This window comes from Lissotriton vulgaris, chromosome 2_1, assembly GCF_964263255.1.
Source record: "Lissotriton vulgaris chromosome 2_1, aLisVul1.2, whole genome shotgun sequence".
NCBI classification, from domain to species: domain Eukaryota; kingdom Metazoa; phylum Chordata; class Amphibia; order Caudata; family Salamandridae; genus Lissotriton; species Lissotriton vulgaris.
This window is the reverse complement of record NC_141687.1, coordinates 2,098,749,816-2,099,686,651: the sequence shown is the minus strand read 5'-3', so window position 1 is coordinate 2,099,686,651 and position 936,836 is coordinate 2,098,749,816. Positions and strand designations below refer to the sequence as shown.

The following is a 936,836-nucleotide window of genomic DNA, read 5'->3' as shown; positions in this document are numbered from 1 at the left end:
CGCCAATGCGCACCCACACCGTGAGTCGTGACAGTTTTACAAACCATTAATTTTTCCTTCTCCTTAAGCAGATTCTCTAGAATATTCTTAAACAGTAGAAAAGACCAGCAAGTCTATCCCATGCCTTGGAGATGTGAGAATGGTGCTTAGTAGGGATTTCAGAAAAAATATGACACAAACAGATGATACAGGGTATTGTAGTCTATGCTGCAATGTATAACAAAGTATTAAATGATCTCCGCTTAGCAGACCTGAAGATTTCCTTAATTATTACATTTCTCAAGACAAACAGACCTCTGATGGCGTGGGCTTTAGACTTATCAGGCAAAGATTTTAAATGGCTCTCAGCATTTGAGGTGTGTAAGAACTTGTCTGTTGGGAGTAAGGATGTAGAAGGAGAATTAGTATTAGAATTGAATAATTAATGTAATCATGTTAACTAAGTTTTGGGAGAAAGCAAGGGTAAGCCTGTAGAGAAACTATTTTACAGTGAAAAGTTCTTTGGTACACAGAGCCACAGTTTTTCTCAATACTTTAGTCGTAATGATAACAATTAAGAAGACAACTTTAAAATAATTTCACCATATTTGAAGGGAGCCCTTGAGGAGGAAATTTTAGGATTGTGGTCTCCTGCTTGGGGAAAGGCTTTCATAAACCCTAAAAGAAAGAAAGAACCTCCGAAATCATGAAGAAATATGTCTGGGAAGGATACTTGTGGGTTTTCAGTTATGGCGGTCAAATGTTTTTGTAAGCAATAAGTAGCCAAACATAAAAAATAAATGTACTACCGTTCCTTCTTGGTAAGTTCTCCAGTCTAATTGTGTTTACAAACATCAGACGCAGCATTCTTTCTCTTGAAGTCCTGTGATAATGGAAGGGCTTTTCGCCTCCTTCAAGATACTCATGTACTCGACAGGTGAATTCGGGTGTCCATGCTGAGTGTTCGCTGGAGACAGGTGTTCAAGCTTCATGATGGAAGGCTGGACGAAAAGATCTTTCCGAACATATTCCCTAGTGAGAAAGCCTACATGGAAACCTTCCTTGTGGTCGAAATCAAAGGTTGTGTGAAGATGTAGCTAACCAACACTAAAAAGGACAGTCGGGAGAAATGAGGATCATCGTTGCTGCCTTTTTCAGTTTCATAATACAATTTAGACGGGTACCCAATCAGTCTATCAAAAATGTCGTTCACTGTGTAACCTCTGAATAGGAGTCAGTTCTAAATCATTTAGTCATCTCTTGAGTGGAAACCAAACTGCCCCCCCCCCCCCCCCCCCACTGATCCCCCGGTTCCTAAAATATTAGATCATGTTGTCATTTTCTGTTGGGGTGCAGCAGGAGAAATTAAAGAAAGAAAATGAATAGAGTGCCAAATGGACAGCCTTTAGTTAAAGTATGTCTGTTCTCAGCTTGAACTCTTACCCTGAGCAGGAATGTCATCAATCATTCTCAAACATATATTCCTTTACTCAAAACTAGAGTGCCATACTGCTTATTAAAAATCTTGATATGTCTACTGTTTTTGGCACCATTGGTCCTTTGGACATTTCTGAAGAGGCCCTCATGTAGAACTTGGCGTTTGTCAAGCAGTTCATCGGCGAGTCCGATGTTGTCGAGGCTTTCGAGCAGGGCTGCCGAATTGGGGCCCATGAGGTTGTCAAGGTGGACATTGAGGTTTCCCAGGAGGATGAATTCCTTAGAACTGATGGCGAGGGGGGGCACCGAGTCTGTGATGGGGGGTCTGTATGCAAGGGTACCTCGGATAAAGGTTTTTTCATTTGTTTAAAGTTTGAATTGTGTGTGTTTCATGAACAGTGTTGAAGAAGATGTCTTGGGGTGTTTCGATTAGGTCCCATTTCTCGGTTGCATATTTACAGAGTGAGCATATGCTGAGGAGCATACAAGAGAGGTGGGGGGGGGGGTGTTGGGGCTGAGGTGCATGTAGAGGCTGATGAGGGGGGTTGTGGGGGTGTTGCAGGTGAAGTGACAGTGTGAGCTGGTGAAAGGTCCTACTGTGGTTTGAGGCACGGTGTGGAAGCTGTGGTAATAAAAGAGAGGGTATAGCACAGAGGTCATTGGCATTGTTGCTGTGGTGATCTGTTGGACCAGTAGTCGCGGTGCTGGGCACAGTCTAGGCGCAGACGAACGGAGACGGGATAGCCTTTGCCGCGCCAGTGGCACGGTTGTGCAGCACCGGCAATTAAGTAGGTGCTGGGAGGTGAGAGTAGCACAGAGGAGGCAGTGGGAGGGTCTGACACGACACAGGAAGATGTTGTGGGAGAGCAGGTAAGGAGTGGGGGAGGCGGAGGAGAAAAGCTGGGGAGGGAGTTGGGAGAAAAGCAGAGAGCCGCAAAGGCAGGGGCACAATTTGAAAAGTGCCACAAAGCAGAACATAATTTAAAAACATGAGAAAGAGGCCTAAGGCAGTAAAGAAAGTGGCAGAAAGAGATAAAGAGGCCCAAGTGAAGACAAAGAGTGAGAAAATAGTGCAAGATAGCATTCAAGAAGGGCAGAGGAGAGCAGCATCAGTGGGTAGAGCAAGACAGGTCCTTAGACTGGCCGAGGACCAATCAGAGATTAGGTGTGGTTTTGGAGCCCAGCACCAGTGAGGGCTTTTGGATATTACACTGTGGTGATGAGAACACATCTAGTAAATTACTGGTCTCTGTTTCCCTTAGAATAACATTAATTTAGATATGTTCTCTGAAATAAACACTTTTGTAACCCTTGTGCCCATGATTGCTACTATGTTTTTAATATTACTGACAGGTCAAGGTATCGAGTGACTTTCCTGAAGATTTTTTACCACCTTTTCTCAGTAGTCGGTCTTCAGCAGCCAAAAAGTTAGGCAAGGGTAGATGGAGATTCTCCTGAAATGGAAAAATGGCCCACTCCACTGTCCTGCAATTAGGGACTGCACTGACAGCTGACGTCAAGTCAAGTGGAAGAGGTCTGGATTGCTATTGGTTTTTGCCAGCCTGGAATCTCAATAGGCATCTGTTTCACTGTCATTTGTGATATGAAAATACTCATCTTGAAAAATATAGCACCTTCCAACCTCCTTGAAGTAAGTGAGGAACGATCAGTTGGAAAACTAAAATCTTCATGCTCTCCCTTTGACTTGCTTGTTTACTTTCTGTAGAGATATGATTGGAAGATACACATTTTCATTCCAGTTTCCTCGATTAAAAGTAGGGAGAAGAGATGCCAATTTTTATTTATGTTTGGGGGCATATTTTCTGTATTTCTTGTACCAACCTGTCCTGGTGAAAACATGCTGCCACCCGTGATGAAATGTGTGGTAAATTACACAATGTATGATGTCTAATACCTAATTTTGTCTTGTTATCTGTCACCATACCAGGATGCTGAGTGATGAAACCAGGATGATGGAGTCATTGTTCTGTAGATAAGGGGGTTTCGCTGTGGTAGAAGATTCTTGATTTCCTCTTCCTCTGGTGGGTTTCTTGTGATAGGAGAATGGATGTTGCTGCTATTATTATAGTTATAGATGTCCTTGCCAGTAGAGGGTAGGATTCTACTGTTGGTAACCACTGATATAGTTTTGTATCTGGCCCATTTGGAACTCTTTCCTCTTTTCTAGGTCTAACACTTTTAGATTCTACACCTCTTTAATCACATTTTCTATCTCACCAACGGCATGAGACCTAAAGAAAATACATCCAAGAAAGGTGGCCCAAGGTCTGTTGAGCCTTAGGTGTAAGAGGCTTGTAATAAAACAGGTCAACTCTGTATCCCATCAAGGAACCTGGGTGTATCACATTTATTGGGGTCCACCATGGAGACGTTACCTTGAACTGTTGTCTTTGTTGTGAGGGACACCCTGCCAAGTTGATCAGGTTTGGGATTGAGCATTGCCTATCGAAAGCCAGATGATTGTTACAAGATGTCCACTGTTTTATTCCATTGTTTTGTTAACATTAGTATATACCATGCAGTCACTTCTACACTTCCAATGTATGTAAACATCTGTTTTAGTGCCAACATTAATAATTAATGTTTGTGAAATTCCTTAGTCCTTACCACTAAATTGACTTTTAGACTACAGAAAACTATATTTTCTTTTGCTCAGTACTGCTTAGCAATTCTTAGCTTTCCGTCTTTGTTAAATTGGACAAATCAGCTTCAAGACTACATAGTGAACTCTCCCTCTTACCTTATGAGGAGTAAAAGAAGTATAGTGCAGCCAAAAGGTATACCTCAAGTCGGGCTCTGTTGGTAATCAAGAGGAGAGAGATAAGCTGTTTCCTTCTGATGAAACTAATAATTTCTTGTATTAGAATTTCCTTGGATTTCAATAATCAGTACATGTTTGTAGAGTTCTCAGTGAGTGAAAACATTCTTAATAGTTGTATATGTATGACAAACTTGTTTGTCAAAGGAGTCTATCCACCTGTTTGTTTTTCAAGAGGAACAAAAGAAGAACACCTAGCATTGTATTTCTGTTTTGTCTGCCTACACCACATCAGAGCCTAAAGAAGAGGTCTCTCTTAACAGGAAAGAGTATGCATCCAGATCCTTATTTCATATCTTCTCTTTGTTTGTAAAAGGACTAAGATAGATGCCCATAGCTGGTTTTAAGTGGTCCTACAGTTAGCAATACTACCAATCTTTTCCACTGCTTCGATGGAAGATGATTGGAGGTTAACCAAAGTAAGATCTCGAGTAACAATATTCTCACTAGACAATGTCCTAAGTGGCATGTTTCAATGCTTTTAACATCATATAAGAACCTTCCAATGCACTAATTGTGGTCCAGCATGCATAAATGTAAACCCATTCTTGCTTCTCGGGGTGGCTTCTCGAGGTAACTTCTACTTGCTCAACACGAGGAGAAAGGTCTCAGTACATCCACATCCTAGAAGCACAAGCAGCATGTGCCCCACCTGAGATTTCTCAGTCTTCGGCTGTACATGAACCTGTTCTTCCTAAACCACAGGGGGTAAGAAGCAGATATAAGAGGCCAAAGGCTTTCAGAAAAATAGCCTAAAAAAGAAAGCTGCCGGTAAAATGCCCCAGAGAGTAATACAATAAGGAACATCATTCCATTCTAGTGGCCACTCTAGGAAAAAATCACTCAAGGTAAGAAAGTCCCAGAAGCAGTCACCTTGTGATTCTCATCCAACCAAAGAATGCTTGAGAGAGATGCCCAGCTCCCAAATCACATGCTTGTGTCCCCTACTTGACGTAGGCATAGATCACCGTACACAACCTCTGTGTCGAAAAGGAGTGGATATTTCCCTTAAGTCCCAGCAAAAAATAACCAGTGGGTGATATACGGACGCCGTTTCCTCGCTGCTGACGCCACTTTGCTGCCTGTCCACGGACCCTCATTTACACCTAGTGGAACCCGCTTCGCGGGTCCCACGTCGCTGGAAGGGGCATCCCGAGGCTGTGCTTTCTCCTCTGTACTGGGCGGTGAGTGTGCGACAGGGCTGCGAGCAGCAACCCGGACTCAGTATCCCAGGAGTCCCGGGTTGCCCTGGCCGTTTCCAGCTGGCCTGCTCTCCCTGACCGCCCCGCCCCACCTGCTTCAAAAGCGGCAGTGATTTCCCTCTGCCATGGGACTCACACGGACGCCGTTTCCTCGCTGCTGACGCCACTTTGCTGCCTGTCCACGGACCCTCATTTACACCTAGTGGAACCCGCTTCGCGGGTCCCACGTCGCTGGAAGGGGCATCCCGAGGCTGTGCTTTCTCCTCTGCTGCTGGGCGGTGAGTGTGCGACAGGGCTGCGAGCAGCAACCCGGACTCAGTATCCCAGGAGTCCCGGGTTGCCCTGGCCGTTTCCAGCTGGCCTGCTCTCCCTGACCGCCCCGCCCAGCCCCACCTGCTTCAAAAGCGGCAGTGATTTCCCTCTGCCCTGGGACTCACACGGACGCCGTTTCCTCGCTGCTGACGCCACTTTGCTGCCTGTCCACGGACCCTCATTTACACCTAGTGGAACCCGCTTCGCGGGTCCCACGTCGCTGGAAGGGGCATCCCGAGGCTGTGCTTTCTCCTCTGCTGCTGGGCGGTGAGTGTGCGACAGGGCTGCGAGCAGCAACCCGGACTCAGTATCCCAGGAGTCCCGGGTTGCCCTGGCCGTTTCCAGCTGGCCTGCTCTCCCTGACCTCCCCGCCCAGCCCCACCTGCTTCAAAAGCGGCAGTGATTTCCCTCTGCCCTGGGACTCACACGGACGCCGTTTCCTCGCTGCTGACGCCACTTTGCTGCCTGTCCACGGACCCTCATTTACACCTAGTGGAACCCGCTTCGCGGGTCCCACGTCGCTGGAAGGGGCATCCCGAGGCTGTGCTTTCTCCTCTGCTGCTGGGCGGTGAGTGTGCGACAGGGCTGCGAGCAGCAACCCGGACTCAGTATCCCAGGAGTCCCGGGTTGCCCTGGCCGTTTCCAGCTGGCCTGCTCTCCCTGACCGCCCCGCCCAGCCCCACCTGCTTCAAAAGAGGCAGTGATTTCCCTCTGCCCTGGGACTCACACGGACGCCGTTTCCTCGCTGCTGACGCCACTTTGCTGCCTGTCCACGGACCCTCATTTACACCTAGTGGAACCCGCTTCGCGGGTCCCACGTCGCTGGAAGGGGCATCCCGAGGCTGTGCTTTCTCCTCTGCTGCTGGGCGGTGAGTGTGCGACAGGGCTGCGAGCAGCAACCCGGACTCAGTATCCCAGGAGTCCCGGGTTGCCCTGGCCGTTTCCAGCTGGCCTGCTCTCCCTGACCGCCCCGCCCAGCCCCACCTGACCTGCAACGGCTCCTCCCCCTTACCTCCAGTCAGTACTTACTGAGCCAACTGCCCAGCTGCGCGGGAGCGCGCGGGAGGGCGCCGGGAGAAGCCCGGGACAAGGGCGGAACCGTCTTAGGCCGTCAGTGGCCGAAAGAGGCCGGGCTGGGCCCTCTCTCTTGACTCCTTCCCGTGACATAACCAAGGTAATGCCCTCGCCTACGCACCGGGAAACCCCCTCAAGGGATGGAGCCTCTAGCTCCGGGACTTTGGATAATTATTTTAAACCCAATAAAGGTGAGGCGGATATGGACGGTTCACTTGAGAAACGCAGGGCGGAGCGCAGGCGCTCCATTGAATCTATGAAAAACAGGCCCTTGATTGACATTAGCCCCTTCCCCACCACTCAAGAGGGAGGCGTGCTATCTAGCAGTTTAAATAATTCGACATTAGAGGACTTCCCTGTCCTACTAAGGGAAATCCCCCCCACTCCAGGGATAGCGCTTGTACAAAACATAGAGCCAGTTCCCCTAGGGACTTCGCATTCTCCTGTCAACCTGGTAACCCAAATTCCACCTATCCAATTGGCCAATAAGAGCAAGCCCAAAATAAATGTAGTGGTGGAGTTACATAGGCCCCCACCCAGTAAACGTGCTCGGAAAACAACGGGGGGGCGGGGGAAACCTAAAATATCCCATCTGGATTTTGGCAAGAAACGGCAAAATAGTGTTCTTCCGGGGAAGCACACGGAGATAGTGCCTCCTTCTAAACTCTCAAATACCGGTACCACTGCCACTACCAAAGAACAAGAGGGTACTACGCCAAATCCAAACAATCCACTCTATGCTAAAGGGAACATTGAATTCCTACTCCGTTCCCTTCTGCAGCCCATCACCGACAGCTTAAAAAAAGTCGAGATTAGGCTTACCTTACTAGAAACTTCTCTTACCACCCTGAGCACTCTAGTAAGCAAGCAGACAAAGCTAGTGGAAAACCCTCCCGCGGCTGAGGAACCTCCCAAAGAAGATGTCGCAATTAATGCTAATAGAGCCCCACCAAGAGGCATGCCATCTGCTCCCCCACTTCAACCCCTTATGGCCATTCAACTCCAGGCACAGCACAACAATCAAAGCCCCAGACCCACTCATCCTGTGGATTTAATTCCACATAGCTTACAAATAGAGCCCTCTGGAATGCATCAAGGCCAGGTCAATGTTCCCCCATTCACGCCCGTTTGTCCAACTCCCAGACCACGGAGGCCAGACCTTCCACCTGAGGCTAATAGATTAACGGTGGTTCTAGCGGGTGCCCCTCACTTAAGATCAGGGGAAAATGAGGATTACCAGTCTCTTAAGAAAAAGGTAATTAAATGGCTCAACTGGAACCGACCCTTGCCTCCCCAGTATAATAATGAAATCATCATGGTGAGAAGGGTTCCATGGCTAGGGAAGACCAGGAAAACTATAGTGGGGGATTGTATCTTGGTAACCTTTAAGGATCCAGGCACGGTTCGACACATTTGTAGAGGAATGAACCGATACCTGGATTCCACTATACAGACCCTCGCAGTATCCTTTTTCTTCCCCCCGATTCCTAAACGCCAGGCCCCAATATATGATGACTGGACAAGGGTGGAACAGAGACGCAAGCACAAAGGCCCTGTACAACGCCCGTATTTTCAACCACCGGATACACCTTTCTGTGATTTTAATCGCTTCAACTGCCTGGACGGCTTGGATGGGGTCGACTGACTTACTGCTTGCAGGACAGCGCCAGGGGTTTTGGGTTCCCGTGGGTCGTTGGAGCATTTCACTCAGTCCTCCGGCCCAAGTTCGGGCCCAATGAATGATCCACTTGCCATAGATCACGGCAGAATCGAACTCTCTCATCTAGCCACTGATGGAGTAGTTGCTGCTGAGGGGACATCTTTGGTTCCCCTCCCTCCGGGTGAGGGGGAGAGGGGATCTATGGTGTCACATGTAACTGATGCCGCCCCCGCTCCAGGCCTGGCAATACAAGAGGAGCCAGGACCTACCTCTTCCAACCCTTGCGTTTTGACATCTCCCATTTCTGAACACCTGAGGATAATCTCCTGGAACATCGCGGGACTAGTAAACAAATTGGAAGAGCCGACCTGGGAAAAGTATATAGAAACTGGCGATATATGCATGTTCCAGGAAACCTGGGCTAGAGAGGACCATGGACACCAAGGCTACACATCATTCTTTATTCCAGCTAGGTGGGAAGGTAAAGGCCGCCCTTCAGGGGGCCTTGCGATATGGGTTGCTGCTCACCTGGGCTGTGTGGCATCACGGCTCCCATGCAACTCTGATGACATCCTGGCGGTCTCATTAACATGGCCAAACAAAGCCAACCTCTTGCTGGTTAACATCTACTCCAGGCCGACGGGAAAGGCAAAAGAATCACCGACTTTTAATGAACTCTCGAACTTTTTATCTGAACTGTCGACTGATTCATACTATGTGGTGGGTGGGGATTTTAATTCTCACTTTGAGCCACTCCCCGGCCTCCAGGAAGGGTTTTTATCAGATGAAGAAGCTAGGTGGGCAGTACCAGGGGTTGACGTCCCATCTCCGAAAGCTTGGACCCCATTGGCGTTGCAAATCACTGCCCTCACCTTAAGGTATGGACTTAGAGCGTGTAATGGGAGAGTTAACTCGGACATACCAGGTAAAAATACCTACAACCGCCGGGGAAGAGAGTCACACTTGGACTATGTTCTGGTCCAATTGGCGAGGTGGTCAACTATACAGGATTTTAGGGTAACAGATAGGCTGGATAGTGACCACAATGCCCTTGAGTTAGACCTTGTTCATCCAGCACCTCAGGGCTTAGTGACCCAGGAGGAAGGGAACCACCCCATACTCCTCATAGATAATAGCAGGAGAAGAATTAGGTGGGAGCATCTGGTCACAAAAAAGGACAAACTCCCACTGCTCTATGCAGAGATTACCCCCATCCTGAAAATTGTGGGGGACCTTGATAGTGTGGCAAGCAAAATAGACATAAGGGGTAAATTATTTGATGCCCACAAGGAACTTATAAAAGTTGCAGCACCCCACTTCACAAGTAAGGCACGAAAGCCAAGAGAGAGGTGCCAAGGCAAAACTCAATGGTACAATGTGGCCTGTAGACGGGCCAAAACAGAACTCCTCGGAGTAATAAAGGAGGGCAAAGGAGGGGAACGCCTTAAGCATTGTAGGCAAACCTACAAGAAACTTCTCGCCCAGGCTAAAATAGAATGGGAGGAGAACCGGTGGGAAGAGCTCACCAAGGCCCTAGCAGTGCAAGATCAACGCCTGACCTGGAGAATGGTGAATGGGGGATCAGGGAGTTTACATTCAGCAGTGGAGCCTAACATAGCTCCTGGAGTGTGGCAGGCCCACTTCCAGTCCCTATACAGTGCTGAGTCCGGAGAACTTCCTGTGACAATTGAACCAGAGAGGCAGGGCTCTCAGGTGGATCAAATAACACTGAGCGAGGTCACTGCTGCTATTTCAGGCCTGGCTTCGGGAAAGGCCCCTGGGCTGGATGGGCTACCGGGAGACCTGTACAAGCAGGAGCCTACCGTCTGGGCGCCCTACCTCGTTGCTCTATTTAATGGTATCCTCGGTGGGATGGAAATCCCTAGTACTTGGCTGGGGGCTGAGGTGGTCCCGATATACAAAAAGGGATCCCCCCTCCTCCCAGCCAACTACAGACCGATTAGCCTGATAGATGTAGCGCAGAAGTTATTCGGCAGGGTTCTCCTGAATAGGCTTCAGGAATGGATTGAGGAGGCAGGCACCCTCAGTCCATACCAGGCAGGCTTTAGGAAGGGGGTATCGACTGTGGACCAGGTCTTTAGATTGAATCTGGTCTACTGGAAGACAGTGAGGTTCGAGGGCGGCAGTTTGTACACGATTTTCGTGGACCTACGAGCCGCCTTCGACCTCGTGCCCAGGGGAAAACTCTGGGTCATTCTGGCAGGGATGGGCGTACCACCAGACATCTTATTGACCTTGCAGAGGCTACACCATAACAATTATGCCCAGGTGAGGTGTGGGAGGTCGGGGGAGCTGACTGATAGATTCCCCGTGGGCAGAGGGGTAAGACAGGGCTGTGTGCTGGCGCCGACCCTGTTTTGCCTCTTTGTCAACGGGGTAGTCGCTCATCTGAACGCCACCGACTACACAGATGCCCCCAAGCTAAATGGCAACAGCGTGCCCGCAATAATGTTTGCGGACGACACGCTGCTGGTATCTAAAACTCCCATGGACATCCAAAGGATACTTGATGCCTTTGTGGCCTTCTGTCAGGACAGAGGACTGGAAATCAATGCCACAAAAACCAAATATATGGTATTGAATCCAAACCCGAAACAGCGCCCGAATCCCCAACTGGGAGCAGCACGGCTGGAAAGAGTAGCCACGTTTGAATATCTCGGCGTGACACTCAACGAAAATATGACCTGGGGGACCCATCAAACTAGGGCTAACCTTAAACTAGTACAAATTACCGGGGGTATCTCCCGGATGATGACCGGTTCGACCTATCGCCCATTGGGGGCCCTAATTCAGATATATAAGGCACAGGCCAGGGGGGCGATCCTGTATGGGGCTGAACTGTGGGGTCATACTCCATGTCGGAATCTGTCATCCACGGAAAACAGATTCATAAGGCAAATTACCGCACTTCCCCCTAGCACCCCACTTCTCCCTTTGAGGCTTGATCTTGGGCTACGGCCTCTCGCCGACGAGATAAGTCTAAGACCCATTGCCTTCTGGCGCAGGCTTTGGAGCAGCGACGATCTCGCCGACTATAGGGCGGAACTGGTCGAACTATTACAACACCCTAAGGCGCTCAGCATCCCCTGGGTCCAAAATATCCAGTCAACTTGCACAGATCTGGGGCTCCCCGAACTGTGGACTAAACCAGCAGATACAGCACCTAGAATCTCCAAGAGATCTCTGGCGAATCTGTATCATGAACACAAAAGGGTAAGGGCCTTAGCTACCCAGACAGAGGGATCCCTTTCTTCCAAATTCCTGCAAAATAAGGACCTCTACGCACTCGAAAAGGCTTTTGATCCCATATATCCCGTATTCACTAGAAAGTTATTTCTCCAGTGGAGATACGGTACATTGCCTTTGCGCTCCTTTTCTAGCACCTGGTCGCAAGTCCCTTCCACCAAGTACTGCCCTCTTTGTGTTGACAAAGAGGAAAATGACTTGCATGTGATCTTTTTCTGCCCAGCATATAAGGCAGCCAGAAAGTACTGGCTGCTGCCTCTGATTAAGAACTTGGGTGGCAGGGAATATATCCCTATGTACAGGATTTTAAAATGTGATGTTTCCGGCCCAATTGTTTTTGCGCTTGCCAAATTCTTTACAAATGTTTGGTATACACGTAATCGTCTTTTAAAAAATGCTGGGTAGTCTGTAGAATTGCTTTATTTTTAACAATGTTAATAATGTTTGATGTGGATTTTTAAATCATGCACTGATGTTTTATCAAATGTGACAGAATGTATGTGATTTTTAATCTATGTGTATCTTTTATGACCAATTGGTCGAAATAAAGATTGAAAATGAAAAATGAGATATATTTTTATTCCACAAAGTTGCCAAAATACCTACTCTGTAAATTCCCACTTGCTCTGAAGCTTGGGCTCTCCAGTCTCAAGAACTTATAGTTCTTCTCTTTCAAGAATATCCACACCCTTGAGTATATAGGTGACTGCCCTGACAGATCCCAAATGATACAAAAACTGCGAGGAATGATCTGAAACAAGTAGTACTCTTCCATCAGATTCAGACTGCGTTGGTGATGTATTTATGACTAGAATCCCATTGTTAAATTGTCAGCCACTACAGCTCTGACTTTATGTTTTGATTGTGTATGCGAATGCATATTTGTTTACGTTTCATCCTTTCCCCCAAGTAGAACATTCTCCTACCCTGGTGGGTCATGGTCGTACTACATGACACTGCAGACAGATAAGTAAATACACCTACTGACTAACTGCCTCTTGACATGTATGCAGCACTCTCTCACACAGCAAGTAGTGCTAGGGACACTAAGCACTCAAAGTTCCATTACAGCTATAAAAAGAGTAGGATCGCCTTCTGCGACTGTATGTTTGGCATATGAATAGGCCCTCATGGCGAGTAACGGTAACTGGTAAGATATTTATCACACCTGATAAAACCTGGCTCAGCCGAATCGGAATTCATTGTGGCGATACATTTCATCCCAATACGAAATTTTGGGAAATGCCAAGTGATTTTGATGCTTACCACAACAAAATCTGCAAGTTTTGGTAAAAAAAGGTGCATTTTTCCCCACGACGAATATCGACAGGTGTGGTGGTGAGCTGGGTGCCAAGGTGCAGGAATCATGTGCCCTTGTCCTCTGAGTGAAGGGTGGCACTGCAGAAGTCTTCTTGGTGCTTCCTGGGGTTTCAGCCCCCTCCTGGATGGCATCCCTTGGCACGTCTCGGACCTTTCTACAGTGAAAGAATGTGGAAAGCATGATTACAGGGTTTCTTACCACCACTAGAGGGTACGTCTGTCATGCTTGCCAATAAAGAACAGTTGAGGATGTGAAATGCGTCAGAAACCATGAAAAAGAATTCTACTTTACTAAAAGTGGCTGATTTATAAACCAGATGCAATTAGATGGATAATAAACCACAACAGGGTTTCTGCAGCAAAAACAAGAGCCGTTGAAAGGCAGATGGCGGGCCAAGATGCTTGCTCAGTGACTGGAATAACTAAAACTGCCTGCCTTACCTTGATCCATATGATGGGTTCGTACTGCTCCTAGAATCCTTAAATTGTCGGTGGCAGTTTTCTTACATGTTGAATCCTTAGCATTCGGCATGCACATCCCTGTTTTTTTTCCTTTTACAAATCTAATCATTTCTGTAGAGGGTTTTTAGTGAAATAAGCTTTATTATCTCTGGTTTAATTTCATGTTTTTTTTTACTTTACTATATTTTTAATGAACTTATTTATAAATGTGCTATGGGATACAGCACACGTGTGAAATAATTCCCATCAAGAAACCTGGGTATATTTCAACATGTGTGACCAACACTGTTAAGTCAAAGCCTACCAGACAGCACAGCTGTCTGTTTTTCTAAAGGCATCTTGTGGATATTCAAAAAACTGACCTAGAAATGCATTCCGTCCATTGCTGACCATTGGCTCTGTGGTTTGTAACTCACATTTTCTGGCTTTCTTTTTGCAAGTTTTCTGTTTTAGGCAGTCCAGCTTGAGTTTATCTCTCTGGTTCCCAACCCCTGCTTACTGTACTGCTCCACAAACTCGCTTTCTGTAAGCAGGCCTTTAAATCTTGTTCTTATCACAATTGCTGTGCATTCAAATAAAGACGTCAAATGTCTACCTGTCTTCTGAAGGAGCTTGGGTTTACTTTTCTTTCTCTGACTCCAGAGTGAGAGAATTTATATGGCCATCCCACTGAGTATGTAAATGTAGTTGGAGAAATGCACACCTTACTTTTTCAAACTGATCATTTACTCATATTACATCATTGGTTTTCTGAAATCTATATTAATCATTGTCGGCGTGCTAACTTTTGGCGCTCCACCCGATTGCGTCGCAATTAAGTACAAACACAAAAAGAACAACATTCTGTCCCCTTAGCTGCACAACCTATTATAATGAATTTAATGCATTAAATTCGTAATCAGTTTATCATTAGTCCAATATTTATCATCTTCATCATCTTCATCTTTTTACTCCGTTTTATTCTTCAATCCATTCTATCCATTTCCATTAGAATTCCACTCTTCAAAAAACACAGGAGTCATCCTTTCCTCATGCCACGTTTTAATGTGAAATACCCAATGCATTTCGGGAATAATCCCTTCTTCGGGGGTTTCTACAGTATAAAAAAATGAACTACATCAGTTACACCAATGAGCATAATTTACAAACTACTTAATGCATGTTAGTGAACGTTATTTACAAGCGTTATGTGTATCAAACACTGTCTATCTTCAGTTCCCTTGCACTAGTATTCAACATAAATGCTGTGCTTAACTGGTACCTTTATTAACATGCACATTGAACAAACTGTTCAGTTCTCAACACATCCCAATTTCACCTCCCACCTTCATGTTTATCCCACTGAGTACCCATTTAAGAGGAGAGAGTGTAGGAAGGTTTTTTTTCTAGCACACAACAAAAAATGAACTGTGCTGATTTTTCAGAATATATCAGAATTAGTACAAATTAAGCGCATTTTTAGGTCTCGCAAGAGAACTATTGCTACCGAGTTGCCTCCCAAGGGAGACAGACCGGGGCATGCGCCGATTGGGGTCTGTGGACGCGCGTCTGAGACGCGCTTGCGCAGACGCACACACAGCCCCTGCTTTTGCTTGGCTCGCATGCACTAACGGCGCACACACACACAGCCAGCCCCCACTCCCCCCCTGCGTACACACACACACAGGCGCACGCACCCATACACACGCTGCCACCCCCCCTGCACGCACACACACACACAGACACGCACACACACAGACATGCATGCATACACACGCCGCCGCCCCCTACCCCCCCTGCACACACACAGACACACACCCCGCCCCCCCTTACAACTAAGCCCCACTCACCGCATCGCCGCCACTCCTGACTTCTGCAGCCACCGCGGGGCTCTCCCTCAGGCATGGGAGCCCCGCGTCACCACTGCTGCTCTGTGGCACTCCGTGGATCCGGGCTTCACGCAGAAGGCGGAAGTCCCGCCCTATGACCGGCTAAACGCTCCCGAACTTCCGGTTGCTAGGCCAGGTTACAATCCTTGTGCACGGAATGCCATGATCGTCTTGTTTTGAAAGAGCCTCCTAGTCAGGACTAGAGTATCTCAGGAATCGCGGTGAGTTTTGTGCTTGTTCAATAAAGAGTTTACAAATATTGAGGTCATGCCAGCCAATGAATGACACAGGACGGTGCAGATTGCAACTTCATGTGTGGTAATTGCATGTGTTGTAAACACATCTTTATAAACATTATGAGCAGTACTGTGTTGTCTTACTTGTGTAACGTTTCTAACGTGTAATCTTCGACATTTCTAACTCGGCATTTAACAGACCGCAGATAGTCTCCTCCAAACAGAATCAAGCATCATTTGCACTGATTTTAAAGCTGCTCTGTGCTGTCATAGCAACGGGGCCCTTTTAATCTCGGCGGTGTAATGACATCTTGCTGTGGAGGATGAACTCATAATATCGGATTTGTCTGCCACAGGTGTAAAAATCTGTTCTTCGTAGAGTAGGTAAACCGGAAGGGCTGCGGACCCCTCCTGGCGCCTAACCGCTCAAGAACTAGAAATTCGTCTATGAAGAGGATTTGAAGCAAGGTAGTATCGGCTGTTACATCTCGTAAGGACAGCTTGTGGGTTTAGGATTTGTTAATTTTTGGCAAAAATGAAACCCTGATCTCGCAGTTTTATGAATGTTCAAAGTTAATTTTAAGTTTCATTCCTCATTTAACATTGCGATGATCGGAGATAACGAGAAGATAAATTATGAAAACGCTTTTACATTATCTGTGCTTGTATAGAGCAACCCCTCCCCCGCTTGCTAATGGTATAATCCCTTAAACCCATTGTGTTGCTGTGATAGCAGTGAGGTTTCAGCTGGTAGAAACTGTATTGTAGTCATTGCACTTCAGCATAGCAGGCCTCTGCTAGGAAACAAGCCAGGTAACGTATTCTTTTAGATTTCTTCTGTAATTTTAAATTGAGTTTTTACACTTAAGGTTGTTCCTAGTTGTTTGTCTTGTATTACTCCGTCGTATAGTATGTAATTTGGGGGGGGAGGGGTGGGGGTGTTTACTGGAATGACAAATAACCTGTATGATAGAGCAATAAAGGAAATAAAATATGTTACTTTTTAAAATAAACAGTTTAGGGTGCTAAGTCGCAAACTACAAACGGTCGCTGACGGCTCTGGAATATACTACAATGTCATTGTCTTCATGCCACTGACCGAGTAAAACTATTAAAACATGTTGCCGGTTCTAGCACGACACCGAGCAGACATTTTCTTAGGTGGCGTATTGTTAGACTACTGCTAGTTGTTTGAAGAAATGAATGTCATGTTGTCTGCATGATCATCATTGAGAGTGACTGTCCGCAGATGGAGTTTAAACGTTACGTTTTCTGTCTGTGCCCCCGCAGGAGACAAAACATTTCTGGGGAGTCAGGACAGGCTTGCGTACCTTCCATTGACCCTATACAAAGTGGTCTGGAAGACGCAGATGCAGATAAAATTATATAATCGGAAAGGCAGGTATGTCATCACAGTTTACAAGTATGCCTTTTATTTATATTCTGAAAAATGCAAGAGTGGGCGTGTGATGCCAAGCATCGGTTTTGTAGTGGAAGGGTATCCTTTAATACTTTTGCCACTTTGTGTGCAGTATGAATGCAAACTATGAAAAGTTGAGAGAAAAACCCTTTCCCATACTTAACCTCCCTCAAGAAGGCGTACATTTTTGGCACATAGCCCTGTCTACATTTTTTCAGTATATAGAGCTTTGCATCAAAAACAGTAGGTGTTATGTTATGTTATTAATGGGTCTTACATAGCGCAACGGCTACTCCAAAGGAGTGTCCCGGCGCTTTGTGCTCCAGACCCAGAAAAGATACTAAGGAAAAACATAACAACAAACAAGAAAACAAAGGAAAAGGGGGACAGAAACTCTACCTAGCGAAAAACCAAAGTCTTCAGATCCTTCCTAAAGGCTAACAGATTGGCTGTTGAACGTAAGGACAATGGTAGGGAGTTCCAATAACTCTACCTAGCGAATAACCAAGTCTTCAGACCCTTCCTAAAGGCTAACAGATTGGATGTGGAACGTAAGGACAATGGTAGGGAGTTCCATAACTGAGGGGCCAAAAATCTGAAAGATCGCCCTCCCAGACGTGTCCTCTTTATACGGGGAACTGCAGCAAGTGCTAGAGACTCCGATCTTAAGGATCGAGTCGGCCGATAAAATTCCAGCCTCTTCTGTAGGTATTTTGCACCCGTGGCATGCAGTGCTTTGTGGGCTAATGTCAAGGCCTTGAACATTATCCTCTTCCGTATGGGGAGCCAATGGAGGGATTGCAGCAGGTTTGAGGCACTGGCTCGACGTTGCAGGCCGAAAATAGCTCGCGCAGCAGCATTCTGGGTCACCTGCATACGCTGTAAAAGGTATTCTGGGAGACCCAGATATAGAATGTTGGCATAGTCTAATCTGGATCCGATGAGAGCCTGAACAGTTATTCTCCGATGCTCCTCGGACAACAGAGGGAACAACTTTCGGAGCATCCTGAGAATCCCGAAGCAAGTCCCAGTCAAGGTTGCCACCTGGGATTTGAGCGAAAGCCCGTTGTCGATTTTAATTCCCAGGTTCTTATCCCATTTAGAAGACTGGGCGGGAGGGAACTTGTCAGCAGGCCACCAACCATGCCAGTCCGGTTCCACAGAGCATCCAAAGAAAAGTATCTCGGATTTATCCGAGTTACACTTGAGGCTGTTCAGATGAAACCAGTTAAAAACAGCCCCAAGGCACTCACGGATACTTTCGCCATCGAATTCTTCGCTCTTACGGCAGGTGAAAAGAAGCTGGGTGTCGTCAGCATATGAGACGATCCGGGCCCCGTAGGACTCCACCAAATCCGCCAGAGGGGTCATGAGGATGTTAAATAAAGTAGGGCTCAAAACTGAGCCCTGAGGAACTCCGACTCCCAATGGCGGCAGATCCAAGCGAGGCCCAGACCGTTTGTCGGCGGTTGGCTAAGAAGGAACGAAACCAGTTGAGCAACGCCCCCCTAGACCGATGTCATGTAGTCTTATAAGGAGATCCTCATGGGGAACGGTGTCGAAAGCCGCCGACAAATCTAACATGACTAACATCACCCCGCCTCCATCATCCAGCACCTCCTTCACAATCTCTGAGACTTCCAAAAGTGCCGTCTCGGTGCTTAGGTTGGATCGAAAGCCCGATTGAGACGCATGGAGAAGCTCATTCGACTCCAGGAAGTTGGAGAGCACGCTATGAACGTGCTTCTCGAGGATTTTAGTAAGTGCAGGAAGGAGCGAAATTGGTCGATAGTTGGACGGGGCTTCCGGGGCAAGGTTGGGCTTTTTAAGGAGAGGGATCACCATGGCCTGTTTCCAGGATGGAGGCAGCACCCCCTGACTCAAGGAGAGATTGAGAATAGGGTTAGCTAGGGGGTTCACAACATCTGCCATTCTAGCTAAGAATTTTGCCGGGCAGGGATCGCAGGGCGAACCAGATTTGAGATTCCTCATCAATGCTAAGGATGAGGAAATCGTGAGAGGCGGAAAGTTCAACAGAACCGGACCAGAGATGGGCTGATGGACTATCTCATTAGACAATATGCAAGGAGCAACTGTCGGTCTCGGAAGAAAGGATTCCTGAATCTGTCTAATTTTGGTCGTAAAAAAATTAGCAATGGTGTCAGCCCAGGACTCATCCGGAATCTCCTGATCTATGCTCGAGCGAGGGGTAGTAAATTCTCGCACAATCAGAAAGATCTCCTTACAGGAGTTAGCTGCTTCCTCAATTTTTTTAGCAAAGTAGTCCTTCTTTTCCTGTAAAATTAAACCGTGATACGATTTCATCATGGTTTTATAAGTCCGTTTTGCCTCAGCGTCGTATTGGGCTCTCCAAGCTCGTTCGGCGACTTTACATTGTCTCCGGGAGTGGGCCAACTCCGCCGAAAACCAGGGGGCCGAAGTGCGTTTAATGACAGATCTGGGTGGCTGTAGAGGGGCCAACTCGTTCAGTCTAGCGAAGAGCCAGGACTGCAGGGTGTCCAGGTCATGCTCCAGATCACCCGTATAGGAAGGAGGATGGTTCACCAGGGCCTGGGCTAACAGGTCAGGAGTCACCCGATGGTATGCCCTGTAGCTACTTCCCAGCTGTCTCATGGCCCTGACAGATGGTTTCTCAGTGCTAGATATTTGAAAATGAGCGAGATGATGGTCAGACCACAGTACCGGCAGAAGTGCAGTAACCGTAATTGGTGAGGTAGAAAAGACCTGATCTAATGTGTGGCCTTTGTCATGTGTCGGGCCAGAGAGGTAAGGGAACAATCCCAAAGCAGACGTGATATCAAGCAGCTTATTGGCCTCCTGATCCAGCTGATCTTCCATATGGAAGTTAAAATCTCCCACTAATAGGCACTGCTCCGATCTCAGAACTAGTACCGACAGGACCTGCTGAAGATCCTCAAAGAAAGAACCCACAGGTCCCGGAGGTCTATATACTACGAGACCCTTCACCGTTTGTCGGGGCGATAGGGATAGGGTAAAGGCAAGGGGTTCGGCACCCGTGATGGTCTACGTGCACACAACTGCGCACGTGAGAGATTTTTTCACAACAAGGGCGACTCCTCCCCCTCTTCCCTTAGCTCTATCTTGTCTGTAGATGTTGTACTCAGAGGGAATGGCTGCCACTATGTCCGGGTGGGAGGACTCATTCAGCCAAGTCTCGGTGAGCATAAGACAAGAGGGGCTATTCGTAGAAAGCAGATCAAAAATCTCCTGAGTATGTCTGTGCAGTGACCTAGTATTAAGGAGTAAGCAAAGGTGGGCACAACTCATGGAACATCCCCTTGCGGCAAAGTAGTACATAACTCTACTTTATCTTACATTAGGCTATTTTCCAACACAACACCTTGTCCTGGATTTGCACCACTTCTGTGATGCAAACCTAATGAAAAGTGTTAGTATATTCCCCTAAGTCTTTTTGCATATTTTGTGGCAACCTATCTTATACTGTGTAGAGCCTACCATACACTGTGTGTAATAATTCTTTTTAACTAAAGTACAGATTTACAATGATTTCTCTCCCAAGCTGGGAACTCATAGATCTATAGACACACAAGTCAATAGTTCCCAGTGCCCCAACCAGTTATACACACAGATATCTTAAGTAATCATTTTAATCAACCAGTTTTTCCTTCCATAATAATGCATCTCCCGCAGATTAATTTAGCTTGCATTTAGTTTTAATGTATGGTGCCTGCATTTTTTAGGTCGAACATTCGAGACCTCTTGTATATACTTTAGTATATACTTATATGTGTATGTACTTTGTGGGCTCTGGAGATCCGCCCTAGGACTTGTCTGCTTCCACTTAGGGGCTTTTTTCTGTTCAACTGACTCTATTTAACTGTCTTAAAAGAAGACGACCCGTTGAGGTCAGTAAAATAGCAGAATTACTTTCTGCTGAGGGACTTTCTTTTTTTAATTTTTCTGGCAACAGCCTCTATTTAACTTTCTTGATAGAAAACGACCAGCAGAGGTCAGTAAAATACCAGAATCACTTTAGCATTCTTCAGATTCCAGTCCATAGAAATTGTCTTCCACGAGCACCCGTAGACAATAATATTTTTTTCAAATCTTCTATTTTCAGTGATCCTGATTTTATATTAAAAACAGAACTTTGGAATATACCACTTCCTGCTGAAAGGCAGTATTTCTCTCCATGTGTTCCCATACCTGTCGTGTCATGCAGTTTGGTGCTTACTTTCCCTCCATGTTAAAATCAGTAGATGTTTCAGCACCCAGGCTAATGTGCTGCATAGCTAAATACATATCAGGTCCCAAAGGCGAGACCGATTGCATTGCAAATGCTTGTGTTATCTGGTCTTCAGCAGTTTAAAGTTGGGCTGGTAATTTTCATGTGTGCCCAGCTCCCTCAACTCCGCCTTCTTCTCAGCCTCCTGCAGAGCTACTCCATCTACTGTAACATGATGTGGTATATGTGACAATGTAACCAGAAAATAGATCACATTTGCTGTGTTTTGTAGAAAGCCACACATGTGTTTATGCATTGTTTACAAGTGACAGTTGTTACATTTTCGCATGACCAACAACCACAACACTTTGCATCATCTGCCAATGTAGAAAAAGCTAGAGGTTTGCGAAGTTTCATGGAGATTCATCAAAGAGAAGCCAAGTTATTAATGTTCAAAAACCCAGGAAATTCATAACTCTGGAAATCCTAAATATAGCTACAGTGTGTGTGTGTGGGTGTGTGTGTGTGTGTGGTTGGGTGTGTGTGGTTATGTGTGTGGTTATGTGTGTGTGGTTGTGTGTACGTGTGTGGTAGTGTGTATAGTTGTGGTTGTGTGTGTTTGGTTGTGTTTGTGTGGTTGTGGTTGTGTGTGTGGTTTAGTTGTGTGTGTGGGTGGTTGTATGTGGTTGTGTGTGGTTGTGTGTGTGTGGTTGTGTGCATGTGTGTGTGGCTCTGTGTGTGTGTGTGTGTGTGTGTGTGTGGCTCTGTATGTGTGTGTGGCTCTGTGTGTGTGTGTGGCTCTGTGTGTGTGTGTATGGCTCTGTGTTGCGCTGTGTGTGGCTCTGTATGGCTGTGTGTGTGGCTCTGTGGCTGTGTGTGTGGCTCTGTGCCTCTGTGTGTGTGTGTGTGTGTGTGTGTGGCTCTGTGTGTGTGTGTGTGGCTCTGTGTGTGTGTGTGTGGCTCTGTGTGTGTGTGTGGCTCTGTGTGTGGATGCAAATGCAATAGGTCTCGCATCTGTGAGAGATTAAGCTATTGGCATTGTTAATGACAATGCCATTTATTTATCTGTTTTCAAAACCAACATATAAATAAAAAGTTTGTCATTTACAATGCCAATAGCTCTAACTTTTGCAAAGGCGAAACTGTTGCATTGTAAATGCTTGTTTTTCTTGCAATTCCGAAATGTGGTGGAAACAAATATTTGAATACGATCAAAACACATCATTAAACGTGGTGAAGACATTTGTGCACATTATCGTTTGTGTGCAGTAAAACCGTATTTTGGTGTAAATGTAATGGTTGCTTCAATTGAAAATGTGTTGTGTTTAATGGCAGTGTTCTACCATACCATGCATACTCCACACTACGCCACTCCACTCCACGACTCACCACTTCCTTCTTTGAGACTCCACTCAACACTAATCCCTTCCACTCTAAGGCACTCTACGACATGCCACGCCACTCAACTCCACACCACTCCACTCAACTGCACACCACTCCAGTCTATGCCACTGATCACCACTTACTCCACTCCACCCTACCCCACTCCAATCTACTCCACTCCAATGTAACCCAATCTATCCCACTCCACTTCGCTAAAATCTGCCTCAATATACTGTACTACAATCTACCCCACCCCAATTGACTCCGTTCCAAACTGCCCCACTCCACTCTACCCCAATCCAATTTACTCCACTCTTCCCCAATTAACCCCAATCCCCTCTACCTCACTCCGATCTACTCCACTCCAACCTATCCCACTCTACTCTATCTTACCCAATCAACCCACCCAACCCCACTGCAATCTTCCCCACTCCACCCCAGTCTACTGCATTCCACTCAAATCTACACACACTGCCCCAATCTACCCGGCTGCTCCAATCTACCCAGTCTACCCCACTCCACTAAAATCAACCCCACTCCAGTTTACCCCATTCCACTTCTCCCCAATATACCCCAGTCCATCCCACTCCACTCCAATCTAGCCAACTTCACTACAAACTAACCCACTTCACTCTACTCCACTCTAATTTACCCCAGTCCAATTTACTCCACTCCAAATTCCACTCAACTCCAATCCACCTTACTTCAGTCTATCACACTCCACTTCAATCTACCACTACTCCACCCCAGCCTAACCCACTCCACCCCACTTCACCCCAATCTACCCTACTCTAATCTCCAACTCTCCAACCTAGCCCGCCCCAATCTAGCACCTTCCAATCTACCACTATCTACTATACTCCAATCTACCCCGTTCCACCTCACCCCACTGCAATCTACCCCATTCAGTTCAACCCTCTCCACTCCAGTCTGTCCTACTCCACTCCACTCTACCCCACTACACTCCAATCTACCCCACTAAACTACAATCTACCCAACTTCAATCATCGCTCATCAATCTACCCTACTCAGTCTACCCTACTCTAATCTACCATAATCAGTCGACCCCTCTCCATTCCAATCTACCCCACTACATTCTAATCTACCCTGCTCTACTCTACACCAATCTACCCAACTCTAATCCACCCAATCTACCCCGTCCCACTCCACTCTACCCCAATCTACCACACTCCAATTAACTCTACCCAATCTACCACACTCCAATTAACTCTACCCAATCTACCTCACTACACAATATTCACCCCACCCCAATCTAACCAGTTCCAAACTACCCCAGTCTACCCCACTTCAGTCCATAGAATTCTACTCTTCAATCTACCCATTCTACCCCACTCTAATCTACCTTACTCCACTCCAATCTACCTCACTCCAATCTACCCCAATCCTCCCAACCCCAATCCCCCCCACTCGCCCCAGTCTTACCCCACTCCATTCCAATCCACCCCAATATACACCGATCCTCCCTACCCCAATCTACTCCACCCCAGTCTACCCCAATTCAGTCTGCCACACTCCAATCTACCATACTCATCTACCCAAATCCCCCACTCAATCTACCCCACTTCAACCTACCCCAATCCACCCCACTCCAAAATTCCCCACTCTTCTCCCACTCCACTCTACACCAATCTACTTCACCCCACTCTATCCAAATCTACCCCATTCCACTCTACCCTATCCCACCCCAGTCCGCATCACTAACTTTTAGCAATGCTGAACAGTAGCCACAATGGTGTACACCATGGCTAAAACTCCTTGTCATAGCTCTTGTATAGACAAGATCTATTGGCTTTGCCAATTCTTATTTTTTAAAGACATCATATAGCTAGGACTGCTGTACAGAACTACAACAAGCATTAGCATAGCCAATAGGTCTTGCCTTGGGACCTTATAAATATTTAGCTAGAGCTATTGGCTTTGCCAATATCTTTAAACTATGTTGTAGAAAAATGTTGCAAAGTTATAATAAAAAAGGGTTATAAGCATTTTTCTTACCTTATATATAACCGAGAAGACGGTGATTTAAAACTGTGTATTTTTTTAGGGTAAGGTGATTGAATACTGTAACATCTTGCTCCTTACCTGCCTCTGTAACTACCCGCCAAAGCTCCCCGGTCCATCACGGCTTGTGCCGATTGTACAGAGGGGGCGGAAGGCGCAGGTAGCCAGAACAGCACTTCCGGCTGGAGAGTGCAGTACGGGGGTGAGCGGGCTAGTCGTCGAAGCCCTGGGACCTCAAATAGCTTGTCAGGGCCGACACAAGGCCCATAGAGACTAAGACTGGCACTGTACTCAGTGGTGCTGAGCAGGTAACTCGCGCATTTTTAAATACAATTCCCCTGTGTATTCACATGCAACTGCTTAGTGGTGATTTTAAACTATTAAAGTGTTTAACGGTGATTTAAAACTGTGTATTTTTTGAGGGTATGGGGTGAGGGGGCTAGTCGTCGAAACCCTGGGCCCATTTAATCGGAGAATAATCCGCACGCGCAGCGGACGCGCGCCAAAGGCAAGCCCGTCTGCGCCTGTCTGTGCCTGGCCCGGGCCTAGGGCTGGAAGTCCTGCCCAAAATCCAACCATTGGAACTAGGACAGTCTATAATAGCTCACAACTGAGGGCCCTACAGCCTAAATCTTCCTGTACACCCCTTAACCCGGGGAATGAAACTAAATACTGCACCTACTGTCAGCTTGAGTTCTCCTATTCATGCTGCAGCCAGGTAGCACCTCGCCAGCAACTGGGCCTGCCTGTAAACAAACAAATTAAGGCCGCCATAGTGAATGCAAGATCCCTGGTGAAACATGGCATTGAAGTGGCTAATATGATTGACTCCCACAATGTGGAGCTGCTGTTTGTAATCGAAACCTGGACAGATAAATCGTCGGACATTGACCTTGCATTTGCAGTACCAACGGGATACTCACTCCTTCGCTCCGATAGAACTGGGAAGCGGGAAGGAGGCGTAGCCTTTATCAGTAAAGACTCACTCCATGTGCAGGGTTTTGAGAGTTTGAAATCCGTAGAGTGTGAAACTCTTCCTTTTAAAATTTGCATTACTGACAACTACACTTTCTCCGGCCTTCTACTATACAGGCCTCCCAAAGCAAAGGTCCCCTTGGCGCAACTTCTGGGGCCCACTCTTGAGTTGAGCTTATCCATGACAGATTTTACAATCTTGGGGGATTTTAATATCCACCTGGAGAAAGCTGATGATAGTAGTACGAGCTCCTTATTAGAGACTATGTCCAGCTGTGGCCTTGCCAATTAGTAAAGCAGGGAACTCCTTCCGCTGGACATACCCTGGACGGAATATTTTCGTTGAATCCTGACATCAGGATTGGGGAAGTCCTGGCGGTCCCCTGGTCGGATCATAAAGTAATTCACTTTTCTTTGAATTTGGTCTTAACTAAAAAGGTCAGGGCACCTAGGGAGTGAGATCACCCATACTAGGACTGGGATAAGATCGACATTGCAGAACTACACGCTCGGCTGTGCTCATCCTCTCTAGTTATAGACAAGGACTGCGACATAGCTTCACATCAAGTGGTAAATTGGATTAAAACGGCAGTGCTTGCAGCTGGCCCAATTAAATTAAAAACACTGAAAAGAAGCAAACACTCTGAACCCTGGTTCTCAGAAAAATTAAGACTGCAGAAACAGACCTGCAGGAGAGCAGAAAGAAGATGGAGGGCCAATCACAGGACAAATGAGAAAGCAGATTATTGTAAAAAACTAGCCACATATAAAAAACTGATTAGGGAAGGTAAATCGGCATTCTTTGTAAAAAAAAATTAATGAGGCCAAAAACTCGAATAAAGAACTGTTCAACACGGTTAAAAAACTCACCAAACCCGCGACTGAACAGGTCGAAGGTAGCTTGGAACTTTGGAACAAACTAGGACAGTTGTTCACGGACAAGGTGCGTCTGATATATGAGTCCTTCCTACAGAGGCACATCGTTCCTCATGCAGGGAGAACTAGTCATTCTGATCTCCCCTTGCAGAATAACACTCCAGACCCCGTGCCTAAATTTAAGTTTACAGTTCCCTCGGTGGAAGAAATCTGACAGCTGGTACTGTCTACTAAATCCGGTGGACCAATGGACCCCTGCCCTCCCAAGGTCCTACACTTGGTCCCAGATCTGCTAAGCTCCCAACTCCAGATCCTGTTCAGTAACATAATTCAATCCAGCTGTTTCTCTAAAGCGTGGAAGGCAGCCTCGGTACTTCCATTACTTAAGACACCTAGCCTGGACCCCTCAATCCCAGCCAATTTCCGGCAAATCTCAAGGATTCCTTTTCAGGCTAAAATTCTGGAGAAACTCATGAACTCCCAATTAGCAGGTTTTGTCAGGAACACGCATGCCCTAGATGACTCCCAATATAGATTCCTGGAGGAGCATGGGACCAAGACTGCCTTGGCGATGGCAGCTGAGGAACTCAGGAGGATTCTGGACGCAGGAGGGAAGGCCGCCCTCATTCTGTTAGATTTGTCGGCGGCCTTCGACACTGTTAACCATGAGATTCTCATAAAGAGGCTTGACGATCTAGGTCTTCATACCTCGGCTACTAAGTTGCTGGCCTCATTCCTGGAAAACAGAACCTTCTCGGTTGAGTTTGGGGAATTTTCATCAAGGGCCTTCGATCTGCCATGGGGGGGTCCCCCAGGGCTCGTCGCTGAGCCCGTCCTTTTTTAATCTCTATGCTGCACCTCTAGCCAAAATCATCAGGAACTGCGGGTTCATCCCTCTGTCTTACGCGGACGATACCCAAATTGTGGTGGCTTTCTCTAACAACTCCACGGAGACTGCGAACAGTTTCAGATTGTGTATGGAGCAGGTCATTAACTGGATGCAGGACAACTGAACGGGGACAAATCAGAGGTTATGCTACTGGGGGCTAACCCGGACATTTGGTCCAATCTCTGGTGGCCAGACAGCCTAGGTAGATGTCCTACGGCGGTGGATAAAGTGAGGAATCTAGGGGTCATATTTGACGCCAAACTCACCTTTGAAGCGCAAATAAATAATCTTTCCTCATCGATATGGTATATGCTGAAACTCATTAGAAAACTGATGCCATACATTCCGCTTGACACCGCCAAAACCCTGGTCACCTTGTTAGCCCTATACAAACTAGATTACGGCAACGCTCTTTATGTAGGGCTACAGAAACAGCTGCTACTTAAACTCCAGCGCCTCCAGAACGCGGCGGCCAGGCTGGTTCTGAATATTCCCAAGTTCGAACCCGTTGCAATAAAGTTGCGAGGCCTACATTGGCTCACTGTCGGGAAAAGAATTCAGTTTAAATCAGCTTGCCTAGCGTACAAATCACTTCACGGCTCAGGCCCTAGTTTCCTAAAATGCAACCTCAAACCGTATGAACCATCCAGGACGTTAAGATCTAGCAGCGCTAAACTCCTGGTAACTCCCAGATTCAAACAGCTTAGGTGGGGGGGAGAAGCTTCATAGGCAATACGGCAAAAACCTGGAACAAGTCTCCGGTCGAACTGAAAAACAGCCCCTCTTTATGGTCGTTCCGCAAGAACTTGAAAACCTGGCTGTTTTCATCTTAAACTCTTTTGTATCTGGAGCGGCACTACTTCTACGGTCAGGCAGTTTTTAGCTCTTATAGCGCCAAGACGCCCTCGGGCATTCGAGCGCTCTAAAAGTTACTTAATCAAATCAAATCAAATCACATCATGTACAACTGAATGATTCTGTTAAAAAAAAATAACATAAAAACTGTCCTCTTGTTTTTTGTTGTTGCAGTACTGACAACCTCGTCCTGTCTTTTCTAATACTAGTTTGTTATACCTTTTTTTGTTATTGAGGGGTAACAAACAACGGGACATTGGAGGTTGGGAAAAGGTACCTGAGTTACAATATGAAGAGTGGACGGACACTAGGGGGGAATCAACAGATGTCAGATTCCAAAGGGCAGACTGAGGTGGTGGTCTGCTGGTGCGAAGGTGATGCTTGTGACTTCACCCGGACAAGGATTGTAGTTCCTGCATGAGTAGGGTTTCACCCCCCTCAACCAGTAACTTAATTTCCTAGACTGGTGTTCAGCTGTGAGGATTTGGACTTGTGTTTATGCAGTGCCATACAATAATTTTGTGTTACACTTCCATCCTATATAAACAATTTGAGACCATTTTGAGTTTTTAAATTCTCCGTGATTGGCTTCTTTTGTGTTTCATATCTACTCTTATTCCAGCTGGACTATCTGAAACCATACCTGCAGTAATAAAGTGTTTATGCTGGCCAACTTGAAAAGGTACACTGGGCTGAGCCTAAACAGTTCGGTACTGCAAATGAAGAAAGGCACTAAAACGTTGGCACTACAGAAAACTGACGGTCTCAACAGAGGTCTGTTGACGGCAGGATAATGAGAATGATCAGGACCTGGATATCAGCCCTGAAGCTCAGCATTCAATGAAGGAGGATGACTTTGCACACCAACCCAACTACAGAGAACTCGAGGAAAACCTACCCACCACCAACCAAGAGAGCCACATGACCGAATAAACAACCCACACCAGAAACAACACAGCAGCAATCATACGAACCATCACTCAGTGGCTCCAACACCTACACCACATCTACAACCTGCGAACATCACCAATCAGCACCACCTTGACCCACATCATCAACACCTCAATTACGTCTGTCACTCTCCCGGATGAATGGAAACTTGCAGAAATCAACACCCTACTCAAGAAGCCCACAGCCTATCAAGTCAACTGAGCAACTTCTGAACCATCTCCCTGCTTCCCTTTTGCCAAAGTGATTGAAAAGGCCATAAAAAAGAACTCATAGGGGGCGTTTTGCCGGGCAAGATGGCCAAGCAGACGTGAACTGCTTCGGCTCCCGGTCCGCGCGCTGCCTGACGAGGGACTGCAGCCGGTAACTGCGCACGGAACCGCCGTGCGACACAGCCCCTGACAGAGGACGAAGTGCGCGCTGGCCGGCGGCCGTTTTCGCTGACTCTGGGAACGCGAGAACCTCAAACGCGGTGATTTTCGTGAAGGCAGGAGCGGCGGACACAAAATGGCGGCCGCGAGCCAGAACTGACAAACCCCATTGCGGTGCTGAGCGGCGGTGTTGGGCTGGCGGCAGAAGCAGGTCGGGCACAGTGCAGCTTTTGAATGGGACAGAGGTGCGCATGGCTAAGTGAGGATGTTTCTTGGAGTCCCGCGTTGCCAGACGGAGGTGCTCTTCCCTGGCGCCTGACCCTAAGATGGCGGCCGTGGTGCTTCACGGCAGCGTGGGAGCCCCGTAGCAGCTCGCCTCTGCTGGGCATGCTCGCCAAAGCAGCTGAAGGAGGTGGACAGTGGAGGAGGTGAGGGGGGCCCTTACTGGCAACTATGGCCGAGTGAGCTGGCGGCAGTGAAAGAGAGAACTCCGGCGACAGTCCTGCCATCCCCCAGCGACCTTGTCAGCATCACTCCTATGGGCGGCTATTTTTCTTTGGCTCCCTCCTATCTACCAGCGCAGCAGGGGGATCTGAGGCACCAGTCGGGGCAACAACTGAACGAGGGAACCCGTGTGGGGTAGAGGACTGGTCATCGCCCCTCCCCCCAGAGTCACTGGCTACTGGAGATCGGCTCCCGCAAAGGCCTCCCCTGGGTCCCCCTGGAGGGTGCTCCATATGCGTATGTGGAGTGGTGTGGCTCACTGGTTAGAGGCGGCCGACCCGGAAGCAGAGAATGGCCTGGGACCAGGGTTCAATTCCCGATGCGGCATGGTCGTGGACCAGGGTCAACGGACTCGATAATTCTCGCCTCGGTGCCTACTCTAACCAGGGATCACACTCGGCAACTCTGGGCATTAAGCTTGCCTCATCTCTACAACGGCCCCACACAGATGCCGGGGATGCCTGGTTTCACCTTGGAGATACCCAGAAGGGACCATCTCACAGGGAAAGCCAGGACGGGTTCCCCAGCGGTCTTCAGCGCCAGGACACCCCTAGATAGGGTAACAGTGCGCTTTACAAGTATCATCATTACATTACATTATGCAGCCGAAGAAAGGCACAAACAAGGGATCCAGCAAGGTGTCGGACTTTTTCTCTTCCACTGATACTCGGCCAGCACTGAAGGGTAACTCCGAAAAGTCAACAATGGCCCTCTCGAAAGCGGACCTATTGTCCATGTTTAAGGATTTCAAGTCAGAACTTAGCTCTGAATTAGGCCAGGACATTAAATCCTATATTGATCTATTACGCACTGACTTGTCGGAGCACCTGACATCCCTCCAGCAGGATGTGGACTCAGTGGGCACCAGGGTCCTGGACCTTGAATCACAGCATCAAGAGCTCAAGCAAGCGGTGGGGGGCTGCCGGACTGACATCCAGTCCCTTAAGGAACAACTCCTACAGTCGCAGCTCAAGGCCGAGGACCTAGAGAACCGCACACAACGGGAGAACATTCGCGTCCGGGACCTGGAGGAAGGCGCAGAGGGGCTGGACCTGGGTGCTTTCATGGAGAGGCTCTTCGCAGAAATCCTGAGCCCCCAGGTCCTCAAGATCAAGCTGGATCGAGTACATAGAGTGGGTCCCCTGCAGAAGGAGGATAAGAAGAGACCTCGAGATGTGCTGGCGAAGTTCCACTCCTACAAAACCAAAGAGGCGGTTCTGCAGGCAGCGAGGGCGAAGGACTCCATCTCTTTCCAGAACTTTTCTTGCACCATCTTCCAGGACGTTGCTCCGGCCACGTTGGCGCGCAGGCAGACGATGAGGCCCACCTTTATTTTATTTATTTATTTATTTATGGGCTTGTAACGCGCCGGCATCACACCCGAAGGTGTATCTCCGCGCGGTGCTGTGAAGAACAGGTCGGGCAGCGCTCCAACTAGAATAGAGTTGTCTTTAGGCGTTTCCTAAAAGCTAGATGGCTCGGGCACTCTCTGAGGGAAAGGGGAAGATTGTTCCATAGGCGCGGGCCCATAATGGAAAGGGCACGACCTCCCTGTCTGGTCTTATAATGTCTAGGAACCTGAAGTAATAGCTGGTTGCTGGACCTAAGATTGCGGCAGGGGCGGTGGTATACAAATTTCTCGGCCAGATAGTGTGGACCGAGGTTGTGGAGACTCTTGTGCACCACACAGCAAATCTTGAATTCCACCCGTTTCCGGATGGGAAGCCAGTGGAGGGCCTTGAGGAGGGGCAAGGATGGAGTTCTTGGGGGGGCATTGGTCACCAGGCGGGCCACAGTGTTCTGAACCACCTGAAGTTTATTAAGCACTCCTTCGTTAGCTGCCAAGAGAAGGCCATTACAGTAGTCCAGGCGGCTCAGAACGAGGGCCTGGACCAAGGTCTTTCTTGTATTGTCTGGTAGAAGGGGAACACCTTCCGAAGGAGGCTTATAATGTGGAAGCAAGATCCCGCCGTGGTGCTGGCATGATGGGCAAGGGTGAGGTCGTGATCTAGACGGACCCCCAGGTTTTTCACCACCTGTTTCGGGGAAGGGGCCTGACCCAGACTGGAGGGCCACCAGTCAGGGGTCCACAGGATTTTTGCCTCTCCGAATAACATGACCTCAGACTTTCCCACATTACACTGGAGAAAGTTCGTGGCCATCCAGCTGGCGGTCGCAGTCATGCCGTTGGAGAAAGATTGTCTTATCTCCGGGGTAAAGTTTTTAAACGTGAACAGCAGCTGCGTGTCGTCAGCGTAAGAGATGGGCATAAACCCGAAGGACCTCATAATATTAGCCAAAGGGGAGACATATACGTTAAACAACGTAGGGCTAAGACAGGAGCCCTGCGGGACTCCTCTGGTGATGCTGGCCGAGGGGGAGCTGAAAGAGCCCATATTCACCTTCTGGGTACGCTCGGAGAGAAAGCTGGTGAACCACGCCAAGGCAGATCTATCAATACCAATCTCCTTTAGTCTGGTAAGGAGGACCATCACGAGCAAACTATAGGAGGATGGCATCAGGTACCGGTGGACGTATCCCTTTGGTCTCAGTTTTGAATATCGCAACAAGAGGCGACATGTCACCGATCTACAGAGCGGTTTGCAACTGCTGGGCCTCGCATCAGCCGAAGGAGGCGAGGCGTCCCTGGAGACCTCTGAGGGCCTAGCGAACAGGGCGCCCCAGGCCTCACCATGGGTGCCGAACTCGAGACGAGGACGTCGTTGACATACCCGAAGGGCGCTGCCTAGTTGTGAGTATGTCTGCCCCTGGGGGTTGCCGATGGGTTCCGGGCTGCCCTTCTCCAGAATCGTGGTCCCCCGGGAGTCCACGGCCACGGCTGGGGTGAGAGTATGCACGCTTCTGGTTCTTTGATGGGACCCCCCAAATACCTTAACTCCCGCTCCCAGTTGGGGCATTCTTGAGCTCCTGTCCAGGCCACAGAGACTAAGGGCAACATCTGAACTCTTGGAAGGGACTGGGCCCGTTGTCGGATCTGTCCGGGGGGGTAGAGGCGACAGACGCTTTACATTCCTTAGCGCAACAGCACTAGCACACCGGATGGCTGATCGGGGTTTCTAGCCCGCCTAATCAAAGAAGGTGTATTATCGTTTGCTCAGATATTGATGGTTCCGCTTAGAACTCTCGCCGAGGTGGGGCGCGGACTGGGTCCCAGGACCCGTGTTCCCCCCGCATACATATGTGTGGGCGTCTTCGCCCTACACTAGGAAGGAGTATTGGGTTCAGTTTTTTGTATTGGGTTTTTCTTCTTGGTTTTTTGATGGGTGTGGGAGGGGGCAAGGGGGGTAGTGCTGGTAGTAGGGGATTGATTACGTACAGCGATGATCTGGTTGGGGGGTCTTCGCATACAGGGGAAGTCTGTGATAGGGGGGTTTGAAGGAAGGATGGGTCACACAGAGGGGGATGGATTTGGCATGCTTGGGCAGCTCCAGGTCACGATTGGAAGTTGGGGTGGGATAGTGGATCGGAGAGTCAGTCACTCAGAAGCTCAGTGCAGACAGTTGGGGTGGGCACCCCCTGAAGAACAGTGTCTTTTGTTCCACCGATGATGCCGCTTACTCTAGGGACGTGGAATGTTATGGGGCTGAATTCTCCCCAGAAGCGCCAAAAGATTGGAAATATATCCTTGACCACCAGTTAGATGTAATTGGCCTTTAAGAGATCCACTTGACTAAATCAGAAGACTCACGCCTCAAACACAAGCAGCTCCCACTTATTTATAGGTCTTCCGCCACCATGAAGCAGAGAGGAGTGGCCCTTATGTTCCGCTCGGCCCTGCACTTTCAACCTATGGGTGTTCAGAGTGATAAAGAGGGGCGGTGTGTCATGGTGAAGGGCCTCCTGCAGGGCAGACTATGCACCTTTGTCGTACTGTATGCACCTAACACTGGCCAGAATGGGTTTCTCCAAGTTCTCTTGGGGAAAATTATAGATTTTGCTGAGGGGCCATTGATTATTATGGGGACTTCAACTTGGTGTGGCAGAAAGATCTAGATAGCACTCACTCACAGAGATCCGACATGGGCTCGTTTGATCCTCGGATACGCAACAGAAGATTTTAGACATGGACCTTTTTGATGCCTGGCGGTCCCTGTACCCCCAATCCAGAGACTACACATTTTTTTCCCACGTTCATCGCTCTTATTCCCGGGATGCTGGTTTCCGGTCCCGGGAAGACATGGCTTGGCAGTTCGGGCTGGACTGTTCCCATGAGGCACAGGGTCAGACTGATTTGCATATGGCCATGTTTGAACTGGGGTGGCTGAGTGAGCTAAAGAATGGTGATGGATTAAACCCAGATCAGCTGACTGGGGGTGAGTGTTTGATTTGCTCAAGCGCTCCGTCCATTATCCCCTTTTGTATCGCTTTGTTCGCCCTAAGTTGGCAGGGTATGCTCAGACGTGAGTCCCTTGCTCACTTGGCCACTGGATTCAAGATAGCCTGGCTGATGAGGATTATGAATCCGAAACCGGTCCCAGGATGCTTGTTTCCGGTCCAGGGAAGACATGGCTTGGCAGTTCGGGCTGGACTGTTCCCATGAGGCACAGGGCCAGACTGATTTGCATATGGCCATGTCTGAACTGTGGTGGCTGAGTGAGCTAAAGAATGGTGATGGATTAAACCCAGATCAGTTGACTGGGGGTGAGTGTTTGATTTGCTCAAGCGCTCCGCCCATTATCCCCTTTTGTATCGCTTTGTTCGCCCTAAGTTAGCAGGGTATGCTCAGACGTGAGTCCCTTGCTCACTTGGCCACTGGATTCAAGATAGCCTGGCTGATGAGGATTATGAATCCGAAACCGGTCCCAGGATGCTTGTTTCCGGTCCAGGAAAGACGTGGCTTGGCAGTTCGGGCTGGACTGTTCCCATGAGGCACAGGGTCAGACTGATTTGCATATGGCCATGTCTGAACTGGGGTGGCTGAGTGAGCTAAAGAATGGTGATGGATTAAACCCAGATCAGTTGACTGGGGGTGAGTGTTTGATTTGCTCAAGCGCTCCGTCCATTATCCCCTTTTGTATCACTTTGTTCGCCCTAAGTTGGCAGGGTATGCTCAGACGTGAGTCCCTTGCTCACTTGGCCACTGGATTCAAGATAGCCTGGCTGATGAGGATTATGAATCCGAAACCAGTCCCAGGATGCTTGTTTCCGGTCCAGGGAAGACATGGCTTGGCAGTTCGGGCTGGACTGTTCCCATGAGGCACAGGGTCAGACTGATTTGCATATGGCCATGTCTGAACTGGGGTGGCTGAGTGAGCTAAAGAATGGTGATGGATTAAACCCAGACCAGTTGACTGGGGGTGAGTGTTTGATTTGCTCAAGCGCTCCGTCCATTATCCCCTTTTGTATCGCTTTGTTCTTCCTAAGTTGGCAGGGTATGCTCAGACGTGAGTCCCTTGCTCACTTGGCCACTGGATTCAAGATAGGCTGGCTGATGAGGATTATGAATCCGAAACCGGTCCCAGGATGCTTGTTTCCGGTCCAGGAAAGACATGGCTTGGCAGTTCGGGCTGGACTGTTCCCATGAGGCACAGGGTCAGACTGATTTGCATATGGCGATGTCTGAACTGGGGTGGCTGAGTGAGCTAAAGAATGGTGATGGATTAAACTCAGATCAGTTGACTGGGGTGAATGTTTGATTTGCTCAAGCGCTCCGTCCATTATCCCCTTTTGTATCACTTTGTTCGCCCTAAGTTAGCAGGGTATGCTCAGACGTGAGTCCCTTGCTCACTTGGCCACTGGATTCAAGATAGCCTGGCTGATGAGGATTATGAATCCGAAACCGGTCACAGGATGCTTGTTTCCGGTCCAGGGAAGACATGGCTTGGCAGTTCAGGCTGGACTGTTCCCATGATGCACAGGGTCAGACTGATTTGCATATGGCCATGTCTAAACTGGGGTGGCTGAGTGAGCTAAAGAATGGTGATGGATTAAACCCAGATCAGTTGATTGTTGGTGTGTGTTTGATTTGCTCAAGCGCTCCGTCCATTATCCCCTTTTGTATCGCTTTGTTCGCCCTAAGTTGGCAGGGTATGCTCAGACGTGAGTCCCTTGCTCACTTGGCCACTGTATTCAAGATAGCCTGGCTGATGAGGATTATGAATCCCAAACCGGTCCCAGGATGCTTGTTTCCGGTCCAGGGAAGACATGGCTTGGCAGTTCAGGCTGGACTGTTCCCATGAGGCACAGGGTCAGACTGATTTGCATATCGCCATGTCTGAACTGGGGTGGCTGAGTGAGCTAAAGAATGGTGATGGATTAAACCCAGATCAGTTGACTGGGGGTGAGTGTTTGATTTGCTCAAGCGCTCCATCCATTATCCCCTTTTCTATCGCTTTGTTCGCCCTAAGTTGGCAGGGTATGCTCAGACTTGAGTCCCATGCTCACTTGGCCACTGGATTCAAGATAGCCTGGCTGATGAGGATTATGAATCTGAAACCGGTCCCAGGATGCTTGTTTCCGGTCCAGGGAAGACATGGCTTGGCAGTTCGGGCTGGACTGTTCCCATGAGGCACAGGGTCAGACTGATTTGCATATGGCCATGTCTGAACTGGGGTGGCTGAGTGAGCTAAAGAATGGTGATGGATTAAACTCAGATCAGTTGACTGGGGGGGAGTGTTTGATTTGCTCAAGCGCTCCGTCCATTATCCCCTTTTGTATTGCTTTGTTCGCTCTAAATTGGCAGGGTATGCTCAGATGTGAGTCCCTTGCTCACTTGGCCACTGGATTCAAGATAGCCTGGCTGATGAGGATTATTAATCCGAAACCGGTCCCAGGATGCTTGTTTCCGGTCCAGGGAAGACATGGCTTGGCAGTTCGGGCTGGACTGTTCCCATGAGGCACAGGGTCAGACTGATTTGCATATGGCCATGTCTGAACTGGGGTGGCTGAGTGAGCTAAAGAATGGTGATGGATTAAACCCAGATCAGTTGACTGGGGGTGAGTGTTTGATTTGCTCAAGCGCTCCATCCATTATCCCCTTTTCTATCGCTTTGTTCGCCCTAAGTTGGCAGGGTATGCTCAGACTTGAGTTCCATGCTCACTTGGCCACTGGATTCAAGATAGCCTGGCTGATGAGGATTATGAATCCGAAACCGGTCCCAGGATGCTTGTTTCCAGTCCAGGGAAGACATGGCTTGGCAGTTCGGGCTGGACTGTTCCCATGAGGCACAGGGTCAGACTGATTTGCATATGGCCATGTCTGAACTGGGGTGGCTGAGTGAGCTAAAGAATGGTGATGGATTCAACCCAGATCAGTTGACTGGGGGTGAGTGTTTGATTTGCTCAAGCGCTCCGCCCATTATCCCCTTTTGTATTGCTTTGTTCGCCCTAAGTTGGCAGGGTATGCTCAGATGTGAGTCCCTTGCTCACTTGGCCACTGGATTCAAGATAGCCTGGCTGATGAGGATTATTAATCCGAAACCGGTCCCAGGATGCTTGTTTCCGGTCCAGGGAAGACATGGCTTGGCAGTTCGGGCTGGACTGTTCCCATGAGGCACAGGGTCAGACTGATTTGCATATGGCCATGTCTGAACTGGGGTGGCTGAGTGAGCTAAAGAATGGTGATGGATTAAACCCAGATCAGTTGACTGGGGGTGAGTGTTTGATTTGCTCAAGCGCTCCATCCATTATCCCCTTTTCTATCGCTTTGTTCGCCCTAAGTTGGCAGGGTATGCTCAGACTTGAGTTCCATGCTCACTTGGCCACTGGATTCAAGATAGCCTGGCTGATGAGGATTATGAATCCGAAACCGGTCCCAGGATGCTTGTTTCCGGTCCAGGGAAGACATGGCTTGGCAGTTCGGGCTGGACTGTTCCCATGAGGCACAGGGTCAGACTGATTTGCATATGGCCATGTCTGAACTGGGGTGGCTGAGTGAGCTAAAGAATGGTGATGGATTAAACCCAGATCAGTTGACTGGGGGTGAGTGTTTGATTTGCTCAAGCGCTCCGTCCATTATCCCCTTTTGTATTGCTTTGTTCGCCCTAAGTTGGCAGGGTATGCTCAGACGTGAGTCCCTTGCTCACTTGGCCACTGGATTCAAGATAGCCTGGCTGATGAGGAATATGAATCCGAAACCGGTCCCAGGATGCTTGTTTCCGGTCCAGGGAAGACATGGCTTGGCAGTTCGGGCTGGACTGTTCCCATGAGGCACAGGGTCAGACTGATTTGCATATGGCCATGTCTGAACTGGGGTGGCTGAGTGAGCTAAAGAATGGTGATGGATTAAACCCAGATCAGTTGACTGGGGGTGAGTGTTTGATTTGCTCAAGCGCTCCGTCCATTATCCCCTTTTGTATCGCTTTGTTCGCCCTAAGTTAGCAGGGTATGCTCAGACGTGAGTCCCTTGCTCACTTGGCCACTGTATTCAAGATAGCCTGGCTGATGAGGATTATGAATCCGAAACCGGTCCCAGGATGCTTGTTTCCGGTCCAGGGAAGACATGGCTTGGCAGTTCGGGCTGGACTGTTCCCATGAGGCACAGGGTCAGACTGATTTGCATATGGCCATGTCTGAACTGGGGTGGCTGAGTGAGCTAAAGAATGGTGATGGATTAAACCCAGACCAGTTGACTGGGGGTGAGTGTTCGATTTGCTCAAGCGCTCCGTCCATTATCCCCTTTTGTATCGCTTTGTTCGCCCTAAGTTGGCAGGGTATGCTCAGACGTGAGTCCCTTGCTCACTTGGCCACTGGATTCAAGATAGCCTGGCTGATGAGGATTATGAATCCGAAACCGGTCCCAGGATGCTTGTTTCCGGTCCAGGAAAGACATGGCTTGGCAGTTCGGGCTGGACTGTTCCCATGAGGCACAGGGTCAGACTGATTTGCATATGGCCATGTCTGAACTGGGGTGGCTGAGTGAGCTAAAGAATGGTGATGGATTAAACCCAGACCAGTTGACTGGGGGTGAGTGTTCGATTTGCTCAAGCGCTCCGTCCATTATCCCCTTTTGTATCGCTTTGTTCGCCCTAAGTTGGCAGGGTATGCTCAGACGTGAGTCCCTTGCTCACTTGGCCACTGGATTCAAGATAGCCTGGCTGATGAGGATTATGAATCCGAAACCGGTCCCAGGATGCTTGTTTCCGGTCCAGGAAAGACATGGCTTGGCAGTTCGGGCTGGACTGTTCCCATGAGGCACAGGGTCAGACTGATTTGCATATGGCGATGTCTGAACTGGGGTGGCTGAGTGAGCTAAAGAATGGTGATGGATTAAACCCAGATCAGTCGACTGGGGTGAATGTTTGATTTGCTCAAGCGCTCCGTCCATTATCCCCTTTTGTATCACTTTGTTCGCCCTAAGTTAGCAGGGTATGCTCAGACGTGAGTCCCTTGCTCACTTGGCCACTGGATTCAAGATAGCCTGGCTGATGAGGATTATGAATCCGAAACCGGTCACAGGATGCTTGTTTCCGGTCCAGGGAAGAAATGGCTTGGCAGTTCAGGCTGGACTGTTCCCATGATGCACATGGTCAGACTGATTTGTATATGGCCCTGTCTAAACTGGGGTGGCTGAGTGAGCTAAAGAATGGTGATGGATTAAACCCAGATCAGTTGATTGTTGGTGTGTGTTTGATTTGCTCAAGCGCTCCGTGCATTATCCCCTTTTGTATCGCTTTGTTCGCCCTAAGTTGGCAGGGTATGCTCAGACGTGAGTCCCTTGCTCACTTGGCCACTGTATTCAAGATAGCCTGGCTGATGAGGATTATGAATCCGAAACCGGTCCCAGGATGCTTGTTTCCGGTCCAGGGAAGACATGGCTTGGCAGTTCGGGCTGGACTGTTCCCATGAGGCACAGGGTCAGACTGATTTGCATATGGCCATGTCTGAACTGGGGTGGCTGAGTGAGCTAAAGAATGGTGATGGATTAAACCCAGATCAGTTGACTGAGGGTGAGTGTTTGATTTGCTCAAGCGCTCCATCCATTATCCCCTTTTCTATCGCTTTGTTCGCCCTAAGTTGGCAGGGTATGCTCAGACTTGAGTTCCATGCTCACTTGGCCACTGGATTCAAGATAGCCTGGCTGATGAGGATTATGAATCCGAAACCGGTCCCAGGATGCTTGTTTCCGGTCCAGGGAAGACATGGCTTGGCAGTTCGGGCTGGACTGTTCCCATGAGGCACAGGGTCAGACTGATTTGCATATGACCATGTCTGAACTGGGGTGGCTGAGTGAGCTAAAGAATGGTGATGGATTAAACCCAGATCAGTTGACTGGGGGTGAGTGTTTGATTTGCTCAAGCGCTCCGTCCATTATCCCCTTTTGTATTGCTTTGTTCGCCCTAAGTTGGCAGGGTATGCTCAGACGTGAGTCCCTTGCTCACTTGGCCACTGCATTCAAGATAGCCTGGCTGATGAGGATTATGAATCCGAAACCGGTCCCAGGATGCTTGTTTCCGGTCCAGGGAAGACATGGCTTGGCAGTTCGGGCTGGACTGTTCCCATGAGGCACAGGGTCAGACTGATTTGCATATGGCCATGTCTGAACTGGGGTGGCTGAGTGAGCTAAAGAATGGTGATGGATTAAACCCATATCAGTTGACTGGGGGTGAGTGTTTGATTTGCTCAAGCGCTCCGTCCATTATCCCCTTTTGTATCGCTTTGTTCGCACTAAGTTAGCAGGGTATGCTCAGACGTGAGTCCCTTGCTCACTTGGCCACTGTATTCAAGATAGCCTGGCTGATGAGGATTATGAATCCGAAACCGGTCCCAGGATGCTTGTTTCCGGTCCAGGGAAGACATGGCTTGGCAGTTCGGGCTGGACTGTTCCCATGAGGCACAGGGTCAGACTGATTTGCATATGGCCATGTCTGAACTGGGGTGGCTGAGTGAGCTAAAGAATGGTGATGGATTAAACCCAGACCAGTTGACTGGGGGTGAGTGTTCGATTTGCTCAAGCGCTCCGTCCATTATCCCCTTTTGTATCGCTTTGTTCGCCCTAAGTTGGCAGGGTATGCTCAGACGTGAGTCCCTTGCTCACTTGGCCACTGGATTCAAGATAGCCTGGCTGATGAGGATTATGAATCCGAAACCGGTCCCAGGATGCTTGTTTCCGGTCCAGGAAAGACATGGCTTGGCAGTTCGGGCTGGACTGTTCCCATGAGGCACAGGGTCAGACTGATTTGCATATGGCGATGTCTGAACTGGGGTGGCTGAGTGAGCTAAAGAATGGTGATGGATTAAACCCAGATCAGTTGACTGGGGGTGAGTGTTTGATTTGCTCAAGCGCTCCATCCATTATCCCCTTTTGTATCGCTTTGTTCGCCCTAAGTTGGCAGGGTATGCTCAGACGTGAGTCCCTTGCTCACTTGGCCACTGGATTCAAGATAGCCTGGCTGATGAGGATTATGAATCCGAAACCGGTCCCAGGATGCTTGTTTCCGGTCCAGGAAAGACATGGCTTGGCAGTTCGGGCTGGACTGTTCCCATGAGGCACAGGGTCAGACTGATTTGCATATGGCGATGTCTGAACTGGGGTGGCTGAGTGAGCTAAAGAATGGTGATGGATTAAACCCAGATCAGTTGACTGGGGGTGAGTGTTTGATTTGCTCAAGCGCTCCATCCATTATCCCCTTTTCTATCGCTTTGTTCGCCCTAAGTTGGCAGGGTATGCTCAGACTTGAGTTCCATGCTCACTTGGCCACTGGAGTCAAGATAGCCTGGCTGATGAGGATTATGAATCCGAAACCGGTCCCAGGATGCTTGTTTCCAGTCCAGGGAAGACATGGCTTGGCAGTTCGGGCTGGACTGTTCCCATGAGGCACAGGGTCAGACTGATTTGCATATGGCCATGTCTGAACTGGGGTGGCTGAGTGAGCTAAAGAATGGTGATGGATTAAACCCAGATCAGTTGACTGGGGGTGAGTGTTTGATTTGCTCAAGCGCTCCGCCCATTATCCCCTTTTGTATTGCTTTGTTCGCCCTAAGTTGGCAGGGTATGCTCAGATGTGAGTCCCTTGCTCACTTGGCCACTGGATTCAAGATAGCCTGGCTGATGAGGATTATTAATCCGAAACCGGTCCCAGGATGCTTGTTTCCGGTCCAGGGAAGACATGGCTTGGCAGTTCGGGCTGGACTGTTCCCATGAGGCACAGGGTCAGACTGATTTGCATATGGCCATGTCTGAACTGGGGTGGCTGAGTGAGCTAAAGAATGGTGATGGATTAAACCCAGATCAGTTGACTGGGGGTGAGTGTTTGATTTGCTCAAGCGCTCCATCCATTATCCCCTTTTCTATCGCTTTGTTCGCCCTAAGTTGGCAGGGTATGCTCAGACTTGAGTTCCATGCTCACTTGGCCACTGGATTCAAGATAGCCTGGCTGATGAGGATTATGAATCCGAAACCGGTCCCAGGATGCTTGTTTCCGGTCCAGGGAAGACATGGCTTGGCAGTTCGGGCTGGACTGTTCCCATGAGGCACAGGGTCAGACTGATTTGCATATGGCCATGTCTGAACTGGGGTGGCTGAGTGAGCTAAAGAATGGTGATGGATTAAACCCAGACCAGTTGACTGGGGGTGAGTGTTCGATTTGCTCAAGCGCTCCGTCCATTATCCCCTTTTGTATCGCTGTGTTCGCCCTAAGTTGGCAGGGTATGCTCAGACGTGAGTCCCTTGCTCACTTGGCCACTGGATTCAAGATAGCCTGGCTGATGAGGATTATGAATCCGAAACCGGTCCCAGGATGCTTGTTTCCGGTCCAGGAAAGACATGGCTTGGCAGTTCGGGCTGAACTGTTCCCATGAGGCACAGGGTCAGACTGATTTGCATATGGCGATGTCTGAACTGGGGTGGCTGAGTGAGCTAAAGAATGGTGATGGATTAAACCCAGATCAGTCGACTGGGGTGAATGTTTGATTTGCTCAAGCGCTCCGTCCATTATCCCCTTTTGTATCACTTTGTTCGCCCTAAGTTAGCAGGGTATGCTCAGACGTGAGTCCCTTGCTCACTTGGCCACTGGATTCAAGATAGCCTGGCTGATGAGGATTATGAATCCGAAACCGGTCACAGGATGCTTGTTTCCGGTCCAGGGAAGACATGGCTTGGCAGTTCAGGCTGGACTGTTCCCATGATGCACATGGTCAGACTGATTTGCATATGGCCCTGTCTAAACTGGGGTGGCTGAGTGAGCTAAAGAATGGTGATGGATTAAACCCAGATCAGTTGATTGTTGGTGTGTGTTTGATTTGCTCAAGCGCTCCGTGCATTATCCCCTTTTGTATCGCTTTGTTCGCCCTAAGTTGGCAGGGTATGCTCAGATGTGAGTCCCTTGCTCACTTGGCCACTGTATTCAAGATAGCCTGGCTGATGAGGATTATGAATCCGAAACCGGTCCCAGGATGCTTGTTTCCGGTCCAGGGAAGACATGGCTTGGCAGTTCGGGCTGGACTGTTCCCATGAGGCACAGGGTCAGACTGATTTGCATATGGCCATGTCTGAACTGGGGTGGCTGAGTGAGCTAAAGAATGGTGATGGATTAAACCCAGATCAGTTGACTGAGGGTGAGTGTTTGATTTGCTCAAGTGCTCCATCCATTATCCCCTTTTCTATCGCTTTGTTCGCCCTAAGTTGGCAGGGTATGCTCAGACTTGAGTTCCATGCTCACTTGGCCACTGGATTCAAGATAGCCTGGCTGATGAGGATTATGAATCCGAAACCGGTCCCAGGATGCTTGTTTCCGGTCCAGGGAAGACATGGCTTGGCAGTTCGGGCTGGACTGTTCCCATGAGGCACAGGGTCAGACTGATTTGCATATGGCCATGTCTGAACTGGGGTGGCTGAGTGAGCTAAAGAATGGTGATGGATTAAACCCAGATCAGTTGACTGGGGGTGAGTGTTTGATTTGCTCAAGCACTCCGTCCATTATCCCCTTTTGTATTGCTTTGTTCGCCCTAAGTTGGCAGGGTATGCTCAGACGTGAGTCCCTTGCTCACTTGGCCACTGGATTCAAGATAGCCTGGCTGATGAGGATTATTAATCCGAAACCGGTCCCAGGATGCTTGTTTCCGGTCCAGGGAAGACATGGCTTGGCAGTTCGGGCTGGACTGTTCCCATGAGGCAGTGGGTCAGACTGATTTGCATATGGCCATGTCTGAACTGGGGTGGCTGAGTGAGCTAAAGAATGGTGATGGATTAAACCCAGATCAGTTGACTGGGGGTGAGTGTTCGATTTGCTCAAGCGCTCCGTCCATTATCCCCTTTTGTATTGCTTTGTTCGCCCTAAGTTGGCAGGGTATGCTCAGACGTGAGTCCCTTGCTCACTTGGCCACTGGATTCAAGATAGCCTGGCTGATGAGGAATATGAATCCGAAACCGGTCCCAGGATGCTTGTTTCCGGTCCAGGGAAGACATGGCTTGGCAGTTCGGGCTGGACTGTTCCCATGAGGCACAGGGTCAGACTGATTTGCATATGGCCATGTCTGAACTGGGGTGGCTGAGTGAGCTAAAGAATGGTGATGGATTAAACCCAGATCAGTTGACTGGGGGTGAGTGTTTGATTTGCTCAAGCGCTCCGTCCATTATCCCCTTTTGTATCGCTTTGTTCGCCCTAAGTTAGCAGGGTATGCTCAGACGTGAGTCCCTTGCTCACTTGGCCACTGTATTCAAGATAGCCTGGCTGATGAGGATTATGAATCCGAAACCGGTCCCAGGATGCTTGTTTCCGGTCCAGGGAAGACATGGCTTGGCAGTTCGGGCTGGACTGTTCCCATGAGGCACAGGGTCAGACTGATTTGCATATGGCCATGTCTGAACTGGGGTGGCTGAGTGAGCTAAAGAATGGTGATGGATTAAACCCAGACCAGTTGACTGGGGGTGAGTGTTCGATTTGCTCAAGCGCTCCGTCCATTATCCCCTTTTGTATCGCTTTGTTCGCCCTAAGTTGGCAGGGTATGCTCAGACGTGAGTCCCTTGCTCACTTGGCCACTGGATTCAAGATAGCCTGGCTGATGAGGATTATGAATCCGAAACCGGTCCCAGGATGCTTGTTTCCGGTCCAGGAAAGACATGGCTTGGCAGTTCGGGCTGGACTGTTCCCATGAGGCACAGGGTCAGACTGATTTGCATATGGCGATGTCTGAACTGGGGTGGCTGAGTGAGCTAAAGAATGGTGATGGATTAAACCCAGATCAGTCGACTGGGGTGAATGTTTGATTTGCTCAAGCGCTCCGTCCATTATCCCCTTTTGTATCACTTTGTTCGCCCTAAGTTAGCAGGGTATGCTCAGACGTGAGTCCCTTGCTCACTTGGCCACTGGATTCAAGATAGCCTGGCTGATGAGGATTATGAATCCGAAACCGGTCACAGGATGCTTGTTTCCGGTCCAGGGAAGACATGGCTTGGCAGTTCAGGCTGGACTGTTCCCATGATGCACATGGTCAGACTGATTTGTATATGGCCCTGTCTAAACTGGGGTGGCTGAGTGAGCTAAAGAATGGTGATGGATTAAACCCAGATCAGTTGATTGTTGGTGTGTGTTTGATTTGCTCAAGCGCTCCGTGCATTATCCCCTTTTGTATCGCTTTGTTCGCCCTAAGTTGGCAGGGTATGCTCAGACGTGAGTCCCTTGCTCACTTGGCCACTGTATTCAAGATAGCCTGGCTGATGAGGATTATGAATCCGAAACCGGTCCCAGGATGCTTGTTTCCGGTCCAGGGAAGACATGGCTTGGCAGTTCGGGCTGGACTGTTCCCATGAGGCACAGGGTCCGACTGATTTGCATATGGCCATGTCTGAACTGGGGTGGCTGAGTGAGCTAAAGAATGGTGATGGATTAAACCCAGATCAGTTGACTGAGGGTGAGTGTTTGATTTGCTCAAGCGCTCCATCCATTATCCCCTTTTCTATCGCTTTGTTCGCCCTAAGTTGGCAGGGTATGCTCAGACTTGAGTTCCATGCTCACTTGGCCACTGGATTCAAGATAGCCTGGCTGATGAGGATTATGAATCCGAAACCGGTCCCAGGATGCTTGTTTCCGGTCCAGGGAAGACATGGCTTGGCAGTTCGGGCTGGACTGTTCCCATGAGGCACAGGGTCAGACTGATTTGCATATGGCCATGTCTGAACTGGGGTGGCTGAGTGAGCTAAAGAATGGTGATGGATTAAACCCAGATCAGTTGACTGGGGGTGAGTGTTTGATTTGCTCAAGCGCTCCGTCCATTATCCCCTTTTGTATTGCTTTGTTCGCCCTAAGTTGGCAGGGTATGCTCAGACGTGAGTCCCTTGCTCACTTGGCCACTGTATTCAAGATAGCCTGGCTGATGAGGATTATGAATCCGAAACCGGTCCCAGGATGCTTGTTTCCGGTCCAGGGAAGACATGGCTTGGCAGTTCGGGCTGGACTGTTCCCATGAGGCACAGGGTCAGACTGATTTGCATATGGCCATGTCTGAACTGGGGTGGCTGAGTGAGCTAAAGAATGGTGATGGATTAAACCCATATCAGTTGACTGGGGGTGAGTGTTTGATTTGCTCAAGCGCTCCGTCCATTATCCCCTTTTGTATCGCTTTGTTCGCACTAAGTTAGCAGGGTATGCTCAGACGTGAGTCCCTTGCTCACTTGGCCACTGTATTCAAGATAGCCTGGCTGATGAGGATTATGAATCCGAAACCGGTCCCAGGATGCTTGTTTCCGGTCCAGGGAAGACATGGCTTGGCAGTTCGGGCTGGACTGTTCCCATGAGGCACAGGGTCAGACTGATTTGCATATGGCCATGTCTGAACTGGGGTGGCTGAGTGAGCTAAAGAATGGTGATGGATTAAACCCATATCAGTTGACTGGGGGTGAGTGTTTGATTTGCTCAAGCGCTCCATCCATTATCCCCTTTTCTATCGCTTTGTTCGCCCTAAGTTGGCAGGGTATGCTCAGACTTGAGTTCCATGCTCACTTGGCCACTGGAGTCAAGATAGCCTGGCTGATGAGGATTATGAATCCGAAACCGGTCCCAGGATGCTTGTTTCCAGTCCAGGGAAGACATGGCTTGGCAGTTCGGGCTGGACTGTTCCCATGAGGCACAGGGTCAGACTGATTTGCATATGGCCATGTCTGAACTGGGGTGGCTGAGTGAGCTAAAGAATGGTGATGGATTAAACCCAGATCAGTTGACTGGGGGTGAGTGTTTGATTTGCTCAAGCGCTCCGCCCATTATCCCCTTTTGTATTGCTTTGTTCGCCCTAAGTTGGCAGGGTATGCTCAGATGTGAGTCCCTTGCTCACTTGGCCACTGGATTCAAGATAGCCTGGCTGATGAGGATTATTAATCCGAAACCGGTCCCAGGATGCTTGTTTCCGGTCCAGGGAAGACATGGCTTGGCAGTTCGGGCTGGACTGTTCCCATGAGGCACAGGGTCAGACTGATTTGCATATGGCCATGTCTGAACTGGGGTGGCTGAGTGAGCTAAAGAATGGTGATGGATTAAACCCAGATCAGTTGACTGGGGGTGAGTGTTTGATTTGCTCAAGCGCTCCATCCATTATCCCCTTTTCTATCGCTTTGTTCGCCCTAAGTTGGCAGGGTATGCTCAGACTTGAGTTCCATGCTCACTTGGCCACTGGATTCAAGATAGCCTGGCTGATGAGGATTATGAATCCGAAACCGGTCCCAGGATGCTTGTTTCCGGTCCAGGGAAGACATGGCTTGGCAGTTCGGGCTGGACTGTTCCCATGAGGCACAGGGTCAGACTGATTTGCATATGGCCATGTCTGAACTGGGGTGGCTGAGTGAGCTAAAGAATGGTGATGGATTAAACCCAGACCAGTTGACTGGGGGTGAGTGTTCGATTTGCTCAAGCGCTCCGTCCATTATCCCCTTTTGTATCGCTGTGTTCGCCCTAAGTTGGCAGGGTATGCTCAGACGTGAGTCCCTTGCTCACTTGGCCACTGGATTCAAGATAGCCTGGCTGATGAGGATTATGAATCCGAAACCGGTCCCAGGATGCTTGTTTCCGGTCCAGGAAAGACATGGCTTGGCAGTTCGGGCTGAACTGTTCCCATGAGGCACAGGGTCAGACTGATTTGCATATGGCGATGTCTGAACTGGGGTGGCTGAGTGAGCTAAAGAATGGTGATGGATTAAACCCAGATCAGTCGACTGGGGTGAATTATTGATTTGCTCAAGCGCTCCGTCCATTATCCCCTTTTGTATCACTTTGTTCGCCCTAAGTTAGCAGGGTATGCTCAGACGTGAGTCCCTTGCTCACTTGGCCACTGGATTCAAGATAGCCTGGCTGATGAGGATTATGAATCCGAAACCGGTCACAGGATGCTTGTTTCCGGTCCAGGGAAGACATGGCTTGGCAGTTCAGGCTGGACTGTTCCCATGATGCACATGGTCAGACTGATTTGCATATGGCCCTGTCTAAACTGGGGTGGCTGAGTGAGCTAAAGAATGGTGATGGATTAAACCCAGATCAGTTGATTGTTGGTGTGTGTTTGATTTGCTCAAGCGCTCCGTGCATTATCCCCTTTTGTATCGCTTTGTTCGCCCTAAGTTGGCAGGGTATGCTCAGATGTGAGTCCCTTGCTCACTTGGCCACTGTATTCAAGATAGCCTGGCTGATGAGGATTATGAATCCGAAACCGGTCCCAGGATGCTTGTTTCCGGTCCAGGGAAGACATGGCTTGGCAGTTCGGGCTGGACTGTTCCCATGAGGCACAGGGTCAGACTGATTTGCATATGGCCATGTCTGAACTGGGGTTGCTGAGTGAGCTAAAGAATGGTGATGGATTAAACCCAGATCAGTTGACTGAGGGTGAGTGTTTGATTTGCTCAAGTGCTCCATCCATTATCCCCTTTTCTATCGCTTTGTTCGCCCTAAGTTGGCAGGGTATGCTCAGACTTGAGTTCCATGCTCACTTGGCCACTGGATTCAAGATAGCCTGGCTGATGAGGATTATGAATCCGAAACCGGTCCCAGGATGCTTGTTTCCGGTCCAGGGAAGACATGGCTTGGCAGTTCGGGCTGGACTGTTCCCATGAGGCACAGGGTCAGACTGATTTGCATATGGCCATGTCTGAACTGGGGTGGCTGAGTGAGCTAAAGAATGGTGATGGATTAAACCCAGATCAGTTGACTGGGGGTGAGTGTTTGATTTGCTCAAGCACTCCGTCCATTATCCCCTTTTGTATTGCTTTGTTCGCCCTAAGTTGGCAGGGTATGCTCAGACGTGAGTCCCTTGCTCACTTGGCCACTGGATTCAAGATAGCCTGGCTGATGAGGATTATTAATCCGAAACCGGTCCCAGGATGCTTGTTTCCGGTCCAGGGAAGACATGGCTTGGCAGTTCGGGCTGGACTGTTCCCATGAGGCAGTGGGTCAGACTGATTTGCATATGGCCATGTCTGAACTGGGGTGGCTGAGTGAGCTAAAGAATGGTGATGGATTAAACCCAGATCAGTTGACTGGGGGTGAGTGTTCGATTTGCTCAAGCGCTCCGTCCATTATCCCCTTTTGTATTGCTTTGTTCGCCCTAAGTTGGCAGGGTATGCTCAGACGTGAGTCCCTTGCTCACTTGGCCACTGGATTCAAGATAGCCTGGCTGATGAGGATTATGAATCCGAAACCGGTCCCAGGATGCTTGTTTCCGGTCCAGGGAAGACATGGCTTGGCAGTTCGGGCTGGACTGTTGCCATGAGGCACAGGGTCAGACTGATTTGCATATGGCCATGTCTGAACTGGGGTGGCTGAGTGAGCTAAAGAATGGTGATGGATTAAACCCAGATCAGTTGACTGGGGGTGAGTGTTTGATTTGCTCAAGCGCTCCGTCCATTATCCCCTTTTGTATCGCTTTGTTCGCCCTAAGTTAGCAGGGTATGCTCAGACGTGAGTCCCTTGCTCACTTGGCCACTGTATTCAAGATAGCCTGGCTGATGAGGATTATGAATCCGAAACCGGTCCCAGGATGCTTGTTTCCGGTCCAGGAAAGACATGGCTTGGCAGTTCGGGCTGGACTGTTCCCATGAGGCACAGGGTCAGACTGATTTGCATATGGCGATGTCTGAACTGGGGTGGCTGAGTGAGCTAAAGAATGGTGATGGATTAAACCCAGATCAGTCGACTGGGGTGAATGTTTGATTTGCTCAAGCGCTCCGTCCATTATCCCCTTTTGTATCACTTTGTTCGCCCTAAGTTAGCAGGGTATGCTCAGACGTGAGTCCCTTGCTCACTTGGCCACTGGATTCAAGATAGCCTGGCTGATGAGGATTATGAATCCGAAACCGGTCACAGGATGCTTGTTTCCGGTCCAGGGAAGACATGGCTTGGCAGTTCAGGCAGGACTGTTCCCATGAGGCACATGGTCAGACTGATTTGAATATGGCCCTGTCTAAACTGGGGTGGCTGAGTGAGCTAAAGAATGGTGATGGATTAAACCCAGATCAGTTGATTGTTGGTGTGTGTTTGATTTGCTCAAGCGCTCCGTGCATTATCCCCTTTTGTATCGCTTTGTTCGCCCTAAGTTGGCAGGGTATGCTCAGACGTGAGTCCCTTGCTCACTTGGCCACTGTATTCAAGATAGCCTGGCTGATGAGGATTATGAATCCGAAACCGGTCCCAGGATGCTTGTTTCCGGTCCAGGGAAGACATGGCTTGGCAGTTCGGGCTGGACTGTTCCCATGAGGCCCAGGGTCAGACTGATTTGCATATGGCCATGTCTGAACTGGGGTGGCTGAGTGAGCTAAAGAATGGTGATGGATTAAACCCAGATCAGTTGACTGAGGGTGAGTGTTTGATTTGCTCAAGCGCTCCATCCATTATCCCCTTTTCTATCGCTTTGTTCGCCCTAAGTTGGCAGGGTATGCTCAGACTTGAGTTCCATGCTCACTTGGCCACTGGATTCAAGATAGCCTGGCTGATGAGGATTATGAATCCGAAACCGGTCCCAGGATGCTTGTTTCCGGTCCAGGGAAGACATGGCTTGGCAGTTCGGGCTGGACTGTTCCCATGAGGCACAGGGTCAGACTGATTTGCATATGGCCATGTCTGAACTGGGGTGGCTGAGTGAGCTAAAGAATGGTGATGGATTAAACCCAGATCAGTTGACTGGGGGTGAGTGTTTGATTTGCTCAAGCGCTCCGTCCATTATCCCCTTTTGTATTGCTTTGTTCGCCCTAAGTTGGCAGGGTATGCTCAGACGTGAGTCCCTTGCTCACTTGGCCACTGTATTCAAGATAGCCTGGCTGATGAGGATTATGAATCCGAAACCGGTCCCAGGATGCTTGTTTCCGGTCCAGGGAAGACATGGCTTGGCAGTTCGGGCTGGACTGTTCCCATGAGGCACAGGGTCAGACTGATTTGCATATGGCCATGTCTGAACTGGGGTGGCTGAGTGAGCTAAAGAATGGTGATGGATTAAACCCAGATCAGTTGACTGGGGGTGAGTGTTTGATTTGCTCAAGCGCTCCGTCCATTATCCCCTTTTGTATCGCTTTGTTCGCCCTAAGTTAGCAGGGTATGCTCAGACGTGAGTCCCTTGCTCACTTGGCCACTGTATTCAAGATAGCCTGGCTGATGAGGATTATGAATCCGAAACCGGTCCCAGGATGCTTGTTTCCGGTCCAGGGAAGACATGGCTGGGCAGTTCGGGCTGGACTGTTCCCATGAGGCACAGGGTCAGACTGATTTGCATATGGCCATGTCTGAACTGGGGTGGCTGAGTGAGCTAAAGAATGGTGATGGATTAAACCCAGACCAGTTGACTGGGGGTGAGTGTTCGATTTGCTCAAGCGCTCCGTCCATTATCCCCTTTTGTATCGCTTTGTTCGCCCTAAGTTGGCAGGGTATGCTCAGACGTGAGTCCCTTGCTCACTTGGCCACTGGATTCAAGATAGCCTGGCTGATGAGGATTATGAATCCGAAACCGGTCACAGGATGCTTGTTTCCGGTCCAGGGAAGACATGGCTTGGCAGTTCAGGCTGGACTGTTCCCATGATGCACATGGTCAGACTGATTTGCATATGGCCATGTCTAAACTGGGGTGGCTGAGTGAGCTAAAGAATGGTGATGGATTAAACCCAGATCAGTTGATTGTTGGTGTGTGTTTGATTTGCTCAAGCGCTCCGTGCATTATCCCCTTTTGTATCGCTTTGTTCGCCCTAAGTTGGCAGGGTATGCTCAGACGTGTGTCCCTTGCTCACTTGGCCACTGTATTCAAGATAGCCTGGCTGATGAGGATTATGAATCCGAAACCGGTCCCAGGATGCTTGTTTCCGGTCCAGGGAAGACATGGCTTGGCAGTTCGGGCTGGACTGTTCCCATGAGGCACAGGGTCAGACTGATTTGCATATGGCCATGTCTGAACTGGGGTGGCTGAGTGAGCTAAAGAATGGTGATGGATTAAACCCAGATCAGTTGACTGGGGGTGAGTGTTTGATTTGCTCAAGCGCTCCATCCATTATCCCCTTTTCTATCGCTTTGTTCGCCCTAAGTTGGCAGGGTATGCTCAGACTTGAGGCCCATGCTCACTTGGCCACTGGATTCAAGATAGCCTGGCTGATGAGGATTATGAATCTGAAACCGGTCCCAGGATGCTTGTTTCCGGTCCAGGGAAGACATGGCTTGGCAGTTCGGGCTTGACTGTTCCCATGAGGCACAGGGTCAGACTGATTTGCATATGGTCATGTCTGAACTGGGGTGGCTGAGTGAGCTAAAGAATGGTGATGGATTAACTCAGATCAGTTGACTGGGGGTGAGTGTTTGATTTGCTCAAGCGCTCCGTCCATTATCCCCTTTTGTATTGCTTTGTTCGCCCTAAGTTGGCAGGGTATGCTCAGACGTGAGTCCCTTGCTCACTTAGCCACTGGATTCAAGATAGCCTGGCTGATGAGGATTATTAATCCGAAACCGGTCCCAGGATACTTGTTTCCGGTCCAGGGAAGACATGGCTTGGCAGTTCGGGCTGGACTGTTCCCATGAGGCACAGCGTCAGACTGACTTGCATATGGCCATGTCTGAACTGGGGTGGCTGAGTGAGCTAAAGAATGGTGATGGATTAAACCCAGATCAGTTGACTGGGGGGTGAGTGGTTGATTTGCTCAAGCGCTCCATCCATTATCCCCTTTTCTATCGCTTTGTTCGCTCTAAGTTGGCAGGGTTTGCTCAGACTTGAGTTCCATGCTCACTTGGCCACTGCATTCAAGATAGCCTGGCTGATGAGGATTATGAATCCGAAACCGGTCCCAGGATGCTTGTTTCCGGTCCAGGGAAGACATGGCTTGGCAGTTCGGGCTGGACTGTTCCCATGAGGCACAGGGTCAGACTGATTTGCATATGACCATGTCTGAACTGGGGTGGCTGAGTGAGCTAAAGAATGGTGATGGATTAAACCCAGATCAGTTGACTGAGGGTGAGTGTTTGATTTGCTCAAGCGCTCCATCCATTATCCCCTTTTCTATCGCTTTGTTCGCCCTAAGTTGGCAGGGTATGCTCAGACTTGAGGCCCATGCTCACTTGGCCACTGGATTCAAGATAGCCTGGCTGATGAGGATTATTAATCCGAAACCGGTCCCAGGATGCTTGTTTCCGGTCCAGGGAAGACATGGCTTGGCAGTTCGGGCTGGACTGTTCCCATGAGGCAGTGGGTCAGACTGATTTGCATATGGCCATGTTTGAACTGGGGTGGCTGAGTGAGCTAAAGAATGGTGATGGATTAAACCCAGATCAGTTGACTGGGGGTGAGTGTTTGATTTACTCAAGCGCTCCGTCCATTATCCCCTTTTGTATTGCTTTGTTCGCCCTAAGTTGGCAGGGTATGCTCAGACGTGAGTCCCTTGCTCACTTGGCCACTGGATTCAAGATAGCCTGGCTGATGAGGATTATGAATCCGAAACCGGTCCCAGGATGCTTGTTTCCGGTCCAGGGAAGACATGGCTTGGCAGTTCAGGCTGACTGTTCCCATGAGGCACAGGGTCAGACTGATTTGCATATGGCCATGTCCGAACTTGGGTGGCTGAGTGAGCTAAAGAATGGTGATGGATTAAACCCAGACCAGTTGACTGGGGGTGAGTGTTCGATTTGCTCAAGCGCTCCGTCCATTATCCCCTTTTGTATCGCTTTGTTCGCCCTAAGTTGGCAGGGTATGCTCGGACACGAGTCCCTTGCTCACTTGGCCACTGGATTCAAGATAGCCTGGCTGATGAGGATTATGAATCCGAAACCGGTCCCAGGATGCTTGTTTCCGGTCCAGGAAAGACATGGCTTGGCAGTTCGGGCTGGACTGTTCCCATGAGGCACAGGGTCAGACTGATTTGCATATGGCGATGTCTGAACTGGGGTGGCTGAGTGAGCTAAAGAATGGTGATGGATTAAACCCAGATCAGTTGACTGGGGTGAATGTTTGATTTGCTCAAGCGCTCCGTCCATTATCCCCTTTTGTATCACTTTGTTCGCCCTAAGTTAGCAGGGTATGCTCAGACGTGAGTCCCTTGCTCACTTGGCCACTGGATTCAAGATAGCCTGGCTGATGAGAATTATGAATCCGAAACCGGTCACCGGATGCTTGTTTCCGGTCCAGGGAAGACATGGCTTGGCAGTTCGGGCTGGACTGTTCCCATGAGGCACAGGGTCAGACTGATTTGCATATGGCCATGTCTGAACTGGGGTGGCTGAGTGAGCTAAAGAATGGTGATGGATTAAACCCAGATCAGTTGACTGGGGGTGAGTGTTTGATTTGCTCAAGCGCTCCGTCCATTATCCCCTTTTGTATCGCTTTGTTCGCCCCAAGTTAGCAGAGTATGCTCAGACGTGAGTCCCTTGCTCACTTGGCCACTGTATTCAAGATAGCCTGGCTGATGAGGATTATGAATCCGAAACCGGTCCCAGGATGCTTGTTTCCGGTCCAGGGAAGACATGGCTTGGCAGTTCGGGCTGGACTGTTCCCATGAGGCACAGGGTCAGACTGATTTGCATATGGCCATGTCTGAACTGGGGTGGCTGAGTGAGCTAAAGAATGGTGATGGATTAAACCCAGATCAGTTGACTGGGGGTGAGTGTTTGATTTGCTCAAGCGCTCCGTCCATTATCCCCTTTTGTATCACTTTGTTCGCCCTAAGTTGGCAGAGTATGCTCAGACGTGAGTCCCTTGCTCACTTGGCCACTGGATTCAAGATAGCCTGGCTGATGAGGATTATGAATCCGAAACCGGTCCCAGGATGCTTGTTTCCGGTCCAGGGAAGACATGGCTTGGCAGTTCGGGCTGAACTGTTCCCATGAGGCACAGGGTCAGACTGATTTGCATATGGCCATGTCTGAACTGGGGTGGCTGAGTGAGCTAAAGAATGGTGATGGATTAAACCCAGACCAGTTGACTGGGGGTGAGTGTTTGATTTGCTCAAGCGCTCCGTCCATTATCCCCTTTTGTATCGCTTTGTTCGCCCTAAGTTGGCAGGGTATGCTCAGACGTGAGTCCCTGGCTCACTTGGCCACTGGATTCAAGATAGCCTGGCTGATGAGGATTATGAATCCGAAACCGGTCCCAGGATGCTTGTTTCCGGTCCAGGAAAGACATGGCTTGGCAGTTCGGGCTGGACTGTTCCCATGAGGCACAGGGTCAGACTGATTTACATATGGCGATGTCTGAACTGGGGTGGCTGAGTGAGCTAAAGAATGGTGATGGATTAAACCCAGATCAGTTGACTGGGGTGAATGTTTGATTTGCTCAAGCGCTCCGTCCATTATCCCCTTTTGTATCACTTTGTTCGCCCTAAGTTAGCAGGGTATGCTCAGACGTGAGTCCCTTGCTCACTTGGCCACTGGATTCAAGATAACCTGGCTGATGAGGATTATGAATCCGAAACCGGTCACAGGATGCTTGTTTCCGGTCCAGGGAAGACATGGCTTGGCAGTTCAGGCTGGACTGTTCCCATGATGCACATGATCAGACTGATTTGCATATGGCCATGTCTAAACTGGGGTGGCTGAGTGAGCTAGAGAATGGTGATGGATTAAACCCAGATCAGTTGATTGTTGGTGTGTGTTTGATTTGCTCAAGCGCTCCGTGCATTATCCCCTTTTGTATCGCTTTGTTCGCCCTAAGTTGGCAGGGTATGCTCAGACGTGAGTCCCTTGCTCACTTGGCCACTGTATTCAAGATAGCGTGGCTGATGAGGATTATGAATCCGAAACCGGTCCCAGGATGCTTGTTTCCGGTCCAGGGAAGACATGGCTTGGCAGTTCGGGCTGGACTGTTCCCATGAGGCACAGGGTCAGACTGATTTGCATATGGCCATGTCTGAACTGGGGTGGCTGAGTGAGCTAAAGAATGGTGATGGATTAAACCCAGATCAGTTGACTGGGGGTGAGTGTTTAATTTGCTCAAGCGCTCCATCCATTATCCCCTTTTCTATCGCTTTGTTCGCCCTAAGTTGGCAGGGTATGCTCAGACTTGAGGCCCATGCTCACTTGGCCACTGGATTCAAGATAGCCTGGCTGATGAGGATTATGAATCCGAAACCGGTCCCAGGATGCTTGTTTCCGGTCCAGGGAAGACATGGCTTGGCAGTTCGGGCTGGACTGTTCCCATGAGGCACAGGGTCAGACTGATTTGCATATGGCCATGTCTGAACTGGGGTGGCTGAGTGAGCTAAAGAATGGTGATGGATTAAACTCAGATCAGTTGACTGGGGGTGAGTGTTTGATTTGCTCAAGCGCTCCGTCCATTATCCCCTTTTGTATTGCTTTGTTCGCCCTAAGTTGGCAGGGTATGCTCAGACGTGAGTCCCTTGCTCACTTGGCCACTGGATTCAAGATAGCCTGGCTGATGAGGATTATTAATCCGAAACCGGTCCCAGGATGCTTGTTTCCGGTCCAGGGAAGACATGGCTTGGCAGTTCGGGCTGGACTGTTCCCATGAGGCAAAGGGTCAGACTGATTTGCATATGGCCATGTCTGAACTGGGGTGGCTGAGTGAGCTAAAGAATGGTGATGGATTAAACCCAGATCAGTTGACTGGGGGGTGAGTGGTTGATTTGCTCAAGCGCTCCATCCATTATCCCCTTTTCTATCGCTTTGTTCGCCCTAAGTTGGCAGGGTTTGCTCAGACTTGAGTTCCATGCTCACTTGGCCACTGGATTCAAGATAGCCTGGCTGATGAGGATTATGAATCCAAAACCGGTCCCAGGATGCTTGTTTCCGGTCCAGGGAAGACATGGCTTGGCAGTTCGGGCTGGACTGTTCCCATGAGGCACAGGGTCAGACTGATTTGCATATGGCCATGTCTGAACTGGGGTGGCTGAGTGAGCTAAAGAATAGTGATGGATTAAACCCAGATGAGTTGACTGGGGGTGAGTGTTTGATTTGCTCAAGCGCTCCATCCATTATCCCCTTTTCTATCGCTTTGTTCGCCCTAAGTTGGCAGGGTATGCTCAGACTTGAGGCCCATGCTCACTTGGCCACTGGATTCAAGATAGCCTGGCTGATGAGGATTATTAATCCGAAACCGGGCCCAGGATGCTTGTTTCCGGTCCAGGGAAGACATGGCTTGGCAGTTCGGGCTGGACTGTTCCCATGAGGCAGTGGGTCAGACTGATTTGCATATGGCCACGTCTGAACTGGGGTGGCTGAGTGAGCTAAAGAATGGTGATGGATTAAACCCAGATCAGTTGACTGGGGGTGAGTGTTTGATTTGCTCAAGCGCTCCATCCATTATCCCCTTTTCTATCGCTTTGTTCGCCCTAAGTTGGCAGGGTATGCTCAGACTTGAGTTCCATGCTCACTTGGCCACTGGATTCAAGATAGCCTGGCTGATGAGGATTATGAATCCGAAACCGGTCCCAGGATGCTTGTTTCCGGTCCAGGGAAGACATGGCTTGGCAGTTTGGGCTGGACTGTTCCCATGAGGCACAGGGTCAGACTGATTTGCATATGGCCATGTCTGAACTGTGGTGGCTGAGTGAGCTAAAGAATGGTGATGGATTAAACCCAGATCAGTTGACTGGGGGTGAGTGTTTGATTTGCTCAAGCGCTCCATCCATTATCCCCTTTTGTATCGCTTTGTTCGCCCTAAGTTGGCAGGGTATGCTCAGACGTGAGTCCCTTGCTCACTTGGCCACTGGATTCAAGATAGCCTGGCTGATGAGGATTATGAATCCGGAACCGGTCCCAGGATGCTTGTTTCCGGTCCAGGGAAGACATGACTTGGCAGTTCGGGCTGGACTGTTCCCATCAGGCACAGGGTCAGACTGATTTGCATATGGCCATGTCTGAACTGGGGTTGCTGAGTGAGCTAAAGAATGGTGATGGATTAAACCCAGACCAGTTGACTGGGGGTGAGTGTTTGATTTGCTCAAGCGCTCCGTCCATTATCCCCTTTTGTATCGCTTTGTTCGCCCTAAGTTGGCAGGGTATGCTCAGACGTGAGTCCCTTGCTCACTTGGCCACTGGATTCAAGATAGCCTGGCTGATGAGGATTATGAATCCAAAACCGGTCCCAGGATGCTTGTTTCCGGTCCAGGAAAGACATGGCTTGGCAGTTCGGGCTGGACTGTTCCCATGAGGCACAGGGTCAGACTGATTTGCATATGGCGATGTCTGAACTGGGGTGGCTGAGTGAGCTAAAGAATGGTGATGGATTAAACTCAGATCAGTTGACTGGGGTGAATGTTTGATTTGCTCAAGCGCTCCGTCCATTATCCCCTTTTGTATCACTTTGTTCGCCCTAAGTTAGCAGGGTATGCTCAGACGTGAGTCCCTTGCTCACTTGGCCACTGGATTCAAGATAGCCTGGCTGATGAGGATTATGAATCCGAAACCGGTCACAGGATGCTTGTTTCCGGTCCAGGGAAGACATGGCTTGGCAGTTCAGGCTGGACTGTTCCCATGATGCACAGGGTCAGACTGATTTGCATATGGCCATGTCTAAACTGGGGTGGCTGAGTGAGCTAAAGAATGGTGATGGATTAAACCCAGATCAGTTGATTTGTTGGTGTGTGTTTGATTTGCTCAAGCGCTCCGTCCATTATCCCCTTTTGTATTGCTTTGTTCGCCCTAAGTTGGCAGGGTATGCTCAGACGCGAGTCCCTTGCTCACTTGGCCACTGTATTCAAGATAGCCTGGCTGATGAGGATTATGAATCCGAAACCGGTCCCAGGATGCTTGTTTCCGGTCCAGGGAAGACATGGCTTGGCAGTTCGGGCTGGACTGTTCCCATGAGGCACAGGGTCAGACTGATTTGCATATGGCCATGTCTGAACTGGGGTGGCTGAGTGAGCTAAAGAATGGTGATGGATTAAACCCAGATCAGTTGATTGGGGGTGAGTGTTTGATTTGCTCAAGCGCTCCATCCATTATCCCCTTTTCTATCGCTTTGTTCGCCCTAAGTTGGCAGGGTATGCTCAGACTTGAGGCCCATGCTCACTTGGCCACTGGATTCAAGATAGCCTGGCTGATGAGGATTATTAATCGAAACCGGTCCCAGGATGCTTGTTTCCGGTCAAGGGAAGACATGGCTTGGCAGTTCGGGCTGGACTGTTCCCATGAGGCAGTGGGTCAGACTGATTTGCATATGGCCATGTCTGAACTGGGGTGGCTGAGTGAGCTAAAGAATGGTGATGGATTAAACCCAGATCAGTTGACTGGGGGTGAGTGTTTGATTTGCTCAAGCGCTCCGTCCATTCTCCCCTTTTGTATCGCTTTGTTCGCCCTAAGTTGGCAGGGTATGCTCAGACGTGAGTCCCTTGCTCACTTGGCCACTGGATTCAAGATAGACTGGCTGATGAGGATTATGAATCCGAAACCGGTCCCAGGATACTTGTTTCCGGTCCAGGGAAGACATGGCTTGGCAGTTCGGGCTGGACTGTTCCCATGAGGCACAGGGTCAGACTGATTTGCATATGGCCATGTCTGAACTGGGGTGGCTGAATGAGCTAAAGAATGGTGATGGATTAAACCCAGACCAGTTGACTGGGGGTGAGTGTTTGATTTGCTCAAGCGCTCCGTCCATTATCCCCTTTTGTATCGCTTTGTTCGCCCTAAGTTGGCAGGGTATGCTCAGACGTGAGTCCCTGGCTCACTTGGCCACTGGATTCAAGATAGCCTGGCTGATGAGGATTATGAATCCGAAACCGGTCCCAGGATGCTTGTTTCCGGTCCAGGAAAGACATGGCTTGGCAGTTCGGGCTGGACTGTTCCCATGAGGCACAGGGTCAGACTGATTTACATATGGCGATGTCTGAACTGGGGTGGCTGAGTGAGCTAAAGAATGGTGATGGATTAAACCCAGATCAGTTGACTGGGGTGAATGTTTGATTTGCTCAAGCGCTCCGTCCATTATCCCCTTTTGTATCACTTTGTTCGCCCTAAGTTAGCAGGGTATGCTCAGACGTGAGTCCCTTGCTCACTTGGCCACTGGATTCAAGATAGCCTGGCTGATGAGGATTATGAATCCGAAACCGGTCACAGGATGCTTGTTTCCGGTCCAGGGAAGACATGGCTTGGCAGTTCAGGCTGGACTGTTCCCATGATGCACATGGTCAGACTGATTTGCATATGGCCATGTCTAAACTGGGGTGGCTGAGTGAGCTAAAGAATGGTGATGGATTAAACCCAGATCAGTTGATTGTTGGTGTGTGTTTGATTTGCTCAAGCGCTCCGTGCATTATCCCCTTTTGTATCGCTTTGTTCGCCCTAAGTTGGCAGGGTATGCTCAGACGTGAGTCCCTTGCTCACTTGGCCACTGTATTCAAGATAGCCTGGCTGATGAGGATTATGAATCCGAAACCGGTCCCAGGATGCTTGTTTCCGGTCCAGGGAAGACATGGCTTGGCAGTTCGGGCTGGACTGTTCCCATGAGGCACAGGGTCAGACTGATTTGCATATGGCCATGTCTGAACTGGGGTGGCTGAGTGAGCTAAAGAATGGTGATGGATTAAACCCAGATCAGTTGACTGGGGGTGAGTGTTTGATTTGCTCAAGCGCTCCATCCATTATCCCCTTTTCTATCGCTTTGTTCGCCCTAAGTTGGCAGGGTATGCTCAGACTTGAGGCCCATGCTCACTTGGCCACTGGATTCAAGATAGCCTGGCTGATGAGGATTATGAATCCGAAACCGGTCCCAGGATGCTTGTTTCCGGTCCAGGGAAGACATGGCTTGGCAGTTCGGGCTGGACTGTTCCCATGAGGCACAGGGTCAGACTGATTTGCATATGGCCATGTCTGAACTGGGGTGGCTGAGTGAGCTAAAGAATGGTGATGGATTAAACTCAGATCAGTTGACTGGGGGTGAGTGTTTGATTTGCTCAAGCGCTCCGTCCATTATCCCCTTTTGTATTGCTTTGTTCGCCCTAAGTTGGCAAGGTATGCTCAAACGTGAGTCCCTTGCTCACTTGACCACTGGATTCAAAATAGCCTGGCTTATGAGGATTATTAATCCGAAACCGGTCCCAGGATGCTTGTTTCCGGTCCAGGGAAGACATGGCTTGGCAGTTCGGGCTGGACTGTTCCCATGAGGCACAGGGTCAGACTGATTTGCATATGGCCATGTCTGAACTGGGGTGGCTGAGTGAGCTAAAGAATGGTGATGGATTAAACCCAGATCAGTTGACTGGGGGGTGAGTGGTTGATTTGCTCAAGCGCTCCATCCATTATCCCCTTTTCTATCGCTTTGTTCGCCCTAAGTTGGCAGGGTTTGCTCAGACTTGAGTTCCATGCTCACTTGGCCACTGGATTCAAGATAGCCTGGCTGATGAGGATTATGAATCCGAAACCGGTCCCAGGATGCTTGTTTCCGGTCCAGGGAAGACATGGCTTGGCAGTTCGGGCTGGACTGTTCCCATGAGGCACAGGGTCAGACTGATTTGCATATGGCCATGTCTGAACTGGGGTGGCTGAGTGAGCTAAAGAATGGTGATGGATTAAACCCAGATCAGTTGACTGGGGGTGAGTGTTTGATTTGCTCAAGCGCTCCGTCCATTATCCCCTTTTGTATTGCTTTGTTCGCCCTAAGTTGGCAGGGTATGCTCAGACGTGAGTCCCTTGCTCACTTGGCCACTGGATTCAAGATAGCCTGGCTGATGAGGAATATGAATCCGAAACCGGTCCCAGGATGCTTGTTTCCGGTCCAGGGAAGACATGGCTTGGCAGTTCGGGCTGGACTGTTCCCATGAGGCACAGGGTCAGACTGATTTGCATATGGCCATGTCTGAACTGGGGTGGCTGAGTGAGCTAAAGAATGGTGATGGATTAAACCCAGATCAGTTGACTGGGGGTGAGTGTTTGATTTGCTCAAGCGCTCCGTCCATTATCCCCTTTTGTATCGCTTTGTTCGCCCTAAGTTAGCAGGGTATGCTCAGACGTGAGTCCCTTGCTCACTTGGCCACTGTATTCAAGATAGCCTGGCTGATGAGGATTATGAATCCGAAACCGGTCCCAGGATGCTTGTTTCCGGTCCAGGGAAGACATGGCTTGGCAGTTCGGGCTGGACTGTTCCCATGAGGCACAGGGTCAGACTGATTTGCATATGGCCATGTCTGAACTGGGGTGGCTGAGTGAGCTAAAGAATGGTGATGGATTAAACCCAGACCAGTTGACTGGGGGTGAGTGTTCGATTTGCTCAAGCGCTCTGTCCATTATCCCCTTTTGTATCGCTTTGTTCGCCCTAAGTTGGCAGGGTATGCTCAGACGTGAGTCCCTTGCTCACTTGGCCACTGGATTCAAGATAGCCTGGCTGATGAGGATTATGAATCCGAAACCGGTCCCAGGATGCTTGTTTCCGGTCCAGGAAAGACATGGCTTGGCAGTTCGGGCTGGACTGTTCCCATGAGGCACAGGGTCAGACTGATTTGCATATGACCATGTCTGAACTGGGGTGGCTGAGTGAGCTAAAGAATGGTGATGGATTAAACCCAGACCAGTTGACTGGGGGTGAGTGTTCGATTTGCTCAAGCGCTCCGTCCATTATCCCCTTTTGTATCGCTTTGTTCGCCCTAAGTTGGCAGGGTATGCTCAGACGTGAGTCCCTTGCTCACTTGGCCACTGGATTCAAGATAGCCTGGCTGATGAGGATTATGAATCCGAAACCGGTCCCAGGATGCTTGTTTCCGGTCCAGGAAAGACATGGCTTGGCAGTTCGGGCTGGACTGTTCCCATGAGGCACAGGGTCAGACTGATTTGCATATGGCGATGTCTGAACTGGGGTGGCTGAGTGAGCTAAAGAATGGTGATGGATTAAACCCAGATCAGTCGACTGGGGTGAATGTTTGATTTGCTCAAGCGCTCCGTCCATTATCCCCTTTTGTATCACTTTGTTCGCCCTAAGTTAGCAGGGTATGCTCAGACGTGAGTCCCTTGCTCACTTGGCCACTGGATTCAAGATAGCCTGGCTGATGAGGATTATGAATCCGAAACCGGTCACAGGATGCTTGTTTCCGGTCCAGGGAAGACATGGCTTGGCAGTTCAGGCTGGACTGTTCCCATGATGCACATGGTCAGACTGATTTGTATATGGCCCTGTCTAAACTGGGGTGGCTGAGTGAGCTAAAGAATGGTGATGGATTAAACCCAGATCAGTTGATTGTTGGTGTGTGTTTGATTTGCTCAAGCGCTCCGTGCATTATCCCCTTTTGTATCGCTTTGTTCGCCCTAAGTTGGCAGGGTATGCTCAGACGTGAGTCCCTTGCTCACTTGGCCACTGTATTCAAGATAGCCTGGCTGATGAGGATTATGAATCCGAAACCGGTCCCAGGATGCTTGTTTCCGGTCCAGGGAAGACATGGCTTGGCAGTTCGGGCTGGACTGTTCCCATGAGGCACAGGGTCAGACTGATTTGCATATGGCCATGTCTGAACTGGGGTGGCTGAGTGAGCTAAAGAATGGTGATGGATTAAACCCAGATCAGTTGACTGAGGGTGAGTGTTTGATTTGCTCAAGCGCTCCATCCATTATCCCCTTTTCTATCGCTTTGTTCGCCCTAAGTTGGCAGGGTATGCTCAGACTTGAGTTCCATGCTCACTTGGCCACTGGATTCAAGATAGCCTGGCTGATGAGGATTATGAATCCGAAACCGGTCCCAGGATGCTTGTTTCCGGTCCAGGGAAGACATGGCTTGGCAGTTCGGGCTGGACTGTTCCCATGAGGCACAGGGTCAGACTGATTTGCATATGACCATGTCTGAACTGGGGTGGCTGAGTGAGCTAAAGAATGGTGATGGATTAAACCCAGATCAGTTGACTGGGGGTGAGTGTTTGATTTGCTCAAGCGCTCCGTCCATTATCCCCTTTTGTATTGCTTTGTTCGCCCTAAGTTGGCAGGGTATGCTCAGACGTGAGTCCCTTGCTCACTTGGCCACTGCATTCAAGATAGCCTGGCTGATGAGGATTATGAATCCGAAACCGGTCCCAGGATGCTTGTTTCCGGTCCAGGGAAGACATGGCTTGGCAGTTCGGGCTGGACTGTTCCCATGAGGCACAGGGTCAGACTGATTTGCATATGGCCATGTCTGAACTGGGGTGGCTGAGTGAGCTAAAGAATGGTGATGGATTAAACCCATATCAGTTGACTGGGGGTGAGTGTTTGATTTGCTCAAGCGCTCCGTCCATTATCCCCTTTTGTATCGCTTTGTTCGCACTAAGTTAGCAGGGTATGCTCAGACGTGAGTCCCTTGCTCACTTGGCCACTGTATTCAAGATAGCCTGGCTGATGAGGATTATGAATCCGAAACCGGTCCCAGGATGCTTGTTTCCGGTCCAGGGAAGACATGGCTTGGCAGTTCGGGCTGGACTGTTCCCATGAGGCACAGGGTCAGACTGATTTGCATATGGCCATGTCTGAACTGGGGTGGCTGAGTGAGCTAAAGAATGGTGATGGATTAAACCCAGACCAGTTGACTGGGGGTGAGTGTTCGATTTGCTCAAGCGCTCCGTCCATTATCCCCTTTTGTATCGCTTTGTTCGCCCTAAGTTGGCAGGGTATGCTCAGACGTGAGTCCCTTGCTCACTTGGCCACTGGATTCAAGATAGCCTGGCTGATGAGGATTATGAATCCGAAACCGGTCCCAGGATGCTTGTTTCCGGTCCAGGAAAGACATGGCTTGGCAGTTCGGGCTGGACTGTTCCCATGAGGCACAGGGTCAGACTGATTTGCATATGGCGATGTCTGAACTGGGGTGGCTGAGTGAGCTAAAGAATGGTGATGGATTAAACCCAGATCAGTTGACTGGGGGTGAGTGTTTGATTTGCTCAAGCGCTCCATCCATTATCCCCTTTTGTATCGCTTTGTTCGCCCTAAGTTGGCAGGGTATGCTCAGACGTGAGTCCCTTGCTCACTTGGCCACTGGATTCAAGATAGCCTGGCTGATGAGGATTATGAATCCGAAACCGGTCCCAGGATGCTTGTTTCCGGTCCAGGAAAGACATGGCTTGGCAGTTCGGGCTGGACTGTTCCCATGAGGCACAGGGTCAGACTGATTTGCATATGGCGATGTCTGAACTGGGGTGGCTGAGTGAGCTAAAGAATGGTGATGGATTAAACCCAGATCAGTTGACTGGGGGTGAGTGTTTGATTTGCTCAAGCGCTCCATCCATTATCCCCTTTTCTATCGCTTTGTTCGCCCTAAGTTGGCAGGGTATGCTCAGACTTGAGTTCCATGCTCACTTGGCCACTGGAGTCAAGATAGCCTGGCTGATGAGGATTATGAATCCGAAACCGGTCCCAGGATGCTTGTTTCCAGTCCAGGGAAGACATGGCTTGGCAGTTCGGGCTGGACTGTTCCCATGAGGCACAGGGTCAGACTGATTTGCATATGGCCATGTCTGAACTGGGGTGGCTGAGTGAGCTAAAGAATGGTGATGGATTAAACCCAGATCAGTTGACTGGGGGTGAGTGTTTGATTTGCTCAAGCGCTCCGCCCATTATCCCCTTTTGTATTGCTTTGTTCGCCCTAAGTTGGCAGGGTATGCTCAGATGTGAGTCCCTTGCTCACTTGGCCACTGGATTCAAGATAGCCTGGCTGATGAGGATTATTAATCCGAAACCGGTCCCAGGATGCTTGTTTCCGGTCCAGGGAAGACATGGCTTGGCAGTTCGGGCTGGACTGTTCCCATGAGGCACAGGGTCAGACTGATTTGCATATGGCCATGTCTGAACTGGGGTGGCTGAGTGAGCTAAAGAATGGTGATGGATTAAACCCAGATCAGTTGACTGGGGGTGAGTGTTTGATTTGCTCAAGCGCTCCATCCATTATCCCCTTTTCTATCGCTTTGTTCGCCCTAAGTTGGCAGGGTATGCTCAGACTTGAGTTCCATGCTCACTTGGCCACTGGATTCAAGATAGCCTGGCTGATGAGGATTATGAATCCGAAACCGGTCCCAGGATGCTTGTTTCCGGTCCAGGGAAGACATGGCTTGGCAGTTCGGGCTGGACTGTTCCCATGAGGCACAGGGTCAGACTGATTTGCATATGGCCATGTCTGAACTGGGGTGGCTGAGTGAGCTAAAGAATGGTGATGGATTAAACCCAGACCAGTTGACTGGGGGTGAGTGTTCGATTTGCTCAAGCGCTCCGTCCATTATCCCCTTTTGTATCGCTGTGTTCGCCCTAAGTTGGCAGGGTATGCTCAGACGTGAGTCCCTTGCTCACTTGGCCACTGGATTCAAGATAGCCTGGCTGATGAGGATTATGAATCCGAAACCGGTCCCAGGATGCTTGTTTCCGGTCCAGGAAAGACATGGCTTGGCAGTTCGGGCTGAACTGTTCCCATGAGGCACAGGGTCAGACTGATTTGCATATGGCGATGTCTGAACTGGGGTGGCTGAGTGAGCTAAAGAATGGTGATGGATTAAACCCAGATCAGTCGACTGGGGTGAATGTTTGATTTGCTCAAGCGCTCCGTCCATTATCCCCTTTTGTATCACTTTGTTCGCCCTAAGTTAGCAGGGTATGCTCAGACGTGAGTCCCTTGCTCACTTGGCCACTGGATTCAAGATAGCCTGGCTGATGAGGATTATGAATCCGAAACCGGTCACAGGATGCTTGTTTCCGGTCCAGGGAAGACATGGCTTGGCAGTTCAGGCTGGACTGTTCCCATGATGCACATGGTCAGACTGATTTGCATATGGCCCTGTCTAAACTGGGGTGGCTGAGTGAGCTAAAGAATGGTGATGGATTAAACCCAGATCAGTTGATTGTTGGTGTGTGTTTGATTTGCTCAAGCGCTCCGTGCATTATCCCCTTTTGTATCGCTTTGTTCGCCCTAAGTTGGCAGGGTATGCTCAGATGTGAGTCCCTTGCTCACTTGGCCACTGTATTCAAGATAGCCTGGCTGATGAGGATTATGAATCCGAAACCGGTCCCAGGATGCTTGTTTCCGGTCCAGGGAAGACATGGCTTGGCAGTTCGGGCTGGACTGTTCCCATGAGGCACAGGGTCAGACTGATTTGCATATGGCCATGTCTGAACTGGGGTGGCTGAGTGAGCTAAAGAATGGTGATGGATTAAACCCAGATCAGTTGACTGAGGGTGAGTGTTTGATTTGCTCAAGTGCTCCATCCATTATCCCCTTTTCTATCGCTTTGTTCGCCCTAAGTTGGCAGGGTATGCTCAGACTTGAGTTCCATGCTCACTTGGCCACTGGATTCAAGATAGCCTGGCTGATGAGGATTATGAATCCGAAACCGGTCCCAGGATGCTTGTTTCCGGTCCAGGGAAGACATGGCTTGGCAGTTCGGGCTGGACTGTTCCCATGAGGCACAGGGTCAGACTGATTTGCATATGGCCATGTCTGAACTGGGGTGGCTGAGTGAGCTAAAGAATGGTGATGGATTAAACCCAGATCAGTTGACTGGGGGTGAGTGTTTGATTTGCTCAAGCACTCCGTCCATTATCCCCTTTTGTATTGCTTTGTTCGCCCTAAGTTGGCAGGGTATGCTCAGACGTGAGTCCCTTGCTCACTTGGCCACTGGATTCAAGATAGCCTGGCTGATGAGGATTATTAATCCGAAACCGGTCCCAGGATGCTTGTTTCCGGTCCAGGGAAGACATGGCTTGGCAGTTCGGGCTGGACTGTTCCCATGAGGCAGTGGGTCAGACTGATTTGCATATGGCCATGTCTGAACTGGGGTGGCTGAGTGAGCTAAAGAATGGTGATGGATTAAACCCAGATCAGTTGACTGGGGGTGAGTGTTCGATTTGCTCAAGCGCTCCGTCCATTATCCCCTTTTGTATTGCTTTGTTCGCCCTAAGTTGGCAGGGTATGCTCAGACGTGAGTCCCTTGCTCACTTGGCCACTGGATTCAAGATAGCCTGGCTGATGAGGAATATGAATCCGAAACCGGTCCCAGGATGCTTGTTTCCGGTCCAGGGAAGACATGGCTTGGCAGTTCGGGCTGGACTGTTCCCATGAGGCACAGGGTCAGACTGATTTGCATATGGCCATGTCTGAACTGGGGTGGCTGAGTGAGCTAAAGAATGGTGATGGATTAAACCCAGATCAGTTGACTGGGGGTGAGTGTTTGATTTGCTCAAGCGCTCCGTCCATTATCCCCTTTTGTATCGCTTTGTTCGCCCTAAGTTAGCAGGGTATGCTCAGACGTGAGTCCCTTGCTCACTTGGCCACTGTATTCAAGATAGCCTGGCTGATGAGGATTATGAATCCGAAACCGGTCCCAGGATGCTTGTTTCCGGTCCAGGGAAGACATGGCTTGGCAGTTCGGGCTGGACTGTTCCCATGAGGCACAGGGTCAGACTGATTTGCATATGGCCATGTCTGAACTGGGGTGGCTGAGTGAGCTAAAGAATGGTGATGGATTAAACCCAGACCAGTTGACTGGGGGTGAGTGTTCGATTTGCTCAAGCGCTCCGTCCATTATCCCCTTTTGTATCGCTTTGTTCGCCCTAAGTTGGCAGGGTATGCTCAGACGTGAGTCCCTTGCTCACTTGGCCACTGGATTCAAGATAGCCTGGCTGATGAGGATTATGAATCCGAAACCGGTCCCAGGATGCTTGTTTCCGGTCCAGGAAAGACATGGCTTGGCAGTTCGGGCTGGACTGTTCCCATGAGGCACAGGGTCAGACTGATTTGCATATGGCGATGTCTGAACTGGGGTGGCTGAGTGAGCTAAAGAATGGTGATGGATTAAACCCAGATCAGTCGACTGGGGTGAATGTTTGATTTGCTCAAGCGCTCCGTCCATTATCCCCTTTTGTATCACTTTGTTCGCCCTAAGTTAGCAGGGTATGCTCAGACGTGAGTCCCTTGCTCACTTGGCCACTGGATTCAAGATAGCCTGGCTGATGAGGATTATGAATCCGAAACCGGTCACAGGATGCTTGTTTCCGGTCCAGGGAAGACATGGCTTGGCAGTTCAGGCTGGACTGTTCCCATGATGCACATGGTCAGACTGATTTGTATATGGCCCTGTCTAAACTGGGGTGGCTGAGTGAGCTAAAGAATGGTGATGGATTAAACCCAGATCAGTTGATTGTTGGTGTGTGTTTGATTTGCTCAAGCGCTCCGTGCATTATCCCCTTTTGTATCGCTTTGTTCGCCCTAAGTTGGCAGGGTATGCTCAGACGTGAGTCCCTTGCTCACTTGGCCACTGTATTCAAGATAGCCTGGCTGATGAGGATTATGAATCCGAAACCGGTCCCAGGATGCTTGTTTCCGGTCCAGGGAAGACATGGCTTGGCAGTTCGGGCTGGACTGTTCCCATGAGGCACAGGGTCCGACTGATTTGCATATGGCCATGTCTGAACTGGGGTGGCTGAGTGAGCTAAAGAATGGTGATGGATTAAACCCAGATCAGTTGACTGAGGGTGAGTGTTTGATTTGCTCAAGCGCTCCATCCATTATCCCCTTTTCTATCGCTTTGTTCGCCCTAAGTTGGCAGGGTATGCTCAGACTTGAGTTCCATGCTCACTTGGCCACTGGATTCAAGATAGCCTGGCTGATGAGGATTATGAATCCGAAACCGGTCCCAGGATGCTTGTTTCCGGTCCAGGGAAGACATGGCTTGGCAGTTCGGGCTGGACTGTTCCCATGAGGCACAGGGTCAGACTGATTTGCATATGGCCATGTCTGAACTGGGGTGGCTGAGTGAGCTAAAGAATGGTGATGGATTAAACCCAGATCAGTTGACTGGGGGTGAGTGTTTGATTTGCTCAAGCGCTCCGTCCATTATCCCCTTTTGTATTGCTTTGTTCGCCCTAAGTTGGCAGGGTATGCTCAGACGTGAGTCCCTTGCTCACTTGGCCACTGTATTCAAGATAGCCTGGCTGATGAGGATTATGAATCCGAAACCGGTCCCAGGATGCTTGTTTCCGGTCCAGGGAAGACATGGCTTGGCAGTTCGGGCTGGACTGTTCCCATGAGGCACAGGGTCAGACTGATTTGCATATGGCCATGTCTGAACTGGGGTGGCTGAGTGAGCTAAAGAATGGTGATGGATTAAACCCATATCAGTTGACTGGGGGTGAGTGTTTGATTTGCTCAAGCGCTCCGTCCATTATCCCCTTTTGTATCGCTTTGTTCGCACTAAGTTAGCAGGGTATGCTCAGACGTGAGTCCCTTGCTCACTTGGCCACTGTATTCAAGATAGCCTGGCTGATGAGGATTATGAATCCGAAACCGGTCCCAGGATGCTTGTTTCCGGTCCAGGGAAGACATGGCTTGGCAGTTCGGGCTGGACTGTTCCCATGAGGCACAGGGTCAGACTGATTTGCATATGGCCATGTCTGAACTGGGGTGGCTGAGTGAGCTAAAGAATGGTGATGGATTAAACCCAGATCAGTTGACTGGGGGTGAGTGTTTGATTTGCTCAAGCGCTCCATCCATTATCCCCTTTTCTATCGCTTTGTTCGCCCTAAGTTGGCAGGGTATGCTCAGACTTGAGTTCCATGCTCACTTGGCCACTGGAGTCAAGATAGCCTGGCTGATGAGGATTATGAATCCGAAACCGGTCCCAGGATGCTTGTTTCCAGTCCAGGGAAGACATGGCTTGGCAGTTCGGGCTGGACTGTTCCCATGAGGCACAGGGTCAGACTGATTTGCATATGGCCATGTCTGAACTGGGGTGGCTGAGTGAGCTAAAGAATGGTGATGGATTAAACCCAGATCAGTTGACTGGGGGTGAGTGTTTGATTTGCTCAAGCGCTCCGCCCATTATCCCCTTTTGTATTGCTTTGTTCGCCCTAAGTTGGCAGGGTATGCTCAGATGTGAGTCCCTTGCTCACTTGGCCACTGGATTCAAGATAGCCTGGCTGATGAGGATTATTAATCCGAAACCGGTCCCAGGATGCTTGTTTCCGGTCCAGGGAAGACATGGCTTGGCAGTTCGGGCTGGACTGTTCCCATGAGGCACAGGGTCAGACTGATTTGCATATGGCCATGTCTGAACTGGGGTGGCTGAGTGAGCTAAAGAATGGTGATGGATTAAACCCAGATCAGTTGACTGGGGGTGAGTGTTTGATTTGCTCAAGCGCTCCATCCATTATCCCCTTTTCTATCGCTTTGTTCGCCCTAAGTTGGCAGGGTATGCTCAGACTTGAGTTCCATGCTCACTTGGCCACTGGATTCAAGATAGCCTGGCTGATGAGGATTATGAATCCGAAACCGGTCCCAGGATGCTTGTTTCCGGTCCAGGGAAGACATGGCTTGGCAGTTCGGGCTGGACTGTTCCCATGAGGCACAGGGTCAGACTGATTTGCATATGGCCATGTCTGAACTGGGGTGGCTGAGTGAGCTAAAGAATGGTGATGGATTAAACCCAGACCAGTTGACTGGGGGTGAGTGTTCGATTTGCTCAAGCGCTCCGTCCATTATCCCCTTTTGTATCGCTGTGTTCGCCCTAAGTTGGCAGGGTATGCTCAGACGTGAGTCCCTTGCTCACTTGGCCACTGGATTCAAGATAGCCTGGCTGATGAGGATTATGAATCCGAAACCGGTCCCAGGATGCTTGTTTCCGGTCCAGGAAAGACATGGCTTGGCAGTTCGGGCTGAACTGTTCCCATGAGGCACAGGGTCAGACTGATTTGCATATGGCGATGTCTGAACTGGGGTGGCTGAGTGAGCTAAAGAATGGTGATGGATTAAACCCAGATCAGTCGACTGGGGTGAATTATTGATTTGCTCAAGCGCTCCGTCCATTATCCCCTTTTGTATCACTTTGTTCGCCCTAAGTTAGCAGGGTATGCTCAGACGTGAGTCCCTTGCTCACTTGGCCACTGGATTCAAGATAGCCTGGCTGATGAGGATTATGAATCCGAAACCGGTCACAGGATGCTTGTTTCCGGTCCAGGGAAGACATGGCTTGGCAGTTCAGGCTGGACTGTTCCCATGATGCACATGGTCAGACTGATTTGCATATGGCCCTGTCTAAACTGGGGTGGCTGAGTGAGCTAAAGAATGGTGATGGATTAAACCCAGATCAGTTGATTGTTGGTGTGTGTTTGATTTGCTCAAGCGCTCCATGCATTATCCCCTTTTGTATCGCTTTGTTCGCCCTAAGTTGGCAGGGTATGCTCAGATGTGAGTCCCTTGCTCACTTGGCCACTGTATTCAAGATAGCCTGGCTGATGAGGATTATGAATCCGAAACCGGTCCCAGGATGCTTGTTTCCGGTCCAGGGAAGACATGGCTTGGCAGTTCGGGCTGGACTGTTCCCATGAGGCACAGGGTCAGACTGATTTGCATATGGCCATGTCTGAACTGGGGTGGCTGAGTGAGCTAAAGAATGGTGATGGATTAAACCCAGATCAGTTGACTGAGGGTGAGTGTTTGATTTGCTCAAGTGCTCCATCCATTATCCCCTTTTCTATCGCTTTGTTCGCCCTAAGTTGGCAGGGTATGCTCAGACTTGAGTTCCATGCTCACTTGGCCACTGGATTCAAGATAGCCTGGCTGATGAGGATTATGAATCCGAAACCGGTCCCAGGATGCTTGTTTCCGGTCCAGGGAAGACATGGCTTGGCAGTTCGGGCTGGACTGTTCCCATGAGGCACAGGGTCAGACTGATTTGCATATGGCCATGTCTGAACTGGGGTGGCTGAGTGAGCTAAAGAATGGTGATGGATTAAACCCAGATCAGTTGACTGGGGGTGAGTGTTTGATTTGCTCAAGCACTCCGTCCATTATCCCCTTTTGTATTGCTTTGTTCGCCCTAAGTTGGCAGGGTATGCTCAGACGTGAGTCCCTTGCTCACTTGGCCACTGGATTCAAGATAGCCTGGCTGATGAGGATTATTAATCCGAAACCGGTCCCAGGATGCTTGTTTCCGGTCCAGGGAAGACATGGCTTGGCAGTTCGGGCTGGACTGTTCCCATGAGGCAGTGGGTCAGACTGATTTGCATATGGCCATGTCTGAACTGGGGTGGCTGAGTGAGCTAAAGAATGGTGATGGATTAAACCCAGATCAGTTGACTGGGGGTGAGTGTTCGATTTGCTCAAGCGCTCCGTCCATTATCCCCTTTTGTATTGCTTTGTTCGCCCTAAGTTGGCAGGGTATGCTCAGACGTGAGTCCCTTGCTCACTTGGCCACTGGATTCAAGATAGCCTGGCTGATGAGGATTATGAATCCGAAACCGGTCCCAGGATGCTTGTTTCCGGTCCAGGGAAGACATGGCTTGGCAGTTCGGGCTGGACTGTTGCCATGAGGCACAGGGTCAGACTGATTTGCATATGGCCATGTCTGAACTGGGGTGGCTGAGTGAGCTAAAGAATGGTGATGGATTAAACCCAGATCAGTTGACTGGGGGTGAGTGTTTGATTTGCTCAAGCGCTCCGTCCATTATCCCCTTTTGTATCGCTTTGTTCGCCCTAAGTTAGCAGGGTATGCTCAGACGTGAGTCCCTTGCTCACTTGGCCACTGTATTCAAGATAGCCTGGCTGATGAGGATTATGAATCCGAAACCGGTCCCAGGATGCTTGTTTCCGGTCCAGGAAAGACATGGCTTGGCAGTTCGGGCTGGACTGTTCCCATGAGGCACAGGGTCAGACTGATTTGCATATGGCGATGTCTGAACTGGGGTGGCTGAGTGAGCTAAAGAATGGTGATGGATTAAACCCAGATCAGTCGACTGGGGTGAATGTTTGATTTGCTCAAGCGCTCCGTCCATTATCCCCTTTTGTATCACTTTGTTCGCCCTAAGTTAGCAGGGTATGCTCAGACGTGAGTCCCTTGCTCACTTGGCCACTGGATTCAAGATAGCCTGGCTGATGAGGATTATGAATCCGAAACCGGTCACAGGATGCTTGTTTCCGGTCCAGGGAAGACATGGCTTGGCAGTTCAGGCAGGACTGTTCCCATGAGGCACATGGTCAGACTGATTTGAATATGGCCCTGTCTAAACTGGGGTGGCTGAGTGAGCTAAAGAATGGTGATGGATTAAACCCAGATCAGTTGATTGTTGGTGTGTGTTTGATTTGCTCAAGCGCTCCGTGCATTATCCCCTTTTGTATCGCTTTGTTCGCCCTAAGTTGGCAGGGTATGCTCAGACGTGAGTCCCTTGCTCACTTGGCCACTGTATTCAAGATAGCCTGGCTGATGAGGATTATGAATCCGAAACCGGTCCCAGGATGCTTGTTTCCGGTCCAGGGAAGACATGGCTTGGCAGTTCGGGCTGGACTGTTCCCATGAGGCCCAGGGTCAGACTGATTTGCATATGGCCATGTCTGAACTGGGGTGGCTGAGTGAGCTAAAGAATGGTGATGGATTAAACCCAGATCAGTTGACTGAGGGTGAGTGTTTGATTTGCTCAAGCGCTCCATCCATTATCCCCTTTTCTATCGCTTTGTTCGCCCTAAGTTGGCAGGGTATGCTCAGACTTGAGTTCCATGCTCACTTGGCCACTGGATTCAAGATAGCCTGGCTGATGAGGATTATGAATCCGAAACCGGTCCCAGGATGCTTGTTTCCGGTCCAGGGAAGACATGGCTTGGCAGTTCGGGCTGGACTGTTCCCATGAGGCACAGGGTCAGACTGATTTGCATATGGCCATGTCTGAACTGGGGTGGCTGAGTGAGCTAAAGAATGGTGATGGATTAAACCCAGATCAGTTGACTGGGGGTGAGTGTTTGATTTGCTCAAGCGCTCCGTCCATTATCCCCTTTTGTATTGCTTTGTTCGCCCTAAGTTGGCAGGGTATGCTCAGACGTGAGTCCCTTGCTCACTTGGCCACTGTATTCAAGATAGCCTGGCTGATGAGGATTATGAATCCGAAACCGGTCCCAGGATGCTTGTTTCCGGTCCAGGGAAGACATGGCTTGGCAGTTCGGGCTGGACTGTTCCCATGAGGCACAGGGTCAGACTGATTTGCATATGGCCATGTCTGAACTGGGGTGGCTGAGTGAGCTAAAGAATGGTGATGGATTAAACCCAGATCAGTTGACTGGGGGTGAGTGTTTGATTTGCTCAAGCGCTCCGTCCATTATCCCCTTTTGTATCGCTTTGTTCGCCCTAAGTTAGCAGGGTATGCTCAGACGTGAGTCCCTTGCTCACTTGGCCACTGTATTCAAGATAGCCTGGCTGATGAGGATTATGAATCCGAAACCGGTCCCAGGATGCTTGTTTCCGGTCCAGGGAAGACATGGCTGGGCAGTTCGGGCTGGACTGTTCCCATGAGGCACAGGGTCAGACTGATTTGCATATGGCCATGTCTGAACTGGGGTGGCTGAGTGAGCTAAAGAATGGTGATGGATTAAACCCAGACCAGTTGACTGGGGGTGAGTGTTCGATTTGCTCAAGCGCTCCGTCCATTATCCCCTTTTGTATCGCTTTGTTCGCCCTAAGTTGGCAGGGTATGCTCAGACGTGAGTCCCTTGCTCACTTGGCCACTGGATTCAAGATAGCCTGGCTGATGAGGATTATGAATCCGAAACCGGTCACAGGATGCTTGTTTCCGGTCCAGGGAAGACATGGCTTGGCAGTTCAGGCTGGACTGTTCCCATGATGCACATGGTCAGACTGATTTGCATATGGCCATGTCTAAACTGGGGTGGCTGAGTGAGCTAAAGAATGGTGATGGATTAAACCCAGATCAGTTGATTGTTGGTGTGTGTTTGATTTGCTCAAGCGCTCCGTGCATTATCCCCTTTTGTATCGCTTTGTTCGCCCTAAGTTGGCAGGGTATGCTCAGACGTGTGTCCCTTGCTCACTTGGCCACTGTATTCAAGATAGCCTGGCTGATGAGGATTATGAATCCGAAACCGGTCCCAGGATGCTTGTTTCCGGTCCAGGGAAGACATGGCTTGGCAGTTCGGGCTGGACTGTTCCCATGAGGCACAGGGTCAGACTGATTTGCATATGTGTTATATCCTATGTTCCTTCATTGCTAATGCTTTTCTTATGTTTTGCATCCTAGCATCTAGTTGCTAGGTTATAGTAGAATGTTCTGCTCCTGATCTTCAGTTGAAGACTGGAGCTTGTTGGATGTGCACTCTGATGGATCTAATGCTGTACTTGAATCTTTCAATTAAACTTAATTCTTAAGTTTACCTTCTTCTCCTGTGATTCCTTGGATACAACATAAATTGGCGACGAGGTGGTCAAGTCAGCATTATCTACGAACCTACGCTCAAGATTTTAATTTTATTCAGATCTCTTCAGACTCCAGCGCTCATTCAATATTTTTACCTTCCTCCATGAACTCTAGTCTTCTGTCAACTTACTTCAAACTGAGTACTTTCAAGATACAACGTTAACTTCATATAAAAGTAAGCCTTTTACCTTATTACTTGTAATATTTGAATGATTACATTACCTGATATGTTGTCCAATTGTAAATTGTTGTTTCTTCTTTTGTTTTATTTCTTTATTTTAATTTGTTTTGTTTTATTGTGGGAAAGGAGGTGTGTTATATCCTATGTTCCTTCATTGCTAATGCTTTTCTTATGTTTTGCATCCTAGCATCTAGTTGCTAGGTTATAGTAGAATGTTCTGCTCCTGATCTTCAGTTGAAGACTGGAGCTTGTTGGATGTGCACTCTGATGGATCTAATGCTGTACTTGAATCTTTCAATTAAACTTAATTCTTAAGTTTACCTTCTTCTCCTGTGATTCCTTGGATACAACAATATGGCCATGTCTGAACTGGGGTGGCTGAGTGAGCTAAAGAATGGTGATGGATTAAACCCAGATCAGTTGACTGGGGGTGAGTGTTTGATTTGCTCAAGCGCTCCATCCATTATCCCCTTTTCTATCGCTTTGTTCGCCCTAAGTTGGCAGGGTATGCTCAGACTTGAGGCCCATGCTCACTTGGCCACTGGATTCAAGATAGCCTGGCTGATGAGGATTATGAATCTGAAACCGGTCCCAGGATGCTTGTTTCCGGTCCAGGGAAGACATGGCTTGGCAGTTCGGGCTTGACTGTTCCCATGAGGCACAGGGTCAGACTGATTTGCATATGGTCATGTCTGAACTGGGGTGGCTGAGTGAGCTAAAGAATGGTGATGGATTAACTCAGATCAGTTGACTGGGGGTGAGTGTTTGATTTGCTCAAGCGCTCCGTCCATTATCCCCTTTTGTATTGCTTTGTTCGCCCTAAGTTGGCAGGGTATGCTCAGACGTGAGTCCCTTGCTCACTTAGCCACTGGATTCAAGATAGCCTGGCTGATGAGGATTATTAATCCGAAACCGGTCCCAGGATACTTGTTTCCGGTCCAGGGAAGACATGGCTTGGCAGTTCGGGCTGGACTGTTCCCATGAGGCACAGCGTCAGACTGACTTGCATATGGCCATGTCTGAACTGGGGTGGCTGAGTGAGCTAAAGAATGGTGATGGATTAAACCCAGATCAGTTGACTGGGGGGTGAGTGGTTGATTTGCTCAAGCGCTCCATCCATTATCCCCTTTTCTATCGCTTTGTTCGCTCTAAGTTGGCAGGGTTTGCTCAGACTTGAGTTCCATGCTCACTTGGCCACTGCATTCAAGATAGCCTGGCTGATGAGGATTATGAATCCGAAACCGGTCCCAGGATGCTTGTTTCCGGTCCAGGGAAGACATGGCTTGGCAGTTCGGGCTGGACTGTTCCCATGAGGCACAGGGTCAGACTGATTTGCATATGACCATGTCTGAACTGGGGTGGCTGAGTGAGCTAAAGAATGGTGATGGATTAAACCCAGATCAGTTGACTGAGGGTGAGTGTTTGATTTGCTCAAGCGCTCCATCCATTATCCCCTTTTCTATCGCTTTGTTCGCCCTAAGTTGGCAGGGTATGCTCAGACTTGAGGCCCATGCTCACTTGGCCACTGGATTCAAGATAGCCTGGCTGATGAGGATTATTAATCCGAAACCGGTCCCAGGATGCTTGTTTCCGGTCCAGGGAAGACATGGCTTGGCAGTTCGGGCTGGACTGTTCCCATGAGGCAGTGGGTCAGACTGATTTGCATATGGCCATGTTTGAACTGGGGTGGCTGAGTGAGCTAAAGAATGGTGATGGATTAAACCCAGATCAGTTGACTGGGGGTGAGTGTTTGATTTACTCAAGCGCTCCGTCCATTATCCCCTTTTGTATTGCTTTGTTCGCCCTAAGTTGGCAGGGTATGCTCAGACGTGAGTCCCTTGCTCACTTGGCCACTGGATTCAAGATAGCCTGGCTGATGAGGATTATGAATCCGAAACCGGTCCCAGGATGCTTGTTTCCGGTCCAGGGAAGACATGGCTTGGCAGTTCAGGCTGACTGTTCCCATGAGGCACAGGGTCAGACTGATTTGCATATGGCCATGTCCGAACTTGGGTGGCTGAGTGAGCTAAAGAATGGTGATGGATTAAACCCAGACCAGTTGACTGGGGGTGAGTGTTCGATTTGCTCAAGCGCTCCGTCCATTATCCCCTTTTGTATCGCTTTGTTCGCCCTAAGTTGGCAGGGTATGCTCGGACACGAGTCCCTTGCTCACTTGGCCACTGGATTCAAGATAGCCTGGCTGATGAGGATTATGAATCCGAAACCGGTCCCAGGATGCTTGTTTCCGGTCCAGGAAAGACATGGCTTGGCAGTTCGGGCTGGACTGTTCCCATGAGGCACAGGGTCAGACTGATTTGCATATGGCGATGTCTGAACTGGGGTGGCTGAGTGAGCTAAAGAATGGTGATGGATTAAACCCAGATCAGTTGACTGGGGTGAATGTTTGATTTGCTCAAGCGCTCCGTCCATTATCCCCTTTTGTATCACTTTGTTCGCCCTAAGTTAGCAGGGTATGCTCAGACGTGAGTCCCTTGCTCACTTGGCCACTGGATTCAAGATAGCCTGGCTGATGAGAATTATGAATCCGAAACCGGTCACCGGATGCTTGTTTCCGGTCCAGGGAAGACATGGCTTGGCAGTTCGGGCTGGACTGTTCCCATGAGGCACAGGGTCAGACTGATTTGCATATGGCCATGTCTGAACTGGGGTGGCTGAGTGAGCTAAAGAATGGTGATGGATTAAACCCAGATCAGTTGACTGGGGGTGAGTGTTTGATTTGCTCAAGCGCTCCGTCCATTATCCCCTTTTGTATCGCTTTGTTCGCCCTAAGTTAGCAGAGTATGCTCAGACGTGAGTCCCTTGCTCACTTGGCCACTGTATTCAAGATAGCCTGGCTGATGAGGATTATGAATCCGAAACCGGTCCCAGGATGCTTGTTTCCGGTCCAGGGAAGACATGGCTTGGCAGTTCGGGCTGGACTGTTCCCATGAGGCACAGGGTCAGACTGATTTGCATATGGCCATGTCTGAACTGGGGTGGCTGAGTGAGCTAAAGAATGGTGATGGATTAAACCCAGATCAGTTGACTGGGGGTGAGTGTTTGATTTGCTCAAGCGCTCCGTCCATTATCCCCTTTTGTATCACTTTGTTCGCCCTAAGTTGGCAGAGTATGCTCAGACGTGAGTCCCTTGCTCACTTGGCCACTGGATTCAAGATAGCCTGGCTGATGAGGATTATGAATCCGAAACCGGTCCCAGGATGCTTGTTTCCGGTCCAGGGAAGACATGGCTTGGCAGTTCGGGCTGAACTGTTCCCATGAGGCACAGGGTCAGACTGATTTGCATATGGCCATGTCTGAACTGGGGTGGCTGAGTGAGCTAAAGAATGGTGATGGATTAAACCCAGACCAGTTGACTGGGGGTGAGTGTTTGATTTGCTCAAGCGCTCCGTCCATTATCCCCTTTTGTATCGCTTTGTTCGCCCTAAGTTGGCAGGGTATGCTCAGACGTGAGTCCCTGGCTCACTTGGCCACTGGATTCAAGATAGCCTGGCTGATGAGGATTATGAATCCGAAACCGGTCCCAGGATGCTTGTTTCCGGTCCAGGAAAGACATGGCTTGGCAGTTCGGGCTGGACTGTTCCCATGAGGCACAGGGTCAGACTGATTTACATATGGCGATGTCTGAACTGGGGTGGCTGAGTGAGCTAAAGAATGGTGATGGATTAAACCCAGATCAGTTGACTGGGGTGAATGTTTGATTTGCTCAAGCGCTCCGTCCATTATCCCCTTTTGTATCACTTTGTTCGCCCTAAGTTAGCAGGGTATGCTCAGACGTGAGTCCCTTGCTCACTTGGCCACTGGATTCAAGATAACCTGGCTGATGAGGATTATGAATCCGAAACCGGTCACAGGATGCTTGTTTCCGGTCCAGGGAAGACATGGCTTGGCAGTTCAGGCTGGACTGTTCCCATGATGCACATGATCAGACTGATTTGCATATGGCCATGTCTAAACTGGGGTGGCTGAGTGAGCTAGAGAATGGTGATGGATTAAACCCAGATCAGTTGATTGTTGGTGTGTGTTTGATTTGCTCAAGCGCTCCGTGCATTATCCCCTTTTGTATCGCTTTGTTCGCCCTAAGTTGGCAGGGTATGCTCAGACGTGAGTCCCTTGCTCACTTGGCCACTGTATTCAAGATAGCGTGGCTGATGAGGATTATGAATCCGAAACCGGTCCCAGGATGCTTGTTTCCGGTCCAGGGAAGACATGGCTTGGCAGTTCGGGCTGGACTGTTCCCATGAGGCACAGGGTCAGACTGATTTGCATATGGCCATGTCTGAACTGGGGTGGCTGAGTGAGCTAAAGAATGGAGATGGATTAAACCCAGATCAGTTGACTGGGGGTGAGTGTTTAATTTGCTCAAGCGCTCCATCCATTATCCCCTTTTCTATCGCTTTGTTCGCCCTAAGTTGGCAGGGTATGCTCAGACTTGAGGCCCATGCTCACTTGGCCACTGGATTCAAGATAGCCTGGCTGATGAGGATTATGAATCCGAAACCGGTCCCAGGATGCTTGTTTCCGGTCCAGGGAAGACATGGCTTGGCAGTTCGGGCTGGACTGTTCCCATGAGGCACAGGGTCAGACTGATTTGCATATGGCCATGTCTGAACTGGGGTGGCTGAGTGAGCTAAAGAATGGTGATGGATTAAACTCAGATCAGTTGACTGGGGGTGAGTGTTTGATTTGCTCAAGCGCTCCGTCCATTATCCCCTTTTGTATTGCTTTGTTCGCCCTAAGTTGGCAGGGTATGCTCAGACGTGAGTCCCTTGCTCACTTGGCCACTGGATTCAAGATAGCCTGGCTGATGAGGATTATTAATCCGAAACCGGTCCCAGGATGCTTGTTTCCGGTCCAGGGAAGACATGGCTTGGCAGTTCGGGCTGGACTGTTCCCATGAGGCAAAGGGTCAGACTGATTTGCATATGGCCATGTCTGAACTGGGGTGGCTGAGTGAGCTAAAGAATGGTGATGGATTAAACCCAGATCAGTTGACTGGGGGGTGAGTGGTTGATTTGCTCAAGCGCTCCATCCATTATCCCCTTTTCTATCGCTTTGTTCGCCCTAAGTTGGCAGGGTTTGCTGAGACTTGAGTTCCATGCTCACTTGGCCACTGGATTCAAGATAGCCTGGCTGATGAGGATTATGAATCCGAAACCGGTCCCAGGATGCTTGTTTCCGGTCCAGGGAAGACATGGCTTGGCAGTTCGGGCTGGACTGTTCCCATGAGGCACAGGGTCAGACTGATTTGCATATGGCCATGTCTGAACTGGGGTGGCTGAGTGAGCTAAAGAATAGTGATGGATTAAACCCAGATGAGTTGACTGGGGGTGAGTGTTTGATTTGCTCAAGCGCTCCATCCATTATCCCCTTTTCTATCGCTTTGTTCGCCCTAAGTTGGCAGGGTATGCTCAGACTTGAGGCCCATGCTCACTTGGCCACTGGATTCAAGATAGCCTGGCTGATGAGGATTATTAATCCGAAACCGGGCCCAGGATGCTTGTTTCCGGTCCAGGGAAGACATGGCTTGGCAGTTCGGGCTGGACTGTTCCCATGAGGCAGTGGGTCAGACTGATTTGCATATGGCCACGTCTGAACTGGGGTGGCTGAGTGAGCTAAAGAATGGTGATGGATTAAACCCAGATCAGTTGACTGGGGGTGAGTGTTTGATTTGCTCAAGCGCTCCATCCATTATCCCCTTTTCTATCGCTTTGTTCGCCCTAAGTTGGCAGGGTATGCTCAGACTTGAGTTCCATGCTCACTTGGCCACTGGATTCAAGATAGCCTGGCTGATGAGGATTATGAATCCGAAACCGGTCCCAGGATGCTTGTTTCCGGTCCAGGGAAGACATGGCTTGGCAGTTTGGGCTGGACTGTTCCCATGAGGCACAGGGTCAGACTGATTTGCATATGGCCATGTCTGAACTGTGGTGGCTGAGTGAGCTAAAGAATGGTGATGGATTAAACCCAGATCAGTTGACTGGGGGTGAGTGTTTGATTTGCTCAAGCGCTCCATCCATTATCCCCTTTTGTATCGCTTTGTTCGCCCTAAGTTGGCAGGGTATGCTCAGACGTGAGTCCCTTGCTCACTTGGCCACTGGATTCAAGATAGCCTGGCTGATGAGGATTATGAATCCGGAACCGGTCCCAGGATGCTTGTTTCCGGTCCAGGGAAGACATGACTTGGCAGTTCGGGCTGGACTGTTCCCATCAGGCACAGGGTCAGACTGATTTGCATATGGCCATGTCTGAACTGGGGTTGCTGAGTGAGCTAAAGAATGGTGATGGATTAAACCCAGACCAGTTGACTGGGGGTGAGTGTTTGATTTGCTCAAGCGCTCCGTCCATTATCCCCTTTTGTATCGCTTTGTTCGCCCTAAGTTGGCAGGGTATGCTCAGACGTGAGTCCCTTGCTCACTTGGCCACTGGATTCAAGATAGCCTGGCTGATGAGGATTATGAATCCAAAACCGGTCCCAGGATGCTTGTTTCCGGTCCAGGAAAGACATGGCTTGGCAGTTCGGGCTGGACTGTTCCCATGAGGCACAGGGTCAGACTGATTTGCATATGGCGATGTCTGAACTGGGGTGGCTGAGTGAGCTAAAGAATGGTGATGGATTAAACTCAGATCAGTTGACTGGGGTGAATGTTTGATTTGCTCAAGCGCTCCGTCCATTATCCCCTTTTGTATCACTTTGTTCGCCCTAAGTTAGCAGGGTATGCTCAGATGTGAGTCCCTTGCTCACTTGGCCACTGGATTCAAGATAGCCTGGCTGATGAGGATTATGAATCCGAAACCGGTCACAGGATGCTTGTTTCCGGTCCAGGGAAGACATGGCTTGGCAGTTCAGGCTGGACTGTTCCCATGATGCACAGGGTCAGACTGATTTGCATATGGCCATGTCTAAACTGGGGTGGCTGAGTGAGCTAAAGAATGGTGATGGATTAAACCCAGATCAGTTGATTTGTTGGTGTGTGTTTGATTTGCTCAAGCGCTCCGTCCATTATCCCCTTTTGTATTGCTTTGTTCGCCCTAAGTTGGCAGGGTATGCTCAGACGCGAGTCCCTTGCTCACTTGGCCACTGTATTCAAGATAGCCTGGCTGATGAGGATTATGAATCCGAAACCGGTCCCAGGATGCTTGTTTCCGGTCCAGGGAAGACATGGCTTGGCAGTTCGGGCTGGACTGTTCCCATGAGGCACAGGGTCAGACTGATTTGCATATGGCCATGTCTGAACTGGGGTGGCTGAGTGAGCTAAAGAATGGTGATGGATTAAACCCAGATCAGTTGATTGGGGGTGAGTGTTTGATTTGCTCAAGCGCTCCATCCATTATCCCCTTTTCTATCGCTTTGTTCGCCCTAAGTTGGCAGGGTATGCTCAGACTTGAGGCCCATGCTCACTTGGCCACTGGATTCAAGATAGCCTGGCTGATGAGGATTATTAATCGAAACCGGTCCCAGGATGCTTGTTTCCGGTCAAGGGAAGACATGGCTTGGCAGTTCGGGCTGGACTGTTCCCATGAGGCAGTGGGTCAGACTGATTTGCATATGGCCATGTCTGAACTGGGGTGGCTGAGTGAGCTAAAGAATGGTGATGGATTAAACCCAGATCAGTTGACTGGGGGTGAGTGTTTGATTTGCTCAAGCGCTCCGTCCATTCTCCCCTTTTGTATCGCTTTGTTCGCCCTAAGTTGGCAGGGTATGCTCAGACGTGAGTCCCTTGCTCACTTGGCCACTGGATTCAAGATAGACTGGCTGATGAGGATTATGAATCCGAAACCGGTCCCAGGATACTTGTTTCCGGTCCAGGGAAGACATGGCTTGGCAGTTCGGGCTGGACTGTTCCCATGAGGCACAGGGTCAGACTGATTTGCATATGGCCATGTCTGAACTGGGGTGGCTGAATGAGCTAAAGAATGGTGATGGATTAAACCCAGACCAGTTGACTGGGGGTGAGTGTTTGATTTGCTCAAGCGCTCCGTCCATTATCCCCTTTTGTATCGCTTTGTTCGCCCTAAGTTGGCAGGGTATGCTCAGACGTGAGTCCCTGGCTCACTTGGCCACTGGATTCAAGATAGCCTGGCTGATGAGGATTATGAATCCGAAACCGGTCCCAGGATGCTTGTTTCCGGTCCAGGAAAGACATGGCTTGGCAGTTCGGGCTGGACTGTTCCCATGAGGCACAGGGTCAGACTGATTTACATATGGCGATGTCTGAACTGGGGTGGCTGAGTGAGCTAAAGAATGGTGATGGATTAAACCCAGATCAGTTGACTGGGGTGAATGTTTGATTTGCTCAAGCGCTCCGTCCATTATCCCCTTTTGTATCACTTTGTTCGCCCTAAGTTAGCAGGGTATGCTCAGACGTGAGTCCCTTGCTCACTTGGCCACTGGATTCAAGATAGCCTGGCTGATGAGGATTATGAATCCGAAACCGGTCACAGGATGCTTGTTTCCGGTCCAGGGAAGACATGGCTTGGCAGTTCAGGCTGGACTGTTCCCATGATGCACATGGTCAGACTGATTTGCATATGGCCATGTCTAAACTGGGGTGGCTGAGTGAGCTAAAGAATGGTGATGGATTAAACCCAGATCAGTTGATTGTTGGTGTGTGTTTGATTTGCTCAAGCGCTCCGTGCATTATCCCCTTTTGTATCGCTTTGTTCGCCCTAAGTTGGCAGGGTATGCTCAGACGTGAGTCCCTTGCTCACTTGGCCACTGTATTCAAGATAGCCTGGCTGATGAGGATTATGAATCCGAAACCGGTCCCAGGATGCTTGTTTCCGGTCCAGGGAAGACATGGCTTGGCAGTTCGGGCTGGACTGTTCCCATGAGGCACAGGGTCAGACTGATTTGCATATGGCCATGTCTGAACTGGGGTGGCTGAGTGAGCTAAAGAATGGTGATGGATTAAACCCAGATCAGTTGACTGGGGGTGAGTGTTTGATTTGCTCAAGCGCTCCATCCATTATCCCCTTTTCTATCGCTTTGTTCGCCCTAAGTTGGCAGGGTATGCTCAGACTTGAGGCCCATGCTCACTTGGCCACTGGATTCAAGATAGCCTGGCTGATGAGGATTATGAATCCGAAACCGGTCCCAGGATGCTTGTTTCCGGTCCAGGGAAGACATGGCTTGGCAGTTCGGGCTGGACTGTTCCCATGAGGCACAGGGTCAGACTGATTTGCATATGGCCATGTCTGAACTGGGGTGGCTGAGTGAGCTAAAGAATGGTGATGGATTAAACTCAGATCAGTTGACTGGGGGTGAGTGTTTGATTTGCTCAAGCGCTCCGTCCATTATCCCCTTTTGTATTGCTTTGTTCGCCCTAAGTTGGCAAGGTATGCTCAAACGTGAGTCCCTTGCTCACTTGGCCACTGGATTCAAAATAGCCTGGCTTATGAGGATTATTAATCCGAAACCGGTCCCAGGATGCTTGTTTCCGGTCCAGGGAAGACATGGCTTGGCAGTTCGGGCTGGACTGTTCCCATGAGGCACAGGGTCAGACTGATTTGCATATGGCCATGTCTGAACTGGGGTGGCTGAGTGAGCTAAAGAATGGTGATGGATTAAACCCAGATCAGTTGACTGGGGGGTGAGTGGTTGATTTGCTCAAGCGCTCCATCCATTATCCCCTTTTCTATCGCTTTGTTCGCCCTAAGTTGGCAGGGTTTGCTCAGACTTGAGTTCCATGCTCACTTGGCCACTGGATTCAAGATAGCCTGGCTGATGAGGATTATGAATCCGAAACCGGTCCCAGGATGCTTGTTTCCGGTCCAGGGAAGACATGGCTTGGCAGTTCGGGCTGGACTGTTCCCATGAGGCACAGGGTCAGACTGATTTGCATATGGCCATGTCTGAACTGGGGTGGCTGAGTGAGCTAAAGAATGGTGATGGATTAAACCCAGATCAGTTGACTGGGGGTGAGTGTTTGATTTGCTCAAGCGCTCCATCCATTATCCCCTTTTCTATCGCTTTGTTCGCCCTAAGTTGGCAGGGTATGCTCAGACTTGAGGCCCATGCTCACTTGGCCACTGGATTCAAGATAGCCTGGCTGATGAGAATTATTAATCCGAAACCGGTCCCAGGATGCTTGTTTCCGGTCCAGGGAAGACATGGCTTGGCAGTTCGGGCTGGACTGTTCCCATGAGGCAGTGGGTCAGACTGATTTGCATATGGCCATGTCTGAACTGGGGTGGCTGAGTGAGCTAAAGAATGGTGATGGATTAAACCCAGATCAGTTGACTGGGGGTGAGTGTTTGATTTGCTCAAGCGCTCCATCCATTATCCCCTTTTCTATCGCTTTGTTCGCCCTAAGTTGGCAGGGTATGCTCAGACTTGAGTTCCATGCTCACTTGGCCACTGGATTCAAGATAGCCTGGCTGATGAGGATTATGAATCCGAAACCGGTCCCAGGATGCTTGTTTCCGGTCCAGGGAAGACATGGCTTGGCAGTTTGGGCTGGACTGTTCCCATGAGGCACAGGGTCAGACTGATTTGCATATGGCCATGTCTGAACTGGGGTGGCTGAGTGAGCTAAAGAATGGTGATGGATTAAACCCAGATCAGTTGACTGGGTTGAGTGTTTGATTTGCTCAAGCGCTTCATCCATTATCCCCTTTTGTATCGCTTTGTTCGCCCTAAGTTGGCAGGGTATGCTCAGACGTGAGTCCCTTGCTCACTTGGCCACTGGATTCAAGATAGCCTGGCTGATGTGGATTATGAATCCGAAACCGGTCCCAGGATGCTTGTTTCCGGTCCAGGGAAGACATGGCTTGGCAGTTCGGGCTGGACTTTTCCCATGAGGCACAGGGTCAGACTGATTTTCATATGGCCATGTCTGAACTGGGGTGGCTGAGTGAGCTAAAGAATGGTGATGGATTAAACCCAGATGAGTTGACTGGGGGTGAGTGTTTGATTTGCTCAAGCGCTCCGTCCATTATCCCCTTTTGTATTGCTTTGTTCGCCCTAAGTTGGCAGGGTATGCTCAGACGTGAGTCCCTTGCTCACTTGGCCACTGGATTCAAGATAGCCTGGCTGATGAGGATTATGAATCCGAAACTGGTCCCAGGATGCTTGTTTCCGGTTCATTGAAGACATGGCTTGGCAGTTCGGGCTGGACTGTTCCCATGAGGCACAGGGTCAGACTGATTTGCATATGGCCATGTCTGAACTGGGGTTGCTGAGTGAGCTAAAGAATGGTGATGGATTAAACCCAGATCAATTGACTGGGGGTGAGTGTTTGATTTGCTCAAGCGCTCCGTCCATTATCCCCTTTTGTATCGCTTTGTTCGCCCTAAGTTGGCAGGGTATGCTCAGACATGAGTCCCTTGCTCACTTGGCCACTGGATTCAAGATAGCCTGGCTGATGAGGATTATGAATCCGAAACCGGTCACAGGATGCTTGTTTCCGGTCCAGGGAAGACATGGCTTGGCAGTTCGGGCTGGACTGTTCCCATGATGCACAGGGTCAGACTGATTTGCATATGGCCATGTCAAAACTGGGGTGGCTGAGTGAGCTTAAGAATGGTGATGGATTAAACCCAGATCAGTTGATTGTTGGTGTGTGCTTGATTTGCTCAAGCGCTCCGTCCATTATCCCCTTTTGTATCACTTTGTTCGCCTTAAGTTGGCAGGGTATGCTCAGACATGAGTCCCTTGCTCACTTGGCCACTGGATTCAAGATAGCCTGGCTGATGAGGATTATGAATCCGAAACCGGTCCCAGGATGCTTGTTTCCGGTCCAGGGAAGACATGGCTTGGCAGTTCGGGCTGGACTGTTCCCATGAGGCACAGGGTCAGACTGATTTGCATATGGCCATGTCTGAACTGGGGTGGCTGAGTGAGCTAAAGAATGGTGATGGATTAAACCCAGATCAGTTGACTGGGGCTGAGTTTTTGATTTGCTCAAGCGCTCCGTCCATTATCCCCTTTTGTATCACTTCTTCCTGAGCCAGTCCCTCCAAGGCGACCTCCGTGAGGCCAAGATTTTCCCACTGTCCGTCTCCGACCATAGTCTGCCCGCAGTGTGCCTTCATTGGGGCGTGAAGGGTAAATCCGGCCCTAGATGGTATTTCCCAGCGTCCCTGGTTCGATACAAAACCTCCTGTGACACCCTGAGGAGGGCTATAAATGAGTTTTTTGTGCTTAATGACCCAGTATTCACCACGTGGGACGCCTTCAAAGCGTGTGTTCGTGGGCAATGCCTAGCCCTGAATGCTGCTCTTAACAAACAGCGTGCTCTGGTAAGGGAGCAATTAGAGGAGTAGCTATCCACTCGGGAGAAAGCACACAAGGCGAACCCCACCAGACAAGCATTGCGACAGCACATTATAACAACAGGGCAGAAAAGAGTGGGGGGCGTGGCTTGAGCGCCGATGGCGGAGGTCGCCTGATCACTCAGCTCTGAGACGGTGCCGTCTTTAATCCTGTTAAGAGTGGTCCCCGGGCGCCCCAGTTCCCCCATTTAGAGTGCTCTACCCGGGGCTGGTGCACCCGTCACGGAGGTCCCTTCGGGAGACCCGGGAAGCGGCTGGTGACTCCGGATCGGGAAGCAGCAGCAACAACGGAGCGGTGCTTAATATGGCGCCCGCTCCGTCCCTGTAATCTGCATCACTGTGTCCGGACGGGACCCGGGACTGCTCCTCTCCATTGCTCCGTTACCCGGCACCGGAGTGCTATGATCGGAGCTCTGTTTCCACCGGGACTCTAGCGGAAAGGGCAGGGAACGTCTGCCGAGCCGGCGCCAGCCCAACAAGCTGCACGGAGACTGGCGGAGCTGACAGCGGAGCCTTCCTTGGGCGCTTGACTCCACACGGCGCAGCCAGTCATGAAGATGGGCAGATACGAAGGTGGGAACCCCACAGCCTGCATTGTATGCCGAGAGCGGTAAATCGTGTGTGATTCAGCCCACGTGGTGCTTGTGCCCGGGTGCACGCACTTTCGGCGGTGGCGGCTGGTGACATTGGCGAGCACAGAGGCAGTGCATTCTCCCGGCGGCCATTGTCCCTTGGCTTTCCCACTCCCCCGGGGGCTCCCGAGACCGGGCTCTCGGCATGCCATTCAGGGGGCTAAAGTCCTGAGGCCCCTCCCACGTTATATTATAGGGGCACAACTGGCAATCGACGGCGGAGGACATCAGAGCGGGCCTGCGGACAGCAGTGAGTGGGACCTCCCTGACCCCCGGGCTTGATAGCCCCTCCCGGAGGCCGCAATCCTTATGGGGAAGCCGAGGGGCCCCAAGGGGGGAGCCCCGGCCACTTCGGACACGGAGGCGGCCGATAAAGACGATGGAATGATTCCAGGGAACCCGGGGAGCCCCCAGTTACAGCTACAGTTCGATAGAATCCTCGAGGCAATTGCGGACACGCGATCTGCCCTCCAACAGGATATCGCACAGGTGGCGACGAGTCTGGGACTGCTCCGGGCGGACCACAGCAAGCTCTCGGACAGGGTTAAGGAGGTAGAGAGCACCGTGGGAACGATTGAACCTGCGCAAAAGACTCTGGCTGCCGCTATGAAAGCTGTACTGGCCCGCGTCGGAGACCTGGAACGGCGTGCGGAGGACGCGGAAGGGCGCAACAGAAGGAACAACATCCGCGTGGTGGGCCTTCCGGAGAAAGTTGAAAACGGCGACATGGTGTCCTACCTCGAGAACTGGCTCCGGACGGTGGTGGCCCCTGAGGGACTATCCTCCTTCTACACACTGGAGCGAGCCCATAGGGTGCCGGCCAGACCACTACAGCAGGGCCGCCCCCCACGCCCAGTGGTGGCGAGACTGCTACACTATAGGGACAGAGATCATCTCCTCGACGCCGCCAGGCACAATGGCCCATTTCAGGTGGGGAACAGCCAGGTGAACATTTTCCCAGATTACTCCTACGAGACCCAGCGGAAACGTACCTCCTTCCTGGCGGTTAAGCGGGAACTCCGAAGTGAGGGCATCCAGTACTCACTGTTGTTTCCTGCGAAACTCCGCATCATACTGGACGACACGACCAAGTTTTTCGATAACCCGGAGGATGTCTGCGCTTGGCTCGAGTTGTATCGGGCAGGCAAAGACGGACTTGGCTCCTCTTCCCAGGCTATGTCGGAGCTAGGTCTTCAGCGGAGATCAAAGAGGATTCGGAATCGCCGTGGCAGATCGAGCAGACCGTCAACGATAGAAACGGCAACGGAGAGACGAGGGGTGCTGGAACTGATCTCCAACCTATCTGGCCCACAGGGCGGGCCGGGGGTGGAGGACTCGGAGACTGGTACAGGTGGGCATCGATCGGACACGGAGAACACGGAGAACTCGGAAACAGACAGTGTCACTCTGCCCGTGATTACCCCGGATACGGCGGAGGGCCTGCTGGATGGACAAGAATAACCCTGGGTGAGCTAACTCCGGTTGTAGGGCGAGACAATGTATGTGAGTAGATCTTTGGGTGGAGCTCTGGCTCATGGATGTGGGGGGATGCTGGGGTTGGATCCCATTCGGGCCATGAATGATTGGGGCACACTTAGGTCTCAGTAGCGCAGGTGCGTGACGGCCCCCTGCTGGCGCTCGGCCCCCACTCAGCCCTTAAGGCACACCTGCGGTGGCTACCGTCAGGTTAGTTGGGAGGGAGAGGGTTCTTGAGGAAATGGTTTGGATGGGGACTAGATGGCGCAATTTGGGACCTGTTCTAGGGGGGTGGGGTGGGAGTTGGGTTTCTTGGGGTGTTTCGTTGTTGTTGAGGGGGACAATTGCAAATGGTGTGTGTCTACGAAGCGGTCCGATCAAGTCTGAGCGTTGCTGGGGGAACCTAACTGTGATTTTGAAGGACAATGGCTGAAGCATCCAACCTAAAATGCATTACCTGGAATGTGCGGGGCTTACACACTATGTCCAGACGACACAAGATCCACTCCTATTTGGTGCGCAGGAGGGTGCAGATAGCGATGCTCCAGGAGACACATCTCACAAAGCAGGAGGGTCTAGCGTTGCAGCGTAGGTGGAGAGGGCAGGTATACTACACAACATACTCAGCTTATGCGAGAGGCGCACTGATTTGGGTGAGAGCCGGGGTGCCTTTGCAGGTGACTAGATCGGTGGTGGATCCGGAGGGGCGGTATGTAGCCATCACAGGTAATTTGGGGGGCAGGGCCCTGAATATTTGCTGCATTTATGCGCCTAACGTGGACCAACTCTCCTTTCTGACCGCGCTGTCGGGCTCATTAGCCCACTGTTTTTCGGGGCCCCTCTTATTGGGGTGGGACTTTAACTCGGTGGTGGATGTGGATCTCGACCGTTCCCACCCTCCCCTCCCGGACTCCCCGGTTCGACGGGTGGCCAAGGGTAGGAGGGAGTGGCAATCCCAGTGGGGACTGACGGATTTGTGGCGAGCGCAGCACCCGCATACCCGGGACTACTCCCACTTCTCGGGTATGCACGAACTTCACGTGCGGCTAGACGGGTTGCTGGGGTCGGCGGACCTGATGGCCGCGACGGTGAGGACTGAATATCTGTCCAGGACACTATCCGATCATAACCCGTTGCTAGCTGTCTTTCAGTGGTCTCCGGGTACCTCCGCTGTCCCTACTTGGAAACTACGACCCGAGATTTTGGAAGATCAGGTGTTTAGGACGGAGCTAGAGGACAAAATTACCGAATATTTTGTAGCGAATGCCGGTACGGCCGGGTCGAGAGCCACGGAGTGGGACGCATTTAAGGTGGTGGTCCGGGGTTACTGTATAGCAAAGAAGGTGGGGATGCGTAAAGTCATCTTGGATGAGCTAGCTGAAGCAGACCGGAAACTCCGTGAGATAGAACTTCGCCGTCCCGGTAACCCGGAGCTACAGGAGCAAACACTGGCGGCAAGGGAGGCAGTGGCCGTTGAAGTCGAAAGACTTCGGAGCTTCGATTATAGGATCTACTTAACTAGATCATTGGCGGAGGGGGATCGGTCGGGGGCGCTCCTGGCGTGGCTGGCTAATCCCTTGAGACGCACCACCCCCACGATGGCCATGCGCACTGAGGAGGGCGGTGAGGTATATACCCAACCCGAGATCCTAGACTGTTACCTGCGCTATTATGAGGAACTCTACCGTAGTAAGATGTCGCAGGACACCACCCCCATTGATGATTACTTGCAGTTGCTCCCGATCCCCACTTTGGAACCGGAACAGGCGAAGGACTTGGGGAGGGATGTAGAGCTAGGGGAAATCCGAGGAGCCATTAAAAGGATGGCTAGGAATAAAACGCCGGGCCTGGACGGCCTTCCGGTGGAGTTTTACTCCACGTACATGGACCTCCTAGCCCCTAAATTGCTAGTGGTATATCGGGAGGCGAAACGCTTGGGGCACCTGCCGAAGTCGATGTGCGAGGCTCTGGTGGTCCCGCTCCTCAAACCGGGCAAGGAGGGTAACGAGCCGACCTCTTACCGACCGTTATCGATGCTCACGGTCGACTATAAGATCCTAAGTAGCATTTTGGCATCAAGGCTGTTGGGCCACATGAGCTCCCTGATCCATGTTGACCAGGCGGGTTTTATTCCCAGGCGCAATACGGTAATGAACATCCGGTGCCTATTTCGAATCCTAGATGAGGCCCACGAAGGAGCACCTTGCCCCTTGGTCTTATCAGTTGACCTGGAAAAGGCCTTTGATAGCCTGGAGTGGGCATACCTCCACAGAGTCTTGGCGCGTTTTGGTGTGGGGGAGGGGTTCCTGCGGTGGACAGCGGTCTTGTACGCCTCGGCAACTGCCAGGGTGCGGTCAGGCCCACTGATTTCCTGGCAGTATTCGGTGTCCCGGGGCACGAGACAAGGGTGCTCCATCTCTCCCCTGCTCTTCGCGCTTGCGGTGGAGCCTCTGGCGCTATCGATCCGCACTGGAGCCCATTTTGGGGGACTGCAGACCATATCGGGAGAACAATTTATTTCCCTCTATGCCGATGACTTATTGCTGTTCCTAGAGGATGCCGAAGCTGCCCTGACCGGAGCTGACGCGGCGCTTACCACCTTCGGAGAACTCTCGGGCTTGAAGGTGAACTGGGCAAAAACTTGTCTGTTCCCGGTCCGACACGGTGAGCCCCAACCTGCCACCGCCAGAGTGATTAGATGGGAACCGTGCTGCCTAAAATATCTTGGGGTTTATGTGTACCACGACCAGGCGGATGTCTTAGACGGTAATATTGCTCGCTGCATCCGAGCGTTGAGAGGTTCCATGAGCTTTTGGGCCACCTTGCCGCTGTCAGTGGCCGGTCGTATCGCGTTGCTGAAAATGGTAGCGCTCCCACGACTATTATATTACTTTAGGACGCTCCCGCTCTGGATCCCCCCGGCTACCTTCCGGCACTTGAATTCCATGCTAGTATCATTTCTCTGGGGGTCGGGCCGCCGCAGAGTGGCACTTAAGACCCTAATGAGACCAAAATCGGAGGGGGGTTAGCGGTGCCGGACCTTGAAAACTATTACCTGGCCGCCCAACTGCAGACTTACACTCAAGAAATTGCGCGGGAGTTCCGGGGACCGGAGGACGAGAGAGGGCGCGGCATGCCTAGGCACGTCTTGTCCTATATCGCTTTACGGCAACGGCTGACCTTGAGAGACCTCACACGTGAGGAGCGGGCCATTCAGTCCTGCTGGAACTGAGTACATGCTCAAGTGCAGCTGAGGCGCCCCTATGCTCCGGAGATCCCGTTGGGGATGATCACTGCCCTACCACACGGTGGTGATTGGTCCCGGTTGAGGTTCTGGGAAGATGCAGGGCTGCAGATGGTGGGTGATCTATACGAGGGAGGTGTCTTGTTGCCATTCCAGTCGATACTGGAGCGTTTTGATGTTCCTCGCGGCGATTTCCTTCTACATGCGGCAGGGGTGAGGGCGGTTCAGGCGCACTGGAGGACCGGACAGGAGGAACCCCCTACGTCGGAGACCTGCCAGTACGTCATGATGTCGGCTGGGACAGTCAAAGCGGTTACGTGTCTCTATTCCAGATTGATTAATGCGGGGCTCCCCCCCCTGGAGGCCCTCAGAACCAGATGGGAAGTCGATATTGGAAGGGATATACCGGAGACTACATGGGCCCAGCTGGTGCGCCGTGCGTGGAAGGGCACTCGTCACGCCCGGTTTCAACTGGTCCACTATTATATATTACACCGGGCCTACCTGACCCCAGAGAAAATTAGGAAATATTTTGCCTCGGATTCGGCGGTTTGCCCCAGATGCCGAACGCCGGCAGCTACTTTAATACATATGCTATGGTCTTGTCCGGCGCTGTCCTCTTACTGGGGTGCGATAGGGGATACTCTAAAGGAGGTGACCGGGAGGGACCTGACAATGGATGCCGCGGTTGGAGTGCTACACTGGTTCCCCCATACTCCCAAGAACAAGCTCTCGAGTAAATTCATTGACCTGGGCCTACTGCTGGCAAAACGTGAGATCACTAGACACTGGAAGGCACGAGTTGGTCCAATGGGCACTAAATGGCGCAACGAATTCTTGAAATGGGCAGCTGGAGAAAGCACCCTTAGGCACCAATTAGCAGCGCGGCGACGCAACGAGAAGATGTTAGAATGGGAAATACTAGTGCAGGCCCTGCGAGATTACCTCACTTCCAGTGATTCAGATAGCGATGATGATGCACACAATCCAGCCCACTGACCTTCTTCTGAAGTGTTCTCCTTTCTGATAGGATTTGTTCCCTACAGCTAGCTCTAGACATATGCTCAACACACCAACGGCGGGGTGGGGGGGGAGGGGATGGGGGGGAGGCAGGAGGACTAGGCGCTGCTCCTTCACTTTCATTAAGACGGTAACGTTATTGTTTGTTTAGCTCGGGCCTTCCGGGGGGGATTAGACTGCGAGGGAGGGGGGGGGAGTTTTATTATAGTTATATTGAAAAGCAGATGACGACTTGCATTACTCCTGGCTGATATCACGTGACAACCAGAGCATTCTGAGTGGGACATTAGGTAGCGCCGCCCAGCCTCCGGGATGTGGGCCAACAGGCTGTGTAACCAAATTTCTTCCTGCAAGTGGTCCCCTGTACTACTATTGACATTGTTTACGCAATTGGATGTCAGCAAGTAACTTGTATTAATTCCTGCAATAAAAATATATTTAAAAAAAAAAAAAAAAAAAAAAAAAAAAACAGGGCAGAAAAGACTCTGCTAAAATGAAGACGTCTTTTCTACTCCCAGGGTAACAAGGTAGGGAAGCATCTCACCAGGCAGCTCCGGGACAAGAGGGAGCGGGAGTACATTGGGGGTTTCCAGGACACTCAGGGGGTACTGACACACCAAGATGAGACTAAGGCCGAGCTCTTCGGTACCTTTTACAAGAATCTATCTTCGGGAGACTCTCATGATGCCTCCACGCAAAGTGAGTACCTGCAGACATTATTGCTGCCCCAGGGCTCAGCGGAGTGGAATGACACGCTCTCTGCTCCCATTTCCAGAGAAGAGGTGCTGGCTGCCATTAAGGCCTTGAAACCCCATAAGGCCCCGGGGACGGATGGGTACACTGCCATTTTCTATAAAACCTTTGCTTCTGAACTCAGCCCGTACCTGGTCCGGTTATTCAATAGCATGGCGGACGAAGGCGAGACCTCGGGGACGATGGCTGAAGCCCTGATATCTATCATACCCAAACCCGGGAAAGACCCTAGTAAATGTGCTTCTTATAGTCCGATTGCCCTCCTGAATCTGAATGCAAAACTGTACTCCTCCATCATTGCACGATGGCTTAACGACCTGATGCCGTGCTCATCCATCCGGATCAATCAGGGTTCATTAAGGGGCGCCAGACCCATGACAACACGAGGCGTGTGCTACACCTGATTGAAAGGCCAATAAGTTCAAAATCCCTGCAGTTCTGGTGGGGCTTGACGCCGAGAAGGCGTTTGATAGAGTTGACTGGGGGTTTCTATTCCAGACGTTGATCGCCTTTGGCTTTTCGTCTAAATTCTTGACTATGATTCAGGCGAACTACATCTCCCCCAAGTCTAGAGTAGCGGTTAATGGGCACCAGTCTTCCTTCTTTGCACACTCCCAGGGCACTAGGCAGGGGTGTCCCCTGTGGCCTCTACTGTTTGCCCTAAGCATAGAGTCTTTGGCGCAGGCGGTAAGAGCCAATTCTGACATCCGAGGCCTGCCATTCACTGGCGAGACACATAAGATCACTCTCTTCGCGGACGATGTCCTTCTCTCCCTCTCTGATCCGGCCCACTCTCTACCTCACGTGCAGGAGGAAATGGAGCGCTTTGAAGCTGTAGCGGAGTTCAAAGTCAATTATGATAAATCCTATGTCCTTAACCTCACTCTTCCCGAATCTGACGTCCTCCACCTCAAGGCGCTTACACCTCTCCCTTGGGCTAGTTCCTCTATTCAGTATCTGGGGATCCACTTGACCTCCACGCTGGGGAAATGCTATTCGGCCAACTTCCCCCCACTCTTAGCCAAAATCCAGGCAGACCTGGCCCAATGGAAGCCAATGTTTATATCATGGCTGGGGAGAATTCATGCAGTCAAAATGTCCCTTCTTCCCAAATTATTGTACTTGTTCCAAGCCCTTTCCATTGAACTCGACGGAGAATTTTTTCAGCAAATAAAATCAATGATGTTACATTTTATCTGGCAGGGGGGATGAGCACGGTTCTCCTTTGCCATCATGCGCAGGTCAAAAAAGGAGGGCGGAGTGGGGCTACCTGACATTCATTTGTATTATAAAGCAGCTCAACTCCGTGTGTTGGTGGAATGGACACAACAAGAGTCAGAAAAACACTGGTTGCACATGGAGCGGAGCGTTGCGGGGAGAACGATTTGGGACTTGGTATGGAAGCCCAAGAGCGTCAGGCCCAAAAATGCGTATATCAGTACCCCCACTAGCACTACTTTGAAGGTGTGGGACTCCAAGGATGATAGGTGGACTACATTCCCCTCCCCCTTTACGCCTATACATTTTAATCCTGCCTTTCCCCCAGCGTTGACTGAGGGTCCCCTTTGAGGCTTGGAAGGAGGGAGGCTGTCTGGCATTAACACACCTATTCCATAACTTTGATCCGCTCACCTTTGACAGCTGTAAGAGGGATTATGGGGTTCAGGAGAATGAACGATATCATCGTGCTCAACTACTCCACTGGGCGCTGTCTCCTCAAGTTAGAGATGCAGCTACACGGCCCCTCACGAAGTTTGAGATCTTTCTGACCAAGACTTCCTCCATGAAGGGTGCCATCACCTTTATATATGGGTTCCTCCTTTCCACTGCAATTTCCCCTAGACCTAAATACATGTCCATGTGGGGGGGGAGGGGTCCTTCAACAGAGTGGACACACTTATGGTCAGATATAGCTAAGTTCAACCACTCTGTGGAACTTAGGATATTCCCTGGCACGTCCGATAGATGTTGGAGGGTATGTGGGCTACTAGGGGACTTTCAGCATATCTGGTGGGACTGCCCCATTATCCGTCCATTTTGGGGGGAAATTCTTGCCCAAATTAAGGATATACTGGGTTACCCCATCCCTACCTCAATGGCCACTGACCTACTAGGCCTCCGTGATCCCAGTTTTGAGCATCGAACTAAGGCAGACAAAAGGATTATGTGGCTCTGCATCGGGGCGGCCAAGCTCACCCTCGCTGCAGCGTGGAAAAGGAAGGAGTGACCAGCTATCTCCCTTTTGCATTCGCGCCTTTGGAGGCTTTTGAGTTTGGAGAGGATGGCCGACATCTTCCTGGATGATTTTAAGAACTTTGAATTCCGCTGGGGCCCCCTGGTCACTTTTCTCTCCAAGGGTCTTCCATCCGCAGTGTGTCCTGCTAGTGTTAGAGCCCTCCACCTATTCCAACGGTGATTTCCTGACGCTACGCGTTCTTGACCTCTGTCCTCTGTAAGTTGCTACCACCACTGGGGAGGGGGGAGGGTTGTGGGGAGGGAGGGAGCTTTGTATTTTGTTGATGTTATTGTGATATTCCTTCTTATCGTTTCCTTTACGACAATGCCTGCCAGGGAACTTACACGGGGTAGCCGTCCGATTGACTCACCGTACTGTGGCGGCTATTAACTATCGCCTTGGGCCCATAGACTCTCAGCGGAGCCGCCGAGAGGACGTCTGCCCGGAACTTTCGATACTACCCCGCTTGAAATGACAGGCCGTTTGGTTTTCCCCCTATATATGTCAGAAGCTGCGTCCTCCAGAGAGCTACTTTGTGGGGTAGGGGGCTGGCTAAACGGAGCTGTGCCTTGCTTTAATATGTTGCACTTGGGCTTTGATTTTAATGCTACCCCCTGCGTGGGACGATGTGCGGGATTGTCGCATGTTTTCTTTGCTCTAAAATGTTAATAAACATACCTTTGACAAAAAAAAAAGAACTCATTAACCCACCTCAAAATTCACCATCTTTTAAACCACACTCAATCAGGATTCAGGAAGACCCACAGCACCGAAACAGCACTCATCGTGGTCACTGATGACATTTGAATCATTCTGGAACGAGGAGACACAGCACCAATAACAACCTTATCAGAAGACTCCACAAGATTGGCATAAAAGGGTCTACTCTCAAATGTATCTGTTCATTTCCCACGGGAAGAACCCAAGGGGGCAGGCTGCCACCTTTCACACCAGAGACCAAAAAACTGATATGCGGAGTCCCATAGGGATCATACCTCAGCCCCACCCTTTTTAACATATACATGACACCACTCACCAAAATCATCACAAGGAATCACCGTCCTCTTCTACACCGATGACACCCAACTCATTCTCTCTCTGATGAACAAAACAACCAGCATCGGAACCAACTGAATGCCCATGGTAGCAGACTGGATACAAACCTACTGCCTACATGTCATCTTCAAGGAGGTCGAGAAGATCTCCTTGCAGCTGTTGGAGCTGCCTTCAATGCGGTCCACTAGTGATTTTTTCTTGGTGTCTCTTATTTGCTGGTGATAGCATCTGAGTGCAGCCTTGTAGGTAGTTCTGTCGTGGTGTCATGGCTAGCTCTCCATTTCCTTTCTAGCTGTTTACAGTGTCATTTGGTTCTCAGAGGTCTTCTGTGTACCACCTGGCCTGCTTGTTTGATCTACTATGTTGGGTTTGATGGGTGCAAAGGAATCCATGCAGTTTTTGATCCAGTTGTTGAAGTTTTTGATGTCTTTGTCAAGGTTGTCTGTGGGGCTAGGTTGATCCATGCTGAGGGTGCTGAGCCAGTGTGCTTCTACGGTTTTGCCCCAGTTGCAGCTTGAATGCTGAACCTGGTGGGGGTGTTGACCTGAGGTGGGCTGATTTGCAAGTGGATGAAGTCCTTTTGAGCAGTGTGGTGGAGTTGTATTTGATGCTGTCACTTTTGGTGCAGATTGAGTCCAAAGTGTGTCCTGTGGTGTGTGTTGGTTCTGGGATGAGCTGAATAAATCTAATGTTGCTCAAGCTTTCGAGGAGTGCAGCAGAGCAGTGGTTGTTTTGGTCTTCCAGGTGAAAGACCATGTAGGCTCCGGAGTCGATGGTGAGCAGAGCAATGAAGTTGGTAAAGTTGGCTTATAATCCGGGTGGTTGGTAGGTGAGGGTTCCGTTTAGGGTGAAGTTTTCTGAGATTTGCCGCTTGAAGTGCAAGTGTTCCATGAATGGGGTGGTATTCTCTGTGGATGTTGTACGATTGATGGATTCATTGCAGATGATAGCGTGTCCTCCTCCTAGCCTGTGAAGGCGGGCCTGTGGAACGATCTTGTAACCCGCTGGGATTGTCTTGACAATGTCAGGAGCCCATGAGGGGTTGAGACAGGTCTCTGGGATAAAGAAGATGTTGGGTGCGTCTCTACTCAGCAGGTCCCATATTTTGGTTTTGTATATGCTGACAGACCGTTTGTTATAAAGCATGCATGTGAGTGGGTGTTGATGTGCAGGTTTGCTGTGTCTTGTGGTGTAGAATGGGGTATGGGTGTTGTTGGTGCTTGTGTAGCGTGCGTGTTGGGAGGGGTTGTTGAGGGCATTGTTAGTATTTGCATGGGGGTGTTGTTGTGTGGCTGCTGGAGAACTGGCAGTGGGTGCAGGTGAAAAACTCCTACTGTGGTATGAGGTGCAGCATGGCAGCAATTGGGGGGATGACAACTGAGGTCTAGCGATCTAAGGAGTGCTACGGTTTATCGGTGGGCGGTGATGGGACCAGGGTTCCTGGTGCTGGGTCAACCGAGGCGCGGACAGGTGGAGACAAGCTTACCTTTGGCACGCCTGTTGCTTGTGTCCACTGCACGTACGTGTTGCAGCTGCAATTACATAGGTCCTAAAAGGGGGAGGAGGGCACTGTGTGGTGATGTCATTTCTTGTGCTGATGGGTCATGGGAAATTAAGTGAGGTCACTTCCTATGTAGGTGGATGATGGGCGATCCAATAATGTCACTTCTTGTGCTGATGGGTGATGAGAAATTAATATTAAGTTGCACCATGTATGCAGTTAAACCCTGAGTGGTCCTTTCCATTTGTACAGTCAGTTACCGGCTAGTATTGGCCTGTATATTTAATTTTGGTAAATGGGGGTGTGTTTTTGCAATGCTGTTTTGACTACTATATACTCATAAAACTAAACTAAACCAGACACTTCTTGGAATTGCTGCGCTAACACTTACCATAATAGGTGGAGCTCTGAAAGAATTAGTAAAAATTCTTATACCAAAGATTCTCTCACAGGAGTGAATCGGCCAACCCTGCTAGTCTTCTAGGTTCAAAAGTGATCACCGTGCCTTACCTAGGGACCAAGCTAGCATCACAAGTGTACGTTAGAGTGAAGGGAAATCAATACATGTTCTCGCAGTGCCATTCTGCACAAACCAAGGTGTCATAAAGTCTACACAAAAATATATTTATTTCTTGCAGTAGATGTCCATGAATACACAAGCGCATAGGCTGAATTAGATGCCCTGGAAGCACCCCGGATGCAGCAGCAGTTTGACCGAATACTGGCGCGGCAATTGCGGACTCACGCACGGCCCTTCAACAAGACATTGCACAAGTGGCGACGGGACTTGGCCTCCTGAGAGCGGATCACTCTAAACTCGCAGACAGAGTGAAACAAGCAGAAGGAATACTCCAGGATGTGGCACCAGCCCAAACTGCGTTGACGAACAGAATGACAGATACCTTGGACCGTATCCTGGCACTGGAGAAACGTGCTGAGGCCGCTGAAAGTAGAAATCGGCGGAATAACATTTGCGTAGTGGGCCTGCCTGAAAAAGTGGAGTGGTGCAGTAACTGGAGGGCTGGTTGAGGACGGTGGTGGCTCCTGAGGGATTGTCTCCTTTCTACACCCTGGAGCGTGTGCACAGAGTGCCTGCGAAGCCGCCACGCCCAGGGCGCCCTCCCCACCCGGTGGTAGCTCGCCGGCTGCATTATAGGAACAGAGACTTCTTTCTCAAAAAAGCGCGCACAGATGGCCCATATCAAGTCGGAAATGGCAAAGTGACTGTCTTTCCCGATTATACCTTGGTAATACGGCGCCGCAGTGCGTCCTTCATGTCGGTTAAAAAAGAGTTAAGATCGGAGGAACTCCAGTACTCCCTGTTGTTCCCAGCCAAACTGAGAATAATATTGGATGGTAGCACTCATTTCCATGATACCCTGGAGGAAGCATGGACGTGGTTGGAATCTTACAGGGCTGGAACGGATCGAATGGAACACCAGGCCCCGGAGTCTTCGGGGGAACTTCAACTGCGCAAGTCACAACGGCTTCGGCGCCGGGACCTGCGGAAACCATCAATGTCACAAACTGAGGTAGAGCAACAGGGGGTGCTGGAGGCTTTGTCAGGCGAACAGATGGTACAGTCGCCAGAATGCACGGACTCAGAGAAGGACGAAGCACATTCGGACACTGAGACCTCAGAGGCGGACAGTCTACGTTTGCCACAGGTCACTCCGGCCATAGCAGATGGACTATTGAATGAATAATGGTTTGCACTCCGGGAGGGTGTTGTGGGAATGTCGGGAGCTGGGAGGAGGCTTGTGAACACTCCTGCAGCTGAGGGGTGCTGGTGCTTGGTAGCCCATGGGAGGGGGTTTTTAAGGGGTCGCTATGCGATGTAAGAATCGAACAATATGTAGGTGCTCGGTAGCTTTTGTAAAGGTGGGCAAGTGTGAAGAGGATTCAGTGTTTAACTGGGGGATCACAGCGGGGTTATTTCTGGAGCGTACATGGTAGCCCGTTGGCACTGAGCACCCCCCATTGCCCATAAGGCATGCCCGCAGTGACTACTGATGGGCTTAGGTGTGTGTTGATTGTTGGCATGGTTTGGATGGGGACTAGCAGTTTTGTTCTAGAACCTGTTCTTGGGGGGTAAGGCAGGGGCTTTGGGGGAATGGTTGGGACGAGGGGTTCACCTGTGTGTTTACTTTTGTACGGAGCGAAATGAGGAAATTATTCTGCTATGATGGGGGTGGTACCTGATTTACGTTGTGTCACTTGGAATGTAAGGGAGCTACACACAATGACGAGGCGCCATAAGGTTCATGCATATTTGGTCAAGAGAGGAGTACATATAGCACTGCTCCAGGAAACCCACCTTACTAAAGCAGAAGGTCTGGCATTACAGCGCAGGTGGAGACGGCAGGTTTTTAGTACTTCATACTCTGCATTTGCAAGGGGGCATTGATTTGGATAAGGGTGGGGGTCCCTTTTCAGGTCACAAAACAAACCATAGACCCTGAAGGCAGATTTGTAGCAGTTGAGGGTGCTTACATGGTAGGGACATAGCGCTGTGTAGTATATATGCACCGAACATAGACCAAGCGCGCTTCCTGGACCGCATGTCAGGCACATTGGCTCATTACTTTACAGGTCCGGTAGTGTTAGGAGGGGATTTTAATTCTATAGTGGATGTCTCTCAGGACAGATCACCCCCCCCCCACCCCCACCCCCCCCGGCAGATTCCCCTATCCGCAGATTGTCCAAATATAGACTGGATCGGCAAACCAGATGGAACTTAGTGGACATATGGCGAACACACCACCCGCACGACCGGGACTTTACCTACTTCTCAGCAATGCACGAACTACATGTTCGGCTGATGCAGTCTTATACATCGATAGTGTCTTCCATAATTCACCCTGAATATCTTGCTAGGACACTGTCCGACCACAACCCGTTGCTGATTACCATTAGGGCTCCCGGTTTTCCGTTTAAACGGATTTTTACATATCAATACAGACGGAAAACAAGTTTTCCTTTATCTGTATTTATATATAAAAACGGGAAAATACTAGTATATTTGTTATTGACTTCAATAAATCACACCCCCGGCCATCTGGTGTCTCCCCCTCCTTAGAGAGTTAAGAGGTGTCAGCCCAGCTGAGACAGCTTCCCGGCGCACACAAGGCACACCCGAGTACTTCACAGGTCTTTGAAAGACCATTTACATCTTAATGAGGCTTTGTTGTTCACCCCTCGCCCCCCTGCCTCTTGACTCTGCGGATTGCTCCAGCACTCTCAGACTGGACTACAGTGGTTCTCGGGCCCGAGGCGGGGCTCGCTGCCGAGGTGGGTGGTGAGGGGTAAAAGCAGCCCCTACAGAATGCAGTGCCCAGGCCCTTGATTAGAAGCTCACAGGGGGTCGGAAAGTAAACCGAGGAGCCCATAACGGTGCAGCTCGGAAGACTCCTACCACTGGTCGTAGTCTTCCGAGCTGCATCGTAATAAGCCTTTTACGTGTTGAGACACCTATCCACAGGTTTCGCCACGGTGCAAGAACAATACACCCTTTAAGGCCTGCTTAAGATGTGATTTTCAATAAATAAAACAGAAGCACTGCTTTTGCATTTACTTTTCATGATTTACAGATCATACCTATGGTGGCATCTGACATAAGGCATCATTGGCTTGTCACAATAACTAATTCAGGACAAGAGTACTGAGCATAACCTTTCCAACATGGCAGACGGAAGCACACATCTTCCGCCGAATCCAATGCTGCAGGTAAGGTACTCAACAGGTTGTTTGAGTCAAAGGCCTTCTCTTACTAGTGATTCATTAAGTTATTTTTCTGTACATTCTATAAAAGTGGCCTGTTGGAAACAACTACAAGAAATTTCAGACATGTCAAATTGACCCACACGAGGGATGTGTAGCTTGTCGAGCACTAAATGTATTTACTTTGCATTCTTTAAGTTCAAAATAAAGTTTATTAAAATAAAAGAAGTGTCAATACAAAGTCAAAGTAAAATACAGTATCAGTGTCGAGGTCAAATGCAAAAGGAAATAAAGAAAATGCATGAAATCATTACAATAATGGAGAGAGGAAAAAGATACATAATATATGAGGCTATCTGAAGGAAAGCAAAACAAAAGGCATTTGTGAAAATTAACGGGCTATAGAAGAAAGAAATGGAACGAAAGGTGAGTCATGGAGGTTTAGAAACCTCTTGCTGAGAGGGAGATAAATGGGTAGAACGTTTTGCACAAACATCAAGATAAAGGGTAATGGGAAGCCATAAGGCATGTCTCTTCGGGGCTAGAGTAAGAGGGTATACAAATGCAGTATCCAGTCTGTGGTTGTAGCAAACATTGAACCACCAAGCTTTGAAGGTAATATTGTTCGAATTCTTCCAGTTAACAGTAATCTGTTGAAAGGCAACAGCTAGTAACAGGTCAATAATTTGTACATTGGAGTTAATATGTGCCCAGGAAGGAGAGAGGCTCCCTAGAAAAATGTCAACAATAGAGAAGGGGGAGGAAGTATGGAATATGGAATTGATTTGATCCCAGACTTGAGTCCAGAAGATGTAAGTAGAAGGGCAGGAGAAAAGCATGTGGAGGAGTGTGGCATTAGGTGCGGAGCAGGACCAACAGAGGTCTAGGACTGAAGGAAATCTCTTGTGAAGTAGAGACGGAGTGTAAAGAAGTCGGTTGTATATAAAGAAAAGTGTTTGTGTGAGGGAGGCAGCTCTGGAAGATTTGCGAAGTTTAGTCCAGAGTTTATCCCATAAGGAGGAAGGCCAGGACATGTTTAAGTCTGTTTCCCAAAGCTGTTCGACCGTTGACTTCGGTCGGGGAGATAAGGGTGTGTGGAATGAATGATAAATGGAAGAGGCCTTGGGTCCAGTGGTTAGTAATGCGTGAAGAGATGAGGTTGGGTTAGGGGAGTCAGAAAGGGGAGGGGATCGAGGAAGAGAGTTGTAGGCTGACAAGACCGCCTCTTTCAACAAAGGGAATTTGGAGGCGAAAGACGAAGGGAGTGAAAAAGTCTGACTTAGGACAGAAAAAGATAAGAAGTCCGGTCCCTGAAAGAGTTGGGAAACCCAAAGTAATCCTCGTTGCCTCCAAGTTTTCCAATAAAAAGGTTTTTGCTTAATGAGAATGCTATTGTTATACCAGATGGTGGAATTAAGAAATTCAGTGACAGAGGTAGGGGGGTCTGGAGAGGAACAAAGGAGTAACTTAGCGGTGTGTTTGTGAATAGGGGTAGAGAGGAATTGGGGTTTGCGGGAGAAGGAGAGGTATTCAGCAAAGGAAAAAGGCTCGATTTTAACCCAAAGGGGGGATGGCTCATCGGGATCCTTCAGCCAAAGGGAAGCTTGTCGGAGGAGGAAAGCCTTATGATAGACAGGGAAGTTTGGAAAATTAACCCCACCCTCTGATTTAGGAAGACGAAGTCGGAGCAAGGACATGCGCAGTTTCTTTTGGGACCATAGAAAGGAGGAAAGAAGGGTATTGATTTTCTGAAAGAATTTGGTCGGGATAGAAACAGGAATATTTGAGATAACGTAAAGGATTATTGGGGTCAACATCATCTTAACGGTATCCAGCCGGCCCCACCAGGAGAGGTAAAGGGGATGCCACCTGGAGGTGAGGTCGGAAAGTTTCTGGGAACATTTGTTGAGGCAAAGTGAAACGGTATCTGAGACAGATGGGGTGATGTGCAGACCAAGATATTTTATGTGAGTAGGACTCCATGTAAAGTTGGATGCGGCGAAATCTGGCTTAAAGGTAAATTTGGTGAGGTGTAGGATCTCGCACTTGTCATTGTTTAATTTATAGCCAGATAATTGAAAGTAGGCCTGAACTTCAGCGAGGAATGCTGGGATAGAGACAGAAGGGTTGGAAACAAAGAGGAGAATGTCGTCTGCGTAAGCAGCTAGTTTGATATGGGTATGAGAAAGTTGAAAGCCATATAAGTGGGGGTTCTGACATAACCTGGAGAGAAAGGGTTCGAGGGCTAGATTAAAGAGGAAGGGAGAAAGAGGACAGCCCTGACGGACTCCTCTGCTTAGATTGAAAAAGGATGAGATTAAGCCATTGGCACAGACCGCGGCTCTGGGATTAGAATAGAGGAAAGAAATGAGGGCGATGAAATTGGGACCAAACCCAAACCACTTTAGCGCAAAGAAAAGGAAAGACCATTCGACTCTATCGAATGCTTTCTCGGCATCCAAAGCGATTGCAGCCAGGGAGTCGTTGAAACGTGAGGATTTGGAGAGGACGTTGAAAAGGAGTCTAGTGTTATCTGTGATATAACGGCCTCTAACGAATCCGGATTGTTCGGGGCCTAGGAGTTCTGGGAGGAAAGGATCTAACCTGATTGCTAAGGACTTGGCATATAACTTATAATCAATGTTGACGAGTGATATTGGTCTATAATTTTTGCAGTGTTGTGGATCTTTACCCTCTTTGGGTATAATACAAATGTGGGCGTCAGAAAATGTGCCAGAGGAAGCACCGCTAGATACAAAGGAATCAATGAGGGCATGCAGTTTTGGTAAAAGTAAGGAGGCAAAATGTAAATAGAATTCGACCGTGAATCCATCCGGGCCTGGAGCTTTATCTTTTTTGAGAGAGTTGAGGGCATTATGTAATTCGCGTGTGGTTATGGGTAGTTCGAGGGTAGATAAATCGACTGGAAAATTAGAAGGAGGTTGAATGCTTGCAAAAAAGGTGTCAAGGGAGTGAGTAGAAGGGTGGGTGTCAGAAGAGTAGAGTGTGGAATAAAATTGGGAGAACTCCTCTAAAATATCAGAATCTTTATGACGTAAAACAGAAGTAGTATCAAAAACAGATTCAATGTTCAATTTGTTTTGTTTAACTTTCAAGTAATTTGCAAGAATTTTCCCCGCCTTGTTCTTCCCTCCATAAAATTTTGAGCTAGATTTGAGCAGGTATAATAAGGCGTCTTCAGTAGCTTGCTTGTTATATTTCATTTTGGCACAAACAAGGGCATTTAAGCTATCTCGGGAATGGGAGGTATAAAAAGAGTGTTCTAGGTGCTTGATTTGAAGTAGGAGATCACTGGTAAGTTTGCGTGCAGCTTTGCGTTTCATGGCAACGTGTCTGATAATGAAGTCCCTGGCAGCAGCTTTATAGGCATCCCAAATGGTGTGTTTGGGTAGAGAAGGGGTGTCGTTGAGGGTAAAAAATTCAGTGGAGAAGTTCGTGAAGGAGTCAGTGAATTTAGGATCAAGGAGAAGGGCATTGTTGAATCGCCACCTCTTGGGTCCAATAGGTTTGGGTAGGATATCGATGTTAATGAGTACTGGGGCATGGTTAGAGAACATTATGGGGCCAATATCAGCTTGAGTGAGGGATTGCGATAGATGATGGGAAAGGAAGATGTAGTCAATGCGAGATTGTGAGTGATGTACAGGGGAATAAAAAGTGAATTCTTCAGAGGTTGGGTTGCAAATTCGCCATGCATCGACAAGTTTGTGTTGAGAGATGGCATGCGTGAAAAGTTGTGCGATTTATTAGGAACAAAAAATGAGGTGGATTTCCTATCTAGAAAGGGATCAAGGGGCAAGTTAGAATCACCAGCTAAAATAAAATTGTCATCTATACATTCAGTAATACGGGTTGCAAAGGAATTCCAAAAGGCAGGATTGCCGCCAGTGGGGGCATAAACATTAAGCAGGGAAAGAGAGGTGCCTTTCGAGGAGAGCCTATCAAATACCCATCTACCATCAGGATCAAATTCATATGACAGAACTGAGTGTGAAAAAGATTTGCGAATTAACAAGGAAACACCATTTCTTTTACCATCACCAGGAGCGGAGAACACAGCCCCCACCCAACCTCTTTTAAGTTTGGCAGCTTCAGTATCAGATAAGTGAGTCTCTTGCAAAAAAGCAAAGTCAACATTCAGTTTAGCTAAATGGGAGAGAATTTTTTGCCTCTTAATTGGTGAATGCAAACCTTTAACGTTCCATGATACAATACGTAATGACATTAAGTAATATTAAAAGGGTGAAGTATGAAAAAAGTAGGAAAATAAAAAGAAGCCTCAAACAAGTGCGTAGTGCAAATAAACGGAAAGGGAAGACGGAGAGAAAAAGGGGAGCGAGTAAGTAGGAAAAAGAAGAATAAAGAACGTGGCGAGAGAATTACAGCAAAAACTGAGAAGTAAAGACAGGAAAGAAACAGCAGGAAAGGGCAAAACGGTGAAGACGAAGTGACAGGAGGAAACCAGAGGGAGAATGAAACGAGAATCAAGGAGAGTCTGAGAGAAAAAAGGATGAAAGGAAAGGAAAGAGTAAAAGACAGATAATGCAAACATATGAGAGAAGGAAGAAGACATGAAAAGATGTAAAGTTGTGCGAAGAAGAATGACACTAAAATAAATAACAAGGTGAAATAGGGTACGAGATCAGGAACAAATACAACGTATGAAAACATTTCAAAAAGAAGAAGGAGGGAAGGGTAAGTACTTACAAGGGTGATGGAACAAGGGTACAAAATCTGGAAGGAGGACGAAAGGGACGGAAATGGAGATGAGACGAGGGGGGTAAGGCCAACCAACGGAGGCAGGAAAACGGGGTAACGAGACGTCCAACCGGATAGACATAACAGGGCGCTAAATAGGGATCTGCAAAAGAAGGAGAACAGCGTGATTAGATATGAGAAGACATCAAGAATATACTATGACAGTAAAACAAACAAGTAAGAATGCGTAAAACAGCAACAAAGGTCGACTAGTCAAAAAAAGACTGGTCAAAAACAGGAACGGGGATTAACAATCAAAGAGGATACAGAAACATGAGTAAATGACTAGCAGGACACTAGGAGAACCAATTACAACAATGGGAAAAGTCATGGAGGAAATGAGGATGAAGAACTGGAACTGGAGAACTCCATGTTAGCAGGACCGCAGGAATTAAGGAAACTTCGGAGTCGCTTTGGGTCTTCATAGGTTGTGGTCTTATTGTTGTGGGTAACTTTGAATAAGCAAGGATGAAAGAGACCATATCTGGCTCCAATAGAACGAAGATCCGCTCTCATGTCAAGGAAGGCTTTGCGTCGGTTGGCAGTGGATTTGGCGTAGTCTTGGGCGAAGAATAGGGTGGAACCAGACCAAGTAAGGCGTGGAGAAGCTTTAGCAGCCAGGAGAACCTTCAATAGATCCGTGTATTCAAGAAAGTACATTATGACACCCCTGGGCTTTGTGGATGGAGAGGCAGAAGATGAGAGGCGGCCCAGCCTATGAGCACGCTGGATGTTGAGCGTAGTATCTTCAGGTAGGTGCAGGAGCTTGGGCAAAAAGGACTTGAAGAAAGTTATAGGATCATTCCCCTCACAACCTTCTTTCAGGCTATAAAGACGAAGATTGTTACGTCTGTTTCTATTTTCAAGGTCCTCCACCTGCTTCTGGAGAGAGGACAGCTGCAAATCCATGTGGACAATCTTGGTGGCAGATTCCTGAAGAGATGACACAGACTTTTCCACGGTGGAGACCCTGACGTCCATTTGAGACCAATTGTCAGTTAGCGTTTGCAGCTTGGCATTAGTCTCCTCCATGTAGGGGCGCAAGGCCCTGATCTCCTCAAGAAGCAATTCCATTGAGATGACTGAGGAGGATTTTGTAGGAGAGGGGGGATCCTTTTTTAACCTATTTGAGGTGGTTTTAGAAACAATTTGTGAAGGAGTTTCCATATTAGACATCGTGTCACTGGAGATGGAGGTTGCAGAAGCTTCTAAGTGAGCTAGCGCTGTAAAAAGTTTGGAGTTTTTAATGTAGTTGCGCTTAGGGGTCTTGCTGGAGCAGACCGCCATCCAAGCGTGCGCAAAAGGGATTGTAGAAGACGCACTAGTTAAGTCTGAAGGAGTAAAACCAGATAATGGGAACAAACAGTGCCCAAAAATGGAGAGTCGTAGGAGGAAGCCAAAAAAGAGTCAATGGAGCGATGTAGAAGAAGAAAAATATCAAAATAGTCAAAGGAGAAAAGCAACTCCTATTTTAAATCTCAAGGGAATACCAGGCAGAGAAAACGAAAAAACAAAATGGTGGTCCGCTCTGAGGAGGCCAGTAAGACAAAGTATTTGCCGTTTGTCATAACGAAAATGCAGAAAAGAGTCACCTGTGTAGGTCAGAAGATGTCCTCATGGTAGTAGGATGATGAAGACAGAGCAGGAAGCCACATGCCGCTGGAGTGGAGACGTGGAGAAAGTTCACGCATGTAACGAGCGCTGCTACGGAGCACAAAATGGCGGTCGCGGCCGCTTCAGAGCCGCGACCGGAACGAAATCAGGAGTTTGCGGACGTAGAGGCTCCAGGCAGCGGCAAAAGTGACAGCATGCGAGGCTAGGCGTTGTTCCGCATTGTGCACTGCTTCTCCGTTGCGGTATTGGTGGCGCGAACCGCCAGTCAGCTCCGGTACGGACGGAGCTCTACCGCCGCACCTCCATCCAGATCGGGCGCTTAGCCACGCCCCCTTTACTTTGCATTCTGATGCTTGAAGTCCTGGCATTATGTTGGTAAAAAAGACAAGAACGAGAATACAAACTACAGAACCCAGAACTAGATGAAAGATTTACACTTGATGTGATAAATCTTCAGGTTGGAGCAGGTTTGTAAAGCAAGCCCAAAAAGGTCTGGAACTGGCTCATCTTCAATTTAACTGCATGTGAGTCATTTCGTCAACAAAAAACGCAGAGCAGATAAGGCATTTATCACCCAAAACACCAATATAGAACAGCACCGTGCACATAGTTTTTACACTCCAGCTGTGTGCAATACTTGCATTTGGAGTCTTGCTGATGCTTTCATAAAATCAGGACTACAACTCCCAGGATGTAAATCATAAAAGTGGACTGAAGGAGCTATTCATAAATGGACTTGGGCAGCTTGGAACTCTGGAACAATCTATGATGTTTGCATAAATACCCTCAAACACCTGTCCAAAGAATAACTGACATTCCGTAGTATTCTGGGGTAACTGGGAGAACTGTGAGTGGCCATGATTAAGTTGTCTTTTATCATTGAGGCCCTGAAATTGTACTCAAATCCATCAGACTTGGGAGGGCTCAGAGCCCCCCTTCAAGTTTAGGTATCTAAATGCCTTTTCTCGCAGAGATACTGATTCTCCTGGGAATTGTGACACATCGTTTTGTGCATGTTTTGTATTTTCCTTTCAGCTTGTTAATTTCACGTTGGCATAGATGCAATTAAAGCAAAACTCTGCGATGAAGGACATTCTTCCACAATGCATAGGGGATTAGGGACTAAGTTAAAATAATTATATGAACACTGTTCACAGAGTTTTCATTAAGAATGAGGGTACTGTTTTGCAACAGCTAGCATTAACAGTCATAAATGCTCACTCTTTCGAATAGTGTGCTGCCAGATAGCACGGCAGGTGGTTTAATGCTAGCATTTATGATTTTGAAACTGCAAGGCTCGGAGACAAATGGCTTGTGATAGCACTTTTAAGCATATTTGGGACATTCTGCAAATGGCAACGTTTTCAGACGAATGTATAGTGTTGACCAATAACAACTGAGTGCATGTGTGCATCCACAATTTAAATAAATGTGGACAAATACTAGCTGTACCGTCATCTTTTGCTTGTGACAAAAATAAATGTGGATAAAAACAGAAAAAATGTCCCAAAAATAAATATGGATAAATACAGACGGAAATGGCAAAAAAATAAATACCATCAAACCGGGAGCCCTAATTACCATGCACTGGATGGCGGTAAAATCTGACATCCCCACTTGGAGATTGCTCCCTGAAACTTTAGATGATCTGGTTTTCCAAAGGGAGATTGGAGAGCGGATAATACATTATTTTAGTGAAAATGCAGGGACGTCTTCCACTAAAGCAATGGAGTGGGACGCCTTTAAGGTGGTGATAAGGGGGCTCTGTATTAGTAAGCATGTAGGAGTCCGGAATGTGTTGCTGCAAGACGTTAACCGGGCGGAAAGCAGATTGCGGTCGGCTGAACAGGCAAGACCTGAACATCCGGTAGTACAAGCAGAGGTAGTGGAAGCAAAGGAGGCAGTGGCCGGGGAGCTAGAGAGACAACGATGCTTCGATTATAAAAACTATGTTACGAAGGCTCATGCTGAGGGGGACAAGGCGGGGACGCTACTAGCGTGGTTGGCCAATCCTAGTTCACGGGGCTCTCCAATCATAGCACTGAAGACGCAAGATGGTAGCACCATATATACGCAGTGAGAGATTATGGCTCGGTTCTTGGAATATTATGAAGCATTGTATGAGAGCTCGCTGGTGGCGGGAGAATCAGAAATTGACGCCTTTTTGGAGAGCGTGCCCCTCCTGCAGCTGGAGGAGGAACAAGCGAAATGTTTGGGCCGATATATAACAATTGCGCAATTAAGCATATGGCTCGCAATAACACTCCGGGTGTAGACGGTTTGCCGATAGAATTCTACTCGCGGTATGTTGACTTGCTGGCTCCGCGATTGTTGGAGGTTTATAGAGAGGCGCTGGACTTGGGTCAACTTCCTATGACGCTGAGAGAGGCGCTCATTATCCCATTGTTAAAACCCGGGCGGGAGGGTACAGACACAGCTGCCTATCGATCATTATCAATGTTGTCCACTGATTATAAGATCTTGAGTTGGATATTGGCGTCTTGCCTACTGCAACATATGACCGGTTTGGTTCATGGGGATCAGGCTGGGTTTATCCCAACTAGAAACACAGCTACAAACGTGCGGAGATTGCTGAGGATTTTGGGGGAGGACCATCATGGCTCATCTATGCCCACGATACTTTCAGTGGACATAGAGAAGGCCTTCGATAGTTTGGAATGGTTGTACTTGTATAAGACAATGGGGCGTTTTGGATTGGGAGATGAGTTTGTAGGTTGGACTAAAGTTTTGTATACCTCCACAGTGGCTAGGGTGAAAGTGGGGGTTTAATCTCGCCCCGCTACCGAGTGTCCCGCGGGACAAGGCAGGGCTGCCCACACTCTCCGCTACTGTTCGCTCTGGCAATAGAACCTTTGGCAGTGAGAGCTAGGTTGGGACAATGCTATGAGGGCCTGGAATTCAGAGGGGATCAGCAGTATTCTGGTGGATGCGGAGGAAGCACTGGAGGGAGCTACAGGCTTGTTGTCGGAGTTTGGTGACATTTCAGGGCTAAGCGTGAATTGGGCTAAGACATGTTTATTCCCAGTAAAGCCCGGCGGACCATCGCCTACGATCTCACGAAGTGCTCGCTGGGAGCCGGCATGTTTGGCATACCTGGGTGTGCATATCTATCATGAGGTCAACGATATGTTAGAAGGGAACATAGGGAGATGCGTGAGAGCTCTGAAAGGTAGCATGGCATTTTGGTCTACACTTCCGTTATCAGTGATGGGACAGATTGCCTTGTTAAAAATGGTATTTACAACAAGGGGTGGTGAGGGACAGAGTCTCTGAATTAAACAGAATACTCTCACCCAGTCAAGAGATCAGGGCTAGATCCAACACCGTTTTTTAGCTCACTGCACCATCCCAGTTTCAGAACCTGGCTGTATGCAAATTAGTCTGTTCCTGTCCCAGTGCATGATGGGAACAGGGCAAACCAAACTACAAAAGCCAATTCTTACACTGGGAAGGAAACAAGCTACCGGGGACCGGTTTCTGGCATTTCAGCCTCTTCGGCCCGGCTTGCTTGAATCCTGATGGTGCAATGAGCAAGGGACTCACATCTGAGCATACCCTTCCACGCTTTGGGTGGACAAAAATATTTACAACAAGGGGTGGTGAGGGACAGAGTCTCTGAATTAAACAGAATACTCTCACCCAGTCAAGAGATCAGGGCTAGATCCAACACCGTTTTTTAGCTCACTGCACCATCCCAGTTTCAGAACCTGGCTGTATGCAAATTAGTCTCTTCCTGTCCCAGTGCATGATGGGAACAGGGCAAACCAAACTACAAAAGCCAATTCTTACACTGGGAAGGAAACAAGCTACCGGGGACCGGTTTCTGGCATTTCAGCCTCTTCGGCCCGGCTTGCTTGAATCCTGATGGTGCAATGAGCAAGGGACTCACATCTGAGCATACCCTTCCACGCTTAGGGTGGACAAAAATATTTACAACAAGGGGTGGTGAGGGACAGAGTCTCTGAATTAAACAGAATACTCTCACCCAGTCAAGAGATCAGGGCTAGATCCAACACCGTTTTTTAGCTCACTGCACCATCCCAGTTTCAGAACCTGGCTGTATGCAAATTAGTCTGTTCCTGTCCCAGTGCATGATGGGAACAGGGCAAACCAAACTACAAAAGCCAATTCTTACACTGGGAAGGAAACAAGCTACCGGGGACCGGTTTCTGGCATTTCAGCCTCTTCGGCCCGGCTTGCTTGAATCCTGATGGTGCAATGAGCAAGGGACTCACATCTGAGCATACCCTTCCACGCTTAGGGTGGACAAAAATATTTACAACAAGGGGTGGTGAGGGACAGAGTCTCTGAATTAAACAGAATACTCTCACCCAGTCAAGAGATCAGGGCTAGATCCAACACCGTTTTTTAGCTCACTGCACCATCCCAGTTTCAGAACCTGGCTGTATGCAAATTAGTCTGTTCCTGTCCCAGTGCATGATGGGAACAGGGCAAACCAAACTACAAAAGCCAATTCTTACACTGGGAAGGAAACAAGCTACCGGGGACCGGTTTCTGGCATTTCAGCCTCTTCGGCCCGGCTTGCTTGAATCCTGATGGTGCAATGAGCAAGGGACTCACATCTGAGCATACCCTTCCACGCTTAGGGTGGACAAAAATATTTACAACAAGGGGTGGTGAGGGACAGAGTCTCTGAATTAAACAGAATACTCTCACCCAGTCAAGAGATCAGGGCTAGATCCAACACCGTTTTTTAGCTCACTGCACCATCCCAGTTTCAGAACCTGGCTGTATGCAAATTAGTCTCTTCCTGTCCCAGTGCATGATGGGAACAGGGCAAACCAAACTACAAAAGCCAATTCTTACACTGGGAAGGAAACAAGCTACCGGGGACCGGTTTCTGGCATTTCAGCCTCAATTCACCCCCTTTTGTAAATTGTTAAAAATGGTGGCACTGCCTAGGCTGCTGTATTTTCTTAGAACGTTGCCCATCTGGGTACCAGGCTCTGTGTTTAAATCACTGAAATCCATGATTGTAGGGTTCCTCTGGGGTTCTGGCAGACGGAGAGTGGCAAAACAAGGCTGGTGAGACTGAAGGCAGAAGGCGGGCTAGCGGTTCCTGACCTGGAGCTTTATTATTTGGCAGCTCAACTCCAGGTCTTGAAGCAGGCAGTTGCAATGGAATTTAGAGGCCCTGAAAACTTGAGAAGTAAGGGGATTCCGAGGCACATTCTATCCTTTATAATATTACAACAAAAGCTTAACCTTAGAGATCTCTCGTTAGAAGAGAAAACGTTGAGATTATGCTGGAATCGCAGCCAGCGTAGAGCTGGAGTGCTGGATCCATATGCACCTGAAATTCCGTTAGGGATGATTACAGTGTTACCTCATGGTGGAGACTGGACGTCCTTGATGGAGTGGGAACAGGCAGGGATCCAGGTACTTGGAGATTTATAGGAGGATGGTGAATTGCTGCCCTACCTGGCACTGCAGGAGGTATGATCTCCCCGGGGGAGGATTTTTGGTACACGCCGTTCTGGTGTATGCAATTCGGAAACATTGGAGGGAGGGATTGGTAGAGCCCAAAACAACGATGGCATGTCAGTATGTAATGATGTGTCAGGGACATTTAAAGCAGTTACGTGCCTTTACTCAAGAATGCTGAACGAGGGATTAGCTCCACTGAACACCTTACGACTAAAATGGGAGGCAGGCATTGGGAAGCCCATACCGGAGACTGCATGAGGACATATTCTACGCAGAGTTTGGAAACGTACCAGGAACGCAAGGTTTCAACTGGTGCACTTCTTTATAATACACAGAGCATATTTGACACCGGGTAGGATCCAGAAGTACTTTAAGGTTGATGATGCAGCATGCCCTTGGTGCGCAAGTGAGGGGGTGGAGCTAGAACACATGCTGTGGGAGTGTCAAAAGCTGGGGAATTATTGAGACGAAGTGGGAGGCCTGTTGAACGCAGTCATTGAGCGTCAATTAGATTTTGACATGGCAACATGTCTATTACATTGGTTCCCTCATATCTCCAAGACAAAAGTGACAAGTAAATTCGTAGACATGGGGTTGCTGCTGGCAAAGAGAGAAATAACGATGCACTGGAAGTCAAAGGAGGGCCCCAACAGTAAGAGGTGGAGGGCTGAGCTGAATAAATGGGCTAGTAGCGGGAGTGTTATCAGATTTCAACAGGCACGACGCTTGAACAATGAGAAAGCACTGGATTCGGCGGAAGCATGGGAGACATTGGTACAATCTCTGTCCGACCAACAATAAGAGGAGGGTTAGATGTAGGACGATGTAACTTAGGGAGGCCCCTTATACGCCCATTCTGGTAAACCTTGGATTGTAGTTGGATCAGGAAACGCGCTCTATATCTTGTACTTAATGTGATACACACCGGTGGAGGGGGAAGGGGGGGTGGGGGGGGGGGTTAGTTGGATTTAGAAGTAGTTTTTGGTAAGCTGTTTAAGGTTCTCCATACTGAGAAACATGATATGTTACATATGGACCGCCCTGCCATTATGGTATTGGGGAACTGATGCATTATTTGATAGCTTGTGAACTGATGTGATGGGGTGGAATTAGTACTTGACTCGGAGGGTTATGTGTCTGTAACCGTCGACTGTACTGTATTTTGCACTTTCTTTGAAATGCACACAATAAAATATGTCTTAAAAAAAAATGAATACACAAGCGCATAAGACGTCCATACCTCTTGGTAGGGGTTGATGATCCTTCTCCTGTGTTACATTCGCCATTTCCTCCTTCGAGGGTATTATAAACACCACGATTAGTCTCAGAACTGAGGAGTAACTGCAGTGGCCAGGTCTTCTCAACTTTTGCAGACCATGTGAAAAAGATACATGTAAGAGGAACTGTGATGTAGTCCACACAGCATTATTAATTTTCCATTGAAACTCAAGGTTGTAGCGCACTATTCTCACTCTGTCGTTCCTAGGAGTCCCCCAGGACCTGTACATTTTGGATGACCTAAACTGAGGGCATGGTGTCCCGACCACTTCTGGACACCCTCACAGGATATGTCACCAATTAGACCAGTTAGCTCTATAGTGCCACAACCACCCCCTGTATTCTACAGTGGTGTAGGATGTCTCTGGCAACCACTAAACATGACAACCCTGATTCCTCAGGGATCGTGGAAAACAGTACAGTACGTTTCACTCAAAAACTCATGCTTGCTTTCTCTCAGAAAATACACAGGGTGGCGGGCACGACGTTTCATTAGAATCTATGAGTCCATTACAACCTTGTGTAAAACATATGTGCTACGACAATCAGGAGACAGAAGCATACGAAAGAGATTGCTAGTACCAATATCGTAAATAGCAGATACATTTCTACCATAGTGCTAATAAGATGAACAGACAACCGTTCAGATGAAAAGAGTCGCACTTGCATATTCCTAAAATGCGTAATTTGCATAAATGTACCTAGCCTAACCTGGATGTATAGGTATATATGCGTATAGCTATGTGTGTCTGTTGCCAAGAAACCCCTAGGGATGAACCAGCCTCCTCACCTGATGGTTTAGAACAAAGGACAACCTTGCGGGTTGAGGATGACAACCCGCAAGGGATGTCAGACCGCTGCGTGTCAGAGATTTGGCATGCCGGGCCCCCGTCTCGTAGCCTGGAAGGAATTCTCTTCTAATTTGTAGGGGGGAGTGAGGTTCTTTTATACTAAAGTGGTCACTCCAATGTTTTTTCTAGAATCAATATGTTTTTAAAACAACCATGGATGTTTTTGAAAACAATCATCATATTATTTTAAACAATCACAAATGCTTTTCTAAACAAGTGTGATCATGCACGGCTGGCTGTTGGCCAAGGATGAAAAAAAGTGATGACCCTTATACAGAATAAAGCTGCTGTGCCTGGGGACATGTTTATGTACGTCAGGTACAGGGATTATGATAGAATACTTAGAGTATGGTGTCAAGGAGACAGGAGCAAGCTAAAGGTAAAAATTCACCTGCTTAGAATCAGTTTTGTCTCATGGATGGGACAATGTATGTAAAGATGGGGTATACATCGATGAGACTATGCTAAAAGACAACACCCACTCCTCATAAAAAAGTCAACAAGGTCAGCTAGGTAATGATAAAGCTAACATTATTGAAGGGCATCAAAATCACTTATAATAAACATACTAAAAGACGTTTTTAAAAGCCTGAAAAGATTTCCATAAAAGAAAGTAATTTTTCCCTAAAGAAGCGTTCAAAAGGTCCTCTATACTTGTATGTATTGTTTTTATTGCACTGAGCACCTTGAAAGCCATGAAGCTCAGTTAGAGCCGAGAAGAGAGAAATTACAAAGTCACACTCGACCTTCAATTTGGTAAATGTTTAAAAAGTTGCCAAATAGTTCCCAGCGCAGGAGAGGCCAAATTGTTTATGAATCTTGCACTGAAGACTCAACATCGCTGAACATTGAATCTGTAGGTGGCAGCCCCTCAAGAATTTCCAGTATCATATCCAATGAGCAAAGATGGTCATGTCTGGTACCACGGCAGCCGCCGGGGAAGAGTTAAATGTCTGCAAGCCTGATGTCGATGCCTGTACTTATGGAGCAGAGCCGATATCCCTTCCAACAGGAGCGGAAGCATCCCTTGGAGGCTCTAGAAATGCCGTCATCTACAGCCCACCCTCATGCTATGAACTTGCTGCTTTCTTCATTGAGAAATCAAAACTTATCACCATTGACCTCGCCTCCGCACCACCCCTTGACCTCTTAGAAAAGCGCAATCCTATCAGCCTTAACACCCAGAACAATGCATCATGGGGCACCTTTACCCCACTCAGTGAAAAAGACATCAACAAGATTTTTCAGAATATCAACCCATCTAACCACTTCAGTGAGCCTTTGCCCGTGGCCATCATCAAAGAAATCAAAAATTATTATTTATTTAGTTCAAGTATCACCGATACTAAAAAAACACTAACGCCGACAAAACTGACCTCATTAACTTCCGCGCTATCTCCAACATCCCCACCCTAGCCAAACTCCTAGAAAAATGCGTACAATCCTAACTTTGTGCTCACATAGAGAATTTCCAACTTTTAGACCAGCATCAATCTGGCTTTCGGAAGGGGCACAGCACTGAATCGTCTCTCACTCACGTTATGGATGACATTTTAAAAATGCTTGACCAAAATGAATCCTGCCTCCTGATCCTCCTTGACCTTTCCTCCGTATTCGACATGGTTATCCACAATAACCTACTAGGCATTTTCAAGAATAGGATGGATTTTTCTGGTCAGGTGCTACAATGGTTCTCGCCCTTCCTCTGCCAACAGATCAGAAAGAGTCAAGGCAAACCTACTCTCTCTCCCAGCCGTCTCCTGTACTCCTGCTTGTCTCCCAAGGGTCCGCCCTAACTCCTATCCTCTTCAACCTTTTCTTGGAACCATTAGCTAATTCACTAAAGTCCACGAACATTCTCTTCCATATGTATGCGGACGATACGCAACTCTATTTGAAAATATCATCCCTGGATAACATCATCTCTCTCAACACTACCCTAAGGTCTACTCAAAATTGGCTAACTGGGAACCATCTCCTGCTCAACACTTCCAAAACTGAATTCCTGATCATCTCTCCTCCAAACCACATCACCAAACCAGACCTTTGGCTGAATCACCTCACTGCTTTGAACTGCACCCCTCTCATCATAGACTCAGCCAAATCTCTTGGAATCACCCTAGACAAGCACCTGAATATGAAAAACCATACCAGCAATGTGTGTAAGGGAGCTAACCACTTGATGAGGACACTTAAAAACATCAAACCATTCCTTCCACATACTGATTTCAAGCAGTTGATCCAATCGCTTGTCTTGCCGAGGCTAGACTAAAGCAGGGCTACGCTCTGTGGCCTTCCCAAATATACTCTGGCTCCACTAAAGGCATCATTGTACGTGGCAGCTAGATTGGTTACAGGCACCAAAGGAAATGAGCACATGTCCTAAAATCTCTTAAATGGTTGCCCTACGAAGCTCGAATCCAGTTAAAGATTGCCATTCTGGTGCACAAAGCCCTTCACTTCAAAATTCCCAGGTACCTAGTGCAAAAGCTTGAATTAGCCTGTGGTGGTGGAGCCTCAAGAAGCGCTAACACTTTTCTCTTGAAACCACTCATCCTTCACAAAAAGAGAACTTGTCACAGAGCCTTCTCTGGGGCTGGCCCAAAGATATGGAACTCTCTTCCACCGGAAGTACGCAGAATCTCCTCAATGACTGCTTTCAAACTGGAAGCCAAAAGATTCCTAATGAATACATTCTTACCTAAATTGAGCTAGAACCCTCCTCGATGCTCTGTCTCTCCTGGTCTAAATTCATTGGTCAGCGTCCTGATCTTGATCAGACCTCACCCGACCCTGATCCTGCTCACCCACCAGGACATTTACTCTGAGAACTTTCCCTTAACAGCTGAGACTTAGCCATTTTGACTGATGTCCCGTGAAGCTACATCACGAGCTAAAGGGGAGATGGGCTAGGAATTCCCTCCTAGACCAACACCTACCCAGCCGCTCTTTGGGCAAACTCTCCTACGTCTCTCCTGACCTTATCTTCCTCCTCCCCCTTCACCCTAACCCCTACCCGTCTCCGCTCTACTCTTCTCTTTCCATCTATTGACCTTTGCCCTCACCCGTCCTTGTTCATAGTTCCCACCCTGTTTATCCACTGGACTTTCTTCTGTGAACTTTCCCTTGTCAGTTGAGACCAGCTATTTGACTAATGCCCAAAAGAGCGACCTTGTTTAACTTTAGGGGAGACAGGCTGTGTAAGCCCTCCTCGGACGTCACCTACCCAGTCGTTCTTTGGGCCAACTTCCATTCGTCTCTCCTGCCATTTTTTCCCTCACCCTCCCTCCTCACACTTCGGCCTCCCCCCTGCTCTATTTGTCTCACCTTTCTTTCCTCTCTCAATGTGTTGCTTATTTTTGATGTAATGTGTAATTGTCATCATTTTCTGTAACATTGTGTAACATAATGTAAAGCGCTCTGATACCTACGGGTCTAGCCAGCGCTATATAAAGCTCATTAAATAAATAAATAAATTATGTTGATTGCCAAGGACACAATGGTGCCTAGTGAATACATACGTGTAGTCATACCATTGTCTACCACAGCAAGGGCCTTTTCTAGGTTAATCCTATCGATTACACATAATCTCTCAGCATCCTGTTGGGAGAATTTCCACAGTTCATTGTAGATGGCATATAAGAAGTATTTCTTGGGCCCTAACAAGAAATCCCTCAGATCCATATTGTCTGCTAGAAGGGACAAGTGTTGTTTAACCTGTTGTAGTGTTGAGGTGTTTAGCCATTCTAGGCACAACTTCTCAACACTATAAGAAGTCACTACCTCTGGATCGCCTGTGTGTACATAGCGTCGGTCAGGCCTATGGATATTAAATCCTCTGGTGTTATCCTTGAATCTTGCTTGACACCTATTTGTGTCAATAGGCCAAACCAACCATCCCTTCCAATTGGGAGCTGAAGAATTGTAACATTCTGTATCATTGCACCCAGCATTTCCTTACTTAGTGTGTAATTCAATATACCTGCAATAGGTATGGGTAAAGGGATGCGTGGTGTTTTCAGGTCTTTAATTTTTGCAAACCCATAGCAGGTAGTGTGTTGCACTGTTCTGTTCAGGAATGGTATCTGTAACGGTATGAGGCAAACTCTAAATAAAGCCTTTGTTCCCTGAAGCTGCCAATCTTTTGTCCCCCAGATGGATATCGTGTCCCTCCAATAGTCGAAACCTTGTATAGACAGTTGGGAGATGAAAGGTGCTGAATATATGAGCTTTGTGTTAGTCAGCATCATTTTCTTCGCAGTTGCATTTTTGTGTACTAACTTATATTGGTATGACATTGGGTCTGATTCCGTGCTTTAAATGGCCCAGTACTGTCCGGTACGGAATACCAGCACTTTTTTATTTTGAGAGGGAGAGACTGGCACTTCTCGAGAGAAATCTAATACTTTTAATTGGAGAGTACCGGCACTTCTCAGTAACAAGCAGGTGCTCTAGTACAGAGTACCTACACTTCTATTTTTCCATTTCAAGCACTGGTCTAATGTATTGAACCCTGAAAAGTATTCAAATGTCTGTGCGAACGTGACAGAACTACCTTTCCGTGGTGTCGGGCAATTTTCCCATTGATGGTGAGTGTTTACAGTGCATGGAACACTTGCTCTATGCAACTCTATGGGCAACTTCTGACCTTGGTGGTCCATTCCACGTTTTGCGAGGAGCAGAGGAGAAGCACAGAGCAGAGTTGAGAGAAGCTACGAGCAGGCAGGCGGCCGGCCGTGAACATTGTAAACGGCGAGGAAAACACAGAGGAAAACGCTGAGTCACCGCCGCCACCACCGAGCTGCAGCCACTGCGACAGGAGGCGGGAGGCAGGGGTTGAACTCCCCCTTGCCAGATCCTCATGTCTTAACTTCGATAGGAACCGCACAGTGGTTATGTGAAATGTGGCGCTTACCGGCGCTTATATATGAAAGCCGCCCTGACTCCCATTTGACAACCCGTTGTTCACAGTGTGTTGTGCGCGTGAGCTGCTGCAACAATGATTCCGCTCCACGGCTTTCCAGGCTGCGCTAGGCTGAGCGAGGCTGTGCGAGAAAAAGCACCGAAGGAGGACACCGCCGCTCTGTTCTTCAGTTTCAGCCTCAGTGCATCTGAACCGGACACCAGCTTACTGCCTCGGTGTCTCTGAGCCGGGCATCGGGGTGGGGTGAGCGAGCGAGCGAGCATGCAGGCCCTCAGGCGCCTACAGTCTATAGCCCATAGCCCCTGCAGTGCCCACAGCACTTACAGCTGACGGGCAGGAGCGCGGGGTGTGCAGGGTGAGCAAACAGTGAAAACACCCCAGCAGTAAATGGAGTCAGTCAAACAGAGGAACCGAGAGACCTGCAGGCAGTCCAACAAGCGTTCTTCCCCTCCTTTGTGGCACAATTGAGAGGGGAGTGGGGAGTGTGGTCCCACAGGCACTTCCCAAGCATTTCCCCACTCGAGTTTGGTGCAGGGACAGGAGCAGAAAGCACTACACACATATTTCACTTTCTCTGGAGAGGGAGACGGACAAACTGCACACAGAGAATACTGACACGGTGGAGCACCAGACCATGCGCGGTTGTCTTTGGAAGCATTTGAGTGAGTTAAACCGTTGGTCTATATTGCCCTCTATATGGCCCCCTTGCCCTCGCAGAAGCGGCTAGGCTGTCCCCTATGTGAGTCTGAGACGGAACACAGCTAGTAGTGCAGCTTGCGGGGAGGCTTGTGTTGTAGTCCAGAAGTTGTGGGGTAAAGGGAGTGGTTGAACTCTGACAGAGCTGTAGCAGAGCTGTGCAAATAAGGGTTGCAAATAAGGAACTTATTCACCACCTGTACAACAGGGAGGCTGGCTGACTTCACTATACGCAGTGTCTAGGTTGGATTTAGCTAGATCTCGTAGTAGGAAGAAGTGTGCCTTCTGGGATCTCCTGATATATTGGCAGTAGGATTTCTGTTTTTTTTTTCCCGGGTCCTATGAATATGCCTTTCTTTAGCTCCATTGGCCAGTTCCGTAGGTCTCCTCGCTTAAACAGTATGGTCCGCAGGTCATAAAACACCTTGATGGAGTAAAACCTTCTATCCTCTCTCTGTGAATGTTCCTTCCCCCGCTTATTCCATCGTATCTTGGTCCAGTCTTAAAATCCAGACAAAAACCCCAGAAATTGCTTGGAATAGATACGCATGGTGGCTGGCGCTTCCCAAAGAGAGCCAAGGCAAATGAGGACAAAAAAAACAAAAAAACAGAGAGAATTGAAAACGGTAACTTTTCTATGGAACAGGAAACAAATTGAAATTTGAAATAGCATTGCCATTGTTGAACTTGGAGAACACGGTTGGTGCTAAGCTAACTAGTTCCTAAGTATTTTTTTTTCTCTCTGCTTTCTTCTTTTTCCTTAAAAAACTAAGATATAACTGCTTGCAATACGAATAGACTAGGTAAAAAACACTGGGCCCTCCTACTAGACGAGCACGTAAAATGCAAGTACCCAAAGTGTTAAAAAAGCTACGGCACAGTTAAAAAAAATCTTTAAAAATACCACATAAATTTGAATTTATGAGAGATCCAACCGGAGCACTTATGTCATCGGAATCAGATGTAGAAATAAAGCAATTACAAACTCAGATTAAGCCAACCAATGTCCTGGAAAGAAATACACTATTAGTTGGTATAGAGTGCGAGTGCGACTATGCTATCAATAAGCAAAACAAGGAACTGGATAAGAACAGGATGGAAACATCGATAAAAGATCTATAACGGGTTGACAACCCTATGAGCCCAATGACTGCTGGGGTTCCATTACCATTAGAGGTTAAAGTAGAATTAAGGACTACACACTACATAGTAACCACAAGATCAAATTAAATAATGCAGACAAAGTCATACAAAAAAGCAAACCCAGACTACGGATATTATGAACTTGGCATTGGCAACAATTACACTAATAAGAAAGAGTGGAGAAGGAAAAGTGGAATTGATTTATGAAAATAAAGATTGTGATACTCCTAACCAGTTAAAAACAACTATTAACAAAAATAGGGGAGGTAATGAGCATGTGGTAGAAAAAACTGAATATGCTGGTGAATATTGTAATTCGGTTAAATCAAAAATTCAAACAGAAAACCAAAAAACCTGCCAGGTTGGCTCAAACACTCCTATTATAAAAATCTAAATACCCATTAATCAACATTTTAATGCTGGTAATCAAGATCTAGGATCTATATGCGATATATTTGATCAAACTTCAACACTAACTCTAGAAGCACTGACATACCAGCCGAATAAAATGGACACTCAAATTGAAATACTGGGAGTCATGGCTAATGCAGTCAGTGGAATTGATCATAAATTAGCTGAGCTAAACAACTTAATAAATGAAGCTCAAAAAGAAGCAGCCTCAAATTATTTCGATAGCACATGTGCACCTATAATAAACAAACTGGCAACAATCCCGGATGTAGTAAACACCATATTGGAAGATGTTAAAGACATCGTACAAAAAACATGAAAATCAAAAAGAGGAGATATGTTGCATTGATAAAAATCCATCGGCATTTGTAGTGGAAAAAGAAATTAAGCAAACTGGTGACATAATAAATTCTAAAGTTGTGAATAAAGTAAACTCGGAAATAATGCAGAGGAAACAACAAGAAATAAATAACCTTGACTCCCTAAAACAGATGAATAATGTAGGAAAGGATAATGAAGATCTAATAGCCTTTGAAATTACAAAGAGACAAAGAAATAAATTACGTAATGCAAGAAATAAGGCAATAAAGGAAAATGCAGTAAAAATATATTCCAAACCAGAAACACCTGCTAATATGATAAAAGAAGGAAAAAAAGATGGTGAGGTATACGGGACTGAGTCTGCAAAATTATTGGAGAACAATGGAAAATATTATGATATATTGACAAAGCCTGGGAAACACCTTGCAGACTTAAAGCCACTCCCTGTAAAGACAATTATATTAACGGAAAATGCTGATCAAAAAGCTGATGTAGTGATATTAGAGGGGAAGAAATCCCAAGAGAAAGATGAAATACTTGGACCAAAAGGAAATGGTTGTGTACTAACAAAGGAACTTACGTTTGAAACTGAAGGCTACATAATTAAAGAAACGAGATCTCTAACTTCCCTTGATCTTAAAACCTCACTATTAAGCCAAAACGAAGAACAGAGGCTTGCAGGTCATGCCCAAAATAATGCATCAAACGTACGTTTCAATTCAATACAACAAAAAGATAATCTAGTTGTACAAAAACAACGGATAGAGGAAATTTGAGAACAACTCTACGATATAAAAAGAAACTATTGAAGACATAAAGCATTAACTTACAAGGGATGACCTAATAATTTAAAAAAACAGTCAAGGTAAACACATTATATGTAAGGAAAATCCAATTTGTCAGGGGAGAAAGAAAGAAACGTTGACTCTGAAAAGACCCCCCCAAATTATTCTCACACCATTACATCATTCACGTGGCAACCATAATACTTTGAATAGAGGAAATATCCTTCGGCTCTTGAAATCTGTACCATCACTAGAAAAAGTGATAACTGAAGATATGGATTGTGTAGGCATTTTTCCAAAACCCTGATGGCTGCCAACCAATAACATTGCTAACTGCAAATACTGATTCCATAGTGGACCAAATCCTGCAGGAACAAGAAGTCTTCCGCAGTTGGGGGATAACAATCAGCCAACCTGCTCCAAAGGTGTATCCAACTCCGCTTATAAAAGAAGAAAGTCCTATGAAAAGGTCAAATGGGAGAAAAGACGATCTAGACTATTCAATACTAAACAATCCCTTGGGTAAAATAAACTGTGATGATGAAAAGTCCACGGAATAAAGAAAAGTTGACAAATAAAAGAAAACAAAGGAATAAATGAAAAATGGATTTTGACAGCCTTGTATGGTAGCATCAAACAATGACAGAATAGATCACAAGATAAAACAGAAGAATTGAATACAGATATTTCAACAATAGGAATTTGTTCATGGAACATAAATGGTGTAGGTAAGAAGATAAAAAATGCACAAATAGATTCATTAACAAGTCTTTATCAAATTATATTATTGCAGGAAACTTGGGAAATGGACCCTTTTATGCTACAAGGTTATAAAGGATATGTTTTGCCTGCAATAAAACATCACAAATTTGGACGACCGTGTGGGGGTCTGGCAACATTCGTACTGATTGAGCTGAAAGTTGAACATGAGCAGCTAGACACGAATAATTCTAGCTTCCAAGCGGTGAAGTTGAACTATCTAATAAGTAAGCAAAAAAAACGAAAAATTCTAATAATATTTGATTTATATATACCACCTAAACAGACTTCAAGGAAGGACATGTGTGTTGCTCTTACTATCTTCTAATTGAACCAAATAATGGAAGACCCGTCTGCAGATTTTGTTGTTACAGGTGATTTTTTTTTTCACAACCAATTTTATTGAGCAAATGAGCATCACGAATGTGGCATCTCCATACACCAAAAACACCACCACAATATCAATATAGTAATTACATAGGCAGCAAGTGATAGAGCAGACTCAGAATAGGCTCAGTATAGAAATTCCCCCGCACCCTACCCTAACCCGCAACACTACCCCCCTCCCGCTCCAAACACCCCCCCCCAACCCCCCCTACCACACGTGTATAGAAAGCAACATAGAGAACAAAAAGGAAGAAAATAAAAACAGGCGGGTGTAATGCCACCAGGGCTTTGCGTCTTCAGGCCAAGATTGTCTCTGCGATTAAATGTCTTCCTCCAGCTCCGCCGGGGGGTCCAAGGACAGACCACGGTAGTCGGCCCAACGCTTCCAGATTTTGTAGTGTTTGCGCGGGCATCCCCTCGCTTCAAAGATCGGCCTCTCCAGACCCATAAAATAATCCAGCCCAGCCTTCCATGCAGACAGGGGGGGAGCCCTCACTGACTTCCACGCCCGAGCCAGGTCCCGCTTAGCCACCACCAACCCCAAGAGCAACAAATGGCGCTTATAAACATTGCCTCCAATCCCTTCCATAATATGTAAAAGGCCCAGCCGGTGAGTACGGGGAAGGTCCCAGCCCAGAACCTCTGCCAGGCAACCCCACACACCCCTCCAGAACCCAGTCAGTCGGCCACACGACCACACCGTGTGTACCAGGGAGCCGGGCACCGCCCCACAGCGCAGACATTCCGAGGATGCAATCAACCCAGCCTTCCACAATCGTTCACGCGTGTAATAAGCACGATGCAAATATTTGAATTGGATTAGCCGGAGCCGGACTGCAATGGCGGTTCCACGTGGGGATTCCAGCGCCTCCCTCCAATCGTCCTCATCCAGGGGGCCCACGTCTACCTCCCATGCCTCCCGAAGGGAGTGTAGGGTGGAGGAGCAGTGAATAACAAGCGTCTGGTAGATCCTAGAGACTTTCTTGTCCCCCAGGTCCCCCATAAACACTTTGGCCTCGACTGGGCTAAATTCCGGCAGGGAGTCGAGACCCGCGACGCTCGGGGCGAGGGCATGCCGCAATTGGAGGTAGCGGAAGAACTGGGACTGAGGCATTTGGAACTCTGTACGAAGCTCCTCGAAGGATTTGAGGGTGGTGCCGGATACGACCTGGCCCAGTTGTGCAATCCCGATGGCCTCCCAACCCTCAAACCCGGTCAGGGCCGCCAGCTCCGGGAGCAGACCATTATGCCAAAGCGGCGTCTCCGCTGTCAGTTTGCCCCACCATCCCATGCGACGCAGTGACTGCCTCCACACCGCAAAGACCACTCCGGTGACCGATGGCAACCCACGGCGTAGGCGAGCGGAATAAAGAATGGTGTGGAGCGTGCGGTCACCCATGAGCAACCGTTCCAGGGCATAAGCCGGATCCCTCCTATCACCATACCACCATTCATTAAGGACAAGCAGTTGGGAAGCTTGGTAGTAGGAAAGGAGGTCCGGGGTGGCCAAGCCACCACAATATGTGGACAGAAAGCACGTCCTCAAAGCCACCCTGGCCGCACCGCCACTCCACAGGAAGCGGCCCAACACCGAATTGACCTGCCGGAACCACTCCAGGCCAATGGGGTGCGGGAAATTCTGGAGTTGGTACAGGAGCCGCGGAAGCGCCACCATCTTGAAGATGGCCGATCTACCAAAAATAGTGAGTGGCATTCTGGACCATGTCTTAACATCGGCCTGGACCCGTTCCCACACCGGCAAGACTCCACGCGCCCAGGCCACGGCCCTCGACTCTGAAAGGAAGACGCCCAGATATTTGAGGCCATCCGATGCCACTCGCAACTCCGCAGCCCAGGGGTCGGCAACCACCCCACCACCCAGCACCCACAGGGTTGATTTATTCAGGTTGAGATGAAGACCCGAGACCCCGCCAAACTCCCGCATGATCTCCAGGACCCGGGGACCCGATTGCCGCAGATCCGTGAGGAAGAGGAGGACGTCATCCGCGTACAGTGCAATTCTATCTACAAGATCCTCACTCCAGACGAAACCGCGCAACCGGGCATCTGCTCGTATCCGCGACGCCAGGGGCTCCATGGCGAGGGCGAACAGGTATGGGGACAGCGGGCAACCCTGCCGAGTACCGCGACCTATACGGAAGCGCCCAGAGGTAGCACCGGCCACTCGGACCGAGGCCGTCACGTTAGTGTAAAGGAGACGAATGTACGACAAGAAGACCGGCCCCAGGTTGAGGCGGGCCAACAGTGCGAACAGATATGCCCAGCTCACCGAATCAAAGGCTCGGTCCATGTCCGCCAGGAGGAGTGCCGCTTGTTCACTTCTAGCTCCCATGGCATCCACCGCTGCCTGCGCTCGTCGAATATTGTGCCGGGTGGCCCTGCGAGGCATGAAACCAGCCTGGTCGGGGTGGACCAGGCCAGCAATGTGAGGTAAGAGACGGTTTGCCAACGCCTTAGCCAGGACCTTTGCCTCTATGTTAAGAAGGGAAATCGGCCTGTAAGAGTCATGCCTGTCCGGCGCCCTGCCCGGCTTCAGAAATACCACTATTTCAGCATGACGCCAATCTGGTGGCAGCTCCCCCTGGGCCCGTGCCGCCTCCAGGGCGCGGCGGTAGTGGGCCCCCAACTGGACGTGAAACTTTTTGTAGAACTCGCTTGGGTAGCCACTCGGGCCTGGCGCCTTACCGGTATTTAGTTGACCTAGGGCTTCTCCGAGCTCCTCAGCCGTAAGTGGGGCGTCCAATGCGGTCCTGGTCTCATCAGGGACGGCCTGTGGCAGCAGGTCGTCAAGATATGCTGATATCCCGCCCGCCTCCAAGTGATCCCGGGGAGCGTACAGTGCCTCGTAATAACGGGCAAAGCTAGTCGCCAGCACATCCGGGTCGGTTACAACCGAGCCGTCATCTGCCGTCAGACCCGGCAACACCAGGGGCTGGAAGGTCGCCTGGCACAGCCTATGCAACATAGTACAGGACTTGTCGCCCCATTGATAGACCCTGCTACGCGTGGCGAGCCACGCCTGTCGGGCTTCCTCGTAAAGGACGGAGGCGTACAACTGTTGGGCCTGCAAGAGCTGCCTCACTATGCCTTCATCACCCCCGAGCCGGCCCCGCTGCTCCAGCCCCTCCACACGGGCCGCGGCGGTCGCAATGGCCTCTCGATGTTTCCGCCGAGCAGCCACGCACCAAGCAATGTCAATGCCCCGTATCGTGGGTTTCAGCGCCTCCCACACCACCATTGCATCCACATCCCCAACTAAATTCTCGCGCCAGAAATGATCAATCGCCTCACGCAGGTGATGCACATACTCAGGCCGCTGCAGCTGCCAAGATGACATCCGCCACCGAAACGGCTGTCTCGCGGCGGGGAGGGTCACGGTGGCCAGAACAGGGGAATGATCCGATAGGCCTCTGGGGAGGATCACCGCATCTCTGACTCGGCTCAGACAGGCACCCGGCACAAACAAATAGTCTAGTCTCGAAAAGGACCCATGCACCGCCGACACATACGTGAATTCACGCACAGCAGGATGAAAGTGTCGCCACACATCGACCCAGCCCAGGCCACTCGCAGTCGCACATAATTTGGTGGGAGCAGCAGCAGGGGGGGGATCCAACACAACAGGCACCCGCCTCAGACGATCCAGGCCCACATCCATAACCTCGTTCCAATCGCCTCCCACTATGGTCAGGGCCTCCGGAATCTCATCCCAAAGCGCGAACAGCCGCTCAGACAAGGCCCACTGTAAAGGGGGGGGGGCGTACACGCTACCAAAAACCACCTGTTCGGTGCCCAACTGACCTCTAATGAAAATGTACCGGCCCTGGGGATCAATCCATTGCTTTTCATGCACATAGGCCACCCTGCGGTGAACCAAGATGGCCACCCCCCGCGAGCCCCTCGTGAAGCCCGCATGGTACACCTGCTGAAATCCGAACCTCTGGAGGCTAAGGGCCTTGGAGCCCAGCATATGGGTCTCCTGAAGCAGCAGCACATCCACCATCTCTCTTTTCCCCCAACGCAGCACCGCCCCACGCTTGATTTTGTCCAGGATACCCCTCACATTCCACGTCACAACACGCAGGGTCTGTTGAGGAGGCATATTCGCAGTATCAGCCATGATCAAGACAGTGTCCATTATCCAGCCCTCCGTCCCACCCTGGCGCACCCCCTGAAGTAACAAAATCAAGATCTATAGACACGTGTGGTCCCACCCTCCCAACCCAAACACTCAGTACCCCAACACCTCCCAGGCCCCCCCTAACCCAAACCTCCCCAAACTCCAACAACCAGGCAACCCCCCCCAGCACCCCACACCCCCCACCCCAATACCTCAGAAAACAGTGAAGTATCTGTCGCGGCATGGAGAGACCCGGGTCCAGAACAGAGAACCCAGGGCCCACCATACCAATGGATCCCAACACCCCCATCAGCACACACTCACCCACCCCCCACCAACACCCACTACTCGTGAGGGTCTAAGGCCCATAGAAGCCGCCACCCAAGCCCCGCAGTGGCTCATCCCAGAGCCTCAGAGTGTCTCAGGAGCATATAAACGTGCACAAATAATGTCACATGGAACAGTCTCACCAGCCGATCCGGTCCGGCATAGGGCAACACCAACGTCCAGACCCCGCCGGGATTCAGCTGCCAGCATCCGAGTGTTCAGAGTCAGGAGCGCCGTTAGTCTGCGTCGCACTAGCGGAGGCTGAGCGTTTCTTGGATCTGGACCTCCGATGTCGTCCCCTCCGGCTAGTACGGTCCGTCCGCTCCGGCGATGATCTCTGGGACCCGCCAGGGTCCAGCCCCGGCTGGGCATGTGGCCGAAGTCGCACCGTCTCGTCGGTCCAACGAAATACCTCCTCAGGTGTATCGAAGAAGTGCGTTCGGGACTGATGTACCACCCGCAATCGGGCCGGGTACAGGAGAGAGTATTGGAGCTTCAGGCCTCGCAATTTAGCCTTAGCGGCCACAAAGGATTGTCGCTGCTGCTGAACCATTTTCGTGTAGTCTGGGAAGATCATTATGGCGTGATTTTCATAAGTAAGCGAGCCCTTGTTCCTCGCCTCCCGCAGTATGGCATCGCGGTCATGATAGTTCAGCAGCCGAGCAATGACCGGCCGCGGACGCTCCCCCTCAGGCGGCCGTTGAGTCAGGGCCCTGTGTGCCCGTTCAATCACAAAGCATGCCGACAGCGTCCCCTCAGGGACCCAGCCCTCCAGCCAGTGGGTCAGGAACCGCTCCATGCCATCTTTCTCGCACCTCTCCGGAAAGCCAATAAAGCGGAGGTTATTTCTCCGCGCACGCCCTTCGGCATCCTCCACCCGGGCCGCAAGCGTCTTCTGGACACACTCCACCTCTGCCATTCTTTTCTTAAGGGCGCCGATGTCCGTTTCAGTCACCGAGATTCGTGATTCAGTCTCGGTAATCCGCGCCACTGCATTTCGGAGGTCCTGGCGAAGCAGCGTAACGTCCGCTCCCACAGCCCCAATTTTTGCATCAAGCATGTCCCGGGATTGTGTAATGGCCGCCAGGATTGCAGCGTTGTCCGGCCCTGAACCGCCACCGCCGCCGGACGCCCCGGCGCCACCACTGGGCCCGGCAAATTTGTCCATGGGGCCCTGCTTAGGCGGGCCCCCGCCACCACCCCTGGTCATGGCCGCTCACTGACCCAGCGGAGCGTCACACCGGACGGGGCAGGCAGGGTCAGGAGGTCCTGGGCAGCGTGTCCACACCAACAGGCACAGGGAGCTCCCGGTCCCACGTCCGGGCGTCGGGTTCAGTGTCCGTATAGAAAGTCCAATGTGATTCCGGTGCCACGACACTCAAGGCCCCCGGCTGCACACGCCTGGACGGGCCCCCACAGCACTGTGTCCCTCGCAGGTACCGGCGTGACAAAGCTCGAGGTCTCGGCTCCACAGGACCGGACAGGCCCCCACTACGCCGTGTCACCCACCAAAGTGCTCAGAACCAGAGGGGGCAGGGGGGGGGGCACCTCCGTACTCCCCCAGTAGTCCAGTGTTGCCAGGCTCGGCCAGGGTCCGTGCCGCCGATGCCACACAGCCGCGGGCCCACAGCCGCCCCTCAGTGGTCCCAAAATCAAGGTCCCCGGCCTCCAACCAGCCGCTAGGCCGCAGATCGCCGCCGGCGCCCCAGGGTCCCAGAGGGGACGGAGCCACCAGATCCAGGCACCGGAGAAGACAGGGCACACCTCCGGACCGACGGTGTACACCAGGCTTCACCCACGGGCCCGGGGTCCAAGTGTTTCAGGGCCGTCCGGGGTCCGCACCGCTGACGTCACCCCCGGCGGCACTCCGGCAGATGTCACTCGGCGTCCCCAAAATCGAGGTCCGCGGCTCACGGCCAGGCGCCGGGCCGCAAACTGCTGTCAGCGCCTCAGGGTCCCTGTGGAGACTAAGCTGCAGGACCACGGCACCGGAGAAAGCAGTGCACACTCCTGGAACGATGGCAAGAGCAATGAATCTCCTGCGGGCTCGGGGGCCAGGATAAATGATGAAGGTGAGTTCGGGCCGGCGGGAGCTCTGCTAAGCTGCGACCGCCATCCTCGCCCGTCAAGCCACGCCCCCCGTTACAGGTGATTTTAACATAAACCTATTAATACATTTCATACGGGACAATTTCATTCAGTCCCAAAATCACCAATGGTTAATCCCAGAACAAATACTTGATCCTTTAAAAAAGACATTCAACAAAATCAAATTGGGAAAAACTTTGTGATGGACATGGAAGCGTTGGGACTAAGAATATTGAAAAGGTAGATTTGAATCAGATATACCCCCAGCTTGGTCATTTCATTCTCAACAGTTTCAATCGAAAATAGACTATACAATGGTATCTATAAATATTTTTGCTAAAATTGTTTCTTATCAGCTAAGGAAAGTATTTGATAGTGACCATAGCCAACAAATAGTCCAAGTAAAATTTTCATGTTCAAAACATCAAAACTACTCAACAATGCAAGGACAGATCTGTACTACCAACTATAGAAAACTTACATGGAAAACAAATAATATGGATGGTATGAATGAAAAGGCACAATAACTTGTTAAAGAATGCTTTAAAGATAATATTGTGTTGTCTGCAATTGAGCATTGGGAAAATTTTACAAGGAAAATAGTTAAACTGTATGATACCTCTTTTCGTGTTCAAAAAAACAAATGGTTCAAACGGAAAAAAGGATACTAACATTAATTTCCCACATACAATCAAAAATATCAGACGAACCCAAAATAGACTTAGAAAACAGCTAAATAAACATCCAAATAATGAGGATATACAAATAAAACTAAAAATGGCAATAATAAATTGAGGAAATTAATTTGGAACAAAAAAGTCAAGCAGGAATTGTGGACAATCTTCTATGCTAGTAAGCAATCAAATTCAAGGGAGTTCTGGAAAGTGATTAATGGACTAACCAGGCCAAATAAATCTGTGGTTGTATCCTACCTAACTGAAGATGAATGGTTCGAATATCTTATAAAAATCCTAAACACAGTTACAGAACCAAATATTAAGGAAGCAAAATGAATTACTAAAGAAGACAAGCAGACAATGGTGGTAAAAACCGACCTAGACTGTGATGCAGAAATGTATATTACAGAAACCCAAGTTGCCAAATTAATAAAGAAGCAAATAAATGGAGCACCAGGACCCAACGGTATCCCGTTTTCTCTTTATAAGGAAGAACCTGACTTCTGAGCTATATATTTAACAAAGGTATTTAACGAAGCCATACGAACAGGGCAGGTTCTGAAATCATGGATGGGGTCTCTAATATCTCCAATCTTTAAGAAAGGAAATTGGCAATTACCGGAGAACTATTGTCTGATTACCCTCTAAGATACTGACGCAAAACTGTTTGCTGGGCTTTTACTATTGATTCTAACAGATTGGGTTAAGGATAAAAGGATACTGCCCCCGAACTAAACCGGGTTTATCAAAGGATTAGGAACTTCCACAAATATACTGATCTAATCTGTAATAATGGAGAAGGCACTTTTAGCTAAACAGCCTTTGTATTTTTGTTTCGTTGATTTTAAATCAGCTTTCGATTGTGTGAACAGATACCATCTGTGGACAAAACTTAAAGATCAAGGCATTCCAAACTTACTGCTTTAAATGATACAATTATTGTACACTGATACTTGGATCAGAGTAAGAATTGGTGATGGTCAAACACTAACCAACGAAATACCTACGACTGGAGGACTTAAACAAGGGTGCGTCCTTGGCCCACTGCTATTTAATTTATTTTTAGCAGATCTCTCTACCGCATTGAATGAGGTAAATGCGCATCCGCCTAAGTTAGCTGATAGACAAAAATCTGTTGTACGCAGATGATGTTATACTTTTAAGTCAGACTAAGGTTGGCTTGCAAAGGTTAATTGATCGGATATCAATGTACGCAAAAGAAAATTATATGGTAATAAATGAAAGAAAGACCAAAGTAATGGTAGTTACAAAAAATACAGGGTAAAAAAATAGATATAATTGGATGTTGGAAGGAACTCGATTGGAACAGGTTGAGTTATATTTAATGATAATGGAAATTTTCTTCCGCAAAAAAAAGACATTACAAGAAAAGCTAATACTTTGGTCCTTTTCTTTGGACCTCCGCGCGCAAAATGTCCCCCGTGGCTCTAAAACCCTGTGGGTTCGAAGCTGGAATCGTGTGGATACCCCTGCTTTCTGTGAGGCCCTAACTGCCACCTGCCCCGATCTTATTGAAATTCCCCCCCAACAACAGTTGGCCACCTTAGACAGCTGGATAATCCACCTTCGGGATAAAAAGGCCCCTTTAAAGAAGGTTACTATAAATCACCACCATCATGCTAACAAGTGGTTTACCCCTGCCCTTAAAGCACTCAAGTTAACTGTTCGGCAAGCTGAACGGGCTTGGAGGCTGAAATACTGCCCTATTAGCAAAAATCACTACACCACCCTGATAGCAGAATACAAAAAAGCTATCCTAGCGGCCAAGAAAGACTACTTTTCCCAACGCATTCTGAAAGCAGAATGCCAGCCACGTGAAATTTTTGCTACAGTCCACGAGTTAGCCCTATCAGATAGGCCTTCACCTACGATTATACCTTCCCAGTCACTGTGCAATTCACTGAACGAGTTTTTTATTGAGAAAGTTGCGCAAATAAAAGCTCGCATTCCTCCTCCATCTAACTCTTCACCAGATTGCTCCCCGCCACAGAACACCCAGTGCCTGACTTCTATTCCGATGCTAACTAGTGAGTCCCTCTCCCCGCTACTTAAGCGTGTAAAATCTGGGTCTCCTTCGGACACGTGCCCGGCCCGCATTCTGGCCCAGGTGTTCTTGGCCTGTCCTGCCCCCGCTCTTACCGTTTCAAACAATACCTTCATCTTAGGTCTAGTCCCTACTGCTTTTAAATCTGCCACCATCATCCCCATTTTAAAGAAGCCTGGGGCTGACCCTGCCTCCCTAGCCAACTACCGCCCCATATCTCTGCTTCCCTACTTGGGCAAGGTGGCGGAGACGCACGTGTCCCAAATCCTGAGCACCTTTATTGAGGACAGCAACTACCTGGCCCCATGTCAAGCTGGTTTCTGACCTCGGCATTCTACCGAGAAGGTGGTGATTTCGGTCATGGACCAACTTAGGGAAGGACTCGACGCCAACACCCCCAAGATTCTGGTCCTTTTAGACCTCTCCGCCGCCTTTGACACCGTGGACCATAACATCTTGTTGTCCCGGGTCAGGGCGGCGGGGATCGGAGGGCTTGCATTTGCCTGGGTCGAGTCTTTCCTGAAGGATCGAAATCAGACAGTCCATCTCGGCACCTTCTCGGCCTCTCCACGTACTGTCAACTGTGGTGTCCCTCAGGGTTCTGCTCTTTCCCCTTTACTTTTTAATCTTTACATTTTCCCCCTGGTTTTTGCTTTACAGAACATGGAGGTCACTGTATATAATTATGCAGATGATCTCCAACTCATTTTTGACCTTTCCTCCCCTTCAGGGGTTGGCAGTTTCCAGTCCGTCATGCTATTTATCCGAGACTGGATGAACACCAACCAGTTAAAACTCAATCCGGATAAAACGGAACTTGTGGCGACGGGCGGCGCTGCCAATCCCTGGTCCTCTTCTTTCTGGCCCTCCTCACTTGGACCCCCTCCTTCCCCTTCTAGTTCAGTTAAAACCCTTGGGATTATGCTTAACAACCAATTAACCCTCCGCTCACACATTAGTTCGGTGGTTTCTTCTTGTTTCTTTACACTTCGACTTATCCGGAAAATTGCCAGATTCTTTTCCACTTCTGCTCTAAAGCTAATCCTGATGGCCATGGTCCTGTCAAAAATTGACTATGGAAACATCATTTACAATGGAGCCCCTGCATATGCCTTGCAGCGCCTACAGTTAGTACAAAACCAGGCTGCCCGCCTGGTTTTTGGCCTGTCTAAGTCCCACCACTCGACTCCCCTACTCAAGAGCTTACATTGGCTCCCGATAAAAGAACGAGCCAGGTTTAAGCTGGGGTGCTTGACCTTTCAAGCAAGAGCGGGTACTGCCCCGGCCTTCATTAATTCGGCTATTTCTCCCTATGTTCCTTCTAGAGACCTCCGCTCCTCTAGCTTAGCCTTACTAACCACGCCCCGGTTTAAAAAGAAGAGGGCAGGAGGGCAGAAGTTTGCTGTACTCTCTCCCACCTTCTGGAACGACCTCCCCTTATCCTTAAGACTCTCTTCCTCCTACATGGAGTTTCGGAGGTCACTAAAAACATTTTTATTCCAGCAGGCTTTTGGCACCTAGCTATCCTATCATCACTAGCTTTCTTATCTCATTCTTTTAGGGACCTCACCAGCGCCATGAAACTGACTCAGTGTACGTGCGCTCTACAAGTTCTTTTTAAATTAAATTTTAAAAATTTGGTTGCGGCATTTAGGATTATTCAGAAATCATTAAGTGACTTGTCTTATTGCTCTTTACTAAAGATCATTTCGACGAAATTATTACCAACCCTGACATATGGCTGTGAGGTATTAAATGGCAAAGATGCGGAGATTATTAACAACGCAGTATCAAAAATGTATAAAATCTTATTCTGCCTGCTGAATAATGCCTCACATGCGCAGGTGAGGCTGGAATTTGATATGAATAAACAGCTATTTGCGAGAAAAGGACAAGCCCTTACAGTCTGGAACCAAATAAAAAATGATCAAGAAAATCAAATGTCCCAGCTATTATGGCAAGAAGTCAAAGACAATATGAAGCTACAGGTCTGGTCTTACTTAAATAAAGCGAAGGATGAATTTGGTGTAATATTGGTTTGGGAGAATACTATTACTCAAGAAAGTTTTAAAAAAACAATTAAGAAACTTACTAATCATCTTTCGCTGATAAAAAACAAGGGCATACTTGTAAAAAGAAAACATGCATGGCCAATTATAAATGGATTGATCAAAAAAGAAGTCCAAGAATACCGTGAAATACCGTGGTCACAGAAAAACAAGCAAATCTTTATCAGAGCACACTTTGGCTTCTTGCCGGGTTTATGCCATTTACCCTCATGGAAAAAGACTGAAGAGAACACTGAATGTCGGCTATGTAAAGTTGGTCAAGAGAATATTATACATTTACTATGTCTTTCCCCGTATTAGAAACAGAGAGGAAATGTATGAGCCTATTTAATGACCGTGGAGTAAGGACAAGTAGGCAAGCATTGATGGCTTGCCTAAATTCTAAAGATATATTTATGATCTTTGCATTTTAAAAATTCTTAAGTGCTGTTGGAAAAAAACTTGAGGAGTAATATTTGAATACCTTTTTTACTGTACCCAAAAATATACTGTGTATTGTATTTTAGTAAGACATAATAGTAATTGTGTTTATAGTGTTTTAAATCTTTTTATATTAGATGATATTTTAACTATTTTGTAAGATTTTAATTATTCAAACAAATAAAAATAACCTTAAAACTTGCTCTATGCAAAAAGTGATGACCATAATGCTGGTAACAAAACATACTATCGTAGTCAGGTGTATCTTCATACAATTCCCTGTAAGCAAATGCAGCAGATTGTTCTAAATCTGAAAGCATAGTATTTATAGTCTCAATGTCCCAATCATCAGAGAGTGTATTCGGGGTAATGAAATCATTCATTGGAATTTTGAACATGTATAGAATTTTCAAATGTTCAGTAGGACCAAATACATAATTTGAAACTCTATCCCAAACTATACTAACCGGTACTGGAACTGCTGAAATGTTCACTAGGGTCAGGTCTGTCTGTTCACTGTGTGATGACGTATGTGGTTTCAAGACCAAGTTCACTGGTTGTACTGCAGAGAGTTGTGGGAGGTAATGTCCATTCAGTAGTAGGTAAAAGACAGTTACTATACCAATCCAAATTAATAGAAACTGAATCCCTAACCCAAACCAAAGACACAACCAAGAGGACACAAAGTAAGTCTTTTTCAGCCAGAGATAGAATTGTCGAAATTGTTATTTTTTAGAGATGGGTAGCGTTTGCTCAGGTTTACTTGGATCAGAGGAAAAGTAAGCAAAGTTGATGTAGTAGCCACATGCAGTGCAATCTACTATTGGGATCTCAGCGGTCTTTGTAGAAGTGGCAGTTGCTTCTTGTGAAGGTGCGTTGATGTAAAGTACATGAGATCGAGCCTGAAGGAAGGTGCAAGAGACTGCGTCTGTTCAAAATAAACTTTATTGTTCAGAAATTCTGTCTCCTGCGTTTAGTTGAGTTTTAACAGAAAAGTTGTCCCAAAAGAAATAAGCTGCCGGGATGTTAAACACCCTGAGGGGAAATAATGTCCTTTGCAAGGTGGGCTCCTTAGCTTCTTGTCCGGCTTCCATCAGTAGACAGGTATGGAGGCTTGACTCCAAAAGAAAAGAATAAAATAAAAAATAAAAATATTTTCAATATGGTGTTCTCGTCCTTCCTCATGGGGAGGGGTGTGAGGGAACACACTCGGGTGCTCAGTGCTCTTTTATCGGCGGGAGACGGTGAGGAGTGAAAGTGAGGGGGGGAAAGACTTTATTTATACTATGTACAGGGTGTCGGCAAGGCGGAGGTGCTTTTACCCCTCAGGCTTCTCCCGCCTCCCAACCCAGCCACAGAGCCGGTCACATACCTGAGTCAGCCATGCTCCTCCTGGGGCATGGCTTGGTGGAGCGCGTCCTTGGTGGCCTCCTGGCTTCTTCGGTCGGTCTACTCTCTCTCCTCCTTCCGGGCTGGATGCTCCCTCCGGTAGCGTAGACTCTCCTCCGCTGTCTTCCGACCTCTCTTCTTCGCTCTCCCTCGTCTCTTCCGCATCTCTGGAGTCGGTGAGCGCCTATACCTTGTGGTCATCCTCCCTTATTGGTCTTTAGGCTACGACGTCATCCCGTGGGTAGGGACTTCCTGCCGATACGTCATCATAGTTAAAGGGGCCACTATCACTTGGTCCGGGAGTCGGTATCCAGTCATCCTGTTGAGGGGAAAGCACAGGGGACATGACATTATACGGTTCCCACCAGTCACCCGACAATCCCGAGGTATATCCGTTGGCACGGTGACAGTACATTATTGGGCAGAATTGCAATTTGCATTCAGTTTCATTTGGATGTTGTTTGCTACTCCTGCATCTTGCACAGAGGAGTCTTGAAATGTTATTAGTCTTTCCATCTGAACTTCCTATATGGTAGCAAGAGGAGATCTGCGGCTACTCAGGACTCCACGTGGCCTGCTGTTGAGAATCGGCCACAGTGTGGTTTGATCAGATCAATGGAGACAAATCTTTTTTCTTTTGTGCCGGCAAGATGTGGAAGAAGTACTGTTCTTGTTCCTTGAACCGCCAGAACAGTTACAGGTGGAGGATGGCCAAAACACCTTCTTGTCCACAATCTTTTCACTGACCAGCACTGTACTGTTGTTTACTTCCTATGGCAGGATGAGCAGATCCATCAGTATAAATGATGTATTCCTATTTCTCTAGAGGCAAGATACCATTCGGGACAGGGTATTCTTGTTAGTACTGCAGGATTGCTTGTGTTTTTTAGTGTAGACTGGTTTTTGTAATCTACATCTGTTGCAGTGAGAGAATTAGCCCATTGTATCCATTGCGGATGTAGTGCTTTTGCATTTGGAATGCTCGCTTTGGTAACAGCTTCTGGAGTTGGTACGGGGTTACAATGATAATGCGTTTCCCCTGCACTAGTGCTCTTTCTCTCACTACAGCAGTCTTTACTGCAGACAATGTTTTTTCTTTTGCCACAAATCGCATTTCAGCATTTGTGTATAAATGTGATATGTATGCTATTGGAATTGTCTCACCTTCATTAAACGTGAGGTAGGTATATCCTGATAATCCCTGGACGACCTGCATTACAAAGTTAGTGGTATTTACATGTGTGTGCAAATGTTTAGATGCTCTCATGTCAGCTTGAACTGAACGGAGAGTTATGGGTGTTGGTTTGTCCACTGATGTCATGTTAAATCAGGTCTGATTAAGTTGTAGAAAGGTTTTACTCTTTCTGCGCAATCTAGAATGTATGTCCTGCCAAAATTTAAATACTAAGATGGATTGCAAACCCTTTAGATCTTTTGGATGACCAACGTCGAAAAGATCTAAAGGTTGGAGCAAAGCACACTTGTCTAAAAAGTTGGCTGCCAGGCTATTGCCTTCACTTGTCAGCTCATATCCCAAAAACTGGACATTGAGGTGGCCAATTTTAGATGTCTTGAAATTAAATTTGTAGCCCAAATTGGCGAATCCCACAAATATGTTGTTCACCCTCCTCAAGCGTTCAAGTAATTAATCGTCCATCAGATAGATGTCATCTACATAGGATACTGCTTCCTCATCGCATGTTTGTTATATTTCTGACACACTTGTAGAGAATAGCCCCGGGCTGTTCTTATACCCTTGAGGCAACAACAAAAAGTTAGCTGAGTACCGAGCGCAAAAAATAGTGTCAAATATCTGCTTTCTGGGGCTATATTTTGGAAGAAGAAACCATTTTAGATATCTAATGTTGTTTTGTATTTCTTCTGCACAATGCTATTCATTAGTGCGGCACTGTGTGCATTTTGAACTGCAAATGTTCGTGTGCATGTGTTTAAATGTCTGTAATCCAAAACTAGATGATATGAATTGTCAGATTTCATTACTGGAAACAAAGGATTATTCATCGGGGAGGTGCAAGTCTCAATCACACCTTGATATTCAAGTTGGTCTAGAATTTCTTTGTCCTGACTTTTTGTATCGGTTTTTATAGGGTACTGTCTCTGTTGATTTGGAGTAGATTTTAATGGGATTTTGTGGTTGATAGACTTCACATCCCACCCTACATGGTTGCAGTATAATGTTGCAGCTAGCGCTGGCGCCCACTCCTGCACGTATAAATGTTTTAAAGATTCTGGCACGAGGTCGGAGAAAGTAGGAAAAAGGATGCTTTTCCCCTTTGGGCAATCCATTACAAACTAAACTTTCTGCTAGCAGTATGTCATATCCAAAGGTCAAATTCTCCAAAAGAGACCTTTAACCTTCCTTGAGATGTTCCCTTCTATTTGAAGTGTAATTTCATAAAGTCTATGCGGGACACTAACTCTGGTATCAGATGTTTCCACAGTGATGTGTTCATTCAATACTTCTGTCACCAGAAAATACTTTAGGTTCTGGTGAGCTGTTGTTACTTCTGCCGCGCTGTCTAGAATCATCAGAGCCCATTCCCCGTTCAGAAGCTGAGTCCTTAGTAACTTGGGCTTGGCTAATTTTTAAGTCAGCTACTTTCTTTTTTTTTAATTGAGGCTTTACTTTATGTTGCTCTTCCTGTTTGATAATGTAATCTGAAGTGTGATGTGTTTCCATTTTTGTCTTTGGTCAATCTTCAGCCTTTTGTTGTGATCGCTAGACCCTCTCAGAGGTTTTGGTTGAACCTCTGCTTTCCACTGTTTGTCACAATTTTTGTTGTTTTGGACACGTCTTTCCTTTCTTCTTATTTTCTTTGAGAAGCAAGGGGCATATTATCAAGGGGGTTTATCTCCGCATTTTTGGCTTTAAAAGCCAAGAAAGCGGAGATAAAATTATCTCCCTATTACCAAGCTGTCGCTAACACCAGTTAGCGACAGCTAGTAGGAGATAGCGACCATCTTGGGCCCCACTTTGCATGTCAGTGATATTTATCACTAATGAGATGCAAAGTGGGCGTGCCAAGATGTTAGAGACTGAAAACAGTCGCTAACATCGCTATCTCCTATTACCAACTTTTGGAGATATTCGCGCTAAGCGGGAATATCTCCAAAAGCTAACACCTGCCCTGAGCAGTTCTTAGCCATGTTATCCAATGGGAGGTGGATAACATGGCTAAGAGCATTTGCTCGATAATGCATGAATATCGCTGACTTTTCAGCGATATTCATGCATTTCGGCCGTTTTTTATCGCATTTGCGATAAACCTTGTTAATAGCAAGGTTTATCTGCGATAAAAATCGCCGATGTGCGGCGATAATTTTTGTCTCTAAACAAGTTAGAGACAAAAATTATCGCTAGTTGTTGGTAATATGCCCCAGTGTGACTACCGATGATGAGACAGGGGCTTGTCTGGAAATTACATACCAGTTACCCCGTTGGTGGTGTTTCCGTGAGGAGTCACTTGTTTCTCGCACATTTTTTCTAGTAAGAATTCAGTCCAACACGAGTGTGTGGATTTTTTGCGACCAACTCTTTTGGGTCACAATATTTGTTGTTCTGTGGTACTGTCGGGGAGAACAGGTTTGTGTTTTAAAGTAGGCGGAGTACAGTGCATCATCTCCTTATAAATTGTATAAGAGAGGGATTGGGAGCTGGATATTTTGACTGCCCCATTGTTAGAGTCACTGATATGCCTTGACGCCTTGGGACTGGGTCTATTGTTGTATTACAAGTTTTGAGTGGAGGGCGACCATTTCCTTATTCCCTCTTAGCTCCTATCGAGTGTCTGAACCCTGGAAGGAACAAAAGGAAAGTTTATCAGTGTCCTGATACCTATCAGGTTTTTAATTTTATCACGCTTCCTAAGGTGGTACCTATTTTTAGAAGACTCCCGTTAGGGAGACCCACCCCATGATTGTGTATTTTTTTCTGAGTTAATATTTTTTCAATTTTTGTTTTCCCATTTCTTTTTAGGTTTAAAGTATTTTATTGAAGCAGGGTGGGATAGGACACAAAGGGGCAAGAAACAAGTGACCCACAAGATCCGCGCATCAGTGCGCATCATACAGCCAATACAACATTACAGTCACAATTTCGTAAGAGGCTCTGTCCGACTCGGGAGCCGAGCTTCAGCACCTGTGGGCACGGACAAACAACGAGGGGGGGGGGAGGGGGGTGGGGGGGAAAGGGGAGGGGAGGGGAGGGATGAGGAGAGGAAAAAAAAATCAGGAGGGAAGGAACAAAAGAAAGAACGAATGGGGAAGGAAAAAAAGAAAAAAAAAAGGGGGGGGGTGAAGGGAGGAGAAACAACCCCGCTCCAAAAAACCTACCAAACCAAACTAAACCCCCAACTACCATACCCCGACCCACCCCCTGTACTGTGCCAGCATCCACAGTCTCCGCCACTGTGAACTCTCCATGAATCTCCACTATGCAACACCAACCCCACCCACTCAGGCAGGCGGGTCCGGCGGCGGCGTCAGCCTCAACAACCGAAGATATCTAGGGCAGGTAATCTCTCGAAACTCGGACATAACAGGCTGTGAAAGGGCTCCCACAACTCCTCAAAGGTATCAGTATCCCCCAGGGCCACTAAGGACATCTTTTCCATTCCAAGAACATGCCATAATCTGTGCAACCAACCAACTACAGAGGGAAGTGTTGTAGTGCGCCAGTGTATGAGAATATTCTGCACCGCTGATCCCAGCGCAATTGCGATCTGTCTACCCCTTTTGGACCTAAGGGGATACATCAACCCATTCGGCAACCCCAACAGGACATAGGCCGGGAACCTAGGCAGTTCTATCCCAAAGCATTTGTCCACCTCGCTCAGGACCTCTTCCCAGTACAGAGCCAGCAGGGGGCAATCCCACAGTATGTGCGTTAGTGTACCAGTGTTGCCACAGTTGCGCCAGCACGTCCCTGGTATCGCCCTGTCCATCTCGTGCAGTTTCTCCGGAGTGCGGTACCAGTAGGTCGAGATTTTAGTGAAGGTCTCTGTGAGACCCGTGTGGTAGGCCGAGTGGCGCGCGCGGTAGGAGATGTGGTCCCATTCTTTATGACTCAGCTCGCGCCCAAGCTCTCGCTCCCATCGTTCCCGACCAGGGTTGTGAATGTGAAATGAGGGGGGCTGCAGCATTCTATACAGGTCCGAGATCAGTTTGGCGTCCGACGTGCGAGTAATTAACCAACGCTCATACTCCGTGATTTCCCTGTGTGCCGCGTCGCGCACTTGTGGTTGTAACGCCCAGTGGCGCGCCTGCAGGTATCGCATGCGTTCCGTCTCGGGGAGGCCATAATCCCTCTGCAAGTCCTGGAAGGAGACAACTCCCTCGGGGGAGTACAAGTGGTACAGAGTGCAGCAGCGGGCCACCCGCCAGCGCTCATAGGCTCCCCGTTCCAGCCCCGGGCCGAAGTCTGGGTTGCCAATGAGCGGCGTGAAGGGAGAGGGGAAGGTAGTTAACTCGCATCTGGCAGCCACCGAGTCCCACGTCTGGAGCGGGACCCGCGTCACCAAAGACGCGTAAAGATTGGGGGGCCGATGGGCTCGCCTCAAGAATGGTACTTCCTGCAGCGTCCTACCCGCCACCGCCTGATCTTGGAACAACCAGTGTTTATCAGATTCCCACCGGCTCCATTCCACGAGGTATCGGAGCTGAGCGGCCTGAAAATATTTCCGTAAATCCGGTATCCCCAGCCCTCCGGATTCCGGTGAGAGCATAGCGATGCCCCTCTTGATCCTCGGCCTGCGGCCCTGCCACACGAATCGCGCAATGGCAGTCTGAGTCTCCGCGAGCCACCCCGCAGGAGGGTGGAGCGGTAACGCTCTGAAGAGGTAAAGCACCTGAGGCAGAAGGGTCATCTTCACAGCGGCCACCCTACCCAGTAGCGACAGCGTGCCCTTATCCCACCGGCCCAGTTCCTCCTTGATTTTTGTGCCTAGAGCTGCGTAATTGGCCTTAACCATCTCCGGGAGGGAGGGCGCCAGCAGGATCCCCAAATACGGGATCCGGTCCTTGGACCAGCTCAGAGGGTAAAGCCTCTGCAGTTCCACTCTAGTGGCAGCAGATAGCGAGATGTCCAGGGCGGCCGACTTACCCAGGTTCACCTTAAAGCCCGCCACGTCAGCGAATAAGTTCAGTTCCTCCACACAGGCCGGTAGTGATCTCCGCGGGTCATCCAGCGTCAGAATGACATCGTCCGCGTACAGGCTAATCGCGTGGCGAAACCCGCCCATCTGGACACCGATAATGTCAGGGTTCTGCCTAACTCTCTGGGCAAATGGCTCCATGTACAAAGCAAAGAGCAGAGGGGAGAGCGGGCATCCCTGTCTCGTGCCCCGTTCAATGGGGAAGGGTCGAGAGCTGCCGCCGTTCACCCGGACCACCGCAGATGGGAACCTGTAGCAGTTAAAGATCAGGTGACGAAACTTCTCCCCTATCCCAAATTTGCTCAGGACTTTCTCAAGGTAGGGCCAGTGCACCCTGTCAAAAGCTTTCTCCGCGTCTATGGACAGGAGCATCCTCTCTCCAGGTATCCTAGAAGCCTTCTCGAGAATGTGCGTCACCCTCTTCGTGTTATCTACCGTTTGCCTACCGGGCACGAATCCCGCTTGGTCCGAGTCAACCATGCCGGGGAGATGCAACGCCAGGCGTGCCGCTAAGATACTGGTGAACACCTTCAAATCGGTGTTCAGCAGCGAAATGGGACGATAGGACCCACAGGCGGTCCTGTCCTTGTCCGGCTTAGGGATTACTGAGACCGTGGCCTGGAGAAATTCGGAGGGGATGGCTCCCGGTTCTGCGAAGGAGTTAAAGAGGTGAGTCAGCAGAGGTGCCAGTTCCTGACAGAAGGTTTTGTAAAACAGCGGGATGAAGCCGTCCGGACCCGGGGCCTTGCCCAGTTTGAGCCGGGATATCGCCGTGACCACCTCCTCGATACGTATGTCACGTTCCAGATACTGAGCCTGATCCTGTGTCAGCGACGGGAGCGGAACCGAGTCCAGGTAGTCCCCCTCAGCCTGGGCCGAAGGGGGTTCCCCGGAGTAGAGGTCCGCATAAAAGCCGCGGAAGACATCCGCTATGTGTTCATCGGTCGTGACTCTGCCTCCGGCCGGGTCCAGCAGTTCCTTCACTCGGTGCTGCTGGTGCTGCACCCTGAGTTTGTTAGCCAGGAGCCGCCCACACCGATCGCCTCCCGTGTAATATTTGTGCTTCAGGCGGAGCACCGCGTACTCCGCCCGATCCGTGTCTAGGGCTGCCAGGAGCTTCCGCGCCGCCTTCAGCTGCCTCCACACCCTGGGGGCCCCTGTCCTGTGATGAACCTGCTCCAGCTCCCTCACCTGCTGGGTGAGCTCATCTCTCTTAAGTTGCCGGTCCCTATTCTCGGCGGCGGAAATCGCGATAAATTCGCCTCGGAGCACGGCCTTAAGGGCCGCCCACTGTGTCGCGCGGGAGGTATCCCCATTATCGTTCACGGTCTGAAAAGCCAAAATGGCCGCCCTGATCTGATCCACTACCGACCGCCTATGCAAAAGCGTATCTCGGAGCCTCCAAACCCCCCTCGACCGAGCCACCGGCGGAAGAGTGAAAGCGCCCTCAACTGGGGCGTGGTCAGAAAGAGAAAGGACCCCCATGTCCGCATTCGAAGCCAAAAGGAGCAGCGGGCCTGACACTAGGAGGTGGTCTAAGCGCGCATAAGATCTATGGGCGTGTGAGAAATAAGAGTATGCGCGGGTGGTGGGGTGGAGGCTGCGCCACATGTCATGCAGGTCCAGCTCCGCAAGTCGAGTTCGAATCGAGCCCGAAAGCTCACCCAACTGCTGGCGCCGCTGCACAGACCTATCCAGCTCCGCGTCAAAAACCAGATTCAAATCACCCCCCAACACTATGTGCCTATCAGAGGTGAATGCAACGTCGTCCAAGGCCCTGTGTAAGAATTGGTCCTGATGATCATTGGGGCAGTAAGCGGAGCCTACAGTCAGTGCTAAGCCCCCCACCTTGATTCTATACACCAGGAGTCTCCCTTTCTGCTCCGCCACCTTGCTCACAACCTCGCCCCTGAACCTTCTAGAAAACAAAATGGCCACCCCTGCCGTCTTGGAAGTGCTAGAGGAGAATAGCTGTGTGGGGAACTTGGGGGTTCGCATCCGCGAGCAGTCCTTAGCCAGCAAGTGGGTCTCTTGCAACAGGCAGATATCCGCTTGTGAGTGTTCCAGCAGGGATAACACTGCCCGCCGCTTAACCGGATTATTCAGCCCTTTCACATTGAGAGTAAGCACCTTAAGAGCCATCAAAGAGAGAGTTCAGGGAGCACATATCAAAAGGCAAAGCCCCGTCAGCAAACACAGAAGGCACCCTTCGAGACCTTAAAACAGAGCGACGTTGAATCAACCATTGGCACAGTACAGTCCCCGAACCCCAACACCCCACGACCAAAACCCCCCCCCCCGCCCCTACACCAACAAATCCACACCACCCCCCGCTACTGCCCCCCCCTCTAGGTCCCAAAATCAAAACAGCTGCCCGTCCGCCCCAACCCCTTCCCCCGCTTCTCAAACTTTTCAAAAAAGACATTGTCCCAGTCCGGCCCAAAACGGGCAAGGCCGTGGAAAGTCAACCTAGTGGACGTCCAGCCACCACCTTCAGCACTCGCCCGTCCTCCCGTGCCACCCCCCGAAACCCCGCACCTGCAATAAGAATGAGCTAAAGTAGACTCCCCCCGGAGTGAGTTCAGGCCGTCAAGGCCACTTCGCCATTCGCCGCCACTCTGGAGGCCTCCTGGATGGCAGCCGCCATTTCAGCCCGGATTGCAGGCGAGCCCGGGCGCTCCGCCGAGGGAGAGGCCCCCCCCTCAGCTCGTTGCCAGCCGTTACGAGTGCTGCGCCTCCGTCGCGGGGCCGGGGTATCCGTGTCCGTTGCAGTGAGGCCCAGCACCGCGCAGACATCTTGAAGGGACCGAAGTTGATGTAAGACACCGTTCCACCTGAAGATCAGGCGGAAGGGGTGCCCCCAGGAGTACTGCGTTTCATGCTCGCGAAGGAAGTCCGTAGCGATCTTGAAGGATTTCCTCTTCTGTAACGTGACTGTGGATAAGTCCTGAAACAGTGTCACAGGATGGTCCCGGAATCGAAAAGGCTGCTGCCCTCGTGCCTCACGGAGGATCCGCTCCTTCAAAGGAAAGTTCGGGAGGAAGGCCAAAATGTCCGGAGCGGGCGCCGTGGCTCTGCGGGGGCGACCCACCCGGTGTGCCCGATCAATGCGAATCTGAAAGTCCTCCGGCTCACCCAGGATCGCTCGGAAGAGGGCCACCAGATATGCCGTCACGTCTTCACCCTCCTCACCAGACGGCACTCCGCGGACCCGTATGTTGTTCCGCCTGGACCGATTTTCAAGGTCCTCGGCGTGGGCCTGTAGCTCAATCTGTTGCTCCCGGAGCCGTAGGACCTCCTGCTGCAGATGGGTGATCTCCTCATCCCTGGAGTGGCCCGCTTCCTCCACTGTGTTTACCCGATCCCCCAGGGAGTCCATCTCTCTCCTCACTTCGCGGACCTCCCCGGCCACTTCATTCTTGAGTGCTTGGAAGTCTTCCCGCAGGGAGCTAAACAGGGACTCGAGAAAGGACCTCGTCACCGGGGGCTCTCCACCTTCTGCCCCCCTGGTCGGTGCCGGGGAGGTCGCGGCCGGTTGAGCACCTCCGCTGCGCAGGGCGCCCCTTCCCAGCATTTCCGGCAAGGTCCGGTCGCCTCTTCGCTGTCCCCTGGCATTCGACATTGTAGAGCAATAACGGACCCTGAGGCTCACTGAACAGCAGAGAAAGCAGCTATATGCCAGCCGGGAGTGTTCCACACAAAGAGCACCAGGAGAGACGAGCTGCCCGGCCGAACTCCACAAAATGGCCGCTCAATAGTGTCGTAGGGACAGCGCCCAAGATGGAGACCCTCTCCTTCTCCGATCCGAGAACCAGAAATCCGGCCAGGGGGCTAAGTCACAATGCAACAGTCACCAGTGTCCGCTACTTCAGGGAGAGATCAGCCTCGGGAGACTCGGTCCACAATTCCGCCCAGATAACCAGCCGAAGCGACCTCCTCCAGCAGGCCTCGTCAAGCCACGGGCTGGCGTAGCGAGGTGGCGCCGACTCCGCCACCGTTCTGCCCCTCCGCTCCGCTCCGCTCCGTACAGCCGCTGCTGGACAGCTCCAAGCCGCACGCGGAGCCGTCGCCGAATCCCACTCCAACAGCACATGCACCACAGCGGGCTTCACACCTCAGAGGACGGTCGCCCCGTCGCGCTCCGAGGGTCGGGAGACTCGCGGCTTCCAGCTCTCACTCGGGTCGTACAGCGGGGTCCGACCTGGGCTATACCGGCCAAATCTCGTCCCCGACGGCGCAAACCAGGCTCAGCAGGCTCTCCACATCTCCGCCGCAAGCACCAGGCTCAGTGGCCGCGTGATCCGGGGGGGAATCAGCGGTTCCGAGCGGTGCAGGAATTCAGGGGTCCGGGAGCCCTCGGCAAGTGCGACCGCTCAGCCCGCCATCTTGGCCACGCCCCCTCCCATTTCTTTTTAGAAGAAGTGGGTGATTGCTTCGAGTTGTCCTTGTCGGGACTACCTGCCATTTGTGGCTTTCCTGTTTTTGTTCAAAGATTATCTCTACCTAATTCAGCGTAGGTTTCTTTGATAATTGTAGGTAATTCTTGCTCCTATTTCAAGGTGCTATTTTCGTTAGGCGGATATGCCTGGCCACTGCTGCTGCTTCCTCTTTTATATTGCTCAGCATGATTGCAGAGACTTGGGCAAAATTACCCATCAGTTTCATTCCCAAGTCCAGGAAAGGTCCTGCCCCATATTCATTCTGTATCGGTTTCTATACATCAGGAACAACTGCTAAGGAAGGGGGACCGTGTACTCAGACATAATCGTCAGCAAAGATTGTTCTCAAAGTGGTACAATCCTCAATTGAGGGAAACATCCCTATTGGCAAGCAAATTGTTAGCATTCTATGTTTTTCCTGCTGTCCCGTATGGGAAGATACTGCTTCCAGCTCTGCAATTGTTGTGCTATCCAGACCAGAATTTGCTACAGTTTGGGAGGAATTGTCCCTATTACTGATTTCAGTGTGTGAGAAGTTGCCTGGCATATGATGTCCACTATTCTAGTGGGCACCTTTCACCAGTCCAAACGACCCTTATTGAAGGTAGTTTTAGACAATCTTTATAGAAAGCTATCCTAATGGTAGCTGTGGAGAGCAGCCTTCAGGCTAAGTCTTGAAGGAATGTAAAGCAGCTTGTTTTACAGTCTATAATCTCTTGAATGATCAAATGAAAGAGCACCACACCAGGTATATATATAAAATATATGTATTTATTCTAAACACAACCCCTCTAGTCTCTTTATGAGGCTAGAGGCAAAAGTACAATACAAGAACTTAAATAGCACACAGTAAATTAGCACAGTATACGTTTTACCCTAGGAGCCTCACAAACCATATACTAAGAAAGTGGTATAAGAACCACGTGAGGGATAGAAGTTAGGCCTAGGGCCTGTAGAACCGCTGGGGCAACCAGGGACCACCCAAGGTAGGGACGCAGGATACCCACGGGGGACGCGTGCAGTGTCTAAACATAGCCGCGAATCACCATTGACTTCTATGGTGAAAGTTAAAGTTACAAAGTTACAGTTTAAGGACACTTAGGAGTGGACTACGGTAAAACCCTTTCAGTACTAGACACTTCGAGAGTCAAGACCCACAGGAGCACTGAAGTACTCGTGTTACGTCACCCAGGGAGGCCAGGTGCATAGGTGGCTTTTCGTGTCGGGTTTTGCCGTCGATTCCAATGGAGAGCTGCAAAGAAGTGCTGCATGCGACCAGGAGAAAAGTGTCCGGATGGATCTAAGGGTGGATCGGAGATCTGAAGAACCGGAAAGCAGAGGGGACAGCGTCTGGGTCGCTAGCCGGTGAACAGGATGGCAACAAGACAATACCAGCCGATGTTGGGTGCTTTCAAGCAAAGTAGGTGAAGCTTGGCTCTTCAGCCACGAGGTCCAGGAAGTGTCGACGAGGAGCAGGAGCTGGATTCCAGCTGTCCCACTTTGGATGTCGAGTGCTGCAGCATCGGTATCCGGATTGGACCCAACAAGCCTTGGCAACAGCAACCCACGCAAGATGACAAGATTGGCTTTGGTGCAGACCAGCAAGGTCTGTGGGACTCACCCTTTGGAGGGGAGTAAGGGCACATCTGGAGCAACCAGGAAAACCTGAGAAACAAAGTATTGTCCTTTGGCGGGACCCACCAGTCGACAGACTAGTGATTGCAAAGGTGCCTCGAGCTGAAATGCTGGGGACTCGTGTCAGCCTCGGAGATGTCTGGAAGTCCATGTCCTGTGTCACAGATTCTTCAGGATCCATCAGGAGCCTTGAAAATGCAGACTGGCAAGATGCTTCTTTGGTGGCTGTTTGAACAGGGGAGTCACTCCTTGACCCCAAGGGAGATTTCTTTCGTCTTCCATTCGATATGGAATGTCGAAGGTCCAAGATTTCTGTATCAGAGTTTCATCCAGGGTAATCTAAAGTCCTAGTGACTGGGTTCCTATACTTATACCAAGTTTAGAGGTTGGACTAACTCTAGGGTCCCACCTATGGGAGGACCTAGGGAGGGGGTGGTTACACCCCTTCCCCTTTGTCCAGTTTCGCACTAGAGCTGGGGCTGAGTGCCCCAGCAACCGGTTTGAACTGGGAAATGCATAGGACACCTTGTGTGCTCCAGGCAGTGTCTGAAAAGCATTCACTGAATGCAACCCAACCTGCCCCAATACACTAAAGCCTATCTGGGGAGGTCCTGGCACCTCCCTGGACAGGAAACCTATTGTCCAGGCCTCCTCTGCCAGAGTTTTATCCAGCAGCAGGAGGTCAGACTCGTGTCTGTGGCAGCAGCATCCATTTTTTGATGCTGAGGTTCTTTTAAACATTTACCGGGTAAGTAAGTGTGTACATGTCTTCTACCTCTAGAAGGGTGGAATTCTACCCCCACTGCCAAAACTGGCGTGGGGTAGGATTCCAAAGTGTTTGACATCAAACACAACATGTTTTGATAAAGCCATTCCAAAGCTAGCATTAACCGTGAGGATTATAATGCACTTAAGAGTATATGGTATGGCTATATCATAGAACAGCTATAAGGAAGGGATTCCAAAAGCTGCAGAGGGGCTCAGCTCATGCTAAGGCAACCTCTCACACAAAACCAAGCACTCTGTCTTCAGGATTGTCAAGACTAAAGTAGAAAAACTAGTGACACACAGCAAAAAGTGGGGGTAACCACAGGAAGCAGATCCTACTCTCCTACACAACCCCCTAAACACAGGGACATTAAACTAACCTGGACCAGTTGAGTCTTCATGTTCTAAGTGGAAATATCTGGAGAGTCCATCGGCATTGGCATGGTTACTCCCAGGTCTATGTTCCACTGTATAGTCCATTGCCTGTAGGAAAATGGACCACCTCAAAAGTTTGGAATTTTCACCCTTCATCTGGTTTAGCCATAAGAGGGGCTTATGGTCTGTCTGAACTGTGAAGTGAGTGCCAAACAAGTATGGCCTGAGCTTCTTCAGAGCCTAAACCACAGCAAATACCTCCCTCTCAATAGCTGACCAATGTTTCACTCTAGGGGTTAGACTTCTGCTAATAAAAGCCACTGGCTGGTCCTGACCTTCATCATTCAATTGTGACAGCACAGCCCCTACCCCCAACTCAGATGCATCTGTTTGGACAATGAATTCTTTGTAGTAGTTAGGACTTTGCAGAATTGGTGCAGTGCAAATGGCATGCTTCAGGTCATCAAATGCCTTTTGACAGCTGACTGTCCACTGCACTTTCTTAAGCATGCATTCTTTTAGAAGTTAAGTCATTCAGGGGTGTCACAATGGATCCATACCCCTTGACAAATCTTCTATAGTACCCTGTCAGGCCCAAGAAAGCTCTGACCTGAGTCTGGGTGGTTGGAGCAACCCAGACCATTATGGTCTGGATTTTGCTCTGCAATGGTTGAACCTGGCCTCCACCTACAAGGTGGCCCAGGTACACAACCTGACTCTGCCTTATCTGGCACTTAGTAGCCTTGATAGTTAGGCCTGCCTTCTGCAGGGCCTCCAAAACATTTTTCAAGTGGACCAGGTGATCTTCCCAGGTGGAGCTAAAGACAGCAATATAATCTAGATAAGCTGCACTATAGTCTTCCAGGCCTGTTAAGACTTTGTTCACCAACCTTTGAAATGTGGCAGGTGCATGTGTCAGACCAAAGGGCATTACCACAATTTGATAATGTTCACTAGGGGTTCAAAATGCTGTTTTTGGCGTTGCATCATCAGCTAGCCTGATCTGCCAGTAGCCAGCTGTTAGATCAAATGTGTTCAGAAATTTGGCACATGCCAACATATCTATGAGCACATCTGCTCTAGGAATTGGATTGGCATCAGTCCTGGTGACTGCATTGAGACGTCTGTAGTCTACACAAAACCTCATCTCTCTCTTACCACCCTGAGTGTGAGGTTTGGGTACTAGGACTACTGGACTAGCCCAAGGGCTATCTGAAGTTTTAATCACTCCCAGGTCCAACATGTTCTGGACTTCTGTCCTGATACAGTCCCTGACATGATCTGGTTGCCTGTAAATAATATTTTTAACAGGCAGACTGTCCCCAGTGTCCACTTCATGAGTGTACCCGGTAGTCTGACTTGGAGTCAGTGAAAACATATGTCTAAACTGATTTAAAATGTGTCTGCAATCAGTTTGCTGCTGATCAGTGAGGCTGCCTGCCAAGGCTACTCCATCAACTGATCCTTCATCAGGGTTCTGAGAGAGCAGGTCTAGGAGAGGGTCACTCTCTTCCTCCTGTCCTTCATCAGTAGCCATGAGCAAGGCCATGTCTGCCCTGTCAACATATGGTTTCAATCTGTTGGCATGAAGCACTCTATGGGGGCTCCTGGGAGTTCCAAGATCTACCAAACAGGTGACCTTTCCCTTCTGTTCAACAATAGTGTGGGGCCCACTCCACTTTCTGTCCTGGCTGGTAAAGTCAGTACAGTCTTTTGGTCATGCCAGGCTTTCTGTAATTCCTGGCTACCCTCAAGGTTTTTAGTTGCCTTTTTCATGTACTCAGCTATCCTGGAGCGGAGACCAAGTGCATAGTCCACAATATCCTGTTTAGGGGGTTTGAGAGGTAACTCCCATCCCTCCTTCACCAGACAAAGTAGTCCTCTGACAGAGTGTCCCATAGAAGTGCAAATGGGCTGTAGCCAACCCCCTTCTGAGGAACCTCCCTGTATACAAACAAAAGGCAGGGTAGCAGGAAATCCCATCTCCACCTGAGCTTTTCTGGGAGACCCTTAATCATACCCTTTAAGGTTTTGTTGAATCTTTCAACTAAACCTTTGTATTGTGGATGATCGGGTGTGGTGAACTTGTAGTTCACTCCACACTCCTTCCACATTGCAGTCAAGTAGCTAGACATAAAGTGTGCACCTCTGTCAGATACTACCTCCACTCTTGAGAAAACTCCCAAGAGGGCTCTTGCCACCACAGGTGCTGTAGTGGTCCTAAGGGGAATTGCCTCTGGGTACCTAGTGGCATGATCCACTACCACTAGGATAAACCTGTGCCCAGAAGCAGTTTGGGGATCTGTTGTAGATGATTCTAGGACTCTAGTAAATATTCCCGATTTCATGCCCTTATGTGGTTATATCAAATCATACCCTTATACAGGCATAAGAATCATACCCATATTAAGACATAGCCAATGCAGTCCAAATACGGCAAGGCTACTCCCATAGACTCCTAGAAAGCACAACGCATTCTTAAACAAACCAAGCCTCCAGCAGCCCGGGAATTCCCCCTGCTTCTGTATTGATTTGTCCTAGAACTCCTGGAGTCCTGAAAGAACTGTGAGTTCTTAGTGACGTCTTATGTCCAACCTTACGTCAAACTCGACACCTTCCAGGTATAAATATACCAGCATCTGCCTTAAGCAACACACGGTGGTTTGGAGCAGATCGGCTATCTACTTGCCCGACGCCCTGCTGATGCGAGTGCCGAAGGAAGCAGACCCTCCCTGCTGACACACTGAGAGAGACGCTGTCTTTTCTCCTGCCGAGAAATCCAGCTCCAGTGTTTCCCTGTCACCCTTGCGGGTTGCTGGGAGATCGAGTCCTGAGAAAGAGATACAAGACCTCCTTCATTCTATAACCAAGGTACGGAGCTGATTAGACCCACAGAGAATTCTTGATTCAGATTCTTGGCAAAAACTGTAACTCATCTACTCCTTCCCTGTACTAGGCTTAGGTTAGGTACACTGGGGTAGGCGTATCTTAGAAACACCAGTTGAGTACGTTTAGTCATTATTTTATTGTTGTATGTATTTTATCCATTTTAAGTATCTTATGGCTTAGAAACCATATAAATGCTTTTACAGTATTATTTCATAATACTCATTTTACTGTACGCACTTTACTTTATGACAAGTATTGCAATTGTGGCAATTCACTTCTCTTGCATGAGAAAGTAGACTGCTCAATAAATACCCTTTTTATTGAAAACGCCCATCTCTCTATTTCTCTGCACTCCTGGTGAAACTAAGCATGCACGATTAATTGAGTGAAGTAGCTATCTATTGTTTCCGCGACTCTGGAGATATACTCCTTATTCTGGGGGAGCAAAGTTGTCATGTTTATGCAGTTGTCAGAAACTAATCCCTTCTTGTCTATTCAAGAAAGTTAACACCTTCTTGTTTACTCGAGAAAGTTTCTAGTGACCTCTGGCAGGTATTGGTGTAACGATTATTATGCGTTTACCTTGTGCCAGGGCTCTTTCTTTTGCTACAGCAGTTTGTACGGCAGTTAGAATCTTTTCAGTGGAACTGAATTTCATTTCAGCTTGTGTGTACAAGTGTGATTTGTAAGCTATTGGTACCGTTTCTCCCTCATTAGAGGTTAGGTATGTAAATCCAAATCTTCCTGGGATGACTCAGATTACAAGGTTGCGTTCGTTTGTGCGTGTTTGCAGTTTTGTTTTAGTTAACATGTCTGTTTGTAATGATCGTCAAATTTCTGTGTGTTTCTGAGTCCAATTAATTGCTTCGAAATCAGGTTGTATTAGTTCGTAGAGCGGTTTAACCCTCTCTGCATAATTTAGAATGTAAGTTCTTCCGAAATTCAGGAAACCTAGAATTGATTGTAAGTTTTTCAGCATTTCTGGAGCTTGGAGTACTGCACACTTCTGAGCTAGCTGGCATTTCATAATTAAGTCTAACATATTCAATAGAGACCTAGGCGACCTCAGTCCTACGTCTACACTATTGTTTATGTTATTTCAATGCGCAGAGCCTATTGGGAATATAGGAACTACACTACATGGCACCCAACGTTTGGTAAGGCGATAATTTAACGCTAGATAATAAAGTAACTCAGTCGTGCTTTTCACACAGACCCTTTTTTCCGGTAAAAACTCCAATAGACGTCTGGAGTGGGTAAAAGGTTAATATCCGCCAGAACTTAGTAGGAAGAGATTCCTATGTAATAGTTTTTGGTTTAGTCAACGTTGAAGGATACAGTGTTCCAAAATATGATGCACCTAATCTTTGTTTCCTTGAAACTTGCTGTGCAAACTTTCATTAAACAATGTCAACTAGGTTCTCCCAGAAGGGATCTCTTATTTTCCTAGTTTTGTCCCCCTCTATACGTAATGTTATTTCATATAATTTATGGGGCACGCTAACTCTGGTATCTGCAGTTTCCACTTAAATGTATTCATTCGTGTCCACTGTCTCCAGAAGATTCATCAGGATCTTGCGAGCTAAGGTCACTTCTGCTGCGCTGTCTAGCATTGTCTGGGCCCATTCTCCGTTCTTGAGTTGTGTCCTCAGAATCCTCGGCATGTTTTACTTTAATACTGGCTACCTTCTTTTTGGGAAACTGTAATTTTTTTCTTTGATGAGCAGGTTCTTTGTCTTTGGACTTGACGCGCTCTTCTTTATGTTATGACCGTCCTCTTCTTTCCGATTTCTGTGAGGAAGTCTGAAAAGATCGAGAGGGACGTGTATCAATATCTTGATATCTGTCAGGTTTTCTCAAATTTTTCTCTGGGAGTGGTTTGCTTATTACCCTCCCACTTCTTTTTAGGAGTTATTAAATTATTTTTAATGAACGTTTTTTCAGGATTTTTTGTTAGTTTTGGTTTTAGTGGTTTCCCACCCAAACTGTCTCAACCTAATTTTTCATAGAATTTTTCAATTATTCTGGCAAGTTCAAAAGGTTGTTCTGCTATATCTGTTTCTTTTAAATTTTGGCGGATTGCCACAGATGCTGCTTCTCCTTTTATGTTGGCTAGTAGAATAGCCGAGACTTGCTTAAAGTCTTTCAGTAATTTCATACCTAGATTTAAAGCAGGCTCCGGACCGTATTCATTTTGAATCTGTCTTAGTACATCTGGTATAACCGCCATAGACGGAACACCATGTGTTTTTGTGTAGATTGAAGCAAAGAATGTTCCCCAAGTGTCACAGTCCTCCACATGTGGTGCAATCCCCATTGGTAGGCAGATTGTCAGAATTCTGTGTTTTTCGTGAGGGGTAGTATCAGGAAATACTGCCTCAAGTTGAGTAATTTTTTGAGCTAACCAGAATGGAATTTGTTCCTGTTTTGTGGGTAACTTCCCAATGACTGATTGTATAGTCTTTGGTGTAATTTTATTAGTGTGCCCCTTGTGAGGGGTGTGCTGTGGAATTTTTACAGCAGGTTGGACAGTTAAAGTCTGCATGACATATTGTACCAATTGTCTATGTATTTTAATTAATTGTTTTAGTTCAACTAAAAGTTCTCTGTCTGACATTTCTTCAATGTCAGGATGTGGTGTAAAGCTGGCTAGAACCGGCCATGTGGCTCCTGGTCTACCTATGGACCGAGCCTGGTAATGTGATTTTGATGTGTTAGGGCGCCATTGAACCAGAACTCATGCGCTTGGTAAGTTAGCCCTCGAAAGGGCCGTATTCCTCTGGAGATTCCTCTATTTTGTAGTAGTTGAACTCGCGTGTTACAGCATTTGCTGCTGGAAAATTTATCCAGGAATAGAATACCTCTGTCTGCTGATATTCATGGGCCTCAACAACAAATATGACTGTACCACCTCTTGATGATACTCCATTTTCTATAAGTTTTATAGTTATGGTTTTCCTTACATTTACCGGGATGAGTATTGCATCCGGTTCATCTTCATGCAACCCTGTAACGTCAAAACCTGGTTGAGTCGCATCTACTGCAGCTCCACCGGTTTCGTTGTTGTCGCCGTTAGTTGACATTGTTTAATGAAAGTTTGCAGAGCAAGTTTCAAGGAAGCAGTAACAAGAGCAAGCATTCCGAATGCTAAAGCCTTACATCCGAGATGGATACAATGGGTTAATTCTCTTGCTGCATCAGACGTAGTATACGAATTTGATCCTAACTTAAAAACTCAAGAATTTCTCCAATACGAATAAGAATGTCCTCTGCCTACTGAAATTCTACCTCTGGAACAGTACACCTGTGTAATCTACACAGACAGATTTGCACAACACTACGTTGGGGATAAAAAAGTTTACAATGCTGCGTGCGCGATTGTTAAAGGTCGCTGGCGCACAGCTAAATTTAGACCATTAATCACTAAAACTGAATCGCTCAGAAACTGTACAGCTCAGCGAGCTGAACTACAGGCTTTTAAGATGGCGCTTGAAAATGCAGATCACGAATTCCCCACACTAATAGTGTGCGATTTGCATTACTGTCGAATCTTACAATAATTCCATGCAGACCTTGATTGAAAACGGTTACAAAGATGAGACAGGTGGCACAATAAAACATAAAAAACGATGGGAACAAGTAGTTCTTTTACAGAAAGAACTACAAAAGACCCACGTGATACATACGCAGAGTCTTCAACGTGATGGCGTTCACGTTGCAGGGAATTCACTGGCTAATAAAGCCACAGCGGCAGCTGGTAAACCGGCTTCTGTAGCTACAAAAAAGCGTTCTAAAAAACAAATAGATGGTGAAACGCTACTTGCAGTAAAAGCCTCTATGGAAGGCAATTATGCAGCGTTACCCCTGAATTATCCACTCGGAAATACATACATAATTGATGCGAACTCCGTTCCTTTTGCTCAAATCCCTGGAGTGCGGGATAGAGTAATTCCAAACACAAACCGGAGAGTCTTCTTGATTCAAGAAGCACACATTGGAATGGGTCTGAGGCACCAAGAGATCCTGAAATCTCTAATAGAATTGCAATCAAGATACTGGTGGCCGGGAATGAGTGTGCAAGTTTATAACTTTGCAATGGATTGTCAGGACTGCAATAGAAATTGCAGTTATGAACCGGACCAGATATCTGATTCTAGCACCGTAAGACCAGCCCAGACACCACTATTAGACAGCATTAAACTATCTACACGCAGGCGTCTGATCGTACAAATGCGATCCCATAAATATTAAGACGAGATTCATTTGGATGTGGCCCCAGCGCTCAGCTGACGCCAGAACTGTTATAAAAGATTTGCGAGTCTTTATCGGCACATACGCAATTGGCATGCTACATTCTGACCAGTGTCCTGCGTTTAGCTCTCGAGCTTACAAGGAGGCCATGACCAGCTTGGGCATTGCATTGCGGTACTCTAGTCCATTACATCCTGAGGGAAATGCAGTAGTGGAAAGAAAAAAACATGACATAAAGCAATCTATAACAGCGAGGGTATTAGGTTCGGGTGATGGGTGGGTCAAACATCTAATAAGTGTCCAACGTATTCTTAATAATCTGCCAAGAAATTTTCTGGGTGGAATCACTCCGTATGAAATTTTGTTTGGTACAAGAATGATAATCAAAGATCTCGATTGTCAAACTTCAGTCGTGGAACAAAAAGAGTTTGATATCAAAGATTGTTTGGCTGTTTTACAGGACTTGACTGAAACGAGAAGAAGTCTAAGTAACACAAAGCTAAAGCCAATGGCCACTGAAGAAAAACCACCTGTCTGTCAGGGCTAGGGTGGCTTGTGGTCTAGGGCCCGCCCCACTCTGCATTCGGAGTTGCCCTTGTGGCAAAATGCATCAGTCCTCTTTGGGAGGGCGTTGGTGGCTGATGTGCTTTAAACCTGCTTGTGCTGTTAAGTTGCATCCCTGTTTGTAGGTTTGTGCAGGTTTTCCTGTCCTTTGGCTGCTGTTTGCTATGTTTCCGCTTAATCGCATGCTCACGCGTAATGAGTGAGGTTTGGCATGCTCACGCGTAATGCGTGAGGTTTGGTAGCCCGGTCGCAAACGTGGGCGCCGTAAGCACGTTGGCTTACGCGACCGCGCCCTGTCTCCTGTGCTCACTATTCTGGAATCGTCTGGGGAGTGGCTGTGTTCTCTTCTTGCTCCCTCTCCCATTTGCAGAGTCTCAGCTGTTTTTGACGAAGGATTCCATCGGAGGCCTTGAGGATCGTTTCCAAGGGGCGTGTCAGTATCCAGCTTGCTCCTTGTGCAAGGTTATCGGTTGGAAGAGCCATTTCGGGGACGTTTGTCCTTCAAAGGTAGTAGAGTAGGTCGTACTCTACAGGTAGGACTCATCAATCTTAGTTCTCGGCGCAAAAGTCCTTTGAGTATACTTTCTTGATTCATATTTGATAAAACTAATAGTTTATGTTATGAGGAATAATTAAAAGCATAGAAGTGTGAAATCATTGATATATTTTGCTCTTTGAAAACTGCGTTTACATCTTGTTGCTGGCAAGAGATGTTTAACTTAAAAGTGCAAAGTATGTGAAAGCGCGTGCATTCATTTTTAAAACTGTTTGTTTTTGCGCAACTCTTTCTTTGAAATGTCTTTAGGGAGAAAAGGTCAAGAGGAGTTTTAGCTATATCTGAAGACAAATATAGCAGTGTGATTTTGTATTGGTTTGCTCACAGAGTTTTGGTAAAGAGGTTATTTACTAAGGAGTGAGTTTTGTTTTTGCTTAAAGAGAATCTGTCGCAATTCACAAGAGAATAACAAAATTATGATAAGAATGTTTTGTCGCTATTCACAAGAGAATAACAATATGGTGAAAAGGTTGTTGTGAAAGATTTGGTATTTATTATCAAGAAGTCTAATGTATCTTCAGTGTCTGTGATTAAGCAACAGGTTTTTGCAGAATAATTCAGCTTTGGCTCTAGGTTCCAAAGCCAATTTAGATTTACGGAATGTTTTGTTACTAACTTTTCCTTTCCAGATCTCCTTCCCTGCTGTCCCCTTCCTAACTCCCTTTTCCCCCCCGCTTGATCACTCCAAGATTCTGTGTAGTAATTACATTCGGAATTGGAGGTATCAAGAGGTGGGTCTTTATAACTTCACGACAGATCCTGAGGAAAGCGTCGCCTTGACAGAATAGTGAGCCCACGAATTATTTTTTCCTCCTGGTCTGTACGTGAAGTCATAATGACCACCATCAATGACTTAATGTCTGCAATCATGCGTATTCAAGCAGATTTAAAGGAAACCATGGATGTAACTGCTTTGTTAGCAGCTAAAGTAGAAAATATTCAATTACAGAATACTCCCCTTCCGGAAGAGGTTCAAGAAACTGGTGTTAGTAGGGGAAATACAAACATAGCTGTTACTGTGCCCCCTCAAATTCCTTTGGCAGCTCCTGAACGTTTTTCTGGGGACCCCTCCAAGGTGCAAATTTTTTTTGACTCAGATCGAGTTGCATTTTGCTTGTAGACCTACTGCGTTTCCAACCCCACAGTCTAAAATTGCGTTTTTAATTTCCTACTTGACCGGAGATGCCGCAAACTGGGCAGTTCCTTTGGTCAGACAAGATGACACTTTGCTTTACAATTGGAAACGATTTGTGGAGGAATTTGAAAAAGTTTTTGATCGCAGAACTGTTACTCTGTCCGCTGATCGAGAACTACTTCAATTGAAACAAGGCAATAGGGACCTTGTTTCTTATCTGTCTCATTTCAACAGATTAATCGCTGAAACTTCTTGGCCAGAGGAAAAAAGAGCAGCTCTCTTTTATCAAGGTTTAAAGGACGATCTAAAAGATGTTCTGGCTCAAATTGATCCCCAACCTGTAATTTGCTCTGAATTGATTAATCTTACGCTGCGCTTAGACCATAGACTCTCTGAACGGAGATCAGATAAAAAAAGAACGGATAAACCAAGTTGGAGATCAGAAGCTAAATCTAGGCCTCAATTTGCAAATTCTGAAACTGGTTCAGAGCCAATGGAAATAGGAACTTTAAGACAACCATTGTCTAAAGATGAGAAAGATAATCGTCGAAAGAATGGACAATGCCTTTATTGTGGCCGAAAAGGTCACTTCGTGAAGGACTGTTTAACGAAACCAAAGGGAAAATTTCCTAACTCTAGTAAATCAGCTGCTCTGGAAAAAACAGATCCAAAATCGGAAAACTAACTGGCCCAAGATGTTTGAAGGGAGATCTCTTGGGTACTATTGCCTTCCCTTCTGTGAACTCATGCGTTTCTAACTACAAAGCTCACTTCAGGTTAGCTGTACAAATCAGGTTAATTCATGAAACATGCCAAATGGAAGTTTTAGTCGATTCTGGAGCTACAGGAAATTTTGTAGATTTAGAAACAGCCCAGCGTTTAGGAATCATCTGTGAACAAAAAGAGACTCCAGAAATAGTGCAAGCTGTGGATGGAAAAATTCTAGCTGGAGGTCCAGTAACCATGCAAACATCTAAAGTTGCTCTGTTCTGCGAAGATGCTAAGCAACAGGTACATAAGGAAGAGCTTCAGTTTGATGTGATCCAAGCACCCCAGTATGGTTTCATTTTAGGAATGCCTTGGCTTTGCTTACACAATCCAACCATAGATTGGCGAAAGAGAGAACTGGTTTTCCTATCTGATTTTTGTCATTCGTCTTGTCTCAATACCTCAAAACCAATTCTGAGTCAATTGGCCACAGCTGAGGAAAAAGAAACATTGTTACCAAAAGTTTACAAGGACTTCGCAGAAGTTTTCAGTGAAGCTAAGGCAGCCATCCTTCCTCCTCATCGAAGCTATGACTGTCAAATCGATCTTGTACCTGGATCTAGTGTACCAAATTGTCGCATTTATGCTTTATCTGAAAAAGAGAATCAACATCTAAGACAATATCTCGATCAATATCTTGAAAATGGATTCATCCGCCCCTCCAAGTCTCCGGCAGCGTCTCCTTTATTTTTCATTCCGAAAGCTAATGGGGAATTGAGGGCTTGCATCGATTATAGGGCGTTGAACAAAATCACAGTCAAAAATAAGTACCCATTGCCTCTCATCCCTGTTCTATTGGACCAAGTTAAAAAGGCAAAAATCTACACTAAGTTGGACCTCAGAGGAGCCTACCATTTGGTTCGTATCAGGCAAGGGGATGAATGGAAGACTGCTTTCAAAACCCGATATGGATTGTTTGAGTACTTGGTGATGCCATTCGGGCTGTGCAATGCACCAGCTGCTTTTCAGTTTTTTTTGAATGATGCCTTGAAAGAGTTTCTAGATCTCTTTGTTATTGTCTATATAGACGATATTTTGATCTACTCAGATTCTGAATCTGAACATGAAGGTCACGTCAAAAAGGTTTTGAGCACCCTGCAATCTCATAATTTGTACTGCAAATTATCTAAATGTGATTTCCATGTTCATGAAGTTGAATTTTTAGGAGTCCTCCTCACTCCAACTGGCATGAAAATGACAGACAGAAAGATCAAGGCTGTTGCTGATTGGCCCACTCCGACATCTGTTCGAGACATTCAGTGCTTTTTGGGATTTGCAAACTTTTACCGCCGCTTCATTGATCACTTTTCTGCTGTAGTAGCTCCCATCACACGACTGTTGAGAAAGAAGGTGAACTTTGAATGGTCCACAGAAGCTGAACTTGCATTCCAGAAGTTAAAAAAGGCCTTTACTGAAGCTCCAGTTCTCATGCATCCCAATGTGGAGGAACCCTTTATCATTGAAGCTGACGCCTCTGATGTAGCTATAGCAGCCATCCTCTCTCAAAGACATCACACCACTGGACAAATGCATCCGGTTGCCTACATGTCTCGAAAATTAAATCCCGCAGAGCAAAATTATGTAATAGCTGAAAAAGAACTATTAGCTATTCTAGAAGCCTTTAAAGAATGGAGACATTACATAATGGGAGCGAAATTTACTGTAACCGTGTACACTGATCATAGAAATTTACAGTTTATGAGCTCAGCCAGAATGTTGACCCCGAGACAACTCAGGTGGATGATGTTCTTTGCCGAATATGACTTCATAATTACCTTCCGTCCAGGCCAAGACAACAAGAAAGCTGATGCCCTGTCCAGAAAAGACTCTTCTTTGCATCGCTTTGAAGGAACTCCTCAACCAATAATCGACCCAGGCAAAGTAATTAATGTACTTTCGGCAGACCAATTTTTGGAGAATATTCATGAAAACTTTCCTTCTTGTCTGTGGAAATCATGGTTGAACTCCAATGCTAACCAAACCATCAAAGAAGGGATACCATTCCATGGAAAACAAGTTTATCTGCCCTCTTTGCAATTACAAGAAACTGTGTTTAACTGGTTACATTCACATCCTATGGCCGGGCATCCAGGCCCTCGGAAGACTGTGGAGAAAATACAAAAGATGTTTTGGTGGCCAACGCTGCAAAAGGATGTGCTGAAAATGGCTAATGATTGTGAGATCTGTGCAAGATTTAAATCCGATCACACTAAGCCTAAAGGTTTTCTACAGGTTCTACCGACACCAACTGAACCATGGAAACATATTTCTTTGGACTTCATTACTGATCTACCACCAATTCAACACCATACTGTAATTCTAGTGGTTGTGGACAGTTTAACCAAATATGCTCATTTCATCCCTTGTAAACAGCTACCCACTGCGGGACAGTTAGCACAAATATTTCTGCGACATGTGGTGCGCTTACATGGACTGCCTTCAGTATTGCTTTCGGATCGAGGGTCTCAATTCTCTTCCAAATTCTGGCAGCAATGGTGTAAAGATCTACACATCACCTCCAACATGTCCACTAGTTATCACCCCCAAACTGATGGGCAGACTGAAAGACTGAACCAAACTTTGAAACAATACTTGAGGTGTTATGTTACGGACTCTAAGAAATCTTGGTTGGATTTGCTTTGGATTGCTGAATTTGCGTATAACACTTCGCCACATTCATCAACCGGTTCCTCTCCGTTCCAGGCACTCTATGGCTATGAACCTAACGCCATACCATTGACTATGGCTAAAGATGATGGTGGTGTACCAGCAGTTAGAGACTCTGTACAACTCATGCAAGCTATTCACCGTCAAATTCAGGAGCGCTTGTTGCAAAGCAAGAAGAAATACAAAGAGCAATATGACAAAAAACATCGTTCAGGTCCTGTGTATGCCCCTGGGGATAAAGTTTGGTTGTCTACCAAGAACTTGAACTTCAAGCACAAAAGCATGTTTCAACCTAAGTACATTGGTCCTTACCCAGTTCTTCGACAGGTGAACCCTGTGACATTCAAGTTGTTGTTGCCTAAGTCTCTAAGAATTCATCCAGTGTTTCATACTTCCCTCCTTAAACCTGCTACTCAGAATCTGGCTCCCCGTCCAGCTCCGATTTTGGTTCATGGTAATTGGGAGTATGAGGTGCGAGACATTTTGGATTCTAGACGTCGGGGTTCCAGGTTGTGGTATCTTGTCTCCTGGAAGGGATACGGTGCTGAAAATGATTCCTGGGAGCCGGCTGCGAATGTTCATGCCCCACGCTTGGTGCGCCGTTTCCACCTCCTCCACCCTCTGAAGCCGGGCCCTAGACCACTCTTGGGAGGGGGGTGTAATGTCAGGGCTAGGGTGGCTTGTGGTCTAGGGCCCGCCCCACTCTGCATTCGGAGTTGCCCTTGTGGCAAAATGCATCAGTCCTCTTTGGGAGGGCGTTGGTGGCTGATGTGCTTTAAACCTGCTTGTGCTGTTAAGTTGCATCCCTGTTTGTAGGTTTGTGCAGGTTTTCCTGTCCTTTGGCTGCTGTTTGCTATGTTTCCGCTTAATCGCATGCTCACGCGTAATGAGTGAGGTTTGGCATGCTCACGCGTAATGCGTGAGGTTTGGTAGCCCGGTCGCAAACGTGGGCGCCGTAAGCACGTTGGCTTACGCGACCGCGCCCTGTCTCCTGTGCTCACTATTCTGGAATCGTCTGGGGAGTGGCTGTGTTCTCTTCTTGCTCCCTCTCCCATTTGCAGAGTCTCAGCTGTTTTTGACGAAGGATTCCATCGGAGGCCTTGAGGATCGTTTCCAAGGGGCGTGTCAGTATCCAGCTTGCTCCTTGTGCAAGGTTATCGGTTGGAAGAGCCATTTCGGGGACGTTTGTCCTTCAAAGGTAGTAGAGTAGGTCGTACTCTACAGGTAGGACTCATCAATCTTAGTTCTCGGCGCAAAAGTCCTTTGAGTATACTTTCTTGATTCATATTTGATAAAACTAATAGTTTATGTTATGAGGAATAATTAAAAGCATAGAAGTGTGAAATCATTGATATATTTTGCTCTTTGAAAACTGCGTTTACATCTTGTTGCTGGCAAGAGATGTTTAACTTAAAAGTGCAAAGTATGTGAAAGCGCGTGCATTCATTTTTAAAACTGTTTGTTTTTGCGCAACTCTTTCTTTGAAATGTCTTTAGGGAGAAAAGGTCAAGAGGAGTTTTAGCTATATCTGAAGACAAATATAGCAGTGTGATTTTGTATTGGTTTGCTCACAGAGTTTTGGTAAAGAGGTTATTTACTAAGGAGTGAGTTTTGTTTTTGCTTAAAGAGAATCTGTCGCAATTCACAAGAGAATAACAAAATTATGATAAGAATGTTTTGTCGCTATTCACAAGAGAATAACAATATGGTGAAAAGGTTGTTGTGAAAGATTTGGTATTTATTATCAAGAAGTCTAATGTATCTTCAGTGTCTGTGATTAAGCAACAGGTTTTTGCAGAATAATTCAGCTTTGGCTCTAGGTTCCAAAGCCAATTTAGATTTACGGAATGTTTTGTTACTAACTTTTCCTTTCCAGATCTCCTTCCCTGCTGTCCCCTTCCTAACTCCCTTTTCCCCCCCGCTTGATCACTCCAAGATTCTGTGTAGTAATTACATTCGGAATTGGAGGTATCAAGAGGTGGGTCTTTATAACTTCACGACAGATCCTGAGGAAAGCGTCGCCTTGACACTGTCCCAGCAAGACCTGTCTGGATTCCAAAGATTGGGGATCTGGTCAGAGAAAAAATTGCGGTAAAGAAGGAATTTGGGGCTTCTTACAGAAAAGCAGTACCTGTCTTAGCTATCAGCGGAACAAGACCAGTCGTACTACCGCCCCTTGCTGGTAAAAAGGAGAACAGAGTTGTATCAATCGACCTGGTAAAACCACAACCATGTGGCCAATAATAAGTAGTAGGCCCAGTGGACTCCCAAGAAGTAGCAGAAGACCAAACCTTGCTACAATCCAAGAGGTTCAAACTGAAAGACTAATCACATTCGATAAACCTGCAGTGAATAAAAAAGGACTATGCAACAAAGCCATGGAACTTGTGCCTCTTGAAACCCAAATTGCAACAGTTCGTCAAGAAACACCTGTCTACAATGATGTAGACTCGGACTATACCAATATGAAAAAGGAAGAAGCAACTGCAAAGATTAATAACAATCCTGATGCCATTCAAACAATTGACAGAACTGCATCTGGCTACTTCATCAATTTCGATGACTTTTCTGATGATCCAAGTGAACATGAAGACAAGCCAGCAAACAAAACTTTCAAAGACAAAATTACAGAACTCTTTCATCAACTTGGGGAAGCATATTTGATTTCACCGTGGATTGAATTGTGGATTGTGTTAGGTGTAATTTTCCTCCTATTCTGGCTCATTTTAATTCTAAGCTTGGGAAGAATGATTGATGGAAAATACAGTACAATGGACAAAGCAAGTCAGAACATCAACTTGGTTCTAAAACCTCACAGATCCTCTCACATTGAAAAAAGAGAATTATCATCAGTGAACATCACAGCCATCCCTATACCTGGTGGTATAGCGTGGGACACTACTGATTACGACATCTATGGCCCGGTTGAATTCTTGAAATATCCACATCAGTTCAAGATTTCTTTAAGTGACTTTGTATCACCTAGTACTTTCTCTGATGATTGGGACTTTGAAAATATTAACAATATGATGTCAGATTCAGAAATGTCAGCTAAATATATAGAACATGATTATTTACAAGGTTCATCAAATTATGAAGAAATGTATTGCTATAATCTTTATGGGCATCACTATTTGCATAAATCAGCAAATCCTAGAAATGTTTTTATGTATAATCAATGGGAACATTGTCCAACTCCACCAAAAGGCAGCTCAAAAACATTTTATGAAAAATTCCCATACTTTTCAGCGTTTAATATCACTGATCCAGAAACGTTTTATTTTAAAATTATGAATAAGACAGGAATGAAAAACATGTTGACAAATAATAAACTGATTTATTCAAAAGAATTGTATGAAAAAATGTCTACGTTTGGTTTTGAATTTTGGAAAAACAACATTGAGACAAAAACTGTCTGGGGTACAAAAGACTGGCAGGTACAAGGTTTAGAATCATTATTCAGGGCCTGCATGATCCCAGAACAAATAATGTTCCTGAAGGACACCATTCAACAAACGAGCTGTCTTGGCCTAGCCAGGATAAAAGACCTAAACAACCCGTCTATACCAAAACCCATACCTGATAGTAATAGCACTACAGAAGTGGAGATAGAGGTATCCCATATTTTAAAACATAACAGAACACTTCCTAATTGGAAAAAATGGTTGATCTGGCCCACAGACACAATAACTGTCAAGATAGATTCCTGAACAAAATCAGGGGTTCAAACAGAATAGGCCAGACCCAAGATATTCCCAGAGACAACATCCAGGGATAATAACAACCTATAGTGTAGGAAAACTATGCCTCGAATGGCTACAGAAATCCACACTGCCTGAAATTAAGCAACACTTGACTTTACTTAAAGAAGGTGCTGACTTGCGAGATTTCTTACTGGGACCTTGCAAACAGCGTCAAAAATGTTTCATATACGCCGGTATATACGCAGCTTACAATGAAGCTTGGAAAGTAACGCAAATTAAAACTGCAGAAAAAATACGAGAAATTGATCGTATTAATTTTGAAAAAATCACTTTCTGTAGAGGACAATGGGTTAACGACTCTGTCCTCCAGAATTTGTTCACTGGACAACATTGTATCATCTTCTATTGATATAATAGAACAGGATATGCTAATGTTACAACATGGCCAGTCCCAATTACGTTCTATTGTACAGTTAGGCTGGACGTTACAAAATCTGCGTTCAGGCTACGTGCCATGGCGTCTGATAAACACAACGTCATTATTTTCTATCTTTAACCTTACTGATAAACAAATCTCTTTGGCACAAAGATGGGAAGACTATACGGTGCTGAGCATTGAAAAACTATAAAGATTACCATTGGCAGTCTCTGAAAGACCTGTCATTGAATGGATAATACATGGCACCATTACAATTCCAATAACAACTTTTCAGTTTCAGTATTGCCAAAAGTATATACCAGCAGGCCTGTATGAAAGGTTGGGTACAGGGTACATCAAGTCAACCTGGAATTTACCTTACACACATAGATGTTGGAGTGGGGGCAAGAAAGAGGTATTCCTTAGTGGTAACAACTGTAAAAATTCACTAAGCGGTAGACTTCTGTGTCAAGGAATTAACTTACACGGAGCCTGCGAAGGTTCATCAAATAACCTTTCATGCCACCTGCACGGCACCCCTGCTACACAGATAGAGCCTTTTTTCAGACAGCTTTCCAAAGGCAGCTACGTTCTAATAAGTGACCACGGCTGTTGTGGCATGGTGCCAGGAACGGCCTATCTCGTGAGCGTTACTCCCAGGGTCACTTGTTGTATGCAAGTATTGTATCCAAACAACAAGCTAGACATGGTGGCGGCAATATGGCCTTCTTTGAATATCTCTTCTATTCGAATTGATACTTTAAGCAGAATGAAGTCTATTCTTTTACAAAAGACTGTGCCTTTAACCTCATCTAGAGAAACGTATGATCTGCAAGTTGCAAGGACAGCAGCAGAGATACATACATTATTATCGACAATTTGCCCCGTACATTTCGTAGAAATGTTAAGCCAAATCTTAAACATGTCTGATACCAGTGGCATCGCACATGTATTTAAGACAATTTTTTCGGGACTGTTAGCACCCTTTGAAGCAGTCCTGAGCATCTTCCCGAATTTTGTGCACTCTGTGTTCGGCGACCTGCCTCTCATCTCGGGACTCGTAGCAGGAATCTTATTTTTGTTCCTTCTGCTCCGATATGGCAAGTCAAGTCACAGACAAAACTCAGGCTACAATGGAAGACACAATCCTAACAATGCAATACCGAGAGCGGATTACTAAAGTCCTCGGCTTGGCTCGGCTAAGAGATCTGAATACTACCTGGTTTCTTTCATTCAGACCAATCTGGCAAGATTGCATCTTACCTGTTCTACGATGCCTGCTATGCGGAGAAGAATGCGTGTTAGACATCTGTCTCACACTTCCATCAGCAGTACCTGTGGATATCGATACTTTGCTTGGTTCGGTAACGGCTCATGCAACGTGTTGTCCCCAGCGGCTACCCATTCTGATGACGGCATTCGTTGAGACCTCACCATTACGATTAGGTGGCGGTGAGGTACGAGATGAAAGCGGCACACAGGTACAACCTTCTGTGAACATTGCTGATCCAGATAACGCTGACGGTAATGCATCTCATATATGCACTATTTCCACTTTTTCGGAAATGGCCCAACTTTCACCTACTGTTGTAGACAAATTTTTTGCCAGCCTATCTGAATGAATGTTCTCTCCTAACAACGAGAATAACTGTTGAAAAAGCAAGCACATGGCGTTCCCTGAAATCTGAATTCGGCCTTCAGTTTTGGTAAACAGAACCTAAAAAACTTTGGAACTATTTTTTTCCCAAGGGAACGAAATTGATTTTTTCCAGTTCCCAAAATATTTACCTTTTTGGCACATGATACTCTGCTTAAAGTAGAACTATTCTTAGAGAACAAGATTTCTTTTTTAGAAGCTCTAGAGACAATATTTATACTTAGTCTCTAGCACATGTACAGCCTTGTATAACTATGTGATGAAATGGTCTCGACCTTCTCTTCTGTATTAAGAGCCATTTCATAAATGTAAATTTGTGATTCATTCAGTCAACATTCTAAAATTTACAATATATGCATTATCTGAATGATACCACTGCTTACAAAAAACGTACAGTATAATACTCATTTTCGTGTATATACCATTTCAAATGCATTTTATGTATTTTGGGGTGGGATGGAGAACACATGCTTAGATATGCTTAAACATTGCTTAGTATTTAGTAATGATGGACATTATACGTGGAGTGGGTGTTGTAAATGATTCTAGGACTCTAGTAAATATTCCCGATTTCATTCCCTTATGTGGTTATATCAAATCATACCCTTATACAGGCATAAGAATCATACCCATATTAAGACATAGCCAATGCAGTCCAAATACGGCAAGGCTACTCCCATAGACTCCTAGAAAGCACAACGCGTTCTTAAACAAATCAAGCCTCCAGCAGCCCGGGAATTCCCCCTGCTTCTGTATTGATTTGTCCTAGAACTCCTGGAGTCCTGAAAGAACTGCGAGTTCTTAGTGACGTCTTATGTCCAACCTTACGTCAAACTCGGCACCTTCCAGGTATAAATATACCAGCATCTGCCTTAAGCAACACACAGTGGTTTGGAGCAGATCGGCTATCTACTTTCCCGACGCCCTGCTGATGCGAGTGCCGAAGGAAGCCGACCCTCCCTGCTGACGCACTGAGAGAGACGCTGTCTTTTCTCCTGCCGAGAAATCCAGCTCCAGTGTTTCCCTGTCACCCTTGCGGGTTGCTGGGAGATCGAGTCCTGAGAAAGAGATACAAGACCTCCTTCATTCTATAACCAAGGTACAGAGCTGATTAGACCCACAGAGAATTCTTGATTCAGATTCTTGGCAAAAACTGTAACTCATCTACTCCTTCCCTGTACTAGGCTTAGGTTAGGTACACTGGGGTAGGCGTATCTTAGAAACACCAGTTGAGTACGTTTAGTCATTATTTTATCGTTGTATGTATTTTATCCATTTTAAGTATATTATGGCTTAGAAACCATATAAATGCTTTTACAGTATTATTTCATAATACTCATTTTACTGTACGCACTTTACTTTATGACAAGTATTGCAATTGTGGCAATTCACTTCTCTTGCATGAGAAAGTAGACTGCTTCATAAATACCCTTTTTATTGAAAACGCCCATCTCTCTATTTCTCTGCACTCCTGGTGAAACTAGGCATGCACGATTAACTGAGTGAAATAGCTATCTATTGTTTCCGCGACTCTGAAGATATACTCCTTATTCTGGGGGAGCAAAGTTGTCATGTTTATGCGGTTGTCAGAAACGAATCCCTTCTTTTCTATTCAAGAAAGTTAACACCTTCTTGTTTACTCGAGAAAGTTCCTAGTGACCTCTGAGCTAGCTGGCATTTCATAATTAAGTCTAACATATTCAATAGAGACCTAGTCGACCTCAGTCCTACGTCTACACTATCGTTTATGTTATTTCAATGCGCAGAGCCTATTGGGAATATAGGAACTACACTACAGATCCATTGGTCCAACAATGTCAATCCCTACTCTTTCGAAGGGAACCCCCACCACAGGTAGTGGTATTAGGGGGCCTTTGTAGTGCCACCTGTCTTACCACTGGCTTGACAGGTTACACAGGCGTGACAAAACTCCTTGGTGTCTTCAGACATGTGGGGCCAGTGAAAGTGAGGGACAATTTTGTCCCAAGTGTCCTGCTAGGGGAATATCATGGGCTAGTGTCAATAGGAAGCCCCTGAATGCCAAAGGTATGACCAATCTCCTGGCTGCACCGGCTGGGGGTCTCTACTCTCTGAATACAGGAGTCCATCATCCCAGTAAATCTTATGGGTGCCACTAGCATTTCCAGCAGCCTCAGCAGCAGCAGCTTTCAGTCTAAGGGGTTCAAGAGAAGGGCAGCTCAACTGCGCCTGACTCAGATCTGCCGTGGAAGGGACCCCTGTCCCTAAGAACTCGACCTGATCAGGCTCAAACTCCTCTGGGACAGTTCCTTCTTCAGGCTCACAATCAGCTTCCTCGGAAGACTGATCATCACTCTGAGTCAGGGGGAAGGCACTGCCTTAACCCTACTGCTCCTTTTCTTGATAAGCAACTGGTCCATTATTCCAGAATCCTGTGCCTGTCCAGTATTAGACTTTCTGACCTGTGACCTAGTCACAGCAAACACATGTGCAGGGATCCCAAGCATGGCTGCATGAGTCCTTAACTCCACTTCAGACCAGGCTGAAGTCTCTAAATCATTGCCAAGCAAGCATTCTACAGGGAGGTCTTCACTGATCACAACCTTCTTAAGGCCAGCTACCCCTCCCCAGGAGAAATCAACAACTGCCATGGCATGGGTAGTCCTGACATTGCTAGTGTTGACCACTTGGTAAGTCTCACCAAGTTTGACTTGTCCAGGGTTCACAAAGGCTGGTGTCACCATTGCGACACTTGCCCCTGTACCCCTATAGGCCTCAGCCTTTTTCTCATTAATGAAAGGTGTATGTCTGTACTTGCCCAGATTACTGGGACTCACAGAGGAGGTCATATCCATGCCTCCATCACAGACTAAAACAGCTTGAGTTGGCACTCTGACTAGGCCAGAGTCCATCTCAGATCCCAGGGTTAACCCTACTACACCCTTCTGCTGGGAACCACCACTTGGAGCTGAACTAGGGAGAACAGTTGCCTTAGGGGCAATGGTGGCTGGAGATGTCTCCTTTTTAGTGCAATCACTAGTCCAGTGACTATTATTCTTACAAACTTTGCACCAGGGTTTCTTTGGCCTTCTTTCTTTTTTGATTGGGGACCCACACCATTAGAAGCTTTTTGGGGACCTTGTGAAGACTTCTGGTCTTTACCTTTCGCCCTACCCTTTTGATCTTGCTTCTTTTGGTCACCACCTTGGTTCTGTACCTTCTGCTTCACCCTGGTTCTGACCCATGTGTCTGCCTTCTTTCCCAATTCTTGGGGAGAGGTCAGATCAGAGTCTACCAGGTAGTGATGGAACAGCTGGTTTTGACAGTTATTAAGAATTTGTTCTCTCATGATCAGATTATACAATCCTGTATAATCGCACACGTTACTGCCCAGTAACCAGCCCTCCAGAGCCTTAGTAGCACAATCTACAAAGTCAACCCAGGCCAGGCCTGAGTCTGTACCTTCTGGGTGTCTCTGACTGTATCTTGTACTCTTCAGTGGTTAAGCCAACCCCATCTATCAGAGCACGCTTCAGGACCTTGTAATCATCAGCATCCACTTCTCTTACAGTGAGGAGTTTATCTCTACCTTTGTCTGCAAAGGAGAGCCACAAGATTGCTGTCCGCTGCTCCTGGGGTACCTTCTGTACATTGCAGGCCCTCTCCAGTCAGTACTCCATTTGTGGATGTCATCCCCATTCTGATAGGGAGGGACAATCTTGTTTAAGTTGGTCGTAAGATCTATCTCTACCACTAGGGAAGTTGCTGCCACCATGGGGCTCTAGCCCCATCTTTTTTCTTGCTCTTTCATGCTCTAGGGTCTCCTTCTCTAAGGCTACTTCTTGTCTCCTTATTCTAAGCTGGGCTTCTTTCATCCTAGCATTATGCTCCATCTTCTCAAGTCAGGTACCCCTCCTATGAGCAGAGGCAGAAGACCCTAAAGATGTACCAGAATGATTAGACTCCTGGGAAGAAGACCTTTCTCTTCTAGGCACACCACCAACTCTGCCTGGTGGGACAAAGAGAGGGCCTCTTTGGCCTTCTTCATCTCTAGGCAGATCTGGATTCCCCAGGTTTAGGTCAGTGTCACCTACCTGGTCTTCATCATCTTCAGAGTCCTGGTGGGGCACCCCACCAGGGTTCTCTTCTTCTGATGTATCCACCACATTGCCTACCCTGTCAGCATCTGATGCTTTCTTAAAGTCATCTAGCAATAACACCTCTATAAGGTGTTGGGTATTAGGATTCTCTCCTGGCTTCAATTTTCTCATGGCACAGAAAGTCCCTAACTCTTGGAAAGGAAATGTGTCATACTTAGATGTCTGTCCTTGACTGGCATCTGGAACAGACCCACTGGGTCCCTCATTTAAAGACATGACTAGTGAGGTATGGTGTATGCACCTACCTACACTATTTGGTTTCCTACTAAACCTCTCTTGAGTTGTGGCCCTTAACACACACAACTCTAAGTTCAGTAGAACTTACTGTATTATAAGCTTGTATTATATGTACCTATGGTACCTTTAGTGGATTTTCAAATTATATTCTCAAGTTTTTCTGATAAAACAATGCAAGCTAGAATCCCACACACTGCACACCAATGTGAGAAGTTTGCCTGGCATATGATGTCCACTATTCTAGTAGGCACCTTTCACCAGTCCAAACAACCCTTATTGATGGTAGGTTTAGACAACCTATATAGAAAGCTATCCTAGTGGTAGCTGTGGAGAGCAGCCTTCAGGCTAAGTCTTGAAGGAATGTAAAGCAGCTTGTTTTACCAGTCTATAATCTCTTGAATGATCAAATGAAAGAGCACCACACCAGGTATATACATAAAATATATGTATTTATTCTAAACACAACCCCTCTAGTCTCTTTATGAGGCTAGAGTCAAACGTGCAATACAAGTACTTAAAGAGAACATAGTAAATTAGCACAGTATACGTTTTGCCCTAGAACCTCACAAACCATATACTAAGAAAGTGGTATATGAACCACATGAGGGATAGAAGTTAGGCCTAGGTTTCCATCAATTGTAATATTGGGTGCAGAGGAAACCCTGCACCTTGATTGTATGGATGGCAGTTGGAGGCTAAAAGGCTAAATAAGAGTGGGTCAGGCAAATGAGGATACAAAAAAAAAAAAAAAAAAAAAGTTAGGCCTAGGGCCTCTAGAACCGCTAGGGCAATCAGGAACCATCCAAGGTAGGGACGCAGGAGACCCATGGGGGATGCGTGCAGTGCCTAAACACAGCCTCAAATCACCTTTGACTTCTATGGCGAAAGTTAAAGTTACAAAGTTACAGTTTAAGGACACTTAGGAGTTGACTACGGTAAAACCCTTTCAGTACTGGACACTTCGAGAGTCAAGACCCACGGAAGCACCGAAGTACTTGTGTTACCTCACCCAGGGAAGCGTGGTGCAAAGGTGTCTTTTCGTGTCGGGTTTCGTCGTCGATTCCAATGGAGAGCCTCAAAGAAGTGCTGCAGGAGACCAGGAGAAAAGTGTCCGGATGGATCCAAGGGTGGATCAGAGATCTGAAGAACCTGAAAGCAGAGGGGACAGAGTCTTGATCACTAGCCAGTAACCAGGATGGTGACAAGAAAATGCCAGCCGATGTCGCGTGCTTTCAAGGGAAGTAGTTGAAGCTTGACTCTTCAGCTTTGAGGTCCAGGAGGGGTCGACGATGAGCAGGAACTGGATTTGAGCTGTCCCATGTCGGATGTCGAGTGCTGCAGCATCGGTATCCGGATTGGACCCAACAAGCCTTGGCAACAGCAACCCACGCAAGATGACAAGATTGGCTTCGGTCAGGGCACGTCTGGAGCAATCAGGAAAGCCCAAGAAACACCAGTTGACGGACTATGGATCGCGAAGGCGCCTCGAGCTGAAATGCTGAAAGCGAGCCCACGGAACACTCGTGGAGTGTAGGCCCACAATCTTTGATGCAAAAGGTGTTCAGGGCTTGGACTACAAGTAGCCCAATGCACAACTTCGGGAAAGCTCGGTACGTTGATGCAATAGCAAATGTGCAGGATGTCTAGGAGTTCCGGTCCCACGTCTCTCGTGATAGCTACAGGTCTCAGCTTCGCTGGGGACTCGTGCCAGCCTTGTAGATGTCTGGAAGTCCATGTCCTGTGTTGCAGATTCTTCGGGATCCATCAAGAGCCTTGAAAATGCAGACAGGCAAGATGCTTCTTTGTTGCTTGTTTGAACAGGTGAGTCACTCCTTGACCCCAAGGGAGATTTCTTCCATCTTCCAGTTGATATGGAATGTCGAAGATCCAAGAATTCTGTATCAGAGTTTCGTCCAGGGTAATCTAAAGTCCTAGTGACTGGGTTCCTATACTTATACCAAGTTTACGGGTTGGACTAACTCTAGGGTCCCACCTATGGGAGGACCTGGGGAGGGGGTGGTTACACTCCTTCCCCTTTGTCCAGTTTCACATCAGAGCTGGGGCTGAGTGCCCCAGCAACCAATGTTATGTTATGTTATGTTACAGCGTTCTTTTATAGCGCACGGCTACTCGAAAAGAGTGTCCCGGCGCTTTCCACCTGCATCTCAGAATAAAAATAACACAACACAGCAAAAGAATGAGAAAAAGAACTGAAACTGAAGCAATAAGAACAGCCTAAAGATTAAAAAGCCAGGTCTTCAGGCTCTTCCTGAACTGGAACAAATGTGAACTGGGAAATGCATGGGACACCTTGTGTGCCCCAGGCAGTGCCTGAAACGCATTCACTGAATGCAACCCACCCTGCCCTAATACTTTAAAGCCTGTCTGGGGAGGTGCTGGCACCTCCCTGGACAGGAAACCTATTGTCCGGGCCTCCCCTGCCGGAGTTTCGTCCAACAGCAGGAAGTCAGACTCATGTCTGTGGCAGCAGCATCCATTTTGTGATGCTGAGGCTCTTAAACATTTACCAGGTAAGTAAGTGTGTACATGTCTCCTCCCTCTAGAAGGGTAGAATTCTAGCCCCACCGTCAGAACTAGGGGGGGGGGGGGTAGGATTCCAAAGTGTTTGACACCAAACACAACATGTTTTGATAAAGCCATTCCAAAGTTACCATTAACCACGAGGATTATAATGCACTTGAGAGTATATGGTATGGCTATATCATAGAACAGCTATAAGGAAGGGATTCCGAAAGCCGCAGAGGGGCTCAGCTCATGCTAGGGCACCCTCTCACATAAAACCAAGCACTCTGCCTTCAGGATTGTGAAGGCCTGCCATAGGAGTGACTTATAGGTTAATATGTGTCTATATACATAGGTAGATATAGGTATACTATATCTAAGTAAGGGGTGCTTAACCACCTTACCCAGGCTGCAAGTGCAGACCTGTGGTGCCATTTTGGAAGGCTTCCCAGGGGATGGCATAATACATGCTTCAGCACCTGTTAGGCCTTTGGGGTAACTATGCCCTTGGTACCTAAGGAACCAGATACTAGGGACTCACAAGGGTAACCCAGTAACTAATCTGGGGTGTACCTAATGTACAGGTAACCAATTTAGAGAGAGAACAGCTATGTTGTGGTCCTGATTAGGAGGATTATTTCACCTGTTAGACCAGATAGCTCTACAGTGCCACTACCCTCCCCCCCTGTATTCTACAGTGGTGTAGGTAGTCTCTGGCAACCACTGAACACGACAACCCTGATTCCTTGGGGATTGTGGAAAACAGTACCGTACCTTTCGCTCAGATACTCGTGCTTGCTTTCTCTCAGAAAATACACAGGGTGGCCGTCAGGATGTTTCAATTAGAATTTATTGGCCATGCGACAGCCTTGTGTAAAACATACGTGCTGCGATAATCAGGAGACAAAAGCATGTGAAAGAGATTGCTAGTACCAATATCTCAAATAGTAGATACATTTCCACCATAGTGCTAATAAGATGAACAGAAACACTTCAGATAAAAACAGTAGCACTTGCATATTCCTAAAAGGCGTGCCCTAAGTAATTTGCCTAAGTGTACCTAGCCTAACTTGGATGGTGTAGGTGTATATGCATATAACTATGTGTTTATGTAGCCAAGAAACCACTAGGGATGAACCAGCCCCCTCACCTGATGGTTTAGAACGAAGGACCCTGTCTCTGCGTTGAGGATGACAACCCGCAAGTGATGTCAGACCGCTGTGTGTCGAAGAATCAGCATGCAGGACCACTGTCTCAGCCAGGAAGGAATTCTCTACTATACATCGATGGGAATATGCTAAAAGGCATGACCCTCACTCCTCATCAAAAGGTCAACAAGGTCAGCTTGGTAATGATAAAGCTAACGTTATTAAAAGGCATAAAAATCACTTATAATAAAACATACTAAAAGGCATTTTTAAAAGCCTGAAAAAATGTCCATAAAAGAAACTCATTTTTCCCTAAAGAAGCATTCAAAAGGTCCTCTTTACTCGTACATATTGTTATTATTGCACTGAGCCCCTTGAAAGCAGTGAAGCTCAGTTAGAGCCAAGAAGAGAAAAAAAGCAAACAAAGTCATACTCGACCTTCAATTTGGTAAATGTTTAAAAAGTTGCTAAATAGTTCCCAGTGTAGGAGAGGCCAAATTGTTTATGAATCCTGCACTGAAGACTCAACATCGCTGAATATCGTACGCGCAGGTAGCAGCACCTCAAGTATTTCCAGTGTCATATTCAATGAGCAAAGAGGGTCATCCCTGGTTCCCACAGCAGCCGCCGGGGAACAGTTAGATGCCTGCACGCCTGATACCGATGTCTGTACTTCTGGAGCAGAGCCGATATCCCTTCCAACAGGAGCGTAAGCATGCCGTTGAGGCTCTAGAAATGCCTGCATCAACATGAGCATCCGCTGTGGACAACTGCACGTGTGGGCCTGCAGAGGTGCTAGCAGCTCTTCTATGTTCGGCGGCGCAACCGATGGAAGTGTCAGACACAGGTCCAACATGCAGACAAATCCGCAGAAGGAAGGACCCCGTATCTGCATTGAGGATTACAACCCGAAAGGGATGTCAGACCGATGTGTGTCGGAAATTCGGCATGCAGGACCCCCGTCTCAGCCTGGAAGGAATTCCCCTCTAACTTGCAGGGAGGAGTGAGGGTCTTTTATACTAAAGTGGTCATTATGTTTTTAAAACAACTATGGATGTTTTTGAAAACAATCATAAATGTTTTGAAAATAATCACTGATGCTTTTCTAAACAAGTGTGATCATGCACAGCTGGCTGTTGGCCAAGGATGAAAAAAGTAGTGACCCTTATACAGAATAAATCTACAGTGCCTGGGGACATGTTTAAGTACATCAGGTACAGGGAGTATAATAGAATACTTAGAGCCTGGTGTCAAGGAGACAGGAGCAAGCTACTAGGTAAAAGGTCACATGTTTAGAATCGTTATTGTCGTGTGGATGGGACAATGTATGTATAGTTGGGGTATACATCGATGAGACTACCTAAAAGTCATGACAGAATGCGCCTCACAAGTGGACAATTATCCTGAGCATTACTCACAGACCAGTATTATCCCTGCCTTAAAAGAAGATTACAGTGCATTTGTCTTACTTCTGGATGGCTTCCTACCACACATACCTTTGTGTTCCCTCAGTATACTGAGTAGGGTTTTTACTGGCACTCTGGATTCTCATTTTGACAAGATATATAATGCCATTCCATAACCCCATTCCCACACAAGTGTGTTTCATCATAACAGCATGAACGTGTGAGCGGGCTCTTTCTTGACGGTCACGTTCCTCACAGCCATAGGCAATGTCAATCTGGTACCACACTACTTCACACCTACTATACCTTTATATAAAGTTGTCTTATGAAGGCTAACAACAGGGAATTATTTAGACTTTGATTATTTCAACACAGCACCCATTTAATCTTATTCAATCATCCTGCTGTTGATGGAGGAGATTGAGAAAAAGTTCTATTTCTCTTTTTTTTTAGGTTAAAAAATCAGTGGAGATTTTAGTACAATTTTATATCTCCACTTATTCAAATCATAACTTTCAATATAGTGTTTCAGTCCCCCAGCATACACTTTGGCTTCCTGATGCTGGGGGACTGACTGGGGTTTTTGTCTGAAGACTACTTCCACATACATCTCTGGTACCCTGAGAGGAAAGTTTTCAAATTAGTTGTTATAGGCAAATAATTCTAGTGCAAGGTTTTACTGTTTGCCTTGGGTGTGACCAATGGTTTTCCCCGATTGATAACTGGCTGTAGCCTGCCAGAGACTCTGAGATATTAATATTTACCCATAACTGGACAAGTAATTCCCAACCAGCCTCCCTGCAGTCTGTCTGACTTTTTGTATGATTTGTGATTTCTAATGACCTTGTAAAGGTGTTCCCTGATTCCTTACTAGAAGCATTGTTTAATTTGACCCATTGTAAACTGCATCTGCAAAGTCATTTGCTCAGCCTCAATGATCTTGGGTCTTTTAGAAGCTTTTCTATATCTCAGGTCTTACCCTGTAGTCTCAATGTGTAATTTCTAGACAAATCTGGACCCATGATCTTCTATATCTAAGTTATCTAATAAGCCTGACTCCAAGGGGAGAGCTGATGATACAAGTCTAAGGTTTGGTAAAGAGTGAAATTAATTTGTCAGTCTCAAAATTCAACCTACATGTTCATTTCTTGCCATACCTGCATATTTCCATTGATTATTGGTCATTTCATCTCCTGAAGTTCACTGATGCACTCAGTACAGTTTGTGACTCTTCTGAGTAAAATACCCATCATTGGATATTTTTTAACTACACTGGGGATCTCCCTGAACCTCTACATCCACTCTGGGTCCAAAACATTGTGTATTTTGTTGTTCTCTCCTGTCCTTACCCTTTTGTTAATTTCGGAAAATAATGTTGGACAAAGCCAATGGAAGTGAGCCACTCGGGGATTGGTCTTGACCCAGATTCAAAGATTAAGGTGACTTCTGCAGCCCTCCTACTCTTTCCCTGACCTGGACTTTTCTTTTTGGTACTTTTCTATTTTAATGATGATGTGGAGGGTGGTAATGTCTTATATGATGGAGAGCAAAAGCATACAAGCACATGTTGTCAACCTGGATGTGTGGGTGCTTTTTTGCCATGCAGCTTCCATCTTCTTTAAATAGAAGCCCCCTTTCAGTAAGCATGTTTGAAAAACAAATGTCTCCATTACAGTTCCAGATGTGCAAATCCAGGCTTTCTGATCAATACCTTGGTATTTGTAATGAAATGTCCCAATTCCTTGTTCTCAAAGTGATACGCAGGCTGTGTGGACGAGCAGGGGTTACATGGTAATCCCAGTAACTCCAGATCTGATACAGCCAGTTCTACTAATTATCTTCTCCTCTCCTCTTCCATCTCTGAGAAGTTTTGCTTCCTAACAGAAGTGGTTAGTGATTCACTCCTCCTAATAACCACTACATTGAGCATTCGCGTTTCTGAAAAGCTGGAGTGTGGTAACTGGAACATTTCCAAACCAACCATGACCCTCTGAGGGACACCAGAAAGCCACAGGGCACTGAATAGAAATTACAGCCGTTTATATTGTAATATGCTCAGTTCTTCTATAAGGCATTATTTTGGTCCTTCAGAAATAGTTCCTCAATTTATTTTCCTGCAATAATGCCTAACCATCTACACACTAGTATTCTTCCTAAGAATTAAGAACTCATGATCAACATTTACACAATTCACAAACAAGAGAGAAAGAAACACAAACCTTCAGATGAACTCCTCCCATCAGGTAATGGCAAGAACTATACTAACAGCATCAGTGAAGAATCAAACTGAAGCAAAGCTATTCCCAACGATCAAGCACTTTGTCAACCGCTTCCTCAATCCCTGTCCAGTGCTCATCGGACAAATGCAGTGCAATCAACTCCTTTATCAGTGAAACTATAAAAATAATTTGACAGCACATTGACAGTGCCAAGCCACTACGTACTCTACTCCTAACATGAGCACGACATCCTTTAAGGATCTTCCTTCAACCCTCTCTCTCTCATTCCTCAAAGACATCCTCAAAAGCCTCAAAGATGCCTCCTACGAAGGTGAAGGCCTCTGTCATTCTTCAACAAATCTATCTATAGAGCCCCCTTTTTTTTTACATTTTCCCCATAATGTTGCCTTTTATGACTTTACACTGCTTCCCTGTTTTTTAAAAGTCTTATGAGCATCAAATAGTTTTTGTTGATGTAATTATATAAAATAAATGGTATTCAAATTTGCCCTTTTAAAATAGCACAATGGTTTGGAAAACTGCCTATAACCTTCACTCTTCCTTTAACCTGCAAATATTTGGGTACATTTTTATTTTGAAAACAATGGCCAATCCTGCGTCCGTTCTTGGACAGACACTAACAAACTAACCTCCTCACCCACCTGAATATTGTAAGTGACACTCCTAGCACATATATAAAAAATAAAACTATTTTTTTTTCATTCCCGTTCCAATATCCCGATGAAAATAGTATTCCAACACCAAGGTACAGGTACAACACTTTGATGATTTTTTTTATGCCTTTTATTTCATTTTGCTGTAACGCTTTTCGGAATTGCTGCCTTGTACACACATAGAGCGTTAGCTAATCATCCCCCAGATGCATCAAGCATCCATTTTGCGATTCCTTATTAGCGAAAAATTATGATTCGCTAATTAGGAATAGCAAAATGCTATGCAAGAAGAAATCGCTTAAATAATTGCGATTTCTTAAAATTCCTTAATTGCGACTCGCAAATTGCGAGTCGGAATTAAGGAATACCTCGCCATTCATTCCTATGGGCCTAGAGGCCGATAGGAATGAATGGGAAGACAATCTCAATTTGAGATTCTCAATTAGAGAATCGCAAATTGAGATTGCAATTTCAAGGGTGCCAGGGTGTCAAAAGGACTCCCTGGTGCACCCCTGAAATCTGCATATGGGTACCTCTTGCACACACACATGCCCTAAGGGCATGTTTGTGTGTAAAATGGAACTTTGAAAAATGAACTTTAGTGCATTTTTCAAAGTTTTTGCAAATTACCATGAAGTTCAACTTCATGGTAATTTGCGACCCCTATTAGCGAAATCGCTATTTTTTAACTTTAATGCATTGCATTTAAGGAATCTCAATTGAGATTCCTTAAATGCAATAGCAATTTAAGTATTCGCAATTTTTCGATTTCTTAAATTGCGATTTTTGCATTTGGGATGATGCATCCCAATTGCAAAAATACCGGTCGCAAAGTGGCAGATTCTGAGAATCTGCCCCTTTGCAAGCGGATTTTAGCTTGATGCATCTGGGCCATAGTTTCTTAAAAACCCCTGGAGACCTCCGGTCACATGGTTTATGTTTTCATTACCACTGAAAACAGACTCCACTAACCTTTTCATCGGGTGATTTTGTATTTCATCATATAACCCAATGTAATTCTGTTACCTGATTAAATTCATTTTGTTTGCATCCCAGAATTAATTCCAACTGTGCATGAAATTGCCACTCGGCTAGTATACATTTTTCATGACTAATGACAGCAAAGAAATAGATGCACTTGCATGCAAATTGTCCTATAGTCAAAAAGCACTTCATGCTTTTTGAGAAAAAAGAAGTTTGGAAATTAAATTTTCATCATGCACTCACACTTTATACTGTTGAATGATTTTAATCCTCATCAGAATAGATAGGAGCTGAAGAGCAAGACTTTGTGGTATAATCATGTCTTTAAAATTAAGATTTGGGGGCATATTATCAAGGACGGCGTTAAAATTATCGCCGGTTTAGCGGCAGAAAACTGCAGCTAAAGCGGCACTAATGGTCTTTATAATATGCCCTGGAGAATTCCAATAGAAGCCCATGTTCACACCAGAACTTTAGGACTCCTAAACTGAGAAAAATCCTAACTTTAAGACTTTCAGTATTCACAGAAGGAATTTAGGAGTCCTAAAGGTATGAGTGCTAACTTTACTACTCCTAAACGGAGAAAAATCCTAACTTTAAGAGTTTCGGTATTCAAAGAAGACATTTAGGAGTCCTAAAGTTAGGAGTCCTAACTTTACTACTCCTAAACTGAGAAAAATCCTAACTTTGAGACTTTCCGTATTCACAGAAGGCATTTAGGAGTCCTAAAGTTAGGAGTCCTAACTTTACTACTCCTAAACTGAGAAAAATCCTAACTTTAAGACTTTCAGTATTCACAGAAGGCATTTAGGAGTCCTAAAGTTAGGACTCCTAACTTCTGTGAATACCGAAATGAGTAAGTGCCTTCTGTGAATGCCAAAATGAGTAAGTGCCTTCTGTGACTACCAAAAGGGTAGTAACCTAGTTCTGTGAATCGGGCCCTTTGTGTCTGTAGCCTGGCCTCAGTCACATGACTATGAATTTTTCCCAGACAGTGACACAATAGGAGATTAAGTGTGCCTGAATTGGCTATCTGCTGTCAGGATGGGGGCGGAGCTGAGCACAGCCCTACTTATAACTGAATGACCTGTGCTCTGCCTCCACACACAGGGATTAACAACCTCACATTGTCACTGCAGCCAGATTGGAGCCAGGGCAGGGGAGTCAGGAAATTCCATGCACTTCAAAGCCACTGTCTAGAAGCTTCTCCCACCTACCAGAATCATAGCACCAGGGTATACATTTAGGACCTCAGACACCGACTCTTCAGTACACTTCTGGACCTGTAAAGCAAGAAGGACTGCTGTACTTCTAGAAAGACTGCCACTCTTCTGTTCTGAAGGACTGCTGCCCTGCTGGATTGCAGCCCAGTCGTCCTGTTGCTCTGCTACCTTCTGCCTAGGTACGAGGACAGGTTCTTCAACTGTCTCAGGACCTTCTTAGTGACTCACAAGTGCTAGTTTGCTAGATTCAAAAGGCTTCCTCCATCTTGAAACTGCAGCTGGACCCAGCCTGAGTTTGTCCTGACCCTCCAAGTGGTGCACCTCCAGTACTGGACCCTTGGAAGTGGTGCTAAATAGCCAAAATCCAAAAGTGGTTAAAACTGCTTTGAGAACCAGGAGGAGACCGGGACCAACCTGCTCGCCTAGGCTCCGAGATGCAACACCGATTGGATTGCCTTTGCGTTTTCTCCCGCTAAGCTCTTCTCTACAGCAGTAAATCCTTTGCAGTGGTCTTTTGCCAAAGGGCTCATGGAGCTGTCTTTGGCTATAGCCCTCTGCCTTTTGCCGCTGGAGATTTTTGACTTCCATTCCAGAGACGAGGTCTGAACATAGAAATCTTCACCGCAGCTTTGACCCAAGGCTATCAGATGAAGCTCCCTTCTTGGACATCTCCTGCAGTCTTGCCCCACTAAACTTTACCTTCTCAAAAAAAAGAATTCTCACAAATGTTTTCAAGTTCGCAGATAAGCACTGACCGGGCTCAATCCACTTTCTGTATCCAAACTGTGCTCCGGCGATGTCAGTCATATTTTTTGACCTTGACGCGGTCTTGCGCAGCTAGATGCCCATGGTTGGTGCTTTGATCTTTTAGGCGGTAGTTTTCTATTAAAAAACTGTAAAAGCTCATAACTCCGGTTCTACTGATTGGATTTTTGGCATTTTGATGTCAAATAATTAACTAAAGTTTACTCAATTGTTGTAAATTGGTTTGGGATTTTTGTGTGTTGTTTTTCACTTTATTACTGTTTGTGTGCTGCATACATACTTTACACATTGCCTTAAGTTAAGCCTGACTGCTTTTTGTGCCAAGCTACCCAAGGCGAAGCACAGGTTAATTTAGGGAATTTTTGTGGTTCTCCCTGCAAGGAATTGTGGCTGCTGCTTGACCAGAGCTCACACCCTGTCAACTAACAACCCACTTTCTAACAAATCCCAGTTTCAGAGAGCCGTGATGGGAGAAGTCCATGGGATATGATATGGGGACAGATCTAGAAGGACTAGAGCAAGGCCTTGCCCTGGTCCACCAATATCCCTAAACAGTCTAGGACCACACCTAGCATATATTCTGTGCTTTGGGAGGGACAGAAGTGGGATTGGTAAGAGTCCTGCATCGCGTTGGTTTCAAAGGAAATGAGAAAGCAAATTATTGTTTTTTTTCTAGCAACTTGATAGCAAAGGGGGCAAGCAAATTGATTAAAACAGAGGGTTCCGCTGTAGATTTTTTAATCACAGGAATGATGAAAGCTTGATTCCAAGCCTTGGGCACTGTCCATACATTAATGGCTCAAATGAGAAGACTCCATAGGTATGATTAGGGGTTGGTGTGGATTGCAAAAGGGCAGAGGAGATGGATCAAAAATCTGAGAGTTCTGTCTACAAAATCCGGTATAATTGTGGACAAACTAGGACTAGTTGAGACAAACGAGGAGGGACAAAGTGCCGGATCACTGAGAAACACCACACCAGTCGTATGGAAACTTTGACACATAGAGTACACTTTATTGATAATTAAATATCTTTTTGTATATATAGAAGGAAGTGCGCCTGCCACCTCCCATGAACTGAAGAAGCACACATTGAGCCCTGAATCATGCTTTTTACGCATGTCACAAAAAAACATCTGACAGAACTAAGGGCAAGTAATATTTAGGTGAAGAAGGTTTTATTGGCTAAGATACCAGAATGGAATAGATTTAGTCGGAGGCTTGTTTTTTCAATCAAAGACCAGGTATTCTCTAGAAGTAATCCCAACCACCTCCAAAGCAGTTACTGACAACTAACTTTTATTTCTCTCACTTCACCTCCCATGTCAAACCTATGTTGCAAATAGTGCTGCTGCAAAGGAGATGTACTCCTCTTTCATTGGTTTGGCCATGGTAGCAGCATGCCTTAGAATTAGTCAGAGGTTTGCTTTTTCAATCTTACTCCAGGTATTATCTAGCAGTCCTCCCAGCTGCCTCCCAACCAATTATTGGCAATTAATTTGCATGCCTCTCACTTCACCTCCCAGACCTCACCCACTTGGCTCTTCTCTTACCTCTAACAAAAGGCACTTACACCACAAAATGATAGCCATATGTCGCTGTTGAATGTGCTATTTTTCCCCCAAAACAACTCTGCGATAACAGCTGCTACCCAGCAAAATATGTTGATTGACGTCATAGGGGATTGCATCTTAGCTTCTGTTACTTTCTACCACTAGTTTGGCAATGCAATGTAGCACTTTTTTAATTTGGGTGCCATTTATGAAAAAGTTCTGTGATTGGTGGTGAATGATAGTTTGGGTGTGTATGGTTAGTAGAGATTTTATATGTAAAGATTCATATCGAGTTATACAAAAGCTAAATGTATAAAGCAGTACAGAAAATGCACATTAGTTAGTTGATTTGCACATTTTAAATAAACCATCTAAAACAACTAGCTATTACTTCCACTTAATTTAATTCTATGTCAAAATGTTTGTCACCCAGATAAAGTTCATATTACTTCTGATTGAGTTATTGAATTGTTGAGGGCACGGGATCAAGCTATTCACAAATATCATACTCTCATGTAGGAGTGGGTCTGACAGGTCTTGTAACATTCCCTTTTGTATGTCAATACATTTATAACATTTTGTTTTGCAGTTTTAAGGTCATTTTTTCACATCTTGAATAACTCATGTTTTTATGGATTGCTGACCTTGCCTCAAAATTTCCACTGGCAGGTCATTCATCTGCCTTTCGTGAATTTATTTTTGAATTTCTTTTAGTATTGGTCCTTTCATATTTCAGAGGTGCCTCGTCTTACACCTGCCAGTCTTTGGTATGGTCTGCCCCCAAACCTTCTGCTTTCTCCCCTCCTATTTGCTGAAATTTGTTTTTGTTGGTATTTGGACTCCTTACACTTTACCACTGCTGACCAGAGCTAAAGTGATTGTACTCACTCCATTAAACGCAGTAAAATTGGCTTAAACCCCTTGGCACATGTAATTTACTTGTAAGTCCCTAGTAAAGTGGTACATACAACAGTGTCTGTAATTTAAATGGTACAAGTGAGCCTGCAGTACTGATTGGGCCAACCACTTAAGTAGCCCTTTCAAACATATCTCAGGTCCACCATTGCAGCCTGTGTGCAGTTAATTACTGCCTATTTGATATGGCAAAATAAACCTTTGTCAGGCCTAAACCTCAGTTTTTAATGAATGTAAGTATCTGCTATGGTAGGCCCTGAACAGCCGATACGGCAGGGCGCACTGCTTTTAAAAAGTAGGACAAGTGTTTTTACGTTTTACATGTCCTGGTAATGAAAACTCCTACATTTGTTTTTCACTGTTGTGAGGCCTATCTCTACTATAGGATAACATTGGGTTACCTTATTACATCTAATAAGTGCTAGCTTGTGATTGGGAGCAGGTAAAAATATAATGTTTGGTCTCAAAAGAATTGTAATTTAAAATCCTCTTGAATCATAAAGTAGGATTTTAAGTCACAATTCTGAAAGTGACACTTTTAGAAAGTTGGCATTTTCTTGTCCTAACCAGTTGGTGCCAGCAGCCTGTGCCTTGGGTCACATGACTGTGAATAGTTGGCAGTTGGCCTTTGTGTATTCCCCCCAACAGTGAGACAAAGGGAGACTATTTGTTAGCAGGATGGGCCATCCTGCCAGAATGGGTGGGACAGAGCTATTCCCTGACCCAATTACATTTCAAAGGGCTACATCCAGCACACACACAAAGAACATGACACCAGCACTTTGGCACCTCAGACATCTTGGAATGTGAACGGGGAAGGAAGGAAGGATATTTGCAGAACCAGATGGGTGAGAGGCTAGAAGTTTCCCCTGTTTCGAGGGCTGGCATCAGGTATATGTATTGAGCTCTCAGACCAATTCTTGAGACCTCTGGAAGAATTCAGAAGGACTCGCTTGAACTCAGAGGACTGCCCTGCTTCTTGAGGACACCTATGTCTCTCAGAAGACCTTCACGCTGCTACCAGAGGACTGCCCTGCTGCTTGAGGTCTGCCTTATTCTTCAGATGTCTGCCCTGCTGCTTGAGGCTCGCCTTGCTGCTTGAAGGAGGGAGGACCATCTCCTTGTTCCCAGTAAGATCTGAGTGACTCCAACATTCAGTTGGCTGACTACTTGTTCTGAGCTCTAGGGACACAACAAGCTCCAGAGACCTCCTTGCAACTGCACCTGACTGAGTCCTGCTGCTTTCTACTAGAGTGAGTCCCTGATCCTCAATAGGTGCCTCCACATGTTTTGGGCCCTTGTATAGCAAGAAAGTCCACTCCTCTTAAAGAAAGGGAGAAATCCTGAAGGTTTGGCCCTTCTGTGATCACAAATGAGCCTGTTCACAGAAGACTCTCCTGTTCTCAATGATCCCCAAAGTGAAGCTCCGGTAAATCCAACTTTTCATGCATCAGCAACCGCCAGCAATGACCACCAACACGAGATCTACAGTTTGCGCCACAGCATCCACCTCCCATGGTGACTGCAACATGAAGCTCCAGCAATAGCAGTCCATGATTCCCCAACTGGATCTTCGCAATTCAGTGGCAACCATCTGCAACGCCAGGCCTGCTCTTCCATTACAGTGACGACTGCCGCAACACTCTCCTTGCTCCTTACAGACTCCTGAAGTGCAAATGCACTCTTTTACCGAACTTTGAGAAGGTAACTTTTTCATTGGTACTAACCTGCTCCCTGTATCTGACTTGTTATCCATTGTGATCGGCTTAAACTCGTGATTTTCCCCGGTCCATCTCAACGAAATGACTGTAAGTGGTGCTTTGTAGGCAAGATGGCGGCCGCTAGTTTGGCGGTGTGAGCTGGTGTTCCACCTCCTCGCAGGGGATCTCACCCGGGTGGCATCAGTTTCCCAGGCGGTTTGTGTTTTGCAGCTTTGCTCGGACTACGAGACGGGAGAAATCCTGGCGGCAAGTTTCCCGACAAGCGAAAGAGTATTATGCAAAGGGTTATCCTTTGCTTAGCTGACCTTCCTCATCCCTGTGGACTGCGGGCGTCGCGTTCCCTCACCTGGTGCCTTTTTCCAGTTTGGCGGCGCGGATACGGAGCTCACGGCGGCTCGGCTATGGCTCCCAAGGTTATCTCGAAGCCAGCGCTGGCGGCCAGAGCGCGCTCGGCGGCTGCCGCTTCCGCGAAGGAGGGAGAATCGGGGAGCCAAGCAGGGGGAGTCTCTAAGTTGGATCGGAGCAGTGGCAAAAACAGCGGACCTGCTCCTGCTTCTAAAAGCACAAATGGCAAAGTCACCTTTAAGACTGTACCTGCGCTCTTCAATCAGGTAAAGCCTAAAAATGGGGGAGTTGCTGGTCCTTCCTCGGAGGGCGGAAGGAATAGCACAGAGGGAGTGAAAGAGGGTCCATCTAAGCTTCTGGTATCAGCTTCTGTGGACTTAGGCACTGTCTCCCCCCAGAGAGAATGGTTAAGACTGTGGGAGAAGAGCATTTGGGGCAAATGACTGAAAGTGGAAGTTCTGTTGGGGACAAATCATCTAAGGGCATTATGGGAGATGTAGTCCAAGCTAATACTGAAATCAATGCAGAAGGGGCTGTAGGTGCTGGGGGCCATATGATGTACGCCCATCTGTCCCTTTCTCTACATCAGCCGCCGATTCAAGGGCCATTCAGACTATAGATGTTACCAGTCAGCTTTCTAAGGAGCTCGAAGCGGAGAAATTCTTTTCACTCTCAGAGCATACGGGATCGTCTTTGGAAGGGGATGACCCCAACTGGACTGATGATGATAGCGAAAATGGAGATTGGCGGCAGAATTACATTTTGAATAATGGTTTGGTCCCTCGGAATCCAAGGACAGTTCGGAAGGGGGGGGGTCAGGCATCTCGTGACATGGAGAGAGAGGACCCAGAGGTACATGGGTTCTCTTTTACGGATACTTCACTAGTTAATGGTGGCGATTCTGCAGATGGCAATGCACTAGTCGAAATCTCTAAGGAGTCTCAAGATTCGGAATTGTCGCCTTCAGAGATTACGTTGTCACTTATTTATCAAACAATGATGGCGCATCGAGAGGAAGCGCGCCAGGACAGCGCTCGCACCCAGGAGGTGTGTCGCAGAGTTCAGAACTCGGTCCGGAGAGTGGCAAAAACATGCTCTGAAATTCCAGTGAGAATCACTGAGGCAGAGGAAAAGATCTCTAGTCTTGAGGATGCCTTTGCTGCACAGAAGAGTGCAAATGACTTGAGTGGGGCACAGAAGGAGGACATAATTTGGAAATTGACTGATTTAGAAAAAAGATTGAGAAGGAGCAATCTTAGAATTTTAGGGGTGCCAGAAGGATGCGAAGGGGATGATATGAGACAATTTGTAGTGAAGCTTTTTAAAGAAGCATTCCCGCAAATTGTAGAGTGGGACTGGCAGGTGGAGGTTCTGCGCGCCCATAGATTCCCCTTCAAACAACGGCAAAAGACAGGGGATAAACCCCGGGCGATTTTGATTTGCCTTAACAATTTTTTAGCAAGGGAAAAGCTTTATGTTTTGGCGCGGCCGGATAGGAAAAGGCACGGCAAGGGCTGTGATTTTTTTGTTCGGCCTGATTTTTGCCCAGCAACAGTGGAACGGAGGTGGCAGCTCCGTCAGCTGATCACTCCCTTTCAGGCGAAAGGGGCGCAGGCTTTTCTGCTCTTTCCCTCAAAATTAAAAGTTATTCTGCATGGGCAAACAAAGTGTTTTTCTTCTGAAATTCAGGCGAAGGAGTTCCTTTCTTCAATTTAAAAGAAAATGTGTCTTTCTCTATGTGGTCTATTGCGGGCTACCGCCCTGGGGTTGACGGACTCCTTTTGTTAGGGTAAAGTGGGGGAGGGGGGGGGTAAGTGGCAGGATAAGGTAGGGTAGGGGAGTAATCATGTATATGTTTTTGAATTCAATGCTTTTTTTATATGATTTTTTCATGACTATTTTAGGTTAGCGACTCTGCCTGCAGGCCGCCTGCTGTCTTGTTTTGGCTGTTGATATAGGATGAAGTAACCTGTGGGGAAGCAAGACCAGCTCTATCCATCACAAGGACATTTGTCCTGTTGCCACTTAAGGGTGTTGTAAGGGATGGGAGTTTAAAGGGGGGTGGGTGGGCTGTGCGGGGGCGGGATGGGGTTGGGAGAGGGGGTGGTGTAGGGGGGTGTGAGGTAGGTTTAAGACCAAGAAGGTCTGAGAATTATATTGCAGAATTGGCATTAAAGTGTGTTCATATGATTTCATGCATGTATCTTGGTACATTACCAAGGCTGAGGAAGGCTTATTCCTGGTTGATTTTGGTATACTTAGATGTGGCAGGATAAACTTGTTATAGGCACATGGAACGTCTGTGGTCTCAATGCTGCTAAGAAGCTAGCTCTGTTTTCTAAAATTGTACATATTCTGCGGGTAGACATATTATGTATACAGGAGACGCATGTACCATGGGGGAAGCAGGAGTGTCTCAGGCTGCCGGGTTTTGAGGTTGTAGTTTGCTCTAAACAGTCCTCAATGATTAGAGGAGTGGCTATATTTATGAAGCGGGGGGTCGGATCCTGCAAAAGGACTCTCGGGATAGGATGGGCAGGTGAGCCATAGCGGAACTATTTATAAGTGGCAAATCACTAACGGTCTGCACTGTCTATGGCTTGAATCTAGACGATCCTGAGGTGGTAAAATATCTAAATGTCGAATTGGCGGCCTGGCCTAGCCCACTCTTTTTGTGTGGTGATATGAATATTAATACTCTAAGTGACTTTAACCTTGCAAGAGGTTCAAATTATGTGGGTAGAAAGCCAAAAGTATTCAAAGCACTTCAGGCTCTTCTTCAGGAACATGGTGTTATATGATTTTTGCATAATAAAAGTGAAGATGGCTTCACGCATCATTCGATCCCCCACAATAAAAATGTTAGGTTAGATTATGTTTTTCTTTCAGAGCAGGTGGCAGCTGTCTCGTCTATTTCCTGTCCGCCACGGATCCTTTCGGATCATAATCCATTGATTGCTGAATGTCCGTGGCCGCGAATTAGGAGACCTCCAAGGGAGTGGACATTCGAGAGGAAATTATTATTGGAAGAGGCGTACTGTGCACATATAAAAAAATGGGTAGTCGAATTCTTAAATATTAATAGGGGCTCGGCAACAGACCAGATAGTATGGGATACTCTGAAAGCGGGACTGCGGGGTGAGACCAAAAGCTTCTCCTCTTATAGGTGGAATTTAGAGCAAGAGCGGACTAAGTTTCGGGTGAAAGAGTTAAGGGATGCAGAAATTGAACTTGCCTTAAAAATTAAGCACGGGCACGATACAGAGTCCAGTCAACAGGAAGTAGCAATTTTGAAAGCTCGATTGGTGGAGTCTTTTGGTCAGGATCTGACCTTGAAGTATTTACAATATCGCACAGAGATGTTCGAGTTCGGGGAGAACTCGGGTAGGGTTCTTGCCAAGAGACTCCATCAGCGAAGTGTACAGAGTCGGGTTACAAAAATTCAAGACCAATGGGGAATAGTATGTGACACCCAGGCGGCGGTTAACGAAGTATTTTTGGACTATTTTTCTACTTTATATAGAGAGGATACCTCCAGATTAGATTTAGAGATGGCTGCGGAGGACTTTTTAGCCGACATTGGTACTTCCAAACTCTCTCAGGAGCAGGCCGAATTTCTGGCAGCTCCTATCCAATGGGACGAGGTGGAGCTTGCGGTAAAATCTCTAGCCAATGGTAAGGCTTGTGGCCCAGATGCAATTCTGCTTGAGTTTTATAAGGTATCTTTAGTGGAGATCCGACAGGTTTTTCTCGAGGTACTTAGAGCAGCCCAGAGGGGCATAGTACCTGAATCATGGCAAGGTACAATTATAGTGCTGTTTAAAAAAAAAGGGTAAACCCGGGCTGCTTCCGTCTTCTTTTCGGCCGATCTCACTAATAGTAACTCTATAATTTACTAAAAAATTAAGGCGGCCCGGCAAGCCCAAGTGATTACCCTTTGGTTTCTGTGTACCAGCACTGATTTATTCCGGGTCGGAACACTGCGGACCATGTCAGGCGTTCTATCGCATTATTGGACTGGGCTCATGTCACAAACTCTCCCCTCGGGTTGATCCTGTTGGATGCCGAGAAGGGGGGTTTTTGTGGGCCGTACTCAAGTGGAAGGGATTTCCTGTCGAATTTAGGCAGGCGATTTGTGCGATGTATTCCTCTCCAAGAGCCGTACTTCGTGGGGGCGTGGCTTGGGCGCCGATGGCGATGGTCGCCTGAGAGCTCGGCTCCGGGACTGAGCCCGTGATTATCCTGTAAATCGGAGGCTGCGGGGCACCCCGGACCCCGCATTCTGCTGAACGGACCGACGACGACCTGCCAGGGCCCTTGATGTTGCTCGGACGAGTGGTGATCCGGCGTAAAACCGAAGTTTGCGGAGTTGCGGAGTGCGACCCAACATGGCGCCCGGACTTCATTGTCCCCCTAGCCGGATCCATTGAACTGGAGGAGCGTCGCCAGCGGCGTCTCGCCCCCGGCTTTGCCATCCCCTGCTGATTTGTGCACTAGATATCGGCCAGATCGGACTTTCTACAACGAGAATGCACTCGGTTGGGTGACTGGACGGATGCCCACGTTATAGTGGATCCCGTGAGCGGACGTCTGGTGAACCAGGCGGTGGCCCCACTCACGACACCGCACCTAGCTACAGTTCCTGGCCAGTCCACTTCCATGGGAGGCGCGACACTCTGGCGCCACAAATCGTCCGGTGGAGTTGGTGACCCTCACCCCGGGACTTTAGCGGCTGAGCGGGCCTGCCCGACCTGGAGGCGGTTGTCTCCGCCCCCTTATTGGTGCCCTCGGACGCCGTGGTGGTGGCGCGAGCCGAAGCGGGGAAGTTCCCACAGGCCCTGGAGAAGGAGGCCTCTGATACTCGACTTGAGGTCCTGTAACCGGGAGGGTCGTGGTCGGCATCTGCACCCGGAGACGCCTGCTCCTGGACCATCACGGAGTGCCCCCGGCGACATGGGGAAACCTAGAGGAGCCAAGGGGACTACCCCAACTGCCTCAGACTCGGAGACCCAGGACAAAGAGGAACATGGGGACCCAAAGAGTTCTGGTGGTGCATCGATGCAACAGCAGTTCGACCGCGTCCTGGAGGCGATAGCGACCACGCGATCGGCCCTCCAACAGGACATTGCCCAGGTGGCGACGAGCCTTGGTCTCCTTAGAGCGGACCACGGCAAACTTTCGGACCGGGTCAAGGAAGTGGAGAGCTCGGTGAAAACCTTGGAGCCGGCGCAGCGAACCTTGGCCGCGACTATGAAGGATGCCTTATCCCGGATTGCGACCCTAGAGCAGAGAGCGGAAGATGCGGAAGGCCGCAACAGGAGGAACAACATCCGTGTGGTGGGCCTTCCGGAAAAGATCGAGGATGGCGACATGGTGGCATACTTGGAGGCCTGGCTCCGTGACACGGTGGCCCCGGAGGGGCTATCCTCCTTCTACACCTTGGAGCGTGCCCACAGAGTCCCGGCGCGGCCACCGCAGCAGGGACGTGCCCCGAGACCAGTGGTGGCGCGGTTATTACACTTTGGGGACAGAGACTTAATCCTCAATGCCGCCAGGCATAATGGTCCGTTCAAAGTGGCGAACAGTCAGGTGAACATCTTCCCGGATTACACCTACGAAACTCAACGCAGGCGGTTCTCCTTCCTGGCGGTCAAGCGCGAGCTCAGGAGCGAGGGCATCCAGTACTCGCTACTCTATCCTGCTAGGCTCCGCATCATTGTCGATGACAAGACTCAATTCTTCGACACCCCGGAGGATGTCTGTGCCTGGCTCGAGCTTTACAGAGCAGGGAAAGATGGCTTCGGCTCCTCATCCCAACAGGCGGAGGAGCCGGAACAGAGACGGCGATCCAGGAGGATTAGGAATCGCCGCGGCCGCTCAGGGGGGCCCTCAACAGCAGAGACGTCGACGGAGCGGAGGGGAGTGCTGGAGGTGTTATCTGAGTTGTCTGGCGCACGGGATGATGCCATTGAGGAGGAAGCGGACCCGGGTGACGAGGGGGCACCATCGGACTCCGAGGACTCAGTGACTGATAGCGCCCATACCCCGGTGATCACACCGAAGTCGGTGGAAGACCTTCTGGATGGACAGGGGTAACGGGGTGAGCTACCTCATTTTGGGAGGGGGCCCGGCAGGGGGGAGGCGGTTGCCGTCAATTGATGCTGACAACGAGGGCGGGGAGGGTGGTGTGCCCCTGTTTTTTGCCCCGAGGGTCTTTGGTACTGTTTTGGGCTTGTTTTAGTCCTGGTAGCCTGAGCGTCGAGGGCCCACTGCCTCCGCCCGGCCCGCACCTGGCCCTTAAGGCCTTCCTACGGTGGCGACCGCAGGATTAGTAGGGGTTATTGGGTTGTTGGAGGGCAAGGTTTGGATGGGATCTGGATGGTGCTGTTTGGGTCCTGTTCTGGGGAGGGTGGGTGGGGGTTTGGTTTGTTCTTGGGTTGTTTGGCTTTGGTTGGGGAAAATGGCCGCCATCAGTGCTGGGATGAATGATGTACTTTTTTTGTGGGGACCCGGATGGGGAGACTGTGCGAGAACAACATGGGACAATGGCTGATGTTGCTAACTTGAAATGTGTTACTTGGAACGTGAGGGGGCTTTATACTATGTCCAGGCGTCACAAAGTCCACGCTTATTTAGTGCGTAGGGGAGTGCAAATGGCGCTGCTGCAGGAAACGCATCTGAACAAGGCGGAAGGGGCGGCGCTACAGCGTAGATGGAGGGGGCAGGTCTTCTACACATCGTACTCCGCGTATGCCAGGGGGGCGCTAATATGGGTTAGAGCTGGGGTCCCCTTCCAGGTCACGAAAACAGTGATAGATCCAGAGGGGCGTTACGTGGCCGTTTCGGGCACTTTAGGAGGGAGGGACTTGAACGTTTGCTGTGTGTACGCTCCTAATATAGACCAGACTGCCTTCCTTTCCAGGTTATCGGGCTCGTTGGCCCACTTCTTCTCCGGGCCCCTTTTGCTCGGGGGAGATTTCAACTCAGTGGTGGACGTAGACACTGACCGCTCACATCCACCCCTTCCCGATTCTCCGGTTCGCCGCACGGCTAAGGGTCGTAAGGATTGGCAGACCCACTGGGGTCTGACGGATATCTGGAGGGCGCACCACCCCACATCTAGGGACTATTCATACTTCTCGAGCCTACATGAGTTGCATGTCAGACTGGATGGATTTCTTGGCTCGCCCGACCTGGTTTCGGCAGCGGTCCGATCTGAGTACTTGTCCAGAACCATTTCAGACCATAACCCCCTCCTGCTGGACCTTCGCTGGCTCCCCGGGGCGCCGGCGGTGCCCACCTGGAAGTTACGACCCGAGATTCTTGAGGACAGTGTTTTCAGGGCGGACCTGGGGGTTAAGGTATCGGAATATTTTGCGTCCAACAGCGGCACCGCGAGTACAAGAGCGTTAGAGTGGGACGCTTTTAAGGTAGTGGTGAGGGGTTACTGCATCTCTAAAAAGGTGGGCATGAGGCGAGTTATCCTAGCTGACCTAGATGCAGCGGACCGGAAACTCCGCGAGCTGGAAATTCGCCGCCCCGGGCGCCCGGAATTACAGGTACACACGGCGGAGGCGAGGGAGAAGGTGGCGGCGGAGGTCGAACGGCTTCGCTGTTTTGACTACAAGGCCTATACGGTCTGGTCCATCGCGGAGGGGGACAGATCGAGCGCGTTGCTGGCATGGCTGGCCAACCCTACGCGTCAGTCCTCATTGACGACAAGTATGCGTAAGGCGGACGGAACCGAGGTATACACTCAACCGGAGATTCTCAGCTGCTTCCGGCATTATTACGAAAGTTTGTACCGCAGTCGCTCCGCCCGAGACCCTGACCGGCTCGATAATTATCTACGTCCACTGGAGCTCCAAACAGTGGAGCAAGAAGTGGCGAAAGCCTTGGGGTCCGACATAGAATTGGGGGAGATCCGTGGTGCCATTAAACGGATGGCGAGAAATAAGACCCCAGGCCTGGACGGCCTGCCCGTGGAGTTTTATGCAGCTTATGCTGACCTCCTAGCCCCTAGGTTATTGGTGGTCTACAGAGAGGCGAAGAGGCTGGGGCGGCTCCCGAGCTCGATGTGTGAGGCGTTGGTGGTTCCTCTCCTCAAACCAGGAAGGGACTCGTCCGACCCGGGGTCTTACCGTCCCTTATCGATGCTGACGGTGGACTATAAAATACTGAGCAGTATCTTGGCCTCGAGGCTGCTGGGACACATGAGTTCCCTGGTGCATGAGGACCAAGCAGGTTTTATCCCAAGGCGTAACACGACTATGAACATTCGCAGGTTGTTCCGTTTGCTAGGGGAACCGTTTGTGGATGCCCCGTCCCCGGTTGTCTTATCGGTGGACCTAGAGAAGGCTTTTGATAGCCTGGAGTGGGACTACCTTTGCACGGTGCTGCGGAGATTCGGCCTCGGTGAGGGCTTCATTAGATGGACCGCGGTTCTCTATGCCTCTGCATCGGCCAGGGTCCGGGCGGGACCACTGATTTCCTCGCAATATCCGGTAGAACGAGGCATGAGGCAGGGGTGTTCGTTGTCCCCACTTCTATTTGCGCTGGCGGTGGAACCACTCGCGCTGCATCTTCGATCGGGAGCCCACTATATGGGCCTGTGGACGCCTTCGGGCCCGCACTACGTTTCGCTGTATGCTGACGATCTGTTGCTCTTCCTAGAGGACCCGCTCGACGCTTTACATGGAGCGGCGACGGCGCTCACGGAGTTTGGGGAGGTTTCGGGCCTCCGGGTGAATTGGTCCAAGACCTGTCTTTTCCCGGTTCGTAAGGGTGCCCCCGCCCCTACTCTAAGTAGGGAGATTAGATGGGAACCCGACTGCTTTAAGTACCTGGGGGTATTCGTCTATCACGACCCATCCGACCTCCTGGATGGGAACATTGCCCGCAGCACTCGAGCACTTCGGGGCTGCATGGACTTCTGGGCCACGCAGCCGCTCTCGGTGGCGGGACGGATCGCTCTGCTTAAAATGGTGGCGCTTCCCAGGCTCTTATATTATTTCCGGACACTACCGATCTGGGTCCCACCGGCCACGTTTCGACTATTACGGTCTCTGGTGGTCGGATTCCTCTGGGGCTCGGGCCGCCGTCGGGTGGCCCTCAAGACCCTGATGAGGCCGAAAGATGAGGGGGGGCTTGCGGTGCCAGACTTTGAAAAGTATTATCTGGCGGCGCAGCTCCAGACCTTCACCCAGGAGATCGCCCGGGAATTCCGGGGCCCGGAAGACAGAAGGGGGACGGGCATGGCCAGGCATGTTCTCTCCTTCATAGCGCTGCGACAACGTTTGGCCCTGCGGGATTTGTCGTTGGAGGAGCGGACCGTCCGCCTGTGTTGGAATCGGGCTCACGCCCGAGGCCATCTGAGAACACCGTATGCGCCCGAAATACCTTTGGGGATGCTGACGGCCCTCCCCCATGGAGGCGATTGGTCACGATTGGCGGCCTGGGAGGACGCCGGCTTACAGCTAGTTGGGGATCTGTATGAGGACGGGGCGCTCTTGCCCTTCCGGGGTCTTATCGACCGCTTCGAGATCCCCCGTGGTGACTTTCTGTTGCACTCGGCCATTGTTCGAGCGATCCAGGCACACTGGAAGAGCGGGCAGGAGGAACCCGCCTTATCTCCGGTGTGCCAATACGTGATGATGTCTGCGGGCACGGTGAAGGCGGTCACTTGCCTTTACGGTAGATTGATCAACGAAGGGTTGGCTCCTCTCACTACTTTGAGAAACCGCTGGGAGGAGGACATTGGCAGGGAGATCCCGGAGACGACCTGGTCCCAGTTGGTGCGGCGCGCCTGGAAGGGCACACGCCACGCCCGTTTTCAGCTGGTCCACTATTACGTTCTCCATAGAGCATATCTGACCCCAGTGACAATTAAGCAATATTTTGCCACGAATTCGGCGGATTGCCCTAGGTGCCCAGCTCAGGAGGCGGACCTCCTCCACATGTTATGGGCCTGCCCGGGATTATCATCCTACTGGGTGGAAGTGGGGAAGACCCTGGAGGAGGTGACGGGGAGATCCTTATCATTTGATGCGGCGGTGGGACTCCTACACTGGTTCCCTCATACCCCCAAGAATAAAATTTCCAGCAAATTTATCGACCTAGGGCTCCTTCTTGCTAAGCGAGAGGTGACCAGGAACTGGAAGGCACGAGTTGGTCCGACAGGAAGTCGATGGCACAGCGAGCTCTTGAAGTGGGCGGCGGGGGAGAGCACACTGAGATACCAACTGGCTTGGAGGCAGCGTAATGAGAAGGCGCAGGAGGCAGCGTTGGAGTGGGAAATGTTAGTGCAGGCCCTCAGGGATTATTGCGCCCCCAGCGACTCTGAAGGTGAAGAAGCGACTCGCCCCGAGTCCCATTAAACATTTGCACTATTAGTCCTGTTGCTTTCCCCGTGGGTCCCATAGCAGATCCTGTTGCGGTTGTTCCCAGGCGCTGATGGCGGGGTTGGGTGGGATTTACTTTGGTTAGTAGTATTTTGAGGGTGGGGGTTTTTCTTTTGGGTTTATAGACTTGTTTGGAAAAGCAGATGACGGACAGTGGATCATCCGGACCAGCTCTGACATCCTTCTGAGCCCCCATTGAATTTCGCCGCCCGACCCCAGGGTTGTGGGCCGGATGGCTGTGTACGGAACTTACGGTGCGGGGACAGAGGGTTGTATTTCGCTGATATTGCTTGTGTTATAATGCTGGTCGATTTTGTAACGATTTGCTAATTCCTGCAATAAAAATATATTAAAAAAAAAGAGCCGTACTTCGTATCTCCGGTCAACAGACTAGCTTCTTCCCCATCACTAGGGGTACGCGGCAGGGGTGTTCCTGCTCACCCCTGCTGTTTGCCCTTTATATTGACCCATTTTTGTCCAAAATAGAGGCTAATCAGAGCATAGCACCGATAAGAGCTGGTAATGCCCTGTATAATTTGCTAGCTTATGCAGATGACATAGTTGTCATAACATTGGATGTTCCATCTGCGTTTAGGGCACTTAAGGACTTAGCGGGGCAATTCGGGGCAGTCTCGGGTTACAAGCTAAATGTCTCAAAGACACAGGTGGTTCAGACGCCCGGTATGCCATTGTCAGATGCCCCAGTGGTTACAGAAGCCACGTACTTAGGGGTGCGTATAAGCTCTGTAGTGGATAGTATTCCAGATTTAAATATTCTGCCGGTGATAGATGCGGTGAATACTAAATTAGAGCGTCTTGACAACTTGCATCTCTCTTTATATGGACGTTGTAGCGTACTTAAAATGTTAGTGCTTCCCAAGTTCTTATATTTATTTAGGACTATCCCTTTATTATTTTCCCAAAGTAGTTTGAATAAGGCAGATAGGGTTTGCCATAGGTTTTTGTGGGGCTACAGGCGTTTGCGCAGATCAGCTAAGTGGATGTGCCTTCCCCGAGACTGGGAGGGCTGGTCTGTTCCTAATTTGGTTATTTATTATTGGGCAGCAATCAATAGGAGTGTTAATACTTGGAGACAAAGCGACTGTACCAACATGTAATTGCCCAACTATTTTCGAGATAGGTCTGGGTGTTGCGGGTAAGGGTATTTTGGTGGAGGTGTTGGAGCCCAGTTACTATAAAAGAACTCAATTTAAAGTTATTATTGCCGCATTTACAATTTGGCAGAAAATAAGGCAGAAATTAACTATTCCAAGTCTCAATTTGTATACGCCTTTCAAAGCTGCTCGATTATTTTCAGGCATTTTTCAAGACTATACTGTGCATAGATGGCAAAGGCAGGGGGTTCATGTGTTAGGTGATTTGGTGGGAGACGGACAAGTTTTATCCTACAGTGACATTAAGGACAAATTTCAGTTATCACCACGGGATTTTTTTAAAGTACTTACAGATCCAAAGTTTTATTTATAAACATTTGAAGGATACACCATGTATGTTGGATAAAGTACCAATTTTCGAATTGATTAAAAAAAGAAGTAGAATAGGAATGCTGTATCAATATATATTGTCGTTTTTTCCGGACGACTTGACAGCCCAAAGCACTAAGTGGGAAAGGAAACTGGGAAAGACTGGTATTGATTTAACACCAGTGTTGAAACTCGCCAGTCAGGTCATTGTGTCAGGATCACTTAGAACCAAAAGCTATATGGCAATGCTGGATTTATATTATACACCCGCTAAAATCGCAAAATGGGGTAGTAGAAAGGGTGATTCTTGTGCACGGTGCGGGCTGCTGGCAGCTGATATAATCCATATGTTTCATTCCTGTCCGTCCCTTAGTGGGTTTTTAGAAGACATTGAGCGCTTCATTAATACTTTACTTAAGATTAGTTTCACTTTGACTCCAGCACTAGTGATATTCGGGTTTGATGTCTGTAACAATGTAGTAGGTAGGAACTTGTGCTATGAATCAGCCTTCATATTCATAGCCATGTCACAGGTCCGCCTGTGCTTAACGTCTCAATGGCTGTCCCCGGAAGCTCCTACCTTCCTGAACTGGCGAGCTAGATTTTTAGCTATTCACAGGCTCGAAATTTCAGCTTTTTCTTGTAAAGGGGGGAGGAGGCGACAATTGGCATCAAAGATTTGGGCGCCGGTTGTAGAATGGGTTAGTTAAAAGAGCAATAACACTGGTGTATGTATTGTTTTTTCCTTTTTCTCTTCACTTATTTCTAATATTAGCGAATGTTCAATTTAATGTATGTTGTAATGTATGCATATTGAAAAAAAAAATTGCTTCAAAAACCAATTCTGCAATGTAAGATTTAATTTTCATTGTTAATTATATTCTCAAAATATATATATATTTTTTAAAGTAAGTGGTGCTTTGTACTTTTAGGCGCTATAATTACCTAAAACATTGAAGTTTCATATCTCTGGTGTAAGAAATTGGGTTGTTGGTTGACTGGGATGTATGCCTTTTTCAAGCAGCAACCACAATCCTTGCATACGCCAACCCTAAATTAACCTGTGCTCATCCCTCTGGTAGCTTGGCACAGAGTAGTCAGGTGTGAAGCGGCCCGCCCCCTACCTCGCTGACGCGGCATCGTCACATGAGAACCCCGGCCTCAGAACCCGACCCGGCAACGTCTATGGCAACCCGGGCTCCACCCCTCTATCCTCCATTTCAGGAACCAATGGGAGCAAACGGAAGACCGGAAGCACCCTCCCATGACCCTGGAAGTCCCTCCCGCAACCTTGAGCCGGAATCCGGAAAAGCCGGCCTCCGGGACAGAAGGGCGTTTGATGCGGCGGACTCGTGGCAGGAGACAGCGAACGGAGAACGCGAGAAGGCAACCGGAGAAGACAAGAAGGACGGAGAACTCGAGAGGAAGACTGGAGAAGAAGAAGATGACGTCTGGACTGAGGACTGGTGGAGTCCCCAGGAGGTGGCTGGAGAGCGGCCGCAACTCGCGGAAGTGTTGCGGCGGGGCATGTGAGTACCCTGTCTCCTTGTCCATTCACAGACGTGTGTGTGTATAGTTGAAAAAAAGTAGACACCCCCCCTTTGGCTCACACTCCACACTGTATATAGACATTGTATAGCAATATATCTTCACACGGTCACTGTATAAAGACCCCCTCACCTACCCTTCACCCCTATACCTTTCTCCCTTCCCGCTCTTCATCTCTCCGCTCCTACTCCCCTCCCATACCTCCCGCACAATCGCTTTAACCTTCTGCACCCCCTGGTGTTGGTGGAAAGCCCCGATCAGTCCAGGTCGTATGGACTAACAGTCCTCTTCTTTTCTCTCATTTCAAACACCTCCGAGGACGCCATCTGGACCAGTCCACGACCAGGATCCCTCCTCGAGACGACCAGTCCCGCAAAGCCCAGAACAAGAGGTCATCCTTCCGACGTCGAGACGAGTCAAGCCCCAAGGAACCTTCCCTTCCTCCACCACCCCTTTGGTTTTCCCGCCATCTGGAATCCAACTCTGTAAATCAATAAACAAAGACAAATCATAGCTCACTATATCCGGCCTCCTCGCCGGTTATTCCGGTCCGCCCTAAGCCCACGATCACATCAGGCTATAATTTAGAGGCAATGTGTAAAGTATTTGTGCAACACTTCAACCAGTAAAACAGTAACAACACACCACCAGAGGATGCCACACCAGTTTTGAAAAATAGAGCTGAATTGAATAACTAAAGCAAGACAAAAAACAACAAAAATCCAATCAGGAGAACCAAAGTTATAATTTAATGTAAAATTGTGTCAAAAAGTAAAAAAATCGCCAACCAAGGGTATCCGGTTGCGCTAGATAGACTTTCAGGCCAACCACAATGGAGTGCTATTCAAGTGTAAGTGGGGTTGGGCCCAGCATCCCCCTCCCATCCTGCCAGGGATGGTCTATCCAGTCACACCTAAGCTCTCCATTGTGTGTTGCTGTCTAGAAGGAATACACAAAGCACAACTGACAACTACCCCCCAGTCATTTGACTGAGAGACAGGCTGCAGACAGCAAATGGCTATGGCAAGATAATGGCAACTTTTTAAAGTTTAAATTTAAAATCCGACTTCACCATGAGTTAGGATTTTTATTACAATTCCAAAGACACTAAACATGAACTGGTTACCTGGTCCCATTTGGAAATTAGACTTATATAATGTAACAAAATAACTCCAATCTTATCCTGTGAGAGAGGTAGTCCTTGCAATAGTGAAATATGAATGTAAGAGTGTTTTACTACCAGGACATGTAAAACCCAAAAGTACATATCCTAATTTTAAAACAAATTGCACCCAGCCATCTTGGCTATCCAGGGCCTACCCTAGGGGTGACATATGTATTAACAAGCATTTGCAATGCAATAGGTCTCGCATTAGGAAAGTTTGAGGTATTGGTATTGCAAATGACAAATATTTTATTTATGTGTCTGTATTGAAAGTAGCGAAATTATTAGCTTTGTTATTTACAATGCCAATATTTTTAACTTTTGCAAACGTGACACCTATAGCATTCTAATGCAATATGTTTTGTATTTACATGACTTTGAAGTATCAATATTATAAATAACAATGGCTTTTATTTTTATTAATAATTAATACTTAAATAGAAGTTATTGTAATGTATAGTGGCAATAGCTTAAAGTTTTTTAAATAACTTATGGGAAGATTATGTTCAGTGTATTTAACTGTGAAGAAAATCCAAGATCATAAGTGAAATATTACCATTATTTTGTAACATTTCTAATAAAGCTTAAAACATTGAGAGAACATCTTAGAACCAGTTGTTGTTGGTTGGTTGCAAAGAGTGATGCTGTGGCGTTCAGTGATGCTGTGGCCTTCTGTGTTGCTGAGTGATGCTGTGGTTTTTAGTGGTGTTGGGTGACGCTGAGGCCTTTAGTGGTGCTGAGTGATGCTGTGGCCTTCAGTGGTGCTGAGTGATGATGTGGCCTTCAGTGTTGCGGAGTGATGCTGTGGCATTAAGTGTTGCTGTTTTGTTGAGTGGTGCTGTGGCGTTGAGTGTTGCTGTGGCGTTGAGTGATGCGGTGGCGTTGAGTGATGCGGTGGTGTTGAGTGGTGCTGTGGTGTTGAGTGTTGCTGTGGCATTGAGTGGAGCTATGGCGTTGAGTGGTGGTGTGGCGTGGATTGGTGGTGTGGCGTTGAGTGGTGCTGTGGCGTTGAGAGTCTGGGGGGGGAGAACGTGCAGATGAATGAGAGAGAAGCTATGGTGTGCGTGTTGCCGTGCGTGAATGGAAGAGAGACTGGTAGTGTGGGGGGGTGGGAGAGAGAGTCTGTGGGCTGTTTGAGTTTGGTGTGCGTGTTTCCGCGAGTGAAAGGCAGGAAGAGCTCGACCCGAATATATCAGAGCACTTTTCATAAGCACCAGGCAGTTGTATTACAGAGGGACACATTCATTTCTAGGCACAGGGAGATTGCGTGATTTGCCAAGAATCACAGGATGGTGAGTGCCCCTGCCGAGACGTGTTTGCGTGTTTGAGCAGATGAATGAGAGAGAAGCTATGGTGGGCGTGTTGCCGTGCGTGAATGGGAGAGAATCTGGGAGGGGGGGGGGAGAACGTGCAGATGAATGAGAGAGAAGCTATGGTGTGCGTGTTGCCGTGCGTGAATGGAAGAGAGACTGGGAGTGTGGGGGGGTGGGAGAGAGAGTCTGTGGGCTGTTTGAGTTTGGTGTGCGTGTTTCCGCAAGTGAAAGACAGAGATTGCGTGATTTGCCAAGAATCACAGGATGGTGAGTGTCCCTGCCGAGACGTGTTAGCGTGTTTGACTGCGGAGGAAAAGTGGGAGGGAACACGGCCTGGGGGAAGCTGGCTGGGGAGGGGAGGAGAAATCCGAGTAAGGCTGTGGAACAGATGGACGTGTTTGCGTGTTTGACTGCGGAGGAAAAGTGGGAGGGAACACGGCCTGGGGGAAGCTGGCTGGGGAGGGGGAGGAGAAATCCGAGTAAGGCTGTGGAACAGATGGCTGGGCAGAAATGCGAGTCACGGTAAGGGGAGCCTTTGAAGAGCAGGGCAGGGTGATAGAAGCGCGGTCACGAGCACGTGCACTTCTACAAATCCGGATCGTAAAAGTCAGCTTTGTGGATGGGCGGCAATAGGTCTCTCTGCGAGACCTAACAAAAATATATAGGCCAGTAGGCCCGATGAAGATTCCTGTAGCTAGAACGGGCCCTATGTTTTTAGAGGGGACGGGGGCCATCTGACCCTCCCCCCGAGCCTTATTATCCCCTGTGGATCCAATCCCACAGGGTCGTTTTCCTAATTAAAGGGGGTGGGGCTGGTGGCCCACCTCCTGAGACTTCTTAGGCCGTGGGGCCCCGTTCCCCAGGGCCACTCCTAAAAATAAAGGGGGGGCATGTGGATGGTGGTCCAGTCTTCCTGGCTGTGAGTGGGTCTGTGGATGGTATTGTAGGGGCTGGTGGTCTAGAGGTCTGTGGATGCGGTGCAGCAGACCTGGCTGGGAGGGTCTGTGGATGGTGATTGCTGGGAGGTCTGTGGATGGTGATGGCTGGGGCGGTCTGTGGATTGTGATTGCTGGGAGGTCTGTGGATGGTGATGGCTGGGAGGGTCTGTGGATGGTGATGGCTGGGGCGGTCTGTGGATGGTGATTGCTGGGAGGTCTGTGGATGGTGATTGCTGGGAGGTCTGTGCATGGTGATTGCTGGGAGGTCTGTGGATGGTGATGGCTGGGGCGGTCTGTGGATGGTGATTGCTGGGAGGTCTGTGGATTGTGATGGCTGGGAGGGTCTGTGGATGGTGATGGCTGGGGCAGTCTGTGGATGGTGATTGCTGGGAGGTCTGTGGATGGTGATTGCTGGGTGGTCTGTGGATGGTGATAGCTGGGAGGGTCTGTGGATGGTGATAGCTGGGAGGGTCTGTGGATGGTGATTGATGGGAGGTCTGTGGATGGTGATGGCTGGGCGGTCTGTGGATGGTGATAGCTGGGAGAGTCAGTGGATGGTGATGGCTGGGTGGTCTGTGGATGGTGATAGCTGGGAGGGTCTGTGGATGATGATTGATGGGAGGTCTGTGGATGGTGATGGCTGGGCGGTCTGTGGATGCTGATAGCTGGGCGGGTCAGTGGATGGTGATTGCTGGGAGGTCTGTGGATGGTGATGGCTGGGCGGTCTGTGGATGGTGATTGCTGGGAGGTCTGTGGATGTGATTGCTGGGAGGTCTGTGGATGGTGATTGCTGGGAGGTCTGTGAATGGTGAATGCTGGGAGGTCTGTGGATGGTGAATGCTGGGAGGTCTGTGGATGGTGATGGCTGGGAAGGTCTGTGGATGGTGATGGCTGGGGTGGTCTGTGGTTGGTGATGGCTCGGAGGGTCTGTGGATGGTGATGGCTGGGGCGGTCTGTGGATGGTGATTGCTGGGAGGTCTGTGGATGGTGATGGCTGGGAGGTCTGTGGATGGTTATTGCTGGGAGGTCTGTGGATGGTGATGGCTGGGAGGGTCTGTGGATGGTGATGGCTAGGGCGGTCTGTGGATGGTGATGGCTAGGGCGGTCTGTGGATGGTGATTGCTGGGAGGTCTGTGGATGGTGATTGCTGGGAGGTCTGTGGATGGTGATTGCTGGGAGGTCTGTGGATGGTGATGGCTGGGAGGTCTGTGGATGGTGATTGCTGGGAGGTCTGTGGATGGTGATGGCTGGGAGGGTCTGTGGATGGTGATGGCTGGGGCGGTCTGTGGATGGTGATGGCTGGGCGGTCTGTGGATGGTGATGGCTGGGCGGTCTGTGGATGGTGATAGCTGGGAGGGTCTGTGGATGGTGATAGCTGGGAGGGTCTGTGGATGGTGATGGCTGGGCAGTCTGTGGATGGTGATGGCTGGGCGGCTTCTGATGTAAAATCTGTGCTAAATTGAGCATCTCCTGTGTATGGTTTGAGAAGGGAATAACCCAGATCTGTAGCCGGCGCCCACATTATCAGTGCAAAACCAAATTGTTCCTTTTTATGACACGCTGAGACCTGAGCAACATGGCCGATGAGCGGTGGAGCTGCTTGACCGCTAATGAGGAGTCCGGCCCTGGTTTTCCCCTTGATCGTCACCTACCCAGCCAGGCATTAGGCATTGTTCCGCCTCATCCCCCCACTTTTACTCCAAACATTGTTTAAATGTAAAGCGCTCTGATACCCTCTTAGGTCAAGTTTGCGCTATATAAAACTTTATAAATAAATAAATAAAACAGTCTGCAAACAAATCAATCAAGTTCTTTTCCCTTGGCTTGTCAGTGTTTTCCATCACACTTCGAGGCCATCTAAAGCAAGACAGCCTAGCCACCATGTGTCTGATAAATGCCAGTCTTGTCAGACTGATGCTAAGGAACGCTGGGGCGAGCTCAGGAGTTGACACACTGTGGATCTTGTTGACTAGCTTTACTGACCGATCTGAAAGGTGCCTGCTCCATGGACAGCTTTCTCTTTTCAGAGGCATTCCTGTTTCTGAGAGTGACTCTCCAGTATCATCATAAAAGCTTTTGTACGAAGGCGAGCCAGGAGTAGATATTTTAAAGCAACGTGGACAGCCTCAGTTATAGTGAAACCCAGCAAGCTCTGGCTGGCAGGTCCTTTTCAATGGCTGTTTGGGCTTAGGAAGAGTCAAGTCACATGTTAGGCGGTAACCTGAAAAGGTATTCTCTTTATTCCCCTTCATGTATGTCTTTCTGAGTTGTACAGCAGCTAGCTTAAAAGTTCCTTGTCAGATCTGTGTTGAGGAATTAATACTGTAATGTGTGAGGTAACCATTGTTTGTTCTAGTGCCATATCACAACAATATTAAGCATAATGCAAGACGTGTTGAGTCCATGCTTTTAAAAACAAATAGTCTTGTGCTCAAGCCACAAGTAAATCAGAGAAGGAGACCGAGCTAACCTGCTCTGGAAACTGTTGCCTGCTTATTAATGTTTTGTCGAGCACAAATCTTTCTACTCTGTTATTGTCTTCTGGGTGTGCGTGAAGTCTCCAAGATCACAACACCCAGAGACCATAAGCCCCACGGAAATTGGTCACCGTGTTACTTAGAAAATAGAATAAAAATCTGCAGGCAGAAGAGGGTTTATGGAAACTAGGATAAGCTGGCAGATGCATGGTCGGCAGGCCTTAAGTATATGGAAAAAGGGCCCTTTCAAAAGGTAAAATGTCTGCTGGTGATCTCGACAGGCAATTTGACCAGTCTGTCGTATGAGTTAATAATTGACTCCAGTTACTTCGCTATTGTTTTTAATGTGCCTCAGTTTACCCTACGGATCAAAAAGCTTTAACAGAATAGGGATTATCCGCAGGCATTTTAACGTTTGATCCTAGAAAGTCCTTACTAAAAATGCCCTCCAAGTGCTCCCTCCAGAAGTGGGGTTGAGCCCACCCTGGTTTTTACCGGGCGAGGACTCTGAGGAAGCATGGCACACAGAAATGTTCTGAGAGTCAAAAGAGAAATACCTCACTTCTCTCTGGCAGTGGTATATCGCTTTACAGATTTAGTTACGTTTGGTAGTGTTCCTCCATGGTACAGGGTCTGACATTTGTTGACACTTTCTGGTATTGATGCTTTTATTCCTAAATCTATAAATCTTAGTTATATTCAACTGTAAGTTCTTTTTTATAGCTCTTAAATAAACAAATCACGCATTTGACTGTTGTACTGACCACCCCAGGCCTCTTTTGTCTGAATCAGCTTCTGAGTGAATCTTTCATCAGGAAACACTTAAGATTCAATTAATGTTCAGTATTTTGACTTGTTTTATTAACGGTGTTAACGTAGATAGATAGGGATGTATAGTTAATCAAGTTTACTTTTTGCCAACTAACGTTAAAGGCTTTTGAAAATGTAGCCGTATTCGATTGATCTCTTATTCTGTATCTTAATTGGTCTCTTGTCTGTCTCACCGAGGGGGGTCTGAAGAGAGGGGGGGATCCGGGGAGTTGAGGAGGGGTGAGGGAGCCAGGGAAAGAGGGAAAGAGTGAGTGTACTGTATACACTGAAATAGAGCATACTGCTTCCCCTCGCGTGCTATACTTCGGAGCAGACGGAGCATGAAACGGGGAGGAACTTTAAAGCAACGAAAGAGGGGTTGAGATAAGGAAAGACTGCAGAAGGAACAACCGAGACAATAAGAGAATAATGAATTCTGTATATGGAGAGAGCGGACAAGAAAAAGAACAGAAGTAGAGAACGGGTAATAGGAGCAAATATGGACGGACAAAGCAGGAAACAGTGAAAAGAGAGGAGGGTGGATGAGAAAAAGAATAAAAGATGGAGGAGAGGAAAAAAGGTTGGCAAAGACAGAGATAAAACAGAACATACAAAGAACGCACGAAAAACAAGCAGCAATATCGAGAGGTGGTGGGGGCAGGGTTAAGGGTAGGGAGAGAAGGCACAGGCTGGACAGGCTGTGATCTGGACGCTTTGATGTGGAGTGCGAGGCGGGCAGAAAGGACGGCCGTGGGAGGTGGGAGGAGAAGTATGGAGAGTGGTGCAGGCGGGGGGCGTGGAGCAAACCCTTTGAAGAGCGTTTGGCTGCCAGGGGGGCGGAGAAGCAGATTGCCTTCAAGGCAGGAGGCAGGCAGAAGGCTCGGGCAAGCTCGTGCACGAGAGCACATGCACTCGTCAAAATCCAGATCGTAAAAAGTCAGCTTTGTGGATGGGCGGCATTAGGTCTCTCTACGAGACCTAAAAAGGAAGGTTTGGTTTTGGCAAAGGGTATACTTTGCGAGGTTGAAATGGCAATTCAAAACACACACAGGCTGCAATGCCAGCCCTGTGATATGTTTAAAGTGCTACTTAAGTGGTTGTCCAATCAGTGCTGCAGGCCAACTAGTAACATTTAATTTACAGGCCTAGGGCACAGAGAGTGGCACTTTACTAGGTACTTACAATTTGAATATGCCAGTTGGATATTAACCAATCTTACCATGTTTTAAGGAGAGCCCAAGACCTTTAGCACTGGTTAGCAGTGCTAAAGTGTGCAGAGTCCTAAACCCAGCAAAAACAGAGTCAACAAAAATAGGTCTGAAGGCAAAAGGTTAGGGAAAAACCATGCCAAGGATGCCAGGACTAACATCCTGTTTTACTGATTGGATTTTTGTTGTTCTGGTATTTTTTTCAGCAGGTTTTCGGATGACGTGTGCCAATAGGTGTGGCAACAAGATTGGAGATGGCGTGGCAGAAGGGTAGAACATATAGGGATCATGGAGGCTCTGTCCTTTTGCATCAGAGTCTCGCCCTCTCTATCGGTGGCTGGGCTTCTGACATACAGACACCCCGACACTCCAGCATGCCATCTGCTAGAGCTCTGTGACATAGTTGCTGAACTCTTGTTGAAACATGCTAGATTCACTGTCCTAGGTTACTTCAATGTCCATATGGATAGTGGAAAATGTACTAAAGCTTCTCAGCTGGCTGAAACCCTTGATGGCCTTAACCTGGAGCAATGAATCACTGCCCCTACTCATGCAGCGGCGCCCATGCGGGACATAATTTTTTCCAATTACTCTTATCTTATTGTAGAGGCCCCGTTACCACTGACCTGGACCGATCACCTATTATTACCATTCAGTTTCAAACTTGAATACCTTGGCAGTAGTTCCAAGTCTATCTCTGAGAAAATGAGAAACTGGATGAAGGTCACCATTGATTCTATGACACCTATGCTTCAAAATGCCCCCCCTCCAGTTGACGGGGAGCCAAATCGAAGATATATCCAGGTTCAATACCTGGGTTACAAACGCCTTAGATAGAATGGCCCCTCCTAGATCTGTGACACCCTCTAGAAAAAAACCTTCAGCCCCTTGGTTCTATATGGAACTACAGGCAGAGAAAAATTTATGTAAGAAACTTGTGCGCTCCTGGAGGCAATCATACGACCCCGTGGCCAAAAGCTCCTATAGAGAGGCTTTAAAAAAGTTCCATAGATTTAAGTGTAACATTATGTGAGACTACTTTGCCAATAAAATTAAACTGGCAGACAATTCAGCTAAAGAACTATTCAAAATTGTCCAATACTTTACTAAGCCCACAGCTCTAGATAGTACTGTGACTCCCTCCCCTACCCTCTGTGCTGATCTGTCATTCTTTTTTCAGGAAAAGATCCAATTAATTTACTCTACTTTCCCCTCCAACATGTCTTTGCTTGCGCAAAATCCAACTCCTGATTTTCATGATACTTGGTCTGAATTCTGCCCACTGCCATGACGTGTCTCTCAAGGAACAGTATAAATGTAAATCTAGATCCCCGGGAGACCCCTGCCCGGCTCAGTTTTTTAAATTACTGGCCCCCTGTCTTAATGTCTCCCTGAACCAGATTTGGAACTCTTATTTGACTACTGGTATCTACCCAGCGGTATGGAAACAAGCCTTCCTACTGCCAATCCTCAAGAAACCAGATGGCGACCCAGCAGATCATAAAAACTTTAGGCCCATCTCTCTTCTGACTGCTCCTGCTAAAATCCTTGAGCAGGAAGTTCAGAGACAACTCTCTGAATTCCCGGAATTAAATAATTGGTTCCATGACTCTCAATCTGGTTTCAGAGCAGGATATAGCACAGAGACTGCACTCTTGGCAGTTGCGGAAAACGTATGTTAGACTGTGGACCAGGGCAGTGCAGCAATGCTAGTGCTGCTAGACCTGTATAGAGCATTTGACACTGTGGGCCATCCAATTCTCCTGGAGAGACTTAAACTTCTGGGAGTATGGGGTACAGCTCTGTCCTGGCTCCAGTCTTTTCTGGAGAACCGCTCACAACGAGTATTTCTGCGCCCTTATGTTTCCTCCCAGAAACCTCTTGTATGTGTGGTACGCAGGGATCGGTTCTGAGTCCCTTACTCTTCAATGTATACCTTATCCTGCTTGTGACTTTGGTTGAGATTTTCGGTGTGAAAGTGATCTCCTAAGCTGCTGACACCCAGCTGATGTTCTCATTCCAAGAACACTCCGAGGTGGCTTTTGTCAACTTTAGGCAATGCCTGACTAACATCTCGGCCTGGATGACTCAAAATTGCTTAAAATTGAACACAGAGAAAACTGAGGTGCTATTCTTCAACCAACTGTTCCCGCCACCCTCGAAGGTCTGGTGGCCATCAGAACTGAATCCTCCACCGGTTCCGGTGGACTCTGCTAGAAATCTAGGGTTTAAATTCGATAATGATCTTTCCTATAAGACCCAAATTCGCCAAGTTTCCACCGCATGCTTCTGGAAGCTGCGAGCTTTCAGGAAATGCCTCCACTTTCTCTCGATGGATTGCAGGAGGATTGTAGTTCATGCCTTGGTCACATCTCGACTGGACTATTCCAATAGTCTCTACTTAGGACTAATAGCCTATCTGGTCCGCAGGCTGCAAATAGTTCAAAACGCTGCGGCCAGATTGATTAGAAATTTAACATCTCTCTGCGGAGCCTTTACTGGTTGCCCAGTAGGAGAATTGAATTTAAGGCACCTACCCTGGCCTACAGAGCCACCAGGGGTCGGGTCCGGCTTACCTGCGACTCACATTGCAAAATTACCAACAAGACTGGGCCCTGAGAAAAAAACACATGAAATTTCTCACTATTCCTCATTTCCGTAAGGCCAGGATAGGTGGCAGAGCATTCGCGGTCAGAACTGCGAAGCTGCGGAATGTCATGCATATCCACCTCAGCATGACAGAGCCAGATCCGGCCTTAAAGAGAGCTTTAAAAACCTGGCTCTTTAACCCTACATAGTGCTTCTTTCTGTGCCTTCCAGTGTGAATCTGCTACCTTAGCGCCGGAACACCTCAGATGGAGATGGAGATGTTTGCGCATGCAATTTAGGGTCGTACATCTGGCCCGATATACCTTTTCATTGTGTCAGTTGACAGGAAACAGCCTCAAAACTGTCAAGGGTGTAGATCAACGTTTTTTTCAATGGGGAAAGGAATGTGTACAATTGCATTAATGCAAACGAGTATGCGTAATTGTACACTATTCAGAATTATGTGTGCAGAACTGCCTTCATATGAAAGTAATTGGGAAATCACTACAGATTTCCAGGCGTGCTCCTAACAACTGGGACTGATATTAATTTTCAAGAGTACTTTTGGAAAACTTTGGGATTTCTAACCATTTGTAAATCTCCACTCAATTTTATCAAAGGCCTAAAGGCTTAGATTTTATTAGGACCAACCTAATTAAGAGTATTTCATTGAAAGCTTCGGTGAGCAGTGACAAATGTTTCAAAACGTATTTGTTACCATACACATACAGCTTTGTACATTTATAGTAATACTTGAACTGAGGTACGGATTAATCCGGCAGGAACAAGTATGCAAGTTCTGCCACATAACAGACATATTTTAGCACTATAAAACAAATGTATGTTTTTTTAACAGGTAGATATAGATATTGTGAAACCAAATCACACAAATAAAGAGAGATCAGAAAACATCCATGAGAAGCATGTTTATAATTATACATACAGAAATCAAATCCTGTTTTCTATAAAAATACAAACTGCATCAGCAAGGCAAGATGATGCAGGATGAGGGCCACATAGCGAGGAGATTCCACCAATACTATTCAAATCTTTACACAACAAAAATCACCCCAGATGATGAGGCAATGAGAGATTACCTAGAACACTTCGGCATGACTTGTCTCACCAAGCATAGTGAGCATTTGATTGCCCCATTAAGCATAGACTAAATAAAGCAGGCACTAGCAGGTATGCAAGCTGGCAGGGCTCCAGGGCCAGACGGCATTACAGTAGACTTCTATAAGACATTTCAGGATCTCCTCATGCAACATCTTTGTGGAAATAGCAACAGCTGGTATCATGCCCCCTCCAATGATCGTAAGTATACTAAAGCCGGGCAAAGATCCCTAGGAGTGTGCTTCATTCAGGCACCTGTCCCTCCTAAACGTGGACAGCAATAATACACTAAGATACTGGCCAACAGACTATCTCCTCTACTACCTGGAGTGATAAAACAGAAACAGTCTGGGTTTGTTCTGGGGTGAAGCATTACTTCAAAACTCTGCACCCTCTTTGCAACCATATAACAGATCAACTCAGAAGTAAAAGCTGCGGCAGTCTTTCTAGACGTTGAAAAGGCCTTCAATTCAGTTGAGTGGGCCTTTATGAGCTCTATGCTTCGACGCATCGGAGTGGGTGATATATTCCTAGCTCTAATGGATGTTTTGTATAATAGCCCTGTGACTAGAGTACGTGTTGGGAACGCAGTATCTCCGCAACTACAAATGATGAGAGGTACCAGGCAGGGATGCCCCCTCTCACCATTGACAACTGAACCTCTTGTAAGTGCTATGCGAGATACAATCTTATTGTCTCTGTATATGCGAATGATACACTAATATACATTTGTGACCCAGAAAAGAACCTTGCCCCTGTACTTAGAGAGTTGAAGAGGTGTGGAGCCCCATCTGGACTCCCCGTCAACTTGGAAAAATACATAGTATTTCCTCTTACCTCGGTAATGCAACCATTTCCACTTGAGTATCCCTTAAATTGGTCGACTGATTCGGTGAGATACCTGGGCATACAGATTCATACGGACCCAGCAGTAGTAGTCAGAGACAACTACGGGAAAGCAATACACGCACTAGATAAAGAGACTGACCATTGGATAAAGCTTCTATTATCCCTAGCAGGATGTATAGCCATCATGAAAATGGTGGTCTTACCGAGGACTTTATTCCTATTTCAAAACATACCAATCCAGTTGACAAGGGCATTTTTTACAACATTATGCTCTATTTTAATTAACCGCATCGCTGCTGCGGCGGCGATTTTTGCGCTGCGCTGCTTTTTTCACTTTTCCGCGTTACATGACGAGCTCAGCTCGTCATCAGCACACGCCACCCGTGGGTGATGACTAGCTGAGCTCGTCATCAGCATCGAAGGGGTTAAGTTGGTGTGGGCTGGGAAACAACCATGAGTGAAATGGAAAATTCTCACTCTGCCATTTGATATGGGTGGGCTTGGTGCTCCGGACTTTGGAACATATTATAAAGCTGCACACAGCTCCTTTGCGCACTGCTGGTTCCATGGACCTCCTGAACTACTGCATTAGGGAGATGGAGATGCTGCTGCACGTGAAACTCTTCCCCAAAGACTATTCTCTCCACCATAGAGACGCTATATGTGTTTTGATACTCTAAATTCCATGGTGTTCGCCTGATGGAGCCTTATAGAAAAACAGGCGTCTTCAATTTTGTACTCCCCTCTTATACCGATAGACTGGTGTTCATGGTTTAAACTGGGACAGGAACGAGAGGTGACGGCAGCTTTAAAGATGCTGAAAGTCGCAAAATCGGGGGGGGGGGGGGGAAGAGGGTTTATTTAAAGAAGGCACAGTGAAAAGCTGGGAGATGATTGTAACTGACTTGGAAGCCCCAGCGAGTATGACGCATTTTCACTTCGATAGACTCAGACAGGCGCCACGGGCAACACTAGGAGAAGACATGTTAGAACCCCTAGACATGCCTGCATTATCCACCATTTAAAAAAAAAGTGAGCCCTTTAAACTTGTCACTAAACTTCACTCTGTTGCGCAGGAAGACTGTAGACCACTCACAACCAAAGCTAGACACGAATGGCAAAGGGAGCTAGGCAGAAACATTGATGATACTGTTGTGAGATGACTAAGGGCGTGTCGCAAAGTGGTCGTCACAGGCTAAGACAATTCAAGTACATTAACAGGATCTACTAGGCTCCTGAGAGACTACACAGATATGGACTCCTGAGTACAGCAGCATGCCATGGATGTGCAGACCCAACAGCTAACTTTATACATGTTGCCTGGAACTGTCCTGGAGCTTTTACCTTCTGGGGGCCATTTTTCGAGAGCTAGAGCTGATAATGGGGAACATATTAGAGGAAGATCCTTTTATAGCCCTATTGGGATACACAAATGGTATTGGGAAAAAGCACTGTAACTTGATAGCAGTGGGGCTATTATTGGCCAAACATTGTGTAGCGATGCGCTGGGCCAAAGGCCCAGTGCTCACAATTGAACTATGGCACAGAGACATGACCTAAAGCAATATTCAGTCCGAGGTATATAATGATTTGCTTCCCCTACGTAGTCGACCCTAAAACATATGGCAGAGCTACTGTGTATACTTAATGAGGAATGAGACACCTGAACATGTGAGAGCAAGCACTCAAAAGACACCACATATGGCGACACCACCACAAAGTCAGCAATCACCCACTGAACACGTGAATTAAGGCAGAGGCAGGGGTTACGGCCTTCGGACTAAGCTCGGTGTACTGTACCTAGAAGAGAGCACTGTATAAATGGGTCCAATGGTATGTATATAGTGCATTATACTGAACCAACGAAGCAAGATCTTTTTGTCATACTGTAAAAGGATAGAACTGTGAGATGTAATCAGTGATGTTGTACAAAAGTAATGTGCCTTGTCCAGTCAACTAAGCTAATTGTTTATTTTCACCAATAAAAATAAATATAAAAAAATATACACTGCTTGCTTAATGTATTTAGCTTTAATTACAGTTTTAAATAGAAATTCAAAACATCAATGTCTGAAGACAAATGGTCAGTAAAGTTTTATTTTAGGATCGTATTTTCCTATAGAGTATTCTGGAAATTGGGATGGTCATACACCTTGCTTTTGTCAAGTTCCATATTCAGAGAATGGTTTCGATACATCCCAGTCTTTCCTAATTCATCTGAAAAGTTTTGAGTCATTGGATAGTAGACGCAAGGTGCCATTTCATATGTAGGGGTCAGAGCTCCATATTGACCAGATGTTGTTTTGTATAAGATGCTTTGAGGTTTTGTCCCCAAATTATTGCTACTGTCGCTTGGAGGCATCATGCAGGAAAATATTGGATTGCCAGGATTCAAACCAAGAAACTCCTCTAATTCTTTTTTCTTTGAGCTCAAAGTAGTTGATGGTCTGTTGCAAGAAGCCATGATCTGGATGAAATCGATGAGGTACAGGACGGTAGACGATTCCAACCAGAACCTAGGGTGAAAATAAAATGGGTGATAGATGTGTATATCAGCAATTAGTACTAGCTTATAGAGCAATATATTTTCAATAATGCAATATCCAATTATTTTACTAGGAATACTAAACAGTGAAGTAGGGAACATTCCGAAGGCCACAGTAAAGTAGAGTAAGAATAAATAAGACAATATATATATTGTTTTGTATGTCTGTTCAAGGCAATTATAAAACCCATACATGTAGCAATACTATTTAACATAGCACAAATGTAAAGGATTAAAACAGAGCTTATGAGCACCAGCAGCTATCAATAATAGTTATTGTTCCATAATTTTAAAATACTATAATGTGAAAAAGACACAAAGCAATGAATAGTTTTTATTTCCAAGACTCAATGTAGAGCTCTCTGTCTCTAGTATCAAAGGTCTTTCTCTCCATTGTTGTCACTTTTGATCGTTTCCTTGTCAAGTTTTTTATTCTGAGAACGTTACGGCACTTCTATTTTTTTTTAAATAACTAATTTTGTTACAGAAATAGCTTTTTTTATTTCCACAACACTTTAAAGTATTGCATAGAGCCCTGGTTAGTTATGTTATAAAATATGATCACTTTAGGACAGCACTTACCCTCTTTCTCTTCCAGTTGCCAGGTGGATCCTTTCAAAGACCTCCAAAGATTTGGTGGTCTTTTGGTACATCATCACCTGCATATAGTTACCACTGTGTTTTCAAATTTCATACATCTGAATCATTAGTTTATTTTTCAAAATTATTACGGACCCAAAGAAGATGGAGACATTTTCTGTTCGTTGAAACAGTCCACCATTCAAACAAAATGCAAACCTAAAGGATAGTTAAGTTTATCTTCCATTCTTGAGCTGTGATTTTTATTTCAAATTCAGTCCTAAAATCCTCTAAATTCTTACAGAACAGTCCCCCTAAACACTGATTCAACACCTTGTATGATACATTGTTATTTCTAATGTGCGAACCCAGCTAGGGAGAATCAGAGTGCTGTACATGTAGTGGGGGAGTTAGGGTGGGCACTATGGGCCTGATTTAGATCTTGGTGGATGGGTTACTCTGTCACAATGGCGCTCGAGCAAAGAAGATATCTGTATTAATGAGGCCTGCTCCGTCATTCATTCCAGATATTACATAGTCATTCAGGGTGACCGTTCTGCCCCGTACCTGCCGCCAGAGATAAACCTCTGAATGAAGTAAGGTAACAATCTTCCGCCAGCCTCGACTTTATGCCTACAATAGAAACAAATGAACTCTAAACTCATGAGGCATTAAACTTGTCCCTTAACAGTTCCAACGTCAAAAAACCTGGTTTCCACTGTGATGCAAAAAGATTTCAAAATCTTCTCTTTCAACAACACTGACAAGCCGTACTAAGTTTTAAAAAATTGATATTTCCAATTCGTGCTCCAAGGTAACAGTCGATTTGATGCATGTTTGAAAACCAAATATAATGGAGAGTGCTGCACATCCCCTCTTGTAAATTTAAAATTATAACGCTACAACCCTATAACCTTTCAGTATTCACCCAGCCCTTGTTCTGAGGAGAACCAGTAAAGGGATTTGAGTTTGAAACGCGTCAACCATTACCCACGGGGGATCTTAGCACAACAAACATCAATATAGAGGACTAAAATTAAGTTTTAGTAAAAAAACTATTTTTCTATAGCCCTTTTTAGATCAGCCTGGACCCCCTCACTATAGGCCAAGAGCGTCAGCTGTGAATTCATTTGTAGGACTGGTGAACATTGAATATTTATATGTTTTTGTTTGCATTATTTCCTGCATGTTTGTTTAAATATACATTCCTTTTCTTCACATTGAGCACAGTGCTTTTAGACAAAATTGCACATCTGTGACTTGATTGCTGGTATTCTCTTTCTTTCTTGTAACAATTCTGAAGTTTGAAATGTGTCTAAATCAAGCGTATAAAAGGAACTAGAGGCCATGTTTATTCAGTATAATGTCCCTCAAGTATAAGTGAAAACGTGACCGAATCATGCAGCCACCTCCTGTTATCTTGTACTTTTAGAAAGTGGTCATTTTTTTGCTTTACCATTCTGTGCCTCTGCCTGCATGTGGAATCCACGACTGATTATGTCAGAGCAACATTGTGAGGACCTTGCCACTTTCTTTGTTAAAAAAGTGGAAACTATCAGTCCTTTTCTCTGGCTCCTGCCTGCCTCCGTTCCTTGCATAGACCCCCCCCTTCACTCAGTGTCTTGCGGCCTTTCCTGCTATTTCTCAGGATGAGATTCGCCTGCTCTGCAGGAAAGTCAAATCTGGCTCTCCTGCAGACCCTCTCAAACCCGACCAATTCATAGGCTCCCTGCATGTGCTCTTGGCACCTCTGTGGCAGGTGATTAACACCTACCTTTCCACAGCAGTTGTCCCTAGGATGTGGAAGCAGGCTAAGGTGGTCCCCCTTCTTAGGAAACCTTCAATGGACCTGGCAAAATTGGAAAGTTTTTGCCCTATATCCCTTCTACCATGGGCAGCCAAGGATGCCGAGGCACATATTACCACCATCCTTACGGCATTCCTGAACAACAATGGCATCTTGGATCTCTCGCCGAATGGTTTCCGCCCAGGTCACAGCACGGAGCCATCTCTTCTAGCTGTGACCGAACATCTGCGGACTGTTCTAGATGCGGGGCATACTGCAGCACTGATACAGCTCGATCTCAGTGTCGCGTTTGATGCGGTCTCCCACCAGATTCTTTTACATCTTCTGGAGGAGGCTCGCATCGTCGGCTCAGCTCTGGAATGGTTTAGATCTTTCCTCTCTGAAAGAACATTCCAAGTGACAGCTCCTCCTTTTCTCTTCCGTGTCCAGTCTATCGGACAAGGTGTGCCTCAGGGCTATGCCTTTAGTCCTGTACTATTTAATCTGTACGTACAACCACTGGCGGTGGTGGCCAGGGACAGAGGTCTCACAATTGTCTCTTATGCGGATGATACTCAGTTGGTGGTGGCTCTCTCCGACGACTCCACACAGGATGCTCCCAAGTTTAGGAGCGGTATTGCGGCTGTCGCAGAGTGGATGACCACCAACTGTCTTCAGCTGAACACCAATAAGTCAGAGGTGTTGCTGGTGGGGAGAGATACAGAGCTGTGGAGCGAACGTTGGTTGTCCAATACCCTTGGGAGCGCACCCATCACCAAGTTGGTGGTATACAAATGTAGGGGTGTGAATGGATTCAACCCTCAGTTTTCAGGACCATACAAAGAAAGTGGCAGGAACTTGTTTCGGCCTACTCCGGGGACTGAAACCCCTGCTGGAGTTCTTCGACCCATCCACCCGACAAATCATTTTCCAGGCGGCCATTTTTTCAAGGCTGGACTATGCCAGCGCGCTCTACCTGGGTCCGAATAAGGCAGATGCAGCCAGAGCCCTGCTTGGACTCCCTAGAAGCTGCCTTACAGATGGTGCCATTCGACGGCTACACTGGCTGCCTATGACCAAGCGGATTGAATTTAAAGTTCTCTGTGTATCCTTTAAAATTTTGAAACTCTCCTCTATGGGTATACTGGCCAATCCGTACCTTTGAGGCAATTGCGCTCCATGGGGCGATATATGGTTACCGTCCCTCGGGTGAAACGGTTACGTGCTGGGGGTGTTCCTTCTGCAGTTTAGCGGCGGAACTTGGAACTCCCTCCTCTTTCAGATTCGTAGTCTGGATAGCTACCTGGCATTTCGGAAGTCAATTAAAACATATCTCTTCCCTCTGGTGTAGGATCTAGCTTCTATGTCACATTAGTGTCAGCGCCGGGACGCCTCTTTGCTGAGGCAGGTGTGCGCTTTATAAGGGAGGTTAACATAACATAACATAACATAACATAACATAACATAACATAACAATAAGAAACCAACGCATCAACTACCCTGAGCTGCAGTAAGGAACTGACACATCACCTCCCATGGCAGTAAGGAAGCGACGCATCACCTCCCCTGGGAGTAAGGAACCGATGCATCGCTTTGCTTTTCCGGCACCTCACCTACCCTGCGACTGTTTTCGTCTTCGATTTTGGCGCATCCCAGGTACACAAAAGTGACACATCCATAGTTTGCTATGTACTGAACTCTTTTGAACCTTTTAAAAGTGATACCCTGGATTCAGAGTATGTTGGATTTTTGTCGTTCTGGCCTTGTTTTATTCAGATAAATATTGGTTATTTTTCTAAACAGATGTGGTGTCCGTTTGTAGTGTTTTCACTTTGTTACTGTGTATGTATCTACAAATGCTTGACACATTCCTCTGAGATAAGCCTGACTGCTTGTACCAAGCTACCAAGCGGGTGAGCAGGGTTTATATTAGCTGTGTAACCCCTTTACCCTGACTAGAATACAAGCCAACTTCCCTTCAGTGGCAGACAATCCTCATTCAAACAGCCATTTGGTGGAACTGAACTGTATATTAGTAGGCACATCATTTGTGTTGTAGCGGTTTGGGCCTGCTTATCCAGTAGACACAATAAACATGAAAACTTGTTGTCCTGACCCCAAACAATAAGTCCTGGATGTTTGGCAATAGCAACTCCACAGCCCTGACAGTCAAGGCAAGAGTGAAAGGTGACAGATACAGAATGGCTTATGTTTTCTTTACAAGTTAAAATGATGTGCTGAAGTGAAAGGTTGTAAATTGTACAATTTAAATATTGTGGTCTCTTCTGCATAGCATTAATACAGTTATAGGATTGGCCATGGTGTTCCACCTACATGAGACCTTCTGTTATGATGTTAAGAAGTCTTTGCATACAGCAATAATGGCCACATTTTACCGAAGCACTGACCAATCTCACAGGGAGGAGAGTATTGATAGCACTGAAAATTTCCATGATAGAGTTGAGTCAGAGGTCTAAAAATAGAAGGCGTAATACTTCATTAGGTCTCGCCTAGCTAACTCATGCGCTGTCTCTTCGAGACATGCTGTATCTAGCATATGGGCTTGAAAAAAACGCCCATCTTTTTCATTGGTTGCTCTTACTGTCCTTTAAAAATGCTGATCGTCATTGGTGAATACACTTAGTAGTCCCTCCTTTTGAAATTTTGTATCCTCCCATGAGGACTGGCCCCCTTACATGTGTTCTTACTGTTCAAGTTATTTATATTTAAGAACTCGTTTTTTAGTTGGCCGCCATCTTTGCTCGTTAACTGTTCTGTTTAATTGCGCAATGAAACTTCGATCATTTCATTTGCTTGCCTTGTGCCTCCCTCTTTCCCCACCCACAACACTGCTTAGGTCTCTTATATCCCCCACAACACTGCCTAAAGGCCCCCACTATCCTCTGAGGCCACTACTGTTTTGCTCGTTTGGTTAATTTACGCTGTCTACCCTCACACCCTTGGACAACATTGCTTGCCCGCCCCCGAGTTCCATGCTTTGGATTCTTATGATATTTTTAATTATTTGCTTTTTTATATAGCGTGTTTTGAATTCTTATGTTATTTTAAAGTCACTTTTATTTATATAGCGCACCTATCCATGCACTTGGTTGAGCTGACACCAGACTCGAACACAGATCCCCAGCTTCCCAGTTGGCACTCCAACTGCGGAGTCATATCCTTTCCCTAGCCGTGTTGCAGGGTGCAATGCCATATGTGGCCAAAAGACGTCTCAAGGGACACCTAGGGACGGCCTAGGGTACTGCAACCTCACAACACTGCTTGTTTTTAGGTCGAGACTGACTGTGCCTTTGCGCTGTCTGCAGGACTTGTTGTTTTGACAATGAGTGTAATCCCGCCTGCTGCTTACAATAAGCTGAGTCTAGTGTTGGTCTACTTTGCTGCTTCCTAATTGGTTCTGCAGCCAATAGGTCATGTCCGTTTTTTTGTTCAGAAACACAGACTAAGTACAGTTTCCTTACGCTTTAATTTCTTTTGTGCTGGTTGTGCAAACTTTTTTTTAACATGCGTAACCGTATTGTGTACAAGGGGCTACGTTATGTGTGGTCTTGTTATAATTGTTGCAGTGCAGCATGCCACTCTTTATTTTTAAGTATGCAGCTTCAGGGCGGCATCTCTTGTTAAACTTCCGAAGCATCTGTTGTTAACTCTTCGGGGAACGTTTCACTCTGTCTGCTTTGTTTACCCTATTTGTTTACATTCGCGACCACCACTACATATGCTGCGGTACTTCACTCGTGCACCACCCCGGTTTGCTTTCGCACTCTCACTTTCACTTTTAGTGTGTGAAGGGCTGCCCATATTGTCAAGAGTAAACTAATTTAAAACATTTTCAGGGACGCCATGCATACATATTGAATCTGTTTATTATGGAAAATTGCACAAAGCAAAACAATTCAATTATAACGCAGACATTGTACAGCATGTTGTAGATAGTATGATAGGACGTGTGCTTCGATAGTCCGATATTCAATACTAGCATGGTTTTGTTTTTTGAGCTCTAGCGTGGCCCTTACAACTGAGTGCGCCTGCTAAAAACGTTGGCTCCCCTTCTCTGCAGAAACCCAAGCAAACAAAGCTCCATGAAAAATGTATGTTGGGTGGCATCAATCATGAACTGTTACACTCTTCCTCAAGACTTGACTAATGCAACATACCATGATTCATCTAAGTGGCACGCGTCTATGGACAAACTCGTGGAAACGCCTCGGCAATATATACATCTTGGTGGGCTCGTTCTTTGCTTCTGCTCTTTTCATTACATTTCCCAGGATTTGTGTTTTACAGGGGAAAGGATGTGGCATAACGGCCAGCATTGCTGACTTTATAGCATGGGAACATCCTGTGATTCTCTGCAAATCACTTAATCTGCAATCCTTTTTTGTTTTAATATTGTTGAAACACCCCAAAGAAAAATGAAACCGAGGTGTGGAGCCATAGCAAAATAGGGAAAAAACTAAGAAAAACCTATTGAGGCTCTCCCCGGCACAGAGGGAGAGCTGATGCTATAAAATTCACTGCATGACGAAGACTTTTACTTCAAAAATCATGTTGCCCATATCTTCACCTGAGGTGTGCCTAGGATGATGGAACCACCACCAAACTGTTCAGCATGCACTCACTTTTAGATGATCTTTTGGGTCCTCACCCTATGTTGAAGGGACCCCGAAATTATCACCTCCCTAGATTTTGTTAGGCATTTGAATTCTTCAATGGATTGAGCTTTTGATCTACAACTAGGAGGGTGATTTTCTTTGTGGTTATTACGTATTCCCGAAAAGAACATCATTGATGAAGTTCTTATTTTTCTTTAGAAAGGGATCTAAATCTTGTATCCAATAGATGTATGTCGCGTGAAACAATACTTTTAGAACTGGCATTTCTTGGCGTGATTACCCCTGACTTTTCGCCTCTACCTCCTCTTTTTTTGATGCAGTGATGGATTTCGTTTTTCTGGCTTAGATGCTTTGCAAAATACACACAAATGATGGACGGAATGCAGAACAAATCAAAACATTTACTCCCAGTCAAGAGATCTGGTTTAAATCCATCATTCTTTTGCTCACCATGCCACCCCAGTTTAGACCTGACCATATGCAAATCAATCTTGACCCTCTGCCTCATGGGAACAGTCCAGCCCGAACTGCCAAGCCAGGTCCTCCCTGGACAGGAAACAGGCATCCTAGTACCGGTTTTGGGGTTGCACCCTTCATCAGCCAGGATAGCTTGATTCCAGTGGCACAGTGAGCCCAGGTTTAGAGGCTTTGGGCACTTTGCCACTGCTGATCGGTGTCAAAGTGCAAGTGCTCCCTGTATAAAATGTTATGGTAATTGGTTGTCCATAATTGGTATGTTTGTCTTACTAGTAAAGTCCCTAGTAAAGTGCACTATGTGTGTCAGGGCTGGTAATGCAAATGCTACTAGTGGGCCTGCAGCACTAATTGTGCCACCCACGCAAGTAGTCCTAAAAAAGAGTTCTCAGGCCTACCACTGCAGTGCCTGCATGCAGTTTGTTAACTGCCTTGTGGTTCTGACAAGTTCACCCACTTTTCAGGCCTTACCTTTCCTTCTTATGCACATCAGACACCCCTATAGTAGGCCCAAGGTACTCCCCTGGGCAGGGTGCAGTGTATGTGAAAGGTAGGGCATGTACTGAGGTGTGTACCATGTCCTGACGGTGAAATAATGCCAAATTCGTTTTTCACTGTTGCAGGACTATCTTGCCCGTAGGACAGAATGGGGAATGCTGTGTCACATGTTTCCAGCATATCTTCCCATAGGCATAAGATGAAGAGATGGAGATTAGTTTGCCTGAACTCAGAATTCAATAACACATCTTTTTGTGAAGATGGTTTTTAAATTGTGTCCTAAGAAACCATGTTTTTAGAAGTGGCTGGTTTCTTGTCTTAAACTATCCTGTGTGCCTCTGCCTGTTTGTGTATTGACCATCTGGGTTTGGATGTGACAGGGTCTGGGCAGTGTTCTGAACCCAGAGAGGAGTAGGTGAGACATCAACAGTCTGGCCTGCATTTGATGTGGGGGAGAGGAGTAGCCCCCCTGGATGTGAAGAGGGATGTGTTGCTGCCACAAAATGATGGATCCACCTCCTGCTGAGCGACTGGGGCCCAGACCCTCACTACCAGAGGAAGAGGGTATGCATTGGCAGGAAGACACCCAGGTCTGGTTTGGACTGGGCTCAGAGCCCCCTGAACACAAAGACTTCAGAGGCATTTAGGGGTATTAATGCGAGAGCTGAAACCCCTGAACTCAAGACTGAAATCCAGACTGAAAAAGGATTGAACCTACTTTGTGATCAAGAGGAACCTCTGCCAAAGAAGAACAGATGAATAGACTGAAGAGAAGGACTGCCCTTGCTGTGTGTTCTGGGGCTGGCCTGCAGTTTGCTGATTTGACTAATGAGAGGACAAGGGACTTTGCTGTGTGCTGTGTTCCCCTGCTTGTGAGGACTTTGCTGTGTGCTGTGTCCTGAAGTAGCGTGTCTTAAAGGGCCTGAGGAGAGTTGGTCACCTGTTGTGGAAACTCAAGAACATAAAAGTTTCCAACCGTGTCTCAGCGTGGTCCATGGTACTGCTTATGAGGTGCCCCGTGATCGCATTGCCCCCGCAGCGTAAAACATCGTTCACGCTGCTGCATTGCTGTTTGTGGCCCGAGCCGTCATTGTAACGGAGGCTGTGAGTGAGGATCACTGCCCCGGTCCCGAGCCGAAACGTGCTACAGGATTTCTGGAAGACTGCTGTGTGGTCCTTGGTACTGTTTACGAGGTGCCCTATGTTCCCATCGCCACCGCAGCATGAAACATCGTCCACGCTGCTGTATTGCTGTTTGTGGCCCGAGCCGTCATCGTAACTGAGGCTGCGAGTAAGGATCGCCGCCGGTCCGAGCCGCAACGTGCTAAAGGATTTCTTGAAGCTAAGAGAGCTGCAAGGTGAAAAGGATCAGGATTGTTGTTCGGCGAAAGGAATCTTCTCAAGATCGTCAATGAAGAAGGCAGCGCCGTAACCCATCCGGCTGCAGCGTCGCCTAATGGAGCTGCAACGTCATCGAAGCCGCCCAGCAGGACGTCCGACGAGCAGGGAGAGAGAGCGAGGCAGCACACCCCCCCAGGTAAGGCTTGGACTCCGGTCGGGAGCCGCAAGCATGTGGGGCCTGGGTAGGTGTGCAAGAGGAGTACAGAAGTGCTCTGCGCTCCCTCCCGCTACACCATTTAGACGCGCTGAGTCCCCAAGCGGCACGTACATGCCCAGCAGTATCAGCCCGCCATTTTAAGCTTATGACCGTTGTCTCTGCTGTTGAGGCATAGTAGGGGCCAGAGGTGACCAAGCAAATTGGCGTTCAGCATTATTCCTTGCATTACGAACTGTTCGATTCTTGCATTACGAATCGCATTTTTCTTGCATTAGGAACTGCTTGATTCTTGCATTACGAATTGCATTATTCGTGCATTGCGAACAGCCTGATCCTTGCATTACAAACTGCCTGATTCTTGTATTACGAATTGCATTATTCTTGCATTACGAACTGCCTCATTCTTGCATTACGAACTGCCTCATTCTTGCATTACGAATCGCATTATTCTTGCATTATGAATTGCATTATTCCTGCGTTACGAATTGCATTAGTACGTGCATTAAGGACTGTCTTATTACTACATTATGAACTGCATAGCATTGCATTAGGACTGCATTAGCTCATCGTGAACTGCTCATGAAAAAAGTGCAGTATGAGGAGTGATTAAAACTGATTAAAGGTGTCAACCAAAATACAACCTTTATTAAACTTTCCTTGACACCCCTACAAGGGTTAAAAAATAAATGAAAAAGGCTGGGAATAAGCCTATGAGAAGTAATTAGGAACCTCAAGGCATCCCTCCTACCACTGCCAGAGTCAACATGTTTCGACCGCTCTGTGTGCGCCTGTAAGGGCACTCCGGTCTTCTTCAGGACCGTCGCATTCGGTGTCACTCTGGGTTCCCCCGTACTACGCGGTGTTGCGGTTTGTAGGTGACAGAGCCGGGACGGGCCTACGGAACGATTGTGTTCTTTGGCGTCCTCCACACTGGACACCAGTTTGAGTTTATAATTTATATGAACTCGTGAATGTTCTCCTGCATTTGAGGGAACACTCTTTACATACACTACAGGAGAGGTACGGTTCTACTAGACCTGCCCCCCTGTTGGGGTATTATTTCTCTGAAGTACGGGGAAACCCAGAGGGACACCGAATGTGACGGTCCTGAAGAAGACCGGAGTGAACTTACAGGCGCACACAGAGCGGTCGAAACATGTTGACTCTGGCAGTGGTAGGAGGGATGCCTTGAGGTTCCTAATTACTTCTCAGAGGCTTATTCCCATCCTTTTTCATTTATTTTTTAACCCTGGTAGGGGTGTCAAGGAAAGTTAAATAAAGGTTGTATTTTGGTTGACACCTTTAACCAGTTTTAATCACTCCTCATACTGAACTTTTTTGTCGCACTCCTCGGTTGAGATCACTTGGTGTTTGCACGATTCTCACCAATTTATGTGTTCAGTGTTGTCTATGTCTATTTGTCTCGACTACATGTCGTGTTAAGTGAAATTTATTATTTTTTCCCCCTCCCTTATGCTCCGCCCTGTGTGGGGTACACCAGGACGTATTGTAAGCAGGCCCGATGATGAAGCATGTCACATACCTTGGTATGTGAGTGAGGGCAGTTTTTTCAAATAGAGTGATTTGCCCTATTGGGGCCTTCTTTATTTGTCGTATATACATGTATTTGTATTTTTATGTTACTTACTCTATTCACCCCTCATGTGTATATAATTGAGGTTTTTGGGGGTCTGGGGTGGTAGAGTTTAAACTAATTTGACCCTCGCCCCTCTTTTGTGATTGAAAACCAACTATCTTCCTCTTTAATTCGCTGCTCATGGACAAATCGGTACAACTTCTTTTTAGCTCCAATAATTGTTATGTTATAGACTCTTTTATGCCTATTTTATATCCATATAGCAATTATATCTCTATTTATATACAATTATATCTCTATTTATATATAATTCAACAATTTTAGAGTCTTTTTTTATTGTATGTGTTTAATTTTAATGACAGTTTTCTTGGTTTTAATTCGTTTATTTATCGTAATTAGATCGACTCCCTTACAGGTAAGTCTTTCTACCTCCTATAGGATCCACTTCCAATTTATGGTTGGGCCCTTTCACGCTAAGTTTCTTTTTTTGTCTTTTGCGTGCGTAAATTCACCTTTGTGACGTTTTTATTTAGAAAATAAGTTTATGACCCTCTCTCTTGCATACCATGATAAATCAAGCCCAATTTTTTCATCTGATTAATATACCGGAGCGAAGCTCCGACATACCCAAAGCTTCTGACGGTCGGATCCTCAAGAGGCTTAACAGTTTTATTCCTCGGTGTTTAGCTTCAAACGTGGCGCAGCACAAGCCTGCATCGCTTGAAGCCAAGAGATTGATCCATTTCCGGATCGCAACACTTGCAGGAGACCCGCCCGACAAAAATCAGAGGAAGAATGTGACCCTCAGAGCACAAATACACACTCTGAGGGCCCGATGCTGACTCGTGCTGTTGCTTTTCCATGGAAACTCACAGCGCGATCATAACGGACAAGTCAGCTGTCTTTTTGCCTCGGATCTCCTCTCCTTTTCGTTTCTTGGGTTTTAACTCCTGGCTGCCCACAATAAGACAGAAATTCAAGCTTTCTTTTCTCTTGATTGTATAAGAATGCCTTGAAGTGGCTTAAAAAAAAAAGCGGGGAAGAAGAGAAGGGATATACTATGTCTAAGGAGGACTCTCTCTCTAACAATGAGACCCCCTTACCCACTACTCTCTTATGAACCTCTTTGAGAGGCAATTGAAGTCCTCCCTTAAAGAAGCTGTGGAAGCAGCACTTACTAAGACGAAAAGGGACAGCCCAGGTGAGCAAGCAACGCTTTCTTCAGATGAAGAAGTGGACATCCTTCCCACTAAGGGCGGTAAGGCAATAAAAAGACTAAACATGTTGAGCCTCAAGGTACCCTACGAGCTACCAAGGACACGGTGTTATCTATTGGTAGCCTATGCTCTACAAATGACGCAGGTGATCTGAGCTGCACAAAAAGATTGAGCGGCCGTAATGGCGCAAAAAGCACAGGTGCCCCTTGCAGCACACAGAGATTAGGTGCCCACCGCGGCACAATTGAACTCGTCAATGAAGAAGACCATTACCTGTCTCCACTTGAAATTGATGGCGAGGCTGATGAGTAAATTTTTGACCCCCAAGAAAAGTTTGAGGACGACCTCCTTGATAAAGACCTGCGTCAGTCTTGTAATAACTCTGACTCTATTAAAGATCCATCAGGGAATTAGATGTTCAATCCCTCTAAGATCACCCACTCTAGAGGTTCGGAGTGGTGGCCTTAGGATCATGTCTCCGAATTCATTAAGGCTTGGATTAGGAAACCACTTGAAAGAGATTCTCGTAATCTCATGAAATCTGAATGTCCAAGACGCTTTTTAGATAACAAAGCGGGCATGACTCCCAAACTTGATCCTGAACTTTTGACTTTCTTATTTAAAACTGGGAGAGACCCTCGCAAAGACCTGGAACGCTGCCTTAAGCAGTGTCAGGACAAGCTCTTAGACACTCTTGGTCCTTTAGCAAGGATCCTGGACCTAGTTGAGGAGGCTACTATGAATGGGACTAACGCAAATCTTACCTCCGAAAGGAGAAGAGTGATATTGATGCGTATGAATCCAAGTTGGGAGATTTAGCCAACAAAGACGTTCAAGGTGACCCGAATGGTCTCCTTTCCGGAGAGACCTTCATCAAAACTCTTGGCAAATACGTCTAAACCTTTTCCGCCTTTAACAAAGCCCAGACGAATATGAGACAGATGTTTGGTGGCAAGTTTTTTGGAAGGGTCGGCAGGGTTAGGATTGGCTGTCGGCCGCAGATTTAACAGATCCTATTACCAACAAAACCAGCGTGGTTACCCAAAGAATTACCGGGCGAACAACTTCTTTCCCCAGCGAGGCCGCAACAACCGAAGTTGAGGCGGAAACAATCGTGGAAGATTCCAAAGTCAGGGACAAGGTAAGGTCTCCTTTTTTTGGTTCTTCCCTCCCAAAGGAAGGGGGAAGACCCTCCGTTTTCAGTCACATTTGGTCTTTTATAACAAACGATGCTTCGGTCCTAGAAACTGTAAGAGGATTCAAAATAGACTTCATTTCTATTCCCTTTCATGCCAAATAACCCAGGGAACTTTCCCTAGACCAAGAACAGTCAAATCTAGTAGATGCAGAGGTGAATCAAATGTTAGAAAAAGGTGTGATTCGCATTGTTCAAAACTCTGGTCCGGATTTTGTGAGCACAATCTTTCTGGTGAGAAAAAAAGAAAAAGGTTGGCTCCCTGTAAGAAATCTAAAGGAATTGAACACTTAACTTGTATAGAGGCACTTCAAGATGGAGGGTATACACCTCCTAAGGGATCTTCTTCAAGAAGGAGATTGGCTCATAAAACTGGATCTCAAAGATGCATACTTTACTATCCCTATGGATCCAAATTCTCAGAAATATCTAAGGTTCATTTGGAGAAATATAACCTACCAATTGCAATGTCTTCCCTTCGGTCTATCCTCAGCCCCTTGGTGTTTCACCAAGGTGCTGAGGCCTGTAGTCACCTCTTTAAGGAGAAGATGGGTTCGCCTGATTATCTACCTGGACGACATCTTATTGATGTCTCAGAACTAAGAAGAACTCTTGACCCACATGAACTGGACTATGGATCTCTTGGAGAGTCTTGGTTTTATCATCAATGTGGAGAAATCCATTATGACACCTTCGCAGAACCTGGAGTATGTAGGTTTTCAAGTCAACACAACCTTAACCCAATTGCAACTTCCCAAGAAGAAACTAACAAAAATAAAGAAAGAAGTTTCATATGTTTTATCCAAGAATCAGGTAAGCTTAAGGGAACTAGCAAGAATAGTGGGTCTTTTGTCTTCCTCCATTCAAGCTATCTCTCCAGGCCCACTCCACTACAAGGCCTTACAGAGACTAAAGGCTTCAGGCCTGAGGAGTGGTCTTTGGTACTCAGACGTAGTTCCTCTGTCCCCAGGTGTTCGGGAGGATCTTCTATGATGGCGCAACAACTTAGACAGTTGGAATGGAAAAGCAATTTACGGGAATTCCCTGTATCTTAGTCTGGAATCCGACACGAGCAATTTAGGCTGGGGTGCCAGGCTTGAGAAGATGGAAACCGGGGGAAAATGGTCAAAAGAAGAGCGGACGCTTCACATAAATGCTCTGGAGATGTTAGCATGCTTGAATGCCCTTATGAGTTTCAAGTCTATCCTCAAAAACAATGCAGTCCTAATCAAACTGGACAATTTTTCAGCCGTTTCATATATCAATCGACTAGGGGAGCAAGATCGAAACCTCTAGTGGATATAGCAGAAAAGAATTGGTATGTCTGTTGGAATCACGAGATTCTAGGAGATATCCGGCATCTCGTGGAGACGACTTACTGACAGCTCTATAACGTGGCCCTTATCAAGGTGGCATACGTTCTTGAAAGACTGCCACACTCTACAGGCAGGACGATTGAGACGATCCTTATGTAACTGACTGACTGCCCTGACGAAGGTCTAAGAACGAAACGCGTTGGCTGTTGCTTTTATATTCTGGAATTATATTAAATAAAGACTTTTGCAACGAAGAAACTGATTGAGCTTCTTTATTATCGCCTGGATATCCTGGTAGTGCACAACTCCATCAACGTCAGTGACTTTCTTCCCATCCCCTTGGGTTGCACCCCGCAACGGTGGGTGCAGGAGTTATGTTTGCACACTAACAGCTTATAAGTACTTTTTTGACACTTGCGGAAATAATCAGGAGTTGGTGCGGCATCTAGAGTCCACCGTTGGCATTCTGTACTTGTTACTGGAATCACGAGATATCGCTGAGGGCAGAATTCATCCCAGGCCACCTAAACACAAGAGCAGACTGGAATTTGAGGTTCCTAAGAGACTCCAGCGACTGGAAATTGAATCCTTCAATTTTCCAGAAAATTTCAAATCTCTGGGGCCCCTTCGAAATAAACCTTTTTGCAAGCAGACTGACCTTTCAGATAAGTCATTACTTCAGTTGGAGACCAGACCCATTAGCATCAGCGGTGGATGTTCTTTTCCAACCTTGGAAGTCCCAGAACTCTTATGCCTTCCCTCCATTTGCCCTAATCCAGAGAGTTCTCTTGAAAATTTGGAGAGAACATTGCCGCACTGTTCTAATCACTCCTTTTTGAAATTCTCGAATATGGTTCCCAGGTGTGATGGAATTAGCAATAGAGTTTCTCCATTTCATCCCAGGGAGTTTAGCCCTCCTTCAGGGTCCCGATGGAGAGGTACACCCTCTTCTATTAGAAGACAAAATGAACCTTCTTGCCTGGAAGATTTCAGGGGTTCAGAAAGATACTCGGGCCTTTCAGGAGAGGCTACAGATCTTTTGGATGAATCATGGGCTCCAGGAACAAGGAGCAGACACATTGGTTCCTGGAAAAAGTGGTGTGGTTGGTGCTTGGAATGGGATTTGGATCCCGTTTAAGCACCTGCTGTAGAAGTAGCAAATTTTCTAGCAGAACTTTTTAAATCCGGCCTTTCTCATAGGACAGTTAATTGTTACAGATATGCAATCTCTGCAGGACACGCCTTGTCAAATGATTTTTCTATTGGTACTGACCCACTAGTTCGTAGAGTGATGAAGGGAATAAGACTCAAACGTCCTCCTAAGCCTAAGTATTATTTTTTATGGAATGTGAATTTTATCTTCGAAATTTTTACTTCCTGGCCCGATAACCTCCTCCTTTCAAGGAAACAACTTTCAATTAAGTTAGCTACACTTCTTTGCTTAATTACTTTTAGACGTGTTTCAGATGTCAAAGCTTTAAAAATCCGTAATAGAATTTATTCTCCTGATGGGGTATTATTTGAAATTTGGAAAAGAACCACAACTATGTCAGAGAATATATTCTATCCTTCCTTTTTTGATTATCCAAAACTTTGTGTTGTAAACTGCATGAAAGTTTATGAACAAAAAATGAGTGTCTTTAGACCTTTAAACGAAAATCAATTGCTGATTTCTTTTGTTAAACCCTATCGAGCAATCTCTTCTGCTACCTTCTTGAGGTGGGTTAGAACTGTTATGTTTCGGGCAGGTATTGACTTATCCAAATTTGGCACTCGCTCTTCTCGAGGGGCTATGGCCAGTAAGGTTTTCTGGAATGGTGGTTCCATTTCAGATATCCTTAAAACAGCAGATTGGTCAAATGTCACTACTTTTGTCAAATTTTATCTTAAACCTGTTGAATATGTAAGCAATGTAGCTTTACAGAGCTTTAAACTTGCATAATGTAGCCTCCGGTCTTGTAATGAAATGACGATTCTCCAATTATCATGCAGAGAGAATCTTGATTTCATTAAAGACAACGGAGGCTGACATTATCCCTCCCACCACTCCCAAGTGGTTGCCTTGTTTATTGTTGCTTACTTACTATCTGATTTTTTCATATTAATTGTATGAATTTGGCTTTCACATTATTTCATTTTACGTACATGTATTTGGTCTCTACCATTTTTTTCTTTTTCTATTTCAGAATCTTCATCCTAATAAAGAAGTTATAGAAGTTATATTTATCTTGGAAGAAGTTGTTTAGTCGTTTGCAGCTCCAAGAGGAAGATAGTTGGTTGCCATGGTGCTTTATTGATGCTATATGGAATGTTCTTCTATTAGGTATTTTGTTGCACTTTAAAGGGCTGCATGTCCTGAGAAGCGATAAAAGTTATTGCATAATGTCAGCCTCCGTTGTCTTTAATGAAATCAAAATTCTCTCTGTATGATAATAGGAGAATCGACATTGTACCAGCACAGAGAATATGCCTACCCAAGGCGGAGCCCGGCTTGCGACTGAGAGATATTATAACAAAACTGAGGTCCTCTGAACTCAGAGATAGGATTCTATGAGAAGCCATACGCCAAAAATCAATTGAATGCGAGATGTACTTTTACCAAGATCTATCCCAGGTGACAAGGATTGGCAGGAGAGCGTTGGGGGAAGGGACTTCAAAGCTGAGAAACAGACAAATATGCTATAGATGGACTCTCATTTCTGCTGGTGTGTTTTCTGGGGGAGCAAATAAAATCGATGACCTCTGTGGAAAAAGAATAGCAGCTGTTGAGACTACTGAAGAGGAGAGAGGATCGTAAGAAAGCTATGGGGAGAGCAGTATGCCTGAACAGAGGAGAGACATGGAAAAGAAATATAGACAATCGAGATGAGACATGAGGGAAGGGAGGCCTGCTGGGTAGGACAGATGAGAAGCTTCTTGAAATTATTGATTCACTGGACCCATCCTTGAACGCTCCTATGATGACAAATTATAGGGCCTGGAGGTGGAACTGCACCTGCGAGAAAGTGTCATGTGGTACTGGAGGTAGTAGTTTCTGCTTTACGCTCACTTGGGGGTTGATGGTTACAGTTGAGGGGTCTTCATTACACTTTAAAATACCTTAGTCAAAGAGGTTTATGGTGGGGGGATTTGACGCCCCATAACGGGGGTAAACATTATCACACTCTGTCAGATAGTATAACTTACTCAGTCTAGAAGTAACTGGTTGCCAATGGGAAGTTTCCTACTCAAAATTGCCTGATGGTTAGGGTACTGACATGGAATATTTAGGTGCTGAACCCCAGGGAAATGACACAAAGCATGGAGGGCTGTTTGTAAAGCTTTGCCTTCAAGAGACACACATATTGCTGAAAGATAAAAGATTGATGGCCTGTGAACGTTACCACACCCAATATTTGTATCATTAAGGGATAAAAGACAAAAGAGGTGATGATCGCTGCCCACAAACTATTACCCTTAGTGGTGGAGGAGGTGATAACTGCCAAGGGACGATATGCCTTTTTGGTGGGCACTCTAGCTGGGAGGGATATAATGTTTATATCACCCTATGCTCCCAATATGAAGCACGAGGGACACATGAAGTATGTTCTCACATGTATACAAGAGAGAGTGAAAATGGGGTTGGGGGTCTGGGCAGGAAATGTTCATATTGCTCCCGATCTAGAGCAGGACAGAGACCCTCTGGACAGATTCCCAGGTGCAGGTGTGTTGGGCTACCCAGAGCCAAATCGGTGTATTTGAAGAGAATGTTCTGTCGTAGTGACCAGACCTAGGCTAACCACTTGCTCTTCAACCAAATGCACATGACAGGAAATGGTCCGATTCCCAGTTCGGACCAGGCACCTATTTTCTGGGACTTTACGTGGAGGCAGAATTGGAATTGGATCATACTATTCTGAAGAATAAGCTCCACAATCTCAAACTAAGTGTCCTCATACACTAGCACTTGAAGTTAACAAGACAGATGACATCCCCAGAGCCACAGTCTGAGATGCCTTGAAGGCGGTGGGTGGAAGGTAAAGCTATTGCCATTAGAGCTCAGCAGAAGCGTACACGGTTCTTTATGAAAGGAAAAATGGAAACTGACCTGAGAGATGTAGAACAACACCTCCTTGTACTTGTTATTAACTGAGGGGTCCGAAAAAGCCTTATTCTGCTTGAAGCAAAGTTTTTGTCAGAAATCCAATAATGCTCACAAACTATTGGTGGCACAATAGAATAGAGCAAAAGATGCCACACACATACCTAATGTGAGGATGCAGGAAGGTCCCTTGACTAGGTCAGAACAGGATAAATGAGGGCCTTTTGAGGACTTTTACCGACAACTTTATGACCACATAGCCTAACCTCCAAGAAATTATAGACTTTTTGCACCCAGTACATTTGCCATAACTTCCACACACAACACATAGAGAGTTCGAAAAATACATAAGTTACGAGGAGGTCTTTTAAGGCGAACAGCGAAAGTAAGGGGAATGCCGCTTGGAGGGAGTGAGCACAAAATTCTTCACTTTTTCCACATTATATTCTTCTGTCCTTGCTGGATCCAATGAATTGTACCAGGTCAGCAAAGTTAATTATGTAGCACTATGGGGTGATATCGGGTTTCAGAATTACTAAGACCTGAATAATGGGGATAAAAATCAATAATGTAGTAAAGTCAGATATAGATAATATATTCCTGTTCAAAAGGGCCATCAAAGTGATTGAATACCTAGGAGTACAAATAACCCCCGCTCTGCAGGTCCTATCTAAAAGAAACTATTACCCTTTGATGTAGAAGCTAACATCTCCTTCCACATGTATGCAGACTACACTCAGCTATATATTGAGATCACTTCCCTAGAAGAGATTAAGACAATGAACCACGCATTAAAAAAGACGACTGAATGGCTAACAAACAATCACTTTAAGCTAAATTCTCAAAAAAACGAATTCCTTGTAATCTCCCTCCCCAAAAAAGAACTTCACTGTGAGGAAGGATTAGATCAAGCTGATCACTGCACTAAACTGCACTCCAATCCTGGTGGACTCTACCAAGTCGCTAGGAATCACTCTAGACAAGAACCTCAATATGCAATCGCACATTCACATGATGTTAAAAATGCCCGTTTTCACCTCAGTTATCTTAGAAAAATGAAACCTTTCATTGAATCACTAGACCTCAAAACTGCAGTTCAATCATTGATCATCTCAAGACTTGAATCCAAATCTCCTGTATGAGAGTTGCAGTACTCACCCACACAAGTCTTTCCAAGCCCTAGGCTTAAAAAATGAAGTACACTTACATCCTAGCATGCACACGAAAATAACAGATGCTCTCTGGCGCTACGCACAATCACCAAGTAGGACAAGGGTGAGTTAAGTACACAGCAGCTGAATTTTACATGAGTTAGCCTGAGGGCACCACTGCTGTGACACAGGTTAAAAAGCATGTTCACACAACTGATCACTACTAAACACAAAAGGGATATGGTCCTTCCACCACACTTGTGTCACTTAAATACTGGTAAGAGTAGAATCCCTCCACAATTACGTTTTTCAAACAAGACTTGGGGCCACATGTATCAAAATTGGATATAGCGATTACCTAATTGCGATTTTCTGTGAAGGGCAATTAGTTAATCGCTATTTCTAATGTAAGAAACTCATTTAACAATTCCTAGTGGGTCGCAAAATGGCCTACCTCATGAATATTACTGAGGTAGGTTGCAATTTGCAATCCATTGAGAATCGCAAGAATCGCTAAAATGACAGGGATGGTGACCTGCTGGGGTCAGCAGACCATGTCCGTGATTGCTTATAAATATTCTTTTTTTAAAAATGCAACACGTTTTCCTGAAAGGAAAACGGGTTGCGTTTAAAATAGAAAAATGAAACATTTCGTTTTCATTTTTTTAAGAGCAGGAATTGGGCCTTGGGAACCACTACCCGCTCTGAAAAAACGTTTTCACTACTTGAAGTAGGTGGTAGAATGTGAATGTTTTGCAACCGCATTTCAGTCGCAAACCATTCTTACATACTGCTGCGATTCCAAATTAGGAAGAGACACCCTAACCACACCAATTCCAAATTGTGTTCAGTAACTTGTTACCGAAATGCACATTGGAATTTATACATACCAAAATTCATTTTACTGGTCGCAAACTGCCTAATTCTGCAAATCGGGCCATTTGCGACCGGTAAAATGCATGTGGCACAAAATTTCCATAAGACGGGGCTCTGTCATGGTTCACCAGCCTGATCCATGTTCGCTCCAGCTTAAAAATCAGTACCAGATACATGTCCCATGCAGCTGGGGCACTCATGGCAGGGGTGCACGTCCATCACCATGCAGGGGACCTTTCTGTAGCAACAAAGAGACATGGTTGTGGGTAAAAACTGGTGAGGTCACAGCGGGAGAGGATTAAAATGAGCCGCATACAGAGTTTTGGATTAGTTTCGAGGTTTTTTTAATAGTTTGATGACAGAAAGTAGGTAAGCAGATTTTCCATAGTTTAGTCTAGCATAGTGTGTTAAGTACTGAGATGTGCTGAGTCACAGGAATTAATTTTCAGAGAAACATGAGGAAGCAACTTTGTTTACCTGCATATCTAGGGAAAATTGAATTTGAAGATTATGGAGCGTTTACAATTATGGAAGGTGGACCAATTATTTATGACCAGATATCAAAGAACCAAATGAAAAAGTCATTTTTTGTAAAGGGTAGTTGCAAGTCAGGAGGGGGTGGTTTTGATGCTGTTACTATTTTTCTTTGACTTTCCAAATATCAGTTGAGTATCAATCTAAATAAATAAAAATGTAAATGTTCATTTGTTCAAAATCGCAAATTTCCGAAAGTACTTCACCGATTGCTTTGAAATTTTGACACAACGTTGGATTTGGTTACTCGCGTGTTTTTATATACACAACGTTGGATTCCAATACGCGTGTGTCGAATACGCGCGTGTTTTTAATCGAAAGCCCGAAGAGACACATAAAAATGTCAATGTTCGTTTGTTCAAAATCTTAAATCGACGAAAGTTGTTCACAGATTGCTTTGAAATTTTGACACAACGTTGAATTCGATTAAGCGCGTGTTTATATATATACAACGTTGATTCAAATACATGTGTGTCCAATACGCATGTGGTTTTAATCGAAATGCCGAACAGACCCTATCGATTTGGTTGCTGCGCAACAACTACAGGGGACGCATAGAGACAATAGTCTACATATATTAGGATGGACAGTGGTCTCAGGATGGCAGACCGGGAAGTGGGTGGAGGGAGTGGGGAGGAGTTGGTTCACTTTGCAACATTAATAAAGGATACATAGAGACAATAGTCTGTAACCAAAAGACCAAAAGCAGCAGACAAGGTCAAGCACAACGGTTCTATATGTTCTTGAAGTTAGGTGGTGCAATCGCTTCCAACATCCGCTGCCTAAGGATGTACAAATTACCACAGTACAAAGAAACAAAAATGGAAGGTGCACTCAAATGCCAAATAAAGACACAAAAATGCCGCACCTGTGATAAGGTCCCGGCTTCTGAAATCGTCATCGAGAAGGGCGTCCTTTGGTCACCACCCGACCGGTAGCTGCTACGTTAGCGGGAAACGAATTTGGGGCCATTTATTACCTGGCTGCCACTTTATAACGAGAAACCTTGATGAAGACGTAATGGTCCATTCGTATTTATTTTTCTACGTCTCCTAATTTGGGGTTCTGAATAGCACTTGCACTACAAACGATTCTACCGCACCGACTGGGACTAATTGAGTACATTTCAACTAGGGCTGACACTTTCCAAACTTAGGAGACCATAATTGGTCAAGCTAAAACGCCCTCACCCCGGTTCGCATACTGTGTCAGTTTACGATTACCGCCTCCTGATATTACTAGTTTGCCCTGACGAAGTTCCTAAGGCAAAAAAAGGGAACGAAACGCGTTGGCTGTGCCTTTGCTTAATGAATACTCTGAATAAAGAAGAAGATACTCACAAACTACTTTCTCTATTGACTTCATTTGAGTGCACCTTCCATTTGTGTTTCTAGAGACAATGGTCTACATATATTAGGATGGACAGTTGGTGTCAGGATGGCAGACCGGGGAGAGGGGGGAGGAGTTGGTTCACTTTGCAACTTTAGCGCATGTTTAAAGATACACAACGTTGGATTTGAATACGTGTGTGTACAATACACGCGTGTTTTTAATCGAAAGGCCGAACAGACCCTATCGATTTGCTTGCTGCGCAACAACTACAAGGGCACATAGAGACAATAGTCAAAAAAACATATTGTATACCCACAAGCATTGTGAAATTAAGTGAAGTCAAGTCAAGTCAGAGAATTTATATAGCGCACTACATACCCAGAGGGTCTCAAGGCGCTTAGGGAGGGGAGGAGGATTACTTGTCAAATAACCACGTTTTAAGTTGCTTTCTGAATGCTAGGTGGTTCTGGGTAAGGCGAAGGCAAGTGGGGAGTGAGTTCCATGTTTTAGCTGCCAGGTATGAGAAGGATCTGCCTCCCATGGTGGTCTTGTTGATGCGAGGTACAGTGGCGAGGGCTTGGCTGGAAGAACGTAGTTGGCGGGAGGGGGTGTAGAAGGACAGTCGTGAGTTGAGGCATTCTGGTCCGATGTCGTAGAGTGATTTGTGTGCGTGGGTCAGCAGTCGGAAAGTGATCCTCTTATTGACGGGTAGCCAGTGGAGGTCTTTCAGGTGACCAGAGATGTGTTCGTTACGCGGGGTCTCTAATATGATTCTGGCTGAGGCGTTTTGGATTCGTTGGAGTTTCTTCTGGAGCTTAGCGGTAGTACCTGCGTAGAGGGTGTTTCCGTAGTCCAGTCGGCTCGTGACCAGAGCATGGGTGACTGTTTTTCTGGTTTCAGTGGGGATCCAGCGAAATGTTTTTTTGAGCATGCGAAGAATGTTGAAGCAGGATGAGGATACGGCGCTGACTTGTCTGTTCATTGAAAGTGAAGAATCCAGGATAACGCCTAGGTTCTGTGCGTGGTCTGTCGGGATGGGTGCTTTTCCAAGGGCTTCCGGCCACCAAGAGTCGTCCCATGCAGAGGGGGATGTACCTAAGATGAGGACTTCTGTTTTATCTGAGTTCAGTTTCAGACGGCTGTGTTTCATCCATTCGGCAACTTCTTTCATTCCTTCGTGTAGGTTGGTTTTGGCGGTGCTGGGGTCATTGGTGAGAGAAAGGATCAGTTGAGTGTCATCCACGTAGGAGATGATGTTGAGATTGTGTTGGCGAGCGATGGCCGCAAGGGGGCTCATGTATACGTTGAAGAGGGTGGGACTGAGTGAGGATCCTTGTGGTACGCCACAGATGACTTCAGTGGCCTCGGACTTGAATGGTGGAAGGCGGACTCTCTGGGTTCTTCCGGTGAGGAACGAGGTGATCCATTCAAGTGCTTTTCCTTGTATTCCGATGTTTCTGAGGCGTTGTAAAAGGGTGCTGTGGCAGACTGTGTTGAAGGCTGCAGAGAGATCGAGGAGGATGAGGGTGACTGTGTCTCCATTGTCCAGTAGAGTTCGAATGTCGTCTGTTGCTGCGATGAGGGCGGTCTCAGTGCTGTGTTTTGCTTGGAAGCCAGATTGTGAGGAGTCGAGGGATTTGTTGGCTTCGAGGAAAGCGGCGAGCTGGTTGTTGACAGCTTTCTCGATGACTTTGGCCGGGAAAGGAAGGAGCGATATGGGGCGGTAATTTTTGAGTTCGGTGGGGTCCGCTGTGGGTTTTTTCAGAAGGGCGGTGAGTTCAGCGTGTTTCCAGCTTTCCGGGAAGGTGGCGGAGTTGAAGGAGCAGTTGATGACGTCTCGGAGGTGCGGTGCTATGACGGAGTCTGCTTTGTTGAAGATGTGGTGAGGACATGGGTCTGTGGGGGATCCTGAGTGGATGGAGTTCATCAGGCGGATGGTGTCCTCAGTGGAGATTGGGTTCCAGTCGTTAAGGGTGTTCAAAGGGGGAGAATGTTCAGCATGTGGTTGGGTGGGTTGGTCTCCGGGTTGGTTGTCGAAGCTGTTGTGGATGTCTGCAATTTTGTTGTGGAAGAATATTAGAAACATATTAGAAACGTGCACTTACTCTTTTCTTTCTCTTCCATTTAACCAGACTGAGCCACAGCAATGCGTGGACGGGTACAGTTCATCAATATATATATAGAAGTACACGTCAAAATAGTTCAGTCATTTTTTCAAGGGTTAACATAGATGTTGCCCATGAATTTGAGACTAATCTGTGAATTTAGCGCTTTTAGAAAGGTGCTCAAAACGTGGTTATTCCAACAATTGTGATGTGCTTTTTAATATGTAGCCTTAGTGCCAAGACACTACTTGTTGGGGTAGTAAAGCACTCTATAAATTTAATTCATGAATATATTCATAGTCGAAACAGGCTATACCCCTGGGAGGCAGAGTGGAGCAGAGAGATTCTCACTCAGGAATGACCCCAGCCATTGCCTGGCAAGTCCGGTGATGCCAATTTTATACAGTGGAGGGTGGAGAGGTCAATGACGTTGAGCGGTTTAACAGAAGAGCTCCAACTTCACTGCCTTCCACCAAACTCTCACAGTAATTCAGGACTGAGCTCGTAACAAATTCACTGCTGTATCCTGTCAGGAAGCCAGCTTGTAATGAGTTTAAATGTTTTCCTTTTTCAATGGAAAGTTGTAGTTAGTTGAAGACCAGCTTGTCTATTGTCTTACGTATGGTTCTAGAAATATAGGTGAAAGATGGTTAGTTTATTTTGTGATGAGATTGTTTTTTTAAATGGAGGTTTTACTATGGTTAATTTCCAGGTTTTAGGGACAAAGCTGGTGTTTAATGGACAGTTGAACAGGTAAAATAATCACAGGTGCAAGCTGTTTAATGTTTCTGGCAGGGCAGGAATCTACTGCTGAACCAGAAGAGGGGCTATTTTACAAGGTAGATAACAACAGTCGGCAACAGTATGCAAGACTGGCCCATACAGTCAGGGGAATACCTCTTTCCAAGAGCCACCCTCCTCGCAATCCCACACAATGACCACATTGTTGGCCCTACCCCGATAAAGATGTCTGGTCTCTTATTCAAGCTTTATATCAAGGACTGCGGGCAGACAACCCGGTTAAGGTCATTCTCTGATAACATGTAAAACTTAGCATACATCTGCAGTAGAAGAGTTGATTTCATAGTAACAACTATGGAGATAGAAAAAGTCATTAAGATAAAGAAGACAGAATTTTATTTTATTTATTTAAAGAGTTTTATAAAGCACTGGCTAGACCCGGAGGTATCAGAGCGCTTTACATGAGAATCAACAATGTAACAGAAAAAGTTCAAAAATTACACATTAAATCCCAGAAAAATAGGCAATACAATTAGGAGAGGAGAGAGAGGAGAGAGAAAAGTAGTGGCGGGGGCAGGGGAGGTGAGAAAGGGAGGATAAGGGAAGAAACAATAAGTAGAGACAAAAAGAAAGTCTGTCTAAAGACCGACTAAAGACCACGGCCCATCTCACCTATAGCTAAACCAGGAAGCTCCATCGGGCATCAGACAAAAAAGTTCTGTCTAAATACTTTGAGAAAGGGGAGAAGGAGAGACATAAATAGAGGGAGGATGCTTGAGGAGACGACAGGAGGGACGAAAGGAAGTGCAACAATGTGGTTTAACAGTGTAACTGAAAAAGATCAAAAATTACAACATTACATCGGACAATCAGCAATACATTAGGAGAGGAGAGAAAGGAGAGAGAAAGGAAGTGGGGGGTAGGTGAGGTGAGAACGTGAAGATAAGGGAAGGGACAACAGTAGAGACTAGAGGAAATCTGTTTAAAGGCCGACTATGTAGGTGACGACCATGGCCCATCACCCCTATAGCTAAACCAGGTAGCTCCATTGGGCATCAGACAAAAAAAGTTCAGTCTCAATACATTGAGAGAGGGGAGAAGTAGAGATATAAATAGAGGGGAGAAGCAGGAAGAGACGACAGGAGAGACAAAAGGAAGTCTGGCTAAAGACCGACAGGGTAGGTGACATAAAATATGTAAAATGAAAGGAGCAAAGAAAGACGGGTATGTTAAGAAGGAAGGAGAAAGGTAAAAGGAAAGAAATTGAAAAAAAATAAAATAAAGCTAGAAAGAAACGAAAGAGTAAAACACGGTAAAGAAAATGAATAAGGATAAAAACCAAAAGTAAATTGGTAAGACAAATGAATAGGACAAGATTATGATGTGCAAAGGGGTATAGGGGTCTTAGAAAAAAGAACTAAGAAAATGGACATATGAGGGTTTTGATAAAGGTGGTGGTAGAAAGGGAGGTTCAAAGGAAGAAGAAGAAGAAGTACGAAGGAAAGAATGTATGAAAAGTCAAAAGTAACATGAGCAAAATGAGTGAGAAAGAAAAATAATGAAAAGAGGGAGAATGATAGAAAGTAGGAGGGGTGAAATAAAACTAAAAGAGAGATATTTCAAGGTTTTTTTTAATAGGTACTCTCCATATTTTAACACTGTTCCCAGCAATACCAAAACCAAATGTCTTTGTGATGTGATCTTCTTAGTCTGTGTCTTGCTTTGGTAGCCAATCTAAGGTGTGTCTTATTCCATCTGACCCCATCCTAGACATAAAACAACTTTGCAACACCCCAACTCCCCATGCCCACTGCTCAGTAGCATTCTTTATTCCCTGTGATCCCCGCAGGATAGGAAACCATTAATGCCACCCCCCATTGAAATTTCAGTGAACAATCCCACATAGGAGTATGGACCAAAAGAGAGCCTGCTTCAATTGCAGAGGAATACTTTCCAGCAACTTCTGTCCCACCCCATCGCATAAGCAGCAATCAGAGTCGTGCAAGCCTAAGATGTATGTCACTCAGCCCTCCTCACACAAGATATTGTTTCTTACCCAACGCATTGTCCGTTGCAGCACTACCAAGTTGGACAGTCAAGATAGACCTCCCTACATTTATATTCTGGCTGCACATAGGAGACTGCCTGGTGTGTGGATTTGTCTCATCAGTCGTTGTGATGGCAACAATAACCCTGTTCTGCAGTTATGTTGATCAGTTGCACTGGCCGGTCTTACAGCAATGTCAAGGTTCGGCCTCATTGGTATTATCATCAGGAAATAGTCTGTCTCCCTTCGAGTCCTCCAACACTTCTCTCAGTGTTGCATCAAATTGTACCACAATGCGACAGGAGTTCCTTTAGCTGTTTCATGCGCTGAGGGACACCCTGTACCCGGTGCTGCATCCGCCTCAACAGTGATCTTGATTTACGTGGTGTGGAAGACATCCAGACTCCGCTGTTTGTTCCTACTACTGTTTCCAGCCATTCCCATGAAGCGTCCAGTGAGGCAAAGAACTGTGCCTTCCCCTCCATGTTGGATGCAGAGTTTGGCTGGAAATATGAGGTTTAAAGTTCACAACTCTCAGTTGTCTCTTACGCCAGGAAGATGTTCAATTCATCATGCACTTCTTTAGTGTAATTGTCAGGGAAGACCATGATAGAGGCGTTTTCGTATTGCAGCAGCTCAGTCTTATGCACATGGTACAGGATGGCATTGCGGTCTCTATAATTGAACAGTCTGTTAATCAGTGAGTGGGAAGCCATGGCGGCGCCACCAACAACCGTGGGCTCTCTTTAGTGAGAAGAATTTAGAAAGCCTCAGGGGTCGCAACCTTGCTTCGTCCACTCCTCTAGAAACAGTTCAGTCTGAGGTCCTTCGACTCTTTCTGGGAATCCGATAAATATAAGATTATTGCACCTCAGGTGCCCTTCTATGTCCTAGAGATGTTCTTCCATTTTAGCAGACTGGGAAGTGACAATGTTTTTAATAATTTTGACTTCTTTTTGTAGCAATTCAATTTGATCTTCAACTCCCGCCAATTCCGTAAGGTCTGCAACTTACTGCCCTCAGGAGGTTAACCTCGATTGTGACTGTGTCTATTTTCTCTTTGATGGGTGCCACAAGTGCCCTGAATGGCTTTCATTATATCAAATGGTGACGGCTCTGTGTTCTTCTCTCGACCCAGCCGATCACCCCTCTCCTGCGTGGTTTCTTTACCATCCCGCGTTTTGGTATACTGAACTATCATATTAGACTGTGAAGGTTTGGCAGTTCTGTCTTTACCCATCTTTACCCTCTGGCAACACATTATGCACTGCTGTATTACTCACCGGCTGCTTGTTTTAGTTACTACCCCTTTCAAACTGTTCCAGTTCTTGATGACATTCCTCAATTTATAGGGCAGCAAGGGGAGGAATCGGAGTCCAGAAGGCCCATTCCATTGCTACTAGACAATCATCCTACATGGGGCTCACCTCATAGCACTCATTCACTCTGTGGGAAAGGGTCTGGAATATATGGCGGGCCTGAGGCAGACCCAAGGCAGGTCCAAAGCACCTCCCCTCTCCTCACCCTGCTGGGCACTCCAGACCCTGCTGTAGGATTTCAGAAGTTGCATTGTCCAGGAATCGTCAGCGGAGCCTCAGGCCCACATGACCCAGCAAAGTTCTTTGCTCCTGCTTTGTAGCTGTGAAGCATTCAGTTGTCAGTGGTTGTGGTGTTCTTGCCAGTCCTGTCCTAGTATGGACCCCCATCTAGGACCCCGGGCACTGCAATGGCCATGCAGATATTGCCACAGGAGCCTGAGTCCTTCCCATGCCACTGCAGAAGCGGAGAAGCAGGGATAGTTGGCTCCCACTGGGAGCTTAGGGTTGGCGTTGGTGGTATGTCTTTCTCCCTGCCACCGGTAAGCACTTTTTCCCCTCTGCAGTTCTCAGGTCCGGTACTCAGGTGATCAGTCCGGGCCACCTGCCACGCCCACAGATGCCACTTAGGCTGTGCATGGCCTCGACCCCAACACCCGTGCCTTAGGTAGGTTTATGGGAAGATGACCCCCATCAGGAGTTCAAAATCGGCGCAGGTGTTACGATATTCTCTCATCTGCTATGAGACTCTTTTCCTCTCGCAGGCTTCAGGTCTGCCCGCTGCTGCGCATGCCAGAGAGTCCAGCTCCTTTCTATAGCTTCCAGAGTGGGAATTAGCGTTTCGGCCTCCGCTGGATATAGTGTGCCACTTTGTAGCAGGTGATGAGTGTGTAGAGAGCAGGATTACAGCAGAATGATATGCTGTGTCTCGGGGCTCAGAGCAAATGCAACTAGTCAGCCATGTTGCTAGGCCATGCCAAAAAAGCTATAAGCGCAAAGCTGTACTAAGTCTAGGTTATTTCTGGATTTGTGTGTGAGAAACATGGAGGGTCCAGGTATATTCCGTGAGAAGACCCACAATATTGAACACAATTAATCTGCTGCTACACCTTTTCTGCCTATAATTCAAGCAGGTGTGGATGGCCTTTAAAAAAAGGAAGCTCCTTCTTCTCCTAAGAAGCCACATATGAAGCTCTCTACCAGTGAGGAGCCTGGGAAAGATTAGAAGGACAAAAAGGGGAGATATATGCGGGGGCAAGAGTTGAAGGACGTTGTGCAGCAAATACAGACCAATCTGTCATTCCCTAAAACCTCTGTGACAAAGAATAGCATGATTTCTTTTTGCAGTATCACAGAAAGGAACTAGATTTCCTACCCATACATGCATTTATAAAGAGAGCAGTGGAGAATGACTGGAAGGATATTGATAACATAGCCTTTCAAAGATACTTGTCAAAGCAGCATCCAATACATAACTTTCCCAATGAATACACCATGTTAGTGATAGTGGACTCAATGATAGCAGGTTTGGCGTCTTAATAATCTATCATATTTAGCATATCGTAAAATGCTTCCCCTACAGATCCTGTTGATAAAAGAGTGGACACAAGAGCTAATTTTGCCATCCGAGCTGCCACCTATTCTTCATATACTATTCAGTCCATAGTGAAAAAGTTTACAGTTTAGTAGAGTTGGTGGAGTAGAGGGCGGGCATCATCATTCCAACTCTCGCTGTAATGGAACAATAGGCAAGAATGTTATTGGATATATCTTAGGATACTTTAAATGCCGCAGCTTCAGCTGCAGGTACCTCTATCCAAGCCAGTATACAACTTTGGTTGAGAAACTGGAAGGCAGGTGCTGCACAAAAGTCTCTACTCATAAATATCCGCTTTTCAGGTACAAAACTATTTGGTGATCCTCTCCAGGAAATGGTTAAGGTGGTTATGGAGGATTAGCTCAGACAAAAGCCCTGAGGGGAAGATTCTTTGGGAGTGGGAGGGCTTTTGGACTATCTTTTCAGGGCAAGTCTAATCAGCCCTTTCGAGGATGGGTACGCGGCCAGGGATCCCTTCCTCACACATGTCCCGGTCCGGCAAACTGATGTTGGATCCCAGCCACAGTCAATGTCCTGACTATTTGACCAACAATAACAGGAAATTGCTGTGGAAGGGGTCAAATATCATATTTTCTAGACACCTGGAAAGCATCAATTTTGGACGGGTGGGTCTTGAAGGTGGTAGAGAAGGGAGAGAGAGAGAACTCTGTTTATTTAGACCATAGTCTTTAAACTCCAAGATCTTATAAATACAAAAAACTATACAATACCAGTCAATAACAAGAAGAAGCACAATAACATTTAAAATCACACAGTTACTTTCCGGGCAGCTTTACATAATACATCTGTAATAAAACCGTATCTATCATAGCCCCTAGCAGCCTCTATTTTTCCAGTTTTATAGACTCAGTTAAAAAGTTTGAAAACTTCATAAAAACATAATAAAACAATGATAACATAGGTCCTAAGATTAAAAAGTACTTTACCCACAATATTTTTCCTTAGCAGCAATAAATTAAAACCATTTGGTCTATAGTTCTCCTTGGTCTTAAGCCTTTATCTACTGGTTGAGTGGGTTTGATGATAGATGAATCACAGGCCTTTGCTTAAGTTTTTCCCTAGCAAAACAGTTTACACCTCTCATATAAGTTTCCTAGTGCAATTTCAATATCCAGATTTTTCATTTCTATCAGTAATACAATGGCTTGAGCTCGTGACCTTATTCCGTATTTTACAAATAGTGGCCGTAAAAACAGTTTTCTCACCTCAGGGCCATAAGGCAATCTAATAGTATGTGCAGTATTTCACACTTGGTCCCCAACCCGCATTTGCATAATCCGTCGGGATATAGCATTTCTGCCTTTAGTTTCCCCTCCATTAGCCATGGGTTAGTGCCAATTCATATTTTCAAGATTTCGCATTTAAGTCCGTGGTTTGGCAGAGTTTCTAGATACGGGTACCAGGCATCATTTCCCCACCCTTTTATCATACATTGGACCGATTTTTTCTTTCTTAAGTATTCTAGATCCTGATACCTTGATTGCTCCTTACCTTGGGCCCTAAGTAAACTCTTGGTAAAAGCTACGTCTGGTTTGCTCTCACCTTTAGACTCCCAGTTATCGCCTTTATTTTTCTTCTTGCTTCCTTTGCCCATTTTAGGCTGCTATGCCGGATTTCCTCACTACACCAATGTGAAACCTTCTGCAGGCCCTCTTGGGTTTGGCGTTTCCAAAATCTTGCCAAGGCCATTTGGGCCTGACTATTCCATGCTATTGTTCCTGTCCCTAATCTAATTGCCTCTATCATGGCTGAATTAGGTAGTGACAATAGCATTTTTAGGGCCTTACCTTCCTCCCGATCCCACCCTCCTTTGCCACTTAAATGGAGAACTTCTACCCCATACAATACTTGGGGCGGGATCATAGCTCCATAAGCTTTTAACATTGGTTTATGTGACATGTCCCCATAGTATTTATTAAATTTTTTCAGTCCACAGATGGAGGACGATGCTTTTGCTTTTTGGGCTTCCAAATGTGTACCCCATTTTAAGGAGCTTTCAAACCATAGGCCTAGGTATTTATATTCCTTTACAATTTCCAATTTTGTTTGCCCTAGATACCAGCTAAAACTTTTGGACCTTTTACCAAAACATCGAATCTTCGTTTTGTCCATATTTACCACTAAAGGTTTGGCCTCACAGTAGTCTCTGAAAGCATTTAATTTTCTCCTTAGCCCTAGCTCCGTCTGATCAATTATCACTAGGTCGTCCGTATATAGCAGGCTTGCTACTTTCCTACTGCTCATTCTGGGGCTTGCATTTCTTTCTACTTCCAGTGCTGCTGGTAGATCTGCTAAAAAAAATGAAAATAGGACAGGAGCCAGGACACAGCCCTGTCTTAGCCCATTTCCTATGGCTATTTTCTTTGTCAGTGCCCCTTGGCTGTCCTTAATTACTTGGGCCCAGTTTCCTCTGTGTAATTCTTTTAGAATGGCCAGAAGGCCTACTGGGATATCATATTTAATCAAGCACTCCCATAAGCTCCTGCGATCCACCAAATCAAAGGTCGCCCAGAAGTCGACGAATCAACAGTACATTTTCCCCTTTTGTTCTATCGACTTCCGGACAAGTGCCCAGAGGGCATAGCAATGGTCTACTTTGGAGTGCCCTTCTTTAAATCCCCCCTGTTCCACTATGACAATTGAATTCCGTTCTACCCAATTTTTTAGTTTGCTTAACACTATTTTTGCAAATATCTTCTCCCCAGTGTCTAATAAATTGATTCATCTGTAGTTTTTTTGGGATATGCATAGCACCTTTCTTGTGTATGGGCCTTATAATTGCCCCTTTCCAGCTGTTGGGGAACCTCCCAGTATCTAAAATAACTCGGAACATTTTGGCAAAAAATTCAGCCCACCAGTCTGTCTGGGTTTTAATTATCAGGATAGGGAGGTTATCTGGGCCCGCTGCTCTTCTTAAGTTCAGGCTCTTAATCGTACTTTTTACTTCAGGGACCGAAAAGTTTTGTTTTATATCTGCTACCAGACTGCTCCAACCTGGGTGCTGATTCTCTTCTCGGTTTCTCCCGGGACTATACAAGTCCTGCAAATATTCCTCCCCGGCTGCTTCCTCCACTAGAGAGTTCATTGCGGCCATCCGCTGCCGAATGAACTAGTTTCCAGAACTGGCGTAGGTTCCTTGACTCAATTGCCTCAAGTAATTTTAACCAACAGCCTTTCTTGTATTCTCTTTTTGCCCTCCTAATTAACATATTATATTCTCTTTTTAGAATCACAAGGGCATTTCTACTAACCTGCCCGCCCTTTATAAATTGGCGACGTGCGATTCTCCTAACTTCTTTCTTCTTTTCCAGAAATTCCTTTGGGAACCACCGTCCTTGTGTCTCCGGCTTTGAATGGTTCAATTTGTCATTTATTTTACCTTTCCTCAATCCATCACTAAGGGTTTGGACCACTTCCTCAATTTTACCCACGTACCAATCCAAACCCTGGTCACTTACTGTGCCCAGTTCTACGTTCTGTTGTAACCTTACTTGCCTGGCCACATATTTTTCTGTTACCTAGTTGTACACCGCCTAGGGTATTCCACCTGTTGTTTAATAACTTGGGCATGGGGGTTCAAATGTGCATCAGTGAGCTCCAGATCTAGAATGTTATGGTCACTCCCTTCTCTATTTGAAATCCTAAACCCTTTAATTAGTTGGAATCTCCAGGGGTTCGTGAAAACATAATCGATTGGACAGTTTTGGGAACCTAGTTTAAACGTTTTCTTTGCTGGGCAATCTAAGGAGGATCTTCCATTTAGGCAAAAGAGGTTTTTAGACCCCAAAAGGTTTCCCAACTGGGTGTCCTTAGCAGTTGTTATACATTCTGGGAAAGTTGCTTGTGTTATATCGTAGGACTCTAATACTTCTTCAAACCAGCAGTCTACTTTCTTGGGGTGTAATTTATTATTAAAATCGCCCATTAACATAATCAAATCCATGCCATACTTTTCACAAATAAAATCCAAGTCTTCTTTAAAATACCCCATTTCTGCTGCATATTCCTCTGTGGTATCCCATTGCATATACACATTTATAAGCATTATCATATTAATTTTTGCAAAATCAGATATTATCCTACAAGCGAGCAGCCATTTACACTTTACAGTTATTTCAATCACCTTCTTCACTATTTTAGTTGACACCAGAGTCATTATTCCCCCGGCTGGGCAGCCAAATCTATGTTTCTTTGCTAAGCGATTTAGCTTGGAGAAGCCGTCAAATGTTGGGGTCTTGCCATATAGCCAAGTCTCCTGGATACACATAATCTCTGTATTTTCTCCTAATTCCCTTACGTTTTTTTGTTTAGCACTATCACCAAGGCCATTTATATTCCAGGAGGCTATTCTTATGCTATGTGGCGTACCCTTTACCTATTCAAGGTCATCTATCCAGCAATCCTCCACATGCCCTTCAGAGTCTCTAGTTGAGGGACCTACGTGGCCTAGATCCTTGCTCCAGTTTCCCCACCAATTTTCCACATTTGAATTATTTGCTTCAATTTTATTATTTCCCAGGGGGGCTCCTTCATCTTCTTCTGGGTCACTTATCCTTAGCAGGTAGTAGTCATCCTCTTCGGCTAATAGCCGTATTCCCTCTTTCTGTAGCTCACTTGCTACTTTCTCAATCTGCGTGCCACGAGTGGTACCGGACCTGAGGATATTTTTTGGCAGCCTATGCAGCACCCCTAAATACATGCCTATTCCCTGCTGACGAGAGGTAACAACCTCGAAACACGTGTCCAGGGATGGCCAACGCAACTTTGATTTTTTGCTCAAGACCCTGGCTGAGGCGCACCCGCTGATGCTCACTACATGGACCACGATGCTTTGGGGCAACACGCTGATAGGACAAGCAGTGTGCGACCAATTGGACTTTTACTTATATTCAAGCTCCTAGGATCTGGTGGGGCTGACGAGCCGGGTTACGCACCTGCGTGCCACGAGTGGTACCGGACCTGAGGATATTTTTTGGCAGCCTATGCAGCACCCCTAAATACATGCCTATTCCCTGCTGACGAGAGGTAACAACCTCGAAACACGTGTCCAGGGATGGCCAACGCAACTTTGATTTTTTGCTCAAGACCCTGGCTGAGGCGCACCCGCTGATGCTCACTACATGGACCACGATGCTTTGGGGCAACACGCAGATAGGACAAGCAGTGTGCGACCAATTGGACTTTTACTTATATTCAAGCTCCTAGGAGCTGGTGGGGCTGACGAGCCGGGTTACGCACCTGCGTGCCACGAGTGGTACCGGACCTGAGGATATTTTTTGGCAGCCTATGCAGCACCCCTAAATACATGCCTATTCCCTGCTGACGAGAGGTAACAACCTCGAAACACGTGTCCAGGGATGGCCAACGCAACTTTGATTTTTTGCTCAAGACCCTGGCTGAGGCGCACCCGCTGATGCTCACTACATGGACCACGATGCTTTGGGGCAACACGCTGATAGGACAAGCAGTGTGCGACCAATTGGACTTTTACTTATATTCAAGCTCCTAGGAGCTGGTGGGGCTGACGAGCCGGGTTACGCACCTGCGTGCCACGAGTGGTACCGGACCTGAGGATATTTTTTGGCAGCCTATGCAGCACCCCTAAATACATGCCTATTCCCTGCTGACGAGAGGTAACAACCTCGAAACACGTGTCCAGGGATGGCCAACGCAACTTTGATTTTTTGCTCAAGACCCTGGCTGAGGCGCACCCGCTGATGCTCACTACATGGACCACGATGCTTTGGGGCAACACGCTGATAGGACAAGCAGTGTGCGACCAATTGGACTTTTACTTATATTCAAGCTCCTAGGAGCTGGTGGGGCTGACGAGCCGGGTTACGCACCTGCGTGCCACGAGTGGTACCGGACCTGAGGATATTTTTTGGCAGCCTATGCAGCACCCCTAAATACATGCCTATTCCCTGCTGACGAGAGGTAACAACCTCGAAACACGTGTCCAGGGATGGCCAACGCAACTTTGATTTTTTGCTCAAGACCCTGGCTGAGGCGCACCCGCTGATGCTCACTACATGGACCACGATGCTTTGGGGCAACACGCTGATAGGACAAGCAGTGTGCGACCAATTGGACTTTTACTTATATTCAAGCTCCTAGGAGCTGGTGGGGCTGACGAGCCGGGTTACGCACCTGCGTGCCACGAGTGGTACCGGACCTGAGGATATTTTTTGGCAGCCTATGCAGCACCCCTAAATACATGCCTATTCCCTGCTGACGAGAGGTAACAACCTCGAAACACGTGTCCAGGGATGGCCAACGCAACTTTGATTTTTTGCTCAAGACCCTGGCTGAGGCGCACCCGCTGATGCTCACTACATGGACCACGATGCTTTGGGGCAACACGCTGATAGGACAAGCAGTGTGCGACCAATTGGACTTTTAGATCCTTGCTCCAGTTTCCCCACCAATTTTCCACATTTGAATTATTTGCTTCAATTTTATTATTTCCCAGGGGGGCTCCTTCATCTTCTTCTGGGTCACTTATCCTTAGCAGGTAGTAGTCATCCTCTTCGGCTAATAGCCGTATTCCCTCTTTCTGTAGCTCACTTGCTGCTTTCTCAATCATACTCTTTACCAGATTCGAGTACATCATTACTCTGGTCACATCCTTCCCTTATTTATTTTGCCTAAAACCCACTTGTCTTAGGTCATTTGATCCTATATCTTTCAGATTATGGCATTTGGCAAACCCTTGCAGAAGTTGTGACCTATTTAGGGGCAACCTCTTTCCTAACTTCTTACCCCCTTTCCTTAATGGGATTGGTTCAAAGTATAGCCACATTTTCTCACTACCCTCTTTCTTTCCCCCGTTTAGTGTCAGGGGTAGTGTCGTATAGGCCTTATTTATCTGAGTGTTAGGCCTACTGACTCGCACCTCCTGGGTGAACCATGGTTACAAACTTCCTCCATAGACGCAACCTGGCTGTCTTCCAGTCTCCTTGGGCTGTGATGTGATTTTATTTATAGCGTGATTCTTCTGTGAGCCCGAGATGTTATCTAAGTGCACATTTTTTTCCTGCTTTTTTTAGCTTTTCTTCTTTTTTGGTACTCATAGAAGGGTTGGGTAACTTTGCTTCATACCCCCTTTCACCCACCACCTTCTCCACCCTTGGGCCTTTCTCTATAATTTCACTCCCTTTCTTTTTTGATTTCCTTTCTACACAACTCGCTCTATTTGTTTGCCCACGTCTAGTCATCTCTCCTCTTATTATTACCCTCATTGGCCACTTTGAGATATACACCTCATGGCTTTCTTTAGGTGGTTCTGCAGTTTCCATCTGTACCTCTACCCGGGGCTGAGGGTCGGGGTCAGGGATTTTTTAAGATATCATTATTTGATAATGTCACTTCTAGAAGTCCTTAAATGGTTCTTTGTAGTATTAACATTAGATCCAACATTGATGATGCAGACATTGCCGAGAGTTCCTGGTTTGTCTCAGGGGTTAAATTCAGTTCCGCACATTGTTCTAGGCTGGCGTTCCGAATTTCAGGCGTACTTTTCTTTTTACTTCTTCTCTGGTTTAACTTACTACTCGATGTACTTTCCTCTTCTCTCCCTGTGTCCTCTTTTGAGATCGGGCTATCCTGGGGTCCTATCTCCGGGTCATAGGAGAAAAGACATTGTGGTGAAGATGACAACCGTGGTAACGCTATTCCCCTATGGTCCAGTAACAGCTGCAGAGACTGGTTAGCCAGGATTAGGGATTCAGTTGTATGTACTTCTAAGGGTAGGGAGATATACCCGTTCTCTTCCCTTTCGAGACTCACATTTTGCAGTGCTGACTCAATTATCTCAATGTCTTGATCTTTTGCAGGTGGAAAGACTTTTTTTAAATGTTTCCCCACAAATTCCTTTATTGGTTTTGAGGCAGAGCTACCCTAGTTTTTATTTACAGCTGTGTTCCTTTTTTCTCCTCTCTTCCTTCCTTTCACAGGTGTCCGCTCTGGGCTCCCTCTGCTTTCTTCCAATATGCCCGATTTTGCTGGGTTTGCTGGGTTTAATCTTTGCCTCAAATTATGTTCTGGGGTATTTTTAACTCTCTTGGGGGCCATTTCTGGTGTTTTGCTCAGGGGTTACGGGCTCCACAGATGCTAGATTAAACTTTTACCATGTTAAGGGTTTAGGCGATCTGCTACTGTTAAAACAATGGGCCAAGTCGGACAATCACCCAATCTCTTTGGGACTCACTCTGGGGACGCTGGCTCCACAAGAGCTAAGTTAAGCTATATAGCTTATGGTGGTTTAAGGAGATCGGCCACCGTTTAATTAATAGTCCCAGGTGGTCAATCTCACAATCTCATTGAGGCTTTCACAGCCCCTCTCTACCTCCCCACTTACCGCTGTTGTGCGGGCGTGCAAGAAAGCTGCTTCCACGCCCAGGCCCCGTGCCCCTGTCACTCCAAATCACGGTTACATTCGGTGCGATCCGTGCATTTCAGCCACTACCAAGCAGCTCAGCTCTCCGCTTTGTTTCTCTCATTTACTTCCTACTTCATCTGCGTTGGCATCGGCACGGCACTCGACTGGTGCGGACGCTTGCCTGACACTTGACGTATGGATGTGGGGGCAGGGCTACTGCTAGGGGTGACGACGGACGGGTGGGCGGCGTTTCGGCGTATCGCACAGCAACGGCACAACAGAGTTGTTTTTTCACAGACCGTATTCTTCTCAGAGAGGAATGCTTCCCAGTTTGTAGTGGAGGTAGGATTTATCATACTCAGCTTTAGGACATATAATAAAATGGTTGCCTATTATTTAAACGTGAATTTTCTGTACCTCCTCCTTAAAAAATGTATTAATTAAGAACAAGATCTAACGTATGCTGTTGATAACAAAGTACACTTTTTCCTTATGGATGAATGGTTTTATTGTATTTGGTGCTGTACATTGTTATGTTTGCTTCTTACAGGTTTTCCAGTCCTGGCTTCCTTTCTGTCGCCCTGTTCAAGCCTGGTAGCAATTTGCTGGTGGTCAGGTGGGCAGCAAGCGAATGGCTGATGGAAGGAGGCAGGCTGCGAGAGGCAGGAGGCTAGCAGTCAGCAGGTCCCCAGCTAGATCAGTCCTCCGTTCTACCAAGCCATATACTCCTCTTTGAAGAAATGGGGATTGACATTAGTCTGGCTGCTTGAGGGCCAATTAGCTTACCTAAGCAGGAGGTCAGGCGGGCCTCGCGGCTCTATGGCGGGAGATCAAGCGAGAGTCTCAAGGCACCCGCGGAACTTGCGGCACTCACGGCACCCGTGGCTCTTGCATCACCCGCGGCGCTCGCGGCACCAGCAGTTTTGTAGCTCTGTGGTTTTCTGTAATCCTGATTCCCGCAGCTCAAGCACACAATGTAGTGCTTGCGGTGCTCGTAGTGCTCAATCGCGGTACCGGTGCTGCCAGAGCTGCCACCGCCTTCACTCTTCCTCTCCTTCGTGACTCTCTGTGGCTCACTGTTTCCTGTTTGCAGTTCTCTGCTGCTCTCTAGTGGGCTGATCTTGGGGTTGCTACTCCGTACGTCATCGGGCATCAGGCATGGTAGAGAAGGGCTACAGGATTATTTTGACTCTACTCCTCCGGAGTGGTTCCGGCAAACACCACTTCTGGCAAATCAGATAAACAGATGCATTCTTTTACAAGTTTGCTTTAAAAAAATCCATATGTATGGTACCTCAATACCAAAAGGGTCAAGGAGCCTATTTACTACTGGTCTTGTTACAGAAGGCCTCAGGGGATTTCAGACCAATGTTAGACCTCAAGGACGTCAAATGGTGCATTTCCCATGCACAATAAAAAATGGTGTCAACTAAAGAGTGCCTTCCTTTTTTGAACCAGGAGGATGTCATGACATCCTTAGACTTATGGGATGGAACTCTTCATGTGCTGGTGCAACATAACCCCCACAGGTTTCTCAGGTTCTGCATGCACAATCATCATTACAAGTTCCAGATACTTCTTTTTGAGCTTTCTTCTTCACCAAGCGTTTTTACTAAGATATTAGCACTATTAAAGGGAACCCTTCATAAGAGAGAAATACAAATATTTTCTTAAGCTTGGGCAAAAGAGGAAGTTGACTATCTTGGAAGGGTTCTGAATAACTAGAACGTGTTTTTTGTTTTGCTTATTAGGCGTGGAGCAAGGAGCTTTTGCTCATCTAGTGACTAATATAGAGGGGAAGACTTGGACTCAAAGTAATTGAGATTACCGGTAAGTAACCGGTGCAACGCCCTACAGCACAGTCGTGATAGGTGGTTGTTGGACCCGGCCCTTTAGGCAGGTTCACCCCAAGACTTTTTTTTTGCTTTTTTCCTAGCCTGTTTCTGAAACCTGGTGGTGGTGATTTTAGGCCTCTGCGCACTTTTTCACTGTGGTACAGTGTAAAGTGCTTGAGCTCTCTGTGTATGTGTGGTGAGTGACCTGCCCTCCCATAGGAATGAATGGGGAAAATGTATGCCCATGGTAGTTCCTGGTGTGTGGGGAGTGCAGGGTGGAGTTTGGTATGTGCAAACTCGTGAGATTGAATGCTGCGTAATGGTATATGCGGCATGAATGTGTCTAGTCTAGAAGTGCCACTTTTAGAAGTTGGCATATTTGTGTAATTTGTGTCTGGTGTGTGATTGGCTGGTGAGCCTGGTCCAGGAGTGCCTGGGTCTGCTTGTGGATTAACTGTCTGGTTTGAGGGTGACAGGGGCTGGGGAGCCCCAGGAGGTTGTCTGAGTCAGCCCGTGGATGAAAGGCTGCATCTGCTGCCAGGGAAGTGGGAGGAGATGGCACCTGGGAGTGACCAGGGCTGTGCCTGCCTGACCACAATGCTGGCTCCACCTCCCACAGGGCGACTGTCACCTCTGTCCCTGACACTGAAGAGAGTACCCTATAACCAGTTCTAGCTGGTTCTCACACTGCCTGCACAAAGACTTCAAAGACTTTCCTCTGTATAAGAAGGGGCTGTGTCCCCTTCCAATTTGTTCTTGTTTTTTGGACTTGAATCTGCCAGGGGCGTGCTGCTGCTTGGGCCCGGGGGAATCCCTGGGCCCTGCCCAGCTCCTGGATGCCTGGAGGACTCCTGTGGGACCCCTCTGCCTTGCCTGGGCTGATGGGGGGGGGCTTTGCTTTGCCCCCTGGAAATCTCTGGGACCTTTGCAGCATGGAGAAGCTGCATTTTCCTGCAGAAGCGATTGACTTGCTATTTTAGCGCATGGAGCGCTTTAAATTTCCTTTAAGCGCTTGGGGAGCGCTTTTATTTGTTGAAGCCAGTGCCCACCCGGCATTTGTCCCGCGGCCATGCCGCTAGTCTTAACTTTCTAAATTCACCTCGAGGGAGCCCAACCCTCGGTGAAGTGATTCCCCGCCTGCCTGCCTAAGCGGGGCCGCTGCGCTGCCCGCAGCGACCCGGAAGTGGTTGGCCGGCCGGCCAATCCTGGCACGACCGGCCGGAAGTCCCGCCCCGCAGCCCGGGGGAAGAAGAAGCATGGCGGCCGGTGAACAGGGCTCCCGTGTGCCGAGGGAGCCCTGCAGCGAGAGAGGAGACAAGCTGCCTCGGAGCCACGAAGGCTCCACCTCGAGTCCCAGTCCCGAGATGGGGGACCGGGTGAACGGCGACGCTGGCGCTTTTGTGAAGCTGGCAAAAGAGGCAGTGTGGCGATGTCCCAGCGAGGCTCCTGTGAAGGAAGAGGAGCCCCGCCTGCTGCCCCCGAGGAGTCCCGCGATGGGGAGAAGCCCCGCCTGAGGCCCGGTAAGTTAGGGCTGGGCGGGTAGTGCGGGGGGCAGTGTTGTTCGGCTTCACGAGGGAGCCTGTGGATTGTTTTGGTGCCGGCTTGGAGGCACTGAGTCAGGGCGGCCCCGGATGGTAGTGGGCCGCCCCACCGCGTTGACGAGTCTCTGAGGCTCGTGGGGGCATTTGGCTATGTTTAGCCCACAAAGGGCTCAGGAGGTACTTTCAGAGCCTCAAGGGCTCCCTGAGGAGCTGAGCAAGTGCGAAGCCCCAAGATATTGGTGGGAGACAGGGCGGTACCGGCTGGCAGTGGACCGCCCCAGCGATGCACAGAGTCCGTGGCCTTAGGGGACTAATTTGCATAGCCAGGTTCTGAGCTGGGATGGTGCAGTGAGCTAAAAAACTATGTTGGATCAAGCCCTGATCTCTTGACTGGGTGAGAGTATTCTGCTTAATTCAGAAACTCTGTCCATCACCACCCCATGTTTTTTAATTATTTTGTCCACCATAAGCGTGGAAGGGTATACTCAGACGTGAGTCCCTTGCTCAGTGCACCATCAGGATTCAAGCAAGCCGGGCCGAATAAGGCTGTAATGCCAGAAACCGGTCCCTGGAAGCTTTTTCCTTCCCAGTGAAAGAATTGGCTTGGTAGTTTGGTCTGCCCTGTTCCCATGATGCACTGGGCCAGGGACAGACTAATTTGCATATAGCCAGGTTCTGAGCTGGGATGGTGCAGTGAGCTAAAAAACGGTGTTGGATCAAGCCCTGATCTCTTGACTGGGTGAGAGTATTCTGCTTAATTCAGAAACTCTGTCCATCACCACCCCCTGTTGTTTAATTATTTTGTCCACCATAAGCGTGGAAGGGTATACTCAGACGTGAGTCCCTTGCTCATTGCACCATCAGGATTCAAGCAAGTCGGGCCGAAAAAGGCTGTAATGCCAGAAACCGGTCCCCGGAAGCTTGTTTCCTTCCCAGTGAAAGAATTGGCTTGGTAGTTTGGTCTGCCCTGTTCCCATGATGCACTGGGCCAGGGACAGACTAATTTGCATATAGCCAGGTTCTGAGCTGGGATGGTGCAGTGAGCTAAAAAACGGTGTTGGATCAAGACCTGATCTCTTGACTGGGTGAGAGTATTCTGCTTAATTCAGAAACTCTGTCCATCACCACCCCCTGTTGTTTAATTATCCTTATTAGTAGGCACTTGGTGCTTGGTTTCGAGAAGCAGAGACTCAGGATTTCAAAAGTAACAGTGTTTAGGGGTGCCTTTAGTAATAAAATCTATTTTTAACCAAACCAAACTGTTTTACTAACATTAGGATAATGAAACGCTGCGGATAAAAATAATTCTAACCTAGACCGTTTATGGCTCACTGTGCTATATAAGGGTTGTAACTTCGGAAGTGAAAGTAATAAAAGGATCTCTGTGACAAAAGTAGTAACCCACTAAGCTATCTACAGAACATACTTTTGTGGGATATGCATAGTACACATTCTTCGCAGCAGGTATATTAATCCTCTGTGCAACTAACAGTTGACATAACTGTGATCTCTCGCCAGCAGATGCAATAATCACCAGAGTTATTGTGAAATAATTATTGATGTCACAGCATGGCTGGAGATACAAAGAACTTTGACAAAGGTGCTTTGATACCACTAAAAAAAGTTTTTTTTTAAAAGACAGCGTCCCTCGAGCTCACTGCCAGTTGCGTGGCCAATGGTTGCACGCCATAAAACCAGCCCTGACTATCACTTCTCTTCGAAGGACCTCAACATGCCTTTTCGTTACACACCCTTTGCCCAGGCAAATTTAGGAGTGGACTTTCAATTCAGACAACAAGGGCAATTTCAGAACGGCAAAAAGGAAAGATAGATAAATTACAAATACACTATTGATTTAATTTATAGTTAATACAGACGTTTTAAGGACAAAATGATTTAGTTGTACAAGGGTTTGACACACACTGCTTACACCACTGCGCAATAACATACATTTGGTTTCTGTCACACTTTTTTATACAAAGTATACTGTTTCAGGAGAAGATTTCACTAACACCACCACCACTTAACACTCTTCTTCAGTGTGCATCCATCAACAGTACACCTCTCACTCTTCATCTATCATTCGGATACACACTTACAAGACTGTAATTTCAATATGTGCAGCAGGTGCAATAACACCCTAGCCCAAAGCCAACAGAAACACACAATAATCATTTCTTTTTAATTATCACAAGACCACAGAAGCGCATTTAGTTACATCAACTGCACTTTAACACACACTACCTATGCCACTGCACACTTTAAAAAATATATTTCATTTTCTTTCATTATCTACCCAAACATAGACAAATGTGTCGTTTAAAATCAACAACAAACCATCATCAGTACTATTCTATAGAGCATCTCTTTCCAATGCACACTTTTTGCTACACAATTCCATAACAATATTTTGCATTTGTGTAGCAGGTGCGCTCGCTCAAATCCACTTTGGCATCAAGGACCCACTGCAAATAAAATAATGCTTAGTTTTGGATTACACACAGGACACAAGGTGCAACATTTCATTAATGCACTATGGAATTTCATACCATGCCTGCTGCAATGCTCAAAACAAGGCATTTTGAAACTCACTCCATTGTTAAATAAAAAAGATCCTCTTTGGTGCTTGTGCTCTTATAACACTGTCACCTTCCTCTCTCCTTAGGTGCACACCTAACCTCCCCCCAACCCCCCACACTAATCTGAGTATTCCCCTCCAGCCCGTTGGCAATATTAACTAGCCCAATTCTTCTTTCAGTGTAAACAAACGGCACCGCCAATGCGCCACACAAACCCATTAAACACACACTCCTACATTAGTTCACCCACCTACATATTCATCTCATATCCATAGAGTGCTCCTATATTTTCAAGGGAGTATGTTCCACTGGTGAAGCAGGTGCGGCGTTACCAAAACCATATTCACGGTCATATACATTTTTAGTCTCTACGACAGTTGTCTTTTTTGCAGCTGTGTTGGTTTAGAACAAATCACAAAACACAATCATTCACCTTCTGTCAGCCCATAAACCACTTATCTATTTACCTTGATTTTCTTTTAGACCATTATCTACATTTAAAGTTTCAGCCTCCTTTCCAAGAAAAAAAGAGAAACGCTGTTTTAACACAACCTTCCTCTACAAAGACTCAAACATGACTATCCGTCTTCTTTGCAAATTCCTAGCCTACACAAATACACTGAGGCACAAATTCATTATGTCGAACAGGCTCAGTAGCTCGATGCCACAAAAACACAGACAATGCGAATGAATGTTTTCTTGAAAAATACAAAAAGTAGCACTGGAACCAATTTCCCAACTTCCAATGCAGCTTTTAACACCTTGCCGACGCTAATACACGTCTTTTACCATATGAGGTCCATGCTTGCGTTGTCAACCAAAACAATAGGAAAACACTTTCTTCAAAAACAACAACGCCTCATCACTGCTCTTCTACCTCTTTCTTCCCTATTCTTTGAACATGAACTTCCAGGAGTGGACTTTATATTCAAACAGCAAGTGCAGTGACATCCGGACGATAAGAACAGACATGGAAACAATTCCTTTAATTGCACTAGAGGATATGACACACTGTCTCACCATCATATACATTTTGACCCTAGCTCCCTGTTAAAATACACAGTATGACCTTTCATGGCTATTGTTTTCTAACACCACAACTTATCACCCTTCTTTGGGGTACACACACCATTAATACACCTCTCTCTTTATCTGTCATTCTGACCTACACTTAACTGATCGTACATTACATTAGCGCAGCAGGTACAGCGGCACCATGCCCAACACAAACACAATGTACCTGAACCAAAGATTAAGTTCACCCATCTACATATTCCTCTTCTGTCCATAGCCTCACCTCACCTCACCCCTCCCTACTCTCCTAAGCTTTTATAAAGTCCTTACTTCCATTTATGCAGCACGTCTACTGGCTCTAAAAAGTAATTTCACTCCTTTCTGCTTTTATGCGCAAATTGTTACATTATGCTTCCTGCTACTTGTAAACAAACAGACATGACAATCTTAGAGACACTCTGAGAATCCCTCCTCCCCCCCCCACCCCCCCCACCACCAACGGCTAAGCCCCCAACACTCCTCTCCCTCTGCCTTTCCAACTTCAAAGCTTCACAGTCTGCCTTTAGGTTTTTTAAAAACTTTGGAAGACACTGTGTCTAGTTACACCTTTCGTGATCACCTCATGCTCTGACAACAGTTACACTGCATCCTTCATGTCCTTCCACCCAAGACAACACTTGAAAAAATATGCTGTTTCAGGCCTTGTCCTTTACATACTAAATCAGAAATATAACACAAACTTGTTTCTATCTTTTTAGTTTGAAGCCTACCAGACGGTTCAGCAGTCTGGTTTGCTAATGACATCTTGGGGACATTAGGGAAGCTTCCATGGGAATTCTTTCCATCCATTACTTACTATTGGCTTTGTGGTTTGCTACTCACATTTACTTGCTTTCCATTTGCTGGCTCTATTTGTTTTAGGTTGTCCAACTTGAGTTTGTCCCTTCCACATTCTAAACCCTATTTACTGTATTCTTCCTCCAGTACTTTATTTCTGTAACCAAGCCTTTAAATCTTGCTCTTATCTTGTCACATTTTCTGTGCATTATAAGACCGAGGTCATGGTCAGGCTCTGTCTTCCAGGGAGCATGGTGTTTACTTTTCTTTCGCTGACTTCAAAGCGAGAGGACTTTAGTGACAATCAATCTGGCTACTAGGGAAGGTGCTTGAGGAAAGCTGTAGAATGCTATTTTTTTCTATCACACAGCAACATGTAAATGTCTGTAAAAGAACTGTGCTGATAAGAATTATCGCGCCCCATCGTGAGCAGCTCCCGAGCAGAACCGAAGACTGAAACCCGAGCGGACCAGGGATCTGCCTGGCCGCGCGATCCGCCGATTACCCACAACATAGGAGGAAGGCGATCCTGCCCAGAAGCTGCCGAGGTTGGCTGTAGAAATTGTACGCTAACTAACTCGACCTTCTGCAAACCACTGAAACCTCCTATTTTAACCATGCCGGGCAATTATTAAGGACCACAGTTCCTGGCTTACTATTTACAAGACGGTTTCCTGGTGCCATACTCCCCTGATTGGCATATGATCAGGCGTGACTCCACATCCATAACTGCGCCTACACAGAACCTCGGCTTGACTGCACCCTCCAAAATGGAATGATTCTCTTATAATGAAAAAACCGCACTGATGACACAAAACAGACCTGCCCGCCGAGGATAATCGCATTTCAACCCTCCACCTTGGTGTTATAACTGACTTTTGTTCAGGCAAAATTATTTTAATTGTCCTGATGATGATCCCGTTGTAACTGAGCTGGGGATCGAAACGTCGACGACCGTAGAGTAATTCATACAGTTAATTCCATGATATTATTGTTTGTATGAATGACTCCAGGATACACTGTCAATGTGAATTTAATTCAGTGACCTGCAAGCTCACTCTGTTTGCCTGATATCTTTTCTCACTTGCCCCCACTTTCTCACCTCTCTTTCTCTTGCTTGGCACAGGACTGTGCCCCAATGTAACCCGGATGCTTTGGGTTATATGTTGTATTTTGTGATTCTAGACTTATTGAACGAATAAACATTCCCTGGCCGGCTGGTCAAGGAATCCTGAACTATATAGAATTCCATTGTGATCTATATATATTTGTTTCCCTCATTCTTGTAAGCTCAGGACCACTTGTTGTTTTGATAATTTGATAAGAATTAGAAAGCACATTATTTTGTAATTCTGAAGTGTGGTGTAAACAAATATTTTAATACGATCAAAACAAATCAATACATTAGATGATAACATTTCCACTAACTATCATTTGTATGTCCATGCAAATGTAATGGTCATTTAAATTGAAGATGTGTTGTCTGTAACGGCAGCATTCTATCCACACCATGCATACCATACTTTACCCCATGCCACTCTGCATCACTCTGCACTATGCCACTCCACACCACACCACTCCACACTGCCTCACTGCACTCTACTCTGCACCACTTCACTCTATGGCACTACACTCTACACATCTCTATTCTACACCACTCTACGTCAATGCACTCTACTCCAAACTACTCTACTATGCACCACTGCACTCTTTGCCACTGCAGTCTACTCCACTTTACTCTGCAACACTGCACTCTACACCAATGCACTCTACTCTGCACCACTCCACTCCACTCTACACCAGTGCACTCTATGCCAATCCACTCTCCGCCCCTCTAATGTTCTCTCCACTCTATACCACTTTACAGCTTAATACTCTACCGTGCATCACTCCATGCTACTCAAACTCTCTACATGTCACAAATGTACTCAGCGGCACTGCACTTTACTCTGCGCCACTCCACTCTTCTCTGCATCCCTGCACTTTGCGCAAATGCACTTGACAACACTTTACTCAAAACCAAAACACTCTATGCCACTGTAATCTATGCCAATCTACTCTGCACCACTACACTCTATGCTGCTATACTTTACTCTGCAGCACTTTATGCCACTGCACTCTATGCCATTGTACTTAACGTCTCTGCACTGGACTTTACGCCAGTCTCTTCTACTCTGCACACCTGTTTCTACACCACTACTCTCTACGTCACTCTATTCTGCACCACTCTATGCCACTGCACTCCACACCACTCTTCTATACACCCCTGCACTCTACGACAATCTACTCTGCAACACTGCACTCTACGCCATTAAACTGTATGCTACTGCACTCTACTCCACTGCACCACTCTGTGCCAATCCACTCTATGCCACTACACTCTACATCACTTCATCTATGCCACTGCACTTTACCCTGCACCTCTCCACTCTATGCCACTTCACTCTATGCCACTTTACTCTGCAACACTTTCCTCACCGCCACTGAGCTCTATGCACCACTGCACTTTATGCTATTGCACTCTACTCTGTACCACTCTACTGCACTCTACACCAATGCACTGTATCCCACTACACTCTACGCCACTCTACTCGGCATCACTCCACTCTACACCACTGCACCCTACACCAATCTACTCTAAGGCACTCTAATCTACTCTGCACCACTGCACTCTACGACACTGCACTACAATACCCTAATCTGCAAGACTGCACTGCCTGCCACTGAATTCAACACCACTCTGCTCTGTACCACTCCACTCTAAGCCACTGCATGTGACCCCACTCTACACCAGTGCACTCTACGTCACTCTATTCTATTCTGTACCACTCTATTCTGCACCACTCTCCTCTATGCCACTGCACTCTTCGCCACTGCACTCTACTCTGCACCACTGTAAGCCAATGCACTCTAAGCTACTACACTCTGCATCACTACATCTATGCCATTGCACTCCACTCTGCACCACTCCAGTCTACACCATTTTACTGTACACCCCTCTACTTTGCAACACTTCACTCTCCGCCACTTAGCTCTTCTCTGCACCACTGCACTTTATTGCATTGCACTCTACTCTGCACCACTCCACAGCACTCTACGCCAATGCACTGTATGCCGCTACACTCTACGCCACTCTACTCTGCATTACTCCATTCTATACCACTGGACTATATGCCAATCTACTCTAAGCCACTCTATTCTACTCTGCACTACTCCACACTACGAAAATGCACTCTATGCCACTGCACTCTACTCTGAAACAATCTACTGTATGCCACCGCACTCTCTTCCTCTCTTGTCAACTCTGTCATTCCACTCTACACCCTCCACTCTACTCTACTCCACTGCAATCTACCCTGCGCCACTCCACACCACTCTATTCTATGCTGCTGCACACCATGCCAATCCACTCTACACCACTTTACTCAAAACCAATGCACTCTACGCCTCTGCACTCTGTGCCAATCTACTCTGCACCACTACACTTTATCCCACTATACTCTACTCTACAACACTTTACGCCACTGCACTCTATGCCACTGCACTCTATGCCACTCTCTTCTACTCTGCACCACTATACTCTACCCAACTGCTCTCTACGCCACTCTACTCTGCACCACTTTACACCACTGAACTCCAAGCAAAATTATTATAGACCACTGCACTCTATGACAGTCTACTCCACAAGACTGCAATCTACGCCACTGCACTCTACTCGGTATCACCCTGCACCAATGCACTCTATGCCACTACTTGCATCACTTCATCTATGTCACTGCATCATAACCTGCACCACTTCACCCTACTCTGCACCTCTCCACTCTATGCCACTTCACTCAACACACTCTACTCTGCAACACATCACTCTCCACCACTGAATCTACCCTCTGCCACTCCATTCCACACATCTTGGATCTACGTAGCTGCACTCTACACCACTTTACTCAAAACCAATGCACTCTATGATCCTACACTCTATGCTGATGTACTGTACACCACTGAATTGTACACCACTCTACTCTACTCTGCAGAACTCTACTCTATGCCACTGCACACGTCACCCTAATCTATACCATTTCACTCTGTCACTTTACTCTGCAGTACTCTACGCCACTGCACTCTACACCATTGCACTTTACTCTACACCACTGCATTCTACAACACTCTACTCAATAACACTGTACTCTCCACCACTCTACTCTGCGCCACTTTGCTTTGCGTCACGGCACTCTACGCCACTGCACTCTGCAACATTCTACATGACTCTACTGCACTCTACACCAATGAACTCTATGCCAATGCACTCTACGCCACTACACTCTATACCACTCTAATCTACTGTGCACCTCTGCCCTCGATGACACGGCACTCTATGGCACTTTGCTCTATACTCTTCACCACTTTACTTTATGCCAGTGCACTCTACACCTCTATGTGCACCATTGCACTCTGCAGCACTTGACTCTACACCACTCCACTATACTATGCCACTCTACTTTGCAGCACTATACTCTATACCCCTATTCTATGCCACTGCATAACCTGCGACACGGCACGCCACACTACTTTACTCTACTCTGAAACAATTTACTCTACGCCACTGTAATCTACACTGCGCCACTTTACTCTTCACCACTCGACGTCACTCTACTCTAAACTACTGCATTCAATGCCAATGCACTCAACACCACTTTACTCAAAACTAATGCACTCTACACCACTGCACTCTACCCCACTATACTCTACTTTGCAACACTCTACACCACAGCACTCTAGGCCACAGCATGCTACACCACTCTATTCTACTGTGCACCACTGTATTTTGTGCTACTCTACTCTGCCCCACTCTACTCTTCCCCGGTCGACTCTTCCCCACTCTACTCTATGCCAATCTTCTCCACACCCCTGCACTCTACGAGACTCTAAACTGCAAGACTGCACTGAAATCTATGGCACTCTACTCTGCACCAATGCACTCCGTGCCACTGCATGCTATGCCACTGCAAGCTAAGTCACTCTACACCACTGCGCTCTATCTCACTGCACTCTACACCACTCTGTTCTACTCGTCACCACTGTATTCTATGCCACTCTACTCTGTACAACTCTATTTTGTGCCACTCTACTCTGTGGCACTCTACTCTGCGCCGCTTCACTCTACTCTGCAAGAATGCACTCCCCTCCACAGAACTCAATGCCGCTCTACTCTGCATCACTGCACTCTACGCAATGCAGGCTACATCACTGCATGCTACTCCACTCTACACCATTGCTCTATTCCATTCTGCACCACTCTAGTCTGGATCACTCTACTCTACTGCACTCTACGCAACTACACTCTGCATCACCCCCACACCACTCTAATCTATTCTGCACAGGTGCCCTCATCTGCACTCTACTCCACTCTACTCTACACCACTCCGTGCCACTCTACTCTACACCTCTGCACTACTCCACTTTACCCTGAACCACTCCAGTCTACGCCACTACACTCTACTCTTAAACACTCTACTCTATGCCACTGCACTCTATGCCACTGCAATCTGCTCTCCATCACTCTACTCTACACCACTGCACTCTACGTCAATGCACTCTACACTGCTTTACTAAAAACCAATGCACACTACACCACTGCACTGTATGCCAATCTACTCTGCTCCACTGTACATTATGCTACTTCACTCTAGGCCACTCTACTCCACTCTACAACATTACACTATACAATACTCCACTTTATGATGCTCTACTCCACTCTACTCCATTCTACAAAACTCTATAACACTACTCCACTCTATGATGCTCTACACAACTCCCTCTATGCCAGTCAATGCCACATATTGCCAAACCAAAGCTCTTGCATAGGCGAGACCTATTGGCTTTGCCGAAGCTTATTCTTCCACCCACTACAGCATACAGACCGAGCATTGTAAATGCAATCAATCTCGCATTTGTTTGAGTTAGAGCTTTTGCCAATGTAAATGGCCATGTATTTTACCTATGTGTTATGGAGATTATGTATGTGGTGTGTATTGGAATTGTGTGGGTTGGCTTGGATTAGTTAGTGTGGAATTGTGTATTGTGGAGTGGATTTGTGTAGTGGAATTGTGTGTTATGAATTGGATATACGCGGTGTGTTATTTATTCGTTTTGTTGAGTTGAATTATATGGTTTGATGTTGATTTATGTGGTGTGAATTGGAAATGTGTGGTGTTTAAATGTGTGGCGTGGAACTGTGTCGAAAGCTTTGTAAAAATAAGAAAATATGCAATAAGTGCGTTTTTCAGTGAAATCGGATCTGCAGGTAAATACACACAATACATTTAGGACAAATTTACTGCAACAATTATGATGGCAAAATCCTCCATATTGAAAACCTGGCACTTCAAAGGCAAATTGATATGCTAAATCTGATCAGCTAAATTAATATAAGAACTGAAGCTGATGGGGGTTAACAGAGGGCACCTATTCATGGTAGACATTTTTAGCTGAATATGTGTGCCGGTTGTTAGGGTGGGGGTGAGCAATTTAGCACACTGTTAAAAACATTATCAGAGAAGTACCAGGCCTCCCATAACTAGCAGATATGAAGCTGTCAGACAAAGAATAGCACTATTCATTAAATTACACTTTTTTTTCCGTCACTTTACAAGAATACAGAGAACAAAAGAGGCAAGGGAGAAAAGTGTGTTTTTTCCTTGTACTAGCTACTAGCGATGACAGACATGCAGCAATTATGGTGATAACCAAGGAATACTGAGCAAGAAGCCAGGCTCCGGTCTGTTTTTTTTACCTAAAGAGGAAAATATTTTGCAGTGCCCCTATTAAAGAATGAATACGACCACTAGTCCTGCACTTTTGTTTCTTCCTCAAACAAAATGTTATCTCTCCTGGTATTTGGCAGATTTCTACCGTTATGAATTACAGGTAGATATTATTAGAAAAAGATGAGAGTTCCAGACTAGACAATGGCACAATGTCGCTGAATGCTGCTTCTCCACTGTAAATGGGGGCGAGGAGGCTGGTTTAAATACATGCGTCCACACCCAAGGATTCATATTCCACCAGTGGCGGCTGGTGACATTTGAAAGTGGGTGGGAGGTGTATTTGAATTACCAGCCATCAAACTCCAGCCTGGACCCAGAATTAACATGCCTAGAAACACTATGTTATAAAGTGGATTTAAAAAATGGTTGCTAGTACAACTGAATTTTATTCACACACAACACCGCCTTTGCCCCTGTTCTCAGTAATATTCCTTTAATCCATTAGCTCTGGAGCTCATTTCCTAGATTCACCAATCACCAGCCACACTCTGTCACCAAGAAGCACCCGCCATGTAGTGTTTCCAAATTGTGCACAAGCACTGATCTTTCTCCTCTGTCTAGATGCAAGGCACTCTTGCCTGAGTGGCATCACTTAGGTGATAGACCCAGCAGATCTCATTCAGTAAGAGTGCTCACAGCATGGGATTTTGCTCCCCTCTGCTAGTCAACTATCAGACTTAGAAATTACATCAGGAAATCAGAAAATTAAAATACTCGAAAGAAATGGTGTTCTTCTGCTAATTTTATCCTAGTCAAGTCCCTGGAATGCCAGTGTGGACCTTTTAAATTTAGCAACATGCAGGAGTTATTTTTCCTGAGGTATGGGGCTGCAGCAAGTGGCATGATGCAGCCCTCCATTTTGTCATCACCTTGAACATGTAGTAAACTGTATAGGTTTTCTTGAACATTTCGAAAATTCAGGGTAAGTGTCTTCACACTCTTAATTCACACCAGCAGTAACCCACCGAGGACAATGTCGGAATTGTTAGCATGTCACAAACCACGCCAAATTAGCCTTGAACCTGCTCCAACAGTGTAACATCCCAGGCCAGGGTACTGAACCTGAACCTGAGCAACTTTTTTTTAAAGTCTCATATCGATTTCCGATTAAGTTATTCTCTTCCGATTAAGTGATTCTCTTCACATAAATACGATCGCACATTGGCTCCTTTGTTGGACCTCCCAGCAGAGAGGCCAGGGACTGTTGGGTTGAGGAGCATAACGAAAAATAAGTGATGCACTCTGGCGGTAAGGGCTTGGTTCCACATCGGGTAACTGTATGCAGCGATTGGTCTCACAGTATAGCAGCTACACAGCACTGTAGATAAATCTTCATACTATTAGTCACGATTAAAGGTGAAGTTGTCAACATCAGATAGGGACACGGCTATTGTATGCCTTTGCAGGGCAAATACTTCATACATTCCACCTGAAACTTGCATGCTGAGCTACTCAGAGGTCGCATTAACACCTCATACCAGTTGTACTAAATCGCCAAAGGCTCGACGGAGTGATAATAAATATCACATATTAATCAGGTGCACGGCGAGCCCCTTAAAATAAATGGTTTCACTCGACTTTGTAATTTGGCAAATATTACGTAACTTAACGCCAGACTATCAGACGCGGCTCGCGAGGGGGTGGATAGGGGGGGGTTCGTGCGGTGGTGGTTGGCAGGGAATTATTAAATATAATATATAAAAAAGAAAACTTACGTCAGCCGGTCCGCGCCACCTCTGCTGCTCCCCTTGGCGCCTTCACGAACGCCCCTGGAGTGGAGTGGCAGCCTCTCCCAGCCAATCCTGGCGCCAGCATGGGTTTAGGGCACGGCTAATCTTCGCCCCCAGCATGCCCATTAGGAGGCCGAGGGGCTCCTAATAGGCATGCGCAAACAAAGGAAAACACAAGTGCGCATGTGTGGGCACGGTGTGAAAATTCACCCTCTGTTCCCACTCATGCGCACTTGTGTTGCTGCCTGCTGCCCCTGGTGACAATCATGTCAGTCAACATGACGCCAGACCGCCCACATCCTTCAGTCTCTGAAGGGGGTGGGTGGTCCGACGTCATGCTGACTGACACGATTGTCAGTTCTCCCTCGGCGTCTTTAAACTTAAGTAAACTGATTCAGTTTACTTAAGTTCAAAGATGCCGAGTGAGCTGCTGGCTGGTGGGGCTACGCGCCCACACCTCAATGGACGCACTGCGCCAGTATTCCACTATTAATGCAAAAAACATACAGGGCACTTAAGTTGCTCAAGCAGACTACCAGTTTGCGTGCTTCAGTGAAACATAATTGTATTATTAAATTAATGTGTAGTGAAAGCTGTCAACAGATGTCCACTGTAAATGGCAACTGATCAATACTTTAGTGAGAGCCCTTGCGATTTTGGACTCCATATAAAAGAAGTCCATCAATAAGCAAAGCAGGTACTGTACACATAACCCGGAAATTAGTGACGTGATCAAAGTACATGTAAAATTAAGTTTCCAGCAATCCTCTCAAAGGCTGAATGAATCCTGTGTGCGGTGCAAGCAAGGATGGATTGGTCGATTGTATTTAAATGTCAAAGGTGCCAAAGCACTTCAAATAATAGCAACTGTTGTACACAGATGGGCTGTAAAGTTGCCACAAGTTGGGGTTCTATTGGACAAATATATTAAAAATGCAACAATAACATCCTCAAAGTGTGTGTGCACGCTGTATACAAGGGGGGCAAGACAACGAGTTTTAAGAATATTGGGATTACAATCAATGCGGACTAAAACACAGTAAAAACAAAGAAGGTCTGAAGAGTTGTAATATCCATAAAAGATGAGCTCTACACATGGATAGTGAGTAGATTCTTTATTAGCCGACGGAGCGCCGGAGCACACAACCTTTTGCTCAGAAGCGGTCGGCGCCAATACGCAAAATGGCCGCCTTCCGCTTCCGTTAACTTTACTTCCCGTTCCGCCTAGCGGAACACTAGTGCGCTAACGCACGAGCAATACCACAAGAGTGTGGAATGGAATTCCTTCAATTAAGGTGGAAAATAGTGGGAAACGGCCACTACAACGAGGCCGTTTCCACAAAAACCTTAACCACGCATGCATTACACCGCATGCGTGGTTACAACGAAAGCCTTTACCACGCATACCTTTACTACGAGTTACGTAGTAAAAGCATGTGTAGTAAAGGGTACAATTAAAAAAGGGGGGGTTAGGGGGGAAATCCCCCCCACAAAAAAACCTAAAACTAACCTCAAGTCGAAATGGGCTGGCAATCGGCGTCGTATAAGAGGAAACGGAAAAGAAACCGCTTCCTCTTTACGACGTATGACGTCACCACGGAAAAATACGTGGAGAAGGATTAGCGTGGAACTACCATTCCATTGTAACGCATGCGTGGTAAAGGCATGCGTTACAACGGAGCTCGTTGTAAGAACATACAACCCTCATTCTCAAAACGTACCTATGTCATGTGGTCCGTTGCATTCTCTTTGCCTTCTATTCTCACCTGGAATCACAATCAGCTCTAATAAAGCACCCTTTTTAATAAATAGGGCATGTTGTTTTGTTCTATTCGCAAGCCCAGTAGCCACTCTGTCAGTGCACCTCAAACCTGATGTGGCATGTCTGCTATGTGTTGCTTGTGTGTTAAGAAGTCTGTGTGAATTATAGGAGACTGATAGTTTTGAGGACCTGCTGCTGCTTTATTGTGTTCTAGTAATTGACGTGTGTACCATATTCTGTATTCCATTATGTGCTGTTGGACAGACCCGTGCAGCACCTGAACAAGAGATTGTGTAATATATCCATGCTTCAGCGAATATTACCATTTGCACTGATGCAGACTAAACACACAATGGATTTAAAATTATGCAAATGTATGCATTAAAGTGTAAGGATACAAAAGGGGGTGGTGATGAACGGAGCATCTGAATCAATCAAACACTCACACCCAGTCAAAAGATCTGGGTTTAATCCATCACTGTTCTTTAGCCCACTCTGCCACCCCAGTTCAGACATGGCTATATGCAAATCAGTCTGACCCTGTGTCTCATGGGAACAGTCCAGCCCGAACTGCCAAGCCATGTCTTCCCTGGACCGGAAACAAGCTTCCGATGACCGGTTTCTGGCATTCCAGCCGTCTTCAGCCCGGCTTGCTTGAATCCAGTGGCACAGTGAGCAAGGGACTCACGTCTGAGCATACCCTGCCATACTTATGGCGGCCAAAAGCAGTATAAAAGGGGGTGGTGATGGACATGGCTATATGCAAATCAGTCTGACCCTGTGCCTCATGGGAACAGTCCAGCCATGTCACCACCCCCTTTTGTACCGCTTTTGGCCGCCATAAGTGTGGCAGGTTGCTTCATGGGAACAGTCCAGCCCGAACTGCCAAGCCATGTCTTCCCTGGACCAGAAACAAGCTTCAGAGGACCGGTTTCTGGCATTCCAGCCGTCTTCAGCCCGGCTTGTTTGAATCCAGTGACAAAGTGCGCAAGGGACTCACGTCTGAGCATACCCTGCCACACTTATGGCGGCCAAAAGTGGTACGAAAGGGGGTGGTGATGGACGGAGCATCTGAATCACACTCACACCCAGTCAAAAGATCTGGGTTTAATCCATCACCGTTCTTTAGCCCACTCTGCCACCCCAGTTCAGACATGGCTATATGCAAATCAGTCTGACCTTGTGCCTCATGGGAACAGTCCAGCCCGAACTGCCAAGCCATGTCTTCGCTGGACCAGAAACAAGCTTCCGAGGACCGGTTTCTGGCATTCCAGCCGTCTTCAGCCCGGCTTGCTCACTGTGCCACTGGATTCAAGCAAGCCGGGCTGAAGACGGCTGAAATGCCAGAAACCGGTCATCGGAAGCTTGTTTCCGGTCCAGGGAAGACATGGCTTGGCAGTTCGGGCTGGACTGTTCCCATGAGGCACAGGGTCAGACTGATTTGCATATAGCTATGTCTGAACTGGGGTGGCAGAGTGGGCTAAAGAACGGTGACGGATTAAACCCAGATCTTTTGACTGGGTGTGAGTGTTTGATTGATTCAGATGCTCCGTCCATCACCACCCCCTTTTGTACTGCTTAAAGTGTAAGGATGGCAGGCCAATGTGGATTCCAGGCAACTACGTAACGCTTTTTAAAACATCTACGTACATACCGAAATATTGCCAAAACTCTCCCTGCAGAAGATCTTTAATCTAAGCTTGCTTATCACAGAGACCTTTCTGTCAAATGTGGCTGCACTATGTTTCCGCCACGTTCGTACTTACGAGTTCTATTCCAGTGTCTCACATGCCCCTCGAGATTCCTTAGGAGTGGACAGAGTGATAGGTATTGGTTTGTGCTACTACCTGAGATGGATACTCTCGCCGGGGACTGTGCCTTTGTATGTATATGCAGTTATGCCTAAACTTTAGTTTCCAGGAGAGTTGCGCCAGTAGACTCCTTAGGACTGTCGCAGCATGGCCCTCTGGTGAGCTTTTTGAAATTAAGCGAGGATTAGCAATGCTCTTGCCTTCTTTTAATTTAGCGCAGTACAGCAGCAGAAGTGGATAATTTTACAGCTCCCAGCTCTTTACTCTCGGTTAGAGGCGTTGCCGCCTGACATCACCTCAGCAATTTACGTGACTATATGGTCTGAGCGGTAACGCCTCTAACGCTTTAGGCTTGTCACAGAACTCAATTCAGCCCAACAAAAAATAATGCCTTATTTTGGGTAGAAACATTCGATGCGCCCTCATTTTAACTGTTATACATTAAAAAAAGGAAAACTACGATAAACAGTTATGGCTCAATGGCTCATGAGAGCATTCGCTGCAGAGCCAGGTAGTACATATCAGGATGTCGCCTGTTTTTCAGCTTGCCTGAGGTTCTCCACAGTAACAACCTGGACAAGGGGAGCCGGAGAGGCAGGGAGAGAGAGTGCTGTGATGTGGCCTCTGTTCTGCTTGGCTGCGGCATGGGAGGGGAGCTCGGAATGTACAACTTGGACACAGTGCTTTAAATGGGCCGGTACTCACCGGTACTGAGTACCGGCACTTCCTAAATTTATCACTTTGAGTACCGGCACTTCCCTACTGCCAGAGGAGAGTACCGGTACTCATGAAAAGGTCTGCTTGTGGCTGTGCTGGTGAGCCGGAGTGGGACATGTCACTGGCAGCCGAGTCGCCGCTTCTGCAGCCCCCTCCCGCCCATCAGAGCCCCAGCTGAGCTATTCAGCAGGGCTCTTTTAAATAATGTCCGATGCTCGCCGTCATGCTGTGCTTGACAAAGCAGGGTTGAGATTCATTTTACCTGCTAATGTGCGCGCGTGTGATTTTCAAAGCGCAGCACTTCAGTTAGTGAAAAGTGAAAAGTCAGTGCAGGGTAACACTTTGAACATAAGAAATGTTATCAGACAAAAGGGCGGCGGAATTTCACACGTCCCTTCTCTTGATGTGAGGGTTAATGCCCAGACAATGCGATTGAAGAGGCCCCTGGAGCACTAATCTAACTGTTTTCTGCACGGAGGCGCCCACCTTCCTAACGCCAAATGCCTCAAGGTCTGTTTCTTATATGCCCAGGCTGTGGCAGGATGTTGCCTTTCCTGCCTGCCAGCCGGCCCCAGTGCACCCATGAAATTCCCCTGCTGCATGGAGTTGAAGGAGGAGCCCGGTGTTCGAGAATCCATCACCTGCACACCTCCTCCTGACCTCTGCTCCAGGCTCACCACGCCATTGTGAGTCTCATGGTGGGAGCAGAGGGCACAGGCAGAGACACTGCAGCTGGGCTCGCTGTCTGACTCCCTGAAGAAGAGACAGGCTAGAGATCCATGCGGTGCGAGGCCAGCAGCTCCTCAGTATCGTTCTGACAGCTGTAAAGACATCATTTAATATTTTCCTGCTGCTGACATTTAAAATGTTTGTTACGAAAATGATTATCAGAGGGCCTTGCAAATGGGCACACTAGAGTTGTCTGTCTGGGCTGAATATGCGCTACGTTTTGTCTAAACTAGCAGTTTTGCTGATTTATTAGTAGTGCAAAGTGTTTACCATCCCAGCTTGACAGTGACACTACAAAGCAGCACCCTTTATTTTCTCAGCACAGTTAGACTTGCTAAATCAGAGATGACTCATGGGATTATTGTTGCCGCTGTCGAGAAGTCAGAGTTTTCTCTACTGACAGTTTGCACTATGACCATTAAGTAGCGTAGATAGTTAATGTGCCTTCAAAAAGGCATATTGTATTGTACTGTATTGTATGAAGATAGCTCAGCGAGTTGCTGTTTTTGTCACAGAGATCCCTTTGTTATATGTGGTTTGGCCGCACCTGAAGCTGAGGTTGGGGGTGGAGGGTGCTGATGTTTATTGAAATTAAATAATAGTTCAAAAGCACCTGCTGGCGAGTTTGAATCCTTATTGCTCAAATGAGTGCAATTTCTGATATTTGTCTACTTCCATTGACTTCATACCATGGTTATGCTTGCAAGAATGTGCCCCTCTAAGTGTTACACATCTAGTTGTTGCCTGACTCTCTTAAATCCACTGAATCTATGAAAATGTCACACATACGCAATCTGAAACATTAGCAGCTCGACTCAAATGTGTCATTTTTTATATTTATACGATTCCCTCATTTTGCTAGTGAGAAAGTGTCACTCATAAGTACAATGAAAATATGAAAATGTCACACATAGCAATCTGAAACCTTGGCAGGTCTGGGGTCCATTCTGGCCCTGTGCTGTCAACACCTTCACACTATCCTCTGCATTTGCGTGAACACAGAAATCCTGGCAATCCCTTGGCAGTGGCAATTAAAAAAGCCATACTGAAGAGTATAACATAGCTTTTAACATACCAAAATCTTTTGTGTGTCTGCTTATGTTTGTCTGTTTGCCTGTATTTGTAAGCCTGTTTTTTTTAAAGAAAAAAGTGAGAGAGAAAGAATCAAGAAACTCTCAGGAGGTATTTTAAAGAAAATGGGTGGTCCTTTGTGTGTACATGTCTGCTCGGTGACAAAGGTTCATAAATAACGTAGTAGGGAGGGTTGGTGAGTGAGTGAGCCAGGGTGGATGTGCAGATGAATGGATGGATGAGTGAAGGGATGGGTGAAAGAGGGTGGATGATTGGATATAAGGGCCGATGATGGGTGGATAAGTAAAATATTGGATGGATGAATGAAAGGTAGAGAGAATGGATGAAAGGGTGGATGATGGATGAGTGAAAGGAGGGATTGAGTGAAAGGGTGGATGGAATGAAAGGGCGGATGGTATTAAGGAGTGAAAGGGTTGATGGATGAGTGAAAAGGTGGATAAAGAGATGGATGAGTGAAAAGATTAATGGATAGGTTTAAGGAAGGATGGATAGGTTTGGATATGAAGGGTGGACAGACAGAATGGTGAAAATCAACTGAATGATGGATGAAAAACTGAATAGACAACAGAATATAAATGGTAAATGGTGAACATCAGCAGGCAAATGGTTGGATGAAAGGATGAATAGATAGATCGATGGAAGAGACAAGAGATATCTTCTGGGGAGGGTCATGATGATTTGCTTGGTGCCATAAGAGCTTTGGTTCGAAGTGGGGATATTTTCAGTTTCTTCCTACTCACTTGCTCAAAAATATATGGTATTGTGCTAAACAACAGCAATTAACAGTATAGCATTAAGAAGGTGCAACTATTGCAAAAAAAGGAAATGTTAACATATTATTGCATTTCTCTTTCATTTTGTGTAACCTGCTTTGTTTATATAAACACATTTATCATGTGTTTTGGTGTGTGCTGCAACTATTATAGAAGTCGTTAAGTATCATCATGTCCTCCCCTTAGCCCCGCCACTAGCCCCGCCCACTCACCACACCTCTTGCGCATTTTAATGAGTACCTGCACTTATTTTTTCTCATTTAAAGCACTGCTTGGACAGCATGTGGAGGAGCTAAAAGCAACAAGGGCAACGGGACGCAGACAGCACTTGGAGCTATGAGCAGGAAATGAACACTAGAAGAGGCAAAAGAAGTAGTACGGGACACAATGAAGTGATCCATGTAACTGGGGCAGTCTTTAGGGCGTGACCAAAACAGAAAACGGAGGGACAAATGTAAGCTATTCTTCAATGAAAAGAAAGGAAAAGCACATACAGGAACCAATCATAAACGATATGTGTGCTGAATGCCCATACAGTAGATACAGTATGTCTCGAGAGACAGTGCATGCACAACCTACGCTAGACTAAACAAGCATTGGAAATGCAATAGGTCTCGCAGTAGTAAAGTTTGAGCTATAGGTGTTATTTATTTTTTTGTTTTTTATTTATGTGTTGTTTTTTCTAAATAGCTAAATTAATAGCTTTCTTCTTTACAAAGCCAATAGTTATAATTTTTGTAAATGTGACACCTCTAGCATTTGTAAAGCAACATGTTTTGTATTAACGGGACTTATATGTGACTATATGTCGACTAAATTATGCAGCAAGAAAAATTATGTAGAGTATTGCGGCACAATTTGTGATCATATTTCATTACTTTATCATTTTCATACTTGTTAGCACTGTCTGGGCTGAGACTCCACCTCATAATTACCAGTTTAACCCTCAAACAAAGCAATAAGCAATGGATGTGTGACCAGTCACCCTTTGCAAATGACCTTCCATTGTGCAGCAATACGTTTTGCAGTATTGTTTAGTTACTGTTGATCTGTTTCAGCTAGAAACTTTTTTTTTGTGTTCAACTCTGCAGGATATGCAGCAGACGATGGATTATGTGGCGCTTGCAACAAATCCATCATCATGCAGATAATATTGCAGCCACAAAATTGCATAATTCCAGTGGCCCTCGCTATGGGGAAATAAACAATATTCACCAGCCCCATAAGCCAAGTTACACAAGCCTCCTTCCCACACCAGATGGCTCCAGTCCCGAGGTTTGGGACAACTACCAAGGGACTGGGGAAACAACGGCTGTCTAGCTTCACTACCCCCCCGACGGAGGAGCTCATCCGCATTTGCGGATCAATACGATCTGGCTCACCTAGGGACCCCACTACTCCCAGACGGCTGTTGGGAAGTCTGGATGTTCTCGAACCACATATCCGCCTTCTGCTCAACACCTCTTATGAGACGCAGACTGTCCCTGCTGCATGGAAACAAGCGATTGTTCTCCCGCTGCAAAAAAAAGCCAATATTAGCTTTGATAAATTTGAGAACCTACGTCCCATCTCTCTCCTGCCTTATATGGCTAAAATTGCGGAAAAGATTGTCAATCTCCAGCTGATGAAGTACGTGGATGATGCCTGTTTGCTCCACGACTCTCAGTTTGGTTTCCGCCCCCGTCATTCGACGGAGTCAGCTCTTCTAATGGCGGTGGAAGCCTTGCGTCAGGGTGCGGATGAAGGCCATACCATGGCTTTAATCCTGCTAGACCTCAGCGCTGCATTTGACACTGTAGCACACTCCATTCTGCTACAGTGTCTGGAGGAAGGGGGTATCTCAGGTGCAGCGCTGGGTTGGCTTGGTTCCTTTCTATCTGACAGACGCTTTCAGGTCCATCTGGGCGATTGCTACTCTAGAGAGATCGGGCTGGGCCAGGGAGTGCCTCAGGGCTCCTCCCTGAGCCCCACCTTGTTTAATCTCTATGTTGCCCCTTTGGCGGGAATAGTGGAGAAATACGGGCTGCGTGTTGTGTCCTATGCCGACGACACGCAGCTGGCCATCTCCCTCTCACGTACCCCGGATCTTGCGGCGGACAACTTCAGGAACTGCATGAAAGATCTTGCAGCCTGGATGTCCGCCAACTGTTTAAAGTTAAACGGTAGCAAGACCGAGGTACTGATTGTGGGTGGGACTCCGGATGCCTGGTCGTCGGCATGGTGGCCTTCTTGCTTGGGCGAGGCGCCAGCTCCTTGCCAGGGGGCAAGGAACTTAGGGGTCTGGCTGGACTCTGGCCTGACCTTTGATACACATGTGGGCCGTGTGGCTGGGGTATGCGTCGGCGTCCTGAGGACCTTAAAAAAGGTGTTAGATCTTCTCCCCCTTGCGGCCCGCAGAACATTGGTGCATGCCCTGGTGACTTCCCGCCTCGATTATGGCAACCTATTATATCTGGGTGCCTCCAGCTGGGCCATCGGGCGACTTCAGGTGCTGCAAAACGCGGCTGACCGTTTGGTGTTGAGGCTCCCCAGGAGATCCCCCTCCAAACCCGCGCTCCACGCACTTCACTGGCTTCCAGTTGCCAGTCGGGTTGAATTTAAAACTCTCTCCACATGCCATCGTATTGTGAATGGCAAGGCTCCTGCGTTGCTCAGGAACCTGGTGACCGTGTATGAACCCACACGTAGCCTTCGATCCTCCTGCACAGGGCTCTTAACGATACCAAGAGTAAGGAAAGCCCGCATGGGGGGTAGATCTTTTAGGCATCTGGCGGCCAAACACTGGAATGCTCTTCCTTTAAGCCTGCGTTTGGAGCCATCAGAATTGATTTTCAGAAAAAAACTCAAGACCATTCTGTTTAGCAGGTAGTCGGCGGGGAGGGTGGGTGGAACCTCAGCTTCTCACTTATCACAGCGCGGGGACACGCCGGTGGGCGTACTTCCAAGCGCTCTATAAATGTCCAAAATGAAATGAAATGAAATATGGCCAGACCAGGGCACACGGGGTACTGCAGTCAATTTAGAGTGTGCGAGTTATTAAAATTGGACAACCAGTGTCAGTAGAGACGAGCCACAACTGTTAACGGGGGCTGCACTGCGTTGTGAATGTAACATCTTAAAACAGGCACATTGAGGTTGTAGCTTGTTCTGTGACAGAGGTGTGAGTTACGCAGTTCTCACCACAGAGCCCAGGATAGTCGCTCAGCAGAAAATTCTGGCACCCTGTTTTGTGATTCATTTCAGACGGTTCGAGGGGGAACAGTGGGAGAGACTGAGGCAACCAGAGGAAACGTGGGATGGAGTGATGGAACAAAACAGGGAGGGGATACTTAGGATGGGCTGACGCAGCACAATGTAACAAGCATTGGCAAAGAATATGTACAGCAAAGTAAGCAAGGGATAAGGAGACAGGAACTGTAAATACAATGAAAGAAAGTGGAGGCACGGATGAGGGACATAAGAGAGCAGTAAGAAGGGGATGAACTAGAGGAAAAGGGGTGAACAAGAGGAGAAAGAAAGCAATGGCGGGGAAAAAAGCAGGCAGCGGAAAGAGGAGAGGTTAAGAAAAAGACTGATTAGAGGATGTATGAGCAATGGCCAGGGGGCATGAGCCATCAGTTCTGCGCTATGCTGTTCTTGTGACTACCACGGTTCCTCTTTATGGGGAAAATAATAGTCTCTGGGGAAACCCGAGAGTTTCAGAATGTGCACTGAATCCGAGTTCTCAATGTGCAGGAAGGCGGCAGTGGGGATCATGGTAACTTTCCGAGCCCGGCCTGAGCACGTGTCAGGGAGTTCCCCTCGCACAGAATCAGCTGAGGCAGCCTGGCAACAGGTGGGTACTGGGGGGGAGAACGAGGCTCCTGGCACCAAGAATAAAACGAAGATACACACGCACAAACAGAGGCGCCACCAAGGCACGGCTGCCCCCGCGCTCGACATTCACGAGACGGTGGAGGCGAATTGACAGTTTACAAATATTAATACAAATACAATGTGGACAATTGACATGGGGGGGAGAACGAGGCTCCTGGCACCAAGAATAAAACGAAGATACACACGCACAAACAGAGGCGCCACCAAGGCACGGCTGTCCCCGCGCTCGACATTCACGAGACGGTGGAGGCGAATTGACAGTTTACAAATATTAATACAAATACAATGTGGACAATTGACATAACTAACGACAGTAACCACCTTCCAACTCCGCTATTCCTAGCGTTTGTTTCTTAGAGGTAGTTGATAGTGACATGGCAGGCAGGGGAGGGGACGGAGCGGGGGTGTGGGAGGAGTGCGGGAACAGACGGCGAGGGGAGGAGAGTAGGAGGAGGAGAGTAGGGGAGGCACGGCCTAGCGGCCGTGCAATCAAGAAGTGAGGGGGCGGGAGAGTAGGCAAGGCAGGCGGCTGGGGGGAGGGGGGAGGAGAAATGCGACGCGACATGGCAGGCAGGGGAGGGGGCGGAGGGGGGGTGTGGGAGGAGTGCGGGAACAGACGGCGAGGGGAGGAGAGTAGGAGGAGGAGAGTAGGGGAGGCACGGCCTAGCGGCCGTGCAATCAAGAAGTGAGGGGGCGGGAGAGTAGGCAAGGCAGGCGGCTGGGGGCATGTGCACACGCTTTTAAGCTCAATGCGCATGCGCATTGAGCTTAAAAGTCACGGGCACTGCAAGGAATCGCCACGATTCCTTGCAAGTTGGATAAAGAGTGGATAAGCCCCCATAGTCTCGCTTGCTCGATGCGCATGCGCATCGACAGGCGAGACCTAAAAATGGGTCAACTCACTTCAGCCATTGGCTAACTTCACTTTGAGCAATAGCATTCTGCCATTTCAAAAAGAACACACCCGAGCATAAAGTAGTGCCCTTAAGTGGCAGTGTCTACTATGGTAAAATTGGCTTTTAAGAGACACAAAAATATTTTATTTTAGATTGAGGATGGTCAAGAAGTTAGCCCAACAATAAAGTTCTGTAAACACCATGGGAAAAGATCGACAGAGCCAAATGAGCGGTGGCCAAAGCCAAACATTAGATTTAGCAAAGCTTAGTTTTTTTTTGTTTTCAGGTCTGTAATGAAACACATAAACTGTTTCCAAAGACGTGGGGATAAGAGGACGTACTGTTTATCATACCATCCTATTGGCTGATGACGGACTGTTTAGGCGCTAAATAAAAACAAATTTGGAAAATTAACACCGTTAAACCCGCCGAAAATTATGAATTTCCGTGTGAAACACTGCATTTGAAAAGCTGTCATACTCACAATCACGCGTAATGGGCGGCGTATTGGATTGTGTGGACAAGCCCCGTGTAGCAGCAAGCCAATTCAACTCTGGAAGGTCTGGTCCTGTGCCCACCTCCGCCACATTTGTTGTTCGTTTCCATGGCAATCGAGTCCCCTGGCGACGGAGGTCACGTGATTGTAAGTGTTGCCTATTCCGGTAAATAATTTGCGCATGCTCACGCAGTCTAAAATTGTCAGCGAAATGAGCGTGTCTGCATTCAAATGCAGGTGGCCTACCTAATAACCGGGTGGTTTTCTTTAGTGACGCTCATCATGGTCGTATAAGACGGCACCAGCGCAGGGTGTGTTCCACAGAAGCCAAGGATACTTTAACGTGTAGCTTGTATTTAATGTTTTAATAGACAGTCATTCCTGCATACAATGGGCTTCTGGCTAAAAAGTCAGGACTGGCTGATAGAGTTTCACTGTCACAAGCGTGCACTATCAGTTGTTTACTTATGCCGCTGTGTATGTCTGTCTTTTACGCCCCTCGCATGCGTCCACTGACGACACCACACCGCCCCTTTGTTGACAACTGGTACTTCCGCGTTGTTGCCTGGGTTCCTGGGTGTTGTATTTTTTTAAGGGGCTGGGCGGCCCAGTGGCCTGCCGCATGGACTACCCTTCCCATGCCGCACTGCGCTCGTCTCAGCCCTACGTACATATTGTTTTCTTCTGAAGGTGGCGCTGCACAAACGGAGTTCTGACGAATAAACAAACGCAGAAACTGAGGGAGGCTGATGTGAGACCTACGAGGCCGCCTTGTGCATCGTGTGGACAGGCGGGTAAGTGATTTTGCTGGCGGGAATGTGGAGAGTCGGACATCTCTTCCTGTAGATGCCAAATACAGCGCAAGCAACAGGTAGTTAGGGAAGGATAACCCTATCGCCGTGCCTCCACTATGCCAGTAATGCACGACATAAGAACAGCATACTGCGCAATGTACGTGAATGGGGTCCTGCTTTGCGCACCGCCTTCAGTAGTCATGAAGGAAGTTGGTTAATCACCCCACGCCCCAGAAACAGAGTATATGGATCGTACTAAACAAGGGACTACCGCCTGTGTCCAGCCACATGCCCAAAAATCAGAGCCGCCTACCGTGGTAATATTACACCCCCCCCCCTCTTAAAAATCCTAAACTTGATATTATATTCCAACCTTCATGTTGGCTTTGGGTTTTCTACCGAGCACACGTAGTATGCGGCGCCTGACTGGTAAGCCAGCACCCGGATCTTCTCTAGATCACGAGTAAGTGAGAAACTACAGTCCTACTGCCTTATTTCTCCGAAATTGAAAAAGAAAACCACCCAATACCGATCGTTTTCCGGTAACGCTCCCAGGATATGGAACGTTCTCCCTGGAGTTCAAAGATGCAACCCCTCATTCTCCTGTTTTAATAGGGACCTGAAACTCCATCGCCTAAACAAAAGTCAACTAACCTAGTCCTCTTTATCAGAGTTGTTTCCTCTCTCTATGGACATTCAAGGATAGTGGGTGACCGGACTATACCACTCTCGCCTTTATCTTTTATTGCTCTCTCCCCCTCCGCTGCACTGCATATTTATATTCCATGCCGTATTTTTTCCTGTGGTTTGCTTCCTTACTGCCGGCCTACTATGTAATGTAATGACCTTCTGCTGCTTACTGTGTGTATGCAAAGCGCTCTGATACTTACGGGTCAAGCTATCGCTATATAAAAAAATTTAAAATAAAAAAACCAAAAAAAAACCCCATAGTAAACACATACATGACAGTCACCGCAAGCTTATCTGCCATATAGCAGCCTTCTGAATGCCATATCAAATACTTGACATGCTCATACATGACTCTGATAATAGACATCAAATTGCCATATTCGTAGACATCAAATTGCCATATTCTCCCCATTAGAACTCCCTTAATAATACTAAGAAAAATACACAGCAAGCTTGCCTGGAACATAGCCGTGTTTCTAGGCTTCATATTGGAACAGACTCCATTAGCGGATTATGAACAGTTCCATGTGGTGCACAGATTAAAGTTCAACCTAATTTAGCGTTCTGTATAGGCTTGTGATGGCCCAGCTTTTTGTTGCAGCCTAGCGGGTATGTATTCTCCAAGATTCCGTCCAGTGTCCTATTAAAGTTCTGAACCTCCTACGAGAACTGTTTACTTATTCTTTTTAAATCTTTGTTTTGTGGCTCACTCCATACAACAATGTATGGGTTGAAGTTTGTGGAATATGGCCACTAATTGATACCTTTATTTAAGTTGAAGGGATCTTGTTTCTAAAGCCAGATCCATACCCCTGGTCCCAAAACTCACAAAACATTTTATCCATTGCCGAAGGTCTATATGTTTTTGCCCAGTCATTCATGCATAGTATGCCCTTGTGACTCAAATGTCCAAGACTTGTCGATTAACAGATTGCACTGTTGACAATAAACAACACTTAAAGATTTCGGTCCTTCATCTTTGCCTCCTTTGGTTCACTTGAAAGGTTCGTCTTTCGACCACTCAGTGCATGCATACTTAACCAGATACAAGATATTATTATCTCCCTTCAAGAGACGGGAATCCTGGCTGTCATTATTGACCATTAATTCAGTCCTTCAGAGTCCCGTATCTTGGGTAGTGATGCAGTTCAAGACAAAGTGTTTGAGCCACACTCAATTTTAATAAAAGCTACTTTCCCAATCCAAAGACGAATGGGTCACTAAGCAATATGTACATTCACAGTTCAGAACATGTGTGCTGCAAGTGGACAGTGAAGGAACCATATCTCCGAGATTGTTTTCCTCCACCAACACGGTTATATTATTGAGACTAGCCAGTAGTCATGCGGGTCACCTTCCTTCCCATCCATTCCCATGGCGTTCTGTGAGTAGGGCTTTGGTGAGGTTCTTTTTATTTTATTTTTTACTGAGAGCAAGGGCGAGGACTTTGTCAAGGTTAATGTGGTCACTGCATCTTGTGCTGAACATTAGGTGTTAAAAGTGCTTTGTACATGTTGCTGCTTTATTTATTTGATTTTTTTTAATTAAATGGTGTCTCTGGACTATACTTTACACGCGTGACACATCAATAATCAGTGGCCCCTCTGATTCTATGCTTCATTGAAACATAGTTCCCTTTGTGATGTATTGCGCAGCAGCAGCACTGTGCCCATTTTCCTACCTATCCTGATCCATCTACAACCGTTTCCCCCTTTGAAAGATCATGTAACACGCCTCTTTTCATCCTGGGCATCACTGTTCGTCATTCTTGACATCACCCTTCCTGCGCTTCTCAATCAATTAGCGTATTCACTTATTATCATTTTCATCTTCTCCCTGCTCACACCTCTTCAAATTACACTTTATGCCTAATAAATCCCTGTCATTGCATCTCTGGAATTTCCAGGTCCACACTATTTATCCCTCTTATTCCTTCTGTCCACTTGACTTTGATATTTCTCCAGCTGAGGTAATTATTTTATGCACAGCAACTCCCAGCAATGTTGCAGAGAATTGCCACTCTACTGTGCTAGGCTTATGCATCATTTCAATAATGACATCCGGTGCAAAATTAATAAGTGTGCATTTAAGGGCTGTTGCTTCGTGTGTTCAGGACCACATACATTTGCCAAGGTTGTATTCCACGTAAGCTGGCCATAGTTTATTCATGTGAACCTACTGATGCGCCATTTGCCATACACTATGTGGCATATTAGTAAAGAAATACTTTATTTCGGCCGGAGGCCATAAAAGTTCACACAAAAACAAGAATTTTTCAGTTGCTTCTGCTCAACAGTACTGTGTATGTATATTTAACACCTGTTTAAGCTAAAATTCATCAAGCAGTGTGTGTGTATATATATATATATATTCAATGAAAAAACCATTGGTTTTAGGCCATATATAGTTAGGGATTTGCATTTACAAAACCTTATTTTACTCGCATAAAACCATTGAAATTCCATATATAGTTATAAGCGCTAACTATATATCGCGCACCCGCAATCCACTGCTGATGATGTCACATATTACATCATTCATGACATGGTTAGTGACATCACTGATGACATCACTGATGACATCTCAAATGACATCACTGATGACATCACTGAAAACATCTCATTTGACATGACTGATAACATCACTGATGATATCATTCATGTGATAATACCATGAACCTCTTCAGACTCTAATATAACCTTAGATACAATCAGTGTAAACAGACAGTCACAGACTGTCACTCATCCATGGAGTTACTCACACACCTAGTCAGTTTTGCCAAAAATCAATCACACTTCCATTTTCTCAACTATACAGTTATACACACCTTACTTATTCAAACATATACTAACACATATTTACTTTACTCTCTTATACAATCTCTGATACATGTTCACAATGATCCATACAGCCACTCACACATTCACTGGCTCTTATGCACAGTTATTTATAGATGTCAACTCTCACATGTACTGTGTTTTACATATGTACTTAATTTGACATGTAGCACTGAGATATCCATTCACTCACTAATACACTCATGCACAGTCAACCGCCCATACAGCTGTTTGCACATGCACTTTTGAATCTATACATATAGTGAATCAACTACTCACACATCTATGTACAGAGTCACACACCTTCCAGCCACCCATACACACACACTCAGTTTCCCATACAAATACTTGGCAACCAATCAATAACCCATACAGTTACTCATATAGCTACTGATCAACATATGCAGCACTTTGTAGAACAACAGATATAATGATGCACAAATTAAAACAGTTTAGTCACTAACCCATGCACTCAGTGAGACACATTTAATCACTCACTCAATCAGTCAGTCAGTCATGCACCTAGTAAATCCTTCATCCAGACACTTATATATCCACTCATTCTTCAATATGTAAAACATATTTTAACTTTACAGAAACATACAGTCACTGGATGTTGTAATCAGTGATGTCATCAGTGATGTCATTTGAGATGTCATCAGTGATGTCATCAGTGATGTCACTAACCATGTCATGAATGATGTAATATGTGACATCATCAGCAGTGGATTGCGGGTGCGCGATATATAGTTAGCGCTTATAACTATATATGGAATTTCAATGGTTTTATGCGAGTAAAATAAGGTTTTGTAAATGCAAATCCCTAACTATATATGGCCTAAAACCAATGGTTTTTTCATTGAATTTTCAAGGTTTTGTAAATGCAAATTCCTAACTATATATCCACTATAACCTATGGTTTTTTCTGTGAATTTCATTGGTTTTTTGATAGCAAATATGAAAAGCTTTAAAATGTCAAGTACGTGATAGGTAAAAACGTTTTCGTGTTTATTCACGCTGATGTGCTTTGAACGCTGCCCCCCCCCCCCCACTCCCCTCTTTTCTCTTAGTAGTACTCTCTCTTTGCAGATAGTGAACGGTAGTTAACGCAGGCCTTTGCCCCCGTTGTAATCCGTCGTGCCTGCTTGTCTCTCCATTTGATTGATTGTTATCCAAGCATTTACTGTTTTACAATTGGTTCTCTTTGGATCATTCTCTATTTACAAACAAGCACAAAGTCGCAATACTCTGTTCAGTCTTTGCAAATAGTGAAAAATCGTGTAAAAAAATAAAAGTAATCGAGCAAAATCAGTAGACCACTAATTCGATCTCTTTTTAACCTCGGTAAAATACAAACATTAGGAATAACCCTTCATGAGAAATACGAAAATAGTGAAATGAATTGAGCTCCACACCATGAGGGCTGCAAAACAGCTCGACTCCGCCACCCACACCGCCCAAAATAACGGCAAACCCTATGGTTGGTGGAGACATTTTGACTATATTCTGCACCTGCATTGTCGCGTAATGCGTCATATGACGCGACGCGTTAGCGCACCCGGATGTGCTCCGGTGCGCAAGGCGCAGCTTCCCGGAAACGATCCAGAGCGCGCCGCGCAGCGCGTAACGTAAGCATAACAGGTCATGTGACTTGTTAATAAAACTTTTCATTGGTTCATTTTACTTTTCTTTTCCTAATTATGTAAGACTAGGTCATGTGACCTAAAATTAACACTTTTCATTGGATTAAAACATTTTTTTTCCCCAAACGATGAAAGCCCCACCTTGTTTCTGGATGTTTCAGACTGAAGCTGGCGTCACCATGAGAGCACCACCATCTCGTAGCTCCGTCGTGGCCATTCCGCAAGCAATCATGGCAGCCGCTCCCCACCGGAAGCCTGCGGGAGTCGAGGGCCCCCAAGACTTTTGTACAATCTTCAAGGCTGAGGGGACGCTTTCGAGAATGGAACCCAAGCCCTGGCAGACAAGCGTCCGAGTTCCAAGGTGTCCCAGGGCCATTTTACTGGACCAGGCCCAAATCCGAAGAGCCGGCCGCCATTTTAAGAGTCCTGTGGAAGCCGCCTACCGCTGCACCGCAAGAGTGGGAGCAACTCAACTACATGGTGAGCGAGACGCTGTAGCCGTAAGAGCGGGCGGTAAACAGCTGAATGGCGGATGAGGCACAGTGTAGCAAAAGCGGGCGGAATGGCGACTGAAACGATAAAGGGGCGCCCCACTACAGCAGACAAGCCTCCGCCATGTGCTTCAAAACTGCATATGTATCTCGTGATATCAAGGTTGGGCAACCAGTACAGAACAAGCAGTTACGAGTCCCATTTACACCGGCGCCATTTTGGGCGCGGCCGGGCAGGTCCAGGATCTACTGAAACATAAAAAATGAGGCTGACGTCTCTGAAGCAGTTCACGAACAGCAGGACATAGCAAATAAACATGAACTCTCTAAAGCTGTTAACTCACTGCAGAACAAAACAAGTGAACCTGAAACCTCTGGAATAATTGTCGCTCAAAAGACCAACACACAAAACTCTGTAGAGCCTGAAGAAAAAAAAACAGAAGGGCACTGTAGTTTCAGACACACTTAACACTAATGACGAAACAAAGATATCGTCTGTTTATAAAGCAGTTATCATCTTGACAGAATTGACAAAGAAGTGTACAGACACCAATGCATCAGCATTCTCGGAGATAACATCTTAAGGAACAAAGAAAGACCTGTTCACTCTTGACACCCCAGGTGCTGTGTATATTGCACTATACTGCTGCATCGACAAAACGGGCAACCCTATTGATGTGGATTTTTCATTATTGATTATTGTAAAGAAATGGCGACTCCCCCCTTTAGCAGATTAGCTAAATGTTTCCGTAATTTAGGCATAAAAGTTATATTATTGTTGTTGTTGTTGTTATCGTTATAGTTCTGGTTAATTTCAAAAAATGGTTAAATATATTTACAGTTTTTGTTGCGTTCGTTATATTTAAATATTAATAAAGTTTTAAAATGTAACTGTCTTGGAGTACTATATTTTTTTTTAAAAATCGGGTGAATGGGGCCTTGAATCGGGTTATTGTCATGTGTGGGCTTTGCAAGTGTACTGCTACAAGATCGGACATTTCAAACTCAAATGCACGTTCTTTTTCTTACCTTTCCGAAGCATGGAGCGCAATAGCAGGCAGAGAAAGGGTGATGCACGTGTTGAACACTGCCTGGCCTGCAAATTGCTGCCAATGCCCCCCCCCCCGCCCCGAGTACTTCACAAATCTTTAAAAGACCATGCGCTTGTTCAATGGGAAGTGGATAACATGGCTAAGAGCATTTGCTGACTAATGCATGAATATCGCTGACTTTTCAGCGATATTCATGCATTGCGGCCATTTTTTATCGTATTTGCGATAAACCTTGCTAATAGCAAGGTTTATGTGCGATAAAATTCGCCGAAGTGCGGCGATAATTATTGTCTCTAAACAAGTTAGAGACAAAAATTACCGCTACTTGTTGGAAATATGCCCCCGGGTTTTTCCTTGCAGGAATCGGGAAACGAAAGACTAGCACTGAAATCAGTAGTCTCACACCTGAATCGGGAAGGTTGGCATGTCTGGATACTCTACAGCTGGAGCCATACACTACATCCGCAGGGCTAGGTGATAGCCTAGGTCCGGCCTGGACAATCGGACACAGAGGAAGAGGAGTGTCAGAGGGTGCGGTAGTGAATAGGGTGAAAGGGAGGTGTCGGGCGGGCACAGGGTGTGATTCTCAGAGAAGAGCAGCGCAGATGGGGGAAGTATATGGCCCATGCATGAGAGAGAGAGCGGGGGTGACCATTGCGTGGGGGAGATGCGTGCGAGGGTGGGGAGCCATGCTGAGAATCGACGGCGTGCAGAGAGTGGCCCTGGTCAAGGCATCTAAAATGGCTGCCGTGCACGACAAAATTGTGGCATTGGACAAAAACGCAAGATGGCGCAGACAATGTTTATCAATAAGGATTCATTTATAACAAAATATTTACTCGCAGTGACAAAATGGTGTTCAACACTTCCTGATTTCCATCGAATCGAACGTTAACAAACGTCACGCAGCAAAAAAAAAAAAAAAAAGCTCACGCACAGAGCGGTTTTTAGCCATGTTATCCAATGGAAGGTGGATAACATGGCTAAGAGCATTTGCTGGATAATGCATGAATATCGCTGACTTTTCAGCGATATTCATGCATTGTGGCCGATGTGCGATGATAATTTTTGTCTCTAAACAATTAAAACGAAGCACAAAATGGCGAATTCCCGTTTCGCTACCAGTTTGCGGCCCAGTTCGCGGCCCGTGAAGCGCTTCTACCGTGAAAAATAATTTTTTTTTTATTTTCCCCACGGGACCCTTTAATAACCCCAACAACATTCCTAGGGGGTCAAGAGGGGTATACCTTGCCCCCTTTCAATAAATTCCCCCTTCGTTTTTCACTTCTTCTTCTCTCTCGATCCTACCGAGAGACAAGATGGCGGCCGCTCCGGACTGTCACGCAGCAAAAAAAAAAAAAAGCTCACGCACAGCCGCTGGAAGAGATGTATCAACATATATCAGCCTCCTCAGCCACCCTCAGGAAACAAAGGGGATTAGGATACGTCTCCCGCACCCACTTATAACTAGTAATTTAATTAACGAAGCACAAAATGGTGAATTCCCGTTTCGCTACCAGTTCGCGGCCGCGCTTCTACCGTGAAAAATCATTTTTTTTTTATTTTCCCCACGGGACCCTTTAATAACCCCAACAACATTCCTAGGGGGTCAAGAGGGGGATACCTTGCCCCCTTTCATTAAATTCCCCTTTCGTTTTCCACCTCTTCTTCTCTCTCGATCCTACCGAGAGACAAGATGGCGTCCGCTCCGGACTGTTTAGAATGTTGACAGACACCGGAGAGCCAATCAGCTTTCTGCGCGCAAAGTTCCGATAAGCGAAAAGTAAGCGGACCGGATCGCTGCCCAGAGCGCTGTTACAGATATATATCTTGGTTTGAACGTTAATTTCTCAAAAACTACTGGAGCACATATATTGAGACCTAGCAAAGGCACATCGGGCTAACAGTCCCTACAATTTTGCCAAGTTTCGTGCAAATCCATTCAGCCGTTCGAGCTAAAAGTGAGTCCAACCGCCCTATGGAAATTAACATGGGAAAAACGCGTTTTGGGACCCCCCTTTTTTCTCAGCCCCCCCTTGACGAAACTCCACCAAATTTTCAGGGGCTGCTCAGAATCAAAATGTGCCATTTTCCTGAAAATTTCAGCCGATTCCGTCCACAAACGCCAAAGTTATTAGACATAGAATTTTCAGAAGTCCCATAGAGAAAAAATTCTAACTATATATACCTACTGGCTATCGCCAGTAGGTAATATATATATATATATATATATATATATATATATATATATATATATATATTAGTATTCTCGATAAGATCATCATCAGTCTCGGGATAAAAACAGTAGTAATTGATCACTTGGTATTTTAATGCATCCCCTGTTATATGCATGTTTAAAATCAGCTACAACTATGCATAATACGGTTAAAATGATAGTTGTAAACGATTCCAAGTAAAGTGCATTGTCCGATGCAACGTCACAGTTTTAATCCCGTTTTAATTCTTACAATCCCTACTGCAAACAAATATCGGAAGAGGGCGAATATTAAATACGGTGCGGTGCTAGCTGTCAGCACCCTTAGGGCATCTTGGTGCTTCCTGAATCCCAGAGTGTTGCACAGCAGGCATATCCATTTCCTCCTTGCATGAGTATATGCTGTGAAAAAGAATAGAATGTGGGCTATGTTTTTGATAGGCCTTAAGGTGCGTGTAGTACATAATGTGCAGGTGCAATCTCCCGTTGTTCCCCAATTTGCCGTATAACTCTTGATCTGCAGAGTGCCATATCTTAATTTTAGATACAGAATTCTTGCTAAATGTGGTTGTTCATTATCAAGAATTTCTTCAAAGCTTTGGTTAGGTTTTATAATAAGAAATTGAGTTGTTAACCTTCACATCCCTGGGTCACAATGAAGGGCATTCAAAGTGTGTAACCATTAAGTTCTTTTCAGTATATTTTTGCAACTTGATGTTAGGTTCTGAGCAACTCCAAGGATTTTATTTTCTATGAGCAATGTTACATTAAGTTCAGCATTTTCATCCTAAGCTGGTCATCTCAAAGATCTTCAGCAGTCATCAGCACATTTCTCCTTGTTTGGAACACATCAGGGTCATGAAGAAAACTTGGGGACATATTTGCAAGGAAGTGGCGGAGAGAGGCGTTAGGCTTCTTGGCTTAACGCCTCTCTCCGCCACTTCGGAAATGCAAGGCTGCACCATATTATCAAGGATATGGTGCAGCCTCGCATTTCCCCCTGCGATGGCGCTAAGTTTTACAACCTAGCGCCAACTTAGGCACCCTTGCACCATAGTGCAAGAGTGTCTGCGAGCAGGGAGGTTTGTTTATGTACAGGAAGGTGTCCCTTCCTGCCCATAAACGAACCTAAAATGGCAGTTTGTAACTTACGTGTGTGCTGCTTCATGCAAGTTACAAAATGGCATTTAAAAAAAAAGTTTGTTTCTGTATATAAACAAACGTTGACATTTTGCTTTTTCCATGTGTGCTGCCCAAGGCAGCACAAATGGAAAAAGCAAAAAAGAGGAGAAATAAAACATTTCTTCTCTTTTCGTCATGGGATGCCCTCAGAAGTTCACTAAACAACCACGATATGAGGCAATTTTGGAACGTGATCAACTCTGGATCCCTAGAAGGTAAACCAGCTGTCAAACCCAACATTGGGGAGGAAGTATGGAGAGCACATTTTGAATCCCTATACCTAAAGACAGAGGATGACAGTGGGTCAGCGGCTAATACTTCTATTCCTTCAGAGCCAACTCCTCTAGTCGCCTCTTTGTTTTCCCTTAAGGAGATCACTGATTCATTGGGCAAGATAATACCAGCCAGGGCTGGACAAGATCCCTCAGGGACCTTTTTTGTTCTGAGCCCACTGTCTGGGCCCCCTATTTGTGTTCCTTGTTTAATGCCATCCTATAGGGTATGGCGATTCCCATTACCAGGGCTGGGGCTGAAATTATTCCAATTTTCAAAAAGGGCTCCCGGCTCATTCCCGCCAACTATCGCCCCAATAGCCTCAAAGATGGAAGCCAGAAAACCTTCGCCCCTGCTCTCCTGTGGCGACTGCAAACCTGGATGTAGGAGCATAATGCTCTTACCCCCCTCAAAGCCAGGTTTAGAGCAAAGATTACCACAACCGATCAAATTTTCAGGCTGCAACTTTTATATTGGAAAACTGTGACCATAGAGGGTGGCAGCCTCTACTTAATATTTGTGGATCTTAAATCCGCATTCGATCTGGTCCCGAGGGATAAACTTTGGGCAATCCTACTGCATATAGGAGTCCCTGAGTACCTTTGCCACCAGTTGAAACTTTACATCAAGGTAATTTTGCACATATTTGGTATGGCAAAAATGGTGAACTCTCAGCTCCTTTCCCAGTAGAGAGGTGTTCGCAAAGGCTGTGTCCTGGCCTGACCCTTTTCTCTCTCTCTATAAATGGCCTAATCTAGTCACTGACTGCTGGGAAGTACATTGATGCCCCCAGGTTAGCGAACCGCAAAATACAAGCCATGATGTTCGTAGACGACACTCTCTTGCTCTCAAAATCCCCCATGATAATTCAGAGGGTCCTTGAAATTTTTAGTGTCTTCTGTAGAAATCGGGGTTTGGAGATTAATCTCTAAAAAACAAAGAACATGGTATTTAATGCGAAGATCAGCACTCGCCCAAATCCCCTCTTAGAAGGAAGGCCACTAGAGAGGGTATCTATCTTTGAGTACCTGGGGATCACGCTCACTAAGAAAATGGACTGCGAGGCACAAATAAAGAAAGCAAGTCTGAAGCTGGCCCAGACAGCAGGGGCATCTCAAAGGTATATAGGAGCTGTACCCACAAACTGGTTGGTCCGGCGGTGGAAATTTACAAAGTAAAGGATAGGGGTTCTGCGCTGTATGGTGCTGAAATTTGGGGTCACTGCTCATCAGGCTCTCTACAGCTTGCAGAGAATTACTTCGCTAGGCAACTAATTGGTCTTCCCTCTAGCTCCCCACTAACACCTCTCCCAACGGACCTCAGGATTAGACCCATCTCAGAAGAAGTAGCTCTCGGGTCTCTAGGAGAAGTGTGGCTCAATGGTTAGCGCGGCAGACCCTGATGCAGAGATCTGGCCCGGGACCAGGGTTCAATACCTGCCTCGGCGGGTCTTCGGCTCAATTTCCTCGGACCTGATCATTCTCGCCTCGGTGCCTATTCTAATCATGGGTCCCATGCTGCAACTCTGGGCAATAGCTTGCTTGATCTCCACAACGGCCCCAACAGCTCTGGGATACCTGGCTTCACCTTGGGGGTGCCCAGGAGTGGACATCTCACAGGGAAAAGCCAGGAAGGGTTCCTAAGCGGTATACGGACAGCGCCGGGACACTTCCGCTGGAGGTAGCTGTGCGCTCTACAAAATGCTGGCATTTTTATACTGGCCATGTCTGTGGAGCACTCCGAACTGGTTCCACAAAGGGACAAACTGAGCGAAGTTATGGGCCTCCTAGGTGCAGGAAAACCCCCATGGTTTACATGCATTGGGAACATCTGTGAGGCCTTGGGGAGGGGCAACCTGGGGAATACTGCAGAAGAAGCCTGTCTCGTGACCTCTAGAAAGGTACTGTCAGAGAGTTATAGAGAATATAAATTGGACCAGCTACAGAGGAGGTCCGCGCCAGGGTGTTTGACCCTTAGGTTTCTGGAAGTGAAAGACCAATACAGGTTAGAACCGGTTCTGGTCGACATTCAGCAGCTCCTTGCCAAGAAGCTCTACTTCCAATTCAAACAAAGGGTGCTCCCCATGCGCACATTTACTAATAAGTGTGCGTGTTCTCCCAGTCTGGTTTGCCCAGCCTGTGAGAATGCAGACACGACTGAAATCCATAGTCTTGTGCCAAGGTTACAGGAGGGCAAGGATCCGTTGGCTGATACAGCTATGTAGGAATCTGGGGCCCAGACATTGATGCAAGGTTTTTAGGCTATTTAAATATGATACCGATATGCCTATCGTGTTCTCTCTCGCCTTTTTTATTCTTCATGTAGTGTACTCGTAGATCTATTTTAAAGAAAAGCTCATAAGTTTGCCCAGTTCATCATTATCCATCATGCAAATTGGCCACCACCATCTCTTTTTTTTTTTTTTTTAAATGAATGAAATCATTTGATGACCTACTTGTTTATTATTATTTTAATGAACTAGTGTCTCATTAATCATTGTTTTTATGCAAATTGGCCCCACCCAACTAGATTTTTGTAAAATATCTTGGCTTTTCCCTGTAATCGCATCAGTCTCTGTTCCACCCAAATCCTGTTTACGCACTTCAGTATGTATGACTTTAATTTTAAGCAACAACCTTTATGTTGCTGAAGCTTTGCACATTCACTTTTTTCTTTCTCAGTAACTGTACGCCAAGTTGGTGGTTCTAATGAATCATTTTGGATTTTCCTTACATTTATGCCATTGTCTAGACATTACTTATGCATTTGATTGAAATTGCCTTTTTAAATATCGTAATTGATCTGTTTGAAGGCTTTGCTCATATACCTTTTAATAAGATCACATCTGAGAGAAGACTCATGTTAAAGCTACCTCATTGTTTATGCACATGCATTTCACCGATGTCTATCCTGTGGCTAATGTAAAGGCCACATGTGTGTATACTATGCAACCATTTTTACGCCTTCTTCAATTGTGGTAAGGCTAGTGAGAAGGTGAGTTGATCTCGCCCCAAAAAAAAATTCAGACAGGAAATCTATTTTTCTTTAAGCACTATCTGGTCTCACGTAGCCCAAAGGATATTATCTGTGAGTTGTATGCAATGTATCGTATTTTTAGTTGTGCTTTTATGGCCTTACAGGCCGAAATACAGATTTATGAATGGAGAGGAGCAGTCAGACTGACAGACTGACCGAAAGGAGAAATATCTAGAGAAGAGACATAGAAGAGACAAGGGAATGGCATTGAGTAAGAGGATATAGTAATGATGAACATTAAGGAGGGAGTGGAGTGATGAAAAATCACCAAAATATTGATAATGGGAAGAGAGAAGAGAGGAAAGGCAGAGCTGTGACGGCTCTATTTATCGATAAGAGTTTATGATTATGTGAGTGAGAGACATAGGGAAGAAAGAGACTGACCTGTTGTGATTATTAAAATAAGCAGAGCCCGTACTGTCTGTAAAAGAAGGAAGGATTTAGATAAGTACAGCTAGAGGAGCACAAAGCAAAATAGTTGTTAAAAAGCACACGTTAACATCACTAAAAGTTGCATTGTGTACTGACAAATGCTCCAGCTACTTTGTTAAATCTAAGAAAGTGAAGAAAAAGTGACTAATTGGACTTAATTGTGTGTGTTACCCTTCTGTCCACCTAGCCACTACCGCATTCCCCCGTTTAAAAGATACTTGATGACAATATCATCAATTTTATTCTTCATCAATATGCGAAGAAACCTATGTTATTTATTGTGTAAATATGACGATCCTTCACGGGGTTGAGTCACGTTTTACTACTGAGTTACTCTTGATAGGACAAACGTTTTTTCAGACTATAACTGTCCATATTTCATAATACAGCCACAGGTACACCTTGTGCTCTCCTCCCCTTTAGCATTTTGATGCGGATAGAATGCCCTTTGCAGACAAAGACCTAGTGTATAGTAAAAATAAATCTCCCACTACACTAACTGTGAACGTCTCCACGATGAGAGTAAATATCACATTCATGTTTTGTGTTTTACACTTGATGGAAATATTGCAATAAGATCATTGGTTCCATGGTGGCTCTCTGATCGGAAGATACACGTCAGAGATATCTACTTGCATGGACTCTTTCCACAAATTATAAGCCTGGTTGAGTGCTACCAGTCTGGCGCACGCCAAGGGGGACTGTGTTTCCTGGTTTGGTTGGGCGCACTTGTTATGGGGCAGACACTAGACCGAATATAAAATAACATTCTCATAGGAGGCATGTAATGCTGCATATGCATCAGCGACTAAGCATAGTAACCTCTCGAAGGAACGATGTGATGCGTTTAAAAACAACAAACCATTACCTGCGTCTTCTAACTATTTGCGCATGCGCGATGGAGTAGTGTCTCTCTTCGTGCTTGCTCCGACAGTTTTGACAGGTTCAACACTAAGCCAAATATAAAATAATATTCTCATGGGAGGCATGTAACGTTATATATGCAACAACGACTGAGCATAGAAACCTCTCTGATAAACAATGAAATGTGTTTAGAACAACAAACCATTATCTCTGCTTTCTAACTATTTACGCATGCGCGATGGAGCAGTGTCTCTCTTCGCGTTTGTTCCGATAGTTTTTGTGTGTTGGACGCCCCGTACGCCTCGTTATTCACCGATTGGCAGTTATTTAAGAGTAAACTGCGGCTTTGCAAATTCCTCCACTACCGCTTGGCCCATGGACAGGGGTACCGACGGACAGGTGAGTGTCCTTTCGGACTCTCTTCATTCTAGCCAGGTTCTGCAGATGAGATAAGTCCAGTTAGTCTCTGCTTACAAAATGAGATTATAAGTAGCCTAGATTTTACATGACTGTGTTGTAAAAGGGGTCTTTGGTGTTCTATATTCCTTGTTACTGAAGGGGCCCCTAACTATGGGTAGCCCATTTGGTTATCTTTGGGCCATGATCAGCTCCTCCCACTAATGCCATTAGACTGGGTTTTATATTAAGCTTCCAGTTTACATAATTGAATGAGGAGTTTAAAAACTATCACAAGATTGTCCAGAAGCACTCTGAAGTGCCTATATTATGTCCTGTGACATGAGGTATATCGCAGCACATGCGTTTTCTCATGTGTCACATGGGTAGTTGTGTTGTATGTGGACTTTAGCTTGGCAGTCGGGTACCTATCACACGTTTGTTGGGTTTGTGTGTAGAGCAATTGGCTTGGGCACTGTAGAGTTGTGTGCTTACTGTGTCCTTTTTCTACACCACAGAGCGGGGCCTCATACTCCCGAGCGGTTGCCGGGTGAGGTGAGGTCTTCACCCACACAAGGCTGGGTGAGTATCACTGTGAGGAAATGCCTCTAGGTGATAAAGCTATTATGCTTTTTTCATATATGCAGAATGTCAATTATTCATGCAGGTGTGTTCTGTATATACAGTCTCTCTGTATTCAGGTGGTTGTGTATGTGTAATTTAGTGTTGCTGTACAATAATTTTTGTTTGTTAATAGGAAGAAGACATGCTTCTTTCCCGCCAGTGGACGTCTAAGCGTTAAAGTTCCTGGTAGATATGTATCTTTCTACTAGTAAACTTATTGTTATTTCTCACCTAACACATCACTTGTAGTTATAGCTGCAGTAGCTAATCCATATTTAAGGTCCTGAAGAAAGCCGGGGGCAATGCCCATTTGGCTGAAACATGTCGACCGTACTGCACAGCGCCAGAGGGTAGTCTTTCTACCAGGCGCGTTTTTATCCCTTGACACACGGACTTCTGTATGAACGCTCTTTCAGAGTCTGAGTAGTCAATTTTATCCATCACTATCACTTGAGCACTGCACATTATTTAGTCCACTGTATGGTAAACATCATGGCTAGATTTCTGACATCCATTTTCACACCGGCACTACATGGCTGGCCGTGGTATGGATTGATCAGCAATTCCCACGTGACGTAAACTCCACCGTAAGGGTGGGCTGATGGGATTTGTACTAGCTTTTTGTTTCCAATAGTCCCCAACAGCATTGGTTCACATATGCATTCTACGGTTCCATAGTCACTGGTATAGTCACACACCATCATTAGACCTGTTCTGCTCTGTTGTGTGGTTTTTTTTTTTTTTTTTTACTAATTGGAAGATCACATAAGAAGTAATGTCAGCAAAAAATTATAGACCGTTTTTTAAAAAGTTTTTTGCTAATTGCTTGGTTACAGCTAATGCCAAAGTAGATGGAATCCCATTAAATGTAAATGTGTGTGTCTTGTAAAGCGCACTGCTACCCGGAGGCGTCCTGGCGCTGTAGACCGCTGGGGAACCCGTCCTGGCTTTCCCAGTGAGATATTACCTGCTGGGTATCTCCAAGGTGAAAGCAGGCATCCCTGGCGTTTGTGGGGGGCCGTTGTGGAGATGATGCAAGCTAATGCCCAGAGTTGCCGAGTGTGATCCCTGGTTAGAGTAGGCACCGAGGCGAGAATTATCGAGTCTGCTGACCCTGGTTCACAACCCTGCCGCTTCGGGAATTGAACCCTGGTCCCGGGCCATCCTCTGCTTCCGGGTCTGCCGCCTCTAACCAGTGAGCCACACCACTCCACTGAGGCTATCTGAATTGATTGTGTCAAACAGCTTTCTGGGAGTGATGGGTCAGCACTGCTGAAACAAGGAGCAAAACTCTTTATTTGATATTTAACTGTCTTATGATATACTGTTTGTGATTTCTGCAAGTGCTTGATCTTGAAAAGGAAATGTAACCAGTGGAATCAGAAACAAGCTTTATTCGATTTTAAACATTAAATCATTAAAGCTTACATATAAAAGATAAATACATCATCATGGTTAAAATGAAAAAAGTTCATTGATGCACAGTTATAACTGGCAAACGTCCAAGAATTCATAGTGTACATGTCAACATTTTCTAATTATTCGAGACCGTCCTAATCAATCCATTTGACACTTAAGAGGTCCATCTCATTACATTTCTTGTGATTCAATTATTTAGAGATTAGAGATTTCCTAGCCCTCAACACACTCTTTAAAAAACCACAATTGAGCCAATACAATAAAAATGTCCCAACATCTGTAAGTGCATAAAGGCTGGGCGACATTGCCTCCATCCTCCCTGTTTTAGTAGGGGTATTATCCGTCTACGCCTTTCGCTACTATAGTACTATGCAAAACAAAATTGCATGTATGGTATCCTGTAGGGAAGTATTGTCGCAAGGGCAACAGCGAGGTTCCCTTGACCAGTCGTTAATGGCAGGGTGGGTAATCAAGTAATTGAAGGTCCCGAATCTAAATCTAGTCAATAGGTATCTATCGTATCCATCCATAACATGTAACAGGTAAGGTTGGATATCGCACGTAGGTGTAGGGACTTTTCGAAGATGAGCATATGTTAGGTGGCTTGTTTCTTACCAGCGGCTTGAAGTTGTAGAATATCATCAGTCTGAACTTCTCTGTGTTGATCACACCCTTCCTCATGTCATTTAAAAACATTCTAATGACTGGATAGATGAGTTCAGTTTCACCCCTTTTGCCTGACCAGGCGTTTTCAGAGAGATGCCCACCAGGCATTGATAATTATGGCATGATAGGCAAGGGAAGCTTTACCACCAAATTGTGACTGTTTTTACTTCTTCACTGTCACAGCGAAGTAGAATGCTCTAGGACAAATAGCTCATATGATATGCGATTCAAATTTAGGGTCACACTAGCGGACAAGTTATAATCTGATACCAGCAGTGGTTTGGGGTGTTGAAAATATGTTGTTTCCTGGCAAATTCTATGTTTAACAGGAGAAAAATAGACATGATTTCCACGTCCATTATTTAATTCTTATATTGGCGATCATATAAAAAATTTAGGTCAGACTATCTTGTATCAACATGGCTTGGCATATAAACTATCCCATCACTCTCATATGTCGAAGATCGTGTTGTCCTTCTAGACCAACTCACATTGTTTACCAGTTGGGACTGGCGATACTTAGAAAACTTCAAAATAAAAACAGACAAATTTAATGACTTTAACAGGTAGATTTAGTCTGGTTAAAAACATTTTCAAAGTTCCATTGCTTGGATTAACTGGGCCTGACACTAACCATGGTAATCACAAATAATGCTTAAGTTCCTCCAGTACAGGTGTATAGATTGACAGTTGAGTTTCAACACTGGAAGAAGTTCATTGAAGCCAAACCCATGGCCTCATGCATAAACCTCAATAGAGGTTATTAGATTGGAATGTGCGTTAAAATCCAGTTGGATCTGACATTGCTATCACTATTATTGAAATACTTTGGATTAACAAATGCCTCTGCAGATACGAAATCTGTTCAGACAACGAGAAACAAAATCATTATTACTCGCAGACTTCTACAGGAAGTCTCTCTGAATATAGGGATTAGTTGCAGAGATCATTCACTGTCTCTGTCCTAGGAGCAACATACACCTCCACTTCTGTAAGCCATTGTGTTTGGCTCATAAATGAACCATTGAATGAACGAGGAATGACTATTTGGGGAAAAGCCAAAGCAAAATAAAAACCCATAATTTGTGGCATATGAATCGGGCAAATCGAACCACAACAAAGTGGAAGAAATAGAAGGCTAGTTCTGAGCAAGAGCACAACCAGGAACCCTCCTAGTAGATCAGAAAAACAAGGACAAGTGGAATATCACAAGAGAGGATGAATTTGATGGCAACAAATGTAAACTAAAGCAAGGTTATCTGCACTTGTCGCCATGTTTTGTGAAAGATCCTACCTAACAGGAAGGAGAATGTAATTGTCTTAACCACGATGGAATACGACAAAGTTGAGTGAATACATGTTAGTCACTATCATTGGCTGGAAGAAAAACATCAGTGAGTGACTGCCCATCTCTTGTGTGGAATCATCAAACCCACTGCCTCATTCACACATGAATATCTATTGTTGATAGACTCCGATGAGAAGTGTGATTATAAAACAAGTTTGCTGAAGGAGGCGGTTCTTGTCACCCCCTGGAGCGTAATCATGCCTGGGTCGTGGGGGTTCAGTTTAGGAGATGTCAGAGAAGTGTTGCTAGGGATAGTGGTGCATTAGTGGGTAGCACATGCAGTTGTTGCATCAAACTAAAGGAAACATGAGTCTTTTAGTTTATGCCTAAATGTCCAAAATGCCTAATGCATTTTCCCATATGTAAACTGGACCAGAAAGTGGGAATTCTATTAAACCAATTGCAATAACGTGAATTCAAACTTTTAAAAAATGTATTATAAAACCTGCCCGGATTTTGCAGCACCTGTTTTTGTTTTCTAAAAACGTGGTCAAATTACTTAATATGATGCTTGCTGTTTGGGCCTACAATGATGCCTACGTATATGAAAGTGCGATTAAACTGCTATCTTCATGGCATAACCTGATGCTTAACAGACAGTGTAACGGTCTCAGTGATATCTGACTTGGTATTAAATTACTCACATTTGTGTTGTGCATGTGTGAATACCTTCCCCAAGTACAATGATGCACTGATTGTAGGATTGATGAAGGCTGTTTACGTTTGAGGGTAAGTCTTCGAACACCTATAGATAGTTCTGGGTGGTCAAATTACAAGGAATGCATGCTAGAAATGCTTAATAATATTGAGATCTCCCATCAAGTCCATGTTGGTCAACCTAGTCAGCAGTTTGGGCCTTTAATTGTAACCATATAGCAGGTTTGTAGGGTAGAAGGCCACTATAGCCCCATTTGGTTGAGGCTTGCATCCTAGATTTGACTGGGCAGTGGACTGAGAAAATTCACTGAAAAAAATTGGTTCTTGTATGGAAATGATTGAGTGGTGGCTTTGTTTTAGTGAATGTGATGTAGCATGTTCGCCTCTTAGGTCTGGTGTGACAGTGCAGTTCTTTGTGACACCTTTTGTTAACATTTCATCATAACATTACTACAATGGCTTTGCCGCCGTCCAGTGGATTAGTTCCCTCACACCATATGCTCTTGGCTGTCTGGTGTCTCATTCCTCTTCCCATGGAGGGCTTGCTTTACAATTCATGAGTGACTATTTCCCATCTCAAAAGTGCACTGATTTATCCAAAATAATTTTGTTTCTTTCATAGATGCATTATCCAGAGAAAGTAATACGTATTTGTTTTGTATCTTCACTGCAGCATACAAATTTAAATGCTTTTTATTTATTTATTTATTTATTTATTTATTTTGAAAGTGTTATATAGCGCGGACAAGATCCTTGCAGATATCAGAGCGCTTTACAAAGAGAGGTACATGAGGGAGCATAGTTAGACAGATAAATCAATAGCTCAAATAGTACAAATAGGTGGCAACAAAGCCATACACGAGTACAAAATATTACAAATAGGTGGCTACACAGCCAAACATGTGCGTAATAAGACAGTTAATACAAATAATCAAGAGGGTCAAACATGTAGTATAGATCGGTGCAGAGTACCAACAGTGTTCGAGATAGTAGTTCAAGTGTATTTAGCATGAGGATAGCTTTTACTTCATTTTTAAAGAGTTTGGTGGAAGAGATAAGCCTGGTGTCAAAGCAAGCCACATATATTGGCTTTGCCAGTGCTTGTTTTCATTGTTGCCTACCCTTCCCTTTGTTTACTTTAAAAAAAGAAAATGGAAAATACTAGCTTTGGGATACGTCTCACAAGTCATCATACATATAGTTGTTAATGTATATTTACATGTTTGTTAAGGTATTTACTTACAGACATACCTTGTGACACAGTATGTTTTAAGGCTCTTGGTGTGTTTTTGCAGTTGCACCTGCGTTATGGGTATATTTTGGCATACAGTAACATTAGTTGATGATTAAATAGGACTGTGTGAAGAATAGAAGACCGTGTTTTGTTCGTGTTAAAAAATGTATAGGAAAGTAAAACCCGATGAGTAGATAGAAGTTGGGGAAGGGAGTAGGACAAACCAATTCTACTGTTCAGATTGCTGGTGCTTTGCTTTTTTGTGTTCTTAAGCAGTTCTGAGGGCAAATAATAAAGCACTTTTTAGTAGCATTGCTGCTTCCTTCTCAACGTGTACTAACTACTGTTTTGTTTTCTCTGTGCTGGTGTGCGTGGAGCTTTCTGATTGGAAGCCGATTTCTAGTGGAAATCCCCAGCTGATGAAACCTCTTTGCAAACTTTATCGCGTGGTTGAACACACAGACCGTCAGAAATTTGCCACACGTTTGTCCGATCATTTGTAGGTGTTTGATAATTTTGTGTTTCAGGAAGTTTTTAGAATGGAACAAATAGAGCTTATCAAACGTTATGTTTGAAAGTACATGAAGTATTTGCCTAATCCGGCATTGCCAATTTAGAGTCCAGAGGTGGGTGTTAATATTAGATCATTCTAAGAAGGTAAATCTCGCGGGTCTAAAGCAGACTTCAGTGGACCAGCCCAAATATGAAGAATATATTTGTGGTACTTCTTAGTGCGAGGTACGATTTTACCAGTATTTTACTCTCTGCTTATTATTGGAGCAAAGTAGCACGAAGCAGTGAGTTTTTTTGCCATGGACCTCACAAGTGAGGGTAAACTGACATAACCCCTGAATCCGGCTGTTAGCATAACTCTCAAGTCTAGTGCGTCGGCACTATTACATTGTACAGGATTAATGAGTGTCAGAGTAGTTGCTGAGAGGGAAAGACCTGCGTTATTCTAGAGATTGCGATTCCTTGTTCGGTTTGGTTTCCCTGTGTGGTCTTTATAGCTGTTTGATTTACTCTCCCTATATCAGGAGAGTGGTATTCTGATGTCCCCTCCCCCTCGCCCTCAATTATACTCTACTGTCCTCTCAAACTGGGCTGTGTGAGGAAATGTGGTAGTTTCAAGGTGATTCCTAGTATATAGGCATTTGAGTCTCCTTCAGGCGGAGGTGCCAACTGGCCTTCACTTTGTAAAGGGTTCTGCATGTTTTTCACGTGCATATGATTGGGATCTGAATAAACGGGGCTGTTTAGTTGGTATTTGCCTCGTGTGTTGAGTACGAGGCATGTGAGTACCGGTTTTGTCAGGAGATAGTACATTTTGGATTCGAGGGCTGGTATTCATTTGTAAAAGGAGCTGTGCATAACAGCTGCTGCCTGGGTAGTAATGCCAACTCGCCACTTTTTTCCCCACCAGCATGGCTTGTGTTTTTAGGTTTAGTTTGCGCTGTGCTTGCAAAATTTCTTTTAACTAAAAGAAAAATCTTAAGAGGGGCTTAGAGCCCACCCATTACGTACCTTAATTACTATTGTTTGGCTCCCACCTTCCTCTTGATTAATTTCTTCATGTTGGTCAGCGCCTCCTCCTGCCTCCAGCTTCCTGCTCAACTTTATGTCTTCGTCTTTGCTGTGGCGCTTGGACCAAGTACTGCTTCCTTCTGCCAATGTCCTTCTAAAGGCTGCACACTTGTTTTTTATACTTTTTAGGATAGCACTCCATAAGAGTGCATCGTTTTGCAGTGTCTGCATTACGTTCGTTGCTTGCCTATTCCTCCCACCACCTCACTCCTGTCGCTGCATGCCTCTTCCAGTGGACTGTTCCCATGAGGAGCAGGGTCAAGACAGATTTGCATATGACTGGATCCAAACGGAGGTAACATGGTGAGGAAGAGCCCGATGGGTTGAGATGCTATCCTGAGTGATTGCCAGTGGTTAGAAATAATTGCAAGCGTTCTTCCCATCATCTTTTCTGTGTTTCACAGTAGCATGTTATCATTTGTGCGGATCCTTCTAAGGAACTATTCAGAGTTATTTTGGAAGTCCATGATAAAACCCAAGATGTTGAAACCCCAACCTTACTGAGTGAACAAATCTTAAAGATCAATGTCCCTATTCTTTTATGTACTTTCATGCCTCTATGTGTGTTTTTCCTCCAGATGCCTATTTATGTTTCTTAGATTCCCTTGGGAGTTCTGAAAACTCCATCCTCTCAGAAATAATGCCTCAGGCAAACTGAAATGCTAACACCACAGGATGTTGTTGTATCATGATGGCATGTTTCTGCTCACTCTGCTGTATGCACATTGCTCTTGTTTTATTACAAATCTCACATTTTAAAAGATGAGCTACTCTCTACTAAAATGTATATATATTTTGTGGCAGCATAGTCTTGCAGCATATGACCCAATGAATTAACTCCTCTTAACTATATGCATTTTCAGTGCTAGTATGGTAGAGTAGTAGGACGCTGGTATATTTTGTGAATATTATGGGAGGGGTACTAAGAAGGGAAGAAGGATGAAAAAGATGAGGCCATGTTGTGCATGGCTTCCTCATGGTCTACCCCTGCTGAGACACAGTTCATGCATAGGATCAGCTGTGCAGTAAGCATTGATCGACAGGGGCATATATAACATAAAACTGTAAATGTGCAGCTCTCAATAATGTAGAGCTTCCTACTTTCTGGCTTCAAGTGCAGTGTCATTATTTTTTAACATTATGGGCCTCACTCTCATTTTATGCTAGATGTCATTTGGACCCTCTTGATGGAAAACAACCCCCTGTTGACAATTACGCATTTGTAATTCTATATCTTGCAATATTATCGACACAGGTACCTAATAGAGTGCTAAAAAATACATAGCAAGAGCAAACACATGATGGCATAAATAGATTGATAATCTAGGGAATATAATGTAAACCATTCTGTCAACAGTACTTTATTCAACAGCTGGTGCAACGTCAGCGCCATGACAATTGATGAAAAGCCAGATTTTCAGGCGATCATGGAGTATGTCAATCTTGTAGTTTGTAAGGTTCACACTGTGGTGATGTCGCCCACTCCTATCTTCTGTGTTGGACACTTGTGATGCATCTTTCTAGTTTGACATGCTGATTTCTATCTTGATTGAAGTAAGCAGGTTAGAGAGGTGGTCTCATGTACAGGTGTAGTCGTGCTTTGGGTATCCTAATCCTTCTCCTTTGAGTATTATGTTTTTGCTTCTAAGAGCCTTCATTAAAGGTACCTCACTAGCGCTGTAATCATTTTAGAAATATACAACTTTTCAAGACTGAGAAGCCTGGCATCTTCAATATGACCGTAAAGCACCGGCTCACCTCCCTGGCTCTCTCACTGGCTCTAACAAGCTCACTGCAGAGGAAAGCAGTCGGCCGAAAGCAGTAGCAGTCAGCAGATAGAGAGGCTATTTAATTGAGCAGCGCTCAGCGCCTCGCTCAACCATTTGAATAGCTTTCTGGCCTTGCAGCCCCCTCCTGTAGCGAGCTCCATCACGCAGCCAGGCACTCGCAACATTTTGTCTTTCAGCAGTAAGCTGTGGCACTCAAAATCCTGCAACAAATATCAAACACCACCAGCCAGAGTTGTTGGCCGCCCTCGCCTCTTGTCCCAAGTTCCAGAGCACCTAGTGAGTCCGAACCGCCAAGGGGAGGGCGAAGCGGAGTGGTGCACAACCTGGGCCCCCGCCAGCAAGTGCCAGTACGAGCTGGGGCCCCTGCCAACAAGCGCCAGCAAGAGGGCCTGTTAGACGGGGACCTGGAGGGTCGGCCGAGGACAAGAGGAGAGGCCTCCGGTGAGGGCCGTCTCCAGCGATCGTACAGACAAGTAACTTCCCCCCCACAGATGGACACCACACAAGGATAAGGTCAACACTCTTTTTATATGATTCTTGAAGCAAGGATATCAGGATACAGGGAGATCGGGACACGAGGGTCCTCTCAATTCTAGTCTCTGGAAGGGAAAGGGGGTAGCGGGACAGTCTTGGTACCGGTCTGGTACTGAGGTGGTACGATGAATAGCTCACAATCCTCGAGCTCGGAGTTCTGGAAGGTCGGGCCGCGGCAGCGCCAGCAGGCTCGGATGATAAGTCTCACTTGAGAAGGGCCGCGGCAGCGCCAGCAGGTCCCGACGAGGATGTAGGTTGCAGAGGGCCGCGGCAGCGCCAGCAGGTCCCGACGAGGATGTAGGTTGCAGAGGGCCGCGGCAGCGCCAGCAGGTCCCGACGAGGATGTAGGTTGCAGAGGGCCGCGGCAGCGCCAGCAGGTCCCGACGAGGATGTAGGTTGCAGAGGGCCGCGGCAGCGCCAGCAGGTCCCGACGAGGATATAGGTTGCAGATGGCAGCGGCAGCGCCAGCAGGCAGGACGATGATTCACAAGGCAGGGCTGCGGCAGCGCCAGCAGTCCGTCAAGGATGAGTTCTTCTAGGTGTCTCTCGACTCCAGGATACAACTGCCTTCCTGCTCTGGAGCTGCCCCAGTTATAGGTCTGGCCTCCTTTGATGTCCGGACCCTCGCTCTTGGAGGTCGGGAGGTCCGGGATGAGGGAGTCCAGACACCCAGCAGGGGGGTGGAGCCAGCGCCCGGAGAGGCTGGGGGCGATAGGCACCTGGCGGGGGAGAGCCATCGACACTCCTCTCTCCCATTGACCTGCCAAGTGGTCTCTTCACCTCCTGGGTGGATGGTGGTGCCTCGATATCGGGGCCTGGCCAGGCCCAGGGTTGGGGTCGAGCTGAGGCCACGCGGCCTCGTGGTGCAGTGTCCAAGATGGCGGCTGGGCCCGGGCAATGGTGCTGACGGTGGCCCGGGTAAGCCGATGCTGGAATGTTCGGGGGCAGGCGTCCCGTGGGGGACGGGTTGTGCGTTGCTTCTGTGGGTCGCCGGGGTAGTTCTTCTGGTGACACCGGGAGAGCCGGTGTCCGGGCCTTGTCCTGCGGGGAGGGAGCGCGCCCTTCACGAGGCCTGTCCAACATGCGTCTCCCCCAGCTGAAGGCAGGGAGAGTCACCCATCTCCTTGGGTACTCTCCTCGCCGAGGTGGAAAAAGCGTGACCGGCCGTCCGCGTTGGCGTGGTCTTGGCCCGGGCGATGCTCCACAGTGAAGTCCATTCCCTGCAAGGAGATGGACCATCGCAACAGTTTTGGGTTCTCCCCCCACATTTGCATCAGCCACTGCAGGGGTCGGTGGTCTGTCCAGACCCCCCAGGATATAGCGGCATGGATTAGCAAATTTAGCAGCACAAAAATGGAAATTTAGCGGCACAAATATGGAAATTTAGCGGCAATTTAGCGGCATTTTATTTGGCGGTTTTTCCTACAACAAACACAGATATCTTCGTTTTTTTAGTTGTTTAACAACCGTTTTTTTAGTTGTTTAACAACATGAAACTATGTATTTTTGGTTTATTTACAATGTAGACACTTTGTTTGGCTTCAAGGCTGCATATAGGACATAAACTAATGAATAAATGCCCCAAAGCAATCCTCCCAGGGCCCGCCGCTGAAAAGGGCCCTCTCTCAGTATAATTTTAGGTTTGTGAATAGGGGAAAAACCATCCATACATCCATCCTTTACCCATCCTCCCTTCCTTCCATCCACCCATCATTCATCCACCCACCTTTTCACACATCCATCATTCATCCATGCAACCTTTTATCCATTCATCCATCCATCTACCCTTTCATCTTCCCATCCTTCATCCACCCACCCTTTCATCCTCCCAGCCATACATCCATCCTTCACCTATCCACCCTTTCATCCATCCATCCACCCACCCTTTCATCCATCCATCTAACCATCATTCATCCCCCCACCTTTTCACACATCCATCCATCCATCCATCATTCATCCATCCACCCTTTCATCCATCCATCCTTCATCTGTCCACCCTTTCATTCTTCCATCCATACATCTATCCTTCACCAATCTATCCTTCATCCATCCACCCTTTCATCCTCCCATCCATACATCCATCCTTCATCCATCCACCCTTTCATCCTTCCATCCATACATCCATCATTCATCCATCCACCCTTTCATCCATCCATTCACCCATCATTCATCCACCCATCTTTTTACATATCCATCCATCCATCATTCATCCATCCACCCACCCTTTCATCCATCCTTCATCCGTCCACCCTTTCATTCTTCAATCCATCATTCATCCATCCACCCTTTCATCCATCCATTCACCCTTCATTCATTCACCCATCTTTTTACACATCCATCCATCATTCATCCACCCTTTCATCCACCCATTCTTCCGTCCACCCTTTCATTCTTCCACCCATACATCTATCCTTCACCAATCTATCCTTCATCCATCCACCCTTTCATCCTTCCATCCATCCATCCATCCATCCATCCATCCATCATTCATCCATCCACCCTTCATTCATCCATCCACTCATCATTCATCCACTCATCATTCATCCACCCACCTTTTCACACATCTATCCATCCTTCAGCCTTTCATCCATCCATCCACCCATCATTCATCCACCCACCTTTTCTGTGCCTCTCTCAATGGGGGGGGAGGGGGGAGAATCAGTATCTCTCTGCGTCGTCTTCCTTCTTCTTTCCCACTCATGGGAGGGCATCTCTGTGCCTCCCTGCTGGGGGCGGGGGACGTGTCACGGGACCTACAGCTCCAGGTGTGCAACATCCATTGAGCTCAAAAGGCTACACTACAGCCACTACCCCAGCCCCCTCCCCCACCCCCCAGCTCCCCTCGGCTCGTGTATGTGAGATGCATTTCTAATTATACAAAAAGCAGACAAACAATACATATGAATGAAGAATATAACATAACTCTATTGTCATAGCCATCTTTCTGATGCCCATGCTGTGAGGCAGCATTCTTGGAAAACGTAGCATCTCCCGTTGAAGATTTCTATCGTTTTCCGTTAGTCTTCTAAGACATGCATTTTGTCTCTAATCTTGTCTCAATAATGGAAATGCATATAATACAATTTTTTTTTGTTAAAGGAATTTTTTATACTGCGGAGAAGTTACTAATACCTTGTTCGCGCATTTGTTGTCTTGGTGAGGCTCGGTTGTAAAAAGAGACCTGGTGTCAACCCTCATTAACTGAGATCTGATTTTATTTGCATGGTTTGTTCGATAGAAGATTTCGTAAATTTAATCTGTATAGTTTGTGCTCTGTAGTGCAGTTGTAGTGTTGGTTAACAGTCCGTTTCCCTCTTTTCAGAGTCGGGGAAGATAAGGCTCCAAGAGTTGTGGCTTACATCGACTGTCCTGATCGCCCGAGGTTAATTATTCCAGCCCTAGGCAGAGAGGTCAAAGAAAGGGTGAAACACAAAGACTCATTAACAAGTGAAAGGTCTTTTAAAAGACCTATTAAGTACTTGGCTGCGGGTGGCAGCTAAAAAACAGACTGTCTCTGTGTCCCCGGGAAGCTGCTGACACACACGAGTGGGGAGGGGCGCACAGCCAATTAAAGGCATTGTTTGTTTTGCAGTCTCCCGCCGGTAGAGACACTTTTTTCTAAATATCGCGGCCAATATGGTTATTATCGCGGCCATCGCGGTAGTCTGCCGATTTCGCGATTTTTTTCGTGAATCGCGAAATCGCGATAAACTGGAGGGTCTGTCTGTCTGTACCCTGAAATGGGTACCGACGAGGTAGGGCCGGAGCTTCTTGAGGGCCCACACTACTGCGAAGGCCTCCCGCTCGATAGTGCTCCAGCGCTCTTCTCGAGCTAGCAGGCGTCGGCTGATGAAGGCCACTGGCTGGTCGATTCCTTCGGCGTTGAGTTGGGAGAGGACTGCCCCAATGCCATGATCTGAGGCATCCGTCTGGACGATGAATTCCCGGCTGTAGTCGGGGGCCTGGAGCACAGGGGCGGTGCACATGGCGGCCTTCAGCTTCTCGAAGGCCGCTTGACCGTCCGGGGTCCAGTTGACCATTTTGGGGTTTTTCTTGGATGTGAGTTCTGTGAGGGGCCCCACAATGCTGCCATAGTCTTTCACAAACCGCCGGTAGTATCCGGTGAGCCCCAAGAAGGCTCGGACCTCGGTTTGGGTGACAGGTGGTTGCCAGGCCTGGATGGCAGCGATCTTGTGCTGGAGGGGGGCTACCAGACCGCTCCCCACTTGGTGTCCGAGGTAGGTCACGGACCCCTGGCCAATCTGGCATTTGCTGGCCTTGATGGTAAGGCCGGCCTGTTGGAGGGCGTGCAGGACTTCTCGGAGGTGGTGAAGGTGGTCTGCCCAGTGATGGCTGTATACAGCAATATCGTCCAGGTAGGCGGCGCTGAACTCTTCGAGGCCCGCCAATACCTGGTTCACTAGTCGTTGAAAAGTGGCTGGAGCGTTTTTCATGCCGAATGGCATCACCTTGAAATGGTAGTGGCCATCCGGGGTAGAGAAGGCGGATCGTTCTTGGGCTCTGGGGGTGAGGCCGATCTGCCAGTAGCCCGCTGTCAGATCGAAGATGCTCAGGTAGCGGGCAGCCCCCATACGGTCAACCAGTTCATCTGCCCGGGGAATGGGGTGAGCGTCGGTTTGGGTGACAGCGTTCAGGCCCCGATAGTCTACACAGAATCGGAGCTCGGGGGTGGTGCCCGGGGCGGCAGCTTTGGGGACCAGTACGACTGGGCTGGGCCAGGGGCTGTCGGAGGGCTCGATGACTCCGAGTGCGAGCATTTTAGAGACTTCCTCCTGGATGCAGGCGCGCACCCGATCCGGTACTCGGTACGCCCTGTGTCGAATAGGTGGACTATCCCCAGTGTCCACGTCGTGAAGGCACCAGGGGGTGACCCCGGGGGTGAGGGAGAACAGGCTCGCAAATTGCAGCAGGAGAGCCCGACAGTCTTGGCGTTGTTCCAAGGTCAAGGCATCGGAGAGTCGGACCCCGTCCACCGAGCCATCTTTCTCACGGGTCCTCATTAGGTCAGGGAGGGGCTCGGAGTCTTCTTCCGCCCCACTATCTGTTGCCATCAGTAGGCTGAGTTCCGAACGTACAAAGTGTGGTTTGAGTCTGTTGGCGTGGGGGACCCGGAGGGGGTTCCGGGGGGACTCCATGTCTATTAGGTAGGTGACAGGGCCCTTGCGCTCAATCACCTTGAAGGGCCCCGTCCATTTGTCCTGCAAGGCACAAGGTTCGACTGGAGACATCACCCATACTTGCTGACCGGGCTCGAACTCAATGGAGGAGGCATGTTGATCGTACCATTTCTTCATGTCCTCCTGACTGGCCTCCAGATTGGCTTTGGCGAGGTCCCTGAATCGCCGGGTCTGGTTGCGAAGGGTCAGGAGGTACTTATACATGTCCGGGGGGGCCTTCTGGGGGGTCATCTCCCATTCCTCTTTAACCAGGCTGAGGGGCCCCCGGACAGGGTGTCCGTACAGGAGCTCGAAGGGGCTAAAACCGAGGGATTTCTGGAGGAACCTCTCGGTAGGCGAAGAGGAGGCACGGGAGCAGCACGTCCCATTGGCGGCGTAGGGGTTCCTCCAGGCCCATGATCATCCCCTTGAGAGTGCGGTTAAACCGTTCGACCAGTCCGTTTCCTTGCGGGTGATAGGGGGTCGTGAACCGGTAGGTAACCCCGCACTGCTGCCAGAGAGATTTCATGTATTTGGAGATAAAGTTCGTGCCCCGGTCGCTGACGACTTCCCGGGGGAAGCCCACTCGAGAGAAGATCCTCATTAAGGCTCGGCCTACCACTGGTGCTGTTATGGTCCGAAGAGGAATGGCCTCGGGATAGCGGGTGGCGTGGTCCACCAGGACCAGGATGAACCGGTGCCCCTGTGCTGTTCGGGGGTCCAGGGGCCCCACAATGTCTATTCCCACCCGTTCGAACGGGGTGGTGACAACGGGGAATGGTTGCAAGGGTGCTTTGATTTTCCGGCCGCTCTTCCCGCTGGCCTGGCAGGTGGGGCAGGCCCGGCAGTGGTTGGAGACATCATTTCGCATCTTGGGCCAGTAGAAGTGTGTTACCAGGCGGTTGTAAGTTTTGTCTTGTCCCAAGTCCCCGGCAAGGGGGACATCGTGCGCTAAGTTCAGAAGGAAGTCTCTGAAGCGGAGGGGCACCACCAGCACCCGGCTGGCCCCCAACTCAGCAATTCTTTGCTCTCTGTACAGTAGGTCATTGCCCCAATAGATCCAGTGTGCCCCCACAGTGTCTCCTGCGCTCTGGGCGAGGGCTTGCTGTCGGAGTCCCTCGGGGAGGGACAGGTCTTCTGTTCTAGTCGGAATTGTTCCTGGGTGGGTCCACCCTCTTGACGCCACTGGGCCAGTTCTGGAAGGTCCTGGAGCTGAGCGGGCCCTTCTGAGTTTTGCTCTGGGGGGTCGGTACTGAGGGCGTCTCCCTCTGGGATGATCTGAGGAGGAGGTGCTGGCCATTCGGGTTCTTCGGGACTGGGGATGGTGCGGGCGACCATGGACCGGGTTGTTACGCAGGCCCAGTCCGGGAGGCCCAACATCCCAGGTGCTCTCTTCTCTCAACGGCTGCCCAGGGGGAACTTTCAAGGTCGTTTCCCAGGAGGCAGTCCACAGGGGCATCATCGCGGACAGTCACCTTTAGCATACCGGACACTCCTCCCCATTCGAAGGGGACGCAGGCCATCCGACACAGGCTCTCCGAATTGTCAGCCGATCGGACGGGGCAAAGAACGTTTGGCAAGATTTGTTCCGGGGTTACCAGATGACAGCGGACTGCCGTCACACTGGCCCCGGTGTCACGCAGGGCTTCGGCCTTGCGCCCATTAATGTTCACCCACTGGCTGTATTTTCTCGTGTTGGCGGGTAGGGGAGCCCGCGGAATCATGTCTCTTTCCCCTAGGCAAGCCAGGATCGTGGCGGCGGGTTCCCACTCGGGCTGTTCCTGTTCGTACTCTTCATAATCTTCGGGAGCTTGCTCCTCTCCCAGGGCGGTGGCAGCGACCTGGCGGGGTATGGGACTCTGGTTTTTCGGGCAGCTAGGGTCGCTGGCGTAGTGGCCGGTCCGCTGGCACCGGTGGCAAGTAACGTTGGCTCGGAACCCCGGACGCATCGGGGGGTTTCTCCTACCGGCCGGGGGTGGGGTGTTGCTGGTGGGAGTTGCCGGGACGGCGTCTCTGCCCCGGCCCTGGCCTCCTCCTCCTCTGGAGCGATGGGGACCTTGGTTGGTTCTGTTTGATTCACTTGGCCCACTTCGGGCAACTCGAGTGCTGTCCCATCGGTCAGCTTCGGCGGCGAGCTGCCGAGGTTCAGTCAATTTACTGTCGAGGAGGTGCTGCCTGAGCTCGACAAAGCAATTGTTGGAGAGGTGCTCCCACACAATGAGGTTAAAGAGTTGCTCTTAGGTGGTTACGTGGCTGCCCTTGATCCACCCCTCGAAGGCTCGGCTGAAATAGTTCACATACTCCACCCAAGTTGTACCCGGGATCCGTTTGCAGTCGCGGAACCGCTGGCGGTGCATCTCGGGCGTGAGTCCGTATTGAGTGAGGAGGGCGGCCTTCATGTGGTCATAGGATGTCATCTGATGGTCCGGGAGCTGCAGCAGGGCGTCGCGCCCTTCATTGACGAACCTCCCCCATAGCCCGGCTCCCCAGTCACTCCGATCAATCCGGTGGGAGGTCATGGCGATCTCGTAGGCCTTAAACCACTGCTGGATATCGTCGTTCCGATAATATTCTCTGACGACATCCTTGGGGATGTGGACTTTGGGTTCGGCAGTGCCCGGGGTGTGCGGCCGCTCGGGCACCCCGAGATCCTTGTTCTGTTTCCGCATCTCTATCTCTGCTAGCTTGCGCTCATGTTCATATGCCAGTTTTTTCTCTTCGAGTTCTCTCTGCCTTTGTTTCTCTTCCCGCTCCTCTCGGAGCCGTAAGTGTTCTAATGTTATCTTTTGTTCCGCCAATTTCAGCTCTCCGTCCAACCGGAGCCGTGCCAGCTCTAATTCATGGAGTCTGCTTTTCTCTCGTTCTTGGATCTCTTCCAGGGAGAGACCCGCTCTCCTTCCTTCCGTCGGAGTGGTGTTCGTTTCTGGTGCCTCGAGGTTTTGGTTCCGGGGTACGGCCGTACCCGTTTCTGCCCAAGATTCTAGGGCGTGTTTGAAGTCCTCTTTCGTGCTCAGCCCGGTGGTAGCAATGCCTAGTTCTATGCAAAATTGTTTTAGCTCTCGGTGGTTGTACTCTTCTAGTTTCTCCATCTGGAATTTCTCTGCGGATCCGCTCTCTTTTGTTGTCATTGTGGTTGAGTCGTGGGGTGAGTTACTCTCTGTACGATTACGCGTTGGTTCGGATCGCGCCGCTGGCCACCAATGTTATATGGGGACCTGGAGGGTCGGCCGAGGACAAGAGGAGAGGCCTCCGGTGAGGGCCGTCTCCAGCGATCGTACAGACAAGTAACTTCCCCCCCACAGATGGACACCACACAAGGATAAGGTCAACACTCTTTTTATATGATTCTTGAAGCAAGGATATCAGGATACAGGGAGATCGGGACACGAGGGTCCTCTCAATTCTAGTCTCTGGAAGGGAAAGGGGGTAGCGGGACAGTCTTGGTACCGGTCTGGTACTGAGGTGGTACGATGAATAGCTCACAATCCTCGAGCTCGGAGTTCTGGAAGGTCTGGCCGCGGCAGCGCCAGCAGGCTCGGATGATAAGTCTCACTTGAGAAGGGCCGCGGCAGCGCCAGCAGGTCCCGACGAGGATGTAGGTTGCAGAGGGCCGCGGCAGCGCCAGCAGGTCCCGACGAGGATGTAGGTTGCAGAGAGCCGCGGCAGCGCCAGCAGGTCCCGACGCGGATGTAGGTTGCAGAGGGCCGCGGCAGCGCCAGCAGGTCCAGACGAGGATGTAGGTTGCAGAGGGCCGCGGCAGCGCCAGCAGGCAGGACGATGATTCACAAGGCAGGGCTGCGGCAGCGCCAGCAGTCCGTCAAGGATGAGTTCTTCTAGGTGTCTCTCGACTCCAGGATACAACTGCCTTCCTGCTCTGGAGCTGCCCCAGTTATAGGTCTGGCCTCCTTTGATGTCCGGACCCTCGCTCTTGGAGGTCGGGAGGTGCGGGATGAGGGAGTCCAGACACCCAGCAGGGGGTGGAGCCAGCGCCCGGGGAGGCTGGGGGCGATCGGCACCTGGCGGGGGAGAGCCATCGACACTCCTCTCTCCCATTGACCTGCCAAGTGGTCTCTTCACCTCCTGGGTGGATGGTGGTGCCTCGATGTCGGGGCCTGGCCAGGCCCAGGGTTGGGGTCGAGCTGAGGCCACGCGGCCTCGTGGTGCAGTGTCCAAGATGGCGGCTGGGCCCGGGCAATGGTGATGACGGTGGCCCGGGTCAGCCGATGCTGGGATGTTCGGGGGCAGGCGTCCCGTGGGGGACGGGTTGTGGGTTGCTTCTGTGGGTCGCCGGGGTAGTTCTTCTGGTGACACCGGGAGAGCCGGTGTCCGGGCCTTGTCCTGCGGGGAGGGAGCGCGCCCTTCACGAGGCCTGTCCAACAGGGCCCCTCTGTCCAGCCAGAGGTGAAGGTATAAGACAAATAGGAGAAAGGAGGGCGCCAATTGAACTCTTCCCACAACGCTGTATGAACATGGCGCTCCAATAGAAGCAGATAAGCCACAAGAGGACAGAGGATTTAAAAAGTGAAACAAGAAGAACAGCCCTCCCACAAAACCAGGAGCAGTCCAAAGTAAATGCTCCACATCAAGGGCTCCTAATGCATTTCGTTCAAGCCCCAGGAAGCTCAATAATCACTTTTGACAGCTCAAAGGCAGGAGGAAGAGACTGTAGTTAAATCACGAGGATCCCTTGGAGATAACCAGGACCAGCGTGGGTGCCACACTAGTGTGGGAACCAAAGAGACTGTCCCCCCCCCACAAAACACAGGGAACTTGGAGACTCTTCAAAGTCAACAGCAAAGGCTAATAGCCCCCAACTGATTGAAGCTGAAATACACCAGTGGAATGAAAAGGATATGGAGGTAAACGTGGCCAATGTTCTAATGACAGCCACCCCAAGACCAGTTTCAATTCTGATACCCGGAAAAAAACCAGCATGTCAATTTCCCAGGAACAGACTGCCTAACCGTTTCCTTCCTACAAAAACTAGAACTGACAATTCAGAGCACCTTGGACCTAACCCCAAAAATCTTCGGAAAGAATGCAGATACAAAGACCCACCAAGCTGAGGGATGGAGCCTGCTGGGCCAAGAGGCCCGCAGGAGGTACCCCAAGAAGATCTAAATCTGAAAGCAGTAAGAGAAGCACAAGACGCAATCGCCAGAGCTCTGATTTGGCTGTAAACAAAAATGGGAGTCCAAATTGCTCTACTACAATCAATCACCCAGCGCCTTGCGAACCAGAATGACAAGCTGGGAAGATGGAGGTAACTATTCATAATTACCAGGCCGCCTTAGCAGAGCTAGCCAAGGGCATCTGGGAGTCGCCAACACAAATCCAAACAACCCACAGACCAAGAGCTGGGGAGAATGCGCACCCATCCTATATTGAAAAAATACCATCTTACAATAGCCCAGAAACCAAGGGGTCTAAGGTAAGGTACAGCAGCACAAACACTGTAGTAACCTAAAGCAGGAGGGTAGTAGAGGAAGCACCGATCAGAACACTAACCCTCACCCCATATAAAGAATTAGTACCTGAGGTACCTACTAAAAAGACAGTGGGAGCAGTGGCAGGGGCAGAAACCCCTTTGTCAAGGAGGGCCAAGAAAAAGATGAACAAGCATTTACAATGCAATGGTTTCGCTTTTGGAAAAGTTTGAGCTATTGGCATTGTATATGACAAAAATTTTATTTATGTGTTGGTTTTGAAAATAGATAAATAAATGGCATTGTTATTTACATTGCCATTAGCTTAATCTCTTGCAAATGTGAGACTTATTGTACCCCACGGACGAGCTCTGCAGACAGCAATTACAACCACACACACACCTAGAGCCACACACACATAATGCGGCCACACATACACACACACTCAGAGCCATACACACACACACACACACACATACACACCCAGGGCTACACACACACACACCCAGAGCCACACAAACACACACACCCAGGGTCCCACACACACACACACACACTCAGAGCCAGCCACACACATACACTCAGAGCCAGCCCCACACACACACACACATACACTAAGAGCCCCATACACATACACACACCCAGAGATACCCACACATCCAGAGCCACACACACACACCCAGAGCCACACACACACACACACACCCAGAGCCACACACACACACCCAGAGCCACACAAACGTATATACCCATTACAAAACACACACACACCCAGAGCCACACACACACACCCAGAGCCACACACACATACACCAGAGCCACACACACCCAGAGCCACATACACACACACCCTGAGCCACACACACACCCAGAGCCACACAAATACACCTAGAGCCACTCACACACACACACACACACACACACACACACTCCCGAGCCCCCCCCACACACACACACCCAGAGCCACACAGACACACACACACCCAGACCAACACACACACACATCCAGAGCCACACACAGACACACACCCAGAGCCACACAAACAAACATACCCATTACAAAACACACACCCAAAGACACACACACACACACCCAGAGCCACACACACACACACACACACCCAGAGCCACACACACACACACCCAGAGCCACACACACACACACCCAGAGCCACACACACACACCCAGAGCCACACACACACCCAGAGCCACACACACACACACACACCCAGAGCCACACACACACACCTAGAGCCACACACACCCAGAGCCACACACCCAGAGCCACATACACACACACCCAGAGCCACACACACACACACACACCCAGAACCACACACACCCAGAGCCACACATACACACCTAGAGCCACACACACACACCCGCACACCCGAGCCACACACACACACACCCAGAGCCACACAGACACACACACCCAAACCAACACACACACACATCCAGAGCCACACACACACACCCAGAGCCACACACACACACACACGTAGAGCCACACACACACACGTAGAGCCACATACACACCCAGAGCCACATACACACCCAGAGCCACATACACACCCAGAGCCACATACACACCCAGAGCCACATACACACCCAGAGCCACATACACACCCAGAGCCACATACACACCCAGAGCCACATACACACCCAGCCACACACACACACACACACGCCCAGAGCCACACTCGCATACCCATAGCCACACTCACATACCCATAGCCACACACACACACACACCAGAGCCACACACACACCTAGTCACCTAGACACACACACCCAGAGTCACAAACACACACACCCAGAGCCACCCACAATCAAAGCCATACATATACACAGACATCCAGAGCCACACACACATACCCAGTGCCACACATACACACACCCAGAGCCAGCCATACACACACACCTAGAGCCATACACACCCAGAGCCACACATACACCCCCAGAGCCACATACACACACCAGAGCCACACACACACCCAGAGACACACACACATACACCCAGAGCCACACACACACACAATCAGAGTCATACATATACACAGACATCCAGAGCCACACACACACACAGACATCCAGAGCCACACACACATACCCAGTGCCACACATACACACACCCAGAGCCAGCCATACACACACACCTAGAGCCATACACACCTAGAGCCACACATACACCCCCAGAGCCATACATACACCCCCAGAGCCATACATACACCCCCAGAGCCACACACACACACACCAGAGCCACACACACACACCCAGAGACACAAACACACACCCAGAGCCACACACACACACACACACACACACACACGCAGAGCCACACACACATACACACACCCAGAGCCACACACACACACCCAGAGCCACACACACACACACACCCACACACACACACACACCCAGAGCCGCACACACAGACCCACACAAACACACACACCCAGAGCCACACAAACACACACACCCAGAGCCACACAAACACACACACCCAGAGCCACACACACACCTAGAGCCACACACACACACTTAGAGCCAGCCACACACATACACCCAGAGCCAGCCCCACACACATACACACACATTAAGAGCCCCACACACACACCCAGAGACACACACACACCCAGAGACACACACACACACACCCAGAGCCACACACACACATCCAGAGCCACACACACACACATACCCACAGGCACACAAACGCACATACCCAGAGCCACACACACACCGAGAGCCACACACACACACACACCCAGAGCTATACACATACACCTAGAGCCACACATACACACTCGGAGCCACACACATATACCCTCAGAGCCACACACACATACACACACACAACCAGGCACACACACACACCCAGAGCCACACATATACACACACACACACACCCTGAGCCACACACACACACGGCTGCCTAAGAAACTGCTCGAGGAACATTTTAACAAGTCGGAAAGTTTTTCCAGGGCCAGAAGCCAAGAAGACCTGGAGCAGTACAGCCTTCCCCGCTTCTTAGAAGAGATCTCCCCCCACCCCCACCCCCCCATCCCCGGGTCACAGAGGGAGGGCTTCCGAACAGACAGACACACAGGGCACAGACATTGATCGGTACTCACAGATCTCCATCCTCTGGAACAGCGAGCGCTTGCAGTTGCATGTGCAGGAGACATTGGGCTGAATGGCGGCGGCTGTGCTGTTCAGACCCATCAAGTTATACATTTACAAAGCAGGCACGGCGAGAAGTGGGGGCTCGAGGCGCGGCGGAGGGGTCTCCGGAGTCCGGCAGCAGCCCATCGAGAGGGCGCCAGCCCCCTACATCACTGTGGGGCCGGATCCAGCCCAGGAACCCGGCGGTCTCTCCGTCCAGTGTGGTGTAAAGTGCCGGCGCCGCCTCTGACTCGCCGTGTGCCCCTTGGCCGCCCTAGGTTCACTGTGCCCCCAAGTCCAGGGAGGGCAATGCGAAGGCTGCCCTTGACTCACTGCTCCCCCAGTCCTGGGGGGGGCAATGGCTCGGGCCGCCCTTGACTGCGCCCCGCAGACCGGGGGGACAATAGGTTGGGGGCAGCCCCGGGTACAAGCGTACCCCCCCTCTGCCTCTGGGACTGAGGGAGCCCCGGCGAAAGCCTCCCCGATCTACCCCTTTGAGCTGGGGCGCAGGGGGTAGCCTCGGCTGTCGCTGCTCTGCATCCCTGTCCCGGCTCAGCCCGTCTCCGGCTCCTGCTTCCCCCTCATTCAAGTCCAAGGAGATTCAACTTCATAGAAGGGGATGTGGAGGCAGACGGGCAGCCGTGACATGCAAGACTTCCCGACCCCGCCCCCTCGCAGCCTACTGGTCCTCCAGCCTGTCCATCTCAGAGCTCTTCCGGCTCTTAAAGGGGCCGCTGCCGCCCTTCAGAGAAGTAAACTTCTGCCTGGATCCGGGGTGGCGGGGGAACGCAGTAAGTCTGGGGGTCGGGCTGTCTCCACTCTACCCCTTTGTTAAACTTTCAAGTTTAGGCAAAGAAGCCACTCAGTTCCCACACTCCCTGCTCCCCGGAGGATTTTCATGTAGCAGACACATTCCAATGACCGAGGGTGACTTTTCAGGTGACTTTTCATGTAGAATGTGCTCCTTTTGAGCTGCAACATAAACAAGCATTTACAAGTGGGACACAGACAGCGGGAGGGGGGCGGGAACGGGCACAAGGACAGGGGGGGGGGGGGCGGGAAGGCAAGAAAAACAAAGCACTCACCTGTACTACTTCTGGCGGCCGTGGTCGGCATGAAATGACGAAAACAAACACATAAAAAAAAAAACGAAACTCCGCCCACCGCCGCGATGACGATCGGAGAGGGAAGAAATCGTGGGAACGCCCACGAATCTGGTCCGGCCATGACGGACAGATCTCTGTTCCAATGGCTAGCCTCCATTTATGGAGCTAGCCAATGGAACAGAGGGGCGGATTCCAACACACTCTTTTCTAACATTAGATTTCGCCTGCGCCGAAAAGCTGCGCAGAGCGCAGCCTTCGGCGTGGCGAAACCTAAAAAACAACTGAAAAAAATCGAAAATCAAAAGAAGACCAATAATGCCAGCAATGCTGAATAGCAGCATCTCTGAAGACGAAAGTAACCAAAGACCAATTTTTCCTATTTTTAACTTTAAGCAGCAAAATAAGACTTGGGTGATAAAGGAAGAAAACACCCAGGTAACCAAGGCCCGACGGCTACAGTGCATGTATCGGGAGGGACCACAAACAGGGCCAATATCATACCAGGTACAGGCAGAGGCAGCAGGGCCTTAACCACTAAAGGAGGTTGTTAACACATAAACCAGAGCACCCATCCCACTGAGATCGGAGTTTTCACTCAGTAAGGCGATGTACACCACACTCCCCCAGATCACGCAGCAGATAAAAGAAAGCTGGGCTGTATTGTTAAACTGGGGAAGCAGGCAGACTACTGATAAGAGCCCATAACAACTACTCTCCAATTCAGGATTCTCATAGCTTCACCCTGGGGGAGGATAAACGTCCACTGATCTCGTCCAAGCTCAATAATAATCCTGCAATCCACATTGTTGTGCTTTTTTTTAAATTAAAAAAAATATGTATATATGTTTTAAATCTCTTTATTGTTCAGCTTTCAAGCTGTTCTAATCACAGGACACTCCAAAAGGAGGTGCGTTATTTCAGCAACAATTGGTCCATCAAATGGTGTCTACACAAGCCGTTTTTACTATTGTAGAGTTCAACTCAAATAATCCCCCCCCCCCCCCCCCCACCCCCTCGGCACTTGGAATAGCATTTCAATAAGTCCCGAACAGTCCAGTGTAACATGCATCACATTGTCCAACCGTTCCTTCTCATTACATATATGGTCGAACATAGCATACTAGATATTAACATAGGTCTGGCTTGCCCAGTAGAAATCCCGCGAGGGGAGCCCAAAAATCCTTGGGACGGGATGCCTCTAGTAGTTCCTCCGTGTAGGTGGCCAGCTGGTCCCTACAATACAAGAAAAAACGAATCCACTGTTTCACTGTTGGAACAGCCTTAGCACCCCACCTCTACGCAACCGCTCGCTTAGCAAATAACGTGGAAATGGCAACCAATCTCCTGTTACAGGGTTTAAGCTTGCGAACTCATCCCAACAGACATACAGCAGGCAAACACGCTACAGGTTTCATGACAGCCTCTGTATGCACCTGTGTAACCCGTACCCAAAACCCGACAATGCCTGCACAGTACAAGGACAAGTGCAGGAAATCTGCGTCTTCCTGTCCACAACGGACGCAGCACCCACTCTCTCTTAGCCCAATATGTTGTAACTGAAGTGGGGTATAATAAAGTTGAAGTAAATATTTGAAATGTATTATTCGGAGATTGCAATTCGCCGTCAGCCGTCCCGTCAATTCACAACAAAATTTCCATTCGGCCAATGTCAGAGAGGAACCCACTGCCGTCGCCCACCTACTATATGAGGGGGACTCCGCTAGTTCAGTCTCCTGAAGAGAAGCATTATATAATTTTGTGATCAAGCCCCTCCGTTCCTCTCCCGCAAGCACTGCCTGCAGTACCTGTAGAGTACGTGGTTCCGCCGGGAATTCTGGGTAAATATCACGGATGGCTTGTGTTCCTCTCCCGCAAGCACTGCCTGCAGTACCTGTAGAGTACGTGGTTCCGCCGGGAATTCTGGGTAAATATCAACAATGGCTTGTCACACCCGCCCATATGTAAAGCCCAGCATCAGACCTGCGCCATGACTGCTCTGCAGATCCGAGCACAAGGTTGTGCTTATCCCCAGGTATACAGTCAAAGGCTCTTATGACTTCCTGAATAGGTCCAACATTCTACGACTATTCGGCCACATCGCCACCCTGGCACAGATCACATTGGAAAATCTAGAGTGGGTAAAGTTCAGAAGGTTAGACAGCGACACCCATGGAGATTCCATCTAAGTCAAGTTCAGCCAACAGCAATTTCAACAGGCGGTCTTAGGTGAAGCCCAACAACTAGCAAATTGGGGCATTGAGGTCCAAGCACTTAGCCTGCTGAAATATCCACATGCGCTTATCCCTAAGAATGACAGGTGGGGGTCTCAATGAATCCTGAAAGTAACAACTGACAACAGTGTAGGCAGGAGAAACAAACTCGAACAATCAAGAACTCTGATAAAAATGTGCATCTCCCACAGAGATAATGAGTGCAGACGAACCAACTGTAGCAGGCCTTAATGGAAAATCCCTGGTAACAGCATTCCTAATACAAGACACAACGATGACAGTATAGGAAGAATAACAACAATCAGATGTTCTCATTTCATGGAACATCACAGGGCTAAGTAATAACTTTAGGGTTAAGGCTATGCAGGACTACCTTGCAAAGGGGGACATATTATGTTTTCAGGAAACCCGGGAAATGTCAATTACCCCAATTTTCGGCTTTTATCAACATCATATAGCTGCGACTAAAAAGAACATCTTTGGATGCCCATCAGGTGGCTTATCAGTCATCTTAAGTCATGCCTGTAAATTTAAAACCACAGTTATGAGCGTAAAAACCCCTGACCTCCAAGCCATGACAATTGATGGACTCGGTAGGAGCCAACAGCCTTATTGCCTGCTGTTAATAAACTGCTATATTTAACCCAAAAAGGAGCAGAACACAATCTTGCCTGGAAACCTTCATTAGCATTTTGGAAGAAGTTCTAATCCATTTTGAGCACTACAATGTAATCCTCGTGGAGATTTTAATAAGAGAGGACTGGATAACACTCCAGACACACTCAGCCCTGGGAATAAGCTTGGGCCACTGTTCTCTCTTCTAAAAAGCTTCAAGTTACTATCCACTTGTAGAATTAAAAAAATCAGCTGCCCCTCACAATCCCCTAAGCCGACCTTTAGCATCTTATCTACTATATGCTATATCTAATCAACGAGAGGCAGGCCCACAAGATGAGTGACATCATAGTGGATGATAGAGAGGAAAGTTATCATAGGCCCCTCCATGCCAGTTTCCACCTGGCACTGCAATCAGGAAACAAAAGATGGAACCAAGGGCAAAGAGCGACACAAAAACCTCAAAAGACTAAAATTGACTGTCAACCTTGGCGACAGACTGTCGGTGTATGTAGCAAAGAGGGAAGAATATCTCCAGACAAGGTCCACAACGAACATTATAGGCTACTGAGAAATTTTGATATTGGTCCTAAAGAGCTGCACCACAAAACAATCGCCTCAGGAGCCACGAGCACCGAATTGACTGAAACAATGCAAACGTGCTCTTAGGAAAGCACCCGAGGCAAAAAAGAAAGGAGACACTTCGTTGGAGGTGACTTCCATATCGGTCCTGCGAACAACATACAAGAAGAAAGTATGGGAGTTGGAAGAGAAAGCTTAAGGAAACAACTCCAAGCTTTAGATATACATCAACCGACTGAGCTCCCGAAGCCCGCCCAAAGAGAACAGCGTTGGAGGCAATGAGTGGGAACTGTATGTGAAGGGACTGTATATTAGTGATCTGCTTGAGGCTGGCCCCATTACCACTAAGGATTCAGAAAAGGGGGTGGTGATGAACAGAGTGTCTGAATTAAGCAGACCACTCTTACCCAGTCCAAAGATCAGGGCTTGATCCATCACCGTTATTTATCTCACTGCACCATCCCAGCTCAGAACCTGGCTATATGCAAATCAGTCTGTCCCTGGCCCAGTGCATCATGGGAACAGGGCAGACTAAACTACCAAGCCAATTCTTCACCAGAAAGGAGACAAGCTACCGGGGACCGGTTTCTGGCATTTCAGCCGTCTTCGGCCCGGCTTGCTTGAATCCTGATGGTGCAGTGAGAAAGGGACTCATGTCTGAGTATACCCTGCCACACCTATAGTGGCCAAAAACGATTCAGAAAAGGGGGTGGTGATGAACAGAGTGTCTGAATTAAGCAGACCACTCTTACCCAGTCCAAAGATCAGGGCTTGATCCATCACCGTTATTTATCTCACTGCTCCATCCCAGCTCAGAAAGAGTATAAGTATAAGAATTGGCTTGGTAGTTTGGTCTGCCCTGTTCCCATGATGCACTGGGCCAGGGTCAGACTAATTTGCATATAGCCAAGTTCTGAGCTGGGATGGTGCAGTGAGCTAAAAAACGGTGATGGATCAAGCCCTGATCTTTGGACTGGGTAAGAGTGGTCTGCTTAATTCAGACACTCTGTTCATCACCACCCCCTTTTCTGAATCATTTTTGTCCACCATAAGCGTGGAAGGTTATACTCAGATGTGAGTCCCTAGCTCATTGCACCATCAGGATTCAAGCAAGCCGGGCCGAAGACGGCTGAAATGCCAGAAACCGGTCCCCGGTAGCTTGTTTCCTTCCCAGTATAAGAATTGGCTTGGTAGTTTGGTCTGCCCTGTTTCCATGATGCACTGGGCCAGGGTCAGACTAATTTGCATATAGCCAAGTTCTGAGCTGGGATGGTGCAGTGAGCTAAAAAACGGTGATGGATCAAGCCCTGATCTTTGGACTGGGTAAGAGTGGTCTGCTTAATTCAGACACTCTGTTCATCACCACCCCCTTTTCTGAATCATCCCATTACCACTAAGAGCATCCAAGTTGTAGCCCAAGACATGGAACCTCCGCTCGAGAGCGTACAGGAAGCAGTCACAGTGACCATCCAAAAGGCCCGCTTCACGGAAGGGAAGACCGCTAGAACCATCATGGCATTAAGAAACAATTGGGCTCCAGGGCCAAATGGCATTCCAACCCAAGTATTCAAGTCTGCCCAAGCACCTTCTTGTACCAATCCTCAATTTACTCTATAACCGCTCCTATGCCACAGCAACAACACCACAGTCCTTGAAAGGTTCAATCTTATTTCTAAAATAGAAGAAAGGTGACCACTCGAAACCTACCAATTGCAGGCTCATTTCCCTGCTTGACATTGAAGCGAAGGCATATGCACGACTACTATTGAGGGATATAAAGGATTGGGTAGAAAATATTGGAATCCTCCTGCCCCATCAGACAGGCTTTACTACAATTAGTTCCACAAAGAACAACATCATGGTATTGTCCTTTCTCTCCAAGCAGGCGATTAGGAGAAGAACCTGCCTCTGTTTTGCTATTTCATTGACTAAACTACTGCCTTTGATAGGGTCAATCGAGGAAGACTTTGGGCAAAACTACATCCTTGGAGATCCCGCAATACTTTTAAAAGCGATAACAGCCCTCTATGAAAAGACGTGGGTCCAGGTCAAATTAAGCCACACAACTGTAACATCGATAGTTGAAACTAACAATGGGCTCAAACATGGCTGTGTCTTGGCCCCATTATTATTTAACTGGTATACTACAGACCTTTGGGCAAGCTCTGAAAGATGCCAGCTTCGTGCCTCCGAGACTGGGTAAGGTGAGCCTCGCAACTTTCCAGTATGCTGACGATACAGTGATAAGGACCATGCTAGGTTTGGACTCCAGAGAGTTTTAAAGAGCCTAGCAGTTTACAACAAGGAAAACAGCTTCCTAGTAAATGAGAAAAAGACAAAGATAATAGTATTTTTTTTTTTTTTTAAACCTTTATTTATGAAATGCACAGTACACAGCGTCTGCCTACAACCCCTCGGGGCCGGCCGCTATGACATATAACGAAAGGAAAAAAGGAAAAAAGGGGGACAGTACGCAGTTAAAGCAATCTCTGAGCGTACATTATCGTGTGGAGATTAGAACCATATCAGAAGGATAGAAAAGGTTTAATTTTATGATTTTGTCGAAGAAAAACAACAACACACAAACACATGGTATCATACTGGCAAGGGTCATAGGAGGGGGGGAAAGGGGGAAAGGAATAAATATATAAAGGGACGCATCTGGCAAGGGAGGGCGAGCATGAAGGAAGAAAGAACACAGATAGTATGGAAAACAGAAAACGGAACGTCAATCATGGGGAGGAGGGGAGAGGAGCCTCGTAGTCAAGTGGAGGGGAGCAAATATCTCCGCGATACGAATTCCACTGAGCCCAGACCCTGGACCATTTCTTGGGACGCCCCCGTGCCTCATACACCATTTTTTCTCGAAACATGCACCAGTCCATGTTCTCCTTCCAGGCACTGAGCAGCGGTGGTCTGGCGGAGCCCCAGAGCTGAGCTATATCCCTCTTCGCAACCATGTTGCCCAGAGTGACCCAAAACGTCTGAGCAGCATTACAGTCCGAAGGCTCCCACACATTAAGCAGGCAACGTCGTGCTTCAGGAAGGAGAGGGACTCCAGTAACACGTCCCATAACACCATGCACTCTAGACCAGAAGGCCGAGACCACCGGACATTCCCACAAAACATGGAGAAAAGTACCATCCATACCGCACCCACGCCTACTAATCCCATTCGCACCAGACGCATACCAGTCACATACACACGGTGGAGGATCTTCATCTGGACAAAACGAAGTCGAGCCGGAATAGCCACCTCCTTCGGGGAGGACACAGCGGATTGCCAGTCCTCATCATCTAGTTCAAGCCCGTCCGCTGTCCAAGAAGCCCGAAGTTTCTCCAGCTGGTCAGCTCTGTTGTTAATGAGCTTCTTATATATTAAGGAAATCGTGCTATCGGGGACAGGGCCGTCCAGGATACGGTCCTCCAGAGGGGAGGATTGCGGAATATCAGTACCGGGGGGAAAGACGGAGGACAAGGCATGTCGAACCTGCATATATCGAAAGTGCTCCTTGTCATCAAGCCGGTATTCCAGTTTCAGGACTGCAAAGGACTTCACAGCGCCCCGTGCCCAAAGATCCTCCACCTTACTTATCCCAATCATGTCCCACTTATCAAACCCTTTCGTCTTCCAAAGGTTGCCCAATCGATCCGAATCATACAGTGGCGTCATACGCGTCAGCTTGCCACCCCAGCCCGTAGCCACAGTTTCATCCCTCCAGGCCCGCACTGCACACTTCGTAGGACCCGTAAGGAAACGGATTGGTGACTTCGAGTACAAAGCCCTATTAAAGTTGCCACCGGGCAATAAAAATTTATCCTAGGCAAAGGCGGGAGCGGGTTCCGATGACTACGTTGCGTGATTAATAGCGCTCAGGTGCGAGGCCCAATAGTAGCGTCTGATATCTGGCAAAGCAATACCACCGTCGTACCAGGAAAGGGTGAGCTTGGACAGCGCAATACGGGCACGACCATCCCAGAATAGTTGTCGCTGTAAACTCTCGACCTCGCGAAAGTAGCGAGCAGGAACTGGGTCAAAGAAATTCTGCAAGGCGTAGAGAAATCGGGGGAGCGACATCATTTTAAAAAGCGCCGCTCGGCCCAATGGGGATAAGGGCAATTCACGCCACCGTCTCACATCTTGTTTGAGTCGACGGAGCGGAGCGTACAAGTTTTGCTCATAGCGGACAGAAGAAACCGTAGAGACATAGATCCCCAAATACTTGAAGCCGTCTGCAGCCACCAAAATCGGGAACCTGCGAGGCAAAGGCGGTAGAGCCCCGGCTATGACATAAACACAGGACTTGGTCCAGTTGATGACCAATCCAGAGTTCTTACCGAAGGATGTAAGAACGTCGAAGAGGACGTTCAGGGACTTTTGAGGGGAAGTGAAATAAAGAAGGATATCATCGGCATACAATGAGACGCGATCCTCTAGATCTGGCGACCACCGGATCCCTTTAATCGAGGGTTCCCACCGGAGCCACGCTGCAAGGGGTTCAAGCGCCAGCGCGAATAAGAGCGGGGAAAGCGGGCAGCCCTGGCGGGTGCCGCGGCCTAGCGGGAAGGGGTCAGAGCATCTACCATTTACCACAACCTGAGCCAGTGGTTGTTCATAGAGGAGCTTGACCCAGGCAATAAAGTTAGGACCAAAGCCAAACTTGGAGAGGGCCGCCCATAGATAGGGCCATTCGATGGTGTCGAAAGCCATAGTAGCGTCTAGAGAGGCCACCACCGCAGTCTCCGTGAGAGTTGCAGCTCTCGCGAGAACACCATGAAGTCTGCGCAGGTTGAGGGCCGTGTTTCTGTGCGGTATGAAACCGGATTGATCCGGATGGATCAAGTCACAAATCACCTTCAACAACCGATTGGCCAGAACCTTGGCCAGGATTTTAGGTTCTGCGTTTAGCAGGGAAATGGGGCGGTAGGAGGTGCAGCGATCACGAGGCTTGCCATCCTTATAAATGACCACTATAGTAGCTAGGCGCTGCTCAAGTGGAAGGATTCCAGCCTCGGACGCATCAAGAAACATGTTGCGCAGATGGGCGGCCATCTTGTCCGGGCAAAGTTTGTAAAGTTCGATGGGCAAACCATTCGGGCCCATCGCCTTGCCTGAGCGTAAAGATCGGATAGCAAGGGCAATCTCATCCACCGTAAAGGGAGCCTCCAGAGCAAGGCCCTCTTCTTCCGAGACGGAAGGAAGAGCTATATCACGCAACAACAGCCTGGAATCAGCCTCATCACGATCACTTATCGGGGTATACACCTTCCGGAAGTGGTCAACAAAGCAATCAACAATCTCGCCGGGGTCAGACACACTCACACCGGATTCGCGAACAATCACAGGCACCACACGACTCGCTCTTTCAGCCTTATCCAGCCATGCCAGGAGTTTGCTGGCCTTGTCACCCACATCATACACCCGGCCCAATTGATTCGCTCGCATCAACTTAGCAGCATCGGTAACACAAGCCTTGTAATCTGCCTGTTTCAGTTCCAGAGTGTGTAGCAGCGCAGGCGTGTCGTCTCCACACAGCTCAATTTCAAGCGCCGTGATTTCAGCCTCAAGGGCCAGAACTGCCTCCCTCTTAGCCCTCCGCTCAGCAGCGATGAGAGATAGTGCAGATCCCCGAATAACAGTTTTAAAGGCCTCCCAGAGAACCATAGGGGAGGTGACCGAACCCACATTTTCATCAAAGTAGCAGTCAATAGCCTTCACCATATCTGAGCCGAGCCGGGGGTTTCGGAAGTGCCAGGGGGGAACAGGGGGGACTCTGTTATCAAACAGGCCACCCACAGAAATCCTAATCATCAAGGGGGAATGGTCCGAGATGCCCCGGGGGAGATGACGGACCTCCCGGACCAAGGATAAGGTAGAAGCCAACATAAAGAAGTAATCTATACGAGAGAGGCTGCCATGTGCACCAGAGTGGAAGGTATATTGTGTCAGGGCAGGGTGTAGCGAACGCCAAACATCCACCAGACCAAAAGTCTCAGCCATCTCATAGAGCCACATCTGGGATTGCGGCAAAACTCTAGGGGGAAGCCGATCACATTCGCCAGACATAAAAGAGTTAAAGTCACCGCCCATGATCAGTAGACCATCAGGGAGACCAAGAAGAGTCTTGCCAAGATCGGCGTAGGTGGTAGCCTGCAGCCCCGGGGGAATATACACAACCACTAATACGATTGGCTTACCCTCCCACCTCCCGGAGACAGCAGCATACCGCCCCCGATCATCCAGGATAACATCATCAATCGCCAGGGCAAGGGAGGATTTCACCATTATACCCACTCCCCGGGACCCGGAAGTGAAACCAGCATGGGCGACCAGTCGATAGCCCCGACGATCAAGAGCCTTACAGGCATTACCGATCAAGTGCGTCTCTTGAAGGAACACAACATCAGGGGCATGACGCCTCAAACTGTAACACAATGCCAAGCTTAATTCTGTCACCCAGACCGTTGACGTTCCAAGAAAGAACCTGCATCTCACCCCCCCCCCCCATCCCAGAAAAAGCGACCCGATCCAACCCCCCCCACAACCACGAATCCAGAATATCTGCAATCAGTGACATACCATGAAAAAGGGAAAATAACAAAAAACATGAAACACAACCAAGTCCCCAAAAACCACCCCCCAACCAAGAACCCGTTACAACGCCCCCCACCCTGCACCCCTGCTGACTAAAAAGCCACCCCAAACTGCAGTGTGCCTGTCGCCCCATCTGATCTACACAAAGAACCCCCCGAGGAGGAAGGGAGAAATCACCCGCACCCGCACCACCACGGGCATAATCATAAAGCATACAATAAAGTTACTCTGTAGAGTTCATAGTCTCAAGTCGGACCTCTGGGGGCCCGCGTTACTCCTGGGCCGTTGCACCACCTTCCGCACCACCAGGACCTCCGCTCTCAGTGTCATCCTTCGGCAACGAATCCAACCAGTCACTAGCACGGTCCGGCTGATCGAAAAAATAAGCTCGTTCTCTGAACTCAATCCGCAAGCGAGCTGGAAACAACATGGCGTATTTCAGTCCCAGATCTCTCAGACGACGCTTCACTCCGAGGAACCCAGATCGTTGTCGTTGCACTTGGGGGGTGAAATCAGGATAGATAGAGACAGAGTTGTTATCGTACTTCAACGGGCCGTGTTTACGAGCGGCCTGTAGGATAGCGTCTCTGTCCCGATAGTGACACAGCCTAGCGATGATAGGCCTCGGCGGGCCTCCTGGCTTCACCTGACCCCCTGGGAAGCGATAGGCGCGCTCTACGGCAAAAAACTTGCTGAGTCCTGCAGAAGCGAGTTTAGCGACGATAAGTTCCTCGACCAGTAGACCGATCGAGGCAGCACCATCGTTTTCCGGCACTCCGACCAAGCGTATGTTGTTCCGCCTGGCCCTATTATCGTAGTCTTCCATGCGTTTAAGCAAGAGGTCGTGTGAGGAACGCAGATTTCCTATCTCGGATTGCGCCTCCGCCATGTCCGTCACCAAACTCGATGCTTTTAAGTCCAATGCTTTCACCCTCTCGTTAGTCTTGGCCAGATCGGCTCGAATAAGAGTAACGTCCACCGCCACCGTGTCTATCTTGGACACGATGGCTTCGTATTGCTGACTCATATCGGCCTTGAGTCCAGAAATGGCGGCCAAAAGGTCTTGAAGAGACACTTCAGAGGAAGACGACGTGTCGGTTCTCGGGTCTTCCAAGCCAACACTTGTAACACCGGGGGAGCCTCTAGGCTGGGTGTAGCGCTCGATCATATTGGACTGGATCGACCCCCCCCTGAGTAACAGTCTTCCTGCGCTTCTCCGCCTCAGGTTTTGTCGCCATGTTGCATTCAGCGTCGGCCGGAGACACCCGAGTGCAGCGGGACGGTGACAAGTCCCAAAACTCAAAAGTGTAGTTTTACGAGAGGATGCCACGGGCCTCCTTGCCTGCCCAAAGAAGGAAAGCGTTCACCGTGAGAGTGGCAGGCCAAGACAGAGTAGGAGGTCCCAAGGAGTCAGAGACGAGGGGGCCGGAAACCGAAAGTGAAAGTGGCACACCACCGGTGGGCCAGATGCCAGGCAGCCGTTGTTGTTGCATTACAGCTCGGCCATAATGGACAGTTGAGACCCCGGTTGCATCTGGGGTTAGGCCAGAAAGTTGGAGACGATAGAAAAATGGTCCCCGAGGTCCGATTTCGACCAAAAAAGGATCGACCGCATCAGTGAGAGTAGCACTCCAAAAGCCCGTCGATGTGACCAGGATAGATAAAGAAGGGCGGCGCGGGTCTCGGGAGCTCTCTGCTCACGCGACCATCTTGGATGCCCGCGTAGCTCCTCCTCCAAGATAATAGTATTTGACAAATACCCTCACCAAAAGCAAGCGACCTGGACAAAGGGTGACCACCGAATATGGTCAATACCAGCCTATAATTACCTTAGGGTTTGGCTAACATTGAGGGCCACAGTAGCCAAACATATAAAAGAGCTAAACTTAAAAAACAACAGAATAATCCTCTCACTTAGACGCCTAAGCCAGCGCTTGTCAAGCCCAACAGCAGAGCCCATGCTGACAGTAGTCAGGGCAAAATAAATTCCAGCTATTTATTATGGCCAACTGGCCTTCCCAGGAGCCTTAGAGAAACTCCTAACCGCAGCCCAGACAAACGCATATGAACAGTACTGCAGGTTCCCAAGAAACGTAATGGTCATCAGGTTACGGTTGGAATGAGGTCTCAGCAGACTAGATCTGGCACTACATCGGGGTTCTTAAAGCCCCTGATACCTCTCTTAAACATCACCTGAAAATGATCTTCAGTGAAGTGGATTCTCCGTGGCACAACCAGCTTGGCCAAAGAATAGGAACACTGAAAATAGAAGCAGATAGCATGTCCTTACACAAGATCTCACACTCTGCCTCAGCAAATGCAGTGAAGCGGCAGGTTCGGTCCATCTCACTCGAATTTGATCGAGCCTCGCTCCGCCACAACTTCCACACAGTGGCATTGGACAGGTCGTACATCCCAGGAAAAGCCCAACATTACTTGCAAGATGCACTCTCAGCTCAAGTCCGAAAGAAAATGTTGTTTATGCGGCTTATGTCCCATAAGATTTCGGACTTTAATGCAACATGGACACAAAATGACAGTGCTGTCTCCTGTCGTCTACGTAATTATTATAGAGAATCATGGTTACATCTTCTATGTTCCTGCCCTAAAATGGCCAGTGATTGTCACCAACTGCTACACCCATTTCTAAGGGTCAAGGGCAGGAAGTCCTGCATGGAGGCTTCGGATTGGTGCTTTTCAGAAACAAACACCTGCCTACTCGAAAGAGCAGGGAAATTAATTCATCAAATCAGAATTGCACTGGATGCCCAGTTACAGATGTCGGAATCTAGGGTCGGTACCAATCAGGAACAACATTTGTCGGTGCCCTTGCAGCACACACAGGCCAAGCAAGTAACCAATTGAGGGACAACTACACTGATAACTCTGCTACAAAGGAAGCAGTAGGGTGCATTTGGAACTTCAAAGCTGATGCCACTGGGCTATTTTAAAGGGCAGTAGCACTATCACAACAGCAATCATGCTAAGAGACAACAACCGACCAGCTCGGATCCACAAGGATGATTACTTCTTGGCGTTTTCGAAGAGGACAACAAATCCGGGCCGAGTGTCCACATATAAGAAGGACTCCTGGCAACTCACAGGAACCGTTCTACTCGGGGATTTGAACTTACGAAACTTAAACGTCTTTCAGCAATGACTCCACTCTCTTAACCGATTTTATAGTGAAGATTAAAAATGTGCCACTTTCGGCAAAAAAGGGTATCACCAATAGAAGGGGCCTTAGCCAGTTTGGGATGTTTTAGATAATTAAGGGATGGGTGGCCGGGAGGGGAGAGATCAGAATCTATTGAACTTGTAACAGGTTCCCGGGCAATGCTCGCACAATAGAAGTAAATCCCTATCTTAAAGGTAAAGAATTGATACTTTTTAAGAAAAACAACTTTCAGAGGAGGGTCAAAGGGAATGTTGTTTATAGACCATCCAAGTTAGAACCCCTGCTGAGACTATAAAGAACAATAAAAAACTTGAAGGTCTGGAGTGAAGCTAAGTCCTCTAGGTTCTCACTGAAAAAACTACAAACTGACCCTGCCCTGAACCAGCCCCCAAGTGGTAAAGAGACACTAAGGATTTGATGAAGGTCCTATCAGCCCACCCTCATGGCGGAGCCTCGTCATTTAGGACATCCAGAACCAGGCCAGTGTATCAGTGCCCAAATGTATCGGCTAGATATCACACGGCTATGGTTCAGAAAATGAAAGTGTCCTTGCCACTGCACTGGCGGTGCTGATGCAGTGCAGTGCAGTGAAAGTTGAGTGAGTGATGTTAAAATGACGGTCAAGGCAAAAGAAAAATCATTTTATTGGTATTCACCTGGAAGTCACGTTAAAAAGGGTGAAAAACAGTGTGACAAAATCACTGTCTACTTTGCTAGGTGGTCAATAAGACCAACATGTTTCTGCCATTAGGTGAAAGTATGTTACATCCTCTATTATTACACAGCTCAAGAGGATACGATAGGATGGTCCAATCGACCATATTCACTGTTGATAGACTTATTTTGGTCTTATAGTTCACTTTTTTTGCACCATAGATCAGCGTGTATCTTTGCAGTAGCACTTATATAGTTGTGGCCCTGAATAATGCCGGTGTACTTTCACCTAATGGCAGAAACATGTTGGCCTTATTGACCACCTAGCAAAGTAGACAGTGATTTTGTCACACTGTTTTTCACCCTTTTTAACGTGACGTCCAGGTGAATACCAATAAAATGATTTTTCTTTTGCCTTGACCGTCATTTTAACATCACTCACTCAACTTTCACTGCACTGCATCAGCACCGCCAGTGGCAAGGACACTTTCATTTTCTGAACCATAGCCGTGTGATATCTAGCCGATACATTTGGGCACTGATACACTGGCCTGGTTCTGGATGTCCTAAATGACGAGGCTCCGCCATGAGGGTGGGCTGATAGGACCTTCATCAAATCCTCAGTGTCTCTTTACCACTTGGGGGCTGGTTCAGGGCAGGGTCAGTTTGTATTTTTTTCAGTGAGAACCTAGAGGACTTAGCTTCACTCCAGACCTTCAAGTTTTTTATTGTTTTTGATACTTTTTAAACTATTTTTAAGGAAAAGTTAGCTCAATTAAAATGTATTATCCATCTTGTAGGCTAAGAAGGGTTCAAGCAATAATTGGTGCACTTGCAAGCATGGTTCGTTTTAACTTCAAGGGGGGAGGCTTGGTTGGAGGGGTTTTGATTGTGTTTTTATACTGTGAAGATTTTAAGTAATCACATGGTTAATAAGCTACTTACTTACTGTTGTGATCGTTATGATTAATATTATGATATATGGCTCCATCGATTTGTTTTATTTAGGGTTCAATGAATATCATGTGGCATGAGGATACAGTAGTGTAGCATGGCCAACAACTGGGGGTAAGAGTATGTTTCTCCTGTGTCAAAAACACCTTCTGCAGAAAGGGACAATTTGTTGTGGCACTGATAATCCTTATTCCTTGATGTTTGTAGATCCTATTTCTCACCATGTAGTGAAAAAATCTTTTAATGTTGGAGTATTTTACTCTCTTAACTATATTTCCAGTTAAAATACCTATATGATGCAGAATACTCTGTCTGATGGAGTGGGTATAAAAGGCTTTTGCCTTTAAACTCTTTGACTCTAGGATTGAGGAACCGTTGTACTTCTCTATTAGGGTCACGGAATCCTGTAGAGTGGTTAGCTATCTATCCCTTCTTGCTAGGAAGTTTCATTTATTTTTTACTTCAGAAATATATGATCACTATAAAAGGGATTTTTGAGAGGCTTTTGGGAGTAGCAAAGGCTGCTTGCTGCTGGCAGCAGCATTAGCGTTTTGATCTGTCTTTCATCACCTATAAAAACAAATAATATTGGTAAGACGCAGGAAGTTCTAAACCACATAGGGTTATTGAGCTACTACACATCTGAGATTAGGAAACAGAACATTAACTTCATATTTGCCCAGCCGCATTTATTGACATTTAGGCAAAATCATGTTCTGATCTTTACTACATGTTGTCCTATTCTGTGTAGGTATCAGTTTTTTGTACATCAGATCTTTGCTTGTTGACGGTCGCCACTGCGTAGTTAGAGTTAGAACCACATTTCTACATGAGAAGCACTTTTACTTTGCTAATAACTTTGGCTCCGTTTGACGAGTTTTTACAAAACTTTGCACTAAAAAAAGATCATCCACCTCTGCTCTCTTCTGGAAAGTTTTGGGGTGAGTCAACTGGTAAATTCTCCCTGCCTGGGCTCTTGCAGGCAGCGAAATGCAGTGTCTTGGAGATTGGGGCCTCTGGGACACTCCGGCCATCAGCCCTGTGAGAAGGGGTTCCTGGGTCTAGTGGATGGCAAGGGGAGGAGGCGTCCCCCCAAAATGGTCTGGCTTGAGGATGGGGTGCTCAGGGCCCATAAAAGGCTTAGTGAGGGGGGGCCCATGCCCCCAAAAACATAAAGCTGCCTGAGGGATGTAGCCCTCCAGACCATTGAGAGGCTCTAGGGGAGTTGGGGGGGGGGGGTAGTGGTGGGTCCCTGGGGCCCCATGTCCACCTCGCCTTTACAAAAAAGAAAAATCTGCCCCAGCGGATGGGGTGCCGGAGCCCTTTGAATGGATCGGGGAGAGGGAATGCACACCCAGCTATCACCAGCATTGAAGGTCCGGTTCTAGAAGGGTGGCTGCATGCCCTCTCCCTCATATTAGGCCATATAAGAAAAATAAAATAAAGTGAATCTGAAATTAACCGAGTAGGCGGTCATTTCACATACACTGCTCCAGCTCAGATGCACCCCATAATTTCCTAGGTTTTTAAAAAATATATATTTTTAATTCATGGTGGTTTTCCTAGAAGGGACTGGGGCACCACCAGCCTTTTGTAAAGTCATGTGGGTTATAGGGAGTGCAGCAGCCTATAAGCATCATTAAAAAATACACAGTCTCCTGGGTCATTGAATTCATGACCCCAGGAGCGCTTAACCTATTTTTTAAAGTGCTCTGAGCTAGATCAGTATGCTCTGGAGCGGGAGTTCAGTCCGCAAGTGGTTGGTACTATGGCTGCACTTTGTGGCCTGAAAACTGTTAAAAAAGACTCGCAGACATGTCAATGCTTTACTGAAAATATTTATGGCAATCACTTTTAATAAATATTGCAATGCGTGAATTTATAAAATATACATTTGATGATAGTTATTGTTGACTTTTTGTCAGAGACTATAGGTGTCCTTTATATGCTTATGTGTTGATCACTTGATAAAGCCAATAAGCCCACTGCTTTTTGTATTCTGACCCTTTGACAAATCCATTGGGTCTGCCTTACTTAATATGAGACCCTTTACATTGTTACGTGACATAATCAGCCGTGGGTGGCCGCAAAGGGGTGGTTGCCGTGCAATGCTAATTACCTCACATATTATTTCACTTATAAATTGTTCTATCACATCATTGTTAACATCACTGCAGCATCTGAAATGACATCATTGATGACATCACTGTGCATGACAGAGGTGTGAGTTTTAGTTACTTGAAATAAATATAACTGGTGAATGTTAGTGTTTTTTGTTATATTTAAAATGGTATGCTTTAACTGACTCGCCTATCTATAACATCCCTTTAACCTTTGGTTGTTTCAGTGATACATACACCATGTACAAAAAGGAGAAATGACCCAGTAAGAAAATGCATCACACGCTGCTTAGTAATAAAACAAAAGTAATGGTTCACCAGCAGATTAGAGCATGTCAGGAGTCATTGTTCCTTGAAGTCCATCCATCCCTCTGCTATTTCCAATTGTGCCATTCTGGGGTCTAATGTTGTGGGCTTATGAAGATCGCTGGCCAAGGTGTTTATTTTGTGCTGGAACTGAGTGATAAAGTGGCAGGACCACACTATATGATATGATGATCGTATTATGTTTATTTGGATGATTTAGCTTTCCCCATTCGCCAAAGCTTGTTTAGTCTGTTATATGTTCCGTGCAAATATTAGAACTGAATCATTAAAGGGGATGGATTTCGGGTGGCCATTTTGGTATCCCACCAGTCTTCATTGTCTAGCTCACCGATGTCTGTTTCCAAAGCTCACCTATGTCTGTTCCCCAAGCTGATCTACTGCCATGCAAGGGAACTGGACCCTAAGGAGAACAGATCAGGCATTGGCACAGAAGTAGCTGTATTAAAGGTCACTGATTTTATCAGTACCACCCATAACTAGGGTGAAAAAGTGGTACCTTTTCTGCTTGCTCTCTTGGTCGCGTTTGACACTGTATCTCATAAGATCCTACTGACGAGACTTGATTGTGCGGGGATTGTGGATAGAGCATTGTTATGTCCTAAATCAATCCTTTCTAATGTATAACACATGGTTTACTTCCCTCCTTACATCTTGAATTACAGGAAAATTAGACGTGGCGTACTGCAGGATTTGGCATCAAGTGCCACATTGTTCAACATTTATATGGCACCTCTGAGAAGTTGAGCCTTGGGTTCTTAATATTATGTGTTATGCTGATGACACACAATTGGTGCTTGCTTTTTCAGAACTTAATGATACTGGAGTAGCAAATGTTCAGGATTGTCTTAAGGCAGCCGCCAACTGGATGCACATCAGTTGGTTGAAGCTGAATACAAACAAGCCTGAGATTGTGTGTTTTTGGCAAATCTGCTTTCCTGGACATTATAAGATTATGGCATAATGGTTTAGGGGGGGCTATGACTTGGTCAATATCCTGGGGATTAAATTCAACAGGGATTTATCTCTTTACCTCGAGTGCAGACCCCGACTGCTACTTGCTTTTTAATTCTGAATTCATTGGGAAAGACCATCACATTTCTCCAAGGCTATATGCGGAAAGATATCATGCATGCACTGATCACAGGCAGATTAGATTATGCCATTTTTCTGTATCTCTGGGCTCCAGCAGCTCTGCTAAACAAACTCCAGCTGGTGCAGAACGCAGTACTATGCGATATATTGAAAATCTCCACAAGGCAGTCCCTTAGTGGGGGTATTACTCATGGAACCCTCCATGAAAGAGGTCCTTTTTATTTCGAGAAAAGAGACAGAGCTTATGTACCCAGCAGGGCACTTTGTTCTGCCAGTCAGAGACTTGTATATACTCCTAAGATCTCCTAAGTCCGAGAAGGGGGTAGATCTTTTTTCTGTTTGGGCTGCTAGGTTGTGAAATACTTTACCAAAGATTTTATGCGAGATCAAAGCAGAAGACTCTTTTACGTTCAGCCTCAAGCCTCAGGTAAGCAGCTCCTGCGAACTATTTTATACCGCGAGCGGTATAGACGACTTGTCTGCTCCCTTCCGCTTTCCCTGTACGTCTTGAGGAGCCCACAACGGACTACTCACTCCCGTTGTCATTTCATTTTAGATTGATTCAAGAGGCAAGTCCGCCCCTCGCAAACAACTTTTTGGGATTGAAGAACAACCGCCCCCTTGGGGAAACCTGTAATAGGTATCACAAGATAACACCCTTCTGTGAGTAACATATACTCTTGTGCTAAATTACCGCAACGGTCATATTTTTTTGATTGATGCTGATACATATTATTCTAACTTTGTTTTTAGTTTACCTTCACGCCCAAGTCGCAGTAACATTGCTGACAGGTAATACACTGTGTGTATATGGATGCGAAGTGAAAGTCTGAGAGTCTTTCTTTTGTTTCCACTGACAGAGTATTTTATTTATTATTTTCCACAGATTTATTTTGTGTGGTCCTGAAGAGAATCCTATCCAACAATTTAGGATTCGAAACGCGTCGACCTATTGAGGTGGTAGTTGAAAGTTGGCGCCACTGTAGTGGCCGCTTTTGAAAAGTTGTGGCCAAACGCTCGTGAAAAATAAGTTGAATGTTGTAAAACTTTATTTAAAAAACCGATTGTCTCACTGTTTGGCAAAGAGAAAAACATACATTGAGTGGGTCTCTGTATCTGTTTCTAATTAGGTCAAACCTATCATAGGATAAAGGATGATGATTACTATTGCTTGATGACAAATAGTTTAAAACAACGCCAACAACTTCCACCGATCTCATTCTGTTTTGTACTATTCAGTGTTCACTGTGGTCTAGTGTCTGTCGTATGTCTAGTGTCTAAATGTTGTCCGAAATGCTTTATTGACTTCTCCCCCTGCCCATTCACTTGTTTCTCCTCCAGATTTATTGTATATTGTTGTATATAGCCAATGTATCTTTGAAAAAATAATACAAAAAACGAAGTTTAAATAAAAAAGTCAGAAACAATTTAATAAACAAAGATTATCCAGAAGCTTCTTGTTAAAAACTTTCATTGACTGAAAAAGTTGTCAGTTTGATAGGGCAATCAACAGCTCTTCAATTGAAATTTGTTGTTAATCAATCCACAGTACTGGCAAACTGTTTAGCTTATTTCTAGATTGGGCGCAGCCTTACTGTGCTTCACGCCAGACCCATTTTGTTACTTGCTTGATATAGCGGGCGCCGGCTCGCGAGGTTCACTCGAGAGACACCAAACTGTCTCATTCTTTTGAACTGAGTGTTTCCCACAGGTTGTGGTCTGTGGGTAGTTGCCACTTCGGTTTATTTGGTTGACCATTGATAGGCAGCTTCTTGAGTTACATTTGTCTTACACATTTTTTTCTTTTTTTTTACTCACCTTTTATGTTTTGAATGAATGTATGAAAGTGTTTGCATGAAAGAGTCCTAGGCAAGTGCAGTCCAACATCCCACTTCCTAGACTATGTCAGAGGAACAAACCTTCGCGTATAGCGAAGACCATATTAAAAAACTCTTGAAAGACCCTCCTTCATTTGGCTCCGCCACACTCAGTAATGCAGCACAAGTGAATAATGAGTCAGATAAACTGGTCCGTTTAAAGAAAAAACAAATAAGGACAGACCTGCACGGCCACTACCTACTCCAACATCTGAGGTCAGGGACTATACCGTCAGGACTAATTGTTAAGAATATACCAGTGATATTCACCGAGGATAGTGTATATAAAAAAGGTTTCAGCTTTATTGAAACTAAATGCAGTCGAGATCTGATGATTTTAACCATTGAAACTGCCCAACGGTTATCAAAATCACAACTTGAGGAAATCGAAAAATTAGAGTCCGAAATCAAGACAAATCCTCTAATTCAAGATTCAAAGACTTTACTTGATAGAGTTGAAAAGGAAATACTGGAATTTAAAGACTTCACTGTTCAACAAAAAGATAACAATTTCGAAAGAGATAAACGGAATTTCACATTTGAAAAAGCTTATCCGTATTTGCAACAAGAGTTTTACTCAAGACCAGAAGCAAGACGCTTCCTTAACGACAACCAAGGTAGATCTCGTACCAAATTTCTGACTTTTTCGGATACATCATCTTCAGGAGGTAGCGATTCTGATCAAGGCAGTTCCCGTCCGCAATACAATCAAAGAGGTGGATACCAGAGGAATTATCAGCAACAATACCAATCGAATTATCAGCCCAATTTCCAAAATCAACAGCAACAACAACCTTTTTTAGGACAGGGCGCTCAGAAGCCCCGTGGAAAAACCAGATACAATCAACCATGGGAAATGTCAAGAAGAAGGCAGAACTACAAGAATTAACACCTTATAAAAAATCTTCTGTTTTTAATCTCTCGAACACGGTACTAACAGAATCTGAAATCAGTGTCCTGGAAAAGGGGCTTACATTTGTACCATCTAGATTTACGGATTTCGTTAGATTAAAACTTGAATTTATTGAATTTTGCCGCAAAATTCGATTGACCACCTTTTTTGCAGATAAAGACAATCCTCCTCAATTAGAGACGACGGGTTTTAAGAAAAAATCAAGCTTTTGCCCTCCAGCACATAAAGTACCAAAGGAGGTCACATACTTTGAAAAAACTATACTTTCAGCCTTGGCCACACAAGAAAAGAAAAGAAACGGATATGTCAAACCAAATTTATCTCAAGAACAAAAGTCAGCTTTGCAATCTATCAAACAGAACGATGAAATTATAGTCAAGCAAGCCGATAAAGGCGGGTCAATAGTTGTTTGGGGAACAACAGATTACATCCAAGAAGCAACCAAACAATTATCAGATCCAAATTGTTATCGTAAGATCAATAAGGACCCCACACTGGAACTACAAAAAGAACTAGGGCAGATCCTTAGCTATGGACTTGAACAAGGTTTTCTAGGCAAAAATGAATTTAATTTTTTGTCCAATAAACATCCACGGATTCCATTGTTCTATGTGCTCCCTAAGGTGCATAAAAATGCAACAACCCCTCCAGGCAGACCCATCATTTCTGGATGCGATTCCTTATTTGAACCAGTCTCAAAATTCATTGATTTCTTTTTGAAGCCATTTACACTCACGGTCAAATCTTTTCTTTTGGACACCACTGATTTTTTTATCGAAACTAGAACAAATTCCATTCACTGATGATCAAGATATGCTAGTAAGCATGGACATAGTCTCTGGCTATATGAACAGTAAACCACTCAAAATCCCCCCTCCGTCTTTTTGTCTTTTCGTTTCTAGCTGTGTCTAGGCGCCGGGAAACCCTTCTTGGGTAGCTGTCGCGCCCTACAAATTGACAAAATAATAATAATAATAATAATAGTCTCGCTTTACACCCAAATACCGCAAGATCAGGCTTTGGAGGTACTAGAGATTTATTTGAACAAACGAGAGAGCCCCGCGAAAATTCCGACGGAATTTATATTACAATTGGCAAAACTAGCCCTCACAAAGAACTACTTTAAGTTTGGCGAAGACTTTTATTTTCAGATAAAGGGGGTCGCCATGGGCTGTCCTTTTGCCCCGGAATTGGCGATCCTCTATATGAGTCAATATGAAGAAATGTTCATCCATAACAATAACCCATTCCTCCAATGGATAGGGGGATGGGTGAGATACATAGATGATATTTTTTTCACATGGTCAGGCACACCAGAACAATTGAACCAATTCCACAGCTGGATCAATGACAGGACAAACGACATCAAATTCACTCTACAAACTTCAAAAACAAGAATGTCCTTTCTGGATGTTGAAGTGTACTGCGCGGATGGACGACTTGTCACCACTCTGTTCAAAAAAGACACGGACCGCAATAAAGCGTTAGATTTTTCAAGTAACCATCCGAGGAGTCTCAAACAAAATCTCCCGATAGGACAGTTTCTGCGCATTCGCAGAAACTGTACCTTCAAAGATGAGTTCATGGATCATGCGAACGTCCTAAAAAATAAACTTCTAGCTCGTGGATATCCAGCCAGATTATTAAAACAATCTATCAAACGAGCATGGTGGACACCTCGAGAAGAATTATTAACGAGGAGACAGAAACAACAACAACAGCGTATTGTTTGCGTGTCAACATATTGTCCTTCATCAAACTTTCTAAAAAAGTTGATCCATCAGAATTGGTATTTGCTTAAAGACCTGAACACTCAATTTGTGCAATACCCCTTATTTGCATATAAGAAAGATAAAAGTATCGCGAACTACATTGTTAGGGCAGCAATCCCTAAACCAAAGACATTGACAATTCGAGACTATGTGAACCTTCCACTGATTAAAGGCCATCATAAATGTGGCACATGCCTCTGCTGTGCGTCTACTCAAGAAGGGAATTTATTCCAACATGCAGGAATATCCTGGAAGCATGAAGAATTTACTAATTGTAAATCAAGAAATGTGGTGTATGGGATCCTTTGTCCGTGCGACAAGTTGTACATAGGTAAAACAACCCAGGAAGTACGACAAAGGATGTCCCAACATAAATCACGAATAAAGAGAAAAGTTATCACTGCCCCATTAGTCCAACATTGGATTGACCAGCTCCATGGGGAACATGATCTGAAATGGACTGTGATATCTAAAATCAACCCTGACCCAAGAGGCGGAGATGTAGAGGCCAAATTACGCCAACGCGAAGCCATGCTAATTCTGAAATTTAATACGACCACGCAAGGCCTAAATGAAATGTCGGAACTATATAGTCTGTAAAACATTACAATCTTTATTCCTTGAGTGCTGGTCCCACATAGAATGCACATCTCTGCATTATCCGTATCACATCTCCGTGTTACTAACACGGCCAAAAGACCGACTGATGAGAACCCGGAAGTTCCATTCCGGCTCCTCTAACTACAAATCCCATGATTCCTCTTGTTTGAATCCGGAAGTGACCTAGATTAAATATGAGGCGTTTCCGCTCCACTGGTATCGCGTTTTTCACTGACCGCGACCCAGTTCGGAGGAGAAAAGACGCCAAGCCTCAGGTAAGCAGCTCCCGCGAACTATTTTATACCGCGAGCGGTATAGACGACTTGTCTGCTCCCTTCCGCTTTCCCTGTACGTCTTGAGGAGCCCACAACGGACTACTCACTCCCGTTGTCATTTCATTTTAGATTGATTCAAGAGGCAAGTCCGCCCCTCGCAAACAACTTTTTGGGATTGAAGAACAACCGCCCCCTTGGGGAAACCTGTAATAGGTATCACAAGATAACACCCTTCTGTGAGTAACATATACTCTTGTGCTAAATTACCGCAACGGTCATATTTTTTTGATTGATGCTGATACATATTATTCTAACTTTGTTTTTAGTTTACCTTCACGCCCAAGTCGCAGTAACATTGCTGACAGGTAATACACTGTGTGTATATGGATGCGAAGTGAAAGTCTGAGAGTCTTTCTTTTGTTTCCACTGACAGAGTATTTTATTTATTATTTTCCACAGATTTATTTTGTGTGGTCCTGAAGAGAATCCTATCCAACAATTTAGGATTCGAAACGCGTCGACCTATTGAGGTGGTAGTTGAAAGTTGGCGCCACTGTAGTGGCCGCTTTTGAAAAGTTGTGGCCAAACGCTGGTGAAAAATAAGTTGAATGTTGTAAAACTTTATTTAAAAAACCGATTGTCTCACTGTTTGGCAAAGAGAAAAACATACATTGAGTGGGTCTCTGTATCTGTTTCTAATTAGGTCAAACCTATCATAGGATAAAGGATGATGATTACTATTGCTTGATGACAAATAGTTTAAAACAACGCCAACAACTTCCACCGATCTCATTCTGTTTTGTACTATTCAGTGTTCACTGTGGTCTAGTGTCTGTCGTATGTCTAGTGTCTAAATGTTGTCCGAAATGCTTTATTGACTTCTCCCCCTGCCCATTCACTTGTTTCTCCTCCAGATTTATTGTATATTGTTGTATATAGCCAATGTATCTTTGAAAAAATAATACAAAAAACGAAGTTTAAATAAAAAAGTCAGAAACAATTTAATAAACAAAGATTATCCAGAAGCTTCTTGTTAAAAACTTTCATTGACTGAAAAAGTTGTCAGTTTGATAGGGCAATCAACAGCTCTTCAATTGAAATTTGTTGTTAATCATTGCACAGTACTGGCAAACTGTTTAGCTTATTTCTATGTACCCAGCAGGGCACTTTGTTCTGCCAGTCAGAGACTTGTATATACTCCTAAGATCTCCTAAGTCCGAGAAGGGGGTAGATCTTTTTTCTGTTTGGGCTGCTAGGTTGTGAAATACTTTACCAAAGATTTTATGCGAGATCAAAGCAGAAGACTCTTTTACGTTCAGCCTCAAAACATTTTTTTAGAGAGTAGTCAACTTTACCTGGTTAGCTTAGCGCTGAGAGGGTCCTCGGAAGCAGCTGTTTATGCTCTACAGGTGGCTCATCATTCATTCATTATTCCTTATAGCTTCACTATACCCTTCGGACCTAGTTGGCGTAGCATTAGTTTAGCCTCCAGTGAGTTGTATTCTGGTAAGCCCTCTAAATCTGTGACAGTCTAATGTGTAGTGGATCTGTAGGTATCTTTGAGATTGTGATTAGTTTAATATAAATTCTTCAGTTACGTGTTGAAATGAGACAATGCAATTCTTTGCCCATGTCATCCAGCCTGCAGATACCTATTAAGTCTCAGACATGAAAGGCCACAAAATGCTTGAGCCTAGTACTTGCCCACTGAAGGGTTTGAGCTGTACGCTTTTTAATTCACTTTATGCGAGTCAGTGCAGTTGGTCCGCACAGGAGTGGCAGTATCATAATCTGTCAGTCATGGGCGGGCGGCATTATGAAGAACTACCGGCTTAAAACCGGCCTTTGGACCCCAGCAAGTGGGTCTCCTGTAACATGACCTTTTCCACCAGGCGCTCTGCTTCCATCTATCCGCCCCTATGATCTGCCTCTTCTTAGTCCGTTTCTTCCTCTTGCACGTTAAGGGCCATAGTTTGGACCTGCTTCCAGTCCACTTCTCTCCAAGAGTGTCTTTTCTATGTTTTGCGATGGCCTGAGCTATGGTCTCTTCTCTAGCCAGCTCCCAAACTCTTCTGGTGAGTCAAAGAAGTGTGATTTGTCTTTGTAGATCACTTTCAATTTGGTTGGGAAGAGCAGCATGTATTGTATTTGTGGAGATCTGAGCTTGGCTCTCACTGTGCCGAATGTCCGTCTCCGTTTCTGTACTTCACTGGAGTAGTCTGGAAATATCATGATGGTGGATGATTTGTGTTTGAGTACTCTTATTCGCCTTGCTTACCTAAGGATCATGTCTCGATCCTGAAAATTCAGTAAGCAGGCAGTAAAAGTACACCAGGATTCCCTCCGGCGGCCAGTCTGTAAGAGCTCCAAGTGCTCCGTCTATCACAAAGCAGGTGGAGAAGTTCTCATCTATAATTGTGGACAGGAGCCACTGTCCCATGAAGCCCAACATGTTGGCTGCCTCTGCTCCCTCGGAGAAGTCCACCAATCTTCGCTTGTTTCGCCTCGCCTGGTTCTCTGCATCATCAACCCTCAAAAGCTGGTTTTTAGCTACAGCTTTATTTCTTTGTTGTCTTTACCCATGAACTGTGTAGTATCTGCCAACCCAGACACTGTGCTACTGTCATTCACTCTGCCCCATTTCAGAGATCCTGCCGTAGCAGGATCCGATCCTGTCCGATCTAACTTCTCCAATCCTGGCCTCCAAGGCAGTTCTGGGCAACTGGATCGCATTCATGAGGGCTGCCTTGTCGGGCAGTGTGTGTGGTATTTCTGGGTATAGCATACTTTCCACCACCTAAGTGTATTTATTTGTTTTATTTTGTTTTAAAAAAAAATTCCCTTCGACAGCGCAGTTTAGGATCTTTGTCTTACACCATTGTGAGGTACCTGTACCGACTCAACCGCATCCTCAACTGGTGGAAGTTAGTAGCTTCAGGCATATTAACCTGAGATTGCCTTTAACCGCCTCTTCTGCTTAGACCGGTGCCTTATGGAGAAGTGCAATGGCAAGCGTAGCTACGTCAGGGCCTCTCTAGGGTCGCTCAGCCGCATGTCTCAGGACCCCCTTTAATGGTGACCAAGCAGCAGGGGTCTTTTGTTGTAGCTAACATTTTTTCCCTTCTTGATTTTAACCACAGGCTAAGCATGTAATCATTGCTTCTCTTGCACTTTCAGCCTTTGGAACTAATTTCTCAAGCTCCACGAAGTGCCTCCTTAGGGTATCCCCACCATTGGCTCCCCCAAACTTCGTCTCTTCAGACCATTTTCTAACAGCGCTATGTTATGTCAAGAGTTCATTAGGACAGTATGCAATGTGGCACCATGGCAGTTGCAGCCCCAACCAGACTGACATAGTTACCACAGCATTTGCAGCCCCAAATGTCCTAGCGTGTTCATCTTGACTTTTTATTGTTTCTGCATGAAAAATCCTGAGAGACTGAGGGACTTTCTACAGAACATGTCGCTCCTAGTATTGGTCTTGGGCATTCATCTTTCTCTTGGATATGTCTGGGGCAGTGTCACAGGGAGTCAGCTGTAAATCCTCAGTGGCTAGTATCTTTCCTCTTTCATTAGTGGTTCATCACTCGTCGGGTGGGAGACTACTCCTGTGACCCCCTCCCCCCACTCTAACCCAGGTTCCACTGGTCAAGGAGTGTCTTCTGCCGGCTGCTCTGCTCTTTATTTCTCCCACATCACCGGCTGCAGTGTATTTCTGGGGTGCTAAGGCTGGGTCAGATCAAATCTCCCCCTTCGGTTTCCTTCTGTTAGTCCACCGCTGATTCTCACCTTATTTTGCAACTCTTCACCTCCGGCAGTCTGCGCTTCAGCAGCTTCGATGCTCGAGCACACTCCATAGCCTCTGGGTGAGGGATGCTTCACTATCTCTCTGCTGGATGTCCCGGTCACTTATCCAGTATTGGGGTATCTTTCATAGATTCACATGCCTGAATCATTCCCCGTCGTCGAGGCGGGAGTCCCACGGTAAATTATATATATATAGCAGTGCCTAAAAATCATTAGTAGTAGGCTAGAAAAGAATATAGGCCCAACTAGGCCCAAAACTTAGCAGCCTATCTACCTCATTATGTAAAAAGAACTGAAAATGTAGCCTCAGCCAATCAGCTAACCTCACCCTCTAGAACCTTCCCAGCCCAGGCAGTTCTCCTCAGATTTTCACCGCACTTCGTGTGTAAGGGAGTCTCCCTGAGTGCCTACTCAGTTTTCTTCAAAATTTCTTCTATTCTCTCAAGATGTCGGAAAAGAAGACTTTATTCAAGGCTTGTGCTTCATGCTTCAAGAAGAGGGTCCATGTGGACGACCAGCACTCGGACTGTATTTATTGTTTGCATCCTTCACATGTTGTGAAGGATTGCAGGATATGTCGAACCTTCCCTCCTAAGACCACCAGGGATAGAGAGGCAAGAGTTCTTTTGTGACTGAAGTCGTCTGCCACAGATGACGAGGACAGACCCTCTACCTCAAGTAAGAGAGCCAGTTCCAAAGAGAGGTGTTCTCCTGAGAGATTGAAAAAACCTAAATTCTCTCATAAACCCTCTGAGTCCACAAGGAGTGCTGCGTCAACAGAGTCTTCTACTGTGAGTACAGTCCGCACTAAAGCTGTCTCTTTGGTGTCCTCTCTCACTGTCACCACCTATTCTACGTCCTCTACTTCTTCAAGTACTGTTACCACCTCGGCAATTACTTCTCCTGTGATGTCCGTCATGGTTTCTTCTTCTGAGAAAAAATCATCGAAGAAAAGCTCGTCGTCGACGAGTCTTCCGTCGACGACCAAATCACCATCTACGAAGCGTTCGTCATCGCTTCCGTCGACGCTTTCGTCGACGGCTCCCCCGTCGACGAAGGCTTCCACTATCCAGTCGACGAAGACCCCGTCGACGAAGACCCCGTCGACGAAGACCCCGTCGACGAAGATCCCGTCGACGAAGATCCCGTCGACGAAGATCCCGTCGACGGAGAGCCCGTCGACGGAGAGCCCGTCGACTACAAACCCGTCGACGAAGGTTTCAGCACCGTCGACGACAAGCTCGACGACGAAGAGTCTGTCGACGGATCCGTCTACTAGGACGCCTTCAAACAAGTCCTCGTCCACGATTACAACACCAATGACGATACCGTCGACGACAGTACCGGCAACTCACACATCTGTCTCACTTCTACCATCGACAGCAGCGCTGGCATCTTTGAATGAGCCGTCTACGCATTTATTGCCCACATCTCCGGTAAGGGTACAGTATACCCATTTTCAGATGAAATCATTTCAGAGACAGAGTTACTCTCATTTGTCTCCCCTCTTGCCTTCGCATATTTTGGAAAACTACGTGGAGGCAGATTCTGATAATGAAGGGGATGATGACGAGCCTTTTGGAGTGGCCCATCACCCTTCCCAGTTACACATAAAATATCAAGAGGATGAAGATGATGATGAGGTTCATTACTATCAGGAAAATTTAACTACTCCTTATCATCAGGAGCAACAACACACAGAAGACACGACTCGTCTTCCGTCTTTTCTAATTCAGGATTTACAGGCCATGCTGGCTGATTATCGTCAGAGGTTTCCATCAACTCTGCCTACTCCAAATCCTGTGCCAGTAGACATGCCAGTAAATCCCCCGCCACATCCTTCGCACTCTCCAAGGCAGGATGTTGACCCCGGGACTGGAGGTCAGGATGTTGACGTCTCCTCTCCAGATGAGGAAGAAAGAGAGGATGTGGAACTTCCGGATTCCACGCCTACGGAACCATGGAATGATTACATCATTCCTATGCCCTCTCCTAATTTGCCACAACCTTCAGATTCTCCGCCAGAAGACATAGGAGGTCTTCATAACATCATGCACCGGGCAGCTGCTCGATTTGCAATTACAGTTTCGGTTGAGCAGACTGACTGTTTTATTCATGATTTCAAAGAAGGGTGTCCAGATCTATCCCTATCATTGAATATATTTGGAAAGAAGGGATTAATATTATGAAGACGCCAGCTTCCATCCCGGCGGTTCTTCCAAGAGTCGACAAGAAGTACCGAGCACCACCGGATACTCCTTCATGTTTGATTGGTCATCCGCATCCTGACTCAGTGATTTCACAAGCGGCTCAACAACGATCCAAGAATCCGGTTGCACCAATTTCAACGCCTCCAGACAAAGAGGGCAGGAGATTGGATGCGATTGGGAAGAAGTTCTCAGCTAATGCCGCTGCTACTGTCAAGATTGCTAATTCTTTGGCAATTTTAGCACGTTATGACAGACAAATGTGGTCAGATCTGTCGGAGTTCATCAACTTGGTTCCCGATGACCGTGTTGAAGAGGTCAGGAAGGTTGTCATGGGAGGCGAGCGGGCAGCTTCTGAGATTATCGATTGCGCCCTCGATGTATCCAATACAGCCTTTAGACAATTGGCCGGAGCGGCAGTTCTCAGACGGCAGGGATGGCTCAAGGCGACTTCTTTCAGACCTGAAGTCCAGACCAAAATACTTGACATGGCCTATGATGGCGAGCTATTGTTTGGCAAGCACATAGAGGAAGCATTGCTTGCGATCAAAACGGATACTGATACGGCCAAATCGCTTGGTACACTACAGTATAAGCGAGGTTTTTTCAGAGGAGCAAGAGGCCGTGGTTTTTCTTTCAGAGGACATTATCAAAATCAGCAAAACCGCCAGTATCAACCTCAGAATAAGCCGTACTACCAACAGTCCTATCGGCAGTCATCGTCAGCGGGTTTCTCTCGTCAAGGAGGGAAACGACGTTCTAACTACCAGGGACGCGATTCAAATAAACGCCAGTGAGTTTTGCCGGACACCATCCTCCCTTCCTTCCCTCCCCGTGGGCGCCAAGATCTCCGCCTTTAATCAACAATGGCGGAAGATAACTTCAGATCAGTGGGTTCTGGACATAGTCAAACACAGACACACTCTGGAGTTCTTGCAGAAACCTCCAACATCACCGCCCAGGGGTCCCTCCCCTCCTCGTCTTCATTTGTTATACATGGAAGCCATGAAAATGCTACACAAAAATGCGATAGAGAAAGTCCCAACATCCCAGAAAAATCAGGGGCTTTACTCTCGCTTCTTCCTTGTGGAAAAGGTTTCAGGAGAGTGGCGTCCAATTTTGGATCTACGAAACTTAAACAAATATCTGAAAAAGCAGAGTTTCCGCATGGTGACGCTCACAGATGTCCTCAATTGCCTCATGGAAGGCGATTTCATGGCTTCCCTGGATATGGAAGACGCTTACTTCCACATTCCAATTCATCCATACCACCGCAAGTATCTGAGATTCACAGTGGCTGGTGTCCATTTTCAATTCAAGGTGCTCCCTTTCGGCCTGAAATCTGCACCAAGAATCTTTACCAAGACTCTAGTCCCAGTTGCAGCTGCGTTGAGGTCACAGGGAATCCAAGTATTCCCGTACCTCGACGATTGGTTAATAAAGAGTCCAACAAAGACTTCAACAAGGCAATCGGTCAAAAGTGCTCTATCAATGTTCTCGAATCTGGGCCTGACCCTCAACGTCAAAAAATCTCAACTGCAACCCAAACAAATTCTGACGTTCCTAGGAGCAGTACTAGACACTTCTCAGTGCAAGGCCTTCTTGACCCAAATTCGTCAGGACAAGATCACAAAGCTGGCAAGTCAAATACGGTCAAAAAAGTCTCTTTCGGTCCGACAGTTTGTTTCCCTGCTAGGGATGTGTTCCTCCGCACTCCATCTAGTTCCACTGGCTCGACTCAGAATGAGGCCTCTCCAAGAGGAATTGCATCGACAATGGCGGCAGATAGACGGATCTTTCGAGGACCGTATCAAGGTCACGCCCAAGATGAAACAAGCTCTTCTATGGTGGGCGGCAAAGAACAATTTGTCTCCGGGGCTCACTTTTCTTCAGACCCTACCGGAATTTACTCTAACGACAGATGCCTCCATGGAGGGTTGGGGAGGTCATCTCCAAGACCTTCAAGTGCAGGGACGGTGGTCCCATCAGTACAAGCACAAACACATCAACTGCCTCGAGTTGAGGGCCATTTTCCTGTCCTTGCGAGCCTTCCTGCCAAGAATTGCAGGCTCTGCAGTGCTGGTGCGCACGGACAACACCACCAGCATGTTTTACGTAAACAAGCAAGGGGGGCACAAAATCTCTAGCCCTGTCTCTTCAAGCGCAGGAAATGTGGGAATGGTTACTCCATCACAAAATTTCCCTCGAGCGGAGCATGTTCAGGGGATTCAGAATTCTCTGGCCGACGATCTCAGCAGATCGTTCACAGGATGTCACGAGTGGGAACTCGAACAACGCCAAGTGGAAACAATTTTTCAGCTCTGGGGCACACCAACACTGGACCTGTTTGCCACGCAACAGAACAGCAAATGCATATACTTTGCCAGCAGGTTCCATCAGCAAGGATCGAGAGGAAATGCCCTGTTGATGAGGTGGACCGGAATCTTTGCATATGCCTTCCCACCGATTCCTCTCATCCCAAAGGTTCTACAGAAAATGAAGAGAGAGCGTTGCTCTCTAATCCTAATTGCTCCTCGCTGGCCGAGACAGTATTGGTTCCAGGAGCTTCTGATACTCTCCCATCAACCTCCACTGCGCCTCAAGCCGACACTTTCAATGCTGACAAGGGAGGAAGGACAAATACTTCATCCAGATCCTCAGTCGCTGCACTTGCACGCCTGGCTCCTGATTTCTTAGAGTTTAAGGACCTGGAGATTTCTCCAGACTGTAGAGCTGTTCTATCTCAGGCTCGTGCACAGTCTACCATCAGAACCTATCGCTTCAAATGGAAGAGATTCTGTTTATGGTGCGGAGAGCATGACGTCCATCCACTACAGGCTCCTCCAGAGAAGATTCTGCCTTATCTGCTGTCTCTAGCCAGATCAGGTCTCGCTTTTTCTTCTATCAAAGTTCACCTTGCTGCCATATCCAGATTCAGAAAGAGTTACAACAAACCATCTTTGTGCTCTTCCTCTTTAATTAAACAGTTCCTCAAAGGATTATTTCGAGTTTTCCCTCCAGTGCGGCCTCCTCCTCCTGAGTGGGATCTCAATATTGTGTTATCTCAATTGCTGAAAAGGCCTTTTGAACCAATTCATAAATCAGAACTTAAATTCTTGACTTGGAAAGTGGCTATTCTGTTAGCCCTCACTTCAGCCCGGAGAGTAAGTGAGAGACAAGCGTTCACTATATCAGAACCTTTCCTACATTTTTCAAAAGATTGTGTGACACTTAGAACTCATCCTAAGTTTATTCCCAAAGTTCCGACCCAGTTTCACATCAATCAACCGGTGAAACTCAAAACTTTCTTTCCAGACCCCAAGACTCCAGCTGAAAGGATGCTGCATTCCTTGGATGTCCAAAGATGCCTCAAATTCTATTTACAAAAGACAAAAGATTTGCGCAAATCTACCCAACTGTTTGTAGCTTATGGACAAGCTACACGTGGTCAGGCAGTGACGAAGGCAACTATAGCCAGATGGCTTTCCTCTGTCATTGTCTTCTGTCATGAGAAAGCGAACAAGCCCCTGACAAGAACGGTTAAGGCGCATTCGACCAGGATGATGTCAGCGTCTACAGCCCTATTTGCAGGGGTGACCCTGGAAAACATCTGCCGTGCTGCTACATGGAAAAGTGTGCATACTTTTACCAAGCACTATTGCCTGCAGCCGGTGCTACATGAAGATACGTCAGTGGGAGAAGCAGTGTTGCAGCATCTTCTTCACTGAGGTCAGCCTGTTATGGTTTTCTTCTTTTCTATTGCTACATGTGTGCTAATATACTGTTTTAATGCTCTATATATAGATATATATTATATGAAGGTATTGTCATGATTTTGCATATGTATTGAAATATGTTATTGCTCTAGTACCTTCCAGGTTGTGTGGGGATATATGGTTTGGATTGTCTCCCACCTTCCTCTACCGACAGTTATGGTTATTACTGCTTGCTACTCTGATTCAGGCATGTGAATCTATGAAAGATACCCCAATACTGGATAAGAAAACAAGTTACTTACCTGTAACTACAGTTATCCAGTATTGGTATCTTTCATAGATTCACATGCACCCACCCTCCTCCCCGGCTGGGCAGTTCTTATTATGGATACTACTTCTCACTTGTGCTGGGAAAATCTGAGGAGAACTGCCTGGGCTGGGAAGGTTCTAGAGGGTGAGGTTAGCTGATTGGCTGAGGCTACATTTTCAGTTCTTTTTACATAATGAGGTAGATAGGCTGCTAAGTTTTGGGCCTAGTTGGGCCTATATTCTTTTCTAGCCTACTACTAATGATTTTTAGGCACTGCTATATATATATATAATTTACCGTGGGACTCCCGCCTCGACGACGGGGAATGATTCAGGCATGTGAATCTATGAAAGATACCAATACTGGATAACTGTAGTTACAGGTAAGTAACTTGTTTTCTTTCTTGACACTGATCTGCGTAGCGCAGGTGGGGAATCCGACTAATGTCGCTCTCAGCCCGAACCGGACCACATCCCTCATAGCAGAGACATGGTGCCCTGGGACAGGCATGCCCTTGTTTCCAGTGCTAGTCTCCACTGTTCATTGATGAGGGCCGCACCGCCTGGGGGCCGACACTCTTCTCGCTCTGCGGGCTGCACCAGGGGTTTTCTGCCTTCGGTTGGACTTGTCTGGACGAGACATGGACTTTCCTCATCTTACTGGTGCCCGGTTGCGGCTCAGGATCCTCGCTCTCTCCCTTCTACTAGCTGCGGGGCCTGCGGCTGCCATTTTGTCAAGACTTCTCGCCTCTCTTTCGAAGCAGTCTCCGCTTAGCCATGGATCTCCTCTTGGCCCTTCAAGATCACTCAAGGTACTTGTCGCACACCCAGGATCAATCAGGGGGGTTTCAGGGTTGATGGGGCTCGAGTATGCCAGATTTGTGCAGGATATAGTTAGGCCTTGACGTAGCTCTATACAAGCACGTCTACTGCGCCATCTTGCTGGCCACACCCCGATGACTATTTTAATTTCAAAGAATGGTTTTCTGATTACAGTGTCTTGTTAGGGAGTTTTTGTTCTGCCTATCTTAATTCATGTGCCTTACTTCTTAACATTTGTTCTCCTTTCTCTTTACTTGCTTCTTCTTAATTTCCTTATTGCCTTTCCATGGAAAGTTTGTGAGAAGTGTAATAGTATTGAAGAAGGATGCGGTGGGGATTTATGAAGTTAGATTTGCTCAGTTAATGGTACTTGTGGGCAATCATTATTTTAATTCTTTCTCTCATTTCCCACCAAGAAAGATGGAATAGTTTATTGGGTAGTTACTTCACTTTTACTAGCTTTCCCCCCCACATTCTCCTCTGTTGTTGAACAAATAGTTTAAAATGTTTTCCAAGATAATGTTCCCAAGTAGAAGAAACAATGACGACTGAAAAATCATCAAGATTTGTAGGGTGCACACATTAAATTGAGTGAGGTATTCAGTTTTGATCTTGATATATTTGAACATATGTATCATTATTAAATGTTGTTCGCAATTAAGAAGACTGTAGAAGGAAACCTATGTATTCGATGCTCAAGAGTGCCTACAGTCAATCTGATGTTATTGTATATTTTGCTACATATCATACATATAATGGTGAAATGAAATCACTTGGAAAAGTTCTTTTAATTACTTGTAAATGTGTTTTTCATATTTTTGTAACAAACCTGATCTACAGACAGTAATTGAACATTGTTTCTGCCCACAACTGAGTGTAATTTCCGATTTGGTTTGTACATTTTATCGAATGCTTTGTCTAGCATTAAAATGTATAATGATGGTAACTTGATTTTACATAGTGAGTCCTGTCATGCACTTAGATTCAAGCAGATCACAGTAGATGTCAGCAGCAAGTGTTTAGTCTCGGAGCCATTTTGTCCTAGTACAATGCTTATTTCACTAGGCTTCTTCTGTGAATAGTTGTATCGTACTACCGGATAGATGTGGCATTCTCCTGAATTTTCAAGACTACGACATATAATGATCTACCGTACGTTGTCTACAATGTGTAGGTTACTTGAAGTATATTTATTTTAAAGCCTACTATAGCTTTTAAATTGCTTTGTTTATTAACTTAAAGCTCAGGCTATTTGGTCTTTTCTTTTTGTACAGGTATTCAAATATGTCTGGGAACTCAAGTGACAGTGAATCCTCCTGTGGCTGGACGATCATTAATAATGAGGTATGTTTACTACAGTAAATCTCTTGTAGGCAAATAACTCCCAGTGAATTTTATGAAGCCGTGTATTATTTATTTTCTAGAGTAGAAGTGCTGGCCATTTGAATGTTTCGGTAGCATCTTTAATACTCTGTCAGTGTTTGCATGTCTGTTTTGGTTAGTACATGAAATAGGTTAATAAACATAGAAATGTGTCTTTTCTTAATTCTTTGATAATGTTGGCCATTGTAGTGATCAGAAATGACCACTATCATTGAAATTGATCTGCGGTAAAATATTTCCAACTGCTTTTGACAGTAGTTCTCTTTTGATTTGAGATGATTATCGTGAAGTAAATGTATTATTGTAGTTCAGCATCTTTTATTTTAGCGTAGTGATATAAAGTGTTTTCCTTCTTTGAATGTTTTAGGCTAACAGTGGAACCTTCTCACAGCCAGCACCTAACCTATTATCGCTCTCAAAATTATTATCCCTTCTATGCTTACAAGGGTCCGTGTGCACACCGAATAGCAAACACCGTTACAATTCTTATTCCCTCAGGAACTTGACAATGTAAACCAAAAAGCAAAGGTGCACCACATAGCAACAATAGATCAAAATAGGAACTACTGTAAAGTCCATATCCATTAGAAACACGAGAAGAATTCCTCCGTTTTCTCCCTTTATTCCATTTTCATGGAAAAAGCACACACAGTACAGCAGCCGCGTTTCGTCCTAGTGCAGAACTTCTTCAGGCCACTAGATGAAAATCAGATGTCTTCATGGGCTGGGGAAGAACTAGAGAAAGGTACTGCTCAAAGCTGTGTTCACTTCCGGCAAAATATTTATGCAAGAGTCTTTAAGGCAGTATATATACAGGCCACTGCTGGGCAAGAGATTGAAAGACCGGACCCAAAATGCAGAGTCCAGTACTGCCACCATCTATTTCCAGGAGAAGTACAGGTTCACATCTTCAAAAAGTTAAATGGAGATCTACGTATCAGTAGGGATGCCAAATAAGATGAAAGATTAGATGTAAAAAGTAGGAGACTGCTGGACCTATAATATATTCAGGTAAAGGCAACATCCCATCATCCAACAGCTCTTCGCTAGAAGCCAAATTAGGCCGGAAAAAGAAGAATTTAGGCTGCAACTCCCCCTTAGGAGAGGAGTGTTGGAACCGGGACTGCCGACCCACTTACAGTAGCATGGTCCTTGGTAGAGAGGCTAAATCTGGAAGGCAAATGTGTTGTGCTTGCATCACACTCACACTCACTACAACACCCCAGCGCAGACCCACCAAAAATGACACCACACCGTTTTAGTTAAATAGAAAATTTTTAGGTTTTTACTTTTTGCTTTGAATCAGGAAATTGAAGGATATCTTGTTTATTAAAGTGGTACTTCGGACAATACATTAATTAAACTGCACATTACATTTCCTCACAACAATCTGGGCACCTGGTTTCCAAGTACAATTAAATTGTCAGTCAGCAAGCAAGAATAACACCATTAGATCACCTGTGCCAGGATGCCAGATAAATTAATCAGATAAGTACATTGCTTATAACTGTAACATTAGCGGTCATTCACTTGCACATTCAAAGTTACATCAAAATTCTTTCTTGACAGGTTTCAACATCTACACGAATTAGGCTAAGGAATGCATTTGGAGAAACATCATACTGGTTGCTAAGTCAAGGGACATGGTCTCTTTTGCTTTATTGTGCCCACATTGAGTATCCGGGCGGTATCACTTCCAAAGGGGAATTGTGAGCTGGAACACCACTTATCTTAATTTGGGGCAAGTCAAGTTGTTCACTAGAGATCCAGCCCCGGGGCCCAGTTCTTACCAACCCAGTGCTTGGACTGATCCTCCCCCCCACCCCCTTAGCCCAAATACTTCTGCGCCCGTCTAGCTCTTTCCTTGCTGTGGCCGAACTCTCCCCCTTTTTCCCCACTCCGGTCCTACTATTCACCGGAGGTGGCAGGGAACTCTGCCGGAGACGCTCCACGTAGGCCCTGAAGCCCAAGGCCCTCTTCGCTCTCGGCTCCGGTCCATCAGGGAAGCAGCTCGGCCTCACAAAGGGCTGCTGCAGGCTCCGTCTCGTCAGGGAACTCCGGAATGACGAAGTGTGTGGAGACGCGCGGGGCGGGAGTCCGGTTGCCAAGCGACCCTACCCAGCGTCTCTTTCCCAGCCGGCGGCGCTCACCTTCTCCTCACGCCTAGCGTGGGCTTTGCCGGATGATTCTCAGCACACAGTGCCTCAGGGAGGTCACCCAGCGGCCAGAAGAGGAGGGGGGTTCAAAGGGCACGGCCAATGCTCATCTGAATGAACCAGTTAATAAAGGCTTCCAACTGCATTAGCGCTCACTCATAAGGCCAAATAGCAACCTCAGGCCCAGCTTGAGACCCCGCTCTACCACAGTGGTCGTGGTGGAAGTTCTTTCTTTCATGTAGCCCTACTCGGCCACGACACCACCCTCCAAGGCTTCTAAGGTCAGGTTACTCTCACCAGATGCTGAGGTAAAATTAGTCTTTGAGGTGGCCACGCCGGAGCTTGGTCCTGGAAAATTCCTCACAGGCAGGGCCAGATCAACAGGAATGATGACAGCTCCCACAACCAACTTGCAGCCCCTAGGAGCAGTCAGATTAGCCTGAGTCATAATCCCCCTCACACTGCAGTCTGCACTCCAACCAGACCAGTCATGACAAAATGGCCGCCCAGTGTCCTCCCTTATATAGCCTAGGCCTGGGTCACTAGAGTGGACTGGAAGGTTCTGGAAGCCTCTAATGTTATCCTATGGGCCAGAGCTCTAAGGTAACTCTAGCAGACGTCCATCTTAGGAACCCTCTCTATCTACCATTTTAAGAAGGCGCACCTGTACCTCAGCACTGGTTAGCAGTGGTGGGGCACCTGCAGACCTAAGGCCACACAAAAAGGGTTGGTGGAAAAATAATGGGTGGCAGAAAGGTACCCAAAGAAATAAGGGGAGACCACCCAAAAAACTGACGGGTCTAACAAGGAGAGGAAGGTTTTTTTCTGTCATCCAATCTAGGGCTATGAGTGAGAGGCAGAGTGCAAAACAAAACGTAGCTAAGTGTGAGTTAAAACGATCTCTTGGTGGGCAAGGTTAATCTTTATTGATACCCCAAGAGGACAGGTTAAAATAAGCTAAGTGAAAATAGGGTTATGGATAGTTCCCTATTAGAATCCGGTCAACCTGTTTCTCCCTTAGTAGACCAAAAGGTACTTGGCATTCCTCAGGACCATTATCTGTCACTCTGCTCTAATTGTCTAAAAAAATAATGATAATAAATGAATACCATACTTTTACTGGTATGGGAATTATCATTAGTACCAGGTTCAAGTCAGGTCCACATGCAATTTGAGACTATTAGTCATACTCCACCTTCATTAGTCCCTTCATAGCGGGTATCAGGACTCTGTCTCCTGCTGCATGAATGAAAGGCTTGAGGGGCCCACATGATGCCAGCAGGAAGCCCCTTTTCCTACACTCGCATGTGTTATAGGAGTCAGTCAATACATATGGATGCAGTGCTTAAAAGTTAGAGAGGAGAAACTGAGAGGGAAAATTAGGGCAACCCTTGCGGTCACCTCCCAGCTAGTAGCATCATTTTGTGAATTTATTTTGTGCATGTTGAGCTGCCATTGTTGCAAACCGGAGGTGTGCACTTCATCTATGACACAGTGGTTTTTCAAACTAAAAATATCATTTTGTGAATTTATTTTGTGCATGTTGAGCTGCCATTGTTGCAAACCGGAGGTGTGCACTTCATCTATGACACAGTGGTTTTTCAAACTAAAAATACTCAAGCAAAGGCCAATAGCTGGATACAAAAAGAAAAGCGCACGCACAAGCGTGTGCGATTCCTATGGCAGTCTCTGAAACCCCATTTTTAGCTACTAAGGGCCATATGTAGGTGGGAAAATACCTGTCGGTAACGGCCGATTTCGGCCGTTACCGACTGGTATTCGTAATTCCAGATGTAGGGGGCCTGAAAATTACCGATTCTGTATATTTACCGAATCGGTAATTTTACTGAATCGGTAAAGTACCGATTCGGTAAATGTACAGAATCGGAATTTTGGGATGTAGGTGGCACTGGAAACAGTGCCACAGGCCCTTAGAAATTCGTTATTTACCATGAAATACAATGGCATGGTAAATAACGAATTTCTGTGTACATGCACATCCGTGCATGTACACCTGTGCCATGTGGCACACATACATGCCCTAAGGGCATGTATGTGTGTCACATTGCACACAAGCCAAAATCAGGGGTGCTACAGGGTGTCAAAGTGACACCCTGTCCCCCTTGACAAATCGGTAAAATTACCGAATCGGTATTTACCGATTCGGTAATTGCCATTGATTCCTATGGGCCTCAAGGCCCATAGGAATCAATGGCAATTACCGAATCGGTAAATACCGATTCGGTAATTACCGCATATTACCGATTCGGTAATATTTACAGAATAATTACCTACATGGCATTTACCGAATTGTAAATACCGAATCGGTAAAATTCGGTATTTACGATTCGGTAAATGCCATTTACCTACATATGGCCCTAAATGTCTTGCGCTGCACGAGCAGTGCTGTGCACTGCACTGCTAGGCGCGAGACCTAAAAAGGACAGATAATGTAATGCAAGCACTAAACAAATAGAAGTTACTGATAATTACTATACATGAAAGTGGGGATTGAAAAGTATCCTTGCCCAAAAATAACAAGTGGTTTCCCCAATGATGGGCGTTGATGGACAGCGAAGAGCGGCAAAGCCAGTGGACGTCTCCAGCTTGTGCTGGCCGGCCGTCTTCGCACGCCTACATCCTGCATTTAGGTACTGCTCATTAACCGGGTATCAGAGCAAAGCGACAGGCTGCCTGGCCTCCGTAGGGATGCTGCATACACCTGAATGTCACAGGGCCATGCAAGGAAACATTAACCCTTTACCCTACCACTTTAAGATACCCACTGCGGCATTCACGGAGTGTGGTAAGTGGTACCCCAAGTAGTATAGCCTTCTTCGCTCAATTCCTTATGCAGGGCTTGGACTATGGGGCTGGAATGAAATGAATTTGGCAGTGCTGTTCACATTCCCACAGGAGGCGTTCATAAACTGAATACTTCAAAAAATGCAATTTGAACTCGTTTTTTCTGTTGCTTGACTGCTCCCCACCCGCATTCTCTGTGGTTTAACCCTTGTGCTGCTTTTGCGCATACCCTCATTGCCTCTGTGTTGCCTCTAGTCCGCAGTTGTTTTTGCATCCCCTCCTGTTTTGCATCAGCCTTTCCCCCACCCCGTCCTGTGTTGCTTCAGATTCACCCGCACCATCCCCCGTGTGGCTTCCACTTTGCCGCTGCCCCCATGTTGCTTTGCCGTTCCCCCACCAGCCTTCGTATTGCTTTCGCTCCCCTCTAGAAATATGAAAGTTGCAATTAGTACTGCTCGCTAATCTTGCATAAAAGTTTTGAACCACTTGCAGGTTATTTATGAGTAATGTTGGTGAATACAATTAAATAGCATTGAAGTAATGGTGATTTTTTTAAGCAGGCGTAAACGAGTAAAGTACTCGCCTAACGCAGTGAAATTGATACAAACATGATTTGGCCACCTCCAGAACTTATTTAGTTTGAGTAAGTGTGCATCAATTATTAAACCAAGATGTTTGACCACTGGGATCTATGAAGAAGTAGTGCTCACATTTGGGGGCAAAAGCTGGCTGGAACCAGAGTAATATAAACATCAGTTTGGAGCTAAACAAAGAATAGTTTATAAATGTTTTGTTTTGTAAGCACACCTGTTTCTGAAGTTTTGAATCGATCATACACTTGATCTGATTCTAGATTTGAGGGAATTACATGTTTGCTTTTGTCGGGGCAATTCACCTAATAAATAACCCTTATATAGCAGTCTTTCTAGTGTCAGAATGCAATCCTGTAAACACGTTTTGGGAACATTACTTATAATAAGTAATCTGTTCCACTGGATACCATATTAAGGAAAACATGCATTTGCAATGCAATAGGTCTTGCATTATTAAAGTTTGAGCTATTGGTGTTGCATTATTTAGCAATGCTAATAGCTTAAACTTTAATAATGCGAAACCTATTGCATTGCAAATGCTTGTTATGTTGAGCCTGGGGAGCACATGCGCTACTTAGCGAGGCATGCTGTATTGAGGTATGGCATAGACGCTCTACCCATTTCCCGCCCATCTTTTTTAATTGGATCCTGTTACTGTCCTTGCGAAATTGTTGCTTTTCATTTGTGAATAGACTTAGTAGTCCCTCCTTGGTACTGCCTTGTCTGCTTTTGTAACTCCCGATTGGACTTTTCACTTATGGTGGTACACAGTCTTCTTTATGAGTCGGTGAGCACTATTTTCTTTAATGATCTTCCCCTATTCCCCCAACGACATTGCAGCAGGCCGCCTGCTTTATTATTATTTGTTTTTAAATTGTAGTGCGGCCTGCTTTAACTAAAGCGGGCGGGCTTATTTAATTATTTAATTTACAGTGCAAGCCGCTTCCACTTTAGCGGGCAAGCTTATTTAATTATTTCATTTATAACGTGGGTCGCTTTCACTTTAGCGACAGTGCTTATTTATTTATTTAAGAGCGTGAGCCGGTTTCACATTAGCAGCCGCGCTACAGATCCTTTTAAATTACATTAATTTTTTTTCCTTTTGGAAAAAATGCACTATACGCGCTTTCACTTTAATTTTGGCTGCACCCCGTTCTTTGAGCACTACTCGCTGTAACCTGAATACGGTGAGCTGCGTCTAAAGTAAGGGAAGTGGCCACCATTAGCGTGGTCTCGCATTTGCAAGAGTTTGCGCGATTGGCATTTAAAAAACACATCAATAGAAGGCATTGTCATTTATAAGCCCAATAGCTTAAAAGCTGGCAAATGCGAGACCTATTGCATTGAAAATGCTTGTATTTATTTATCTGTAGTGAGCCATGTCATATGAGCCAAGTACAACTGCAAAAGCTGTCCGCTTGTAAGAGGACACCTTCTTCTGATTTAGCTTGCGTGCTTGTGGGTGAACACGGAAAATATGTTATTTAAAACAAAAATATGATGTGTTCGACTATCCGTGGATGCTTTTGAGTCTCCTCCAAGGTCAAAGCTTTTGTTTTGCATAGCATTAGAAATAAGCTTGGCTGCAGTGGTCCCTTCCTACCATATCTGCTTCCTACTCTGCTCCTTCCTCACCTTCTGACTCTTCATTCTATCGCCTCCCTGGTACTTCTAACTCTCCGCCCTATTTCCCTACCCGCAGCTTTGTGTCTGACAGTCAATAGTGCCTCCTTTGCTCCTCCCACAGCGACTCCTCTCTTTCTTCGGCACATCCATTCCATCGCTACTGCCAGTCAGCTCAACCATAAACTTGTCTCTCCTGAGGCTACTCTAATCTCCAGAGGCTACTCTAAATTTACCTCCGGGTGTTTTCCCACGCTCTTCCGAGCTTGCAATGGCGCTGACTACCTCACCACATAGGTGAGTGAATTCCACGTACAGTGCCCCTGCTATTACTAGTGAGCGAGATGAGCTGAGGTGGTGGTGTTAGTAGTGGTGGTATTGGTGGTGGTATTGGTGCTGGCGGTATTGGTGGTATTGGTGGTGTTGGTATTGGTGGTCATAGTGGTGGTGGAGGTAGTGGTATGGGTGGTGGTCTTGGTGGTGGCCCTCTGCTCCGCTGACTACATCCTACTCGGGGACCTCAACTTCCACATGGAGAACAACAACAACCGCAACACCACCACCCTACTGGACAACCTCGCCAACCTGGGACTCAAGCAACTGGTGACCACCCCCACCCACTATGCCGGACACACACTCGACCCCGTCTTCTCATCCAGCAAGGACATCGCCTTCAGCCACGCCACCGGACACCACTGGACGGACCACAGCTGCGTCCACTTCAGCTTCGCAAGGACCACGATCCACCACCACCAGCAACAGACTGCACGCAGGAGCTGGTACAAGATCACAGCCAACCAGCTCGCGTCCTCCCTGAGCATGAACCCTCCCACCAGCACAACGAACCTTAGCCAGGCGGCCACCAACCTCACGAAGTGGATCAGCGACTGCGCAGACGAGCTCGCCCCCCTCAGGACCCCGCCCAGCAGACCCGGTAGCAAGAAAGCCCCATGGTTCACCGACGAACTCAAGAGCTCCAAGAAGAACTGCTGAGTCCTCAAGAGAAAGCTCCAAGAAGAACTGCTGAGTCCTCAAGAGAACCTGGCGTAGAGACCCAACACCGGACAACATGACTGCCCTCAAGCTCGCCACCCGAAAACACCACCAACTCATCCGCGCCACCAAGAAAACTGCATTCAAGGAACGACTGGACAACAACGCACACAACAGCAAAGAACTCTTCAACATCGTCAAAGAGCTCTCCAACCCCAACGCCGGAAACAACGACATCACCCCTTCGCAAGACCTCTGTAACTCCCTCGCCTCCTACTTCCACAACAAGATCGCGGACATACACAACAGCTTCAGCACTCAACCGACGAACACCCCGACCGAACCACCGCCCCCCACCACCTCCCTCCGCGCCTGAACTCCGATCAGCACCGAAGACACCGTCCGCACGATTAACTCCATCCACTCCGGATCTCCGACCGACCCCTGCCCTCACCACGCCTTCAACAAGGCCGACGCTGTCATCGCACCCCACCTGCGGGACATCATCAACACATCCTTCGACACCGCTTCCTTCCCGGAGAGCTGGAAGCACGCCGAACTCAGCGCTCTACTCAAGAAGCCATCGGCTGACACCAACGACCTCAAAAACTACCGCCCCATCTCGCTGCTCCCGTTTCCTGCAAAAGTCATCGAGAAGACCGTCAACAAGCAGCTGGCCGCCTTCCTCGAGACGAACGGATCCCTCGACCCCTCGCAGTCTGGCTTCCGGGCCAACCACAACACCGAGACCGCCCTGATCGCAGTCACCGATGACATCCGAGCGCTGCTCGACAACGGAGAAACAGCGGCCCTCATCCTCCTCGACCTCTCCGTGGCCTTCGACACTGTCTGCCATCGTACCCTAGTACAACGCCTCAGCAACGTCGGAGTCCAGGAGAAGGCACTGGAGTGGATCATCTCCTTCCTCGCCGGAAGGACACAGAGAGTCCGCCTCCCTCCGTTCAGATCTGAAGCTACCGAAGTCATCTGCGGCGTCCCTCAAGGCTCCTCGCTCAGTCCAACCCTCTTTAACATCTACATGAGCCCCCTCGCAGACATCGCACGCCAGCACAACCTCAACATCATCTCCTACGCCGACGACACCCAGCTGATCCTCTCCCTTACCAACGACCCCGCCACCGCCACCGCCAGAGCCAACCTTCACGAAGGGATGAAAGAGGTAGCCGAATGGATGAAGAACAGCCGCCTGAAACTGAACTCAGATAAGACGGAAGTCCTCATCCTGGGATCCTCACCCGCCGCTTGGGACGACTCCTGGTGGCCCCCCGCCCTAGGCAGCGCACCCAAACCAACAGACCACGCACGCAACCTGTGCTTCATCTAGGACTCCTCCCTCTCCATGACCAGACAAGTCAACGCCGTCTCCTCGTCGTGCTTCAACATCCTGCGCATGCTACGTAAGATCTTCCGGTGAATACCCACCGAGACCAGGAAGACGGTCACCCAGGCCCTCGTCACCAGCCGTCTGGACTACGGCAACACCCTCTACGCCGGAACCACCGCCAAACTCCAGAAGAGACTCCAGCGGATCCAGAACGCCTCAGCACGACTCATCCTGGACATCCCCCGCCGCAGCCACATCTCCCCGGACACCTGAGAGACCTGCACTGGCTCCCGGTCAACAAGAGAATCACCTTCCGTCTCCTCACCCACGCACACAAAGCCCTTCACAGCCAAGGCCCAGGATACCTCAACAGCCGCCTCAACTTCTACGCTCCCAAACGCCAGCTTCGATCGACCAGCCACGCCCTCGCCGCCGTCCCCCGCATCCGAAGAGCCACCACAGGGGGACGGTCCTTCTCCTACCTCGCCACCAAGACCTGGAACTCCCTCCCCACCCACCTCCGCCTGACCCAGGACCACCTCGCCTTCAGGAAGCAACTCAAGACCTGGCTGGATGATGGTAGAGGTATCGGCAGTGGTATTGGTGGTGTTGATATTGGTTGTAGTGGTATTGGGGTAGTATTGTTGGTGGCATTGGTGGTGGTATTGGTATTTGCGGTGGTATTGGTGGTGATGGTTGTTAGAAACGGGGTAGCGTGGCGTGGAGCGGGTAGGATAAACCAGGAGCATTGTGTAAAGCATCTGCACAGCATGCTCACAGGTGACACACTAGGCACACTACAAAAGAGACTCCACACCAGGTTAGGTTTAAAAAACAGCGTATGTATTATGCAAAACACATAAGGGTATTATAACATAACTAAGGCTCCCGGTTTTCCGTTTTTCCGTTTTTTTTACATATAAATACAGACGGAAATCTATATTTCCTTTATCTGTTTTTATATTTAGAAACGGCAAAATACTAGAAAATGTTGCCGTTCTGCCATGCTCGAATCCAGAGTTCTCACCATGCCCCCTTCCTGCTGCTGGAAATACCTTCCCCAGGCACACACACAGCCGCACCCGAGTACTTCACAGGTCTTTTGAAAGACCATTTACTTGTTAATGAGGCTTTATTGTTCCCGATGTGCATGGCATACAACAGCCCCGCTGGAGATGGAACACCGTCTACTGCAGAGGAGCCAATATTCTGTTTGTTCAGCCTGACTCATTCATTTCGATGACTGGTTGTGGGAGTAATACGTTAACGGCCATTATTTTTAAACTGAACACTTCAATGACACATCTTCCATTGCCTTCATCAGGTATGTACAAGTGAGGGACATCACAGGTCATCAGCTGTTTTTGGACTTCAAAGTAATTTCGCGGTAAAATCGATGACCAAGAAGAAACAAGCACAAACCAACAAATATCCAGAGGACTGTCTGACCCCAATCCACAAATTACAGTGAGCATAATAGGATGCTTGCAATCACCATGGACACAAGACAGAGGAGCTTTGGTAGTTCCTACCCCACATTACACGCTGTCTGCTCAACACCAATAATTCAGTGTCAGAGGAATGTTAATAATATTCAACAGGCCACAGCCTGTCTAAGTGTAACCTCCCTATGATCTCACCCGAGGCGCCCCTGTTTATAAATAAAGCAGGGTAAAAGGGGTCTCCTGTCCACAGTGCACCGAGGGCTGCATTCCCTGCTTTGCATGTGCTAAGGCAGCACTCACGTCCAACCTATGCCGAAAATACCACATGCCAAGAAGGAGCAGTCCTGAAATCGGAAAAAGGACAACATCCGGAAGGTTGGCACTAATGCAGCACTCCCCTAAGCAGGGAGTAAGTAACCATCGAGAGGCCCCTAGCAGCCTCCACTCTTCACCTATGCCCGTGAGCATTAATCTGAATCTCTTGTACAGCGCCCACTACAAACTGATGCATATCTAGGCACTTGTTGAATGCTAGTATTCCCAAGTAATGCCAGCGCCTCTCACTTCACTGACACTTTACATGAGTGCTATATTCTTCTAACGACCTCGGGTGCCACCTTGTAAAACTGCCCACCTGCGTCAGCTTCTCACAATACCCAGCAGTGCCTTCTGATCAGCCAGCTTTTCGGACTTTAGCCTAGTGCCTGCTTCTGTCACGCCCCACAGCTGAGACCCAAACTCGCTTCACGGGGGTGTTCAGAATGCATGCCCAGGCGCCCCATTGGTTCGCAATTGGTACGTACTTTCTGTGTGAAAACCATAGACATTTGAAGGCAGATTTCTAGCTGGCTTTAGATGGAAAGACAGAAGCGCTGGCACATGTTCTCTCCTGATAAGTGCTTGTACTCTATCCTCTATCCTAAAGTGTTTTTATAGCAGAACTGGAAAGCACAGGTACTCTCCTTTCAAATTATTCAGTACCAGACCACTTAAAGCAATGCTAAAGCCACAACTAAACGCTAGTATAAGTGAGCGCATGTGTGCATTGTCAATTTAAATAAATGTGGAAAAATACTAACTGTAGCGTCGTCTTTTACTTGTGGCAAAAATAAATGTAGATAAATACAGAAAAAATGCCCAAAAAATAAAAATGGATAAATACAGAGGGAAATGGTAAAAAAAAGAAAACCATAAAACCGGGAGCCCTAATTATAACTGACAACCAGCAATCACTTACATGGGGTGATATACAGAGCAGGGCCAAGCGGACCGCTGCCAGAACCATCACACAAGTACAAAGATAGGGGTAGGGCCGTCAGTATTAAATGTGAACCAGCTAGTACCTACTGGCAGGCCCATGGACTTAGCGATATTTCCCGATGGGCATGAACCTAAAGCATATACCACATTGGCACTAGGCATCAACAGGTAGCCATAGAGGCAAAGTCGTCAGGGCGAAGGCATAACTTTAGGCATAAGAGCGTTGGGTATAAAACATGAGCAGCACATTAGGCATACCCCATTAGCGTAGATGCCTTAGGCACCGAACCAGTAGGCATAAATCATATTCTGCATCACTTCTGATAGATACATCTGCCAGTGGATTCCTCACCTTGTGAATATCCCCCTTGCGTCAGCAACGTTCGGAAAATTCTTCGTAGCACGCCGGCGTGGACAACGTCATAGGAGCATGGCATCGCGCGCGACTCCGTCTGACGTAACGTTGAGGGAATAGCATTAGCATGCGGCATCTCCGTAGCATAAAAACACTAGGTCTAAAACCTGCATTAGCATGAACACATTAGCGGAGGCCTGGAATGAAAACATTAGGCCTAGAACCAGTGGGCAAAAGGTACAAAGCATAAGATTAGGCACAATGGCATGAGGCATCACCATAGGCGTTGAAAGACATTATGTATAGCCAACATAAGTCCCAGGGGCCATAAGCATATTCACATAGAGGCAATACTTCCAATAAGCATGAATGCAACAGTATGTATAACAAAATATATCCTGCACCTCTCCTGGTGAATAAACATGTTAGGCATGAATCACATCCTGGTTAGTGTTGGGCATAATGAGCATGCAACCATGTAGCAATGAATCATGAGGGGCAACAGGCCTCGCGAGTATACCCGCGGTGCGCAAATCGCTAGGGCGGAAGGGTCTCTCACTCATCTCTCGTTCCTCCTGAGAAATGCAATGCCCCCAAACATGCACTGGCATTACACGTGCCGCTGGAGTCCACTTTGGGCTCCAAAACCACCAGTGCCCATTAGGTGCAGCTGCCTACTGTCTGGCGGGGCAGCAGTGTGCAGCACAATCGGTGCCGGTAAAGTCGGGGGCCCCTCTCGGGGGCTTGATAATCAACCAGTAATGTGGCCCACAACATAGCAGCTCCTCGCGCTCTCGCAGGGCAGCTCTGAGCCCAGCACAGGTACCACCGGGCCCTCAGTGTGGGCACCGACAATGTGCCCCAACTCCACCCCCTGGGTAACCAAGTTAACAACTGAGTCCCATTCCACGGCCTCTGTAACTAGAAATATGCCCCCCAAATAGTGCAGCTGAGCAAATGTCACCTGGTACGGCAGTATTTCAACACAAAGGATACCTCTGACACCATAGATTACACTTATTGTTTTTAACACATGAGTCCCTTTTATTGACTATGTGCTGTCTTACGTTTTGACTTTTTCTTTGTATATCTTATTGTATATTGGTATCTACATTCATTTCAAAGCTCTCCTTTATACATATAATATATTGCTATTGAGAAACAAAATACATTTAAATTCACAGTACATTCAACTATACACAAAACATATATACACTGTACATGCTGCTAATTATTTCATTCTGTACATATTCATTAGTTGGTTTAATCAGATCATTCCAAGAAGCAGTAATAATATTCAATAGGTCCTACTTTATATTGTCAGGGATTCGCTAACTGGGGTGATTAGATATTTAGTCCCTCAGTTTAAAGCTGTGTCTCTGGTCCTAGATAGTGTAGGAGGATATCACTATATACAATGATGCTCTGCTGGGAAATTGTTCTATTGTCCAGTGTTCCTCATAAAAATAAGGTCAAAAGAGCATCAATGTCTCCAATCCACTATTAGATGCCAACGCGTTTCGACCGTCTAAGGGTTAGGACAAGGTAAGTATTCTGTATGCGGTCTTCATCAGGGCTGTATGCTTGGGCTGTAGGACGTCGCCTGAAAGTTGTAATAATACATTTTCAGTATGTGTATGTGCTTGACTTAGAACCAACTAAAAGTGCTTATGGAGCTTTATGATCACGTACCCTTAGTTTTCTTTATCCATTGTGGTAGATTCAGTTCTCCCACTCCTGGGTCTGTATTGCAAATGTCGATGTGTTTTCTGCATGGGGAACGGAGAAAATAGGCAGATTGGATTTATTCTCCGTGTTTCACTGTTGTGCCTAGGTTTCCCTGTCAGTGTGGGCATCTATTAAAGTCTTGCTCTTGATGTGCCGTGTCTCATGGTATCTCTCATCTGCGTCCAGGCTTTCTGTGGTATGTTTGGAGCTGATCAACTCCTTTAGAGTTCGTAAGGAAACCTATGGCGCTGAAGCTCTGGAGCTTTCTTATGGCGCTGGTGCCATCTGTATGTGGGTCTATAATGTTCGGGCTCTTTTCGTGTCTTGTCTTCACCTGTGTTAGGTCAACCCCTTTACAGTTTGTAAAAGTCTCGTAAAGAACTTTTAAAAAAGACTCCTTTAGCGTTAGCGCTCGTGAGTTTTCTGTGGCGCTAGTGCTCAATGGACCTGTGCTCGCGTTGCGCTCTCTTTTGTAAAAGCGGGACATCATGCAGTGTCTCAACACTGTCCATTTTAAATCTTCTGGTCTGTGGCCCTTCTCCAAGCAGTGTGTTACCATTGGTGCATTGGGAGTTTTGCGCCGAATTCTTGAGCGGTGTTGTGAGATTCGGGCTTTGACAGGTTGGCTTGTTTTTCCGATGTATGCCATAGCACAGGGGCATATAATACCATATATGACGTTGTGCGTATTACAGTTGGTAAATTCTTCGTGGAGTATATATTTGTTTCCATATTCGAACTTTGTTCCTTCTAAGGTGCTGTCGCAAGATACACATTTCCCGCATTTTCTATGACCTTGAATGGGTGGTAGGCTCAGCATGGACCTTAGGGACATCTCTTGTCTTGGCATATAGGTGTCTGCTCTCACCAGCATGTTTCTTATGTTGTTGTTTCTCTTTAGGGCAAATATTGGTGCACTTTCAAAGGGTTCCAGGCCCTTCACTATGTTCCAGTTCTTACGGACAATTTTCTGGATATCATTTGTGGCCCCAGAGAATGTCGTGATACATACCAGAGGTGTTTCTTTGTTTCTTTCTTTTGGGGTGAGGAGAGACTCCCGTGGGGAGAACCAGGCCCTTTTCATAGCTCTCTTTAGTAGCTTCTTTGGGTACTTTCTTTCTTCCAGCTTTCTTGAGAGCTCTTTGGCGTTGAGGAAATAGTCTTCTTTTCTGGAGCAGTTTCTCCTGAGTCTGAAGAACTGGCTTAGGGGCAGGTTTTCTCTCAGATTGCGTTGATGAAAGCTATTGAAATGTAGGAAAGTATTACTGTCAGTTTCCTTCGTATATAGCGATGTGTAGATTTCACCACTTTCTTGTTTTATCATTAGGTCCAAGAAATTAATTTCTCTTTTGTTGTGGGATAGTGTGTGAAACAGGAGCCCATATTACTACCGATGCCCAGGCCGCTGGCGCAAACCGCCTCTTAGTTCCCATGTTGAATAGTTACCAAATAAAGAGACGGGCGCTGGAAGCAGGAATCAAGAACAGAGTTTATTTCTCATGAGGAGAGCCAGTCATTTCGGACACGAAACACAGTGTCTTTCGGGAGTTGCTCTAACAAGTGAGCTGAGACTCCTTCTTTTATACCTTACAAAACACTTGACATTCCAATCAGGACAGTGTGACACAAAAGAAATGACATCCCTATAATCCTCGTGTCAATCCTACCCCACATATGTTCACAATAGGGACCCTTGACCTGCTGATAAGAGGGGAGGGCAATCACGCAGCTGAGTGTTCCGTCAACTGTTTAAGATGTGTGCGCCTGATCATAGCCCAGGGGTGGGGTGGCCAGGATCAATAGTGGATCCTTTGAAGAGGAGTGACTTCATACAATAAGGGCAGTAAATGGTATCTCCCGGCTCAGGCGATGGCCTCGGACATGTGTGGTCAGCCGGACTCGGGGGAAGGGGTCATCAAAGGAGTGGTATTCATGCCGCGTGGACAATCGAGCGCGGAGGGAAGGCTTGTCAACAGAGGGGCATTCATGGAAGGAAAGGAGGTGTTGGTCAGGCGCGGCCGTGGCTCCCAAGGACAGGGTCTTGAAGAAGAAGAAGGTTTATGACTTGCCCAAGTGAGGAGAAGGGAGGGGGAGCCAGGGTAGACACAGGGACAGAGTCACATAGAGAGAGAAAGAGATCTTATGACCCGTATATGAGAGAGCGGGGGCAGTCAGGTGCAGCTGGGGAGGGCTATGTCAGCTAAGGCGAAGGATGCCTCTTCAAGAGGGAATGGGGGGTTTGTGCGGGTCAAGCAGAAGGGTTGCCTTTCACAGCAGGGTCGCGCAGAGGGAGTGGGTTTCATGGTCTATGCATGAGAGAGGGGGTTTAAGATACGCGCAGGAGGGAAGCCGGGGATTCCAATGGGTAAAAGGCCGTGGTGCCCAGAATGGCTGTACATATGCATATGGGTATGGGCTTTTACTGGCAGAGTGATACGGTCAATAATTTACGGTATTCATGGTGCTCACAGGGAGAGGAGTGGGAGAAGAAGGGAAATGAATGCTGTTTATGTACATCAATTTCTTCAATTTCCACAGTCGCCCCTTTTTACATTACAGCGTTCATTTTTGTAATTGATGGGGTTACAGATAAACAGGCATCTTTGAAGAATTAGCATTTTGTCGATACTTAACATTTGGCATACAATCATAGACAGTTGAGGTGATGGGCAGAATGCAGCACATAGGAGATTGCATTTCGTTGAGTTCCTGACAATTAAGCGCACTACACAGCATAAATGTTTCTGACTTAAAAATGTGACCAATGAACAGTTTTGACCAGGTAGTTGAGAGCGGAATTCAGTTCAATACACAAGATTTCTTCGTTACAGTGTCTTTTTATCAGTGAGCCATCACTGGTAGGCTCTAGTCCGTGTACTTTCGTTGGCGCTGTTGAGCACCGGCGGTGGAGCTATAGGTCCAGCTCGGTTCTATCCTTACGCGTTGCAGGGTGCGGTCAGTCCTCTGCTGTTAGACCACAGTCCTGTTCCCTAAACAATCCGTTTGGCGGCGCCTTATGCTCGGCACCTATATTTCCGTGGCAACACCCTATTCCCACTTGAATGCAGTTCTTCCCTTTGGCAAAAAGTCACGTGGAAAAGAGGGTGAGTGTGGTTCAAATAGTCGATAGGAGGGAGGGCGGAGTTGGGTCAGAGTTCCTGGGACACACAAAAGGGACCAAAGGAGCAAAGGATAACAAGCAGGCAGGCCCATCAATTGGGCCCAAAGAAGGGGGGCGGAGACTCCAGGCACACGTGGGTTAGCAGACGGAGGGCTTCAGGGCAGCCCGTCAAGTTTCATTTTCCACGTTTGAAATTGCTGTCTCGTCCCGCATCTTGTTGCTCTGCAGCTCCACCTTTGGTCGAGGTCACACGTGTCTCAAGATCTGCAGCCAGGTTGTACGTCACATCTGACCCTTCTCCTTCGGTGATCGTGAACCTTTGAATAGGTACAAAACAAGCTTTAGAGAACTGGTCAGGGGAAGACATTTGTGCATGTGAATTCCTCCCTCAATCCAATGCACTTGGGAGATACGCTCATTGGTCACAGTCAGAGGTTCATTTACCAAGCAGTGCATATGTCGGCATTCCTACTGAGTTCATGCCAAGTTTTATTCATTGTCTACACAGGTCACATATGGAGGAAAGTCAGACTCTTATCAACTGTGTATTTCATCAAACTCAACATTTCGGAGCCTCCAGGGAGACTCGTCTTTCTAACCTGAGCCTTAACAGTCTAACATTTCCCTTCAAGGCTGGCTAACCTTTTCAAACAGGGCGGGGGCGCTATCATCGAGAGTCAGGGTAAAACAGGTTTTTCTCGAGGGACGACAGTTACTCAGGGTCATCATGTTTATATCCGGGACAGCAGCTGGGGTCAATCAAGTGGGGCGGGGATGCTTCGGGCGCTCGCGCTTGGGTGCAAAAAAGGGGTGGGGCAATCTGGACGTTGGGGGTCAATCTAGGCGCTGGCGTTCGTCTCTGATGAACAGAAATAAGGTGCCATTGACATACAGTTCCCATATAAATGGCCAGATTTGGGGGACCTTAGTCGTCTTACCTGTCCTTTCTTTCTCAGCCAATTCAAGTTCATTCATTTTGCAGAAAGGAGAGGCAGTAATATGGCGAGATACAATCGTTTTAGTTTCGGTCAATTTTCGCTGAACACCTTCGCGTTCAATAAGTATCCAATCAGACTGGTGCCGGTGGGGCACAATTTTACCACAAAGAGGGAGAGAAAATAGGGAGACTCTCATAGAGAGTGAGAGTCGTCCGCAATCCAAACGAGCCATTCGGTACACGTATGACATGTAGAGAGAGAGAGATAGAGAGAGAGAGAGAGATAAGGGGGGTGGTGAGAGAGAGAGAGAGCGAGAGAGAGAGAGAGAGAGAGAGAGAGAGAGAGAGACGTGTACGAAAATAGGTCATTTAGTGCGCTCACAACACAGAACAGCAAAGGTCAGGTAACACGCAAATACAGACAGAGGGAAGACATAAATCCGTACATTACATACACACAAACTCAGACAGGGAAGACAGCACATGTATTACATATATATAAGACATTCACGACAAAACAGAAAACAACAGGTGGCCAACAAAATCCATATTATATCCTACATATCTTTACTATCCTATTTATCTACGTGCTTAGCTCATTCTACCCTTCCCTCCTTTTCCTTCTCGCCCGTTATCTCTGTGAGTGCTCTCAATTTGCCAATACTTACACCTCGGTTGGTCGATCCGAAATTAACCTGGTCGCGCTATTTACCCATGGTTGGATCTTAAACCATTTTTCAGTTCCTTCCTTTGGTGGGAAGTTCTCCAGGCTGAGGCAACGGCAAGTATTGATCGGGAGAACAGTCGGACAGCTTGGCTATATCTATAAGAGTGTGAGAAAGGGGACAGTGCATTTTGAACATCAGCAACATTTCTAACTTCCCAGACGGGTGGTGCCGTAGTAACCCTTACCCACACATTTTTCTTTGTCCTTTCCCTACCTAGTTAAATGTCTAGTTACATTATCTAACGTGTTATTTCTAGTCAATTTTCGTCATACAGTACCCGTCCAATTTCTATGTCAGTCCATCCTCCCAGTCGCTATGTTCTAAGGAGGAACAGTCATGTTTAAGTCTACGTCTTTTTGAAAACTTATCGTCATAAGGACTATGCACATATTCCCTCCTTCCCTTTTCGTCGGTGGTTCGACCATCGCTCTCCCACACTCCAGCCGACGTTCTGACGTGACCTGCAGAAGGGAGGAGAAAGAAGGGGTGGGGGGCAGCATTCAAAGCACATCAGCATGCAGTAGTCCGAAAATGTTTTTACCTACCACTTACTCGACCTATCTCCACGTACTGCATTTCTTTACCATCTCGGCGTTTAAGCCCAGAGGGACCAGTAATGTCAGATAGATAATCATTGACGATCTGCGTATCTACATGAGTTACTTGGTCGCAACCCCTTTTGTTGGGTGCAAGGGTGGCGGTCAGGTGGTATTTCTGTGGTGTCGTTTTAAGGGCGTCTAAAACACTTTTCCGGCTGCCTGTGACACATAATGTAGCTGCTAAATATCTGGTCCTTTTTAACCTTCAGCTTTCATCATACTTATTCTTCGCTCACAGTAGCAAAACATCAAAAACTCATTAATGCAACCGCTACAACTATACTTTCTTTGTCAAAATACTTTTAATAAAAAAAAAGTATTGATGTATAAATACAGGCCTACAACCCAGTGGACCGGCCACGGAGCAGATTGGAACTGTACATAAGAAGAACGAAGTTGGTGGCAGTTCATTGCATAAAATGCAGCAGTGCAATAAAATCGTGTTAAGCTTTCCTACAGAGCAAGCATGATGCATGTCAAGAATTCAGTTTTAATTAATTCATAAATTCATTATCCAATGCTCATTCTTTATCTAAATTACACCAATTCATTTTCCAAATCACAATCAGTACCCACCCTAAGTCAGTTCATTGTTCGAGCACACACTCAATATCCTTCATATCTACTTTCATTATCCAAAAAACTGCATACATATCTCGGGACAAAAAGCTGCGCGGTCAGGGTGCAACAAAGTTTATTCAAAAAGTCTCATTTCGTGTCGGCGCCATTTTGGGCGAGGTCAGGCTGGTTCCAGCATAGTCAGCATGTCTCCAATGACTCGTGGTTGGACCAGAATCTTCCGTTAGTAGTTCAAAAAGTTTTGTGCTATGTGGTTAACAGTCTAACAATATGGACCATTAGTCAAAGAGTGGGGAGGGCGGCAACAATTTTCCTACCGGGTCATTCTGGGGTTCCACCGGAACTGATCAAGTCTGTGCCGTGGCTGTATTTTAGCCATTTCCAAACCGAGGCTGGCGCCGGCAGGAGTTCACCGATGTCGCGGTTCCCAGTGAGGGGGGCGGGGGCGCCCATGCGGAGGGATCGGGGTGCCCCCCGGCTCTCATAGAATCTTCAAGGTTGAGGAGAGAAGGCATGGGCGTGTGCCCTTCCTGGGCAAAAGACCGCTTTTCGATGTTGACCCTCTTTAAGCAAAGAGCGTTGGGGTGCCGCTGGAAGCCTCCACCTGGAGGGAGGTGGGGGAGGCTCGTTCGCGCCGCCTCCCCCTTCCAGCGACCCCGCGCCGTTCTTCGGCTCCAGCGCTTCGGTATTGGCCGTGCCAGCCATTGAAGATGGGGGGGGGGGGTCGGTGGCTGAGGCAAGACATCCCCCCCTTGACATGTGGCGGGACTACCTGTAACTATCCAGGCGTTGGCATGTGGCGGGACTATCTGCAACTGTCAGGCGTTGGGTGTAGTTGCAGCCATTATAGCTCAAAGAAATGCCGTCATCCTCGCTTTGGCTTCGGCCTTCGACGAAAGCCGGATCGGGTGAGAGAGAGAGGGGTGGTCGGTGGCCGAGGCAAGACAGCCCCCTCTCTCCCCGCGGCCTGCATGGCGGCAGAAGAGGGAAAGGTGGAGAGGTCCTTATTATTCTTTGGGCCGCCTGCCCACCAGCATCTCCTACTGACCGCTGCCAGGCAAGCCCCGCATGCCTCGAGGCCTCGCCCTCCGGATGGGCGTAACCGCGGACCTGTTGCACTTCGGGAGCTTCCGGAATAGGGGTAGGTACCTATTGAATTGTTTCTATTTCGTGTGACCGTTATTTGGGCGTGGTGGGCAATGAGGCAGACATGTTGGGAGCAGGAATAGGCAGTGGAACCTAGCTACCTCGTGGCTATTTTTGCTGTCAAACTTTTCGCCATTTTATATTTCTTATTACGAACTATTTCTAATGTTTCTTATTTTTAGTGAAGTCAAAAGCTCATTAGGGGGTTACTGACTTAGCCTGATTTCTTTTTATTTTTCTTTCTCTTCCTTAGCGTGTTTCGAGCTAAAGTTTCTGTTAGTAGGGAACGGTGATCACTTCATATTTTTATGTGTCCTTTTCACTAGGGGGTACTTCTGGATGGACCAGACGAGTTCCCTCCAATAAATGGTCCGGGGTGGAACGAGATTATCGATCAAAAGGGAAAGATATATTCCTTCATTAGGGTATCATCCTGGACAGACCAAGCGATGTACTTCCACTTACTAGGGTAGCCTCCTGGACGGACCAGATGGTCTACTTCCACTAAATGGCCCATGAGCGGGGAGCATATGTCCTCCATAAGGGTAGTCTCCTGGGCGGACCATGCGAGCTACCCCCCAAATAACCAATCAGTGGGGAGTGACGAATTCACAAAGGGGCATAACCTACCCTTTACTACTTGCAAAGACTAGACAGAATATTTCTATTCCACGTTGTTTGCAAGTAGAAAATGCCTCAAACGAAACAATTCCTGGAACAACAATGTCCAGGCAACCAATCAATCAATGGGGAGAAAAACAGGCATGACGGATTACAACGGGGACAAACGTCTGCATTACCTGCCCTTCGCTATCCAGAAAGGAAACCGAATATTCCTATTCGTCTCTGTTTGTGGACAGGGAAGATCTCAAAGAGCAACAATCGATTATTAATCGATTTTCAAAACAATCAGTGGGGAGAAAAGTAGGCATGACGGATTACAACGGGGACAAAAGTCTGCATTACCTACCCTTCTCTATCTGCAAAGAGGGACGACGTTCCTATTCGCCGCTGTTTGCAAACAGAGAATGTCTCGTTCTCAAGAAGAGAACCAATATGTCAAGTAGCGTTCAAAGCTAAATGAACCAATACCAACAATATCAGTATACAAATACCGATTCCAATACAATCAATCAATCAATCAGGTGGATAGAACCACCCTACCAATCAGGCGTAAAAACACCCTACTTAATCTTACCCGGACCGGACCATACGGACAGTTCTTCATCTTCCTCCTCCAGCGCCCGATCGTTCTCTTACTCCATGTAGCATTCCTGTGGGATTCCAGTCAGGACAATAGGTCACTCAAGAGAGGTCCGTTCAGAATTGGTGAAGTTCTTTCGATCGGCAGCCGGGCGAGGGCCCTCTCAAGGCAGGTATACTCCGATCATTTTAGATGTTCACTTCTTCGTCTGGATCTCTCTTACCGGACCTTATGTCACTGATGGACCCCGCGTTGGGACGCCAATTGGTGAAACAGGAGCCCATATTACTACCGATGCCCAGGCCGCTGGCGCAAACCGCCTCTTAGTTCCCATGTTGAATAGTTACCAAATAAAGAGACGGGCGCTGGAAGCAGGAATCAAGAACAGAGTTTATTTCTCATGAGGAGAGCCAGTCATTTCGGACACGAAACACAGTGTCTTTCGGGAGTTGCTCTAACAAGTGAGCTGAGACTCCTTCTTTTATACCTTACAAAACACTTGACATTCCAATCAGGACAGTGTGACACAAAAGAAATGACATCCCTATAATCCTCGTGTCAATCCTACCCCACATATGTTCACAATAGGGACCCTTGACCTGCTGATAAGAGGGGAGGGCAATCACGCAGCTGAGTGTTCCGTCAACTGTTTAAGATGTGTGCGCCTGATCATAGCCCAGGGGTGGGGTGGCCAGGATCAATAGTGGATCCTTTGAAGAGGAGTGACTTCATACAATAAGGGCAGTAAATGGTATCTCCCGGCTCAGGCGATGGCCTCGGACATGTGTGGTCAGCCGGACTCGGGGGAAGGGGTCATCAAAGGAGTGGTATTCATGCCGCGTGGACAATCGAGGGCGGAGGGAAGGCTTGTCAACAGAGGGGCATTCATGGAAGGAAAGGAGGTGTTGGTCAGGCGCGGCCGTGGCTCCCAAGGACAGGGTCTTGTAGAAGAAGAAGGTTTATGACTTGCCCATGTGAGGAGAAGGGAGGGGGAGCCAGGGTGGACACAGGGACAGAGTCACATAGAGAGAGAAAGAGATCTTATGACCCGTATATGAGAGAGCGGGGGCAGTCAGGTGCAGCTGGGGAGGGCTATGTCAGCTAAGGCGAAGGATGCCTCTTCAAGAGGGAATGGGGGGTTTGTGCGGGTCAAGCAGAAGGGTTGCCTTTCACAGCAGGGTCGCGCAGAGGGAGTGGGTTTCATGGTCTATGCATGAGAGAGGGGGTTTAAGATACGCGCAGGAGGGAAGCCGGGGATTCCAATGGGTAAAAGGCCGTGGTGCCCAGAATGGCTGTACATATGCATATGGGTATGGGCTTTTACTGGCAGAGTGATACGGTCAATAATTTACGGTATTCATGGTGCTCACAGGGAGAGGAGTGGGAGAAGAAGGGAAATGAATGCTGTTTATGTACATCAATTTCTTCAATTTCCACAAGTGTAAATTTGATGTTGGGGTTCCTATCATTCAACCAGGTTGCAAATTCGTGTAGTTGTTCTTCACTTCCTCTCCATAACATGAAAACGTCATCTATGTAACGACGCCATATTTTAATATGGCCGTCGTAGGGGTTGTTGTTATAGATCCACTGTTCTTCATATAGCGCCATATACATAATCGCCATCTCCGGCGCGAAGGGACAACCCATTGCGGTTCCCATTGTTTGCAGATACTGTACATTATTAAAAGTGAAGAAATTGTACTTGAGGCATATTTCTGCTAATTTAAGCAGGAAGTTGGATGGGACGTTGTGTGGTCTTTCTCTTGTTTCTAAGAAGAATTCTAAGGCTTCCAGGCCTTCTTCTTGGGGAATGTTAGAATAAAGGCTGACTATATCCATAGTTACCAGTATTTCGCACTCCTCATCGAATGGTTGTTTTTCAAGAACATTTATTGCTTGTGTGGTATCTTTGATGTAGCTTGACGTAGAGCTCACCAGAGGTTTTAAAAACGTATCTACGTATTTTGCTGGCCGCTCTAGTATTGAATTGACTCCCGAGATGATGGGGCATCCTGGCGGATTTCTTGGGTCTTTATGAACCTTGGGGAGAACATATAGTATTGGTGTTCTTGGTGTTTGGTACGGCAGTGCCACCTGAAGCCTCACTGGGGCTCTAAGAATAATATAGCCAAGCAGGGCAGGTGGGGGAAAAAAAAAACAGCATGACTACTCTGGACCTCGTAGAAGGACCAACAGGGGGTGGGGGGAGGGGGGGTTTGATGGGGGGTGTGGGGGGGGGGGGCACCAACAATGTGCTTGTTGCCCTCTCCATCCCCAGTTCCTCAATGGGCACCACTCACCGGGATCTCAGTGGAGCTGCTCCGGTCTCTGCTCCGTCCTCTGGCAGCTCCGCTCCTCTTGCTGGCGGGAGGTGGGTGCCGGAATGGGTGTATGCCGTTCTGGCTTCTCGGTGTCTGCGGGGCTCTCTCCAGGTCACGGGAGCCCTGCTCAGGAAGCACCTCGTCGTGCTTCACCCGGGCCCCCTCCTGGGAGCCGGGGCTTCACTAGGGAGCACGCGAGGCTCCGAACAGCGGCCTCTAGGCCCTGCCCACCACCAGGCAGAGCCCTCTCCTTGTTCCTGGCAGCTTTAAAGTGGAGGGTTGGCTCCTGCTAAATGGGTATAAAGACCGAGGGGTGGGCACCCGCGGGAGAGCGCGAACATGCGGGATGGGCACCCGCTTTTCTTTTTATTAAAACCACAACGCAGAGAACACTGGTTAGGCTTCCGCTAGGAAGGCATCAACCCGGGGTGGGCTCCCGCGAAATTAGCATAAGACCGCGGGATGCGGGGTGGGCACCCGCTCCTCCTGGACATGCGGGGCTCTCCCTGACACACAGGAGCACCGCTTGGAAGGTGGATTCTTCTCCTGGGGACACAACTAAGGAGGCACACAACACAGCGGGGTGGGCTCCCGCTGTTTAAATATGCAGACTAGGGGGGGGAATCCCACACACCGGGGTTCCCTCGTAGCGCTTTGGAAGCACAGCGCTGCGGGCGTCAGCTCCTCTTCACTATCAGTCTAAATATACCGCTCTCAAGGCGCTAGGTCCCAGGCAGGCAGGCAGGGTCCCACACCAGCAAGTAGCGCCTACGCTCCTCACCTCCTTGGGAGTGCAGGCAACAGAACTGTAGCATTCACGAGGCGCTAGGGCAGGAGAGCAGGCAGGCAGTGCTGGGCAAGATCAGCCGTCAGTGGGCACTCCTCGGTACAAGACAGCAGTTCCTAGGAACGGTCAACCCGTTCCTAGGAACACTCGTCCTTGCACAGCAGTCTTCACTCCATTAAAGGCTCCCACTGGCTCTGTTCCTCCTTATATACGCCCCTCACCCCACCTACTAGAAAGGGCCAGGAGCTTCTAGAAGGTTCCCTGGGGAACTGGTCCCAACTGGTTTTGAGGGAGGTGTAGAGCACCCTGTCTGCCAGGCTTCCATCCAAAAGCTGGGGTGTGGGCGACAGACCCACCCCAGGGGACGGAGTCAGCCTTGGGCACTCCAAACACTAGACCTGCAAATCACCTCAGGCAGGTGGGACAAAACACACAGACATGGTGAATGTTACAAGTGACTAATAATCAAAAAGAGAACGGACACTAGTATCTGCAAAAACCATTAGTTTTTGTCGAAAACCCTCATAGACATCCTGGAGTTGTTATAGCGGTATATCTTTTTATCCGCCCCATCAGGAGTCTTGGCATAGTCATTGGGTCAACGATTAACGTGCAGTATGCCTGCCTCACCCGAGGCTACTTCTGGTGTATGCAGAAGTGTCCAGAAATGAATGAAAAAATTGTGTTTAAAAAATAATGACTTAGTCAAAAAGCAAAAAATGTTTAATCTAAGAAAAAAGGAGACTAGTCACTATCATTAAAAGGTTTTGGGATATTAAGGTAGTTGAGTTACTGAGCTACCATATCATTCTCAAGAAGTGAATGTTACAAGTGACCTTTCTCCGACATTACAAATGAATCTGCGCCCAACCTGTGGAAGCATTTAATATTTTCAGTTCACCCACATACCAAACATGGCATACATTTTCTCTCCCATGGGGGGAGGGTGTTCCTAATTCAAACCCATGGGAGGCAGAAAGCACACACACTTTGCACTGCTAACCAGCGCCAAAGTGTCCAACATCCTGAACCCACCAATTCAATCACAGCAAAAAGGCTAGGGGGAAGGCAAAAAGTTTTGGGATGACCCTGCAAGCAGTGCCAAGTCCAACAGTGGAAGTGCTGGTTTTGGTGGTGGTGCTGGTTTTGGTGGTGGTGCTGGTTTTGGTGGTGCTGGTTTTGGTGGTGGTGGTATTGGTGATGGTGGTGGGGGTGTTGGTGCTATTGGTTGTGGTGGTGGTAGTGGTATTCGTTGTGGTGGTGGTAGTGGTATTCGTAGTGGTAGTTTTGGTGGTGGTAGTTTAGGTGGTGGTGGTGGTGGTGGCATGCGTGGTAGTATTGGCAGTGGTGGTTGTATTGGTGGTGGTAGTATTGGTGGAGGTGGTGTTAGTGGTATCAGTGGCGTAGCTAGGCCTTAGGCCGCCAGTGGCTGCCCCTGAGTTTGTCGCCTGCGGGACCTGATAGAAGAGCGAGGGGGTGGGGTGGGTGCTGACGATTCATGTGGCCACATCAGCCGCAGGTAAGAGTGGGTTGGTGAGTGTTTGAGGGGGTGCTGGCTGCATCAGCTGCAGGTAATAGCAGAGCCGGGCCACTGCCCCCAAAACTCCTGCCACCTGGGGCGGTCCGCCCCCACCACCCCCCTACCCTTCTAGCTACGCCACTGGGTGGTATTGGTGGTGGTGGTATTGTTGGTTGTGGTTTTGGTGGTGGTGTTAATAGTGAATGTGGGACTTTTTCTATAAAAATGACTCAGCTGATGACCGTTACTGGTCTCCTTATATATCGCCCGCCTGGCAATGCAACCCCTTTTTGCAACCAGCTTATAGAGTCAGCTACTCAACTAGCCATAAAACACAACAACTTTATGATTTTAGGTGATTTGAATCTTCACCTTGAAGACAACAATGCTAAAGAAGCTCAAATACTTAAGACTGCATTACACGCGTTGGGAATAACATTGCTATCAACCTCCCCCACGCATCAACAAGGCCACCTTCTCGACCCTGTTTTTGCCACCTGGGAAGGTATTGAAATGTCCCCCCCGGTCCCAATAATCTGGTCTGACCACCATGTAATTACTTTCAACATCCCTACTAACAAGACTAAGATGACACCCAACAAACCATTGTATACAAAACGTCGTAATTGGAAAAAATACACCCCTGAACGCTTGACCAGCGAATTACAGAAACACCCGCCGCCCATAGGACAATCCTTACAAGACACTTGGAATAATTACGAATTATGGCTGAGTAAGGCACTAGATATAATCGCCCCGTGGACTTCCAAGCCCCCAGTCAGGAGAACCAAGTCTGAACCTTGGTACTCGGAAAAACTAAAAATCGCTAAAACTCACTGTAAAGCGACAGAACGCAAGTGGAGAAAAAACTACTCTCCTGAACTTAAGGAAATCTATAAACTGGAATTAAAATCATACCAGAAAATGATAAGAGAGGAAAAAAGTACCTTCTATCAGACAAGAATTGAAGAGGCAACCAACCCCATAAAAAAACTATTCAGCATCTATAAGGAACTTACAGATACTACTAGTCTAGATATGCAGGACACATATTCAAATGACATATGCGAACAAATAGCTGATTTCTTTGTCGAAAAAGTTGAGAAAATCAACGCTACTTTTCCTAAACCCTCTATATCAGGAAAAGAATCACCCCCCATACAAAAGACCACCCTCACCTGTTTTACCACACCCGACAAAGAAAATCTGATCAGCATTATTAACAATATCCACTCAGGATCCCCTAATGATGTGTGTCCTCTAGTAAAAAGTAAAGACATCATGAACAATGTTCTTATTGATCAAATTAGACACATGATCACCCTGTCCTTCCAAGAGTGCAATGTTCCAGAGGCTTGGAAGACAGCACAAGTTATTCCTCAAAAAAAAAAACCTAATATTCCGGTTACCCAATATCAAAATCTCAGGCCTATCTCCCTCTTGCCACAATGCGCTAAAATTATAGAAACAATAGTCAACAAACAACTAATGGCTTTTTTAGAAGAAGAAAATGTACTTCATCCTACACAATCAGGTTTTAGACCTGGCTATTCCACGGAATCAGCTGTTCTATACTCCACGGAATGTATTCGCAAGATGGTGGACGAGGGTGAGACAGCAGCGTTGGTCATGCTAGACTTAAGCGCAGCTTTTGATACTGTGCTACATGACACCCTGCTGTCCCGACTTTCAGACATTGGAGTGAAGGATCATGCTCTGGCTTGGTTCAAATCTTTCCTCACCAAAAGATCATTCCAGATACATTGCCCACCCTTTATGTCATCTTCTCGCGACGTGAGTTATGGGGTTCCACAGGGCTCTAGTTTGAGCCCCACCTTGTTCAACATCTATATGGAGCCCCTGGCTCGAGTCGTAGAGAACTTTGGGGTGGGCATTGTCAGCTACGCTGACGACACCCAGCTCATGTTTTAGCTCACTCCAGATAGCGAGATATTTGCCACCAATTTCTCTAGCTGCATGGCTACTGTCGCCACTTGGATGGATAAGTACTGCCTCTGTTTAAATGGTGATAAAACGGAGGTGTTAGTGGTAGGGAACAAAACTTCAATATGGTCCCAGGCTTGGTGGCCTACTACTCTGGGCGACTTCCCCCACCCAGTCGAAAAAGTCAAAAACCTAGGGATTATGATTGACTCGGATCTTTCGGGAAAATCCCAAGTCAACAAAATAATAGGTAAATGCATGGGCACGCTAAAAATCCTGCGAAAAATCATCGATCTCATCCCTACTGAAGCAAGAAAAACTATTGTGCATGCACTTATAACACCCCACTTGGACTACGGAAACGTTCTCCTATTAGGCCTGAACCAAAAGCAATTGCACCAGCTTCAATGCATTCAAAATGCTGCCGCCCGCATGGTATTGGGTCTACCAAGAAGAACATCTTCCAAAGCGGCCTTGTCCAAACTGCACTGGCTCCCGGTTAGGGAAAGAATTAGATTTAAAAGTCTTTGCTATGCCCACAAAATTGCCCACAACAAAGGACCTACCTATCTAAGAAATCTTCTCACTATCCATCGTTCAACCAGAGACCTTAGATCCTCGGGTATGTCACAATTTAAACTTCCCCGTATCCATAAAGCGAAAATGGGTGGCCGCTCCTTTCGCTTCCTTGGAGTAAAATACTGGAATGCCCTCCCTGTGCATTTGAGAATGGAACCTTCAGAAACTCTTTTTAGAGCCAAATTAAAAACTCACCTTTTTCCCCAATAATACCTTTCTGCACTTTTTCTTTCCGTTTGTCCGTTAGGAGTTTTGTCGGCAGTCAGCGCGGGGATACACAGTTGTGCAGCCATGCGCTTTATAAATGCTTTATTATTATTATTATTATTATTATTATTATTATTATTATTAATAAAACAGGCTTTTGAAACAACCCGTCAGTTGGCTTTAGTACAGATGACATGTAACACAGATGTGCTATTGTCTGCTTCAGTCCATTAGCTCAGGATTATGTGCTAACTGGAATTCTCATGACTTAACTCGCTAATCATTTCTAACAGACACAAGATAAGGCTGTGTTAAAGTGATTGAAAGCAGGTGCCTGATTTACGGGGCGGCTGTGCTGCTTAAAAAAACATGCGGTTTCAGCTGAAGCAGAGCATGTCCGTCCTGTAGTAAGAGAAACTCAATAAAGTAAATAGTTCTTACAGACTAAATAACAGGTCCTGTGTACCAACTGAAGTAAAAGGGCCAGTCGACATGGGCGGGTACAAATGAAGAAAAGTCCTTACTAAAGAGGGACTAACAAGCCTACTAACAAATCCTAAGGCAACATTTACGAAAGACAATGACACAAGCCAATGAAAAATATGGGAGGATCGTGGGCGCGGCTTCTGTCCCGTACTCTACTACAGCAGTCTTGCAGACCGAGTAGCGTATGCACGCTGCCACTAGGCTCGACCTAAAAACAGCTTATAGGTTTATAAACAATAACAGTTATTCATACACAATGATGAATGAACTTTCCCCTGGAAGGCAACCGGATCACTTCATTAGCCTTGTACAGGTATTCTCTTTGCAGTATCGCTTCCTATCTACCATGCCTTTATTCATGCAGCAGTACATTAATCCTTTCACTGTTATTTAATTTGATCGCTTATACCCCCTGCGCGCACTATCTCGCTCCTGCGCCTTTACCATTTAGCAGCGTGCTTTTCATGGGCCTTCAGTCCCCTATCACACACGTTCTGCTCAGCTGGCGTGGTTTGCCTCTTTCTCCTCCTCTTCATCCAGTAGCAACAGACTGGAGCCCGAGGCAGCTCTGCAGTTTACCCTACATTGTTTCTTTGGGTGCTATTGGTAAAAAATATATGTCGGTGCCTCGCAGCCACAATGAATTGAAGCATTTCTATTGTAGCACATTCCTACTTTTGAAGCCTAGAAGCGTTTTGTGGTTTGTTAATCACTTAATTGTTTTCAATAACCACAGAGGCCATGTTCAGTTTTTATAATATATATTCTTTTTATTGTGGCAAGGTACAGTTAGAGGTGGAAAACGGCAGAGCGGAGACGTCCACTATTTTGTTGCAGAGTTGTGTATTATTTTCCCTACCCTGGTTTCTTCTAGAGATGGTCCGACTCTCTTGCTAAACGCAGGCAGTACGCTGCGGGGCTGGTATGAACACTTTTCGAGGTCTGTTTCCGCTGCCAGTGCAATACCGCCATGTTTGTCCTAAAGTGAATCGATCGGTGGCTTCGGAGTGTTCATAAAGGTATGGCCGAATTTTTAAGCATCTGCATCTAGCTTGTGGCAAATATCTCCATACTTCCGTCTCCTAGTCTTCACAGAGACCCGGACATAACTCTTTAGTCTATGTCCACCTGAGCTAAAATACATTTTTTCGGCTTGCGATTTATATAATTATACGCCTTGAATTTTCAAAGTAATTTCAGAAATTTTGAATTGGCAATACCTCAATGCATGACTTCTACATGCACAAAGAAAGTCAATCGACCGGTATGTTCTGATAGGATTGTTAGTGTATTTTTTTATTCTCAGAACACAAAGGATGCCAGAGCAACCAGTGGTATTTTTAGTATCGGTATTCTGACAGAAGATGCATGAACCCCCCCCACCCTCCCTCCCCTGCTTCACACTTTCCACGGCCGCCAGGCCGTGTCTCCCATTTCTCCCCCCCTCCCCAAAGCAATGCCAAGAGCTTGTTGGTTAAATGCCACCGCGCTAAGCTATGGTCTGCTCTCTTGAGCTACTGTCACTCGTTTCCAGGAAAAACCTTTTTTTATAATTTTTTTTTTTTAGATTTGCTACACTTCTCAATTCAAGGAAAACATGTATTCAACCTTTATTTTTACAGCGCTTATAGTGGCAGGCGGTTGCTTCAAGGCGCTTATGTGATTGAATAGATAAAGAAAGTTTACCAGACTATTGAGAGGACAAGGCTGCCTGCTCGCGTGGACTGCTGCGCTCGAGGGGGTGGTGAATTTATGACTGCTCCTGCCACCTTCCGGCAAGCCCGTGTTTACAAATATAACGCCGCAAGCATCGCCATTCGAAGGTCTAGCTGGGTACCGCTATAACGCACCGCCCAGCAGTCTGGTCCCAGCCTGCCGGCTTTTCTGACAGACACCTCTCTACACACAACAGCACACCCGCCAGTGACTGGGAGGGCTGGAGCCGGACGGGGCACGCGTATCTTGAAAGGGTGGGGATGTGCGATTCCAATGCATTTAACATAACATAACATCATATTAGCATGCAGGGTTTCGGGATTTTTAGAGGTACAAGTTGTCTTCATGACCAATGAATGTTATATCCCAGTCCTGTGCGTTTTCTGTTACCCAGTATCTTGGTACCATTTGTTTAATTGAAATGAGCGTAAGACTACGTCTCCCAGAATGCAACAGGTTACTACATAAAAGCTCAGGCCGGAGGCCGTCCGTCAGCTCTATATGTTCCCGTGCTTTCACTGTAATTTTTTTCATTTACCATAGAACTCGAGATGCCTTTTTGCACCCCCTGGCCGAGCTGTGGGTGGGATCTGTGATCGAATGCTTGAATCTTGGTTGTCCCAGCCCCAAGGCTGGTGACATTTGCAGTGCTTTGAAAAGGCCCTTGTGTTGAATAGGCACTGTACAAGTCGCTAAGGTATTTGTAAACTTTCTAAATTCATACATTTCTACGTCAACATTCGGGATCATGTTGCTTCCTTAGTTTGCTCGCCACGGCTTTGCCAATGCTGCGTGAATGAAGGTAGTGTGCATACTTTTAAATTCAGTAACTTGCAATGAGCTGCTTGTCGTGAGAACGAGCGAGAGTGAAGCTCTTAGCTGCCGGCACAATAATTTAATCTGCAACAAGTGAATAAATACATTATTGTGTACTTCACTTGAATGATTTTCCACCCCACGGACAATAAGTGATTTGCCCTAGATCACACAAAGCGCTCAAACAACATTCTAACGCGAGTTATTTAACTAGAAATTGTCTGTAAACGTTTTGTATCATTTATTTATTATTCTGGCCCTTTTATATAGCGTAATCTCGACCCGAAGGTATTCGACCGCATTCCATAAACACATGCTAGCTTGAAACAAGGACGCCTACATTTATGGCACAGAGATATAATGTGCTTTGCCCAGGATGTGTTTAGTAGACGCCGAGACCGGAACTCGAATCCCCGGCTTCGAAGGCGGCCTACGGCCTACCCCAGCATCACTCAGCACCACCACATTATCACTCAGCACCACCACATTATCACTCAGCACCGCCACATTACCACTCAGCACCACCACATTATCACTCAGCACCACCTCATTATCACTCAGCACCACCTCATTATCACTCAGCAGCACCATCCAGCGCCACCCCAGCATCACTCAGCGCCACCCCATCATCACACAGTGCCACTCCAGCATCACTCAGCGCCACCACAGCATCACTCGGTGCCACCACAGCATCACTCGCCGCCACCCCAGCATCACTCGGCACCACCCTGGCATCACTCGGCGCCACCCCGGCATCACTCGGCGCCACCCCAGCATCACTCGGCGCGCCACCCCAGCATCACTCGGCGCGCCACCCCAGCATCACTCGGCGCCACCCCAGCATCACTCGGCGCCACCCCAGCATCACTCGGCGCCACCCCAGCGTCACTCGGCGCCACCCCAGCATCACTCGGCGCCACCCCAGCATCACTCGGCGCCAGCACAGCATCACTCGGCGCCACTCCAGCATCACTCGGCGCCACCTCAGCATCACTCGGCGCCACCTCAGCATCACTCGGCGCCACCCCAGCATCACTCGGCGCCACCCCAGCATCACTCGGCGCCACCCCAGCATCAATCGGCGCCACCCCAGCATCACTCGGCGCCACCCCAGCACCACTCAGCACCACCACAGCACCACTCAGTACCTCCACAGCACCACTCAGCACCACCACAGCACCACTCAGCACCACCACAGCACCACTCAGCACCACCACAGCACCACCCCAGCATCACTCAGCACCACTACAGCACCACTCAGTACCACCACAGCATCACTCAGCACCACCACAGCATCACACAGGGGCACCACAACATCACTATGCGCTACCACAGCATCACTGAATGCCACAGCATCACTCGGTGCCACCACAGCATCAATCTGTGCAACCATTCAAGGACAACTGGTTCAAATATGTTCTCTCAATGTTTCAAGCTTTATTACAAATGTCATAAAAAGATGTTGATATTTCTCTTCTGTTCTTGGATTTTTGTCACAATAAAATACACTGAACGTAATCTTCACAAAAGTTATTTACAAAAGTTTAAGCTATTGCCATTATAATAAATTACAATAACTTTTTTTAAGTATGAATTATTAAAAAAAAATTACAAGCCATTGTTATTTGTAATATCAATAAATCTAAGTCATGTAAATACAACACATATTGCGTTACAAATGCTATAGGTGTCACATTTGCGAAAGTTAAAACTATTGGCATTGTAAATGACAAAGCTATTAATTTCGCTATTTTCAAAACCAGCACATAAATAAAAAATTTGTCATTTACAATACCAATAGCTCAAAATGTCCTAATGCGAGACCTATTGCATTGCAAATGCTTGTTCTACTTAGTGTTTTTCTTTCCACAATTCATTTTGCGATAACTCCCAGTTCACCCTGCTTTTGAAGATGTTGTTTTCCTCCAACAAGTTTCAATGGGCTTTGTTTAACCCCTTCCATGCGGCCGCGATTCTGCGCCTGTGTGGCAGAATCGCGAGTGGGCGGGTTTATGACGGCCCCCAGCTGTCATCAGCACACGAGCACCGTAGTGCATGACGGCTGGGGGCCGTCATCAGCATGCAAGGGGTTAAAAGTGATGTTAAAAACGCCAGAGCGTTCAGTTTTTTTGTTTCCTCTTGTAACAAAACAGAAGTAGTTCACATGAGTGAGAATTCTGTAGCCATTCATGAACTCCTATTCGCCAGTCAAAACGCCAGTCAATGTGCCTCAAAGGAAAAACATACAAATATTGTACAGATTGGAACCTCTAGCGTTTTCAGAGCTAAAAGATCCTTTTAACACAAGTTCGGCATTATTACCAATAATCATACAGTAAAAAGGTCACATTATTATGCTAAAGTAAATATTTAGAAATATCGGTATACACATTCATAGAAATCTGTTCATTCAACAATAATGCTACTGTCAGCCATGATTATAATGTTGTCATTTGTGCAGTGTTGCAGCTGTGTCTTTGTTTCCCAGTGGTAATTCCAGTGGCCATTCCTCATTCTAAGTCCTCTATACTGGGCTGCAGCTGCTACATTGGTCCTGTCAGTAATTGCTCCACTCTAAGACCTCTAGGCAGTGCTGGAGCTGTCTCTCTGTTCCCAGTCATAATTACTCATTCTTAGTCCTCTAACCAGTGCTGCTAGCTGATTCTCTGGTCCCAGTGGTAATTCCTCATTCTAAGTCCTCTAGACAATGCTGCAGCTGCTTATCTTTTCCTAGTGGTAATTCCTGATTTAGTCCTCCAAGCTGCTAGCTGCTTCTCTGGTCCCGTTGGTAATTGTTCATTCTAAGTCCTCTAGGCAGTGCTGCTAGTTGCTTCTCTGGTCCCAGTGCTAATTCCTGATTCTTAGTCTTTCAGCAGTGCTCCTAGCTGCTTCTCTGGTCCCGTTGGTATTTGTTCATTCTAAGTCCTCTAAGCAGTGCTGCTAGCTGCTACTCCTGTCTCGTCAGTAATTCCTCATTTTAAATAATCTAGACAGTGCTGCACCTGTGTCTCTGGTCACAGTGGTAATTCCTCATTCTAACTCTTCTAGATGGTGCTGCAGGTGCTGCCCTGGTCCCATTGGTAATTCCTCACTTTTACTCCTCTAGGCAGTGCTGCTAGCTGCTTCTCCGGTTCCATAGGTAATTCCTCATTCTAAGTCCTCTAGGCAGTGCTCCTAGCTGCTTCTCTGGTCCCGTTAGTAATTCCTCATTTTAGGCCCACTAGGCAGTGCTGCTCGTTACTACTCTAGTCTTTTTGGAAATTCCTCATTGTAACTCCTCGAGGAAGCGCTGCTAGCTGCTCTTCTGGTCCCGTCAGTAATTCCTCATTGTAAGTCCTCTAGGCAGTGCTGCAGCGGCGTCTGTTCCTAGTGGTAATTCCTCATTCTTACTCCCCTAGGCATTGCTGCAAGCTGCTCCTCTGATCTCGTTGGTAATACCTCATTCTAAGTCCTCTAGGGGGTGCTGATAGCTGCTACTCTGGTCCCATCAGTAATTCCTCATTCTAAGTCCTATATGCAGTGCTGCCGCTGTCTCTCTAGTCACAGTGGTAAATCCTCATTTTAATTCCTCTAAGCAGTGCTGCTACTCTAGTTCTGTAGATAATTCCACATTCTAAGTCCTCTAGGCAGTGCTGCTAGTTGCTTCTCTGGTCCCAGTGCTAATTCCTGATTCTTAGTCTTTCAGCAGTGCTCCTAGCTGCTTCTCTGGTCCCGTTGGTATTTGTTCATTCTAAGTCCTCTAAGCAGTGCTGCTAGCTGCTACTCCTGTCTCGTCAGTAATTCCTCATTTTAAATAATCTAGACAGTGCTGCACCTGTGTCTCTGGTCACAGTGGTAATTCCTCATTCTAACTCTTCTAGATGGTGCTGCAGGTGCTGCCCTGGTCCCATTGGTAATTCCTCACTTTTACTCCTCTAGGCAGTGCTGCTAGCTGCTTCTCCGGTTCCATAGGTAATTCCTCATTCTAAGTCCTCTAGGCAGTGCTCCTAGCTGCTTCTCTGGTCCCGTTAGTAATTCCTCATTTTAGGCCCACTAGGCAGTGCTGCTCGTTACTACTCTAGTCTTTTTGGAAATTCCTCATTGTAACTCCTCGAGGAAGCGCTGCTAGCTGCTCTTCTGGTCCCGTCAGTAATTCCTCATTGTAAGTCCTCTAGGCAGTGCTGCAGCGGCGTCTGTTCCTAGTGGTAATTCCTCATTCTTACTCCCCTAGGCATTGCTGCAAGCTGCTCCTCTGATCTCGTTGGTAATACCTCATTCTAAGTCCTCCAGGGGGTGCTGATAGCTGCTACTCTGGTCCCATCAGTAATTCCTCATTCTAAGTCCTATATGCAGTGTTGCCGCTGTCTCTCTAGTCACAGTGGTAAATCCTCATTTTAATTCCTCTAAGCAGTGCTGCTACTCTAGTTCTGTAGATAATTCCACATTCTAAGTCCTCTAGGCAGTGCTGCAGCTCCATCCCTGTGGTAATTCCTTATTCTTAGTGTTCTAGTCAATGCTGCTAGCTGCTTCTCTGGTCTCATCGGTAATTCGTCATTCTAAGTCCTCTGCACAGTGCTACAGCTGCTTCTCTGGTCCCAGTGGTAATTCGTTATTCTATGTCCTCTACACTCCAAACCAAAACACAGAGATAAAATACATTGTTATTTACAACCCCAATAGCTCTAACTCTGACAAATTTGAGACCTATTGCATTGCAAATGCTTGTCCCGTTTGTGTCGGGAGATCACAAACATTTTGCATGCGAAGTTGACAGTGGTAACTTCGCTTAGATCCACAAACCGGCAGTATAGAAATTCACCTAACTTAACAGTGATTGATGGAGAGCCATAAAAAAATGGTGACGCAGTTGATGGAGAGCCATAAAAAATGGTGACTTAGTAGAATTTTGTTACAGGGAAATGTTAAATGGAAAAGTGGCAAGTTCAGGACTTATTCATAACTTTTGGACCATTTGATTAATCTGCTGTGTCCTCCTTGTTTTGTGCAAATTAGTCAAGACGGTACAAAGTTATTAAGGTGCGAAAACATGATAACCTATGAAGTGAGGTGTTTAACATTTACCACAGAGGTGCGTGCTGCTGCATCTCTGAACTATAGAACAGAGAAAGATTGTATGGTTTCCTTTTATGAACGGGTGCTGTTTTGAATATGACAGGTAGTAATCCAGCGATCAGGTAGATGTATATCCCCCCTCAACTCCCCACCCTTTGTAACTTAATTTTGCATGCAACTGCAGGAGCAAAGAGAAAACAACCTGAGCTATAAACGAAGCATGACCACAGTTTCACAGCTGTTAACCACAAGAATACCCAGCCCTGTTTGTTTGCTGAAAAGAAGTCGACCTTGCTTTTCAGCTAGTGAATATTTTACAGCTGTGCTCAAGTTGAGAATTATGAATGCTATAATTGGATGTGTGGAATTTGTGGGCAAATAAGAATGTAAACATTAACTCTAATAACATACAATTCCTTTTCAGGGATCTGATATAGAGACTTTGAATTCAGAACTTGAACCTTGTAGAGACCCCGTGGCTGATGAAAATCCTACTTCACTTGAAGATGTAGAAGAGCATGGTGAATCTGTGCAGCTGCGAGGTAACTAAAATAAAAATAGACCTACAAAGCAACGTTTTGTCTCTTGAGCACAAAACTAGAGGCAGCAGATTAGTATGCTGCCTGATGCAGGCCAATATGGGACACCCATTTTCTAGCTCCCTCTTTTGTTATTTAATGTAAAAGTCAAAAACCGTTCTTCATGACCGTTAAAATTGTAATTGCTGCCATTTCCACTTCCTTTTCAGGTCTCATCTAAGACGGCGCATGCGCTGTCACTCAAGATCTATTGTCACTTTCAAAAAAATCTAATGCGCTTAGAGCCTTACTTAACTATTAGTTGGCTTCCTTGTCACTCTGATTTCTTTTGTGTTCCATGGTCAGTGGCCGCTGGTTTGATTCTGCCGACTACTTGGGGAGGATTTTGGTTTCACCTTCTTTAGGTTGTACTTGCACTCAACCTCTCTCTGTGCTACTCCAGGTGTTTCTTTCTTTGAATTCTGGGACTTGTAGCCCTGTGTTGCAATGGAATAAACAAGATTATAAGACACAGAATTCAAAGAAAAAAGCTAGACTGGAAAAACTTGGCAGGGCTACCTACACACATCCCACACTTCCCCAATGTTCAGTTTCAAGGATACCCAACTAGAACACCACTTTCACCTTTGTTTTTTGTCAGTGAATCTTTTAGTTTTTTTTTTTAAGATGAAGTCAAATTTTATCACCTTACCCAACTATCCCAACTCCTATGACATCAGTGCTTACTCTTCATTTTGCTCGAAATAATTTTTTCTTCAAGTTTTTTTTTTTGAATGACCGTTTCCACTCCCTGCATAACACTGTGTAATATGCACCTTTCACTGGAAAGTCCTAGTGGCCTTCATGTCTAGTGGCCTTCATGTCATGCCTCAAAAAAATCGTAATTCTTCTTGCCTGAAATGAACAGCGCTCTTTCTGTCATCTTTTTGCAAGTCTAGCAATTTGTTGATTGCTAAAGGAACAGCACAAAAGGCATGAAAGCAACAGACGGTAATTCCTTCACTGAAGAAGGTGAACCTAGATCCTTAGTATTAAAAGAAGTATAAGCCAATAAGGTTGCTTTAAGCTTTTTCTAAAGTCCTTGAGAAATAGCTAGCAAAAAATTTGGCGAACATTATTTAATTTTTTATTTTGTTGTAATTCTATTTATTAAAGACAAGAAGTTACGTTACAGAATGGAAACGTAGGCAGGCAATTACGGCAGGACATAGGTTTGAGACAATAAACAAACATAGGACATTTGGTACAACAGTGGCTTTCTCACTACTTCTCATCGTTTAACCATCCTATCCCAATCTATTCACTGTTCTACGGGGGGCTTGCATATTCCTTCCCTGTATGTATTCCACTTCTCCCAGATCTATATCCACTTGTTGGGGCGACCTCTAGTCTAGGGACATAAATGGCCTTTTCTGTGACCATGCACCAGTCCATGTCCGTACCCCACTCTATCAATCTTGGTGGGTCACACTTCCGAGTTGTTTTTCGTCTTGCAACCATCAGCCCCTGAGTCACATGATTGTTCCTTGGCGTTCAGGTCCATCAGTCCCCAGACATTTAATAGACCCAGCTTGATGTTACAGTCAATCTTTTGTCCCAGTGCAGTTTCCCTGCAGCCCATTACCTCTCACTAATACCTCTGTGTTGGACCTGTGAGGTTCCAGATCACATAGGGTAGCCTGGCACAGAGGGGGAAAGGTCTAATCCAAAAGCATCACGTTAAGCTTGCGTCACACCCTACAATAACTCCATGTCCATCCATTCAAAAATGACACTACACCAATACTTTTAGAAAAGTTGAAAAGCTTTATCTCTTCTTTTAGTTAGTTTTTCAGTAATCTCACCATCTGTCACATCTGCATTTTAGATACCATTATTATCATTTGACATACTTTTGTACAGCCGCTAAAAACAAGGACCAGAAACAATTCTGGGAATTGGCAGCTAAGGAAAATAAACGGGAGAAAGGTTCCAGGGAGGTCTACTTAGATGAAGACACTTGGGTCAAGCACTTTTCGTTATTGTATGCAGCCAAAACTCCGACTGAGGCAGCAAATGATGTACCCCCGCTTACAATACCAGCCAATACTTACCCGGTAGTGTTTACCTTACAAGAAACAGAGGCAGCAATTATTTCAATAAAGAAAGGGAAGGCGCCAGGGCTTGACAGAATCCCTGGTGACCTGTATTTGTATAATATTGATGTTTGGGCACCCTATTTAAATCATTTATTTAACATAGTTGCGGCTAGTGAGCACATTCCGGATACTTGGAATGGCGCAGAAATCATCACTATTTTTAAAAAAGGGAATCGTGGTGATCCAGCAAATTACCGCCCCATTAGCCTTTTAGATATCACACAGAAAATATATGCTAGGCATATTCTAAATAGAATAAATTCATGGTTGGAGGAGGAGTCAATTTTATCTAAATACCAGGCGGGATTCAGACGCAAAACAAGTACTATTGATCAAGTATTCAGGCTATGCTGCTTGTATTGGAAGTATGTCATCATCCGCAAAGGTCACTTGTATGTGACCTTTGTAGACCTACGAGCAGCATTTGATCTCATTCCACGAGATCTACTTTGGGAAACCCTGAATAGGCAAGGGCTGCCTGGCGAATTACTAAAACTTGTAATAGGACTGCATCGGGAGAATTACGCTAAGGTTAGATGGGGCCCAAATGGGGAACTCACAGACCCGATCCCGATAAAAAGAGGAGTGCGACAGGGCTGTGTCCTGGCCCCTACTCTATTCTCCCTTTATGTAAACGATATTGCAACCTACATGGAAAACTGCGATAACGATTCTCCTCGACTGGGAGGGGAACTCGTCGCGTCCCTCCTTTTCGCGGACGATACAATCCTAATATCGCAAACGCCACGTGGCCTACAGATCTTATTAGACAGGTTCCAACAGTACTGTATCCATAAAGGATTAGAAATTAATATAAAAAAAACAAAATATATGGCACTGAACCCGCATAAAACTTTTAAAAAGAACTTAATGTTAAATGGGCAAAGATTAGATTACGAGCACAGTTTCACTTACCTGGGGGTCTTGATGGACTCTGTTATGGGATGGGGCCCACAATTGGAAAAATCTAAATTGGTGTTTAAACAAAACTGTTTCCCAATAACACAGAGATACAACAAAAGTGTGAACAAAGCAGTTACTCCAGCAGTAGAGCTTTTTAGATACAAGGTACAATCCGCCTCCTTGTATGGGGCAGAAATTTGGGGGCCAGTATGCAAAAAAACTTTTGAAGTACTGGAGAACAAATTTGTCAGGGGACTATTAAAATTTCCAATCAATACCCCCCTGACACCCCTATTCTTGGATCTTAACATTAAACACACCGATCAGCACGCTATATTGAGACCATTGCTGTTGTGGGTCAGATTATGGACAACCCTGGAATTATCCGACTATAGAAATGGGCTGAAGGAAGTATTCGAGCTGGATAGAGACAATAAGATCTTCTGGTTTAAGCATGTAAAAAACTGGCTTACCAAGCTCGGATTATCACACTTTTGGAACGAGCCTGAATCTCTAAACCCAACTTCCAAGAAAATTGTTAAATTAAGCTTTTGGTCATACGTGAATTATGAATCTGTGTATACAAGAACTCACGGCCCTCTCACTGAAAAATTTCTTTTGGCAAAAAATGAGGCTCTATTCGAACAATTTCTAGATAAAATTCAACCTCCACTGGCTAAATCTTTATATTTAAAATTTAGGTATGGAACGTTGAGGATAAAAGTAACTGAGAAAAGATGGGGGAAGACTGATAAAGATCATTGTACACTGTGCACTAATAACCAGAGGGAGGACATTTTCCACATACTGTTTTTTTGCCCCAGTTATGACAAAGCTAGGAAAAAGTGGATAGTCCCCTTGTGCCGTAACATTGGTTCTACTTCCCATAGGGAAGCTGGCAGAATCCTAAGCATGGACACCAGTCAAGTAATCGTGTTCGGTATTAGCAAATTTCTATTGTCCACTTATTTTGTTAGAAGGAAACTATCTCTTTCATTTTAAACTAAAGAAAGCTGCTATTCAGACTCCCCGAAATCATGGACAAAGCCAAGGCATTGCATTTTTAATTCTGGTTGCTCAAATTCAATTTAATGTCTTTTTAACATTTCTATTGTTTTTAACATTTTAATATTTATCTGATACTGTGCCAAACTGAAACTGTAAATCATGTGCTTTTATTGATGAAATACTAGCTAACGTGTTAAATTTGATGAAATGTAGAAGTAATGCAGTATTAGGGTGCCCATTATAACGAATGCTATATTGTTGTATATTTTATCATGAACTGTATATTTTATTGTTATCTTTTATGTTGCAACGCAACGAAATAAAGATTGAAATTGAATTGAAATTGACATACTTTTGTGATTCCATGAATTATAACACTGAATTCAGTTCATTAGCAGACTTTACTCATTCCTAACAACCTAGTACTAATAGGAATAAGAGTTTCTTTGCAAGTGGACCCTTCTCCTTTTTCCTTAAGTGCAAACAGATTTATATCACCATAAAGGACACATTGGAATTGCAAATGGGTTACAGGTTCCAGAGGCAACTCTGAAATATTTGTACCTAGAAATGGAGTCCAATAGTATCTTGCCTAGAAGGACAAAATTTAGTTGTACCATCAATTCTTACCACCATTGGTTACACTTTACAAGTACCTCAGTAAGACAAGATATTACTTTTGGAATAAATAGACTTTACATTGAAAGTGTACACTCTCCCTTTAGACCATCAAAGTTCCACTTCTAACATTACTGTAATGACCATGCTCTTAGTCAAATTTGACTTAATTAACAATTCTAATCTGTCCCTGGATTGTAACCTTTCTCAGGATGGCTGTGGAGGGTTAATATTTTCGAGGGGTTACCATCCTCCACTAGATCCCCGGCACATACGCAGAGCTTTGGTTGAGTTTTACAGTCGAGGATCTCAGTCACCAGCCCCCTCGGCTCGGCAGCCCGACCACAGTTACAGCTCTGCCGGGAGTTTGGTAGTGCAGGGTCTTTCCCCTCCCTCCAGGTCAGATTTCCCAGCTTACTTGATGATGTCGAGATTGACAGGAATCCGGAGGGTATAAGAACACTCAACGGGGCTTCCCCGCTGTCTGTAGGACTCCGACGGTGGTTTTCTCACCGAAGTCCTGTCAGCGAGGGGGAAGATTGATTCTTGGCTCCCCTCGTGGAAGAGCTCCTCTTCAGCTCGGTCTTCTCTCGCCCCGCCCCTCGCCTTCCGGTGCCTCGCCTTCTCTTCACTCGTCAGGCGGAGCCTTGCAGGGCTTCTGCTACCTAGCAACCAACGCGGAAGACGCTCTCCTGCCTCACATCGACGCCGATCTCCGTCGAGCACCTAGAAGGGCAGTTCACCTGCTTCCCCAGCCGATTTCGAATAATAAGCGGTGAGTGCAGACAAGCGTGGATGATGCTACGCTGCTTAGGGTCCGTTTTTCTTGGACCTTCAATTACACCTATTCACAAGTAGGCTGCGGGGGATGGCCAAGAGACAGTCCCACCTGATTTCTCAGGGTTTCAGACGGTACCCTCTCTCACCCTCTAACTCCTGGCTCAATGGTTTTCAGATACCCAGACCGAACCAAGGTTATTTTTAGATAAGAGGGGGGTACCACAGAAGTAAATTGCGACAGGGGGCAAGGTCATCAGATAGGGGGGGCGTCTGCAGTGAAGGGAAGCAGGCCCGCAGACAGTCAATTTCCCTACCCAGTGCGCCAACCTCTCCTCCCAGAAGCCTTAACTCCTGACTGACCCTACTCCTCACAAGATCACCTCTCTTCTCTAAAATGGCTGCCCAACATTCTGCCTTATATAGGCAGACCCTAGAGTGTCCAGAGAGGTCCAGAAGGTTCTGGAAGCCCTCATTATGTCCTATGGCCCTAGATCCTGAGGTGACAGTTATGGCAGTTCCTGGCCACCATTTTGTGTGATTGAGTTTTCACCAATTTTTAAGATTCACCTAAGCCTAAGGAACTATAGGGTCAAGGAGGACCTAACCCCTAGGTCAACACCCAAACAAAAAATCCAGTGGACATAAAAAACAAAGGTTAGGAGGCAGAAAGGGGACGAAAATAAAGAAATAAATAGGAGGGACACCCCAAAGGACTGACAGGTCTAACACTCTGGATGATGATTTACTCACATAACATGTGGATAAAAGTGCCCTTATACCCACACTTCCTGTGGCACCTGCCCTCTGTGCGGTATCCTATTTTCACTAGTGTGGGACTGGCAAGGTAGGTTCTGTGTAATATTTTCAACTGTACCAATCTGAACCTTGAGGAAATTGCCACCTCTTTAGGAGAGGCCTGCGCCTCAAGCCACTTTTCATCCTCCAGCCCCCAACGTCATAATCCCATTTCACACAAAGTGGGATTAGTGGATCTGCCATGTTGTTGAGTAGTTTCTTATATATAAGCGATATAGCTTTCTCTGGCTTATCTCCATCTAGGATCCTAAGTTCAAGCGGGGAGGATTCAGGCGGCGACTGACTCTTGGGTAGTACGGTTAACAAAGTGTGTCTGATTTGCAGGTATCTGAAGTATTCAGTACTTGCCAACTCGTATTCTGTTTGCAGTTGGGCAAAGGGAACCACATCTCCCGCCTTTCATAAGTCTCCCACTCGTGATATACCTATGAGGTCCCAGCGGTCAAACTCCCTCGTACGAATCCGGTTCCCCAGCTGGCCGCTGTACCAGAGTGGTGTAGCTTGCCAACCCAAGCTCTTCGCTGCTGCTTTCCACACCTGGATTGCGTGTCCCCGGGCCCCGTTGGTCTCGGCTTTGTTGAGTTGGAGTACAGCGCTCCCACAAGCTACCCCCTGGTAGAAGCCATCTATCCATTTGGAAACCAGGGTCTCCCTCCGCCCCAAGTATTTTAAAATCGTCCTGCGCTTCCGTAATCGTGAATCCCCGGGGTAGGGAAGGCATTGCCCCACTGAGGACGTACAGTACTGATTTAGACCAGTTTATTTTGTACCTGGCAAAGTTGCCAAACACCTGAAATATGTGCAATACCCTGTTTAGAGAGGCCGCTGGCGAAGATAGGTAGTGCAAGATGTCATCGGCGTACAATGAAATGCGGTCCTCTCAGCCTTCCGTCCACTTGAGGCCTCTGACAATCGGGTCTCTCCATATCCACATCGCCAGTAGCTCTAGTGTGGGGCCAAAAAGCAGTGGTGCCAGGGGGCATTCCTGCCTGGTGCCTCTACCAAGCGCGAAAGTACGAGATTTCCTATTGTTTTTTTTTTTATAATTCTTTTTTTTAAACATACATCGGTTCAAACAGACATTGCAGAGGGTCCGCAAAGTTGTACAGTGCAATATTCACAGAAAGATTACATTAATCAGTACATACGAGGGGAATGTCACGGGTTAGAGGTCATCTTGTACATCCATCTTGGTGGTATGCAGCAGGGCTCTCCACGATAGCTATTCCAGGGACCCCACACACAAGACCACTTTTTGGGGCATCCCCTTGCCAGGTAAACTGTCTTTTCTTCCTGAACATACACCAGTCCAGTTTTCTTTCCCAGGTTTCTAACGTAGGAGGGTGAGCTGCTCCCCATACTTGAGCAATATCTCTTTGCTAGCATGAACCCTAGAGTAGCCCACTGCGTCTGGTGAGTGTTTGTCTGTGGGTTTCCAGATATTAAGAAGGCATCGTCGCACCTCCGGGAGGATGCGAACCTGCAACACCGTGTTGATAATGTCATATATTTTAAGCCAGAAAGAACAGATCTGTGGACACTCCCAAACTGTCTGCAGGAACGTCACTACCTGACCGCAGCGCCGTTTACAGTCCCCATTTTCCGACCACCCCATGTTTACCAATCTGGGCCCCGTAATGTATATTCTAAGCTGCACCAGCCTCAGACGCGCCCGAATCGCAGCCACTCTAGGGGAAGACACTGCTGTCTGCAAATCCTCATCGTCCCAACTCCACCCCATCCTGCATCCTTTTCTCTCTCAACATGTGCAGGGGATCAACCATATAATTAATTAACTTCCTGTAGATCAAGGAAATAGATTTTTCGGGAGGGTGACCGTCTAAAATCCTATCCTTCAGCGGGGAGGCTTCCGGAAGGACAACCCCCTGAGGTAAAGAGGACTGGAGTGAGTGCCGGACCTGCAAGTAGCGGAAGTGTTCAGTTTCTGCCAAATCAAATTCCGCCTGGAGCATATTAAAAGATTTGACTTCTCCGCCCCCCCCCCCAAACGTCTTTAATATACGTGATACCAATGAGATCCCATTTGTCAAACCCCTTTGATCTCCACAAATCACCCAGTTTCTCAGAGACCCACAGTGGAGTGGCCGATGTCAGTCTTACCCTCCATCCAAGGGAGTTAGTTGCGTTGTGCCAGATCTGGACGGAGTGTTTGGTCGGGCCAGTCAAAGTGTATCTCCTGGGCCGGGAGTACAATGCTGTGTTGTAGTTACCTCCTGGGAGAAGCCACTTATCCATGGCATAACTGGGGTTGTCCGTAAGTGCTCTGATTAATGGCTGCTAAATGGGCTGCCCAATAGTACTTCTTGATATCCGTGAGGCTGATGCCTCCGTTGTACCAGTTTAGCGTCAATATATTCAGGGCAATTCGAGGTTTACCGTCCCGCAGTAGGTCCCTCTGTAGGCCTTCAATCTCTTTAAATAGGGGGTGTGGGGGGGGGGGGGGGCGCAGAAGGTTTTGGGCATGACGAGTCGAGGAATCTAGAGAGATAAAAATTTGCAAGTATTTAAAGCCAATGGTGTTAATGTATATTGGACAGTGTCCGGGAAGGACGGCTGAGCCCCCCCCCCTCTCAGAACAAACAAAAGGGATTTACCCCAGTTGATGGTGAACCCAGAGTATCTGCAGAACACCGCAAAAATATCTAAAACTACCATGAGCGATTTCTTGGGGGAGGCCAAATAGAGCATTATACCGTCAGCATAGAGTGAAATGCGGTTCTTCCAGCCGGGTTACCACTTCAGTCCACGTATCATTGGGTCCCAGTGGATCCAGGCTGTAAGGGGCCCCAGAGCCAGGGCAAAAAGGAGAGGCGAGAGCGGGCAACCTTGACTGGTCCCCGGACTAACTTGGAACACAGCTAACAGTTTATTATTCACCACCATTTGAGCTAAGAGTTCATTGTACAGGAGACATACCCATTTGATGTAGGCTGGGCAAAATCCCATCTTTGCCAAAACCGCACAAAGGTAAGGCCATTCAGTGGTGTCAAACGCCATTGTCTCGTCTAAGGACACGATCACTTCCGGCTCTAGGAGGGTATGCGCTTTATCTATAACCCCATGAACTCTACGCAAATTTAAAGCAGTATTTCTGTGTGGCATAAAGCCGGATTGGTCTGGATGCACTAAACCACTAATTACCTTAACCAAGCGGTTGACCAAGCGCTTAGCTAGGATTTTAAGCTCGGCATTAAGATGGGATATTGGCCGATAGGAGGTAAAGTCTGGTTTGGGTTTCCCTTCTTTCTGAATGGTTACTATGGTGGCTATTCTCTGGTCCCTGGGCAATGTTCCTACTTCCATAGATTCCTTCAACATAGATTTCAGGTAAGGGGAGAGTTTATCAGGCTGCAATTTGTACAACTCAATGGGGAGGCCGTTCGAGTGAGGGCTGTCCCGGAGTTTAAGGAACGGATTGCTTGCGCTATCTCATCTGTCGTCCATTTGCTGTCCAGAAAGTCACGGTCCTCTAAAGAGAGACGAGGGAGCTTAATGTCTTGTAACAATACCTGAGAATCTTCCACAGTGTGCGAGGTTACTGTTGTATACACAGTCCGAAAATGACTAGCGAATTTGTCAACTATCTCCTGCGGATCTGTGACAGAGATATCTCCCTCCACTCTAAGCTCCAGGACCAGTCTGCTCGCCTTCTCCCATCTGTCCAGTCACGCAATGAGTTTCCCTGCTTTATCTCCCAGGTCGTAGATTCTACCAAGTCGCTCCCTACCCAGAGTTTTGGCCCTGATAGTTACTAGAGCCTTATAATCCTGCTGCTTCAGGCTCAGAAGATGCATCTTCTCTGGTGTCACCCCAGATTCCAGCTCTCCTTCCAAATTATAGATTTTAGTCTCTATGTTAAGAACCTCGTTCTGTTTTTCTTTTTTGTCCCCATAGAGTAATTATAAAGCCTGACCACCAATCACAGCCTTGAATGCTTCCCATAGGGACTGGGATGAAGAAACAGACCTCACATTATCAGAGAAATAAACATCCATGGCTTCAATAAGATTTTTACAAATTTTTGGGTTACGTAGGTGCCAAGGATTGATTGGAGCTAATCTCCCTACTTTGCACTGGTTAAAGACCATGTGGACCCATATTGGTGAGTGATCGGAGATACCTCTAGCTAGGTGTCTGATCTCGTGTATATAAGTGATTTGTGCAGCTGGCAAAAGGCAGTAATCTAAATGGGAAAGACTGTGGTGAGCCCCTGAATGAAAGGTGTGCTGTACATGGTCAGGATGCAAGGTTCTCCAACCATCCACCAGGCCCATGGCCTCGAGAAAGTCAGGCAAGCAACAGGAAGAGGACCCCAGTTCCCGTGGGGGATGCAGGTCCAGCGTTCCAGATACCACTGCATTGAAGTACCCCGCCCCGAGGACCAAGAGGCCGTCTGGAATGGCGAGGAGGACCGTGCCCAGGTCCGCAAAAGTAGCACCCTGCAGGCCCTGAGGAACATAAATGGACATGAAGCCCCAGTCATCTGTCCAGGTGGTACTTAGGGCAGGGGGAGCGTGTTTTTCACCATGATGCCCACACCCCTGGCACCGGAGTTAAACCCTGCATTAAACCACAAACTACTCATCAACACTCTCATAGATAGGGTAGGAGTCAATGGGGTGGTTGCACAGTGGTTCACCTCCTTCCTACAATACCGATCTCAAAGAATAAAAATAGGAGACTCCACGTCCGACCTACACCCTATAACCAGAGGTGTCCCCCAAGGCTCAATGCTATCCCCCGCACTATTCAACCTCTACATGGAGCCACTCACCATCATCCTCAAAAAAACCAACATTCCCTTCCATCTCTATGCCGACGACACCCAGATATACCTAGAAACATCCTCCCTAGCAGACATGCAAAGACTAAACATCACCCTAAGATAAGTACAAAAGTGGCTGTCCTGTAACCATCTGAAACTAAATCAAAACAAAACAGAAATTCTTCTCCTAGCCAGCATGGAAAAAACCCTGCAAATCACAGAATGGTTAAAGGCTATTGATGCTCTAGACTGCACTCTCATCCCATCAGACTCCGTGAAGTCATTGGGTATCACTCTGGACCCTAACTTGGATATGATTAAACACATCAAGAGCACCTCAAAAGGTGCCTTCTTAAACCTAAAGCTACTAAGTAAAATCAAACCCTTCATCCCACCAACGGACCTCAAACAAGCCACTCAGTCCCTTGTCTTATCCAGATTAGACTACGGGATCGCCACCCTCACAGGCACGGCTAAACTTCACCTGGCTCCACTAAGAACAACACTAAATGCAGCAGCCAGAATGGTGTCAGGAGTAAGGAAATATGAATACATCACACCCCCGCGATAACAGAACTCAAGTGGCTCCCAGTAGAATTGCGAGCCAATTTCAGAACCGCCTGCCTCACACACAAAGCTCTACACACTGGCAAACCCACCTATCTAGCTGCCAAACTCAAGAAAGTGGGACAGACAAGAAACCTCAGAAGCACCAACTCTCTGCTTCTCATCCCTCCGAAAACCTGCAAACAAAAGACTATCTAGGTCCTTCACCGGAAATGCACCCAAAATCTGGAATGCCATTCCCATATATATTAGGACGAACTCTTCCTACAGAGCCTTCAAGAGCCAGCTCAAAACGCTCTTCCTCAATCAAATCCTCACAAAGTAACAACGGATCTTCTTTAACTCCCGACCACAAGACAAAAGACCCAGCAAACTACGTTAAAGCCACTCCGGACATCACTTCCCCTATATTCAGAACATTACCCCCACTTACCTGAACATCAAACTCTAAACTTTGCTTCGATTACTACCAGACGATTACAGATTAATGAACCTCCTTATACCTTAGGCTCAATATTTACCAGGTCACTTTTTTTTTGTTTTTTTGTGAAAACCTTTATTTAACATTTGCACACATATACAAAACCGGGCCTACAACCCCCAGGGCTGGCCGCTAAGCAGTTCAGTGTAGTATCACATTCAGTTTCAAAGCAATTGTCCCTGGGGATCATAGTAGCTCAGATTGCCAAGTACAATGGTTGAGAGTGCAGTTCAATGCGAAACAGGATAGGAGGTTTTCATTTTCAATATAATAGAAAGGATCAGGTATCATATAGTGTCTCGGACCATGGGAATGATGGCGAACAGGAAAACGATGCGTCCATACCAAGTTCGCTACCCTAGCAATCAACGGCGTTTAAACATGCGACATCAGGATAAACAGCACATTATTAATATCAACACCGTCCTTGTTGTCCGCCCCCCAGCGCCCAGGCCCCGGAGAGATCTAGGCACAGGCGTAGAGATGAGGTTGCAAAGAAAGCCGAACCCACTACACTAACCCGGAAAAGAAAGGAAAGAAAGGCAAGAGAAGAGAAGAAGAAAAAGAGGCCATAGAACAAAGACTAAAACGAAATACCCACCCCCACACCCACCCCACCCTGCACCCCTGCAAATGACTACGGCTACCCCCCACGCAGCGTGCCTGTCGCCCAGCAACCAAGCCCGAAATATAGAAGAAAGGGAAAGAGAAAAAGGTAAGAAAGCCCCAATCGAAAGGGGAAATCGGAGGAGGGCATAATACTACGGACTCCCGGTCTCCTTCCCCCAACCTAGCCAACCCTGCCCCGGAATCCGTTAGGACAGTGAAGCAATCCCGTCAACCATAAGTTCACCTCGATAAGTCCAGACAAGGATTTCAACCCTGACCCCTACGATCAAATGTACTGAGATCTATAATTAAGGGAAGTCCCTTACACACAATGTCCCATAAGTCGGCAGAACAGGACAGCAGAGATGTTGATTGCTGGTACCACCATCACCCCTCCCCATATCCGAGGCCAAGCTTCGTCTCATCCGCCATCTTGAACGACCGGTGGAGGAGGGGGATCAACAAAGTCCAAAACCGCATACAGTTCAAAGTAGAGAATACCACAGTGAGGACGTATAAATGTTCCGGAGGGTGCAGGATCGAAAGTTCCAACAGTTCAATTGGGTGTCCAGGCACACTCCAGTCTGGCAAATCCGACACAATGGGGGCAAACACTGTTTCCACCGCCGGGTCTAAATACACCTCCGAAGCATCCATTACCAAGTGGGCTGGCTGCCGGGTCGCAAGCGTCGAGTCAGGGTCCGGTCTCGAGCCTGTGACTTCATCCATCGCAGACAACAAAGCGCGAGTCCGAGCTTTAATAGTGCCCTGAAGCGCCATAAGTGCCTCCATCACCGTTAACAAAGACGGGCCAGATCGAACCCGCTCCTTTAAACTTATTCTGTCTTCAGGCATGGTGAACCCAACGGAGAGGCGCCTTCTCCGGGGCAAAGTGGCAGGATTAAACAAGGAGGGAACGGCGGTCAGCGAGCGGTGGTACTCGGCGAGGCGCCGATCCGGGGGGCTCGGCTTTATAAATGCCGGATCCCCGGTCAGGGACCCTCACAAGACAGTACCTTGCGTCACTCGTCGCCTCAATCGCTACAGGGCACCAGGCAGCTGATGGTAACAAAACAATCGAGAAAAAGTTCGAGTGAACCAGAGACCGGGCCCAACCACATGCAGCGGCCCGTTGTTGTTCAGCTCGGACCCGGCAGAGCCAGCACTATAGATCCCGGCTTCCCAGGCCGGTTAGGCCTGCAACGTATCTTCGCTCCACGACGGGGGAAAAACTCCGGGATTGCATCACTGGAGTGTGGGACGGATCACCCACACTGATCCGGTTCAGGTAAGCAGGATTGTGAACAGGATAGTGAAGTGTAGGACGGAGGTCAGCGGAGCTGGGAGACTATGCGGCCATCTTAGTTGGTGTCATAGCTCCTCCCCTACCAGGTCACTCTTGGTGTAATAATCTGTTTATAACAATGTTGTAAAGTGCTCCGATACCTCCGGGTCTGGCTAGCGCTATAGAAAACTCCCCCCAAAAAAAATGTGCTACCATTTTGTATCCTGCTCTGTGCATAGCTCCACATCGGTTTCCCACCAAGTGTGTCTCCTGGAGCAAGGCAATGTCTGGCGCCTGTCGATTGATATATTGGAGATCAACACTGTGCTTAATTTTATCCCAGAGTCCGTTGACATTCCAACTTAATACTTTAACATTTATATCCCCTATAACACTTGTCATCCAATTCGTAGAAATCTGTACTTCCTATGTGGAGAGATTCGGGACCCTTTCTGCAAATGAAACCATTCTGAACACCGATGCAAAAATTACAACAAAAAACGAACCAAATGTCCCCCTCCCAACAGCCCCCCACCCTGCTGCCCTGCACTCTGGGAGTGGGACTGTCCATCATGAACTTGCAGAGTGCCTGTCGCTCTACCAAAAAAACTAAAAGTTGAAGAAAACAGGGGTGTAGTACGCTGTTCCCTCCCCCCCCCCCTTAAGAGAAAGTATAAAACCCCAAGAAAAAGTCACATCTCAAAGTCTTCAGTGTCAAATAGCCATGAAAAGTTCCTCTCCGGTCACCAATAGGATGGCCGGCTCAACCGGGACGGGCCGAGAATGTTCATACGCACACCAACACACTGCCGTGGCTTCTTATCCGGTGGGTTGCAATGATTTCTCCTCATCCTCCGAGCGACGGTCGTGTGGGCTCCGGGCCTTCTTGCTTTCAATCCAGTCAGCCGCCTCTTCAGGGTGTTTGAAGAAGCAGGTTTTCCCCTCCGCCTCAATCCGAAGACATGCTGGAAACAACATGGAGTACCTCAGACCTTTGTCCCGGAGTTTCTTCTTCGCTGCTAGGAAAGATCACCTCATCTTTTGTACCCTCTGGGTGGAGTCTTGAAAGAAGGTGATGTCTGCATTCTCATAGTGGAGAGAGGCCCCCGCCCTCGCGTTTTGGAGAATAACATCCCTATCCCGGAAGTTCAACACTCTTGCCAGCAAAGGGCGCGGAGGGGCCCCTGGCTTCGGGCGCCCCCCGGGAACCCTGTGGGCTCTTTCAATCACAAAGAACTTGCAAAGGCCTTTGGATGGAGGTGTTGCAGGATAATGTCTTCAATAAATTTGCGAAAGTTCTGTAGGTCCGAGACCTCTTTCTGAAGCTGTGTGACGTCGTCCATCAAGCTGGCTGTAGCGATTTCCACCTGCTTTACTTTCTCGTTAAATTTGGTGAGGTCAGCTCTAATCAAGTTTACGTCAATAGCAGTAGTGTCCATTCTGTGTTCAAGGGAGGTCTTGACACTAGTGATAGCTTTCATGGCGTCTTTCAGGGAGAGTTTCTGGTCCTCGTCTCCTTGGTCCCCAAGGGATGCACCTCTAGAATGACGGCTCTGCATCATGTCCTTGGGCAAAGTGTAACGATCTAGCTTGTTAGACTGCGTCGGTTTAGTCCCTCTCGAGCCTGAGGGCTTATTTTTGTCCATATCTGCTGGGTCTCACCTCACCGGTCACCCACTAGTCCTCAGGTCTCGATTCCAACTGGGCAGATGTGGAGGGGAAGAGCCGCCCCAGCAGGCAGGAGAGACTGGCAATGTGTGTGCCTGGTCGGTGAAGCAAGGACAAGGGAGGTGTGGGATGGTAATAGTGAAGCACGTCCAAGTGTCCCTCAAGCAGCCACTCCCTGATACGGCAGACGGCGCAGAGACGCTGGTGAAAAACGCAAGTCAAGTTAGAACTGTATATCCCTCACCGAGTTGCAGGCACAGTTAATCTTGCCAACCCCTTGGCCGGGGAACTGGACTGCACCAAAGGGGGTCATGAGGCTTCTGTGTAACTCCACGCTGCTCAGGGGATGGGTCCCTTCCCATCTGGCCCCACTAATGCACTACCCAATATGCGGAGTGCCCGGGGGGGGGGGAAGGTGTTATTGTCCCCCCTTCACGCTACCATAACAGGATTCCCAGCACCTTACCACACCTCAGGCCTTGCGTCGTAGTGTGACGGTATTGTGCCACAGAACAAGGGCGTTGTGCCCGCCAGGCTTGATCCCGGTATCCCCAAAAGCCCAGGGTGGGAGTGAGCTTTCCCAGCGTGTCTGGCGGTGGGCGCTGTCTGCCCCGTTCGCGTGCACCGGGGAGAGATTTGTCTTCAGGGCCCTCGTCCTGGCCCGTGATTTGCATAGGCAGCGAGCAGCTCCGCCCCCACAACCGCGGCTTCTTGACGCACTCTGCTCCCTGGCTTCAATGTGGCAATTGGGCCACATTCGGTATCCAGAGGCACCGGGGTCTGTGCCGCTCGGGGAAAGCAGGAATCTTCTCGGTGCGCCTCTCGGTCCTTCGGGTATGCAGATCAGTGCAACGGATAGGCATACAGGAGGAAGGGTTACAGAGCTATAGTACTAGGCGGCCATTCCGCTTTGATGCGTAGCCACGCCCTCGATTTCCTATTGTTGACTATGATTTTGATTTGGGCCAGCTGTTCCTGATACAGAAGCCGAACCCATCCGATAAATTCCTTGCCAAGTCCCAGCTCATTTAACACTGCAAACATGTAGGGCCATTCTTTTGTCAAATGCCATGGCCGCATCTTGGGGCACCACTACTGCGTCCTCACAGAATTGTCTCGGCTCAGCTCAGTACCCCATGTAGCCAACGCAGGTTAAGGGAGGCGTTTCTAGCAGGCATGAAGCCCGATTGGTCCGGCTGAACTAAGCTTGTAATTACCTTCAGTAATCGTGTGGCTAGGATCTTCGTCAATATCTTAGCATCCCCATCTGAAAGAAACACATAGTGACAGATTCTTTACCTTAGAATTACCCCCAGGTGTCAGACTGGATCTGAAAACTTTTTGTCAGCAGTACCCCTGTGCGTCTGTAGGTGGTGTTGTGCTGATCCGCGACTGTCGTTGGCGTTGTGGTCGCCGAGATGATGTCGCGGGCGCTACTTAGACGCCGCCCACGCGCGCTGACGTCAGTTCTTTTTTTTTCCACGCCATCAAGTGCAGATCCGGGAAGAGCAGGTACCCACAGTGATTTTTTGACTGACTTTTTGAGGCTTTTTGTCTCTATTTTTTCTTCGACTCCTGGTGCAGTTAGGATGCCCGGTTTTAAGTCCTGCGAGGACTGTCACCGCATGATGTTGGTGACGGACCCGCACCGAGTGTATCTTTTCTGCCTGGGGAGCGACCACGACCCCAAGTAGTGCCCTGACTGCCGGGCCATGGTGCCGAAGTCTTTGCGGGAGCGATCCTGAAAGCTGCTGGAAGCCCCGCAGTCGGCTCCGCGCCGTTCGAGATCCCGGTCCCATGGGACCGTACGCGGAGTCCTCATCATCGATCTTCAGGATCCAAGTCTTTGCACTCTGGGTCAGGTAAGGCGAAGCACAAGAAGTCGAAGAAACGCCATCTTTCTCGGACTTCCTCTCACAGGTCACGGCTGAGGGTGCGGGTGGTGCCTCCCCCGTGGCTCCTGCAGAGCCTGTGGTGGATACCTCACCAGACTTGGCATGCTGTCTCCTCCTAGCGTGGCTATGGAGGAGGGCGCTAGTTATGCTGTGGTGTTGCGTAGGGCTGCTGAGGCTCTACACCTTGTGCTCCCTTCTGTGGCCGGCAGGACTAACCTCCTGACATAAGAGTTTCAGCCAGCAGCTACTTCTGCGGAGCCGCTGCTCCCCTTCAACAAAGCACTTTCCGATGTGTGGATAGGAATGTGGCCCGATGCCATCGCCCGGCTGACCCCATTTTCCTCTCCCAACACCACACCCCTGAGAGCTTGGTTGTCCAAGCCTCTTCTTCCCTCAACGCCTTCCCTTCCGAACCACTGGATAGGGAATCCCAAGAAACCAGAGCAGTTCGGAAAAAAGATTTTCGCTTCCGCCAGTTCTGCGCTGCGGTCCGTGAACACCGCACGCCTCTTGGGCCGTTATTCCCACTCTCTGTGGGATACGGTGGCGCAAGTGCTGCCTCCGTGTCCGGAGGAGCTCTGGACAGCTCTCTCCCAGGCTGTTGCAGAGGGGAGAGACACAGCTAAGTTCATGATTCGTTGTGGCCTAGACACTGTCGACTCACTGGGCAGATCGATTGTAACAACATTGGCAGTTTGAAGGCATGCCTGGTTGAGGACAACTGGATTTTCGGGGGATGTCCTAAACACACTTCTGGACATGCCTTTTGATGGCTGTCGCCTTTTCAGCGATAAAGCAGACAACGCGTTGGAGAATTTAAGGACTCACAGGCTATGGCCAAGTCCTCGGGACTGTCTGCAGCCCATCCTCCTCCACTTTCTTCTTTTCGCTCCTTTCGTGGCACTGGAAGAGGTGCCCGCAACAGAGCCACAAGCCTGCGCAGCAACAATCCAGCGCTGCCCCGGACGCGGGTTTCGCCGTGTCGGACCAAGGGTCCAGCGGGTGGGTCAGTACACCTCCACCCTGCCACCACTGCCTACAAACCTTCCTAGTCCGAACTTTCAGGTCCATCAAACGCCAGTGGGCGGCATGCTTCGCCATCATTTCCTTTACTGGCGCACCATCACATCGGACAGGTGGGTTTTAGAGATAGTCCGGAGGGGCTTCTCCCTCCCTTTCAAGACTACCCCTCCAGCCATGCCACCTCTGTACCACCGCATGCCGGGGGATCATTTGGTGCTACTTCAGCAGGAAGTTGTGGCCCTCTTGGCCAAGGGGGCCATAAAGCGCATTCTGACGCCAGAAGTAGGTCGTGGTTGCTATTCCCACTACTTTCTGGTACCCAAGAAGGACAAGGGCCTGCGTCCTATCTTAGACCTCCGGAACGTCAATCCCTTCCTCCGCAAAGAGAAGTTCAAGATGCTCACTCTGGCTCGGGTTTTGTCTGCTCTCGATCAACAAGACTGGATGGTAGCGCTGGGCTTGCAGGATGCTTATTACCACATCCCAGTCCTGCGGGCCCACCGGCGTTACCTGCGGTTCACAGTAGACCACAAGCCTTTTCAGTTCACTGTGCTCCCTTTTGACCTTACCAGCGCACCTCGGGTGTTCACAAAAGTGATGGCGGTGGTTGCAGCTCATTTGCGCGGATCAGGGGTTTCAGTCTTCCCCTATCTCGGCGACTGGTTGTTGAAGGTGGGCTTGCCCCAGACAGTCGTCTCCCACCTCCAGACGACGGCCGACCTCCTGCATTTACTGGGGTTTTCCATCAACGTGCCGAAGTCTCACCTGATTCCCTCTCAGAAGCTCCTCTTTATAGGAGCGGTTCTGGACACAGCGCAGTTTCGGGTCTATCCTCCTGAACTGCGAGTCCGGGATATTCTGACTCTGATTTGGATCTTTCAGCCCTAGTACGGGTTATGGTCAGAGTGACTCTGAGGCTGCTGGGCCTCATGGCTGCCTATATCCTGCTGATCGATCATGCCAGATGGCATATGCGGGCTCCGCAGTGGGACCTGAAGTTCCAGTGCGCGCAGCATCAGGAGAACCTGTCCGATCACTTCCAGATCTCAGAGGGCACTGCACTTTAGTTGGGTCGACGTCGGATCCCTCTCCCTGACCCAACCGCAGTTTACAGTCGTGACTGATGCGTCCCTCCTTTATGGGGCGGCCACATGGGAGAGGCGGAGATCAGAGGCCTCTGGTCTCTGGCGGAGTCCAAGATCCATATCAACATTCTGGAGCTTTGGGCGATCCAGCTTGCACTGAAGGCATTCCTTCCCTCTGTCAAGGGGAAAGTAGTGCAGGTGTTCACAGACAACACCACCGCCATGTGGTACTGCAGCAAACAGTGCGGGGTGGGGTAGTGGATCCTATGTCTGGAGGCTCTGCGTCTCTGGACATGGCTGGAACATCAAGACGTTTTCCTGGTGGTTCAATACCTGGCAGGTTCTCTGAACGCCAGGGCGGACGAACTCCGCCTCAGGTGCATGATGGATCACAAATGGCATCTTCACTCAGCAGTGTTGCAAGGTCTCTTTCAGCAGTGGGGAGAGCCTTGGTTAGATCTGTTAGTCACCGAAAAGACGTCACTCGCTCGGTGACGCTTTTCGTCGCTGGTGGAGTTGCGGTCTGTTGTACGCCTTTCCGTCTGTACCACTTCTGCCCAGAGTGCTGAAGATCAGGCGTGCCCGGACACAAGTCTTCCTTGTGACCCCGGACTGGGCTCGAAAGGTATGTTATCCAGAGCTACTCAGTATGAGCATCGTTCCTCCGATCAGACTGCCTCTTCGGGAGGATCTTTTGCAGCAGCAGTAGACGGTCATCTACCCAGACCTGTCCAGCCTCCACCTCTGTGCGTGGAGATTGAGCGGCGGTGGTTGATTCCTTTCGACTTGCCTCCTGAAGTTTGTGATGTCTTTCTGGCAGCCAGTCATCCCTCCACTAAAGTGGTATATGCCTACAGGTGGAACAAATTTGTGGCATGCTGCACAGCAGCGGCTGTGGATCCCCTTTCTGCCCCTCTTTCTGAAGTGCTACTGTTCCTTCTTTCTTTGGCCCTGCTGGGATCTGCTCTGGGCACTGTTAAGGGCTATATTTCTTTTATTTGGGCTTTTCTCAGGCTCCCTGATCAGCTCTCTCTTTTCAAGTCCCCTGTTGTAAATAGATTTCTCAAAGGCATTACACACCTTTTTCCTCCTATTCCTTTTGTGATGCCTCAGTGGGACTTGAACCTGGTTCTTACATACTTGATGTGCGCTCCCTTGAGCCCCTTCACAACTGTCCTCTTCTTCTCTTGACCTTGAAGACTGTCTCCCTAGTGACCATCACCTCTGCTAGGTGAGTGAGTGAGCTCCAGGCTCTTTCTTGTAAGCCTCCTTTCCTATCAGTCCATCCGGACAAGGTTGTGCTCAGGCCCCGTCCTTCCTTTTTGCCAAAAGTTGTTACGCCCTTTCACTTTGGACAGACTATTTCCTTGCCCACCTCTTTCCACCTTGGCATCCTTCCAGGGAGGAAGAGAGGCTCCACCGTCTGAACCCAAAGCATGCGCTCTCATTTAATCTCAACTGCAGACAACAGTTCCGAGTGGATGAGCATCTCTTTGGTAGCTATGCTGGCACCAGGAAAGGTTGTGCGGTACACAAAAGGACTATCTCCTGCTGGGTCGTCTTGTGTATCAAAGCCTGTTGCTCGTTGGCTAAAAAAGAACCTCCGGTGAGACTGCGTGCTCATTCCACAAGAGTTATGGCAGCCACTACTGCATTGGAACGTGGTGTCCCCCTGTCAAGCAGCCACGTGGGCCTTGCTGCACACGTTTACTAAGCAGCATTGCCTGGACAGCCAAGTCCAGAGAGAAGGCTTCTTTGGCCGTTCTGTTCTCCGTGACTTTCTGGTGTGATCTTGGTTGCAGACCCACTACTTGGGGTTGGTATTGCTGGGGTATCTATTCTAAGGTAAGTAATCTATCACTATGTGTTTCTTTCAGATGAACAAGTTACTTACCTTCGGTAACAATATATCTGCAAGAAACATTAGTAGTGATATATTCCTTACCGCCCCACCCATCCTCCCCGTTCTGCGAACTGATTTCTAGGGTTAAGGTCGTCCCTTTCAGGGCCCTAGTTTCAATGCACAAGTGGTCAGTTTCTTGCATGTCTCTGCGCTACTGGTTCTGAAAGTCGTGTACAAAACTGACGTCCGCGCGCGTGGGCCGTGTCCAAGTAGCGCCCGCGCCTTCATCTAAGCAACTACGACACCAACAAAGGACACGGAGCCGCACAACGCCACCTACTGATGCTCAGGGGTACTGCTGATTAAAACTTTCCGAATCCAGTCTGACGCCTGGGGGTAATTCTAAGGTAAGGAATCTATCATTACTAATGTTTCTTACAGATATATTGTTACCGAAGGTAGGTAACTTGTTCGTTAAGTAGCGAGATTGGTCTGTAGGAGGAGCACTTGTTCTTTGGCTTTCCCGCCTTCTGAATTACCACTATCGTTGCCAAAATTTGGTCTGTGGGGAGTTGACCTGTTGTCTTACTCTCGTAGAACATGCTTGTTAAGTAGTGGGCAATCTTATTCAAGGTCAATCTGTAGAATTCGCTTTTGGGGCCGGACGCCTTACCCCCACGCAAATCCAGTATAGCCTTTCCCACTTCTGCGCTGGTTGTTTCCTGTTCAAGGTCCGAGCGCTCGTCATCAGAAAGCACCTGAAGAGAAATGACTCTCAAAAAGGCAACTCCTTCTCCTCTCCTTCGTGAATCCTGCCTATCCTGGGGGAGGAGGCTTGGCACCTCGTCCGAGGATGTGCATTGTTTCAGGTCCCCGAGAGCAGCAAGCGCTCGACCCAGCGGTCCAGAAACATGTCTGGTGGTGGCAGCCTAGGCAGCCACTCAGTCAGGTCACTAGGGGTTGGTCGAGTTTCAGGGGGCATCTCTAAGATGCCCTCTGTGGTGCACTTTACATTAAATCCCACACTGGCATCAGTGTGGGTTTAATGTGCTGAGAAGTTTGATACCAAACTTCCCATTCTTCAGTGTAGCCATTATGGTGCTGTGGAGTTCGTAATGACAAACTCCCAGCACCATATTCTCTTAATGGCAGCACTGCACTTACAGTGCCCAGGAATTGACCTGGGTATTGCTCATGCACCTGTTCCCTCACCACTGGCATAGGGCACCCAGCTAGAAGGGTGATAGATGTATGCCAGGGCAGTGGTTAGTGGGCATGGCACACAGGGATGTGTGCCATGTCGACTCATCACTTTGTTCTTCACCAAGACACGTAGCCTGAAATGGCAGTGTGTGAGTGTCAGGGTACAGGGCTTCTAAGGGTGGCACAATAAGTGCTGCAGCCCTTAGAGGCCTTCTCTGGTCACAGTGCTCTGGGTACCTATGGTACCGTTTACCAGGGGCTGACATGTGCCCAGAGATGGCAATTGGGTTTATGCTTCAATGCCGTTTTACGGAAAGAACATAGGCACTGAGCACCTGATTAGCAGGAGCCCAGAGCACACTCAGTCAAAGAACATCAGTAATTCAGCAGAAAGCGGGGGCATACCATGCAAGAAAGAGGGCACTTTCTCACACAACTCCCCTCGCTCCCCCCCCCACCCGCCCCAACGAAAGATGATGAGACTAACCTCGCCCTAGAGAGACTTCATAGTCTAAGTGGAAGAACCTGGAAAGTCCATCTGCATTGGCAGGGGCAGTCCCAAGTCTGTCCTCCGCTTCAAAGTCCATTCCCTGTAGGAAGATGGACCACCTCAACAGTTTAGGATTTTCTCCTTTCATTTGCGTTAGCCATCTGGGAGGTCTGTGATCAGTTTGAACTAGGAAGTGAGTACCAAACAAGTATGGTCTGAACTTCTTCAGGGATCAAACCACAGCAAAGGCCTGCCTCTCAATGGCACTCCAGCGCTGCTCTCTGGTGAAAAGCCTTCTGCTTATAAAAGCAACAGGTTGATCTTGGCCTTTATCATTGGTCTGGGATAGGACAGCTCCTATCCCTAGTTCAGAGGCATCAGTCTGCACTATGAACTGCTTGGACTAATCTGGAGCCTTCAGAATTGGTGCTGAGCACATTCTTCTTTCAGGGTGCCAAAAGCCTTTTGGCAACTAATTGTCCAGTTAACCTTCTTGGGCATTTTCTTGGAGGTGAGTTCTGTGAGGGGAGTCCCAATGGACCCATATCCCTTCACAAACCTCCTGTAGTACCCAGTCAAGCCAAGGAATGCCCTGGCTTGGGTCTGGGTGGTTGGCGCTGCCCAGTCCAGGATGGCCTGGATCTTGGGCTGTAAGGGTTACCTGGCCTCCACCAACAAGGTGGCCAAAGTACACCACAGTGCCCTGCCCTATCTGGCATTTGGATGCCTTGATAGTTAGGCCTGCAGTTTGCAGGGCTTTTAAAACCTTCCCAAGGTGGACCAGGTGATCCTGCCAGGTGGAACGAAGGACAGCAATATCATCAAGATAAGCAGCACTACAGGACTCCAACCCAGCAAGGACTTGATTCCCCAACCTCTGGAAGGTGGCAGGGGAATTCTTTAAACCAAAGGGCATAACAGTGAACTGATCGTGCCCATCAGGTGTGGAGAATGCTTTTTTCTCTTTTGCTTCTGGGGCCATGCCAATCTGCCAGTACCCTGCAGTTAAGTCAAAGGTACTTAGAAATGTGACTGCCCCCAATTTGCCTAACCACTCATCTGCTCTTGGGATAGGGTGATCATCCGTCTTGGTGACAGAGTTAAGCCCTCTATAGTCCACTCAGAACCTCTCTCTTTCCTCCTTGTGGATGAGGTTTGGGGAACAGAACCACTGGGCTGGCCCAGGGGCTCTTAGAGGGTTCAATAACCCCTAACTCCAGCATCTTGCTGACTTCAGCTTTGAAGCTTTCCTTGACTTGGTCTGACTGTTGATAGATTTTGTTCTTGACCGGCGCACTGTCACCAGTGTTCACATTATGGGTACACCAGTTTGTCAGACCAGGGTCAGGGAAAATGGCTTAGCATACTGTTGCAAGACTTGCTTGCAGTCAGTCTGCTGTTGGGCAGAGAGGGTGTCTGAAAAGACAACTCCATCTACTGACCCATCTTTTGGGCTGTAGGAGAGGAGGTCAAGGAGGGGTCAACTCTCTGCTTCCTGGTACTCATCAGTCACCATCAGCATGGTGATGTCAACCCTGTCATTGTAGAGCTTGAGGCTGTTCACATGGATAAGCCTTTTGGGTGTCCTGCTTGTGCCCAGGTCAACTAAGTAGGTGACCTCACTCTTTTTCTCTAGGATAGGGTAAGGGCCACTCCATCTGTCCTGGAGTGCCCTTGGTGCCACTGGCTTCAAAACCCACACCTGTTGGCCAGGTTGAAATTCAACCATTGCAGCTTTTTGGTCATACCAGTGCTTCTGAAGTTCCTGGCTGTCCTCAAGATTCTTGGATGCCTTTTCCATGTACTTAGCCATTCTGGACCTTAGGCCAAGCACATAGTCCACAATATCTTGTTTGGGTTCTTGGAGAGGCCTCTCCCAAGCCTGTTTGGCCAGCCTCACAGGCTGGCCAAACAGAAGTTCAAAGGGGGAAATCCCTACACCCTTCTGTGGCACTTCTCTGTAAGCGAAAAGCAGGCATGGTAAGAGGACATCCCATCTCCTTTTGAGTTTTTTCAGGGAGCCCCATAATTATGCTTTTCAGTGTCTTGTTGAATCTCTCAACAATGCCATTGGTTTGTGGGTGATATGGTGTAGTAAACTTGTACTGCACTCCACACTCTTTCCACATGTGTTTAAGGTAAGCTGACATGAAGTTGTTCAATCTGTATATGGCACCCCTGATCAACCTAATAGCCACGCATAATGTAACCACGATTGCTTATGCAGAAAACACCCAACTGGTCCTGGTGAGGACACAGAGAAGGCTGAACAGATATTGAAAGACTGCCTAACTGCGACTTTTGGATGGATGCACAATAACCATCTCAAGTGCAACTCTGCTAAAACAGAGATCCTGCCCTTCGGGAAAAATAACATCTTTTCCCCTCGTACATGCTGGCCTTCAGACGCGGAAGCCCCTCCTAATACCATAAGTGCAACACGCAACTTAGGAATAAAATTTGACGACATGCTGTCCTTCAAACAGCAATCCAAAGAAATGGCCGGTGTCTGTTTCAACATAATCAAGGGCCTCAGAAAGTTTTTTGATTACCTGCCACTGGCCGCCCGTCGTACTGTTGCAATCGCTCTCATAACATCGAGAATCGATTACTGCAATAGTTTGTACGCAGGAGTGGCAAAATCTACCCTACACAAACTGCAGATGATCCAAAATGCGGCGGCCCGGCTTGTTTTGAGATGGCCTAGAAAATCATCCGCATCAGCTGCTCTGAACGCGTTGCACTGGCTCCCCATCCAGAAGCGGATATTATTCAAAATCCTTCTGATTACATACAGAGGTTTCCACAAGTGCGGACCCAAATATCTGTCCACCAAATTTCACAGATACCTCCCAAATAGAGAACTCAGATCAGCCACAGCTAATCTAATGACTATACCCAATTTTCGACTGTCCACCAAGGGTGGCAAATCCTTGGCAGTCCTAGGCGCCAAGGCTTGGAACACCCTTCCAGCTAAACTCAGAGCATCTCCATCAGAAAAAATCTATAAAAAACTACTAAAAACCTGGATCTATGGACTATCGGATGCAAAATGCAAGACTCTAGTCTAAGGACATCTAAAGCTCAGCTACCACCCTCCAACATCCTACTTTGCAGTGAAGTCAGTAGCGCCAAGATGCTCCTTGGAGTGTACGTGCGCTATATAAAAACCACAAAACATCAAACATCAAACACCTCTGTCTTAAACCACCTCCTTAGGAAACACTACCCTGGTGAAGACACCTTGACTACTGCAGGAATTGTAGTAGTTCTAAGTGGAATTGCTTCAGGGTATCTAGTGGCACGATCCACGACCACTAGAATTAATTTGTTCCCTGAGATTGTGGGAGGTTCAAGTGGACCCACTATGTCAACAGCTATCCTTTCAAAGGGAACCCCCACCACAGGCAGTGGTCTCAGGGGAGCCTTTGGGTGGCCACCTGTCTTGCCACTGGCGTGACAAGTAATACAGGAGCTGACAAACACCTTCACCTTTTGGTGCATCTGGGGCCAGTAAAAGTGGCTAACTAGCCGGTCCTAAGTATTGGTTTGGCCCAGATGTCCAGCTAGGGGGATGTCATAAGCTAACGTTAGGAGGAACTCCCTGTACTTCTGTGGCACTACCACTCTCTTGGTGGTCTCTTGCCTCAGTGCACAGTAATCCCTCTTCCCAATACACTCTGTGGGTACCACTGACAGCACCCTTTGGTTCTGAAACAGCTTGCTGCCTCTGGCTTTCAAGAGTGGAACAGTCCTGCTTACCCTGGCACAGCTCTTGCCGAGAGGGTCCCCCTGGGCCCAAGAGTTCAACCTGGTTAGGGTCAAACTCCATAGGTTCAGTTCCCTCTGGGGTGTCCAAGTCCTCTCCCTGAGCAGAGGGGTCCTGATCCTTGGATTTATGTCATTATATTGCATACCAATACCACGGGTGCCATTACAACGCAGGTATTACTACGCGATATCAATGACAACGACATGCCATTACATCGCAAAATTTTACCACAACTATGCTTTTACCCCGGATGCCATTACAACGCAAATTGTCAAAAAAGGAGGGGTTTGGCCCAAAGGATTAGAGGGTAGGTAGGGACAGTTATACTACATATGAAAAAATTACCTATGCCTCTAGTGACTTCACAACACTTATTCATATGAAGTAAGATGAACGCAAACTAATACGTTTACCTTAGCAGTAATTTCTGCCTTTTATTTCATTGTTTTTTTTTAATTAATATCTTTGATCACAAAAAGAACACATAGTCAACTAAACGAAATACCACATTAGTACTTACACAGTGAAAATGAACAACGTGAAAATGTGTTTTGACATGCAATTACAAATAAACTCATAATAATCAAACATCAATACAAACGAATGAAATGTCACAAAGAGCAATCAATATATACACAATACGAAATACAGAGTTGTCATACAAAATAATAAATTAGACAACTAGCACCCTTATATTTGGGATAAATCAATTCCTCTGAAATATCAGGGACACAAGGGGGTGTATTTGCAATATTTAACCAAGGAGTTGAGTTCCTTTGTCTGCCGACGCGTTTCGAGTGCCGGTTAAATCAATTGCCGCACTCTCATCAGGGCTCACGAACACACTGTTTTTGGCAAAAAAGGGGGAGAGGGGTTTGAGTTTTTATTAAAAAAAGGCACTTCCCAAAACCCTAATTCTTTCTATATCTGAACAAGTTAGTGGTCACATACCTGCATTATGCCGGTTAGATGTGACCATCAGCAATATGTAACAGGCAGTGGTTGCCAATCTGCAATAAAATACATTATGCATGATTTAGCTCATGGGGCGTAATTCTTTTGTCTGATAGCTATGTATAGGGAAGGAGGGAAAAAGTTACCTGGTTTTCAATATTGTGTGGCCAAGACGATTTGTAAACAATAGACAGTAATTGCAGGTCTTTACTTCTGCAAGAGAAATAGTACATGCGATTTCGCGGTGTCTGTTTATATAAGTTTGAAACGTGACAACTGAGCGCAAGTTATTTACTTACTCGGGAAGGGGGGCCCAAAGACGTGGCCCGCAGAGGAAGTGTTGTAACAATTGACAGTCCTTCACTCTCTTTAAAAATAGTTTGTGGCTGCAGGGGCAAAAATGTAAAGGATTTGTAAAAATCGTTTTTGGCTGGAAGCACTTGGATGCAAGTGTAAAATGTGTGTTGCTCACCTAATAAAACTTCAGGCTCAAGGTTTCAAGTGGGGATCTACCTCCGTTGTTGCTAGCAGCTCACCGAGCAGATTCACACGTCATGTGATGGTGCATCAGTGTCACGTGATGCGTTTCTGACCAATCACGGGAGGGGATGATCAAATTGCATTCACAATGACTTCTGGGAGATGTAGTTCATTGAAGTCATGTATTTCAATTTGTTTGCCCAAAGTAACCATTTCAATTTCACAGGTCGGTTGTGTTTTCCCAACATATCGATATTGATCCCATTTATACTTTATTAGAGAGACACAAGTCCTTAAGCTGACAGCATCGCCATATATTTGATTACAGCTCATGAGACTTCTAAGCTCTGTTTAGCTCGCTCATGCAGTTGAGGCCCTGGTTGATGCTATCGAATTTCATAATTAAATATGCCTCTTTTTCTGCAGTAGAGCGGTCTCAATACATGTAGATTTTGGGTCAATCCATGCAAGAACTGTCCAACGCAGTTCATTTTCGCTGTGCTCAACAGCTAAAAAGTGTTCTACCATAGGCGCTGTCAGGACTTTCCTCCTAATTCAAGATTTATGCTGTGTGATTCTCACATTAACCTGTTGGCTTGTCTTTCCGATATAAATTTTATTGCAAGGGCATACCACTGCATAAATGACGTTCTTAGTCTTACAATTTGTGAAACTTTCATGTCTCCATTTCACTCCATTATGTTCAAATGAACTTCTTCTATAGCAGGCCACGCAGTTCCCACACTTGTGGTGCCCACAAATGGGGTTTAAATTCCACTTGGTGATGAAGTCGCTCTTTGGTTTAGGGATGTAGCTGTCTGCTCTTATTATCTGCTGGCCAATGCTGGGATTCTTGCGCATGGCGAAAATGGGTTTAGCTACGGGATGTTCCAAATTTTCAAGCAAATGGCAATTCCTTGAGATAATTTGTCTGAAATTGTTGGTATAGGCCCATATGTTGTGACACATACGAGTTTGTCCATTTCTGTCTTTTTTCTGTAACAAATTTTCCCTTGCTCTTTTTTTGGAAAGTTTAAGGAGTTTCTTGGGGTAACCCCTCTTTTCCATTTCCTTACAGAATGACGTTGCGTGGTCCTCAAACTCTGCCAGATCTGTACAATTTCTCCTAATCCGCAACAGCTGCCCATAAGGAAGGTTCTCCTTTAGATAATGTGGATGCGAACTTGTGTAGTGTTCCTGTCTGTCTCTTTTTTATAAAGACTAGTTGTCAATTTTTGTTTATAGGGACATACTGCAACATCAAGGAAAGTCATCCTTGTTTTGCTAGACTCGATGGAAAATTTGATATTGTTGTGCCTTGAATTCAACCAGTCATGAAAATGATTCAACTCGGTCTGGCTCCCCTGCCACAGGAGCCAGACGTCGTCAATATACCTCAGCCATTGCTGCACGTTGTTTTTGAATGGACTGTTGTGTTTAAATCTCTCTTCGTACTGGGCCATATACAAAACCGCCATCTCCGGCGCATAAGGACAACCCATTGCTGTGCCCTTAATCTGTATAAAAAAGTCACCCTCAAACTTAAAATAATTGTTTCGCAGGGATATTTCAGCCAATGACGCAATAGAGGGGTTGCTGAACTGTTCTTGTAGACAGACAAGGGAGGTTTAGCTGGCGTGACCAAAGGTGTTTGAATGACACCCTAGGGCATCCATTATGTTGGATGTAGTTGCCTCACACATCCAGAAGGGTGTCATGCTTCATCATAGGCGTTTGCTCCTCGTCGGGGAGGCGGTGCAACCCCTAACGGGCTCACCTCAAAGAGGGGCTCTTTGGCGGAGATCTTTTTATCCAACAGCCTTATGGTGAAGTGAGGGTGTGTGGGCAGGATGGTGTGTTGCTTGGTAAAGTTATTAAAATGTAGCAAGGGGTACCGGAATTCACTTTATTCTGGGGGTCCCCTGGCTGCAATTAAAATGTGGGACTAGCTCGCTAGGTATCAACAGGTTAGGTCGAGTGACCCTAGAGAAGGCTAGAAGTGAGACTGGTCGACATGTTTCTCGCTCAGGGTAAAATCACCCGCGATTCATCAGGACCTTATAAAAGTGAAAATGAGAAGAACAACGAGCTCGGCGGAGATGGGTAGGTCTTCCCACGCGGACACGGGCAGATTGAGCTACATCCATTAGGCTCACCCCCGATGTACTGACCCGCCGACCCCTCATGTGGCAAGTAGTCTCTGACCATTAGGCATAGGAGTATCCACAGAGGTAACTTACACCACACACATGACACAAGCATGTTGTTGTTCTTCTCATTTTCACTTTTATAAGGTCCTGATGAATCGCGGGTGATTTTACCATGAGCGAGAAACATGTCGACCAGTCTCACTTCTAGCCTTCTCTAGGGTCACTCGACCTAACCTGTTGATACCTAGCGAGCTAGTCCCACGTTTTAATTGCAGCCAGGGGACCCCCAGAATAAAGTGAATTCCGGTACCCCTTGCTACATTTTAATAACTTTACCAAGCAACACACCATCCTGCCCACACACCCTCACTTCACCATAAGGCTGTTGGATAAAAAGATCTCCGCCAAAGAGCCCCTCTTTGAGGTGAGCCCGTCGGGGGTTGCACCGCCTCCCCGACGAGGAGCAAACGCCTATGATGAAGCATGACACCCTTCTGGGTGTGTGAGGCAACTACATCCAACATAATGGATGCCCTAGGGTGTCATTCAAACACCTTTGGTCACGCCAGCTAAACCTCCCTTGTCTGTCTACAGGAACAGTTCAGCAACCCCTCTATTGCGTCATCTGTACTAGATACGGACACATGCTGATACTGGACCTTCCACCATTCAGAGTGGTAATCAGTGTCCGTTGATCAAGAGATCAATTTTCCTCCCTCCTTTTTGATAAATATTTCAGCCAATGTCATGATAAATGATGTTGGTACCCTGTGTGGTCTCCCTCAAATCCAAGTAAAGTTCCATCACTTGGAGTGCCTCATCTTGGGGGATTTGGGTATACAGGGATGTGACATCTAATGTCACCATCATCTGTATGCCATCATCAAATGTTGTTCCCTCCACTTTTGTGATAAAGTCTGTTGTGTCTCTGAGGTAAGATTTGACACTGGGCAAGAATGGTTTGAGAAAAAAGTCAATATATTTCGAGACTGGCTCCAGAACAGAGTCACAGCCCAAAACTATCGGTCTACCTGGGGGCGTTTGGCTATTTTTATGTATTTTCAGTAGAAAATACAGTACCGGGGTTCTTGGTTGTTTTTTATTCAAAAATTGGAATTCTTTTGGACCCAGGAATCCTTCATCTAAACCATTTTTAGTTATTTGTGCAATTTTGCCCTGTATTTCACAAGTGGGGTCTTCTCTCACCCGTCTGTACCACTCGTGATTCTCAACATGAAGTTTGCCCTCATTTAGATACATGGTGCGGGGCCAGATCACCACTGCTCAGCCCTTATCCGCCTGCTTGATCACAATCGAGGGGTCTGCTTTTAGGTCACGAATAGCTGTTAATTGGCCTTTGCTAATATTGTTCTGTACAAAGCCCTAGTTTTTTCCAATTTAGAGATAGAGGATAACACCACTTGCTCAAAGGCATAGATTTGTTATGGTATGTTCTGAGTGGGAGTGAAGTTAGATTTCACTCTTAGGCCAGTCGTCTCTTGACTCAATGTCGGTTCAGTCCCGGCAAAATAGGATTTTAACCGGATCTTGCGGCAAAAATCCAAAGCCTCTAGTTTTAACTTTGTGAAGTCGGTCTGTCTCTTGGGGACAAACTTTAACCCTGGAGACAGAATCATTTCTTCGTCTTTTGGGAGGTAGAACCAGTTGGGACCAGTTGCTGAAAGCAGCAAATGGTCTGGAGAGGCTCACAAAGGCGGCATGCCTTTGAAGCCTCTCCTTCGTGAACCTTGCCCATCCTGGGGGAGGAGGCTTGGCACCTCGTCCCAGGCCCCCAAGAGCAGCAAGCTCTCGACCTAGGGGTCCAGAAACATGTCTGGTGGTGGCAGCCTAGGCAGCCACTCAGTCAGGTCACTAGGGGTTGGTCGAGTTTCAGGGGGCATCTCTAGGATGCTCTCTGTGGTGCATTTTACATTAAATCCCACACTGGCATCATTTAATGTTAACTGGATTTGTAGAGCGCAGCTGCTACCCTAAGGTGTCCTGACGCTATGGTGAGGTCCTACCCGTAGAATGTCAAAGAGGGAGTAGCAGGTTAGATGTTAAAGAGCCACGTTTTTTGGGACTTCCTGAAGGCCAAGCGATTGGTCCTACTTCTAAGATGTAGGGGAAGTTTGTTCCAGGCCATTACTGCATTGGTGATGAAACTTCTACCCCCCATTTTAATTTTTTTTTATCTGTGGTGTTGTTACCAGCTTGGCCTCGGATGAACGGAGTGTTCTTTTTGGTATATACCAGCGGAATTGTTGCTTTAAAAAATCAGGGCGAGATCCTTGCAGTGCCTTGAACACCAGGCAGAGTGCCTTAAATTGGGTAAGTTTTTTGACTGGAAGCCAGTGGAGTTTTTTTTTTATAGATGGGGAGATAGATGCATACTTCTGGATACCTGTGAGGAGTCTTGCCGCAGCATTCTGTACCATTTGCAATTTATGCATGGAGCCTTCTTGCAACTTAAGGTATAGGCAGTTACAATAGTCCAGCCTGGACAAAACCAGGGCTGAAACTACTATTTGTTGTGCAGCTTTCGGAAGTAGGGGGATTATTTTCCTGCAAGTTCTGAGAATGAGTGAGGTGGTTGAGGTCACTGCGTTGATCTGGTCTTTAAAGCTTATAGTGTCATCAATCCAGTGTGGGTTTAATGTGCTGAGAAGTTTGATACCAAACTTCCCAGTTTTCAGTGTAAATGTAAATGTACATGTATTTATATATCGCAAATCACCGACCCGGTATCTAAGCGCTTGCTTAGGGAACGCGTCCTGGTATTCTCCTGTGAGATAACCCCAGCAGGGTATCCACAAGGTGAAAGCCAGGCATCCCACCGCGAGGGGCCGTTGTGGAGATTAAGCAAGCTATTGCCCAGAGTCGCAGAGTGTGAACCCGTGAATCGAGTAGGCACCGGAGCGAGCATTGTCGAGTCCGTGGACATTTTAGGACTCAAGACCCCGCCGAGCCGGGAATTGAACCCTGGTCCCGGGCTGACCTCTGCTTCCAGGTCTGCCTCCTCTAACCAGTGAGCCACACTTCTCCACTTCTCCACCAGTGTAGCCATTATGGTGCTGTGGAGTTCGTAATGACAAACTCCCAGCACCATATACTCTTAATGGTGGCACTGCACTAACAGTGCCCAGGAATGGACCAGGGTACTGTAGGGGTACAGGGCTCATGCACCTGTACCCTCACCACTGGCATAGGGCACCCAAGTGACTGATGTATGCCAGGGCAGTGGTTAGTGGGCATGGCACACAGGGATGTGGGCCTTGTCGACTCTTCACTTTGTTCTGCACCAAGACATGCAGCCTGTAAAGGCAGTGTGTGAGTGTCAGGTTGCAGGACCTCTAAGGGTTCACAATAAGTGCTGCAGTCCTTAGAAGCCTTATCTGGTCACAGTGCCATTTACCAGGGGCTGACATGTGGCCAGAGATGCCAATTGGGGTTAGGCTTCAATGTAGTTTTCGGGAAGGAACATAGGCCCTGGGCACCTGATTAGCAGGAGCCTGGGGCACACTCAGTCAAAGAACATCAGCAATTCAGGAAAAAGTGGGGGCATACCATGCAAGAAAGAACCCACTTTTTCACAGAAAGCATCTAAATTCTCCTGCTGTAGGGTGAGTCTACCCATCCGAGTCAATCTCTATCTCTACCATGACCCTGCTAGCCTGGTCCCTACTGTCCAGCCAGGCCAGCAGTTTCCCGGCCTTGTCCCCGGCGTTGTAAACCCTGCTTAGTGTTGCTCTATACCGTGCCTTGGCTGCGTCCGTGGGTAAGTCAGTGTATTCTTGGATTTTCAGTTCCAGTGCCTGCTTCACTTCGTCAGTCGTCTTCCTGAAGTCGCCACTCCACCTGTATTTTCTCCTCTTTCAGCCTCCCATGATGTTGTAGCAGATTCTACTGAGCTCTCATTATCTTGGAAATATGATTCGGTGTCTCGCGTGATTCTGTCCCTTATGTGGGGGACCCTAAGATACTATTGATTAATCGGAGCTGTCCTGCCTACCGTGGACAAACCCGTATGTGACTCTAAAGAGTCCAGCTAGATCTAAGCTCTGAGAGAACTGGGCTACAGGGCCCCCACACTTTCACAGCTTTTACCGACCAGTCGGTTTAGTCTCTTGCCGCTACTTCACGCTCTGCCGGTGGGTAACCTTCGACCTGGTCTCCCTGTGTTTTCTTTCTTCTGTGGCGTGTGCCACAATTGCCCCTCTTCATGGCATGCCTCAGGAGTGGTGAAGAACCAGACCTTTCCTTCTGACTCCACTCTTAATGTGGCCGGGAAGAGCATTGCATACTTATTTTCTTGTCTCTCAGTGCTTTCTTGACTTCCAGGAAACTGCGTCTCTGTCGTTGAGGGTGAAGTCCGGGAAGAAAGTCACTCTGCTGTACTGAAATTCGATTGGTGGAGTTGTTTGAGCTGTCTGGAGGATAACGTCCCTGTCTCTATATTTGAAGATTCGCACAACTATAGGTCTCGGGGAGGGGCAGGAGGGGTCTGCCGCCTGGCACTCTGTGAGCTCTTGACTGTGAAGAGTTTCGACAGCCTTGTTGGCTTCAGGTAAGTCGTGACCAGATTTTCAACGAACTGGTCCGTCGCTGGATCTTCACTCATTCCGGGACCCCCAGTATGCGGACATTGTTGCGCCGTGAGCGCCTCACGTATTCATCAAGTTTTGCCTCCAACCTCCCACTCAGGGTCTGGAGGTCATCCACCCTCCATTGGAGGGCGGCCGTGTCAGCAACGGGGAAGTCTGCGGTCGACTAGACATCTTTTTGAGTCTGGTGTTCATGGAGCGCATATCTTCCTCGATCAGAGAGATTTCAGAGGATACAGAATCCATTTTAGTCTCCCAACGACGTCCTCACCATCCCGTCAGGAGCCTGTTTTTTCTCCGAGGGGTCTTCTCCTCCCTTTTGGGTGGGACCTGGGCCCTTGTCCCAAGCAAACTTCTCTAGCTTGACCTGCATTGAGGGCTTAGAATTATGGCCCCTGGTCATGACTGGGCAGCGCATGCCCGAATTAGACGATGTGTTTGCCAAGCAGATGCTTCCACAGTGGCGCGGGATAGCTTCGTCGAAAGGCGCCCAAAGGTGACGCTGTTGTTATATAAAGTGCCTGGTCGTGCGCTGTGGTGCGTGGGCTGGGCCATCTACCTCACACCTCGGCTGGACTAGTATGGTGTCTCCTGGTGCAGTGGCGGTCTTCGGGGTGCGGATAAGCGCAGTGGGGTCTGCACCAGCCCAGGCGTGTTCGTGGGGCAGTGTGAGTTATGCCAAGCACACAGGCAAGCGCGCCAGACAATGAATCGATTAGCAGGATGGGATCAGCAACGGCTGGCTACAATGTCCCGCTTTGCACTTTAATCTGCGTGTGGGCAGCGCTGTTCACCCCTGCTGCCAGGGAGCCGGTGGGGGGCTCCCGCCTCTCGCTGCTGCGTCACTGACCGGTCCGTCCGAGAGTAAGGGACAAGTCTGGATACGGGAGCAGTCTTTCCGCACTGCCTCAGCTGGTGGGCCCCAACTCTGGTGGAATCGCTGCCTCTTCACCATCCCCTGGTCGGATGCTTTCCGGGGACACTCAATCTATTTGCGCCCCTGCCTGCCAGAGTCTCTTTGCCCAAGGGGTCGTGTTGGAGCTAGACCTCGCTCCTCGCCTCTGTCTCACTGGGTCTCGTTGATTGGGGCACCACTGGCCAGAAGGGATACTCCACGCCAGGGAGCCGCGTGACGAGCGCGAGCAGGGCCACCTAGCCCCTCCCTCACCTCCAAGGCGGCCCTCGCCGGCTGGCCGCGTCACCGGGTCATTTTCGGCCGGTCTGGAGTCAAGGCGGCAGTGCCTCGGCTCAAAATGATCCTGCTCGGGTCAGGGATTCAATTCTTCCAGTATTGTTGCAGCATTCACAGAGAAATTAACGGATTTCCTGTTGAACTGGTGTCCATGGACGAAGCCGCCTCAAGGTGCGGCCATGTTGTTTGGTGGTTGGCCACGCCCCCCTTTGATCAACCTTATTGATAACTTAGGCGTTCTAGATCAGTCCCAGGCTGGCTTGTTGACAAAGGACATCTAAGCCAGTTTTATTGGCCATCTTTTATGAACTAATAATTTCTAGCAAGCTGGGCATCCCTACTGGGCTGCTGCTGTTGATCTCTCAGTGCACTTTGATATGTCCTTCTGATTGATTGTCGAGAGAGGGTACGATTGCGTGGCCTGGATCTGGACTTGTTTAAGTCATTCCTCATTGTTGATCGGATACAGGTTTTTGCATGCCCTCCCTTCTGGTCTTCAGTTATGTTTCCTCAAGGGTGTACCCTCTTCTCCAACCTTTACGTCTAGCTTCTTGGAGAGATATTTCACAGTTTTAGATTTGAGTCTCTCCGATGTCTCCAATATATAACTGCTAGTAAAATTTGACCATAACCACAGTTTCTCAGATTGTATAGGTCACATGGGTGAATTTTTGCCACTCAGACATGGATGCGCGAGAATTTGCTTCAATTAAACATCAGTAAACCAAATATTTTGGTAACTTGGCAAGCCGTCCGTGAGGTTTGGGAGATTTTGGCCTACCTCCATATGTGATCTTCCATTACTTGCAACTAAAGAAAAAAAATATCCTTAAGTTGTGATCAAGCTAACCTCCATTTGAGACCTAGATCTACAAGGTTTGATTGTCCCGCTTTTTACGGTTACCCACTCTGAAAAAGATCCTACCTTTGATCGCTGAAGAATGGCATGACCTGGTAGCCGGTCTTTTATGCTAGTATGCCTGGGTTTTTGCATTGCTTTATACCTTGATCTCCTTTAATGCCTTTGTGGAAAGTCCGGTGTCTACAAAATCTGGTGGTTTGACTCATCTGTTGTCTTCGGGAATTATGAGTCACATCCTAACATACAATGGCTCACCATAAAACATGGGGCCACTTTAAAGTGCTCTCACAATCTACATTGTACTCTATACCTTTGGCCAAAAGTGTTTGTCTGACATCATCACTTCATAAGATACTCCAGTGGGCGTCGAAGCCAGCGCGATATAAACCTGCAAATAAATATGTCCTATGTGCTGTTATATTTAGCATTCTGTGATTCTAGAAAGTGATATGCTTCAAGAAAACCTGGTGTGGAGAGAGAGCTTTTAGAGTTCTTGGCCTACAAGATCCTGATCCTCTTTTGTGCAACACTCTTCCTTGTTTTCTTTGACTTAGACTACTAGGGTTGCAGAAGCACATTAAAATCTCTTTTGTCAACTGCTACTGAACTCTATTATGTTCCCTGTTTGTGCGGTACTAGGTGTTTGAGACCCTTGAGACATGGTACCTCCCGTGAAAGATGTGCTTTATAAATAAATGCGCAAATAAATAAATGCAATTGAAAAGCCTGGCAATCAGTGTATCTAAATTTCAAGTACCCTTATTTCATCCCACATCTCAGTTCAAATTTCTGAATAAAAATGCAGTTCTACAAAATGTAATGCCAAGATTAAATAATATTTTTTATGTATTTGAAAAAGAAGCCTATTTCTGATGGATACATCTGCCTGTGTATTCCTCACCTTATGAATATCCCCTGCATCAGCATTCCGAGAGGAGATATGTCATTTTGCGCCCCCTGTTTTACAAGACTTTTTGGTATAGAAGGGTGGACACCCTCCTCCGGGGATTGGACTGCTATGGGATTCTATTCATAAGGTGAGGAATCTACAGGCAGATGCTGTCCACCCTTTTATACCTTAAATAATGAGGTATTGGTTATTTGATGTTTTTATGTACTCAATACTTTATTACCTATATTTGTTGTTGACTTATTGGAAATTTAAGCTTTCTTATTTCAATATACACTGAGTGTATTTGTGTGAATTCTGTATACTATATATGCATTGTCTCTATGGTTGGTCCGCCCGTTTTGCCTCGGTGGCACGTAAACAATTGGTGGAACTGACGTCATCACGCCGATGTGGTCTTCTTATGGCTCCGGTGATATCATGCGCAGCCACGTGCTAAGCGATCACGTTATGACGACCTCGTTGGCGCGGGGAGCTAGGAGAAATTTCCATGAGATGCTGGCGCAGGGGATATTCATAAGGTGAAGAATCCACAGGCCGATACTGTATCCACCAGAAAAAGCGTTACCGAAGGTAAGTAACTTGTTCATTAGTGGGCATGAAATTATCTAATTTGGAAAATACCACAAATTAAAGAGACACTAGACATGTATATTATCTATAATCATTAGTATTATAACTTCTCTCCTTCATGCATGTAGTTGCTGCTTCATATTGAAAAAGACATTTGTGCTACTAAAGGAACAAAATTATTTTTGAATTTTCTAATGCTAAATTGATCACCAACCAGTGGAAGTATAAAACTAGGGGACAGTCATTTCTATTGTTTTCATCAGCTTAGGCGTCTTGGAAATAATGTGTGTGGTTCATCTAATATTACACAACCACACAGTAAAGAATAGTTGGTGTGGGCTTTCGCTGTATACTTTATCATGGTATAATATATAAACACTTTGCTGTCTAGATGTTCACACATCACCCACTTGCCTGCGCCTGTTTTTGTTGGAAATGCCACTCTGTGGGTAAAGCAATTTTGAGTGCTTTTAATTTTCATATAGTTTCTAGTATTCACAACATACCATTTAAGGAAAAAGAGATTCCTCATAAGATGTCTCATAAAATTACATGTGCAAAAATGAACGTACATACACAAACATATGTTCACTCACGGATGGCACGATTGCATGTACAAATTGTCACAAAGACACTCTGACTGCTACCCCTTGCCTACATCCTTCTATACCACGAGTGGTGAACATGTGCTGTACAAAACACATTATATTATAATCTGTTATGTTTAATGGTGTGTCTTCAAAAGGAAATCTCTTCTTCTGGCATGTTGTTTTTGTTATAATCTGCTTCTATATTTAACATTCATCCCTAGATGTACAGTTTTATTTTACTCCAAGACTGACCAAAAGATAAACCCTTTTTTAGTGGACGTGGATGAAATGTAGCATAAAATTTATATCTGTGGGATTTGTATCCCCCTATTTAGGTAAAAATGTTATGTCTAAAAACGTTTGATTATAGGGAGTAGCAGACAACTAAACATTGTACGGCTGTCCTATGATGGCCTGGCAAAGATTTTCGCAGTACCAATCATATCCCCCCCAGGGTTTGTTACGGGTAGCCAACACCAAAATCCTTGCCAAGTAAGGTAATTTGTTAGATTCCATGAGGCTAAATACCTACTGACAGGCTTCAGTGAAGTGTTATAATAATCCACCCTTAAAGGCCAGTAGCAAGCCAGGTCTACTACGTTTGTCATAACTTGTCTTACTAAAAAGATCAAACCTGTGGCATTTGACATAGCCTTTCCTAGTGAACCAATTAGACCTACAGCCTTTGAAACTGTCTTGCCACCATAAGCAACCCAGGTCTGCTATATTGAGCATGATGTTTTTCTCACAAGGCAAATCTGTACAAAATTATTTTGGGGGAAATAATATGCATCCTCCCTTTTTGGGGCCAAAACAGTGCAAATATTCCGTCTCCTGTATTTGTCATTTGCCAACATCAAAGCCCTTGCCTACTTAGGTAAGTTGCGAGATTTCATGTTACAAAATACAGTTTTCAACAGCCCCCCATAAATTCCTATTGGCTTTAGCTTATGGTTTTTACATAAAAGCTTCTGGTCTACCTCTTTTAACTTGACTTTCACCAATGAACCAACAAGGCCTATTTCCTTTTTCTCTGTCTTCTCACTGTAAACCACTCAGGCCTACAAAAATGTGCACGTAAGCTTTCTCATAAGGCAACCGTCGGACATACAGCCATAAAACTGCAAATTGATTCACAGTTAAAATTTCAAAATTGCATTTGGCAAAAAAATACAACTTGGTTGGACCAGTGGCCTCAACTCCCACGTACTCACCATCACTACGGACACAGAAAAAAGTGGACAATTTCACAAACTGGATCACAGCAAGGGCTGATGAAGCCGCCAGAGGAAACTCACCAACCCCAAGAAAAGAAAAGGACACACCAGCTAGTTCACGGATGAACTACAAACACGGAAACGCACCTGCAGGCAGATGGAAAGAAAATGGTGCGCCAGTAAGACCCTCTAGGTCTGAATTATCTTAAAAGCGGCCCTCAAACGCTACCACCCCCTTCTGAAAAACAACACCAAGAAGACCACCCTAGCCACCGCATCAATGACCGCTCCAACAACTTCAAGGAACCTTTCAACATAGTCAAGGAATTTGCTACCCTTCTTTTGTATTTTCAGAATATTTCTCCATTCATTTCCTGGCTCCCCCCCCCGTCCCCCCCCAAATAAACTGAAAATCCAGACCCAAGAAGAGCATTTAGTGGTGCTCAACAACAATACTGTATAATTAAACCCACAAGGAGGATTCTGAGAACCGAGAGCAGTTACAGTGCTGCATTCATTATTACACCATGATATCCATATTGCTTTTGTACCATAGATTGTCGTGATCGTCTGTAATTCACGTATAGAAAAATCCAAATCTACTGGCAAGGAGGGCATGATATACAGTGCTCATTTCAAGTTTATCTAAAAGGTGGTGGAGGGTAGAGTGTAACAGGAAATCTGTGGGGGAAGACCGTATGGTGCCAAAGTGCCAAGGCGTGGGTATGCCTTGATACGGTCATGTGCAGGCAGAATTCACCACCCCTTCAGCAACAGAAAACAATATCACACTCTCGTAAGATCTCTGTGACTCCCTTGCAGACTTTCTCCACAACACATTTAACAACATCTGCCAAGATGTCACACCACAACCCCCTGCCGCAGACCGCATCAACTTCCTCAGGTCGACTGACGCCAACCCTCACCAGCTCACCTCGTGGAAACCCCTCACTGCGCAGGAGATCCATCCACTCTGGGGCCCACGCTTTTAACCATGGCAATCTACTCATCAGCAAAGAACAGACCACGGTCCTCAATCGGCACAGCCCACTTCCCCCAGAATTGGAAAATGCTGATGTGAAGCCTCTGCTGATGACGCCATCTGAGGACCCAGGAGAACTAAAGAACTACTGTCCTATCTCTTTGCTCCCCTTCCCAGCAAAGGTCACCGAGAAGGCAATCAACATCCAGCTCACTAGAAATCTGGAGAACCATGACCTCCTAGATTCCTCCCAGCCTTGCTTCAGGAAAAAAACACAGCACCAAGACCGCTTCAGTTACAGTCACAGCCAAAGATGGCCTCTGAATGTTGCTAGACCAGGGAGAAACATTGGCCCTCATCCTCTTCGACCTCTCTCAGCTTTCAACACTGTATACCACCACACACGCACCAGATCGAAATCCAAGGAGAAGCCCTCAAGTGATTTGCTTCAAACCTCACTGGAAGAACGCAGAAAATGATCCTCCTTCCCTACTCCTCGCTCCATAATAACATCACCTATGGTGTACATCAGGGCTCACCCCTCAGCCTCACCCTCTTGAACACATACATGACCTCACTGGCCAACATCGTCAAAAGCCACAAACTCAACATCATCTCCTATGCCGACGACACCCAACTTACCCTCCCTCTAACAATTCCTGAACCATTAAAGACAATTTCCAAAGATGCATGAAAGATGTTGCAGACTGGATGAACAACTGTCTTAAACTCAGCACCGATAAGACAAAAATACTCCCCTTCGGGAAAGGCAAGGTCATACGATCAACGATTTGTGGCCTCCGGAGTCCAACCCGGACCTGGAACGGCCCCCCCCTGCACCTCAGAGCCTCGCCATCGCTCCAGGAGTTTTGGACCTCAAAACTTGCATGTTCAACAAAAAGAAATAGCACCATCATTTGATAGCACCTGAAGACCTTCACGGGTGAAGCAGCAGCTTCCACAAATCCTGATTGATGGATTGATTGGTGCTCAGATATCAATTTATTTTAAATAAATGAAAAGACAGGCGTTTAGCAAAACAGAAACAAGTTGGTTTAATTAAACACTGCGGCGGGGCAAGAAAGACGCCCTTGAAATTACGATAATACCAAATGATTAGAGGTGGGAAGCTGAAGATGTCCTTGCTGGGAATAGATATAGAGAGTTGGCATACATGAACGGTGAGGAAGATGGTTATATGATTGACATTGATTAGGAAGTGGGGTCGTCGCACAGCCTATCCATTCTGTCCTGGAATGTAAACGGATATAATAGAATAGTGGCACAGGTAATTTTAAAAACACCCTGAGGAAAAACGATATTGTATGCCTCCAGGAAACTTGGCTGTGCGCCAAAATCCCTGCAACCGAAGGCTTCACTCACCATGTAAAACCAGCAAAAAAGAACATAGTAGGTAGACCTTCTGGTGGTCTGATGACACTGGTCTCAACAAGGATAGCTAAAGACATCGAACCCCTTGAACTTAAGTGTGACTGGGCATTGGGTAGTAGAGTGCGAACTACAAACAACATGTTGGGGGTTGAAAATCTATGCATAATAAATGTGTATATACAGAAAGGGAAAGCAAACTAGTATAAGGTTGAACGGAACGCTTAAAAACAGACCTAGAAGATATATGTGATTGCTATCCAAGAGATGTGCGCATGATACTGGAAGACTTCAATCATAGATTAAATACCAAAAAACGGACTCCTGGCTGAGGGATCTGCTAGGAGCATACAAAATAGAGCTTGCACAATTTCCCTGTTGTGATATTTCAACTCAAGATGATGAGCTTGGGCAACTGTGGGGGGCCATGGGAATGGTCTGTGCGAATGGAAGAAAGGGTGCGGACCGGCCTGCGAATCGTACTTTTAAAGTAGAGCAACAAATGTGCCCCATAGATTACGCTTTCATACAGGCCTGGAACTTCCATTTGCTGAAACAGTTTGAAATACTCAGGGTGGAGGGTAGTGATCATTATCCACTGCAGGTAGAACTACAGGTAAATAGCTCCCCTCATAGACGAAAAGTGCCATCAGTAGAGGTGGAATATCCCAAGCGACTTACCACGCAAATTACTGATGAATATATAAAGAAACTGAGTGCACACCAGTTAACCGTGAATTTAGATAATATAGCACCAGAAGAGGGTATAGCCTGGTATGTGGATATAATAAGGCAACTGGTGGAATGCCTCAGGATAAAATTAAAGCACGTTAAATACAAGTCTGTAAATAATGCGAAATTACACCCTAATAATATCAAACATTGGTTTGATGATGAATGCCGGAAAGTAAAGGCCGGTATTAGGAAACAGGAGAGACGCCTTAGAGGTAACTATAGTGATGAAGCGACATTAGAACTTAGGAAATTAAAGATAAAATATAAGTCAATTATTAGAGATAAAAAAAGGATCTTTAAGGATAAATGTTGGGAGAACCTACTCGAGATAATCAAAGAAAAAAATGTGAAGTTAATACAGGAATGCACTGGAAAAGTCCTAGCGACCCTGCAGAGCTCCTTGCCAGAGGACAAGTGGGTGACCTACCTAGAGGAAATTTATGGTAAATGGCCAAGGAGGGAGGGAACAATAGATGACATCTGGTCCAAAATAAGAGAAGAAATAAAAATACGCTTCTCCCCAGACCTAGTTAGAGGTATAATAACCAGGTTAAATCTAACACGGGCAGCGGGCCCAGATAATCTTCCAGCTATCATTATAAAAACGAACATAGAATGGTGGGCGGAGTTTTTTTCTAATATGTTCATAGGGATTTTAAACACTGGCAAAGTCCCAGATAGTTGGAAAGGGGCAATTATTAGGCCAATACATAAAAAAGGCGATGTAAACTCCCCAAAAAACTATCGCCTAATAAACCTTCTGGACATAGGTGAAAACGTTTGTTCCAAAATAATTCTAGGTTTACTAAAGGAGTGGGTGGATGACAAACAGATAGTACCCCCAGAACAGGGGGGGTTCAAAGAAGGCCACTCAACGGTCGACCACTGTTTTGCTCTTTGGTCCATTGCACGGAAGTCGATCGATCAGAGGGGTAATTTATTCTGCTGTTTCGTGGACTTCCGTGCAGCTTTCGACCTGGTGGACAGGGAGCAGCTGTGGGAGCAGCTGTGGTCAACACTGGTAGGGTACGAAATACAGGGTGACCTGTTAGCCCTAATCCAAGCATTGCACACAGAAAATTGGGCACAGATAATATTGGACGAAGAGGGAGGATTGACTGAGAGAATCCCAATTGGAAACGGTCTAAGACAGGGGTGCGTACTCGCCCCCCTATTCGCCCCAATTTTAGCAGACCTACCCCAAAAATTAAGAGAGGTTAGAGGGGCGAACCCGAAACTGGGAGGAAACCAGATATCGTGCCTCCTCTATGCCGATGATCTGGTGATTATGGATCAGACGGAGATAGGCCTCCAGAGAAAATTAAATAGGTTTAAAGAATACTGTACAAGTAAAAAATTAGTAGTAAACATGGAGAAGACAAAAATTGTATGCTTTGGAAGGAGTAAAACGAAGTTCTCATGGTACCTTGGCACAGTTTTGCTTGAAAGGGTAACTGACTATAGATATTTGGGAATGTGGTTTTCTGGTACCCTGAAATGGTATACACACTTGCAAGCACTAAAAATGGGGGTATTGGCGTCCGTGAAAGGCCTAAAAAGATTTAATAATACTTACGGTGAAATGTCAGATAGGCCGGTCTTAAAAGCCTACCAAGCAATGGTCCCCCCACAATTTTTGTACAGAGCCGAGGTCCTCTACTTAAATGGTAAGACCTCCTGGGATAAGAGAGGAGGGAAATGTACTAAAAAGCCTATTCCTGCTGCCTAAATCATCTATGGTGCAGGCACAAAGACTAGAGCTGGGAATCACCTCCTGGGCTATACTGCTTGTATGGCCCTTGTACGTTTTTGGCAGCGATTGGGTGCAGGGGAATTTCTTAAAATCTCCCAATGGGCCAAAGAGGAAATAGCCACTAGTGAGCTACCCTGGGCAAAAGAGTCTAGAGCTTCAATAAGTAATGCATATGGGGTGCTCGACCTGAAGGTATGCCCACCGCAAGACCTTATAACTATTGGTAAGAAAGAATTAAGGCTTCAAGGGGCCGTTATGTCTCGTATCTATGATCGGGAGTACCTTTTACAAAAGACCTCGGTAGCCCAAATGTCATTGGCCTGGGAGAGCGACCAACATTTCCCCTATGTGGACCGCCTACCAAGTTATAGCCTAAGGAGGGAAGTATTAAAAATGCGAATTGGGATAAAACCAAGTTATGCGAATATCGGGGTTCGAAACCTAATGATAGGATGTTATCGCAAATGCACTTGCACATTAGGCACCACCTGCGATATGTTACACATTTTACTAGATTGTTTGAGGTTTTTAGACATACGAAAGGAGTTTTTATGTCCTATTTTTAAAAAGTATAAGATTATGAACAGGATGCAAGCCGTTAACCTTTTGGTGGAAATGGGAAATTTAGATATAGCCTGTGCTTTGGGGAAATATATGAACAAAGTTAAGGTGTTCCTCAAGTGCACAGAGTAAAAACTAAAAAAGCCCCTCCTTAACATCACATAAAGGTGGAACAATTAAGGGATAACAGAAGTACGTGCTGCATGTTAAAGGAGTTGATGTATAGGAATGAATGAAGTGATTTTAATAACTCAAATGTCATAATACTCTGATTTTAAAAAGAAAGTTAAATTAGAAGTACTTTGAGGTGTAATATGTTTCGTGATACCGCCGTGTTATGTTTTGTTGTTCTTCTTTTTATCAGTATAAGAGGTAAAATGTACTCTTATGGTTGTAACAAACCAAATAAAGTTTTGTTTGACTGACTGCTATGGTAGATACTTCCAGTACCATGCTCTAATTAGCAGAGCATCCCACAACAAATGTACAAGGTGAAAAAAGAGCTAATGGATGCATAATATTGAGGTCTGTTCAGTGAGTACCCTGTATTAATTGGGCTGAGTTAGAAACATATATATTAAAAATGTTTAAAAGTGTTAAATACAAACCACTATGTAATATTTCTGATCTTGTTTGTTGTTTTTTTGGTTTAACAGCTCAGTGTAGCGAAGATGCCAAACCACCATCTTTCGAACCAACACCTTCATCCCTGGACGAAGTCAAGGTTAAGTTTTGCACATGTTTATACTAGATCTCTGACCTACCAAAGATGTCTCTTTGTAGAGTAGCCCATTCCAGCTGCATTTGAAATTTGTACTCCATTATCATTTTGAATTGAGCCTATTTTTAGTGCCCATTTGATACAGAAAGTGATTTTACAGTTTGAGGCATGTATGCTGCACACTCCTGCCATCTAGTGTTTGGTCCAGATGTTTGCAAGTTGTATCTGAAAGAGGCTATTAGTCATAGCTTCCTTACCTTAGTATTACCCCAGGCATCGGACTGGATCTGGAGAATTTATCTCTTAGCAGTACCCCTGCGCATTCGAATGTGGCGTCGCTTCACTCCGCATCACTCATCGTGGTTGGCGGGATGACGTTGCGATGCCCACTTAAACGCCACCCCTGCGCACTGACGTCAGTTCTTTCTTTTTCCTCGAGCCTAGCACAGATCCGGTGAGAACTTACCCCTCTAGTCAATTTGACAATTTTTGGGGGACTTTTGTTGGCTTCTTTTTTCAAGTTATCGACTCCTGGTGCACTAGGGATGTCTCATCGTCGGACCTTCTTCAAGCCATGCGAGATCTGTCACAAACTGATGTCTGTGACAAACCTGCACCTTGTGTGCCTTTGATGTCGGGAGCGCGACCAACACCCGAAGTTGTGCTCCGACTGCAGGGCCATGAAACCGAAGGCTTTGTAGGAGTGGTCTCGAAAGCTTTTGGAGGCCCGGCATTGGCTCCGGTCCCGGTCTCGCTCAAGAGGAAGGTCTCCAGACTGTTCGCAGAGCCGTCACACCTCATCTAAGTCTTCGCACTCCTCGGGTTAGTCGAGCACAAGAAAAAGGCAAAGAAGTACTGTCGCTCTTCGCCTTCTCCCCATCGGTCGGCTGACATGACGTGGGATCTGGAGCATCGTCGCTCTAAGGCTCCGTCTCCAGTGCCTGATTCTGGGACGACTCCGCGCCTCTCCGTTTGAGGGAGCTGGGGTGTCGCCTGCCCAGCTTTGTATGTTCTACAAATCCCTCCACCGCATCTTTGGGCAGCACGACTCTGCTGGAGCACTTTTGGCCCCACGGAGCCTCACCGGACGTCGCCTTCCTTACTGAAACATGGATGAACGCATCATCAACACCCGACATCGCCATAGCCATCCCGGACAACTACAAAATCATCCGAAAAGACCGCACCGGCCAAACAGGAGGTGGCATCGCCATCGTCCACAAGAACACCATAAAAATCACGACTAGCTCCGACGATATCCTTACAACCGCAGAACACCTCCACTTCCAGATCCACACCGACCCTAGGACCACACTCAGAGCCACCCTCATCTACAGGCCTCCAGGAACCCGTAAACAATTCAGCGAAGACATCACTGACTTCATCAGCCCACATGCCCTCGCCTCCGAGAACTACATTCTACTAGGAGACCTCAACTTCCACCTGGAAAAGAAAAACGACAGCAACACCACCACCCTTCTTGACAACCTGACCAATCTCGGCCTCAAACAACTTGTTGACACCCCCACCCAGTTCATTATGTCTTTATTTCGAAATAAAATTCATAAAAGACAACATACAGTACATACAATATGATAAAAAACAACCATCATATCCCGTAATATTTAAAAAGTTATAAGCATACAGCAGAGACTTCATATCATGTCATTTAATTTAAATAAGTGTTCAGTTTCTTAATGCGGATCAGCCACGCCCTTCCCAGGAATTTGGCCACACAGACCACGAAAAGCTCAGATCTAATATTACGAAACTTCTGCAGGGCTTCAAGATGGCCCCCACAATCCAATCTTCTGCATAAAGGGTTCAGCCATTTAAGTCGTGGGGCTCGATACACTGGGCAAGCAAAAAACAAATGGCCAATACTTTCCACATGATCCGGACACCAGGGACATTTATTTATTACACCCCCACCCATTTAGCCGGACACACGCTCGACCCAATCTTCACCTCCAGCAAACACATCTCCTTTGATCACACCACAGCTCTCCATTGGACGGACTACAGTTGTGTTCACTTCAGCTACAAAACCACCTCGACCCACAACCCCCCACAACCTATTCCCCGAAGAAAAGGAACAAAATCACCACCGAACAACTCCTCACATCGCTCAACCTAAACCCACCAGACCTCTCATCGGACCCCAACCAAGCGACCACCAAATTCAAACAATGGATCACTCGCAGCGCTGACGAATTAGCACCCTTGAAAAACCATCACACCAAACAGGACAGCAAAAAGGCCCCCTGGTTCAACGATGACCTTAAAAATCCAAGACGCTATGCCATACTCTCGAGAAAACATGGAGAAAAAACCCAACCACCGACAACATGAACACCTTCAAGGCAGCCACCCGCAAACACCACCAGCTGATTCGATCCACCAAGATATCAGCATTCAAGAATCGACTCGACAACAACGCCCATAACAGCAAGGAACTATTCAACATCGTCAAAGAATTCACCAACCCCACCGCAGCCTCAAACGACATCACTCCCTCCCAAAACCTCTGCGATTCGTTATCCTCCTTCTTCTACAACAAAATTGCCGACATACAGAACAGCTTCGAAAACAGCTCCAACGAACAATCCTCTCCACCCCCCCCAGAACCTAAACCGCCCTCTAACAACCTCAGCGCCTGGAACCCAATCACCACTGAAGACACCATCCGCCTAATGAATTCCCCCCACTTTGGCTCGCCAACCGACCCTTGCCCCCACCACATCTTCAACAAAGCAGACTCCATTATCGCACCCCATCTCGGGAATGTCATCAACTGCTCCTTCAACTCTGCTACCTTCCCATAAAAGCTGGAAACATGCCGAAGTCAGCGCCCTCCTGAAGAAACCCACAGCAGACCCCTCGGAACTTAAAAACTACCGCCCCACATCCCTCCTCCCATTCCCGGCCAAAGTCATTGAGAAAGCCGTCAATAGCCAACTCGCCGCCTTCCTCGAATCCAACAATTCCCTCGATCCCTCACAGTCCGGCTTTCGAGCCAAACACAGCACCGAAACCGCCCTCATCGCAGCAACAGACGACATCCGAACACTACTGGACAACGGAGAAACAGTGGCCCTCATTCTACTCGACCTCTCCGCCGCCTTCGACACGGTCTGTCACAGCACCCTCATACAACGCCTCAGCAACATCGGCATACAAGGAAAAGCCTTGGACTGGATCATCTCGTTCCTAGCTGGGAGAACTCAGCGAGTCCGACTCCCCCCATTCTGATCAGAGGCCACCGAAGTCATCTGCGGTGTACCGCAAGGATCATCACTCAGTCCCACCCTCTTCAACGTTTACATGAGTCCACTCGCTTCCATCGCACGTCAACACAACCTCAACATCATCTCCTACGCTGACGACACCCAGCTGATCCTTTCCCTCACCAAAGACCCCAACACCGCCAAAACCAATCTTCACGAAGGCATGAAAGAAGTAGCCGTATGGATGAAAAACAGCCGCCTTAAACTTAACCCAGACAAAACGGAAGTGCTCATCCTAGGATCATCCCCCTCTGCCTGGGACGACTCATGGTGGCCTTCGGGTCTGGGCTCAGCACCCATACCCACAGACCACGCACGCAACCTTGGCTTCATCCTAGACTCCTCACTCTCGATGACCAAACAAGTCAACGCCGTCTCATCCTCCTGCTTCAACGTACTTCGTATGCTCAAAAAAATCTTCCATTGGATCCCCGCCGAGACAAGAAAGACTGTCACCCACGCACTGGTTACGAGTCGACTAGACTACAGAAACACCCTCTACGCCGGAACTACAGCCAAATTACAGAAAAAACTCCACCGCATCCAAAACGCATCAGCGAGACTCATTCTGGACATCCCTCGCCAAGATCACATTACCGGCTACCTGAAAGACCTCCACTGGCTAGATATAGAAGGGGCAAGTTTGTGCTTCCAAGAATGGCTGATGGCCGGCCTTGACAGCTGTATTCCGGCTAAACAGGGTTGAAAGGGACGTGGGCTATCTAATCCATGGTTCAATGATTCTCTAACTTTAGCAAAGAAGGGCTGCAAGCCGCTTGAGCGCGCTTGGCGCCGCTCTTATGAGGCGTCTGCAAAATTAGAATATCAGGCGGCTGTCAAGCAATATCATAAGCTCATTCGGAGAGCACGGGCGGAGTTTGTAGCCAATAAGATTCTGGCCAGTACAAACCCTGCAAAGACCATCTTCTCCCTGCTCAATAGCATGAAGAGTGCGGGCGCTCCTAGAATCTCTCCCATTGCTTCTAATCGCCAGTGTTATGTACTAGCGCAGCACTTCGTGAATAAAGTTGAGCAGATCTATCACTAGCCTTTCTAAGGCGACCCCATCACCCCCCTACGGAGAGAGTGGTGCCTGGAAGGGAGGTATATCATGGAGGGTAACTGTTTATCATCATTCCCACTTCTGACGCCCCCGGAATTTGAGGCCGTGTGCCATAAAATCAAGTCCGGTTCCCCAGCTGACTCGATGTCACCTGCCCACTTTCACCAGTTCCACTCTTTGATTTCTCCTGTGAGTTTAGAATTGGCCAATCTGTCTCTGAGGTCAGCTTCTGTACTGAGGGCGTGGAAGCACGCCAAAGTCATCCCTTTGATAAAAAACAACCCTCTCTTGATCCAGAAGATCCTGGTAATTATACCCCTATTTGCCAGCTGCCTTTTTTGGCTAAGTTGGTGGATGCACACGTGAACCCCACTCTATCTAAATTCATTGAGCAGCACAACATCTTTGATCCATCACAGCACGGCTTTCGACCACGGCACAGCACCGAATCAGAGCTATTGGCAGTGTTGGAATTCAACTGGAGTAGGTTGGACGTGGGAGACTCGGCGGCCTTGGTCCTGTTGGACCTAAGCGCAGCTTTTGATACAGTGTCTCATGTGATTCTTCTCGAACGCCTCTTGGAAGTTGGGATTAGGGATGGGGCTTTGGATTGGATCCGGTCTTTCTTAGAGGAACGATCCTTCCAGGTCTCAGTACCACCTTTCCATTCCCAGGAATTTGCCCTACACCAGGGGGTACCAGAGGGCTCCATCCTAAGCCCACTTTTGTTAAGTCTTTTTGTGAGACCCTTGGCGGAGGTGGCAAAAGGCAAGGGGATGTCCCTGGTGTTGTATGCCGACGACACCCAGTTGGTAATTGCTTTCTCCAAAAATTGCTGTGGCACTTTGGACAAGTTCAAGGAGGATCTTCTGGCCATCTCCGACTGGATGGCTGCAAACTGTTTACTGTTAAATGCCAGTAAATCAGAGATTCTGCTGTTTAGCAAGGATCAGGAGCTATGGTCCGAGCAGTGCTGGCCGGTCCACCTCAAACCCGCCCCGTTACCTAAGGTGGCTGTGAAGAACTTGGGCATGTGGTTCGATAACTGACTGACGTTTGAGAAACAAGCAAAAGCTGTTGCTGCCGTTTACTTTGGCCTCTTGCGAGGATTGGGACACCTGCTTGTTTTTTTCCCTCCCAAAGTTTGCCAGACTATTGTTCAGGCGTCCATTCTTTCCAGGTTAGACTACGGTAATTCTTTATACATGGGCGCTAATAGAGCCCGCATTAAGCGTCTGCAGAGGGTCCAGAATGCGGCGGCATGCCTTTTGGTGGCACTACCTAGATCATGCTCGGTGGCGCATGTGCTCCCCAAACTTCATTGGCTGCCCGTCGAAAAGCGCCTTCAGTTTAAATTGCTGTGCATTTCACACAAGATTCTGATGCACAAAGCTCCATTTGGGCTATCTCGTTTGTTGATGCCCTATGTGCCTGGGCGTTCACTGAGATCTGCCGACCATGCGCTTGTTTGTGCACCTCAAGTCTGGAGAGTGAGCTTTATAGATACCGCCTAGAGCACATTCCACTCGTAAAATAGGAGCATCTATGGGCTTTTTAGGTAACATTTGTATAGCTGACATTAATAAAGCAGCAACATGGTCCACACCCTACACGTTTACTAAACACTATTGTGTGGATGTGTTAGCACGTCAGCAAGCCAATGTAGGGCAAGCAGCGCTAAAGACACTTTTTCAAACAACAGCAACACCTACCGGTTAGCCACCGCTTTGGGAGAATACTGCAATATAGTCTGTTCAAAGCATGTGTATCTTCAGTACACATTCCTCAAACGGATTATGTTACTTACCCTGTAAGCATCTGTTCTTGGCATGTAAAGCTGTAGATTCACATGCAACCTCCCACCTCCCCTGTAGTTGTTGCAGATCTCATTATTCACTTTACATATGCATGGACATCTCTGTATTACACTCAATTACTCCTTTATCACCCTCTTGCGAGAAAACAATCTAACAGTGGAGTTGATGCCCATGCGCACTATCACCGAAAGGAGGAGCCACCTTACCTTGTGACTGAGAAAGACTTCTTCGTAGAAAAACAATTTGCAAACATCCAGACCCAACACTAGATGGCAGGAGTATGTAAAGCATGTGAATATACAGCTCTACATGCCAAGAACAGATGCTTACTGGGTAAGTAACATAATCCTTTTGTAATGCTTTGGTAAATACATTTAGATCAAATATATAATTTAAAATCATCTGTCTCATAAATTCCTCAAACATCTTAATACAAGATAAACTAAACTATTTAATGTTATTTGTTTACACAATACTAATTAGGTCACCACCATAAACACATGTGAAATTCTCCTTTTTTATAAGTCAGTTTTTAGGGAATTAGCAGAACTATAGAACACAACTTCACCTCTATGCAGACTGATAAAACCTGACATTTCTTTAATGCATGCTGCTTTGTTCTTTGCTTTTCCTGTGTGCTAAAATAGGCCTACTTGTGCTTTAAAGAAACAACACTGCTTTTCATTGTGTTGTAGTAGGTCATTCCTAAGTGATAGAAATGGTGTGCTCATTTGAGATGAAGGTTACCCTTCTGATTAATTCCTTTTACTCTGGAAATTTCCTGTTGTTACTAAAAGCATATATCACTCTCCATGTAACCCCCGTTTCAATTATTTTATTAGCTTGTGGAGGAAAAATTACCTGATGACAGTGTGTGTATTGGTACCACCAGCGATGATTCTGATATTGTTACCCTTGAGGCACCCAAGGTGGAAGAAGTTGGCTCCCAAGAATTTGACGATGCTGTGGAGGAGAAAGCAGATGACAGTGAGGATTTGAACCTGGGCTCTTCTTCCAGCAGCCAATATGCATTCAGTCAACCAGAAACTGGTAAGAGGCCCTAATATACAAAGAAAATTCAGATTTGAGACTTCAGGCGGGGCATTAGTATTTGCATTTCTAAGCTTGATTTTCAGGCATCATACCAATGCATTTAGGTACTTTGATTTATTTCAAAGTACTTGTGACCTGAAAAGCCTTTTTTGTGTAGTAATCAAAATGTGCATTGAGAATGCTGTGGCATGCTAGCCAAAGGCTCATGTATAAAGGTTGCCCTAGTTACAGCATACCATTTACGTTCTCTATTCCTTTATATAGAAGCGTCAGTAGGAAGATATAGTGAAGCCCGTCTTTATGCATGTGTGACATTATTCTGAATCCTTTGCAGGGATCTGCAAGAAATAAAAGTCAAAAGTAAACACATTTCAGATAGGATCCAATTGTGTACAGCAGGTTTGCAAACTTCCACCACTGTGAGACGAGAAAGTGCATTAAAGGTGTGAAATGTGATTCCCTGACTGCTATGAAATTTGCTCTGTGACTTGAGAAAACACACATTTTTCCTTATTGTTAACCCTTATGGGACTTGGGCAAATTGTACAATGTTATGAAGAATGTCATTTACATGATGGATATATTTTTGTTTTGTTTTGGTTGTTACAAAGAACATGAACTGGGTGGAATTGTTGTTTTCATGCCCTTTGGTTTTCTTTGAAGTAAATTTGACATTCACCCCACACAAAAGTCAACCCGCCCAATCCTTTTTCTAGTGTCAATTGTTTGCGGAGGATGTGTTGTCATTTCTTAACATAGTTGCATATTCTTACTCTGAACAATGTTGTGTGTTTGTACATGCCAAGACTGGAGGTGTTATCTCCTAATAGTGAAAAGATTATCAAGCTCCATTGCCTTCTTGTAGAGCATTTCCTTGTATTGAGGGTCATCTACTGTGTCTTTTGGACTTGAGCATCCTCATACATAGTCCCCCCCGTCGTGCACAGCAAGCTGTGATTGACCTCCTCGAGTTTTTTCAGATTAACTTTTTTTACTTTAATTGTAAAAGTTTCCAGATAGTCCAAATTCCAACTGCTTGTCCCCCTTTTGATATTTTGATACACCTGCCCACCACTACCTCTGTGTGTTGGGTACTTGATGCAAATGAAATAAGGTCATTCAGTAGGATAATTATTTAACGTTTTAAAATAGCCAGTAAAAACTGTGTTTAAAAATGAAATGCCTTCTTGTATTCTGAACCTTGGTTGAGTGAGAAGGTGCTCACCCCCTCCTTTTCTGCCTGAGATTAGATTCTGCAGCTGGTGCTCGTTATAACGCATGTCAGTAATGCTTCTTTTTCTTCTTCATAAAGATTTGAAGAGCACAACGCTTTCCCTATTGACACCAAAGCAATACTCTTTCTTAAAATCTCTTTTAATGTTGTATTCTATTTCCCTCCTTTTCTTTGGTTACAAAGAAGATCTGTTGGAGAAGTACTGGCAGGTTCCAGAGAATGTAAGGGAATGGAGTGATCAACTGATGAAGTATGTGGCTGTCAGCCATACTTTCCAAGGTGGTGTGACTGAGTTTGATTAACGTGTTTTACTCACTGCTTTTGCTTTGCAGTTTTTTAAGGGAGCCCTTATCAAGCATGAATGTCATCTTAATCTGTTCTTGTTGAGTTAAAAACCCAAACGGATGCAGTTTTAGGTCTGGCTTTACAATTCAGCTATCCTTGACCTGATGTGGTTTAAAAAAGGGAACTTTCAGAAGTATTACAGAGAAGGACAGTGGCTTCGACCATATTTTGGCTCACCTGATTACAACTTTTTATTTGGCAAAAACTTCTGGTCACTTCCTACTGAGCAAGAGCTACTTTGCGGTTACTTTTGATGCAAAACTATCCCTGAAGAACCATGTCAATAAAGTAGCAGGGACTGGCTTTGCGCTTCTGCGTAGTCTTAGTTAGCTTTTCCCATTGCTGCCGGCTCAAGCAAAATCTCAATCGATGCACAGCCTTATTCTGAGCAGGCTACATTACTGTAACTATCTTATCAATAGAATCCAAGAGTCGCTGGCAAATTAGCATTAAACAGATCTCCTACATCTGATGCAATGAAGGAACTACAATGGCTTCCTCTGGAACAGGTTTAATCCAGGGAGATTACTCTGTTCAATGGCACCAAACCTTCAATGTGTAACCAGATTCCGTAAGACCAGATAAGGTGGTTTAGCCTTTACGGTTAACGCCGCCCAGTTCTGAAACAAGTTACCAGGCACTCACAGATCATCAACTGGTCTACTACACTTTAGGAAGGCCTTGAAGACATGGCTCTTCCGTAAGTGATCATGTGGTCTTCGAGTGCTCACTTTTACATCCAGTATGTTAAGATGAAAGCTCCTAGTGCCAGGATACCTGTAGGGTGAAAGTTTGCAATACATAAATGTTATAAATAAATAAAATAAATAGCCTTCGCATGACCCCAGAGGTTGTGCCATGTCTAAGACAACGGGTTGTGCTAAGGCACACTCTCCCTTTGCCCCGTAGGGTTCACACCACATGTAAAAAAAATGGGGCACATAAGCTTTTTAAGATAGTATTCCTTTTACCGATATTTGCAAGGCTGATACGTGGCCAACACCCCCCAACTTTACAAAGCATTACTGTGTAGATCTTCTTGTATGTCAAAGGCTTTTGTTGTCCAAGCAGTACAAAGAATTCCTTTTCGGACAACTGATCATCTGCTCGCTTGCTTGGAGAGGGACTGCTTTATAGTGTATGGAGAGCATATGTATTTACAGCCACACATGCTACAAACTTAAAACGTTACTCACACTGTAACTATCTTTCTGATGGATACTTTTAAACCCAGATTCCACTCCTTGTGAATACTCCCAGGCGCCCGACTGATCTGGAGAATTTTCTCAGCAATCCCTTGCATTGTGCGGCTCCCCATCGAATCTGTCCCACCACGGATGCAAGTATAGAACCCCTACATTGTTGCCACCTCCAAACGCTCATGTCAGTTCCTCTCTTTCGGCACCTTTCAGCGCGAATTCGAAGCTTGCTCCCTCAAATTCTGCCCGACCTGACAGAACTTTTTTCTTTTAAATATCTCCAGTGTGCAGCTGCTATGTCCCCTCCAAAAATGGCAGGGTTTTATCCCTGTAATGATTGCCACAAACAGATCTGTGTGATGGACCCCTACAAGGTCTGTCTCTGATGTCAAGGCTCCTCACACGATTCAATATTATGAGGCTACTGCACGAAGATGAGTCCGAAGGCCATTAGGGGCCGCAAGCCCAGTTTTTATGTCACGCAATATTGACAAAAAGCATGGAAGGCCCGGTCTCGCTTGAAGTCAAGGACCTGATTTTGCGGCCGACTCTGATCATTCCTCTTCAAAATCCAAGTCATCCGTTAATTCAAAGGAGAACAAAAATTCCAACACTACTCGTCTTCATCTCTTCACTCCTGCCATGCTGAATCGCACAATGCTTCAAAACCGACTCCAGCACTCTTCCCAATGCATACTACATTCCCAGATCCATTGGTGACTCCACAACAGATCCAGGAGAACAGAGACACCATGATGTGACTATTTGGTACCCTACCAGATCTCTGTGGTGTGCCTATGGGCCCTAAGGATCCACGGACGCCACACGTGAGATTAGGTTTGTCAGATCTGTCCCTAACTGTACCACTCTACAGGATAAGCCTAGAATCCGAGGTTGGCGTCAAGCTCTATACTATCAATGATGCCGAAACAGACACCGCAACCCCACGCTACGACCCCAACGAAGGAGCAGATAGTCCTTTCGAACTTGGAGGCGAATCTGCAGCGACCTCCACTTAAACAGTTATCGTCTTTTCTTCTTGCCTACTCCGATTTTGAGACGTTACCACAGCACTATAACATCCCTGTCCCCAATGATGACAGTCAGGTTTATGACCATGAAAATCTGTTTTTGCACCTACAGGATGCAAGTGGACTTCTACCTCTCCTTATATTGGTCTACATCATTCACCCAAACCAGGACAAGCTACAGAAGAGTATCTCTCTTTTGCACTGGCAATGAGGAGAGCAGCAGAGGTCCTTGATCTGACACTTCCACCCATTGAAGTCAAAACTAACATCCTCACTGAGGCCCTACAGGCAGAACAGACTTGACATGAGCCTGTTCTGCCATTCAGTCAGGCCATTACATACACTCTGCTGGACTCAAGTGGAAAACCAGGATCTTGTCCAAAAGCAAACCATCATATGACAAGAAGACCTAGACCTGCTCCAGGAGACACTTCCTTGTTCCCCAACACCCTACTCCAGAAAGCCTGGTGTTTCAGGCGTTGACAAGCAAGTTAAACCCTAATACGTTTCCAATCACTACACCGGGCCTAGTCGAAACGTATGGAAACATTTGCAAAACGGATGTTCTCCTCCACTAGTCTTACCCTAGACTTGGTGAGTTCCAGTTGCCTCCTCAACAGATCTCTCATGTGTTATGCAAAGATCTTGACAGCAGTCCCAGAAGACCTCCGTTCCAACCCCCACCATGTCATCCAGAATGGTCAAGGTGCTGCAAAGAATGTCATTGGCTGGGTCCTGAATACTACTGACTGCTTGGGTAGAGCAGTCTGAACTAGTGTGGGGCCCCAGTACCACAGTTGAATTTGCTCAACTCTGTTTTCAAACATTGTCCAACAATTAAGGATGAATATGCCTTTTGATGACACTGCTCCCTTGGGTTACTGCTTGGGCAGTTTTCCCAATAGTTTCACTCATTTTGAAGCTTCTGGAGGGGTTCTCAGCAGAGGTAGCGGCAGACCCTGCCTCAGCAGCAACTGACTGCCAAACCCTGTTGATACTGTGGCAAGGGATGCGGTTGCCATAGTCCATATACCCCAGGGAAATTAACTATCCTCCTCCCTCCCCTTTTCGCAGCTGCTGCAAAATCTCCTTAATTTATCCTCTGTAGCGCAGAAATGCCAGTGGAAGGCAGTATCGTCTTTTATCCCAACAGGTGGTGAGTTTAATTCCAGACCAGTGGGTGCTCTAGGTTATTCAGAACGGATACGCTCTTCCTCTCCCTACCACCTTTCACGACATGCCTCCTACACTGCAACTCCTCCTGGAGGACCACTTGTCCATTGTGGGAGAAAAAGTATAGGCTCTCTTGGAAAAGGCCACCATAGACCGGGTAACGGTATCAGACAGTTTTTTTTCTCATTTTACTACTTGATGCCAAAGAAGGATGGAGTTTAGAGCATCTACCAGAAGAAGAATGTTCGAGGCATGTGGGCTGCTGAATTCATATCTGTGCATAGATCGCCGCCTAGTGTTGGGTCCGGATGATTGCACATTGTTGTCCTGGAAGAGTCTTCGAAGTATCACGAGATAGGTGGTTCCTCTCCTGGACTACAGTGCGCATGGGCATCCTCTCCATCCTCACATTGTTTTTTTCCGCCATTGGGTTCGGATGTACTTTCTTAACAAGTTCGGAATCGATATAAAACACCTTTCACAAGGCCAAAAGGCTTTCGGGGCGTCGGTATTGTCTTTCGTTCGGTGCCACGTACTTGTTCCAGTTCTTCGAACCGGACGTCAACAGCTTTTGCTTTTCTCGACACCAAAGGCCCCATCAACGATCGACGATGGAACGGAGCCCGTTCAAACGATGCCCCGTTTGCAACTCTAAATACCCTCACATCGACGTGCACCCGGTGTGCAATAAATGCCTATCCCCAGACCACGACGAGGCCAGCTGCATGGCCTGTTCTCGGTTCAGGTCGAAAAAAACACTTCGGCTTCGACGCGCCGCAAGACAGTCGGCACGGGAAACGGCGCCCGACCCGGAGAACATCTTCGAGGCAGAAGACGAAGAAGGCGTCGATGAAGAGGATCCTGAACAACAGCCGGATCCTGCGTCGGAGCACAACTCCTAACTATGACGTGGACGAAGAAGAAGACTACATCCATGATGAAGACGTCGTCGAGGCAGGGGACGACGCAGAAGCCATCGGAGCCGTCGAGGCATCGCTGAAAGGCCTTAGCCGAGACCTTAATCCACATTCTATAGCCCCGCATCCTATGGAGTCGTACAAGATACCACTTAAAAAGAAAAGGGGCTCTGCCACCTCACCTGTTCTTTTTGAATCTGTACAGTCCTATGGACAAGAATAAGCCTATTCTCCCACACGTACCAATGAGGATGTGGGGGAAGGATACAATGAGGAGGAATATAATTATCCTATTGACACAGATCAAGAGGAGTCTCAACCCTGGACTGACCCTGTTGACCCTGGTGAGCCACACACCACGCCTGACACTCAGTCCTATGCAGTCAAAACCTCGCCTACTGAAGATACAGCTGCGTTTAACGCATTAATTGAAAGGGCAGCCAATAACCATGATGTGGAAATGCACGCTGATCCGGTAGAGGAAGACTTTTTGTTTGACACTTTCTCAACTTCAGAAAGATCAGTAAAGACATTGCCTATGCTAAAGGGTGTCCTTAAACACGCTAGTGACTTCTTCAAAGAAACCACAAGGGCAAGGGTTGTGAACTCAAGAATTGAAAGGAAATACCGGCCTGCGCCTGTAGACCCTACGTATATCAGAGGCCAGCTCCCATTGTACTCCTTAGTAGTGGCTAATGCCCGTAAGAGAGCGAACTCTCAAACAAGTGGTGATGCTCCTCCTCCGGACAAAGAATCCAAAATCTTGGAAGCTTCTGGCAAACGAGTGGCGGCTCAAGCGGCAAATATTTGGAGGATTTCAAATACACAGGCCCTATTAGCCAGATATGATAGAGCTCATTACGACACATTAGAGCAGCTACTACAACACCTGCCTGATGTCTATAAGGAGGGAGCAGAAATGCTAATACAGGAAGGGAAGCTGATTTCAAATGCAGCTATTAAATGCGCGCTAGATGCAGCAGACACGGCAGCTAGGGCCATCAACACAAGTGTGATGCTCAGGAGGCATGCCTGGCTACGCATCTCTGGTTTTAAGCCAGAGATCCAAACAACTTTACTCAATCAGCCGGTTAACCCTGACTTTCTATTTGGTCCTGATGTAGACACGACCCTAGAACAAATTAAGAAAGACACTGAGACAGCCAAATCCATGGGAGCTCTACAGTCACAACACTTCAGGGGCGGTTCCTTTCCTTGCTCCGGTAACAGGGGAGCCTCTAGAGGTCAAGCGTCACAGCAAACCCAATACAACAAAGGAGGCACACAGACCACCTATAACAAAAACAATAGGGTGGATACCGTGAGAACAGCACCAAAGGCAGAGGCAGAGGAAATAATAATGCCAGATCCTCCCCCTCCAATAAACAGTGACGTCTTGTCACTGCCCCCAGACCATATAACACCGGTCGGGGGAAGACTTCAACAGTTCCTGCAGGTCTGGGAAGGCATTACCACAGACAGGTGCGTGAGACAACTTATCCAATATGGCTATTGTCTAGAACTAACCTCCACTCCACCCAACATACCCCCAAGGCACCGGCCTATGTCCGCAGAGCACATGCACTTATTGCAGCAAGAAGTCATCTGCATGCTGCAAAAAGGGGCCATAGAACTCGTGCCTTTAGAACAACAGGGTACAGGGGTGTACTCGCTGTACTTCTTAATCCCAAAGAAGGACGGGTCTCTCAGGCCCATTCTAGACCTCAGACCCCTGAACCAATACATCTTGTCAGAACATTTTCACATGCCCACTCTGCAGCAAGTACTACCGTTGCTCAGTCAGGGAGATTTCCTAGCAACCCTAGACCTAAAGGACACATATTTCCACATTCCAATTCACCCAGGACACAGGAAATACCTCAGGTTCACCATAAACAACCAGCATTACCAGTTCAAGGTCCTGCCTTTCGGGGTCACTACAGCCCCCAGAGTGTTTACCAAGTGCTTGGCGACAGTAGCTGCGCACCTTCGGAGACAACACATCCATGTCTATCCTTATCTGGACGACTAGCTTGTCCAAGCAAAGTCAGCCGAGCAATGTGCCAGCCACATGTCCCGCACAATTCACCTCCTACACAGTCTAGGATTTTCACTGAATTACCCAAAATCTCATCTACATCCCGCACACGTACAACAGTACCGAGGAGCGCAAATAGACACTCTGGCAACAACGGCACAGCCAAACTCAGCAAGAATCAACCGCATGCAATTGCTGATTCAGAAATTCAGACCCCAACACTCACTCCCAGCGCAAGTGTTTATGCAGCTGATAGGCATAATAGCCTCCTGCATCTTCATAGTCCCTCAGGCGAGGCTACACATGCGTCCGCTTCAGGAGTGCTTGGCACGACAGTGGAATCAGGCTCAGTGACATCTAAAATACCTAGTGTTGGTGACCGGTCGTGCATACAACTCTCTGCATTGGTGGAACACACAAAACCTTTGCAGGGGACGACCGTTCCAAGAGCCTGTGCCACAGATAGTGCTGACGACGGACGCATTTCTCCAGGGCTGGGGAGCGCATGTCCTCCATTATACAGTGCAGGGACTATGGACGGCGCAGCAGCAAAAGATGCACATCAACCTGCTAGAATTGATGGCAATCTTCATGGCAATGAAGGCGTTCCAATTGCATTTGTGCAACAAAGTCGTGCTGATCCGGACGGACAACATGACTGCCATGTATTACATCCAGAAGCAGGGAGGGACACACTCTCCACAATTGGCACACCTAGCCCAGAGCATGTGGAAGTGGGCCATTCAAAGAAACATGTTCCTCATGGCGGAACAACTCCCAGGCAAGGACAACCAGATGGCGGACCTGCTCAGCAGGCACAGCCACCAAATGCACGAGTGGGAGATACATCCCTCGGTGCTACAACCGTATTTCCAGCAGTGGGGTCATCCAGAGATAGACCTATTCGCCACAAAGGAAAACGCCAAATGCCAAACCTTCGCCGCCAGGTTCCCACACCCGCAGTCTCAGGGCAATGCGATTTGGATGAACTGGTCAGGCAGATTTGCATACGCTTTCCCCCCAGCTCCACTCATACCGCTAGTGGCACGCAAACTGCGACAGCACTCAATAACACTCATCCTAGTTGCTCACACGTGGGCGAGGCAAGCATGGTACACCATGTTATACAGCTAGGAGGTTTTTTAGGTAACCCGAGTAATTAGGCGCACAACCTGAGTGGCCGCAAAGTGAGATGTAACATAAAATAAACAGTATAGGCAATAGGGCGAGCGGTAATCCCTCACAACCGCTCAAGGTTTAGACCAAGATGATCCAAACAAAACACCAAAACAACAGCACAGCCCCTGCACTTATACAGTATTAGTCATTGGCAAACGGCGCCGGGAACTACAAGAGGGAGTAATATACGGATAAGGTGTACCCGCCTTTTCTTAGCCGAGCACTACCACTTATAACGACTCCTCCCGGTTACAGTTCGTACTGATAACCTTTAAGATCCGACCGTTACGCGGACAGCGTATTCGCAAACTTTGAAACTTCAACCCGATACACACCTCAAGTATCACTCTGAACGGGTTTTTAACCAACACCAACTCGCCCTATTTTCAGATAAGGCCCTGAAGATTCGCAGTGTGTTCCCTGCGATGAAACACGTGTTGGCCCAATTTAAGGAACAATAAATTGATACTCCACACCAGAACGTCTTTTTGAACTTTGTCACGTCATTTGGAAGGCCTGTTATTCTCGAAATGTTATTCTGAAAGTGCTGATGCATGTTACCAACCATTTCTAAAGAAACCAACATTAGCAAGAATGGACTAATACTGTATAAGTGCAGGGGCTGTGCTGTTGTTATGGTACACCACGTTCCTAGAACTATCCGTGGTGCTTTATCAAAGACTGCGAATCACACCCAGTCTTCTCAAGCAGAGCCATGGAGACATTCAGCACCCAAATCCGCAGCAGTTGAGCCTTGCAATATGGCTCCTGAGGTCATAGTTTGGCTACCTGAACCTGCCCCCTGACTAAATGAACATTATCAGGGAGGCTAGAAAATCTACAACAAGGGCGTGCTATGCGGCAACATGGAAGCGGTTTGTCATTTATTGTTCCAATAATAACATAAATCCGCTTGATGCGTCAACGCAAAACATTATATGTTATTTGTTGCACCTGCACAGATGCAATCTAGCATATAGTTCCATCAGAATACATTTGGCTGCGATGGCAGCTTATCTTCAAAACAGATAGCACCTTTCCCCTCTTCAGAGTGCCGGCCATTAAAGCTTTTATGGAGGGACTCAAAAGAGTGATTCCTCCCAGACACCCAACTTCACCTGTCTGGAATCTAAACCTAGTCCTCACCAGACTGATGGGGCCACCTTTAGAACCTCTTCACTCTTGTGAGATACAGTTTCTGACATGGAAGGTGGCCTTTCTAGTAGCGATCACATTGCTAAGAAGAGTTAGTGAGCTTCAAGCCCTAACTATTCAAGAGCCTTTCATACAGATTCATGCTAATAGGGTAGTGCTACGTACCAACCCTAAATTTATGCCTAAGGTGGTGTCACAGTTCCACATTAACCAAACCATAGAACTGCCAGTATTCTTCCCAAATCCAGATTCAGTGGCAGACAGAGCACTGCACACACTAGATGTTAAAAGAGCTCTCCTGTATTACATAGACAGGACAAAAGATTTCAGAAAAACTAAGCAACTGTTTGTTGCCTTCTCTCCACAGCACAAAGGCAACCCCATTTCCAAATCAGGTATAGCCAGATGGATTGTTAAGTGCATACAGATCTGTTATCAAAAAGCTAAACGCACATTAACAGTTCCCCCATGAGCGCATTCCACACGCAAGTTAGGGGCATCCATGGCTTTCCTAGGTAACATTCCGCCAGGGGATATATGTAGAGCAGCCACATGGACCACCATACATACATTCACAAAACACTACTGTGTAGATGTACACTCCAAACAGCAAGCTGCTGTAGGTCTGGCTGTTCTCAGAACTCTTTTTCAGGCTGCTGCAGCTGGCACGGGCAACCACCGCTAAGGAGGAAACTACTATTTATTCTACGCACTGATATGAATTCAGCCGCCCACATGCCTCGAACGGAATATGCTACTTACCAGTATGCATCTGTTCTTGGCATGTAGGGCTGCTGACATTCATATTGCCCGCCCTCCTCCCCGGTGCCTGTCGCAGCTGTAGCATTCAGAATTATTCTCAGGCATGGTCATCACTTACTGTATCATACTCCATCTCTGCCACAATGGCGAAAAACAATCTGAGGATAGAGAGGATGCCCATGCGCACTGTAGTCCAGGGGAGGAGACACCTATCTTGTGATACTTCGAAGACTCTTCCAGGACAACAATGTGCAATCATCCAGACCCAACACTAGGCGGCGATCTATGCACAGATATGAATGTCAGCAGCCCTACATGCCAAGAACAGATGCATACTGGTAAGTAGCATATTCCTACCCAAGGTAAGTAACTTGTTTGTTAATAGCGTGTAGTGCTGTAAATTCACATGTGCCCACCCTTCTCCCTGGCAATCAGCGATGATCATAGATGTTTCGGTATCTTACTTTGTTTTACTTTACTATGCACAGAACACCTTTTAGCTATGACACTGCACTCTCCTCAAATTAGTCGCCCTCTATGCTGAAAACAATCTGAAGGGGAATCAGTGTGCTGATGCATTGTAGACCAAGTGAGGACTCAAATGTCTTGGAAGAAAAACAAGTTTGCAACTTCCAGGCCCTCCAGTAGATGACAAGAGCATGCAGAGCATTTTACACTACAGCACTACACATTACGAATAGATGTTTACTGAGTAACATTTTTCATGATATTCTGTGGAAGTGAAATGTATGGTGACAGGCGAGTATTAAGTACTGTGTTGCCACATGAGTCTTGCAGGTTGTGAAAGAAGCCCAGTGTGTCAAGTCAGAATCCTGTACCTCATTGGAAAGAGGGGGAGCAGGGCAAGTTACATTAGTTTTCTTGCTGTGTAGGCATATGAAAAATGCAAATAATTCAATAAATTAGGCCACCAGCTCCACAGGAGGCCATCGCACAAGGGAGATACAAACTCCAAACCCTGCACCACATGGTCATAATGCACCAAGTAATATGCAGGCAACAAACATAGCAAAATCCTCAAAAGGAGAAATTGTTAATGGTCCACACACATCTCGGCTTCTTAGAAACATTATCTTTTGAGAAATTGTAACACATACATGTACTGTTGAGATGTGTATGAGCCCCACCCCCACCCACCCATGCAAGGGCACTGCAGGATGGGTGGGTTGTGAGTGCGCGGTGAGTGGTTTATGAATACAAGGTGAGTGGCTTGTGAGTGCAATGTGAGCGGTGTTGAAAAGCATATGAATAGTGCTTGAGAGCAGGGTGGACAGTGGATGTGAGTGCAATGTGAGTCCAGTGTGAGTTGAAGATAGGAGGTGTGTGAGTTCTATGAGTGGTGCAAGAGTCCTGGGTGAGTGATGTTTGGGTGAAATGTGAGTATGCAGGCTGAAAGGTATCTCATTGCAGGGTCAAAGTATCTTGCTGCAGGGTGAGCGGTTCATGAGGGTGTATGGTAAGAGGTGTCTGAGGGCAGGGTGAGCAATCTGTGTGATTGATGTTAGTGTTTTGCGAGTGCATAGTGAGAGATACACAAGCAGTGTCAGCCGTATCAGTGCATGGTGAGCAGTGAGCAGTGAGCACGCAGGTGTGTGGGTTAGAACTGTGTGAGTGCTTCACAAGTTAGTATCTGTACTGAATAAGCAGTGTCTAAGTGTAGGGTTAGCAGGGTAATTGGTATACAGGGTGAGTTTGTGTGTATATGTGTGTGCCTGTGCAAGGTGACCAGTGTATGATTTAGCAGGGCAAACACTGTGTGTGTGTTTTGCAGTGGAAACTGGTGTGTATGTATGTTTGTATGTGTGTCCATGGTGAGGTGTATCTGTGAGCAGGATGCGCATTGTGTGTCTTTGTGCAGGAATAGTGTTGAATGTGTGAGTGCAAGGTGTGTTGTGTGATTGCAGTGTAAGTAGTGGGTGACTGAGGGCGAATGGGGGAATTACTACTGGATGAGACATGCATCAGTGATGCATCATTGCAGGGTAAGAGCTGTCTCAGTGAAAGATGCGTGTGCAAGATGTCTGGAGTCCAAGGGCAAAGTGAGTAGTGTCTTGAATGCAGAGCGAGTGTTTTGTGAATACAGGATAAGCATGTGTGAGCGTGGTGGGTGAGAGGTGTGTTACTGTTTGAGTGAGGGGTGAGCAGTGTGAGTAGTGTGTCAGAGCTGGATGAATGGTGTCTTGAGTGTAGAGTGGGTGATTCTCTGTACAGGATAAGTGGTGCATAAGTGTTGGGTGAGCAATTCAATTGCTGGATGAGTGGTGTCTCAATGTAGGATGAGGAGTCCGAGTGCAGGGTGAAAGGTATAAGAGTAGGCAGGTGAGTGCCTGGCGAGAGGTAGGCAAGTGCAACGTTAGCGATGTGAGAGTGCAATTGAGAGGTGTGAATGTGCACGGTAAGAAGGACATGAGTAAAGTGTGAATGTGCAGGGTGAGGACTCTGAGTGGAGGTTGATAGGTGGGTTAGTGGTCAGGGAGAGTGTTTTAATGGTCTTTCAGTGCAGGTTGAGGTGCAGAAATCTGTGCTCATGTGAATGCAAAGTAGGTTGCATGCCTTTGTGAGTGTAGCACATTAAAGATACGGCCTCATCTTATAGTAAGTATAAGACGGTCCGTACATTTGTTCTGACATGAAGGAAAAAGGCTCCCTCCTTTCATTCAGCCTTTCTCCTCTGACATTTTCTGGAACTACCACATGCAGCTTTCATTCAGCACCAGCCTTAACATTTCAGTGTCATCACATACCCTGCATCTCTTGCAAACCTTTGAATGTTCTTCTGAGTGAAAGCAAACAGCATTCATACAGTCCATGGTTCAACTACGTACTTAAACCTACCAATCATAATTCAGCATGGAAAACCTCTCAGACTAAAGTGCAAACGGGACAGTGACGGGCTTTTCAGGTTTACCTATTCAACGTAGCTCCCATACACAATTTGACTGACTACATGCCATCAGTGCACTACAGAGCTAGCCATTATTTTACGCTAACCTCTAATTCTGTTTTATCTATTTTAGTGTATTCATATGCCAAAATTGTTTCGTATCTTAAAATCGCACTTTTTAAAAATATGCTTGAGGCATGTGTGGCTGTAGATGTACATGCTTTGCATACTCGTGCCATCTTATGTTGGGTCCTGATGTCGGTAAGTTGTTTTTCTTCAAAGTAGTCTTTTGAGTCACGAGGTAGAGTGACTCCTCTTCTTGGTGATGATGCGTTCTGGAAGCAATCCGTTTTTGGATTGTTTGCATTCCGCTGCCATATTCGGACGGGTATTACTGGGCTCTGGTTCAAGTCCATTTCAGTCTCCTTTTGGTTCATAATCCACCCTTACCCTTGTCAGTATTGTTTAAAACTATCGGCCATCGAACCAATGCTCTCCAACTTTGGCCTTTGGGCTTTGCCCTCATAGGCCTATCTTTCTATCTCTACGGCCTCTCTTTTGAATGCCCTGCTGATGCAACGGACGCCATTCAGTTTCTGCCCAAGGTCCCAGAAGGAGTACCTGCGACTGACCGTCACCAGGTCTGCAACGTATGCTTGTCTCCCAATAACAGGGAAGAAGACTGCGAGGTCCGATGATTGTTTTGGTCCAAGACAACCTTACGTGACCGAAGGGCACATCACCGGAAGATGCAGCGTAGAGACGATACACTCAAAATCTACGGTAAATAGTATGTCAAAGAGGAGGAGGGGGAACTTCACAATGTCTCTGAGGCCGCGGAGAAGGCTTTTTCTGGTGGAGACTCAGACTCCAACTTGGAGAGCTTCAAATGCAGCATTTTCCACTGGGTCAACATACCGTGAGTTCTAATGTCCCCATCCTGCCATCAAAAAAACATTAGGTTACGACCGAACATATGGCTCCAAGGCCACCACTCTCTGCCGGCTATGGTCGGCACCGAACACCTGCCACCCTCCGGCTCGGCAACGAAAGCATAGCTAAAGTCATTGCTTCCGCAACAATCCGACCCTCTTGATCTTCTGCTTCAAGCACTTCGCCTTTGAAACCGAAACCACTCTTGGCACCTAAAAATTTGAGACTGGCATTAAAATTGGCTCCCAGTACTCCAGTCGAACCGGTCCTCCAGACAGTGCAGGAATGGCTCAATCCTTGCCAAAAACAACTCCATATGCATCCCAGACTGGCCACATCTTAGCCAAGACTGTGGTGTCAGTGTCACCTCAATTAAAGAGCCAACTTTCCTTTGGAGAAGCAATAGACTTGCAGGTGTCTTTTTAGAGGAGGAAGCAGGCAAGACTAATCGCCCCTTGCACCCTTCTCCACCTACTTCTGCAGCACCACCACCACCACCACCACCTCCTCCTCCTCCTCCACTCTTCATTCCACCACCTCCACTCTCTCCAACTCATTCTCAAGGTGATCCCCTAGATATTACTTCAAAGGGATCCCCATGTTCCTTCACAGCTGGGTTGGTGGTGGATGATTCCTATGATGCACCACAGCCCACAGATTCCTGGCCAGATTATGACGTTGATCCCCAGGGGGACACCAGTCTAGACCTGTACCTTGCCAAACCATCGCCTCCTGATGACACCACCTCCATATCAGGAACTCATCAGCAGGGCTGCAGCTTACCAACAGGTCCTGCTCCATAAATAGCCTATAGTAGAGGATTTCCTCTTTGAAACCCTATCCAGTACACATAGGATTACCTTATACCTCCCTATGTTAAAAGACATGATACGTCACACCAATGACCTCTTTAAGTACCCCTGTGCAAACACGCATTATCGCTCCCAGGGTAAAAAAAATACAAAGCTTCACCCTCCGACCCAATTTACATCCGAGGGCAACGTTCCCCTGATTTATTGGTTGTGTCCAATGCATGTAATAGGGCTAATTCACAAACCACAGCTGAGGCGCCACCTCCTGATAAAGAGTCTACCCTAATTGATGTTTCAGGGAAACATGCAGCGGCACAGTCTGCTAATCACTGGTGGATTGCAAATACACACAGTCTATTAGCCAGGCCTGATTGCTCCCAATGGGATGAAATTGAGGATCTCCTCCAGTACCTCCAACAGGAACATAAGAAAAGAGGACCAAAACTAGTACAGGAGGGCAAACTGATTTCCAATAACTCCATTAGATATGCACTTGACTCCATGGATACAGCTGTCAGGGGTATTAAGACCAGTGTGTTGCTATGCAGACATGCTTGTCTGCATATATCTCGCTTCAAGCCAGAAGTTCAGCAAACACTTTTATATGTTTCCTTTGACAAGAAACACCTGTTTGGTCCACAAGTTGAAGAACACGAAGGTTACTAAGTCCATGTACACACTCCAAACACCCACGCCTCATAACTCCTTTCGCCGCTACTCATATAGGGCAGCCTCAAAAGCAGCATCCTCCAATGCCTCATATCAAACTCAGTCAACTCCCCTGCATGAGGCTATCACAGAGGCACTTACGGGGTAATGACTTCAAAGGTTGCAGCAAACATGCTTCCCTACGTGGTGACCCACCCACCACTAAGCAGTGGCTCCCTTTGCCCCCTCCCTCCGATCATTTAACACTTGTCGTAGGTTGATTACAACAATTTCTCCCCACCTGGTGATCCATAACATCAGATCAGTGGGTGTTGGACATTACCAACATGGATAAAGCTCCTCACCACAACTCCAAACATTCTACTTCGCGCACACACACTTTCTGTGGAAGATCAAACCTCAAGACGGAAGTGCAAGCTCTCTTGCTCAAAAGAGCTAAAGAGCCCATCCATCTTCAACATAAAGGGTCAGAGGTGTACTCCCTATTCTTTCTCATCCCGAAAAAGCATGGCTTACTACGGCCCATCTTTGATCTCAGGCACTTAAATCATTACATCCTGTCAGAGCATTTCCGTATGGGCACCCTCCAAGACGTGATCCCACTTCTCCAACAATGCGACTTTAAGCACTACACTTTAAGGACACATACTTTTACATTTCAAATATCCAGCACACCGCACATACCTCTGTTTGTCATAGCTGGCAAACATCAGTTCAAAGTCCTCTCATTTGGGGTTGCTACTGCAACCCTCGTGTTCAACAAAAATACTTAGCAGTGATAGCCAAGAAACAACAAAGGGCCTTGACTCGACTCAGTAAGGCTGAGTCCATATAACTATAAAACGTAACTATTGCCAATACTGAGCAAAACTCCAAAAATCTTTTTGTTAGCTAGACCCTATGAATAAAACATATAGGTCCACGTTTTTATTACACCATCAATTGTTTTATTTGACAACTCACGTAGAAATCACTTTATCAATAATACTTTCTCTACATATGTATCAATAATAAATACAAAACAGAGGGAAAAGCTATAGACAAAAAACTCATTACATTATACAAGACACCAGCAGACAATCAATGCAAACCTTCATACATACCTCATACAGATTTGGCCAGACACTAAGGACACATTCAAACCATCCAAACAACACACCAGAAAGGGTCAAAAATCCTTTTGCATGGCCCCAGAACTGGTGGTCAATATTCTTAATTTCAACGTCAAACGACACAGTAAATCACATGTACTCCTAAAGCGATGTAGAGATAATTCAAAGTAATCACTGTTTCCTACATCTAACACCTAAATCATTACATCGAGAAGACAATTGTATTGCATGATTTGTTTGACCAGGGACACACAAGGTCGACGCGTTTCAAACCCAAATGTTTGTGGGGTTCTCATCAGGACTGTAACATTCTTATTTCCTTAATAGAACCAATCTGTGATTTCACAATTATGAGGATGTTAGCGTACAATTGCTGAACTTGAATGTATATATCCTGTTGTTGTTTATCCGGTACCAGGGTCACCTCAATCGCAGGTTGGTGCAGTCCGTCACCGCTAAAGTTGAACTATCAGTTTGCCAGTAGCTCTTAAACAGTCTCTATCCCTCTCCACAGCCGCGTACACGTCCTCCAAGTCTGTTGTGTATCGCGCGTTCCCGCATTGAATGATGGGAACGCGTGATAATGATTAGTAATTTAGTTTCTTTTGCTTTCTTCAGATGTATTATTGAAAAAGTTCCTTATTATTGGTATGAACCATAAGACCGGCACAGCAAAAAGCATGATTAATGTGCACTTGTACGCGATTTGACTACACTACTAGTGTTCGGTCCCAGATATAATTCAGCTAGGGATCCTTATAATATACTGGTCCTGAAGAAAACCCTCCAACCTAACTGGCGATCATTTATGGCTTAAACATGTAGACCTTTCTGAGGTAGGAGCTAATACTGCATCAACTGTCCGCAACTTAACTTACTTTCCTGTTACTCATTGACTCATTGACTTTAGTCATTGACCAGGTACAGCGCTCTGACGGGTACAGATTTCCTTTAGTATTCCTGGAATGTGTGTGTGGGCATTGGTTCATTATATGAGGTTTCTTTGCTTCATTGAGTTCTCTTACGTTTTTTTCCCCATCCATTCGTTTCAGCTTTCCAGTGTTCTTTGTAATGCTAAAAAAAAGTATCCTAAACAATAAGGGGCACCTTTTGTACCTTGCATGAGTCAATTATGCACTGGATTTTTTCATGCTGTCTCGTGTTTGGAGAATGCAGCACGCATGTTCAACCTTCACTTTTTTCTTAATGTTTGACTTACTAACACGTTTGAATGTTATGGTTAACCATCCTCTGTATGATCTGACATTGACATTTTGATTTTATGGAAAATACGGAAATGTTTTTGCATTGATTTTCTAAATATTTCTGATTGAGGAGCAGAGTTTTGTGTGAAACTATTGAATGTACTAATGTTTGTGGAAATGCCTATTTTGGAGCTCTCCAGTGATAGTCCATGTGTTTTACTTAATAGTTTGAATAGATGTTGGTGAAAGTAATTTCTCAATCTTATTACCAAGGCCATTGATCCTTGATCAAGGTGGAATCAGATGCCCATATATTACATTTGCAATTACTGACCGCCTACACATTCTGACCAAGACAAAAGGGGTGAATACTGTTTGCAGTAAAAACTATCACCTGTTGTGTGATTATATTACAAGAGGCTGTCCCATTATATCAATACTAGCATTGGAAATGGTTTCATTTACCACCAAAAATAAAATCAGATCTGAGCTCTGGCATGAGTTTATTTTGCTTGGTCACTAAACTAAAATGCATTTTTGGCCAGTTTCATTTTTGATGGGCGGCAGAAAAATCAGTTTTGTAGCGTTGACAAGAATGAATAATTGCTCTGCTAGGAAGGACGCTGCTACTTGTGGTGTCTTAATCAGTCTGACTTTCTCTTGGGACCAAGTCACAGCATTACACATGATTCTCTGGTGAACATACCAGATTTAGAACTGCCTTAAGCCATTTTGAAAGACTGTGAATGTATGCGTGGTTAAGACAAGGAAAGGTAAAATCTTGGCATAGAAGACCACTGCTCATAAGAATTCAAAAAAGTCAGGTGCTCTGCATCTAAGGGGCTCTGCTTTCTTACCTCTATGCAAAGTGATGAAAAGCAGCCCCTTCGATGAGCTGCCTGCCCTACAAACCATGGAAGCCAAAATCAGGTTAAGGTGCACAGAATGTTCAGTCCATCAAGAAACCAGCCTACAGATGAAGTTTCCCCTGCGTTGTTTTTGACTTCTTAAAGGAGCCCTCTGAATCTTCAATTCTCCTTGAGTGACAGTGTAAGCAGTGTGTTATTTTTATCCACACCCTCTTATGACGTGGCTCTCTTTTCCTTTCAGTCTTCCCTTCTCGACAAACATCAGATGAATCAAGTAATGATGAAGTTAGTGATTCCTCTGATCCAACTCCTAGGAAGCGGCGTGCTAAGCGCAGGACTGTCTCTGGCTCTGAATCTGAGGTGAAACCTGCTGTAGAGGTGGTCCCACTGCAGAAAGCACCTTCAACGAAACTGGGTAGCAGCCTGAATGGGTGCATTGTCCTTGCGTTGGTAATTGCAGTCAGCATGGGCTTTGGACATTTTTATGGTAAGTGCTGAAGAAATGTATTAGTTTCTTGACTCCTATCTAAAATCTTTTTATTAAACTGTGTCATTGGTTGCATAACTCTCTATTCTTTATCATGAGGTTTTCATAATAATTTATAACCTGTAAAATATTCCACATTTGTTGGACTGAGAGCAAAGCACGCTTGATAAATAGAGTTTAAAATTAAAATTGTTTTTGAAGTTTACTCAGACAGAGCCCCCTCAGAAAGCTTTCAATGCCACTTCTTCAGTTCCTCTTGCGAGAATAGACCCATCACTGTTTTGCCTTTCCTAAGGTATTGATTCCCAATCCTAATTTGTCTTTTTTCTCTCTATTCAAGAGTTTTTGGCAGCTCTAAGTCTTTTAGTCTTCAAGTTCTTGTTAAAAACATTAATTGCTCGATTCAACATACCCTCATGACCAGCTGGAGTGTTTGTTTCCATTGAGGCTTGGAAACGTTGTGCTGCTGTGTCATACATGCTTTTTTTCTGAACGTGTCAATTTGAAGTGCTCAGACCTTTATGTTACAGGCATATGAGCTACAGATTACACACTGTGCATAGATCGCCACCTAGTGTTGGGCCTGGATATTTGCAGTTGTTTTTTTCTTGAAAAGTCTTTGGAAGTCACGAGATAGGTGACTCCTCCTTTGGATTACACTGCGCATGGGCATCGGCTCCATCCTTAGATTGTTTTTTTCCGCCATCGGGCTCGGATGTGTTTCCTGCGCTTCGGTCTGGAACCGATTCTCCTTCGGCGCGCAATCCTCACCATTTTCGACGGTATTGTCTCAAATGCTTTTCCAATCTACGCAACTCTCCACAACTTCGAAGTCTTCGATTCCGGTCGTCGATGAAGGCCTTCGGGCCTACCTGGGCCTGATCTTCTGGCTCATGGAAAGGACGCCATTTAAGAAGTGTCCTCAATGTGGGTCGAAGTTTCCCCACACCGATCTCCATGATGTGTGCAACTTTTGCCTCTCACCGGAGCACGAGGCCAGAGGCTGTTCCGCTTGTGCCTCCCTCCGCTCCAAGAAGACGATTTGGGACCGACGAACTCGAAGAACAATGGCTCGCTCGTCATCTTCGATCCCTGACGACATCTTCCAAGAGGGCGTCCACGTGCCGGAACAGGAGCAAGAATATGGCGTCGACAGCAACTCCGAGGCAGACGACTCAGACATCGAGGACATCACTCCGGCACAGCGGGTCGTAAGTGCACACGTCCACCCGACCCTTCCTCGACACCTTCCAAAAAGGCTTCGGTCACACCCTTGCCTTCGGGCCCGGGTGCACACCGAGAGACTGCTTCCCATGCCCCGTCTTCGGGCTCGGCAAAGAAGCCTTATAAGCCTTTAGGCGACTCTGGCTCGAGTCAGCCTACCCCTGGTGCCGGCACACAACTACCGGCACTGAAAAAAAAGCCATCTTCTTCCTCCTCAGCACCAGCTGCTTCCACATCTAAGCACTCTGCGACGAAGACTGGCACTGGCTCCTCTGCACCAAAACCACACTCTGAGCCGAGCAAAAAATTGCCACAGAAAGGACCCGACTCCCATGCCTTGGAACCGAAAAAAGCCTCCGAACCGAAAAAAACACACGTTGCACCGGCCAACGACACTGCTAAAGAACAGGTTTCAAAGCCAAAAGATGCTACCGGTTCGGTGCCGAAAAGGCCTTAGGAACCAAAGACCACAGCACGGAAAGATCTACCGCCCAAAAGAGGAACTATTTCATCCAGATCCTACACAAAAGATTTGTTAAAGATCCCAAAACTGGTCGATTGACTTTGAGTTTTAAAAAACGACCATTGGACATGCCGGCACCGGCCCCTCATCCTAAGAAGGATATTGCAACCTCTCCTCTAAGAATACCTTCTCCTCCTCCTCCTCCACCTCCTCCTCCTCCTCATTCTGCTCCCCTGCCACATCACTCCCGTACACCATCTCCTACTCCATTAGAAGATGATGATAACGGGGAGGACCCCTCTGATGACACATGTGGTGGTGCAGATAACGAGCCACTACATAATCCAAGTCCTTCTGGTTCACCTGACCCTTGGGATGATTATAGCACCCCAGACGTCACTAACATGCCACCGGATGACCTATACCCCTCCAGGCCTTCCCCACCAGAGGACACTATGGGATTTAACCAACTTGTCGATAGGGCTGCCCAATACCATGGGGTTGACCTACATACTGACACCATAGAGGACTATTTCCTTATGGATACCTTTGACACCACACAAAGGTCCACCTCAATTTAACCCATGCTTAAAGGGGTCATTAAGCATGCGCCAGAGGTATTTAAAGATCCAGTTAGGGCTCGAATCATCAACCCCCAAATTGAGAAGAAGTAGAAGGCTTCCCCCTCCGATCCAGCCTACATGAAAGGGCCTGCACCACTAGACTCCTGTGTAGTCTCCAACGTACGCAAAAGAGCCAAGTCCGAAACATCAGACGAGGCTCCCCCACTAGATAGAGTCTAAGCTCCTTGACGCCTCAGGCAAAAGAACAGCGGTACAGGCAGCAAACATATGGCGTATTGCCAATACTCAGGCACTACTAGCACGATATGACAGGGCACATTATGATGAATTAGAATCCATAATGCAGCACCTATCCATATAAGCACAAAAATAGGGCCAATGAACTTATCACCATCACCAATACCTCTATTTGTTGTGCCCTAGATGCAGAAAATACTGCTTCAAGGGCGATTAATACCAGTGGCCTTTTGTGTAGGCATGCCTGGCTACGCATTTCAGGGTTCAAACCTGAGGTACAAAGTGCCATACTCAATCAACCCTTTGATGAGCAACACTTATTTGAGCCTAATATGGACGTATCCCTGGGAAAAAATGAAAAAGGATACGGACACAGCTAAATCTATGGGAGCCTTGCAGTCACAAGGTCCAAGACACTCCTTTGTCGCTCATCCTACAGAAGCACCACCAGAGGTTACACCTCAGATAGTCCCTCTACTTCCTACAAAGCCCCTACCCAATCCACCTACAGTAGGGGCTACCAAAGAGTGGGTTACAGGGGTCAACATCAAAGGCAGAGGCAAAACTAACAACTCACGCTTTGCCTCCACCCCTGCCCAATGACTTCCCTCCACTTTCCCCACCACATTCCACTCCAGTTGGGAGAAGACTACAACAATTCCTTCCGGACTGGACCGACCTCACATCAGACAGGTGCGTGCGACAAATAATTCAGTCAGGTTTCTGTCTCCAACTAACATCTACCCTCCCCAAATATACCACCCAAACAGCATCCAATGTCACAAGAACATTTGCTTCTGCTAAGGCAGGAGGTAATAGTCCTATCTGAGAGGAGTCTTAGGCTCTTTAATGACTTATAAGAGAAAGGATATGAAAGTAAAAAGAAGGGAAGATCTGGCAGCAATAATAAGAAAGGATCTTGAACTACAAAATGCAATTATAACTAACTCCAGGAGAGTACATCTGATAGAGAAGGAACTTACTGAATTACAACTTCAGCTGAAAATCTCGGATGAGAGAATTCTTAAAGAAAAATGGGAGTCTAGTAGATTAAAAAATTTTGAATACGGAGAAAAATGTGGAGCCCTCTTAGCTTGGAAATCTAGAGAAGAGAGAACGAGGAACAATATTAAAACCCTATTACAAAGGCAGACAGGAGACTTGATGGAAACAGATGCAGAGATCAGAGAGGAAGCGAGGTCCTTTATGAGAAGCCTCTATACGGAAGATAAAGATCCCAAGGGGGATGATTTAGAATCTTGGTTGCTAATGAAAAATTTGCCTCAAATGTCTGAATTGAATAAGGTATACTTGGAAAGTGAGATTACAGAAGGGGAAATACTGGGTCAATTGAAGAAAATGAAACGAGGGAAAGCTGCAGGTTCAGACGGGTTGCCTGTGGAGATTTATATGGACAATAAAGATCAACTACTACCTACACTCAGGGAACTATTCAACCTCTTATTAATTCATGGTCATTCTGTTCCCCCCTCGTGGGCAGAAGCTACTATAACGCTTATAGCAAAACCTAATAAAGACCCAAAAAGAATAGAGTCTTACAGAACAATTTCATTGTTAAATACCGATATGAAGATCTATTCCGGAATTCTAGCTACCAGATTATCAAAGGCCATAAAATCTATAATTCACCCTGATCAAAGAGGCTTTATTCCAGGGAGACAGCTAAACGAATTAACATTCCAAGTAATAGGGGCCATAGATTATGCTAACGTCAAAAACCTTCCGTTGGCTTTGGTCGCGATAGATGCGGCTAAGGCCTTCGATCAGGTTAACTGGAAGTATCTATGGGCCGCAATGTCGACATTTGGGCTTCCTTTAACTTTAATAAAGGCGGTTAGATCATTATATTATAACCCAAAGGCAAAAGTCTTAGTTAACGGAATACTATCCGATTGGTTTGATATATCCCGAGGTACTAGACAGGGCTGCCCTTTATCCCCTCTTTTGTTTGATGTTTATATGGAGCCTTTTGTTTGCGGAATTAGAGATGACAATATAATTCAACCATTTCAGCTTGGTAATTTGTCACTGAAAGTTGCTCTGTAGGCAGATGACCTTCTCTTGTATACCTCTGATCATTCAGTGGCAATACCGAGGTTGTTTTTTTTATCGGAAGAATTTGGGAAGTTGTCAGGTTACCAGATTAATAAGGAGAAAACTGAGATTATTGGCTGGAATAATAACACACATATATTGGGCGTAAAATATAAAATGCGGTACTTGGGAATCTATTTAACTCAAGCATTAAAAAATATAACATCACTTAGCTGGCAAATGGTGGTCAAAGATATTAACAAAACCTTAATAAGATGGGGGAACCTGCCTTTAAATATCTATGGCCGTGTTAACCTTATTAAAATGACAATTCTTCCCAAATTGACTTTTTTATTTAATTGTATCCCTTTATCATTTTCTCCAAAAGATAGCAATACTTTACAGGGTAAGATCGGATCATTTATATGGGCCTGTAAGTCAACTAGAATTGCATGGAAAAAGTTGAGAAGGGGCTTAAAAATTGGAGGTCTAGCCCTCCCTGATCTATTGTCATACTGTCATGCGTTTCATTTTAAAAACTTTAGGCTACTTGCAAATAAGTTAGACGCATCATCGCAGGGCCGCTTGTTTCAAGCTCTATTAAATGATTTACCTTATGACCACGATTACTTTCTATTTAAGTTCGGAGACCAGAATTTTTTTTAAAAAATTTGTCTGAAGATATTACAGACTGCACTAAAAAATTGGGGGTTTATCAGGAAGGTATTTGTTATTCCTTACTATCACACACATACCACAATCTGGGACTCTCCCGGTACACCCCAATGCCTCCAGGACCAACTTTCACAACCTTCGAAAACAGCTGGACTACAAAAGTGGGGAGATCTTTGGGCCGATTCAGGCCTTATGAACTGGAATTCCTTAATACAACTTACAAATGGTCAGCTGACTAGGTTTAAATATTATCAACTATCTGCTTGGTGGTTAAGTCAGAATCTGCAACGGGAGAAAGATACAGATATTTTTGATGCAATTTGTAGAGGGGGGAAATGGATAAAAGAACTATCGTACTGGTACAACCTGATAATTAAGGATGAGGAGAATAAACTGCACTTGGAGGTGATAAATTTATGGGGAAATTGTATAGCTGATTCTCCTGAAGAAGTTAGCAAAATTTGGTTAGACGGCAATTTAAGACGTAACCATCTATTTACAGTTTATAGAGTTTATTGGACCCCGGCCAAATTGTACAAGATTACACAAAATAACTATTATTGTCCCCGTTGTAACCACAGTGCAGCTGACGATATTCATATTTTCCTGGATTGTCCAGCTATTCAGGACTACTGGAAAGCGATAATTGATTTCTTGGGTGATGTACTGTCAACAACTATTATATGTTCATCCAGACTTGTTTTCTTTGGTCTATTGAAAGATTATAATATTAATAGTTTAGATACTCAGTTTATCTTTTATATAGTAGTCATTGCGAGGAGACAAATTTGCATGGAGTGGAAGTCAACAGCTCCACCCAGATTTGCAGTATGTTTAAAGTATATAATGGAAGTATGTAAAATGGACATGGTTGGACGTAATGAGAACACTGAGAATGTCTGGTCTAAATTGGTGGTCTGGCTAAATAAATAAGCGGTCCGATGATTATGCCAGAGGTTGTGTCGGTCCTGTCCTCCCCCAGGCCTAGGGTTCCCAAAATAGGCTTGGGGGAGTAGGATAAGGAAAGCAGCCTACCTCTGGGACATCCCTGTCTGCTATGATACTGTCTCCAGGGCGGACTCGAAAATAACAGTATAAGAGGCAACAGCGAGACCCATCTAGAGCATACAAATTCTGGTGGCATATATGAGGACAAAAGAAAGATAAAAAAAAAAAATAATAATAAAAGGCAGGAGGTAATATCCCTCATACAAAAAAGCGCAATAGAACTGGTTCCACCACATCAACAAAACAAGGGAGTTTACTCCCTGTACTTTCTTATCCCAAAAAATGGACGGCTCTCTAAGGCCTATTCTATACCTCAGACCCCTAAACCTCTACATACAATCAGACCACTTCCATAAGGTCACACTCCAGCAGGTCCTTCCTCTCCTTTTACAAAACGACTTCCTTGCCACTATAGATCTCAAGGGCGCCTATTTCCACATTCCCATTCACACAGCTCACAGAAAGTATCTCCGATTTGTACTGGACGGTCAGCACTATCGATTCAAGGTACTCGGAGTCACAACAGCACCAAGAGTGTTTTCCAAGTGCCTAGCAGTAGTAGAAGCACACTTATGAAGACAGCACATTCACGTCTTCCCATATCTCGATGACGGGCTCATAAAAGCCAGCTCATACAGTCAGTGTGCACAACACACTCACACCACCATCCAATTACTCCACAACTTGGGGTTCACAGTAAACCACACCAAGTCCCATCTGCAACTGTCCCACGTACAACACTATCACACTGCTGCAACTTTCTGTGGTACCGCACCAAAAGCTATGCCTGTCTCCACGCTTCCTAACCCAGAACCATGAAGAGATCAGACACCCGGACCCAGCTCAGCTCAACCTAGCGATCTGGCTCCTGAGGTCTTAGAGTTAGGTTACCTTCACCTTCCCCCTGACTGCATGAATGTTATTAAAGAAGCTAGACGACCCACCACTAGGGCATGTCATGCAGCCAAGTGGAAACATTTTGTAATATACTGTCATAACAATGGCATCAATCCTCTATATGTGTCTATTCAACACATCATAGGATACTTACTACATCTCCAAAGATGGAACTTACACATCTATTAGACTGCATCTTGTTGCTATTGCAGCATACCTACAAAATAGACAACATCTATCACCTTTTTAGAGTACCTGCCATAAAATCTTTTATGGAGGGCCTCAAAAGAATAATTCCTCCCAGAGCACCCCCTTCACCTGTGTGGAATTTAAACATTGTTCTCACACGGTTAATGGGGTCTCCCTTTGAACCTTTACATGAATGTGAACTGCAATTCTTAACTTGGAAAGTTGCTTTCCTAGTAGCTGTTACTTCTCTAAGAAGAGTTAGTGAGCTACAAGCATTCATCATTCAAGAACCTTTTTCTGCAAATGCATCATAATAAGGTTGTTCTCCGAACCAATCCAAATTCCTTCGAAAAGTAATTTTGCCCTTCCACCTCAATCAATCTGTAGAGCTGCCTGTATTCTTCTCGCAGCCACAAACAGTTGCAGAAAGAGCTCTTTATACCTTAGATGTCAAACCAGCATTGCTTTACTACATTGAAAGAACACAACATTTTTGTAAAACTAAACAACTTTTTGTGTCTTTTTCACCACCACACAAAGTCAACCCCATATCAAAATCTGGGATAGCTAGGTGGATTGTCAAATGCATATAGATTTGCTACCACAAAGCTAAATGTACGTTATCTATCCCTCCCTAAAGCCCATTCTACAAGAAAGATAGGGGCTTCAATGGCATTTTTAGGGAACATTCCCTTAGATGACATCTGCAAAGCAGCTACATGGTCTTCACCACACACATTCTCAAAACACTATTGTGTAGATGTGCAAACTAAACAACAAGCTACTGTGGCCCAGGCTGTACTCAAAACACTGTTTCAAACTACTGCAACAGATACGGGTGCTCGCCGCTAAAAGTGGGTACAATCTATGCACAGTGTGTAATCTGCAGCTCATATGCCTCGAACGGAAAATGCTACTTACCAGTATGCATCTGTTCTTGGCATGTAGAGCTGCAGATTTACACACGCCCACCCGCCTCCCCAGCTACATTTATCTGTTCCAGTATTATCTTAATTAGATACAGCTTTCGTGAGCATCCTTCCTGTTTCTTACAAAATTTCATAATTTCCCTACTGGCGAAAAACAATCTTAAGGATGGATCCAATGCCCATGCGCAGTCTAATCCAAAGGAGGAGTCACCTATCTCGTGACTTCCAAAGACTTTTCAGGACAAAAACTGCAAACATCCGGGCCCAACACTAAGTGGCGATCTATGCACAGTGTGTAACTCTGCAGCTCTACATGCCAAGAACAGATGCATACTGGTAAGTTGCATTTTCCTTTTTGCTCGTCTTAAGAGATATGACTGGGAGACACCCAAACTATATCCGGTTATGAGGGGGGATAGCTATAACTTCCTTGTCCTAGACTATGTGGTGGCCTCAATTACTAGCCAGAGGGTACATACCATTTTTCATCTGTACCCTCATGGAGAGGCTGCCCAATGGCTTTCTTGAGTTAAAGGTTTGCAAGTTCCCACATATGGGCCCCTTATTGTGTGTGTGTTTCTCTGTGAGTAAGTAAACAGTTGACAGCCGGCTCAAGGCGGGAGCCCCGTCTTTAAAGAGGCCATGCGTGCACATACTCCTGCTCAGATCCCACTCACTTGTTGCATATGTAGTGGGTATTTGGGGTGGTGGTCGTGCTGCCAGATAATATCCTTTGTTGCTGTAGATTGTCCCCTGCATCCGTGAAACCTACTGCACCCAATCTGCCTGTGTTTTCTATTGGACACCTCGATGTTGCACTGACCTGCATTGGGCTGCCTTACTTGCACTAAACAAAATTATTGTAACTTTAAAAAAAATTAAAATTTATTAGACCTTGCCGTTCAAATAAACCTTAAAAAAGGTATATATAAGGCAAGAACAGCCTGACAGGATGGGAGAGATCTAATCTGAGGCTCCTCCCTGGCTGCCGATGTCTCCCCACTCATTTGCTGTTTATAAGCCCCTACAAGAGTCACAGTGAGGGAAGTGGCTAGTGGAGAAGACGGTGAGTACATCTTGAGCCCCTGAAGCCCACAACACCCTGCTGTCACGTCACATGAGAGTCTGAGGTGCCCTTCTCACTAAATTATGGTCAGGTTGACTGAGTGACCACCCAGATGTTTCTCCTTAACACCCAAGAAATTAAGAATAATGATGTGGCAGTGGAGATGATGCACCAATCTGTATACATGTAACAAAGCAGCATGTCCTGAGGCAGGGTAAGCCAGCGAGTTCCGGATGTGGCATGCTCTTTGAGTTGAGTAATTTGAGCACCAGTTGAAATAGCGCAGTTGGCCCCGCCTGCCAGCAATTATACTGGTGGATTGGGAGCCTTTAGAAGTGAAAATAATATGAAGAGACACCAGACCGCAGCAGCGGGCTCTAGATAGAACGAGGCCCAAGCATTGACTCTGTGAAAGGTGGCACAGTGAAATTGCAGAGTATCTGCAGACTGTGCAAAGTACTTGCAGCGCGTTGAGTGGGGGAGCCGGAAGACAATTCTATGCTAAAATGTTCAAGAGGAGAAGGGTGGGGCAAGCTACCAGTCAAGACCACCTGTTACCTTGGGCCCTGATAGAAGTTGCATGTAGGGAGTAGAGTGAGAAGCGATTGAGCTCATTGTGAGTAATGCCTGCAGACTGAGGGTTAGTCGACCCTGGGCCCTGCCAGTGAAAGATAGGCGGTGTGGGGCTTTACAGGTTGGCGAACCAGATGAAAAGGGGTCTCTTCTATACTACTAGACAATTCTGGTCTAAACGGATACAAGGAGACCCTGTAGACCTAGTGGCCCAAACGGCGCACATGGAGCATGTAACTCTTACAGGAGGACCCGAAGGATGTTTGGCAGCATATTCCAGCATTCACATTTATTGGGCGGGGCAGGCTTCGTACCCAGGTTATACAAGTGAGGCAGGCAATCGTAACACAAACTTGAGAGGTTACCTCCACATTGTCTGCACCACCAACCAAGAATGATTGGTGCAGCAAAAACAGACACTGCTACACAGTAACAGGGCGAGGAAGATGGGGTGCCTCTAGCATTAAGCCCACTCTGTCCCGAACCAACATCTGATTGGTATGGGCACTGGTATCCCCCTGTAGTGTGACATTTGGACTTGCTTCATTGGAAGGGCGAGGTTGAACCTGACCCCCACAAGGTCCACTAACCTTTCAGGGAGGTGTCCTTGCAGCTAATGCACCCCCTCTTACTTCAGACTGGTGGTGTTGTGGGGACTCTTATACTCCACATCCCAGCATTACTGGCAAATATTTTCACTGGTTGTGGTGTCCGTGATGTCAGATTGCCCGGCCTGGTGAGTTAGTCCTCCTGGAGCTTAAGAACACCACCACAGGGTTCTTCCTTTAACTCAACACCACAAAAATGATTACCAGAGGAGCACCATAGTGGGAATCGGAGGTGATCTGGTCATTAGGAGAATGCAGAAAAATAGATCCGGAACATCAAAGACTTGCTACAGAATAAATCTTTTCAGAAAATGTAACCAAAAAAGAAAATGGAGGCCGGAGATACCATGGGGACAGTGGACCATGAATACAAGACCAAAGCACAAATAGGTTTCCAAAGAAATCAAGTCTGATGATATAGCATTTAGAATGAAATTGCAGAGTGATCTCAAAGGAATGTAAATATTAACCGCATTAGAGGAGTGCCATGTGAAATAGAAGCCGCTGTTTAGCTGTAAGTTTCGGACCTGGTCCACTCCCTCCTGGAGGGCCCGTAATGCATCTTGACACTGCTCATAGAGTTGTCTATTTATCGTCATTTAGAAACCAGCTGCCTGATGTGATTGTTAGAGTCCATTATTATTGTGACAAATAAATTATCTTGGAAAAAAAAGTGAGGCAGGGAGGTTTTATATCATTCCGAGGAGCAAACCCAGCCCTTTTTCGGGTCTGTCGTGTTCGCCCAGGCAAAACGTAGAGCTTCCACGCCAATCACTAAACATTTGTACTCAAAGAACATTTAGCAACAGCCGAGCAAAGTCGTCAGACTCTGTTGGTCCATAGTTTGGTTGTAGTTACAGTGAATTGGCCAGTGGTTGGTGGAGGAGATGTGGCGAAGGCCAATGGAGACAAAACATCTTTCTGTTAAAGGTTCTCACAATTATAGCTGTGGTGAGAAGAAAATAGTAATTTGAGAGGCTTAAAAAGCAATGATTAGAAATACTGTAATATAAGAGGCAGCTCGAATTAAATAAGACTTTAAAAGCATGTCTGCACACAGTTTGAAGTGAGACAGAAGAGATACAAAAGTAGATCCCTGTCTGAAAAAGCTTGGCGACATATAACAAGCATGACTGGGTAATTCAGTACCAGGCCTGAATCCAGATCAATGCCAGTCGATCTCACTCGACCTTCCCCGGCACCGATGCCGGCTATGCCCCTGCCAGACGCCATCCCATCGTCATCCCCGAGTTTGACACGGAGCCGGACCGACGTTGAACCGTACTTTTGTTCCCCTGTTCATCGATGGTGTTCCCTATCGACCAGAGGGTGGTGGCGGAGCGTACTATGCTGTAGGTTGAGAAGGGCAGCCGTGGTCCTTGGCCTTAAGCTCCCTTCAGTGGCAGTCAGGACTAACCTCCTGACAGAGGTTCTTCTGCCTGTGGCTTCTTCCTCTATTGCCATTCAAAAAAAGCCCTTACTGATGTCCTTCTGGGCACTTGGTCCAAGCCCAGCACAAGGGCTCCTGAGGAGAGGACAATTGCTCGCACCAGTGCCTGGCCCCGGGCAACCCAGTGTTCCTGACCCTGAGAGCTTTGTGCTCCAAGTCTCTTCTTCTAAGGGCGTGTTTTCTTCTGCTCCTCCAGATAGGTAATCCAAGAAGCTGGACCATCTTGGGAAGCAAATGATTTCTTTCTCCAGCTTGGCACTGCGGTTGGTGAATACTGCGTGCCTCTTTTGCTGCTACTCCTATACCATATGGGACACGGGCGCGCAGGTGCTGCTTCAGTGCCTGGAGGAGGCCTGGGTGGTTCTCTCCCAGGCAGTTGCGAATGGTAGAGATGCAGCCAAATTCGCAATTCGGTGTGGACTTGTTACCACTGACTCAACTGGCAGGATGATTGCCACTTCGGTAGCTCTTAAACAATAAGTCTGGTTGAGGACATCTCGCTTTTCGGGGGATGTCCAGTCAACCTTGATGGACAAGCCCTTTGATGGTCGTCGTCTTTTTGGCGGCAAAGCAGATTTGGCGCTTGAGCGCTTTAAAAACTCTTGAGCTACGGCCAGATCCTTGAGCCTAACTCTACCTTCCTATCCACTCTAGTCTGCTTTTCGTCCCAGTGCACCATCTCCCTGCCACTGCCTCCAAATCTTCTTAGTCCGACGTTCCAGGCCCATCTTGGAGGCAGGATTCGCCATCACCTCCTCCCATGGCAATCCATCACGTCGGACAGGTGGGTTCTTCAACTTGTCCGAAGGGGCTACTCCCTCACCTTCGAGTCTACGCCTCCCTCCATGCCAACGTCTTACGATGGCATGGAGCTCTTTTGGCCAAGGGAGCTATAGAGCGTGTCCCTGAAGTGGGTTGTGGTTGCTTCTCCCACTGCTTTCTGGTGCCCAAGAAGGACAAAGGCCTGCATCCTATTCTAGACCTATCTGATCTCAACCCCTGTAGACTGGATGGTGACATTGGACTTGCAGGACACCTATGTTCGAGGCATATGAGCTGCAGATTCTACACTTTGCATTAGATCGCCACCTGGTGTTGGGCTCGGATGATTGCATGTTGTCGTCTTGGAAGAAGTCTTTTGTAGTCATGAGATAGGTGACTCCTCCCTGGGACGATAGTGCGCATGGGCATCGGCTCCATCCTTAGATTGTTTTTTTCCTCCACTGGGCTCGGATGAAACTTTTCCGCTCCGGTTCGAAATCTACTTTTCAAGTACTTAGACGTGTACAAACGTATTCAAACTTCTCCAAACTACTTTTGATATTGGTAATCGTCAACTCGACTAAATCAGCTCGATTCCGGTCGTCGACGCGGTCCGTTTTCACACCGTGAGGCCTACACCTCATGGAAAGGACGCCATTCAAAAGATGCCCCGGGTGTGGAGCTAAGTTTCCACACAGTGACCATCACGAGGTCTGTAACCTGTGCTTATCACCAGAACACGACGAATCCAGCTGGTACAGCCTGTGCATCCTTTAGATCCAAGAAGACCATTCAAGATCGAAGGGCCCGTCGACATGACATGCAGAGATCGGCTCCAGAACCGGTGGATATCTTCAAAGAAGTTCCACTCAGCCCCGAAGAAGATTCAGACGATCTCCAAATCGTATCCGGGGCAGACTACTCCGATGACTCCATACCATTGGGTAAGCTCCGTGAGTACTACTACCCCTGCCCCATACCCAGCACCCAAATTGAAGGGAAAGGTCAACACTCCGCCTCCGGGGCCCAGTCGCGACCGACAAGACTCTTGGAAAGCCGCGCCATCTAGCCCGGCTCCGAGGAAAAACTCAAGCCTTCTTGTAGCTCCTTACCGAACAAGCCACACGTGCCGATCCCACCAGCTCCATCGGCACCGAAACCGAAAGAAGTCCCGGCGCCAAAACCGTCAACATCTAAAGACAAAACTATGAAGCCAGCGTCTGACGCCTCGAGGCCAACGAAACTAGATTCTACTCCGAAGCCAATAGCTTCGGTACCGAAACCTACAAGGCCTGATTCCGATGCGCTCAAGCCCTCGAAACAGCCTACGACTCCGAAAACAATACCTTCGGTGCTGAAATCTACGCCAAAGGAAACAGTAACAACTCCTAAGGCTAAAGACAAGCAGCAACCACGCCCGGAACCGAAAAAATCGGCACCGGCAAAGGTTCCGCAAGGAGAAGACCTTTTCCAACCTGATCTTCAACAAAAGAAGATCTACATTGACCCAAAGACATGTCATGTATCCACTACCACACAGGAAGAAGTCAGACACAGCACCTACACCTGCAGTGCCTGTCAAGAAGAAGGACTCTGCCACATCTCCTATTCACCCTTCTTCTCCTATACTTCGTTCTCCTTCATCTCCTGTTCCTCTTAACATTTCACCGCAAAATTCTCCTTAAAACTCTCCTCCTCATTCTTCACCACATACACCTCCAAAGGATGAAGAGTATAGCATAGGGGGAGGGGTAGACCCAGATGAGCCTTTTCCCTACCCTATTGATGATCCAGATTGGGAATACCCAAACCCACAAGATGTGCCTGACCCACATTCATATCCATCAAAACCTTCTCCCTCAGAAGGCAATATTAGTTTTGGGCACTTACTGAATAGGGCTGCCATCTATCATGGGGTTACCATGCATTCAGATGAGGCAGAGGAAGATTACTTATTAGATACGTTTGAACAATCACAAAGGTCTGTTCAAATTCTGCCTATGATTAAAGGTGTCATCAAACATGCTCCAGAAGTATTTAAAGATCCTGTATGTGCTAGGATTCTAAACCCTAGAATTGAGAAAAAGTACAGGCCTGCTCCTGAGGATGCTGCCTACATTAAAGGACAGCTACCCTTAGATTCCCTAGTCGTATCAAATGCTAGAAAAAGAGCAAACTCGCAGACATCAGGTGCAGCACCACCTTCTGATAAAGAATCTAAGGTGATAGATACTTCAGGCAAAAGGATAGCTGCACAAGCTAGCAACACATGGCGTATAGCTAACACACAAGCTCTCCTTGCAAGATATGACAGGGCTCATTATGATCAGTTAGAGACACTACTACAACATCTACCTGATCAATACAAGGCGTAGGCAAACAACCTTATACAAGAAGGCAAGTTAAATTCAAATGCCTCAATCAAGTGTGCACTTGATGTAGCAGACACTGAATCTAGAACTGTAAGCACTAGTGTCCTACTTAGACGTCATGGGTGGCTACGTATTTCAGGATTTAAACAGGAAGACAAACTACCATCTTAAATCAGCCATTCAACCAACATCAATTGTTTGGACCAGAGGTAGACACAGCACTTGAAAAAATGAAGAAAGACACCGATACAGCCAAATCTATGGGAGCTTTGCTATCCACACAAGCTAGAGGCTCCTTTCGTCGCTACTTCTATAGAGGAGGCTCCAAACAGACTGGAGCAGACAATAGAGCTTCCTTCAAATCCAATACACAGACATCCTCCAGTAAAGGATATTTTAGAGGAGGCTATAGAGGCAACAACAATAAAGGAAGAGGTCGAGGTAACAACAATTATCAAACCTCTTCCACCACAAAACAGTGACTTCCCTCTGCTCCCCCAACAGCACTCCACTCCTTTGGGGGGCAGACTAACACAGTTTTGCAGCGTGAATCTTTCTGGATTGACAATGCTTTGCATTATTCCGCGGTCTAGTGGTTGGGTCCGGAATCGTAGTGTTTTTTTTTTGGTTTTTTTTCGTAGCCCAGGTGGGCGTCGATGTCTCACCTTTTTTTGTCCTTCCGTGACGTCGGCACGCTTCCTGCGGAAGCTCGCACCCTTGGGCGCCATCTTCAGATTCTTTTTTCCGCCGTTGGGTCTGGATCATTCCAGAGAGGCTCCAGAGTTTTGGATGGGAAAAGACACAGAAGAGTCTAATTTTGCACGAAAAGACTGAGAAGACGACGAGGAAGAACATATAGAAGCCCGGACGATGGAAAAAGAAGGAGAACTTCGAGAACTTCGACGTCCAACGGAGAATGTGCATACAGAGGGCCACCTGAGCGCGAGAAATTGCCAACACCCCTTTCAAATCCTGCCGTAACTGCCACCACAAGTACGCTCAGAAGGACCACGACCACGAGACAACACTTGCTCTCCCTTCACACCGAAGACTCTCCACGTCAGAGAGCGACAGAGAAGGGCCAACTACATCATGCAGGGGAAGGGCCAACCACCGTCCATTCGAGACCTGGGACTCTCGACCGACGAAGAACACAACGTCGCTGGAGAAGACGACTGCTACACGGTCGTGGAGACCGATAAGAAAACTTCTAAAGAGGTAGGAGTTGTCGACCCCAAAAGCCCAGACAGACCAGCGAAGGTCTGAAGCAGACTCTCGAAAAACTGAGTCAAAGTCCTCGAAGGGAGCACTGGCGCTGAAAACTTCGTCGGACGGAGAGCCCAGCGGATCCTTCGAGAAGGACTCCAAGGCGGCGAAGACCGGCGAAAAGCCAAGGTCGTCGAAGCACGTACCTGAAAAGGAACGTTCGACTTCGAAAGAGAAGTCCCCAAAGGCCGCCTCGACGTCGACAAAGGAAACGAGTCCCGTTTCAACGTCGGCGCCGAAATACACGGCAAAGAGACCAGCAGAACAGTCTGACGCCAAACAGGCCGCCAAACTGGAAAGGAAGAAAAGACGGCTCGAGGCCGAAATGGATAGCATCCTACAAAGAAAGAAGTTGTTCGACGAACGACTCAAACAGTTCACGATTTCGTCGAAAGCACCGACGGTTATCGTCGAAGTAGAAGAGGAGGAGGATTTTGAGGCCGAAGAGCCGCAGAAAAGCCCTGAAACTCTAGAACATCAAGAGGATGAAGACTTCCACTAGATGAGGAGGGTGACGACGACCAGAGGACGATTCTCGCGTCGGCATCCTCTGGGACGCAGGACCTGGATCGGCAGGACCTCGACACCGAAAGTCCAGAAGAGGGCGTAGACACGTACCCTTCGAGGCCTTCGCCGACAGACGACATTGGGTCATACAATATGGTGATCAAGAACGTGGCAACGGCGTTTGGAGTCAAACTTGATGAAGAGAAATAAAAGTCTGGCTTCCTATTGGAGACCCTACTCCCCACGCAGACCAGGAGCCAGTATCTCCCAATGCTTGAAAGTGTCATGGCTCAGGAGAAGGAGGCGTTCAAGGAACTGGCGACATGCAGGTCCGTTACGCCGAGGACGGAGAAGAAATACAAACACTCCACGAAAGATCCCCCGTACATCAGAGGGACAGTCCTGGCGGACTTCATTATCACGGCGACCGCAAGGAAGAGGGCAAATGTGCCAACGACATCAGGGCCACCGCCAGAAAGCAGGAGGATGGACCTGACGGGGAGAAAGACAGAAAGGAATGCAGCAATGCATTGGCGCATGGCGAACTCAAACGCCCTACTGAATAGGCACCAGTACCAAATCCTGGACCAAATTGGGCAGCTGACGAAGCACCTCCCACAAGAGTACCAACATAGAGCCTCACACCTCGTGGAGGAGGGGAAGAATGTGCCGAACGCTTGCCTCAAAACAGGCTTGGCTGGAGCAGACACATCCAGCAGGCTGATGATGTTGGGAATCACTGTAAGAAGGCCAGCCTGGCTCAGGATCTCCGGTTTCAAACAAGAGGTTCAGCACAACATTCTTAGCACCCCATTCAATGGGGAGACACTGTTTGGAGCGCCGGTGAATGACAAACTCACCCAGCTCAAAAAGGGAAACGACACAGCAAGGTCCATGGGGGCCTTACAATTCAGAGGAATGAAGAGGGGTACCCCTTCACGGAGACCGTACAGAAGGGGGAAAACCAGTCAGGAACGTCGCACCAGACCTTCCAGCAGTCCAACCAGGTAGATAACCAGGCACAGCAGGGACACCAAAAAGAAACCTGACACAACCAGCAAAAGGCTACTCCTTTCGCGGGAGAGGAAACGGACGTGGCCAGTATGTGCCCACCCGCACAACGCCTCCCAGGGTGGAGCACAAGAGGATCAACACAGGGTTACACGGACCAAATACCATGGAACATGTAACACCAGTAGGGGGCAGGCTAAGTCACTTCTTCAGAGAGTGGAAGAAGATAACATCAGACAAGTGGATACTGAACATCATACAGTTCGGATACTGTATAGTACTGGAAAGGACAGCGCCAAACAGAAGACCAAAAAAGAGAGCGCAGTCAGGAAAAGAACTGGAACTGCTTCAAAGGGAGGTGGAGGAACTGCTCCAAAAGGAGGCCACCGAACCAGTACCATACCAAGAAAGGAACAAGGGAGTGTACTCCACCTACTTCCTGGTACCAAAAGTGGACGAAACACTAAGACTCATCCTGAACCTCAGGTTCCTGAACAAATACATAAAGACACAAAAATTCAAAATGACGTCTCTACAGGAGGTCATTCCCCTGATAGGGGACGGAGATTTCATGGCCACCATAGACCTCAAAGACTCCTACCTGCACAACCTGATGAACAGGCGGCACAAACATCTGCTCAGATTTACCATCAACAAACATCACTACCAGTTCACAGCCCTAGTGTTCAGACTAAAATCCGCACCAAGGGTCTTCACCAAGTGCTCGCATCAGTGGCAGCGCACCTGAGAAGGGAAGGGATCAATGTATACCCTTACCTGGACGACTGGCTAATAAAGGCAAATTCACACAGGGCATGTAAGGAACATGCCCAGCGCGTGACAAAGACTTTGATGGACCTGGGTTTCCCCATTCACTGGGGGAAATCCTCTATGGAACCAGAGCATGTGAAAGTCTTCCTAGGGGCTCAGATCAACACCATACAGAGCAAGGTGTTCCCCAGCGACAAAAGGACACCGGCGTTACTGAAGGAGACGCGCCTCTACCAGACGCGCCTCTACCAGATGGAGCAAACTCGGACAGTGAGGACAGCGAGCAAGGTCATGGGCATGATGGCCTCATGCATACATCTAGTACCAAATGTACGCCTCCACATGAGACCATTCCAAGAATGGCTGCAAGAAAAATGGTTACAAGCTACAGGGAGTTGGGAAGATCTAGTGGTTGTAACGCACGCAGTGCAGGAGGAGATGTCGTGGTGGAACATGGAGAACGTAACAAAGGGAAAGCCTCTAACACCACCGACCCCAACGGTGACCATCACCACAGACTCATCCCAGAAGGGATGGGGAGCGCACATGAGCAAGCTCAGGGTGAGGGGTCTGTGGACTCCAGCGGAAGCGGTCAAACACATCCACTACCTAGAACTGAAGACCGTGTTGCTCGCCCTGAAAGCCTTCCAGACAAAATTGTACAGCAAGAGAGTGTTGATCCAGACGGACAACACGATGACGATGTTCTACATCAACAAGCAGGGAGGAACGCAATCTCTGCCGCTATCGAACCTAGCGCAGGAGATATGGAGATGGGCCATCCCACTAAAGATAGACCTGCTAGACATACACCTACCAGGGAAAGACAATGTGGAGGCAGACTGGCTCAGCAGACAGACATCGGCGTCCCACGAGTGGGAGTTCAATGCACAGGAAACGCTAAGGCTATTCAGAAGGTGCGGAACACTGACTATAGACCTATTTGCAACACACCAGAATGCAAAATGCCAAAGCTTTGCCTCCAGGCAACCAGGCGAAGGTTCCCTGTGGAATGCCCTATGGATAAGCTGGTCGAGGACATTTTCTTAAGCTTTTTCCCCGATACCCCTGATACACAGAGTACTCAACAAGTGCAGGACCAGCAACATGACTCTGATCCTGGTGGCACCACAATGGGCCAGGCAGACATGGTACTCACAGATAATGGAAATGGCACAAGGTGCACCCCATAAGTTCGGAAGAAGAAAAGACCTACTGTCCATGCAAAATGGAGAGGTACTACACCCAGAACCAGAGAGCCTCAGCCTAGCAGCATGGCTCCTGAAGACATAGAGTTCGCGCACCTGAGGTTACCGGAGAGCACCTACGGGTACTGCGAGTGGCAAGGAGGCCTAGCACACGAAGGTGCTATTTGGCAAAATGGACAAGGTTCACACATGGTGCAGCAAGAAGAAGCTACACAGAAAGATGACAAGGGAGTCAACAGTGCTAAGGTGCCTCATGCACCTGCCCAAGGCAAAGCTAAGCTCATCCTCGCTGAGAGTACACCTGCCAGCAATTGTGGCCTACACAAGAGGAGAGACTGGAAAAAGTTTCTTTACGTCACAGATAGTAAAGAGATTCATGGAAGGGGCAAAAAGGATCGCGCCTCCTAAGAGGATGCCGCCACCAACATGGAACCTTAATCTAGTCCTGACAGAGCTCATGAAGGCACCTTTAGAACCGATTCATAAGGCTTCCCTGCAAATGCTAACAATGGAAACATCCTTCTTGGTGGCTATCACCTCCCTGCGAAGGGTGAGCGAACTAAAGAACCCCACATCCAAATTCACAATGATAGGGTGGTGATGAGAACGGATCCACACTTCAAGCCAAAGGTGGTGTTGAGGTTTCACATCAACCAAACAGTTCAAATACCAAGTTTCTTTCAAAACCCAACCACAAGCGCAGAGAGGGCACTCCACACTCTGGACGCTAGAAGGGCAGTAATGCACTACATAGAAAGAACAAAGGAACACAGGAAGACAAAACAGTTCTTTGTGTCCTAAGCAGTTTCCAGGGTAGACCAGTAACAAAGGGGACCATCGCACTATGGATCGCACAAATTATTCAATTCTGCCACAAACAAGCAGACTAAGAGCTTGCGGAGGGGGCGCGTGCCCACTCAACTAGGAAAAGGTGAGCTACAATAGCCTTCCTGGCTAACGCACCCATTCAAGACATTTGCCTGGCGGCAACATGGGCTTCAGTGCACACGTTCACTAAGCTCTACTGTGTGGATATACAAATGAACAAGGAAGCACAAGTAGGACAAAAAGTGCTTCAACGTATATTCAACAGCCAACGCTCATCTTCCACCCAGCCGCAACAAAGTAACAAACCGCTACAAAGTCTATGCACAGCATAGTGAATCCAGAAAGATTCACACTGCAAAACGAATATTTTCTTACCTGTCGGTGTAGTTTTGCAGCTTGAAGATCTTTCTGGATTCACTAGAGAACCCATCCACCTCCGCCAGAAAGATGAGGCTGGAGAATCAGGTGGTAAAAGACAAGGTCAATACTGAAACAGATACCTTAAACGACAAAGCGGATTAAATAACTTACTTGAACATTGCCAAGGATTCGCAAAAACACAAAACGAGAAAAAAAAATCCAAAGATGGCACCCAAATTTGGGAGCTTCCGCAGGAAGCGTGCCGACGTCACGAAAGGACACCAAAAGGTGGGACGTCGACGCCCACGTGGGCGACGAAAAAACAAAAAAAACAAAGAAAAGACTACGATTCCGGACCCAACCACTAGACCGCGGAATAATGCACAGCATAGTGAATCCAGAAAGATCTTCAAGCGGCAAAACTACACCGACAGGTAAGAAACTATTCGTTCCTACCGGTCTGGAATTCCATAACAACACAGGTGGGTAAGACAAATTATCCAGTATGGCTACTACCTCGAACTTACAGCTACCCCCACACACATACCACCCAGGCAGCGTCCAATGTCTGCAGAACATCTTACACTACTCAAACAAGAAGTCCTATCACTTCTTCAAAAGGACGCAATAGAAATAGTTCTTTTACAACATCAAGGAACAGGGGTTTACTCTCTGTATTTTCTAATACCCAAAACGGACGGGACACAAAGACCAATTCTCAACCTCAGGCCCCTCAATCACTGTATACACTCAGATCATTTTCATATGATCACTTCACAAGTGCTCCCATTGCTGCAACAAGGCGATTTCCTTACAACACTAGATCTAAAGGACGCCTACTTCCACATTCCTATACATCCTTCTCACAGGAAGTATCTGAGGTTTGTACTAGAAGGACAGCATTATCAATTCAAAGTCCTTCCATTCGGGGTAACAACTGCACCAAGAGTGTTCACAAACTGCCTAGCAGTAGTAGCAGAACATCTCAGAAGACAACAGATACATGTCTTCCCATATCTAGACGATTGTCTCATAAAAGCCAAGTCATTCAATCAATGTGTCCAACACACATCTCAGACAATTCAAACATTGCACGACTTGGGGTTCACAATCGACTACACTAAGTTGCACCTACAGCCCTCTCATGTACATCAATATTTAGGGGCTACAATAAACATGTCTACAGCTCTTGCGTATCCCAGTCCAGCAAGGATACAGAGCATTCAAGCCTTAGTCACAAAGTTTCAACATCAACACTCTCTCCCAGCCAGAGTGTTCATGAGACTAATAGGCATGATAGCATCTTGCATCTTTATTGTACCATATGCAAGACTGCAAATGCGTCCGTTACAGGAATGTCTAGCACAACAGTGGAATCAGGCTCAAGGACAACTAACAGACCTGGTGTTGGTGGTCAGCCGCACACATCGCTCTCTGCAGTGGTGGATTTCAAAAACTTGACAAAAGGGCGGCCGTTCCTCAAACCTGTTCCACAAATAGTACTTACAGCAGACGCATCTCTCACAGGATGGGGAGCCCATCTCCTACATCGTACAACTCAAGGGCAATGGAATATTCAACAAAGATCGTTCCATATCAATCACCTTGAGCTGCTAGCAATATTCTTAGCTCTCAAAACTTTCCAAGTACAAAACAAAGCTGTCTTAATCCGGACGGACAGCATGACAGCCATGTACTATATACAAAAACAGGGGGGGGGACACACTCTACAGCTGTCCCAGCTTGCACAGAACATTTGGAGATGGGCCATTCCACAAACCATATATCTGTTAGCAGAACACCTTCCAGGAGTTCACAATCAGATAGCAGATCTATTAAGTCGGCAGTCACAACAGATTCACGAATCGGAACTACATCCGCAAATTCTTCTACCATTCTTTCACAAGTGGGGTCATCCATACATAGATCTGTTCGCCACACACAAACGCAAAACGTCCAACATTCGCCGCCAGGTTTCCACATCCGCTGTCCAAGGGCAATGCGATATGGATGAACTGGTCAGGCAGATTTGCGTACGTTTTTCCGCCACTACCACTAATACCACTAATGGTGCGCAAGCTACGACAACAGATGCTCAAACTGATTTTAGTCGCTCCCACATGGGCACGCCAACCGTGGTATACAACACTGCTAGAACTATCCCTAGTTCCACACCAAAAACTACGTCTGACACCATTCCTGCTAACGCAGAACCATGGAGACATCAGACATCCAGACCCAAGCCAACTGAATCCGGCGATCTGGCTCCTGAAGTCTCAGAGTTTGGTTATCTTAACCTACCACCAGACTGTATGAATATCATTAAAGAAGCCAGGATACCTACTACTAGAGCTTGCTATGCTGTTAAATAGAAAAGATTTGCCATTTACTGCAACAATAACCAAATTGATCCCCTAGATGCTTCCATAGAAAATATCATTTGCTACCTTCTACATTTACAAAGATGTAACTTGCCATATTCATCTATACGCCTACATCTGGCAGCAATTGCAGCATATTTACAAAATAGACAACACCTGTCTTTATTTAAAGTTCCTGCTATTAAAGCATTTATGGAAGGATTAAAAAGAATCATTCCTCCCAGGTTACCACCCTCTCCAGTGTGAAACCTAAACAATGTTCTTACAAGGCTCATGGGACCACCTTTTGAACATCTACACAAATGTGAACTGCAATTCCTCCGATGGAAAACAGCTTTTCTAGTAGCTATTACCTATCTTAGGAGAGTTAGTGAGATCCAAGCTTTCACTATACAAGAAACTTTTTTACAATTACACCATAATAAAATAGTTATTAGAACAAACCCTAAATTCCTAACAAAAGTCATAACTCCGTTTCATTTAAACCAATCTGTAGAGTTTTTTTTTTTTTTTTGTTTACAAATCCTTTATTGGTAATTGCGAGCATGGACACAGCTTAGTGCCTACAACCATAGTATGGCCGGCAGCGCTTGCAGTAATCATCAGGCATCAAATTATAACTCAGAACGATTTTATTTATTTATTTATTTAAGAGGTTTTATATAGCGCTGGCTGGACCCAGGAATATCAGAGAGCTTTACAAGGTGTTTCCATACAGGTACAGTGTGTATAAGCACAGACAATGGAATAATAAAAGAGCAAGTCCACATAGGATACATGACATCTAGATAAGAGAGTCAAAACAAATTGCTAGACACTATGATTAATACAAAATAGCGGTCACAGTTTGGCAGGAAGCCTCACTTAAGTATACAAAAGAAAACATGCAAGAGAACTGAGGGTCATGAGGAGGGGAGGTAGGTGATCAGATAGAAGGAAAGGGAGTTGGCCAGGCGGGAGGTCACAAGTCATATGCGGAGCAGCTAGGCGGGGTGATGCAGGGGCGAGGCTACCAGGGAGCGATTAGAAACCCCAGTATTTATTAAGGAGAAGAAGTTTGAGTTCTTTTTTGAAGCTGGGGTTATGACTGGTTACAGCGGAGGTTTTTTGGGAGGGCAGTCCAAATAAGTGGGGCATTGCCTGAAAAGGAGCGTGACTGAGTGGAATTATTTTTCTGAAGGGGGGGATAAGTAGGAGGGTGTTGGAGCTTCTCAGTGATCGCGTGCAGCCTGCTTTGGTCAGTTTGTTGGAGAGGTATGTCGGTGTGTTTTGGTGGAGGATTTTGTGTGTAATGCAGGCTGTTTTATATGTGGATCTACCTTCAATGGGGAGCCATTTAAGGGATTTAAGGGCGGGAGAGATGTGCTCAAATCGTTTGCAGTCTGTTATCAGCCTAGCCGCGAGGTTGAGCACAGATTTAAGAGGTGCCAGGTGGGTTTTGGGAATTCTGAGGATGGCATTGCCGTAATCAATGCGCGATAGAGCAAGCGATTGGACTGCCAGTTTATGCATATTAACACAGCAAGCCGCCTACAACCACTTCGGGCCAGCCGCGACCAATCTGTTGAGTTACCGGTGTTTTTCCAAAACCCAGACTCTGTAGCAGAAAGAGCTCTACACACCCTAGACGTTAAAAGAGCTCTTCTCTAGTATATAGGTAGGACCAAATCCTTTCGCAAAACAAAGCAACTGTATGTAGCTTTCTCTCCACCACATAAGGGCAACCCCATTTCTAAAGCTAGAATTGCAAGGTGGATTGTAAAATGTATACAAATATGCTATCAAAAAGCAAAACGTACATTAACAGTTCCTCCTAAAGCGCACCCCACACACAAACTAGGAGTCTCCATGGCTTTCTTATGGAACATTCCCCTAGAAGACATCTGCAAGTCAGCAACATAGTCTACAACACACACCTTCACTAAATACTACTGTGTTGATGTGCAAGCCAAGCAGCAAGCTGCAGTAGGTCAAGCTGTCCTAAAAACTCTCTTTCAAACTACTGCAATGGATACAGGTGCCCACCGCTAGGGGAGACACTGCTGCCCAATCGATGCAAAGTGTAGAATCTGCAGCTCATATGCCTCAAACGGAAAATGCTACTTACCAGTATGCATCTGTTCTTGGCATGAAGAGCTGCAGAGTTCTACACGCCCTCCCGCCTCCCCGCGACCTGTAACTGTTCCAGATTCATCTTGATTAGATATACACACGGACATGCCTTCTTTTTTTGTACTAACTCAATCATTTCCCATCATGGCGAAAAACAATCTAAGGATGGAGCCGATGCCCATGCGCACTATCGTCCAAGGGAGGAGTCACCTATCTTGTGACTACAAAATACTTCTTTCAAGACGACAACCACATGCAATCATCCGAGCCCAACACCAGGTGGCGATCTAATGCAAAGTGTAGAACTCTGCAGCTCTACATGCCAAGAACAGATGCATACTGGTAAGTATCATTTTCCTTCCACATTCCCGTCCTGCCAGCTCACACACGGTGGTCCATGTGCACTTGCTCCCTTTGGCCTTACAAGTGCCCCTCAGGTGGTCACAAAGGTGATAGCGATGGGGGCAGCTCAACTGCACAGATCAGGTGTTCCAGTCTTTCCCTATGTCGACGACTGGCTATTGAAGGCGGGATCGGCCTATGCTGTCGTCTCCCATCTCCAGACTAAGGCGGACCTCCTGCATTCGCTGGGGGTTCGTTATAAATGTGCTGAAGTGACACCTGACTCCCTCTCAAATGCTCCCTTTCATCGGAGCTGTTCTGGACACAGTGCAGTTTTTGGCATATCCGAACAGTGAGTCTGTGATATTCGGGTTATGATACAAATGTTTCAGCCTCTATCCCGGATTTCGATGAGAATGACTCTAAGGCTGCTGGGCCTCATGGCCTCCTGCATCCTGCTGGTGGATTATGCCAGGTAGCATATGCAGGCTCTGCAGTGGGACCTGAAGTTAAAGTGGGCGCAGCATCAGGGGAATCTTTCTGACTATGTACAGATCTCAAAGGGGACTGTGACACAGCTGCAGTGGTGGTTAACAAACCAAGATTGGGTCAGAGGCAGATCCCTCTCCCTTCCCCAACCAGATCTAACGGTAGTGACAGATTCATCACTCCTGGAATAGGGCAGCCATCTGGGAGGTGCAGAGATTAGAGGAGTCTAGTCTCCAGTGGAGTCCGGGCTCCATATCAACCTGCTGGAGCTCTGGGTGATCAGACTGGCACTGAAGGCATTCCTTCCCATTCTCAAAGGGAAAGTGGTGCAGGTGTTCACAGACAACACCACCGCCATGTGGTACTGCAACAAATAGGGCGGGTGGGGTTATGGACCCTTTGTCAGGAGGTTCTACGCCTTTGGACAAGGCAGGAACATCAGGGCATGACCCTGGTGGTTCAACACCTGGCAGGTTCTCTGAATACCAGAGCGGACAAACTACCGTCAGTGCCTGGTGGATCACGAATGGCGTCTTCACCCAAGGGTGGTGCAAGGTCGCTTTCAGTGTTGGGGAGAGCCTTGGTTAGATCTGAAGAGGACACGCGATGTCAGCACTTCTGCATGTTGGAGTTTCCAAGGCGGCACTTGATCAGCGATGCTTTTCATCACAAATGGAACTGCGGCCTCCTGGATGCCTTTCCGCCCGTACCACTTCTGCCCCGAGTGCTCAAAAAGATAAAGCACGATCGGGCAGAAGTTATTAAACCTCCGATCAGACTGTCCCTTCCGTAGGATCTTCTGTCGCAGCAGCAGGGGTCGGTTCTACATCCGAACCTGTCCAGTCTCCACCTCCTTGCATGGAGATTTAGTGGTGGCAGTTGACAGCTGTCGGCTTTCTGCCCGAAGTCTGTGATGTCATCTTGGCAGCCAGGCATCCCTCCACTAAATCAGTATACACCTGTAGTGGAACAGGTTTGTGGCAAGGTCAACAGCAAAGGCTGTGGATCCCCTTTCTGCCCCTCTTTCAGTGGTCCTTTTGTATATACTTTCTTTGGCCCAGCCGGGCTCTGCTCTGGGCACTCTCAAAGGTTATCTTGTAGCTATCTCTGCTTTTCTTTGGATGCCAGATCAGCCATCCTTTTTCAAGTCTCCTATTGTTAACATATTCTTTAAGGGTATTACTCATCGGTTACCTCCATCTTCCTTCATAATGCCCCAGTGGGACTTGAATCTTGTTCTCACATTTCTTATGTGTTCCTCCTTCGAACCTCTTCATAACTGTCATAACTGTCCTCTCTGGCTCCTCACTCTCAAGACTGCCTTCCTTGTACCTACCTATGCTCGCAGGGGTAGTGAGCTTCAGGGTTTATCTTCCGAACCCCCTTTATTCTCCATGCATCCGGACAAAGTGGTGCTTAGAACAAGGCCTTCGTTCCTTCCTAAAGTGGTTACACCATTTCATGTAGGAGAATCCATAACCTTGCCCACCTTTTTCCCACCTCTGCACCCTTCCAAGGAGGAGAGACTCCACCCTCTGGACCCTAAACGTGCGCTGTGGGCATCTCTGCACCCGTTTATGAGACACTATTGCCTGGACAGTCTAGTCAGGAGGGATGGCTATTTTGCCCGTTCGGTCCTCCAGGACTTTTATTGGGTGAACTTGCAGACCCTCCTCCGGGAACAGTATTGCTGGGGTATCTATTCTAAGGTAAGAAATCTACAACTAACAGTCTCTATTGGATGAACAAGTTACTTACCTTTGGTAACAATGTATCTGGTAGAGACAAATGTTAGTTGTAGATTCCTTACCGCCCAACCTACCCTCCCTTTCTGCGAACTGATTTCTAGGGGTAGGTACTCCCTTACAGGGCCCTGTTGTGGCACACCAGTGGTCAAAGTATTTCGTGGCTCTGTGCTTCCGGCATGGAAAGTCATGTCAGAACTGACGTTGGTGCGCAGGGGTGACGTCTAAGTAGGCTCCGCAATGTCATCCCAGCGACCACGACGCCGGACACGGAGTTGACTGTCACCACATACCGACACGCAGGGGTATTGCTGAAGAAAAAATCTTGGGAGCGAGACTGACATCTGGGGGAAATTCTACAGTAAAGAATCTATAACTAACATGTCTCTACCAGATACATCATTACCGAAGGTAAGTAACTTGTTGTTTAGGTACTATGCTAACTTTTAACTAAAGCAGTAAATAGCTAGTCTGTTCTTAAGTGTCAGAGATGATTCAAACAGCATACCTCTGTTTTCGTAATGGAGTAGCAAGTTTAGCTATTTCTAATCACAGCTTGTACGAGGCAGGAACATTAATAGCAACCGGCTGAAGGTAACCTCTTTCTGCTGTCACCTCCATCAATTTGGCATGACCTGTCCATCGATAGCCCTGGCACAAAGGCACTCTCTGATCTACAGTCTGAAACATGGCTTTTTATAAAATCTGATTATCAATATTATTTTATCTTTTATTATTTTGTAAATAATGCTGGAACTAGTAGACCCTAAAGCAGAATTCGGAAGAACAATCCTAGTGACAAATGTGCCTGCTTGATTATCACAGGATATATTTAGAGTTCATAAACAATTCTGGAAAGCAGGTGCAAAAGGTTCAGACATTTTCTAGCTTTTTTATGCATGACTAAAACTTCACACTTTCTATGAAAGAAATAGAGGACAAAACAGGCAAGGAATGGAAATTAGAAAGTCTGAAAGGTCAGAGGATGGAACGGGAACTGTCACAGTGTTCATGGCATAAATAAGAAGCAAGGGGGAGTGATAGGAGGGTGAAGATTGAGATTTATTGCAGTTCTGGTGGGTATACCTCCCATTTTTGTAAAATGCTAATGTAGATTGCACCTTATATAAAAAAAATTGACTAACGTAGCCAAAGTGTCATTTCACATATCTGTATTAATTTACAACAATTTGCTTTTGACAACATTCTTTAAAAACCATCCTAAAGCCAAGACAACTTCGTGGTTAGCCAAAGAAAAAGAAAATCCAGCGCAGCCTCAACCATGTTAATAGATATCTCTTCTGATTTTCAGAAATAGGGAAAAGAAGCAAAAAAACATGAAGCAACAATTTATCATTTGAGATTTCACAGTGCAATCATACGAAGTCACAACATGCATTTTGTTGATAGGATAAGACGAGAAGACCACGTCTAAAGCTAAGAAGAACATGCCTAAATTCTGGATTCAGAATGAATAATGACAATTACTACTACCCAACATATTTTTCACCCTGTCCAGAGTTAAAGATTATAACCCTCCCACGTAGTTCTTATCCTCTGTAGCAGATTCCCAAAATGCATTTTCTTTTAAAAAGGTGCTATTCAGTCCATGCTATGTAAAGGTAGTGTCTGACAAACAAGTGGCATATTTTGCTCCCAAATACGTGGCACCTATATTTTCTAGCCCATACAAAATCATTGTCCAAATTTTTGCTAAAGTAGACACCTCCACACAATTCAGGTCCCTCCTTGTGAAAGTTTGGCATGCATTTCAGCAGTAGTGTTTAATAACTGAAATCCAAGCTTCGAGGCTCAGTCACAGTGCACTGAGGTAATGCAAATGTTCTTTTTAGCTGTCTTCTCTCAAGACTAGTACATTTAGCAGTTGAATTCAAAATGATTTTGGGGACCCCATACAAAGAAGCAGGAGTTACCTTAGCGCTGTACGCCCTTATCGGTTGTGCTATAGATTATCCATACAGGCCACTGTCACGTGCTAGATTCCTCCCATAGACGTCAAAGCATTACTGGCCATAAATTCAATGATTGTCCTCCATTTCAGGGTATTTATAAAAGTAACCCCTAAGTACTTTATTCCTTAACAGTAGCCAGTAGTTTCCTACCTAAAAAGCAGGTTAACTTATTTGTCTGCATCTTCTCAATATAATGGTCTTGATTTTATTGGTTGTTAATCTATTAATATTACAGTATTCATTCAGTAGATCCGGTTGATGTTACAGACTCACCTTGGTTCTCTCCGTACTCACTAGCTTTTTGGTGTAAAAAAGGACATTAATGAATTTCAAGCTAACCCTTAGGCGGCAGCTCTGAGAATTTACTAAAGCCCAACGGAGGTCTTTCAGAAATAAAGAAAACAAGCATTTGCAATGCAATTGGTCTCGCTTTTAGGTCCATATATGTATTTAGCTAAAAAGCACATTAGCCTGGGCGCTGAAACATCTACTTTTCTTTAACATGGAGGGAAAGTAAGCACCAAACTTCAGAACATGCCAGGTATGGGAACACATAGAAAGAAATACTGCCTATCAGCGGGAAATTGTATTGTCCAAAGCTTTGTTTTTCAATATAAAATCGGCCCCTTCAGTGGTCATATCACTGAAAATACAAGATTTGGAAAAAAATATTATTGTTTATGGATGCTCGTTGAATACAAGTGTCCATGGCCTGGAATCTAGGGAATGCTTAAGTGATTCTGGTATTTTACTGACCTCTGCTGGTCGTGTTCTATCAAGAAAGTTAAATAGAGCCAGTTGCTGGAAAAATTAAAAAAAGAAAGTCCCTACGTAGAAAGCAATTCTGGTATTTTACTGACCTCTATTGGTCGTTTTCTATCAAGACGGTTAAATAGAGGCAGTTGAACAGGAAAAAAAAGTCCCTAAGCATAGGCAGAAGCAGACAAGTCCTAGGACTGATCTCCAGATCCCACAAAGTACATACAGCAGATCTTACAGACAGCGCAAGCACAGGAGATGGGTGGGTTGCGATAAGACACATCCCTGGTTTAGCCATTTTTCAATTGTGATCTTTTTTGAGAATTGACTAGGACAATCAGATTGTGCTGTGGTCTAGGCGGAATTGTGAAGCCGTCTAATCCTATATGAAAGGCTGCTTATAATCTCCATGACCTTCAATTTCTGTCACTGCAACTCTTTAACTTCCAATTCATAAGCATCACAGGCCGATGAAACCGGAATATAGGCTACTCCTACCCATTGCTGTTGAATTCCAGGCCGTGTACCTTAGAGCAAAAATGTAGTCCAGTGAATTAATTCCAGACCTGAACCAAGCTTGTTCCCAAGGGATTGATCCTTACCTAGTTGCCCATCCTCTAGATGGAACAAAAGGATGGGTCGAAGATCTTATTGCGAATATCAAGAAGGGAAGTCAAGTGATAGGCGCTTGGACCTGTTCTGTTGCCTGTCTTGAGAATTGGTTTTATACGGTAGCCTGTCCAAGATTATGATTGTGAGCTAGTACATAATGAAGTTTGAAAGAGTATATAGTAAAGCTTTACCTGCCAAAAGAGGGGCTATTTTTAACAACTGCAGTTGGGATACCATTCGCAACATTGGCTCTTCTATTCCTTAATGACATATTTTATTATTTTGTCTTTTCAGAACCAACTTTCCGTGGCTTCATCAAATGTTATTTTGATTGTCATTGATTCACCACCTGATTAGCCTTTAAATAGTAAAGCTAAGTGGTGCACCCAATCCATTTCAGGGATATTTGGTTTTAGAAGTGAATGGGAACCATTAGTACGCTCAGATAACAATCTCCCAAAGTACCTCATATTACATCATTAACAGCCGTCTTCATCTGAATACAGACAGCACCCTTCGTGTTTTTTTCCTCTTATTAAACTTGTGTGATCAATTTAGCAATTTAAAATTGCGTAGATCATTTGGGAGTTAGGTCTCAACACAATACCTTAAGGTCCTGTGAATGCTTTTGTCTTCTAAGGCATTTACTGTCAAAGCAAAAAGAAAAGATATTAGGTTAGCATCACTAGATATTGGTGGCAGTAGAGATTTTAATATCTATTTGTGCTGACTAAAAAGGCTTGTATACCAAAATAAACCAGTTTAAGGAAGCAGGTTCCTCCCAACCCCCACACTTGTTGCTCCATTTGGACTCCAGTGCTGATGGTTTTGACTCAGAGTGCGCTGAGACCTGCTGACCAGGCACCAGTTCCAGTTCTCTCTCCCTAAAATATGATGAATGTAAAATGGTATCCCCAGTTGCCAAGGACTTTAGCCCTATAAAAGTCCCTGGTAAGGGGAACTAGTGGTACCCAAGGCAGGGGAGTTAAAGGGGTCACCAGAGCCTTCAGCGCTGATGGCAGCAGGCCAACAATTAGACTGCAGAAGCAGTGCAAACTGCTCGAACTCTGCTTTGCCCTCATCATGAGTGGCAAAATCATAGCACAGTTTTTAATATATGCTATTCACCCTTAAGGTAGCCCTCCTGAGCCCAGAAGGTAGGCACGTTACATGAAAGGTGTTGACATACAAGTGCAAGCTTGAATGCACTTATAGTAGTCCATTTACTTTAAGGGTTACTATAAGTGTTAAGGGGGCCCTAAGATAACATGGGCTGCCACCTGGGTTTCCCAAGGTTGCCAGCTTCCTTATGGTCTCAATGTAATATGTCATGTTTGGTATCAACAACTTGTCTAATCAAACCCGACTTGTTCCAAAAGTTGGATTTATTGTGCCAAGCACCCAGATCTTCCTTAGAAGGTGCCCCCCTGCATGCCCCAGCCTTTCCTGTGCCTTGGCTTACAACTTGTAGCTGCTGCCATCAAGACAAGAATCTGACCTCTTGCCAGGAGGTGTGAACACTCCCAGGAGTCAAATACAAAGGACTGCCTGGGAGGGAGGTGTCACCCCCGACAGGATGGTTAGTATAGTGGCACATCAAGGCGGTGAACTTCAAAGCCCTCACCGCCTCAGATATGCAACCAGGCTTCTTCCCAGAGGAGGAAAAAGCCAACCCCCTCCCCTAGACATATTTGTAACTCGGGCAGGTTGGAAAATTAGATAGTCAGGAGGCGTACACGCCCCAAAGGCTAATCACACCGATGAGATGGGCTACCTGGCCTTCACAGGCAAAGAAGGGTTCTGCCATTTTTAGAAGTGGCAGAATCGAGGCTTCTGGGTGAAAAGGGGCCACCTGCCACAGGAAGTGGTCAACTCGGAGCCTGTTTAGTTGCTGGGGCTGGTATCCCATTGGCTACCAGCACCCACACCCCTAACACACCTAAATCTAGGATTTAAGGGGTTTCCCGGGCACCAGAACCTGAGATCTGGTCAGCTTTCTACAAAGGACAAGCAGAGACCTTAGTCATCAATTGCAGGGCCTGCACAAAGCAAAGGTGAGATACCCTGCAATTTTAGCAGCCACCCTGCAAATGAACAACTGTGACTCGTTCTCGACCAGAGACCAGTTCCAAGAAAAAGAGGAACTCCTCTGCGAGCCAAAGACAGCTCCAGAACTCCCCTTGACCAGAGGCCCAAGTAAAATGCCCATGTAAAACACGCTTCTGTAATCGGAGAATAACAGGCCATCGGACCCTCCAAGGGATTGCCCAAAAGTAAATGGTCTAGTGCATTGTGGGAAACGTAGTCCTAACCTTCAGCAAGTTTCAGGCAGCTACTGTTTTCCCCGGACTCCAGGACATTGCAAAAACCCAAGGCTGGGTTTTCTGTGACCAAGGCTTGTTGGCGGCCTGCCGGCTACCACTACCTTTACTCAACGCTGTGCCTTGAGGAAACTCCGCAACATCTTCAACCCGATGCCTAAGTGGCCCCGTTGTTGGGCTTTTGCACCCCTTTCCTCACCAGCCATCCAAGTAGCAAAGCCAGCAACCGCTGATCTTGCATTTAGCCACCGGAACATCGAGCACTACTCTGTACCCGGTTCCTTCAAGCCAGGTAAAATTCAACTGACTGCCAGACCCTGGTTCTGGGACCCGCATCACTTTAACACCCAGTGGTTTCCACTGAACTCGACCTGCAAGTGACCGATTGTCACTTGTGCTTTTTCCCCATTGACTGCAATGTTATCATATTGCAAGAATGAAATGCACCGATTTATTTTTCCTTTTAAACCCAAACTCAGTTTATACTCCACCTATTGTCTTCGATTTGGTGTCTACATTTATGTAAAAATCTACTTTATGTTTATAAATTGGTGTCGGATTTCTTTTGTATTGTGTCAATGTGCATGTAGGTACTCTAATATAGAAACATGTGTTAAGTATTCCAGAGTCTGACTGCTCTGTGCCACACTACCAGGACTGAGCTAGGGATTTATTTGTATGAATCCAAAGGACCTCTGCAATGTTATCATATTGCAAGAATGAAATTCACCGATTTATTTTTCCTTTTAAACCCAAACCCAGTTTATACTCCACCTATTGTCTTCGTTTTGGTGTCTACATTTATGTAAAAATCTGCTTTATGTTTAGAAATTGGTGTCGGATTTCTTTTGTATTGTGTCAATGTGCATGTAGGTACTCTAATATAGAAACATGTGTTAAGTATTCCAGAGTCTGACTGCTCTGTGCCACACTACCAGGACTGAGCTAGGGATTTATTTGTATGAATCCAAAGGACCTTCTTCGGGTAACGTGAAGGTATTGCATAGGGAAGCCTAACCAGCCTCACCACATAATACCCCACTTTCCTACAGTAGGCATTCAGGTTGGTACATTACCCATATATTTGACCATTGATGCAATAGATCTGTTTTCTATCTATGTATCGATGGTGTTCACCCATACGTAGCACTAAGCTTTTTATTCACATTTTCTCTGTCACTTTGTATGTATGTGAAATGTACCACATATCTAGATGCTTTATTTGTAATAACGATTAACAAATAATAAGAAAATCATAGCTTTGTGAATGTACTGTACAGTTTTAGGATGTGTATAGGAAATAAAAAGAGTACTTATGATCCTTTTCCCTTAATAGGAACTATTCAAATACGAGAACATCAGAAGTATGTTGAAAAGATCCTTGTAGAGGAACTAAGTGATATGAAAGACGACCTCCATCAGTGCCAAAAAGATCAAGAAACCTCTGGAGGTCTGAAGGTAAGTAGTGCAGTCACACTCTCCATATTTTTAAGAAGTTTGTTGTGCTGCTGATGTTCAAAAAGTTAATTTGTATTATAATATTACAGGTGATAAACTAACCATGGAAGTAAATTGATTCAATAAACAAGGATGCCTACTGTCTGAATTTGTAGTTTATTAATTTTGTCAAAAACATGAATTGTTTGATTCTTAAAAGTATGTTTTGCTTGATATCAGCATGTGAAATAAGTCAAAGTGCACAAAAGGTGATTAATAACTAATGTAGAGTTTTTTTCCCCCGCAATTAATAACTAGACAAAAACCACATCACTAGACTTAAACTGTCACCAGGTTTAAACATAATGCTGAATATTTGTCGATATCGTCAGTCTTTTTGTTGCAAGTATATATTGGAACTCAAGACCAGATATGTGTTTGCAGCCTTCCATAGATTTTCATGTCCTCAATACCCCTCCTCAGACACATATGTTTTTCTGTTGAACTTTAAGGCTCATGAGCCTCCATTAAATCTTTCTTTCATTATCTGTGGCACTGCTGCTCCTTAATAGTAGTCTAATCCTGAAGATTACTCATCTTCGACTGTTCTTAAGGTGCCAGATTAGATCCATAAAATGATTCACCAGTGCTTCCAATCAGAGCTATGTGGCGCTGCTACAGCCTTCCACCTTGAAATGATGTCTTAGGTTCATCAAAGCAGCACCTGGTACTGTGATGTGCATCACAGACTCGATCATCTTGATCTGCTTATTGTTTTCATGATGATATCACAGGTTTTTCTGGAATTGTTTTTTTACAATTTTTGTTCTTTTACCTTGGAGCTGGTCACCAGCAAAAGTCATTAAATTGTACATGATGTCTAAAGTGTAAGAGACAGATGTTTATGTGCGACACCGTTAACCCTCCGAACCTCCCTCCTTACCTCCATGTATGGTTTGATCAGAACTACATTAAATACTTCTTTACTGCACCCAAAGCTGTCGGGGATAAAGAAGTTAACCTTTTTAAAAAACTTTTTGGGTTTAGCACCATTATAAGAAAGGGTCTAATCATGGTCCACTTCATGGGGCCAGCTGGTGTCTTACCGCCTACCTGAAGAGTAGGTTTCCCTCTCAACACTCCAAGAAAAGGAATCCCAAAATTAAGTCATTTTCTTCATATAAAAATAGGCCTCTGATAAAGGGCACCTATGGAATTGGCACTCTTTTACTGTGCTAATGAACACTCGACCAATTCATATTTAAGAAAAGTAGTCTAACATTAGGTTCGAGGCATATGATCTGCAGATTCTACACTTTGCATTAGATCGCCACCTGGTGTTGGGCTCGGATGTTGTTGTCGTCTTGGAAGAAGTCTTTTGTAGTCACGAGATAGATGACTCCTCCCTTGGACGATCGTGCGCATGGGCATCGGCTCTATCCTTAGATTGTTTTTTCTCTTCCAGGGGATCCTCATCAAAGTCATCAGCACATGAATATTTCCGCCTATGTGCGGGACCCCGGAAAAAAAGCATATATCATATATATGTAGCTCTACATATATGTATATATACATATATAAACACACTCACAATGCAGTTCTCTCTGTAAGAGCTGAACAATGCTGCAAAAGACTTCTTTGCACATAAGCATTCCAATAAAAGCAGGGAGAAAGAAAAACCTTTGAAAACTGCTGTTCGAGGCATATGGGCTGCAGATGGTACATTATGAATAGATCGCCATCTGGTGTTGGGCTCGGATGATTGCACTTTGTTTTTCTCTTGGAGAGTCTTTTGTATCTTGGTGACTCCTCCTTTGGTTGGTAGTGCGCATGGGCATCGGCTCCATCCTTAGATAGTTTTTTTCCGCCATCGGGTTCGGATGAGGATTGAGACGCTCCAGATCGACTTCGAAAAGAAGTGATTTATCGGCGCGTATTCCCTTTCCAATTCGACGGTATCGTTATCGAACGCGTTTCATTTCCATTCCGACGCGTTGCGACTTCAACATCGAAGAAAAAACTTTGATCTACGTCGACGAACAGGCCTTTCTCGACGCAGTCAAGCCCGGAGTCCATGGAAAGGACTCCATTCAAGAAATGTCCAACGTGTGGTGCTAAGTTCCCACACAAGGACCTACACGAGGTGTGCAACCTCTGCCTATCGCCTGAACACGAATCCAGGAACTGCGAAGCCTGCGCAGCATTCTCCTCCAAGTCGACGATTAGAAATCGTCGAGCTCGAAGACACGAGGTGTCCAGAATGCAGTCGGAGGCGATCCCGGAGCTGTTCGGAGACGAGCAACTTGAGGAAGAAGAGGATCATGAGGATCAGTCGGGGTCGGAAGGGGACCAGTCGGATGTCGAAGAACTCGACGTGCAACAAACCGTGAGTGACGACGTCCCCTTACCAAAAAACCGACCCCGTGTGGTAACGACCCCGCCTTCGAGCCCGGTCAAACCGCAGAAAAAAGTTTCCGACGCCCCGCCTTCGGGCCCGGCAACGAAACCGAAACTGAAACCGAAACACTCGGCCTCCCACCATGTCGGATCCGAGAAACGGTCGACATCGACTTCGGCACCGAAGCTTTATACAAGGGAAAGCTCGGCATCGAAACATTCCATGTCGAAACAGAAACATGATTCGACGTCCAAGACTCACTCGACACCGAGGAAGTCGGAATCGAGTAAACACTCGGTGCCGAAAACACCGAACATTGACGATCGAAAACATAAGCACCTTTCGGAACCAAGGCCTTCGGTACCGATTCAGGAGCAGCAGACAGATCCCAAACAAAAGATTTTGTTTATCGATCCGCAAACTGGCAAAGTAGTGACGAAGAAGAGAAAGAATGAACAGATAGAAGACAAATCTCTTCCTTCAAAAAAGAGAACACTGGGGACAAATACAACTCCTCCTGCTTCTCCTCGACCTAAAGTCACACCCTCTTCTCCTATTCCTCACATTCCTGCACCTTCCACACCAAGACCATCTACACCTCAGTCTGATGTAGACAGTGATCCAGGGGAGGGAGAACCTCAAGGGGATGATGAAACCATCCCAGATGAGGATGACCCATGGGAAAATTATAACGTAGGGTCAGATGAGGACAACGACCCAGAGTTATATCCCTCAAAGCCTTCACCACCTGATGATAACACAGGGTTTGTACAGCTCATTAATAGGGCAGCAAAATATCATAAAGTAGATATACATACAGAACCTCAAATAGAGGACTTCCTATTAGAGACGCTACCTAATGCACAAAGAACATCAGGTACTCTTCCTATGCTGAAGGGTCTTCTCAGTCACACAGAAGAAATATTCAAAGACCCAGTGAGGGGTAGGGTGTTAAACCCAAGAATTGATAAAAAATATAAGGCGGCTCCAAAGGATCCAATATTTATCAAAGGGCAGGTACCTCTGGACTCGCTTGTAGTTTCAAACGCTCGTTAAAGAGCGAACTCATTATCTACAGGAGAGGCTCCTCCACCTGATAAAGAGTCAAAATTAATAGATGCATCAGGCAAGAGAGTAGCATCACAAGCGGCAAATAGCTGGTGTATAGCCAATACACAGGCACTACTTGCACGTTATGACAGGGCACATTATGATGAATTAGAAAAACTCATCACACATCTCCCCAAAGAACATCAGAAAAAGGCAGATCAGTTAATACAGGAAGGAAAAATAATAACTAATACTTCCATTAAGTGCGCCCTAGACGCAGCAGACACTGCAGCAAGATCCATCAACACCAGTGTCATGTTAAGGAGACACGCCTGGCTTAGAATCTCAGGATTCAAACAGGAAGTACAAACGTCCTTATTGAACCAACCATTTGATCAAAAGACACTTTTTGGTTCAAGCACAGATGAGACCTTAGAAAAAATGAAAAAAGATACAGAAACGGCTAAGTCAATGGGAGCATTGCAACAGCCAACACAAAGAGGTTCCTTTCGTAGATCCACCTATAGAGGAGGCTCAAAAAATACAGGAACAAATCAGCAATCCACCTCTTTCACACCTACATCACCCAAAGGTAATTCAAGAGGTAGTTACAGGGGTAACAACAACAAGGGTAGAGGCCGCGGAAATAATAACAACCGCAACGCCTCAACCCCAAAACAGTGACTTCATAGAACTTCCCCCAGACCACATACCACCGGTCGGGGGACGTCTATCACAGTTCCTACCTGTCTGGGAAGACATCACATCAGACAAGTGGGTGAGACAGATTATCCAACATGGTTATTGCCTAGAACTCACAGCTACCCCACCAAACATCCCCCCCAAACAGCGTCCAATGAGTCAAGATCATCTGACATTGTTAAAAGAAGTACTAGCACTGCTACAAAAGCATGCAATAGAGAAGGTCCCAAAACATCAACAAGGGACAGGAGTATACTCTCTAATCCCCAAAAAAGACGGGTCCCTAAGACCAATCTTGGACCTCAGACCTCTCAATGCATACATAAATTCGGAACATTTCCACATGGTCACGCTCCAACAGGTACTCCCTTTACTGAAGAAAGGGGACCTTCTTTCTACACTGGATCTAAAAGACGCTTACTTTCATATCCCAATTCACAAAGTCCACAGAAAATACCTAAGGTTTGTAGTGGAAGGACAACACTATCAATTCAAAGTCCTTCCGTTCGGGGTCACAACGGCACCAAGAGTGTTCACAAAATGCCTAGCTGTGGTGGCAGCACACCTAAGAAGACAACAAATACATGTCTTCCCCTACTTGGACGATTGGCTAATAAAGGCCAAGTCACAAGAAGAATGTCTTCACAACACACAGAAGACAATTCAATTGCTGCACCACCTAGGGTTTACGGTGAACTACAAAAAATCACACCTGCAACCAAACAAGATTCAGCAATACCTGGGGGCTACTATAGACACAGAAAAGGCAATAGCATACCCCAATCCGATCAGGATACAAACAATGGTCGGGTTAATACAAAGATTTCAACCACAACACTCACTACCAGCACGAGTGTTTATGCAACTGTTAGGCATGATGTCCTCCTGCATACTGCTAATACCACATGCCAGACTACAAATGCGTCCACTACAGGAGTGTCTAGCGACACAGTGGAATCAGGCTCAAGGTCAGATTACAGATCTGGTGTTGGTAGACGAACGTACGCATCGCTCTCTGAAGTGGTGGAACACAACAAACATTTCCAAAGGACGGTCGTTCCTAGAACCAATTCCACAAGTGATAATGACAGCGGACGCATCGCTCTCCGGATGGGGAGCGCATATGGACAAATACACAGTGCAGGGGAAGTGGAGTGTGCAGCAAAAGAAACTGCACATCAACTACCTGGAACTATTAGCGGTATTTCTAGCACTAAAAGCTTTCCAAATGCAAATAACAAACAAGGCAGTCCTGATCAGAACAGACAACATGACTGCAATGTATTATATTCAAAAACAGGGGGGGACACACTCTCTCCAACTATCCAAACTAGCACAGGACATTTGGAGATGGGCCATTCCTCAAAAGATCTATCTGTTAGCAGAACACCTACCAGAGCTCAAAATCAGATAGCAGACATCCTAAGCAGACAGTCAGAACAAGTACACAAATGGGAGCTGCACGACCAAATACTGCAGCCATTCTTCCAGAGATGGGGGCAACCAGAGATAGATCTGTTTGCCAATCATCAGAACGCAAAATGCCAAAACTTCGCATCCAGGTACCCACACCAACGGTCCCAGGGAAATGCACTATGGATAAATTGGTCCAACAGATTTGCTTACGCTTTCCCCCCTCTCCCACTAATTCCGTTAGTGGTTCGGAAACTGCAGCAGCACTCAATGACAATGATACTAGTGGCACCCACGTGGGCAAGACAGCCGTGGTTCACCACGCTACTACAACTCTCACAGGTGCCACATCAAAAGCTAAGATTATTACCCATGCATCTTACACAGAACCATGGAGAAATAATGCACCCAGATCCCAAACAATTGAACCTAGCGATCTGGCTCCTGAGGTCATAGAGTTTGGATATTTAGATTTACCACCAAAATGTATGGAAATCATTAAACAATCAAGACGTCCTACCACCAGAGCATGCTATGCAGCAAAATGGAAAAGGTTTGCTGTAGACTGTAACAGTAAGCACATCAACCCTCTGGATGCATCCACTAAACAGATCATTTGCTATTTACTACACTTGCAGCATTGTAACTTAGCATACACCTCTATCAGAGTTCATCTCGCAGCTATAGCGGCGTACCTACAAAACAGGCAACATCTTTCCCTGTTTAAAGTACCAGCAATTAAAGCTTTCATGGAGGGACTCAAGAGAGTCATTCCACCAAGACGACCACCTTCCCCAGTCTGGAATCTCAACATAGTACTTACCAGACTAATGGGGCCACCCTTTGAACCTATGCATAGGTGTGAAATACAATTCCTCACATGGAAGGTGGCCTTCCTCATAGCTATCACGTCACTTAGAAGAGTAAGTGAGTTGCAGGCTTTTACGATTCAAGAACCATTCATGCAGTTACACCAAAATAAAGTGGTTCTTAGAACAAACCCAAAATTCCTACCAAAGGTAATTTCGGCATTCCACATCAATCAGTCAGTGGAATTACCGGTTTTCTTTCCAAAACCACAAACAGTAGCGGAAAGAGCCCTACATACATTGGATGTTAGAAGGGCAATATTGTACTATATAGAAAGAACACAAACTTTCAGAAAGACAAAACAGCTATTTGTTGCGTTTTCTCCTACACATAAGGGCAATCCCATCTCTAAAGCGGGCATTGCCAGATGGATTGTAAAATGTATTCAAATATGCTACTTAAAAGCAAAGAGAACATTAACTGTTCCTCCTAGAGCTCACTCTACATGTAAACTAGGAGCATCTATGGCATTTTTGGGAAACATTCCACTAGATGACATATGCAAAGCAGCTACCTGGGTTACACCGCACACCTTCACAAAGCACTATTGTGTAGATGTGCACACAACACAACAAGCTAGAGTGGGACAAGCTGTATTAAAGACTTTATTTCAGACAGTTGCAACAGACACGGGCAACCACCGCTAGGGAGAGAACTGCTGTATAGTCTATTCATAATGTACCATCTGCAGCCCATATGCCTCGAACGGAATATGCTACTTACCAGTATGCATCTGTTCTTGGCATAGAGGGCTGCAGAGTGGTACATGCCCTCCCAGCCTCCCCGGAAACCTGTGTCTGTTCCAACATTATCTTATTTAGATACACTTACATGGGCAATCCTATCTGTATTCTATCATACTACTCCATCTAACCCTACTATGGCAAAACAATCTAAGGATGGAGCCGATGCCCATGCGCACTACCAACCAAAGGAGGAGTCACCAAGATACAAAAGACTCTCCAAGAGAAAAACAAAGTGCAATCATCCGAGCCCAACACCAGATGGCGATCTATTCATAATGTACCACTCTGAAGCCCTCTATGCCAAGAACAGATGCATACTGGTAAGTAGCATATTCCTTATTACACAGTAGAAAAGGTAATCCTGCAAGGAAAATGAAAGCATTGTCAGCACATAGGCTGCATTGTAGTGAAAACCATAGAGTAGAAAGCTGAACAGCTAACTCTTATAGAAAGTAACAGAAAACTGGCACTGTGCTTTAAGGCAGCCATGACCCCTAGATCCCATCATGCCTCAGGGGTGACAGTTGGGTCAGTTGTTCTTTCCGGCTCCTTCTGACAGGACCCTGGTCTCTACAGCTCTTCTTTTTTCTAACTTTTAGTCAGAAATAGCTTCACTTTTTGAGGTTAAACCTCTTTCCTTTGACATTTTTACTGTGTTGAAGTGTTTTTCAACTGTTTTTGAAGGCTTTTGGCATTATTTTCCAGTCAGAAATGCCTTCCCTTTTTTATGCTTGCCCTCCTGTGGCAAAAAGAAGGCAAAAACAGACTCCCATTCAGTCTGTATTTTATGTTTGCCTTCAGATTATGATCCTCACACCTGCCAGCATTGTCGTCTTCTGTCTAAAAGAACTTTAAAGACAGAGAGAGGATACGCCTCTATGGCCTTGCTGAGAGAAGATCATCCTCTAGAGGCAGGTCAACGCTGAGGAAGAAGAAGAGAACATCTGCGTCGGGCTCGGCGCTTCAAGACCCTTCTTCAGCGACGAAAACGGCAACAAAAAGACCATCGGCGGCGGGCTCGCCGTCAAGATAAGACCGGTCGTCGTCGAAATTCACAGGAACGTCGAGAACTCCGCCGTCATCAACCAGGCGACGATCGGCGTCGAGGCAACGATCTCCGTTGGTGCGGGCTCGCACAACGCCATGAGAGAGGTCTCCGTCGTCGCCGTTGAAGCGGCATTCGACGTCGAGACAGGCTCCGCCGATGCCTAGTCACAGACGTTCGACGTCGAAGCATGGGACTCCGTCGGCGTCAACCAGGCGATTGTCGACGTCGAGTCAAGCTCCGTCGTCGCCTAGTCACCGGTGATCGACGTCGAAGCATAGAACTCCGTCGATGTCAACCAGGCGATTGTCGACGTCGAGTCAGGCTCCGCCGTCGCAGGATCATCAGCGACCGGCGTCGAGGCATACGTCTCCATCGTCCAAAAGGCATTGGACGTCGAGGCAAGTACCATCTCCTCCGTCTGCGTCAAAACGGCGTTCGAAGTCGAGGTCCAGATCCCCGATGAGGCGGAAGTCGACGTCAAGGCCAAGGGTGACGACGTCGCGGGATCGTTCGACGTCGGGAAGGTTTTCTCCGTCCGACAGAGTAGCGGGAAGGCATCAGGCACGCTCTTCTCATAGAGCAAGATCTGGAGACTCTAGCCATTCGGCGCCACGCCATATGATGTCGAGACACTGAAGATCGACGTCGGAGACGCTCGCAAATCAGAGATAGTCCCATATTGGTAACGCAGAACAGATCCACGTCACGACAAACGTCTCATCCCTCTCCGAGATGGTGGTCACGTTCAAGATCGCGTGGGGCCTCTTCGCATTCCATCCGAAGTCCCCCACAGACAATTGCCTCTTCTCGCAGTGCATCTGTGCAATCTGGAGGTCCTGCAGGCTCCCCTTCTAGAAGCCCTCATAGGAGACAAGAAACCCCTTCGGTTCACCTCTCTCCCAGATGGATGCAACCACTGCATGTGTGGCAGTCGACAGCAGCGGGCGGAGGAAGAAGGGAGGCTGAATATTCAAGCCCTGTACATAGGTCTCCTGTACAGCGCTTGCTGCAAGAAGCATACAAATCGCCTGCCACTCGCCCTAGGGAGCACAGAGGCAGGTCTCCGGACCGAAGACATAGCCATCATAGAAGGCAGCGTACACCATCATGGTTGTCAACAACAACGCAATCGTCTAAGAGGGATCACTCTCCAACCCTCACTAAGAGTCCTCCCAGCAGAGTGTCACCCATTGATGACGTGAACACTTTTCACGATGTGTTGACCAGAGGTGCACAGAAGATGGGCGTTACCATGTCCACAACTCAGACGACAATGTCTATTATCTTTGAAACGCTGCACCAACGATTAATGTCGAGACCGTTACTCCTCTTGGTACCAGGAGTCATTGAACCGGTGATGGACGTTTTTCTGGCCCCAGCATCAGCAAAAGCAGCTCCCACAAGGATCTTAAAGAAATATAAGCCTGCGGCTTCGGATCCTCTGTTTTTAAGATCTGATCCTCCCCTGACTCAGTGATAATCGCAGCAGCGATAAAGACACATTCGGTGGCATCTTCATCTGTCCCACCAGACAAGGACAGTAAAGTCATGGACTCTTGGTGAAGGAAAGCCTGTGGTTCGGCTGCATCCTCGCTACAGGTGTCCAATGCTTCAGCCCTGTTAGGGCGTTATGACAGATCCCTGTGGGACTCTTTGGATCGTTTCAAGGCAAAACTCCCGAAGGAAGACCAACAAGACTTCGCGGAGATTATCCCAGAGGGATCTTTGGTGTCAAACCAAGTAATAAGCGCAGCAGCTGATGGTGTCTCCCTGGCGGCACATTCTTATGCGCATGGCGTTTGCGCACGCCGTTGCTCTTGGTTGCGACTCACGGCGTTGAAACCAGCTGCTCAACAACACGTTTTAAACTTACCCTTCTCCGGTACCTCTCTGTTTGGGGCCCTTGCAGACGAGGAGATGGGCGGGATGAAGACAGAGCTGGATACCTTGAAAGCGGTTGGCATTGAAAAAAAGAAAGAATTCAGAAAGAGTTTCAAACAGTACAATCGCAAAGGGGGCCAACAGAGGGTTCAAACCCCTCAATGGTCCCAGAATAAGCAGGGGAAATCCCAATATCAAGGCCAACGATCTTCCAGAGGAAGAGGAGGACGCCAGCAGCAATCCTCTTCCACACCCAAGACAGGAGGGAAGCAATAAGTCTGTGCTTCCTCCAGCACCGTTGCTCACTCCAGTCAGAGGAAGTATAATGCACTATGCTCAAGAGTGGCGCACAATAACAAAAGATCAGTGGGCGCAAAATATACTCGTCCATGGCTACGCACTACGTTTTTGCAAAGCCCCAAAAGACTGTCCTCCGATAAAATCCAGACAACATCATCTGGATCTCTTGCGTCCGGAATTGGCGACCCTTCTAAAAAAGCAAGCAATAGAAGTGGTCCCGTTACTACAAAGAGGAAAAGGCATCTATTCCAGATACTTCCTGGTCAGGAAGAAAGACCAGCAAGGCAAATTCAGACCCATCTTGGATCTGCGTCTTCTAAACAGATGCATCAAAAAAGAAAAATTCCGGATGCTGTCTCTCCATCAGATTTTCCCTCACCTGAAGACGGGCGATTGAATGTGCTCAGTGGATCTTCAGGATGCATACTTCCACATCCCGATTACGGCACGGCATCGCAAGTGCCTATGTTTCACGGTAGGGAAAGATCATTACCAGTTCAAAGTCTTGCCCTTCGGCCTCAAGTCAGCCCCAAGGGTATTCACAAAGTGAATGGCGGTGGTAGCAGCATACTTACATCGTCAAGGCCTATACGTATACCAATACCTAGACGATTGGCTACTAAAAGAATCGTCCCCTTGTCTGGTACAGGAGCATCTTCACATGTGTCTGAGCCTTCTTCATCGTTTGGACCTTCATGTCAATCTGGACAAGTCAGTCCTGCTAGCGGCCCAATCGATCCACTATATGGGCGCCACTATCGCCTGCGTCCGAGGAAAAGTGTTTCCTGTGGAGGAAAAGTGTTTCCTTCGGCGGAAAGACTATCATCAATGAAGATCAAAAGAAACATGATTCTTCAAACTCTGCGGCCGTCAGTGAGGCAGGTGGCTTCTCTGCTGGGATCAATGGCCTCCTGCATTTTTCTCATACCCAATGCCAGGTTGAGGATGAGACCACTTCAGCAAGACCTGGAAGACAAATGGAGTCAGGCCTCAGGTCAGTGGAACGACCGGATTCTTCTATCCCCCATTGCGAGGAAGTCCATCCTCTGGTGGATACGCCCTCAGAATCTCATGGTGGGAGTTCCATTTCATCAGCCTACGCCTGTACAATCCCTGATCACAGATGCCTCGCTTTAAGGCTGGGGGGCGCATCTGGGTCCTCTTCAAACTCAGGGGAGATGCACCCCCCACGAGCAGACTTACCATATCAACATGCTCGAGCTGCGGGCAGTCCACTTGGCCCTCAACGCTTTTCAACCAGTCCTTCAGTCCGACTCAATATTGGTTCAAACGGACAACACAACCACCATGTACTATTCAAACAAACAAGGTGGAACACAATCTCGTCCTCTGTCTCTCGAGGCTCAAGCGATTTGGCACTGGCTGCTAGCCAGGAACCTGTCGATCACGGCAGTCCATCTACCGGGAGAGCAGAATATTCAGGCATTTCCAAGAGCAAGAGGACTGGGTACTCAACGACGACGTAGTGGACGACATTTTCCAGCAGTGGGGTCATCCCAGCATCGACCTCTTCGCAGACGAAGACAACAGAAAATGCCACGCCTTCGCATCCAGGTTCTTCTGACCAGGAACGAGGGAGAATGCACTTTTGATCAGTTGGTCAGGGATGTTAGCAAACGCCTTTCCACCCCACCCTCTCATTCCGAAGGTGGTGGCGAAGCTCCAGAGATCCAGGATGAAAATGATACTAATAGCAACAGATTGGCCTCGCCAGTGGTGGTAGCCGGATCTCCTGCAATCGTCAGCATCAGAGACTTCCATGCACGCCGGACCTTCTTTCCAAGATGGGGGGGGAAGATCTTCCATCCGAGCCTCCCCTTCCTCAGCCTGACAGCATGGCTCCTACGGTCCTGCAGTATGGACTCCTAAATCTTCCTGCAGACTGCATGGACATTCTAAAGGAATCAAAGAGGCCTTCCACCCGAGCATCATACTCTATGAAGTGGAAGAGGTTTTATCTGTGGTGTGTTCAAAAGGGTTGGAGCCCAACTACTGGTCAAGAGGAAGTCATACTACCGTACTTACTCTATTTGGCCAAGTCGGGTTTAAGGTACTCTTCTATAAAGGTACATTTGGCAGCAATTACGGCTTATCGCAGGTCTCCTAACCAACCTACATTTTTTCAGCTTCAGGTGGTTAAGGATTTCCTAGAGGGGCTAAAGAAGGTTTGCCCTCCTGTGAGACCTCCCTCTCCACCTTGAGAGCTGAATTTGGAATTGTCCAAGCTCATGGGCCATCCGTTTGAGCCCATCCATAAAGCTTCTCCAACACCTGTCTTGGAAAGTGGTGTTCCTGGTGTCAATCACCTCTGCACGCAGAGTTAGCGAAATTCAGGCTTTGTCATCTAAAGAGCCCTATACAGTGTTCCACCATAATAGAGTGGTTATGCGAACCCACCCTTCTTTTCTACCTAAAGTAGTGTCGGAGGTCCATGTAAATCAGTCAATCTCTTTGCCCTCTTTTTTTCCAAACCCTACGACTCCAGCGGAGAGAGCCCTGCATTCGCTGGATTTAAAGAGAGTTCTCAAATTTTACTTAAAAGCCACAAAATCTGTGAGAAAATCTGACCAGTTGTTTGTAAACTATGGTTCAGTAAGCACGGGTTTTGGTGCTTCCAAACGGACCATCGCTAGATGGATAGTCTTGTGTATAAAGTTATCTTACCAATTGGCAAATAAACTTTTGCTCGCTACCCTTAAAGCTCACTCAACTAGGGGCAAAGCGGCAGCAGTGGCTTTTTTGCATAATGTACCGATAGCCGAGATTTGCAAAGAAGCAACTTGGAAATCAGTCCACACATTTACCAGGCATTACTGTCTGGATTCAGACTCCAGAGCAGATACCCAAGTGGGCCAGGCCTCCTTGCGGAATCTGTTTAAGTGTTGAAAGCTCGGAGTCTGTGCTCGCCTAAAGGCGGGTTGTTTTTTTCTGATGTCTGTATAGTTTCCAGTCTACTTGCCCGCCGGATGAGTGTGCTTATGACTATTGATGAGGATCCCCTGGAAGAGAAGGATTAGTTACTTAGCTGTAATCCTAGTTCTCTTCCAGAGGTATCCTCATCAAAGTCATAAGCAACCCACCCGCCTCCCCGGGCAAGTAGTTATGTGAAATATATGTATGATTTTCAAAGAAATGGTCTGCGGTTATCCGAAAAGAACAACTGCCCTAACTGTCACCCCTGAGGCATGATGGGATATAGGGGTCATGGCTGGCTTAAAGGCACAGTGCCAGTTTTCTGTTACTTTCTATATGAGTTAGCTGTTCAGCTTTCTACTCTATGGTTTTCACTACAATGCAGCCTATGTGCTGACAATGCTTTCATTTTCCTTGCAGGATTACCTTTTTTGACAATGCTTTCATTTTCCTTGCATGATTACCTTTTCTACTGTGTAATAAAGCAATTTTCAAAGATTTTTCTTTCTCCCTGCTTTTATTGGAATGTTTATGTGCAAAGAAGTCTTTTGCAGCATTGTTCAGCTATTACAGAGAGGACTGCATTGTGAGTGTGTTTACATATTTATATATACATATATGTAGAGCTACATATATATGATAGATGTTTTCCGGGGTCCCGCACATTAGCTGGAATATTCATGTGCTTAAGACTTTGATGAGGATACCCCTGGAAGAGAACTAGGATTACAGGTAAGTAACTAATCCTTTCCGCCACTGGGTTCGGATGAAACTTTTCCGCTCCGGTTAGAAATCTACTTTTCAAGTACTTTGACGCGTAAAAACGTATTCAAACTTTACCAAACTACTTTCGATATCGAATAAACGTCAACTCTACTCCATCAGCTCGATTCCGGTCGTCGACGCGGGCCGTTGGGCCTATCCACGCCGTGAGGCCTACACCTCATGGAAAGGACGCCATTCAAAAGATGCCCCGGGAGTGGAGCAAAGTTTCCACACAGTGACCATCACAAGGTCTGTAACCTGTGCTTATCGCCAGAGCACGACTAATTCAGCTGCACAGCCTGTACATCCTTTCGATCCAAGAAGACCATTCGAGATCGGAGGGCCCGTCGACACGACATGCAGAGATTGGCTCCGGAACCGGTGGATATCTTCGACGAAGAAGTTCCGCTCGTCCCCGAAGGAGATTCAGGCGATCTCCAAACCGTATCCGGGGCAGACTACTCCGATTACTCCATACCATCAGGTCAGCGTGTGAGTACTACTGCCCTTGCCCCATACCCAGCACCCAAATCAAAGGTAAAGGTCAACACACCGCCTCCGGGGCCCAGTCGCGACCGAAAAAACACTTCGAAAGCCCCGCCATCGAGTCCGGCTCCGAAGAAAATACTCAAGCCTTCCCGTAGCTCCTTACCGAGCAAGCCGCACGTGCCGATCCCACCAGCTCCCTCGGCACCGAAACCGAAAGAAGTACCGGCCCCGAAACCGTCGACTTCTATAGACAAAACTATGAAGCTAGCGTTTGACGCCTCGAGGCCGACGAGACCAGCTTCTACTCCGAAGCCAATATCTTTGGTACCGAAACCTACAAGGCCTGATTCCGATGCGCTCAAGCCCTCAAAACAGCCTACGACTCCGAAAACAATACCTTTGGTGCCGAAATCTACACCAAAGGACACAGTAACAACTCCTAAGGCTAATGACAAGCAGCAACCACGCCCGGAACCGAAAAAATCGGCACCGGCAAAGGTTCCGCAAGGAGAAGACCTTTTCCAACCTGATCCTCTACAAAAGAAGATCTACATTGACCCAAAGACAGGTCATGTATCCATTACACCACACAGGAAGAGGAAGTCCGACACAGCACATACACCTGCAGTGCCTGTCAAGAAGTAGGACTCTGCCACATCTCCTATGCACCCTTCTTCTTCTATACTTCCTTCTTCGTCATCTCCTGTTCCGCTTAACATTTCACCTCAAAATTCTCCTCAAAACACTCCTCCTCATTCTTCACCACATACACCTCCAAATGATGATGAGTATAGCATAGAGGGAGGGGTAGACCCAGATGAGCCTTTTCCCTACCCTATTGATGATCCAGATTGGGAGTACCCAAACCCACAAGATGTGCCAGATATTCCTGACCCACATTCATATCCATCAAAACCTTCTCCCCCAGAAGACAATATTGGTTTTGGGCACTTACTGAATAGGGCTTCCATCTATCATGGGGTCACCATGCATTCAGAGGAGGCAGAGGAAGACTTCTTATATGTAGATACGTTTGAACAATCACAAAAGTCTGTTCAAGTTCTGCCTATGATTAAAGACTTCCTGGTTACGGGAGACGCCATCGGCCTCGAGACCTCCCTGTGGACCCTGTAACTCGTGAGAACGGATACGGACTGCTGAACATTTCCAGCTGTGTTTTCTGATTATAAGATCACCCACGGAGTACTTTTGGCCACACTTGATACCCTTCGACCTGTACAATGCGGCAGGAGGTTTGCCCATCCCCCTCCTTCCCCCACATGTCCTGATGAAGACCCACGCTGTAAGGATCAATCACCCTACAAACCCTTGGGTCGAAACGTAGACTGCTATCTACTTTTGTCAACTCCTACCACCAGCGTGATTTATACAGCCCATTTGGAGCTTGAATGTACAATATAATGTTCTAACTTATGTATATCATATGCGGCCCCGAATGATGGGGACCATTGAAGAATAACGTATACATGATTTTCAATGTATGTTTTATGTCATAATTGAATGAAAAGTGAGTCACTACTTTTTACAAACTTTACCCTGCACTTCTCTTCCCCCCTTTTTCTATTTGGGCACATAAACCAATGAAAAGTACCTATTTCTTTTGATACATATTTCTAAATCCATACAAAGGTGATACGAGTGCGCTGTGAATAAAACACTGCACTTTAAAAATATTTTCGATTTCCTTTTTGAATTTCTGTTTCTCTCTACTTTTTTCAAAAAACCTGTATTTTTCCTTATCTACTCCTTACCAGTTTGGGACCCCTCTGTTCGTAACTATGATTAAAGGGGTCATCAAACATGCTCCAGAAGTATTTAAAGACCCTGTACGTGATAGGATTCTAAACCCTAGAATTGAGAGAAAGTACAGGCCTACTCCTGGGGATCCTGCCTCATTAAAGGACAGCTAAACTTGGATTCTCTAGTCGGGTCAAATGCTAGAAAAAGAGCAAACTCACAGACATCGGGTGAAGCACCACCCCCTGATAAAGAATCTAAGGTGATAGATGCTTCGGGCAAAAGGATAGCTGCACAAGCTAGCAAAACATGGCGTATAGCTAACACACAAGTCCTCCTTGCAAGATATGACAGGGCTCACTATGATCAGTTAGAGACACTACTACAACAGCTACCTGACCAATATAAGGTGCAGGCAAACAACCTTATACAAGAAGGGAAGTTAATTTCAAATGCCTTCATCAAGTGCGCACTTGATGTAGCAGACACTGCATCTAGAGCTGTAAACACTAGTGTCCTACTTAGACGTCATGCGTGGCTACGCATTTCAGGATTTAAGCAGGAAGTGCAAACTACCATCTTAAATCAGCCATTCAACCAACATCGATTGTTTAGACCAGAAGTAGACACAGCACTTGAGAAAATGAAGAAAGACACCGATACAGCCAAATCTATGGGAGCCTTGCAATCCACACAAGCTATAGTCTCCTTTCGTCGCTCCTTCTATAGGGGAGGCTCCAAACAGACTGGAGCAGACAATACAGCTTCCTTCAAATCCAATACACAGACATCCTCCAGTAAAGGATATTTTAAAGGAGGCTATAGCGGCAACAACAATAAAGGAAGAGGTTGGGGTAATAAAAATAATCGAACCTCTTCCACCACAAAACAGTGACTTTCCTCTGCTCCCCCAACAGCACTCCACTCCTGTGGGGGGCAGACTAACACAGTTCCTACCTGTCTGGAATTCCATCACAACAGACAGGTGGGTAAGACAAATTATCTAGTATGGCTACTGCCTCCAACTTACAGCTACCCCTCCACACATAGCACCCAGGCAGCATCCAATGTCTGCAGAACATCTTACACTGTTCAAACAAGAAGTCCTATCACTTCTTCAAAAGGACGCAATAGAAATAGTTCCTTTACAACATCACGAAACTGTATTTTCTAGTACCCAAAAAGGACAGGACACAAAGACTAATTCTCGACCTCAGGCCCCTCAATCACTATAGACACTCAGATCATTTTCATATGATCACTTTACAACAAGTGCTCCCATTGCTGCAACAGGGCGACTTCCTTACAACACTAGATCTAAAGGACGCCTACTTCCACATTCCTATACATCCTTCTCACAGGAAGTATCTGAGGTTTGTACTGGAAGGACAGTATTATCAATTCAAAGTCCTTCCATTTGGGGTAACAACTGCACCAAGAGTGTTCACAAAGTGCCTAGCAGTAGTAGCAGCACATCTCAGAAGACAACAGATACATGACTTCCCATATCTAGACGATTGGCTCATAAAAGCCAAGTCATTCAATCAGTGTGTCCAACACACATCTCGGACAATTCAAACATTGCACGACTTAGGGTTCACAATCAACTACACTAAGTCGCACCTACAGCCCTCTCATGTACATCAATATTTAGGGGCTACAATAAACACGTCTACAGCTCTAGCAAATCCCAGTCCAGCAAGGATACAGAAGCATTCAAGCCTTAGTCACAAAGTTTCAAAATCAACACTCTCTCCCAGCCAGAGAGTTCATGAGACTAATAGGCATGATGGTATCTTGCATCTTTATTGTACCATATGCAAGACTGCAAATGCGTCCGTTACAGGAATGTCTAGCAGAACAGTGGAATCAGGCTCAAGGACAACTAACAGACCTGGTGTTGGTGGAAAGCCGCACACATCGCTCTCTGCAGTGGTGGAACACCAAAAACTTGACAAAAGGGCGGCCGTTCCTCGAACCTGTTCCACAAATAGTACTTACAGCAGACTCATCTCTCACAGGATGGGGAGCCCATCTCCTACATCATACAACTCAAGGGCAATGGACCATTCAACAAAGATAGTTCCATATCAACCACCTAGAGCTGCTAGCAATATTCTTAGCGCTCAAAACTTTACAAGTACAAGTACAAAACAAGGCTGTCTTAATCTGGACTGACAAAATAACAGCCATGTACTATATACAAAAACAGGGGTGGACACACTCTCTACAGCTGTCCCAGCTTGCACAGAACATTCAGAGATGGGCCATTCCACAAAACATATATCTGTTAGCAGAACACCTTCCAGGAGTTCACAATCAGATAGCAGATCTGTTAAGTCGACAGACACAACAAATTCACGAATGGGAACTACATCCGCAAGTTCTTCTTCCATTCTTTCACAAGTGGGGTCATCCAGACATAGATCTGCTCGCCACACACGAAAACGCAAAATGCCCAACCTTCGCCGCCAGGTTTCCACACCCGCTGTCCAAGGGCAATGCGATATGGATGAACTGGTCAGGCAGATTTGCGTACGCTTTTCCACAACTACCACTAATACCACTAATAGTGGGCAAGCTACGACAACAGTTGCTCAAACTGATTTTAGTAGCTCCCACATGGGCACGCCAATCGTGGTATACAACACTGCTAGAACTATCCCTAGTTCCACACCAAAAACTACGTCAGACACCATCCCTGCTAACACAGAACCATGGAGACATCAGACATCCAGACCCAAGCCAACTGAATCTGGCGATCTGGCTCCTGAGGTCTTAGAGTTTGGTTATCTTAACCTACCACCAGACTGTATGTATATCATTAAAGAAGCCAGGAGACCTACTACTAGAGCTTGCTATGCTGCTAAATGGAAAAGATTTGCTATTTACTGCAACAATAACCAAATTGATCCCCTAGGTGCTTCCATACAAAATATCATTTGCTACCATCTGCATTTACAAAGATGTAACTTGGCATATTCATCTATACGCCTACATCTTGCAGCAATTGCAGCATATTTACACAATAGACAACATTTGTCTTCATTTAAAGTGCCTGCTATTAAAGCATTTATGGAAGGATTAAAAAGAATCATTCCTCCCAGGTTACCATCCTCTCCAGTGTGGAACCTAAACATTGTTCTTACAAGGCTCATGGGACCACCTTTTAAATATCTACACAAATGTGAACTGCATTTCCTCACATGGAAAACAGCTTTTCTAGTAGCTATTACCTCTCTTAGGAGAGTTAGTGAGATTCAAGCTTTCACTATACAAGAACCTTTTTTACAATTACATCTTAATAAAGTGGTTCTCAGAACAAATCCTAAATTCCTTCCAAAAGTCACTACTCCGTTTCATTTAAACCAGGTAGAGTTACCAGTGTTTTTCCAAAACCCAGAGTCTGTAGCAGAAAGAGCTCGGCACCCCCTAGACGTTAAAAGAGCTCTTCTCTATTATAAAGATACGACCAAGTCCGTTTGCAAAACAAAGCAACTGTTTGTAGCTTTGTCTCCACCACATAAGTGCAACCCCATCTCTAAAGCTGGAATTGCAAGGTGGATTGTAAAATGTATACAAATATGCTATCCAAAAGCAAAACGTACATTAACAGTTCCTCCTAGAGCGCACTCCACACGCAAGCTAGGAACCTCCATGGCTTTCTTAGGGAACATTCCCTTAGAAGACGTATGCAAAGCAGCAATATGGTCTACAACACACACCTTCACTAAACACTACTGTGTTGATGTGCAAGCCAAGCACCAAGCTGCCGTAGGCCAAGCTGTTCTTAAAACTCTCTTTCAAACAACTGCAACGGATACAAGAGACCACCGCTAGGGGAGACACTGCTGTACAATCAATGCTAAGTGTATAATCTGCAGCTCATATGCCTCGAACGGAAAATGCTACTTACCAGTATGCATCTGTTCTTAGCATGTACAGCTGCAGAGTTGTACACGCCCTGCCGCCTCCCCGGGACTTGTATCCGTTCCAGTTTTATCTTACTTAGATGCACACGCATGGACATCCTTTTTTTCTTTACTTATACTAACTCCATCATGGCGAAAAACAATCTAAGAATGGAGCCGATGCCGATGCGCAGTATTGTCCAAGGGAGGAGTCGCCTATCTCGTGACTACAAAGACTTCTTCCAAGACAACAACAACCTGCAATCATCCGAGCCCAACACCAGGTGGCGATCTAATGCTAAGTGTACAACTCTGCAGCTCTACATGTCAAGAACAGATGCATACTGGTAAGTAGCATTTTCCTTTAGTAACCCTAATTCTCCAGTATTACGGTGTCTTTCATAGATTCACATGCCTGAATCGTTCCCCGTCGTCGGAGTGGGAATCCCACGGTACATAAAAAAGCAATAATATGCAATAATATCCTTGGAAAAACTTGGTAATAACCAACCAGGAAGTAAAGTAGCCCAAGCTACAAGAGTAAAAACTTCCACACTCATGACTATCTTAGTCATTTTGTATAGTCCAAACTGCAGCCAATCCGTCGACAGCACCCACCAGAATGTTCTCCCCAGAGGCTCAGGCTCTCAAATTTTGTACCGCATGTCGTGCGAAGGGAGCCTCGCTGAGCTCTGCTCAGTTTTCTTCAATTTTCTTCATTTTTCTTCAATTTTTTCTTCATTATATCACAGTTTTGTAATGTCTTCTTACACGAAATCTATCTTCAGACCCTGCATCACTTGTGGAAAGCTGAGACCTTTTCCTGTGAATTCTGATTAAGAGTATATGGACCAGCACTCTGCCTGTCTCTGACATGGTAGGAGGAGAAGGGGTTGTTCTTGTGATTAGACTATACCCCCCTTCTGATGTGGGAGGATTTTTTTGTTTGTCCTGCACATTAAGGTTTTTTTTTTAAATATATTTCTTTTTATTAAAATATAATAAACAATGAAACAAAAATAACAAATGCATTGGGGAAGGCATCAACATTATTTCTTCAGTCCTCGGAGCAGAGGAAGTCTCGCAAACAGACTATACTACACAGAATGAAATAGAATTTAGAATCCAGGGGAGTCCTGAGTGTCCAAATCAGACCGCCCGGCTGGGGGAGCACAAATGTCGCCACGATAATCATTCCACGGCCCCCAAACCTTAATCCACTTTTCATGGCAGCCCCTTGCCACATACACAGCACGCTCTGTAAACATACACCAGTTCAGATCCTGGACCCATTTTGTGTGCTGTGGCGATTGTCTCCCCAGAGCTGAGCTATATTGCGCTTCGCGATCATACAGGCCAGTGTAACCCACTGCTTTAAGTATTGGTTAAGATCTGTGGGTTCCCAGATATTCAAAAGACATCTGCGCGCTTCCAGTCGCACCTCACAGCCCAGGACCTCCTTCAGCGTATCATGAGTGGCGCGCCAGTAACTCTGAACACTATCGAAGTGCCACAGTATATGCATAAACGTCGCAATCTCCCCACAGCCTCTCTTGCATTCGCCATTCGTACTCCATCCCAATCTCACCAGACCCGGACCCGTAACATACGATCTGTGTAGAATTTTTCATTGCACCAGGCGCAACCTCATCTGTATCGCCACCACTCCAACCCAGTCCTCATCGTCCATCTCCAATCCATCAGCAACCCACGCCACTCTAAGAGACCCCAAAGGGTCTTCCAAGTGATTAATCAACTTTCGATAAATCGAGGAAATAGTTTTCTCTGGTATATGCCCGCCCAATACTCGATCTTCAAGGGGGGAGGCCTCGGGGAGGGTGTCTCCCGGTAACACATGGGAGAGGAGGGCGTGCCTAACCTGTAGGTAGCGGAACCGCTCATTGCTATGGAGGTGATGTCGCTGCTAGAGCGCCTCAAAGGACAATACTTCCCCTTTCCCCCAGACATCCTTGATCTGACCAATACCAATCAACTCCCACTTGTCAAATCCTTTGGTGGTCCACAAATTGCCCAATTTGGCGGAGCTAAAGAGAGTGGTCGCGAGAGTCAATCTCCCTTCCCAGTCCAGACTCCTGTTAGCCGCATGCCAAATCCTTACCGCATGCAAAGTGGGACCCGCAAGTGAGTATCGTCCCGGCCGATTATACAAGGCCCAAAGGAAATCTCCCCCGGGCGACTGACTACGATCCATGGCGTATCCAGGGTCACCAGGCAAGCCATACACTATCTGGTTAATAGCCGCTAGCTGAGAGGCCCAAAAATATTTCTTCAAATCGGGAATCCCGATACCTCCGTCATACCAGGCCAGGGTGAGTTTAGTATAAGCGATGCGGGGTCTACCATCCCATAGAAGCCGCCTCTGAAGCGCCTCTATCTCCTTGAAGTATTTAGCGGGCACGGGGTCCATAGCATTTTGGAGAGCGTATAGAAACCGAGGAAGCGCCAACATTTTAAATAATACCGCTCTGCCCAGGAGAGACAGAGGCAACGCTTTCCAACGCTCAACGTCAGTACGTAGTCTAACCAGCGGAGGCAACAAGTTCTCTACGTATCTTGACCTGGCGTCCAAGCAATATAAATCCCCAGATACACAAATCCCGTAGTAGCAATTTGAAGAGGGCAGGTCTGTGGTATCACCGGTGGGTCTCCCGACAAAACTAACAATACAGACTTCACTCAGTTAATAGCAAAGCCTGAGTATTCACCAAACACTGTAAGAATGTCGAGGAAGACAAGCAACGAGGACCTGGGCCAAGTAAGATAGAGAAGCACATCATCCGCATAAAGCGAAATCTTATCTTCCCATTCTGGGGACCATCGCAGCCCACGTACCGACCTATCCCATCTGACCCAAGCCGCCAATGGCTCCAGCGCCAACGCAAACAAGAGGGGCGACGGATGACATCCCTGCCGCGTCCTTCTCTCCAGTGCCAAATCACCAGATTGACAATTATTCACAACGACGCGAGCCAATGGGGCAGAGTATAGCAGGCGCACCCATCCTATGAACTCAGGCCAGAAACCCAGCTTCTCCAACACCGCGACTAGGTAAGACCATTCGACCCGATCAAAGGCCATGGTGGCGTCTAAGGACACCAACACAGCAGGTTGTAATAAATCACAGGCCCTACCCAGCACTCCGTGTAAACGCCGAAGATTCAACGTAGTGTTGCGGCGCGGCATAAAACCCGACTGGTCTGGGTGTATCAACGTGGAGATCACCTTGACCAACCTGATCGCCAGTATTTTGGCCAAAATCTTGGGTTCCGTGTTGAGAAATGAGATGGGTCTATAGAAAGAAGGGAAGGTTCAGGGCTTACCTGGCTTGTGGATAACAACGATATTCGCAATCCGCTGATCATAGGGGAGGCTACCAGACTCTTTACTTTCAATAAACATGGCTTTAATGTGGGGCGCAATTTTATAAGCATTCAATTTATAGAGCTCAATCGGGATGCCATTGGGGCCCGTCGCCTTCCCAGAGTTAATGCTCTTGATGGCTCCCGCTATTTCATCATCAGTAATATCGGAGTCCATAAATTCCCGATCTTCCTCCGACAAACTAGGCATAATAATATCTTTGATCATCTCAGCCTGTTCTGCGCCAGTATTTGTGTCCGAGGATGCATAGACACCTTTATAGTGGCAGCCAAAGGAATCTGCGATCATCTGAGGGTCTGTGAGAGCCTCAGGACCGTCACTCTCAAGCTCCGGCACCAACCGAGAGGCACGCTCTCCACGCTCCAGCCACGCTATGAGCTTGCCAGCCCTATCACCATGTTCCTAAATCCTACTCTGGACCTCATTGTGTTGCGTCACCGCCGATTCTCTCGACAGCCTATGATACTCGTCCTGCTTGAGGTGTAACTGATGCTGATTCTCAACAGAAGCACCACTGGCAACCTGCTCTTCCAAATCGACAACCTCCGCTTCAACAGTATTGATCTCCGCCAAGCGTCTCCTTTTCTTACCCGCAATAAGAGACAAGGCCTCACCACGTAAAACAACTTTATAAGCCTCCCACAGCGTCTGCGCAGAGTCCACAGTGCCCTGATTGTGCTGAAAATACTGTTCCGAAGCCCTAGATATCTCCTTTCTAATGACTGGGTCTGGAAGGGGCCAGGCGTTAATAGGCGCAACCCTACCCACCGAGGGCTGTCCCATCTCAACTCTGACCCAAACCGGAGAGTGATCGGAGACACCACTACCCAAATGACGCGCCTCTCTGATGGTGTCTGCCATAGCCGCAGGCAGCAGGACATAATCAAGCCGCGACATAGAGCCATGTGCCGCCGAAAGATGAGTATAGCTCCGTAAGACCGGATTCAAAAGCCGCCACACATCGACTAAACCCAAAGACTCCAAGAATTCGAGGAGAAACTGACGCGATGGGGAAAGCGATCTCGGCAGGGTACGATCTAAACTACCATCAACAACAGCGTTAAAGTCATCACCCAGAACTAGGAGACTAAGTGGGAGCGTGAGAAAAACCTTTGCAAGATCCTTAAAGGTGTCAGATTGGAGGCCCGGGGGAACATAGATAGAAAGAAAGGTGACAACTTTACCCCCCATCCTCCCAGAGAGACCCACATATCTGCCTCGCTGATCGGACCACGTAGCCTGAACTTCTAATGGGAAGGCCTTCTTTACCAAGATTCCAACTCCCCTGGAGCCTGTTGTGAACCCCACGTGCGCAATCAGTTTATATCCCCCTCTGTGAAGGGCCATACAACGGTTACCCACAAGATGTGTCTCCTGGAGAAGTACCACATCTGGTGAATGACGCCTGATAAGCTGACTAACCATACCTCTCTTGATTTTATCTCCCAAACCATTCACGTTCCAACTCAACACCCGGATCTCCGATCCATGATTAGAGCAAGACATTCACTCCACTCCATATGTGCACATTCACATCTGCTAACACCCAATGCATTTCAAAACTAAACTGAAACCACAAAGAAACAAACAACTCCTCCCCTCCCCCCCCCACACTCACAACTCCTCCCCCCACCCTGCACCCCTGCATCAGGACAACGCCCCAACCCCAACTCGCAGTGTGCCTGTCCCCCCGCCCAACAATGGTAACTAAAAGTAGGAAGAGGAGGCGCCTGCCGCATAGCCCCTAACCCATTCTCCCACAAGAATCATGTCCCGGGAACAAACGTATTAGCCCCATGCAGTACTGTTACACAATAAGAAAGGGCATATCCATCCCCCGTGTCCAATAATCAAGTAGGTCGTTGAGTGCGGAAGTCTCTCATTCCGGGCCCTGCCGCACATTATCAGCCTCTTGTCGCCGGTCATCAGCACCATCAGCCATCACTGTCCAACCAGTCCGACGCCACCTCCGCATTATCAAAGAACCAGGTCTTCCCATTCACTTCGACTCGCAGCTTAACTGGGTATAGCATAGAGTATTTCATTTCTTTGTCTCTCATCCTCCGCTTGACTTGGAGGAAACTGACGCATCCTCTGTACAGCTTGCGTAAAGTCCGGAAAGAAGGACACAGTGGTATTCTCGTACCGTAGCGGGCCATCCATCCGCGAGGCCTGGTGTATGACATCTCGGTCCCGATAATTTAGGACCCTCGCGATCATGGGTCTGGCTGGCGCCCCCACTTTCGGCGGCCCGCCCGGGACCCTATGCGCCCTCTCCACCGTGAAAAACTTGCTGAGCCCCCTAGGCTTCAGGTGGTTAAGAATCAGGTCTTCCACAAATAGATCAGGTGAACGATCTTCCGCCTTTTCCGGTATACCTAGGATGCGAACGTTGTTGCGCCGATTACGGCCCTCATAGTCATCAAGCAGCCGTCGGGTCTCCTCTTTCGCCGCTTGCAAGGCCCGGACCTCCCTCTGCACTTCAGTGGCGTCCTCCACCAGGCTAGTTGTTCTAATGTCTAGGGATTTCACTTTTTCACTGGTCTTGGCGTGATCCGTGCGCAAAAGGTTAATGTCAATGTTAACCGAGTCCAATTTAGTATCAAGCGCATCCATCCTAGTCCCCAATGAAGCCTCAATCCTAGTGACGACATCCACTATGTCTTTCTGAGAAGGCTCGGGCTGCCACTTGGAGAGGGGGTCCAGTCGCAGGGTGTTGCCTCTGATCACTCGGAGATGCCTTGGGCGCGTGTATCTGTCCAGTTTATTAGATTGAACAGCTCTCTGTGCTCTCCCACCTTTAAAGGGAGGTTTCTCGATCTCAGATCTCGCCTCCATAGAGGGTGATCAAGGAAGCCTCAAGCAACCGGGCGATGTCGCACAAATTCACACCACCGTCAACACTTCCCGCCTCCTCCTCTCTCCGAGATCAAAGCCAAAAGCAGTCAATTAGTTCAGAGAGGGCCCCCACAAAACGCCTAGTCGTTAGGGATAGTTCCTGGTAACAGTTCCAGGAGGAGGCACCACTTCCGGTCGACACAGCCGCTGTTGTCGCATTAGTGTCCGGCCACGACTGTCACCACAATCGCCGGCTCAGTCGACGGGAAGGCCCAAAACTTCAGACGACTATCCGGGAGGGTAGAATTGCACCTTTCGAGCCGCAATTTCACCAGGGCACAGCGATACTATTCTCCCATCGAATGCGGTCCTCAGGTCACAGGTTAATTGACAGAATAGACAATCGGAGGAACGGGTCTTAGGGAGCTACACGATCACGCGGCCATCTTGGTCCCATGCTAGGCTCCTCCCCCCGCACATTAAGGTTTTAAGTGATGCTTCTCCTCTACTTTATCAGCTGAAGTAACATCACAATTAAGGGGTCTCTGGCCTTCTTTGAGTCTGCCTCCCATATCTACGCCCACAAGATTTACTCTCAGGCGTCTAGACTCACGCTGCGCACTTTTCTACGTGAAAATGTGCCAGCTTGTCGATGATACGGTCGATGTACTCTCTGATGACAATCTCTGCCGTCACTGGTGCTCTGCGATTACAACGGCTCCAGACAATCGACGACAGTGAGGACAGTGCCCTCTCGTCGACTGCAGGCTCGTCGACCACTGTGAGTTTTGTCGATGGTTCAATTTAGTTGACAGTTGGCCTCGTCGACAGTTCGACGGTGGGCCTCGTCGACGGTGGGCCTTGTCGACGGTGGGCCTTGTCGACGGTGAGCTCCGTAGACGGTGAGCTCCGTAGACGGTGAACTCCGTAAACGGTGAGCTTCGTCAACATTCAGCTTCGTCGCCAGTTAGCTTCGTTGACCGATGACCCTGTCAACTGTTGGATTCGTCGACGGTTGAGCCCGTTGACAGTTGGTTTCACGCACTGTTGACTTTTATGCACAGTGCTTTTGTATACTATTTATTTCGTCGACAGCAGCTTTCCGCTACATCCCCGTGATGGCGTGATGGCTTTTTACTTCCGCCATTATTCTTCTTGGACAGCGCATAGCCGTATGAACATATTTTTTCTTCAGATCAGAATTATGTATTTCTGACAGCGAGGCTGCCACGGCCTGTACCATGGCGAGATTACGTCTTCTCTTACAACTGGATTTCTATTGCATTCACCACAGGTGCATATTGGAGTTTTTCCCCTCCTTATGAAGAGAGCGGCGAATCGCTTTCCACTTTCCCCTCGTACTGAGGGAAGAGGTCTGTTTTTCTCTGTTTAAAAAAAAAAAACACAGAAACAAGTTCGTTCAGTTCCTATCATAGACTTTATTTAGCAAGAAGGTGTTAAACTCATGCAGAGGCCAAACTCTGTGCCGGCAGCTTTTTTCCACGCCTGGACAAGAAATGTGAAGCTCCAGACTATTCACCTGCGACTCTAGTCTCTCAGCCTAACCCTGACTCAGTCATTACTCTGGCGGCACAGCGATTATCTTGCAATCTAGTTGGGCAGGTATGCCCCCAGATGTGCTCTGACGGTTTGGCGCTGGTAGAATTTATTCCAGAATCCTCAAAGCCTCACGCTTTGAAGATCCTGCAGGAGAGAGAGAGAGAAGTGCATCAGAAATAATACACTGTGCAGCGGACATTGCGTGTACAGGTTTTTCGACAGCTCGCAATTGGGGCAGTCTGGCAAAGACAATTTTGCTTCAATGCTACGTCTTTCGCAAGGAGGTTCAAACTTCAATACTTCACTAGCCTTTTTATAGAGGATCCCTCTCTGGCAAGCATGTTGATGAGGCACTGCAGACCATCTTAAAGGACACAGATACTGCCCGCACACTCGGGACTCTCCAGTATAGAATCGCAGCCTTTTCGTGGTGCAGAGGACGTAGTTCCACGTCCTATTTTCAAGTGAGTTCCATCCCGTATTGGCTCCTACAATCAGAACCAACAGCGTTACTCAAATCAATTGTTGTCACATTGGCAAAGTACCAACAGGTCCTACATAGAAAATCATCGTACAGCCGAGGCAACTCTTCTAAGAAACAATGGATTACCTTGGAGCCCACCTTTATTCCCTCCAAAAACGTCGGAGGTCTAATCTCTCACTTTTATTCCAATTGGTCAAAGGAGGACCGTTGGGTTTTTTAAACGTCTTGTCCAAGGGCACACTCTAGAATTTGTCAAATTTCCCTCTTTCTACACCTCCAAAGGGACCTCCACCTCCTCATCTACGGGAGTCGTTTGCACAGGTGTCTATATGTATACAAGCAGGGACCGTCGGAGTGGTTCTGAATCTCCAACAGAGTTAGGGTTTACTCTCAGTTCCTCATTAACAAGCAAATCAGGAAAGTAGCACCTGATTTTAGATCTTTGCACAAACTTTACAGATATTGTACCTCAAAGTCCTAAAGTTCTTATGCCAGAACGACTTTATAACTACACTCAACCTCCAGGATGTCTATTTTCATGTGCCAATCCTTCCTAAGCTCAGGAAGTGGCTACGCTTTACAATAGATACAAAACATTTTCAATTAAAGTCCTACCTTTTGGACTTAGGTCCGCTCCACGTGTCTTTACGTAGATCCTGGCACCAGTGGCAGCTTATATACGTCTGCAAGGCATACAAATTTATAATTACTGAGACAATTGTATAATAAGGACTCGCTCTTATTTACAAGCTTTCAGCACACCCAGACTTGTCAGTCACTGTTTCAAAACCTGGTTTTCAATAAATTATGACAAGTCCCAACTACTCCTAGCTCCGATATGAACATTTCTCGGAGCATCAATCAATACACTCCTAGCAAAGGTGTTTGTCTCACACGAACGACGGGCCTGCAGCTCCCATTTGGTGGTTCCTCTACGTACAAAAAGGTCTGTTTCAGTAGATCCTCAGTCATTCCTGGCCACGGCCTCCACCTGCATCCCGTTGGTTCCCAACCACAGATTACACATGAGAAAAATGCTAGAGAAGCTCTCCAGTTCATTTGAAGATCTCATTCAAATCACTCCTCGGATGCGAGAGGCCTTTTATTTGGTGGGTACAAGAAATAAATTTGTAGAAGGAGAGTGCGTTCCTTCAAGAGGCTCCAAATTACACAATCTTCACAGACTCATCCCTTGAGGGTTGGGTAGCACATCTTCAAGGGCTGAAGGTCAGCTGGAAATGGAGCCCTCAAGAAAAGGCTTGACACATCAATCTGCTAGAGCTCCGTGCCATCTTCTTAGCCCTCAAATCCTTTCGTGCAATTCTTCAAGGGGCCACAGTATTGGTTCCCACAGACAATACTACAAGTGTGCATTACTTAAACAAACAAGGAGGAACAAGGTCGGTCCTTCTATCTCAGGAAGCCCAAGAGACATGGGTTTGGGCGATATGACTCCGGGTCAATCTCTTGGCTGTTCATGTGCCGGGAGTTGCAAATGTGCTGGCGGACACCGCCAGCAGGTCAACGGTGTCCAACCACGAATGGGAACTGCAAAAGCCAACGGCGGATGTAATCTTCCAGCCGTGGGGTCATCCTGATCTGGACCTCTTTGCAACCAAGAAAAATAGCTAATGCATGTTCTTTGCAAACTGCCATCCCCACAGGGACTCTCAGGGGAATGCGTTTTCGATCGACTGGTTTCAAATATATTCTTACGCCTTTGCTCCGATACCGTTGGTTCCCAGAGTTCTCCGGAAGATGAAGAAAGAGCTGTGTCGCTTGATTCTCATCTCCCCCAGTTGGCCTCGCCAGTACTGTTCTCTCAGAGTGCGCTTCAATACAGTTTCGACCAATACCGAATCTCCTCTCCATTCAGAATGGCCAAATTTGCCATCCGGATCCCGCTTCTCTAAAAATAACAACTTGGCGCATGAGCACCTTGAATTCGCTCATCTGAATATCTCTGCGGATTGCAACGAACGCGCGAGCACCTGCTACAATAACGACATACAGACTTTTATGGAAAAGATTCTGCATTTGGTGTCAATCTGCTGGGGTTCACCCATTTCATGCAACGCCGGACCAGATATTACCTTTTTTCTTGCACTTAGCAAGATCAGGCTGATCTCATGCAACGTTGAAGGTCTTTTTGGCAGCAATTTCAAGGTACCGTCAGGATGGGTCCACCTCTCTTTATTCTTCAAGAATACAACAGTTCTTTAAGGGACTATTAAGAATGTTTCCTCCTGTACGTCGTCCGCCTCCATCATGGCATTTTAATGTAGTATTAGCGCAGCTCATGTGCCACCCATTTGAGCCAATTCACAGGGTGTATTTCAAATTTCTAACATGGAACGTTTCTCTTTTGCTAGCGAAGAGTCAGTGATGTTCAAGCTTTCACCGTCAATTCACCTTTCTTACAATTCACGTCCGATTCTGTGGTGCTACGTACAAAGCCAAAGTTTATGCCTAAGGTCCCTTCGGGTTTTCACCTGAACGAACCAGTCATCCTAAAGATGTTTTTTCCTATTCCGCAATTGCCTGCGGAGAGGGCATTACATGCTCTTGACATCAGAAGATGTTTTAAAATACTATTTACAAAGGACCTCTGACATTCGCAAATCCGATCAACTGTTTGTTACCTATGGAAAGATACGGCAAGGACAAGCAGTGTCTAAACAAACCATAGCTAGATGGATTTCTGCAGCTATTGGCTTTTGCCATCTACAATCTGGAAGACCTTTACAGACAACTCCAAGAGTTCACTCTACAAGAGCTGTTTCTTCCTCGACTGCTATTTTCGCTGGAGTTCCTCGTCAGCAGTGACTTGGTCCAGCAGACATACTTTCACCAAGCATTATTATTTGGATGCTGCCAGCTAGGCTGATAAGTCAGTGGGTCAAGCGGTTCTACGCAATCTTTTCAGATAAGATGAGCCTCTGTTTTCCCTCCTCCTCTGTACTACTTTCCAGACACTTATTCCATGCCTATATTGGGTGCATTCTCATGTGATTGCAAGTTTTTTCATACATATATGAATGTTGGCATTTTATCATGTAAATGTATATACTTGATATGCACAAATTATGTTACAAATGGCGTCTTCCAAGCATTATTTTGGTATTGCTATCTATTCTGATTCAGGCGTTTGAATCTATGAAAGACACCCTAATACTGGAGAAGAACAATAGGTTTGAGGCATGTGGGCTACTGAATTCATATCTGTGCATAGATCGCCACCTAGTGTTGGGTCCGGATGATTGCACATTGTTGTTCTGGAAGAGTCTTCGAAGTATCACGAGATAGGTGGCTCCTCCCTCGGACTACAGTGCGCATGGGCATCCTCTCCATGCTCAGATTGTTTTTTTCCGCCATTGGGTTCGGATGTACTTTACTTTACTCGAAGTTCGGAATCGAAAAAAGTTATTCTAAAAGGCCAATAGGCCTTAGAGTTCGTCGGTATTGTTTTGATCGGTCTAGAGAAACTTTGTTTAGAGTTATCCAGCTCCGGATGTCGATTCGGGCCGCAGGGCCTTCTCGACGCCACGTGGACCGGTCGTCGATGGAACGAACTCTTTTTAAAAGATGCCCTCAATGTAACGCAAAATTCCCACATACAGACAAACACCCTGGATGTAACAGATGTCTATCCCCAGATCATAACGAAGACGACTGCCTAGCCTTGCCCAGTTTCGATCCAAAAAGACAATCCAGAATCGAAGGGCCACGAGGTTAATAATGCAGCAATCCGCGCCGGAGCCAGAAAATATCTTCGACGAGGAAGACTTTGTCGAAGCCGAAGAATCGGAGGAACAGTCCGATCAAGACTCCGAGCATGACTCCAATTACTATGTCGACGACGAAGAAAACATCGTCGAGGTAGGAGACGACGATCAAGGGATTGGAGCTGCCGAGGACGACTCCAGTGACGAAGCGGGCCGAATCGGGAGTACACCGCCCCACAAACACATTATGTCCGTTCCAAAGGCTCAGGTTGCGGTATCGCCGGAAGGCCTTAGCCAAGATCTCGATACTGATTCTATAGCCCCGCACTCCAGCTCGGCTAAGAATATTCAAAAAGAGCCATCTCATAAGCATCATCAAAAATTGGTATCGAAACCAAAAACAGTGGAACCAAAAACGAAACCGAAACTGATAGACAATACAGTGTTTGGACCGGACTACGTAGACCCATCGGAGTCGAACAAAAAGGTCGCCGAGCCGAAGTCCAACGTGCCTATACAAACTACGAAACCGAAGGCCGTCGACCCGATAAAGTCGGCTCTGACTGCAAAAACAAAAGGGTTCTTCGAGAAGGCCTCGATCCCAAAAGGGTCGTCGAACCGAAACAGAAAGTCGACAAGCCAAAGTAGTTCCATCGAAAACTATCGAGCCGAAGCCAATCAATCCACAGAAGGGCATTGAGCCGAAAAATCAAGGCATCGTCCCGAAACAACAGCTTTCGAAGACGCCTCAAATTCAAAAGGGGTCGATCGAGCCGACTAGAAACGCCGAACCGATCAAAACATCAACTCCAATGAAACCAGCACAGCCAAAAAACACAGTTTGACTGCCGAAACCTTTGGGACCAATTAAATTTGGACTTCCAACTCCCCTTGACAAAAAGCAAAAAACTCTTGGAGCGTCAAAACTGGTCGACCCAAAGAGCAGTGTCGGACCGAAACAATTAAAGTCAAAAACTGCTGAAGAGGAGATCTTATACCCAGACCCCTCAGCAGAAGAACAGTCAAAACTCTACATTGACCCTAATACTGGCAAAGTTACTCTCTACAAACGGAAAGTCAGACCAGTATCCAGTAAAGACTCCTATACTATCCCACTAAAGAAGAAAAGGGACTGTGCTACTTCCCCTATTCTATTTGAGCCTATCCATCCAGCTATGCCTAACACATACACAGATTCACCCACACACTCAGGGGAAGAGGTGATTGATGAAGATAATGAGGATTACATTTACCCAGTAGACCCAGACCCAGACACCCAGCCACAACCATGGGCAGACATTTAATGCACTAATAGACAGAGCAGCCCTCCATCACAATGTAGAGATGCATGCAGACCCCATTGAGGAGGATTTCCTCTTAGACACTTTTGCTACATCAGAAAGATCTGTAAAAACATTACCTATGTTGAAAGGGGTACTTAAACATGCAAGAGACCTATTTAAGGAAACCACTAGGGCAAGGGTAATTAACCCTAGAATAGAGAAAAGATACAGGCCAGCACCATTAGACCCCACATATATTAAGGGGCAACTGCCACTAGATTCATTGGTGGTATCCAATGTACGTAAACGTGCAAACTCCCAAACAACAGGAGAAGCTCCTCCTCTAGACAAAGAGTCAAAAATTCTTGAGGCTTCAGGCAAAAGGGTAGCTGCCCAAGCAGCAAACACATGGCGTATTGCAAATACACAAGCCCTGTTAGCTAGGTACGACAGGGCACACTATGACACCTTAGAGACACTCCTCCAGCATTTACCTGAACCCTACAAGGAACAGGCTGAGGAACTAGTACAGGAGGGAAAGTTAATAACTAATGCCTCCATTAAATGTGCCTTAGACGTTGCAGACACAGCTGCCAGGTCAATTAACACCAGTGTCATGCTCAGAAGACATGCTTGGCTTCGCATCTCAGGTTTCAAAAATGAAGTTCAGTCCACTATATTAAATAAGCCAGTAAATCCAGATTTCTTGTTTGGTCCAGCTGTAGACAACATTCTGGACAAAATGAAGAAGGACACTGAGACAGCTAAGTCGATGTGCAATCCCAACAACATAGGGGCTCCTTTCGTCGCTCCAATTACAGAGGAGCTGCAAGAGGTACCTTGTCACAGCACAGCTCAAACTACAAGGGGAACACGCAAACCACCTACAACAAAAACAATAATAGAGGTGGTTACCGAGGCAATAGCAACAAGGGCAGAGGGAGAGGAGGTAATACCACCAGATCCTCTACCAACACCAAGCAGTGACTTCTTGTCGCTACCCCAACACAATACAACACCGGTCGGGGGACGACTACAGCAGTTCCTACCTGCCTGGCAAAACATCACCACGGACAAGTGGGTAATACAAATGATCCAAAATGGCTATTGCCTAGAGCTCATCTCCACACCGCCCAACATACCACCCATACACCGTTCTATGTCCACAGAACATCTCAACCTATTGCAGCAAGAGGTTATCAGTATGCTGCAAAAAGAAGCCATAGAACCAGAACCAATACAACATCAGGGTACAGGGGTATACTCTCTATACTTTCTAATCCCCAAAAAAGACGGGTCTCTCAGACCAATATTGGACCTCCGGCCCCTAAATCAATACATTCTATCAGAGCATTTCCATATGCTCACTCTACAACAGGTCTTACCACTGCTGCAGCAAGGAGACTTCCTCGCAACTTTAGCCCTCAAAGATGCATACTTCCATATACCTATACACCCGGCTCACAGGAAGTATCTCAGGTTCACAATACAAGGTCAACACTACCAATTCAAAGTCCTTCCTTTTGGTGTGACAACAGCCCCACAGGTGTTCACAAAATGCCTAGCGACAGTAGCTGCACATCTAAGAAGACAGCATATTCATGTCTACCCGTACCTGGACGACTGGCTAATACAAGCAAAGTCGGCCCAGCAATGTGCCAGCCACATGTCTCGCACCATTCATCTCCTACACAGTCTAGGCTTCTCGCTCAACTACTCAAAATCTCACCTGCAGCCGTCCCATGTACAACAATACCTGGGAGCAACAGTAGATACTCTAGCAGCAAAAGCATACCCAAGCACAGCAAGGATCAACAGTATGCAACTGCTCATCCAAAAGTTCAAGCCACAACACTCGCTTTCTGCACGAGTGTTTATGCGACTCATAGTCATGATGGCTTTGTGCATATACATAGTCCCTCACGCACGATTACACATGCGTCCGCTACAACAGTGCCTAGCACAACAATGGAACCAGGCTCAAGGACAATTGAAAGGCCTAGTGTTGGTAACCAGTCGTGCATACAACTCTCTGCATTGGTGGAAACCACAAAACCTTTGCAAAGGTCGACTGTTCCAAGAGCCTGTACCACAGATAGTCATGACGGCGGACGCATCCCTGTTAGGATGGGGAGCCCATGTCCTTCAGTACACAGTGCAAGGCCTATGGACAACACAACAAAAGAAAATGCACATCAACTTACTAGAACTGATGGCAGTTTTTCTGGCACTGAAAGCATTCAAAATACATTTGTGCAACAAGACTGTGTTGATCAGGAAGGACAACATGATGGCATTGTATTACATACAGAAGCAGGGAGGAACACACTCTCCACAAATGTCACACCTAGCTCAAAGCATGTGGAAGTCGGCCATTCAAAGAAACATTTTTCTCATGGCGGAACACCTCCCAGGCAAGGACAATCAAATAGCGGATCTGCTCAGCAGACACAGCCAACAGATGCACGAGTGGGAGATTCATCCCAAAGTGCTACAACCATACTTCCAACAGTGGGGACAACCAGACATAGACCTGTTCGCCACAAAGGAAAACGCAAAATGCCAGTACTTTGCCGCCAGGTTCCCACATCCGCAGTCGCAGGGGAATGCGATATGGATGAACTGGTCAGGCAAATTTGCGTACGCTTTTCCCCCAGCACCACTAATACCGCTGGTGGCACGCAAACTACGCCAGCATCCAATGACACTAATCCTAGTTGCTCCAACATGGGCGAGGCAACCGTGGTACACAACATTTCTAGAACTCTCCGTGGTGCCTCATCAAAGACTGCATCTAACACCCGCTCTTCTAATGCAGAGCCATGGAGACATACAGCACCCAGATCCGCAACAGCTGAACCTTGCAATCTGGCTCCTGAAGTCCTAGAGTTTGGGTACCTAAACTTGCCTCCAGACTGCACGAATATTATTAAAGAGGCAAGAAAACCTGCTACTAGAGCATGTTACGCTTCAAAGTGGAAGCGTTTTGTCATTTATTGTAACAATGACATAAACCCATTAGATGCTTCAACACAAAACATAATTTGCTATCTTTTGCACTTACATCGTTGCAATTTAGCTTATTCATCTATACGAATACACTTAGCTGCCATAGCCGCTTATCTTCAAAACAGACAGCATCTTTCGCTGTTTCGAGTGCCAGCAATTAAAGCATTCATGGAGGGACTCAAACGAATCATTCCTCCAAAACACCCACCTTCACCAGTCTGGAACCTGAACATTGTTTTTACCAGACTGATGGGACCACCATTTGAGCCGTTACATTCATGTGAATTACAATTTCTAACATGGAAGGTGGCTTTTCTAGTAGCGATTACTTCGCTTAGAAGAGTTAACGAACTTCAATCCCTAACTATTCAAGAGCCATTTATCCAAATACATGCAAATAGGGTGGTGCTTAGAACAAACCCTTAATTCATGCCAAAGGTGGTATCCCACTTTCATATCAATCAAACAATAGAACTGCCAGTGTTCTTTCCAAATCCACAGTCAGTACCTGAAAGAGCACTACATACACTAGATGTCAAAAGAGCTCTTCTTTACTACATTGACAAAACTAAGCATTTTAGGAAAACTAAACAATTGTTTGTTGGCTTTTCACCACAACACAAAGGCAACCCAATTTCAAAATTTGGGTTAGCTAGATGGATCGTTAAGTGCATTCAAATATGTTATCAAAAAGCAAAACGCACCTTAACAGTTCCCCCAAGAGCGCATTCTACACGCAAACTTGGGGCATCTATGGCTTTCCTGGGAAACATTCCTCTAGAGGAAATATGTAGAGCAGGCACATGGTCTACCATACATACCTTCCCAAAACACTACTGTTATGTTATGTTATGTTATGTTATGTTATGTTAAAACGGATCTTTTATAGCGCACGTCTACTCCAATGAGTGTCCCGGCGCTTTGACAAAAACCCGAGAAAGAGAATCCAGGGCAGATGCGAGGGCGAGCAGGAAAATTATTGGGCAAAAAACCATGTCTTCAGCTCCTTCCTAAAAGCCAGTAGGTTGCTGATTTTCCTTAGAGAGACGGGCAGAGAGTTCCAACATCGAGGTGCCAAGTGGCGAAAGGAGCGACCTCCAATTCTAGCCCGCCTGATGGAAGGAACAGAAGCCGTAGCCAAGGAGGCTGATCTCAGAGTTCTAGAAGGCACATAGAAGGCCAGACGCTTCCTAATGTATCTGGCCCCTACATGGTGGAGTGCCTTAAAGGCAAGTGTCAGTGCCTTGAAAGTAATCCGTCTTGAAACAGGAAGCCAGTGGAGCTTTTTAAGCAACTCCGATGTACTCACTCTCCGCTGGAGGCCGTAGATAGCCCTTGCAGTGGAGTTCTGCACCATCTGAAGGCGTGAAAGAAGACATTTTGGCAGTCCCAGATAGGCTCACGCCTGGATTATGCGAATGTGCTCTATCAAGGCCTGCACAGTGGTCTTTCTATGCTCCAGAGACAAGATCGGGAGAAATTTTCTTAACATTTTCAAAACGCCAAAGCATTTCCCTGTAAGCCTGAGAATCTGAGGCCCAAAAGAAAGGCCGTCGTCAATCTGAAACCCGAGGTTCTTTGCCTTGGAAGAAGCGTCTGCCGGAGGGTACATATCCGGGGGCCACCAGGCCTTCCATCTGGGATCTGGAGAGCAGCCAAAGAAAAGCAGTTCCGATTTATCGGAATTACATTTCAGACTGTGCTGTTTAAACCAGTCAAAGACAGCCCCCAGACAGCCTCTGATCCGCATACCGTCAACGTCGGAGCCCTTTGTACAGGTAAAGAGGAGCTGGGTGTCATCAGCATAAGATACGATCTGGGCACCAAACGACTCCGCCACTGCCGCCAGAGGGGCAATATAGATGTTAAAAAGGGTGGGGCTTAAGATGGAACCCTGAGGCACCCCCACCTCCAATGGCGGCATGAAGGTGGAGAAAGGTGGCGCCCAGACAGTTTGCCAGCGACCGGCCAAAAATTACTCAAATCAGTTCAACACCGTTCCTCGTAATCCGATCTCACTCAGTCTTGAAAGGAGACCGTCATGGGGAACGGTGTCGAAGGCCGCCGACAGATCCAACATAACTAGTATGGCCTTTCCTCCAGTGTCTAATACTTCCCTAATGGAATTGGTGACTTCAAGAAGAGCGGTCTCCGTACTCATATTGGCACGGAAACCCGACTGAGTGTCGTGTAAAATATCATTACTCTCAATGAAGTTGGATAGGGAGACGTGCACGTGCTTCTCCACCACCTTTGCCAAAGCCGGGAGAAGGGAGGTAGGCCTATAGTTGGCATAGACCAGTGGGTCCAAATTGGGCTTCTTGACAAGCGGCAGGATCAAGTCATGCTTCCAGGCCTGGGGAACCACTCCCGTGTTTAAGGACATATTGAGCACCGGGTTGAGCAAGGTATTTATGGCAGGCGCTACTCTTCCAAGACATTTTGCGGGGCAGGGATCCTGCGGAGAACCAGACTTGAGCTGGGGGAAAAGGTCAAGTGAGGCAGAGTGAGATAAAGACGGAAACTCAGAGAGAGAGGGGCCTTCCGCTACCAAAGATGGGAACAGAGGAAGCCTGATCTCAGGTGCAGATACTAAGCTAGTAGGGGGAAAAGTATCTTGAATGGATTTAATTTTAGTAGCAAAGAAGATTGCAAGTTGACAAACCCATGATTCAGTATGGGAGTGGGAAGGCAAGATCGAGGTGGGGGAGATAAACTCTTTTACAATGCGGAATATTTCTTTGCTTGTAATCGCCGCATCCTCGATTCTTTTATCAAAATAGGCTTTTTTTCCAGCCATGATATGGCTGTGATAGAGCCTAATTGATTCCCTGTATTTATTTTTATCACTGGGGTCGTACAGGCGACGCCAAGCCCTTTCGGCTTTCTTACACTCTCGTCGCAACTCACCGAGAAAGGGAGTGAACCACGGGGCAGAAGCGCGCCTGCTGGTTTTACTGGAAATTACCATGGGAGCTAGCTCCTCAAATCCGTCAACGAGCCACCTATGTAGCTGATCCAGATCCTCCTCTAAACTACCAGACAGTTGACAAGGGTGTGAGGAGAGTGCAGATGCCAACATTTCAGAGGACACCCGGTGAAATGCCCGTGCAGTCCCTCTAGAGCTTTCCAACGGTCTTGAAGAAGTAATGGTGACTGGGGGGATATAAAAATGTATTAAATAGTGATTGGACCATAGAACTGGGACTGGGGGGGGGACGTGCTGATCAAAACGGTAGAAAAAACTTGATCAAGGATGTGACCTTTGTTGTGCGTGGGAACAGAGACATAAAGAAACAACCCTAAAGGAGCTGTAATGTCCCACAACTTAACAACATCAGTGTCACTGCATACATCCATGTGGAAGTTAAAATCTCCCAACAGTATACAATGTTCTGATTTTAAACAGAGTACCGAAAGAACAGCCTGCAATTCCTCGAAAAAGAGGCCTATGGGTCCCGGTGGCCTATATATTAGAAGCCCAACACAAGCTTGGTGGGGGGACAGGGAGAGGGTGAAACCCAGGGACTCGCATCCCGTGATATTGTCAGTGGGAAAAGTGGCGCAGGAGAAGCGCTTGTCGGCTACCAGAGCAACCCCACCGCCTCTGCTTATAGCCCTATCCTTTCTGATGATGACATAGTCAGTAGGAATGGCAGTCGATAGGTCAGGGCCAGAGCTTTCTCCTATCCAGGTCTCTGTTAGAAAAAGGCATAGCGGCTTAGACTCCGTCAGCAGATTATAAATATCCAGAGAATGCCTACTGAGAGATATGGTATTAAGAAGAAAGCAGGGATTGTAGGTAGGCAGAGTCACGGGAGATACAGCGTGGGGGGCGACCATACGCCAGCCGCAGCCAGGGCAGCCCTTTTTCAATGCCCGCCTACCCGGAAAGACGCAGCAGCAGTTAGCCGCGTCGCCCCGAAGGGAGAGGAGTTCAGCAGAAGTATAAGAGCGCATGGTGGCAAGAAGTTGGAAACACCCAAGGAGGAAAAAAAGCCCCCGTCCGCACCCGTCCGCATCCGGGACGCTGACTGGCACAGACGGGCTTACCTTAGGCGCTCCTTTGGCGCGGGATAGGCGTGTCCGCACAGCGCGTCCGCTGCGCGGAGGGAAGAGCCTCTAAACTTATAGTCGCGCAGGGGGAGTGAAAGGAGAGCCGCACCGCTGGTCCGCTGACCGGCGTGCAAAAACTCCTCCCAAGATGGCCACTGTTCCTATCCCAAAGTACCCAGCGGCACCTCGTATGCCGGACTGGAATGGGGATGAGAGAAAAGGCAAGTCCCCCGCGGTGCTGTTGCCACCCAACACACGCGGGGAAGACCAGAAACAAAGTACAAAGAGATAGCGTGAAGAATGCACCCGGCTTTCCGCCTCAGGTGCAGAAACAGAAAAGGTACCAGTAGGAATACAGAGTCAGGTAGGCAAGAGACACGGCCTGTCCAGAATGTAGAAGCACTCAACAGTCAGCAGTGTAAGCGCTGGCAATCAGCGCGATGGTTCAGGGAGCAACACAAGGAAAAAGCGGTGACACGCGCTAGCACTCAGCGCAAGGAATAAAAATTAAAAATGACACAACACGTTAGCAGTCAGCGCGAAATGCAGGTGATTAAAAAATGATCAAAATTAGTTTAAAAGTGCCACAGAACATCAAGCCCCTTAAACTCCGCCTCAAGTTCTTCGCGGTACGATTCTGGCATCAGCCCAGCGCGAGATTCAGCTCAAACTTATAGTCGCGCAGGGGGAGTGAAAGGAGAGCCGCACCGCTGGTGCGCCGACCGGCGTACAAAAACTCCTCCCAAGATGGCTGCTGTTCCTATCCCAAAGTACCCAGCGGCACCTCGTATGCCGGACTGGAATGGGGATGAGAGAAAAGGCAAGTCCCCCCGCGGCTACTGTGTAGATGTTCATTCCAAACAGCAAGCTGCTGTAGGACAGGCTGTTCTAAAAACTCTTTTTCAAACTGCTGCAGCTGGCACAGGTAGCCACCGCTAAGGGAGAGACTGCTATACATTCTATGCACAGATATGAATTCAGCAGCCCACATGCCTCGAACGGAATATGCTACTTACCAGTATGCATCTGTTCTTGGCATGTAGGGCTGCTGGTATTCTTATCGCCCACCCTCCTCCCCGGTGCCTGTCGCAGCTGTAGCATTCCTTCTTTCTTGCATGGACATCTCCTACTTTACTATACTCCATCTCTGCCACAACAGCGAAAAACAATCTGAGGATGGAGAGGATGCTGTCATATAGATACTTCTTTATATATACTGTGTTAAGTTAGCATGAGCTTATTACATGTTTAAACGCCATTTTTCCTTCGGCTTCAGTTTGCACACGACACATACTTGTTGTTGTAGCTTTCAACCTAGAAGAGTGATGTGATTTATTTGAGAATAATGTGTTATTATTCTGATATCAGTTTTGCTTGGTACGCTGTCTGAACAGTGAGTGCTGAACCCTCTAAGAATAACTCGATACAAGGTTGCTGGGAGGTCTGATCTTCGCACCACATTAGACATAACATAAATACAGTTGCTGCCAACATTGGGCTCTAAGAGGGTTTAAGATAGAGTTACAGGAAATGCAAGAACACACTTGATGATGCTTCGCATGCAGAGAGCTGGTAGCTGATGATGTGATCCTCTCCTCCTGACATTTAGAGGTATGGGCCCGCCCTGCTAAAACCCAAAAGAGACCTTCATAATATAATATAATATGCTAAATAGGGAGGTGAGAAAAAGGTGTTGTTAATTCCTATTCATTTCAGCATTATAATATGCTATCACCGTTTGCGTACTATGGACTAGTAACTATGCTGATAACTTTGATTCTTATAATTTGTTTGTTAGTATTGTACAAGATACTGCGTTTGAGATCATTGCATTGAATAATAAATATTTCAAATATGCACGTGTCCTTTTTACTCCAAGTTCTGGTTTGAAATGATTATAGAGCGAAAGAGTGTTCATGTGTTCCACGATACCTGAGGTAACCTAAGTTCATGTTCTGGTTTGTCTAAGTCATTGGGAGTTTGTTATGACCAATGAGACACTGTAGCTAGCTCGGTAAGGGGATTTTGGATACTGAGGTGAGTTTTGGGTCATCCTAATTCACTAAGGTTCTAGATCTCTATGCACAGTTCTGTAGGAGAACGGAATCCCTGCTACATGGCGCCCATACGTTGTTGGCCTTATATCATGACACTCGAATAGTATATCAATCAAACCGTAACCCCTTCATTGCCGTTTCCGGTAAACGGTTCAAAACATAAGATGCTACAAGGGACTTATTTCAAAGACGTTGACTCTTAGTTGACGAGTGGTATCACAATTTCACACTCTTAAGTATCCAGGGGATATCAAATTTGTTTCAAACACAGCATAAATGCATGGAAGGTGAAGATAAAACAGAGCTAGAGAAGGAAGGTTTGTTCTGAAATAAATCTTTACTTTGTAAAAGTGACAAGGGATGTAAACGTAAATAAATTCAAGCAAAAAAAGTCATGAACAAAGAAGACAGCAAATTTTTCTTATGGTTCATAACCATGAATATCAACTCCAACTAATTCAAGCAAACAACCCAAATTAAACAATAAAACGTGGTTGTAAGTTGGCGTCTAACGACAGCATTAAAGGAGATGATAGCAAGATGTCGACGTTTCGGTCTTTGTTGTGTTCATCGATAAGACCATCATCAGGACGATGTTATGTTTCAATGCTGTAAACAACTCCCTATGTAAAAATAAATCAATTATTATAGACCAATTAAAAACAAATTAAATTAACAATTTCATAAACCCTACAAAAGCTCTGGACACATATAACATAAAAATTAAGGACAGTATCAACCCCTTCCCGGTGATACTTCCATCCAGTCTAAAAATAAATGAACAGTCAATATGACTGAGTGCAAGTTTGTGCGGATATTAGGTATAATGACCTAACTAAATCACTCCATCAAACATTTATAAATAATCTTAGTTTAAAAAAACGGTATATAACCTCCACTAGGTAAATCAGAAGCAAGGAATTCTGTATCATTCAAAGACATGTAAAAGACTTAACCTTAATGAGTGTCATGATGGAATCATTTATACATGTACATTCTTTCTTATGTATCAAGACATCTTTTTCAGGACATTTTCCAAATGATCAGATGACACACTTATTAAAATGAACATCATGTAGGCAAAACAACAGTGTCGTGAGTTAGCTATAATTAAAGGATTGTACTACAACAGCTCTGACCAATCCTTTGTACTTAGGAACAAGACTGCATTTTTATATCAAGAAAACAAGATAATGACAAAAAAATATAATCGAAATTGTCATCATAATTCACATTCTCATCTCACAACGTAGAGCATTAAACTAGAGCTCTGGGCATATATAATTCAGTGGCGAGTGACATACCCAAGAGTGTTAGGAGGGGGCCGCGTTTAGATGCCCCCTCCTAACACTCTTGGGTATGTCACTCGCCACTGATAATTATATATGCCCAGAGCTCTAGTTTAATGCTCTACGTTGTGAGATGAGAATGTGAATTATGATGACAATTTCGATTATATTTTTTTGTCATTATCTTGTTTTCTTGATATAAAAATGCAGTCTTGTTCCTAAGTACAAAGGATTGGTTCAGAGCTGTTGTAGTACAATCCTTTAATTATAGCTAACTCACGACACTGTTGTTTTGCCTACATGATGTTCATTTTAATAAGTGTGTCATCTGATCATTTGGAAGATGTCCTGAAAAAGATGTCTTGATACATAAGAAAGAATGTACATGTATAAATGATTCCATCATGACACTCATTAAGGTTAAGTCTTTTACATGTCTTTGAATGATACAGAATTCCTTGCTTCTGATTTACCTAGTGGAGGTTATATACCGTTTTTTTAAACTAAGATTATTTATAAATGTTTGATGGAGTGATTTAGTTAGGTCATTATACCTAATATCCGCACAAACTTGCACTCAGTCATATTGACTGTTCATTTATTTTTAGACTGGATGGAAGTATCACCGGGAAGGGGTTGATACTGTCCTTAATTTGTATGTTATATGTGTCCAGAGCTTTTGTAGGGTTTATGAAATTGTTAATTTAATTTGTTTTTAATTGGTCTATAATAATTGATTTATTTTTACATAGGGAGTTGTTTACAGCATTGAAACATAACATCGTCCTGATGATGGTCTTATCGATGAACACAACAAAGACCGAAACGTCGACATCTTGCTATCATCTCCTTTAATGCTGTCGTTAGACGCCAACTTACAACCACGTTTTATTGTTTAATTTGGGTTGTTTGCTTGAATTAGTTGGAGTTGATATTCATGGTTATGAACCATAAGAAAAATTTGCTGTCTTCTTTGTTCATGACTTTTTTTGCTTGAATTTATTTACGTTTACATCCCTTGTCACTTTTACAAAGTAAAGATTTATTTCAGAACAAACCTTCCTTCTCTAGCTCTGTTTTATCTTCACCTTCCATGCATTTATGCTGTGTTTGAAACAAATTTGATATCCCCTGGATACTTAAGAGTGTGAAATTGTGATACCTCTCGTCAACTAAGAGTCAACGTCTTTGAAATAAGTCCCTTGTAGCATCTTATGTTTTGAACCATAAACTACCCAAGCCTACAAGGGTTTATTGGGTTTCCCCTGTGAGAAAACTTGTTTCCGGTAAACGGCGGTGTCGGAAAAACCTACCTATTTTTGTAATAGGTCTTTTCAAGCTTGAATCTATCTAAAATGGTTTCCTTGAATTACTACCCAGTTGTGCTACAAAGTTTGCTTTGTTTTTTTTTTCTATTTCCTGTGCTGTCATGGCACAAGCCGTGGACATTCCGCTACATAGTCGCATTGCGGTGCGTGATCATTTGCGGGCTTATGATGTTCCTTTGGAAGGCTTGGCTGTGGTTATGGTGGTGAGTGCGGAACATGCTTACCCATACGAACTTTTCTATTCGTGGGTGACATTTCCGGCAGTGGACGCAAATTCTGGAGTGTTCCACTAGTACACTGCATCTCCTGTACCTGCTGAATATGCTCCGTACAGAGCACAGGAAGTTCCTATAGATGTTTGGCAGCATGGAGTTTGGTTTGGTGGCGCCCTACCCCATTCTTTGACCGCTCCGAGATTAGGTGCTTTGTCCATTCCGGGCGCAAATTGGCCCGCTTTGGCTGGATTTACTCCTCACTCTAATCACGGCAATTGTAATTTAGGTGAACTTAGGCGACTTCATGTTGTCGCTATTGCCGTGATTAGAGCGCTTGTACATTACACAAGTCGTAATGTTCAAGGTGCAGCCCCTAGAGGTGCGCATCTTCTGGCAGGGCAGGCTGGTTTGAAAATCAGTCCTGTCATGGTAAATTCCGTTATGGGCAAGAAGCCCCAGGATAAGGATGATTTTCCTTTCTGGCTTGCCGAGAAATTTGACCAGCTGGAAGCTGTATTTCCTAATACGACTCCTGGTGAAAAACACTGGATTCTTAATCTTAGTTTGCTGAAAGATTTGGCCCCTGAGCTTGTTGACTGTGAGACCTGGGGTAAGTCCTTTGCAGCGGTCTATTCGAGATGCTTTGGCACCCCGTCTATGTCCAATCTGTCTACGGTCCTTAAACGTGTTCAAGATGCTCACGGACCGGAGTCTGCGGTTGAGTTGGGTATGCGCCTGTGTGTCACCTTTGATGTTGTTTGCGATCTGATCCTTGCGAATGTCAAGGGGGATGCAGTGAACTTTCAGGTAGCTAACGCGTTCAAGGCGATTCCCGATGCCGAGAAACCCTGACAGTTAGCGAAGATAATTGTGGCGGCTTATAAAACAGTTGGCCGCAATGCCAAGGGTCTTAAGCCTTTTTCTACTAAGGAGAAGAAGCAGCCCCAGGGACAAGCTTCGGAAACGGACGTTCAGCCCAAGTCCAAAATACAAAATTGGCCTAAAAAACAGAAACAGGGTAGGCAACAGCAACAACAACAAACACAGGTTTTTCGTCCTGCGTCTCCGTTGCCTGCGCAGTCAGATCGAGTTTATGATTTGCGCGATCGCGCGATGATTAAATCACCTGAACGTTTTCAGGCTTCTGACCAACGCTATCCACGTTCCTTTCAGGACTTATCGGCCCGACAACCGGTGGAGGAGGGGGCGGCAGGGGCCGGGGTGGACAACAAGGACGTGGTCAGCCCTGCCCGCAAATCGGTGGAGAGCAGCAGGAAGGCACTACGCCAAAGAGACCGCAGTTTGCCAAAAAGAAAGTCGCCGCCTTAACAGCGCATCGATATGCCCCAGATAGTGAGAGCGCGGCTTCGGAATCTGACGTGGGCTCTGACCTTGCTGGACAGCGCGGCGGAGATTACCATAGTGAGAGAGGCCCTCCGTCCACTACTGAAGGTGACAGCGACTGACACTTATGTTGTGATTGAAACAGCTGATACGAGAGTTGCTCCCCCTGATAGACTTTTTGAAATTGTCCTGTTAATAGAAGGTGACATACAGCGAACTGTTAAAGGGGTATTTTGGGAAAATCTTTCGTCTACGTATGACATTTTGCTTTCGGAGGCTGACTGGCCCCCACCTTTTGCTCTCGCAGCTCCGCGAGGGGAGGAGGTGATCCTCCCCAGTTTCGCGCACACTGTTTCGAGAGTGGAAGCGCTGCATTTTGCAGAAGAGTGGGCTCTGGCGCTTGCGCCGGCTCTGTACCGCAATCAATGTGGCTGGGATAAATTGTCTCCAAGCCACGAGATTCCTTTACGGTCTCAGCCGCAGCCTCAACCCCAATATCCCATACGACGTGAAGCCAAAGCTTCAGTCGCGGCTATCCTTGAACAATTGGAATATCAAGGTGTAATTGAAACGTGTGTGTCACCGATGAATAACCCCCTTTTTACTGTAAACAAGCCGGACGGCTCATATCGTTTGATTTTGTTGGATTACCGGCATTTGAACTCTCATTGCCGTAACTGTGGAGTACAGAATACTCACGGCTCTGCCCTAGTGAATAGTCTTGAGCGTAAACGGTTCAAAACCACGCTTGACATTTCCAATGGTTTTTATGCCCATAGATTGGATGGTCTAAGTTCCCAATGGACCTCCTTTCCATGCGGCGGTGTGCAAAAACATTTTCGGCGTCTCCCTATGGGCTATAAGAATTGTCCTGGAGTTTTTTCCGCCCGCATAGTCTCTCTTTTGGAGAGAATCGACCCAGTTGCTTGTTCGTATGTGGATGACATTTGTCTCACAGACGACGAACTTTGGGAGCATCTGTGTCGAGTTAATAGCATAATTTGTAACTTTGCAGACATGGGTTACAAGTTTAACTTTGCAAAATCGCACATTGCGGAGTACACAGTGTTGTTTCTGGGCTACGAGCTTAACAATGAAGGAAAGGGGTTGGCTCCTCATTTCCTGGAGAAATGCGCACAGCTGCGCTCTCCGACAACACTGAAATAATTACAATCTTTACTGGGCTTTTTGAATTTCGGGAGAACTTACATTCCAGAATATGCCCAGCGTATCAAGCCTTTATATGCTGTGATACAACCATCTTTTTCCAAATCATGCTGGCTGCCTGAGCATTCAGCTATTCTGCGGTCCTTGCAAGCTGATTTGCTCACTTCTGAATACTTACAGACTTGTGATAACCAGACCAACCTGGTGATAAGAATTATCCCTGGGACGGTGGGTTTCACGTACCTAACTTTTAATGAAGGAGATACAGTACCTATTGCTTACAAGTCACACTTGTACACTTTGGCTGAAATGCGATTTTCCACTGTGGGAAAAGTTTTGACGGCTGTGCAGATGGCAATTCTCAAGGAACGTGCCCTGTCACAGGGAAAACGCATGTTGGTTGTTACCCTGTGTCCTGCCTTGGAGGCAGTTACGAAAGCCAGTGTACCAAATTCCAAAGCTTTGCACCCTCGGTGGATTCAATGGGCTGCATCCTTGTCATCCCAGGATGTCACGTTTATTTTTGACGCCACTTTACGGTCGCAGGAGTACTTACAGTATGAATTTATTCATCCGGCTCCTTTAGCAATGCGGCCGTTGGAGGATTTCCATTGCATCATTTACACTGATGGATCGGCGCAGGTTGCACATGGCTCTAAACATGCCTACGTTTCCGCATGCGCCATTGTGGTCGGTGCCAAGGTGAACGATGAGTTCAGGTCCAGTGTCGTGCACACGCAGACACTTGGGGACTGCACCGCACAGTTAGCAGAACTTCGTGCTCTGATGCTCGCATTGGAGTACGCTGATCCTTGTGTGACGACTTTAATCGCAAGTGACTCTTACTACTGTGTCCAGTCTTACAATGAGAACTTGTTCTTTTGGATTCAGAATGAAATTCGTGATTCCAAAGGTAGCACAATAAAACATAAAATGATCTGGGTCCGAGTGGCTGAACTTAAGGAAAAGTTACCACTCGTGTTTGTGATTCATAGTCTTGGCCACCAGCGTGTGGGAGTCCACGCTGTCGGTAATTCGCTTGCTGATGAAGCAGCGAAGTCAGCAGTATCAAAATACTTAGTTGCAGCTGTTACACGGTCCAAAAGTAAAATAGATGATGACATCTTGGCGGCTGTAGCTGCCACTGAGAAGGGAGGTAAATATCCTGCGGGGTTCCCTTCGAAGTACACATAGCACTTAAGTCCCGATAAGGTTCCTTATGTGAAAATTCCTGATGTTGGTGAACGTTTGGTTCCTAACTCAGATCGCAGAGCTACTCTGATTACAGCGGCTCATGAAGGTGTGGCGTCTGCGCATGCGGGCGTTTCAGCCACTGTAACTCAGTTACAACAGAGGTTCTGGTGGCGGGGACTGTACAAACAGACGCGTGATTATGTCCTTCAATGTGACATTTGCCAGCAAATCAAGCCTTCGACTGCTGCGCGTCCTCCACAGACACAGTTGTACATTTCTAATAAACCACTAGGATGTGTTTATTTAGATCACTGCTGTACTTTTTCTTCTGATACTGCGTATAAGTACATCTTAGTAGCAGTTGATTCATGCACACGCTTTGTGTGGGTATGGCCCCATCGCAGCACTGATTCACGGACTGTCATAAGAGATTTGCGTGTCTTTGTAGGGATTTTTGCCTGTGGTACCTTCCATTCGGATCAGGGTCCGGCTTTCGCCTCTAAGGCGTATAAGGATGCTATGGTTACATTGGGGGTCCAAGTCAAGTTTTCGTCTCCGTACAGACCTGAGGGTAACAGTGTAGTGGAACGAATGAACCGTAACTTAAAGCAATCTTTGACAGCTCGAGTTATAGGCACTGGCAGAAACTGGCTAGCCCACCTCAATGGTGTGCAGCGTGCTCTTAATAATCTCCCTAGAAGGTCTCTGGGTGGGCGGACCCCATACGAAATCCTCTTTGGTATCAAGATGTATGTTCCTGACCTCGACGGTCTAGACTGCAAGGCCCAGGCCGCGGCCTTTGACGTAGATGAACATTGCAATGCTTTACAGGATCTACAAAAGACCAGAGACAGTCTAGCTAAGGAACATTTGCCCTCACGTCGGATGTTGCATTGCAAATCCTGGTAGTTGGCTGGCTACCACAAGTTGGAGAACTGGTTCGAGAGAAGATCGATAACAAGAAAGAATTTGGTCCTTCATATCGTGCACCGGTTCGGGTACTTGGAGTGAAGGGCACGAGAACAGTCATATTACCACCACTTCCAGGTCGTAAGGAAAACAGATTTATCTCAATTGACAATGTCAAGACACACAGGGTGGCCGATTCTTCATAGCATGACACCGGCATTATCCTGTCCTTCCATGGTGAGACATTCTGTGTTGGCTATTACTTCTAGTGCTGAGCCAGTGGTGACCTTCGAGATGCCTGTTGTTTCCAGTCCTTTATTGAACACTTTTCCTATTAATAACAATGATGACCTGAATTATACCTATCCAACTGATTTATCAATGCCCGATTTACAGACTCGTTTGGCCACTGAATCCAGATGCTCTTTTGACTCTACTTCAACACATTCGAAAAAACCCTCACGTTTAGCAAGATATGTCACCTTATTTAAAAAAACATTTTTTGATTCCCCCTTGGACATATATTTGGCTGGTACTTTTTTCAATTTATCTTTTTATGTCAATTGGTTTTGTGTTTTATTTTTTCCGTCTGATCGATTGACACTATGTCAAAGAGAGAACAGGAATTCGACACCTTAATGAAACATTGGCCCCACTTTTCTCGTCACATTCAGCGCAAAGACTGAAAAGAGAGTTGAATACAGTTAACATCACTGCTTGGCCTGTCCTTGATAGGATTGTGTGGGATGCGGTTATGTTTCAAATCCATGGCCCCACTGAAGTGATTAATGTTCCAAATGTGCTTAGAGTGAATATGGGGGATGTAGTGAAACAAAACATCCGTTCTGATGATTGGCATATTCAGGCCGTGGAAGCATTATTCTCTGATTTGAAATATTATGCTGCCTTTGATGCTGACGATTTGTTCTTAGATTCTATTAATTATGGTGATTTGTTTTGCTTTCAACATTATGGTAATCATTTTCTGCATAAAACAAGTTCCAGGAGGGGTAATGTGAATTACACACAGTGGGAACATTGCCCAGCTCCATTACAAGGCAGCTCCAGTACATTTCTGGAAAAATACACTTATTTCACAGACTTTAATAAATCAAATCCTGAGTCGTTTTATTTTAAAATGACACAAAAGTCCATGTCCAAAGTTAGACTTACCGATACTAAAATGCTGTATTCGAAGTCCTTTCTAGACTAGTTAGCTGTAGATGGCTACGAGCTATGGAAGGAAATAATTGACCTTAAATCGGTTTGGGGTACCAAAAATTGGCAGGTACAAGGCACTGAGGCTTTGCACCGTGCATGTCTCATCCCAAATCACATGTTGTTTCTAAATTCTACCATTTAACAAACAACATGCTTTGGATTGGCAACTTCTAAAAAATTAAATACACCAACTATCCCTGAGCTAGAAGAATATTCCGGTTGGAGTAATCATACTGAATTATCCATTCGTGATTTACAAACACTGTTGCACATTTCATCCTTTAATGTATCCAGTTTGGCTCCAAAGGGTTGGCTGATGTGGCATAGAAGCTCTGATTCTTGCCAACGTCGTTTTCTGGGCTTGTCTGAAGGTTTTACACAAGTCAGACCTGATCCCCGTTTTGAGGCTGATCATACTGTTACAACTTACTCAGTGGGCAAATTGTGTCAGAATTGGCTCCAACATTCCACATTAGCGGCTGTTAAACTACATCTGTCCCAGTTGAGTGATAATGTAGATCTAAATGTTTTATAAAAGGCCCAGCTAAGGGTAGAACTAAACGGTGGATTTATGCGATTTACAATGAGATTTGGAAATTTTCACAAATTGAAGCTGCTAAACGACTGAGGGCTATTGACCAAGCTAATTTGGAAAAAGTGCTTGCAGTTGTCGATAACAGTATTAACATGCTTTCTTCCCGAATTTACACGTTGAATAATATTGTTTCTTCTGTTGTTGACATTGTGCATGATGAGGTGTCTGTGTTATACAATGGTCAAAATCAATTGCGTTCTGTAATGCAGTTTGCATGGACACTACAGACACTTAAGGCGGGCCGGGTGCCCTGGAGTTACATGAACGTGTCTTCCCTCTTTGCCCCATTTAATTTGACTGGAAAGCAGTGCATGCTTTCAATGCGTGATGCATCATTTTCTATGTTACATATTGAAAGGTTAGAATCTTTACCGTTTTCTGTAGCTGAAGCCACTGCAGCAACGTGGCTTATCCATGGATTAATTACATTACCATTTGCTTAGTACAAATTCACTAATTGTATGCGATACATTGCGATAGGGCGATATGAACCACTAGGCAGCGCATTCCTCCATGAGGCATGGTCTTTACCATACACATACCGATGTCTAAAGGATGGAAAGGAAGTGAATCTTAATGGTGAAGAATGCACGCAGTCGCCTGACCGTTCATTAATATGCCGACACATCCAGTTACACGGTTCTTGTAATCAGGACCGGCCTAATTTGGCTTGTGTTTTTAAAGGCACACCGGTTCCAGCGATAGTTCCCACATTTACATTATTGACAAATGGTAGTTATTTGCTTTTGAATAACGAGGATTGTTGTGGTTTAATTATCGGTATCGCTTATGTGGTAACTGTATCAGAACGTGTGGTGTGTTGCAAAAATGTGCTATATCCTCCCACACATGGGAATTCAGATGTTTCCATCTGGCCGCGCATCCCAACCTTGAAAGCGGAGTTCAATGGTATGAGTAGAATAAGAGCCCTTTTGTCTAAAAAAGAAGTGGCCCTGAGCTCGGCCCGTGAAACTTATGTCCTTCACATAGCTAACACACGCACAGAGGTGCAGGCACTTTTAAATACTGACTTGCCGTTTCATTTCTACGAGCTGGTTCATCAAATCTTTAATGCCTCCTCCACGTCTGGTCTCGCTCATTTTTTTAAATTAGTTAGCAGTGGTCTTGTGACTACCTTTGAAAAAATATTTGGTGTCATCCCCGCGTTTTTTCATTCTATATTTTCAAGTTTGTTTGGCGGATTCCCTGTTTTGCTGGCTTTAGCTGCAGGCGTTTTGATATTGTTTTGCTTTATAAAACATGGATGCCCGTCCTGCGCAAGAAGCCGTTCAACTCCTCCTGACACTGTTTTGTAACCGGATGCTTGATTACTATGGCACCCTGCCGCTTGCGACTTTAAGCACGGCTTTTGGATTATCGTTTCGATTTTCCTATTTCACATGTGTCCAGCCTGTGTTTCATTGCCTGAGCTGTGATTTCGACTGGGCCATTGATTTGTGTCTCTGCTTGAAGACTTCTCCTGACGTCGATTTTAATCCCCTGATGAGCCCCGTAGTTGCTCACGAGTTGGTTTGTTCTGGCGAAAGGGTTATGGCCTTGGCAGCGATGCATGGACTAATGGGTCAGTGGGACATACCCGCAGCGGCGCATGACTTTCTGGCACATAGCGTTCTTGAGAACCCACCGAGTTGTCCTCTGATGTTGCTAGAGGATCCGGTGCTTGAGGAGCATGTATGTTCTTTCCCATTACTTAATTGGATGGCTGAACTGTTTTCGGATGATGACAGTGATTTCATGTTGGAAGCTGTTGCTGCATATTTTGCATATTCTGTCCAATCATGAGATGCCTTGGAGACTTTCATTATTATGGCACGTGACTTTTATATTTTTGAAAAGTGCCCTTTTTTCTTATACACATTTGGATTTATACAGCCTTGGTCCTATATCGTTGTACTATGGAGGCCTTGCTTTGCAGTCTTTTGGTAAATGTTAGTGACTTCCTCGTTAGTGAGTGGCCTCGTGTTTGGCCACTATAGGCATTCATACATTTTTTTTACATTTAGCTTAGCTCAATATTGTTGAACTCTGCTTTCATGTGATGCCTCTATTCTAGTATTGGCTTTCCTTTTTTGACCGTGCTCGGATCATTGGGGGGGGTGTCATATAGATACTTCTTTATATATGCTGTGTTAAGTTAGCATGAGCTTATTACACGTTTAAACGCTATTTTTCCTTCGGCTTCAGTTTGCACACGACACATACTTGTTGTTGTAGCTTTCAACCTAGAAGAGTGATGTGATTTATTTGAGAATAATGTGTTATTATTCTGATATCAGTTTCGCTTGGTACACTGTCTGAACAGTGAGTGCTGAACTCTCTAAGAATAACTCGATACAAGGTTGCTGGGAGGTCTGATCTTCGCACCATATTAGACATAACATAAATACAGTTGCTGCCAACATTGGGCTCTAAGCGGTTTTAAGATAGAGTTACAGGAAATGCAAGAACACACTTGATGATGCTTCGCATGCAGAGAGCTGGTAGCTGATGATGTGATCCTCTCCTCCTGACATTTAGAGGTATGGGCCCGCCCTGCTAAAACCCAAAAGAGACCTTCATAATATAATATAATATGCTAAATAGGGAGGTGAGAAATAGGTGTTGTTAATTCCTATTCATTTCAGCATTATAATATGCTATCACAGTTTGCGTACTATCGACTAGTAACTATGCTGATAACTTTGATTCTTATAATCTGTTTGTTAGTATTGTACAAGATACTGCGTTTGAGAACATTGCATTGAATAATAAATATTTCAAATATGCACGTGTCCTTGTTACTCCAAGTTCTGTCATATGGTTACTGCGTTTCTATATATTGTGTTAAGTTAGCATGAGTTTATTAAATGTTTAAACGACATATTTTCCTTCGGCTTCAGTTTGCACACGACACCTAATTGTTATTGTAGCTTTCAACCTAGACGAAAGATGTGATTTATTTGAGAATAATATGTTATTGCTCTGATATCAGTCGTGTTTGGTACAACTGTCTGCACACTGAGAACTGCACCCTCTAAGAATAACCTAACACAAGGTTGCTGAAAGCCTGATCCTCGCACTACATTAGACATAACACAAATAATGTTGCTGCCAACATTGGGCTCTACGCGGGTTTAAGATAGAGTTACAGGGAATGAATCAACACACTTGATGCTTCGCATGCAGAGAGCTGGTAGCTGTTGATGTGATCTCCTCCTACTGAGAATTAGAGGTATGGGCCCGCCCTGCTAGAACCCAAATGAGACCTTCTTAGATATAATATAATATTCTAAATAGGGTGCGCGAAATATAGGTGATACAGAGTTCTATAGATTTTGCATTATAATATGCTATCACCGTTCGCTTATTATGGACTAGTGACTATGCTGCTAACTCTGGTTTTTATAATATGTATGTTGATATTATATAAGATACTGCGTTTGAGAACTTTGCATTGAAAAATAAACATTTCAAACTTGCACGTGTGTTCTTTGCCTCCAAGTTTCGGTTTGTAATGATTATATAACGAAAGAGTGTTCATGTGTTCCACGATACCTGAGGTACCCTAAGTTCATGTTCTGGATTGTCTAAGTCATTGGGAAGTTATTACTCCCTATGAGACACTGTAGCTAGCTTGGTAAGGGGATTTCTGAAACTAAGGTGAGTTTTGGGTCACCCTAACTCACCCAGGTTCTAGATCTCTGTGCACAGTTCTGTGGGAGAACGGAAACCCTGCTACAGTTCTGGTTTGAAATGATTATAGAGCGAAAGAGTGTTCATGTGTTCCACGATACCTGAGGTAACCTAAGTTCATGTTCTGGTTTGTCTAAGTCATTGGGAGTTTGTTATGACCAATGAGACACTGTAGCTAGCTCGGTAAGGGGATTTTGGATACTGAGGTGAGTTTTGGGTCATCCTAATTCACTAAGGTTCTAGATCTCTATGCACAGTTCTGTAGGAGAACGGAATCCCTGCTACAATGCTCATGCGCACTGTAGTCCGAGGGAGGAGCCACATATCTCTTGATACTTCGAAGACTCTTCCAGGACAACAATGTGCAATCATCCGGACCCAACACTAGGCGGTGATCTATGCACAGATATGAATGTCAGCAGCCCTACATGCCAAGAACAGATGCATACTGGTAAGTAGCATATTCCTTACTTACCTGTAATCTGTGGTTCTACAGTATTGGTGTCTTTCATAGATTCACATGCAACCCGCCCACCTCCCCTCAGAGGCTCTTGGCTAGGAAGTTTTTAGCTTCACTCCTGTGCGAGAAAATCTGAGAGCCTGAGCCTCTGGGGAGAACATTCTGGTGTGTGCTGCCGCCTGATTGGCTGCAGTTTCGACTATACAAAATGACTAGGATAGTCATGAGTGTGGATCTTTTTGCTCTTGTAGCTTGGGCTACTTTACTTCCTGGTTGGTTATTACCAAGTTTTTTCAAGGATATTATTGCATATTATTGCTTTTTTATGTACTGTGGGACTCCCACTCCCACGACGGGGAATGATTCAGGCATGTGAATCTATGAAAGACACCCATACTGGAGAACCACAGATTACAGGTAAGTAACTCTTGTTCATATCACGGTCTATGTGTGGCGTCCCGCAATATCTTTTGAAAGGTGATTAAAATAACTGATTAGTTATGCTAAAACATTATTGCCAACATGCTCTTTTGATGTTTGCTTTAAAACCAAACTATGAATATCGTCATACCATACCAATTATACATTCGGAAAATTCCAGTTGAGTTTAGACATACATAGAAAAGCTTCACAGGCCAAAGCATTTTATATTTTGGCTCTTTGAACACATAAATGAAAGAAAGCCATAGTTCTATAGACTCCGATATGTAAATCTATGCTGTTATTTTGTGATAGTTCAGAAGATCCTCCGCTCCGGAATGCTGCACAGTGCCAGTTGGCCCTTAAGTCAATTTTTTACCTCTATGATTAGGGTCCATGAGAACAGGGTTTAGCCCTTCATTGGGTTTATCACCTTTTCACACTACATTTTTAATCCCATATAGAATAATGATTTTTAAACTGAAGAGGTTATAGTAAACCATTGTTTGTTCACGAGGAAGTCACTAACAATAGGTAAAGACTCATGGCGATTTCTTTTGATGACAGTCTGACACAGGAAGGCCATGAGGCCTTATTAGAGATTATATAAGGTCTCATGGAGGCATGTGATGTTTTAGTATAACCTTTACAGTTTAAACTTCTTTTGGACTATCTTGCTCTTCTACCACAATACACAGGGGTAGGCTCAACTAGTTTAGTTGGGTAGGGCCTTGCATTTTTGTTTTTGATAAATGCCACTGACCCTTTGTGCATCTGCTGGCAGAAACATGTTGCGATAAATAACGACAATGGTCCAATCAGAAAGACCAGCAAAAAAGGACAGAGCTAAACAAATTAACTTATCCTACTTTCATTTATCCAAAACAACCTCCTCTACTCTAAGGAAGAGGGTGAAATATTGCTTCTATCAATTAGAGAGAGTGTATATCACAATATCAACTCGTATTACACACAGAGGTAAATGCATACATTTTTATATGAAAAGCAACGCATAAATACATTATTTTCACAAGGTCGCTAGAAAAGAAAATGAGTATTGAGAGCTAAAACAGAGTGGCAGTGTGGAGGTTGTTTTGAATAAATGAAAGTAAGATACGTTAATTTGTTTAGCTTTGTCCTTTTTGCTGGTATCTCTGACTAGACCTTGGTTGTTTAGTATTGCAATTTACCCAGGTCTTTTGTGTTATTTTTCTGTTTACCCATTGTTCCTGGTTTCCCGCCCACCCCCTTTCCCTTTGCTGCTGGCCCCCACTTTCCTTTTGCCGCTGGCCCACCCCCTCCCGCCCACCCCCTTTCTCTGTGCCGCTGACCCACCCTCTCTCATCCACCCTCTTTCCCTGTGCCGCTGGACCACCCTCTTTCCCTGTACCGCTGACCCACCCCCTCCCACCCTCCCTTTCCCTGTGCCGCTGGCCCACCCCTTTCCCTGTGCCACTGGTCCACCTTCTTTCCCTGTGTTGCTGGACCCCCTCCCACCCACCCCTTTTCCCTGTGCGGCTGGCACCCCTTCTATCCATCCCATTTTCCTGTTTTGCAGGTCCCTGCCCCCCCTCCTGCCCCCTTTCTGTGCCGCTGGCCCTGGCAATCCACCCCTTTCTCTGTGCTATTGGCCCCGCCCACCCCCTTTCCCTGTGCTGCTAGCCTCCCTCCTTCAGCCCACCCCTTTTGCCTGTGTTGCTGATCCTCCCCGTCCACCCACCCACCCCCTTTCTCTGTGCCGCTGACCCTCCTTTCCTGCCCACGCCCTTTCCCTGTGATGCTGGCCCTCCATTCCCACCCACCCCATTTCCCTGTGACGCTAGCCCTCCCCTCCCACCCACCCCCTTTCCTTGTAACACTGGCCCTCCCCTCCTGCCCACCCCTTTACCCTGTGTCACTGGCCCTCCCCCTCCCGCCCCACCCCCTTTCCCTGTGCCGCTGGCCCTCCCCTCCCGCCTACCCCCTTTCCCTGTGCCGCTGGCCCTCCCCTCCCGCCAACCCCCTTTCCCTGTGCAGCTGGCCCTCCCCTCCCGCCCACCCCCTTTCCCTGTGCAGCTGGCCCTCCCCTTTCCCTGTGCAGCTGGCCCTCCCCTCCCGCCCACCCCCTTTCCCTGTGCAGCTGGCCCTCCCCTCCCGCCCACCACCTTTCCCTGTGCCGCTGGCCCTCCCCCACCCCCTTTCCCCTGCAACGCTGGCCCTCTCCTCCCGCCCACCCCCTTTCTCTTGTGCCACTGGCCCTTCTCTCCCACCCACCCCCTTTCCTTGTGCCGCTGGCCCTGCCCTCCCGCCCACTCCCTTTCCCTGCGCCGCTGGCTCTGCCCTCCTGCCCACCCCCTTTCCCTGCACCGCTGGCCCTGCCCTCCTGCCTACTCCCTTTCCCTGCGTCGCTGGCCTTGCCCTCCCACCCACCCCCTTTCCCTGCGCCGCTGGCCCTGCCCTCCCGCCCACCCCCTTTCCCTGCGCCGCTGGCCCTGCCCTCCCGCCCATCCCTTTCCCTGTGCCGCTGGCCCTGCCCTCCCGTCCACCCCCTTTCCCTGTGTTGCTGGCCCTCCCCTCCCGCCCACCCCATTCTCCTGTGCCGCTGGCCCTTCTCTCCCGCCCACCCCCTTTCCCTGTGCTGCTGGCCCTCCTCTCCCCTCCCACCCACCCCGTTCCTTGTTGCTGACATCCCCTTCCACCCACCCCTGTTCCCTATGTCGCTGACCCACCTCCCACCCACCCCAGTTCCCTGTGTGGCTGATCTCCCTCTCCCACCCACCCCCATTCCCTGTGCCGCTGATCTCCCCCTCCCACCCACCCCATTCCCTGTGTTGCTGATCGCCCCTCCCACCCACCCCCATTCCCTGTGTCACTGATCCCTCCCACCCCCATTCCCTGTCTCCGATCCACGTTCCCACCCACCCCCGTTCCCTGTGTCGCTGATTCTCCCCTCCCTCCCGCCCACCCCGTTCCCTGTGTCGCTGATTCCCCCTCCCACCTACCCCTGTTTCCTGTGTCGCTGATTCCCCCCTCCCACCTACCCCCATTCCCCGTGTCGCTGATTCCCCCCCTCCCACCCCCGTTCCCTGTGTCGCTGATTCCCCCCTCCCACCCACCCCCGTTTAGTGTTGCTGATCCCCCCTCCCACCTACCCAGTTCCCTGTGTCGCTGATCCCCCCTCCCACCCACCCCGTTCCCTGTGTCGCTGATCCCCCCTCCCTCCCACCCACCCCGTTCCCTGTGTCGCTGATCCCCCTCCCACCCACCCCCGTTCCCTGTGTTGCTGATCCCCCTCCCACCCACCCCCGTTCCCTGTGTTGCTGATCCCCCTCCCACCCACCCCGTTTCCTGTGTTGCTGATCCCCCTCCCACCCACCCCGTTTCCTGTGTTGCTGATCCCCCTCCCACCCACCCCCGTTCCCTGTGTTGCTGATCCCCCCCCTCCCACCCACCCCCGTTCCCTGTGGTGCTGATCCCCCCTCCCACCCACCCCGTTCCCTGTGTTGCTGATCCCCCCCCCACCCACCCCGTTCCCTGTGTTGCTGATCCCCCCCTCCCACCCACCCCGGTTCCCTGTGTCGCCTTAACCCCCTTCCCACCCTCCCCCTTTCCCTGTGTCGCATTATCCCCCATCCACCCCCGTTCCCTATGTTGCTGACCCCACCACTGGGTTGCTGAACCCACTCCCACCCTCATTTATTGTCGCTAACACCCCACCCCTACCCCTAGTTCCTGTGTTGCTGACCCCCCTCCTATCCCCATTCCTTGTGTCGCTGACCCTCCTCCCACCCACACCCGTTCCTTGTGTTGCTGACCCGCCTCCCACTCATGCTCGTTCCTTGTCGTTGACCCCCTCCCACCCATCCCCGTTACTTGAGTTGCTGACCCACCCCATTCCTTGTCACTGACCTCCTACACCCCTGTTCCTTGTGTTGCTGACCTCCCTCCCACCCACCCCCGTTTTTTGTGTCGCTTACCCACCCACCCCGTTCCTTATGTCGCTGAACGTCCCTCCCACCCCTGTTCCTTGTGTCGCTGAACGTGCCTCTCACCCACCCCGTTCCTTATGTCGCTGAACGTCCCTCCCACCCCTGTTCCTTGTGTCGCTGAACGTGCCTCCAACCCACCCCGTTCCTTGTCGCTGACCCTCCCTCCCCCCTTTTCCTTGTGTTGCTGACCCTCCCTCCCACTCCTGTTCCTTGTGTTGCTGACCCTCCCTCCTACCCCTGTTCCTTGTGTTGCTGACCCTCCCTCCCACCCCTGTTCCTTGTGTTGCTGACCCTCCCTCCCACCCCTGTTCCTTGTGTTGCTGACCCTCCCTCCCACCCCTGTTCCTTGTGTTGCTGATCCTCCCTCTCACCCGTGTTGCTGACCCTCCCTCCCACCCATGTTGCTGACCCTCCCTCCCACCCATGTTGCTGACCCTCCCTCCCACCCCTGTTCCTTGTTCTGACCCTCCCTCTCAACCCTGTTCCTTGTGTTGCTGACCCTCCCTCCCACCCCTGTTCCTTGTGTCGCTGACCCTCCCTCCCACCCCTGTTCCTTGTGTCGCTGACCCTCCCTCCCTCCTCTGTTCCTTGTGTCGCGGACCCTCTCTCCCACCCCGTTCCTTGTGTCGCTGCCCACACTCACCCGCGTTACTTGTGTTCCCTGTGAAAGACCCCACTCCCACCCACCCAATTCCCTGTGTTGCTGACCCCCCTCCCACCCACCCCGTTCCCTGTGTCACTGAGGCCCCACCCACCCATCCCGGTTCCTTGTGTCGCTGAGCCCCCCTCCCACCCATCCCGGTTCCTTGTGTCGCTGAGTCCCCCTCCCACCCATCCCGATTCCTTGTGTAGCTGAGACCCCCCCCACCCATCCCGGTTCCTTGTGTCGCTGAGTCCCCCTCCCACCCATCCCCGTTCCTTGTGTAGCTGAGACCCCCTCCCACCCATCCCCGTTCCCTGGGTCGCTGAACCAGCTCACGCTTCTCCAACCAGATCACACAGTAGTGACAGATGCGTCACTCCTGGGTTGGGGCGGCCATCTAGCAGACTTGGAGATTAGAGGACTCTGGTATCCAGCGGAATCTGGACTCCACATCAACTTGCTAGAGCTATAAGCGATTCAGTTGGCATTGAAAGCTTTTCTCCCTTCCATCAAGGGAAAGCTGGTTGAGGTGTGCACGGACAACCCACCGCCATGTGGTACTGCTACAAACAGGGTGGATGGGGTCCTGAACCCTTTGTCAAGAGGCCCTGTGTCTCTAGACATGACATATCCCTGGTCGTTTAACACCTGGCAGGTCCCCTGAAAGCCAGGGTGCGCGAATTCAGCCGTCAATGCCTAGTGGATCACAAATAGTGTCTCTATCCGTAGGTAGCGCAAGGCCTCCTTTGGAATTAGGAAGAGCCTTGGTTGGATCTGTTTGTCTCTGCCGAAAACGTACAATGCCAGCAGTTTTGCACCGCTTTTGGCCGCCATAAGTGTGACAGGGTATGCTCAGACGTGAGTCCCTTGCTCACTTTGCCACTGGAATCAAGCAAGCCGGGCTGAAGACGGCTGGATTGCCAGAAACCGGTCCTCGGAAGCTTGTTTCCGGTCCAGAGAAGACATGGCTTGGCAGTTCGGGCTAGACTGTTCCCATGAGGCACAGGGTCAGACTGATTTGCATATAGCCATGTCTGAACTGGGGTGGCAGAGTGGGCTAAAGAACGGTGATGGATTAAACCCAGATCTTTTGACTGGGTGTGAGTGTTTGATTGATTCAGATGCTCGGTCCATCACCACCCCCTTTTGTACCGCTTTTGGCCGCCATAAGGGTGGCAGGGTATGCTCAGACGTGAGTCCCTTGCTCACTTTGCCACTGGATTCAAGCAAGCCGGGCTGAAGACGGCGGGAATGCCAGAAACCGGTCCTCGGAAGCTTGTTTCCGGTCCGGGGAAGACATGGCTTGGCAGTTCGGGCTGGACTGTTCCCATGAGGCACAGGGTCAGACTGATTTGCATATAACCATGTCTGAACTGGGGTGGCAGAGTGGGCTAAAGAACGGTGATGGATTAAACCCAGATCTTTTGACTGGGTGTGAGTGTTTGATTGATTCAGATGCTCCGTCCATCACCACCCCCTTTTGTACCGCTTTTGGCCGCCATAAGTGTGGCAGGGTATGCTCAGACGTGAGTCCCTTGCTCACTTTGCCACTGGATTCAAGCAAGCCGGGCTGAAGACTGCTGGAATGCCAGAAACCGGTCCTCGGAAGCTTGTTTCCGGTCCAGGGAAGACATGGCTTGGCAGTTCGGGCTGGACTGTTCCCATGAGGCACAGGGTCAGACTGATTTGCATATAGCCATGTCTGAACTGGGGTGGCAGAGTGGGCTAAAGAACGGTGATGGATTAAACCCAGAGCTTTTGACTGGGTGTGAGTGTTTGATTGATTCAGATGCTCCGTCCATCACCACCCCCTTTTGTACCGCTTTTGGCCGCCATAAGTGTGGCAGGGTATGCTCAGACGTGAGTCCCTTGCTCACTTTGCCACTGGAATCAAGCAAGCCGGGCTGAAGACGGCTGGATTGCCAGAAACCGGTCCTCGGAAGCTTGTTTCCGGTCCAGGGAAGACATGGCTTGGCAGTTCGGGCTGGACTGTTCCCATGAGGCACAGGGTCAGACTGGTTTGCATATAGCCATGTCTGAACTGGGGTGGCAGAGTGGGCTAAAGAACGGTGATGGATTAAACCCAGATCTTTTGACTGGGTGTGAGTGTTTGATTGATTCAGATGCTCGGTCCATCACCACCCCCTTTTGTACCGCTTTTGGCCGCCATAAGTGTGGCAGGGTATGCTCAGACGTGAGTCCCTTGCTCACTTTGCCACTGGATTCAAGCAAGCCGGGCTGAAGACGGCGGGAATGCCAGAAACCGGTCCTCGGAAGCTTGTTTCCGGTCCAGGGAAGACATGGCTTGGCAGTTCGGGCTGGACTGTTCCCACATTGCACAGGGTCAGACTGATTTTCATATAACCATGTCTGAACTGGGTTGGCAGAGTGGGCTAAAGAACGGTGATGGATTAAACCCAGATCTTTTGACTGGGTGTGAGTGTTTGATTGATTCAGATGCTCCGTCCATCACCACCCGCTTTTGGCCGCCATAAGTGTGGCAGGGTATGCTCAGACGTGAGTCCCTTGCTCACTTTGCCACTGGATTCAAGCAAGCCGGGCTGAAGACTGCTGGAATGCCAGAAACCGGTCCTCGGAAGCTTGTTTCCGGTCCAGGGAAGACATGGCTTGGCAGTTCGGGCTGGACTGTTCCGATGAGGCACAGGGTCAGACTGATTTGCATATAGCCATGTCTGAACTGGGGTGGCAGAGTGGGCTAAAGAACGGTGATGGATTAAACCCAGAGCTTTTGACTGGGTGTGAGTGTTTGATTGATTCAGATGCTCCGTCCATCACCACCCCCTTTTGTACCTCTTTTGGCCGCCATAAGTGTGGCAGGGTATGCTCAGACGTGAGTCCCTTGCTCACTTTGCCACTGGATTCAAGCAAGCCGGGCTGAAGACGGCTGGAATGCCAGAAACCGGTCTTTGGAAGCTTGTTTCCGGTCCAGGGAAGACATGGCTTGGCAGTTCGGGCTGGACTGTTCCCGTGAGGCACAGGGTCAGACTGATTTGCATATAGACATGTCTGAACTGCGGTGGCAGAGTGGGCTAAAGAACGGTGATGGATTAAACCCAGATCTTTTGACTGGGTGTAAGTGTAAGTAAATTGATTCAGATGCTCCGTCCATCACCACCCCCTTTTCTACCGGAGTTTCTAGGGCGGCACTCACACGGCGACACTTTTCATCTCGAGTGGAGCAAAGGCCTCAGGCCATTGTATGCTTCTCCGCCCCCTCAATAGAAGAGGAGCAACTCCACCGTCTGGCCCCAAACAGAGCATTGTTGTTCTACCTTGACCCCACTAAATATTTCTGGTTGGTCAACCAACTCTTCGTGGGGTATGTTGGAGCAAAGAAAGGTTGTGTGGTACATATAAAGACTATCTTGTGAAGGGTCATCTTCTGCATCAAAATTTGCAATGCTCTGGCCTAGAAACAGCTCATTCCACCCGAGCTAAGGCTGCGACCACAGCTTTGCAATGTGATGTTCCAGTCCTTGACATTTGTCAGGCAGAAATATGGTTGTCACTGCACACGTTCAATAAGCACTACTGCCTGGACAGTCAAATCCGCAGGGATGGCCTTTATGGCCGCTCTATCTTGAAGGACCTCCTGGTCTAAACTTGTCTGCAGTCCATTCTCTGAGAATTCTATTGCTTGGTTATCCATTCTAAGGTAAGGAATTTGCGGCTTGATGTCTCTATTAGATGGACAAGATACTTACCTTCAGTAACGCCTTTTCTGGTAATAATTTACCCGCACATTCCTTACCAATCCACCCATCCTATGACAGGTTTGTAGGGTCAGGACTGATCCCTTTCATGGCCCTAATTGTTTTAATCACACTACGTTATGGCTCTGTGCTCCTGGCATGAAAATTTGTGAAAAGTAATAGATGCCAGTGTGCCGAAGTGGAACCTATATAGGTGACGCAGACATCACTTCTGGTGCCGTCAACGCTGCGTGGAGCTGACAGACGCCACTTACTGGGGTGCGAGGGTGTCTTCTGGATCCAGCCTGATGCCTGGAATATTCTATGGTAAGGAATCTGTGGCTAGATTATTTCATTACCAGATAAGGCGTTCCCATAGGTAAGTAACTTGTCCTTCAGTTCTTGAAGAACTGACCAGCATGTGGACTACCTTAATATGGGCTATATCCAGACTGAGAATAAAATTGGCATCCCTTAAACAAATCTATGAGCAAGAGGGGCTTACTGAGCTAGATGTAGAAGTTTTGTATTAAATATTTACCACAATAGTTTGGTGACCAAACCAATAGAAAACACTTTGTTAGCTGGAAGCCATAGACCGATCTCTTTAAGTAGGATGTTTCTGTCACCACATGAAAAGGGGCCTGAAGTCCCATAACTAGTGTGTTTGTTTCGACAAATGTGGGACAGGCAGATGAAAATAGTCTTTCACTATTAACAGTGGATGCTTAACTATGAGCCTGCCACGGTTTGCGGCATTAAGTTAAAATGTAAATGTGCCGGACTTTAGAAGGGTGCTTGCCTCAAGAAGGACGACTACTTTCAATGGTGATACATCCTTACACCAAGACCGGTTTGGTGTAAGATCAGACCAATTCCGGTTATTTGCCATGATGGTGAGTGCTGCAAAATAGTATCTGGAAATGAATGCAGTGTAGGTCGCTATAAGATTTATACGGATTAAGTGAAGTGGGTAGACCCATAACATTACTGGACACAGCCATCTGTCAGAACCGCTTAATGAAAGTGTTAGGAATAAAAGCTAGACGGGAAGATTACAATTTACAGACACTGAATGGTCAAAGTGGCGACTATCAATGTTGGATTTGGATACTCAATTGAAAGTCATGCATAGATCATTGCTTACCCTCAGAGTTGTAATCAAGATATATCTGACTAGCCATAAGCGCAGCGGTTAGTACAGATTCTATATATATGGTGTGATTAGTTATTGGGAGATAATACATTTGTGGAACAGTGATCAGAGGGGGGTTAGTTGTACACCACAACACTGTTTATTAGGACTACACTAATAACCGAAACATTAGGTACAAGATAGTTGAACACTCCCAACGGTTGGCTAAGGACATGTAGTCCTACACTGGCTACAAAACACAGGTTCGCCCTAAGTTGCCAGGGTATGCCCAGACATGGGACCCTTGCTAAAAAAAAGTTTGCCCTAAATTGGCAGGGTATGCCTAGATGTGGGTCCCTTGCTAAAAAACAGGGTCAAGACTGATTTACATATAGCTGGGTCTGAACTGGGGTGGTGAAGTGAGCTAAAGAACGATGATGGATTCCACCCAGATCTGTGAGTGGGGGTGAGTGTCTGAAAAGTTTCAGCTCTCAGCCCATCATCTCCTTGTGTTTACAAAACACAGGTGCCTCATAAGAGAAATGGGTGTGAGATATGATTGAATGGCTGTTGGTGAAATTACTGAGAATGTAACTGGTACACGTGGATTTTGCAGTGTGTGATGACGTAATGAAATGGAAGGAGCTTTGTCAAAAACTGACTGTAAGAGATAATGAGGACAAGACAAATGATAGCTGAGGATAGAACCATTTATGTAAAGTAAAGGGTGGGAAAGAAGAGGAGGGAAGAATGGGGTGAGGAATAAGAGAGATGAATAACAGACTCTGAAACTAAATAATCATAGGTCTTCACTCATCGATTTTCCTCTTTAAAATGTAGACTACTACTCAGTAGTATTATGTTGTCTGTTTCAATAAAGAGGAAGTGGAGAAGATAAGATTCTAATGAAGGCGATTTGAATGAAAATACAGTAGCAACATTTCTGAAGAAGGGGGCAAGGAGTGGGGAAACTGCAGAGAGCTGAAAGACGAAATTTAACATCCCAAGTGAAATTTGTACATCAAAAATATTTGTTATGAGATTGTTAAATGTGGAGTGAGGGGGGGGAATAAAGAGCAATGGCTAAGAGAGAAACTGAAATAGAGGGGCGAATACTGGGTGGGCAAGCAGAGGGGTCTCCATGGTCATTAACATACAAGTGTAAATTACACCAGTCAACTCTCAGTAAATGTAATTATCAGCTTGAAGTTTTGTGAGTTAAATCTTACATTTTCCTTGTTTTGTTTATTGAATTTTAGGTAGAAAGTGAGAAACATGAAACCTGTTTGGAAGTACATCAAGATGAGAAGTTATCATTTCCAGACCTTAAGATAAACCAAGCTGCTAATAATCTGGATTTAAGGCAATCACTAGAGAATGAGGAAAATGTTTTTGGTACAAAGAAACTGCTAAAACCAGTGATAACTTTGAGGAATGAAGACACAAATGTTGAATCGATTCTTACAGAAAATCAGAAGCTGAAAGAACAACTAGAAGGAGAAAAGCTATTTAGTCATACAGTTCTGAGACAGAAGGAGACCCTCATAACAGAGACACATTTGTTAAAAAGAGAGTTGGACAAAGAAAGATCAAATATACAAGCCCTGAAAGATGAACTTAATGAATATAGTTATATGCAGTCTTTCAGGAACAAAGAATATGTAAAATCATTGACGGACGACCAAGAGATGGAAACTATGCAAAAAAGATTAAAGGAACTTGAGAAAAAACTCACCTTTGAGCAACAACGCTCTGATTTATGGGAAAGGTTGTACATTGAAGCTAGAGAGAACAAAGGAAAAAGAGAAAACACCAAGAGCAAAAAGAAGTCCAAACATTCCTTTTTTGGTTCTGTTAAGGATACTTTTGATGCTATGAAGAACTCCACAAAGGAATTTGTGCGACACCACAAAGAAAAGATTAAACAGGCTAAACAAGCAGTTAAAGAGAAACTGAAGAAATTCTCAGATTCAGTGAAATCTACTTTCAGGCACTTTAAGGACTCTACCAAAGTTATGTTTGATGGACACCAGAATAAAAGAAAAGATGACTCTAATAAAGAAAAGACTGCAAATGCAAAACCGGATTTTAAGGAATTCCAAGCCTACCGTCATACTGATGATTCCAAATTTTCAGATGAAAGTTCAGAGACCACGAAAACGCAATCAAAAGGATCAGGACATAAACACTCTAAGAAATGTAACCATGATCAAGAATGTGAGAAAGGATCACACTTAAACCCGCAAGGCTGCTCTGGTGTTTTTGAATGCGCACACCAGGAGTCTATTCGATTTTTCAACAAGGTTCTTGATCCAATCAAAGTAGATGAATTTAAATATTTGGTTCAAAGTTATCTGCAGCAGGAAGTAGCTGACTTCCATCATTGGAAAGAGCTCGAGAAATTTATCAAAAGCTTTTTCAATAATGGCCTGTTCATTCATGATCGAATGCTGTTTACTGATTTTGTCAGTGATTTGGAAGAGTACCTTGGGGATATTGAAGAGTACCAGAGGTCCAGAGTTGGAATATTTGAAGATCTAGATCAATATGTTTATAGCTACTTTTTTGGTGAGACTTACTCTGCACCATATGGACCCAGGTTGGTTTCTAACTGATTTTTACAAATGGGGGGGTTTATACAATGAATCTTAGTTTTGTTTAAGATCTGTGAATACTGTACATTTGAATTGATGTTATAGAATGCAGTGGGATGTTTCCTTTTCTGAATGTCCATGAGTGAGGGTGTTGTGTTTGAGTTCAGTGGCTAAACTTAAACTAATGAATCCTATGGTAGTTTCTAAGAATTAGAGGAACTGAAATCGGACAGTTTTAGTTGCCAGTCCATCACAGCACCCTAAAACCTACCAAATACAGGCTACTTCCTGTTCTTGTGTGAAAATATGACCGTTAGCGTTCTAAAAGTTTTTAGTCACACACAAGCACACTAATGCCCCCAGTTTCTTCTTCTTGTTTGTTGTTAAGGGACAGTACCACTCGGTTAGTGACACTTACTAAAAAGAACATTAGTTGAAAGGACGATATGGTTATTATCCAAAGCCTAGAAAGACATTAGAGTGATCAGTTCTCCTTAGTTATGCAATCATAACTTCCATTGCCTCATTGCAATGTCTCCTAATTCTAGACATTTTCCAAATAACATTATTACTGTTTCTCTGATGTAAGTTAAGCTGTGCTCTTAGTAGAAATCCAGAGCAAGACCATACACCCCTGGCCAGAAATGGGTTGAGGAGCTGTTTATTTGGGTTGAGGAAATGTTTATTCCAGACTGGTGCTAGATTTTCCAATCAGGACAAAACTTTGTAGGGGCCAAGTGTCTGCATGTCTTAAAAGAGTATGTCCGTTTGATTTATTTCATAGGTATTCTTTGCCCCAGATCACATAAAAAGTGCTAGAGTGTAATTCCTGTTTGGCACACAATCCACATTGCAAAATACTCACTTATTTGGATGTTATTGGTCCATTCAAAAACTTCGAAATGTCAAAATATATTCCATTATCTGGATTCCCAGTTCTGCACCCAAAATACAAATCTCAAGCTAGTCACCTGATTGGTGAGAGGCAGCTAGTCATGTTTGAAGAGCTGCCCTTTGGGATCTGGTAATGAGTGTGAAAGGTATAGTAGACACCAGGTCGCCATGGTCTGACACCCGTATGTATCAGAGGACAATGTAGAGGGGGTGCATTAAAAGATTTAGGTTATAAAATAAATACACCTTTTTTGGATCACAATATTTGTGAACCCAATTAGAGAGAAATACAACTTTGCAAATGATCATGAAAAGTTGAGCCTTAACTAAAAGGGCAAGACTGGAGAGCCCGCATCAACAGTGAGATCAAGTGCAACTCAGTTTTTTGTTTTTTTTCAACAGCAAGTGTAGTTCTGTAGAGACTAGCAGTGGAAATATTTTCTCGGCACTGCATGATTTGAAATGATAAAATATTGAATGTTTACAGACTGAAATGCACTCCTGAATACACATACATAGAGTGAAGCACAACTACATTTAAAAGTTGAGTACTCTACTGCCTCGTCCATCCTCATCATACCACGTTTACTTAGCCGCCAAGTGACCAACCCACCCCTGCGGTAAGAGAGAGACTCACTCCCTGCTAATTTAGTAATGCCTTGCACTATTGCACCCTTGTGACGATAAGTCCATAAGACAGTCAGTAATTGTCTGTGGTACTGCACCCTTGCAGCATGCTGTTCAATACGTGCTTCTGCAGTTTCTGGCATGTGCTCCAGAGTCCTAAAATACAACTTTTGAGGAGAGAATATTGCCTTGCCTAACTTCACTGGTGGAAATGGGGGTCACTTTCGCTTGGTCTCCCTCCTGCGTCCTTTAGGTAGCTAACCAACAATTCCTTTCTTTTTCAAAGTTGCTCTTCTGCTGACATCATGGATGACTTACAATTTAACTTCATGGACAGATTTTAAGGTAAGCATCGATGATGACCTCATGGATTGCATTGAAAAAAGACTTTGTGTCTGTTACCTATTCCCACCCACCCCTACTTCTTAATAGTAAAGACACCAATTTAAAGTAGAGTACCTTTCTCGCTCTCAAGGACATTCTCTCAGTTTTAAGATCAATGTCAATGTTGAGTGGAAACAGACCTCGAGCAAGAGGCCAACTGAAGGACTGAGGTGTCCACTCAGCCTCATGAGGTTATGTGAAACCTTCCTGAGCTAGACATGGAGGCACGTACACTCCTTAACGAACTTCCAGACAAAAAGTAGAGTGGCCAGGGTGGTACATGCTGGTGATGCAGACTATGAGCAGTGAAAATTCTAGAGTTACGTGGCATCAGCTTATCATGAGAACAAGAATAAAAGGATAAGATAAAACGAAACAAAAAAGTATTGAAGTGAACACAAAACATTACCAACACTAACCATGTTCAATAATTATATTTTCCTGGCAGAAAAGCGTCTCCTAACAAAGGAGATATTGTGTGAAAACAACTTAAGAAATAGCAAAATTAAAGAGGAAGATGTTGAATAAACGTGAAAAGCAGGAAGAAGTGTCATAAAATTGGATCGAAACCAGACTACATTTCAAGGTCTCAACAACCACATTAATAAATAAATAAACTAAGAAAGCTATGATGAAGTGCTGCATTGTGTGATTGTTCTTCCAATATACATCAACATTTTCGAAGGTGTAGAACCTTTTTAGGTTTCGACCTTGGCCGTAGCACCGCAGGTGCTACGCCCAGGGCGAAAGCTTTTGTTTACACTAGGGGGAATTGAACACTCCCCTTCTTCCATTGGCTAGCTCCATAAATGGAGGCTAGCCATTGGAAGACATCGTTGTCAATTACTTTTTCACGGTCAGAACGCGAATCGTGGGCGTTTCTGACTCTTTTTTTAAGCCCCGCCCCCTTGTTGCCGTGTGTCCCGGGCCGCGCTGTGATTGGCTGCCGCCCGGGACACCCCCGTGACGTCATTCCCCGGGCCGCGCTGTGATTGGCTGCCGGCCCGGGACCTGACTTGTTTTCATTTTTTTTTTTTTTTTGGGAAGGAAAAAAAAGTGTGTGAAGTGTGGTTTCATCAGTGACTATAGTGAGGTTTGGCCTGGCTCTAAGGCTTTGTGGTTTGGTCTAGTTTCATTGGGTGTGAAGAGGGGTTTGACCTGGAAGCTCAGTGGCTGGAGAGAGGGTTGGACTGGCTGTTTGTTAAGTGTTTGTGGGTATTTCTGAAGTGTGCTTGCATCGGCACAGTGGCTGTAGTGAGGTTTGTGGAGGGTTTTTGTTTAAATCTGACTGGAAGGGTTGAAACGATGAGTGATCTTCCCGCGCAGCTTCTGATCTGCTCTACAATGGCTGTCACATCCCTCCACACGGACCCCTTGCCCGGATGCCTCCAGACATCCCTCCACTTATCACCGGCGGCTTCTTCATGGTGAGCCCTGTGCGGTGCGGCTCAGGTGGTGCTCCCCGGGCACCCCCGCCTCCTGGCGCCTTCCATTGTATGCTGTCCGCCGGTCTGGTGCTCCGGGAGCAGTGAGGCTCCGAGCCCTGGTTGGGAGCTGCTGCTGCTGAGCTGCAGATTGAAGGCAACGTTCAGCAGCACTCTCTATAGGCTTCCAGTGATATCCACACACACCGCCGCCTCCCGTTGTCTCTGCTGGGTCCTAACGCCCGCTGCCGCCATCAGCTTCGGTGTTTCATAGACACGCTCATCTCCTAAACTAAGCATGTTTCCAAGAGCATTTCACCATGTGTGTGCCTTACCTAATGACGAGGGGTTATTACCTAACGCGCATTTACTTTGACCAATGTAAAACGCAGAAAAACCAGCATGCTTTGGATTTTACACTTCTGCGGTTTATCTATCAGGAATGATTTTCGCAACTAAAATACCGACTTATTCTAATGATACTTTTATTATTTGATTGGATGGAGGCGGGGCTTTCTCATGTTTCCTGCAGAGCAGAAATTTAAATAAATGGTACTTCCGTTGTGAACTCTGCATCAAGTTGCATTTTCGGTAATATTTTATTATTCTCACCAGCGCTGTCTCTCGTCATACTTACATAGACAGACTGTGTTCAATTGGGTCTATATTTAAGTACCGGGATGAACACTTGCTCGCACAGCTCCAGGTGTGGCGGAGGGGCTGACGGAGCGTGCTCTGCCTTCTCATAGCTGACAGACACCGTGTGTAGCCTCCATCAGCAGGCAGGTGATGTGTGCCACAACCTCGGGTCTGCCGGATCACATCCCAGCAGGACTGACTCCCGGGCCCGCGGAGCGACAGCGGACTGCGCCCCTAATGGGGTCTAACCGAGGAGTGCCTGTCAGCAGGGCAAGAAGGAAGGAGGCGCGGGAGGGGTAAGTGCTGCGCATTCAAATAAAAGCGACTTTAGCAACTATAGAGAACCAGCTGGCACACACAGTCCTTCCTTCTGTTATTGGGCGTTAGTGACTTAGTGTTCAGAAAAAGTTGTTGCTCCTGCAATCTTGTGTTTAGGGTCGCACTGGTTTATGGGACAATCGGGCAGTGCCAGTAGGGCTGGTCCCGGAAGTCTGTGTGTATGTATCGTTTATTGGGCTAATTGTGGCCCTGGCTGCTTCATGGTTTGTGGGATGATGTTTACTCCTTATGTTTCGTTTTTAGATGCTTCAAACTCCTCTTCAGGGGTGGTAGACGCTATATAAATGCCATTACAATAGTCGCCGATGCATGTCACGCACGTGCGCAGACATTCGTGTATTTTTTTTTTTTAAGTTTGCCGAAAATAAGGCAGTGTTTACACTTTCCCGAAACATTCACATCCTTGACACTGCCTCTGATACTTGAGGGTGCCGTGCCCCCCCGACGGGTTCTATAGAAGACGGATCATAGGTGGGGTGGCTAGTACACCGGAGCAATATGTCAGCGTGCTGTAGGAAGCTATCGCTGCCGGGCCTGTTTGTTTTCCTTCCCTTTCTATGAAATATGTGTACAGTGTATGGCCCATCGGCGCTGCACAGTCCGGCATCTGTTTTGCCGCTTGGTGCGTAGAGAGAGGGGAGAGGGCGGGGGCGGGCCCGGCCCGGGTGTGGCCTTACATTCCTGGCAGCCTCACTCCGAGCACCAGCTGTACCGCTCCAGCTGTGCTCCTCGTCGCTGCTAATCCCGCCGGTGAGTAGGGGGAACGGCTGTGATTACATGTTCTGAGGGGGGTAGAAAAATAAGGTGGGCTACGGAAGAGGCGCCGTGGTGGGCCCCAGGGAGGGTGCAGTATAGGACTGCGGTAGCAAGGAGATATGACTGCAGCAGGAAGTGGAGACTGTGCTACCGAGGGTGCTGTGGGGCTAGCAGCTTCTGTGCTGCACGGCCTTTGTAAGGGCTGCAGGGAGTAGTTTCAATGGGACATTTCTGGAAGGATTATCTTTAAGGGTGTAAGTCACGAGGGTGGTCCTTTGGGGGTAACACCTTGGGGTGTGAGGGTCCTTTGAATGTATGGATTGGGGCTGTAGTAGGGGCTTTAAGAAAGAGTAGTGATAATTGTGAGCTGTGAGAAACCGCACTGTAATACTTTTGCCCCTCGGGATACTTGCTGAGGGAAATGTCACTGTGAGAGTGGCATAAGCCCTTGCCTTCTAAATTAGTCTAATTATATATATTTTTTCATTGGTAATACCGCTTGGAGCTATTAAATACTAACGTCTGGTTAATTTCGAAAGAGTAAATACGTGAAGTTAAATCAAAGGCCACTGTTCGAACATACCCGCAGGCGCATTAAAACAAGCCTTGTGCAGAGCATGGGTCTTACAGGCTGTTTGACTAGAGAAGTCTTATGGTCTTGTGTATTGCTATATCTAGATTTTTTTTTGGGGTTAGGCTTGCACAAGAGCAGATTATTATGGTGTGTGTGTCTAGCGTGCTATATAGATTCTTTCGAGTGCTTTCCCGTAGTTTTATTTTTAACATTTGTGTCCGTGGAAGATTAGGAACCAAAGACCAGAGTGCTCATTTTAAGAGTTCACCATGTGTGTGAAGGTTTATATGTGCTGCAGTGAAACATCAGCTCTCCCTACAGTCGTAAACGTTTAGATTAACAAGCATGAGCTAAATTAGACCGTGTTAGTCCCATTGTTTACTTTTGTGTTCGTCTCTGCTGTGTAATAAAGTTTTGTTTGCGTTTTTGTCGCACATGCGCTGTGTAACCGCTTTCGGCGTTGCTAGTCATGGCATTTTCTTTGAGCTGATTTTTAGGCTTTGGTGAGTGTAGGATGCGGTTTCAGAGGCGGGCCTGTCATCGTGTTGTGAAGTAGCCTTTATTAGAAAAAGAGGTTAGGGTGGTCGTCAATACTGTATGTACCCCTACCTACTGATCGAAAGGCATAGCCACTTCCCAACCCTTCCGTCCCGAGCAGGACTCCTGATTTCTCTCTCTGTGTCTCTCTGTGTCTCTCTCTCTCTCTCTCTCTCTCTCTCTCTCTCTCTCTCTCTCTCTCTCTCTCTCTCTCTCTCTCTCTCTCTCTCTCTCTCTCTCTCTCTCTCTCTGTTGTTGTTGATGTTGTTGTTGTTGTTGTTGTTGTTGTTGTTGTTGTTGTTGTTGATCTGAATCTGACAGTTGCTCCGCTGTCAGTTTCCTTAGCCTCGGGGGCTTCATTTAAACCCCCGGCTGGCCCTTGGCCAGGTTTCCACATATCAATGTTGCTAGTATGGCTGCTCCCGAGAAAGAGGTTGACCGATCAGCCACCTGTGGAGCTCTTCTGGCAGGAAGTGAGGATAACACCTTCCTCCCTCTGAAAAGTCAGAACCCAACAACCTTTGTATACAGATCTCTAATATGTAACATAGGCGCTGGAAGTAGGTTCGAAGGGGGTGCTGTAGCACCGCCAAATAACCGTGCTGGAGTCCGAAGGTGATTTAACAATAAAGGTGCCTTTTAATTTTTATTCATATCAGAATCTTTCTGGTGGGAAAAGAAATGTTGTGGGATGTCACTTGATACGCTGCTGAAGTGGGTGTATAGAGCTGCGTTTCCTTCATTGGTACGTCTACTATCTTCAGGGCCATTGAAATTATTTGGCTGCAGTTTTTTCTTCTCCTAATTAAGGATTTGCCACATAATCTTTGCCCAGACATCATTACCATGTGCAAAAATGACCAAATAATGAAATGCTATCAAAATATGGACTGCATTATGTTTCATAATATCTTGCCTCCTAATTCATTCAACTTTTAAACATAATTCGTTGCTCCCCTGTTGCATAATTCGTTGCTCTGTCTATGTGTGTGGCTCTGTATGTGTGTGTGGCTCTGTCTGTGTGTGGCTGTGTGTGTGTGTGTGCAAATGCAATAGGTCTTGCATTTGTGAGAGATTCAGCTATTGGCATTGTAAATGACAATGCCATTTATTTATCTGCTTTCAAAACCAACACATAAATACAAAATTTGTCACAATGCCAATAGCTCAAACTTTTACAAAGGCGAAACCGTTGCATTGTAAATGCTTGTTATTCTTTGGAGGGACCTATGCTTTTTAGTCTCCCGTAACTGCATTGGTCATCATTAAGGTTAAAGTACAACAAAGACCCTGTTTTGAGAATCTATGAATGCATTAAATTCACCTGATACCAAGAGTGTATAGAGTAGAAGTATGTGTAGGCCAGAGATGGTACAAACTAGTGAAAGGCCCATAGCATCAATCTGAGTGAATGCCATATGAACACTTAAAGTATACTTGGAAAAGATGCAAGTTCCATCAATGTGTGGTACATGCCTATGTGCTTACAGTGCATACATTATAGCAGTGCTTGAAGAGGCTGCATGGCCACAAGGTGTGGGGAAAATATTGGTGCCAGCAACATCCTTAGTCAATTTATGGCTTGCAGCATTGTACCCGCAGACCTCACATTTGGTATGTACGTAGAGCACATACATTAATTGTTATGTTATTTCCTTCTATTTTCTATTGTTATCTTGTGATATTAGTGGTGTCATCCACAAACCGTACTACAGCTGGCACGTGCATTGCCTGCTACTCATAAACCGAATACAGGCTTAAAAGATCCATAGTGTACCACTACTGTTTTCGCTTTAAGAAAGTCACAAATGTATGTATGTATTCTTAGAAGTGCCCCATCTTAAGAAGCCCCTAGTTAGAGATCTGCGTACTGGTACTGACAACTGGTAAATGGCCCATGTCTGAGAGTGCAAAAAAATCCAGATACTGACATCAGCTGGCAGGGATGGCACTTATATGTGGCTCTACTACTTTGGGGCGTGGTCGACCTGGCCCAGAGCCACATGGGGCCATCTGGTGGCATGCAGGAGCTTTACTGAGAGCTTTTTGGGTCCAGTCTAATGTCTGGAGAATATTTTTACAGGTGAGGAATCTGCGGTTACATAGAGTATTCACATACCAAAGTTAAGTAACTTATTTATCTGTCTTTATGCCCCAAACCATTTCCATCTTGCCTTCAGCACAGACATACTGTATAAAATAATGAGCAACAAATTCGTCAGCAATTCACCCTCGATCTGTTTTATTTCTTGAAACCGTCACTGAAAGCAGTAGGGCATTTTCACAGTGAGTCCTGGAGTCCATGCAGACTGGGGATGAATATTTAATTATTTCAGTCTAGGAAAAGCAGTGTCAGGATGTTCAAAATAAATAACAAAAGTGTGATACCATGGCAGCTATTGCTAGTTTTATTAGGTATCTCGATTATTAGTAACAGTGAATGGAGTTGTTACCAGGTTTTAGCAGACCAGTTCTGTATGCTCCTTGGTGACCTCTTCATGCATGGCAAGTGTCCATCTGAGGTCCAGATGCTGGGAAAGAGGAATAGGGGATCAGAACCATGTCAGATTTCCCCAGTGCCACTTTAAGATAAATGTTAATAAAAAGTAATCTAAATGAATAATTCGCACTGTGATTATCGTTATCATTAAAAAGCATTGCATACATTTGACCCTTTTGGATCTCTGTTGGACACCTCCAATATATGAGGAATGCCCCTGCAGGCATTCCTAATGGCAGAACACTGTGAGAAGGGTAGTAGTGAACATGCATAGTTCACCTGTAATGCGTGAGACTTGTCGTCGCCAGTCTGCCTGCCCCTTATGTATGCTGACTATTGTGAGGGACAGTGACTGCTACGATGTTAATGGGAGCGGTGTGATGTTGATGGGCTCCCACACAGTTCTGTTGAGATTCACTCCTGATTCAGTGCATTGGCATCCTTTATACATCACAGCATTTGAAAATGCTGTCATAGCCTTTGGTATTGCCTGCTTATCCAGTATTGGGGTATATTTCATAGATTCACATGCCTGAATCATTCCCAGCAGAGGCAGTTTTCCTCCGATTTTCACTGCACGCCACGAAGACAGTCTCCCTGAGTTCTACTCAGTTTTTCTTCTACCTTCTAGGTTTTTCTTCTGAAAAATGTATTTTCATCATGTCTGATAGGCAAGGACTCTTTTGAGCCTGCAAGACCCGTGGCAAGAAGGGACTCCATGTTGATGAATCTCACAAGCACTGCATGTATTGCCTTCACCCAGCCATGAGGTAAAACAGTGCAAAATCTGTCGCACTTTCTCTTCAAAAACTTTGAGAGATAGAAAGGAGAGGCTGCTTTTGTGGCTGCAGTCCACAAAGCACCATAAGCCATTGGAGGAGGACAGTGATGGCTCATCCAAGCCTCTCAAAAGAGCAAAATCTCAAGGAAAAGACTCTGAAGTGGCAGGAAACACCTCAAACCCTCTCCAGAAAGCAATTGCTCAAAACAGGAGAAATATTCCAATGTCTCCTCTGAGCTTTCGTCTTTGGTTTCCTCTACTCCTGTGAGGAAAGAAAAGAAGCACAGTAGAGACTCCTCATCAGATCCGGTGAAGAGCAGAACTGAAAAATCCCCATTGATGAAGCTACTGTTGATAATAGTCACTGGGTCGTTGTGGACGATAAGTTACAAGATTATGTTGTCGGCCCTGTCAACGTTAGGTACGATGATGACAGTGGCCATCTGGGGGGGGGCCCATACTGTTAACAAAAGTATAGTTGACGCCATCATCATCGCCCCATCTGTGCAGTCATGAGGGTTACAGTGACATAGCCGATGAAGATACCAATGATGTCGACACCGTCAACGTCACTACTGTCGCAGACACCGTCGACAACCGAGACGACGACACAGTCGATGAGGTCATCGCCAGTTGCGATTCAGTCTTCGACGATTACACCATTGGTGACGATACCGTCAAAGGCCGGGTTTTCATCGTCCGGTGGCCAGGAGTCTGTCGACACCTCCATTGACTATGATTAAGGTGACAAAGAAATATTTTCATCCTGAGATGCAGCTTACAGTAAGATCTCCCCTTTGCCTCATTCACACCATTTGGATCTTCAGGAGTCGGACGAAGATGATTGAATAAACGGAGTGGTGCATAGTCTTTCGGGGTTGCACGTTGAGTGCCAGGAAGAGGAAGAGGACTAAAAGAACCAGCAATACTACCAGGCATATTTGGCACCGCCATGTCATTATCAAAACTATGAATATTACGAACCTTGCCCTAGAGAGATGGCTCAGCTGCCACCAACTTTGATTCAAGACCTTCAAGCTATGCTGGCAGACTACAAACAAAGATTTCCATCTCAAGATGTTCCCAAGGAGCCACTGGTGCAACCACAGACCCTTGAGAAACCAAGTTCTACAGTGGCACAACCTTTTACGCAAGAGCCGGATACGGTCAACCCTTCCTCCTCGGATGAGGAGAGAGAAGAGGGCGAAATTCCAGGAACAATGGCTTCAGACTCTTGGGAGGACTACTTAATTCCCACTCACTCCCCCTCTACACTCTCCCCCCCCCCCCACCTCTGTCACACCATCCAGCGGATTACCTGCCAGAAGACATAGGGGTTTCCACAGCTTAATGGAAAGGGCTTCTAATACATTCCATCTCCCCATGGATGTTACACATACAGACTGCTTCCTGTATGGCTTTAAAGAAGAAGCCAGAAAATCAGTGCGCACAATTGCAATAGTAGACTACATCTGGCAAGAGGGTATAAGGATAATGATGACCCAGGCCACAATACCACCAGTGCTCTCACATAGAGAAAAAGTACAGTGCCCCAGAGAATTTGCCTTCCTGTCTGACAGGCCACTCTAAGCTGGATTCTGTTATTTCGCAGGCGGCACAAAGGAGATCTAAGAACCTAGCCACCCTGATCTTAAATCCTCCGGACAAAGAAGGATGTTAGCTAGACATCATAGGGAAGCGTGTCTCCACCATTGCTGCAACTACCATCAAAGCAGCCAACGCTTTAAGTATCATCTGCAGCTACGATAGACAAATGTGGTCGGATATGGCGTCTTTACTAGACCTCATTCCTGAGGACAGGAAGCCAGAAAGATCCTCTTAGAAGGAGAGCGGGCGGCCTCGGAGACAATCGCTATGGACATAGCTGCTTGGCAAACATATAGATGAGGCACTTCTATCCATCTAAAAGGACACGGATACAGTGAAATTCTTAGGTTCCCTCCAATACAGGAAAGTAGCATTCAGGGGGCAAAAGGACATAGTTTTACCGCTTACAAAGTAAACTTCCAGAGGGCACACCAGTGCCAGCCCTATCAGCCACAATATAGGCAGTCTTATCAACCTGCTGCCTGCCGTCAACCGGCCACAGCTGCTTTCTCTCACCAAGGGGGCGTAAAAGAACATCAACCCAAGGCAGGGACAATGCAAGAAACCAATTATCTCACCAGGGTACCAGCTTTTCCCCTCTTTTTTCCCTCCCGTGGGTGCAAAGATATTCAGTTTCTTCCGGCAATGGGAGAGTATAATATTAGACCGTTGGGTGCTGGATGTGATTGCCTTCGGTCACACACTGGAGTTCGTACAAAATCCTCCAACTGTGCCACCTAGGGGAGCCCCCTCCCCCACGCCTTCACTTATTGCAGAGAGAAGCAAAAGTTATGTTTGCAAAAGGAACCATCACGAAGGCTCCAACTCTGCAAAGATGGCAAGGTTTCTTCTCATGTTTCTTCTTCATTATGAAGAAGTCAGGGGAATGGATCCCAATTTTGGATCTCAGTAAGTTAAACAAGTTCCTTAGGAAACAAACTTTCAGGTAACTCTGATTGAGATCTTATGATGTCCTAACAAGGGAGATTTCATGACCTCCCACGATCTGGAAGACACATACTTCCACATCCCCATTCATCGGAAGTCGGCACCTAGGATATTTACAGCCCTACGCTCAAGGTCACCAAGTATTCCCGTACTTGGATGACTAGCTGCTAAATGCACCAACAACAAAGCAAGCAAACGCATGTCTTAGGCTGTTCATCAAACTGGGGTTGACAGTGAACATCGCAAAGTCTTCATTTGTTCTCAATCGAGTAATTCCATTCCTGTGAGCAAGATTGGACACAATGTAATGCAAAGCATTCTTGTCGAAAGAACGGCAAGTTCGTCTAAGGCACATGGCGATAGCCATATCAAGAAAAAAGTCTGTTTCAGTAAGGAAATATAATTTGCTCCTAGGGATGTGTGCATCAGCGATACTTAGTTCCCTTGGCAAGACACAAAATGCACCTCTCCAAAAAGAACTGCAAAAGCAATGGCTTCAAACGACAGGTTCTTTTGAGGATATGATTTGGGTTACTCAAGCCATGAAGATAGCAATGTTATGGTGGTACCACACCGCAAACCTTTCAAAGGGACTTGCGTTCTTGCAAGACATACCAGACTACATCCTGACAACAGATGCCTCCATGGAAGGCTGGGGAGGTCATTTGCTCAACTTCCAAATTCAAGGCAAATTGTCCACTTCTCAAAACAGTCATATCAACAGCCTAGACTTGGTGGCTGTATTCCTGTCTACAGGCTTTCCTGCAGAGAATAGCAGGTGCTTCGGTACTGGTCTGCACGGACGGGCTGGTTGTACACAAGCTGTAATTGAATAAAACAAGGAGACCAAGATTTCTTCACAAATACTCGTCTATTCACTCACACCAATTTGTATATGACTGTTGTTTCTCTGCACTGTATTGAACAATTGTACTTGGACTTATTGTGCCCATTTTTTGTACCTTCAAGTGTGTGCATAGGGGATGTCTCTAATTGTCACGTTGGAATAGTATAGCTTGCTAAACTATCCTTTGGGTGGTTATATGGTTATCCACTCACCCAGTTGCACCACACCCTATTTAGTTCTAAAGTGCTTCCATACTGGCAGTGCGCCCTTTCTCTGACATTTAAAAACCATTCTTTCTTTCAACACGACCAGTATGTTCTACATAAACAAACAGGGAGGGACCAAATTGTTCACGCTTTCTCTGGAAGCACAAGAATTATGGACCTGCGCTACAGAGCACAGGCTTTCTCTCAGAGCCGAGCATGTTCCAGGTTTACACAACACGCTAGCAGTTGCTCTCATCAGAGCTACAGACAATTGTCACGAATAGGAACTCAACCAATTCCAGCCAGATGGAGTATTCGCACTATGGGGAAAGCCAACTCTGGACCTGTTTACCACAAACATCAACGCAAAATGCTGATCCTATGCCAGCAGGTTCCCCCTGCAGTGGTAACCAGGCAATGCCCTTTTGATGCAATGGTCAGGGATATATGTCTGTGCCTTTGCCCCATCCCGTTGATTCCAGGAGTACTGACCAAGATGAAGCTGGAATGATGTCGCCTGATTCTCATTTCACCCAGGTGGCCCAGACAGCATTGGTTCCCAGAACTTCCTCACCTTTCAGAAGCCGGACCCGTATGTCTATAGCAGTTTCCTCATCTCCTGTCCAGGGACAACGGTCAAGTGCACCATCCGAATCTGGAGTCTCTGCACTTGCACGCTTGGCTCCTGAATTCTTAGAGTGTAGAGACATGGATATTTCACAGGATAGTAGAAATATCCTTTAGAAATCTAGGGGGGACAGCACCAACAAGATGTACAATCTAAAATGGAAAAGGTTCTGTTTTTGGTGCCAGCGAGAGGTCTACATCCGTTTCAAGTCTCCCCTCAACAGATCTTACCATATCTTTTCTCCTTGGCAAAGTCTGGTTTAGCTTTCGCTTCAGTTAAGATGCATTTGGCTTCCATCGCTATAGAAGAGCTTCTAGTGCCTTTTTTCTTTGTGCCTCCAGCCTAATCAATTTATGAAGCAGCTTTTCTGTACTTTCCCTCCAATGCGAGCACCTCCACCGGAATGGAACCTCAACTTAGTCGTTGGACAAACAGTTCAAAGGCACTGCCTGCCTGTCTAACTGAGCCAAGGATAGGAAAATGAATTGGTGGGTTACAGGGCTAGGGATAACACTGTATAGATTTAGACAGCCCTAGTGGCACCCTTGTTCTGTTTCCAAGGCTCAGGGTCAACTCGTTTCGAACGACGTTATTAAGGGTTCTCCTCAGGACATGGACTGGATGGAGCCGAAACTGGGAATGACAGGTGGATGTCACTCAAAAGTAGTTGCAGTGTAATGAAAGGCCTCGCACGTACTGTTTGTCCGCCTGTCTCCTTATACCTAATATAAAGGACTGGTTCCTAATGTAAATTCATTGTTAGGTATTTGATTTATTGCTCTTGGTGTTGCCTGTATGAACTGATTATATTCATTTTTGAGCACTTGTACAGCACTTGTATATTATTGCACAATTCACTTGTTTATATGTATTTTTTTACTGTTCGCTGACTGTCTATTTGATGACATATATAAATGAAATTGTGTAATGTTTTTCCAAAAAATCTAAAATAAAATAGATGACCCTCCAGAACTAACTCGCTGGGTGGGATCAGAAAATCTGAAAATAAATCTGTCTGGCTTTTCTGTTTGTTTAGTATTTTTTACAAAGACAGCACGCAATTGGCCAAAGCCGGGCGCATTGCTCCGCCCATGGCCTATTGGTGTCTGTTACTCACAGCAGCAGCATATGTTTCCAATTATCGTGCCCAGACACGGGCGCGATAATTGGAAACAGGCACCTCCTCCTGTTCTTCGTCACCTCAAACAAGTCTACCTTTTATCCCTTTCACGCCGATACTTTGTCTGCTTATCCCAGCTCCTCCTTGCCTCTCACACCTCTATTAGGTCTCCTTGTGCTCACCTCCTCAACAATAACTTTACCCACCTGGTACAAGCCTGTGCTACTGTGAGAGCTATATTCACACTACTGCAACAAGACATGTTCCCTTGAACTTGTAGACTAACTCCTGATTGGTTAACAATCCTGTCTCAAGTAGCTCAGAACAACCGATCACTGCGCAACAGACAACAATCACTTGCGTTTATTTACTACTGACCTCCGCTGGGAGCGGTTACCAAAGACAAATCCTCTTTTCCCTCTTCCCGTGTGAGTGTGATTCGATCGGCAGTGGTCTTTAAAAAGACATTCTAGGTTAAACTGGGATTCCCTTAGTTCATAACAGGAACCCTCTGCAGCGATCAACTAATTTAAAAGCACGCCTGAAGTCCTGCTCAGAGGCTGTGCATGCAACCGACCTATAGCGCTCTGCTTTCTCAACTGCCAGCGCAATGCTGTACATCTCCAAAACAGCCATCCACTGATGGCGGATTGTTGAAGGGGTCGGCGCAGGCCTGTGCTTCATTAGGACTGCGTGTAAAGAATGTGATCCATTAATCTGGGCACTTTTTGTATTTGATCCTTACACCCAGGGGTCTAGAAGATGTGTGAGGTTGTTAGCCAAATCTTTTTTAAAAGTGACCACATAAAAGTTGCTTGCGGGACGAAGTCGGAGAGGCGGTGAGCTGTGTAGCGTGGAAGCACTGAACGCTGCACGCGGACTAGATTTTCTTTTGTCTGTTTATAGACATGGGTTAAGAATTGTGGAATTTTGTGCCTGCGTTTCTCGATACTAGAAGAGAATGCCGAAATGTTTACCATTCTTCCAAAGATGGGGACAACCAGAGATAGATCTCTTTGCCACTCATCAGAACGCAAAATGCCAAACCTTCGCATCCAGGTACCCACACCACCTGTCCCAGGGCAATGCGTTATGGATAAATTGGTCCAACAAATTTGCTTACGCTTTTCCCCCTCTCCCACTAATTCCATTAGTGGTTCGAAAACTGCAACAACATTCAATGACAATGATACTAGTAGCACCCACGTGGGCACGACAGCTGTGGTTCACCACGCTACTGCAACTCTCACAGGTGCCACATCAAAAGTTAAGAATATTACCCATGCACCTTACACAGAACCATGGAGAAATAATGCACCCAGATCCCAAACAATCGAACCTAGCGATCTGGCTCCTGAGGTCATAGAATTTGGATACTTAGATTTACCTCCAAACTGTATGGAAATCATTAAGCAAGCAAGACGTCCTACCACCAGAGCATGTTATGCAGCAAAGTGGAAAAGGTTTGCCGTATACTGTAACAGTAACAACATCAACCCTCTGGATGCATCCACTAAAGAGATTATTTGCTATTTACTACACTTACAGCAATGTAACCTTGCTTACACCTCTATTAGTGTACATCTTGCAGCTATAGCAGCGTACCTGCAAAACAGGCAACATCTTTCCCTGTTTAAAGTGCCAGCAATAAAAGCTTTCATGGAAGGCCTCAAAAGAGTCATTCCACCAAGACTACCGCCTTCCCCAGTCTGGAATCTCAACATAGTACTTACCAGACTAATGGGACCACCTTTCGAACCTATGCATAGGTGTGAAATACAATTCCTTACATGGAAGGTGGCTTTTCTTATAGCTATTACTTCACTCAGAAGAGTAAGGGAATTGCAAGCATTCACAATACCACTCCTACAGTTACACCAAAATAAAGTGGTTCTTAGAACTAACCCAAAATTCTTGCCTAAAGTAATTTCAGCATTCCACATCAATCAGCCAGTGGAACTACCAGTCTTCTTTCCAAAACCAGACTGTAGCAGAAAGGGCCCTACATACATTAGATGTCAAAAGGGCAATATTGTACTACATAGAAAGAACACAAACTTTCAGAAAAACAAAACAACTATTTGTAGCGTTTTCTCCTACACATAAGGGCAATCCTATCTCTAAAGCAGGCATTGCCAGGTGGATTGTAAAATGTATACAAATATGTTACTTAAAAGCAAAAAGGACATTAACTGTTCCTCCTAGAGTTCACTCTACACGTAAACTAGGAGCATTAATGGCATTCTTAGGAAACATTCCTCTAGATGACATATGCAAAGCAGCTACCTGGGTTACACCGCATACCTTCACAAAACACTACTGTGTCGATGTGCAGGCAACACAACAGGCTAAAGTGGGACAAGCTGTACTAAAAACTTTATTTCAAACTGTTGCAACAGACACTGGTGACCACCGCTAGGGAAATAACAGCTGTATAGTCTATTCATAAATGTACCATCTGCAGCCCATATGCCTCGAACGGAATATGCTACTTACCAGTATGCATCTGTTCTTGGCATAGAGGGCTGCAGAGTGGTACATGCCCTCCCAGCCTCCCCGGAAACCTGTGTCTGTTCCAACACTATCTTATTTAGATACACTTACATGGGCATTTCTATCTGTATTCTATCATACTACTCCATCTAACCCATCTATGGCAAAACAATCTAAGGATGGAGCCGATGCCCATGCGCACTAGCACCCAAAGGAGGAGTCACCAGTCTCGTGACGACAAAAGATTTCTCCAAGAGAAACACAAGTGCAATCATCCGAGCCCAACACCAGATGGCAATCTATTCATAAATGTACCACTCTGCAGCCCTCAATGCCAAGAACAGATGCATACTGGTAAGTAGCATATTCCATATGTATATATATATTTTGTGGTAAATAAATTATTTACACTGCCGGAATTTCTATAGATACCAAAGGGTAATGCATAAAATGAGGAGCAGAGTCCGTGGTATTCGAGTCAAAGGGCTTTATTCCAGAACTCGAGTTAAGGGAGAGCTCCTTCACCAAGCGGGTTCAGGAGTAGTCTGCTTTACTTGAAACATGACAGCACTTATATACATTACTTTCACAATCAAAGGAAGGAGTTTCCTGGGCATGATTTAATTATCCGTGATACAATCATTCAGAAGACATAGCAGGCTTGGTTTCGTTTAAAAGATAACTTGAATCACATTTGTTAGACATAGACAAACACATGGCATCAGGGAGATTGTGGCGACTAGTTACAGAGTTACTAGTATCTGGGGACAGAGAACTGAGGCATTGTCACAGGGTCATTTTTATCTGAAAGGTAAAGAGAACGAGGCATTGTGTGCTCCTTACTTCCACACAAGGGCGGTGATGCTCCACAATGGTATATGTGTACAGCTGGGAGGAAGAAGAATGGGCCGTGTGCAACTATATTCTTCGTGTCTGTCTTATGTGTTTGATTAGTTTTACCTTTGGTTGTTATCCCAGCCCGTGGCTGCCCCCGCAAGCTGAGAGATCATTGATGAGCGAGAGCTGTTCGTTCTTTGATAGTGTTAGGGAGGAGAGAGAAAAAAAATTGGCGGGGCAACAATCTTACGGACTCTGTTTTGTTATTAATGGACAGGACGAAAACCAGTAAGATGCATGATGGCTACCATCACTCTTTGTATGTGTCAGTACAACGGAAAGACAGGCAAGGGAGGGGGGTAGAACAGGTAGAAGGAGGGTACTCATGTTTTAAAAGCCGGCTTGCCTGGTCGGTAATGTGGTGAATAGGGTGCATGATGGGACACCAGAAAGAAAAGAAAGTTTTTTTAGTCAACTTTCCACAATTTGCCAGATTTTGTTGCAGTCTTTCAATTCCTGGAAGAATTATACTGAGTGCCTTCTACCTACTTGTTTGGAAAATAGGTGTACACGGGGAGGTGTCCTCATGTAATGCAACTGGTGCTCATGTAAAGCAATTTGATACCAGATTCGGGTCAAGTTGGCGCTATACTGAATCGGAGATTGCAGTCATTTTTGAATGCAGGAAGACGTGTCGGGCCGTTGGTGATTACTTCGCGAGCCGTCTGCTGACAGGAGATGGGGGATATCCTCGTATAGTAACGGGCCCATGAGCATAAGCTAACGAATTAGGGCCCTTTGGAGATTACGGACAAGAGCTTGCACGCCTAACTAATACTGATAGACACTGTGCGTACTGTTAGAATCATCATACCTTTGCCTGTGGTCCGGCCTCGACCTCCAGTCATCACCTAAATATCGTATACATTCATCATTCGATACACAAGTCTGATTCATTTCTTCGACTTTGCCATCTTGGGATATATTACTCCTGCTGACTCTTGACCTCTTGAGGCAGTCTTGACATTTTATTTGACTCGTTGCTTCCAGTCTGATCTGTCATACCTGGATGACATACCTCCTTATGCCCTGAAGAAGTCCCAAGGAGGACGAAACGCGTCGGCTGTTCATTCATTTGTACCACGCTTTGGAATAAAAAAGATCAAAACCATTGGATTTTACGTTTGTGATCATTATAATAAGTTCTTGGAATATTGTTGGAGTCTAAGTTGTTGTGCAACTGTGCTTTCTTGTTTTTTTGTCTTCACTTCTCTTTTGAACTAGTACTGTGATGGTTGGTGCTCATCAGTGTGCACACAAGTCCCTAATTTGACAAAAAGGGATTGATATAATTGACTGGTTATTTAGGTTAGGTGCAGATTTTGAGAAGGTTCCACTGTCGTTTTTGCCTCCATTCGCGCTATATAAAACTCAAAGCGAAATCACTCGTTTAAATACTAATTCTATCCTGATGTGACCTGCTGTAGATGGAGGGAAAATATAATTTGGTGTCTGTTGGGAAAAGGTAACTTGACTCTTAGCTGTGTCAGATGGCGAAGGCTGCAGTTTAAAGACTAAATGATGCCCCCACCACTTGGGGTCAGAGGTTGCAGTAAGATTCTGTCCCTAAAAACAGCAGGCTAAAGGGATTGTTTAGCAAACAGAAAAAACAAAAATACGATAGCACTAGAGCTGCTGGTGGGAGAGAGCCGCGCCATATATCACCAATTACTTGCTCGTTTTACTTCCTAGCCGTGCACATTCCAGCCCGGAGATGGGTCGAATTAATTTGAGTAATGATCAGAGTTGGTTGTCCTCATTGTGTGAGTGTGGAGGGAGAGTGTCTCACTGCCTTCTGTTTTTCAACAAACTTGTCTTTATATAGCGCCTTTGCGCACTGTCTTGGCTTTGTAGTGCCGTGAGTTAGAGGTGTTACTGAGGAGAGGTAAAAGTGCCATATGAGAGGTCTGTGCTCTGCATTGTGGATAGTTAACAGAGGTGTGATCACTGGAGGTTCAGCCACGTGTAACATTTGCAGGTTCATGTTTGTGTCTGTAACGTGCACTGGAATAACTAAGAGGGTTGAAAAGCACGAGTGTTGCCTGAGCCAAGTTTGCAGACGAGTGAGGGGATATATTCATCCCCACACAGCCTTTAATAATAGTTTATAAATGTTGTCGTTTTTTGGCAGATAAAGCAACTTTGGCATACGTGAACAATGTGATGCGCCCAGGATCACGCAGCATGGTAAAATTTGGCAGGAAGGATAAGAAACTGTATTGATTGTTTTCACATTGATTAGTCATTGGGTCATATCTTTTTCAGATCTGGCTATCAAAGATAAAACCACTGGTCTGAACACACGGACTGTCTAGGCAGTCTGGCAGCCTTTGTTGTGGCACAGCGTCGGTGCGACCCGCGTGCCTGCTGGTGAATGGGCTCACACCAGTCACAGCTGACAACTCTTTACAGCCACGCTGGTCCGGGAAGCAGTGGGATTGGTTACAGGGCTAATGTTTTTGCTGGACAAGTGTGACCTTTGTGCACGTTCCTGGGGTGAGTTGGGGATGACACGTGCGTATAGAGCTAGTACTAGGCTTGAGCTCGATTAAACAAGCATTTGCAGTGTAATAGGTTTCACAATACTGAAAATTTGACCTATTGGCAAACTTTCAGTAATGCGAGACCTATTTCAATGCACATACTGTGTTTTTATCTACCTTCGGTTCTAAATGCACCATTAGCCATAAAGGCTATGTAGGGTCTTTTCCAACAGGATTTCCCTATAGCTGTTGTTGCCCACACAATAGCATCTGACTTCCTAGCATTTGCACAGTTATAATATTTAGCTATGTTGCAGGCAGCACAGCTACAATCACCAACCGCTTTTTCTCCAGCATAATATAATTTTTAGTTGTTTTTTTTCTGTTGTGTGTGCAGTTACAGACTTACACAACTGCTTCAAAAGCTTTGTAGTTTCTGACTTTAACATTTCAACATTCTTTAATGTTTAAACACTATTTTACTTAGCTACTAGTTGCAGCTTTTTGCAATTTTTTTTTTCCTTTTCCCATGCTGAGGAACTAAATTTCGCGCACACACTTTAATTTAAATGGAACACAGAGCTTTACAAAATACAAATGACACAAAGGGTTGTGTCATTCTTACAATAGCTCAAGCTCTTGCAAATGCGAGACCTATTGCATTGCAAATGCTTGTTTAAAAAGGACATAGCTAAGAGGCTAGCAGCTGATTGGCTGCATTTAACATTTAGTCCTTTTTTAAAAAGGACATAGATAGGCTATGTTAGAAATGGCCCATGGCCTTTATAGCCTATAGCATTATTTAAATACTGTCTCTTTATGCGACCGTGGGACTCCCATCTCGACGACGGAAAATGATTCAGGCATGTGAATCTATGAAAGATACCAATACAGGATAACTGCAGTTACAGGTAAGTAACTTATTTCCATCACTTTGCTAAGTTGGCAAATCTTGTTACAGACGCGGAACAGGAGGCTAAGAATATGCAGGTTGGGCAAGCAATGTTTTGTTTACTATTAAAACTCCCCAAATTGTTGACCCTATTGTTTTTTGTTTTATTTTTTAACATCTTCAGTCAAGCAGAAGCAAGGTCGCCTTTCAAGAACACGGAAGGTCCTGTACATGAAAAACAGGGTCACAGCAAATACCATCAGCGACCTCGCAACAAAAGGGACGGGAAATGGCATAAAGATGGCCGTACAAACGGAAGACACACGGCAAACCTCGAAATCGAACTGGGGCCTTTGCCCTTTGATCCTAAATATTGAAGGACCTGTGTGCGCTACGAACAGTGATCTTGTAGGGTAAACTGGAAAATAAGTCCAAATAACTCCATGCTGTTGAATCTTTCAAGCTGCGTCTTTTCCACACATGTAAGATGTTCTGCGGTTCAATCCCTGGTTTGGGGATTTTAGAGGGTAGTTCTTTGCAGCCAAACGCTTGTTCCCTAGCACCTTCTGTAGTGGAAATGTGTCTTGAAACCTGTTTTTGTTTGGCCAATTAAATATTCGTGTGGATTGCAGTTCGGCTGCTATGGAGCAATGCATTCAAGCGGTACACGCACGGGGAAATCAGGCTTCATTTGATTTTGCTAAGACAAGTTCCATAAACATTTTAAACTAGAAATTGCTAAATGAATCTAGACCAATTGTTTTCAACAGTGTGTGTGTGATAATGATGGATTTTTCTGCTCATGTTTTGCAATCTTGCGCCTTTCTATCCTTTTGCTGGTTTTGAAGAGTCTGTTGCCTTGCAAAGAAAGTTCTGTGATGCATTTCCATTGACTTTATTTTTTATTTTTTTTACATAACTCTTTTTCCATTTCTGAATATTTGTGGAAAGACAATAAATTTGCAGTGGGTTAAAAATGTTTTGTTTATTTAAAAAAATACACAATATAATATAGCAGATTTGCATTTTAGCGCGAAGACAAGGTGTCCCTCGCAGTTTGAAGTCTGATGGTAGTGTCGACCTCATCGGTTTATCACTTCAGAATGCATGTTAACCTCAAAGAAATGTACTTGTTGTTTCTCCTAAAACAGAGAACATTTTTATGCATCTCTTCCCGTAAGAAATCAGATAAAGCACAGAAGAACATTTTGGAAATCTCCTGCCAAGGGTGGGTACGATCCTCATTGCTAAATCTCGGCCTTTCTTTCATACACAAATATGTGTTTTCCAATCCTGCCTTCTGGCACATGTGTATGAAATATAGTTGCAGTCCTCATATATTTGTTAGAAGCAAGAAATGACGAAATGTCCTGTGAAGAGAAAATTAAAACATTGTGTTACAGACAATTCGATTACAGCTTGCACCTTTCCTAAATAAGCTTGTGAGTTCATACGAGATGGTGTAATAATTCAATAATGCACATTAAAAAACTGACCCAATAGCTCCCAATAACTGAACACGCAAACTGCAACGCAATTTCCTTTTAAACCGAATCAATATCACCCTTCAAAAAAAGAATAAAACAACTTTCAGCCTATATGTCTTTCTGCTATTCAAGAGAAGAACTATTAATTGTTAAAGTTAGTGGTTATCCTCGCAGGTCATGTCTGCAATATCCTGTTGCACAACCCTCTTTTGGTGGATGTAGGAGTGTCTTGAAGAAAATACAACTATAACCCAGCACCCATGCATTACAGTATGGGGGTGCTTGGTGATGCATGTCACAGAACATGCCCACTACTGCTTTAAAAAAAAAAAAGGAGCTCTCTGGAGGAGGAGGAGGACTGGCGCGACGCCCTTATGGCGCCCAGGACAGTGACAGCCTCTGCCAGACTGCATATGATACAGCTTTACTTCTTACATGCTACCTATTTGACAACGGCACGTCTGTACCGCGCATGGTTCCAGCCGACGCCTGCCTGCACAAGGTGTGTTCACAAGCCAGCTGACTTTCTCCATATGGCATGGTCATGCCCGCGCTTGGCGCGATTCTGAGGAGACACGGAGTAGGAACTCACTGAGGTACTGGGGTGGGAGATCCTTCACGACCCGAACGAAGCATGCGATCCTGGGCATCACAGACTGGTTGGATAAGTCCAGAAATGAAAAATTATTTTACACTACAGCAATGGTGGTGGCCAAGAGGGATATAACTTCTGTTTGGAAAAGTCCTGACCCTCCCACTGTGGGGCAGTGGCAGACCGGGGTCGACTGGTGCGCAGCGCAGCGCAGGAGAAAACAATGTATGCAGCGCGGGGTGCCCCAAGAAGTATCTTTGGGTTTGGGGGAAGTGGTTGGGAGGCTTGGTTTAGTTTCGTAGTGGATACTCCAGATGTTGTCCTTTTGAGTCTGCATGTACTTTACCTTTGGATTGTCCAGATCTTCGTATACATCCCTTTGTTATCATGGCATCTTGATGATTGGCTGGTATTCTTTGTTGAAATCAAAAATGTGTTTATCAAAAAACAAAAAAAAAGTGGTCAGATGGAATCTAGTTATCAAAAGCACTCCCCTCTAAATCTTGACAACTTTTGATTCACTTTCTAATGTGAATTCACCTTCTATTATCAAGACTGACAAAAAAGCTTTAAAGTGATGGCTGTAAGCAAAAGTACGATCAAACAAATAAGATAAAATAAGTCGCCCCATCTCCTCTGATGGCCGCAAAGAAAACCACTTCAAAATCCTTAATTGGAGCAATTTAACCTTGATTAAAAAGAAAAGTGGAATAATAGATTTTTTAAAACGTATTTATTTTCAGTGGTTCACATAAAGAGGAATAGAAAATTAATGTTTGTGACATCTGTAGATACACATGCTGTGCATACTCCTGTCATCTAGTGTTGGGGTCAAAGTGTACAAGTTGTTTTTCTTCAAATAAGTCTTAGTCATGGGGTACAGTGACTCAACCTATTGTTGGTAATGGGCAATGGCTATATTGTTACATTGTTTATTTTTTTATTGGGTTCAGATGTGTCTTTTCGAGCTCCATTTTGATGTCACCTGGTGTTATTGCTGGGGCCACTCGGATCTTTTCATCGTTGGAAGAGTAACAATTGCGCTGTCAGATTTCTTCTACTGAGTTTTCCCTTCAACACCCTCAGATCAAACACTTTCTTCGAGGGGCCTCATCTATGCCATCTTAAGCCCATGAGAATGGTCTCAGATTTAAAAGGACTCCATTCCATTTATCCCCTAAATGTCCTTTTAAGTTTCAGAGGACAGACCTTCATCTAGTCTAACCTCTACTTGTCTCCAGACCATTGAGAAGACCCTGCACAGCCTGTCTCGCATTCCATAATACAAAGACTCTTTGGCTTAGACTAACTTGTCGCATTGCCTCAACCTCCGTGACACACCGACAGCAGTGGGACAACCCTGACTTCTTTGGGGACAGAGACTAGGACGAGCAGCAGACTGTCAGTGGTGAACTTGAGGAGCTCTCGTCGATTGAGAGTTGTGGCTCCGATGTGGAGCAGGAAGTGCCCCAGCCAGCACAAAGACAGACCAAGGTGGTCGCAGTGAGTACCAACACCCACCACACAACTCCTTTTCAACATTGACTCCTCGGAAGGTCTCAGCCTCGATCTCCCACAGTACTCATGAGGCTACCGGGTACTACTGCTGCAAAGCCGCAGTCGCCAATGAGTGGAGAGTTAAAACCCGATGTACGCCCATACTGTGGTGCCAAACTTCACCTCGGCATCTGCACTGGCCCCAACAGACCAAAAACAGTTTTTGTACCGAAGATACCCGTTTCTGAGCGGAGGCTGACAGACTCCTAACCAACCTCGACACAGCATGGTCCTCAAAAACCATCAGCTATGAGGAAGGTGCCATCCATGCTCGCATCTTCTTCTGCTTCAGAAGACTTTGAGCACCTACATGAGGATGTAGACGTCAGACAGCATCAAATGTGCATACAGCCAGGTACTGGTCGGATCCTTGCCAAGTCTCCAGACAAGCTTAAAGACCTGGCACTTCTTTAAATGAAACTTCGCTTTCAAGGAGGCACTAGGCTATCCTTCGGAGATTGGCACGGCTGGGGAATCGTGTTGTTGCCTAGTCTGCCAAACATTAGCAGATTGCTAATTCATTGGGCCTGCTCTCTCGCTATGACCATGCCCACTGGGAAAAATAGAGATATGGTGCAGCATCTTCCTGAGCAACACAAAAAACGTGGGCAGGAGTTTGTGGCAGAAGGGAAAATGTATTCTAACAGCAACATCGGGTGTGCCTAAGATGCAGCGGACATGGCTGCGTGTATTATCTATACCAGTTTCCTTCTCTGCAGACATCCATGGCTGCATGTGTTTGGCTTTAAACTGGGGGTTCAATATCATGTCCTCAACTTGCCTTTTGATGTAGAACACCTTTTTGCCGAGCAAAGTTGATGAGATGTTGTAGAAAATGAATAAGGACAAAGCCATGGGTGCTCTGCAAACACCTGCCACCGCAGCCCCTCTCACCATATCGTGGTGAGGCCAAAACCAGTCGCTGAGGCTTCTACATGCTACCCAAGGCAGCAACCACCAACCTAGGGTTACTATCAGGGAGGATATAGAGGCAACAATAGTATAGGCAGAGTTAAAGAAGCAGGCCTCAAAGGGTCTGCACCTACAAAACAATGATACCCTTTCCCCTGATCACCCATCACCTTTTGGGGTTTCCGTCCCGCTGAACAGAGATCACCTTGGATCAGTGGGTTCTAGATATTATAGTGTAGGGGTATTGCCTAGAACTCACACAAACACCACCAAACATGCCTCCCCGCACACACAGGCTCTCTCTAGAACTAAAGCAACTCTACCAAGAGGAGATGCATGCATTATTCAGCAAAAGGACTATAGAACCTTATCGCCCCAACAAGGAGGCAAAGGGGTATACTCTTTGTACTTCCTCACCCCCAAAAAAGATAAATCCTTAGTGCCTGTTCTTGACCTCAGACCACTCAATAAGTATACATTATCAGAAATGTTCACATGGTGACACTCAAAGATGTCATCTCACTGTTCCAGCAAGGCAACTTCATGACCTCTCTCGACCTGAAGGGTGCTTATTTCCACATGCCAATCCACACTGCATATCTAAGGTTTCTCCGGTTTGTGGTAAGTAATCCGCATTATTTGTTCAAAGTGCTGCCCTTTGGAATAACAAAAGCTCCCAAGGTGTTTACAAAGTGTCGCCCATTGGTAGCTGCTCACCTCAGAAGGAGCAGCATCCACGTCTTCCCTGATCTTGAAGGCTGGCTAATCAAGAGCGACACACAACAGCAAGGACTGGTCCACTCTCAAATCAACATACAGCAGTTGCACAGTCTAAGTTTCACCATCAATGCAGCCAAATCCCATCTCCAACCCCAGAAGATACAGCTTTTCCTAAGGGCCTTACCAGATTCCCAAGTAGGGAAAACATTCCCCAGCCCATCAAGAGTGTAAGCATTCCTAACAATTATACCTCTTTTTCAGTTAGACCGCCAGGTAACAGTCAGGACGATCATGAGGCTCCTAGGCATGATTGCCACCTACATAGCAATAGTTTCACATGCCTGATTAAATTCCCATACTAGACATTTGCAAAGCAGCCACTTGGTCTACCACTCACATGTTCACAATACATCCCCCGACTAGCCACCACATTTTGGGAGAACTTCTTACAGCATGTATATCTACAGCTACACATATCCCAAACGGAAAACGTTACTTGCCTTGTAACCATCTGTTTTTGGCATGTAGTGCTGTAATTTGCATGCACCCGCCCTCCTCCCCGGTCGATTTGCGGTGTCGCAGACATTTCAAACATTTTATTTATTTATTTTTTTGTTATTTGTTTTTATTGAATAATGCGGTCTTTTGTAGAGCACGAACAGTTACCTCCTAAGAGGTGTCCTGGCGCTATACCTACTGGTGGTGCGCCAGGCATACTGCTTTACACAGAGCGTCCAAGAGGCTACTCCTGGTTAAAAAGCCAGGTTTTGGCTGTCCTCCTAAAAATGGTTTCAGAGGTGATTTGTCGCAAAGCGGTTGGCAAGGCATTCCAAAGCAGGGCAGCCTTAAGCGAAAAGGATCTGCCCCCTAGTTGAGCTTTCCTAATTTGTGGGGTTATGGGAACCTGAGCAGAGAGACTGCTTATATGCGCCAAGCCTCTGCTTCAGATAGCAGGGGCAGGATCTGTGGATTGCCCTAAAGGCTAGGGTTAGGGCCTTACATTTAATTCTACTATTAACTGGCAACCAATGCAGTGCTTTGAGATGCGAAGAGATATGCTGCTTGAATGGGACCAGTTTAATCAATCTCGCAGCCGCATTCTGGACCATGTGCAATTTCATTATCTGGTACACTGGGAGGCTCAAATAGAGGCCATTCACATAATCCAGACAGGAGGTAACTGTGGCATGAACCACAAACCGGCGACAGTTTTCTGGCAGAAGATGTAGAATTTTACACAGGTTTCTTAGGCTGCCAAAGCAAGCACCTGTCACCTGTTGAATTTGGGCCGAAAAGGATAGGTCCGTCTGATACTTTACACCCAGGTTTTTCGCGCAGCCTGTGGGGGGGAAGCCCATTTCCTCAGGCCACCAAAGGTCTGCGGCGGGGGGTTGGCTGTTACCGAAGAATAGCACCTCCATTTTCTCGGCATTCAGCTTGAGTCTGTTGTTGTTCATCCATTGTGCTATTTCTTTAAAGCAGCTTTTAAAATTCTCAAAAGAGGCACTCGACAAGTCTTTAAAAGGGAATACCAGCTGGGTATCATTGGCATAGGAGATTGCCTTCACCCCCAGTTGGCAATCAATGACAATAAAGGGGCCAAAAAAATGTTGAAGAGCAGTGGACTCCGGGCCGAACCCAGAGGGACCCCACACCATAGGAGCTTGCGACTGGATTGATGTGGTTGGAGTGCCACTCTCTGCGTGCGCTTATGAAGAAAAGACTTAAGCCATAGTAAAGCAGTGCCCTCGATACCCATGTCCTCAAGGCACTGGATCAGAATGGAGTGGTCAACTGTATCAAATGCCACAGATAGGTCCAGGAGCACCAGCATGGCCGATGCCCCTGAATCCAGCTCCAGCCTTACTGAGTCCGCCACCTCAGTTAGCGCGGTTTCCATGCTAAACCCCGCATGGAACCCCGATTGTGTATCATGCAGAATATTGTGGCTCTCGATATAGTTGGCCAGTTGTTTCTGCACTATTTTTTCAAGCATTTTTGCCGGTAGTAAAGAAATCGGTCTATAATTATTGAGTTCACCTGAATTAACATTCATTTCTTTTTAAGAGGGAGGAGCTTTGCATGCTTCTGTAAATACGGTAACATGCCTGTAGTCAGGGAGGTGTTCCATATTTCAGATAGCGTTTGGGAGGAGGAGTTAGCTAGCTCCTTCCATAATTTCTGAGGGCACGGATCTTCTGGTGAACCTGATTTGCAGCACTTGATAGCCACCAGCGCCTCCTTCTGTGAATCAGAGAAAATTTGAGAGGGGGTCCTGGAGTTTTTCCTTAAAGGCTGTGTCAGATTTATCTGTTTCAACCGAAGTTGAGAAGGAATTGTAAATCTTCCGAGGTTTGAGAAAGACATCCACAACTTTAAAAATAGCTTTGTCAAGTTTGTCGGCCTCCTCAATGAATTTAGCTATGTACTTTCTCCTGGCTCTCTTCATTGATTTATGCATTTCTTTTAAAGATTTTTTATATGTAGGCTCTCACAATCCACTCTCCACAGCCTCTCAAGCTGCTTACATCTGCTTTTCATAATTCTCAGTTTCTCCGAGAACCATGGGTCAGAGGGTGATTTTCTAAAAGACTTCATAATTTTGGCTGGAGCAGTGGACTCCACAGCCTCCGCATTCCATTTATGAAGGCACGCGGCTTCAACATTGGGGTCCCTGGAAAGAGGAGGTTGGCTGTCCACCAGCACAGGGCCTAAAAACTCAGCAGTGAGCTTTCTCCAATTTCTTTTTACAAAATAGCGAGAGCTATCCGGAGAATGGGATTTGGCCAGATCGAAGGAGAAGGGCACAAGGAAGTGGTCGGACCACACAAGCTGTCTCAGGGCTTTGCTTTTTAGAGACAGTATGTTGGAAAAAACAAGGTCCAAGGTATGTCCTGCTATGTGAGTAGGAGCGTTAACTGCTACGGGTAGATTGGCCCCATCGAGAAAGGGAACTACCTGCCTTGCTTGTGTGCAAGAGGGGTCATATACATGCAGATTAAAATCCCCCAGTACAGTGAAGTTGGAGAGTAAAAGGGATTCTGTAGTAGGGGATCACTGTGTATAGTCATAATCTTGTGAATAGTCCCGGCCATGTGCGTGGACCCCGGCAATCAAAAATAATCTCTTAAATTGTCAAATCATACAGAGCCTGCAAGACACTTAAGAGAGAATTTAAAGACAAATAATGCAGCCTATATCCACAGGCTACACTGTCCAGTACTTCAACTAGAAATTCCACCAAACAACACCACACACAACCCAGCCTGCAGTTTCTATCATAGAGAAACTTGCCTCCACCAGTAAAAGACTCTGGAATGATAGAGAGGAAGGCATGGACAGACAAGCCCCATAGGCTGCCATTATGTGGCTTAAATAGGATACTGTGCCTTTAAGAGAACTTTCCAGAACTTTCTCCCAGTATCCCAGAATGCATAGCAGGTCCCTCTTACTTTCAGTTCTTTTTTCCGGCTCCTGCTAACAGGACCCTGGCATTGAGCTCTCCCTTGTTTCAAGGGTTTATTGGATTTTTGTCACTTTTCTGTATAAAAGTGTTTTGAGTTTAGCTTTCTAGGCGCTTCTCTTCTCCCCTCCCCTGTGTGTTGGTTCAGGCGTTTTAGGGCTCTAAAATGCCTGGTCTTTTTGACAAGTGCCCAGCATGTGGAAGGAAGAAGGCCGAGAGTGATCCACACGACGTCTGCATCGTCTGCCTCCCTGAAGAACATGTCCCTGAAGACTGTGTCATCTGCCAGCAGTTCTCAGCAAGGACCCTGAGGGACAGGCTGAAGATTAGGCTTCAAGGCCTTGAAGAGAGACGTCTGCAGGCTGCAGGTGGGTCTGGGCAGGCTGGGAAGGTTCCCTCTGCTGAGGCCTCTGGGGGGCTCCCCAGAGGCAGGAAGACCAGCAAATGGTCCCGGTCTCAGTCGACGTCGATTGCATCGACGACGACATCGAGAGGGATGGCGGCGGTGTGTTCCCCGTCTCCCCGGGGCTCCGGGTCGAGACGGCGTGACGATTCGACGTCGAAGGGCCTGGAGAGGCCGCCGTCGAAGCCACCGTCGACGGCGTCATCGTCGGAGTCGACATATCGACGTCGAAGACGGAGCAACAAGCATCGGCGCTCGCCGTCAAGGCGACACCGCCGATCGCCGTCAAAACAACGGTCGACGTCGAGGGGCTCCTCGACGTCGAGGACCTCGAGAAGGAGGAATCGACGCTCGTCGTCGAGAACGGACCGTTCGACGTCGCGGAGGCGGCGTACGGCGTCACGGAAGAAGAGATCGACGTCGCGGAGGCAGCGATCGACGTCGCGGAGGCAGCGATCGACGCCGGAGTCGCGGAGACGACGTTCGACGCCGGAAAAGCGACGCTCAGCGTCGAGAAAGAAGAGATCGGCGTCTAGGAGTCGCTCCAACTCTCCTAAACGGCGCAAGAGGAGTTCTGGCCCCAGAAGTCAGACTGGATCTAGTGGAGGACGCAAGAGGAAGCGATCGCCTGCTGAAGGGGCTGGGTCTCAGCCCCCTTCGTCGAAGGGGTCACCGGACTCGGTGTACTCGGTGGTATACACGCCATCTCGGCCTAGGTCGCCACCTCCGCCTGTACCTAAGGAGGACCCTCCCACCCACCCTCCACTTCCGCCAGGCAGACCACTGCCACCGCTTCCACCGCATGGGCCTGCCCCTCGGTCGGTGATACCTCCAGTCCCTCCGCCGAGGTCCACGTCATTACCTCCTCTGCCGACACCTCCTAAGGGGACACCGAAACCTAGACCCCAGGAGGAACCGAGGAAGACTCCCCCACGAAAACCTGTGGAGCGGCCACGGGCTGGCAGATCACGCTCTCGCTCTAGGAGGAAGGAGCGATCGCGCCACAGATCGTCCACGCGGTCGAGACACCGCCATAGGAGGCACGGATCTCGCTCTCACACGAGGTCCTCAGGAACCAGGGACTACTCTCCGACCTTGTCAGGATCACCGGACACGAGGGTGTCTCCGATTGATGACCTGGTGGCGTTCCATGATGTTCTTTTGAGAGGCGCTGCAAAGTTGGGCATATCTTTGACGGTGCCTACACCTAAGACATCAGTCATTTTCGAGACATTACATCAGAAACACCTGTCTCGTCCTCTGCTGCCTCTGGTGCCAGGCCTGGAGGAACCGGCCATGGCCCTTTTCCTCACCCCTGCGGTGACTAAGACGGCTCCGTAGAGATTGCTGAAAAAGTACCGGGTTCCCGATTCGGACCCGGCCTTTCTAAGGGCGGAACCTCCTCCGGATTCTGTGATTGTGACGGTGGCCCGCAAACAACATGCCACCACCCCGTCATCCACGGTTCCCCCGGATAAGGAGTCTAGGTGGATGGATTCAGCAGGGAGGAAAGTGTGTGGAACATCGGCGACCTCTATGAAGGCTGCGAGTGCCACAGCTTTGTTGGGACGCTACGACCGCGCCCTCTGGGACTCCCTCCAGCAGTTTGCGGAACACTTGCCTCGCGAGAAGCGGGAGGACTTCCAGGAAGTGCTGAATGAAGGGATGCTGGTGGCGAATCAGATTATCAGTGCTGCAGCAGACTCATCCCTATTAGCGGCACATGGTTTTTGCCATGGAGTTAACCAGCGACGTCACGCCTGGCTCCGCCTTACGTCACTGAAACCGGACGCACAGCAGAGGGTAGCCAACCTTCCATTCTCGGGCGAGACCCTCTTTAGGAAACATGTGGATGACGAGATGGCCCGCATGAAGGCGGAGGCCGAAACGCTCACGGCTGTGGGTCTGGAGAAGCCTAAAGAAACATAGAAATCGTACCGCCCATTCCAACGGCGGTTCGGTGGGCAAGGCAGAGGACGTGGCCAGGCTTCGGGACAGTCGCAACAACAACAACAGTTCCGTAAGCCGTTCCAGAAATGCCAGAAGGGCAGAGGAGGCCAGCAGTCGGCTCCAGCGACCAAGGGCCAGGCCGGGTCTAGGCCCTAGGAACCTACTTCCCCCAGATCGGTTACCCACTCCGGTAGGGGGAAGCATTCAATTTTTTCTGGCAGAGTGGAGAAAAATTACTCAGGACAAGTGGGTGCTGAATATTGTTTGCAATGGATACAGTCTTCGGTTCACCAGCCCGCCTCCAGCGACTCCACCGGTCAGCTCGCAGTTTCAGCTGCGCGAGCTCCAGGCGGAAGCGGATATCCTGTTAAGGAAAAGGGCGATAGAAGACGATCCTCTGTCTCAGAGAGGAAGAGGTCTGTACTCCCGGTTCTGCCTGGTTCGCAAGAAGGACAAGAACGAGTTCAGGACCATTCTGGACTTGCGACAGGCAAACAAATGGATTCGCAGGGAAAAGTTTCGCATGCTGTCGTTGCATCAGATTTATCCTCAGTTGCAACAGGGAGACTGGCTATGTGCTATAGACCTACAGGGTGCGTACTTCCATGTGCCCATTGCACACAAACACAGGAAGTTCCTGCGGTTCCAAGTCGGCGCCAATCATTATCAATTCACAGTACTTCCATTCGGACTAAAGTCTGCGCCGAGAACATTCTCGAAGTGCATGGCGGTGGTAGCAGCGCACCTACGGAAGAACAAGGTGTTTGTCTACCCGTACCTGGACGATTGGTTGATCAAGGCATCCTCCTTCTCGGAAGCGCGAGCACACTTCCAGAAGACGTGCGTTCTCTTGAACAAGCTGGGGTTGCACATCAACATGTCCAAGTCTGTCCCGACTCTGGTCCAATGCATACAGTACTTGGGAGCCTCCGTCAATACGCTGTCAGCAAGCGTGTCTCCTTCGGAAGAGCGACGATTATCTCTCCTTCGGAAGGCTCAGGCTCTTATGACAACTCCATCTACAACAGTGAGGACGGTGTCTTCTCTACTGGGATCGATGGTGTGAGAAGTTGGCCTGATATATAATGTTCACTATTCTAGTGAGCACTTTGTATCAGTCCAAACAACCCTTATGGTGATTGGTTGTAAGTCAACCTTATAGACCAGCTATCCTAGTAGCATGGATACGAGCAGTCTTCGGGCTAAACTCTAGAGGGCGTGTTAAGCCAGCTGTTATACCATCACATATACCCCTTGAACACCAAGTGAAAGGACACCCCACAAGTGTTATGAAAATAAACAGTGTATTTATTTAGATCACAACAGCCCTGTACTCTTTATGAGGACTGGGTACTAAGCACACAACAAAACTCTTAGGAAAATACTTTAAGTTGCACAATTTACACAAATGCCCGAGGGGCACGAAAAACCATATACTATGAAAGTGGAATGCGAAATTACTAGCAGGTATGTACTGTACTAATAGGCTTTGGAATCGCTAGGACTTGACTACTGAACCTTCAGATTACTAATAGGAGGCCTAGGGGACTCGGGTGCAGAGTGTGCACTCTCACGCGGGATGCGGGACAAAGTCTATGGTAGCTAGATTTCACAAAGTTAGTGTTCTCGGGCAAACCCGACCTGGTAGGAGGAAAACGAAAGTGGATCCTGACCCTTGGATAGTGAGGCAATGCTGGGGCACCGAAATGCCGAAGTTACCTAGCCCAGGGGCTGCAGCTGCATATGTCTCAAAAGACGTCGGGAATCCTCGTAGACGGACCAGGAGCTTGAAGAAAGAAGTTGCTGGCAGGCGACCAGTGAAGATAGTTCGAGTTGATCCAAGCCTGGATCGAAGATGGATGACACCTGAAAGCAGAGGGGACCAAGTTCGTGACTACTAGCCAGTAGTCAGGTGGTACCAGGAGGGCACCGGATGGTAGTCACCTCGACTAGGTGAGTGGGCGACGCTGTGCTCTGCAGATCTCACGGACCAGGAGGCGTTGTCGGCGACCAGGATGGAGGGGCGAGCTGTCCCACGATGGATGATGCTGTCGACTTCGCTGGACCCAGGATTGGGCAACAAAGCCTTGGCAAATTCAAGCCCACGCAGTGGACTCAAAATGGCGTCTGGAGTGGACCAGGAGGGTCCGGGGTGCTCCTCTTTTGGAAGGGAGCAAGGGCCAGTCTGGAGCAAACAGACCAGCAGCGGTGATGTCGTCGGGCGTCGTTAAGAAGGCCACAAGCCAGCGGGCTAGTAGCCAAACAACGCGGTGAGCAGCAAAAAGCAGAAGGGCCCCACGCAGATCGTGGAGATGCTGGGAGGCTGAACTTCGGTGCTGGAGCTGCTCAGGGTCGGGGCTTCTCGGACCCCAAAGCACTCACCAGAGGATCCCTCGGCGGTCGTGCTGGAAAGAAGTTGTGCAGTCTTGAAGATGGCCGGTCCCTCGAGGTCTCGTCGCACCCACGGTTCTCAGCTTAGCTGTAGGGGTGGGTAGAGGTCAGAGGTGCCAGGGAAGCCGGTTCTCGTCGAGCTGGGCAGTCGGATTCCGGAGGAAGGACTTGCAGCAGACAGCAGTGTTCTTAAGATGGTGCCTGCGGATGCAGGGTGACTACTCCTTAGTCACAAGGGAGAATCTTGAAGAAGAAATCTTGAAGTCCTTTCGTAGAAAGTCGTGTCTTGATTCCAAAGATGATCTAATTTGGAAGGGTCCCCGCTCCTGCCTTTATCCTAAAGAAAGGGGTGGGTACGCGACTAGGTCCTGCCCTAAGGGTGGGACCAGGAAGGGGGGTGGTTACACCCCTCTCCCATGCCGGACTTTCCCCAGGCCGGGGGCTGGTGTGCCCCTGGAACTGGTTCTAGCCGGCAGATGCGTAGTGAGCACCGGGTGCCACTCAGCAGTCACCTTCCTGTAAAGCCCTGCCTACCCAGGATACACAAAACTCTGTCTGGGATGGTGCTCGCACCGCCCCTGACAGGAAACCCTTCGTCCAAGCTCCCCTCGCTGGAAGGACTCCCAGCTGCAGGGGGTCAGACTCGTGTCTGTGGTGGCAGCATCCATTTTGTGGAGCTGAGGCTTCAGTTAACTTTAACCGGGGTTCACAGTTACATACATGTCGTGTCCCTCTAGAAGGGTGGAATGCTAACCCCGTCGCCAGAATTGGCGAGGGGTTAGTATTCCAATTCGTATGACACCTTACTCGACATGTTTTGATAAAGCAATACCAGAGATAGCATTTAACCGCGAGGATTATAATGCACTTAAGAGTATATGGTATGCGTTATCATGGAACAGCTATTAGGACTTGGTTCCGCAAGCTGCAGACGGGCTCAGCTCATGCCAGAGCACCATCTCACACGATTCCAAGCACTCTGCCTTCAGGATTGTTAAGGCCTGCCATAGGAGTGACTGATAGGAATCTGTGTGTCCATTTTTAGGGTTAGATATAGGTATACTATATCTAAAGCAAAGGGTGATTACACCACCTTGCCCCAGCTGTCGTGCAGCCAGTTGTGTCAGATTTAGATGGCCATCCAGGGGTGGCATAATACATGCTTCAGCCCCTGGTAGGCCCTGGGTACACCTATGCCCTGAGTTACAAGGTCTGATAAGGTGGCCCAGTCCCAATTGGATAATGCACCTAAGGTACACATGTCAATTTAGTGAGAGAACAGCTAGGCTGTGGGTCTGATTGGCAGGCCCACAGCCAGAGAAAGTCGTAAACCAGTGAAACAAAAGCAAAAAATCTGGGTGATCATAGGATTGCAGACCCTACTCTCCTACAGATGGCCTCTTGTATCTTCCTGACGCCACACGCACGGCTGCACATGAGACCGCTGCAGGAGTTCTTGGAAGACCAGTGGGATCAGAGGAAAGGATCTTGGGACGAGAAGATATGATTGTCTCTGCATGCTCTTCAGTCTCTGAAGTGGTGGTGTTCAGCGGAGAATGTCCTCAGAGGGGGTTCCCTTTCACAAGGACATTCCCTCGCAGACTGTCGTGACGGATGCTTCTCTCCTGGGGTGGGGAGCGCACTCCGGGAACCTACAGATTCAAGGAACGTGGTCACCGATGGAGGCCACGTATCACATCAATTTCCTGGAACTCAGAGCTGTTCACTTGGCACTGAAGGCCTTTCTTCCGTCCTTCCAGACCAACTCTCTGCTTGTACAGACAGACAATACCACCACGATGTATTACCTCAACAAGCAGGGGGGCTCGAGATCACGCACTCTGTCGCAGAAGGCGCAAGCGATCTGGCACTGGCACCTAGCCAGAGGACTGACGATAACGGCTACCCATCTGCCAGGTGTGCAGAATGTTCAGGCAGACGTGCTGAGCAGACTGGTTCAGGAAAACCACGAATGGGTCATAAACGATGAAGTACTAGGAGAAGTCTTCGCAAGGTGGGGAACTCCAGACGTAGATTTGTTCGCCACCGCTGAAAACAGCAAATGCAGAGACTTCGCCTCCAGGTACTACCAGCGGGGGACGCTGGGGAACGCGTTATGGATCAACTGGTCGAACAGCTTTCTGTACGCTTTTCCTCCCATTCCCCTGATTCCGGCGGTGCTCATCAAGCTGGCCCGGTCCAGGGCTCGGATGATACTCATTGCCCCGGAATGGCCCAGACAGTGGTGGTTCACGGACCTGCTTCACCGGTCTCTCCTTCCTCACATTCGGCTGCCGTGCAGGCCGGACCTTCTCACGAAGTTCGGGCGACGGATGTTACACCCCAAACTCTCGTCTTTGAGTTTGGCGGCATGGCTCCTGAGAGTGCAATATGGCCATCTGAATCTGCCTGAGGATTGCATGGACATACTGAAGGAGTCTAAGAGACCTTCCACTCGGACTTCCTATGCTTACAAGTGGAAGAGGTTCTGTATCTGGTGCCAGTCTAAGAACCATGACCCGACGACGTGTAAGGAAGATGTCATCCTTCCTTACCTTCTACATTTGGCGCAGTCTGGACTTAATGTTCATTCCATTAAGGTTCATCTCGCTGCATTGACTGCCTACAGGAAATGCCCTTCACAGACTTCCTTTTTCCAGATCCCTGTGATCAAAGATTTTCTGGAAGGATTGAAGAAAGTATTCCCTCCGGTCAGGCTTCCTTCGCCTTCATGGGAACTGAATGTGGTGCTGTCCAGGTTGATGAAGGAGCCTTTTGAACCTATCCATAAGGCTTCGTTGCAGCACCTGTCCTGGAAGGCGGCGTTCCTCGTGGCCATTACATCGGCCCGCAGGGTGAGTGAAATTCAGGCGTTGTGTTGCCAAGAACCTTATACTGTATTTCATGCTGCTAAGGTTGTTATGCGTACTCACCCTAAATATCTTCCCAAGGTTATTTCTGATTTTCATGTCAACCAGACCATAACTTTGCCTACGTTTTTCAGAACCCTTCATCTCCAGCGGAAAGGTCTCTCCATTCCCTGGATGTGAGGAGGGTGTTGAAATTTTATCTGGATGAAACCAAAGATATTCGTAGGTCTGACCAGTTGTTTATTAATTATGGATCGGTCAGGACGGGTCTTGCTACCTCTAAGCAGTCCATTTCTAGGTGGATTGTGTCCTGCATACAATTGTGTTACCAAAAAGCTAATAAGACCTTAGGAGGTAAGCCTAAGGCTCATCCCACCAGGGGCAAAGCTGCCACAACAGCCTTGCTCCGTAACGTGCCGATAGCTGAAATCTGCAAAGCAGCCACTTGGAAGTCGGTTCATACCTTTGCTAAGCATTACTGTCTGGACACTAATGCCAGGGCAGATGCTCAGGTTGGACAGGCTTCGTTGCGGAATTTGTTCGCACAATAGTGGTGTTATTTCTTTCTCCACCGCCGCTTTGGTGTGGGGATGGGCTTGCCATTCTATTCACTAGATTATGACTATACACAGAGATCCCCTACTACAGAAGGAGTAGTTTCTGTCCTGTAACTCCAGTTCTGTAGTAGGGGTATCTCTGTTATAGTCATAAGCGCCCGCCCTCCTCCCCGGTGGAGATGATTATTCATGTAAGGAATGCTACAGGTCTGGCGTGCTACGCCTTTAAAAAGAACTGAAAGTAAGAGGGACCTGCTATGCATTCTGGGATACTGGAAGAAAGTTCTGGAAAGTTCTCTTACAGGCACAGTATCCTATTTAAGCCACATAATGGCAGCCTATGGGGCTTGTCTGTCCATGCCTTCCTCTCTATCATTCCAGAGTCTTTTACTGGTGGAGGCAAGTTTCTCTATGATAGAAACTGCAGGCTGGGTTGTGTGTGGTGTTGTTTGGTGGAATTTCTAGTTGAAGTACTGGACAGTGTAGCCTGTGGATATAGGCTGCATTATTGGTCTTTAAATTCTCTCTTAAGTGTCTTGCAGGGTCTGCATGATTTGACAACTTAAGAGATTATTTTTGATTGCCGGGGTCCACGCACATGGGCGGGACTATTCACTAGATTATGACTATAACAGAGATACCCCTACTACAGAACTGGAGTTACAGGACAGAAACTACTCCTTTCTGTGCAATGTAGTTGCAGAGTTCGACGTGTATAGGGGGTAGGCAGTCAGGCGGTCCGTAAACTAAGAGGCCTGCAAAGGAGGTTGTGGGGGTTCACCTTAATTTGTTTTTATTGAATGACACACAGCATTGAGCTGGACAGCAAACAGCAATATATGGACACATAATTGCATTGCATAGTACACAGATTGACAAGAAATGTAGAATATCACGTCACATCAATATTGTACATCCATGATATTCCCTGTGTGGAATCATTTTGTGGGCTAATGTCACTAGTGCGTCCCAAAAAAAAAAAATGTTTACGAAAAAGTATCAACAGTTACTCCTATGCTAAGAATCCGGTCCAACGTGTCATGATCAAACAAATCTATCGATGTCTAATATAATCATAACATTTGTAATAAGAGCTCACACCCACCCTCTCTATCCTCCCTTACATGCTCGGCCCTATACACCCACCAGTAGTATCTGCACATTTCTCACATTCGCAGTTGTATGCGCCTTGGCTCCGAGGACTGACTCAGGCAGTCCGCATAATCCTGTCAATCCACACAGCATATCCCACAAGGGTCGAGAGGAGCCCACGGGCCCCATCATTGTGGAGTAAGCCCCCATATAACAATCAGAGCCCACCTCAACAGGACAAGACGCCTGACCTCAAGATGGCGCCCGTTATTCTCTGGACCATGGCTACCACCCACCCCACAAACTAAGCTGACTACCACCGAGTCCTGAGTGCACTTTAGCTCTATCTCTACGGCGGAGTCAGAGCACCATGTCCGACGCCCGATAGGAGCTGCTCTGTTCAGCTAAAGAGGAAATTGGCCTTGGTTCACCCCTTGACTGTCACCTACCCAGTCGGACCTTGGACACAGTTTCTCTCTGTCCCCCACCACCCCCCCCCTTCCTCTGTGCTTTTCTGCAATTTTCCTTTTATCCTCTCTCTCTATCCCTCTGACCAGCCTGACTCCTTGTGAAGCGGTCACTCCACCCTACCTCCTGACCTCGTAGCGCTGTCCTGGTATCGTAGCGCTGCTTCTCCCCACTGCCATACCTTTAATTAGATTTAATTTGCACCCGGTTTGTGGCGTAGCGCACCGCATTGCTTTGATTGTTTATTATATTTAAATTGTGCCTGTGTGCTCCACCGCTCGCTCGCATTACCCGCATTGCCTCCTGAGCACAATTGCTGCCTGATTGCGCCCATAGCGTCCTGTTGTCCTTTTGTTGTTGTTTTTGACCATTTTGATGTGCCTGCAGCCCATCCCCCCTACGCTCCCGCCTCCCAGCTCCCCCTCCCACCCACTAGACACCAGGAACGGCCCGGCTGGGGATTCTCTGGGACCAGCCTGACTCCTTGTGAAGCGGTCGCTCCACCCTACCTCCTGACCTCGTAGCACTGTCCTAGTATCTTAGCGCTGCTTCTCCCCACTGCCATACCTTTAATTAGATTTAATTTGCACCCAGTTTGTGGCGTAGCGCACCGCATTGCTTTGATTGTTTATTATATTTAAATTGTGCCTGTGTGCTCCACCGCTCGCTCGCATTACCCGCATTGCCTCCTGAGCACAATTGCTGCCTGATTGCGCCCATAGTGTCCTGTTGTCCTTTTGTTGTTTTCGACCATTTTGTTGTGCCTGCAGCCCGTCGCTCCCCCTACGCTCCCGCCTCCCAGCTCCCCCTCCCACGCTCCGCCCCCCTCCACTTCTCCATTTATGACAGATGGACCTACGCGCAGCGACCGCGCCGAAGGTGCGCCAAAGGTAAGCCCGTCTACGCCCGTCCACGCCTGGACCGCGCCCAGCGCCATACCCCCTGGCCCCCACGCAGCGCCCTCCACCCACATCACGTATGACGCCGCCACCCTCCTAGCCCTCAACCCCGGACGCACCCACGGACCCTTCGCCTGCCACTCATGCAAATTTACCAGCATCAAGACCCATACCACTAACCCCAAACGCAGCTCTGACTCTAACCACCTGAAGTGCATCCTGCTGAACACCCGCTCGGTCCACAGACACGCCACGGAACTCTGGGATCTACTCGACACTACATCACCGGACGTCGCCTTCCTTACTGAAACATGGATGAACGCATCATCAGCACCCGACATCGCCATAGCCATCCCAAACAATTACAAGATTATCCGGAAAGACCGCGCCGTCCAAACAGGAGGAGGCATCGCCATCGTCCATAAGAACACCATCAAAATCACGACCAGCTCCGACGATAACATTACAACCGCTTCCAGGTCCACACCGACCCTAGAACCACACTTAGAGGCACCCTCATCTACAGACCTCCAGGAACTCGTAAACAATTCAGCGAAGACATCACCGACTTCATCAGTCCACATGCCCTCGCATCCGAGAACTACATCCTATTAGGAGACCTCAACTTCCACCTGGACAAGAAAAACGACAACAACACCACCACCCTTCTTGACAACCTAGCCAATCTCGGCCTCAATCAACTTGCTGACACCCCCACCCATGTAGCCGGTCACACGCTCGACCCAATATTCACCTCCAGCAAACACATCTCCTTTGATCGCACCACAGCTCTCCACTGGACAGACCACAGTTGTGTTCACTTCAGCTACAAAACCACCTCGACCCACAACCCCCCACAACCTATCCCCCGAAGAAAATGGAACAAAATCACCACCGACCAACTCCTCACATTGCTCAGCCAAAACCCACCCGCCCTCTCATCGGACCCAAACCAAGCTGCCATCAAATTCAAACAATGGATCACTCACAGCGCTGTCTAACTAGCACCCTTGAAAAACCATCTCACCAAACAAAACAATAAAAAGGCCCCCTGGTTCAACGATGACCTTAAGAAATCCAAAAAGCTATGCCGCACGCTTGAGAAGACATGGAGAAAAAACCCAACCTCCGACAACATGACCACCCTCAAAGCAGCCACCCGCAAACACCACCAGCTGATCCGATCCACGAAGAAATCAGCATTCAAGAACCGACTCGACAACAACGCCCATAACAGCAAGGAACTATTCAACATCGTCAAAGAATTCACCAACCCTACCGCAGCCTCAAACGACATCACTCCCTCCCAAGACCTCTGCGATTAGTTATCCTCCTTCTTCTACAACAAAATTGCCGACATACACAACAGCTTCGAAAACAGCGACAACAAACAAGCCTCTCCACCCCCCTCAGAACATAAACCGACCTCTAACAACCTCAGCACCTGGAACCCAATCACTACTGAAGACACCATCCGCCTCATGAACTCTATCCACTCTGGATCGCCAACCGACCCATGTCCCCACCACATCTTCAACAAAGCAGACTCCATCATCGCACCCCATCTCCGTGATGTCATCAACTGCTCCTTCATCTCTGCCACCTTCCCAGAAAGCTGGAAACATGCCGAAGTCAGAAACCCACAGCAGACCCATCTAAACTTAAAAACTACCACCCCATATCCCTCCTCCCATTCCCGGCCAAAGCCATTGAGAAAGCTGTCAATAGCCAACTCGCCTCCTTCCTCGAATCCAACAACTCCCTCGATCCCTCACAGTCCGGCTTTCGAGCCAAACACAGCACCGAAACCGCCCTCATCGCAGCAACAGACGACATCCGAACACTACTGGACAACGGGGAAAGAGTGGCCCTCATCCTACTCGACCTTTCTGCCGCCTTCGTCACTGTCTGTCACAGTACACTCATACCACGCCTCAGCAACATCGGCATAAAAGGAAAAGCCTTGGACTGGATCACCTCGTTCCTCAACGAAAGAACCCAGAGAGTCCGCCTTCCCCCATTCAATTCAGAGGCCACCGAAGTCATCTGCGGCGTACCACAAGGATCATCTCTCAGTCCCACCCTTTTCAACGTTTACATGAGTCCCCTCGCATCCATCGCACGACAACACAACCTCAACATCATCTCCTACGCAGACGACACCCAACTGATCCTCTTCCTCACCAAAGACCCAAACACCGCCAAAACCAATCTACACGAAGGAATGAAAGAAGTAGCCGAATGGATGAAGAACAGCCGTTTAAAACTTAACTCGGACAAAACGGAAGTCCTTATCCTAGGATCATCCCCCTCTGCCTGGGACGACTCATGGTGGCCTCCGGCCCTGGGTACAGCACCCATTCCCACAGATCACGCACGTAACCTGGGCTTCATCCTAGACTCCTCCCTCTCGATCACCAAACAAGTCAATGCAGTTTCTTCGTCATGCTTCAACGTACTACGCATGCTCAAAAAAATCTTCTGTTGGATTCCCACCGAAACAATAAAGACAGTCACCCACGCACTGGTCACTAGCCGACTGGATTATGGAAATACCCTCTACACCGGAACCACAGCCAAACTTCAGAAAAAACTCCAACGCATCCAAAACGCCTCCGCCAGACTCATACTGGACATCCCCCGCCAGGCTCACATCTCCGGTCACCTGAAAGACCTCAATTGGCTCCCCATCAACAAAAGAATAACTTTCCGCCTCCTCACCCACGCACACAAGGCCCTTTATGACCTAGGACCTGAATGCCTCAACACGCGACTATCCCTCTACACACCCAACCGTCAACTACGAGCTTCCAATCAAGCCCTCGCCGCAATCCCGCGCATCCATAGGTCCACCATGGGAGGAAGATCCTTTTCCTACCTAGCGGCCAAGACCTGGAATTCTCTCCCCACACACCTCCGCCTTACACAGAACCACCTATCCTTCAGAAAGCAACTAAAAACTTGGCTATTCGATAAATAATGCACCTACCCCCCTCAAGCGCCTTGAGACCCTCTGGGTGAGTAGTGCGCTATACAAATTCATGAACTTGAACTTGATGACCATTGGAGCTACTTGGCAAGCTTTAGGGGAGACTGGCAGTCTATTAGCTCCTCGTGCCGTCGCCTACCCACTCGGTTTCTGGGCTGCCTCCCCCCCCAAACCCCCCGTCTCTCATTCCTACTTCCCCCTGTCTTGTCCCCTTTAACTCCTACGCTTTCCAACTTCTGTCCTTTGCCCTTGCCCTTTGTCCCCACGCTGTTTTTTTTGGCAACTTCTTCCCTCGCACTTGAGACTGAACTATTTTGTCTGATGCCCGATGGAGCTACCTTGTTTAGCTATAGGGGGGATGGGCCGTGGATTCCCTCCTTGGTCGTCACCTACCCAGTCGGTCTTTAGACAGACTTCCTTTCATCTCTCCCCTTATCCTCCCTTTCTCACCTCCCCTGCCCCCTCCACTACTTTTCTCTCTCCTTTCTCTCCTCTACTAATGATTTGCCTATTTTTTGATGTAATGTGTAAATGCTGATCTTTTTCTGTTACATTGTTGATTCTTATGTAAAGCGCTCTGAAACCTTCGGGTCTAGCCAGCGATATATAAAACTCTTTAAATAAAAATTAAATAAATAAATAAACATTCCTCTTTCATTGCGTACCATCCCATCAAAATGGGTGTTTTTCTTAGGCCTCTATATTCCTCGCGTTTCAGTTCAGTCCCTTCCACCCTACCCCGTCTCAGCATTTCCGTCTGCCAGTCCTGCAGGGACGGGGCTCTAGTAGCCTTCCATCTAGCAGTTATGGCTCTCTTGGCCAGCAGGAGCGCGAGATTGGCGAAACAGCAGGCAGAGCCACCCTTATTGTCACGGGGCCCCAGGCCCAGTATGCAGTATTCCAACGTGTCGTTCTGGCGCACCGGTGCTATATTAGTCCGTATTCTACAGATCGTCGCCCAATAGTGTCCCAGTCTAGGGCAATCCCACAGCATGTGTATCAACCCCGCATCAGAGGTGCGGCATCGCGGGCAGGCACCGTCCGCTCCCGGAAACATAACGCTCAGTCTGTGCGGAGTCAGGTAAGCTCTATGCAGTAACATCAATTGGATAAATTTAAACTTAGGATTTTGAGACCCAGAACTGCACTTGAGATTTGAGAGCGGCGATCGATCGCATAAGGTTGCCATCTAGGAGGTCCTCGGTAGTACGTTATATTTGTATTCTGAGATATTTAAATGTTATCAGATGCTATAAGGAAGGTCCAGCAGCCAAACGGAAAACGCCCGCTCCTTTCAGCGCTATCAAAGAAATATGCATACGACTTGGTAGCATTAATAGCCAGGCCAGATAGGCCCTGAAAAAACTCAAAAATAGAGGGCATTGGGTGAGGATCCGCATCCATGTCCTAGATATAAAAAATTAGATCATCTGTGTACGATGAGACGGTGTGGGATGTACTGCCATGCGTTATTCCCTTAGAGGCGGCGAGAGCACGAAGGCTATGTAAAAGCGGCTCCAATGCCACAATAAACAGCAGCGGCGATAAGGGGCAGTCCCGTCTGGTTCCCCGTGCCACCACGTACTGCCCTGAGATGTGCAGACCCGTGCGCACCCGCGCAGTGGGGTTCTTGTATAGTAAGCGCACCCATGCTATATATTCCTCAGGTATACCAAAGGGGGCGAGTGCACCGAACATATAATCCAAGTGTAAGGAGTCAAACGCCTGCCTCAAATCAAGGGATATACAACCTTCCCTAGTTCCTGTGCATAGTGTGCCCAGCATGATCCGGTGGAGGAGTCTGATGTTGAGTGCAGTGTTACTACCAGGCATAAACCCACACTGATCAGTGTGTATCAGTGCGGGAATATACTGACCAAGGCGAGTTGCCAGCAACTTACTGAGAATTTTATAATCCGTGTTGAGGAGCGACAAGGGTCTATAGCTTGATATGAGTAGCGCGTCTCTCCCAGGTTTTAATAATGAGACTACTAACGCTTGCAAAGTAGTAGTAGGTAGGCCACCCTCCTCCAGTGATTCTCTGTATATGCATTGCAAATGTGAAGTTAACAATTCAGCCTACACTGCATAAAACTCGACCGGCAGTCCATCTGTCCCTGGGGTTTTATTGCGAGGAAAGGCCTTAATTGCCTGCCGGATTTCCACCCCAGTTATTGGCCTCATTAAGTCATCACGTTGTTGTATAAGTTGTGGAAGGGTTAAACCGTCAAAGAAGTCATCAAATTCAGTATCAGGAAGTCCAGGCGGTGGACCATATAGGTATTCGTAATTGTACCGAAATGCAGAATTGATGTCCAGTTGCGTCACCACAGTATCCTCACTATTCCTAATTTCGAGTATGAGTGTGGGTAGTGGGACATTCCGAACCAACCACGCCAGTAGGGGCCCGACCTTTCAGCCTGTGTGTGCAATTTCTGTGTACAGTTGGTAATCAACAACCCGTAGTTCCTCGAGCAGTTCTGCATATTGAATGTTAGCCTCCCGCAATTGTGTCCATTGTTTATTCGTCCCCGCTGCCTCTCCTTCCAACACGGCCAAGCTACCCTTTAGGCTAGAAAGTCGCTCTATGAGAGCACGTCGTACCCCCGCCTTGGTGCTAATAGCCATTCCACTGATGAACGTTTTAAAGGCATCCCACTCCATCTGACGAGTACTAGCAGACCCCGTGTTCTCTGAAAAATAATGGTTAATCGCCTCTGATAGTGCATTACAGAAGACCTGGTCCTCCAGCATCGCGGGTTGTAATTTCCAAGATGGTATGGGAGTTGGGACCTTGCCCAACTGCATAGTCAATTCCACTGGATTCTGGTTTGACAGGGTTTTACCCATGTGGAGCACCAAAGTTATGAACCCCAACAGGGCACCGGAGCAGAGGAACCAATCTATTTGAGTGTGCAATTTGTGTGGTGGTGAGTAAAAGGAGTACTCCCTATTCCCAGGGTGTTTTGCCCGCCATGCATCATGGAGTTCCCATCCCTCTGCCCATCTCGCTAGCGCCTCTGTCTGTTTACTACTTTCAGTGGCATGTAATGGGGGTGTGATCTATCTAGGACGATATCCATCACCGCATTGAAGTCGCCCTCTATCATCCAGGGATATTCAGTCCAGTCCGTCAAGGCTGTGCCCAATGTATTCAAGTATTGATCCTGATCAGTGTTGGGTGGGTATAGAGAACCCAGAACCACATGAGCCCCATCAAACAAACCATGAAGTAAAACCCAAGACTGCAATAGTTCGTGAGTACAACATATTACTCATTCAGATATATCTTTGCTACATCAGAAAACACTACCCTATAAAGCTTAGTTACCCTCTGGACCCACAAAGCAGCCACCCTCCATAGTACATATTGCAAAGTCACTGTATACTTTACCACTCCCAGCCGTCTCGGAGCACAACCCTAGAAGTTCCTGGCAACCTTAGGCGTAATCGAGGGGAACAGTGTTATGCTACTTTCAGAGTCAGAACGCACTGTGTTGCCATCTGATGAGTGCTACGAGGCTGCAGCAGCCCGGGCATCAAGAGCAGCCAGAGCTGCCGCTGTAAGGAGTGCATCCTGCTGACTAGTCGTGATCTGTTCCGACGTTGGTCCAGTGTCCATAGTGATCTTATTAACGCCATTTCCCAAGCGGAGCAGTCCGGTCGACCGCTTCGGGGAGGCATGTCACAGTTGTCCCGACGGGAGTGAAGGCTCTGGTGTGAAAGTTATTTCGAGCCTGTCCGCCGCCTCCTGTGGATTGTCGAAAAAATAACATATTTGTCCGTGGACGACCTTCAGCCTAGCAGGGAACAATAGCGCATATTTAAGATTGCGTTCACGTAAGTTTTTCTTGACTCCCAAAAATGTAGCTCTAGCTTTCTGAACTGCCGGTGTAAAATCTGGATAGAGAGAGATTGTCTTGTTCTCAAAACGCACCATGGCGTTCTCTCTGGCAGCCCGAAGTATAGTGTTGCGATCTCTGTAGTGCAGAATGCGTGCCATCAGCGGGCGGCGCAGTGCACCAGGTTGAGGAGGTCTGGAAGGCACCCAGTGCGCTCTCTCCACGCTGTACAAGGATGTCAGGCCTTCAGTCACCACATGGTCTCCCAGCCAGTCCTCCACAAACTGCATAGGGTTGGCTCCCTTGCTGCGCTATGGCATTCCAAGGATGCAAACGTTATTGCGCGCCATCCACCCTGTCCTGTAATCCTTTCAATTGACGTTGAAATTGTTCGAGTGGAGTGGAGTGCTGATTCTGCTGGGGGATGAGATCATCCAACGCTAGTTTGTTTGATTTGACCTTGTCCGCAAGTTTTTTGTGATCCGCTTGTAGTAGGTTGAGATTAGTAGACATCGCTACCATGCGCGCTTCCAGCGCCATTCATGAGTCCCATATTTCTTTCAATATCAGATACACTTTAGCATCATGGGGATCCACACCAGTAGGGGGTAATTACTGTCTGAAGCATTGGAGGGGTCACTGCCAAATGTGTGTTGCGTTTCACCATCCGCGGCGGCACCCGCTTGTTTCTTTTGATTGCGCCACGGAGTCTGCACGTCTGCCGTTGCTCCAGGGTGGGCACTTGGGGGACCTCTGGGGCGCTACACCACGCAGCACAGCCTCACAGTTCAGCGCAGGTTATTGGTGCACTCAAGCCACTTCCGTAGGCCCCGGTTCCTTATGCCAGAGGTCCTCAGAGCCCTGCACTCAGTGGCAGCACATTTCACAGGTGCGCCATCTTGGGGGATCTCTGGGGCACTACACCACGCAGCACAGCCTCACAGTTCAGCGCAGGTTATTGTTGCACTCAAGCCACTTCCGTAGGCCCCGGTTCCTTATGTCACAGGTCCTCGGAGCCCTGCACTCAGTGGCGGCACATTTCACAGGTGCGCCATCTCAGCCGCTACGGCACTCACAAATATTGGAGCAGTAATAGGCCCGGCTGCACCCTCAAACCAAGCCAGGTTACCTTCCTGCAGCCTGGGTAGTAAGCAGGTGGATGGCGGCAGCAGTAGCAGCCCTCGTGCCTCCGGGATGCCAATGTCCATCAGTGGGTTCTGCCTCAGCGTGTTGTTCAGCCTTTCAAGGCCATTGCGCATTCATCAGAGTGCAAACAGCGTGTGTCTAGTGTTACTAAGGATGCAGGCCATGAATTGTAGTCCCTATCATGCCCCAGGGAACAGCTATAACCAGCTCAATACCAGTGATTCCCCCACACACAGAGTTTCTCAGGCCACTCCTCCTTTCACCCCTGTAGCTGGCAATACTCGGCACAATCATCAGGGGGCGCAACGGTGGTCCCCACTGCCAGTCGCCCTCAGGTCTTTTGCAAGCGCGCCCCCACACATTTGGGTTCCTCTTACCCGAGGCCTCAGTCACGCTGGTGTCAGGCACAATCCGCCATTTTCTGTCCAGCAGTCATTGATGTGGCGCAGCAGTTCCCAACAATGCTCATCACCGTCACATCCCAAAGCGACTCCAATTAGGGGTAACAACCTCTATGTCCACGCCAGTTTCTCTCCTGAGCGCTGTTAAGGCAGCAGGGTTCTCAGCTGTCGTTCGGGCTGCCGCTCAGCATATCCAGCTCCTCCTCTCTCCCCGTGGCGGCCCCGGCCGGCCGGATTCAGCACAGATTGCAGCCAATCCGTTCTAATGAAGGCACCCAGGATACAGTCGCCGGGTCCAGGGAAGGTGCGCCGTTCCAGGATGGATGTCCCGGCCTCGTGGGTCCAGCGGGTTACAGGATATCTAGCTGAGTGTCAGGGCTGGAGATGGAGCTCTTTCAGCTTACGTCCGCCATGCTCAGCAGCTGGCCATGCCCCCCTCAAACATTTTATTTTAACCATCATTTATAATCTTCTCATCTTTCTGTATCTCTATGCTCCACCTACATCCTTTCCCGGTGTGCGGAAAAAACAATCTAACAATGGAACCGATGCCCATGTGCAGTACCAGCAATAGGTGAAGTTATGGTACCTTGTTACTCGAAAAGAATTCTTTGAAGAAAAACAACTTACACACGTCCAAGACCAACACTAGACGGCAGGTGTATGCACAGCATGTGAAAGTACAGCACTATATGCCACGAACAGATGCTTACAATGTAAGTAACATTTTCCTTACCAGTTGCAGGCTTGGGCATCAAAAACATTCACAAGACTTCTGTTTCACACACTGCTATTTTAGTGTGGTATGACACAAGCACAAAAATGGCAGCGTGCCTCCCCATTTCTTCAGTTTGCAGAATTTCAATATCTGAATGTTGATTAAAGGGATGTTGAGTAGTCTGGTGATAAGAACCGTTCAGTAGGATATCAATATCCATCAGAATAAGTGTTGCCAAAACTATGTAACTTTGTCTTCCAGTGGATATCATGCCCTTTGGAGATACGGTCTTCAAAAGAATACTCAGTAGTACCTACCCATAAATGTCCTGAATCACAAAACGGGGACATAGCCCTGGCATCTGAACTGCGGCAGTGCTTTTCAGCATGGAGGGACTCATCTTTCAAGAAAGTAACCATGGCTTCTCTTCCCCTGATAGTATGCATTTGGGATGGGGTCTTGCTCTTAGTATTCACTAATGTATGACACACACCATTGTGAAATTTTCAGCTAATCCTGTCGAAGCCATTGCAAAGGCCAATAAGCTTTCTGCCCATCGTGATCGTGAAATGTATAACCAGATTTACTAATATTTGACCCAGTTCAGCAACCAAGGTTACTGCTCTTCTTGTGTCAAAGGGAGAGAGGAAAAATGTGCCATGTTATCCGATAGGGCACAGGTCTGCTCTCCCCAAGTGTTGGCACACTTGACTTGCATGTGCCACCGCACACACCCTTCCTTGTGCCATAGGGGAATGGTGTTTGCGTTCGCTAAAGCATAGGTTTTTGTACCAATGCAGCACACATGCAAAGTTGGAAAAACAAAAGTAGAAATTAAAACATTTCCCCTTGTTACGCTTGCCTCAAGGTGCCATAAGCTTGTGACACAAATGCCTGTCTACGAATGTTAGTACAAAGAGATTTGTGTCAAAGCAATGGTTGTTTGGATTGAATTGCCCAGGTACTCCTATAGAACACTCCCTTGACGCAAAATAATGCATTGTGTTACTTTCAAATCTGGGCGTAGTGACTGATGTCCAGCCTCTGTTATCTTTCCTATGTATTATATGGATACAAGAAGAAGGTGGGCTATTGAAAGTTTATTAAAGTTGAAACTTTGCACTTTAGAAATGTTGATGGGTGTTTAAATGATGGTTTGGTCCCTTCTGACTTTGGAAAAGACTTCATATAGAGAATTAGCCTATGAAGCCTGGGAAACATTCGTCCTCTTGGTTGATATTATTTCCACAAAGAAAGCGCTTTTACAGGTAAGGTGCCGGACCATCAACTGAGATATTACTAAGTGAGTGGTACTGAGCAGTTACGTAAACAATTGGCAGAGACCTGACCAATGCCCTCAACATTTGAGAAACCACGTTTTTTTCCTAAGATATAGAAAAGAAGGATCATCTTAAGAAGAGCTACCTAATAACAGGTACCTGGTCTTTACTAGTTGCAAAAAGTATCGAATAGTAACGAAAATTAATATATAAGTAGATCCAGATGTTTCTGAATACACCAACAAAAACTCAGCCTCATGAAATCTTTACTCACGGGCAGCGCCAGCTGACAAGGTCTTGCTCTTTATCGTCCAGGAGAGGAAATTCTCCCATTCCAGGGCTATTTATCACCCCAAGGACATCTGCAGTGATATCACAGAAGTGTCCTAGGGGCGCAATGGGCGTTTATGGCCATTTTGTACACCCTCGGGGCACTTTGGTATTACAGAAGGCGTCGCAAACGCTTGGGTGTTTGTGGTCACTTTGTAAGCCCTTGGGGCACTACGGTATTACAGAAGGGGGTCACAAACGCTGGTGTGACCTTTTCTGTGATACAGATAGCGCTGGCACACATGTAGCACCAGCGTGATCAATAGAAGGGGTTTCCTCATTTGCATGGGGGCACGGCCCCATGCAAATGAAAGAATCACTTTGACTCTAGCCTACAACATATTACCGATGTGGGAGCAGAGGCAACCACCTTCAGGAGGTGCACTGAAAGTGTGCCACAAAAAGGAGGTGCACTTTCAGTGCGCCTCTGGAGGGATGAAACTGGGTCCCAGGAAGCCCCCCCTGGACCTTCCTGACCTTCTCTGGCATGCGGATGCAGTGACTCACTGCACCTGCCTGCAAGGAGATCTCTAATTCCTCTTAAAAGTGCAGGCGGGTTGTAGCCAGCACAGAGAAAAACGGAGCAGCTTTTAAACAACTACTCCATATGTCTCTTGAATACACTGCCCTGCGGGTCAGCACAAATATGTTGATGCCCTGAGGGCAGCGCATTCAGCATAAAAGGACGCACTTTACCTGCTTAAAGATGCAGCGTAGCGCAATCAGGAACAGTGTGCCCTATCTGTAATGGGGCCCCTAGAGTAGCACAGCGGAACACAGATAGTGGGCTGTACTAAGTGGACTGTGGCAGCGTCCCTACCGCTTTTAAAACCTAAGCGCTTTTGCGTGTAGCTCGCCTGCTTAGCGGCGCGTGAGCATTTTATGCTTTTTTAAATATTGCACATTATTTCTCCTTACCTGGCTGGGAAGCACAGCGTGTTGGCAGCGCGTTGGGTGTGCCCCTTGATTTTAGCTCGGCTGAGCTCTACTAGACGGATCACGGAGGACTGGACTCGCCCCTCCCTCCCGCCTCGGTCTGACGCCGGTGATTAGCGCAGTTTGTGCAGAGGGCGTGGAGGGTCCGAGCCAGGCACTTCCGGTAGGAAACAGCAGCGCTCTAGTGGTTGGATCGCTGGGGGGGATATAAGGCACTGGATTCAGAAGCCTTGTGTGGTAAGTGGACTGTGGCAGCGTCCCTACCGCTTTTAAAACCTAAGCGCTTTTGCGTGTAGCTCGCCTGCTTAGCGGCGCGTGAGCATTTTATGCTTTTTTAAATATTGCACATTATTTCTCCTTACCTGGCTGGGAAGCACAGCGTGTTGGCAGTGCGTTGGGTGTGCCCCTTGATTTTAGCTCGGCTGAGCTCTACTAGACGGATCACGGAGGACTGGACTCGCCCCTCCCTCCCGCCTCGGTCTGACGCCGGTGATTAGCGCCGTTTGTGCAGAGGGCGTGGAGGGTCCGAGCCAGGCACTTCCGGTAGGGAACAGCAGCGCTCTAGTGGTTGGATCGCTGGGGGGGATATAAGGCACTGGATTCAGAAGCCTTGTGTGGTAAGTGGACTGTGGCAGCGTCCCTACCGCTTTTAAAACCTAAGCGCTTTTGCGTGTAGCTCGCCTGCTTAGCGGCGCGTGAGCATTTTATGCTTTTTTAAATATTGCACATTATTTCTCCCTACCTGGCTGGGAAGCACAGCGTGTTGGCAGCGCGTTGGGTGTGCCCCTTGATTTTAGCTCGGCTGAGCTCTACTAGACGGATCACGGAGGACTGGACTCGCCCCTCCCTCCCGCCTCGGTCTGACGCCGGTGATTAGCGCCGTTTGTGCAGAGGGCGTGGAGGGTCCGAGCCAGGCACTTCCGGTAGGGAACAGCAGCGCTCTAGTGGTTGGAACGCTGGGGGGGATATAAGGCGGATGTGCTGTCGACAGCGCAGCGGGCGGGCGCGACGAAGGCGCGCCGGAGTCGCGCCAGAGTTAAGCCCGTCTGCGCCCGTCCGCGGCCGACTGCGGCCCAGGGCCATAACCCCTGCCTCTCCCTCCTGTCAAATCTCCTGGAGTCGAGATGAGTTACTTCTCCTCCGAGGAGAGCTATGCGGGCTATGCCCCCACAGCATTGACGCAGGGACCAATGCGGGCTGCAGCCACTGTGAATACACCTTTGACACAGGCAAGGCGCTAACCGCAGGCCAACATACTTTGGTATGTGGTCTACTAAATGTTCGCTCCCTACGGAAACACGCCCTCGACATTCATGACCTCCTCACGGGGAAACAGTGGGATCTTCTATTCCTCACGGAAACGTGGCTTGATCAAGACTCCATGCCGGAGATCATTGAGGCCATTCCTGAAGGCTACGGTATACAAAGGCTAGACAGACCACGCGGAAGAGGGGGCGGTATAGCCATTGTTACGCGGCAAGATTACCAATGTCAGCTGGATCGCACTGCGATTGACGGCAGTGAAGCTGGCGCCTTTTCCATTTTTATTAATGGCTGCTTCACCTTGAAAGGCTTGCTAATCTATCGTCCTCCAGGCTCTTCTACAGCCTTCATTGAAGGGCTAGTGGAAGGTGTCACAGAAGCCGCTCTACGCTCGGACAAATATTTGGTCCTAGGGGATCTTAACCTACACCTAGATACCCCCTCGGACAAAGTGGCGAGCGAGCTATGCCACACGATGGCTAGCTTACAATTTGAGCAGAAGGTACTGTTGCCCACCCATAAGCTGGGTCACCTTCTGGACCCAGTTTTTGCTAACTGGAGCCAAGTGGACGCCCATGCCCCGATTCCCATCGCATGGTCCGATCATTTCCTCGTCCCTTTTACCATCGAATTACAGGAACCCCGTCCCAATGACCCTCCCGCTGATAAACATCCTAGGCGGAAATGGACAGCGTTCTCCCAGGCCAAATTCAATCTGGCACTTACCGAGAAAGGTCTTCCTGGGGGCGACGGGGCTGATGAAGTCAATTCCAACTTTGACCAACGCATTTTGGAAGCCCTGAATCAGGTGGCACCGCTGGGCATGTCGAAATCAGGCGGCCGTATACAACGGTCGGCACCTTGGTATAATGAAGATCTGCGAACGGCCAAGGCTGCATGTAAACGCGCCGAAAGGCAATGGAGGATTGCATACTCCGCGCAGGCCAAAACTGTTTATACCGATTGCAGGCGTGCCTATCATATGATGATTAGGAAGGCCAAATCATTGTATTATTGCAATAAAATTGAGGAAGCCAAACAGTCCACCAAGGAGCTTTTCTCTATTTACAAATCCATTGCAATTGGAAAAACTGCCACAGCACCGAAGGAACTTTGCACTACGGAGGGCTGTAATCGTATTGCGGAGTACTTCGCAACTAAAGTTTCCAACATTTACAACTCCTTCCCCCAGAAGACAGATAGAGGCATTACCCCCGTGGAACTCCCTAGAAGGGAAGGGGAACATCGGTTGACCATGTTCGTCACTCCTTCCACTACGGAGCTTCTCCGTATATGTTGATCTATCAAATCCGGTTCCCCCAGAGACCCAACTACCCCGAGCCGGCTCAAGGACAGCTTACCAGTGCTAGAGCCCTACGTACGTCAGCTTCTGGACGTCTCCTTTGAGTCTCAGGTGGTCCCGAAGGCCTGGAAGCAGGCGGTGGTACTTCCCCTGCAAAAAAAGGCCAACGTCAGCTTTGGAAAGTTGGATAACCTCCGTCCTATCTCACTCCTCCCCTACATGGCGAAGGTGGCGGAAAAAACAGCCAACATACAGCTCATGCAGTTCGTGGAGACGGCTTCGCTACTCCACGACTCGCAATTTGGCTTCCGTCCCCGTCACTCGACGGAGTCTGCTCTCCTCGTGGCGGTAGAAGCTCTCAGACAGGGAGTAGACGAGGGCCAGACGATGGCACTGATCCTTTTAGACTTAAGCGCAGCATTCGACACTGTAGCACATTCCACCTTGCTACAGTGTCTGAATGAAGGCGGGGTGACAGGTGCTGCGCTTGGCTGGATCAAGTCCTTCCTCTCTGAGAGATCCTTTCAGGTCAGACTGGGTGAGTGTTATTCTAGGGAGATTGAGCTGGGCCAGGGCGTCCCTCAGGGTTCGTCCCTGAGCCCAACTCTATTTAACATTTACGTCTCCCCCCTAGCGGCCATTGTGGAGGGTCACGGCCTCCGCCTGGTGTCCTATGCCGATGACACGCAGTTGGTCATCTCCCTATCGCGCGCGCCCGGTCTTGCGGCAGACATATTCAGGAATTGCATGAAAGACCTTGCTGCCTGGATGTCTGCCAACTGTTTAAAGTTGAACGGGAGCAAGACCGAGGTGCTCGTGGTGGGGGGTGCACCGTCGGCGTGGTCGTCGGCGTGGTGGCCACCTTGTTTGGGGGAAGTCCCCGCTCCCTGCCGTGAGGCTAGGAATCTGGGCGTGTGGGTCGATAAGGACCTCACCTTTGGCCCACATGTCGGTCGGGTGGCGGGGGTATGCTTCAGCGTTCTGAGAGCTCTTAGGAAAGTCTTAGACCTGCTTCCCATCTCTGCTCGTCAGACGCTGGTGCATGCCTTGGTCACCTCCCGACTTGATTATGGGAACCTGCTTTATCTGGGGGCCACAGGCAGGGTCATCGGTCACCTGCAGGTTCTTCAAAACGCGGCAGCGCGGTTGGTCCTCAGACTCCCCAGGAGATCGTCCGCCAAGCCAGCCTTGCGAGCGCTCCATTGGCTCCCCATTGAGAGGAGAGTAAAGTTTAAGGCCCTTGCCACTTGCCACCGTATTTTGTATGGCAAGGCACCTCTCCCGCTCCAGAGCCTAGTAGCCTACTACGAGCCCACACGCAGTCTTCGGTCCTCAAAGGTCGGGCTGTTAAAAGTACCAAGAATATTTAAAGCTCGTATGGGAGGCAGGTCCTTAAGATACCTTGCTCCCAAATGCTGGAACAAACTGCCACTGGAACTTCGGCTTGAGCCCTCCGAAATCCAGTTCAGGAAAAAACTTAAAACTTATCTTTTTCAGTAGATAGCTGGGTTAGGAGGAGGGGGGACAGTCATTCCACTTATCATAGCGCGGGGACACGCCAGTGGCGTAACCAGGCGCTTAATAAATGTCCAATAATAATAATAACTGGTTGAGCCTTGCACTTTTTTTCAGGTTTGGGATTGCTGTAGTCTACCTCTCATAATGGAAGCCTTTTAGTGGCTAGTGATTTGTAGCACATGCTTTGTAGGAAGAGGAAATATAGCTCATATCTGATAGAGACATCTAGCCACAGATTCCTTAACTTCTGAGTTCTCCCTAGGCGCCAGTCTGGATCCGGAGATTTTTCAGCTGTACCTCTGAGTGCCAGGGGTCAACGTTGTACAAATCTGTGAGGACATGGACTCCTCCAGTTTTGGCATCAGCGGAGTAATACAAGTCCCCTCTAGCGCCCGGATGTCTGTTTTCTTCTTTTCCGCACTATAATGGGGCGCTGGAGAAGCGTTTTCTGGATTGCCTCTTTTTGTAATCATTTGTAACAGTGTGCCCATTTTTCCTCATGTCTTCAAGCTTTAAGCCTTGTGGGTCTTGTGCACGACAGACATCAGCCACGGATCTTCATTCCGTTTGTATGTGATGTTTGGGAGAATCTCCACAACTCTGAAGATTTCGGCTTCTGTCAGAAGCCAAAGCACTCAAGGAATGCCGGATGAAACTGGCGGCGCAGTTGACCTGGTCCTCAGAGATTTCAAGCGGCCTTGGTATTCTCGTTCGGAGGGCCGTTCCAGGAGCCGTTTACATGGACGTCACTCGGAACCATCGTCGTCCCAAGGTAAACTCAGGCAGTTGAAGTCGTGGCACTCCTGTGACTTCGCCGTATGGAGACTCCGTCTCTCAGAGCTCAATTAATCATTGAAGGGTTGGCAAAGCACAACAACTCATCCGTGAGTGTCTTAAGGCGCTTGGGGGAGGTGGGGAGCAGATCAGTCTAAATGCTGGGGACATTCGAAGAGCCAGGTCTTTAGGCCCTTCCTGAACTGGTGGCTCCCCCCGTTCGCAGGTTGAGGAGGCCATACACAACTGTGCCCCACGTCTCCCTGTCTTTCAGGGAGCAGGGGCGTTGATGGCCCAAATGAGAGATTATTAAAACTCTCGACATCTTTGGTTCTCCAACTTCGATTCTCCACCTTCCTCTGGAGTGCCATCGGACCCCATGGAGATGGGAGGAGCCACGCTGGTGGGTTCACCCTTGGTGTCATTTGAGCCCTCCGAGTCATTGGGTAGGCATCGGCTGACTCCGCTTCAGCGGAGGTGCATAGCCCTTTGGAGTTTCCACCTTCGGCATATGGCCTCGATCAGTTGGCTCCGGAGTCTACAAAAAGAAATATTTCCTCCTCTCGACTTCAAGGTGTCGCCTTCTCGGTGTCGGGTGCGAAGTCGATGGAGCCTTCTGTGAGGAAGGTTGTCCTTCCACTTACCTCTCATAGTTAAGGACTCTGCGGCTGGACTAGGTCTATACCAGACAATGCGTTACTTAAGGGAAGTAACGTGTTTGTTTCGTTTTCCCATATTATTCATTATCTCTACTTCCACAGTAAGGGCCAGAAGTATGACCATGTCATTTTGCGAGTTGCAAATTGCGCTCAATTACGATCGTAAAATGACATGTACAACAGTATCTGATAGAGACTACTAGCCCCAGATTCCTGAACGTAGAATTATCCCCAGGCGTGAGACTGGATCTGGAAAATTTTCCTTGCCACAGCATCTCTGCGCGCCGGGGGCGGTACCATGTGACTCCGCTTTGACATCTGTGTGCGTTACGTCAGCGAGGTCACATAAGCCCCACCCCGGCGCGCTGACATCAGTATTTTTCTTTTCTGTGTGCAACGCAGATCGGATCGTGTCCTGGCCTGTTTTAAGGCCTTCTCTTTCACGCTTTGCGTTTTTGGAACTGTGTGCGAATGCATTCAGGCTTCAAGAATTGTACCTCAATGGCACGTCAGATGTCGGCGACGGACGCTCACCCGTTTGTATTTGTTGTCTGGATGAGCACCATGACTCGACTGGGACACCACTCCGGCGCTACTCGACCTCAAGCCAGCGCCTGTGGCAGATTCCAGGACGCCGTGCTGGCGTCAGGTCCTTGAGTAGTTTCCTGAGGAAATTCCCTCGTCTTCGGAGGGTTGTCAGCTGCTGGATTCTTCCTCTCCAGAGACAGGGCGCTGCATTGTTGCCTTTTCACAGGCATCTTCCAGGGAGGGTTCCTCGCCCTCCCCGCGGCCTAAATTCTCGGACCCTCTTTTCCGCAGTTCACGGTTGGGTCCTCCACCGGCTTCTCCACCCTCCCAGGGGCTCCCTCAGGTTCCCCACTCGTCCGTGGATCCCACACCATTCCGGGGCTAGCCGCTTCCCCCTATAGTTTGACTTGGGGATGGACGGCTCAGCTTGCAGCCGTCGCCCACGGGGGAATTGCTTTCTCCCCTGCGTAGCCATATGGAGGCCAGTGTTCGGGCTATTTCCATGGCCGCTGGCATTTTGTGGATGGGTGAACCGGTTGTAGGAAGGTGGATTCCGACTGCATGGTTACCCCCACTTTTTGCCTGGTGTTTTGATGTTTTTTGACTGAGTTTGGCTGGGATCCTGCTATCCAGGGTCCCAGCCTATCGGTTTCCCTTTCTAAATTGATTGCATGTATATTAGGTAAACTCCAGATTGGTTACTGGGTTACCCTTGTGAGTCCCTAATAGATGGTACCTTAGGTACTAACTAAGGGCATAGGTACCCCAGGGGCCTACCAGGGGCTGAAGCATGCATTATGCCACCCCTGGGAAGCCTTCCAAAATGGCACCACAGGTCAGCTCTTGCAGCCTGGGTAAGGTGGTGTAAGTACCCCTTACTTACATATAGTATACCTATTTCTACCTATATATATATATATAAATAGATACATATAAACCTATAAGTCACTCCGATAGCAGGCCTTGACAATCCTGAAAGCAGAGTGCTTGGTTTTGTGTGAGAGGGTGCACAAGCATGAGCTGAGCCCCTCTGCAGCTTTCGGAATCCCTTCCTTATAGCTGTTCTATGATACAGCCATACCATATACTCTTAAGTGCACTATAACTTCGCGGTTAATGCCAACTTTGGAATGGCTGCATCAAAACATGTCGTGTTTGGTGTCAAACACTTTGGAATACTACCCCTGCCAGTTCTGGCAGAGGCATAGCATTCCACCCTTCTAGAGGGAGAAGGCATGTATACACTGGTCTAACCAGTAAATGTTAAACAAAGCCCCAGCATCCCAAAATGGATGCTGCTGCCACAGACAGGTCTCACCTCCTGCTGAACGAACCTCCAGAAAGGGAGGCCTGGACAATAGGTTTCCTGTCCAGGGAGTTGCCAGCACCTCCCCAGACACGCTTTATGTATTGGGGCAGGGTGGGTGCATTCAGGCAATGCTTTCCAGACAGTGCCTGGGGCACACAAGGTGTCCCGTGCATTTCCCAGTTCAAACCGGTTGCTGGGGCACTCAGCCCCAGCTCTGGCGCGAAACTGGACAAAAGGGAAGGGGCGTAACAACCCCCTCCCATTGGTGGGACCTTAGAGTCAGTCCCTCCCTTAAACTTAGTAGAAGTATAGGTCCCCAGTCACTAGGACTTTAGATTACCCTGGATGAAACTTTGCAACATATACTGTGGACCTTCGACATTCCATTTCGACTGGAAGGTGGAAGAAATCTCCCTTGGGATCAAGGAGTGACCCCCCTGTTAAAAAGGCACCAAAGAAGCCTTTTGCCGGTCTGCATTTTCGAAGCATCCGCCGGATCCCGAAGAATCTGCGACACAGGACACGGAGTTCCGGACATCTCCGAGGCTGACACGAGTCCCCAGCGAAGCTGAGACCTGTAGCCATCATGAGAGACGTGGGACCAGAACTCCTGCACATCCAGCACATTTGTTAGTGCATCGACTTCCCGAGCTTTCCCGAAGTTGTGCATTGGGCTACTTGTAGTCCAAGTCCTGAGTACCTTTTGCACTGAAGTTTGTGGGTCTACACTCCACGAGTGTTCCGTGGACCCGCTTCCTGCAGTTCAGCTCGAGGCCCCTTCCCTGGTCCGTCGACTGGTGGGTCCCCACAAAGGTATCTTCTTTGTTTCTTGGGCTTTCCTGGTTGCTCCAGACGTGCCCTGGCTCCCCTCCAAAGGGTGAGTCCCTCAGACCTTGCAGGTCTCCACCGAAGCCGATCTTTCCATTCAGCGTGGGTTGCTGTTGCCAAGGCTTGTTGGGTCCAATCCGGATACCGACGCTGCAGCACTCGACATCCGACGTGGGACAGCTCGAATCCAGCTCCTGGTTTTTGTCCACGCCTCCCGGACCTCGTGGCTGAAGAGTCAAGCTTCACCTACATTACCTGAAATCTCCCGACATCGGCTGGCATCTTCTTGTCGCCTTCCTGGTCACTGGCTAGTGACCCAGGCTCTGTCCCCTCTGCTTTCAGGTTCTTCAGATCTCCGATCCACCCTTGGATCCATCCGAATACTTTTCCTCTGGTCGCCTGAAGCACTTCTTTGCAGCTCTCCATAGGAAACGACGACGAAACCCAACACGAAAAGAGACCTATGCACCCTGCTTCCCTGGGTGAGGTAACACGAGGACTTTGGTGCTCCCGTGGGTCTTGACTCTAGTAGTATCCAGTACTGAAGGGGTTTTACCGTAGTCCACTCCTAAGTGTCCTTATTCTTTAAAATTCTAACTTTAACTTTCTCCATAGAAGTCAATAGTGATTCGCGGCTGCGTTTAGACACTGCACACGTACCCCGTGGGTCTCCTGCGTCCCTATCTTGGGTGGTTCCTGGTTGCCCCAGCGGTTCTACAGACCCTAGGCCTGGTCTCTATGTTCAGAGCGGTACTTATACCACTTTCTTAATATAGTGTGTTAGTCCCCTAGAGCAAACGTATACTGTGCTAGTTACTTAACCTAGACCTTGAACTCGCAAAGGTCAGTTACCTTCCAGATCTCAGCCCCTCCGCCGCAAGACTCCCGCTCCGACCCCGGTCCACCACAGCCCAGGGCTGCTTGAGTGGAGGGCGGAACGGGGAGAGAGCGAAGCACGCCCCCTGACTCCTCCTCCTAAGAGTATATATGAAGCCCATGCTGGGACCGCGCCGAGGGCGCGCCAAAGGCAAACCCGTCTGCGCCTGTCCGTGGCCGGACGGGGCTAGGGGCCACAACCCCTATGTCCCGGACACCAGAAAGGTGGAGCTACAGCGCTAAGGAGCTTAAGGCATTTAGGGACAAACCCTCCATCTCATGTGCCCATTTCTGGCACCCAGACGCCTCCCAATCTACCTGTCCCACGTGTGGCTTCCAAGTAAAGCCTACTTCCACCAGTAACATGCTTCTTTTAAACTGCAGATCCCTCGTGAAGAACGCCCTATAAATCCACCTCCTCATTCAGGAGCTCGACTTTGATGTCGTCTTCCTGACTGAAACGTGGCTTACTGATGAGTCTGAACCAGATCTGGTCCAGGCCTTATCACAGGGGTACCAAGTTGCCCATGAAAATCACAACACAGGGAAGGGAGGGGGACTTGCCATCATTCTTAGAGACTCCTACCAGTGTCGGACCTCCCATCCCCCCATCCTGAGCTGTGAAAGCTTACCATTCGTATTACATCTATCCCCCACTAATACATTCTCTGGGATCCTAGTATATCGCCCACCAGGAACGGCAACGACTTTTATAGACACTCTTCCCCCATCAGTCGCCGACCTAGCAACTATGCCCGCTAATTTCACCCTGCTGGGGGATCTCAATATCCATTTGGATGATGTTTCCAGCCCATCCGCCCTTCACCTCATCTCTAGCTTAGTGGCGCTACAACTCATCCAGAGAGTGAACAGTCTCACCCACATTAAGGGCCACCTTCTTGACCCGATATTTAGCAACTGTCCGGGCCTAGAAGTTCGTAGGCCCACACCCAACCCGTGGTCTGACCACCATTTTATTCTCTTCACCTGGACCATCCCCAACCCCCAACCCCCGCACCAAACTATTTTACCCCTACGGAGAAACTGGTCCAAGCTCCCTGTATATGAATGGCAATCCACTCTGGACAAAACCAGACCTCCCACCAACCCTGACCCCATCTTAGCAAATGAGGACTTCAACAGGAGGATCACTAGTTCCCTAGACTCGGTTCTCCCTCTGAGGAGGATAGAGGCAAAGCGGACCACAAAGACTGCCTCCTGGTACTCTCCCGAACTGCGGGAACTCAAGAGCAAATGTAGACGTCTAGAAAGGAGGTGGAGACTGGATTTCTCTCCTGCCAGCAAAGTCATTTATAGAGACTCGATCAGGTCCTACAAAATGGAGATCAAAGCCGCTCAAGCCATCTTTTTTGCAGAGGAAATTACTCTTGCCGCCTCTAAACCCAAAGAAATATACAGGATTGCAAAGACTCTCTTAAAACGGCGAGAACCGCCCCCTAATCCTCAGAATGCACAATCCCGCTGTAATGACCTAGCTTACTATTTCTCTGAAAAAATCCAAAGGATATATTCTTCTTTCCCAACCCACCCTGCTTCTTCGCAGGGAGAGACCTCTTTCATTCCAGAGGCTCATTCCACCCACTCCTTGCAGATCTTTCCTCAGATCAATATGGCTACACTCAACCTTATTGCCCCTCAGGTAAAATCAGGCTCCCCCAAGGACCCGGCCCGCCGCGAACCTTGGAGATGGTAAATGATAACATCCTTCCAACATTACTGAACTTACTCAATACCTCTATAACTGCAGGCTCAGTCACACCTCCTTGGAAACAGGCGATGGTCAAGGCTCTCCTGAAAAAACCTAGTCTCGACCAAACTGATCCTAAAAATTACCGTCCAATTTCCCTCCTCCCCTGGGCAAGCAAAGTGCTGGAAAAACATGTCAACTCGGCACTAATGGAGTACATTGAAGCTAACCACCTGATCGATGACTCAAAAACAGGTTTTTGGCCCAAACATGGGACCGAAACCGCCCTGTTGGCAGTGACGGAGGAGGCAAGTGATGATCACCGACAGGGGGGGGCTTAGCAGCCATAATCCTCCTGGACCTAAGTGCCGCCTTCGACACTGTCAACCACAGCACACTATTGTCATGATTGCCGAACATCGGAGTGTCGGGTAAGGCCAGATCCTGGTTAGAATCTTTAATCTCCGACCGCTCCTTTCAAGTGTTCGAGGGCTACTTCACAGAGCAAACCTCTTGTCTGCGGTGTCCCCCAGGGCTCCTCACTAAGCCAGACACTGTTTAATGTTTATATGGAGCCACTAGCTTGGGTCGTCCGGCCGTTTGGAGTACGCGGACGACACCCAGCTGGTGGTGTCCCTCAACCAGTTGGAATCCAACCCCGGCAATCTGATAACATGCCTGGAGGAGGTCTCCAACTGGATGACCATGTCACATCTTAACTAAACAGCGACAAGACCGAGCCAATGCTTGTGGGCAACCCCTCCCCCTGGCTCTCAAGCTTCTTTGGCCCTCCTCATTAAGCCCCCCCCCCCCCGCAGCCCAAAGATGAAATCAAGAGCCTGGGCATTTGGCTCGATAAAGCTCTCAATTTCAACGCCCAAGCCTCAAAACTTTCAGCAACTTGCTTTGGCATACTCACAGTCCTATGGAAGATTCTTCCCGTGTTACCGCCTGAGGCCAGGAAGTTCATGATCCAGGTACTTATCCTGTCCAGACTGGACTTCGGAAACGCCCTGTATTTGGATGCCCCCGTCTACCCTGAATACACTGCAGATTGTGCAGAACTGTGCGGCCCGCACATTGCTCCAAATTCCCCGCCGAACATTAGCTAGGGATGGATTAAGGAGCCTACATTGGCTACCAATCCGACGAAGAATCGAATTCAAAATTCTATGCACCATCCACCGAGTAATATGGGAAACTGGCCGGCCCATCAATCGCTCCCTGGCGACCCCATATTCTCCCGCTAGGCAGCTCAGATCATAGACCTCATTTTTACTGACGGTCCCCAAGATCAGGAAGGCTAGATGTGAAGGTCGTGCCTTCTCGTATAATGCATCCAGGCTCTTGAACTCCCTCCCCCTCTACCTGCGTGCAGAACCTAAACTACTGGCCTTCCGTAAAAACTACTAAAGACCCTTCTTTTTTCACAACCCAACTAGGTTTCTGGTCCACCTCTTTCGCTCACAGTGTGTCAGCGCTAGGACGCTTTAGGGTAACTATCGCGCTCTATAAATTGTCTTTCCATCCCATTCCATTCTAGTTTACTGTGTGCTACTTAAGTAATTGTATTGTACTTTTGCCTCTAGCCTCATAAAGAGACCAGAGGGGTGTGTTTAGAATAAATACATATATTTTTATATATACTTGGTGTGGTTCTCCTTTCATTTAATCATTCATGAGATTATAGACTGGTAAAACAAGCTGCTTTACATTCCTTCAAGACTTAGCCTGAAGGCTGCTCTCCACAGCTACCACTAGGATAGCTTTCTATAAAAGTTGTCTAAACCTACCATCAATAAGGGTCATTTGGACTGGTGCAAGGTGCTTACTAGAATAGTGGACATCGTATGCCAGGCCAACTTCTCACACCTGTCACCCCATTCCCTACAGATAATCTCCTAGAAGTTCTGCGCTAGGGCTCTGGTGGACGGGAGCTGTTCCTTCCTTTTGAAGCGTTGCTCCTTAATTCTCTCCAGGCGGGCTTGGGGGCACCCTGCCATGGGTGATCCGGTGCCTCAGCTGCTCCTGCATCGCCACCGTACTGCTCTGCATGACCCGGTTTGCCTTTCCTTCCACCCTACTACTCAAGGCTCTCTTCCGCCGACTGCTTTTACGTCCTTGCCTGTGGTGTTGTTTCCTCTGTCTCGGGAGGCACAGTGGTTGGATTCCTGGGGGCGTAACATTATCGCCTCATCCAGTGCTGCCTTGCGGGCGCTCAACACTCTGTATGTTGGCTAGGGCTACCTCCAGCCTGTGGGATTCTGCAGAGTCCCTTCTTTCTCATGTCTCCCATGAAGGTGCCCGCGCTGATCTACGGCACCATGTGTTGGATGGTCGGGAGTTGTCCGCGTTTATTCTCCGTGCGGCCTTGGATGTTGCTGATGCTCTCGCCGTGCTATGGCCACTACTGTGGCTCTCCGTCGCCATGCTTGGCTGCGGGATGCTGTTTTTCCTGAGAATATTAGGGAGCGTCTGGTTGACCTGCCCTTTGATGGGGTCCTTTTGTTTAACACTCATGCGGACTCCGCCATTCAACGTCTCCTTGCGGGACTCCGTCCGCCTCCCCCTCCGTAGGCTAGCTTGTTGATCCTCCGGGGCTTGATGGGAGACATTATCCCACCTGCTCCTGGAATCTGGTGTGTTTGAGTGAGCCGTTTATATATTCTGTTTGGTTTGACGTGCTTTCAGGATCCCTTGGTTGGCCCCTCTTTTCTGTTGGCTGCTGGTTCAGCCCTTTTGGCAAGTGTGTATTTTTTGGCTGATTGCTAAGCAGTCTGTGGTTCCTTCCGCAGGTCTTATGTTCTTGTTCTCTGATGCAGGATTTTTTCCCCTAAGAGTGGTTCCCATGTTTTCTGTGGAATGTGTCATGCCCTAGGTCGGGTACTTGTAGCTATTGTATAGCTCTGTCCTACGCTGGGTGGGTGTGGACTCCCTTTCGTGGGTTCCTCACCTCTCCTGGCGTCGCTGTATTCCACTGGTGCAGTTTCTTTGGTCTTGCCTGCGCTGCTCCAAGTTCTGTCATTCATTCTCAGTTTCCACTGCATTGCTAGACCAGCTTTGAAATGCCGTCTGCGGCGTTGTGCTAGGGTGTTCCACCCCCCTTTTTTGTCCGGCGTTTCAGCCTGGTCCTCGGTCTGGTGTTCCATGGGAGGTATTTTCCTGTGTTCTGGTTGACGGCGTGGTTTGTCCTCCGTCTATCTCTTCTTCTTTTCTAGCTGGTCCCACTTCTTTTCGTGGGTCGGTTTCTGTCCGGAACAGGATCCTTGGGGTCGTTCTGGATTTCCTTGGCCTTGCTTTTGGATGGAGCTTGGCTTGGTCTGGGTGCTCGGCTTGTGGTGCTTGCCAACTGCCGGCTGCGCCCGCCTGCTCTTTCTGGTTCACGGCTAAATGTCGTATTTGCTTGCTCTCAGAAGAAAACTGACGTCATCGTGCTGGGGTGGGGCTTATGTGACTTCACTGACGTCACACCCGCAGACGACGTCAGGGCGGAATCACGTGGTACTGCCCCGGCGCGCAGATATGCTGTGGCAAAGAATTTTTTTCGGATCCAGGGGATAATTCTACGTTCTGCGGAAGAATCTTCTCTACCAGATTCATCGTTACCGAAGGTAAGTAACTCGTACGTCAGAGACACTGTTAGCGATTCTCAATGGGGTCGCAAATTGCATTCCTCATTAATATTCACGAGGCACAGCAATTTGCGACCCCTTTGATAATGGCTGGCCCTCCCAGGTAGGGTGGCCTGCTGGGCTCAGCAGACCTCCATGTCTGTGACTGCTTTTAAATAAAGCAGTATTTTTTTCAAATGTAGCCCATTTTACTTAAAAGAAAACGGGCTGCATTTTCAAAAAAAATTAACATTTTAGTTTCAATTTTTTTAATGGCAGGTAGTGGTCCTTGGGACCACTGCCTGCCCCTAAAAAATATTTCCCCCTGCATTTGCAAAGGGGAAGGGATCTTCAGGGGACCCCTTTCCATTTGCAAGTGCATTACCACCCTCTTGTAGAGGGTGGTGAGTGTTTTGCGACCACAATTGCAGTCGCAAAAAATTCTGACATAGGGTACCAAGTAGCAATTAGGAAGGGACGCACTTGGAACGCCCCTTCCTAATTGCAAGTCACAAATCCTATTTAGCGAGTCACAAATAAATTGTGACTCGCTAAATAGGGTTTGTACATGGGCCAGTAGGTTTTTGCATGAGCAAACGGGTCGCAAACCCGTTTGCGCACACAAAAACTGGTCGGTCATCAGTATAATATTTGCTACTACCATTTTTCATACATTCTGTACTATTTTGGCTTCTAATAGAAACCTTGTACAACATTAGTCCAGATTTCTTCGGTGTGCTGATTCAGGGAAAGAGTGAGGGGAACACAAAAATCAAACTGGTTTGTGCTTCCAGACGTGAAACCTTGACGGGAGAGATTCATGGGGAACCTATCAGTTTTCTCCACCTCAGATGGTAAGTTGATATACCTGTACTTCCTGGGGGCCAAGACAAATCATCTATCATGCATGCCAAGATGGCTCTGTAACACAAAAGTATGATTCAGTAAGAATAAACCGCTACTCTGGAGGAGTGTCTCAGAATTACTCTGGTAAGACCAACCAGCTACTTACTATGAATTTAGCACAAGTAATGCATTTTGATGTCTTTACTGAAATGGCTCTCACAACGGATGGAACGCAGGTAGAGCAGAAGCTTGTACCAAGCCTTTCCTGCCAATACAGATAAGAAACAACCTCCAGACCTAGCCAATTAGGATTTAGGAATCTGAACTGAGAAGACAAACGTCAAAACTCTGGAGAGGTATAGGGCAAGATTCCCCAAGTAAGTAGGGCCTTGATACTAGAACCCACGATGCATGAAAATGAATGCTTTAAACAAAATCCTTAGCTGTCTGGTTTGCTAGCAACATCTTGGGAACATTCGGAAAGCTTCCTTGGGAATGCATTCCGCCTATTTCTTACCATTGACTTTGTGGTTTGTAATCATATTTTCTTGCTTTCTATTTGTTGAATTGAGTGAGGAGATTGAAAAGTTATTCTTTTATTGCTGGTAGCAAGTGGAGTTGTCGGAAGTGTTGCGTGATGTAACTGCGGCGGGGGATGTCATGTACAGGTCCGGCTGCGGCGTTTTTGACGTTCTGTTGTTTCTGGGTGATGCCGGCGTAGAGTGCTATAGTCTAGTCTGCTGGTGATGAGGGTGTGGGTGACCGTCTCTGGATTCTGTGGGGATCCATCTGAAAGTCTTTCAAATCAGGCTGAGGAACTTGCGTTGATTTGGCGGTTCAGTGTGAGTGATGATTCCAGTCTGATACTGAGGTTGTGTGCGTGGTCCGGCAGGCTGAGGTGAGATCCCAGAGTGGCTGGCCAGCAGGAGTCGTCCCAAGCTGAAGGGGTGGGTTCCAGGATGAGTTTCGGTCTTGTCCGAGTTCAGCTTGAGCCAGCTTTCTTTCATCAAGGTAGCAACGGCATCTACTGAAGCATAAGTCAGAGATTTTTGACTTTCTGACGGATTACCAGCCAGAGGCACTCTTTATTGTTGAAACCTGGCTTACTGTGTTGCCAGCTCCTGACATACTTGAGGCTATCTCACAGGATTATGCAATCCTGAGGCAGCACAGACCAACTCAAATGAGAGGGAGGGATTGCGGTAATTTTAAAATGGCATATCCCATGTACCTTCTCAGAAGTAGAGATTGCAGGCTGTGAGGTGGCTTTCTTTTCACTATCTCTATCCAGCAACTGCACTTTAGCAGGATTTTTGATTTATCGCCAGCCTGACTTAGCCTTACAATTCTCAACTTCATTAGCAGACATTCTATCCACAGATGCACTACGTGATTAAAGCTTTTAAATTCTGAGTGATGTTAATTTGCATTTTGAAGATGTCACATGCTGTCTGGTAGCGTCTCTTATTGAAGACCTAGATTTACTGCAGTTCACTCAACTGGTTCAGGTTCCCACTCATAGACATGGTCAGATCATTTTCTTCTTCCTTTTCAGGTCTCTAAGTCTTTCTCTGCCCTTACTCTCATCTGTAGACTGTCTTATAAAACCTGGAAATGGTCTAAGGTCACTTCAGCCGCAGTTACAACGGCTCGGAGTGCTTATCACCATTCTATTAAGAGATTGTGCTTATTTAGACAACTCCTAGTTAATATCTTGAATTAGTGAGGTCTTGTATTGCATTGTGCCTATGAATAATTGTAGTGCTGCTTGCTCTAAGCGGAATAGTTTAGTGATGAACTATCGTCTATAAAGAAGTCCTGCAAACCCCTTGAACATCTAAGGCACAGGAACTACAGTACACTAGATAAAGCTAAACACCTCAAGCCAATAAAAGAATATCATAAACAAATTAGGCACACCCAAAGTTAGTATTACACTCAGAAGAATGAGGAAATATAAATTTTTGGTCAAGTTGTGTTCCCTAGCGAGTACCCCACCGTCTCCATGTACCAGCTTAAAGTGCATGTAACTTCCCTCCTGTGCCAGCTATGAAGACGCAAATACATTTGCGTCCAACGTTAACATGTCCTCTTTCAGATCCACCCTGAATGGGTTAAATAGTCCGTTCCTAAGTATGCTATGCCAAAGTCTTTTTGTAGTGTACGTTACACGTTTTTCAGCTTTGGCAAAGTAGGCCCTGAATTTCTGCCATCGAGCCTTCTTTCTGGCTTCTGACTCTGAAAGCCTCAGCCCAGGCTGCCTCTGTACCCGTGAACTCTGACTTACTCCCAGCGCGCCCCACCGCGCTCAGCTCAGCCTGCTGCCTGCCAAGACTGACTACAACCTTCGAATTATCTGTTCCGCTCCTCGAAAATACATTCCTGCCTACTGGTTTCAGTAAACATCCCCCTCAGCTGCAGAGCAAAGGGCCGACCTGTCTCCATGCAAGTAATTCATAGCCTCTGTTACCATGCTCCCCTGGAAGGCCCATGCCCCCACGATTCTCATGCAGACACTTAGGCGCTTATACACGCATTCATAGTCAGTATAGAATAGCTTCTACCCCAGAGACCTTTTCCGTCCAGATAATATGGTTCCCAAACATCAGATATCAGATATGATAGAAGTACAAGTTGATCTGACATGCCAGACTTCTGTCTCTTTCCGTCAGTGTAAATGTCAAGCCCCCTGCACCCTCCAGTTTCACGTCAATCACACATCATGCAGCTGCGCGCGCATCCAAGCTTCCGATTTCTGATGACATTGCAACATTTCTGTTTAGTGCCACCCCCTTGTGACACCTACCTGTGACGTTTCTAGCACACACCTCTAGTTCACGCCTAGTCCACGCCTTCTAATTACGTACTAGTAACACGTGGATACTGTTATCTTGTCTTCTCTCAGCTGTTACGCCTACTGCATTGCTTTCTATGATGTAAATTAAGTATATAAGCTATGTACTGTCAATAAAATGTAGCGCTCTATCCCTTCTTCCACCCCTACGGTGGGAAGAACATGATATCCAGGTCTTGACCATTCCTTTTTAAGGAATAAAACCCCTAAGAACTCTAACACCACGGACTCTGTTTCTTTCTTTCCGATTTGAGTTATTATTGATTAAGTACCTACCTGCATAGAAATTAAGACGGTAAATTATATATTTACATCATTTTGGCGCCCGAATAGGGACCCCTCCCCCACCTCACGCGCCGGTTGGTGCGTTGCAAGCTCTGTCCCCTGCCATCAGTTAGAAGGAAAACTACGCGTACCGGCAGGATTTCCTGCATCTCCCTCTGGCCCACGGAGGTGACGAAGACTGCGATCAGTACCCAGACGAGGCGGTGAGGAGTGCGGAGGATCCCGACCAGAGCCTAGCCGAAAGAAGCAAGGTCCGAGGTGTCAAGAGGCCCACCAGTTTTCCGAAGTTTTCCGAAGTTTTCCGAAGTCGAGCCGAGTCGAGTCCAGTCCAGTCGAGTTTTCCGAGGCCTTCTGTTTTCCGTGCTTCCCGGTGAATACCATTGCTGGGACGTATCAAGACGGGTTTGGGTACACAAACGCGGTCTGCACTGTTTTTAGACAGTGTATCTGTACTGTTTAGCAGTATATCTAGTATTCTGAAGTTCTGCACTGTTTACCAGTGTATCTGTACTGTTTAGCAGTACATCCAGTATAGGGGGTAGTCATATATGTTTCAAAATGTCTTTTCATGTGATTAATGTCGTGGTATGAATGTGACCGTTTTTAAATGTGCATTATTGTGTTCTTGTATAACTAGCTGTATTCAGTATTAAGTAGTTAGGGTTGAGCACTCAGTATTAAGTAAACAAGATGCCGTTTTTCGACAAATTAAAGCAGATAGGAACTAGGAAAGGGATACTAGAGGAAGCAATTCCTATCCCCCCTAGGGACACTCCAGGAAACTTTATGTATCACAAGCATGGCATAGATGCCATATTATATCTAGATTTATGGGCCGACTATACTAAGCATCTAGACGAAAGACACAGATGGCCTGTTACCGGAACATGGGATGCCGAGTGCATCATGAAGGTAGAGGAAGCACTATGGAAAAAGAAAGCCAGACAATCTCAGAAGGACGCCATAGAGTTTTGGCGTAAGGAATCACATAAGCGTGCTGAAAAAGCACTACGTAGAGAAGACAGACTTAAAGAATCAGACAAGGCCCAAGAAAACGAGTTAGTTACCGAGGGGATCCGAGTAAAATCAGAGCAAGTAGACCGCGCACGAAATAACCTCGTAAACGGTATGTATCTCGCGGCCGAGGGTACGCCTGAGGCCATTTCAGAAATACCGAAAAATCTGCCGCCACCATTGGTTCCAACTAAAGTAACTCATAGGACCACTAAAGACATATTCCTGAATTCCTATCTAGAGGATGTAGCACCCGCTTACACCAACCTGCCTGTCCGCGCCCTGCCTAACGACAGGGACGGGGGTGGTAACCCGCCCCAAGATCATATTCCGCCAGTACCACAACAGACTTCTCCTGTTCCACCACCCCCACCACTTCCCGTACCTAAAGTTGATCTACCGAAACCACTTCTACCTGATCCTACTAAAAGACAAATTCAAGTACAGGTACAGACTCCACAGAGAGATAATGCCCAAGCTTCCGCCTCAGGGGGTGCGACCGGGGGCCTTCACACCCCGCCATTAACACGCAGGTTACAGCTCGGGGATTTGCGGAATCCTTTTACGTTCAAGTCACCCCGCCTTGACATATTCAAAGAAAACCTTTCAGTTTGCAGATATGATCCAGTACCCGGTAAAGACAATATAATGATGATGGCATCACTACGGTTAAGATCTGCTACTGATTTCCTGCTGTGCTATGCAGGAATGAAGGAGCGCCTAGATAGAATATATGAGTTTGTTAAGACTGGGAAAGACCCTGACAGTATTCAGGATGCCATGGAGCGTCAGAAAGTTGACGTTCAAGCACAGATACTACGTTTTTTCATAAATTGCCTAATAAGAGAACGAGACAGGCCTGGGACAGATCAGAGTGAATTAGATGCACTAAACAAGTGGGGTCAAAATATATCTGAAGGAAAACACGACAAGGGGACTTGCATAGCCAGTATGTACAAGAAAATTAGAAAAGCAGTGATAGAAATACACCAGAAAGAGAAAGAAAAGGCTTCCTCCGAGGAGGAAGAAGAACTTGAACCAGAAAAGACTACAGATACTATAGCGTATGTAGGTAAGGGAACTTACCTTAGGAAAGGTATCCGTCCGGAAAGCAAGAGAGTTTTCCTCTCTGCCTTAACAAACCCGAATTCTTCTGAACATCAGTTCCAGGAAACTGATAAAAGACTCCGAGAGAGAATGGGGTACCATGTACTCAATTCGATGGATGAACAAGAACTAGCCCGGTCAGCCATACTGTGGGCTGAAAATCCGGATATGTATAATGATGACACTGTAGCGCAGACATTTTTGAACCTTTCCCCAGACGAGCAGAAATTAGCAGGTGTATACATGATTCAGCACCTCCTCACGAAATACAGAAACCAACATTCTGATCCAGGTCCCTTACACGAAACATTAGAAGCACTACTCATGGATAGATGGAGAGGTCTAAGTACCAAGTTAATACAAATAATTCTAGAACAGCGACATAGATATAACGCTTTCATAAGCTCTGAATATGTTCCCGCTCCGCCCCCAGAAAGGAAAATGTATCACATGCAACGCCTGAGTGGCATTGAAAGTCAGAACCCCTTACGAGAAGCGCACCCAGTTATGGGTGAGGATCATACCTTGAAACGCGTGTATGTTCACACGCCTCTGACTAAGTTAGAGCTGTTAGAGATGAAGAAACTAGTACCGTGCCATGATAAAGACCCTGCAGGTTTCCATAGAGAGCTTAAAGACATGTTACTGATGGGGGATTACACATATGAAGATATCATGAAAATGTTAAAGGTACTGCTGCCCACGGGCATCTACGAGAAATTAAAGGAAAAAGAATGGGAGGTGGGAGACAAAAAGATTGCATGGGCAGAAATAGAAGATGAAGAGAACAAACGTGTCCCAGGGGTAGGCCTTGGGGAGAAAACTAAAGCATTACCAGGTCTGATAGTACAGGTTCTGCCAAGATTATTGACAACTAGAAAAGAAGACTGGGATGCAATCTCAGCATGTAAACAGAAACCCGACGAAGATACTAGTGACTTTTATTCAAGATTCGAGAAATGTTTTATTATTAATAGTGGTCTTAAACCAAGTAGCGAATCGTACCCGCATCTTTTTGTATCCAAGTTAGTTGAGAACTCCCTGTTAGCAGTTAAAAATCGTGTATACAAGGTTGAAAGTACATGGCAAGCAAATACGCCATCCCAGATGTTACAAATGTTACAATACCATCAGAATAGAATTAGAGAAGAACAAGAACAGGAACAAAAACGTATGAAAGACACGAAAATGAAAATGTTAGTAGCCCAGTCGGTCCATACCGACGGAAACAGAAAGGGTACGAACCAGACAGGTCACGCCGCAGGTCCCGTTAAGGGGACATGCAATTATTGCAAGCAGCCAGGTCACTATGTACATGAATGTCCAGTTCTGAAACATAACATAGCAACAGGTAAAACTAAAGAGAGACCGCATCCACCAAGACAAGATCAGGTTCAGCAACAGACCTCACAGAATGTACAACCTATGCAGAACACACAGTCTATGCATGCTTCATCTCACACAGCACAGACAGTAGCGGTACCACAGCCCACTGCCTCGACTCAACAAGTTTCCCAACAGATGTACCAGTATGCCCAATCTGCTTACCCTGAGTATCAACGATACACATGAAACAGCCTAGAGAGGGAGTTTGGCTTGCCTCTTATTGAAATTCCTGTAGATCAAGAAGGTCCTTATGTACACAGTCAAGTATTGGGAAAAGACAGAAAGTTTTTAATTGACACAGGGGCAAGCCGCACAACAATCAGTCATAATGAAGTCCCAGGGGCACCCCTCTCAGGCTCACAGAATGTTTCCCTTGGTTTTTCAGGACAGCCCATTGTAAATGAAATATCAGAACCAGTACCCTTGGCTGTGGGTCCATTATCACGAGTTACAGGCTTGTTACTTACGAAATCATGCCCAGAAAATCTGTTAGGAATTAAAACCTTGAAGGCTCTAGGAGCCATAATCTGCTGTTCCCCGGAGGGGGTTAGACTCTTTCTGAGGGATTTCAAGGGTCATTATGTCTTACGAGAATTCGATGTCAGATTGAAAAATGTACCAGATCACTTGTGGGCAACAGGCCCAACTGATGTAGGTTGTATGCATATCACACCATACCGTGTTACACTCAAGACAGGAGTTGTTCTACCGCGAATCAGACAATACAAGTTACCCCCCGATGCTGTAGTGGCTTTACTGGAAATCATTGAAGAACTCATTGCCCAAGGAGTGGTCGTAGAGACCGACTCCAATATCTGTAATTCGCCAATAATTCCGATTCTTAAACGTACTGATCCCAATGCACCGCCAGTATATCGGTTGGTGATTGATCTTCGAGAGCTGAATAAATGTATTGTACCACAGTACCCTGTGGTCCCCGATATCTCTTCCCTATTGACTGCTATTGATTCAGAAGCAACGTTCTTTACTGTAATTGATCTCAAGAACGCCTTCTTTAGTGTACCTATTGACCCAGAGAGCCAATACCTTTTCGGTTTCAGTTTAAATGGACGAAGTTTCAAATTTTCCCGCACACCTCAAGGATTCACAGAAAGCCCCAGCATCCATAGTCAAGCACTGAAAAGACAACTAGATTGTATTCAAATGCCAGTTAACACTGCTTTACTGCAATACGTCGATGATCTGCTGATCACCGCACGAAGTGAGCCCGAATGTGAACAAGCATCACTGACAGTTTTACATTTCCTGGCAGACAAGGGACACAAGGTGTCTCCTTCGAAGCTACAATTCTGTGTTCAGCAAGTTGTGTACTTGGGTCACTTGCTGTCCAAAGTGGGGAGACAGCTCACTCCCGATCGCATTCAGTTAATTGTAAATATGCCACGACCCCAGACACAAAAGGAAGTGCGGGCCTTCATAGGCCTCACCTCGTACTGCAGACAATGGATTCCTCAATATGCATTTCTAGCTAAACCACTCATCCAGTTAACGACGCAGGAGGCAGCGACTTCGACTGTCCTTCCTTGGACTCAGGAACATACACAAGCCTTTGAGGAATTAAAGAAAGCATTATGTCAAGCACCAGTTTTAGCGACACCATGTTACAGCAAACCGTTTACACTTTTTGTTACAGAACGTGATGGTACAGCATTGTCTGTCCTCACTCAAGATCAAGCAGGTTCACATAAGCCTTGCGCTTATTTTTCAAGTACATTGGACTCAGTAGCCCAGGCACTCCCTGCGTGCTTAAAGTCAGTAGCAGCAACAGCATTAGCAATCAGACAGAGCGATTCAATTGTTCTAGGACATCAGTTAACAGTACAAGTTCCACACTCTGTAGAGGTTCTGTTAAACAGAACCCAGACTCAACACTTGACTATAGCACGACTGACAGGTTATGAATTGACACTTTTCCAGCCACACATAGAAATCAGGCGCTGCAGCATTCTGAACCCCGCAACACTGTTACCTACAATTATGACAGATCCAGCCCCGCATGATTGTATAGAAATCATTAATGCAGTAACAAAGCCACGACGAGACTTAACAGATGTCCCACTGACAAATCCAGACCTGACACTTTATGTGGATGGTTCATGTATGCGAACAAGTACAGGAGAATTAGTGGCCGCATATGCAGTGACCACTGAAACCGAAGTTAAAGAAACACATCGTATTGACACATTGTCTGCTCAAGCGGCAGAGCTTATTGCTCTGACCCGAGCCTGTATTCTAGCCAAGAACAGAAATGTTAATATATACACTGATTCCCGTTATGCGTTCGGAGTTGTACACGACTTCGGCATGTTATGGCAAGAACGAGGTTTTCTGACCTCTCATGGTGCCAAGATCCAACACGGTCCCCTCATTCAAGCACTGTTAGAAGCAATACATCTGCCTTCAGGAATATCCGTCATGAAGTGTAAAGCACATACTAAAGTTACAGATTCTGTTTCCCAGGGTAACGACCTGGCAGATCAGACAGCAAAACATACAGCATTGACTCACACTCAGACAACTGACATGACAAAGACAATAGGACCGACACATTGTATGACAGTCAGGGATCCCACACTAGATGTTATAGATATTCAGACACATGCTACCCCAGATGAAATAAAGAAATGGATTGAACTAGGAGGGATCCAGACAGATCAAGGTTGGATGACGAAGGGAAAATCTACATGGTTTCTCCCTGACTCTATGGTTCAAGTCATGATCAATACAGCACATAGTCCAGCACATCTAGGAGAAAAAGCGATGTTAGACAGTTTACAAAATCTTTGGAGCAATAAACACTTACGAGCAGCAGCAAAACAGAAAGTGCGCACTTGCATGATCTGTTGTCAGTTCAATCCAGGTAAAAGCGTCCCTGTAGAGCAAGGTGGATTTCATCCTCCCGATCACCCTTTTGAAGTCCTCCAGATGGATTATATCCAGATGGACCGTTGTCGAGGATTCAAATATGTCCTCGTAATTGTTTGTGCTCTGTCCCGTTGGACCGAAGCATATCCAGTCCCAGATTACACTGCTCCGACCACTGCCAGGCAGTTGGTTCGTGAATTTTTCCCACGGTACGGCATGCCTCGTGTCGTGTATTCAGATAACGGTCAGCCATTCTCATCCGAATTAATGAAAGAAGTTTCTTTATTGCTAGGATATCAGTGGAAATTCCATTGTGTCCGACATCCCGAAGCCGCAGGCCTTGTAGAAAGGCATAATCAGACATTAAAGACACGCCTTGCTAAAATATGTCAAGAGAAAGGGGTCGACTGGATAGTCGCCCTGCCAGTGGCACTGTTCTATATGAGGATGGTTGCCCACTCGAGATCAGGACTATCCCCGTACGAAGTGGTCTTTGGCAGACCACCGAATATGTGGGGGACGCCCATTCCAAAGAAAATTACTGATGTTGATTGTAATATGTTGACAGATTACCTTGCCTCCTTGATGTCTGCACTCCAATCATGTCGTTCACAGGTTGCCGCAGCCTTTCCCGACAACACTGATGTAAAGCCGCATGATGTCCGTCCAGGCGACCTGATTCTCATAAGAAACTTTGACAGGAAAAGTCCGCTGGAGCCCCGCTGGAAAGAGCCGAAGACCGTTCTACTTACTACGAGGACAGCGGTGAAGGTTGAGGGCCGAAAGGGGTGGATCCACATGAGCCATGTTAAACTATGTAATGAACTGAAATCCGACCCAGGCTCATCCACCCCTTCCAAAGACTGTATCGAGCCCAGTGACTTTAAAATTTCCGAACGAGAGAAAACTCCCCAAGAAGAGTATCGACTCAAGCTTTGATCTAGCAAGTCAGACAGTTTAATTGTTTAAGTCCTCCCCTAGGTGAATCGGTTAAATAGTTTCTGACATGTATCCCCTAGATCGAGATAGAGAGAGAGAGAGACAACTCAAAAAACGTACATACTGCAAATCACTGCGTAGTCACTGTATAGTGACATTATTAATCATGTTTTTTCTAAGTCTTCTAATTATTGTTGCAAGCATACTTCTCCCTATCTATTACCCTATTTTCAAGCGTGAACAATCTGCTTACAATGTTTCTGCTGAACATTCTTTTAGCGAGTTACCTCCACATGAACTTTCTTACAGACTTGCGCTGCGCAACAACACATTCATTAGTATGCTACATCATTCCCATCAGACTAACAATGCTACAAACTGCTGGATATGTGGCCGACTCCCTCCCTACCAGAATTACAAGGGAGCTCTGCCCCTCTTTCCGTATCAGTTCACTCACAATGGCTCCTGTGGTGCATGATTTAAAATAATTAATTCCTTAGATCCTGATATTGCTGTTTTCGATGGGGGCTGGGTTTGGGGAAACCTGAACTTGGTCCTGCTCGACGTCTGTTCCCCTGATAAGGAGGGACTCCCCACTAGAATAGGAACTGATCTAGAAAATGAAGTATATGGATTAGGTAATTACACAATTAACCTTATGATTCTTACTGTTGAATCCGAAGCTGCACCAGTTCTGCCCGTTATGTCAGTATTACCAGTCACTGGTGAATTATGTATCAGTAAGAAAGGTTCAGTACACTTAGGTCATAGTAAATGTACCACTGTGGTCGAATTCAGTGATCATGGTAAATCGTCCTTTAAAGCTACCAGTCATTCCTATTTTGTTTGTGGTCATACCGCGTACATACGCTTACCTCCAGATTGGGATGGTACCTGTTATATTGCATTCCTTCTGCCACCTGTTTTTCTAGCTCCTCCTGATTATCACAGAAATACAAACCTAGTAAAGAATAGACTCAGAAGAGATATCCCACTGGTCGACTACACAGAAACGGCATGGGAACAGTACACCGATTTTAATAAAGGATTCTTTTTCTTTTTAGGCCCTGTTCAAAATAGTAAACTAATACGCAGATTAACTAGAACACTTGAAGCAGTAGTGAATGAAACTGCCTCCGCCTTAGGTAACTTAACAGAAGAGCAGTCCGCCATGCGGGTTGTTGTTCTTCAGAATCGTCTTGTTATTGACGTCATCTTGGCAGATAGAGGTGGAGCCTGTAAGGTCATCGGGTCAAGTTGCTGTGTTTTCATTCCACAAAACGCACCATCTGTATATCAAGCTATTACACGTCTCCATAAAATTGCAAATCAGATACATCAGAATCCAGGCACCTGGACTTGGTCCGGTTGGTTCTGGACAACGTTAACTGCTTGGGGATGGAAGATCCTATCCTTCCTAGGCATTGGCCTAGTCCTAGTATTCAGTTGCTGCCTGTGCTTGCAGTGCGGGCCAGCGATTTGTGGACTGTGTGCCACATCTTGTATTGAACATTCCAGTTTCCTCTCAAAACGTAAAAGAAAGAAAGAAGAGCAAATGATGTTACAAGAACAAACTGATCGATTCATGAGGATCGATATATCATGAAGGGTCCGTAGGGAACAAGGAGGGAATGAGGAAATATAAATTTTTGGTCAAGTTGTGTTCCCTAGCGAGTACCCCACCGTCTCCATGTACCAGCTTAAAGTGCATGTAACTTCCCTCCTGTGCCAGCTATGAAGACGCAAATACATTTGCGTCCAACGTTAACATGTCCTCTTTCAGATCCACCCTGAATGGGTTAAATAGTCCGTTCCTAAGTATGCTATGCCAACGTCTTTTTGTAGTGTACGTTACACGTTTTTCAGCTTTGGCAAAGTAGGCCCTGAATTTCTGCCATCGAGCCTTCTTTCTGGCTTCTGACTCTGAAAGCCTCAGCCCAGGCTGCCTCTGTACCCGTGAACTCTGACTTACTCCCAGCGCGGCCCACCGCGCTCAGCTCAGCCTGCTGCCTGCCAAGACTGACTACAACCTTCGAATTATCTGTTCCGCTCCTCGAAAATACATTCCTGCCTACTGGTTTCAGTAAACATCCCCCTCAGCTGCAGAGCAAAGGGCCGACATGTCTCCATGCAAGTAATTCATAGCCTCTGTTACCATGCTCCCCTGGAAAGCCCATGCCCCCACGCTTCTCATGCAGACACTTAGGCGCTTATACACGCATTCATAGTCAGTATAGAATAGCTTCTACCCCAGAGACCTTTTCCGTCCAGATAATATGGTTCCCAAACATCAGATATCAGATATGATAGAAGTACAAGTTGATCTGACATGCAAGACTTCTGTCTCTTTCCGTCAGTGTAAATGTCAAGCCCCCTGCACCCTCCAGTTTCACATCAATCACACGTCATGCAGCTGCGCGCGCATCCAAGCTTCCGATTTCTGCTGACATTGCAACATTTCTGTTTAGTGCCACCCCCTTGTGACACCTACCTGTGACGTTTCTAGCACACACCTCTAGTTCACGCCTAGTCCACGCCTTCTAATTACGTACTAGTAACACGTGGATACTGTTATCTTGTCTTCTCTCAGCTGTTACGCCTACTGCATTGCTTTCTATGATGTAAATTAAGTATATAAGCTATGTACTGTCAATAAAATGTAGCGCTCTATCCCTTCTTCAACCCCTACGGTGGGAAGAACATGATATCCAGGTCTTGACCATTCCTTTTTAAGGAATAAAACCCCTAAGAACTCTAACACCACGGACTCTGTTTCTTTCTTTCCGATTTGAGTTATTATTGATTAAGTACCTACCTGTATAGAAATTAAGACGGTAAATTATATATTTACATCAAGCTCACAATTCTTCATTGGAGCATTTTTGGATAGGGAAATAGTTTTCCTCCTAGGAGCATGTTTCTGCCTCTATCACTTCCTCAGCAGATAACTGCAATCAGATTGGGCAATTTGGTCCGACACAAATTCCTAAACTGAAAGTTAAGAACCTTGGCATCTGGTTTGACAATACTCATTCTTTTGAAAGCCATATAGTCCGTCTCGCTGGGGTCTGCTTTGGCATCTTAAAAATGCTAGGCAAGATCCTGGGTCTTCTCCCAGATGTGCCCAGAAAGACAGTAGTCTGAGCCCTTTACATCTCTAAACTGGACTATTGTAATGTGCTAACTCGGGCCACCCAAGGTAGTTTAAGAATGCTTCAAAGAGTACAGAATGCTACAGCATGAATGCTGCTGAACATTCCTAAATACTCTTCGACAGGCTCAGCCGTCAAACTTCATTGGCTTCATATCAGGAAAAGAGTATCTTTTAAAGCTTTATGCTTTTGTCACAAGATCCTGAACCTGAAAGGACCCAGATATCTTCATCCCCTGATCAAGCCATATCATCCTAGCAGATGTCTCAGGTCTACAGAAGCAGCGCTTACTGTGATCCCTAGGATAGAAAGAGCACAAATGAGAGGTTGCTTGTTCAGTTTTCTGGCCAGCAAACTGTGGAACACATTCCTGGCCGGTCTGAGACAGGAACATTAAGAAGTAGTCTTTTGGAAGAAACTTTAGACCTGGCTTTTTAGACAACCGTAAATAGGTCATAGTCGTGTTTTGGACCACTGCAGTTCTAGAATCCTAGTGTGGAGACAGTCTGAATGGAGTAACCATGCGCTCTACAAACATTTTAACATACCTCTACACCACTCTACTCCATCGTGAGCCACTCCATTCTCGCCATTACACTCTATGCCCCTGTGATCTATGCTATAACGTTTTACTCAAAACCAATGCACTCAATGCCAATCTACTTTGCACCACTGTACTTTATGCCACTTCACTCTAGTGCACTCTACTTCATGCTACTACTTCGCGCTATGCTACTCCAGGACACTTAACTCCACTCTATTCTATGACACACTACTTCACTATGACACTAAATGCCACTCTACTCTGACACACTGTGCCATGCCACTCTACTACACTACCCCACTCCAACAATCTAATCTACTCTCATCCACTCTACTCCACACAACACCCCAAATGCCACTCTACTCAACACCGTTACATGACCCTCTGTGCTACTCCACTTTGACACATTACGCCACTCCATGATACTCCAATTCACGTTACTCAAATCTACACCACGACTCTCTATTCCACTCAATTTTCCTTTATGCCACTAACTTTAAGCCATGATAAACTGCAACCATGCTGGTGTACAACATGGCTAAAACAGATTGGCAAAGCAAATAGCTATTGCACAGGCGATATCTACTGGCTTTGTCTGTGCTTGTTTTCATGGGTAACCAGTGCAGTTCACGTAGGACATCAGAGACAGAGTCTCTTCTAGATAGGCCCATAATAAGCCAGACGGCTTCATTTTGGATGATCTGAAGTTTTCTGATCTAATTGTATGGCACACCACTGTAAAGTCAGATTAGCCCAGCTTGGAAGTGATCAAAGCATGGACTACTGTCCTACGTGTTTCAACTGAGAGAATCCAAACATTTCCTAAACGAACGTAGGAGATCATAGTAGGTCCCTGCTACTGATCCAATCTGGGTGTCAAAACATAATTTCTTATCAATTTTTAACTCCAAATTCTTAGCTGTCTTTGCCGGAGAGGGGAAAGAGGGAATGTCCTGAGGCCAAACAAAGTTGGTTCATAAATATCTAACTTTACCAAACAGGAGAATCTTTGTCTTATCAGTGTTACACCTAAGAAAGCTACACTGCATCTAAAGTAAGACGTCCTTTGTTCAGGCACCAGAAGAGGTTTATGTGGAGTCAAATGATCAAAAGTGAGAAGCAGCTGGGTATATTCAGCGTAAGATATTGTAGCAACTCCATAAGATTCAGTGAGAGACGCTAACAGGGCCAAATAGATATTAAACAGGGTAGGGCTCAGAGAAGAGCCTTGTGGTACTCCAAAAGTGGGGTCCTTCTTCTAAAAGGGGGTGGGGGGCACCCAGACCTCTTGCTAACTCCCATCAAGACAAGACAGGCCAAAGCCACGCCCGACCCTCAATGTCTATATCTACCAACCTCTGCAGGAGCACTGGGTGGAAGACAGTGTTAAATGTCACAGACAGATCCAGGAGAAGAATAGCAACACTTTTCCCCCCTCATCCAGCGCAATGTAATAGTTTCAGTCACTTCAAGAAGGGCAGACTCCATGCTATGTTGTGGTCAGAACCTTGACTGAGTATTATGAAGGAGCTTGTTGGTTTCCAGGAATTTAGGCATTTGCAAATTAAGCGTTCTCCAAAGTTTTAGTAACTACTTGGTATTATCGAACTGGGACAATAATTGTAGAAAATGGACGGATCGGCAGTGGGTTTTTTCAAGAGTTGAAACTTTTAGGAACATGTTTATGTGGAAACTTGCCATTATGTATCAAGTCTCTTTCAAACACAAAGAAAGCAGCATTGTTATATATTAGGTGCACAATTTTGCTTGGCGAACACAAGCAGGAGTGTGGAAACACATTTAGGACCAAAAAGCATTAAAATGCAAAAGCACAGTTGGTGCAAAAATTAACATTAGCATGGAAAAACATGCGAAAGCAAAATTAAAAAGGGATTTAGGTTCAGTGTACAAAGCACACTAAGGAGCAAAAATCATATTTATTGGTGCAAACACATTTTGGGTGCAAAGTAAGCAGGAATGTGGTATTGCATTTAGGCTGAAAAAAAGAAGCTGAACCCATGCTAGAAAAAAAGTGCAACGCAAGCCAATGTCTCAGAGAAAAGCACAAAGGAACCACAACTAACCCGGAAAAGGAACCCAAAACGAACCCAGGTACCAAAAACACTCAGAATAAGTTTAACATACCACAAAAATACCTTTTCTGATGTTGTGCTTCCCATAGTCCCCCGATATCCACTTAAGGAAATAGTTTCTGCTATCAATCAATCAACTCTGATTTGTAGAGCGCAGCTAATCACCCGTGAGGGTATCCAAGTGCTGGGATCAGTCAAAGAACCAAGTGTTGAGTCATTTTCTGAATTCAGGGAGAGAGGATGATGTTTGGAGGTGTATGGGAATGTCGTTTCAGGACTAGGTGGCGAGGTACGAGAAGGAGCATCCTCCATTGTTGCTTTGTCGGATGTGAGGAGTGTGAGCAAGGGAGACAAAGCGCAGTTGTCTGGAAAGTTGGTGGAAGTTCAGGCGGTGGGTGATGTATGCTGGTCCTTGGCTGTGGAGGGCGATGGTGTCAACATTTTGACATCTTTTCTGGATGGAGAACCAGTAGAAGTTCCTAAGGTGGGGGGATGCGAGTCCATTTGGGGAGGTCAAGGACTGCTACAGTTGTAAACATGTGCATAAGCACTAGAATATGCAACCAAAGCTGCCGAAGAAAGAACCACTTAAAGTATGATTTGGATAAATATACAAACTCATTAGACTATTCCCATTTTTTGGGGGGATCTAAGTAGCGAAAGATTTATGCGACTCATGGCATCAACAGCTGTATCATCTGGCGACAAGACAGTCCCAGGGTGTCGGCAGTCTGATGTAATACTGCTAGTTTAGCTAACAGGTTTAACATCAGTTCCCCTGTTTTACCAAGTCATTTCCAGATCGTCGATTCCAGTCTGGGGTATGACCACAATATATGTAATAGGTAGCAATCAGTCTATGGGCATCTCCAACAGGAGGAGGAACTAAACAGTCTGTGCTCTTGAGTTTAACAGGCATCAAGGACCATTTTTGTAGGACTTTAAAATAATTGACCTTTAGCCTTGATTCTCACAAGAAAGATTTAGGAGACTTGAAAGTGCCTAACATTCCTCCTCTGGGCATTCAGACTGAAGGTTTGTCTGTTTTATCATCTTTTTTCTAGGGGTTGACCCCATAGAGGCCTGATACAACCTGTTTATGGCTACTTCACCTTGGCAAGTAATCCAAGATAAGAAACATAGGCAAACTTGAGAAGGGGGTCTCCAACCTGAAACTCAGACTTTAGTAGAATCCATAGTTGTTCATTACTGAATTCTATTATGTGTGCATTGCCACAGTTTTAGTAAGATGATTCTTTGGAAAACATCTGATCACCACTGTTTACAACTAGTACTACCCATTTGACATCCTTTGCCCAAACTCAAATTGCTGCATAGTGAGATCCCCTTATGTATGAAGGGTGTCAATTTAAACGGAGTATGGATTGGACAATATGGTAGCCTGTCACCACTTTGGGGGACTGGGTAAGGTACACATGATTCATCTCAGCAGCAGCATCTAATAAGTAATTTTCTGTTACCACCAAGAGAAGGGGAGCATCATCAGGCGGTAATAAGCCAGTTGCAACAATTGATGTAACCAGTCATAATCAGGGTAAATGAAGACCGCCAGAGAGTGTTACAGCCTGAAACTCAAAGGTCATCATCTGCTGCATCAGACAAATTATTGTTAATCTCACTCTAACGGATGTAATAATTTCTTTGAGAGGAGTAGCATTCGGAAGATATAATTAGAACATGATGGTACCATTATCTCTACAACCAACAGCACAGTGACAACCACATCTGACACTGTGGAGGATAATAAAGCAATTTAATGGTTATTACTGGACGTAGGTTGTCTTCAACCAACTGCTCAAGGCCTCTGTTAACAAGGGTGTCCAATTAACTGAGTCTACTCTGCTTCCAGTGGAAGCATTAACCTTCCAATGTGCCCTGGTCCTCACTTTTACTCTACCTTCTGATCTAGACCTATGAGCAGTTTATCATCTACATATAATTGTTTGTGTGTATTCCTGTGTCTGAAAAGGACTACCAACAAGCTGTTGCTTGGAGTTCCAAGGTTAGTAGGAAAAGGAGTGGGGTTTGAGGGCAACCCTTCTTGTGCCTCTCCTGACTGTGGAAGAGAGGAAGCCCCAGAGTTTCCTGGTGCCATAGGATTATTGTACAACAAATGAAATTTAGATATACAGTCATTAACTAAGCCTATCTCTCAAGCATTCAAAACCGAGAACTCAAGCTGATTCCATTGAATGCTTTACCTGCATCAAGGGATAGGTCGATGGTTTAATCACAGAAGTCTTTACTACACCTGTACAAATATTATAGAATTCGAAGGTGGTTCTGTGACCATCTTTTATGGACGAACCCCTTCTCTGCTGTGGCTGGATCACACTTTCAAGTCTATTCGCCAGGAACTTCGATAATATTTTCATGCCTACATTGATGAGCGAGTTAAGTCAATAACCACTACAGTGAAGGTGATCCTTTCAGAGTGTAAAGTAGCACTGAGATCAACTCTTGGAGTTGGTGGACAAATAGCCAATAGTCTCCACTACGATTTATGATCAGATAGGAAATTAGGAAACTGCGCATTGCATAGCTTACAGAATTTTCTATCGAAGCATTCTTCTTGTGGAGATTAGAAAGGGCACTTACAAGGTCAGGTATTTCTTCTTCAGTGATTTTGTCACTGATCTGTGTCTTTTTATCATCTGAAACGTGGCAGGCGCATAGGAGGTTAGGAAGGCAGATTCCTCAGTTAACAAGGTCTGTTTCTTCAGGTTTATAAAAAATGTTATAGAAGGCAACAAAGGTTTCAGCAATGTCTTGAGAATACTAGGAGTTCAGTATCGCCAACTGAGCTTTCCCTTACTTCAGCTGATCTGCTAAGAGCTTTGTGCTTTGTTGCTCTGTTTGTGGTGACGAAGTTACAGATGTTGCAGAGCATATTTGTGAACAGAAAAAGTTCTGATCAAATTTCGCTCTTTCCAGAGCTTGTCTCGTCAGTTTAGTAGAGTGTTTAATGTATTAATGCAGTAGGATTTTGTTGGTGGACCCCAGCTGAATACATACCAATTGTTTTAGAAGTCTCAGCCTACCAGATAGCACAGCAGTCTGATTTTCTAAAGACATCTTGGAGACATTCAGAAAGTTGACCTAGGAATGCATTCCACCTGTTGCTTACCAATAAATAAATAAACTTTGTGGTTTGTAACTTACATTTTCTGGCTTTCTATTTGCTGGCTTTATTTGCTTTATGCTGTCCAGCTCAAATTCATCCCTCCCATTGGCCAAACCGTGTTTAATGTATTCTTCCACAAACTCGCTTTCTGGAAACAGGCCTTTATATCTTGTTCTTATCTTGTCACATTTGCTGTGCCTTCAAAGGCAGAGGTTAAATGTCAAGCTGTCTTTTTCAGTAATCTTGGATTTTACTTTTCTTTCTCTGGATTTATGTGACAATCATGCTGGCTAGTGAGGTCTGCTTGAGGAAGGCTTTACAGACATTTCTTTTTCTAGCACACAACAAAATGTTACGGTCTGTTAATGAACTGTGTTGACTATCAAATCGATACATTGGATGATGAGGTTTCCACACATTGTTGATCTCTGTATACTTTTATCAGTAAAACTGTGAGTCCAAATGTAGTGATCATTTCAATTGAAGATGTGTTGTCTGTAATGACAGTACACTACCATAACATGTGGATTCAGTCTTAGACACTTTCGCAGTAGCATGGATAAGTAGCTGTTTACAATGTCTTTTTGGAATCTCTCCAGTATGCTATAAAAGCGTACATTAAAAATATGATCCATCTTCCATGTAGAAAATTTTACTACATCTCTGTCATGTCTTGGACAAAATCATGTGGTAGTAACACAGTCTTCCGAATCGTTAAGTTCTTGGTCATAGTTTGTATGCTGTGGAAGATGGTCAACTGTGTTCTCACTGGCCTAATTCGTATCTCACTTCTGACAGACTGGTATCCATAGCTCCTGCTTTGGAACCAATGGCTGTATTTTCTCATGGGTAGAATCCAGTGTAGCCCTCTGGGAGTCCTGGACAGAGGAAGCATGCGGTGCTGTGGAAATTGCCACTACCTTGGAGAACAGCAATTACATTTAGCCTTTTGAAGTAGATAAGATGTTGCGCTTGCCAAAGAAGAAAAAAAAAAGTATCAAGGGAAGAGCCAAAGCCCATCTTTCGGAAGAGCAGAGGTGTGATCATGAGAGGCCCAGGCAGAGTAACAACAGAAGCGTCACAGTTTCATCCCTAAGTGAGTGTGGTTAGAGGATCTTTTGCAAGTCACTCCGCTGCTTATTATGAAAAGTGTAGTGGCCTATATGAAGACCCCAGGACCTGTCAATAGGGTCACAGTCGTGTTTCGAGGCAGCGGGCTGTGCCTTGTGGAGAGGGATTGAATTCCTTTCTTGACGCGTCCTCGTATAGGTAGACCACTTCATGGTGCATAAGCTGGAAACAAAGTCCAGTCCTGCCGAAAATCAAACAACATGCTGTATATGTGGAGCACAACCCCCCCCCCCCCCCCCCCCCCCTCCCAGGTGTTTCCAGCACAATCTGGACCTATGATGTGTCTGGTATTCCGTCCACATTCCTGCATGGGCATTTGCGATGCTCTATGCAAAAACCACAGTTGATGGACAGAATGCAGAACAATGTCATACATTCACCCCAGTACAGAGATCTGGGCCTAAATCCATTATTTTTTTGCACTTCACACCACCCCAGTTCAGACATGGCCATATGCAAATCAGTCTGACCCTGTGCCTCATGGGAACAGTCCAGCCCGCACTGCCAAGCCATGCCTTCCCTGGACCAGAAACAAGCTTCCGGGGACCGGTTTCTGGCATTCCAGCCCTGCTCTAGTCTAGCATGTGACTTCTTTGCTCTGGGTATGCAGCAAGCGGGTTGTTGGCTGTGTGCCATGCTAATATGTTCATTTTTCACATCAGTCATCTCTTAGAAACCACTGTGGCTTTTGCAAATATGAGGATTCATTTAAAAATGCATTTGCTTCAGTATCCACCATAATTACTATGTACTGAAACACTTTCAAAGTTGTGCAAGCCACCTGCAACACGTTGATCACCTTTTTATTTAATCAGATTCTCTCTTATATCGTTGTGTCCTTCAGTTTAATACTATAGGTATAAACTGACAAGCAACACAGTGGTAAACGGATGAGAGCATAGAATTAAATTTTTCTTTTAATCAGTCTCCTAACCTTTCTCTGCCAAAGCCCTCTTAAAATGTAGCTCTAGCAGCTACTGCTGTTAATTCTGCACACAGGTGTCCAGCTTTAATAGCAAACCCATAGAACATGCTTCCTTCCCTCAATACTCTCCACCCCCACCCCCTTCTGCGGCTGGTGGTTTACTGGTGGTTTACTGCAACTCAAAAAACAGGATTAGCTAAGAAAAGCAACTACTCCGTGCACCTGAACACCAACATTATCCCCCTTTAGTACGGTAGGGTAGGAATGTATTGTTGCGTTTCAACATCAGACTACACAGGATGGAAGTTAACCACATAGGGCCCAATTCACAGTGTTTTTCTGTTTTTTTTTTTACTGCAGGAAGACTATATGAACTATCCTGCCATATTGCATAAATGTGAACTACCCTGCCATATTGCATAAATCACCTGCTGTGTTCTATGTTTGTTTGCTAATGGTTTTTAATGCACAGTTCTATGAATTATAAAACAGTCTCACTATGAACCAAGTTATAAAATGAAAAAAGATACATTTGTATACAAAGAATATTTTCAAAAAAACGAAAAAAAGAGTTCCCTTTGACTAAATAAAAGTATATAAACTAATGCTTAAAGACTAGTGGGTGGTGAGTTCATTTATAAGTCATTATTGGTGTTTATTATTGTTTGTGGTTTATTACCTTTGTACTCTCACTTGACTATAGACCTTTACCAAACTGTTTAGTTTCCCTATGTATAGCAAGTGTATCACTATTTGTATATAGGGGTCCCCTTCTTTCCAAATTGCTTTAATCTCATAGCCTGTTCTATGAGGGGAGTTATTGTTGTATAGTTGTCAGTGAACTACCCTGCCATATTGCATAAATCACCTGCTGTGTTCTATGTTGGTTTGCTAATGGTTTTTAATGCTGTTATGGCCGAATTTTCTGAGTAGGTGGGATCAGCCCCCAGGGGCCCCTCCAACCCAGCCAGAACGTAATCACATCCCTCCTCAGGACCAACTATCCAGGCACCTGGTACCTACCTGAGGATGGGGAACTCGCAATATACAAGCTCATATTATTAAAAACACCACTAAATCTATAGGGATACTAAGAATACTCACTGATTACTAGGGATATCCATACCCTACACCACACTTATTCACATCAGTTGGTCTCGCGGCCACCCTGACCCAGACCGTTCTACCCTAGGGCAGATATGACACACAATCCGGTGCGTCTACACACGGGCCTGCAGAACCCAATGCTCTCTTTTCCACACTGTTTGCAATCCTGCAAAACTGCACGCTAGTTCGACCTCCTAGCGCTCTCATTTATTCAAGCCACAATCTAGTGGGTATACACACTGATCTCCTACTCAGTGCTCTCATTAACGCCGCATATCAACGACGACCACATTCCTATGAACACCTATATATATATATTGGGAAGTCTCTTCACTAAGGGTCTGCTACTACAATATTAGGAGTTAGCCAATTAATATTGTATGTCTCCTATTCTTGGCATCATAGGTCCACTCACTCCCTATTTATGTGATCACCACTTACCTGATTGGGATTACTCATCCATTCATGTACCTAGTAACTACCTAGGAGCTCCATTTACCTGGATTGAACAAGAATACAAGAGATACACGCCAGTTCGTTACAAACTGGGGGGTTATTTTATTACAACAATATAAACATTTACACAGAACTGACAAAGACTATAGGTAGAACACACCGCTGAAAGAGAAAAGATTAAACATAACAGGAACACTCCGCTGAAAGAGAAAAGATTTAAACATACAATAGCCTAGGGAATAAGGACAAGATTAAGATGCAAGTGTAAAGTAAACTAATGTGATGAAAACAATATCACCTGATTAGTGTGAAGTCTTGTTCTAGCTGTCATCTGGGTTCCTCTCTCTCGTCTGTGCCTTGGCTCATCTCAGACTCCCTCTATCTCCTGCACTCTTGGTTACACCTCTGCGCTGATCACTCTGTCTCTGGACTCCTCTCCCCCACACGAACTGTCTCCACCTTCCATCTTCAATCCTAATGGTTCCTGCCGCTCTGATCACCCTTCATTCCACTAGCTTATTCACTCTGTCTCTGCGCCAATGTCCAATTAACTCCATCTGCTCCCATAGGTTAGTCCACGATCTCTCCTCCGTCTCTTCTAAAAGGCATTACTTCAGACTCCAGCTATTCACACCTCCTCCTGATAAGCAACTGCTTCTGACTGCTTCCTTCAGTTCCAGCTCACTATTCAACTCAGCTCTTCTCCAACTTGAACCCTCTCTCTCTCTGCCAACTCCACTCCACTGCTTTCCACTCCTCCACCTTAACACGACCCTCTGGCTTCGCCACCTTCACTCGACTGCCTCTCTGCTTGACTCACTAACTCCGCCTCTGCACTTCACTGATATAGAATGCTGTTTCCTCATGGAAAGTTCCAGCCAGCAGCTTCCTCCCACCAATCCCATGCACCAGGCTCCTTGCGCTAGACGCTCCCACAGTGACCAGTCTGCTTGTTTCGTCTAGAGACCTGAGCCCGGGAACAATTCCTGATTAGATTCAGCTCTGGCCGGTTCTCTCCGGTCCGCTTAGGGCGATCAACAGTTATAACTATAAACTTTGCCTTTGCCCTGAAAAGCCTCTCAGCTTCATCAAGATGGAGTCCCTCTAGCTCTAGGCCTGTAGGCCTGAAAGGGGTGAAATGCTCCTTAGCTCTGTCAGAATACCTACATAAACCATACCAATGTGTCTAATATGTCAAAGCCAATAGGCAATAGACAGGTTAAAGTCAAGAATAAAGGCATATTAAGCAGCTATCCTCTTCTAGGTCTGGAAAAAGGGCTTAAAAGGGCCAACACAGGCTAAGAATACCTATACTAGATGCGAGCAAGATTAATGATCTATATCACTGCTAAATAAAGCCAAAAACTCTGCCATTACAAATGCACAGTTCTATGAATTATAAAACAGTCTCACTATGAATCAAGTTATAAAATGAAAAAAGATACATTTGTATACAAAGAATATTTTCAAAAAAACGAAAAAAAGAGTTCCCTTTGACTAAATAAAAGTATATAAACTAATGCTTAAAGACTAGTGGGTGGTGAGTTCATTTATAAGTCATTATTGGTGTTTATTATTGTTTGTGGTTTATTACCTTTGTACTCTCACTTGACTATAGACCTTTACCAAACTGGAAGACTATATCAATCCTAGTTTGGAATAAGACACTCCTACTAACAGAAAGAGCTTTGTGAATCGAGGTACAAATCTTCAAGAATAAAGTGCTAGTGTTCTGATGACTTTAAGGTCACCTGTACCATATGTAGAGTATTACTAATTCCAAAGGACCATAAAACGTGTGGTTCATATAAAGAATTGTAAACATTCCCTTACCTTTTCCAGTACGCTGAAGAAAATCAAGTGCGACGGCAATAGGGTTTCATTGAAAAACTCTGCATTGAGCCAGGCCAAGGGGCTCATGTAAAATAGATCTGCCTCATCGATGTAACCATCATGTTCGGTTAAGTCTGGAGGGCACTCAAGGAAGTTCAGCGAAAGAGGACAGTGAACATGGCTGTAAAATACACACCTTAATAAAGCAATGCTCAAGATTTGTGTATATTTTACAGTTTCTGCACGTGCATCCTCTTGCAAAGACATATTAGCAGCAGTTTTGACTTTCGTACATAACAATCTATAAAACAAGCAAACAGGCATTTACATTTTTTTTAAAATAAGCCAATCAATACAGAAACCGGTCTATTTCACAGGCACAAAGATACATGTAACAACTATCTAGGCATTACATTTTTCTCGAAAATGGACATCAAATCATGAATTTCCAAACACAGTGCTCTAACGTGCATCACAAAATACAGATAGTACAGCTATCACATACTTCCAGAAACCTTATAAAGCAGGGTGGACGGGCTTTCATGCACACCCATTTTCCAAACAAGTAGGTAGAAAGCACTCCGTATAATTCTTCCTGGAATTCAAAAACTGCAATAAAATCAAGGCATAAGTTGTTTTTTTTGCTTCCAGTGGCTAGGTTGACAAAGAGGGACACTTTGGAAACAGTAAATGGGAAAGAATAAGAGCTCCCTATAGTTTTCAAATGCCACCCAATGCATTTTTTGTAATGTGGTGGATCCCTAAATTCACAGGCTCTGTTTACAACGTTGTTATTAAAGGCACTCAAGCAGCGTTGTACAGTAAATCAAATTACGTAATCAAAGTTAGGCACTACATTTGTCGGGTCACAGACCTATAAATCAACATTTTAAAACAAGAAATTACTTGGGAAGACAAAAACATTAAGAGCAATAATCCACCGAGGTCTAGACAGACCTGAGAGGGAAGATGGTGAGCAAGGGGAATCCTGGAAAGTCCCCTCTACCAATCAGGAACATTAGCACGCTGCTCCTGGCCCGGCTCACAAACAGGGTTCGTAAGGGCAGACCTTATGTGTGAGCCAAAAAGTAACAAGCGTTCAACAGCAAATGTATAAAGGTCTTAATCATAAATAGGGCTCCCGGTTTTATGGTATTTATTTTTGGAACATTTCCGTCTGTATTTATCCATATTTATATTGGTCTTTGTGAATAAATAAAGCTGAAATTAGTATATTTCCACATTTATTTAACTGATAAATATGCACTCATGCTTGAATGCATGCCAGGTTTAAGTGCTGTAAACACCTGCTGAAGTTAAATCAATGCACACATGTAAATTTAAGGATAATTCTTGTGTATATCTACTAATGTTAAAGCCTCTTTACTAAAATCCCTTCCATTTTTAACAACCGTTTCCTATCATCCCACACAGTTTTTGGCTTGGAAGTCACGGCAAACAGAATTTAGAATTACTCAAAAAACAACCCAATTTCCGTTTTTATCCACATTCAAAACAAAAATGACAGACACAAAAATAAATGTTTTCGGTCTGTATTTATCTGTAAAAATCAGTAAAAAGGAGCCCTAATCATAAAGGATGTGCTATGATCTTTCTTTCAAACACTACCTTCTAATATGTAATGTAATGTAATGTAAGGCGTTTTTGTAAAGCGCATGGTTACCAGAAGGCATCCCAGCGCTGCGATAGAGTCAGACTCGAGAGTGGAGAGGAGGCAGGGGATCATTTAGGGAAGAGGAAGGTTTTCAGTGTCTTCCGGAAGCACATATGGCCAGGTTCCGCACGTAGTTTCAGTAGGAGGGAGTTCCATAGTGAGGCCGCGTTCACAGAGAATCGGCGGCCTCCTGTGTGTGCTTTCTTGACTCTCGGCACTGTCGCCAGGAACCCCTTGTCGGAACGCAGGGGTCTGTTAGGTTTGTAGGGAGTGACTAGGCTTCTCATAATCGGGGGACCTTTGCCTTGCAGGAGTTTGTGGGTAATGCATAGGGATTTGAACATAATCCTTTCCCGTACGGGGAGCCAAAGGAGCGATTTAAGGGCAGGTTTAGCTGAGGTCCTAAGGGAGATGCCCATTAAGAGCCTAGCTGCGGCATTTTGGATTTGTTGAAGCTTGTTGATAGTAGCTTCCGGGGCTCCTAAGAAAATCGTGTTGTTGAAATCTAGTCTGGAGAGAACTAGACCTTGTATCAATAGCATCCTAGAATGATGAGGGAGGAGAGGAAGGATTTTCCGGGCAGACCGGAGTAGCCCAAAGCAGGTGCTTGCTGTCCTTTTCGCTTGTGTTTTGAGCAAAAGGTCCTGCTCCAGCCAGACCCCTAAGCTTTTCATTTCTTTTTTTGGGGTGGGTGGGTCCTCTAAACAGGCAGGCCAGATGGAGGAGGGCATTGAGGCCGACTTGTGGCCTAGAAACATGATTTCCGTTTTAGACTCATTTAACTTAAGTGAGGAGTCACACATCCAGGCATATATCTTCGTCAGGCATAGATGGAAACTGTCAGGGCATTGATCGAGCTGGGAGAGAGAAACGACCAATTGAGTGTCGTCGGCGTAACTGACTATTTTGATACCAAACGGGGCAACCACGTCCTCCAGGGGGGCCATGTACACATTAAACAATTTGGGGCTTAGGGATGAGACCTGCGGCACCCCACACTGGAAGGAATTAAGGCGGATCGTGAGTTGCCTTCCCGGACTTGAAAGGTGTGGTTGGAAAGGTAAGATGTTAGCCAGGTCAGGGCAGACCCTCGTATTCCTGCCTCGGCCAGGCGCTGAATAAGGATACGGTGATTCACCGTATCGAAGGCTACACTAAGGTCCAGGAGGATCACTGCCACTGATCCTCCTGAATCCAGAATGCTCCTTGCCGCCTCCTCGATGACAGAGAGGAGGGCCGTGTCAGTGCCCTGGCCTGGGCGGAATCCGGTTTGGGAGTTACGCAGCCGATCATTGGACTCCAGAAAGTGGGAAAGTTGGTAATTCACCACTTTTTCGGTGATCTTGCTGAGTCCAGGGAGTAATGAAATAGGTCTGAAATTAGCAAGCTTGAGAGGGTCGAGATGCGGTTTCTTTAGAAGGGCCTTCACAGTGGCCTCTTTCCAACTGGGCGGGACAATGCCCTGGGAAAGAGAGGTTGATGAGTTCCGTTTTCCAGAGTGGCGATGGAAGTGGCTGTTTAAGGAACCGCAAAGGGACTGGGTCGCTAGGGGAGCCGCCTTTAATGCTGGATAAGATTTTAAGGAAATCCTCTACGGAAACAGGATTAGTGGCATTGAGCTGGGGGTCCGGGGGCAGATTTCCAGTAAAGGCAGGGCTCTCCATTTGGGGTAGGGTGGATATAATATTTTTGATTTTTTGGTCAAAGTAAAAGGCTAGTTCATTACACTTAGCCCCTGTTGGATCTTGGGATAACGGGGGGTCAGGAATCTTCAGAAGTTCTTTGACGATCTGATATGTTTCTTTCTTAGAGTTGGAGGAGTTTTTAATTCTCTGATCATGGAATGCTGTTTTGGCGTTTCTGAGGGCAACTTTATATGCCTTAATCGCGTTGCGATAGGTGTATTTGTTTGCTATATCCCAGTTTTTTCTCCAAATACGCTTGAGCTTCTTACAGCCTTTCCTTAGAATTCTGAGCTCTGGAGTATATCAGGGGGCAGAGCTAGCTCTAGCAGGCTTTTTCCGCAGAATTTTTTTGGGTAGGACTAAGTCTAATGAGTTCGTAAGCCAGTTTTTAAAATTGGTGTCAGCTACCACAGGGTCCTGAACAAGGGGAGGGGGGGAACGTTCAAGAAAACGAGTCCAGTTCTCCACCGAGAGTTTCGACCACGCCCTCTCACAATTAGGTGTACTGAGCATTTGTGATGTTTTAAACTCGGCCTGCCAGGTGAAAGTAATAAGAAAATGGTCTGACCAAGGGAGGAGAGAAGGGTGGCTGGCATGAAGTGACCTAATGTTAGTGAGTACCGGGTTAAGAAGGTGGCCTTTATTATGTGTGGCACCTGTGTTCACAAGATGGATCTCATATGATATGAGATCAAGGAGAAGGCCAATTGCCACTTTGCCTGAGGGGTCATTAAAATGGAGATTAAAATTACCTAGGATGGTGAAATTGAGAGAGGAAGAGGCCAAAAAGGTGACAGTTTCCAGGAGAGAACTGATAAAGTGGTTGGGGGTCCCTGGAGGGCGATAGACTAAGAGGCCTGTGAAGGATATGGTAGGAGATAGTTGAAAATGGAAGTGGCAGTTTTCGGAATCCGAAATGCCACCGTCCTTCGTCCTGCCAATCAAATGGTCTTTATACAATATGGCCAAGCCACCCACTTTACCAGAGGGTCTGACCTGCGAATGGATGAGATACCCTGGGGGGAGAGCACGAACAATGTCGGCCTCGGAGTTGGAGGTTAACCATGTTTCGGTGAGAAACAAGATGTCAAGGTTATGGTCCTGTAACAGAAAGTTAATCTCCAGAGAATGCTTGGGAAGGGACCTACAATTCAAAATGGCCATACGTAGGTTAGTAGTGGCTGGAGGGTTAGTCCGAGGTCCCCGTGAGTCTGGACTACAAAGATCGCAGTGCGTATAAGTATCCTCTTGCTTAAGCACATAGTGACAGCGTGTATTCCTTAGGGGTATCAGTAAGAGGAGTTGACTCCGGGAATAGGAGATGAGGCCATACGCTGAAACAGGCATAGGTTCTAGCCCTGGGCCCGGCAGTGCCCGGACGGGCCCAGACGGGCTTGCCTCTGCGGCGCGCCCGCTGCGCGGACGGGAAGTGCGATTCATTTTATAGTGCTCGGGCCCTAAATCGGCCTTTGCACTAGACCGCTGTCCTGCCCCTCACACAAGATGGCGCCCGCTGTCTGCGCCTGGGGAGGAGAGGAATGTTGTCCTATTGAGCCCGTGAATCGGCTCGAGGAAGAAGGCAGGGGTCCCAAGAGGGGAGCAAGTACTGAGGTAAATGCGTTTTTAAAAAGGGGGTTGTAAGTGCACAGAAGGGCTTGCGGTGATTTGTTAAAAAGCAGCGAAAATCACAAATTAGCAACAACAGTACAAATAAAGCGCCTAGCTCCCGGCTTCCGCCTCAGGAGTACTAAGACTATCAGTGCACCAGGTACACTATCTCCTTTAGGTGTGTCCTTGGTTTTCTAGCAGGTCAAGATCGGTAACCTTACAAATGTATGTGTTAGAACATAACAACTTTTGTTAGCTTAGTAAAACTTAATGTAAGTATTAATTCACTCAAAATTATAATACCAATAATTCTAACTCTCATAGGATGTGATGACTGAACAAACCAAATGCTAATGTAATCTGAAAAGAATGTTCCATTGAACATATGCCATTGATTAAAACACCTTGGAATAGGATAGGCTATTGCACATTTTAATCCCTCATCTCAACGAAGGATGATATTCTCCTGACTTCAGTACTCTCTAGTTTCCTAAGGAATGTAATCTAGGTACATCTCCAATAATAATATTTTGATGGAGAAAGTCGTAAAATAGTATAACTTAAAACTCGGTTTTTGCACGCGTCGTCTTTTTTTTATATCATGAATGATGAGATTACCATATTAATTACCATCATTCTGGTACACCAGATTTATGAATTGATAAATATTTCCATTGTAAAATATCAACAATTGTGTGTGTCTATTGTTTCCAGTGTTCTGTATCTATATACAATACTACTCCTGCAGACGAGAGTCATATGGACAGCGTTATCGGACTCCTAACGCTCCTTATCTGAATAAGCAGAACTCAACTCATTGAAGTCAGAGACAGCTATGTGTTGTCCTTTTCTTCAAAGAAGGTACTTTTGTACTATCCCTCTTGGGGCTTAGAAGATGTAACCGCTGGTGCCACCCCAAGTTGTCGGGTTTACGGCAAAGGTTTAGGTGGCGTGCCAGAAAGATACTCTGCTATCTGTTTTTAGGGCTCGGGCCTACGTCACACACTGCAAAGCAGTGTGGGCGGAGCCAAGAGTCCTATAATCAGGGTCTCCGAAAAGCTACCCAAACATTCCTGAATGCTCGTGATTTTTCGTGTTCTTTTTTTGCCATCTGCATGGCAATTGGGCCTCGCATTACTGTCTTTTTAGAAGACAGCACGCAATAGGCCATAGGCTGTAGAGTTGCTCCACTTCCTGCATATTCCGTGAGGACACGAGCAGCAGAAGGGCATATATCATCAATTACCAGCTGTCAGGGGCCGCGGTAATTGAAGCCAGATGCTGGGCGCGCATTCAGCCCTCTCCAGTTACTTTATTTTTCAGCTGTGTGTGCGCGCATGCTGGCTCCCTGCCAAAGCTTGTGTGTCTAGTTTATGTTGACTCAGATCGGCACTGCTTCAGGCAAGTCAAATTCCGTTAAATGTCTGTGTTCTCAAGACATCAGAACGATGACTTATTCCCATCTTACAGTTAGTTTTTATTCCGCTTGTACGTACATTGTAGATGTCCGTCTATTCACAACCACAAGCATTATTTTTATGTTGGCGTAGAACGATACTGCTCCCGGTAAGTCACATTCCGTTAATACACAATATTAAAACTGCATACGTGTAAATGCCGTTAACGCTCTTAAGCACTTTTTTAGCTGGTGTTTTCAGCGATCACAGTTGTTTAATAGTAACAACTACCACTCCCACAAGGCACAGTAGTTTTTAGTCATGTGACTAATAGGAACTCTATTAAACTTTGAATGGTATCATTACGCGGTAAATACAACAGGCGTGTATAGCGGTTTTTGGCAAGACGCGATCACCGCTTTAATACAGATTCGTTCAGGTACGTTCATGAGGCATTTATAAGGTAATGGCAAAATTAATGGTCAAGGCTTACGAATTATTCACGGCAATTCATGAATATATGTTGTCGTTTTTTTTAAAGGCACGATTACTCACGAGCGTGTGAAGGACCGTTTATTTTTCAGACCATTGGATTCTTTTTTTTTCGCTATCACAAGGTATGTCAATTATGACACTTTTTTTTAAGACACACACTAATGTGGATGTAAGTTTGGAAATGAAAGGAGCACCATATTTCTTACAGATGATTATGAAATCGGATGATTCGGCAATTGCATAGAAAAAACTTCCCTGGAATTCCTTTGGTCAGCACCTGGTCCGGCTTTAATCAGGTCAGCTACATTCTATACTTATTTGAGGGTGTTATCGGAGAGAGTAAGCAGCACTGCACTTTTCAATTCAGGTGGCAATAGTACATTAGTTGATGTATGTACAACCATGCAACATTTGTATCAGTGCTCCCTTCACACCTCGCCATAGCCTTGTGCCCCACAACGCTTGTTTTGATCATCATGGGTTCAAACTGTGTGATCCTGGACACATCGCCCACCCCTCCTTTGTCCCCGATCTCTGGCAAAGGTGGGAGCGCTTAGAAGCAAGTGTATACCCGCGTTAAGCAGCATAAATGGAACTGGGTTTATACATTGGCAGCTGCGGTTAGCGCCCCCCTCCACCACCCCCACAGCTCCCCCATCCCAGATGTAAGTCTCCTGCGCCCAGTATTGGCTACTTTACATGTCTCTGCCTGGGAGTAGGGACCCGGGCTCACTTAGCTGACGTCTCAGGGCAGGGAAGGATGTGCGCTGCCACGGCGCCACCCACTCACCCCCCCCCCGCTCTCATATAACACATGTAAGTACGTGCCTGCTGTGGCCCTATCTTTGCATTCCTATTTGCATTCAGTGCACTTGTAAGGACATTTCATACTCCCACAATTTAAATAATCCCTCAAGGTAGAGCTTTGTGAGTTTATCAGGAGCCCGGGAAAGGGTACCAGCATGCTACAATAGAAGTCGGACAACTCGGTGGGTCGAGTGCCTGCTACAGAGATCTGAGTAACCTGCAGGGGTAATATTCGAATATAGACAGGGCCAACTTAGATTTTCCTCCTTTGGAAGTTGATGATATAAGAGTCGTTAGATTTTACAATGGAAAAACCTTTGTTAGCAGGACTGCAACAATGGCAAGTTGTGCGGCAGCAGGGGCTCTATGAACGCACTGAACGCACACTTTGTTGCTGTTACAACCACAGGAAGACTGCGGGGGTTCTCGCAGAGTGAACGCCGACTTGGCCATTTTTAACTGTGTATTTCGCAGCACATTTCACTGTTGTAACCCATGTGTGCAGCACCAGTACTATGAGCCTCTGGTGCTCAGTGCCACAAAGGCTGCAGCACAGTAACTTTCTACAGTACAGAAATCCAAGCTTGTGAGCACGATGCTGCGGTCCAGTCCTAGATATTCTTACCAGCCTGCCAGTCCTCTTCAGACTGCAGCTCCTTTCCTCCCCCACTGGAGATCTAATGTAAGTATCGCGCCTGCCGCTGTCCATGGCAGCGTGCAGTAGAGTGCAGCATGAGGTAGAGTGCAGCGTGCAGTAGAGTGCAGCGTGCAGTAGAGTGCAGCGTGCAGTAGAGTGCAGCGTGCAGCAGTGTGCAGTAGAGTGCAGCATGCAGTAGAGTGCAGTAGAGTGCAGAGTGCAGAATAGTGCAGAGTGCAGAAGAGTGCAGAATAGTGCAGAGTGCAGAAGAGTGCAGAATAGTGCAGAGTGCAGAAGAGTGCAGAATAGTGCAGAGTGCAGAATAGTGCAGAATAGTGCAGAGTGCAGAATAGTGCAGAATAGTGCAGAATAGTGCAGAGTGCAGAAGAGTGCAGAGTGCAGAAGAGTGCAGAATAGTGCAGAGTGCAGAAGAGTGCAGTAGAGTGCAGCAGAGTGCAGTAGCGTGCAGCAGAGTGCAGTAGCGTGCAGTAGCGTGCAGTAGCGTGCAGCAGAGTGCAGCAGAGTGCAGCGTGCAGTAGAGTGCAGTAGCGTGCAGTAGCGTGCAGTAGAGTGCAGCGTGCAGAGTGCAGTGGAGTGCAGTAGAGTGCAGTAGAGTGCAGTAGAGTGCAGTAGAGTGCAGTAGAGTGCAGTAGAGTGCAGTAGAGTGCAGTAGAGTGCAGATGCAGAGTGAGAGTGAGTGCAGAGTGACTGAGTGCATAGTGAATGCAGAGTGAGTGCAGGGGCAGAGTGAGTGCAGTTGCAGAGTGAGTGCAGGGTGAGTGCAGGTGCACAGTCATACAGTTGCAATATTTCATATAGATACATATAATAATGTCTGATCTTACCTACAACTGTGCCAATGAAAAAGTTTTCCTTTTCGAATATCAATAAACAGCTTTTACTTGCAAAAAGTGTTTTTTTTTTCAGACTGTAAATCAGAGTTACAAACACATATTTTACGTATAGTGTGTGAGTGTGCAGAGTAAGCAGTATGTGGGATTAGTGTACAGTGAGAGTGAGTGCAGAGTGAGTAAGTGTAGAGTGAGTGCAGAGTACAGAGTGAGTGTAGATGCAGAGTCCGTGCACTGAGTGCAGGTGCAGAGTGAGTGCAGACTGAATGTGAGTGCAGAGTGAGTGCAGAATAAGGGTGAGTGCAGAGTGCGTGTAGAGTGAGTGCAAGTGCAGAGTGAGTGAAGGAGCAGAATGAGTGCAAGTGCAGAATGACTGCAGAGTGAGTGTGACTGCAGAGTGACTGCAGTGAGCGTGACTGCAGAGTGACTGCAGTGAGCGTGACTGCAGAGTGACTGCAGTGAGCGTGACTGCATAGTGACTGCAGAGTGAGTGTGATTGGAGAGTGAGTGTAGAGTGAGTGCAGGTGCAGAGTGAGTGCAGAGTGCAGAATGACTGCAGAGTGAGTGTGACTGCAGAGTGACTGCAGCGTGAGTGTGACTGCAGAGTGACTGCCGAGTGACTGCAGAGTGAGTGTGACTGCAGAGTAACAGTGACTGCAGAGTGACAGTGACTGCAGTCTGTGAGTGTGCCAGGTAAACAGTGTGTGAGTATGTGAGTATGCAGGGTGAACAGTGTGTAAGTGTGCAGGGTGCAAAGTGTGTGAGTGTCCAGGATGAACAGTGTGTGACTATGCAGGATGAACAGTGTGAATGTGCAGAGTGAGCAGAGTATATGTGTAGGGACACTGTGTGAGTGTGCAGGAGACAAACACTAAAACTAAGTTCACCACACACATACATAGGACCACACACATAAAAACCACACACCACACACCAGCCTCTCACCACCACACATTCATCACCACCACCAAACACTCACCCCCACACACACAACCACACACCACCAACCGTCAGTGTACGCTTTCACCAAGCACAAACCACACCATGCGTCAGTGCAGACTTCCACCACGCACACAACACCAAATGTCAGTGCATGCTTTCACCAAACACACACACACACACACACACACACACACCACCAGCTGTTAGTGCACTCTTTCACTAGGCGCACTTGCCACCAGCTGTTAGTGCACCCTTTCACCAAGCACACACAAAACTATCTCAGTAAACTTAACATTCACACCCACTACCAGCCGTCAGTGCACGCTTCCACCAGGCACACAAACCTCCACCCGGCACTGCATGCTTCAACCAAGCACCCATACCACCAGCCATCAGTGCACAATTTCTACAGGCACACACACCACCACCCATCAGTGCACACATCAATTGCTAACGCATCTACAATTAACTATTGTAGCAATCGCACTATGCTGCACTTACTTTTAAACATATTCATCTAAAGCGCAGCATGCACCATTGCTACTAGTCCAATCCAACACACATATTTCCACTACACACCACATGCATACACTCCATAACACATGGCTACAAGACATTGCCATTTACAATGCCATTACCTCCAACTCAAAAAAATCCGAGACCTATTGCATTTCTAATGCTTGTTTAGGAGGAGAGGGATTTTCGTAAATATGGACTGCTATAGATTGGCATCCTTTGTATTTTGGCTCGGACAATAGAAATTTCTTAAATATGATGACCATATTTGTTGTGCTGTGGAAGGCCACAAACTATTGCACACTATTGGGACAATTGGAAGGGAAATTGTTATGATCAGTAACCATTTTCCAACCAGGACACTGTCAAAATGGTATTAGAAACAGTTGCAAACCCAATTTTCTCTCAGTTTTTATCAGGAGCCCTATAGAAGTGGGTCAGCACCCCCGGATGTACTAAACGGTAGGTACATATATTAAACAAGCATTTGCAATGCAATAGGTCTCGCATTAGGAATTTTTGAGCTATTGGTATTGTAAATGACAATTTTTTTAATTTCGTTGTTGGTTTTGAAAATAGCTAAATTAATAGCTTTGACATTTGCAATGCCAATAGTTATAACTTTCGCAAATGTGACACCTATAGCATTTGTAATGCAATATGTGTTGTATTTACGTGACTTAGATGTATTGCTATTACAAATAACAGTGGCTTTTATTTTTTTTAAATAATTAATACTTAAATAAAAGTTTATGTAATTTATATTAGCAATAGCTTAAACTTTTGTAAATAACTTTTGTGAAGATTGTGTTAAGTGTATTTTATTGTGACGAAAATCCAAGAACAGAAGTGACCTGTGCTAAACTGCTCTCTCCCTAAAACAATGTAAAATTGGACCACAACTAATTGGTACGTTTAATTTATTTGCAAGTCCCTAGTAAAATAGTACTACATGTACCCAGGGCCTGTAAATTAAATGCTTAATGTGGGCCTGCAATTTTCACCCCGAGTGTGCTGGGTATACTCAGACGTGAGTCCCAGGCTCTCCACACCACTGGAGTCAAGCTATCCAGGCTGAATGAAGGCCGATAGCCAGAAACCAGTCCTTGGATGCTTGATTCCGGTCTGGGAAAGACATGGCTTGGTAGTTCGGACTGGACTGTTCCCATGGGGCACAGGGTCAGAGCTGATTTGCATATAGCCAGTGTCTAACCCAGGGTTGTGTGGAGTGCAAAAAACGATGGATTTAGGCCCAGATCCTTGTACTGGGGTGAATGTATGACATTGTTCTACATTCTGTCATTCAACTGTGTTTTTTGCCATTTTCACCCCGAGTGTGCTGGGTATACTCAGACGTGAGTCCCAGGCTCTCCACACCACTGGAGTCAAGCTATCCAGGCTGAATGAAGGCTGATAGCCAGAAACCGGTCCTTGGATGCTTGATTCCGGTCTGGGAAAGACATGGCTTGATAGTTTGGACTGGACTGTTCCCATGGGGCACAGGGTCATAGCTGATTTGCATATAGCCAGTGTCTAACCCAGGGTGGTGTGGAGTGCAAAAAAACGATGGATTTAGGCCCAGATCCTTGTACTTGGGTGAATGTATGACATTGTTCCACATTCTGTCCATCAACTGTATTTTTTGCAATTTTCACCCCGAGTGTGCTGGGTATACTCAGACGGGAGTCCCAGGCTCTCCAAACCACTGGAGTCAAGCTATCCAGGCTGAATGAAGGCTGATAGCCAGAAACCGGTCCTTGGATGCTTGATTCCTGTCTGGGAAAGACATGGCTTGGTAGTTCGGACTGGACTGTTCCCATGGGGCACAGGGTCAGAGCTGATTTGCATATAGCCAGTGTCTAACCCAGGGTGGTGTGGAGTACAAAAAAACGATGGATTTAGGCCCAGATCCTTGTACTGGGGTGAATGCATGACATTGTTCTACATTCTGTCCATCAACTGTGTTTTTTGCAATTTTCACCCCGAGTGTGCTGGGTATACTCAGACGTGAGTCCCAGGCTCTCCACACCACTGGAGTCAAGCTATCCAGGCTGAATGAAGGCTGATAGCCAGAAACCGGTCCTTGGATGCTTGATTCCGGTCTGGGAAAGACATGGCTTGGTAGTTCGGACTGGACTGTTCCCATGGGGCACAGGGTCAGAGCTGATTTGCATATAGCCAGTGTCTAACCCAGGGTGGTGTGGAGTGCAAAAAAACGATGGATTTAGTCCCAGATCCTTGTACTGGGGTGAATGTATGACATTGTTCTACATTCTGTCCATCAACTGTGTTTTTTACATGTGGGCCTGCGGCATTAATTTTGCCACCCGCTAAAGTAGCCCTTTAAAATATGTCTCAGGCCTGCTACAGTAGCCTGTAGTGCAGTTTAGAATAGCCATTTCAACCTGTCAAAATAGACCTTTGGCAGGCCTAAACTTTCATTTTTATGGTCTGGTTTGACAGCGCAGAAGTTGTTAGACAATTATGTGAGCAAAACTAAAGGGGCTTCAGCTCCACCCACATGTTGGGAACATGGAGTACATGTTTAGATTAGGCAGAAGTTGTGTGCTTCCACCAAAAAGTGCTTGCCCTCCACTTGCTGTGATCATTTTGTTTATTTATCCAGCTGGCTTATCTTGAACTTTCAGGGGCACACACATGACACTAATGAAGTCTCTCGTTACTTTAAGGCGTTTGTCTTTCTCTAGTGTATTTTTAAAAAGTGATGGATGGAATGCTAGAATTAATCTCAGCCACAGGTAAATACTTTTGATGCATCGTAATCCATTGTTGTTTTGCACACCATGCCACCTCAGTTTGGACAGAGCTTTTTATGCAAATCAGTCTTGACCCTGCTCCAATGGAAACAGTCCTGCGCAAACTGAAAAGCCACGTCCTCCCTGAACCAGAACAAAAGCAACCCAGGACCAGTTTCACCCTTTTTATGGGCTCATCAGCAAGGTATATCTTGGTTCCAGTGACAGTGTGGGATGCGGTACAAGCGACTGCCAGTGGCTGAGATCAGATCAAGCATTCCATCCATTACCTGGTTGTTGTTCTAGCTGACGCCCTAATTGCGATGGGTATGTCCAGATGTGGGATCTGTGCTAAATGTGCTTCTGGAAGCTATACCTGGCTGATGAGCCCTTACCAGAGCAAAAACGGTCCTAGGTTGCTTGTATTCTGGTTTCGAGAGGACCTGGCTTGGCAGTTCGGGCAGGAATGTTCCCATGAGGAGCAGGGACAAGGCTGTTTTATATATGGCTGGATCCAAATTGAGGTGGCATGGTTGGCGAAAAACGATGGATTGGGAGCCGGTCCGAGGGACGGTCAGTTGTTGACATTCAAGAATCCCATCTATCATCTTGTTGTCTTTCTCAGGCAGCAGCACGGATAGGAGGAAGACATACATTAACCTACAAGGAATTTTAGGTCTGGCTTGACATAATAGCGGTCACCAATATTTTTCTACAGTTCACTGCTTCCAGACAAATACATATAAATTCCCATACTATTTACCAGTAATGCTTCACATTATCATACAATATTCTTTTAAAGCCAGGCCTTTTAGTATTGCCAACGCTTGCTAATACTTATACGCCATCCCTAAGGGAGGACCTAAAGTCTCAAAGGGTAGGGTGAACTGTATTTAAAAAGTAGGACATGTGAGTTCAAGTTTTACGTGTCCTGCTAGTTAAAAAACTCTGTAAAGTCGTTTTCACTACTCTAAGGCCTATCTCTTCCATATCCTAACACTGGCTTACCTTATTACATTTACTAGGTGCTAACTTAGGATTGGAGCAGGTAGAGAGGTCATGTTTAGACTCTAATTGTAATTTGAGATCCTGTTTAATGGTAAATTTGGATTTTAAGTCACAATTCTAGAAATTCCACTTTTAGAAAGTTGGCATTTTTTGTCTAAGCCATTTGTGCCTTTTGTCAGTATCCTGGGCCACATGACTGTGAATGGCTCAGACTTTGGGGTTTGTGAATTACTCCCAGGAAATGACACAAAGGGGACTAAGTGAGGGCAGGATGGCTTGGGCAGAACTGTTCCCCGCCCAACTTACACTTCAGATGGCTTTCCTCCAGTACACACAAAGAAACCAGACTCTAGCCTTTGGTCAGCCCCCCGCCCCCCCAGATTTCCTGGAGCTTTGACAGGGGAAGTGAAGAACCTTTTATAACCAGATGTGAGGGTAGGACACACAAAGGCTGGAACCAGGTATTAATACTGGACCTCTTGATCCATTCTTCAGTATACTCCTGGGCCTGTGGAACTACTAGGAGGACTGCTTTTTCCTGTATAGGACTGCCCTGCTGCTACCAGAGGACTGCCTTGCTCTCTTAGAAGAAAATCTGGACCTGCTCCCTTCATTCTAGGGTAACATGCATGACTGCAAGGGTCATTTGACTGTCCTCCTGCCGGAGGTACACAACAAGCACCAGAGGCCTGCCTGCAACTGCTCAGCTGACCTGCTGCACTGGTCCTCCCGGGACCTGCACAAGTACTGCTGGCCTCTGCTAGAGTGAGTTGTTAATCAGCAAGGAGGTGCCTCCCCAGGTCGTGGACCCGTGGCTGACATCAGTTGAGCTCCTCCTGTGAAGGAAGGTAAAATCCTGACGTTTTGGGCTCTTCGCATCCGTAAACAGAGCTGATCGCCAAGGTTCTGGCACCTACCAACACAAAGCTCCAGTGAACCCGACCGACTCTTTGTGCTACAGCGATCGGGAGCAATGACTGGCAAAACAAGATCTGCGCTTCGCACTACAGCAATGATAGTCTGTGGTGACCGCCAAAGAGAAGCTCGAGCACCGACCGTTTTGACATACGACCAGCTTTTTGTACGATAGTACTGACAGCCTATACCGCCCAGACTGCTGTCTGTGCTACAGTGACGACCATCCGAGACGCTCTCCCAGCTCTTTGTGGCCTCCTCTACTGCGAGCGGAACACTCCAAGCCAGACTATGAGAAAGTAACTGTTTTAGCAGGACTAACATGGTCCCTGTATCCAATCTGCTCTTCATCGCGGTCATGACCAGATGACCGCCAGTCACACTTTGTGCTTTGAGGTGCTATAATTACTTAAAAATTTGAAATTGCATATCTCCGGTTCCATTGATTGGATTTATGTCATTCTGGTATCATTTTATTTATTGAAATTTACTTTATTTTTTGTTGTTTTGGGATTTTTCTTGAGTCGTGTTTTCACTTTATTACTATTTGTGTGCTGAAAAAACACTTAAACATTGCCTCTAAGTTAAGCCTGACTGCTTTTGTGCCAGGCTACCAAATGGTTAAGCATTGGTTAATTTAGTAGCTCTTGGTTTACCTTGACAATCTATTTGGCTGTTGCCTGAAAGGGGCTTTCACCTCTCTAGACTAATAACCCAATTTTTCATGCCCACGTTGGGAGTTTCATTTAGATGGCCCCCGTGTTTTGCTAGGTTTATCTAAGGTCTTCTGACTAACATAGTAAATATGTGAAATATCTCCATTGTAATTCACTAGGGTAAAACTTGGTCAGTCCATAAAAAAAAAATGAACAGAGTGGCACCGCGCTTCTAAGAGACACATAGGACATGCATCCCAATAATACCTCCTATTGTAAATTCAAGTGGCGTGACATGTGGGTGGAATGATTTGAAAAGTTTGTCTACCCTACTACTCCTAAATATGGGCCACATCTACAAGAAGAAGGTACCAGAGGCTGAAAAGTAGCTGGCTTATTAAAAATCCAGCATGCAACTTAAGCAAATATCTTGAATTTTTCGTGCCTTGCTGCAAGGGACGCACTGCAGTGAAGGGGAGGAGAAAGTGAAGGATAAACTTGGGAGAGGAAACCTATTGGATTGTAACTTTGCATAAATAATGCAAGGGCATCTAAGACATGTAGCTGTAATCTGTTTCTGTTAACACTCTACATGAGATTGCTGTGTCCCCTTACTAAGCATCTTGTTGGTTAATTAAAAAGCTAGTTCAACCTTTGGAAAGTAAGAAACGTGCTGGGAGTTGAGGGGCTGCTAGGGTGGAATGTGGCAACTAGTTACTTTTCACTTGTCTACTAACTGCAGCCATCAAAGTTCAAAGTACATCCGTGAGAGTTTCTTTCTCTTTCCTTGGAGTCTCAACAAGTTAATTATATGCTGCCTCTCAAACCCAGCACATATTCCATCTAGTCCGATCATATTACCAGAGCTGGACAAACTGGAAAAAGCTGCAAACTATTAACTGCCATCTTATCTATTGGGAAGGATCATTCAGCTGCTTCTGGACATCAAATCAAACTGACTAGGGCTTGATGCTCTCAAGACTTGATTAGTACAACAATGTCTAGTAGGAAATTGACCCGAAAAATAAAGAGCCACTGCCTTATTTTAAAGACATCTGACATCTCTCTGGTCAGCTAAAATACCACTGTCTACCAGTTATACAAATATTACAATTTTAACTTGGTTGTAAACCATCAAAGCTACACGTGTTTAGGCCCTAGATACCTAAAATGTATTCACAGCCTACACACCCAACCAAAAAGTGAGATCAAGTGAAGCAAACTTGACTTTACAAGCAACGTTTAACCATAAGAAGCATGGGGAGCGTTCAATCTGGGTGTAGGTCACACAACCTTGGAGCTCACTGGGCCCAGACCTGAGGAAGCCCACTAGGGAGACAGCGTTAAAAAAACAACTTGAACAAGGCTGTTCATACAGGCTTTCCAATTGATGAATCTTTACATTTTCCTCTCTTGTTAGGGACAAAGTCTCAAAAAAAGGACAAAGTGACCACTGTTGAAGGTCAGAAAGGAGAAACCAACATAAGTTACTTAACTCAGCAGATGTGGACCATCACACGTGCTAGGGAAGTGTGCTGTCCTACATGTACGCTCAATAATGGCGCTATGATGTCACTTCTGTCACATACAAGCTTGAAATAAAACATTCAAATAGGATGAAACACAATGTGCAGAAAGGCTGCCACTAACATGTGTATGAGGGTTCTATTAAAATGCATGCACATTTTCAAAATGAATTTCTTAACCTCTGTATTTGGATAAAAGCAAAATAATCTTTTCACAATAAACAGTGCAGTCCTATAAATGCCTGCGAATTCCTATAGTTACCTGTAAAAAGGAGTAGAGTGGCAAGGCATCAGTATCCAAAGGGACGTTCTGGACTGTCCCGAAGAGTCCTCCGCCGCGCAGAGATGCTGAATGTGGCTCATGACGTCCAGGGTGCCTCGCTGATGGATCAAACCAGTATATAAAGCAGGAACGAGGTTTGAGAGAAAGAGAAACGCCACTGCTGGTTTTTTCCAGGTTTTCAAATGGGTAAGAGAATATCCTGCATTCAGATAAGTGGAAGTGTGCCAAATATTACATACATCCATGTATCTTCATATCACATTAAATATGCTTTCCCACTGGTGAGCAATCAAGATGAATACAACTAACCATTACACATTCATTACTAAAACGCAAATGTCGAATTCAGGTTTATTACCTCAATGCTAAAAAATTAGCAGGAGAGGAACACTTTTTGCTGCCTGACAAACTGCATGTTCGAACTCTCCTAAAAGTCACAAGGACAGTTTTAAATGTGATTTGACCCCATTACACACATTTAACCCATTGCATCCCTTTTATCAAAACAAGTAGACATGAATAAAAACGATATAAACCATGTATGCAGCAGATGCACTGAGATCTTGTGGGTCGCAGCGCCCTCCCCGCGTTCAACAATGATAATAAACCGCCTATTACACTTTGTGCAGCTGTGTGTGTGTATATCCACACACACAATTTTAGTGTGTACATATACACACGCATATGCGCCAAGTGTAATATGCTATTCATTACTAATGTTTAGTGTGGGGAGGGGCCATGACTCAGGAGAGGCATAACCTTGAGTAATTAAAGACCCCCCTCCTCCCTCTCCCAATGTAATAAATAACATATTACACTTTCGCATGTGGTTTATGCCATGATAGTTTTTCGTGTGTATCGGTTATTAGGAATGAGGATATAAACAAGACGGAAACCATAGTATACCTACCCCCCCCCGCTTGTAACAATTTACAGGTAATTCAGACAAAATATTGTGCTTAATCAAAGGTTTACACCCTTCTGCTACAAATTTTTGTCAGTAGTGGCTTGTCAACAGGGGCGTCAGGGCGCGCTCTCCCCCTCCTTAGGTTCTAAGAAGAAGTTTCTCCCCACAGTTGAAAGTTCACTTTCCGTCGGTGGTTTAGATACCGACATACACATTGAATGCTAGTAACTGACTGCCTAGTAAGGGGTCATACAGACAAACACAGGGACGATTTTCATACCTGCCTCCGCCAGTACGTAGCCCACGAGACAAGACACAGCGAGACACACTATTGTACAATCAATTTACTCACCTGCAAATCCACGAGCGAGTATGTAACATCCCACCGGGCGGAGTGGAACCCATATGTTGAAGAGGAGTTATATTTGTGGACTTTATGTAACCCTTCTAAGTGTGTAAAAACTGACATATGATTGGTATAATGCCCCCACTTGGGACTCTGAAATGCAAAACCCTAATAAAAAGATTTTTTTTTTTTTTTGGAAAACCTTTATTACACAATATCATTAAACAAGTACGGGCCTACAACCTTCCGGCCGGCCTCGACAACATTTGGAGCACATTTGCAAACAATACGGCAACTCAGTAGTATCTCAAATCAAAGTACAATCAGTCCGGGTTACACTGGAGGTATTTGCACTACCGAGAAGCAGGAGAAGTTAAGGTTAATTTAAAAAAAAAAAATTCTTTTGTGAATCATATTGAAATAGTAAAAACTAGAAAGGATCAGAGTCCAAACAATCCGTACAAGACTGAAGTGGGCGACTCCCATCAAAGAAATCCAGCAAACATTAAAGCATAGTAAAAATGGCGGCACAAGGATATCGCAATAGGAGTGGCAGTCGCACATTATATCGTGTGCCGGTCGCTACCCACCCCACATCGAACCACTCTATTGACCCAAGGAAAGAAAGAAATAGAAAAGAAATTAAGAATAAAGAAAAAATAAGGCCCATAGAAACTGAATCGGACAAAATAACCCCCCCCCCCTACACGCATGCAGAGGCTACGGCCTACCCCCCCCCCCCCTAGCAGTGTGCCTGTTGCCCAAAAAAGAGTACCCGAAATAAAGAAGGAAGAAAGGAAGAAAGAAGGAAACATGTAAAACCGGAGGAGGGCCAAACGTATGTGATCGAAACAACCAACATGGTCATTCTCGGCCGCCCCTCCCCCAGCCCCGAATCGATGCATAACCAACGTCCGGCTCCCCCGTCTACCCATCCCAGTCCCAGCAATGCAAACAACAGTAAGCAAAAATGAAAAGCATCTTCAACCTTGTCCCTTACGATCCAATGTGCCGACGAGGTACAGTGGTAAAGTAGCCATCTGGAATGGTATAAACTGCTGCAATGACCACAACCGAACAGGGCGCTGTCCACCAAGATCTGTCCAATTCAAAGCCATGTGGCCTACGATTGTACACAAAAGGGCAACACCCAGCAGTAAACCTCCAAAGTTAAACAGCCAAGGCATAAGCAGCATGCCCAGGATACGGTAACGAGACTCGCCAGTAGATCCTGAAGGAGTTGCCAGACATGGCGTCCAAAGGCGATTCCCCTGCCACTGTACAAGTCCAGGAATCCCATACCTCTCCACAGCCGTAAAAGGCAGTATCACGGCGGCATCCAGCTCTCGCATCTCCAGCGCCTCCATGTGCCTCTGGACAGGCAGCTCACAGTAGTCGAACCCAGGGTGTGGCGAAGCGCTCTGCATGCGAACACCAACTCGGCCAGTCGAGAACGCGGGCAGAATGGCGTCTAATCGGCCCCCCAAGGTCCTGGGTATTGTCACGCAAAGCAACTCGCAAAGTACCCAGGGCGACCAGAATATCCCCGATCTTCAAGGACACCTCAGGAGAAGAGGATTCTGCAGCTTCCTGCATGTGGGGCTCGCAAACGTGTGGTAGCCTTCGAGCCTGTCCGCCGGCATCACTTGTCAACAGCCGGTTGTCCCATCGGTGCCCCGACGAGCACAGCCAGGTCGTGGGGACAGGGGCAGCACACTCCATTTTGACACCGCACACGGTTGAAGTGCAGCGTCGGCCGTCAGAAACACCCTCAGCAACAGATCGGCTCGTCAATGCCAAGTGCCGAGCGCTCGGCTCAAAATGGCCCCCTTCACAGCGCTGGAGGACAAAAAGGCTCAGAAAGCCGTCCAGAGGGAAGGATACAAATGTATCACTGGCAGCGGCGATGTCGTGCAAGCGTGGAGGTTGAAGGGATTGAATTGCTCGCTGCAGCGGAAAACTCAGTGTGGCAGCCGCTCTCTGCCGGCCGACTCCGCCCTGCCTGCAGTGGCCGCTGTAGTCGTAGTCAGGGCCGGCCGTCTCCGAGAACAAAGACCCGGTCACCGCCATTAAGCATCAGAAAGGGAACAAGGGCGCCCTGTCGCTTCTGTCACAGGGAGCACACCGGGGAGCACACCGTTGGAGTCAGCATCACTTCCCGGTTCCAATACCTCGACACGATCACAGGATAGCTTGCAGGATTAATAGCGGTATGGAAGGAAAACAAGCTGGTCGGCGGAGCCGAGGGTTCAGGCGGCCATCATGGTTGCAGGCTAGGCTCCTCCCCTAATAAAAAGATTTAAACAAAAAAACAGGGGAGTCAGGGCACCACCTTGGTACCTCGAGCCACCAGCTCCAAAATGTTTTATAAGAACCCAGCACCCCGCAATTAAAATGGAGGGGGCGTAGTTCAACAATCACTTTACTAAGCACACATAATGCACATGCATATGGCAGGACAGTACTGTTAAAATGGTGCTGTCAAGGCACTCCTGAGCCCAATGAGAATACACAAAAACGGGGTGGGGACTGAGCCTAAGCCCTGTCCCAGCGTTTGATAGAGTTTGGATTCCAGCACTGTCTGAGGCTGGAAGCGGGCTTGAGATGGGTATTTCTTGTGCCTCTGCTTTCCTGACTGGGCCCTATATCAACTGCTGGGCTCCTGCCCTGTTGCTGCAATGGAGAAGTCACCAATGGAGGCAAGGGACGGCAAATACATAAATAAAAAGTTGTTTTCTGTGCACATGTGAGTTAGAATGAATGTGGGTGTGAGACTGAGAATTGGCGAGAGTGATGGTAAAAATCACTCAGTGATGGCCAAAATCACTCAGCTTTCAGGAAACGCCTAAAGACTGTACTATTCTAGGAGGAGTTCTTCGACCTGCTCACCTCACAGCACCGCGCGGAGATACACCTTCGGGTGTGATGCCGGCGCGTAACAAGCCTATAAATAAATAAATAAATAAGTATATTTGCAGGTGTTTGTGTATGGAAATGAGTGAAAGAGACAAGTGACGGAGTGAGTGAGATTCAGTGAGAAGGAAAGAGGGAAAGGAGGTGTGAAAAAGTGCATGTAGGTGTTCGAGTGTCTGTGGGTATATGTGAGCGACAATCAATGAGTGAAAGTGAGTCTGAGAGGCAGTATATTTGTGCGAGTGAGAGTAGGAGTTAAAAAGGGAGTGAGTGTCCATGAGTTAGAATGAATGATTGTGAGTGAGTTAAAATGAGTGAGTGAGTAGGGAGAAGTGGGCTAAGGTGCATGTGTTATGCTTGTGAGTATGCCACTGGCAATGGCATAATCAAGGTAACTCTTGGCTTATGCAGCTAACTTTGGCCTTTTTACTGGAACTGACCTACTGGAGGTAATTATATAATGGAGGGCATCCAAGGCGAAGTGCAGCCCCAAGCATACTGGAGGTTATTCCTGCAATATGGGAACACTCACAGCAAAATTCTGGCGCCGGCATACTGGAGGCACTACTTGGCCTGAGGGAGGGCAACCAGGGCATAAGTGAGGAGGGGAAGCACCCATATGAAAATACTATCCATGGCATACTAGAAGGCATTTGTAGGCCAAAGCCTACTAACTTTGCAAAGATTTCTTGGGGACATTCGGAAAGCTTCCCTGAGAATGCATTCTGCCCATTGCTTGCCATTGGGTTGGTCTTCTGTAAATCAGTTGTTTGCTTTTCATTTGCTGGCTTTATTTGTTTTAGGGTTTCCAGAAGGTCTTTGTCCCTCCTGTGGAGCATAGCCAGTTTACTGTATTCTTCCAAGAGTACTCGCTTTCTGTAAACAGGCCTTTACATTTTGTTCTTATCTTGTCACATGTACTGTGCATTCAAAAACAGGTACATTTCGGGCTCGGTCTTCAGAGTAAGCTTGGTATTCACTTTTTTTGCCTCTGGCTTCAAAGTGTGAGAATTTATGTGACAATCATGTTAGTTTCTGCTGGTGTACTGGAGGAAGGCTGTGCAATGTGCTAGTACACAGTAATATTTAAATGTCTGTAAATGAGCTGTGCAAAAACTTCAGAAATATATCAGAATTAGCAAAGCAGTAATGAATCAAATGTTTTTGTAATTCTGAAGTGTAGTGGAAACAAATATTTGAATACGATGAAAACAAATCAGTACACTAGGTGATGCAATTTCCACATATTTTCGTTTGTGCACTGTATAGTTTTAATAAATAAAACTGTATGCTTGTGCAAATGTAATGGTCATTTCAATTGAAAATATGTTGTCCGTAATGGTAGTGCGCTACCACACCCTCTACTCCACAACACTCTACCCCCCTCTAAACTATGCCACAGTTACTCTACTCTACTCTACTCTACTCCACTCCACACCACTCCACACCACTCTATGCCACTGCGCTCTAGGTCACTGTACTCCACACTATCCTATGAGACTCCACTTCACGACACGCTATGGCACTCCACTCTCTCACACTTTAAACCACTCTAAGCTATGCCACACTACATCATTCCACTCTATGACACTCTACCGCACTCCACTCTACGCCACACTTTACACCACTCTACTCGATGCCACTCTACGACATGCCACAACACTTTACTTGCAATACTCCATTCTACACCATTCTACCACAAACGCCACTCCGTGCCACTCTCACACTCCACCCTAATCCACTCTATGCCACACCTCTCTACTACTGCTATGCCACATCACTCCACTATACACCACTCCACACCACACCATTCCATTGCATTCAGTGCCACTCTCCTCAACGGCACTAACTTTTAGCCGTGCTGAACAGCACCCACTCTGGTGTACAACATAGCTGGAAAACATTGGCAAAGTCAATAGCTCTTGCATAGACAAAACTTATTGGATTTGCAAATGCTATGATTTATATAGAGTAGCATGAACAGAAAATGTTTGGTACTCGTAGAGTATGCAATTCTTGGCATACAAGGGGTACCCATCACAAAAGGCTGGCAATTGCACCCTCCAGTATGGGTGCGACCCGACACCAAATTTTAAAAATAAAGTGCGACAACCCTGGGAAACGCTTATAAAAATGTATTATGCTTTAAAATGTATTAACAAACTTTTCTTGTGCGGCGAGCCGCCAACAACCCCCTCCCCCAAAACAAGTTCAGTTTGCTTACTAAACTCTCTCGCTGGAATTCGGGATAGGTATTACATCCTACTACTTTTAAAGGTCACCAGCAGCTATTGGCCTCAATGACAAATTTGCATCTCTTAAAGAGTTGCGCAACTAAAAAGGACAGATCACGTTTTTAAATTTAGTCTTCGCAAATCTTACATGTGTTGAATATTTCACCAAATACCACATCAGAAGAGGCTCTAGAAATCTAAAAGTGCCCTCAGATAATACTCCATAATACCCCATAATGAATGAACAGCACTCTACTACTATTGTCAGAACATGGCATTAGTGGCAGCAGGGGTCTTACTCTATTTATCATTGATTTTGTTTTTTAGCTCAAGCTTCATAAACATATATTTTGGAAATTTTTCACCAAAAGGCATAGTTCCTCCTTACCCCCAGAAACACTACCTCAAAAACATGGCAGTAGCGCAGGCTGTAGGGTTTAAGAATGGCCCCTTTGTCACTAAACATCTCTTTCAATGAACCACTAAACATCTCTTTCAATGAACCACTAATTAGTAAGAGAGGCTAGTTACCAAGAATGATCCCTTTCCTTATTGACTGCAAAGACAGCAGAAGACAGAACGGAATTGTGTGGGAGCCAAACCCCAATAATCGTCTCAACATCCATGTTTGAACACCCCAAACGTTTATCTAAGTAATTTGGCTGCAGCGTCTTCAATTGATCTAGCGGTTAGAGACTACAGTTTTCAACAGAATAGCAGAGTTAAAAAGAAAGAAATAATGGAATCGTACAGAACTGAATTCCAGGCCAACAACAAGGCAAAAATATTATTACTCCTAGGGAATAATCCAAATATGGTAAAGGAAAAATGCATGAAATGCCATGTGGGCTCCAATAGAGAATTACAAATAATATAAAATCATAAAAACTCATTTAGCTAAGCAAACATCTAAGCATGAATTCTAAGTGTCAAATTCATAAAGAGTACCGACACTTCCCATAAAGAATCTAAGCCAAATGGACAAAGAAAAATAAAGTCTCCAGCAGCAGCAGTCTTAAGATAAGTGTAAAATCAAACAGGACTATAAAACAACCTCTAACGAGCCTAGGAACATAAGAACCTGAACAATTACAGCCCAATCGTTTTTATAACTAAATCACACTTTCTTTAATAAATTCTGCAAATTCAGCATAGTATGATCATGGTTAGGGTAGCAGTGGAAAATACAAAAAAAACAAGTAATTTCTAAAAGCTTAGACACTAACCCATTTCTTAAGGTAAAAGACATTTTCCATCTTTGCGCTCGGCAACTGTCTTCTGGAGGTGATCAACACTATATGAAACATCCCTCTAGCAATGGCTTTAGAACTTGCACACCACTTGCACTTCCAGTGGAAGTACTTGAGAATGATACTCTGGGTACATTCACAGCACAGGCGAACAACTTTGTACATTAATATTGTCATTAACTCGATGCTCCACTGAAACAAGGGGAGAGATAGATGCATTTGCAGCAGGACACTGATTGAGAGGGGGATCAGTAGGAGCTAGTTGAACATTGATATTAGAATTGATAGTGTCTTGCACGAAAACGTTGTCAAAAACAACAAGGGAAACCCTCAAGGTAAATAAGGGCCTTGGGTAATAGTTATGAACAAAAACATTGGTCCTTACAAAAACAGTTTTGTAAGGACCAATGTTTTTGTTCATTGCACGAAAATGTGGCATAAATATTCATCTTATTATCTACTCTTCTAAATGACTTTAGGTAACTCGTTTCAGGTGCAGTAGCATTAGTTCATCGTTACAACTATGCATCATAAAAATAATAATAAGAAAGAATTTTCACATGAAGTTTGCTCATATTACATATTCTTGAAAACACTAACACTTGACTGAAGACTGTCAGGACATGGGCATTCAGAAGTAAGAAGCCTATTGACCAAAAACATGGCGTAAATACAAAGGATCAGATTGATGACTGTTAGAACCGGCTGTCTCTAGTTGGCAGAGGTATGCACTTCTGACAAATAGGGACACTCCTTTTCTAGTCAGGGCAAGGGGATCACACCCTTCGATAACCCCTGCTCACCCCCTCGGTAGCTTGGCAGAGCAGAACAGGCTTATCTCAGAGGCTGTGTGTTAAGCAATTATGACCACATACAGTAATACAGTGAATACACTACAAATGGACACAAAACCGTAGTATTATAAAAATAAGTATTTTTATATAAGGCTTAGCACAAGACCAAAATAACGGCAAAACTGTACACAATCGGAATAAATACGTTTGGGAAGGAAAAAGGATAGTTCAAAGGTAGTTTCTTCTGTAGCACGAAAAAGTCTTTTAGTATCAAGCAAATCTTCTTCTTGGAAACACAGTTCTTAGCAACAGGGTAACTCACACGGGAGCTACACAACGCTGGGGCAAAGATAATCCACAGGTTCGGCGTCGACCGCGAGGAGCGCTACGTCGGGCCTGGAGTCACACGGACCCCCAACAACACAGTACCTTAGGAAAATGAAGCACACGATGATCAGCGGCGTCGAGCAATCCGGCGTCGCGTCTTCGGTGTCGATCAGGCCTCAGCAGGCGTTGTCGATGATGCAGTTGCACAGAGTGAGCAGCGCTCACGGCGTCGAAGGGCACACGGTTGATGCGATCAGCAGCGGGGCAGACACGAGGTCCTCTGGAGTAAGAGCCGTACTCCCACTCACTGGCGTTGCTGCTGGCGTCGGTCGGGCCCAGCGTCCGATCGTCGTGATTGCTGGTCCTTTCAGAGGTGCTGGATTCACACTTGCAGCAAACAGCACTTTTAGCAGATGAAGTCCTTTAGCCCTGTGACTTCAGCAGGAGACTGGCACTCTTCCAGTCCTTGGAGATTTTCTTAGCAAGCGTGAGAGTACACACACAGTTCCTCTCTCCTGGTTCCTTGGCAAAAATAAAGAAGCACTGCAGGATTCCCCCAACAACAGCACACTGGCAGAAGGGGTAGGCAGTCCTTTAGATCAGCAGGCTTCTTGTCCTTGGTTACAGGGTTCCTTGTCAGAAGTGATCTGATTTCCTAGTTCAGGGGTCCTTCTCTTATACCCCTTTTCGTCTTTGATCCCTTTGTCTATGCCGGGGATTTCCCAACATCCTGGGTCTGTGGTGGGTGGAGCTAGGCAGTAGCACCTGGCCTATTCATTGAGCCGGGCTGAGTCCTCAGACGCCCCGCAGGAGGTGGAGCCAGCATTGATACTGGCAGGAGCAGAGCTATCGCCCTCCTGGCAGGAGGTGGGGCTAGGATCGTCCATGGCAGGCACAGAGCCATCAGTCGCTTGGCAGGAGGTGGAGCCAGCATTGTATCAGGCAAGGCAGGCTATCAACAACTACTCTCCCCCTACTCTCAACGTAAATGTCCCACTCATCCCACACTGACTCATCCAGACCTCTTGGAGCCACCCAGCTCCTGTCACACACACACAAGACCAGCAGAGACCAGATATGGTTAGACAAGAAAATAGACACTTTCTGAAAGTACTATTTTCGAACCCAGAGTCCAAAAACCATCCACACCAACGGATGCGTAATTAAACCCCGAGTTCAGGGATACCAAACTCGACATTGCACCATGCTCCCCGAGCCAGCTAGGATTATAGCGTTAACAATCCCGGCGGCCCATTCTATCCAACGGAGAGCAGGCTACCTCGCAATAGTGAAGCACGAAGATGGCGGCACTTCACTATCAGGACATGCCAACTTGGTCAGGCGTGTCCTACCTTACACTTACAATGCACCCTGCCCATGGGCCTACCATAGGGGTGACTAACATGAAGTTAAGGGAAGGTTGGAGGGGCTGGCAAGTAGGGATACCTGCGCAGCCGGCGTGACAGTACAGGACTGCACGTGGGTCTCGCAATGACCGACCCGTAGACATTCTTTTACAAGGCCGCTCCTGTGGGTGGCACAACACGTGCTGCAAGCCCACGAGCGGCATTTGTATTTACAAGCCCCAGCACTCCTGGTGCACTAGACTAGGGACTGACAGTAAACCAAATAAGCCAAACATGGATACAATAGATACATAATTTTAACATAGGGAGCACTTGCGCTATGGCACTGATCAGCAGTGACACGGCGCCCAAAGCATAAACCAGCAAAACATCGTAAAACAGTAGAGGCAAACAGAAAAATGGAGGAGAGACTCAAGCCAATGATGTCAGGTCTAACAATGACTATCCACATTCTTAATGTTTTGTGGCCTGAGTACCAAAGCAGTATGCTCCTAATGAGTGAAAGCCAATGCTCTACCACATTCTTCCTAACTGAGGCAGCTCAGGCAAAGTCCCCGAACTCCCCGTGGAGGACACAACTGTGAGTTTATCAGTGTGGCTGTGGTGAGAGAGGACAGCTCTGGAAGATTAACTGGATAAAAAGGGATCTGTGCCTAGCCAGGACCACAACCAAGCCAAACAATCAAACAAAAGCGATGAATGTGTTCAGGACACAGCAAGGATAAAAAATAAGAATAGATAACTAACCCATTGTAAAACAAGAGACCGATAAACTTGAGAAAGAACCAGGTTGAGGAGTTGTACGTGTGCCTTGCACAGGAAGCTAGCTGATGAGGAGTAAAGCTGGAGTTCAAGGCACTGACTAAGAGTCTAACACCCCAAGAGCCTCGGGACTGATGCAAGGGTAAGTATCAAACTCCCAAAGAACTGTTCAACTACAAGGCCAAGCAACCAGGGACAAAAGACTACTTGACGTAGGGCCACAGAAACTGGTGGTGTTAATAACTAGCACTGCCAACCTACAGCAATTTGGCAACAGTTATTTTCCAGGTCTTCTGAATAAGTTCTGGAGTAAGTGAGGACATCGTTTAAATGAACTCTTCTTTCATAATACACCAAAAAAGGTCTTCCTTTATTAGGATGACTATGCTGTTTCCTATGATGGATAAATAATATATTTGAACACTTCATTACGTACTTTTTTTTTGCAAGATTACCTACAATCATAACTGTTCAATTTAGTAAATAGTATGCACAATCATGATAGGGCATGGAAGAAACTGTTCTAGGCAAGCATCGCATTATTAAATTATGTTTATAGGAACTAGAAGTCACTATCAACTTTTTCATGAAGGCCACATGCCCCAGAAGTAGGGAATAATGCAAGAAACTCACCTGTATGTAAATCAAAATCTATTTCTAGATTACTGGAATGGGGCACAATGTCACCTTTTAAGCCGTTGATACTGGACCATACGGTACCACCCAATTCATATCTGCTATAACTAGGAGTGTGTGAAATTTACGTAATTTCTTTTTGCGTATTTACAATAACTTTTTTTTAAAGATGGGAATGCAAATCTGTCATTTAGGGCCAGATATATATCTTAGCGGATGGGGTTAACTAGGTCAGAGTGTATTACTCTATTGCCCTGAAGGAGTCCCCGCCTGCAAATTTAGAAGTGACCTCCAAGGTGACGGTCATTTCTAAAGCAATGCGAACCACCATCATGGCAGTTCCTGTCAATGCATTTTTTATTTTGATGCACGGGTCTGTCAGCATGACAAATCGGTCTGTCAAACTTATATCCTTTTCAATTTTCTAAAAGAAAATCCCAAAGCAGGATTTTCTTGACAAAAAAAAAACAAAAAAACAATGATCCCCATCCGTATGGGAGTCATCTGCCATGGCGAGGGGGGCACTTTTTTAGATTTTTACTGAACCTTACTGCTAGGGTTTTCCTGGCAGTGATGGGCAGTTAAAAACAGCTAATCTAAATTGGGCCGGCAGACAAACAACACTTACTCCATCAGAGAAGTGTGGCTGAGACAGAGTAGTTCCACCATGGCCAAACTATGGTCCACCCACATCTAAATCCGGCAGGCGGACCAGTAGGTTGGTGGTAAGGATACTCCTTTGCTGTGGAGTATCCTTACTGTCAACCAATAAATTGGCCCCTTGGTGCTATCCATTAGTACAAAATGCGCCCTCGCATCCATTTCAAATGAGAAGACACATTTCCTACTAAAACCAATAGTGAAAACAACAGCTGCTCATGTTTTGTTTGTTCTCTCTGTTCCCATGCTCCCGCAATAGTATTTTTAGCCAAAAGGATTTGAAATTGCGTGATATCACGCAATGGAGTAATTTCATGAATTTCACCAAAGAAGCACAACATGAAATTATGCAAGATACACCAGCATAATGAAAATTTCACCCAGGCCTAAAGATCACCAATGTTAGCACTGAGCTTTTAGGGAACAGGCTCGGGTACTCCCAGTACGCTTAAACCAGTATGCTTTACTTGGTCTCTTAGGCTTTGCAATCTACCCTCCTACCCAAATGTGCCCTTCGCCGCATATTTGTGGACTCATTTTCAGAACAACAATCTAGGTAATAAAGCACAGCATTAAAAAACACAACACATTCCCTGAAAAAAATAGTTAAAACAGAGTTATAGTTCGTTTGGGCCTCAAAGAGGCCAACATCAATTCAGCACAAAACACAAAAACAAGAAAATCCACCAGTTATGGTGAGCAGTGAAACCATAACATCCCCCAATGGACCAATCCTGAACTTGCACACAATGTACATGACCAAACACTATGTCAAATCACCTCTAAGGGTAGGGTTTTTGAGCACGGAATCTGTTTGAGAGGTAGGACCTGATCGCAAAAGAGGCTCAGGCACTCAGGCTCAAAGTGCTGGACCTGGCAAGCAGTTACATGGAAAGAACTCTTAATTAGTTCTATGGTGCATGGAATCCCTCCCAACCCTAAGATTCATCGCACCCTGGTATGCAAGCATTGCATTTCTGGGAGAGGAGCCTGGAGATTTCCTAGAGCTAGAAGATATTCTGCAGGCTTGACGGTCAGGACAGTTACCAAGAGGCCTGAACACCATCTTTTCTTCCATCCCTCTAAGCTATGTACAAACTGGGTAGTGAGTAACACCACCAGGTGCTTTTATGAATAATGTTTGGTGGGCCTCTGATATGGCCAATTGTTGAGAAACAATCCCCTTATCCATGGTATACCCACTGATAACTAGGCAAGTGGGAGGATTTACCATTGCCTTTCAGTAAGGTTTAATAGGAGCTTAAGTGTGTCAATGAAATAATGTGTCAGCAGCTATATGTTAAAAAAGCAACACATTTTCATTGTTCGCAAGTGGGTAATTAACAGTACACTACAGTATTGATGACATCTGGGCCCTTTCTGCTTTGATAAGCAGAACACAAGCACAGCATTGTAATGCATATAGGAGACCATCACAGAATAATGCACAGATTTCTAAAAGGAACTGGAATCAAAATCCTCACCACAGAACACCATGCAGAGGGGTAACACAGGATAAATAAACCGGAATTCTTTATGGCTCAACATGCTGAAAGAAACAATGCAACACAAAAAAACCCATTATATTTGTGTTCTGACTGACAAATGAACAGCAATATATTAGGTTGCGGCTGGAGTGACTATGCGTTATGCCTACATTCTAACTAATTTTCAATCAAAGTATATTCAATATAAAGAGTGTCCTGGTTTGACATTTATGCTAAATAATAGTGCCTCACTGAACAGTAAAAGTGTCCAACCTTTATCCCAAGAATCACTGATTGTTAATCGAAGTCATGCTTGAGGCCACCCTACCCACCTGTATATCAGCACTGTCCAAATCACGGCTACTAAAAGGATTCGATATCTCTTCTGGGCCAGGAAGCAGCCATGAATAAAGAACGGGAGGTGCGTCCACAGGACAACCGGGATTCCCTGGAATATGTACCAGTGCCACGGATGAGATCCATAGAACGCGCCCAAATTCTGTAGAACGTTGAACTTTAAGAAGTTCAGCTGAACCAGGACCCACTAGAAAATAAAATCTATGGTTAACACAAAAATTTCAATAGGCAAGTTTGTCTACATTACCACAGTTCAAACGTTAAAAACTGTAACTACCTGCTTTCTGATCCATAGTTATATACCATACCATAGTCTTCTAAAAGATGGACACTTACCTTACCATAAAATATGCGATCAATTAGTAGAGAAATTCCCAGAGTAGTTAATCTGCAACACAAAGCAAAAGAAGGTTTTTGAAATGCATCCTACAAGGATTGGGCCTCATATACACAGATGGCTTGTCCGTCTAAGAAAGCAATGATTGCAAATATAGCATGGGATGGAGTCCAGTGACTACCTGCCAACATTGTAACCTAAATAGCTGGAGTCTAATGCTACCTTTGCCACTTAAGAGAACAAGTATGTCACTCTAGGACAATCACTTTATAGTGCTGCGCCTCAGATAGAAAATGCATAGAGTAAAAATGTAATCGCTAGCTGTGCAATCTCTTTCAGTCTGAATTACTTGTTCTCACCCCATCATAGCCTGGTTTCTGTAATCCAGTCTAGACCACACCTCGGTAGCATTCTATGCTGCATACATCATCCCAAACACTAAAATACAAGCATTTGCAATGCAATAGGTCTCGCATTAGGAAAGTTTGAGTTATTTGTCTTGTACTTGACAAATTCGTTATCTATGTGTTATTTTTGAAAAATGTGAAATTAATAGATTTGTCATTTACAATGCTAATACTTTTATTTTTTCACAATGTGACACCAATAGCATTTTAATGCAACATGTTTTGTATTTACGTGACTCAGAAGTATTGATTTTACAAATATAAATGTTTTTTTTAAATAATTAATACTTAAATAAAAGTTATTGTAATTTATAATGGCAATAGCTTAAACTTTTGTAATTAACTTTTGGGAAGATTATGTTCAGTGTATTTTATTGTGACTAAAATATAAGAACAGAAGGGAAATATCAAAAAAAATTATGACATTTGCAATAACGCTTGAAACATTGAGAGAACATATTTGAACCAGTTGTTGTTGTTGAATGTCTGCACAGATTGATACTGTGATGGCGCTAAGTGATGTTGTGGTGTTCAGTGATGCTGTGGTAGCGATAGTGATGTTGTGGTGCCCCTAAGTGATGTTGTGGTGCCCCTAAGTGATGCTGAGGTGCCCCTGAGTGATGCTGAGGTGCCCCTGAGTGATGCTGTTGTTGTGCGATAGAGTGAGGACGATAGATAGCTAGAGGTAGGGGGTTGGATTTTGAGGGTGGAGTTGGAGTCTGTAGTTTAGTTTGCGGGTGGATTTGGAGGCTGGAGTTGTAGTTGGAGGGTGGATTTGTGGGGAGTATTTGGATGTTGGAGTTGGAGGGTGGAGTTGGATGGTGTTTTTGGAGGGTGGTGTTGGAGGGTGGATTTGGAGTGTTGAGTTAGAGGGTGGATTTGGAGGGTGTAGTTGGAAGGTGGAGTTGGAGGGTGGATTTGGAGAGTGGATTTGGAGGGTGGATTTGGAGGGTGGAGTTGGAGGGTGGAGTTGGAGGGTGGCGTTAGAGGGTGGATTTGGAGGGTGGAGTTGGAGGGTGGAGTTGGAGGGTGGAGTTGGAGGGTGGAGTTGGAGGGTGGAGTTGGAGGGTGGAGTTGGAGGGTGGAGTTGGAGGGTGGAGTTGGAGGGTGGAGTTGGAGGGTGGAGTTGGAGGGTGGAGTTGGAGGGTGGAGTTGGAGGGTGGAGTTGGAGGGTGGAGTTGGAGGGTGTAGTTGGAAGGTGGAGTTGGAGGGTGGATTTGGAGGGTGGAGTTGGAGGGTGGAGTTGGAGGGTGGCGTTAGAGGGTGGATTTGGAGGGTGGAGTTGGAGGGTGGAGTTGGAGGGTGGAGTTGGAGGGTGGAGTTGGAGGGTGGAGTTGGAGGGTGGAGTTGGAGGGTGGAGTTGGAGGGTGGAGTTGGAGGGTGGAGTTGGAGGGTGGAGTTGGAGGGTGGAGTTGGAGGGTGGAGTTGGAGGGTGGAGTTGGAGGGTGGAGTTGGAGGGTGGAGTTGGAGGGTGGAGTTGGAGGGTAGAGTGGTGGGCGGGTAGAGTGGTGGGCGGGTAGAGTGGTGGGCGGGTAGAGTGGTGGGCGGGTAGAGTGGTGGGCGGGTAGAGTGGTGGGCGGGTAGAGTGGTGGGCGCTAGAGTGTGGCGGATAGGGTGGTGGCGGATAGGGTGGTGGCGGCGGATAGGGTGGTGGCGCATAGAGCGGTGGCGCATAGAGCGGTGGCGCATAGAGCGGTGGCGCATAGAGAGGTAGAGTGTTGGTGGAGAGAGTGGTAGAGTGGTGGGGGTAGAAGGCTGTACTGTGTGTGAGAGAGTGTGTGTGAGAGAGAGAGAGTGTTTGTGAGAGAGTGTGTGTGTATGTGAGGGAGAGTGTGTGTGAGAGAGAGAGAGAGAGTGTGAGAGAGTGTGTGTGTGTGAGAGAGTGAAGTTTAGGCTTTAGGGATGGTTTGGGGTAAAGGGAGGTAAGGGACATTTTTAGACTTAAGGGGAGGGTAGCGGTAAGGGTAAATGTAGTATTATGGGGTGGGTAGCAGTAAAGGGAGGTGTGGGTAGAGCTACGGTTCAGGAGGGGGTAAAGGGAGGTTAGGAGTAAAAGATAAAGGGGTTTCCCACAAAAATGAAAAACTCAGATATATAAATATTATATATGTGTGTATATATAAAACCCTAAAAATGTGTGGTAGCCTCCCACGATGTAATGCAACCCGTGTAAAAGTGGTAAAGGCATGCGTTGTAATGTCTGCTGTTCCTTTTAAATAGCAATTATAGAATATATTGCAGATTCTGAATCTACATATTAAAAGGATTCCGATAGGAGGGTGTGATGTCTGGATGGTAGAGAAAGCCCTCCTAGCCTACGTAAACGTGCGACCCTGTGACGTGAGGCACTGGAGTGGATAATCACAGGTGGATAGTACGAGTTTAAAAAAAAAATCACGGCAACATTAAGTACGTGGGGAATGCCTTATGGCATACAAAAGTGCAGGGAAATTTTAAGGCGAGTGTCATCGTTTTGATATTTGAAGATCTGGCTTTCAGAAAGATCACCATTTTTTCGAACGAGTTACTTCAGATGTGTAAGCCTTTTCAATGTGTGTCCTTGGATCATCCACCAGATGGCAACAGAAGCAAATCTGTGAACTCTTTGGGAAAACGAATGGCACGGGTTGAGCGGCTGACAAACATGGGACTAATCTCATGTTTAAACCACAAGGGGAGTAAAGGTTCAGACAGCCCGAGTTTAACATCGGGAACTTAAAAGGGAAATATAGCAGGGGACAGGTATAAGAAATCTATTTCCTAAACCTTAATTCAACATAGCAAAAGGAAAGACGAGTAACTATTTGCCGGATATCTGGTTTTGGGTATGTTTCAGGAAAAATCAGGCAAACTTTAGTTACTTCACATGACAGAGAACCGAACAAACCGATGACATGAGAAAAAACCAAGCAAAATGCACCTACATAAAAAAACAAGAAATAGAACTGGAAGCAAGAGAGTGATGCTATCATAGGCCAGCAATGTTTGTTTAACGCACAACAGGGAGCGTTAGGACATGTTTTAAATGGCTCACCTTAAAAGCAGAAGCACGGTCAGCGCAGTTATTGAAAGCGTGATGTTTTGAATGCTGGCAGGAAAGCGTTTTCTCAGCAGGAGGGCAAGCAGCGAGGCGTTGAGATGGCCGACACAAGCATTGAGAGTCTGGTGGGGGGGCGGGGGAGCCAGCGAGTGGGAGGGATGGAGGAAAGGAGCATATGGAGATGGGGTGTGAGTGAGGCGCAGTGAAACCGGCAGTGAAAAAAGCATTGCTGTGGCGGGGGGCGGGGAGCATTCCTTTGACGACTGATGCGGCGGGCGGGGGAGCGGCAGCCTTTCCTTGAAGTCTGATGCGGCGGGCACGCGATAGGCTGGCAGCACTGTAAACAAGTCTTTGGAGGAGGGCTGATTAATGCGATTGTGCGAGGCGGCTCTGTGGAGCAAACAGCAAGCGCATGCACGGGCATATGCACTCGATGTAATCCACCTGGTGGTTTCAGAGCATGGTTTGCCCTCAATACTCTCGTCTATTTATCACTTACGTGATGAATAGTCGAGACCTAATAAATTGATACATGCATGTTGACAGGTTCAGGTTATAGAGGCGATATCAGGTGAATAGCTGGGTCTACTTGGGCTTTTGTTAATCCACTAGCCAATGGTTGTTACAGGAGGTTCTGAGCTCTGTTATTTTATGGATCTAGGACAGGGTTCTTCAATCTGTGGGGCGCGCCCCCCCCCGCGGCGCCATCCCAGGGGGGGCGCGGGCTCCACTTCGATATTCCCTTTGTGCCCGTTTCTTTGTCTGGGTGATTCTCCCAGGAGGGGGCCAATTCACGGAGTTGACAGCTTTGGCTGCGGTGCGAGGCAGGGGTCTCCTCTGCTAAAAACGAAAGCAAACAAACAGACACGCTTTCGGTTTCAGAAGAGGAGACCCCTTGCCTCCCACTGCAGCTGAAGCTGTCAGCTCTGTGAATTAACCCCCTCCTGGGAGAGTTAGCTCTTCCCAGAAGGGAGAGAAGGTTTCACAGAGGTTTTGAGGCACGGGCAGGGTGGGCTCTGGTCCACGGCCCCAGCCTTTCAAGGGGGGTGGGAGTGAGGGGGAGTTGGGGGGGCGGGAGTCCTTCAGTTATTTTGGGAAGGGAGGGAGAGTTTGCAATCCGGGTTTGGGTCATGAATCGGGACAGTGGGCTCTGGTCTGCGGTCCTCAACTCATGAGGATCTTTGTGTGGGCACCCGGTGTTCAGGGATGTTGGTCTGCAGATTCGAATTTGAATCATAAAAGGTGTGAGGGTGGAGTGGTGGATGTATGGGTGGGGGGTGGATGGATGAGTGAGGGGATGGATGGTGAGTGAAGGGGTGAATGGATGGTGGGAGAGAGGATGGATGCATGAGTGGAGGGATGGATGGGAGTGGATGATGTGTGTATGGGTGGAAGGGTAGATGGAGGGGTGGATGGATCAGTGAAATGGTGGATGGATCGATGGGGGGTGGATGGTGGACGAGTCGGTGGGTGGATGGATGGATGAGAGAGGTGATGGATGGATTGATGTATTGATAGGTGAAGGGATGAATGAATGGATGGATGGATGGATGAGTGAAGGGGTGGATGTGGGGATGGATGGGTGATTGAGGAGGGTGGATGGACGGGGGGATGGATGGAGGAGTGAAGGGGAGGAGTGGATGGATTCATGAGTGGATGGATGAGTGGGTGGATGGAGGGATGGGTGGCTGTGTGAGGGGGGAATGGAGAGAGAGGGGGAGGATGGATGGATGGATGAGTGATGACATGGATGAATGATTGGCAGAGTGGATGGGCAGGTGTGTGCATGGATGGGTGAGGAGAGGAGCATGGAGATGGATGGGTCAGAGAGTGCATGCATGAGTGGGGGGGAGGGTGGAGAGCGGGATGGATGGATGAGTGGGGGTTGAGTGGGTGGACGGATGAGTGGGGGTTGAGTGGGTGGACGGATGAGTGACTGGGTGGGTGGGGGGATGGCTGGATGGGTGAGAGGGTGGGTGGTTGGATGGATGAGTGGATGGATGGATGGATGAGTGGATGGATAGATGGATGGATGGGTGGTGGAGTGGATGGATGGATGGGTGGAAGAGTGGGTGGATGGGTGGAAGAGTGGATGGATTGGTGAGGGGATAGATTGGGTGAAGGGATGGATGGATGATGGATGGGTGAGGGGGTGGATGGAGGGATGGAAGGTGGATGGGTTTGCAAGTGGTTTGGATGTGGATGGGGCTCAGATGGAGGGACGGAATGATTGGTGGGGGAGTTGGTGGATGACAAGGTGTACATGATGGATGGGGAGGGTTGTGATGACTTACTTTTCTTTCTTGGTGCCATGAGAGCTGTGGTTCAGAGTGGAAGGTATTTGAATTGTTTGGCTGCTCCCTTGCCTATGTGTTACTGTTCTGTATTCTATGTGTGCTCATGTGTGGGATCTATGCATCATGCGTGTGACATTTTGCGTGACGTCCAGCTGCTACTTGAATGCGGGGCCCCCATGGGCAAGGTCGGGTTCCATGTTTTGGGTTCCGTTTGGTGAAGCACCCATGGTGTGTTCCCTATAGTGGGTTCATCACTGCGGTCCTCCCTTTGGTTCACTTGTGCATGGTGCTTTACATCCTACAATGTATTTGTTTATTTGTTGGGGAGTTTGTGAGATTGGGTTCTCAGCACTTGCGGTGTTGAAGACTAGGTACCGTTTAGAACTGGATGTGGAGCACAGCCTGAGGATGGCAGTGGCAGGGATTCACCCACAGATTGAGAGTCTAGGTGTGGCTGGGCACCGGCACACTCGTCACATTCATGTTGGTGGTGTTGTTGTTGATCTGTGTCCTGTGTATCCTAGTGGGGAGAATTTGCGCACATTTTGTCTTGGAGGATTGTGTTTTGAGCTGTCTGGTATGCCTCTGTTGTTTCGTCACACCCACTCACAGGCCTGCAGTTTGCTAGGCACTCTTGTTGTGTTGAGCATTGTTTGCCGGATATGGCCCGTGGTGTGCGCGTGGCAGTCGATCATGTGGTGTGCCGGATTCCCGAGGTTTCTGTCGGGTGGTGGGGGGGCCCAACATCTGGGGGAATTCAGCTGGGGGGGCTCAACCTGGAAAAGTTTGAAGACCTCTGATCTAGGAGATGCAACAGGTTTGGAGAAGGAGTGAAAGGGAATCAGAGAACCACCAGCATAGACTGCATTGCACTGCTCCTTCATATGACTATCATTATGTGATATCAATTCATTTTGTCATAATAGTAGGTTTGTGCTCAGGGTACATAACAATTTGGGGCCAGCAGGGCGGACTAATGTTAGATTTCTTTGGTGACCTGTAATATTTGGCAGATTTCTCTAGCCTTCGCAAGCCTGTCTGATTAGTGTTGAATGGTTAGTAAGAGCCATAAGATCTAACCTACATTATATGCCTATCCTGTTAAAAATGAGGGGATAAGGTAGGGAAACTGGTATATGGCTTCACAGATCACAGACTGACAATGGGAGGACCGCTTAATAGATTGGAGTTATTGTCCTCCATCTTGTGGTTAGAAGCAGGTGATAGGGCAGACACTGACTACAATCTTCTTGAGTCCAGTAATAGCAATCCTCACACTGTTGTTGTGTACAGGAGTTGTACACAGGAGTGCTAATCCACTAGAACCCAATGGCTTATCCTCTGTTTTGGCGAATGGCTGCTCACCTTGAGGTCTGGAGGTGGAGAGGCAGAATTTCTGGTCCTAGACTACTTCCAGGCCCCAACAGGCAGCAATCTCAACCGCTCACCCTTTTGTCGAATGTCCTAAGAGTTGTAGTTAAATAGGAGGGATAACCCTTGTTTTTAACAGGTGACCTATATCCGACTGGCCATGATCAGTCAAGTGTCCCAGATCCAATACGAGCCCTACCCTTTCATTCAGGTGACCTAGGTCGAATGGATCCCCTAGCAGTCTGGTAACCCAGATCCAATGGGAGCCCTAAACCAAACAGTCGGCTGACCAAGATCCAATGCTCTAACCCTGGTGATTAGTTGCCTGGGCTCCAATAGAGGCACTAGGAGTTGCAGCATGGAAGGGCTACTGCTAAGCCAAATTCAAAGCCCCAATACACAACTTTACCAAGTGGATCCCTGTAGCTAAGAAAGGTGTGAAGTTGATTCAATTCTGTACCAAATCATCAAAACCGAATCTTAAACACAATACAATCAATACAATTTTTTTGTTAAAATAAACTACAACTTAGTTAACAGATTCTCTAGCAGCATAATGAGAATAAAACTTGTATCAAGTATTGCTTGTTTTCTAAGCATCAGGCAGACAAATTAGTCTTCTGCAGAATGACACCACTTCACAATTGGACCAATAGGCTTACACTTTGGGGATGGCTGTAGGAGAATGGCGATTAGGGGGCCTGAAGCCAGCAGGGAGCAAAGAGAAGATGACCTCTTCTCATAGCGAACACAGTAAACTGAATAGAGAACATAAAAGAAAAATTGCCCACACAACAAAAGGACCTGTAGAGCAATTTAGTGTTTCCAGCATACTACACATAATTTATTTTTTAATGTACCTCCATCTTTCACACTTACTCATCAAACATACTGCCAACACCAAGCACCAGGTTCTGTAACACGATAACCCCATCTCAATGCTCACCACATGGGACATGGAGACACTTCCCACATTCACTCAAATCACGAACAACAAACTTCAAACTATTGTTCCACTCACATTGATTTCGATCAAATGTCCCTCTCCTTACCTTTATCCTCTGCATGGGTCGTCTCTGAGTGTAGTCTACTTTAAGTCACATGACTGTCTGCTTTATTCTCTATTATTGTACCTCTGCTAATTTCCCACACCTCATTTTATAGATCACAACCTCACCTTCTTTGAAAACTTGTGCCAGCAACCTAACAATATTTAATTGTGTGAAGCCTATCTATTCATCCCACTAACGTTTGCATGAACTCACATACTCCCACTAATGAGCACACTTAACTCCTACAAATCTATTTTACCGCAACGAAACCGGAGTAAACGCATGGACTGGATTCTTTGACAGCACAAGACTGATCCCAAAAATCAACAATAACCACTGGAATAGTCACTAACATTGGGTTCCGGATGGGCGGCTACTCTGGAACACAGCGCTTTAATGCCCTTTCAAGGGTAGTAAGCACTTTACATATGCAATTACAGAATGTCACATGAGAAAGGTGCACATTTCCAAAATTGCTTTTTACAGTCCAGTTCTAGAGGCTGCACATTTAAGTTGGACAGTCCTGAATTTCATCTTACCCCACAGGTGCATAATGGTGTACAAAAAGATCCACTTTTTTCTGTTCTTTCCAAAAATGGCTGATGAGCAAAGGGATCCAAATAATGACAGCAGTCGGTCGAATGACAAATGCAAGAGCCACAAGGCTTAGATATTTAGAACTGTAAATAAGGGGAAAGAATTGTCAGCATCATTTAAATACAGTCACATTGCTAGTATTATGTTATAAGTCCCTAAACTCCCTGTGCCTCACTTAAATTGGTCTAGAGCTTGGTTAAAAATCATCGTAGCTATTTCATATAAAAATAAATGAGGACGAGTGCAGGCTACTCTTACCTGTTTCTGGACTTTGAACCCTCAATAGGATAATAAAATAGAGCAAATATGGTGAGAACAGTCTCCATTGTGTTCGTCAGAGTCCTCGTAGAGCAGTACCAGTTGAACCAGGAGCAGAGCTGGCAAAAGAACTGTAGAAATAAAACCTGGAGTTACCTTCCAAGGGTAAGAGTATCAAACTCTGTCCAATAGGAATTTATTTAGAGCGAGCTATTAATTTCTTAAAGATTCCAGAAAATGTTGTAGCTCCTTCCTACAATCAAGAATTGTAATACATCGTATATTGATATTCTATGTATCTGAATATACAATATACATATTTCGGTGCTTTTTTTTTTTTTTTTAAAGATACAGTGGTATAAACATCTACTTTTCACAAGGCCATACCTATGACATATATTCAATACTTCACCGAACTAAACTATTCTGATTCTAAATAGTATGTAATTGAGCCACATTTATTTTCACAAGTAAGCTATATATCATTTTACGAGCGTCCCAATTTCGAGAATGCAAACAGGAACAGGCAGATTTCGTTAAACACCAAAAAGTCTTTATTAGGCTGAACCGGCTCAACATCAGGTATTCAAGTACCGCCCTACGCGTTTCGGAGCCCTGCGCTTCTTGTTCACGGGCTGTTGGTCACATAGCAAAAAAGAGCACCAACGTCATCCTTGTTTAAATAACGCCCTCCAATAGGCAAGTGAAAGGAGCCCCTTGGGACTTGTAGTGCTCAAAATTAAATCCATGATGAATTTCGCCAAACAACCAAATTAATTCAACATATCAGACCCCTTGATGGGCCCCCGACAGTGTCCTCAGGTCATGTACTGACTCCTGTTCCTCTGTTAACGGTTGCCATATTTGTGTGTGTGTGTATATATATATATATATATATCTCATGTCACAGAAGATACCTGGGCCGTGCTCACAGGGTCTGTTTACTGTGAATTTATCTCACTGCACAGACACAACCCCTTGTATTCGGGTTAAATAGTATTGTTCATATACACCTGAAATAAATAGCAATCCTGCAGATGTTCAAATGTGATATGCTATTGTTTACAATTCCTGAGTGTGGTGAAGGGGCCATGACTCACGACAGGCATAAGCTCGGTTGAGTAATGCATATACAGTTTCATACCATGTCATTTTTTCATGAGCATTTGTTTTTTTAACAAATGCATTTACTCAAACTCAGGATGCAAGGGATTCAATTTGTGCAGTAGGATACAATTACACTCAAGAGATATTGCGAATATCAGCAGAGTTGGTCCTATTGGTAAAGTAATTGTTACGTTCAGTCTGTGAGGCCATGAAACGGGTTTCGTATGTCACGTCCGCTGTACTGTGGCAAACGCCACTTTGGCCTTTGCACTGGAGTAAATGTGGGAAAGTGTAATTATTAGCAAAATGTATCTAAATAATATAGTTTTATTGGGGCAGATATGTTTTCATTGCCACGGCACAGATACCATGCTGATGAAAAGAAATATGGTCAAATAAAACATTACTTGGATTCAGCATAGCAATGAACACATTTTCACTGATTAATATAATGCAGATTTCAAATTCCATGTTATTACTACACTACAGCCTAGATTAAAAAAAATGAAAACTATGCTTCTTTTATGAAAGAGCATCAGCTTCAATATATTTTTTCTGTTGTATAAAAATTAAAGGGAACAATACAAAAGAATGTGAAAATCAATCAACTTTTTTAACATATCAGACTATTAAACATTAGAGATGGTGCAGTGCTCAGCTTAAAGTGACTAGATGGAATATTCACAGATGGTGCTATACAATAGAACTAAGATGACTAACAGAGAAGTGGAGAAGTGTGGCTCAATGGTTAGAGCGGCAGACCCTGAGGCAGAGGTCTAGCCCGGGACCAGGGTTCAATTCCCCGCCTCGGCGGGTCTTGGGCTCAAAATTCCACGGACCTGATAATTCTCGCCTCAGTGCCTATTCCAATCATGGAGTCCCACTCTGCAACTCTGGGCAATTTAGTAAGGATTCTAAAATTTGCCAAGGGTTTTAATTCTCAAAATAATGCACGCCACAATACCGAGTTTCTGTTCAAGTTCAGTTTCTGTCAAATTGTAGTGTTTCATTTACTACGAAAACCAATTCAGTTTTCTTCTTAAAACTCTCCATTGGTTATGTAATATAATACCCACAGTAGATCAGTTTGTATAATGCATTTATCTATGATTCTGGACTCAGAAAAAAAAAAACCTGTGTGGGGGAGCTCAAGCCCCCCCCACACGCCCCGGGGACCCCCACCCCCGGGGCTTTTAACTGTTGGGAGCGGGGTCGTGCGACCCCCCTCCTGGAGCCTTGTGGTGGCCCATGGGAACGCCACCCCCCAGAGCCAGCTCCTGCAGTGTCCCCGGGTGCCTACCCCCGGTACACTGCTGTTTGCTATGGTAGGGCGGGAGTCCATAGCAAACTACTTTGGTTTTTCAAAAACCAAATCGATTGAGAAGAAGACCTTTTCTCCTGAGGCGGAAGCCGGGAGCTACAGGCACGAGCACTCGATCATTTTTTAAAAAAACTTTGAGAGTCACGATAACTTGTACTTGTGTAAAATTTCGATCTGACAAACCTGTGTGAATGCGTGTGTGTTGATTTTAAAAACCTCACCGTCCCACATCTCCATTCTCCCGCCCACAGCCTCACAGCGGAACTTAGCTCTGCCGAGGACTCGCAGTGAAAACCAATTGCCGCCATTTCCCGCCGCACTCGGAGGCCACGCCCCTTTTTACGAGGCCACGCCCCCTGAGTACTTAAGCCGCGGAAACCAAGCATCTGGTCAGAAGACCTTTTCTCCTGAGGCGGAAGCCGGGAGCTACAGGCACGAGCACTCGCTCATTTTTTAAAAAACTTTGAGAGTCACGATAACTTGTACTTGTGTAAAATTACGATCTGACAAACCTGTGTGAATGCGTGTGTGTTGATTTTAAAAACCTCACCGTCCCACATCTCCAATCTCCCGCCCACAGCCTCACAGCGGACCTTAGCGCTGCCGAGGACTCGCAGTGAAAACAAACATTGCCGCCATTTCCCGCCGCACTCGGAGGCCACGCCCCTTTTTACGAGGCCACGCCTCTCTACCAAGACTTCTTCTCTCTATAAAATATGTGTATATACCGATCGTGCAGCGGGCGAGCGCAGCGGGCGCGACGTTTGCGCGCCGAAGGCGCGCCTAAGGCAAGCCCGTCTGCGCCCGTCCGCGCCAGCTCCGTGCCTAGGGCCAGTCATGCCGTCAGTCCTTCACCGGCCCAGAGACTTACGTGGTCCAGCACACAGCTACTAGACCTAGGTAAGACATCCTGCTCGTCTCCCATCACCTGCAGCTTCCCTCTACCTAGCCCTTTCCGGCACAAATGTCCAAATTGTCATTTTTCCCTCTGTCTCGACTGGACTCGTACCAGGAACAGTATACCAGCAACCAAGCAGCCCCCCCCCCCCCCACCAACACCTACTCCATGGGCTTGGTGAATTGTCGCTCTCTACCCAGCCACGCCAATGGCATCTGGCTTTTACTGTCTACCTCATCCTGGGACGCATTATTCCTAACAGAGACTTGGATTAAAGACTCCTCCAACCCTGACATCGCCCTAGCTCTACCCACCGACTACAGCTTCACGGGACTTAGCCGTGAAGGCTCCAAAACAGGAGGAGGTATCGCGGTGATCCTAAAGAATCACCTGAAAATCACCTCAAGAAAAATCTTAAACATTAACCCTATTGAAGCTCTATACTTCTCAATCACTGACTCCACAACAGCCATTTGTTCAGGGATTCTGGTCTATAACCCCCCGCACACCCCACAACCCGCTGTCCTAGAGCTAATGGCCGTCGCGGCAGATCTCTCCCTCAAACACCCCCACTTCATGGTACTAGGAGACTTCAACCACCACGTTGATGTAAGTAGCTGTAATCGCGCATCACAACTCCTTGAATCTATGCAAAACATTAATCTTACGCAAAAAGTAAAAGGCCCCACTCATACAGCAGGTCATACCCTCAACCTTATTTTCTCGAACAGCGAGAAACTCAAAATCCTTCCCCCCCCTACCTCTGTCATGGTCCGACCATTTTCTTATACCCTTCGAAATACCTCTGACTAATTACAAAACAGGAACCCTCCATCAGATCTCAGGGCAGAAAATGGCACAAACTTACACTTACAACCCTAGAGCAAAACTACCATAACAATTTAAACCCTCTCCCGGACGACCTCAACGAAGCGGTGCGTACACTAAATAGCGACCTAACGACCGCTATCGAGAAAGTCGCCCCTCTTCAAAGCCTCACCTCCCGTAGACAACAACCATCGGCTCCATAGTTTACGGAAGAACTACGGGCACACAGAAGCATGTGCAAAAAGCTGGAACGACTATGGAGACAGAACTATGATCTAGGAGCCAAGGCCCTCTATCGGCAAAGCCTTAATGAGTTTCGCAAACTCAAACGCCAATCTATGAGCACATATTTTTTACGAAACAATTGCCAAAGCAAAAAACTCGACCAAGGCCCTATTCAATATAGTGAAAGAATTCACCCACCCCAGCGCACTCTCCACTTCAGCGCCCATGTCCCAGACACTGTGTGAAAACCTATCTAACTTCTTCGAAGAAAAAATTGCCAACATAGCGACAGCGATTCTTCAGAAAGATTCCGACATCACCAAAGACCCAACCCCCAACAGCACTCATGCATTCACCGCATTCCAACCACTCACTAAAGAACTTGCTCTAAATCTATTTCAGGAATGTAAATCTGGTTCACCTCTGGACCCAGCCCCAACCCTTATCATGAATGAAATTGCCCGCATCATCATTAACCCCCTACTCGACATTTGGAATTCCTCTTTACTCACTGGGGTTGTTCCCTCCGCCTGGAAACATGCCATGTTAATTCCACTTAAAAAAAAAAAACTGCTGTTGATCCTTCCTATTTAAATAACTATCGACCGGTCTCACTTCTACCCATGCCCGCAAAAGTTCTTGAAAAGGCAGTCCAAAAACAACTGTCCCACTACCTGGAATCCAACTCCTTATTCCACGACACCCAATCAGGCTTTAGACCAGACTATAGTACTGAGTCGGCGCTACTCGAGGTATCCGAATCGATCCGCGAATGCACGGACAGGGGAGAGGAGGCCATGCTGGTCCTCCTCGACCTATCCGCTGCGTTTGATACCATCTCCCACGACAAACTTCTGACTCGCCTGCAAGAAGTTGGTGTCGGCGGGCCCCCCCTCGCATGGGTAAAATCTTTTCTTACAAACAGAATACAGCAAGTGATGTTGGGTCCATTTCTCTCCTCCAAGAAACATCTGATCTGGGGCGTCCCACAGGGCTCCGCCCTCAGCCCGCTCCTTTTTATTGTGTACCTCAAACCTCTGGCAAAAGTGGTTGAATCCTGTAGCCTCAAAGTAACCTACGCTGACGACACCCAACTGGTGATCTCCTTCAAAGACCACACTGAAAAATCTTTTAACAACTTCCGCCTCTGTATGCTCAACATCGCCGCCTGGATGTCTGCCAACAACCTAAAGCTCAATACAGACAAGACCGAGGTCCTGTTCTTTAATCAAAAATCGCCTGTACCCTCCAATCTATGGTGGCCGTCTGAACTCAACCCCCCCCCCCAGAACCAGTTCAAACCACCCGAAACCTTGGCTTTCAATTCAACACCACCTCACTACTAGTGGGGAATCAGTGGGTTTTCATTTCTCAACAAGAACCCTTGCTACTGGTAAACAGGGGCACAATAGATCTGGTAGTATATTTATGCAAACTATGTGGTAGGGGCCGTGCAGCTCGACATCCAAACCTGACAGAACTGGTAATAAAAATAAGAAAGAGGGCCACAATAAAGTTAGTGTGGGAAGAGAAGGTGACATTGGAGACTCCACTTTTGGAATCTGATGCCCTTACCTAAAAAAACTAGAAGGAATAAAGCAAAGGGACATGCTAGGGCTACCAGAACTAGGAGACATCTGGGGAAAACAGGGACTCCTCTTTTGACAAGAAGCAAAGATGGTTTATGTTAGCAGACAATAAATACTTCCATTAGAATCTTAAGAGATGCAAGGCGAAACTGCAAGAGGTGGCTGATGAGTCACTGACTTATCAACCACTCTACACAAACAAGCTGTCTCACAAAATATATAACACAGTAAAAATAAGTCAGCCGTCCATGGCTGTAACAAGGGATAAATAGGAGCATGGATTGAGGATCTTATCTGAGCGGATGAAGAATGGGGAAAGAGTGGTGTCACACCAGAGAATCTGCGATAAGGACCAGGTTAACACTTGGGCAATTAAAAATACTACACCGGGCATTATATACTAGAACTAGGCTCCTCCCTATGGGGAAGCAGACAATGACAAATGCCTGCAGATATGTGGGCAAGCTGGTACACGGTAACACACCCTGTTGGAATGCCCCAGGTTGCAACCATTCGGGACATGGGTGGCCCAGTGTATCTCAACAGCCACAAAAGAAAACCTGGCACTTTACTCCACCCCACCCCACACCGGACACACTGAGAATATGGGGGAACAGACACTACTTAAATACACTCTGTTGTTCTGTAATGTGGCTCTCATGGTCTCCAGGAGGAACATCGCCCGGCTATGGAAGCGTTGGGAGGTCCCAGGCTTGCCACTTTGTACAGCTGGAAAGGACCGGTGAGCGCACCATGAACAAAGCCCATGGGTGCTCTTGGAAATTTGACAGAATGTGGGACCTTTGGAGAGACTTTTAGGACCCCAGTGGGGTGTGGCAGGTCCAGGGGCACAGCTGCAGTGGATCCCATCTCAGGGACCAGTTAAGAGGAAGCTTCTTAGGGTGCTCTAAAGCCTATCTTGTATGTTAATACTGAACAGCACTTGTACGCTGGAATCGTGTTGAAATGGATAAGGCTGATGTAATTATTTATGCTGTAAACAAATCAGTTAAAAAGTTTTTAAAAAAAGTCAATGGCTTTAGTTATGGTGATATCTGAAAATTGTCTTATATGTACCTTCGCCATCGTCCATAAGAACATCATCAAAATCACGACCAGCTCCGACGATAACCTTGCAACCGCCGAACACTTCCACTTCCAGATCCACACCGACCCTAGGACCACACTGAGAGGCACTCTCCTCTACAGGCCTCCAGGAACCCGTAAACAATTCAGCGAAGACATCACTGACTTCATCAGTCCACATGCCCTCGCCTCCGAGAACTACATTCTACTAGGAGACCTCAACTTCCACCTGGAAAAGAAAAACGACAGCAACACCACCACCCTTCTCGACAACCTGACCAATCTCGGCCTCAAACAACTTGTTGACACCCCCACCCATGTAGCCGGACATACGCTCGACCCAATCTTCACCTCCAGCAAACACATCTCCTTCGATCACACCACAGCTCTCCATTGGACAGACCACTGTTGTGTTCACTTCAGCTACAAAACCGACCTCGACCCACAACCCCCCCACAACCTATCCCCCGGAGAAAATGGAACAAAATCACCACCGACCAACTCCTCACATCGCTCAACCAGAACACACCCGCCCTCTCATCAGACCCAAACCAAGCTGCCATCAATTTCAAACTATGGATCACTCACAGCGCTGACGAATTAGCACCCTTGAAAAACCATCACACCAAACAAGACAACAAAAAAGCCCCCTGGTTCAACAACGAGCTTAAGAAATTCAAGAAGCTTTGCCGTACTCTCGAGAAAACATGGAGAAAAAACCCAACCACCGACAACATGACCACCTTCAAGGCAGCCATCCGCAAACACCACCAGCTGATTCGATCCACCAAGAAATCGGCTTTCAAGAATCGACTCGACAACAACGCACATAATAGCAAGGAACTATTCAACATCGTCAAAGAATTCACCAACCCCACCGCAGCCTCAAACGACATCACTCCCTCCCAAGACCTCTGCGATTCGTTATCCTCCTTCTTCTACAACAAAATTGCAGACATTCACAACAGCTTCGAAAACAACTCCAACGAATAATCCTCTCCACCCCCCAGAACCTAAACCGCCCTCTAACAACCTCAGCGCCTGGAACCCAATCACCACTGAAAACACAACCCGCCTAATGAATTCCATCCACTGTGGCTCGCCAACCGACCCATGTCCCCACCACATCTACAACAAAGCAGACTCGATCGTCGCACCCCATCTCCGTGATGTCATCAACTGCTCCTTCAACTCTGCCACCTTCCCAGAAAGTTGGAAACATGCCGAAGTCAGCGCCCTCCTGAAGAAACCCACAGCAGACCCCTCTGAATTTAAAAACTACCGCCCCATATCCCTCCTCCCATTCCCGGCCAAAGTAATTGAGAAAGCCGTCAATAGCCAACTCGCCGCCTTCCTAGAATCCAACAACTCCCTCGATCCCTCACAATCCGGCTTTCGAGCCAAACACAGCACCGAAACCGCCCTCATCGCAGTAACAGACGGCATCTGAACATTACTGGACAACGGAGAAACAGTCAGGGGTGTGGAATTTATTAAAATATGTACTTGTCCATGGGGCAGGTTGCTTCATAAATCTTCTTGTCCTGTAACAAAATCCACTTGTCCCTTTGGTGCCATGTAGTGCTGCCACAAATTATGGCAGCAATCTCATTATATAAGAGCTCGTATATAGCCTCTCTTATTATACCAGGGCCTATACCATAGTAGTGTTTGATAACTAGTAATCATTTTATGTTGCCACGTTTCCGCAGATCTACATATTGGGACTGAAGATGGTGGTAAGCAGTAATTCCAGGGTTGAAATACCCTTTTGAGTCTGTGCAAACCTACTAATTTGCATGTTTTTAAGGGTTTTCAACAAATCTTCTCTAATCTTTCCCATACTGAGAAATGTTAGAAATTTACTCCTGAGAGTGGCAGACATAAACCTTCTTTCAGAGTTGGGAAAAAAATAGTTGGAGGGAAAATACATTTTCAAACATCCAGGTTTTCACATGAGTAAATTTACACATGCATATTTGCTCATGCTAAAATGCAGTTCACAAATATTTTGTAGAAGTACAACTTCTTGTCCTACTAATGTAAAAGCCATATAACAAAGGTGCACTTTTGAGACTTTCTTTAAGAATTGGGCCCCTAATTTGGTCTGGCGTTAACCATGAACTTTTGTGTTTATTAAAATTCTCTCTCTCTCTGAATCGGCTGTCTTCACTTTGAGTGACAGCATTCTGCTCTTTCACAAGGAGCATATCTGTACACAAAGTAATTTTGTTCAGTACCAATAACTAATGTGGCAGTGTGTGCTTTTTTGAGACCAAAAATTATTTTTGCGTTTGCCAATGTTTGTTATAATGACGAGGGCCCGGCAGCTCTCACATCAATAAGGTTTTACAAAAGCCATGCCAAAACAAGTCATGCATTGCCAAAACTATAAAGCTGACCACCAATGTCAGACCTACTGGCTTTGCCAAGGCTTGTGTATTTTGGTTTCCTTTAATCCCATAAACCGGTTACACAAATTTTCCAAAATGAATATTTTTGGGAAATACTAGCATGCATCAACACACTTTCCTAATGATGCTGCAAAGAAATGGTACCTGAAATTTTACATTAGTTAAGCAAAATGTTTTTTTCCATACTTTCGTTTTTTAGGAACATTTTATATTGAAAGCAAAGAAACATTAATCTTGCTTTCAAGCTTCTGCAAATATCTGCATCTAATCAGAGAGCATTCTGTGAGCATCATGCATAGCCTCGTTGCTAAACTTTGAAACCGTGTGTACACATTTTCATACTGGAACCACTGTCAGTAGTGCAGTCAGAACACACATTTACTTTGAGTGCTCACCCTAATAATAAATACTTTCAATTAATGAACCATAAATACAAGTTTGAACAGCATTAACACATGCACACAAATATTAACTTAACTACAGGCAGTACCCTTCCCTGATCATTAATGTGGTACTGCAAACTGGCAGCCAAAGGGTTTGTGCTGCAGGGGGTTGGGCCTACATGTCCCAAGGACAAAAAACGTATTAAACTTGTTGCCCTTGACCCCAAACAATATGTCCTGGGCGTCGGGCTGTAGGAATTCCACATCCCTGAACAGTGGCCCTCATTCTACTCGACCACTCTGCCGCCTTCGACACTGTCTGTCACAGCACCCTCATACAACGCCTCAGCAACATCGGCATAAAAGGTAAAGCCCTGGACTGGATCATCTCGTTCCTCGCCAGAAGAACCCAGAGAGTCCGCCTCCCCCCATTCAAATCAGAGGCCACCAAAGTCATCTGCGGAGTACCACAAGGATCATCACTCAGTCCCACGCTGTTCAACATTTACATGAGTCCACTCGCTTCCATCGCTCGCCAACACAACCTCAACATCATCATCATCTCCTACGCTGACGACACCCAGCTGATCCTTTCCCTCACCAAAGACCCCAACACCGCCAAAACCAATCTTCACGAAGGCATGAAAGAAGTAGCCATATGGATGAAAAACAGCCGCCTAAAACTGAACTCAGACAAAACGGAAGTGCTCATCCTGGGATCATTCCCCTCTGCCTGGGACGACTCATGGTGGCCCTCGAATCTGGGCTCCACACCCATTCCCACAGACCACGCACGCAACCTAGGCTTCATCCTAGACTCCTCCCTCTCGATGACCAGACAAGTCAACGCCGTCTCATCCTCCTGCTTCAACGTACTTCGTATGCTCAAAAAAATCTTCCATTGGATCCCCACTGAGACAAGAAAGACTGTCACCCACGCACTGGTTACAAGTCCACTAGACTATGGAAACACCCTCTACGCCGGAATTACAGTCAAATTACAGAAAAAAACTCCAACGCATCCAAAACGCATCGGCGAGACTCATTTTGGACATTCCTCGCCAAGATCACATTACCGGCCACCTGAGAGACCTCCACTGGCTTCCCGTCAACAAGAGAATTACATTCCGCCTCCTCACCCACGCTCACAAGGCCCTCTACAAAATAGGACCAGAATGCCTCAACACTCGACTATCCTTCTACACACCCACCCGCCAACTAAGATCCTCCAATCAAGGCCTCGCCGCAGTCCCACGTATCCAAAGATCCACCATGGGAGGTAGATCCTTCTCCTACCTGGCGGCCAATACCTGGAACTCACTCCCCACTCACCTCCGCCTTACACAGAACCACGTCTCCTTCAGAAAAGAACTTAAAACCTGGCTATTCGATGAATAATGAACCCCCTCCCCAAGCGCCTTGAGACCCTCTGGGTGAGTAGTGCGCTTTACAAATTCCTGAATTTGAACTTGAACTACAGATGGAGCAGCTGCATTGCTTCCCACCCTCCAATGTTTGGCATTGTTTGGGATGCGCCTTGGCATCCTGCTGTGTTGTACAGGAACAAATAAACACATTTAAATATATTTTTTTTCAAAGTGCATATTTGAATACACAATATAAGTGGTTACAGTGCATGGAGAAAAAATCCAGGTGAGCAGGGGCGTAATGGAAGGGTGTAGAAAAGCATTGGGTACAACTTTAGGGAGTGCTAGGAAACATGGAGTAATTAATTAGAAACTGAAAGTTGAACTTCTTTGCTTAGGCAACATTATATGTACTTTTCCAAGCATGTTTTTCCCCAAGAAGTATGGTAAATGGCCTCCAAACCGGGCTCGGTGAAACACTTACCACCCACTTTGCCACTTCTGCATTTTCCAGTTGCTTCAGTAGGGAGTACATCTTTACATCTGCTACAGCTGAAAGAGTAGCTTGTACTAGTCGCGGAATCCAAATCTGCACAAGAAAAACAGACAGGTCGTGTTCCATACTGTAGTACAAACTTACAACTAACAAGGAGTTTGTTTCAATTAGGGTGGGAACAACTGTACTCTTTAACGTGCACTAATGAGCCGGAAAGCATGTCAAATGCCACCTTTTTCAAAAACGTGCTCTAAAAATATTTTTGGGGTAATTAATTATGCCTGGCCTCGCAAATATTAAATTAATTGTAAAACAATAAACTTAAGCCATTAAGAAAGCTCACTTCACAAGTGACATTGGAGTTTTACTACTTGATATGTGATGGAGGTATGCTCTAACAAGGTTATAACATGCTTAGCTCTAATGTAGCTGTAAAGCTTTTAAGGGTCACCGCGTGCGATGAGTTGATTAAATGTACACAGTAACACTAATTAGTAGATTATGATTAGCTACTTTTTACTTATTCTCAAGCACTGAGAGGGTCTAAGTAACCAGTAGCCATGGGTTTTACATCTACTGATGTTAACTTGCCTGTAAAGCTTTAAATGAAAAAAAACACAAAGTGCACCTAAAACATACAGTGATTTACTTTCCTACCAATAAAATACAAGTTTCAGAGGCTCATGAATGACAGTAATACTGGCGTACGCCTATCTCGTGCATCAACCCACTCACCAGCAGCTGGACGTTATCCTTGTTCAGGAGCTGTAGAGCTTTGTAGATGCTTGCAAAGAACAATGGGTAAGAGTAGCCTCGCAATCCTTCAATCCATTCCCAGGTTAAGTAACCATAATTAAGATTGTTAAGGAGAGACAGCTCAAAGAATGAAACATGCTTAAAAAGTTAAATTTTACACCCAATATACCCGTTTCGAGTCCACGCTCCATTTAGGCCCATTTTCTGCAGTACCTATTAAAAACGCTCAGTCACCTCTATGCTAATACAAATGCAGTGTTTTCCCTTGATAGGCAGAACATATTTTCACCTTTAAGTTTTCACACTGGAGAAGAATACTGAAAATTAAAATATTGCATCTTTCCTAGTCCTTCAATAAATATTTGCAACACATTATTCAAACAAATATAGCAAGGGCCTATAAAAAATAAATTAAGGACGGATAAAACCCTGGCCTGGTTTGAAAAAAAGTATAAATGTTCAAAGCGAAAAACAAATTGTGATTCTTTCAGACTTTGATCGTTACTATAAACCGGTTACATACTATATGTATACTGTAAAGCCTAACCCATGTATCTAGCTTCTCTCTATCACAAGTCAGATAAACATCAGATGTAAAGCTATGAAATATATCTGCAATCCTGGACCTAAAAAAAATGAAGCACATCAAGAGCGCTCTCTCTCTTTTCGGTCTTCTAAATTGTACAACACAAGTTCCAAAATAAGAAATTAAGGTCTGGATTGTCCCCAGTGTCAGGAAAGAGTCGCTTTCACTTCCTGGCCACTTCTCAAAGCCAAAAGCTTTTCAGCAGAATTACACTTCAAAACTCTTCCTGCTATTGTATAGAGTGAAGAAAAATATCCATCACCCAATCTCTTGGATTTTAATTTGGATCTCATAATATTGTCCTAATACAACGGAAACCAGTACGCAATTTAGGAATCCAAATTGATAATAAACTCAAACGGAAGCCCACATCAGCAAAACAGTAGGAACCGGTCATGGACTCCTCAGAACTTTAAAGAAAGTAGTCCCTTTATTCCCTCAACCTTATAGAAAACTGGTGATACAACCTTCAATCCTAATTAGATTAGACAACTGCAACTCCCTGTCAATAGGTAGTCCTGATTGCCTCCTCAAACTGCTCCAGAGGATCCAGGTGTTGGCAGCTAAACTAGTGCTAAATAAGGGAGAAGGGACTCAGCCTTAGAAACACTAAACAAACTACACTGGGTGCCAGTAAAGGAAAGGTGCATGTTAAGGCACTATGCATCACACATAGGGCAGTAAATGGCACAGGACCTATAGCCCTCAGCAAATGACAAAATTATATAAACACTCTAGAACTTTAAGGTCCTTCCAGGATGCCCTCCTGTCTACCCTCCCCCTTAAGAAAACAAGAGTGGGAGGCAGAACCTTTCAGGTACAATGTGCATGTCTCTGGAATAAACGTCCTCTTGTCTTTACAACCAACACAAACCTGCTGAGCTTCAGGAAGGACCTAAAAACGTGTCTCTACCCCTGGAAATAGATAAATGGATAAAAAGATAACTCATTCCCAATAAATGCTTGACTTCTCTTCTCTTCGATAATTTACCAGCGCGAAGATGCCCGTTGGGTGATCGCCGCAAGTTACAAATTCTAAATAATTGTAAAAATGGGCATAACCATGAATTAAAACGTTGCTTATGTTTTGACTTCTGATTAGTGTGTAATCCGAAATTAAAGTAGGACTACTGCCTTCATCATATGACTGCTCTTACATGTCAACCCAATAGAAAAATAAACATTTCAAAATAAATGCAAATTGGTGAATGGAATATTAAAATATAGTCATCATCATTCCATCAAACATGCAACAATATACCCAAAAAAGCAAAGGAAGTTTCTGCAGAGAGGATGTTTAGAGCCTTTATCACAAGATAAAACTGGACAAAGACATGTTGGCACACTAACAAATCTAAAGAAAATAGAAAACGGTTTTCCAAAGGACATTAGAAACTAAAAGGTGAGAGAAAGGGCCTTGAGAACCAACACAACAACGTTGGATGTTAAATAATACTGAATTTGAAAAGGTAAAATTACACATAATCGGAGACAAACAAATTACACTAGAAGCAACAAAGATAATTTATATAATAATTTGAACTCTTAGTGAAACAAGCATGTCTAAACCAGTAATAATTTGGAGCGTATTTCCTAAAGACCACTGTGCGTCTAATTCTTTTAAAGTGACAATGCTCTTTTTGATTTTTTTTGTGGCCCAGCCTGCAAGTATCAAGTCGTAGGCAAGCAGAAAGTGCAAGATAACCACCTCAGGTCGTATTCACAGATACAATTTAGAGCAGGATCATAAAATCATTCAGAAGTGGAATAAAGAACACTGGCTAACTCTTACCACCGTAGTACTATTATAAATAACAGGAGATTTGTATGGACGCATTTCGCTCTTAAGCTCTTGCATCTTGATATACAACACTGTTGGTCACTGTGAGTGATATTTGAAGGTGTATTATCAACGAGTGCATATGACAATTTCATCAGGGCCTCTTCCAGTAAGGCAGCGTGCTCAGTCACACTTAACAGCCCAAAATATAAAAGAATGTCCCAATGGTGGCCCTTAAATTCACTTACCTCCTGTAACGACCGGATTTTCGGACCAGATGGAATCAGCTCCTAGGAGCCCCTCTAACCCAGTCGGAATGTAATCACCTCCCTCCTTAGAACCTATTTACAATGGGTATAGATATATGTATATACATTTCGTACCTAAGGATGGGGCAAATAGCAATAAACATGCATAGGTTTTCTACAATATCCTATTCATACCAATCAGTCTCGCGGCCACTTAGGCCCAGACTAATCTACCCTGGGGCAGGTCTGATTATGTACCCTTACACACTGATCACCATCAGTGCTCACTCGACACGCAATCCGGCGTGCCTACACACGGGCCTGCAGTCCCAGTGCTCTCATTCATTCATCCGGTCCACAATCCGGCGGACCTACACACTGTGTCCCCCCCGGTGCTCTCATTCATTTATTCATACGATCCACAATCCGGCGGATCTAAACACCGTATCCCCCCAGGGCTCTCATTCATTCATCCGGTCCACAATCCGGCGGACCTACACACCGTGTCCCCCCGGTGCTCTCATTAACGCCGCGTACCAACGACGATCACTTTCCTATGAACACCTATGGAAGAAATCTCTCATTGTCTACTCAGGATAAAACTACAATAATAGAATTTAGTACGGCTCTCCAAATTGAAATATGTACCTTCTGCTCTTGGCATCAAACGTTCCCTCTCTCCCTCATTGCTCAGTCACTTCTTACCTGATCGGGATTCGCATCCGTTCATGCAAACAATGTCTGACTAGAAGACCAGGTTACCCTGATTGAACAAGAATACAAGGCACATGTCGGTTCACTAAGAACTAGGGTATTTTTATTACAATAATTATAAACACAATACTACACGATAGCATATATATTCTGCAAAGAAAAGTAAAAGGTTAGAATGTGCACTCTATAAGGGAAAGGGCGGAGGTCACCTGATTAATGTGAAGTCGGGGTTCGGCAGTCATCTAGGTTCCCTTCTCGTCTGTGTCTTGGCTCGTCTCGGAATCACACCTTAGCAGTCACGAGTACACGTCTGCACCGCTACTCGATCTCCTCTGCTTCCCTCCAAGTCACTGGAACCTCTCTCGTTATTAGCTGCTGTCTCTCTCTCTCTCTCTGTCTCTGATCTCTCTGCGCTACTTCTCCTTCTCCTTCAGTCTTTCTCAGAGAGTCTCAGTTTCATGATCTTTCTCGGACTTCAAAAATGGCGACTGTCTGCCTGGAAATAATTAATGGCATAGATGCTAACGGCTAGTAGCCGCCTACAGACTGACTCATTGCCTAACACTTTCGCTAATATCGAAGCCTGTCCCTTCATGGAAAGTTACGGCCAGTAACCTGCCGCCCACCAAATTCTTGTACCTCCCCGTACCAAGGACACGTTCCCAGCCGGCCGGCCTGAAGTTGTGTCTTCGGAGTGGAGAAAAATACAGTCTTTCGATAAGGGCCAGCCTGAGCCGGTTCTCTCCAAGCGAACAACACCTCGAAACTAAAACATTACACTTGACCTAGAAAGCCTCTCAAGCTGCCGGGCAGAAGGCAAAAATGGAGTCTGTCCCGTTTGAGGCCTACAAGGCCCGAAATAAGCATAACTCCATAGAAGGTATACTAACACTCTTGCAAAAGGACGGATCATTACTAATACTAATAAATCTATCCCCTAACTTAAATTTATAAGCCCTGATCTAAAGAAAAGGGTACGAAAATGCACTACTGTGCCTCATGGATAAGTCCTGTTTATAGTCCTAATCCCTGTACTAAAAGGGTAATAGGCTGGAGTCATCTTCCATCAATCTCCCTCCAAAGAGGGCCGAAAAAGTCGGTCATTACACTTCACCCTTGACTCCAGTCTATTAACCATGTTCTATATGGAACTAACATCAGTGGAAGAATAATAAGAAACAAAACTAACCAATCTATTTCTCTTGCCAAATCTACAATATTGGAGTAGAGAAGGAATGCACTGAACAAAGCAGCAAATGGCTACTAAAATACAGATAGAAATCATAATACCCCCTAAAATCTGTCGTAGAGAATGTAAGTCAGGTAACCAATTGAAGAGCAAGTCAAACCAGCCCTGATCAATATGTTTTCTAACTTCTGCAGTCAAGTCGTGAAGTTTGTCAATATGGGCTTGGATCGATTTAGAGTGGTCGGACAGGTTAAAGCAGCAAAGACCTTCAAAGTCAGAACAATCATGTCCATGTTTTAACAGAAGGTAGTCAATTGCTGCGCGGTTTTGCAGAATTGCTCTGCGTTCACCCTGGGCATCTAATAACATGTCAGATAAAATGGTAGAGGTTTGGTTAATTGATTTGACCATTGAACAGGCCATTTTTCCAATGGATTTGGCGTTGTAAACTGCCAACGCCGGGACACCAACAATGGAAATAGCTAAACTCAGATATTCAGATTTAGAATAAAGATGAAGGGAAGAATCACAGTCCTCATGTAACATCATAGAATTACGGACCACACGGGAATGGGAATTGGGATGTGAAGAAAAGATTAATAAACTCAGTCTGGTGATGGCACATGGACCGCCGGAAATATTTGCAGGAATATAGGGCCAGGAGGAATTCCCGCAGGAAAATAACCAATCACACGGTAACAACATTGTACGATAATGGCTAGGAGCAACTAATATACGTTTGTAAGTCATATTATTTTTAACAGAAATACATGAATTCGGGAGTCTTCGTAAACATAACAAACGTTGATGAGCTGAAAAAGAAGTGGCAGCAAGTAACTTCAGTTTGACACATTCAGTAATTGCTTTGGGATCACAGGTCAAAATAAAAGCATAAATCACCCTGCGTGATATTGTAGGTAGTAATTTGGGAATGAATCGGGGGAATGGAGTCTGAAAGGACAGTACACAAAGGGCAAAATTCATGGGCCGCGAAATCGCCCAGAATAATATTGGGTCGGGCACTCGAAATATTGAAAATGTGCGCAACGTTTCAGTGGAGGCAGGGACGGCAACCAAGCAGGTCGCTAAGATGTCAGTCACAGAACGCATAGGGGTGAGGCAGAAGTGCGGAGAGTTAGTAACCCGTTTATTAAGGGTGATCCAAAAGTTTGATGAGGAATCCCACGGAGCGAAGGAACGCGGAACTCGGGTTCTCCAATCAACCGAAGTCTGTGGGTTCTCTCCTCTCCCGGCGTAGCAGACCAAAAGGAGTCCAACGCCGGCACATCCTGCAGCAGCAGTCCAGAGAATGATCTGAAAGAAAATCAAATACAGGCATTATTCATTCACGTAAATAACATTTGTCAGCCGGGACAGCTTCCCAGCTATCTTTCCCTGGTCTCATTACCAAAATGGTATTATCATGACCGGTCGCAATGACTTCAGCCTGTTCAGGGGGATGTTTAGGTGATTGCACCCATATTTTCGCTCCCTGGTTATCGGAAGACCCGAAGCCTTTTTGGCCTCGTACTGTTAGCAAAGTCGGGGCAACGCCTTTCTTAATCTCACCACTGAAAACAGGCATAATTAGCAACTGAGCAACACGGTCAGATTTTTGAATCGATAGATCAATCTCACTGCTATTCAGCAGGAGAACCTTAATCTCTCCCTGATAATCACTGTCAATCACTCCTCCGAGTACTTGAACACCTTTTAAAGCAAGGCCCGATCTAGGGGCAATCAGTCCAAAACTTCCAGCTGGTATACAGACACCAACGCCTGTTTCAACAATTATTCGGTCTCTGCTCTTAAGGACAGCATCATTCATAGCATGCAGGTCCAAGCCTGCGGAACCTGGGGTTGCTCTGCATGGAGCCAAAGCTCCGGGGGTAATTTCCCAATACATAACAGTATTACCAATGGTGTTGGGCTTTGCATCAACATTTGGAGGAAACAAACGCATTAAAGGAGATTCAGCATGCAACAAGGGACGATTATTCATAATTAGCAATGCCTGGAGTAGAAAGTCCCTCCAGTTCCTATAGTGTACATCAGTTAACTTTCGTATTTGTTCCTTTAGCAAACCATTCATTCTCTCAATAAGGCCCGAAGCCTGCAGATAATATGGAATGTGAAACACCCATTCAATGTTATTCTCCACACAGAATTCCTGCACCAATCTTCCACGGAAATGGGATGCATTATCAGATTGAATTTGAAATGGAACACCGTAATATAATATGAGTAATTCCAATGTTTTAATGGTATTGATTTGGGTAGCTTGTTTGCAAGGGAAAGCAACCAAAAGGCCACTATAGGTATCAACAGCGGTACAAATATACTGACAATTTTTGCTCATAGGGAGCGGGCCAATATAATCAATTTGCCAAATTTGAGCGGGCAATTTTCCTCGATGTAAATAGCCTTTAACAATATGAGGCACTTTTCTCTTTCTAGAATGTTGACAGATAGGACAATGCAGAATGATATCTTTAATGTAATTTAAAGGAATATGAATTCCACGATCGGCAGCCCACCTGCTAGTGGCTCTCTCTCCAAAATGTCCTTCTTTCTGGTGGGCCCATTTCGCCAATCCCGCCAAATCAGAATCTTGCATGTCCACCACTGCCTCAGCAATTTTAGACTTTTCATCTGCAATGTTATGAAAGAATTTGTCATGGGAATCTATCGGGGTATGAGCATCCACATGAAAGATTGTCACAGTACTCTGTGGGAGCATTTCCCAAATTTCTTGCCATAGTTCTTTTCCCCACAATTCTTTTGAATGCAATTCCCAATTATGAGAATGCCAAGTTGGTAACCATACCGCCAGTCCATTAGCAGTGCACCAGGAATCAGTGAAAACATGACATGTGCCTGGTAGTTCCTGTTTCAAAACTTGGTAAACTGCATACAATTCAGCATATTGACTACTCTTTCCGTCATCAGTTGTACTCAGTAATTTCTGCGTGATCAGGTTATAGGACACTGCTTTCCAATGCCGTTTCTCACCAATGAACCTCGCTGAACCATCCGTAAACCACACATGTTTTCTGTCCTCCGCGGACAAATCATCAAATGGCTTACCCCACTTGACAGGAGATTCCCGCACTACAGGTGCAGAGCAATCACTTCCAGTATCGTTCGATGGCGCCTGCGCCACTCGCTCATGTAACACTGCCACACCTTTCGGACCCACACGTGCCCTGTCCTGAATGTACCATTTCCATTTAATCACGCTCGCCTCTTGAGCATGTCCAATTCGATGTGATTTCGGCAAACTCAAAACCCACTGCATGATAGGAATTTCAGGTCTCAAAATTACAGCATGACCTAAAGTCAATTGCTCGGTATCCACCAGAGCCCAATAACATGCAAGCAACTGTTTCTCAAAAGGTGTATAACGCTCACCAGCCTCAGGCAACTTTTTAGTCCAAAAACCTAATGGCACTTTTTGTCTGCCCTGCTTTTGCCATAAACTCCAATTGGCATACAGACCATCCACAGACGCATTCAAATCCACATCACCCTCGCCCACAGGCCACAGATCCAAGGCGTACTGAATCGCTTCTTTCGCCAAATTAAAAGCATTTTGTTGTGGTTCACCCCATTCAAACACATTCTTTTTACGAGTGACTCGATATAAGGGAGCCAAAATCTGACTCAAATGGGGAATATGTTGACGCCAAAAACTAAACAAGCCAATGAAACTCTGAGCTTCCTTCCTATTCCTCGGAACTGCAAAATCTAAAATTTTTCGTTTTACTTGTGGAATCACTTCTCTGTGACCTTCATGCCAATTGATGCCTAAAAATTTAACATTTTGGGATGGACCTTGTAACTTATCAGGATTAATTTCCCAACCTTTTGCACGTAAGCAGTCAAGGATCTGATCTAAATGGGTCTGGACCTGATCTTGTGTCACACCTTGAATCAAAATGTCATCAATATAATGACACACCTGAATTTGCGTATGTACAGTCACTTCGGACAAATGTTCCGCCACCAGCCGGTGACAGATCGTAGGACTATGTACATAACCTTGAGGAAGACTTCTAAACGTCATTTGACGTCCATTCCAGGTAAAACTGAATTTTTCCTGACACTCGGGGGCAATCGGAATCGAAAAGAAAGCATTAGCAATATCAATGGACGCATACCATGTACCTGGATGCTTTTGAATTCTTTGAATTAAAGTAACAAGGTCTGGTACTGCAACAGTCAAACGAGGTGTGTGTTTGTTCAGCTCTCGATAATCAACAGTCATGCGCCAAGAATTAATCACTCTTGCGCACAGGCCAAACGGGATTATTCCAAGCAGAAGTAACCGGAGTTATAACTCCTGCGTCAACCAAATCCTGAATCGTGGCACTAATTTCTTCATGACCACCTGGAATACGATATTGTTTCTGAGAAACCACTTTCGTAGCTTGGGGAATTTTAATGGGGGGCATCCGTAAACGGCCAACCCGTACGGGTCTGGACGAAATGTAATGCTTGGTTCCAAATTGATAACAACCATCATCCAAATGCAAAGTCATTCCTTTCAAAATATCAATTCCAATTATATACTCCAAAAGCGGTACAACTAACACAGAATATTCTTTACGGGGAATCCTACCAATTTTCATCTCAAGTGTAGTTTGCACTGCGGGGGTCTCTTTTCCACCTAAACGAGTAATCGTGAAAAATTGTCCTTTAAATTTCTTTGATTTACCATGAATTAAAGTGGCCTCCGCTCCTGTATCTACCAATGCTCGGGCCCTTTGGATATTACGATGTTTCCAAAAAATTTCACTATCTACATAGGGTCTGTTGTCTCTGTGAGCCCACCTGCGTACTGGAGCTTGACCTATTTCCTAGTCATTTTTACTGCGTTCAGTCAACCAAGACAAATCAGGATAAATGCTCTCAGGTTTCTTGGGTATCAGAATGTCCTGTTCATATCCATCTCCATTACGAAATGGATTTTTGTCATTTTCATAGTACTGTGAATTACGATCAGAAAGCCTGTGACGATCCTCCCTTCTCCTCAACTCAGGGGAATAATCCCTTTCATCTCTATATCTGTTGGAAACACGATCATGTCTCCCCCTTTTCCCCCTCTCTCGCTCTCACTTTTTCACGACGAGGGGACACATCACGTTCATAGCGCCGGTCATCACGGCGATCAGAATCCACACGACGCCTCTCATCACCACTGTCATCAGAATAACCACGGTCACAATCATTCTTTCGCACACGACGGGCACCCTCCTTCCGATCCAAACCACGCTTACGAAATATCTCCCATAAGCGATTATTAGGTTCGCCGTCAATGTCCTCCCTTTTCACACCATCAGCCAATAGTGCCAGAAACATATCACGTCTAGAGAATTTAAACTCACCAGGAGTACGAGCTTCGGGTCTGGACTGTCTCTCAGGTTTAAACCATTCACCCAACTCACCGAGCTGACGAACAGATTCAAGCACCATAGATAAAGGATTGCCAGTCTGATTGATTAACAAAGTCATCATTACTTGCTTATAAGCAACAGGGGAAGAACGGATAATGCGATTGCGTACAGAAGATGTTAAAGACCGTCCAACAATCTGTCAGAAGTACTGAGAAAAATCGCAGTCTTCATCACTTCCTCTTTCAAACGTTGCGATGCATCGCGCAAAGTGTACCACGGCTTGTCATTGACAGGCCAATCAGATTCAGTAGGGTATTTATGATTACAGCCATCATTCGCAAGCTGGAGCAAACTAATTTGGCCAGCACCATTATAATTCCGAAAATGATCTTGTACAGTAGAATCGGAACTCAAAGAGCAAAATCGTAAACAATTACCAGCATCAAGCATGATACCAGCAGCACCCACTTCATAAAGGCGCACCATCCATGTAAGCAAAGTTTCACCGGGCCGTTGTCGAAATAGTTGTAAAATGTCACTAACCTCCTGTTGAGTAAAATCTTCAATTCTATCCAAATGAATACCACTCGGCATACCAGGAGCCTGTTGTAATTTGCGTCGAAACACAGGGTGAGCAGAAACCTCCGGAAGAGCCTCCGAAGAAGCCCGGTCCTTAGATTTAGAAGAACAATTAGGGCGAGATACGTCATCAGAACGGGAAGAGCGACCACGGTCGCTAGAAATATCGTCTTTGTCACAAGAAGCAGATTTACAATCACGTCCGGAGCGAGAAGACTCGCGCTTATCACCCTCCTCAGCCGAGGAGCCAGAGTCATTCGAATCCCAGATATTACCATCCCACTCGTTGGGGTTCCAATCCAGTCCGGCTTTAGCCACGACCAGACGCACTTTCCGTGTAGACACACGACCACGACGGTGTCTGTATTTATATTTCGCAATGCGCACTGCAGCCCTTTCGGCTATAGTTTGATAAGTCTCAAGTTTGTCGGCAAGCAATTTATTCTGACATCGCAAAAGAGTATGCGCATTCTGCACTTCAACAAACTTTTCTTCCATATCCACAAACCGCTTCTGCAATTTAAGAAACTTCTCATGAAGCATTCTGTATGCACTTAGCACAATCCAACCTCTGCGTCCTAAAATAGGAAGCTCATCACCCTTCACTACTGGAGCTTTTTGCAAGCAAGAAACCACATCAGCAGGCTCCGCCTGCTCCAAACAAGAAGTCCAATTCTCACTCAAACCAGTAGAATCGGCCCACTCACGGGCCAAGGCCTCGTAAGGCATTGATTCCCAGCCGGGAATTTCAACAGGCAATTTGAAAGTAGATTTCGATTTTTTCGAAAACATTTTGACACACAAAAAATATATACACAATTATAAACAAGAGAAAATACGTACGAGCCGAGCGCAAACCAACAAGATCAAAACAATACAGCGCACACAGGCTTCGTAAACAGTTCGTGACGCCAGATGTAACGACCGGATTTTCGGACCAGATGGAATCAGCTCCTAGGAGCCCCTCTAACCCAGTCGGAACGTAATCACCTCCCTCCTTAGAACCTATTTACAATGGGTATAGATATATGTATATACATTTCGTACCTAAGGATGGGGCAAATAGCAATAAACATGCATAGGTTTTCTACAATATCCTATTCATACCAATCAGTCTCGCGGCCACTTAGGCCCAGACTAATCTACCCTGGGGCAGGTCTGATTATGTACCCTTACACACTGATCACCATCAGTGCTCACTCGACACGCAATCCGGCGTGCCTACACACGGGCCTGCAGTCCCAGTGCTCTCATTCATTCATCCGGTCCACAATCCGGCGGACCTACACACCGTGTCCCCCCGGTGCTCTCATTCATTTATTCATACGATCCACAATACGGCGGATCTAAACACCGTATCCCCCCGGTGCTCTCATTCATTCATCCGGTCCACAATCCGGCGGACCTACACACCGTGTCCCCCCGGTGCTCTCATTAACGCCGCGTACCAACGACGATCACTTTCCTATGAACACCTATGGAAGAAATCTCTCATTGTCTACTCAGGATAAAACTAAAATAATAGAATTTAGTACGGCTCTCCAAATTGAAATATGTACCTTCTGCTCTTGGCATCAAACGTTCCCTCTCTCCCTCATTGCTCAGTCACTTCTTACCTGATCGGGATTCGCATCCGTTCATGCAAACAATGTCTGACTAGAAGACCAGGTTACCCTGATTGAACAAGAATACAAGGCACATGTCGGTTCACTAAGAACTAGGGTATTTTTATTACAATAATTATAAACACAATACTACACAATAGCATATATATTCTGCAAAGAAAAGTAAAAGGTTAGAATGTGCACTCTATAAGGGAAAGGGCGGAGGTCACCTGATTAATGTGAAGTCGGGGTTCGGCAGTCATCTAGGTTCCCTTCTCGTCTGTGTCTTGGCTCGTCTCGGAATCACACCTTAGCAGTCACGAGTACACATCTGCACCGCTATGCTCGATCTCCTCTGCTTCCCTCCAAGTCACTGGAACCTCTCTCGTTATTAGCTGCTGTCTCTCTCTCTCTCTCTCTGTCTCTGATCTCTCTGCGCTACTTCTCCTTCAGTCTTTCTCAGAGAGTCTCAGTTTCATGATCTTTCTCGGACTTCAAAAATGGCGACTGTCTGCCTGGAAATAATTAATGATTCAGAAAAGGGGGTGGTGATGAACAGAGTGTCTGAATTAAGCGGACCACTCTTACCCAGTCCAAAGATCAGGGCTTGATCCATCACCGTTATTTATCTCACTGCACCATCCCAGTTCAGAACCTGGCTATATGCAAATCAGTCTGTCCCTGGCCCAGTGCATCATGGGAACAGGGCAGACTAAACTACCAAGCCAATTCTTCACCAGAAAGGAGACAAGCTACCGGGGACCGGTTTCTGGCATTTCAGCCGTCTTCGGCCCGGCTTGCTTGAATCCTGATGGTGCAGTGAGAAAGTGACTCATGTCTGAGTATACCCTGCCACACCTATAGTGGCCAAAAATGATTCAGAAAAGGGGGTGGTGATGAACAGAGTGTCTGAATTAAGCAGACCACTCTTACCCAGTCCAAAGATCAGGGCTTGATCCATCACCGTTATTTAACTCACTGCACCATCCCAGTTCAGAACCTGGCTATATGCAAATCAGTCTGTCCCTGGCCCAGTGCATCATGGGAACAGGGCAGACTAAACTACCAAGCCAATTCTTCACCAGAAAGGAGACAAGCTACCGGGGACCGGTTTCTGGCATTTCAGCCGTCTTCGGCCCGGCTTGCTTGAATCCTGATGGTGCAGTGAGAAAGGGACTCATGTCTGAGTATACCCTGCCACACCTATAGTGGCCAAAAATGATTCAGAAAAGGGGGTGGTGATGAACAGAGTGTCTGAATTAAGCAGACCACTCTTACCCAGTCCAAAGATCAGGGCTTGATCCATCACCGTTATTTAACTCACTGCACCATCCCAGTTCAGAACCTGGCTATATGCAAATCAGTCTGTCCCTGGCCCAGTGCATCATGGGAACAGGGCAGACTAAACTACCAAGCCAATTCTTCACCAGAAAGGAGACAAGCTACCGGGGACCGGTTTCTGGCATTTCAGCCGTCTTCGGCCTGGCTTGCTTGAATCCTGATGGTGCAGTGAGAAAGGGACTCATGTCTGAGTATACCCTGCCACACCTATAGTGGCCAAAAACGATTCAGAAAAGGGGGTGGTGATGAACAGAGTGTCTGAATTAAGCAGACCACTCTTACCCAGTCCAAAGAGCAAGGCTTGATCCATCACCGTTATTTATCTCACTGCACCATCCCAGTTCAGAACCTGGCTATATGCAAATCAGTCTGTCCCTGGCCCAGTGCATCATGGGAACAGGGCAGACTAAACTACCAAGCCAATTCTTCACCAGAAAGGAGACAAGCTACAGGGGACCGGTTTCTGGCATTTCAGCCGTCTTCGGCCCGGCTTGCTTGAATCCTGATGGAGCAGTGAGAAAGGGACTCATGTCTGAAATAATTAATGGCATAGATGCTAACGGCTAGTAGCCGCCTACAGACTGACTGACTCATTGCCTAACACTTTCGCTAATATCGAAGCCTGTCCCTTCATGGAAAGTTACGGCCAGTAACCTGCCGCCCACCAAATTCTTGTACCTCCCCGTAACAAGGACACGTTCCCAGCCGGCCGGCCAGAAGTTGTGTCTTCGGAGTGGAGAAAAATACAGTCTTTCGATAAGGGCCAGCCTGAGCCGGTTCTCTCCAAGCGAACAACACCTCGAAACTAAAACATTACACTTGACCTAGAAAGCCTCTCAAGCTGCCGGGCAGAAGGCAAAAATGGAGTCTGTCCCGTTTGAGGCCTACAAGGCCCGAAATAAGCATAACTCCATAGAAGGTATACTAACACTCTTGCAAAAGGACGGATCATCACTAATACTAATGAATCTATCCCCTAACTTAAATTTATAAGCCCTGATCTAAAGAAAAGGGTACGAAAATGCACTACTGTGCCTCATGGATAAGTCCTGTTTATAGTCCTAATCCCTGTACTAAAAGGGAACTAGGCTGGAGTCATCTTCCATCATTCTCCCTCCAAAGAGGGCCGAAAAAGTCGGTCATTACACCTCCTCAATTATCTAAGCTGGTGGCCGTCAAATAATGCACGCAGGGTGTCAAGATACCTCCTGCCAGAATGGCATACTCGCCCTGGTCCCAATCTGCTTACCGCCATAATGGGAAGGCCGGTGATAAGGCCCAGCAACTCTTCCAGCAGTGTTGAGCCGCTGTCCGAAGCAGGGACTTCAAATCCATCTGGTTTTGATCGCTAAGCACTAGTGCTGTGGGGGGAGGGTCAAATAGGAGAATCAACGAAACGGCGATCTGTTTCACCCCGCTCCCTGTCACCGCACCATCGGGAGCACCATTGCAGTTGGGCCACCTTTTAATAGGTTTTGAAATCAGGCACAATGAGGCCTCCCTCTGTAGATGGCAACTGGAGCATACGGACCGCGCAATTTTGTATTTGCCTCCACCCCATATCAAACCTAACAGCGAAAAGGTCAGCGTTTTGAAGAATCACCTCAGAATGAAAACAGGCATTTGCAAACCAACAGAGGAATCTTGGTAAGATTATCATCTTGGACAGTGCACCTTTCCCTATCACTGCCATGCTTTTGTATCAGTTTTAACGTTATTTTTGACAAAAGTCCTCTCTTCATTTAGCAAATATTCTTTTGCGCTTTTCCAAAGTTTTTGTCCTAAGGGTACATAAAACAAAAAAAATATGAAACTTTGTCGAAGTGACAGAGTTTTCGCTTTTCAGGTGGCAAAAGCCTTCCACTGGAGATAAGAGAATTATCAAAATGCAGAGTTCATGCAGAAACCCAAGACCTGGCTTTTCAAGTTTTAACCAGAGTTATCTGATGGGTCCAAAAAATATGATATTGCACATAGATGTGTGACTGCGAGTTAGGAAACTTATAAGCGCCCAAACTATAAACAGGTCAAACAATATTTTCAAATCTGATTTTGCTGCAAATTCTAAACAGGTTATTAGTATATATTTCAACATGAAAATATTTAAGAAAGCCTTTACTGTGCTAAAATGTAATAATTCTGTGAAATACATCAAGTTGCAATGAGCTGTTTCTGCAAACATTTTCAAACAAACCAGCCAACACAAAGAGCAAGCTGTCAGAGTGCCCCCTACTTCCTAATAATATCAACTAGGGCATAACAAGTCGTAACTATCTTTGTTGAATGTGCCTTCCCATTAAGACGCTGATCCTTAGTAGTTTATTTGATTTAATCCATAAATTGTTTTGTGGAATTTCGCAGGTGCTGCAGCATAGTGTCCTAGCATACTGTACTTCAGTAACTCTTTGTAGCAATCTTGATACAGGGCCGGCGCTAGGCTTAGGCTGCTGCCCAGGGCCTCGCACTCAGCCCACCAGCATGGGGCCCGCACCGTAACAATGCGTGTTCTGTTGTTTCCCTGCCAAAACACTAAAAGAAAGGTGTCTCCTTACAATTAGGGTCTCCGGGATAGTGGCTGGAGGCCTAGGAGAGGGAGGCACTTCCTCTTGTCCCAAATGTAAGTAGACCATTCAGAGACACTGCAAGAGGCCCGTTGTCCAGCATTTTATCGCCCCCACAGTTTTAACATTTAGCCCACAAGCGATTCCCACATCATGGTCAACACTGAAGGCCATAATACAGCTTATGATAGATCCAAAATCAAAAGGATATTCAAACACCATGTGATGGGCAACTTCTAGTGACTGCCAATATTCATCTGGAACAAAACTTGTTTGCACTAAAAAACAATTAATTATTCGGAAAGCTATGGCCAGCAAGACCAGATAAACGTTTTCACCAAAAAGACCTGCAGAAACAAAACATAAATTATTATTACTTTAAGTTTCGAAATCTGCTTTAATGGCAGAAATGTGGGTATCCCACTGATGGAACATTTCTGACATTACAGCACTGTTAAATATGAGCATGCAAGTGCTGTGAAGGGGCAGTGATTATTCTATTATAATGGTATTGGAACTGAACTGGAATTTCTAGGACCTTAAAAGGAAATGCATTTTTAAACTACATCCACACACTATATGGTCACGAAACTCCTTTAGCTACTTGCAAAATCATTACAATGTACAGTTAGTCACATATTTTACATGGTTGGCTATTATTATTTCAAAGAAGGCAGTATTTTCATAGTCCATAATTCTCTGGGACAATGTCAGATCTGTGCATTATTTAATAACATATGAACAGTTATGAGCGCATCACAAATTAGACTTACACGAAGCTAGGTTGAGTTTACAATGTAGTAGGAAAGTGCCCCCGTTTGTATAGCACCACCCACTTTTTTCTCCAAAAACTGAAGGTTATGGCTCTGATAGTGCACTGGAATCTGCTGCACAAACCCCAGGGCCTTGGCTCTCTCCTAAAACTTTTATGTTTTTCTTGGTAATCACCAATTGGCAAAGACTTTACTCCCTTATAGGTCCCTAGTATATGGTACCAGGGGTAACCAAGGCATTGTTGGAAAGGTGGTCTCCAGGGCTGCAGCACGAGTTTGTGCCACCCTGACTGACCCAAGCAAACTATTGACAGAAGGACTGCCACGGCAGACTGCAGGAGCAGTGAAAAACGCTTGAACTCTACTGTATCCTCACCATCTGTGCCACAGTCACCTACACAGCCTTTAATGTATGCAAGGCACCCCTGAGGTAGGCCTCTTCAGTCCAGTAGGCAGGGTGCAATTTTACTAAAGGTGTGGACATATACGTGCAAGCCTATATGTCCCTATAATAGGATTCCCCACTGGAAATTACTATATGTATTAGTGGTCCATAGGATAACATTGGCTGCCAACTAGCAGCTCCACTATGATACCACTAAAATATGTCATGTTTGTTATCAAACAATGTGCCTTCTCACCCCTGACACTATTCTCATGACCAGGGTGACATGGCATGCACCCAGGTGGTACCTTAGAAGTTGTCCCCTGGTTGCCTCCAGTTTTACTGTGCCCTGGCTGACCAGCCACGCTTTCCTGAGCCTACTGTCACCAAGACAGGATTTTGATCTCCTGCCACGCAGTGGGATTACTCCCAGGAGTCAGAAACAAAAGGCTGGGTAGTATGGAGGTCACGCATCCCTCCTCCTCAGCAGGCTGGTAAATTGGCACATCAGAGCAGTGAGTTTCAAAGACTGCAACATCTCTGATATGGACTGTCCACCTGAGGAGGAAACAGCCCTACCCTTGGCCAGGCACGCTAGCACCCAGGCAAGAAGGGAAATGAGCTATGTATGAGGTAGTCTCTACCTCCCCTCTGGAAGGCCGGCCACACCCAGGGTGGACAGCCTGGTCTGTACCCATAAATTTGAATGTTGCCATCTTTAGAAAAATGTGGGTTCTGGGTGTAAGGTGACCTACACCACCGGATGTGGTCACCTCAGGGGCGGACACACGGCAGGGGCTAGCTGCCCATTGGCTACTAACTCCCACACTCCTAACTCCCCTTAATCTACGGTTTAAGGGGCCCCTCTGACACCAGAACCTCAGATCTGAACAAGTTACTTCAAAGAAGGACCAAGAGGAGCCCCGTTTCGCCGACAACAGGAATTTGCCCAAAAGCACAAAGCAAAGGAGGGATACTTTGCCCCTCAGGCAACAGACATGGAACTGAGTGAACAACCCTAGTCCTTGGCTAAAACTGGACACTACCGAAGTGGTCCAGTGCATTGTGGGAGCAGTAGTCTTACCTATCCTAAAGTTTCAGGCCGTTATGTTACTCCCCCTGACCCAGTGAAGTTCCAGAAGCTTTCTGCTGTGCTTTACCACTGCCAATTCTTGTTGGTCAATCCAGAAACTGACCATGCACTCAACGTTGCAGCTACAGAGAACACTGTGCAGCCATCTTCCGGCGTCAGCAGCTGCGCAACTGTTGTGTTTTTGCATTTTATTTCTTGCAGCACTTTGTAACCGGTAAAAATAACACCACCACCTGCAGCTCCCGTTCAGCACCAAGGATAGCCAACTCTGCACATGTACTCCACGGGCTAGGTAAAAAATTATCTGACTGTTGTGGCCTGATCCCCACAGGACGTTAACCCTATCAGGGTTGCAAGTGACAGGTTATCACTAGTGGATTTTGACATTGACTGCAATGTTATTTTGTCTATGTATTTTACTCCACTGATTTGATATTGATTTAGAAATCTATAACTGGGTATAAGTATGCTATTTTGTTTGTTTTAGTGTCTAAATTACGATAAAAATACACTCCATGTTTGTAAATTGATGCCAGATTTCTTTTGAGTTGTGTCAATTACTTATCATACATGTTGTTATTCAAAAATGCTTAACAAATGTTCCTCTAGTAAAGCTTGACTGCTCTGTGCCACTCTTCCAGGACCAAGCTAAGGCTTTATTAGTGTGAATGCAAGGATCATATTTGGGATATTGTGATACTATTACATGGTTAGGCTATCCAGGCGTAACACATAATATTCCACTTTCCTACAACTGTTCTCCATCTTGCATCAACATCATAAGCGATAATGTGTTGAATGTTGCTGCTCTTATTGTTCTAAATAAAGAATTGCGATTCCAACACTAATAAACAGGGAATGTTCTCAGAGACTTTTCTACTTCTGTACCTAAGGCCTTTCAACTGCCCCAGGCTACTGCTATACAATGAAACAATTGATTTGCTTGAATAAACTGTGAGAATGTCTGCAGACTCACCGTAGTACTACCATAAGAGAAAATTCAAATGTATTCTGTAGTAAAATGTTTCCTCTTGCTGGTTCCCTGTTGGTGCATAAGCTGAGAGCCATGTACCCATGTAGAATGTATGAATGTCTTTGTAAGAAGTTCCATAAAAGGACGTGTACATTTCTATGTAAATGAGACCCATTTCCCCACCTTTAGCAGGCAAATCTATGCCAGATTTCAATTATAACTATACTGAGTGCTCTGTACTTTTAGTTTGTATGCTTTGCTGCTGAATTTGCTTATAGCGTGTTCAATGTAAACTGACTATTAATTCTTTATATAAAGCTTCGAAACGGCAACCGTTGTCTGTCATTCTTACAAGAATGTTTATCACCTGCTACTGACCATAACTGATTTACTGATAGTGACGGCTTAAGTCGGGGTGCACCAATGTTCGCATTGGGACTACTCCACTCCTGGTCCCAGTCGTTGGTATGCCCCATGTTTTGGATTTTAGGACAGGTATGTGCACCGAAAGAACTAAAAGCTGAGGTGATGGTATTGACTGGAGGCGACCCACAATTGACAAACTAATTGGTCACCGACAACAGGAAGCCTAGAAAGTACAGTATTATTATCAATAAACATGTCCTATAAAACAAATCTCTTAACTGTTATGTGAATGTTGTTCAATAGTGATTAGGGCTCTTGCGAGTTCCACAAAGTAATCAGCCTGGGAACTTAGGTGTTAGTATCATGTCAATCAAAAAGCCCTCTACAGCATTAGAGAACCACAATATATTGTTATTTACTCTGATAATTGATTATTGATAAAATAGATTTATTGAGCCCTCTTCTATTTTCAGGTTGTATTATACTTGTCTCCATTTTAGCTACTGGTCACCCAGTTCTGATTAACAGGGTGCTCTCTGAATACTTTTGTTAATTTATTGTGCATCACACACAGGTAAGCATTTGTCCAAAACAATAATCAGCATTGGCCCCCAATGGTGGAGTATTATACCAGTCATAAGCATCTATTTATTCATCAAGCTTTACTCTCTCATTAATCTTCAGCAAGAAAACTGTTTATACCGGCTATGGGAACAGGATTGAGTCCATTTCAAATTACAAAAGCAAGTGGAAGGGCTAGGATAGTGAACCAGGAGGTCAAGGTCTTAAACTTTATTTTTGCTGTATATATTTAGGTAATGATTTTTCATTTCCTATATATACACATTATTTTCCCTCAACTATTGTAGCCGTTACACAACTTTTAGAAAATTGGCATTTTCTTGCCCTTACCATTCGAAGCTTGAAACCTGTTCCTGGGTCACATGACTAGGTGTAGCTGGCAGTTGGTCTTCGTGCATTCCTCCCAGATAGCCACACAAAGGAGGGTCTTGATGTTGGCAGGATGGGCCATCATGACTTGACGAGGGGGCTGTCACCTACCACACTGCCCCAGAACATACACAGAGAACTTCACACTAAGCAATCATGATTCCAGACAGGCCTAGACCAGGGCAGGAAGGAAGGAAATTCCCAATACCTCTGTGGGGAGAAAACTCCAGAAGCTTCTCCTATTTCAAAATTACCACTAGGTATAACAAGCATTGAAAATGCAATAGGTCTCGCCTTTGAATAAGTTAAAGCCATTTGCTTTGCTAACAGCAACATATGCTAATAATGCTCCTGCAAATTATCTGTGTTTCGTGTAAGGCCAACATGACACCTATTGGCGACTGCAAGGGATTAGGGACCAGAGCAAACAAGCGGTCAAAATTGTCCCGGCACCTCCAAAAGTGAAAGCTCGCACTGTATGCTGAATGTAAATAAAGTGGCCCATTAGCTGCCTGCTTCCACGTCGCGGGAACAAAGATGGAGAAGGGCTGTCCACATGGGCCGTCCTAAAATTGGACAAGACGGTAACACAAAATCCTGATTGCCAATCACATGCCAGCGTTTAACATAAACGCTGATGCAAACCAATGGAAAAGAAGCGCGTGGCTTAAGTCCCCTTCTGAAATTGAATCGATAGCAAAAGGCACTCGCGTAGTGAGATAGGCGCATGCGCGCTGCTAACGCCAGGCGAGACCTAAAAATGGACCCTCAGACCCACTCTTCAGTACACTCCTGGACCCATGGATGCTCCAGAAGAAGGACTGACCTGCTAACAGAGGTCTACCCTACTTGAGGCTTGAAAAGGGTGATTTCACCAGCACTCTTCATCCCAGGGTGAAGTGACTTCAAGGATCAGCTGGCTGAACTACTGTTCTGAGCCACAGAGACACAATGAGCTCCAGAGATCTCCCTGAAACTACCCAGCTAACCTGCTGCGCTGGACCTGCAACTGGGCCTGCCTGAGTTCTTCTGGCCTCTGTGCTGGAGTGAGTTCCTGATCTCGAAGGGGTGTCTCCCAGGTCCTGGACCCCAGGTGTAACATCAGTTGAGCTCCTCTTAAACGAAAAAGAGAAATCCTGATATTTTGGGTTATTCGCGCCCCCAAACGGGCCTGTTTCCGCCAAGATCTTGCTGCAACGCCGACGTCCATTGCAAAACTCTTGTGATACGACTCTTCATGCTACAGCGACAACCGCCAATGCGAGATCTGCACTTCGCACTATATCATCGACAGCCTGTGGTGACAGCAACACGAAGCTCCATCAATGACCGTTTGCGACGCCCAACAGTACTATCTCGCTACATTGAAACTGTCCCGGATGCTCAGCCTCCTTCTCGTGCTACAGCGACAACCACTCATGGCGCTCTTCTTCTCCTTGCAGCCTCCTCCACTGCGAACAGAACACTTTGGGCTGGCCTTAAGAAGGTGACTTTTCTGCTGGACTAACCTGGTCCCTGTATCCGACACCCACTCTAATGCGGTTGGACTGAACTTGTGACTTTCACCAAGTCTCACACAACCAGATAACCACAGGTGGCGTTTCGTGCTTTGAATAGCTATACTTATCTTAAATCTTTGAAATTGCATATCTTTGGTTCTACTGATTGGATTTCTGTCATTTTTGTGTCAGAAAATGTATAACATGTTACTCTATTTTGCTAAATTGGTGTGGGATTCTTCTTATGTTGTGTTTTCACTTTATTACTATTTGAGTGCTGCATAAATAATTTACTCATTGCCTCTAAGTTAAGCCTGAGTGCTTTCGTGCTAAGCTACCAGAGGGTTAATGGAGTGACTTTTGTGGTTCATCCGGACAAGAATTGCGGATGATGCTCGAGATGGACTCACAACTCCCTCAACCAACTTCTCACAGTTTAGAATGAAGGTAGGCTTTTCATTCAGACTAAGTTGTTGCCATATTTATGATCGCTCACCACTGATGTTACTGATTGATTGATAGATTCATTGGTCTGCCACAGAACTCCTGCCAACTTAATTTCATGTTTTGTGCACCCTTCGTGCTTCACTCAACACAGGGATTGCAAAAGGAAGAACTTAGTGGAAAATTTAAAAAAATAAACGAAACCCCAATAATCTCTAAATTGAAAGTGCAACTTTGGTGAATATATGTCAAAATGGTTAACTGAAATAGAAATAATCATTGGTCAATAGATCTCGCCATTAAAAGGCAGATTCTCGGCCAGCGGAAAAAAGAAAATTGATATAAAAATTGTTAGATGTTGGGGAGGGCAACGTAGGAGCAACTCAATGTCATGAATCAACAGTGAAAGGGAAGCAACAAGGAGTTGGGCAGGTTGACCCCCCCCAAAAAAACTGTGAGAGCAACAGGTGCGTAGTAGAGCAACAAGGAGAACTTGGAAGGGGGTCGGGGTGTCAGGGATTTGAGATCAGAAGAGTGAAGGAGGCAAGGGAAAAAAACTGCACTCCCATAGGTGTGAAACTGGAACTTAAGTCTGGCAGGCCTGTACAAAATAAGCTAAATTATCTAATAATGTAAAACACTGAGGTGAGGTGCCAACTCCTTAAAGTTGCTAAAATATGTATTTTAGCTAATTGACTGCATCATGTATTGCCCACTTTAATAACCAATCTGCCTTTTTTCTCAATTAGTTGGACTTCTGAATTTGCGTAGGGGAGACTAAGCCCCAGCCAACAGCTATTGCCATCTTAGAAGCTCAAATTTTGACTTGAGTCCTGTATACTGTCTGTAAGGGTATTTTGGCCCAAATACATTTTTAAAATTACCCTGCTTGACAGTGAATGTGTTGGGTAATTATTTACACATTTCACAAGCGGACACAGTTATTTGTATTGAGATTTACCATAAATGGGTGAACGTAGTCTTTTATGACTTTGTCAAAGATCTTTTAATAATGGCATGTGGCTGGGCGAAGAATATTAACTGTGGTATACTGGACATACTGAAAACTCTGGGAGCTTCAATTCCACAAGCGCTGTTCACCATAAACAGTGCTGCTGAAATTAAGCGTCTCTGCAGCTTCTGCGTTTTCCACATAATTATGGATTTGTCATATAATCCATCTTCTGCATATTTTTTCTAACTCAAACAGATTAAAAGTTATTAAAAGCGTGGAGACAAGTGTTCTTGCACAGTGAAAGGCCCTTTGAAAAGATTGACTAGTTATCTTTCCGTTGCTTACTGCTGTATTTGGTTGTTAAATAGACACTAATGAGGTGACATTTTTGCCAGTTTTACCAGGTGGAAAAATTACAAAATAATTAATACTAAAGTCTGCTGTGCTGCATTATTTATCGTTTATGTAAGCATTATTTACCTTTTCTTACAACATAATTTAGTCAACCCTCCTGCCTAATTCGGACTTTCAACTGCCACCTAATGCCAGTGGCCCAGACTATAAATGATCAAGGCAAGTGAGCCTCCAAATGAACTGATCTAAGTCTAACTGTTCAAGTCGTTTTGCTCCCAACTCATTATTTTATTTGGGTAAGGTTAATTAAAGAAGCAAAACAGAGTTCAGTAATGATAACTCCTATTAACATGGCCCCTAAAATGCAAGCAAATTGTAATTTAAAAAGGAGAACTGCATATCTGCAAACTCACATGGTGCTACCATGTGACAAACAATATCCGCTCCAATCACATGGTCATCCGGTGAGGAGTTGATATCAAGCGATGGCAGGGAAAACCAGCAGAAAACCTCTGTACAGAGAGCACAGATGCCAACATTTCAGAAGAGGAAAGTGGGAGATTTACAAAAAATAACTGAGAGACTGTATTTCTCCCATCGATTTCTGTTGAGTCCAGAATCTGGTCTATTGCCATGTATGGGACTTGCAACTGTGCTGCTGCAAGATCGGATATTAGAAATGCAAATACACATTTTTTCCCCTGCCTGTCAGGCGCATAGATAAAGCGCTATAGCACACAGAGAGTATGTGACAAAGGAGCAGGTGACTTGCAGTGCGCACTCCAAGTCACACAAGACCTATCCCTGTCGCCATAAGTCTGCCGAGGAATCGGAAGACAAGCCTTGAAATTGATAGTCTCCCATCTGAATTGGGAGGGTCGGTATGTAAGATAGAGGTTTTTCAGCTCGTTTCCTTAGGCTTTGAACTGCCAACGTCCATTAAGGGGTGTGAAAACATCCCAAGACAGTGCACCAGCAAGGGGGCTTGGGTGTGCACAAATGCCTCTTCGATACCTTCTCACGCGAGGCCCCACCCCCTCTTCACACAGAATTTTTGATTCAAGTGGCAGATATGGAATAGTAACCAGAGCTATGAAGAAAAAAAATTCTAAATAATGTGTGCGTCTATATGTATTCACCACACGTGCGGCTGATGGAGCAGGGGAGAGAAACATTTTTTGTGTACCCCTTGTAAAGTCAGTCTCTCATAGCTATAATAATGCTAATAGTGTGAAGCATGTGAATTAACTAACCGAGGGCACTTGAATTCTACACAACACTCTGGAAACTAATTGCTATTCTGCAGAAATTAATTTACTAATAAAACAATGAGTCATACTAATATAGAGCTGTGATATCTTAGATATAACTGAATAAACGTGTATATTGTGTGCTGGAGTTTTGTGGCAAAAAGAACGCAGATGGTGAGTAAAAGACGCATATTTGTGTGCTTTTGCTAGGTAATTACTAATAGGGAAAATTAGAATGGTGGGAGGTAAACAGAAGGGCTAAAATTCTATATCTAACTTCTGTTGTGTTTGTTTTTGTATTAGTTTTCATTGAGGCCTGTGCGGCCTAGTCTGAAAATGGCTGTTTAAACGAAACAATGAAAGTTGACTCCGAAAAGATGGCCCCCACACATGTGCGGTGTAAATGAGAGAAGCGTGAATGGAGCAAAAGATGTCAAGGCCAGTTGGGCCTATGAACGGGAGATGTGCCAAAGGATGCCTGCATTTAAAAGCCTGGGAACGGAAGGAGCTGAAACTTTCTTACGTATAGAAGATACAAGGAGTGGATGACAAGTACAAATGTGAACATTAAGTCATGAGAAAAACTTTGGGAATGACAGGGCAAATTCGTGGACTGGTTTGAAAAAGGAGGACATGAGTTGATCATCACCACCCCTCTAATGGACCAATGGACCAATGAGAAATGAGTGCGGACCCTAAAAGTTTCAATTTTTAGTTAGATATTAAGTGAAAAGGGTATAAAAGAGCTTGTGCGAATGAGGGAAAATGTTGGTTCCGTGGATTTTATTTCACACCATGACATGCTGTCGGTTTGAACAATTTTATGGTGCAAAAGACTTTGAAATATTTTTGGACTTTAACTTTTGATGAGGCAAAGAGATCGATTGCGGAGATTTATGTCGGGAGGGAAACATCGAGGAGGTTAGAAAGACAGTCAGCTTGGGAAACTGTTCTATGCAGTTCTTTCATCTTCCTATGGCAGATTGGTAATATGCTTTCTAAGTTTTCATTTCTTGAATGTATTTAATAAATGCTTAAATTGTGCTGATCTAAAGAAAATGTTATTTTTTTTTCTTTCCTAATGAATCTAGATAAATTTCCTGTAAAATATAAACTAGAGTTTGTTTTTATTTAGAATAAAAAGTCATGACAAATTAGATACTTGAAAGTTATGGGAATATATTGTGATTGAGCTGGACTTAGTCTCCATCAACTGACTTCTACTAGTTGGTCCATCGACCAAAATAGTGGAGTATCTTGATGTTTTACTCCTTATGACTGTTGAGTAACTTTGAAATTTATATAATGTATATGATCTGGAATTTAGGTTGATGAGGTACCCGCTTATCCAGCAGCTCGCCTTTTTTTTCACTGACTCAGGGACAGTGAGTATTTATGATGTGTGACTCGCGCTGTTATGGGGCCCACCGATGAGTAAAAAGATAAGTAATTCCTGGGTTAGTGGGATGGAGTTTGAGGGTTGTTTGGAAGCCACGCTGGGTCACTGCAAAAGGGCTATAATTTATAATGAGTGGAGGTTAACTCTGGATTTTGTTTTAGAAAGGATGACAACCTTATCCTAACGCCAATCGATTTGTCCATTGTCCTCTTGTCTCGAAGAATCTCGTATTCACCCTCTGGCTCCTCGCCTAGTAACTCTCCTTCAGCTGTCTCTCCACAATCTGTCTCTGTACTTACACTGCCACCTCTCTTTTTACTTACACGTATCTCACCATGATCTGCACACTTCAAAATTTGCAAACATTCGTGACAAGAATTTTCAATTCTATTAAGGACTAGGAGGCGAGGATTATGCTTAGTCTCATTTCTTTACTGACACATAGCAGCCAATCACAATACAGTAAAGAAAAAACAGAAACAGGGCAACCATAGAGTACACCCATAGTATATAAACAGTCTCAGAGGTAACCACTTCCTCTTTCTTTGTCCAAAATCCAGTAAGAAGAATCAAGTAAACATCAGAACATCAATCGAAAGGACCAAAATCTGAACGTGGAGGCGGAGGAACTTCCAAGAGCCACAGGAACAGAAGCAGGCCAACGAGGAGCAGAAACTCGCAGCAGAACGACCATAAGGGCTGAGTCGGAGGAACCTCACTTGGGATCAGAACCTGAAACAAGATACAAAGCCGTAATACACATCCTGTGTAATCATGAGCAAATAAGGGTGGGTAAAGAAAATATCAAAGCATTTATTACATTTCATTAGGAAAAATCCATGAAGCAATGCATAGTAACAACATAATAGATACATGCATATATAACGGGTGGGATAATCCTCGCCTCCTAGTCCTTAATAGAATTGAAAATTCTTGTCACGAATGTTTGCAAATTTTGAATTCTATGTCAGGACAGGAGGCTCCGATTATGCTTTTTTAAAGCTGATCAACCACCACAGAAGCAACACTATCGATAGGCTTAAAGTAAAAAGTTTTAAACACAGAAGCAGATGACCAATCTGCAGCTTTCATGATATCAAACAGAGTTACACCCATGGAATAAGCTTTGGACGCCATCGCTCCACGTGCAGAATGCGCGCCAAACACAGAAACATCAATTCCAGCTTCAGACATAAGCCCTCGCACCCAGCGCGCCAATGTAGCTGGAGAAACAGGTCGAAAAGGCTTTTGTAATGCAATCAGCAGTGGACCCTGCATGTCCGAGCGCAAAGAAGCAGTACTCACCTCGTAATCCTTCAGGCATTGAACCACACAAAGGTTGGGGTGAGAAGGAAAAGACGGATAAGAAATAGAAGGCGTATTAGATTTGGTACGTCTGGAGAGACGAAAGGAAACACCTTCAGGAGTGAAGGAGCGACCCGCCAGATCCAAAGCGTGCACATCCGACACGCGCTTACAAGAAACCAGACATAGCAACATAGTTAGTTTCGCGGAAAGTTGCTTGCGAGATAAAGAAGCATTGGAAGGCCAGGCCTCCAAAAATTTGAGGACAACAGAAACATCCCACAAAGTAACATATTTAGGGGTGGGAGGTTTTGCAAAACGAACTCCTTTAAGCAACCTGGAAACAAAAGGATGTTCACCCACGGGCTTCCCATCTATGTGGGCATGACCCGCCGAGATAGCAGACCGGAAACCGTTAACAGTCGAATAAGCCAGACCAGAGGTGGCCAAAGAAGCCAGAAAATTAACAATCATGCTGATATCTGCTGAAACGGGATCAACTTGTTGTTGTGAACACCAATCACACCAACGCTTCCAAGACCCCTTATACCGTTTGTGAGTATTGGGAGCCCAGGCTTCACTAAGGAGCTTGGAAGCGTCGCCTGAAAGGCCTGGGAGCGACCAGCGTTCCCCGAGATCCTCCACGCGAGAAGAGGAAGGGAGCCTGAGAGGATCAGGGGATGAGGACCTCCGAGAGGGTCCAACAGGAGATTCCACAATGGGGGAAGGAGAAACGGTGGGGCCGAACACATTTCTAGAAGGACCGGAAACCACGCTTGAGCCCTCCAGAGAGGGGCAATCAGAATCAGATCCGTCTGAAATCGTTTGGAGTAGGCCAATACCCTGGGAATCATTAGAAATGGAGGAAAGGCGTAACATAGGGTCGCTGGCCACCGCTGGAGAAAGGCATCCGTGGCCAGAGCCTGAGGGTCCGGTCTCCAACTGTAAAAATGCGGTAGTTGCGCATTGAGGCGTGAGGCAAAGAGATCTAGATGACAAGGACCCCAACGCCGATGGAGAGCACGGAAGACCCGGGGATGCAGCCTCCAATCGCTGAAATCCCGAAGGTGCCTGGAGTGCCAGTCCGCTATCTGATTGTGGCATCCCGGGAGGTACTCCGCAATAACAGTGATCTTGTTCTGCAGACAGAAGTGCCAAAAATCTTTGGCGATCTCCGCCAGGATCCTGGACCTGGTCCCGCCCAGTTTGTTCACATAGCGGACTGCCGAGACATTGTCCATCCGAAGAAGGACACAACAACTGGTCTGTAGAGGGGAAAAACATTTGATCGCAAAGGAGCCCGCCAGGAGCTCCAGACAGTTGATATGAAGCTTCAATTCCTGAGGGGACCAACGACCCCCGGTCGAGACCGAGCCGCAACGGGCTCCCCAGCCCCAACGACTGGCATCGGATTCTATCACCAGATCCGGAGACACACCGAAGAGGGCCCTGCCGTTCCAGGCCTCCATGTGGTCCAACCACCACTGCATCTCCCACCGGACCTCCTCCGTAAGAGGAATCTGATCGGAATATCTGAGCCCTTTCCGGAGATGAAGAATTTTCAGGCGCTGCATCGCCCTGTAATGAAGGGGACCCGGAAAAATCGCCTGGATGGAGGACGCCAGGAGACCGACTACCCGCGCCAACGACCTCAATGACACAGTCGGTCTGGAAATAACAGATGTCAACTCTCTCTTGATATAGCGCATCTTTTGGTTGGGCAAGAGAAGCTGACAAGTAACCGAGTCGATCTGAAAACCCAGGAAATCGATACGCTGGGCTGGTACCAAAACCGATTTCTGGACATTGATTAGAAACCCCAGAGATTGTAAAAGTGTGATGGATAATTCCAGATGATGAAGAAGTTTGAGAGGACAATCTGCCATAAGGAGAATATCGTCCAGATAAATAATCAGCCTGACACCCAGTGACCGAAGATGTTCCACCACAGGTCTCAACAGCTTCGTGAAACACCATGGAGCTGACGATAGACCGAACGGGAGAACCTGATACTCGTACCAGACTCCCTGCCAGAGGAACTGGAGAAAACGGCGATGAGGTTTGTAGATCGGGACCGAAAGATAAGCATCCTTGAGGTCCAGCCTGACCATCCAATCCCCTTCTCGAAGGAGATCCCTCAACAGATGGATGCCCTCCATCTTGAAATGGCGATAGACTACTTCGCCGTTGAAGTCCTTCAGGTTGAGAACAAGACGAGCACCGCCCCCTTTCTTCTCGACCAGAAAGACAGAACTGGCAAACCCCTTCGGATGACGGGTGGTTGGAATCACCGCCCCTTTTTGTAGAAGAGAATCTATCTCCTCTGAGAGACAAACCTGATCCTGAAGAGAAAAACTTAGACAAGGAGGGGGACAAGTCTGACGCACCGGGTGATAGAATTCTATTCTGAACCCCTGAACAGTTTGTAACACCCAAGCATCGCCGGAGAGCATGCGCCAATTCTGCAGGAAAGATTGAATGCGACCCCCCAACATCACATCGCATGCGCGAATCAGGCTCACCTGTAGAGTGGGAATCTTGGTATTGTCCCTGATGACCACCGGAACGTCCTTTGCCATACTGGCCCTTTCCCTTTCTGGAAGGGTAAAAGTTGGCGCGGGTGGAGTAGCCAGAGTCGTATTGGCCACCACGATGCTGCGATCCACCCTTCTGGGACTGCTGTTGAGAACCGCGGCCGAACGACCGTCCCCTTTGTCGTCCGGCCTTGCTGAAAACCGGACGCATGGCCCGGCGCAAGGAGGCTTGTGCCTTGTCAATGCCGCTAAAGGCAGAAACAAACTTAGTCAATTCCTTTAGGAAAGGTTGGCCAAATAGGAGACCCTGCGCCTCTAGACCTGCCTCAGAGGTGGCCAGCTCTGCCAACTTTGGATCCAGCTTCAGGAGGATGGAACGTCGACGTTCTGCTGATATGGCACAATTGACGTTCCCAAACATACATACGGCCCTTTGTGCCCATTCGATTAGCTCGTCAGGGTTAACTGTCGCCGCGGCCTCTTTGGCCTTGAAACCAAGGTCCAGGATCTTGGATAAGGGACCCAACATGTCCATTAGTTTGTCTTGACAAGACCGCCAGGAGCGGTCCAAGCCTTTCTTGGGGTCTTTAGAATATTTTTTAAGATAGGTGACCATCATAGGGTCCACCTCCGGCGTTTCAGCAATATGGTCTGACAGGTCAGGCCTCGGGCACTCTGAGCGCAGCCGAGCGCGAACAGACGCGTCAAAAGGTTGGCGAACATGCGCCTCCAGGTAAGCTGCTACCGCTGGAGCGGGGAGCCATGACGTGGAATTTGGGTGGACAATGTCCTCAGGTTCAAAATTGAGAAGGGGGGGACGCTCAAGGGCGTCAACAAAATGCTCCTTACGGAGACGTTTCCTAGGAGGAGAGTCATGACCTGAAGAGGCTTGACCATGGTCTGACTCCTCCGCACAAAGAGACATAGAAGACCTGGATTTGTCAGAAGATAAAACCTTCGCCAGTCTCTGAAAATCCAATTTGTGGGGGTTACCAGGAGATTTTGCAGATTTTTGCGAAGGAGGCAACCAGCCTTGTTGAATGGCATATTCATTAAGATGGCGTTTTAGTGGATTAATGGCTCTCACCAGAGCCTTGTTGACGGAATGCTGAACACCTTTATCCAACTCCTCCACTAAGTCATATTCCAGAGAAGTATCTTCCTCCTCCTCATAATAACAGTCTTCATCCTCTACATAATATTCAGCCATTGCAACAATGTGCAAAAGTCAATGCCCACAAGACTGCAGAAATATATGGGGTACCAGAGATACCAGTAATGGGGGAGTGTGACCCCAAAGCAGGCTTAACTGAGGTAAACTCGAGTAAGAAAAAACAATTCAAATGTGGAGGGAGAAAGCCTGCCGTCAAAACACTCTAGGCAGAGCCTATGCACAAAAAATATACAACCGAAGCTCTTTCCTGAGCTCCGGCGTCAAGCGGGGTCAACAGTTCAGGGCTGTGGGCTGAGCGCAGATGAAACAGCGGTCCTTCACTCAACCGGCAGGCGGGCGTGTGAAGAAACGCCTCGAGCCGGAAATAAAGCAGCGCGCATGCGCGACACTGAATGCCTCTGAAACAACACCGGCACGAGAGCGCTCGCGCTCCCTACACGAGCCGCGGACCCCTACTCCCGCTCCACTAAAAGCGACCGGCACCAACTGCCAGGCACTGGGAGGCGAGCAACGCGCTCCCAACAAAACGCGCCGAGAAACGGACGACAATGTCAACAAATACCGGCACACCGAAAGGCGGACCCAATGAAAGCATGCACAAGCCGCGCGCAGGTTGGAAGAAGCGCAAGATAAGGCAAGTACACAATTAAATATAACAATAGTCACAACAGCACTAGAAGCATGAAAAGGTAAATAGACTTAACTGGCTGCGGAGCAGCAAAGAAAGAGGAAGTGGTTACCTCTGAGACTGTTTATATACTATGGGTGTACTCTATGGTTGCCCTGTTTCTGTTTTTTCTTTACTGTATTGTGATTGGCTGCTATGTGTCAGTAAAGAAATGAGACTAAGCATAATCGGAGCCTCCTGTCCTGACATAGAATTTATGTGAACACAGGCTCTGGTAGCTAGCCCCACCATTACTCTATGGAGGCGAGCCACGGAGGACGTTTTCCGCTACTCTCACAATCGTTGACTCTTGACACATATCCGTGTCTTCTTTTTGCTTTCCTGCTCTCACGTGGATTTGACGTGAAGCCAGGGGACACAGCTCACCAATCTTACTCAAATATATCACATTTGAACACACACCCGTGTGCACTTCCGTAGCTCCTTTTAAATCCTGAAACCGTGTTTTCAGATCACCTTACAGATTGGGCACGTTCCCATATACCCAGGGGTACAGACTTGATGGGTTGGAATTACCACCGGCATCTCGATTACACCGCCTTGCTTCCATCAACACTCCCCTGAATAAGTCATCGGAGTATCCTCCTAGACGAAACATGTGTTGGCTGGTTGTTCTATGCGGATTGATTTACAACGCAAAGGAAATTAAAGGAAACTAGAAAACTCCTCTGCAAACTTTATTTAATTGTTCTTTCTCATGAAGTTACGTTTAAGTGAATTTTTCTAATTACTCCCATATAGGAGTGCCCAGGACTTGGCCGTACGATATTGTTGTGGGATTTCCCCAAAAACACATAGGGGTTACAGAGTCTTGCCTACCTGGCTAGCACCAAATCTACTTGTAACGTTCTTGACACATACCCAAATTTAGCTGTGCGCCACAACTTCCTACTTACTGAAAACCCTCTATTTTAACCATAGCTCATCTAGCCTATGTTTTCAACTTGCATGCCGGTTTATCCCATCATAAAATCTGGACTACGTTTCCCAGAATGCAAAGCAAAACAAACTAGCATTATTACCTACTCACGCTTGGACATCTGTTACTGTTACACTAACCTCTCTGCTCCCCCACCTCTGAAGAAATATTTGGTTGCCCTCAAACATTTCAATCTTCTCCCTACACTTTATTTCCCTACTTGCTCACCTGTTGTCTTGGCACTCACACTACCCCACTGCCTCCTTCCATTGTGCACGCCTGTCCCCATTGTTCCTGGCTCCCCACAGTACCTGCCCCATTCCGAGCGCCTGGACCCTCAGTGCTGTAAAGCACGGACTTCCTCTTCCTCAATCGCACCTGCTGGTCTCTTTTACGCAGCGCGAAACTCATCTTGCTCTGTTCCGTAGTGGAGCAGAGACTGCAGGACAGGAGGTACCGGTCCCATTAGAGGAATATTCCTTAGCAATAACATCTGATCACATGACAGGCACAGCGCCGAGCACGTTGTTTCTGTTTCCAGATCCTATGTGTATGTATTTTGCTGCAGCGGTGAGCTGCACCCGCTAATCCTGAGAGTGAGGTTCCCAAGAAGAGGCTTTACGAACTAATCAACCACATCGTGGTTGTAAAGTGAATGCTTGGCGGTATGGGCAGGGGAGGTCCTGGACTTAGAGGGCCGATAATTATATTTTATTTGAATATAGCGCGAACAAGAAAGGGGCTTGTGGAAGTTGATGTTTCCTAAAGGGATCAGATGGCCGTCAAGGTCAGCCTTCGGATGCTTGTGGGCCACATGAGAGGTTTTGGCGACTGTTTTTTCTGTTTAGGCAGGATAATTATCGTATACGGGGGGGGGGTTGGGCCGGAAGATTGCTTCTTAAGTAGGGTTTTAAGGACATCAAGAACTAGGCGTGGGTGAAGAGAATCTTGAGAAATCTCTAATGAAGTACAGAATGGGTCGTTTATGAAATGACAGCCCGCTCCTCTTGAAGATGGCCGCTGACTTACTATGTAAAGGTCTTTGACTTTTTGTCCCTCTTTTGTGTCGATTCTTCAGCGTGGTGAAGACAAATAGTATCCCGTCCTGGCAAATAATCCATCCATTCTCCAGGAGGGAGCCATGATAAAGTCAGGCACATGCTGGTTGCACACGACAGTAGCGTTTTAAGAGGTGAGTATCACCGACGTATCTGCTATTACTAACGTGTGCATATGACTGTGACTAATTATTAATAGGCTTGTAGAGAGCGTGCTCTCTGTCGCAGAAATGGGAGACGGGCCCTTCATTGAATACGTGTGGACTACCTTTTATTGAAAGTTTAACCAGAGAAATTAAACGCAGTTCTTTGTAAATACACGCCAAGGTGATTTGTCATCTAGATCAGCGGTTGTTATACACGTACCTGCCAACTCACACGGTGCCACAGTATATCGGCTCACACCACACGGTCACCGGGCGAGGAGCCGATATCACACAAAGGCAGGAAAAACGTGCTGAAAATCACTGTAAACAGTGGATTTCCAGCTCGTTTTACGAGGCTTTGAACTGCAGATATCCAGTAAGAGGTGTGTGAAAACACCCCAGGACATCGGCAGCAGCCCCCTCAAGCTTTTTCTCTGGATATGCAGGAGGGTGATTGGGGGCAAGAGGCCATGCCCTTCCAAGGCAAACCCCTCCACCCCGAAATTTCTGTCTTAGTTGGCAGGTCTGTAAACATTTGATTTCTGTGGATCTGCACTGAATGATTACTCTGCAAAGTTTCCCCAAGAAGCGAGACACCTTGAACCTTTCTTTGGTTTCAGCTAGTAATACTTTGCATGGTAAGATGTAAGGAGGCAGCTATATGCAGTGCTTTAAGGGAGCAGGGTCCCTGCAGGTCACAGACCCAGTAGTAATTTAAAACTGACATTGAAACGGTTTCTTCTCAAGTCCTGTATTCATATCCTTAAATTTTCATGCAAAAAAAGGATCAATTTCTGATCTCTTCACACTGATTGACACGTGTCCCCATATTTGGAGGTCTGTGCTATTTTCATAATTGTCAATTGATTTACATAGCACTTACTACCCCTGAAGAGCGGTTGAAGCACTTTATGGCGAGTAGCATGCCACTCCAAAACTAAAGGTTAGTGGTTAATCTGGTGGTTAATGTTAGTAATTGTGATTCGTCATGGGCTCTGGAGTAAAAACTGCATGCATTTATTCCAGTTTGTTTGTGATGTATTAATACCAGGTAGGTGTGATCATTAGTGGGGGCTATATGCTTTTCGGTAAATGGTTGGTGAGTTAGGGTGGTCGAGATTATGCAATGTTACATTACAGGGATAGAGTTTTGAAGTTGTGATCTATGAAATGGGGTGTCAGCCAATTGCAGAATTAGTAGGATTGATGTAGGCATGTGTGAGTCTGAGCGAAGCTGTTCTCATAAGGAATGCAGAGGATTGCAAGTAAGAAGAGTGTAATGAAGAAAAGAGGAATCAAGCGGTCGTAGGTCGTGAAATTTTCATTCAGGGTTTTAGAAATATAGTGGAAGAAGGCTTTCTGAGTTGGCAAGCAATCAGAGAATGTAAGCTGTAGAAAGAAATTACATTATACATAGTGTTCCATATCCATGGGAGGCAGTTTAAACAGGTGATTCCAAGTGTACATATAATTTCAACATTAAAAAATCTGAAATGTAGTCTGGAGTTTCCCAAACTTGGTACAGGATTGTATGCTGCGCAAAGGGAATTGGCACAGGAAAAGAATAGGTCTCGTATAAGGATCTTCCCTCACTACTCTGCAAATACGTTTTTTTTCACTCACCCACTAAAAATTAGTTATGAGGCAATGTCTGAGAGCCCCTCGCCAATGCGCAATCAGATTTACATTTTGTCACCTAATCCCATCCAAGTGTACTGTTGTGCATGTTTCTGTATGTGACTTTTGTATTGTATGCATTTCATGTATACGTGAAATCGTAGTGATGAAGTCCTGTGGGTTCCATTTTGGATGTCCCAGGCCTGTTCCTGTACACAAGAAGGGGGTGAGGTTGTTTTTCCAGTCAGTGGAAGTGTATCAGGATAGAGGAGACTTAGACAGTGAAGTCAGGACAAAGGAGACCAGGCTACTTTAGAAATTCGAATAGGTCCTTCCTTTGGCACTGCCACTTGGTAAATGGTGAGGGTGAAAAGCGCTGTGGTCTGTTGTTCAGAGTGAGAAGTGTATTTTAGTTAAAACCACCCTTTTGTCTCTTTCTTCCTGTAAACACACTAGGCAGAGAAGAAGCCCCAAGATTTTGAGCACGCCGGGTCCTTAGTTTCCAATGCACAACATGCAGCTACCAGTCCAAACTGCTCAAAGCTGTCTAAGTTCCTCTGTATTTGTTGTTGACTCAAACAATTGTCAACTTTTACAAATGTGCTTTTTTTATCATGGTTTTCATTGCAGCTATAACAATTGCCTGACAGCATGGGGGCACTCTTTCCTTTTCTGAGCTAAAATACAGATCAGTTTTCCCAAACTTGGCAGGCACCAACATGACGGAGCATGTGCTACCGGCCTACATTTTTAATTGAGACTTGCTGAGCACTGGCATGCCATGAGTAGGCCTCAGGACACTTTCACCTCCATACAAGCTCTGACTAAGCACACCCAAACAGCTCCCTGGAATTTCAGTCCCACCCCCAACCCAATATCCAAGGATTCAACAGGGCAGGCGTCCCAGAGAGCAACCTGCAAATCCACCATCCTCGGATTGAAGGTATATAGTATGACTTTGAGGCCATACAATCGGTAGAAATGAGCTAATCAATCAGTAGTGGCATAATAGAACATAGTGCTGCAAAGTTGACTTCAAGCAATAAGATGGTGCTTTACAACATATTCTGACAAAGACCGCTTCGTAAGATGGTGAGAGGCAGTCTTAGGCATTTGCCCCTCCCTTGCCACTTCATGTTTGATGTTGAATACATTTTCTCACCGAATTTGAATTAAACCACCTGCTTAGAGCTAAGCGAGATAAGCAACATGACTGAATTTCTACAACTCTGACTAGTAGTCTAAATCTCCCAGAAATAACAAGCAATGATGCCATCTGCAATTGGAGAAACAGTTGAATTTGAGAAATGCTTTTTAGTCTGAATGAAGTGTGCACAACAGGCAATACCTCTGCTCCCCCCACATCACGTGCCCACAGGTGGCTTCCTGCAGTCTTAAGGGAACATTTTGCAATTGAAAATCTGAAGCAATGTTTGTGCCCTTGAGTACCATCGTAGTATTTTGGTTTTTTTGGGCGGGGAGTGGGGGGAGGCTTTCCGGGGCAGTTAAAATGGTTTGGAAAAAAACTGATTACCATTAAGATTTTCAACTGCAAAGGATGTTTTTCCCTCCTACAGATTGAGAGGATGTGAAGTCTGAAGTGCTCAGTTTGAAGCAAGAAGTCCTCCACAGACTTACACAGTCCTGCTTGAACCCCCAGAAATATTTACAATTTATTGTACGTTTATGTTGGTTCAGGTCTGCATAGTCGGGGAACCATCATAATAATGTGGACAGGTTGAGAATTCTGTGTATGGGGCAAAGCAGACCCCGCTCTCCCATGCCAAACCAGAAGTAGCCATCCTGCTTCCACCTGTACAATCCCACCCTCAGAAAGCAGGGCTTAAGGCATGTTACCTCCATGGGTGATGTACGCCAGAAGTAGCAGGCATAGCAGGGGCCCCTATAACCACAAAAGCTCCTTGCGGTCTCCGATTTTGCCCCCTCCTGGCTGAGTTCAGCCCTGCTGCCTGGCAACCAGGTAAGGAAAAAACTTTGAAGAAATCAAAGTCCTCCTCTGTCAGCACGGGTACTGCAGGGCTCTGCCCGTTCTAGAGGTCTGCTACTCTCACCCTATACTGCAGGGAGGTTTGTGAACATTCATAAAGCATTGTGGCATGTATTTAGTGTAACTACCAATCCCTGGAGATGATGTGGTAAAGCCTACAGTTTATAAAAACAAAAAAAATGTTAAGCCTGTTCTGGATTTCGCTTAGGATTAGTGCAAAGAACTACTCACACACTACCTATTTTACAGCACCAGGTATACAGTGCTGGCTCTATCTGCGCTCTCCTGGTGTAGCATGCCCTGGATTCAAGTATGTGAGTGATAGAGATACCAGAAGTGCTCTCAGGGCTACGATGTGTGCAGGCTCCTCCACGGGCCTTGTTTTCACTCAGGGACTCTGTTTGCTGAATGCAGCAGAGAGCTCCGAGTGTAAAAACCCGAGAAAATTGGAGAATAACCAGGGAAATCAGCTGTGAGTTACTGATTTCCCCAACCCCAAAATAATTCCTCATTCATGGGGGTACTCTCGGGCTACACCTAAAAATCAACTAGTATCCTCATCTCTCCCTGGAGTTACCAAGATCTACGGACCCTTCATTCCCAATGCCTGTTGTAATGTCACACAAGTCTCTTCACTCCCATATCCCCTCAAGATGCAAGACACTGCTAGAGAGAAATAGTATTCCCTTCTGTAGGATGGATCTGCTGGATGTGTGTTCATTACTCTTTTAACATGAAGGGTCCTACAGCAAGGTGATCTAAGATTAGTCCATCTTCCTCAAAGCCAATTGGCTCAACCAGGAGGTCCACAATGTGAGGGCCTGACCGGTTTGCTAATGGAAACTGTCACCGATAAGCCTGAAAGAAATCACACTTTTAAAGTGTATTCCTATCGCATCTCCGATTCAGTTTGGAAAATTATATCTTTAATTTACATTTCCATCACTCCATCTATCGAGGGGGTCATAAGTCTAAGGACTGAACAGTTATCATACTCTGATCGTTGCTGCACTCGCGGAGAGATGCTTGAATCAGACTGGACATTCAAAGTCTCAATATAAGGGTCACCTAGCTCTTGCTACTGCTTTCCCTGTTCTATTTCTAACAACATTTGTATCTCCTGTCGTACTTTTTCAGAGTTGCTCCACTACTCAGTACTATTCCTTTTATTTTTCCCACAAGACTTTCCCAGCCATAGCACAGACACATCAGTGTTTGCTTGCTTTTTCTCACTACACAACCTTTGTTGTTGTCTCATTCTCACTGATGTTGGTACCTGTGTAATCCTGTATAAGCCTAGCTAAGGAGTAATGGAGCACTCTCTATCATCCGTATATTGCTGATCGTGGCCCTGTGCTTGTAAAGGATGGCTTCCAGGGTCTCAAAGACAACTTTCTGATAACAAGCATTTGCAATGCAATAGGGCTCGCATTAGTAAAGTTTGAGGGATTAGTATTGTAAATGACAAATTTATTATTTATGTTTTTGTTTTTACATTTTGGAAATTAATAACTTTGTCATTTACAATGCTAATAGTGTTAACTTGTGGAAATGTGACACCTATAGCATTTGTAATGCAATATGTGTTGTCTTTACATGACTTAGATGTATTAATATTAAAATTAGCAATGTTTTTTTTTCAATATTTAATAGTTAAATTAAAGATATTGTAATATATAATGGCAATAGCTTAAACTTTTGCAAATAATTTTGTGGAAGATTATGTTCTTTATTATAGTGATGAAAATACAAGAACAGAAGTGAAAGAATACATTTTTTTGGTGACATTTTCAATAAATTTTGAAAAATTGAGAGAACATATTTGAATCAGTTGTTGAATTGTTGCACATATTGATGCTTTGTTGGCTCAGAATGATGTTGTGGGTGTGCCGAGTGATGCTGTGGCGTTCAGTGATGCTCTGGTAGCGCATATTGATGTTGTGGTGCCCCTGAGTGATGCTGTAGTGGTGCTGAGTGGTGCTGTGGTGAAAGTGTGCACTGCCGGCTGGTGGTGTGTGTGCCTGGTGGAAGCGTGCACTGACGGCTGGTGGTGTGTGTGCCTGGTGAAACTGTGCACTGACGGTGTGGTTGTGCGTGTGGTTGTATGTGTGGTTGTAGTTGTATGGCGGGCGTGAAACTTAAAGTACGGCCGGCCGGCCGTAAAAAATAATTAGGGGAGAAGAAGCCCTTTGATGTGGTGTCACGGCCTGGCGGCCGTGAAAAAATGCAATTAGAAGAGGGGAAAGTGGTGAGGAGAGTGGTGTTGAGAGGGGAGAGTGGTGTTGAGAGGGGAGAGTGGTGGTGAGAGGGGAGAGTGGTGAGAGTTGAGGAGAGAGTGAGGAGAGGGGTGAGTGAGGAGAGAGGCGAGAGAGAGGTGAGTGAAGAGAGAGAGAGGGATTGGAGAGGGAGTGTAGTGGTGAGAGGGTAGAGTGGTGAGGGGAGATGGGGAGAGGAGAGGGGTGGGTGGGGAGAGAGGAGTGAGTGAGGAGAGAGTGGGATTTGAGAGAAGGGGGGGAGAGGGGTGGGTGAGGAGAGAGGAGTGAGTGAGCAGTGGGATTTGAGAGAGGGAGGGGAGAGGGGAGGGGATAAAGGGGAGAGAGTGAGGGGTGAGTGAGAAGAGAGGGAGGAGGGGAGGTTGAGGTTGAGGAGAGAGGGAAGATTGGAGGGTGAGAGGGGCTCACTTGCAACAGAAGAGCTACCTTACTCACTGGCACCAGAAATGGAACATTATTTAGATACAGCAGAAATTGCATATATGATCACATGCACAAGAAATGGCACTCTGCTCACATGCATCAACAAGAAACATACAAATTAATGCTAAATGTATGCAGTAAGGTGGTGAAAACATTAATAAACTGGCTTGTTATGTCACTACCAAAATAGTGAGACACCATTGTTTCACTACAAAAAGATATAGGTGACACTACCATTTTTTTTACTCTCGAGTGAAGAAGAAAATGAAAAAGTAGATATTACAAGTTGCCATAACCAATTTGCCTACTGTTCCTGTGTGATCAATAGTGCTTTAAGCATGCAACAGTGCCACCATGCCAAGATGAACTGCACCCAAGAACTAAAGTGAACTAAAAAAAACCGAAAAAGACAAAGGAAACACCTACTTGACACACAACTATCGTCGTATGCGTGGTACAATACAAACAACCCCCCAAAAAAAAGAGAAGCCAGCCAAACGTACAAATGTCGTCTGTAAAGTATGCAGCCACTGGAGAAGCATGCTTGTGGGGACTGGGAGGAGGGGTGACGAGACGCAGGCCCTGCAGTGAATAATTAGGGGAGGAGAGATGCCAGCCTGAGGCAGAGCGCATGCTGGGGGAAGGAGGCTGGGCTGCCTTTGATGTGGTGGTGTCTCGAGGAACTACCAGTGTCAAACACTTCCAACCCCCAGACACCCACACAAGCTGCAGTGCCAGTTTTCTCTTCCTCTGTGTGTGTGGAGGGCACAGATGGGCTAGCTGTGGAAGGCTGTGTCTTTCAATCAGTATGTGGTTGTGTATCTCTGTGTGTGGTTGGGGACAGGCAGAGTTGATTTGTGTGGTTGTGTATCTCTGCGCCTCTGCCTCTGTGTGTGTGGCGGGCACAGATGGGCTAGCTGTGGAAGGCTGTGTCTGTTTTTGTCTGTCTGCTCTCCTGGAATTATGAAAAATACCAGCATCGACAGTGGACTTTATCTTGATTAAAAAAAAATAGCTTTTGACAAGCGAGAATTATGTGACCAAGTTAACAAATGGAAACCGTGAGAATGTTTATTAAATAATCAGCTAACTGTAGTGTTACATTTAATGGGTCATTGTCAAATGATTTACCGTGTATAGCTATAGCAATTTAATGTAAGTTAAAATCATAATAAGAACAGGTTTGTAAGTGGTAGAAAAACATCAAATTGACAAACAATTCCTCTTGCACCACAGTATCTTAACCATTTACTGACATTCGTACACAACAATTTTCCTGTTGGGTAAAAGCAGACAGTTGTTTTCATTGATGTTGGATAGGAACACATCAGTTTTAAAATGTGTACTCATCCTGTGTAGAAGTGTTGTGCAGACAGCTCCAAGCCGGAGGCAGATATGTAATCTGTGTACAGCTGCACACACAAAGAATTCATTAGTTTAATTAAGTTGACCACTCTTCAGAAAAGTCCGTCTGTTTAACCAGGGATCGGTCGCATGTCACATTAGAGCACTAATTACAACAACGACTAAAGTGCATGCAAGCTTCTTAGAGTATTTCTTAGTCTGGCATTCAAGATTCTTTTAAAACAATTACACTGACATTAACAAACTTGAAAACCTTGACCTGAAAAAGAAAACCCCGGACACGAAGATCAAGCTCTTGGCAGAAATGCATGAGGCAAAGCGGCCAGGAAAGGATCCCTTTGATGTGGCCGTGAAAGCAATTAGGGGGAGGAGAATTGAGGCCGCTGGGGAAGCGATGTGGCAAATGCTGCTGGCAGGGACCCTGTGGGGAAATGCAAGCTCGTGCACGAGGCGTGCACTTCCCAAAATCCTATGGGGAGAGCCCTTGGCCTAAAGAAGTGGGTTGACTGCATTAGGGCTCGTTTCCTATTCCTACGGAATAGGAAAGGACGAGCCCTAAAAACGGAGATTATAATTCTGTGTATTAAACATACCTGTTTAATCTGAAGGCGGCTCTTTAAATTATTTGGTGTTGGAGAGGCAGTAGGAGAACCTGTAAAGTATTGTCATAACATATGTATGTTGACAGGGTGTTGATTAGGGTTTGATGGCCACCAGAATTTATTTAAAAAGAGAGATGGATCTTACTGGTCCAGGAGGCAGGGTTTCCTGTCGTCTTTATGCGGAGCGTCATCCATGATTTTGACCGTTGCAGCTTTAGTGCTGTATTGAGATCTGAAGCTCGACTATCAGGCGCAGGTTGTTGGTTTAGCTTTAACATTGGATCGTTGCTGCTTTTTCAGATGCCTGCTCAAAGATTGTATGTGAGTGACAGGATGGTAGCTGGCATGGTCACTGGGATGAGCGTTGCTTTATTCAATAGTGGATGTCACTATTCTGTTTTCATAAAAGGGAGGGTCGTCTTTTTAACTGGACACTTCTCATTGGAATGCGTCTTTTGGTTCATTGTGTAATTATTTAATGGTTTTATTTAGCACTGATGAACTCTGTGATTCAGAAAAGGGGGTGGTGATGGACAGAGTATCTGAATTAAGCAGAACACTCGTACCCAGTCAACAGATCAGGGCTTGATCCATCACCGTTTTTTAGCTCACTGCGCCATCCCAGCTCAGAACCTGGCTACATGCAAATTAGTCTGTCCCTGGCCCAGTGCATCATGGGAACAGGGCAGACCAAACTACCAAGCCAATTCTTTTACTGGAAAGGAAACAAGCTTCCGGGGACCGGTTTCTGGCATTACAGCCGTCTACGGCCCGGCTTGCTTGAATCCTGATGGTGCAGTGAGCAAGGGACTCATGTCTGAGCATACCCTTCCTCGCTTATGGTGGACAAAACGATTCAGAAAAGGGGGTGGTGATGGACAGAGTATCTGAATTAAGCAGAACACTCGTACCCAGTCAACAGATCAGGGCTTGATCCATCACCCTTTTTTAGCTCACTGCACCATCCCAGCTCAGAACCTGGCTACATGCAAATTAGTCTGTCCCTGGCCCAGTGCATCATGGGAACAGGGCAGACCAAACTACCAAGCCAATTCTTTTACTGGAAAGGAAACAAGCTTCCGGGGACCGGTTTCTGGCCTTACAGCCGTCTTCGGCCTGGCTTGCTTGAATCCTGATGGTGCAGTGAGCAAGGGACTCATGTCTGAGCATACCCTTCCACGCTTATGGTGGACAAAACGATTCAGAAAAGGGGGTGGTGATGGACAGAGTATCTGAATTAAGCAGAACACTCGTACCCAGTCAACAGATCAGGGCTTGATCCATCACCGTTTTTTAGCTCACTGCACCATCCCAACTCAGAATCTGGCTACATGCAAATTAGTCTGCCAGAAACCGGTCCCCGGAAGCTTGTTTCCTTCCCAGTGAAAGAATTGGCTTGGTAGTTTAGTTTGCCCTGTTCCCATGATGCACTGGGACAGGGACAGACTAATTTGCATGGAGCCACGTTCTGAGCTGGGATGGTGCAGTGAGCTAAAAAACGTGATGGATCAAGCCCTGATCTGTTGACTGGGTAGGAGTATTCTGCTTAATTCAGAAACTCTGTCCATCACCACCCCCTTTTCTGAATCGTTTTGTCCACCATAAGCGTGGAAGGGTATACTCCGATGTGAGTCCCTTGCTCATTGCACCATCAGGATTCAAGCAAGCCGGGCCGATGACGGCTGTAATGCCAGAAACCGGTCCCCGGAAGCTTGTTTCCTTCCCAGTGAAAGAATTGGCTTGGTAGTTTGGTTTGCCCTGTTCCCATGATGCACTGGGACAGGGACAGACTAATTTGCATGTAGCCAGGTTCTGAGTTGGGATGGTGCAGTGAGCTAAAAAACGGTGATGGATCAAGCCCTGATCTGTGGACTGGGTAGGAGTATTCTGCTTAATTCAGAAACTCTGTCCATCATCACCCCCTTTTCTGAACTGATGAACTCTGCGGTATATGTTGCTGTGGAGAAAACCAGAAGTGATCTAGGAATAGTGAAAATAAAAGAACAATAGACAAGAAGCTTGTACTTTAGGAAATGCGTTGTCAATGGCAGTTAAAGCATTCTCTTGGTTTTCGTTCAGCTGCCTGTGTCCCTTTCCTACTACAAACCCTGCTGCTTTGTTCAGTGTATGTCCTCTGCTTTTCATGCTGTAGTCCATTACCAGGGAATCCTATTTGCTAACTTAATTTAGCTATCATGTCTGCTTGTAAGCAGACATAGTTCTGCTCAAGACGTGTTTCCTGCGTTCTACGCTTCAGTCCACTTTGAAATAGAAACTGACGCCAAGCGCCCTAATTGATATCGCCTCTTGAAAAGCAACATTTTTTCAGAAGCATGCATTATCCGCTCTGTCAGTGCCATATTCGTCAAAGATCTATTTGTTTGAAAACTGTATGGTCTAGCAATATCCTTAAAGTCTCATGGCTACGTAGGAACCATCTTTTTAGCCTTCATAGGGCGTATTACTCTCCCCAAAACTATCCAAATTTGTCGCAGGAAACTCAGTGGTATGTGCGAGGTGCGGGCTGATTGCAACTTCAGATATTCATATGTTCTTTGAGAGTCCTCGAATTGCACCATATTGGGAGGCCATAGGTAAGACTTTTACGGCATCGTTAGGTATCCCAATTACTATAGATTTACCATTAGTGATTTTTGGTCTCCTGAAGACAACTCAAATTACAGTTAAAAGCCTGGTCTTCTTTACGGTCCTGTTGGCAAGGAGAGAGATCTGCAGGAGGTGGAAGGATCCTATGCCCTCTTCCCATGCGGATTGGTTGATATCAACTTTACAGACGGCACGTATGGACTTAGCCAGATCGGGAAACCAAAATAAAAGGGCCTTTTGGCATTTGTTTGTATGGGCACAATAAAGATCCGGGTTTTAAAAAAAAAAAAATGTTTCCCCCCCCGGTCCAATGATTATACTACTATGGTGCCAAATACTAATGTTGTCCGGTCCCAGTCCGGCCCAGGCCCAGCAGTAGGCCTCCCCATTGGTAGCCTAAAGGAATATCAAGCTGTGACAGTTGTGGGATTAATGGCCTTCCCACTCGAAATGAAATGATCCCTCCCAGTTAAAATCACTGTGTCAACTGTACTAGAGCATATTCTAAATGGCTTTCTTAACCATGGTGGATATGAGGACAAAAAGAAAATATATATATCCTTAAAGACTCAGGTATGTGTTAAACCGCCATTTTCTTTGGTTGGTAAATCCAAAGATTCACTCCCTCACTCCATTTCAAATTTCTTGAAGTTGCAGAGATGCACCCTTAATGATTTGTTAACTCTGCTGAAACCTCCTGTTCTTATATGTCTTGAATTGAATCCTACAGCCCATGACCTACCTTGTACTTGGATCTTCTTGTGTCCGTCCATTACATTGGTTCTCAAATGTATTTAGCAATCATGTTTCTTTACATGTGCTATCCCTAAATTGAATTTTGCTTCCTTTCGTAGAATGCACCTCACAGATAAACATTGCTTCACTCTACGGCCTGAATTCTCCTATCCTGGAGTTGGCCAGCAAGCAAAGCAGTACTCGCAAGTGGGCTTTAGATGGGAACCCACCTCATCCAAAGTTAACAATATGAGGCCACCCGGTGTGTTCCAGAGTAGTATTTTCTGTCTACTGCACATTGCAACAATTCGAGTTTCCAACAGGTGTGTTGTAAACTCAATGTAAAGCAAATGAAATTGTGTGCCTCATTACATCATGTCAAGATCGGCGGGTCTGTTCTCTTGGTTATCATTTTGAGTAGAGAATTGGCAAATTAATGCATTTGACAGTATATTTTTTCAAAGAAGTATAACATTTTTGTTTTACAAGTAGCTCTGAATGGCAACTGTTTTAATAGTCTAATACTGTGGTGTGCAGAGTTGACCTGACTCTCCCAATTGTTATTTGAGAGTCAAGACATGCCACATGCATTTACAGCACGATTGTCCAAAAGTAATTGGCTGTAAGGACATAGGTTGTACAGATAGATCAAATGCTGTGTATTTTTAAGAGTACCTCCATCGTATTCTCTTTCAAAATGAATAACAAATGTCTTTCTTTCTCTTCTTTTAATTGTATCTCCCTGCCTCAGGAGGGGGGCACTTAGAGTTCGAGGTGGGGTGGGGAAAAAAGAACTTACCCGCAGCCATCCCAGTCGCGCATTTCTGCTCCTCTTCACCTTTTCAGGAAGGCACACACTCCCTGCGGCTTACCTTCAAGCTGCTCTCACCTACGAGAGCAGCTTCAGGATTGGCCTGATCGTCCTCGATTTGCGCTCCAGGACAGACTGTGAGTCTCTGCCTGCTCTGCCCAACCCAGCTGCGTTGCAGAGAGCTTTCACTGCACATGGTGGTTTGGCCGGCAAGATACGGCTGGCAAAACCATCATGTTCAGTGTTGGGAGGGCACTACTACTACCCTGTCACTACCAGGACCCACCCCCAAGAACCGACAGGGAAGCAAAAATATGTGTGTTGTTTTATTTTTCCTTTCCTGACGTGTTTTGGGGGTGACGCTCCTCCACAATTAAGGAGGACTCGCCGCTGTCCTGCCTTTTCCATAGATTCCTAGAAATAAAGTTGGAATTGCCTGGAAAGGGCAGTTGCAGATTCCGAGTCACCTGTATGAATGGGAATCCAATGGATGGGATAGTAAATGTAAAAGTAACACCCACAGTCGCCTCCACTAAACTACAGAGTTATCCATCTGGGTCGACATATCTTGTATATTAGACCACAGTAATAATCATTTAAGTTCTCTAAATGGGTTATTATTGATTTTGCTTTTCAGTAAGTTCTTGGCCCAACAGCACTATAGCATTTTGTGAAAATACACTGGTGGGAGTTGCCCTTTCAGCAGGGCCATCCCAGTAAAAAAATGTTTTTGCCGAACACTATTTTTGCTGACTATAGAGCTCTGTGTGCTTTATCCCTGCTAACCAGTGGTGAAGTTATTGTGATCCTCCTTTCAACGTGGTAAAATCGGCATACCTCTAATTGGCATATTTAATTTATCTCAAAGACCCTTGTTTACAGTGCCCAAAGTGTATCCAGGGCCTGTTAGTAAAATATCACCAGTGGGCAACAGCACTCATTGTGCCAACCACTGCAGTGGCAATGCACACTTGGCTGCTGGCCTACCCTCTGTAGCTTGGCTGTGCTGCTTTTTAAAGGGAATTAAATCAAACTAAAACCCTCTTTTTAAATATTTGTCACACTAAGTAGTTAGTATTTCAATGGGCATGTATTATTGCATGCTTTCTTACTTTGGTGACAGAAAGGAACCTATTTTTACATGCATTCCATAGAACTAGGGCATAAATCTACTGCCTTACATGGCAGTGAAATTTGTCTTTGTTATGTTATTCTGTCTACTGAAAAAAAGCAAGTAGGTACCTGTTGCTATTTACATGCAAGAAGGAGGGTGAGATAATGGAGAGATTGCCCAGTATATTGAGATACCCAGCTCAAGATGTGAAAGCGTAGCGTATTCAGACTCCCTGCTAGCCCGACTTTTACTGGCTTCTTCTTGCAATATGCATACGATCTGCATAAAACGTACAGATGGCATGACAGCTAGACTTGTGCCTTTCTGTTGCGGTATGAGACACATTACATGCTAAACATCCACAATGTCTACAGCATGTTTAACCAGAAAAGTCTTTCTGGTTGAATAAACAAGAGATTTACTTTGCTCAACACTGCACGCGGACAATTCTGGATATGTTGAGTTGCAGATGTATTTGGGCACCTGGAAGCCTGGACTATAACGGACTAGCATTAAATGCTGCTGATTTACTCAGGTGTCTCTCCTCCCCCCGTCCTACAAGAGCCGGCTTGGCTAATAACTCCGAGCACATCGAAAAGAGTTGTTCTTTAGTAAGCAGCTTGGGTATCTGTAGAAGCTGTGTTCTTCTAGTCAGCCCTACCATAATTCTTTAAGTATGGGAGCTCTAACATTTACAGCACCACGCAACCAATGCATTTAATTTTCCTTAATGGAAGGGTTTGAGAGAGGTTCTCCCTTGTGAGAATATGGTTTCTAATGACATGCAGCCTTCGAAGTCCCTCATTCATACTTACTGCTTTATACTTGAAACTGCTCTTGCCGCAGGGTGGACTAAGATTGTTCAATTGACCATGAGAGCAAACCTAAAACAGAAGTTCTCTTTCAGGTAAAACGGGTTCAATCCAGAATATGCATGCAGCAATATACAACAATCCCAGCCAGCCTCGGGAAAATCAGTGTGTGTACTCTTCAGACACAGTGTTTAATGTGCTCACCTGCATTCAGTCTCTTCAGAACCCTAATTGGCCACCTTGGGGGTATTGCAGCCCTTTGATGATTTAGGTAAAATCCCACACCTTTTCTACTCATTTGTTGGCTATTGTTAAAGACCAGCCTCGTTATAGTCTCTGAGAATCATTCTGTTTATTTAACATTTTTATATAGCTCCTCTCTACACCAGATCTGGACTAGTTTGCTTTAATAGGAACAATCGTAGAGAAGTTCAGAAGGACGCCAGATAGTTCTGGAAAAGTGACCATGAAAGTCTTTGTATAAAAGAATAGTGATAACCCAAAGTAAAGCACATGCAATGACCGAATGGCACCATTGTAAAGTAACATCAGATGTTGTTTGAGCAAATGTTTCAGTATTAGAGGGGATGAATGTGGAGGAGATCATACCTAGTTAATAGAGGTAGTAATGTTTAAGGCATTGCAGGGTTCTATTCTATATGCATTTAAATTGGGGGAAGAAATTGCAGTGAGTTTGAAATCTTTACTTTCTCCCTCTTCGTTCATAGGAAGCTCATTGTTTCTTCGTGTCTTCACATCTACTGCAGGTGTTTGTAGATGGTCCTCACACTACGCAGTCTTTTGCAAGATGTTATTTTTAGTTGTACTGTTCACATTGCCTCTGGAACATATACCTTTCACCGTCTTTCCATAGGGCTTTGAGCTAGTGAATTTAACTGTGTTGATTAAACTCCCTAACTCTATCTGGAAAATTAAACTCCGCTATAGTTCAGTAGATTTATGGGCTAGAACGCTGTCCATTTCTGTATAAAGAAAAGTTTAGCCAGAGTTTTATTTTCGATTTTTTTTCTTATCCAGATTCTTTAGGGCTTGTGAAAGTCTCCACTGAAGCCTCCTAGAGATTGTAAACCACATTACTAGAATCTGTATGCCCATGAATGTAGGCCTTGCAAGTCCTTCTAGTGCCTTTTATTAAGTCAAATTAAATAGCAGCTTTAAAGTGTTGTTGTGGAATTTGTTGCAAATTGCTTTTATGTTGACGGAGACGGTGTGTACCTAAAATGTTCGACCACAGTCATTGTGTTTAAGTACAGGTACCTGATAGTTTGATTTATCAACCACGTAACTCTTTTGCAAGATAAATTAAAGATCATCCAACTGTTCATGGTGCCATGAACCAGAGAAGGTTACAGGGGAAAATTGCTTAGATTGTGTCACCCTGTATTAGACCTGATTACGACTTGGGGCGCGAGTTAGAAATTTAGCCGCAAGATTACATCTCCCTTTTGTTGTTGACAAGTAGCATATGTGGGCATTTCATGAAACATCAACAGTGGTAATCCAGGGAAAGCATACTGGATTTTTCAGGACTAGGTCATTTGGGATCAACATACTGCCAGAAATCTGTCCGAAACAAAGTTATTTCCGGACAGACCATCTAAGATTGCATGGTTCTGTTTTAATGTGTTTGAAAGGTTGCACTCCTCTGCCACACCACCACCTGTCTGAGCCTATCTGGCTAGGACATCACCAACCCTAATGCAAGCCTGTATTTCGTCAATGACTATAAGTTTGCACTTGAACTCAAAATAGTAAAGCCAGTTTCCTGCTTTGTTTATTTTTTCCAGATTTGAAGATTTTACTTTTGTCCCAGTGTCGAGCAAACGGAATATTTGAATTCCAAGGGTTTTCTGGTTTTTGAAATGTTTCGTAGATTTACTCTACCCCAGATGCTTTTAGCCTCTCTCCTTGGCATCGTAGGAGGATACTACATTTATAACCCAATCTATCAACAGTATTATTGGGATAGCAGGACACCAAAAGAAACAGAAGAGAAAGCACAACAAGAGGAAAAGAAGAATCAAAAGTGATGTGGACAAATGTGGATGCTTCAAATGTATCAACGATATTGTTTTTATTGCTCGCCATGCAGGTGTGTCTTTAAAATTCGTTGGTCGGTGAGAGGCAGCAACGAAATTGGGATGGTTGACAATCAATAAGGTTCAATCCAGAAGAGCACAGAATGGGTTTATTTATAATCATGTATGTTTCCAAAAAATAATATATTTTCCAAGGTATTGTACCTGAAAGTTACATTCTATTAAAGAGAACTGAATATTTTGATTATCGTTGTTTACGTTTCCTAGTCCATAGTAAATTGAAACATTTAAAAGCTGCTTTTCCCAACAACTCTGCTTTACATTGTAATGCTTTCCATTTATAAACTATTGCCTTTGATTGCAAGGCCATCATTTTCATGCTAAGTAAACTCTGAACACTTTTCAATCCCTAATCAGTTAACATAGATTCCACAGTTGCAAAAACTACTGTCAAAGGTTTGGATTCTCATGGTAGTGAACACCATAATGATAGACAATACACATTCTAACACAATTAATAAGCCACCTTTGTGGGTGAATTAATCAAATGACAACATTTGCAGCACTATTAATGGGCACCAATTGGCAGGATAAAGGTAACAGAACGTTCTTGTAAATTAGCTTAGAAACTAGTTATTCAATGCTCATAAACCCGATCCACACTTTAAAACTGTCAGGGACGTTCAGATCTTTCCTCCATGTGCCCGCCTCAAAACTTGTGCAATCCTCCCTTGTTTAAAAATGCATTTGCTCAGAAAATAGTTCAGGCATAAAAAATACTCCTCCAAAAGACACAACTAATTGGTTAAAACAGATTATATCCAAAAAAGGAGTAACATACATTCAAAATATATAACAATAAAAGAGAAGAAACAGACAGAAAAGTCTGTTTGAAAAGATTGTGTTCAAACAAAAGCACAAGTCCTGTTGTAAGAACGTTAATCCAAAAAAAAGTACCAATGTGCCTGGGCTTTTCCTATAGAAATAAATGTAAACTGACCACAAAAATGGCCTAAATTATTCATCATTTTACGGAAAGCCTTTTAGTTTGCAACATGGCCTATTTACTGATAGGTTACATTGCTAAATTTGCAGTTACTGGGGGTCGCAGAATGACCTGCCTAATGAAAATTACCCAAGTCATTATTTGAAAAAACCCGTAATGGGCCATAAACACTTGGATGGTGACCTGCAGGTTGCAATGATCTGCGGACCACCATCCCTGTATTTGTATTCACAAATGGGAAACTTTTGTATTTATTCAGTTTTAATTTTATTTAAGCAGCCAGTGTTCCTTAAATGAGCAGGTGTTGCGTTGGAAATAGTTTTCCGACTTTCACAGTGGTTTTAGTACACTGTAACAAGCCTCCCCGCCCCCTCACCACCACCTCCAGTGGATTCATTTCTGTACAAATATACAATATTGCACTTACCTAAAATCAAGCTATATGGCCTAACGACAACTTTAGCATTCTCGCAGGTTCATGGTTCCCAAAAAATTAATTAATAAACTTCATCCATATATACATGGGCTTTTAGTCAACCATCGTCATCCACTGATGTGTTCATCTGTAATTCACATTTTGCTTCTGCTCACCACAGCTTACAGCATGGGCCTGTGGCTCAGACTGCTTCATACACTGCCCTCTTGCAGCTAGCATGACGACATTTCGCCTGATCACATGTGAACAGTAATCTGAGGAGTGCACCGCAGTGGCATGCCTGGTGTGTCTACGCTGATTGGCCACCTCTTTATTTTTTATGTTTGGTGATTATTTTAGCAAGATGTCAAATCTAGACATATGGCTTCGCGAATTGTTTTAATAACTTTTCTTCATTTTTAAGTTTTTGTGTTCTCACTTTAGGCTTCTGGAAGTGCCTCTTTCCATTAAGAAACAACCCTGAAGAATTTTATATTGCATATTTATCATGTAGGCGTCCTACAGTTTAAGATTGAGGAGAGCAGACATATGAGTTTTGTAGTCTGAGTGAACCATTAACGGAATTGAAGTCAGTTGATAAACATGATATGATGATAATTCTTAAACAGTTTTGCCTTATGTGATTTCCTGTATGTAAAGCCTTAATGACTGATCAGTGGTACTGACACCCTGACCTCGCGCCTCCATGCTAGTGAGAATGCTTTTGGTCTAAACCAGTTCTCAACACTCGCCAGTTTGCATCAATAAGCAATATTGAGTGATAACTGGCAGGATGGTGGTTGGGGGCATAGCGCAGGCCCCTGCGATGCAGGGCTGCCCATCTCTTCAAGGGGACCTCGTTCAGCTCAAGGCCAATGAAAATCTGTGAGATACAGGAAACTGGGCCCTCCCCCTTCAGGTTATACAGGCGGCCTCCTTATTTTGCCCTGTCCTTAGTGCTTTTTATGGATCAGAACTATCTGTGCTCTTTTATAGCGCCCTCATACTTCCCCCTTGCAAAACATTAGCCGTTTTTACTTTGTATTAGTCGCACATTTCAAAATAACAGAAAAAAATCAGCAGGATTGGCTGATGCCTTTCTGCATTTCAAGTCAAGTCAATAATCTTTTTCGGTTATAGAAAAACCATGAAAGATGTACATACAATATAAAAACAATCAAGTTTCCTATTCCGCGCCCATCTTTCCCACGTAGTTTAATTGTACTAATTAAGAGCCCATCAGAGGTACTCGCAAATATTAAAACAATAAATACATTTTTTGAAATCTAAAAAACATGGAGCATCCATCAGATGTATCATAATCACAACTTTACAGTTATCAATTCATTTAACAAATTTTATATACATGATGCTGTTCCTTCTTAAAAAGAAAAATATAAAAGTTATAGGCAATACTGGCATTAACTCGTAATTCCATATCCCACCTTTAATGCTTATCTTGACTCAGCTAAGGATCTGGCTAAAGGTCCCTATAGCTTAAAACCCCTTCTCCTCCTTACTAGGTCTACAGAAAAGAGGTATCTGCTTACACTGAAGACAATAGATTGAGTTGTTTCAGTGCTAAATATTCTTTTCGCCTCACTAAAACGCCTAAAACCCAAAAGACGACAAATAGGATTTATCCATTTTCTTCTAGGGTAAGTATAGACAGAACAAAAGAATAATACATGTGCTTCGTCCTCTAATGGCACCAGTATTATAATGTTCGCAACTCACCAGGTTATCCTTCCCTGCTTTGCATATCCACCTAGCGGTGTTTGCTTTAATTTGTAATATACCATAGCGAAATTTTAAATACAGGGATTTAGCGAGACCTGGTAGGATTTCGTCCATAAAAGATTCAAATTTGCTATCTGTCTTCATAGCAAGGTACCTCAGGGATAAAGTGCCTAATTCGGGGTTGTGTAAATAAGACTTTAAAACAAACGCCCAATATCTTAGTTTTAGCTCTTTTTTACAACTCAGGGTTAAGCCTTCAGGGTCTTCCCAATAATGTGTCGGCCCCAGCTTGTTAAGCTAATCCTCAATATGGGTCAAACATACCAACTTCGTATTATTTTTTATTTTCAAAATTTCTTTTAGAGCTTCTCTGTAGTCGACTAGTTCGTCTGTTGACCACATGCGGACCCAATACAACAGGAGTCGTAAAACCGTGTGGTCATCAGTACTATGGCTGTCCAAATCCATTATAAGAGGAAGTAAAGGTGTACGCTGTGGAATGGCTAATAGTTTCCTGAAAAAAATATTCTCTTGTATCATAAAGATATGTTTAGCCGCGTAGCCCCATAATTCAGCCCCTTAAAGAGAAGCAGATTGGGCCTTTTATTTATACAGCTCCATCACTGTCCTGATGAGATGGAGATTTCAAAAGGAGCTTGATTTCCATGCATCCTCTTCTCAGCCTAGCGATCAGTGTTTTGATCGCTAGGCTGAGAAGAGGATGCATGGGGTCCACAGTATGAAGGAAGACTGTGGCTCACAGTGCTGGCCGACATCTGGCTGATCGCTTCATTGATCATTTAATTCAAGTCAAGCTCCTTTTGAATTCTCCATCTGATCAGGACAGTGATTAACTTCACACTCATCATTAACGGATGCACTAAGTGAATAGTGTTGAAGTGACTGCACACCATTGAATTATGTGCCTCTGGCGCAAATGGGCCATTGGTTTTCGTAATTGAACATCATACCTGAGTAGCCAGGCCTGGCACCAGGAATAGGTTGCCATACCCCGTCCTGTTGAAGACTCGCAGCTGAGGCTCAAGTTTCCCTCTTTGCACCAGCCGAGTCGAAACGTCGACGCCTTCCACTGAACAAGACCTGTACCTGCTCCCAACCTGATATCCCTTGAAGATGCATTTTGTGCACGTTGTAAATTTACAGATTACATGTAAATGAATGTTATACATCGGACAGGTCTTCTGTAACTGGTTTTGACTACCAGTGTTTCAAAAAGCATTGAATTGCAATTTTCCTTATTCTTTTGATTTGCACTCTTACCACCCACCACTACTACTCCCCTCCTTTTTTCTCTTCTGCATGCAACCTATATTTAGTGAATAACCACCTTGACCAGTAAACAAACAAATGTTTTGTGAATAATTTTGGTTGTTTTGGCCCTTCTACTTGTGTGGTTTCTCAAACACATGTATTCTTAATTTTGAATTGAGTGCATGGATGAGAAAGTTCGTTGAGATATTGATTATCGGTATTGTAGTAGTCTACACAATACAGACGGTTTAAAGAATTGAATTCAACTCATGCTAAATTGGTCACGGACCACCTTTATATTCCTGAATCCATAAAAAGGCACATCTCTACCGACCAAGCGCACACAAAACTGGAGCTCAACTTATCCTAATTCACTAGATCTCCATTCAGGTTAAGGGTCTCTGGCTGTAATGAACACCTTTATGCCAGTGACCTTCACACTTGCATTCTCTATCACATTTCATCCTACCATTCGCTAACAAGGACACCATAACTGGTGCTGGCGCTAGGCAGGGGCAGTGTGAACATCTGGCTAGGGCTCTGCACTCAGCCCACCAACCTGGGCCCCCACAACTCCTTACTGTGGGTCTAGTGTCACCAACCGGGCATCCTGCAATCGTGGCTCCCTTCTCCTGCCCCACTGTTTGATCACAGGTGCTGCAGGCTGGTCCAGCTTTAGCATTGTTGGCGCGCCCAGAACCTTCATCATAGATTCCCTCACTGACACCCAACAGCAGTGCCCCTCATCTTTCTATAGCCTATCTTTCACTTTTATTTTATTTAATTTATAACACCACTCTCACCACAATGTAGGCCTCCAGAGAGCTTAATATCACACAATTGTTATGCAGAGCCAGTGAATCATACAAGTATGTAAATCAATGTATATGAAATGTTACATTAGACAATGAGGCCTACAAGGTGTAGACGCCATGTGCCATCCCTACTGATAGGCAGTATATTTTAAGAGTGCTTCCTCTGGGGAAATACAAACTCAGGATTTAAAACATAAATCAGTGGTTGGGGCTATGTATACTAACAAGAATGTATCACTACCCCAAAGAGCCTTTTTTTCAGCAACCCAAGAATAACAAAAGTTGGTGGAAAAAATTTCTAAACCTATGCCTTGCAGTTTGCCTGCAGTGCTTAGAAGGATTGTAAAGCACCAATTGCAAGGATCAAAAAGATGTCCATGTCAAAAGCACTAACCCCCTGAGCTTTCTGCATACAATACACATTTATGACCTTCATGTACATGTTGCGCTGGATTTTGTTGTGTCTCCCCGATGTTCCTTAATTTTGGCTGTCCGTCCCCCAAGATTAAAAAATTCCTGCTCATCTCTCATTCCTGCTAAATTCCGAGCCTATTGGCTGTTCCATTCTGAAGCTTTGTTGTAACAGGTGCATGCCGTGAACTGAACTAAATCACCTTAAGACTCTGGTTTGTTGGCACATGGAGCGCGTTCCTGATAAATCAGTTGAGGAGGGAAACATCCTATACAACGCAACTTTTACCACGCAGTGCCTTCACGACTCAACTTTTACAACGCAAACCATTACAACGCATTGCGCTGGGGGCCGCTCTAGGATAGGGATTAGGTGTAATTTACTATCCAACACCTTCCCTACTATCCACGGGGACTGGAGTTGGAATAGTAAATTAAACTATTCACTATCCAGCACCCCAAAGCACTGTGCGTTGTAAAGGCATGTGTTGTAAAAACCGCGTTGTAAAGGCATGAGTGGTAAAAGCATGCGTTGTAACGTCATACATCCAGTTGAGGCTCTCTACCAGTAGTGGTAACTGACATCTATGAAAAGGGGAAAATAAAATTAACTGAACAAACAATTACCTAACATGCCCTCCTCCCACTGGACCTCCAATATCTTCTTTTGTTGACTGAGCAAACGCCCTTGACCAGTGGCGGCTGGTGACATTTGAAAGTGTTGAGGCTTAAAATTTTTTGGGAGTCCACCGCGCGTAAGCCTGAACAACCTAAAGGGGATTCTTTTAAAAAAAAGAGTGGGTAAACAGGGACATATTAAGGATTTTGGGGGCTGTGGACGGAACATATTTAGGGGGCCCCAGGCCCCTGTTAGGAACCGCTTTGAATATATGGTCCAGTTTCAGCAGTTTCATGCCCTCTTTGACTAGGTCACTGACAGTGCACAGCCATTCCTCCAAAATTCTAAATGTGTTTACATCTATAATATTCATGGATAGTGATGATGTGTTTTCCATATTGCAACACCACAGCGGCTAACTAATATTAATACAAATAATCTCTGTGACACCCTTCCATTTCTCATGTGTGTGTGAGGTACTGTTTTGATCTAAAAGTAACTTTGAGGATGTTGCATGAAACGTAAACTAACATTTCTCTGTAAAATGTCACTCTGAAATAGACTAGTCTCCCACATCACCCACATTAAAAACAAATGTCAGGAAAACGGTATAAAAAAATTCTGTTTATGAAGGTCTAGAGAAAATGATTACATTAATATCTAAAAATGTAAATGGTTACAAATAGAAAAATGTAATCAGTGAATTTTTGCTGCACTAATAAATCGCTCATAACAGGCAAATGTATGCACTAAACTCATTCTCATTTATTAAGCGCCTCAAAGTGAAGCAGTGAAATCAGGTCAATTCTCCAGACTGTTAGCCGGTGCTCAGTCACACCTGCAGCCAAGCAAAGTCATGAATCGCAATGGAAGGCCAGACTCCACTGACTTGCATACTTACACCGATCAGCATTCCCAGGGCTCCGTTTAATATTAGTGCTTCTTTCAAAGAAGATTGGCACAGCCCCAGGTGGAGGAGTCCTGGCCTCAGACCGGCTCCCTGCACTACGATCTCTGCTACTGCTCCCTGGCTCGACCGGATGGGAGCGTCCTTGAGGTTAGGCTGGAATGACCTCTGAGTTTTAACTGGAAAGGACTCAGGAGAGCGAGACGGCCATGGCCAGGAAATGGGTCTCTCTCCATGGAATGAAAACAGGAGCCAGGCAGTGACGAGGAGAAACACGAACAAGAGGAGAAAAGAACAGAGTCGACCGCTTCTGTGTTATTTCTGCAAATTGCACATGTGGGGGCCGTGGTGAAATAGAGCCAATTGTGAGTGAATATTTGATTAAAAGAGAGAGAAAGGAGGCACACACATGTTATGCAGTTGGGTTTAGTGGACAAATAACGAAAGAAAAAAAAAGAAAACGATCTAAATACACTTTGAAGAGTGAAAGCAAGAGATAAAGAATGATGGAAGCTTTTAGGAAGTAAGAACAAGTGCGAAAAAAAAGACACCTTGACAGTTGTCATAAGTGGCAGTGCTTGGAAAGGAGACAATAAATTACTGTCTGCACATTGCATCGAGAGAGGTAGGGTGAAAAAACACCTTGTGTGCTATGATTGAGCTTTGACCCCGCTGAAAAAACACTGTTGGTAAATTCCTGGCACAGGGAAAAATGGACACCACTAGTGCAGCAGAGAGCTGTGAAATTCTGCAGCTAAAAACAACCCCTCCTGGGAAAGAGGCAAGTGGCATGTGCAAATCAGACCAGAAAAGGGGTACAGGCTTTTATTCCACGGCTGGCGGTTAGTGTTTTTTGGGAGCCATTTTTGACATCATTTGCTTATAAAAACTGCAGCCTACTGAATCCATTTACAGCACCAAACTACGAACCCGCAGCACTCTCAAAACCAACGGACGTAGAGACTGGTACCATGTGCACAATAGACCTGCCAATAAAACGTACATCAATACACTGCGTCTGGGGAAACAAATGTCCATTGTACTTAGAACTGTTAAGTGAAAAAAGGACACGTAAAATGTGCCGCTGAACGATGTGGATGAATATACAGCAGCAAGTACGTACAGTTCATGAGTACTGATGCCAAGGTAGGACTCTGAATACGCACCTGAGAGTGTAGCAAAACTACAGACTGGGAACATAATTTCTGTGTGAATCTAATTCTTTACCCAATTGTTGTGTTAATTAATGCTTGCCAGAATCCCAAGGTCACCTAAACTGCACGAGGTTTGAATCTCAATGGCATCAATAAATAAAGTAAACTGCAGAATTCCAGACACACGCATGCCTGTGCAACCAGTAAAGCTCAGAAAAGTTCACATATGCACAAAGCACCCTGCCCAGAAGAAACCGGAGACCCCTTTCCATTTCACGCAGTAGTGATTAGTGAGCAAGAACAGAGCATACATAAATAATCCACAAAAAACACAGTCGCGGCGCGCAATACTTGCGGGTGGGTTCGCGGTGGTGTTTAAAAATAAAGTAAAAATTAAACTTACCTGACCGTCCGGGTCTGCGCCGCCTCTGCTGTCTGCTCCTGGGCCGGGGTCCGGTGGGTTGGCGCCTTCCACGTCTTCTGCGTGCGCCAGGATTGGATTAGAAGACCAGGAGCTGCGCATGAAGCAACCCTCGGCCTCTTAAGAGGAAGGCTAGTGCGCATGTTCGGGCTGATCGTAAAAAAGATCAGCCCAAAAATGAACATGCGCACTATTGCGCTGTCACTCAGCGAGAGTGCTGCCGTAGCCCTGCCTTCTGTGTTCTACTTCTGACGCTAATTCCAATCAGGACTCAGAGTCCTGATTTCTGCAATTAGCATAAGAAGTAGAACGATTTTGGGACCGTGGCATTAGTGGGGAAATGCCGCTCCCAATGAATGCACCGCCACTGCGGCCTTGACCAATCCTGGTGGTGCTCACATGCTGTTAACTAGCATGAAAGCAGTGCCCTTATTGGAGGTTGTGGCCTCTCATGGCGCCCCCCAAGCACACTCGAAGGCATCAATTGCTCTAAACCCATCTGCCTTAAGACAGTTTGGTTGAGAGGTTTAAAGTGCGCATATCTGACTGGCCAAAGAGGCATGCGCACTTTAAATGGTGCACTGGCAACCCTCTGCCCACCACTACTCCCCGCCCCAACCTGACACTTTTCAGAAAGGAATGATGAAAAATTAAATGGTAATAAATTGCCATTTTATTTTTTATCTCTGGACTCTAGGAGGACATTTAATTGGGGTGATGCTCCTCCGCTGTAATGGAGGAGCCATCCCATCTGCCAGCCAGTTGGGAGCTCCGGAATTTACACGCACCCCTAACAATGGCCCAAAAAAGAATAATTTGTGATGAAGTTTGGACAAAAAAACAAACAGAAGATTCTGGGGTGAGGTGCAGATTTGGGGCAGGGAGTAAGGAGGTGCAGGGGGGATTACTTTCTCGCTCAACAAATGTATTCTCCAGGGACAGAGTGATAATTGTTAGAAAAAAGCTGCAGACCAATTAAGAACAAAAAGTCATACTAGTGCACAGTGATATCTAATTATCCCCTCCACCCTCTTTCATCTTTTGTTTTGGTGGCTGACCACTAATACAGCCATTCATGGGCTGACAAATCGAGAAACATGTAAATGCCATTGGTGCCAAGCAGGAGCCTGTGCCTACCTCCTAGTTTCCAGACTCCAGCAGCAGTTCTACTTTGAGGCACCGGGCAGAATTAAATCATATATTCCTTCTACGAAGGTAGCACTGGAACTGACCCAATAGTAGCGATTAACTCTCAGGGATAGTAAAGCGGAAGGCAGCAGGTCAGCTCTGCACGCTACACCATTTCCCAGCATGCAGAAAGCAAAGTTAACTTAGGGAACTATGGACTTTTGGGGCCCAGTGGATGGTGGGCAGGAGTCATGGGTAAACGCAGCTTCCCACAACTCCCTTGCTAGCTATGCATGCCCTTGCACCTTTCAGGACAGGCCGTGTACCTCAGCCGCAGCACCAGGCCAGAAGGCACACAAAAATATCACGCACCTCGGAGGTGGGCACACTCTGAACTCCTCGATAAGAGTGCTTTTAAAGTGCATGCACAAGCAGTGCCCCACAACTTGGTGCCCAGTTTGGTGACACCACCCGCACCGCCCTAAAGCCGGTTCTGGCTGCGGGGTGCCCATTGTCAAACATTTTGCCTCTCTGCCTGATTTAACCCTGTCCGATGAGAAGCAACTCTTGCACTTTCAGCCCTTTATGAGCTGTTCAAGTGGATGGAAATTTGGGCCAGCAGAACAGGATGGACTCTGCACAAACCAACTAGCTTCATGAGACGCACCTTGATGCAAGTTTGACTACAGGGTGGTCTTCCCTTCTTTTGCCCTCCTCCCATGGGGCATTTAGGTCTCTACTCCGGGACTTCTAAAGGAATCCTTTCCTCTGTGGAGTGTGACATAGGTCACCCCACCTATTGGCATTTTATCACCACAACGCTGGTAAGAACGGAGCCCTTCATTAATTTTAGGTCCTGATGAATGCCACTTACCTGACTGGGTCATACAGCAGAAACATGTCGACCGCACCTACAACGGTGAGGGGACAGTAGTGTCCCAATTGCACAGTTCACTTGTTTTTAATACCTTATTGCTGCCTGCCACATGAAAATGAAATTGGTAATTATAATGGTTTTTAAATCTCACTCACTTGTCACGGGCCCCCACTTAGTTTAGAAGTGCATCCCTGTCATCAGGTGTATGCCCGCCCTCCACCAAACCGAGTTTCTGGAGGGCGAGGATTGGTCAATGATGAAACATGACACCAGGTGGTGTGTGAAAACAGTCCCTCATATTTTGTGAGATGCCAACACTCACAATTTAAGCTTCACCTAGGTCACTACCCAGGGAGCGGCCCCACTTTGTGTTGAACAAAAATGTATGCTATCAGTCTTAGGTACACCTCATTACATTCTGCTTGGGGGACCCATCACCCTGAATTTCGCCACTGTCTTTAGCTAAAGAAGCAAAACTAATGAATACCAAGCTGGGCTTCCAGGAGCGTACACTTGGTGATTATTTCTTCCATTCTGCTCCTTCATAGAGACACCACTGTCAGACCACTACACAGAAGCGCAGGGAAAGTATTATTTACCCAGGATTAAGCAGCTTGTTAAATTAGCGCACCCAAGACTGCATGCAGCACACTGGTACTTGCTGCAAAGGCTAAACATTTACCAACTTAGTGCATTTAGGTGAACATACCTTTTGACTGGGCACTTCTCCCCTTCCCCAGGTAAAGGTGCACAACATTTGTAGAATTTACTTTCATGTAATTATGTGATTTTTTTGCAAAAATTCCCAAAATTATGCATAATTATGTAAAAAGGTAAATCCATCATATAGTGCTATATTGTAGTGCAAATGCGTTCTTGCATCAATGTTTAATGCAAGAAACCATTTTGTGGGGGAGGAGCTACGACAGCAAACAAGATGGCCGCTTAGTCTCCCGGCTCCGCCGACCTCCGTCTTTCGCTTGAAGATCCTGTCATCTATCCTGATATTCCGCCCCATATCCGTGTCTATGAACTAATCTGCAGTCCGATGGAGCAATCCCGAGACTTTTCCGACATTGTGGCGTGGAGTAATGTCGAGGTTTGACTCGAGGCCTAACCCAGTCTGGAAGCCGGGGTCTTGAGTGCTTGTCCAGCTGGGTCCTAGTTGAACAACAGCGGACTGGTGAGGGCGGCAGGGTCCGGTCCATGGAACTTCCGACATCTTTTGGACTGCTTTGCTGCCGATCTGCTGCCTGGTCTCGTATCGAAGGTGAGGAGACGAGTGACGCCCGAGGAGGTGTGGCGGGGGTCCCTGACCCGGAGGCCTAGCATTCGCATTGCCGGCACCTTTGGATTGGGGACTTGGCGCGCACAAAACGCATGTTGGCGATCTGTCCCTCTCGGTTCATCCCTGCTCCGGCTAATCTTCCCTCGGGGAGAGCGGCTCTCTGAGGGGATCACTATGCCTGATGTTATGCGAGACCCGGCGGAGCAGGCTGAGTGCGGCCCGTAATTGCGGTCAGTGCTGGCAGCCTTCGAGGCACTTCAGGTGACTATGGAGGCCCAGGTCTGTAACCTGATGTTGGCAGCAGATGGAATTAGGCGATTGGGACCAGACCCTGATTCGTCGCTCGGGACTCGGCAGTCAGCTCTACTCCCGATAGACACCCCAGCGGTGCATTCAGACCCTGTGCATGGAGCTGTCCCTGCCCCTACAGAAGTGGAACTGATTGAACATGTTGAGATCTGTGTATCGACTATATGCTCGGAATCCTTGGTTTCGCTACCAGTGGAACATTCAACTGCTGTTCCCACTCTGGAAACTTTTGGTTGAGACTGTGAACTGCGTTGGTTTGTGTCGCATCCCCTTCCCAGCTGGTTCATCAAGATGGCGGAGGGGACAGTGTTTGGCCTTGGAGTCGGGGAGGGGCATCGTTGGAACCGGCCATGTACTTTGGGGTTTGCCATCCTTTCTCCATCTAGCAGACTATATTTCGGCAACTTCCATGTGTATTTTGACAATTTGGGGATGGGGCTCTACTTACCAGAGGGAGTCAGCAAGTTTGATCGACGGGGTCAAGGCTGAGACTGTTGTTTTGGGTTTACTATTGTGGTTTCATCGGTTACGGGATTTGCTTTATTAGGTTAACGGAGACCGGGCGGGGTTTATAGTTTCCTCCGGTGTAATCTTCTATTGTGTTCTGCTCGATTGCGTCAGCTTTGTGGGGGATTCTTTGTTAAGGCGGTGGTAGGAGACCGGGAATGTGTACGTTAATGCCTCCTTCCATTTCTACTTTTAGTGTAGGACTTATTTCTTCTTTTATATCTCTTCGTTCTTTCTATATTTCGGGTTTCAGTTATTTGGGGCGACAGGCACGCTGCTAGGGGGGTAGGCCGTTGTCATCTGCAGGGGTGCAGGATGGGGGAAGGGGATTTTTTATTTCGCTTTTATTGTTTCTATGGCCTTTTTTCTTTTTTGTATCTTTCCTTTTGCCTTTTCTTTCGTTTCTTCCTTTTTCGGGTCAGCGTAGTGGGTCCACTCTTGTGTCTATTATCGATTTCTCCTTATCTGTGCCTATACTTTCTACAGTATATCAGTATCAATGGGCGGGCGCTTAACTGGTGCGAACTGTAATTGTATGCTTGTTTATCCTGAATTGTATGCCTTAGCGCCACTGTTCTAAATGTGATCGTTCGAACTGGAGATGTCCTACTATTTTGCCCGCCCCTTATGCGACTCTGTGATATTGTATGGCACCTGATCCTTTTCCTTTTTATATTATGAAATGGAGCCTTTAGAATCCTGTCATTTGCTTGGTATGCTTAATAGCCAATTTCAACCGAATTTGTGGTACCTTCGCTTCCCGGGCTGCCGAGTCGTGTCCTAACTGACTTGCTGTGATGAAACTGTTTAGCGGTCCTGGTGGTTGTAGGCCCATATTTGTAACTGTTTGAAGTAACAATAAAGGTTTTCCAAAAAAAAAAAAAGAACTCATTTTGTGCTAAAAAAAAACCACAAAAAAACAAAGGGATCTTGAACAACAGCCACTCGCATTCTGCTGTTTTTGTCCAGTCCCATCACCGTTATGATGGTGGGGGGACTGATGCCCGCCCACCATCATAATGAGCCCCTAAGTTCAGAAAAGTAATTGACCAAGAGGGCACAAGTCATCCAAATGGGGAGCTGGGATTAAAAATGTTGGTCCTGATTTAGATCTTGGTAGACGGGTTACCCCTTCACAATGGTGACGGATATCCCGTCTGCCAAAATTTAAATCCCATAGGATATAATGAGATTTATATTTCGACGGATGGGATGTACGTCACTGTTGTGACGAAGTAACCCATTAGCCAATATCTAAATCAGGCCCTCTATCTCCTGGTTCAGCGTTTTTTGGTTTCAGTTTAATGAGCCCGGATCATAGCATCATTTAATTGCATTTGGGTATGTGCTTTCCAGGTGCGCTGCAAAACTTGGAAAATATTTGTATGCAGGTGAAAGGTGATGTATCTCAAAACTGGCAACTGAATCTGCATCATACTAATTTGCAAAAGGAAATGCACTCTGGGGCCACCAAAGTGTATCCAAATAATTAATATTAGAAATTTTAAAATCAGCAGAGGACATTTATAGGGGCCTTGTAGCCTTGCGTCAGGGCACATGACATTACCTCAGCCTGTATCCCATTGTATTCTGGGAGTTTCTGGTATTTTAAAATTACTTGAATGATGTGTGACGCCTTCAGTAAAAGTCAAATTACTTTTAGCTATTTGTTTGCTTTCATAACTTTCTTGCTCAAAAATCTTGTGCTCCACACACCCTATAGTCCACTGAGTATGTAGGAAAACACAATAGCATCGTAGACAATAACGTTTTCATTGACGGATACCAAAGCTTCTATGTCCACGCATCTCCCTCACCTAGTGGCAGGGCAAAGGGGGGCTTAGCAACATTTATCAGCCTGTCCCTCACATCCCAGATAAATAACACTCAGCTGGACAGTAGGAATATCCAGATACTGGATCTTAGAAAGGGAAAAAAAGGATTAACCCTGGTCAACTTCTACAACTCTGTTACATCACCAGGAGAATGTAATATCGTCACACTCCAAAATCATCTATGTGAAAACCTGACATAACTGTCCCAGGATAAAATAATTGTTGGCTATTTTAACACGCACATTTGTGGAAATCCATCCACGACATCTCTGGGCTCTCTGGGATGTGGAAACAGATCAGGTCCTCACTTTGCACATTGCCCTCGTGGAACAACTATGAACACCTTAACAGATGTCCTGAACCTGAGTATGGCACTGTCTCTGAAAGTTGACTCTTTTACCTTTAAAACTCCAACTTATAAAGGATCAGAGTCAGGCTCTTTTATAGATCACATACTTCTTTCAGCTGGTGTGGCAAGCCAGGCCTTAAACTTTGACATACTTGAAAGCACTTATAGTGACCATAACCCACTTTATCTTGAGCTACAACGTGGCCCTTTTGTACTTCGGAAAAACATCAAGGACCCGGGAGTGCTAAAACCGGTTAATAACAACCGACGTCTGAAATGGACCACGATAAATAGCGACATTTTGCACGAATCTGTCATAAAGCACTGTGAACTAGAACTTAACCTTTGCGGCTCGAACACCACACCCCCGGAATCCATCTTATCCGCCTTTGCAGTGGTCACAAAAAGGATTGATCAATTGCTCTCTGTATCTACAAAAGGAACAACCGCTCAACAACCACGATGGTTTGATCACACTTGCTCATCAGCTAATCGAAAACTGAAAACCGCCCTCAAGAATAAACCAAGAGACTTCGCACTCATTAAGGCCCTACACTCAGAATATAAAAATGCTCTGGCATCTCGCAAAAAGACTATAAAAATTAACATCTGGGAGTCTTTGCTTGATCCCTCAATTTTGGGTAACAGCTCGAAGTTCTGGAGCATAATCAACAAGCCACTTTTTGACGACCCCAATGCTGTCAGCCTCGGAACTGTTATACCCGAGAACGATTGGATCTCCCACTTCAGTTTAATTTTCAAGAGTGACACCCCTCAGATAACACAAGCTCTTAAACTTCCTGAAGACACACCTTTGCACTTTACTGTCAAAGAAGTTGAAATGGGGATTCACGGTCTAACTAGTAACAAAGCTCCGGGCCCAGATGGCCTTCCCCCGGACCTATTTAAATCAAATATCCCTTTTTGGGCCCCAATTCTTACAGTGGTCATTAATGCTGGGGCCGCAATCGGGGCTCCAAAGTCCTGGGGAGCCTCCAGCATCGTTCCTGTATATAAGAAGGGCGACAGAACTAATGCAGCTTGTTACAGACCAATTTCCCTGATAAATTCAGTCGCAAAAGTAGTGGGAGGGATCCTCTTAAACCGGCTGACTACGTGGGCCAAACAAAACAACATAATGGCTCCTGTTCAATATGGCTTCAGACCGGGGCATTCAACAACAACTCAATGCCTGAACTTATACTTAATCAGTGGCAAGTATACCCAGGCCAGAAATGGAACACTATATATGACCTTCATGGACCTTTCATCGGCCTTTGATTGTGTTGATAGAAGCAAACTCTGGGAAGTCTTGCAGAACATGGGTGTTGAAAATAATCTGATTAATTTTCTGGCTGATCTCCATATGATACACGTGCCAATGTTCGTTACACTAAAGACCTGAAAGTAACTAGAGACTTCAAAATCAATCGGGGGGTTAGGCAGGGCTGTATTTTAGCACCTTTTCTTTTTAACTTATATATAAATGGTCTCGTGGAGCATCTTTTAAAAATTGACACGGACTACCCTCGTATAGGGACAAGGGGCGTCCCTGTTCTGCTCTATGCAGATGACGCCGTCCTTATATCCAGAACTGCACTCGGACTCCAAAAACTATTAGATTCCTTTCTTCAATTTATGACCTTACGTGGCCTGAGCATCAACAACTCCAAATCATTTGTTATGAAGATAGGCTCAGGATCAAAAAAGCTTTACCCCCTTTCAGTTAATGGGGAAAAAATACCATCAACAAAAACCTTTTCATACCTTGGAGTATTGTTTGATCATAAACTTACATGGGGTCCCGCTATAAACAAAAAGAAAGGTGAAATAATAAGGTCTAACGCTGGAATAATGGACTTTGCACGCAAAATGGGCAACACACCAGTGATCGCCGTGACGAAACTATATCAAGCGAAAAGCATCGCGGTCGCCTGTTATGGAAGTGAACTTTGGGGCTTTGCTCCGGTGGACGCCCTTACAACTATTGAAAATAACTTCCTGAAACAGGTCCTGTGTCTACCAAAAAGCACTGCTAATTTCTCCACTCATGAGGAACTCGGCATACCACACTTAGGAGATAAACTTGCTGTAAACCCTCTGCTTTGCTGGCTAAACTGCTGGTTGAATGACGCAATACCACTAACCCATAATATCCTTCTTGAAGCCCTCACCTGGGAAGGGCAATTCAAGATACCCTGGCTGAAATACATCAGAAACTGCCTCCAAGATCTGGGCAGGTTGGATCTCTATCTAACACCTCAGCATGTATCCAAGCAAGATGTAAATTACGTAAAGGATACTTTCCTACTGAGTCGACAGCTTGCTAGGGAAGAAACTGAATTGAAGAAGGGTAGTGTAATGAGCCATATTTTAACTAAAACATCTATACGAATCGAACCATACCTATCCTGGCCCATCTCCAGATATGAGCGCTTCTTGCTGAGCAGATTTCGCTTTGGTTTATATCACCTGTTGTTAGCCGTACCGAGTGGAGCCCATAGAGGGCAAGTGTTGCCATCTTGCGCCTGCGACAATAAGTCTCCGCAAGATTTGGCACACTTTTTATTTTTATGTACATTTTATTCGAGACCACGGAATATATTTTTAAAACCTTTGCTTAAGAAACTGAACTTTGTGCAAATCAAGCCAGCACTACTATATCTCCAAATGCTGCACTGTGATAGCACTTTCTTTATCTGCAACTTTTTAAAAACAGCCCTGAAATTCAGAAAAAGCATGGAAGGCTAACTCCCAGCTGAACTGTATTACCTTGGTAAATATGTCTCCGAAAAAAAGTATACCTACATTTGACCGTGATATCATATACTCTCTCTGTGATTATCTGTTTTTACTGTTTTTAAATTTTTGAATATGAATTGTATATATATGTGTATTTTTCTGTACTTTTATGACTGTATTTCAGACAGTCGAATAAAGAACTTTGATTTGATTTGAACACAATAGCATTCTAATCCACATTGCCCCCCAACCCCTCTTAAGAGCATCATACAAGCTGCAGCATATCTCATTAGGGCATTTGTCACTCCACAGGCTCCACTAGCCAGCTTGCACCATCTTCAAAACCAGCTGCATTATCGCAAAATGATCATGGCTGCTCATCATAATGAACTAATAGCCCACAGGAGGCAGATTGGGGCAAATCCAGGAGTGGAAGACTGCCCACTACACCAGAGAAATAATGAGTTGGAGGCAGCCCACGCAGGCATTGGGCCACTTATCACAGGTGTTGGACTCAGCCATACAAGATGGATAACGTTTTTATAGGGAGAAGTGTTGGAATGATGGATAGTAGGAATATTGTGGATTCACATAGCTTGCAGAACTTTCAGAAATGTGAGGAAAATTATTGTTTTTTCCCAAACCTTGCAGTTTGCAAGGCCTTGTGGGTTAAAAAAAAATCTTGAGATCCACACAAGTCACACCACCTGGACTCTCCTGGGTGTCTAGTTTTTACAAATGGCTGAGTTTTTAGGTTTACCTGGGTGGCAGCTGAACTAGGGCCCACATTCTGCAGCTACCAACAATGTAAAAAGTTGATTTTGCTGGGGGAAATGTGATGTTACAAGGTTACGTTTTGGGCATTTTGTGTCAAGGTCAATTGACCCAGCCACCCAAGTGGGTACTGTTTTTATCAAGAAAAGTGTGGAAACCCAAAATAGTAACATATTTGTTATTATAGGCTGGATTTCTGGGCGTTTTAGCTTCCAAATGTAAGTCAGTGTGCAAGAAGAAAGACAGCTTGTAAAATCTTAGTTTTACAGAATCTCGTCCTTTAGACACAAATATGTACAGAGTTTTGTTGTCTCAGTCAAACGAAATACCCTGGTTCATTTTGTGATATAAAAACAACAAATATATACATATAATATACTTCTGCAACATATTGAGAATGAGAGGGATGAGAAGTGGATGCATGCAAGGGTATGTATGAGTATTGGTATGTCTGATGATGGCAATGCATGTTATTTATGTAGTGTATATTTTTTCTGTTGATTATTATGATTAAAGACACAATTGTATTGCTATTTATAAGATTACAAATATTTCCCTTCTTTTGTATCAATAATATAGTTTTGTTGTGTGTCTTTTACTGTGCCCTCAACCCATTCTATAAATCACGTGCCTGAGATCTCATAGGTAACCCCGAATTCAGAGGTGTACTCACAACTGTTCCTAAACTTCAAATCTCACAAATGGTTGTGGACGGAAAATTTACAATTCATTCAAAAAAAGTTCTAAAATCCTTGTGTTCCAAAACTTATTTATTTTCTTTGATAAAAACGAGACAACCAACGTGATTCGTTCACCACATGTGAACTTCCTCAGGGCATTTAAAATTCTATGCCCATTCGGCATTGGTTCTTTCATCGTGTTATTTTATGAAACTGTACGCCACGACAGCTTAATGGTCGAAGACACGCATCGAAGTGTTAGCTATGGGGGGTCTAATAACCAAAAACGATTAAGGAATTTAGATCGGTTAGAAATGTGAGGATTGCATGTATGCACAGGGTCGATACAGAATGACATCGAATCTTAATGCCACAAATTTTGGCCATATTTTGTCTATTTTCTTCCAGGGGAATCTACAGCCTTTAGAATTCCAAAGAATGTTGAAAAAAGGACCCAAATTTGGTGTGAATATCTTTTGTGGAAAATAAGTAATCATTGTTTAAGCTCAAATTGCCCAAAACATCCAAGAAAGGACTTAACCCGAGAAAAAGACTAAGCAGCCAAGTGGTTAAACCATGTTGCTCCACTGTCTTTCTTTGCACACTATCAATGGCATCAGGGCGATTGTGCTCATGTGTGTGCATTTATCATCATTCTGGTGGCGCTTGAGCGTGATGACATATATGTGTGCATGCATGATGATGCACGTACACGTACTCGTGATTATAATTGTACACTTGCAGATCATTGCACTTGGGGATTTTTTGCTCTTTCTGAACAATATTTTCTTTTCTTTTTGCTGATGCTTCAAATCATCGACAAAAAGCAGTGGCCTCAGTCAAACAAAACGAGTATTGGCAAAGCCAGTAGCTGGCCACTTGTTTTCAAAAGATGAGACCAATTAGCTTTGCCAGTGCTCGGTTAATAATGGGGCTGTAAGAAGAGCTGGATTCAAAATTAGAACTGGAGCTGGTACAGGGAGGTATAAAAGAGAATATGTAGAGCAGGTAAGGGGTAAAAGGACAAAGTGGGCCAGAGGATAGGAGTTCAAAAAGAGTCTATAGGGTGAGGAACAATAAATATAAACCTCGTAAACATTTTTTAAAAAAAGTACAATTTATGGCCGAGGAAGGACAAGGAGCACACGGATAGACAATAATGACAAGGGTTAAGGACAACGGTAGTGGGAGATGATGTAATATACAGTACAGAGGTAAAGGTAAAGTTTTATTGACAGGATATAGGAGTGGGAGGAAAAATCAGAGAGCCGGTGAAGATTTCCTCCACCTTCAAATGGCAATGAAGAGTGTCAGTGAGGGAAGGATAACAGGGCGTGTCGTGAGGTGTAATAGCCTTGCAATTGTTACCATCAGAAAATGCATTAGTTGGAAAAGTTTGATGCGATCTGATCCAGCGCTGCTCCAACCCAACCCTCCAAACCATCACTATAAATCCTGGGAGCTATCACACTTTACTTGTCGGTGTGGCCCATAACACCGCGAGTCATTCATTCACACAACTCACCCTGCGCCCAGGATCATTGAAAAACCAGAGGAGGAGACGCCTGATTTTTAGCAGAGTGTCTTACTTCATCTATTTAATCTAAATTGTATACACTATATACATCTGCAGTTATTAAGTCTTACCATGGTCTTATTCTTAAGAAACATTAAACACTCCACTATTTGTTCAATGGATCAGCTAGTAAAAGTTAACTAATGGACAACAAGACCAGCTTAATTCTCCATTTATTTAATTTTTATTTAAAGACTTAATCTTCTAGCATGACCTCTTTTATTTAACCTTGTTTTCGAGCGCCATTGAAACATTTAGTTCACCTAAAGAAAAGAAAGTTAAATTCAAACGGTTTACACTTATTAGCAGAATAGTTCAGAAAATAAGTCAAAACTATAATACCAAGTATGTCAGCAATGTAATTCAGAGTTATCGAAGAATAGTACCCAAATACTGCTTCTCTATTCTTTCTCGATGTTCATCTCTCATCAAGACTCCGTCCCCATCAAAAGTGTTACGGTCTTTGCACCATGGAAAAATCAATCAGTCCGACAGCATGTCGTGGTGCGGAAAATAATTCAAAAGCAAGCTTCTTTTCTTTCCTCCAAAGAACCTCTTTTATACCCTTTTTCCCTAACTATCTATCTAAAATTTTAACTTTTAGGGTCCACGCTCAGCTTTCATTGGTCCAATCAAGCGGTGAGATCACCTCATCTCCTCAATGTCCATATTTCCGCCAAGTCATCGTTATGATCATAAGAAAGTTCAGATTGTTTATTATTAAATTTTTTTCTCACTCGTGTCCTTTAACTTGTCACTTCACCAAATTTTCTCAGGCTCATGACTCAAACATTTCAATCTTGGCACCATCCTGCTCTTCAGGTCACGCTGACCTTGACTCACGCTGCAGAGGCACAGACTGCTTGCACATCTCTCGAGCATAGTCGCGCATGGATAGAAAACCATTATCTCGGAGTCTCGCAATCCCTCCATTTTATTTTAGGCCGCATGGGCCATAACGGGAACTATTATAGAAACAAACACATTTACACGTTAGATTTGGAAGTATAGCCTTTCTGTTTACCTCCCCCCCCCCCATTCTAAGATAACCCTGTTAGCTATTACCTAGCATTAAAGCCACACATATACATTGTTTTCTTACCATTCTCCCTCATTTCTGCCACAATTATACATTTAGGAAATTTACACGCATAGTTTATTCATTAGAGTATAACATTTCTGCACTATATTAGTAAAACGACTTCACATAATTAATGGATTTAGTTTGCAACACAAGCATATTAGTATCCCACGTGTATTTGTGTGTGTGCTTTCTATTCTACGTTGGTTAATTTTAAAACCACACGATTAATACATATTACAGTTATGAAAAGCAAACTTCACGAGGGATATACAAAAATTGTTGTTTTCACCCTCGCTCCATCAGATCCATTCAACCATATGACATTTTCCACCTGGTCAGGTTTGTCCAGTTTTAGCTGCCATTTGTCAACTATAGAAACAAAACAGCTGTTGGTGCCTACTGTTAAAAAGTGATTGGGTAGGTGAATAACCCTAGGATACAGTACTTCTACGGTCTTCCAAAAATACATAAAACACATCGGCCATCTCTAGGTAGACCAATCCTATCGTGCATAGACCTCACTGCTAAGGTTTCAGATTGCTTATCTGTGACATTTTCATAATTTCAGGGCAATAATGAGTGACATTCAACAACTATGAGTGACACGTTCTCGCGAACAGTATAAAGTCACCCACACTTAGCAGTAGCATGGCACAACCCACAGCGTAGTTCGAACACCTGTTGCTGGCCAGCAGAGCAACCAGCGGTAGAAGTGGGCGGGGACGGAAGGGCACGGCGTGCCCCTACTTCTAAAAATAATTTCCCCTACTTCTTTCTTTGAAAAAAGCATCCCGGGACGGAGAGAATAGTCCTACTAAAAACGTAACTTTTTTTTCAGCTTCCAGGGGCTGCTCGCATTCTCTGTTGAACTCCAGAGGCTGCAGCAGCCCCTCCCTGACCTCGCACAGACTGTGGGCTGGCGCTGTAGCAGCCCCTCCCTGAGCTCTCACCCCCTGTGGGCTGGCGCTGTAGCAGCCCCTCCCTGAGCTCTCACCCCCTGTGGGTAGGACCTGCAGGAGCCCCTCCCTGAGCTCGCACAGACCGAGGGCAGGCCCATTGTCATTCCGATTGAGGCTGATTATCCCCTTTGGAATGACAATGCGCCCGCCCGCTGCCTGCCTTTAGCATAAGCCAGCGAGATCGGCATGAGGTGTCTCTGGTATCTGGGTGCAGGCCATGGCTTGTTGTGCAACAAATATACGAGATGGGTCCGCAAATGTGTAATCAAAACTTTAAAACAATCCCGCTGGGGCGTGAGAGGTGCGCTGTGGGCAGTGTAATCTGCTGTTTGGAAAACACAACCCTGACGTCCACGACGCTGAGGAGGCGAGGAAAAGCATTACATTCGATCAAGCTATTTTTATAGACAGTATACTTGTAAAAACACTTGTGGCTGTCAAAGGCGTGCCCGAAGGTGCTTGCTTCTTCTAATACGTTTTATGGAATATATATTTTGCTTAGTGCTCTAAACTGTGTTTTTATAAGTGTGTTTTGCTGCTCGGTACGTGATGTATTAAAGGGGAAATCCGGCGAATATTACATTAGTCTCAACACCCAGCAGACGTAATTGAACAAGGGAACATCGTGGGATGCCTATTGTTGGGGATTGTTCGAAATACAGGTCTTGATAAACAGAACGGGGTTTTCCTTTAAACTGCCAGACCCCTTTAACTGAAGGACAATGTGATCTTAAGCCCTCCTCTGCGATCCTGTGGCCTTTAAGGTGTGAGGCTCTGCTCAGGGGAGAAGCCAGAAAATCAAAATGCCCCGAACTTTGAACTACACTTATAATGGCAAGCAGCATGTGATGAGAGTGTCCTTTGCACTCCCTAAAAGAGCGGCCTTCACTGCTCCATCCAACCAAGGGAGTAGTCAGAAAACTAGAATGCCCCCCATTTTGCAGTAAACCTCTGATGCACACCAAGCAAAATAAGTAAATGTGCCCATCCTCCACTCGAAAAAGTGACAGGGACAGGAGAAGTGACGGGACAGGAGAAGGAGAAGTGAAGTGAAGGGACAGGAGAAGGAGAAGTGAAGTGAAGGGACAGGAGAAGTGGCGGGGGCAGGAGCAGTGAACGGGGCAGAAGTGAAGGGACAGGAGAAGTGAAGGGACAGGAGAAGTGAAGGGACAGTAAAAGTGAAGGGACAGGAGAAGGAGAAGTGACGGGACAGGAGACGGAGAAGTGATGGGACAGGAGAAGTGGCGGGACAAGAGAAGTGACGGGACAGGAGAAGTGACGGGACAGGAGAAGTGACATGGGCAGGAGAAGTGACGGGGACAGGAGAAGTTAAGTGACAGGAGAAGTGAAGGGACAGGAGAAGGAGAAGTGACGGGACAGGAGAAGGAGAAGTGAGGGACAGGAGAAGGAGAAGTGTCGGGACAGGAGAAGGAGAAGTGAAGGGACCAGGAGTAGGAGAAGTGACGGGACAGGAGAAGTGACAGGACAGGAGAAGTGACGGGACAGGAGAAGTGACGGGACAGGAGAAGTGACGGGACAGGAGAAGTGATGGGACAGGAGAAGTGATGGGACAGGAGAAGTGATGGGACAGGAGAAGTGACGGGACAGGAAAAGAAGTGACGGCACAGGAGAAGGAGAAGTGACGGGGCAGGAGAAGTGACGGGACAGGAGAAGTGACGGGACAGGAGAAGGAGAAGTGACGGGACAGGAGAAGGAGAAGTGATGGGGCAGGAGAAGTGACGGGGCAGGAGAAGTGACGGGGCAGGAGAAGTGACGGGGCAGGAGAAGTGAAGGGACAGGAGAAGTGAAGGGACAGGAGAAGGAGAAGTGAAGGGGACAGGAGAATTGACAGGGACAGGAGAAGTGACGGGACAGGAGAAGTGACGGGACAGGAGAAGTGACGGGACAGGAGAAGTGACAGGGGCAGGAGAATTGACGGGGACAGGAGAAGTGACGGGGACAGGAGAAGTGACGGGGACAGGAGAAGTGACGGGACAGGAGAAGTGAAGGGACAGGAGAAGTGACGGGGCAGGAGAAGAGACGGGGGCAGGAGAAGTGATGGGGGCAGGAGAAGTGACGGGGGCAGGAGAAGTGACAGGGGCTGGAGCGGTGACGGGGGCAGGAGCGGTGACGGGGGCAGGAGAAGGGAGGGGGCAGGACTGTTCCCATTGGGCGCAGAATCTAGACTGATTTGCATATGGCTGGGTCCAAACTGGAATGGCATGGTGAGCAAAGAAACAATGGATTTAGGCCCAGATCTCTGTACTGGGGTGAATGTATGATATTGTTCTGCATTCAGTTGTTCTTTTTGCTATATTATGATTGAGCAGCTGGCTGGCGACATGAATATGAAGGAGCCTTTGTGGGTTTCCGTGAGTCTAGATTCTCCTGAAGAGTCCCTTTCTCTTCTGAGCCCTGCTTAACACATGTGTACAGGAGGAGCCCTGTATTCATGACCTCAATGTTTGAGACAAAAAATAATCATGGATTTCTGAACATTGAGTAAAAGCATTAAGGTAACATGTTGTTCCTGCTTATATTTCACACGCTTTACATAAACTTGTATTCCCTATGACTGTTTGCTTTTTCATGAATTAAACCTCAAACATGTTTATCCATTGTTTTAATTAAATAACGTTACAAGCTGTAACTGGTCAGTGAAATGCTAAACGTACTAAAAATTGGTATGTTTTGCTAATTCTAGCCACGCCCCTGACTCCGCCCTCTGATTCAATCTTCGGTTATTACCGCCCCCTGATTCTCCACCCACAGTTCCCGTACTTTTTTTTCCCCACTTCGACCACTGAGAGCAACCATACATCAAATAGAGATTCCCTGCCAGCCCGCGCCATCCTGGCTTGATCAGAACATGATGAATTGACACAGTCTGTCTACATGATGAATTGACACAGTCTGTCTAGGCTCTCTGCCACGTGGGCCTCGAGGCCGACTACAGATTGTGACAGGGGCCCCAGCGGGGATATTCTCCCTGTACAGTTCTCCAAATAGGCCCCTCTTGTACTGCAGTTTAGACTGACTCTGTTTTTGTCATGTATTTAGACGCTTCGTTTTGCGGCTGGACATCACGTCTGTTTGATATGGTTTGAGCAGAGGGCGCTGTTTTACATTAAATATGTGGGTGTGTGGTTTTGTGTTTCGGTCTTAAAATCTCTAACGTTCCTTTGGCTTGAATATGAGTTTCTATGAAAGGATATTTCCACCTCATAATATATTGGAAATCCTTTACCTTCCATTGTACACTAGCGCCATCTTGTGGCCTTTATAAAATAGTACTCTGCTTTTAAACGTTCCTCCCAGCAAAGCAAGAAACTGTACAGTTTTATCGCATTTAGGAAAACGGTTCTTAGGCGAGACAATATCAGGCATTGCAGTATTGCGAGAAAAATACCGGAAATGCGTTATTTTAATGAGATATGAATGGCACTTGGCAGGGATGCATAGAGTTTGTTTTGGAGTCTTTATCTCTGTTTTGTAATTTATTGTTGCATCCCTTAGTACAGTGTATGTATGCCCTTTTATTTGAAGGATACAAATAACGTACTGGTATTACACAATGATATCAACTTTGACTGCTCCACCGAACATGTGGAAACCCTATACACCAGCATACCACAGAACTACTGCAACACACCTCCCCACCCGCCAGAACAACCGTGTCTGATTTACCAATTTTTGCAGCCACAAAACAAGAAAATTGCAGCCAAAAAAGCCAAATTTGGGGGAGTTTTGCAGTTGACACAGAAATACAGTGACCCATCCAGTTAATTAGCACCTTGCAGCAAGCGTGAGCTGGGGAATGAGATGTCTGTGCCAGAGAGAGTGCATAATACATTAAAATCTGCTCTCTCTGGCATTATCCAGACACATCGCTTCCCAGCATGACATACATTCTGCTAGATGGAGGTGTTACTGTGCCCCCTGAGCCCTCCTTCCATATTAATGTATTGTGGGAGAAGTGTGGTGCGTGATACTGTAACAGCCCTCTGCAACAGTTTGTATTTCACACAGCCCAGTGGTGTGGGGGGTGGTGAGGAGCAGAAGGTGACAGGGAGGGGGCCGAAACAGAAAGTAGGACAACTTCAAGGGGCAGATGGGTGAGGAGGGGGCAGTAAGAAACCTGTCAAGCAGGCCGGTTGGGGGACCAGTAGAAAGAGGACTAAAGGAGGCCGGACGCTCACATACCTGCTGTGTCCTGGCTTCCAACTGTTTTATTCTATTATTAATGCTGGCTTGACACAGTTTGTTTTGAGGTTCTTGGAAGTGGGTTCTACTTCCAGGAATATCATAGTGGCACTGAAGAGCAGGAGAGAGTCAAGGAAATAAAACACCTCTCGCGACCTTCCTCCTTTTAGTGGCAGGGCAAGGTCAATAAAGAGAGTCGAATTAATAAGCTTACAAGTTTTTAAAAAAGATTTTTGTGGGGGCTTCAGTAAATATCACAGGATTTTTGATAAAAGTTCCAATTTCACAATTGTTTTTTGAAAATTGCGAAAACGTGAAATCCTGGGAGGTTTGACTGTAGAAGATCTGTTAAGAAGCATTGAATGGGAATATTTGACTTCTGTATTCTTCAGCAGTTTGTGCCTCCCTAGCCATGAACAACAACTATTTCAAGTAAGGGAATTCTGTTTTTTAATTATTCAAGGGCACATGAATGAGCAGTAAGCACCTATGCCCTGAGCTTAGCCAAGCTATGCATGCCCAGTTTTGAGAATGAACACATTTATAGTATTAAAAATCCATTTCCCCACCAATTAGATCTGATCAAGTGCTACCTGGAGTTTATCCTTGTGGCATCATTACACTGAAAGTTACAGTCAATTCGTACAATGGATCAATACCTTGAACCTGAATCTTCACTTCTCCAGCATCATTGGACAAGAGGACCTCAATTTTTTTCAATCTTCGCGTCATAGGACAAAGGGGGATACAGCATAGATATATGTTCCAGCCCAATGATTGCAACGCTCTCCTTTGCTTTGATAGTCAGCATCCCAGAGCGCTGAGGGGGAGAATCTTCCCTTTTGGAGACTCAAGAGAAATTGTACACTGCTCTCTCGATTTGATGAACAAGGAGAGGTGTTGACACAGAAATTAGAGGATGAAATGTACCCAACAAGAAATTATTTGCTGCACCAGGAGATAAGCAAGAAATAACCAGGATTCTCTTCTTGAAACATTCTAAAAGAAAAACCCAAAGGACTGACGTGTCAGGGGCGGCTGGTGCATAAGGGCGAGAAGGGTGTCGCCCTGCCACCCTGCTGGGGTAAATAAAATGCGAGGTGGAACACAGAGCAACTAGCAATATATTGTGCTGGCTGATCGGTGAACAACCATTTGTAAATCTGGGTTTTTCCTTGAGGGGGTGGGGAGAATGTACTTTCGCTAAGAGCATGCCTCCAGGCCGGGCGAAGATTCCTTCGACCTAGTGCAAGAAAGCAGGGCAGTGACAACAAACTGATGGGCGCTGCCTGTGTATCACATCAGGAATCTTGTTTGAGTTTGGGCGTTAATCGCATGTCCCAGGGAGGAGTTGGAACTGGGAAGCCCTTCATTAATTTCAATGGCTGGGGGCAGGGCAATCCGGCTGAGACCTAGGGAACAACAGTTTAATTGTAAATGATTGGTGGGCTGTGGTTTGGGGGAGAAGTCGAAATCCGGCAGTTTCCAGTTCCAGTCTGCAGTCCAAATCATAAGGAGCCGAGAACATTCCGTTGGTGAGTTAAAACTACGTTATTAAAATCCATTTCCTTTTCTGTGTTGCTTCCCTAGCTGAACACAGTTTCAGTTGATGCTTTGTAAATAATAATCTTCTAGAGACATCGACACGCCAGAATCAAAAGGACCCCAAATTAACCAGTGAGGAATCGAGATTGTTCCACAGAGTCGGGGCTGGCAGGGTGTGCGAGGTGGAGAGCGTGGAGGCAAGGAGGGCCACATTTACAACACTCCCCTCTGGAAACAACCACCTGCACGCACGAGATTGCAGTGTGCTGAGCACGAGAGCTCTGGGTGTGCACTCCGTGGTGACAAGGGTGAAGGGCACTTCAGCGTTGAGGGGTAGAAACAGAGATCTAGGCAGTCATCAGGACAGTGAAGGAGGGCAGGGCCGTCCTGTGTAAAAGCAAAGCTCTCCCAGATTAGGTTCAAAGCTCCCTGGGGAAAATGCAGCACCCATGGAAGTAGTACAACACTGACCGGAGGTCAGGAGGCAAGGAGTGCTCTCCGGAGATTAGTGTAGAGCCAGAGGCGCAACTAGAGCCACATTTCGGGGGGGGGGGGGCTAAGAAAAAATTTCGGGGGGGGGCTGAACCTTTCATCAGTAGGCAGCGTGGGGCTGCAGGGGCTCTTAGAAGGGGTAAAACAACTGCTAGGCCTAATTAACATTTAAATGGTCTTGTAACGACCTGTGAAACGTTCGGGTGCGGCTCTGTGTGTGCCCGGGATCTGTCTCATCCCGGGCTGCCACACACGACGGGGGGGGGCTGAAGCCCGGTGAGTCCAATGGGTGTTGCGCGCCTGTGTAGAGCATGAATGTGACTGGTACTGAGCCCCCTAAAGCAGGGTTGGATTGGGATTAAAAATCGGCACGTGCACGCATAAAAAAAACAGCCCACATTTGCATAATGCCTTCCCTCAAATCACTGCTTCAGCATAATTTGAAACACCCCTGAAAACAAGTGAGGCCACTTCTGCTCAGGCCTCCTGCCCCGTCCAAGTATGCCTACATTAATGGGAGGCCCAGCGAGAGAAAAGGGGTGACGCCTCTACCTGTTGCTGCTATACGGGAGGTAATGAGCGCACATCTCCCTCCAGAAAGGCCACTTAGACACCCACTGGACCGCTGGCAGCATCAAACAATAGAGACACCGCCCAAATCAGCCCCCAAGCTGCTCAAAAGCAGCCCTCAGGTGGAACTCGGACCCCGGCCACTCGGGCATTGCCCGAATGCCCCCGTTACCAATCCGACGCTGCCCTAAATGGCTTGGTGACCTCATCGGTAGGAGCAGAGCAAAACACCTCTGGGGCCGAGACAGAGACCGTAGATACAGTGCAGAACTCTCTGGGGGGCAGTGCACGTCTCATGGGGCACGGTATTATTCTATGGGGGCAGGTACACATCTCAGGAAGCAGAGCAGTACTCTCGAGTGATAGGAGGATGTCTCTATTTTGGGTTCCGGCAAAGCTGCAGTTGATTCATGACTGGTATTTAAAGAGCAAGGCCGGGTCTAGGGTGGGCAGATGCTGAAGTGTGAGAGGATTCGAAAGGGCCTCAGAGTTGATTTCTGGGAGCGAGGAACAATGCCAGAGAAGGGAAATGGGGCGCGACACTAATTTAGGTGAGGAAAGGCCCGTGGGATCAAGGGGCAAGGGAAAGGGCAGAAAGAAAGGAATGTGAACAGGGGAAATAATTCTCTACGTTTTCCAGCCAGTGCACTGTGAATTAGGCACTGAGTCAGTGTGAAACTTCAAGGTAACAGCTCACCCCCACCCTCATAGCCCGCTCCTAAAGCAGGCTGGCTCAGCCTTTCATCCTTCATAATATAAAATGAGTATTCCGAGTTTGCTCATTTGAATGAATTTTATTGATAGCATTGTGAAAGTGCAATGGCAATCGACGCAAATGGTTAAGACCTATGTGCCTGTAATTGGGTATTCTTACTGCTTTTGATTTTATTGAAGCAATGCTTAATCCTCCGAACGAAATGTTTTGTTTTAAATTGTTTCATTTCTTTAAATGTTTCTTACCATTATATTGATAATTTAATATTATGTAAATTTCTTTTCTTATTTTTTTTTTTTTAAGAAATCTTGTTGTCTTTTTATTGAATTATTATGTGGACCTCAATTGAGTTCCGTTACCATAAATAAACAAACTTGAAGCAATGGCAATCCCTATAAAAGAGCTATGTTATTAGGACAACGTTTCCCACGCCCACACTTTCTAAATGGCCCACTTCTCTAACACGCTGAACCTCTACACTTTCCTCATTAATATCGTCCACATCTCCACTGACACCAGAAACTCCCTGGCTCCTTGGTTCACAACTTTCTCTCAGACACATAACTGGCACAACACAGGCAGAATGATCACACAGAGCAGGCAGCTACAGGCACTGAACAGAAAGGCGGTCCGCTGAGCAGGCATGTAACAGGCACTGAGCAACACTGCAGCTGGCAGATACAACAAGCACATTGTAGCATATCACTGGCACGACCACAAGCAGCTACAGAGGAGGCAGTTAACAGACACACTGTAGTGAGATAGAAGGTTCCTCAAGCCTGTCAGTTAAGGAACAGCACAAAAATGTCACAGGTAGAGGGTAGAAATGCACGCAACCAACTGTGACCAGTGCCAGGACACCGGGTACTAATTTCGGGGGGCACTGTGTGTGCAAGTGTATTATAGGTATAAAAACACCTACTGCTTTCATGTGGCTTCTGCCTGTATGCCTTCCTTCACACAGGATCTGGCTTTATGGTCAGAGCTGCTGTCTAGGGAACTAGGTTTGGGTCTCGGCATCGGCTCAAAATACTGTGAATCTGGGCAAATCACGTAATTACCCCATACCTACAAACAATGTGTGTGAGTGTGATCTTATGTGATGTAAACGGTGCTAATGTAAAGTCCTCTGCCTTCTAGTCGGCTTCATGCTATGTATAAAAACTGCAGAAATGTGCACTTAAAGATAAGAACAAAGCCATAACATTAGGAAAGACAAAGAGATGCCCATTCACTGCCTGATTTATGCAAAGTGAAACATGAAAACTTGGATAAATCACTACTTCCCAGCGTAAATTGTGTTATCTTATGCAAATATTTTATGTCACTAAAACTATGTTTCCTCACACTTGTGCTTTAAAATGCTATATATTTGGATCCTTTTTTTCAAAAATATATGGCGTAAAAGCCACCATTTCAATCTAATATGTAGAAACCCCACCCGCACCCTCCTTTTGTACTTCGGGCCCGCTCGCTACGCTCACTCGCTCACCCTTTCTACTCGGGTACAAAACTTTTCGCCCCACCACTTTGAAAATCCAACAGCCACCACTGCGTGTAACCACTTTTTCCCAGGCCTCCCCAATCACATAAAAAAACATTAAGATATATTGGCACATCTTGAACTTTGGGAATTACTGTTTTAGACCTGCATTGTTTGCATTTAAAAGACCTCAAAATATAAGATGCTTTTTGGTCTACACAAACCAAAAAAGTGAGAAAAATGTACATTTGAGAATTTAAGACCCGTCAAAGGATAATTCCCTTGTGAATACTGTAGTGAGTGTTCTTTTACAGAATACAAGGCTATTTTAGTTTGGAACTGTCTACACCATGGGAGTGAAAGTTGTACCACAATAGTCACTTAATAAACCTGTGCTTAATCCTCTGGTAGCTTGGCACAGAGCAGTCAGGTTTAACTTGGAGGCAATGTGTAAAGTATTTATGCACTAGTCAAACAATAACAAAGTGAAAATAAAACACAAGAAAAATCCAAACCCTATGAAGCTAGAGAATATTCTAATAAATGAAACCAAAACGGCAAAAGCACACTAAGTAGAACTGGAGATGTGGATTTGTAAAGGTTGAATAGTGCCAAAAAGCACAAAGCGCACTAGGCCAAGTCCAAATCAAAAGTTAAGGTAGACCTCTATGGATTTCAGGTTGGATACAGGGACAGACCTTTAAGGAAATTCTACCTTCTGACTTAGGAATTTTCCTGGAGGAAAAGTGGTTGTTGACAAGTTGTTGGCGGGGTCACCTGCAAGATGGTTCTGAAGTAGAGCTCAATAGCAGCTGGTAGCTGAAGAGCAGGGTGCTAGTGCTGTTGTCAACAAAGGTGGGAAAGCTCCAAGGGGGTGCAGTTCGAAGTCTCTGCTCACGAAGGCCTCAACGTCGATGGGCTGCTGCTTGCGATCTGTCCTGAGAAATTCCTCTATGCTTGGACTTAGAAAGATTTCTGGAAGTCAGAGTTCCCTCAGCCATTTGTCAACTGTCTGAGAATACATATCTCGCCAATAGGGGAGCTATCCAGGGTCAGGTGACGTGGTCACTGGAAGTAAATGTTTTTAGTTTTAGCCAGAAAAATGACATCTTTCTCAAAGTATGATTTCTGAAATAGTAAAATAAAATCCGACTTGACCATTAATTTGGATTTTAAATTACTATTAAAATAAGTATTTGATTTTTTTTTCAAGCTGCTCCCAAACTGAATGTAGCACTTAATAAATGTAATAGTGTAAACCAATGTTAGCCAATGGGAGCAGCAGCGCTATCACGCTAAAAAACGACTTTAGAGGTTTTTCACTGCCTGGACATGTTAAACAATAAATATACATGTTCTACTTTTTAAATACCATGCACCCAACCTAGGATCTTTTAGGATCTACCTCTGGGGTACAGAAGTATTAAAAAGGAACGTTTATGCCCAGCTCAAGATTTGTTTTTCAAGGCACATGGCAGTTTAAAACTGCACATCCAGGTTGCAGGGGCAGTCCTGGAGACATGTTTTTACAGTGCTACTGTAGTGGGGGACTGTTGGAATTGGCCCTTTTTGCAAGGCTACCCCCAACATTTTTGCTGCTTCCTCCTACCTTTTCCTGACCTGTGGTTGTTGGCTTTAGGACTCTGGGCACTTTACCACTGCTGATCAGTGCTAAAGTGCATATGCTCTCTGTGTAAATTATTATTATGATTGGTTCTCCCTGATTAGCATATTTGGTTTACTAGTAGGTCCCTAATAAAGTGCACCACGTGTGCCAGAGCTGGTCAACAAAATGCTGCGATTGGGCCTGCAGCGCTGATTGCGCCACCCACACCACAAGCCCGGAAAAGATGTCTCAGGCCTGCCACCGCAGTGCCTGCGCACAGTTTGTTAACTGCAATGTTGACCTGGCAAGTGCACCCACTTGCCAGGCCCTACCCTACCCTTTCCTTGCACATAGGACACCCCTATGGAAGGCCCAAGGTACCCCCCCCCCACCCCCGGGCAGAGTGCAGTGTATGTGAAATGTAGGACATGTACTGAGTTGAGTAACATGTCCTATTAGTGAACTTCTGCCAATTTCGTTTTTCACTATTGAGAGGCTACCTTGCCCATAGGACAGAATGGGGAACATATCTTCCCATAGGAGTAAGATAGAAAATTGGTGTCTGGTGTCCCTAAACTCAGAATTTAATAACACATCTTTTTTAGGAAGGATGATGTTTAAATGATGTGTTTGAAAATACCACTTTTAGAAATAGCTATTTTTCTTGTTCAACCTTTCTGTGTGCCTCTGCCTGGTTGTAAATTGACTGTCTGGCTTTGGGAGTGACAGGGGCTGGTGAGGTGTCCTGGCTCCAGGAGTCTGGGTGTGTCAGCACTAGGCTGGATAGGCCGATCTGCATTTGGAGTGGTGGGAAGAGTAGCACCTGTATCTGTATAGGGCTGTGCCTGCCCTCCACAAAAGACTGGCTCCACCTCCTGCAGTGTGTTTGGGACCCAGGCTCTCACTGACAAAGGAAGGAGTTGTGCACTGGCAGAGTACACCCAGAACTGGTTTGGACTGGGCTCGGAGCCCCTTACACAAAGAGAACAAAAACATTTTGGAGTATAATTATTAGAGCTGAAACCCCTGGATGTAAGACAAGAGGAACCTTTGCCAAAGAGGACAGCTGTAGAGACTGAGGATAAGTACTTCCCCTTGCTGTGTGTCTGGGGTTGGCCTGTCGTTTACTGTTTCTGCTGAGGGAAGGACAAAGGACTTTGCTGTGTGATGTGCCATCTGTTCTTGAAGAAGAGTCACCAAGGGCCTGAGTGAGCTGGCCTTCTGTTGTGGAAACTTAGGAACATCAAAGCTGTGTGCATGTCTGCAGCTCTGTTTTAGTCTTTTTTGCCATAATAAGCTGATTGGAAAGGGGGCATGGCCTCACAATCTGGGCTTTGTGGTGCACAGTCTTAACGCCAGGATGATACAATCACAACCTTCTTGTATTGGCACTTTAAACTATGCAAGGTCTTGTCTTTTTTAGGTGGAAGCTTACCAGACAGCATAGTTATCTGGTTTGCAAAGACATCTTGGGAACATTGTGAAAGCTGCCCTGTGAATGCATTCGGCTGATGGCTTACCATTGGCATTGTGGTTTGTAACTCACATGTTCTTGCTATATATTTACTGCCTTTATTTGTTTTAGGTTATCCAGTATGTCATTGTAATTCCCGTGGAGTACAGCTTGTTTAACATCGCTCCTAGTATTTTGCCAGAAGTGCTTACTTTCTGTACATAACCTTTAAATGTTGCTATCATCTTGTCACATTTACTGTGCATACAAAGACAAAGGTCAAATGTTGGGCTCTGTCTTCTAAGGAAACATTGTGTTTACTTTTCTTTCTCCGATTTCAATGTGAGAGGATTTATGACAATCCTGCTGGGTACCCATGTAAGAGGAACACCTTTAGTTTTTAGGTCTCGCACCTGGCGACGCAGTGCGAAGCGGTGTCGCTAGCAAGACCTATTGTTGGTGACAGGAGATAGACACGCGCAGGCCAGACTGGAAAAGTGAACGTGCCGTGCACATCTCCTGTCCCCATTCCGTCCACACAATCCAGCTGCATGCAGTACCTGTGCGCGTGCGCACACACACTCACACACCCCCTCCACCCCCACGCACCCCCGTCTGTCTCAACAACAAACATGGCTCGTTTTCACTTTCCCTCCCTCCGCCTTTCTCTATGGCTTGTCTCCTACCGGGCCTGCAGCGCTGTTACCGGTAAAATGATGCACAAGATGCGTGTGCTGTGGCTCCTCTGGGACCTCGGCTTGGCCGGCAAGTACTCCCGAAAAGGCCCACTAGTCATCTTGGACTGCGACAACCGCTCTCACCTGCTTCACCGAGTTCTATGCGCCACCACTGGGCACGAGCCACAGGCCACGCCGATGTGCACGCTCACGGCGTGCCTACAACGCGCGCACCTCTTTCACTTTCCCTTGTTATGTACATTGTTATCGTTTTGTCAACGGCTATATTGTAAGATTCTGTGTATGTGGGTAAATACTGCGGTTTATCCTGGCTCCATGAAATATCTGTTGGAAAAAATGTTCCTTGACGATTTTAATTTCTTTCGCCAAACCCCAGCTCAAGTACATGCTACTTTATTTTCTCCACTTATGACTGCGTATGTAAAAGCTTCCTCTTTGTGTTGTCTTTAAACATACTGGCCACTCTGAAGGAACCCTGTTTTGGGATTGTGTAGGAGGCTGGTACAGCCGAGAAAGCGTTAGAATTTCTCGCATTTTAGCCACATAAGCTCCAGAATGGATTTATAAACAAGACAACGAAACACCCATTTAGGACGCCAGACTGTGATTGCATTTCTAGAAAATAAATGGGGCTCCTGTTTTAAAAATTCCTCCAGAAGGTTTTTGATTGCAAGCCCTTAAGCATCTAATAACTACATTGACCTGCAGCACACCACTAACAAAGCAAGTGCATACAAGCTGCTGAACAGCATTTGCCACATGCAACCAACGCCTTCATAGTTCCTGTACGCTCTGCCTCACCTACCAGCTGAGAACCGGGTGTGCAAGGAAGCAACACCGCGACCTAAACAGCAATGCAAGGAAACCACATGGCAGGGGTGACCTGCAGCCACGGAAATGACCACTGCCTGAAGAGGCTGCAATGCCTTCTGGCCGTTGCCGGGCAAGCACTTATGTTCAAGAAAATTCCCTTAAGCGAAAGTTAAACGCTCACCGGCAAAGGCAAGCAGATTCTGCCAAGCTCTACCAGCGCTTGGAGCCCAGCACCAGCCCCCATATGGTTTGCAGCACTGAGGGACTGCCGTGATGGGTGAGTGGCAGCAGCACAGCCAGGAGTGTTTCCCCAACCCCTGTGGGATCCAGTTGTCAAGTGAAGTGGTTTGAGGCCGCGCGACAGCAGAGGAACGACCTGCTGCATTGGGGAGGCCACTGCGAGTCGATCGAGAGTAGCTGGAACCATGGCACACTATGCTAAGCACAGATTTTTAACAAACGTTTGTTAAAGCCACGCCCCTAATTACACTGTCCCGCCCCTTCGAGAGACCCCCTAGTTTCTTCAACCCACTTAAAGCCCTGGCTGGAACACCACCTGGGGTAAAGGCTGCCTTGACTGCAATGCAAAGAAAGAATAGTGTGAGAAGTTGGCCTGATATATAGTGCTCACTATTCTAGTGATCACTTTGTATCATTCCAAACAACCCTTATTGATGATTGTAAGTCAACCTTATAGACCAGCTATCCTAGTAGCATGGACAAGAGCAGTCTTTAGGCTAAACTCAAGAGGGCGCGTTAAGTGAGCTGTTTTACCATCACATATACCCCTTGAACACCAAGTGAAAGGACACCACTCAAGTTGTTATAAAAATAAAGTGTATTTATTAATAACAAGACTATCCTGAACTCTTTATGAGTCAGGGAGCTCAGCACAATACCAAACTCTTAAGAAAATACTGTAAGTTGCACAAATAACACAAATGCCCGAGGGGCACGAAAAACCATATACTCTAAAAGTGGAATGCGAAATACTAGCAGGTAAGTAACACAATCCAGAGGCTTCAGGACCGCTAGGACTACCTTACTGAACCCTTAGGTTAGGAGCAGGATGCCTAGGGAATCCGGGTGCAGAGTGTGAACTCTTACGCGGGTTGCGGGACAAAGTCTATGGATGCTAGTAATTCTAAAGTTACTGTTTCCGGACGAATCCGACTAGGTAGACTAAAAACGAAAAAGGATCTGGACACTAGGATAGTGAACCTGTGCTGGAGCACCGAAATGCTCGTGGTACCTAGCCCAGGGGCTACGGCTGCATAGGGTTCAAGTGACGTCTGGAATCCTCGTTGTAGTCTATGGAGCCTGAAAGAAGATGTTGCTGGCAGGCGACCAGTGAAGATGTTCGGTGTGATCCAAGGCTGGATCAGTGAAGAAGACGACCTGAAAGCAGAGGGGACTCAGTTCTCAATCACTAGCCAGGGATTGTGTGGGCACCAGGATGTTATGTTATGTTAAAGAAATTTGTTACCGCGCACGGACACCAATTGGTTTCATGGCGCTCAGAGACAAAGTGGAAAAACAGAGTGGTCAGGTGTGAGGAGAGAAATTAATCATAAGCTAACTGAAAAAGATAGGTTTTGAGAGATTTACGGAAAATGGTGTAGTCAGAAGAAAGCCGGATTGAAAGAGGGAGAGAATTCCAGGTAAAAGGAGCAAGAAAAGAGAAACAAGAACCACCATGTTTTTTGCGTTTGAACCTGGGGTTGATTAAGAGGTTGTGTGCAGAAGACCTAAGATGCCTCGAGGGGATGTGGTATTTGAGACTACGGGAGGTAAAGGCAGGGGCAAGAGCAAAAAGAGATTTAAAAACAGTACAACCCATTTTGAAAATACAGCGGGAAGTGACCGGAAGCCAATGCAATCTTTTCAACAGGGGCATAACATGTTGGTGCTTTGGCTGTTGGAAAACCAATCTGGCCGCCTGGTTTTGTACCAGCTGGAGCCGATGGAGATGGTAAGCAGGAATCCCCACATACAAGCAGTTGGCATAGTCAATGCGAGAGGTGACAAGGGCCATAATGACAAGTATGAGAGCCTCTGTGGATAAGAACCTTCGGATTTTGCCAGTTCTGCGTAGATGGTAAAAGCAGGCCGAGGTAACGGAGTTGATTTAAGGTCTCATCGAAAGGTCACTAGAAATGATGACACCAGGGCTCTTCACGGACTTGACTGGGCAAGGAGGAGGGCCAAGAGCTTGGGGCCAAAAGCTGGAGCTCCAAGGATTTGAGGACCCTCCTATTAAGACCAACTCTGTCTTGCTGGGGTTGAGCTTCAGCTGACTGAAATTCATCCACTCAGAGATGGTGAGCATGGTGGATTGAAAGTTGGAGCAAGAGAAAGAAGAGGAATCAATAGGAAAGATTAGCTGTAGGTCGTCCACGTAGTTGAAGATGGTGACAGGGGTGTGACGGAAAGAGGCTAAAAGGGGTTGCATATAAAGATTAAACAGAAGGGGCGATAGAGAAGGACCCTGGGGGACACCACAGGAAAGTGAAGATTGGGGGGCAGAGAAGGTAGAAAGCTGAACTGATTGAGAACGTTTTTGGAGGAAGGACCCAATCCATGTTAAGTCCAGGCCCTGAATACCCGCATTTCCGACATGGTCGATCAAAATAGCATGATCGACCATGTCGAAAGCGGCCGACAGATCTAATAGCACCAAGGCCTGGGCCAGGTTCCTGTCAGCCCCCTGTCTCAGCGCATCCATCACGGCCACAATGACTGCTTCCGTTGAATGGGCCGGTCTAAAACCGGCCTGCTGGTCATCTAGGAAGTGAGATTTTTCAATGAAGGCGCTCAGGCAACGGGTAACATGGGTCTCCAACACCTTCCCCAGATAGGGGAGGAGGGAGATTGGTCGATAATTGCCTAAAACAGTTGGGTCCGAGCCTGGAGGATGGCACCGGATGAAGTCACCGCGATCAGGTGAGTGGGTGACGCTGGACTCTGCAGCCACACGGGCCAGGAGGCGTTGTCGGCGACCAGGCTGGAGGTGCGAGCTGTCCCACGATGGTGTCTGCTGTCGGCGATGCTGGATCCAGGATTGGAGCAACAAGCCTTGGCAAAGGCAAGCCCACGCGGTCGAATCAAAATGGCGTCTGGAGTGGACCAGGAGGGCCCAGGGCACTTCTTGTTGAACAAGGAGCAAGGGCCAGTCTAGAGGACCTAGACCAGAGGTGAAAACGTCGTGGTACGTCATCAGGAGGGCCACTAGCCGACGGGCAAGTGACTGGACAACGTGGCAAGCAGCAAGGCAGCAGAAGGGCCCCATGCAGATCTCGTGGATGCTGGGGGGCTGAACTTCGGTGCTGGAGCTGCTCAGGGTTGGGGCTTCTCAAACCCCAGTGCACCCACTCGAGGATCCCTCGGTGGTCGTGCTGGTTAAGCGTTGTGCAGGTCTTGAAGATAGCCGGTCCCACGGGTCTCGTCGCACCCACGAATCTCAGCTGGGCTGATGATGCAGGTAGAGGTCAGAGATGGCAGGGAATCCAGGTCTCATCGAGCTGGTCAGTCTCGATCCGGAGGATGGACGTGCAGCAAACCGCAAGCGCTTAGATGGTACCTGCTGGTGCAGGGTGGCTACTCCTTAGCCACAAGGGAGAGTCTTCAGAGAATGACAAGAGTTCCTTTCGTGGAAAGTAGTTCAAGTTTCAAGATTATCCAATTTGGGAAGGGTGCCCGCTCCTACCTTTATTCTAAGAAAAGGGGCTGGCACGCGACTAGGTCCTGCCCATGGGTGGGACCAGGAGGGGGGGTGGTTACACCCCTCTCCTTTGTCCGGTCTCTCCCCAGCTCAGGGGCTGGTGTGCCCCTGGAACTGGTTTGAGCCGGCATATGCACAGTGAGCACCGAGGTGCCACTTGCAGTCACCTTCCTCTCAGCCCTGCCTACCTGGGATACACAAAATCCTGTCTGGGATGGTGCTTGCACCGCCCCTGACAGGAAACCCTTTGTCCAGGCCTCCCTCGCTGGAAGGACTCCCAGCAGCAGGAGGTCAGACTCGTGTCTCAGTGGCAGCATCCATTTTGTGGAGCTGAGGCTGTGTTTACCTTTAACCGGGGTTACAGCTACCAACATGTCTTCTCCCTCTAGAGGGGTGGAATGCTCCCCCGTCGCCAGAACTGGCGAGGGGGTAGTATTCCAAAGCGTATGACACCTTACACGACATGTTTAGATAATGTCAAACCAAAGTTACATAACCGCGAGGATTATAAGGCACTTAAAAGTATATGGTCTGACGCTATCATGGAAACGGCTACGGGATAGATCCCGAAGGCCGCAGACAGGCTCAGCTCATGCCAGAGCACCATCTCACACGATTCCAAGCACTCTGCCTTCAGGATTGTTAAGGCCTGCCATAGGAGTGACTGATAGGAGATCTGTGTGCCCATTTTAGGTTTAGATATAGGTATACTATATCTAAAGCAAGGGTGATTACACCACCTTGCCCCAGCTGTCATGCAGCCAGTTGTGTCAGATTTGGATGGCCAGCCAGGGGTGGCATAATACATGCTGCAGCCCCTGGTAGGCCCTGGGTACCTAAGGTACACTGTCCAGGGACTGATAAGGTGACTCAGTATCCAATTGGGTATGCACCTAAGGTACATGAAATCTATTTTACAGAGAGAGCAGTGGGCCTGGGGTCCTGAATAGCAGGGCCCCAGGTCAACTAAGTCGAAAAACCAGCAAAACACCAGGAAAAAAGTTGGGGGCAACCATAGTCAGATATCCACCTTCCTACAAATAGCACAGTGAATAACATGTCCAAATCCCCACACAGTTTTGGAAGCATAACGTCATACTGGAGTAAGCAAAGGAAGTGATCGCCTGTTGTACCCCTGCATACCGTCATCCCTGTCCTGGGACGACCCGGATCTTTCCCCAGTCCTAGCAGCCTGCACTGTGAAGCTGAGACATGCGGTGTGCACCATGCGCCCCCAGTGGCCACTACTGCCCCACCGGCAAAATAGGGAGAGACTGCTAATCCCCAGGTGGCAAAGAGCCACAAGTGAACACAAGCAGCATAAGCACTGCACAGAACCCTAGACCAGAATTGCGTGCATGGACGAGATTTATCAGCTTCATAAAGTAGAACCACCTGGAGTTTGCTGTGTCACTCTGCACCCAGCCCCAGTAACGGACCCCTTGAGAGCAACCTTGTCCTGTAGTGGCTAAATTAAGTGAAGAGTGACCTGTGAGTGAAGCCTTGGGCGCATGCCAGTAATACCCCAACCGCGACACACCGACAAAATGTGGAAGGGCCCTCTGAGCATCAGCACTGTCTGCAGTAACACCAAGCATGGCTCAAGTTGATACCACGTCCCCTGACGTGGAGAATTAGGCCAGCAATGAGCCCCAGCCACCCCATCAGGGAACAAGCATTTGCAATGCAATAGGTCTCGCATTTACGAGAGTTTAAACTATTGACATTGTAAATGACAATGCCTGTTATTTGTCTGTTTTAAAAACCAACACAAATAAAAGGCATTGTCATTTGTAATGCCAATAGCTCAAACTCTCACAAATGCAAGACCTATTGCATAGCAAATGCTTGTTTTTCTAGCACACAACTCCACTCTGACTCTTTACTCCACTCAACGCTACACTGATCCACTCCACCTTACTCTGCTCTAAGCCACTCTACGCCTCGCCACTCGGTCATTTCCCTCTATGACACTCACTATACTCTACTACCCTCTATGCCACTCTATGCCACTCCACTCTACTCCACGACACTCTAGGTCCCTCCATTCTACGCCCCCCCCTGCTCTATGGCACTCAACTCTATGCCTCTCAAATCCAAATCCCTCCACTCTATGACACAACACTCTACAACACAACACTGTATGACACAACACTCTGCGCCACTCCATTCCACTCCACTCCAAGATATTCCATGCTACAACAATCCACTGCACTCTACGACACTCCATTCCACTCTGACATTCCACTCCTTGCCACGCCACTCTATGTTACTCTATGCCATTCCACTCTACTAAACACTAGCCCATAGTGCTAGGATGTGCGCCTGAGTCTACCATAAGTTTTGTACAGGAAGGGTAACCTTCCTGTAAAAAATACTACATGCCGACACACTCTAAAACTTTTCGTACGTTGCATGTTTGCTGCACAGTGCAGCACGCATGCAAAGTCGGAAAAGTAAGCAGAAATAAAAACATTTCTCCTATTAACGCTTCTCTTTAAATGGCGTTAACTTTTAGCACTAAACGCTGTCTACTCTAGTTTGTAGATCGAGATCTGGGTCAAAAGGCATAAGTGGTAGCATGGGAACACCCATGTACAACCCATTTAACACCCCTTTGGCACTAAGTAATGCAAAGCAGTGCTTCCCGCTGCTATGCATTAATTTCACTGGACTTTCCAGCGCAAAACAAGTTTTGCACTGGAAAGTAAATTAGCAAAGAAACATATTGTGCTGGTTAACATCACTATTGTGATGCTAACACAGTGCAAAATGTTAGTAAGTCTACCCCCAAGTGTCTCCCCTAACCAGACATTCTGGTTTAGACATCAAGGCTGTCAATTTAGATCATGCAGCGGTTTGCTGTCTTTCCCTGTCTGCGTTAAGTTGGGTCACCTCCTATTGCAGTCCTTGCTGCTTCCCAGACTCTCATGTACCTTCCACAGAGGCTCGGAGTATTGATGGCTGCCCAGCCCTCACTGCTACCAATGGCAAATCAGCGGTGTGACATGCACGGTCAAACAGCAAGTCAGTGTTGGGTGCAGGTCAGCAGAGAGGTGCACGAATGCTCCTCTGTGTGAGTGAAAGGTGCAGTACCCCAACCCAGCACCACTGAGGTTGCAATTGGGTCAAATGTTAATGAATGGCGGCTCAGAACTTCTTGCACTGAGGCTAGCCAGACATGCAGGCATAAGCCGGAACTGCAGATGCCGTAACCCAACCCCACATATATCGTCTGGCTCGAAAAAGAGACATTTTTCCCCATAATGGGGCCATATGTATGAACACATTTCCCATAGACACAACATGGGTAAAACCATTTGATACATCTGGCCCAAGGTGTTTCATGGCATTGTGGAACCATGGTGAAACCCGCCACTCTTCCAATAAACCAGGACGTCCATTCACCTTGGGAGTGAATGCGCTTGTGTGGAAGATGCTAGTTTCACGGAGGAACACAGAGGAAGATCCATGGGATTATTTATGGACTGTCCTTAACCACTCCCTTACAACTGAGCCCAATCTCTAGCACTTCATGTATTTCTTTTGAAACTTGAACTATTTAGAGTGTTGTGCCAACTGAATTCCTGCATTACCAGGGGCTGTGATCATAGATCATCCGCTTGGAGCTCGCTCCCTCCCTCCCTGCTTGGACGTTTCTTCCTGACCACCTCCCGCCATTGCTTCCTTCATCAATCAATCAATATATCCTCTTCTGTTTAAACATTTATTTATTCCCCAATCTCCCATATAAAGTAACCAAAAGGTTATAAGCATGCAGTGCAAAACTCCCAAATAAATAGATAAGTGGTGGTCCACACGGGGTGGGGCGCTGTCTATGGAGGGTCTCAAGGGGTGGTCAGGAGGATTTCAAGGGGTGGTCAGGAGCACATTTGGTCATTGGTGGTCCAGTCTAAACCACTAGCAGGACATCCATTGAGATGGTCTGATTCTATTTCATGTTTCTGCAGAAATATATTTGGGACGTGGTGTTGAAGACCCAGAATCAAGAGCCATCGATGGGCGAGTCAGGCATCCGATCAGTCCTCTTACTTTTGTCCATAATGTTTAAGTCTTGGCAGCAGCCCAGGCAACAGCCTCTCAAGTGGGCTTAATCTGTGGGCAAAGCACTCTTGAGGGTCTGTGAGGCTTACCCAAGGAGTCCATAAATGGTTTACAAAATAAATAATATTAAAATGAATACATTTAAATTGGTAATGGATAAACAAAGATAGAAGCAGAATTGAAAATGTAAAAATTTTTCTTTATTTGATTTCGAACTAAACAAAATATTTCAATAATTGATCATTTGATTGGTGTATACTGCTTTTTGTATTTTTTATGTTTTGTTTTGAGGTTCAAATCAAAGACATTGCTTAGACTGCGGGTCCGGTTTCCAATAATGACTCAGTGAAGGTCCTCGGATGCCCTTTCTGATTTAGTGGGGGTCTACAGCAATCAAAATGTTAATAACTGCTGGCCTAGATGTCGAAAAGACAGGCATGCAGGTATCCCATTTCCCAAGTGATGGAGCCAATATGGCTTCATGTGGGTTGCATGTTCCCTGAGAGAGTCTTGCTGTAAGTCTAGGTGTGTCACAGACATCCTAAGTGAAACTAATCAGTGAAGGGTTTCCTTATGCAGGAGTAAGGGCCACACTCACAGACCTGCACCATAACCAATAAAGGGTGGGAAAGTGAGATTTTTGATCAATTGTCAGATCACTCCAACTCCTATCTCACTTAAATCATTTGGATCGATTGTTGCCTGTCATTGAGTAAAAGGCAACCCTACATCAGGTAAAACCAGCCCCAAAACTGACACAACTATAAAGAACCACTTACTACGGATGAGTTTTGAAGTTTTATTGTAAAGCAAGAGTTAGCTGAAGGTATAAACATCTCAATATCAGGTTCAAAAGGTACACTGGCATCAACAGAAACATAAATTCTCTGAATGATCTCAAACGACAGAAAAATACAACCAATGCCAATTCAAGAATCAGTAAGTTTGCCAATATAGACACAAGCTGAAGCTTGCGAGACATTTACAGAATGAAGTAAATCAAATTAGACTGTCCCTACGCTGAACTAAGTGACATCCCTACTTAGCAGAGTCTTATCCTAAAAAGGTGTCAGCCGTGGTGACTTCCAAAGAAGATCACGCACTTCTCTTAGTCTTAGATGAAACCCTATGCATAGCAGTCATGTCCTCTCTGCCTACCCATCCGCTCTCTTAGGGTCCTCAGGCCGTCTGCTCTCTCTCCTCCCCAGGGTGCTGTCCCTAATACAAAATCACAGTATGGGTGGAACGCCCCTCTGAGACGCCCACCACGTACACAATTCACGTGTCCTCGCTTCTGGTTTTTTCCATGATTTCACTTCTTTGGGCCGCCTGTTAAAGTTGACCTTGCTTCCCAGGCTCCGTCTCCAGCATGCTGGTACCCCCATGACATTCCAGTAGACTCCTCCGGACCCGAGCCTATCTCCCCAGACAGAGCTCTATTCATCAAGCTCTTGATTGGTACCCCCTCGCACCTGCAAACAGACACTCTGGAGCAGGGCCCCAAATTCCAGGCTCCCCTTATCAGGCTAGGCCATAAAAACTTCGACCAGCATTAGCAATTTATTTTAACGAGGCTCGACTTTAACTAACACGTGCAGATCAAAGAGGACATTTTATCTTTCCAGGCCTACTAAATTACGTGCAGTAGCCTGCACCCTATGAACCATTATTTCTTAGCTTAAAATAATAGGCTAACACCCCACACTCTGATTATATGAAACACTTCTATAAAACATAGCCTTTAACATGCAAGCAGAAATCATTGAATAATAGTGAGTCCATGTTACATGAAAGATGCAATTGTACATTTCGTTCTTATACAGTGCCACGAGGTCTGCACGTTTCTTCATTTTGCATATTACATCCTTCTTCATTTAGCAGCTACATAACATGGAACCTGATTAACACTTCTAACAATTCTAAACATTTCCACACATCTCTATATTGGCCCACACTCTATAGGTGCTCTCTATATTTAACAAAGCAATCGTGAGTAAATGCGGATACATATTTTCATTTTCTAGTTACCTTAACTAACTTACGCAACTGGTTTGTAAATATGGCGTATTCATACATTTCATTCAAATTGCGCTCTCTCAGTTCCCCCCTTTGATGACCTCCAGGGGTCATCACTAGTACACCAATTTGAATGGGTCAAACAGAACTTGTTGCAAGGCTTCCCCTTTTTACCGTTTCTAGAGCCCTCAGACTCCTGTATTGATGATCTTGCATAGCAGCTAACCTCTGCTCCTGTTCTCTCATAGACCTTTGCAATCTATTTGACCTATACCATTGGTACAGTCTCACTAAACCCCACAATATGATTATGCAAACCACTATTATGATGATTGGTTTTAATATGTACCAGATGATACTCTTCCCGAGATTGGCAAACCAACCTCCAACTTTACCCATCCCATGACCTACGTTTTCCCAGACATTTACCCTTGTTAGGTCCTCAATCTCTTGGTGTATCTTGGTTATATTCTGTATGCCCTTCTCAAGGTTCTTCTCAAGGTTTTGAATTGTCTGGAATGTAAGTGCAGCATTCCTGGACCTTCAAAGCCTTACAGACTCCGCCCTCTTTTGCTAGCAGAACGTCTAAGGCAAGACGGTTCTGAAGAACCATTGCCCTTATCAATTGCATCTCCCCTTCCACCAGCATCAATGATCTAGCCGTGCTGGCGGACAACCTATCTACAACCGTTGCCAATCTCCTGATTTTGACATCATTCAGTATGATCCCTAAAAGAGGCATCACAGCACCAAATACATCTCCGACTATTTCGGCATCTCCTACATCTCGTCTCTTTCTGTCAGGTGTTTTCCCCTCTATTATTTCTAAGTCCTTTGCATGATATATTTTGGGAAAGACAATAGCCAAATAACATGAACCATACCAGTTATCAGGTAGCTTCACGTAGGCATTTCTTCCACATACAAAATACACATTAGGAATCACTTGCATTCCTTTTAGGAAATCCTTTGTATAGTACTCCAATCGGAAAGCATGTTCACAGCTAACTTCTCCTACAAACACATTTTCATAATAAGTTTTACCTCGGTGTATACATAACTTCCCATTCTGTGTGCGATCTAAAGCTATTGGACTCTTGCTACCCTTCTTTTTATGTGCCTTCTCCTCCTCGGTCCAATCTGTTTTCCATTGTCCTGACATTTTCAGAATCTTTTGTCTTCTGTACCTGTCATCCACTTGCCCTATAAACTTCTTCTCAATCTCTGACACTTTGCAAGTCAGATTATTTCTACGTGCATGTGAAGTATCCAATGTATTCCAAGGAAGGAAGAATTTCGCCAATCTATCTTCCTTCTTGTAGTAGTCCCATTTGTTCATTTGCTTATAGTTCGGGACTTCTGGTAATACTGAATCATAATTCGAGAAATAATACTCAAAGCTGTCTCGACCATAAAATATGCTAAGTATTAAACTACATGAGATCCCATAAGTCAATGGAAGATGATGATACCTAATACCTTCGTCCACAGAAGCTGGTAGCTTCATGCAGACATAACAGTCCTTAGCCTCCATGACATCTATGTACTCATATAACAATTTGGCATATGCATTGGACTTAAAATTACCCTGCGACTCATCTACATGTAACCTACGGGCTTCGGCTGCTAGCAAAGCATTGTCCTTCTCTGATTTGTCCCTCGCCTTACCAGCAGTAGCAGGTTTCGATGTCACTCCAGCCTCTGCATCTGTTGCCTTTGTTATACTCTCATGTCCCACTATATACGATACAGTAACTACTATGGCTATAAGAAAAATCACTACTGCTAAAAGCGTGCCTACTATGCATTTTGCCTTGCGGTTCGATCTACCGGCCTCCATGGTATCAAACAGTGTGGTTCTCCTTTCTGAAAAAGTCTCTTTCCTTGCTCCTTCAATCAATTTTTCTTTGCGTTATTCAGTCTATTAAACACCCTTGGAAGCTGGTAAACTCTCTATGCAATCCAGTCTCTTTAATTTCAACGACAGACAACCCTAGCCCTTCTCCGTCCACTAAATGAAATGTCCCTAATTTTCTTCTTCTTCCACTTGGCGCTAGGTTATCTTCTCCCTTTGGTTTATTTACAGAAGTCCTTTAAGCATCTACGATAATTCGTGTTCCAGCGGCTCTAATAGCATATTCCAGCAATTCTAAACGAAGAATGGTTTCCTCGTGTTCTGGTACTGGGTGACCCAAAGTTGGAAATTCTAATCTGTTCGGTACCAGATCTTTGATCCTGCTTAAATACAGAGGGATGGGGAGAGTGAACGTTAGCAACCCTTCAGTCTCAATTCCAGGTGTTAACAGTCTTACTTCCACCGTTACGATTGAATCAAGGTTGGTCACCTGCACTTCCCTCACCCTCCCGGATCTCTGTCCCCAAGACATCTGCCGCCAAGTAGGTCCACTCAGGAGTGGCGTATCTTCTGCAGGGCACACGTACCCTCCTTGATCTTCTTGGACCCTCAGCTTCTGAGTCCACTGCACCTTCGTCTAGGTCTGAGTCTTCAGAAATGGGAACAAGAGTTCTCTCTGGATTTGCTCTCAGGCTTGGCCTTCTCCTCCTCTCCGGCCAGCTAGCCTCTCCACTCCTTGTTCTCCTGCTCCTTGTTCTTGCACTCGACTCTTGACCACTTGCAGCTTGATCAGTGTCTGATTCGTACTCCCAGCTACTTTCTCCTTCTGTGGCAACGTCAGTTTCGCTGGTGTATTGACCGTCCTCGGCCTGGTCAGACACGCTCCCAGTCTCTTCTGGCACCTCTACAGCTTGACTGGTCCCCTCTGTGGATTCTCCGTTTTCAGCTGTATTTTCATCCGAGAGAGGAGCTGTTTCTTCCGGAGGTGCTGGAACTCTTCGGGTGTGTGAGGCGTGGATCCAGTTGGGCAAGCCTCCACACTTCACTGCAGTGTTCGTTACCAGTATGATCTGGTAGGGCCCACGCCAGCGCACGTCTAAGCAATTCTTCCTGACGTGTTTCTTCACCACGACCCAATCACCAGGGCACAGATCGTGGCATAAGTCTTGGGACGATGGAACTTCAGCAGCCCGCACCTGAAGAGACACAGAATGAATGGCGTCAGAGAGTCCCTTACAATAGACCAGAATCAGATCATCTGTGATATTCAACAGAGCGGTGGTTGGAACTGATGGCAGTCTCATAGCCCTCCCCATTAGGACTTCATGTGGAGAGAGACCTGTTCTCCTGTCTGGTGTACTATGTATGCTCATAAGGACCAGTGGCAGTGCATCAGGCCAGCTCAAGGATGTCGATGAACAAACTTTGGCAATTCGGGACTTAATCGTGCTGTTTATCTGCTCCACAATTCCTGAAGCTTCCGGTCGATAACTACAGTGCAATTTCTGGTCTATATTTAGGGCTGAGCAAAGCATCTTCACAATTTCGCTGTTGAAATGTGTTCCCCTATCTGATTCCAAAGAGGCCGGCACCCCGAAGCGTGGTATCAGTTCCCTAAGCAACAATTTTGCTACTGTGAGTGTGTCACACCTGCGTGTGGGGTAAGCCTCAACCCATCTGGAAAAAATGCAGACAACCACCAGAACGTATCTGAGGCGGTTACACCTTGGCATTTCAATGAAGTCTAGTTGCATCCTATTGAAGGGCCCCCCAGACCTCCCTATGTGACTCAAAGTGACTGGTGTTCTCTTTCCTACATTCAGTTGTTGGCAGATCACGCAACGTTGACATACTGCTTCTGCCGCTACTCTAAACTTGGGGTTGTACCAGGTTTGCCTGAATACCCTCACCATAGCATCTCTACCTATGTGTGCTGGCCCATGTATTCTCCTTACCATTGGACTAACTAGTTCGTTTGGTAATACTGCCCTCCCATCTGCGGAGACCCAAAAGTCCATTTCACTCTTTGTACAACCTGCAGTTTCCCATGTCTTTTTCTCGAAGTCAGGTGCATTCTCTTGTATACATTTTAACTCATCCCAAGTGTCTACAGTTTCCAACAACATGGTTAATTCTGTCCTTTCCTGAATCCCACTCACTTCCACCTCTGTAAAGGAATATCCTTGTTCTGCACAGTAGCGTGCAACCTCGTCGGCATACCTATTGCCTTGTGACACAAAATCGGTATTTCTAGTGTGAGCTGCGCATTTTACAACGGCAATGGCTGCCGGACCCTGTAGTGCTTCTAACAACAGTCGAACAAATTCCCCATTGCGAATAGGTGAACCTGAAGAGGTCATGTAACCTCTTTGAGACCATAATTGCCCGTAGTCATGAACTACCCCGAAACCATACTGGCTATCGGTGTAAATGGTGACTCGAATTTTGTTACCTGCTAAACAGGCGCGTGTCAATACAATGATTTCAGCTACCTGAGCGGAGTGTACTCCTTCCAGGCAAGCGGCTTCCACAACTCCGGTAATGGTGCAAACGGCATAAGCTGCTCTCAGCTGACCAATATCATCTCTTACGCATGAGCCAACAACAAAGAATACTTCATCGGGGTCAGTCAATGGCTCATCTACGATATCTGGTCTTGGTTTAGTGCATAGTTCAGTCACATCAAGGCAATCATGATCTGTACATACATCATCATCAATGTCATTTGGAAGTGGCATCAAAGTGGCAGGATTCAAAACAGAGCATCTCTTAAGGGTCACGTTCTCTGCAGCAAGAATGACTTGCTCATAGCGCGTGAGCCTGCTATTTGTCAGATGCTGTGTCTTGGTCCTCGTCATCAACAGTTCAACAGAATGCGGTACATACACCACTAACTGGTGTCCCATTACGATATTTTCACACCTCTCAATGCTGACACCCGTTGCAGCAACGGATTTAAGACATCCGGGCAACGCTGCGGCTACTGGATCTAGGGTAGCCGAAAAGTAAGCAACTGGTCTACGGGCATTTCCGTGGATTTGGACCAAAACTGACAAAGCACAACCTTCCCTCTCACAACAGTAAAGTAAGAATGGCTTCTCGTAATCCGGCATTCCTAGAGCAGGGGCACGACACAAGTCCTCCCTCAACTGCAGGAATGCCATCAAACAATCCTTGTCCCATGGTACCGGATCACTCACCTCCTTGTGCGTCAGTTTTTGTAAAGGTTTCGCTTTCAGTGAAAAGTTAGCTATCCACTGTCGGCAATAACCAACCATTCCTAGAAACATCCTGACTTCTCTCTGTGTCGTGGGCGAATTCATTTTCATGATCGCCTCTATCCTATCTGGTGACACCTTTCGTTTTCCCTTTTCAATTCTGTGACCCAAGTACTGTACTTCTGTCAAACAGTACTGTAATTTGCTCGGAGACACCTTGTGTCCGTTTTCAGCCAAGTGATTCAGTAAGGTGATGGTGTCTATTTTGCAAGCTTCCTCCGTTTCTGACGCTACAAGTAGGTCATCTATGTACTGGACCAGAACCGAGTTCTGTGGCAGTACTAGACTTTCAAGATTTTTCTTCAACAGCTGGTTAAAAATTGATGGGCTTTCTGTATACCCCTGTGGGATACGACACCATGTTAATACGCGATTCTCCAGCTTAAAAGCGAAAAGAAATTGGCTATATTCATCTAATGGGATTGAAAAGAAAGCCTGACAAAGGTCTATCACTGTGAACCACTCAGCTTGGAATGGTATCTGAAATAATATCACTGATGGATTCGGTACCACTGGACAACATGAAACAACTATGTTATTAATCTTTCGAAGGTCCTGCACTATCCTGAATTTCCCACTAGGTTTCTGCAAACCCATAATCGGGGAGTTACATGGACTGCCCACGATTTCCTTCAGTATTCCTTGTTTAATCATGGATTCGATCACGGGTTTTATTCCTGCAATCGTCTCTGGGGTCAATTTGTATTGTGGCGTTCTGGGATATTCAACATTTGGTTTTACCATGATTTTCACCGGTTCTACTCCTTTGATCAGTCCTATCTCCTCCCCAGTGAAATCCCACACTTCAGATGACACCGCACCTCTCAAGTCCCATGGAAGCTCCTCCACCGTCAAGGTAGGATATAGCTCCACGCATACCTGCGAGTTTGCAACCTTAAAATCGGCATCATCATCGTTAGTCTGCACTTCTACTCCTTGGGGTGTGCAATATATAGTACAATTTAGTTTGCATAACAAGTCTCTTCCTAACAGACACACAGGGCTAGAATCACAAACCACAAACTGGTGCTCATCACTGTATTTCCCTATTTTCACCGACACTGGTTCGGTCAGAGGATTTGTCATTCTCTTATTTGCAACTCCCACCACTTGAATTGTTTCTCCTGACATTGGCAGACCTGGGACCACTGCTGATCTCAGAGTGGATCGAGTGGCCCCCGTGTCCACCAAAAAGGTCGTAGGACACCCTGCTACTTCGGCCTCCACGTATGGTCCCCTCTGGTCCACCTCTAAAACTGCCCCGAGGGTACAATCCTCCTCTATCCACTCGCTGTCCCGTAATGGGATCAATATAATAACACTCTTCTCCTCCTACAAAAAGAGGCATCTGCCTATAGGTCTTTCCCCCTGTCGCAATTCTGGGTGGTTGAGGGAACTGGGCTCGAGGAGTCGGGGTCCCCCCTTTGACCACCTTTCCCTTGTGTATCGTTGTCCCCTTCGCCAGACTGCTCTGGACTTCTTCCTCCTCTGGTTCTAGTTCTCCAGTCTCAATATTATAGGGGCACTCGCGTTTCCAATGCCCCACCTCGTTACACTGGTGACATCTGGTCGTCTTTTTCAATGTCGCAATATCTACCCTAGGTCTCTGTTTTTCCTCATCGTCTTTATTCTGATTATTTTGCTTCCTCCCTAATGTCCCTGTTCCCTGTTGCCGCTGTCCACCCTTTCCAGCCGACTGCATCTGCACCAACATCAGTTTATCCTTAAGTTTCTTTGCTTTGGAGTCTATTTCATCACTGCAGTACCTTGCATATCTCAAAATTTCATCTAATGGTTTGTTTTGCCAACAAATTAAATGCTGCTGGATCATCAAACTAATATCAGGTCTCAATCCCAGAACGAACTTTGACACAAACTGTCCTATGTCTCTAGGATCCATTACATCCAACCCACTGTACTGTTTGAACGCTTTCAGCAATCTCTCATAATACTCATGGACAGTCTCTTTAGGTTCTTGGGTGGTCCGATCTATCTTAACCCAGTCTATGTCCTGCAACGGCACCTTATCCTTCAGCCATGCCATTACCCTTTCGTACTTTTCCATGACTTTATCTGATGGTCCGTTTGTCTGGGCATCCCTATCCGGTTCGGATAGGCCATTCAACGCTAACCTTGCATGCTGTCCACAAGTCCCCTGGTACTACAATGTCAAACAGGGTGTTCAGGTCAACCCACAGTACTTTGGATATCTTTACGAACCTCTCTACCTGCTTATACCACTCCACGGGGTTCTCCCTCAGCTTAGGAAAAGAATTGGTAAATGCCGCTAAGTCCCCTCTACTCCAGGGCACATGCACATAGCTTCCATTCGCAATTTCTCGCAAAGGGTAAGCTTCCATTCTCTGTGTCCCTCCCTCTGGGGACATCCCAATTGTGCTCCTCCTGCCGGTCCCTCTCTTGGACCATCTTTCCTCCCATTTATCCAAATCTCTCCACGTTCTTATACCCACGATCAGTTCTTTTATGTGTGTTTTCAACCCGATCGTCCTCCTCTTGTCTAAATCCTGATCCGTGCACTGCAGCCTATGGTTACCCTGTAATGCTTTAGTCCTTGATAGGTCTACCATGTATCTGTCTGCCAATTCAGATAGCCTTTCATGTACTGCCCTCGCCTTCCGAGTAACATCTTTTGCTATAAACAGTACCTCATCTTGTTCGTACAGGTCGATCCTCTCCATTGGCAATGTGCCGTCTATTATTTCATCTAAGTCCGATTTTAGGCTGGTTACATCAAGTCTCCTTGCCTTTATCTCAGATCTTAGTACCTCATTCTTAGATGGTCCATTTACATTCCTCCCGTCCCAACTCCGAGTCCTACGCCTAGGCTCAGGTGAGTTATGAGGAGTCCTCCCTTGTTCCCATCTTTCTAAATCCCATGCTCTTCCATCTTCCCTCGGTGGGTGGTGGAACAATGCTCTATTCCCCACCATCCCGTTCAGTCTCTTCGGTTCAGCCTCTCTAGACACACGATAAGATCCTCCACTATTCTCTAAGCCTTCGCAATTCCCTTGCTGTCTAGTGCCACTCAGTACATGATAAGGTCCCTCACAGCTCTCAGTGTTCCCGCGATCCCGTCCGTGATCACTGGATGCATGGTGAGACCCCTCGCGACTCTCCATACTCCCGCGACTCCAATGTTGTACATTTTCGCCAGGTGTGTGATGAGTGCACCTGAAGCTGTTCCTGTACTCCTGCGTTCTTCGATCTCCTTCGCTGTGAGCGGGGCGAGGCACCCCTCCACATTCTGTACTCCTATCTTCATGCATTTGTCTATTTCCACCAGTGGTATGGCGGGTATCTCCTTTACTTTCCTGACTCTTCCCGTCCCACTCTGGGCCGCTTTCGCCAGCCCCACAGTGAGACAAGGTCCTGCTGTCTCGGCTTCCCCATTCGGCTTCCGCTTCTATCCTGTTATTCTGAGTCTCTACGGCAGCATCCCATTCCTTCAAGTACTCCCTTAACTCCTTAAAGGACTTCGGTCGTGGTCCCCTTCAGCCCTCTCTGACCCTCTTGGTCTATTATGGGATCCCCTGTTTGGTTTAACGGAGTGCTCCAATCTCTTGGACCTGACAACTGCCTCTGGGAATTAATCGTGTTGTTCCTATTCTCCATTTCTGCTCTCTCCCTATCTAACCGCACCTGTTCTTCCTCTCATGCTCTCTCTGGGTTGTAGATCGACACTACAGGACCTATGGTGACAGGTACTTGGAGAGCGTCCGGCAGTTGGTAGGACTTGGCACGCTCTGTTTCTGGCACCTTTTGTGCCACAAACCTTCCGACTACTCTCTGTACTGGACTAGGTTGAGGTATTTCCTCACCCTTGGTGGGTTCCCAATCGGTTATAGGGAGTGGTCTATACTCCCCTTTACCAGCCCCGTCCCCCTTTTGGAGCTCGGGACGTTCCATTTCTCTATTGTACGGAGGTGGTCTGTCCATCAATAACCTATTTATCAGGCTGTCCTCTGTCTCGCTGTCATCATCCTCCTCTGGTGGTTTCTTGTCTCCTGTAACTTCTATTACTGGGTACAGTTTATCTGCTTCAATTCTCTGCACTCTCCACTTTTTAGCTTCTTCATCCCATTTGGCATCCTGCACTGCTCTTACCGATCGTTTCACTCTTTCTTGGCGCCTGTTCAAGCTCCGGTCGTACGCCGCCCTGAACCATACATTAAGGGCTTCAAACTGTGTTGGTCTGGGTAGAGGTCTCGTTGCGAGCATTACTGCTTTCAACTGGTGCAATGCTTCTAATCTAAACGTTCCGTATTTCGGGAACGTCAATTCCTCATTCCCCTCAGTCATCTTACTCCACTCAGAAATCCACAGTATAGTATGTAACCCAACATTCACAGCCATATAATGAGCTGGTGTACCCTCCGGCGGGGCCTCTTCCCCGTCATAAGAATTCCTTCTGTCTCTCTTAAAGATCGCCCTTAGACATTTAAAACACTTCATGTTCAAAATCTACAATTTTCCTTAATTCTCTTCCTTTGTTTACTTCCTGATGACAACCTACCAATCCCTGCGCGGCTCTCGCTACCTGTCCTATTACAGCGCAGCTCTACACCAACCGGCCTATCACAGCGCGGCTCTTGTCTTACGTCACTCGCCTCCCCTTTGCAGCAGTTCCCCTCCTTTCTCAGCTCGTCTCCCGGTCATGCATCCGTCCCATTCATACACCGAAAAATGACTACTTCCGACCAAGCGATCACTTTTCCCCGACTGTACATCCACAGTCTTACTGTAATTGTCACCTCAACTGACGAAACGTCTTCCGTAACGTTCAGACGATCGCCTTAACTGATAGGTTACTTACACACAGTAAACGTCCGACCAGCGTCCGTTACTCATACACTCACTCTCACGTTCCCCCTATCACGGTCCTGCGGGCGATCAATGGTACCTCATGACCCCCTTCACAATGGTAGACAATTACTCTGGATGTCCGATACACCCGCACCACTTAAGTTCCTCTTCTGAACCTAAGATTTTTACCAGGTTGCGCACGCTCACAACCGTCTCATTCACACTACAGGCATTCAACTCCGCTTGACATTACGACACATGTACAACACAAAACACCGCAATCTGACAACACATGACCCTTTATACTCACTCTCGACCGTTTCTGCTGCTTTTCTCTCTCGCACCGTCAGCACCTTCTTCGGCAGGTGGCTCTTCTTCTGGTCATCGATCACTAGGGGCCTTGGGGTAATCTTAACCTAATCTAGGTCGCCTTCCTCAAGAAGAAAACCATCTTTACGCTGCTACCAACTGGGAAAGTGAGATTTTTGATCAATTGTCAGATCACTCCAACTCCTATCTCACTTAAATCATTTGGATCGATTGTTGCCTGTCATTGAGTAAAAGGCAATCCTACATCAGGTCAAACCAGCCCCAAAACTGACACAACTATAAAGAACCACTTACTACGGATGAGTTTTGAAGTTTTATTGTAAAGCAAGAGTTAGCTGAAGGTATAAACATCTCAATATCAGGTTCAAAAGGTACACTGGCATCAACAGAAACATAAATTCTCTGAATGATCTCAAACGACAGAAAAATACAACCAATGCCAATTCAAGAATCAGTAAGTTTGCCAATATAGACACAAGCTGAAGCTTGCGAGACATTTACAGAATGAAGTAAATCAAATTAGACTGTCCCTACGCTGAACTAAGTGACATCCCTACTTAGCAGAGTCTTATCCTAAAAAGGTGTCAGCCGTGGTGACTTCCAAAGAAGATCACGCACTTCTCTTAGTCTTAGATGAAACCCTATGCATAGCAGTCATGTCCTCTCTGCCTACCCATCCGCTCTCTTAGGGTCCTCAGGCCGTCTGCTCTCTCTCCTCCCCAGGGTGCTGTCCCTAATACAAAATCACAGTATGGGTGGAACGCCCCTCTGAGAGGCCCACCACGTACACAATTCACGTGTCCTCGCTTCTGTTTTTTTCCATGATTTCACTTCTTTGGGCCGCCTGTTAAAGTTGACCTTGCTTCCCAGGCTCCGTCTCCAGCATGCTGGTACCCCCATGACATTCCAGTAGACTCCTCCGGACCCGAGCCTATCTCCCCAGACAGAGCTCTATTCATCAAGCTCTTGATTGGTACCCCCTCGCACCTGCAAACAGACACTCTGGAGCAGGGCCCCAAATTCCAGGCTCCCCTTATCAGGCTAGGCCATAAAAACTTCGACCAGCATTAGCAATTTATTTTAACGAGGCTCGACTTTAACTAACACGTGCAGATCAAAGAGGACATTTTATCTTTCCAGGCCTACTAAATTACGTGCAGTAGCCTACACCCTATGAACCATTATTTCTTAGCTTAAAATAATAGGCTAACACACCACACTCTGATTATATGAAACACTTCTATAAAACATAGCCTTTAACATGCAAGCAGAAATCATTGAATAATAGTGAGTCCATGTTACATGAAAGATGCAATTGTACATTTCGTTCATATATACTGTGCCACGAGGTCTGTACGTTTCTTCATTTTGCATATTACATCCTTCTTCATTTAGCAGCTACATAACATGGAACCTGATTAACACTTCTAACAATTCTAAACATTTCCACACATCTCTATATTAGCCCACACTCTATAGGTGCTCTCTATATTTAACAAAGCAATCGTGAGTAAATGCGGATACATATTTTCATTTTCTAGTTACCTTAACTAACTTACGCAACTGGTTTGTAAATATGGCGTATTCATACATTTCATTCAAATTGCGCTCTCTCAAGGGTATTTTACTTGCATTTGTTAGTTTGGGGTAGAGTTGTGATGCAATGCTCAGTAGTTGCTGGAATGTTTCAGCACTAGGATGCACATTTGCATACTCTGGACTGTTAGCCCACTCCTTTTTGCCACCAAAGGTTGTGCTATTTCAGGTCCCATCCTAAGGTGGAGAACACTAATTCCTGAGAAAAATATCAATGGCCACAGTTAAAGCGTGATGTGGAGGATGCTGATCATCTGCAGTTCGTTGTGCCAGAGATCCTGTGCAGAGGCGGCTTTTCCATTAAGACGGAGGAGCATCGCCCCACTACTTCAACTCCCCCCAGAGATGTAAAAATAAAATGGTAATACATTTCATTTATTACCATTTTATTTTTCAAAACCCTGTCCCGAGCCGAGCATCGGCACGGGTCGGGACTATCTGCTTTCAGTTGCTGCCAATCAGGCTGCAGCAGAAGCAGTGTTTGGTCCGGGCACTTTAAGTTTAAAGTGCACATGTCTCTTTGGCTGGCCATCTTGCGACGGCCAGCCAGACGTTCACATTTTATGGTACTCGAATCCGGCTGTCCTATGAGGTGGTGCGGTTGTGAGCCAGTTGACCCCTGAGGAGACACCTAAGAGGCACTGACTTTCAATGGCAGCTTGAACCCATGGACTTTATAGGTGATAAATGACTTCCCCCATCCCAGCTTGGGCCGTTGCACAGTGCTAGGGACACTCTTTATTTTAAATGTTTTTATTTCATCTTTCATAAGTATGCATAAACCAATGAAGTCAATACAGTCACATACCTAATATGTTATTATCCACATAGAGCTATTAATAGTATCACATTAATGTGCTTAATACAACTCTTAAAACACACAATTGTACCTCAGATAGAAAATAGTGTACAATAAACAGTACAAGACATCCTCATGCCATCTGTTTCTGATTGGCAGTCAGACCTGGTGTCATACCGAAGGCCCAAGATTGACTACAGAAGACGAGAGTGGAATAGAAAAATTAGGATTCTGGAAAGAGGAAACTCATGAGCTATGCTAGATCAGACTGGAGGTAGGATTTGTGAACCTAAAAGAGGAGTACAAGGAGATCGCCACCGATCCAGCCTGGGCACATTATAGGAGGGTGTGGAAAAGGTTCATGAGGTGAGAAACAAGGCTGGAAAGCGAATATCTTGTCTGAGTTGACAGTAGGAGGACGCCTGATGGCTAGGGAGGATTGAGGACCTTAAGGTTACATTAGTGAGAGGTTAGGAGATAACACAAACATTTGCTGGATGTTATATGAGGCATTTATCCTGCACTCAATATATGGGTCAGTCATGGATGATCCCCTTGGTAATATTGATAACCATTAGCTTCTTGTCTTTGATGTTTTGTGGCTGGAGAAGGATCTTAGAGAGAGGAGGCACTAGAGTCAGCTGCAATCTGGTAAGGTGCCTTGTCCAAACAGGATCCTAGTCAAACAGTTCAATGCCCTTTCTGACCACCCAGGTCCCAGATTCCTAAACATATTTCTGCATTTGACATTATGCTGATTCAAAGTTTGGGAAAGATTGCTGACAAACACTCATCATATCGCCACCTTTTCCTCCTAAATGTGGAAACTAAAATACCACCACCGCTGCCCACCACCAGATTGACGATGGTCATTATATCATTATTACACCCTGACCAATCCGGTTTATGCCTCAAAGATCCAGGTATTGAAATGTGCAATGAATTTATTCTATGGACTTGGCAGAGTCTATAGTTGAGTTTTTGATGTTTGGTTTTACTACAGTGAAAGGGTGTTCCTCTCCATTGAGTGATGCTTTTTTCTCGGTAGCCTGCATAGTACGGGCTTTCAATCGGTATTTGTGTCCCGAGTTGCACTGCTCACAAAGTCTTTGGCGGCCATGGGGGTGAGTAGAACACTCTCTTCACAGTTTCAACTTAATATGGAACCAAGGCAGAGATGTCCATCTCAACCTTTATTCTTACCTTAATAATGTATTCCCTAGCCTGTAGGATCAGGAGTGATTCTTTGGTTAAGGGATTTTTCGATGGTTGTAAGGATCATATATTGTTGCATGTGGACAATATCTTATTGCTTGTTGCTGATTGCTGGCACACTAAACTGAGAGTAATGTCTATATTATGGGAATTTGAACTATCCTCTGGGCTCCAAATTTACTCAAGGAAATACACTTATTTCCCTACCATGCACTGGTGCATCAGACCCTAGCACATTTTCATCTTAATGTGAATAGGATTGGTTTGCGTTACCTAGGTATCATTTTTCTTTGGAAGTAGAAATGTATTTGAGCTTATATAGCGCACAGCTACCCGCAGTGGGTGTCCCAGCGCTTGCTTAGGGAACCCGTCCTGGTGTTCCCCTGTGAGATAGCCCCGGCAGGGTATCCACAAGGTGAAAGCCAGGCATCCCGCCGCGAGGGGCCGTTGTGGAGAATAAGCAAGCTATTGCCCAGAGTCGCAGAGTGTGAACCCGTGAGTCGCGAAGGCACCGGAGCGAGAATTATCGAGTCCGTGGAATTTTTAGCCCAAGACCCGCCGAGGCGGGGAATTGAACCCTGGTCCTGGGCCGATCTCAGCTTCCGGGTCTGCCGCCTCTAACCCCTGAGCCACACTTCTCCACTCTGCCACCTCTAACCCCTGAGCCACACTTCTCGCCGGGCAACCGGCAAAGAGTCCTGGATAAAAGTAAGAATGATTTCTAATATTGGAATGGGCTACCTTTGTATTTTCTGGTTATAGACACTTTCTTTAAGGTGGTCTCTCTCTACCAAGGTTCCTGTATTTACTTCAAAATATCCTGTTTTGGTAGCATCTATTCTCAGATTTTTCTCCCTAAAGTGTGTAGATCATTATGTGATGGTGGCCTTTCGTTGCCTCACTTGGGAAAGTCTACTGGGTGCTGGTAAACAATTAGCCTTTGGATGAGCTCTCCTCCTGAAATGTTACAGACTCGCCATGGGCCAAAAGTCTTTGCTCTATGCGGGTAGAGGGATTTGTTCACTATCCTAGGCCTTGAGGATGCTTCTTAAATATTGGGTGGCTGTTAGTAAGTGGTTGGGTTGAAATGACAAATACACAATGGATACAGTCCTCTGGGAAGGCTATAACCTTAAAGAAGTTTATAGACCTGTGGGATTTTAAATGGTGGACATATAAGCCATTTTAAAATTTGATGACCTGGTAGGAAGGGGTGGAGCTAAAACCTTTGGTCGGTTAACTGCCAAATCTGATCAACGTGGGTGGCATAGTTCTACTATTTGGGGGCTTAATATGATTTATGATCTTATGGAATCAGTTGGCAGGATCTGCAGGACCATTCCTCCATCAAGACCAGTGTGCTTAAGTGAGAATTGATGGGGGCAAGAGCAATCACTCTATTATCTAGGAACTTAGGGGCAGATTTACAAGACCCTTGCGCCTCTATTGCGTCATTTTTAACATGGGAAAAGTGATGCAAAAGTGGCGCAAGGGGCTTGTAAATTTGCCCCTTAGTGTGCAAGATGCTGAGCACTGCACTGGGACTGAGTCTTGTGAGGATCTGATATAGATCCAATGTTTCAGTTTATTTTATTAGCATAGTTACTTAAAACCATTGCTTCAAACACAAATAAAAAAGGATTTTTTCTTTAACATTTATATATTGTTAATAAATAATTAAGAGAATGTAATCAAGATAAGTAGTTGTTCATTTCTATTTCAGTTTGTGGTTGGAAGTTCATTCACTGGACATCTGTTTAGAGCCATTTTCGTTTATGTTGTATTTATTGCTATGAAGTCACGATGTGGAGAATGATACAGTTTGGGACCTGGAGCCTTTTCCTAGGGCTCTGGCATTTTTTCCCCTGCCTGTCTTAGAAGCGTCACCAACCGGCAGTTCTGCTTGGGTCATCATGCATGATTGGTGAGGACCGAACGTGCACAAGATGTAGCCGGGAGGGTACGTTTTTTTTACATAAGATTTGGGGTGTGTTTAGTTGAGATTCAACCGTTCTGGAACAGGACACGCGCTGAGCTAGCCAATGTATCTGCGGTGGAGGTGGTTGTAAACCGAGGATAGCTGTACTGGGAATGTGGAGACAAGCTGAACTGTCGTGTCACAAACTGACCCTTGAAGCTTTCAGTCTGATGCTTACCCGAGGTTATATTGCCTGTGAATGAGGGAGTACCAATATACCCGACATTTGCTGGATGACCAGGGGTGGAAGAGGTTATAGTTGTCCAGGGAAATTTGAGAAAATACGGGTGAAGTATGAAGTGAAGGTTAATTTTTGGATTGAAGTTGGAAGTGTAGATGGTAAATTGTAAATTGTAAATTGATACTTGTATAGCGCACTACTCACCCACACGGGTCTCAAGGCGCTTGTACGAATACCGCTGTGGAACCCATCCTGGCTTTCCCTGTGAGGCCTCCACTCCTGGGCACCCCCAGGGAGGAGGCCAGGCATCCTTAGCGTTGTGGGGGCCGTTGTGGAGATTAAGCAAGCTATTGCCCAGAGTTGCAGAGTGGGACTCCATGATTGGAATAGGCACCGAGGCGAGAATTATCAGGTCCGTGGAATTTTGAGCCACGGTGTGTGCAAATGGTGCAAGGGGTGTAAACAGGGCTGGCTGACGTAAAAAAAAACGGCCCATATCAGATCAATGCACAAGTTATGTATATATTTAGGCCATATTACAATGGCTAGTGCACGCTATGGAAATTCAAATAAAAATATATTATTTATGTTAAAACAAATAAAAATTGCAAACGACAGGATAAACGATTTATTAGCCCAGTGTGAGCGGTGGGGAATAACATATAACGTGCGTGACCCCAACCTGCCTTTAGTTCAAGCTCCAGGCTCCCAGCTCTCTCTACCCCCTGAAATGGCTCCTCTCCAAAGCTGCCCTACAAGGAGGCGAGGCGCTTTCAATACAAAGGGATGAAGCGCACTGACTGAAGGGCGGCCAACCGACCCGCATATTGCAGGTTTGTCTTGCAGTTGTGACTTCTGTCCTGCTGATACACATGTTCCATGACACTTTTACCGGACAAGTAACTGTCACTTGTTGAGCCCTTCATAAGCAGTGCACGTGGTGGCTGAGAAGAAGGAGCTGCAGCACAGGAATGCAATTTCTGCCAAAAAGATGCAAATACAAACACCTGCTGATCAATAGACCAGAAAGTGTGAATGAAAACCATGCTGGGATATTCTGGGAGTATGCCCCTGATGGTTATTTATTTCATTAAGCCTGTTTCATAGTGCTCACATACAGGGGCGACTCCTCCACAATGTGGTAGAGCATCGCCCCACTGCTGAAACACAGCCGTCAGAAGAAAAATTAAATGACAATAAAACTATTTTATTGTCATTTTATTTTTACTTCTAGCCCGCCAGGTCAAGCGCGGGGCCAGGCCGCAATGTCACACAGCAGGGGGAGTGGTGGTAGGCACGAAAAGTGCGCATGTCGGTTTGGCCAGGTGTCAAAAGCCGGCCAAACCAACATGAGCACTTGCATATCTCCTGGCTGTTTCTTGGAGTTGTCTTAGTGCTCAGGGGCGCAGGCTCCAAGACCGTGCTGGAGCGTAAAACTGGTCCGCTCCGCCCAATCCCAGTGCTTGGGATTAGTTGGATTCTCAGAGCCTGCCCTCAAGGGAATGGTAGTATCAGGAGCAGCGGAGCAGCACAGCGCGGGAGCAGAAGATTGTAGCAGCTGACAGGAAAGGTGAGTTAATATTGTTATTATTATTATTTCTATTTTAGCCGCCCCCCCCCCCACCCCCTTCGATTGGCAGCAGCAACCCTTGCTCACATATTGTCAGATAAATGGACCGAGGCACAGGGAAGATATGATTTTCCCCAGATAAAATAGTTTATGAAAGTAGGAGACCTGAGACTGCAGTATTCTGCTTCTTGCTGCAAAGGCTATATATTTGCCACAATATTGCATTTTGCTGAATATACCATGAGACTGGGCACTATACCCCTTCCCCTGGGAATATAACATCCAGTCCATTTTTTCAACCACACATTTACCTGTAGCTTTTATATTAATTATAAATACTCCAAACGTTACTCAAAAGAGAGCATAGGAAAAAGTTCAAAAAGTGATTGCCCAATTTAGCATAATGGGTGGCCGGAGGAAAAGACATGTCACTGTGCTGTGGGCCCTAACCCGCTTAGGAATGCTGTGTTTAATTCCAGTATATTTGGGCGAAGTGGTAAAGATTAGATGTTAAGTATCCGAGTTCCCTGCTTAAAGGTAGACACTGGACCGCATCACATTTTTTTTTTCAGTAATCTTTTATTATCTTTTAGATAAGTAACACAGCATTTTCAGACTTCAATTCCGATCAGCAATATATAGCAAAACTATTGACCGGAATTTCGAAAGAGACATTATGAGTAACAGACTAATCAAACTAGACCCTGAGATATCTTTCTTAATAACCCAATTATATTCCAGTTCTAATGGATCAACTCCATATCTATAATAGTAGCTCATATCCTGTCTCGTTTATAAGGCATTGTGTTGTACCTGGTTTCTGCTCCTTTCTAGTTGCTCAAGCCAGTGTGAGTGTGGTGTCTGCGTGGAATGTTGGAGTGCGTGATGTCAGTGAGTTTAGAATCTGAGAGTGCCTGTGTGTCTGTGGAATGACAGTTGAGCTGTGTGGGCTGAGCTACTAACATCTTGCTCCTGGTGGTACTGACTAATTTACTATTTACTTACTATCTATGGATCTTATATTACCATCCTCTGTAACTACATGGAACTTGTACTGATCTACAAATAAACCTACATCTTGGGTAAACTACTTGGCCTCCTCTGGATTCATATCTTCTTTTACCCACAACATTTGGCGACGTTTTTGAAAAGAATTTACAGTGTGAATAAATATACAACTACAAATGAAAAATGAAGAGAATATAACCCATGTCTTCTGCTGAAACGGAAATGCTGAAACTGAAACGGAAATAAAGTAAGAACCACCCTGGTAAATCCCACCAGTGTCTTTTTACAACAGACAGCCTACAAACCCAGGGTGTGTTTTTAATTAATATTCGCAAATGATTTTGCTGTAAGAACTGCGTGCTAAAGTAGCTGGGACTGATGTATCACCTTCTCACCATGCGTGAAAGAGTTAAATTCGAAAAAACTGCTTCGAGCACTTTATTACTGAGTGAAAGCGTTTTGTGAGCTTTGGGAGCTGCTTAGAGAGTGGCTCATACTTCGACATTATGTATACCAACTTGCAAGTGTTCTTTGAAGACAAGGTGTTCTCATCGTCTGTGTTTAACCAACATTAATTTGACTGCGCAATCCCTGAAGTGAAGTTATACTTAAAAAATGAAAGTCAGCGTGTACTTTTTAAAATGATGCCATGGAAAATGAAAGTCAACAAGTATTTTTAAAATAATGCCATTTGCTACTCGATGCTAACCTGAGAATACCGTTTAACTGGGCGCCTGGGTATCTGCGTCCGCTCTGATCCTTTCCCCTCCTTGCCACTTTCAAATATGATGACGTTTTGGAATCTTTCTGTGGCTCAGTGGAGGAGCGAAGTCCTGTGTTCGTCACCCTGCATCACCGCCATGCTACTTGGAAGTATTGTCTTCGTCATTCCGCTTTACGTAACGTGACGTGAAGCGTTTCTATTTCCTGCCCGGTTTCCATGGCTGAACTTTTCTGATGCTTCCTGGTTCGAGTGTGCAGCTTGTTCAAAGTTGTGGAAACGGTGACATCAGCTGTCTTCATGTTCGTCATGGGACTATCGGATCATTCTCTTCAAGAGTGCAGTACAATCTTTGATTTCGTGGTATCATTTTTTGAGCGATGCTGCCATCTTCTGGCTAGTTTGTGTACAAGTTTACAGCCAGCTTTAAGAAATGTGTTTGCTTTGATTTACAGATACGTTTAGTGATCTTCCTACGTGAATGTTGATTTATGATGTTTATGGATTACTCGTAATATGCTTGAAATTATTTATTCAAGTTATGATGAATCTGTATTATATTGGCAATTAGCAGTTTTAGAGTTTCGCCACAGTCTTATTTACAAGTCTTATGTTTCTGCAGTTATGTACACTGTGTTTTGCGCATTTATTTATATTTTCTCCATCTCGTAATTGGGTGTTTAGTACAGGGTATGTTTTGATTTGGCCAATCTAAACATTTTAAGGGGTACTAAGTTTTATCATTAGGGTAGTTCAGTTGCGAGTATTGGAGCTGGTCTCCTTATATTTGTTTCTATTCTTTATAGGTGTGCACGCCTACTTACTGTTTCTACCTTTTATGTTTATTTTAACCTTGCTTCACCCTTTACGCATGTTCATTTGATGTTATTAATTAAGCGCAGGTATTAAGAGTTTGTGGTATTAGATTAATGATTACATAACAAGTATTATAGTGCAAACTTTAATATTTAGTTAATACAGGTGTTAAAACGCGTTATGCTTCAACTTCTTTAAGTGTTATACTGCACGAGTATATGGTGCAATACAGGTGTTAAAACGCGTTATGCTTTAATTTCTTTAAGTGTTATACGGCACGAGTATATGGTGCAATACAGGTGTTAAAACGCGTTATGCTTCAATTTCTCTAAGTGTTATACGGTACAAGTTTATGGTGCAATACAGCTGTTAAAATGCGTTATGCTTCAATTTCTCTAAGTGTTATACGGCGCAAGTATATGGTGCATTACAGGTATTAAAGCGCGTTATTCTTTAATTTGTTAAGTACAGGTTTAAAGTACAGGTTTCAAAACGCGTTAGCGTTTTTATTAAGTAAGTGCTGGTATGAATACGCCCTAGCGTTACTATTGATAAGCTTATGTATTGAGGTTTCTTTGTTAAAATTGTGCATTCCCATTATATTTATATATATATTTTGCACTTTAAGCTTCTTCAAGTTCGCATTGTTAATTCGGTTTATTTCTTGTGAAGAAAAGGGGATATATGTGCCATGTCCTATGGTTTATTCTTTTACTTTGTTTCTTTGCTTCTTTTGTTTCTTTGCTTCCTTTATCTATTTCTCCCTCCCTTTCCTTTTGATCTGTCTGCTTCTTTGCAAGTTTATCTTTCACTTTATGTTTGCTTAAGTTGTAGATTATTCTGTTTATTTCCTGTGAAGAAAAGGGGATATGTTGTACCTGGTTTCTCCTCCTTTCTAGTTGCTCAAGCCAGTGTGAGTGTGGTGTCTGCGTGGAATGTTGGAGTGCGTGATGTCAGTGAGTTTAGAATGTGAGAGTGCCTGTGTGTCTGTGGAATGAGAGTTGAGCTGTGTGGGCTGAGCTACTAACATCTTGCTCCTGGTGGGACTGACTAATTTACTATCTACTTACTATCTATGGACCTTGAATTACCATCCTCTGTAACTACATGGAACTTGTACTGATCTACAAATAAACCTACATCTTGGGTAAACTACTTGGCCTCCTCTGGATTCATATCTTCTTTTACCCACAACACATTGCAAGCCTTATTTTGAAAACCTGAGATGTACGTGCACTGAGAGCGAATTTTGCAGAGGCGCGTCTGTTTCTATAATGTTAGGTATATACCAGAGGGTCTCACCACAGTCCCCTGACATTGTGAATGTTTACCTAAGTGCCCTTGCTAATCTGAAGGGAGTGCACATGCACTTTGGGTGGAGTGCAAAAGAGACCCTAGGGTGGGATAAATGGTTCCCAAATTAATTTAAAAGGAATAAGATCTTTAGTTTCCAAGTTATCTGTTCTTACTCAGTCGCCCTTACACGTTCCTCATATGTTGGAATTGAAGGCAGTCAGCAGTGTCTGAAGAATGTACACTTGAGCACTGGCTAGGGGGGTAGCTATCCATCCGCGCCTGTGATCAGTGCCCAAGGTGCAATCAAACATATCGTGCAGGGGCCCCGTGATTGGATGGAATTATCTTGGAATATGAATAGGAGAAAGTGTGGCCCACACATCAGATCAGATTTGCTTCAGTGTATTCCAATCTCGTTGAACATGGGCAAGGTCACATACTGTCCGCCTACATCACCAGCATTGAGAGTGTTGGCGTAGAGCGGTGCTGTATCGGCGCAAAGGGGTCTTGTACCAGTTATGAAAGATTTTCAGAGAGGAGAACGTGATTCTCGATTCTCTTGACAATCTATCACGTGAGTCCAGAAAAGACTTCCAGTCTTCATCTGAAAATCCAAGATTTAAAGCGGTTTGCCACGTGGCCTTAGGCACTGTTATGAAGGGTATGGAGTAATTCTGGTCAATCAACGCACAATACAGACTCAAGATCCCTCCTTTCTATTCCCTCCAGTTTTTCTATGTGTCATCTACACAAGAAGTGTGTCAATCCAAAAGGAAGTGAGCCCAACTTGTTGCAAAGACTTCCAGTATTGTTTCTGGCATATATGACGTGTTTCCTGTAGCTCTGGGAAGGTTTTGAGTACCACTGCATGTTTTCTATGCTTCCCTTTCAATGGTAGCGCCCCAACTACTATTCCCCCATTTAACCAAATGGGTGTCAACAGATGGATCCAGAGATCCACCTTAAGTGTTTGTGGCCAGCTGTCCAGGTCTATAGTGGGCAGGTTGTAATGATTGTCATCCTTGAAGGACTTGGGAGGCCTGTTTTAGTAAAGGGCATTGATGCTGTGCTCACTGTTAAGTAAACCAAATTCAATCGATACTCAAGTTGGACGGTGAGCAATTTCTGTGTAAAAATATATTAGTGGTGATAAATGGTGAGCCAAGTATGATGATGAAATACGGAGCAAGCTTAACCCACAGGCAGCGTACATTTTGCCCATGTTCAGTCTCAGTCTAGAGACCCCATAGAAAGAATTTTACCTGTGCGAGCAGTGAATTCTTTATAATTATGGATTGCATGCCTAGGACATAATTAAATCTTGGGGCCATTACCATTTTAGGTCTGGCATTAGTCAAGACCTGGTGGTCTTACTAAAATGATATGTAGTATACTTATGGGAGCTTCAGCCAGCCTTCTTAATGCATTGTTTTTTAGGTCACGCTTCAGCTCGCAAGCACTGCTGCAAGACCTGCAGTCATCAATAATACCACTCTATTCCCGCCTGCTACTTACCGGCATTGGTTCAACTCCTGCATCGCTCTTCTTTTCGCCTTCTAACTGGTACAGAAAGCGATACGTCACTTCCGTTATTCAGCAGAGGAGCACCTGCTAAGTACAGTGTTGTTACACTTTCAGAGCAATTCTTTTGTTATAAGTGAACAATTTTTTGATGTAGCGTTCTGCCCATCGCTTTTCCACCCGGTGTTGCTTCTCGCTAGGGCTGCTGCTTTATTTTTTTTTCCACGCTGACCATCTTAACCGAGGTCCTGCTAGCTGTAAGCGGCCGACTTCTCTCAGCTGCCCTTTTGCCTTATTTGGGTGCTTCCCTCTTGCAGACTGACCTCAGACTGTTTATTTGTTTACAATTTCACTCACTCAATTTGAAAATCTTTAATTTTGCACATTAGTTTGACGTCACACAGCCGAGATGCACTAAATTATCGCTGGAATTGCAGACCTTTAATTTTGGCAAGGGTGTATCTGACAGAGGGCACCCTCTAATTGGACAGTTCAGTTATGGTGCGTGAGTTACAATGCCTGCGAGGACTGTAAAAGGTCTTTTTATGACCGCTGTACCAACATTTATTTGTTTCACGTCCAATTGTGGAAAAAAGCCTCTCCCTTCTGTAGTTTTTCCATTGACTTACATGTTACTGAGCTGTCGAGGGCCATTGTCTGAAGCTTTTCTCTGGTCCCCTTTTGCGGCTGTGAGTTGTGTCATTCCCTCATGATCAGCCCCTTTAATGTCTTTGTTGTTTGCTGTGCCTCAGAAGTCCATCTTTTCTTTCATCTCCTTCCCATTCATACACAAGAGAACAGTTGCGCTCTCTGTTGTGGGGATGTTCTGCTGGATTTCGAACAGTGGTTTTTTTTCTCCTCTCTTCTGCACCGCACAATAAGACTGAGTGTCTGGTGCTCACTGAATGGACTAATTAATCTGCCAGGTTATTTTGTTCCCAAGAAGTAAATAGAAATGCTACATTTACACTCGAGCCCTTGGCGTGCTCTTTCTTCAGTGTTTGCCTTGATGTCTCAGGCCATACCTCTGTTTGTTTCTCACTTTTAAATATAATCCTCACTATTAAGTTCAGGCATTTATTTATTTATTTATTTATTTTATAGCACTTATAAGGCGCGCAGCTACCCACAAAGGGTGTCCGGCACCAAGATAACAGAGCCCAAAACACAACAGGAGAGGCGACAGTCAGCAGCCAACTATTTGTCAAACAGCCAAGTTTTAACACTTTTTCTAAATCTCAGATGATTTTCTTCTTTGCGTATGTGGGGGGGGGAGTGCGTTCCAGAGGGTGGGCCCTAGGTAGGAAAAGGATCTCCCACCCATTCTGGCCAGTTTGTACCTGGGAACAGCAAAATTCGCTGCTGTACAAGAGCGAAGGTTGCGGTTGGGGAAATAGGGCTTGGCAAGATCTTGTAAGTACCTGGGGGCAGTGCCAGCTTTGATTTTAAACAGATAGTTCAGGGCTTTGAATCGAATCTGATTTTCCACCCTTAGCCAGTGCAGATCCCTAAGATGTTTTGTGATCCTAGCAGATCTAGGGATTCTGCATAGCAGTCTAGCAGCAGAGTTTTGCACAAGCTGCAGGCGTCTTATCACTGCTTTGTTGGAGTCCAGGTAGAGGATGTTCCCGTAGTCAAGCCGAGATGTAACTAAGGCATTGACTACGGTCTTCTGGGTAATAGGCGGTAACATCCAGACAATTTTGCGTAGCCATCTAAGAATAGTGAAGCACATGCCTGCCACTTTGTTGGCTTGCTGCGTCATAGATAGTCCATCATCTATGATAACCCCAAGGTTTCTAACCTGGGTGGCTGGTGGCGGGAGCCTACCCAACGACGTCGGCCAATGGGGATCACTCCAGAGATCCTTGCTTTTGCCTAAGAGGAGGATCTCCATTTTCTCCCCATTAAGTTTTAATTGGTTATCCGACATCCAGTTAAAAACTTTGTGAAGGCCTGTTTTGAGTGCAGATGGGGCAGACGGATCAGATTTGGAAAGTGAGAAAAGGATTTGCGAGTCGTCTGCATAGGTCATTAAAGCAAGACCATAACTCTCTGCAAGGTCAGCAAGTGGACGGAGGTACAAGTTGAAAAATAGAGGACTCAAGATTGAGCCCTGTGGCACACCGTGGGGGGAGTAGAGCACATCAGAACATGCCAAGGAAGAGGAGATCTGAAAGGTACGAAGGGATAGGTAAGACCTGATCCAATTTAGTGCCGTGCCACCGACACCATTCTCCTCCAGCCTGACAAGCAGTCTGGAGTGAGAGATGGTGTCAAACGCCGCACTAAGGTCCAGCAGAACCAATGCGACCGTTTGGCCATCATCCATTAGCTCCCTGATCTTTGCTGTGACCCCAAGAAGGGCAGTTTCTGTGGAATATCCAGTCCTAAAACCGGACTGGGAAGAATGAAGCAGATCATTATTTTCCACGTAGATTGAGAGGGCACTATGGATGTGCTTCTCCAAAATTTTAGAGAAAGCAGGAAGTAACGATATTGGACGATAATTGGCCAGTATCGTGGGGTCGGCCGCCGGCTTTTTAAGCAGTGGACTAACCATAGCGTGTTTCCATAGCGCTGGAACTGTGGCCTGTTCTATGGAGGAGTTAAGTGTCTCAGCTATGATGGTCAAAGCAAAGTCCTCCAACTGGCAGATGATGCTAATAGGAATAGGGTCTCGTGGGGAACCCGACTTAATGGATTTTGACAATTCCTTCAGTTTATCCAGAGTAATGGGAGGCCAAGTTTCAAGGCGGTAATCTCCTCTGGGGGCTTGGGGGGTGTCGTCCTGCTTGTATGTATCGGTACAATTTTGGTTGATGTTGGAGATGATAGTCTCAATCTTTCCAACGAAAAAAGACGCCAGATCCTGGCACTGCTGAGTGTTAAGAGGGTTCACCTCAGCTCTCGATTTCTCCCCAGCCAGATCTTTTACGGTATTAAAAAGAGTCTGGGATTTATTTACAGCCGTGTTGATGGAGGTTGTAACATAACACGCTTTTGCTTTCATGCAGGCCGAGTGGTAAATGTTTCTGGCCCTGCGATAAACCTCTTTTTGGTTCAACTCATATTTCTTGCGCCACTGCCTCTCCAGAGACTTGCATGTGGATTTTTCCTTCCTGAGAGCCTCAGTATACCAGGGGGCAGGTGGGCGGTGCACTTTCCCTTTACAACGAGAAAGAGGCAAGCAGGCATCAACTGCGTTTTTAAGCCATTTATGTGTAGCGTCCGCTATACTTTCCATATCCCCAACTAAGCATGGGGGATCGTTCCTCAGTACGTTATGTAGCTCCTCCCTGTTAAGGGTTTTCCAGTTCCTCCTGAAAGTTTCGGAGGGAGTCACGGAAGGCAGTGTAGAATGTTTAAGTGAAATGCCAAAACGTGTGAGGAAATGGTCCGACCAGCAGATGGGAATGGTATTCAACCATGTAAGTTCTCTCATATTAGAAATTATGGGATCTAACAAATGGCCAGCTTTATGGGTGGGGCCCTTGTTGCTCAGCGTCATGTCTAAGGCCGCGAAGTCATCAATGAGATTTATACAGGCAGTATTGTTATCGTCTTCTAAGTGAAGATTTAGGTCCCCAAGTACTGTGAAATTTTGGGCATTAAGATGGTATGGTAGAATGTAGTTAACCAAATTTTCTGACCATAAAGAATTGTTCCCTGGCGAGCGGTAGATCAATAGGCCAGAGAAAGTAAAATTGGGGCTAAGGGTAATCGTAAACGATGCCGCCTCACAGCTGGGAATATCTGCAGGTTCAAGGTTGCACACAAGATCTCTATTGTAAATAATTGCAATCCCCCCGCCTACTTGTCCTACTCGGTCCTTTCTTACAATAGCGTAACTCGAGGGGAGGGCAGTTGCAACATTTGGACCTGCACTATTGTGGAGCCACGTCTCCGTCAGAAATACTGCACTAGGCTTTTCCTCCATTAGAAGATGGAAGATATCCAGTTTGTGTTGTGGTAATGATCTACAGTTTACCGTATAAAATGTAAAATCACAGGGGCCCTTTCGCAGGGAATAAGCTTTGTTAATAGTACCGTGTTTAGCTTCGGGATAGGGCTGATAGTTGGTCAGAGAGAGGGTGCAATGAGGGCATACTTGTGCTCCAGCAAGTAATGGATTCAAAGAAATACAGTTATTATCTCTCATGGGGCGAAGAGCCCTGAGTTGCTCACTTGTTGTCATCCCTGAAGTAAGTGGGGCAGACATCCGTGCCCCGTGTCCCGGCCTGGCCCGGACGGGCACAGACGGGCCGACTCAGGCTGGACACACGGGCCGACTCAGGCTGGACTCTGGTGCTGACGAAGCGCGTCCACAAACGCGTCCGCTAGCGCGGAGAGGAACCGATTCCTTTTATGCCCGAGACTAGAGCGCTCTCACCGCTCTGTCCCGACCTAAGATGGCCACCACTAAAGTCCCTGGTGCTCGGTGCCTTGCCCTAGATCGGCAGGTACCGGGCGAAAATGTGCTAGCAAATGAATGCGGGTCAGCTACAGGTATGCTGTCTGCAAATTCAGTGAATAAAATAAAATTTTTCATACAATTTTAAAATCGCTAAATTTCAGTTTCTAAAATAGTCCGGTTCGTCAAATAATGCTCGCCAACTCAGCTCCTAAGAATTATGTTATGCAGCAGAGTAACGCGCTGCCTGGATACTCATTCAACTCGCAGCCGATGTCTGGGGCTCCTTTTATGCCCGAGACTAGAGCGCTCTCACCGCTCTGTCCCGACCTAAGATGGCCGCCACTAAAGTCCCTGGTGCTCGGTGCCTTGCCCTAGATCGGCAGGTACCGGGTGAAAATGTGATCAACAAGCATGGGATCAACAAGCCCTTAAAATGGGGGTGAGATGCAACTGGCAGTGGGGCTGCTTTCTCACCACCGGACTTGGCAGTCTGAACTAGCCAGGGCAGGATACTGGCACCTACAGCCAGATCTAATTGACAGAGACTAAAACTGATGGCTGGCGGGAACAGGTGATATTAACACGCTTTGCACCAGTTCCACCGTCTTCGAATCAAGCTACATTTTAAGTCTGCAGTACAAAAGGGGGTGGTGATGGACTGAGCATCTGAATCAATCAAACACTCACAACCAGTCAAAAGATCTGGGTTTAATCCATCACCGTTCTTTAGCCCACTCTGCCACCCCAGTTCAGACATGGCTATATGCAAATCAGTCTGACCCTGTGCCTCATGGGAACAGTCCAGCCCGAACTGCCAAGCCATGTCTTCCCTGGACCGGAAACAAGATTCAGAGGACCGGTTTCTGGCATTCCAGCCGTCTTCAGCCCGGTTTGCTTGAATCCAGTGGCAAAGTGAGCAAGGGACTCACGTCTGAGCATACCCTGCCACACTTATGGCGGCCAAAAGCAGTACAAAAGGGGGTGGTGATGGACTGAGCATCTGAATCAATCAAACACTCACAACTAGTCAAAAGATCTGGGTTTAATCCATCCCCGTTCTTTAGCCCACTCTGCCACCCCAGTTCAGACATGGCTATATGCAAATCAGTCTGACCCTGTGCCTCATGGGAACAGTCCAGCCCTAACTGCCAAGCCATGTCTTCCCTGGACCGGAAACAAGCTTCCGAGGACCGGTTTCTGGCATTCCAGCCGTCTTCAGCCCGGTTTGCTTGAATCCAGTGGCAAAGTGAGCAAGGGACTCACGTCTGAGCATACCCTGCCACACTTATGGCGGCCAAAAGCAGTACAAAAGGGGGTGGTGATGGACTGAGCATCTGAATCAATCAAACACTCACAACCAGTCAAAAGATCTGGGTTTAATCCATCACCGTTCTTTAGCCCACTCTGCCACCCCAGTTCAGACATGGCTATATGCAAATCAGTCTGACCCTGTGCCTCATGGGACAGTCCAGCCCGAACTGCCAAGCCATGTCTTCCCTGGACCGGAAACAAGCTTCCGAGGACCGGTTTCTGGCATTCCAGCCGTCTTCAGCCCGGTTTGCTTGAATCCAGTGGCAAAGTGAGCTAGGGACTCACGTCTGAGCATACCCTGCCACACTTATGGCGGCCAAAAGCAGTACAAAAGGGGGTGGTGATGGACTGAGCATCTGAATCAATCAAACACTCACAACCAGTCAAAAGATCTGGGTTTAATCCATCACCGTTCTTTAGCCCACTCTGCCACCCCAGTTCAGACATGGCTATATGCAAATCAGTCTGACCCTGTGCCTCATGGAACAGTCCAGCCCGAACTGCCAAGCCATATCTTCCCTGGACCGGAAACAAGCTTTTAGTCTGTGCATGAAAGTGTTAAAGGCGTTTGAGAAATAATAGTATTTGAACTGTTACCAGGTCTGTTCAGGTAAGTGTTCTGTATGTTGCAGTGTTTCATCGAGCTAACAAAAGCAGATTAATCATGGTGTAGACTAGTTTCTCAGAACAGTCATCACACGAGGTTAGCTCACATTGTTTTTGTAGTCATTAGGTTTTGGGCATGTTGTTTTATGCTTTAGCCGACACAACCAGCAGCCAACTCATCAGTGATAAAGCAAGGGCACCTGGCTGATGCGTGGAGTGGAAAACATGTAATGTGATCCTTATCAGCTGTTTTCCTTATTGTAGTCTATAAAATAAATGTGTACCGCAGCACCGTGTTCAGGAATGTGGTCTTTTTAAACCATACTGCTAAATTTTGCAGCAAGTCAAGTCATATTTTTTTGTAACTTGTGATTCTTTTGAGCTACAAACAAGTTTTTGGTTAAATTTCTCAGATTATGCAGCAGATGTGGTATTATATAGCAAACATAGCAAAGCTATAATTATATGGAAAACATTTGCAAACTAGGATATTTTGCCATTCATGTTTGAACTGCTCTTGTGGAAAAGGGGAGAAGTGCTGATGACAGAAACTGCATTGTTCAGATACAAATGTCTTGTGATTCCACTTTTAAGTGTATTTGGGAGATTCTGTGATTAGAAACGTATCTGCCCTATGCTTCCATTTTTATGTGTATTTGGGACATTCTATGATTAGAAAGATATCCCACTTTGTGAATGTATTTTAATTAACCCTGGGCAATGAAACAGTAGTCAGGGAAAAATTCTATCCAGCTTCTAAACGGCACCCATAAAGGCTTTGATAAAGCAATTTTACATGCTAAAAAGCATATAACCAATTCACAAAGGTGAACTTTGATGTTGAAAAATATCAGGCAATGAGAGAGGTGGTGACCTTGGGGTCCATCCTAACCTAGGGGGAGGACCAAGCAGATGCCTTGAACACACAGAGCATATCATGCTGAACGATTCAGTGGTGGTCTCATCCTCTTAGGACCACCCCAAGCTCAGTTAATATGGGCAAAAATACAATTCTTACCAAAGGCCCTGCAAAGCATTATAGGATGAGATTAGCAGCGGGCAGTGAATATTATAGTATCCAATATCAAAATAATTCTACAAAGAGCTGCAGTTCAACTCGTCGTTACTAGGTGCCCCTAACGAGTCAAATGCAAAAACATGGAATCAAGCTGCAGTTCCATTAGTCCTTACTAGATACAAAAGCATCACCCTACACTTCTATGCACAGATTTGCTCTGATCTTGGGTGTTCTTCTTGGTTTGGGTACGGCCACTTCCCAATACCTTCCTCACCCAGTCACGTTTCAGCGTATCCACTTCGGAAGCGGGATGTGACTGTCTTGGAGCATCACAGCTTTTTTGATATTCAAGTATTGCAGTACCCTCTTGCATTTGATAAAACTGGATAAGATTTAAGAACAAGATACAGATGGGTCTCTGGGATCCATGCCTGATAGGCATGCCCCAACTTGTTCTCTAGCTGGTCAAAGGTGCAGAGGGCTGGTACACCTATAAGGTAATGGTGAGGGACATTGCAGATAGCATATGCAGAATAATAATCGAGGGTCATCAAGCCTCTCTTTTTCCTAACAGTCGGATTTGAATGTAAAATGATGTAAAGAAGCAAATGTCTGTGATACGAGTCATTTTTTGAATATAGTAAAGGCAGTGTTGGATTAAACTCTGTGGAGGCCCCTGGGCAGTTGAAATTGTGGGGGCCGCCTTGCAAATTATCTTCTAATAGCCAATGCACAGGATATTTTTACAAACTGACAGTTGCCAGAAGATGAGCTTTTAAGATATAAACTGTTACGTTAATCTGATGTCTCTGGTTTATGTACTTTAAGTTGTTAATTTGGTACATTACATTAATACAATATTTTCTCAATAGAGTCTTTAATGTATAGTTTTCATTTCTTTGAGTTGATTAATTTTTTTCTATCTTTTAGAAGGAATATGCTACTTACCAGTATGCATCTGTTCTTGGTATGTAGGGCTTCTGACATTCATATCTTTGCATAGATCGCCGCCTAGTGTTGGGTCCGGATGATTGCACATTGCTATCCTGGAAGAGTCTTCGAAGTATCACGAGATAGGTGGCTCCTCCCCCGGACTACAGTGCGCATGGGCATCCTCTCCATCCTCAGATTGTTTTTTGCCATTGTGGCAGGGATGGAGTATGATACAGTAGGTGATGTCCATGCTATAGAATAATTCTGAGTGCTACAGCTGCGACAGGCACCGGGGAGGAGGGAGGGCGATATGAATGTCAGCAGCCCTACATGTCAAGAACAGATGCATACTGGTAAGTAGCATATTCCGTTCGAGGCATGTGGGCTGCTGAATTCATATCTGTGCATAGAATATATAGCAGTCTCCCCCTTAGCGGTGGTTGCCTGTGCCAGCTGCAGCACCCTGAAAAAGAGTCTTGAGTACAGCCTGTCCTACAGCTGCTTGCTGTTTGGAGTGTACATCTACGCAGTAGTGTTTGGTAAATGTATGTATAGTAGACCATGTGGCTGCTCTACATATGTCCTCTAGAGGAATGTTTCCCATGAAAGCCATGGATGCCCCTAACTTGCGTGTGGAATGCGCTCTTGGGGGAACTGTTAATGTGCGTTTAGCTTTTTGATAACAAATTTGTATGCATTTGACAATCCATCTGGCTATACCTGATTACGAAATGGGGTTGCCTTTGTGCTGTGGTGAAAAGGCAAGAAACAGTTGCTTAGTTTTTCTGAAAGGTTTTGTTCTGTCTATATAGTACAGGAGAGCTCTTTTAACATCTAGGGTATGTAGAGCTCTTTCTGCCACTGAATCTGGATTTGGGAAGAACACTAGCAGTTCGATAGTCTGATTGATGTGAAACTGGGATACCACCTTTGGCATAAATTTAGGGTTTGTACGTAGCACTACCCTATTTGCATGAATTTGTATGAATGGCTCCTGAATAGTTAGGGCTTGTAGCTCACTAACTCTCCTAAGTGATGTAATCGCCACCAAGAAAGCCACTTTCCATGTTAGGAATTGAATCTCACATGAGTGTAGAGGTTCAAAAGGTGGTCCCATCAGTCTGGTTAGAATCACGTTGAGGTTCCAGACAGGTGAAGGTGGGCGTCTTGGAGGAATCACTCGTTTGAGTCCCTCCATAAAAGCTTTAATAGCAGGTACTCTGAAGAGTGAAAGGTGTTGCCTGTTCTGAAGATAAACTGCCACCGCAGCTAAATGCATACGTTTGGAACTGTAGGCTAGATTGCATCTATGTAAATGTAACAGGTAACATATGATGTTTTGAGTAGATGCATCTAGCGGATTTATGTCATTATTGGTACAATAGATGACAAATCATTTCCACTTCGCCGCATAGCATGCTCTGGTTGTAGTTCTTCTTGCCTCTTTGATAATATTCATACAGTCAGGAGGCAAGTTCAGGTAACCAAACTCTATGACTTCAGGAGCCAGATCGCAAGGTTCAACTGTTGCGGATCTGGGTGCTGAATGTCTCATTGGCTCTGCATTAAAAGACTGGGTGTTAATCGCAGCCGTTGATGAGGCACCACGGAAAGTTCTAGGAACGTGGTGTACCATGGTTACCTCACCCACATTGGAGCAACTAGGATGAGTGTCATGGAGTGTTGTCGCAGTTTGCGTGCCACTAGTGGTATGAGTGGGGCTGGGGGGAAAGCGTACACAAACCTGCCTGACCAATTCATCCATATCGCATTGCCCTGAGACTGCGGATGTGGAAACCTGGCGGCGAAGCTTTGGCATTTTGCGTTTTCCCTTGTGGCGAACAGGTCTATCTCTGGGTGACCCCACTGCTGGAAATACGGTTGTAGCACTGAGGGATGTATCTCCCACTCGTGCATCTGGTGGCTGTGTCTGCTGAGCAGATCCGCCATCTGGTTGTCCCTGCCTGGGAGGTGTTCCGCCATGAGGAATATGTTCCTCTGAATGGCCCACTTCCACATGCTTTGCGCTAGATGTGACAACTGTGGAGAGTGTGTCCCTCCCTGCTTCTGTATGTAGTACATGGCAGTTATGTTGTCCATCCGGATCAACACGACTTTGTTGCACAAATGTACCTTGAACGCCTTCATTGCCATGAAGATTGCCATCAGTTCCAACAGGTTGATGTGCATCTTCTTCTGCTGTGTCGTCCATAGTCCCTGTACTGTGTAATGGAGGACATGCGCTCCCCAGCCCAGGAGAGATGCGTCCGTTGTCAGCAGTATTTGTGGTACAGGCTCTTGAAACGGTCGTCCCCTGCAAATGTTTTGTGGGTTCCACCAATGCAGAGAGTGGTATGCGCGACCGGTCACCAACACTAGGTCTTTTAATTGTCCTTGAGCCTGGTTCCACTGCCGTGCTAAGCACTCCTGAAGCGGACGCATGTGTAGTCTCGCGTGAGGGACTATGAAGATGCAGGAGGCCATCATGCCTATTAACTGCATAAACACTTGTGCTGGGAGCCAGTGTTGGGGTCTGAATTTTTGAATCAGTAATTGAATACTGTTGATTCTTGCCGAGTTTGGCTGTGCCTTTGCTACCAGAGTGTCTATCGTCACTCCTAGGTACTATTGTACATGAGCGGGTTGGAGATAAGACTTTGCGTAGTTTAATGAGAATCCGAGGCTGTGCAGGAGGTGAATAGTGCGAGACATGTGGCTGGCACATTGCTGGACTGACTTTGCTTGGATGAGCCAGTCGTCCAGATAGGGGTAGACGTGGACATGGTTTCTCCTCAGGTGTGCCGCTACCGTCGCTAGGCACTTGGTAAACACCCTGGGGGCTGTTGTCACCCCGAAAGGTAGTACCTTGAACTGGTAGTGCTGATTTTGTATGGTAAACCTGAGATACTTCCTGTGTGCAGGATGTATTGTTATGTGGAAGTATGCGTCTTTTAGGTCTAGTGTTGCGAGGAAGTCTCCCTGAGTGAGCAATGGCAGAACCTGTTGTAAAGTGAGCATGTGAAAATGTTCTGATAAGATGTATTGGTTTAGGGGCCTGAGATCCAGTACTGGCCTGAGAGACCCGTCCTTTTTGGGTATTAAGAAGTACAGCGAGTATACCCCTGTACCCTGTTCCAGTATGGGGATGAGTTCTATGGTCCCTTTTTGCAGCATGCTGATAACTTCTTGCTGCAATAAGTCTATGTGCTCTGCGGACATAGGATGGTGTCTTGGGGGTATGTTGGGTGGAGTGGAAGTTAGCTCTAGACAATAGCCGCACTGAATAAGTTGTCTCACCCACCTGTCTGTGGTAATGCTCTCCCAGACTGGCAGGAACTGTTGTAATTGCCCCCCGACCGGTGTTACATGGTCCGGGGGCAGTGACAAGGCGTCACTGTTTAGTATTGGCGGAGGATCTGGTGTTGTTATTCCCTCGTCCTCTGCCTTTGCTGCTGTTGCCACGGTATCCACCTCTATTGTTCTTATTATAGGTGGTCTGCGTGCTCCCTTTATTGAATGGAATCTGTTGTGATGCCTGGCCTCGTGTAGCTCCTCTGTTACTGGAGCGACGAAAGGAACCCCCTCTGAACTGTTGGGACTGCAAGGCACCCATAGACTTGGCTGTCTCTGTGTCTTTTTTAATCTTTTTAAGATTGTGTCCACATCAGGAACAAATAAAAAATCAGGGTTCACAGGCTGATTCAATAATGTGGTTTGAATTTCAGGTTTGAACCCAGAGATGCGCAACCAAGCATGTCCCCTGAGCATGACACTTGTGTTAATGGCCCTGGCTGCGGTGTCTGCTGCGTCTAGCGCACAATTAATGGATGCGTTGGATATGAGTTTCCCCTCCTGGATTAGCATTTCTGCTCCCTCCTTGTAAGCCTCAGGCAAATGTTGCAGCAGTTGCTCTAGAGTGTCATAATGCGCCCTATCGTATCTGGCTAATAGGGCCTGTGTATTAGAAATTATCCAGATATTAGCTGCTTGAGCAGCCACCCTTTTCCCAGAAGCTTCTAATACTTTAGATTCTTTGTCTGGAGGAGGAGCATCACCCATAGTTTGTGAGTTGGCGCGCTTACGAGCATTTGAGACCACCAAAGAGTCTAATGGCAGCTGTCCCTTAATATATGCAAGGTCCACAGGCGCCGGACTGTATTTTCTTTCAATTCTGGGGTTAATAATCCTTGCTCTAGTGGTTTCTTTGAAAATGTCCCCTGTGTGTTTAAGGACACCTTTCAGCATTGGCAAAGTTTTAACAGATTTCTCTGAAGTGGAGAAAGTGTCAAACAGGAAGTCCTCTTCAACTGGGTCAGCATGCATGTCCACATCATGATTTTGTGCTGCCCTTTCAATCAAAGCGTTGAACACAGCTGTATCTTCTGTTGGTGAAGTTTTAACTGGATAAGAAGGAGTATCAGGAATAGTCTGTGACTCCCCCTGGTCAGCAGGGTCTGTCCAGGCTTGAGTCTGGTCATCCTGATCCGTGTCCGCAGGGTAATTATACTGACTGCCTCGACTCGACGTGGTCCTTCGAGGTGCTTTTGTATTTCGACTCGAGGCCTTTGACGAGCTGGGGCCTGTCGACTTGATGCTTCGGATCGAGAAGCTTCCGAGACTCAAGTCCTTTGTTTGTGTTGCTGTCCGTCGACGTCGTTGGTTCGACGTGCTTGGTTTTAATGGTGGACTTCAGCGCACTGAACTTCGGTTCGACACTCTTTACTTTTGACCCCGCAGTCGACACCTTTTTTCTTCGACGACTCCGATGGGTTTGAGCTTTTCGATCCGAAGACTGTTTTTAGCAGTTTCGGTTTCGTATTCGACTCGATGGCTTTCGGTTTCATTTTAAGTAGTTGGACCGATGGCTCATGTGATATATTCTTAGCCTGGCCTTGACGCGGGGCTATAGAATGTTGTTCATGATCTTGGCTAAGGCCTTCTGGCAATGCTTCGACCTGGCCCTTGGAAGTCTTTGAGTGTCTGTTTCGGCCCCGTACGCACTGTTGGGCCTGGTTCATCGCTTGAGTCGTCATAAACGGCTCCGATGGGGGATACGTCGTCCCTTACCTCAACGACGTTTTCATCTTCGACGTTCTCTTCATCGTCTTCATAATAGTTGGAGTCATGCTCAGAACCGGGATCCGACTGCTGTTCTGGTTCCTCAATCTCGACGACCTCATCGTCCTCTTCGTCGAAGATATTCACCTTCGACATAGTTTGCCTCGCTGCACGTCGGAGTTTAAGCGTCTTCTTCGACCGGAATCGAGCACAAGCTAGACAGTTGTCCTCATTGTGCTCTGGTGATAAGCACTTGTTGCACACCGGGTGTACATCGATGTGCGGGTACTTAGAGTTACAAAGGGGGCATCGTTTGAACGGGCTCCGTTCCATCGACGATCGGCCTCCGGTGTCGAAAAGGCCACGCGGCTCTCTTCGACGTCCTGCTCAAGAATAACTGGAACAAAAACTCGGCAATAATCGAAACAATACCGACGACCCCGAAGGCCTTTTGGCCTTTAGAAAAGTTTCCGAACTTGAGTAAAGAAAAGTACATCCGAACCCAATGGAGAAAAAAACAATCTGAGGATGGAGAGGATGCCCATGCGCACTGTAGATAGGGGGAGGAGCCACCTATCTCGTGATACTTCGAAGACTCTTCCAGGACAACAATGTGCAATCATCCGGATCCAACACTAGGCGGCGATCTATGCACAGATATGAATTCAGCAGCCCACATGCCTCGAACACAATATTTAAGAAAGCTTGAATGTCATTTTCTTTCAAGATCAAATCAATAAGGGGAATTTGTAAAAGCTGAGCTCTATATGGTGGAGACTTCCGTTCAGTAATACTCAGACATCACCTCTCAAGAATAAAGATTTTCATAGAAAATAATTATCATGTACCCTACAGAACAGTCTCTTTGTCAAATGGTGAACATAAAAGAATACAAACAGTCACACCAATTAGTAATATGATCTTTGTGGAGCAGGACTTATGCCTGTGTTGTACTAGAGAAGCCACTACTCAGTTTAGTCTATTGCGGTCCGACTTCTATGATGGGTTTGATGTACAATAGGCACGATTTCTTCAGGGTCAGTCTTTTTCAGGTTGCTGTTAGTTCTTGTTTCTCCTGCCGCGGTCCCCAGGGTCAAGAGGATCCGTGTTCATGGATGCAGGTAGGATATTGTCCATAAAGTTTATTATGTGATCTGGCTTGGTGAATACTGAGATTTTCCCCTTCAGTTGTCATTATTTTCATCACAGGGTCCAGGAGGGGAAATGTGAGGTTCCCCTGTCTCAGGTCTGAGGCGAACTGCTAAAACAGTCTTTCTTTCTTATGGAAGTATCATAGGACTAATCCACAATAACGTGAATGTGGAGATTTTTTAGAAGCAGTGGCGGTGGTAACCTTTAAAAGTGGTGAGGTATAATCCTTGGTTTGAATTCGAATGCGCTTCTTCTTGAATGGTTCTCTTACACTTTCTTGCACTAAGGGCCTCAAATACAAATATCTGGCATAGGGAAGCACCACAAGTCTTTTTGCTGCGCTGTCCTACGCCTAATCAAAAGGGCAGGAATGCACTGTATCTACGAGATACAGTGCATTCCTATCGTTTCAGCCGGTGCACAATTTGTTTCCTAGCATCAACACAGGCACCCTTATTCTGAGTTGTTGGCAGCATTGTATTTGTGCAGGAAGGGACGCCTTCCTGAACAGAAACAATCCAAGGAAGCATTGTCCTCATTTTATGTGTGCTGCAGAATGCACCAGTTATGGACACAGGAAAACGATGAGAAATTAAAACATTTCTCCTTGTTACGCCTGCTCTGGGCTGCGTATGGTTTTGGCGCTGCCCCAGGTTTATGTGAATTTGTAAATCTGTGGCAGCGGCAGAATTCATGGGTGTTGCATGGGAACACCCACTGCAACGTCCATGGAGCGCCTTCTAGACACAGAGTAAGGCACGCAGCGCTTTGAGCTGCCTTGTCTTACTCCATATCTGTAAAGTCATGCAGGCTGGCCTTGTGTCGCCTCAAAGATATGATTGAGAGGCCTACACCACCGGTGCGTCTAAAATAGTGATGCCCTGGTGGCACAGCCTTCTTATAAATAACCCTCTAAGTTTACTGTCTCACTTTGACTCACTCTGCCTCACTAATTCACGCAGTCTTACTCATTCTACTCTGACCCACTCAGTAACACTCCGTTACACTGACTGTCATTCTCCATCATTCACATTCATTCTCACACATATTAGTCCTTATTTTCACTCCTTCTCACTCAATGTGACTTACTCCTTCACTGACCCTTTCTCACGTTAACTCACACATAGTCACACAGACATGCTCACAGTAGTAGAATGGCACAAGCACCTCCTTGCACCAGTGTCAGCAATCAAACAATGTCACTAGCTGCCTCTGTTTGTTGCTGGACCAGAAACAGGTTTGCACCCCACTTTTATTGTACCAAGAGTGAATAGTTATTTACTCTTGATAAAAATAAAATGGGCAACAAAACAAGGAGGGCGTAGTGTAGATGTGGAGCCCATAAAGACGTGCCGCCACTGGTCCAGGGACACCCATCCATCAAACCAATCAATCCACTCAATCATCCATCCTTACATGTATCCACCCCTTTTCATCCATCCTTTTTTCAATCATCCATCCATTGTTTTGTTTATTTAGTCACCCTTTTGCTCCATCTATCCATCCTTTCACTCCATCCATTCATCAACCTCCCTTTGGCTCACCCTTCTATATACCCTTTCACTCAGCTATCCATTCTTACACCCATCCATCCTCCTATCATTACATCTATCCACCAATACATCCAACCATCCATCCATCCATCCATCCATCTTTCATCCATCCGTCTATTTACCCTTTCACCCAGCCGTCCATTCTTTCACTCATTTATTCATCTATTCATCTATACATCAATTCACCATTTCACTCATCCACCCATCCCTTCATCCAGACATCCATCTACCCTGCCTTTCACTCATCCATCCATTGTTTTACTCATCCATCCTTTCACTCATTCATCTTTTTAATCATCCATCCAAATGTGTATCCTATCCATTCATCCACTTTCATCCTTTTACACTTCCACTCATCCACCCATCCTTTTCACTCATTCTTCCATCCATCCATCCTTTCTCTCATCATCGATCCATCCATCCTTTCGCTCCTTCATAAATACACACTTTCACCCATCCGTCCATTCTTCTTTTACTTACCTACCCTCCCAGGTTCATTATGAGCCTTTTTGTCTACCTATCTGCAGACAGAAGAGGCCCATCAAGAACCCCACTCCCTCTGTAGCTGCTAAAGCAGCAATGGTGGTGGGTGGTGATGATGCCCCTGATACAGAAGCTTACCTGCACCCTTATCCCTTAGTCCACTAGTGCAATTGTTGTCAGCAGCTGGTTCCTTCCTTCTCTCAGGCCTCTGTGATGGAGATAAGGAGCACTCTGTGTGCTCAGCTTCATAATGTTTTTTTCACAGTGAAACCAAATGCAGTACTAAACACCTATTACTACCAAGAGAGCAGCCTCCCTGCACCCCTCCTACAGCCTGCCCCTCTGTGATAATCAACAAGTTGTTGCCACCCACTCCCTCCTTGTCCATATCGGCCTGCCCAACCCACTGGCATTGAAGTGAATGGAGTTTTGTAACTTCTCCCGTAGCCACAGTTTATGCGCCCCAAAAGTAACCGGATCCACGGAATTCTTATTCAGTACTCCTGCTCATGTGGTGTGACTGCTGTAGCTTGTACCTGCAGGTTGAAGAAACCCTCCCCGGCTGGCACTTGCGCAGAAGGGCATCTGCAAAGGTCACTAGAGTTCACCCATGAGATTAAGCACACCCTCTCAGAGCAGTAATTTCATTTCAGTTGTTCTGTGTTAATTTTCCCTGTTCTTACCTCTTCCCCGAGGGTGGCAGGGAAATGCCCCTTTAGTCCATGAACACCAGTCTCCCCTGTCAAAAAGGATAAGTCCTTCCTTTTTAGGTCTCACGCCTAGCGTTGCAGTGCGCAGCATTGACCTCTTGTATGGGCTTCAGAAAGCTAACCACACGCTCGTGCGTGTGGTTTTGCTTTCGCAGGCTGGCATTGGCTGAAGCGTGCTTAAAAAAAAAAAACGGCACGCAATTGCAAAGGCGGGCGCATGTCCCGCCTTAGCTCCGCCCATTCCCATCTGTGTCTAGGACACGCATCAGCGCGCGGCACAGACGACAGGCTCCCTCGCCCTGCTCCTCTGTGGTGCGCGCGCACCCCAGCTTTCAATTCCCGCATCGGCTCCTTTGTGGCGCGTGCACCACTGGTTTAATTTCAGCATGGAAGGGGCCGGGAGGTACTGCTGGAGCCGTCCCTGCGCCTGTGGTGAAACGTAAAGATACACCAGGCAGCGCCTCCAGACGCTCATCGGTAAGTTGCTGCTTTTTATAAATGTTCGATTTTTTTATTTATGGATCATAGTCCAAACTCGGATCTCCCTAAATCCACCCGGTGTCATTGAACCCTGCACACGCTGAACTCCGCACAGTTTGAACTAGGCAGGGTCCTCTGACATCAGCATGCCGGTGCAAAGTGACCTCTGCATTGCAGGGGCTTGGAACAATGCTATAATTTAGGCAGTCACTACATCCATAGCGTCTCCATTGTTTTACTGCATCCACGTGATCTAGATAAAGAGTTACTCCCAACCAATCGGATGTGAGAGTGGGTCTTGCCGTGATTCGAAGCGGCGACTCACTTGTCACAGTAGGAGATAGTGGCGAGCACTTTAGCCAGTGGGCCATTACCTGCATGTAGGGAGCGTCAACCGAGACGCGCTCAAGAGAAAAAGCAAGGGTAAAATGTGTGCAGAACATCTGTGTCTTGGGTAAGGATGACCAGGAGGAACAACACCTGTGCAGGTCAGGCAACTAAGATGCTGATCACAGCGCCTTGAAGCCATATCGCTGCGTCCCGTATACTTGGGAGGAAAGGCGTCATCTCCCTGGACAGAGCCTGGACCCACTCTAACTTACTGCCTGCATTTTTGGGCCCGCTTGTTCCTCCGTCCCTGCCCTCTTCTCCTCTTTCTGCCCCCTCATTCTCTCACGATTTCCTTCTTTCCCTCGCTCGTTGTCCTGCCCTTCCCCCTGCTCTCTTCTCTCTCTGTCTCCCTCATTATCTCACAAGTTCATTTTCTTTCTCACTCGTTGCCCTGCCCCTCTCTGCACCCCTCATTCTCTCTTTGGGCCTGCTTGTTCCTCCTTCCCTACCTCACTTGTTGCCCAGCCCCTCACTCCCTGCGCTCTTTTATTCTCTCTCTCTCTCTCAGAAGTTCTTTCTCTCCCTCACTCGTTGCCCTGCCCCTCCCTGCCCTCTTCTCCTCTCTCTTCCCCCTCATTCTCTCACGAGTTCCTTCTCTCCCTCACTCGTTGCCCTGCCCCTCCCTCCTTGCACTCTTCTCCTCTCTCTTCCCCCTCATTACTAAAGTTTTCCCTATTGGTGTTGCATGCTTACCTAGTTACTCTTGCCTTGCCCCTACTTCCTTCCTCACCATCTTTTGCTATCCCTTCCGAACTTTCTTTACCTTTTTACTCTTGCCTTGCCCCCTTCCTTCCTCCCCCTCACCATCTTTTGCTATCCCTTCCCAACTTTCTCTATCCTTTTTAATCTTGCCTTGCTCGCTACTTCCTTCCTCCCCTTCACCATCTTTTGCTATCCTTTCCCACCAAACAGATGTGCACTCCGAGCTGCTCGCGCGAATCTATGGGCATCTCATCCAGACCACATCTGGAAAGATAGCAAGGAGAAATAGGGGATGGACAGACACTTTTGTTTTCTAGTGGCTAGCATTCATCCCTCATTTTGGATTATTATTCACACAAAAGGATGTTTGCAATCATCTGTGGGCAAACCAAAGCATAATCCCAAGTAGTAATTGTAATGATTTATTATCAGTATTTAGTCCGGTCTACATAATAATAACAAATTATTAAAATTACCATTTGGGATTATGCTTTGAGCCACAGATCATCCATCACTTGCTGTTGTTGATAGGAGTCTTACAGTTCCTAAAACCTTGGTAGAACAGTGAAACAAAGTAGACAGGCTACCTCACAAGTTAAAGGTGGGAGTTACCTCTCTTTGGCCTTTTTTTGATTACTATTGTGGACCTCCTTTGTCTTCGTATTTATGCAACGTCTGGCCATACACTCTTCCTTCATCTTCACACTTTAATACAAGTTTGCAAATATGTTTTTATGTCTGAAATGTGATTATGTTTGTCTGTTGGATCACCTGTTTGGGTCATCATCTTGTGCTGGCTTTGCCTGTTTCAGACAGCCATTCCATGCTTAGTCTGGTCAGGACAAGGCTCTGCCAGAGTCCTTCAATCAGGTAGGTGGAGGTTAGCTGCATAAGCCAACGGTTTGAGATATGAGGCGGTGGAGGGAACATTTAGGTATAGATGACTGGCAGACTGCCTTTACCAGTGTATAACTATCAACCCCCACCAACATCTCCCATCTTTATTGTGCTTTAATAAAACGGAAAATTCCAAAACCTCAATATAGGAAATATAGTGTAGGTTTGTATATCTGTGAATGCCTGTAAGACTAGCTGCCATGGCATGAGTGTTGTTTTCCACAAAGAGTAGTTCTATTACGCAATAAGAAAACGAGCATTTGCTAAGCAATAGGTGTCGCATTTGCGTGAGTTTGAGCTATTGGCATTGTAAATACTGTTAAAACGAAGTAAGAAGCTTAGACATGTCTTGTAGTTAGTTATAGAAGATTTATTCATGAAGTAATCCAACAGGATCTGAGATACAAGATGATAAGTAGATGCCTGGAAATACCTGGTAATGCCCCACCAGGAGCAAGGTCCTCTCTGCTCAGCCCATCACACAAACTGATTCTCCACTACATACAAACCAATCCCAACATTCCAAGTGACCTCACCACAGGCTGAGCAGACAGGCAGAGAACCACAGTGGAGAGACTGCATTAGTAAATAGCACATTACAACACATCTCCCCTTTTAATAATCAAAACATTGAAAAGAAACAGAAGAAGATAAAATCACAAAATAGAATACACGAGTCTGGAAAGAAAATACAAAAGCACAAGACTGGAAAGAGAAAATACAAGTCAGGAATAGAAGCAGATAAAATCCAGAAAATAAAGAAGTCAGGAAAAGAAGAAAGAATGCATTAAAACAATATATAACACATCCTTCCCCCACATAAGTCAGGAAAAGAAGAATGCATTAAAACAATAAATAACACATCCTTCCCCCTTAATAACGATCATAAACACAAAAGTGCAACAAGATGGTAAACACACTTTTAACAGGGAGAAGAAAAGGACGCACCACCAAAACATAGTAATACATCCTTACAACCTTCTCCTTGAAAATGATCAAAACGAAAAAATAGCAAGAAACCAAAACCGCACAAATTTCCAAAAGTGCTGCAGAAATCTCAAAAACCAAGGGTAAAATACAATAGCAAAACTGATAGGAGAAGTTACACATAACAGAAGTAACCCCCACGTGTGTACCCGTCACACACAGTCTAAGTAACGTGTATGTAACACAAGACAAAAACTTGAAAATCTAGGGTAACCCTTAACCCAAAACAAAACTAGGGAATCCTATTAACCCAAAACACACCCGAATAATACAATGAGTATGAAGAATATTCAGAAATCCCAAAAATTAAGGGTAAATCTAAACAGAATAGAGAAGTTACACTACACTTGAGATAACTCTCCAGGTGTGTACCCGTCACACACAGTCTATGTAGCGTATAAACATAACACCAAGCAAATCAAAAACCTAGGATAACCTTAGAGCTAAGGTAAATACAGGGTATCCTTTAACCCATAACACACCAATGACAGGCTGCTCTGGCATCCCAAACAGACAACAATAAAACATTCATGCATACCAAACAGTCACCAAAAGCAACACACAGAAAAAAAAAATAACTAAACAGTAAGTGACCTTCTAAAATTACAAAAACAAAAGGCATTGACACACCTCCCTCAAAAGATACAACCCAACAAGCATACAATAAATATTAGTTCTTATCCACATTCGATTAAACACTGGAGCTCGATCTTTGCCCCCGATAAAGAAAAAGGAACAACACCGCCGATCATACTTGTATAGAGGGAGTTGTTCACCAAATTCCCATCTGTTGTTCACCAAGGTCTCTCCAACAATACGTTGTTAAAATCCAATATGTGGCTGGAAAAGTAATGCGAATCAAGTGTCCAGCCCTTCACATCAAGGCCGTGGCTCCATGAGGAAGAATTAAGGGGAAAAGTCAAGAACACCATATCTCGACTCATTGTAGCAGAGTGAACATGAAGCAACCACAAGATGGCAGCAGATAGACGACGGCGCGTCGGGTAGCTCACAGCACGTCGCTGCATGCAGGCAGAAGAAATCCACAGCGCATCGCGGAGCAGGTAAGATTGCGCGTGCTGAGCACGACATGCGCCTCATTTTTAAACTGCTTAATGACAGTTAAACAATCATTTGAAGAAAATGTGCATAAAATTGGGATCAAGATACGATTTCCCATTACTGTATGCCACCGTGTCGATTCTGCTAAAATAAAAAACTTGAATAACGTGGTGCAAGCAGACCCAGAAAAATGTGGAAAACAGTACCAAATCATTCAGAACACGTCGTAGCTCTCCCGCAGTAATGTCTTTGAACTAATAGGTAGAAAACAGGCTTCATTCCTCTCAGCTGCTCTTTGCCACAACGTACTTCTCCAGCACAGCTCCAGATCACGAGCAAGCAACATTGCGGTTTTTTTAAAGAAAACAGCCAAGACCTCTAACACTGATGCTATATTTTCCCGATCCTGACACTTCAAATCCTTGAGGCTTCATAGTAGACAGTCATTCAAAAATACAAAATCAACATCGTGTGAGCAGGGTGTTAACTTGAGCTTCGTTTGCTAGAAATAGAGCACAGCAGTCAGAGTGGAAATTGCTTTCAAAATCCACACGCCGGCAGCATACCTTTACAAAAATAAATTGCTGTGTCTGTCTTACAACAATATGTTGTGGCTGCAGTTACTAAAACTTTGTATTGTCTCTGTCATTTCAAAGGTTACTCTCTCTTCATTAAGGAGATAGTACAGCTGTAATCAAAATTTGGCTACCAAAAGAATTCTCCGCACAGCTAAATCAAGACATCAGACTTCATGCCAAAACTGTCCCAAAATTGTATTTAAATAGTCTTAAACTGGGAAGAAACTGACACCTTCGTCGAGGGCGACCGTTGACAGGGTCACTGGTGGGGCATATGGGGTGCCTAGTTTCATCCATTCCACTTACTTGAAATCTTTAAGTCCCAAAACTTTAAATTCTTTTTAAAAGCGCTTCTTCTTCTTCTTAATCAGCTTCTTTTACTTCAGTTTCAAAAGTCAAATCCAATCAAGGTAGCTCACATGGGTTCTTTTAAAATCGTCGCCAGTGTTAAAACGAAGTAAGAAGCTTAGACATGTCTTGTAGTTAGTTAGTTAGTTATAGAAGATTTATTCATGAAGTAATCCAACAGGCTCCGAGATACAAGATGATAAGTAGATGCCTGGAAATACCTGGTAATGCCCCACCAGGAGCAAGGTCCTCTCTGCTCAGCCCATCACACCAACTGATTCTCCACTACATACAAACCAACTCCAACATTCCAAGTGACCTCAAACAGGCTGAGCAGACAGGCAGAGAACCACAGTGGAGAGACTGCATTAGTAAATAGCACATTACAACAAATACCAATGCCTTTTATTTCTGTATTTTAAAAACCTGCAAGCAGTGCGTAAACATGCACTTTGTACTTGCAGTCGTTGCTTGCGCGAAGCAACGCTGGCAGTAACTATGCCTCTTTTACTGCCAGCCTTCCTTTTCGTGAGGACTATAAGAACAAAGTACATGTTTATGCATCACATACAGCATTTCGAAACACATAAATAAAAGGCATTGTCGTTTACAATGGCAGTAGCTCAAACTCTTGCAAATGCGAGACCTATTGCATTGCAAATGCTTGTTCTTAGCTGTCTGCAACATAATACATGTGTGTTGATCCCTCAGCAAGCAGGCTATCACAGTCCTGAGATAGTATGTTTTTTCTATCGCTGTGTGTTCACGCTCTAGAATCCCAGGAACTCAGGGAAGTTCACTTTCAAAAGGAGCATTATGAAGTTGCTCAATAAATCATTCATGTCTCCCTTCTCCATTTTTTCGGGAATGCCTTGCAGGCGTGTATTGTAACTGTAAGAGCAATCCTCAAAAACCATGACTTTCCTTCAGAATAGACACAGTTTTTTCCCTCAGTCAAATTGCATTCTTAATTACCTCTCGACTTTCTCATGCCTCTTGTCCGTGGAGTTCAACCACTTGTAGATGAACCCAAAGTCCACACTCAAGGATTTAATTAATTGTTCTGATTTTGTGTATTTTAAAAACCTACTTAAAACCTGCCTCTCTTGACCACACTTCTCTTCTTCCTCTCTCCTCTGGGTCTCCGCTTCAGCGCTGAGATTCATTGTGCTATATTAAGTTTTGATACCGTAACATAACATTAGACGTTGTTCGTCCTCGTGTAAAAGGTACCTATCTTAGAGCCTTCCACAGTGTCCTTCTTCCTAATACTGTCTAGTGTAGCTTAGCATATTCATTGGTTTTGTTTTTGGTGCATATTATGTGAACAGCTGCTGCTTGGACGTCCTGGGATGGACAAGGATAGAAGAAATAAATGTATAGCTGTTGATGTCTTGTCAGAAGACTGGAATTGAATAACTCACTTTTGTTTTCTTTAAGCTTTATATAGGGCGAACTCGTCCCAAAGGTATCAGAGCGCCTTACATGAGCGCCAGTTGCGTTACGGACACATTCATTTTGTTAGGCACAGGTAGATTAAGTGATTTGCCCAGAATCACAGGATGTTGAGCGAACCTGCCGAGGCTCTAACCTGGTTCCCCAGCTTCGAGGTTGACTGTTCTAGCTGTTAGGTCACATCATACAGGGCCTTGTTGGTACAACACTGCATTGTATTTCTTCCACAGTAGGGATTCCCATGTTTGAAAGGCGACAAAACTCAGTGAGAGGTGTAGCTGAGAAGAACAGATCAACACAGTAAGGGAAAATGTTTCTGGCAAATGAGGGATCAAGTAAAAAAACAGCCAGTCACAGATGAGTTTGATATTTTATTATTAATAGCACATTGACTGAATCATTAAAGATGTTGAAGTGCCAAAAGTAGCGTTCTGTGAATTTTTGGTGGAAAAGGGATGTACTTGCACCTCCACCCAGTGATCTAAAGGCCATTTTAACCCCAATGTCTCTTAGCACGTGGGGGGCATGGCCTACTGCTGAACATGGCGGCCGCCTCTTAAGGGAGCTCCGGACCCGGGCAGCAATATCCTGAATAAAAGCCGTTTTTTACAGTAAGTACCGTTCACCGGGTACAGGCGCCGCCGTGGGACATCGGTGCCGACAATCGGAGCTGCATTCTGACCCCCAGGAGGCTTCTGAAGAGAAGCTGTGAGATCCTTCACTGTACGGCCTGCAGGACGGCGGGGAATCGAGGTAGGCTGGGCCGGCACTGATGTGCAGCCTGCCAGAAAACACCTCCGACAGAACTACGGAGTCTCCGCGGTGGCATAGTGTAGCTGGTGCTGCGCAGGCCTGATGGGGATGAGTGGTGTAGGCAGAGCGACACCCAGGACCCGACACTGACCTGGAGGTGAGCGGCTGCAGGCTTGGTGCATGTGGCCCGGGATCTCGCCTACGCGAGTACCAAGGACGCAGAACGGCCTGAAAAGGCCTACTTTACCCTTTGACAGAAGGCAGAGTCTCCCCATACGCGGAGAGGATTGGAAAGCCTACGGGAGAAGTAATTTGTAATGTAAAAGAGAGACGGCTCTGTGACGGTGTGCGGCGTGGAGACCTACAGAATCCTGCTGAGGCATAGCTGCCTGGGCTCCACACGTGGGCCGATAGACGCCTGGTAATGTGGGGCTGGCGAGGCTGCACTAGGACTGGCAGAGGTCAGACGACCAGAGCACGGAGTGTGAAAGTGGCGCACGAAGCGGTGTGGAGCTAGCGGTGGCATAGTCTGCAGGGGGCTACCCTGGTAGACCCACATAGATGAGCAGCACTGCAAAGCTGAGGAGGGGGAGAGCTGGCCACTGCAAGGTGCAGCGGAAATAGAGCAGGAGACTTGCAGGTCCGGGATTGAAGACTAGTACCACCGGTCGGACTTGGGGCGGACGGTAGGACCTGCTGAGACAGTTACACAGCGGGGCCTTGAAAGATTGTCTGGCGGTGTGTGTGTCTGGTCCTCCGGAGCCATAGTGTGCGACTCCATCGTTATCATAGTGGACAGGGCTCCTTGCAACTCCGCAATGGGGCGATTAAAAGGCAAACATCAGGATGCAGATACAGGTCTGGATCACGTCGCGGATACTGCAGAATCCATGGACGCCTCCCAACTGGCCAGCTGCATACCGCCTACTAACGCAACAGAGACAACGGATAAGCTGGACTTATTATTACGAGAAGTGGGAGACTGTAGAAAAGCCATAGAAACTCAAATTGGCGCCCTCATGAACGGTCTGTGGCTGCTCCGGGCTGATAGGGTAAAAGACCACAAATTAGAGTTGGCTGTTCTATCACCTCATAAAACTCAAAACACCGCCCATATTAAACAACTACAGCCCCAAGTTGCCACCCTGATGGATCGAGTGGAAGACGCGGAGGGGAGAGCGTGGAGGTACAATATCCGCGTCATTGGTATGCCGGAGAGAAGTGAGGGAAATGACGCTGTCCGATATATGGAGGGATGGCTCAAGGAACACGTCACCTCTGAGGGCCTTTCTGATCAATACTGCATAGAGCGGGCACAAAGGATTCCTACAGCTGACCGAAACCTGGGGCGCCACAGCGACCACTCATAATCCAACTGCTGAACTATAATGATAGGGACGTGCTGCTGCAGAAATCAAGAGACTTGCCTCAAATTAACTTCGAGAACATCAAGGTCTCGTTATATCCGGATTACACATTTATGGTGCAGAAGCAATGCTCCTCCTTCCTGTCAGCTAAGAGGAAATTATGTGACTTAAATTTACAATATGCCCTTCTTTTCACGGCAAGGTTAAAGATCATCTACGAGCGGAAGGCATATTTTTTCGAGAGTCCTGGGGCATTGGAGGAATAGATGGAAGTGATGGAACCAGAGAAGCAAACGAGGATTACCTCCCAGACCTCTACTTCCACTGCCCCTGATGGGCGGACGCCTGGACAGCGCAGCTCACAAAGACTGCGCAAAAGAAATACACAGCTTTGCTCAACAACCCAGCTAATGCAGAACGGCAAGGAGAAAGCGATCCTCATTCTTTCTTCCTTTCGAACCACGACACAGACTGGCGACTTGACCACCTCCGAAGTGGACACTCAAAGATCGGACTCTGATGGGAGTGTAGCCCTGTTTACCACCGTGACTCCGCAGACGGTGGATGGACTGATTCCGTAACTGGGTGGACTGTGTTTTGGACCCGGAACTGAACAGTAATGTGCACGGTCACTGTATCCTTAATGTCTCCATTGTTATAACGGCGTCAAACTGCTTGAAAATATTTCCCGAGGGCCATTTGAATACCATTATACACCTGAATAAGAGTGTGCGCTGTATGGGTAGGTTTGCTACGTACCCCAAAATGCAAAGGCTCTGTATTGATGCAATTTAGATTTATATGTTTTGTGTTTAGTTGTATGGTCCGGTATGGTTCATCGACCGGACCGAGTATTGGGTACTGTCGGGGAGGGAAATGGTCATGTGTTGCGCATTCTCCTAGGTTGGTACTATACCAAACATGTTATACCGACCACTCGGCGGTCAGATCTGGGTACACAATGCAGAATAAATATACCATAATAACGTGAAACGTTCAGGTCTGAGCTCGGTTCAGAAACGCCATAGGATACATGCACAGTTACTGAGGTGCAAGGCACAGATAGTGTACCTGCAAGAGTCCCATATGGTTGAGTAGGAAGTGGGGAAAGTTTGTAAGAAGTGGAAAGGTCAGGTTTTCTCTACCACATGCTCCGGCTTTGCACGTGGCGCTACAATTTGGGTCAGGCATGGAGTACCCTTTACGTCAGTAGAACAACGGGTGGATCAGCAGGGGAGATACACTCTACTACGGGAACTTTAGGCGGCCAACCTTTAGTCCTGGGTTCTATATATGCACCAAACTCAGAGCAGGAGAAGTTCCCGAGTACGCTGTCTGTTGCCCTAGCGCAGTGCTTTCCAAACTTTTCATGTTGGTGACACACTTTTTAGACATGCATCTTTTCGCGACACGGTAATTCAGTCTAATAATTAGACACTCATGTGCATTGGGAGAACACCAGTCTCCAGCAGCATAACCCTGACAACCTCTGACCTCTCCTCGGACCTGGCATGGTCACAGGAGCTTCAGCAGAAGATACACACTTAAATCACCAAGATCAGGTCAGTCAACATGCTCCGTGCGCAGCTGACAAATATTTTGTATGGGAAACGTTATTTGAGCAACTTGCAGCTATGATTTATGTGACAAAATATTTAATTGCCAGAATGCGGTAACCATTAGGTTAACATTAATGAGCCATTAGGAGAAGTGGCAGCTCCCGATATAATCTGTGCATTTGTTCTCACTTACCGCATTTCTAACTGCATTTGAGATTTAACATGCACTGCACCGGGTTCATTATTGACAAATGGCCCCCGAGGCTAGAATGTTTTTTGGGCATGAAATACTGCTGCGTGAAAAACAGCAGAATCAATTACCTTTAAATCTCATGTCAAGTTTGACTAAAATATTGGAAATAAATGGAGGAAAACAACTTACTTAAAAAAAAACACTCGAGTGTGAGCAGTGCCTTTTATACTTCAGCCACAGCGACACCTGGAAGGGAAAACGGCAGCGCGATGCTCTTCCTCTTCTGTCTTCTGCCTGCTACAGGAACATGTGTCATTAAAATGTGCAGTACCATCCTGCATGTTGAGTAGACTGTGTCTTGTCGTGCGACACACCCACACATGGCAGCTGACACAGTAACGTTTCGAGACACAGAGTTTGGACAGCTCTGCCCTAGCGGGTTGGGAGAGTTAGCCATGGATTATTGACGGGGATTGTAACGCTGTAATGAATGTTGTACTGGATAGGTCACATCCCACCCTCAATGGGACGGGGGTCTGTAAACAGGCAAGTGCATTATGTGGGTGGGCTGAGGGATGGGGGTTATGTGACGTGTGGCGGATGGGACACCCAACACATAGGCAGCATTCCTTCTATTCACCAGTTCACATGTTACACACAAGAATCGATAGAATGTATTGCTCAAATAGAATTGCAATGCAGGTGATAGCTACTACATACTTGACGAAGCCCTTTTCCGATCACAACCCACTAGAAATAGTGATTGGTTGTGGCAGGGTACCCACCCCAGTACCAACTTGGGGGTTATGGCCCCAAATGCTGGAAGACTCAGTGTTCCTTGCTACTATATCTGACACTATCCAACACTATTTTGTTGAAAATAGTAACACAGTTTCTACTAGGTTGATTGAGTGGGACGCCTATAAAACGGTGATCCATGGGAAGGCAATAGGTGCGACGGTAGGTGAACGACAAGAGGTCAAAAAGTCCCTTTTGGACAGAGAAGAGAAGCTAAGCAGGCTAGAACAGGAAGCCGCGATGGACGCCAACAAGCAGGTCCCCTTGCAGGAGGCCAGAATTAGACATGCCAAATTATTGGAGTCTCTCCATGTCTTAGACCATCAAAAATTGAGTCACACAGAGGCAGACAAGGGTGGGACCCTGTTGGCCAAATTACTATGGGATGACCCCCCCCAACGTCATTATTAATGAGGTCACTACCCTCGCAGGAGATACAGTGTCTACCCAGGAAGATATTAATGAGGCTTTTAGACAATACTATGCAGCACTCTATTGCGAGCCTACGGAAGGAGTGGGCACAGACATAGATGACTTTTTATCCCCAATACCATGCCCTCAGTTATCGGCCGAAGCACAGAAAGGGTTACTGGGCCCCATCACCAAGTCCGAAATTAATATCACCATCAAGGGACTCCCCTGAAATAAAACCCCTGGGATGGATGGCCTGCCAGCTGAATTTTATGCAACATATGCGGATATACTTCTGCCCCAGTTGGAAATCTTATACAATGAGGTGCTGGAGAAGGGCTACCTGCCCCTCACCACAGCGCAGGTGCTGGTGGTGTCACTCTCAAAACCAGGTAGGGACCCCACTGACATGGCTAGCTACCGCCCATTATCATTGCTAACTACGGAATATAAAATACTTAGTAAAGTACTAGCTAACAGACTCCTTCCGACACTGCATAAGCTGATCCATATTGATCGGACGGGTTTTCTGCCTGCGCGTAGTACGTCATTAAACACTAGGAAACTGCATCACCAGCTTGCAGAGGCCCCAAACCGATATGAACATGCATGTTGTGTTTGATTAGATATGCACCAAGCGTTCAACACCATTTAGTGGGAATACATATTCAGGGCCCTAGTGAGATTTGGACTGCCGGAGGAGTATGTCAGATGGATCCGCCTCTTATATAACGCACCCATGGCTAGAGCGCGGACGGGTGGGCATATATCGACAGAATACCAGATACGCAGGGGGACGAAGCAGAGATGCCCGCTTTCACCTCTTATATTTATACTGGCACTTGAACCTTTGGCATTGAAGATCCGGGCTGAGCTGGCTGATATGGGGATAAAGGTGGGTAACACCACGCACTTGCTGTCGGCATATGCGGATGATAGATCCTATATTTGTGTGATCTCCGCCCCCATATGGACGCCATAGCTGAGATGTTTGAACGCTTCGAACGGCTGTCAGGTCTCGCTATCAACCCACTGAAATCGACGGTATTCTTCTTTAATGAACAGGCTCCTTTACTGGACTTTCAGTTTGGAACACTGCAATTCAAGGTTGCACCTCACACGTTTAAGTATCTAGGCATCCACGTATATCGGACACATGCAGACATGCTAGAGGGTAACCTGAACAGAGACCTAAGAGCCCTATGATCCAGCATTTCTTTCTGGACCACTCTGCCATTGTCAGTAGCGGGTAGGGCGGCAATCGCAAAAACAGTGGTCCTACCGCGACTACTCTATTATTTTACAAATATACCACTTATGCTCCCGAGCACCACCTTTAAATTAATTAATACATTACTACTTGAACTCATTTGGGGATCGGGTAGATGGATAATCAGTCTAAAAAGATTGCAGCGCAGCACGTCCGGAGGGGGTCTGGGAGTACCTGACCTCAGACCCTTTTTCTACGCCTATCAGCTGCAGTGGCTGTCCTTCTGGACATCGGGTTGTAATTTACAGGAGATATGGATGACTGAGCAGGATGTAGGACATGGGGCTCTACACACCCTCTTACTGCCCAATAGCAAAATCCCGCGGGATCTCCCCCCCCCCCCACTTTTGTGCACGGCGTTACAGTGCTGGAGGGCAGCTCTACAGTATACCAGATTCTCCCCTGCATATGCCGGGAATATGCCTCTGCTTGGTATACCTTTGCAGGGTGGACGCCTGACGACTCGAAGACTCACACCTTGGTTAGTCGCGGCGGTCACTACGGTGGCAGACCTCTTTGGCGATGGGGTGTTATTGGACCATGATAATTTTGTGAGAGAAACAGGGGTGCCGGTCCACTTATATTTATTACACGCATCGCTATTGCGATATGTTAGGGTGCATTGGGCCCTAAAAAGACAAGAACCCCCCACAAATGATCTAGTGAAAACACTGTATTACATGGAAAGGGGCCGGCACCTCATTAAGTGGCTATATGTAGGGCTGCGTTCTCACACACAGGTTGACCTAACACCGCTGCGTACTGCCTGGGAGGGAGACATAGGTAGGGCCCTTGAGGATAAGGAATGGGAGAGGGTCGCGGAACACCCCAAAAAGGTATCGAGGAACACGAGGTTCAAGTTTATTCAAACCATGATCTTACACAGGGCGTATCTCACATCACGCAAACTAGACACAATGTTTCCACCAACACGACACCACTGCCCCAGATGTGGAGCGGAAGGAGCTGACCTGGTGTACACGATATGGTCATGCCCACGGATTGGAGGGTATTGGGACTCGATTAGATGTCCTACGGGGGAGATCACACAAAGGGAGATACCCGCTACCGTACTGGACTGTATACTGGGACAGACAAATGAGTTCTCAAGTCTCTGCTCTCCAGCGCCAAGTTGAGGCGCTTGAAAATCATAATAGGCGCAACAATCTCCGTATTTATGATCTGGCAGATGGACAGGAAGGATCTGATCCCCTTACGTTCTTCAAATCTTTTCTTCCCAAAGTCCTCCACCTGCCAGAGGGCACCATGCTTAACATTCAAAGAGCGCATAGATTAGGTCGCCCTTCTTCATCTTCTTCTCCCTCTCAGAAGCCTAGAGTTGTGATCCTTTATTTTTTGGAATACACGGACTTATTAAATGTTTTATCAGCAGCCAAGTCCTCCCAACGCATCACCTGGTCCGGATCCACTTTATTTTTTGCGCAAGATTACGCCAAGGCTACTGCTAATAGAAGTAAGGCTTTCCTCGACTTGAGACCTGCTCTTCGCGCAATGGGTGCTCGCTACGGTCTCTTCCACCCTTGTCTTTTTAAGGTTACCTATAACAACAGGACAACAACTTACGAGGACCCGCTGCGTCTTCAAAGTTTCATAAACTCTCATCATACAGATGCCATGAATTCTTCCTCTTCCAATGCTGGATGATTATACGATTTTTTCTTCTTTTGATGTTGTCTCTCATCTTTTACTGTTCTATTAAATTAGTTTTAGTTTATTCTGCTTATTTCACATATTTACCGTTGTTTTTTATTTTTTATTGTTATTGTTCTTTATTCCCACAGTTCTTTCCTCTTCATGCTATGAGCCTCCTGGTCCTCCGTTTGCCTGATCCCGGTTGTGCCGTCCACCCTGTATGGTTCCTTCCCTCCCCTTGTCTCCTTGAATCCTTCTTCTGTAGGTATGTTTTCGTTTTATGTATTTCTCCGGTTTTTCTTTTCTGGCCTTATTTTAATGTTTCTCTCTACCGCTTCTTGTTTCATCCTTTCCTTTCCCCTTTTTAACATTCCTACTGCTTTTTCTCTTTTTCTTATCTTCTTATTCCCCTTTTTTCCACAATATTCTCTGCTTTCCACATGGAATGTTAAAGGTTTAAATAATCCCATTAAAAGACGAGTCTTATCTCACCTGGCTAGATTATACTCTGACATGGTCATATTGCAAGAACCCCATTTATCAGATGTTGAAGCTTCTAAATTAAAGCGACTTTGGGTCGTGTTATCTCCTCTCCAGCTTTAGGGAAAAAGAATGGTGGTGTGATCTTAGTTCATAAAAAGTTTAATGTTTCTATTTTTCATCAGGAAATTGATTCTGACGGTCGCTGGGTGATTATCAAACTGTTAATTGATAATGTACCATTAGTTATTTTTAATGTTTATGCCCCTGTTTCTGTTAATAACAAATTTTGGGTATATATTTCTGACAAATTGCTTTCCTACGATGATGATTACATTATTTTTGGTGGTGATTGTAACCAAATTCATGATCCCATTTTAGATAGACACTCCCAAGTTAAATTTGTTAATTCCAAAATGCATTCCCAATTTACCTCTGCCATCCGGCGTAAATCCTTAATTGATATCTGGAGACTTTGTCATCCAGATCTCCGAGAATATAGGGCTAGATGTAGGTAATTCCGATTTACCTACTCTTAAATACCGAATTTTACCGATTCGGTATTTAAGAGTAGGTAAATAGGAAAGAGGCAGATGTAGGTAATTTTTATTTTACAATTACCGAATCTGTAAGATTCAGTATTTACCGATTCAGTAAATACTGAATCGATATTTCCTATTGATTCCTATGGGCCTTGAAGCGCATAGGAATCTATGGGAAATACCGATTCGGTATTTACCAAATCGGTAAATGCTGAATCCTGCAAGGGGGAACGGGGTGTCACTTTGACACCCTGTAGCACCCCAATTCCAGGCTTGTGTGCCATGTGGCACATATACATGCCCTAAGGGCATGTCTGTGTCTCACATGGCACAGGTGTACATGCACAGATGTGCATGTACACCTGAATTCGTTATTTACCATGCAATAGTATTACATGGTAAATACCGAATTCTAAAGGGCCTGTGGCACACTTAAAAGTGCCACCTACATCTGCATTTACAGATTCGGTATTTTTACCGAGTCTGTATTTACCGATTCGGTAATTTTACCGAATCGGTAAATACAGAATCAGTAAAAATACCGATTCTGTGAATGCATGCCCCCTACATAGGAAAAGGCATTTACCGGTCGGTAACGGCCGAATTCGGCCGTTACCGACTGGTAAATGCCTACCTACATCGGGCCCATAGTTATTTTTCTCCCCCTCATAAAATTCAATCCCGCATTGACTATCTCTTTTTTAGTAAGTCCCTGGCTCAATGTGCTCTTAATTCAGAGATAGGCTCCATCTTAATTTCAGATCACTCCCCGGTTTTTGCTGATTTTGTTTTAATTCCCCTTTCCCCCTCCTCTGGCAGATGGCGTTTTAATAATTCCCTTCTTGCGGATCCTAAATTCTCTGGCCAATTCAGTTCCTTTGTTAACGACTTCTTTGTTACTAACAACCTCTCTGACTCTTCTCCTGCTATGATTTGGGATTCTTCTAAGGCGACTGCTAGAGGTTTCATAATTAATTATCTCAGAAAAAAAAGACTTTTGAAAAACAATCTGCCCAATTTCTTGCTAAAATCAAACAACTAGAGTATACCTATTACCAATCATTCACCGACTCCTCTTTAAAGGATTTAATTTCTGCCAAAGTCTCTTTTAATAAATTATCTACTGATGCCGCTGCCTCATATCTTTTGAAATGTAGCACACGGTACTATGGATGTCAAAACAAAATGTGGAAGCTTTTAGCTAACTATTTGAAAACTCGCCGTGACAGAACCAGGATTGCCTCCATTACAGATTCTATGCGTAAATCTCTTTTTAAAGATGACGATATTCTACAGAAATTTGTTAAATTTTATAAGCAACTTTACACCCCAGAAACCCAACCCCTCTCATCTGATTTATCCGATTACTTTCAGTCGCTTACTTCTCCCTTCTCTCTCCACGTTAATTTTGACACGCTCGAAACTGACATAACTTTGCAGGAAATTTCTCATGCAGTTTCAGTTTTACGACGAGGTAAAGCTCCAGGCACTGAAGGATTTACTGTTAAATTTTATGATAATTTTTCAAAACTCCTTCTCCCACACCTTCTTCTCCTATTTAACTCTTTTATCAAGAACGGCTCTTCCCAAGGAACTTTTCAAGAAGCTATGATTTGTTTAATCCCCCAAGGACAATAAAGATCCCTCTTTCTGTAAAAATTACCGCCCCATCTCCCTAGTAAACACGGATTATAAGATTTTTGCAACATTACTAGCGTTGCGTATCGATCCCATCTTACCTGAACTCAGTGGACCAGGACAGTCCGGTTTTGTCAAGGGACGCTTATCCTCTGATAACTCCAGAGTCTTCTTTAACGTACTTAGCAAAGCTTCTTCTACACACTATCCTCTTGCTGCCATTACTCTGGACGCAGAACAGGCGTTCAAAAGGATTAGTTGGGATTTTATGTTTCATGCCCTTAGATGTATTGGCTTTCCGCCTAAATTGATTTCCCTTATTTACTTATTGTATTCTGGTCCTAGAGCTTCTATCTTCGCAAATGGCAAAATTTCAGATTATTTTCCCCTCTCCAGAGGCGTTCGTCAAGGTTGCCCTTTGTCCCCTTTGTTGTTTATAATGGCGCCAGAACTCTTTTTAACAAAAGTGAGACAAGATATTCAAATTACCGGTTATAATCCTGGCCCCAACCAAGTTAAATGATCTGTTTACGCCGACGATATCCTCTTATGTTGCTCTAACCCCGAGACTTCTCTTCCTTCTTTCCTCCGCCAAGTCGACAGCTTCTCAAAAGTCTCAGGTTATCGCCTCAATCGAGATGAATGTGAAGTCCTCCCTCCTAATATCTTATGTCTTCGCCATTATTTTGATCAAACAGGTTTTTTCTGGCTACCGACTAAAGTAAAATACTTAGGATTATGGTTTTCCTCTTCTATTTCTGATACTTTGAAATTTAATTTTGATTATATTACCAAAAAATTAACTGATTCAATTACCAGATGGCACCCTCTCTTTCTTTCGTGGTTCGGCAAACTGGATTCTATAAAAATGATGTTAGCACCTATAATCTTATATTCCGTTTCCATAATACCTTTCCCAATCCCGAATTATTATTTTAAGAGGTTAGACTCAATTTTACAAAAATTTCTTTGGAAAAACAAACCTCCACGGATTGCCTTATCATACCTTAAAAGAAATAAGTCTAACGGAGGCCTTAAATTCCCTGATTCTAAATCTTATCAGTATGCATTTTCTCTCAGACAAGCTTCTCAATGGTTATCTACTGAATTCCCTACTCACCCTCCTGTTTGGTTATCTATTGAAAAATCCCTTACATCACCGTTTGACTTTCTTGAAACACTTGCGTTTACTGCTAATTCGTCTTTTCTTCTATCTCCTATTATTGCACATACACAGCATCTCTTGACCCCTCTTTTATCTTCCTCTTATCCTTCTATTACTTCCTTATCTCAACAACCTATTTGGCATAATAAACTTTTTCGTATCACTAATCGCTCTTTTTTCTGGAAATCTTGGAGGTCCAAAGGTTTATTGTGGATTTCTCAACTCCTGTTTGATAATGTGCCTTTAACCTTTTCTAATCTTCAATCTCAATTCCTCCTTCCCAACTCTTCTGGGAAACAGTATGATCTTCTATTACCTGCTCTACAACAATATCTTCAAACTCTTCCTGCATCTCTTGACCTTCCTGCTCCATATTCCACACTCTCTCCGCTTTTAGAAACTTCTCCTTCCGCTTCTCATATTAACACTTGTGTTTTAACTCCTTTGGAACGACTTAAAACAAAAACTGAATTGGCCTGGGAACAGGATCTGTCAACATCCTGGCCTGTCTCTTTATGGGATAAAATCTGGTTAAAGATTCATAAGACATTAATAGCAGCTAACACAACCCAAACCCTTTACTTCATTTATCAGCGTTTATTATTTTCTCCAGCAAAATTAGCTTCTTTTTCCCCAGACCTTTCTCCTAAATGTTGGTCTTGCCCTTCCCCGAATGCTGATTTGAGTCACATGTTATTTCACTGCCCTAATGTACGTACCTTCTGGCAATCAGTTTGGTCTCGTATGAATGTTATTTTTAAGACTACAACCCCCTTCTCCTATTCAGCTATTTTCCTAGGCTCCCTCTCTCCGTCCTTGCCTCATAGCCCTCCTCACTTCAAACTACTCGATGTACTAATAGCTGTAGCTTTCCACTTGATAACCTCCAACTGGAAAGATTAAACAAAAGTTACATATTCCGCTTGGTGGAATGCCATTTCTTTTCACTATAGGCTTGACACTAACTACGTTACTCCTGTTTCCCTTGCAATCAAATGGGACTTATTATGGCTCCCACTTACTGCATATTTGCCCATCCTCTCCTCTCCAAACCCCTCTACTGTTGCTTTTGCAAATAATACAGATGAGGTTCGTAAACCACCATGAATATTTCTGGTTGTCTTTTTCTTCGTTTTCTCTTAATATTTTTCTATATTCCTTTATTGGTTCATTCATACTCGAATTTATAGCATCATTTCTCAGCATACAATGTTTTATTTAAATTACTATTACTCACAATTGTTTCACTTTGATTATTGACAAATGTACTGTATTATTTTTCCTTTGATCCCTTTTCTTTCCTTTCCCTTGGTTCAGTTATAACTGTTTATTGAATCTGTTTCAATACGCATCTTTATTATGTAATTTCATTTTCGTATGCTTTTTATGCTTTGATGCACTGTTATTGCTTGGTTTCAATAAACTTGAACTTAAAAAAGGTGATTATGAGGGAATCTGTGGCAGAGGCAGTCATTGAGGGGGCACCAAGCAGGCGCAGGGTTTTGACGCAGCATGGCCGTAAAAGTGACTGAGTGAAATCTTGTAGATTTCACTCAGCCACTTTTAGGAGGCGTTCCTGTGCCGGAACGCCCCCCACCTGTGCCAGAACGCCCACATGTGGCGCAGGGCTTTACAACGTAACGCATTTCCCTAGATGCGTCACATTGTAAATACCCCGCAGCATGGCGCTGGCTTTGTGCTGCCGCTGCGTCACAAAAGTGACGCAACTGTGGCGCAAATGTGGCGTACGGGGCTTGTAAATCTGCCCCATATCCGGCCCTTTTTAAACGTAGACAGAATGGCTGGTATTTTTCTCTGGGAAATGTGGCAACTCTGTGTGAATGCCAGAGTTGTTCCTTTTCTAAGCTTGTTTCTCAGAAGTTGCAATGCCAAGCAATCAAGGCTGACGCCAGAGCCGATGAAGGGATGCAAACTCAAATACAGTAGAAGTAATAATCACACTTGATGAAGTCAACAGTAGCCCGCCCAGTTATATCTTTTAAAATGGCCTGATGTAGAGTAGGGGGTTAGGAAGTAGCTCCAAAAATGCGTTACGTGACTTATAGTTATCCGCTCCCCAACAAACACCTTCTGATGTGCGTGTAGTGTCTCTTCATGATTTACACGTGAATTATGTCTCCTCACTCGCAAAAGTGTCCTCCGATCCATTGTATATCTTTGTTCGCAGCAGTTTTTGCACAAGCTTATTAAAGCAGACCATGGCACTACCTGCATCATTTTCTTGTATTTATGATACTGTCTCTTTTTCTAGCTGACCTATAGTTCTATTGTTTGTCTCTAAAATTAATTAAATGTGCTTTAAAAAATCAAGGGGCAGATCTACAAGCCCCGTACGTCACATTTGCGCCGCCTTTACGTCAATTTTGTGATGCAGCAGCGGCGCAAAGCCAGTGCCATTCTGCTTGGTATTTACAACGTGACGCATCTAGGGGGTTGCGTCACGTTGTAAAGCCCTGCACCACATGTGGGCGTTCCGGCGCAGGCGGGGGGGGGGGGCGTTCCGGCACAGGAACGCCTCCTTAAAGTGGCTACATGAAATCTACAAGATTTCACTCAGTCACTTTTACGGTCATGCTGCATCAAAACCCTGCGCCTGCTTGAAGCAGGCATTAGGATTGGCGCAGCACGTTAGGCATAGGGGCACCCCGAGCCTTGTTGGAGCTACGTTGCGCTTGCAACGCAACTCCACCAATATGTCACCTTTAGGGCAGCAGATGCGTCACGCATCTGTCTATATTTGCCTTTTGGCATTATAATGCGGCGCATCCATGGTGGAGCAAGAGGTGTCTGCCGCGACGCAAAATAACTGGTGCATTCCCTGCTGACATGCAGGGATGCGCCAGTTATTGGAAACCTGCCCACTAGTGCTTTACTTTTGTACTTGGAGTGCTGAAGAGACTGTTTTTTGAATTGTTAAATTGAAAGCAGAAAGAAAGGAGACTGCGTGTGTTTGAACAGCAGAGGGCGCACGTGAGCTGCAGTCAGGTGGCACGCGCTACCTACCTTCAGAAGGAGGAAGATCGGACCAGCGAGGGGCTCGCGCCAGTGGATGTGACAGGCGCAACAGGAGGGACCGCAAATGTTGCATGTGATCAGCCCTATCTCCTCCGAAAGAAAGGCCAGTGACGATGCGGAAGCAGATGATAACAAATCTCTTCAAAGATGTCCAAGACACAGCAGGGCAGGCACACACGTGAATAGTGCGTCTAGGAGTGTGCGAGAAACAGCTGGACACACACAGACGCACCTACGTGCAACTGTGATCTAGTTGTAATAGTCGGGGGAGTAAGTAGTGATGACGTGCATCGCACACTCAGGATATATGCATAGGGTGACCAGTTGGCTGTGTATAGCTGGTGCACCACTTTTCCATTCCTGGACTTTGGGTGCACATATCATTGTGCTCAGCTGTGTTGGTCCAATAGGCTCAATAAAAAATGTCCAAGACTCCAACTCCCAGAATGCACTGATATATAAAGGCAGAAAACAGTGGTGTCCCTGTGCCATGGAGCCATCGAGTCACACTATCTATGGAGCGTGTTAAGTGCTGGAAGAGAGACAAAGTGGACGCGCTGAAGGCAGAAGGGCAGGACTTTAATCACTGTGTGGAGAGAGATGATGAAATGCGCACCGAGGAAGACGCGCAGCTCTGGTGGTTAATGAGAGGGGAGTGGCGACATGGGGCGGTGCAGTGCAGGAGCAGTGTCAGCTTCAGGTGAGGGCCAGAGGCTTAGCCTGGAGATCACGGGCCCCAGTGCAAGCAATGAAAGTATGCCCGGGACTGTATTAAAATCCTGCTATAAATCAGGTGTGGCCGCCATCACTCCCAGGGGTCCTGCGTCATTGCTCCTGCTACACTAATGTCATTTACAAGTTCCAAGTTCCTCACTGTACCCCTCTTTCCTTCACACCTCCCCATCTCCAAGCCTCTCTACTCTCTTCTCCTTCATCCATTTAATTCTCTCTTCTCTATTCCCATCCTCTGTCTCTCTCCCACCTTCTGTCTAATGTATCCACATCTCCTTCCATCCCTTATTTTTCGTTAATTTCTCTTCTTTTTTCTTTGCTCATCCTTATCTCTTTTCTCTTTCTCGCTCAACCTTATTTCACTTCTCTCATTCTGTCACCGTTCCTCCCCTCTTCCCCGTTCTTTCAGCCCCTCCTTTTCTTTCTGCTCTTTCCTCTCTCTTCTATATTGCTCCCTCTGTGCCCCTCTCTCTGAAAAGTAAATATTGCCAAAACCCTGACTGCACCGTGTCTAAAAGAGAATCAGACGAGGCAGCCTCTGAAGTACCATCAGCTGATGCAGGGCAGACTGACCCCACCCTCTCATTTCTGGGCCCTCGTGCATTGCAACGGCTGCACAAATGGTAGCTGCTCCCCAGGGAAGGCCTGGCACTCACCTTGCACCAGAGTTCTGGTGTCACTGTATTTATTTATTTATTTATTTAATGCAGTTTTATGTAGCGCACACTTTACCCAAAGGTGTCAGAGCGCTTTACAAAAGAACCAGGTAAGTAAGAAAAGGTACACAAGATAGATAAAACACACTAATACGTTTCGTATATACAGTTACAGGTACACAGGATAGCCTGATCACGCTAAAAAGTTATATATATGCAGTTACAATGCTAACAATTTGCATATTTATATTGTAAAAAATATAAAAGGTCTCAGCGTTAGGTTAGAACTGGAGTTAAATACATATTTACAAAGTTGATCTCATGTAAGTGGCAGGTAAATTACAAAAGAAAGGTAGACAAGATAGATTAAACACACTAACAAGTTACATATATACAGTTGCAGGTACACAATATAGGCTGATCACACTAACAAGTTACACATATGCAGTTACAACGCTAACAGGTTGCATATTTATATTGTAAAAAATATAAAAGGTCTCAGCGTTAGGTTAGAACTGGAGTTAAATACATATTTACAAAGTTGATCTCATGTAAGTGGCAGGTAAATTACAAAAGAAAGGTAGACAAGATAGATTAAACACACTAACAAGTTACATATATACAGTTGCAGGTACACAATATAGGCTGATCACACTAACAAGTTACACATATGCAGTTACAACGCTAACAGGTTGCATATTTATATCTAAAAATATGAGAGGTGTCACGTTAGGTTGAAACAGGAATAAAATACATATTTACAAAGTTGACGTCATGTGAGTGTTCGATGGTCGTAATGGTCAAGAAGTGGGTTGAGTTATTCCAGGAAGTGTTTTTTGAGGAGAGTTTTAAGATCTGTTTTGAAGGTCTTTAAAGAGGTGGTGATTCGGAGGGACGAAGGAAGTGAGTTCCAGATTCTGTTCGCATTACAAGAGAAGGATTGAGCCATAAATCGTTCCCTTTTGAAGGTAGGAGGATTGAGCAATACGTTTTCCGCATTTCGTGAGGGTTTAGAGCAGAGGTCCTCAAACTTTTGGATGCCGAGACCCCCCTGTCAACATTTTCAAGTGTAAGGACCCCCTCCTGACAAAAATTTCGAAACCTCTAGGTTATGAGGAAGGTGAGGACCAAATTATGCGACAGGCTTGACTAAATAGTGGGAGTAGAAAATGTAAATAATGTTCTGTGATGCTGCGTATTTTGGGGTAGCATTGCTTTATTATTTAGAATTTTTATAAACACAGTAATACTGAGGAAAGATTTCACCCCATCAGTACCAGTTTATAACCAAAATACAGCAATTAACATCAGAAAGTTGTCTAGTCAACCTCTGTGAAGGGCCTCCCTATCCGCAGGAATACGCGCTGCCACATTAGAAGCTCACCTGTCCATGGCCGGGAGCAGCAAGGGTGCATTCAAACTGTGGCGGTCTTGTGCAGAGTTAAGCAGTTTACCCATGCCCCTTTCCTCTCACCCCCTTCCTTCCATCCCACTCTTCTCTCCTCTCCCAAACCCGAATCCCTCTCTCACATTGCAGGCAGATGGTTATTAGCCCCAGGACACCTTTTGGTAACAGTAGTGCACTACAAATGTAAATAAACGGTATAAGCAGGGGATCCACTAGACCCGAACTTCAGAGGGGTGGGGGGGTGGGTTTAACACTCCCAACCAGGGCTTGTCCAAGCACTGGTCGCACACGGTGCAACTGTCTTTCCACCTTCTCCATGAATTCCCTCACTACCACTCACCAACAATACACCTCATCTCTCTATAGCACCTGTCTGACAAACATTTCATTTTTTTTTTAGCGCTACTCGTAGTTTACTCACACTGAGTTCTGTGATGTGCATGGCGATCAGTGTGAGTGCATGGTGATCAGTGTGCGTGAATGGTGATCAGTGTGAGTGCATGGTGATCAGTGTGAGTGCATGGTGATCAGTGTGCGTGCATGGTGATCAGTGTGCTTGCATGGTGATCAGTGTGAGTGCATTGTGATTGCTGTGAGTGCATGGTGATCAGTGTGCGTGCATAGTGATCAGTGTGAGTGCATGGTGATCAGTGTGCATGCATAGTGATCAGTGTGCGTGCATGGTGATCAGTGTGCGTGCATGGTGATCAGTGTGCGTGCATGGTGATCAGTGTGAGTGCATGGTGATCAGTGTGAGTGCATGGTGATCAGTGTGAGTGCATGGTGATCAGTGTGAGTGCATTGAGATCGCTGGGAGTGCAGGGTGAACGTGAAAGTGAAGGCGAGAATGAGAAGTGAGTAGTCTGAAAGCAGGGTGCATTCCCAGAAACTTGAAGCGTAGGGTTTCAGATATAAGTTAAACTATTGCTATAATGGCATTAATCAGGGTTTGAGGGTGGAGGAAATAAATAATGGGCTGATCCTGCAACAAACTTCCAGTCTAATGATTAGGGTTACCAGCTCATTATTTTGATGGCCCAGAAATAAGCAGTCACCTACAGCTGTATTTTTTGCACTTAACTGTGAATATTTAGAACAGCAAATATAAATAGAAAGCACTTTTAATTGTGTTCTAGGGATGCCTCAATGATCCATGACTAACAATTAAAGAGAATAAAGACAGAAAAGTCACATATCTAATTAATACATACTTTTTTATTTATACCTCAATTTAGTGTCAAGAGCAGGTCTCTGCATGATCTTTAAACAACACATAGCAGGCATGTTTCTTTTTGCAACTCAACTTTAGATTTCTTTTCATTAAATGCATTCTCACACTACAGCAGTAAGTGTAAAAATACAAATGTAAGGAATAGGCAGAGTGGGGGCCCAGGGGGTACTGGAGCCATAAAAAAACTAAGCGTTGGTAATCAGTTAACAAAGGCATGTAAATATGCTAATGGTCTTTAAAGACCTGTGAAAAACTCGGGCCGGAGATAAGACTCCAGACACTGCCCAGCCGAGGCCCAAGGAGCGCGAGCTGCACTGCAGCAGCCGGGCTGAGACACAGGAAGGGGGAGGAGGGGGGCTGAAGCCCTGGAGGCCAGGGCAGAAGTGACATTGTGAAGGCGCGACCCCCTATGCATCGTCCACGGCCCCCCTGGGGGTCGCGCCCCACAGTTTGAATACCCCTGGTTTAGAGCTTCCTGAGATTTTGAGTTTATTCGCCAGATAGCATGAGGTGGAGGTGTGCAAGGCTTTGTGGGTGATACAGGCTGTCTTATAAATTGACCTTGCTTTGCTGGGAAGTCAGCGAAGAGACGATATATGGGTGTGATGTGATCATTTCTTTTAGCCCCATATATGAAGCTAGCTGATGAGTGGAGGATGGATTTTAGAGGGTAAAGGTGGGATTTGGGGAGGCCAGCAAGGAGAGAGTTGCAGTAGTCCAATCTGGATAGAACCAATGATTGGATCAAGGTTTTTAGGTCTTGTTCAGGAAAGAAGCGCCAAACCCCCCAGAGAAGGCGCAGTTGGTAGCGTGCATTCTTGGCGATGGAATCGATATGAGACTGTAAATTGAGCCTTTTATCTAGGATGATGCCTAGAGATTTGGCTCTGTCAACAATGATAGGCTTGTTGTTGAGAATGTTCAGATTGTTGGTGGATGGAGTTGAGAGTCGTGTTGAGGATTGAAATGTCATGAGTGGAAGATACCTTTAAGTAGATTTGGGTGTCATCTGCATATAGGCGATAATGGAGCCCAGATTATTTAATGCGATTACTTAGCTTTTCAATGTTGAGATTGAACAGTATGGGCGCAAGGATCGAGCCATAAGGGACACCTTGTCCTACAGCCAATGAAGTGGAGAGGCAATTGGCTATTTTGACTATTTGATCATCTCGGATCTGCCCGAGAGGAGTTATTCAAACCATTTGAGCACTGTGCCTTCAAAACCCATTCTTAGCTTTAAAGTGTTAAAAAGAGTTTTGTGATTAACAGTGTCAAATGCTGCGATAGGTCAAGAAGTTTCAGTAGACAAGATTCACCAGAGTCAAGTACTCGCAGGGCATCATCGATCCCTTGAAGTAGGGCTGTTTCGGTACTGCAACCTTGGGTAAAACCAGATTTGAATTCGCCAAGGAGGGAGTTGTCCTTGATATGTTTGGAAAGTTGCTTCACCACGCACCTTTCTGTAGTTTTAGCAAGAAAGGAAGGCTGGTGATTGGGCGAAAGTGGTTGAGATCTTTTGCATTACCAGAAGGTTTCTTAAGAAGTGGGGTAATCTGTCCTGTTTTAAGGGCATCAGGAGGGGAGCCTTGGTTGAGGAAGAGGGTCATCAGGCTGGTCCAGTAGGGGAATGTGTGAGTGTAAAAATCATAATGTCACTGGGTATGGGGTCGATGGAATGGTTAGAGGGTTACGTTTCTAGAAATCTTTTAAGGAGGGCCGTTTCGGTGATGAAGTCAATGTTCTGCCACAGGTCTAGGGATTTGAGGTCCTCGGGGGGTAGGATGGGTAACCTGATCCACAAGTGCTTTTACTTTTTCATCAAAGAATAATGCAAATTCTGCCGCTATCCTGGGGGGGTCTTCAAATATGGTGGGAGAGGTAGAGATGTTAGTGCTTTTGATAAGATCAAAATCTAGGAGGGTTCTGAAGTACATCGCTTTTTCAGTGAAGATGTGTTTGAAGCCCATCAGATGGGCAACCTGCAGGTACGAAGGAAAAAAAATGGGGGGCTGGATGGCGTTCCCTGTTTGAAGGCCGCGTTGTGGGTCCCTTTCAAAACATAACTTAGAAATCTTCATGCTGCTCCAGGAAGAGGAGTACGACATCCTCACATTAACAGAAACATGGTTAGAGGATGTCTCCGGCCCTGATATTGCGGGCTCCCTTTCTTCCAGACTTCGATGTTCTGACTTACAACCGGCAGGGGAACAAGAGAGGGGGAGGAGTAGCATTATTTTCCCGTATGGCTTGGACCATTGAAAAGATTGTTGAGCAGAGCCTTGATGGGGAGAAGGTTTTAGGGATTAAGCTTGGGCTTAAATCATCCTGCCTGATAGTGGTAGTTGGTATATCGTCCTCCATGGTCAACTCCGCTATTTAATGATTTGTTTCATGAAGTGGTGAGTGATCTCTGCTCTAAATATCAACAGATTCTCATTCTAGGGGATTTTAATTATCACTGGGACCTGACACCAAGAGACCGCATGGCTAGTGGGTTTGGAGAGGCTATGACCATGTTGGGGATGAAACAAATTGTGGAGACCTCCACTCATGAGAAGTGCCACACTTTAAACCTCATTTGGACCACGTCTTCAGCCATAATACCAATAAAGTGTAGTCCCTGTAGCTGGTCAGATCACTATCTGATCAACTTTAAGAACCGGTGGGCAGCCGAACAGACTACTGTACCTCGGCACTCTCCAACAGTTACGTCCCTATTGTCAACAGTGTGACACATTTAAAATTCAAGAACAATATAGTCGCTCACAGGAAACCAGTCCAATCAAATGAACTACTGCAAAAGTCTTTTTTAATATCAGGTGACAATGTTTCATTAAAATGGTAGATGCCCAATAATCAAATGCAAAATGCAATCCATAACAACAACATATATTCTTTTACAAAGATGTTGATATCACTAGTTGATCCACGGAGGTCATGTTCATAAGGCCTCCCTGTTGGCAATGATGGAAATAGCCGACACATGTTTCATTATGATTGTAACTTCTTCCAGGCTTATGTACAAGAAAATGTAGATCCAAAGGTTTTGGATTGTCCAATATCCAAAAATCTTGATGTTTGAAACACAAGACTGGGAGACCATTTAAAATGTGTCAGTCTCAGGCCAGTCGTGGAGGATGTCCCCATTAGGGAAGGTGTATTAGGGAAGGAGGTATTCAGTATTTATCCTCCCATAATTGAAGTGTAGTCTCTGGAAGTGTCCCCAATAGGTGGAAAGTTTCCCAATGAAAAAATTCGATTTAGGAAGGGATTTCTTCAGCTATAGTCCTCCCACTGTAGGTGCGTACTCTCTATATTGCGTGTGTCCCCCACTTGGAGTTGATGAAAAATGTGTGAAAGCGCAGTTGCGTTCGTAAAACGGTCCTGTCAGTAATAAGGAGAACCTGAATGCTATGATAAGCCTCTCTATAGCTGACGTAATGGCCGTATCTCGGTGTTGTGTACACAAGGGTCAAATTAGGGGAGAATACTTCTAGGCATGGAGCCTTGTCATGTGGGGTTCCGCAGGGCTTTGCGTTGTCCCCCATGCTGTTCAATATCTACCTTCAACCATTGGTGGAAGCACTGGCTAAACTGGATTGTCAGGTGTTCAATTATGCCGATGACACTCAACTAACCGTGCGTATTGATAATTCCACCCAGGCACAGCTTAAGGTACAGTGCATCCTCCGGTTTACAATGAATTGGATGACCTCCAATTCACTTAAGGTAAACCCAGATAAGACAGAGGTTTTGGCCCTCACCACAGGGACTAATCCATGGTCCAGTCTCTTTTGGTCACAAGAGCTTGGTACCACTCAACGCCGGTGCCAGCTGTGAAAAGCTTGGGCATTAGGTTAGACACTAAATTAACCATGAACAGTCAGGTTGTCGTAATTGGCCCGCTCGCATTAGCGATTAGCTGAACCTACACGTTGTCCTTCGTAACTTGGCTATATACGATAAACGCCATTTTGAATGGTGTAGCGGCCATCTTAGACCATGAGCGGCCTCGTGGCCGACGTGCCCTTTAGTCCTTTGTTCACTCCACTGACCACTCTCATCTGCCCAGCAACAGGCTATTTTTAGTGCTGGTCAAACCACACATGCGCATTTCCCACTGACCCGTATAGCTTCAGGAATGTGCCGCTAACTGACCAGTGGGTTTGAAACCCTCCAATGAGCTGGCAGTATTCCAAAATATGACCATATATGTCCTTAAAACTGTGTCTTTACTTGTGCCGCCTATCTTTTATTGCCCCAAAATTGTATATAAACGGGGTCACATCGATGTTCGGTGTGATACCTCTTGCATTACCGAAGGGTGCTGTTTGAGTGTACCACCACCCCATGGGGTCTTAATAAACTTGTTCTTTGCATTTTACAGTTTCCGTGCCAACAGTTCTTGTGTGTAAGTGGGTAATCTCTGGAGCGTGTAGGCCTTGGGAACCCCGAAATACTTCAATTGGCGACCACGAAGGGACTCATCGGCGACTCGGATGCCCGAAGGAGAGGTCGTGACGAAGGCTTGGAAATCCGCCATGGGCGCGCGCTGCCACGAGTGACCCGAGTCTTGGCTGCCACGGTGTTTTTTCCTTTCCTTCCGATCTGACCTTCCAGGTGGCGCCGGTCTCCGACTGAGTTTTCGAAGTGTCTGCATCGCTGAGAAAGTGCCGTTTGGCTGATTTGGCTTACAAGACCTTGGCAGTTGGAATCTGGACATTTGAGCATTTGGTAAGCTTTGTGTTCGGTAAGGTAGTCTTCGGACGCTTACTGAAGTTTCTACGATTTGTGTTCGGTAAGGTAGTCTTTGGACGCTTACTGAAAATCTGTGCTTTGTGATCGGTGAGGTAGTCTTCGAACGCTTGCCGAGTTCTGGGAACTTTGATTTGAGTTAGCTAACATTGTGAATTTGTGATCTTTGAACTTATATGTGTAGTGCACTTCACATAGGCAGGCATGTAGAGATGTTTCTCTAACTTTGTTTTTTTCCCTTGAGCGGCACAATCGTGTGGAGAACTGTAAGTGCCATTTTGTCTGGTGTCACGCTTTTGTGATACTTTTGAACATGCCTGTTTTCAGCACACTCCGAGGAATGTGTTGTCTTGGAGAAGGTACCTCAATTAGGTTAACGGAATCACAGCCGGCTCCCCCAGAGGGAACTCCGAATAGGGAAATGTACATAAAGCTTGGCCTTCCCCCTATTATGTACAGTAAATTATGGCATAAGTACACCAAGGCCGATCCTGAATTGCAATGGCCCCTACACGGGTCGTACGATTTGAGTAAAATCCAATTTGTAGAGCAATGTATGTTTCAACGTAGGTCTAGACAAAACATGTTTGATTGCGTGCGAATGTGGGAGAAAGCGGCGCGTGAGCGAATGAAGCGTGAGGTTGCCTTGGCGGACAAAGAGCAGCGCAAGGCTGCTCGGGATAAGGCTTTACAGCTTGAGGAAAAGGAGGCTCAGGAAAAGAAAGACAGGGAGGAACGGGAACGTAATTTGCAAACGACTGGTCAATTTCCTATTCGCCGACCGCTTTATCCTGTCCTTAATAATGAAATCGATGATTTTTCTTTGTTAGATCGGTCACCGCCTCCGTACGTTTTGCCGACGGCTCCGGCTGTGGACCTTGAGGATGATGGACAGGATCCGTCGAGCCAGAAGGGGGTATCGGCTCTCAGGTTTACTGCGGATAGGTCCGCTCATTTACGCAGTTGGGCTCGTAAAGTGAATAAGCATTGTGTTACTCAGGAGCAGTTGTTAACGGAAAAGAAAGGGTGGTCGGATCTTGAATTAATGTATTTTCTATCTAGTCTGGCGGATGAGGTTGTAAGTGCATATCGTGAACTTTCTGATACGCTTGAGCCTAAAGTGTTGTCGGTGTATCGTGAGAATTTAGCTAAAGGTGATTTTGATCTTTCAGATGTTGATGACCTGTTCAAGCAATTGATCAAGCTGCGGGATGAGACAACCCAGTTGCGACAGGAACGGAAAAGGAGGCAAAAGGAGTCCGAATTGGAAAATAACGGGCAGGCTAAAGAGTGTTCTCTCCGTGGTTCAGATAAGAGTTCTGCGTTGCATGTTATGCCTATGCGTGAAGCTGCGCCTTTGTATGTTCCACCAAAAGGGGAAGGTACGGATGATGATAAGTTGTCAAAGGATGCGAAAGGGTATTTTGTGTATAATTGGGTATATACGCCATGGAATAGAGCAGATGTCATGGCATTGAAAAATTCTTTACCTGATCTTCGGAAGAATCCGGCGGCATTTTATGAAGGGGTGGAGGGGGCTATATCGTCTTGTGTAATGACTCTTGTAGATATAGATTTGTTTTTTGGGCTAATCTTACCACCCGATATGTGGAGGCAAATTCGTAAAACTAATGACGAAACAATTTTGGGGGGGGCATGGAAGGAAATAAGTGCTGCAGATTTAGATAGGGAACCAGCATGTAAGCCTTGTCAGCTAATTCTAGATCTCCCGGCAGCTATCTTGCATAAATTAAAAACGCTTGTTCCCTCCAAAAAGATTGATTGGACCATGTTAACGTCGTGCAAACAGAAACCCGATGAAACGGTTTCAGATTTCTTCACGCGCTTCGAGGAGGCCTTTCATGATTACAGTGGTCAATCTTTAACAGACGATACGGGTCGGCATTTGTTTGTAGATAAGTATGTGGCTAATCTCCTACCAGAGATTGCGAAGCGATTGAAGACGAGTGAAAGTTCCTGGGCCACGGCGACCCCTGCGTCCTTGTTAACTATGGCTCAGTATTATGAGCGGCAGGAAGTGGAGGCTAAAGAAAGTGTAGAGAAGAAGGCGAAGGAATTGAAAACGAAGGTGATGTTGGCACAGGTTCGGGGAACACAGGGTAGAGGGAGTGATAGAGGTAGACGAGGTGGTGGAAACGCATCGTATGGTCATACGGACATTGCGGAGGATCAGTGTGCTTATTGTAAGGAGTTTGGGCATTGGGCCGAAGATTGTCCGGTACTTCGTGAGCAGCGTAGTCAGCGTGGTCGAGGCAGTGGAAGGTCAAGAGGAGGTTATACGGGAACGAGAGGTGGTGGAGGTGATCGTAGACAGGTTGAGGAGAGGGGCCGTGGCCAGGACGAACGGAATACGTTTGATAGACGGAATCAATATCAGATTTTGGAAGGAGAGACTGTGGAACATCAGGATTATGTGCATGCATAGGATTGCGTGGGATGGGGTAAGGAATCAGTTGAAGTGCCAGTAGATCAGCAAGGTCCATATGTAACAGCGGGTATTTTGGGTTCTACTGATCAATTTCTAGTCAACACAGGAGCTACTCGTAGCGCGCTGTCGAAAAACTTGGTTCCGAGGGCTCCCCTGTCTGGCGAAATGATTACGTGTGTAGGGTTTGATGGCACGCCCTCCCCCAGCCCATTGTCCAAGCCCCTTGCACTATGCATTGACAAATACTTTAGTTTTGGGCAATTCTTGTTATCACCCCATACCCCAGACAATATCCTGGGCATTGATTTGCTTAAATATTTCCGAGCGACCATACGCTGCGCCTCAGAGGGAGTGCGAGTTATCCTGAACGACAACTACCCTGACCCTGATGATTGCCCTGACCCTGATAGATTTTATGCCATTTTAGATATTCCTGCTTTGGCCTCTCTGCCGCACACGTTGTGGGCGACATCAGATACGGATGTGGGAGAGATGCGCATTCCACCAATACACATTACTGTTAAGGAGGGGGCCCCTCTACCACGAGTGCCACAGTATAAGATTTCGAAGGAAGGTGAAATTGCACTGACACATATTGTTCAGGATTTGATTTCTGCAGGGGTAGTGGAGGAGGTCCCTTATAATGTTTGTAACAGCCCTATTCTACCGATTCTTAAGAGAGACTCAGATGGCAAGATCTACCGATTTATTATTGATTTGCGTGAAATAAACAAAATTGTCATTCCCCAATACCCAGTGGTGTCCGATATCACGACTTTGCTTACTTTGGTTCCACCGACGGCCACCACTTTTAGTGTTATTGACTTGAAAAATGCGTTCTTTTCTATCCCTGTTCACCCAGATAGTAGATATCTGTTCGGTTTTACGCTCAATAATAAATCGTATAGATTTTGTCGTGTTCCCCAAGGATATACTGAAAGCCCTAGCATCTACAGTCAGGCTTTGAAACGACAATTAGATTCTTTTAAATTGCAGTCTGGCGTTGCGCTCATCCAGTATGTGGATGACCTTTTGCTTGCCGCCGACTCCTATGCACAATGCGAACAGAGTACGCTTGCATTACTTTCCTTTTTGGCACAACACAATCACAAGGTTTCCAAGAAAAAGCTTCAATACTGTAGACCCCAGGTGACCTACCTCGGTCATCTGTTGTCTAAGGAGGGGCGGGCATTAACATCTGATCGAATTCAAGCAATTTTAGACACACCAGTCCCCCGCACGCAGAGAGATGTGCGTGCCTTTATAGGGTTGACATCCTTTTGTAGACAATGGATCATGGGTTTTTCACATATCATAAAACCTTTGCTAGCATTACTGTCCAAAACTACACCGATGCCTCTTGAGTGGGCAGATGAATGTCAGAAAGCCTTTGAACAGTTGAGACAGGCCCTTTGTTCCGCACCCGTGTTAGGAACACCAGACTATACGAAACTTTTCACATTATACGTGCACGAGAATGATGGGTGTGCATTGTCAGTGTTAGTGCAGTTACACGGGGATAAGCAGAGACCATGTGCATACTTCTCTGCCATTTTGGATCCTGTAGCACGAGGGCTGCCTGGGTGTTTTCGAGCAGTAGCGGCAACAGCAGTAGCCATACGACAGAGTGAGGGCATAGTGTTATCACACAAATTGTTGGTGTTAGTTCCTCATGCAGTAGATGCCCTGTTAAACCAAACAAAGACCCAATACCTTACGAGTGCACGACTTACAGGATACGAGTTGACACTCTTAGCGCCACACATAACACTGAAAAGATGCGCTACTTTGAACCCAGCCACTTTATTGCCCTATCCGGTCGAGGAGGGTCAGGAAGAAAAACATCATGACTGTGTTTTCCTGACCGAGGAACAGACAAAGGGTCGTGTCGACTTACAGGATGTGCCACTTCCTGATGTGGATGGGGAACTGTGGGTTGATGGATCGTGTTTGAGGCTGCCAGATGGTACGACTTCCGCAGCATATGCGATCACGACTCTTAAGACGGTGGTAGAAACAGCTAGAATACCACAAAAATCGGCTCAGGCAGCAGAGCTGATAGCTTTAACAAGAGCCTGCGAATTGAGTGCTGGCTTATGTGTGAACATCTACACGGACAGCCGGTATGCCTTTGGAGTGGCCCATGACTTCGGGCTTCTCTGGAGGGAACGCGGGTTCCTGACGTCACACGGGGAGCACATTATGCATGGAGAGCTAGTGCGTGATCTCCTGAATGCGTTGCTCAGTCCTAAAAAAGTAGCGATAGTGAAGTGCAGTGCCCATAAGAAGATTACGGATAAAGTGGGTCAAGGAAATGCCTTTGCAGACAGTATAGCAAGGCAGACGGCTATGTCCCGAACTAGCTCCCCTATGTACGTGGTACAATCACAGGCTGAGAGATGGAGTGATGCTAGAGCAGAGATACGGGATATTCAAAAATCAGCCACAGAATCTGAACTTGCGGCTTGGGCAGCAGATGGGGTACTAGATGACGAAGGTTGTTGGAGAAGCAAAGACATGGAGAAGTGGAAATTGCCTGCGGCTTACTTACAGGCGATGGTCCAGATGACTCATGGACTGGCCCATGTCGGAGCTCTTGCAATCGCTCGTCTTTTAACACGAGTTTGGGAACATCCTGAGATTGCGAATACTGCAAAGAGAGTAGTGCAGACCTGCCTGGTGTGTTTGCAACACAATCCTGGGAAGGGGACCCATACTCCGAAAGGAGGGTTCGTTCCACCTTCTGCACCGTTTGAAGTGCTTCAAATGGATTACATCCAACTCGAGCGCTGCAATAACCTGAAGTACGTCCTAGTGGTGGTGTGTGCTTTTAGCAAATGGGTTGAGGCCTACCCCACGAAAGACAATACGGCTTTGACTACAGCTAAGGTGTTGTTTAAGGAATTCTTTCCTCGCTTTGGAGTTTGCAAGTTTTTGTGGAGCGATAATGGGCCCCATTTTGTTGGAAAGATTGTGGAATATGTACTGAAGGGGTTAGGGATTCAGCAAAAGTTCCACGCTGTATTCCACCCTCAGTCAGCAGGTTTGGTCGAGCGGTACAATGCCACGTTGAAGCTTAAGCTGGCCAAAATTGTGGCGTCTACATCGTTGAAGTGGCCAGATGCGTTGCCGCTAGCACTACTATCTCTCAGATCAGTACCCCACTCACGAACCGGCCTTACGCCCTATGAGGTGGTGTTTGGCCGCCCTATGAATATCTGGGGGGTGCCCAAGCCGCGATTAATACATGATGTGCCTTGTGTTATGATGAATGATTATTTGGCACGATTAACAAATGATTTGCTCTCTATTCATCAACAGGTTCGAGAAGCGCTCCCTGATAACTCCACTGGAGAGGGCCACGATCTTCGTCCCGGGGACCATGTAATGGTCCGTTCGTTTGAAAGAGCAAGCAGTTTGGAGCCCAGGTGGAAGGGCCCTGAGCAGGTCCTCCTGGCAACCCGCACCGCAGTACGAGTGACGAACAGGAAGCGGTGGGTGCATTCGACACATTGTCGCCGTGTCTCTCCGGATCTGGTGACTCCTGCTGTGTTGACTGATTATAAGGAGATCTTGGAGAAAGAAAAGAGCCCAGCTGTGACGTCGGCCGAAATGGAGGGAGCCTTCCCGGACCAATCTGCTACCGGAAGAGAGCGCTACAATCTGCGTCCACGATAAGAAGATTTTGTTCTTTTTTTTTATGACTGGTTGGTTACCGCTCCAGGTTTGTGAAACGGAAACCGGGAATTCCAAGGGGGGGGGATCAGTTCTGCCAGAGTAGCGACACCCGTCTTGGCCCGGAGAAGAAAACAACGGCTACCTCGGAGTTCAGCACCGCATTTTTCTTTTTTTTTAGGTATACACTCACGTGTATCTGGGACAATCTGTGAACAATTTGTGAACAATTTGTGCCACTTGAGACTTTGCACAAACTTTCTTGAACTATGGCATCAACGGCATCCCGTGATAAGAAAATATTGGGTGCCTTTCTCTTTGTTCTAACTATTGTGGTGATAGCTGTTATGGCCTGGGTAGTCGAACTTGTGGTGCCGGTACGTGAACATTTGCTGCCGACTACCCCGGCACCGTCTGAACACTTTCATTTTACATTGCCTTTCCATGAAGAGCGCCATCGCCAAACGTACTTAAATAACAGCTTCATTCAGATTCTTCACCACACGCATAATATGACCAATACCTCTAACTGCTGGGTGTGTGGAATGTTGCCTGGGCACCAGAAGAGAGGGGGCACCCCACTTATTCCACTTCCGTTTTCGCACAATGGGTCATGCAATGCCTGGTACACCCTCCTCTTTACTTTGAGATGGCCAACAAAAGGGAGGGTGCTTTTCCGTTTGAATAAAGTATGTTACCATGACAAGGATGGGTTTCCCCGGGCTGAGGGCACACGTTTCGAATGGGAAGAATATAGGCCTGACAATGTATCTGCTCCACGTATATATAGCAATCAGCGAAATGTGAATGTATCCAGTGCTCATGTCATAAATGTCATTGCCACAAAAGCCGATTTATGCATTAGAAACAAGGGCACGATTGCGGTGGGGAAAAGCGAATGTAATATTACTCTCACGTTTGATGGCCCGAATGGCATTTCATTTGTTGCATCTCGAAACACCTACTTTATCTGTGGAACGAAGGGGTACCATCAGCTTCCAGTGGGGTGGTTGGGCACGTGCTACGTATCGTTTGTGTTACCTCCTGTATTCATTGCCCCTCCGATGTACCACAACGATTACACCTTGTACCACGATTTCGTTTTGAACAGGGTTAAACGAACTGTTGCACTAGAGGACATTGATCAAACGGACACTGCATTACAACAGTATGTGGATTTTAATCTGGGACTATTCTCTTTTGTGGGGGCTGCATTGAACAGCCGGAAAATAAGACGGCTGACACGCGTTGTTGAGGCTGTTGCGAATGACACTGCCGTTGCCCTGGGGAATATTACTGAGGAACTACAGATTTCTAGAATTGTTACCCTCCAAAATCGGATGGTTTTGGATGTTGTTTTGGCTGATCGTGGGGGGGCATGTAGAATTATCGGAAGCAGCTGTTGTGTTTACGTTCCGGACAATTCCCCATCTGTGTATGATGCTATTTCCAAGCTGCATAAAATAGCTGCCGAAATACACCCGGACAATGGAACTTGGACACTTTCTGGATGGTTCTGGTCCATGATTGCAACTTGGGGCTGGAAATTGTTGACAATTCTCTGTATACTTGTGGGAGCAATGTTCTTTATATGCCTGTGTATTCAATGTGGCCCTGCCTTATGCTCAGTGTGTCTATCAGCTTGCTTACCATCGAGGCGAGCTCTTGCCCATGACAAAATGATGCTACACAAAGAGGTGACACAAATTATGTTAATAGACATCGAGGACGAACATCCAGACTATGTTCATTATGAGGTAGATTCAGCTAAACGCTAAAAGGGTCGTCTGTCGTAATTGGCCCGCTCGCATTAGCGATTAGCTGAACCTACACGTTGTCCTTCGTAACTTGGCTATATACGATAAACGCCATTTTGAATGGTGTAGCGGCCATCTTAGACCATGAGCGGCCTCGTGGCCGACGTGCCCTTTAGTACTTTGTCCACTCCACTGACCACTCTCATCTGCCCAGCAACAGGCTATTTTTAGTGCTGGTCAAACCACACATGCGCATTTCCCACTGACCCGTATAGCTTCAGGAATGTGCCGCTAACTGACCAGTGAGTTTGAAACCCTCCAATGAGCTGGCAGTATTCCAAAATATGACCATATATGTCCTTAAAACTGTGTCTTTACTTGTGCCGCCTATCTTTTATTGCCCCAAAATTGTATATAAACGGGGTCACATCGATGTTCGGTGTGATACCTCTTGCATTACCGAAGGGTGCTGTTTGAGTGTACCACCACCCCATGGGGTCTTAATAAACTTGTTCTTTGCATTTTACAGTTTCCGTGCCAACAGTTCTTGTGTGTAAGTGGGTAATCTCTGGAGCGTGTAGGCCTTGGGAACCCCGAAATACTTCAAGGTAATTGCAATAATGGGGAGTTGCGTGTTTTTGATAAGACAACTCCGGAAACCTGCACCTCTGCTATTGTTTTCCACCATGCAAACTGTTGTCTCAGTATTAATTTGGTCACGCCTGGATTATGGCACAACTGTTCATACAGGGTTTCCTGAGAAACTTTTGGGGATACTTCAGGTGGTTTTAGACGATGCGGCCAGACTGATTTTCAAAGTACCTAAAGAACAGGCACCACAAACTTGCTACAACAACTACACTCGCTCCCTATTAAGCAGAGGGTTAGGTTCAAAGGCCTGTGCATTGCGCACAAAGCCCAGTTTGGAGCAGCGCCTCGCTACATTAAAGACCATCTGAAATCTTACGTGCCTGGTTGTTGTCTCCGTTCTTCTGAGACAAACCAGCTGGCCTGCCCGCGCTTCAATAGAGCCACTTTGGGAGGGCATACCTTCTTGGTTGTGCTCCCCCAGCTCTGGAACAAGCTACCAGTGAGTCTATTTGAGGAAGTCAGGCTACTCCCTTTTAGGAAGAGACTTAAAACAATCCTGTTTTCTGAGTCATTCGGATAAACCTCCTCCACTTTCTGTGTGACCTGTAACTAATTAGGGAATTCCGGGGTTCTGGGTTAATAGCCCTTAGAGTCCATTTGGCGCTTTACAAATGTAAATTAACAATAACAATGAGTTGGGTGTCGTCTGCGTATGATCTTATGTTAAGTCATTGTGCTCTGACGATGGATGCGAGTGGGGGCATGTAGATGTTGAACAGGGTCGGGCTGATGGAGGATCTTTGTATGACTCCACGGGTGGTTGGAGCGGGTTCTGAGAGAAATGGAGGGAGTCTGACTCATTGAGTTCTGCCAGAGAGGAAGGAGACGATCCAGTCAAGGGCCATGTTTCGGATGCCCGCTTCATGGAGTCTGCGGGCTAGGGTGCGTTGGGAGACAGTGTCGAAGGCCGCCGAGAGGTCCAGGAGGATGAGGGCCACCTTCTCTCCCCTGTCGAGTAGAGAGCAGATGTCGTCTGTTGCCACGAGGAGTGTGGTTTCGGTGCTGTGGTTCTTCCTGATGTCTGATTGGAAGGAGTCGAGGATGTTGTTTTTATCTATGAAGGTGGCGAGTTGGTTATTGACGCTTTTTCGATGACTTTGGACGAATAGGGGAGCAGGGAGATCGGTCTGAAGTTTTTGAGGTCGGTGTGGTCCGCTGACAGTTTTTTCCTGAGAGGGTTGATCTCAGCGTGTTTCCAATCTTTTGGGAAAATGGCGGTTTAAAAGGATCGGTTCAAGAATCTCGGGGTGATGATGTCTGCGGCTCTGTGGAAGATGTGGTGGGGGCAGGTGTCCGTGGGGGCCCCAGAGTGGGTGGTCTTCATCATATTCAGAGTGTTTTCGATGCTGAGGGTGGCCCAGCTGTCTAGTGTAGGTTGTGTGGTGCTGGGAGTGGTGGGAGGGGATTCCTCATGAGGGTTGTTGTCGTTGGAATTGTCATAGTTGGTCTTGATTTTTTGATGGAAGAAGGCACCGAGTCTGTTGCAGAAGTCCTGGGAGGATGGGATGTCTGTGGTCTTGCTGTTGGGCTGAGCGAACTCTTTGATGATGCCAAAGAGTTCCTTGCTGTTGTGTGCATTGGTGGAGATTCTGTCCTGATGGACTTTCTTCCTGGAGAGTCTGATGAGTTTGTGGTGGGCGGCGGTAGCTGTTTTGAAGTTGTCGAGATCTGTCTGGGTTTTGCAGCTCCTCCACAGTTTCTCGAGTTGTCTGCAAGTCCATCTGGAGTCTCGGAGTTCTAGGCAGAACTAGCTGACTTTCTTGGTGTGAGGTTTGGAGGCTTTCTTGAGGGGGCAATGTTGTTGGCGCAGTCGGTGATCCAGTTATGTAGAGTGCGAGCGGCCATGGTGGGGTTATCCTCTGTGGCAATGGAAGCAGAGCTTCTGAGGGCGGCAGTGAGCTGGTCGTCTGAGATTTAGTTCCGATTCCTGTGCCGGAGCTGGTGCGGATGTCCACGGGGAATATTGGTTTTGAAGGTGAAGTGAACACAATGGTCACCCATTCAAGGGAGTTCGGTGGTGTGGCTGAAGGTGATGGAGTTCTCTGCAGTGAAGACGGGGTTGAGGGTGGGTCCAGCTGGTTGCGTTGGTTCTGGTACATAGGGAGGACCTAGTGTTTATTTTCACGTATTCAAACACTACATTTACACCCTTCTTTTAGGGATGGGAATGGGTGCCAGCCCCATTTGCCCATGTACAGTTTCCTACATAGGTTACAGATGGTTCTTACCCTTACACAGGGCACCGTAGCATGGGTTTCATTCCCATTTTACATTTACATAGTACCCTTACACTGGGCACATTTGTTTTGGGTCTTATACCCACTTACATATTTTACAGTCACCGTTCAAGGGCGTCATATGGGTTTCAGTCCAATTCACATTGCTCCTCACACTCTTGCATAGGAGTAGAGGATGGTCATGGGTCTTAGTCCCATTGTCTGTAATTGTCTTTCTACATTACGTTTTATTGCTGTATTCACAATGCAATGTTAATATCATTATTGATTGAATTGTGTTTTTGGAAATTGGGAGAGGTTCAGTTGTACTATTGCACTTCTTTTCTTCTTCTCTTTTTCCATTATGTCCAGTTTTTCCTCGTGATGTCTTACCTATTTTCATCCTTGGTCTCTGGACTTACAGTGCCTGTCGTCTTGCTTTGTCTCCAGCCTTCCCTCCTGTTGTTGTTTCTTCTTCTTCTTCTTCCCTGGTTCGTATTTTCTCTCTTTCTCTTCCTTTTTCCGGAGGAGATCAGTTATCCCTCTTCTTTGTGTAGGCTGGTGTCCGGTTTCCTTCCCTTCCTGTCTGGCCAGTGGGTGAGTTCGGGGGTTAGTCCTTGGTGCGTCCATGTCTCTCTGTTCTCTGGTTGTTTACTTCTCTTTCTTCTCTGCTCCCTTCTCCTTCCTACCCTTTGTTGGTGAGTATGCGTCTTACCTTTTCTTTCTTATTCACTCTCTGCTTCTTTCGCCTATCTCTGCTCTCTCTCCTTTTCGGTATTCCTGTGTTTCTGTATTCGTTTCATTGTTGGAGTGTTTGGATATTCCCCACTTGTATATTCTTGCTCTTTGCTCCTTTTTCGTATTCTCCTTCCTGACTTTTCCCTCTGCTTTTCTCAGACTTTTCCTCGACGTTCTCTCTGTCACTCCGTTGTTCCTTTTTTGCCATCTTTTCTTTGTTCACTCTTGTTATCTCTTTATCGTATTTTAAATTGTTCTTCCGTTAGAAGAAAAGGGGATATATGTAGTATCTTGCATATTTATTGTAAGGTGTTTTACCTTCCCTGCTCAGCCAGTGTCTGTTCTCTGATCTACTACATAACCACATGATGTTCTGTACCTTACTACTTGTTATCTTCATGAAATAAAGAGTTCATGTTTTACATCCTTCCTGAGTGGACCTTTATCACTACAAAGTGATTAAGCAAACTTGGCACAGTGTGTCCCACTCTGCACTTCTGCTAGTGGAAGGCGGAAGGGCAAAAGACGTGCATAAAACCTACTGTCAGCTTGTGGTGATGACATGCATGTGTGCAGTCAGGATCACTGAAGGAAGAGAGGTGAGGAGACAGGCTCAAGAGGGCAAGTGTTGCTGTGCATTGTGACAGTGTTAGGTGAAAGAGTAGGACGAACGTTCAGGACATGTGTGGGGGAAGTGTGGTGAGAGAGGTGTGGCACAGCGACCAGAGCAGCTGACTCTGAAGGACCGGGCTCAGGGTTCGATCTCAAGCGCCGTCGACAGCTCAGCACCATGTGACTATGGGCATAGCTCACTTAATCTCCCCATTGCCCCCTTGCGCCTTGAAACCTTAGGGGGGATATGTTCACGCTTTACAAATATGGATTATGTCTCATGTCTTTACAGGGGTACATGTCAGCAGGGCTTTAAGTGGGATGAAAAAACTGGGAGGTCTCTCAAGGGGGTGTGGCCAATGTAATTAAGGGTTTGGCTTAAAAACACATAAACTAAAAATTTGTCCTTAGCATAGTGTGCCACCCAACTTGTATTTTGCAGCTTCTGTCATTGCAACCAGATATATGATACAAGAAGTAACATCATACCTACAAGAAGTCAGGACTATTGGCTTTGTTAATGGTTGTTAGTTGTGTAAGATAAATAAGCAACAACTATGGCTTGCATATAATGTTGAAAAAGCTTCCACTTAAAGCTCTGGTGACAACACGATAATGTTGCTGCTCTCGAGTTTCAAAAAGAGAAGGGAAATCCAGAGACAAAATTACTCATTTTAAAAGATTTCCCCTGCCCACTGACCTGGCATGATGTCATACCACAACATCTCCACTAGTGAGAAGTAAGCAGTGTGAGCACCGCACATCGACGTGCCTGCTGTCACCGCAGTCCGGACAGAGCCCGATAGACTCGTTTCGAGGCCCCGTTTAAACAAGCATTTACAATGCAATGGTTTTGCCTTTGTTAAAGTTTGAGCTACTGGCATTGCTCTTGACAATATTTTTATTTATGTTTTTTTAACATAAATAAATGGCATTGTCATTTACAATGCCACTAGCTTTATCTCTCGCAAATGACACACACAAACACCCACAGAGAGCCCCCCCAACACACACTCAGAGGCCTCCCCACACACACACCCACACAGAGCCCCCCACACACACACCCACACAGAGCCCCCCACACACACAGCCACACAAAGCCCCCCCCACACACCCACAGAGCCTCCCTACACACTGCGAGCCCCCCCGCACACTGCGAGCCCCCCCACACACTGCAAGTCCCCCCCACACACTGCGAGCCCCCCCACACACTGCGAGCCCCCCCACACACTGCGAGCCCCCCCACACACTGCAAGCCCCCCACACACTGCAAGCCCCCCCACACACTTTGAGCCCCCCCACACACTGCGAACCCCCCAACACACTGCGAGCCCCCCAACACACTGCAAGCCCCCCAACACACTGCGAGCCCCCCCACACACTGCAAGCCCCCCCACACACTGCGAGCCCCCCAACACACTGCAAGCCCCCCAACACACTGCAAGCCCCCACACACACTGCAAGCCCCCACACACACTGCAAGCCCGAGCCCAAGCGTAGTTACAGGCAAATAGAAGGGGGTCACGTAAATGAAAAGGACGAGAGTTCGTAATGATACGTGTATTAAGCACACAAACGCACTGGAGAATGAATAAAGGCAGTTACGCAGGTGACACTGGAGAGTGGTAGGAGAAGGTAATATAGTGTCATATAGTGACATGTAAGAAGCTCAAGTAGTGCATGGTCTAAAAACAGTCTCTGGGAGAGACCTTAGTTGAGTCTACATAGAAAGAGGATATTAATATCGTGTGTCAATAACACAAGAAGAACCCCACAAAGGTATACAAGTCACAGAGGAGGGCGGGGGGGGGGGAGGAAATCATGGAAGAACCGCTAGTCGGAAGGAATGTAAAATGATGCACGTTTCACCTGCTGCGCTCTGTGGATGTCCAGGTGCTCTTCGGAAGACTAAAGAAAAGAAAAAAAGTACGGGGTGATTATCAGAGGATGAGAGTGCGAGCGGCGTGATGACTGACTGTGGCAGGGGGTCTTACCGTGGTGGCGACTACTGGATACAAAGTCGGCCACGTGGTAAAAAGTACAGTAAACGACCAGGGCACCCCGTGCCAAAGGTGGGAGTACTGTACTGGACGGGTGCGTCCAGAACTATTCGAGGCGACCTGGGAGGGAAAATAAGAATGAGGTCAAAGAGAGATAATAAGGGGCTACTGCGGTCAGCATCGGGTGGACAGGATGGCTCTCACCGGAGTCAGAAGGTCAGAAGACGCATAAGATTCGCGCGTCCATGTAGGGAGTTCCGGGTAATGGACGTGTCCCGGCGCCCCTCCCTTCTCTGCAGCTGCACTCACTGGTACTTGGACGCTGCAGCTCTTCCTCACCCGGTCCCGCTTCTTGGGGCCGGGTGCTCTCATGGGCGGCGGCGGGGCTCCTCTTCCACCATGGAGCCCTGCCGGTGGGTGCAGCTGCTTCTCCTTGTCCGCGCTGGGGGGGCGGGACTTCCGGGTCGCCCCCCTCAGCTTCCGGGTCGTCGCGGGCAGCGCGGCGGCCCGTCTCAGCTACTGCAGGCGGGGAGTGAATTCACCGAGGGGTGGGCTCCCTCGAGGTGAAAATAAACAATAGCGGCAAGGTCCCTGGGCGCCTGCCAGGGGACAATTTAATTACAAAAAAGCGAGGTGAGCACTCGCTAGGGCAGAAAAGCGCTATGAAGCGCTCGGGGTGTTTTTCACGAAACTCCCCGGCCCCGAGCAGGAAGGGGGGTGCCGGCAATGCCGGACCAGATTCGGGGGCGTTCCCGGCTTTTGGCTGACGTAGCGTGACGTAGCCAAAAGCCAAAAATTCTCGGGAACGCCCTCGAATCTGGTCCTGCATTGACGGACAAACGTGTCTTCCAATGGCTAGCCTCCATTTATGGAGCTAGCCAATGGAAGACGGGGGCGGATTCCAAGCCCCATACTATACTCATTAGGTTTTCGCCTGCGCGAAAAAGCTGGGCAGAGCGCAGCTTTCGCCAGGCAAAACCTAAAAACACAGCAGCATACATACCGTCGGAACCACTTCCTGCACAGCGGTGCACACAGCTGCAGGTAGACGACACGGGCCATGCTGGACCTGGAAAAGAGAGGGAAAAACATTTCATTAGCAAAATAAAGCAGATGGCTTACCTCGAAGATAAAAACACAGCAGCATACATACCGTCGGAACCACTTCCTGCACAGCGGTGCACACAGCTGCAGGTAGAAGACACGGGCCATGCTGGACCTGGAAAAGAGAGGGAAAAACATTACATTAGCAAAATAAAGCAGATGGCTTACCTCAAAGATAAAAACACAGCAGCATACATACCGTCGGAACCACTTCCTGCACAACGGTGCACACAGCTGCAGGTAGACGACACAGGCCATGCTGAACCTGGAAAAGAGAGGGAAAAACATTACATTAGCAAAATAAAGCAGATGGCTTACCTCAAAGATAAAAACACAGCAGCATACATACCGTCGGAACCACTTCCTGCACAGCGGTGCACACAGCTGCAGGTAGAAGACACGGGCCATGCTGGACCTGTAAAAGAGAGGAATAAATATTACATTAGCAAAATAAAGCAGATGCTTACCTCAAAGATAAAAACACAGCAGCATACATACCGTCGGAACCACTTCCTGCACAGCGGTGCACACAGCTGCAGGTAGACGACACGGGCCATGCTGGACCTGGAAAAGAGAGGGAAAAACACTACATTCACAAAATAAAGCTGATGGCTTACCTCAAAGATATAAACACAGCAGCATACATACCGTCGGAACCACTTCCTGCACAGCGGTGCACACAGCTGCAGGTAGAAGACACGGGCCATGCTGGACCTGTAAAAGAGAGGAAGAAACATTACATTAGCAAAATAAAGCAGATGGCTTACCTCAAAGATAAAAACACAGCAGCATACATACCGTCGGAACCACTTCCTGCACAGCGGTGCACACAGCTGCAGGTAGACGACACGGGCCATGCTGGACCTGGAAAAGAGAGGGAAAAACACTACATTAGCAAAATAAAGCAGATGGCTTACCTCAAAGATAAAAACACAGCAGCATACATACCGTCGGAACCACTTCCTGCACAGCGGTGCACACAGCTGCAGGTAGAAGACACGGGCCATGCTGGACCTGGAAAAGAGATGGAGAAACATAACATTAGCAAAATAAAGCAGATGGCTTACCTCAAAGATAAAAACACAGCAGCATGCATACCGTCGGAACCACTTCCTGCACAGCGGTGCACACAGCTGCAGGTAGACGACACGGGCCATGCTGGACCTGTAAAAGAGAGGGAGAAACATTACATTAGCAAAATAAAGCAGATGGCTTACCTCAAAGATAAAAACACAGCAGCATACATACCGTTGGAACCACTTCCTGCACAGCGGTGCACACAGCTGCAGGTAGAAGACACGGGCCATGCTGGACCTGTAGAAGAGAGGAAGACACATTACATTAGCAAAATTAAGCAGATGGCTTACCTCAAAGATAAAAACACAGCAGCATACATACCGTCGGAACCACTTCCTGCACAGCGGTGCACACAGCTGCAGGTAGACGACACGGGCCATGCTGGACCTGTAAAAGAGAGGGAGAAACATTACATTAGCAAAATAAAGCAGATGGCTTACCTCAAAGATAAAAACACAGCAGCATACATACCGTCGGAACCACTTCCTGCACAGCGGTGCACACAGCTGCAGGTAGAAGACACGGGCCATGCTGGACCTGAAAAATAGAGGCGCAAAAAAACTTAACATTAGCAAAATAAAGCAGATGGCTTACCTCAAAGATAAAAACACAGCAGCATACATACCGTCGGAACCACTTCCTGCACAGCGGTGCACACAGCTGCAGGTAGACGACACGGGCCATGCTGGACCTGGAAAAGAGAGGGAAAACATTACATTAGCAAAATAAAGCAGATGGCTTACCTCAAAGATAAAAACACAGCAGCATACATACCGTCGGAACCACTTCCTGCACAGCGGTGCACACAGCTGCAGGTAGACGACACGGGCCATGCTGGACCTGGAAAAGAGAGGGAAAAACATTACATTATCAAAATAAAGCAGATGGCTTACCTCAAAGATAAAAACACAGCAGCATACATACCGTCGGAACCACTTCCTGCACAGCGGTGCACACAGCTGCAGGTAGACGACACGGGCCATGCTGGACCTGGAAAAGAGAGGGAAAAACATTACATTAGCAAAATAAAGCAGATGGCTTAGCTCAAAGATAAAAGACAGCAGCATGCATACCGTCGGAACCACTTCCTGCACAGCGGTGCACACAGCTGCAGGTAGACGACACAGGCCATGCTGGACCTGGAAAAGAGAGGGAAAAACATTACACCTAGACTTCTTCCGGGTGCTGTCAGTGCCGGAACAGATTCGGGGGCGTTGCCGAGAATTGGCTTTCGGCTGACGTAGCGTGACGTAGCCAAAAGCCAAAAAATCTCGGGAACGCCCCCGAATCTGGTCCGGCATTGACGGACAGATGTGTCTTCCAATGGCTAGCCTCCATTTATGGAGCTAGCCAATGGAAGACAGGGGCGGATTCCCAGCCCCATACTATACTCATTAGGTTTTCGCCTAGCGAAACGATGCTTTCGCATCGTTTTCGCCAGGCAAAACCTAAAAACTGCCCACTTAAAGCCCTGCATGTCAGGATGCACTTTCTGCCTTGGTGTCAATGTGAAGCCAGGGCATGACTTTGTTTACGGTGCTGGGAAACAATTGAGGAATCATATACTCACTAAATGTGTTCTGTTGTTAGGAGAAAGGGGGTAGACACACTCAGAACATGTGTCGTTGACGTGTGAGAAAAGCATGACACGCCCATGGCATATGGGTCACTGGTATCAGTGTGAGGTGACAGGGCAGGAGATACAGGAAGGACTTTTGCAGCACGGCAGTGTGCGAAGGAGGCGGGGCACACTCCGTGACTGCATAGCTCTCAGCTCTGGCAGAAGCTCCATTGGGTAAAAGTTGAAAAAGTGTAATTGCGGTATTGTTGGCTCACATTAATAATAACATTCATACATGCAGGAGGGGTTTGACCATCCCCCCAAAATACCTCAGTATTTTTTGGGCATGGCAAAACGTTTGTTAGCCTTGTTGTAGTTTTGTCGTTGGATGCTTTCGTCTTCTTTCTGAAGTCGTTTGTTTTTTAATGTTAATTTTGTAACAATTGTAACAAGAGGCCAGTATTCAAATAATTGCCCTTATCCTTTTTAAATTAGATTATGGAAATGCTCTCTACCTTGCCATCCCATTATATCTGAGACATTGTTTTCAGATGATTCAGAATCAAGCTGCTAGAATCATCCATCTTAAGGATAGAAGATGTCACATTACCCCGCTACTTAAAGACCTCCACTGGTTTCCAACGGAACAGCGCGTGATGGTTAAAATGGGCTGTATCCTTTTTAAAGCCATTCAAGAAACCGGTCCAAGTTTCATCCTATCGTGCATCACTAAGCACTTGCCTCAACATAAACTGAGATCGAGGCACCTGAATCTTTTGACGGTGACCAGATTTAGATGGAAACGCTTTCCTATCTGGGCCCGAAGTTTGGGAATTCATTGCCCACTTCCATTAGGCTGGAGGCTGACTACATGCGGTTTAGGAAATCTCTAAAAACCTGGCTATTCTCCTTGGCCTAAAACTAACTGATTCTCTATCTGCTCTCCCTCTCTTCGTCTGCTTAAAACTCATCAGCTCCAAGAGACCTGTAGGCGAACATGCACTTACATAAATTCCCATATAACATAACAGAACATAACATAACATAACATGCGTTGGGACCGATTTCTTTCACCAGTCTGGATTGTCGTTTCTTTGGGTGATATACCCTACAGGTTCATTTCCCCCATTTGATCCTTTGTACACCTCATTTGTGATTGTTTCTTGAATTTCTGTGGCACAGAGTTGTGATTGGCACACTGAATTGGGTAGTTAATGCGAGAGGAAGCAGCATGCCTCTCTCCATGACACTAGTGAAATACCTTCCTCGGAGAAACAAAAGGTCTTCAAATTTCCATGAGATGTGTTCATTCTGATGTTTTCTACCCCATTACACAGATGATTTCATTCCGGTTCCCACAAAGAAGCTACAGAGGGACTAAGCAACGTTCAACAGAACACCAGGACTTGATGTACTGTGGAAATATGTACTAGTGTCAAGTAGCACATTTCGACTTCGGTGGTTCTATCAAAGTATGTTTGTATTCATTGGCCAGTGTGGCTCATCATTTATTGGCACTGTGTTGTTTCTGGCTTACATACATGTGTATCCAAGTTATCTCTAAAGGGAGTCATACATGTGTTGACCATGTTCCTAGCTCCTCCCTATGTTTGGCAGACATTGGAATAGGAGATTAGGCCCGATGTAGGTCGATCGGTAACGGCCGAAAATCGGTATTTTCGGCCGTTACCGACCGGAATTCAAGAATTGGCATGTAGGGGCACAATTTTACAGAATCGGTAAATTTACCGATTCGGTAAATTTACCGATTCTGTAAAATACCGAATCAGTATTTTTACCGATTCGGTAAATCTCAGATGTAGGTGGGACTCTTCTGAGTCCCAAAGGCCCTACAAAATCGGTATTTTACCACACAATCCTATTGTGTGGTAAAATACCGAATTCAGGTGTGCATGCACATGTGTGCATGCACACCTATGAACAAACAAAAAGAATTGAAGGGTCTGTGAGACAAGATGCTGAGCCTGTAGGGTCCTTAAGATACCACACAATTGGATTGCACAAGACCAGCCCAAGTGGTCACGCGACACTCAATGTATCATCAATATCCTATCCGACCACCCATTTGGCGGAACCTCGTCATATAGGACACCTGGAACTAGGGTAGTGCGTCAAGGCCCAGATGAATTGGCCATACACCCCATAGTTCTGGCTCAAACGGTGAAAGTGTCCATGCCACAGTGGCATGGACACTTTCACCGTTTGAGCCAGAACTATGGGGTGTATGGCCAATTCATCTGGGCCTTGACGCACTACCCTAGTTCCAGGTGTCCTATATGACGAGGTTCCGCCAAATGGGTGGTCGGATAGGATATTGATGATACATTGAGTGTCGCGTGACCACTTGGGCTGGTCTTGTGCAATCCAATTGTGTGGTATCTTAAGGACCCTACAGGCTCAGCATCTTGTCTCACAGACCCTTCAATTCTTTTTGTTTGTTCATAGTTCAAGTAGGGGTGTTTGAATATGGAGAGTCTATAAATATTTATCCCCTTGACCCTTCCTAAAATTGTTGTTTCTCTGCATGCACACCTAGCCATGTGACAGACAGACATGCCCTTAGGGCATGTCTGTGTGCCACATGGCGCACATGCCTATTTGTGGGGTGCCAGAGGGTGTCAAAGTGACACCCCCTGCACCCTTGCAAAATTCGGTATTTACCGATTCTGTAAATACAGATTCGGTATTTCCCATTGATTCCTATGGGCTTCAAAGCCCATAGGAATCAATGGGAAATACCGATTCTGTATTTACAGAATCGGTAAATACCGATTGTTACAGATTCGGTATTTCCACATCTGGAAATACCTACATATCCACCCTTTAGATTTACCGATTTTTAATTACCGAATCGGTAAAATTCGGTAATTAAAAATCGGTAAATCTAATTTACCTACATCTGGCCCTAGGTAATTAGCCATGGGTTGCTTGGTGTGATCTAGTAGGAGTGTAACCAACCCCTGCTGAATCAAATCAGTGACAGCATCGCCCTCATCGCCATTCTTCTCTATGAATGAGTTCCATAGCGAATGCAGTTGGTGATTGCTGCGCATACCTTTAGGAGTGGTCCTGTGTGTGTGTCTCTGTCTTCTGCAGGCACCAGTGTTCAATGCACGTATTGCTGCTGGAGCTGCTGACGACCTCCTTTGTTACCAGACTAACCATTAAGCTTTAAGACTTAGAATGTGGGTTTGTGGGGCAGCCGAGCGAAGGGAGGTCTTCCCCCTGGGCAGTTTGGTGGGGGTGGGGGCAGGCCCAGGGAACCGCCATTTTGTATTCCTTTGGGCTACGCAGTTTGTAGCCCAATATAGCCCAAATATAAATTCTGGCAAGTGGGGCTACCGGGACACCATTTTAGGTTTGGTGACCTGGTGGCTGGGAGCATAGTTACTTTACTTTATTTTCTAGTTTGCTGGGTCTTGTTTGTAGGGAGTTAAGCGGTTTATAAATGGTAAGTATCCTACCTGATTATGGAAGATTACAGGGTGTTGGAAGCGCTGTGGCTATTTAGCGAGGCACGACGGCTGGACATAGTGGTCCCTGAGGCTGCAAGCTCATCGCGCCCAACAAGGCAGGCGACGGCAAGCGTGGCTGCAGCGATCGCCAAAGAGAGTGAAGGCCAACTTGGTAAGTGAAAGGGGCCAGGGGAGCGGTCCCAAGAGCGTACACGCAAGACAGTGAGGGAGTAACATCTGAGCTTCCTTAGAAGGTGGTGGGGGTGGGGCCTCCTTGGGCAGAGGGACGCGGAAGCAGAGAGCAGCGCTTGGCCCCGGTGCTTAAAAAGGCTGCACCAGGGCCAAGCTCGAAGGCACCAGCTCCACATAAGAAGGAGGGCCCATGTAGCTTAAAACAGCGCAGAGCAGAGAATATGGCTCCGGAGGGGAGGGCAGAGACAGTTTGTACACAAGGGGAATGGGAGGAGGATCAGATATGGACACAGCAGGGGCAGGTGACACTGAGGGATACCACAGGGGCATATTCAGGCCCAGGTGAGAGTTCAGGGGCTTGGAGGGAGTACACAGGTCAGAAAGGTTTTTTTTATCTCCTGGCTTCTGAGGAGGGGGAGGAAGATGGTATTCTTGGGGAATTAGAGCATGCCTGGGGATCACAGGCCTGGGAGGGCCTTGGGAATATTTATTTCATGGAATGAGAAGGTTAGATAGGGTGGGTAAGTTGGATGACTACATAGCTCGGGGACGTTTGCTGCAGGAGGGTGGGGGCCACTGGCCAGGTAAAAGGTTGTCAGGTGGGTCCAGGGGGTAAGCTTCCAGTGAGGTCACGGGGGACCTGAGCGAGGCCCGGCATCAGAATGCATGGCGGTTATGCTGGAATGAAGTGGGGATGAGGAAGAGGGAGATAGCCACATAGAATGCAGAGAGGTAAGGGAGGTAGTGGGTGGGCAGAAAGAAATGTGCGACAAGGCAAAAAATGCATTGCAGGGAACCAGCACAAAAGACCAGACGTTTATTTTTCAGAGCAAGGGACAGCGCGTTGTGGCACACTGGGTAGAGCTGTGAGTGGCTTACTGGCGCCGAGGCAAAGGGAGGGTGGAACCCAGAACGGTGCGCCCAATACCAACGAGGGATCCTGCCATGGCCAGCACATGTAGGCCCAGAACGACCTCGACGGCCCCAATGCACACATTGTTTCGGGTGACTGCCGGGGCAAAGATGAACAGTATAAAAAGTGCGGGGAGGCCGGAGGAGCACCAGAGAGTGCAGTCGGCTCTTCCAGTTGAAGGGAGACGGGGATCCAATAGGGACCCAAAAGTAGAACTAAATAAGGAATGGCCCCTGGAGCTGGGTCAAGATGAGCTAGATATTAACGAGAAAAGCCTTGAAGAAGGTGAGTTATGGAAGGAGGAAGATCTAGAGGGGGTTCAAAGTAACGTGTCAGCTAGTATATTTCAGGCATCAACAGAAAAGGCACGGAAGGCGTTGGGCCTGCGATGAGGCCGCTGCAGACTTCTGAAAGCACAGGGCGACTGGCGAGGCAGATTGCAACAGTACGACACCCTCCTTGGAGGCAGGTAAGGCCATAGGGGCAAAAGTGAAGCCAGTAATGGTTTCAGTAGGCATAGGAGAGGGGGAGGGGCAGGAAGAGGGAGGAGGTAGGTTAAGGAAAGGGAAATATGTTACAGACATAGGGTTAGGTACAGACGAGTTAAAGGGTTCAGGGTTAAGAAAATAGAAAAGGGTTCAAACATAGCAAAAGCACCCGGGGACGGTGAGTCAGTAGAGGACAAGAAAAAAAGTAAGGAGCTGAAGATTAAAAAGTTACCTTACATGGGGTAATGAAACCGCTGGGGTGCACTTGATTTTATCAACGAAAGAGTGCATATGGAAAGGGGAGTACGTTAAAATGCTCAAGTTACTGCTGGGGAGGTGAGGTCAAAAGAGGGGTCGAAAGAAGAAGAGAACGAACTAGCCAAATGGCCAAGGGTCCCCTTAACCATAGAAAACTGGACGGCTGCGTTTTTAATATCCACAAGCGTTTACTGTAAAATGTATTCAGAGTGCTGTGTAGTGCTTTTTAAGTACATGGATGCCCTTTCAGGGGAGACCCACCTGGGGAGGGGTGGGTGGCATAGGAAGGGGTCAGCCAGGGGAACGAGGGTGCCTGTTGGGATTTTAACAAGGGCACGTGCACACTGAAGTTTTGCAATATCCGTCACAAATGTTTGAAGTGCAGAGGGCGTCATGTACTGGTCAACTGCTTCAGGGTGGGGGCTGTTTCCATCAGGGAGGCCAACAGTGGGGAACGAACGAGAGGGGTCTTCAACAACAACTCATAGGTGCTCGGGGAAGTAAGGGGTCACAAGGGCCTGGGCCAAAAGGCTCGTAGTCCGGTTAGACTGGAGATACATGAAGCACTTCTGCAAGGCTATGAGGACAAGGGGGCAGCCTAGGTATTAAGAGAGGGTTTGAGATGGGGGTTTGATTTGGGTTACATAGGTCCTAGACACAGATGATAGGCGGAAAGCTTGAGATCAGCAGCGGAAAACAAACCGATAGTTAAAAAAAATTGGACAAAGTGATAAGGGAGGGAAGGATGGCGCAGCCGTTTGAGGACTGGCCCTCAGTTCAGTGAATCTTTTCTCCCATTGGTGTAGTTCCAAAGAAGGAGGCAGGGCAATACAGACTTATCCAGCACTTGTCATGGCCGGAAGGGTCTTCAGTCCATGATTTTATTGAGGAGGAAGCTGACACAGTGTCGTATTTATCAGTTGACGGGCCATGTCACTGTTTGTGACAATGGCGCAGCTGCACTAATGGCAAAATGTGACATAAAATCAGCTTTCCACTTGCTTCCAGTCCATCCAGATGATTAGGAACCTCTAGGTATCCATTTTGAAGGGAAATGGTACGTGGACAAAGCATTTCCAATGGGCTGCTCTATTTCATGTGCATTATTTGAGTGCTTCAGTGCATTTTTGCAGTGGCTGTTTTCACGGGGTACGGGGCACCAGTTGGTGACATGCTATTTGGATTAGTTCTTCTTTGTGGGCTCCTCTGCCTCCACGGAATGCCAGGAAGCACTGAAAAGTTTCCAGGAGCTGATGGATAAGCTTGGGGTGCCGTTGGCACTGGAAAAGACAATGGCCCAAGCACGGCACTGACTTTTTTGGGCATTGAGATAGATTCTAGGACACTGCAGGCACGTTTGCCAGCTGACAAGAAAGAGAAAATGTTGGAAGTGACATGCTGTCATGGTAGAAAGTGAAGGTTAAAGAAATACAGACACTGTTAGGTCACCTCAACTTCGCCTGCAGAGTAGTGAGGGTGGGTATTCCTTTTTGTAGGAGAATGGGATGAGCACTGTCAGGACATCTTCCTCATCATCACGTTCGGCTCTCTGGCTGAGTGAAGGAAGATTTGAGGATGTGGAAAGTCTTTTTGCAGTCCTTCAACGGCATTCCACTCGCAAGAGAGGAAGACCTCACGTGGGATTTGTAAATATTTGCAGACACAGGAGGCAGCATGGGTTTAGGCTTGTTCTGGCAAGGGAAGTGTTGCACAGAACAATTCCTCGCTCAATGGAAGAACGGTGGCAGGAGCATAGCGTTTCTGGAGTTTTTTCCATTAGTGGTCGCGGTGACCTTGTGAGGGGAACAACTGGCACACTAGAAGGTTCTCCTCAGGGTGGATAATATGGCGGTAGATGAAATAGTGAACCACCAGTTGGCAAGAGATGAGCAGGTGTGAAGTTGTTGAGAGTTTTTGTGTTGGGCTGTTTGCGACACAACATAGCTTTCAGGGCATTGCTCGTCAATGGTGTGGACAATGACATAGCAGATGCTTTGTCTAGTTCACAGTGGGGGAGATTCTATGAGCTAACCAAGTACGCCGACAGGACCCCGACACCAATGCTTCCTCATTTGTGGTACATAGGGATGCTACAACTGGTGGTAGGGTTACTAGCTGAGTACATCAGGTTGGTCTATGGTTTAGCCTGAAAATAATTTTTGATGTCAGGCGCACAGAAGAGCACAAAGGAAAGGCAATGGGCAGATTATGTCATTCATTTTATTTTGGACCTCATTGACAAAGGCTTGTCAAAGGTCACAATCGCCGGGAAATTGGCAGGGATTGCCTTCATGGGCAAGTTGGTATGGGGCTATCCGTCGTCAGCAGATGAAATAGGGATGAGAATTTTATAGGAGATGGCGAGGGAACAGGGGCAAAAGAAACAGAAGAGGAAGCCACTGCCTTGGCCAGGCTGAGTCTGGTGATATTGGCGCTGTCGGAAATTTGCAAAGATGTGTTCGAGACATGTTTGTTTTCGACGCTGATGGCGTGGATGTGTTTCGGGGCTATCAGGGTTTCAGAGATGCTGGGTAATAAAAAGTGTGGGGGAATAATATGGCAGGAAGTGGTATCACACAGGTCGGGTGTACAGATATGGTTAAGCCGCTCCAAAATAGATCAGAGGGGGATAGGGAAATGAGTAATGCTACAGGTGGCCAACCCTGCTTTATGTTGCCCATTTAGATAGGCATCTCGGTGGTTCAGTGTATCAGGACGGACAGTGGGACTGGTATTCAGACATGCCAATGGTGACAGAGTATCGGCATACCAGCTGTTAGCAGTATTTAGGAAAGCGTTGAAACATATGGGCATAGACCGAAAGGGTTTTGGGACCCCCTCTTTCCACATTGGGGCAGCGTCAATCATTCAATCAGTCATTTGTAAAGCGCACTACATACCCGCGAGGGTCTCAAGGCGCTGGGCGGGGGGGTGGGGGGCGCTACTGATTGAACAGCCAGGTCTTGAGCATCCTCCTGAAGGTCAGCAGGTCTTGGGTCTGTCGTAAGCTCAGTGGGAGGGTGTTCCATGTCGTGGCAGCGAGGTGGGAGAAGGAGCCCCGCCGGTGGTTGTTCTACAGATGCACGGGACGGTGGCCAGTGAGAGGTCGGCGGAACGTAGCTGGAGGTTTGGGATGTAGAAGAAGAGCCGTCTATTGAGGTAGGCTGGGCCGGTCTTGTGGAGTGCCTTGTGTGCATGGATGAGGAGCTTGAAGGATATTCTCTTGCTGATGAGGAGCCAGTGCAGGTCCCTCAGGTGGGGGGTGATGTGGCCGTGACGTGGTACGTCGAGGATCAGTCGTGCCGAAGCGTTTTGGATGCGTTGTTGTCATTTGATGAGCTTGGTCGGGGCTCCCACGTAGAGAGAGTTTCCATAGTCGAGTCTGCCGCTGACGAGGGCCTGGGTGACTGTCTTTCTTGTATCTGTCTGGATCCATCTGTAGATCTTGCAGAGCATGCAGAGGGTGTTGAAGCAGGAGGAGGAGATGGCGTTGACCTGCTTGGTCATTGAGAGCGTTGAGTCGAGGATGATTCCCATGTTGCGTGCATGGTCGGTGGGTGTCAGGACTGCTCCCAGTGCTGTTGGCCACCAGGAGTCGTCCCAGGCTGAAGTGTTGGAGCAGAGGATGAGGACCTCTGTCTTGTCCGAGTTCAGCTTCAGACAGCTGGTCTTCATCCAGTCGGCGACGGCATTCATTCCTTCGTGGAGGTTGGCTTTGGCGGTGATGGGGTCCTTGGTGAGGGAGAGGATCAGTTTAGTGTCATCGGCAAAGGAGATTATGTTGAGGTCATGCTGTCGGGCGACGTGTGCGAGCGGGGCCATGTAAATGTTGAACAGTGTCGGCTGAGGAAGGATCCCTGGGGTACGCTGCAGATGATCTCAGAGGCTTTGAACCGGAATTGAGGGAGGCGGATGCTCTGGGTTCTGCTGGAGAGGAAGGACATGGTCCATTCCAGAGCCTTGTCTTGGATCCAAGCGGCGTGGAGGCGTGCGCGTAGTGTGCGGTGGCAGACGGTGTCGAAGGCGGCGGAGAGGTCTAGGAGCATGAGTGCTGCGGTCTCGCTGCTGTCCCGTAGGGTCCTGATGTCATCGGTGGCGGCAATGAGGGCAGTCTCAGTGCTGTGGTTGCTGCGGAACCCTGACTGGGAAGGGTCCAGTATTCTGTTTTCTTCGAGGTATCAGGTTAGCTGCCTGTTGACAATTTTCTTAATGACCTTGGCCGGGAAGGGGAGCAGAGAAATGGGCTGGAAGGTCTTGAGGTCTCTTGGGTCTGACTTGGGTTTTTTCAGTAGGGCCTTGATCTCGGCATGTTTCCAGAACTCAGGGAAGGTCGCGGTCTCGAGGGAGAGATTGATGACGTTGCGCAGGTGGGGTGCGATGGAGCTGCTTGCTATGTTGAAGACTCGGTGCGGAAGGGATCTGACGAAGAGCCAGAGTGATTGTGCTCATGGTCTTGATGGTGTCATCGATGCTCATGTTGGCCCAGGCTAGCAGGGGGTCGTGGTCGATAGTGTGTGAAGGGTCTGTTGTGTTGCTGTCTGTTGGGTGCGTCAGAAGCAAGCAGCAGGGACTGGGGACAGGAAGACATTATGTATTTGGGGCGCTGGTCATCAGAATGTTACAGGTGCTGTGTGAGAAGGGAGGATGGGGCAGAGCATGCAGTGGCTAATTAGGATTGAAACTTATTCTGATTTTTTTCGTTGACTGTAGAGTGCTCAGATCTTCCCTCCGAGTACCAGATACAAACCTAATCTTGCAGGATTTTAAAGACCGTTTTTTGATTGGTTCCCAAACAGTGCGAATTAGCATCAACTTGCTTTTACCAACTTGTGAGGATTCTATTTTAGAGATGTTGATTGTCTTACCAGGAGCTAAACAAATGGGTTATCAAATCAAATGTTATTCACTCCAACAAAAATCTCTTTTTTACAGTGGGACATCTACCTACCACCATTGTCTTCATTTTGAAAGCTTCCTTCTTGTACACGATTCTAGGAACCCTTAAAGCTGTCTGGCCAGTGTGTCTGTGTCATGAGTAAGAAGAAGTGCAGAGAATTACTAGCCCCCATACCTACAGTGCATTCCCTGACGGCAAGAATTTACTAGTAACTGCCCCTAATCTGCCGTACTAAACACTCTTTCTGTACCTTTATTGAGCTGCTCTATAGGAATACCAGGGCTGGGTCAACACCTTTGGGCCATAAGGAGAACCAGGTGCACAAAAGTATCTTGTAACCCACTGTGCACATAAAGGTCAAGTGCACATACTTGTTATAGAAGTGTACCAATGTCTTTCTGAATCCTGACTGTTATGGGTTCAATATTTATCATTTGATAATCCAGTTACATATTCAGTCTGAGTTCATTTGCCAAATAAGGTTTATCAAAAAGTCTAAAGCAATATGTGTCTATAATTACCAGAGTCTGCCCTAATCCCATTTTTGAAGATTGAGTTATAGAAGCATGTTTCTTGGTCTTCAAGAAGGAATGAGTAACGATGGTCACATTGACCGAACTCAGACCACATGAGTCTTACAGATGTATATCTGTCTTAGTAGGCCCTATTAGTGGGAAAACTGGACCTGGGGTTTACTTGGGAGTTTGTGCACTCAAGACAGCCTGTGTTTCCAGCTTGGTTCGAGCTTTAACAATGATAAGCCTGTATGTCTGTTGTATGACCAGAACCAAGCCAGACAGTAATATAGTACAGAACATGGGAAGATGTCGCGAGATAAGATTCTACATCATTTACAATGGAGTTTAATATGCATGCCTGGAGATTCCTATTGAGTAGAGGTGTAGTATTCTTTACAGGGATAAGGGCCGATTTAGTGTCTGGTAGGCAGCAGTCGGTTCCTCTGACACTCTGGTGGACTACCTCCAGCCATATTTAATGATCACCACTAGCCCAGGAGTTATCTCTGTGCCCTCAGAGGAACCATCATCACTGTGGTTGCTCTAGAGGCACTGGTAGGTATAATGGACAACCCAATCCACCCTTAAGGGCTTGGGCAAGATTAATGAACAGGTGAAGTGTGCCTTCAAGAGATTTATTAAGGTACTTATTATATATTATTATTATTTGCTTAATAGTTAATTTCTTTTGCCAAAAGAAATTAACTAGTAAGCAAATAATACATCTTACACCTAATTTTTGACTGAGAATAATATAACCAAGTACCTTCATAAATCACTCCCTTGAAGGCTCTATTGGCACAGCACGTTTGATGCACAGCCGACATCTTTCAGGTGGCCGGGCTGCACCCAACACAATGTAACAGGACCTGCCACGCTTTTATGCATGGGAGCGGATATTGAGTAGTTCATTAAACTAAACACAGCGGCCGCGCTCAAAGATTAAACTACAATCAGGCCGCCTATTCGCTTTAAATGCTTGCAGTGCATGATAGAAAATTGCTTAGATTGCTTGAAACATCGTAGCAAAACCCGGAATATGAGTCAGATTAGTTTTCGAGCACCTTTTGCTACAGATAGCAGAAGACCGTAAACCAGTGATTAATTTGTAAAAAAAACATAAGTGCCAGAGCTCTTGTTAGGAGACCGCTTTAGCTTGCACAACCCATAGCCCCTTCCAGTGCTGCCAATGATAATACAAACACAACTTCTATCTAGCACACTCCTACAAGTGTGACAACTCAGACTATTCCAGGCCCCCAAAACTATTAGAATGGCTTGGACGGCAGAAAAAAGTAATTGTTTACTGTATATTGAATTTATAAACGCACTGTTTTTGTGCTCATCTCTAAATAAATTAAACAGCGCCACCATGTGGAAGACTGTCATAGCTGCTGACAAAAAGTACCGGTGGTGAGCATCTGAAACCACCGGCTAAAATTAAGCACTGCCGTACACAACACACTTGATACAATTTTAAGATTAGGCCGACCCAGCCTTCTATCAGTAATACAGATAACAGCAGGATGGTCTTTTTTAAGCAACAGAGGTCCTTCCCTTGTGCCTGCGCGCTGTGCTCACCTCAGCATTGTAACATTGGCCAATATTCCTAAAGATTAGGAAGCTCGAGTGACCTTTGATAAGTACTGTTTCCGGACTGAAAAGGATGTGAAAACAATTGGGCCTCTGCTTCGTTCACATTGAACAAGGTAGTGAGAAATACGTAAACGCTCACATAAATCAGAGGGAGTTTATGAAAAAGAAGCTTTGGTACACAAGGAATTCGTTATTGGAAAGTGGTACATTTCGTAATCCCTGTTCTGAAAATTGAACATAATACCTGCTTCTATCCCCTGGCCTTGGATGATTGATTTTGAGCCTTCATTTTCAGCTTAATCTTAATCTATCATTGGTTTATATCAATGGCTAAATCCAGAACTAGGACATCAACATTTATGTGTATTAAGAATTTAATGTTGTGTCATATCTAATGATTTAATGTATTTAACTAGTTCATTATTTGTCTAAATGTAATTTGTAAATTTGATTTTAAATAATTTGTTGCGTCGATATTTATGACAGATATCGTATATCTGTTATTCAGAAATAATTATTTTTTTCATAAATAGTGTTGCAAAATAAAATGAGAAAACAATAATTGAGTTTTGTGTTCTCAGTTGTTGAATAGTAGTTTTGTTAAGTAATGTCAATACTGACTTTTGGTTGTTAGCGAAAATCTTTTAGAAAGTTGAAGTTTTCTTACTTTAGCCATTTAGTGCCATTTGGTGCCTGATGCCTGTCTCTTACACATCTGAGGAGAGTGTCAGATCCCAGGAGGCTTGGGACCTAAGGTCAGCCAATGTGGGAAGAATGAGAGGATGGCAGCAGTCCCAATGAAATCACAGAGTGGGATAGGTTCGGTAAGACCGCTGACCCCACCCCACTCGGTGATGATGTGTCACTGATTGACACTTGACCCTGGGGCTTCAGGGCTAAAAACTGTAGCGCCCAAGTGCAAGGTAATGACTGACACCACCCCTTGTCACGAGGGGGAGGGCTTCTATCTAGTTCTTTTACTGAGCTTAGAAGGTCACGCCCACAGAGCTGTGACATTCTCATCCCAGCAAAGTTCGGCTCAGGCAGCCAGAAGCCTGCGCATTTGGCGCATGTCTAGCTCCTGGCTGCCGGACCTGAAAATGAACAATGTCCATCAGGCCGACCTTTTAGTCAGCCTGACAGACACTGTTCTTAGGGGCAAACAGTGAGGGGCGTGGTCCCTCAGTCCCAAAGGACCGGCCACGACTGCTTGGAAGTGGGACTAAGGTGCTTCCTACAACAAAACCTACACATCTGCTGAACGGGCGCATCGCTGCCGTTGTGTGGATCAGAACCGGGCTTGGATTGGGGAGCCTGGGAATGGCTCTTCTGAGGAACCACCTGCAGTCGTTGAGGGTGAAACCCCTGAATTTTAGCTCCCTGTCAGAACAGGGAGCAGTGTCTCCTCCTGCGGCCTATCCCCAGAACAACTGAGGGAGAGGAGGGAAGACAGAGAATTCAAGCTGCACTTGGACAAATTAAAATCGTAGGAAAGGAAACTGGCCATGAAGGTGAAAAGAGCTTAAAAGGACCTTGGAGGCAAAAAAGGCTGAGTAGAGAGAGCCTTGGCAGAAAAGAAAATCTTACTGGCTCATGAACTGAGTCTCAAGGAGCTGGACATCATGGGCAGACAGGCAGAATCCATCAGTGACAGTGACAGCATGCATGCAGTAACTGAAGAAGAAAAAAGGGTTTGCATAGCCAAGGATTTGGTGCCCAGTTATGAGGTGGGAGAGGACAGTGAGAAATGTTTTTCTGCTTATGAAGGTGCACTGAAGGTTCACAGGGTTCCTGATGAGGCCTACACTGGGGAGGGACACACATCTTAACCAAGTAAACCCTTATGAAGGCTATTTTATTTTGCTGTATGTGGGCTGACCCATGAGAAGTATTACCAACGATTCGGGGACAGCCAGAAGCTCCCCAACCAATCCTGGGTAGATTTTGTAGACTACTCCAGTAAGGGACTGAAAGATTGGGTGCGAGGCAGCAGGGTTAGTGATTTAAATGAGTTGTACCATTTAATCATGAGAGAGCATATGCGCAGTATCTGTTTTCCTGAATTGCGCCAGCACCTAGTAAACAGTAAGCTGACTGACCCCCAGGAAGCTTTCAGAGAATGCGGAGCTTTGGGCTAACACTAGCATGTTAAAAAAAGTATCGGACGGGGGAGAAGGTCCAACAAAGATGGTCAGGTTTCCAACCAGAAGAAAAATGGGGGAGAACATTTTTTAAAATAAGGAGTTCTCAAAAGGCCCCCAAAATAATTCTCACAGGTGTAGTGGTAACCAGTTCCAGTATTGCACTATAAAACAGGACTATATGTCCCACAATCAGGGCCGGTCTGGGAATTCAAAGAAAAGACCTGAATTAGAGAAGCACATCACACATGGACCTAGGAAACTTCTCAACTATGAAGAAGCTATGCTCCAGGCGATGGACAAACCCAAGAGGAAGGAAAGGCATTGAATAATATTATTGTCCACAGTTGGACATTCACAATCAACAGCTAAAAGCTATCTGCAAGCGAGACCTAACAAAAGCTTTGCCCAACAGCACACAATTCAGGCACATGCCAAAGCTGGGATTGAAAACCATGCCTACTGGTTCTACAGTCTTGGTTTGCTAATTCTATTATTCTATTCTATTAAAATTATTTATAACGCGCACTATCACCATCGGTTTCTTGGCGCTCAATTGACATATGGCGATGATCCAGGGTGGGGAATTAATCATAAGCAGCTTGGAAGAGCAGGGTTTTTAGAAGTGTACGGAAACAGTCGTACTTTGGGCAGAGGCGGAGAGAGGAAGGTAGGGAGTTCCAGGTGGAGGGAGCCAAGACAGAAAAGCTCAGGCCACCGTGCTTTTTTCTTTTAAATCTGGGGACCTCGAGGAGGTTTAGTGATGCTGAGCGAAGGGCTCTGGGAGGAATGTGACGGGACAAGGCCGAAGAGATGAACCTGGGAGCTGCGTCCGATAGGGCCTTAAAGGTAGTGCATGCCAGTTTGAAAGTGCAGCGTTTGGAAACAGGGAGCCAATGCAGACTACGGAGGAGGGGAGTGACGTGCTGGTGTTTGGGCTGGCAGAAAATTAGGCGAGCAGCCTGATTCTGCACCAGCTGAAGTCGGTGGAGGTGACATGCAGGAATTCCTGCATATAGAATGTTGGCGTAATCGAGCCTGGAGGTGATGAGCGCAATGACAACCTGGGTCAGGGCCTCTTTGGTGAGAAACCTGCTGATCTTGCGGATCCGCCTGAGGTGGAAGAAACAGGCAGAGGTAACCGCGTTGATATGTGGTCTCATTGATAGATCTTCGGAAATGATCACCCCCAGGCTTTTGACTGAGCTCACAGGAGTGGGAGCAGTCCCCAGAGATGTAGGCCAGAAGGAGGCATTCCATGGGTGATTGGGGCCACCTACCAAGACGAGCTCGGTCTTGGTGGGGTTCAGCTTTAAATGGCTGTGGTACATCCACTCTGCAATGGTCAGCATGGTGGACTGGAAATTGATACGGGAGGAGGGGAGGGAGTCTATGGGAAAAATTAACTGAAGGTCGTCCGCATAATTAAAGATTGTGACCGGGGAGTTGCAGAGGAAGGCTAATAGTGGTTGGAGATACAAATTAAAGAGGAGAGGGGATAGTGCAGAACCCTGTGGGACACCGCAGGGAAGGGAAGTGTAGGGTGCGGAAAAAGTGGAAAGGTGGACGGACTGTGAGCGCTGGTGAAGGAAAGATCTGAGCCAGTCAAGGGCCACTCCCTGAATGCCGGCGTTGTGGACACGGTCGATCAAGATGGTATGATCGACCGTGTCAAATGCCGCCGAGAGATCTAATAGGACAAGGGCTTGAGAGGTGTTTTTGTCAGCTCCTTTCCTGAGGGTGTCCATGACTGCTACTATGACCGCCTCGGTGGAGTGGAGGGGTCTAAATCCCGCTTGTTGAGGATCTAAGAAAGATGATTTCTCTATGAAAGAGCTCAAGCAGCGGGTAACGTAGGTCTCCAAGATCTTTCCTAGGTAGGGGAGTAGGGAAATGGGTCTGTAGTTACTGAGTATTGTAGGGTCTGCATTGGGCTTCTTTAAGATTGGTAAGACTGCAGCTTGCTTAAAGGAGGATGGGACCTTCCCGGTGGCAAGGGAGTTGTTAAGTAATGCTAGCGGGGGGCCTGGGCATGCAAAAAAGGCTCCTTTCAGGACCTGCGGAGGACAGCAGTCATTGGGGGATCCCGAGCTGACTTTATGAAGAAGTGACGAGAACTCTTGTAGAGATATAGGTGGAAATTCAGTCAAGATACTAGTGTTTGTAGGGGGAAGAGGAGGAGGAGTAGGAGATACCGGGGTTGGGATATTATGTTTTATTGTTGTGATTTTTTCTATGAAATAAGAATTGAGCGAATCACAGAGGATTTGGGTCGGCTGAGGTTGGGGGGTGACTCTGTCTGGTAGGGAGAGCTCGTTTACAATTGAGAAGATATCTTTCGTTTTGTTATTTGAATTCAAAATTTTTTGTGAAAAATATGCCGTCTTGGCTGCCAAGATAGATTGTTTGTAAGATTTTAAGGTCTCAATGTAAACAAGTTTGAGCTGAGGATCGTAATGGCGACGCCAGCGGCGTTCAGTTTGCCGCAGGGCGAGTTTGTCCGCTTTAAGTTGGTCCGTAAACCAACGTTGAGCGTCGTGGGGGCGCATAGCTTTGATTGTTTTAAGGGGGGCAGCTTTGTCGCTAGCCTGACGCAGCCATTCGTCAAGTTTTTCAGCCTGATTCTCTAATGAGGACAGCGGCGTGGGTGCAGTGGAAGCCAATGAGTCGTGGAAATCAGGCAGATTGACCCTTTTCCAATTGCGAGCCATCTTATTTTTAGTACGGGGGGGAGGACACAAAGTGTACAGATGTAAGTGAAAAGAAATGAAGTAGTGGTCGGACCAGGAACACGGGAGGACTGAAGGAGGTGAGATGTCGAGGTTTGATGTCCAGACTTGGTCAAGGATATGACCTTTTAGATGGGTGGGGGTGTGAATATGTTGGGAGAGGTTCATACCCTTGAGAAGGTCAGTGAATTCCACCGATAAATGGCTTTCGTGGACATCAGATGGCCAGTAATTGAAATCGCCGATAACCACGATATTAGCGTGGTTAATTGCCAGTTGAGCAATAGCGTCGCTGAAAAGTTGGGGAAAGAGAGGCATAGGATCAGGGGGTCTATATACGAGGACACAGATGAAAGACGATTTAGGGGAAGTGAATTTTAGTGCCAAGTGTTCTGTTTTAGGGATAGGGGTCATCGTGATCTCGGAGAAGGTATGTTTAGAGCGAATGATAGCCGCCACTCCGCCACCAGTCTTCCCAACGGGCCGGTTGGCGTGCATAATGTAGTATCCCGTAGGGATTGCTGCAAGAATGTCGGGGGCTGAGTCTTCAGTGATCCAAGTTTCTGTTAAGAGAAGGATATCAATAGAGCTTTGATGCAGTAATTGGAAGATCTCAAGCTGATGTCGAATGAGGGAACGGGTGTTAAGGTAGTAGATCGATAGAGAGGTAAAGATCTGAGGAGCTAAGGGGGAAGGGTCGTGGAGATCGCCTAGTGCCAGAAAGTCAGATGGGACGAGAATGCCACATGTCTGAGCCGCTTTAACAGCACAGGCAGGAATGGGCCCTGAGCAATTAAGTCTCAGGAGATCTGCGGAGGAATAAGAGTATAATTGGGCATAACGACAGGGCCCTGGGCCTGGTCGGCCGCGGACGGGCGCAGACGGGCTTGACTTGTGCGCGACTTCGGCGTGAAGTCGGCGCTCCCGCTGCGCTCGTCCGCTGCGCTTCCTCCATGCCGCCATTAAGTACTGAAAGGGAGGGAGCACTAGACCGCTAACCTGCGAGGATTCTGTGCAGGGCGGAAGTGGTGCCACTAACAGGAAGTGACGCTCCTCGAGCTGACCCTCCGCACAAACGGCACAAGCCGGGGCGGAACGGGGCCACGAGGGAATAAAAATGCAGGTAAGGGTAGCTTTGACAAGCTCTAGAGACAATGTGCAATGCAATGTTTAAAATAGTATCAGCGTGCTTTTAAAATCAGCAGAGAAATCAGAGATAAAGTGCAGGTTACAGTTTTAAAAATGCTTATCAAGCGTGCTGGTAAATCAACAGCGAGATTAAAAGTTCACAGCAGGAACACAGGAACACAGCTTACTACCGCAGCCTAGATCGCCGCGTTTATCAATGGGGCTAGGAGCTAAGGCAGGAGTTATGTAGTCGGAAGGCTCGGCAGCACTAGACCGCTAACCTGCGAGGATTCTGTGCAGGGCGGAAGTGGTGTCACTAACAGGAAGTGACGCTCCTCGAGCTGACCCTCCGCACAAACGGCACAAGCCGGGGCAGAACGAGGCCACGAGGGAATAAAAATGCAGGTAAGGGTAGCTTTGACTAGCTCCAGAGATAATGTGCAATGCTATGTTTAAAATAGTATCAGCGTGCTTTTAAAATCAGCAGAGAAATCGGAGATAAAGTGCAGGTTACAGTTTTAAAAATGCTTATCAAGCGTGCTGGTAAATCAACAGCGAGATTAAAAGTTCACAACAGGAACACAGGAACACAGCTTACTACCGCAGCCTAGATCGCCGCGCCGCTAACTGCACTACAACTGGAGTTGGGGTGGCTCGGATGACAATACTCCGAGACAAGTCATCACTAATGTTATGCTGCTTTTTGGGAGGCCTTGCCCATCAATTCAAAACAGGTTTATTACCAGCATATTTTGGTATAGTGGTGAAGCCTAAACTATATTTGAAGTTTTAGTTCCAAGGCTAAAATATATCCACTGGTCGGTATCTAGCGGTAGGTGTGGAGGTGGTGTTTACCCACATCTTGCAGTCTCTGTCCCCCTCTTCGTCCCAGTGATGGGAGTTCGATCAGGGTGTTCTCTTTACTCATTAATGCTCAGTACCAGCACTTGAATAAGTTTGTTTCTATGTGCCCTCAAGTTTGAATATAAGGGCATAAGTGAAGAAGGAGATTGTGAGGCCTTGTCTCTGGGTCCAAGGTAGCCATTGGTTACTGGGAAGTATCCTTACTGAATACTGTAGTTTACAATTGGTGTCCCAGGGCTTAAGGTACTAGCGCATTCCAATTGGATACCCAAGGAATCTGCTTTCTAAAATTGTCTCTCCAGTGGTAGTGATAGGGAGCAGCCAGTTCTTACTCCAAGAGGTGGTAGAGGGATTGGAACTGAGATACAGGATGACACAAGTAAGCATACTCAATAAACTCAATGTCTAGTCAGAGTTTTATCTTTTATAGAGACCGGAGCTCTAATTTAGAGGAGTGGGGTATTGTATATAATCCCAAAATGAGCTTTGTGTCTCTTACCCCACCCCCACAAATAAGCACCGTGGGGTTCAGTTGCGGCCGACATGACTCACGTTTGGGGTGGGAGGTTTCATTTTTTTTTTTTTTTAAAGTTAACTTATCTTTGCCGGCACTCCCCTGTCGAGTCCTGCATTGTCTCTGCTTTTCTGCTCCTCACAGGAAGCAGGCAGCCTCTCTCCCGTAAGCTAATCACAGTTCTGCAATTGCAGTCTCGTGATTGGTTGGGACGCCGACCACACAGGCGTCTATGGGGAGGCCAACGTGGAGAAAAGGCAGTGTGAGTATGACTGGTATGGTCGGCCCTGGGCGGACCTTACAGTCAGCACACTCAGAGTGGGCAAGCCACTCCTCCCCTGCCCTAGCGAAGGACCGAGCCAAGCAAACCCTTCTACTTTCTTGCAGTGTGAGAAGCAGAAACATAAAATGGTATTTATAATACAATTTTACGTTTCTGCTTCTCGCGCTGCGAGAAAGCAGTAGGGCGACGCTCCTCCACCCACATGGAGGTGCTGCCCCTGGTAGGTTGTTTGTAAGAAGAGAACAAGAAGTAATGGCCGGGGTTTACGTGCAACACATGGTACAGCTCAGCCTCTGGAAGAGCCAAGTGCCGCAGAAGAAGGTAGAAACGCTGAACAGAGAAAACAGAGAAACAACTGCTGAGAGAAGGCAATGGATGGTGAAGAACTGAGGGGAAAATGGTGGTAAGAAAGGTGAAGTGAGGGAAAGGAGAGAAAGGCTGAGTGGAGTCTAAAAAGGAGGAGGGCAGTAAGGGGCAAGGCTAAAGTGGAGGAAAAGAAAACAGTGACAATTGGGGGAAAAGGCCAGAGAAGTCCAGAGGAGAGTAAAACGGAGAATGCAGCCTGAATGTGATAAACATGGAGAGGTAAGAGGTGAGGGGTAAAAATTAGAGCGGTTAAAAGGAAAACATAACTGGTGAAGGCAAGAACGGACAGAAACAGCTGAGACTGAGGAAGAAAAGGAAGGGCTGGGGATAAAACCCTGGTCAACTGACGGGAGGAAGATACGAGGACGATTATGAAAAGAAAGGAAAATGAGAGGAAAGTGAGGGAGTCAAAGCGAGAAAACAGGGTCAGGGGCTAAAAAGGTGAAGAGGTAATACAAAGAGTGGAAGGGAGATGGACAGAAAAGAGAAGAAGAAAAGGTCTGGGTAGACAGTCGGGGAGGTGGAAGGATGAAAAGAACAGATGAAGAGCTTGGAAGTTGGGCCGAGGAACGGACTCTAGTTTTACTACTTTCGCCAATGATTGGCCCCGTGTACCAACAAAGGAATAACTCACAAAAGTTTGCGATCCATGCACGTGGGCCATTTTTCCGATGTCCTGCTCCAAATTTGGTCGAATCCTACCTTTGCCATTGGTCAGTATGATGGTAGGCAAAGCTGCTCTAGTGTTGCATTACTCTGCACTCCTCAAAAATCCCCCTGTCTTGGCCCTTCTAACAGAACACATTCTGAATATCTGATCTGAATGGGGAAAGTAGGAGTGCATTTACCAGGTATTTATGAATACTTTGCTTCACCTCACTTTGACTACAGCTTTTGATTTTTAGTAGCTCTTATTTCATATCAAAGTTATCGATTTTTGAAACATTTTATTAATGAGCGTCTTCCATTTCCCCCAGAAAGCTTATATTGCTGGATGCTTTTGTTGATTTTGCAAGCTTCATCTAGGATTAGTTTTTGATTCTCGGTGTTTCATATAGAATTTTAGTTTTTTCCTTGTATTTTCATTTTGATGAACTGTTTTCATACAGAAGCGCGGTAGTAATAGGTTTTGATATTATAATACGTTTTTTCGTAACACAAACCAAATTACCAAAGTCATTTTAAAGTATGTCTCCTCTCTAGATGAATTTGTGATCTTATGCCAGCAGTACACAGCTTTTCACAAGAATGTATTAATGATCTGATTGACACATCCTTTTAGGAAATACCAGCACAACCGTTTCCAAAGCCAGACTATTGCAAAACAAAAGATCTCACGCTCGTTTTGTCAGCCTCAGAAGGTAACCTCAAGCACAGTTTATACTTTTTCCAAAAGTAGAACGAGTGCCGTGGCATCGCATTTCTACCTACATTCATGCATATCTACTGAAGAATCCCTGGTTTACGAGGGGCACACACATGTTAGACTACAGCAATGCCAAGGAGCCACAGCAAACAACATAACGCATCAAAACAGTAAATGCAATAAAAACCAAGAGGTAAAAAAAAACAGAGATTTTCACAAAACTATATGACTGCTGCAGAAAAGTTTGAAAAACAAACTTTGTAAAAGTCCTGCCTTGGACCAAGAGGAATCCAGATGGCTAAAATAGGCTTGGAGATGTCTGCTCTCCTTCAAGTCCAGGACTAGTGAATACTTTAACAAACAGATAGAGTTCTGACAGTATCTACTAACATCGGCCTCATGGAATATTTATTTAAAGGAATAGTGAATGAGGTAACTGGACTTGTAAAAGAATATAAACCTTGAGCCTGGTGTAATGGAGAAGGTTGTATGTTGGAACTATGCAAGCCGTAACAACGGATGGGTTTAACATGCGGTCTTTATGACAACGCGCCATAACACTGCATTGCTTTACCACACAAGTATTTACAACTAACGACTTGCCTTACGGCAGAGCGCTGGACTTTTGAGAGGTATAAATTAGTATTGCACCTACGGTCTGTACAACAGTAGGGAGAGCGTTGGAGTTCGAAGTCCAATGCCGCTTTCGCTAAGGCAAGTTGTTGTAAAGACACACCTGGTAAAGGAATGCAGTGGTTAAGATTCATCGTTGTAAAGCCATGCGTGGTTCCGACTGCGTTGTAAATCAATCAATCAATCAATCAATCAATCAATCAATCAGTGACACTTATAAAGCGCGCTGGGGGGGTGGGGGGGGGGGTGCCGCTACTGCTCGAACAGCCAGGTCTTCAGCTTCTTCCTGAAGGAGAGGTGGTCTTGGGTCAGGCGCAGGTCGGTCGGGAGGGAGTTCCAGGTCTTGGCGGCCAGGTAGGAGAAGGACCTTCCTCCTGTAGTCGCTCTTCGGATGCGGGGGACGGCGGCGAGGGCGTGGTTGGCTGATCGGAGGTGGCGTTTGGGAGCGTAGAAGTTGACTCGGCTGTTGAGGTAGCTCGGGCCTTGGTCGTGTAGGGCTTTGTGTGCGTGGGTGAGGAGGCGGAAGGTGATTCTGTTGTTGACGGGGAGCCAGTGAAGGTCTCTCAGATG

The 936,836-nt window shown here is 46.5% G+C and overlaps 4 protein-coding genes across 6 annotated transcripts; 2 read left to right on the top strand and 2 right to left on the bottom strand.

Moving 5' to 3' along the window:
* Nucleotides 1-221,047: 221,047 nt before the first annotated feature.
* Nucleotides 221,048-289,247, bottom strand: PIERCE2 (piercer of microtubule wall 2). Its single transcript, XM_086958336.1, has 2 exons — nucleotides 289,127-289,247; nucleotides 221,048-221,559 (listed from the first exon to the last, which is right to left on the bottom strand). The coding sequence occupies exon 2, from the start codon at nucleotides 221,505-221,507 to the stop codon at nucleotides 221,160-221,162; it is 348 nt and encodes a 115-aa protein (XP_086814462.1). The 5' UTR covers nucleotides 221,508-221,559; nucleotides 289,127-289,247; the 3' UTR covers nucleotides 221,048-221,159.
* Nucleotides 289,248-289,836: 589 nt separating this feature from the next.
* On the top strand, nucleotides 289,837-604,615 carry CCPG1 (cell cycle progression 1). 2 transcript variants are annotated; one of them, XM_086958333.1, is made up of 9 exons: nucleotides 289,837-289,932; nucleotides 365,698-365,767; nucleotides 404,278-404,395; nucleotides 450,971-451,038; nucleotides 458,045-458,252; nucleotides 478,035-478,280; nucleotides 513,394-513,515; nucleotides 580,727-582,066; nucleotides 603,823-604,615. In XM_086958333.1, exons 2-9 carry the CDS (start codon nucleotides 365,708-365,710, stop codon nucleotides 604,013-604,015), a joined length of 2,355 nt encoding a protein of 784 aa, XP_086814459.1. In that variant the 5' UTR covers nucleotides 289,837-289,932; nucleotides 365,698-365,707; the 3' UTR covers nucleotides 604,016-604,615. The 2 variants fall into 2 exon arrangements, with proteins under 2 accessions (XP_086814459.1, XP_086814458.1); XM_086958332.1 differs by having other exon boundaries at nucleotides 450,971-451,044.
* Nucleotides 604,616-604,827: 212 nt separating this feature from the next.
* PIGB (phosphatidylinositol glycan anchor biosynthesis class B) lies at nucleotides 604,828-761,921 on the bottom strand. Of its 2 annotated transcripts, XM_086958335.1 has the most exons (13): nucleotides 761,719-761,921; nucleotides 744,558-744,692; nucleotides 728,327-728,445; nucleotides 727,580-727,684; nucleotides 715,878-716,008; nucleotides 715,562-715,702; nucleotides 706,855-706,906; nucleotides 706,494-706,705; nucleotides 706,159-706,223; nucleotides 692,458-692,677; nucleotides 674,722-674,902; nucleotides 606,064-606,131; nucleotides 604,828-605,008 (listed from the first exon to the last, which is right to left on the bottom strand). In XM_086958335.1, exons 1-13 carry the CDS (start codon nucleotides 761,816-761,818, stop codon nucleotides 604,972-604,974), a joined length of 1,566 nt encoding a protein of 521 aa, XP_086814461.1. In that variant the 5' UTR covers nucleotides 761,819-761,921; the 3' UTR covers nucleotides 604,828-604,971. The 2 variants fall into 2 exon arrangements, with proteins under 2 accessions (XP_086814461.1, XP_086814460.1); XM_086958334.1 differs by lacking the exon at nucleotides 606,064-606,131 and having other exon boundaries at nucleotides 604,856-605,008; nucleotides 761,719-761,918.
* Nucleotides 761,922-761,954: 33 nt separating this feature from the next.
* On the top strand, nucleotides 761,955-779,175 carry PIGBOS1 (PIGB opposite strand 1). Its single transcript, XM_086958337.1, has 3 exons — nucleotides 761,955-762,072; nucleotides 762,486-762,599; nucleotides 778,787-779,175. The coding sequence occupies exon 3, from the start codon at nucleotides 778,862-778,864 to the stop codon at nucleotides 779,027-779,029; it is 168 nt and encodes a 55-aa protein (XP_086814463.1). The 5' UTR covers nucleotides 761,955-762,072; nucleotides 762,486-762,599; nucleotides 778,787-778,861; the 3' UTR covers nucleotides 779,030-779,175.
* Nucleotides 779,176-936,836: the final 157,661 nt, after the last annotated feature.

Excerpts from the sequence above, each read along its gene's own strand:
- PIERCE2 (XM_086958336.1), bottom strand. The coding sequence starts at position 221,507 with ATGGCTTCTTGCAACAGACCATCAACTACTTTGAGCTCAAAGAAAAAA.
- CCPG1 (XM_086958332.1), top strand. The coding sequence starts at position 365,708 with ATGTCTGGGAACTCAAGTGACAGTGAATCCTCCTGTGGCTGGACGATC. Across the intron at positions 451,045-458,044 it reads TGGACGAAGTCAAGGTTAAG|CTTGTGGAGGAAAAATTACC; the intron begins TTTTGCACATGT and ends TTATTTTATTAG. Across the intron at positions 513,516-580,726 it reads AAACCTCTGGAGGTCTGAAG|GTAGAAAGTGAGAAACATGA; the intron begins GTAAGTAGTGCA and ends ATTGAATTTTAG.
- PIGB (XM_086958334.1), bottom strand. The coding sequence starts at position 761,818 with ATGAGTTTCGCGCTGCGTAAAAGAGACCAGCAGGTGCGATTGAGGAAG. Across the intron at positions 706,706-706,854 it reads ATCGCATATTTTATGGTAAG|TGGGTCCTGGTTCAGCTGAA; the intron begins GTAAGTGTCCAT and ends TTTATTTTCTAG. Across the intron at positions 605,009-674,721 it reads TCTTCAGCGTACTGGAAAAG|GACATTTCGTCATTTCTTGC; the intron begins GTAAGGGAATGT and ends TTCTCTTCACAG.
- PIGBOS1 (XM_086958337.1), top strand. The coding sequence starts at position 778,862 with ATGTTTCGTAGATTTACTCTACCCCAGATGCTTTTAGCCTCTCTCCTT.